At 45.9% G+C, this 1,153,433-nt stretch overlaps 1 protein-coding gene across 1 annotated transcript; it reads left to right on the top strand.

Moving 5' to 3' along the window:
- The first annotated feature begins 119,103 nt into the window (after window positions 1-119,103).
- On the top strand, window positions 119,104-801,311 carry TTLL11 (tubulin tyrosine ligase like 11). Its single transcript, XM_086920963.1, has 9 exons — window positions 119,104-119,793; window positions 213,709-213,808; window positions 291,656-291,789; window positions 385,352-385,927; window positions 476,241-476,336; window positions 524,953-525,071; window positions 744,181-744,438; window positions 759,855-759,961; window positions 800,873-801,311. Exons 1-9 carry the CDS (start codon window positions 119,224-119,226, stop codon window positions 801,160-801,162), a joined length of 2,250 nt encoding a protein of 749 aa, XP_086777089.1. The 5' UTR covers window positions 119,104-119,223; the 3' UTR covers window positions 801,163-801,311.
- The last annotated feature ends 352,122 nt before the right edge of the window (window positions 801,312-1,153,433 follow it).

The following is a 1,153,433-nucleotide window of genomic DNA, read 5'->3' on the forward strand; positions in this document are numbered from 1 at the left end:
CAAAAATGTATAGGTTTGCTAGGTTTCCTTAGGTGCAGGCAGAGCCAGGGCGCAAAATCTAAAGGTAGTCTTTTTGTCCAAAAAGCTCAAAATTTCACTGGAAAATTGAGGTTCAACCATGTTGCGTTTTGCGCTGTTTCCTGTCGCAGCCACTATGCCTACCCACGCAAGTGAGGTACCATTTTTCCTGGGAGACATGGGGGAACGCTGGGTGGGTGGAAATTTGTTGATCCACGCAGATTCCAGAACTTTCCACCACAGAAATGTCAGGAAAATGTGTTTTTTTTGTCAAAATCTTAGCTTTGCAAGGGATTCTGGGTAACAAAACCTGGGGGTAGGCAGAGGAGTCACCCCACCCTGAATTTCCGTGGGTGTCTACTTTTCAAAAATGTGTAGGTTTGCTAGGTTTCCCTAGGTGCTGGCAGAGCTAGGGCGCAAAAACTAAAGGTAGTCTTTTTGTCCAAAAAGCTCAAAATTTCACTGGAAAATTGAGGTTCGACCATGTTGCGTTTTGCGCTGTTTCCTGTCGCAGCCACTATGCCTACCCACGCAAGTGAGGTACCATTTTTCCCGGGAGACATGGGGAAACGCTAGGTGGGTGGAAATTTGTTGATCCACGCAGATTCCAGAACTTTCCACCACTGAAATGTCAGGAAAATGTGTTTTTTTTGTCAAAATCTTAGCTTTGCAAGGGATTCTGGGTAACAAAACCTAGGGGTAGGCAGAGGAGTCACCCCACCCTGAATTCCCCTGGGTGTCTACTTTTCAAAAATGTGTAGGTTTGCTAGGTTTCCCTAGGTGCTGGCAGAGCTAGGGCGCAAAAACTAAAGGTAGTCTTTTTGTCCAAAAAGCTCAAAATTTCACAGGAAAATTGAGGTTCGACCATGTTGCGTTTTGTGCTGTTTCCTGTCGCAGCCACTATGCCTACCCAGGCAAGTGAGGTACCATTTTTCCCGGGAGACATGGGGGAACGCTGGGTGGGTGGAAATTTGTTGATCCACGCAGATTCCAGAACTTTCCACCACAGAAATGTCAGGAAAATGTGGTTTTTTTGTCAAAATCTTAGCTTTGCAAGGGATTCTGGGTAACAAAACCAGGGGGTAGGCAGAGGAGTCACCCCTTCCTGAATTCCCCTGGGTGTCTACTTTTTAAAAACGTATAGGTTTACTAGGTTTCCCTAGGTGCAGGCAGAGCCAGGGCGCAAAATCTAAAGGTAGTCTTTTTGTCCAAAAAGCTCAAAATTTCACTGGAAAATTGAGGTTCAACCATGTTGCGTTTTGCGCTGTTTCCTGTCGCAGCCACTATGCCTACCCACGCAAGTGAGGTACCATTTTTCCCGGGAGACATGGGGGAACGCTGGGTGGGTGGAAATTTGTTGATCCACGCAGATTCCAGAACTTTCCACCACAGAAATGTCGGGAAAAGGTGTTTTTTTTGTCAGAATCTTAGCTTTGCAAGGGATTCTGGGTAACAAAACCTGGGGGTAGGCAGAGGAGTCACCCCACCCTGAATTTCCCTGGGTGTCTACTTTTAAAAAATGTGTAGGTTTGCTAGGTTTCCCTAGGTGCTGGCAGAGCTAGGGCGCAAAAACTAAAGGTAGTCTTTTTGTCCAAAAAGCTCAAAATTTCACTGGAAAATTGAGGTTCGACCATGTTGCGTTTTGCGCTGTTTCCTGTCGCAGCCACTATGCCTACCCAGGCAAGTGAGGTACCATTTTTCCCGGGAGACATGGGGGAACGCTGGGTGGGTGGAAATTTGTTGATCCACGCAGATTCCAGAACTTTCCACCACTGAAATGTCAGGAAAATGTGTTTTTTTTGTCAAAATCTTGGCTTTGCAAGGGATTCTGGGTAACAAAACCTGGGGGTAGGCAGAGGAGTCACCCCATCCTGAATTCCCCAGGGTGTCTACTTTTCATAAATGTATAGGTTTGCTAGGTTTCCCTAGGTGCTGGCAGAGCCAGGGCGCAAAAACTAAAGGTAGTCTTTTTGTCCAAGAAGCTCAAAATTTCACTGGAAAATTGAGGTGCAACCATGTTGCGTTTTGCGCTGTTTCCTGTCGCAGCCACTATGCCTACCCACGCAAGTGAGGTACCATTTTTCCCAGGAGACATGGGGGAACGCTGGGTGTGTGGAAATTTGTTGATCCACGCAGATTCCAGAACTTTCCACCACAGAAATGTCAGGAAAATGTGTTTTTTTGTCAAAATCTTAGCTTTGCAAGGGATTCTGGGTAACAAAACCTGGGGGTAGGCAGAGGAGTCACCCCACCCTGAATTCCCCTAGGTGTCTACTTTTCAAAAATGTGTAGGTTTGCTAGGTTTCCCTAGGTGCTGGCAGAGCTAGGGCGCAAAAACGAAAGGTAGTCTTTTTGTCCAAAAAGCTCAAAATTTCACAGGAAAATTGAGGTTCGACCATGTTGCGTTTTGCGCTGTTTCCTGTCGCAGCCACTATGCCTACCCAGGCAAGTGAGGTACCATTTTTCCCGGGAGACATGGGGGAACGCTGGGTGGGTGGAAATTTGTTGATCCACGCAGATTCCAGAACTTTCCACCACAGAAATGTCAGGAAAATGTGTTTTTTTTGTCAAAATCTTAGCTTTGCAAGGGATTCTGGGTAACAAAACCAGGGGGTAGGCAGAGGAGTCACCCCTTCCTGAATTCCCATGGGTGTCTACTTTTTAAAAACGTATAGGTTTGCTAGGTTTCCCTAGGTGCAGGCAGAGCCAGGGCGCAAAATCTAAAGGTAGTCTTTTTGTCCAAAAAGCTCAAAATTTCACTGGAAAATTGAGGTTCAACCATGTTGCGTTTTGCGCTGTTTCCTGTCGCAGCCACTATGCCTACCCACGCAAGTGAGGTACCATTTTTCCCGGGAGACATGGGGGAACGCTGGGTGGGTGGAAATTTGTTGATCCACGCAGATTCCAGAACTTTCCACCACAGAAATGTCGGGAAAAGGTGTTTTTTTTGTCAGAATCTTAGCTTTGCAAGGGATTCTGGGTAACAAAACCTGGGGGTAGGCAGAGGAGTCACCCCACCCTGAATTCCCCTGGGTGTCTACTTTTCAAAAATGTGTAGGTTTGCTAGGTTTCCCTAGGTGCTGGCAGAGCTAGGGCGCAAAAACTAAAGGTAGTCTTTTTGTCCAAAAAGCTCAAAATTTCACAGGAAAATTGAGGTTCGACCATGTTGCGTTTTGCGCTGTTTCCTGTTGCAGCCACTATGCCTACCCAGGCAAGTGAGGTACCATTTTTCCCGGGAGACATGGGGGAACGCTGGGTGGGTGGAAATTTGTTGATCCACGCAGATTCCAGAACTTTCCACCACAGAAATGTCAGGAAAATGTGTTTTTTTTGTCAAAATCTTAGCTTTGCAAGGGATTCTGGGTAACAAAACCAGGGGGTAGGCAGAGGAGTCACCCCTTCCTGAATTCCCCTGGGTGTCTACTTTTTAAAAACGTATAGGTTTGCTAGGTTTCCCTAGGTGCAGGCAGAGCCAGGGCGCAAAATCTAAAGGTAGTCTTTTTGTCCAAAAAGCTCAAAATTTCACTGGAAAATTGAGGTTCAACCATGTTGCGTTTTGCGCTGTTTCCTGTCGCAGCCACTATGCCTACCCACGCAAGTGAGGTACCATTTTTCCCGGGAGACATGGGGGAACGCTGGGTGGGTGGAAATTTGTTGATCCACGCAGATTCCAGAACTTTCCACCACAGAAATGTCGGGAAAAGGTGTTTTTTTTGTCAGAATCTTAGCTTTGCAAGGGATTCTGGGTAACAAAACCTGGGGGTAGGCAGAGGAGTCACCCCACCCTGAATTTCCCTGGGTGTCTACTTTTAAAAAATGTGTAGGTTTGCTAGGTTTCCCTAGGTGCTGGCAGAGCTAGGGCGCAAAAACTAAAGGTAGTCTTTTTGTCCAAAAAGCTCAAAATTTCACTGGAAAATTGAGGTTCGACCATGTTGCGTTTTGCGCTGTTTCCTGTCGCAGCCACTATGCCTACCCAGGCAAGTGAGGTACCATTTTTCCCGGGAGACATGGGGGAACGCTGGGTGGGTGGAAATTTGTTGATCCACGCAGATTCCAGAACTTTCCACCACTGAAATATCAGGAAAATGTGTTTTTTTTGTCAAAATCTTGGCTTTGCAAGGGATTCTGGGTAACAAAACCTGGGGGTAGGCAGAGGAGTCACCCCATCCTGAATTCCCCAGGGTGTCTACTTTTCATAAATGTATAGGTTTGCTAGGTTTCCCTAGGTGCTGGCAGAGCCAGGGCGCAAAAACTAAAGGTAGTCTTTTTGTCCAAGAAGCTCAAAATTTCACTGGAAAATTGAGGTGCAACCATGTTGCGTTTTGCGCTGTTTCCTGTCGCAGCCACTATGCCTACCCACGCAAGTGAGGTACCATTTTTCCCGGGAGACATGGGGGAACGCTGGGTGTGTGGAAATTTGTTGATCCACGCAGATTCCAGAACTTTCCACCACAGAAATGTCAGGAAAATGTGTTTTTTGTCAAAATCTTAGCTTTGCAAGGGATTCTGGGTAACAAAACCTGGGGGTAGGCAGAGGAGTCACCCCACCCTGAATTCCCCTAGGTGTCTACTTTTCAAAAATGTGTAGGTTTGCTAGGTTTCCCTAGGTGCTGGCAGAGCTAGGGCGCAAAAACGAAAGGTAGTCTTTTTGTCCAAAAAGCTCAAAATTTCACAGGAAAATTGAGGTTCGACCATGTTGCGTTTTGCGCTGTTTCCTGTCGCAGCCACTATGCCTACCCAGGCAAGTGAGGTACCATTTTTCCCGGGAGACATGGGGGAACGCTGGGTGGGTAGAAATTCGTTGATCCACGCAGATTCCAGAACTTTCCACCACTGAAATGTCAGGAAAATTTGTTTTTTTGTCAAAATCTTAGCTTTGCAAGGGATTCTGGGTAACAAAACCTGGGGGTAGGCAGAGGAGTCACCCCATCCTGAATTCCCCTGGGTGTCTACTTTTTAAAAATGTATAGGTTTGCTAGGTTTCCCTAGGTGCAGGCAGAGCCAGGGCGCAAAAACTAAAGGTAGTCTCTTTGTCCAAAGAGCTCATAATTTCACAGGAAAATTGAGGTGCGACCATGTTGCGTTTTGCGCTGTTTCCTGTCGCAGCCACTATGCCTACCCACGCAAGTGAGGTACCATTTTTCCCGGGAGACATGAGGGAACGCTGGGTGGGTGGAAATTTGTTGATCCACGCAGATTCCAGAACTTTCCACCACTGAAATGTCAGAAAAATGTGTTTTTTTTGTCAAAATCTTAGCTTTGCAAGGGATTCTGGGTAACAAAACCTGGGGGTAGGCAGAGGAGTCACCCCACCCTGAGTTCCCCTGGGTGTCTACTTTTCAAAAATGTATAGGTTTGCAAGGTTTCCCTAGGTGCCGGCAGAGCTAGGGTGCCAAAACTACAGGTAGGCACTTTGCCAAAAAAGGGTCAATTTGTAACTGCAAAATTTAGGTGTGAGCACGTTGCATTTTTCGCCGTTTCCTGTCGCAGGCACAAGGCCAACCCACACAAGTGAGGTACCGTTTTTATCGGGAGAATTGGGGTAATTCAAATTTGTAAATTAACTGTTATTACCCATTGAGCTTTCATGCATTTCTCCCTTTCAATGAAACACATTGTGTTTAAAAAAAAATATTTTTGAAAAATGACCAATAATTCTCATGCTAGTATGAGTATTCCCAATTTTGAAAATTAGCAATTATATACTGTTTCTGAACTCTATAATTTGTACCCAATTCAGAAATACATAGGTGACTTTCATACAGATTTTTCCATGTATACATTTTCCAAAACAAAGTGCTCTATACCCGGTAAATGAAAAAATACCATTGCAAGTTGCTCCTCAGTTTTTGGATCTGGGTTCGTCGGGTTCTTGGTGACACTACAAGTCCTATATATCCCCACAACCAGGAAGGTCTAACGGACATAACTGTATATTGCTTTCCAAGAGTTCTCAAAATTAGAAAAAGTTATAGGTGAAAACGTTGAGACAAAAGGCTGTTTTTTTTAACAAATTTTCAATTTTTTCGATATTTCACTGTTAGTTTCTATAAAGAAACCTTCATGGATTTAGACAAATGACCCCTTTCAGAATTCAGAATTTTGTGTACTTTTCGAAAATGTACAGCATTCCAGGATCCATTATTGCTTTCAAACTCTTTTCTACCATTAACTGGAAGGAGGTAGAAAGCTCTAAAAATAGCAAAAATAGGCTATGTCACAGAAAAATGCCAATACTGTGTGAAAAATGTCGGTTCTCTGGCAAAAGACTGTTATTCCCTAAAAGCTATGAAAATGGAGACTTCAGCCCCACAAACCCTTTTTTGATAACTTTTTTAGGGAAAAACCCAGAGGCTTTCATTTGCAGCCCGTTTTTCCAATTTTTCTGAAAAAAACAAAAAAATCACTATATTTTGGTTACTTTCTGGGACCCCTCCAAGAGAATCCAGAAACCCTGGGCACCTTTGGATTCCACATGATGTTGGAAGAAAAGGACGCAAATTTGGCGTGGATACCTTATGTGGTCAAAAAGTTACAGGGGCCTAAGCGCGCACTACCCCAAATTGCCAAAAAAGGGCTCAGCACAGGAGGGGAAAAGGCCTAGCAGCGAAGGGGTTAAGGAAACCTTCAGTTGATGAGGATACTTCAGGATTTCGACCGGACCATAGATCTCATAGTCTGTTTTCTCCCATACTACCCCACCAGGTATTGGAATTGCTGTGACATTTACTGTTGACAGTTCTCTTTTCTTCACGTGGGATGATCTGTGTGGTTCCAGGACTAGGTTGATGTTCTGACTTGCTGTGTCCATTCAATTGTAATAAACTTCCCTAAAATTAAAACTAAAATTAGGCATAGTAGGAGTATGAATACCCCTGAAATAATCCAATGCTCAATCAACGGTGAATCCAGATATAATTCTTTGATTTGTTGAAGGAGTCCTGTTGTATTTTCTTTAGAATACTTTTTTGTTTCTGGCATCACTTCGGGGTCGTTTTGATCTTCAGAGAAGTTGTCGAAGTTGATGAAATAACCAGAGGCAGTTCTGTCAATTGATGGGATTGTTCTTTCAATCTGTCTCTCGGTAGCACTTTCTGATGCCACATCATTGTAGACTGGTGTTGTTTCTTGACGAACTGTTTCAATCTGTGTTTCAAGAGGCACGAGTTCCATGGCATTATTGCATAGTCCTTCATTGTGCACTGTAGGCTGATCGAATGTGATTAGTCTTTCAGTTTGAACCTCTTGGATTGTTGCAAGTTTGGGTATTCTGTTGTTTCTTGGGAGTCCACTGGGCCTACTGTTGATTATAGGCCACATGCTTGTGGTTTTACCAGGTCGATGGACACGACTCTGTTCTCCTTTTTACCAGCAAGGGGCGGTAGCACAACTGATCTTGTTCCGGTGACTGCCAAGACAGGTACTGCTTTTCTGTAAGAAGGCCCAAATTCCTTCTTAACCGCGATCTTTTCTCTGACTAGATCCCCAATCTTTGGAATCCAGACAGGCCTTGCTGGGGCTGTTGCTGGTGGTGCCTCGTCAGTGGTACTTGGCTGTTGCTTTAACTTTATGTTGCTTAAGGATTTTCTTGTTTCATTCAGTTCCTGTAAAACAGCCAAACGATCCTTGATGTCAAAGTTTGTTGTTTTTTCTTGTACCACTGACATCTGACTATCGAGGTCCTGAATACGCATTCTAATTCCGAACAATAGTTCGTATGCACTGAAACCTTTTAGAGAATTTCTTGGCATGTTGTTAAGACTAGTCTGGACACTTATTAAATGTTTGACCCACCCAGCGCCTGAACCTAATACCTTCGCTGTTATAGATTGCTTTATGTCACGTTTTTTTCTTTCTACCACACTATTCCCTTCGGGGTGTGACGGACAAGAATACCGCAACCCAATTCCCATGCTGGCCATGGCCTCCTTATAAGCTCGAGAGCTAAAAGCAGGACCCTGATCAGAATGGAACGTGGTAATTGCGTATGTGCCGATAAAGACTCGCAAATCTTTTATAACCGTTCTAGCGTCAGCCGAGCGCTGGGGCCACATCCATATGAACCTCGTACAGGAATCCACTGCTACCATGATATATCTATAGTTGCCGTCCCTTTGTAGGGGACCACAGTGGTCCAGGTAAACGCATGCAAATGGTTTATCCGAGATAAGAAGGGGTGTCTGCGCTGGTCGTTTTACTGTTGATACTTTTATCCTTTGGCATATGTCGCATTCTAATACATACTTTTTAGTTTGTATTCTCAAGCGAGGCCACCAATATCTCTGTTTTAATAGTGATATTGTTGCGGAAACGCCAGCGTGTGCAGATGCAAGCCCTTCGTGTGCTGCTTTGATTAGTCCTAACCTGTGTACAATGGGACGCGCTTCTCTTCTTTGATTGCGCAGATAGACCGCCTTATGCTGTCTAGCAGGGATCCTGAAACTACCCTGGCCTGTTCATTACTGCGATCTCTGTTGCAGTTTTCACAATTTTGAGCAAAACATTGAATATCTATACTCATTCCTGGCCACCAGTACTCTGATTGTAATTCTTTCAGAGAAACCTTAATTGTTTGGTGTCTCAGACCCAACCCCATGTGTGCTTCCAGTAAGAGGAAGCCCCTCCTGCTCCTGTTTGGAATTACTCTGTCCCCCACTCCAGGGATTCGAGCAAAAGGAACGGAGTTTGCATCGATTACGTATGCATAATTGAGTGGATAGTTCACGGGCAGTGCTGCACAGTCGCCTTTTACGGTCATTTTTACTGCCAACATGGTTTCCCCGTCTATGTATTTTTCTGTACGCTTTTTTGTGGCTACGGAAGCCGGTTTAGTTGCTTCCGCTGTGGCTGTATTAGCCAATGAATTCCCTGCAACGTGAACGCCATCACGTCGAAGACTCTGTGCGTGAATCACGTGAGTCTTTTGTAGTTCTTTGTCTAAAAGAGCTACCTGTTCCCAGAGCAATTTATGCTTTATTGTGGCACCTGTGTCATCTTTGTAGTCGTTTTCAATCCAACTCTGCAGTTTATTGTTGTAAGAGTTGACGCAAAAATGAGAATCGCACACTATAAGTGTCGGGAATTCACGTTCTGCATTTTCAAGCGCCATCTTTAAAGATCTGATTTCAGTTCTCTGAACCGAACAGTTTCTTACAGATTCAGTTTTTGTTACTTTCGGTCTGAATTTACCGAACAGCCAACGACCTTTAATAATCGCACATGCTGCATTGTAGGATTTGCTCTCTACATTGAAATGCTGTACAAAACTATCTGTATAGATTATACAGGCGTATTGTGGGAGAGGCAGAAGTTCGATTGGCAGAGGATATTCTTCTTCATATTCTAAACCATTCAGTTTTTCGAATTGCGGGACGAAATAGTATTTCACATCTTCCGCTCCTAGAGAATCTACACACTGTATCCATTTCAGATCCAGTGACACTGTAGGCAGGTTTACCGGGCTGAATAGCGCCTCGAAGGCGGATTCCGCTGTAAGGATATTAATCCGTTTGCCGTGTGCTAGTTCTCGTTCATTTGCTAATGCAATTTGCACTGCGTTCACAGTTCTTTCTGTGTGACTGAATGTTTTTTCTGCTTGTGTGTACAAGTGAGATTTAATTGAAATTGGTACCTTTTCTCCTTCATTAGAGGTTAGGTACGTGAATCCGCATCTTCCTGGGATGACTCGGATTACAAGATCACGTGTGTTGTCACGTGTATCTAATTTAGTTTTTGCTAACATGTCTGTTTGCAGTGATCTCAAAATTTCTGTGTGTTTTTGAGTCCAATTGATTTGTTTAAAATCAGGTTTAATTAGTTCGTAGAGAGGTTTAACCCTCTCTGCGTAATTTAGAATGTATGTTCTTCCGAAATTCAGAAAACCTAGAATGGATTGTAAATTCTCAGCGTTTTTGGAGCTTGGAGTACAGCGCACTTCTCTAAGAAGTTGTCCGCTAGGCTTTTCCCTTCACTTGATAATTCGTACCCTTAAAATAGTACCGTCAGATGGGCAATTCGAGACTTTTTAAAGTTGAATTTGTAACCCTCTGCTGCGAACCCAAGTATAATGGTGTTCACTCTTTTCAAGTGAGTATCCAAGTCGTCGTCTGTGAGATAGATATCATCTACGTAAGATAATGCCTCATCATCATATATTTGTAGTAACTCTGTTACCCTAGCTGAGAATAGTCCTGGGCTGTTCTTGAACCCCTGTGGGAGTCGACAGAATTTTTTCTGCGACCCAAATGCAGAGAAAGCGGTCAAATATCTGCTTTCTGGTGCAATGTTTTGACAAAAGAAACCATTAGATATGTCTAATGTCGTTTTATATTTTTTCCTAACTATGTTATTCATTAGGGCTGCACTATGCGAGTTTTGTACTGCAAATGTTTTGCAACATGTATTAAGATGTCTGTAGTCCAAAACTAGACGATATGAATTGTCTGGCTTTGAGACAGGAAACAAAGGATTGTTAATTTGAGAGGTGCATGTTTCAATCACCCCCTGGTATTCAAGTTGATCTAAGATCTCCCTGACTTGTTTTTTAGCTTCTTGCTTTATGGGATACTGCCGTTGGGCAGTTGGTTCACTTTTTAATTGGATTTTGTGAGGAGGTGAGTCCTCATCCCATCCTACATGATTTTTATATAATGCAGGTGCCTGGGCCACTGCCCATTTCCTTGCATATGTATATTTTTTGTGAATCGGAATGTGATTCGAGAAGGCAGGCATAATCACTTCTTCGCCACGAGGGCACTCCCTGACAAACTCCGGGGGCCAATCTTTTTCAGCTAACAGAATATCATAGCCTTTTGAGAGCTTATCCCAAAATAGACCTCTTATTTTCCTAGTCTTATCACCCTCTATACGCAATGTTATTTCGTATATTTTATGGGGCTCGCTAAGTCTGGTGTCGGCAGTTTCAACCTGAATGTATTCATTCGTGTCCACTGTCTCCAGATGACTCATCAAGATCTTGCGCGCTATACTGATTTCTGCTGCACTGTCCAACATTGTCAATGCCCACTCCCCGTTTTTCAACTGTGTCCTCAGTATCCTCGGCATGGTTGATTACTCTAATACTGGCTACCTTCTTTTTCTGAAATTGAGATTTCTTATTTTGAGCAGGTTCCTTGTCTTTGGACTTGGTGTGCTCTCCTGGGTCTGACCGTCCTCTTCTTTCCGATTTCTGTGGAAAAGATCGAGAGGGACGTGTATCAATACTTTGATATCTATCAGGTTTTTTCAGATTATCCCTATTTCTAAGGTTATATCTTTTCTCAGAGGGCTCCCTCTGGGGAGACTGGCGTTCTCGAGTCGGAGTGCTTTCCCTCCGTCGAGGAGACCTTCCTCTGGACTGGAAAACTTTTTCCTTGGGAATGGATTGTTTATTTCCATCCCAGCTCTTTTTAGGAGTGTTTGAATTATTTTTAATAAATAATTTTTCTGGATTTTCGAGCAGTTGGGGCTTTACCGGTTTCCCACCCAAGCTGTCTCTACCTAATTCTTCATAGCATTTTTCTATGATTTTTGCAAGCTCAACAGGATCTTCTATAACTGTTTCCTTCAACTTCTGGCGAATCGCCGCAGATGCTGCTTCTCCTTTTATGTTGGCTAATAATATAGCCGAGACCTGCTTGAAGTCTTTCAGTAATTTCATACCAAGATTTAAAGCGGGCTCTGGACCGTATTCATTTTGAATCTGTTTTAGCACTTCTGGTATTACCGCCATAGACGGAACACCGTGTGTTTTCGTGTAAATGGAAGCAAAGACTGTACCCCAAGTGTCACAGTCCTACACGTGTGGTGCGATTCCCGTAGGAAGGCAGATGGTCAAGATTCTGTGTTTCTCTATAGGGGTAGTATCAGGAAATACTGCCTCTATTTGAGTGATTTTCTGTGCTAACCAGAAAGGAATTTGTTCCCATTTTACGGGTGTTTTACCAAGACATGACTGTATGTTCTGTGGTGTAATTTTATTAGTGTTCCCCTGATGAGGGGTCAGCTGTGGTACATTAACAGCTGGTTGGACTGTTGCAGTCCGCATTACATATTGGACTAATTGCCTATGTATTTTAATTAATGTTTTTAGCTGTACTAACAGCTCTTCTTTAGACATTTTTACAATGTCCGGATGTGGTGTGTAGCTGGCTAGAACCGGCCACGTTGCTCCTGGTCTACCTAGTGGACCGAGCCTGGTAATGTGATCATTGTGTTTTAGGGCGCCATTAAACCAGAGCAGGTGCTCTTGAAATTTAAGTGGAATTTCAATCTCCTCGAAAGGAGCGTACTCTTCCGGGGGTTTCTCTATTTTGTAATAGTGAAACTCTTTTGTTATAGCGTTTACCGCTGGAAAGTTTATCCATGAATAGAATACCTCTGTCTGCCGATATTCGTGAGCCTCTATCACGAAAATTACTGTACCACCTTGAGGTGTCAGTCCGTTATCTATAAGTTTTAATGTTATAGATCTTCTTAAGTGGACCGGGATGATTACTGCACCCGGTACCATATCGTCGGAATCCTGCTGAGTTGCATTTACTGCGGCCCCAGTGGTTCCGTTATTTTCTCCTGGCATTGTTAAAATGCAAGGTTTGCAGAGTAGGTCTCCAAGGAGACAAAGATTAGGTGCACAATATTTTGGAACACTGTATCCTTCAACGTTGAATAAACCAGAGCTTTACATAGGAATCTCTTCCTACTAAGGTCGGGCGGATTTTAACCTTTCACCCACTCCAGATGTCTATTGGAGTATTTACGGGAGAAAGGGGTCTGTGTGAAATATGCACGACTGAGTTACTCTAATGTTTGCGTTAGTTTATCGCCTTACCAAACGTTGGGCGCCATATAGTGTAGTTCCTAGTTTCCCACTAGGCCCTGCGCATTGGAATAACATAAACAGTAGTATCGACGTGGAACTGCGGATATTCCAGGCCTCCACTGACTATGCTAAACTTAATTGGGTGTGTTACCAACTAGCTCAGAGGTCACTGGAAACTTTCTTCTCTGCATGGGAAGTGATCAGCTTCCCTGGCACAGACAAGAAGGGATTCAGCTTTCCAACAACCGTGCAACATGACAACTTTGCTCCTCAGATCAAGAGTCAATCTCTAGGGTCGTGTGAAACAATAGACAGGTATTTCACTCAGTCAGTTTAGTGCAGTTTACTTTCACGAGATGTAGAGAATAGAGAGACGGGCGTTTGTCAATAAAGGGTTAACATTTATTGAACAGTCTTTCTTCTCGTACAAGAGAAATGTATTGCCACAATTGCAAGACTTGTTATTATAAAAAGTACGTACAGTAAGATAAGGATTGCGAAATAGAACTGTAAAAGCATTGATATGGTTTCTTAGCCATACAATGGTTTAAAAGTAATAAAACATATATACAGTCATATATACATTAGGCTAAAATACTCAACTGGTGCTTCTAACTACGCCTACCCCAGTGTGCCTGACCTAAGCCTAACACGTGGAAGGGGAGTAAGTAAGTAGCTTTAAGTTAAGTTGGTTTTGCCAAGGTTTGCTTCAAGAATTCTCATCTAAGGGTTTAGTCAACACCATACCTCTGAATAGAATGATGGAAGTCTGGTATTTCCTTCAGGGGGCACTCAATATCCCAGTCACCCGCGAGGGCAGACCGGAAACGCTGGAGCTGGATTTCTCTGCAGGAGAAAGGCAGCGGCTCTTCTTCAGCGCGTCGGGAGGAGGAGGGGGGACAGCGTCCGTGGCAGCTGGAATCTGCTGGGCTTCTTCGCAGAGGGACGGCTGTTCAGCTCCTAAGCGTACTGCACCATCGTTCGCGCTTTAGCAGCGATAATGGTATCAGTAGCTTCACCACCAAGGGACAACAGCAGCAGCGTACTGCCTGCAGCAGCAATGGGATGCACAACAGGGTGCACGGCAGCTTACAACAGCACGACAGCTCTCATTGCTTAAGGCAACGTTGGTAATATTTATACCTGACAGGTGCCGGGTTTGACGCAAGTTTGCTGGACATAAGACGTCAATTAAAGATGTCACTAGGAAGTGATAGTTATCAGTTGCTCATTAGAGTTCCATTACTAATCAAAACACAGCAAGCGGGGATTTCCAGGTTTGCTGAGTTTTTATCTTGTTGAAGAACTCGGAGTGTTAATCTAGGAATATCAGATAGTGACTTCTGCTCTGTCATTGCACTAATTGGTTGCAAAGGAAGTGGCAGAGAACTATGCTGGAATGTGGCTCTGTTCGTGTGAGGCCAGAGATGACTTTTCTGAAAATCGCACTTGAACGGTTATGCCAATATAGGGAATAAATGGATTTATAGCCGAATAGGGGCATAAGGTCGCAGTATCGATCAGGAACCTAGATAAACACGCAACAACGGCTGAAATGCCAGAAACCGGTCCCCGGAAGCTTGTTTCCTTCCCAGTGTAAGAATTGGCTTGTTAGTTTGGTTTGCCCTGTTCCCATCATGCACTGGGACAGGAACAGACTAATTTGCATATAGCCAGGTTCTGAGCTGGGATGGTGCAGTGAGCTAAAAAACGGTGTTGGATCTAGCCTTGTTCTCTTGACTGGGTGAGAGTATTCTGCTTAATTCAGAGACTCTGTCCATCACCACCCCTTGTTGTTAAATAATTTGTCCACCCTAAGCGTGGAAGGGTATACTCAGATGTGAGTCCCTTGCTCATTGCACCATCAGGATTCAAGCAAGCCGGGCCGACGACGGCTGAAATGCCAGAAACCGGTCCCCGGAAGCTTGTTTCCTTCCCAGTGTAAGAATTGGCTTGGTAGTTTGGTTTGCCCTGTTCCCATCATGCACTGGGACAGGAACAGACTAATTTGCATATAGCCAGGTTCTGAGCTGGGATGGTGCAGTGAGCTAAAAAATGGTGTTGGATCTAGCCTTGATCTCTTGACTGGGTGAGAGTATTCTGCTTCATTCAGAGACTCTGTCCATCACCACCCCTTGTTGTTAAATATTTTGTCCACCCTAAGCGTGGAAGGGTATACTCAGCTGTGAGTCCCTTGCTCATTGCACCATCAGGATTCAAGCAAGCCGGTCCGACGACGGCTGAAATGCCAGAAACCGGTCCCCGGAAGCTTGTTTCCTTCCCAGTGTAAGAATTGGCTTGGTAGTTTGGTTTGCCCTGTTCCCATCATGCACTGGGACAGGAACAGACTAATTTGCATATAGCCAGGTTCTGAGCTGGGATGGTGCAGTGAGCTAAAAAACGGTGTTGGATCTAGCCTTGATCTCTTGACTGGGTGAGAGTATTCTGCTTAATTCAGAGACTCTGTCCATCACCACCCCTTGTTGTTAAATATTTTGTCCACCCTAAGCGTGGAAGGGTATACTCAGATGTGAGTCCCTTGCTCATTGCACCATCAGGATTCAAGCAAGCCGGGCCGACGACGGCTGAAATGCCAGAAACCGGTCCCCGGAAGCTTGCTTCCTTCCCAGTGTAAGAATTGGCTTGGTAGTTTGGTTTGCCCTGTTCCCATCATGCACTGGGACAGGAACAGACTAATTTGCATATAGCCAGGTTCTGAGCTGGGATGGTGCAGTGAGCTAAAAAAGGGTGTTGGATCTAGCCTTGATCTCTTGACTGGGTGAGAGTATTCTGCTTAATTCAGAGACTCTGTCCATCACCACCCCTTGTTGTTAAATATTTTGTCCACCCTAAGCGTGGAAGGGTATACTCAGATGTGAGTCCCTTGCTCATTGCACCATCAGGATTCAAGCAAGCCGGGCCGACGACGGCTGAAATGCCAGAAACCGGTCCCCGGAAGCTTGTTTCCTTCCCAGTGTAAGAATTGGCTTGGTAGTTTGGTTTGCCCTGTTCCCATCATGCACTGGGACAGGAACAGACTAATTTGCATATAGCTAGGTTCTGAGCTGGGATGGTGCAGTGAGCTAAAAAACGGTGTTGGATCTAGCCTTGATCTCTTGACTGGGTGAGAGTATTCTGCCTAATTCAGAGACTCTGTCCATCACCACCCCTTGTTGTTAAATATTTTGTCCACCCTAAGCGTGGAAGGGTATACCCAGATGTGAGTCCCTTGCTCATTGCACCATCAGGATTCAAGCAAGCCGGGCCGACGACGGCTGAAATGCCAGAAACCGGTCCCCGGAAGCTTGTTTCCTTCCCAGTGTAAGAATTGGCTTGGTAGTTTGGTTTGCCCTGTTCCCATCATGCACTGGGACAGGAACAGACTAATTTGCATATAGCCAGGTTCTGAGCTGGGATGGTGCAGTGAGCTAAAAAACGGTGTTGGATCTAGCCTTGATCTCTTGACTGGGTGAGAGTATTCTGCTTAATTCAGAGACTCTGTCCATCACCACCCCTTGTTGTTAAATATTTTGTCCACCCTAAGCGTGGAAGGGTATACTCAGATGTGAGTCCCTTGCTCATTGCACCATCAGGATTCAAGCAAGCCGGGCCGACGACGGCTGAAATGCCAGAAACCAGTCCCCGGAAGCTTGTTTCCTTCCCAGTGTAAGAATTGGCTTGGTAGTTTGGTTTGCCCTGTTCCCATCATGCACTGGGACAGGAACAGACTAATTTGCATATAGCCAGGTTCTGAGCTGGGATGGTGCAGTGAGCTAAAAAACGGTGTTGGATCTAGCCTTGATCTCTTGACTGGGTGAGAGTATTCTGCTTCATTCAGAGACTCTGTCCATCACCACCCCTTGTTGTTAAATATTTTGTCCACCCTAAGCGTGGAAGGGTATACTCAGATGTGAGTCCCTTGCTCATTGCACCATCAGGATTCAAGCAAGCCGGGCCGACGACGGCTGAAATGCCAGAAACCAGTCCCCGGAAGCTTGTTTCCTTCCCAGTGTAAGAATTGGCTTGGTAGTTTGGTTTGCCCTGTTCCCATCATGCACTGGGACAGGAACAGACTAATTTGCATATAGTCAGGTTCTGAGCTGGGATGGTGCAGTGAGCTAAATAACGGTGTTGGATCTAGCCTTGATCTCTTGACTGGGTGAGAGTATTCTGCTTAATTCAGAGACTCTGTCCATCACCACCCCTTGTTGTTAAATATTTTGTCCACCCTAAGCGTGGAAGGGTACACTCAGATGTGAGTCCCTTGCTCATTGCACCATCAGGATTAAAGCAAGCTGGGCCGACGACGGCTGAAATGCCAGAAACCGGTCCCCGGAAGCTTGTTTCCTTCCCAGTGTAAGAATTGGCTTGGTAGTTTGGTTTGCCCTGTTCCCATCATGCACTGGGAAAGGAACAGACTAATTTGAATACAGCCAGGTTCTGAGCTGGGATGGTGCAGTGAGCTAAAAAACGGTGTTGGATCTAGCCTTGATCTCTTGACTGGGTGAGAGTATTCTGCTTAATTCAGAGACTCTGTCCATCACCACCCCTTGTTGTTAAATATTTTGTCCACCCTAAGCGTGGAAGGGTATACTCAGATGTGAGTCCCTTGCTCATTGCACCATCAGGATTCAAGCAAGCCGGGCCGACGACGGCTGAAATGCCAGAAACCAGTCCCCGGAAGCTTGTTTCCTTCCCAGTGTAAGAATTGGCTTGGTAGTTTGGTTTGCCCTGTTCCCATCATGCACTGGGACAGGAACAGACTAATTTGCATATAGCCAGGTTCTGAGCTGGGATGGTGCAGTGAGCTAAAAAAACGGTGTTGGATCTAGCCTTGATCTCTTGACTGGGTGAGAGTATTCTGCTTAATTCAGAGACTCTGTCCATCACCACCCCTTGTTGTTAAATATTTTGTCCACCCTAAGCGTGGAAGGGTATACTCAGATGTGAGTCCCTTGCTCATTGCACCATCAGGATTCAAGCAAGCCGGGCCGACGACGGCTGAAATGCCAGAAACCGGTCCCCGGAAGCTTGTTTCCTTCCCAGTGTAAGAATTGGCTTGGTAGTTTGGTTTGCCCTGTTCCCATCATGCACTGGGACAGGAACAGACTAATTTGCATATAGCCAGGTTCTGAGCTGGGATGGTGCAGTGAGCTAAAAAACGGTGTTGGATCTAGCCTTAATCTCTTGACTGGGTGAGAGTATTCTGCTTAATTCAGAGACTCTGTCCATCACCACCCCTTGTTGTTAAATATTTTGTCCACCCTAAGCGTGGAAGGGTATACTCAGATGTGAGTCCCTTGCTCATTGCACCATCAGGATTCAAGCAAGCCGGGCCGACGACGGCTGAAATGCCAGAAACCGGTCCCCGGAAGCTTGTTTCCTTCCCAGTGTAAGAATTGGCTTGGTAGTTTGGTTTGCCCTGTTCCCATCATGCACTTGGACAGTAACAGACTAATTTGCATATAGCCAGGTTCTGAGCTGGGATGGTGCAGTGAGCTAAAAAACGGTGTTGGATCTAGCCTTGATCTCTTGACTGGGTGAGAGTATTCTGCTTAATTCAGAGACTCTTTCTATCACCACCCCTTGTTGTTAAATATTTTGTCCACCCTCCAGCGTGGAAGGGTATACTCAGATGTGAGTCCCTTGCTCATTGCACCATCAGGATTCAAGCAAGCCGGGCCGACGACGGCTGAAATGCCAGAAACCGGTCCCCGGAAGCTTGTTTCCTTCCCAGTGTTAGAATTGGCTTGGTAGTTTGGTTTGCCCTGTTCCCATCATGCACTGGGACAGGAACAGACTAATTTGCATATAGCCAGGTTCTGAGCTGGGATGGTGCAGTGAGCTAAAAAACGGTGTTGGATCTAGCCTTGATCTCTTGACTGGGTGAGAGTATTCTACTTAATTCAGAGACTCTGTCCATCACCACCTCTTGTTGTTAAATATTTTGTCCACCCTAAGCGTGGAAGGGTATACTCAGATGTGAGTCCCTTGCTCATTGCACCATCAGGATTCAAGCAAGCCGGGCCGACGACGTCTGAAATGCCAGAAACCGGTCCCCGGAAGCTTGTTTCCTTCCCAGTGTAAGAATTGGCTTGGTAGTTTGGTTTGCCCTGTTCCCATCATGCACTGGGACAGGAACAGACTAATTTGCATATAGCCAGGTTCTGAGCTGGGATGGTGCAGTGAGCTAAAAAACGGTGTTGGATCTAGCCTTGATCTCTTGACTGGGTGAGAGTATTCTGCTTAATTCAGAGACTCTGTCCATCACCACCCCTTGTTGTTAAATATTTTGTCCACCCTAAGCGTGGAAGGGTATACTCAGATGTGAGTCCCTTGCTCATTGCACCATCAGGATTCAAGCAAGCCGGGCCGTCGACGGCTGAAATGCCAGAAACCGGTCCCCGGAAGCTTGTTTCCTTGCCACTGTAAGAATTGGCTTGGTAGTTTGGTTTGCCCTGTTCCCATCATGCACTGGGACAGGAACAGACTAATTTGCATATAGCCAGGTTCTTAGCTGGGATGGTGCAGTGAGCTAAAAAACGGTGTTGGATCTAGCCTTGATCTCTTGACTGGGTGAGAGTATTCTGCTTAATTCAGAGACTCTGTCCATCACCACCTCTTGTTGTTAAATATTTTGTCCACCCTAAGCGTGGAAGGGTATACTCAGATGTGAGTCCCTTGCTCATTGCACCATCAGGATTCAAGCAAGCCGGGCCGACGACGGCTGAAATGCCAGAAACCGGTCCCCGGAAGCTTGTTTCCTTCCCAGTGTAAGAATTGGCTTGGTAGTTTGGTTTGCCCTGTTCCCATCATGCACTGGGACAGGAACAGACTAATTTGCATATAGCCAGGTTCTGAGCTGGGATGGTGCAGTGAGCTAAAAAATGGTGTTGGATCTAGCCTTGATCTCTTGACTGGGTGAGAGTATTCTGCTTCATTCAGAGACTCTGTCCATCACCACCCCTTGTTGTTAAATATTTTGTCCACCCTAAGCGTGGAAGGGTATACTCAGCTGTGAGTCCCTTGCTCATTGCACCATCAGGATTCAAGCAAGCCGGTCCGACGACGGCTGAAATGCCAGAAACCGGTCCCCGGAAGCTTGTTTCCTTCCCAGTGTAAGAATTGGCTTGGTAGTTTGGTTTGCCCTGTTCCCATCATGCACTGGGACAGGAACAGACTAATTTGCATATAGCCAGGTTCTGAGCTGGGATGGTGCAGTGAGCTAAAAAACGGTGTTGGATCTAGCCTTGATCTCTTGACTGGGTGAGAGTATTCTGCTTAATTCAGAGACTCTGTCCATCACCACCCCTTGTTGTTAAATATTTTGTCCACCCTAAGCGTGGAAGGGTATACTCAGATGTGAGTCCCTTGCTCATTGCACCATCAGGATTCAAGCAAGCCGGGCCGACGACGGCTGAAATGCCAGAAACCGGTCCCCGGAAGCTTGCTTCCTTCCCAGTGTAAGAATTGGCTTGGTAGTTTGGTTTGCCCTGTTCCCATCATGCACTGGGACAGGAACAGACTAATTTGCATATAGCTAGGTTCTGAGCTGGGATGGTGCAGTGAGCTAAAAAACGGTGTTGGATCTAGCCTTGATCTCTTGACTGGGTGAGAGTATTCTGCCTAATTCAGAGACTCTGTCCATCACCACCCCTTGTTGTTAAATATTTTGTCCACCCTAAGCGTGGAAGGGTATACCCAGATGTGAGTCCCTTGCTCATTGCACCATCAGGATTCAAGCAAGCCGGGCCGACGACGGCTGAAATGCCAGAAACCGGTCCCCGGAAGCTTGTTTCCTTCCCAGTGTAAGAATTGGCTTGGTAGTTTGGTTTGCCCTGTTCCCATCATGCACTGGGACAGGAACAGACTAATTTGCATATAGCCAGGTTCTGAGCTGGGATGGTGCAGTGAGCTAAAAAACGGTGTTGGATCTAGCCTTGATCTCTTGACTGGGTGAGAGTATTCTGCTTAATTCAGAGACTCTGTCCATCACCACCCCTTGTTGTTAAATATTTTGTCCACCCTAAGCGTGGAAGGGTATACTCAGATGTGAGTCCCTTGCTCATTGCACCATCAGGATTCAAGCAAGCCGGGCCGACGACGGCTGAAACACCAGAAACCAGTCCCCGGAAGCTTGTTTCCTTCCCAGTGTAAGAATTGGCTTGGTAGTTTGGTTTGCCCTGTTCCCATCATGCACTGGGACAGGAACAGACTAATTTGCATATAGCCAGGTTCTGAGCTGGGATGGTGCAGTGAGCTAAAAAACGGTGTTGGATCTAGCCTTGATCTCTTGACTGGGTGAGAGTATTCTGCTTCATTCAGAGACTCTGTCCATCACCACCCCTTGTTGTTAAATATTTTGTCCACCCTAAGCGTGGAAGGGTATACTCAGATGTGAGTCCCTTGCTCATTGCACCATCAGGATTCAAGCAAGCCGGGCCGACGACGGCTGAAATGCCAGAAACCAGTCCCCGGAAGCTTGTTTCCTTCCCAGTGTAAGAATTGGCTTGGTAGTTTGGTTTGCCCTGTTCCCATCATGAACTGGGACAGGAACAGACTAATTTGCATATAGCCAGGTTCTGAGCTGGGATGGTGCAGTGAGCTAAATAACGGTGTTGGATCTAGCCTTGATCTCTTGACTGGGTGAGAGTATTCTGCTTAATTCAGAGACTCTGTCCATCACCACCCCTTGTTGTTAAATATTTTGTCCACCCTAAGCGTGGAAGGGTACACTCAGATGTGAGTCCCTTGCTCATTGCACCATCAGGATTCAAGCAAGCTGGGCCGACGACGGCTGAAATGCCAGAAACCGGTCCCCGGAAGCTTGTTTCCTTCCCAGTGTAAGAATTGGCTTGGTAGTTTGGTTTGCCCTGTTCCCATCATGCAATGGGAAAGGAACAGACTAATTTGAATACAGCCAGGTTCTGAGCTGGGATGGTGCAGTGAGCTAAAAAACGGTGTTGGATCTAGCCTTGATCTCTTGACTGGGTGAGAGTATTCTGCTTAATTCAGAGACTCTGTCCATCACCACCCCTTGTTGTTAAATATTTTGTCCACCCTAAGCGTGGAAGGGTATACTCAGATGTGAGTCCCTTGCTCATTGCACCATCAGGATTCAAGCAAGCCGGGCCGACGACGGCTGAAATGCCAGAAACCAGTCCCCGGAAGCTTGTTTCCTTCCCAGTGTAAGAATTGGCTTGGTAGTTTGGTTTGCCCTGTTCCCATCATGCACTGGGACAGGAACAGACTAATTTGCATATAGCCAGGTTCTGAGCTGGGATGGTGCAGTGAGCTAAAAAAACGGTGTTGGATCTAGCCTTGATCTCTTGACTGGGTGAGAGTATTCTGCTTAATTCAGAGACTCTGTCCATCACCACCCCTTGTTGTTAAATATTTTGTCCACCCTAAGCGTGGAAGGGTATACTCAGATGTGAGTCCCTTGCTCATTGCACCATCAGGATTCAAGCAAGCCGGGCCGACGACGGCTGAAATGCCAGAAACCGGTCCCCGGAAGCTTGTTTCCTTCCCAGTGTAAGAATTGGCTTGGTAGTTTGGTTTGCCCTGTTCCCATCATGCACTGGGACAGGAACAGACTAATTTGCATATAGCCAGGTTCTGAGCTGGGATGGTGCAGTGAGCTAAAAAACGGTGTTGGATCTAGCCTTAATCTCTTGACTGGGTGAGAGTATTCTGCTTAATTCAGAGACTCTGTCCATCACCACCCCTTGTTGTTAAATATTTTGTCCACCCTAAGCGTGGAAGGGTATACTCAGATGTGAGTCCCTTGCTCATTGCACCATCAGGATTCAAGCAAGCCGGGCCGACGACGGCTGAAATGCCAGAAACCGGTCCCCGGAAGCTTGTTTCCTTCCCAGTGTAAGAATTGGCTTGGTAGTTTGGTTTGCCCTGTTCCCATCATGCACTGGGACAGGAACAGACTAATTTGCATATAGCCAGGTTCTGAGCTGGGATGGTGCAGTGAGCTAAAAAACGGTGTTGGATCTAGCCTTGATCTCTTGACTGGGTGAGAGTATTCTGCTTAATTCAGAGACTCTTTCTATCACCACCCCTTGTTGTTAAATATTTTGTCCACCCTCCAGCGTGGAAGGGTATACTCAGATGTGAGTCCCTTGCTCATTGCACCATCAGGATTCAAGCAAGCCGGGCCGACGACGGCTGAAATGCCAGAAACCGGTCCCCGGAAGCTTGTTTCCTTCCCAGTGTTAGAATTGGCTTGGTAGTTTGGTTTGCCCTGTTCCCATCATGCACTGGGCCAGGAACAGACTAATTTGCATATAGCCAGGTTCTGAGCTGGGATGGTGCAGTGAGCTAAAAAACGGTGTTGGATCTAGCCTTGATCTCTTGACTGGGTGAGAGTATTCTACTTAATTCAGAGACTCTGTCCATCACCACCTCTTGTTGTTAAATATTTTGTCCACCCTAAGCGTGGAAGGGTATACTCAGATGTGAGTCCCTTGCTCATTGCACCATCAGGATTCAAGCAAGCCGGGCCGACGACGTCTGAAATGCCAGAAACCGGTCCCCGGAAGCTTGTTTCCTTCCCAGTGTAAGAATTGGCTTGGTAGTTTGGTTTGCCCTGTTCCCATCATGCACTGGGACAGGAACAGACTAATTTGCATATAGCCAGGTTCTGAGCTGGGATGGTGCAGTGAGCTAAAAAACGGTGTTGGATCTAGCCTTGATCTCTTGACTGGGTGAGAGTATTCTGCTTAATTCAGAGACTCTGTCCATCACCACCCCTTGTTGTTAAATATTTTGTCCACCCTAAGCGTGGAAGGGTATACTCAGATGTGAGTCCCTTGCTCATTGCACCATCAGGATTCAAGCAAGCCGGGCCGACGACGGCTGAAATGCCAGAAACCGGTCCCCGGAAGCTTGTTTCCTTCCCACTGTAAGAATTGGCTTGGTAATTTGGTTTGCCCTGTTCCCATCATGCACTGGGACAGGAACAGACTAATTTGCATATAGCCAGGTTCTGAGCTGGGATGGTGCAGTGAGCTAAAAAACGGTGTTGGATCTAGCCTTGATCTCTTGACTGGGTGAGAGTATTCTGCTTAATTCAGAGACTCTGTCCATCACCACCTCTTGTTGTTAAATATTTTGTCCACCCTAAGCGTGGAAGGGTATACTCAGATGTGAGTCCCTTGCTCATTGCACCATCAGGATTCAAGCAAGCCGGGCCGACGACGGCTGAAATGCCAGAAACCGGTCCCCGGAAGCTTGTTTCCTTCCCAGTGTAAGAATTGGCTTGGTAGTTTGGTTTGCCCTGTTCCCATCATGCACTGGGACAGGAACAGACTAATTTGCATATAGCCAGGTTCTGAGCTGGGATGGTGCAGTGAGCTAAAAAACGGTGTTGGATCTAGCCTTAATCTCTTGACTGGGTGAGAGTATTCTGCTTAATTCAGAGACTCTGTCCATCACCACCCCTTGTTGTTAAATATTTTGTCCACCCTAAGCGTGGAAGGGTATACTCAGATGTGAGTCCCTTGCTCATTGCACCATCAGGATTCAAGCAAGCCGGGCCGACGACGGCTGAAATGCCAGAAACCGGTCCCCGGAAGCTTGTTTCCTTCCCAGTGTAAGAATTGGCTTGGTAGTTTGGTTTGCCCTGTTCCCATCATGCACTGGGACAGGAACAGACTAATTTGCATATAGCCAGGTTCTGAGCTGGGATGGTGCAGTGAGCTAAAAAACGGTGTTGGATCTAGCCTTGATCTCTTGACTGGGTGAGAGTATTCTGCTTAATTCAGAGACTCTGTCCATCACCACCCCTTGTTGTTAAATATTTTGTCCACCCTAAGCGTGGAAGGGTATACTCAGATGTGAGTCCCTTGCTCATTGCACCATCAGGATTCAAGCAAGCCGGGCCGACGACGGCTGAAATGCCAGAAACCGGTCCCCGGAAGCTTGTTTCCTTCCCACTGTAAGAATTGGCTTGGTAGTTTGGTTTGCCCTGTTCCCATCATGCACTGGGACAGGAACAGACTAATTTGCATATAGCCAGGTTCTGAGCTGGGATGGTGCAGTGAGCTAAAAAACGGTGTTGGATCTAGCCTTGATCTCTTGACTGGGTGAGAGTATTCTGCTTAATTCAGAGACTCTGTCCATCACCACCCCTTGTTGTTAAATATTTTGTCCACCCTAAGCGTGGAAGGGTATACTCAGATGTGAGTCCCTTGCTCATTGCACCATCAGGATTCAAGCAAGCCGGGCCGACGAGGGCTGAAATGCCAGAAACCGGTCCCCGGAAGCTTGTTTCCTTCCCAGTGTAAGAATTGGCTTGGTAGTTTGGTTTGCCCTGTTCCCATCATGCACTGGGACAGGAACAGACTAATTTGCATATAGGCAGGTTCTGAGCTGGGAGGGTGCAGTGAGCTAAAAAACGGTGTTGGATCTAGCCTTGATCTCTTGACTGGGTGAGAGTATTCTGCTTAATTCAGAGACTCTGTCCATCACCACCCCTTGTTGTTAAAGATGTCACATATTACATCATTCATGACATGGTCAGTGACATCACTGATGTCATCACTGATGACATCTCAAATGGCATCACTGATGACATCACTGATGACATCTCAATTGACATCACTGATCACATCACTGATGATATAATTCATGTGATAATACGATGCACCTCTTCACACTCTAATATAACCTTTGATACACCCAGTGTTAAACACAGACTACCATTCTTGAAACTATTGACACACCAATACCAGTTACTACATACGCACACACGGATTGCTAGGTCTATACACACATCCAATCATTTACCCATAGAATCACTCATACATACAGTCACTCATCAATACAACACTATCATCTGCACTCAAACGCCTATACAGACACTCACACTCTGCCACTCATCCATGGAGTTACTCACACATCTAGTCAGTCATGCAAAGAATCAATCACACTTTCATTTCCTCAACTATACAGTTATATACACAACACCTTACTTATTCAAACATATACTAACAAAAACTTACTTTGTTATACAATTACTGATACAAGTACACAATGATCCATACAGTCACTCAGACAATCAGTGGCTCTTATGTATAGTCATTTATATATGCCATCTACCCACACACACACTCAGTCTCCCATACAATACTCGGGCAACCAATCAATAACACATATAGCCACTCATATAGCTACTGATCAACACATGCAGTAGCTTGCACCTCAACAGACATACTGATGCACACATTCAGACAGTTTAGTCACTAACCCATGCATTCAGTAAGACACATTTAATCACTCACTCATACATTCAGTCATGTACCTACTAAATCTTTTATCCAGATACTTATACATCCACTCCTTCTTCAATATGTAAAACATATTTAAACTTTACAGAAACACACAGTCACTGGACGATGTCATCAGTGATGTCATTTGAGATGTCATCAGTGATGTCATCAGTGATGTCACTGACCATGTCATGAATGATGTAATATGTGACATCATCAGCAGTGGATTGCGGTTGCGCGAAATATAGTTAGTACAACTAACTATATAGGAGCAATTTCAATGGTTTTTTAAATACTAATTCCTAACTATATATGATCTGAAACTTATGGTTTTTTCAGTGAATATATATATATATATATATATATATATATATATATATATATATATATATATATATATATATATATATATATATATATATATATATATATATATATATATATATTCACTGAAAAAACCATAAGTTTCATATATATATATATATATATATATATTCACTGAAAAAACCATAAGTTTCAGATCATATATAGTTATTTATTTATTTATTTATTTATGGGTTTGTAACGCGCCAGAATCACACCCGAAGGTGTATCTCCGCGCAGTGCTGTCTGAGGGTGCAGGGAGAGGAAGCTCTAATACTGGAACAGAGTGGTCTTAAGACTCTTCCTGAATAATGAGTGGCTGGTACACTGCCTAAGGGAAAAGGGAAGGCTGTTCCACAGACGGGGACCCATAACAGAGAGGGCACGTCCTCCCTGTCTGGTCTTGCTGAAACGGGGAATCTGCAGTAGGAGCTGGTTACTGGAACGCAGGTTACGTGAGGGGCGATGATAGACAAATTTTTCGGCTAGATAGGATGGCCCTAGATTATGCAGACTTTTGTGCACCACACAGCAGGTCTTAAATTCCACCCGTTTCCGGATGGGCAGCCAGTGGAGCAGTTTAAGAAGGGGCCGGGAGGGAGTTCTGGGAGGAGCATTTGCCACCAGGCGTGCAGCGGTATTCTGTACCACTTGGAGTTTGTTTAACACTCCTTCATTGGCCGCTAGGAGAAGACCGTTACAGTAGTCCAGGCGACTCAACACGAGGGCCTGAACCAAGGTCTTTCTCGAGCTGTCGGGGAGAAGAGGGAACACCTTCCGAAGGAGGCTGATGACATGGAAGCAGGACCCCACCGTAATGTTGACATGATGTACAAGTGTGAGGTCATGGTCAAGGCGGACCCCCAGATTTTTCACCACCTGTTTAGGGGAGGGGGCCTCTCCCAAACTAGTGGGCCACCAGTCAGGAGTCCACAAGATCTTAGCTTCCCCGAACAACATGACTTCAGACTTTCCCACATTACACTGGAGAAAGTTTTTGGCCATCCAGCTGGCGACCGCCGTCATGCCACTCGAGAAAGCCTGTCTTACCTCAGGGGTAAAGGTTTTAAAGGTAAACAGCAACTGAGTGTCATCGGCGTATGAAATAGGTACAAACCCGTACGACCTCATAATGTTAGCCAAAGAGGCAACATAAACATTGAAATTGCTCCTATATAGTTAGTTGTACTAACTATATTTCGCGCAACCGCAATCCACTGCTGATGATGTCACATATTACATCATTCATGACATGGTCAGTGACATCACTGATGACATCACTGATGACATCTCAAATGACATCACTGATGACATCGTCCAGTAACTGTGTGTTTCTGTAAAGTTTAAATATGTTTTACATATTGAAGAAGGAGTGGATGTATAAGTATCTGGATAAAAGATTTAGTAGGTACATGACTGAATGTATGAGTGAGTGATTAAATGTGTCTTACTGAATGCATGTAATTTCAGCCAATTCCGTCCACAAACGCCAAAATTATTCGACATAGAATTTTCAGAAATCCCATAGGAAAAAAATCCTAACTATATATACCTACTGGCGACCGCCAGTAGGTAATATATATATATATATATATATATATATATGACTGAGCAAACGCCTGGGGCTTGGAGGCGCACTCGATGTTCCTCTCCCATCCGGGCTGAAAATGCTGCCTGCTTCCAAAGTGCATGTGTCATTTCATCTTGCCTACGCGTTTCGGGGCCAGCAGCCCCTTCTTCCTGGGCATTAAACACCACACAAGAAATCTGCATTTACTTCTCGGCATTTTATTTCATTTCCCATGTTTCCCACACTGGGCGTGTCTGGCATTACACACTCCTGTGTGCATTATGGGGCATGGAGTCCTTTATGCAGATAGGTATTCGTCTTTAAGTAAGTTCTTTTGTGAGTTTAAAAATTATCTTCTGCATTTGTACCTCTGAGTGAGTCATGTCCTTTGGAACAGGTTCCGTTTTTGCATATGGAGAAACGTGCCGGTCCTTTTCCTGAGCAGTTCAGAGAAATCGGCCTCATCTGCTGGAAAGTGTGGTTGTCAGTCCCAGCTGACGATGGTGCTGCCTCCCACGGCCAGAGCACCGTGTTTTAAATGACTGAGCAAACGCCTGGGGCTTGGAGGCGCACTCGATGTTCCTCTCCCATCCGGGCTGAAAATGCTGCCTGCTTCCAAAGTGCATGTGTCATTTCATCTTGCCTACGCGTTTCGGGGCCAGCAGCCCCTTCTTCCTGGGCATTAAACACCACACAAGAAATCTGCATTTACTTCTCGGCATTTTATTTCATTTCCCATGTTTCCCACACTGGGCGTGTCTGGCATTACACACTCCTGTGTGCATTATGGGGCATGGAGTCCTTTATGCAGATAGGTATTCGTCTTTAAGTAAGTTCTTTTGTGAGTTTAAAAATTATCTTCTGCATTTGTACCTCTGAGTGAGTCATGTCCTTTGGAACAGGTTCCGTTTTTGCATATGGAGAAACGTGCCGGTCCTTTTCCTGAGCAGTTCAGAGAAATCGGCCTCATCTGCTGGAAAGTGTGGTTGTCAGTCCCAGCTGACGATGGTGCTGCCTCCCACGGCCAGAGCACCGTGTTTTAAATGACTGAGCAAACGCCTGGGGCTTGGAGGCGCACTCGATGTTCCTCTCCCATCCGGGCTGAAAATGCTGCCTGCTTCCAAAGTGCATGTGTCATTGCTCAGTCATATATATATATATATATATATTTATATATATATATATAAATATATATATATATATATATATATATATATATATATATTTATATATATATATATATATTTATATATATATATTACGGCGGTCGCCAGTAGGTATATATAGTTAGGATTTTTTTCCTATGGGATTTCTGAAAATTCTATGTCGAATAATTTTGGCGTTTGTGGACGGAATTGGCTGAAATTTTCAGGAAAATGGAACATTTTGTTTCTGAGCAGCCCATGAAAATTTGGGGGGGGGGTTTCGTCAAGGGGGGCCGAGAAAAAAGGGGGGTCCCAAAACGCGTTTTTCCCATGCAATTTTCCATAGGGCGGTTGGACTCACTTTTAGCTCGAACGGCTGAATGGATTTCCACGAAACTTGGCAAAATTGTAGATATTGTTTGCCCGACGTGCCTTTGCTATGTCTCAATATATGTGCTCCAGTGGATTTTGATAAATTAACGTTCAAAAAAATATATATATCTGTAACAGCTCTCCGGTTAGCGCCCCGGTTCGCGTACCTGACGCGTAACGGAACTTTGCGAAGTGAAGCTGATTGGCTCTCCGGTGTCTGTTAACATTCTAAACAGTCCGGAACGGCCGCCATCTTGTCTCTCGGTAGGATCGAAAGACAAGAGGTGGAGAAAAACGAAGGAGGAAATTAATGAAAGGGGGCAAGGTAGACCCCTCCTGACCCCCTAGGAATGATGTGGGGGCTATTAAAGGGTCCCGTGGGGCAAAAAATAAAAAAAATAAAAGGGTGGCTGAGGAGGCTCATATATGTCGGAAAAAAAAATTGAATTTTTCACGCGGTTAGCTGCCGGTTCGCGAACCGGGTAGCGAACCAGGAAGCGAACATAAGTGAAAATTCGTGAAAAAAGGTACATTCTAAATTTTTAAAGAGTAATCATAGTTAAGGTAGCTCTGAAAAGAGCTTTTGGGTTCTGTGTAAGTTCTGGGTACTTATAAGTAGGTACCAATACACAGTCTTAAATTTTGTATGAAAACTCTGTTTCCCTCATCTGAGAAGTGTACACCATCTCCTCTGTAGATCTCTTGCATGTAGTAACGCAAGTTATTGTTGTAGATGGAGCCCATTCCATGGTCTCTCATGTAAGCTGAAACAGACTTATTTACATGCTTCCTCGCTTTCTCAATTTGTGGACAAAATTGATTGGACCACCTCCATTTCTGTCTTTGGCATATATTTGAATACACCAAGGCAGTTTGAGGAAAAAGTGCCATCAATTGCTCAAAGGTGTCCTTTAAAAGCATTTCCAGACCTACCCCAGTCAAAGTGCCTAGGTCATTTCCTCCACAGTGCACTATTAAGAGGTCAGGGTTTGGCAAATGCAAAAAGGTTTTCACCAATGATATCAATTGGTGAGATCTCAATCCTCTCTGCCCAATCCATTTGATTTCCATATTTTGTAAATTGAGGTTGTGTACATTTCTATTATCAACATACCTGTGAGCCCAGTGGATGTAACTATGTCCAATAATCCAGACAGAATACATGGTGAGAGGAGGTTCTGCTGCAGTCAGATGAAGTGTGGGAATGAAATGGCAGTTGAAACAGTAGGAGTTTGTAAAGAACAAAAACTGTGGAGTTTCAGTGCTAATTATTCACTAGCAGTGATTGGTGGATTTCCATTGCTGAAAACAGAAAGTTAGGGTGCATGGATGTGTTCTTTGAAAGATGTAATTTGAATGGTTATGAAAAAATGATTTTAAGAAACATTGCAGTGGATTAGCAGGTGTACTGAGAGTTCAGAGTTCATTTGAAACGTTGTGTGAACTTGTAAACATGAGAGGTCTTTCAGGAGGTAGTTGCTATGGAAAAAAGGCAGAAAGGGCAGAGGGGGGAAGGGTGTTGATTTGAAAAAAGTGAGGGAACAGTTTTGATTGGGTGATATAAGAGATATATGTGATGAATTACAGCACTTCTGTGCCATTGTTGGTTGCAGCCTCTGGAGTGCATACCCTTTGCTCTGCTAAAGAAAAATTGGTGTGTGTCTGAGACTGTTTTGAAATTCAAAAAGCATTTTCTAAGGTGAGAAAAGATTCATTTAGATAAAGACTAGTATAGTTTATGGAGAAAATAAGGAAGCCAGCTGTGCATTTAAAATGTTGTTTTGTGTCAAGTGTTTTCATTATGTTTTCCAAAAAGATTTTGCTTCTTTGACAAATTATAATTAGAGATAATGTGAAGTATTAGTACTGACAGGGTGTGCTTGTACATAGGAGTTGTGCTGTGTTTTCAAATTATGACCAGAAAATCGTTTTTTAAAAAAAAGAAATGCTTTTTACATTTATGAGAAGGACAAAATGGTGTGTGTTTCTTTAAATAAATATTTCACTTCCCACCATGAATATGGGAGAATAATTTGCTTGTTTGTCGGTTTAAAAACTCGTTTCTTGAAGTCATTTAGGTTTCACAATATGTTCTGCAAGAGTTACATAGTCAGCATGGGGCATATTTACAATGCCTATGAGCCACATTCACGTCATTTTCCCCACATTAAAAGTGACTTTAAAGGTGGTGCAAGGTCCTTGTAAATACGCCCTCATGAGTACTTGGCAAATTTAAGTCATTTCCCCGTGGTGCAAGGTCCTTGTAAATACGCCCCCATGTGTGCTAGGCAAATTTAAGTACTGACAGGGTGTACTTGTACAAAGGAGCTGTGCTGTGTTTTCAAATTATGACCTGAAAATGCATTTAAAATGTTGTTTTGTGTCAAGTGTTTGCATTATGTTTTACAAAAAGATTTTGCTTCTTTGACAAACTGTAATTGGAGATAATGTGAAGTATTAGTACTGACAAGGTGTGCTTGTACATAGGAGCTGTGCTGTGTTTTTAAATTCTGACCAGAAAATCGTTTTTTAAAAAAAAGAAATGCTTTTTACATTTATGAGAAGGACAAAATGGTGTCTGCTTCTTTAAATAAATATTTCACTTCCCACCATGAATATGGGAGAATAATTTGCTTGTTTGTCGGTTTAAAAACTCGTTTCTTGAAGTCATTTAGGTTTCACAATATGTTCTGCAAGAGTTTCATAGTCAACATGGGGGCATATTTACAAGGTTTATGAGCCACATTCACGTCATTTTCCCCACTTTAAAAGTGACTTTAAAGGTGGTGCAAGGTCCTTGTAAATACACCCTCATGAGTGCTTGGCAAATTTAAGTCATTTCACCGTGGTGCAAGGTCCTTGTAAAAACGCCCCCATGTGTGCTTGGCAAATTTAAGTACTGACAGGGTGTACTTGTACATAGGAGCTGTGCTGTGTTTTTAAATTATGACATGAAAATGGTTCATAAAGAAAAGTAATGCGTTTTACATTTATGACAAGGACAAAATGGTGTCTGCTTCTTTAAATAAATATTTCACTTTTCACCATCAATCTGGGAGAATAATTTGCTTGTTTGTCGGTTAAAAAATCGTTACTTTAAGACATTTAGGTTTCACAATATGCACTGCTAGAGTTTCATAGTTACTATGATAATAATGATATACATTTAGGACTGTTTAGGGGGCATGGATATGCTGAGGCTTCTGTAATTGTCAAAGGAGGTGAGTTATGTACATTGCACTGCTGCATACAGTCCTCACCTTCTGCGTACTCTTGGATATGCTAGACTACATCTGCACAATGAGATACCTAAGCTGAGGAAACACAGGTGATGTGATTGTGAAATGAGCAAAAATATTTGCACGTTTTTCAATTACATCACCTGTGTTTCCTAACATTACTAATCACATTGTGCAGATGAGGTTTAGGCCTGTCCAGGGAGACAGAGGAGGTCTGGCCTTTGTTCAAGAGTGCAGTGGACATGACTCACTTCATCTGTAGGCCTGCACATGTATTATCTCCTCTGTACTCTTCAACAAGCCTAAATTTCATCTACAACCCTGAGTAGGCCTCACCTCAAACAAACCTCTGGATAGGCCACACCTTATCGGCATCCTGAACCAATCATTTAAAATGTTAGGGGCAGATTTATGATGGCCGTGGGCCTCTTTTGCACTGCCGTTGCGTCACTTTTGTGACGCAGCGGCGGCGCAAAAGATGCGCCATGTTGCGACATATTTACAACGTGACGCATCTAGGCAGATGTGTCACGCTGTAAAGCCCTGTGCCACATGAAACCTGTGTCAGGTTTCATGTGGCCGTTCTGTCGCAGGGTGGGCGTTCCCTCGCATGAAAGCCCTGTAAAACTAACGCAGTGAAATCTACAAGATTTCACTGAGTCAGCTTTATGGCATTGCTGAATCAAATCCTTACGCCTGCTTGAAGCAGGCGTAAGGAGTGACGCACGATGCAATGTATGGCTCGCCCCTGTGCATTGCAGGAGTCATGTCGCGCTTGCGACGTGACTCCTGCAATGCGCCGCTTTTGCGGTACAGATACGTGACGCATCGGTGCCGTTTTTGCCCCATGGTGCTCCACATTGTAAATGTTAAAAGTGACGCATAAGTGGTGCAAGGGCCTTGTAAATACACCCCCATGTGTGCTTGGCCATTTTAAGTCACTTCCCCCTGGTGCAAGGGCCTTGTGAATACGCCCTCATGTGTGCTTGGCAATTTTAAGTCACTTCCCCCTGGTGCAAGGTCCTTGTAAATATGCCGTCATGTGTGCTTGGCCATTTCAAGTCACTTCCCCCTGGTGCAAGGGCCTTGTAAATACGCCCCCATGTGTGCTTGGCCATTTCAAGTCACTTCCCCCTGGTGCAAGGGCCTTGTAAATACGCCCTCATGTGTGCTTGGCCATTTCAAGTCAGTTCCTCCTGGTGCAAGGGCCTTGTAAATACTCCGTTATGTGTGCTTGGCAATTTTAAGTCACTTCCCCCTGGTGCAAGGGCCTTGTAAATACGCCCTCAAGTCTGCTTGGCAATTTTAAGTCACTTTCCCCTGTTGCAAGGGCCTTGTAAATACGCCCCCATGTGTGCTTGGCAATTTTAAGTCACTTCCCCCTGGTGCAAGGGCCTTGTAAATACGCCCCCATGTGTGCTTGGCAATTTTAAGTCACTTCCCCCTGGTGCAAGGGCCTTGTAAATATGCCTTCATGTGTGCTTGGCAATTTTAAGTCAATAACAATAACATCAACAATGTCTGATGTGGATCAATCTCTAGATGTGGAACAATCTCTAGATGAGGAACAATCTCTAGATGAGGAACAATCTCTAGATGTGGAACAATCTCTAGATGAGGAACAATCTCTAGATGTTGAATTAAAATTATATAAAAGTTTTCAAAAACACCCTGTGTGAAGTGTCTTTAATATAACAGTGAAATAGAGTCTCGAAATTAGTTGAGATTAACATATAACAGAGCACAGGTCATATGTAGAAGCATTCCATTCCATTGCTACTATTTGAGAGTTTAAAATTTGTCTATGTTGTTAAATTACTGTAGGTAGAATTGACAACTAGTGTGTTAATTATTTGCCTACTGTTATTGGTTTACTGTTTGGTAATAGTGGTTAATAACAATTTTTTAAAAAAAATTCCACAGATTCAACTCAAGATCTTTTGAAAAATTCAAAAGTGCCCTCAAGGCAGAGGAGAAGAAAAGAAGCAAAGCGACTTACACCCCACCTTGGTAAACATTTGTAGCAGTCCTCTACTATAAAAACATGTCAAGTCGCCAAAAAAGCTCCAGGTAAGAAAATGAAATTATTTTTAAAAAGAATTTGCAGACGAAAAAATACCACTACAGAACATGTTTTAGTGCAGAAGAAGAGAGACAATTTAAAGGGAAAGGAAAGGCCCGTCAAAAAAGTTTCTGCTAGAGCAGGAGATAACTCTGTGCATGGCAGTAGAAGGGAAAATCAGTTCAGGGACATTCGTAGACGAATATTCCGCAACAGGATAATTGTCAATTTGTTAAAAAATGTTAAGAAAGGTCAACAGAAAGTGGCATTTTATAAGAAAAAGAAAAATGTAGAGAAAATTATTGATCAGGCTTTCGAAATTAAGCGAAAGTTATTTATTTTGGTAATCAATAGAATTAGGAAACTAAACAAGGCAATTTATGATTTCAAATCAAATAGTAGATGGAAGAGAGTAGTTAATCGTACTAATTTTTGTGAAGTTTTCTCAGGAGAATGGATGCATAGTTCAAGTTGTGAGGCATTTTTCAATGAGGAGAGTTACTTCCAGGACAATGATTTGGTGCATGCAGTTGACACCAGTGGTCGAGCATATGAGGTGAAAGACGGTTGTCCGGTTGAAAAAGAAAAACTTGTGTCTGCAGATGCAGAAGAGGTGTTAGGTGATGAAGTTTTAGGAAGACGTCCTAAGGGTCCAGAGTACACCTGGAAGTTTAGTAGTGTTTGCAGTGTGCGACAGGATTCCATCAATTTGCTTTGTGATTTTGTTCGTACATTTAATAAGAAAAGTTTAAAACAGAAAATGAAGTTGTTGCAAGAATTAGATCCTTGCAGAGTGAGAGAAGTGACAGGTTTGCATGGTCATTCACTGGCTTGTCTTTCCAGAAGAGTATGCCAGAGTGTTTTTCATCATTTCAGGATGCTAGCAGTGCATCATAATAAAGTGAGGAAATTAGTGAGAATGTTGTATTATGCTAAGAGTCCAGCAATTATGCTTAAACAATTAAGCAGTGCTCTTTTGCATGGTTCCGAACTACATGTGAAGAATATTTGTGAAGAAATTGAGTTCTGTTACTTTGCTAGTAAAGAGAACAATGTTGAAATTGACCCAGTAGAAGAAGGCAATGTGGAAGAGAGTGTACAGATTTCTAATATAGATAAGTTTCACAAGGAAATTTCCATCTTTCAGGTGAAATCAAGTGAGAGGCCTAATTTCACTTGTGTGTGTTGTCGACGGACTTATTATAAGAATCAGACTAAGTTAGTGGATTTATATGCAAAAAGTGAAATGGAAAACAATAGTGAATGGAAGGATTTTGCCACATACTTGATGGTAGAAAATTGTTTTGATTTGGGATCGGACCAACGTATGTGTACTTATTGTTTTAACAAATTAAACCAAAACCGGATGCCTGCTAGAGCGGTTCATAATAATCTGGAATTGGTTGACATTCCTTTTGAATTGAAGGATTTAAATTCTTATGAATCTATTTTGATTCAAAGTGTGCATCCCTTTCAGGCTATTGTACGAATGGAGCCAAAGACAGGGAAATTGCCTCCATCAGATTTACAGAGAGGATTAAAGGGAAGAGTTGTTTATTTGCCTTTAGATTTGAAGAAAAACATTAATACAATTGGAGTAGAGAAAGTGGAAGAGGAACCTCTGGTTATCCTAGTTAATGGGGTTCCGACAAAGAGTAAGAAAATCTTGCAAGATTTAGTGGATGTTAGGAAAGTCAAAAAGGCAACATTGTATTTGATAAAAAACAATGAGTACTACAAGAATGTATGTGTTGCAGAAGAGGAAGTAAGTGAAGAAGAGGACAGCGAGCGATTTGTGTGCTGGACAAATTGAGAAAGTAGTAGCCTCTAAAAATGAAGAAATATATGAACATTATAGTGTTCATCCTTTGCATTCCAAGGAAGTCATGGGGAATGCTATTGAGTTGTTTCAAATGAAACAAGCCAAAGGGAGTCCCATTAGTGTTTGGGAGGAAAGTTTGGAAGCTCGGTGTTTTCCACAGTTATTTCCCACAGGTCAAGGAGGACGATATGATGAGCGACCTGATCAAATTCCTGCTTCTGAATACCGGACTTTACGATTGTATGCAGAAGATCCTAGGTTTTGTCAATGCATTCCCTATTTGTTTCATCTACTGTTTGAAAGTGATCTGTCTGGACTGTCTTATGCAGTGAACCACATCTTGAAAAGTGGTGTACAACTGCGAAATATCTCGGCAAGGGACTTTATGGATAAAGTCAATGTGCAAGACAGTATTTTGGATTCTCACCTGATTAATCTCATGGCATGTCAGCGTGGTACTAATGAGTATTGGTACCGTCGTCATGGTGACTTAAAATGTATGCTGAGGAACTTAGGAACTCCCACATGGTTCCTCACTCTCAGCTGTGCTGAGTATGGCTGGGAAGACTTACTTGAATTTCTACGAGAGGCAAATGGAAACATTGAAAATATTGAATTCAAGACACCCGGAGAATCAGTCATTATAAAGGGCTCAACAGGAGCAACAACAAAAAAAGATAATTTACTTTCTGGGGCGTTTTGTACATTTATGATTTATGATTTTCATAAGCTCTGTTGATTAGACGTATACTTTTCTCCCCATAGCAAATTAATTTGCCGCAAAAAATGCAGATATGCTTCAGGTCCCCGAAGTTCATCTGGATGTTTGGGACTGTCTCCCTCGCCTCTGATCCCGTCACTGCCTGTTCGGTTGATGTACTGGCCACAGGAGGGGGGTTTTCCTGCAGGTCACGTACCTGCGCAGCACTATAATTAACAGGGTGCCACCTCTCCATGTGGCGATGCATGGTGTGATTCCCGAAGCTGTACTTTTTTTCTGTCCCTCGGGACAGATCTTTGTCACAGATGAGACATGTGACGTAACGGGCATTTACTTTTTTTTGGCCCCGGGGAAATGTGAAGAATTGCCAGATATAATTATTCTTCACATGGGACCTCCTTGGCTCTTCAGGCAAAAACTGCCTCCTCTCTTGCTCCTCTTCCTCTTCTTCCTCTTCTTCCTCCTCTTGATTAAGGAGGACCTGAGGAGGTGGTCCATCCTTTTTTGGTGGTGGTGGTGGATTGGCTCCAGCAGCTGCAGCTACAACACTTGCCATTTTAGAAAATATGGAAAGTAGGTCTTCCTCTCACAAAGATGAAAGTCAGAGTGAAGAAAAAAGGTGGGGGCTTTCATCATTTGTGAAAAAAAAATGTAATGAACCAATGAAAAGTGTTATTTTCAGGTCACATGACCTGTTACGCTTACGTTACGCGTCCCGTCACGCGCCCGGCTCGCTTCCGGGGTGTTGCGTTTCGCGCCTCGGGACGCGGACCTAAGTACTTCCCGGTGCGCTAACGCGGCGCGTCATAAGACGCATTACGCGGCAACGCGATACGTCGCGCTTACACGACGCGTCAGGATGTTGTGTCGATCGCGGTAGTTGCGCTAACGGAACGTTTCCCGGTGCGCAAATCGGGTAGCGGCACCAAATTGAGCTAACGGGAAGCTACCCGGTGCGCGGACCGGTAGCGAAACAACCAAAAATAATTTTAAAAAAATTAAAGACAGAAAAAAATTTAATTAGATACATATAAAATATATTTTTCCTTTAAAAGAAGAACATATTTTACACCATTTGATACTTGCTATTTAAAAACCATTGAAATTCACTGAAAAAACCATAGGTTATAGACCATATATAGTTAGGAATTAGCATTTACAAAACCTTGAAAATTCACTGAAAAAACCATAGGTTTGAGACCATATATAGTTAGGAATTAGCATTTACAAAACCTTATTTTACTCACACAAAACCATTGAAATTCGCATATATAGTTAGTTGCACTAACTATATATCGCGCACCCGCAATCCACTGCTGATGATGTCACATATTACATCATTCATGACATGGTCAGTGACATCACTGATGACATCTCAAATGACATCACAGCCTGCGATGATGCGTAGGCCTCGATACACCATCCTGGCAATCTTAAACCTATTTGAATTGTGAGCTCGGCTGGAACGCGTGTATGTCAAAGGCAGCTGGCTTTACAGACATGACCACTCGGTGCGGTGCAGCAGGATGTTCTGGGGGCCTGTACCGTGGAATCCAGCAACGTCTGAGGAGGTTGCTGCGGCACGTGGTGGGCCCTCTTGGAGACACGCCGGTGGTGGCAGGTGAGCATTGAGGTCTGGGTGGGCAGGGTCAGGCAGTCATCGGTGGGCAGCAGACTGGTCCGGGGCTAGGGCTGGGTTGCTTGCGAAAGATGTAGGAATCAAGCACACTGCCTGAGAAGTTTGCAACAGCGTTTGTGTACAGGGCTGGGTGGTCCAGTTTTGCCTGCACATTGTTGGAATGCGTGCGGTTTCTGTTGCGGTGATTGTGTGCAGTGTCAGCAGGGGGCACAAGTAGTACATGTGTGCAGTCAATTGCCCCCAACACGCGCAGGAAGCCTGCTATGGCGTGGTTCCCTTGCTTGGTCTCCAGCTGTTCCTGCGCAGTGTGGGTGAAGTGAACATGCAGGTATATCAAGCTGAAACAAACTGTGATGCTTAAAAGTATGAAAAATCCTGCATAATGAAACCATAACACAAGTTTGTGTGGTTGTACAGTTCCTTTTCTTTCCTACGAAGGTTGCGACCACACGAACTTCTGTTACAGTCATTTTGTGCAGGATTGATCACACCTGTAAGCATTCCGGTTTGTCCAAGTGCAATACATTGTACCATATTACGTTTATGACCATACTAATGCTTGCCCATTGTCTTCATTTGCAGGTTTCTGAATACGGAGTTTTGGGATTTCCAGGACGATCTACAGTTATTTTGATACACAAGTTGATGTTCCCCGTTGGGAATGTCACTCGTTGTTTGATGTTTTTGTGTTGTTAATTGATGTTTTTCTAATAAAGTACTGGTTTTCCATTATTGTTGACTACTAGACTTCATGACCTGGTGCACCCCCATTTCAGTGACTACAATCTTAGATCTGGAGCACAGATGCGTCGAGAAACGGCTGGCGTTGGTTGTGCAGGAATACTACGAATTGGGATGAGTGGGTGGTGCGGATGCAGGAGCCCTACGTCGTTGCTTTTGTGGACATGCATCCAAGACGTGTGAAGAAGTTTAGTAGGGCTGGCTGTGAGACTCCTCCAACTCTCGCAGTTGTTAGTTGGAAGGTACCAGAGTCCAACAGGTGCAGCACAGCCAGCAGCTTTGTCTGTGGAAGGATGTTGATTGTCCGCTGTGTTGGTACCGTCAGCCTGTGGGCAATGTGGCAGTGTGCACCAACTTGAGAATGGGGCGATAATTCTTTCGCCACTTTTGCTGCGCTAAAGTGCTGATAACTCTGCGATAAATCCCCACTGTTGGGTTATTGGGTGACTCTAAAACGAGCCCTTGTGTTTATTAGGACTTTTTTGTAGCTACAAGTGAATCACAAGAAAAAACAAGAAAAGTGGGCAGGGTACAAATACCATGACCCCCTAGGCCTGCTCAGGGGATCCCACAAAAACCCCTGGGGCCCAAACATTATTAATATTTTTTTTAAAGCGGCTGGGTGCACAAATCCGGAAAATTATCCCATTCTCAACCTGGTGAAAACTGCCGATATCGCCAGTTTTCCAGTGATAGATTCCGCAAAAAACATCCCCACGAATGAGAGCGACAACTAACGTTAATGATACGCAGAGTAGGTGTTCCCGTGCAAAAAAAACGAAAACACCACTTTCCGATATTTTCAACGATCAGCCAAATCTGCAATGGGATACAAAAACAGGCGATAAGCCACGTTAGCAGTACAAATTTAACATCTGCCTTTTACTGGTGTAAAGCAGGACGACTACATACAGTATGAAAGGAGCCCAGCCCAGAGCCACATCTGAAGACCAACACATGTCATAGAGCTACTGAGCATGCAGCTCCGACACCCAAGAAGGCCACAACACCCACCGCAACCACCCCCAGGACCTCCCCCCCGGACAACTTCCCCCCTACTACCACTGAGGCAGCGCAGAACAGGACAGCAGAACTTTCCAAAGCAGCATGGCCCCTCTGCCACACAATAGCTGAATGTTGGGAGAGGTGGGAACCAAGTATGTGTGAAGGAGGCAAGTCTCCCATCAATAATAATCCACACAATGTCAAGTTTAGCGGTGATGTGCTGGACAGACCTCACTATGGAGAGCACAGACCTCTCCATGTGTACATATACTGCTGGTGCTTGTAGTGTTGTGAACAGTGGACGCAACCATGTTACCTCAGGCAGTGGGGAAGATCTCGGTCATATAGCTGTGCCATCCCCCCCTGTAAGCGGAAACGGAAGCAGAGTGGGCTGGTCCAACGTACGCCACTCCAGGGTAGTAGTGTGAATGAATAGGATGGAGCTATGGGAGTGGTTCATTTCGTGGAAGGCAATGTAAAAAGAAGCACCAAATAAAATATCACCAGGGAGAAAACGACATATAGAAAGCACAACAATCAATTAAAAAGTACAAAATTGTGTTTATTATTAAGTATATATACTCAGGATAAAAACATTTAGATTCAGACACATAACCAATTCAGACACATAACCTATTCTAATTTAAAAAAACAATCAATGTAATACAAAATAAAATTATTAATAACACAATTAATTACAAATTCATAAAACAGTGGCGGACAATTATAGTCTTCGACGCGCGTTTCGGCGTTTTAACAAGAACGCCTTCTTCAGGAGCCACATACACAATCTGAAAAACATATAGAGCAAATTAAAATCATACTTAGGAGAGTTGGAAGGCCAATGCGTCTGCCAGAGTGTCGGCCCTCACCTTGCCACAAGGCCACCGCCGTGACCACTGGCCTCCTCGACACAGGCCCCCTGTGAATCCAGCGGCATAGCACCGCAGAGTTATGTCTGTACAGACTAATGCCTTAAATGTACACTGCGGACATCAGGGCTCACAATTCAGATCGAGTCGTGATTGCAGATGACGCAGTCCAGTAGGCAATAGACATTGCTGCCATTGCGGCACTCCCGGACCACGCATTATCGCTGGCTGTGCACACGCTGAGTGCTTCAGGTGCCACTAACTCATTGCACCACAAGTCATTGCCATGTTGCCTTATTGAGGCAGAATTCATTAGGCAAAAGACATTGCTCCCAGTGTGGCCCGCCCGGACTACACATCATCACTGGCTGCGCTCACGCTGAGTGCTTCAGGTGCCACTAACTCTTTGCAGCTCAAGTGAACGCCAAGTGGCTGTTGGCCCTTGCTGACCGCTGTCTCTTGCCTACACTGCGGTCAGCAGAGCTGACAATTCAGATAGAATCACGATTGCAGATGATGCAGTCCAGTAGGCAACAGACATTGCTACCAGTGCGCCCCGCCCGGACCACGCATCATCTCTGGCTGCGCACACAATGAGAGCTTCAGGTTCCCCTAACTCTGTACAGCTAAGTCAACACCTTGTGGCTGTGGGCCCTTGCTGACCACTGCCTTTGCCCTACACTGCGGTCAGCAGGACTCACAATTCAAGATTAGTGCCGATGCAAATTGTGTAAGAGAGTATAATCGGTTAAGAAGACCGTTAGATTTGGGGCTCTCTAGTTGGCACAGGTAGGTACTTGTGACAAATAAGGACCCTTGCCTCTAGTCAGGATAAGGGGATTGCATTCCTAAAATAACCCCTGCTCACCCCCTTGGTAGCTTGGCACAAGCAGACAGGCTTATCTCAGAGGCAGTATGTAAAGCATTTGTGACCACATACAGTAACCCAGTGACAACACTACAGATGGACACCACACAAGGTTTTATATCAAAAATAAGTATACTTTATATAGATTTACCACAAGACCATAAACAACAAACTTACACAATACTGTTACTTTAAAATGGTAGATTTAGCTTAGTTTACTTCAGTTCTTACGACACAACACTTTGCGTCAATGTACCATACGATGCGTTTCCACGACAAGCAATGTCGCCGCGAGGGAAATGCGGCAAAGTTCAGGTGCAAAGAAATAAAGACGTGAAGATCTTCCAGATGCGGCACGCTTCTCCGGGGATGCGAGAAGTTCTCGGTTCAATGCATGGACTGCAGCGGCGACACCCTTGCTCAGAAGTGCGACGCAACAGCTCCAACTGCGACACTCTTCTCCCACGATGCGTGAAGCTTCCGTGCAATGCGACAACTACAGCGGTGACATCCTTGTCCAGAAATGCGACAGCAGCAGCTTCGACGGCGGCGCGCTTCTCGGCGATGCGAGGCAGTTTCCTCGATGCAGTGCAATGCGACAGTTCAAGTGGCAACACCCTTGTTCAGAAGTGCGACGGCAGCAGCAGCGACGGCGACCCGCTTCATTCTTGTTGAATTGTGCTTCCAGCTCCATGCAACACGCAGTTCCTAAGAAGGCCCAAAAGTAAACAGCAGCAGGCACTTCCAAAAGAACTCTGGGGAGCTGGGGGTTGAAGTCTGTTGTCCCTGGGACTTCAGCAGGAGGCAAGCTCTTTTACAAGCCCTTGGAGATCCTTCACAAGTTGAAAGCAAAGTACACAAAGTTCCTTTCTCTTTCCTTTGGCAGTAAGGCAACCACTGCAGGCAAATCCCCCAAGCAGCACTTCAGCTTGGGAATAGTCTCACCTCATTTTCTTCAGGTTCCTCTCCTCAGTAAACGTTTCTTCTTGTAGCCCAAAAGCGATCTTATTTCATGGGATCAGGGTCCCAATATTTATACCCAAAATCCTTTATTCTCCGAGGGGAGAGGGGCCTCTGCCCAGTCCAAACCAGTTTTGAAGCACTGCTTACCAGAGTTCTCCTTTCCTTTCACAGTGCAGGGCAGAAACATCAGACGCCCCACAGGAGGTGGAGTCAGCATTGTGGAAGGCAAGTACAGTCCTGGAACACTTTGTTGACAGGACTCCTTCTCTTCTTTCAGTGTGCAGGGCAGATACATCAGCCACTCCCCAGGAGGTGGAGCCAGCATTGTGGAAGGCAGGCACAGCCCTATTCAAGGTTCAGGTGCAACTCCTCCCTCCCATCTAGATGCAGATCTTTCTGTTCACCACTGGACTGACTCATCCTGTCTCTTGGAATCCCCCAGCCCTGTCACTCACAAAACCAGACAAAGGAATACACAACCTAGCAGAGGCAGGCTTGAAAGGTGTCAAGGCCGTCCGAATCCGGTTCCTCAGTGTTGTGTGATGCTCTATGGGGGCCCACCTCTGAATCGAACCAAGTCCGGTTTGCAGTAAGCACAGACTTTTTGAAGCGATTGAGCGGGGGAATAAAGGGAGGGGACTGCGGGGGATGGGGACCTGCAAGGGCGACAAAAATCAGACAACAAAGATCAAAAACCTGCACACTCCCTTTCCTTACTATCTCACTCCCTGATATGTCTAGGCTAGACTCATACCTGCAAAAGGAAATAATATCTCCGTGAACTACGAAAGGGATAAGAGAGAGACTGTACTGTCTGTTTTATCTTCATTTCTTTTCTTCTCTTAGATCCAAAAGAGCTAACAAAAGATAGTTGTAACTGTTCCAGAATTGGTGTTTCTGTCAACAAAGTTAGTTGTGTCCCACTACTTTAGGCAGAAAATCACAGAAACTGATTTGCATAAGTTCCATCAAACACGAAGGACTTGAAAACAATGTGGTCTCTCCCCAACAGAAGCAACTCAAGATAATTAGGTTATGCTTAATGCACTTCTTAGGCATACGTTCGAATACTTATAGATATAGTCTTGAAAAATAGGATGTAGCAAGAGGACAGCGTTTCGCGGGTGTATACACCTCCCTGCAAGAGACCGGACGGTCTCAGCCAACAGAGAGATCGCACTACCCAAGCGCCACTAGGTGTGCACACCTCCTCTGCACGAGTACGCAAGAAAGTAGCGTCTCTGCCAACAGAAGAGAGTATGACCCTGTCCCTCACGATACCTGAAAATCCAGAAGCAAGGGAAAGAATGTTGGTCCGCTTCCTTCCTGAATTCCAGATGAACCCGTAACAGAAGTCTCTGCAGAACAGACCACAAGGAAGGCTTTGTAAAAGAAATCCTGAGGTCTGAAACCAGGAGTCTCAGTAACAGCGTCCAACGTGTTACCAAAGAATTATCGGCAGCGTTTCCACTGGCTTGCCGTCTTTTGTGCTTCCGTGTACGTCAGAACGACGCATCACGTGGTACGCCGCATGCGTCCTACGCGACGAACCCGAGGAACATGGGAAATGTAGTCTTTCCCATGTTTCCCGAACGTTTCTCACACAGCTAGCGTGACAACCGGCGCAGTTCTAGCGAGGTTCGTGACAAAAGGTTAGAGAAGCAAATACCTACTTTCTAAAAGTAGTATTTTCAAACACAGAATGTTAAAACCAACTTCACTAAAAGATGTATTTTATCATTCTGAGTTCAGGCATGCTAAACTCGAATTTCTACCATGTTCTCTGAGTCAGTTAGGATTATAAAATGTAGTAATTCTAACAGCCCATTCTGGCCTATGGAGAACAGGTAGCCTTGCAATAGTGAAAAGCTAAAATGGCTGTAATTCACTATTAGGACATGCCACACACATCAGGGCTTGTCCTACCTTATACTTACAATGCACCCTGCCCTTGGACCTACCATAGGGGTGACTGATATGAAGAAAAGGGAAGGTTTAGGGACTGGCAAGTTGGTGCACTTGCCCAGTCAGCATGACAGTACCAGACTAAACGCAGGCTCTGCAATGACAGACCTTAGACACATTTTACAAGACTGCTTCTGTGGGTGGCACAACCAGTGCTCCAAGCCCATCAGCAGCATTTGGATTTACACGCCCTGGGCACACTCAGTGCACTAGACTAGGGTCTGACAAGTAAACCAACTAGTCAAACATGAAACCACTGATTAATGTATCAATTTTCAATGGGGCGCACTCGCACTGTGGCACTGGACAACAGTGGCACAGTGCCCAAAGCATCTAAAAACAGCAAAAACACATGAGGCTACAGCAAAAATGGAAGGGAGACCCATGTCAATGGTGCCAGGTCTAACAAAGACCAAATGCTCCCAATCGGTGCAGCTCAAGTCAACACCAAGTGGCTGTGAGCCCTTGCTGACCGCTGCCTCTGGCCTATACTGCAGTCAGCAGGCCTCACAATTAAAATTCAGTCTTGATTCATTAATTGCACTGTCCAGTAGGCAACAGACATTGCATCTAGTACAGCCCACCCGGATGTCGCATCATCGCTGGCTGCGCACACCCTGAGTGCTTCAGGTGCCACTAACTCTGTGCAGCTCAATTCAACGGCATGTGGCTCTGCGCTCTTGCTGACCGCTGCCTCCCGCCTATACTGCAGTCATCAGGTCTCACAATTAAAATTGAGTTTTTTTCATTAATTGCAGAATCCAGTAGGCAGCAGATATTGCTCCCAGTACGGCCCGGCCGTACCACGCATCATCGCTGGCTGTGCACATGCTGAGTGCTTCAGGTGCCACTAACTATGCAGCTCAACTCAATGCCATGTGCCTGGGGGCCCCTACTGACCGCTGCCCCTGGCCTACACTGCTGTCAGCAGCGCTCACAATTCAAATTCAGTCTTGGTTAATTAATTTCAAAGTAGTATAACATCCCTGAAACCCACATATTTCAACAATGTATTCCATACATATTTCATCTTTTTTTCCATACGCCTACACTGCATTCAGCAGGGCTCACAATTTGAATTCAGTCTTGATTTATTAATTGCAGAGTGAATTGTACTCTATGTCCTCGGATTTTGTCAAGAGGAAGTGAGAAAAAGCATTCCTCTATGTCTGTGCTGACTACTGCCTTCCATCTACACTGCGGACAGCAGGGCTCACAATTGAGATCGAGTCGCGGTTGCAGATGACACAGTCCAGTAGGCAACGACGTAGTGTGGGAAAGGGTCACCTGCCCACTAAGATGCGCGCTCAATTTTCATTGAAACATTGGTTTCTTCATAATCTTCAACTGATTCATGCAACATCAATCAAACGATCTTTCAAAGTGATTTCCATCAATTTATTCATCAAAAGTTCAATGGTTCATAATAATATTCTTATGACGCATATCTTCATTTATAAACGGTCTTTCAAAACACCCAATGCATTTTGGGTCTATCACAAGAGACCCTTCGTCAGGGGTCTGGGAAATAAGTAATACAGGACCAAATTAGAAACTCCACCTTCTAATCAGCAACAATAAACGATTGGTAAATAAAGTTTACGTGCAAAATAAACGGAAATGTGAAACGGGTGCGTGCACAAAACCAATGGTCGATTGTAGTGATTGAAAGACCGAAAATAGAAAGAGGAAAGCTCCCAGAGGCTCCCGATATAACAGATGTGCTGCGATAAGCGTCGGCTGTTATAGTGCCGAACTTTCGAAATTACTGATCTCAAACAAAAGTGCTCTCAAACTGAACTCAAAACCTATACCGTGAAGGGAAAAACAAACGAAAGTGTGACATAACGTGGCAACATACAGAATATTAATTACAGGAAACTTACAGCAAGACCGGGCAAGCCGTGTCTAGACTTCCGCGGTAGTGATCCGGGATACGGAAGTCCAAAAAGCGTTGGCGAATGGGATTAAACGTAAATACGTGAGGCCCTTGTCATGTGATATGAGCATATCGGCTTCGAGGAAATGAGTGAACAGATAAAGTGCAGGCAAGAGGTGAAAGCGAAAAAGGAAAGTAGACACGTGAAAGACATAATCAAGAAACGCCGAGAGCGTTGAGTACATGAAACAAAACGTGTAAAAGTATAACGATATTTACAAAGACAAAAGATATGTGAATGAAAGGAGTAAATCGCTTAAAGGTATTCTGGAGCAACACAAACTTTCTCTTGTCTCTAAATGAAAGTTAACTGAGATCACAATTACAATAACATGGTAAAAGGGAGCAAGAATATAGAATCAGCCAATGTCAGAAATGTACACGAAATTACAGAAAACAAACATATTCAATCCGGTCATTCATCCCAATCGGTTGTAGGGAATTTAGTTTTTTGATCCAAAAGTATTCTGCTTTTAGTCTGTGTTTAGTCGGGTCCATATCTCGGCGTTGAGGAAGCACCTCCAATACAGTGAATCTCAATTGAGCAATTTGATGTCGAGCTTCTTGCCAATGACTGGCAATAGTGGATTTCATGTTCAATAAACGGATGTTACTTTTATGTTCAGTAATCCGAACTTTTATTTTGCGTTCAGTTTGGCCCACATATATTTTGCCGCATGGGCATTTAATGGCATATATACAGCTGGATGTGTCACAGGTGCGCGTATGTTTGAGTTCGATTGGAGTTCCTTTAGTAGGGTGGCACCTACTAAAGAACTCCAATCGAACTCAAACATACGAGCAGCTGTGACACAACCAACTGTATATATGCCATTAAATGCCCATGCGGCAAAATATATGTGGGCCAAACTGAACGCAAAATAAAAGTTCGGATTACTGAACATAAAAGTAACATCCGTTTATTGAACATGAAATCCACTATTGCCAGTCATTGGCAAGAAGCTCGACATCAAATTGCTCAATTGAGATTCACGGTATTGGAGGTGCTTCCTCAATGCCGAGATATGGACCCGACTAAACACAGACTAAGAGCATAATACTTTTGGATCAAAAAACTGAATTCCCTACAACCGATTGGGATGAATGACTGGATTGAATATGTTTGTTTTCTGTAATTTTGTGTACATTTCTGACATTGGCTGATTCTATATTCTTGCTCCCTTTTACCATGTTATTGTAATTGTGTTCTCAGTTAACTTTCATTTAGAGACAAGAGAAAGTTTGTGTTGCTCCAGAATACCTTTAAGCTATTTACTTCTTTTATTCACATATCTTTTGTCTTTGTAAATATCGTTATACTTTTACACGTTTTGTTTCATGTACTCAACGCTCTCGGCGTTTCTTGATTATGTCTTTCACGTGTCTACTTTCCTTTTTCGCTTTCACCTCTTGCCTGCACTTTATCTGTTCACTCATTTCCTCGAAGCCGATATGCTCAAATCACGTGACCAGGGCCTCACGTTTTTACGTTTAATCCCATTCGCCAACGCTTGTTGGACTTCCGTATCCCGGATCACTACCGCGGAAGTCTAGACGCGGCTTGCCCGGTCTTGCTGTAAGTTTCCTGTAATTAATTTTCTGTATGTTGCCACGTTATGTCACACTTCTGTTTATTTTTCCCTTCACGGTATAGGTTTTGAGTTCAGTTTGAGAGCACTTTCGTTTAAGATCAGTAATTTCGAAAGTTCGGCACTATAACATGCGACGTTTATCGCAGCACATCTGTTATATCGGGAGCCTCTGGGAGCTTTCCTCTTTCTATTTTCGGTCTTTCCAATCACTACAATCGACCATTGGTTTTGTGCACGCACCCGTTTCACATTTCCATTTATTTTGCACGTAAACTTTATTTACCAATCGTTTATTGTTGCTGATTAGAAGGTGGAGTTTCTAATTTGGTCCTGTATTACTTATTTCACAGACCCCTGACGAAGGGTCTCTTGTGATAGACCCGAAATGCATTGGGTGTTTTTAAAGACTGTTTATAAATGAAGATATGCGTCATAAGAATATTATTATGAACCATTGTACTTTTGATGAATAAATTGATGGAAATCACTTTGAAAGATCGTTTGATTGATGTCGCATGAATCAGTTGAAGATTATCAAGGAACCAATTTGTTTCAATGAAAATTGAGCGAGCATCTTAGTGGGCAGGTGACCCTTTCCCACACTACGTCGTTGCATTTAAAGACACGGCCAGACTCCGTGCGTCAGATGTGGCGCCAACCATATTTTGTTTATAAATTTGGATTCAACTTGTTTACTTTGAGTGCACGGGGATAATACAGTTTCACAGTCCAGTAGGCAACAGACATTGCTCCCAGTGCGGCCGGCCTGCACCACGCATCATCGCTGGCTGCGCACACGCTGAATGCTTCTGATGCCACAAACTCAGTGCACCACAAGTCACCGCCACATGGTCTTATTGAGGCAGAATTCATTAGGCAAAAGACGTTGCTCCTAGTGCGGCCCACCCAAACCATGTATCATCGCTGGCTGCGCACACCCTGAGCGCCACTGTTGCCACTAACTCAGTGCACCAAAAGTCAACACCACGTGGTTGTGGGCCCTACACTGCGGTCTGCAGGTCTCTCACATATCCAATCCTGTCCTGAAAGGACACGCCATCATCGCTGGCTGCGCACACGCTAAGCTATTTAGGTGCCACTAACTCTGTGCATCACAACTCATGGACCCTCTATGATTGACTTTCATGCTGTAGACACCGGACGCAACACTGTCACCTCAGGCAGCAGGAATATCCTGAAGGGACATTAACAATTTCTTCACATGAGCACGCTCATCTCTGGTGCCCCTACCTTAGTGCACCACAATCATGGACCCTTTATGATTGAATCTCTGTGTGTGATACAATGATCACTGTTGTAGTTGTTGCCAGCACCAACCATTCCCTGAGGGCTGACTTACACTCACCCAACACGCATCTAGCACAGACGTCACTGGACATGTGACCCTGGTAATAAAAGGGGCCGAGCGCACGTGCCCGTAGCCAGTTCCACTATCTATCTAACTGTGTTCGTGTGTTCATTATGTATGCATAATGGCCCTGGACCCTACCACATTACATTGTGCTGTTGACCGCGTATGCAACCATGTTACCTCTGGCAGTGGGGAAGACCTCGGTTATGTAACTTTGTCTGGGTCATTCTATGAGTACATTGGTAGAGACTGGATGATTAGAGTACTGCAAGGAGAGTGCATGGTGAATTTATAAGTGCTTGGGGATTGGCGGAGTGATTGGATAAGTACATATGTTGGCGGAGCCTATCCCCCCGAGCACGAGCTTGGCCCTAATTGGCTGCCAACCAGTGGCAACCCCGGCGGAGCATCAGGATTTCAAACCAAGCCTCGGGAGAGCCGACGCTACACACGGAGTATGAGTAGGCACCACGCTGGTTCCTGAGGCACCCGCCTTCTTTGCTACAGGATCCCTCAGCCTTTGCTACAGTACCCTGGGTTCCCGCCCACTAAAATCTGGTTAGCAGGAATACTGCACTGATGCCTGGAAAATCGAGTCCAGGAGCTTGGAATTCTCATTGTGGTATAATGCATTCTCATTCAGTGGATACTCTCCCAGGTCGTTAATCTCTGGATCAAGGAAATCTGACTGTTGGATCCCTGGAGTCCCTTTCACTGGATCCCATAAAGCGAGCTGCTGGGTCCGTTGAGCACCAATAATAAAGAGGCCCAGAATCCTGTCTGCAAGATATTCCGAGCACCAGAGCTGGATCATTGGCATATGGCGGATAGAATCTACGGAATTCATTAAGCAGAGTGGGCAGAGAAGGCATACGACAGTCAGGCGCACAACGAGAGCCAAATTTCGGGGAGGATCTGATAAAAATTTCGGGCGGGGGGACTAATTCTTCCAGTCATAGGCAGAGTGGAGTTGCAGGGGCTCTAATAAGGGGTGAAAACAGAACAAAGCCTCATTTACAGGTAAATGGTCTTTTAAAGACCTGTGAAATACTCGGGTGCCGCACTGAGAGCCGCACACCCAGCATGTTCTCACTAGGGGGCTACGCTGAGAGCCGCGCACCCCGCGCGTTCACACTAGGGGCCGTGCTGAGTGCCACGTTAAGTTCGCAACTCTAAACTTTTCTAAAAAAAACGGTCAACTTCCATTAATTTATATTCGTCCCGAGGACCCCATCCCCGGGGCATGCCCAATTCTTTAATGTTTTTATTATTCATTAGGAAGGGGGGCCGTGTGGGACCCCATCCCCCGGGCGCTGGCCTCTTTGTTGAGGACTGTGGGGGGAACCCCAATGCCCCCACGGTCCCGCCGCCTCCCCGTCTCCTGCGGGAACCGGCATTGCTTTTGGGCAAGGGGAGCTGCTAACATGCAGCTCCCCTTGCCCAAAAGCAATCCTGCTTTGCTTCATTGAAGCGAGAGCAGGTTTTCCTGCTCTCGCTTCAATGAAGCAAAGCAGGGTTTGCTAAGACAGGGTGGGAGTCATGCTCTGGCCCTGCCATAGCAAACATCAATGTCCCGGGGGTGAGTATCCCGGGACATTGCATCAGCCGACCCTGGATGGTGGCGGTGTCCAGGGCCCTCAAGGGCTCCAGGAGGGGGGCCACATCCCTCCCTCTATTTTCACAGCCCTGGGGATGTGGTGGTCCCCAAGGCTTTGGGGGTGCCCACGAGGCCCCCCTGTATATTCAATTAAAGTCCTGCAAGCCACCACAATATAATTATAGGATTGCCCCCGGGACCTGGCCCACCCTTTGGCTCATTTAAATGAAGTTGGGGAGCCCCCGCTTCATTTTTTAAAAACATTTCGTCCGGATTCACGCATCCAGCGTGCATTCTGACGTTTTTTTAAATAAAAACACATTTTGTGGGACCCTCTGAGCAGGCCTAGGGGATAATTACAAATTTTCATTTAATGTATTTGCTAATTCTTTAATTATTCTTTGCATACACATTAACATATTAGTGTGCATTATTTACATTACTTATTAAAGCTATTTATTTTTAATTATATTATACTTTTGCAATTTAATATTTTAAAGAAATTATTTAGAACGGTATACATATATGGACATATTCTTCCTACTTAACTTTTTTTTACGATATTCTGCTCTACATTATTTTTTACACAACATTTTGGTAGGTTAAATTTCCAGTATTTTAAAGAATTTTTTGTAGACCATAATTTTTTACACAATATTCTCATAAGACAATATTGTTGTTGTCGATATTCTATCATACAGCAACACACAGAGTGTTGACGCCAATTGGAAGAGGCTATGCATCTTCAAATGATGCACTACACATGCTGCCTGAGTCGAACTAAGAACACTGCATTTCCCATGGAGCCACAGAACTTTCTCAAGGTTGGTAAATGGCTGCGGCTATTTAAAAGTTATTAACTTCTGTAGTGATCGTGAGGGGCATGGACGACCTAGGCCGCAGAGTGGGGCCTAACTGCACGTATACTCAAGAAGACACACTGACACTAACTGCTGGGGAGAGCCGAAGACCCCGAGACGGTCTTGCGCCCGTTTATTTATACCTGGGGCGTGACCCACCCTCAGGCTGTGTGCAGGCATGCGTGCGTGTTTGGACGGGCCGGGTGGCTCTGTCAGTACATCCCTCCAAACTCACAGTTCTTTAGTCCCGGCTACTTTAATGTTCCAGCGACACGGAGACCCCTTGCATAGTTCTTGAGTCTCTGACTGGGGGTTGGATTTGGTCGAAGATTGTACCTCCTGCTTCGCGGCTCCCCAACCGGCTCTTCCCCCTCTGGTTGTTCTGTGCCGCTTGCTGAACTTGCAGGGGTGATACTAGGCTCTGAGGTTGGTCTGGGCACCGACGATTCCCGAACCTGTTGGTCCGCTGGCGTCCCAAAGGGCGTTGTGTCGTCATCGCCTCCCTCCGTGTCCTCGGATATCAGTTCGCTCGAGGTCCCTTCACTGGAGATTCGCTTGAACCGCGATACATTTCTCGTCACGGCTCTCATGCCGTAGGTGGCCGACACCATGGTGCCGTGGATGTTCATGATCTCCCATACCTCGGGTTCGAACGTCGTCTGGTACTTCCAATTGTGGTGCCGAGTCTTCAACACCACACGGTCGCCGACCACGAGGGGTCTGACTTGGGCCTTTCGTGCTCTGCTTGCTCTTTCATTGGTGAGTCTCCTGCGGTTTTGAGTCGCCTCGTGGTCTAGCTCGGGTTATCTCCATGAGGGGCTCGTCGGTATACAGTCTTGTGGTGTTCTCCGAAACATGACGTGCGCTGGCGCACACTTGGTGGTGCAGTGTGGGGTTTGCCGGTACGCGCTTAGGAACTGTGCCAGGCACTCTTCAGGCGCTTCCCCCTGTTCCACGCCAATCTGTAGGGCCCGGTTCATAGTCCGCATGAACCTCTCGACCTCGCCGTTTGCCTGAGGCCACTGGGGCGTGATCTTCCTGTGGTTAATCCCTCGCCTGCTTAGGTATGTCTTGAAGTCATTGCCTTGAAAAGGCGGCCCATTGTCTGACCTTATCTCATCAGGGAAACCTAGCATGGCAAAGGTCCGGTCTAGCGCTGGCTTCACGTGGCTGAACGCGGTGGAGAGTACTACCTCCACCACTGGGAATCTGGAGCATGAGTTGATCAGTACCAAGGCTTGTCATCCATCTGGAAAGGAGCCAAAATCAATGCTTATCTTTGACCACGGAATATTGCACGGGTCTTCGGTGATAACCGGGTGCGGTGCTGGCTCTTGGCTGGTGATGACACACGAGTGGCAATTCCGGATTTCTTCCTCAACCGCATTGTCGATTCCCGGGAACCACACCCGGCCACGCAGACGAGCCTTCGTCTTTGCCACTCCTTGATGCCCTTGGTGAGCGAGGCGAACTACCTCCTTCTGCAGGCTCGAGGGTATGACAATGGTGGCACCCCGCAATACCACTCCGTGGGGTCCCGTGCTTAGTTCACTCTGTGCTCGCCACATCTGTTGACGAAAAGTCTGTTCATTCTGCGTGAGTGCATTGGCTCCGTCCAAGAAACGTTTCCAGGTGCGATTTTCTAGCGTGGCCTTTACCCTTCAGAGGCATTCATCTCGGTCCGTGGCCGCCCCAATCGCCTCCAGCGTGAGGGCCTTAGGACATGCATCCTGTGACAGCACCCTGACGAACTCCTCCACTTATTCTCCGTCTTCGAGCTCTGATGCAAGAGAGGGTTGTCCTGGATGTCTCGACAAGAAATCCGCCGGGTTGTCAGCTCCGGGGCGGAAGATGACTTCAAATCTGTAGGTTTGAAGCTGGACAGCCCATCTTTCGATCCTGGGTGGTGCAAGCCTGGCAGAGCATCCAAACAGTGGCACGAGCGGCTTGTGGTCCGTGATGACCTTGAACTCGTGACCGAAGAGGTATAAATGAAAATGCTGGCACGCCCACTTGATGGCGAGCGCCTCCCTTTCTATCTGTGCATACCTCATCTCCGTCTGTGTCAGTGCTCGGCTGGCATAAGCTGTGACAACCCATTCCTGGTTTTCCGTCTTCTGCATCAGGACTGCCCCTAGCCCTACCGGGCTGGCATCCACGACAACCTCCGTCTGTCTGTGAGGTCTGAAGTACGCCATGACCTTGTCATCTATGAGTGCGTCTTTTACTGCACGGAATGACTCGTCTTCCTTCCCGGACCATGACCATGGGTGGCCCGACTTGGTGAGTGTGCGTAGGGGCTCCGACAGGGACGCCAGGTTGGGGATGAAGCGACCACAATAAGTGGCCATCCCTAAGAAACTGCGAACCTCGATTGCAGATGTCGGCTTAGGTGCCGCCCGGATGGCGTCCGCCTTCTTTGGATCTACTCTCAGGCCGTCTCGAGAGAACACGTATACAAAGAACTCCACCGACTCGTTGTAGAACAAGCACTTTTCCCGGTGTAGGGTGAGGCCGTGCTTAGCTAGCCTCCTGAGGGTATCCCGAAGGTGTCCATGGTGCTCTTCTAGCGTCTTAGAGTAGACAAGAATATCATCACTCAAGTTGATGACTCCTGGAAGTCCTGATAGCGTCTCCCTGATTGCATTCTGGAATACCTCGGCGGCCGAGGAGACGCCAAAGCTCAGACGTTTGTACCTGCGGAGACCTACGTGGGTCGAGAAGGTTGTGATGTTCCGGCTGTCGGGGTGCAGCTCGAGCTGGTGGTATCCTGCGTTTAGGTCCAACTTGGAGAACCAGCGGACTCCATTCAAGTCTGCCACTATATCGTCCATCCAGTCTTATGGCGCCCGGTTGCTTGGGCTTGGGGGCCACTACGAGGGGCGACACCCAGGAAGTGGGCCCTGACACTTTCTCTATCACCCCGAGTTCCTCTAGCTTCTTCAGCTCGGCTTCCACCTGCGGCCGCAGGTGGAAGGGTACCCTTCTGTGTCGCAATGCTGTCGGTTTCACTGTGTGGTCGATGTGCAACTTGAACATCTTCCTCTTTAGGCGGCCTAATCCTTGGAAGAGCGCTGGGAACTCGCTCAACATGGCATCCGCATGCCGTTCGTGTATCTGGTTGACGAAGAACACCAGCTGTAGGTCCTCCGCTGTGTGGCAGCTGAGGAGCGTGCCCCGCTTGCCTCCTGTCACGTGGAATTTAGTGTTCACTTCTTGGCCGTTGCAGGCTACCGTCACATCAATTACTCCTCGAAGGGGTAGCGGATCATCGCTGTCATACGTGTATATCCTTGCTTTTGACGGTGATAGTGGTGGTCGAGGGGACAGCTGCTCATACTGTACATTGTCCATCACATTCACGGACGCGCCCGTATCGATTAATGCCTGCACCAGGGATCCTTCGATATGGACTTCGCACATTGGCGGGGGTCGTCTTCTCAAACCTTCCCGGCCCAGAATGCCCTGGTTATGCAATTGAAATACATATGTTGCTGCATCAAGACCTTGTCAGCTGAGAGCATGGAAAGCCTTGGAGATTGTTTTTGAATTTTTGGGGGGAATGACAGAATTATGTACAGAACAAAGAAACGTATTATTGGGAATCAAATCATAATTGTGGAGACAAACCTTTTTGTTAAAGAACTATTTCAGATTGATCCTGTCAAGATCCATGGGCCACGTTTACCAAATCATTGCCCGGAGGAGTGACTCTCCAAAATTAAAGGGGATCTAAGAAACAACTGCCAGCACGCCAAAAGGGTGCTCTACTGCAGGAATGTTTTTTTTAAACTAGAAAGTAATGTGGTGCATTTGACAACACACGTCTCAACAAAATTCCATAAAAATCTATGGGGCATATTACCAAGCAATAGCGATAATTATCGCTATTGCTTGGTTAGAGATAAAAAATTATCGCCGAGCTGCGGCGATTTTTATCGCAGATAAACCTTGGTATTACCAAGGTTTATCGCAAATGCGATAAAAATCGGCAATAATGCATGAATATCGCTGAAAAGTCAGCGATATTCATGCATTACCGAGCTAATGCTCTTAGCCATGTCATCCACCTACCATTGGATAACATGGCTAAGAACTGCTCAGGGGCAGGTGTTAGCTTTTGGAGATATTCGCGCTTAGCGCGAATATCTCCAAAAGTTGGTAATAGGAGATAGCGATGTTAGCGACTGTTTCCAGTGGCTAACATCTTGGCACACCCACTTTGCATGTCATTAGTGATAAATATCACTGACATGCAAAGCGGGGCCCAAGATGGTCGCTATCTCCTACTAGCTGTCGCTAACTGGTGTTAGCGACAGCTAGGTAATAGGGAGATAATTTTATCTCCGCTTTCTTGGCTTTTAAAGCCAAAAAAGTGGAGATAAACCCCCTTGATAATATGCCCCCATATCTTTAAAAAGCAATTCTGAAGGGGTGCTCATTAAATATTCTAACCCTTCTCAGTTTACCCCTTTAAATATTATGCATTTGCAATACTAAAAACTTCCTCTGATGTAATACATTATGATAGAAAATGCAACATGGTATTGGTAAAATAAAAACACAGGTGCAAAGAGTATTCTTTACCATTATGGGGCCAGCTATGCAGGATGCTTTTGTACAGGACTCCACACCAGTTTTCCCATTTGTAAGTGCTGTAAGTAACATATTAATGATACCAAATCAAATTGCACTCAGTGTCTATTGACATCAAGTGAATGAAAGGATGATTTGTCCTCAGAGGGAATCCATCTGATGGCCCTGAGAAAACAACATAATTCAGTATCTTCATAATCAATTAAAGCATGTGTGTTTAAGAAATCTGTTGAAAGCAACACTATCTATTTTATAAAGTAGTGTTAACTCATAGATGAGACTGCATCAAAAGTTGCTTTGGCTATCCAATAGCTCTACTCAAACTCTGAAAGTCTTACCTGGTTACGCGCTGTTGAGTGCATACAGCCTGTCAATAGGGCTTTGCAGTGAATGAGAATGACAATTTTAAAGAATTTAAATCAATGAGGACACCTCTGTATATAGCCAGAGTGAGGATATCCAATGTCTCTGTGTGTATCACTTATCCAATTCCCTTTTCCCTGGATCTACTTAGAACCAACATATTATCAGTGTATGGGTGTCAGTTGATCGGAGAAGTGTGGAAGCACACACCACTCTTGTTGTATCTGGATTGCAATGTTAGTGTATTGTGATACAGCCTCATGAGAATATAAACTCATATTTAGTTTTCACATCTTGTTTATCTACATGAGAAACAGGAAGGACAATCATCACTTCCAAAAACTTTGATCTATTTTATCTTAATGCACATGTTGTATTAAGGATGCGATGTAGGTTAGTGAAGTAATTATTTCATATCCACATAAACTTTGTAATTTTGATGAATGTTTGTTATCTTGCTTTTAAGAAAACATGCTTTAAATTATTGAACAGAAAGTAGTTACCTATCAGTAAAAGAAGAGAGATACTTCTAGACCCTTACGAGCGAGATTGATAATGTTTATATTTCAGTTTCCAGGAATATCAGAGTTTCACCCAAACACAGAAAAGTCAGAAACATGAGCTATTCTGAAGATATATTGTTTTTCCATATAATGTATTGTATACTGTGCTAGACAGCATACTTAAGACCCTAATTACTTTTTAGATATCTGTAATGACATAGGAGCGGTCAGAACCAAGCTGAGTAAAATGTCAGAGGGGTAATCTCAAGTATCTATGGTTTCTCTCTTATCTCTTATCTCATTCCTCTTTCACTGGGTCTACTGATAATCAACGTAATTCACAGACAATTCCTCTAAATCTATTTTGGAATCTAGACCTAACAGTAACAGACAGCCATGAGCTAAAAAATAATAATAATATTCCAACTATAAAAAAGTAAAAAATAACTGCCACAGAAAGACATTGCGAATCTTGAAGAACATTGCAATGATGAAAAGACCACAAGGGGTCCACATCCTCTCTTTGGCAGAGGCCTTAATGAAAAAGATATCCACTTGGAAAACCTGAGAGAAGTTAAAACACTAATGGCTCTCATTAGCTGTGCTATGCACTCTTCCCTCAAGTGATTCTTGAAGCACTGCAGATCAGCAGTGTGAGAAGTTGGCCCGATATGCAGCGTTCGCTCTTCTAGCGACCACTATGTATCGTTCCAAACGACCCTTATGGTGATTGGTTGTAAGTCAACCTTAGACCAGCTATCCTAGTAGCGTGGATACGAGCAGTCTTCGGGCTAAACTCTAGAGGGCGTGTTAAGCCAGCTGTTATACCATCACATACCCCTTGAACACCAAGTGAAAGGACACCACACAAGTGTTATGAAAATAAACAGTATATTTATTAGAATCACAACAGCCCTGTACTCTTTATGAGGACAGGGTACTAAGCACAGAACCAAAGCTCTTAGAAAATACTTCAAGTGCACAATTAAAACAAGTGCCCGAGGGCACGGAAAGTTAGTGGTCTCGGGCGGACCCGATAAGGCAAGTCGGAAGCGAGGGACTCGGGACCCTAGAGTAAGGAGGCTATGCAGGCACCGAAATGCCGAAGTTACATAGCCACGTGGGCTGCGGCTGCACAAGTCTTACAGGCGTCGGGGATCTTCGCTGACGAGCCAGGAGCCGGAAGAAAAGGAGTTGCGGGCCGGCGACCAGTGATGAATAGTTCGTAGAGATCCAAGCCTGGATCAGTGATCGTTGATACCTGAAAGCAGAGGGGACCAAGTTCGTACTACTAGCCAGTAGTCAGAGGGTACCAGGAAGGCACCGGATGGCCGTCACCTCGACTAGGTGAGTGGGCGACGCTAGGCTCTGCAGTCTCACGGACCAGGAGGCGTTGTCGGCGACCAGGATGGAAGTGCGAGCTGTCCCACAAAGGTTAATGCTGTCGGCGTCGCTGGGCCCAGGATTGGGGCAACAAGCCTTAGCAGGTCTCAGGGCCACGTGGTGGGCCTAAGATGGCGTCTTGAGTGGACCAGGAGGGTCCGGGGTGCTCCTCTCGAAAAAGGGAGCAAGGGCCGGTCTGAAGCAACCAGACCAGCAGCGTTGGTTGTCGGATGTCGTCAAAGAAGGGCACAAGCCAGCGGCTAGTGACCAGATGACGTGCTGAGCAGCGAGCAGAAGGGCTCCACGCAGATCGTGGAGATGCTGGGAGACTGCACTTCGGTGCTGGAGCTACTCAGGGTCGGGGCTTCTCGGACCCCAGAGCACTCACCAGAGAATTGCTTCGATGGTCGTGCTGATTAAGAAAGCGTGCAGGTTTTGATGATGGCCGGTCCCTCGAGGTCTCGTCGCACCCACAGATCTCAGCTGAGCTGACGACGTGGGTAGAGGTCAGAGGTGCCAGGGAAGCCGGTTCTCGTCGAGCTGGGCCGTCGGATCCTTGAGGAAGGACTTGCAGCAAACCGCAGAGTTCTTAGATGGTGCCTGCGGATGCAGGGTGACTACTCCTTAGCCACAAGGGAGAAATCTTGAGAAGAGTCTCGAAGTCCTTTCGTAGAAAGTATTCTTGATTCAAAGATGATCTGATTTGGAAGGGTCCCCGCTCCGGCCTTTATCCTAAAGAAAGGGGTGGGTACATGACTAGGTCCTGCCCTAAGGGTGGGACCAGGAAGGGGGGTAGTTACACCCCTCTCCCCCTGCTGGACTTTCCCCAGGTCAGGGGCTGCGCGCCCCTGGAACTGGTTCTAGCCGGCAGATGCATAGTGAGCACCGGGGTGCCACTCCGCAGTCACCTTCTTGCAAAGCCCTACCTACCCAGAATACACAAACCCTGTCTGGGACGGTGCGAACACCGCCCTTGACAGGAAACCCTTTGTCCAAGCTCTCCTCGCTGGAAGGACTCCCAGCAGCAGGAGGTCAGACTTGTGTCTGTGGTGGCAGCGTCCATTTTGTGGAGCTGAGGCTTCAGTTAACTTTAACCGGGGTTCACAGTTACGCACATGTCGTGTCCCTCTAGAAGGGTGGAATGCTAACCTCGTCGCCAGTATTGATGAGGGGGCAGCATCCAGATTCGTATGACACCTTACTCGACATGTCTTGATAACGCGATACCGAAGTTACCGATATGAAACGCGTTATCATGGAACAGCCATTGGGTCTTGGTTCCGCAAGCTGCAACCGGGCTCGGCTCGTGCCAGAGCCCAATTCACACGGTTCCATGCACTCTGCCTTCAGGATTGTCAAGGCCTGCCATAGGAGTGACTGAGAGGAACTCGGGTGTCCATTTTAAGGTTAGGTATAGGGATTCTACACCTACAGCAACGGGCGAGTACGCCACGTGGCCCCAGCTGTCGTGCAGCCAGTTGTGTCAGATTTGGATGGCCAACCAGGGGTGGCATAATACATGCTTCAGCCCCTGGTAGGCCCTGGGTACACCGATGCCCTGAGTTACAGGGTCTGACAGGGTGGCCCAGTTCCAATTGGGTAATGCACCTAAGGTACACATCAATTTAGCGAGAGAACAGCTAGGCTGTGGGTCTGATTGGCAGGCCCACAGCCCGAGAAAGTCGTAAACCAGTGAAACAAAAGCAAAAAGTCCGGGTGATCATAGGATTGCAGACCCTACTCTCCTACATGACCCCCCCCCCAAACGTTGGGACAATAAGCTAACCTTGACCAGGTGAGTCTTCTTGTTCTAAGTGGAAATACCTGGAGAGCCCATCTGCATTGCCATGATCAGTGCCAGGTCTATGCTCCACTGTGAAGTCCATCCCCTGTAGGGAAATGGACCACCTAAGCAGTTTGGGGTTTTCACCCTTCATCTGATTTAGCCATAGGAGGGGCTTATGGTCGGTCTGAATCTTGAAATGAGTGCCAAACAAGTATGGCCTCAGTTTCTTCAGCGCCCACACCACAGCGAAGGCCTCCCTCTCTATAGCTGACCAATTTTTAGGTTTCGCTGGGGAACGGAGCGTAAGCTCCGCTTCCAGAGAAATCTCTAGTCTTCAGTATGTGGCTTTGGAACTTGCCCTCTGTTTCTTTGGCTAGCTCCATAAATGGAGGCTAGCCATTGGAACAGAGAGGCGTCCGTCATGGCCGGACCAGATTCGGGGGCGTTCCCGAGAATTTTTGGCTTTTGGCTACGTCATGCTACGTCAGCCAAAAGCCGGGAACGCCCCCAAATCTGGTCCGGCCGGGCCGTGCTTGCTGCTGTCCTGCCTTCCTCCGTGTCCCTCCTCCCGCCGTCCCCCCTCCCCCCTCCTCGCTGTCCTGTGCACGTTTCCCGCCGGCCGTCCGTGTCCCCTTCCCCTCCCACAGAAGCAAAACAACCCTTGTGTCCCATTGTCTTTGCAGCATAATTTTTAAAAATACATGTATAAATCCTCCCGCTGTCCGTGCGCCGTTCCCGCCCCCCTCCCGCTGTAAACACGCCCCCCGAATCTGAAAAAATTCAGGAGTTGCCGGCTGCCATTTTTTTTGGGTCCCACGACGGAAGATTAGTCACCCGGCTCACGGCAGACAATGGAGTTGCTCGGCCTGCCCTGCTCCCTCCACCCTCTCCTCACACTGGCTCTCCTAACCCGGGCTGCTGCAGGCACAGTCACCCGGCTCACGGCAGACAATGGAGTTGCTCGGCCTGCCCTGTAAGCCCCGCCGCGACCCGAGCCGCCCTGCCAGCGAGGCTCGCATCGCCCTTGCCCAGCTGCAGCCCCCCCCCATGAGCCCCGCAGCGTGTGAGTACAGCTGCGGTACGAGCCGCGCTTCCCGCCGCCCTCCCGCCGTTCGTGTCCTCTCCCGCCCCCCTCGTCCTCTCCCGCCCCCCTCCCGCCGTCCGTGTCCTCTCCCGCATGTCCTCCTAGGTCAGGGGTCTTCAAAGTGTGGGGCGCGACCCCCAGGGGGGCCACGGAGTGATTGAAAGGGGGTCGCGCATTCCCGATCACACTTCTGCCCGGGGCCCATCTGACTACAGGGATTCAGCCCCCCTCCTCCTCCCCCGTAGTGTGTCTCAGCTCGAGCTGCGGTGAGCTGCGCTGGGCTGTGTCTGCAGTCTTATCTCCAGCACAGCCCGGCACCCCTGAGTTTCACAGGTCGTTAACGGCCATTTGCATATTTAAATACCTTTTGACAACTGATCACTGAGGCTTAGTTTTTTTTTTATAGTTCCAGTACCCCCTGGGCCCCAACTCAGCCTTTCCCTTACATTTGTATTTTACATTTACTACAATAGTGTGAGAATGCATTTCATGAAAAGAAATAATAAAAAGTAGAGTTGCCAGAAGAAAAAAATACCAGCTATTTTTCAACACACTGTTTGCTACCTCTCACATTTTGTTTGCTTTATATACTTGCACAAGTGCCACCATTGCCTACGTAACGTTTGTTCTTGTGTTTGTGTGCCATTTATTGCATTATTATACCTCTACTTTTACTTTGTACGCTTTTGTAACCTGCACACTTCACTTTTTCCTCCTGTAACGTACCGTTTGCTACCTCTTGTATTTTGGTTGCTCGCTATTGTCACTTTTGCCTCATGTAACTTAACGTTTGCTTTTGTACTTTGTTCACTTGTAATTTTCTCCTCATGTAACGTTACTGTTCCTATTGTGAAGCGCTCTGACACCTTCGGGTAAAGTCTGCGCTATATAAAAACGCATAAATTAATACATTCGTAATGTGACTTTTTCGATCTTTGTTCCCTTTATCAGTCATGGATCATTGAGGCAGCCCTAGAACACAATTAAAAGTGCTTTCTATTTATATTTGCTGTTCCAAGTATGCACAGGTGAGTGCTGAAATATACAGTTTTACGTGACTGCTTATTTTTGTACCGTCTGGGACATCAAAATATTGAGCAGGCAACTCTAATCATAGAACTGGAAGTATGTTGCAAGATCATAATATTTATTTCCTCCACCCTTGATCCCTGATTAATGTCATAATAGCAATAGTTTAACCTATATCTTAAACCCTACGCCGCAGTCAATAATATGTTGAGTTACTTCAAGTGTCTGGAAATGCACCCTGCATTCAGAGAACTCACTTCTCGTTCTAGCACTTCACTTTCATGCTCACCCTGCATTCACAGCGATCACAATGCACTCACACTGATCACCATGCACTCACATCATTCACCCTCTCACCCTGCACACACAGTGATCACTCTGCAATCACAATGCACTTGCGTTGTTCTCCCTGTACCTCAACCTGCAGTCACGCTACTCATCTGCACTCATCCTGCACTCATGTGACACCTCCTTCACCTGCCCCCTCACTGCTCAATTTGCAACTTGCTCAAAGAAGCCCATCATTAACCATGCATTCTTTCATCCCACTCTGCACTTATATCCACACTCAAATAAATTCATATGGCCACCTCACTCACCCTGCAGTTACTCCTCTTTCCCTACTCTCATACTGTTGCATAGCTCACCGTGCACTCACATGGGCACTCTTCTCATCCACAGAGGGCAGGGTTTTAGGGACCCCTGCTGCTCCCGGACAGGGCCAGGTGAACTTCTAATGTGGCAGCACGTATTCCTGCGGAGTGGAAGGCCCATCACAAAGGTTGACTAGACATCTTTCTGATGTTAATTGCTGTATTTTGGTTGTAAACTGGTACGGTTTTATTGTGAGCAAAAAAATGTCAAAATAATGAAGCAATTCTATCCCAAAATAACGTGGCATCACATAACATTTACATTTTCCTCTCACACAATTTAGTCAAGCCTTCCGTGTAATTTGGTCCTCACCTACCTCGTAATTCAGGAAGCCCTGCCTACAGGTTTAGAAATGTTTGTCAGGAGGGGGTCCTTATGACTGAAAATGTTGACAGGGGGGTCTCGGCACCCAAAAGTTTGAAGACCTCTGTCCTAGGTGCTTGTTTCATTCGAGCCACTCTGCCCCCTCCCTGGCTCTTCTACGGCCTTTTGTTCTACTGGTCGAATTGTAAGCATTCTCCCCTCCTCCGTGGATGGATGTTTACTACTGTCTTCTAAATGCAGAAAAGCCCATCAACGCCTCATCGAACAGTGAGGTATGGGGGGGAGGGAGGATTAGGACTCCTGGGGTTAGAGGAGAGTGAGAGAGAAGCACTTCTTTCACACTTCTGATTAAGTAAAAGCAATGAAAATACGTCACGGAGGGGTGGACGTGATCTCTTTACACTCCTTTACCTTTCCGTGCACAGAGTGTGGACATTTTGCAATGCCTAGTAATTCAGTGGGCCCATAGCTACGCCCAGGAGCTACAGGCCTTAAACTGCCACCCACCAGAAAATAGTAGTTAAAGTCTTCTTTTTCTGGGTATTTTTTATTCACGGTACATGGTTGTTTAGTGAGACATTCTCCAATTTGTTTGCCTCTTGGCGCTTTGAGGTTTAGTGGCAGATTGATGTCTTTGAGATTTTTCGCACGAGGCTTTTCCAAACGGAGTACCATTTCACCATTGCTCTCCAAGTAATTGGAGGCCATGAGCATCTGCACATTTGTACTCTCCCTGTTGTAAATTAACTGCAGCGCAACGCAGCATTAAAGGGCTATCGCAGAAGCACGTTGAAACAATGTAGAACTTATCAACAGTTACTTTGTTATTAACAACATCTCTGCCAATCACTAGTGAGCAGAAGATTGATGTTAATGTCTGCGACATTTAGTAACACTGGGAAAATGTAACTATTTACTCCTTTTAAAAACCGAGCCCGTATGGACACTTTTTTTTTCTAAAGAACAAAACAGAGGTGTGGCAATTATTGTGGGGAAACACAAAATATAAGTGCTTTTCGTGCCTGTAAATTCCTCTTTTAATGTCGTTCTGTTCTTGCACCGGGTAAGTGGAACTTCCACATTCACTTATTTAGCAAATCTACCCTTCCTTTTAGACTTCCGTGCCGCAGATATGCGGGATTTAGATTTTAAATGAAAAAAACATGTAGGGGAGCCACATTTATTAGGGCGTTATGGGTGGAGGTGGGGTTAACCTTCACATAGAGCAGCTATATCGCACCCAGACAATTCAAAAGTGTCTGTAAAATATAAAAAAAAAAGTTCCGGCATTTACTAGCCTGCATGCTGCAATTCATTTTGGACGCCAAGAGGTTATTTTAAATTTAAATTAACATCATATCTCTGTTCATTGGCTCTGCCTCGGGCATTAATCTTCAACTTCCTATTACAAAGTGCAATAAATAAGGACATTACAGCTGTCAAAACCTGTCCCTGCGTTGAATTATTGGGGCACACAAAAAGTGCAGAAATATGTCCTCTCTGCACAGTAAAAAGTCCAACGTATGGGCTGCCTGACAAAATGTCAGGATCCATTTCACTCTCAGCATTGTGCCGGCTCATAAACCACTTGACCCTTCGAGTGTGGGGTTTATAGCGGAGTCCACGGAGGGAGCTACGCTATGTCACTACAAACCATACCTTACCCTTTTTTTTGGATATATGGGAAGGTGTAACATGAATGATTGATTAAAAAGGGTCACATGAATGAAACCTTTCATGGGGCATCAGCATGCCATTAGGTGACCTTGATCAGTTAAGACATATAGATGGTACATAGGAAGAACCAATAAGGGATAGCTGGCTGTATGTCAATAGATCGACAGCCTCAGCTGTTGCTAGAGAGTCAAAATAGGTCTTCACTAAGTGCATGGGGAGGTCTCCAGCAGACAGATGTCTACTTTGCATGGCACATTCAAAATCGTTGCACTGTTTATTGGGGTTGGGCACTCAGTCTGCTTCCTGGGGATTGAGGGAAGACAGATGAGTGTGAAATTCGAGAAGAGGTTCTTGTATGGAAAAAACATGGTGACATGGCATGATTAATATGTCCACAATAAGTTCTGGTGAGCCAGGGGAATGCCCTTGGTGGAAGAGTGAAGGGTGTTTGGAAAATATCTCATGAAAGGAATTTAGGAACTGGCTTTATGAAAGGGATTTATGAACTTTTTAATATGTTCAAAGTTTTGTCTAGTTCCCCCTTTCAATATTTGTTTTTGTTGAAACATAATAAAAAGACAGCAAAAATATAGGTAAGGTTTATATATTGCATGTGCTCTAGAGTATGGGATTGCAATGTGGTCTAGAAGGGACAGCCACATGTCACTTTTCATGATTATCATGTAAGATATATTAATCTTCAATGAACCTCAAAGGTTATCCTGACTATCTGGCATAAATAAGCCCCCATGCCCCCAAAATATTGTTAGACACCCTTGCCCCAGAACATCAAAAGGGAAACGCTCAGATGAGTTGCACTGCCTCAAACCTGAGATTGCACAAAATCTGTGCTTTGAGAAATGATGGGCCATCTAACTAACTAAATGATGGATTGTCTTCTTTATCCCAATTGGACCTTGACTCTCTGCCTAATACCCTCTTCTGGCTCAAAATAACCCTTTCTTTTTTAATGAGTTGAAGTAATTGAGAAGAAGGAGCATGCAGAATGTTATGTTATTTGTGCAAGTCACAGAAGTAACACAAATATAGTACTACTAGCAGCCCGCCCCAGCGTTGCCTGGGGGTAATGAGGCTTTAGGGCCAACCACCCGCCTTGGCCCCCGCCCGCCCCCCCTAACGCTCCTACATTGCCCCAAGTGGAGTGTGTTATCTTTCAGCCTCGTCGTCCTTCACCCACCAGCAGAGCGGCTCATACCATGTCCCTATGTGAAATACCTGACAACCAGGCTGTGACAGTTCATGAACGCAGAGACTGATGCTGCCTGGTTTTGTTCCATCGTTCCTGTTTGCACACAAGTGAAGTGTGCCAATTACTTTCTCATATCTGTGTGTACAACTCCCTCCCCGCTTGCACACTTGTGATGTATTCCAGTTACTGTCACCTACATTTGAAATGTGCGAGGTTCCGCCTGTGTGCCCTGCTGTTCATCTGTGCTGCGAATGTTTTGTCTGGCCGTTTTACTGCCTTGCGTCACACATTTCAGAAAAGCAGTACCATCAACTGAGTCAGTGAATTATGATTTGGAACATTGCTACCGGCATGATTGGATACTTACTGCCACCTACTGGAGGAAGGTTAAACTTTGATTTCGCCTGCACCTTCGTTACTAATGATTTCTCACATGGCATCCAAAGCAGGAGGATAACACAGGGGGGGGGGGTGGGGGGGGGGGGGTGACGAAGAACTTACCTTTCATTCTTCCTGCGAGACTGTCTGCATCACGCGCTGCCTGAGCTCCAGCTTGCTCCGGAGTCCTACTGTGTTGTAGGCAGCCTCGCTCCTCCTGCATTCTCCAGCGCCGCTCTTCCTGTTGCTTCCACGCCGCTCCTCCCCGCTTTCCCGATGTCATGACGCAGACGTCGCGACCGGCGCTAGTTGCAAGGGACTACTTTTATTTATTTAAACATTTTTAAAACAATGTATATTTTTTATTTTTAAATAGCCTATGTCCTTCTGCTTGCCCTGCGGTTATCAATGATGTCTTTGTTGTTCGGATTGGTGGTGTACTTTTCGAGTTTACCTTGCCAAAAGGTGCAAGTTCTCTCTTTATAATAGTAGTATAGATATAGATATTCGTTGAAGTGGCGATTTTGCAGTGAACGTCCAAAAAAGACAATTATACGATCCAAAGGCCCCCAGTATCCTGTCTCCATGCTCATATTTAGGCTTATGATTGATGTGGTTATTCATGTTGTCCACCACACACATAACCACCCATAGGTGCCATTGAGCCTATTTAATGAAGTCTTGAAGATGATCAGCTAAATGGGAGATTATTAGGGTTACTGAATTTCTATTAAGGTAGGCAGATTGTGTTACTTCAAAAGGTTTTCCAAAGTATTGGGACATACTGAAATTCTTTGTTTTCTCTTCCTTTGCATTGAAACTTTGGGCAATTGAATCAGCATCTGTATGATGATCACAGAAATCGACTTTGCGTGTAGGGAACAACTTACTGATTCAGTTACTTTCAGGCCATGGATAAAGGTAAAGCAGAATCATGTTTTCTTTTCAGAAATATGGGTTCTCACAAATGCATTTTGGGTGCCCTAAATAGCACTGTGTGGATGTACAAAGCATCAAGGAAGAATTGTCCAAGTTGATGTTTCGGAATACCACTAAAATAGTGTATTTTATTTTTGTTTTAGTTTGGTCCACAGAGAGGCATAATTCATAAGTGCGTTTTCATTTTTGATTTAATTGTTGTTCACATTGTACAGAATTCGAGTGAATGTAAATCATATTTGACCTTTTGGTGGTCTTCTTATCCTGTTTCTTATTTCAAATATGTCTGGTTAACAATAGTCCTAGTGTGTAAATAAGTATTACTAGCAGGACATATGGAGACTTCTCATGCTTTAGTCATTTTTAGGTTTCGCCTGGCGTTTACTGCGCAAGCAGTATCGCGCAGGCGAAAACTTTTGTAAACAAGTATGGAGCTTTCTCCCGCCTCTGTCTTCCATTGGCTAGCTCCATAAATGGAGGCTAGCCATTGGAAGACAGATCTGCCCGTCATTGCCGGAGCTCCTGGGTGTGTGTGTGTGTGTGTGACTGTTCCAGGGTGTGTGTGTGTGTGTATGTGACTGCTCCAGAGTGTGTGTGTGTGTATGTGACTGCTCCAGTGTGTGTGTGTGACTGCTCCAGTGTTGTCGAAAAAGGTAGGGCTAGGACCTTTCTCAAGATTTGCCCGGCGCTAACCGCCCTTGTACCATTCAAGTTTACCAAGCAATGAGGCAGGCGCCGGAGACCAGAAGGCAGGAAACAGAAGTTTATTCCGACGGAGCAGAACACATCAGATCAGACAACAAGGTATCGTCTCGAGGTGCTCTAACAGCCTCTCGGAGGCCTGGCCTCTTATACACTGGTTTATGGCATGTGACCTTTCTTTATTACAATCAGAACATTGTAGCATAAAGGAAAAGACATCCCCGTAATCCTCGTGTCCATCCCACCCCCATGTATCCCCACAATAGAGGTCCTCAACCTGCTGATAAGAGGAGGGGGTCATCACGCAGCTAAGGGTTCCGTCGAGTCTTAGGATGTGTGCGCCTGATCAAATCACAGGGGGTGGGGAGGCCTGGATCAATAGAGGGTCCTTTGAAGGAGAGCGACCTCGTGCAATAAGGGGCAGTGAATGATATCTGCCGGCTTAGGCGATGGCCTCAGACCTGTGTGGACAGCTGGACACGGGGAAAGGGGTCATCAAAGGAGTGGTATTCATGCTGCGTGGACAATCAGGCTGAGGGAAGGTTTATCAACAGAGGGGCATTCATAGGAGGAGAGGAGGTGTTGGTCAGGCGCTGGCGTGACTCCCAAGGACAGGGTCATGCAGAAGGGTCACGCTCATGAGGGGGAGGGAGGGGGAGCCAGGGTGCGCGGAGGCTGCTTGCTGGGTCAGAGAGGCGTGCTGGTGATCGATCGTGGACAGGGAGACCATGATATCTAAAATGGCTGCCGTGCACGTAGTACATAGGTGACAAGCTGGCGCAGATGATGTTCAGATCGCAAACTAAAATTCCACAGTCCTCCCTTTTAACATGTCTCGCCAACTTGTCAGTTCGGATTTATCCCCATAAGGCCACGTATTTCTACTTCATAGAGGGGGCTCATGTGCTCATTTCGGAAGTCCAAAGTCTTTGGGCACATACAGTTAGAAACAAGGCCGCACAAAGGTGGCAGACATTGGATACCTAAGCAACACCCACATAATATCACAAACAGGTATCAGCACGAAGGAAAACAACTTCCAACCCCAATTTTTCAAAGTGTCCCAAAACCAGCTCCCAAGCGACCATCCTTCCTGTTCTTGGTGAACCTCTGAGGACAGTCTGTGGAGGTGTTCAATGGCTTTGTAGACCGAAGGCGAGTTGTCTGGCACGTAGGTGCAGCAGCTGGATCCGATGATGCGGCATGCTCCTCCTCGGTCGGCTAGGACCACGTCTAAGACAAGACGATTTTGAAGGGTCACGAGGCGGACCGCCTGAAGCTCCGCAGTGTTGTTGGCGAGGATGCCAGCCGTGATGTTGATCGTTGTTTCTACTGCCTGGGTCAGGTGTCGGATAGCACGGCTGTTTGCCATTGGGCCCCACAGAGGAACAAGTCCCTTTGCTGCATCCAGGAACTGTGCTCCAGTGGAGTCGGCTTGTCCAAGGTCGTCTGCACGCCTCTGCCGGTGGTGGTTGGCAGGGGCTACATATGTGGGTGGAAGAACGAAGGCAATATAACAGGTGCCCTTCCAGCCTCTCGGGAGCCAGGTGTAAGCCTTGGTGCCACACACAAAGTACATGTTTGGAGAAGCAACAAAGGAAGGGGGGTCAGCTGAGTCCAATGTTCTGGTGATTCGGCAGGCGCTGTGACCCACCAGCTGCGTTCCATGGCCTTCGAGACACACGAGACCTGTGACATTGATAACAGACAGGGCCACAGTTAGAGTGGCAGTAGTTTGTTTTTGCAGATGAGTGAAGGTGGTTCTGGCTGGATTGTGGAGCACCTGTACTTCGACTCGTTCTTTGGCTGGAATGTCTTTGATGAAGGTGGCGCCTGCGAGCGCAGGACACAGGGCAGCAGGGGTCTTTCCTGTTTTGTTCAGCCAGAACCCAGAGTAGAAGTGTGACACTGTCCGGTTGGAGGTGGCGTTGTCCTTGTGGCTCTCTTGCATGAGGATCAACCAGGCGAGGCAAGAGCCGTGAACTGAGAAGGGTGAAGGGATGAAGGGGATGGAGTGTCCAGTGGCATGCGGGAGCAACCCGCAGATCCAACAGTTCGTAGCATTTGCAGCAAGGTTGTGTTGGTGCAACAGTTGCACGAAGGAATTGTTCCAGAATTCCCTGCGCCTTTCTCGGAGCTGAGGCGACAGAGGGATTAGGTGATGCTCTTTCAGGGGTGTTGGCTGTACAGTAGGTAGCAATGCCTCATGAGCCGGTGTGCTTTCCTCCAGAATCCAGAAGGAGGTCATGAGGAGGAGGCAGAAGAGGAAGACAATGAAGAGTGCAATTGTCTTTGATTTGTGCAGGTTGTCAGTCTTTGGATTTCTATACTGGGTATTTCCCGTTGCTTCCATCATCTTCTTATCTGGCGCTTCCATCATCTTCTTATTTGGCGCTTCCATCACCTTCAAGGGGCTCGGTAGTGGGCAGAACCACAGACTTCGTTTAGCTTCTCTCCCGGTGACCCTTGATTGTGTGTAGGTCACCGTTCTGAGATTTAACTTAGTCCGTGGCCTACTTAGCCGAAGCTCCCTCCTTTCGACGCAGGAAATACCCTTCTCTGGATGGCACAGTGGGATCAGAGAATTTTGCAAGTTCGAGTGCCTCAGTATCGGGATAACAGTCCAATATCGGTCGGTCTTTACTCAGGAGCTCTTCTTGGGCGCTGACGTTTTCTGTCGTGGCCAGGTTTGCAGAGACCTTCCGGCAATGATGGGCGTGCAGCCAGTGCTTCTTCCCCTCCACTCGAAGCGCCGTTCGGGTGGTAATCAGCACTTGCCAGGGGCCCGTCCACCGAGGTTCCAGACTCTTGGTTCGCTGGAAATTTCGTATCAACACGAAATCTCCCGGTTGGATATCATGGCCGGGGCCCCTGGAAGCATCGGGGATGGCCTGCTGCACCTGTTGATGAATGACAGACAACGTTTTAGTTAACTTGCACAAATAATCAGATAGTAGGACGTCCGGGACGTCATGAATGGAGGTCGGTTTGGGAGCAGTCCAGAGGTTCATTGGTCGCCCAAATACAACCTCGTAGGGGGTCAAATGATGCTTGGTGGGAGTGGAGCGCATCGATAACAAGGCCAGTGGGAGGGCATCCGGCCAGTTAAGTCCAGTGGTGGCCACTATTTTTGACAATTTCAGCTTCAGTGTGGCATTATGGCGTTCCACTAGACCGGCGGATTGGGGGTGGAAGACCGCATGAAACCTTTGCTTCACCCCCAACCCTTTTAGGATTAGTTGGATAACCTCAGCTATGAAGTGGGGGCCATTGTCGCTCCATAGAATTCGACAAAGGCCATAGCGAGGAAAGAATTCCTTCAGTAGTACTTTGGCAGTAGTCATGGCAGTGTTGTCACGGGTTGGATAAGCCTCTACCCAATTGCTGAAGGCACATACGATGACTAGTACATACTTCAGGTTTTGGCATCTCTCTAGTTGGATGTAGTCCATCTGAAGGACCTCAAAGGGGTGATTGGGGGTCCCAAACCCTCCCCGGGGTACCACAGTTCCTTTCCCGGGGTTGTGTTGCAGACAGATGAGGCACTGCTGAACTAGGCGTCTGGCTGAGTCAGGGATTTTGTCGTTGTGCCAGACTTTGGAAATGAGTTCGATCATGGGTGCAGATCCTATGTGTGCGGGGGAGTGTGCCATCGTCAGTATGGGGATCAGATATGAGTCGGGCAGTAACCACTTGTTTGCATCCTTCGTTCGCCAGCAGCCCTCCTCATCCTTCAAACCCACCCTTGCCCACTTAGTCAGCTCGTGAGGGGTGCTGGCCGACTGTATGTCCCTGATCATTACCCTCGTGTCACTCCATGTTTCTGCTTGTGACCTGGTCACATACATGCGTGTCACTGTCCTATTCTCAGCTGTGGTTCGTGCAGTGATGTCGGCCAATGCATTCCCTTGTCCGACTAAGTCTGTGACCCTTTTGTGTGCCTGACATTTGATCACCGCTAATCGTTTGGGGAGGAGAACTGCTTCAATCAGAGCGGAAACTAGATCTCCGTGGAGGATTGGGGTGCCGTGGGACGTCAGGAATCCCCTCTCCCTCCACAGGAGTCCAAAATGGTGGACCACTCCGAAGGCATACTGGCTGTCCGTATATACGTTCGTGGTGGTCCCTGCGGCTATGATGCATGCTCGGGTGAGGGCTATCAGCTCTGCTGCCTGGGCAGATCGTTGTGTGATGCAGGCTGTCTCAACTACTGTTCGGGCTGTCGTTACTGCATAGGCAGCTGAAGTGGTGCCATCTGGGAGTTTGATGCATGAGCCGTCTACCCATAGCTCTCCATCGGGGTCAGGAAAAGCAGTGTCTCGGAGGTCAACCCTACTCCTAGTTTGTTCGTCCGTGAGGGTCACACAGTCGTGGATGGGAGGAATGTCGGGGTCATTTTCAGGCAGGGGTAACAATGTGGCAGGATTCAAAGTCGTGCATCTTTTTAGTATGATGTGGGGTGCAAGTAGCGTCAGTTCATACCCTGTCAGTCGTGCGCTAGTCAGGTGTTGGGTCTTTGTCTGATTCAAGAGGGTGTCGACTGCATGGGGCACTAGCACTGTGAGGGAGTTGGAAAGTACGATTCCCTCGCTCTGACGGATAGAGACAGCAGCGGCGGCTACTGCTCGAAGGCAGGCAGGCAAAGCTCTGGCTACAGGATCAAGAGTGGCGGAGAAGTAGGCACAAGGGCGCTGCTTAGGACCAATTGATTGAGTTAGGACAGACAATGCGCATCCCTCCCTTTCGTGGGTGAAGAGGGAGAAGGGTTTGGAGTAATCCGGGGTTCCGAGGACGGGTGCTGAGCAGAGTGCATCCCGTAATTCCTTAAAGGAGGCTTGACACTCAGTGGTCCAAGGAAGCGGGGAGGGGACATCTTTGGTCAGTAGGGCAAGTAATGGTTTCACAATGAGGCTGTAATTAGGCAACCACTGTCTGCAAAAAGAGGTTAGGCCAACCAAAGAGCGGACCTGCTTTTGGGTTTTTGGGATGGGGGTGTCTAGGATGGTTTGGATTCGGTCGGGTGTAAGTTTCCTCCCTTCTTTGGACAGAAGATGGCCTAGGTAAGTCACCTGTGGCTGACAGAACTGTAACTTCTTTTTGGAGACTTTATGGCCATTTTCTGCAAGAAAGTGTAGGAGTTGGACGGTGGCTGTCGTTGCAAGCGGGGTGGTGTCAGCCGCCAACAGGATATCGTCAACATATTGGATCAACACCACTCCCTCTGGTAGCTGGAAGGCATCCAGCTGTCTCTTAAGGGCCTGGCTGTAAATGCTGGGACTTTCAGTGTACCCCTGGGGAGCTCTACAAAATCGGTACGAACGGGATTTTAAAGTGAAGCCGAAGAGATAACGGCTGTCTGGATGAATGGGGATAGAGAAAAACGCGTTCTTAAGGTCGATAACAGTGAAGGTGGTGGCAGTGGACGGGATGAGGGTCAGAATGGTGGTGATATCAGAGACCACAGGATATTGGGGTACAACCACTTTGTTAATCTCTCGCAAGTCGATGATGAAGCGGTACGCTTTCTCATCTCCTTCACCTTGCTTCTTAACAATAGGTAGGATTGGGCTGTTGCAGACGTTGCTAACCACCTCTTCAACCACTCCTGCATCTACCAGAGATTGAATGATCGCTACCAGTGCCTTCTCACCCTCTGGCGATATCCGATATTGTGGGAGTTTCGGGAGCATAGCGTCCTGCCGTACAGTTATGTGAATAGGATCAATCATCATTCGCCCCACATCAGAGTCATTTTTGGCCCACAGGTACGGAGGCAGGGTGTCAAGCAGGGACAGGTCAGCGTCAGTTATGGAGCACATGTGTCGTGGGGGAGGGGATCTGGGCATGTCTGGGTTGTCGTATAGGATGACTCGTATTCCATCTGGGGAACACCTAATGGTAGCTCGAAAATGTTTCAGTAAGTCAATACCCATAATGGCGTCAGGGGAGTTGGAGGAGAGTAGAAATGTCGCGTCAGTAGTGTTGCTTTCTAGGTCAAAGGTAATAGGTACGGACAGGGGGTTAGTGGAGGGCGTCCCATCGAAACCTATCGACGTTATGTGTGAGCCAGACAAGGGTGCCCTTGGAATCAGTCGTTTTGATAACACACTACGTGTCGCCCCAGTGTCTACCAAGAATGGAGACTCTGTACCCAAGACCTTAGCGGTGACATAAGGACCTTGCTGGTCAACACAGAGCTCGACTGGATCCCTCCCTTGCCCATGGCAGTCCTATGCAAAATCGGGGGCATGTTCACCTTCGGACAGCTGATATTGGTTCTGTCGGGGACGGTCAAACGTGTTCAGTCTCCCTGATCTGTCATTGCTGGTGTCGTTGGTGCTCCCTCGTCCTTGTACTCTATTTCTCGGGCCACCTGCCACATCCCTGGAATCCCTATTTCTATTCATTTCTAGCAGAACCGGACACTGGAATTTCCAATGGCCGAGCCCTATGCAGAAGGCGCATTGGTCATTGCTAACGTCTCTACGTCCAGTGTGGGGTGCTGGGGTGTGATCTTTAGGAGGTAGATCTCTGGGGGTGGTTGATTGGTAGTTCCCCCTTTGATGTTCCCGTCCTAGCGCTATACCCTGTATCTGGGCTATCATTACCCTTTCCTTTAAATCTTTCTTCTTTTTCTCGGACGCCCTATCATTCTCATTCTTTTGGTGCTCGTAATACTGAGCCATCTGAAGGATAGCTGCGGGTTTGGAGGCCCCCCAACTGCTCTCACTCGTCTGCAGTTTTTGGGAGACTTCTTGTGTTAATCCCTTTACATAATTTTGCACAAACAGGTGCTGTCCGGTTGCGGTGGTCATGTCTTGGCCACTGTAGTCGGAGAACACAGTCTCGAATCGGGAGAAGTATTCTGACACATCCTCCTGGGGTTTCTGTCGACAGGCCGTGACTATCGACCAGTCTACTTTTCTTTCCGGGACCAGGGTCTTTAACTTCTGGACCAGTTTGTCTGGGAGTTCCAGTATGTCCTTCACTGGTTTACTCCCCGGCTCTCGCTGTTTATCTAGTTTACCGAGTTGGTCCCAGGTATGTCCAAACAGATCCGTGTGGTCAGCCTTCCGGATTTGCTTCCACACGTCAGCTGGCAGGCATAACCTGAAGAACAAGTCAATATCTGCTAAAGTCATTATTGTCGAACCCAAGGCTGTGCCTAGTTCGGTATAAAATGCCGTCGGGTTCTTTCTTAAATCGGGCAGGGTTTGTTTGAAGGTTAGGATATCCTGTCGGTCCCATGGTTGGTAAACCCAATTGTACACAACCCTCGCCTTTGCATTTTCATTATTAATATCATCGTTCGTTCCCTGGCCCCGTGGCGGGATCCAGTAAGGAGCCGCTTCTCTGATAGGCATCATAGTATTGGCTACTTCTGCCGAGGTTGTTTCAGGGACCGTAACCTTGGCTTCTGGTTTCTGTTCCGTGAGGTGGCGGAAGACCTCAAGCATTTGCATGAAGAGCTCCGTCGCCTCACGTTCAGTCCCATCTCCAACATCAATCTTCCTATACAGTGTTGTTAGTTTAGCGGGACCCTTACTCTGATACCTATCTTCATACGCGTTCAGGGTGTGGTAGCTGAATCGCAAAATGAAATGCCGTCTGTGGCTGTCGGCATGTGAATTATATACGCTCATTGTGTATTCTTCGCTCTCCCTTCGTTCTACCAATGTCTTTGCTATTTCGTTGATCCCATCCCGCTCATCTTTGCTTAACCTACTTAGCCTGGCTGATGATTGTTTGCTAGCCTCGGGGTCGTCTGACGAAGTTGTTAATATGGTTGGTGCGGAGGCCGTGAGGGCCGGTGCACTAGCACTAGGGTCACTTTCACTCACACTCGGGGCTTGCAGGTTTCGTTGGCTGGGAGCGTATGGAGGGGGCATGTAGATGATTGGGGGACCTAGCAGTAACTTATCGTTTGCCCGTTGTTTGGAGGGTAATTCAGGGTAGAGCGCTGAGGGGGTCCTAACAGGACATTGGCCTGTTGACCCTGATTCTTGGTTTTGTGTAGCTTCTTTTCTTTCTTTTATTTCCTCTTCTAGTTGCTTTGCGGCTAGGTGGGCTGCCTTTCGTAATTCTTTCCCTATTTTTGCTTCTTCTCTTTTCTTTCGTTGTTCCGTTTCTTTGCGCCACATGCCGATACTGTCGAGCATGGTGGGCGTGGTCTTATTTTTCTGAAGCGCTATTTCTAATGTTTTTATTTTATTTTCACTAAAGGAACCTATCAGTGGCCACTGACTTTCAGGGTTCTTTTTCGTGTATTTATGCCATAGTCTAGTGTAAGCTCTAGCGACTAGTCCATACTTAGTGAACATGTCCTTATTAGGGGTGCCCTCCAGTGGAGCTGGATGGTTCATCTCTAATAAGCGGTCCGGGATAAACAGGCTACCAACCAGTGGGGAGAAGATAGGCATGACGGTTTACACCGGGGACAAAAAGTCTGCACTTACCTATCTTATCACGGCGGGCAAAGACTAGACAGAATATTTCTATTCTCCGTTGTTTGCCGGCGGTGAATACCTCAAACGAACCAATACCGAACAATCGGTCAATCAAAACAATTCAGTGGGGAGAATAAGTGGGCACGAAAAGTTATCGTTACCTACTCTTTCTCTCCCTGCAAAGAGAGACCTTGTTCTTCCCTGTTTGCAGAAAAAGAATCTCCAGACAATAATCCACGAACGATAGTTCGGGAAACAGTGGGGGAGGAAGATAGGCACGACGGATTACAATGGGGACAAAAGTCTGCGTTACCTATCCTTCACTGTTTGCAAAGAGAGAGCCTGTTTGTTTTTCCCCGTTTGCAGACAGCGAATCTCCAGAGGTTTCAACAAAGCGTAATACTAGTATTATCCAAACAAACAATTTTCCTCAATTCGTCGTGTTTACACGACCTTACCCGGACCGCATGGACGGTTTCCTGTCCTCTGGATCCAGCGCCCGATCGTCCTCTCTCCTTCGTGATGTTCGTGGCACTCCTGATGGTTCCCAGTCAGGACCGTAGATCACTCGAGAGAGGTCTGTTCAGAACTAGTGAAGGTCGGATGATCGGCTGTCAGACGAGGGTCTATCGGACACGAGCTCTTCCCGATCGTTGCAGTCGTTCACTCTGTCGTCGGGACCTCTCCCACTGGATCCACGTGTCGCTGATGGGCCCCACGTTGGGCGCCAATTGTCGAAAAAGGTAGGGCTAGGACCTTTCTCAAGATTTGCCCGGCGCTAACCGCCCTTGTACCATTCAAGTTTACCAAGCAATGAGGCAGGCGCCGGAGACCAGAAGGCAGGAAACAGAAGTTTATTCCGACGGAGCAGAACACATCAGATCAGACAACAAGGTATCGTCTCGAGGTGCTCTAACAGCCTCTCGGAGGCCTGGCCTCTTATACACTGGTTTATGGCATGTGACCTTTCTTTATTACAATCAGAACATTGTAGCATAAAGGAAAAGACATCCCCGTAATCCTCGTGTCCATCCCACCCCCATGTATCCCCACAATAGAGGTCCTCAACCTGCTGATAAGAGGAGGGGGTCATCACGCAGCTAAGGGTTCCGTCGAGTCTTAGGATGTGTGCGCCTGATCAAATCACAGGGGGTGGGGAGGCCTGGATCAATAGAGGGTCCTTTGAAGGAGAGCGACCTCGTGCAATAAGGGGCAGTGAATGATATCTGCCGGCTTAGGCGATGGCCTCAGACCTGTGTGGACAGCTGGACACGGGGAAAGGGGTCATCAAAGGAGTGGTATTCATGCTGCGTGGACAATCAGGCTGAGGGAAGGTTTATCAACAGAGGGGCATTCATAGGAGGAGAGGAGGTGTTGGTCAGGCGCTGGCGTGACTCCCAAGGACAGGGTCATGCAGAAGGGTCACGCTCATGAGGGGGAGGGAGGGGGAGCCAGGGTGCGCGGAGGCTGCTTGCTGGGTCAGAGAGGCGTGCTGGTGATCGATCGTGGACAGGGAGACCATGATATCTAAAATGGCTGCCGTGCACGTAGTACATAGGTGACAAGCTGGCGCAGATGATGTTCAGATCGCAAACTAAAATTCCGCAGTGTGTGTGTGTGTGTGACTACTCCAGTGGGTGTGTGTATGTGACTGCTCTGGTTGTGTGTGTGTGTGGGGCTCTGGGTGTGTGTGTGTGGCTCTGGGTGTGGCTGGCACTGGGTGTGTGTGGCTGGCTCTGGGTGTGTGGGGCTGGCTATGGGTGTGTGTGTGTGGCTCTGGGTGTGTGTGTGTGGTAGTAATTGCTGTCTGCTGAGCTCGTCCGTAGGGTACAATAGTTCTCACATTTGCGAGATATTAAGCTATTGGCAATGTAAATGACAATGCCATTTATTTATCTGTTTTCAAAACCAACACATAAGTACACATTTTGTCATTTACAATGCCAATAGCTCTAACTTCTCCAAAGGCAAAACCGTTGCATTGTAAATGCTTGTTCTCTCTGGGGGTCAGCCGTCTGCTTATAAAAGCAATGGGCTGGTCATTACCATCAAAATTCAGTTGAGATAGAACAGCTCCCACACCCAACTCAGAAGCATCTGTTTGGACAATGAATGGTTTGGAGTAGTCTGGACTCTTGAGGATAGGTGCCGTGCACATGGCCTGTTTTAGGTCATCGAATGCTTTTTGACAGCTCGCTGTCCACTGAACCTTTTTTGGCATTTTTTTACTCGTCAGTTCATTGAGCGGAGTCACAATCGATCCGTAATTCCTGACGAACTTCCGGTAGTAACCAGTCAGGCCCAAGAAAGCTCGAACCTGAGTCTGGGTGGTTGGAGGAGCCCAGTCCCTGATTGACTGTATCTTGCTCTCCAGTGGTTGAACTTGGCCTCCACCGACGAGGTGGCCCAAGTATACAACCTGTGTCTGCCCTATCTGGCACTTAGTAGCCTTGATAGTGAGACCTGCTGCTTGCAGAGCCTCTAACACTTTCCGCAGGTGGACCAGGTGATCCTCCCAGGTGGAGCTAAAGACAGCAATATCATCAAGATACGCCGCACAGAAGTCATCCAGCCCGGTGAGAACGTGATTCACCAACCGTTGGAAGGTGGCAGGTGCATTTTTCAAACCAAAGGGCATCACCACGAACTGATAATGCCCACCAGGGGTAGAAAATGCGGTCTTAGGCTTGGCGTCCTCAGCTAACCTGATTTGCCAATACCCAGCTGTCAGGTCAAACGTACTTAAGTAGTTGGCCAAAGCCAATCTATCGATAAGCTCGTCTGCCCTTGGTATTGGGTGGGCATCAGTCTTAGTGACTGCATTGAGACCCCTGTAGTCTACGCAGAACCTCATCTCTTTCTTACCGCCCGGGGTGTGAGGTTTCGGCACTAGAACTACGGGACTAGCCCAAGGGCTATCCGAGGGTTCAATGACTCCCAGCTCCAACATTTTCTGCACTTCACTCTTGATGCAGTCTCTAACGTGATCAGGCTGCCGGTAGATCTTACTCTTGACGGGCAAGCTGTCACCAGTGTCAACCTCATGGGTGCACCAATTGGTCTGACTGGGTGTTAGAGAGAACATATGCCGGAAGGATTGAAGAACCTGTTTACAATCCTCCTGTTGATGTTCGGAGAGGCTGCCACAAAAGACAACACCGTCTACCGATCCATCGTCAGGATTCTGAGTGAGCAGGTCGGGGAGAGGGTCACTCTCCTCCTCCTGTCCCTCATCTATGGCCATGAGCAAACTCATGTCCTTCCTGTCGACATATGCCTTGAGCCTGTTGACATGGAGCACCCTGTGGGGGCTCCGGGGAGTTCCCAGGTCTACCAGGTAGGTGACCTCTCCCTTTTTCTCCAGGATGGTGTAGGGCCCGGACCACTTGTCCTTGAGTGCTGCTGGGGCCACAGGCTCCAACACCCACACCTTCTGTCCGGGCTGGTAAACAGTCAAGACAGCCTTTTGGTCATGCCAAGCTTTTTGGAGTTCTTGGCTGGCCTTAAGGTTTTCGGATGCCTTCTCCATGTATTCAGCCATCCGCGAGCGGAGACCAAGCACATAGTCCACTATGTTGGTTGCAGGCTTTTTGAGAGGTCTCTCCCATACTTCCTTCACCAAACACAGGGGTCCTCTTACAGGATGCCCATACAAAAGTTCAAAAGGGCTGTAGCCAACCCCCTTCTGTGGGACTTCTCTGTAAGCGAATAAAAGGCAGGGGATCAGGACGTCCCATCTACGCCGAAGCTTTTCAGGTAGTCCATGAATCATCCCTTTCAGGGTCCTGTTGAATCTCTCAACAAGCCCATTGCATTGTGGATGATAGGGCGTAGTGAACTTGTAGTTGACACCACATTCCTTCCACATAGCAGTTAAGTAGCTCGACATAAAGTTTGCACCTCTGTCGGAGACGACCTCCTTAGGGAAGCCCACTCTGGAGAATACTCCAACTAGGGCTCTTGCCACAACAGGCGCTGTAGTGGTCCTAAGGGGAATAGCTTCAGGATACCTGGTGGCATGATCCACTACCACCAGTATAAACTTGTGCCCTGATGCTGTTGGTGGTTCCATGGGACCGACGATGTCAATCCCCACCCGTTCAAAGGGCACCCCCACCACAGGCATTGGTATAAGGGGGGCCTTTGTCGTGCCACCTGACTTACCACTGGCTTGGCAAGTGACACAGGAACGGCAAAACTCCTTGGTATCTTCGTTCATGTGAGGCCAGTGAAAGTGTGAGACAAGCCTGTCCCACGTCTTCGTCTGGCCTAAGTGTCCTGCTAAGGGAATCTCGTGGGCCAAGGTAAGGAGGAAACCACGCTGAGACAAGGGGACGACCAGCCTCCTGGTCATGCCAGGCTTGGGGTCTCTTGCCTCAGTGTACAGGAGTCCATCTTCCCAGTATACCTTGTGGGTACCTGTGGCGTTCCCAGCAGCCTCAGCAGCAGCCTGCTGTCTGAGGGGTTCAAGAGAAGGGCAGTCCAACTGGTCCTTCCCCAGGTCCTCTCGTGTGGGTCCCCCTGAGCCCAGAAACTCAACTTGATCAAGTTCGAGTTCTTTAGGTTCAGTTTCCCGCAATTCCTGGAGGTCAGCCTCCTCTGAGACCTGATCCTCGACCTGGGGCAAGGGGGAAGGCGAAGCCTTAACCCGACTGCTCTTCTTCTTGGGTGGTGTCTGGTCCGTTGTTCCAGGATCCAGCACCTGTTCAGTGGGGCATCGTCTGACCTGTGACCTGGTCACAGCAAACACGTGTGCTGGCAAGCCTAACATCTCCATGTGAGTCCGTTGCTCCACTTCTGACCATTGTGATGACTCCAAATCATTGCCCAACAAACAATCCACTGGGAGGTCTGAACTAACAACAACCTTTTTCTGGCCATTTACCCCTCCCCATGACTGGTAGTGACGTTGCTGGCATTGGTCACCAGGAAATCTGTACCTGGCATGATCTGTCCAGGGTCCACAAAGTTAGGCGTCACCATGGTGACGCTGGCACAAGTGTCCCTATAGGCCTGAGCCATTTTGCCATTTATTAAAGGCGTCTGTCGGTATTTGCCCAAAGTATTGGGACTGACATCAGGGGATATATCCACATCCCCTGTACAGACAAGGACAGCCTGAGTGAGTGTACCAGCTAGGCTGTCACACCCCTCAGAACCCAAGGTTAACCCAACTAGTCCCTTGGGAGGCGCACTACTACTGCTGGCTGTACTAGGGGGCACAGGTGCCTTAGGGGCTGCAGTAGCAGGAGTCTGCCCTCCTTTCTTGGTGCACTCACTAAACCAGTGAGTTTTACTTTTACAGTATTGGCACCACCTTTTCGATTGGCCTTCTTGATTCTTCTTTTTCTGGGAAGCCTGACCCCCCCCCTCTTTGGGTTGTTGGGGACCTGTCGAAGACTTCTGGTCAGTTTGTTCCCCTTTCGAATCTTTACCCTTCTGGTCTGCTTTCTTCTGACCACCCTGGTTCTGGCCCTGGTTTTGCTTAACCCTTGTTCTGACCCATCTGTCTGCCTTCTTTCCCAATTCTTGGGGAGAGGTCAGATCCGAGTCGACAAGGTGCTGATGCAACAACTGGTTCTGACAATTGTTTAAAATCTGTTCTCGCATGATCAAATTATACAATCCTGTGTAATCAGTAACCTTACTGCCCAGCAACCAGCCCTCCAAAGCCTTAGTGGCACAATCAACGAAATCAGACCAGTCCTGAGACTGAGTTTTCTGGGTATCCCTGAACAGCAACCTGTACTGCTCAGTGGTTAGGCCGAACCCATCAATCAGTGTGTTCTTCAGGAGCTGGTAATTGTTAGCGTCCTCGACTCTAGTAGTGAGGAGCTTATCTCTACCTTTACCGTCAAAGGAGAGCCACAAGATAGCTGCCCACTGACTCTGGGGGATGCACTGTACAGTGCAGGCCCGCTCCAAAGCAGTAATCCATTTGTGGATGTCGTCCCCTTGCTTAAAGGGGGGCACTATCTTATTCAGGTGCTTAGTGTCTAAACTCCTGGGTTCCCGTGGGGGAATGCTGCCACCAGTGGGAATTGTCCCACTCAACTCTTGCTCTCGAGCAAAGGCGAGTCTCTCTTTGGCTAGGGCAAGTTCTTCCCTCTCGATCCGCAGATTGACTTCCCTCTCCTTTGCTTCGTACATTCTCCTCTGAGGTGATGTCATCCCTCTTCGAGCAGAACCTCGAGAGCCATTGGTTCGAGCGGATCTGTTAGAGCCTCTCGACAGAGACCTAACTCGTCCGTTCCCAATGTTAAGCTGGCCCGAGAGAGGGCCCAGGGGTCCCCTAGTACCAATCTCGTGCCGGCTTAAGTTGTCCTGAGTTAGCTGACTAACTATGACTGGACCTTTGTCTGCCTCGTCCCCAGATGTCTCTGGTTCCTCGTCCTCCTCTTCACCCTCGGCGGAGAGATGGATAAGGTCAGGGTCACCTCGGGTTCCCTCGAGGGGAGGCATCTCCATTTCTGGATGAGAAGGGTCGGTGTTCCCCGCCCTCCTTGCATCATAAGTCTCCAAGAGACCAATCAGAAACGGAATGGTAGGGTTTGCACCCTGTTTTAACTTCCGAGATGTACAGATCTGTCGCATCTCGTGGAAGCTAAGTGCAGCATATCTGGAGGTGACCTGTGGAAGGTCGACTGACACAAGGGGAGACTCAGAGTTTCCTCCTTTGTCCGACATGCTGCTTCTAGTGTGGTGTAAGTGATGCACCTACCTACACTATGGGTTTACCTACTGATCCCTTGCTAAGAGTTGTAGCCAAGGTGTGCTAAGCCTTGAGGAGCTACAACAGCTGGTTCAGTAGAACTCAGAGTATTCTAAGCTAAGCTATATGTACCTGGAGTACTTATGTGATCTTTCACAAGATATTCTTAGGATACGCGTGGTAAAACAACAGCAAGCTCAAATCCCAACCGCTGCTCACCAATGTGAGAAGTTGGCCCGATATGCAGCGTTCGCTCTTCTAGCGACCACTATGTATCGTTCCAAACGACCCTTATGGTGATTGGTTGTAAGTCAACCTTAGACCAGCTATCCTAGTAGCGTGGATACGAGCAGTCTTCGGGCTAAACTCTAGAGGGCGTGTTAAGCCAGCTGTTATACCATCACATACCCCTTGAACACCAAGTGAAAGGACACCACACAAGTGTTATGAAAATAAACAGTATATTTATTAGAATCACAACAGCCCTGTACTCTTTATGAGGACAGGGTACTAAGCACAGAACCAAAGCTCTTAGAAAATACTTCAAGTGCACAATTAAAACAAGTGCCCGAGGGCACGGCAAGTTTAGTGGTCTCGGGCGGACCCGATAAGGCAAGTCGGAAGCGAGGGACTCGGGACCCTAGAGTAAGGAGGCTATGCAGGCACCGAAATGCCGAAGTTACCTAGCCACGTGGGCTGCGGCTGCACAAGTCTTACAGGCGTCGGGGGTCTTCGCTGACGAGCCAGGAGCCGGAAGAAAAGGAGTTGCTGGCCGGCGACCAGTGATGAATAGTTCGTAGAGATCCAAGCCTGGATCAGTGATCGTTGATACCTGAAAGCAGAGGGGACCAAGTTCGTACTACTAGCCAGTAGTCAGAGGGTACCAGGAAGGCACCGGATGGCCGTCACCTCGACTAGGTGAGTGGGCGACGCTAGGCTCTCAAGTCTCACGGACCAGGAGGCGTTGTCGGCGACCAGGATGGAGGTGCGAGCTGTCCCACGAAGGTTAATGCTGTCGGCGTCGCTGGGCCCAGGATTGGGGCAACAAGCCTTGGCAGGTCTCAGGGCCACGTGGTGGGCCTAAGATGGCGTCTTGAGTGGACCAGGAGGGTCCGGGGTGCTCCTCTCGAAAAAGGGAGCAAGGGCCGGTCTGAAGCAACCAGACCAGCAGCGTTGGTTGTCGGATGTCGTCAAAGAAGGGCACAAGCCAGCGGCTAGTGACCAGACGACGTGCTGAGCAGCGAGCAGAAGGGCTCCACGCAGATCGTGGAGATGCTGGGAGACTGCACTTCGGTGCTGGAGCTACTCAGGGTCGGGGCTTCTCGGACCCCAGAGCACTCACCAGAGAATTGCTTCGATGGTCGTGCTGATTAAGAAAGCGTGCAGGTTTTGATGATGGCCGGTCCCTCGAGGTCTCGTCGCACCCACAGATCTCAGCTGAGCTGACGACGTGGGTAGAGGTCAGAGGTGCCAGGGAAGCCGGTTCTCGTCGAGCTGGGCCATCGGATCCTTGAGGAAGGACTTGCAGCAAACCGCAGAGTTCTTAGATGGTGCCTGCGGATGCAGGGTGACTACTCCTTAGCCACAAGGGAGAAATCTTGAGAAGAGTCTCGAAGTCCTTTCGTAGAAAGTATTCTTGATTCAAAGATGATCTGATTTGGAAGGGTCCCCGCTTCGGCCTTTATCCTAAAGAAAGGGGTGGGTACATGACTAGGTCCTGCCCTAAGGGTGGGACCAGGAAGGGGGGTAGTTACACCCCTCTCCCCCTGCTGGACTTTCCCCAGGTCAGGGGCTGCGCGCCCCTGGAACTGGTTCTAGCCGGCAGATGCGTAGTGAGCACCGGGGTGCCACTCCGCAGTCACCTTCTTGCAAAGTCCTACCTACCCAGAATACACAAACCCTGTCTGGGACGGTGCGAACACCGCCCTTGACAGGAAACCCTTTGTCCAAGCTCTCCTCGCTGGAAGGACTCCCAGCAGCAGGAGGTCAGACTTGTGTCTGTGGTGGCAGCGTCCATTTTGTGGAGCTGAGGCTTCAGTTAACTTTAACCGGGGTTCACAGTTACGCACATGTCGTGTCCCTCTAGAAGGGCGGAATGCTAACCTCGTCGCCAGTATTGATGAGGGGGCAGCATCCCGATTCGTATGACACCTTACTCGACATGTCTTGATAACGCGATACCGAAGTTACCGATATGATACGCGTTATCATGGAACAGCCATTGGGTCTTGGTTCCGCAAGCTGCAACCGGGCTCGGCTCGTGCCAGAGCCCAATTCACACGGTTCCATGCACTCTGCCTTCAGGATTGTCAAGGCCTGCCATAGGAGTGACTGAGAGGAACTCGGGTGTCCATTTTAAGGTTAGGTATAGGGATACTACACCTACAGCAACGGGCGAGTACGCCACGTGGCCCCAGCTGTCGTGCAGCCAGTTGTGTCAGATTTAGATGGCCATCCAGGGGTGGCATAATACATGCTTCAGCCCCTGGTAGGCCCTGGGTACACCGATGCCCTGAGTTACAGGGTCTGACAGGGTGGCCCAGTTCCAATTGGGTAATGCACCTAAGGTACACATCAATTTAGCGAGAGAACAGCTAGGCTGTGGGTCTGATTGGCAGGCCCACAGCCCGAGAAAGTCGTAAACCAGTGAAACAAAAGCAAAAAGTCCGGGTGATCATAGGATTGCAGACCCTACTCTCCTACAAGCAGTATTACATAGTCTGGAGGGAGTGCACTTAAGTACTTTTAACAACCTGTACATTCCCTTCATGGGGTTAACAAGTGCTTGACCTGTTTTTCTGACCTGAATCCTTTAATATCTGCTTAGACAGAATAGAGGAAATAGCAGCAGGATAGCACTAATTTACAACACGGCATATAATGCGCGTGGCGAAAGAAAGAAATTCTCTGCATTCTAATGTCCATTAATTGGAATAAAATGATTGCTCCTGCTCCTGGTAAGTGGTTGTATGCAAGGAGAAATACTGTCTGACAAAAGTATTTTGCCCTAATTATTGTTTCAAAAATATTGTTCTATTGATTGTAGATTTTTTATCATTAAACCCAATGGGCAAGTTCTTTGTAAACAATATTTAGGAACCAATATTCTAGAACTGTGAGAAATGGGATTCCTACCCATTTAATCCCTCTGAATCTTTGCTTTTAGAACTTCTGCAATGAGTGAGTCCCATATTCTAAGCTATGTTAACATGATTGGGAGTGCTACCCTCCAATGTAAGATAAGCTCTGCTGCTGCACAGTTAAGGTAAGAGGCTCTGGGCAGGTTGCATGTGAATATGTGCTAACATGTATGCACACATTTGAGGCTGAGCAAGTGAGACTACTGTCTAACTTAGCCAGTATCTATGCAAAGGCAGCCTGTTGCAGAGGAGACTTTCATGGATTTGTAATGACCTGTGCACACCTTATGTGTGGGTATTCATACTGTGAGTTTGTACATCTGTAGTGATTTAATGAAAAGTGTGTACGCTTCACTGAATTGGACGCTATGGGCGAAACCTGCATCAAACTACAGTTTTGCAATAGTTAGGCTCGGAGTCCATATTGGCTCACCAATATTATAGTAAATCAGGAGCCTAAATACATATCTGATGTTAATTTCCACATACCTGCACCTCAGGGACATCAGGGCCCTTATTTATGAGGCCTTGCGTCAGTTTTGCGCCGCCGGTGCGTCACTTTTTGTGACGCACCAGCGGCGTAAAATATGCGCCTTGTTGCGCCATATTTAAAAAGTGACGCATCTAGGTAGATGCGTCACTTTTTAAACCCCTGCGCCACATTATACCTGCGGCAGGTATAATGTATGCAGGGGGGCGTTCCCCCGCAAAAAGCCTCGTAATAGTGACGCAGTGAAATCTATGAGATTTCACTGCGTCACTTTTAGGATGCTGTTGCGTCAAAATCTTGCGCCTGCCTCACAGCAGGCGTAAGACTGACGCAAGGCCTTTCACATGGGGCTTTCCCCATGTGAAAGGACGCATTGCTGGAGTTGCGTCACTTTTGTGACACACTCCAGCAATGCGCCACTTTTGCGCTTACAGATACGTCAGAAATACTGACGTATCTGTAAGTCCTTGCGACATGATGCGTCATACATTAAATATGACGCATCATTGGTGTCGCAAGGAGTGCGCAGTGAAAAGTGACGCATCGCTGTTTTCACGCAGCGATGCGTCACTTTTCATAAATGAGGCCCCAAGAGTTTACAACTGTGAATCGCCCAGCTGGGCCAAGTTAATTACTCTTCTAGCCAGCTGGAAGATCAAAGGCCTCCCCCGCATAATAGGGTTATTTACTAGAAATTAGCACGGTTCCTGGGAGCGAAAAGATGGGTAAGAAATCTGCATGTGCTAATTTACTTTCCACATTGTACTTGGCTTGAGAATGCTCAACCACACAGAAACAAAAGAAGGTAGCCAGACTTCAGGAGCTAGTCCCCTTTGAAATTGTGGAGGGAAGGGGATGGTAAGATGTGACAGGTAAGGACGGGGTTTAGGCACTCATAGAAGGTATTTCAACAGACTACTGAAGGGGTCATCTTGTAAATTCTCAAAATGCTGTAGAGGGTTTGGGCAGGGGTGAGGTGATGGTATGTCAGTCACCATAAGATTGGGTAGAGGTGCCTACCTACTGGAACTTTTTAACTCTCACTTCACTTAAAACACTTGCACAGGGGAGAAACTTTAAAGAACAGTCTGAACCTGTGGAATGTGATTCCAGAGGAATGCCCAGCTGGAACAGAGAAGACATCTGATTCACTCAGTCATGGACTTGAGGACTCCATAGCCTGTCTAGAGGACAATAGAGGGATAGACTTGCTGGTGGGGACTCTGGAGGGTTGACCTGCATCTTCTGTGGACTGGTCCTGCAAGAGTGTGACCTCCAAAAAAGGGGGGGCTGTTTTTTTTGTAGACACAGTTGCTCTGCAAGTGGCCCTAGGAGGTTGTGGTACCTGAGGGTGTAGACAGGGAAGACAGCCTGCTTTGGGGTCCTGTGTAATGAACGAAAGGGTGGGAAAACAGGATATGAGGTCTCCCTTATAGGTGGAGAGAGAGTAGTAAAAACCATCTCGCCAAGAATTAAAACAAAGAAAATGCTCCTGGTGGATGGAGCACACTACCAGTAGCAAAATACATCTTTCCCAGTCATAAACAGTCCAAAGGGGCCATTGACAAGTGTTAGAGAGAGAGTCAAATGCTGCAAAGGAGAACTTGGTTACCAGTAAAGGGAGACTGCAGACTTTTTACATGTAAAGATCCACATTCTTCACAACTAATAACCAGATTTCTTACATGTCACAACTTCTGCAACAACAGCCACTTTTAATTCTGTCCTACTGCTACACACAAAAAACCTCCACTCTCTACCTCCTCGCACTTCCTCATTGTCTCTTCTCTCTACTCCTCAAAAAGTGTGAATAAAGACCAGCTCAAGAGACCCATGCAAAATGGGTCAGAGATGTGAGGAACATTGAAACTCTCTGACTATCCTTGTACAAGCATATTAAAATCCATCCCCTAAGCACAGGAGGTCACCAGGCTCAGTGCCCACACAACAGAAACATGATAGGGAAAATAAATATGATTGCCTCAAAAACACATAAAAAAGATCAGTTCACCGTTTCCAAAGAATTGAATGAGGGTCGAACAACTCTCATTGGCAGAACAAATGTGGGGGCAACCCCGCTTTAGGAAAACCAATTTTGCATTGAAAAATAGAAATATAAAGACATTATCAAAGCCAAAAACAACCTGATACATAGAGAAAGACACCAGATAAAAACCTAAAGGAGTTCTCAAGATCATGAAACAATTTACCCTCCCACACATCAAATGGGGTCACCAGCTTCCCCAAGGAAAGATGTGGTGGATTCTCCTCATTCTTCACCAAGGACAAGTAGATAGAACTCTTGCTCACCTCACCACAGAATGCTAGATGTATAAAGACACATTCAAAAGAAGCTCAGGCAGCCTGGTCCTCCTTCATACAATTGCATTCAATCACCAAAACATGGCACTCTTCCCATATCAAACAGCCCATTCCCACCTCACACCTCATGCAAATGTATTGCTACCTCCTTAGCCAACCTGGTTAATGCAGTTGTTGCCCAAGGGACCATTCCAAAATGTTTAAAAATGGGCCAGGTCTCCCCTCTAGAAAAAAAGGCAGATGACCAATGCTCCCTGAATAACTTTAACACATCCTTGAATCTGCATGTCATGCCAAAAGTCCTGGAGAGCTAAAATGGAGTGCCAGCTAAAATTCTTCATTAAGGAGAATAATCCAGTTGAGCTCTAGTCAGGCTTTAGATCTGGATGCAGCACAGAGAAAACAATTTAAAAAATAGTCAATGCTTTCCACATTATAGATAAGCGTGACTTCTGTTTCCCTGTCCCTTTAGACTAGTACGACACTTTTGACTGGATCAACCAAGTCACTTTCCTGGAAATCCTCAAAACAGAGAAGGGTTGAATGGCACAGCCATCCATTGGTTCTCATTCGATCTGAACAACTGATGTCAATACAAGTGGCAACTCCTTTTCTAACTTTTTTACCATCCACCAAGGAATTCATCATGGTGTTATTTTCTTTCCTATCCTCCTCACCCGTCACTCTGGCTCCACCCACAGTTACTACGATGACTCCCGTGATACTTCTGCACTACTAACAACCAGCTTTATCTTAAACTTTCCCCATCTAAAAATATTGTCTTCAAGGCTAAAGTTCAAGAGCAGATTAAATCCTGGTTACCACATCACGCCACAAAGCTAGACCCACTTTAAACAGAGCTCCGCCTGTAATCCCTACCTAACTCCACAGCATGATTCTAACATGGCTTAACTCACTCAGTCACTGGCACAAACTAAAATCCTTCAGTGGGGAGATGTCTGGAGGAATCTGCATCTGCTTTTTTTGGAAAAGGCGGAGCCCCCGAGTTGAGGATACAGCCCTAACGGGGAATTAACTTATGGGAAAAAGACACCGGGCACAGTGTGTTTTATCTTAGGGCAACAAGTTCTAGACTAACAAGAATTACATATACTTATAAGATAAATATCTACAGCACCAAAATTATTTATATATATGATTTAATGTTTTTTTATTTTTAGGTCTCGCCTATCCCAATCCGCAAGGAATGGATAGTCGAGAATTATAGGAGGCAAAAAAGTTCTCAAACCATCGGGCGGATTTCAAACAGTTCATGTGAACACAAGCACGCGCATTTCCCCACATCAAAGCCATCAGCCTCCCTCCCACAGGCTTCCCCAGCGTGCGCAGTGCGCGCTGGCCTCAATTCTCCTCCCCCCTAATTGCTTTCACTTTCACGGCCACTTCAAAGGGATCCTTTCATGGCCGCTTTTTTTTTCTTTCGGTTTTATAACGTGCATATGGCGGCCGCGCAACTTTATTATCGTGCTCGCGGCCAAAATGCTTTTCTTTTTAAATGTATTTTGTTTTTATAAAGAGTGGAATGCCAAGCTTAGTATTCATGGTGGCCGCACACCTATCATTTCCCTTCTACCCCAGCCACGGCTGATACAGAGGCGGGCAAAGCGAGGCATACAAACTTCTCCAGCTGCCTGTTCTACCATTCGCAATGGCCCGATAGTGACACATGATTCACTCCCAGCAACCATGTGACCATTGTTTACGAGGTTGCTGGGAGTGATGCCGCCGGCATTGATAGAAAGCGTGGAGGGCTGCAGGGGGCATGAGCAACTGCTAAGCATGCTGCTAGACGAGTGAGCCGCGGGGCAGGGATGGCACATGGATGCAGCCAGGCCAGCTCCGGGGTGCCAGTAATCCACGTTTCAACATGATTTACAATTGTTATACCTATTTTTTGTGCAGTTTCTATTCCTCAATTACCTTTCTTTATTACAATTGAAATGTAGCCTTTGTTGTTGGCCAGGACTTTTGTGACCTATTACTGCTTGCTGTAGCTGTTTTTAAACGCCTGCCTCTAAGCTGAAGTTTCTCCTCGTACAGTGAAGGTTTTGCACTGCCAATGCATCCTCTTCCCTTAGGCCAAAGAAGGGCAGCGGCTGCTCTGTGATGACTCACTCTTTTATGCACTACTAAGCCTCTCCAGCATGTGAAATTTCCTGCTGGTGCTACCCCCTAATTACATTTTCATTCTTGTTTGCTTTTCCTTAAACCTGGGTCTCTTACACACCACTGTCCCTAAGTGGATGTGCCCCTGGTCTCACTCCTTTGCCTTGTGATTCCAAATGTGTTTAACTCTCTTTCAAACTAGATTGAGCCTTTGCAGCAACCATTTATTCTTCTTATTGTTTTCTTATTTGTTTTCCTTTAATTGTTTCTTCAGGCCTTGCCAGTCAATGATTTATTCCGATTTATTGCCTGAATCGGTAAGCCGTGGATAGTTTGATATAATTGGAATTTATCTGTCTGTGTGTCTTCATTACCCTATCATTTTTGCTTACCCAGAAACCCCATTAGCTTCACAAATTGGCTATGGTATTCCTTTATTTCATACTTGAGGTACGTCTCCTTCATAACTGGACCCAACTCCAATAGTTCCCACACCCCCGAATACTTTCACTCATGCCTTCTTTCTCATTTTATAGGGTTGCTAATTTTAAAATGTTGTTGGCACCATCCTGATAATGACCCCCGAAAATTATAATGTTGGGATCAACACATCAACATCTTAATTTGGACTGTTTTAACTTCCACCTGTTTATTTCATCTGGAGGCATATAACTTAATTGGGAATCCATTATATGCCCTTGTAGTCACTTTGACTGCCACTGCTGCTTTAAATGAGCTGCACTTGTATTACAATAGCACTATTTCTTGCACATTTGACTCACGCCATGAGTAACACTTTATAGATCATATGGGCCAAACTTGTTTCACCCTGAATAATTGAACAGCTTGCTACTTGTTTCCCTTGTTTTTCTGCCCTTCTGCCCTCTGTTAGACTTGTTTATTGTGCCCTTCTGCCCTCTGTTATTCCCTTGTTTTTCTGCCCGTCTGCGCTCTGTTAGACTCGTTTTTTGTGCCCTTTCTGCCCTCTGTTAGACTCGTTTTTGTGCCTTTCTGCCCCGTTAGACTAGTTTTTTTGTGCCCTTCTGCCCTCTGTTAGACTCGTTTTTCCCTTGTTTTTCTGCCCTTCTGCCCTCTGTTAGACTCGTTTTTTGTGCCCTTCTGCCCTCTGTTAGACTCGTTTTTCCCTTGTTTTTCTGCCCTTCTGCCCTTTGTTAGACCGCTTTTTGTGCCTTTCTGCCCTCTGCATCACCACATAATCACTCAGCGCTACCCCAGCATCACTCAGCACCACCACATTATCACTCAGCACCACCACATTATCACTCAGCACCACCACAGCACCACTCAACACCACCACAGAATCACTCAGCACCACCAAAGCATCACTCAGCAGCACCACAGCACCACTCAGCACCACCACAGCACCACTCAGTGCCACCACAGCACCACTCAGCACCACCACATTATCACTCAGGAGAAGCGTGACTCAGTGGTTAGAGGCGGCAGACCCGGAAGCTGAGATCGACTGTGGACCAGGGTTCGATTCCCCGCCTCGGCGGGTCTCGGGCTCAAAATTCCACAGACTCGACAATTCTCACTCTGGTGCCTACTCAACTCACGGGGTCACACTCTGTGACTCTGGGCAATAGCTTGCTTAATCTCCACTACGGCCCCTCGCGGCGGGATGCCTGGCTTTCACCTTGTGGACACCCTGCCGTGGTTTCTCACAGGGGAATACCAGGACGGGTTCCCTAAGCAAGCGCCGGGACGCTTACGGGCAGCTGTGCGCTTTACAAGTCCAGCACATTTACATTTACTCAGCAGCACCACTCAGCACCACCACAGCAGCACTCAGCACCACCCCAGCACCACTCAGCGCCACCACAGCACCACTCAGTGCCACCACAGCATCACTCAGCACCACCACATTATCACTCAGCACCACCACAGCACCACTCAGCGCCACCGCAGCATCACTCAGCACCACCACAACATCACTCAGCACCACCACAGCACCACTCAGCACCACAACAGCACCACTCAGCGCCACCACAGCATCACTCAGCACCACCAGAGCATCACTCAGCACCACCACATTATCACTCAGCACCACCACAGCGCCACCACAGCATCACTCAGCACCACCCCAGCATCACTCAGCACCATTCCAGTATCAATCAGCACCACCACAGCACCACTCAGCATCACCACAGCACCACTCAGCACCACCACAGCACCACTCAGCGCCACCCCAGCATCAATCTGCGCAACCATTCAACAACAACTGGTTCAAATATGTTCTATCAATGTTTAAAGCTTTATTACAAATGTCACAAAAAGATGTTAATATTTCACTTCTGTTCTTGGATTTTCGTCACAATAAAATGCACTGAACATAATTTTCACAAAAGGTATTTACAAAAGTTTAAGCTATTGCCATTATAAATTAAAATCACTTTTATTTAAGTATTAATTATTTTAAAAAATTAAAAGCCATTGTAATTTGTAATATCAATACATCTAAGTCACGTAAATACAAAACATGTTGCATTACAAATGCTATAGGTGTCACATTTGCGAAAGTTATAACTATTGGCATTGTAAATGACAAAGCTATTAATTTAGCTATTTTCAAAACCAACACTTAAATTAAAAAAATTGTCATTTACAAGACCAATAGCTCAAACTTTCCTAATGCGAGACCTATTGCATTGCAAATGCTTGTTTTACTTTGATATTCATATAGCTTTTTTTCCAAATAGAAAAATATAGATTAATTCAAAAACAATACACTTATTTTTAAAAATCAGTTATGCTCTCTTGTTTAGACAGTGAATACATTTCGATTTTCAATTCTTAGGTATACACATTGCTCTCATCTTATAATCCTTTTTCAAATAAAAAATAAAAAAAATTCAATAAAAAACTGAAAATTCATGTGTCACGAATGATTATTTGTACAAAGACTGGCGGCTTGTTGGAGAACGAAAACAAAGCGTTTTGGCTAGGCCTTCATCAGGACTCCGTCAGTAGTTTCTTAAAGATGCAAGGTGACACTATCCAAAGGCAGTTGAGAGACGTGAATTATCTATATATTAGATGCTCAATTACTGCTTGTTAAGATTCTCTTATCCTGGTACTATGTTGATTATATTTCATGTGGCAAAGATCCCATTCAGTAGCAATGTGGGGGAAACTAACAGCCTTAAAAAGTGTATTCCGACTCTTATTGTTGAAGAGTCACTCTTTACATGATTCTGCCTCCGATATAATACGAAAAGTACCTGATAACATGAGTAAAGTAATTCGATAATACAGTCTCTTTATTATGGCTCATGCCGCATTCTCTATGTGGCTAGTTAAGAGACTTGCGTCTATGTCTAGATAGTTCCAAACTCGAAACTGACAAATTCGCACATTAAGGAATTCTGCTATGACTCTGTGGTACATAATACCTCAAACCAACTGAATCAGTTTTCCCAGACGCTAGCGCTGAATGTACAGGTGAATGCAGTACCTGGGCAAATTCCTTTCAGATCATTTGCCACTCCTCCTCACATACACTAACGAGGTGCACCGAACTAAGATACCCACATGGCGTCTGAACCCGAAGGTGCTTGGTGATCCCACATTCAGACAAGGAATATGGGATGCTATAGACACTTACATGGGACACAACTGGGGATAGATGGAATACAGAGGGACAGAATGGGAGGCTCTTAAGATGGTGTTGAGGGGTGGGGAGTGCTTTGGAAGAGTCTATGGGCTCCGCCAGCAATTAGAAAATAACCCGTAATGAGCATAAGCCCCCTTGACCAACCTACTGAAGGGTGGCTACACTGCTGCAGATCTTCTGGACACCCAACGTGAAGTGGGAGAGACCTGGAATGCACTTGAAAAACTATGGCTTATGGACTGTAGGCAGCAGCTACATGCACAGGGCAATAAATCTAGATTGATCCTTACCTAGTGGTTAAAAAGGGAAAGGCCACTATACTCACCCTAGTAGATGGGATGGGACAAGACTGGTAACCCAGCAGGCTATTATTATTGAACCTCTTGGGCAGTATCATGGAGAAGTGTATAGGAGACCACGAGCACCACAGGCTAGAGAAATACATGATTTTTGAAGGACATCACAACATGGCTCTTCCATGCTCAGGCACTGTAACTAGATAGAGATTTACATCTGAAAGAGCTGTTGAAAGTCATACAGAGTATGTCACGGGGGTAGACACGGGAAACTGATGGGCTCTCAGCAGAGTTTTATATCATGTTCCACCAGAAGCTCGTTGAGGTCTATAACGAGGCCAGATGGATTGGCAAATAGCCTGCCTCCATGAGAGAATCTACAAGAGTAACTTACAAGAATAATGCTCCCAAACCGGATAGAGACCCGGAGGCCCTGGGGTCTTATAGACCCCGCTCCATGATAAATGATGACACCAAAATACTCGCCTAAACTCTTGCCAATAGGCTAAGTTGAGTGGTCATGACACTAGTACGAGTTCGTTTTTATCCCGGTATGTAGCACTCACATGAACCTGAGCCGCCTCTGTCAGGGAGGTGTCTGTACTTGAGACCAACTGAGAGAAAACCTTACAATACCCTCTGGCCTCACAGTCAAACCGAGTGCTGGAAGAACTTCCAGATTTGGGGTTGAGATGAGAAACAGACAACTTTCGATATTTAGGTATTAGGGTGGAACACACTTAGCTGTAGCAACAAGATTATAACATGGAGAGGATTGTGCAGAATCTGGGTAACCCAGTTGTGACGGGGCGGGACGTTCCTGTGAAGGACATGGTAATACCAAACACTGGTGGTCAGCTGTACCCTTGACACCCCTTTCTGTTCCCTTTCAACAGCCTAACTCCCCTGGCCCACAATGGTGTACTGTCAGAAACCGAACACCATTGGCAGTTCGAGGACGAAATAGAACAAGGCTCCTTTAATTCAGCCTTTCAGGACGACGTAGCTCCGCCCATTTGGAACGTCACGGAGCCAAAAGGAGGAGGATCCCAGAAGACGAGGGATGGCGTTTCCCCGGAGGAAGAAGGTGTGACGGAGTGGAGAGGGAGAGCGGAATCGAAGAGTTGCGGAGAGGAAGAAGAGGAAGCACCGACGAGCCCAGCTGCGAACATCAAGCCAGGAGGCCAACGTGTCTGCGAATCACCCCGCAACGCTCCCGCAGGAGGAGCATGGCTAACAAAGGTATGGGGCAGAGTTGCGGGTTGGGTGGGTCGGAGTGGCCAGCCTACAGACTGACAGCCAGTGTAGATATCTGTACAGTCACCCAGTACCTTTCCCCTCACGAGCACTATCGGCACTGTACCAGCACTTGTAAATACACTGCGCACTTGGTTTCCCTCACTCCCAGCCCTGAATTTTCTGCTCCGGACGTCCCAATGATTGCTTTTCTTTTTCCTTTCTTTACGGTCTCGGCGAATACTGAGAACATCGCCTGTGGAGGACTGTGCCGAAACCACCGGTCTGGCTGAAACACCTCCCCTGCGTGGCCGAACCACCCTGAAACTCCCAGCTTTCCCCAAGGGTGTAAGAACGGAGCCGGACGAGTTTGCCAGAAAAAGACTCTCTAGTAGGAGAAGAAAGGCCTATATGAAAATAAAACCCTCCTTAAAATCGTTACTCCAGGTTTCAGATTCAGTTCCTTCTACACCTCCTGCTCCCGCCCCTGTACAACTGGTGTCAGAAGTGGGATTACCATCCCAGTCCATCTGTGATCCCGAGATGGACGCCCTAATACAGAATCTCATAAAGGGGCAGGAGAAACTGGAATGGGCGGTCGAGAGACAACTCTCATTGGCTTAAGCAGATCGGGACTTATTTAAAAACACCATCACTGCCCAGCTGGAAAGCATGCAGAAAAACATGACGCCTCCAACCGACCCAGCTCCTATAGAGAGTAGAATACATGTTCCCAACCCCTCAGGGATCGCCCTGCAAAAATACGTACAGGGAGAAGACCCTGATGCCTTCCTTATGAATTTTGAAAGGGCAGCGAGAGCGCTGGGATGGCCAGAGGAGAAGTGGCCCTTTTTTCTGGCCCCATTGCTGACTGGAGAGGCACAGTTTGCATATCAGGTGGCCAACCCTGTCGGCAATGCTCCATACCACCTGATCAAGAATGTGATACTGGATCACTTGGGGTTAGACCCTGAAGCTTATCGAGTCCGGTTCAGAAAGTAAAAGGGGTCACCTGGTGAGAATCCCAAAACTCTTTTCTTCAGACTCAAAATGATGGCCGACAAGTGGCTGAAGCCCGAGTCCAGCAGCAAAGAAGATGTACTGGCCAAAATCTTCCCCGGAAGCTTGTCTCCTTACCAGTGAAGAATTGGCTTGGTAGTTTGGTCTGCCCTGTTCCCATGAGGCACGGGGTCAGGCTAATTTTCATATAGCCAGGTTCTGAGCTGGGGAGATGCAGTGAGCTAAAAAACGGTGATGGATTAAGCCCTGATCTCTTGACTGGTAAGAGTGGTCTGCTTAATTCAGACACTCTGTTCATCACCACCCCCTTTTCTGTATCGTTTTTGGCCACTACAGGTGTGGCAGGGTATACTCAGACATGAGTCCCTTGCTCACTGCACCACCAGGATTCAAGCAAGCCGGGCCGACGACGGCTGAAATGCCAGAAACCGGTCCCCGGAAGCTTGTCCCTTACCAGTGAAGAATTAGCTTGGTAGTTTGGTCTGCCCTGTTCCCATGAGGCACGGGGTCAGGCTAATTTGCATATAGCCAGGTTCTGAACTGGGGTGATGCAGTGAGCTAAAAAACGGTGATGGATTAAGCCCTGATCTCTTGACTGGGTAAGAGTGGTCTGCTTAATTCAGACACTCTGTTCATCACCATCCCCTTTTCTGTATCAAAATCTACCTGGAGCAGTTCATGGTGGCCCTTCCGTACGGGTCTCAGAGATGGCTGAGACAGCACTCAGGGCTTATGGTAGAGCAGGCCAATAGAAATGGCAGCAAACTATGCCAGAGCTCAACCTCTGTGCTCAGGATGGGAACAAGAGAGAAACACCAAAACCATGCCACCAGCCAAATCAGAAAAGAAAATGAAAACGATAGTGGAACCGTTAAGACCCAGACCATCTAGGATGGAATCCCCTCTTTTGCGTGGGCCCCAATGTTTCGAGTGTGGCAAGTGGGGGCACATCGCCCGCTTGTGTCCTAGAAAACGTCAGGCAGAGGAGCCAATGGAAGTGGGCTATCTACCCAAAACGGTTCTTTACTCCGCAGAGATGGGGACTTCATTCTACGTGAGTATGAGGGTAAATAGTTATGAAGTAAAAGCCCTTTTAGATTCAGGGTGCAGACAGTCAGTGGTCCAAGAACGTCTTGTCCACCCCGGTCAGTATGTTCCCGATACCCTGGTACATATCCGTTGTGTCCATGGAGATGTCAAACCCTATCCCCTAGCCCAAGTATCTATATGCCCAAAAGACAAGCCAGTATGTACAGTGAAAGTAGGAGTAGTGGATTCACTTCTAGAGGACATGATTCTAGGGGTAGACAACCCTAAGTTCCTTGCCCTTTTCCGGAAGACCCTGTTTGAACACCCCCTGACTGTAGAGGGTCCCAAGCCAGCACTCATAACACCTGAGCCTTGGATACTGGACCGCAGTTTTAGATTCACCCAAGCAGAGGACAGAACCCTATATAATGCCTGGGAATCCGCGCATGCTGCACAAGACGCACCTAGCCCAACCTTTCCCAGATTCGTCATACAAAAGGATCTCCTATATAGGGAGGCAGAATTTATTTATTTATTTATTTAAAACATTTGTATAGTGCATCTGTCACCTGGCAGGTATCCTGGCGCTGAGAGATTACTCCTAAGAAGGAAAGTATCGGGCGACTGGGGAGGGGTTAGAGGTGAGGGATTTAGGGGAAGAGCCACGTTTTGATCCGCTTTCTGAAAGGAAGGAGCAGGAAGAAGCCTTCAGCTCCTGGTGCCCTTATCCTTCCGTGAGCAAGTCCTGTTCTTTGCTCAAGCTCATCTGAAGGCAGGAGATGCAGGAAAAGAAAAAACTACTGAAAGCATTGTGCATCATTTTTTTTGGCCAGGTATCTACAGGGATGCGCAGGATTTCTGTAAAAAGTGCGAAATCTTCCAACGAAAGAACACACACTGACCCCCGGCTGCTCCGTTACACCCAATGCCCATTATCGGTGTACCCTTCGAACGAGTAGGGATGGACTTAATCGGACCTCTACCAAAGTCGTCTAGGGGGCATCAATATGCCCTCGTTATTGTAGACTATGCGACGAGGTTCATAGAGGCTTTTCCCTTAAAAGCTCCCACCACCGCCAACGTGGCAGAGAAGTTTGTGGAGCTATTCGCCAGGGTGGGAATTCCGAAAGAGGTCTTAACCGACCAGGGGACTCCCTTTACGTCCCGCTTGATGAAGGAGGTCTGCAAGTCCCTGAACATTCGACACCTGAAGACATCGGTCTACCATCCTCAGACCGATGGTCTTGTCGAGAGGTACAACCAGATGTCAAAATCAACACTAAAGAAAATGCTGTCCTCAGAAGGGCCTGCTTGGGACCACTTGCTTACGCTAGCGTTATATGTACTCAGGGCCCAAAAACAGAGTAGTCTAGGCTGCTCAGCTTTTGAGCTCCTGTACGGCCGCCTCCCGAGGTCATTGTTGGAGATGACTAAAGACGCCTGGGAAACACAAGAGGCGCAAGAATAGAAGTCCCTACTGGAATATACGTTGCAACTAAGATCAAAACTGGGGAAGCTTCGAAGCCTTGCATATACCAACCTGGAACAACAAAGAGAAAAACAAAAAAAGTATTATGACTAAGGAAAAAAACTTAGAAGACTGAAAATTGGGGAATGGGCGCTGGTGCTCTTGCCATCTATCTCCAGTAAAAACGAATGGGTGGGACCCTATGAAGTGATTGAGACCATAGGGGACACCACATACAGGCTGCGGCTTTCCCCCTCCAAAACCCAATGCTACCACATCAACTAACTGAAGAAGTGGATCGGTTGTATTCCGCGCAGCACCAACCTGGTGGTCCCCACTACACCGGAAAAGGTTTCGACGATAGAGCACCTTGTCGTGAACCAAGACCTTACTGACCAGATGAAGAAGGAGCTATCCAATGCCATACATCCCTTTCCCAACATATTTTCGGATTTACCGGGGAAGACAACCTTGGTAGAACACAGGATTGAAACAGCCCCAGGAAAGATGGTAAAACAACGGCCGTATAGAATTCCTGCGTCCAGACGAGAGGCTGTGAGAAAGGAGTAGTTGGGCCTCCCCGATCGTAATGGTCCCAAAGCCCGATGGATCCAAACGGTTTTGTATGGACTTCAGAGCCCTTAACGCCATCTCTACCTTTGATGCGTACCCCATATCCCGCGTCGACGAGTTAGTAGAGAAACTAGGAGACGCTGTTTTTATCACTACCCTTGATCTCACAAAAGGGTATTGGCAGGTGCCCCTCCATGAAGAAGACCGAAAGAAGACTGCTTCCATCACGGATGAATGACTATACGAGTTCACGGTTCTTCCTTTTGGATTACACGGGGCACCGGCCACCTTTCAGCGCCTCATGAATCATGTCTTGAAACCCTACCCCTCATTTAGTTCGGCCTACTTGGACAACATAGTAATATACAGCAAAACCTGGGAGGACCACCTGAGACACCTGCACACTATTCTGTCGGCCCTACAAACAGCTGGGCTACATATTAACTCAAAAAAATCCTGTGCAGCCTTCACCAGGGTCAACTACTTGGGGTACATCCTAGGGGACGGAACCATTGCACCACAAGCAGAGAAGGTGAAAGCCATTAGGAGTACAAGTTTTCCGATCAACAAAAGAGAACCGAGAGCCTTCCTGGGACTGATTGGATATTACAGGCAATTCATCCCTAGATTCGCCGAGGTGGCCGCTCCCCTCACGGACCTCCTAAGAAAAGACGTCAAACCCAAAGAGATACCGAATCCCTCTCAGGAAGCACAGGACGCCTTTGAGGGGTTAAAACATATCATAACAACCGCCCGTCCTGAAGTCTCCCAATTTTGACAAAACATTCATACTTGCAACTGACGCTTCAGACGTAGGAATAGGGGCTGTACTGTCACAGGTGGGAGACGATGGTGTAGAGCACCCCATTCTATATGCCAGCCGTAAGTTATTCCCCAGGGAGTGTAAATATTCCACAGTGGAACGTGAGTGCCTGGCCATCAAATGGGCCATTGATAAACTACAATATTACTTGGAAGGGAAGACTTTTATCCTCCAAACAGACCATGCTCCATTGAAATGGTTGTACCAGAACCGGACATTAAATTCGAGAGTCCTCAGGTGGTTCCTATCCCTCCAGCCCTACTCTTTTTCTGTGCAACATAAAAAGGGCGCAGAAAACGGGAATGCGGATTTCCTCTCAAGGGTTTTTCCTCTCCCCGATCGGGAGATTCCAGGGGGGGAGGTGTGTGGCGGGGCGGGACATTCCTGTGAAGGACATGGTAATACCCAAGACTGGTGGTCAGCTGTACCCTTGACACCCCTTTCTGTTCCCTTTAAACAGGCTAACTCCCCTGACCATGAGGAGTGGCTACTGTCAGAAACCGAACACCATTGGCAGTTCGAGGACGAAATAGAACAAGGCGCCTTTAATTCAGCCTTTCAGGACGACGTAGCTCCGCCCATTTGGAACGTCACGGAGCCAAAAGGAGGAGGATCCCGGAAGACGAGGGACAGCGTTTCCCCGGAGGAAGAAGGTGTGACGGAGTGGAGAGGGAGAGCGGAATCGAAGAGTTGCGGAGAGAAAGAAGAGGAAGCACCGACAAGCCCAGCTGCGAACATCAAGCCAGGAGGCCAACGTCTTTGCGAATCGCCCCGCCACGCTCCCGCGGGAGGAGCGTGGCTAACAAAGGTACGGGGCAGAGTTGCGGGTTGGGTGAGTCGGAGGGGCCAGCCTACAGACTGACAGCCAGTGTAGATATCTGTACAGTCTCCCAGTACCTTTCCCCTCACGAGCACTATCGGCACTGTACCAGCACTTGTAAATACACTATGCCGTAACCACCGGTCTGGCTGAAACACCTCCCCTGCGTGGCCGAACCACCCTGAAACTCCCAGCTTTCCCCAAGGGTGTAAGAACGGAGCCGGACGAGTTTGCCAGAATAAGACTCTCTAGTAGGAGAAGAAAGGCTTATATGAAAATAAAACCCTCCTTAAAATCGTTACTCCAGGTTTCAGATTCAGTTCCTTCTACACCTCCTGCTCCCGCCCCTGTACACCAGTTTAGTTCTGAAATACCTTACTACTCTCAGAGATTGGAAGGGTGGCAATGGCGACTGTGGTATTCCTTCCACGATGTACATGCCACAGAACGTACTAGACCTGATCCCCAGGACCACCTTTAAGGAACTGGACAGTTTACTGTGTGGACAGGAAAAAGAAGTAGTGTTCAGGTGGCAATATTGAAAAGATACAGACAGGAGGGCGGCTTGAGGTTTGCCGGATATGGAACTTTGGGACAGATGTATCAAAGGGTTTTACCCATTCTGTGGCTATGGAGAAATGTGTTCGTACATATGGCCCTTTATTATCTAGCCGCTCAGCACTAACCCTGGGCGTAGTTCGCGGAGTCGGACTCCGCGGAGCTACGCGAAGACGCACTTGCACTCCGCGAACTACGCGTAGCTCCGCAGCCATGCGTAGTTGCTTGCTAGACCCGTTCGCGCGCCGTTTTTCGTCTTCGGGAGCGCGGTGCGCGTGTTCGGGGCGTTGCCTGCATGCTCGGGATGGCTAGCGCGCTAAATTACCCAAGAGGTTTGTCCCGCCCGCTTGCGTTCCCTTATTTCCTGTTCCGGGTCACAAGTAACGCGTTCGGGGTGTGCAAGACATGTTCGGCAACTCGATCTTACCAACAAGCATCCTCGCGCGTCCTTATGACGCTATCGCGCATCCAAATGACGTTATCGCGTTCGCACAGTCGCACGGAATGGTGCGGGAGGGTTTACAAACATGGTGGCACACGCGACCGGGAAAAAGCGAACGCAGAATCAAGGTAAGCCATTGCCGCGCACGCGATAATGTTATTCAGCGCGCGAGAACTACGCTACGCACCGGATCGCGGAGTAATCGAAAGCTACGCGTTCTCCACGGAACGCGGAGTTGCCGAAACTCCGCAAACTCCGCGAACGGAGCGTAGTTCTTCGCCCAGGGTTACTCAGCACCAAATGCAGCGATGTGGGGCAGAAATGCTGAAAACTGGGAGAAGAGACCTCTAGAATGATTGATAGAAACTGAATCATTGCCAATGTGTCTAATGAAGGAGGCAACGCAACCCAAGGAGGCCCCATACATTTATTTATTTATTTGAAAAGTTTTACATAGCCCTGGCAAGACCCGGAGGTATCAGAGCATTTTACATGAGGAAGGACATTGTTTCAGAACATAGTTACAAAGTTACATCAGTTGCTGGAGCGTCGTGTAACAGAAAGGGAACAGTATGACATAGATTCATGAGTTACAAAAGCATAGAATAAACATTAAACATATGTGCGCCATACATTCTCTAAATGTCCCTAAAGAAAACGTGGCACAGTTTTCTCTCTTTTATACTTTCTTTCATAGATATGTAGCATGTGAAATGGAGAGTGGTAGGGGCATTGGAAATGACTGTTAAGTGAGTCCTCAAGAGGCCCCCAAACTCTAGAGACCTCCCCCATAAATGGTACAGCCCTTCCAACAGATTCATCAAAAGAAATGTCATTGAGGAGATGGGAGGAGGGGGGTTGTGCCACTTTGGGCACTTTGTACCCAGGAGATAATTCCATGACCTTTGCAATGGCTCGAGAGGCATTTAATATAGGTGGGGGCCAGTTCCTAAAATTTGCTAAATTGGCCGGAACGACAAGAGAGGTGAGGCTGTATTTCTCGGACATGCCCCGGATCAGAAAAACCTTGGAAGCACGACACTTAATCAGTGGCGTAGCAAGGGCACACGTTTTTGGGGCGGCTCCACCCCTGCCCCCACCCCGCTCTTACATGCGTTTGCTGCAGGGGCCATCGCCAGAACCCCCTCTTCGCTGTTCAGCGCGGGCGGCAAAGGCAGGGGCGGCCATGGGTAGCAGAGTGCCTAGCTGCGCCACTGCACTTGACATCACAACTTTATAAGGCTCTCAAAGAAGACAGACTGAACCCCTCACTGACCGCTAGAAGGCGCTGGGAAGAGGACTTGACTGTGCCCTTAACAGAGAGGGAATGGGAGTAAACTAGCACGTTTTTGCAGCACATAGTGAGCAGTGCATGATTGAAACTGATCCACTTTAAGTTTTTTTGCATCGCACATACCTCACATCGGAATGTTTACACAGAATTTATCCAGGCAGATCACCAGCCAGTGTTTGGTGTAGTAACTCTAGGGCCCCGTTTCGACACATGAACTTAGTGTGTGCCCCTACGGGCATTCTGGTGGGAGGTAGCGAAGAACTTAAAAAGACTGACCAATATTTGTATAGACAGTACCAGTGTTTCATTTGAGTCTGTGGTTTCCCGTGCTCAGCACCGGCACTTAATTGTCAACACCGGCACTTATGAAAGTCTGGCACATGGTGGTGCTACTTGTTTTATTTAGAGACGAGCATAACAACAGTTGTTTATTAGCTCAATACACATTCTAAATGACTAATACCTGCAGCCGAAGCCGTCCCACACACAGAAAACGGGAGAATCAAACACTGCTTTGGCTCTTTGCCTCGTTGGGGTCGTGTTGGGTAAGTGCAGATTAGGGATGCACTGGTTTCCCCCATAGCTCCCACTTATGTATCCATTCCTGGCAAAACGATAAGAGGGAATGTGCGCTGTGGAGGAAAGACGAATGAGGGAACTGCATACTGATGATAAAGTGAATGAAGACTTACAGATGTGGGGGGCCTGCTGGATTGACTGGCTTCCCCGGGCCACCAAAGGTGGCCACCCTTAGTGCCATAGGATGGCACAAACCTTAGGTGCGGTCTAGTGTTGGGAGGACCGAATGGTCCCCCAGTGATGTCACTTCCGGTTTAGGGAGGGGTCCGAGGGGGTATATAACCAAGGGGGCGAGGGTCAAGCGCCCTCTTTGTTCCTGGCCGCTGCGACGCGCTGACCCTCGCATTCCCCCGCCCGGACCCCGAGCTAGTGACTGCCTGTGCGCTGTTTTTCCCTCCCATCCGCTTTCCCTGCTTTCGGGCAGTAAGTGGGGGGATTTTGCTATTAATATTACTGTCTTTTGTGTTGCAGGTGGAGTTACAGGGCGATCCAATGCAGGAAGGTACAGAGGGGTACCCTCTACAGGAGCACCAGAAGGGTGCGAGAGCAAATTATCCCCAGGGAGATCCACGCTGGGATGGATCCTGGAGGAGTGACGGCGCCCCGTTAGTCTTTCGGGCGGTTGTAGACCTGAGCAACCGGGGGTTGCCTACAACGCTCCGCCCCCCGGAGGGGGAGGGGCGTGAGTAAGGGGCGGAATAGAGCTCCGCCGAGGGGAGGGGTTAGACCTTCCCCCAAAACTGACAACGCCACGGGGGGTTCTGGCTCATCAGGTGGGCAGGTCGCGAGAGGCGGCCTGCTCTTGGATCGCCCGTAAGATAACCCAACATGTTGGCATAATGTACATGCTAATAAAGCTGCAACAACTTTCTCCAACAAATCATAGTGTGGTGTCTAAAATTTGGGAAAGTTGGAGGGGAGCTGTCTGGGGTATGGGCCAATATTGGCACTAGAGCTTATGGAGCCTGCCGGGGAGTTGGATACGGAGTAAGAGGAGTCACCGGAATAACTGGGTCGCCAATGCGATATATACGGTAGAATAGGTGCGTTTTTTGGGAGAGTGGAGGGCACGAGTTCAACCAAACACCTCTCAGTTCGATGACTGGCACAGAAAAGACCTCCGCTGAAAGATACTGCGTTCTGTGTCACATATGTGCTACTGTGTCACGGTGGGGATTGGGGAGGAGAGGGGGCACTGTTGAAATTATGGTATGTCGTGGTCGAAGTTCCAGCTGAATACTGCTGCCTGGACCGGTCATGTAACTCAATAAAGATCTTGTAAAAAAAGAATAAAAGGCATGTGTATTCAGCTACAGATACTCCCTGTATGATTCCTCTTTGTGCTACATATGGAATCGGTTGCCAGCACAGCCAAGAGCCAGGAGGGATAGGGCAAGTTCTGGGAACTGCCCAAGGCCTGGCTACTTTGCGCTGTTAAGATAGCGTAAGATGTAAGTACGCTGGCACGGGGTGCTGTGTAATTTATTTAGCTCCTTAGCGCCAAGATGCCCGAAGAGACTATTTGCTGTGCTTCATCACAAGATCCACTACATAAGGTAACAAAAGCCTTATGAAAGTTTAAAAGGGCCCTGTCCAGGGCGTTACCACAGAGTCGACCACTCTCATAACCTCCTTCGCTTTACATGTTACTTGAAACCACATTCTTGCCCAAAGCCCGGCTCGGACCTCCCGGCATTCCTCGGCCTCCCGGAAACAGCTGGCTGATCTCGGCCCCAGCGCCACGGCCGTGGCAGCGCTTGGATCAGCACTTCCCTCCGTCGCCAACACATACATTGTCCGCAAATAGACCTTATGACTCACAGTTTCCAATACAAAAACCCACAGCTGGTGTATTGTAGGTTGTGTCTTGGCAACGCTGCCTTCACTTGCACCACAACATGGATGAAACATGCCTCTGTCTCCGGCCTTTCCTGCCTTTTGCCCATGTCTGCTCTCCTGTGGTTTACCCTGTGCCCGGCGGTCACTCGTCTTTGCAGCTCGAAGGGATTATTACACTTTGTTATGACTACCCCATATACACTTTAATAAGCTTATTAATCATCATTTTAAAAAAACTGCTTATGTTTTACTTCATATTTTTAGCACCAAAAAAAGCAAATAAAGTATCCATAGCATCATATATGTGTGCGAAGCTTGGAGCTGCAGAGATGTGATGTGGCAGGAAGGTGAGACACCTTAAGCTGGGCCTGGCTTTTTCTGCAACAGCGTTTTACATGGTGGGATTTTTAGCTCATGCTTCTAATAAAAAACACTACGGAATGCAAAGCATTGTTGAAAAGGAAAAAAACGAAACGAAAAGAAAAGAAAAGGAGATGGAGGGAATGCTTAAAATATTTGTAGCCATCGCCTCTGCACTGGTTAGCATTCCATTCCATCACGTTGCAGCCCACTGTGCCGTTACACAGAGGGACCAGTAGCAAGCCAATCAGGTTTGACTGTGCCCCGTTTATCGCAGCCAGCCCAAGCTGATAGGCCACATGCCTTAGGGATGGGAACACAGTCATCGCCATCTGTCCAGTGTCAGCCTATGTGACCTCATTCGTGACGTGTAACGTGCGAGCCGGATCTGATATCCACATAGAATAGTGCACAAAAAGAGAAACAATGGAATATGCCCAGAATAATTACCAAGGGTTTAAGCATAGCAAACTCACCGGGAACCTTGTCTGAGTCTTAATATATTCATGCATTAGGAATTGTACTCGCAGCAGTTGGCCCTGCACTCATGTATGGATTAGAGGCCATATGGTGCTCCTTGTCGTTTACATACAGACCCATTGTTCGGACAAATATACGTCGAGTGGCTAGCCACGCCTTTAATCAGTGCATTCATGAATACAAACTATGATTTGGGATACTCATCATTTTTTTGTGCTCTAAGCAAAATATGTGCTGAAAATACAAATGTATTCAGACGACATTTTGTTGAGGAGCTATACTGCAAACGCGGATACTTTACAGAAATAAAACAAGGGAGAAGAGTTCTATCCTGACAAATGCGCAGCGCTTATCTGCTGACCCAGACATATCCTCAACGGCACAGTGACCACGCCTCCCGCACAGTGCCGGGACCCACGCCTTAGCCAGACGCTTGAGAGTTACTAGGGTCACAGACACCAGGTGTCACTATCCACCTGCCTACAGCGAGCCTCTCCAATCACTGCAACCGGTGAACGACATACCTCTTCTCTGTCAGCTCATCTAAATAAAGCTATCCACGCCGATGCAGCACCCAGCCAAAAAACAAACTGGTATGGGTGTGCACTGGCACAGTGCATATTGGTGCACTGCCAGCAGCCCGCTTATTTTCCCAGTGTAACGAAATGCTTCTTTATGCAGCGTCACTTTGTTGCAATCGTTGAAATATCTGGCATTTTAATCCACTACTATATTGATGGATCATTCCATCTCACTGGCCAGACTCAAAGAAGTGGAAGATTGCCTCCTTCCTCAAAAAACATTCCCAGTTAGTTAAAGTTTCCATCTTTTCACTCAAAGAGCTCCCCCAATGACAGAAGTCCACTCTGTCCCTCTGTGTAAGACATTTGGCATAGCTCATAAGACCATTTGTCTGTTTCCTGGTATCTTATATTGATGGTATGTAACTGTCAGAGTGTGTGGACCACCCTGGGCCTAGCTTGGCATCAGACTAGAGCGAATGGCTTATAAGCGCACAACAACGGATGGGAACAGACATGAGGGAGATTTAGAAAAAAATAAATAAGGGGATTTGAATTTGCATTGAAGTGGATTATTTTTTAAGCGAGGACGGCTAAGCTAAATCTATTTTGAATGAAAGTTCATCAATCTCTGAAGTACATCGGGGTGCTGGTGTGTAGAGTGCATAAGAACCTTATTCTGCTGCCTCCATTGCTCACTTGTCTGCACCTTCTTCTGTTTGAGTTCTTTGCAGGTTATGTATTTTGTGCTTTTAACGCCAAGAAGACATTGAGTCGATTGTTACACTGGATACGCAATGAGCCAAATCAAATAAAGAGTTTGGAAGGAAAATCAGGTTTTTTTAAATGTGAGACGACAATGGCAGTGGCATCTTTACCATAGTCTCTCTTATGTCCTGAAGCACTAGCGCCTCCTGTCTGTGGGCAAAGGAGATCCTACCTGGTGGAAGGCGTGCCCCGTATCTGCACGGAAACCTAGACGGACTCTCTCGGTGTCTGCAAAACCCTTGGCCTTAGGATTTGTTGGGCCTGTAGGTGTCAGACAGATTTCGCATGCCCCGTTTGGTTGCAGGAAGCAGGAGTGTGTGGATAGACTTTTGGGCTTGTCTGTGCTGGTACATGTTCTTTCACTGGAAAGATGGTGGGTAGCTAGTGCGGCAGGTCTACGGGAAGGACCTTGCCAGGATCTGAACATGTAGAACTTGTGCTTGAAGGTAACAGGCATGGGTAAAGGGCAAGTGTGGGCAATCCTGTACCCACTTGCAGGGGTTTGCAAGTGGATCGGTGTGGGGAAGGGAGGTGAGGGGTGAAGTGCACAGTACTGGAAACATCAGAAAAAGTCCTTCCTGGAGCCCCCTCCCTGTTGGCACTGGAGGACCAGTTTAGACAAGAGTCCATAGCCCTCTGTGGTAATGTTAGATTGTGCATTGCACCAAGGGCATGCAGCGCACTCTCTTTATTAAGCGCACGTGGCTCACTCTGCACATTAAAGGCAGGCGGTAAAACTGTGCCTTAATGACAGGTGGCAAGCCCAGGGGCGTAGCTAGAGCTTGTGGCGCCCGGGGCTATCCTCCAGATTGCCGCCCCCTGGGGAAGGGGGGGGGGGGCTGGGGAAAATGGACGGCGAGTACAGTATAAACATAAAAATAATATACACGGTGGTGGAAGTCACATTGGTTATCCACCACTCTGGCCTGGTGCTCCTGTGGTATATGGATTATTGGGTTACAGTTGGCCACAGTTGACCCAGCTGAGGCACCACCAATGGACATATGGCAGTCCCCTGCTTCTAAATGAGTCAGGGGAACAATGGGCATGTTGAGTCTGGATTTCTAGCAACTTACAGCTGGATTCTCAATTCACCAAAGACAAAATGGTTCTCTGGGACATGGGTTAATAATCACAGAATATCTGTTATTGACTTGATTGAGCCCCTACAAGGTAAAGCTAGTAGGCACACCTCCTCCCCCCACACACTTTTCCCCCACTACCGACACCTAAGACTGTTTGAAGGTTGGGGGTGGAGGAATGAGATGCTGGATTCAAGCTGCCATGAAAGCGTCGTAGGATCTCCCAGGATTCAGTGCTCTCCTACTGTGAGTGTGTGAGGGCACGCCTGATTGTGAGGCCTTTCTGGAGAACACTACTTATACCATGTAGATATTTCTAGTATTAGAGAACCTTAACACAGCTGGGAATCCTCGTTTTATGCAAGTGACCCCGCACCACACACTGCCAAGGGTGTTACACTGAAGCATTCACTCTTGACCAACACCTCTGTTACCCTGTGGGAAAGAGTGCGCCCAAAGCTAAGGTCAATGTCTTTTTACAAGTGTTACCACATAGAGACCATAGTTGAAAAGACATTAAAACACCTGCAGAGAGAAACAAGATTAATACCACTTCATCTACAGCTGAGCATAGGAGTCTAAGCTAGCAGAGAGAAATGTCATGGTTACAAGTTTCCTAATACAAAAAATGAAAAAGATGCCATCTGGCAAATAAACAAGAATGAAAGATAGCAAGACCAGGAGAATCCAAACTATGACTAAACAGTAAGGACAAACACTAAAATAAAAACAGCTTGCGAACTGTAGATCACAGAGAGACTAAAGGGGAAGGACAGGAAAAGCAGAGTCCTTATGAACAGAGGTAGACTAGTGGTAACATTGACATAGAATTCAAGGACAGGATTGGTAGTCATGAACCAAAGTACAATGAATCGGTAGGAATAGTTCACGGTAAATTAAAACCATACATGCAAACGGTGCAATTTAAAAAATAGAAAAACACTCACTCAGTCAGAGTGACAAGTGCAGCAAGTCACTCCCTCATGGCCCGAGATTGGGAGTTGGTTTGGTTCCCGAACTTGCGTTGGCCTGTCGAGTAAGCCTCTGAAGCCACGCACACCACCACGTGCGTGCGTGTTGCGCGCTAATTGACAGGAGCACAGCTTTCAAAGTCTGCCATGGGCGGGCTCTGGACGATAATGTTTGCAGGGCCGTCATTGGTAGAGCTTTCACACGCTACCAGATTGACGGCCCTTGCACCCAAACATGAAGGTACACTTTTTTGTAGCCTCAGATGGTTCAAGAATGAAGTGCGCACACACTGGCCAATTAGACTCAGGCTGTACGGGCACGCTTCCTGTCCATTCACTGGCAGACAATGGTGATATACTGTTGTGGTGCGTGCGCTGCAGGCAGCATTGTTTTGCTTTTTGCATGCAGGTGCTGCGCAGCGCTTGCACTTGAATCGGCGGCCCCGATGCACTGGCCGATTGCGACGCCCCTTATAATTTATTTGGGGACAGTGTCAGTCAGTGTCCCAAAATAAATTATAAAGGCCGCCGCAATCGGCCAGTGCATCGCGGCTGCCGCCCTCAAATTAGTGCCGCCTGGGGCGGACCGCCCCCCTCGCCCCCCCCTAGCTACGCCGCAAGCCCCTGGCATTCAAGACAGGTGAGGCAGTCTCTTTATTCAGGACAGACACCAGAGAGGCAAAGTCTGTCCTAAGGAAGGCAGCAATTACCTGGACTCTGGAGAGGCGGTGATTGTATGAAGGAAATGCCGCAAAGCCAAGGATTAAGAAGGCGCCACTTGCTAAGGACTGGCACATATTCACTCTGTCGCAGACAGATGGCACATGCAGTGAATTAGGCACAGGTGGGAAAGTCTCTGTCTTGAGAGCACTGTCTCAATAGCAGACAACAGGACCTCTATAATAAGAACACGGGGGGCAGCCTGAGCATTAAGGCAGGCGGGACATTCTCAGTATTAAGAACAGATGAATCCGTTCTTTTTCTTGTTTCTTGTATGTGGCCTTAGTCACACCCTACCCTCTTCACTTACTCTTCTTTCCATGTATTCTCATTCTTACTGCTGCCCTTTTGACCCTCTCTTACTTTATCCCTTAATCAGTTCTTGCCGTCTGCTTTTCTGCTGGTTTTAACCATTCATACATGTTTATTTCAAGTCTGCCTTTAACCCTTCTTGCTGGTTCGCATTTTCTCTGTGATGGAGACGTTCTTGACTTCACCTGGTTGTATGTAAAGAGTGTTGAGTATTTTTTATAAGAGTGCATAAATAAATATATATTGAGGGCATCCAGGAAGTCTCAGTATTAACCACATACCTGCTTGATACATGGCCAAATGTTAGGAGGGCTCCTGTCCTGGTTTTTCAGCCAACAGCAGTCAAAACAAAGGAACGAGCAGACCCATGCCTAGCTATAGTGGAACATATCAAACTACAAGTCACAACATGATCAGTGATGCTGGCTGACAAAACCGGACTGGCTGAAGGTCACTTTCATGCAGTGGTCGAAGTGGGGAATAAAAAGTAGGGGAACTGTGGGTGGAGAATCAGGGGGCGGGAATAATCAAAGATTGGATCAGTGGGCGGAGTCAGGGGTGTGGCTAGAAATCGCAAAACATACCAATTTTTAGTACGTTTAGCATTTCACTGACCAGTTACAGCTTATAACGTTATTTAATTCAAACAATGGATAAACATGTTTATTTGAGGTTTAATTCAGGAAAAAGAAATACTCATAGGGAATACAGGTTTATGTAGAGTGTGCGAAATATAAGCAGAAACAATGGCATGGGTGCAAATTCAGGATGGTGAGTGTAAAAATTCAGGACAAGGGGTCAAAATTCAGGACAGGAGGTCAAAATTCAGCACACAAATTCGGGGCAACAGGTATGCTTTGCAGACACATCAGTGAATGCATTGCAATAGTATATAAATAAATATGCAAGGAACATAAGTACAAGTCACTTCTACCCCGTCACCGCTCCTTCCCTGTCATTACCCCTGCCCCGTCACCGCTCCTGCCCATTCACTGCTCCTGCCCATTCACCACTCCTGCTTATGCCTAATCACTGCTCCCGCCTCGTCACTTTTCCTGCCTCGTCACTTCTCCTGCCTCGTCACTTCTCCTGCCCCGTAACTTCTCCTGCCCCGTCGCATCCCCTGCCCGTCACTTCTCCTACCCCGTAATTTCTCCTGGCCATCACGTCTCCTGCCCATCACTACTCCTGCCCTGTCACCGCTCCTGCCCATCACTTCTCCGGCCCCGTCACTTCTCCTGCCCCGCCCACTGCTCCTGCCCCGTCCACTGCTCCTGCCCCGTCCACTGCTCCTGCCCCGTTCACCACTCCTGCCCCGTTCACCGCTCCTGCCCATTAACCGCTCCTGCCCATTCACCGCTCCTGCCCCGTCACTTTTCCTGCCCCGTAACTTTTCCTGTCACTTTTCCTGCCCCATTCACCGCTCCTGCCCCGTTCACCGCTCCTGCCCCGTTCACTGCTCCTGCCCCTTTCACCGCTCCTGTCCTTTCATTGCTCCAGCCCGGTTACCGTTCCTGCCCGCTTACTGCTCCTGCCCGGTCACCGCTCCTGCCCGGTAACCGCTCCTGCCTGGTAACCGCTCCTGCCCGGTTACCGTTCCTGCCTAATCACCACTCCTGCCCGTTCACCGCTTTTGCCTGGTCACCGCTTTTGCCCGGTCACTGCTCCAGCCCCATTCACCGCTCCTGCCCCGTTCACCGCTCCTGTCCTTTCATTGCTCCAGCCCGGTTACCGTTCCTGCCCAGTCACCGCTCCTGCCCGGTCACCGCTCCTGCCCGGTTACCGTTCCTGCCTAATCACCACTCCTGCCCGGTCACCGCTCTAGCCTGGTCACCGCTCCTGCCCGGTCACCGCTCCTGCCCGGTCACCGCTCCTGTCCAGTCAGCACTCCTACCCCATCACCACTCCTGCCCCATCACTTCTCCTGTCCCATCACTTCTCCTGCCCCTATCCGTTCACTATTAAAGAAATGGGGTGACCCAAAAGGTACTGGACCTGGGTAGTGTATTAGTATAAACAAACAGCGGTCCGAGACCTATATTTTCAAACACGCAATAAATCAAAATGTACTCAATTAGAGGGCGTGTGTTATTTAAACAACCCTGCTCAATCAATGATAAACATATAGAAAATAGGCAACAGCAACAAACTCCAAGTATATATCCAATATTTTAATCTATTGTCAAATTGTAGTATCGAGAACACAATTCACAGTATTATGTATTAGAAGTACATAACTTCTCCTGCCCCATCACTTCTTCTGCCCCATCACTTCTCCTGCCCCGTCGCCTCTCCTGTCCCGTCACTGCTTCTGACCCGTCACCTCTCCTGCTCCGTCACTTTTCCTGCCCCGTCACTTTTCATGCCCCGTCACCTCTCCTGCCCCGTCACCTCTCCTTCCCTATGCCTCTCCTGCCCGCTCACCTCTCCCGCCCCATCACCTCTACTTTCCTGTCTCCTCTTCCGACCCTTCATTGCTCCTGCCCAGTTCACTCTGTGTATAACACTGACAAATTTCACATGGTTTTTAAAAAATGTTGTTTAGTGCATTTGTATAAAGCGCGTACATTACCCGAAGGTGTCACAGCGCTGCACAATAGAGCCAGTTACGTTACAAGGGAACAGTGGAAAAACAATACAACATGACAAACTAAAAATGAAGGTTACATAAATACAAAATCCAACAAAGTAGTAAGGGAGCTGCTAGCTCTCAAGCCACTTGTAGCTCTCCTGTGTGCAGCCCAGCCAACCAAATTAAAGTTGAGCCTGCTAGAATAAAATATATGTATACCAAAATTGAAGTGTACAAGACGAACATTTTCAGGACTCATATTGTGGTGTACAAAAATGGTTGAATTTCCAAAATATTCAAAGCATGCGAGAAGGTGCATCTTACGGCATTGAGTTCAGTTACTATTACTGTGGCATCTGCAAGGAGTGCAGCAGCAGTTACTTAGCAGCAAAAGGCATTTCAACTTGAAAACTTAGACATTACAACTGGCAACCCTGTCTGAAGCACCAATGCAATCTTGTCATGTGTGGTCACTGAGAAACCTGACTAAGGGCACAGATGTTGCTATATTTCAAAGGAGAAATGGGGTATAGTGCCACCTTCTTACTCTCTGGTGGCTACAGCTGTAAGGATCGCCTAAGATTGGCTTCCACCAGCATGTTTTTAGCTGGGGCTGCTTAGTGACCCCGTTTAGGATTGTGCCAATGTTTCATCAGGGGATACATTCAGGGCGCATTTAAGCACTTGCAAAGATTAAAAACAGCCATGGTGTGGCTGTGGATCTAAAGTTTCTGGCCCTGGTTGCTTCATGACATTCGCAGGAATGGACATCTTCAAGGAGCTGGACAAAGGAGTATCAAGTTTAAACTAGATCAGTTGCCACGGACTTTAAGGCCTAAAAACACAAGTCACAATTTTTCATGCGTTTGTTTTCCTCACAAACTTCTTACAAGGACATCTTACCCCCTTAACCAAAAAATAATCATGCAGGTTTCGCAGAGTTGGTGGCAAATTCCCGAACGTCCTCTGTCTGGGGAAAGCTCCTCGGTAATCACTAACTCAGCATGATATGCTAAAGGCAGAGGGTGGCGCATTGTCATTCGAAATGATTAATCATCCTCAATCGGAATGACAATGGGCTGCCCTCAGTCTGTGATAGCTCAGGGAGGGGCTGCTACAGCCTCTGGAGTTCAACAGAGAAGTGCGAGCAGCCCCTGGAACATGAAAGAATAATCGTTTTGTAAGTAGGACTATTCTTGCCATCTCGGGACGATTTTTTGAATGAAAGAAGTAGGGGAACGGACGGAAATTATTTTTTTAAGTAGGGGCACGCCGTGCCCTTCCGTCCCCGCCCACTTCTACCACTGCTTTCATGACATGTAACATGTTTGCAGACTTTCCAGATAGCAACTTTCATTGTAAGCGAGATTCACACATTGGAAGATGGATGGAGCTCAAAATGGGTAAGAAGGTCTAGAATTTTTCCTCTGTATGTAGCTTTCCCTAAGGTTCTGCTATCTGCAAAGCAGTCCCTTCCAGCTGAAGCTATCACACACACATCCCTACCCCCTACAGCTTCTTATCTAGGAGGGTCGAAATGCTCTGCTTACAGAGCCGTGTGCCACTAAGCAGAGGAAATATATTTTAGATATGAATTTAGATACCTAGATAAGTTATTTATGTGTTTTATTGTACGTGTGTTTATTTAATTAAGATTTATGTGAGTTGCAAATTGCATTTATCTTGAACAACTTGTTTCTCTATTGCAGAGGAAATTGATATCAAAGCTGATTATGCCGCATCACTTTTTGGGGAGAAGCAAAACGTGTGAATCAGTATTCGTCTCTAATAATTAATAGAAAAACCTCAGATCGAGGTGGGTATTTCAATGCTTAAAATGGAAACCTAAAGGTGCAGCGACTCACTGTTCCATAGTGCCTCTTTGCTACTGAGAAGTGCCAGATATCCCACATTCAAAGTACTGCACTAGTGTTGACAAGCGATCGTACTCTCCTTTTCAAAACAATGACGTGCAGGTACTCGTCATCTGACAGCACCAGAATATTTAAAGCACTAGCCTTCCTAAAGTCTGTGTGCCGTTTGCAGGTTGCAAGTACTGTGCACACATGGTGGATTCAGGTTCTCATACTTTTGACGATGACAACATTAGTCAGTGGTACCACTAAATTGCTTAGTTGGAGAAAGGGCTACTGAAAATATGTGGTTCTGCTGCTATGGCAAAAAAGATGATGGATTTAACCCAGATCTCTTGACTGGGGTTGAATATTTCGATTTGTTCTGCATTCTGTCCATCAATTGTGTGTCTTTTGCTATGGCATTTTCTGCATGATTGTGGGTTTTCTGCATTTGTCACAAAGTCCATCATTGACTGCTTAATTCTCAGATTATAAAGCTCAAACAGATCAAACGTTACTAAAATGTAACACACGATGGGTTCTGCACAATAGCAGACCCCCAATAACTTTAATAGGCCACCTTTAAATTGCTCAATACTGTACATAGATTTTAAACTGGTACTAACTAGGTATAACATTTGCCTAGACAGAATTAACGGGTATAAAATAACTAAATAGCAAAATGATACTGCCACGCACATGCCTCATTATGCCACATAATTTGCCTTTTTCTTACTGCATAATATATTAAACCATAACTCATATTTTGATAATTGTCATATAATTCAAGCGGCCCTGATTATTAAACTTGAAATGACAGCACACTAAATAGAAGCAAACACTGTCTAAAAATCAGTTATCAATACCTTTGCACATAGTTGAACACTTACAGATTATACATTATTAGTTCGTTTGAATTTATTTTGTCATTTTAAGCAAACGTTCACTTTCCGCTCCAAGAGCATCACTCCCTCCAGTGGGCATTGTCTGAGCTCAGCTTTAAGGCAGTGACACCCTAAGAATCCTGCTGGGAAGTGTCAGTGCACATCCAGGGCAGCTGGGCCTTTAAGGGGCGGGGCCGTCGGCTGTCAAAGGCGCCCTACGGCGGGGCTCGGAATTGTGTCCCTCCCGGGCCCCCGTGCGTTGCGCTGTCAACCAGACCCAAACAATCATGGCGCCGGCGGCAGCGTGATGGAGCTCGCAGTCCTGCCCGCCCTGCCTGCCCGGTGATGCCGCGGGAGCCCTGGCGGGGAGATCACGGGCGGCCCCGGCCATGAGCGGGCACTTCGAGCGGGCGATCCGCGGCCTGAAGGCTCGCGAGCCGCGGGTAGAGCCGGGGCCGCCCTTCCCGGAGCGGGCGAAGTGCAGATCTGTGCCCATGGAAGTGCAGCGGGGGCAGCCCGGAGGGCAGGCGCCGGCCGCCGGGGAGGGGCTGCGGGGGCAGAAGGTGCCGGCTCCCGGGGAGCGGCAGGCCCTACACCCTGGGGGTCAGATACCGGCCCCCGGGGGGGTGGTGCAGGGGAAGAAGATACCGGTTCCCGGGGAGTCCTGGGGGCAGGCACCGAGGCTCGAGGTGGGAGACAGCGAGCATCTGGCCAGCGGGGACGGGACACCCCAGCGGAGCCCCGCAGCCCCCTCCACGCAGCCTGTCGGCACCCCTCTATCCGAGAAGAGGAGGGGGCCCCGGGCCCCGCCGCACAGGAGGTGCCCCGGCGGCCAGAGGAAGGAGGAGACCACCCGGGGCTCGAGGCGAGGCAGGAGGACCGTCACCGTGGACAGCTCCAAAGCCAAGACCTCCCTGGAAGCGCTGAGAACCAGCATCACGGAGCTGTGCTGGAGGGAGGTAAGAGGCAGGACGCCGTCCCCATGTTTTTGCATGCAACCTTACTGTATCCCTACAGTGGAAACTGAGCTTCCCTGGCACAGCACAGAGTGGCCAGAGCCTGTCAGCGATACATTCTGCTTAGCACAGCACAGTCTTACCATAGTCGGCGCCACACCTACCCGATGTCTGAGTCAGTTGAATGTGACCCGAAAATGTAATTGCTTGCCCTCTGGCATATCCAGATCTGGGCTTGTAGATACCAGCCTCTGCCTGGCACACCACAGAGTAACCAGAGCCTGTCCCAGTTGCCTGGCACACAACAGAGTAGCCAGAGCCTTTCCTTGTTACCGGTTGCCTGTCACAGCAGAGGGTGACCAAAGCCAGTCATTGCTACCCTCTGCCTGTCCCAGATCCAGGCTTGCACATACCTCTGACTGGCACACCACCAGTGCCATTGCTACTTCCGCTTGGCACAGCACGGTCTTACCACAGCCTGTCATTGCAACCCTCTGTTTGGGCCAGTAGAGTGTAACTGGAGCTTGTCATTGCTAACCTCTTCCTGGTCCAGACCTGGGCTCTCAGATGACATTTGCCTGGCAGACGATCGGGTGAGCAGACCCTTTCATTGCTACCTTCTGCCTGCTCCGAGCTGAGCTTGCATATTACCGCCCTCGACCTGGCACAGCACAGAGTGGCCAGAGCTTCTCATTTCTACTATGTACTTGCACAGCACAGTGTGACCAAAACGTGTCATTAACACCCTCTACCTATCCCAGATCTGGGCTTGCAATTACTACTGTGCCCAGCAGAGTCATCAGGGCCTCTCATTGCTACTTTCCGCTTATCACAACTCCGAGTGAACAGCGTCTTTCATTGCTGCTCTCTGCCTGTCCCAGAACTGGACTTGCACATACTACTCTGCCCAGCACAAGGTGTCCAGAGCCTGTCATCGCTACCTTCTGCTTGTCACAGCACAGGGTGACGGAGTCTTTCATTGCTACTCTCTGCCAGGCCCAGAACTGGACTTGCATATACTACTCCGCCCAGCACAGGTTTTTGTTAGGTTTCATTTCAGACAACAACATCTGCCCAATTTTAAATATTCCTAAAAACCTAAATTCCAGTGTGATGCTAACGTTGATTTTCTTAGAAACTGCGAATACGTTGTTGTCACTGATAGCTTGATGGAGGGCTACTTGGCCCTGTACCCAGCCGGTAATGCAAACTGGGGTAGAGAGCGTTATAATGATTATTTATTATTGTTAATGAAGATTAGTAGAGTACGCATCTACCTACTCGGGGTTCCCAGCGCTAGGCCTTCACAAGGTACGTTATCAGTATGATGGGTTGGTTTACTCAAACAGCCAGTTTTTCAGTTGTTTCCGAAAGCTGGAGAGAGTGAGACAGGATCTCAGTGACCGTGCCATTGTATTCCATAGTTTGGGTCCCAGGTAGGACAATGCATGGCCTACTGGACGTGTTGTTTCTGAACTACACTGAAGCAAGGCTGATGTTGGTAGATCGTAATGAGCGATGGGGTAGTTAGTGTGAGGCCAGGTGTCTGAGGCACTTGGGGGGCAATGTTTGATCGTAGTTTGTGCACATAGCACCGTATTTTAAAGTAACATTCTAGAGGAAGTAATCAAGTGGCCCATACTAGATCCATTGGTTTCGCCATTTTACTGGGCCTCACCCACACAGTTGCATTTCTTTAATGGTATCCAGCATTTTGGCATGTTACATTTGTGGCTTTCTTGGTGAAGGGGCTTGGGTTGCTGAACGGCACGTAGACTCGATCTTATGAAGATTCATCCATGATCGAAGCCCCTTTATTGTTTCTCAGATTGTATACACCCATTGAGATATTCCTTGATGCATTGTATCAATGGAAAAATGATCTCTGCCCACCATCATAAGGGAACCTATCAGAAACATGGCTATATTATTGTAAGATTTGTATCTAAACCATCAAATAGTATGACAAAATTCTGCTATTTTGAACTTTTATAAGTCATTTCTTGATTATGGTATGTTCATGCTGATCAGAAGCAACTTTGTCATGAACGACTTTTTTTTAACTTGTCGTCTAATTGTACAGAAACTGTATATCCTTGATTTTAGTGATTTTTTTAATGCAATAAAATAATATTTTAGCTTTGTCTCTAGTTGTACACCTGGCCTTCTTAGTAATAAATTAGCAATCATCTCATTTAATGCTAAGTAAATAATTAGTTGTCTAGGGATTTGTATGTACAGTTGTAGTTTCCCTGGCTTGGGAACTAATATCAGCAGCATGGGGTCCTGATTTATATAGTACTTGGTTCTGGGAGTGGAAGGCAGCTGAGAATCTTTCTCAGCCATCTGAGCATTCCAAGGCTAGACACCGCTACTTTGGTGATCTGGGTGTTCATTGAGAGCTTGCTATCTATCCACATGCCCAGATTCTTGACAGCTGGCATTGGAGTGGGGCACATCCCAAGGGTCTTAGGGCATAGATGAGGGCCCCATAATTGGTGTTGGTTTCCTACCACCAATATTTCGGTCTTGCCGCCGTTTAATTTTAGATGGTTAGTATTCATCCAGGGCTGCATTTTTGACATGCAGGTATTTAAGACATCTACTTTCTGGCTTTCCTGGGCTGTCGGAGAGCCGGCGATCTACGAGGCGTCCGCCTATCTGAACAGAGTCAGACAACAGATCTCTATAATGTCATCCAGAGGATGTACATACACATTAAACATAGTAGGGCTAAGGGTCAATCCCTACGGTACCACATAGGATAATGAATAAATCTGTGAGCATTGCTGTTTGGTATGAACTTGAAAACAGCGGTGTTGCAGAAAGGACTTGAACCATTGCAAGGCGATGCCACACACACCCATCTCGTCTAATCTTTGCAGTTAGAGGTTATCACTCACTGTGTCAAAGGCGATACGTAGGTCCAATAAAATCAGAGCAGCGGTATCGGCTCTTTCTAACTGTGCTTTAAGATTTTCTGTCATCCTAGAACGGCTGCCTCCATACAATGTCCAGCTCTAAAGCCTGATTGGGACTGGTAGAGAAGATCATTTGACTAAACAAACACTGTAGGCTGCTCATTTATGTATTTTTCCATGATCTTGGTCATTATTGGAAGAAGGGAGATTGGTCTGTAGTTTATCCACTTGGCACAATAAGTTAGGCTTTTTCAATAAGGTTCTAACCATTGTGTGCTTCTAAGCCTTGGAAACATACCGTTCCCTTAGAGAGGCATTCAGATGCTGTTTTAGAAGTTCCCACACATGTGGGTCCAGCGTTCCTAAAAACAGAGGAGGTAGCGGGTCTAGCTGAGAGCTTGATTTTCTGGTATTTAGAAGCTCTATGAATGTCCCCAGGTCCAGAGGTGCAAATGTGCATAGCTCAAAGGGGGAGGGATGTGAGGACCTATGGGGTGATTGATCCCCATCAGTAGTCTTCAGATGATTTCCTGAAGAGTTCCAGGTCACAATTTCTCTTGAACCATCCCAAGAGCTGCCTGGGGTGGTAGTGGTTGCAGGAAGGATCAGGGAATCGACTATCTTTTTCGCCATTCTAAAGCTATCAGTGGAGTCCGCCGAAGTAAAGGCAGCTTGAATATCAGCTAGTTTTGTACCGAAAAGAAGGTCAAGTCATTGCATTGTAAGAGAGACGGGGTGTATTCTTGGTGTGGTCAAATAGATTTTAATCCACTTGAAAGAGCGTTTTAGTACCGTTTTGAGTTTAACAACTGTGTCTTAGAAAAAAGAGGCTTTAGAGGTACAGCATTTTTTATGATAGCTCTTCCGCGCTATTTTATAAGCTGTTTTGACACTTTCAGCGTATGATTTCTGCCAAATTCTTCCTAGGTGTTTACACTTTCTTTTATCTTCGCGCAGTGCTTCACTAAACCATGGCCCTAGGGGAAGAATTCTGTGATACGTGACTTGGGTCAAAGGTAGTACGACCTCAATAGAGGATCGGAGCCAGTCATGAATGATAGTCCAGTCTGATGGTTGTGTCACTAGTCTTTAGCCTACAGCCCATGACTGACATATCAATTTTGGACGATTTCCTCAGTGTTATGGATATGTCACGTTTTTGTTTACTATTTGTGGATGGGGTATCAAAGGAGATTTGTAATGCTAGGTGGTCTGAACACACCATGGGAATTCGGGATTCAGGTCGAATGCTCTTTAAATGTGAAAACAGGGGGTCGAGCAAATGGCCTGCCCTATGTGTGGACATACTGTTAACGAGCTTCACACCGAAGGTTCTGGGATCCTCTATCATTGCTGTGGCTGTGCTACACTTGTTGCCGTCAAAGTGAATGTTGAGGTCCCCTACTATTGTGAAATAGGCATATTTCAGTATACATGGCGACTGAGACTTGGGTGCACAAATTACCCACTGGTTTCGGGGTCAATACATTAAGGATCCTGACAAAGCATAGTTGTTCGGTAGTGATAGGGAGAACAGAAAAACCTCGCAGTCAGGGATCTCTTAGTTCATCATTTTGCAACGGTAAAGTGATTTACAAATTATCACAATCCCCCCCTCCCCACCCTACCCTGATGATCCAGTCTGATCGTACTATATGCAATGGGTAGGGCGGCAATTATGTCCAGAACTGGGGCATTATTAAGCCATGTGTCAGTCAGAAAAAGAGTGTCCGGATTAATGTCCGTTTGGAAGTCAAAAATGTCTCTTTGGTGCTGTACTAGGAATCCGCAATTAACTCTAAAGAATTGGCATTGTCCAGGTTCTATCTTGTGTATACTAACATTTGGTTTAGGCCTGTCATCAACTCATTAGCTTCATTGTGCCTTTGTGTTATGCAGGAAGTCACATCTGTCCTGGTTGGCACTTAGGTCCATAGAGGAGAGACAGGTAGCTGGCGTACTGGGACAGAGAGCAAGTAGGCATGATGCTGAATACTCTAACCCAGAGGTCTTCAAACATTTGGATGCAGAGACCCCCCTGTCAACATATACAGGCATAAGGACCCCCTCCTGACAAAAATTTCTAAACCTCTAGGCAGGGCTACTAGAATTATGAGGCAGGTGAGTACCAAATTATGCGACAGGCTTGACTAAATTGTGTGAGTAGAACATTTAAATATTGTTCTGTGATGCTGCGTATTTTGGGGTAGCATTGCTTTATTATTTTGAAATTTTTTAAACACAGTAACACTGAGGAAAGATTTCACCCCATCAGTACCAGTTTATAACCAAAATACAGCAATTAACATCAGAAAGATGTCCAGTCAACCTTTGTGAAGGGCCTCCCACTCCGCAGAAATACGCGCTGCCACATTAGAAGCTCACCTGGCCATGGCCGGGAGCAGCAAGTGTCCCTTCAAACCCTGGCGGCCTTGTGTAGAGTTAAGCAGTTTACCCATGCCCCTTTCATCTCACCCCTTCCTTCCATCCCTCTCTTCTCTTCTCTCCCAACCCCGGATCCCTCTCTCACATTGCAGGCAGATGGTTATTAGCCCCAGGACACCTTTTGGTAACAGTAGCGCACTACAAATGTAAATAATAATAGGCAGAAGCAGGGGATCCACTAGACCCAAACTTCGGGGGGGGGGGGGTTTAACACCCTAGCACTAGTCGCACACGGTGCAACAGTCTTTCCACCTTCTCCATGAATTCCCTCACTACCACTCACCAACAATACACCTCATCTCTCTATATCACCTGTCTGACAAAATACTCATAGTTTACTCACACTCACTTCTGTGATGTGAATGGTACATCTTCTGTGTACCAGGTACTTTAACCTTCTGCACTGTGTGGGTGACAAGAGTGCCTATGTGACTGCACGGAGAGCAATGCAACAGTGTGAGAGTAGGGTAAAAGGAGTGACTACAGGTTGAGTGAGGTGACCATATGAATTTGGGTTCAGCTGTAAGTGCAGAGTGGGACAAATTAGTGCATGGTTAGTAATGGCCTTGTTTGAGTGAGCTACAGATTGAGCAGTTAGGGGGGACAGGTGAGTGAAGTGTCACATGAGTGCAGGATGAGAAGTGTGCTCGTGTAACTGCCGAGTGAGGTACAGAGTGAACAATGCAAGCACATTTTTAGTGCAGAGTGATCACTGTGAGAGCAGGGTGAGCGGGTGAATGTTGTGAGTGCATGGTGATCAGTGTAAGTGCATTGTGATCACTGTGAGTGCATTATGATCACTGTGAGTGCAGGGTGAGCGGGTGAATGTTGTGAGTGCATGGTGATCAGTGTGAGTGCATTGTGATCACTGTGAGTGCAGGGTGAGCGGGTGAATGTTGCGAGTGCATGATGATCAGTGTTAGTGCATTGTGATCACTGTGAGTGCAGGGTGAGCGGCTGAATGTTGTGAGTGCATGGTGATTGGTGTGAGTGCATGGTGATTGGTGTGAGTGCATGGTGATTGGTGTGAGTGCATGGTGATTGGCGTGAGTGCATGGTGATTGGCGTGAGTGCATGGTGATTGGCGTGAGTGCATGGTGATTGGTGTGAGTGCATGGTGATTGGTGTGAGTGCATGGTGATCGGTGTGAGTGCATGGTGATCGGTGTGAGTGCATGGTGATGAGTGTGAGTGCACGGTGATGGGTGTGAGTGCACGGTGATGGGTGTGAGTGCACGGTGATGGGTGTGAGTGCACGGTGATGGGTGTGAGTGCACGGTGATGGGTGTGAGTGCACGGTGATGGGTGTGAGTGCACGGTGATGGGTGTGAGTGCACGGTGATGGGTGTGAGTGCACGGTGATGAGTGTGAGTGCACGGTGATGAGTGTGAGTGCACGGTGATGAGTGTGAGTGCACGGTGATGGGTGTGAGTGCACGGTGATGGGTGTGAGTGCACGGTGATGGGTGTGAGTGCACGGTGATGGGTGTGAGTGCACGGTGATGAGTGTGAGTGCACGGTGATGGGTGTGAGTGCACGGTGATGGGTGTGAGTGCACGGTGATGGGTGTGAGTGCACAGTGATGGGTGTGAGTGCACGGTGATGGGTGTGAGTGCACGGTGATGGGTGTGAGTGCACGGTGATGGGTGTGAGTGCACGGTGATGGGTGTGAGTGCACGGTGATGGGTGTGAGTGCACGGTGATGGGTGTGAGTGCACGGTGATGGGTGTGAGTGCACGGTGATGGGTGTGAGTGCACGGTGATGGGTGTGAGTGCACGGTGATGGGTGTGAGTGCACGGTGATGGGTGTGAGTGCATGGTGATGGGTGTGAGTGCATGGTGATGGGTGTGAGTGCATGGTGATGGGTGTGAGTGCATGGTGATGGGTGTGAGTGCATGGTGATGGGTGTGAGTGCATGGTGATGGGTGTGAGTGCATGGTGATGTGTCAGTGCACGGTGATGAGTGTGAGTGCACGGTGATCGCTGCGAGTGCATTGTGATCGCTGCGAGTGCAGGGTGAGCGTGAAAGAGAAGGCGAGAATGAAAGTGAGTTGTCTGAAAGCAGGGTGCATTCCCAGTAACTTGAAGTGTTGGGTTTCAGATATAAGTTAAACTATTGCTATAATGGCATTAATTAGGGATTGAGGGTGGAGGAAATAAATAATGTGCTGATCCTGCAACAAACTTTCAGTCTTCTGATTAGGGTTACCAGCTCATTATTTTGATGACCCAGAAATAAGCAGTCACCAAAAGCTGTATTTTTAGCACTTCTGTGAATACTTAGAACAGCAAATATAAATGGAAAGCACTTTTAATTGTGTCACTTTTAATTGTGTTCTAGGGCTGCCTCAATGATCCATGACTGAAAATTAAAGAGAACAAAGACAGAAAAGTCACATAACTAATTAATACATACTTTTTTATTTATAACTCTATTTAGTGTCAAGAGCAGGCATTTTTCTTTTGGCAACCCAACTTTATATTCCTTTTCATTAAATGCATTCTCACACTACAGCAAGAAGTGTAAAAATACAAATGTAAGGAATAGGCAGAGTGGGGGCCCAGGGGGTACTGGAACCATAAAAAAAATTACGCCTCTGAAACCAGTTTACAAAAGGCATGTAAATATGCTAATGGTCTTTAAAGACCTGTGAAAAACTTGGGCATGTCAGAGATAAAACTCCAGACACTGCCCAGCCGAACCCCCAGCAGCTCGAGTTTCACTGCAGCAGCCCGGGCTGAGACCAAGGACGGGGAAAGAGGGGGGCTGAAGCCCTGGAGGCCAGGGCAGACATGTGACTGTGAATGCGCGACCCCCTTCACACCACTCCACAGCCTCCCTGGGGGTCGCGCCCCACAGTTTGAAGACCCCTGCTCTAACCTGTCTGTCCAAGGTGGGGCTCAGTTCCTATCCCCTGGTCCCATTCGGGCGTGGACAGGTGCAGACAGGCTTGCATTTGGCGCATCTTCTTCTCCAGCGGCACGCGCACTTTGCGCGCCTGTTGCACGTCCGTGCCACAGACGTGCTTATGATCTCCTGGCAGGGGAGTGAGACAGTCTCCCTGATACACTAGAGCGCTAATCGCTTTACAAGAGACGGACCTCCAAAATTGCCCCCCCAGCTGTCAATTAGTACAGTAAAATCACGATGTGAGATCCGTCTTAAAAAGAGTTAAAACATTATTTAGTAATGTTTTGATTTGATTTCCAATGCGACAATACAACTAGAGCTTGTAAAAAATAGGTGCTCCAACTTCCCCCAACCAATTTAGATTCACAGTACAGTACAGTGAATTTGTGCAGACTGTTGGCACTGAGTTGTATTCTGCCCACTGGACATGTTTGAAGAAAATACATAGTAAGTTGGGGTTCCTCTGGTACCATACTTGTGAAAACAAATCTTTTAAGGTGCTGGATCTTTCTGTCTGTGTATTATATCTATACACCTGCCCCATTCTTTTTGCTGTTTGGGTGTATCCTTCTGCCTTCAATCAATTTTTTAAACTCGAATGAAAAGGGACTGTTATTATTATTATTATTATTATTGGCAAGCTGATAAAGCGCAATGGTTACTCCAACCGGAGTGTCCCCGCGCTAGGACAAACAGAACCCCAACAACCCTCCCCAGCTGTCACCAACGCGGGCATCCAAACTAGGTGGAACCTGACCACTACATTCCTCCCTGGGGAGAACGGAAGAGCCATGTTTTCAATTTCTTACGAAACAGAGACTCCGACTCAGTTGTCCTAAGATCCACTGGAAGCTCATTCCAGACCTTAGCTTCCAGGAAGCCAAAAGATCTTCCACCCAGCCGCGCCTTACGCACCCTGGGCACAATCACTCTTGCACTACCCAATGATCCCAAATTACTATGGCATGCAGCTTGTTACACATTACTTCTCCTTCTCTTGGATATGTGTTTCTGGTCCTCAAAAATGGACCACTGACTTGTATGTTAATTATTGGGCTGAAGCCCAACTGACATATGTGAAACACATATTGCCTTACAGCTAATCTGTTGGCCTTTTGTTGCTCCTTCCTGCGGTTTCCTCTTTCCCACTGTCTGTCCTGTCTGTATCCTGCCTACCCATTGAAAATATCTCACAGTGCGCTCTGCACTGTGTCAGTGTCATCCACTGCCTGGCACATTTCAGGAGCCCCTGAGTACCATCATAAGTGTGGCTTAGTAACATTCAGTCATCCAATGCCATTCTGACGGGCATACGACATTGAGTACTAAAGCGTGTCAGTACCACATCTACCTGATGGTACACTCATGAGTAACTGAGCCTCTCCCTGGCACTCTAATGGGACAAGAGCCTGCAAAAACCGACCACTATATGGCATAGAGCAGTGAAAACGATGGCCTGCTGATGGTGCTCACCGCCTGATGGAGTACAGTAAGGCATTACATTTGTTTATTATACCAATTTCCATCTAGTCTTGTGCATTGAAGACCAGAGCCTTACCATCACAGCACAGTGCATATTAGAGCATCTCACTACCTTTAGGATCAGAACCAGCCTATGCTGCCCTCTTCATGACACTATTCAACCAAAAGGAGCATGAACATGCCATCTGTTGCTCCCCGTAGTATAGAGATGACTTTGCCTGTTATAGCCTCCAATGGGCAATATGCAATAATATCATCTCTGTCGGTATCACCCTCTGCCTGGGATAGCACAGCGAGGTCTGGTCTACCCGTGACACGCCTGCTTTGCACTGTATAGTCCGTGTTACCTTCCCATGTTACTGCAGAGTGAGACCTAGAGACGGCATGCCCAACCCCATAACCTGCATCACATATGGAGGGCTTTAATGTGCAGAGTCACCCTTCTGATAATATCCCATACAGCAGTTCACCGCTCATTGTAATTAGTTATCTGGGTAGTCGCCTTTATTAGAATAAAACACACACTACATATATAGCTCACACCACATAACCGCCTCTTTTTGTGAATATGATTTAGACCGACCATAAGGCCAACACTGAAGGGGTCTCTCTTCAAGCGCAAAACTGTGCAAAGCCATCTTGGATGTACGGAAAACCTTTCCATTGAGTGGAGAATGACCATCATCGTGAGATTCAACACCTTTCCTGTGCCTCTTCCAGATCTTCTCCCACGGTTGAATTATTCTTTATGTCTCACCTAGATGGCTTAGAGGTGGCTCCTAGCTGCATAATCTTCTTTAAGAGAACAAAAAATAAAAACCATTTGTGTGTAATGTACGGATCAAGTCTTTCCCTATATCAAGATAGAAGCACAACTTTTTGAAATCAAATAAAAATCGAACATTTGTAGGACACACCCATTCTCCTTTCCCATCATCATGTTGCCTCTCTGGCAGGAACAGTGCAGCAGTTTGTAGACCATGGTCATAAATGGTGTTCTTGCCCTTTTCACCTGTTCTTGAGCAGGTCAAATAAACAAGCTTGTGCCTGCTAGGAAGGGAGGAGAAGTCCAGAGGACACGTGCATCAGTTCCGGATTAAATTAAAATGGAAGCGAATATCTTTTTTAGGTGGTCGGGCTACCAAACGAGGGGCAGTCTGAAGTCCTCTATCGCATTCGGGAGTTTTGTTTTCTGTCCAGGCCCCAGTAGAGTCCTGTCTTGTTTTTTGGAACTTGACGTGCTAGAGATTCTCAACTTTTAATGTGACTTTTAGCCCAGGTTTGTGATCTTTTTCTGCTAGTCACGCAGCTTCTTATTCTAGGCACTGCTAAACCCGTCACCACAATCCTGATGTGTATCTGTAAACACTAAAAACTGTTAGCCCAACATCGGGTTTCCTTTCAACTCCGCGCAGCACTGTATTTGGGTTGGTTCAGCAGAGGAACGGCTCGGAGAAATAGACTTGTAGTTTAAAAAAATCGGTCTAGAGGTACATTCGCTGGTTTATCAATACATTTCGAAGCGTGTTCCAGAGGCAGCAACATGCAATGGTGCTGTTGCAAAGATGCTTCATTAGAAAAGGTCACCTTCTCTTCCACATTTGCAGGGTTTTCACATTTGTGACCGACCGGCCCTGGACAGTGCATAGAAGCCCTCCTGAGCAGGGGTTTCGTGCCGGAGTGGCGTGCTCAGGACTTCAGCTGACGGATTGCTGCTCTAACCCTTCCCTAACCGGCTTAGAAGTGATCCGCATCTTGGGCGTCGTCAGCTTTGATGGCAGCTGAGGCGGCATCTGCTGTCTAATCAATAGGGCATGGAACCGCCTGCTTAAGCATTAGGAGTTACTCGGGGACTTGGCAGATAAGGAGAGAAGGCAAGAGAGACGGCTCATGAGGACATGTACAATACAACTTCATTGCAGTGATTGTTTGCGGCTAGCCGTGCATCCTGCGACTGACAAACACACTTTAAACCTTTTATGTCCGAGCAGGAAGGAAGATTTCAGGTTGTCTTTCCACTCATTACTGAGAAACTCTTGAGTGCTTTTGGATGGAGTGCTTTTTATATGGCTTTCTTCTTTTCCGCCTCTTAGTAGACATTTCTGTCCATCTCCACTCTGTATTGATTGTTCAATTGTATGCCTCTCACATTAACTGTTGTGTTTCCAAAGACAGGTATAGGAAGGCTAATGCCTCTGTCTATCTAAAGTCTTTACATCCGAGCACAATAAATGTATGCAAAGATTCAGACGATAGAGTGAAGTGTTGAACAGGAGCGGGTGTGAGGTGAGGGGGCTGCATGGGTCTGCCCATGCTCACTGGGGTAGCACCCAGATAGTAGGTGGTGGTAGAGCAGAGCAGGGTACAAAACTACAGAAAAACACCTGGGAATGGCGGAGGAGAACGGATTGCACTGGCCAAACTAAGGAAGAGGGTATACAAGGGAGGTTTGGCCATACCAGATCTCCAAAAGTATTATTGGGCTCGCATCTAATAAATGATTGGGTATTTTCAGATAGGAATGACCCAGCATACAGGGTGGATCACTGGGCTATGGGGACCACCGGCTACTGGGGGGCGCTGTATGGCCGAGTGAGAAAGGGAGACATGCCCCCGCATACTCCGGTTTTGTTGACGGGGTGGTCAAGGGCCAATAGGTTTTTTTGGTTGAACCAACCGGCTATTAGAACAGACTCCTCTGAGGAGCAGTGAACTACTCCGGGAAGTAGGTAGACTGCATGGCTTTTCAAAACGGAAATGAATAGATATTGTACGCCTTGGAGATGTGTGGAAAAGACAGGCCATGCTTTGGTTTTCGGAGTTGCAGAATGAATATCAATTGGCACCCACAGAACACTACAGATACCTGCAACTGAAGCATGTGCTGGGCAGAGACCTCAAAGTCGGGGATCAGATCCCTGAATACAGTCCGCTGGAGGACAGGTTACTATTGGACCCCATTCCGGAGAAGGCTCTGTCAGGCACATACAGGAAGATAGTAAACAATTCCCCAGACCTGCTTGTAAAGCTGCGGGAGGCGTGGGAATCTGAAGTGGGCTTGTTAGAAGATGATGATTGGGCAGAGGCAGTGCAGAGTCCTAGGAAGGTGGCGATTAGGGCAGGATTTAGACTGGTCAAGTTGCGAATTCTGCATAGGTCACATTATACGAGCACACTCATGTTCAAACTGGGACGTTTACTAACAGAGGAATGTCAACGGGGGTGCACTCGGAGGGGTACATTCTTTTATATCCTGTGGGAATGCCCGATAATACAGAAATATTGGAAGAAGGTAACTCAGATTATGTCAGAAGTGACGGAGCAGGAAGTCCCCTTAGGACGCCAGGTGGCACGTGCTATGCGTCTCTGGGGAACAGAATTGGCCCAAGTATCATAGGATATGGCTTCAGGTGGCTGCAGTGGTGGCTAAGAGAAATATTGCAGGGGCATGGGGCAATTCAACCACCGAAAGTGTCACAATGGAAGAAAGAAATGGACTTGTGCTGTGCAGCAGAAAATACCATCTATGCAAGCCGGGGCTGCCCAATAAAATGGGAGAAAGTTTGGCAACGATGGGAAGTTTTTAGGGGGTATGGGGGGTTATCTGGTAGATAGGAGGGGAGCGGGTGGCGGGTAACATCCAGGAAGAATCCAAAGGTGTTATGATTATTCTTACATGTATATAAGCCGCAAATTGTGAGCAATCATGAGAAACTTGTATTATAACCTGTGTACATGCAATGTATATGGACGCAGACACGTGTTTAATAAAAAGAAGTTTAAAAAGAAAAAAGCCCTGGGAGTGATAAATACAGCTGGAAGGGGTGAAGGGACTGTGGGCATGGATTGTACTTACTGTCCTTGCAGGGCAGTCTTAGCGTATCAATATGCTCTTTGGATATCCAGCCGTTAACCCGCACTTTGGATGCTTCTGGATCATTAGAAAGAGCTTCTGCACAGAGGTGTTGCTATTGTTGAGGACCCCCATCATATTAACATATATTGACTAGTGCCTCCTGTCTTTGTGAGGTCTTCTGCCCTGATTGATGACTTCAATGAGCAGGAATTATTGAACCAGTTTTGAAATTGTTTGTTCTGTTGAGATTTGATGACGAGTTTGGAAATTGATGCCTCAGATTGTTTCATTGCTAGCTCTGAAGGCTATAAACCGATGTATTCTTCTACAATAGCATTATGGAAATTAGTTGCAACATTCTGGCATAGTAGAGGTTCTTCCGAACCACATTGTGGGCATGTTGGCGACATTCTGGAGGCTCACTCTGAGCGAATTGACACCATACTTGATTAAAGACTGGTTATCGCTGGCATAGCAGTGGTCCATCCTCCCCGCCTACCTGCAGCAGCTTGCAACACCTCCCTGCAGTAGCTTGCCCCGCCTCCTTACAGCAGCTCGCACCGCCTTACAGCAGCTTGCACCGCCTCCCTGCAGCAGCTTGCCCGCCTCCCTGCAGCAGCTTGCCCCACCTCCTTACAGCAGCTTGCCCCGCCTCCCTGCAGCAGCTTGCCCCGCCTCCCTGCAGCAGCTTGCCCCGCCTCCCTGCAGCAGCTTGCCCCGCCTCCCTGCATCTGCTGCATGTTTTTCTAGGCGGAGAGAACACTGACAAAGCTGCAGAGGTTATAGGCACTGGAATGAACATGCCATAGATGCGCACAGTGAATGGTAGTGTGCATTATTTAGTTATCTGCAGTATGTCTCTTAAACACGAAACTCTCAGCTCTCTCCCAGCCTGAAAGCAGCCGCTTTAAGGATTAAAATAAAATATTCCACAGCCCTTCAGCTATACCTCATCTCATTGAAATTGCTGCCAATTTTCTGCCTGGCAGCACTTGGAAGTAATTCCTGGCTGCATGGCCTTGTTTTTCTTCAGCGCTTCGGTAAATCTGCAGCCTGCTTTCAATCCATGTCTTCCGTTTGAGCTTCCTCTCTCTACGCACTAGGCAAGACACTCAAGAAAAAAATTGATTTTGGTATTATTTAAAAAAAATAATTTAATTCCAATACGAACAAAAAGGCAGTTGTAATATGTACACCTGGAAGTGCTTATGAAGTGAGGGACAATGATGGTGGTGACTGTGGAGCTGGAGACGCTATTTGATCTGGGTACACTGAGGATGTACTATTTAACATCCATTAGGTTGCTGGTGAGGTGACGGGAGCAGGAATTGAGAGAACATTACAAAAACACATCTAGTCTCCATGAACCCATATCATTCACTGGTAGTGTAGCGTTCTAATCTAGGAACCTGATCGATACTGTGACCTTATGCCCCTATATGGCTATAAATCCATTTATTCCCTATATTGGCATAACCGTTCAAGTACAATATTCAGAAACTCGTCTCTGGCCTCACACGAACAGAGCCACATTTCAGAATCGCTTTCTCTGCCACTTCCTTTGCAACCAATTAGTGCAATGACATAGCAGAAGTTACTATCTAAGATTCCTAGATTAACACTCCGAGTTCTTCAACAAGATAAAAACTCAGCAACCTGGAAATCCCCGCTTGCTATGTTTTGATTAGTAATAGAACTCTAATGAGCACTAATAGACGATCATTTCCTAGTGACATCTTTATTGACGTCTTATGTCCAAAAACTTACGTCAAACAAGGCACCTTTCAGGTATAAATATTACCAACGTTGCCTTAAGCAAACGCTGTCTCGCTGCTGCTGAAGTTGCTGTTATGCTGATGATACCATAGCTGCCATCGCTACTGCTATCGCTGCTAACTAGCGAACGATGGTGTGGTGAACTTAGGAGCTGAACAGCTGTCCCCCTGCAAGAGCCCAGCAGATGCAAGCTGCCCGCGGACGCTGCCCCTCCTCCTCATCCTCCACGCTCCGAGAGAGACGCTGTCTTTTCTCCGGCAGAGAAATCCAGCTCCGGCGTTTTCGGCCTACCCTTGCGGGTGACTGGGATATTGACCCCCTGAAGGAGATACCAGACCTCCATCATTCTATTCCAGAGGTATGGTGTTGACTAAACCCTTAGAGAGAATTCTTGAAGCAAACTTTGGCAAAACCAACTTAACTTAAAGCTACTTACTTACTCCCCTCCCAAGTATTAGGCTTAGGTCAAGTACACTGGGGTAGGCGTAGTTAGAAGCACCTGTTGAGTATTTTAGCCTAATGTATATATGAATGTATATATGTTTTATTCATTTTAAACCATTGTATGGCTAAGAAACCATATCAATGCTTTTACAGTATTATTTCGCAATACTCATCTTACTGTACGTACTTTTTATAATAACAAGTCTTGCAATTGTGGCAATTCATTTCTCTTGTACGAGAAGAAAGTGTTCAATAAATGTTACCCTTTATTGAAAACGCCCATCTCTCTATTCTCTACATATTGTGAAAGTAATCTGCACAACCACTGACTGAGTAAAATAACTGTCTATTGTTTCACACGACCCTAGAGATTGACTCTTATCTGAGGAGCAAAGTTGTCATGTTGCACGGTTGTTGGAAAACTGAATCCCTTCTTGTCTGTACCAGGGAAGCTGATCACTTCCTATTTAGTCAAGAAAGTTTCCAATGACCTCTGAGCTAGTTGGTAACAACCCCAATTAAGTTTAGCATAGTCAGTAGAGGCCTGGAAGATCCGCACTTCTACGTCGATACTACTGTTTATGTTATTCCAATGCGCAGGGCCTATTGGGAAAATAGGAACTACACTACAGTAGTGTCCTCAGACTAACAAACAAATCTGTTCGCTACATGCACAACAAGACCAATATCGGGCAACCACAGTGTGCAGCAGTGGACCTCTGTTGGATCCGACATTGCAGGGCAAGTTATAGAGGAATTGCTTCATTGTTGTCTTCAAAGGTAGCCATGGCTGCTGCCCAATCACCTAGAGCTTTAAATACACATTAGTCTTCAAGCTCAGCTTTGTTGATCAAGAGCGAGGCTGTATGCGTTGTTGATGCTGGACACGCCTGCATTGTACAAACAGCTTGTCTGCTTCTTGAACGCCACCACGAAGGTAACAACGTTACCTTTATCACATAAGATCCTCTGCCATCAGAACCCTTTCCCAAACCATATTAAGTTATAGAAGAGATACATTGACTATGTATTAGTGATCTGGGCAGGAGAAGAGGCAGATGCAATCAGTTTCCTCTCCTGACTTGATGCACAAGACCCTTTTCTTAAATTTACCAAGACTATGAGCAGAACAAATGAATTCTTCTTAGATCTTAACATTGCAGCGCACCAAGGTTTCTGGAAGACTACAACCCATGAAAAGCCTGCTGTGAAGAACTGCCACCTCTGATATTACAGTTTATCCCAGGCACCTGAAAGAGAACCTCCCTTTTAGACACTTCTGAAGGATTAGGAGAAACTGCACAGATCTGAGCTACTACAAGGCACAGGCAAACCGCCCAGCTCACAAACTTCAAGCCCAAGACTATTCCTAGAAGTTGATGTACGGCGCAAAAAGAAGGGCATAAAATAATAACCGAGATGCCCTCCTGGAATCCTGCCCCAGAGAGACAAAGATGAGAGAACAATATGTATTACCACCTACAACATTGCATCCAATCTAGTAACAAAGATCATACAGAAGTACTGGCGCATATTGAATAGTGGATCTTTATGCATTCCACGTCCCATGTTCTCTCATAGACGAAAAAGAGTCTAAAAGACATTTGGTACACACAGTCACACACACCCACGTCGAACACAAGACACTACTTCTAACACACAGGGCTTCTACCCATGTGGCACCTGCAGTGTCTGCCTCCTAACCAAAACAAACAAAACAATGTCTTTCAACAATCAGATGATTTGGGACACAAGAAACTTTACAAATTGTAAAACACAACGGGTAGTATATCTTATAACCTGTCCCTCCAACTTACATTATGTGGGGGATGACAACCAGGAAGGTTAAGAGCAGAATATGCAAACACCGCAGTAATTTATGGTGTGGTAGCACAAACACAAAAATATCATTGCACTATTTAGAAATGAAACCTACTGCACGTGATTTCCAATGGGTGGTCCTTGAACTCATTAGAGACCCTCTAAATTCTGAACAGTGACTTTTTGAACGAGAACTGTGCTGGGTGTTCAAATAAAAAACCCATATCAAAGGTCTGAATGACAACATCCCGTGGGGCCATTTCATTCAGCAGTAACCACCCCACTGGCCGTTCCCATAAGTGGGATAAGATATCCATCTGATGACGACTGATCCGTATATCATTCTTTGTTCTACCAAACATCTGATAGCTTTGATTATGCTCACCCTCCACAATCTTCACTTAATAACACAATAATAAAAGACTGCAAGAAAACCAACCAATCCTTTTCCCCTCTCTATCCCTATCATTTACTCATAAAATGAACGAGAATGTATATAATATATAGACGTATCAATAAAACAATATATACATTTATGATGTGTATTTCTCTTTTTTCATCCGTTTGAAGAAGATATTTTAGACCTTTAAAGTACAAATCGGCAAATTATATTCAGCCAGTTATCTTCAGACTACTGGCTCTTTTTCGTGCCGTTTTTAAACAACAGAAATGGAACCGGAAGCTGGCTCAGTCTCAGACTACCATTTTGGAGATGGTGCACGGTCTAGCCTTTTTCAGAGGAGCGTGGATACAACGTCCCTGAGACGCCGAATTGCACTTAACCCGTTTACCGGGGCGTTCCATTATGTGGGCGGTAGCCGCTTAGGCCAACGGACGTGCGCAGCACTACCGAGGTAGTGCTCGTGACGGTCGTTTGCCGACGGATGCACTTAAAGGGTTAATTCTCCGTTTTGAACCGCCTCGTAATTATGCGGTTCCCCGAGGGTTCTATCGAAATAGGTGCATACAGCAGAGGTGTCGCTTTGATTAGGTAATAGCGACCCTCACCGCACCGAATGGCTTTTGTCAGCCACAATGCGATTTTGGCAACAGACAGTCTGTGTTTGCAAAACGTTACAAGCTTACTGTTCAATTCCTTAACTCATACCACAGCCCCCTGCCCCTTTTTTGTATTCACAGAGTTTGACAACAGGCAACCCTCTCCCCCTGGAGAAACTATGAAGCAATGCTATTCCTTTTTACTATATGTTGCAAATTATGTGATTATACTCTGTGTTTTTTCTCCTTATTCATATTTTTTAATTCTAGACTGAGGTTGGTTATTTCTACAGCACAGTAATTATTTTAACAGCATGGTAATTCTTTCTTTTTTGTGCTCACTTTGCAGTGTATACCTCACAGGGAGGTGCTCACAGCAATGCAATGTCTATACACAAAGCAATAAGTACGAAGCAAGTGCAAGAGAATCTAACTCTCCGTTTTATGTCCCTAACAGATAATCAGTGAACAAAACCTAGTTAGGTGGTAAATGTATATTTTTCAACTTTTTGGGCATGCAAACAATGTGTACAAAATTAAGAAACATAGGAGTGGAACCAGGGAACTGGATTCCGTAGGTCCAGAAGAAAAGCCTAATTAGGGGTGCGGCTTGAAACGTGTTAACCTGTAGGAAGTCAGTATTATCATTAACATTTTTCCTACACCTCCCCCTGTCTTTTTAACCATACTGCTGGAGGTAGGAATAAAATATGGTATAGCTACCAGCCAGGTATTTTTAAAACTATATCACTACCCCCACTCCCCCTCATTAAACACCATCCTTTATCATTGAAAAAAACAATAGTGCTCTAACGTAATTCGTAGGTCGCAGCACGCCTGATCCGTAGCGGTTCGGGATGGACCCTATGATGAAGCATGTCACCAAGGGGTAACCCTGGTGGGTGAGGGTTTTACAAGAAAAACTCGGTTTTATCTTTTCTGGTGCATAGTTACTAATTATGTTCATGACAGTACTTGGTCTCTCTATTTTTGGAATAAGTTACTAGTAGAGGTGTCAAACCCAGTTTATCCCCCCCCCCCCCTTTTTTTCATTGGATCACCAAAGACAGCCATGTAGAGATACTGGGAACCTCTGATTCAATAAGTCAGTGATTGATGTGACTGGAAAGGCAGTAGAGTAGCAAGACCGATTCACCGAATCTATTGTCACGAGCAGTCTGCGAGGAGTTATGCACATGAAGAGATCAAGAAGTCCCAAGTTTACTCGTGATTAGTTTTGAACACAAACATTTAAAACCCAAACATACTGTAGAGTAAAAAGGGTCTTCTTATTGAGGTATCAGCTCTTATCCCTTTGGTGGGGACTTCTACGCTCTTAGATAACAGATATTGTGTGTGGATTTAAGGGCAAGCCATCTGCGAGTCCAGAAATGTAACAAGGTATGGGCCTGTCATTGAAAACATTGTGTCCAAGAACACAAACAAGCTAGCACTTTAACAATTCACAGATTGAAGTACATTTCTGTGTGTTGCCTGATGTCCCAGAGGGCTAAATTATCATTATGTAATACACCTACAGCAGCATGCTCCTATGCATCTGGATATCTGGTGTTTCCCAACCTATATGAAGACGGTATGTGATACGCACACCACAGAAATCTGTCTCCAAAGGGGGTTGGGTTATGCTGTGACAATAGTGATTATGCAATGTTTTGTTCAATGGGGGACCTTGCCTTTACTTTGCTGCTAGTGCAAATGTGTTCCTTCGCACAGGATGGCTGTTCCCATTTGCTCATTCATACAATGTACAGGTAAGCTGTGACAGGTCTGAACCTAAGGCTGCTGATGCAAGAAAGTTCATGAAGCGCCTTCTGCGCATTTCATACCAAACAGGCTATATTGCTGTGCACTTAAATGCTAACAACCATATTACGTTTTGTAAGAGTTGAACGTTAGCAGTTTAAACATCAATAACATACAAGGGCAAAATGTGATTGTATCCCCTGTGGCTTTTGAGACAATGTTTTGATAATCTGCATAAAGTAATGCCTGTTGTATATAGGTGCATATACTATTCTGCTGTGCCAATAAGCAAGCCTATTATACATAGGTACTAGATCAAAACATAGCACAATTCTAATGAATTTAGCACAGATATACAACCTGTGGCAGACTCAATAGTTCGATTTTTGACCTGGGGACATTTAAAAAAGAGAGAAAAAAAAACCCATGAACCAACTTCATCTGATCAAGGCAAAATCAGCTGAGTCGTGTATAAAGCGCTTGTGCCAGTGTAGTTTTGGCAGTGAGGTTTATTGCGTTGCCAAATAAGACAAACGAAAGGCCTGGCCTGCAGGCAAACCATCTTTCCCCCCAAAAAAAAACTACCCAACTCGGAATTGGCAAGTCCTCCCTTCACCAGGTTTGTAAGTAATCTATCAAATATTGGTAAGAATCTTCCTACAACTTCCGATCACAGCAATGAGGCAATAGGATGGGGACTCCACGGGTGGGTGTTGTCATGACTCCACCACTAAAATTCAAGGGCTGTTTCTTTTTTGTCAGTTGTAACCTATGCTTGCAAATTTGGCTCCGCCCCCTTTTTCAGGAGATGTGTAAACATAACATTTCTAGTAACTTTAAACTCTGATTTGGTGAATAGCTCAAAGTAGAAAAGTTACTCGAAAGTGTTGGACTAAATTAAACACAAGTTTAAGTTACCTGTGTGAATAGCCCGCACGAGTTTCAGTTTTTGGTAAAAATACCTTTTTGTACAATCTGGTAAGACTTCTCACCCTGTGAAGTAACCCCTTAAAGCACCTCATTAAAGAAGCTAATTTCTACCTATAGAGCTGGAGGATGTGCGCAAAGCCATACAGTTATTACCCAAAGGAAAGGCCCCAGGCTCGGATGGGCGAACCTGTCAATTCTATAAAGAATACGCAGACCTGATTGCGCTTCATCTCCATTCAATGGATAAGAAGGCGTTTCCAGGCAGACTCTCCCAGCGGCGCTCCATGTGCTCCGAATCATCACTATTCTCAAGCCAGACAAACAGGCGGAGCAACGCAAATCATACAGACCCCTTTCGCTTATTAACGTAGACACAAAAATCCTAGTGAAGATCCTTGCTAGCAAACTTCAACTTTTACTTCCAAATATGGTGCTGCCTGATCAATCCGGCTTTATACCAATGCGCTCTACCTTGCACAATCTGTTCATGATTTTCGCGCTCCAACACCAACTTGACCTGGGGCTAGAAGCCGATGAGGTACTAATTGATGCTGCCAAGGCCTTCGACTCCATAGATTTGGACTTTATGGTTGCAATTCTTGGGCGCGTGGGAATGCCTGATGTTCTTGTGAGGTGGGTGAGATTATTGTATGCTGATCTGGTGGTGCAAAATTTGTGTATGTGCATACCTCAACAGCACTAAATATTCACTGTGGCACTAGGCAGGAGTGCCCACTCTCACCACTTCTATTTACACTAGCACTAGAGCCACTAGCCTGTATAATACGGCAGTGACACGCACCCTGTGTTCCAGTTCAGATAACTCCCCATCGGACTCTCATTGTACGCCGATGGCATGGTTGTCTATGTGCAACACCCCTCAGCGCACTTGTCGCAAATACTTGAAGAGTACATCCGATTCGAAAGTAGATAAATTGCTGATCATTCCGTTGACATTATGCACAAAACCATACAACTTGGAGTACCCTCTAAAATGGTGTACTGAACCAGTGAAGTCCCCAGGGATACGGAAACACCGTGAGCCTGAACAGGTAATCAAAGCAGATTATGGTCCAGTTATTGTGAAATTGCAAGAAAAGGTGGATAGATGGATTAAGATGCCACTGTCCCTGGCAGATAGAGTGGCTGAAATGAAAATGTTAATAATGCCACGATTCCTCTACCTATTTAGTAATAGCCCTATAAGGCTACCAGAGAGTTTCCTTAAAATGTTAAGATCAATTCTGGTACGGCTAACCTGGGCAGGAAAACAGCCCTGAATTGCCTGGAACGTAATGACCCTGTCATATGGGTGGGGAGGATTCAGCGCCCGATTTATATCTCTATTACCTATGTACTCAGGCACAATACGCACACTACTGGTATCAACCTCCAGGCCACCTGCCCCATTTGGCTGTCTAGGAGGAGGATCCGTGCCCTGTTCCTTTCTGTAATCTACTCAGTCACCTGAACAGAGACACCCCAAACACAGAAATAAACACAGTCAAATGTTCCACTGTGGCATGGCATGCTTTAGGCACATAAGCAAATAAGCTTCACTTGGACTCCTGCCAGGGTACCATCCAGCACTTTTGGTGACACAGGAAGAAGGGAGCCTTACTATCCTCAAACAGATAGGCATTGCGACAATGGTTGCCATGTACCCAAAGGGGAAATTCATAGGACCTGATGAATTAAGTTTTGTAACTATTGTTACCCATTTTAATATTTTTATATCATCGCCTTCGTTTGGCAGTTTAAGCCCTCCTTCCATCTTTCCCAATGAGCCTCCTGTGCTGGGCACACTGCAGACCACTGATCACCAGCCCCACGCGGAAACATTCGGTGACCAGGCTTTACAATGCTGTGCACGAAGATTGCATATCATGTGCTGTTACAGCATGGGAGCTATGGATTCATGCATTGGACGCACCCTGACACAGGAGGAATGGGGTTTTTGTTGTACAGTGACTGGGATGCGCACCAGAAACTGTAATCTGCGTATTATACACTTTAAATTCATACAGCAAATGTACAACACCCCTGCAAAATGATACAGATACGGGTTGCAGCACGATACACAGTGTAGAGGTTGTAGGGAGCAGGATGCTGATTTTGTTCACCCGGCGTTGAGATGTGCCAGGGTTCAGGAGTTTTGGTGACAGGTGGAATGAGACCTGTGCGTAATGACGACAGATACAGTAGACTGTAGTGTCCAAATGTGTCGGCTGGGTTTGGTTAAGAAGCTGAGACCCAAGGGGCACAGATTTGTGGCAGTAGCTGCTATTGGCTAAGAGAAGGGTTGCTGTATAATGGGGACAACGCGCTCCACCCAAACATGAGAGGTGGTTAAGACACATGGTATACTGCAGGGACAGTTTGGAAATTAATCCAGAGGAACTACCTGTGACATGGCGCTCGAAGGATACATGGGCTCCCCGCACAGCACACTTGCTGGGGATCCCAGAGGTCCTCCCCGCTACTCAGTAAAATGTTATGTCAAGATGTTAAAACATAATAAGCTATCTTTGTGAATGTGATGCCAATGTCTGGAATGTATACGAAGTGCTGTAAAGTTGAAATGTTGAGAAGTGCTGTATTAACTTTCTGTATTGTCTTATTTGTGACCATACAATTCAATAAACATTAAAAGAATTAAAAAAAAAAATAAGCTCATTTTCCTTTCCTCTCATATCCTGGAAAACGCCTAACTTTTGTAGGAGTAATTTTCGGGTTGCTTCCAGAACTGTAAATATCCTAAACACATTTGAAACGCACACAGAGTTACAACTATGAAGCTATGACCGCCATGTGATACCCCGTCCTCTTTTTATCCTCTCATAAAGCACATACTTATACATGCAAATACACCCTGAGGGTTGGGTTATCCACATAGTAGAAGTTCCATTCGAAGGAAAACCCAAATTTGTACTCTGCGATTCAGAAAGTGGATTCTACGGCTATAATCTCGGGTTTAATGCATTTAAGTGACAATTAGTTGTCCTGAAGGTTTTATTAATAAGGTAAAAAGTTATGTGTAAAAAATTGATTAAGGGGATAATTTTCTCTTCGTGGAACGATAGCAAAAAGAACTTTGCAGCTGCCATTAAAGAATAATCTAAGGCAGACCCATTTCCAAAGCAAAATTAGGCAAAGTACTTTAGAAGGCTCACATTTTTTAGCCCTGTAAGTGAGATGTTCGGAAGATTTCTATAAGAAGACTCACAGAATCTGAAGAAAGATTTGAGTTCAGATTTCCTTTTTACCCACTGGTGGACAAATGGCGGCTTATTGAAGGCAACATTCTGCTTCAATATGTGATCCACTGGAGTCATCTGTGGTACTGACCGCTCAGTCAAAGCAGCACACTGCTACGCGTCATCACGAAAGACATTATCAGTAGTTATTCCCTGTTATTCTGCACGTTTGGGTGGCTTCTGTCTCTTTACCTCTGTCTTGGCAAAAATCCTTGAATATATGGGAGGACTGAGATAAATATGTTGGATTACGGGAAAGGTCTATATATTTAACGCAATAAGCAAGTTTTGAATTTACTTGATACAAGACTAAGTATGTTTTTTTTAGATGCAATTGAAATCTAAGCGCCCAGTGTCCCCCAATAAATGAATACTTCAATTTTAAAACAAGAAGAGGGTCTTGCTCTAAGGGAGTGGATCACTGGGACAGAAAAAGAATCCAGAGGATAATAGTTTTAGGAGAAACAAAGGAGCCACACAGCTATTATTTCATGAACTGTGGTATAATTGTGCACCCACTAGTCCTAGGAGCTCGCCCACTACAGTGGGACAGCGCATATTCCTTTAGTAGCTGTAGATATGAGCTGAAGAAGAGGATACAAACTACAGCAGGCATCAGAAGGTTGAAGTCTACGAGGATAGTGCCCCCTTGAACCCCCTCTTAGGTCTGACTGCGACAACGTCAGCTGGAATCTCATGTCATCATTACGCACAACATACTCATACATTAAGGAGCTATGGCTCCAGTCCCCTTCAGCCTTTGGTTTGTTTGGGCAAATACCCTCAGGCACTGGCTTACTGGTTGAACGTCATATATTTTGAGGCAAGCCCATGGCATTTGACTAATTAATGCATTTTTTCATGTCATTTATGATTTGACACCTTCATCGTACCGGCTTCTCCCAGGCTGCCCTACGTATCATACTCAGGAGAAAACACACACGCACTGGCACTCTCGCCACCCACCTCCTCCTGCAGTTCCCTCATGCTGTGAAGGTGGTGAAATGCCCTGACCCCTGGCTTGAAACAATGCATTATTTTATGCCAAGGATAGCCATAATGCCAGCAAGAATCCCAACAATTTGGTAAGGATGGACCACAGTTATGTCAAAGGTAGTCAGAATAGTTCCAAGAATATTCACATAAAATCGGAAATTACCTAAATGTCACCAAGACAAGAATGGCCACCAAAAGGCCACTGTTGTGCAGGAATTACTAGAGTCTTGCTGGTAATACACACTAATGTGTTACGGAAATGCCACTGTTGTGCCTCGGATAGCGACAGTGTCACAAAGAATACCCACTAATATGTCATGCATGGTCCATTATTACTTTAGTTACATTTATGTATTTATATTTGTATGTCACACTCTAGGAAACCTATTGTTTCAGGACCTGGGATTGCTAAATCCAGAAGTCCTTTGCCAGTCAACAAAAAATCATCGGTCTAGCTGGGTACGCCCTGTAGTTGCGTGACTAAGATTCAACAATTTTATATGTCAGACAATCCATCGGCGAGAGCTGTCTTGGAACATTTACTCTAAGATGGAAATCACTGGCAATATTAACACGACTGGAGGTCAGAATGAGTTACACGAGTTCATAGAATTTAAAAGTAGGAAGTAGCAACCACAGTGGTGAACTGAATGCAAGTTGGGTGATTTAGCAAATTTCAGGACTGATAGCTCCTACTGTAGAGGCAATGAAACCAGAGGGGGAGTCCCATCTATTCAGTGCCTCATGACTAGGGTATTGTAGTTTGTCGTACAGTAAAGGGGCTGTGCTTTTAAAAAAAATCAAGGTATAAAAAATAGCCACAATGGGCCAGATGTTCAAAACATTTTTGCGGTTGCAAACGGGCTAAATCGCAGAACGGGGCGTTTGCGTACCCCAAAAAGCATTTTGGTATATATAAATCACAAACTGCAATTCTGTAACATGTTACCAAATCACAATTTGGAATAGTGAATACATACCTAATTTTGAAAGGGGCATGTTTTAGACCGTCCCCTCCAAATACCTCATCTGAGTGGTATGTTTTAAGGTTTTGCGATCACATTCCGAAATAATATTTTGTCTACACCTCGAAGGAGGTGGTTAACCCATTCGCAAATGGGAAGTGGTCCCAATACGATCCCTTTCCCTTTGAGAATGTTAAAATAAATATTTTTTTAAGCAGCAGGCAGTGCTAGTGTTATACATTTCATTCTCTTTTTTGAAACGCATCCCATTTTTCTTTAAGGACAAATGGCTGTATAAAAAAGAAAAAAAGCAGTCGCAGACCTGGGGATCTGCTGACTCCAGCAGGCCGCCATCACTATGATGGCCATCATTCCCAATGGGTTGCAAACTGTGACCTACCTCATTAATATTCATGAAGTAGGTTGTTTTGTGTCCCACTAGGAAATCACTATTTAATAATAATACGTTTTCTTACATTAAGAATTACAATTTCCTAATTGTGATTCGGTAAGAATCAAAGTTAGGAAAACACAATTCCTACTTTTTGTACATCTGGCCCAATGGCCTTTACACTATTTTACGAACAGTCACTAATACTTTGAATAATGGAGCAATATAAGAAGCACGACTACAGCTTGATAACCAAATGATTAATGCTGATGAGCTGAATAAGCCTTTTTTTAAATTTGATCTCTTCTTATTGTTTCTAATTTTTGTAGGTGGATATTGGGAATTGTCAACTTGAATGTACATTTCCTTAAGCAAGTTTGACTAGTTGATATAAGTCAATATCACTCATCTTTACTAGCATTTGTAGGATAGGCAGTCCCTCTTAACGTGTTGGATGGACAATCCCTACTAACGTGTTAGAATAGGCAATCCCTACTAACGTGTTGGATAGGAAATCCCTACTAACGTGTTGGATAGGAAATCCCTACTAACGTGTTGGAGAGGCCATCCCTACTAACGTGTGTTTGAATAGGCAGTCCCTACTAACGTGCTGAATTGGCGATTGCTAATAAACTTTGTTTGATAGGCAATCTCTTCTAAAATGTATTGGCTAGGCAATCCCTACTAACATGTGTTGGATACGTATTCCCTTCTAACATGTACTGGATAGGCAATCTCTACTAACATCTTGGATATGCAGTCCCTCTGCGTGTTTATAGGCTATAACTACTAATGTGTTGTATAGGCAACTCCATTCTGCTATGTAATCTATTAGTCTGCCTGGAGTCCCCTTATTATATAATAAACTAGCTTACTCGACGCGCGTTGCTGCGATCTCAGAAGAAAGGAAATTCAAGGAAACTCGTTATGATAACATTAAATTTACTTTGTGTCATTGTTATTGAAACTTATTCATTTTATTTTTGAAAACATTTCTAAGTGTGGCTTGAGCAGTGCTTCCTCGATTGACTTCCAATCTTGATTCTGGTTGCTCTCCTGTTTCATTCGAGCGGGCTTGAGTAGTGCGTAATCAATCTGTTTCCAATCTTGATTCTCGTTGCTTGTTCGTCTGAGAAGAACAGGCTTGAGCAGTGCGCTCTCGATCGGATTCCAAACTTGATTCTCTTTGCTCGTTTTTTTGAGAATTACGGGCTTGAGCAGTTTGTATTCGAACAGCATTACGGGCTTGAGCAGTTTGTATTCGAACAGCTTCTAATCTTGCTTCCCTTTGCTCGTCTGTTTCTGAAGCTCGTAATGCCTTTTTCTTTCGTGCTTCTGATGTAGATTGACCAATCGATTTCCGTTTGTGGGTCATAACTGTCGACGATGCTCGCAAATTTGCTGTCTATTTCAGTATTCGAAAGATTATGAGGGCCCTGGGGGCGATTTAAAACATTTCCTTTACAGAAACCTTTGCAGGAGTGTACTCAACAACTTCCCAAAGTTTCATGGCGATCGGATGAATGGTGTAGTAATGCATAAAGGACAAACAGACAGACAGACATACTTTTCTTTTTATATATATAGATTGCTGAACCCTGATTTTACCAGAATGCAGGATGACTTGATTTGTACTAACTTGAAATAGCAATTTGGTAACGCCCAAGGTTTTAAAGGTACCACTAAACGTGATTAAATATTTCAAATTGTAATGAAGATTTATAAAGCAAATATAATACGTTTATTACTGTTAGGATTGTCTGCCCTTCCTTTATTTTTGCCTTCATCATTTACTGTATTGTAGCTTCTCTTTTTTTTTATTTTTGTAACATCATGCCCCTGCTTTACATTCTATACTATACCAGAGGCTGTTCTAAAAGATTCCTTTTGATCACGGTTCTACTTTAGGAATACAGTACTATTTTATTAGCTAATTATTGCTTATTTTGTTCATTATTGTAAGAAGGCGGGTTACTTTAGGAATAATAAGCTGCAGACTGTCAGCTGCTGTAATGTATAATAAATATGAAAAGGCCATTAGCAGCCAGCCTCATTCTCTGCATAATACATATCGAATGATTAAAGTTGTTTGCGTCTGTGTCCCTGGCAGGTGTCTAATAGAAGGCATATTTGTTTTCGAATGAGATATTCCCATGGTACAAAGCAACTCAATGCTTTAATAGCATCTGTAGCGTTAATATTACCACGTGGCCTCGTACGATTCTGTCACATGTTTTCACACGGTCTCACCTGCATTGAAGGGCTAACAGAGCCCCGCTCAATGAATAAGAAATGGACTGGCTTAGTAAAGGGAAGAAGAAGGCGCAGCACTAAAGACAACAAAACACCCTGATCTCCTTGGGGACTTTAGAGCGGGGCCTGGTTTAGTATTACTAAAAGGCAAAAGGTACAGGTAACTTTAGAGGCATCTTGAATGAGTCTCCGTAGCTCCTACTGCTTCGTGTGGGCTGTTACTAGAGGAAGGAGCTGTCCCGAGTACAGCATGTAACCAAAGACTCTTGCTTCCATCCTCTAAGCGTGGGTCAGTGTGACACTGGACACCTGTCTACAAACAAGAATGACCCTGACGTAGTCACATCCTGTGACGACCTTAAGAAAATGTTGCACTTAGTTGCATATATAACAGAGTGACTATGTTTACCCAGAATTTGCGTCTTTTTCTTTGAAACTCTCACGCTTTTTAGGTCAAGCCTGGGAAGCTGTAATCTAGACTGTGGCTTGAAGCACCTCCCATTTTTCTATTTGTTCCAGTTCATGCCCCTCATAAAATCATGCTTTAGGTTGGTCAGCATGCGTAATTAGTCCCGCCTTTTTGTGTTTCAGATCCTCCAAGGAGACAACCCCTGTTACACTTGATCTTACGTTTTATTTTTATATAGGTTCTGTTGTGTGCACTATTTTTATTCTTGTTTGCGTCAGCTTGTGTATCAGCACAGCACCCTCTTCACAGACCCTGTGCTTCATGTTTTGGTTGGCATTTGCATTGCAGGTTTAATGATTGTTTTACTTTGGAGTCTGTGTGCCTTAGTCCCATCAGGGCCACAGCACCCCCTGCCCCAAACATACCCAACATCCCGCAAATAACACACAGACACCAGTGTTAGATTGGGAAAAGTTGCTGCAGGTTTATTTTATTACATACAACATTATGTAATCACGGTGGGTTATCTTACGGGCGATCCAAGGGCAGGCCGCATTCTCGCCTCCTGCCCGCCTGATGAGCCAAGCAGCACAGTGGCGAACCACCCATCTGCTGCGTCATTATGGTAATAACTCTACGCGTATCTAGGCAAACCCCCGGTTGCACAGGCACACAACCGCCCGAAGGACTACTGGGGCGCCGACACGGGTTCCCGGCCTCCCATGAGGTTCCAGGTTAGGCTCTGGCACCCCTATGTGCCCGCTGAAGTACAGTGCTGCACCTCTCTGCTTCCGGATCGCCCCGTAATCCGCCTGCAACTAAAAAGAACACATTAAAGTTCCCTCAGGAACCCCCCCCCCTTTGCTGACACTCAGGGTAAGAGGTAGGGAGGGAAAAGAGTGTCCCGTGACCCGACGCTCGACGACCGGAGCGGCAAAGAGGCTGAAAATGGCAAGGGGAAGATATATACCCCTCGCCTGCCTGCCGCCCCGGACGTCCGTCACTGGCCCGCCCACGCTCCAGCCGGGCACCATCTGCCCGGGGAGGAGTGGCTGACTAAAATAGGAGAAGGCGGGGTAAGCCCTCTGGGACTAAGGGCCCGCCCTCCTGATGGCCACAGGGTGGCCTCGGGCAGCCGCATAGTCCCATCAGGGCCACAGCACCCCCCGCCCCAAACATAACCAACATCCCGCAAATAACACAGACACCAGTGGTAGATTGGGAAAAGTTGCTGCAGGTTTATTTTATTACATACAACATTATGTAATCACGGTGGGTTATCTTACGGACGATCCAAGGCCAGGCTGCATTCTCGCCACCTGCCCGCCTGATGAGCCAAGCAGCACAGTGGCGAACCACCCATCTGCTGCGTCATTATGGTAATAACTCTACTAACGCCCCTTGCGGGGCGTATCTAGGCAAACCCCCGGTTGCACAGGCACACAACCGCCCGAAGGACTACTGGGGCGCCGACACGGGTTCCCGGCCTCCCATGAGGTTCCAGGTTAGGCTCTGGCACCCCTATGTGCCCGCTGAAGTACAGTGCTGCACCTCTCTGCTTCCGGATCGCCCCGTAACTCCGCCACAGCCCGGCCGGCGGCCACCGTCGCCGTCCGGGCCCCCCACCACTTCGCTACTTAGGCAACCTGCAACCTTTGCTCTGCAGAGCTTCTCATAAACAAGAGGAACAGGTCCTAACCGACAGGCGAGAGGAGGACCCCTACCACCTCAACCAGACCTTTGATCCAGTCCTAAATGATAAAGGCCCCTCTGTCACTAATCTGCAGATTACCCCTGGGGTCCATATCCCTCTACAGCAATAGTGTAGATCGACCAGGTTCGAGGGGTCATACCTCCAGGTGAATTACCAAGTGCAGAATAGGGGGGGGGGCACAGCTGCTAGCGCTTCATAATTTGTACAATGGAGTTCCAGCGCAAGCCACTGAGACCCAACCACACCCCTCACACAAAGTGTCAGAAGACTACACCCAGGTTAAGTTACAACTTCTGAGGTAGCGCGGTCCCCAGCAAATCAATGTTTAATATAACTTGTGTGGTGTCCCATCATGGATACACAGGAATGCACAGGTTAAAACAGCTGGCTACACTTGCCCTCGTGAGATTAGCCCGGAGGCTGCTTCGTCAATGCCACCTCTAGGATAGCTATAGGGTTGACATACTACCACCACCATAAAGGATTGCTTTGACTGAAACAGAAGCCCACAGAATTGGGGACAACATACATCAGGCAACTTCTCACAATGGGAGGGGCTTCCCAGATAAAGTATAGGTTACTCAAGTTTGTTCACGAAGCTGTTCCGGCACAAGCCAGGGGAGCCCAACCACACGTGATCGTATTTGAGAAGCCGTGTGACCAGTTTCTGCAAGGAGCCCACAGTGCGAAAGCCACTACCCATCTGGGTGACAACAAGCTAAAAAGGGGAGGGTGGGTAACCCGAAAGATCAGAGTGATCCCCCACAAGCTAAGCGGGGAGAAAGGGAGGGCCCCTCCCCAAGAGTGCCGCGGGGGTAGGCCCTGATAGCAAAAACTGAAAATGGCATAATTTAAGGTGCCCAGGTGAATATTCGCAGAGCAAAGCAAGAAGTTCACAATAGCTGAGAAGGCAATTCCCATGGCTAAATACACCAACTACTCGCTGCATGTGAATCTGTTCTGCCTCCTACCAGGCCAAACAGGAGGATGTCAAGCGTCGCCTGGACCATGTGATTGTGGTAATGCCGCTTGTATACATCACTACCCATAGTGTATGTCAGAAGGCGGATGCCCCAAAATACATGTAGAGCTATCAACTCTACTCCTGCTGCTGCAGAGTGGTTCCCTGGCACATCCAGCCCAGAGCAATGGAGTATACTGCAACTGTGTGCCCTTTTCCAGGGTAAAGAAAGAGGGAAAGCCCAGGTCAACGTACCCAGACGACACTGACTCTACCACTGTGTAACCCACTTTCTGTGCCACAACACTTGATAGCTGCAACTACCTCCCCCCGCCTGCTGCCCTGGCAAAAGCGCGGGTGGATGTTGACGTTGGGGACACAGAGGGAGTAAGAGTAAGATAAAAATGCACATGTACGACACATTTGGCGACTTTGGGGAATCCAACAGCTCGTTGACCAAATTTTATCTGCGGTACGCCAATGGACCCCCGGGTTGTCGGCCGACGGGCTGTGTAATATAAGTTCTAGTACTGCTTGGTATGACTACGACGCGGCCGGCCCGAGAGGTTGTAGGCCTGATGCTGTCTTAACTGATTTTGTGCAATAAAAAAATATATATGTATATATAGCGCGGGTGAATATGTCTTACTGAGCGACCAGATATAAATTGTCACATCGCTACCTCAGTTTACCCTATACGACTGACCACGCACTACATTCTGTGCCTTATGTGAACATGGCCACCATAGTATGGCAGCGCCCCATGACGTATATTGGCTGTGTGGCCGCTGATGCAACAGAACGGTGAGGAAGAGATAAATACTGCAGAGTCCTGGCCAGGACTGACCAACAATCTCTAATTGCCATCAATGGCGCCTGCATCAATCGGACATACAGAAGGGCCACATGCATCACTCCTGGTGGCAAAAGGACCATGTTAGTCAAGCAGCGAGACTTCGCTCCAGCCATAATCCGAAACCAACTCTCACAGTGCACGCCACCCGGCGCCAAATCAGGCCCAAAGTTTACCGAACCCAACCACACAAGGACAGGCACCACAAAACTGGCTTCTCACAGTGCGCGCCACCCCGGCGCCGAGACAGGACACCCACAGTGCACTGACTGCCCAACACCAGGAGGGGCCCCCGTCGAGCCTTATGCCTAGTGTGTGGTGGTGGGGGGGAGGGGGGGGGATGCTCTAATGCTATGAAGAGGTGTGAGTGGAATTCTCACTACCGGGGCAAGCTTATGTAAAATGACTGGAAACATAGCAACGACTCGCTGAAACTGTTTGCGCTGTTATGCTGTGGGAGGCTGGCGCAACCCCGGGTCCTCGATGCCCATGACCCGAGTGACCCCAAAGTACCAGGCTAAAAGCACCCCTGACCCAGGCTAGTGCGGACAAAATTGGGGCTTCCGTACCACACGTACGCAGTCTCGAGTCAAAACGCCTCGCACCTACACTTCCAGAAGGAAGGAAGATACCCAGCCTGATAGGCACTCAAAAGAAGCAGAAGGAAGAATTAACAAGCACCTCCTAGACCTCGACATAAATACATGTAGCGGCTTGGACCTACCGCGGCGTAAACTAACCGCCCCGCGCAAGACAGCAGTTTTTGATACAAACATGCGTACAAAAAGGCTGGCTACAACACCCAATAATCTTAATGCATTCTTGACAATCCAAGACCGTTAGAGCTTCCGTTTGCGCCGCTCAATGCAAGTGGGATATAATTCATCCCCTGCTGGCCTACGTGTTTATTTCAACAACTATCAGGCTTGAGAATAACAGACTTGCTCGAGCAATACTTAAAGATTCGGGTACTCTCACACACCGCCACTTCTGCTCATCTAGTCTCCTACGTCCAACTTGAGAACACTGTGGGATACAATCTGGCGTAGGCACGTGAAACCATCATCGTTGGGACACCCTTTGTCTAAGACGCATCTTTAACTCCTCCTGCAGGCAGTTCCAGCCAGAGGCAAGTGTGAAAACATTAAAATACTGCGGTCCACCATAGGATAAATTGGCCCAGCCCCAATGTGCCAATTGGGCAGGCGACGAAGTACATGGGGCAGTGTCATGGTACAATGTTCAAACTAGACCAATTGATAGCCCTGCTTATGATAGCCAAAACATTCGCCCGACCGCTTCAACAACTCTAACGGTGCGCCGACTGAAGGGTCTATTTAAGGGATCCGAACTGGCAAGGCATGACTAGAGTGTCGAAAAACAGATATCCTGGCCAACTTTATTATGCCCACGGTTATACATATATAATTGCCATTTATTAATATCCCAGCCTTCTCCAGTCCAGCAACACCTCAACGTAAGTACAACCCATGAACCGGCCCCCGTGGTGTTCATAAAATGGCACATACAGCGCCTCTACAACCCAATGTGTGTTACAGCCCACACTCAAGAAACATCATGCCCTTGTGTACCACGTGCAAGTCTTGAATGGAAGTTATGCTCGGCGGCCAGCATTGGTTTTATGCGGGGAAGCAAGGGAGATGAAAGCACTGTGTATAAGAGTGGCATCTCAGGGCAGTCATAAATGAATAACTTTCACGACCAGGTGCCTGGTTGCTAACATTCTATTGATTATACAGGGTGTGACTGAAATTACCCAACAATGCTTGCCGGCAGCTCCAATTGCAGTAGGACTGTACTAAGGAAAGCTTTGCGGGTGTTCATTCTGGGCTGTGCGTGGCCCAACCGGGTGGTTACTAGAGAGTTGTAGCGGGAGGGGGCCCGGTGGCGGTGCGCCTAAGGCCGGTTTCTTTTCGCCTGGGCATTGGGACACCATGCTTTGCACTCCGAAATCCAGTTTCGCGTCACCCTTCGCTCATGCGTTGAGCAACGGAGCTTGCCGCCAGAGTTCACAGCTGGAAATTTTGGGCGGGTAGGACATAGCCTAACGGCTAGGGCGGCCGATCTTGAAGCTAGGGTGTCGGGTTTGTGTCTCGACAATGAGTTCGTGTGATCCTGGTCTAATCACTGATCCTCTGTGCCTAGTAAAATCTCATGTGTCCGGGTGTTATGGCAAAGCGTTCTGATGCCTATGGGTCACGTTTGTGCTGTTTCTACCCCGGCAGAATAGTTCCTTCCCATAATAGTTTCTCTTCCCGCTGCCTATGTAACGGTGTCACTTACTCTGCTCTGCTAGTTCGGGGAGGGCGTACAACATAACAGTGATTGTTACGCCAGGCGCTGCTGATGTTAATACAGCAAATCTAGGCTCGGGTTGGCGAGTGCAAGACGAAACTGGAGTGGCATGGTGAGCAAAAGAATGATGGATTTAACCCAGCTCTCTTGACTGGGGGTGAATGTTTTGATTTGTTCAGCATTCCGTCCATCAATTGTGTGTCCTTTTCAGGATACTTAGCCGTTGGGAGAAATCGAGCATTTATTTGCACTGGGTAATAAATGCTCATTCAGCTGTTATGAATTGCTGCAACATTCATGACCTGTTTATTGAAATGAACCTAGACATTATAAATATAACAGAAACGTGGATGAAAGATTACTTACCACTGAGGGAGGGAATACAATCATTCAGATCTTGACTTTTTTGTAGGTTAATGTGATTGCCTCTTTGTACACATTTGTGTTACAAACCACCTACGAACTTGCCTAGGGCTGAATTACTAGACCTAAACTCGTAGTTAAACGTTCTTATATATGACAGAAATTTAGTGAAGGGAGATGGAATCGTGTATTTGGAGCTCTGCCTGACCTGATTTGAACTAACTGTAAAGAATCCTTGGATTTATTTAATCTAAATATCACTGTTCTTTCGTCAGCACATAAGGCCATGTGTTGGATATTGTTTGTAGTGATAGGGGTGGGAAGGAAAAGAAAGCGTTTGCAGTGTAGTGGACTGATCACTTTATATCACTGTAAGGCGGGACGTTTGGTGATACCACATAGGGTAAAAACTGCAGACTGAATGACAAGTTTAGTTCATACCTGCCATAATTTTACTACTCATTCTAGAACCTACATGCAGAGGTCTACACCACCCCTTCTCCTATGTTTACTGTGAGAGTACCTTTACCCTGACTGGGGAGTCCGGGGCTCTCCGCATTTGATGTATGTAAATGATTAGAAAAACGAAAAGTGAGAACCCACATTGGAGGAAACCAAATCATGAAAAACCAATTTTAAGGAAAGAGAATTTTAAGGAAATATAAATACATTGAAAATTAAAGGAAACATTTGAAAGGAAAGATAATTTTGAGGAAACATTCAAAATCTTTGGGTTCAGAAATGGTGATGTTTAGGGACGATTAGGATTTTTAGAGTTCAGGGATGGGTGGAGTTTAGGGGTGGTGAGGGCTTTTAGGGATTATGCATGGGTGGAGGTTTCCAGTAGTGAGGGTTTTTCTAGGAATCATGAAAGGGGCAGTGAGGGGTTTGTAGGGTTCATGGATTGGTGGCATTTAGGGGTGTTTATGTTTATTCAGTTTTACGGATGGGTGGAGTTAAGGGCTGCTGAGTGTTTTTAAGGTTCAGTGATGGGTAGAGTTTTGTGGTGGTGAAGGGTTTTTATTGTTCAGGAATGCATGGAGTTTAGGGTGGTGTGGGGTTTTAAGCGTTCAGGGATAGATGAGTTTAAATGTAGAAAGGATTTTTAGGGTTCAGGGATGGGGGATTTTAGGGCTTATGAATGAGTGGTTCTCAGAGATAGGGTGTTCTTAGGGTTCAGGGATGAGTAGTTTAGGGGTGGTGAGAGATTTTAAGACATCAGAAAAGTGTCAGGTTTAGGCATAGAAGGGGATTTTTAGCATTCAGGAATGGGTGAAGCTTAGGTGTATTGAGGGGGGGTTAGGTTAAGAGCTAGGTACAGTTTGGGTTCAGGAATGCATTGAGTGTAGGGGTCAGATGGGTGGAGGTGGAGTGAGGGGTTTTTAGCGTTCAGAGATAGGTGAAGTTTAGGTTTGGGAAGGAATTTTAGGGTTCAGGGATTGGTGGAGTCTAGGTGCCTGAGATAAGTGTAGAATATGTGTGGGGAAGCATTTTTAGGGGACAGAGATGAATGGTGCTTAGAGGTGGTAAGGAGTCATCGGATTAAAAACATCCAAATTAATTGTTTAACAATGTAAAAGATGTAAATCTGAAATAATGTCACCTGAAGTTAAAGATTGAAATAAATAGCTTGGATAAAAATGTTTTTGAAAGTAAGCCTCACAACAAATTTGTTTACACCTTAAAAAAATAAGTATTCAGAGCCAATTTTGAAAACAAAGACAGTCTATGAATTGGTTTCTATCACAGAAAAATCCATTCGTTCTGTAAATTCCCTTTAAACTGTTTAGCTGAAATAGGCAGTAATGGCTTTTTCTATGAAATCACACACAACCCTTGGTACTCATACGCATCTTTTTTAGTAGTAAATGAGAGAAGGACAATGGGGAGTGGTTGGAAAATGTGGAATATTTACAAATAAATGGAAGGGGTACAGAGAGGTGTAAAGAGTGGTTAAGGTTTGGCTAGGGAGGGGTTTGTGGTGGGACATGCACCCATCCACAAAACTGCACTTCTATGGTGATTGCAGACAAAAAGGACCCAAAACAGTAGTAAATATAGTCCAGCTCAGACCGAGAGTACGTCCAGTATCATTCAGGACCACTGACAGATACTATAACTACCTCCCATAGAAAATAATGGAGTTAGAGAATTAAACTCAAATCCCTAAGTAAATAATGTTATTCTAAATTAATTAATTTAAACTTTTTAAAACTATATGTGTACACTTTAAAAAATATATATTCATGAATGGTAAATAATATATATTCATGAATGGTAAATAATATATATTCATGAATGGTAAATATCATTTTATTATAAAATATTCTAAATGTAGCTTTTTAAAAACACTTGAAATGATTAACAATTACATTATAATAGATAATACATAAATATAAACATTTTAGTTTAGGTGTTTGTTTTTTAAGAAATCTTTAAAAAAAGTAGTTTTAATTTAATATACTTTAATTACGGCAATTCAATTACGCTAATAGTGCTAATAGCAGAGGACAGCCTGGCCCCTTGAACCTCCTCTCCCCTCCCATGTGATGTGGGTAATAGCAGCAGTGATCGGGTCTGGGAAGGAGAAGAAGAAGAGGTGAGAATAAGGGTGTTCCTTAACCCAGCTAGGATGTCCTACCAAAGCCTGTGAGCCACCTGCCCAAAAACGGCAGAGCTGCTGCCCAGTAGCCCCTCTTACTAATGTTGTAGGATGTCTGTATTCCAAAAGAAAGAAAGCTCAGCCCAGTCATGAAATTCGCCATGACAGGAGCTGTTGAGGCACAGGACTGTAAGGACTCGCAACAGGAGCTATTGAGGCGCAGGGCGGCAGAAACTCACCATGACAGAACCTGTTGAGGCACTGCAGTTCAGGGAGTCACCATACCAGGAGCTGGTGAGGCGCAGGAATGCAGAGACTCACCAGGATATGAGCTGTTGAGGCTCTGGAGTACAGGGACTCACCATGACAGGAGCTGGTGAGGTGCAGGACTGCAGGGACTCACCAGGACAGGAGCTGTTGAGGCTCTGGAGTACAGGGACTCACCAGGACAGGAGCTGGTGAGGGGCTGGAGTGCAGGGACTCACCAGGATAGGAACTGCTGAGGCACAGGACTGCAGGGACTCACCATGACAGGAGCTGTTGAGGCACAGCAGTGCAGGGAGTCACCATACCAGGAGCTGGTGATGCGCAGGAATGCAGTTACTCACCAGGACATGAGCTGTTGAGGCTCTGGAGTACAGGGACTCACCAAGACAGGAGCTGGTGAGGCGCTGGAGTGTAGGGACTCACCAGGACAGGAGCTGTTGAGGCACAGGACTGCAGGGACTCACCATGACAGGAGCTGGTGAGGCGCTGGAGTACAAGGACTCACCAAGACAGGAGCTGGTGAGGCGCGGGAGTGTAGGGGCTCACCAGAACAGGAGCTGGTGAGGCGCTGGAGTGTAGAAACTCACCAGGACAGGAGAGCTGTTGAGGCTCTGGAGTACAGGGACTCATCAAGACATGAGCTGTTGAGGCTCTGGAGTACAGGGTCTCACCATGACAGGAGCTGGTGAGGCGCTGGAGTGTAGGGGCTCACCATGACAGGAGCTGGTGAGGCACAGGACTGCAGGGACTCTCCATGACAGGAGCTGGTGAGGCACAGGACTGCAGGGACTCACCATGACAGGAGCTGGTGTGGCACAGCAGTGCAGGGAGTCACCATAATAGGAGCTGTTGAGACGCAGGACTGAAGTGACTCACCATAACAGGAGCTGTTGAAGCACTGCCTTGCAGGGACTTGCCATGCCAGGAGCTGGTGAGGCGCTGTAGTGCAGGGACTCAACATAATAGGAGCTGTTGAGGCGCAGGACTGAAGAGACTCCCACTGACTTGCATGCAGTGCATTATGGGTAGGGTGGATTTATCATATCTTCTGCAGGGTGCAGTACCATAAGTGGCCAAAAGAGGTCTCCTGGGACCCCTGTTGGCCACATATGGTACTGCACCCAGTAACACGGCTAGGTAAAAAACATTGGATTTATAAGGCCAATAACTCCAACTTTGAAGGGTGCAGTACATTATGTGGCCAAAAGGGTGCCCATGGGACCTCTTTTGGCTACATATAATACTACACCCTGTAACTTGGCAAGGTAAAAAAAAATTGCCATTTGTAATGCCAAGAACTCTAACTCCTACTCCAAAAATCGCAAAACCAATTGTATTTTCAATGCAATAGGTCTCGCATTTGAGCTGTTGGCATTGAAAATGACAGTGTTTTTTACTTATGCTTTTTATAGTATTGACAATAGTGCTATGCAAATATAATAATTCCACTGCAAATAAAAACAAACCAAAACTTTCTGCCCCCTATTAATTGGCTCCTGTCCTTTGTAAATAGTGGCTTTTCATTCATCAATAGGCTTAGTAGTCCCTCCTTAGTAACACCTTATCTCTTCTTGTAACCTCCCATGAGAACACTTCCTGATACTAGTGTTGTTATTCCCTAAGTTTTAATTATAGCCTCAAAACTCCTTTTTCTTAAAGGATTTACAAACAGGATACAAGCTTTGCTAGCCTCAAAACTCCTTTTTCTTAAAGGATTTACAAACTTTTTTTTTTTTTTTTGTAAAAATATACTTTATTTAAAATTATTTGTCAGGTTTACATTTTAAGCAGTCCCTTATATTTGGGTGCTGTACATTTAACCATTCTCAAAGAAGCACATCAGGCTATCTTTGGTGGTTTTCCATCAAGATTTCTCATTTTACCCATCCAGACCAACTCCTGATTTTTCAGGTTTCCTTTGCCCACTCTTGTCCAAATCTATGGGTGTCTATGCACATGTAAGAGAACATTTTAGTGAAAACAAGTTTTTGGCATTCTTTTTCCGTGATTGCTTGGTGTTTGTACAAGGAAAGGTTCCTGTTTTCCCACATCGCCTCTTTCACACAGTTTATTATTCTCCATAGTGTCCTTTCTTTATTTGCATTGCAATTCATGCCCAACCCATATAGAACCAGTTCATAGGACAGGGATGCCTGTCCTGTTAACTCTTTAATGAGCTGTCCCATTGCCTTCCACATGCTTTGTGCTCCGCCGCAGTTCCAAATGAAGTGCATCAGTGATTCATCTGCTGCACAGCCTGGTGTTGGGCATCTTGCTGTTTTTGCCAGTTTCCTTGCATGTTGGAATTGCTTCACTGGTAGGCATTTGGATACCATCATCCATGCCAAGTCTTTCTGGGAGTTTGTCAAGTCTTTGTGGTTCACCATCTCCCAAACCTTCCCTGATTGCTTCTCTGATAAGTTGTTTACCATTGTCACTGAGTCCGTTTCTTTCAGTTCTTTGCTTAAGGCCATCTGGGGTGTGATGTCCTTCGCTTGAATTTGCCTCTCTTCCAGCTTCTTGAAGAAAGGTTTGATGCCTTTGTACGCAGGGGGTGGTTCTAGTAAAAAAGGCTTTGTATTGTCCAGTTTACATATTCCCTCTCTTGATAAGATGAAGCTTGTAGCAAACAGTGTGTAGGCAGCCACATGTGAGTCTTTCTTTGCATTCCCCAGTACGTTTTTAACAAAATGTGACATCAGGAAGTCATGGAGGTTTGGCAGGTCTTTCCCTCCTTTTGTGGGTAGTTTGAAAACTGTCTCTCTTTTTAGTTTTTCAATTTTTGACCCCCAAAAGAAGTTTGCAAAAAGTCTTTGTGTCACTTTTGTCCACCTGTATGATGGAGGGAAGATCATGGCAATAAACATCAGGATTGGTAGACATATTGCTTTCAGCACCAAGACTTTCCCTTCCATGGAAAGTGTTCTCGTCGTCCAGAGCGCCATTTTCTGCTTTAGCTTTGTCTGGATCTTCTCCCAGTTTATTTCTCCCTTCATGTCCTGTGAAAAAAGAATCCCCAGTATTTTTACTGGGTCTTTGGAAGGTTTCACTGGCAGCTGAGACAGTTTGTCCCACTGTCCCACCGTCATGCAGTGTGTTTTCTCCACATTCACCTGTAGCCCAGCTGCTAGGGAAAAGAGTTGGGTTATAAGGAAAGTTCTTTTTATGGATCTAGCGTCAGTGCAAGCAATGGTGACATCGTCCATGTATGCTACACATTTGACCTGTTTGCCTTGGCTGCCCGGTACCAGAGGGCCAGTTATGCACTTGTCCTTTCTGATGGCACATAGGAGAGGTTCAATTGCACATACAAAGAGTGCCGGTGATAAGGGGCATCCCTGCCTGACCCCTGATTCAATGTGGAACCCCTCAGATAGTGTACCATTTATAAGGACCTGGCTTTCACATTCAGTGTATATTAAGCCAATAGTTTGGATGAAACCTTATGGGAATCCCATTTTCCTGAGCACTTTAAAAAGGTATTCATGACTTAGGGAGTCAAAGGCTTTCTGGAAATCAAGGGCCAAGATAGCTAGTGGATTCCCCCTGTCTTTCGCTAACCACAAGGTGTCTCTAATGATGGCCAAGCTGTCCCAGATTTTCCTTCCTGGGACCGCACATGTTTGGTCTGGGTGCACGATGGAGGCCAGCACCTTTCTGCATCTTCCTGCCAGGACTTTACTTAGGATCTTACTGTCCACATTCAAGAGGGTGATTGGCCTCCAATTGTTGATGTCCAGCTTGTCCCCCTTTTTCTCCAGCAGTTTGATGATGCCCTGTGGAAAGGAGGGGGGTAAAACATTTTTTTCCAAGCATTCTTTCAACAGACTCCAAAAATCCTTTGCAATAAGCCCCCAGAAAGCTTTGTAAACCTCCCATGGAAGGCCGTCTTGCCCAGGGGCTGATCCTTTTGGGGCTTCCTGAATGATTTGGAAGAGTTCTTCTCCTGAAATGGGGGTGGTTAGAAAATGTTGTTCCTCTTGGGATAAAGAGCTCTGCAAAGATCCTAGAAAATCTTCACATGCACTTATATCTGATGGCTCTTTTTTGTACAATTGGGAAAAAAGGCTGTTGTTATTTTCCCTACTTTCTCTGTGCCCTTTTGTGTTTGTCCATTTGTGTCTTTCAGTTCATTCATTACCTTTTGCACTTGCTGTGCCTTTTTGAAAAAGAACCTTGAGCACTTTTCATCTTCCTCAAAGATCTTGACCCTGGAGTTAAAAATGTGTTCTTTCCCTCGTTGTTTCAGCCATTCTTTCAGTTCTGTTTTTGTTTTTTCTCTTTCCTCCCCTACTTCCATTCCACCCCTTTCCAGGTTTTCTAGTGTGATCATTCTTTGTTGTATTTCATCAAATTTTTGAAACTTTTCCTTGCTTTTGATCATGCTCTGTTTTCTGAAAAAAAGTTTTGTTTGTTTTTTTACCTCTTCCCACCATTCTGCTAAGGATGGGAAACCTTTACTTTCTGGTTTTTAAGTTGTTGTACATATCACTGTAATTTTTACATATATTTTCCTCTTGTAATAACAAGGTGTTCATTTTCCACACACCCCTCCCCATTTGACACATGTTTGAGATTTCAACGGTTGCTTTCAAGATTTGGTGGTCTGACATACCACTCTCGTTTGTTTCATAATTCCTTGCTTTTATATTTTTAGAGGTGAAAATGAAATCAATTCTTGATTTGACTTTGCCACTTTCTGCTTCCCATGTGAACCTTTGTTTTGACCCTGATGTTGCCCCTGTATCTGACAGTTGCAGATCTTTACACATGTTTTTGAGACATTTTGCAGACTTATCAATTTCGTAACAATTTTTCTTGCCACATCTGTCTGTGGGGTTTATGATGCAGTTGAAATCCCCTGTTAACACCATTGGGGTTGCACCTGCAATAAAAAGTGGGAGCATTTCAAACAGGGACATTCTTTCATTCTTGCCGGTTGGTGCGTAAATATTACAGACCTTAAAGGTGGTGTTTCTGTATTGTATGGTGACCATCATAGCCCTGCCTGGCTGTATAATTTTAGTATCAAGGATTGACATTTCTTTGTTTTTTATGAGAATGCCTATTCCAGCATTCTTGTTTCCACCCCCAGACCATTTGGAGGGGCCTTCTTCCCAATATTTGGATATGTGACTGTAGTCCGTGGAGTGGGGAATTGCACATTCCTGTAAACATATAATGTCCCCTTTTTGTACTTTGCAGAGCTCAAACACTGACGCTCTTTTCACTTGTGAGCCCATTCCTCGGGCATTCCATGATATGATGTTAAACATTATATTTGCAATGGTGATTACTTTGCACGATATACGATACATGTTAAACCTGAACATTTTCAAAGCTCAATGGCGACCAGATGCTGTCACATATTTGCTGATTGCTTTCACTATTTTGTGTCTCTTGCCCGCCAATTTCTTCTGCTCCCCCCAAGTATGGGGACTGTAGAAAAAGGTCTTTGTGGGGGGTTACTCCTACCTCTTGTGAGAATAAGCTATATCCTAGGTCTTCTGAGTCTGAGAGGTCCCCTAGTACACTATACCTGGACCCTGAGCAGTTCTCTCTTGGTAGAGTTTTCTTCCTATTTTCTTTCTGTTCTGTTGCGGCCGGACCACTTGGGTCCGCCGTTTGTTTTTTAATTTTGATTTTATTTCTTTTTTTAACCATCTGCATTTGGCCCTCAGTGGTTTTTGTTTCCTCTTCTGAGGAGGTCTGTTCTTCTCTTTCCCTTTTTTCCTGTGCCCTGTCCTTGGCTTCTTTGATGATGTTATATATATATATAGGGATAAGAGTACAATCTGAATCTATTTCCCTGTCTTCCACTTGTGAGTCTATGTCTGACATCCCTTTAACTTTCTTTTCACTTTCCACTATTTCTGTCACTTGAGTCTCCTCTACTACCTGTGTACTTTCCTTGGTTTGTTCCTGTTCTGCCTGTGGGGTAGGGGTAGGTTCAACCTGTATTACTTGTTTTTTTATGTTGGGTGTTTCCCCGGTGCCTCCATCACTAACTGTCTTAAAGATTAATGGTGCCAGTACTGCGGCATAAGGTTTACTATCCCCTGGCTGATGTTTGGCAGCTGCAGATGCCGCATATGAGAATCTTTGCTTTGGGCATGCTCTATAAAGGTGCTCTTTGGATCCACATAGGTTACATGATTTGGGGGCATTACATTCGGTGTGTTTGTGGCCTATGTCCCCACAGAACTTGCAACTCTCATTTTTGCATTCTTCTTTAAGGTGGCCAAAACTTAAACAGTTCCTACAATATTGTGGTTGGCTTGGGTAGTTTAAATAGCCTCTGTTTGGGCCCAATGCAAAGGTTTGTGGGAGGTGGGTCACTCCCCCAGCGGGGTTTGGTTTAAGGATCACAAAAAACTTCCTCTTGCCATTCCAGATTCCAAACTTATTTCTCTGTAATATACCTCCCCTCACCTTTGCGCAAAACCGGTTTAAAAAACATTCAATCTCCCATGTAGACACATGAGCATTATACATATGGACAATTACTGGCACCTCCTTTGCTGCTGCCATAGCAGTAATTTTGACCCCCTTGAGGTTCTCATGTGAACACATGAGTGACACTCCCTGTAAAAAACTTTCATATTTCAGCTCTGTAAAAAACGTGATTTCAAAAAAACCTCTATCTTTGTTTTGCTGTACACATTTTAAATCCTTAGCAGTACATTTGAATACTTTTTCAAGTATTTCCTTCACTACATACTCTAGATCCTTAGTACCTCTGTACTCTTCCTCTATTTCGATTTTAATGGCCAGCTCCCCATACTGGAGCGTTTGTTTCGCCATTTTAGCTGTGCACTTTCTCCCTGTGCTTAGGGCAACATTTTGGCTCTGTGATCTTAGGCCCTCTGTGGCCGAGCCCCGTTATTGCCCACACACAAGTTTACACCAAGTTCAAAGTCAGAGTCCAAAAGTCTCTCGTTTTCCCAGGGATGCAGTGCCCTTCTGTCTGCCACTCGCTTTAAGTCAGAAGTGAGCCGAGGTGCCGTCGAGGGGCGCTCTGGCAGGAATGTGGGGCGTGGGCCTGATTAGACGAAGAATCCCGAGTCGGAACCCAGGGAAGGCAGGACCAAGACTCAGGGCAAGGGTCTCTCTGCGCCTCAAAACGGGGATGCACTCGAGTGGAAGTGCGAGCCCCCACTGATGTTTGAGGTGGTATTTGCTGGGGGGATGGAAGGGGCTTCCTGCCCAGTGCTACCAAAGGGAGAGAGTCCTTTCTCTCTCGCGTGGCCACCAGCCACCTTCCGAGTGAAAAACGGGTCCCCGACTCAACTCACTTGATGGTTCACAGCTCCGGCCCTCTAGGGACCAAAAGGGGTACTGCAGGGGGGTTTTAAGATATCCCGGTCGCCTCCTTCACCAGTGCAGGGGGTCCAAAGTGGGCTCGTCTGCTGCCCGTGCGTGTTCCTCTCGGGGGTGGGGGCACCTCACAGGGGTCAAGGACAAGGGGCAACGCCTCAACTCCGTGGATTCTGGTTGTGGGCTCACGCAGCAGTGGCCCTACCTGGCTCACAGCCCAGGTTTCCTCGACGGGGTCGGCTCCCCTCTCCCTCTCAGCACCGGCAGATGGACATCAGGAAAAGTGAAAAAACGTGCATCCAAATTCCTCAAGAACGACAGTGGCCTGTGGCAGCCCTGCACCCCGGTGCCTATTCCCTTTGGCGCAGCCTTGCTCCGGACAAGCCAGAGGTCGAAGGCCCAGCCGCAGGGTCTAGTAGCCGAGGGTCAGCACCGAACTATCTACCCTCCCCCTCCCCGACACGCAGCCTGGCCCCGGACAAGCCAGGGTGACGCAGGCCCAGCGTCTTGGAAGTGGTGCAATTGATTTTGAGAGTGGCAATGCTGGTGGTGGTTACTTTACTCACTAGCACATCTCACATTTATGTGAGACCTTCTATAAATTTCCCATCATCAGCTCCACACAGAGTACAACCTAATCCGGAATTTATATAATAATTATTTTGTGACATTTCGAAGCTACTAATTTTATATATGGACATAGCTAGTTGAATGTACTCGTGGTACTGTCTTGCATGCAATGCACTTTGGGTAGGCTGGACTTACCATATCTTCTGCAGGGTGCAGTACCATATGTGGCCAAAAGAGGTCCCCTCTTTTGGCCACATATGGTACTGCATCCTGTAACATGTCTAGATTAACAAGCATTTGCAATGCAATAGGTCTCACATTTATGCGTGTTTAAGCTTTTGGCATTGTAAATGACTATGCCTTTTGTCTATGTTTTAAAAACCAAAACATAAATAAAAAGCATTGTCATTTGCAATGTCAATAGCTCAAACTCACGTAAATGCAAGACCTATTGCATTGCAAATGTTTGTTTTGGAGGTAGGGGGGTTAAGTGATTTGCCCAGAATCATAGGAAGTTGAGCTGACGTCGAGACTCGAAGGTTCCCCAGCTCCAAAATCGGCAGCTCTGCTTGTTACACCACATCCTCTTAATGGCCCTCTGTGTTTCTTATTGTGCATGTTTGAATTTTCATAGTGGTCATTGTTGGTACACAGAGGTCATTGAGTCTTCCATTGTGATCATGCAGGACCATACAATCGATTAATACTGTCTTGGCATAGCCTGCCTGTACAAGTTTTACAAACTTTGTCTTGTCTTTTAATTTACTTTTTAAGCTTTGCCTTCTGTTTCCCTTGGTTTAACCGTCTCTGATTCGTTGCAGTGTTCATGTTTTTACTGTCTAGCTTCTTAGTTTAATAAACGTTCTGAGGGAGAATTCAGAAACGCCTGGAGTGTAAAGCTGTGTTTATAAGACAGGCCTAACCAATCAGGTGCCAAGCAGCAGTGTGCGGTCCCCGCACGTCCTGTGGGTGGGTGGGGGCGGCAGAGATGGCCGCCCGTGCACCGGTTTGTTTGGGAACAGATGACGATGACAAATGTCTTTGTCTTCTGCTGAATCGTAAGTCTGAGGCCAAGAGATAAATATTAGCATTGCCCAAGCAGTGGGTAATGCTGGCGGCAGGGGCGTAACACAGGCCCCGCATCCCCTGCAGTGCAGGGGGCCATCAAGCTCAAGGGGGGCCCCCTTAGCACTGCACTTCGGCCTCAGAGCTCCTAATAGAGTCCGGAGGGGGCCCCTCCACGTACCTGGCAGGGGGGCCCCCTCAGATATCGTTACGCCACTGGCTGCCGGGGCGCTGTGCTGGCGAACACCACGTGGAGCCTATGAGTTTCAAGGGTTGATCAGGGCCTCCCTTCTGCACACCAGCGTTCACACTGTGCATCAATGCTGCTTTCTTGCCTCCTGTTTAATTAGTTTTAAGAGTCATGAACTCTCCTCCTGCCCATGTTCACTTTGAATGTTCACCTACTTTAAACAATGTGTTTATTTAGCTCCTGCAGCCCCAGTACTTGGCTTCTATTCCAAAGATACACCAGGCTCCTGTGTCCACCTCGTGGCGGGGGCGTCCACTGCACCCGGGGGGGAGACCAAGGTTCGCCGGCAGCCACCTGCGTCTTCCCAGCTCAATCCAGCCTTCAGCAGCCGGAGAACTGAACGCATCCCCCGCCTTGTGAGCCTTCATAGCGTAGCAATGCTTGTTGTGGCAATGAAGTATCCATTTAGCTTAGATAAACAAGCTTTGGCAATGCCAGTAGGTCTCTCTTTTTGACATGCAGTGGCATAGCCAATAGGTCTCACTTTTTTTTTTAATTCTTTTTTATTGAATAAGAAAAACAAAAGCATACAATAAGGTGACACAGTGCAGTCGTACATTTACCACCATTGATTTGTCGCTACTACCCAACATTACCATTATGTTACATACTGTCAATTTTACATTGTGACCGCTAGTCTCACGGAGACACATTCCTGTATAGAGAAATCCTTAAATGGTACACACAACATTCATCTCACTTTGTTTCATTCCCCCCAAGTCTTGGTACACTTTCTGGGGCATCCTCTCCCTTCATAGATCACCCTTTGCGTCTGCATACACCAGTCCATATCAGCCTCCCAGGCCCGGAGCCTTGGTGTTGTGTCTCCTTTCCAAGTCCTGGCTGTATTACGTTTCACTACTACATTTTCAAGGGAGACCCAGATCCTTTCTTCAACCGTCAAGTCAGTTGCATCCCATATATTGAGAAGACTAAGTCGGGGGTGGCTTCCATACTTTTCCCGGAGACTTCCCACATTTTTGAGGTTATTTTCTTCCAGTACGACTGTATAATTGGACATTCTTACCACTGATGTAAATACGTGCCAACCTGGCCACAACCTCTTGGGCATAGTGAGGAGCTTAAAATACCCATTTTAGCCAGCGCAGCACTAGTGTAGTAAACTTTATGTAGGAGCTCGAGCTGGATTAATTTAAATCTGGACCGGATTGCGACTTATCTAGGAGAGGCAAATGCTTCCTGCCACTCCTCATCATCTAAGTCTCCCACATCTTCCACCCACTTAGATTGGATCTTCACCAAGGTGTCTCGTGTATTATTTAAAATGTTCCTATAGGTCAAGGAGATTATTTTTTCGTTCAGATAATCATCGAGGAGTCTGTCCTCCAATGGCAAGGTGGTTGGGAGATCCGTGCCCTTTAGGCACCGCTTTATACAGTGCATTCCAGACCTGGAAAGTTTCCCTCAGGTTTAAATCATAGTCTCGTTGGAGGTCACTCAACGGGACCATAGTGCCTCTCGCCCATATATCACCTACCGTTGAAAGCCCAATAAGGTCCCATTTATGAAATTCAGGACGGTGCAAGGAGCCCCAACAGATCAGACTCGAAAAGAGGGGTGGCCAGGGTAATCTTGTTTTTCCAACCCAAGGCGGAGGTCACCGCATGCCATATTTTAACCGTGGATGCAGTCGGGGTATATACCTGGGCATTTTTCCGTCCTCCATATAGTGCCCATTGATAAGACCCTGTTATCATGTTGTTCCTATCCAGTCTGTAAGTGGTTCAGCTACTGGCCAATGTACCCAGTGGTTTGTAACAGCTAATTGGGAGGCCCAGTTGTAACTCTTAAGTGCTGGAAGAGTAATTCCACCATCATACCAGCTCTTTGTGAGCTTAGACAATGATATACTCTGGATCCCATTGTTCCAGAGAAGGGTCCGGACTTCTGACTCCACAGGTTGAAAATATTTTTTGTGGGACAGGGAAGGGTGTATTTTGTAGGGTGTAAATGAATCTAGGCAGAGTCATCATTTCATATAAGGCTGCCCTGCCAATAACGTGAGTGGCAGAGACTTCCAATGCTGTACATCGTTCTGTAGGCGATGCAGCGGTGGAGCCAAATTATTATCGCAAAAGGCCACTGGGTCCGTCGTGACATAGATCCTCAAGTAGCGAAAGCCCTCTGTGGCAAGTCTAGCTTCACAGTGTGGAGGCAGCCTAAGATCTTCCCTGGAAATTATGTAAATAAGAGATTTATCCCAATGTATAGTATAAAAGGAGTATTTATGAAACCGGATGAATATGCAAAGTATTCTATGGATGGAAAAAATATGGTTTGGCCAAATAAAGTATATTATTGTCAACCTAGAGGGAAATGTTGTCCTCCCAGTCCTTTGTCCCGTTAAATCACCTAGTAAGGGGGTCTCCCCTGATCCAGATTGCCAACAGTTCGAGGACCAAAGCAAATATCAGTGGGGAAAGTGGGGATCCCTGCCGTGTCCCCTTATTTAAGGCGAAGGTTGCCGATCAGCCCCCATTCATGGTCACTCTTGCCAGGGGCACCGAATACAGGAGCGGCACCCATTACAGATGTTTTGAGCCGAATCTATACCATTCAAACGCAGCAAATAGTTAGGGTCATTCTATTCAATAAAGCATAATTTTGGCATCTAGGGACATTATCACTGTATCTTCCTGTATAGTCCTCGCTCTGCCCAAGACCCCATTAAGCCGTCGTATTTTTGCCCGGCATAAAGCCGGACTCATCAGGATGAATCAGGTCTCACTATTTAGGACATGCAATTGCAACGCTATGTTTTTTAGAAGTGTTTGGTAATGAGTGACTTTGTGCTTGTCCCTCGCTGTTGTACTTGAAACAAAATACCAAAGTGACAAAACCTTTTGGGCTGTAACATTATGAGACCTGTGGTTAGGCCCATTGGTGAACAGATATCATTAGCAGAGTTAATCTGTACTCTCCAAGGAGTATGTTATATTTAACAAGCATCTGCAAAGCCAATATCCGTTGGCTTTGCCAATGTGATTTAGCCATGTGTGGCCGCTGTTTTGCATGGCTAAAAGTTAGTGGCGTAGAGGAGAGTGACATGGAGTGTCGTAGAGCAGAATGGCAAAGAGTTGAGTGTTATAGTGTCATGTATTGGAGTGGCGTAGAGTGAAGTTGCCTACAGCGTCGTAGAGTTGTAGAGTGGGTTGGTGTAGAATACATTGGCATAGAGTGTCGCAGAGTATAGTGGTGAAGAGTGCAACAGCATAGATTGCAGTGGCATACAAAGTAGAGTCGTATAATGCAGTGGCAAAGTTTAGAGTGTTGCATAGCATAGTGCAGTGGAGCAGAGTTGAGGGGTGCAGGGTAGGTTGGATGCTGTACAGTACAGTGTCGTAGAGCCCAGTGGTGTAGAGTTCAGTGGCATAGAGAGGTGCGGAGTAGAGTGCAGTGGCATAGAATTCAGCAGTGTACAATGCAGCTTCATAGAATGCAGTGGCAAGTACAGTTCTGTGGCACACAGTACAGTGTCTTACAGTGCAGTGGCGTAGAGTGGCATAGAATGGTGTAAAGTAGAGTATAGATATGTAGAGTGCAGTGGTGTAGAGTGGAGTGCTGCAGAGTGCAGTTACATAAAGTGCACTGGTGCAGAGTAGAGTGGCATGGAGTGCAGTACCGCTGAGTAGTTTTGCATAGAGTTCAGTGGCCGCAGGTGCAGTGTAGTAGGTTAGAGGGTCATAGAGTGCAATTGTGTAGAGAGCAGTAGCATAGACTACAGTGGTGCAGTAGTTTAGAGTGCAGTGGTGCATAGTAGAGTGAAGTTGCATGCAGTGGAGTGGTGCAGGATAGAGTGCATTGGCATAGAGTGAAATGGTGTAGAGTTAAGTGGTGTATTGCCATAGAGTGCAATGGAGTAGAGTGGTGTACAGGAGAGTCACCGAGTGCACTGGCATATAGTAGAGTGGTGTAGAGTAGAATAGAGAGATGTAGAGAGAAGAGATATAGAGTGGAGTGGTGCAGTATGGAGTAGATTGCAGTGGAGCGGTATGCAGTGGAGCGGTATACAGTAGAGTGGCATACAGTAGTGTGCAATGGTGTAGAGTGGTGCATAGTGGAGTGGTGAGAGTGTGTTAGCACTCTGCTATTACATTTTCACAGACATACAGTTTAACTAATAAAAATATACAGCGCACAAACGATAATTTGTGAAAATTGCATCACCTAGGATATTGATTTGTTTTGATCATATTAAAGTGTTTGTTTCCACCACACTTCAGAGTTAACAAAAATATGATTCATTTGTGCTTTTTTAATCTGACATATTTGAAATGCTTGTACAAGTCATATACGTGTTGTTGTGTGCTAGAAAAATACTTTTCCTACCCCATTATCCTGCAAGAGAGGTTACATAAACCCTCTCACTTTGAAGTCAGAGAAAGAAAAGTAAACACCGAGCTCTCTCAGAAGACAAATCCTTTTAAAACCGCTATCGTCGAATGCACAACAAATGTGACAAGATAAGAACAAGATTCACAAGCCTGTTTACTGAAAGGAGCTCTTATGGAAGAATACAAGGAGAGGTAGTCTGAAAAGGCTTTGCACCTTGGGAGGGATGAATTGAAGCTGGACAACCTAAAACAAATAAAGCCAGCAAATAGAAAGCCACAAAATATAAGTTACCCACCACAGAGACAATAGTAAACAATGGACAGAATGCATTTACATTGAAGCTTTCTGAATGACCCCAAGATGTCTTTAGCAAACTAGACTGTGCAGTGGGCTTCTACCTAAAAGGAGAAAATAAAGTGGTAAACTTAAAATGCATAGGTACCACATTATTACATTGTAGATGCATTTGACATGGGCCCAGTCTTTTTGGTTCATCTACAAGAAGCCATACTTTTGCACATTTTTACTTTGTGAACAAAATGCTCTAATTCCAACAAGATTATTTTGACATTAAATAAAACGAATAAACATGCAAGGGTGATTAGTGAATAGCCTTAGCCTGCCCTAGAGACACAAATGGCACACTACCTAAACAAAAAACGATAACCCAGCAATTAACATATAATGTCAATAAAGTAAATGCATTAAAGAACACACACTGTCTCTAAATTGAAAGGTACACTTCATTGTGTCCTGCAGTTTAATGAAGGTCTTTTTGAGCCCATCACCAAAACCCAATAAAAGCATAAATGGCACAATGTTACCATCCCCGACATGCCAAAGACTTGACGGGCAGCACTTCCAAATAATGACAAAATGAAAAACTAATGAAAGTAATAGCCGAAGTGAGCTGACACCAAACCCTCTCCCTGTAATATTTCTTGCATGTTTTTTATTTAAAGTAGTCCTAATATGAGATATGCCAGACACGTAAAGCTGTTGGTACAAACACCTAAAAAGAGGTGTGATTAAAAATAGAACCTCTCTCTTTCCCATTAATCAGCACATCCCAGTCTAGGCCTGCAAGGTAACCGAGCCAGGCTGGCTACTATTCCATGTAGTTGCTTTGAGTGTTGAATTCCAGGTTCTTGGCGTAGACATCATGCAAGGGCTTCTTGTATCTTTAGGGGGGGTCTTTTTGTCCCAAGGACTTGCTGCTGTTTACCAATGGCATGCTTGTGGTTACTGCATCCCTGTACCCCGGCTTGGACTGTACACCTGAATCCAAAAGCTATGTATGCCTGTAGCCTGTCCTTCACTGTCTGCATGAGATTGACAATGAGGTTTTTGTAATCTGGACCAAAAGTGGCTTGTTCATGGCTCAGTGATTTTGGTGAGGATTCTTATTCTAGGGTCTCTCCCACGGGCCATTGAGCACTCAAGTCAGGGGATTCCATGGAAAACGTTAGACATCGCCCCACGATATGGGCTGAAAAACACAAACCGCATGATGAACCTGATCCCCATCGCCAAATTCCTGGGTCTTCTTATACCGGTCTCCTCAATGATTCTGTGTGGAGGGGGGAGGTGCTGTGCAGCGTTTCATGTATGCACTGGAAAGCACTGACAAACAATGCCTGTGTCAGATGGAAGGCAAGCTGTTGCAATCAGTTCTCCTTCTTCTTTCCTTTAAAACGTGGTCTGCGCGAGGCTGGATGGCCTAGCAGTGTTATTAACTACAAGCAGTTCAGCAGAATGGAAAATTCCACTCTGTTGTGACTGATGTCATCCTCAAGCTAAAGTTATGTGGCAATCTCACACTCTCTGGTAGCTCACATCACAATTAGGAATATTTGTTCTATGGAATTTAAGCCTTCCGATTATACACCACATTGGTTCTCAGACTTTTGACTAATGTGGGCCACCTCTGAATCCCTTCTGAAGACCAGGATCCCCACCTAAGCAATTTCTTCGAGTATCATAACAATACACAAAAGTACAGAAACAAGAATACAACTGAGAGACGCACAAATTCTGAAATATTTTATATAATTAACAATAAAAAATAAAGCAAAATTGGTTGAGCTTTTCAGAATTTGGTTTTTATTTCTAAAAGAGAATGCATTATGCTACACTCTAGCTTGTCACTTTCTCTTTTTTTGTGTTCCTCATGCATGCTCTTTTTGTCAGTGCTGAAATTGAGGTCATTCATCAATTATTCTAGATTCAGTTTGCGTTATTTGTGCTGCTCCAACAAACCAGGCTAAGGGACCACATACATTTTTTATCCTCCAATTTCAACTGCTTTAAAAGTTACATTTTCTGTTTATATGTATATAAATGTTAATATTCTGCTAATATTAACAGGCGTCGGGACCCAAGTTTAAAAACGCCTCCTCCTAAAGAGTTGGTGTCTTTCAAGTTGGCACACAATTCGGCGCAACACAACCCCTTTGAGGGATGATAATCAGATAGATAATCATTTACCCCTGTCTTGTATGCATTACTCTTCCTTAATAATGGCAAGCAATTCTTGTTAGTTTAATAAAACAATCTTTTCTCAATATGTGGTTATAACTAGGCATGGAGGGTAAATTCCGTTCCAGCTTGCGGAATTTGGGTAACTTCGCGTTACGCTGAGAATGCAGAATTGCCCAAAATTCTGTGTTCTGCAAGTTTGCGAAATTTTTTGCTTGTTCGCGATCTCAAAATGCGTGTTCGCGAGATATTTCCCCCCGAGCACGCAAACAGTGATTGCGAACAGGAAAAAGGCATCGCGAACAAGCAATTCTGCATGTTCGCGGAATTTCTGCGTGTTCGGCGATTACGCAAATTCCACCGACCCTTAGTCATAACTACGTGTATGTAGTGTTGCTGTAATGAAATGGAAGTGCTCTGTGAGCAAAAAGAAAAGCGCTGGGTTTTGGATTAATACTCCGTGCTTCAGAACATATTGTTTTGTTCTGTTAGTCTTGATTGTGGTGCGGAGTGTCATCCTTCATGTGTTCTCTGGACGACAACTTTCAGATAAGAAACACTCAAATCCCCCCTTCCCTCCAAATTAGTGCACTTCATTGCTGTGGATTATAGACAAACCCATTTTTTCAACTTCAACTTAACCACACCTGGAGCACCTTCTTCTACTGAGTCCACTCATTTCTTATCCCACCCCCGTAGTTTTATATAGTGCGAACTTGACCCGAAGGTATCAGAGCGCATGTACATGAGCACCAGTTATGCTACTCAAGGACACATTCATTTTTGTTAGTCATGTGGAGCTTAAGTGATTTGCCCAGAATCATAGGATGTTGAGCAGCATTGCCGAGACTCAAACCTGGTTTCCCAGATTTGAGATCGACCGCCTCAGTCCCTTTTGCCACATCCTCTCCCTAATTTCTTCATTATCAGTATCGCAAACAGTGTCATTGCACGCACTATTGAGAAAATTCTGTGAAAAAATTTAAAGTATATACCTTAGTTTATACAAAGCTGACCCTAATGTGTCCTTAATTGTTCTAGCATACCCATTCCTTCTGCTTTTATATGCTTTATTATACCCGTTATGTTAGACACATGAAACCGGATAGTCCCTAAGCTTTCATTAAATGAAGGTGAATATGTTGCCTTTCAAAATTGTACCATTGCGACAATCTGCAACTTGAGCGGTGTAATAATCACTGATTATAATACTAAGATTTTGATTTAGAGTTTGGCGGAGAGGGCATTTAATCGAAAAGGATGTCAAACTGCATGTCCACCTACTTCTTTTAGAGGCGGGCGGCCCTTCACCATGTTGATGTCGGAGACTACTCCATCCACACCACTGGCATACACTTACTCTGTTGGAGGTTTGGCCATTTGTATGCCTGCCCAATTTAGAGTGGGGGAACAATGGCAGTTTTCTACTGTCCGTCAACGCCAGTTAAAACCTGGTGGTAAGGGACAGTGAAAACTGCAAAATGACCCCCACACCTTGGAAGAAAACTCCCATAGTCAGCAGTTCATTGCTTTTTTAAATTTATTTTTAATCTTGCTTTGGGATTTTGTCCGTTAAACTTTCAGTGCATTGACCGGAACCACAGTGGTTCCTGCTGATACAAGAGATGTCCACCGGGCTAGCAGACATCTCTAAATAATGCAAGTGGGTATTCCTTCAGTGTGACAGAGTAATTCCTATCTGCCAAAGTGGAATTCAAGCCTGAAATCTTATTTCGATGACAATGAGTCTTGTCAATTTATTAAGATTCATATAGAAGACCTTGTTAGTATTTGGCCAAAGGAATCTAGTTATCACTTCTTCTGTTGGTGGGTGTTGTGTATAACCACAACATTCAGTCAACTGGCTCACAGTCACTAAATATTTGAAACCCTTGTTAAGAAAAAAACTTTATTTTGTGAGACTCACAATATATTGAACCGTCTTTCATTGTTCTTAAAGTTTCAAAAATGTTTTGGTGATATCATCAACTTGCTAACATTAGCAGTTGTTGCATTACATTAGTCATAAAAAGTATTTGTTTACATATAAGTGAGATTTCTGTTCGCTTAGAGCCATCTTTTGTATTTAAAAAATACAGATTGTCTTTTAATAAACAATGCATTGAATACAGAAAATCCCAGGTATATTTTACGACTGAGTTCCCTAGTGGTATGTACCAACCAGGTACTTTCTTAAAAGACACCCTAAAAGTTGCAAAACAATAAGCATTGGATACATTCATTTTTTAACCATATTGTAGTACCCTTGATTTTACATAAAGCGTGTATGGTAATATTTCAAACTCCTACTGAGACCAAATTATGTGTAGAATCTTGAAATATTTCAACATTATTAACTAGTTTCCACTGACCTCTATATTAGATTTAAATGCCAGCAAAAAGGCTGTTATAAATTTTGCTTAAAAGTGTTCCTAATCCTAGCTATAACAAGCTGGCATGCTTCATAACCCGAGTCGTTTCTGACATTGGATGAACTTTCTATATTATCATTTTTAAATCCTTGTCCATATACTCATAGCCTGCAGTTGTGGGCTATACTGGCTAATAAAATCTCGCTCCAGTGTTAAATGCCCAAGGTTTTTTGCAAGGGAACAGGCCCATGATGGGCAGGATAGCCTGCTACGGTGGGCTAGAAGGCTATTAAAACATTCTGCCCAATGAGAGCAGAATGTCCAAATTGAAGAAAACACAAAGGGGCTTTCAGAGCCGGACGGGTTTGAAACCGAACTGATTTCACCAGATAATTGTGCATGCAGGGCCACGGCTGTTAAGCTGTTGAACAATCACAACAATGGCTGTGATAGGAGGCTGAGGTTAGCCCCTATTTCTCCCTGGATGTAGCTAAACTGCTTTTTATATTTCAGCCGAGCCAGGGAGACCCAGGAGCTGAGCTTCATACCCCTCCTTCTGAGGGGCATTCAGTGATGCTGTGAGCTATGGAAGGCTCCTGTATGTCCTGCTGTATAAGCCCTGCCTTTTTGCTTTCCCCTGCCCAATCCTCATATTGTGGAGAGGCAGAGACTCTTTATTAGGACATTGTAATGTTGAGGGCAGCAGGCCTATAGCAGTTCATATACACCGCTGCTGCTCCATTGTCTTCAATGAAGCTCTTAACATTTCAATACTTTGATATTACTTTCAATGATCCAGAATATTTGCAGCATCTAAAAAAAATAAGAGAAATAGATCTTCTGCTGCAGTTTTATCTGTTATGATCATAGCAGTTAATGCAGCTTTAGCTGTAGCTTCCTAAGGTTGTAACTGGTGTTGCTACAATTAGTTTATTTTCTTGCGCTTAGGGTCGCTCTTTGATAATTGCAGTTTGAACAGCAGTAAATATTTTCTCAATGGGAGCAAATAGCTCCTCTCTTGAGGTATACAGGTGTGATTTATATGCATTAGGTCTGGTTTGTCAGTCATTGTATAGGACATACATTTATCTGTATTGACTGCTTTCTGTTCTCACCGCACATGTCTTTCTGTAAATCTCTGAGAATTTGTGTATGTTCCTGCTTCTAATCTTTCCTGGAAATGTAGGAGTGATCAAATGAAATAAGGATAATCAGTCTCTCAGCATTATGAAGCAAATGGGTCCGGAGGAAGAACGGACACTTTTGTTTACTTTCACCTTCTTATCACCTTGATTGTGTGAAGAGTAAGAAAAATTGTCATCAGAGGAGTATTATCTGTCTGGAGCTGGTATTGTTCTCCTAGCTCGCAAGTTATGTCTGTCATGCTCCTCATCTTTACAATAAAGTTGTTGCTTCTTTTTAATTCGACCCAAGAATTAATTAATCTCTACTTGAGATTGTGATTCTGGCTGTTTGATGTTTATGCTGTGGAGTGCAATGCAGAAACACTGCTTCTAATTGATAGGTCTGCCTTGCTAACCAAAAGTGTATTCCATTATAGAATTTATTGTCAGGGGATTAGTAGCTGTATCTTACTTGTGATTGTGTAGGTGTATGTATAGCTCGTGCTTTCTCAGTACCTCGTCGTGCCCTAACGTAACTATAATTAGAGCTCCCCGTTTTATGGTATCTTTTTTATTTTTTACATTTCAGTCTGTATTTATCCATATTTTTTTTTGGGCCATTTTATTAGTATTTATCCATATTTATTTTGTGGTTTGCAAATAAACTGAGTCAAAATTGGTACATTTCCACAATAATTTACCTAATAAACATGCACTTATACTTTGATGCCTGTTGCGTTTTAGCAAATTCAGAGCCCAAATATAGCAAAACACTACATCCACAGGTAGATATTAGCAAATGACTACAAATATATTTTAACATATGCCTGTATTTAAAGATATCTTAATCTGTTTTTAATGCCTCATGCCATCTATGTACTCATCTGCTGTCCTGGAATTCACAGCAGGCAGCATGGAAAGTCTCTCAATAGAAACACAATTTTCAATATTTTTTGCTTTAGAAATAAATACAGACAGGAAACACATTTTTCTGTCTGTATCTGTAAAAATCAGTAAAAACTGAACACTGGGAGCCCTAACTATAACTCTTGCCCACGCCATGCACTGCTTATTACTTCACATATTACATAACTCATGACATCTTCTAATACGTCATTGATAATATCACTGCAACATTTGCAGTGAAATTATTGATGAGAGAACTGTGCATGGCAGGGGTGGGAGTTGTAGTTAACTTAGGGCATGGGCTACATTTACTTGAGATAACTATAACTGCTGAATGTCTTTGGTTTAGGCGTGTTTAATCTGTACCTAACTATAAGTCCCTGTAACATTTGCTTTTTAGTAAATTTATTTATAAGTGCCAGTAGGTAGTTATAGTTAGGACAACATTTTTTTGACATGCCTATATCTTCGACATTGATGGATCTTCATGAAAATTTCCCAAAAATGTCAGGTGATTCTTGTTTTGCATGTAATGTTTTGGGGCAATTCGTTAAGCAAGGGCAGTGAAAAAGGGAGGGATCAAAAGTGTGTTTCTCAATTGAATTCCCATAGGGATTTCAAACACAACTACAAGCTTAACTGCTGGACGGATTTAGACAAAAGTTTGGCAGAACGCTAGCTCTTGGTCCATAAAGAGTGCTTTTTGTTATTTGTTATAAATCAGTTCAGTTGATTTATTGAACAAGGTCCAAATTTGTATATATAGGGACGCGGATCCTCAGAGGGAGATTTGACAGTCCCCATGCTGAAATCTGATTGGCTGCCAACATTTTGAGACTCTGCTTAAACCGAGACCCACAAAAAATGTTTTAAAAAATAGAAAAGGGAACAGGGTAGCCATACCCTGACCCCTAGCTCTGCTCATGGGTCCACTGAAAAAACCTACAGTTGCAGGGACATTTTAGTTAGGAAATAGAATTTTTAAAATAAGAAATTCGCTGAAAAAGCAAAGGTTAGAGGCATGTTATAGTTAGGCTCAGATTTCCTCGTACAAAACCAGTGAAATTCAGCAGTTGTACTTACCTGAGCTAACTATAACTTATGCCTTGCAATGCACTACTTATGACCTCACATATTACATCGCTCATGACATGGTCAGTGGCATCACTGATTGCATCAATGATGACATCATCCACAGAACAAGTCACACCCCTATAAAATATCTCATACATCCACTCACACGCCCACACAACCACTCGCATACCCATTCACAGACCCATACTAGTACTCCCACAACCACTAACTCCTCCATAAAGGCACTCACACACCCACTCCCTCACACAGCCACTCACTCATACAGCTAGTCATATAGCCACACAGTCACCCATACAGCTACTCGCACACCCACTTATTTGCTTACATAGCCACTCCCACACCCATTTACCCATACAGCCTCTCAACACAGCCACTGACTCACCCATACAAGCACTTACACACTCAAATAACCACACATCTGCTCTCTCACCCATATGGTGAGTGTGTAAGTCGTATGGGTTAGCGAGTGGTTGTCTGGGTGGGTGTTTGGTTAAATGAGTTGGTGTGTGAGTGGCTGTATTCAAGAGTGAGTGTCTGTATTATTGGCTGTATCCATTAATACAGACACTCACTCTTGAATACAGCCACTCACACAACTCATTTAACCAAACACCCACCCAAACAACCACTCGCTCACCCATACGACTTACACACTCAGTCGCTCATTCTTACAGCCATTCAGACAACCACCTACACAGTCACTCACAACCCCACTTACCCACCCATATAGCCACTCACACACTCACCCATACAGTCACTGACACACCCACTCACTCACCAATACAGCCACTCACAGAGCAACTCACTCAGCCACATAGCTACACACAAACCTACATATGGAACCATACATCCACTCACATACCCATATGTCAGGGACTGTCCGGGACTATGTCAGGAACACAGTCAGGGACTTGGGCAAGGACTGGGAACAGGGTAGAAAACTCACACAGAGAGGAGTACAGCGCTGCCCAGGATCACACAGGAAGAGGTGGAAAAGGGATCCAAAGGGGAAGGATGTACACGTGAGCAAAATGGGTAAGACTCAGAAAGGAAGGGCACCCGCAAGGTAAATTAGCATTCAGACTAACTACACCCAGGACGAATGTGCAAGACATATATATGAAACAACATTAACAATAAAGGGGGGTGGGGTAAAGCACTCGGGAGCTCCGCACGGGATAACTGAAGCTCAGTAAGTTTCTCACCCACAATTGCTGTTACAGATACTGACTGCAAATACCCACATGTAGGATATGCATGCAACAGCAGGGTCTGTGGAGCTTATACCTATGGTGATGTTATAAATGTAACTCAAAGACAATACTCACAGTGGACAAGAAACATCACCTAGTAGTCAGCTGTGCCCATGGATCCTGGCGATCAAACAGGAACGCGCAAGGCAGTAACAGCAAAGGGGTAGAACTAAACACAAGCACAATAGACAAGGAGCTAGCGAGGAGGAGTGCTTAACAGGAAAGGAAGGAATTGACAGGGCACACTTGGCAGAAAGCAGGTAACAAACATACAAGGCAACAGAAGTAAGACAGCAGAATAGAAAGACAGCAAACTAGAAGTGGAACTAAGGAAATGGGAAGAAAGGCAGGGACTGGAAAAGGATATACAGAAGGGGAGGCTACAAGGGTATACTAGAATAGTGCAGGTTAAGGAGTCAAGAAAACAAAGAAGCATAGAAGGCAGTATTGGGGCAGGAACAAGAAGTGAGCTAAGGCTCAGGAGTCCAGGCAGCACTGCAGACAGTGCTGGTTCAGGAAACATGGTAATTAATTCAGGAGACAATGTAGCACTACAGGCAGTGCTAGTTCAAGAAACAGGACATAGCTACAGCTCAGGAGTCAGGATAGCACTGCAAGCAATGCAAATCAGGAACAAGAAATAGCTGAAGCCCAGGAACAGGAACAAAGAATAACTATAACTCAGGAACTCATGAAACAAGAGCACTGCAGGCAGTGCTAATTAAGGCACAAGGAATAGCTATAGCTCAGGAACTCAGGAAACAAGGTAGCTCTGCAGGCAGTGCGAATTCAGGAACAAGGATCAAGGAAAACAGCAGCAGGTCAGGAACAAGGCATAACTAAAGCTCAGAAAACAAGAATAGTAAGAGCTCAGGAACACTGGACACAAGGATCAGTCTCACCTGTAAACAGCTACAATGACCAACCTTGGCCTGAAGGGAGCTGGGGCTTAAAAGAGCTCACAGTAATCACCTGCATCAGGTGTGAGCAGGCTAGCAGCAGCCAGCCACAGGTGAGCTAAATTCCTCCACCCATCCTTGGCCTGCAGGGGTGGAGACAAAGCAGTGAACAGGGAATTCTGGGTAATTGAGTTTCAGGCATGAGTAGGCTGGCTTCAATTATAAGCAGCCTGGCTTTCACAAAACCCGGCATGGAATGGATGTCCATTCCCAATAAGTGTCCAAAGCCTGTAAGTCAGGATATGCATACAGGTGAGTGTCTGGAGGCATATTAGAACAGTGGAAAGCCCCACAATTCGGCTCCCTGGTGGTGGGCACGAGAGCACAGGGAGCTAATCATGACAGTACTCCCCCTCCAAAGACCGTCTCCCGGAGTCTGGAACGAGATTCAAAGCCTTTGCTTCTAAGAAAAAAGTCAATTTCCATCATAGATGCAGTGCACGCTATCACAGGAGTGAAGGTAAATTGTGATGTTCTGAAGTGTTGGATAATAGTCTGTAAATTAACAGCAGTATTAAAGGTACAACTTGAAGAGTCCAAATCCAGTGACAGGGGCTTAGAAGCCTGAATTAAAAGTGTTTGAAGTCCTGATGATGGCAGGCTATAGTAGCATTCTGAAAACAAAGGCAGATTGGCTGTAGTATCAAAAGCAGATAACGGATTGGCAGGAGGCACATAGGTCAAAGGTAAACTGACTGAAAAAGAATGAGGTGACAGGAAGCAGACTTGAAGATCTGGCCCTGGAGTAAAACATACACATGCAGGAGTCTTTGGAAGCAGGCATGCAAGAGACCCAGACTCTGGAGGCTTACATGTTGAGATTTTTTTCTCTGATGCTGGAGATTCAGTCTGTGAAGGCTTACATACTGAGATCTCTGAAGGCTGGCAAACTGGAAGCACAGGGTCAAAAAGTTGGCAAGATAGAGGCTCAAGGCCTGGAAGCTCTGGTGCTGGAGGCAGGGAGCCTGCAGGTTCTGCTGCTGGAGGCAGGGAGCCTGCAGGTTCTGCTGCTAGAGGCAGGGAGCCTGGAAGCTCTGGTGCTGGAGGCAGGGAGCCTGGAAGCTCTGGTGCTGGAGGCAGGTTCTGCTGCTAGAGGCAGGGAGCCTGGAAGCTCTGGTGCTGGAGGCAGGGAGCCTGGAAGCTCTGGTGCTGGAGGCAGGGAGCCTGGAAGCTCTGGTGCTGGAGGCAGGGAGCCTGCAGGTTCTGCTGCTGGAGGCAGGGAGCCTGGAAGCTCTGGTGCAGGAGGCAGGGAGCCTGCAGGTTCTGGTGCTGGAGGCAGGGAGCCTGCAGGTTCTGCTGCTGGAGGCAGGGAACCTGCAGGTTCTGGTGCTGGAGGCAGGGAGCCTGGAAGCTCTGGTGCTGGAGGCAGGGAGCCTGGAAGATCTGGTGCTGGAGGCAGGGAGCCTGGAAGCTCTGGTGCTGGAGGCAGGGAGCCTGGAAGCTCTGGTGCTGGAGGCAGTGAGCCTGCAGGTTCTGCTGCTGGAGGCAGGGAGCCTGGAAGCTCTAGTGCTGGAGGCAGGGAGCCTGCAGGTTCTGGTGCTGGAGGCAGGGAGCCTGCAGGTTCTGGTGCTGGAGGCAGGGAGCCTGAAAGCTCTGGTGCTGGAGGCAGGGAGCCTGGAAGCTCTGGTGCTGGAGGCAGGGAGCCTGGAAGATCTGGTGCTGGAGGCAGGGCGCCTGGAAGATCTGGTGCTGGAGGCAGGGAGCCTGGAAGCTCTGGTGCTGGAGGCAGGGAGCCTGGAAGGTCTGGTGCTGGAGGCAGGGAGCCTGGAAGCTCTGGTGCTGGAGACCGGGAGCCTGGAAGCTCTGGTGCAGAAGGAAGGGAGCCTGGAAGCTCTGGTGCTGGAGGCAGGGAGCCTGCAGGTTCTGGTGCAGGAGGCAGGGAGCCTGGAAGCTCTGGTGCTGGAGGCAGTGAGCCTGCAGGTTCTGCTGCTGGAGGCAGGGAGCCTGGAAGCTCTAGTGCTGGAGGCAGGGAGCCTGGAAGCTCTGGTGCTGGAGGCAGGGAGCCTGGAAGCTCTGGTGCTGGAGGCAGGGAGCCTGGAAGCTCTGGTGCTGGAGACAGGGAGCCTGGAAGCTCTGGTGCAGAAGGAAGGGAGCCTGGAAGCTCTGGTGCTGGAGGCAGTGAGCCTGCAGGTTCTGCTGCTGGAGGCAGGGAGCCTGGAAGCTCTAGTGCTGGAGGCAGGGAGCCTGCAGGTTCTGGTGCTGGAGGCAGGGAGCCTGGAAGCTCTGGTGCTGGAGGCAGGGAGCCTGGAAGCTCTGGTGCTGGAGGCAGTGAGCCTGCAGGTTCTGCTGCTGGAGGCAGGGAGCCTGGAAGCTCTAGTGCTGGAGGCAGGGAGCCTGCAGGTTCTGGTGCTGGAGGCAGGGAGCCTGCAGGTTCTGCTGCTGGAGGCAGGGAGCCTGCAGGTTCTGGTGCTGGAGGCAGGGAGCCTGGAAGCTCTGGTGCTGGAGGCAGGTAGCCTGGAAGCTCTGGTGCTGGAGGCAGGGAGCCTGGAAGCTCTGGTGCTGGAGGCAGGGAGCCTGGAAGCTCTGGTGCTGGAGGCAGGGAGCCTGGAAGCTCTGGTGCAGAAGGAAGGGAGCCTGGAAGCTCTGGTGCAGGAGGCAGGGAGCCTGGAGGCTCTGGTGCTGGAGGCAGGGAGCCTGGAAGCTCTGGTGCTGGAGGCAGGGAGCCTGGAAGCTCTGGTGCTGGAGGCAGGGAGCCTGCAGGCTCTGGTGCTGGAGGCAGGGAGCCTGCAGGTTCTGCTGCTGGAGGCAGGGAGCCTGGAAGCTCTGCTGCTGGAGGCAGGGAGCCTGCAGGTTCTGCTGCTGGAGGCAGGGAGCCTGCAGGTTCTGCTGCTGGAGGCAGGGAGCCTGCAGGTTCTGCTTTTGGAGGCAGTGAGCCTGCAGGTTCTGCTGCTGGAGGCAGGGAGCCTGCAGGTTCTGGTGCTGGAGGCAGGGAGCCTGCAGGTTCTGGTGCTGGAGGCAGTGAGCCTGCAGGTTCTGGTGCTGGAGGCAGGGAGCCTGGAAGCTCTGGTGCTGGAGGCAGGGAGCCTGCAGGTTCTGGTGCTGGAGGCAGGGAGCCTGGAAGCTCTGGTGCTTGAGGCAGGGAGCCTGCAGGCTCTGGTGCTGGAGGCAGGGAGCCTGCAGGCTCTGGTGCTGGAGGCAGGGAGCCTGCAGGTTCTGGTGCTGGAGGCAGGGAGCCTGGAAGCTCTGGTGCTGGAGGCAGGGAGCCTGCAGGCTCTGGTGCTGGAGGCAGGGAGCCTGCAGGCTCTGGTGCTGGAGGCAGGGAGCCTGCAGGTTCTGGTGCTGGAGGCAGGGAGCCTGGAAGCTCTGGTGCTAGAGGCAGGGAGCCTGGAAGCTCTGGTGCTGGAGGCAGGGAGCCTGCAGGTTCTGCTGCTGGAGGCAGGGAGCCTGGAAGCTCTGGTGCTAGAGGCAGGGAGCCTGGAAGCTCTGGTGCTGGAGGCAGGGAGCCTGGAAGCTCTGGTGCTGGAGGCAGGTAGCCTGGAAGATCTGGTGCTGGAGGCAGGGAGCCTGGAAGCTCTGGTGCTGGAGGCCGGGAGCCTGCAGGCTCTGGTGCTGGTGGCAGGGAGCCTGCAGGTTCTGCTGCTGGAGGCAGGGAGCCTGCAGGTTCTGGTGCTGGAGGCAGTGAGCCTGCAGGTTCTAGTGCTGGAGGCAGGGAGCCTGCAGGTTCTGCTGCTGGAGGCAGGGAGCCTGCAGGTTCTGGTGCTGGAGGCAGGGAGCCTGGAAGCTCTGGTGCTGGAGGCAGGGAGCCTGGAAGCTCTGGTGCTGGAGGCAGGGAGCCTGGAAGATCTGGTGCTGGAAGCAGGGAGCCTGCAGGTTCTGGTGCTAGAGGCAGGGAGCCTGGAAGCTCTGGTGCTGGAGGCAGGGAGCCTGCAGGTTCTAGTGCTGGAGGCAGGGAGCCTGCAGGTTCTGGTGCTAGAGGCAGGGAGCCTGGAAGCTCTGGTGCTGGAGGCAGGGAGCCTGGAAGCTCTGGTGCTGGAGGCAGGGAGCCTGGAAGATCTGGTGCTGGAGGCAGGGAGCCTGCAGGTTCTAGTGCTGGAGGCAGGGAGCCTGCAGGTTCTGGTGCTGGAGGCAGGGAGCCTGCAGGTTCTGGTGCTGGAGGCAGTGAGCCTGCGGGTTCTGCTGCTGGAGGCAGGGAGCCTGCAGGTTCTGGTGCTGGAGGCAGGGAGCCTGCAGGTTCTAGTGCTGGAGGCAGGGAGCCTGCAGGTTCTGCTGCTGGAGGCAGGGAGCCTGCAGGTTCTGCTGCTGGAGGCAGGGAGCCTGCAGGTTCTGCTGCTGGAGGCAGGGAGCCTGCAGGTTCTGCTGCTGGAGGCAGGGAGCCTGCAGGTTCTGCTGCTGGAGGCAGCAGAGCCTGCAGGTTCTGCTTCTGGAGGCAGGGAGCCTGCAGGTTCTGCTGCTGGAGGCAGGGAGCCTGCAGGTTCTGGTGCTGGAGGCAGGGAGCCTGCAGGTTCTGGTGCTGGAGGCAGTGAGCCTGCAGGTTCTGCTGCTGGAGGCAGGGAGCCTGCAGGTTCTGGTGCTGGAGGCAGGGAGCCTGCAGGTTCTGCTGCTGGAGGCAGGGAGCCTGCAGGTTCTGGTGCTGGAGGCAGGGAGCCTGCAGGTTCTGCTGCTGGAGGCAGTGAGCCTGCAGGTTCTGGTGCTGGAGGCAGGGAGCCTGGAAGCTCTGGTGCTGGAGGCAGGGAGCCTGCAGGTTCTGCTTCTGGAGGCAGGGAGCCTGCAGGTTCTGCTGCTGGAGGCAGGGAGCCTGCAGGTTCTGCTGCTGGAGGCAGGGAGCCTGCAGGTTCTGCTGCTGGAGGCAGGGAGCCTGCAGGTTCTGGTGCTGGAGGCAGGGAGCCTGCAGGTTCTGGTGCTGGAGGCAGTGAGCCTGCAGGTTCTGCTGCTGGAGGCAGGGAGCCTGCAGGTTCTGGTGCTGGAGGCAGGGAGCCTGCAGGTTCTGCTGCTGGAGGCAGGGAGCCTGCAGGTTCTGCTGCTGGAGGCAGGGAGCCTGCAGGTTCTGCTGCTGGAGGCAGTGAGCCTGCAGGTTCTGGTGCTGGAGGCAGGGAGCCTGGAAGCACTGGTGCTGGAGGCAGGGAGCCTGGAAGCTCTGGTGCTGGAGGCAGGGAGCCTGCAGGTTCTAGTGCTGGAGGCAGGGAGCCTGCAGGTTCTGCTGCTGGAGGCAGGGAGCCTGCAGGTTCTGCTGCTGGAGGCAGGGAGCCTGGAAGCTCTGGTGCTGGAGGCAGGTAGCCTGGAAGCTCTGGTGCTGGAGGCAGGGAGCCTGGAAGCCCTGGTGCTGGAGGCAGGGAGCCTGGAAGCTCTGGTGCTGGAGGCAGGGAGCCTGGAAGCTCTGGTGCTGGAGGCAGGGAGCCTGGAAGCTCTGGTGCTGGAGGCAGGGAGCCTGCAGGTTCTGCTGCTGGAGGCAGGGAGCCTGCAGGTTCTGGTGCTGGAGGCAGGGAGCCTGGAAGCTCTGGTGCTGGAGGCAGGGAGCCTGGAAGCTCTGGTGCTGGAGGCAGGGAGCCTGGAAGATCTGGTGCTGGAAGCAGGGAGCCTGCAGGTTCTGGTGCTGGAGGCAGGGAGCCTGCAGGTTCTGCTGCTGGAGGCAGGGAGCCTGCAGGTTCTGCTGCTGGAGGCAGGGAGCCTGGAAGCTCTGGTGCTGGAGGCAGGGAGCCTGGAAGCTCTGGTGCTGGAGGCAGGGAGCCTGCAGGTTCTGCTGCTGGAGGCAGGGAGCCTGGAAGCTCTGGTGCTGGAGGCAGGGAGCCTGCAGGTTCTGCTGCTGGAGGCAGGGAGCCTGCAGGTTCTGCTGCTGGAGGCAGGGAGCCTGGAAGATCTGGTGCTGGAAGCAGGGAGCCTGCAGGTTCTGGTGCTGGAGGCAGGGAGCCTGCAGGTTCTGGTGCTGGAGGCAGGGAGCCTGCAGGTTCTGCTGCTGGAGGCAGGGAGCCTGCAGGTTCTGGTGCTGGAGGCAGGGAGCCTGGAAGCTCTGGTGCTGGAGCCAGGTAGCCTGGAAGCTCTGGTGCTGGAGGCAGGGAGCCTGGAAGCTCTGGTGCTGGAGGCAGGGAGCCTGGAAGATCTGGTGCTGGAGGCAGGGAGCCTGGAAGCTCTGGTGCTGGAGGCAGGGAGCCTGGAAGCTCTGGTGCTGGAGACAGGGAGCCTGGAAGCTCTGGTGCAGAAGGAAGGGAGCCTGGAAGCTCTGGTGCAGGAGGCAGGGAGCCTGGAAGCTCTGGTGCTGGAGGCAGGGAGCCTGGAAGCTCTGGTGCTGGAGGCAGCAGAGCCTGCAGGTTCTGGTGCTAGAGGCAGGGAGCCTGGAAGCTCCGGTGCTGGAGGCAGGGAGCCTGCAGGTTCTGCTGCTGGAGGCAGGGAGCCTGCAGGTTCTGCTGCTGGAGGCAGGGAGCCTGGAAGCTCTGGTGCTGGAGGCAGGGAGCCTGGAAGCTCTGGTGCTGGAGGCAGTGAGCCTGCAGGTTCTGCTGCTGGAGGCAGGGAGCCTGGAAGCTCTAGTGCTGGAGGCAGGGAGCCTGCAGGTTCTGGTGCTGGAGGCAGGGAGCCTGCAGGTTCTGGTGCTGGAGGCAGGGAGCCTGGAAGCTCTGGTGCTGGAGGCAGGGAGCCTGGAAGCTCTGGTGCAGGAGGCAGGGAGCCTGGAAGCTCTGGTGCTGGAGGCAGGGAGCCTGGAAGCTCTGGTGCTGGGGGCAGGGAGCCTGCAGGTTCTGCTGCTGGAGGCAGGGAGCCTGGAAGCTCTGGTGCTGGAGGCAGTGAGCATGCAGGTTCTAGTGCTGGAGGCAGGGAGCCTGCAGGTTCTGCTGCTGGAGGCAGGGAGCCTGCAGGTTCTGGTGCTGGAGGCAGGGAGCCTGGAAGCTCTGGTGCTGGAGGCAGGGAGCCTGGAAGATCTGGTGCTGGAAGCAGGGAGCCTGCAGGTTCTGGTGCTAGAGGCAGGGAGCCTGGAAGCTCTGGTGCTGGAGGCAGGGAGCCTGCAGGTTCTAGTGCTGGAGGCAGGGAGCCTGCAGGTTCTGCTGCTGGAGGCAGGGAGCCTGCAGGTTCTGGTGCTGGAGGCAGGGAGCCTGCAGGTTCTAGTGCTGGAGGCAGGGAGCCTGCAGGTTCTAGTGCTAGAGGCAGGGAGCCTGCAGGTTCTGCTGCTAGAGGCAGGGAGCCTGGAAGCTCTGGTGCTGGAGGCAGGGAGCCTGGAAGCTCTGGTGCTGGAGGCAGGGAGCCTGGAAGCTCTGGTGCTGGAGGCAGGGAGCCTGGAAGATCTGGTGCTGGAAGCAGGGAGCCTGCAGGTTCTGGTGCTAGAGGCAGGGAGCCTGCAGGTTCTGCTGCTGGAGGCAGGGAGCCTGCAGGTTCTGGTGCTGGAGGCAGGGAGCCTGCAGGTTCTGGTGCTGGAGGCAGTGAGCCTGCAGGTTCTGCTGCTGGAGGCAGGGAGCCTGCAGGTTCTGGTGCTGGAGGCAGGGAGCCTGCAGGTTCTAGTGCTGGAGGCAGGGAGCCTGCAGGTTCTGCTGCTGGAGGCAGGGAGCCTGCAGGTTCTGCTGCTGGAGGCAGGGAGCCTGCAGGTTCTGGTGCTGGAGGCAGGGAGCCTGCAGGTTCTGCTGCTGGAGGCAGGGAGCCTGCAGGTTCTGCTGCTGGAGGCAGCAGAGCCTGCAGGTTCTGCTTCTGGAGGCAGGGAGCCTGCAGGTTCTGCTGCTGGAGGCAGGGAGCCTGCAGGTTCTGGTGCTGGAGGCAGGGAGCCTGCAGGATCTGGTGCTGGAGGCAGTGAGCCTGCAGGTTCTGCTGCTGGAGGCAGGGAGCCTGCAGGTTCTGGTGCTGGAGGCAGGGAGCCTGCAGGTTCTGCTGCTGGAGGCAGGGAGCCTGCAGGTTCTGGTGCTGGAGGCAGGGAGCCTGCAGGTTCTGCTGCTGGAGGCAGTGAGCCTGCAGGTTCTGGTGCTGGAGGCAGGGAGCCTGGAAGCTCTGGTGCTGGAGGCAGGGAGCCTGGAAGCTCTGGTGCTGGAGGCAGGGAGCCTGCAGGTTCTGCTGCTGGAGGCAGGGAGCCTGCAGGTTCTGCTGCTGGAGGCAGGGAGCCTGCAGGTTCTGCTGCTGGAGGCAGGGAGCCTGCAGGTTCTGCTGCTGGAGGCAGGGAGCCTGCAGGTTCTGGTGCTGGAGGCAGGGAGCCTGCAGGTTCTGCTGCTGGAGGCAGGGAGCCTGCAGGTTCTGCTGCTGGAGGCAGGGAGCCTGCAGGTTCTGCTGCTGGAGGCAGTGAGCCTGCAGGTTCTGGTGCTGGAGGCAGGGAGCCTGCAGGTTCTGGTGCTGGAGGCAGGGAGCCTGCAGGTTCTGGTGCTGCAGGCAGGGAGCCTGCAGGTTCTGCTGCTGGAGGCAGGGAGCCTGCAGGTTATGGTGCTGGAGGCAGGGAGCCTGGAAGCTCTGGTGCTGGAGGCAGTGAGCCTGCAGGTTCTAGTGCTGGAGGCAGTGAGCCTGCAGGTTCTGCTGCTGGAGGCAGGGAGCCTGCAGGTTCTGGTGCTGGAGGCAGGGAGCCTGGAAGCTCTGGTGCTGGAGGCAGGGAGCCTGCAGGTTCTAGTGCTGGAGGCAGGGAGCCTGCAGGTTCTGCTGCTGGAGGCAGGGAGCCTGCAGGTTCTGCTGCTGGAGGCAGGGAGCCTGCAGGTTCTGGTGCTGGAGGCAGGGAGCCTGGAAGCAGGGAGCCTGCAGGTTCTGCTGCTGGAGGCAGGGAGCCTGCAGGTTCTGCTTCTGGAGGCAGTGAGCCTGCAGGTTCTGCTGCTGGAGGCAGGGAGCCTGCAGGTTCTGGTGCTGGAGGCAGGGAGCCTGCAGGTTCTGGTGCTGGAGGCAGTGAGCCTGCAGGTTCTGGTGCTGGAGGCAGGGAGCCTGCAGGTTCTGGTGCTGGAGGCAGGGAGCCTGCAGGTTCTGGTGCTGGAGGCAGGGAGCCTGGAAGCTCTGGTGCAGGAGGCAGGGAGCCTGGAAGCTCTGGTGCTAGAGGCAGGGAGCCTGGAAGCTCTGGTGCTGGAGGCAGGGAGCCTGCAGGTTCTGCTGCTGGAGGCAGGGAGCCTGGAAGCTCTGGTGCTGGAGGCAGGGAGCCTGCAGGTTCTGCTGCTGGAGGCAGGGAGCCTGCAGGTTCTGCTGCTGGAGGCAGGGAGCCTGCAGGTTCTGCTGCTGGAGGCAGGGAGCCTGCAGGTTCTGCTGCTGGAGGCAGGGAGACTGCAGGTTCTGGTGCTGGAGGCAGTGGGCCTGCAGGTTCTGGTGCTGGAGGCAGGGAGCCTGGAAGCTCTGGTGCTGGAGGCAGGGAGCCTGCAGGTTCTGCTGCTGGAGGCAGGGAGCCTGCAGGTTCTGCTTCTGGAGGCAGTGAGCCTGCAGGTTCTGCTGCTGGAGGCAGAGAGCCTGCAGGTTCTGGTGCTGGAGGCAGGGAGCCTGCAGGTTCTGGTGCTGGAGGCAGTGAGCCTGCAGGTTCTGGTGCTGGAGGCAGGGAGCCTGGAAGCTCTGGTGCAGGAGGCAGGGAGCCTGGAGGCTCTGGTGCTAGAGGCAGGGAGCCTGGAAGCTCTGGTGCTGGAGGCAGGGAGCCTGCAGGTTCTGCTGCTGGAGGCAGGGAGCCTGGAAGCTCTGGTGCTGGAGGCAGGGAGCCTGCAGGTTCTGCTGCTGGAGGCAGGGAGCCTGGAAGCTCTGGTGCTGGAGGCAGGGAGCCTGCAGGTTCTGGTGCTAGAGGCAGGGAGCCTGGAAGCTCTGGTGCTGGAGGCAGGGAGCCTGCAGGTTCTGGTGCTGGAGGCAAGGAGCCTGGAAGCTCTGGTGCTAGAGGCAGGGAGCCTGGAAGCTCTGGTGCTGGAGGCAGGGAGCCTGGAAGCTCTGGTGCTGGAGGCAGGGAGCCTGCAGGTTCTAGTGCTGGAGGCAGGGAGCCTGGAAGCTCTGGTGCTGGAGGCAGGGAGCCTGCAGGTTCTAGTGCTGGAGGCAGGGAGCCTGCAGGTTCTGCTGCTGGAGGCAGGGAGCCTGCAGGTTCTGCTGCTGGAGGCAGGGAGCCTGCAGGTTCTGGTGCTGGAGGCAGGGAGCCTGCAGGTTCTGCTGCTGGAGGCAGGGAGCCTGGAAGCTCTGGTGCTGGAGGCAGGGAGCCTGCAGGTTCTGGTGCTAGAGGCAGGGAGCCTGGAAGCTCTGGTGCTGGAGGCAGGTAGCCTGGAAGATCTGGTGCTGGAGGCAGGGAGCCTGGAAGCTCTGGTGCTGGAGGCCGGGAGCCTGGAAGCTCTGGTGCTGGAGGCAGGGAGCCTGCAGGTTCTGCTGCTGGAGGCAGGGAGCCTGCAGGTTCTGCTTCTGGAGGCAGTGAGCCTGCAGGTTCTGCTGCTGGAGGCAGGGAGCCTGCAGGTTCTGGTGCTGGAGGCAGGGAGCCTGCAGGTTCTGGTGCTGGAGGCAGTGAGCCTGCAGGTTCTGGTGCTGGAGGCAGGGAGCCTGGAAGCTCTGGTGCAGGAGGCAGGGAGCCTGGAAGCTCTGGCGCTGGAAGCAGGGAGCCTGCAGGTTCTGCTGCTGGAGGCAGGGAGCCTGGAAGCTCTGGTGCTGGAGGCAGGGAGCCTGCAGGTTCTGGTGCTGGAGGCAGGGAGCCTGGAAGCTCTGGTGCAGGAGGCAGGGAGCCTGGAAGCTCTGGTGCTGGAAGCAGGGAGCCTGCAGGTTCTGCTGCTGGAGGCAGGGAGCCTGGAAGCTCTGGTGCTGGAGGCAGGGAGCCTACAGGTTCTGCTGCTGGAGGCAGGGAGCCTGGAAGCTCTGGTGCTGGAAGCAGGGAGCCTGCAGGTTCTGGTGCTGGAGGCAGGGAGCCTGCAGGTTCTGGTGCTGGAGGCAGGGAGCCTGCAGGTTCTGCTGCTGGAGGCAGGGAGCCTGGAAGCTCTGGTGCTGGAAGCAGGGAGCCTGCAGGTTCTGGTGCTGGAGGCAGGGAGCCTGCAGGTTCTGGTGCTGGAGGCAGGGAGCCTGCAGGTTCTGCTGCTGGAGGCAGGGAGCCTGGAAGCTCTGGTGCTGGAAGCAGGGAGCCTGCAGGTTCTGGTGCTGGAGGCAGGGAGCCTGCAGGTTCTGCTGCTGGAGGCAGGGAGCCTGCAGGTTCTGCTGCTGGAGGCAGGGAGCCTGCAGGTTCTGCTGCTGGAGGCAGGGAGCCTGGAAGCTCTGGTGCTGGAGGCAGGGAGCCTGGAAGCTCTGGTGCTGGAGGCAGGGAGCCTGGAAGCTCTGGTGCTGGAGGCAGGGAGCCTGCAGGTTCTGCTGCTGGAGGCAGGGAGCCTGGAAGCTCTGGTGCTGGAGGCAGGGAGCCTGGAAGCTCTGGTGCTGGAGGCAGGGAGCCTGGAAGCTCTGGTGCTGGAGGCAGGGAGCCTGCAGGTTCTGCTGCTGGAGGCAGGGAGCCTGGAAGCTCTGGTGCTGGAGGCAGGGAGCCTGGAAGCTCTGGTGCTGGAGGCAGGGAGCCTGGAAGCTCTGGTGCTGGAGGCAGGGAGCCTGCAGGTTCTGCTGCTGGAGGCAGGGAGCCTGGAAGCTCTGGTGCTAGAGGCAGGGAGCCTGGAAGCTCTGGTGCTGGAGGCAGGGAGCCTGCAGGTTCTGCTGCTGGAGGCAGGGAGCCTGCAGGCTCTGGTGCTGGAGGCAGGGAGCCTGCAGGTTCTGGTGCTGGAGGCAGTGAGCCTGCAGGTTCTGGTGCTGGAGGCAGGGAGCCTGGAAGCTCTGGTGCAGGAGGCAGGGAGCCTGGAAGCTCTGGTGCTGGAAGCAGGGAGCCTGCAGGTTCTGCTGCTGGAGGCAGGGAGCCTGCAGGTTCTGGTGCTGGAGGCAGGGAGCCTGCAGGTTCTGGTGCTGGAGGCAGTAAGCCTGCAGGTTCTGGTGCTGGAGGCAGGGAGCCTGGAAGCTCTGGTGCAGGAGGCAGGGAGCCTGGAAGCTCTGGTGCTGGAAGCAGGGAGCCTGCAGGTTCTGCTGCTGGAGGCAGGGAGCCTGGAAGCTCTGGTGCAGGAGGCAGGGAGCCTGCAGGTTCTGGTGCTGGAGGCAGGGAGCCTGGAAGCTCTGGTGCAGGAGGCAGGGAGCCTGGAAGCTCTGGTGCTGGAAGCAGGGAGCCTGCAGGTTCTGCTGCTGGAGGCAGGGAGCCTGGAAGCTCTGGTGCTGGAGGCAGGGAGCCTGCAGGTTCTGCTGCTGGAGGCAGGGAGCCTGGAAGCTCTGGTGCTGGAGGCAGGGAGCCTGCAGGTTCTGCTGCTGGAGGCAGGGAGCCTGGAAGCTCTGGTGCTGGAGGCAGGGAGCCTGCAGGTTCTGCTGCTGGAGGCAGGGAGCCTGGAAGCTCTGGTGCTGGAGGCAGGGAGCCTGCAGGTTCTGCTGCTGGAGGCAGGGAGCCTGGAAGCTCTGGTGCTAGAGGCAGGGAGCCTGGAAGCTCTGGTGCTGGAGGCAGGGAGCCTGCAGGTTCTGCTGCTGGAGGCAGGGAGCCTGGAAGCTCTGGTGCTGGAAGCAGGGAGCCTGCAGGTTCTGGTGCTGGAGGCAGGGAGCCTGCAGGTTCTGGTGCTGGAGGCAGGGAGCCTGGAAGCTCTGGTGCTGGAGGCAGGGAGCCTGGAAGCTCTGGTGCTGGAGGCAGGGAGCCTGGAAGCTCTGCTGCTGGAGGCAGGGAGCCTGCAGGTTCTGCTGCTGGAGGCAGGGAGCCTGGAAGCTCTGGTGCTGGAGGCAGGGAGCCTGGAAGCTCTGGTGCTGGAGGCAGGGAGCCTGCAGGTTCTGCTGCTGGAGGCAGGGAGCCTGGAAGCTCTGGTGCTAGAGGCAGGGAGCCTGGAAGCTCTGGTGCTGGAGGCAGGGAGCCTGCAGGTTCTGCTGCTGGAGGCAGGGAGCCTGCAGGCTCTGGTGCTGGAGGCAGGGAGCCTGCAGGTTCTGGTGCTGGAGGCAGTGAGCCTGCAGGTTCTGGTGCTGGAGGCAGGGAGCCTGGAAGCTCTGGTGCAGGAGGCAGGGAGCCTGGAAGCTCTGGTGCTGGAAGCAGGGAGCCTGCAGGTTCTGCTGCTGGAGGCAGGGAGCCTGCAGGTTCTGGTCCTGGAGGCAGGGAGCCTGCAGGTTCTGGTGCTGGAGGCAGTAAGCCTGCAGGTTCTGGTGCTGGAGGCAGGGAGCCTGGAAGCTCTGGTGCAGGAGGCAGGGAGCCTGGAAGCTCTGGTGCTGGAAGCAGGGAGCCTGCAGGTTCTGCTGCTGGAGGCAGGGAGCCTGGAAGCTCTGGTGCAGGAGGCAGGGAGCCTGCAGGTTCTGGTGCTGGAGGCAGGGAGCCTGGAAGCTCTGGTGCAGGAGGCAGGGAGCCTGGAAGCTCTGGTGCTGGAAGCAGGGAGCCTGCAGGTTCTGCTGCTGGAGGCAGGGAGCCTGGAAGCTCTGGTGCTGGAGGCAGGGAGCCTGCAGGTTCTGCTGCTGGAGGCAGGGAGCCTGGAAGCTCTGGTGCTGGAGGCAGGGAGCCTGCAGGTTCTGCTGCTGGAGGCAGGGAGCCTGGAAGCTCTGGTGCTGGAGGCAGGGAGCCTGCAGGTTCTGCTGCTGGAGGCAGGGAGCCTGGAAGCTCTGGTGCTGGAGGCAGGGAGCCTGCAGGTTCTGCTGCTGGAGGCAGGGAGCCTGGAAGCTCTGGTGCTGGAGGCAGGGAGCCTGCAGGTTCTGCTGCTGGAGGCAGGGAGCCTGGAAGCTCTGGTGCTAGAGGCAGGGAGCCTGGAAGCTCTGGTGCTGGAGGCAGGGAGCCTGCAGTTTCTGCTGCTGGAGGCAGGGAGCCTGGAAGCTCTGGTGCTGGAAGCAGGGAGCCTGCAGGTTCTGGTGCTGGAGGCAGGGAGCCTGCAGGTTCTGGTGCTGGAGGCAGGGAGCCTGGAAGCTCTGGTGCTGGAGGCAGGGAGCCTGGAAGCTCTGGTGCTGGAGGCAGGGAGCCTGGAAGCTCTGCTGCTGGAGGCAGGGAGCCTGCAGGTTCTGCTGCTGGAGGCAGGGAGCCTGGAAGCTCTGGTGCTGGAGGCAGGGAGCCTGGAAGCTCTGGTGCTGGAGGCAGGGAGCCTGGAAGCTCTGGTGCTGGAGGCAGGGAGCCTGCAGGTTCTGGTGCTGGAGGCAGGGAGCCTGGAAGCTCTGGTGCTGGAGGCAGGGAGCCTGGAAGCTCTGGTGCTGGAGGCAGGGAGCCTGGAAGCTCTGGTGCTGGAGGCAGGGAGCCTGCAGGTTCTGCTGCTGGAGGCAGGGAGCCTGGAAGCTCTGGTGCTGGAGGCAGGGAGCCTGGAAGCTCTGGTGCTGGAGGCAGGGAGCCTGGAAGCTCTGGTGCTGGAGGCAGGGAGCCTGCAGGTTCTGCTGCTGGAGGCAGGGAGCCTGGAAGCTCTGGTGCTAGAGGCAGGGAGCCTGGAAGCTCTGGTGCTGGAGGCAGGGAAGCCTGCAGGTTCTGCTGCTGGAGGCAGGGAGCCTGGAAGCTCTGGTGCTGGAGGCAGGGAGCCTGCAGGTTCTGCTGCTGGAGGCAGGGAGCCTGGAAGCTCTGGTGCTGGAGGCAGGGAGCCTGCAGGTTCTGGTGCTGGAGGCCGGGAGCCTGCAGGTTCTGGCTCTGTAGACATGCTCTTTGGAAGCTCTGGCTCCATAAACAGGCATTTAGGAGGCGCTGGCTCTATAAGCAAATTGGTTGGAGGCTCAGTAGGCAGGCAGTCCAGAGGTTTGGACTCAGTAGGCAGGCAGACTGCAGGCTGAAGTTACGTAGGTAGGCTGGCTGAGGAATCGGGCTCTGAAGGAAGGTAGTTTGGAGGCCCCGGTACTGATGGCAGGAAGGCTGCAGGTTCGGGCTTAGATGGCAGGCCAGCTGAGGATTCTGGAGACTCTGAAAGCAGACAAACTGATGGCATAGGGGGCACAAGGATGACAGGCTTTAAATTCTGGAAACGGCGATAGCCCTTGAACAGTAGATTCCTTATTGTCAGTAATTCTTTACAGTTGCTTTGCACATTAAAAAACATGCTGAAGTTCCTTCTTTGGATGGCTCAGAATAGTGCTTGTCTCAGCGTCTGTGATGATCAGACTCCATTTACCATTTGGCAGTTCACATGTCTTAGAGGAAACAGGTAAGAGGTCACTTGGTCTTTGGAAATGTTCTCATTTTCTTCTGCATTAGAAGGTGGTACAGGTGCATCAGAGCATACAGTTCTATAATTTCCTGACTTTTCAATATGTGGTGTGCTTGAAGGCAAAACAGCTAAGAAGGGGGTGAGGATTTTGTTCCGTCTCAGCAAGGAGGTTGACTCCAGTTGCAGCAGTTAAAACAAGAGCATGGTCTGAGTCACAGGACATTGTCACATCAGGAAATATGTGGGTCAATGGTTCAGATTTTGTCTGAATGTCAATGGCCTGTCTAGGGGCTATCTCTGAGACAGAACTGACCTCACTACCAGGAAAAGAAAGCAAGCAGATGTTTTGTGTCTTGCCTGGTATTTGGGGTTCCCCAAAACAGGAGGGACACATCTCAGATGTAGCACCTAGATGTGATTTAGCACTAGAAGACAAAACCGAGGAGTTAGAAAATTCAAAGTTCAAACAAATACTTTCCTTAACTGCACTTTGAGACATGGTACTATGGCTGTTCTAATTGGAACCTGAGTGATCAGCCACAGGATTATACTCACAATTGCTGGACCAGCTCTGAGGGGAACGCAAAAGAGAGCCCAAGGCTTCATTCTCCATTTCTAAGGAGGCTAACACACAGGTGGAAAAGTTGTCTCACAGGAGTTTTAGATTCCCACTTGAACTCTGGGTTATAATTTTTTACCAGAGTCTGAAACATTTTATTCTCTTGTTGTAATTCCCAAACCCTTGATTCAAATATAATCTGTGAAGACTGTAGATCTTTTTCTACAAGGACATCGGTAGACTTTGAAACTTCACAACAAGCAACAGAACTGAACCTTGGATTTTGTTCAAACTGACGATTAGCCACCTGTGTTCTAGTAGGTTTTTTCTCTCTTTTGTTAAACTGATTGTTCACCTTGAATGTAGAATTTAACAAGGTCACTTTAGTGTCCGGGACTGTGATCTTTACTGGACTTCAAGACTGGGTAACATTATGTGAATGGAAAACAGAGGTTATGAAATGGATCTGCTCTCTCTTTGGTTATGTGGTTTTACATTGTATTTTACAACCACTTACAGCAGACATAGGAGAATCAGAAGTCTTGTTCAGCAAACTCAGTAAGGTATTATTTTCCTTTTGCAATTCTGACACAGACATTGAATCTGGATCAGAACAGAAGAGCAAGTCAGGATCTCGCAAAGAGGTGTTTGAGAGCCAATGAGTAAAATATTCAGAATGTAAATGTCCATTTTTCATAAGAGGATTAATTGTTTCAGGACTAGGGTGAACATTCTCAAACTGGAAAGTAGACACTAAATGTCTCTCATTGGTGAGCACTGGGGAACTGCCCTGAACAAACTTAAATGATGCACTGGTGTGTCTCTTTCTTAAACCTCTCATTATGACACACTTAATATTTGCACACAAAAATGAAACAGAAAAAAAAAGTAGCTAACTGAATGCAAAGAAACCTCACAAGTGACCCTGGAAATGTGGGTTGGTCATTCTGTCCGGGACTGTCCGGAACTATGTCAGGAACACAGTCAGGGACTTGGGCAAGGACTGGGAACGGGGTAGAAAACGTACACAGAGAGGAGTACAGCGCTGCCCAGGATCAAACAGGAAGAGGAGGAAAAGGGGTCAAAAAGGGAAGCATGTACACATGAGCAAAATGGGTAAGACTCAGAAAGGAAGGGCACTCACAAGGTAAATTAGTATTCAGACTAACTACACCCAGGACGAATGTGCAAGACATATATATGAAACAACATTAACAATAAAGGGGGGGGTGGGGTAAAGCACTCGGGAGAACTGAAGCTCAGTAAGTTTCTCACCCACAATTGGTGTTACAGATACTGACTGCAAATACCCACATGTAGGATATGCATGCAACAGCAGGGTCTGTGGAGCTTATACCTTTGGTGATGTTATAAATGTAACTCAAAGACAATACTCACAGTGGACAAGAAACATCACCTAGTAGTCCGCTGAGCCCACGGATCGTGGCGATCAAACAGGAACGCGCAAGGCAGTAACAGCAAAGGGGTAGAACTAAACACAAGCACAATAGACAAGGAGCTAGCAAGGAGGAGTGCTTAACAGGAAAGGAAGGAAATGACAGGGCACACTTGGCAGAAAGCAGGTAACAAACATGCAAGGTAACAGAAGTAAGACAGAATAGAAAGACAGCAAACTAGAACTGGAATCAAGGAAATGGGAAGAAAGGCAGTGACTGGAAAGGGGTATACAGAAGGGGAGGCTACAAGGGTATACTAGAATAGTGCAGGTTAAGGAGTCAAGAAAACAAAGAAGCATAGAAGGCAGTATTGGGGAAGGAACAAGAAGTGAGCTAAGGCTCAGGAGTCGAGGCAGCACTGCAGACAGTGCTGGTTCAGGAAACATGGAAATTAATTTAGCTCAGGAGACAAGGTAGCACTACAGGCAGTGCTAGTTCAAGAATCAGGACATAGCTACAGCTCAGGAGTCAAGAGAGCACTGCAAGCAATGCAAATAAGGAACAAGAAATAGCTGAAGCCCAGGAACAGGAACAAAGAATAACTATAACTCAGGAACTCATGAAACAAGAGCACTGCAGGCAGTGCTAATTCAGGCACAAGGAATAGCTCTAGCTCAGGAACTCAGGAAACAAGGTAGCACGGCAAGCAGTGCGAATTCAGGAACAAGGAACAAGGGAAACCGCAGCAGGTCAGGAACAAGGCATAACTAAAGCTCAGAAAACAAGAATAGTAAGAGCTCAGGAACTCAGGAAACAAGGAAGCACTGCAAGCAGTGCTAATTCAGGAAAAGGGAAACTGCTGCAGTTCAGGAACAAGGAATACTAAGGCTCAGGGGTCAGTGTAGCACTGCAGGCAGTGCGAATTCAGGAACAAGGAAAACAGCAGCCAGTCAGGAACAAGGCATAACTAAAGCTCAGAAAACAAGAATAACAAAAGCTCAGAAACACTGGACACAAGGATCGGTCTCACAGGTAAACAGCTACAATGACCAACCTGGCCTGAAGGGAGCTGGGGCTTAAAAGAGCTCACAGTAATCACCTGCATCAGGTGTGAGCAGGCTAGCAGCAGCCAGCCACGAGTGAGCAAAATTCCTCCACCCATCCTTGGCCTGCAGGTGTGGAGAGAAAGCAGTGAACAGGGAATTCTGGGTAATGAGGTTTCAGGCATGAGTAGGCTGGCTTCAAGTATAAGCTTGCTGGCTTTCACAAAACCCAGCATGGATTGGGAATAGATGTCAATTCCCAATAAGTGTCCAAATTCCTGGAAGTCAGGATATGCATACAGGTGAGTGTCTGGAGGCATATTAGAACACTGGAAAGCCCAACAATTCGGCCCCCTGGTGGTGGGCACGAGAGCACAGGGAGCGAATCGTGACACCATACAGCCACTCAGACAGTCACTCGGACACCCACTCATGGATAAACATAGTCACTCACATAATAAATGTTTGATGTAGTATCACTCATTTGTAGTGCACCAAGTATATTAATTTAACTTTTGGTGTAGGTTAGTATATATGTTTAAGAATCATACTCTTAGAAAACACTTACACTCACTAAATGATGTCATCAGTGATGTCATTTGAGATGGCATCAGTGATGTCTCTGACCACCTCGTGAGTGATGTAATATTTATGTCATAAGCAGTGTATTGCGGTGGTGTAAGTTAAAGATAGCTCAGCTAACTATAACTGCTGAATTTCACTGATTTTGTACAAGTGAAATCTGAGCCTAACTATAACATCCCTGTTACCATTGCTTTAGAATGGGGGGGGGGAGAGGGAGGGAGGGAGGAAGGGAGAGAGAGGGAGGGACAGAAAGACAGACAGACAGACGGACAGATACACACACACACACACACACACACTCACACACACACACGGACGGAGTCTGAAACAGTCTGTCTATACCTTTGTCGCCACCATTAAGGAAACGCAGCTCCGGGATGCTCGTATTGTTTATTTATTAAAGCAGTGCCGTTCTCCGGATTTCCTTGTTGTGAGATATAAATCTGGTGATATATATATCACCAAATTACGCAAAAAATGGTACAGGACAGACATACAAGTGTGTATCGTCCTACTTTTAGGTCTGGCCTGTCCCTGCTTCTGCTTCGCAAAATCTAGTCACCCTACTTAAATTAAATGGTTATATGTAAGGTACACGGGCCTCCTTATCCACCTTCTAATAAAGACGTGAACCCCCGTTTAGACGCCTTTGTGCAGCATCATTTACGGTTTCTGCGTGTAGCTGTTCAGCTCTTTATAGTCAAAGCGACCTGATGCTGAGAAATTTTAACACCTAAAGGGAAACCTGCTGTGTCTGACTGCCATCTAGAGGCGTTTGTTAATACTGCAGTTGTAAATTTTAAATTGTTTCCTAACCAGTCACATTGATTTATCCTCTGCGGACTAACACAACATTTTCCCTTCCCTTCAGAGAAACAATAGATCAAATGTTTGACAGCAAACTACCGTTTGCCGCAACTTCTTAGTTAAGCCGACGTTATCGCAGCGGCACAGATGCTCTGCAGATACATATACCCCTCTCGCACCCTGAAATATATTTTTAATTTTCCCCATCTTGATGTGAATCCTGGATGACTTCTCCAGTTCAGTTCAAGTTAAAGGTGATGGCGACTGCAAATGCTATTGAGTTAAATCGTGGCCCTTTCAAGAATTGAACCACAATGTGCTGTCGTGGTGGTGGTTCTTGCAGCAAAACATTCAAACGTTTAAGTCCCCCTAAGACGGCAGTTCAATGAGTCAAGGGGGTGCATTGGCAGCAGAATGCGGCCTGAAAGGGTCGTCCTCGTTACAGAGCACCCGTCGGGCCGAGCTGAACAGATCTTCGACCTTGACACAGCTAGACAACAGCAGCGTAATCTGCATGGACCTGCCCCAAGCAATCACCTAAAAACGATCAACACAGCTAGGCCACCAAAAGCCGCTTTGCTGTAATGAAAAAGGCTGACTTGTCACTCACCAGTCCATGTTTCCCCTGGATTCCGATGATTGGCAGGACAGCACATGAAATATTACACACCTCGCTCAAGGCACTGCTGCCCACACACTGCTCCTGATTGTATGCGCCCTCGAAATCTGTGGTCCCTGTATACCTTGGCAGAACACGCTCAGGCACATTATCAACCAATCAATCAAAAGGTTTATTGCAGGCAGTACCATAAAACACGCAGCCAATTGTAAAATACATCGCTGTGGATTAAACAAATAAAAACGAACATTGTAGTAAAAACACAAGTTCATATTCTTTGATAGAACATTCCAGGCGTCTCCATGACTGCCACTAATTAATCTTGATATAGGCGATTAGATGCAATTATTTCCCTAAAGATAAACTATAAAGTGCCACGTAAGTGAGAGAGATTAAAATAGGAATAACACACACAGTTACTACACAGGAGTAATTGCATCTCTTATCATGGACGCAGATTTCTGTTTTGGATGAGAGATATCCATTCGGAAAGAAAAAACGGAGTCGTCCCATGTATAATAATTATTTCAAGACTTACTCTTTACTCATAATGTTCTTTTTCACTCCTCCTCTAAGATTATTTTGTTGACAATTGAAATCTGATGTAGAAGGCAATTTGAAAACCCTGCATCCTTTTCCACACTCTAGTTGGTTTAAATGCTATTTGGACAGATGGATTCTGTGCATCTCCAGTCCATGGAGTATGTGAACTCTCAAGCAGGAGGAGCACTTATCGAGCCCATAGAATAGGTGTATTGTTAAGAAGGAGGAGGAACACATCTGGAGCCCATGGAATATGTGAACTCTCAAGGAGGAGTCCCATCTGGAGCCGATGGAATATTGGAACTGTTAGAAGAAGGAGCACATCTCCAGCCCATGGGATATGTGAACTCTCAAGAAGGAAGAGCACATCTGGAGCCCATAGAATAAGTGAATTCTGATTGAGGAGCACATCTGGAGCACATAGAATAAGTGAATTCTGAAGGAGGAGCACATCTGGAGCCCATAGAATAAGTGAATTCTGAAGGAGGAGCACATCTGGAGCCCATAGAATAAGTGAATTCTGATTGAGGAGCACATCTGGAGCACATAGAATAAGTGGATTCTGAAGGAGGAGCACACCGGGAGCCCATAGAATAAGTGAATTCTGAAGGAGGAGCACATCTGGAGCCCATGGAATATGTTAACTGTTAAGGAGGAGCATATCTGGAGCCCATGGAATATGTTAACTCTTAAGCAGGAGGAGCTCCTCACAAGCACATCATCTGTGAACTGAGATGCATGAGGAGCAAAGTCAAATTAAACGCACATGGAATATGCGAACAGTTTAGAAGGAGGAGCACATCTGGAGTCCATGGAATATGTGAACTCTGAAAGAGGAGCACATCTGGAGCCCATGGAATATGTGAACTCTTAAGAAGAAAGAGATCCTCACAAACCCATCATCTATGCACTGAGATACATGAAGAGCAAATAAATATAAAAATGTTAAACAGTTTCGTTTTTTTGTGCCACAGAAACATTCCCTGGTAGGATCATGGATGTCTGCCAGTTTTTGCTGTTCGTCCTCGATTCTTCTGAAACTGAGCCCTAGATAGTCTGAATAGCTAAGCTCACATATTCTATTTGTGCATTTGAAAATCCATTTCAGACTGTTAACAAGGAGGCATTTTCAGTTGCAATAGACTTCAAGATCTGTGAGGATTTTGCTTAAGGTGGTTTCAGTCCTTGACGTTGCAAGTACATCATAAGCGGGTCCTTTGCCTTAGTGTCTCTTTACAAGCAACATTAATTACTTGTTTTTTATCACTGTTTGAAGACTCATGGGCACTTTTTATACAGCAGTAACATGTTGGATGCTTGCATAATGCATGTTTCTCTCTTTTTTTACAACAATTTAATTAACTGTGTTGTCTTTAATTTGATTAATCCTTTGTCACGTGGAGCTCATGTTGTTTGTTTATCACGTTGCAGGTGTTTTTATAATATGGGCAGAACCTGTGTTCAAAAACGTATATAGTAAGAATTATAAAAATCACCATCGCCACCACCTCTATTTTCTCATCTTCATTCCATTCTTACTTTGGCCTTTCATTCATCACTATTTTCATTTCATTTTTCATCACTTTTAGCCTTTAGGTGCTCCTTGATTCCTCCTTCCATTTTTCCTCTGTTCATTATTTCTTTCCTACCCTACTGTATTTTCCATTCATTAATCCTCATTTTGTTCATGCATTCTTTTCCCATTTTTTTTTTTTGTAATTTTCTAGCATTAAGTACACCCGACCCTGGAAATAACATTGACCAATACGGGAAGGCCATATACATCTGCATCACAAAAACCAGTGACACACACCCCTCCCCAAAATAAAGAAGAATAGATGCCTTGAAGCCTCCAGATGGTTTACCGATGACCGAAAACTCGCCACGTTAGATCTTCACCACCACAAACGTAAATGACAGAAGAACTGTGATTCAGAGGCCAAGATATCATACCTACAACATCTCAAACAATACAAAAATCGCATTCACCAAGCCAAATCCACCTTCTTTACAGATAAAATACTTGCGTCAACTAACAAATCAACGAATATATTCAGTATAATCTCAGAACTTTCCAACCTGGACATAGTTCTACTACCCATCGCTCTTTCCCAGCTTTATATGCGACTCACTCAACTCTTTTTTTCGATAAAATCAAGACTATAAAAATGAGCATCCCTACCAGTTCCCATTCAAACAAAAACAGCCCTGATGACATGAATCCAACCACCTTATGTTAATTTTCAGAAATCACTAAGACCTGTCTTAAGGATCTACTGATGAAAGTAAAATCACTCTTGCCTAATGATCCTTGCCCTCCAAACCCCCTAAAAATAGTTCTTTCCGCCCAGATCCAGTCCGATCCCTCTTTAACCTCTCCCTCAACTCAGGGAAAGTCCCTGGCTTATTCAAAGAAGCAATAGTAGCCCCCCTCCAGAAAAAAAACAAAGTGAAGACCCTCTCACCTTAAGGAGATACCACCCAATATCCCTCTTGCCCTATCTAGCAAAAGTACTAGAGGCACATGTAACACGTAACCCTGAAAAAAGCAGTAAAAAGTCATGGTGTAACACTCAATACTCAACTCTCTATGAAGCCACATATAGTTACAAATCATCCTTTCTAATGCTCCGCGAAATTCAAGAAAATCACCAAATTCCTTATCTTGAAGGCCCTCATCCAAGTGGTCAGCACCCTTGTGCTCTCTAGGATTGATTTATGCCAACTCCTTATATGTTGGCCTGCTCAAATAAGGTCCAAATGCCTTATTAAAAGGCTCCAAATCGTGCAGAACCAGGCAGCCCGCCTAATCTATAAACAACCAAAGCGATGCCACTTCACCCCTCATGTAAAACTTCTACTGGTTTCCTGTAGAACACATAACAACCTTTACATCATTTCACAACACAAGTCCCTCCTTTATCACCTCCCGACATCAAAAGGACACTCCCAAGCGCACCTTACGATCTGGTCACCTGAACTACATGTACGTTCCCAAATTCAAGAGAAAGAGACTGGGCGTGTGCCAGATATTTGGTCTCGCTCCCAGCCTGTGGAACTCTTTTCCCAGGGAAATAAGATCAGCATTTTGTTGTTCAGAATTCAGGAAAGCATTAAAAACCTGGCTATTGGGGGGCGTGGCTAGCAGCCGAGGATGGCGGCAGCATAGAAAGCGAGCTCCGCGGTTGAAGCGGCCTCCTCGACGATCCGACCACTGATCCATCACACAAATAACTCCTACGGGAAAGGATCGACGCCCAGGACCGGGCGGCACAAATCGAAACAATCGGAACGAAAATCCGACATCGGGAAGTACAGTTCCGAGAGACGCCCGTGCGGGCAGCAGAGAAGGCCTACAGCCGGGCCACAGACTGAAGCGGCGAGCCGACAGGAAGTGCTACAATCAGGGCGAGACAACACCGGAAGCGCCCGCTCGTGGACGAGCTAGTGACGCAGGAAGGAACAGCGGAACAGCGCCATCGCCGAACTTGAGGGGCTGGGGTCCGGAGGACCAAACATCCTGATCGGTAGTTCCGTGGTGGTTCAGAAGCTCCCAGCGAACATACGGAAGCAAAAAATCCCTGCGACCTCCGGGCCGAGGCCGCCATCTTGGACACAGAGCACGGGTGAGCCCGGGGGGAGACACAGCGAAAAGACCGCGCTGACCTCCCCGAGAGCCGGCAGTTTTGGTGGACAACAGAACTCATCCTACAGACCACTGGCTGCCCGGTGAAAAAGTGTGCAAAATCCGTCGCATAGTGGCGCGACCGGAGGCGGAGGCAAGCAGGCGCATATCCGGACTCAACCACCACGCAGGCCCCAGGGCACAGACTCAACCTCTCGGGGCCCCATACCCCTCATGCAACGATATGCTCCGAGATAATCGGTCCGTAGAGGCATTGCACAACGACTAGGACCTACATACAGAGATTGGGCGGCGACTTGTGCTTAGCAGGAAGTGCGGGCCGCTTCCGCGACAGACTTGGTGGCACGGAGGGGAGCAAACCCCATCGATCAGTGGCCCCTGAGACCGATCAGCCCAATTCCGGTGAGCGTAAAGTGAACAGAAGGCCTCCGCAGGGGTTTCATCTTAACGGTCGCAACACCATTCGGGAACTGATTTCATAACGAGCGACCTCTGCGGACCGCGGCGGAAGGGACCGCCAGGATGGCCGGTAAAGGGCCGAAAAACGGAGCGGCGCAAGCCCGACTTGAAAGATATGCCTACGATAAGTCTACCTCCTCCCCGCCAGACGCGAAACAGCAGGCGGGCAAAACCGCGGACACAGCGGGGGCAAGAAAGCGACCTTGGACGACGTGATGCGGGCCCTCACCCAGGTACAGGCAACAGTGGGATTGATCTCAGCAGAAATAACTCTCATACGTGCAGACTTCCATAAAATGACAGAAAAAGTGAATGCAATGGAAGTAGTGACCAAATTGTTGGTGGAAGATGTCTCCGAACTGCAGATAAGTGTGGAGCGGATCACAAAAGAAAACAAGGATCTGCAGGACAAGCTGGATGACCAGGAAGGGCGCTCGAGACGGAACAACATTCGTATCATAGGGGTTCCGGAATCGGAAGACACAAGGGCGATGGACCTGTATGTTGAAGATCTGATCATGCAAAGCCTTCAGCCCAAGGGTCTCTCCGCTTTCTTTACAGTGGAAAGAGCGCACCGAGTCCCCGGGGGACGCCCGAAAACCGGGGCTAACCCAAGGCCGATCATTGCTCGGCTCTTCAATTTCAGAGACAGGGATGCGATCCAACAGGCAGCAAGAACTTCACCCCCCATCAGAATACAAAACTCCACTCTGGCATTCTTCCCTGACTATACGGCGGAAGTCGCACGTAGAAGGAGAACTTTTTTCGAAGTAAAAAAAGAACTTAGGGCGAGGGAGATTCCCTACTCGATGCTTTTTCCAGCCAGACTGAGGATAGTGGCGGACAATAAAACATGGTTCTTCGACACTCCGGAGGCAGCTCAGGATTGGCTGGAGGGTTGGAGACCAGCAGGCTTGCCTCGCCGTTCCAACAGGTCGAACAAGCATCGCAATAACGGACCCCGAACGGGATCCCAGTCATCTGGGGGAGAAGCTGACTCACACTCACCTCTGAACGACGTACCAGAAACAGAAGACAATGAAGACCAATGACTTCCCGATGCGGCCTACCTAGGCCAATTGTGTCGCTGACCGTGGGTGCTGCCTTGGACACTGGGCAGAGATCCTCCGTGGTCAAGGAGGGGGGCCGCCGACTCCGGAGAGTCCTTCACCCCAGCGAGCAAGTACTGTGTTTTGGGTTGGGATCAGGCACTCTGCTGAGTTGGGGGGGCGGGCAGTTTTAGGTCCGTTTAGCAGGGGGGCAGGGTGGGGGGGTGTTGGGGGGCGGGAGGTTTTGCATTGTTTAAATTGTTCTACCGGTCAAGATTGGAACTATATGGTACACACCAACCGAAAGGCGACACATTGGAAATGCGCTCGCACACAATCACCACGACACACTAAGGTCGGCCACCACAGATATTATGGCACACACCACGCGGGTTGACGCAGAAAGGGAGGTAGCCAGGACGGGGCAGGTGACACCACTGTGCCTTATGACATGGAATGTTAGGGGTCTGGGGGATAAAGTTAAAAGAGACTTGGTGTTACAGAGCATAAAACGACTAAACCCAGCCCTGGTCCTACTCCAAGAAACACACTTAACAGGCACAGCAACCAAAGCACTAGATAGGAAGGGCTACAGTATGATCGTACACTCAGAGTTCACTAGGGGGTCCCGTGGTACAGGGATTCTGATGCACCGCTCATCGAGATTCATACTCCAATCCACGAAATCAGACTCACAGGGACGTTTTGCGGCGGTACATGGGCAGTGGGAAGGGAGACCGCTCAATGTGGTCTCGGTCTATATCCCGCCGGCACTGCATGCAGTCGCACTACCAGAATTGGGGAAATTCCTGCTAGACCTTCCAGAGGGAGATCTCATTGTGGGGGGGGACTTCAACGCAGTAGCACACAACACACAAGACAGATTCCCGGTGAGAACTCAGTCTCCCGGGCCCTCCCAACTACATGATTTTATGGAAGCACAGGGCTTGGTGGACCTCTGGCGGCGATTCCAGCCAGACGACCAGCAATACACATTTCATTCAGCGGTCCATGATAGTTTGTCACGGATCGACTATTTCCTAACACTGGGACACGGCACCCTCACTATAGAAGACGTACAAATCAAACCAAGGGGTGTTTCGGATCACTCTCCCCTGACACTGAGTCTCTCCAACCCTGGACGGACCCGGACACGCATCTACCCGATCTACCCGGGATACCTTAAAGTACCATTGGTAGCAAAAGCACTAAAGAGGGAGACAAGGACATATTTCGCTGAGAACGTAGGGTCCGTTAAATCCCCCATTATCCTATGGGAAGCGTACAAAACGGTTCTCCGGGGACAGGCTATTTCCACTATCACGAGATACAAACGAACGCAAAAACAAGAGCTCCTAGACCTAGAAGACAGGCTCGCCACGGCCAACAGAGATCATGAGACTGGCCCGACGAGGGACACGCTGCACAGACTTCGACTGTGTCGGCAGCGTCATACCGACCACATACGCCGCAAGGTAGTGGACAATATAGCGACGACAGCACACAGAATCTACGATGTAGGTGACAAAGCCGGTAGGCTTATTGCCTGGTTAGAGAAAAAACGGGAGGGGCAGAGGGCTATCCTACACTTGAGAGATCCTGCAGGGGTACTACAAACCTGTCCCTCATTGATAGTAGAACTCCTGGCTGACCACTTTCAAACAGTATACTCCCCTGAATTCGATGTTACTCGAGAGATGGCGGAGGCGTCTCTCGTAGGAGTACCCACTCGCACCTTGCCACAGGACAATAAAGACGAGTTGGAAATGGACCTGACTGCTGAAGAGTTACAGATAGCCATCACTGCATTACACTCAGGAAAAGCGTTAGGTCCCAATGGGATACCGATTGAATGGTATAAAACCAGGTCGGAAACGCTTGCGACCCCCCTACTAAATATGTTTAAGGACAGTCTGGAACAGGGACAGTTGCCGCCCGATCAATGCGCAGCGACTATAATAGCAATACCAAAACCCGGCAAGCCACCTGAGGACTGCGGGTCATACCGCCCAATATCTCTACTTAATGCCAAGAGTAAGATCTTAGCGAAACTACTAGCCAACAGACTGTTACCTCATCTGGTACACCTAATACATCCTGATCAATCCGGATTTATGCCGCACAGGAGTACGGCGATGAATCTTAGGCGCCTACACGGCGTGATGGCACGGGCTCCATTACTGTCAGAACCAGCAGCTATCCTGTCACTTGTCGCCAAAATGGCGTTTGACCTGGTGGAATGGCGCTACCTCTTTGCGGTTCTGGAGCATATGGGTTTCGGCCCAAACTTTGTAGCGTGGATTAGACTTTTGTATAAAAACCCAGTAGCCCGAGTGACAGCAAATGGCCACATCTCGAGAGAAATACCACTAGCGAGGGGAACGAGACAAGGGTGCCCACTCTCGCCGCTCCTGTTCGCACTGGTCCTGGAACCCTTAGCCACCATCATCAGGACCACCCAGTTATTGAAGGGCATACGGTGGGGAGGCGACTGGGAAGACAGGGTGTCATTATATGCCGATGACATGTTGATCTACCTAACAGACTTAGCAACTGGTATTCCGGTACTGCTGGCCTTGTGTGAGAGGCATGGCACAGCCTCGGGGTACAAAATAAATTGGACGAAATCTGTGCTCTATATGCTCCACGGCACGCCGCCGATCCTAAGTGCGGACTGCCCATTATTATTAGAATCCACCTCCTTTAAATATCTAGGGATCCAAATCACACGAGAGCATGCGACCTTTCAGGACTTAAATCTCAGGCCGCTGCTCGACAGACTAAAATCAGATGTGCGTCACTGGAAAACCCTCCCATTAACACTGTTGGGCAGAGCCGCACTTTTCAAGATGATGGCGCTACCCCGTTTCCTATACGTCCTGGAAAATACGCCAGTGTTGGTCCCATCATCGTTCTTCCGACAACTATCGACTCAACTGTCCAGCTTATTGTGGGGAAACAGACCAGCCAGGGTGGCGCATGTGAAATTGATTCGAGACTGGTATAGTGGGGGGATTGCACTCCCAAATTTGGAACTATATTACTGGGCAGCCCACCTCAAAGTGATTAACCAGTGGATACACAGGGCGCAGGACGATCCGGCATATATGGCGGATAGGAGGCAGCTAGGGACAAACACGCTTCTGGCCCCACTCTACAATAAAGGATTGATGGCAAAACTCAGCGGCCCAACTAAACACACTGTGACGCTATGGCATAAAGCCCAAACCCGACTAAAATGGGAGGGAGTAGTTACACGACTTACACCCCTGTGGGACTCCAGAATTTTGGGGAATCTGAGACACAGTAAAGGCTTCGAACAGTGGGACAATATCGGGATCTCCACGGTGGGTGATATGTGGACGAAGGATGGGGTGGTTTCGTTTGAGACCCTGAGGGAACAGTACGAATTGGGCATTACTGAAACATACCGTTACATACAGATTCGTCACGCATTACTGTCAGCAATAGAACCAGGCACTAATGTCCCAGAATCGGCCCCGTTGGAGGACCGACTACTTACAGACTACATGGAGGCAAGTGCTGCTTCCCTCACTTACCGTAAACTCATAAACAACTTACCTGACCGTTGCAGAAATTGAAGGAAAAATGGGAGGGGGAAATAGGAGAACTAGATGAGACAGACTGGAATGCAGCGCTGGCGTCGCCTAAAGAAGCTGGCATCTCATCAAGATTTAGGTTGGTGCAGTTTAAAATATTGCACCGAGTATACTATACACGCACCACTCTGCACAAAATCCAAAGAGCAGATCACCCCTACTGCCTGAGGCATTGCGGAGAGGAGGGCACATTGTATCACACCCTATGGTCCTGTCCCAGCATGGTGGACTATTGGCGGAGAGTAACACGCACGATGGCCCAAACCTTACAAATCCCGATCACACCTGACCCCCGAGTTTGTCTATTGAATGTGTGGGGCCCAAACAACTTAACATCATATGGAAGGCAATGGGTGGTCATTGGAACGATGTTAGCAAAGCGAGATATAGCGCAGAAATGGGGATCATCCGAGACACCGACCCTGGCACAGTGGTGCCGGAATATTGACATGCTTATGGTGGTGGAACGGGCAGTGTACCAACAAAGAGCCAACCCACGTAAATGGAACAAAATATGGACACCTTGGAACACTTATAGGGGGGAGCTGTGTGAGCCGCTGCCGGAAGAGGAAGACATGGATAGCTCAGGAGATGAGGAGGAAACTGAGTAGGGGAGAATGGAATGTGGAGAGGGGTTCAGACAGGGTAGCCCCAGGGTCTGCCGGGCTCGTAGGGTTGGCATAATAGATCTGCAAATTGTGGTATTAAAGGCTTTGCCCATTGTAATGGTTGATTTGAATGATCTAATAATATATCTAAAATGTACCAACTATCCAATCGAAGACCTTAAAGTTAAGAGTTGTTTAATAAAAAAGAAAAAGTTGCGCTAGTGGTTGACTGCAGCAGAATGTTGACGCTGCAGCCAACGGAAGAATATGACTGTGATTATTGCTATGTGATGCAACAATAAAAACAAATTAAAAAAAAAAAAAAAATGGCTATAATTAACCCCTTACCTAACCGTATTCCCTTCCTTGTTTCCACCTCAGCGCCATGAAATCAGTTGGTGAACGAGTGCTTTATAAACATCTGTAATAAACTAAGAGAAAATGCTGACCCCACAATATTATTTTTGTCTCCAAAGATAAGAGAAAACAAACAAATACTTATCTTCTGTTTGTTGGGTATATTTATTTTTACCCTTATTAATTTTTCAATTCTTTTTTCAAAGTTTTCATGAGTGAGAAAGACACTGTACAATAAATACACATTTACACATATATACACAACTGCTTCACATTATACATATATACATTTTATAAACAATCTTCTTCTATAATGCAATAGTTTTTATCCACAAATCATTACTCTTTGCAAGATAAATGTCAAAAAATGGAATAACCACAAAAAGAATGAGCAAAAAAATTGCTGGCAGAAAGAACAAAATCAAACTTTGAAAACTAAATCAAAGTTGCATTTAATGAAATCTTGTTGTCTTTCTTTTAATGCCTGCCTGCCGACGCGTTTCGAATCCGGTGTTTACAATTGCCAGATTCTCATCAGGGCTCTTTCGTTGTGGGTAGTCTAAACAAAAAATGTAGAAGAAGGAAATTAAATAACTGGGGTTCTCTAGTTGTCACATATCCCTCAAGTAACTGGGCATCACATCTGAAAATGTAAGTACCTTCATTTATGGACCGGCGGTCCCGCGGGTCCACTTCTTCTAGTCTTACCGAACCAGTCTTTACCCTTTTATGGGGACGTGTCACCTAATGTTCAAGTGAAAGGGGAGTATTTACTAGTCTGGATCAAGGACAGCTCAGTCAACATAGTACCGGATTAAAGGGGCTCAAAATCGTACCTTATTTCTTGTATACAAAGACTTCGGTTCTTCATGTTCACTGATCTTAATGTGGATATTTGTAATGAATTTTATTTCTCATTTTAACAGCCTACATTTTTTCTTTGTAGTGATTTCTAATTTATAGGTATTTATATGTTCAGGTTCGTCTGTAATGACCCAATTCCTTGTGTACAATCATGTTTGCATTCTTGCAGTGAAAAGATTAACTAATCAAAAATAAAAACTTATTTGGCGAAACTTGCATATAATAGGGAAGATAATTCTGTGTAGCTTACTTTAGGATCAGCAGAGTTCCCGAGGGGCTAAAGTAAATGTTATATGTTCAAAGACTCTTGTATAAAAGAGGCGCCAGGAATTTTAAATTTCAGTCAATTTAATCTAATTGTTGATATAACTTATTTTTTTCAGTTTCCCCTTGGTCGAAGGCAACCCTGTGATATCTATTGGCATGGTGTGTCCTTTCATGACAGTGATAACATCTGCTCAGGTCAAGTCAACAAGTTTCCAGGTAACAATTTGTGTCATCATAGTCTGTTGTTTGCCTTTGCATCATCTAGTATATTGGAATCTGTAAGTGAGGAACCCCTTGCTAGCAGCTTTTCCCCTTCCCAATTGTGTTAATACTGTAAATGCCTAACTGGTCTAGGAGGGAGCAAGATAGTTTGAGAACTGTTTTTTAAAGTAAGGTTGAACTAGGAAGACCAAGGATGTAGACCAAATGTATATTGTTTATTCACCAAGTCTGTTCCTTGACTCTGCAACCATGTCTTATCATATGTTTTTGTCCTGCACTCCAAGCTTGATATGCAAATGCATGTCAAATACACCTATTTACATTTTTATTTTCAAGGTGATGTTACTTACATAATAAAATAATTCATATTAAATATACATTAAAGTGTGAGTTTTTTTAATACATGGAAATTATTACATCTATATTTAATGTAAGTAATACAATTATTTGTTAAAAAAATTCATTGTATGTAAATAATACATGATAAATCATTTTAAAAATTACATATATGTATGTTGAGTTCAATGTTTACTGTTTTTATAGGGATGGTTAAACGTTTTTAGTATTCAGGAGTGGTTTATGTTAAGGGGTAGTAAGGTGTTTTTAGAGTTCAAAAAAGTTTAGTTTATAGGTGTAGTAAACTTTTTTTCAATGGTTTAGGGTGTGTAGTTTTAAGGAGTAAAAGAGGTTTTTAGAGTTCAGCGCTGTGTAGAGTAAAAGGATAGTTAGGGTCCAATGATAGGAAGTGAATCCGGGTATTAACTGATTTTTAGGATTTATCGACAAATTGTTCTAGGAGAATGCCTCCTTTTGTATGGTCACCCCCATATTTCTGGATTAGTGCTGGTGTTTTTTTCTCTGTGCCCTGGGACACTGCTAACCAGTGACCCCTAAAACATGCTGAAATTGGACACACTCCTGATTTTCATATTTAACCTAGCTATAAGTGCCTAGTATCTGGTACAAAAGTGTACCCTGGGCCTGTAAGTCAAAGGCACTAGTGGACTGCAGCACTTATTGTGCTTCCATTAAAGTGATATTGGCTAAATATGTCTCCAGGCTTGCCCGTGCAGCCTGGTTACACAGTTGTAAAACTGCCAATTCGACCTGGCAAAATACACCTTTTGCTTCACATTAGACTTCCTTTTCAATAGTTATACTATTCTTCCAAGTCCTTGAATGATATTTTTCTGTAAAGTCTAGCGTTCGTTAATAAATAGTAACTGATTGCCATGTTAACCTATGTGGCTGGGGATCAACCATTGGGAAAATGAACTGGGCAATTTCTCCAACACCAGGACTTATAAAACATATTTTGTGCAAAGACCCTATCTATATCTACAGGATCTCCCACCCCTGGAAAACGTAGGGAAGACTTTAGGGGTTATGTATATGTAAAAGTCTTGCAGAGCCTCACTCCACAGTGCTCCTGGCACAAAAGTACATTTTGGGAAGCACTTTACAACAATGAGGAAAGTGAAATGTGCAATTTCACTAGTCTCAGGGCTCATAAAATCTCTTTTATAAGGGTCCTCCTTATAAGTATATGTCCCCTCACCTAGGGGAGACCATGGGGGTACCTAATATGCCAAAATGTTGTAGTTTATAAATTTTAAGTGCCCTAAACACCAACGTTGAGTTTGGGCACCATTTACTTCGTAAAAGCAGTCCTGCAACACAGGGCTGCTTTAAAATCGCCCTCTGCTTCAGTAGGGCACACATACAAGTGATGATAGGGATTCTGGCCTCTAAACTACCATGCCCTATTATGTACTAGGGAATTAAAGGTAGTTTCCATTCCCTTGTGTTATTATGTACTAGGGCCTTATAGGGGAGGTCATGCCAATCATAGGGGTACCCTATACATAGAGTACCCTAGTGTATGTAGGTGTTTTCACTGTTTTCTAAGTGTGTTTCAGCATAGCACTGGTCCTGAGCATGGTTAGGCAGAGCCCAGGGACAGTCAGAGTCAGCTACCACCAGTACCAGTCCGCAAAAAAATGGGGGTGCCCAGGGGACAGGATGACTTTGTAGCAAATAAGCTCTTCAATTTAGGCTTTACTCGTAAATTTGTGGTGTTTGGAGTCAAGGCTGTTAGGCAGATCTGATCACACGCGTGCCTGGATTACGGGTAGGGCTGCTGGAATTTTTCAAGTCTTGACTGGAGTTTTTAGCATAATTAGGGGGTTACACTCAATTGTGACATGACCATCAACTGCATAATCTCTACCTTCACTGACCCATAATTCCAGTGGGCTTGATTAAAGGGCATCACTTCACACTTCTTTTTAGTGGCGGGTGCATGCGGTAAGGGGTCTTTTTAAGACCCTGTCTCCGGATAGGTTTTGTTTAGCCTGAAACACCTGCCTGCTGGAATTCTAGTTTTTAAGGGTACGATTTCATGTGTGTGCGATGCTAGGCATGCCCAGTTGTGCTTTTTCTCCTTACACCCATGTGAAACTAATCGACGCAATGTGAGGCAGATTGATTACTAAAACCAACTAGGGAATAATGTCAGATTTAAAACTTTTCATCCATTTCTGCTTGGAATCCAGATAGAAAATGTAACTATTGTTTGCTGTTTATACGTAGCTGCCAAGTGACCCCCATCTGATGCGCGACACCTTCAGTCACTCTGCAAAATCGGATTTATGAGCCACAACTTACAGTGGCAAACATAGCTACCTGTCCCAGAAAGCAATGGACTGCATGTTAAACAACAGAACATGCTAAAAGTGACATAAATGGTCTAGGGTATGGGTGCTCACAAACATTGGCTCGGGGACCCAAAAGTACAATTTGGGTGGGGTATGACCAAGAACCACACTGATGGTCAGGCTTGGGCCAGGATTGGGGGGCATTGACCAGGAGAGGAATAGAATACAATAAAAACACTGGCTTCTGAGGCTGCACATGTAAGAGTTAAGAGTTCATGCCTCTTTTTTAAAAGAGACTATAAAATGCTGGATTTTGAAAAAAGGAATAAGTGAATACACTTGAACTACAACTACATGTGGGGGTGTTTTGGGCGCCTCCTATAACATTTTTATAAATCATGGAACATAGTGCATTTTGAAATACAAATCACCCATCATATTGATAGTGGGTTGGCTGATCGAAGGTGTATAGGATATGCTTATCGTTAAAATCTGTTAAAGTGCAGTTGCAATTTAGGAATTCATGTATAACAAATAACTAAGGTGGTGAACTTAATTTTTGCATTAGTGTCGGACAGAAAGATGCCATTTGCCAGGTATGTATTTCAGGTATTTCAATGAGGAATTGGCAGATCAGCAACTGCACGTGCTGGCAGGGTCGGATTGGTAAGGCGGGCAGTGGGCAATGGGCCGGTATCTGAGTTTCAACTGTGGGCTCCTTTTTGGCCAGCTTGGGGCCTATTTGGGCTGTGTCTGTGCTGTTACAGATGCCACCAGCAGCCCAGTGGGGGCTTAAGTGGCCTTCCCAGAGGCAGATGGGGCTCTATTACCTCCCTTTTACCACCTGGGCACCTGGTGCCAGTCCCAGTCTCTAACTGAGCCGGTCCAATAATGTTTGCAGATTAGGCAGAGGGCCTGAGCAGAGGTGACCTCACTTAAATTTTAAGTGTGGTTCACCATTATGAACTTACCTGTGCTCAAAGAGTCCTGGCTACGTTTGCATTTTTTTAAATCACTGTTTAGTTAAGAAAACATGCCTCTTTTAGAGAACCCCCCTCCATCTTTTCTAAGACTTAAAATACTGAAGCAGTGTTTTACGAAAAAGCACAATCCCCAAATGCGAGCCTCTTTTTTGTTTTAGTGTGCCCGGGCCTATATTTGATCCCAATCCAACCCTGTGTGCCTGTGTCAGCAGATTATCCAGTTCAGGGTGTTGCCTTGTAGTTATGTTCTACCTCATTTCTTATACAAAGCTATAAGTACCAAGAAGCAAAGCAAATCCCAAGACTGGATACTTACTTGACAAGGGGCTCCTTGAAAGAGTATCTGTGTCTCCCCCCTCAGGTCTTTTCTTACCACATCTCATTGCTCACCCCGACAATGAGGCTACTGTGCAAGCCCACTAGAAAGCGCCTGCTTGTTCCCAAGCTGCTTCCAGTAGATTAGTAAGGTAGTTTAATTATCTGTTACTATCCTCAGGTAGTGCAGAAAGCAGGGGGGTTGGGCACTCTTCAAAGATAAGATTTGAGATATAAGGAGGGGGAAGTTAAAGGTGGCACGAGAAGATTGTAAGTTAGGGTTGCCACATGGCCTGTATTTGCGTGGCGCAACTAGAATGAAAAATAGAAATATCAGTAAAAGCTGCAATATTTCCCCCTTTTAAAATCCAAACACAAAACCGCAAGCACAAGAAGAAACCGCTTTGAAGTTATTTTAACGTCTTCTAAGCTCCTGCTAAATAATTGTTAAAGCCAACACAATCAGCATTGCCAAGTTAGAGAACAGAGGATTTTACACCAGCTGATATTCAATTACCTGCTGCAGGCATGCCCAATCTCACATATGAACAAATAGCTGGTATTTTCTTATCAAAATGGCAAATGTTGCCAATCTGCTTATGTACGGCACTTCCATGTGTGCCTCACACCATGGTGTGACATTTCCAGGCCCTGTATGTATCATTTTATCACTAGTCCTCAATACAAACATAATAGGATGAATAGAAAGAATTTCTATCAGATGGTATAATCATTGATCATTGAAACGCAGAAGAGTGATTGTTCTAACAGCAGTGGGTCTCCCCACCAGCACAAATTGCCTACATTGTTGCCTGTGAGCAGATCAGGGCTCATTTCTTAACAATAATACTGGTAAGGTCCCCTGGCACATCCCCTGTCTGATTAAAACCTGTGCATGTACCCACCTATACTCCACACCACAGAGACCCATAGGTCCTGCTTGCCATTGTGCCACTGGCTGCATCATTGTATTTTAGGGAGAAACCCTATTTTGAAAACCACCAATGACTCCAATAATCAATATTGCTGTATATTCATGTTTTGGAAGAGCTACCAATATGAACACCCAAATATACATGTATACATTGTTCTGTGTGAATCTAGCTACTGTTTAACTATTGCATTACGGTACTTGTAGTTGTGCATCTACAAGAGGAAAACCTAAACTAAAAGCACCAGAAAAAAAGCAGGACCCACATCTGTCATGGGGGTACTAGAAATTGCTTCTTACATTACAAAGGTTTTCATTTAGGGGCATACATATTCAGTTCATTGAAACCTTATCTGTGAAGGGGAAGCACATTTGTTTTTACTGAGCTTTATTATTGGAAAAAAGTGAAGAATGTAGACATAATTAAGCTAAACTGCTCACAGAGATAACAATTACACAGCTATTGATTTCTTTGAACATCTGGCATATGTTTTTGGCGCTAGCAAAGTCAGAGCAGGAGGATTAAGAAAGCATTAAGAGCTGTGCTCCATGCGACCATGCTGAGCATCCACAAAGGAGCTTCATTTGTGTACCAATTCATGTTAGTGCGGTGGTTTGGGGAAATGAAGGGCCTGATTACGATGGTGGTGGAACCGCCACCGTCAGCCCGTCTGTGGCAGTCCCACCACCATTGGACCATGTAAGACCACCCGCCACCTTAGGATGGCAGGTGGATGGTCAGGCGGAAAGACTGTCCGACTCTAATCCAACGAGGTCTGGAATGCCTACAATGGTGGCGGTGCCTGCTCAGGCACTGTCGTAGGCATTACAATGTCCTTTCCTGCCAGCCGTTTCATGTTGGTTAACCTGCTATAAGATGGCTGACGGAAAGTGACTTTGGGGGCCACTAGCAGGCCCTCCTTCCACCCTGTGCCTCCGGCATTTATGCTGTCCCCCTACATATCCCTGCACCATGAGACAGACGCCACATGGTGCTTGCCACTTAGTGCAGGGATATATTTAGAATGTGCATTCTTTGTACTGCAGCATGTGCTGCAGCCCGCAGCACACACCACAATACAAAAGATATACATTGCAAAAATTGCTTCGTGATTCCACTGGCGGGACCGCCGATAGTCGGGAAGTCCCGTTTCCGAAGTGATGCTATCAGCCGAAAGTGTCTGACCACCATCCTAATGAGGCCCTAAGGGATTTGTCCAGAGTCACAGGATGGAGAGCCTAGGCCAGAAGTGCAAGCTGGTTTCCCTGTACCAAAGTCGGCAGCTCGGACCGTTAGGTCAGTTCTTCTCTAAGAAATATGGCGTATAAGGGAAGAAGTGTTTGTGAGCACATACGGAGGAAGAGCGTAGTCTGAACTGAAGGTATGCCCAGGCAATTCGTTCAGGGAGTCGTGTGCTTCTTAAATTTTAAAGGTGTATGTTTTTGCAAGGCTGCAATTGTCGCGTTTTCACTTGATTATATCCAAGCAACACATGTTTTAATAGAGATAGGTTTTTTCTATAGTCATTACAGGCTATTTTATGATCAGGAACTGCCCTGTTACTCAAACAAGTTGCACTGACTATAGAAGAAATCAACGCACTAGAAAGATAAGTGTGGCTGGAACCCTTAAGTAACAAGCATTTGTAAATGCATTAGGTTTCGGCTATGTGATTAATAATAAGCTGTTTTTTGTTGTAAGTTGTAAAATATAAGTTACAGAAAGTCCGTTAAAGTGTTATGACTTGTTTATGTACAAAAGGGCAATATATTGTGTTGTTACTAGTTGCATAGTGCAGGTTAGTTATAACAAAATTCGGAAAAATGAAAGAGGAAAAAATAGAATTGATGTAATAGCAATATTATGTGTTTAGAGGAGTTCTGACAACTTTTGGGCCTGGTGCCACTGCACCTGCTGCACCATTCAAGTAATTACCCTATTGCCTGTAAGGTAACTGCATTCGTGACTGCCTGTTTTGTAGTAAAATATTGAAATATTTGGTGTTTAGAGGCGTTCCAGGACCTTTGGGCCCCGTTCTCACTTCACCTGCTGCACTATTGAAATCATGACCCAAGTGCCTGCACAGTAACTACACTTGTGACTGCTTATTTAGTAGTTTAAGTATTGCAATATTTGGTGTTTAGAGGAGTTCTGAAAAAGTTTTGCCCCGGTGCCACTGCACAATTCAACTCAAGCCCTTTTTAACTGCAAGATTACTGCACTTGTGACCCTCTAACTCCAGCGTCCCAGGATCGAAGTAAGTGGGACTTCAAGTTGAACTTTGGCGAAAGAGATAGAAATGCCAGCCCGAGAGAAAAAGAATAAGACTGCGGAGGGCTCTTTACTTTTGGGCACCTTAGATAATTTTATTACAAGAACTAATTCAGTGATAGATCAGGGGATTATTCTAATGGAAAGGCGGGTGTCGCAGGACCTGGCACTCGCAAAATGGTCGTCCTTGGGACTTTTAGCTAATGCACGTACCCACGTACCCCTGAACCTACAAATCGAACAAACATCACTGATGTAGATGTAGAAGTGCTCATAGATAGCCCTCCTAGTTTGAATGGATCTTTCTGTTCTCTTCCCGCTCCCAGTACTTCTACAACAATAGATACGTTAGTTGACACTGAGACGGGGAAAGAGGTGGTAGAGGTAGGGGAAGACAGCCCACAAAAGCAAACCAACACTAGACAGTTAAGAGGGAGAAAGGAAGGCGCGATCCCAAAAAAGAAACAGCTAGCGCCTGTGGTAGCTACCAATAACAAATCAAAACCCGCTAAGGGCCAAGGTAAAAATACCACAACACCTAACATACCCGATATACAGATAGCGCCAGTACAAAACACTCAAAACTCAGGCCGGGACAGCATTAGACGGGAAGGTTTCACAGGAAGAGTTAATAACATAAATGACTCATTGGTTGGCATAGGCCCGGTTGGTTTCAATGAGGATTTCCTGTTAAACAACTTTGCACTATTATTGAAGTCCTTGTTAGCCCCATTAGAAGTGAGACTCTCTGGGATAGAAAGACCGTTAGGAAAACTTGAGGCCGAGGTGAAAAGTAATAAGGGTGGCGGGAAGCCCAGAAATCATGTAGCAAGCGTAGCCAAAGAAACGGCAGCTCTGACTGCTCAGACCACCCCATTACTTATAAGACCAGCGGCGCAAGCTAATTTGAATCCACCTAATGCCTGTGTTGCGAATGTAGCAATAGATCCGCCACATAATCCCAGCATCGTGGGAAAAACTCCTGTGTTACCTGCAACTCAAAAGTCAACTTCGGATAAGGCAGTCTTTGAAGAAATTCCTAGGTGGGTGAAACCTGTGCTCCTTCCCCCCAATCTAGTCCGTATGTTGTAGTTTTAACGGGGGTACCGGAACTAAATAAATCAACCCATGAGTCATTCACCTGTTTAAAAAACAAAGTAGCACACTGGCTCAACCTAAACAGGCCACTTCCCCCCACATGCGAAGCAAGATTTTGATGGTGTGTTGGGCACCCTGGGTGGGACATTCGCTGAAATCAATTGGGGGAGACTGTGTCATGGTGAATTTTAGCGATCCCCGGATCGTGGAGTTTATATGTTCATGGAACCAGCATAACTTTAACTTTTTTTTTTAGTTCAAATTTTTTTATTAGTCATAAGAAAGGATAAGGTGTGAATGTAAAAAGCAATAACAAGCATTGAAAATCGTATAACAGGCAGTATTAAAAGTGAAACATGGGCTAAGGATAAGAAATACAATAATTCTATAAGTTACAGCAAAGGAAAAATACATAAAATGATAAAGAAGAAAAAGAGGAATGCAGAGGGCAATTAAGGGGGTTTGGAAACTTCCTGTTGAGCAGGTTGCAATTTAAACGAAGAGGTAGCACACACATCAAGATACATCGTTAAAGGGGACCATAAATCCAAGCGTTTAGTTGCCAAATGAAGGGGAAAGACAAAAGAAGTATACAATGCTTATAGCATACATTATGCCACCATTCCCGGAAGGAGATATCAGAGGAATTTTTCCAGTTGAGTGTAATTTGTTGAAACGCCACAGCCAACAGTAAATCAACAATACGGATATTAAGGTCAATGTTTTCCCAGCAGGAGGAAAGACTTCCCAAGAACACATGAGTGTAAGAAAAAGGAATGCAGGTATGAAAGATTACATTGATTTGTGCCCATACCTGTAGCCAAAAGTTGTGAGCCGATTTGCAAAGAAATAACATGTGGAATAGAGTGGCTTGTGGAGAAGAGCAGGACCAGTAGGTGTCTGGAGTGGATGTAAAACGTTTGTGAAGGTCAAATGGTGTGAGAAGTAATCTATTACAGATGAAGAATAAGGATTGCGTTAAGTTCGCTGCTCTGGACGATTTGCGAATTTTAGTCCATATCCTGTCCCACAAGGATACCGGCCAAGACGTAGCAAGATCGTGTTCCCATTGTATAACTTTAACTTTAACCAAGGATTAACGATAGAAGCTAGACCACTATCGTTCTTCTTCCCACCACCAATCCATCGAGATCATATAGGAACATGGTCACAGGTGGGACCAGGACAGAGTAGGGGGGGGCTATAGGCAAGACCCATTTTGTTTCGAGAATTATATACCGCTTCAAAATAGATTCAGTGTGTTAGAAATGGTCGATTGACTGAACAAACCCAAAACCCTCACTGACCTCATAAAAAGGGGGGATTAGCGGAGCAAGAAACCATTTCCATAAAGCAATCTAGCCCAATTAACAGGGATTCTCCCCATAAGGGAATTCACTGGACTGTATTCGATATAGGAGCACATCCTGGCAGTAACCTCACAGGTGGAGGACAGAGACAGGGAGAAACTATAGCTGACACCTCTCTGATAAACTTACCAAGATCCATTGTAACCCACCAATCTGTTCGAGAGGGGTCTTGCAATTTGTCATACTTCGCTACGACCCAAAAGGAAGGAGACAGGGGCAAGTCCATATCGTGCATATCATGGAATATTGCGGGCTTGTCCAGCAAGTTAAATGACCCCACTTTCCTGAACCATGTTAGGGATTTCTCCATAATTTGTCTTCAGGAAACGTGGGAGCTGGAGGCTGTACATCTAAATGGGTACTGCACTTTTCACACCCCAGCAGAGCTAGCAGTGAGGGGTAGAAATAAGGGAGGTCTATGTTGTTTGATCTCAAATACCTCTAAAATAAGGGTGAACAAATTTACGTCTGCATTGAAGTATTATCAGATGTTAGAATTCACCATCGAGGGACATGAGACTATTAGTATTGTAAATTTTTATAACAATATCCCGCATGGTGAGCTTTGCCCTGTTGTTGAGGGTCTCACTGAAACCATGTTTAATCCGAATAGGGATGGCCCCTTAGCAAATAGGGTTATATGGGTGGGGGATTTTAATTGCTTGCTGTGTCCGAATGGCCAAACTAATATCTGCGGTCTAGTAAATATCAAAGGTGAACTATGCACCCACTTTTCACACTCTCTTATGGGCAACCTCCTAAACAACTCGATGGCTGAATTGGATTTGGCCTTTGGGTACGAACTGTCTGACCCACAGGTTAAGTTTAAACCCACATTCAATGGTAGTGGCAGTAATACGCTGATTGATTTCGTCCTGGTTTCGAAAAGCTTTATACACTCGCTTGTGGATTTCAAAACAGGTGAAATTGCTATCAGCGATCATTAACCACTAAGCTTCTCCTTAGAAGTTATGAAGGCTAAAAACGATCGCAGTGGAGTAGTAAATAACCTCTATTCCCACAAGCTAAATTCAGCAAAGAGAAATGGGTATGCCCTCAAGTGGAGCAAAATTGAGCCTGCCCCTTTCCTCCAGAATATAATTACTAAGAGAGCAGCGGACTTTAAGATTTGCCTTACGGAATCAAGCAAACCTGAAGCCGTGATGTTGGCTTTTACTAACATCTCTGACGAGATTAATCATTCCCTCTAAAGGACAGAAAGCAGGAGACAAAATAATAAATGCTGTAAAGCACATGCAGCCCTAAAACTAGCACTCAAGAGAGTACCCAAAATTGCGGTAGACAGTCGTACCGCAAGAAGTGCTTATAATACCGTGGTAAAGAAACGGAAAAAAGCATTAAAACAGGAGGCCTGGGAGTCCCTATACAAAGCTAGCACCCAGAAAGACAATATTAGCTTCTGGAAGGCAGTTCATGCCCCCTTCTTCCAGGAGAAAAAGGTTAATAGCATTGACCGCGTGATAGATGAAGCAACCTGGGTTAATCACTTTACCAGCCTATACGATAGGGACCCTCCACCTGGGGGAGTAGTTCCGGAAAGGCCAGGAGACGTAAAAAGCACCATATCAGGAGTACTTCCACTGGACTTAAACTTTGAACTCTCAGAGATCGAAGTGGCACTAGCTGAGAGCTCAGGAGGAAAAGCCCTGGGGCTCAACGGGGTCCCGGTTGACATTTACAAATCAAACGTTAAATTATGGGCCCCTCTCCTGACCAATGTGTTAAACTGCTCCAACAACTTAAGCTTTATAACAACTTGGCAAGAAGCAATAGTGATCCCCATTTTTAAAAAGGGCGATCGACAAGACCTAAAATGTTATAGGCCCATATCTTTGTTAGACTCGCTAATGAAGGTCGCAGGAAGGGTGGTATTAAACACACTACAGTCGTGGGCAGCGGACACGGGTGTGCTTTCCATTTATCAGTATGGCTTCAAAGAAGGTCTGGGCACAGTAGAGCAGGGCTTAAACCTGGCAATTCTGATAGGCAAATACGGGGTTGCTAAAGGGGACAAACTTTTCATGACTTTTGTAGATCTAAGCTCTGCTTTTGACTGCGTCAGTCATGAAACACTATGGGAAACCCTCTCACACTTAGAAATTGATCCCATCATTATAAATTTTATCAGGGAACTGTACCGGGGGGCAGGTGCAAAAGTCTGCTTTGGTATAAAGGGGAAATGCACTTCCAAATTCCCAATTAAAAAAGGCATCCGACAGGGATGCATATTGGCACTGTTTTTATTTAACCTATATATCAACAACATAGCATCCCATTTGATAGAAAATAGGCAGGATTATCCACAGGTTAAAGGGAAGCCAGTCCCAATCCTGCTATACCGAATCTTTTGTTCATAAACAACTCACGAAATTTCTGGAGGACAATAACATCTTGCACGCTAATCAATCAGGCTTCAGGTCCAAGCACTCTACCGAATCCGCCCTCCTGTTCTCAGCAGAGACCCTGCGAACCGCCATGGACCAGAGGAAGAAGGCCGTCCTGATATTACTCGATCTATCGGCGGCCTTCGATACGGTCTCACATACAATCTTGATTGACCGTCTAGTCAACTCAGGGATAGGAGGAGTAGTGTTGACTTGGTTCGAAAACTTCCTCAGCCAAAGACGTCAAGTCACGGTCCTGGGAGAATTTAGCTCCGAAGAAAAATCAATCAGTACAGGGGTGCCTCAGGGCTCTAGTTTGAGCCCTGTACTTTTCAATCTATATATGGTCCCCCTGATCGAGCTTATCTCCTCTTACCAGATCAGCACAATATCGTACGTTGATGATACGCAGCGCATCCTGGTACTGGACAGGGAGCTGCCCGAAGCTGAAGAAAATCTTAAAAACTGCCTCACTGCTACATTTGAGTGGATGAAGATCAACCATCTCAAATGTAACTCGGGGAAAACTGAAATATTGCCGTTCGGTCCCCAAAATCTGTTTTCCCCCAGGCAGTGGTGGTCTGAAGATGCTGAAGCCCCACCTAACACCATCTCTTCGGCCCGTAACCTTGGCGTTAAGTTTGATGACTTATTGTCATTTAAGCAACAAGCAATTGATGTGGCTGGCACATGCTTCCATATCATTAGAACGCTCAGGAAGTTTTTTGACCTTCTCCCATTGTCAACAAGGAAAACGGTAGCGGTGGCGCTCATAACATCCAGATTGGACTACTGCAATAGCCTGTATGCGGGAGCGAATAAATCTGTGCTCCACAGGCTGCAGATGGTCCAGCACGCAACCGCTCGCCTAGTCCATGGTTGGCCCAGAAAGTCATCTGCCTCGGCCGCACTCAATACCCTTCACTGGCTCCCAATACATAAGCGTATCTTATTTAAAATTTTAGTGATTACCTTCAGAGCTTTTCATTCACAAGGGCCCAGGTATCTGTCAAAAAGCTTTAAACGCTATTCCCCCGTTCGGAGTCTTAGGTCTTCTAATCAGAACCTACTAGTAACCCCAAAATTCAGACTGTCCACCAAAGGTGGGAAATCTCTCGTTGTTTTGGGTTACAGAGCATGGAACAAACTGCCATCTCAGCTTCGGCAAATTCCATCAGAATCCCTCTTCAGGAAAGCCCTGAAGACCTGGGTTTTCTCGCTCAATGATGCTGCCTGTAAAGCTTTAGTGTAAGGAGTGTAGTGTTCTTCGCTTTGCTTCAGCTAACCGTCCCATTCCACCGGGTTGGTATTAAGCGCCAAGATGCTCCTTGGAGTGGTAGCAGCGCTATAGAAATGTATTTTACATTACATTACATTTTACATACGCAGACGACGCGGTCTTCATGGCACGCACGCAATTGGGTCTCCAGAGGTCGCTTAACTCTTTTTCTGATTTCATGGGCGCATGGGGCCTAAAAATAACACCAGTAAGACTTTCAGTATGTCCTGTCCAAGGAAAAGTAAGGTGCATTGTAACATCTTTCTGGCAAGGGTAAAAAACTTTCTCGTACTTAGGAATTAATTTCGACAACAATTGGTCCTGGGCCACCGCGGCAACTGCCAGGAAATTAGCTTTTTCCCGTGCTATTGGCGCTGTGCAAATATTTGCTACAAAATTAGGAGGTAGACCGGTAAAAATCCTCATTGATATCCATAAGGCCAAGTGTGTGTCCACAGTAACCTATGGTGCAGGCGTATGGGGTACCACGGATACCAGAAAAATCCAGGCTTGTGAAAACGCATTCCTACGGTACTTATTGGCCTTACCAAAGTCAACTTTCACATACGTCTGTCATAAAGAATTGGGAATAGTTTACGTTTTGGACCTCATAAAGGTGAGCCCGGTCTTGCTGTGGCACAGGGTTTGGGTCTCACAGGAGACAGGGCTAAATAGGGACATCATCAGTGCTTGTATGGCTCATCAAGGGTGCATGAATATAGAGTGGCTCAAGTATGTGAGACGTTTTCTAATAGCCATTGGCCACCAGGATTACTTTGATAATCCATCCAGCATGGTAGGCGTCCCCAGGCAGAAACTGAAAGATGCCTGTCTTACTTTCCTGGAAGATTCCAGATGGGATCAGGAGGCCAAGAAATCATCTGCCATTCACAACCATATGCTGCTATAGGGCCCTGGCTTACAGGAATATTTATTACTCACATTGAGTTGTTTTACCCGGATGCTGATCACTCGTTTTAGGGGGGGCAGCTTTTTCAGACTGGTGACCTTTCCGGAGGCGAACACCTGGTCAGAACCTCTCCCCCTTTGCCCCTGTGACGATGTATCACAACAAACGTCCTTACACTGCATTATGTTTTGCAAATTTTACACCTCAATTAGGAGACGGCACATCATTAACCTACTTGAAAACTGGGGTTTACGACAGTGCAGACCAGCAATGTTAAGATTGCAAATGCTGGAGGATGAGCTCACTCTTTCTAGTGTTTCAGTGTTTTTAAAATGTGTATTAAGATTTAGATTATCAATGAACTAGAGTTCTTGATTCTAGTCTTGTAATTAGTGGCATATCGTTTTTTATTTTATATATATTTGTTTCTTATATCATACTGTGTTTAATTCATTTTAATCAATGTTCCTATGTATTTAACGAACCAGATGAAATTTGTATCTGTATTTTTAACACGTGCTTTTATGGTTTCTAAATTGTTACCAAATAAAGCTACTTTTTGACTTTGACTTTGACTGCTTATTTCATAGTTCGATATAACAATATTAGGTGTCATTACAAATTACAAATGTTGGACCCGGTCCAACGGCACCTGTTACACCATTCAAATCATGACCCTGATGCCTACAAGGTAACTGTAATTGTGGTTGGCTGTTTAGTATTAACAAATAATAATATTAAGCGTAAAGTGGGGTGCCTGGACCTTTTAGTCCCGGTGCAACTGCACCTTCTGCACTATTGAAATCGTGACCCTGACACTTGATAGATAACTGCACTTGTGACTGGCTGTTTAGTTGTAAAGTATAGCAATATTAGATGTTTAGAGGAGTGCTGACAACTTTTGGGCTCTATGCCACTGCACCTGCTGACCCAGTCAAATATTGACCCTGTTGCCTGCAAGACAACTGCACTTGTGACTGCCTGTGTAGTAGTAAAATATAGCAATATTTTGAGTATTTGTGGAGTTATGACAACTTTTTGCACTGGAGCCACTGCACTTCCGGCACCATTCTACTCATGACCCTAGTGCCTGAAAGATAACTGCACTTGTGATTACCTGTATAGTTGTAAAATATATCAATAAACAGTGCTTAGTTGGATGCCTGAAGCGTTTGCTCCTGGTGCCACAGCACCTGCTGCACTATTGAAATGACCCTATCGCTTGCTAGATAACTGCTCTTGTGACTGCCTGTTTAGTTGTAGAATATAGCCATATTAGGTGTTTATTGGGGTGCCTAGAGGTTTGCGTCCTGGTGTCACTGCACCTGCTGCACCATATAAATCATGATCCTCCTGTCTGCAAGATCAATCAATCAATCAATCAGGTGTTTGTTAAGTGCAACTACTCACCCTTAAGGGTCTGAAGGCGCTGGGGGGGAGGGTCGCAGGTTCCAGTCCATCAAGAAGGGGGTCTGTTGAAGAGACAGGTTTTGAGGTTTCTTGCAAAGATGGGGAGCGATGTTTTCTGTCTGAGGTGGAGCGGAAGGTCGTTCCAGGCTCCGACCGCGCGGAAGGAGAAGAAGCGGCCTCCCCTTCTGGTCTTTCTGGTGCGGGGAACGCAGCGTAGGAGAGCTGGGCTGATCAAAGGGTCCTTTCGGGTGCGTGGAATTGGAGTCAGCTGTTCAGGTATGCTGGTCCAGTGTCGTGGAGGGCCTTGTGAGCGTGGGTTAGCATCTTGAAAGTGACTCTAGCTTCGATGGGGAGCCAGTGGAGTGTGCGCTGGTGCTGGGAGATGTGGCAGTGTCTTGGCAGGTTGAGGACCAGTCTTGCAGCGGTGTTTTGGACGGGAAACAGCCTATACAACGAAGTTTAAACAATGACTTATGTTTACAACGAAGTCTTTACAACGATCCACGACTTTTCAACGACGTCCCGAACCACGAAGTCTGGAATCACAAATCTTCACAGAAGACAGGATCCATGTTGACGTGTTGTTTGTATCCGGAAAGAATGTTCGGTACGTCACTTCTTTCCGCCTAACTACACCTTATCTGCACTTTGATTCGCCAGTCTAAGAGTATAACGTCACTCATCTCCGCCCCCCAACTCTTCTGTATTGAACAGTATTGTAAATGCAAATGCGTTACATTATTTGGACGTGACACTATTTTTAACAAAATATATATTTGACAACATCGATGTATTTTAAAACGCATTGCTGAAAACATTTAGGATGATTGAAAAAAGAGAGTCTTGATGCAGTTTGCATTTTTCAAGTTTGGTGGCACGACGTGGGAATAGCGTATTTTGGGAATCTAATGGCAATGTCAGATAGAGATAGAGGAAGAGGAAGTGAGGCAAACTGGCTGCCGGAAAACGAGATATGGGAAGGCATGGAAAAATAAAGATTTCTCATTTAAAAGATGCCTTTAACATGGTGAAAGATAGATCAGTCTCAAGCTGTTCATACTGCCAGAAGGAATCTGTGGGGTAAGGTGGAAGTTGCAGAGGTGACTTTTACGATGGGGGGTTTTGTGATCGCCTCGGTGCTCCAACAAGGGAGCTGGGTCCCTTATTGAAGTGAATAAGTTGTCTCAATGTTGTCGTCAGGTAATATATATATATATATATAAAGAATATATAATATGTGTATAATATAAAATAATTTGTAGTTTGTCAGGTTTAAAAAAATATATATAAAAAAAATACATAGAATAAAATAACAAAGAAATGGATAAAGAGCAGTGTAAAAAAAATTTGTGGAAGTATTGTTATAACAATACTGCCATCTATTGGCCATTCAAAAGTTGATACTTTTTGTGGTTTAGGAAGTTGTTGTAAAAAAGGTAGTGGTTTAGCATAGCTCGTTGTAAAGCTATCGTGGATCAGGAAGTCGTGGTTAAGGCAGTAGTTGTTGAGACATACAACCGTTTTGGATGTTCTGTAACTTGCTGGTGAGTTTTTTGTTTATTCCGGCATAAAGTGCATTGCCGTAGTCGAGCTTGCTGGTGACCAGGGCGTGAGTGACGGTCTTTCTGTGTTCGAGGGGGATGCATTTAAAGGTCTTATATAGGAGGCGGAGGGTGTGGAAGAAGCAGGACGAGACGAAGGTGATCTGGCGGTCCATTTTGATCTATAAGTTCAGGATGATTCCCAGGTTGCGTGCGTTGTCCGTAGGGGTGGGCAGGCTTCCGAGGGCCACCATGTGTCATTCCAGGCGTCAGCGTTTGGGCCCATGATGAGTACTTCCGTTTTCTTAGTGAATTGCACATGTGACTGATTAGTTTAAAATTTTAGCTATAATCTGGGTTTATTGTGGCCCTAGAGCTTTTGGCCCGGTGCCACTGCGCTGTACTGTTCAAGTTTCTTTTAACTGCAGTTGTGACTGCCTGTTTAGTAGTCAAATATAGCAATATTATGTGTTTAGAAGAGTTCTGACAACTTTTGGCTTGGTGCTACTGCACCTGCTGCCCCATTCAAATCGTGACCCTGTCGTCTGCAAGGTAACTGCACTTCTGCCGGCCTGTTTAGTAGTAAAATATAGCATAACTCTTATATATAAGGTTTATTTTTAATGTGGAATGGTTATTACATTTAGAATTTGATCATAATGACAACATAAATAAAGTGGAAAAAAATCTATTCGATAAGGCCCACAAAGTACAAAGAAAGGTACTGAGGCATGACTAGGAAATGCCACAGACGTTCTAAGACTCAAGCATCTGCTTTAACTACTAAGTAATCAAAAACGAGCCTTCCAGCATACTGTTAGAAGCTGTCTGCCTTTTCCGTGGGAAGATACCTTATCCTGATAGTAAATGGGGTGTAAATGCTTGTAGCCAGGGGAAGTTTTAAAAAAAGTTACACCCCAGAGCAAATTAACACAATAATTCGGCCATGGGAATTGATAAGAACCCCCTTTTAAGATATAATAAATACAAGAGATTTCTCAAGCACAGTGCAAGCGCTGTGGAGGCGAAACCTAAAAACGGTACAGTTACAGCAATACAAAATCTACCTTTTAATTAAAAACAAAAAAAAGAAACACAGGGTCCTTTAAAATAGGTGACTGGGCGCCCTTGCCTTCTTTGCCTGCAGACTTCTCTGATTCCATCTGTGAAAGGGAAGCTAAGCTGCCTTGGGCGAATCTCGGCGTGGGCCTGATGAACTCAGGAGCTGCTGCAGCTCGAAGGCGAATGTGGCCCAGAGGCAAACAGCAGTGCACTTTAATCGCGAGCGGAGTGGAGCTGAATTGATCTCGTGGTCCACATGCACCCCCCGGGCCGTACAATGAGTACTGGTGGTATATGGCCACTAGGTAGATCTCCGAGGGAGATGAACCGAGAGTGAATTGTAGGGACAAGTTTATTTCGGAAGCAAGATTCAGCGGTTATATCGACTGTCTTGGTTTCCGCAGAGGAACCTGGTTGAGCCAGCTTTATCGAGTCCTTAACCCCTCCGCTGCTGGTGACGGAACCACTCCGTCATCAGCTGCGGTCGCGATGTGCTGATGACGGAGCGGTTCCGTCACGGCCCGCTCGGAACGCCTGCGCGGCGTGGATTCCGCGCCTGCGCTGAACGTTCCATTGAGCGGGCGGGGCCGTGACGGAACCGCTCCATTATGAGCACAGCGCAACCGCGGCTTGTGACGGAGCGGTTCCGTCACCAGCATGCGCCCGCCGCGCGGCCCCCCCCGCCCCCTTAGCACTGCGGCGGAATAGCCGCCGCAGTGAAGGGGTTAAGATAGCTTAGTGGACAGATGCCTCCATTGAACAGATCTATGTGCAGCCTGATGTCTAGGTGTTGATAAAATGGGTTAAGTATTAATTAGCAACTGTTATTAGTTCTTAAAAGCAAGGCGGCTCATAGAGTGTGCTATATTAATATATTTGTTCACATTTAGCAGTGTGATCTAAAGTGGCTCTGTCAGCGGGTCAGTTCTTCTTGCCACGCATCTCCAGGCTGCCCATTGAGTATCCGGTCCGGTGCATCACTACAGGCCATGTGCCGTACTCCGCTGCTCCGGGACTCAAAGCGCTGTCCATCTTGGTAGTATGTGTGGATGTTGCCTGGTGCATGGGTGAGGGGAAGGAGCTGCAACTATGCGCTATTGGTGAGAAAACCCGGGCTGGGGAAAACGTAGCACTATGAAAATGCAACTATTTGCAAGCAAGACATAGAGAAGCGAAACCCTGTGGGAGAGACCTCCAGTGAGGCTGGGAGCAAGCTAAGGGCTCCGGACAGGCCCGGACTGGCCGTTGAGGGCACCGGGCAATCCCCCGGTGGGCCGCATGGTTGGGGGCCGGTTTTGGGCCCCTGGGGGCCGTTTTTGTTACAGGGCCGTTATGCTGCAAAAACGGCCCTGTAACAAAAACGGCCGAAAACCGGCCCTGTCACATACCACGGTCGCACCTCTCCCCCCTCTCCTCTCCTCCCGGAGAGGGGGAGGGGGCCGGCCGAGCACTTTGCCAGGGCCGGTTCTGGTTCCCAGTCCGGCCCTGGCTCCGGAGTCCAGTTACTGCAGTGCTGGGGACCACTCAGGACAGTCAGGTGGAGGAGGAGGCGGGGGACAGACAAAGGGTCAATGTAGGCACAGGATGGGAAAGAGTGCGAGATGGAAAGTACATGGTGGGAGGAAGGGTCAGGGTGAAAAGTAGAGATACTATGTCATGAGCCATGGGACAGAGTGAAACAGAGAGGCGGGAAGCATGCTCTGATGTGCCGAGGAGGGGAGAGGCAGTTTGTCCCGAGTGCTGGTGAGGGTGAGAAGCAGAGTGAAGGTGGGACGCATGCTCTGAAATGTGGCAGAGGAGGGGAGAGAGTTTGTCGCGAGTGCTGGGGAGGGTGAGAAGCAGAGTAAAGGTGGGACGCATGCTCTGAAATGTGGCAGAGAATGGGAAAGACACAGTTTGTCCCGAGTGCTGGTGAGGGTGAGAAAGACAGAGGAGGCAGTGAGCGTGCACTGAAGTGAGGGTCAAAGGGGAGAGAGGACCTGAGCTTGCAAAGAACAGGTGACCGATGAGACTGTGATGCGTGGAGCACCATGGGGGACAGAACAGAGTCAACGACGAAAGGAGGCGCAGTTGGAGAAGGAATTGAATCTTTACTGAATTGGGATAAGGTGTAGGAAGGCCCTCGCTCGCTGGGACAGAGTGGCGGTTCCTGGAGCTGTTCCTGTGGGGTGCGGTGTTTCTGGCCAGCATAAACATTTTGGGAAATGACATCCGTAATCGCATTGCAGGCTCGGGAACCTCAGGGCTGGCACCGGGAGGTTCTTGAAGATTGCTACAAGATTTAAAAATATTCCATACCACCATCCTAGCCACACACTCATCTGCTGTGCGCCCGCCTCTCCATGCATCCATCGAAGTAAAGTACACAACCTACTCATTCTGGAATGAAAGGAAGGGTATGTCTGTCGCCCTCTCGGTCCCTTTGGTGGGACCACCTCATGAGATTCCTTAGAAGGAGGGGCCTGGATACTGATACCTCGAGGCCACAGCGGGCTGATTTTCTACTTCTATCTCTTTGATCAGATGACATGTTTAAAGGTTGGGGGTACCTTGGGGGGGATGGTGTCTGGGTGACTGGACGCAGTGGTAAACCAATGTTTACCACTGCATCCAGACATGAAACACCCAAGCTCCATCCACCCCAATATATCCCTACCTGCTTGGAGTGGATGGGGCTTGGGCGTCTGGATGTAATAGGAAACCACTGTTTACCACAGCGTTCAAACACCCAAATGCAATCCAACGCAGGGTGTACCACTACCTACTTGGAATTCGGAACTGATGTGGTGTGGGGTCTGGATGCAATGTTATCCACGTTTTACCACTGCGTCCAGCGGAAAGTGAGCCGAGAGTGAATCAGGGAGAAGTTTATGTCGAAGCAAGATTCAGAGGTTATATCGACTCTCTTGGTTTCTGCAGAGGAACCTGGCTGAGCCCGCTTTATCGAGTCCTTAAGACAGCTTAGTGGACAGATGCCTCCATGAACAGATCTGGGTGCAGCCTGATGACTAGGGGCTGATAAAATGGGTTAAGTATTAATTAGCAACTGTTTAAAGGTCAAGACCGCTCATAGAGTGTGCTGTATTAATATATTTGTTTACTTTTAGAAGTGTGATCCAAAGTAGCTCTGTCAGCGGGTCAGTTCTTCTTGCCAAGAATCTCCAGACACTCTTCACCCCGACACCCAATCCTCATCCACTCCAGGGTACCACTACCCATCCTGACTTCTAATCTCGCGCCTCATCCACTCCAGGGTACCACTACCCATCCTGACTTCTAATCTCGCGCCTCATCCACTCCAGGGTACCACTGCCCATCCTGACTTCTAATCTCGCGCCTCATCCACTCCAGGGTACCACTACCCATCCTGACTTCTAATCTCGCGCCTCATCCACTCCAGGGTACCACTGCCCATCCTGACTTCTAATCTCGCGCCTCATCCACTCCAGGGTACCACTACCCATCCTGACTTCTAATCTCGCGCCTCATCCACTCCAGGGTACCACTGCCCATCCTGACTTCTAATCTCGCGCCTCATCCACTCCAGGGTACCACTACCCATCCTGACTTCTAATCTCGCGCCTCATCCACTCCAGGGTACCACTGCCCATCCTGACTTCTAATCTCGCGCCTCATCCACTCCAGGGTACCACTACCCATCCTGACTTCTAATCTCGCGCCTCATCCACTCCAGGGTACCACTACCCATCCTGACTCCTAATCTCGCGTCAGTACCTTCATCGTGGGATCTTTGATAATTAACTTAAGGCCTGATTTAGAGTTTAGGCGACAGGTTCCCCCACCCCGCCCGCCAAACTCTAAACCAGGCCCTCAATCTCCCTGAAGCTAAATATGCAAAATTCAACTGCAAATGTTTGAAAAGTATTTCTGTTTGTCCGGTTCGACAATGTCCACGCCCACATGTCTGACATGGTCTTGGATGGTGTATGGCTGACATTTGCAGTAATATATCATCTTGAATATGTTCGTGGCAACTTGGCATATTTAAAGTCCGCATGTTAATAATCAGCCTAGGCCTGGTGCACATAAAGAAAGAGGACAGAGAGAGCCCTTGAGTCCCAACTGGAGCCAGAGAGCAGACCTGGAAGGCAGACCACGAATGGGAATGTTCTCAGAAATGAAACCCACCTGCTTGAGGGAAAGATCACACCGTTTTGACCCGCGACATCAAGTAGAAGGGAATGCAGTTTATGTGCTGATGAACAGCACCAAAATTGCATTGCACAAAAGGGAGAGGTTTTCATAGTCCCTGGTGATCCGATGTCAGGCCCTGCAGGAGTGAAGGGACCAGACAGTCTGCTGGGATCAAAGCCAAACTGCTTCTTAAACTCGATAGATTCATGTTGATATGGCGAGATTGAGAGGGTTTGTTCTTAGGACTCATAACAGATTTCCAAGCACCAATGAAAAGAGAAGTCACGCAGTCAACCAAGCAGTGCCAAAAGCTCTTTATGAGAGGAGTTTAAGGAACATTTCGAATCAGAGGTTACAGAACCCTTACTTGTCAAAGAGAAAATCAATTCGGTCCACTAGGACTAATAACCAGAAGCACTAGTAAGCAAAACAGCGTGGCTTAGATGCCTACATGTTCAACTATCTTTTGTCCTACAAACTATTCAGCAACAATCAGTGGGCAGTCTCTTGGCCAGGCTGCCTCAAGCCTGTATGGAGTCAAGCTGCTGACCCGTGGGAGCACCAATCCCTGCAACTATCAACGTTGGGAGCACAACGTTTCGCCTCAGTGCAACTATTCCCAATACTATCCAGGAAACAACTGACTTAACAGTATAGTTGTTCCACAGAATCCAGTGTTTGAACCTCAACCGGCAGGCAAGGTGAGGATATGTCATCTGTTCATATACTCTGTTCCATAAACCTCCATCATTTAACTTCGTATTGCATTTGATGTCCAAAAAGTTATGTTTGATATAATACTTTCATAATATTGTTTTGGGGAAAATGCTAATGGCCGTATCCGGTATTTAATAGGTGTGTGGCAGCCGCCCCCAGAATTCCGGTCCGATTCCATAAAACAGGAACCTCCTAATTACCATACTGTCTGAAATGGAAACACAAAAGTGCAGATTGTCTATACCTCAGAGTACTTTTTAGCTATTGAGAAGTGTGCGTCCTCTCTCGTTAAAAGTACTGTACCTCTGAGAAGTGTTGGTATTCTATCCTTCAAATTAAAGAAGGTACCTTACAATACCTTTTCATTTAAAACACTGCATTACTGGTTTTGCCTGCATTGGCCTCTACTTCACCCCCATGGGGTATACCAGTCAGAAATATGCCTTAGCCCATAGTTTATGTAGAGCGATATAACTCTGCTTGAAAAGCTCAATTAGATGCTCATTTGTATCTCCCTCCACGTCTAAGAATTCAGAACAAGCGGTGTCTCTTAATGTAACCAAAGCCACAGTTTACAACAGGGGAGGAAACATGGCTAGGATAGGAGTTGTCTGTGTTTGGGTTGGTAGTAGAAGGTGCTGGTGTAGAGATGCTGTTTGTAAAAAATGAACATTAGCCTTGTTCAGTACTATAAATGCTGATCGGATTGACATCACCCATCTAGTCTTTTTTTTCTTTGCTCCCTTTAGAATATCACAAGTTGATCAGAAGAAAATATGGGCTTTCATTTGCAAAATCCAGGACCAAAGATGATGAGTAGCCTACTCACAAACGAGCTAAAAAAGATTATGCTCCTAAACTGGATAAAGAGAGCAGTGTGGATTGTGAAGTGTGAGAAAGGGCACTACATGGGTTTGAGACTGACACCTGCAACCGCGTTCTCATCCCTACGTGAATGGAGACATATGTCAGTTTGCTCAGAGAAGAGTACCATAATGGTAATATTAAAACTGAGGTAATATCAAGCAATAGCAAGCTGTCTGCAACATTCCTCTTTGAAAACATGTAGATACAGTTTTTCCAGAGACGCGTTCGGTCTATATGTTGGAAACACAATTATTTGTCACAAAGCCACTTGGTTTGGAATACAGAAACCTCACTGAATTAAACTGCCCAGAATGGATTAAGTCAACTCTATGCTCATATTGTCCCAATACAGACAAATCGAGGAAGTCACTAAGGAATAAAATAACTGAACATGCACAAAGGAAAGCACACATCATAGCTTCAAGGAGCCTAGAGCAAGCAAAAAAGCCTCTACACTAAAAGTAGTTTCAAGAGTCCAATCAGAAGAAATATTAACAACAGCTAGATATGTTGTCTGGCTTATAAGGAAGCAAAGCAAAGCAAGCATCTGTATGGTTTTAGAACAGAGATAGATTACCATCAGTTGAATGGACTGGATATGGGCTGAATTTTGCACTCCACTGCAGCCTGTTCAAATATACTACAACGCATGTCCAACATAATTGAATTTTCCGCAAATTTGATTTTTTTTGTTGGATGACGCCACTACTTTAAGTTAGAAAAGTGTTTTAATTTTGTACATGCTAATGCAGCTGGCTGACATGGAGTCTGCAGATAATGTGTTTTACCTCATTGAGCATTGTTAACTGATTACGGTCTACACCAAAAAAGGTCCAATTAACACAAGAGCACTTTCTTATATAATGTTTAGTTTCAATTGCTGCTGATGGAACATCAGTGATGCTTGTTCATAATAGTGGTATTATAAAGACATTGCAAGAAAGAACTGTTCTCAATATCGTAGGCTGGTATAAAACTTGTAGTCCATGATATCATAAATGATGTTGGTGTTACAAATCAATTCAAAAACTTGCTTGATGAGCTGTATTCTCTATTTAGCACATCTGTAAAATAAAATATGAAGCTGAAAGAATGTGCAGAAGCTCTTGACATTCAGCTTTGTAGAATAGGTAGAGTATTAAATACTCCCTGGGTTTCATCAAGCTTCAGAATAGGAGAGACTTTATGGAATACTTTTCATGCTGTCTTCAGATACTGTACTATGGTAGCTGATAATGTTTCATCTGACAGCTCAATATAAAACATGTACATAGGCCTAAGTTGGCGGTTATTATCTGTCTTGTTTGTCGCTAATCTAAGTATCATGTCTGATGGTCTTCAAGAGTTATCAGAGCTGTGTCTTGAGTTACAGAAAGGTGACATCACAATCACTGATGCTCGTCATGCTATTTACTGACAAATATCAGTGTTTAGGGTAATAGTAAACCAGGAAGGGAAATATTTGCTGTGTAAAAAGGCAATTGAAGACAATACATTCCAAGATATGACACTGCACAATGGAAACACTACCAGTAATATAATTCAGCAGGGTCAACTTTTTTGTAGCCTTGTAGACAAATGTAAAAAAAATCTCCACACGTAGTGGTACTGCTACTGAAAACATGAGTGGGTGTGACAAATTAATCAGTGAATGGAAAGTTGTGGACAGACAGTACTAGCCTGAAGAACTGCCTACCCTTCTTGAAGAAAGCAGAATTGAGTCTCTCTTTGAAGGTTTGACCTCAGCAGCTGTGAAGCAATACAAGATTATATGAGTATAGGGAATGTGGCGGCAAATAAATGAAGGGGAGTACAAGGAGCTTTTAAAAGCAGTGAACATTATTGCCATTCCTGTAGCAGAATATGAGCAAGGATTTTTCAATCGCTGTTGACTGACACCACATCTTTGATGTTCTTAAATCGTGTTGGCCCACCATTGAATAGATTCAACCTCATCCCTTATGTTAAGCCATGGCTTGCAAAAGGACAAAGAGCTGCTGATGACACTAGAAGCAAGGCAAGAAAAGTGTCCGCACAAGGAATTTAGATTCTTTTGGGACACAGAGGAGTGAGTCCTTATGGCAGATGTTCCATTGCTATAACAGCGGCGACCAGCACAGGTAAACGCGGTGAGGCAGGGTGGGAGCAGGGGAAAGTGGACAGATAACGGAATAGGTATAATTAAATAAATAACACCTACTCCATCGTCCGTTGGCTTCCTCCCTGCCCCACCTCACCGTGCATACCTGTGCCGGCCCCCGCCGATTTAGAATTAGCTGAAAGTTGGCAAAGCACATCCTTAGATTGTTTTGTATATTCTGTTTTCGTCTGTTTTATATGTTTTATTTATTTTATGTATGTAATACTTTATCCCCCCCCCAAAAAAAAAAAAATATATATATATATATATATTCAATGTTGTATTCATTTGCAAATCTGGAGTTTCTATTTGTCTGTTTATGCTGTCCTCATCTGTTTTTGTCTGTTTTGATTTCATTTTCATTATGTTTGTTTATAAACGTCTTGAATTAAAAAGTTCAGATGTAAGTAATGTATCATCCCTGTGTTAAGAAATGTAGTTGAATGTTGTGTTCCATTGTTATTCCTATTCCTGATTTTCCAAAGAAAGTATATAAGCACCGTCTTCAGCTATAAATAACAGGAGCACAGCCAAATCTTTAATAAACCCAGTTCCTTTATATTTATTTTCCTAAAGTTTGTTCCTCTGAAGGGATCAACCTGTCATCAACTGAACCTCCGCCCTCCACCACTGACAAGTGTTTCTTTCAAGTGTATTATTAATTTTTCTCAAATTGATATGCCAACGTTTGTAGTTTTTACTCAGTTTTGGTTATGTTTTCTACATAATTTACATGTGGGTTTTATTACTTGTTTGGAACAGTGAGACTCGGGACCACATACATCTTCACATGCCCCATTCTTTGCTCTCCGCCTACACCAAACCACAACAGTACTGGCATATTTCTCAAGTACCCTCCTAGAGTACCCTTTCAATGGGTATGGCTTTGTAGGGAATTTAAGTGAAAACTGGGCTGTAAAATTCCTTATTTTGTTACTTTTTTTCAAAATGTTCTTTGGATGAAATCTCACCTTCCCAATTTTTTTAAGAGTGCATTGTACATGCAGGCAGTGAGTGGGGTCAGTGGGTGGAGTCAGCAGGGAGAGTAGGCGGTACTAGGGGGCATTGGCCACCTCAGAAAAATTACAGGCAATTAACTGCCTGTAAAATTTCATCTGGGCTGGGGAAGAATCAGTTGTTATATCAGTTGTGCATTGTAAAGTGTGATAGCGTTGGTGCTGAGTAAGTTCCAACCTGCGTACCCTCATTTAGTTGTCTGACCTTCCCACCTCCCAGCATTACTGCATCTCATAAAAAGTGATGAAAAAATAAAAACACATAATAGATCCATTTGTCGGACGCAATTCCACCCTGAGAATTTTTTGACAGATTACAGGTTGTAGTTATCAAGATCAGCATTACTCAATCAGTCAAACTTGGAAGTATGAAAGACTGATTCATTGTCACAGGATGAAATCCTAGTAGGTCCCCTCAAATATGCATCCATGTTGTGGTTCATTAATCGTTGATATTTGTTAACCAGGCTGTTCTTTGATCTAACATGGTGCAGGCAGCTTGCATTTAGGACTATGCAGGGAGCAAAGGAGCCTGTTAGCAGTATAAATCAGGGGTAGGAACTCTCTGAAGGACTCACTGAGCCTTGTCTTCCCCTCTTCTGTGTAATGTTAGGGAAGTTTTGCAGTATTTTTGGGACTCGGGTGGGGGGTGTTTTGTCAGTTGGGACAATGCCTTGCTTCTAATGTTCTGTCCCAGGCTCCCGATAAAGGTGCTTTGGCGGTGAATAAACTGATGTGTGCGTAGCCAGAGATTCTCTTGTTTGCATTTACTCATTACCTCATCATTCCCAGGCTTGTCTGCTTAGTGGCAAGCGAGTGCTGTAGTAGTAGTTCCTTTTTGGCCCTTGAAGGCAGGATGCTATAGTGTCATATTCCTTCCAGTCTCCTCCTCCTCCTTTGACTCTTTTTCTCTAGAGGATGCGCCTCTTGGTGTGGCATCGAAATATTATGGATTGAAACGTCTGTGGCTGTTTCTAGGAGTTGACCGTGCAGTGCACCTTTCTGAGGCCATATGTTGAGGAGAATGGGAGCTGGTGCGATTTCCGAAATTCCTCCAATATTGGTTTACTTGGGGCCTTTCTTCTGCCATGCTGATAGTCCTATGGGCATAGATAGATCAGTTTTGTTTACGAACCCCGGGTGTGACTGGAGCAGGGTGGAGAACCGGGCCTTATGGGCCTGGCAGCGCAGGGCAAGCCTTAAATCCCCGAGTTCACCTGCCTTGTCGAACAGAGACACGAGACACTCTGTTGGGCGTAGAAAACCAGGTTTATTAGCTGCAGCTAAGCACAGTTGTCCTAGAAGTACGTACAGCTTATATTCTGAGGAGACTGCCCCTTTAATCCGTGGCGCACAATCTTTTATAGCACACATATTTACAACGTTTACTCCCAGTACATACAAAGAGAGCCAATAGGAAAAGTTGGAAAACAAGCTATCAGGTGTCCCAAATATGCCCCTCTTTCAGACCCCGTGTGTCACCCCTCCCCACAAATTAATCCGTGCTAGTACCGACAATCCAATTTGCAGGTGGCAGGACGTATTCGTATGCCTCAAAGGATAGTTGTGTAACAAGAGAATACAAGGAGAGAATAGTGAAGGCCAGTCGGATAAGATAATGTAAGGAAAGAATAGGAGAAGCCAAATAGTCAGTCGAGACAGGGATCAATCAACCCAGACATGGATTAGTAAACTCGGCCAGACCCTGACATCGGTTTCGTAAACAAGGCAGGGGGTTACTCTTTAACACCTTGGCTGCTAGAGGTTTTCCCCCCCGGTGCTGCACTCACAGAGTTACCATTGTTCATGACGAGCTCAGCTCGTCATCAGCACAGTTCAACCGTGCCTCATGACGAGCTGAGCTCGCCATGAGCATCGAAGGGGTTAACAGAAGAGACACGTAGCATCTGAGAAAAGCAAAAACGCTCCGTTCGCCGTGCTGCCTGATTGAGGGCAACACAAAATAGCGACGGGACACAAAATGGTGGCTGAATACGGGACGAAGTCAGAAACCAAAGAACCTCAGACCCTCCTTTTGCTATTACTCAGGCAAAACACAAAGGACTCAAGTTAATCTGAGTCGATGTCAATGGCCATGTGGTCATCGAGCTGTTGCTGCAACATCATTTGAATGTTCTCTGTTTTCTGTGACACAGGCCTTGGGACACACATGGTGGCACAAAGACCGCAGATGGCAGGGCCACACTGTAAACCGAGACAACAAGTGAAAATGATGGCCATAACCATTCCAAGGAAGGTTAGTATCTTCCATCCCCTAGTGGACAGTAGTCCCCAAAACCATCCCATCATAGACCAATCTCCTGTGTCCTGATGTATAAGCTCGGAAATCATATGTAACTTAGATATGGCTTGGTGTACTGTAGGGGCATTATTAGGAATATAAATGCAGCAACTAGACCCGATCAATTTACAGACTCCTCCACGATCTGCAAGGACAATGTCTAGAACCATCCGGTTCTGCTAAGTCATAAGGCGATCTGCCTGAAGTTCGGCTGTCAGATTACTCAAGGCTCCAGAAGTTACATTTATGGTAGCCTCAACAACACAAACTAGTTGTCTGATGTCTCTGCTGTTGGCCATTGGGCCCCAGAAAGGAAGTAACCCTTTGATAAAGTTACCTCCTTCTTGTCCTGCTGTGTCCTTACAATCAATAACCCCTCTGCCATGTCTTTTTCTATGATGACCTGAAGGAGCGGTATATGTTGGAGGAAGAAGGAAAGCCACATAACAAGTTCCTGAAAGTAAGTAGGAAGCCACATATAGGCTCTATCATGACAGACAAAATACGTGCCTTGTGATGGCACTAACGGTGAAGAAATCTGAGGTGAATAGATGTACGTATGGGAACAGACACTCTTCTCCTGTTGATTTTTAACATTTTGGCCATTGATCTGTAGACAGAGATTACCTCGATGAGGTACAGTCCAAATTGGTAGGGATCTCCTTCGTCTAGCCTTATCTGTAAGGCTAGTAACATAACGAGTCATGTTCCAGCCATCATATGCTCGTTTCTCATCAACGGGAATCTTACTAATTTCAGCAATTCTTGCCATGGCCACTATTCCCTTTATCAAAGAACTGTGACTAAAATCTGCTTCACCACCATATGGACTACCAGGAGGATATCGAAGTTGGTTCTGATAAACATTAGAAAACATGGCCAAATAGGCCCAAGCAGAGCCTTCGTAGGAAAATGGTTGGACTAAATATGGCATCCCTCTCTCTGTGTTGTGGGGCATGAGCCCACAGACCCAACAGTCAGTAGTATTGACTACCAGTTGATGCTGATGCAATAACTGAATAAATGCATTATTGAAGTATTCTGTTCTCTTAATTTGCTCATGTTCTGGGAGTGTATGAAACTGATGTGGTGAGGCAGTGGTAGGAAAAGACAAAGAAACAGAAGTTGGAACAGGTGCTTGCTGCACAGTGTGAACAACCCAACTCACACAAGCCAATAAAACACAGGAACATATTAAAATACATAAGGTTATGCCACATGGACTAACCAACAATTCTTTATATTTACTTTTCATTTCCCTATTCTTATCACTCTTTTCCACTTTAATATCCATTCTCTAAAGCGTTGCTCACGGCAATCTTCCTATATCACTTAGCTGTGATTATTAGCCGTCCTATGACACTGCAAGTCCTGCAGACCTACTGTTACTACTCAGGTCACAGCCTAAGACTCCTACCGTGACCCTGCAACTTGATGGATAGTGGAAAAAGAAATGTCTCTCAAAAACATAATCAGAAAAAGGAAAAGGAAAAAGAAAGTTCAGTTGTCTTTCATTGATCTGGATCTTAAGTTGTACCAAGTCTTATTAGGTATCGTTTGTTCTTGAAACAAAGTCTCTGGATTTACTGTGTTCAGTCGTAGATGTGATGGTACAGCTTCTTGCAACACGTCATCGTCTTCTTTCTCAGAGGTCGTTCGATCCAGGCGTGCACTACTGAAAGGTACAAACCGAGGGACCCTCTCGCCTTCACTGTCACTTATACCCTTGCGGACCCACTGATCAAAGGGTAAAGGCAAAGGTACCCTCTTACAGTGCACGCCATGGACCCAGTTCTTCTTCCCGACGACCTTTACTGCTGTACGTGTTGCTAGCAAAACTTGCCGAGGTGGGCCCCAACGAGGTTCGAGATTCTTTTTCCGCTAGAAATTCTTCAGACAAACCCAGTCACCGGGTTGGATGGAGTGTCCTGGATCTGCAGAGGCCTCCGGCAAAGCGTTTTGAACCTGTTGGTGAAGGACACGCAATTTAGTGGTGAGGTCATGTAAGTAGTCAATCAACATTGGTTACGGAATGTCAGAATACTTTTTAGGTCGAGGGACTCTCCAGACGTTAGCTGGGCACCCAAAAACGACCTCATATTGGCTGAGACCTAAACGAGAATGTACAGTAGTTCTTGTGGATAAAAGCGCCAAAGGTAACGCGTCAGGCCAAGCAAGACTCGTGCTGGCATAAATCTTCACCAATTTAAGCTTGAGAGTGCCATTATAGCACTCTACCAAACCTGCTGACTGAGGGTGGTTTGCCGCATGGAAATTCTGCCTAATACCAAGACCCGCACACACTTTCTGTATAATTTGACCTACGAATTCACTTCCATTGTCACTCCAGACAATTCGCGGCTATCCAAACCTCGGGAAAAATTCCTTCAAAAGGACTTTGGCAGTAGACAAAGCAGTATTGTCCTTTAGGGGATAGGCCTCTATCCATCTGGAAAAGGCACACACCTCCACCAGAACATACTTATAATTATTACAACCTTCCATATGAATGTAATCAATTTGTAATACCTCAAAAGGGTACGTAGGGAGAGCAAAATGACCTAATGGAGTTGGGGTTCCCTTTCCTGGATTATGCATTAAATAAACGATACAATGCTTCACCACATTCTCCGCACATTTAGGAATTCCTTCATTCTGCCATACGGGAGCCAGAACTTTGCATATGCCTTTTACACTGATATGGGCTGGACCATGCTCCATAGTAACTACAGGCAGTACATAGGCGTCTGGTAACAGCCAACACTGATGTTCTGACAATTCCGTCCAACACCCTGTCGCGTCCAACATTCCCGTACTTTCTCTCCACTTCCTTCTCAGTAGCCTCTTCTTGAATCGTTCTCACACTTTCGAATTGTGTCCTCACACATTCCTCCCTCTCTGACCCATCTTGCAGGGCCTGCAACACACATTCGACTTGTAGCATCTCTAGCTGTTTCTTTCGCTACCTGGTCTGCAAATGCATTCCAGCGACCCACATCATCAATGATCTTCTTATGAGGACTACACTTTACTATCGCTATTGGGTAGGTAAAGCAAGTGATTCGAGAAGGTCAGTCACCAACTGACCATGCTGCATCTTAGTCCCATGGGAAGTAAAGAATCCTCTTTCCTTCCACAAACGACCAAAGCTATGAGCCACGGCAAAGGCGTATTGGCTATCAGTGTAAACATTAACTCTCTTTCCTTTAGCCAACACACACGCTCTCGTCAGGGCAATTAGTTCAGCTGCTTGGGCTGAATTCTGTGAAATGCGTGCTGTCTCCACTACTGTATACAAGGTGGTAACAGCATAAGCCGCAGTCGTCTCGCCATTTGGAAGTTTGAAACAAGACCCATCCACCCATAGGATCCTATCCTGGTCCACAAGTGGAGTGTCTTTTAAGTCTATTCTGCCTTTCGTTTCCTCCTCTGTTCGGAGAAAACAATCATGCTGTTCTTGAGTGTCTTTCTCTTCCAGAATGGGTAACAATGTTGCTGGATTCAAAGTATTACACCGCTTGATGTGTATATGGCTAGCCAAGAGCGTCAGCTCATATCCAGACAAGCGAGCACTCAAGAGGTGTTGTGTTTTCGTTTTGTTCAAAAGATTATCCACTGCATGTGGTACCATAACAACAAGAGTGTTATCTAGTACCAATCCAGCAGATTGACGAATGCAAATCGCTGCTGCTGCTGTAGCTCTGAGACAACTAGGCAATGCCTTGGCTACTGGATCCAACGTAGCCGAAAAATAGGCAATTGGCCGTTGTTTGTCTCCAAATTATTGTGTTAAAACTGACAACGCGCAACCTTCTCTTTCGTGAATATAGAGTGTGAAAGGCTTACTGTAATCTGGAGTACCTGATGTAATGCCCTAGAATCATTTAGCATTCTAGTGCTAACTCTGTATCTACACTTAACACCCACCCACCACTGATGTCACTGGTCATGTGACACAGCATCAATAAAAGAGGCCGAGCGCACGTGCTCTGGGCCAGTTGCACCATACCTCCAGTGTGTCCTGTGTCAGTGCATGAGTGCTTGCCAGCATGAGGGCCTAGGGCCCACCACAGCCCTTTACAATGGCGACGAGGGCGGAGCTGTGCCCAGCGCGCCACAGCTAAAAAGAACACTTCGAAGGAAAAGGGGAAGAGAGAGCTGCCTGCATCAACAGCACACCCCCTTTGAAGCGTGCCAGCCGCCGAGAGGCCCGTGGGGCGTGTGCCGAGCCCCGGGCCTGGAGAGGAAGGAGGAGGTGACCGGGAGCTCACCCCGCACCTCTCAAGCCTGCTGAATGCCGCCCTGCCGTGGCGGTGCCCTAAGACGACGAAGAAACCATCGCGGTGCCCACCCGTGTAAGATCAGGCCCGTCGGCCGAAGGTGAGCCCCAGACTGTGAAGCACTAAAAGCGGAGCCCACCCGCTATAATACATGAACACTGACTGTGCCCCCTTAAGTCAGAGCGGCGCCAGCTATGTATGAATAATCAAGCGAGGCCAGCGGAGCCCACCCGCGGCCTGCCTGCAGCGACACCGCAACTGCCCCGTAATTAAGACAAAGCTCGCGGAGCCCACCCGCGGCTTATTTGCAGCGACGCGGCATCGGCCGTTATTGCCCCGTTAAAGAAGCAAGGCTCGCGGAGCCCACCCGCGGCCTGCCTGCAGCGACACCGCAACTGCCCCGTAATTAAGACAAAGCTCGCGGAGCCCACCCGCGGCTTATCTGCAGCGACGCGGCATCGGCCGTTATTGCCCCGTTAAAGAAGCAAGGCTCGCGGAGCCCACCCGCGGCCTGCCTGCAGCGTCCCCCGCCGCGCGTGTGAAGTGCGGCGGCGGGGTGAAAGACTTTAGCGTAGAGCGCCCGCAGCGTGAGGAGAGCTGTCGGGCACCGAGCGAAGAAAGCGGTGCCCACCCGCGTAGGAGTCAAAGCCTGCCAGCCTGCCGAGACCCCGGCCGTGTTACAACATGCCCTCTCGCGGGCTCTAACACTACCCAAAAGCGGAGCCCACCCGCATTCTCGTAAAGCCCCCTCACCCCACCGACAATATCAACTACCGGCACCCGCGAAGATGAAAGAGACTCACCGGAGCACGGGGAGGACCCTCCAGTGATGCCTGTTACTGCCCCAGCACTGCGAGCGGATAAAGCAGCGCCCCCCCCCTGGGTGCGCGTGCGACCACAAAAGCGTTGGCACCCTCCCCCGCCGTGCGTGAAGAGTCAAGCTGCAGCGGAGAGGTGTAAGGAGCACAAAGACAGCATCCGGCCTGTTGACAAGCGGAGGCCCCAGCGCCTCCCTATGCCTCAACACAGCAGGCAGCTAATCATTTGAAGGCCGGTCAGTACTAATAGAGACACAGAGGTGCCTGCAGCCAAAGGGCATCAGAGGAAAGGCCCATAGTGACAAGGACACGAAGACAAGCACCAGGGAACCCAGCGAGGTTCCAGAAACGCAAGAGAAAAAAAAACGGCCGAACTGCCATAAATCAACCCTGCAGCGCCAAACTGCCATAAATCAACCCTGCAGCCACACCTAGTGGCCTTTTGAAATGCTGCGTTTTGCCGGACAGCGTTGCTACCACAGCAAATGAAAGCCAGCAGTGTGCCACCTCAACCACCCGTTATGAAAAATACCAAGAACTGAGTGATGACAAAAGAGAGAGACACCACAGAGCAGCAGGAGACTTATAGAAGCCTGTACCCACAGCCAGAAAGGGATTCGGTGTACTCAAGGAATGCACAGTGTGCATGTAATCTGACAGCAAAAAGGATATGTTGACAAGGACCTTCCCAGAGAAGAACAACAATATCCCTTATGGTGGAGAGGCCCGAGGCAACGCACAGGCATGGAGTTGGAAAAGCAACAGCGAGCGCTTGAAGAATGCACAAGAACACTGCTACATCGGAACGCCACCAAGCTACCACACAGCCTGAGAAGATAAAAGGCGACGGCGCAGGAGCGCGCCAGAAGCACAAAAACGCAACAGAACTTGAGAATCGCGCCTGAAGCCCCAGAAACGCGCCAGGAGTGCATCGACTCCTCACAGGATTTCCAAGAGAACGCGCGACAAGTGCGCCCACACGAAGAAGTTCACAAGAATCGCATCCAGCACCAAACAGAAGAAGCAAGACCAGAAGAACATCAAGGGAGTGGTGACGCAACCCTCCAGAAGCATCTACGCCACGCCAGAAGAGGAGACAGCGATGCCTAGTGGCCACAGGCCATCGCTGCAGCAGAATGGCGAAAGTAAGAACACCCCACACGAACCAACGATGGTTCTAGAACCCAGCACCAGGAAGTGCGAAAGCGCATGACGCAAATGCGCAGCAGTGCGGACAGCACTAGCCCAATTTATTTATTTATTTATTTATTTTATGATTTATAAAGCGCCTGGTGACCCGAAGGCATCCCCGCGCTGTAGGGTAGTGAGATCCAGAAGAGGGGGAACAAGGGGAACTATTTGGGGAAGAGGAAGGTTTTAAGTTTCTTACGGAAGAGGGCGTGGCAGGGTTCAAGACGCAGATTGCGAGGAAGTGCGTTCCATTTTGAGGAGGCATTGACCGAGAAGCGGCGGCCACCGGTGCGAGACTTCTTAAATTTTTGAACTATGGCCAGATGTTCACTGTCAGAGCGAAGGTTTCTGGGGGCTTTGTAGGGGATGACCATGTCTTTAAGGGCGGCAGGGCCAGCCCCGTTGATAAGTTTATGGGTGGTGCACAGGGCCTTAAACTCTACTCGCTGGCGCACAGGAAGCCAGTGCAGAGCTTTGAGGGCCGGTTTGGAAGAGGCTCTGGGAGGGAGATTCAAAATGAGCCTTGCCGCAGCGTTTTGTGCACGTTGGAGCTTGGCCAGGGTGAATTCAGGTGCGCCGAGGTAAGCGGCGTTACCATAGTCAAGCCGAGCCAATATGAGCCCTTGAACCAGTAGTTTTCTGGATAGGGGGGGAAGGAGAGGAAGAATCTTGCGAATTGACCGCAGGAGGCCAAAGCATGTTCCAGCGGTCTTGGCTGCCTGGGTCTTCATGGAGAGGTCCTGCTCCAGCCAGAATCCCAGTGTTTTGATTTCTTTTTTTGGCGTGGGGATATCACCAAAGGCGTCCGGCGAAACTGATGGAGGGATGGAGGACCATTTATTGCCTAGAAGCATGATTTCGGTTTTTGCACCGTTCAGCTTCAGGGAAGATTCGCACATCCAGGTGTGAATATCCTGCAGACAATTCAGCAGGTTTTCTGGGTGTTTGTCCAGGTGAGAAAGAGAAACGACAAGTTGCGTGTCGTCTGCATAGTTTACTATTTTTATCCCATAAGGGGTCACAACATCTTCCAGGGGGGCCATGTAAACATTAAACAGGGTGGGACTAAGCGAAGACCCCTGAGGCACTCCACATGTGAGAGGGAGGGGGTCTGAGCGAGTGTTGCCGTCCCACACCTGAAATGAACGACCGGAAAGGAAGGAGTCGATCCATGCATATGCAGTTCCCACAATTCCAGCCCTGGCCAGGCGATGGAGGAGGACACGGTGATCCACCGTATCAAAGGCGGCACTGAGGTCCAGGAGGATCACTGCCACTGATCCTCCTGAGTCCAGGATGCATCTTGCCTCCTCGATGACGGAGAGGAGGGCAGTGTCCGTGCCCTGGCCCGGCCGGAAACCTGTTTGGGATTGACGCAGGATTTTGTTAGTCTCAAGGAATTGGGAAATTTGCACGTTAACTAATTTCTCAGCCATCTTGCTGATACAGGGAAGGAGCGATATGGGTCTGTAATTGGCCATGTCGTCCGGGTTCAAATGGGGTTTTTTCAACAGGGCCTTGACAACAGCGCTCTTCCAGTTAGGAGGCACTGTGCCTTGGGAGAGAGAGGTGTTAATGAGATCCCTGATGGTGGGGGCTATGCTGGGAGACACAGTTTTTAAGAGTCTGACAGGGGCCGGGTCGAGGGGGGATCCGCTTTTCATTTTGGCCAGCGTGGCGGTGACCTCAATGAGGGAGACTGCTCTGAAGGAGGTCAGCCGCGGGCTGTTAGTGCAGGCGTCTATATCAGCATGAATGAGCGGGCTGATAGAGGGGAGGGAGTCCAATATCCGCGAGATTTTGGAATTGAAGTAGGTGGCTAGGTCCTTGCTTCTATCCGGGGGAGGGGGGTGAGCAGCGGATGTTGTAGGGATGTTGAGTAGTTCCTTAACTATCAGGTAAGATTCTTTAGCAGAATTAGTCGCATTTTTTATTCTATTATCATAGAATGTGGCCTTGGCAAGTTTTATGGCCGATTTGTAGCGTCTTACCGAGCTATTATAGGTGTCCTTATTACTATGGAGCCAGTCTTTTCTCCACTGTCTCTCAGCCTTTTTGCACTCTTTGCGGAGGTCTCGGAGTTCAGAGGTGTACCAAAGGGCATGGCCCTTTATCCTATTTTTGATCTCACGATTTTTTATAGGAATGATACTGTCAAGGGAGGAGGAGATCCAGTCTCTGAATTGGGTGTCAGCCTCGGACGGGTCCTCCACAAGACTCGGAGTCGAGGAGTCCAGTGCTTTGGACCAGTCCTCCGCCGAGAGTCTGGCCCACGATCTATCTCTGGTGAAGATAGTGGGTTTAAGAGGTTGCTTGAATGCCCCAGGAAGGTGGAATGTGACCAGAAAGTGGTCCGTCCATGGGAGAGGTTGGGAATTGATGAATTGGAGGGAGGGGATGTTAGAGAACACCGGATCGAGTAGGTGCCCTTTTATATGTGTTGGACCGGTGTTGGCAAGAAGGAGGCCATGAGCCGCCAGGTCGCAAATAAGGTCAGCTGCCCCTGTGTCCAGAGGATCGTCAAAGTGAATGTTTAGGTCTCCTGTTATAAGGAAGTTAGAAGTCAGGTGGGCCGAGGAAGAAACGGTTTCCAAAAGGGTCGCTGCAAAGGGGCCAAAGTGGCCGGGAGGCCGGTACACCAGGAGGCCTGACAGGGAGCTGGTCGGGGCTAGCTGGATCGTGAAGAGGCAGCTCTCTGAATCCTGGGTCGCAATCTCATTGATTCGACAGACGAGGTGGTCCCTGTGGATGATGGCTAGTCCACCTCCTCTACCTAAGGGGCGTGGTTGAGACATAATAAGGAAGCCCGGGGGGAGAGCCAGTACTATGTCCGAATTGGAGTGCTCAGTGATCCACGTTTCTGTCAGGAAGAGTATGTCCAAGTTGAGATCGACAATGAGGTAATTGATAAGCAAGGCATGCTTAGGGAGCGATCTGCAGTTGAGTGTCGAGATTTTGAGGACAGGGGATGGAACCGGGCGTTTTGGAAGGAGTAACTTTCCCGGTTTGCAGTTGTTGCAGCTAGAATAGGAAACGTTAGGATCATGCCTGGCATGACATGTACTGTTTTTAGTGGGTCTTAGGCTAAGAAGCTCTCTACGTGAGTAGCTTACCTTAGTGCTGACAGGGTCGGGCATAGAGTCTGGCCCTGGGCCCGGTCGTGCGCGGACGGGCGCAGACGGGCTTGCCTTAGGCGCGCCTTAGGCGCTCCCGCTGCGCTCCTGCTGCGCTCGTCCGCTGCGCGTCCTGTGTAGGCACATTTGTAGGGCGAGGAAGGGGGCGTGGCCTCAAGTGGGCGGAGTCTGCTTGCACGCCGCAGGTAATGGCGGCAGCAAGTGGTGAACTGGTGTCAGCGGACAGCTATTGAAATCAGCTGAGCGCTGAAAGGTATGAGCGCGAGGCGTTAAGATCTGCTTTGTTTGGGTTTTTTTTTAAAATACACAAATACGAGGGTGACACCACACGAAGAGCAAGTGCAGTGAGAAAAACAAGTTAAAAGCAAAAAGTACCTCCAACCCCGGCTTCCGCCTCAAGGTTGGGTCAAAGATTGATGCAGACCGCTAGAACTCAGCGGTATATGTAGGGCGAGGAAGGGGGCGTGGCCTCAAGTGGGCGGAGTCTGCTTGCACGCCGCAGGTAATGGCGGCAGCAAGCAGTGAACTGGTGTCAGCGGACAGCTATTGAAATCAGCTGAGCGCTGAAAGGTATGAGCGCGAGGCGTTAAGATCTGCTTTGTTTGGTTTTTTTTTAAAATACACAAATACGAGGGTGACACCACACGAAGAGCAAGTGCAGTGAGAAAAACAAGTTAAAAGCAAAAAGTACCTCCAACCCCGGCTTCCGCCTCAAGGTTGGGTCAAAGATTGATGCAGACCGCTAGAACTCAGCGGTATATGTAGGGCGAGGAAGGGGGCGTGGCCTCAAGTGGGCGGAGTCTGCTTGCACGCACGCCGCAGGTAATGGCGGCAGCAAGCGGTGAACTGGTGTCAGCGGACAGCTATTGAAATCAGCTGAGCGCTGAAAGGTATGAGCGCGAGGCGTTAAGATCTGCTTTGTTTGGGTTTTTTTAAAATACACAAATACGAGGGTGACACCACACGAAGAGCAAGTGCAGTGAGAAAAACAAGTTAAAAGCAAAAAGTACCTCCAACCCCGGCTTCCGCCTCAAGCCCCAAAGCAGCAAGTCACAAAGAAGACACGAAGAGCGCACCCAGTTGCGCACCAAAGCAATCAAACAGAGATGAAAAGAAAATGGTTGCGCAGTCAACCCGTTGCATTGAAGAATCTGCACAACAGCAACATGACCACTCAGCATGGTCACCAAGCACCAAGAAGCTCAGCACCACGAAGCTTACCTGCCATACCTCGGCAGAAGGGACCAGCACGAGGTCCAAGAAGTTCGGACAAGGCGCGGTCCGAGGACCTGGACCCACGAACTTCAACCACACAAATTAACGAAATCGACAGCAAGAAGAGATGAAGGTTGTGATGCTAACCCTGGAAGTGAGTGACAAGAAGCCAGTGTCCTAGGACTAGGACAAGACCAGGAAGACACGTGCAGAGTGCGCGCGCTGCATGGGGAAGCCTGGCCAGAGAAGATGAAGAAAAGGGGACCAGGGTACGTCGCGAGAAGAGGAGAAGAAAGATCGGAGTGGCATGCTGCCACCGAAGAAAGGAAGAAAAGAAGAAAGGAGAAAGAACAGAGTGGCCACCGCCACTAAGAAGGAAGACTTAATCAGAGTGGCACGACTGTCAGGTTAAGAAGAAGGAAGAAAGAACAGAGTGCCCGCCGCCACTAAGAAAAGAAGAAAGAAGCCACCCCTGCGGAAAGAAGGAAAGGGACAGGCACTGGAACACCTGAGAGCAATGGAAGACAAGCCTGGCAAGAGCACCGGCAGTGCAGAACAGAGACAACCACCTACGAGCCATCCATCCACATGGCGATCGCAGAAGAGAGCAAGATAGACTGTTAGCGACATCTACCTCTGGGGTTTGAGCGGAAGATTGGATGGCGAGAATACTCAGGCCTCCGGAAGTTGAGGACCTGACCTACCTCGCACCAGCCCGTGGCAAACCAGGATCAAAGGCCTCAAGGGACTCTGGTGGCAGCAAGTCCCGCACGGGAGACAGATCTACAGAAGCACGTCTGCAGGACCCAAGGGGAGGAAAGCCTCGAGAGCAATGAAGAGAGTCGACAACTCAACCTTCAGGTGGAGCTAGGACACAACAGTGAGGCTCATGGAGCGCCCTGCTCACGGCCCGAAGGCGAGAGGGGCATCCTAGTGAGAGGGATGTTCGCACCTACTCTATTCACCTGCCAAGAAACACACTGAAGCCTGCCCGAAAACATCACGCAACCAGCATGGAGAAAAGAAGCCGGAAGACAGACAACAACCACGTCATCCATCTCTCTTTAACTATTCGTCACCAAGAGAGCAAAGCAAAATGCAGGGCTGAAAACAACGGACAGACAGCACAGACAAAGAATGAACCCGCCAAACAACTGCGAACCGTGCCACCAAGAACTGCTCATTCAAAACGCAACAACTATACTGCCTGCGGCTTGCAAGCAGCCAAAGAGACTCATTTTGAAAGCGCAAGTCCAATGTTATTTTCTGTGTTTTCTTTCCCCCACAGGTTTTTGGACTTTTTCTGTTTGGGTTAATTTTTAACCAATTTGGGGAGGGATGTAATGCCCTAGAATCAGTTAGCATTCTAGTGCTAACTCTGTATCTACACTTAACACCCACCCACCACTGATGTCACTGGTCATGTGACACAGCATCAATAAAAGAGGCCGAGCGCACGTGCTCTGGGCCAGTTGCACCATACCTCCAGTGTGTCCTGTGTCAGTGCATGAGTGCTTGCCAGCATGATGGCCTAGGGCCCACCACAGCCCTTTACACCTAACACAGGGGCAGAACACAAGGCAGTACGTAAGTCCGAAAAACTCTTCTGACATTCGTCAGTCCAAGGAAGAGGTTGTGGTGTATCTTTCAGCGTAAGTGCCAACAGAGGTTTAGCCAACAAAGAAAAATTCGTAATCCACTGTCTACAATAAGATGTAATGCCCAGAAAGGCACGCACCTCACTTTGTGTGGATGGCACAGACATTTGCGCAATTGCTTGAATTCTTTCTGGGGTCAATCGTCTTCCCTCCTTCGACAAGAGATGCCCTAAATAGGTAACCTCTTGGTGGCAATATTGCAACTTAGAGGGTGACACCTTGTGATGAAGGTCAGACAAATGACGCAACAGTGAAACAGTCACATCCTTACAAACATCTTCTGAATCAGCAGCAACTAACAAATCATCCACATACTGAATCAGAGTGGCACCTGGGGGCAAAGCAAAAGCATCAAGCTGAGATTTCAAAGCCTGACTATAAATAGAGGGACTCTCACAATAACCTTGAGGTGCACGTTTGAACTGGAAACTTCGGCCTCCGAGAGAGAAGCCAAAAATATCCCTACTTTCCTCAGCAATAGGAATGCTAAAGAAAGCATTTTTTAGATCAATAACCGAGAAGCATGCCGCTGAAGCGGGTATCATAGTGAGCAAGGCAGTGATATCTGGGACAACAGGAAACTGGGGGACGACAATTTTCTTGACCTCCTGAAGATTGATCACAAAGCGATATACAGGAGGCTGAGAAGGATCAGTGCGTTTAAGGACAGGTAGAACAGGACTGTTACAAACATTGCCTCTTGTCTCTTCGACCACACCCTTCTTAACCAGATCATAGATAATAGCTAACAAAGCTTGTTCACCATCATTGGAAATCTTATACTGAGGAATGCGTGGTAATTTAACATTAGGCTTAATACTAACCACGTAAGGCGGAATCTGGAGCAGACCAACATCATTCGGACCTGAAGCTCAAAGCATAGCAGGAAGAGAATGCAATTCAGGTGGGAGTTGCTCTTTCGATAAATACATAGGAGAAACCAATTTCTCACCTAAGGTAAGATGCACACCAGAGGGGGAACAATACAATGGTGCATGAAGACGTTTCAACAAGTCCAAACCCAACAGATTCTCTCCGCAACCAGTCTTCAAAATAAGCGGAGCTTCCAGATCGTAAGGACAAATTGAAAGGGGCAAAGGACAAGAAACCGGGTTAGTAACTGGGGCGCCAGAAAATCCTACAGAAACGTTAGCTAAGCCAGACAAAGGTGCCCCATGGAGTTTGGAGTGAATGATAGAACTTCTCATTGCACCAGTATGCAAAAGAAATGGCTCTGCAACACCCAATGCAACAACTTCAACATAAGGCCCATTCTGATCCACTGGAACTGATACGACTCCCTTACTTTGTGCATGGCTGTCCTAACTAGTGTGAAAATCCTGAGCCTCACCTTCAACACAGTAATCGTCATTGTAATATTGCGCAGACTGAGTATTCTGCTGATTAAAATAATTCAAAGAATTCTGAGGGGGAAAGGAACGCTGTCCCTGAGGCAACGCACCTCTCCCTCTACCTCTAGGTGCTGATTGAAAACCACCACGGCCTCGCGGCCTGGGAACCCACCATTACGCTGCAATAAAACCGGACAGCTATTCTTAAAATGACCTTCCTCTTTACAATAGGCACATTAATTAGGACCTAGCAAAGGTCGCGGAACAAAAGGGTCAGGTTTTTGTAACAACCTCTGAAACTGGGGACGCTGTTGAAACTGGCGCTGGGCAGAACGAGGAGGATAAGCCTGTTGCAAAAGAACCTTCGTTTTTAATTCCTTAGTCTTCTTCTCTATCTTATCTTTCTCTTCCTTATCCCTATTCTCGTTATACTGAGCAGTAGCTAATGTCTGTGCAGAGGAAGAAACAGCCCGTGAACTTTCTGAGTCTTTCAGCTTATGCGATAATTCTGGAAGTAAATTGAATACAAATGTATCCACAAATAATCGCTGTCCACCTTCAGTACTCATATCTTGACCACTGTGATCGATAAACGTCTCCTCAAAACGAGTAAAGAAATTGGAAACACTCTCATCTTTCTTCTGCTTACACGCAGCTAACTTATCCCAGTCAACACGTAAAGCAGGCATCATCGTTTTCATTAAAGTGATGATTCTACCAGGCAATTGCGCAATCAAATCATCTGGCTTAGCACCACCCACTTGTGCTGCATCTGCAGCAGCTATAGCGGCCCAAATACCACCTAAAGCTTGGTCGTGATTCTCCCTACGAATCCGAGCCCACAACGCTTGTGGAACTACATTCCCCATCAGCATATCAATATCGGCCAAATTCATAATACACGCATCAACAGTCTCGGACAGCTCTTTATAATATCCAGCAGGATTTTTACGAGGGTCCGGTAGAGACTGTTTGAGCGCTAAAACTTCAGATCGTTTCCAGGGGACATGTACCCATATACGCTGGAAATGAGCAGGGATACGCGGAACAGCGCCTGCCTGTGGAACCTCCTCTCTCCATACTGGAGGAACTTCCCTCATAGGATAATGTTTAATTTTCTGCCGAACTGCAGGATCAGGTTCAAGAGTAGTCTGAGAAGAAAATAAAGACCTGAAAGTGACAAGTGTCCTTACAGCCTCCTCAACTTCGGAACCCACAATAAGTCCTTTATCAAACTTATCCTGCACGTCCAATAGACCCTGAGGAGCTAAATCCAACTCCATATTCTCCCATCCTTTGACAAGAGTATCACACATGACATTAAAAACATATCTCTGCGTGGGCGTATTCCACTGGAGAAAGGTACTCAGAATATTGGGTACACTATACTGTGGACCACTCATGATCCATTTGTGAGCAAGAGAGTCCAACGCAACTCGTTCTTCGGATTCTGGGATTTGACTACGAGATTGTCTACGAGAATAAGCAGGAGTCTGATTAAAAGACCCAAAGAGGGGGGGAGAAAAGACCAGAAACAGTATCGACCAACCGGTTGCGAGTTGGGGAAGAATCGGACAATAAAACTGGAGACAAGGTATTCAGCAAAGGAGGAGAAAGACTGGTCGCGACAAGAGGAACCGAAAGTGAAGGAGACTGAGGTACAGAAGTTGGTGGCAAAGGAGGCGGGGTGGCAATGCAGGAATGGGCAATTGTGGAAGAGCCGGACCAACTGGCTGAACAGGTTGCTGGACAGGTGCAAACAATAGGGGTGCATTAGCTCCTGGTACATAAGGCGGAGGCAATCTCAACAGATGGGACATTAAGGGATCTTCATCAAGATCCTTACTCTGTGGAGAAGTAGGTAACACAGGGTAGCATCTATCTATTGCCATACGATGTTGTCTGTCCGAGACTTCAATCGCCCGATCAGTCTCATTGTCTTTGAACTGCTGGGCAGCCTGTATGATTGTCATATCCTTCGCTTTTCTATCTCTTTTTGCCTGCTTAATTTCTCTCTGGCTTCTTTACGCCAAAGGCGGAAAGAGTCAAACATTGCCGGCCGGGCTTTTCTTTTGAACAAAAATTACTTCTAAATTGTCTAATATATCAGGCTCAAAGCTACCATTTTGTGGCCACTGCATAACACCATCTTTCTTCGTGTATCGGATCCATGCCTCATTAAAGGCAATGGGGCCAACACCATGTTTAGAATAGAGCTCATAAGTGGGAGTTCCAACCGGAGGAATCGGACAAGAGTCCTCGAGCCGGGAATCCCTATTACAACCAAAACAACAAAACTTCCTAAATTTGCTAAAATCAGGCATCTTAAATTCACTGGTCCGTTTACCAACTTCAAGGGGTTAAAGCACATAACACAGCACAAACGTACTCACCCCTTGGCTTTGGCTATTGCAATGGTCGAATAACAAAACCAAAAACAAAACAAAGAAGTGGGCGCCACCCACGAATACTTAACTAAGTGGCCTCTCACGCCAGCACAGGTCCGTCTAACGTCTCGCGATACCAGTCATCTCCAAAGGGACCAAGCAAGGGCGGCAGTCAGGGCAGCAGTCGTCAGCAGCCATCGGAAAGGAGTAGCCGCACTGGAAAAGACCTTCGGTCCACTTCGACATACAGGGGTCGCTTGAAGTGGTTCGCGAATCCTCCGGAATTTTCTTGCGAGGCTTCTCACGACCCACGGGCTGAACCGCTACCTCTGAAGCCGCTCCACGTTGGGCGCCAGTTGGAGAACCGGGCCTTATGGGCCTGGCGGCGCAGGGCACGCCTTAAATCCCAGAGTTCACCAGCCTTGTCGAACAGAGACACGAGACACTCTGTTGGGCATAGAAAACCAGGTTTATTAGCTGCAGCTAAGCACAGTTGTCCCAGAAGTATGTACAGCGTATATTCTGAGGAGACTGCCCCTTTAGTCCATGGCGCACAATCTTGTATAGCACACATATTTACAACGTTTACTCCCAGTACATACAAAGAGAGCCAATAGGAAAAGTTGGAAAACAAGCTATCAGGTGTCCCAAATACGTCCCTCTTTCAGACCCGTGTGTCACCCCTTCCCACAAATTAATCAGTGCTAGTACCGACAATCCAATTTGCAGGTGGCAGGACATATTCGTATGCCTCAAAGGATAGTTGTGTAACAAGAGAATACAAGGAGAGAATAGTGAAGGCCAGTCGGATAAGATAATGTAAGGAAAGAATAGGAGAAGCCAAATAGTCAGTCGAGACAGGGATCAATCAACCCAGACATGGATTAGTGAACTCGGCCAGACCCTGACATCGGTTTCGTAAACAAGGGCAGGGGGTTACTCTTTAACAGAAGAGACACGTAGCAGCTGAGAAAAGCAAAAACACTCCGTTCGCCGTGCTGCCTGAGTGAGGGCAACACAAAATGGCGACGGGACACAAAATGGCGGCTGAGTACGGGACGAAGTCAGAAAGCAAAGAACCTCAAGGCGAGTGCTTAGTTTCTGGGCGTTATCGGGTTCCTCACTGACTCGTGGTCCGGGTTCTCCTTGGGGTTTGTTGCTTGTTTGGATTGCCCTTCAGAATCTGTTGGAGGGCATTCAGAAGCTTTTGTCCCTTTAGACCTTCCTTCTTTCATATGAGCCAGAAGAGTGTGTGAGTTTAGGTTCTCTGTTTTGCCGGTCCCAGGTGCTATTGTTTTCCTGATCATATGGTCAATAATTTTGACTGGCTGGGTATCCTCATGAGTTACTGCCTCGAATCCATCTGCACTCTGAGATTTGTGTTCCCTAATGTCCATCCTGGTCCAGGCTCTCATGAATGAGCTTTTTTTGCATTTGTAGTACCTGTGCATGGCTGTCCACACTCATTTTGATCACAGCATGCCTTTCAGTTGTTGTGAGAGTCTTTTGTGACATTTGGTGTATCTCTGCATGATCTCCTGTGAACTGTTGGGTTAAGGAGAGTGATGTTTCCTTAGCATATGACCATTCTCGCATGACCCTGCTAGATCTATGCAGGTTACACCCTCCATTGCATTGCAGCATTTTGGGATCAGCCGTAAGTTATTTCCTTTTTGGGTATTTGCCAGTTAGCCGCATGGGCTTCACCCTCGACCTCTATGTCTCACCGAAGGTCGGATATGGAGTTGCTGCCTCATTTTCTTTTGAAGAGGGTGTTCTAAGCTTCAGGTTACCAAGACATGGTGGCATTGTGTGCTTTATTAACTGGGACAGAAATGTATCAATCTATTTGTTGCATGTGCTTTTTATGCATATTGTTATTCTGAAGTGGTCGCTTCAGTATGTCTTCAGAGGTAAGGATGAAGAAAAAGAAGGGGAGATAAAGTAATGCTTGGATTACTTGCACAGAACCCGATAAACTTTTCTTCATTCCATTCCTTAGTCCCTCACTCCCTTCAATCTTGCACTTCTCTTTGGCAGTAGGGTAGTTAGGACTAGCAAACCAGTTTATGAACTTTGCCTGTGGGAGAAGATTTGAAAGGATGTCCTGGCAATGAGGACAGGAGAATCGAAGCAATAAGGTTACCAATATGTTATCTCAATAATAATGTCTACCTGCATAACAAAGAACTTAAATCTCATCTATAGTTTTTCGAGCCAGGGCAGCGCATGTGCTGCTCTGCGAGCCATGGTGTATTCAGGCATGGACTTGAAGCTCCGCCTACTCTCCGCCCATATTTTTCCATTGGCTTGTGTCATTGTCCTTTGTAAATATTGGCTTCTGATTTGTTGATAGGCTTATTAGTCCCTACTTAATACCTCCCTGTCGTCTGTTGTTACTTCCCATTAGGACTGGCCCTTTTACATGTGTCTTAATTCGGGAGCTTTCATTAGAAGTTTGGAGAACTAATTACTTAATTAATATAGACAGGTCTCACGGGAATCCGAGCAATGGCAGCCGCTTCTATGTATTAGTAGAGTGCCATGTATGCTTTCATTGTGGCTGCCCATCCCACAGCACTCGCGGGACGCCGGCAACGGGAGCCGCTTCCATATAGTAGCAGCACGACATGTGCGCTTTCAATGTGGCAATGCATTAGCTCTCGTATTTGCGTGAGTTTGAGCTATTGGCATTGTAAATGACAATGCCTTTTATTTATGTGTTCGTTTTTTAAACATAAATAAAAGGCATTGTCATTTTACAGTGCCAATAGCTTAAACTCTCGCAAATGCGAGACTTATTGCATTGCAAATGCTTGTTAAAATTATATTACTAAACTCTTTTTCCGAATCAAGGGCCATATGTAGGTAATTGCCAATACAGAATTCTTAATACCGAATTTTACAGATTCGGTTTTAAGACTTCGGTATTTGTGATGTAGGTAAATATTCGGTAAAAAATACTGAATCGTTAATATTCCTTATTACCGGATCGGTAATACCGATTCGGTAATAAGGAATACCTACTCTTTCATTCCTTTGGGCTTGGAGGCCCATAGGAATGAATGTGAAGACATTCGGTATTACTGATTCGGTAATACCGGATCGGAAATACCAGGAGGTATTTCAAGGGTGCCAGGGTGTCCAAAGGACACCCTGTTGCACCCCTGAAATGTGCATGTGTGCACATGTGGCGCACATACATGCCCTAAGGGCATAGATGTGTGCCACATGGCACATTTCAAAAAGCAAAAAAGTGCTTTTTGAAAGGAAATCGCTATTTACCACTAACTTGAAGTTGGTGGTAAATAGTGATTCCTTAAGGCTGAGGTGCATTGTTTTAAGTGCTTCCTACATTGCATTGAAGGAATCGGTATTACCGATTCCTCAAATGCAAGGCCAATAAGGAATCGGTATTAAGGAATCGGTATTTACCGATTCCTTATTACCGATTCCTTCCCTTCATCCCACATGGCTAAATTCCGGTCGGTAACAGTGAAATTTACCGAATTTCACAGTTACCGACCGATATTTGCCCACCTACATCTGGCCCCAAGTCTCTTTAGGATTGCTTACAAGAAAGTGTATTTTTGAATTGTTGGGATAATTGCTTGAGGGTAATGATCTGTGTTAACTGTCAAACTATTGATTTTGAGTAGTTTTGAACATTTTAATTTTGGTTTGTTCTTTTAGCTTTTTCGTTGGGTTGGGCATAATTATTTGTAATTCGTATGTGGATCTATGAACCTTGTATTTTGAAATAATCCAAATTGATTATTTGATTAATGCCCAGATCTTTAATAGTTAGGATGTCTTGTAAGGTAGCCTTATGTAGGAGTTCATTACAGCATCTATTTTCCACCAGCATGTTTGTAACCTCCTTTTGCCTGTTGTTTTATCCCAGCTGGGGATTTATCTCGATTTAAAGCATCCTCATCAACCTATAGTGTATTCTTCACTGCTGACACTAGCGATGAGTGTCTGGATAGGCCTGTTCTACAATGATTTACTCCTACAAATCAAATTTCTCCGTGTTCCGGTACTCTTTAGCTGACGAACTGGAGATATAGTACACCTATGGGCAATGTTTAAATCTCCACAATTTCCTTCTCTATTCTGGAGGATTCCCAGCTGCTTTGCGCATCAGTTTCTTACACTGAGGTTAGTGCTGGATATAAAGTGGGAGAACAAATGCAGTCTATTGCTTGACTAAATCCATTATTAAAATAATATTAAAAGTATAACAGCTTGATTACATATATAATAAACTGTACAAACATTTTGAATAAAATGCTTACGATCACAAATAATCAGTTGTAAAACAGTAATTAGCGTGTGATCTCAAAGGTCACAGAATGCCGACTGAAGGTTCAAGGCACATGTGAATCATGCACGGTAGTCTTGGATAAAACAATTATAAAAAGAATATACCTCAACAGGTTTTTATGAGCTTTTTAACAATTTCTCCAATCATCAAAGCAAGCTTTAGACATTAAGCTGACCAGTAAATCCAGCCTTGTAATCCTAAATCGATACTTGCATTGCACATTAACGGACCTAGGGTGGCACACATTGGATGGACAACAGAATCTGTTGGTTCCACGTGAACTACATAAAACAATAAAATGAAGGCTTATATGGATGGATTTGAAAGCATAGCTGTGACTGCATACGTCATCATATGTGCACAAAAGGCCTGTCCTATGTAACTATTAGCACTCTGAACTATCTGAGGAGTTAAAGGTTGTAATGAAGTGGGTTTCTATTGCAGTTACCCCCCACTTTTTGCCTGATACCTGATGCACTTTTCCTTGGTGTGCCCTGGGTCCCTGACAATCGGTTACCCAGGGCCTGTGTTCCTTCCCTAAAAACTGCACTAAAGCCTAAACCCAATTGGCATCTCTGTCCACTGATAAATGGTACCCAGGGCACTGTAACCATAAAAGACCCCTATGGGCTGCAGCACTTATTGGGTCTCCCTTAGGGGCCTTGTACCCTGACACACATACACTGCCTTGGCAGGCTGAGTGTCTTGGCACAGAACTAAACAGAGAGTTGACATGGCACACATCCCTGTGTGCCATGCCCACATCCCTGTGTGCCATTCCCACAAACACACTGCCCTGGCCTACATCAGTCACCCCTCTAGCTGGGTGCACTATATCAGTGGTGTGGGTACAGGTGCATTATCCCTGTGCCCCTACAGTACCCAGGGCCATTCCTGAGCACTGCGTGCAGTGTTGCCATTAAGAGTATATGGTGCTGGGAGGTTGTCATTGCGAACTCCACAGCACCATGATGGCTACACTGAAGACTGAGAAGTTTGGTATCAAACTTCTCAGCACATTAAACCCACACTGATACCAGTCTAGGCTGCCACACAGCAGACATGTTGCTGGACCCCTGGGCAGAGAGCCATCCGCTCTCCTAGGTCTCCTCCCCCAGGATGGGCAGAAGAAGCTTCAAAGGCATGCCACCTTTGTGAGCATATCCAGGCCACTTGCTGTACTCAGCAACTGGCCTCCACCGGTTCTGACCCCCACTCTGGCGGGAAGACAGGCAGGAAGAACAAAGGAAGGGAAGGGGGGGGTGCCAGCCTCTGCCAACCCCACCCCTCAGGTGGGGGAGGCGAGGTGAAGCTCAACTCCGGGCTCTCGCCATCTTGAGGAAGGGAAGCCCTGCCCAATCAGAGATAGGCTCCTGCCCCCCTCCCACAGTAGAGGAGCAGGATAGGGGGTGTACTCACTCCAGGACAGGGACCCATTGGTCCCTGCCCTTACCCTACCTATACCACCCCTAAATTCTGTATTTAGGGGCACCCTGAACCTTTCTTCAGCAGATCCCGATTTGAAAACAAGAAAGAAGATTAAGAAGAAGAAGACCTGCCGTGCAGCTGCTAACAAGAGGATGACACCAACTGACTTGGCCCCAGCCCTACAGGCCTGTTGATCCTTGAACCTGCTCATGCTAAATCCCGGCGTCTCCTGCAGACAGCACCCTTAAAACCCCTGAAGGACCTGCCTGCCTTGAACCTCTTAAAGACGAACTCCCATGAGCAGTAGTTCTGCTCAAACAACAATACTCCTGGTGCCAGCCAGGGACCGCGAATCCAGCACACTCTGCACCTGCTGAGCCTGGCCTGTGCCTGAGTGGACAAAGACCCTGATGACGTCTCCCCGGCGATTGTGACCGCAAGTCCAGTGTTCAAAGACCCTGCAGCCTCCCAACCAGGGACCCTTCTAACCGCGACCAGCTGAGGGTAAGATTTCCCGACGTCAAAAGACACCCCTGCACCCGGCGCCCCACGGCTACCTGTGCCCAACTCCTGGGTGCCTACCTACCCTCCAAGATCCCAACTTACCTCTCGAAGTGTTGGTCGCTCCAGAAGAATCTCCGTCCCCGAGCCTGCAGCCTTTGTTCACCTTCCATGTTCTCCATTGAATAACATTGAGCGCCCAACGGCTCAAAAGCACCCTGCACCCAGCCGCCCGAGTCCCCCTGGCAGTGCAATCTTGGTCCTAATCTACTTCCCCGTTTGCCCTGAGCAAGTGACCAAGGATCCAGCTCCCATAGCCGCGTAGCCTTCTTGCAAGCAGCCACCAACCGAAGGCCCCTGCCTCTCGTTGGATAACATTGGGCCTAACTACCTCTGTGTAGTAAACTACTTCTCTGTGGTGCTCTACTGATTAGAATGTTGATGACATCATAGAATGCCTGGGGTGACTCTCTGGCTCTTAACGTCAGTTGATCTACTCAGGTTGAGCTGATGAGAGCTGGCTCGTGGTGGGGTTTTACTTGTCTTACTTGTGTACTTAATATCTTGGAAGGAACTTACATTAAAGGAACTTGTATCTACAGTGGACTCTGTTACTTCCTTTACCACATTTTGGCGACGTTTCTTAAAAGGATGAACCTACGCGTGAACTAAGGTGAAAGGACGACTAAGGAACTAAAAGACAAGGTACTAAAGACTTTTTGGACTTTCAAATCTCAAATGGTAACCCAAAGGCAACGCCCCAGCCAACCCCACCAGTGTCCTGTACCATCTGGACAGCCTACAATCTGGGCGTAAGTTACTTGATGAGCCTGCTGTCACCCTGCTGCTGTCTGGATAAAGTCTTTCCAGCAACGCTCTTCCCTGAGGCCTGTGGTATTTATCTAATTTATCTGGCCTTCATTCTGAGTGGGAAGCGTCTTGGTGTCACAGTTGGTCTTATCTACCTCATGAGTCACATATGAGGATGTTGGCAGTGCGCTACTGGGAGCACTCTTTAAGCATCAGCTGCATTGGCAGTTTTAGTGACAGTCACAGCCTGAAGGAAGTTTATCAGCAGTTTCTGTGACATTTCAGTGACATTTGTGGTGAACTTTTCTAATCTTTCTCTGAGGAACTGTTTGGGCGTTTTGTTACACTTTTTAACAAAAACCTGCGGAGGTGTATCGTCTCTGCCAGCACTTCTTGGGTCTGTGCTTGACAGCGTGCTTTGGCAGGAACCACTAACATGACAAGAGGACACTTTTCTTGGTTCTTGTATTGCACTGTCATGTGAGGTAACTGGATTGCTGTGCGTTTCTGCACATTGCTGTGTACACGGAGGGCCGTGTTTCTACGGAGCTGTTTGGCAGTTTACTTTGTCAACCACGCGCGAGCTGTTTTTTTTTCAAAAGTGTTCTCAGCGTGTGTTCCCGGCGCTCGCTCTTACCTCTTCTCAGTCCAGTTCCCAGGGTACCACATTGACGTTCCTTCGTCTCCTCCGTGCAGTTTCCTATTGTCTCACGTCTTCATGCGCACAGACGTGCCGTGAGCCACTCAGCACGGCGTGAGGCAGCGTCTCGTCATCTGTGTTTGGCATTTGCATTTAATCTGAAGGCTGTGGTGAACGCGCTTCGCGCAAACTGCTGTGTTTTTGCCAGTTCAGTGTTGGAGTTTCCTTCGAGCTGACCAGCGTTTTGGTATTGTCTACTGCATTCCTTCAACAGTATTTGGAGCAAAACTTTATTTTCGCCGAGGTGCTTTGTCCGGTCTTCCTGGTCTTTCTTGCTCCTTTTCACCATGCTCCTGTCGAAGTTCACGCGACGTTGCCTATGTAAGCAGTGGCATGGACTTTGCTTCTGGAGGTGCGATGGCTGCGCGGACAGCGTTACCAACACTACTTCGACCTGCAACTCTTCTACTGGGACACAGCAAGTTGACTTTTCGTATGTCCTGTTTGGCTTATGGTCTGAATGCTTGGATCCCGGGTGAGAGGTCGCTCACCGGAGCAAGTTTTCTTTATTTATTTATTTATAACAGTTAATTTACCATTGCACATTATTGAATATAGCTTTATTTTGTGGTGGTGTGGTATGGTGTGTGGCAAACTTGTGTTGCTCTTATCCTTACTCTATATTCTGTGTTAGGTCATGTCCTGGTTGGATGTTGCTGGGTTGTGGGTAGTCAATTTTTATCCATATCTTTTAGGTTGGTTTCCTCAATTGTACCCTAGGTGGTCTGTGTGTGGGTAGTCAATGCCCCAATGTTTTTTTTTTGGGGTTCTTTGAATCTGCGTCTTATGTTTGGTGGTAGTCTGTGCCCCATTTGTTCCCAGGAATATACTTCTGCGGTGTACCCTACTTAGGGGAGGTTGTGTGTTTGAGTGGGTAGTCAAAGCCCATTTCTATTTGTTTCCTGTGGTAGTGGTCTGTGTGGGTAGTTCATGCCCCATTTTGGTTTCCAGGTATTCTCCTGTGGTGTACCCTACATAGGGGAAGTTGTCTGTGTGGGTAGTCCATGCCCCATTTTGTTTCCAGGTATTGTCCTGTGGTGTACCCTACATAAGGGAGGTTGTCTGTGTGGGTAGTCCATGCCCCATTTTGGTTCCCAGGTATTGTCCTGTGGTGTACCCTACATAGGGGAGGTTGTCTGTGTGGGTAGTCCATGCTCCATGTTGGTTCACAGGCATTGTCCTGTGGTGTACCCTACGTAGGGGAGGTTGTGTCTGTGGGTAGTCCAAGCCCATTTCTTTTAGCTTTTTGTGGTAGTGGTGTGTGCGTGTAGCCCATGCCCCATTTCAGTTCCCAGGTTCCCTACCCTGCGGTGTACCCTTTTGAGGGGAGGTTGTTGATTTGTGGGTAGTCAATGCCCTATTTCAGTTCCCAGGTTAACTTTCCTGCAGTGTACCCTACTTTGGGGAGGTTGTGATTTTTAAGTATTAGTACCCTGTGTTCCCTATTTTTGGTGGAGATTGTTTAACATCGTTGCTTTTTGACACTCTGCTTCCGTCAAAGTCTACCTGCCTGAGATTCGTGGCCAAGGGTTTCATGTCGGTGGGACTTTGGGTGAGGAGTTTTTATTTTTCTCTGTCAGATTGTTTTGTTACGGGAGCTTGTAAAGGGTCTGTGTCTACGCTCGCCTTTGTTTTTTCAGGGGTTTTTCTCTCTGGTGTACCCAGTTGTGAGCGTGACCATCTTTCTTTGCTACTCTGCTCTTTATTCATCTATGCCATGCGTTTACTCTAAGGGAAGGGGATGTGGCATATAGTAGCATTTAGTGGTTTCTTTCTATCCAAAATTTAGCATGTTATTCTATTTCTGCTCATACTTATGATTATAGTATTTCTGTTCATGCTAATCATACCTCATGCAGTACTTGTTGTACGTTATTTATTTGTGTACTTCATTTTTGTACTTTTATGCAAATGTCACACTTGAGGTATCTTTGTCTATGTTTTCTTCTTTCTTTTCTCATTCTCTAAGGAGAGAGGATGTGTAGTAAACTACTTCTCTGTGGTGCTCTACTGATTAGAATGTTGATGACATCATAGAATGCCTGGGGTGACTCTCCGGCTCTTAACGTCAGTTGATCTACTCAGGCTGAGCTGATGAGAGCTAGCTCCTGGTGGGGTTTTACTTGTCTTACTTGTGTACTTAATATCTTGGAAGGAACTTACATTAAAGGAACTTGTATCTACAGTGGACTCTGTTACTTCCTTTACCACACTCTGCACCCGGCTGCCCCTGTGCCGCTGAGGGTGTACAAACAGTACCTACCTGACCCTGGGAGACCCCTGAGTCTATGCCCAGAAGCTTAACTCAGCCAGCCGAGTACTTACCCAAAAGCCGATAACCCACTTTTCTTCCATAGGATAACATTGACTGGTTTCCCTTGGAAATTCTTCTCAGTGTGGAGTTGTGAAACTTTAAAATATTCATCTAAAATCAGCCGAACAACAAATTCCGATTTACTCTTCTGTTATCAGGAGAGAACCTAGTGCTTCATCTTTTAGCCCAGCACTGACCCTGAAAAGTAATTTTAACCGTACTTACCAGTAACTAGTGTCGATTTTTAGAAACTACAAATATTCCTTAAAAATCGCCTGTATGACTTAAACGCCAGCTTTCATTTGTTTACAGGAGATGCACCAGGAAAAAGTAACAATAACACTATGTACCGGCTAAGTGAATTTCCTCCCTTTGGATAACATTGGTGAACTTTTAAAATATAATAATATTCCTTAAAAATCACTACTGTAACCAAAACGCTTTTACTTAACTGTTTACAGGAGATGTCCCAAGACTGAATCTAGTATCCTGTCCTGTGGTTAGAAAATTAATCCATGAAGTAACTAATTGCATTTATCTAGAAATTCCCATTGAGCTCAATGTTGCATTGTGTTTAAAATTGTGTTGCCTATTTTAATAACTGTAACTATTGTAATCAAAAAGTCTATTGCCTATTTGAAAAGTATTTAAGTAAAGTAACTCATTCTGAGAAAGTATATTTTGATACCTTGTTGGTTCTAAAAAATAAAACAACTATATATTTTGATACAAAACAATTGGCCTAGAGTTCAGTTCTTGAGTGTGTGAGACCATTTGCTGACTGAGTGTGTACAACAAATGCTGTACACTGTCCTCTGATATGGCCTTACTGCTCGACCAAGCTACCACTTTAGAGAGTAAGGTTATATCTAACTATAGCCTCTGCCGAACCTCTGGAGACTGTGGACTCTGTGCACACTGTAACTTACCTTGGTCCAGTATATACAGAACCACTTTCTTACAAAGGTACTCAAGCTTAGGGTACCTTCCCTACATGCTTTAAAAACAAGCATTAAACGCACAAGTACATTTCAGGAATATGCATTACTGCTGGTGAGATAGTGAAGTGTTCAGTGTGACTCAAGCCGGAGCAATGTTTACCAGTCTGTGTTCTCAAAATGGCAGACTTCTCAAGTGTATTACTATTTTTGGATCAATCATTCGAGGATTTGTAAAGCGCAGCAAATCACACATGAGGGTCTTGAGGCTCTGTAATTGCTAGCTCCTTCGGGGTGCACTGTTCATTCGAACAGCCAGGTCTTTAGTCTTTTCCTTAATTGCTGTAGCGAATGGGCGGTCCTGAGGTGCAGGGGAGGGCCGGTCCAAGCTTTGACCACCAAGTGTGACAGGAGCATTGGTGGCTCTTGAATTGGTGGATTCGGGGGGGGGAGTGGGGGGAGTGGGGTGTCTGCGAGGAAGAGGGAGGCGGATCGTAGGTGTCTGTTCAGTTGGTGGAAGGTCATGAATTTGTTGAAGTATGCTGGTCTCTAGTTGTGCAGGGCTTTGTACGCGTAGGTCAGCATCTTGAATTTGCATCTATTCTGGATCGAGCCAGTGTGGCTTCTTGAGGTGAGGTGTGATGTAGCTTCATCTGGGGAGGTAAAGGATGAGTCTGGTCGCTCAGTTTTATATTGTCTGTAGTTTCTTCAGGAAGTGTTCAGTGATTCCTATGCATAGTGTATTTCAGTAGTCGAGCCTAGTAGTGATGAGGGTCTGCGTGACCGTCCTTCTGATGTTTGCTGGGAGCCCCTTGAAAATCTTGTGGAGCATGCATAGCGTGTGTAAGCAGGAGGATGAATGTTTACCAGCTTCTTCATAGACCACTTGCTGTCAAAAGATAGGAGGTTGCGGGCGTGGTCATCCGGCGCAGAGGATGGGCCAAGTTCAGCAGGCTGCCACGTGCCGTTCCATAAATTTTTTCTTTTCCGTGTTGAGCTTGAGGAAGTTGTCCTTCATCCAGTTGGCGACATTCATCATTCTTCTGTGGAAGTTGGCTCTGGTGGTGGAGGGGTCTTTGATAACCTGAGGATAAGATTAGTGTCATCGGCATAGAAGATGGTGTTACGTTTGTGCAAGCTGACTGTGTTGGACGGGGGGGGCCATGTACATGTAAAGAAATGTGGGGCTGAGGGACAATCCTTGGAGGATGCCGCAGAGGATCTTCTTGGTTTCCGAGGTGAGCGGTGGGAGATGGATTCTCTAGGTTCTTCCAGTGAGGTATGAGGTGATCTCTCTGGATTTCGATGTGGTGGAGACTGTTGTTCAGGATGTGATGGGATACGGTGTTGTAGGTGGCTGATAGGTCCAGGAGGATGAGAGCTGCAGTTTAGCTGCGGTTCATGTGGGCTCTGTTGCCATCAGTGTCTGCGATCAGGGCTGTCTCTGATGACATCAGAGCCTTCCTGGACTCATAAAGAGTGGTACCTCATTGTTGGGGTAATGGCATTGTGAGGTCACCAACATTCCTTTGTAATATGTTGCCATTGTATACCAGTTTGTGACTGTGGCTCTTATGGTTCTTGACAGGTAGTGTCCCATAGATGTGGCTCAGATGACGCTGGCGGATCACCCACATACATCTATTATACCCTGAAATTGTTCATATATTTTTGCTGTGGTCATTAAGCCTTACACTTTGCCAACCCCAAGCAGCTGGGTTGCAGTGGCAGAGCCAACGCATGTCTGGGTTAGCTCATTGCTTTGTTCAGGTCTTATTCATAAATAATCAATCATAAATCGTCACTCTACAAAATGGAATCCAAGTCCATCTTCCAGCCTGTGATGTTCAAGTTCAGCATCTTCAAACATTTCAGTTGACAAGCTCTTCTGTGTCATTTGTTCCCAAATCCCACCCTTCAATACTACATAATGCAATCCATCAGGAGCATACATTTCAAGAAGTGATGGGCAGTGAGTTCATGTTTTGACATGATCTGTGGTTATAAACTTGTTTTGCTTTATTCTTTCTTGTTGCATCTGGTAAACACCATCAACATAATATGCTTTTGACAACTTTCTTCACTGCGGCATGAACACAACATTATTTGATGTGTGCCTTTATTGAATGAGTGGCTTTCAAAAGACTAAATATATACATTTTTAGTATGTTTCTCATAGCAATTATATGCAAAAAGCAACAAGGCTCTAGAAGGAATGCTTGAATTAATCTCAGCCACTGGTAATCGCTCACGGCCCATTCCCGACCATTTTTCTCTGATTACACCATTCTACAAAGAGATGCGCCTGTGGCGGTGCCTGCTTTTGCTGCCCCCAGCCGTGGGTAAAAGCAGCGGAGTCTTTGACGATCCCTGCTTTGCCGGCCCGCAACGGAAGCAGGTTAGAGCAGGAGAATTGTCGCCCCCCAAAACTAGTGCCACCCAGCGCGGTCCACCCCTCCCCCCTTGCTATGCTATGCTTGCACCTTATGTAAATCAGTCTTGGTCCTGCTGTATAGCACAGCCCAGCCCGAACTGCCAGTCTAATCCTCCCCAGATGGCTTCACAGGCAATCCCAGATCTATTCCAATCTGATTGGGGCTCATCAGTGAAATCTAGCTTTAGTCCTGCGTCACAATGAGCTGCAGACCCACGTCTGCACAGACCCACCATCAGTGCTACGAGCATGCCCAGACGTGGGTAACTTGATTGCTGTGCCACTGAAAACAAACATCACCCGACTGAAGACCGCTTTTTGGGGGCCTGTGCTCTGCTTCAGAGAGGACCCGTTCTTGCATGTCAGACTGGGCTCTTGGTGCCAACATCGGCACATGCCCCAGCCCTCCTACAACAATTATCTGCATAACAGACCCAACACAATTGTTTGGTAGAGAAAGTTGTTGCAGATTTATTTGCATAACAATATGCCAACATGTTGGGTTATCTTACGGGCGAATCCTGGGTCAGGCAGCCCCTCACCCCTGTCCACCTGTTATCAATTTGGGGGAAGGGATAGCCCCTCCTACCGGTGGACCTCCAATCCACCCTTTACTCACGTCCCTCCCCACTACGGGGGGCGGAGAGTTGCAGGCAACCCCCGGTTGCTCAGGTCCACAACCGCCCGAAGGACTAACTGGGCACCATCTCTCCTCCAGGGTCCTACGCAAGAACCTCCCTGGGGGATAATTGGCTTTCGCACCCTTCCTGTGCTCCTGTAGAGGGTACCTTCTGTACCTTCCAGCCGTTGGATCGCCCTGTAACTCCGCCATGGCTCTGGGTGTGGCCACCTCCGCCCCAGGGCCCCCCCACCTTATACTGACCTTTCACTTCCAACCTGCTGCTACCAATGCTTGGCCTTATTCTAGCAGAAATAGGTCTATTCCTACTTTGGACTAAGCACAATAGTAAACCGTGAACCGGAAAAAGAGAACAACGCCAGCCCCTTCAAACTACTATCAACATTCGAACCAAGGGGTGCACGGCCAAAGTATAGCACGGACTCGGCACGAGAATCTTCTATCATCACCCACTGTGAAAGATCCAGAAAGATCCCGAGCTCAAGAACCGAGGGAAATAGGGCCCCTGTGCCCCCAACTCAGCTATATTCCACCATAGTGGGTGTCCCTATAGTTCCCTCTGTTCCCGCTTCCAAGATTCTCTCCTCCAGGGACACTCTCATAGAAATTTTACCACAGTCCGACAACGACAACAGAAGGACCCAAGTCTTTACCAACCTGCCAACAGTCCAGTCGCATGATCCAAATAGGAACTCTACCATCATCCTCTTTACACCAGAGTACGAATCAAAGGGCCCATTCGATATACTGAATAGAGGGAACCTACTTCGGCTACTTAGCACCATACCAGCTTTAAATTACTTATCCTCAGCCGACCTTCTTTCTATAGAATTCATAAAAACTGACAGGACATACGGCAACGAAGCGACAAAAGCAACATGGATTTCGTCCGAAATTGTAAATAAAATCTTAGAAGAGCAAAATCTCCTTAACACCTTGGCTGATAAGGGTTTTCCCCTCCCATGCTGGATCCTCATCCAACCCATTGTTCATGACAAGCTCAGCTCGTCATAAGCACAGCTCCACTGTGCCTCATGACGAGCTGAGCTCGTCATGAGCATGAAAGGGGTTAAAGCATGGGGGATTAAATCTGCTGTATACCATAACATAGGATATCCGCTGCCCATGCTCGAGAGACTTAGGCACGGACCACCTACAACAAATTCGAAGACAAGATCTGTGCTAAGGGGCGCTCTGGGTCGATCCCCTACAACCGCTCCGGCGACACTGATTAAAAACAGCTCAGCGGTCGCTAACTCGTACAGCTCAGTTGATCATCGGCTTTTCAGAATAAGCCATACACCAAGCAATCCTCAATGACAAGGAAATCTAACGGAGCCAGGCCTGCGCTCGGCGGCACCACATCTGGAACTATGCTCGTGGAACCTAAATGGGCTCAATAACAAAACAGCAGACATCGATTTCCTACAATATGTGAAATCATTTGATATCATCCTCCTCCAGGAAACATGGCTGGAGGAGCAGGTTCACATAGAAGGCTTTACCTGCTACCACTCCCCAGCCACAAGGAAAATAGTTCGGACGGCTGGCAGGAGGCCTAGCAACCTACATCAAAATCTCAACTGTCGGCAAAGTGCAGGCACTCACCACCAACTCTCCGGCTATAAGCACAGTGGGGATTTCATTAAACTTTGGGGGAAAGAAGAAAGAGGTTCAGCTGATTAACACCTACATCAATACAAAAAAGAAGAAACAAGAGGTGAAACTCCTAATGGATCACCTATATCATGTCATGACTACACAAACCTCATCCAATTTAATCCTTTCCGGAGACTTCAATCAATGCATCTTAGGGTCATCCTCAAACAGTGACATTCAGGCCCAGTCTTACTACTGGAATATTCCAATCCAATCCTACAGCAGCCAAGGCAAAATCCCCAAGCATGCAAAGGAGCTGCTGGAAGACCTGGAACATTCGGGCCTGAGGGTTCTAAATGGAAGATTCCCTGAAGATTCTCCATCTGTGGCCTTGTTTAACTCAGGCAATGTAACCTCTACAATAGACTACATGTTAGTCTCTCTCCCACTTTTTCACCACGTACTGGGCTTCAGCCTAGGGGACAAGAAGTCTCTTTTTGTGCCCTTCCGGACCTAATTCTCTCAAACCCAATAGGACCAAACGCCAGTCAAACCATAAACCTTAAACGAATTAAAACCTCAGTCGCAAACACAGTGGAGGTACTTCAAGCAGCAAAATCTCAACTAAACAGCTTAAATTATCCTTTGGGCAACCCAGTAGCTGGATGGGAAAATTTCACGGCCGAGTTTGCAAACAAATATTCAACAACAGTACGGCACTTCCCATCTTCTGGCTCCAGTGTCACATGGAAGACCTCAAGCACCCAGAAACTAGCCTTAAAAATCCACAAAAAAGTGATCAATAAATCCTTAAGACAATTGAGAAAAAGCCCGGGCGATGGGCTTTTTGCACAGCTTCACAAGCACCGGGCGGCCCTCAGAAAAGTTAAATGGGTGGTCAAAAGATCCAATGAAGAAGACTTCTGGGCCAAACTTCACCATGACTCAAAGGGAAACAACAGCGCCCAGTTCTGGTCCACAATAAACAAAATGTTAAATCCTAAACAAAGCGGAATAACATCTCACATAACCAAATCCTCATGGGAATCTTTCTTAGACACACATTTTAACCAACAGGCCGCTGTAACGAGCAAGGCCCAGGTTGCTCCGGAGGGCCAACCCCCACAAATAACAACACCATGTGAAAAAGTCAAAATCGAAACTACTGTGGCTATACTCAGGAAATTAATCTCCAAAGGAAGGAAGGATGGCGCAGCAGGGCCAAACGGAATTCCTCCGGCTCTCTTTAAACTTGAGCCGGAATACTGGGCAGAAACGCTGAGCCCACTCTATATGTCTGTCAGCCAATCTGGGTGCCTTCCGGCCTCATGGAGGGGCTCAATCATCTCACCAATATATAAGGCGGGTGACAGAACACTACCAAAGAACTACCGCCTGATAGCACTTCTGGATATTGAGGCAAAATACTTCGCAGGGCTCTTACTGACCAAGCTGCGCGAATGGGCAACAAACTGCAACATAATTCCATCTAGTCAAACGGGATTCTGCAGAGACACGGGAACAACAACAAATCTCCTGGCAATATCGCTACTTATCGACAAGGCAAAGGTGACTAAACAGGCTCTCCACCTTTGCTTTGTGGACTTCAAGGCAGCATTTGACAATGTCAATCCAGGCAACCTTTGGAGAAAACTGGTCTCCTGGGGGATCCCTGCTCCTCTACTAAACCTTTTGATTGAATTGCACACTAACACGTGGGTTCATGTGAACCTCGGGAACGGCTCACACCTGTCTACGCGTATTCTGACCACAAAAGGCCTAAAGCAAGGGTGCGTTCTAGTGCCACTAAATGGAAAGCTGGTGAAATTCCTGAAACTGGTGGAGCTGAAACTAACAAGCCAAGATTTCGGCCCAGATTAGACCTAAGGAGTTATGGCTAGAGAAGACGAAACAAACAATGCTCACCTCCCATACCCCACTGTTTTTAGCACTACCACTTTCTTGTTTTTAAATTTTTCTTTTAACTTTCACCTGAGGATACGTGCTCAAATGTATTTTTGTAACGGTTTTAATTAACCTAAAACAATAATAGCTTACTTACTTACTTTGGACAGGTGAATCCCATCAACCTCAAAGCCCCGTTGCTCCTCCAGGGTCCAAACGTGAGGATCTCCCTGTGGATTTTAGGCTTTCGCACCCTTACTGTGCTCCTGTAGAGGGTACCCTTACTGTACCTTACAGCCTTTGTATTGCCCTGTAATTACACCACAGCACTGGGTATGGCCACCGTCCCCCCAGGACACCCCACCACCCTAGACCTAGTTAACTACAGCCTGTTCATTCAGAGGCCTCCCTCAGCTCAAGCAAGGACATGTCCTTTCCTCCTCTGGACAACTGTGCTGCCCAGCAACCAAAATCCCCTATCAGTTCTGCATCTCCACAGGACTTTGAACTGTATCCGTAATGTCCCTGAACCTCTCAACTATCACTGCAAACTGTGCTCTAGAAATGGCCCTATTAGTGCTCCATCCCCTCCATTTCAGCACTGTCAAGGCCAATTTCACCCTCCTGGGAATGGCTCACTCGCGCCCCCTGCACAGAAAGGCCTATTTATGTGTAGCCCATAACCTGCATTTATTCCCGACAGTGTGTCAGGGTTCAGTTGAAACAGTGTGCTTGACTGCCAATTGCACATTGCTCCGTCCCGGATATGATTTTTCTCTACTCCGTTTCCGGCTCGCAAGCTGCTGACCTTGCACGCCCCAACCCTGGGCGAACTAAAAGAGGCTATACTGCTATCCATATAAGCAGCTGCTGTTTCTAATGATGGTCCCATACAGAACTGGCAAACTAGATGCTGTATTATATCATTTACGAATGATGCAGCACCCCTTGGCCCAACACATCAACTTTACAAAACCAGGAGCAAGCCTGGGGCTGATGTGTAAGGATGCCATGGTAATTGCACAACTGCTACACTTAACACTGCTTCTACTCTCCCCTACAAGAAGTCAGAACTGGGTTGTCACCTTGCCCCCCAAGAGCACTTAACCAGGAACAGCATTCAGGCTCCGAGCCCGGAGCACGCCCTGGCCATTCCTGCTTCCGTTTCCACCTGTCTTTCTCAGAGTGGTGCCTGTGTATTTGATCCGATTGTCCTGAGATTAGAAAAACGTTACACTCCAATACTGGACGTGCTGACCCAGAACCCCAGACACTGGTCCCAGTGTGTTCTTCCCCTGTTCCTGCTCCAAGCCCTGGCAGGCCAGCCTGCTAGGCGTGGTTTGACCATTATAAAACGGAACCAGTGTGTTTCTGGAAGGGAGAACAAATCCATGAAAACAGCCCCTAACCAGCATTGCAGGTAAGCCTATTGCTAACTCGATCGCCTGGGTCAGAGCCCCTTACTTGCGCACCAGTTGCTGTTCAAAAGAACACATTCCATTATTGCACATGGGATGCATGATATGCCCACACACCAGTTGTTTAAAAGAAAACGCGTTTCAAATTTTTTGTCACAGGGGATGCATGATTTGCCCACCTCTGCCACTGCTTACTGAGAGAACACCCCAATTCTTGCCCAGTAAATCAACAATTTGCCCAGACTCATCGGTTGTCTTACAAGAGAAAACACCCAATTATTGCACAGGAGCTACCTGCTATGCTCCGACTAGCCAGTTAAATACAATGTATTACTTCCATGAGGTGTAACCAGCGCGCCCCACAACAGGGACAGTAATGACACCTGGGGAGAACCTGGGAACTCCAGACCCTAGCACACTGCCCCCAGTGTGCTATGACCCTTATACCTGTTGATAGTTCAGGTGGCCCCCCATGTGAGTAGGGAAGTTCTCCAGCGCGGTTCCTGCATTTGATACATAAAACATCCATTAGAAGCCCTGCCCCCCTCATATACCAATATGTATTCTCTGCAATGATACTGGGGCCATCAATGTCCCCACGCTACCCAGGCCAAGCCTGGTTATCAGTTACGAGAACTAGTTTGTCCACATTACATTCTCGTAGGGAGTTGGGTGGGGCAAATACTTGCATACCTCCAGTGCCTGATGCAATAGTGTCTTTTCTTGAAACCGCGCCAATTATTCAAATGCTAAGTCTGGTAATGATCATTGCACTTTGGTGTATGTGATTTAAAATCACTTCTTAACTCGTCCCCTTACTAATCTTCCCAGACACACCTCCTCCTCCCAGGCCTTCAAAACTGACCTCAAAGTTCTCCTCCTTTAAAGACACTTCCAAATTTAATTCACGCCCTCTCTATTATCAGAAGAAAGACCTATTAATATAGAAAATTCTATTCTCCTTGACTATGGAAGTGCCTTCCCAGTGTGTTCTTGTGGTTAGAGTGTCCGCCATTTATTGCAGTATTATCCTTCTACCTGTGTTTGGTACTCTTTTATAACATGCACACGTAACTTTTCTCTTGTAACACACTGTTTGCTACCTCTCTCATTGTCTTTGCTTCCGGTACTTGCACAAGTGCCACCATTACGTACGTAACATTTATTCATGTGGACTGTCTGCCATGTATTGCAGTATTTTACCACATGTCACTTTTTCCTCCTGTAATGCACCGTTTGCTACCTCTTGTATTGTTTCCTCACGTTTGTCATTTTGCTTCATGTAACTTAGCGTTTGCTTTTGTAAAGTGTTCACTTATAGTGCTCTCATGCAGCCGTGTGTTCATATTGTGAAGCGCTCTGACACCTTCGGGTAAAACCAGCGCTATATAAAGGCATAAATAGGAGTGACTGAGATTGGTGGTGGAGGGTGCACTGTGATTTAATATGAAAAAGGTAAAATGAAAGTTTGGCTTGAAGTTTTGGCGAGTAGGGTGCTCTCACAGGTGGTGTCTCCGTCCTAGGGGCGCCTGGAATATACTAATGAGTAGTGTACGCATAAAGCTGCGTGTGCATCCCTGTATCAAGAGGCACTCCAAGTGGGTTCATGAATGAAATCCAAAGTTAAACAAGAAGAAAGTTTATATTAGTTTCCGAAAGTTCTTTATTGAACCTTTAGTTCTTTTCTTCACAATATTGATAGCATATCGAAAGTTCAAAATGAAGTCATGATATTATCATTTAGTAAAACTCCGATGCATTTCGGGCAGTATGCCCTTTCTCAAGGAGTACTGAAAGAAGAAGAAATAAGCAACAGTCAGAAAATTAAGTTAACAAGTGGGGAAGGTCAAGAAAGTAAATGAACGAGGTGGTCGTAAATGTTTTAAAAAATGGTAGAGCGAAATGGTGTGAGGAGAGCAGTAAAGAAAAACGAGGCTATTAAAATGGTAATCTGGACGGTAACAAGAGTGGGGAAAATTTATCAACGGAAAATATACGAAGTGGGTATGGTGAAGATTATGAAACAAAACTAACAAAAGTGTCGCAGGATGCTGCTGAAAATACCTGCAATGGTCAAAGGGTATAGAGAGAAACTTACTTCATGGCGAAGGGGTCGGTGTCTCAGGATCAAGTCGAAATGAGCTTGAATAACAGGTGTGGTGGGGCGTAAACTTGGAATTTAAATATTAACAAGGCAGAGTGATAGAAAGTGGATTAACGCAATGTGACGGGGAGTGGTAGTCATAGAAGAAGGTGGAAGTAAAAGTGGAGTAGGTGCCCATCTTAGGTGAAAAGAACAGAAGAGGAGGTGACTAATGAAGGTTAGGAAAGTGGAGTGTAAATAAAAGCATAAAGAGCAAGGCATAAAAGTACAAATAGAACAGTTTAACTATAAATAACAACTAAATTCAGTGCGATCGGTAAGTCCATGTGGCTTCAATGTTTGTAGACGATAGATCCATTCGAGTCCTCGTTTTAGAAGAAACTTGCGATTGTCAATTCCTTCTTTTGTCATCGCAGTTTCCAAGACGATAAATTGCAGTTGAGCAATCGTGTGGTGAAATTCAAGAAAATGGGTTGCAACGTTGGATTTGTCGTTCTTTGTCCGGATGTTGGATTTGTGCTTGTTGATACGTGTTTTAATCTTTCTCTCAGTTTTTCCAATGTATAGTTTACCGCATGGGCATTTGATGGCATAGATTAGATTCATAGAGTCACAAGTGGCGTTTACGTTAAGTTTGATTGTGTGACCTTTCATGAGATGTTTGATGTTATTCCCTTTAATAATACAATTACAGTTATTGCAGTTCATGCATGGCCGAGTTCCTTTGTTTTCTTTGACAATAACAGATTTTTTTGTTAGTATTTCTTAGATGTTGTTGCTGCGAGTGTAGGCAAACAGAGGTTGTGACTTAAAAAGGTCTCTGAAGTCAGGTTCCATTTGTAAAATGGGCCAGTGTTTGAGGATGATTTTTTTTAAAGTTGCACTTGCCGTAGAGTATTTTGATACCAGCACCATGCGTTGATCTGTCTGTTTGATCTTTTTAGTAAAAGTTTCCTGCCGGCTGATGGCTGCGACTCGTGTAGTAGCGTCCTCAAGAATGGTTTCAGGGTAACCTCTTAGTGTGAAACGGTCATGCATTTCTTTGATTCTTAGTTGGAGGGTGGTTTCCTCAGATACAATGCGTTTTACGCGTAACATTTGTGAATACGGTAAATGTTTCTTGAGTGATTCCTGATGGAAACTCGTGTAATGTAGGGTGTTGTTGCGATCTGTAGGTTTACGGTAAAGATCCGTGATAAGCCCTTGTTCAGTAATTTTGATGTTGACATCCAAGAAGAAGATGTCTGTTTCACTCATATGCCAGGTGAGTTTAATTCTCTCATTTTTGGTGTTTAATTCAGTTAATGCATTGGTAAGAGAGTCTTTGGTATCTGTCCACATGAAAAAAAGATCGTCTATGTACCTGACGTACATCTTGATTTTGTCATAGAAATCCTTGTTGCCATAGATGTAAGTATTTTCGAAATTTTGCATATAGATTTTTGCGTACGTGGGAGCCGCACAGTTTCCCATCGACATTCCGGATAGTTGAAGATACCAGCAGTTGTCTTGTTGAAAATAGCTGTGGTATAATGTATAGAACATAAGTTCCCTAAGAAATGCTTGCATTGGGGTATCCATGTCACTGTGTAGGATGGCTTGTTCAATGGCTTCAATACCTCCTTGATGGGGAATAGAGGTGTAGAGGGAACTAACATCAGCAGTACATAATATGATTGGTTCAGTTGAGTCTGTGTGAATTTCAGAGAGTTTTAGTAGAAATTCGGTAGTGTCTTTGATATAGCTTTTCATCTTTGTAACCATAGGTTGGAGATACTTATCGATGAATTTGCCCAACTGGTTCGTGCACAGACCCTCTAGTTGAAACGATGGGCCTGAAAGGTGGGTCGTTTAGGTCTTTATGAATTTTAAGAGACATGTGAATTGTCGGGCTCTTAGGATGTTCGTTTAACAGGTAATTTTTGGTGCAATCCTCAATAATACCAGTTTCATACGCTTTCAGTACTATGGTTTTCAAGATGGTCTGAAATTCTTGTGTTGGATTGTTATCCAGTTTCATGTATGTATTCACATCCTGATTGTGTTCATATAATTTCTTATTGTACATGTTGGTATTGAGGATTACAAGTGCGCCTCCTTTGTCGGCTTTGGTACATTTAATTTCAGGGTTATTAGCCAAACTCTTAAGTGTTTCTCGGTCCTTTTGTGTGATGTTTTTATGTCTAGAAATCTTCTTAAAGTTGATTGGCAGGGCCAAAAACAGTGCAAGTGCCCCGGGGATCCGCTCCAAAGGCCAGACCCACTGCAAACAACACCTACGCCATCTCCAACAAAAAGGAGACAAGCAGGTCAGCACGGCGGAAGTCGGACCCCCGCCACGACCCCCGCTCCCAACGCCTGCAACACATCACCCACCGCAACGACTCCCGCAGACATCCCGCTGCAGGCCGGACCAAGACTCGCTCACACAAGGCCCTCCCTGCCTCGCCCAACATCCGGCGCCCTCTGCACTCCACACAACTCCAGTTCTCCCCCCGCCCCCAGCCTCGCCAGGACACGTGCCCATGCAGGGCTGCTCGCACCGCAAACCCGCACGCAGACAGGCTCGAAACAACCAACACTCACCGGAAAACCCGGGATCACCAAACACGACGCAAGACCAGGACGAGCAAAACGGCGATCGGGCAGCTCTGCACGGCGGGAGAAGGTGGACCGTCCTCGATGCAACGAGGACAAAAGAGGGCGCTGAGTAGTCGACGATGGTATAAATACCTCTCGCCTCGCCACTCCCCTCCTCTCCCGCCGGAAGTGACGTCATCCGGGGACCCGACTGGTCCCTGCCACTAGACCGTTGCTGGGGGCCTGTGCCATCATGTGGCACTAAGGGTGGCCGCCCTCTTAGGGGCCCCCTTCGGTGTCCCGGGGCAGTCTGGCATTCTACTGGAGGAGGACGAAACCCGACTTGTATATGGCTGGGCCTAGTCTGAGGTAGCATAGTGGCCAAAAAACAATGGCCTCGCATGTCGACCCTGAATGATTACTAGTGGCTGAGAAGAGTTCCAGCATTCCATCCATCACTTTTTGTGTTTTCATTGTAATTATACGGCTTGTTAAGGCTTTGGTGACAGACTTCCTTGTTTATGCCCTTTTAGGGAGTGGTTGACCACTGTCTTCCTGCTAGAATGAAACTGGCATCAATTTTCCAACCAGACTGAGCACTCAGTCACACCTTGAACGAGAATTCTCTAGTCCTGCCGGCCGGCCGGCCTTCCTAGTGTGTTGCTGAAAGTCACAGTGCGTACATGCCTCACCTACACCTGTGAACTGTACACATTCCATACAGTTTGTTAAAGCAGGCATTCCAAGTGACCATAAGGAGGTAGTTGGTGTTCTGTGTAACTAAGAGATACTTCACAGTGTGGCCGTGAGCACTAAGCGTGTTTATGTATTTGTGTAGTGCTTATTGTTGCGCTCACTTTGTAAGGTCTTCTTCAAAGTGAAGTGGACAAGAGTTATTCACAACGTGCTACACAATGGGCTGTAGTGTTTTTTCGGCTACATAGACTAAGATGACCAAACATGAGGAAAGGTTCCTGGGTTACTGGCGGTACCTTGTGCGATGCCCCAGGTAGACATTGAACACTCATTTTCTCGCCCTTTCCCTTTCGAAGGTTCTCACATAGGCTCAGAAAAGGATTTATTTTCTTGCTGTATCTGGGCAAGTTCATTTAATCAGGAGCTTTGGTTGCCACAGAAACGACATTTAGATAAACGGACAGTGGGATACAATTGGATCAAAAAGAACTCCGTGATGGACGCAGAGTGCCCGGTCCATTCCAGCCTTCAGGGTCATTGCAGTAAATATGAATGAGATTGGTTTGCATACATAATGTTTGAATAGCAGTCATTTGCCTGTGTTTTGATTATGGTGAACACCTGAATATGGTGACCCTCTTTGCAGGTAAGGGCAGGGTTAGCGGGTTAGAGCACCAATCAGCTGCGCAGAAGGTACTGAGCCACCAGCCTCATTGAGTCTAGAGTCATGGAAACTGGTTGTGGGGGTTCTTCGTGTGAAGTTTCTTTTTGCTGTATTACCCATCCCTGCATACCAATGCCGCATCAGCTGACCGCTTGTTTCCTCTGCAGACTGTGTACAACCCATGCTTATTGATGGCATTTGCTTGAATATTGATTGCTTGTTGTCCCATAGGAACCTTTTCTGGCTTTCTTTCCTCCGCCCTAATCCTTTTATTTCTCGTTTAATCCCAGCCTAGATCTCAGCACGCCAGACTAAGAGGCAAGGTATTGATATTCCTAAACCCTTCATTTCAGATTTATTGCTGCTGTTAGCAGGCTCTAAAGGGGGATGGAGAGCCAGGGAGAGGGCTGCAGATGCACAGATAAGCTGCTCCTTATAAAAGGTTTAAAGAAAGAAGTCACAGTTATTACATTAATCATTTCTAATTCAATAAAGATTTTCCAATTTTTGAACTTTTCATTTTCCAGCTGCTAAAGAAAAGGATGTATCGGAGGAAAGGAGAGTACTTAAAGCATTTAATTTTTTTCTCAAATAAAGTGTTCAGATATCGATATATTCTGGGTTATCTAGCAAAAACTGCAAAACATTGTCAGTTCTGAATCAGTGAATGTCAATCCTGTAGCGTTTTACGTCTGATTGGAGTGGGTAGATTGGACTGGAGTTGAGTGGGGTAGATTGGAGTGGGGTGAGGTGGAGGCGGGGGGTAGATTAGATTTAGGGTAGATTCTATTTGGGGTAGATGTGATGTTGGGTAGATTGCAGTGAGGAAAATTGGATTGGAGTGGGGGAGTGGGGTACATTGGTTTGGTAGATTCGAATGGGATATACTGGATTGGGGTGGAGTGGGATAGATTGGGGTGGAGTGGGGTAGATTGAGGTGGTTCGATTGAAGAGGATAGATTGAGGTGGAGTGGGGTAGATTGAGGTGGTTCGATTGGAGAGGATAGATTAAGGTGGAGTGGAGTAGATTAGGATGGAGTGGGTTAGATTAGGATGGAGTGGGTTAGATTGAGGAATATTTGTTGTGGGGTATATTGGGTGGGTTGGAGTGGGGTAGAGTGGGATGGGGTGGGGTAGATTGGGTTGGGGCAGATTGGGTTTGGGCAGATTGGGATGGGGTGGGGTAGACTGAAGTGGGGTAGATTGGAGTGGAATAGATTAGATTAGAGTAGATTGGGATAGGGTACATTTGGGTTGAGTGCGCTATGTTGGAATCAGGTGAGGTCAGGGTGTAGGAAGTAAGTGGTTAATGAATGTGGTGTTTGTTTATAGAGGTATTTGGCAGGCAGGTACTATGGTGAATGTGGGCACGGGAAGTGATGGGTGCAGTGGCAGCGTGTGTTGGGATAGGTGGGTATAGACAGGAGGGAGTTAAGGTAAGAGCTAAGGTGGAGGCAGGGACATAGGCAGGCAGGTATCAAATGAGGATGTAGGTGGGAGCAGGTGGTACTGCAAGGCACCTAGGCAATTAGTGGCTAAGGTTGGCTCACAGTGTGTGGGACAGGTGGGTATTGAATGAGGTGTGGGCAGAAGGCACAGGCCCTGATAATCAGCAGGCTCGACTACGGTAACGCACTGTATGCAGGAATCACCAAATAGCTTCTGAACAGGCTGCAGCCCATCCAAAACAACAGCGCAACACTCATCCTCAACCTACCTCACTGCACCCATATTACCCCACTCCTCAATGAACCTCACTGGCTCCCCAAACCCAAGTTCAAATCACACACAGGATTACACAATTTGGGTCCCGCCAACCTCAACAGCCATTCACACTTTCAGCAACCTCCCAGACACCTTTGCTCAGCCAGATTCTCACTAGCACATGTAGCTCACATGCAGAAAAACCGAGCCGGAGGCTGCGCCTTCTCGTGCATCTCTCCCAAAGCATGGAATGACCTCTCGCATCACACCACAGCCTTCTCATGGCTTCCCGAGTACCTCAAGAAGCTGAAGACCTGGCTCTTCGAATAATCTCCCCTTGGAAGCAGCTGCTGCCCAACCTGACAAAGCGCCTTGATACTCTTACCAATGATTACAGCGCTATACAAATAGACATAACCTAACCGGTGTGGGCTTGGTGGATATTATTTCTATGGTCTGGGCAACCATGGGGAAGTGGTTTTACCCTTCATAGCTCTGAAGCCATCCATTAGCCTTTTAACCCCTGTCGCTCTCACTATCACTGTCAGCCTTCGAATCCCTCTCATCTCCCACCCTTACTATTCCTTGGTACCACCCCACTCCCCATATGTCCTACATCCATTCCATGTCCCTTTATAAATCCCTTTCACCATCTCATTCCCTGTTACCCTCCAAAACCCTGTAGCAGTACCATTCCTGCCACATCACTGTTCCCTCCACTTGTCCTATTTCCTGTCTCTGTCACTCATCCCCCTTCTATCACCATCCAATCCCCTCTCACATTCGCAGTCAGCCTTCTCACCCCCTGCCCATGTCATCCTCCCCATCCCTGTCATCCTCCCCATCCCTGTCATCCTCCCCATCCCTGTCCTCTGTCATCCTCCCCATCTCTGTTAACCCCCTGTCAATGTTCTCTTACCTGTCATGCTCCTTATCACTGTCACCCTTTTAACCTCTAACATGTTCCCTATCCGTGTTACTATTTCCATCCCCATCACCCTCCAAGATCCATTAATCCTTCCCATACCTGTGAAGTCCCATCCCAGTCCTTGTCCACCTCCCCATTCTTCACCCTCCAAAGATTCTGTGATACTTCCTCTTTCTGTGACCTCCCAGTCCCTGCCACCATCCCCTTTCATCCAACCTCCTGGATTGTGTGACTTTCCCTTTCCCTGTCACCTCCTTGTTCATGTCACGCTACTATCTGAAAGGGAGAAGAATACCGCCCCCCCCACCTCCGAACATCACAAAAGTACTTTTTGTTTGCGCGCTCATACCCACCTCCTCTGAACATCACCAAAACACTTTGTGTTTGCATGCTTATACCCACCTCCTCCGAACATCACCAAAGCACTTATTGTTTGTGCGCTCATACCCCCCTCCAAAGAACATCACCGATGCACTTATTGTTTGCCCGCTCATACCCTCCTCCAAAGAACATCACTGAAGCACTTATTGTTTGCACGCTTATACCCCAGCCTCTGAACATCACCAAAGCACTTATTGTTTGTGAGCTCACACCCCTTTCCTCTGGACATCTCCGAAGCACTTATTGTTTGGGCTCTCATACCCCCTCAGAAGAACATCACCAATTCACTTATTGTTTGCGCACTCGTACCCCCCTCCTCTGAACATCACCGAAGCACTTACTGTTCACGTGCTCGTACCCCCACTCCTCTGAACACCCCGAAGCACTTATTGTTTGCGCGCTCATACACCCCTCTGACGAACATCACCAAAGCACTTATTGCTTGTGCACTCATACCCCCTCCTCCGCACATCACCAAAGCACTTATTGTTTGCACGCTCATTACCCCCTCCAAAGAACAACGATTACTCCCTCGCGCCAGGACCTGAATTCACCAAACATGGTTTTTGATTACCTTCCGACAAAGAAATACATCTTGGCTTTTACTACAGCCATTTACTACAGGGGTACAAACCTGGTATTTCCCCCCATGGATCTATAGGTGAGCTCCTCAATCAGAGGCCATCAGTTCATGCCTCACGTCCCAACACGGACGCATTGACATCACTGACGCAACTCCGCTTTCCTGGCGAATCACGAGCATTTCAACCGTGGCCTACACTTCATTCCACACGTCCCTACATGGACGTGCCCATATCGCTGATGCACTTCAGCTTTCTTGGCTAGATTTCTGTCATTCAACTTTGCCCTGAAGAAGCCCATGTTTGGACGAAACGCGTTGGCTGTGAAAATCCAAGCACAATTGTAATAAAGAAACATGAAGGCTACAAACAAAGTCTACATATATCTTTTTTCCAATTTGTACACACATTCTACCTATTTTCTCTGAATATTTATTGCCTCTCATATCCCCCTGGTGCATGTTTACCTTTGTGGTCAAGTGGCAGCTTATCTTTTGAGGTGGGCAATATCCAGAACTGATGTGACTGTACTAGGCAGTGCAGTCCTCTTTAACCCGGCTGCCTTTCTCTCTCCGATTAACATCACTGAAGCACTTATTTTTTGTGCGCTCATACCCACTTCCATAGAACATCACAGAAGCTCTTATTGGTTGCACGCTCGTACTCGCCTACAAAGAACATCACTGAAGCACTTAATGTTTGCGCGCTCATACCCACCTTTAAAGAACATCACCAAATCACTTATTTGCTCGCTCATACCCACCTCTAAAGAGCATCACCAAAGCACTTATTGTTTGCTCACTCATACCCACCTCCTTTGAACATCACCAAAGCACTTATTGTTTGCGCGCTACACTTCCTTGCCTTGTACAGTTCATACAATGTTTATTCCACACCGATTTGAGACTCTTCCCTCCACCACTGTTCACTGCTGCCCTTTACTTCACCCCTGTTCTGAAAATTCAACAGCCATGTTCAGCCCCCAAAGAGCAGATTTACTACCCTCCTCAGGCGGCCAAACCCGGCTGCTCATAGCCTTTGGCAGTATGCATCAGGGTTGAACAAAGGGCCTTGCTTCAGGCCAGCCTGTGTGCCCATCTCTCTGCGGGTGGCCATCACAGGCAACCCTCAGCCTTTGTCAGTGTACAGAGGGGGTTGACTGCAGGGACAGGCCCTGCACCCACCACTCTATGGGTGGCGGCATGCACACTGACTTTAGTCATGCAGTCGGGCCAGCCGCATGTCCTGGCCTCAAGCCCAGCCATACTCCCACCCCACCCCACCATTTGTGGCCAATCACTGCTTTCATTGTTGGTCAAGCGCAGCATTACTGCTCTAAAAATGTTATTTTTTCAAATGTGTACACAGTGTGTGGATCTTATGTTGAATTCATGAATCTTTAGGCCCAGGAGTGTCCACTGGACCCGGAGAAAGTCCTGAATCCTCTAATTCCGTGCTAAAATTATTTTTAGTTTAATATCGGGGCAGGGCCGGCCTTAGGCATGTGCAAGCTGTGCACCTGCACAGGGCCACCAAACCCCAGGGGCCACCACACCAATAGATATCCTTAATATATTTATCCTCTAAGAATGGATACATATTTGTGTGGCGGCCCCTGGCAGGGATTTAGTGGCCTCCTGCTCAGTTCCACTTCTAAACACCCTGACCCCCCCCCCACCCCCCACCCCCTCTTTACTGGCCTCCGCGCTCTGCCCCACCCGGACCCCCTCTTCCGGGGCCCCCTACCTACGCTCCCTGCCCAGGGCCACCATGACCCTAGAGCCGCCCCTGATCGGGGGGAGGTATCTCTTTGAAACCCCCAATCCCTAATGCCCATTTTATTTTTGTTTTTTCCTACATGGTGCACCATATTGGGCAGTGGTGGCCACAACAGAAGTGTCCTTGTGTTGACTCGCCAATCGGGATTTGTGTGTCTAGAGCTGGATTCACCAAACTGTAATGCACAAAGGAATAAAACATTCCCAGGTTCAATGGAGTTTTTAATTGATGCTGTAAATCATCTGTGGAGTCACAAGTCCACTGAAAAACAAAATAACAGTCCAGATATCTTTAAAATGTAGCTTCTTTATTCCCAACCAGAATACTATTTTAAACACTAATTTCTTGAAAACTACTGAAAAGATTTATTCCAAACCAACAAAAGCACAATACTGAAAAACAAAGAATCCTATAGAAATTAAAATGGGAAATGTTTTGCCTTTTCTGTCCTCTGTTTTGACTTTTCTGCTAGTTTCTCTGCCCTCAGTTTTGCCTTTTTCTAATCATTTCCCTCTTCCTGTTGTTTCCCTCCTCCTGCCACCCAGCTCCCCGTCCTCCCCAGGACCTGCTTAATGGAGGCTGCAGCCCAACCTCATTGAGCAGGTCCTTGTCCTCCAGCGACAGTTCTCTTTTCCAGCTTGTCCACAGTCCGCTACCCTCTGCTGCCTGTCTACCTGATGCCCTCTATTTGTGCCTCCTCTGTTCTTTTCTTGCTCGGTTTTGCCTTTTCTGCTTATTTTTTGCCCTCTCTTTGCCTTTGCTTATTTTTTTACCTATCTTTTGCCTTTTCTGCTGGTTTCTCTGACCTCTGTTTTATCTTTTGTGCTCGTTTTTCTGCCCTCCATTTTGCCTTTTCTGCTTGTTTTTCTGCCCTCTATTCTGCCTTTTTTGCTTGTTTTTCTGCCCTCCAATTTGCCTTTTCAGCTAATTTTTCTGCCCTCTGTTTTGTCCTCTTCTGCTCAGTTTTGCCTTTCCTGCTCGTTTTTCTGCCCTCTGTTTTGTCTTTCTGCTTGTTTTTTCGGCCCTTTGTTTCCCCTTTTCGGTTAGTTTTTCTGCCCTCTGTTTTGCCCTCTTCTGCTCTGTTTTGCCTTTTGTCTTGTTTAACTGCCCTCTGTTTTGGCCTTTCTGCTCGTTTTTCTGCCCTCTGTTTGTGCCTTCTCTGCTCGTTTCTTGCTGCATTTTGCCTTTCCTTCTCGTTTTTATGCCCTCTGATTTGCCCTTTCTGCTCACTCGTTTTTCTGCCCTCTGTTTTGCCTTTTCCTGCTCGTTTCATTCCTTCTTTCTGCCACCTCAAGATCTGTCGCAGGAGGAGCTGGCGCGACGCAGACGTCGCACCTCATTGCCCTGATACCCCCAGGGGTGACAGTGCAGCCCTCTTCAAATGCTGATTGATTGATTTGATTTCACTGATGCCCTGTCGGATGCCGGTGTTGGGCTGCACGCATCCAGTCTTGCACTTATTATTTTCAATTTTCAGTTAGAACTGTAAATTAGAAAATGGGCACGTGAGTTATGATGGTTGTGTACACAATGTTTATGATCTGGTGCACGCAGGCATCAGGATGCAAGCGTGCACATCAGTGGCCCACTTGGGATGAGTTTTGTCATATATGCACAATCAGCAGTAAGCATTGGCACAGCCAATAGATAAGCCAAGCTTTATTAGGTCTGTGTGTCTTTTTAGTTTGACACACTGATATGATTGTCTTTAAATTTCAGTCTCCACCCTCCTCACCTGTGTCTCAGACTACAATACACTCACCGTCTGAAAGCTTCTGTAGAGAGAATGGCGGTGCTGAACATTTTATATTTGACAGAAATATGTGCAAAGAGTTTTTTTGGTGGGGTCTAAGAAGGCTGCTCCTGTATAACCATTGGCTATCTTATTTGGGGTAAAAAGTGTAGAAACCCAACTTTGACATTTTACACCTATGTTTTTTCCTAGGCATGATAGAGATGGTTCGTAAAATTACCCTAAGTCGAGCTGTGCGGACAATGCAGGAGCTGTTTCCAGAAGAATATAACTTCTACCCCCGCTCCTGGATCCTTCCAGAAGAGTACCACCTCTTCGTTGCTCAGGTAGGCGGTTGTTGCATGCTGGGAAAGTGGAACTGTGTCAGGGGCAATCCTGTATGATAACCATTTCAAGCAAATTAGAGGGTTCCCTATCATGTGCGGGACGAAGTGCTTAATATAGCCTTAGTCCTCCGTAGCGGGCTCTACTGGTCGCTTCAGTGTTAAAGGCCCGAGCCAAACGCTCGGGCATTTAACGGTCAGTAAAGCACGCTATGGAGGGCTCTAATGCTCTTAGAACATTCCGCCCCAAGAGGGCAGAATGTTTGAATTTGTAAAACAAAGGCCTCACATAGCTCAGTGGGTTAGGCTCCGAGCTTCTACCGGCCATTAGAAGGCCGGAGTATTCCGTTGTTCTCAATGGAGCTCCCAACATTCCAATGTTCTAATACAGAGGTTCTTGTCTAGCAAACACCAAAGAACATGGAAAAGGGAAAATAAATAATGAGGGGTAAAGTGAGAAACTTTCCAAATGGAGGCATGTACTTCCGGAGTATTAGCAGCAGCAGTGACGCTGAATTTGAAATATTGAATGAATGAATGAAATTTGTTTTATAAGGCGCGCGCCTACCCGTAGGTGTCATAGCGCTGGAAAATAGCCAAACAGAACAAGTTAGTCGTATAATCCATGTTTTCAGTCAGTTCACTTCCAATTTCAAAATGAGGATTCTAAGCTCTTCCTATTATGGACGTGTTACATTGTGGATGGACTGATGGGCAATGTGTTTTAGGCATTTGCATTTTGCAAAGTAGTCACAAATTCGAAATTGGTCCTTAACAATGTTTGAAAGTCCTCAATACATGGATTCGAGAATTTTGCATTGTACTGACATACTTCTCAATCTGTGTCTTACAACATTACAGAATCACAAATTTCAATTCACAATTTATATATTCCATGTGCTTGATGTATTTCTTAGTGCCTAAGTATGACCAGCAGATGGCACTGTGGTCTAAGAAACATTTTAACATTTTATTACAGAAGATTTCAGCCAAACTTTTATTGTGTGTAGATGAAGGAGAAATATTGGAAACCTGTCAGGTAAAATCCAGGTGGCTTTCAATGTTTGTTGTTAAACAGCTCAATAAAAAGTCATTCTTGTGAGCGTGTGGCTTAGCAATTTCAGGTTAAAATTCTGGCAACTTTAGTATCGCCCGTAGTTGGAGCTGAGCATGCGCACTGGGTCCTTTTAAACGGTAAATTGCGCCTAGAGGAATCACCTTGATAGGCAGTCTTTGTACACACAGTGGTAATTAAAACAAGTGATACATTTTTTTGTTTCCATTTACAGTTCATGTTTTTGTTTCCATTTACAGAGCATTACAGCAAATGACATACGTGAATACAATAATAAGGCAAAATGTAGTCACCAAAATGCCCTCTTCACCATTACACGGTTATAACATTCTATGAATGCCTTAAAGGCTCCGCCCATTGTTTGAAACGCCTTCTTCTCTTTCCACAGTCCTGCACCCTGAACGTTTCTTTGTTTGATGATGCCCGCTTGTGCATTGACACATATTGTGACATCATTCACCGGATGGGCCATTCAAACGCTGCAATCAATAATTATTAATACAACTTTGGTAAAGGTTTGCCATTCCCGCCATCAGTAAAACGTCTCTCTTTAAAAATCATAAGTCCGGAGCCAGGCAAAGATTAGAGTAAGGGGAAAATGAGAGTAAGTTCAGAGGGCGAAATGTAACCTCGATGGAGGTCAATGGTACTGCTGACTGCTGCTGTTTAGTTTAAGAGGTGTTTTTAGCTAATGGCCTTGTTGTCTACTACACTCTACATTCACCACCTCCTCTGTGAAACTTGTTGACATCCTTTCTTCTGGTCTTGAAACTTATATACGTTCTGGAAGCTGCACACAATTTGCTTTGCTTCTCCAACATGTTCTGGTGAAGAAAGTTACTACTCGTTTTGGCCTTTTAACACCTTTTCCTTCAGGTTGGCTTGCTGTCTTATTTTTTAGGATTAGGACAGAGTGGCCATTAAAGGTCCGTTCCAACGTTAAAGGCCCGAGCCTTTAATGGTCAGTAAAGCCCGCTATGGAGGGCTCTAAGGCTATTAGAACATTCCGCTCCTAGAGACCTTTTCCTTCAAATTGGCTTGCTGTGCTGTTTTCAGGGTTTGGACAGAGTGGGACTGATGGTGGTGGCTCGGCCTGCCGAGCACACCCCTCTTAGCAATACCTGTTGACTATTTTTATCTCATTCCTTCATTACTCCCTTTTCCTGCTGTGTGCGTCCATCCAGCACCTGGTAGCAGGATCCAGGGACCGTAGGTGGTCCATTCTGATCTCCTTGGTCTCTCGGGAGTGGACGATGTGTGCCTGTTATCACGTTCAATGTGCGCGTGCTCGGAGACTCTCTTCCCTTGCACGTTCTTGTGACTGCATTGTTGCTGTTTATAATTTTTCGTATATGGTGGATGTTAAGAACACCTCCGGCGAAGTGAAAAAAAGTGCACCCCCTTCACATTCCACTTGATTTATTTTTATATATATTATATTAAATATATATACATACATACAATGTGAAATAAATGTGATGGACTTTGTAAAGACTACATGAGCTTCAGATATAATAAGATCGAAAAAGTTGAATCTGAAGGAGGTGCACTTTCTTTTTATCATCACCTTAGGTTCTCTGAACATCCACCATATACAACGAAAAAGCTAACATTGCAGTCACATGTACACACACAATATATATATATATATTTGCTAATTGAAATGGCTGTGAGGGTTATTTGAGATTATTTGTGTGTGTGTGTGTGTGTGTGTGTATGTATATATAATTCTCCTGAACGCGCCAGTTCCCAACTGGCTCTAAACCGTCGCTGGCACCCGGTAGTGTTAGTAAGTGGGACTGCCTTCCGCCGCTTTCAGTACTCCACAGAAAACTCGCACTTTGTCAAGAAATGCCAGCACTCATGGAGCAGTCTGTAATTCTTATTTATTGGAAATACACATCTACGCGTTTCAGCTCTGTTTTAGTCACAATGCAGGATAAAACATGTTACCTTAATCACACTGCACTGCAATAAATGTCCCAACATTTATCATTTTAGTAGCTCAATAATTATTCCCCCTCAGTGGGCATTTATCTGAAGGGACGGTATACCCAATCATCTACATTCTCAATGCTACTTAAAGCACCTTAATATTGGACTCAAAAGAATTCCCACTCTTTCAAAAAGTATTCCTAGTGAGTTTTGCATCAGGGGGGCAAATATACACTCCGACGGAACCATACATCACGCCCCAGTAGGCAAATACATTACTAACATTGTCCACACTCTACTATATTAGCAAAATAACACCACAAGGTCCAGAAATGATCCAATTAATCTTGTGGCAATTATGCAATGCAAAGGATTCTCCGGTACTTCAATAGACTTTCAATTGCCAGAGTTGTCGCAGGACCTACTTAGTGGAAGCAGCAGCGTGACCCCATTGAGCAGGCCTCGTTCCAGCTCTCCTGTGCTGCTTCACCACCCTTCTTCCTCACCATTTTTCGGAGTGCTTTCTCCTGATTTTCCCTTGTATTTTTTAGTGCTTTCTCGTTCCTTTCCCCCAATATTTTGAGTGCTTTCTTCTGCTTTTACCTCATTTTTTACTGATTTCTCCTTCCTCTCCCTCATTTTTCTGAGTACGTTCTCCTGCTTTTGCCTAGTTTTTTACTGCTTTCTCCATCCTTTCCCCCTTTTTTCTGAGTGTTTTCTCCTGCTTTGGCCTATTTTTTTTTTACTTCTTCCTCTGCCTGTTTTCTGAGTGCTTTCTCCTGCTTTTGCCTAATTTTTCACTGCTTTCTGTCGGGGTTGTCAGCAGCGCAAGAGTGATTTAATTGCCACTAACCTCTGTCTGGCCGCCCGGGGGAACGATGTCGTGTAGAGAATCCTCCCTCTTCGCCTGAGCGCTACTCCTCCCAGTGTAATGACACACACTTTAGGAAAGATAACACCCAAGGGAAAAGGTAAGGGGACAAAACAATAAATCCTGCTGGGCCTTCTTACTTCCTAGGTCTGGTCTAATAGGTAATCGGGTACACTGCATGTGAAATAGATCAAAAGACAACTACACACATCCTCGGCATAAAACAGGAAATAAGCATACAAGTCAATAACGGAAAGTCAAGCGAGAAGTAGTTACCAGGAGGTATGCAAGACGTCTGAGTGATCTCTGGTTAAGAAATCAATATCGCCAAACTGTTACTGCACAGCTCGTGAATAGTAGTAAAGAATAGTTTCTTGTCTTGCAAATAGAATATGAAGTAGTACTAAGGCAGTACAGTAATAAACATGTGGATACTAAGGGCCCAATGTAGGTAAATACATTTTACCACTTCTTAAATACCGAATCATACCGATTCGGTATTTAAGAAGTGGTAAAATGGAGGGGGGGGATGTAGGTATTTCAGATTCGGTAAATACCGAATCGTTAAGATTCGGTATTTACCGATTCTGTAAATACCGAATCGGTAATGCCCATTGATTCCTATGGGCATTGAAGCCCATAGGAATCAATGGTCATTACCGAATCAGTATTTACAGATTCGGTAAATACCGATTTTTGCAAGGGTACAGGGGGTGCCACTTTGACACCCTCTAGCACGCCAAATTCAGGCACGTGTGACATGTGGCACACATACATGCCCTAAGGGCATGTCTGTCTGTCACATGGCACAGGTGTGCATGCACACATGTGCATGCACACCTGGATTCGGTATTTTACCACCCAATTGGATTGGATGGTAAAATACCGTTTCTGTAAGGCCTGTAGGACTCAGAAGAGTCCCACCTACATCTCCAAGTTACCGAATCGGTAAAAATACCGATTCAGTATTTTACCGATTCGGTAAATTTACCGAATCGGTAAAATAGGGCCCCTACATCAGGAATGACCATTTACCGGTCGGTAACGGCCGAAATCGGCCGTTACCGGTCGGTAAATGGACACCTACATCGGGCCCTTAGTTCCTCTTCTTGGTTGTCTTCACCAATGGAACAGAACAAAGTGTATGAAGTCTATAAATGCTTCCGTAGCAGAAAGGTAGCAAAAATATAGAAGGCGAAACGGTATTCCTGGAAATGCAAAGCCCTAGGGAGCCCTTCCTAAAAAACTGCAAACTATGCCAAAAACAATGTACCTGTAATCTCCTATCCAGTGGATTTGAAGGTTAATTTGCAGCAGCGCAGCTCCTTCCAGTATTCAGCCTCATACCGGACACCGAGCACAGCTGATCGTGTTAACCAGCAAGTTACGCGAGTCAGGGAAGACCTTCCTACAGCTGCCGCCGCAATTCCCAGAAGCCTAATGCGGGTAGGTAGCGGAGCTCCAAAAAACAATATACAAGTACTCTCGACTGGAACCGCGGGAGTCTATTTTGAAGTCCTCGGCAGCAACCGCGCAAGTCTTGTGAAGTCCTCTCAGGAATCGCAGAAGTCTTGTGAAGTCCTCTCAGGAATCCACTGAATTAGCAACATAAAAAACCTAATCCTAGCAGGAAGGAAAGCGTCCGCTAACACACGAGAAATGGGCCAGATTGTCAAGCGCCGGCCCCCTGCCCCGGAACTTGTTCTATAGAGGGCGGGCCGAACTGAAAGGTTTCCTGACTTCCCTACTGAGTCCCTTGGCCTTCTGGGACTTGTAGTTTGGCGAGGACCGACCCGTACCCAGTCCTGCATTACCTACGATCGCGACACTTTCTCTGCAAAGCAGCTGGCAAATCTAGCACTTTGAGACCCTCACTGGTGATTTGCAGCACTTTATAAATCCTGATTGATTGATTGGAATCCTGATTGATAAAGTAAATTAAAACAATCACCATTACGTTAAAAACATTGATCTTGCAAAAACGTTAAAGATATGCTTTTCAAAACAACAATTCTCTTGCCAGGCTTGGCTTCCTCATATGTCTACAAATGGATGTGCAACTCCTCATCAATGTTCAATCCTTGGGTTTCTTTGCTATTTTGGGCTAGGATATATTTCAACTCCGATCTCCCTAACCTTTTTCTCTGCCTCTCACCTTTTGATTAGGTCTTATGGCGTCAATTATAGTTTTTCTCATCACATTCTGATCCCCTTCATGGTGAGAATGAACTTGTGTGGCCACTGGGCAGCGTGTGTCTTCATTTGTGATCTCTCTCAGGTACTGTAAAATTATTTTATGCACCTGTAGCCTTGTGCTACCCGCATATTTTTTGGGGCGGGGACATTTAGGCATATGAACTGTGGTCTGTTTTACAAGTCAAATGGCTCTTTATTTTCTGAGTTTTATTATGGAGAAGTTGAATGCTCTTTGCGTTCTTTGCATCCTGACATGCTTTGCACTTGAAGCGTTTAGTGACCCCTCATGTGGCTTCAAACAAGTCTCCTTCTCCATTCTGATGTGGCTTCAAACAAGTCTCCTCCTCCATTCTGATGTGGCTTCAAACAAGTCTCCTTCTCCATTCTGATGTTGCATTTAACCAATTGCTCTCTCATAGATTTGCTCTTCTATATGTGATGTAAATCATCCTACCTAATTTGCTCCCTGATATAACATCACTTCTGTTTAAATGCCAACTCCCATTAAGAATAGCTCTAGCTGCTGCATGTTTATTGTGATAGGTGATAGTGAATCTTCCCCTACTAGCTTTTTGAGTCTTACTTCTGGGGTCCCTGAATAGTGCTTGCGCCTTTTGCACCTTCAACACTGTTTTTTGCCATCTTCAATATCTTCTCATTATATCCTCTCCCTTGGAACCTAGCAACAATATCTTTCTCCACTACTTCATAATCTTTTTGAGAACTACAAATTATTTTACCTCTAAGAAGTTCTCCATATGGTATACAAGCCTTTAAAGGTTCAGGGTGGAAACTCTTAGCCTGTAAAGTGCTGTTACCAGCAGTAGGTATCCTATAGAGGGTAGATGTCAACTGCCCTTGTATCACTACTAGTCTGACATCCATTAACTCAATCTTTTCTTTACTTATCTTGCTTGTGAACTTGAGATTAAGCTCATTGTCATTAATCTCAGCCTCAAACTCCCTCGCCAATTCTTCACTCCCCCTCTAAATCACAAAAATATCATCTATGAAACGAACCCATAAGATTATGTGCTCGTCCCATCTTTTTTCCAGACCCGTGGAGCAGCTGCTCCTCCCACAAGCCCATATGTAAATTTGCTTAGCTGTGGGCGAATCAGGTGCCCATCGTAGTCCCCTCAGTTGCTCATACAGTTGATCAATAAAAAAATATTCCTTCTCACGCATCAGCACAGCATTTTCAACAACATCTCTATGTGTTGCAAATATTAAACAGCTCTCAAACTAAGATAATGTCTAACCTCCCTTCACCCATCTTCATAACATATGTTAGCATATTGGGTGGCTACATCAAGAGTCATTAAAATCTACTCATCCCAGCTCACATCAAATATGCGTTTCCACAAATCTGATGTATCCTTAATAGGTGACATCAAATTTGCCACATGTTGTCTCAAAAAACTAAATACTTTGAGATATTTTCAAAAAGTCCCTCTTGGGCTGCTATTATAGGTTTAACTTGGGGTATATCCAAATTCTTGTGCACCTTTGGGATAACGTAAAATATATGTATTTTAGAATGATCATTCTTAAGGAACCCATATTCATCAAAATTGAAAAGGCTTTGATCTCTCCAATCAGTGAGTTCCTTATAAAATTCAGATTTAACAATCAAGAAATATGCCTTATCTACCTTCCTGTACCAACTACTTTCATTCAGTTGGTTGAATGTGCCTGCCATTTACATGTCTAGTGGCCTCAATACCACATTGATGTATTATCAGAGTTTCTGATCATACATCAATTGTTCTTACTCAGTTTCTCTATAGTTGATTTGTATTTAATGTTGAAAGGAATAGTGTGTAAGGATTTTTTATTCTACACTAGTAGTTTCCGCAGATCAATAATCACTACTTCTGAAAATGGATCTATAAGTTCATGGGTTGATGTCGAATCACATTTGGATTGGTAGTTAAAATTTGTGTCTCCTTCTTCTGAGATATACAAATTCTGGGCAACAGCATCTACCTCACAAGAAGTCCCTCTCCACTTTTGCACTCCAATTCCAACAACATTTTCATCAAGTCTGCATCCTCAACTAATAACTTGATACTTTTCTCATTGTCCATTTTTACTATAGATCAATGCTCTATCTAGGTTTCATTTAGTGCATCTGTTCCTTAGTACTCTACCTTTGTGGCCTCCTATTGTGGCCATTAGACACATGCAGAAGCATTCAACCAATTGAATGATAGCAGTTCCTACAAGAAGGTAGATAAGATATATTTCTTGAATGTTAAATCTGAGTTTTATAAGGATCTCATGGATTGGCGAAATCAAGATCTTATCAATTTAAATTTGGATACACACCTGGCAGACCTATAATAGCAGCCCAGAAGGGACTTTTTGAAAATACCTCAAAGTATTTAGATCACTTTTTGAGTACCTGTGTGGCATATGTGATGTCATATATGAATGATGCATCTCATTTTTAGAAGTGCATGTTTGATGTGAGCTGGGAAAAGGAGATATTATTGAGGACTCTTGATGTAGCCACCCTATATACTGGCATACGTTATGAAATTGGGATAAGGGAGGTTAGACACTATCTTGGTTCGAGACCTGTTATACATTTGCAACACACAGAGATGGTGTTTTGGAATGCTAAACTGGTGCTTGAGGAGGAATATCTTTTTTGTTTAATGATCAACTGTATAAGCAACTGAGGAGGGCCACGGTGGACACCTGCTCCGCCCCCAGCTATGCATAATTTACATATGGGCTAGTGGGAGGACCAGGTGCTAAATGGGTCTGGCAAAGAAAGATGGACGAGCATATAATATTGCAGGTTCATTTTATAGATTATATTTTTTTGATTAGGAAACCCACTTATGGTAGCAATACTTTTCACTTTAAGTGTTTACTTCCTGAACCTTTAAAGGCTAGTATACTATGTGGAGAACTTCTAAGAGGTGAAAGAATGTGTAGTTCTCAAGAAGATTATGAAAGAGTGGCAAAAGATATGGTTGCCAGGTTCAGAGATAGAGAGGATATAATGAGAAGTTATTGAAGGTGGCAAAGGTCTGACATAGAGGTACAGATGGTGAACTGCTATCCACCTGAACCTTATTTCTGCTTACCTGTATCTCGGAATTGCATTGTGCTATATTTTAACAGGGATTGTGTTGGGGGGAATTCATCTTTTTGTTTTCATTGGAACCAGGAAGTGGAAGCTGATGGGACTGCAGGCCTGTTAGACCCCATTTGGCAGCCGTTTTGGGTTCGACACTTGGAGGATCAGTCAGCACTTCTCCTATGTACTCAGCACCACAGTTAACCATGGCAATGTGCGGACAAGCCGCTGGTGCGCCAAAGGCAATCCCCTCTGCACCTGTCCCCACCTGGACTGCATCAGCGGCCAGGGATGCTGGCGGTTGAGCCAGGTAAAATCAAGGCTGAAGTATTCGCGGCAGCTCTGCTTGATTTAGACAATGATTCTGGGGCAATCTGTGAGCTGGTAGACCCTGGTAAAAGGGAGAAAGTGGTATGTCCAGACTGCAATAGGCCAAAGGGGAATGATAAAGAAGAGAAGAACATCCTGAAATGCGCTCTGGTTAATGCTCGATCTATGACAAAGTACTGTATAGAAATTTGTGAACTGATTGGTGTGACTCTGGATCTGTCTGTTCATTACCGAAACATGGGCTAGCTAGGATTCTGGGCCTGACTTGGGAACTGCTACCCCGCCAGGATATGCTAATGCTAGGATGGATAGAGGCACTCAGAGAGGAGGAGGGTTTGGCTAATATTTACAGGGACAGGTTGGCGTGCTCCCTCAAATTGCTATCATCCTTGCGTATTGAAGGATGTGAGGAAGGCCACTTTAAGTTACGGTCCAACCACTCTCATAAATGGTAGGACTACGGGTGCATCAACCTACAGGTCCCAAAGCACAGTTCTTAATAAACTGGAATCAGGTGCTTCAACCCCCTCCTCACCACAATACTTGCACTATTTTAGGGGATTTTTACTTGTACCTGAAGAAAGAGGATGATACGAATGCTGTTGTCTTTCTGGACTACGTACATAGCTTTGGCCTTTCCCAACGTGTTGCTCTGGCCACACATAAAGAGCCCACACTGGCTGCCAATCAAAAGTCGGATCAGTTTTAAAACTCTGTGCATTACCTATAAAGCACTACACAGGACTGGCCCTCAGTTCCTGAAACACTCACTGCACTGGTACTTTCCAAACAGATGCCTGAGATCATAAGAGGCAAAAGTGATACTCTCTCAGAGATTCCTCAAGGCATGTTGAGGTGGAAGGAGATTTGTGGTGGGAGCAACAAGGCTTTGGAACTCCCTCCCGTTCAACATCAGAAATCTTTCTTCCCTAACGCTTTTCAGGAAAGCCATAAAGACCTGGCTTTTCACTGACTAATGCTACTGTCTGCTTCGCGGTTTGCTAGCGCCAAGACATCACTGGTATTCGTGCGCTGTATGCATTTTTTAACATAACATAAAGCAGGCCATACACTCAATGGCATTTTTTCCAATCCGCTTGATCTGTTGGGGGAAGAGTGTAGCCAGCTTAGCTGGCCAGATCATTATGCAGTGCTATTCAAAGTATCAAAGGAGCAGGCAGTTAAAAGGATCTGAGATAAAGCTATTAGTGTGAGGAAATGTAGTAAACTTTCTGGTAGGGAGTTTAGAGAGGTCTTGATTAAATCGCAGATTGTTGTGTTAGAGGACTCTGAATCCCTAGCAGCGAAATTTTAAAAATGACTTTTTTCTGCTATTGAAGAACTGGTCTAAGCTCAACCCAAATTGGAAGGCAAGAGGAATACCTCGGCCCGTGGTTTTCGGAAGACCTGAAAAACCTACAAAGGAAATATCTGAGACAAGAACGCATATGAAGACTCACTATGCTCACTGAGGACAAGATTAAGCATAGGGAATTATTGAAAGAATACAAAAGTGTGATTATTGAGGCTAAATCTTCTTATTTTTCAGAGAAAATAAGGCTGGCCATTACCAAACCGAAACAACTTTTTTAAGTGGTCACTAATCTCTTCTCTCCCATTCCACAAGCTCTGGAAAACCCCCATAATGTATGTATTAGGGGAGCAGAGTTCTTCAGAGAAAAGGTTAGGAAGATTCATGTGGAATTTGTACTGGAAGATAACCAGCTCATCTCTGCTCTGGAAGTTACCTCCTATGACATGTTTGCCAATGCCTCTCTAGCAAAGTTTAGCTCTTCTTGTGCAAACCGTGTCAGGCTCACCGGATGACCCCTGCCCGCCTAAGGTGCTGCAACTGGTCCCTAATATTATTGGAGATTACATGGAGAAAGTTTATTCTCTGGTGTTGGGGTCTGGCATCTTTCCCCATTGTTATAAGGAGGCAATTGTGATTTCACTAGAGAAGAAGCCCAACGGTCATGGGGAGATCTTAAAAATCTACACCCGATCTCTCTGCTGCATGCCCCTTCCAAAATTCTGGATAAACATATTAAACTGGAATTAGCACAAATTATCAATATACACTGATGTCTGGATCCATCCAGAATCGGTTCAGAAGTAATCACAGCACTTAATCTGCATTAATTATGGTGGCTGACTACATCCCTCATCAGGTTGATTCTGGGGGAGTGGCTATTCTAGTTTTGCTCTACCGGTCTGCAGCCTTTAACACCATATCTCCATCTATTTTTGTACAAAGTTTGAGAGAGGCAGGATTGCGCGATGCTACATTAAAACTATTAAAGTCCTTCTTGACCAATAGAACTCTCACGATCCGTTGCGGCGAGTTCAGGACTCAACCATTTCAGGTTCCATGCAGGGTCCACCAGGGTTCCTCGTTGAGCTCCACACTCTTTAATTTGTGTGTTGCCTCTTTGGCTAAGCTAATGTGCTCATTTGGGTTTCAAGTCTCCTCCTATGCAGACGATACCCAAATCATTGTTTCCATCTCTGATGATTTGGAAAATGTGACCGATAAATGTAACTCTTGCATTGCTGGTGTCAGCAGCTGGATGAAGGTGAACTTGCTTAAAATGAATGGTGGAAAAAAACTGAAATAGTGTTTTTTGGATCAGAGAATTCCATCTGGTCTGTCTCTCGGTGGTCTCAAACCTGTGGGATGCTCCCAGTGCCAGGTAACATGGCAAAAAATCTGGGGTAGTCTTTGATAATTCATTAACCTTTGATATACAGGTCAACAAATTGGTGAGCACATGCTTTTGGATTTAAAAGACCTTAAAGAAAATTCTTCCTCTATTACACCAGGAGTTAACGGTTACAGTGTTCATGGCAATTATTACATCACGCCTTGACTACTGCAATTTCCTCTACTTAAACGTAAATCAAAATTCTTTAAACCAACTGCAGATGATTCAAAATGTTTCCACTAGATTGGTTCTAGGCCTGTGAAAGCCTGTTCTGTTAAGGAGGGCCTGAGGTACCTCCATTGGCTACCAGTTCGAAAGAGAGTAATCTTTAAATCAAGATGTCTAGTGCGTAAGGCTCTCCACCAAAGGGGTGCAGACTATATCAGGTCCATTTTTAACTAGTATGCCCCCAGCAGATTATTAAGATCTGTAGGACAAAGAAAAGTTCACATCCCCAGGTCTCGTAAAAACCAGATGGTAGTGTGTGGGGGGAGGCATGCTTTTTCGATGGCTGCAGCAAAGCTGTGAAATCCTGAGCCTATCAGGAAAGTTGCCCCTTATATCAGGTTTCCCTGGCATGTTAAAACGTGGCTCTTTGCATCTCCTTAGATGGGCAGGTCTTCTCTGTCTAGATGATTGCCCAGTTGGCTTTTACCAATGTGGTGATGTGTCTGAACTTAGTGATTTGATGCCTTTTGGTTGGATGCGCTCTATAAAAATATACAAATACAAAGGGAGCAAGCACTATTCAGGGACTCGAGGAGTAAAATTCAAAAAGCTAGGGAAGAGTCATTACAGCCTATCACAATAAACATGTAGCAGTGAGAGCTATTCTTAATATGAATTGGCATTTACTCCGAAGTGATATTAATATGAGGGGCAAATTAGGTAGGAGAGCTCAGATCACATTTAAAAGAGCAAGATCTAAAAGAGACCAATTGGTTAAAAGTAACACCAGAATGGAGAAGGAGACTTGGCTGAAGCCACGTGAGGGTTTCGCCAAATTCTTCAAGTGCAAAGCATGTTGCGTTGGGGAGAGTGTGAAGAGCATGCAACTTCCACACAATAAAAATAAATGGCCATTGAACTTCCCCATTATAAAACTCAGAAAATAAAGAGCCATTTGACTTGTAAAACAGACCAGACAATTTATATCCATACATGTCCTTGCTCCAAATTGTACATGTGTAGCACCAAGCTACAGGTGCATGAAAGAATTTTACAGCACTTGAGAGAAATCAAAAATGTTCATTCTAACCACGAAGGTGATCCGAATGCAATGAGATATGCAGTGATTGATGCCATAAAACCTAATCCAAAGGTGGGAGGCAGAGAAAGACCGTTACGGGGATTGTAGTCCAAATATATCCTAGCCCTATATAATGTGAACCCTATGGATTGAACATTGATGAGGAGATGCATGTCCATTTGTAGACCTGTGAGGAAGCCAAGCCTGGCAAGATGATTGGTATTTTGAAAAGCATGTTTTAACATCTTTGCAAGATCGATGTTTTTAACATAAACAGTGATTACGTTTGTTTTTAATTTACTTTACAGACAATTCTGACAGTCGAAAGTCTATTGAAGTATACCTGAGAATCTTTTGCACTGCACAATTGCCACATTATGAATAGGATCATATTTAGAATATATGGTGTTATTGTGCTATTGTATTAGAGTGTGGATAATTGGGCGGAGTTCATTTGCCTATTGGGGAAAGATGTTGTACCATGCAGTCAGTGTATATTTGCTCCCCTAATGCAATGCTCACCAAGAATACTTTTGATAAGATTAAGGTGCTTTAAATAGCAAAGAGAAGGTAGATCATTGGGCATATATTCTCTTCAGATGAATGCCCATTGGGGCATTATAATTGTTGTTATTAAAATGATGAATGTTGTGGCATTTGTTGCGGTGCATTGTGTTTAAGAAGATAATGTGTTTGCTCCTGCAGTGTGGGTAAGGCAGAGCTATCGATAAGTATTTTTTTGTGTCTAGTGCCAAGGTTGCATGTGGGTATTTAAATGTTTTCAAAATAGCAACTCCCATCATGACCAAGGCTTCTTGAAACCCGAAACACGTAGATGTGTACACTTTGGGATTTCCAATAACTAAGATTAGCAGACCACTCCCTGAGTGCCGGTATTTCTTGCAAAGGTGCAAGTTTTCTGTGATATATAAAATTTGTGTGGGGGTGTGTGCGTGTGTAACAAAAAAATCAATCATCATTTCTGTAGCCTAGGGCAAAAATGTAAGTGCCCCCCTTGATTCAGTAAACTCTGGAACCTCTTATAATAGAAGTAAATTGAAGTAAATATGTCTTGTCTCTTACATTGCCTGGAAGGAATTCTAGTGCACAGTGCACTCCTCCTTACAAAAATGCTTAGGCTCTCTGATGTTTGAGGGCTTTTGTTTATGCAAAGTCGTACTTTGGTGAGTCTATCACAGCATCTCACTGGGGTTGAGTTCTGGACTTTGAATTGGTTTTGCTAAAATGCAGATTCTTTCCTATTTCAGCCATTCTGTCTTAAAGTACTGATGTGTTTTTGTTTGTCGTCTTAATGCGTGATCTACTTTCAGCTATGGTTTATCTGTTAAACATTTGTTGTCACATTTTTCTCTCGAATTCATTGGTTTACCGAGAAATTCATGGTGGACTCAATAACTGGCAGCATCATAGGCCCAAATTGTCACTCCTGAACCACCCACCATGCTTATAGGTTTCTGTGGACATGCACAAACCTTGTTTTTTGCGACTTTGCTTCGCATTACAGCCATAAACGTCTACTTTGGCCTCCTCTGTCTAAAGGACATTTTCCAGACTTTCTATGGCTCATTCTGGTGGCATTTTGCTAACCCAAGTAAACAAAAGTGATGGGAAGGATGCTTGAATTCATTTCAGCCACTGGTAATTATTCGGGCTGCATCCCAGTCTACATTTTATTGGCCACCATGCCGTCTGCCTGGCTTTTCAAGTTGGACTTTCCCTATTGAATTAAGATCAAGACTGATTAGCTTATAGTTGGGCCCAAACCGAGGTAGCATGGTGGTGAAAATAATAATGGACTGGGAATGCAGCCAGAGTGATTACCAGTTGCTAAGATGAATTCAAGCATTCCATCCATGACCTTTTATATAGTTCAGTGTCTAACACTATTTTTGTATATTTCAGTGTGACTCCCCAAGTGCTATGAGGATTCCCAGTTTTGGGTTCCTCGCTCACCGTGTCAGTGGAACCAAGCTGCACCAAACTGACGAACCCTAGTCAGGGCGACACCGGTCCTGGGTTGCTTGTGTTCTAGTTCAGGGACCTGGCCTGGCAGTTCAGGCTGGACTCTTGTTGGAACACGGTCGAGACTGATTTGGATATGGCTGTGCCCAAACTGAGTAAAATTATGATGGACCAGGATGTCGTCTAAATGATTACCAGTTGCTACACTAAATTAAAGCCTTCCTTCCAAGCATTACTATCTTGTTTTACAAACCTAAGCTGTGAACCAAAGTTTTTTTCTGTGAGAAGAGGTTTTCTTCTGACTACCCTTCCACGAAAGCAAAACATGCTCAGTTTATTCATGATGGTAGAATCATGAACTCTAATGCATAGTTATTGAGTTTACTGTATTGACTGAGGCTTGTAGATCTTTGGATGTAGCTTTGCTTATTTGTATACTTTTTGTACAACGTTACTATTGTGTGTATTGGTTGTGTGCCATGTATTGTGTGTTTACAGTCGCTTAAATCGTCTTTGTGCTGTAAATTTGTAGCTGTATCTGAGTTATCATTAAAAGGGCTGTGAACCCAGAATCCTTACCTGAAGAGTTGTAATTTTTCGCTGCTGAGATTAGTGTGGCATCAGACCTAGACTCACTCACTCACCCTCTCTGGAGTTAAGCCTTGGACTGGTCCCCCTCATCTCCACAGACAGTAACGAAAACCCTTCTGGCACACATTTTTAAAATGTAAAATCTGATTGTTTCGTTTTTTGATTAAGCTATGCCTCATCCATTTTTCACCCCTGCCCTACTTCCAGTCCGGCTCTATCCTTGACACTGCATCTGTATAAACATGAGTAAAGAATCTAGATTGGGCATTGTAGGCTGTTTATACATGCAGAGTCAGCGCAAAAGAATAACTGCCGTCTGCTCGAGGTTTTTCAGGCAATGGTTAATCCCAAAGTAAAGTTTACTCAGATAGCATATCTGTTGTTTAGCCTTAGGGCGCAGCAATTGCACAAGACACTGAGGCTGTTGCTTCTTGCCATGACCTCATTTGTGTGTTCTTCCCAAAGCTCTATTTACCTCTTGGCGTCCCTTGTTTGTGATCTTTTTCTATAAAAACCCATGTAACCCATCGTTCAGTGTGCTTCCTCCTAGAGTATCTCTATGGTGCTTATTGGATGGGCCCCCATTCATAAATGCTAAATAAATAATCCTTAGTTTGTACTTCACTCAAGTGTCGATTCCTCCTTACTTGTTAAGAACCCGTAAACTAAAGGGTAGCCCTGCACCAGTGGGTTTTCAATAATCCACTTCCACAACATGGCATTTAGGATTGTGTGGGGTCAGGTTATCAAGGAGGGACAGTGCGTACTGGGGAAAGGACCGGTTATTGAGTAACAAACTTGCATGTTCTTCAACAGTTGTCACAAAGGACCCCAAACTAAGTGAACGATACTATTAGGTGAACATATCCTGGGCTGGGGTAGTTCTCTGAAGGGCCTGGGAGGTGAGTGTGGATGTTTATTGTCTTTGACATGATGTGTTGTTGAGTTTATTGATGTATGGTATCATGGACCATTCCTCCTGACAAGGTGATAATGTGGCTGTGTTGTAAAGAATGGCGGAACAGTCTAGGATTGTTGACCGTACCTTGGGTCTTAACCGCTTCCGTGCGGCGCAGATTCTTCCCCGGTGCTGGACATTCCAGAATGGTTCGGTCACCAGCATCGAAGGGGTTAAGTTAGGAGCACCTTTTCTTCTTGGAACAGTCAGTGGAAGTTTGGCAGCTGTCTCCCAGAGCAACTGGAGTCTCTGCAGAGAGAGGCTTGGAGCTCAGACCCCATGAGCCATGGATTGGCATTCCTGTAGTCATTGCTCATTTGTAACTCTATATTCAGGATATACCAGGCTTGTTCTACGGCATATGACATATGGCAAGTTGATTGTTGTAGAGAGGGGAGGTGTAGCTTTTTTTTTTCTCCTATGTATGCTTACAGTGGTTTTCTGTATTTTGAAAATATGCATTTTGACACACGAGGTAGAAGTGCGGTATACATGTCACTCTCCCTTGCACCAACCCTTTTAACCTCTTGACCTGTTGTTTAGAGTTCAGTCTTTTACTATTGGAAATGCATGTTTACTCAGTGTTTGTGGATGTGATTATATAAAGGGGTCTTTCTTTTAACGGGAATTGTTATTAAATCTTACCTTTGATAACTTTGGCAGTAGTAGTAGTACGTGTGGAAGTGTAACCCGTCGTGATTGGTCACTCTCCCTTCTGGAGGTCCAGACGCTCCCTATCAACAGAGGGATACCATTCATCATATCTCGTAGTGAAACAACTGGGATCCTGACTCAAGTTACATCAGAATATCTTCTTTTTTCAGAAGTGTTGTATTTTGTGACATGAAACCGCTCTCTTAAATTCTGTTAAACAACAACTTGTGGAGCTTGTTTCCATGGCATTGTGGCAGAGCGAATTACTCCATCCTACAGGGAGCAAATCTGTGAACTACAGGTTGAGCCGGTATTTTTCTAACACATGCGTTAATTAGTAGAACATTTCTGCTGCATTATGTTGAATTCCTTAAAGAAGCAGATATACGTAGTGTGTTTTATGTGTAGCATTCGATCTCTTTACACTTTTCAGGGTAGGGAAGACTATGGAGTATTCTTTGCTTCCCCCTTCTCTTCTTTTTTTCAAAATGGCTGGTCGTAAGTCACAGATGTATATTTTATTTTATTTTGGTGTCCTTTTTTCATAACGCTCATGCCGCAAAATATTTTATAATTTGACACTGATGTTTGTGTGTCCATGTGTGTCGTAGTGCCTCTGCATGGGTGCCTGCAATCTTGGCACGTGTGACGTTGTGTATTATCCCTCTGCTATACCGGTGGATAGATAGGACGAATTTGAGGATGACGTACACTATTATATTCGCGTGTCTCCACCAACCTGATTTTTGGTAATATTAATTGCTCTGGTTTGTTAGGCTCGGGGAGAACTCAGCTGGTAGATGAGGATTTTTCAGACGATTTCTGAAAATGACTTTAATATGGTCCACGAATGGCTGGCTTGAGGCCTGAGGTGTGCATCAAGGAGCTGGTAGATTTTGGGGTGATGAATTACTGTACGAAGCATTCAGTTCGTGGAGGATAGGAGGCCTTGAGTAATCTGACACTGAGTTATACAAAAGTTAACATTGCAATAGATAATTGAAATAGAGCTTCATTGGCACAGCAAATATAAACATTGAAATGGATAACCTGACTTCATGAAGTGTGCAAGGGTGAAGGTAGACTGTAGTGCACTAAGTGTTAAAGAATAGAGCTACTGAAGTACCATGAGGCCTCCAGAATCAGAGAAAGTGGCAGTGCCATGTAAGAGCATTACCATTCTGACAAGTACTAGAAGGATGAGGGTCCTAAAATGACGGCTGTCGTTCTGCTGAACACTTCCCTGCCTTTCAAGAAGCCAGAGCAATCTCATCAATGGTAGCTGTTCAATGCCACGCCTGGCTGAGAACTTTTAGCGTTTCTGCGGATGTCCAGACTTCCTTTATGGACATCCCCTTTGATGGCATCATTCTTCGGAGACTCGGCAGACATTGCCCTGGAGTGCTTTTAGGACTTGCCAAGCCCTTGGGCCTCTAGGTGACCACCCGTCCCCCATCTAGTTTTTGTCCATTTCGTCAACACGGAGGGGGCCACGGCAGCCATATCCCAGCCACAAGAACGCACAAGCTCAGTTGTGGGCGCAGCTCCTTTGAACCCTGTGGGTCAGGCTGCCAGAGGTCGAGTCAGTCCACTCTTCCCCTTTCAGCCTCTAAACTTTCCTAAACCAGCCCTACAAGGTCTTGGGCGGCCGGTTGGTGGCAGGATCAGCAGTCACCTCCACCACTGGCAAAATATCAGACAAGTAGGTTATTTAGATAGTTTGAAAGGGCTACTCCCTCTCCTTCAAGGCTACCTCTTCCTCCATGTCTCTGGCCTACACTGGCTGACGGAGTACCACATGAACTTGCTTCAGGAGGTAGTCCGGACTCTCTTACCCAAAGGAACCATAGAGAGGGTTCTAGTGCCAGAACTAAGCTGAGGTGGCTATTCCCGCTACTTTCTGGTCCCCTAAAAGGACAAGGGCTTTCGTCTTATTCTAGGTCTGCGAGCCCTCAACTACTTCCTCAAAAAGGACAATTTCAGAATGCTCACTCTGGTTCAGGTCATGTCTGCCCTAGACCCTGGAGACTGTATTGTGGCATTGGATTTCCAGGACGCCTATTTTCACATTCCTAAACTGCCTTCCCATTGCGCTACCTGCTGTTCATGGTAGAACACGAGCACTTTAAGTTCACAATGCTCCCCTTTGGCCTTACCAGTGCTCCTCGTGTGTTCACAAGGTGATGGCCGTGTTCTCAGCTCATCTGGGGTGCCAGTTTTCCCCTATCTCAATGACTGGTTGTTAAAGGCGAGCTGTCCTCAAACTGTCCTCTCCCACCTCCAGACTACTGAGAATCTCCTGCTTTCACTGGGGTTCACTAGCAATGTGCCAAAGTCACACCTGACTTCTTCTCAGATGCTTCCTTTCATCTGAGCTGCTCTGGACACACTACAGTTTCATGCTTATCCTCCTGAGTGGCGAGTCCAGGATATTCAGGCTATGATACTGATGTTTCCTCCTCTTTCCTGGATTTTGGTGGTACGGACTCTGAGACTGCTGGTCCTCATTGTCTCCTGCATTCTACTAGTGACACATGCGAGATGTCATATGCGGGCTCTGCAGTAGGACCTGAATTCCCAGTGGGCGCAGCATCAGAGGAATCTTTCCAACATGGTCCAGATCTCTGCAGGAACAGCACAAGATCTAAAGTAGTGGCTGACCAACCGCGATTGGGTCAGAGGCAGACCCCTCTCCCTTCCCAACCAGATCAAAAAGTGATGTCCGTTGCATCACTCCTGGGATGAGGGGGAGATCAGAGGGCTCTGGTCTATGGCGGAATCTACCCTCCACATCAACTTGTTGGAGGTCTGAGTGATTTGCTTGGTATTGAAAGCTTTTCTTCCTTCCATCAAGGAAAGCTCGTTCAGGTTTTCACCGACAACACCACCTCCATTTGGTACTGCAACAAACAAGCCAGTGTGGGGTCCTGGACCCTTTGTCAAGATGCCCTGCATCTCTGGACATGGCGGAACAGCATGGCATATCCCTGGTGATTCAACATCTAACAGGTTCCCTGAACGCCAGGGCGGACGAACTCCGCTGTTGATGCCTAGCGGAACACGAATGGTGTCTCCAGCCGGAGGTGGCGCACAGTCTCTTTCAGAACTGGGGAGAGCCTTGGTTGGATCTGTTTGCCTCTGCTGAGAACTCCCAATGTCAGCAGTTTTGCACACTGGTGTTAAGACGGCACTCCCTCCGCGATGCTTTTCATCTCGAGTGCTGCTCAGGCCTCCTGTACGCCTTTCCACCAATACCACTGTCCAGAGTGCTCAAGAAAATCTGGAGCAACCCGGCCCAAGTATTTCTTGTGACTTCGGTCTGGGCACAGTGAGTCTGGTATCCTTAGCTTCTCCAAACTAAACATCGGTCCTCCGATCAGGCTGCCCCTTCGGGAGGATATTCGATCTCAGCAGCAGGGGAGGGTCCTCCACCCGAACATGTCCACTCTACTTATTCTTGCGTGACGATTGAGTGGCAGCAGTTGACTGCATTCGATCTTCCTCCCGAAGTCTGTAATGTGATTTTGGTAGCCAGACGTTGCTCTACCAAGACTGTGTACGCCTGCCGGTGGCAAATGTTTGTCAAATATTGTACAGAACTGTCTATCAATGTTCTTTCTGCTTCCCTCGTTCAAGTTCTTCTCTTTATTATGACCCGTGCCAAGCATGGGTCTGCTCTGGGCACTCTTAAAGGGCACCTCTTGGCCTTGTCTGCTTTCTTGAGACTGCCAGATGAACTGTCTTTATTTAAATCCCCCATTGTAAACAGATATTTCATGGGGCTTGTACATATGTTCCCACCCTGCCCAATTCATCATGCCCCAATGGGACCTTAATTTGATTCTCAATTTCCTGATGTGTGCTCTGTCTGAACCTCTGCACAACTGCCTCCTCCGGCTGCTTTTCATCAAAACAGGCTTTTTAGTTACAATGACTTCTGCCAGGAGGGCGAGCAAATTGAAGGCTCGGTCATCCAAGCCTCCTTACCTGCTTCCCTGATGAGTTGGTGCTTCGCACTAGGACCTCTTTCTTACCGTAAGTGGTAACAACATTCCACATGGAGTAATCAGTCACCTCACCCACTTTCTATACTCCTCCGCACCCCTCTAAATAAGAGGAGCAACTCCACAGTCTGCACCCAAAAAGAGCATTGTCATTCTACCTTGACCGCACTAAAGAGTTCTGTGTAGACAGCCAACTCTTCGTAGGGTACAAAGGATCAAAGAAAGGTGCAGAATAGGTCTATCTAGCGATGGGTCATCCTCTGCATCAAACATTGCTGCGCTTCTACCAAAATAAGCCTCCTGAAAGCTGCAGGACTTCCTGGTCTAAACTTGGCTGCAGTATCTCCTCCGGGGATGGTATTGGTGGGGTATCTATTCTTCTGTAAGGAATTTGTGGCCAGATGCCTCTATCAGATGGACAAATGACTTTCCTTCAGCAATGCCTTATCTGGTAGAGACATAATCAAGCTGCAGATTCCATAACAACCCACCATCCTCCTTGCACTGCAGGCAGGCTTTTAGGGTCATGGCGGATCCCTTTCAGGGCCCTAGTTTTTCTAAACACACCAATATCAGTACATTTCATGGCCCTGCACTCCTGGCGTGGAAATTCATGTAAAGCAACTGACGTCAGCCCGGTGAGTGGGCGCCTATATAGGTGACATGGGCGTCACGGCCAGCGTGGATGATGCCTACGACGTCATGCGGAGCTGACCAACACCACTTATTGGCGAGCAAAAGTCTTGTGGATCCAGCCTGACGCCTGGGAAATTCTACGGTAAGGAATCTGCAGCTATATTATGTCTCTCCCTGAGTTAAGTAACTTGTCCGCCTTGGATATGGAGACTCTGTACTGCCCTCCCAGACTTTCGAATGTGCCTCAGTCTTTTTCAGGAGGTTGAACACCAGAAAGGTAGAAACAGACTAGACGATCAGCGATGGTAGGGAAAGGCCAGGTTTGGTATTGCACCTATGTTTGCAAAGAGCATCAATTATACCATTTTTAGAAGGCTTTGGAAGGGGAAAATCCACCAAATCGATGTCTTGTTGTACTCTGGTACTGAGGAGAATGCTCTTTGTTATGGTAGTCATGTGACTTGACTGTGCAGTACATAGTGTAGGAGAATCTGCCAAGGCTTGTCCTGGTGAGGCTGTGGTGGGGCGCCCCCAGAGGATGGCCACATATGCCCAGGGGGCACTGGAGAGGCACAACCTCGGCCGTCCCTGCTGATGTCAATGGGCGGAGTCTGGAGGCAGAAAAGGACACGGAAGCGAGAGCGAGGACAAGACGGAGGACGTGGGAAAACTGCTCAAACAGGCTGCAATGGCAGGGCTGAGACATGTTTATAGTGCTACTTAAGTAGGTGGCACAATCAGTGCTGCAGGCCTACTAGAAGCATTTAATTTACAGACCCTTGGCTCGGGTAGTGCCGTTTTACTAGGGATCTACAAGTAAATTATATATGCCAATTGGGCAAAACCAGGAGGTCTGAGGCAAAAACGTAGGGAGAAAACCACGTCAAGGATGCCACGTCTAACTACCAGCGGTTGACTGAGATTCATTTCTCTGCTGTCATTTCATAAGGCAATGTCTTGTTGAATCTAGTGATTCTTATCAGGTGGTGTGCTTTCATGTGGCTAAGATGATGAGTCTTCTCCAGTTAACATAACGGACTAATCCAGCCATGAAATTCTGATAAATTAGAAAAATTATTACCAACCCGTACTCCAAGGGTGAATCTCCGTATTTGAGTAAGGAATTATTTTCCTTTTTCTGCTCTGAGCACCATGTTGGTTGTTATGTTGTACAAGTTGCATGTACTTTATAAAGTACTTGAATCTTCTGCCACATGCCACATGGCATACCTTAAACTTTTCTTCTCTCACTAACTGACTTTCGATTAATTGTTGGTACTGTGACAGGTAATGCTGATTGTTTGCATAACCCTTTCGGTGCTCATGACGGATTGGTTCGGTCATAAGCAGTGGTGCTCCTGTGCTCTTGACGGAACCATTCCGTCATGTGCACATGCGCACTAAATCCCTCTGCTGCATACAGCAGAGGGATTTCCCTTTTTTTATTGGTGTCGGGAGGTTGGGGAAGAGCTTCCCCAACCTCCTGAGGCCAATTTACATTTTCTTTACAAAGCCGATAGTGCGCATGGCGCGTAGACGTCATTGCAATGTAACTGAAATTAGCCAAGAGGCTCAATTCAGTTTCACTTTCTACGTGCTCAGGGTGCTATCTCAGCCCCCTGAGCACGTAGAAAGTCAGGAGAGGTATTGTTGGAAGGGGGAGAATCTCCCCTAGTGGAACCTTGCTTAGGGATCGCCCCAGGAGGGCGATCCCCAAGTAGGGATCCACCTAATAGACACAAAGGAGGAGTGAGCCGCCTCTTTGCTTCCTCCCCCCAAAAATTGGGCATATTCAGTCTTTCTGCCCTCCCCCCCCGGGGGGGGGGGAAGAAAGCCCACTTGACACCAGGGATATTTTTTTGGGCATTCATAATTAGGGTGGGGGATGCCCAAAACGGGCACCTCTACAGCCTTTCTGCCCCCCCTTGGGTAAGGATTTATTTTCCTTTTTCTGTTCTGTTGGTTGTTATGTTGTACAAGTTGCATGTACTTTATAAAGTACTTGAATCTTCTGCCACATACCACATGCCGCCATCTTCGGGGTAGACTGGTTGCCGCGCTAGCTGTTTGGACTTCCAGACCCCACCGGGAGTATTTAAATTGCGCTGTGAACCACGCGCGCTGATAGAGACTGGAGCTAGCTCCTGAGGCGGAAGCCGGGAGTTCTAGATGGCTTTTTAAATAAATTGGGTGAGATTAAACAAAATGGTGGACAGGGTCTGAAGGGGGATATGAGATTAAAGACCTGATAACACCCTACCCCTATAAGACTAATGAAAAACACAAAAGGGGTGCTAAGGTCAAAAATGGCCTATACTGTCTAACATGTACTTAAAACAAGAAGGTGTAAACTGTGAAAATGAGTGAGGAGATCAAACGTGAACCCATCAGCCCACCCATTGGCGGAACTTCATCATTTGGGTTTAAGAAGCTCCAAACTGGTGTCTACTAGGTGTCTCACCTTGATGAAAATGTGAGTACAACCACTAGTATTTAATACCAATGATGGAAAGTAATGTCTGGAGGGCTGTGGGAGGTGAAGAAAAAGTTGCAGTGTTGGAAGCAAATGTGCTGTAGAAAGAGTGGTGAAATAAAATTGACTAACATGGTGCCTAATAAACCTTTATTCAGACGGTCACCATGGTGCCAAGATTAAAAGCAGAGTGTAAATGGATGTAAACATATATTACCATTTGTAGATAGAAAAAACGGTCGACATGTTTCAGCCTCGGGAGGCTTTCTTCAGGACCTAGTTAACACTACTGCAACTGTGGTGGTAAGATTCAAAAGTACATACCATGCCCAAGAAATTAACCTATTGTGAGTAGGAGAAGAAGTCACGGTATTCTTGAAACCAACTGCTCCTAAAACATAAGACAGTGTATACACAATAATGCAAGTACATGTGTTGTCAATATTAACATTAAATCAAGTGTAAAATATGAGACACAGAGAGCAACAGAGGTAATACTCGTTTGCTGTAAACTGATTACTTAATTAATCCCTCACTCACCCGCAATTGAGCTGGGAGATGGCCTCACCTCGCCTGGCGCTCGCTCAGGACAATGAGGCCCCGCTCTAGTAAGAAATTAGAAAAAGAAGAAAAAACACCAACATAATAACTTATTATGCTGGGAGCCTCTCTATTTCTTATACCACTCAGTGTTTTAAAAGGTAAACGTCACAGGACATTAGTGTTCGCTGGACTCAAAAGACGACGCTGACACAATAAAACAGTTAAAAAATACTCTTTGTATATTGTAATTACTAATATCAATATGATGGACTGTATGCAGACTATCTAGAGCTTAGATTGGACTATATATAGAATCTTGTCAAGTCCACTGAAAGAGAAGTAAATAAGCTTAAGAATTATTGGCTTAACAACAATACAGCTTAAAGACAGAGTCTGCAAATATATAAAAAAGGTATGTCAAATAGGCAAGCATACCAAAAATGGGGGCTGTGAACCAGGAGCTAGAAATCACTCACCTGTCCGTCAGTACCTCGAATCCCTTCTGAGTCGATGGGAAGGTAACACGACGGACAGAGAGGACTGATTAAATATCATGGTGGAGGACCAGAAAGGAAACATCGAATTCCGTGTCTCCACCTGGTAAACGTAGCCCTACAACGCCCCTCTCGGGGTTATAGTATGCAGACCCTGATACGATATGGCCTTGTGTACACAGTCGAGATTGGTTAAAATCTCAGCCAATCAACAGGCCCGTCTCGCATGATGCAACATGCAGTCTGTCCAGTAATAGACTTGTATGTTAGTCCGGAGAAGGGAAACTATGCTCAGCAATGTACTGAAGGAGCGTGAACAACCGGATCTTTTTTGTAGACAAAAAGGGAATATAAGAACAAATGTAGAACGAAAGTGTACGCGGCGATAGTAAGTGCGCACTTCGTTCAAACTCAGTTATGAACAAAAAAGCTCAGAGTCAGCCTATTGGGCGATGGCCCAATCTCGGCATCTGGGTTGGTTGCCCCGACAGCCAATAAGAAAGCGTTACCAGCGTTAGCGCTTGAAACATGTAGGCAAGGGCTGCGAAAGTGCATCCTGACCGCCAATCGGTCAAAGACGTAAGCATGTACTGCGCTCAGGTCTAGAAGAGCGTAAACAGCTAGAAAATGAAATGTATAGAAAGAAGGCAGCAAAGGACCGTGGGCACGGCGTTCGAAGCAGTTAGCAGGCAAAGAGCTCTGTAGCAGCCTATTGGTCAGTGACCCAATCTCACCATCAGGATTGGTTAACTCACCAACCAATCGGAGAGCGCTACCTACGAAAATGCTCGAAAAAGTGTAGAATGGAGCTACAGGAGCGCATCCCCACCACCAATTGGTCAAGGGCGCAGAAACCCAGGCTGGACCGGTGAAATCACCACCCAGTTGAAGAGCATGACTGTCAATGAGCGCTAAACTACAAAATAGAGACAACTCTGAGGTATTTACTCTGGACACAACTAAGCCCGAGCAAAAAATGACATCAGGAGATATTGATCATATGTAGAATTGTGGATGGTGTTTATCGTGAGATAGACCACTAATTCTGTTCAGTATTTGTAAGAAGAGTTTCTTCTTGGGGAATGCAGGAAGGACGTATTGCGCCTTCTGCCAGATGTGGATTTCAACATTGAGACTGACCTTTTGGTCAGTTTCGATGTTGAATCGTTATACACCTGCATTCCCCATGAAGAAACTCGTCTTACAATAAGGAATCTGCTAGAAGCCCAAGATCTCAACAGCATTACTCCGGTCAACTTCATTATGGAGTTGGCCAGGATGGCTATGACAAGAAACGTCTTCCAATTCGAGGATTCATTGTACCTACAAATCTCCGGTACATCAATGGGGAGTGTCTTCGCCCCGAGCTTGGCAAATCTCTATGTTCATCATTTTGAGACCGTCAATATTCACTTCCACCAATCCTTTTTCCCCACAGTTACTTGTGCGGAAAAAATATATTGACGACATTCTGGTGATATGGCGTGGGGACACTACATCAGTACTTGCTTTTCAGACTTGGCTCAATGCCCAAAATCAGTTTCTTAAATTTACTATTGAACACAGTAAAACAGTACTCCCTTTTTGGATTTACTCATCTTTCCCAAAGATGGCCATTTGGCAAGCAAACTTTATCGCAAGCCTATGGCGAGAAATTAATTGCTTCTATTCCAGAGTCATCACCCACGTTCCCTTTGGGAAAATCTACCTTTTAGTCAGTTTCTCCGGTTACGTAGAAACTGTACAGAAATGTGTGACTATGTTGACTTCTCTATGGATCTGAGCACCAAATTGAGGAAGCAAAATTATCCACCATCTATCATACGCAAAGCAAAAAAGAGGGCTTCGAACAACCATCGTGATGCCCTCCTTGCTCCACCAGTCCCAAAACCTCCGTTTGAAACCCTGACATTTGTGACTACCTTCAGTACTGCCTCAACTCAAGTACAAAAGATAATTAGAAAACACTGGCGGATTCTCAATACCGGCGGAGTCTCCATACCTTGTCCAATGTTTTCATTCAAGCGTAGCCAAAATCTTCGTGACGGTTTAGTACATACTAGGCTGCGTACGCTTCCAGATGCATCTACCAACACCCTATGGAACCTTCCGGCAGTTCAGGGCCATTACCCTTGTGGCTGCTGTTCCGTATGCCCCCAAACCGAAAAAACATTGACAGTGGACATTGGCACAGCACGCCCTTCGATTTTGAAACATCATACTAACTGCAACAGCGAGAGGGTGATATACATGATTTCCTGCCCATGTTCCTTACGATATATAGGGATGACCACAAGAAAAGTGAGACTCAGGATATTGGAGCATAAGAGCACCATTAGGTGCAATCGCCATGCAACACGTCTCACTAACCATTTTTTGACCATGAAACACAACGTTGATGACTTAAAGTGGATTTTGATTGAGAAACCTTTCATCCCTCCACACATTAGTGATGTTTCACACTATCTGTTTGTGAAAGAACAAAAATGTATTTTCAGGCTTAATTGCGCAACAGGAGGACTGAATGATGAGATCCCATGGATCCAAATTTAAACGAGCAGAACAGAATGAGTTAATGGGCCTTACAATCCATGTATTCAATTCTGGTACATTTATATCAATCTTTCAACGAGTTTCAAGGCTACTGTTTCTTATGCCTGGAGTGCTCCCTAAACTGTCTTAATATGTGGCCACCTATACCACCTTTATTCAGACTGTAGCTGCGAAATATATATATATATATATATTTTTTCCTGTTAGTGAATACGAGGTATCATACATACTCGAGGCAGCTTATTAAGCTTTGACCCTTTCTGAACAGAATTGAGTGGTCTATCTCACGATAAACATCATCCACAATTCTACATATGACCAACATCTTTTGATGTCATTTTTGCTCGGACTTATTTGTGCCCAGAGTGGCAGCCAATTAACCAGCTGTCATAACCCATGCATTGTCTACATAGGTCTGTGTACCTGTGTTTTAGTTACGATGTATATGTGGTATCATACATATTTGAGGCAGCTCATTTAGCTTTGCTCCATTCTGAACAGAATTTAGTGGTCTATCTCACGATAAAAACCATCCACAATTCTACATATGATCAACATCTCCTGATGTCATTTTTTGCTCGGGCTTAGTTGTGCCCAGAGTAAATACCTCAGAGTTGTCTCTATTTTGTAGTTTAGCGCTCATTGACAGTCATGCTCTTCAACTGGGTGGTGATTTCACCGGTCCAGCCTGGGTTTCTGCGCCCTTGACCAATTGGTGGTGGGGATGCGCTCCTGTAGCTCCATTCTACACTTTTTCGAGCATTTTCGTAGGTAGCGCTCTCCGATTGGTTGGTGCGTTAACCAATCCTGATGGCGAGATTGGGTCACTGACCAATAGGCTGCTACAGAGCTCTTTGCCTGCTAACTGCTTCAAACGAAGTGCGCACGGTCCTTCGCTGCCTTCTTTCGATACATTTCATTTTCTAGCTGTTTACGCTTTTCTAAACCTGAGCGCAGTACATGCTTACGTCTTTGACCGATTGGCGGTCAGGATGCACTTTCGCAGCCCTTGCCTACATGTTTCAAGCGCTAACGCTGGTAACGCTTTCTTATTGGCTGTCGCGGCAACCAACCCAGATGCCGAGATTGGGCCATCGCCCAATAGGCTGACTCTGAGCTTTTTTGTTCATAACTGAGTTCAAACGAAGTGCGCACTTACTATCACCGCGTACACTTTCGTTTGTTCTTATATTCCCTTTTTGTCTACAAAAAAGATCCGGTTGTTCACACTCCTTCAGTACATTGCTGGGCATAGTTTCCCTTCTCCGGACTAACATACAAGCCTATTACTGGACAGACTGCATGTTGCATCATGCGAGACGGGCCTGTTGATTGGCTGAGATTTGAACCAATCTCGACTGTGTACACAAGGCCATATCGTATCAGCGGCCGGTCTGCATACTGTAACCCCGAGAGGGGCGTTGTAGGGCTACGTTTACCAGGTGGAGACACGGAATTCGATGTTTCCTTTCTGGTCCTCCACCATGATATTTAATCAGTCCTCCCTGTCCGTCATGTTACCTTCCCCTCGACTCAGAAGGGATTCGAGGTACCGACGGACAGGTGAGTGATTTCTAGCTCCTGGTTCACAGCCCCCATTTTTGGTATGCTTGCCTATTTGACATACCTTTTTTTATATATTTGCAGACTCTGTCTTTAAGCTGTATTATTGTTAAGCCAATAATTCTATTTACTTCTCTTTCAGTGGACTTGACAAGATTCTATATATAGTCCAATCTAAGCTCTAGATAGTCTGCATACAGTCCATCATATTGATATTAGTAATTACAATATACAAAGAGTATTTTTGAACTGTTTTATTGTATCAGCGTCGTCTTTTGAGTCCAGCGAACACTAATGTCCTGTGACGTTGACCTTTTAAAACACTGAGTGGTATAAGAAATAGAGAGACTCCCAGAATAATAAGTTATTCTGTTGGTGTTTTTTCTCCTTTTTCTACTTTCTTACTAGAGCGGGGCCTCATTGTCCTGAGCGAGCGCCAGGCCAGCTCAATTGCGGGTGAGTGAGTGATTAATTAAGTAATCAGTTTACAGCAATAGAGTATTACCTCTGTGGCTCTCTGTGTCTCATATTTTACACTTGATTTAATGTTAATATTGACAGCACATGTACTTTTATGTTTTAGGAGCAGTTGGTTTCAAGAATACCGTGACTTCTTCTCCTACTCACAGTAGGTTAATTTCTTGGGCATGGTATGTACTTTTGAATCTTACCACCACAGTTGCAGTAGTGTTAACTAGGTCCTGAAGAAAGCCTCCCGAGGCTGAAACATGTCGACCGTTTTTTTATATCTACAAATGGTAATATATGTTCACATCCATTTACACTCTGCTTTTAATCTTGGCACCATGGTGATCGTCTGAATAAAGGTTTATTAGGCACCATGTTAGTCAATTTTATTTCACCACTCTTTCTAAAGCACATTTGCTTCCAACACTGCAACTTTTTCTTCACCTCCCACAGCCCTCCAGACATTACTTTCCATAATTGGTGTACTAAATACTAGTGGTTGTACTCACATTTTCATCAAGGTGAGCCACCTAGTAGACACCAGTTTGGAGCTTCTTAAACCCAAATGATGAAGTTCCGCCAATGGGTGGGCTGATGGGTTCACAGTTGATCTCCTCACTCATTTTCACAGTTTACACCTACTTGTTTTAAGTACATGTTAGACAGTAGAGGCCATTTTTGACCTTAGCACCCCTTTTGTGTTTTTCGTTTTTTAAATAAATTGTCATTCTTTCTTTTACTCTGTTCAAGTTTTGTATTTTAAAATTAAATTGCGGAGACCTATTTCCTTCTCCTCTCACCTTGCAGCCTCCCCCCACAGCCGAGTAGGCGCTGGGACGGCGATAGAAATACGCCGCCATCTTGGGGGTACACTGGTTGCCGCGCTAGCTGTTCGGTTCCTCCCTCTATTCCTGTACATAATGAGCACCCCATTCCGGACGCGCAGCGGCCGCGCGCAGCGGGCGTGCCAAAGGCGCGCCTAAGGCAAGCCCGTCTGTGCCCGTCCGCGACCGGCTGGGGCCAGGGGACAACAACCCCTGCATCTCTCCCCTTACAGAAAAGGCTCTACAGCCCTGAGTCCCTCCTTAGTATGAGGACTACTGCAAAAATAGGCTGTATGCATACATTTCATGCTCTTGAGTTGCCTGTGGTCTGTCCCTTTTGTAAATACAAGCTGAACACTACCCAGCATCACGATGGGAAGAGGGATTTTAATAGGCTGCTCATAAACTGTAGTTCTTTACCTAAACACGGGACAGAAGTTGCCCTTATTCTGGAGGAATACGTGCCAGATGCAGTTTTTTTAACAGAAACTTGGCTGACGCCAGATTCCGATCCAGATATAGTACTAGCAATGCCCCCGGGCTTTCAGATTATGCTGAAAGACCGAGCCGCAGGGAGAGGAGGGGGCGTGGCAATTATTTATAAAGAACAGTATTTATGCCGATGTACTCCTGACTCTATTCCAGACTGCGAAAGCCTTGCATTTAGCATTGAATTCTCTCCTAATAACTGCTTCTCAGGCACTCTTATATATCGACCTCCGGGCCCCCTAAAGCAGTTCCACAAGGCTCTACCATCGATTATGGCCGAGTTGGTTACAACTCCCTCCAACTACACGCTATTAGGCGATCTTAACATTCACTTCGATGCTGCCCATGACCGCACTGCTTCGGAGCTGGCGGACGATTTGGCGGCATTGCAATTGGAACAATTGGTCGACTCATCCACTCATATCAAGGGCCATCTCCTGGAGCCAGTTTTTAGTAACTGCACTGAGCTTAAGGTTGGGTATCCTATTTGTCTTCCTTGGACCGACCATTCACTTGTCCCCCTTACATGGTCTACATGGAAGGTAACCCCCTTGACCCCTCCGTGAGGAACTCTAGAAATTGGTCCAGACTTCCAGTAGAACAGTAGTCCAACAGTCTTTTGACTTCCAGACCCCCCCTTAATGGCGATCCTCTTGCAGCCAATCAGGAATATGATGAGTGGGTTTTGAACTCTCTTGAGGCCACACTCCCCCTTTGTAAAACTACCATGAAGCAGTCACAAAAAAACGCCCCCTGGTATTCCGGGGAACTTAGGGAAAAAAACGGCATTGTCGGAAATTAGAAAGAAGGTGGCGCCTGGATTATTCCTCTGATGATAAAATCTTATACAGAGAGGCGATTAGAGCCTACAAACATGAGATAAAAAGTGCTCAAACGGCCTACTTTTCAAAACAAATCATGCGGCAAAATCAAAACCTAAAGAAATTTTCCAGATAGTAAAGAGCCTTACTAAACTTTCTCTCCCTTCCACGCCCATTTGTAAAACAATGATTCACTGTAATGATCTGGCAGATTTCTTTTATTAAAAAGTGCATCAAATGTATGTTTCATTTTCTGGCACGGACCCAGTCCCCTGTACCCAGGTATGGCCAAGGTCGGCGGAAGCTTCCCCTCAGGCCCCTGCTCCTTTGGATCATTTCCCGTTATAAGAACGGGAGACCCTGGAATCATTAGTACGTCAAGTAAAGTCAGGCTCGCCATGCGATCCAGCCCCACCAGACGCATTGTTGTTGGTAATCCATGTTTTTCTCCCCACTATTATGAACCTTCTTAATGCCTCCATTTCCTCTGGCATAGTCCCGGCCCCTTGGAAACCGGCCATGGTGCGTGCGCTTTTGAAGAAACCAAATCTAGACCCTGGTGACTTTAACAGCTACCGCCCCATTTCCCTGCTACCCTGGGTGAGCAAAATCCTCGAGAAACATATCAACATACATCTCATGGATTTTCTCGAGAACAATCAGTTGCTTGATGCCACTCAGACGGGCTTCCGCCCCAGACACGAGACGGAGATTGCCTTACTGGCAGTCACCGAGGAATCCAGAAGGATTTTGGATCGAGGGGGATCAGTGGCAGTGGTCCTCCTCGATCTGAGAGCAGCATTCAACACGGTTAATCATGATTTGCTGCTGTTTCACCTCTCTGATTTGGGAATATCAGGCAGGGCAATGTTCTGGCTCAAATCCTTTCTGAGCAATAGGACTTTTCAGGTCTTTGAGGGAGGTACTGTTTCCTCTAGCAAACCCCTGAGCAGTGGGGTACCGCAGGGTTCATCTTTGAGCCCTGCGTTATTTAACGTCTACATGAGACCACTGGCTGAGGTCGTTCGTCCATTTGGTATTAAGATCATTTCATATGCGGACGACACTCAGCTAGTGGTCTCCCTTGCCCAGGAGGACGGCCAATCAGCTCAAATTGGGTTAAGGAAATGTTTGGAGGAAGTAAAAAGCTGGATGACGACATCTTGTCTCAAGCTCAACGGGGACAAAACTGAGCTGATGCTCCTTGGTCCCCCTGTCGCAACTAATATTGACTCCCTATGGCCCTCAAGCCTGGGTACACCACCTATACCTAAGGATAATATGAAAAGCCTGGGGGTATGGTTGGATAAAGCCCTGACCTTCAATACCCAAGCTACCAAGCTTTCCGCGACCTGTTTCGGCCTTCTTAGGATTCTGAAAAAAGTCCTCCCACTCCTACCCATGGAAGCAAAGCAAATAGCTGTTCAAGGTCTGATCCAGTCCCGATTGGATTTTAGTAACGTCTTGTACCTAGGTGCTCCCGATTACACATTGAGTAAACTGCAGATTATCCAGAACTGTGCGGCTCGCACACTACTTCAGCGGCCGCGCAGAATGTCAGCAAAACCTGGGCTAAGGAGCCTACATTGGCTCCCGGTGCGGCAAAGAATCTCCTTTAAGGCAATGTGCATATCCCATCAAGCCTATTGGCAAAGGGGCCCGGTAATTACCCGCAAGCTAATTACACCGTACCATCCTAGCAAATACCTTCGTTCAAGTCAGGCCTTTTTTGCCACTGTTCCCATAATCAAGAGAACCAGAGCTGGCGGCAGGATGTTCTCTTATAATGCCGCCAAACTGTGGAATTCGCTCCCTCCTCAGCTCAGGGCTAATCCCAATTTGCTTTCCTTTCGCAAGCAATTAAAAACTTTTCTTTTTAATGCCCACAACTAGTTCTCCCAGTTGACCACCTTCGACGAGTGGCATCACTTTTTTGCTGCGCTTGGACGCCCCAGTGCAGCAGCCGCGCTATACAAGTCCACTTTTTATTTCATTTCATTTCATTTCACATGACATACCTTAATATTTTCTTCTCTCACTTACTGACTTTTAACCCCTTCCGTGCTCCCGTCGGTCAACAGCCGACGGGAGCACTCCCTCCCCGGTACTGCGAACGACCGTTGGCCCTCACAGCCCTGCCCAACCTTTAGAACGCCTGCACCGCAGCGGAATTGCCGCCGCGGTTAAGGCGTTCATTAATTGACGGTACTGTGACAGGTAATGCTGATTGTTTGCATTAAGCTCACATCAATGAAACATTGTTGATGTTAATACACAATCTAATGCATAACATCTTGTGGACAGGGATGCTTCTATCAGCAGCCACCTCCTATATAACTTATCACTGAAACTTACATTTTGATTTTGTAAGACCACCAAGTACTGCAGTTTAAGTCAATGATTAAAAATCAGCTCCCAAATTAGTGGGTCAGAATATACAAGTTCTGTAATACGCAGATAATACAGTGCTTATAAACCAGACCCCCATCGGCCTGTAGAGATTGCTCAGCTCACTGGCCCATTACTATGAGGTAAATTACATGTCCATTTATATAGCCAAGACCAAGGTTATGATCTTAGGCCACAAATTAATCAAAAGTGGCTCTTGATCTTATGATCGTAATGGAAAGATAGCGAAGGTGTCATCCTACAAATAGCTAGGAATATGGCTGGATGAAAGAGGTCGGACCACATCACATATCAACAGGGCTCCACCAACTCCTTGATATGGGCCTTTGGCAAATTGTATATGTCCTTGTTTTGCCTAGACCTTAAAAGAGCCCTCACGAAAGGTGGTCCAAAGCAAGCTAATGCCGCCAGTGGCTTTTGGCTTGATGGTCTTCAAAAATAGCTGGAGAACTGGCTGGATAAAGTTCTAAAGCAACTGTTTTAGAAGACTTTTCTCTCTACCAGACTGTACCTCCCAAGCCCAAATACTAGAATTCAATCTGACTAGGTAGGTAGTATCTGTTACTCAATACAAGGTTTCTGACCCGAACTGTTGGCGGGCTGTGACCGTTTTTTGGAGTGAGTAACTCGATTTAAGGATACATGAACATTGTAAAATACTGTCTTGATTACAGAACAAGGGAGGACGCGTAGAAGAGGATAAAGTGAGGAATACGAGAGTAGAGAGGAGCACTTCTTCTTTGAGAAAACTGTGTGAATAACACGAAGCTTGAAAACGTAGTAGGACAACTAGTCATCCAGGCTCTCAGTATACCTCGGCGGTTGTTGAGAGAACGTCACAATCATACCCTATATCTCTTTGCAAGAAGCATTATTGGAGGCAATATTAATCCACTAGAAAGGCAACACAATCTATATAATCTATACAGTCCTAATTTTTGCCACAAGGAAAATAAAATTTGCTCTACAGCCGGTCGTTTAATAAGAGGGATCTCTTAACACTCCTTTTGCTGTTGGTGAAAATATAACAAGTCGAAAGCATTATATGCAATAATCCTTAAGATTTATTAGTTGTTCCTTTTTCCCCGGGTTGTGCAGTCTTTTTAAGAATTTATATCTGGCAGGTCCTGGGGAAGGTAGCAGTTCATTGTCTTTGTAGCCACCGAAACGCGTCGACCACTGCCTACTTAAGACCCTGCAGTTAGCAGTTATTGGACTTGGTCATGGGAACTACAATGTTATTCTGTAGCTGAGCTTCCCAGATATATGTGATGTGTGTGCAGAAAGGTTTGGTTTGGAGAGAGTGTGGTGTGAATGGTTGCTTGTGAATTTGGTTGTATCTCTCTACCGGGGGATAATAGTAGTTATAATATGTTTTCTTTTTTTTTGTTTGTATGTAAATACTTTATTAGCTTACTAATTGAAATATGTGTCTCTTATTGTAGTACAAGTAATGTGTTTTTTATGTATGTTCTAAAAAGAATTGTGTACTTCAAAAAAGAAAAATAAGATAATGAAAATAAAAATCCTTTGGAAAAGAAGAAAAGAAAGGAAATGAAAAATAATTTTGATAACTGATTGAGTATCTGAACCTCTTTTAGTGCTAACACTTTTTTATTTAACCAATGCGGTAAAATTGAAATTAGAGGCCATGAGGGAGATTTTTCTAGTTTTGTGTTTTGCATTACCCCTCTTCTCCCTAACCTTGTATAACTTTTTTCTGAGGGGGTTCCCTATATATTGTGTGGTATTTGTTACTCAATACAAGGTTTCTGTCATTTCGCTTAAATTGAAAAGGACAATGGCCATCACCTCAAAACATCTCTTTTGGCCCTCAATAATACAGGAGAATTCTACATGGTCACAGTAGTCAGGCACCTCTTTGAACAATTTAGAGGCTCTCAAAATATGGTCTGCCTATCTCCCATCAAAACAGATCTCAAAACTTTTATTAAAGCAAGCAAAAATAATCTCGGCAGATCTCGAGAGAAAGGCACTGTAGGAGAAATGTCATGGTAGCTGGGCATTAACCTAAATGACAACCAGTTTTCGCCAATGTACTTACCTCAACCTCTCTCTAAGAGTCAAAAGAAACATCTGGTGAGGTTAAGATTTGGGCTGATCCCCCTGAAAATGAGCAGGAGGAACAGTGATATTGCCAATTTGTGCTGAGTCTGTCATATGGGGATTGAATCGCTCATTCATAATGGTCTGCATTTGCATAAATATATTACTGACTAGAAAACTTTAGTAGGGTCAAATCTTCAGGTTCCTGAATATACGCACCTGCAATGAGGCAACTGAATGGGGGAATCCTCCAAGCCAATATAGCCCTTCAGGCTGCCCCAGAGGGGCCGAGCTCTTTTAGCCCCTCGTAATTGCCCATGACCCTGATACTCCCTGAAAATGTTTGAAACAGGGGGAATGGGTAGGGACCCTAACCACCCCCTCTTCCCCTCCCCCCGGCCAACCTGAGACGACTGCTGCTTCATCTAATCTCAGCAAAACACACATGAGGATAGACGGAATATTGCACAATGGCAAAACATTCACCCCCAATCACAGATCTGGGTTTAATCCATTGTTATTTTGCTCACCAAGCCACCCAGGTTCCGACATGGCCATATGCAAATCAGTTTAGACCCAGTGCCTCATGGGACCAGTCCAGACCGAACTACCAAGCCATGTCTTCCCTGGACCGGAATCAAGCATCCTAGGTCCGGTTTCTGGCTATCAGCTATCTTCAGCCAGGATAGCTTGACTCCAGTGGCGTAGTGAGCACGTCTGGGCATACCCTTCCAAAATAGGGTGAATAGCAAAACACACAAGATGATGGACGGAATGTTGCACAATGGCAAAACATTCACCCCCAGTCACAGCTCTGGGTTTAATCCATCGTTATTTTGCTCACCAAGCCACCCCAGTTCAGACATGGCCATATGCAAATCAGTCTTGACCCTGTGCCTCATGGGAACAGTCCAGACCGAACTGCCAAGCCATGTCTTCCCTGGACTGGAGTCAAGCTAACCTGGCTGATGATGGCTGATAGCCAGAAACCGGTCCTAGGATGCTTGATTCCGGTCCAGGGGTGGGAGTTTTGGAATTGGGGGTGGGGATGTAGTTGGTCAACCTTTCTTTTTTTTAACATAGTATTAACACAGTCTCTCGCTTTGTCACCATAGCTTTTTATCGCTCCCTGTTGTTGGATTTATCTTTGGGTATTCTATGGAAGAGGCAGAACCCAGATGTTTGAACTATGGAGGATAACGGTTAGCACAGTCTGATATGTCAATGTGGCCAATATTTGGAGAACGTCCAATTTTTTAACTTTTAGTTGAGTATGTATGCTTAATTGTACGTGTTACGTGCCTGTGATTTGTAGCCAAATTACACTGAATTTTAGCATCAAGTGTTTGGGATATTCCCTGAGCTGATCACAGCGGCTATAGCTTGGGATCCGCCGGTAATATTGGAATGGCTGTCAGGCACCGCAACGTTAACCCAGAAACAACGCTGCTACGTACTAATGGTATCGGCGACACAGAACTGGCTTGGATACGTACTACCTAAAGACCGGACCACTCGATATGCCCCTGGCCTTCCCGCTGGAGGTACTTCCAGGCATGTTCGCCTGTCACAGGCACGTGGATCTTAGCCTTTGGAGGGCGAGGGTCTTAGACACATGGGGAGACATGTTTGCGGACGCACAATTGCAAACATTTGAGGAATTAGTGAGTGCCTACGAGGTGCCGCAATGCTCATTTTTGTTACACGCACTGCTTACACGCCATTCCCTACAAACGTGGGACAAAGATCGCACAGAGCCCCCCACTTCACACCTCTTGCAAACTTTGCTAACACATGGGCGGGGCAGACACGCTGTGACAGTCTTATACACCTGCTTCAGACTAGACGATCCACCCCCGTTTACAGTAGTAAGAGCATACTGGGATGCTGAGCTTGCCATAACTATCACCGACAAACAATGGATACAATGCACCAACCACCCGAAAACTATCTTGATTAATGCCAGGTGTAAATATACCCTATTTAATTATTTACATCATATGTATCTCACACCTCATCGACCGCGGTAGATAGATGCCCCAGGTGCGCGGCCCGGATACCACGTTCACCCATATGGTTTGGACGTGTGCAAGTACACTGGACAGAGGCAACTGACGCTTGGATAGTGGCGCAGCCCACCCATTTGTTACTGGACATCACGAGGCGCACATCATCTCGTAAGGGCCTAAACAAGTTCCTGGACTTAGCTTTAGCCCTCGCCAAACGTACGATAGCTATGACGTGGAAGGCACCACTGGGCCCCAACATACATACATGGTTGCTTGATTTGCATAGGGCACTGGTGTCGGAACACAGGAACCAGCTGGTGACAGCTGCGAGAGCGACAGCGCCCCTGCGACCGAACTCCACCAATGGCAGGACTACTTGACATTAGTCGAGACTCGGCTGGCCTCGATACTCCCACCCCCCTTAGCCCTTCACCCTGAAAATTAGCAAGGGGTTTCCTCTCTCTTTGTTCCGTGTGACCAGCATTCATCCCTCTGCACATAAATGCATGCCTCCCTCGCTACCGTTCACGCGGGCCTCTGACCCTCAACCCTCCCCTCCCCCTCCGCCTTTCCTTCCTCCTCCTCTCCGGCCCCCTTCTCCTCCATGGCCCCCGCCCTGCCCTCCTGATGCCCCCTCCATTGGCCCGTTCTCTCCAGATGGGCCACTATACCCATTTAACTGCTTACGTGTTGCCCACTGCTGTGCCCCACCGTTATGCGCACACTTGCCTGTGCCCACACATACAGAGATTGACCTTGAGTTTTTCTTTTCATGTTAATTCACTGTGTTGCCGCTACATGACTTAATGCTAAACCTGATCTGTGTGAGAATGACGTATTTTCCTTTTGCTATTATAGCTCCTGCTGCTAATGATAGAGGGTCCATGTCATGGAACTGTGTGACGGCATGGGCGGCAGAGTGAACTTTATTTCTCACTGTACTGGATTCTCCAGGCCTCCTGCCTAAACCACTATACTTATTGTCTATTTAATGTCATTGCTAGATGATCTTGCCATGCAGATGTTAATGTTCTCATTATGTCATAACTTAATAAAAAATCATTTTCACCCAAAAAAAGTTAGGGATCTTATTTTGGAATGATTTTTAATAATTGTACAATTCGCAAATAAATCTAATTCTAAATGAATCAGCGAAATCCTGGTGAAATTGAGAGTAAATATTTGGCTATGTTTCTAGCAATTATTACACATATTATTTCAACAGATGGCAAGTTCACCCTACAGAAATGTACAGCCATAAAATAAAAAGGAAAATCCCGCTTGCGGGAACACCAAGCTGCTCTGAATCCAAAGGGAATACTACTCTGCGCGACTCCTATGAGGACATCACTCAAGTTAGTAAGCAACAAAGCATGAGTTGGATATGCTGGAAAAGGATCTCAAGACTGATGAAATGCAAGCAGGCTGTGTTTTTGAGTACCTCAACTATGCCAGGCAGAGATGTAATTTCTTCTTGTGAGTTTTCCTGGGAAGTATAGTGTGGTACTATTTAGAATTGTATGATGCAACTATGATGCTGTGGAATTGCATCATGGTTAGTGTTCTGATGTTAACCAGTATTGAGTTGTACAGACAAGGGTTGCTGCATGAAACCTGTATTCCATTAAAGATACTTCAAGAACCTAATGAAGTTATTTGTGTGGATTACTACATATTTTGGCGACGAGGACCTGTGCAGAGGACAGGAAAGTGGCACAACCTTCACCTCTGGAACGGCGCTAAACTAAATTAGCGCTATTGAAGAAGAAAATCCACTAGTGAAGGAGAAAATCCTCAATCTTTAACTGTAAGTGTGCTGTTTTTCTTCAAGATTCTTCATTTAATTTACAATTTTGCTAAAAGACTTATGTGGACTCTTAAAGAAGAATTTACCTTTTTTAACGCAATGCTATTGATGCCAGCAATGTTAATTTATCTTCACAATCCGGTTCACCCTTTCCACGAGTCCATTGGCTAGTCCATTGGATAGTTACTAGTTTCAAAGGAGACTTTTCAAGAAAGAATGCATGGAGAAATGAAAAATCTTCTACAAGCTGATGTAGGAGCTGTAGGATATGGTGGATCAAAAATTAATATTCTAGGAATGCAATGGATGAATATCATCTTCAAAAACAATGGGGTTCATGGAAGAGTTTATATCCCCCAGGAAGGATCTAATTTGCTTGGATGGCGACATCAGAAAGATTTGAACATTATACTCAATCCAAATGCTGTAGAACCAGTTATGGTCATAAGTGGAGATGAACAGTGAATGTGGAAGGATGTTAATGGTGAAGTATTCACATGTTTTTTCTGATAATTTGGGTATGTTGAAAGGGTTTGCTCATTGTATCATTTTGAAAAGAAACGCTAAACCTATTGTACAAAAGGTTAGGACAATACCGCATATGATGAGGGAACCACTTAGTAAAGAATTAGACAAATTGTTGGAGGCTAAGGTTATAGAACCATTAGAATCATCAGAATGGTTGTCTCTGATTGTCGTTGCACAAAAGGAAGGGAACAAAATTAGTTTATGTATTGATTGGAGGGATTTAAATCGAAATATCTGGGTGGATAGACAACCCTTACCGAATATTGGTGAAATGCTAAGCATGATGGTTGGGGGTTGTGTTTTCAGTGTCCTAGACATGTCCTCAGCCTACCATCTGGTGAACTTACATCCAGAGTCACGTCCTTTAACATACTTTGTTACACCATTGGGGGCATTTCGGTATTGTAGAATGCCATTTGGATTGGCATCAGCCTCTGCTGTGTTGCAACGTAGTATGCAAAATATACTCAAGGGAATGGAGAGAGTATTATGTTTTCAGGAAGATATAATGATTGTGGGGAGATCATTCGATGAACATGATGAATTGATGGAAGATGTTTTGCGAAGAATTTCTAAATGTGGGTTGAACATCAAAAAGGAGGTGTCAAATAAGATTGGGTCAGGTCAACTATTTAGGTCATCAAATTTCGGCTGGGGGTATAAGACCAAAGAGTAGTATTGTGAGTGCTGTGAAAGATGCTCCTTGTCCTACTAATAAGGAGCAATTGAAGTCCTTCATAGGTCTTGCTGAGTATTGTTTGAAATTTGTTCAGAAGTTTGCTGATTTTTGGAACCTATGAGACTTCTTTTGAAGAAAGGGGCTGTGTTTGATTGGAATTCTGAATGTGAGGATGCATTTGGTAAAGTAAAAATTAGTCTCGCCAATGCTCCATCATTGGGACGTTTTGATTCTAAGAAGAAATCCATATTGGTTACTGATGCCTGTAATGTCGGATTAGGAGCAGTTTTGTTGCAAGTGTCAGATAATGATGAAATAATCATTGGGTTTGCTTCACACAGATTACAGGGTGCAGAGAAGTCATACTCAACTATAGAGAAAGAAGCCTTGGCATGTTGTTGGGGAATGGCACATTTTAGGTACTATTTGTGCGGCTTACCTTTTGTTGTAAAGACGGATTATAAACCTCTAGTCCATATTTTTAAAGGTGGGCGGGGTTTAGATGGAAGTGTACCTCCCCGTATATCGAGGTGGTTATTGTCTGTTTTAGAGTACAATTTTGTGGTATAGTATATGAGTGGGAATAGAAATGTTATTGCCGACTGCCTTTCTAGGATGCCAGTGGATGAGGACTCTAGTGTGGAAATTTTTGAAGATTTTGTTGTAAGTGTGGACTGCGAATTTGCTATTAGTCAAGATGAGTGGAAAGAAGCAATGGAGAAGGATGAGGAATATAAGAAGTTGAGTGAACTGATTATGAATTCATGGAACGGATTTAGTGAAGGGGTTGTACATAAACAATACTTGTCAGTGAAGGATGGGCTTAGTTTGCAAGGAGATAAGATTTTGAGAAGAAATAGGATAGTTCCTCCGGTTTTGTTGAGAACAAGGTTGTTGAGAATCGTACATGAAGGGTATTTAGGCAGAAGTTTGACTAAACGGAGATTAAGGGAATCGTTTTGGTGGCCTGAAATGGACAGGAGTGTGGAAGATCTTGTGCTGGATTGTTATGCGTCTAGCAATAGTGATAAGGTAAAATCTACTAGAGAGCCTCCTTTGAGGTGTGTGGAATTACCTATGGAACCTTGGGAGAAATTAGCTCTGGATGTGTTGGGTCCAATTGACAAATTGGGAAGTAATAATCGGTTTTTGGTTGTATTGGTTGATTATCGTAGCAAATGGTTTACTTGTAAATCTATGGGGCAAGTCACTACTGCAAATGTGATAGCATTTCTAAATGAAGTCTTTTTGGAAGAGGGAGTACCGAAAACTCATGTAACAGATAATGGAGTTCAATTGGTTTCTTCTGAAATGACTAGTTTTCTTTGTGGTCTCCGAATCAGTCATGATAGAGTAGCTTTGTTCCGTCCACAAGCCAATGGACTCGTGGAAAGGGTGAACCGGGTTGTGATGGAATGTATTCAACTTTCTCTGGCTAATCGGTTGTCATGGAAAGATGAATTAAGGAGAATGATGTGGGGTCATAGGATTACGCCTCATTAAGTGACTGGAGTCTCTCCTTTTGTTGCTTTGAAGGGCAGATAGCCTGGTACTAAGGAGTCTCCGATGTGGTTGAAGGAGAAGAATCAGGTTTGGGTTGATAGAGAAAGGATGAGGTCAAGAGTTGTAGATTGTCAGTGGTGTAATAAGATGGATTTTGACAGCAGGAAAAATGTTAAGGAGTTGGAGTTTGAGGAAGGTGATTGGGTAGTTGTAAGGAAGTTTGGATTTGTGAAGAAAGGAGAGAGTAAGTTTTCTCAGCCGCATAAAGTAATTTCTGTCAGAGGTTCTGTGGCTGAACTGGATGATGGCAAGAAGTGGAGTTTTGGTAATCTGTGCAAAGTATCTCATTCATCTTTTCTTTTAGATTCCATAGGGGAAGATATGTGGTAATATATAGAATTGTATGATGCAACTATGATGCTGTGGAATTGCATCATGGTTAGTGTTACAATGTTAACCAGTATTGAGTTGTACAGCTGAGGGTTGCTGCATGAAACCTGTATTCCATTAAAGATACTTCAAGAACCTAATACAGTTATTTGTGTGGATTATTACATATAGTTAACATGTACGCCAGGCGTAGATGTAATTTCTTCTTGTGAGTATTCCTGGAAATGTTAAGTATCATGTACGCCAGGCTTAGATGTAAATTCTTCTCGTGATTTTACTTGGAAATCTTAGTTACCATATACGCCGGGCTTTGATGTCATTTCTTCTTGTGTGATTTACTTGGATATCTTAGTTACCATGTACGCCGGGCGTAGATGTAATTTTTCCTTGTGAGTATTCCTTGGAAATGTTAATTACCATGTAGGCCGGGCTTAGATGTAAGTTTTTCTCGTGAGTTTTCCTTGGAAATCTTAGTTACCATGTAAGCCCGGCTTAGATGTAAATTCTTCTTGTGAGTTTTCCTTGGAAATCTTAGTTAACATGTACGCCGAGCTTAGATGTAATTTCTTCTTGTAAGTTTTACTTGGATATCTTAGTTACCATGTACGCCGGGCTTAGATGTAATTTCTTCTTGTGAGTTTTAGTGTGGCTCACTGGTTGGAGGCGGCAGCCTCGAGAGCAGAGGACGGCCCGGGACCAGGGTTCGATTCCCGGCGCGGCAGGTTTCTGGACCAGGGTCAGCGGACTCGATAATTCTCTCGCCTCGGTGCCCACTCTGATCAGCGATCACACTCGGCAACTCTGGGCATTAGCTTGCCTCATCTTCACTAACGGCCCCACCAGACCGCCGGGGATGCCTGGTCTCACCCTGGAGATACCCATTAAGGGACCATCTCTCAGGGAAGCCAGGAAGGGTTTCGCAGCGGTTGAAGCGCCTTGGGACCCTCTGGGTAAGTAGCGCGCTATATAAATGCCTATACATACATATACATACATACTTGGATATCTTAGTTGTCATGTACGCCGGGCTTAGATGTAATTTCTTCTTGTGACGTTTCCTTGGATATTTTAGTTACCATGGAGCCGATAGTGTTGCTTCCTACTTTCTGCTTTCAATAGCTAACTCCTTTGAGAGTTGACTTAGGCAATCCAAAAAAATCAGTACTACCAAGGAAAACACAGCTCTAAATGTGTGGGTACCAGATCCTTAAGACATTTTGACACAAACTTGGAATTATTTTTTTTCATCATCGGGTGCTGCTGCTCACAGTGTGGATACTAATCACTCAACTGCCTACAATGTTGTATCTTATGGATTAGGCCTCACCTCAGTACTCCTTGGAGTTTCACAAATCTGTAACTTAATTTAGAGGTTTACTTCCTTGGAACTGCACCAAGTGACCTGTACAAGCTATTTTTGGTATCAGTCCTAGAATATCAGTGTTCAATGCCAGATAAAATGTCATCAGGAAACTATATGTCTAGAAGAACCACATATTTGCTGCTTCACAGTTTAGGTAACACAGCTATAACCGAGCGTAACAGTAGCGATGTTAGCCTGCGAGGTGTTCAGAGCCATATACTCCGAGTCCCATGAATTTATAACTCGAATTAGCTCAGAAGACCTCCATCACCTCCGTTGTTAACACGACGGTCATCTCTGTAAGCCTGCTTTAGCCCTTCAAAGGGACGCCGGGAGTGTTACCCATGCACTTTTACAGAAATGTACCTGTTTTGCCGGGTTTTTGCAAACCTTTAACACAATCACTAGATGACCCCATAAGGATGGCCTATGACCCCATAAGGATGGGCTACCATTATGGATGCGCCAGCCCTGCACTTGATCCTGAAATTATACTATGTGACAAGGGGGCAGATGTATCAAAGCAATTTTTAGTCGTAAAAGCTGCGATTCGCAAAAAAGCAGCGTTTGCGACTAATAATTCGCTAAATGGAATGTATGAAGAAAATTGTATGTCAAAATTAAGGAATCGCAAACTTTGCGATTCCTTAATTTTGCATAAGCATTTAAGGAATCATAAATTGCGATTCCTTAAATGCTATACATCAAGCATTTAATTTTTGCGATTTCTCCTTAAGAAATTTGTAATTTGCGAAGTCTTTCACAAATGCAGTTTTTGGCATTTGTGAAGGTGCCATATGGCGCACATACATGCCCTTAGGGCATGTATGTGCGCCATATGCGCACACATGTAAATTTCAGGGGTGCATCAGGGTGTCCTTATGACACCCTTGAAATTATTCTCAATTTGCGATTCTCAAATTGCGAATCCCAAATTGAGAATAACTTCCCATTCATTCCTATGGGCCTCATGGCCCATAGAAATGAATGGGAAATTATTCCTTAATTGCGAATTCGCAATTTGCTATTCGCAAATAAGGAATATTAAGAAATCGCAAAAAAATTGTGTTTTTTAATTTTTTTTTAGATACATACCATTTTGCAATTCTCAAATAGCGATTCTCAAAAAATCGCTATTTGAGAATCGCAAATAGGTATTTTGATACATCTACCCCAAGGTCACTAGCATTGTGAAAGGGGCGGGTGGATGATGGGACCCAGTCGTAAGAATATGATGTGACTATCGTGGTCTGTGCACCTTAGTGTCCTCAGTGTATTGACTTTAAGTGTACACTTAGCTTGTGCAAAGGGTTTCAAAGAGGAAAATACACTAAGATAGTCTTATATAAACTTATCACCCCGGATTGTACTTGTTTGATTGATGTAGCACTGATCCTGTAAAACGGTAGCTTACTATTAAGATTAATAATAACACAAGCTCGTTTTATTTGGAGATGTTTCACTTCCTGCTGGTCTTTGTGATCATTTTTGGTTTTATCCAGGGCAGATACTGGTTGAGAAACCCTAATGTATAGTAAAAGGATGTAAATCATTCAGTATTCGGTTACCCAGATAAATGAAGTAACCGAATTCCTGGCCTGATCAATGGGACTGCTCAATAATTGTCAGCATGATTGATTGCAGGCATTACTTAAGCATTTGATAAACAATATTGTTTTCTAATACATCCACATACACTTGAATTGTTATTTCGAAGGGTTTTTCAAACTACCAGGACTTCTATTACGATTTTCTTTTATTTTGGCACATTTGTATGTGTCCCTGTACTTTGTGTGTTTGTGAATGCTATACGTGAGCAGATGGAGGAGAGGGTCCCAATGCATACTGTCTCTATTACAATCTTAGGCTTCCATTGCAATTATTAAATTGGCACTTATATTTGCTTCAATTTTGAGAGCTTCTTTGGACATGGATCATTCATAAACACCATAGCTATTTCTTTAAAGGAATGTATGCAAAATGACCACATTATTTGTTCGTATTTAATTTCTCATCGAGGACCACGTATACAAGAAGCTTTTGAAACAGAGGTAAATTCGACACTAACCTCTTGATATGTTTCCAATTGCCTAAATTCAGAATTTAAAACAAGAAAAGTACTTTCATACCTTCTCGGCAATTGTGCGCATGTTCTCCATATAAGGGTGGAGACCAATAGGACAGTTGCTTGAGGCTCTCGTCGTTTAATGCCTCACTCTAGAAAGGAGCCCACTGTTTGCAGAGATCATGAGCGCTTCCCTAGTGTCCCTCTAAGGTGTTCACCTGACGCGTCAAAGCCTAAGACATTCCTACTCCACTCTGAGTTAATGGTATTTGACAGTGTGTGCAGGTGCAGCACCACAACAAGCCCCTCTTTCATCTGAGACCCCTTTAACATCAGAATAGTACTGTAGAAAGTTTAGACCCCTCATGCTCACTTTATTTCTTCGAAAAGTCGGCACTATATAATTTAGTATAAGTAACTTTTTTCTAAAGCCTCTTATCATGGTTGAACTGTTTAGGAAAGAAGGGAATTGGGGGCTTGGTGGAACAGAAGTGTTGTCCACTATTATGAGTAAGGCTGCTGGCGTGGGAGCACATTCCTTTCTCTGTGGCATCTTCATTAATCTATCTGGTGTTTGGGATCCTTTGGTCTTGTGCCTTCCGATGCTATCAGTTCAGCAGGAGTCACATTGACCTCAACTCCCTTGAGTGGCTCTCTGGCCTGCTTCTCATGCCACATCATCTTTGGATACATTCACCCACTTCTCTGACAGGCATCTGCATTGTGCTGGCCTCTCTGAAAGCATGGCTGGTGCGCTTATCGTCCCATCATTCAGCAGTCTTCTTCCCTTTCATGTAGCTTCTTTGTCCTGATATCTTGCCCTGGAAAGATGTATGCCGCTCTTCCCACCTTTGAAATCACAATGATCAAAAACCCTGACATCAGGAAGATGTTAAGGGAGACCAGAGACCCTTCACTGACCCACAGCCCTGCCAGCCGTTCCCAGATCAAGCGCAAACTAGGAAAGACAGCCTCCTCCTGAGATTTCACCTCGCGAGCCCATGCTCAGAGGTGCAGTACTTCTCCCTACACTGCTCTGGAAAAAGGGGTCGCAGTACTATGATTTATTATCTGAATGTTTGAGTTGAAGTCCTGCAGCAACTACTGCTTAGGTTGGAATCTTCTTGGTACTCATCAGGGCTTTGATGTAAGTACCAGACTTTGAGGAAAATCTTAAATACCAGTTCAGTCTTGTTGGTCTTCACAATCTGGGCCAGAGGGATCTATCTCAGAAATGGGGTTATTCATTCTAGAGGGTCCACCCCTACTCCGGTTATGTCCAAATAGCAATCTGAGAGAATCTCTGCTCAGCCCTGGTAGCTATGGCGCAAGCAGCAGGCTTCTCCCTAACAAGTTCAAGCAGCGGCAACAATTGTTAAGAACACAACACAATCAAATTTCCAAACTAACGTAGAAATTTAGTGAAATATGGAATGAGCAAAAAGACACCAAGATCATCAGAGTAGGTTAGGAAAAACGTGAGATATGGATTTTAAACTTTTAAAGCAGAAAAGTGCCTTGAAAAAGTCAAGCAGTACTGAAAAACAACAGTTCCCAATGGACTGGACCTTAGACGCAATGTCAGGTAGACCGCGACGGAGCAGAGCTCAGAGACACAAAGCAGGTTGTCCCAGTTAAAGGCATGCTCGTTGTTGTCATCAAAGATGTAATTCCAGATGTTGCTGTGAGGTTATCAATGATAAACATGTTAACAGTTATGTAATATGGGAGGTAATTATAAGTGCATGGCGAGGCCACAAGATATGGTTACTGGACATAACTATAACTGTGACTTTCAATGGGTCTGTTAGTTTAAAACAGTATGTTTTAACTGGCATTTTCGCCTAACTTTAACGTCCCTTTAACATATGGCTTTTTCAATTCATTTCTAAGGTGTTTCTTTTTGTGAGTAGTAAGAAATTGTTACAGTTCCTAACTATAACGTCTCTTTAATCTTTGTTTTTTCAGTGAAGTTTAAAAAACATTATAAATGTAAAGTACGATGCCCATCACATTGCACAACGTAGGGTGAGGCCCTGGGTCTGCAGACAAACCCTGCTACCACACCCCTGCGGGCCCTCCTCCTCCCCCACTGTGCATGGGCTTTGGCTTTGCATGGGATGTGGTTGGCCACAAGGGCCCAACCCTCGCGAGCACGCACAGCTTATCCATATAACAATTAAAATTAAGTAAATTAAACCTACTGGCTTTGTCAAAGGGTCAAAAAAGCTAAATATAAAAAGGAGGGGGACTATTGGCTTTATCAAGGGGTCAGCACATCAACATATATAAAGCAGACCTATTGGTGTTGTCAAAAAGTCTACAATAACTATAATCAAATGTATATTTTATAAAGTCATGCATTGCAATGTTTAATAATAGTGACTGTTAGAACATGTTTACAATAAAGCATTTTTAAATAAAAACATTACATTTGTCTTTGAGTCTTTTAAAAAAAACATTTTTCAGGCCACAAAATCAAGTCATGGAGCCATCAACAAGGGGTCTCTCCAATCAAGCTGAAGAGCCTACATCTGCAACTTGGAGTGCTTCAAAAAATATGGTAAGCTTCCTGGGGCATGGATTCAATGACTCAGGAGACTTACTGTATTTATATTCCATGTTCTAATGTTGCTGGGGGACTACTGCTCTCTCTGCAGCCCTCCATAACATTAAAAAAGGTTGGTGGTTCCCCTGCAAATTCTAGGGCAACAAAAATGTAATTTAAACCCCCCCTGAGGGCATCAGGGGACGCGCCTGCCCTGGAGCTATGATTAATAAATGAGTAACTCCTGATGCATGCTGATGCCCCACCTTTAAATTAAAACTCTACCTCATTGTATAGGGTCCCTAGGGCCTTCGTAAGGCTTGGGAAGAGGGGCCACATGCCTCTCCACTAAATATTATTGAATCAGCCCCTGGGAATGGGGTCCCGGGGCCCCAGATGGTTCAGGGAGGTGCCTCCCCCTTCCCCAATACAAAAAACATTGTGACAACCGGCTGGACTCTGGCTTACCCCTGGGGGCTTATTTTTTAAAAGTGTGGATCCGCAGTCCTGTCTAACAAAAAGCAAAGTACGGGTCTGGCCCTGGGGGACCCTTTGAAACCAGCCCCCCACCCGCCTCCACTCCCCACCAGTCCTAGGCCAGCAGGGTTTATCTACCATCATTATACGTTTAAAAAAGGACAGAGAACTGAGTCACTGAGTTCTAAAATGGCTGCCGCCACATCTTTGCTGATGTGGTGGCAGCATATCAGATCATATCTTTTGATCTGTTGGATCCACGGATCCTTTTGTGGCGTGATGTATACATATATTTTGAACCTTAACTTCTCAAAAACTGCTGAACAGATTTACACCAAATCACAAAAATCTCACTTTCTGGAACAGGTTTTGAGACTGCCCCCTTTGTTCACCAATGCCTGATGGATCACCCCAAAACTTTCCAGGAAGGAGCTGAGGTGGGGGAGAGTTTTTTTTGGGGAAGTTTTGTGAAGATTCGTCAAGCGGCGCCAAAGTTATTAGGAAACCCAAAAATACATTTCCTATGCAAATGTGGTACTTACTCTAGGTGTGCTTAACTTGAAGGTCGTGGGTACAAAGCCTGGCTAGTCTACTCCACCTTTCTACGGTTCTTATTAACATCATATTTCTAGTGTGTGATTTAATAACTAACAAAGTCCTTGCATCACTTGTCTGATTTAATGTGCCCCTTCTCCAAAAATGAAAATATCAAGAAGAAAATAGGCACAATGAAGAATAGAGACAAACCTATGAAATATAAACAAGTAGGATTAAAAGAGTTTTAGGTATGAATCCATTGGTCAAGTCTCACATGTCCTGCCTTCAGATTACGGGTCTTTTATCCTTGTTGTTGAGTCTCTTTGATTTACTCTTCATTTTGATTTCATTTCTTTAGGATCTCTTGTACTGTCCTTCAGTATTGATTGGGTGATAATTGGTGGTGCTCTGCTTGTGGGTGATGAACTACAGCAAATGTGGTCCTTTCCATTACGAGTCTGTAGTCTCAGTCCAGGACTATCTAAAACTAGCCACAAAGGTATCATGTACATAGTTGTGATTGGCTGAGCCTGACCTCAAGCAGCGAAAGCTTCAACCATGGCTGTGGTAGGTGGAACGTGAATGTCATGTTTCAACCAGCGTGCGATTGACCAATCCTGATACCCTATACGCCCCGTAAGCTTCTGACAAGTGAGTGCTACTCACAAAAAACGCGAATTCCCCAATTCTGGCAATGGTATGGCATTCTCTGCCTTATCTTCCAGATGGAAATCTCAGTGGCCGAATTTCAGAGTTAGTCCCTCCGCAGTCCTTGCTTCTGCAGTTTGACCCCATAGACAGAGTTTTGTTTTCATATCTTGCTGTGAGCTAAATCATATCTGTATAAAGTTTCTTTTGTTGACTGGCAATAATAGTCAACTCCCACGTTCCACTCTGTATTCTCGTGGCATTTGTCACTGCTCTGCCCTGATGGAGCAGCCTTCAATGGCAGATGGGGGCAACTTCTCATCTGTGAACCTCTGCACCATTAACAACTCGCAGAAAATAATGTATAGCAAAACCATACACACTGCTGGGATTTGATGTTTACACTGATGGTCGATGCCACGTGCTGCGGAAATTATCCAGGTTCTGTACATGCGCGCCGTGCTGCGGCTTGATGCACAAATTTGTCTTACCTAATGCGCCTCATACCCCAGGGGTTTGCACTATCGTAAACCTATTATATCCCAGCACAAAATTCAATGCAAAACCTGCGTTATTGATGTAGGAAGCAGAACTCATTACTGTGTTGATAACAAGGCCTTCCTTTGCCGACTTGTCGAGTGCATTTGTGAAATTGTATTATTTTCTCAAAAGTAATGTGGCAAACTTGCTGTTTAACATCAGGCAAAGAGTGCATGTTGCAAACTCTATCTTTCACTCATATCTTGGAGCCAAGCTTGTTTTTATTATATTTATACAACACATCATGCGATATTATTGTGGGGTGATGATTGTATCCTACGGACATCTAGACACACAAATATAGCAATTATAATAAGGTGAAAAAAATAAATGAAACTGCAGTAAAAAAGTAATATAACTTTGTCATCTCTTTTTCCTCATCTGGTGAATAGTTAATTTTTAGAGTATGTGGTGCTTTAAGAACCTCTCCTGTCTTGCAACATAAAATATTTTTAGTAGGGGCCAACTGAATAGTTCTTTCTGGGTCTTTACGAAGGCACAAGCAAGTGGCACTGCAGTCTTCCTCGAATGCTCTCCACATCTTGATACAGGTTCAGATAATCTGTATACATTGTTGAATATACAATGTGTTGACCTTATTTGCCTTGACCGATGCATAGTGAACTGATTGAGGAGTTCAAATTTTTGCTGTACTATTGGAGACATCAGGGGGGTTTCTGGTGGTGACCAGGTTTGGATTCATGTTTATGGTGGATATCCTGGGAACATGTGGTGTATGTATTTGCAAAGATTATTTCTTGATGCACCGGGCCCCAATACCTCAACGAAAGAATCTCCTTCTACGCACCCACGAGAAACCTCCTCTCCGCCGGCCTTGCCCTAGCGAATATCCCATGCATCCGCAGAGCCAGAACGAGAGGAAGAGAGTTCTACTACATTGCTTGAAAAGGTAACAGCATTCACGCGCGCTTTGCTGCTGTGACTGTAATGCTTAGCGCTGCTTTGTTTTAAAATTCCGGTTATTGTATTTTTGTTTTACCTAAATTGCATTTTCCCTTGCTTTTAACTACTCGCTAATGTGCCCACACACTTGCACTATAATCGGGCCCCCCACCGCGTTTTGAGCGGACTTTGTAGTGGATACTGACCTTCTTCCTGGCGCCTGGTCGCCATCTTGGGGGTGGCTAGTGCAGGACGTGCCACTGGGTGCAGCGCTCTAGCGCTTCTCGGAGCCCAGGTGAGCCGATATTTAAGGCGAGCAGTCCACTGGCTCGGCCTTGAAAAGGTAACAGCATTCACGCGCGCTTTGCTGCTGTGACTGTAATGCTTAGCGCTGCTTTGTTTTAAAATTCCGGTTATTGTATTTTTGTTCTACCTAAATTGCATTTTCCCTTGCTTTTAACTACTCGCTAATGTGCCCACACACTTGCACTATAATCGGGCCCCCCACCGCGTTTTGAGCGGACTTTGTAGTGGTTACTGACCTTCTTCCTGGCGCCTGGTCGCCATCTTGGGGGTGGCTAGTGCAGGACGTGCCACTGGGTGCAGCGCTCTAGCGCTTCTCGGAGCCCAGGTGAGCCGATATTTAAGGCGAGCAGTCCACTGGCTCGGCCTTGAAAAGGTAACAGCATTCACGCGCGCTTTGCTGCTGTGACTGTAATGCTTAGCGCTGCTTTGTTTTAAAATTCCGGTTATTGTATTTTTGTTCTACCTAAATTGCATTTTCCCTTGCTTTTAACTACTCGCTAATGTGCCCACACACTTGCACTATAATCGGGCCCCCCACCGCGTTTTGAGCGGACTTTGTAGTGGTTACTGACCTTCTTCCTGGCGCCTGGTCGCCATCTTGGGGGTGGCTAGTGCAGGACGTGCCACTGGGTGCAGCGCTCTAGCGCTTCTCGGAGCCCAGGTGAGCCGATATTTAAAGCTCACCCTTGTCGCGCAGCGGTGGCGCGCAGCGGTAGCGCCTGACTCACGCCTGAGTCAAGCCAGAGTCCTGCCCGTCTGCGCCCGTCCGCGCTTAGGACGAGCGGACTGTGGCAGGACCCTGTGTTTTGACACTATGAGTATTCTGTACTCTAGTCAGGACCTCCTCTGGATTAGACATAGTCTGCCTCCATGCCCACATTCAGATCTGCATCCCTTGTGTGGTCCCCACTCTTGCCCATGTGGTCGGTGGGAACTATCAGCACCGCTGTTAGCCCCCAGCCAGGTACCATCACATCGGAAGAAGGCTCCGCCTCCTCCTAGTACCTTTAAACTTTGGCACCATAATGTCAGATCTCTGCCGAAGCACCATCGAGACATATACGAACTGATCTCGTTAGAAGGCCCTGATGCCTTCTTCATGACGGAGACCTGGCTAGGTGATGAGGACGTGGCCATCATCAACTTGGCCCTTCCTCCGGGCTATGCAATCCACACCCTAAATCGTAAGGGAAGAGGAGGTGGTATAGCCGTGGCTTTTAAAAACTGCCACACTTGTACCTGGAAGCCCATGGACTTGATCGGGGCTGAGTGCGCCCATTTTTCCATCAGTGTCGGACACACACAAACCTTATCAGGTCTTTTGATATATCTGCCCCCAGGGAGCGATTGTGCCTTTAGGAAAGCTCTTCCTGAGCTGGTCAGCTCTCTGTCTTTGTCCTCCTCCAATATAACCATCATCGGCGACCTTAATATACACTTTGATGCCACTGACATGCCAGCGGTTAGTAGTCTGCTGGACGATCTCGAAGCAGTGCAGTTATCTCAACTGGTCCGTCTTCCGACCCATGAGGGTGGTCATACCCTTGACCCGGTTTTCACTAACCTTCAACTGGTCGAGGTCTCTCCTCCTAGACCTATGGGATGGAGTGATCACCATCTCATCGAGCTCCGTGTTACTACGACAACACGTCATACCGGGAAGCCTGATAAAACATCTTTCAGGCGCCCCTGGAAAAAGCTCAAATTGGAGGACTTCCACCGTTTCTTGGCCACCTCTCCTCTGGTTCTTAAGGAGGACGTCGCAACTGGTTATAACATCTTCTGTGACTGGATTGTCCAAGCGCTTGATGCACTTATTCCAGCTAAATGGAGCAGAAATCGCTCTTCTCAACCTAACCCCTAGTACACAGAGGCACTTAGACGGATTAAAGCTACCTGCCGTCAAGCCGAAAGAGCGTGGAGGAAAAACTATGACAGAGATCTAAAGGTACACTACCTGGCGAGGGTTAAGACTTATCATAGAGCTGTCTGTCGGGCTCGGGCCGACTACTACGCTGAAGAGTTTCAGGCTAGTTCCAATCCGTCCAAGCTGGTCTTTAAGGTCTTGAAGGAGCTCACTGCGAACAGACTTCCTAACATGGAGATCTGCTCCCTTGCGCACTGTGATTTGTTAGCCAGTTTTTTTGTGGAGAAGGTAAATACCATCTACCGTTCTTTTCCCAAAACTGATCCTGACAGTACGACTCTTACATTGCGTACATCACAGTGCCTGACTATCCTTCCCATACCATCGGAACTGGAGTTTAATCTACTAGTAGCCAAGGTTAAGTCTGGTTCGCCAGATGACCCTTTGAGACCGGCCCAGTTTTTGGACTCTGCGTCTATTTGCCTTCCACCGATTCGAAAATTGGTGGATCAATCCCTCACCACCGGGTCAGTGCCACCTAGCTGGAAGGCGGCCTGTGTTATGCCCATCATAAAGAAGCCGGGACTGGATCCAGTGAAGCCGGAGAGTTATCGACCCATCTCCCTTCTTCCATGGGTGACAAAGATCACAGAGGCCCATGTGAATAACATCTTAACGAAACATCTGAACTCCGCTCACCTTCTGGATCCCACACAGAATGGTTTTAGATCTGGCCATAGTACAGAGACGGCACTCCTATATATGGTTGAACACCTCCGCTCTGTACTAGATGCAGGTCAAACGGCGGCACTGGTCTTATTAGACCTAAGTGCCGCCTTTGACACTGTATCCCATACCATTCTTATCCGCAGGCTTGGTGAGGCGGGCATATCTGGCAAGGCGTTGGATTGGTTCCAATCGTTTCTCTCGGAACGATCATTCCAGGTAGTAGTGCCACCGTTCAGATCAAAACCTCACGCCATTACTCAAGGAGTTCCGCAAGGCTCGGCGTTGAGCCCCACTCTTTTCAACTTATACGTCCAACCTTTGGCGGCGGTTGCGAAGAGTTGGGGTCTCACTATGGTATCTTACGCCGATGATACCCAGCTGGCAGTGGTTCTCAATGGGGACTCTGACCAGTTGGCATCCAACTTTGCGGATGGTTTGAGGGCTGTTGCTGGCTGGCTTACCACCAACTGTTTACAGCTCAACGCCCTCAAAACTGAGGTGATGGTGTTAGGGAAACATCCAGATCTGTGGGGCGCGAACTGGTGGCCTAACGAGTTGGGTCCCCCGCCTAAACCGGTTTCCGAACTTAAAAACCTTGGCTTGTGGCTGGACTCCAAACTCACCTTCTCATGTCACACTAAGAAGGTGGCATCCACTTGCTTCGGCATCCTGCGTGGATTGAGGCCTATCCTCAAATTTTTTGATGCCCCCACTCGCCAGTTGGTGATTCAAGCCAGCATTGCATCAAGGCTTGACTATGCAAGTTCACTGTTTTTAGGTGCCAATCAGGCGGGGGTCCTCCGACTCCAACGGGTGCAGAACGCGGCTGCCAGGGCTCTGGTAGGCCTGCCACGGTTCTGTTCAGCCCGCAGCACAATTTGCAAATTACATTGGCTGCCAGTAATCAGGCGTATAGAGTTTAAGACGCTGTGTTTTGCATTCAAAATTCTTAAAACCAACACCCCCACCATCCTCCAGCATCTTTTGACCCTGTACATGCCATCTCGTAGCCTTCGCTCTGCTAATCAAAATTTAGCATCTGTTCCGCGCTTTAAAAAAAGTAGACTAGGTGGTCGCTCTTTTACTGTGTTGGCTGCCAAGCTTTGGAATGCGCTTCCTGTGCACATTCGAGCTTTGGAAGATCTTTTACTTTTTAGGAAGGCTGTTAAAACGTATCTCTTCCCCTTGCCTTATTAATATCTTCTTACCTTTTATTCTGTTAGTTATGTTGCCTCTTCAATTATAGCGCCGGGACGCCCCTTCGCTGGGGCAGCTGTGCGCTCAAAAAACTAAGTAACATAAGTAACATAACATAACATTGCGGCCAAGACCTGGAATAAACTCCCCCTCAGCATCAGACGAAGCCCCACACTGCAAGCATCCTGGAAGAGCCTCAAGGCCTGGCTCTTCGGATGAGACGGAGCTGCTTGTACCCCCCTCCTCCCAGCTCCTTGAGACCCTCACGGGTGAGTAGTGCACGTCACAAATCCCTGATTGACTGATTGATTGTTTTAATGAGCCAGTAGTGTGATCATTTGCAGAGACATCACTTTTTTAGTGACTGTGAAATGTTGAAATGCAGAGAGTCTATTTGGTGATTTTATGTACATTGGATGTTCATCACTTTATGTATCACGCCTGTTCTACATATAGGTGATGTTTTTGTTCTTATCATGTATAATGGTTGTGCAAACCATATGTTTATGCAGATCACCGTTTTACCCTCCCAGACGGGGCTGTTGTTCTCTAGTGGGTGATGGCCGTTGAGAAAAGAGAGGGGAAAGGGTGCGGCCTTTGACTTCTGGGCAATCAATATGGGAATATACATATTTTATAGGAATCGAGAGTGGACAAAATCGAACGTAATTAGTAGATCTGAAAATATACATCTACACAGTAAGACTGGTGTTTTAGTAAAGAACTTAAAGTGACAGGCATCTCTTTTTGCTCAAAAGCATTGTTTGTTTTAACAATGAATGAATTTGAGGATCTTATCAAGTTTCATAACAATGAGCTAAGAACAGAAGCAAGTGATCAAAGAAACAAGGTCCATGTTTCTGGGGACAATGTTAATGACACAACCTTTCTCTACATTCTGAAACACACATATATCTCTATGTACATAGATTTGGCATAAAAATGTGATGCAGTGTTAACAGGCACTGCTGCAAAACATTCACCGGCCTGGCATTGGGGAGGGAGAAACCATAAAGGTCTAAGGGCCTGATTTAGAGTGTGGAGGACGGGTACCATGAAACATGACGGACATCCCATCTGCCTTGTTACAAGTGCATTATATCCTATGACACTTGTAATACCTTTGTGGCAGCGTATCTGTCTGTAGAACACTGAAACAGGGCCTAATTCACATTATCCAAGTTCCTACCTATGTAGATACACCATACTCTCAAGGATGAACTGTTGTGTTTGATTGCCATACCTAAGGTTTGATGCTGCTGCAAAGTTTAGCATTGCACAAACAAAAATATAGAGATGTACAATGTAATGTTCAGACAAAGAAAATCCTATCACCAGATAATAATCTTGTCAATATTAATCTTATCCAAGAAGCATACTTCGAGTGGGGCTGACAGAAACAGGCAGCATGTGGGAAGAGTGTGTTCGAGCCATGTGGGCTGCTGAATTCATATCTTGTGCATAGATCGCCGCCTAGTGTTGGGTCCGGATGATTGCACTTGTTGTCTTGGAAGAGTTTTCGAAGTATCATATGATAGGTGACTCCTCCCTTGGACTACAGTGCGCATGGGCATCCTCTCCATCCTCAGATTGTTTTTTTCCGCCATTGGGCTCGGATGCAAACTCCTATACTCCAACTTCGGAAGCAAAAACAAAACTTTTTTAAAGGCCAAAAGGCCTTCGGTTCGACGGTATTGTTCTTGATCGGTACCTCTTTACTCGATCCAGCCTTCCATCTCCAAGCGGTCGTCGACGCGGGCCGTTGTGCCTTTTCGACGCCACGTGAGACGACCGTCGATGGAAAGAAGCCCATTTAAAAGGTGCCTGCAATGCCACGCCAAGTTCCCACATACTGATAAGCACTCAGTTTGCAGCAAGTGCCTTTCCCCAGACCATAAAGAGGAAAGCTGTCCAGCCTGTGCACAGTTTAGATCCAAGAAAACTATTCGGAACCGACGTGCAGCCAGGCAAGAAATGCAGCGACAGGCACCAGACCCGGACAACATTTTCGATGATGACCAGGAACTACAAGAGGCGCCAAACTCGGACCTAGAGATCGTCACCATAGAGGACTACTCGGACTCCGATGATGAGATCCCGCCGCGGCAAATCGTGAGTACCCCGCCCCGACACCATCTACCCCAATAACAATGGCTCCGGTCAAGGCATCGCCAAAAGGCCTTAGCCAAGATCATAAAAAAGTTTTGATTGCCCCGCCATCCGGCTCGGCTCCGAAACCGAAACCTTCAGAAACCTCAGGGCCCAGTAACATCATACTGAAGAAGGTTCCAGAGCCAAAGAAGGTCGCCGACCAAAAGGACGTCGATCCGAAAGCGGCCGTATAGCCTAAGAGCGTCGAGCCGAAAAAGACTGTCGACCCCAAGAAGGCCGCACAGCCCAAAACTGTTGAGCCGAAACACGTTGCCGACCCGAACAAGGCCACGCAATCCAAGGGCGCCGAACCAAAGAAGGTCGCCGACTTGAACAAGCCTTCGGCACCGAAAAACGTCGACCCAACAAAAGGCGCCGTACGGAAGCACGCGTCCAAGCCAGAACGTCCTCTTGTACCGAAACTCAGTTTGCAACAAGTGCCTTTCCCCAGACCATAAAGAGGAAAGCTGTCCAGCCTGTGCACAGTTTAGATCCAAGAAAACTATTCGGAACCGACGTGCAGCCAGGCAAGAAATGCAGCGACAGGCACCAGACCCGGACAACATTTTCGATGACGACCAGGAACTACAAGAGGCGCCGGACTCGGACCTAGAGATCGTCACCGTAGAGGACTACTCGGACTCCGATGACGAGATCCCGCCGGGGCAAATCGTGAGTACCCCGCCCCGACACCATCTACCCCAATAACAATGGTTCCGGTCAAGGCATCGCCAAAAGGCCTTAGCCAAGATCATAAAAAAGGTTTGATTGCCCCGCCATCCGGCTCGGCTCCGAAACCGAAACCTTCAGAAACCCCAGGGCCCAGTAACATCATCCCGAAGAAGGTTCCAGAGCCAAAGAAGGTCGCCGACCAAAAGGGCGTCGATCCGAAAGGGGCTGTATAGCCAAAGAGCGTCGAGCCGAAAAAGACTGTCGACCCCAAGATGGCCGCACAGCCCAAAACTGTCGAGCCGAAACACATTGTCGACCCGAACAAGGCCACGCAACCCAAGGACGCCAAACCAAAGAAGGTCGCCGACTTGAACAAGCCTTCGGCACCGAAAAACGTCGACCCAACAAAAGGCGCCGTACGGAAGCACGCGTCCAAGCCAGAACATACTCTCGGACTGAAAACACCGGATCCGAAGACGCCAGTCGATTCAAAAAGGACATTCGACTCTGGGAAAGACGCTCAGCCGAAAAAACTGAAAACTCAAGTTAATACCAACAAAAATATCGACTTGGGAGATACCACTTCTCCGAAGAAGCCTACGGAGCACAAAAAACACGTCGACCCGAAAGACTCAGTCAACCCAAAAAAAGGCACTGAGCCGAAAAAGCCGATTCCTAAACCTAAAGTAGTCTACAAACCAAAGCCTAAGGTTCAACCCAGGACTGTTGAGGAAGAACTCTTCCACCCAGATCCCTCAGACGACCAAGCAAAAATTTTTATTGATCCACAGACTGGAAAAGTTACCATCCTGCGTAGGAAAAAGAGGCCTTTGGACTTTGAACCTCAGTCCCCCATTCCAATGAAGATAAAGGACTTTGGGACTTCTCCTTCTAGACCCTTCATTCCTTTTCAACCTATTATACCTACTACTCCTTTCAATCCCTATATTCCTTACTCTCCCTCTCATCACGGGGACGACTAGGGTAACACAGGGGATGAGCCACAGCCTGAATATGACTTCCCACAGAACACTGACCCTCAGGAACCATGGGAAGAGCCAACTGACCCCTATAACACCAATCCCATCCCTGACATGTCCTCTTATCCTACTAAACCGTCTCCTACTGACAACACAGTAGTTTTTAATCAGCTCATAGATAGGGCTGCACAGTTCCACAACGTGGATATGCATAATGACCCCGTTGAAGAAGACTTCTTGTTTGACACCTTCCCTACATCTGAAAAAAGTGTCAAAACACTTCCCATGTTAAAGGGAGTTCTGAAACATGCACCTGACATATTTAAGGACACAGCCAGGGCACGGGTAATCAACCCCAGAATAGAGAAGAAGTATAGGGCGGCCCCTACAGACCCTACTTACATCAAAGGGCAGTTGCCACTTGATTCACTGGTAGTGGCCAACGCACGTAAAAGGGCCAACTCCCAAACGACCGGGAAAGCACCTCCCCCAGACAAAGAGTCAAAGATACCTAAGGAATCAGGGAAAAGAGTAGCGGCACAAGCCTCCAACTCGTGGAGGATAGCTAATACACAAGCTCTACTGGCTCGGTACGACAGGGCCTATTACGACCAGCTAGAGACCCTAATGCAACACCTACCTGAGCCTTTCAAAGCACAAGCCCAAGATCTCATGCAGGAGGGAAAATTCATAACAAACGCCTCCATCAAATGCGTGCTTGACACAGCAGACACTGCAGCTAGGTCAATCAACACTAGTGTTCTACTCCGCAGACATGCATGGCTGCGTATTTCTGGTTTTAAAAATGAGGTACAGTCCACTATCCTGAACCAGCCTGTTAACCAGGACTTTCTGTTTGGCCCTGCTGTCGATACCATTTTGGATAAAATGAAAAAGGACACAGAGACAGCACAATCTATGGGGCCATTGCAATTTCAGCAACAACGGGGCTCCTTTCGTCGCTCCTCATATAGGGCAAACACACAAGGACATACCTCACAAAAAACGGCCTCGTATAAAGGTAACGCACAAAGGGCCCGATGTAGGTATCGAAATACCGGTCGGAAACGGCCGAAAATACTGATTTTCGGCCGTTTCCGACCGGTATTTGGATATTGATATGTAGGGGCATTTCAAAATACAGAATCGGTAATTTTACCAATTCTGTAAAATACTGAATCGGTAAAAATACTGAATTTGTATTTTGGAATGTAGGTAGCACTGAAATCAGTGCTACTGGGGTGTAAGAATTCATAATTTACCACCAACTAGAAGTTGGTGGTAAATAATGAAAACCATCTAAAAAGCATTTTTTTTGCTTTGTAACCGGTGCCATGTTGCAGACATACTTGCCCTTAGGGCATGTATGTCTGCAACATGTGCACCTATACATAATTGAGGGGTGCAACAGGGTGTCAAAGTGACACCCTGCCACCCTTCAATGTTTCCTTAAATTACCGAATCGGTAAATACCGATTCGGTAATTAGCATTCATTCCTAAGGGCCTCCAAGCCCATAGGAATGAATGGCAATTACCGAATCGGTACTTACCGATTCGGTAATTACCGAATCATTCCGATTCGGTAAATATACCTACATCCCGACTGCCAGTTCTTAAATACCGAATCGGTATGATTCGGTATTTAAGAATCAGTAATCTGGAATTACCTACATCGGGCCCAAAGTTCCTTTGCTAAGAACACCACCAGAGGAGGCTACAGAGGTAACAATACCAAGGGAAGAGGACGTGGAGGCAATAACCCCAGAGCCTCCACTGCCTCAAAACAGTGACTCTATCGCACTACCTCCAGACCACATACCACCGGTCGGAGGCAGACTACAACAGTTCCTACCCGTCTGGAACACTATTACCACAGACAGGTGAGTGAGAGAAATTATCCAGTCTGGCTACTGCCTGGAACTGACTTCTACACCACCAAACATACCACCAAGACATTGTCCAATGTCCAGAGAACACATCACCCTATTACAACAAGAGGTGAACTGCATGCTAGAAAAAGGGGCCATAGAGCAAGTCCCTTTCCAACAGCAAGGGAAGGGAGTGTACTCCCTATATTTCCTTATTCCCAAGAAGGACGGCTCTCTCAGGCCAAAATTGGACCTCAGACCCCTAAATCAATACATACTGTCGGAGCACTTTCATATGAATACATTACAACAAGTGCTCCCGTTGCTACAACAGGGGGATTTCCTAGCAACACTGGACCTCAAAGATGCGTATTTCCACATACCCATCCATCCAGCCATCCAGCCCACAGAAAATACCTCAGGTTCACAATAGAAGGCACAATAGAAGGCCAACACTACCAATTCAAGGTTTTGCCCCAAGAGTGTTTACAAAACGCTTAGCGACCGTGGCAGCACATCTCAGGAGGCAGCACGTCCATGTGTACCCTTACCTGGACGATTGGCTTATACAAGCAAAATTGTACCAACAATGCGCACAACACACGTCTCAAACAATCCAGCTGTTACACAGCTTGGGATTCTCAATCAACTACACAAAATCACATCTGCAACCATCCCACATACAGCAGTACCTGGGAGCCACCATAAACACCTCAGTGGCGAAGGCGTATCCAAACCCAGCAAGGATAGCCAGTATGCAGACATTCATTCGAAAATTCCAGCCACAACACTCTCTCCCAGCTCAAGTCTTTATGCAGCTCATAGGCATGATTGCCTCCTGCATATTTATTGTCCCCCATGCCACACTACAAATGCGCCCATTACAGGAATGCCTAGCACGGCAATGGAACCAGACTCAAGGACAACTAAAGGACCTAGTGTTGGTAGACAGTCGCACTCACAACTCTCTACAGTGGTGGAACCCACAAAACCTTTCCAAGGGGCGACTGTTCCAAGAGCCGGTTCCACAACTAGAACTCACAGCGGACACATCCCTGACAGGCTCCTTCAATACACGGTACAGGGCTCCTGAAAAACAAGCAGAAAAGGCTGCATATCAACCAACTAGAGTTGCTAGCGATATTCCTAGCCCTGAAAGCATTTCAAAACTACTTGTACGGCAAGACGGTGTTGATCCGGACGGACAACATGACTGCAATGTACTATATCCAGAAACAGGGAGGAACGCACTCTCCACAGCTGTCCAATCTGGCACAGAGCATCTGGAAGTGGGCGATTGCCAAAAACATTTTTCTCCTAGCAGAACACCTCCCAGGGAAGGACAACCAAGTTGGCGACCTGCTCAGCAGGCACAGCCAGCAATTACACGAATGGGAGATTCACCCCCAAGTCCCCCAACCATTCTTCGAGGAGTGGGGTCACCCAGAAATAGACCTGTTCGCCACTAAAGAAAACTCCAAATGCCAATACTTTGCCGCCCACATCCATTGTCACAGGGCAATGTGATATGGATGAACTGGTCAGGCAGATTTGCGTAAGCTTTTCCCCCAGCACCACTGATCCCGCTGGTGGCACGCAAACTGCGGCAACACTCCCTCACACTGATCCTAGTTGCTCCCACATGGGTGAGACTACCTTGGTACACGACGTTCCTAGAACTCTCAGTAGTTCCCCATCAAGGACTACACCTTGCGCCTCATCTTCTAACTCAGAACCATGGCGAAATCAGACACCCAGATCCCAACCAAATGAACCTAGCGATCTGGCTCCTGAGGTCTTAGAGTTTGGATATCTTAACTTGCCCCCAGATTACATGAATATCATTAAGGAGGCAAGAAGACCAACCACACGAGCGTGCTATGCAGCTAAATGGAAAATATTTGTTATTTACTGCAACAATAACCAAATCAATCCATTAGACGCATCAATACAAAACATTATATGTTACCTGCTGCACCTACAAAGATGTAACTTAGCATACTCTTCAATACGGCTACACCTTGCTGCTATTGCAGCATACCTTCAAAACAGACAACACCTTTCACTGTTTAGAATACCATCAATCAAAGCTTTCATGGAGGGTCTAAAAAGGGTGATTCCTCCTAGGCCCCCCCCTTCCCCAGTCTGGAATCTCAATATAGTGCTTACCAGACTCATGGGCCCTCCTTTCGAACCTTTACAATCTTGCGAAATACAATTCCTAACATGGAAAGTTGCTTTTCTAGTGGCCATCACTTCACTCAGACGAGTGAGTGAATTACAAGTGCTTACAATTCAAGAACCTTTCGTGCAGGTACACGCCAACAGGGTCGTTCTTAGAACAAACCCTAAATTCATGCCTAAGGTTGTATCCAATTTCCATATCAGCCAATCAATAGAACTGCCAGTGGTCTTTCAAAATCCACAGTCAGTAGCTGAGAGCACTGCACACACTAGACGTAAAGAGAGCTCTACTCTACTATGTGGACAGAACTAAATCCTTTCGTAAAACAAAGCAACTGTTTGTTGCATTTGCACCACAGCACAAGGGGAATCCAATTTCAAAATCAGGAATAGCCAGATGGATAGTTAAATGCATTCAGATATGCTATCAAAAGGCAAAACGCACTTTAACCGTCCCCCCAAGAGCACACTCCACTAGGAAAATGGGGGCATCCATGGCTTTCCTAGGAAATATTCCTCTTGAAGACCTCTGTAAGGCAGCCACATGGTCCACCATATACACTTTCACAAAACATTACTGTGTAGATGTACCAACAAAACAGCAAGCTGCTGTAGGCCAGGCTGTTCTCAAAACTCTTTTTCAAACTGCTGCAGCTGGCACAGGTAGCCCCCGCTAGAGGAGATACTGCTATACAGTCTATGCACAAGATATGAATTCAGCAGCCCACATGCCTCGAACGGAATATGCTACTTACCAGTATGCATCTGTTCTTGGCATGTAGGGCTGCTGACATTCATATCGCCCGCCCTCCTCCCCGGTGCCTGTAGCAGCTGCAGCATTCTCTCTGGCATGGCCATCTCTTACTTTGCTATCTCCATTTCTGCCACAATGGCAAAAAACAATCTGAGGATGGAGAGGATGCCCATGCGTACTGTAGTCCAAGGGAGGAGTCACCTATCTCGTGATACTTCGAAAACTCTTCCAAGACAACAAGTGCAATCATCCGGACCCAACACTAGGCGGCGATCTATGCACAAGATATGAATGTCAGCAGCCCTACATGCCAAGAACAGATGCATACTGGTAAGTAGCATATTCCATCAAAACCTTGGAATAAAGGCTTATTGGTGGAATCTGGTAAAGAAATAGAGATGGAACAATCTCTTGTGAAGTGACTGATTGTCTTCCTGGCAGACATGGTTGGCCTCCTGCAGAGGTTGGTAAAACAGAACAGCCCTGCCTTTAGACATTGATGTTTGAGGATATACCCAATCTTGTGAGTGGGAGCTTAGATCCAACGGTATCCACATAATGAAGTTGGTCAACCCTGATGAGATCATTGACATTTCTCCAACTTTAATCTGAAGCTGTTTGTCTGCCCGTTTAAAGATGTCCTCTCTTGGGCAATACGTAATGTTAATCCGCTGTCAGTTCCTGCCTTTTGACTTGCACAGAGAAATGTATTTTCTTGTGCTGGAGCCAATAAGGTTCCGACTTCATGGTATTCTTATTTTTTGTTAATTGTCCTTCAAATTGTAAACATCCAATATCTGGATTCTGCACAAAAATGTCTTCACTCTGCTATCTAATCCTGTTTTTTGAAATCCTGTTTCAGCTGGACCAGATATGTAAAATACCTACTGGTACATGCTCCATTATGCTTGAGATACTCCTGCTGTTAGAAAAAGTTCTCTCCAGCGCGCTCCGCTGCTTCTTGGTACAATTATTTTTGTTCTCTATATCAAATACCTCAAGAAGGCTTTGTGATAAGATTCCTATCAATAGCTGGTATTTGTGTTCCTCCTTTCGGGAGGACCCTTGGAAGTAATACTTATTTCTCCATGAGATTTGCTCTGTTTCCTCTCCACAATGCCTGGTAACTGGAGGTCACACTGTCCTTGAGAAGGTGATATAGCCCATCGGCACAACGAAGGCAGGATCTTGCACGTCTAAAGCGAACATGATGGTGTAGTTTCTCCAAAATGAGCCATAACATAGATGAAGTGGTGGAAATACAAGACCTATTACATTTAGTAGACATCGCTAACGCTTCCCTGAAGGGCGCATGGGTAAGAAAATCACCCAGGACAGACTTTTTACAAGCTCCCTAATCACTAGACGTTGACAGTTTTAGCACCTGTAATGCAGCTTCTTGTAGTTTTTGCTACTTTACCGCATGTTCCTGCTTCAGATATGTCTCAGCGACGGTATTTATATTCCGCGTGCATGGCTCGCCCAAAGGCATTATGAGTGCTGGCTCCATTCATGCAGTGCAGCGCCTGCTGTAAACCAGGCCCGGGAATTGTGGCAGGTGCGTGGAGATGTTTGTCACTGGATGCTTGGGATGGAACAGGGAGAGGTGACGAGAACTTGCTGTCTTGTGTTATTTCGGTGATAGAATGTCACTCTATGGATGTGGTGTTTGGATCAATAAGTGCCACATTATGGGTAGTATAGGCCGCTGCCTTACAACACCACCACAGATGGCCACAGGAGTGCGTCAGATGGCAACTAATCACCTTTCATGCCAGGGGAAACCAGTGCTTCCAAAAGCAAAACATAGAATTTTGTCCTAGGCGCTGGAAATCTTTTCACCAGAGCTGTTGGTGAAACTAAAATATGTAACTTAATAGTCCTGGGACCTCATTAGAGACAGTTAACACTGGAGCTGAATATAGAAAATAAAATGGAGAATATCCATTTGCACAGTTTTTGCTGCTCTTTTTGTACGGAAAGGGCAGAATAGGCAAATACGCCACACTAAGGGCACTAAAGCTATTTTATGCCCTTATTGCATGAATGTGGAGAAACTGCCTAACGTTTTTAAGTTTGAGTTTACCAGACAATGCAAATTGTCTGGTTGCAAAAGACCTATTTTCAGTTTACCAAGCATTTACAGTGGGCTTAGAGTCCGGTCATTGCTTAGCATTGGCTGGTTTTGTTGTCATTCTTATTTGCTTACTTCTTATTCGGTTCTTGCCTTGTCCATCTTGTGTTTATCCTAGTCCCTCTTGTATTTGACCCTCCCCTGGATCATAACCTCTTTACTCGTGTTCCTCCACTGCTAATTTTTATGGAACTACTTTTCTCTTCCGCTTATGTTCTCCATGAGAGTGCATGTGTTTCTAGCTGTGCCTCTTTTCTACTTCTCTCCCTACTGTGCTTCATGTTGATCGTATTCTTGTGATAATCTCCCCCACAGTCCTCGTTACTCACCCTCATTGTTGTTGTCTCCCTCATGTGCTTCTTTTCTTATCTTTCACTCGACCCACTACCCAATTTTTGCCTCCCATGCTTCCCCTTTGGATTTTTTGTGTGTAATTTTAGCATTTTTTTTGGGTAGGGCCATACAGCAAATTGCTCCCAGTCCTCTTTCTTGATAAATAAAAGCTCTTTCACTATATATATATTATATATTATATATATATTCAATGAGAATCCCCAGACCTCCACACCGACGGCGTGGCGAAAGAAGGAAACAGACCCCACGGCTTCAGGCAAGATGTTGCTTTTATTGATAACCTTCCTGGCGACGCGTTTCGAGTAGCTTGTACTCTTGTTCAAACACCATTAAATGGGTCAGCCTGTTATTTTTAAATGCTTGATTTCCCTGACCCCTCCTATCGGCCACACCTCCTAACGTGCATCACATGATTATTTTAAACATAGGCATAGAAAAGGTGCAAATGACATAATGGAGTAAAAAACAGACTGTATTGGACATTTGTATTTAGTAAAAAAGTAAATTTCGCCTGAAATCAATACAAATTATAAAACAAGTTGATTCTGTTTTAAAATTTCGATCCATCTCATAATTTTACAATGCATAAAATATTGCATTAAAAAATTATTTCCATTTAAAATTATTGCACATATCTCATTGGTATTTTCAACCATTTATCATAACTGCATGAATGCAAAAACGCCCAAAGGCTAATAAAGTGACTGGTGCTGTATCCTTCCTGGATAAATGCATGTACCATTCGGTATATAAATTAACCAGTACTGGTCGATTTTAAATAGCAATCAGATTAATAAGCATTAATTTTGCCTAAAATCAAAACAATTATGTGACATTTAATATAAGTGTAGTGGAACTTTACCGTATTACCCCCAAGCTCATGTCCTGAAAATTTATAAAAATTCAAAATACTTGAATTTATATTCATCATAAATATTGAGACTTATTTACACTATATATACTCAAAGAATTCAAAGTATATGTGCTATTTATATGCTTGTGCTTGATATTAAATGGGAAAAAAAATTGTGGGAAAAACCAAAAAATGGAAAAATAAAGATGGAATGCTGATATGAAAATAGATATTTTACAACCTATGTACAAAATTTACAAGAAGAGAGATAAAATTACATTGACATATATCATACTCGATTGGGTGTGTTAAATTCATAATACACACTTTATACGTGCCTATGTCTTGCTTGATGGGTTAATTGTGGTAGGTTTCAACTTGATTTAAACTTACCAATGAGATAAAACCAGGACTTATAAATGCAGAAACAACATCAGTGGGCTACAAGTGGACAAAAAGAAGATGGTATTTACAGAAAGTTGTGAAGATCCTCGGTTGCGTTAAGCCCGTGGGGCTGTTTACTGTCCAACGCGATGATATATTGTGTTTCCAACTTTCTCAACATTTTGTCCCTGTCACCACCCCGTCTTTGCAAAGGCACCGCATCTATAATGTAGTAACTCAAACACGACAGATCCCTGTCATGTGGTGAATTAAAATGTCGTGCCACGGGGTATGCTAAGTCGTGATTCACGACTGCGCGGAGATGCTGCAAAATTCTGACGTGCACCTGCAACCTCGTGCTTCCCACATAGCACAAGCCGCAGGTGCACGTCAGAACATACACAGCAAACTCCGTGCGGCAATTAAAATTGCCTCTGATTGCAATTTTGGCGCCAGGGAAAGGATTGACATAGTGAGTCATGTTTTGCCCAAACTTGCACGCACGGCAAGAACTGCATTTGTAAAAGCCTTTTCTGTTGAGCCAGTCACTGCCACTGACCAGCTCTGGGCTTGGCTTCACCAGTCTGCTGTGCATGCTGTAGGCTCTTTTAAAAGTGATGATAGGTTTTTCTGTAACTCTTGAGCATAGTACACCGTCAGTTTTAAGAATTGACCAGTGTTTGTTGATGATGGTTTTTATCTGTTTTTGTTGCTGACTTTAAGTGATGATCAATCTAGGAGACTGGTCATCACTTTCAACTTCAGCAGGCTTGGGCATAAGTAAAGATTTTCTTGATCTTTCTTTGGTTTTGAGTAACGCTTTGGAAAGCGTTGACTCACTGTAACCCCTAGCCCTCAAACGTCTCAACATCAAACTAGCTCCCTCATCAAATCTTTCAGTACTGCTGCAGATTCTTTTCAACCGCAATAGTTCCCCCAAGGGTATACTTGCGATTACATGATGGGGGTGTCCACTGCTGGCATGCAATATACTGTTGCCATCAGTGGGTTTGCGGTATAGTGATGTCGTGATATTGATTCCTTCAATATCAATTTGGACATCCAAAAATTGGGCTGATGTTTGTGTATGTATATATATATATATATATATATATATATATATATAGATATATATATATATACACATATATATATATATATATATATATATAATATAGTTAGATTTGGGGGTCTCTAGTTGGCACAGGTAGGTACTTGTGACAAGTAGGGACCCTTTCCTCTAGTCAGGACAAGGGGATTACACTCCTAAAATAACCCCTGCTCACCCTCTAGGTTGAGTGGCGCGAGCAGTCACAGCTTCTTTCAGAGGCATTGTAAGTTAAGCAGTTGTGACCACATACAGTAACCCAGTGACAACACTACAAATGGACACCAAACAGGTTTTATATAAAAAAAGAAGTATACTTTATATAAAGTTACCACAAGACCATTAAACGACAAAAATACACACTATGATTACTTTAAGATGGTAGATTTAAGCTTAGTTCAGTTCAGTTCTTAGATGTGACACTCTGCGTCAATGTCCCTTAAGTTGCGTTGCACTTCCACGACAAGCAATGTGGCAGCGATGGGTAATGTGGCAAAGTTCAGTTGCAAAGAAATAAAGACGTAAAGATCTTCCAGATGCGGCACGCTTCTCGGGGCTGCGAGAAGCTCTCGGTCCAATGTGTGGACTGCAGCGGCGACACCATTACGATGCGACTGCAACAGCTCCAGCGGCGACGCTCTTCTCCAACGATGCGTGAAGCTTCCGCTCGATGCGACAACTACAGCGGCGACATCCAAGATGCGACGGCAGCAGCTCTGATGGCGGCGCACTTCTCGGGGGATGCGAGGTGCTCTTGATCGATGCGGTGCAATGCGACAGTTCCAGCGGCGACACCCTCCTTCGGAGTTGTGATGGCAGGCACAGCGACGGCGCATGCTCCGACCTCGTTGCGAGATTTTTCTTCTGATGCGGTGCAGTGCGACAGCTCCAGCGGCGACACCCTCCTTCTCCAGAGTTGCGTCAGCAGCAGCAGCGATGGCGACACGCTTCCTCTTCGTTGCGGCACGCTTCTCTCCAATGCAGTGCAGTGCGATAGTACCTCCGGAGTTGCAACAGCAGGCACAGCGACGGCACCACGCTTCTTCTCGTTGAGTCGCACTTCCAGCTCCTTGCAACATGCAGTTCCTCAGAAGGCCCAAAACAGCAATAGGCACTGAGACTTCAGCAGGAGGCAAACTCTTTTCCAAGCCCTTGGAGATCCTTCACAAGTTGAAAGCAAAGTACACAAAGTTCGTTTCTCCTTCCTTTGGCAGTAAGGCAACCACTGCAGGCTAATCCTCCAAGCAGCACTTCAGCTTGGCGATAGTCTCTCCAAAGTTTCTTCAGGTTCCTCTCCTCAGTAAAGGCTTCTTCTTGTAGTCAAAAGTGATCTAATTTCATGGGATCAGGGTCCCAATATTTATACCCAGAAATCCTTTGTTCTCTGAGGGGAGACGGGCCTTTGCCCAGTCCAAACCAGTTCTGAAGCACTCTGTTTACCAGACTTCTCCTTTCCTTTCATAGTGCAGGGCATGCACATCAGACGCTCCACAGGAGGTGGAGCCAGCATTGTGGAAAGGAAGTACAGTCCTTGAGCATTTTGTTTACAGGATTCCTTCTCTTCTTTCAGTGTGCAGGGCAGAGACATCAGCCGCTCCCCAGGGGGTGGAGCCAGCAATGTGGAAGGCAGGCACAGCCCTATTCAAGGTTCAGGTGAACTCCTCCCTCCCATCTAGATGCAGATCTCTCTATTCACCACTGGGTGACTCAGCCTGTCTCCTGGAATTCCCCAGCCATGTCACTCACAAAACCAGACATAGGAATACACAAACTAGCAGAGGCAGGTTTAAATGGTTAGACAAGCAAATACCTACTTTCTAAAAGTGGTATTTGCAAACACAGAATATTAAAATAAACTTCACTAAAAGATATATTTTATTATTCTGAGCTCAGGCATACTAAACTCGAATTTCTTCCATGTTCTCTGAGCCTGTTAGGATTATAAACTGTAACAATTCTAACAGCCCATTCTGGCCTATGGAGAACCTTGCAATAGTGAAAAACGAAAATGACTGTAATTCACTATTAGGACATGCCACACACATCAGGGCTTGTCCTACCTTATACTTACAATGCACCCTGCCCTTGGGCCTACCATAGGGGTGACTAATATGAAGAAAAGGGAAGGTTTAGGGATTGGCAAGTGGGTGCACTTGCCCAGTCAGCATGACAGTACCAGGCTGCACGCAGGCTCTGCAATTGCAGACCTTAGACACATTTTACAAGGCTGCTTTTGTGAGTGGCACAACCAGTGCTGCAGGCCCACCAGCAGCATTTGGATTATACGCCCTGGAACACTCAGTGCACTAGACTAGGGTCTGACAAGTAAACCAAATAGCCAAACATGGAAGTACTCATTAGTACATCAATCTACAGTAGGGAGCACTTGCGCTGTGGCACGGGATAGCAGTGGCACAGTGCCCAAAGCATCTAATACCAGCAAAAATACACGCGGCAACAGCAAAAATGCAAGGGAGACCCACGCCAATGATGCCAGGACTAACATATATATATATATATATATATATATATATATATATATATATATATATATTCACTGAAAAAACCATAGGTTATAGACCATATATAGTTAGGGATTAGCATTTAAAAAACCTTATTTTATTTGCACAAAACCATTGAAATTCCATATATAGTTAGTTGCACTAACTATATATCGCGGACCCGCAATCCACTGCTAATGATGTCACATATTACATCATTCATGACATGGTCAGTGACATCACTGATAACATCACTGATGACATCTCAAATGACATCACTGATGACATCACTGATGACATCTCAAATGACATCACTGATGACATCACTGACATCTCATTTGACATTACTGATTACATCACTGATGATATCATTTATGTGATAATACATCTTCAGACTCTAATATAACCTTAGATACACTCAGTGTAAACAGGCACTCACAGACTGTCACACATCCATGGAGTTACTCACACACCTAGTCAGTCATGCAAAGAATCAATCACATCTCCATTTCCTCAACTATACAGTTATACACACCTTACTTATTCAAATATATACTAACACATATTTACTCTCTTATACAATCCTTGATACAAGTTCACAATGATTCATACAGCCACTCTCACATTCACTGGCTCTTATGTTCAGTTATTTATATATGTCAACTCTCACATGGAGTGTGTTTTACATATGTACTTACTTTGACATGTAGCACTGAGATATCCATTCACTCACCAATATACTCATGCACACAGTCAACTGTCCATACAGCTGTTTCTACATGCACTTTTGAACCCATACACCTAGGGAATCAACTGCTCACACATCTATGCACAGATTTATACACCTCCCAGCCACCCACACACATACTCAGTCTCCCATACAAATACTTGGGCAACCATTCAATAATTCATATAGTTTCTGATATAGCTACTGATTTAAACATGCAGCAGTTTACAGAACAACATAAATAAGAATTGCCAAATTAAGACACTTTAATCACTAACACATGCACTCAGTGAGACACATTTAATCATTCTCTCATACAGTCAGTCATGCACCTACTAAATCCTTCATCCAGACACTTATACATCCACTCATTCTTCAATATGTAAGACATATTTTAACTTTACAGAAACATACAGTCACTGGGTGTTGTCATCAGTGATGTCATCAGTGATGTCATTTGAGATGTCATCAGTGATGTTATCAGTGATGTCACTGACCATGTCATGAATGATGTAATATGTGACATCATTAGCAGTGGATTGCGGGTCCGCGATATATAGTTAGTGCAACTAACTATATATGGAATTTCAATGGTTTTGTGCAAATAAAATAAGGTTTTTTAAATGCTAATCCCTAACTATATATGGTCTATAACCTATGGTTTTTTCAGTGAATTTTCAAGGTTTTGTAAATGCAAATTCCTAACTATATATGGTCTATAACCTATGGTTTTTTCTGTGAATTTCATTGGTTTTTTAAAAGCTAATATCTATAGCTGTAAAATATATTCTTTATTAAGTGACGTATCACGTAGCCCGTGAGACGCCTCATGATGCATCGCATAACAGTGACGTATCGTCTCTGCAGCGCAAACCAAACCCAAAACGTAAGCGCGCCAGAACACGCTTAAAGATATATATATATTTTTTTAACCTTAATTAGACAAAATCCACACGTGCACATATCACAAACGTTCAAAAAACACAATATGTCGGACTCCCGTTACGCTGCCGGTTAGCTGCCCAGTTAACGTACCAGGAAGCACCTTTACCACGAAAAATCGCAATTTTTTTTTCTTTTGCCCCGCAGGGAACTTTAATAGCCCCCTCATCAATCCTAGGGGTTCAGGAGGGGTCTGCCTTACCCCTTTCATTCATATACACCTTTTTTTTTTCCACCTCTTGTCTCTCGATCCCACAGAGAGACAAGATGGCGGCCGCTCCAGACTGTTTACAATGATAACAGCCAATCAGCTACTCCTCAGACTCCCGTTACACTGCCGGTTAGCTTCCCGGTTAGCTGCCCGGTTAGCTGCCCGGTTTGCGTACCGGGGCGCGCCTCTACGGCGAAAAAATCTGATTTTTTTTTTTTTTGGGGCCCCGCGTGGCTCTATAATATCCCCCTCATCAATCCTAGGGGGTCAGAAGGGGTCTACCTTGCCCCCTTTCCTTCATTTCCCCCTTTGTTTTGGCATCCTCTTGTCTCTCGATCCTACCGAGAGACAAGATGGCGGCCGCTCCGGACTGTTTAGAATGTTTACAGACATCGGAGAGCCAATCAGCTTCGTATCACAAAGTTCCGTTACGCGAAAAGTACGCGAACCGGAGCGCTGCCCGGAGCGCTGTTACAGATATATATCTTATTTGAAACGTTAATTTCTCAAAATCCACTGAAGCACATATATTGAGACCTAGCAAAGGCACATCGGGCTAACAGTCCCTACAATTTTGCCAAGTTTCGTGCAAATCCATTCAGCCGTTCGAGCTAAAAGTGAGGCCAACCGCCCTATGGAAAACTCAATGTTAAAAACGCGTTTTGGGACCCCCCTTTTTTCTCGGCCCCCCTTGATGACCCCCCCCCCAAATTTTCAGGGGCTGCTCAGAAACAAAATGTGCCATTTTCCTGAAAATTTCAGCCAATTCCGTCCACAAACGCCAAAGTTATTAGACATAGAATTTTCAAAAGTTCCATAGAGAAAAAATCCTAACTATATAGAGACAAGATGGCGGCCGCTCCGGACTGTTTACAATGTTGACAGCCAATCAGCTACTCCTCAGACTCCCGTTACACTGCCGGTTAGCTTCCCGGTTAGTTGCCCGGTTAGCTGCCCGGTTCGCGTACCGGGCCGCGCCTCTACGGCGAAAAAATCGGATTTTTTTTGGGCCCCGCGTGGCTCTATAATATCCCCCTCATCAATCCTAGGGGGTCAGAAGGGGTCTACCTTGCCCCCTTTCCTTCATTTCCCCCTTTGTTTTGGCCTCCTCTTGTCTCTCGATCCTACCGAGAGACAAGATGGCGGCCGCTCCGGACTGTTTAGAATGTTGACAGACACCGGAGAGCCAATCAGCTTCGCATCGCAAAGTTCCGTTACGCGAAAAGTACGCGAAAAGTACGCGAAAAGTACGCGAACCGGAGCGCTGCCCGGAGCGCTGTTACAGATATATATCTTGTTTTAAACGTTAATTTCTCAAAAACCACTGGAGCACATATATTGAGACCCAGCAAAGGCACATCGGGCTAACAGTCCCTACAATTTTGCCAAGTTTGGTGGAAATCCATTCAGCCGTTCGGGCTAAAAGTGAGGCCAACCGCCCTATGGAAATTAACATGGGAAAAACGCGTTTTGGGACCCCCTTTTTTCTCGACCCCCCCTTGACGACCCCCCCCCAAATTTTCAGGGGCTGCTCAGAAACAAAATGTGCCATTTTCCTGAAAATTTCAGCCGATTCCGTCCACAAACGCCAAAGTTATTAGACATAGAATTTTCAAAAGTTCCATAGAGAAAAAATCCTAACTATATATACCTACTGGCTATCGCCAGTAGGTAATATATATATATATATATATATATATATATATATATATATGACTCGGACGCATCATCAAGCTTTTTTTCCCGTCCCTTTTATTCATGCTGTCTCTGTAGCATACCCCTCGATTTTTTTTGTTGCATTAGTATCATATTTTTCATGTTTGAGTTATTGATTTTAAAATGGATATCACATATAATTCCACTCCAAAGATTGTATTTTGACGTAATTAGTAATTTGAGTAACAGAGGCAGTAGAAAAGGCTCTTGAGCCCATAGTTCGAATACTTTCAGTGTCATCAAGCGGTGTAAATAGAAGAAAAGAGGCAATGATGTCGCTAGTGTGTATTTCCTTTTGTGAATGACATATTTGGCTTCCGCACAGCAGCTGTTGGCATGGAGTCTGTGCCATCTGGCTGTTTGTTTCATCTGTCAAGCAGCAAACAAAATTCTAAAAAATAATGATACAAATTGATGGTGAAGGGAGATAGCTGAGACGGTACAGAGCTTCATGAAGTTGTAGTCATGGCCTTGCTAAACCCGGCTCCCCCTTCCCCACTTCCACTAGAAAGGTATTTTAAGAAAAGTCTTGGTAGGGCACAATTCAATGTGCCCCGTTCATATATTGCTTTTACCAGTGCATATGCATTGTCCCCAGGACCTGCACGTGCGTCGTAGACGTTTCCACTTGTGTTCAAGTCCATACCTCCTTTTAGAATTCCTATGGGAGCGGGCAGGACCATACTTCCCCGGGGAGGTCCACACCCTAAGAAAGAAAGAAAATTAGCATTGGTAACAAAAGAAATGTACATCAAAACTGAAGCAATTTGTGACGTAATCTATATTTTGCGGGACTATAATGAGAACGTTACCTCGGCCTTTCATGTTTATGGGATTAACACTATATGTGCAGGTGGTTTTCACTCACCAAACAGGGAGAGGTACCCTTCAAGTCAAAAGGAATAGGGTCAATGAGTAAACACAAATATACAAGAAAAACTTTTGTTCAGTCATACCAATCTCACCCTTTCTCTACAGGTACAAAGTGATGTTCACCCTTTGTTATTCCAAGATGCTCCCTCTTTTTACACTGAACACTGTTTTATGCAAAAAGTGTCTTATTGATTCAAAATGATTATTCTTTAAAAACGATCCCATATTCCATACAAAGTATTCTGCATAAAATATCATCCCAATAAAAACTTTTTATATGGTAAAAAAAAATGTTCTTCACAAATCCAGTTCTTCATAAGAATCGCATTTGTTTACGTAATACACTGATGGTCTTATGATCTACAAATACCTATATTGCAAATTTCATATACAGTAAAAATTGCCCGAGAATATAATAACGCAAATTTTATAAACATTAAAAAGTTATATCCTAAGTTTTCGACGTGGCATTTAGGTGGTATATACTGGTTTACCCCACCTTCTTCAGGACTTAAAAATTTATTGAATGAATAGAATTATCTACAAAATAAAAAAACAATGTTCAAATATAAATTTCTAAATGAAAACAAATTAACAGCATATTTTAAAAAACAGGCTCCATGTAATTAAATTCATCACCTCTATCTCTCTTTAACACATTCATTTATCAAAAACCATTTATCCAAAGTTTAAATTCTTCTAAACTCACATGCTATCTGTTTCCTGTTATATCAAGAAATGCTTTTCGTATACCACTAATCCTCCAAGGATATATTCTTAAGGCTATAGGGGTTTCTGTTCATCTAAACCTCCTAGTTCTCATGTTATATAGGCATAACAAATGTATTACACATACCTTTAAAGCAGAGGTGTTATTAAATTCCTCTTTTTCTTTCTGGTAGTCACCTGAGATTTATAGTTTTTTCCCCTTTTTTAATCTACAAATGCAAAATCGTTTTTTCAGTAACCTTATACAAAATAGTGACTTAGGCCCCACTGTTTTTTTCTTTTTTGTTATCATACTTTCTTAAACTTACTTGAGGAAGAATCTTGTATTTCCAAAACCCCTCTCATGTTGCTTATTTTCTTGTTTGTCCGCTTCTCATTAGGACAATCCTGTATAGAGAATATGGGCGACATATTTATTCCATAAACCTGTCCCATCTTTTTCTTACCCTCCTATTGTAAACTGTATCCTCTTACCTCAATTTATCGTGGCTATGATCTGGTGAATAGACAACTGATTTCTCTATTTCTTATATTCTTTTATTTTTGTTCTCTCTCTGGGATTCTCACTTGTTTCCTTCTCTCTATTACTTTTACGATTTGGAGTAGGGACCTTTGTTAGGTAATTCCTCTTACTCTGTTTAAGACCCCCCCCCCCCAGGTTATAAATCAATCATACCTGGTATTTTTTTTTCATTTTCCAATATCTATTGTCACATTGTATCAGTTTCCGGCCATATAATATGTATTTTTATGGGACACCAGTACTTGGTTCCAGTCTCGATATTTTTAGATTTTCCACTAAATGGACCTCATTTCTTCACCTTGATCCTATTAACACGCTATGGCAAACCAAGTCTCTTTCAAAACCTACCTGTTTTTTTCTCATGTGCTACACTGTCAATACTGGTACCCTCCGTATGCTGTACCCATTTTCGTAACTTTACAAACGTATCTAGAAGACACAATGTAAACACTACACCCAAAATATATAATTTCCTTATTTCAGTTTGAGTTGCCGGTTTATGATCGGTCCCGTCCTCCCAGTCCTATTGGTGGCAGTCCTTCCTAAACAACTTTTCCTTAATGTTATATCTCTGTATCCTATCTCATAATCTGTGTTTCACATTTACCTTCCGTCCTCTATTCCTTCATTGCTGTCTTTCTCGATCAATTATTGTAGAAAAGGCCACCATATTGGTGACCCTTCCTTTTAAACCTCTGCATGCTCGGTGTGCCTCAAATTCCTGGCCTCTGGTTTTTGTATTCTTATCTATTTGCACCAGATTTATCTCCAGACCCATTTCCATTATCAACCTGGCTTTACTTTCGCATGTGTCCCTGTATTGCGAAATCAGTTACCGGGTTGTTTCTACTCCCCTTTGAGTCTTAATGTGAATGCTCGATTACAAATGGTCATCACTGGCGGTCATATTGTCAGGCTTTTGTTTACATATAGTTCTAAAAAGATAACTTGATCTAATCACATTATTGCCTTCAGGATACATTTATAATTGTTAGTTCAAGAGTCGTTTTACCACCTACAATTAATTATATGTTTGTGTGCCACAACTTTCACTCATTCCCATAATAAAAATCTTACCTTGCTCCTTTTCTTTCCTTTCTTAAATCATTAACAGTAATAATGTCAGATATCACTTTCCTATCTATACCGCTTAGTAATGGTAAACAACGTTTACCACAAATCTTTCTCCCCGCAGGAAACGCAACGAGGTCGTTATAACGACGCGTTGTGATTCCGCATACCATTACTCCGCAAGTCGGAACAACGAGTTGCGGAGGGGGGGTGGGGGGGTGTTGATTTAAAATCCAACACCTTCCCTATTGTCCACACAGACTGGAGTTGGAATAGTAAATTATACTATTCCAACATCCAGCGCACCACCTCCGCAAGTCATTGTACCGACTTGCGGAGTAATGGTATGCAGAATCACGACCCGGTCATTGTAACAACCGCGTTGTGATTCCCTGCGGGGAGAAATACAGCAGGATAACATCATACATTCCTTAGTAATACTCTATATCATCCTTATACTTCTTATTAATTGTATCAATCTTAAATGAATTAGAATAAAAGTATCATACCAGCTCAATGATTTTTTCGTACTAAAACTAGTAGATATTGTTTCTTCATAATGTCAACGTAGGTTCTTTCACTCTTATCTATATATCACATGTTAAATAACTCCCTGTCTTAAGATCAATTTCCATCTCAAATTTCCATATTTTGGTATTAACTCCTCTTTGTACTCCGCCTACCTAAACAGACGTTCCCACTCTTCTCAATTGTTTAACCCATGTTTATATGTGTCAAATTTGCTCTTGTAGTACTGTTCCCTTATTTTCCTTTTCGTGTCTTAGTCCCTTCCCTTTATTGAGTTCTTATATATATATTTTTCCTTTCTGTCCTCATGGCTGATTCATGCTCTTACAGCCTAACCCGTACCTCTCTTTTTGTTACACCTACATATCCTTTATTACAAGGACAAATTATCATGTGTATTACATTTTTGGTTTTAAAATTCATTGTTGTATGTATGTGGTGTCTTACACCATTCAGTTCTACTCTATTCCCTGCAATCAGAGTTTTACAGTTTCCACACTGACCACATGGGAAGTTTCCTGTTAGTTTACTTCCATCCATGATACTTATTTGTTGTAACCCTTTCGGTTCTCTACATGTATGCACAAGGCAATTCCTAATGGTTCAATTTCTCCTGTATGGCAAATATGATTTTTTACAGTTGATTCTTTACTTCCTCATTCAATAGGGACCAATTTCCGTTGATTACGTTTTTAATTTGATCAATCATACTTGAAAAATTAGTCCCACACACTATCCGTTTTTGGTTATCCTGATCTTTTCTAATGTATTATAAAAGGCTCCCCCTATTATAATATTTTGCCCTTTTGTGTGCCTGTCTTATTATTCTTTTTCGGTATCCTCTGTTTAACAAATTTCCTCTCAGTGTTTCAGCATGTTTTCAAAATCATTCCTATTTGTACAGTTTCTTCTCAACCTTAAAAACTGCCAGAACGTTACAGTGTCTTTCTGACAATTCGGATGGATACTATCATAATGTTATGTTATGTTATGTTGTAGAGTGCACGGCTGCCCCAGCAAAGGGGTGTCCTTACCCTGAAAACAGAAAACTGCACAGCTTTTAGCAAAAAAGACAGCTTATAACGGAGGGAAGAGGAATTTTTTTCACAGCTTTACGAAGTGCATTCCAAAGTTTTGAGGCCAACAAACGGAAGGAGGACCCTCCAGCACGGGCCCTTCTCACTCTGGGGACAGCCACTAGATTCTGTCCCATAGAACGAAGTTGGCGGGAGGGGATGTAAAAAGTATGCAGATTTGCCAGAATACATGGAGATGAAAAATTAAGAATTTTAAAAGTAATGCAGAGGGCGTTGAACTCTAGGCGCTTGGCCACAGGCAGCCAATGGAGGCGACGGATGGCAGCCAAAGAGGCGAAAGATGGCATAATGTAAAATAGTGTTACAGTCCGAGGGTTTAGTGAAGAGTTCTACTTCTTTAATGCCCTCTACTCCCTTCATCCGAATATCTAAAAAATAGTATGTATGTTGGGTTGGTGCAGGTAGCGGAAGAGGAAGACTAGAAGTCAGAGGGCAAGTGGAGGGTGAGGAGGTACTTCGAGTTAGTCTTGACAGAATGAAATCAGACTGGGAGGTACATTCTAAACAAAACAAAAGACTTATGATATTTTTTTACCAATTTCTTTTAGCCATAGGCTTGAGACTTTGACAATGACATCTTGAATAGGCCCAGAGGAACATAATTCCTCCGTCACCAAATGCTGTTGGTTGTTTGAGTGTAACCTTAAGCATCTTGCATTACAGTGCATAAGGGCCTATTTTACACCTCCCTGCCCCTCTCAATTTGTTGGCTCCTCGTTGCTAACTCATCCATGCTATGCTATGCTATGGACACTTATAATGCGCACAGATGCTCCAGCAAAGGAGCGTCCCGGCGCACGACAAGGTAGAACACAACACCGCTAAATGCAAAGAACTGAAAAGGGGAACAGCTACGGGGGCAAAATTAAAATAAGAAAGTTTTAATGGCCTTACGGAACAGCAAGAGGTCCTCCAACAGACGGATCTCTACCATAAATGCACAGATGTGCATTGGAATATTAAACACGGACCAATTGGCTTTGCCGATTTTTGTTGCTTAAGCCAGTGTGTATTTGAGTTGCATATATTATTCTGATACTATGTAGGAGACCAGGGGCCATATGTATTAACATTCCATTTTGTGATTTCCAAATAACGATTTTTAAGGAATCGCTATTTCAAAATCGCAAAATGGTATGTATGTAGAAATTCGCTTCTTTTTAGCGATTCCTTAAAATTCTTTAATTGCGATTAGGAATAATTTCCCATTCATTTCTATGGGGCAGGAGGCCCATAGGAATGAAGGGGAAATTTGCGATTCGCAATTTGCTAATCGCAAATTGAGAATATTTTCAAGGGTGCAGGGGTGTCCAAAGGACACCCTGTTGCACCCCTGAAATCTGCATGGGTGCACATGTGGCGCACATACATGCCCTAAGGGCAAGTATGTAGGTCACATGGCACTTTGAAAAATGAAAAAATATGCATTTTGAGAGGAATTCGCAACTTACCACCAACTAGAAGTTGGTGGTAATTTGCGATTCCTTAAGGCCAATTTGCGAATTTTTTTGGCTTCTTACATTGCATTTAAGGAATCGCAAAATTTGCGATTCCTTAAATGCAATCGAAAAATAAGGAATCGCACATTTTGCGATTCCTTATTTTTAAAGCACATTTCCTTCATACATACCATTTGTCCAAATTGCATTTGCAAACGCCGAAATTCTGCGAATTTCGGCGTTTGCGAAGTCAATTTAGCTTGATACATATGGCCCCTATATGTTGTGATTTTACAGAAACAGATCTAATATGCAGTTTGAAGCAATCATTGGCAATGCCAATAGGTCAGGCTTTAACCCCTCCCATGCTGGTGACGAACCCCAGCCGTCACACCCCGCGGTGGGCGTGTGCTGATGACGGCTGGGGTTCGTCACGGCCCGCCCTGTTCTTTTGTTTACCGCACAGCGGTGAAATCGCGGCCGCAGCGAAGGGGTTAAAGGAATGTTGTATGATAATATGAAGCATTACAAGTAAATAGCATAGGACTAGGTAAGTATTTGTGTGGAAGCAAAGAGCTGTAGAATAATATTGGTGCAAGTTAAAAGGTCAGGTGACAGTTGCACTGTCAAGTCGGACCAAAAATTCCTTGTAGGTTAAGGACTGCCCTCCTTCTATCTGTGCTGCTGACTGAGAAAAACAACATAAATTATCTAGTTATCTAAGACACTTTAATACCATTCCAATGTTATTTGTGGATGGATAAATAAACCAAATGATCACAGTTGCGTGGGGGAGCAGCACGTTTTTTGTGGAACCACACAACTACTCCATAATCAAACCAAACATGTACTCCTGTCTCCCATCATGTGGGTGGAGCCATCATCCCTCTCTAGCACTGTTCCCATAATTGTCTGGCTGTGCTGTCAAACCAGACCATATAAACATACACTTGTACTATTTTTAATTCTGTAGCTTTTGAGTGCTGGTAGAGGGCATATAATCAGACCCAACAATAATTAATATGGTTGGATTAGTGTTTAGTTTAATATCTGTATTTTTAAAGCATTATTTTGAAAACATAATGAATTATTACATTGACTGGATGTGGGCAAATATGTACCAACGAAAGGAGTATGCTCAAGACAGATTTTTTCATGAGATAAGTTAGGGGTTGACATTAACATCCATTAGGAGGAGAAAACACAAAGGTTGAGGAGTGGAGAGTGACACATGGCACTGCTCTTCGAATTATCATATAAGCATCAATGTTATCAAGGACATTTTGATGGACAGAGCAACATGTGTTAAAATACTAAAGTGTTTAGCAGACTACAGTATTTGCATATGATTGTTTTGAAATTATTGATTAAAAAAATGAATGTCTTTTCTCTTAGAGTTTTAGGTTTGGAAATAGGGTTTGGAGGCATTTCTAAACTTGAGTCATTCTGGATTCTATGTAATCTTCAAAAATGGATTACTACTCATTTCTACATCGTATGGAAACTCCAATATGACCCAGGCTCAGAGTCCTTAACTAGGACAGGAGCTGGTGTGGGAGCGGTCTGAAGAGACTCTCACAGCATGTGGAACTCCTGGTGACTTGGTTGCAGCTCTACGACAAATTGGCGCGTCATGGACTGCAGGAGAGGGAGATAGAGGAGGCATGTCTAAAATGTCCAATGTGGAGGCGCTCAATGCCTGGGAGCACCCGTGTTTGTTGGCAGGGGTGTCAGGAGTACTGGGGAAGAGCGAGGAGTGTGCAAAGTCAAGGTGGATAACACTGATAAGGCGAGGCACGAAGTTTCATGAAGGCCAACCATGTTCGTAGGGGATCACAGAGGGAAGGTGAGAACACCTGGGCATGGGAGGTGTGCCTTATCAGAAATAATAGGATACTGGCAAACTGCCAAAAAGAAACTGCAACTCCCTCTTGACCGGTCTCAGTGTTACCATGGTTACCTGTCAAATAACAAGCATTTGCAATGCAATTGGTCTCGCCATTGGGACCTTATATGTATTTAGCTATGCAGCACATTAGCCTGGGTGCTGAAACATCTACTGTTGTTTAATATGGAGGGAAAGCAAGCACCAAACTGCGTGACATGCCAAGTATGGGAACACATGGAGAGAAATATTGCCTTTCAGAGGGAAATGGTATCCAAATCTCTGTTTTTAATATAAAATCAGGTCCTGCTGTGGTCATATCACTGAAAATACAAAATTAGAAAAAAATATTGTCTACGGGTGCTCTTGGGAGACAATTTCTATGGACTGGAATCAGGAGAATGCTAATGTGATTCCGGTATTTTACTGACCTCTGCTTGTTGATTTTTATCAAAACAGTTAAATAGAGGCAGTTGAATAGGGAAAAAAGTCCCTTAGTGGAAGCAGACACATCCTCGACTGATCTCCAGAGCCCCCCTCGTACATACACATATAAGTATATACTAAAGTATAGTATATATTACAGTATATACAAGAGGTCTTGAATGCTCGACCTAAAAATAGACCATATTTGTATTGTTTTTAGACACCACAATGAAAAAGATCAACCAGAGGGTTCTGGAGAGATAATATTTACAAGGTATAATAAATCAAAGCACTTCACTCAGCCACAGTCAAGCATTGGCAAATTAAACTAATTTGACAATTGGAAACTTTTCAGCAAAAAGTTGGGCTAGTTGTTGTGAGATTAATTAGAGTCACTTCAGGCAACCAACTCCAATGGGGAGGCAGGTAGTCAAGGTCCTCAAAAACCATTACCTCATCAGGTGACACAGTCTTCAGTCAACTCAAGGCAATTTTATTGCTTAGATGAGCACAGACCAAGGATGCCTAAGGGTGGTAGAATGAGTAGGGCTGGCCGGTGGAAGTGATAAGGTCACACCATTATAAAGTCATCACTTGGCCAAGGAAGAAGTTGCTGTTCTCATCCATATGACTTTTTCTCTTCTCCAAAGGTAGCAAATTGACAGTGTGCATGCATGTAACGAACTGCGTAGAATGAAGTGATACACCCTTTCATGTTTGATTGGGGTTTTCCTAAGAAAGACAAATACATTGTCCTCACCAGTGCAAATCATACTGCTGGTCATTCCATGAATAACTGATAGCCACCAGGCCGGGCACTCTCTCACCTTTTGGCTGTTTGCATACTTATTGGACATGAGTCCTCATCTGACAGACTTTAGTTATTGCTAACCGCTGTACTCTGAAATATCCTGCATAGGTCCCTTATTCTCAATTATCCCTCCTATTTCCCATCAGCCCTCTTCCTAGGACCTCCTTATCTCGCCCTCCCTGTTTCTTACAATGTTCTCCACACCAGTTGCTGCTCTTGTATAAATATCTGGTATATGATGTCTTTATGTGTTCTATGTAAAGAGCTCTAATATCAATTGGTGCAGTGGCACTTTTCATGCACCAAAGCTTTCTTCTGATTTTGCTGGACACTGTCTCCAAAAACAATGTACAGTTTATAGACTACAGCTGGACACAATCCCAGGCATATTTGTGCACCACAAGGACATTGCTTTTTGGTTAAATAAGGTAGTCGAATCCCTCTCAACTCCTCCATCAATTCTGTCTCTGTAATTATGCCTTGGTCACATTGATAATATCCTTACCTTGCACCTGTTGTGATCTCAAAAGTACTTGATAGGCTTCCATTAATGACTAATGGCTTTCTTATGTTCCACCCTATAGTTTTACAAAGTGTCGGTCACTAGCACTGAAAGAACGGTTATCTTGTGCAGTGGTGTCTTCTTTCCTAAGAAGAGAGTGTATAAACAGCATTAGCATCCCTGACCCCTGTAAAAGGTTGTAATGTTCAGTTATGAGAGTAACACCAATGACGTAACAAGGGTCACCCGTAGACTACTTTGTATTTACACCCATGACGGTAAATACCTTGAAGGAAGTCAAAGGAAAGAAGGAGATTGTGGACTTCTTACCCTTCAGGAAGATCAGCACAATACAGAGTTCTTCCTAATAGAGCCTCTGTGTGTTACGTTGATTGTTAGTTGTGGGTTAGCAGAGTGAAGACGCAATGTGCAGGGTGGATGCTGTTATCTCCCCACTACACGTGACATGGTGGTATTGAAGTTTAAGGCTCCTGGAATAATGGCAAGTGGCACACCGTCTGTGGGGGTTGGGGCCCATCGCATGGCGTCACAGAGACATTAATGGTTCTAATAAAGGTGACAGTAGCACTGAAGCAGCTTGAGTTGGGATCTGTCTCTCACCAAGCCTAGGTTTTTTACTAAGGAACTCATAGAAATGAGGTAAAGTTGAACAATTGGTCGTCTGTATAAAAGTGGCGTTACTATCTTTGGCGCTGGGTACTTTGAGGTAGCCTCCTCTCCTGGTAAGAAGGGATGTCATGATGTTGGAGGAAAGAATTGTGAGGGAATTAGTGGACTGAATCCTTTGACATGTAGCACAAAAGTTCATGTCCCTCAATTACACTAAAGCCAAATATATCTGGGGTTTTCAGAATTGTTTGGATTTTTTGCACTAGTTTGGATGTGGTAAAGCTGTAAAAACTTGTAAGACTAAACTGTTTTCCTCAGTCTTCTGGCCAGCAGTGGAGATTAACCTCACCACCAGCACCCAACACACCTATAACATGCCACATTATGGGCCATAAATGGCTGTCATCAGACACCCAGCTGCATAATCCATTCAACAATATCCATTACACAACACCTTTGCAGTTGCACCCATTATTTGACTTTTTCAAATGGAACACACTAGACAGAACTCCTACATCCTCATGCCCACTTCATGGCCCCGCAGCCATACCGTTTGCAAAGTGCCACCAAGTGATCATCACTTCACTGTCACCTCCCCAACATATGTGTTAGGTTCATTCAGAAAAGTTATCTGAACCATATCAGATCCTCACTTGTACAATATAGCAATATACTAATATAATTGGCAACTAGCGCCTAGGCATTAAGCAGTCTGCAAACGTGCGCTTGCATGCACGTACAAACTAGAATATCTTTTTTTGGATTAAAATCCTTTTACTTTCACATGAGAGAATTGAAACCTAATTATCATACACACCAGATCGATTGAAATTCAGAACTGTATGTAAAGGGCACCCAGATCATGACAGCGCCACAGTGGTATGATAATGGCGGTAGGTGCAATGTACATGTAGATCATATTCAGGAAGGGGGATAAACAATACATGAACAAGATCCATTAAAGAGAATAACTTGTATTACTTTCGCATGTCCTTGCTCCATTTGTCCTCTCTTGATGTTTTCATTTTATCCTGATATGGATTTTCATTCCCACATCTCATGCATTTTTAAGAGAATGAAATATGGACATGTTTCATTTTCTGTAACAGACCTTCAAATGTAAAAATGTACCACCCTTAGGCGATTCTTCGGGTGTTCATGATGAATTTAGATTTTTAACCTAACGCAAAAATTGTTTCCCCAAAGGTCTCAGCCCCAGCATGTTGCACCTAAGAGCTGTAATGGTAAAGATGCGGAAAAAAACGTATGCATATTTCAGTATAGTTAGAGTTCTTCTATCCACAGTATTATAACGTGAATCAAGTATTTATCCATGTATTAGTGGGAGGTCAATATCGTTTTGCACATATCTTTGGTGATGTTGCTGATAATATTTTAAAACAGCTCATTTTGTAGATTATTTGAAGGTACCACCATTAGTAAGCAAAATAAAAGGAAGTAAAAACATTTCTTTGTGGTGGTATGCTCTAAAACTAAACACTTGCACAAGTTACTATGTTCTTCCCATGTTTTCCTTTGTTGTGTTTAGCCAAATTCGTGCACAGTGCTGTCAAACACAGTAACTCAAGGGTTCTTTCTGCAGTCCTATGGGCAAGCGACTTGGGCACACTTCCCTGTATGGTGGTGGGGAGTTTGTTAGGTTTTAGCATTGCTTCTGAATTATGGTAATTCAGTAGAAATTCTTTTATGTCTATGGCTGATGGCTTGTCATCTTACTTTGAGACCACTGGCTGCTGTTGCTGCTGCTATAGCTCTTCTACGTCTTTTGCTATGACCTAGCACTGCATTTCCATTGCGCACTCTATTCAGTAGTCACTTGGTAGTTTCTTCTCTATTACTTTGGTCATGTTCTGTACTCTGTTGTTCTGCACCTGCCTCCTGATAGTTAATCCTCTGGGTCTATAGCTGTACCCAACTACCTTTTGAATGAGATTTCCTGTGCCACTGTGTGACAGAGTGGTGTGGTGTGGTGTGGTGTGGTGTGGGTGTGTGTGTGTGTGTGTGTGGGTGGGTGTGTGTGTGTGAGACAGAGTGGTGTGTGTGTGTGTGTGTGTGTGTATTTAGATACATTATTTTATTTATACATTCCTATGAAACACATTGTCCTCAACATTAAACCCTTTTAAGTATTGTTATACATGAAGAAATAAACATACAGTGACCATAAGTCAAATACGTCCAAAAACTAGTGCATAGCTCTCAAGAACAGAGTAGAGAGACAACCATGCCACTGTCAAATAGGCATAACCGACCAGCCAGAAATCTTAAATACCTATCAGACGAAGAAACCTTAACCATAATACGATCATATGAGCCGGAAGCTAGCAGCAGAGGGGAGGAAATTAAGTCAGTCCTGATCGATGCCAATAGAATATCCTGGCCTAAGAATTGGAAACCCAACCATAACAACCTAAAACAAGTCCAGCTAACCGCCAATTCTTGAGAAATGAACGCTAGTTGCGCAGGGAAACCCCTACTATGCCTACCTCTCAACTGTCGGTCCGCAGCAAAACATGCCTTGGACATCGCTGCCCTCATTGTTAGTCAGGAAATAGGCGAAGCAATCCTAACAGAAACATGGCTCACAGAATCCTCTTTCCCATTCATGGATCTTCTGGTACCACCTCTTTATAACATTGACCGATTAGACAGACGAAAAAGACAGGTGGCGGTATAGCCTGCATTCACCGATCGGATATAGAGATTAGCCAAATACAATCTGACCCTCTCAAATCTTGTGAATACCTAGGCCTCAATGTAAGAACTGCAGGCAATCAAAGATGCAACCTGCATGCGCTTTACCACCCACCCGGAAATAATGCTACTTTCATTGAACAGCTAATGAGGATCATCACGGCTAACTCTCACACTAATAATATATTCCTAGGCGACTTCAATGTACACTGGGATGACAATAATGACAAACAGATCATGGCACTAAAAGACTTTCTAACAGATCTAAACCTTACTCAAGCCTACACACAGCCAACCCACTTGAAAGGGGCAACGTTAGATTGGGTAATTTCAAGGAGTAAAGATATTACAGTCCGATCAAGTGTTCCTTGTGATTGGTCAGATCACCATGCCATAACCTTCCTGATACCCACAATAAAAAAGAGCTAAACCACGCAGCCTGTCAAAAAGAAAAAATGGACCCGGGACACCAAAGACCCTAATATTGAGCTACTAATAGCAAGATGTGAGAAGGAACTAAATCCACCTAACAGCTTGCTGAACACTAACAAACTCACTGAGCACTACACTAAGCCAATGACGAATATAGTCAACTCCACCATGCCACTAAAACTAAAAAGAATATCTGAGAAGGATAAAGTCCATGGTTTAATGAGTCTTTGAATGAAGATAGGCATAAACTGAGACTGGCAGAAAGAAAATGGAGACAGCACCCATCATCCCCCCAGCTTAAAACACTAAGAAAGATCAGAAACGAGTACAACAAAAAAGTACTCAATTCCAAGAAGGAATTCTTAAGATTGGAACTAGACAGTGCCGAAAACAGACAGCAGAAACTATTCGAGATGTTAAAACAACAATCAAATAAATTGGCTAAATCTGCACAAGAAATTACTAAAACTAAATTGAACTGCGAAGAATTCTCAACATTCTTCACTGACAAGGCCAACACGCTAGAAAGAGAGCTCAGATTGGCAGCCGACAACCTTCCTTGACTACTACCAACACAAAACATTGATACCACGACAAACAATCATGTTAGATTAAAAAACAACACACAATGGGCAACCTTCGAGCTATATGACCAGAATACCATTGACAAAACTCTATCAGATATCAAACCTAACAACCACTACAATGACCCCCTCCCCTCTAAATGCTTGAAAAGAATCAATCATATCACCGTCCCAGTATGGACAAAGATAATAAATGCCTCACTTTCATAAGGGATCCTACCTGAATGCCTAAAAACAGGTCAAGTCCTCCCCATCATCAAAAAGCCTAAAGCGGACCTAGCAGAGCCGAATAACTTTCGCCCAGTAACCAATATTCCAATACTTGCCAAACTAATCGAGAAATGTGTACAAAATCAACTGAACAACCACATTGCCAATTTCAAGCTGCTAGACGACTGCCAATCTGGATTCAGATCAGGCCAAAGTGCAGAATCAGCAATCTTACACATAGTGGATGATGCGCTGCAGGCCCTAGATCACAATCAATCATGCCTACTAGTCCTTCTTGACCTGTTGTCTGCCTTTGACACGGTAAACCATGAAAAATTGCTAGCCATGCTTCAAGACAGGATGGGACTTTCTGAAATGGTTTGAATCCTTTCTCCAGAACAGAACTCAAAGATTCTTAGTCAACCAGACACTTTCCACATCATGCCCAAATTCGATTGGCATCCCTCAAGGATCTACACTATCCCCATCACTATTCAACCTCTATGTCAAAGCCCTCACAGAAATTCTCCGAGGCGCTTGCATATCTTATCACATGTACGCAGATGACTCTCAGTACTACATCAAGATACCGTCACTGGAAGACATAAAGAAAATGAACGAGGCCTTGACAATGTCCTTACACTGGCTAACTAGCAATCACCTCCTAAACCCTTAAAAAACAGAATTCCTATTAATCTCACCACCTAAGAAACCCACAGAAGTGAAGGAATGGACCAAATTGATCACAACACTAAACTGCACCCCTACACTAGTTGAATCTGCAAAATCACTGGGAATCACGCTTGATAAGAACCTAGACATGAAAGCCCACATTAAGTCAATGACAAAAAGTGCCCCGTTTCACCTGAACTATATTAGAAAAATGAAAACACTCATCTCTATGGCGGACCTCAAACTGGCAGTTCAGTCCTTAGTTATTTCAAGGATCGAATATGGATGTAAAACTCTAGAAAGTCTTTAAAAAAATTCCACAGCTCCACTAAAAGCATGTCTAAATGCGGCAGGAAGACTCATTACTGGAACCAGAAAATACGACTGCATCTCCCCTCACCTAAAATCATTAAACTGCCTACCATACCAAGCCAGAATTCAATTCAAACTGGCATGTACAACACACAAAGCGCGCCACTGCAAAACTCCAAGGTACTTAGCTCAGAAAATAGAGCTGTCAGGATGAAGCAGACCAGCTAGGAGTGCCAGAGAACTGTTGTTGAAACCACCCATCTTTAGGAAGAAAACGTTGATAGAGCTTTATCCAGAGCAGCCCCAGAATCTGGAACTCACTCCCTCCAAACATTAGAAAAACTTCAAACATAGCAACATTCAAGAAGGAAGCGAAGAGCTTCCTAATGAGCAAGTTCCTTCCATAGACTAGACAGCTCACTTTATCATCATGTCTAATACCCAAACGTCGATCATGAACCTGTTCTGTTGTAGAATTAACGGAAAGCACATCAGAACCATGTGTATAGAAATACTGTTACACGTTGTAAAACCAGTTTTTGCTGAAAACGATAAGAAAGTAATGTACAGGAATATTATTTATAGTAATGTTGCTATTCGCTATGTATCTCAATGTTTCAAAATTGTTTTCAAAATGTAAATGTGAAGCGCTCTGATACCCTGGGGTCAAGTCTGCGCTATATAAAACTCTATAAATAAATAAAAATATATATTCAGGCTCACTGCTACTACATACAGAATCAGTAAAATCTTGCATATCAAACTACTCACTTGGTACATGACTGGTATTCATTTGCAAATGATCGTGTAGGAAGGACATAAGATTGTGTGTTGCATGTGTGGCGTAACATCTTAAATTGTAGGCTTCAAGTTTTCTTGAATTTCATATGTTTTGAGCATGTGTCTCTCCTTAGACCCTCTACACACGTCAACCTTAACTCTATTTGTTTTGGGGCAAATTGTGCTCTGCGCATACACATTTGTATTGCTGGTGCATTGCACAGTGATTAATGCTAGTTAACCTAGGAGTATGGACAGCTAACTAAGTTGACGGATATTTGATGTGCTCCTTTTCATGTTCGGATTCCAAGGTGTTTGACACCGCTGTGAAATTAGTTGTTGATTTGAAAATAAAATTCAATTGGCAAGCCCTGATTCCTTACTCCCTCAACTTTTCCTCATTCCTCATTGCTCAATGATCTTCCGTCACAGCATAGGAGGCCTCCGCTTTAATCCTTCCTGCTAAGGTGTGAAACTACTGGAGCGATGACTTCTACTTCCCCTTTTATTCGGATAACTCCCACCATTCCTTCAAGTCCAGGTGTCTAGGCTTGTCTTTGGGGCAAATAAATACACCTGCTAAATTTAACACAAAGACCTTGTCCTCGTGTCTGTCAAATTCACCAACATGAATTCCTTCTAGTTTACAGATAAGTTTGCATTTGTTTGCATAAGTTAAACTATAAAAGGCTTCAACGCCTAATATCTTGTCTTCTCTTCCCAAGGTAAGCATGGTGAAAGACAAAGATCTGTCGTGGAAGCCCACTTTCATAGTGAAACCAGATGGTGGAAGTCAAGGCGATGGAATCTACCTCATTAAAGATCCAGCGGACATCAGGTTGATGGGAAGCATCCAGAGCAGACCATCCGTGGTCCAGGAATATATCAGCAAGCCACTCCTCATTGACAAGCTGAAATTTGACATACGTCTTTATGTCTTATTGAAATCTTTAGAGCCACTCGAAATCTATATAGCCAAAGATGGACTCTCTAGGTTTTGCACAGAGCCATATCAAGAGCCGAACCACAAAAATCTGCACCACGTATTTATGCACTTAACCAACTATTCCCTTAACGTCCACAGTGGGAACTTCATCCACTCTGACAATGCCCACACTGGCAGCAAAAGGACTCTCTCCAGCATTCTTTACCGACTCTCTTCAAAAGGGGTAGACATCAAGAAAGTGTGGTCAGATATAATTTCACTGGTAATCAAGACTGTTATTGCACTGATTCCGGAACTCAAGGTTTACTACCAGTCTGATATCCCACCAGGAAAACCAGGGCCAACATGCTTCCAAGTAAGTCTGGTTTCTTTGTCTGTGAATTGTTTAACAGTGTGACATCACATGTGATACTTGAATTGTTTAACAGCGTTACATGACATATGATGCTTGTTTGTAATTTTCTTGTTTTCTTGTAGGTATTACTCAGTGTGATCTCAGTTGAATCAATACAGTTATTGGGATTGTGGGCTTCAGTGCTACACCGACGATCAGCCACATTGCAACATTTGAAACACACAATTCTATCAGCACAAATTAATACATGTTGCAGTAAGGTCGGGCGGATGGATCTATTCATCACACTGTGCCTGTTGTGAAAGGGAATATGGACATATAGGGGGGTCATTATGATGACGGGCGGTATCATACCGGGTCCCGGGACCGCCCGCCATAAGGGCGGGGGTTCCGATCAGGGCATTAGGATGCGCCCGCCACACAGGCGGGCGCATCCTGTATATGTACCATTGCGGTGGGCGGAGCAGAAATCTCCGCCCGCCGCAATGGAAAAGTGCAAGTTGTGCTTTTCTAAGCGCGACATGACAGGCACCGCGCGGTGCCTGCCATGTTGCACTTAGAAATGTGGGGGGGTACCATAGGTACCCCCTATGTGCACCCCCCAAGCCACGGACTCCCGGGGGGCCCGCAAGGGCCCCCCGCAGGGAGTCTCCGCATGCCTTTCCGTGGCGGCATTGCCGCCACGGAAAAGCATCAGCAAAAGCCCATTGTAATATGGCGGGCGGTGTCTAACAGACACCGCCTCCATATTAATCATTTTCCGCCCCGGCCGCAAGGCGACCGGGGCGGAAAACCGCCACGGTCCCCTCCGCCATCCTAATATGGCGGGGGGAATTGGGCAATAGATGTCAAGCGGATTTCCTCCGCCAGCCTGGCGGTGGCCACCGCCAGCCTGGCGGAGGAAATCTGCCCGACATCGTAATGGACCCCATAATGTTATTATATGAGATGAATATATGGCATTAAGTAGCTTCTGATGTATTTATTGGTAGTTTATTAGAAGAATGAAGCTTTGGTCACTTAATAACATAGCTCACAGTATGAATCATAAAAGTAGCGCTATAATTACTCTTCAGTTACTGACTTTAGATTTCCGACGTCATGCTCCTACACTTTAAGTAATTTTTGTTTGTAGCATTTTCTCCCTGCACTAGTAGTTCGGGGGAACTTTTTTTTTTTTTACATTACTCACTAAATTTGTAGAAGTACACTTCTTTTTGAGGGACCCACTGGCCTGTAGATCATGGTCACAGAACACCATGGGAATGTGTTCCTCTACTAGAGGCTTTCCACTAGCAATATTATTTAATGAACTATAAAGTATGAAGGAAGCCCCTGCATCAGTAAGGTACTTACAACAAACACAATGCTGGCTTGCAACAGAACAAACCGAGGTATTAGACTCAGTGAAATGGATAGCTGCAAGTTAGGATCTGATAATAGCGGACTATCTCTCCCGAAGTAGTAGAGTGCGTGACATTGGGGCTGAGGCTTATTCAGAGTTCTCTAACAGGAGACGAGGGTTGAGTACAGTCTGAAGAACTGTGACATAAAGACTTATTGCCTTGGTCCTGAGCATGCAAACCCAAGGTTGGCTTATTTGCATTTATTATTTTGGGGTGTTCTTGTATTCTGTGAGAAGGGGCTCTGTTATGCATCCTTGAGAGTTTTACTTTTTATTACTTGTATCACTGATGTGGCAGCAAACTCGGAGGACATCAGCCAGAAGGCAGGTTTGTTTAGAAGATCTGATTGTCCTGTAGCTGTGAACTAGTGTAACACTACAGCTCATCTTATGTGGGATGTTGTTGCTGAGTTTAGGACTTGCATTACTGCAAGAAGATCCCACTATTTTCATCTGTACCTACTTGATCTTTAGCTTCTCTTGAGAGATTAGGTTGAAAGCTTGAGCTTGTAGGACTTTTTGCACAACATAAGAAGAAACATGGTATTTGTTTTAGAGACCTGCAGTGATAACACTTTGTGTTGAGTTTAGAATGTGCTTCTTCTCCACAAGAATCATTTGGACTGGACTCCAATTTGGTGTAGTGACAGAATGAGGTAGAATTGTGTTCCATTGGATGTGAATGAATGATGTAAGTGGGTGAGAGTGGTGCAGTAGAACACTCTGCTCACATCTTTTGGGAGGAACTGGCCTGGCAGTTCCGGGTGAACTCTTCCAATGAGGAGTAGGATCAAGACTGATTGGCATATGGCTGCTTCCAAACTGAGGTGGCATTGTGAGCAAAACAACGATGGGTTGGTATGCTACCCCGAGCGATCGCCAGTGGGTAGACAAATTGCAAGCATTCTCCCCTGTCGTGTCTTGACCCAAGAACGACAGACACACTTCTTTATATTGTAAGGAGCTTTATTCAGTACATCCTTCTCTGTCCCTGTCCCTATTCTATCCGCCCTTTCCTGCCCTAGCTCCTCCCTTTCCCCTGGCCCCAGCTAACTCCACCCATCCCATTACTAGACCGCTAACCCTGTTACATCTCCCCCTTTCTTAACAAACGAACAAAATAGCGTAATGGCTCAAATTTTTTCATAAAGTCTTCTTGGTCGTTGAATGTCTCGGCGAGGTCGCAGGGAACCGACCCCCGTATCAGTCTCAGAGTTCACTGGAGGATCCCTTGCACGACTCACGCCCTCTTGGTCAGTTCGATCATGTCCTTCAGTGACTGGAGTTCCCGCCATCTCTGTGAGAGCTTCTCTCATGTCCGGAGTGCACTTCTTAAAATGTGACACATTCCTGGTGATTCGTCGATGTTCAGATTCTGCCGTTTCTTGTAGGTAGCAAGGACAGCCTGATGTGGATACGACTCCTGGGTCAGGGACAACAATTTTTATGTAATGGCATATACCCAGGCAGACTTTAAATACAAAAGCTGGCTATATGGTAAGACATAGACCTAAATATATACCTGATAAAAAGTAATGCAATGGACTGAAATGATATCAAAACGGATAATTTTTAATAAAAAGATCAATAAATACACTTATTACATAAAATACACAATAAAAAAGGATCATGTGGCTATTTTGTAAATATATATTAGAAGCACATCATGATATGTGAAAAAGGATCTTTGTTTTCCTTTTTATGAAGAATAGGGCTGTGTGTCAACGCGTTTCGACAAAGTCTTTTGTCTTCATCAGGACTAGTAGATATTCAGCCACTTTTTCTAAATGGAATAAAACAGTGTTTAAGTGACATTAAAATCACAGTACATTGCTTTTCTTTCAGAAGTAAGATATTATCAAATTGATAAAACTTTCCCTTAGCCAGACTTATATTGTAGTATAGGTTACATGACAGATGTACAGTTGGAAAACAGACACAATACATATAGAAAACACAATACATATACAATTCATATTTCATAGGTTTAACAAACAGCAATACATATATATCCTTGTAATCACAAACTTAGTCTTAGACAAATTTGTAAATGCTAGGTGGAAATTAGCGTAAATTCTGCCGTTATCATGGTGCATTTCTGCTGGGTGACTAGTAGCGGTTCAGCTCGGAAGCGACAATCAGTCTTTCTTTGTTGGTCTTGTTTGACAACAACACAGTCTCCTTCATGCAAAGATGGTGATCTTGCTCTCCTCCTTGCATCTGCATATGATTTAATTTTGTCTTTGCCATGGCGGTCTGCCGCCATCACCTCTTGATGAACACGGAGAGGCGACACCACTCGCAGGGCTCCTTCCCAGGTCGGTATGCGTGTCCTTATGGGTCGCCCTAGCATCAGCGTGGCAGGACACTTTCCAGTGGTGGCATGAGGGGTCGTTCTGTAGGCCCTGAGGACCTCGTTCAGAGCCACCTGCAAATCCTTTTTCTCCGTGGTGGCTTGTTGAAAAGTCTTTTTGAGTGTGGCCATGAACCGTTCAATGGTGCCATGTTCCTGTGGCCACAGGGGTGTAACTTTCCTAAGTTTGAAATTCAAATGTTTCGCAAAGGCACTGAACTCGTGTCCATTGAAAGGAGGTCCGTTATCTGTTTTTAGTTCTTTGGGAACACCCCAGGCCGCAAATACTTCATCCAGCACGGTGAGGGTGCTGGAAGCGCTTGTTGATGACACAAATTGAGCAATGGGGAACCGGGAGTATTCGTCGATTATGGCCAAGACGAATTTGCCTGATTGCAGAGGTCCATAAAAATCCATGGCCAATTCTTGCCACACCCCGCTAGGTAGTGTGGTCATTTGCAGGGGAGCAGGGGGATCTCCACGACTTACTAGCTGACACTGGGGGCAGTCCTTCAGGGTTAGCTCAACCATCTGATCGAGGAGGGGAAACCACACTCGTTCCCGGAGGGCTCGTTTTGTTGACACCACTCCTCTGTGGCCTTCATGAGCGAGGTTGACAACACCCTGTCGTAGTTGCCTGGGGATAACAATTCGCTGACCTCTCAGTATCAACCCATCTGTGGTAGCCGAAAGCTCATCACAGACATGTCGAAAAGCTTGCATTTCTTGCTTGACAGCCGCATCACCAGCTTCTTCTTCACTTTCATGTCTCCACCTGTTCGACTGGAGCCGACGTAGCACTTTCTGTAAAATGACATCTTCTGAAGTGGCTTCCTGAATGACTTCCACAGGAATGGCAGGTGGCTGTGCTTGATCCACCACGAAGTGGATATACTCCTCTGCAATGGAGGACCTCGACTCAGACGATGCTTGCGGGTGTCGCGACATGTAGTCCGCTGGGTTCTCTGATTTCCCAGGCTTATGTATGATTGTAAAGGTATATTCTTGTAGTCTCAGACCCCATCGTTCAATCCTCGGTGGCATCTTGGATCTTGGGTTGCCAAAAATAGTGACTAGCGCCTGGTGATCGGTGATCATAGTGAAGTGCTTGCCATAAATGAAGACATGGAAATGTTCACACGACCATACCACCGCGAGACTCTCCTTCTCGGGTTGAGAATATGCTTTTTCAGGATCTGACAAGCTGCGACTGGCATAGGCAACAATACGTCTCTGATCAGAGTCATTTTCATACTGCGCCAGAATCGCACCCAAGCCCACGGGGCTGGCATCTACTTTTATCTCTGTTTTCCTGTGAGGACTGAAGTATGAAAGATTATCAGCAGACTCCACCGCCTGCTTGATTTCTCGGAGGGCCTGTTCACACTGGGGGGACCAAACAAACGGTTGACCTTGTTTTGTGAGAGTTCGAAGTGGATGGCTAATGGTTGCATAGTCTTTTATGTAGCGAGCGCAATAGCTGGCCATGCCCAGGAATGACCTTAGTTCGCTAATATCTTGAGGGCTCTTGGTTTCATTCAGAGCAGTTATCTTTTCCGGGTCGGGCTTCATCCCGGCGCCGGAGAATATGTGACCGAAAAACTTTAGAGTGGATTGGTGGAACTCACACTTGTCTTTATTAAGTGTCAAATTGGCTTCTAGCAGGGCATGACACACCCGATCTAGAGCCTTGTCATGCTCTTGAATGTTAGATCCATACACCAGGATGTCGTCACTGTAATTTAAAGTGTTGGGAATATATTGAATGATCTGTCGAATTGCTTCCTGAAAGATTTCTGCAGCTGAAGAAACACCAAAGCTTAGTCGTTTGTACCTAAATAGTCCAATGTGCGTTGCGAACGTAGTGATGTAGCGAGATTTGGCATGCAACTCCAGCTGGTGGTACCCCTTGTTCAAATCAAGCTTTGAGAACACCCTTGCTCCATTCAATGCAGAAATCATGTCGCTGAGATGAGGTCCAGGGTGGCGCTCCATCTCAATGGCTGTGTTGGGGAGCCGCATGTCGACACACAACCTCACTTTGCCAGGAGTGCCTTACTTCGGTACAATGACCACCGGTGATACCCATGGAGTTGGACCATCAGTCCTTTCAATGATGTCTGCTGTTAAGAGTTCTTGAAGTTCATCCTCTACAGCTTGCTGGAGGTGGAACGGTACACGTCGGGGATGTTGTGCTACTGGTTTGATCTGTTCATTTATGTGAAGACGAATTTGGCACCCCTTCATCTTTCCTAATCCGTGGAATAATTTGGGGAATTTGTGGATAATGTTCGGATCATCGCTGACCCTGTAGAGGATCTCGACAAGTCTGAGTCGCTCTGCGGTCGGTAGACAGAGAAGGCAGTCAGCCTCCAGTCCTTCAATAACATGAATGACTGCTGGTATGGATACAGTTTTGTGTCTGAGTGTGGTTGGAAACTTCCCCAAGCATGGGAGTGGCTTCTTGGACATCCAGGTGTATACCCGGACATGTGCCGGGGTCAAAGGTGGCTGGGGCCTCATCCTTTCATATTCAGTGACCGGAATATAATTTAGTGAAGCTCCGCTGTCTAGCACAAACTTGGTTTCATGGTTCCCCACGCTGATGTCTAAGCGTGGATATTTCTTGAGTTGATCAGGGTCCGCAATCATGTTTGCATATTCAACTGTATATTCAGAATCTCTGGATGTTGATCTCGATTCTCGGGACGGTGATCTCCGTTCCCATTGGGATCTTCGTGATTCCCGACTGGAGTGTGACGAGCCCGAGGACAACTACGGCCTGTCCTTAACTACTCTTACATGATGTTTTCTGGCATCAGAGCGAGATGGCCTCGTTGTTCCACTCCGTCTCTCCTTTTGATATTCCCCACACATCACCTCAAAGTGATTAGTTTGCCCACATCTTCGGGATCGCTGACCCATGGCCGGGCATGCGTCGACGTGTGGATAGTCATATCCGCATCTATAGCACCTTCTTGTTCTCTCTGGCTTTCTTTCCCTTCGACCTGGATCACGCCTCCTATGTTCAGTGTGCCGTTGGCGGGACGACAGCCGAGGCCTCCATTGTTTCTCTCTTGAGCTTCGACGGCTGATGCTGCTGGCTTGTACTCGATACACCTGTTCTTGGCCTGCGTTCCGTCCAGTTTCAATGCTCTTAGCATGTTCTTCCGCCTGATCATAGACTCGAGTCATTTCTTCAATCTCATCTAACTCATGATGTTTTCTCAGCAGCCTCCTCCGGAGTGTCTCAGAGTGGCATCCATCTATGATTTGTGATTTAATGGCAGCATCTGTTGAAAAGGTGTAGAACTCGCAGTGTCTCGATAATCGCCGCAGTCTGGTAATGAATGTGCTCATTGCTTCTTCCTTTCCTTGACGTGCCTGATGGAACGCATGTCGTTCATAGTCAACATTCTTTTTGTGGAGAAATTTCTTGTTCAGGGCTTCACGCACCTTGTCATTTGTTCCTAAGTCCGCAGGAGGAAGGTCTTTGATTATCTTACTGATTTCTCGGACCGCCAGATTGCGGAGGGCAATCAATTTTTCCTCATTTGCTATCACTTTCGATCCCTTAATGTAGTCTTCAAAATCCTCCAGCCATTCCTGCCATCTGGGGCCCATGCTCCCTCCAGTGGTCAGTGTTAGAGGTTCTGGAGGCCGCAAATGCGACACCCCCGTGATGATTGGTTTGACTTCATTTCGTTGTTGGGAGGTGTCCGGAGTCACCATCGTGAGAGCACGTCTTTTCTTCTTGTCCTTTTCTTTTAACTCTTGTTGACTTTATTATTTCTTATTTGCAGACACTCTGGGCCGATTTGTTGCTTCTTGCTTACTCTGTCTTATCATTCGATGCTTGCATTAACTTGTGCTTGTTTGTTTTCAACTGCTCATGTGCACCAATGCTTGTTTGTCGCTGGGGCGCCTGACTTAAAAATGGCCACTCCCGAATTGCACAGGAATATCCCTTTAGGTTGCCTGACTCCAAGATGGCCGCCCACTTGAAACTCCCATACACCACGAGGTTTGGGTCTGCATTGGACTTCCAGGCTCACGCGGCACTCACTGGCAGCTCTCCTGGCGGGCAACAGGCCTCCCTAGATCTCTCTCGTGCTTCTTGTCCACTTGCACTCTCAGGTAAGCTCGGGGTCCGCTCCCGATTTCTTTCACTTGCCCGTATGCGCCGTTCCTCACGCATTAGGGGTGAGCTCCAACTTTTGGCAATCTCAACGCGGAGTTTCTGGGCTTCCCAACCGCTCTTCACGCCTCTCCAGATGGTCTCAGTCTTCGGAGCACTTCAGGAAATCTGGGGTGGGCTCCCAGTTTCTTCAGTCGCCTCGCACGGCTCTCAGGCTCACTTCCACTTTTGGGCGCGAAATGGCGCCGGGTTTGAATTTTCGTTCGGCGCTCGACCGCGCTCCTCTCACACGGCTCCACGCGATCGCTGAGTCGCGGAGCGGGGACACTGGCTGCTGGCCACTTCCTTTAGGCGGCAGTATCTTTGGGGGCACATCTGTCGCGACTGCGACTATTCTTCGGACGATGCCCCAGGGACAGGACGCTGTTTCCAGGGTTCAGGGTGAGCAGGCTGCTCATCCCACCCTCGTCGCCAGTTGTCGTGTCTTGACCAAAGAACGACAGACACACTTCTTTATATTGTAAGGAGCTTTATTCAGTACATCCTTCTCTGTCCCTGTCCCTATTCTATCTGCCCTTTCCTGCCCTATCTCCTCCCTTTCCCCTGGCCCCGGCTAACTCCACCCATCCCACTACTAGACCGCTAACCCTGTTACATCCCCAATGCCATAAACCCAGTCATTAATGACTATTAGATAAGACGGTCTTTAGTAAGAAGTAGTGCCCATCATGCTCACATCCAAATTAAAAGAGTTTCTGAAGAACTTCGCCATTCACATTCTTAAAGTCTTGTTTTGTCATAGAAAATTTTGGAGAGAAGCATTTAAGAAAGATGGGATGGTGGACTATGGAAAGGGTCATTTTGTAATGCATGAAATTACTTGGGCACACATACCATTTTGGTGATGGCTGCTTGTTCGATTATAGATAAAGGAAGAGTGGCCCAATGGTTCAAGTCTCTCTGTAGGGTCTCCAAGGGTGGTGGATGTTCTTATTCTGATATCTTCGATGTTGACAATGTCACATATACTCCCCGGCACTGAAAAACCTCCAGAGCCACCATCAGTTCTGTGCAGCAGACAGTAGTCTTCGCACAGTCTCAAAGCAAATCCATTTTGACCAGTTAATTTCAAGGCAATGGACTTGTCTTAGGTGATGGAGAATTCTGAGCACTTGTGAGCATGACCTCTGGGGATCATCCAGATATATCAGCAGGTGTCACCATAAAATGAGACCTCGTCTTCAATCCCATCCTCCTGTGCACCCCATTACAGCCTGGTTTCCTATGCGGAATCAGGCCAGAGGTTTCGTGGCTAAAGTGAATAGCAAGGGGGACCCTGCCACTTCCTCTTTTAAGTTGGGAACATGTCATATAGGAAGCTGATTAATTGAAAGCTGGCCCCTGTGCATTTTAACATCAGCTGGTTATAGAATCGGAATTTAGAACCAAGGCCCATGGTTGCGAAGACCTCAAAGAGATATTCCTATCAAACTGAAACCAAACCTTCTTGAAGTCCACTAAGGTGAGGGTCATGGGTCCTTCGAGGTGGGATGATAAGGGATAGCGTTTTAACCCTTTCCATGCTCATTCTGTCATGTGCACACTAGCACTAAATCCCAATGCTGTAAACAGCGAAGGGATTTCCTTGTTTTACCTCAAGAGGCGGGGAAAACCTAGTGAGGGATTTTTTCCCAGTGAAATGACAATCAGCATGCACGGCACGCTTACAACATTTCACTGAAACCGAAACTGAAACGAGACGATCGGGAGCAGGGATAGACCCACTGGGCGCCAGGGAGGGGCTGCGGCCCCTTGGGCAAAGGGTCTTTGGGCATATTCAGTCTTTCTGCCTCCCCGGTGGGCAGTAGCCCCCAATCCCCACCCTCTCTTCCCCCCGGGGAGCAGAAAGCACACTAGACACCAGGGATTCTTTTTTTTATAGTTCAGGGTTGGGGACTGCCCAGGATGGGCATGCCTATGCCCCCACCCCAAAAAAATGGCCACAGTCTTTCTGTCCCCCATGGGAAAGCCCGCAAGGCACCAGGGATTATATTTTTACTATACACAGGGGAGGGGCCTGCCCCGAATCGGCATGCCAATGCCCCCACCCCCCAAACAAATTAGCCACAATCTATCTGCCTCCAAAGGGGGGAGGGGCAGAAAGCCCACTAGGCATCAGGGACTTTGTTTTGTTTTTTATACGTAGTGTGGGGGCTACCCAGAATTAGCATGCCAACGCCTCCACCCCCTAAACACAAATGGGACAGTCTTTCTGCTCACCTTTAGGGCAAATGGGGGTTATTACTCCCAATCTGCCTTTGTGGGGGTAGAAAGCCTGATTGACAACAGGGATTTTTTTCTTAAAAATGGGGTAGGATTTGGCCATTCCCACCACCACACATAATTGGGGAGGAAGTCTTTCTTCGTCCCCATTTATGCCTAGGGGGCATAAATGGGGGGTAGGTGAGGCAATAGCCCCAGGTCAGCCCCCCAGGGGCAGAAAGCCTACCAGTCTGCAGGGACTATTTTTTTCTTAGTGGAGGGTTTGGGGGCTGCCCAGAATCGCCATGCCAATGCCTCCACCCACAAAAATGGGCACAGTCTTTCTGCCCCCCCCCCCCCCCTGGGGTCAATGGGAGCAATAGCCCCCGATCTGCCCACCCGGGGAGGGTGGGGGAGAAAATCCACCAATAACCAGGGACTATTTTTCTTTCTTAGTGTAGGGCTGGGGCTGCCCAGAATGGTCATGCCAATCCCCCTCCTCCCCCCCCCCAAAAAAATGGCCACAGTCTTCCTGCCTCAATTGGGGGCATATCAGGGCAATAGCCCTCGATCTGCCCCCCCCCCCCCGGGGGACAGAAAGCCCACTAGGCACTGACCATTTTTCGCATTGTGCCCAGCTGTGGATTTTGGACCCTAGCTCAGCCGTCACCTAGAGAAACCTAGTAAACCTGTACATTTTTGCACACTAGACACCCAGGGGAAGCCAGGGTGGGACAACCTTTGTTGCTTCCACCAGGTTCTGTTACCCAAAATCCTGTGCAAATCTCAAACTTTGTAAAAAGAAACACATTTTCTTCACATTTCTCTGCAGAAAAGTTCTGGAATGTGCGGGGAGCCACAAACTTCCAACCACCCACTTGTGTGGTTAGGTCTAGTGCCGGCCGGGGGGAACTGGACAAGCAGCAGGCAGGAGGTACCAAAAGGTTTATCTAGGGAATGAGGTGGACAGGCCCAAACCGTTGCACTACCACAGCACAGGCCGCACTCAGTGTTCGACCACCCTGGGCTCCTCTGATCTATATCTGGGCTTTGAAAGTCCTCACCGTTGGAGGCAGAGCCCGCATCACTCCACAAAGGTCTCTCCTCTTTCTGGCTGGGAGACAGCCCCTGGGTCCAATGAAGGCCTCTCCCACAACAGATCACAAAGACGCCAAGGAGCCTCAGAACGCCATATTGGTAAAGTACTGCAGAGGTATTATCATCGGGCTGGAGAACACTAATGTCTATGAGCAAAAACGACACAGTGCTCTGAAGCTTTCCCAACAGATTAAGTCACATTCTGAGAAACTCACCGCCGCAGCCCGGCTTGGACAGGAAGCCAGGCAACCTGTGTTGGGACGGGAGCCGCAAAAAGACGGGAAGCAGACGGGAGCTCCTGTGCCCGTGAAGCCAGCTGGAAGTGAGCGTGTGAGCTAGCGGGCTCCCGTGCTCGTGGAGAGCCCTGCCTGCTGCCGAGACTGACCTGCTGCCGAGGGAGAGAGGGACACGCGGAAAGAGCTGGTGACATGGGGGGGGAGGGGATGTGTGCACGTGTGTCTGTGTGCGTGTGTGTGCTCATGTGTGTGTGTGCTTGTATCTGTGTGCGTGTGTCTGTCTGTGTGTGCGCGCTTGTGTGTCTGTGTGTGTGTGTGTGCGTGCATGTGTGTGTGTGTGTGTGTGCGCGTCCTGATTCATTGGGACTGTGAACAGCATTCCGGAATCGGAGCGCGTGTTCACGCGCGCGACCTGATCTGATTCCGGCATGCTGCGAGTGCCAACCTCCTGTCTCCTGGGAAGCAGAGCCGGTGACTATAGGTCTCGCGGCGAGACAGCGCTTCGCGCTGTAATCGCCAGAGCGAGACCTAAAAAACCGTGGTAACTGCTTTTAGGGAACTTCGCAGCTTTCTCCTTCTCTCCCCGCGTGCTCCCCCCAGCCCTGTGATCTGTTTCTTATGAACGTTTCCCCTGTACCCTCACTGTCTGTTGTTGTCACCCTCGTTTATTTTTTCTAAGTCACATGGCGCTATATGTGAACTGCAGTCATGTGGTAGGGTTCCGTATCTTCTGACCGTGTCAGCATTTATTGATCTTTTCTAGAATATTAATTTGCTGTCTCAGTATGGCTATGCATTTCTGGTCACACCGATTTGCGTGGACAAACTTTCTTTTCTATATGTAGCTGTCTGTGTAAATGAGCATGTGCAAATGATGGTTCGTACAGAGCAAACATTGCAACATTTTAGACCAGGCAAGTGTAAGATTTTGAAAGAAATTGTGGAAATGCATTTTCCCCATTGACTTATGTTGAAACACAGGCAGTTGCAGGCGGGGGCCGTTAAAATCCTGTTTGGGGGACGGAGGACGTGTTGTGTTTAAACATCGGTAGTATCCCCTCTGGATCGGACCTGGTGGCATGCTTGTATATATAGCTTTAGTCAATTCTGTGTTTTGCAAAAGCTTCCATGTATCTGTATGTGCACAGGTTTGTGTGAAATTAATTGTGGCTTTCCTGATTGTGCAATATTTTCTACGTAGCACAGGAAAAGGCTGTAGTATTGTTCAGCATTTGGGTAATAGGTCAACAAGCCAAATAGATGCTGGTCTGCTGGGACTGTACCCACAGCACATTGACTAGAACATTGATCAAGGAGTTGTACTATTTGTTAGCAATTCCCTGGGGGCCTGCAGCTCGGCACAAAAATGTAATGTAGCACCTCGAAATATCTATTTTTGCAGCATGATATTCAGGTGGGCAACACAAACTAACAGCCCCAGCCGTGCCAATGGTTGTGCCCGCTCTCAGAGCCTGTGTTCGAGACGCACCTTGAAAACAGCATCTAAATCATTACAACAAACATCATGGGAAACTATGATAGTCTCTTTAAAATTAATAAAGAGTATTTCATCGCAGGAACATTTCATCTAAATACATCACATTTTTTTTGTACAGCGCACACCAAAGGTGCTCCAATATGTGATCATAAAAAAGTAGGCTTTGTGAAATAAATTATTTGCATAGGATCACACAAGTTAATCATGCTGGAAAGGCCATGGCTGGTCCCAGGCTTTCTAGTTTCACATTCTACAATTCACCTACTAGATGGCAACCTTTTTCTCTTCTTTTTAAAACCAAAGGTTTATGATACGTTTTTAATTCTTAGTTTCGATAGTGCGCGGGGTACAGGCAGCAGCCACAATAAAGATGGGCTTGTTTTGGGCTCGAGGGTCCAAAAGGACATCGAGCTGAGCAATAGCCAGGCCTCTGGCTCCAATCGTAAGCGGCTTGCCCACCTCCAGTAGGTTAGCTGGATGAATCAGAGTCAAAACTGTGATATCTCGGAAAGTGTACAGGATAAAATGATGGATCGAATGGCTGCAGAATCTGGATAACCACCAACAGCCATTGAAACCAGACACCCCTATGTCCAGAATGAAAATGTGTGAAAACTCTGGGATGGCATAGGGCACGCCTCAGGCATGATAGGGTGCAGAAGTGCATAGGCTCATCAGCAATGAAGCAGGAAAGCATTTCTGCATCTGCACATCCTAGTGATGCACAATCTGTAGTTTTTTTTATCTCAGTCGTTTCCCCTAGTCCAGCAGCAATGCAGTAATCTGTCTCATGGCTCCTGGGTGGTCTAACTTCTTTCTGGTTCCATCTGCACAGATGTAGGAGTAAGTGGGGCCTCGTGCTGATTGGTCTAGGGTCCTGGGTTGAGTAGCACTTAAAACAAAATTATGTCTATGAATCAATTGCAAAACAAACCACTATGGTCACGAGGCTATCCAATCAAAAACACACACTAACATTTTTATACAACCACATTTTCCTGAGCCACATTAGCAACACATCTAACCTGCTTATACTGCATAACAAACAACTAAAGACCAACCTGTTTATTGTGACATCAAACTCTGCCGCAAGCCCTCATAATGCAAAGCATGCCACATCCTCTTTACTTCAAATATCAGCCCACCATCCTGTGCCCACTCTTTCAACCGAAACAGGGTCTGGGGCCCGCGAGGGCCAAGAAACCAAAGGGCACACCTAAAAATGCAGTGCTGTTTGTGGTAGCGGGGTGCATCATGCACACCTCAAGGTGGTAATAATGTGTGCCATTGGCAAAGATATGCAGTTTGCACAATATCCCCCTTCTACCCTCAATCACCCTAACAAGAAGCTATGCCAGACACCCATTGAAAACAATCATTTGCAATGCGTTAGGTTTAAGCTATTGCCATTATAAACAGGTAAAGCCTTTTATTTGTTTTTGAAAACTAAATCATAAAAAAAGGCATTGTCATTTTCAATGCCAATAGCTCAAACTTACGTAAATGCGAGACCTATTGCATTGCAAATGCTTGTTTGTGAAGCGACCCCTGCCATCGTTGTAAACAAAGTCCTGTTCCGCTGAAGTGGGATTTACGCTGTATTTCAGTATTGTTCCTCAGTTACTTTAGTGCACTGGGACCACGGTTACTTCACTGCTTTCTGGTGGTATTGCCACAGTAATTTTGGTGCATTCGAGTGTAGTATTACAGTCACTTCAGTGCATTTCAATGTGGTGTCACAGTCACTTAACTGCATTTTAAGTGTGTTTTGCAGTCACTTCACTGTAGCTTCATTGCTTTTGTGGAATTCAACTGTTTTACTTAAACGCTTCTTCAGTCTCCGCCCTACATACAAGCTCTGCGACTTTTAAACATTAAATAGCAATTGGCAAATAACAGTATCTCTCGCTTTGGACAACAGGTGGTGTCCACCAGCACTGAAGACCGTCTAGAAATATATAAGCGCAAAAGAGAACATGGTCATTTAACTGCACAACTCCACACTATATATAATGTCACTTCCACCAGAAGACCTCCAACATCAGAAGATAGTTTGCGCTTTTGATTCCACCTGGAGAAGAATCAATAGAGAAGACGACAGGAAAGCCAATGGTGACGGAAGATGAGTGTCTGGAGAACCAGGCGCAGGATTCGGTCCTTAGCTATATGGCAACCAGGGGGGACTCTTTGGCCGCCCATAGCTGCAAAATTTACACCATAGGGGTTTTCCAGGCAGAACCTCCATTAGACATCACCTTCTTTGCCTCCCGCTGCTGCACTGTGAACTGAGACCTGTTCAGAAGGATACCGTGCACCTTAAACGTGTGGGGTATGAGGCTAAAGGAACAGAGCAGGCACTGCCTGGGTTTATCAGTTATCCTACACGTTTGCACCTTATTGATAAAGTGCACACATGAATATTATGCAGACGCACCGGGTGTAAGCAGAGTCGCCGAGGTTAGCTACAGCGCCTGCGCACAATGGATACCTGCTTGTGCGGGGGAGTGACAAATGCACTCAAGTTGGTCCCAGCTTGTGCCCCAGGGGCACTAGGTAGAGCGCGCTTTATCTAGAGCAGGGAAAAGAAACACAAGGCATGTCAGGGGATCTCCATGGAGTTAATAACAGCATGTTGAGCCCGAGCCGTTAGAAAGCAGTCTGAGCAAAGTGGATTGCAACAGTAATTTGGTCACGGGAAGCTGATAAGAGAAGCATAGGAGGAAAAACAAGAAACAGTATGTTACAGCCATTACAAACGGAGGAAAAGTAAGTTGCAAGTGCAGGAACCAATCAAAAGGAAGGAAGCAGGCTGTAATCCCCTTTTAAGATTTATATTGAATGGAATAGAAGGCGAAACCTAAAAAGGATCATTACATTGCCTGCAGGTGAAAAAGTATTAATTTTATTTGTTAATCCTTCACAAAGTGAAATTGTGCTACAAAACATAAAGCCAACATTCTACAAGGTAAAAACAGGAGCTTGTTTTGAGAAAGACATTATCACAGACTGTTTCAGCATCTTCCCTGGCCTTTCTTGAGGGTAAATGGCTGTAACTGATTTCGGTCCGCTCTCTTACAAGAGAGCAAATGAAATTATTACTGCGGGAGCAACTTTTTGTCAGTCACTCTAAGGACAGTAAACCACAGGTCCTTTACAATGCCACAGTAGTTACATGTTAGATTAATCTCTTGGTAATTTGTTAAGTCCAAGCTACTGATCAGCTTTTATGGTCTAGCTTGACAGTGCAGCTGTTCCCAGGCAGTTATGTGAGTATCACTATAGAGAGGCTTTGGCTCTAACCACATGTTGGGAGCCAGGAGTACATGATTTGATTGGGCCGAAGTTGTGTGCTTCTACAAAAAAAAGTGCTTACCCTCCTTGCAGCTGTGAACATTTTGTTTATTTATTCAGCAGCCTGAGGTTGAACTTTCAGGGGCACACACATTGTATTGTAATGCTATTAAAATGCCTTAAGATAGGTAGATAATTCACAGATGGTATTGAAATGCTATTAAAATACCTTATGATAACTAGATAGGTTCATGATGTTTGTCTTTTTCTGGCAGCAGCACAGATGGGATAAGGGCAGTAATTTAACTCATCGGGGCTTCGAGCGCAGTAACCAAATAGGTTTACCGCTGCAGGATCACATACCTAATGTGACGGACATTCGCCGTTTGGTTGATCCGAAGCCCATGAAGTGAGATTCATCGCTTCAGAGTGTTTTTTCCTGAAACCAGGATTTAACACACTCTTTTACACTCAGATCACATTTTGTGGTCTTTAAATTGCACGAAGGCAGGGCGCACCTTAGCGTGTGCGTACCACCCCGTGCAAAATATTCACGGTCCTGACGAAAACCATAGAATTTTTAAAATTGGTTGAAACATGTAGACCTAGTTTTCTTTATAATTTTTGCACATAGCACACTTCGCTATTTTTAAAATAACTTTTATATTATTACACTTCTCGAGACACCTCAGCCTTCCTAATTAGGCAACGGTGCCACATTGGTTTTAGTGGGGCACAGACGCTCAAGAATAAAGTCTTGAACCGAGTAGTACTGGCCCTTTTTAAACATACCCACTCACTGTAATTGTAAGCACATATAAAAAACAAACAATATCCCGCTCTACTGTAGTCAGGTGTCGCAGCACACCCTATAGGCATTCGGCCTATGGGGTGGGACCCCAATGATGAAGCATGTCACCAACCAGGTTGGTGAGTGAGGGGTCTTCTTAAAGGACAATCATTGTCCTGGTAAACGGGTTGAGGCACTTAGTGCAATCCTCAAAAATACCCTGTAGGAACTAGTTAATTACTATTTTTCCTCTCTTCTAGGGGGTACTCCTTCTTTGTTGTTACTATTAATTCTGGGGACCAGGAGTTCCTACCTCACATAGTTTATGTAATTTCACTTACTCTCTCTCTTGTTATATACAGTAATTTAACTTACCAGGATTTTTAAGTCGGGCTCGACAGTGGAACTGTCTCCTGACTTTTTAACCTACACCAATATTATTTGACAGTTCTTTGTTTCCACACAAACACATTTTCATTCACATGTTATTCAAATGTGATGCTTTACGTTACCATACATCATTCCTTTAAAACCAGACCTATAGGCATTTCCAATGTTTTTTTAGATTTCAGTTGCTTTAGCTACCTACCACTGTTCTCTGTACAAGGAGCTTGGCATGGTATTAGTTTCCACTGTCATAAATGTAGATTCTGCATTTGCCATTTGTAATCATCTTTTGGTCCCAGTATTGGCCTCCTGTATATTTGTACCCTCTTTTTCTTTCTAATCACACATTTAAGAAATCAAATGGCATTTATCTTGCTGTTTGTACATTTCTCAAATTGAGGACCACAAGTCATTGCTCTTGATTTGTATGTTAAATAGAAAAGAACAATTTGTGTTTCCTTAGAAGTGCACTGCATTTCTTAAGGAACCATGGGTGCTCACGAACATTTTCCCAGGGGCCAAAGAGTATGGTCTGTGGTGTAACTGAGAGCCAGATTGATGGGGTGGGTCATCGGGTGGGGAAGGGGTGCAAGGTGAGTGTGGACAGTGAGGACGGTGAGTCATGAAGTTATTTTGAGGGTTTCATTCCATATTGCCCTCTAAATGAAGCCCCTTGTCTCTAGAATAGTCATAGATTTGGCAATATTTTTTATGCAGCATCTAAGTCTCTATTTCTCTACTGCACCTTGGGGTAAGCCTTCTTTGCTTGCTATCACTACCCTGGCCGAGTCAAGTGTACTAAGGAACTAACTTGCGTATTGAATTAGAATGTAACAGAATTGCACAATGTGAAACTAGAAAACATGGAGTCAACCCAGGCTTCCCCACTAAACCAAATTGTGTGATCCTAGGCAATTGTTTTAATTCACCTTTTTCTTCCTTGATACATATAAGAGCACCTTGAAATACACGAGTTCAGGATATGCGATGTACAAAACCATCTCTTGTGATTTATTTAATAAACTATGATGTTGTCTATGTTTAATAACAACAACTCAGGCCACCCAGAGGGGTTCACTTGACAACTGACTTGCAAATTAGTTCACTATCGGCATTGCTGTCAGGACGGGGTACAGGGGTGTTAGGCATGAATGTGTCTACTTTCATGTTTGAAAACTATCACTTTCAAAACATTCTTCTCAATGCACTGACATTATCTGATTTGCTAAGGTGAAACGCTTCTGCTTGTTAATGAAATACACTTTTTATTCTTATTTTGAACAGAACTATGATATTTTTACACTTTTGTTGCAAAATATCTTCAAAAATGAAGGTGTTCCTAAAGTTCACTGTGGAATATCCATTCTCCATCTCTCTTAACTCATGGGATGTTTTGGCTGGATGATAGTGCACTCCAGCCTCCTTTTAGGAGATTGGATATTCCACTGTAGTAGAGTAATAAATCACCAAGTGATGAGAAAAACAAGTGTCTTTTTCATTACACTCTTACACCACATAACTTTCAGTAACTCAATTTATACAAGTCAATTTGACAACAATTTGTAATGTGTAAGCAAGCGATAAAAAACACAGAGCACGCAATATACTAATTCAAGTTTTGAAAACGACAGAACAATTGTTTGTGGTCTTAAATCATACCATACCATAATACAGTGGCAGCTGGTATCTATGGGGTGGGGCAGGGGGAATAAGTGTGCAAGTGCGAATAAACTAAAAACTGGCTTTAAGTCATGTAGAACAGGTTGAGGCTTTTGTGGTGTGGGCCAAGGAGGGGGGCAAGGCGCATTCATGGGTGTGCGGCCACCTGGCGGCTTTCAAACATGACATCAAGTTTAGCGGGGCCGAGGACCCCACAGGTGCATTCAGGATTAGGGCAGCACTCAAGGGGTGGGCCCGAGAGGAGGTCAGGTCCGCCGACAAGAGGGTAGGGATCGAATTTCCCGCATTGCAGCGCATGATAGACACTTTGCCGATAGTGACCAATTCAGCATTTGAAGCCCAGCTTTTTTCAACAGCCTTCTGCTTGGCGTTCTTTGGCGCCTTTAGAGCAAGCAAGTTAGTGGCTAAATCCAAGTCAGATAGATCTGGGAGAGCTTTGGATATGCTGGATGTCTGTGCAAGGGACGCCCTGGTGCTGAGGGTTCGGAAATCCAAGACGGACCAGGCCGGGAAGGGCGCGACAATAGTACTACAGGCGTTGGAGGACCCCAAGTATTGCCCGGTTGCTACGGTCAGGGAATACTGGAGGATCAGGCCACTTTTGGGAGGGCACTTCCTCATTCATGCCGATGGAACGCCCCTAACCAGGTTCCAGCTGGAACGCGTAATGGGCGTAGCCTTGGCCAAGGCAGGTTTGTCAGGGGCAGGGCAAAAATTCTCCAGCCACTCGTTCAGGATTGGGGCAGCCACGACTGCATTCAGAGCGGGGTTGGGTGAGGAAGGAGTCAAAAGGGTAGGAAGGTGGTCATCCTCTTGCTACCAGCGCTACATCCGCCCTTAGGAGGGTTGCTGGGGGCGTTCTGCTGTACAAAGTGGCTAGTAATCTGTATCATATGTAATTGATTGCTACGACTATCGGTGAACGGGTCGCTGTATATATGTGTCATCACGTCTTTCAGGTGAAGTGTGCAGTGTGTACTAATAAACAAAGTGTTAACATGACGGTGTCTAGTCCCCCCTCCCCTTTTTTAGTTGTTGTTTGAACATTGTCTTGTTTTCTTTACAGCTGACCGTTGCGTGTGGGTGATGGGCCATTCCTATGTTCCCAGGTTGGAACAATGGGCAACATCCAAGAAATGGAACTTGGCTTTCGCGAGGACACAAATTCTGTGGTTGGGTGTTCCTGGGATGAAATGGGGTCACCTGAAGTACAAGCTAGAGCAATGCCTGGTGGGAAGGGGTGGTCCTCCTAATATCCTCATTATTCACCTGGGAGGGAATGATCTGGTCACGCTGGGGAGAAGGGCCCTGATTCAGGCCATGCAGAAGGATGTGGCAGCAGTAACCAACAAGCTGGGGGCCACCAAGCTATTTTGGTCAGAAATTGTCCCTCGCAAAGTGTGGAGGGGTGCTAGATCGCTGGTTGCAATAGAGCAGTCCCGCAGGAGGGTCAACAGGTCCATGTAGAAGTTTATGGAAAAGAGGGGCCTGGGGTTCATTAGGCATGCACTCATACAAGACAGAACCGAAGGGTATTACGAGAAAGACGGGGTGCACTTGTCCGGGTTGTGTATGGATGTTTTCCTCCTAGACATACAAGAGGCTCTGACAGCAGCAGGTTGCAAGTAGCATGATGGGTGGGGGGGCTCTGTCATCGACGGGGTCCTCCTCCAGAGCTGTGGCGGAGTACAGGGCGATCTGGAAGCAGACGGACAGTAAGGGTACCTCTGAGGCAGAAGGGTACAGTAAGGGTACCTCTGCCTGGCACAGTAAGGGTGCCTGAGCCAAGGACCAGGAGCCGAAGGAGATTCCGGGAAACCGCGACGGCGCCCCGTTAGTCCTTGGGGCAGTCGGGGGGGCCTGAACCGACCAGGGGTGTGCCACACCGCTCCGCCCTGACAGGGGGGGTGGGAGTATAACGAAATGGTATTGTGCTGCACCGTCAGAGCATCGACTCGCCGTGCAAGATGGCTCCTTAGGCATGCGGGACAGCGAGGGGCTGCCTGCTTTAGATCGCCCGTAAGATGACTCACTATAACATCATACCTGTGTTGTATGAAATAAACCTTCAGCAGTTCTTTCCCACAAATATGTCTCCTGAGTTTCCTTTGGGTGGGAATTGTAATTGTGTATTGTACAAGCGGGGGGAGCGCATGGCGGTGTGGGCACTATGCCGTTGACCGCATGACCCGCAGGGGAGCATGGGCGGGGCAGCGCTTTAGTCCCACCCGGCTAGCGAGCCTACCTATCTGCGCCCCTCCCTGCATCCACCTCTCACGGGCCAAAGGGGAGGACTCACCTGGGGAGGAGGGGCGCCCCCCAGTACTTATAATGCTGCAGCCATAGCTCGGCCTCTCTCCTTCCTGGATTCTCCCGTGGCTCTGCTCTGTTCCCACCCTGAACCCTGACCCAGCAGCTAGAGCAGCGGAGCGAAGTTTTAGAATGTGTAATGGTCTGGTTTTGTGTTGCAGGCGGAGTTACAGGGCGATCTGGAAGCAGACGGACAGTAAGGGTACCTCTGTGGCAGAAGGGTACAGTAAGGGTACCTCTGCCTGGCACAATAAGGGTGCCTGAGCCAAGGACCAGGAGCCGAAGGAGGTTCCGGGAAACCGCGACGGCGTCCCGTTAGTCCTTCGGGCGGGCGGGGGCCTGAACCGACCGGGGGTGTGCCACACCGCTCCGCCCTGACAGGGGGGGCGGGAGTATAACAAAATGGTAATGTGCTGCACCGTCAGAGCATCGACTCACTGTGCAAGATGGCTCCTTAGGCATGGGGGACAGCGAGGGGCTGCCTGCTTTGGATTGCCCGTAAGATGACCCACCATAACGTCATACCTGTGTTGTATGAAATAAACCTGCAGCAGTTCTTTCCCACAAATATGTCTCCTGAGTTTCCTTTGGGTGGGAATTGTAATTGTGTATTGTACAAGCGGGGGGAGCGCATGGCGGTGTGGGCACTATGGTGGCCTGGCTGCAGTTGAAGAAAGAAGTGGTCAGTTTTTAGTTTATTCGCACTTGCGCACTTATTCCCCCTGCCCCACCCCATAGATACCAGCTGCCACTGTATTATGGTATGGTATGATTTAAGACCACAAACAATCGTTCTGTCGTTTTCAAAACTTGAATTAGTATATTGCGTGCTCTGTGTTTTTTATCGCTTGCTTACACATTACAAATTGTTGTCAAATTGACTTGTATAAATTGAGGTACTGAAAGTTATGTGGTGTAAGAGTGTAATGAAAAAGACACTTGTTTTTCTCATCACTTGGGGCCAGATGTAGGTAAATTAGATTTTCCGATTTTTAATTACCGAATTTTACCGATTCGGTAATTAAAAATCGGTAAATCTAAAGGGTGGATATGTAGGTATTTCCAGATGTTGAAATACCAAATCTGTAACAATCGGTATTTACCGATTCTGTAAATACAGAATCGGTATTTCCCATTGATTCCTATGGGCTTTGAAGCCCATAGGAATCAATGGGAAATACCGATTCTGTATTTAGAGAATCTGTAAATACTGAATTTTGCTAGGGTGCAGGGGGTGTCACTTTGACACCCTCTGGCACCCCACAAATAGGCATGGGCGCCATGTATAAGTATAAGTATAAGTATAAACCATTTTATAGCGCGCTCCGTTACTGGAGAGTATCCTGGCGCGAGTAAAGGAGAGGCAGACAGTGAGACACACAAGTAAAACTTAACTTACACTCTTGAACAGATGTGTTTTAAGATGTTTTTTAAAATCAGCCACTGAGGACATAGAACGTAGCTGGAGAGGGAGAGCATTCCAGGCCCGGGCCCCGATCACAGAGATCGATTGGCCTCCAAGTCTTGCTCGTTTGAAGCGGGGAAGATACAATTTGTACAGGGTGGAGGATCTGAGGGTACGTGCAGGGACATAGCTGGTAAATCTCTTCCTCAGATACAAGGGGCCTTGATCATGGGAAGCACGAAACGCAAGCACCAGTGATTTAAACAGAATGCGTTGAGCAACCGGAAGCCAGTGGAGCGTGCGCATCTCAGAGCGAACGCTCTTCCATCTCGGGATGTTAAATAAGAGTCGGACTGCCACATTCTGGATAATTTGAAGGCGTTTCACCAAATAGGCCGGGATGCCACTAAACAATGCATTCGCATAATCCAGCCTAGCCAGTATAAGTGCTCTAGCAACCGTCTCCTTAGCATCCCTAGGGAGCAGAGGGAAGAATTTGCGGAGCATTTTTAGGGTAGCAAAACAGGTGCCTGTAAGTTTTTTAATATGGACCTCGAATCTGAGATCCTCTGTGAACCAGATGCCGAGGTTTTTTGCCGGTCTCCCCATCTCTTTCGGGCAGGGAATATTCGGAGGCCACAGTGTATTCTTGAACGAGGTGGGGAAGGAACCATAAAAAAGTACTTCGGATTTTTCCTCGTTGCATTTCAACTGGGCCTGTGTTAACCAGCGAAATACAGCGGACAAGCACAGATGAACTACCGATGTGTCCAGATTATCATCCGGCCAGGTAAACAGCAGTTGGGTATCATCTGCATACCCTATTATCTTAGCCCCAAACTGTTCTGCCAAAAAAACCAAGGGGGTTATATAGACATTGAACAGCAGGGGGCTAAGAGTAGACCCCTGCGGAACCCCTGTAAGCAGTGGTTTAGGCTCAGAGGCGTGAGGAGGCATCCAGACCTGCTGAGTCCTGTCGGACAGAAAAGAAGAGAGCCAGTCTAGGACAACCCCCCCAATACCCATGGTCGACAACCGGCGGAGAAGGAGCTCATAGGGGACGGTATCGAACCCTAAGGGCATGTCTGTCTGTCACATGGCTAGGTGTGCATGCACACATGTGCATGCACACCTGAATTCGGTATTTTACCACACAATAGGATTGTGTGGTAAAATACCGATTTTGTAGGGCCTTTGGGACTCAGAAGAGTCCCACCTACATCTGAGATTTACCGAATCCGTAAAAATACCGATTCGGTATTTTACAGAATCGGTAAATTTACCGAATCGGTAAATTTACTGATTCTGTAAAATTGTGCCCCTACATGCCAATCCTTGTATACCGGTCGGTAACGGCCGAAAATACCGATTTTCGGCCGTTACCGACCGACCTACATCGGGCCCTTGGTGATTTATTACTCTACTACAGTGGAATATCCATTCTCCATCTCTCTTAACTCATGGGATGTTTTGGCTGGATGATAGTGCACTCCAGCCTCCTTTTAGGAACAAAAACTGAATTAAAAAACAAAAACACAGTGCACTTGCATGGACACAGCGTATTCAGCTCTTCCCATTTATTAGTCTGCACAGGCGTGGCCACAGCGTATCCACCACTTTCCTTTTATCTGTTTGTACACGGTGTCTCTGCCCTTTTTGTTTGCAGCGCATAGTCAGATGTTCCCTGTATTGTTTGGTGACCCCATGATATCTCTCATTTTTAAAAGCCCTGAGCCCCTGCTGTTGCCGGCTCCGCTCCTGGACTTCGCTTGCTATCATCTTGAGGAAGTATCTTTAAGTGACACAAGTCAATCTAGTTGTAGTTCTTTGATGCTGACCCCTAGGGTCTGTCCTCACTGCCTGTAGCATGGGCATCACTAGCCTAACTTCTGGCTCTCTGAGTTTCATAGTTTTTGGTCTCTTAACAGGCATCTTTAGTGTCCTTCCAATATTGAGTTGTATGCATCTCACGATTGACATAATCTTGAGCCTGGTCATGAGAAGCACAGTAGAAGCCTAGTCTGGGTATTATTTTTGGTTTTTCTTAAAAAAAGGCCACCCTACCTATCATAGTCAAGCTGTCTGAGTCCTGGTCTGGTTATTTATCAGATTTTCTTCTTCTTCTGCGAGTAACTCTGGATTATCTTTGGTGCATAACACAAATGTTCGCCTTGTGGTGGCACACAGGCCTATCCCTACCATACAATGCTATTTCAGCCCAAATGTACTTTGTTGTACCAAATGGATCTAAATCTGATGACGTGTAGACTGCAGATCTTGCCATGTGGTAGCTGAATAGGTTTAATGCTCGAGTGATGGTTTAAATGATCTCGCAGTCTAAGGAGATCCTCAGAGCTTCTGCTTGGACCTGGCAGCACCTCCACAATCATAAACCTTTAAATATTCTGGAAAAAAGAGAAGATGTGTTAAAGGTGACGCTGAGGTGCACACTTCCAGGTAATTTCATGCAAAAAAGCACCAGACCTCTTCCAAGCTGAACCTGCCCTTCAATGTGGATGTAGTTATTTTTGTCTGGATGACTTAGTGGGGTCTGGTTCCTGCGACATAAGCCTCCTGATCAAGGATATTAATTACATGTGCACCAGATACCCTTAAAATGGGTGGGGATTGCAGGTTGGCCCCGCTTCCCAGTTCTTTCAAGACCATCCACAAACCCCCTATGGCTATGCTTGGGCAGATTCCTTTATTCACTTCAGTCTCAGAAGCTGATAGGTACTTCCCATGGTGGCCCCAAGAACCATTTTTTTTCAATCCCCACTAACACGTGTGCCCTTTATAGACTACAAGATCCTTTGTGTACTAAAGGTTAATCTGCCTCAATGGCACTCTTCACCGCTTCTTGACAAGTGAGAGACTTAGCTGTAGGGGACCTTAACAAAGTTCAAAGGTAGGTTTATCTGAAGGTGGTAGCCCAAACCATGTGTCTGATTTTGGGAAATATAAATGGTTAGGCACTAACCAACATTCCAGAATAAGAAGGTAAGCAAACAAGTAATCATTCAAAGCTACAGTAGGCACTAGAAAGTTCCAGCGCTATATGCTAAATGGTGATTTTACTCAGGAAATGTATTATTGATGGGCAATCAAATTGGGTGCTTTTTAACATAAGGTCTAATCAAAACCTTTCAAGGATAGCCGCCTCAGTAGGCTCCTGTGTGCACATGCGTGGGCAGCCATCTTTGAATGGTGTTTGAATGCTGTGTTAATAATATAGAATGGGAATCCCCTTTGCAAGATGGCTGTCCATGGTGTGGTCTGCTGACAGCAGTGAAGGACCCAGTAATAGTGTGTGAGGAGCTACCTGGCCCTCACAAAAGGTGACATTTCGAAAGAAAAAAGTAATTTTTTTATTTAATCGAAAGAACACATGCTCCCACCAACACTGCCAGTTAAGAGAAGTATGTTTTTTGGGCAACTGTGCACATGAAAAATGCCATCAGTCTCACTGTAGATAGCCAGTGGCTGCATAGGGCGTACCCAATGACCCATGATGCATTCTGGCAAAGAGCAATGACACAGACCAATGGATGAAGATGTCTGGCTTATTAAAGCCCTTCTATAACTGAATGTGTGCATTTTTTTTAAGGTTCTGGTTCGCTTCAGATCTACGTCATCATTCTGCCTACAATAGCTTAATTGACAGAGTAATCCTTCATGCAGCTGGACTAATGTATACCCTAAAAAAACAACTCAAGGCTTTTTTTCAGTTCTATCGGGGCGGGGCCTTATAATCTGCACCCTATCAGAGGCCGACATGTTCACTGGCTTTCTGCCGGACATTCAATATCTCACCTAACATACATAGACAAAAACGTAACAAAAGCGCGTTGAAGTAAGTGGTGTGGCACTTTCTGTAAAGTTCCACCTGTATCAGGAGAACACAAGGACAAATTATGTAACACTTTGAGCCAACCTGCTGTATTGTTATTGTTAGTTTAGATGTATAACGCGAAATCACCTGCAGGTCTCTAAGCGCTTGGAAATCGATGTCATTACAAAAACTTGGTTCACTCCTGAGAGAGACGCAGCTACAGGACTACATTGCGATCAAGGCTCTTCTAAACAGCAGGGTTTTCAGTGATTTCCTGAACCGTAGGAGATTCATCTCCCTGCGTAGCCCCTCAGGCAGCTTGTTCCATAATTGGGGGGCCAGAACAGAGAAGGCTCTCCCTCCCTTAGTCACTAATTTGTAGCGGGGGCAGACCAATAACTGAGAGTCCGATGATCTGAGTGTTCTCTTCGGGTTGTATACTTCCAGGCGAGCTTTGATGTAGGCCGGCGCATGGCCGTAGATCGCCTTGTGCGCTATACAGAGGCTCTTAAACTAAACCCTCTCCTTAACAGGGAGCCAATGAAGGTTTTGGAGAAGAGGGGAGGCCTTTGTTCGTCTGGGCACTCCGAAGATTAGCCGTGCGGCGTCATTCATTACGACCTGGAGTCTGTTTGTCAACATTTTTGGGAGGCCAAGATACAGGGCATTCCCATAATCGATCCGTGAAATGACAGTTGCTGCTACAATTGAGCGTATCATAGAATGAGAAAGGAAGGGAGCTAACTTTCTCAATTGTCTGATGATGTTCGTGCAGGTTCCAACAACAGCGGAAATTTGACTGCACATTGACAGGTCACAATCTAATTTAATCCCCAGACTCTTTACGTTGGCACTAGGTTTTGGGGCTGATCCAAGCTCAGCAGGCCAATACAGATCACTCCACGGTGAGGTGGTAGATGGAATTACCAATACCTCGGTCTTATCCGGGTTGATCTTTAGTAGGTTTTTCGTCATCCACCCTACGGTGTACCTCAGGATATTTTGAGCTTGGGTTTGTGCTGTCCCTGTGTTATCGATACTCAGCACTAGCTGAGTATCGTCAGCATAGTTGTAGACTCTGCAGCCCAACTCGGCCAGGGATGCAATCAAAGGCTGCAGGTAAAGATTGAACAGAAGTGGGGACAGTGCGGAGCCCTGTGGAACTCCGCACTCTAAGAGGCCCACTTCAGATATTGACTCCCCTAGTTGTATCCTCTGAGTCCTTCCTAAAAGGAAGGATTGCAGCCACTTGAGGGCCAAGCCTTTGATCCCAAAGGCCTCCAATCTTCCCAGGAGCAGGTCATGGCTGACGGTATCGAACGCCGCTGACAGGTCTAATAAAATGAGGGCGCTCGTTTTTTGCCGTCAGCCATGCCTCTCAGTTCGTCTAACAACGAGAGCATTACTAGCTCGGTGCTGTGGTGCGCTCGAAACCCTGCCTGTCGCTCATGCAGTAAGCCATGGAATTCGAGGTACAGTGACAGGGACTTCAGCACGTGAAGCTCTAGGACCTTTGCAAAGAAAGGCAGCTGGGAAATCGGCCTATAGTTCTTCAGGACAGCCGGATCTGCGCCTGGCTTCTTCAGCAAAGGTCTAACTCGCGCCTCCTTAAGGTCACCAGGTAAATACCCTGTTTCTAGGGACCTATTAAGGAGAAAGATGATCCGAGCTTCCAATAGCGGGCGTGCCACACGGAAGATACTCGGGGGACATGGGTCCGCTGGGGAACCAGATTTAGTTTTCCCCATTAGCTGCTCTAGGCTCAGCTCATCCAGCTCAGGGAACTGTACTATAGAGCAGTGAGTAGGATTATGGACCTCAGAATGTATAGTATCACAGTTCACCACACTATTCTTAATATCCCGGATGATAGTCTTTACCTTTTCTAAAAAATACCCCTGGAAGGTGTTACAGTTTATGGGAGACTCAGAGTTCTCCTGTTTTTTACTCAGCTCCGACAGGATTTGGAACGTCTCCTTCTGGATATTCCTGGCCTTCTGTAGGCGAGACTCGTAGTACTCCGCCTTGGCTTGTGAGATAAGTTTTTTATACAGGTGGAGTGAGTCTTTATATTGGTTCCTTGCAGTGTCCTGCTTAGTTTTCCTCCAGATTCTCTCCCGAGCTCGGAGCTTTCTTTTTTGTTCCCTTAGTGATGGAGTAAACCATGGAGCCTCTTTACCAGGTCCCTTAATTGACTGAGTTTTTTCCGGCGCAATGTGATCAATAGCTATGTTCAGGCTCTGAGTTAGGGCCGCGTATTCTACGTCCAGGCTTCTATCTGAATTCGTCAAACAAGCCATTTCCGGAAGCACAGAGGTCAGGGTTTTTAAATCAACCTCGGCCCATTTGCGGGTCCTTCTAGTACCTCGGGGTAGGTGCTTTAAATGGTCTTTTATGTTTACCTCACAGGTCACCAGGTAATGGTCAGTCCAGATACAAGGAACCACATCCTTGAGAAGGACATTTGGGTCTGTGGACCATACTAAGTCAAGAGTATGACCCTTGATGTGAGTGGGTACTTTCACAAGTTGGCTAAAACTCAAAGCGGACATGGTAGTGTCCAGTTGGCGTGTTGGTAAGTCCCATTGGGGGCTATCCCAATGCAAGTTAAAATCTCCTAATACCACAATTTTTTTGTACCTTGTACATAGATCTGATATAATGGGTGTAAATAAATCATTAAAAAGTGGAGATGAGTTGGGTGGGCGGTAGATTGACAGAATCACCCAGCAAGAGTTGTTTAGGGAAATCTTTATTCCTACTAGATCAGCTAGGTCCACTGTTTCTGATATTATTTCTTCCACAGATAGGGATTTTTTAAATAAAATCGCTACCCCACCCCCCCGAGCCGACCCTGCGCGGTTCTGCCAAATTGCGTCATAGCCATTAGGGAGGGCAGCAATGATGTCCGGCATGGAGTTTTCACCCATCCAGGTTTCTGAGAGTGTCAGGATATCAAGGTCTCTATCCTGAAGTAGGTTATAGATCTCCACATGATGACTGTGAAGAGACCTAGTATTCAGACTAGCTATCTTTAGTACCGGGTATTGGTGAAGTAATCCGGGTTCCCAAGGCCTACATGCTCCGTAGATAACCCACTTACACTCAAGAACTGTTGGCACGGAAACTGTAAAAGTCAAAGAACAAGTTTATTAAGACCCCATGGGGTGGTGGTACACTCATACAGCACCCTTCGGTAATGCAAGAGGTATCACACCGAACACCGGTGTGACCCAGTCTTTTATACAGTTTTGAGGTAATAAAAGATAGGCGGCACAAGTTACAACACATTATGTACATATATGGTCATGTTTTGGAACACAGCCGGCTCATTGGAGGGGGCACAACTCCGCTGGTCAGTTTGGCACACATTCCTGAGGGGTAACTGGTCAGTGGGGACTGCGCATGTGTGAGCTTGACCAGCACTAAAAATAGCCTGTTGCTGGGCAGACTGAAGTGGTCAGTGGTACGGACAACGGACTAAAAGGCACGCCGGCCACGAGGCCGCTTATGGTCTAAGATGGCCGCCGCAACACTCAAAATGGCGTTTTCATGTATAGCCAAGTTAAGGAGGAGAAACGTGTAGTTTCAGCTAATCGCTAACACGGCCATGCCAATTACGACAGACGACCCTTTTAGCGTTTAGCTGAATCTACCTCATAGTGAACATAATCAGGATGTTCGTCCTCGATGTCTATTAACATTATTTGTGTCACTTCTTTATGAAGCATCATTTTGTCATGGGCAAGAGCTCGTCTTGATGGTATACAAGCTGATAGACACATAGAACATAGGGCTGGGCCACATTGGATACATAAGCATACAAAAAACAACACCCCCACAATTATACATAGAATCGTTAACAGTTTCCAGCCCCAGACAGTAAGCATTGACCAGAACCATCCTGAAAGTGTCCAAGTTCCATTGTCCGGGTGTATTTCAGCTGCTATTTTATGGAGCTTTGATATGGCATCATAAACAGATGGAGAATTGTCAGGTATGTATACACAGCAGCTACTTCCGATAATTCTGCATGCCCCCCCACGGTCAGCTAGAACTACATCCAACACCATCCTATTTTGGAGCGTAACTATTCTAGAAATCTGGAGTTCCTCAGTGATATTTCCTAGGGCAATGGCAGTGTCATTCGCTACAGCCTCGACAACACGTGCCAATCGTCTTATTTTCCGGCTGTTCAAGGCGGCCCCCACAAAGGAAAAAAGTCCCAAATTAAAGTCCACATACTGTTGTAAGGCAGTATCAGTCTGGTCTATGTCATCCAGAACAACAGTCCGCTTAACTCTATTCAGGACAAAATCGTGATACAGGACGTAGTCATTGTGATACATTGGTGGGGCAATGAATACAGGAGGTAGCACAAACGATACATAACACGTGCCCAACCATCCCATCGGAAGCTGATGATAACCCTTCGTTCCACAAACAAAATACGTATTTCGAGATGCTACAAACGAGATGCCATTCGGGCTATCAAAAGTAAGTGTGATGTTGCATTCACTTTTCCCTACCGCAATCGAACCTTTATTTCTAATACACAAATCGGCTTTAGTAGCAATGACATTAATGACATGTGAGCTGGATACATTGATGTTTCGTTGATTGCTGTACACACGCGGGGCAGATACATTGTCGGGCCTGTACTCCTCCCATTCAAATCGAGTACCTTCGGCCCGTGGAAACCCATCCTTGTCATGGGAGCATATTTTATTCAAACGAAAAAGCACCCCCCCTTTGGTTGGCCATCTCAAAGTAAAGAGGAGGGTGTACCAGGCATTGCAGGATCCATTATGCGAAAACGGGAGTGGGATAAGTGGGGTGCCCCCTCTCTTCTGGTGCCCCGGTAACATCCCACACACCCAACAGTTAGAAGTATTGGTCATATTATGCGTGTGATGAAGAATCGGAATAAAACTGTTATTCAGATAAGTTTGCCGATGTCGTTCTTCATGGTAGGGTAATGTAAAGTGAAAATGTTCAGATGGAGCCGGGGTAGTCGGCAGCAAATGTTCACGTGCAGGCACCACAAGTTCAACTACCCAGGCTATTACAGCTATCACCACAATAGTCAAGACAAAGAGAATGGCACCTAATATTCGCTTATCTCGTGATGCTGATGATGCCATAGTTCAGAAAAAGTTCTTACAAAGTCTCAATAGTTCGAATTGGTCCCAAAAGTCTCAAATACACATACGTGTACACCTAAAAAAAAAAAAAGAAAATACGGTGCTGAACTCCGAGGTAGCCGTTGTTTTCTTCTCCGGGCCAAGACGGGTGTCGCTACACTGGCAGAACTGATCCCCCCCCCTTGGAATTCCCGGTTTCCGTTTTACAAACCTGGAGCGGTAACCAACCAGTCACGTACAAAAAAACAAAAATCTTCTTATCGAGGACGCAGGTTGTAGTGCTCTCGTCCAGCAACGGCGTGGTCCGGGAAGGCTCCCTCTACTTCGGCCGACGTCACAGCTGGGCTCTTTTCTTTCTCCAGAATCTCTTTGTAGTCAGTCAACACAGCAGGAGTCACCAGATCCGGAGAGACACGCCGGCAGTGTGTCGAGTGCACCCACCGCTTCCTGTTGGTCACTCGTACAGCGGTCCGGGTCGCAAGGAGGACCTGTTCGGGGCCCTTCCACCTTGGCTCCAAACTGCTCGCTCTCTCAAACGATCGGATCATCACATGGTCGCCACGGCGAAGATCATGGCCCTCTCCAGTAGAGTTGTCAGGGAGCGCTTCTCGAACCTGTTGATGAATAGAAAGCAAATCATTTGTCAATCGTGCCAAATAGTTGTTCATCATAACACAAGGCACATCATGTATTAATCGCGGCTTGGGCACCCCCCAGATATTCATAGGGCGACCAAACACCACCTCATATGGTGTGAGGCCAGTTCGTGAATGGGGTACTGATCTAAGAGAGAGCAGTGCTAGCGGCAAAGCATCAGGCCACTTCAACGACGTGGATGCCACAATCTTGGCCAATTTGAGTTTTAACGTAGCATTGTACCGCTCAACCAGACCTGCCGACTGAGGGTGGAAGACAGCGTGAAACTTCTGCTGAATCCCTAACCCCTTCAGTACATACTCCACAATCTTCCCAACAAAATGAGGCCCATTATCGCTCCATAAAAATTTGCAAACTCCAAAGCGAGGAAAGAATTCCTTAAGCAACACCTTAGCCGTTGTTAGGGCTGTATTGTCTTTCGTGGGGAAGGCCTCAACCCATTTGCTAAAGGCACATACCACCACTAGGACGTACTTCAGGTTGTTGCAGCGCTCGAGTTGGATATAATCCATTTGGAGTACCTCAAATGGTGCAGATGGTGGAACGAACCCTCCTTTCGGAGTATGGGTCCCCTTCCCGGGATTGTGTTGTAAACACACCAGGCAGGTCTGCACTACTCTCTTAGCAGTATTAGCAATCTCGGGATGTTCCCAAACTCGTGTTAACAGTCGAGTGATTGCAAGGGCTCCGACATGTGCCAATCCATGTGTCATCTGAACCATCGCCTGCAAATAAGCTGCAGGCAATTTCCATTTTTCCATGTCCTTACTTCTCCAACAACCCTCATCATCTAGTACCCCATTTGCTGCCCATGCCGCAAGTTCTGATTCAGTGGCTGATTTCTGAATATCCAAAATTTCTGCTTTAGCATCGCTCCATCGCTCAGCCTGTGATTGTGTCACGTACATAGGGGAGTCAGTCCGAGACATAGCCGTTTGTCTCGCTATACTGTCTGCAAAGGCATTTCCTTGGCCCACTTTATCAGTGATCTTTTTATGGGCGCTACATTTTATTATCACTACTTTCTTTGGGCAAAGCAACGCGTTTAAGAGATCACGCACCAGTTCTCCATGCATGATATGTACTCCGTGAGAAGTCAAAAACCCACGCTCTCTCCAGAGTAGCCCGAAGTCATGTGCTACTCCGAAGGCGTACCGGCTGTCTGTGTATATGTTCACACATAGGCCAGCACTCAATTCGCAGGCTCTTGTTAAAGCTATCAGCTCTGCTGCCTGAGCCGATTTCTGTGGTATTCGTGCTGTTTCTACCACTGTCTTAAGTGTCGTGATCGCATAGGCTGCGGAAGTCGTACCATCTGGCAGCCTCAAACACGATCCATCAACCCACAGTTCCCCATCCACATCTGGAAGTGGCATATCCTGTAAGTCGACACGACCCTTTGTCTGTTCCTCGGTCAGGAAAACACAGTCATGATGTTTTTCTTCCTGACCCTCCTCGACCGGATAGGGCAATAAGGTGGCAGGGTTCAGGGTAGCGCATCTTTTTAGTGTAATATGTGGCGCCAAAAGTGTAAGCTCATATCCTGTTAGCCGTGCACTCGTGAGATATTGGGTCTTTGTTTGATTTAACAGAGCATCTACTGCATGGGGAACTAACACCAACAGTTTGTGTGATAACACAATTCCCTCACTCTGTCGTATGGCTACTGCTGTTGCTGCCACTGCTCGAAAACACCCAGGCAACCCTTGTGCTACAGGGTCAAGAATGGCAGAGAAATACGCACATGGTCTCTGCTTATCCCCGTGTGCTTGCACTAACACTGACAACGCACACCCATCGTTCTCGTGCACGTATAATGTGAAAAGTTTTGTATAATCTGGTGTACCTAACACGGGTGCAGAACAAAGAGCCTGTCTCAATTGTTCAAAAGCATTCTGACATTCATCTGTCCATTGAAGGGGCATTGGTGTAGCTTTGGACAGTAACGCTAACAAAGGTTTTATAATGTGTGAAAACCCCATGATCCACTGTCTACAAAAGGACGTTAATCCTATAAAGGCACGTACATCTCTCTGTGTGCGGGGGACTGGTGTGTCTAAAATCGCTTGAATTCGATCAGATGTTAATGCACGCCCCTCCTTAGACAAAAGATGACCGAGGTAGGTCACCTTGGGTCTACAGTATTGGAGCTTTTTCTTCGAAACCTTATGATTGTTCTGTGCCAGAAAGGAAAGCAACGCAATCGTACTCTCCTCACATTGTGCATAAGAATCTGCGGCAAGCAGAAGGTCATCCACGTATTGGATAAGGACAACCCCAGACTGTAACTCAAAGGAATCAAGCTGTCTTTTCAAAGCCTGGCTGTATATACTCGGGCTCTCAGTGTAACCTTGGGGAACACGACAAAATCTATACGATTTATTATTTAACATGAAGCCAAACAAATATCTGCTATCCGGATGGACAGGAGTTGTTAGGAGCTAATAAAACTGAAGTTAAGAGACTCCAACGGATACAAAATTCGGCGGCAAGGGCTATAGTAGGTCTCCCAAGAAGATGCTCGGCGAGAGCGACCATTCACAGATTACATTGGTTACCCATGGAAGCCCGCATCCAGTTCAAGGCCCTCATATTCGCCTTTAAAATCATGAAGAACGAAGGCCCGGAGCTACTCCGCTCGCTGTTGACCCCCTATACTCCCAAACGGAACCTCAGGTCCATGGGGCAACACCTAGCAATGGTACCCCACACTAAGTTCTGCCGCATCGGAGGGCGCTCCTTCAAACTACTGGGGGCCAAATTATGGAACTCCCTTCCCCTCAATATTCGATGCATTGACAACATTCTAGCTTTCCGCAGAGCAACTAAAACCTATCTCTTCCCCCCCTGTTAGGTCCCTCCCTTCCCCTTGTTTCAGTTGGTTGTGTTATGGTTCCAGCGCCGGGACGCCCCGTTGCGGGGGCAGCTGTTTGCGCTTTACAAAACTGATAACATAACATAACATAACATAACAGGGATGGAAAAGAACGCGTTTTTCAAATCAATTACACTAAAGGTCGTGGCCGTTGGTGGCACCAATGTAAGCAGGGTCGTAATGTCGGACACCACCGGGTATTGGGGAATGACAATTTTGTTAATCTCTCTCAAGTCAATAATAAACCGATAGACTTTGTTGTCAGTATCTCTCTTAAGGATCGGAAGAATAGGGCTGTTACAAACATTATAAGGAACCTCTTCCACCACTCCTGCGGTGATCAAATCCTGAACAATGTGTGTCAAGGCAATTTCACCTTCTCTCGAAATCTTATACTGTGGTACACGTGGTAGAGAGGCCCCCTCCATAACAGTAATGTGAATAGGTGGGATACGCATCTCTCCCACATCCGTATCTGAGGTCGCCCATAACGTGTGCGGTAGAGAGGCCAAAGCTGGAATGTCTAAGATAGTGAAAAATCTATCTGGGTCAGGATAATTGTCATTCAGGATAACCCGCACTCCCTCAGGAGCGCACCGTATCGTTGCTCGAAAATATTTAAGCAAGTCAATGCCCAGGATATTGTCTGGTGTATGGGGTGATAACAAAAATTGACCAAAACTGAAAAATTTATCAAGACATAGTGCAAGGGGCTTTGACAATGGGCTAGGGGAGGGTGTGCCATCGAACCCTACACATGTTATCATTTCGCCAGACAGGGGAGCCCTCGGAACCAAGTTTTTCGACAAAGCGCTACGAGTAGCCCCTGTGTCGACTAGGAAATGATCAGTAGACCCCAGAATACCCGCTGTTACGTATGGACCCTGCTGATCTACCGGCACTTCAACTGATTCCTTACCCCATCCTACGCAGTCCTATGCATGCACATAATCCTGGTGCTCCACATTCTCACCCTCCGAAATCTGATATTGATTCCGTCTATCAAACCTGTTTCGTTCATCCTGGCCACGGCCCCTGTCCTCAACCCTTCCACGATCACTTCCGCCACCTCTCGCTCCCATATAACCTCCTCTCGACCTACCACCTCCTCGACCACGCTGACTACGCTGCTCACGAAGTACCGGACAATCATCAGCCCAATGCCCAAACTCCTTGCAGTAGGCACACTGATCCTCTGCTATATCCGTACGACCATACGACGCATTTCCTCCGCCACGTCTACCTCTATCATACCCTCTATCCTGTGTTCCCCGAACCTGTGCCAACATCACCTTCGTTTTCAATTCTTTCGCCTTCTTATCAACACTTTCTTTAGCCTCCAACTCCTGCCGCTCATAATACTGAGCCATAGTTAACAAAGACGCAGGGGTCGCCGTGGCCCAGGAACTTTCACTCGATTTCAATCGCTTTGCAATCTCCGGTAGGAGATTAGCCACATACTTATCTACGAACAAATGCCGACCCGTATTGTCTGTTAAAGATTGACCACTGTAATCATGGAATGCCTCCTCGAAGCGTGTAAAGAAATCTGAAACCGTTTCATCAGGCTTTTGTTTGCACGACGCTAACATAGTCCAATCGATCTTTTTAGAAGGAACAAGCGTTTTTAACTTAATCAAAATAGCAGCCGGAAGGTCTAGAATCAACTGACAAGGCTTACATGCCGGTTCCCTATCTAAATCGGCAGCATTTATTTCTTTCCATGTCCCCCCAAGTATTGTTTCATCATTATTTTTACGAATCTGTCTCCACATATCAGGTGGAAGAATTAGCCCAAAGAACAGATCTATATCGACAAGAGTCATCACACAAGACGAAATGGCCCCTTCCACCCCTTCATAAAATGCCGCAGGATTTTTCCGTAGGTCAGGTAAAGAATTTTTCAATGCCATAACATCTGCCCTATTCCAGGGAGTATACACCCAGTTATATATAAAATATCCCTTCGCATCCTTAGACAATTTATCATCATCTGTACCTTGCCCTTTAGGAGGGACATACAAAGGTGCGGCTTCACGCATAGGCATAACATGCAACGCAGAACTCTTATCTGAACCCCGGAGAGAACACTCCTTAATCTGCTCGTTATTCTCCGGCTCGGACTCCTTTTGTCTCCTTCTCCGCTCCTCCCGCAAACTGGTGGTCTCATCTCGCAGCTGGACCAGTCGCTTGAAAAGGTCATCAACATCTGTAAGAGCAAATAAACCTTTATCCAAATTCTCACGATGAACTGACACAGCTTTAGATTCTAACGTATCTGAAAGTTGACGATACGCGGCAACAACTTCATCCGCCAAAGTAGACAGAAAATACAACAATTCCTGATCCGTCCAACTACTCCTTTCCGCAATCACCTCAGACTGAGAAACACAGTTCTTATTCACTTTACGAGCCCAACTACGTAAATGTGCGGACCTCTCCGCAGTAAACCTGAGAGCAGATACACCCTTCTTTTCCAGCTTATCCTGTCCATCATCTTCCGAATCTGCGTCTGGAGCCGTAGGCGAAACATACGGAGGCGGTGACCGATCTAGTAATGAAAAATCATCAATTTCATTATTAAGGACAGGATAAAGCGGTCGACGGATAGGAAATTGACCAGTCGTTTGCAATTTACGTTCCCGTTCCTCCCTCTCTTTCTTCTCCTGAGCCTCCTTTTCCTCAAGCTGTAAAGCCTTATCCCGAGCAGCCTTGCGCTGCTCTTTGTCCGCCAAGGCAACTTCACGCTTCATTCGCTCACGCACCGCTTTCTCCCACATTCGCACACAATCAAACATATTTTGTCTAGACCTGCGTTGAAACAAACATTGTTCCACAAACTGTACTTTACGTAAATCGAACGACCCATGTAGAGGCCATTGCAATTCAGGATCGGATTTTGTATATCTATGCCATAATTTGCTGTACATTATAGGGGGAAGGCCAAATTTGATATACATATCCCTGTTCGGTGTACCCTCTGGGGGAGCCGGCTGTGCTTCTGCTAACCTAATTGTGGTACCATTTCCAAAACAGCACATCCCTCGGAGTGTGCTTAAAACAGGCATGTTCAAAAAGTATCACGAAAGCGTGACACCGTATTAAATGGCACTTACAGTACTTCACACAAATGTGCCGCTCAGAGGAAAAAAAACAAAGTTAGAGAAACATCTCTTCATGCCTGCCTATGTGAAGTGCACTACACATATAAATTCAAAGTTCACAAATTCACAAACGTTAGCTAACTCAAATCAAAGTCATAGGTCATAGGACTCCGGCAAGCGTCCGAGGACTACCTTACCGGCCACAAATCATAGAACTTCAGTAAGCGTCCGAAGACTACCTCACCGAACACAAATCATAGAACTTCAGTAAGCGTCCGAAGACTACCTTACCGAACACAAATCTTACCCAAAATCTCAAATGTCCAGATTCCAACTGCCAAGGTCTTGTAATCAAATCAGCCAAACTGCACTTTCCCAGCAACGCAGACGATCAAAAACTCAGTCGGCGACCGGCGCCACCTGGAAGGTCAGATCAGAAGGAAAGGAAGAAACACCGTGGGTGCCAAGACTCGGGTCACTCAGTGGCAGTGCGCGTCCATGGCGAGTTTCCAAGCCTTCGTCACGACCTCTCCTTCGGGCATCCGAGTCGCCGATGAGTCCCTTCGTGGTCGCCAATTTGAAGTAATCAGGGTTCCCAAGGCCTACATGCTCCGTAGATAACCCACTTACACTCAAGAACTGTTGGCACGGAAACTGTAAAAGTCAAAGAACAAGTTTATTAAGACCCCATGGGGTGGTGGTACACTCACAGCACCCTTCGGTAATGCAAGAGGTATCACACCGAACACCGGTGTGACCCAGTCTTTTATACAGTTTTGAGGTAATAAAAGATAGGCGGCACAAGTTACAACACATTATGTACATATATGGTCATGTTTTGGAACACAGCCAGCTCATTGGAGGGGGCACAACTCCGCTGGTCAGTTTGGCACACATTCCTGAGGGGTAACTGGTCAGTGGGGACTGCGCATGCGTGAGCTTGACCAGCACTAAAAATAGCCTGTTGCTGGGCAGACTGAAGTGGTCAGTGGTACGGACAACGGACTAAAAGGCACGCCGGCCACGAGGCCGCTTATGGTCTAAGATGGCCGCCACAACACTCAAAATGGCGTTTTCATGTATAGCCAAGTTAAGGAGGAGAAACGTGTAGTTTCAGCTAATCGCTAACACGGCCATGCCAATTACGACATTGGGTTCTAAAACTTCTGTTGTAGGGCCGCAGTACGGCAAGATTTTTTAGCCTAGCAATAGCACCTAAATCGAGTAGCAACTGACCGTTATCTAAACAACGAAGCTCTTCCGCCGTATATGTATAGCAAAGGTCAGGAGTCCGTGCCCCCGAGCCCGTCCGTGCGCGGACGGGCGCAGACGAGCTGGACTCTGGCGTGACTCCGGCGATGCTCTGGCGATCCCGCAGCGCGTGTCCGCTGCGCGTGAGCATGGTCGTCTTAAGTACCGGTCTAGCGTCCTTGTGACGACTAGACCGTGCAGAGCCTCAGCCCCCACCCAAGATGTCCGCCGCTATGGCACTCTATCGAAAAACAAGTAAAATGAAGCTGTAAGCTTCTCGAGTATCAGGAGGAGCCGCCCCAACGCGGTGTTTCGTGTTTTTTTAGCGTGCAAGTAAGTGGCTCAATTTTAAAAATAAGGTACACAGATTACAAACATTCATCTAACACAGAAAAACGGAAATATTAAAAATTCAGGCTGCGAAGGCTCCTAATGAGCGTAATGCGCTCTGTGCTGAACTCTGTCTATAGTGTAAACCAAAAGCGTGTTTCCAAGAAGCAGGCCACCTAATTTGCTCGTCTTAAGTACCGGTCTAGCTTCCTTGTGACGACTAGACCGTGCAAGCTTCAGCCCCCACCCAAGATGTCCGCCGCTATGGCACTCTATCGAAAAACAAGTAAAATGAAGCTGTAAGCTTCTCGAGTATCAGGAGGAGCCGCCCCAACGCGGTGTTTCGTGTTTTTTTAGCGTGCAAGTAAGTGGCTCAATTTTAAAAATAAGGTACACAGATTACAAACATTCATCTAACACAGAAAAACGGAAATATTAAAAATTCAGGCTGCGAAGGCTCCTAATGAGCGTAATGCGCTCTGTGCTGAACTCTGTCTATAGTGTAAACCAAAAGCGTGTTTCCAAGATGGGGCACCGTTTGTGCCATCGGTGCACCGATCTGTAAAACATCTGCCGCTTCTCTATTATTACTTAATGTTATGGTATGTGTTATGTATGGGGACTGACTTGTGAACCTCAGCCAAAAATAAAACAAAGAAAGTTCAGATAAAGAAAATATCTTATGTAGAGAACCAATAAATGCGCCAATGACTACTTGAATTGATCTATGAAGAAATATCCCCACATTTCATCTGCAATTATAAGATGCACAGTGCCGCATAAGATGCACAGTGCCGCGCCTAAGTGGAGAAGTGTGGCTCAGGGGTTAGAGGCGGCAGACCTGGAGCCTGAGTTCGGCCCTGGACCAGGATTCAATTCCCCGCCTCGGCGGGTCTTGGGCTCAAAAATTCCACGGACTCGTTAATTCTCGCTCCAGTGCCTCCTCGACTCACGGGTTTACACTCTGCGACTCTGGGCAATAGCTTGCTTAATCTCCACAACGGCCCCTCGCGGTGGGATGCCTGGCTTTCACCTTGTGGATACCCTGCCAGGGTTACCTCACAGGGGAATACTAGGACGGGTTCCCTAAGCAAGCGCTGAGATGCCCCAGGGTAAGTCGTGCGCTATATAAGTCTCATTCAAGTAGGCGAGCTCTTGAGAAATGGAAAGGAAAGTGTAGATCAAAGTTGTAACTTTGATAGGTATGCACTCCCTGCATGCAAGTGAGCGAAAGGTCATGCACACTGAAACATACATTAGAAGATGCTGCTGGAATTAATTTGCTGTAAGCAACAACATGAGGTTAGGAGCATTTGTCAAGGTGATGCCCAACATACATGCTGAGAATCAGGTAGGAAAGTTATTCTGTCAAATGATGCATGAGATTTAAATCAATTCATTCATGATACATAAAGGACCTGTCCCTCTGCTGCTTGGAAAAACCCATTGGCTCAATCTGCTTTATCTAAATGTGTATGAGCATGCATGTCTGAATAATGATCTGAAGAAGGCCAGAACAGGAGGGGGGGGGGGGGTGAAGGTGCTTTTGAGGAATCCAGAAAGCCTGGAAAGAGGCTATCGGATGCTGTATGTGATAAGCCTAAAAAACTACAAAAAAGGGGGAAAAGACCATGCTGTAGTTCCTAAAGGCTGGGAATCTCAACACGTGAACCAGGCAACAATTTGTAAACATTTCGAGAACATGCTTTATAAGTCTCATTATCAAATCACTGTCAAATTAGAAGCAGAACATTTTGGGGAATGGATTTAGCCTGAGTACTAGATTCAAAATCTGGTTATTCACTGGTTTGTTGGAGTAGTAGAAAATGAAAGTTGTTTTCCTTTACTATGAAGTCACTCTGGGAATGACCTGCTTTGACAGTATTCCCTCTTCCTGTCCAGGTTTCTAGAGAGATGAAGGACAGGAAGCCACCATCTCCTGCCTCTTGGTTACCTTTAGAGCTAAGTGAGGCAGGATTCATGCAGTGTCCTCTAGTACCGCCAACTACCACCCTCCCCGTCAGCCGCCTATTTCCACAGATGCCTGGCTACTTGGAATTACTCTTGTTGACAGAGAGGAGCATGGTCATAGGCCAGGAGGGGAGAGTCGGCCCCGACAGTGATAGGTTAGGAGAGCTGAGGATATCAGGCGGACAGATATTGTTTTTTGTTTGCTATTCATGTTCTATTTGGACAGGTTAAGGATGGGATACTAAGGGTGGTGAGAGAGAGTGGCCGGACTGGATTTGTTTTGTACGTTTTGCCACTGAAACACATATCGGGGAATTCCCAATGCAAACCTATGAGAGGAGCAGCCTCATAGCAGTGAGAAACCAAATAGGCTGTTTGTCACTACCAGAAAAATGCACCATAACAACAGCTCATATCCTACCTTTTACCCAAACAGCACCCTGCCCATAGGGCTGTCTAGGGCCTATCTAAGGGGTGACCTATATGTAGTAAAAGGGGAGTTTAAAACTTGGCAAGCACTTTAAATGAAGTGGTGTGGCTCACTGGTTAGAGGCGGCAGACCCGTAAGCAGAGGACGGCCCGGGACCAGGGTTCGATTCCCGACGCGGCAGGGTCGTGGACCAGGGTCAGCGGGCTCGATAATTCTCGCCTCGGTGCCTACTCCAGTCAGGGACCACACTCGGTAACTCTGGGCATTAGCTTGCCTCATCTTCACAACGGCCCCCCTAGACCGCCGGGGATGCTTGGTCGCACCTTAGAGATACCCATTAGGGACCATCTCTCAGGGTGAGCCAGGACCGGTTCCTCAGCGGTCGAAGCGCGGAGATACTCCTCCGGGAGTCGATTCTAGCGCTATATAAACCCGCAATTAAATTTAATTAAATTAAAATGCCAAGTCACTGTGGCAGTAAACTGCACACACAGGCCCTAGAGTGGCAGAGGCCTTAGACAGGTTTGAAAGGTTACTTCTGTGGGTGGCGTAAGCAGTGCTACATTCCCACTAGTAGCATTTCATTAACATGCTCTGCGTATATGGGATGCCACTGTACAAGGGATTTATGGATAAATTAAATATGCCAAACAGGTGTAGACCAATCTTACCAAGTTTACAGGAGAGAGAACACGCACTTTAGCACTTATCAGCAGTGGTAAAGAACCCAGAGTCATAAAACCTACAAAAATAGGTAAAAAATAAATACAGGAGGAAGGCAAAACGTTTGGGGATAATCCTGCAAAAAGGGCCACGTCCAACAGCAAGCAGTTAGATTTAGGTAACTAGAGGGTTTATGCCAAGAAAATCAGCCCTCCAATAGGTTCTTTCATGAAGTGTTGTATTTTATTTCCAGTTAGCAATATTAATCAAAACCTCACACAATTATTTCTGTATATCCAAACAGCCATGTATTCATTAATTTACATACCAAGGGCAGTTTAAGAAAAACAATGCACACTTTAGTTCATTGTTATAAAAAAAAAACTCCATTATGGACATGCGTTATGCATGATAGACAAACACCCAGGGTGGTCACTTAAATCTGGATCCAAGCCATTTTAAGCTTGTTTTTATGGTCTGGCTTGACAGAGCAGCTGTCGCCAGAAAATTATGTGAACATCGCTAGTGAGGGGGTTTGGCTGCAGCCACATGTTGGGATCCAGAAGTATTTGTTTTGATTGGGTCGAAGTTGTGTTCTTCCACAAATAATGTGCCTACCTGCCACGCAGCTGTCATCATTTTGTTTATCTAGCCTCCTAAGCTTGAACTTTTGGGGAAACACATGTGACATTGGAATGGTATTAAAGAGTCCTAGATAACTAGATATTTTATGTTGTTTTTCTATGGTGGGCGCACTGATGAGAGGAGGGCAGTCATTAACCTATGTGGATTTTTAGGTCTGGCTTTACAGTGTAACTATCACATGACCTTTTAACCTCCACCAATATTATTCTACTGCTGTTCTTTGTTTCCACACAAGCACTTATGGTATGTTATGTTAAGAAGATTTGTACAGTGCATTGCTGCTCCAGCGATGAAGTGTCCCAGTGCTACCCAGGTAACACGTTGCAAGATGGAAATGCAGAAAGGGAGTAAAATTAGGTCAGGAATAACCAAGTTTTTATAGCCTTTCTAAAAGCTAGATGGTTCTGAATACCTCTGATAGTCACAGGAAGACAATTCTAGAGTCCGGACGCAGGTGCCTTAAAAGAGCGGACCCCTGGCTCTTGCTCGTAGGACTTGGGGGTGGTGGGTGCAAGCTACATACTGGTCGGCTGAGTGCAATATACGTCACGGTAGATACGGCGGCAGCAGATCAGATAAGACATGAAGCGCTTGTTAGGGAAGATTTTTGTGAGCAAAGCACAATGTCTTAACCCCTTCCCTGCTGGCCCGTTTCCGCCGCTGTGCGGTAAACAAAGGAACAGGGGCGGGCCATGACGAACCCCAACCGTCATCAGCACACGAGCACCGTAGTGCATGACGGCTGGGGTTCGTCATCAGCATGGAAGGGGTTAAACTGGATTCTTTTGTCAACAGGCAGCCAGTGTAGCTTAGGCATAAGCTTTGACGCTGAGCAGAATTTTGGGAGAGCAAAATGAGTGCATGCTGCCGCATTTTGTACGCTTTGTAGGTGCTGGATACCAGATTTATCAGCGCCTAGGTAAAGGGAATTACATTAATCCAGCCTAGACAAAATCATAGCTTGGATAATGGTCTGGCCAGTTTGCGAGTCAAAACACACTGAAAGAGGCTTGAGTCCACGCAGAAGCCCAAAACAAACCCACGCAACTGCTTTTGTTTGGGCCTCGAAGGACAGCCCACAGTCCACCCATACTCCCAAAATTTTCACTGCCTCCTTAGGCAGCGGTGCAGGCCTCACCGCATCTGGCCACCATTGCTCAGACCACAAATTACTGTCTCTCACTAGCAGTACAATTTCGGATTTACTGATGTTTATCTGTTCCCATGCTATTTACTTGTAAAGCTTCATATTACCAATCGCAAAAAACACAGTTGATGGACAGAATGCAGAACAATACATTCACCCCAGTACAAAGATCTGGGCCTAAATTCATCATTTTTTTGCACTCCAGACCACCCTAGGTCAGACAATGGCTATATGCAAATCTGCCTTGACCCTGTGCCTCATGGGAACAGTCCAGCCCGAACTACCAAGCCATGTCTTTCCTAGACCGGAATCAAGCATCCAAGGACCGGTTTCTGGCTATCAGCCTTCTTCAGCCTGGATAGCTTGACTCCAGTGATGTGGAGTGCCTGTGACTCACGTCTGAGCATACCCAGCCCACTCGGGGTGATAATTGCAAAAAACACAGTTGATGGACAGAATGCAGAACAATGTCTTACATTCACCCCAGTACAAAGATCTGGGCCTAAATCCGTCGTTTTTTTTGCACTCCACACCACCCTAGGTCGGACAATGGCTATATGCAAATCAGCCTTGACCCTGTGCCTCATGGGAACAGTCCAGCCCGAATTACCAAGCCATATCTTTCCTAGTCCGGAATCAAGCATCCAAGGACCGGTTTCTGGCTATCAGCCTTCTTCAGCCTGGATAGCTTGACTCCAGTGATGTGGAGAGCCTGGGACTCACGTCTGAGCATACCCAGCCCACTCGGGGTGATAATTGCAAAACACACAGTTGATGGGCAGAATGCAGAACAATGTCTTACATTTTCCCCAGTACAAAAATCTGGGCCTAAATCCATCGTTTTTTGCACTCCACACCACCCTGGGTCAGACAATGGCTATATGCAAATCAGCCTTGACCCTGTGCCTCATGGGAACAGTCCAGCCCGAACTACCAAGCCATGTCTTTCCTAGACCGGAATCAAGCATCCAAGGACCGGTTTCTGGCTATCAGCCTTCTTCAGCCTGAATAGCTTGACTCCAGTGATGTGGAGAGCCTGGGACTCACGTCTGAGCATACCTAGCCCACTCAGACATGGCTTGGCAGTTCGGGCTGGACTGTTCCCATGAGGCACAGGGTCAAGGCTGATTTGCATATGGCCATGTCTGAACTGGGGTGGTGTGGAGTGCAAAAAAACGATGGATTTAGGCCCAGATCTCTGTACTGGGGTGAATGTATTACATTGTTCTGCATTCTGTCCCATCAACTGTTGTTTTTTCATATTACCAATCAGCATTACTTTAAAGCCAGGCCTATTGGCATTGCTGCGCCTGCACCCTTAAGGGGATGTACGTCAGTGCTGTTTACTCCTGTGCTATGCACAGGCACTTCTCTCCAGGTTCTACCTGGGGCTGCATTGCACAAAGTGCCCCGGGGCACAATGGGCTTTTGCGCCCGCTTTTCTCACCCCCAGGGCATTTTGGAATTACAGAGGGGGCCTCTGACGCTTGTGCGTCCCCTTCTGTAATATTGAAAGCGCTGGAGCACACACAGTGCCAGCGCTTTCTCAAGAGGACATTCCCTCATATGTATGGGGACGTGCCCCATGCAAATGAGGGAATCCGGTTGCTCCTGCGCCCGTGCCGTATTATAGATGTAGCCGCAGAGGCAAATAATCTATCAGGAGGCACACTGACAGTGCGCCACGTAAAGGTTGGCGCCCTGTCACTGCGCCTCCTGATGGCAGCCCTCTCGAGGGGGCATAGGACCCCCCCCCCAGATATCCCCTTGCAGGTGAGTGCAGCCTCTGACAGCACCCGCCTGTAAGGGGATCTCTTTCCCCTTTAAAGGTACAGACAAACAATGAAAAACAGAGCGGCTGCTTCGAAACAGCTCCGTATTCCCTTGAATGCGCTGCCCCCAGGGCAGCACGAGGTTGCAGCTGCCCTGCACTTTCTCAGTTTGCACCCAGCGTGCCTGTTTTATGGTGCGCCAGGGCGCAAGCAGGGAAAGTGTGCACTATACATAATAGGGCTCCTGGCATCACTGCCAGTGTAAATGTGTGACTCGGTATGATCATTCGCAAATTGAGCTCAAATATGTTTTGGACACATTATCCTGCAAATAAGTAATAACTAGGTAAACCCCTCATTCTGTACCATGCACAGTTGGTATTCTTGCAGGTGTCGTTCCGCATCCATTATTACTGACCTGCTCAGAGTCATTGCCCTGCTAGTTTGCTGCTGAATGATCGCTGGTTTACCGCATTCCATCTGCTAGGCGGGACTGCTGTTTTAGGCATGGCAGCCTTTTCCAGCTCCAGGTATATTTGTGTTTTTCCTTGATGTAAAGCAAAAAAAACCTCTTCCAGCTCAGCAGCAACATAAATCTAAGTTTCAGCTGCTCGCCTTTGCAGACATGCTAATTTACTCTTCAGATTAAACACTGCAGCTTCTTTGATGATCATAAATATGTTGAAAGAAAGTATTATTTCTGGAAAAGATCATATTTCATAATCGGCAGTGGGGAAATGTATAATATTCTTTTCTAAAAGGTGAGAATTCATTAGCATATTTCCCATTAACAGACAGAAAGCCTATTTTTGTGACATGAACTGAACTCTATTTATGCATAATAGAGATTTCTAGATTGTAATGTTAGCAATTCTTTGGCCCAGAATTTCTGATTTCATAAAGGGGCCTGCTGATTATATCTTTTCATTTGGTAGTAGCTTGGGTGGTTTGCAATTTGTGAATAACCGCTTCATACAAATGATTCTGTGCTTGTTAAAGAAAAAAAATCATGTTGTTGAACAAGCTCCCTCCTATGCACTGGGGCTCGCCCAGATCCATCCTGTAGGTACGCTGACACCAAGTGGTGGAACCGGAAACATTCCTAATAAAGTACATATAATTCAGTGTGGCATCCACCGGGCCCTGGTGAGAACAACTACGTGGCCCCTACCCCTTCCCTTCCAAGGGTCTTAGCCGGTGTTGTTTTCACTTATTGATGTGGACTTCATCCTGCTTCTCACATGCTCAGCTGTTCCATACATAGGCCCCATGGCCTTTGATTCCAAGATATTTTGCTATTTTTCCTCTACTGATATTGAAGTGTCTTAGATAACTAGATATGTTATGTTGCTTTCTCTGGTGAGAACAGAGATGATTTGCTTTCATTTAGAAAGGTCCTTAAGAACCGGCTTTGTACTCTGTAAATCAGTGGCGGCTCCTCCACTAAGGCAGAGGAACGTCGCCCCACTGCTCAAAAGGAAAAATAAAATGATAACAACATTTCGTATTGAAGTCAGTGGCTCGTGGGGCGGGGCTGGCCAGAGCAGGGAGAGTATTGGTTTGCACTCCTTAAGTGCATGACTGCTTGGACAGGCCTCTCAGGCCGACCAAACAGTCCTGCAAACTTTGAATCTTCCCCACCAGGTTTGCTTTACACAGCCAGGGGAGTAACATGCAAAGCCTCCCAGTCCCCATCTGAGCGCCGTTGTTCGGCGCTCAGACCATTCACAACGCGGCACAGAGGCGGCGGCCGGCTCAGGTATGTGTTTTTTTTTATTTCTTTCCCCCTGCTCCACCATTCCTGATCGGTAGATGCCGCTACTGCTGTAAATACTGTCTTTTACGGGTTCAGGCATATTCTGTTCATCTTCCTTCTTCATTAATCATCCTTTTTTCAAGTCTGTAGCGCCTAAAGCCCTTTGGGCATAAGTTTTTGCTTAATAAATATAAAATCATATCAAATCTATTCTAGAAACTGAAGTTGTGAGAGCAGTGCCACGAGTTTGCTTCTGCTCATCTTAGCTCCTCACTAGATCCGTCCGGCAAATGGCTTCCCCCTTTTGATGTATGATTGTGCAGTGATGTCAAAGTGCACTTGACGAGCAATGATATTCACTGGGAAGGGACCCCGGTACTAGTGCCAGATAGCACATTTGGAGACTGATGTAGTGCCCATTGACTCGCATACAATTAGCATGCGCTCATAGCTGACCGAAAAGACTGGTCTTCTATGGCTTCTGAATTTAGCTCACAAGACATCTGTTGGTAATGAAGAGTAGGCTCGAGGCGTTGTTTCTACAGGCTGGATAACCACTGTGATGAAGCCCCAATGTGTAACCGTGTGTAGAGCCAAACGAGCTACAAGGTGCTGTCATCTTGAAATGGTGTCCCAGTTGGGATAAAATGTCAGCAGCCCAGAAAAAGAAAAGGAAATCAAGCATTGCGGATGTAACGGCCAGAAACATTGTTGCCACATTGCATGCAAGAAAGCATCAGATTTAATCCCTCTATTCCAGTAAAAGATGGGGGGTATCCACACAAAGGCTGAAGGTAGATAAATCAGCTACTTGAAAAAACTCACATCCTCTCCAAGATGATGACTCTCCTTTCTGCCCATCACAAAACTCCTCTAGATGAAGTAATGATCACACCCGAGGGATCTAATGAAGCTGCCTTGGTCACCTCTACCCCAATGATAGTGGCTGTATAGCATCTGCCAAATCTGGCACTTCGCAATCCTTTGGTCCGTTCAATGCATGGACTTTCACAAAGAAGCAGCATAAACATTGCAAGCTCTTCAATTCAACCCTGACATCAGGGTGACAACAAGCAGACATTATCAGTTATGTCTAGTGTCGCTGAATCAGAAGAGTTTCTCCCAGCCCCTCTCCAAAGAGAAGGACCATTTGACACCTTTGGTAGCCTTGTTATTCCTGCTGTCTGTGAACCCTCTGCTGGTGCTAAGTTGATATTCCTGGCTTTAGCTCCCTGCTGGTGTTACTTCAATGGTTGCTTCGAACATCTAGCTTACCTTTTCCAATGTGAATACTGCATAGAAGAGACCGATACATCACAGAGTATTCATCAATGGCTAACCAGTCCAAAACCAATGATATAGGGTTTCCATCAAAAGAGACTTAATGATCAGTCATATCATCTGGCCAAACCCTGGTGTGTGGAAGGCTGGTCCCCTGATCATAGGGACCGAACCGCACCTTGTTGATGTTTTGGGATTTGGTCCACCAACATAAATGAATCATCCATAATGACTGATCTTTGATGGTAGAAAAGACAGGTGCAACAACTCTTTGATACATTTGCTGATATTGCTTGTTTATCCTTCTTGGCCTGACCCATTTTATGGAGCACTCGCTTTGAAAGGTGTTCTAATATTTTATATTCGGTCGCTAACACGCATGCCATTTACACAGGCATCTTTTATTTACTAGCCGGACCAGCCTTTTACCTTTGTCGAATAACACTACCTTTATTCTGCCTCTATTGGTTCTTAAAATAAACTTTGCAGAACAACTTGATGAAGCATCTGTTTAAAATGCTCATGGGCTATATTGCTCCCCTTATCTTAAGCCCTTTGTAGACTGGCACCTTCATATATTTTTCTTCCTGTTTTAGATAATAAACCTTTTGAACCCATGTCAACCGGAGATCGTTTACTGGTGACCAGTAGGACTTCATTTAAATTATTTAACCCCTGGTCAGCGGATTATTCTCCTCCCTGGATCTCTTAATTAGTTTTCATTCAGTGTTTTTTAGGGTGCATCAGTTGTTTTGCCTTTGGTGTTTTTCAGATCGGCTCTTTAACCAGGAAGCTTGTTTTGCTTTTCTTTTATCATGGTGCCTTGGTGCAGATGGGCACTTACTTCATTTCTTGTTTGGACATCCTGTCTTCTGACATACCAGTTCTTGCGAAGAATTCGGAGGATGTGGCAGTTGGCTGCGATCACCGCCTTGATCTGTTTGTTCATCATGAGTTTGCCATCAAAGATAATACTGAGGTCTCTGGCGTGGTCTGTGGGGGTAAGTTTGATACCAAGGTTGGGTAACCACCAGGCAGAGCTCTTACTTTGTCCGTGTTGAGTTGAAGGCAGTTCTCTTGCATCGAATTGGCAATATTTGACAGTCAGGTGGTGAAGTTGGTCCTGGTGGTGGTGTTCCAGTCAGTGCGGGAGAGTATGAGATGGGTGTCGTCAGCATAGGAGACATTGTTGATGCTGGCGAGAGGTGCCATGTAGACGGTGAACAGGGTTAGGCTGAGGGAGGAACCCGGGGGGGGGGGGGATTCTGCAGACGAGTTTCTTGTGTTTGGAGGTGAAAGTGGAGAGTCTGACTTGTGTCCTGTTGGAGAGGAAGGAGACGATCCAGCTAAGGGCAGGCTTTGGATTCCCGAGTCCTGGAGTTCTGTCTTCTTGCTAGCTAGCGTACAAATCTCATGTGCTTTCTGATTGGTTTGTTGCATTTTAGAATGCTGTACCAAGGTGGGGAATGCTTATCCCTATGCTAGGGATGTCCATGATTATGCTATATAGTTTTTCAGCATGGCATGTGTATGCATTATGTTCACGGCATCCATATGGGTTGCTTCTCATGTGTTTAACTTCAAGCCTGTTGTTCAGCCTGACCCAGTCCTTTTGGTTATAATCATGGACTCATAAATAGGCTACCATCCACCAATCACAACTTTCATGCTTCAGAACTTTCCAGTGTGTCTTGATGGAGTCGATTATTGTGTAACTCTACCTACGAGGTATTCAAAGCGTTGGTGTGAATGAAGAGAAAATACATTAAGTGTGTATAAGGTTATAGGTACTATCTGCCAGAAGAGTTTGAATAAAAATCATATATAATACCCTGCACATCATAGTATATTGACAGGCACATTGCCTCAAATTGTTTCTCTCTCAAAAGAATGTTAGTAGCCATTTAAAAGTGTTCATATGACTTCATTGGAAAATGGATCAAAACAGAGCAGAACAGTGCAATGTTGCACCATCACTGACGTAAGCACTATTGCCTTATTAAACAAGTAAGCCTTCCACAAAACTTTGAATGTACAGGAAAATGTATCAGGAGACTTAGGGCCTGATATATATATCGGCGGACAGGTTACTCAGTCCCAAACAGTGACGGATATCCCGTCCGCCAATATCTAAACTCCATTATATCCTATGGGATTTATATTTCAGTGGACAAGGTATCCGTCACCATTGTGATCAGGGCCGGCTCTAGGGCGGTGCGACCGGTGCCACCGCACCAGGTGCTGACTCTTCGAGGGGGCGACGTATTTGAAAGTATTTTATGTTTTTAAAAGCACCTGCTGCTGCATTGCTGACCTCTGGCAATTTTCGTACAACAATACAAATGTAAAGATAACTCTGGTGATTAATGTTCTTCCTAGAGAGCCAAGGAGTTTGGTCTAGTGGAAGAAGGAACTCAGTTTATGGTAGCACAGAGGGTTAATATCCCTGCTGCAAATAATGTGTACCATGCAGATCACAAAGTGCATGTAGTTTAAATAGATCAGTGCTTTTGTCAGAGAGATCCTTTTGTCACTAGCAGTGTGGATGTTAAAATCCTAACATGGAACAATGAACTAATAACTGTCCCCAAAGAGCTGCATGCAACCTGGAAGGTATAGATTAGAGCATTATGATGTTTTCCCTCCGTCTTTCATTATTCTAATGTTTCAAAAATGGTTCATTTCGGTAAAGAAAAATCCTTATTATTAAATGTAACCCCCAACCATGAGGTTATGTTTTTAATTCTGAGTCTGTTCTTCTCCAGACCTATCTAACTATACTGTCTACCAGTATGGATTACATGTGACTTCTACACCTTGTAGTCCTCCTTCTTATGTAACATTTCCTATACACTGATTTAAACACATATGGTTGATTGTCTCTGTGTAATGTGTGTGTGATGTAAAGTGCTCCGACACCCTAAACTGGTATAGGTGGCGCTATATAACTAATCAAATACATCTGATAGAGAGAGTGGTTATGGAGACTTGAGGGGGCTCTGTTAAAGGGTGGTTGTGATGGAGTCCGTGGGGGGGCGCCAACATTGTCGCACAGGGTGCCACCAGTGCTAAAGCCGGCCCTGATTGTGATGGAGTAACCTGTCCGTCAGGATCGGAATTATGCCTTAGTCTAGATTTCACACTATGTTTTGCTTTTTCCATTCCATGTTTAGGTCTAGCTGGGTGATAGTTTTAGCTGCCTCCAGTGCCATACCTTATGCAATTTACATTGTATAAAGACTGAGGTAGTGGGTTAGCCCGCTCTGTCATTGGGTGTTTCAAGTGTTGTTCACTTTTTCGACCCGCATGAATTACAGCTATTGGTAATTGGATATTTGGAGCTCTTCTGCTTTCATAAGTGCCAGGGCATTTAATTGATGGAAATGTTGTATAAGTTCATATGGAATGCGTTTGTCTTAGACACTGCCATGTCCCCCACACATCTCTCCTCCTTTGAGGTGTTTGTGTGGAGCAAGTGGTGAAGCGAGAGACTTTGCCATGGCTCCCGCACACCTGATGCCTACTCGACCAGAATCTGGGGCACTCTGCACCAGAGCAGCATCTGTTGTGGTGCAGAGCATCACTTGACCTCAATGTTTTAACTTGAAATGAAGGTGTCATCTGCATCCCATGTTTCTCAGGATGTAAGACTTCATGCATTAAGGTCCTGGTTCCGTACCCCAAAAGAAGGCCTTGTAGTTTAACAGGTCAGGCAGTAAGAGAAGAGTTCTCCTCTTTGTCGGTGTTTATCTCCAATAACCCTGAGATACGTAAAACTGCTTACCGTCCGTAGCGCCGGGACACCCCCGTTGGGGGTAGCTGTGCGCTTTATAAGCTTCTAAATAAAAAATGAAGTTGTGCCTGTACCATGGGCTCCCACCCTGAAGGGCTCTGAGTAGGCCCAGCCGGTGGTAGGCATGGAGGCTTGGAGCCTGCCGATAGGATTCAGGCAGGGCTGACATTCAGCACATGTGTTCATACACAGCTGTTGTTTCTTGGCCGTCAAATGTACAAAGTTACTGGTCAATTTTCACTGTTTAGCCTGAATTAAAAACATTATTTATATTTCATGCACAGCTGACTAGTGGTACAATGCTATGTTTCCATTACCAACGTGCCTAAATACCACATTATTGCTAAATTAAACCTAAGGGCAGAGTGCTTTTACCCTGGCTTCGAGGTTCAAGGATGGGAGGGCATGGGAATATGGGAATAAAAGACAAAGACGGACATTGTGGTAGTGATGTGAATTATGACGGATGAGGGCAGTGGGGCGGAGAGATAGCTTCAGGGACTCACAGGAAGAAAGAGTGAAAGGAAGAAAGAGGGATGCTTTTATATTAAAATATGGATATTTGCATAGGACATGTCTGGCATTATAGTTCCATCCTGTATGCAAGCTGGCCCTGAAGGAAGTACTATCCAATGGAAACAGCCGTTCCTTAATCCTGTGTCAGCCTTAAAAATGATGAGGAGCATAGCTTGATCAGTAACATTGGTGGGGTGTGAGCTTCAGATTTTCCCAACAATCACGCTGCCATATAATGTTATATTAGGTTATAGGACAAGCAAAGTCCATGAGAGGGACGTAAGGGGCAGTGGGAAAGGACAGGAAGCGGGTCGGTAGAAGTACCAACTGAGAGAAAACACAATACTTTGTAAATCAACCAACATTTTTGAGGACCTTCAAAACAGATGAGAGAGAGAGTGTATTGTGCGTTTTTGTCTGTGTGAATGTAAACATTCCTGGTGACATCCAACATAATGCTCTCCATAAGCGACTGAAAGCACTGGTACCCAAATATTTATCAGAACATACATTTATTGGTGGGGGTGTAACCCCAAACGCCTCCCCTTAAACTACGCCCCTGTGCATGATGCGTGCGTTGCATCAGTGTCTTGAAGGCTTGCGATTCGTGGTTAGTATTTTCTACAATTATGATACAGTGACATGACATTAATTGACGGAAGCTTATTTACCAGCCCTCAATGCTAGAATCATCACTGGGAAGCATGTAGATCAAAAGGCATTGTTCCAATGTTTCTTGGTTGCCTTCCACCTAGTCCAAGATGGCTCCCCTGGTGCAAGAGGAGATAGACCATGTCCCGTTATTCAGCATTATCTTTCGTCTTTAAAACGGGGGAGTGATGCCCCTAATGGTTTTGTCATGTAAGGAGTGTAAACTATGTGTGCTTCTACCGTGTGCTCCGGCACTGTCAGCCTGCTTTGCTTGAACTACCAAACAACAGCTGGTTATTTACATAATGACGCTGCACTGGCGAAGCATTTTTAACTTAACACAATTTGAGCTTGTGCCCTTTTGCTTTTACAATAAAATGAGGGGCGGCACTTTGTAGTATTTTAATACATTAACTGTTGTTTTTGTAAATATCTTGGAGTGGGCGGAACTTGTTGAGTGGAATTCCTCCAATAGGCAGAAAATATGCAGCTTGCGCTGCCCGTTCTGCACTTAGCACCGCTAGCTCAAGCAGCGCTGAAAAGCAGCACAAACTTCACCATGCATTGCACGCTGACATTCGACTTGATTTTGCTGCCACTTGAGTAAAACATCTTTTCGAGCATCAGCTCGATCAGAAAAGAGAAAATCTCAGAGACCAGCTGGGCAAGCGCCCTCAACACCTCGAACCCTGTTACCCATACCAACCTCGATCAGGAAGCGAAAAACTTGATAGCCTGGATCACTAATTGTTCAGACGGCATTATCCCTATTAAGAGCAACATCCAGAGAAAATCCTCCAAAAAAAGGCCAGCTGGTACTCCCAAGAACTCAAAACAGCAAAACAGTACAGCAAACAGTTGGAGAGGAGATGGCGCGCCAGCAAGGACACCTCCAACAAGACAGCCTTCAAGACTTACCTCAACCTCTACCACCCGGGCAACATAGAAAACAATCCTTGCCTCACGCATCAAAACCAGCGACAACAACACTAAGGAACTTTACAACATCATTAAGGAATTCTCCAACCCGGCTGCCAGCGAAAACAACATCATACCCTCACAGGAACTGTGCAACAACCTCACCCACTTCTTCCACAACATGATCGCAACCATATACAGGAACTTCAAACCCCATCCCACACCTACCGACTTCCTCGACAGATACACCACCACCAACATAACTGACACAGACCACACACTGACAACCTGCAACATCCTCTCCACCAAGGACACCATCTCACCATGAAATCCAACCACTTGGAAGCTCTCACAGACCCATGCACGCATCATATTTTCAACCTCGGAAACCAAAGGATCGGGCAGTAACTCAACACCCACTTGATCACCTCTGTCACCATCGCAACATTTTCCGATGCCTGAAAACACACCAAAGTGAGACCACTACTCAAATAATCTTCCGACAACCCCAGCAAACTTAAAAACTACCATTCCCAGTGAAGGTATAGCAAAAGATCATCAACAATCAACTCATGACACGCTTGGAGCAGAACTAGCTACTCAACAACTTCCAATCTTGCTTCTGCAGCAATCACAGTGCCGAAATCAACGTGAACGCAGCCACTGATGACATCTGAACCGACCTTGATCTAGGAAAAACCACAACTTTGATCCTCCGCCACCTCTCTGCAGCCTTCGCCACCTTATCCCACCACACACTGATCGAAAGATCCCACTATCTCAACATCCAAGGAATGAAGTTCAGATGGATCACCTCCTTCCTCACCGGAAGAACCCAGAGGATCCTCCTCCCTCCTTTCACCTCTAAACCCAAGGAGATCACCTATGGTGTCCCCAGGGCTCATCCCTCAGCCCCATTCTCTTCAATGCATATATGACCCTGCTGGCCAACATTTTCATATAATACCAATACATTGAGACCTGGTCTTCAAGGCATCTCTCTTGAGGCCAAACAAATAAACGGGGGGAGGGATTCACCAAACATTATTTCACATATATGCCTCTCCTTTCTTTTAAATTAGTCTTGTTTTTTCAAATGGCAGTCTCCGCACTATATTACCCCTGACCAACATCACATAGTGAAAGGGCAAGATGACATCTCACTTTCACTATTTTTTGATTGTGATGTTTAATTTTTATACACAATTCACAGTGACACTCCTGTACGTTGGTCAGGGGTACTATAGTGCAGTGACTGCCATTTGTAAAAACGAGATAATTTAAAAGTTTAAGGCAATAAAGCAGGAGGTTACTAACTCGTAAAAGAAAGGAGAAGCATATATGGGAAATACTTTTTTGTGAATCCCTAACCCTGTTTATATGTTTGGCCTCAAGAGAGGTGCCTTGAAGACCAGGTCTCAATGTATTGGCATTGGTTGTTGACTGGAGGGTGACCTTGTTGGATTTTTTCCCTCTGTAGCTCCTTGTTGTGTGTACAAAATTTTCAGATCCCATGATCTCAACATAATTTCCTACGCAAGTGACACCCAACTCTTCCTCTCACTCACCGACGACCCCACCACCACCAGAACCAACTTCCACAGATGTTGCCAACTAGATAAAGAAGAGCTGCCTGCAGCTGAACACAGACAAGATGGAAGTACCAATCTTTGGCCACTGAAGCAACACATGGAATGACTGCTGGGGGCCATCAAACCTAGGACCAGCACCCACTCCCTCCGACCACCCCAGAAACCTTGTATCCATCATTGACAACAAGCTCATTATGAAATCACAGATCAACACTGTCTCCATTGCCTGCTTCCTCACTCCCCAAATGCTACGTAAGATCTTCAAGTGGCTACTCCTACACATGAGGCACACCATGACACAAGCCCTCATCACTAGCCAACTGGGCTATGGCAACACCCTCCACGTAGGAATCACCACACACCTCCTACAGAGACTTCAGGCCATACAGAATGCCGCAGCCAGACTCATCCTCAGCCTTCCCTGACAAAACCACATCACACCCCACTTCAGTCAACTCCACTGGCTCCCTGTAGGACTGGGCCCTTTTGGCAGGTTCACCCCGAAATGTTATGCATTCTCCTAGCCTGCTACTGTAACCTGATGTTGGTGATTTTAGGCCTCTGCGCACTTTTTCACTGTGGCCCAGTGTAAAGTGCGTGCGCTCTCTGAGTATGTGTGGTTAGACTGGTCTGCCCTCCCATAGGAATGCATAGGGATATGTGTGCCCATAATAGTTCCTGATGTGTGGGGAGTGCAGGGGCGAGTTTGGTATGTGCGAACTCGTGAGGTTAAATGCTGCGCGACGGTGTGCGCACATTTAATGTGTCTAGTGTAGAAGTGCCACTTTTAGAAGTTGGCATTTCTGTGTGCAGTGAATGTGAATTTGACTGTCTGGCTTGTGATTGACAGGAGCTGGCTGGTGTGCTTGGCTCCAGGAGCCAGGATGGGTCTGCCCGGTGGTGAATGGAGAGAGCTGCATGTAGATGTGAGGGAGGAGTTGCACCTGGGACCTGAATAGGGCTGTGCCTTCCTTCCACAATGCTGGCTCCACCCCCTGTGGTGTGTCTGATGTCCCTAGCCTGGCCAGTGAAAGGGAGAGAGGGGCTGAGCAAAACAAAGTGCTCAGGAGTTCCCTTCAACCAGTAGTAGCTGGTTCCCCCTGTGCCTGCACCCTGTTAAACAAAGGAAATGTGGGTATAAGAAGGGGCTGTGACCCCCTGTAAAATGTTCTTCTGTGGAATCCGGATTGCTGCAGGGTGTGCTGCTGCTGGGGCCCAGGAGGATTTGCCAAGAGGGCTACCTCCCTGGGTCCAGCTATGCCCTGAAACCTTTTGCCTGTGTTTCATTGGTTGCAGACTTCAGGGACCTTTTTTTTACGTTTGCTTAGGCTTGTTATAGCCTAAGCGCCTTGGGAGCGCTGTCTTTTAAATTTCCCCCAGGTCGGAGGGCTGCGTGGATTTTGCGCAGCACGGCGCGGCCTGTCGAGGATGAGGAATCCCTGGCGAGGGATTCCCCAGTGATGATGTCGAAATCGCGGGTGCCACCCCGCTATCTTTATTCTATACATGTGCCCACCCAGCGTGATGGATGTGCCTATGGTTTTCTTATTATGGCGGGAGCCCACCCCGCATGTTGCTTTCCTCGCTGATATTTAATCTAGAGCGGGTGCCCACCCCGCATCTATGCCCGAGAGAGAACTCACTGCCGCGGCCGGGAGGAAGTCAGGCAACGTTTTGCCTGACGGTGGGCGGGACTTCTGGTTTCTCGAGGGAAGTCCCGCGCTCGCCGCCGGCCCAAGAGAAGTGAGGGAGACACCAGCCGGGAGCCCACCCCGCGCTGGACTGGCCCGGGAGAAGAGAGACACGAGGTATTACGGCTGGTCAGCGGGGCTCCCATGAGCAGAGGGAGCCCCTCGGTATCCGGAGAAGCCCGGGGTCCCAGGAAGAGGCCCGGATGAAGAAGGGGCTGCCCACCGCAATGGATTGAGGGAGAGGGAGTCCGCGAGGAGCGGGGGCTCCCCAGCGCATGCCGCATCCTGCGGAGTCCCCACAGCTGGTGGGTAGAGGTGGCTGGGAGGAGACGAGGTCAGGCATAGTGTTTGTGGACCAGTCATGAGCGGCCCCACCTGGCAGTGGGCCGCTCCAACGATGAGCCTAATTGTTTCCTGGGCCAGTTTTCTGGGGCCCGTTGTTGCCCCTGCCGTGGGCATATTCATTTTAAGAGCCAGTGGGCTTCAGCTCTTGGGGGCCTATCTATCACCAGAACCCCCGGAGGCTCCAGCGTGGGGCATATTTATTGGTTCTGAGCCCCGTGTCTCCAACGTTTGGGGCCATATTTGATTATTTAAGGAGCCAGTGTGCTCATGGGGCACAGTTGATTTCAGAGCCAGCGGGCTCCAACGTGCCACAGTTTGGCCCCACTATTTTCAGAGCCAAATGGCTCCAACGTTTGCCGCAATTTATTCCCAGGGGCCAGTGAGAGCCCATGTCACATTCTGACTATTTATAGCTGCCCAGCAAGTCGTGGGCAACTGCACCATTTAGGCGCCATTTGAGTGAGAGTACCTGAGAGGGACAGAAGTGGCACAGAGGTGCCTGGCCTTCCACAGCTGCGCAGCACTTAGTGCCTGCTGCAGCGTTTAGGCCCCAGGTGATGGTTCTCAGCTGCCCAGCAAGTAGTGGGCAGCTGCAACGTTTAGGTTTGTGCAGAGGGCGCACCCCTGACTGGCGCTGCCTTGGCTGCGCGCCCTGACATTCCGGACACACGGCATTTGAGCCCCTTCTTGCATGGCCAGTTGGCCAGGGGGGCTGTTAGATGTATAGGGCGCAAGGCCCTAATGTGATTGATGTGCTCTAAATGTGGTGCTAGGAAATGTAATGCATTTAGTATGTGTTAAGCACCCTGTATCTGATACCTCTAAACTGTGGTTTATGATTATGAGGTTATTTTGCATTTCATGTGGTTATGCTAGTGAGATTATATTTCACTGTGCGAGGTACGCCCCTAATATGAGTTATACTTAGGAGGTGGGGTCTAATGTTTAGACTTGTAAGGAGATGGCATAATGTGTTTATGCTGGTGAGGTTGGCGCGGAATGTAATTTGCGCCTGATGTGACTGTGCATAATGTAGTTTATATTACAGGTTGAGGTGGAGTACAGTGATTACCAGTGTTTACTGGTCGTAGGTTTATGATCTATTTTTACTTGTACCAATTTCTGCTAAGTGCTGATCGTGACAGTGGCCCACGTGGCCCTGTCCTGTGTAAATAATCCCTTGTGAATATTGCCTGTGCCAGTTGGCACAGTGTATGGTAAGTGTTTACTATTCTAACGTGTTATGAGAATACAATGGCTATTTTTATATAACCTTGTGTGGAGTTCCTTTTGTAGTGTGCCTGGGATGTTGTTGCTGTGTGCGTGTACAAATGCTTTACACATTGCCTCTGGGATAAGCCTGACTGCTCGTGCCATGCTACCAAGGGTGTGAGCAGGGATTATCTTAGACGTGTAACTCCCTTGCCCTGACTAGAGTGGTGGTTTCTGACTGGCTTTGACGCAAGCCTTAGCCAACCAGAAATCCCAGTTCTAACACTCTTCATGTGGAAAAGATGACAGTTCTAGCTGCTGACCCACGCACACAAGGAATTACGTAATAAAGGGCCTGCATTCATTAACCACTGCCTAAACTTCCACCAAGCATCGAGAAGACTACCACCGCCTACCTTTCACTTGCCCATACCATCCGCATCATTCGAAGCAGAAGAACAGTGACCCGAAACAGCCTCCCCAAACACGTCCGGATCATCACCTCAATTCCCGAATTCCGAATGGTCTGCAAGACCTGGCTGTTCAAAAAAGTCTCTGGGACCTGGAAGTGCCTGGATACCCTATCGGGTGATTAGCCACGCTTTATAAATCCTGATTGATTGAAATCTACTCAAACAGCAGCCCTCGGACTTCAACCGCTTGCAAATGCCAGCCACCACCCACCTTAGAAAATCGCACTAGGGGCAGCCAAATCTCGCTTGTGCTCGCAAGCTTGCATATTCTGAAGCCTTGTGAGTGACAAGTTCTGCCAGGCTGAGATTGGTGGGTTTGGCCAGAACTCCGGTTAAAGAGTAGCTCGGAGTTGCCAAATTTCCGTCAATTCTGCAGGCGGAACGGAACATTATGCCCACCCATATGAATATCACGGTATGTTTCTTGACAAGCTTAGTTATTATGGCATTGCATTTGATAATATTAATGTAACACATTTTGACCAATAGTAAAGGCTTATAAACTGACTTTTTAAAAAATGTTTCTTTCCTGTATCTCCACTTCTTTTCTGACACTGTATTTGCACTTCAGCTTGTTAATTTAGAAGGCAGTGCCAGTACAAAATTCAAGATATGAACTACCAGACTCCTGTAATTGGCTGATATAAGTCGTGCAGAGTTGAATTTAATAATGACAATGTTTTAATCTAAATTTGGAGCTAGAAAGCAAATACAGTCAGAGGCGCACATTTATTCACTTAAATCATCAAAGTGGAATGACAGCAGTCCCGGCTTTAACAAAGTCTTTTGATACACGCTAGACTCCTGATTGAATTAGTTTTGGTGGCTGAAATGTGCTTGGTAAGCCTGCTTTCATTATATTGAACGGAACTTTGCAGACACTTTTAATTTTCCTCTGGTGCTATTGGTGATATTTTAGCAAAACTTAATTAAGTAAAGAATACTTTCAATTCCGGACAACTTCTGTTTCAGACTCACTTTATTGATTGTATCCAAATTCTTTGCTAATCTTCTATTAAAGGGATAAACACAGGAAAGGGTTGGGAGAAACAATCAAATACGTATACATCAATGACTGTCATAGTTTCCCGTCTGCATAAATAGGGAATTCCAAAAAAAGAGTAAATCTATGAAAAGGTGTTCAGTTATTAATAAAATACATAGAACCCAAAGTTATCTGTCCTGACACCTATCAGCTGCACCTTTCTTCTTGTTAAATAATTGATCTTGAAGCAGGAAAAAGTAAGAACAGTCTTTATTCAGTCACCCACTCTCCAGGACTCCTGGGAGATGCCAACATTCTAAAGCAAGCTCCCATGGGTTATACCAACAGGAGAAGGGTACAGGGAGGGGAGGCAGAATGTACCACCTGATTAATAAACAGAAAAGGCAGATTACAACACTTCTGTTAGTGATTTCAACACTGGCATTTGGTCTGAGATCTTCATATCGTGTTAGTTAGTTGTAAAATTTGTTGTAATCAATTTACATCGTTTCTATCTCTGAGATACTAAAAGCCTCTTTCCTGCTGATTGGTCTTGATGACATACCCTGAGCAACATAGTTGAGCAGCCATTTTCATTTTTTATCTTTGGGTCAGCCAATGCTGTTAGGTTGCTCTAGGGAATAAGGGCATTGAGTCCCTTGATGCTGCTGAGCAGCTTGAAATGTGCATGCCTTAGTAAATAGACCTTAGAAAACATATGGTACTATATTTTGGAAATGACTTAAAACAGACAGAGATAGAGTAGAAATATTAAAACTCTTGCTGTTATTACTTTTAACCCAAGCTGTTTGGAAACCTTTCATTGGCTGGTATTCTGGACATATATGTGCCTTCAATAATCTGATCAAAAAATGTGATCTTGTCCAATAAATGTCAAGCGGTCAGCGATTTGGTACTGTTCTAACAGTATTGGATTCAAGCCCCTTCCTAACGCTTCTAAATTGTATTGGGGATCACTGTGACACCATCTTTAGAGATGTTAACAAAGCCTGCACTAAATGACCTTTTTCATCACGGTGTTCCAGGCAAGCAACATCTAGGGTGCTAATATTCTGGTAAATAACAGAGCCTTTTAAGAAAACTAATATACATATTTTCACTGAAATAATACAGCTAAAAACGGACTTATGGTTTTGGCTCAAACTTTTGAGGCCAATGAAATTCAACAGTTATGGTTACTAATGCACTCAACCCATGCCATGACTCACATTGCCTGCAATGGTGTGCTCTTGACAGGTGTAAATGGCAAAGGCGGCGATTAGGGAGTGCCTGGACGGAGGTGGCAGAGCGGCCCTGATCCTGTTGGACCTCTCTGCTGCCTTCGATGTGGTGCCACACCAGCTCCTTCTCGCCCGGCTCTCATCCATTGGTATTGCCGGTCCCGTCTGGGATTGGATAAAATCCTTTTTTGAATGAGCGCACCCAGCAGGTCTGGATGCCTCCCTTCTCATCTTCTGCTAGGAAGTTATCTACCGGGGTCCCACAGGGCTACACCTTGAGTCCCCTGCTTTTTAATATCTATCTGACCCCCCTGGTTTTCCTAGCAGAGGAGCTGGGGGCAAAAATCTTGGCATATGCAGATAACACCCAGCTACTATTCACATGGAAGGGCTCCGACCTGGGCACTGACATCGCCCAGAGGTGCCTCTCAGCCGTGTTTAATTGGCTTGCACAGGCCCAACTCAAGTGCAACGAGGAGAAGTCAGAGGTACTTTTGTATGGCCAGTTTCTTTCCTCTTTCAGTGAAGCCCTGTGGCCTTCGGATTTCCCTTGCCCCATCTTTGAAGGTGGTCCAGCAAAGAACTTAGGGGTCTGGTTCGGAGAATATCTCCGGTTTTCAGATCACATCAAAAAACTCACGGGCGTCTCCTTTGGCACCCTTAGAAGGTTCTTCCCTTTGCTACCAAGGCCGGCTAAGGAAATGGTGGCTCAGGCCCTTATCCTTTCCCGCTAGATTATGCCAACGCTCTGTTCATCAGCATCCCCGGCTATCTGATGAACAAACTACAAATGATACAGAATGCAGTGGCTAGACTTTTATTTAATATCTCTAAGTGATCTAGTGTGTGACTGCAGCTACGCAATTTGCACTGGCTCCCTGTGGCACAGCGGGTGCAGTTCAAAGCTCTCACCCTTGCCCATAGAGCCCTTCATGGCCTGGGGCCCTTGTATATCAGGAAGCGCTTTGCTTTCTACAATCCTAGCCGCTCCCTGCGATCTGCTTCTCTACGCCGGATGGTTACTCCCCGGTTTCGCCGAACTAGGCTGGGGGGCCAGTCTCTCTCTGTGAAAGCATCTATTCTATGGAACAATCTTCCTGACGAGCTGCGGCACACCCAGGACCTCCGTATTTTTAAGAAACTACTTAAAGCTCACCTCTTCAATCAACCCAGTTAATTATTCTTTGCTCTCTCGGCCTAAAGTCTGCTTACGCGCCAGGACACTCCAGAGTATTAGTGCGCACTACAAATCATTTATAACATAACATAACATAACAGCTCCTTGTTGCCAAATTGGTATTTTGAGCATGGCGGGCAGCGCTAGTTATGATCTGTGTTGTGTTTATTGACAACCATAACTGGGTTTGCGGTATCTGGGCCTGAACTTTTTAGGATTGGAGGATCCCCTTCCCCTAAACTGACAGTTGGGCTGCATGGTGACTTGTGTCTGTACTGTGAAAGTGCCGCACATTAGAACAAGCTGAGTATTTTATAGGATAGGTTGATGAACTATGTTGAAACAAGAGATTGTTGAGGGTTCATCTAAAGCAAAGTAGTTATTATAAAAGTGACCAGTTTCGTAGAAGCCGAACATAAGCAATGTTGTCGTTGGGAAAGGATGCTATTGAGATTAAGGTATGCGAGTGTCCCACTGCTGTCCGTTAGTCTTCCACAGCCCAGTTTTTGCACAGATTCAAATGCCAGTCGTGAAGGGAATTGCCATCATGGGGCTTATAGAATGGGAGTATGTCATTGCCACAGAGCACCAAACTGTGTGTAAATCATGTGAGAACTGGGAGATCAAGACAGAAAATTGGTTGCCATGCATGACCCTTGGCAATGGTGAGTTGAGAGAGGTGTGTAGGGTGAAGGAATAAGTTAGGGGAAAGCTATTTTCTCTCCAAGGCCAATAGTGTCTTTCAAAAAATAGAAAGACGGCTGGCATGAGCAATGCCTCAGGACCCTCCTATACCTCTACTCCTCTATCCCTTAGGCTTTGAAAATTATCCTCTTTCGAGCACCAGTGGCTTTTTTTTAATACCTGTATTGCTTATATTTCTCGACGCTATAGGCAATGGTTCTTATTTTTACCAGGCTACCTCATTAGTTTAGAGCTCCTGCATAGCACAGGGTATTTTCCGGTGTCTTATTTGACTCTTATGTATATTAGATCAGATGTACCTCGCGGCATATGCAAATGAGAGCTTCGTGACAATCGCTGTAAGACAAGTCAGTGGTGATGGTCTCATTAAGTTATTTACTGGTCTGCTCTGAAACTGGGTCACGAGACAGAGCTGCTTAGTCGATTGTGTTTTAACAGTTTGCTACGGCTTTTGCTGAAAAAGGGTGTTTGAGGGAAGATTTTTGCAGTTCTAATGTAACCACATTATAATGGCATTTATAGTGAAGGGCATACCAACAGCTTCCGGTGAGTATTGCAGCACTGGTTCATTTGTAAGTCGCTGTATTGTTTTTTTAATTATGCATTATGCCTTTGTGATGAAGATTGCACAATTTGTACAAAAAAAGAAATATGAAATGTATTATTTGCTGAGAGAGAATCCATGGATTCTACAGATATTTACTTAATGTATTTATATTGTCCTAAACACCATGGTCGAACTCAGTTGTTTGGGCCCATCTTGAAAATAGGCACTAGGGTGTGGAGTAGAGAACCAGCCAAAATCTTACTTTTCAGTTTTGATAATTTTTTTTTCAATTTTGACAAATTAGCGCATCAAATATTTTTGGAGATGTGATCTAGTGACCAAGTTGGTGACAGAAAACCTGTGCTCTAATGCCGATTTTAGACATTGAGCCCGAAAAATGCTTTATTCTGGGCAAATTACTGTATTTCCCTTTCACAAAAGTTCTAAATGTGAGCACAGTGAACACCAAAGGTCAGATTTACAGAAAACGTTTGAGGTGCACTGCTGTTGGGATTTGGAGTAGATATGTGAATTTTTTTAATTCTCAGAGGCGGCCAGGAGAACGCCTAAGAAGATGCGACCGTTGCAGGTTTCCAGATGTACTCACGGAATTTTATTGTGAATTTTGAAAAATCATTTTCACATGTGTAAGTGAACATAGTTATTTTGTGCCTGGGTAATTGTAAAGTTGAAGTGCAATTGCACTTTTAATTTTTATTTGTATTTTATAAAGGCTTTTATGCATCACATATTTCTATTAGTCGCCACTGTACACAAGTCAGTAATTATAGAATCACTTTCAATCATGTGCTTAAATTTTGTGTACATTAGCATCACTCCAGCATCCCTTTATGTCAAGTTCCGCCTTTTTAAAACTTTTTTAGCTGTGATAACATAAAATCAAATTTTTAACAGCAGGTTCTAAAAAGAAGTTCACCTGTTAGAGCTCGGTGCAGCCTGTGGCTCAGCTGTTCGACCGCGCCCCAGTCATCGTTTGTGCTGGTAAAGCTTGAAAACACTAGAGTGCCGACCACACTGGCGACTCTAGGTTAAAGTGCTAGGGTGCAATCCCTTTAAAACACTTCCCTTTATGTCAAGTTCCCCCTTTTTTCAATCATATACAATGAAAATTTTTAGCTGCAGATTTAAAAAGTAGGTTTTTCTATTGGAGCGTAGTGTGGCGTGTGGCTTAATGCATTGTGGATAGTAATGTACCAGTGCAGTTGCACTTTAAAAAAAGTTTTTACTTTTCATTATCTCCCTGGGGATAACAATTTCATGTGAAATAAACAACCGCCCCACACACATCCATCAATTCTTGTGGTGTTTCATTCCTTTTCCATGGTGGGAACAGGTAGTGGAAAAGTTTGTGAATACCCAGAAACATGTCAGTTTGTGGGTACACACAACCTTCTAAGTGCTTCCTTTCTCTGCCTCTGTGAGAACATTTACTCACAAAAAAGAATGTATGAGTAATTTTCAACATGGATTTGCACTCCTAGATTAAGCCACTTGTGGACCTAAATTGAACTTAGGTGCAGAAATGGCTTTGAGAATTCGACCTAGCTGCAAAGAGTGCTGTTGGCCAGTTTACCAACTGCATGACCCTTCCTCTGTCACATTGTGCTTTCTATAAACTGATCCCAACCATATTTCATGGGCAGTAACTCATGTTTGAGATGTGCCTGCTACAACAATGTGCTTTTAAAACGTTCTGCAGCTTTTCAAAGCTTGGTGGGTTCTATCTGAAAAATCAATCATTTAAAGTGCTATTAATAACGAGCATTGACAAAAACAATTTTTTTAGAAGTAGCTGCATGCCTTTTGGCTTAGTTAATGTTTGATTTGTTTTGTCAAGGCTTTTTTACAGCTTTATTGTTTTGGGAACGGCCGGGTCCTTACCTCAATAAAAAGAGAATACATTGACTAAAAGTGAAAAAATATGTTTTTTTCATAAACACTCATTGCCATAGTGTCCCTAGCACAGAAAGGAACTACTTTGTGTGTGGATGTTTTCCTTGTCAAAGAGCACAATACCATCACTCACTGTGACGTTATCCAATGCTGAATTAGGCATAAGGAAGTGTGAATGACACAACAACAAGCCAGTGGATGAAGATGGCCGGCTAAAAAACCCTACAAGTGATTGTATCATACATATAAAACCTAAACAATATAGTCAATCAATGAGTTGTTCTCCAATTCCCTTGATGTAAATTGTTGAGGTTTTTTCATTATATGAGCCTGATGTGGGTCACAGGCTCAGAAATGTGAGGCAAAAACCTGACAACCAGATGAAATGATCTGTTAATATTTACAAAGTGGAAATCGGATTCACAGAGTTCAATTCACTTTTGCATAATATTAAATCAGAGTGGTGTCATTGTTGTTCGAGGACATGAGGTGGTGTGTATTGAGCGAGGACTCCTGCTTAAATGGATGAACGATGAGAAATTTGAGAGAGTTGGGGTTTTCACAAACCTTTGGTAGGCGTATCCATCCTAATTTAAGAGATTTACTCCGGTCAAGGGCATAAATTCATCTCTATTCAGGTTAGAAATGGGGGAAAAACATTCCCAAATTTGGTAGAAATGTAATGCAATGGCTTTCTCCAAGGGGAATATACTCGAATGAGTAAAAACATAAAATAAATGTAGCAAATGCGTTCGCTTGGCACGGTAACTTGTGCATAAATGCACACTTGCCACATTAATATGTGCAAAAAGACGCAATTGCCACATTTATGCATGCAAAAAGGGCCATGCGCATTTGCTCCCATGATCCACAGTACTTGCCGACATCCGCAGCCTCAGTGACCAGTGGCCTTAAAGGGTCCTCCAAGCGGGTGACCCTCCAGCAGCAGGTCCGCTGCATCAAATCTGGTCTGCTTTTGACATGAACAACGGATGCTGCTTTGGTACGTTGCGCGTGCGTGACCACGCGCCCTTCTGCAGATCGTGTCTGGCTCTTTCTTGATTGTGTAAGTGGTAGGATAGCCCCACTCACAGCCTACATTTTGTGTTTTCTAAAAGTAGACCTTCGCAATATAGTGGTCTTTTTTGAATCTGTACGTGATTTTTATTCACTGATTAAATATAACTTCTGCGAAGCTTACCCATAATTCCTCAGTTACAAACAGTTCCGGATTGGCAAATAGGCATAGTAGGCACCGGCCTTTGGCCCCACTCCTATTAGGGGCCCAACGACAACGGATTAAAATAATATTGATTTGATCTTGAAACAAAATTTCAATCAAGCTTTTTTAAATATTGTTTACAAGATAGAAAAAAATGAATCCACTCAAAGAAACGAAAACTTTACATTAAAGACACTCTGGAGAAAATACTGTATTAATATAATGTACCCATTAGCAACTGAAAGTACATAAACCAGAGACATCAGATTCACATAACAGTTTCTCTTAAAAGCTCATCTTTTGCCAGCTGTCAGTTTGTAAAAAAAAATACAATGCATTGTATATTAAGAGAGAATTTGCTAGTAAGAGGGGGTTACATTTTTACTGCCTAGCGGTCTCCACATGGTTTAATCCAGCACTGGTTACAAATATGCTTCGGCATAAATTAGTCATTTATTCGGGCTCTCGTATTCAGTGTATGCATGTATTAGAGGTGGGCGAGCCAGCACATTAACAAAGAGGGCCGAGCCATGGTTCTGGTTTGGCACTGAAAGCCCCAACTCGACCCGAGATGACAACATATTTTACATTTAAATCTTGCATCAAATGTCCCGTAAAAAGACTCTTCAAATTTCAAACAAATGTTTTCTTTGTATCATGGCATTCTGTGGCATCTATTAGAAGTGAGAGGGAGAGGTGTGGCGCATCGGCCAGAGCAGCTGACTAAGGAGCGTGGGGCTCACGGTTCGTCTCCCAGCGCCGGAGGTAGATCAGCCCAGCATCATGTGACTCTAAGCAATAGCTTTTCAGTACAAAAATGAGGAACCAAAATATGGACAATGTTTAATGGGGTCCAGTGTACTTGTCCAGTCAATCATTAAGCAAAAAAGAATACAAAGTTCCCCGGGGACAGCAAAAGAGGTATGTATGTGTGAATCTGGATTGAAGCAAGGGGTGTTCCCTTGTTGGAACTAGGAGACCTCTGACACCCAGAAGCTTAGGTGTCATGCTTCATCATTGGTCTCCTGCTCCTCGTCAGACTGGCGCTGCAATGTCCGACGGGCGCCGTAGGCGCTCTTTGTTGGAGAACATTTGTTCCAGCCAATGGTTTGAGTGCGTGTGAGGGGTCTGGTGAAGGTGTAGTCGTGAGGGAGTGGTGAGGTTTAAAAAAGGTGAGTCAATACACTGGGGACTTTATTCGCGTGGCTGACTCCCTTAGTTAAAATGGTGGGAGGGGAGAAAGGTACCATGAAGTGCACAGTAAACTAACTCAACCCTCTAAAAAGGTCGACATGTTTCTTGCCTTGCTGGCAATTCTTCAGGACCTCGGGTGCTAGGTACTACACAGTGAGAAAGATAAAAAAGATAAATACAACCTCACTGGGTCAATCAGGAAGCAGGCCAAGGGGTCCTGCTTTAAAAGGGGAGACCTAAAAGAAATATGCAGAAGTGAGCCAGGTACAAAAACAATGGCATCATCTCAACAAAACATAGGTCACCACATTAATCGTTAAAGCACACATACGCATAACATTAAGACGGGATATTGTCCTGAATCATACAAAAATTGACGATTAAGATTAGTTCGTCCACAGCTTACACAGTGGTACTGAGACAGTGCTGCTGTCAGTACATCAAAACATTGTTAGCTTAAACATGGGTTGATGAAGTGGTAAAAATATTTTATTTTAACGGATGATTGGTCTGGTGCTTACCTTAAAAGAAACCCTAAAGGGCCCGCAGTCTGTTCCCGTGGGGCTGTTCGTAAAGGTAAGAGACCTGAAAAAGAGGAACAGATACAGCCATACAGGTAGTTTCCAGAGAGTGAAGTACGGCATGTAGGTGGGGCAACAGGGGAAGCAGGCTAAGGTGAACTGTGGCTCAAAGGAAAGGCTATATGGACATGGATAAGCCTCTGTTAATAAGGACTAAGGTGGCTCATCGTGGATCCCACCTCTGTATCGCAGGCAGCTGTAGGTAATGATGTGCCCCAAACCTCACCACTCCCTCACGACTACACCTTCACCAGACCCCTCACACGCACTCAAACCATTGGCTGGAACAAAAGATCTCCAACAAAGAGCGCCTACGGCGCCCGTCGGACATTGCAGCGCCAGTCTGACGAGGAGCAGGAGGCCAATGATGAAGCATGACACCTAAGCTTCTGGGTGTCAGAGGTCTCCTAGTTCCAACAAGGGAACACCCCTTGCTTCAATCCAGATTCACACATACATACCTCTTTTGCTGTCCCCGGGGAACTTTGTATTCTTTTTTGCTTAATGATTGACTGGACAAGTACACTGGACCCCATTAAACATTGTCCATATTTTGGTTCCTCATTTTTGTACTGAAAAGCTATTGCTTAGAGTCACATGATGCTGGGCTGATCTACCTCCGGCGCTGGGAGACGAATTGGATCAAAAGTTACTAAAAATGTGGCTACACAGGATGTTGTGCAGTGGAAGACCCTGCACAACTGTTGACTGGTCACCATTCAATTGTTTATTGCTGTATTTGGGTATTAAAATGTTACTAATGAGATTAACCTTGTGCTTAGACCGTGTTTACATTTCTTAAATTGACAAAATAATGAAGTAATAGTATTACAAAACGTGCCACATTATGCAGCATAATGTATCTCTTTTTGCCACATAATTTAGTCACCTCTGCCACATAATCTATTCCTCAATATCGCATAATTCCAGTGGCCCTGAATGTATGCACCACCTTGAAACAATAAGACATTCTACAAAGAGGGGATTGAGGGAAGAGATCAGAGCTGGAACCATATGAGGACTCGGCTCGTTTCTGGCTCGAGGTTTCGAGAGGACCTTGAGCTGGAGGCCGAGCCAGGCATCTGGCTTGAGGCTTCAGCTGCTCTATTATTTTCAGAATCTCCCTTTTAGACCGCATAATTCCAGAGTGAAAAAAAAAAGAAACAATCAGTCAACAGAAACCCTATAGAATATAATTTCTCACCAGGTCCGGTAGTCTATCCTTAGGGCACCGTTTCTACATTACTTTCTGAAAGCACAGTCTTGACATTGGTTTAGGTGCTCCTTCTCAATTTTTCATATGTTGAATAATGTAGGTACAGGTAGCAGTAGCACATCCCAGATGAGTGCTGTTTTAGTATTGCCCGAATTTATTGTTGGTACTGGAACTTCCCATAACACGCCACAGGTTACTGGGTTTGCTTTGCCTTGCAGTGAACTATTGCAGTGCTTTATTTCAGACCCTACTCATCCATCTTGGTTTAAAGCAAAGCCAATAGGTCCGGGTTTAGCAAGCTATTTTACTTATATCTGTTTTTCTTTTAAAAGGTATGCATTAGGCATTGAAAGTTTAAAAGTAATAAAAAGTAAAAATGCCACCAACTAAAGATGGCGAGCATATGTTTACAAAAAAGTTAAGAAACAATCCATTATAAAAAATAAATACATTAAAATATGAACTGAAAGCATTGAGTAGCCTAGCAGACTTGGCACGGAAGTTGACTACTCCTTGGGTGTATGTGCACCTGTGCACGGGATAAATGCTGTTAAATGATTAGAGCGGCAGACCCTGATGCAGAGGTCTAGCCCGGGACCAGGGTTCAATTCCCCGCCTCAGCGGGTCTTGGGCTCAAAATTCCACGGACCTGGTAATTCTCGCCTCGGTGCCTATTCCAGTCATGGAGTCCCACTCTGCAACTCTGGGCAATAGCTTGCTTAATCTCCACAACGGCCCCCACAACGCTAAGGATGCCTGGCCTCCACCTTGGGGGTGCCCAGGAGTGGACGCCTCACAGGGAAAGCCAGGATTGGTTCCACAGCGGTATTCGTACAAGCGCCTCGAGACCCTTGCGGGTGAGTAGTGCGCTATACAAGTATCAATTTACATTTACATACAGTGAGGAGAGCCAATGGTTCTGGTGTTGGCAGACCCATTGCTCGTGCTGTATGTTGAAGTGGTCATAAGCAAAATATGACTAACACTTAAACTGGGACTCATGTTAGCTGTTCGAGAACTCAGATCTCAGATACCATGTATGTATGCATGTTTGTGTAATTGTGAGTGTGTGTGCATAGTATACAGTGGCATTCACCACTGTACATTTATAAGTAGCAGTTAGCATTAGAAATTGATTTTTAGATTTGCTAATAACTTTGGTGCCGTTTGAGGAATCCTTACAAAACATTTAAAAGAAAAGTTCATCCACCTTGTTGGACCTGACATCCTTAAGTGGTATTCCCCAATTGTTTTCCATTCAATACTCCTGTTTTTGCTGAATTCGTTGTTGTTGGCTTAAGTCTCTGCATACTTTTACCTCTCCTAACCAGTGCCAAAGTGCCTGTGCTATCTCCTCTAAATGTAGTAAACCTGGCTTACACTCAATTGGCTCAAAAAATTTAATTGTAAGCCCCATGTAAAGTTTTACTACATGTACCCCATTTAATGCTACTAGTGGGCCTTCAGCATCCATTGTGACACGCACTTAAGTAGCTCTTTTAACATATCTGTGTTGTAGACTGCAATTTGAACCTAAAAAAATAAACCTTATGCCAGACCTAAAGCGTCTTTTTTAATACATATGTCACCCCTACGGCAGAGTGCCGTGCAATTTAAAACTTGGACATGTACTTGTGACTTTTAAATCTGCTGGTAGTCAAAAACTCTTAAATCTGTGTTTCAATACTGCAAGGCCTGCCACACCCACAGGATATAATTGGGTTACCTTATTGCATTTATTAAGTGATACATTTCAATTGGTAGCTGGTAGGAAAGTTGAGTTTGATCTCTAAAGAATTGTAATTTAAAACCTTCTTTAATGGCGAAGTTGGGTTTAAAATCATAATTCTGAAAATGTCACTTTTAGAAAGTTGCAGAGAAAAAAAATTGATGGAGGGAATGCTGGACAAAGCAAACATTCACCCCCAGTCACAAGGATCTGGGTTAAATCCATCATTCCTATGCTCACCACAACACCTCAGTTTGGAAACAGTCATATGCAAATCAGTCTTGACCCTGTTCCTTGTGGGAACAGCCCAGCCCAAACTGTCCATCAATTGTTCTTTTTGCATTTGTCACCCTGAGTGGGACGGGTATGCCCAAGCGTGGGTCCTGTGCTCTCAATGCCAAGTCAAGGTATCCTGGATGATGAGTGGTGAAACCCCGAAACCGCTCCTCGGATGCTTGTTCCAGTCCAGGGAGGACCTGACTTGGCAGTTCGGGTGGACTGTTCCGATGAGGCAAAGGGTCAAGACTGATTTGCATATGGTTGGGTTCAAACTGGAATGGCATGGTGAGCAAAAAAACTATGGATTTAGGCTCAGATCTCTGTACTGGGGTGAATGTATGACATTGTTCTGCATTCTGTCCATCAATTGTTCTTCTTGCATTTGTCACCCCGAGTGGGACAGGTATGCCCAGACATGTGTCTCATGATCTCCATGGCACTGGAGTCCAGCTATCCTGGCTGATGAGGGGTGAAATCCCGAAACCGGTCCTAGGATGTCTGTTTCCAGTCCAGGGAGGACCTGGCCTGGCAGTTCCGGCTGGATCATTCCCATGAGGCACAGAGTCAAGACTGACTTGCATATGGATGGGTTCAAACTGGAATGGCATGGTGAGCAAAAAAACTATGGAGTTAGGCGCCGATCTCTGTACTGGGGTGAATGTATGACATTGTTCTGCATTCTGTCCATCAATTGTTCTTCTTGCATTTGTCACCGTGAGTAGGACGGGTATGCCCAGACATGTGTCCCGTGTTCTCCATGCCACTGGAGTCAAGCTATCCTGGCTGATGAGGGGTGAAATCCCGAAACCGGTCCTAGGATGCCTGTTTCCAGTCCAGGGAGGACCTGGCCTGGCAGTTCGGGCTGGACTCTTCCCATGAGTCACAGGGTCAAGACTGATTTGCATATGGCTGGGTTCAAACTGGAATGGCATGGTGAGCAAAAAAACGATGGATTTAGGCGCAGATCTCTGTACTGGGGTGAATGTATGACATAGTTCTACATTCTCTCCATCAATTGTTCTTTTTGCGTTTGTCACCACGAGTGGGACGGGTATGCCCAGACATGGGTCACGTGCTCTACATGCCACTGGAGTTAAGCTATCCCGACTGATGAGGGGTGAATTGTACTGGGGTGAATGTATGACATTGATCTTCATTAAGTCCATCAATTGTTCTTTTTACTTTTAGAAAGTTACCATTTTCTTGTCCTAACACTTTGGTGCCCGCAGCCTGTATCCTGGATCACATGACTAGGTGTGGCTCCTAGTTGGTTTTTGTGTATTACTCTGAGATAGTGAGACGAAGGGGAAATAGGTGTTGTCAGGTTGGGCCATCTATGTCAGGGTGAGAAGCTGTCACCTACCACACTTACATATCACAAATACTTTGTCTCAGCACACTCACAAAGGTTTTAACACTAGTGTTTTGTGCCCCCATGCAAGCAGGGGCCAGGGCAGGAGGCAGGAAATTCGAAACCAGTCTGTAGGGATTAGACTCTAGAAGCTTCTCCCACTTCAAAGTGGCCACCAGGTATAAATATTAGACCATATAAAATAAGCCCTTATTGCACACTACACCTCACGTTAATATTTCTTGGGCCCCAGTTCTATCTTAGTAGGGAAGGTCAAGTCTATACTTATTAACCCTCCCCTGTGTATATGTAAAAACAGATGCAGGTCCTGTGCTCAAAGGTACTTCTCACATGTGTTGAAAAGGTGTGTGTTTAGGAAGTGCCTCACGTAAGCAGCCACCAAGAAGCGATTGAACAACAGGGGGTGGTGATGGACAGAGTTTCTGAATTAAGCAGAATACTCTCACCCAGTCAAGAGATCAGGGCTTAATCCAACACCGTTTTTTTAGCTCACTGCACCATCCCAGCTCAGAACCTGGCTATATGCAAATTAGTCTGTCCCTGGCCCAGTGTATCATGGGAACAGGGCAAACCAAACTACCAAGCCAATTCTTTCACTGGGAAGGAAACAAGCTACCGGGGACCGGTTTCTGGCATTTCAGGCGTCTTCGGCCCGGCTTGCTTGAATCCTGATGGTGCAATGAGCTAGGTACTCACGTCTGAGTATACCCTTCCACGCTTATGGTGGACAAAATAATTGAACAACAGGGGGTGGTGATGGACAGAGTTTCTGAATTAAGCAGAATACTCTCACCCAGTCAAGAGATCAGGGCTTATTCCAACACCGTTTTTCAGCTCACTGCACCATCCCAGCTCAGAAACTGGCTATATGCAAATTAGTCTGTCCCTGGTCCAGTGTATCATGGGAACAGGGCAAACCAAACTACCAAGCCAATTCTTTCACTGGGAAGGAAACAAGCTACCGGGGACCGGTTTCTGGCATTTCAGCCGTCTTCGGCCCGGCTTGCTTGAATCCTGATGGTGCAATGAGCTAGGTACTCACGGGCTCATGAGAGGTGTTACCTCGAAACCGGTCCGGTCCTCGGATGCTTGATTCCGTTCTGGGAAGGACATGGCTTTTGTAGTTCGGACTGGACTGTTCCCATGGGGCACAGGGTCAGAGCTGATTTGCATATCGCCATTGTCTAACCCAGGGTGGTGTGGAGTGCAAAAAAACGATGGATTTGGGCCCAGATCTTTGGACTGGGGTGAATGTGTGACATTGATCCACATTCTGTCCATCACCTGTTTTGTTTGCAATTGCCGCCATAAGTGCGCTGGGGATGCTCAGACGTGGGTCCCAGGCACTCCACACCACTGGAGTCAAGCTAGCCGGGCTGATGAGAGGTGTTACCTCGAAACCGGTCCGGTCCTCGGATGCTTGATTCCGTTCTGGGAAGGACATGGCTTTTGTAGTTCAGACTGGACTGTTCCCATGGGGCACAGGGTCAGAGCGGATTTGCATATCGCCATTGTCTAACCCGGGTTGGTGTGGAGTGCAAAAAAACGATGGATTTGGGCCCAGATCTTTGGACTGGGGTGAATGTGTGACATTGATCCACATTCTGTCCATCTCCTGTTTTGTTTACCAAGAAGCGATTGGCATGTACTCACCAATTTGCCCACTCTCTCTCATCATCGGCACTTTCCTAAAAAGTAATGAACACCAACGCCCAAAACTTGAGTGAAAAAGAAATCTGCGTGTGTACCCTAAATAATGTGTGTACCCTAAATAATGTTAAGTTCACATCTAAACATATATGTTCCCTATAGATCTATAGAGAAAAAGAATATTCCTCATGAACACTCAGGCCCAGCTCTTCAGATCAGTTCTGGACCTAGTGGCTCTGCCAGGAAGGACTGCCCAGCTGTGAAATCTGCCCTGCTGACCGACGAATGACTGCTGTTGCTGCACCAAGACTCTTCTGCTGCTGTTAGCTGTCCTTCTGAATCCAGCTTGCCTGTGTGGACCCAGAACTCCAGGAAATATTCATGGCTCATTTGGCTGGCCTCCTGTTCAAAGCCAGAGGGACATAACAAGCTTCTTCGACTTTGACGCAGCTCCACTCATCTCGATGCAGCGAGACGCAACCTGCCAGTGACTTTGATGCAGCTCATTCTTGCCACCAGTTCATCTCAGTGCAAGTCCTCTCAAACTCGAGCAGCTTCCTCAACGTCAATGCAGGACCCCATGTTGCAAGCTCCTGTCGATGGCCATCAACTACTCCACTGCATGATGGCTCGCAACTTTACGTCACAGACTCCTGGACCCTGGCCCCTCCAGCTTTAACTCTGCATCGCGATGCCCAGGCCACAATGTACTGTTGGACTGAACTCAGTCCTGTATCTTTGTGGTCAGCCTGAATCTGTGACTTGGACCCTGTCTACCTTGACAAGATAACCGTAGTTGGTGCTTTTGCTTTTTAGCACTTGATTTTCATAAAACCTTTATAATTGCTTATCTCTGGCTCTGCTGTTTGGATTTGTGTTGTTTTATTGTCAAACAATTTATTAAAATGTACTCTATTTATCCAAATTGGTGTGGGAATTTTTTGTGTTGTGGTTTTACTTTATTGCTGTTTGTGTGCTTCATAAATGCTTTTTACATTGCCTCTAAGTAAAGCCTGACTGCTTTTGTTCCAAGCTACCTGAGAGTTAAGCACATGATGATTTGAGGTTCACTTGTGTTTAACCCATTGCAAGTGTTGTGGTTGCTGCTTGAGTATGGTTTCATCCCCATCAACCAGTTACCCAATACCCAATTTCCTACACAACTTTCTTGAAAGTTTCAAAGTGCTCTGTTATGCAGGGCTTGAGAATAAAGGGGGTCCCGTTTCCCTATGCAATTTCATAGGGAATTTTAGCCACTGCTACAGCCAAAGGCAGAACGGAATTACACAAAATTTGGCAGATAGCTAGATCTTTACACAGATTTGCTATATATCCGGTCAGTAGCTTTGGAGAAAGTAAGGTTCAAAATGTGTAGATATTTAGACTGTTGCGTTTGAAGGACTTTCTCAGGAGTCCCATCAAACTTCAAATAATAGTTAAATCTGATTGGTCGAGAGTTTTTCCCATTGGTTCCCTCGCTTCTGTGCAATTGGGAAATGACTGCAAGCTCCACGTGAGCATATATTACATCACTCGTGGCATGTTCTGTGACATCATTGACAACATCACTGATGACATCTGAAATTACTTAATTGATGTCAACACTCTGGATGGTCAGGGCACGAGGTATGGTTACTTCAGTAAGAACTGTTATTACCAAATCTGTAAATATGAATACACTGGGCATAGGCTTCATCCAAAGGAGTATTTCTCTCTCATTTTGTTCTATAGGCCGTAGAGTGCACCGTCCCACCTCCTATGGAATGCGTCCATTGCGAGGCATGAGCAACTATTTTACATCTCAAAAGTGCTCTCAATCATTGCACAATAAATTCTTTAGACTTTGTTGTATGCCGAAAGCAAGCGTTTGTTTTGCATCTTCACTGAAAATGGCTTTTAAAAACCTTTTCATCAGGACTCAAAATGCAAGCCATACTTGTAAGTTTTTCCAATACTTATTTGTTAAAGAACCGTTCTTTATGTAGCCATGATAGTGACAGCGACACTAAGTTAATGCAATTTGTTTGCCAATGGATCTCAGCCATCAACATTTTTTAATGACTTCGCATGTATTACATGCAGGTAGTGAAAAAAAAACATATTTAATAATTCCACCGAGTTCAGAAAAAAAAATCATTATGATCTTCTATTGCTTTGTAAATTAGTGTGTCACCAATCCCTGATAGATTTATCAAAGAGCTAAAGGTAAAAATGCTCATTATCAAGTATAGCAAAGACTATCTTTTCAAAAAACTGATTAGTGGTAATAGCCATTCCAAGAAATAGAAAGCAGTTCAAATAAAAACATCAGAAAACAAACCTTCTCTGGTTATGCATGAAGGCTGTGGAACAGCGTCCAGCATAAATAAACCCCCTCCACGTCTCATTTATGTGGACAGAGACACTATTGTTCAAGGTTTGAAACCTTTGCTGTCAGTCAAGTTGTCCCCAAAGATTTACAACTGAATTATAGTAGAGAGAGTTTATTACCCCTGGATAAGTTGGGGAGCTGTCGCTCCCACTTTACCTTATCTGTGGACACAAGCTGCCTCTCCTGTGAAACCTGTAAATGGGGTGCCCACCCCCTCTCGATGACGATCTCGCTACAAGAGCAGCAGGCTATGCGGCAGGTTTTCCCCACCCTCGGAATGTGATTATAGAGGGAAATTTGAAGGCATCTCTTCTCAATGCGAGATCTATAAAAAACACGAGCTTCAACTTGTTGACCTCCTCTCTGCTACAAAGCCAGAGACTATGTTCATTACTAAGACCTGGTTTAATGAGGGATCCAACCCAACTATTGCGAATGCTATTCCTTCTGATTATTTGATAATTAGGAAGCACAGGGCAAGCGGGAGGGGAGGGGGTGTGGCCATTATTTATAAAAACTCTCTCTCTTGACTACCTTTACCTATGGCAGAGATTGAGGGGGCTGAGAGCCTCGGATTTCGTCTGACTATGTCTGCTCAGCAATCGATAGCCGGCGCGGTTACTTATCGACCACCGGGGCCGGCAGGCCGGTTTCTGGAGTCCCTTGGAACCGTTTTTTCCCCCATTGCAGCCAAATATAACCACTGTGTGGTTATCGGGGATTTCAACATACAAATGTATCAAGTGGCAGATCATGAGTCCATGAAGCTGTGTGAATCCCTCAGCATCCTGAATTTAACTCCCTATGTCTCGCTCCCTACTCACAAACAAGCATTTACAATGCAATAGGTCTCGCAGTTGTTAGAGTTTGAGCCATTGGCATTGTAAATGACACTGCCTTTTATTCATGTGTTGGTTTTTAAAACGTAAATAAAAGGCATTGCCAATTACAATGCCAATAGATTAAACTCTCGCAAATGCGAGACCTATTGCATTGCAAATGCTTTTTTATCTTGAAAGAGCAGCACAGTACTCCTAATTACAGCAAAGACCCCACAGAACTAACTTGATGTATTAGAACGAATATGTGTATGTGCCTGAGGAGCAGTGAACCCCCCACTTAAGCAGCTAAAGTGTCGAGGACCGGCCCTCGGACCCCGGTGGCAGGAGATTTGGGTACCACTAAAACATTAGCTAGTTGTTTATGGGTGTTTTCTTTCTGCAGCTCTGCAGACAAAACGCTCATAAATAACACTGTTAGGGGATGCCATGACTGAGAGGCGTGGGGGGTGGGCTAGCATGCACAGAGAAGGAAACATACATTCCGATTTTTTTTAAATTACAAGATAACAATGGGAAAACAGAGGGGGTGAACAAATACAAAAAAGTAAGTGAGAAGATAGATAAAAAATGACAATGCCTTTTATTTATGTTTTAAAAACTAAAACAAAAATAAAAGGCATTGTCTTTTACGTCAAAAGCTCAAACTTGCGTATATGCGAGACCTATTGCATTGCAAATGGTTGTGCTTCTATGTCTCTGCCATCCTCCTGTTGCGTCGATATCTTGCTGCCTTTCCCCGTGTTGCTTCTGTGTTCCATTAACCTCCCCAGTGTTGCTTACGATTCCCCCTGTTGCTTCACCCCTTGCCCTCTCTGTTGTTTCTATTCCCCTGATGGATTTAAAAACAATTTTGCAAGTTTTATTTTTGATTACCGATCTTACTTGGATCATTAACTAAAGACAAAGTGTCCATGTATGCATGGTGCCTACACAAAGAGGCTAGCAGCCACGCAAAGTATTTTCACATTTTACTTTAGCCATGCTGCATAGCATTGCGGACGCTGTGTAGCATGGCTACAAACCATTGGTGAGACCTATTGGCTTTGCCAATGCTTGTCTTGTATAGCCCTACACATCCCAATGCAGGGTGTCAAAGCGCTTCACATCAACACGTGCATATTAAATGTACAATAAATTATATATGTTTGTAAATGAATGCGCAGGATGTGTTGCATAAAACTGGGAGATTACAAAGTGTAGAAGTCACATATCATCTTCGATAGCTCACTGTGCTATTATCCTTGCAATGCGGTCAAACGTACACATGAAAGACCTGGTAAACATACATGTGAAGGCTTTAGATCTGATGTCACTTCTTGTGATGCCACTTCCTGTAAAGTCGTGGCTTGTGATACACTTTCTATGATGTCAATTCCTATGATGCCATGTGTGATGTCACGTGCTGTGATGTTGCTTGCATACTGCCTACCTATGTTAGTCCCCCCACTTTTTTTTAGAACTTGTGCCCTGACTAGAAGCCAGATCGAACAACAAAGAATAACTGAGCGTCAAAAAGTAGTTTTCATTTGACTATTTGGCTTGTTCGTTTTAAAAAACTGAAACCTGGTCACTAGATGGGAGGGAATATTTACTCACTCCATAGATTGCATTTATAACATTACTAAACAATTCTCCATCATGACGTGGAGCACGGCCCCACCTCTGTTTGGATTAATATACCTCCTGCACTTGCCTCTCTTTTGGCATGCAACTTTTGCATGGTTAACAAATATCATGGTCCTGCCTGGATTCATTCACCTGTTCTTGAAACTCACTAGTGTCCCAGATCCATACATCACCTATTGACTCCAAGCCCTTGGGTCACACTCTTCCAGCCACACCTCAATAGATGAACACACTTCTTGCCACAACCTCTCTCCTTTGACCCACAAACTTCTTGTCTCTTCTGTGGCCCTTAACCTCATTTGCCCACTTCTCCCTTGATCCATAAATCTTATTCATACACTTTATTTCCTCGCCTTCCTCTTGATTCCAACACTTCCTGGCCCTTGCCTCTCTTTTACTGCCAGACCTCTTGTTTTCACTGCTACTTTAGTCTGGGATCTCCCTGCTCAATTCTTTCTTCATGCCATTCACTTAGTACTTAAACCTTCAGTCTCTGCCCTCTCTTTGGTTTCTGCCCCTTCCTCCCTAATCCTTAGACTTTCTGTGTCTGCACATCATGCCCCCAGCCTTTGCCCAGGTCCATGCATCGCCTGCCCACTCTGCTCACTTCGTCCTTATGCCTCATGCCTCCATCTTTCTGGAGGAACTACCTGCCCATGCTTTTCCCATGAACCAAATACCTTCCACCTCTACCATGATTGAGGATCATAATCACACTAAGGCTGTGAATGACACAAAGACATGTGGCAATACAGCAAGGTGGCTGGGAACTTTGCATAGCTCTTTCACGGAGGGCCCTTTGCAGGGCCCTGCTGGTACCCCGGGAACGCAAAAAGTGGGGGGGGGTTGAAGTACCTACTAGGCACGTTCCATTACTGAAGCCAAGAAGATCTTCTACTGCCCAGCAATAGGGGGACTAGGGGTTCAGGCCAACATGCAACTGCTAAAATCATCCACAGGCGTCGCACAGCAACCATGCTTTGCACACATATCTGTGGCACGATAGATCTCACGCGCAGGTTGTTAGCATTTAGCGAACGAAAGGTGCTATACATAGATACGGAAAGGCAGGTCTGTCAGAACATCCCTTTTCCCACCTTCTCCCCGCGACAGGAAGCAGGATGGTAGCAAAATCATCTGGCTGCCGGAGGCAGGGCAATCAAGGCTATGTGGGAATAACCCCTTCAGGAGCCCCCTCTTGCAAAGGGGAGGGGGTGTCGTTATATGTTACACCTCTGGTCCAAGGATGGGCTGCCGGTAGATCGTGTCCAGGGCAGCAAACCACAGAAAAAGGCGAGGCCGCGACATCAAGCCACCCTTCGCTTCCTTTCACGCTCGGGGGTGCAAGCTCGAGCGATCATGCGGCTGCGAAGACTTGGCAGAAAGGGGCCAGGGGTGATGTGTAGGGGAGGGGGTAGGAGGGTGTTATCACCTCGGATCGTCAATGCTCCCACTCCAGCAGAGTACGGGACTTTCTAAAGAAACCATATCCATTCTTGGCCGGAATTCCCTCAGGGATGCAGAGAGGTAGTTTGGAGCCGGTATAAATAGGCTTAATGAGAAAAGGCCAATGGAATGAACAATCGCTCGCCAACCTTGGGCAGTCAGGGCTGGCAGTGTTGTCACGATAAGACACCTTCCCTGCCTAGGCCCGAAAGAATGCGAGCTAGAGGAATCCCGGGCTGCCGGAGGTCGGGCAGACATTGCTCGGAGAGCATCTCCCCATGCCCTACTCCGACACTTCGGGGAGCAGGCAGCAGCCAGGGCGGAGCAGGCAGCTGTCAGTGCAGTGCCGCCCGCTCAGCCCTCGGTCTCCAGCGGTGATTTATGAACAGGGAGATCTCTGCCCCTCCCCCTCTCACGCGGTGCTGATAATCTCACGTTTTCTGGTTTTTTTTTACTTTCGATGCAGACGCGCTGGAAGACTTGTGGAACTGGGGGCACTGAGTGGGCAGGATCTTGCGGTCCTGCAGACTGGGACGGTTTCGATTCATTTACCATGGAGGCTTGGAGCTGCCCCGTTCGACCCCTCTCGCGAGGATGGTCCTTGTCACACCTGCTGAACAGAGGTAGCAGGGGACCTCAGGCTGGCACCACACACTTACAAGCCCTTTAGACTTTTCAAGGATAGGAAGCCTCTACCTGCCATATGCCTTGCTTCTCAGCCCATCTTCCACTCACATCTCTGGAGGATGCCATGTGTGTATGTGTGCGGCGGGGGGGTGTCTCTGTATGTGTGCGTGCGTGTATGTGCCCTCTGTGTGTGTCTCTGTGTGTGCGCTCGTGTGTGTGTGCGCATGCGTAAGCAGGGGGAGGTGTGCCTGTGTGTGTTAGAGCTTCCCAGGAGACAGGAGATGTGCACACGCGCGCGTGGCCCGCTCCGATCCCATTTATGCGTGTGGCCATCTCTTGTCTCCTGGGAATCTGAGCCGGTGACTATAGGTCTCTGGCGAGACCGCGCTTTCGCGCGGTAATCGCCACAAGACCTAAAAAGGTCATACATTGGACCAGATTTTCTCGTCGTCCAAGATTGTAACAGACTCACCCCTCCCTATTATCTAGTCTGATCATTTCCTGCTCACCTTCCGTATATGTAAGGATCCAGGTTGGCCGTCATCCCAGTGCAAACCAAGGGCCAGTAGTTTCAGGTCCTATGCACTGTTTACGCCGGAGGAGCTAGCCACCATACTGAGGCAGCATCCTATTCCCTTTAGCGGCCACCAAGAGGAGGATGTCCGCCCACTTGAAGGCAGACTCCTGGAGTGGGCTATGCAACTAGCTCCACTGAAAACGCAAGCAGCTAAAATTGGCCGTGCCTATGCTCCTTGGTTCACGGAAGCACTAAGGAAAAGTAATAGTGCTTGCAAATGCCTGGAAAGAATATGGAGAAAGAACTTTGATCCCACAAAGAAAATTACTTACAAACTGGCCTTGAAGGCGTACTACTCCAAAGTTCGAGAGGGGAAAAAATCCTTTCTGGCCTCAAAAATTGAACAAGCAGGCAATAGTAGCCTTGAATTGTTTAAAATTGTCAAGGCCTTTCCATCCCCGAATGCAATCAAGCACCCTTTCACACCTACAGATGAATGGACAAGCCACATGGCGCAATACTTTTATTATAATATTAAAACTATCCAGGACGCATTTGGGGCTGTGCCTCAAGCCAGCGATGGCATTTCAGTTCCACTCCTTCTAGCCTACTCCAACGTAGATGAGACTCTCTCGGAGTTCCCCCCTATTCCCTTGACTACATCTCTCAAAATAATGTAAGCGCTGCAATCTGGCTCCCCCTTGGACCCTTGCCCGGCCAACGTATTGGCCTCTATTGCTGAAGTGATCAATCCAGTGGCTAACTTCGTCCTGAATCTTTCTCTATCCGAGGGTTTGATGCCAGAGTGTTGGAAACACGGATGAATCTTGCAGCTCCTCAAAAAGCCTTCGGCAGATCCTTCTCTAGCCAGCAACTACAGGCCAATAACGTTGCTGCCATACTTCTCCAAGGCTTTGGAGAAGTATGTGAACATTGTGTTCACTGATTTTATAGAGACAACCCATGCACTGCACCCCAGTCAGCCTGGGATCAGAGCCAATTTCAGTATGGAGACGGCATAACTGGAAGTCTCAGACACCATTAAGACATATTGACAGCGGTGGAAAAGCAGTTCTGATACTGCTGGACCTTCTGGCGGCTTTCAATACCGTGCCCCACAATCTACTTCTGCACAGACTCCAGTACCATGGCATCGGGGGCACGACCTTTAAGTGGTTCTCCTCCTTTTTGGAAAGCCGCCAGCAAATGATATGGTCCCCCCGTTTCGCCGCCCATATCCCTGCCATGAGGGTTGGAGTGCCACAAGGCTCGGTTCTGAGCCCAACTTTGTTTTATTTATATATGGCTCCCTTGGCACTCCTGGCTGAGTATTATGGGGCAAAAGTTGTACCCTATTCCGATGGCACGAAGCTGCTGTTTACCTGCGATAAAGACGCTGGGTTGAGAGGAGATGAAATTAACAACTGCCTTACTGAGGTGTTTTCCTGGTTCAGGCAAAACCAATTGTTATGCAACTCTGATAAGTCCGAAATTATCTTTTTGGGCCATAGTCCCGACGCAAATGGTGGCCACAGGACATGTCCCCCCCTGCTTGTTCAGTTACCACTGTAAAACATCTTGGGGTAAAAATGGATGCGGACATGTCCATGAAGTCGCAAGTTCAATCTGTGGCCGCCACTTGTTTCGGACTACTGAAAATTATGAGGAATTTTCTCCCCCTCCTCTCAGCCTTGATAACATCTAGTCTTGACTACGGAAACGTTTTGTATTTAAGCCTCTCTGACTATCTACTAAGCTGCTTGCAGGTGGTACAAAACGCGGCAGTAAGGGCCGTCCTGATGGTTGACCTTAAGACTCATATGACGCCTCTTTTGATGTCCTTGCACTGGCTCCTGGTGCGAAAGAGGGTGAAGTTCAAGGCTCTGGTGTTGGTCTTCAAAGCCTTTCACAATGTCAGAGCTCCCTATATTAGGAGCAGAATCCAGCCCTATGCTCCAATCAGAACCTTGCAATCCTCAACTCTGAGGCTGTTGATCGTGCCAAAGTTCGCCCGCTCGGGTATGGCCGGTCGCTCGTTTCAGGTGACAGCTTCTAGGCTTTGGAATAGCCTGCCGCCTCCTCTGGGACAGGAACAGGTTCTCCTTAGTTTTAGGAGAAAGTTAGAAACTTGGCTGTTTCAACAATAGTCGAAGCACCTGTAGCTGCTTCCAACTGCTCTGTCAATAGGGTTAAGTCTGCGCCAGGACACTCTCAGGATTAGCTGTGCGTTTACAAATACCCTGTAACATAACATAACATAACAGTTGCCTGGGCCACTCACTGGTAGGGAGGCAGCGGATATAGATCCCATGCTGGAGCTCTGAGAAAAGCCTATCATCCTGCCTCCTGGCTATGGGGATAGGGCAAAAACCCAGGCAATACTATTGGTGCCTGTGGATAATTGAGTGAAGGGGGCTTGGAACAGCCACCACTGTCTGTCAGGATCCCTGCAAAAGAATGGAAGCCTCATGGTACCTGCCAAGTGTGGGCCATCTACTATGAGACAGACAATTCCTTGCCTGCACACACTAAGCATAGCAGGGATGCATATTAATGTATGACTCTTGGAGCATGGTCGGTAGAGGCTTTAAAGTGTCCCTAAAGCTGAGAAATATACTAATACCCCAAGATGGAGGTGGTCCAAGTAATCAGGTTGACTGTCACTTCACAACATAAAAGCTAATACCTTTTCTCAGCTCAAGTCATAAATCATTAGCTAAAGAATTTGAATGTTTTGGCTGACAGTGTTGGCTGACACTGGAGCTATCCTATTATTAGGGCAGAGTGAACATTATGATCATATCTTGCATCATTCTGCAAAATGCATTAACTACAAAAGGAGAATGAATTGGGTTCATTATCAGCCAAGCTTGCACTTTTCCTCACAGATATAAAAAAATACTAAGGCTTAATTCTCTGTAGATGAGGGGAAGAAGATTTAATTTTGGCCAGCAGCATCAAATATTTTTGCAATGTCGGCAGGAGAAATGGAGGTCAGCAGATGTATGTTTTTTTATTCTCTGAGATTGTGGGATTTACAGAGGGATGATCAAACAGTTTTTCTCCTTTGCTTTAGGAATCTGTGCTAATCTGTATATGCGGCACACTGTGGGAGGGAGTTACCTTACTTTATGAATTGCAGCATAGTACAGGATGAAAGAAAGTGTCTATATGAGTGAATGGGAGGCAGCGTTTATGTAACTAGCAAGTTCCCCAGGTCAGCATGAACTAACCTGGATGACAATAATACTAACAGGGAAAAGGGGGTCCTAGGGAACTTACTATAGTGACTCTAGGAGGAGACCCAGATGATGAAGCATGTCACCTCGGTGAGCGATGGGAATCCGTCCTATTAATAAGTATGCCTTTTTCACATCGTTGTGTTCTACTTAGCCAGCTTCAGTTATAGACCCGTGTATATCTTTGTTATTTCTAACCTGGTGACACTCACATCTGTTACAAAATTCCTTCCATTAGCTTTCCTTCGTATTCCTGAAGATCGATAAATAGCCTTAGCTGAGGACATAACACCAGAGGGTCCTCATTCTTAACTCAACCACCCCATGATAGTGACGCTGGTGGCCATAGTCCAAAGTCTCAACTGATGCTGAGATTTGTAGATAGTGCTACAAGGAGCTCAATAGGTTCACGTCCCTTGGTTTGCTGCAAGCACAGCCTAGTATGTAAGGCCTTTGTGATGCCAGTGCACCAGCTGACACGGCAATGCCTGCCCCTCTTCGGCCATCCTCAAGAATTTTGCTAGCATGTACCAACAGCAGGAGTGAAGCCAGAAAACTTCTTTGCAACAAGATATATCACAGAGTGCCACATCTTTCCAGCAAAACAAGGATTTGTCCCTGAACTGTCTGGACCATCTACATTTTGAGTAACTTTCATGCATGCTACAACTGCTGCTGGTTTTCACTGAATTTCCTTACCAGAGTCTCCTGTCTTTCTGACTTCCGCAACACCTCTTCTGGACTCTGTTTGGAACTAGGTTTCTCCATCCCCACATAATGGTTTGATGACTAAGGGTATTGGAATGTTTGACAGCTTCATATCTCTCACAAGCTATATCCTTCCAGCACCAATACCACTCTTGCAGAATCTCGGTTATGTTATGCCTGGGCCTATCTTTCTCCCATACCTACATTGCACTGCATCCCCTGATAGAACATCTTGCGAGTCAGTTTGCAAGTTGTTGGTTCTTTCAAAATATAGAAAGTTCGAAGTTGTTCTTTTCATTATTGTGTTGGTCCTGAGAGTTTTCACATGGATTTTGACCCAATGAAATGAACTGTCTCTGCCTCCCATCCACCAAGTATTGCAATACCCATTTTGCCCCGCTGGATCAGTGGGCGTAGTTCTTCATCCAGTAGTAAAAATGGAGGCCCTGCCTTTCTGACATTGGTTTAGCTTCTTGGCACGTATTCCAATCTAAGTTGTATCTGAATATCATAAGCATACATCTAGTATTGCAGCGAGCAGTGTTTAAATTGCTGTACTGCAGGTGCATATAGCTTACAAGTCATAAAATTGAAAGAGAAGAATACAACATGAACCCTTGAACAGAAAGATCTAACAGACTCATTGAGTACATGTTGGCTGCGGTTCCAGAGGAGTCATTGCATCCACTATATGGAAGTTAATGAACTTCCTCTCCACACTCTCAGCCATTTGATAGGGTTGTGACTATCCACAGTTCAGTGGCTGTACAGTAGTCTAGGAGTATCAGTGTTGTGAGGTAGCCATTATCTTGGATATGGAAGGGAATCTTCTGTATATCAAAAAGTGGAAGTGATGTCTCGAGTGTCTGAAAACTGATTGGCTGCAAAGGAAGAGATCATCTGATTATTTGCAGAGGAGCAAACTGTGGTGTTATGCATCCTCCTCAAGTTCATTCATTCAGATGTGGTATACACAAGAACAAACACAATCATCAAGCTTTATTGGAAAACAGACTAATTTAATATCAGAAACATTTTGGTGTTTCTTTGTGTGCTATTTTTTCTGAGCACCAAACAATTTCGGGGGCAGGTGTTGCTTAGATTCCTCTTAAAGGGTTCATAGTGATAATTTTTCCCCTTGTCCTTCATTTTTTAAATTTTTTGCGAAAAGCCACTCTGTACCTGTAATTCTACAAAATGAAGTCCTGAGAGGCTGTTTTTGTACCTTATAATTACCACTTCTATTGTGTCAAGATTTGTGTGACACTTTTTGCAGAGAACTAGTGCCTTTTAAGATTTATATTGTGTATCGTTTTTTTGGTTTGTTTTCCAATAAATATTGTACTCACCATATCATTGGAAGGACCCAAGTATCTTAAGAATACCCAACATATTTGCTAGAAATATTTGGAGTGCTTCTTGGACTAATGTGTGTATTTGGAACATGCAATATTATGTACTGTGAACTTTCAACCAATCATTTTTCGTTCATCATGCCAGAACTATGCGCCAAATAGACAAAGCTTTTTTTTTCATGAGCGGGTGTGGCTTACTTTTGGAAATACATAAATAGGTCTCACCTAACTCCGCAGTGAGTGGGACGTACGATAGTTACTCTCAGAAAAATCTTTGTGTGTTGGGCCATTTTATATAATTTTGAAATAGTGTCTAGAATCCCAACTGTATGGTGATGTGCTTTTAGATCCAATTAGAGAATGTATCTATGGGCTTCGTTTCCCATGTTGTGTCTTTTTGTTCCCATTACCAACCGCCTTAAGATAAGTGAGATAACTTTATATTGTAAACAACGTGGCCTTCTTGATGGTTAGATTAGCCCACTATTGACCTTGCTTTGGCTGATGTTATTTGGGAATCATAGTACTAAACTACTGTATTAAGGAAATATCTACTTACTGAGCCATTCATTAAATAATTGTGTTCTGTGTCACTGTTTCTTCACTGTCAGAAATCTTTCATGTATTGGCAAAGTAATAACTGTTCTGTGTTAGATATTTTAGCCTTACCGGATTTAGCACATAATCCACGCTTGTTTAAGGAAAAAAATGGTATGGATTATATTGTTAACAACTGCAGTAAAATATATTTATTCTTAGCATTATATACTCTTTATGTATTAAAAATTGTTATTAAAAAATAATGTTAAAAATGCATTGCAATTTCCAGCAGAAAAATGTAATAATTTGCTTTATCCTTTATGCACAGATTTTAGGGTTTGATGTCCTTCTTATGAAAAACTTGAAACCTGTTTTACTTGAAGTAAATGCAAATCCCAGCATGAGGATAGAGCATGAACAAGAGGTGAGGGGATTCGCATGGTATGTTGTTTTTTTGTGACTTTATACTAATATAATTAGGCTTGAATTGACAAAATGACAAATTGTGTTACTCATTCATTAACCGAGGTTTTAAGCATTGTTACTGAGAAATGTGACAACGGATTCCACAACATATTTTGGGTTCCCAGTGTTTTGCACTGTCATTGAATGGATTTCATTTGTTTTCAATACTTGGTTAAATGAATGTGATAAACACCTACAGAGTGAGCCAGATTATGATAATCCTTAGTGAAGATAATTAAGGTCACTGATAATGTCAAAGTAGCTTATAATGTGTAAACACTTTTTAAATTAGTTTTAGTGATTTGGAAGCATGGTATGGCCATTCTCTATATTCTGATAAGAATCTAAATGCCATCTGTGCAGCGGTGCAGAGGCGCAGGGAATGGTGGGGGATTAATGCTCAAAGAGCCCAGCGCTCCTTGCATTCCCATTGGTCCCATTTCAGTGATGTTGATAGTGTACCTCAAAGATCCCAACCCACAGCCATTTCTTTTTCCTAATGATTTCTTCTCCATCTACTTACCCCCAAGTACTACTCGAGGGAAGGTTAAAACATCTCTAAACAATTGAAAGCCATGCTTTACAGTTGGTCATAATTATGCTAAAAGGAACTGTATCCGACTGAAATATTGAATTTCCAGGTGCAAGAATGAAGTAATTTCTTGTACTCCGGTTTGAGCAGAATCTAACAATTAACCTTGAACTTGCTGCAGTATGTAAAGTAAATTGTGCTATTGGAAATGCCAATTTCTTGAGTTTCTTTTTTTTTAATACAGAAAACTACAACACAAACAAGTGCTTATTGTCATATTTTACAGCAAAGGATTTTGAGATGCAACTTGACCTTGGATCAGGACACAAGGGCACTTTACACAGTTCATATATTGTTTGTATAGCAGGCTATCAACGAATCCACACTGGACGATTTCTATTATGTTACTTCTTTTACAAAACATTGTATACATAGTATTTTCCATCACCTAGAATTGACACTTGCCACGCATACAGCAAGACTCATGCAGACTGTCTAATTTCTGACTGCTTTGTCTTTCAGACCGTACAGCTCATGGCGTTTGATATTACCATATTTTAATCTGCACATTTGATCCTATTTCTCTCCATTTGAATGAAATAATGTACTGTTTTCTCCCCACCTGTTCTGATGAAAAAAGCTCTTTATTACCTATGAGTGAGAAAGTGCCATCTGGTATCATGCATCTTAGTTCACAAAGAAAGTTATAATTGTACTCTTATAGGTAACTACTTCATTTGGATCAACTTTCCAAAGTCTTGGAATCCATAAAAAATACACGAATGCTACTGGGAAGCTGCTTCCTAGGAGTGCTCACCTGTATTAACATTTGTATATTTGGAAATCAATCTGCATTTCTAAATTTGAAAAACGAATGCATAATTGAATTTGCAAATGGTACTTCCGTTTGGCACCATGAAGACATTTTCAATGTGTGGGAACAACATTGAAGCACTGAACATCCAGAAAATCCGAAATCCATAACCAAGACACTAGTTAGGCTGAAAACACATCAAGAAAAGCAAATTAAGGGATTGCTGGATGGAATGAAGGACCGGCTTGACCTTCAACTAATATGTTGTGTGTGAACCATGACTGAAGCAGAATGTTATATTCACAGCGAGTCACTGGGGACTCATTTTGCAGTGTAATAACTATTTGTCTAGATGAATCAATATTCCAGTGTGTAATCAGTACAACTAAATGCAAGAATAACTAGCAGGCCCAATAGATATAATGAGTATGAGATTAATTAACTTTTTATTCATGGATCATGGACAATATAATGCTCAAATAGTAATCACACAGTGCAGTAAAAGTGAACAGTAAAAGGTGTGCATACAAAAGCCAGCTGACCCAAGATTCAGTAGATCAATTTGAGGAAGTATGGTCTAGTAGACTGTCTCCGTGTGACTTTCAACCTCATCAAGTATATCAAGGTCATCATCAGGACAATCAGAATTAAAAGCAACTGTGGTAGATAACAAATAGAAATAAGGTATGGGTTAGGAATGGGCTGGTCAAAGACAACAATATGATGTAGAAAGAGAGGAACTTAGAAGGGCCAGAAAGTCACAACCAATGTATCTGGTAGTGTTGAGAAAAGATCTCAGAAAGCACTAAATGGAAGGAGAAGAAGCAATCAATGGACATTGTAAGTGTGGCACTAAAGTGTCTGTGAAGCAGACATGGCCACGCACATGGTATATATGCAGAGTGAAAAGTCAGAAGATCTTTTGATAACAAGGGTAACCCAATGGTTAAAGAGTGCCAAAACGGTAGCCACATGAATTGCACATATATTTAGCTGCATAATTGAGAGTTTACCTGATTAGATCAAAATGCTGAAGAATGTGTCCAAAGGCACAGTGGAGATTTGCTTACAAGATAAAGGCCCTTAAAGGGTGCAATAGCAAAAAGTGAATGATTCAGAAAATGAAGGCCAAGCGTATGACATGTGGGCACAAGTGTGTGGCAAGCAAAGTCAATATTGATGCACCATGTAAGTAGGATGAACAAGTCACCTGTAGCACTAAGTACGACCAAAGGGAAAAAGTTGAGAATCACCAAAGTGTGGTGCATCAAGTTGTAGTCTTTCATCAAAGACAGAAAGTTGTTTGCCATTTTAAAGGTGGCTGTGGCATTTAGAGAGCGGAGGATCATGACTGTAAGTGCTCAAGATGGGTGCTTGCCTGAGCGATTGCACCCACAGCTGCAAACTCTGCACACAGGGGCAGAGGCAGAGATCTGCCAGTCTGACACACAAGCAGAACTGAGCCGGGCTGTGTGCAATCGAAGACTGGAATTCCTCAGTCAGAGAGTGGGATAGAAATTGAAATTGTAAAAACAACTTGTATTTCCTATGGAACATAGCTAAAGGCAAAGACAGCAGAAAGTAATTCCGGACAATGCCAGTGACAGTGGAAAAAAAAAATATATATATATATACATCCCGCCTCCAACTTGGTCATGTGACATATAGACATGAAAAACATACTATCGTATCAAAAGCCAATAGTAACATCAATTTCTATTACGTTATGTGCAAAGAACTTATCCCATAAAAAAGTATTATGGACTGCATAAATGCAATACTAAACAGGAATGGGTATAAAGTCTTAAATTAACATAACCTCAAAGAAAAAGTAACGGTCCCAACATTGCAATTAATAACTGGATAAATCCAGCAAATCCAACATTGCAATTGATACCTGGATGAATTCTGTAAAACAGATGGACCGCAACATATTCCAAAGAATTTTTGTTATAACAAGTCACTTGTTCCCAAAGGGACACAAAGAATTACGCTGGGATTAGCATAGGCGATAAAGTGCTAAAAATGCAAGTTTTTAGATAGTGACTAGACATCTCTACCCCGTGTGCAAAAAGCTTTCAATAAAGTGCAAGTGATCTAAAGTTAACAGTGCTAAAGTGAATGATAAAACATCTGAGTATAGAAAATGAATCAGCATGTTACCCGTATAAAAAATCGGACTAAGCCATATTGTTTCAATAAAAGGTAAATCTAAAACACTTTTTCAAAACAGTAATTCATCATATTAACAACCAATATAAAAAGACCCTTTGTATATTGTCCTATTAAAAAGTTAAATAGACAAAAGAGGCACACAAAAAGATAATAAATAATAACTAATTGAATGGTCAGAGGAATTTCATAGTTCAATAGATACCTGGGAACCTGCCTATCTATTAAAATCATAAATAACTGATACCAAAATGTCCCCATGAAAACAGAGGAACCCGATGGGCAACAGGGAACCTGACTACCCATCGGGAAGGGTTTATGTTGGATGTCAGAAATGCTGTTATACTGGATGGTATACCCCCTCTCTACCCTGCTCTAAGGTTGTGGCACCAGGCATTAATGTGCATGTTAGATACTGAACAGACTAAACCAGAGATGTTGGAGATTCTACTGAAAATTATGAATGTCCTCAGTGTTATTTAGGCCATTAGGCCACTTACTGTCGAACTCCAAAATAAATCGCGTCTCCAGTTGCCTCAGTAGCAGTTCCCTATTTCCTCCTCTCCGAGGTTTCGGGACTGATCCTACCACATAATATAAAAGGCAGCTTAGATCTTTATTATGTTTTAGCGCAAAGTGGCATGCTACCGGGTATGCGGGATCGTTATGTAATATGGCTCTGAGGTGTTTTAGAATCCTGACGTGCACCTGTGATTTTGTACTTCCAATGTAATTTAAACCACAGGTACACGTCAAGACATAAACTGCAAAGTCTGTCTTGCAAGTATAGTTGCCTTTAATGGGGATCTCTTCAGAGTCAAATGGAATATGATAGTGAGTTTTGTTGACTCCGAATTTACAGGCCCTACAATGGGTAGATTTAAGGAACCCGGCCCTAGGTTGCAGCCATGTACTCTTCTGCTTTAACTCCGGACTACTAGTATCCAAGACTGTCCCCATGCTTCTAGCTCTGCGGAATGTTACCAGTGGCTTACTGGGTAGAGTGGAGTTTAATATATTATCAGTAAGCACTATTGGCCAATTTTTCCTGATAATGTTCCTGATCTTGTACTCTTCATTGCTGAAAGCAGTGATAAACCTGGGACAGTCCTCTGATTCTGCGCCTACGATTGAAATAGGTTCAGTTGCGTCGATTTCAGCAGTCTCTCTAGGGAACAAACTTTCCCTGGTTCTCAGCCTGGCTTTAGCCAAAGCCTGGTTGAAAATCCCGTCAGAATAGCCGCGCTCTTTGAGTCGAGCCCTCAAATTGTTAATGCATCTTTCGAAATCAACAGGGGAGCTACAAATTCGTTTTATTCTCAACATTTCTCCATATGGGATGCTAGAAATAGTGTGCTTGGGATGGAGACTGGAGGCGTGCAATGTGGTGTTTCCTGAGGTAGGCTTTCTATAAAGTGTGGATTCTAGTCTATTGGCATTGACATAGACTTTAACATCAAGAAACTCTATCTGATCTCTGCTGATGTGAGATGTAAATCTGAGATTTAAAGAATTGTTATTGATCTCTCCAATAAATATCAGAGCCTCTTTTTCATCACCTTGCCACAAGATAAAGATATCATCAATGTATCGTAGATACTTGAAGCTCTTTTCCCTGACCCACACCGCGTGTGTGGCACTGAGAACCCGGTCCTCCCACCAGCCTACGTGTAAACAGGCATAGCTGGGGGAGAAGCAGGATCCCAACGCCACACCTCTCAGTTGTTTCCAAACATCCTTTCCAAAAATAAAATAGTTGTTATTAAGGCACCACTCCATCAAGCTCAAAATAACCTTGTTATGTTCATACAGTTCCGCAGATCTCTTGTTCAGAAAATACTTAGTGGCATTTAATCTATCTGTGTGCCCAATGCTAATATATAAGGACTCAACGTCCAACGTTATCAACAACATGTCTTCCTGCTACTCACGATCACTTATTTTTTGCAGGAAGTCACTCGTGTCCCAGGCGTAGCTGGGCAAGCTAGTTACCAAATCCTGCAAAAAGTAGTCGATGTATTGTCCCACCTTTTCACTGACACTGTTGATGGCCGAAATAATCGGTCTGCCAGGAGTGGGCAACACACATTTGTGGACCTTTGGAATGAGGTCAAATACCGGGAGAGCTGGAAATTCGTTAAACATAAATTTAAATTCCTCCCCTGAAATGAAACCTTCCCTTCGCCGTCTATGCAGGAGCTTTTCAAGAGTTACTTTGGCATTCAAAAATTCCTTATTACTGGACTTTTCATAACATGACGTGTCATGTAACTGTCTGTACGCCTCCGTTACATAGTCAGCTTTAGGCCAGATGACTACGTTTCTGTCCTTGTCTGAAGTTTTAACCACAATTTCAGGATTGTCGCTCAGCTTTTTCATTAAACTATGATAGTTGGCTTGTTTCTGATCAAATCTATTTTTATTGTGGTTACGGGTTTGGATGTACAACTACTTGATTTCCGAGACTATGCATTCATGAAATGTGTCGACAGCATCTTTGACCATCAATGGAATTAATTTTGATTTGCTTTTAAATGGAGTGATTCCTGCTCCTTTTTGTGTTTAGCCCGACGTTATTTAATGTCTACATGAGGCCGCTGGCTGAGATCGTCCGTCCATATGGTATTAAGATCATTACCTACGCGGACGATACTCAGCTAGTGGTCTCTCCGGCACAGGAAGGGGGATCCTCAGTGTGTGTGGATCTTGCTGGCTGCCTGGAGATGGTTAAGAGCTGGATGACCAAGTCTTGTCTCAAACTTAACGGAGACAAGACTGAGCTTATGCTCCTAGGTCGTCTTGCACCATCTTCTATCGATACTCTTTGGCCACCCAGCTTAGGACCTGCCCCTGCACCTAAAGATACCATTAAGAGCCTTGGTGTCTGGCTGGATAGGTCCCTGTCATTTGACCAGCAGGCAATAAGACTATCTGCCATCTGTTTTGGCATCCTTAGAGTCATCAGAAAAATCCGCCCTCTACTCCCCTTCGAAGCAAGAAAGACTGTGGTCTTGGGCCTGATCCAATCACGGTTGGATTTCGGGAATGCCTTATATCTGGGAGCTCCTGACTTCACTCTGCGCAAACTGCAGTTGATACAGAATTGCGCCGCACGGACTCTCTTACAAATCCCCCGTAGATCTTCAGTAAAGTCCGGCCTAAGGAGACTGCACTGGCTTCCTGTTAGGGAAAGAGTTAATTTCAAATCACTTTGTATTGCACATCAGGCCTTCTGGTCTTTAGGCCCAGCAATTAATCTTCCCCTTATCACACCTTATCATCCTGCCAGACAGCTGCGCTCAACCTCTGCCAATCTGGCCATTGTGCCGAAAATAAAGAAATCAAGATCGGGAGGCCGCTCCTTTTCCTATAATGTGGCCAAGCTGTGGAATGCCCTTCCCCAGCATCTAAGATCTAACCCCGACCTCACTTCTTTCCGCAAACAGCTGAAAACGCTTCTGTTCATCAACTAGTAATTGGGTAAGACATTCCTCCCTTAAGCTACCTAAGCCTCAGTTGGTATTCTTAGCGCTTGGATGCCTCAGGGCAGCTATGTGCGCTCTATAAAACTCAATTCATTCATTCATTCATTCATTCATTCATTCATTCATTATTTCATTCATTTTGGCGAGTCTGGTTTGTGTGTTGCAATCAATATCCGGACCCATAGGTTGTGAGCTAGTAGCTAGGCACAGATCATTGAGGGTCAGAATGGTAGGAACATCAGCTGCTATGACCTCTGCCGCTTCTTCTGGTGAACTTAGGTCTTCTGAGATGGTGGTTTCATTGCTCGATTTAAGTCTCTGTAAGGCAAAGAATTTCCTTAGCTTTATTTTTCTGATAAAACAGAAAACATCAATGCGTGTTGCAGCGTATATCAAGGACTGTCTTGGGCAGAAATTTAGACCAAGAGATAACAATTGTTCTTCGGCTTTGGTCAGAATTATATTGGACAGATTGATGACGGATTTATCACCTACTGTTTCTTCCTCTGCCATCCTTGTTTTACTTTCTTTGTTTGCAGAGTTTTGTTTGTGTTGTTTCCTTCTTTCTCGCCTTTTTTTGGTTTCTTGGTTTGTTGCCTTGGTCGCAATGTCCACAGTCTTTTGCCTTGGTCGCAATGTCCACAGTCTTTCCTCGACTAAAAAATCGAGCTCTTCTTCCAAATTTAGAATGGGGGCCAAATGTGCATTTCTATCCGAATCTCGGATGGATTCACTTGTGAGAGACTCGGTATCTACACTTGTTGCATCATCGTCAGTGTTAACATTTTCATTCCGTGCAATTTGTGGGACCTCATGTCTGTTGACTTTCCCACTGTACTGCTGCCGTTTAGCTGCACTATACTTACGGGCAAAAGTGAATATCTGGCCCTGGGCATAGTCGGCTTGGTCGCGTGCAAACTTGCTGACCTTCCTGACTTTGATTTTGTCCTCGTGTTTTTTTAGTCTTTCTACCATTGCTTCCTTCAGCTTCTTCGTCGCGTCTGTCTCTTTAATTTTCGCAATATCCTCGTCTAATTTTTCAATGACTTTCAGGATTTCTGCCCGATCAATGGCCGCATATTTTATAAGGAGATGGACTAGGTTCATCGATGCCGCTAAATTGCTCTGTCCCCATTCTTTCAACATTTGGGGGTTAGGTCTATCAAAGCTTGGTGCAAGCATGATGCGTAGTCCCCTTGGCACGCGTCCAGCATCTGCATATTTTGTTAGCGAATAATGTTCCCACCATTTAGTTATCTCCAAACGTTTCTGTTTTTCTAGATCTCTGTATAGCATCTTTATTCCAACATCCTCCCTTGCCTCCGCATTCATAGGGACTTTACTGGATATTTCCCTGGATATAGGTATCTGTCCGAATAATTCCTCAGCCTCTGCCTCCCTCGCACGGAAAGCTTCTGCAGACATGCTGTAGCTTCCACCGAACCTGTTTGTTTGTTGCAATGCACTCAGCGAGCCGCCCGTAATTTGTGACGCGGCTCCAGCTATAGAGTCCTACATATACAAAGATTATCCTAAATAGAGAAAACATAGGAGTAGAGAGCAAGGACATCAATTGAGTACTATTCCAGCAAAAGTAGAAGGAGAGACAAGAGGTTAATGAAGGAACCAAACAATAATTAATTATACAGGAGTAAGAAGTAAATTAGATACTCAAGGGCGATTAGATCAGCAGTATATATATATATATATATATATATATATATATATATATATATATATATATATATATATATATATATATATATATATATATATATATATATATATATATATTTTACTAAGCAGATATTAGTTAATGTATCTGGAAATAGTTTTCACTGCGTAGGAAACTGTGCTTCAGATGAATAACACAAAAGGTGGTGAACATACTGCAAGGCAGCACAATAAACTGCAGTTTCTTAGGATGTGGATGATTGTAATAATAAAGATGAGTTTGCTTCCAAACTCCTGTTTGTACGTAATAATCAAAAAGTTATTATTTTCTTGTGAGCAGGCCGTGCCCATATCATGTTGTGTGTCATGCGGTAGAACCTGTTTTGAACGTACTCAGTCGACGTTATCGCCTTTCATTTGTACCTGTGTGTTCTTTTGCTCCTGCCTGAGTCTATCATGGTGTATCCTGACAGGCGCTGTACATTGTCTTGTCATATTTCATGAAATGATGACGAATGCAGAAATACAAAAGTTTCATTGCAAAAATGATTGTTTGAGGAGTTCTATTTCTAATGATATTTTCTGGGCCTCTGGTGAGAGAAGGAAATTCAGGAGATGTTTAGCGTATGTTGGGGTAACATGCAGAGGTTGAGGGGTGTAAGGACTGGACAGGAACAGAGTAATTCCTGATGAAAGCAAAGACGAGAAGAAAATACATACTCAGTTGAATTACCAAATGTGAAGGACAACAGCATAAATATCAGAGAGCTGCAAAGCAGACAAATAATAGACGAGCTGGCATTAGCAGGTGGCACTTCTTTCATTCCTCTTGTGTCTGGAGAAGGGATGCTATGGGCTATGGGCGACATCCCTCCAGACGGACTAAAAGGACAGGAAGCTGATACAAGGCAACGGCACCCAAAAAACCTCGAATGGAAGGAGCCAATGAATCCTGAACGCTCAAAACTGAGCTAAAAAGTTGACGAAATCAGATAACATCAAAGTTACAAAATGCAAGCAAACAAACCCAGAGAAGAATCGAGGGGGCTGGAGTGCAGGGGGCAAAGCCTTGCAACGCACAGAAGTTCTACAATTGCCATTTTTTCGTATAATTTCATTTTCATTTTTTTTTAATTAAGTTTATAAATGCATAAGTATACCATAAATAGAATAGATTTTCTCAATATAGTCACTATAGTTAACCATTATCTGCACAGACACACCGCAGGTATATAAATAATAGCGCCCAGTGAGACTATTACCTTATATAGTCCATCTCCGACTATGCATGCTTGCGTCATGTCTATCTCGAGTGCCACCGGTCCGGACAGATTCTGATGGAGAACTCTGCAGGTTTTGTAAAATATTCATTTTAATATTTATTTCCTTCATCCTCTTATTTTAGTCCTCCTTTCACTCTGAAAGTGCCACCATTACTGGAATGTGTGGAGCATCCCCCTTGAGTTGCACCATGGAGCTCCACGCTCTTCTTTATTCAAAGGAAATGCTCTTGTTCCGCCGATATTTCATTTCATGAGGACCTGATATAATCATTGGACCATATTACCTAGTGCCTTGACACTAAACCATCTCTCAAAGGAGTTCCCATATCTTATAAGACTTGCCTGTGTCCACTGCCTTCTTCAAAACATATGCTCGCTCTGCAGCTCTGAGCCAGTCAACCCCTGACAGTGGGCTCGGCTTGTGACCACCTCCTGCAACATTCCCTCCTGGCAGCATAATCATGTAAACAAGCACCATGCTTGTGCTGCATTCCCCTCCCATTCACCATATTCTGTACCATAGATGACCAAGATGGGGCTTACCTGAATGTCCACATTTAACACTATTGGCAATATTTTATCCACATCTTGCTAGAAGGATCCCAAAACATGGCACTCCAAAAGCATATGTATATCATTGGCATCACGGAGACCGCTTCTGTTACTCTCATTTCTCCTGATCCTTGCCACCTTTAAAGGAGACCAGTGACAGCCGTGTATTGTAAAACACTGGTTCCTTCGAGAGTGGCAGATTTAACCCTAGTATACAAATGTTTCGAAGACACTTGCCATCATTCTTTGATTTCAGCTTACAGAAAGTCTGTCACCCAAGATGCATATAGTGGCTTAGGGCTTTTATATGACTTTGGCTTTGTAGGAGTGGGCTGCCACGCCAGCGCCCCAATCCCGCACCGCCAAATCCATAATTAGACCGTCCACCGGATTCTGACCATAACCCAGGTTGGGCGGTCGTGCCGCGGCTGACCCATTGTGGGGCCTGTTTAAAGGCTCATAGGAGAGCTGTAACAGGCACTGCAATGGGAACACCATTGCAGGTTCCTGCAGGGAATGGACTGTGAAGTCCATGCCATGCAGGAACTGGGGGCGCATGCAGACAGAGGAGCACACTATAAGCCCCCCTGCAAGCATCTCCTGGTGTAGAGGCAACAGGGGGGCCTGTATGGCCCCCTTTGTTTCCTCCACACCACACTTTTTATGGCAGGCTTACCGCCATTCATGGATGAGAGGAAACTCGTAATATGCTTCGCCGGCCGCAGTGGCACCGCCAAGCATATTGCAGCCTACAGACAGCTGCAACACCGCCAGGGATCTCTGATCCCTGGCAGTTGCGGTAGTGTCAATGCAGTCCGACGACCCCGGTCCTAATTGGGTAGTCGCACTGGCGGTGCCCGCTCTGCCACCATGGCTACCGCGGTCCGAATGACCGCCGTAGTCATATTAAGGCCCTTAGACTTCTCATCCAAGGTTGTAGTCAGATACCAGTACCAACAAGAGACTTCTTTCTTCTTAGGCACGTGGTTTTGCAAGTCCTTTTCCATCTGGCTTGAGTCAGCCTTGGGCCCGTCCTGATGCTTTAACCACAAGGAGATTTGCAAGTATTTAAAAGACGAAATTGAGCTCTCAGTTCATTCAGTCCATTGTTCCCAGGTAAATGGTTTACCTTTACACAACTGGTCACCTCATCTCGCCACCAATTCCTTTTAATGAGTTCATTGCCTTTATCGCTGAAACACCCAGGAGTCCTAGGAGAACCCCAAACTAGTGCAAACATTCTAAAGGATTGAGTTTTTAACAAATTCCCTATCTCAAACTATCGCCTCACTGCGGCCTGTAAAATCTTAAGTCTAACTTTAAAAAAAAACATGGGCACCCAAACTTATAGAGAAAACCCGATTCAGAAATACCCTCAGTCAGACAGTGCAGTATTTTGACAATTGTGTTTGAGTCCAGGGGCCCACTTAACATCATACACTTTTTTTAATTGAAGTGCCCAACAGTAAAGCTAGATATCTGGTGAGCCTAAACCCCCTTAATTTACTTCCTCCACAGTTTCTTTCCCGCTACTCTGACTCCTCTTGAAGCCCACACAAGGCGATGATGGACGGACCCCAAATCTGTCACAGTCACAGATCTGGGTTGAATCAATCATCGTTCTTCAGCTACCTTTGCCACCTCAGTTCCGACCCAGCCATATGTAAATCTGTCTTGACCCTGTTCCTCATGGGAACAGTCCAGCCCGAACTGCCAAGCCAGGTTTTTCGTGGACCGGAAACAAGCATCCTGGGACCGGTTTCAGGGTAACACCCCTCATCAGCCAGGCTAGCTTGAATCCAGTGGCAAAGTGAGCCCAGACAAAACTGTTTATGTCCCATTGTATTTTTCTTATTGAATATCAAAGGTATATTATCAAATAGAAGGGTTAACTGTGGTAGAACTGCCATCTTAACCAGGTTAATCTGGCCATATATTGTCAGAATAAGTTCTTACAATTATTAAATAACATTTTAAGTTCTCTCACCACCCTAGTTAACTTAATATCAGAGAGTTTTCCTAAATCCTTAGCCACAAGTCCCCCTAGGTATCTAGTCGCCTCCTTCTCCGCCTTCCCACTCACAGTTCCAAGATAATATTTTGGTCTTATCATGATGGACTTGGTATTGAGAATATTGACAAAAGGTTAATATCTCCTGCTGTGGATATATGAGGGTTTTACTGACATCTGCAGTGTAAACAATGAGATCTTCTCCTTATACGGCCAACTTCTTCCTGAAACCCTTGCACTCAAAAGCAGCCATCTTTATTCAAGCTATGGCTTTGTACAAGGGCTCAATATACAGATTGAATATATTGGGAAGACGGGGGTACCTTTGTCTTGTCACTCTCATTATTCTTGCATGCCCAGTCAGATTTCCATTTACCAGAATCCTTGCTTTACAGGTACTGGAAAGTGTAGCCAATTGACCTGATCAAAACCCTTAGCCGCACCTATCAAAGCAACCGCTAAGATGGCAGAGTGGGTAATGGCCAGATCTATAGTTCTTCTTGGGGTGCATGTCAGCTCATGTAAGTTCTGTCCAGGAATGAAGCCTTTCTAAACATCACGGAGCAATGATTTTACTTCTTGAACCATCATCTTTGCCAAGATAGGAGTAAAGATGTTATAGTTATCTATACTAATATAATAAAGAGAGAGCCCAAACCTTTGAGGCGGGTAATCTCAGGAACCACAGCACCAATCACAACACCCTATACAGCGTTGGAAAGGGCAGTTGCAGCAGAAGGACATAGGCTATGCAGACCCCCACGACATACATTTAAAAGGTAAAAGAACCGTGCCAGCAAAGTAGTCCCTTGTGGGTGTGTCTGCGTTGTGCTGTGGGCGTGTGCTGGGGGCGTGCCAAACGATGGGGGCATGTGGTACGTTCCGCCCTTCATGCCATGTCTCATATCGTGTGCTGCGGGCGTGTGCTGGGGGCGTGGGCGGGGCGCGGGATTACGGAAAAAAAAGCGAGCGTTGTACCCAATATTTCATTGTTTTTTCTTTTCAGGTTCTTTACATTCCAGCTCCGGGTGTCCACCCTGCTCCCTTTAAATACCCCTGCACCCCATAATCATAACCCACCCTTACTCCTTAAAATATCCCACCACCCTTAAACACTAACCCATCTTAACCCTATAAATATACCCTGTACCCCAAAACCCAAACCTATCCCTAAACCCTAAAAATACCCATGTACCCCAAAACCCAAACCTAGCCCTAAACCCTTAAAATACCCCTGTACCCCATAACCCAAACCTACCCCTGAACCCTAAAAATACCCCTGTACCCCAAAACCCAAACCTAGCCCTGAACCCTTAAAATACCCCTGTACCCCAAAACCCAAACCTACCCCAGAACCCTAAAAATACCCCTATACCCCAAAACCCAAACCTAGCCCTGAACCCTAAAAATACCCCTGTACCCCAAAACCCATATCTATCCCAAAAACTGCCCCTGTACCCATAACATTGGTGGCACGGCGGCCCACATCTCCAGCAACATACTCATATTTTTCCACCACCGATTTGAAAAATGCACAGGTCTCTCTCATTGATGGCCAGCACCGACATACACTTTTAAACACACCTCCCGCCACAAGTTCTAGAATTGCGGACCTTGGAGCTGGGGAGCTACGTTCAAATCTCGTCATCAGCTCAACATCCTGTGATTCCAGGCAAATTGCTTTGTCTCCCCGTGCCTACCACAAATGAATGTGTTCTTCTGTAATGTAAATTGTGCTCATGCCATGTTGTTGAGTTTGTGCTATATAATATTGCAAGGAAAAATAAAGTAGGGAAACTCGAGTTCACACACTACTGAACACGCACTCTTAAGTGCATCAGCAGTGCACTGTGAATCGGAGCGTTTCACAGGCCTGTGACAGATAAGAAATGCTATCTAAACGAAATCCTACAAAACAATATACTACTGGCCGGCAGCAATTCATACCCTGACAACATCGGGACGGGCGGCTAGTAATTTAATATATGTAATAAAAATTGGCCTGTAGGATTCACATTTGTCCGGGGGTTTCTTTGGATTCAAAATCAAAGAAATTACAGCTCCCTGCTCGCAGACTGGTATTTGAGTACTTCCTGATATGATAAAACAGCGTCTTCAGGACTGGGATTATTTTTTCCACTAGCTTTCAGATAATGCTCTGCTGGAATGCCATCTGGTCAAGGGGATTTCCCATTCTTGCTCTTCTTTTGTGCCTCATGAGTCTCAGCTTCACTGATTTCCTGACCCAAAGCACCTGTTCATGATCTAGTTTATGAATATGCTTCTCTCTTAATCAGGTCTTCAGTTTACAAGTAATGAGTCCCAGCTTCACTGATTTCCTGACCCAAAGCACCCATTGTTCATGGTCTAATATATGGATATACTTCTCTCTTAACCAGGTCTGCAGTTTAGAAGTGTCAGTTACACCTCCAGCTCTCTACAGATTCTCAAACAAACTGAAAAAGGCGTACTCTGTTTTCTGAATGGTATTAGCGGTAGCATTCATGCTACTGTCAATAACTTCCATTATGTGATTTATGTTCTGTTCAGTCCTTGCTTTCCAAGCAGCGCTACTAGACTGGAACTTTTTTTGGGGGGGGGGGCCTGAAAAACCAAACAATGGAGGCGGAGCTAATGCTACAAACAATTAAGAGTGGACGTATTCTCCGAGCCAATACAACAACATAGTGACAAACTATGTGTTTTGCACATATTGGAAAAGCCAAATACTATTAGAACAAACATGATTTGGTGGACTTGACAAGGTTTATAGACTACTTACAAAGAACTTTAAAGGAGGAGTTTGAGAGAAGTGAAGTAACAAGCAGTTTGAACAGATTGCAGTGCAAAGCTCATTAAACAAGTTTTCGTAAAGTTATTTAAAAATGTTGCCCCTTATCTCCAATTCTCCGACAATTCCTTCCTGAAAAAGGTATGTTTACTGCCTGCTTACCAGGATGTTGCAACATATTCTCATGCACAGCTCTCACAAAACTTAGCTTAGTGGGTTAACACGCCTGTATGGGGTGTATGACTGGCAAGTGACAGGTTTGATTCTTGAATCTTTGTTTATCTCTAATGAAAATGGCTGAACACCTCTCAATGGCCAATATTCTAACATGTTATTTCCCCTGTCATGAATCTGCAGTATCTTAAACATAACATAGTTGTTGTTAGTGCCCCCACATTGAGATGTTGTGCAATGCATGATTAAGCTACATCCATGTAGTAAGCCACTAAGCTGATGCTTTGTCCTGTGACGACGTCACTCCGAGAGAAACAGAAATAGTGTCTCATACATGCATACATTACATACATACATTATAACAACCAGCTTTCAATTCTTTTCTAAGACCCACAGCACATAAAGTGTCAAAACCACTCAAATATCTTAGTCTTAAATCTTGGATGTGCTTGATAAAATGCATAATTTTTACTCTGTAAATGTGGTTCTTAAATGTGTGTAGTTACTACAGTAAAAAGGGTGATGTACACATTGAAACGTGTTGTGCACAAAGAAGTGTCTTTTCCTTGTGTATTGCGTTTGAATTGGTAATCTATTATGCGCAGATTCATGCTATATTTGCCAGGCCCTGGTTTAGTTAGACAGCAGAGTTAGGGTTCACAAGTATTTTGCTGCTACACTACACTAGTTAGAAAGGCACAACACAGCGTTGCAATACCTATGCAAGGGAAGTGCTGATGTTACACTGTACAGCCTCTTCATAGACACCTTTTCAGCATTTTCCATATCTGTTTGCACTATGAGAAACGGATACAAAGTGGTTCATGCTTTAGGCAGCAGCTTACACATAAGTAGTGTGTAGCATTTATTTATGAGAATATTCTCCTAATACATTTGACCAAGTTTTTGTGGCAAAATCTGTTAAGGGAACATTGTGCAGTATAGTGTTAGATACACAATTCAGAATCCGTCCAGATGCTGAAGGTCACTGCTCTGTGAGATTGTTATGGACGAGGTGTGTTTGTCATGCGACCTATAAAGGTACTGTATATATTGTGTATGTTTTTCACAGTTGTGGTCTTGCCATGTGTTGTTGCTAGAGTTGTCAGTAAATTAGCCGATCCAAGGGCCTGGCTCAGATCTTAGAGCCCGTGCAAGAGCTGAGCCCTGAAAATTTTTGCTATGTAAATCACACAAGAAATATTACATACAAATATGATAAAGTGGTAAAAAACTAATTTTAAGTGTATTTCTTTAACAAGTGAAGCTCTACATTATATTGCTACACTGAGAAGTATTTATTAAAAGCTATGTAGAAAAAGAGTTTTGGTGAAATAAAATATTTGCTTAAGATCACACAATGTAAGTGGTGAAGCTGGTATTTATCCAGGCTTTCTGTTTTCACTTTGTTCAAATCAGCCAGAAAATGGGTATCTCTCTGTCTTTCCTTATGTTAAGGCTTTGTTTTTACCCCTTTGTGACCTCCACCCAAAGAACAAATGGGAGCACGTTTGATGACTACGAGTTGATCATGTTCATTGCTTATAGGCATGGGTATGTTAAGCGATTTCCACAGAATCCCAGGATTTGGAGCTGAAGCCGAGACTTGAATCTACTTCCCCAGTTCCAAAATCGGCAGCACTGGCCGTATCACCACATCCTGGCGAAAGGGGGGAAGGGTTGGGGGGGGGGGGGTGGAATCTGCATTAAAGTTCGGCTCATTACAGGCTCGAGGTTCCAACAGGACATCGAGCTGAGCCAGAGCCAGGCTTCAGGCTTGAGTTTTCAATGGCTTGCCCACCTCTTGTTGTCACTGCTGTTATGTTTGAATTTGAAGTGAAATGGAGTGAGAGATAGGTGCTCTCGACCGATTCTAATGGACAGAAGTATGTGAGTGCATTGTGGACTATGTTTGGAATGTTGTGGAATGAGATGAAGGGTTCTGTCCTTCAAGGGTGCAAAAATATTGATTTCAGCAGTTTAAGGACACACACATTTACCCAATTACCCCCAAAGCAACCTCTATGGAAGGAGAATTCCAGATGCACTTTGCAGTACAACCAAACCTACTGCACCCACAATAAACTGGGCTAAAAGCAACAATTTCCATGAACGAGTGGATCAACTTGAAGGGCTGGCCATTAAATAAAATCATTGATAGAACCTCATGACCGAATGCAACTCCTTATTTGATATTTTGTTTAATTGGTGCTTTATGTTAGAAGTTGTTTTGAAGGCACAAAAAAAAGTTAATTAACATTTATTTTCTAATGTCATAAATATTTTACTTTTAGTTGAATGTAAAACCCTTCTTTATTTTTTTCCAGTGTAATAGTACCTTGGGCCTCACAAGCATTGGGAAAGTGCTATAGAAATCACACCATATTGCACGCCTGCTTCTCACCATACTCCTATTGAGCGATCTTGCTAGCTTTCCACTGTTTCTTGATTTGTACTTCCATATCATCTTTAAGAGCAGATTATGCGGTATGAAGATCTTGTAATACACGTAATCCTTCCATCTTACAATGATTTACACTATTCACATTATATTGACTACCCTAATTTCCTCTTCTAGCCTCTAAGCCTCCTCCTCTCCATTTTGTTTTTATCAAGATGGGAAACTGCACCTATTTCCTGTCCTCTTAACCACATCGCCGCTGCACCAATTCCCCCCCGGTGCTGAACTTTTCAGATTTACATCATTTCATGACGAGCTGGGCTCGGCATCAGCGTGCGAGGAGGCTACGCCATGACGAGCCCAGCTCGTCATGAGTGTGGAAGGGGTTAAAAAGCTTTAAATGTGTCCCATACTGTGTGAAGGCTAGCTGAGCCCAGATTTAAATCAAAGAAGGCTCCAGTACCCTCCATCAGCTGTTAAATGACGGCCTATTCTAAAAGAATTCTGGTCATCAGGGTCCATCTTGATTCATCCCTTTGATGTTTCATATCAAGTTCTATATAAACCACAGCATGGGCCGATATATGTATAGGACGATGTTAGATACATCTTACATTATCCACTCCATTTTTATCTATTAGGAAAAAGTCTAAGCAGGAATAATAACCATACAATTTACGGTGGTGATTATACCTACTTGTCCTCCCAACTCTCAGCCTCCTACCATCACTAATCCCAAGCTCTTTTCCGAAAAAGGATAAGTAGGAGAGTGATATGGAATGTTGCACTTGCTTATTCAAGGTAGGTTGTTGGACCTGGGGTTACCAGTCTACATAGGATAGCCTGGCACAGAGGGGGTAAGACTAAACTCCGAGGCAATTTGTGTTAAGCTTGCATCACACTGCGTGCAGTAACTCAGCGCCCATCCACCAAAAAGAAAGACTCTACACCAGTTTAGAAAAATACGGTCTGTTTTATAAAACTCTCTTCATTTTCTCTTTGTTTTATACCAGATTTTTCAATTCAGTGCAACAAATAATTCTTCAATCATGTATTGACATTTACAAGGTTTCACATCGCATCTCTTGTTATCTCTTCTTATTCAAGAGGAAGGGTTTCTAGAATTCACCCTACACCTCCCTGCTTCAAAATTAATACCACAGTACAATTGCGGAGGACATTCAGAATAGAGCTCTCCTAAGAGGTACTGATTCATACATTACCCTCGGGTATACAGGGTCAACAAAGGCTAGAGATTACAGTTGCCTAGCACCTTTTCCCTTTTTTTGCTCTTTTGCCACTAGCTCACTCAGCTGCACATCTAGAAGAAAACAGGCAGGTTATTCACACATTTCCCTTTTTCCACACAAGATATTTTACTCTTGCAGAGGTTGACCTGTCTACCATACGAACATTTCTGTGCCTGGTTTATTCACATAAGGGTATTCCCTGATCTCTTCTTTAGCCCTTTGGTTCCGCACTCCAGTAATTGCACAGCCTAACTGAAACTCTCCCACTCTTCAAGTACGGCAGTTCCAGGAATGATTAGGTCGAATTCCTATGGAATTCTGAAAACGTTGCTGTTGGACCGTTCTACGGCACCTCAGGCATGAATGTCACCCCTTAAGTCCCCAGCTCGTCACCCACTAAAGCCAAGGTCCGATCGTTCTTGCCTCCACCCTCTACCCGAGTAAACTCCCAGCTTACTTCAGTACTGGTGTGTGGTCACTCTAGTTCTAGGCAGCCCCCGGTCTGTGTTTTTGAACCTGGAGAAGCTCCGCTGAGGGTTGGTTTCTCTTGCCGCCTCCCTCTCACGAAGCGGGGTTCAGGCGTTCTTCTCTCTGTGATCCGGCAGCGGCGTGTGAACGAACTTCCGCGGCCCTTCCCTCGCTGGCTCCGCCCACGATAAGCTCCGCCTTCGGCCGGCCTCCTCCAGCTCTGGTCCGCCTTCTCCGTCGCTGCCGCTGGCTTCCTGCTCCAAGCCTCCGCCTTCTCCGACGTCACCTCAGGTTCTCTCCAGGGTTCAACAAGACCCCGCCGGGCCCCGCTACCTCTGTCACAGCGGAAGGAATTCATGCCAGGGTGGGCACCTCCTCGCAGAAGGGTCATCAGCTGGCTCCAGAAATTTCCCACCCGGTGAGTCCTTTTTCCCTCACGCGTTGCGATGACGATAGCTTGGGCTCACAGGGCTGCTGACTAATTCCCCACAACAATTCAAAGGGGCAATTTAGACTTATTGCTGCAATAGAAGTCCCTTCAGAGCTAATTCTCTTCAGCTCTTCAGTAGTAACATGGTTAGAGGTCCCAGAAGGATTGAAGTAAAACGGGGGTCTCTAGAGGATTAGAGGTAATTCTGCAAAGGTGGGGATTGGTCAACTCAAGAGGGGTCACGTCAGTACAGGAAAGCAGCCGGCCTACAGGTCGATCTAACCCCTTTATAGTGCGTTATCCTCCTCACTAAGTCGCCTCTCTCCTCGCCAGTTCCCCCTCAACCTCTCTCTGGTCACTTCTCACTCCAACAAAATGGTCGCCCTGGGTCTGACCCTTTTATAGACTGGCCCTGAGTTTCAGAATCAGCTGGAAGGTTCTAGGGCCTTCCCAGTGTAGTCCTATGGTGTAAGTCTCTGAGGTAAAAAGAATGTGGCAGTTACGAGCCACCATTTTGTGACTCTGGTTTCACCATTTCAAGAGGAGGACTAGGCCTCAAAAAGAAAAATATATATATATGGTCAAGGTAGCACCTAACCCCCTTGGACAACACCAAAAATTCTAGTGAACATAAAAAGGAAAAGCATTAGGAGGCAAAAAAGGACAAAATAAATAAATAATAGGAGGGACCACCCAAAGGGCCGAGAGGTCTAACATAGGTCTATCCAATACACTGTCTAATAGAATATTGAAATCCATCCCCCATGATAATAAGGTGGTTGAACTCCAAAAGATTAGAGAAAATCTTCCTCAGGGTCCTGGACCATCCACATTAGGACCATAGTTCCCGACACAAATAAAATCCCTCAGTTGTGCCCTAAATTTGACTATTTCCCACCTACCTCTATCATCACCTTTTGCCCTCAGTACTTCCAATCCGGATCACTGCCTTCCAGGTGCTGCTACCCCTCTTGCACAGGTCATCTATGAGCTTACCCAGCTCTGATTGCCTGTCCAAAGTTGTCTTGGAGAGATCTGAACAAATGCAGAAGGAAACCCTCTTGCTTGCAACGACAGCAACTTTAAGTCAGCACCAAAAATGTGCTCTTTTACACAATATGACAGAAAATTCACAGGAATCTTCCTAGGTTTCTTACCGCCTGGGGCAATTATAAATGGATCTTGGTGCACTTGCTGATTCTCCTGCACCAAATTCATCATAGCATCTACCGGTTATACAGCCTCTTATAGCAAGTTTACTACAAATCATTTAAGATCAATCAATCAATCATGGGCATTTATAGAGCGCTCTACTTACCCGGAGGGTCTCAAGGCGCTAGGGGGGGTGGGGGGGGGGGGGGTGCTGCTGCTACCCGAACAGCCAGGTCTTGAGCTTCTTCCTGAAGGCGAGGTGGTCTTGGGTCAGGCGCAGGTTGGTCGGGAGGGAGTTCCAGGTCTTGGCGGCCAGGTAGGAGAAGGACCTTCCTCCTGTTGTCGCTCTTCGGATGCGGGGGACGGCGGCGCGGGCATGACTGGCTGATCGGAGGTGTCGTTTGGGAGCGTAGAAGTTGATGCGGTTGTTGAGGTAGCTCGGGCCTTGGTCGTGGAGAGCTTTGTGTGCGTGGGTAAGGAGACGGAAGGTGATTCTCTTGTTGACCGGGAGCCAGTGCAGGTCTCTTAGGTGTCCGGAAATGTGGCTGTGTCGTGGGATGTCGGGGATGAGTCTGGCTGAGGCGTTCTGGATCCGTTGGAGTCTCTTCTGGAGCTTGGCGGTGGTTCCGGCGTAGAGGGCGTTGCCGTAGTCCAGTCGGCTGGTGACGAGTGCCTGGGTGACAGTCTTCCTGGTCTCGATGGGGATCCACCGGAAGATCTTCCGTAGCATGCGCAGGATGTTGAAGCACGACGAGGAGACGGCGTTGACTTGTCTGGTCATGGAGAGGGAGGAGTCCAGGATGAAGCCCAGGTTGCGTGCGTGGTCTGTCGGTTTGGGTGCGGTGCCCAGGGCGGGGGGCCACCAGGAGTCGTCCCAGGGCGGAGGGCGAGGATCCCAGGATGAGGACTTCCGTCTTGATGATCTCCTTCCGCCCCCCCCCCCCCTCCAGCACATTCAGAATTCTTAGATTGTTTCTTCTCACATTATTCTCCAATCTTTCCATTTCATTAAAGACCGTTTTATTATTTGTCTCAGGGGCTGTAATATATATTAATTGGTTCTGCGACAGTGTACAATTTCTCATCTGCCTCTTCCTAATATCTCAGTGGGAGTAGTTAAACAGTCCAACTTTTTTTCAAACCCTCCACAAGTATCTGTATTTCTCTTTAATTTACTTTCAAGATTTCAAAACCTTTCGTTTCTGCTGAGAGGCTTAGAAGCATTTTCTGTATACCCACTACCTCATTAATCCCCACAGTCTTGCGTGCTACTGTTGTAGTTACCGTTCCTTTAGTTCAGTCCTCTCCCCCTTTCCACCTTCCTCCTTTGGAGCATTCTCCAGCTGACTCCAGCTGACTGGAAACCTGTGATGGTGTAAGAGACATAATAAAGATCTTCTCTTATCCCTACGGCTACGTCTTACGACTTGCCTTCATCAGAACCTTTACTTCACCCACTGGCAAAGAGTGCTCTTCCGCCTCTCTTCACCTGCCACATGCCCTTCAGTATCCCACCTCTCGGTATCCACTTTCAGTTTAAAGAAGGACCTGAGCGAGAGGGTTACTTTAATGGTAGACTTTGCCCTTTGCAGTTGCCAGTCTCCGCTTCCCAAGCCACTGCTGGCCTATGTATACACCTTTAATGCTGCCTACCTTTTATTTCTGCTCTCTGGTCTTTTCCTACCATTACCTCTAGCTCTCTGTCCAGGCTCCACCACACAGAGACCTACAACTTTCCTCCCTCAGCACAGCGAACCTCTCTCACAGGCTCCTATGCCTTTCCGGATCTCAGGCTATATCTATGAGTTTTAGAAACACCAATTTGCAGTTGAACAGGTCAAGTCTACCTTTTTACTTAGAGAGGATTCTAGGGTGGATAAACCATCCAGTGCCTGCCCTTTTGTTCCCTTTAACCTAACCCGTTCTTCACTACATTCCCTTGATGCAAGGGCTGGTGTAAGCGCCGACATCCATGCAAGCAGCTTCCCTGCAATGCAACCATCTGTTCCGTCTGAGGGAGGCTTGTGAGCCCAGTGGAGTCCAAAGGCCTTGCTGACTGCTTATCCCTCCTGATGGGAAACAGATTGGGAAGCTGCTTGACCTCTCCCGAGCTCCAACGCCACACGGATCCACCTCGTTTTTTTGATGTAGCCATAATCTGCCCAGAAATTTGTTGCAAACTATTACTGCTTCTTACTGAGACCACATATCACGTCCATATACTCCGCTCAGTAGTTGTGCACCTGTCCTACTCCTTCAGCAACACGTCATGTTTCCCTTCATCTACATCCTCTTTCTAAGCATTTCTCACATTTTCTGTTGGTGTTGACCAAATATTTTGCTCTAGTTTATATTTTGTGTGTGTCTTTATACTTTAAATTTTGTTCTATTAGTGGATGTAATTGAAAAGCAGCTAGAAGACTGGAGCCTTCTCCCCACTCTGTAATAGGATGAGTATACATCATTAAAGTGGTGGTTCCCCTTCAATGTTGAAACTAACACCAAAAAGGACAACATGACCAGTCTCAAGATGAAGAGGGCTAAACTGTACCCTATCCGTAAGTATTATATGATCTCCCTAAGTAATAGCTCTGGTTAAGAGCATAAAAGTTATTGTATGAGGTGGTCTCAACCACATAATGTGGCATGCTTCATCATTGGCCCTCTTACCCCACCCTGGGGAGATAGTACTACCAGGAAAGGCACAACCTGAAGAACTAATTTAAAGGAGTCCTCAGAATATTATTCTTCTGGATAATGTACCAGGGATCCAGTTGCAATTTTTTTTTAAAAATGCCTTAATGTAAACCACAAAGAATTTCTTTATTTGGTGAAACCTTAAGCGCAGATAAAAAATCCTGAAAAGTTAAATTTGGGGCTGCTGTTGGGTATAACGGCTAGGCGTCCCCCATTTAGCCAACATGTTTCTACCTCTGGGTCGCCTATCACGGTCTCAGGCATTCGGCAGGGCTCTATCAGGGTTAACTGAATGGATCCCTATTCTATACTCATCTAAAGGTAACTGAAAATTAGGTGAGAGGGAGGACCTTCCTCCCTTACAGGTCCTTAAATTAAATACCCAGGTTAGAGAGATAAAAATGAATATGTTATAACATAGTACAACTGCTGCTAGCAAGTCCACAGTCGCCTTTCAATGAAACATTTAGTGGCAAAAACAGCACAGCAGGTACCAAAATGTAGTGAACACACAAGTGGGGCAATGCATCAATCTGCACACCATAAATCACCTTACCCAGCCTGAGATGTCCCCTTGCTTCCTCCACTGCATTTTTCCGTTTACATTATGTGCTCGGTTGCCTAGCCAAGGTGTTTTTTCAGTACATAAAGTTTTGTTATTAGGCATTTTTGGGGGGATGGATTAAAAAGCAGAGACAGGAAAAAACAGACAAACAGAGAACCAATTAGGGTTGGATGAGCTGGGGTGTTAGTTGCAATTACTGGATGCTTACATTTTTCCATAAATCCTGACGTGCCCACAAGACATCATAAGTTCCTATGGTATAAGGCATTCAATGTTTACATTTGAACGGTCCAAATATTTTAGAAAAAGTATGGAAATACATTTTGTATGTTCTGCTGGGTGCTAACACTCAAAAGATGTCATGAGTTTACACCCTTGTTTTTAAAGTCGTAGTAGCCTTCAGCAATTTGAGGTCAGAAAAGCATGGATCTCTACGGGAATCCGTATTTGGGGATCCGTATGTTGGGTCAAATATTGTCAGAAGTATTACTCAAGACTTTCTCCGCGTTGGAATTGGAGTTTAATCTAATATTGGATGTTTCCCAAGCAAGAATCATAAGGTAGTATTTTCAGAGTGTCGGGCTATACGAAATGGGCAGAAAAGAGTGGATATACCCGAAATATGCAGCCTTGGAGGACACCACCCAACCACCTCCATGCCCCCTACCAGCCCACAATAAAAGTCTTTTAAGGAGCTATGATAAAGTGGGGACAACAGAAGATAATATTAAGCGGTAAAGAGCTAAGTATCTTTTAAAATCCATAAAATATTTCTAGGCAACTTTATTTCACAACATTCACATAGCACTACACACCTGCTAAATCTCCTACCTGTTTTTTTTATGTCAATCAAAATTGTAATAGATAGGATATAGGACTTCTGATATTTCATTGTAATGAATTGAGAGGTTTTTGTGATAGAAATAATATTGTTGGAAGTACCTATAGGTGCTTTTCTGAAATATCTGACTGGGGAGGTCAGATTACAGGGTAGAAGGGGTAGTGGTAAGAGACAGGCTAGTGTTTGTGAGTGTGAGGATGGTTTGTGGAGAAAAGACCAACAAGTGGAGTGGGCCAGCAACTTAATCAAATTGAAATACTATTAAGGTACAGCCAATGCTGCTCTGGCACAGAATTTGGACTTCTCCCAGCACAGGTCTAAATAAGGAAATCCTAACTGATGCAATGAAACTAGATAATGCCAGTAAGATCACTTGGTTAAGTATGTAAAAAACGTTTTGCATGATATTGGGCATCCAGATTATTTTTCCTTCCCTGAAGTAATGAATTCCATACATCGGAAGGAATTCAAAAAAGTTTGTATGACTTTTTTGGAGGAGAACAGGCTCGCACTGGATATGAATAAACCTACGGTGGTCCAGCATCAAATGGCTATTATAACGTATAATATCCAACCGTACCTATTGTGCTGTATAAGGGGATGCAAAATGAACGTGCTAGCACGTTTTAGATTTAGGACCTGCCACCGCTTCATTAGTCACCCAGATATGAACGATTGGTCAAGGGAATTATGCCTGTGTCCCTGTGATAACATCTCCTTACAAACAACTATGAATGCAATTTTATTCTGTAAATGTTATATAAATGAACGACGACATAGATGGATAGTACCTTTATTAAAACAGGGGGGATGGAGGCAATGTTGCCCTGCTATTTTATACTTGTAAATGTACAGGAATTTATATAGCGCAAATCACCGAGCGGTTTCTAAGCGCTTGCTTAGGGAACCCGTCCTGGTATTCCCCTGTGAGATAACCCCGGCAGGGTATCCGCAAGGTGAAAGCCAGGCATCCCGCCGCGAGGGGCCGTTGTGGAGATTAAGCAAGCTATTGCCCAGAGTCGCAGAGTGTGAACCCGTGAATCGAGTAGGCACCGGAGCGAGAATTGTCGAGTCCATGGACATTTTAGGACTCAAGACCCCGCCGAGCTGGGAATTGAACCCTGGTCCCGGGCTGACCTCTGCTTCCAGGTCTGCCTCCTCTAACCAGTGAGCCACACTTCTTTTATTCCACAGCAAAATCCCCCCCAAAAAAATACAATCCATGAATCAAATGAATTATTACTTCATGCGGGTACATTCATGTAATTCGAAAAAGGCCCCCATATATCCCGACCAAATTTCCGTTCATGCGGCCCTTTAACAGCATACAGGCTAAATTCCAAATTAAATAAGCAAAACATTCTACGTCTCCATTGAAAAAAAGATGGATGATCCACTTGAAGCCAAGCAGCAGCAATACACAATCTTGGTACCGTCATAGCAATAAATATAAGGTGACAATGTTTGTAGAATTCCCCTCCCCTGCTAAATTGAACGTCTGTCCCCAACAGCATAGTTGCAGGAGTTATAACATTTGTATTGCCAATCAAGTCACTTAAAATGTTTTCAATATCGATACAAAAATTCATCAACTTCCCACAACTAAAAAAAACACTTAGCATATCCGCGCCATCAGCATTACATCGGAAGCATTTCCCATCATGTCCAGTTTTCCACTTAGCCATATATGCCAGAGTGTAATATAAATTAAAAATGGTTTTATAGTACTGTTCACGCAAATTGGCAGACATTAAAGACTCTTTTGGTAATGTAATAACATAGTCTAACGATGGGGCAACACTCCTTAAAGTTTCAGACCATTTATCCCTATTTTTCTGTAAGTCATCTTTCTTATATGCTAATAATAACTGGTACAACTCCCCAATTTTTCCCTGGCGTTGTATAGCGTTTATAACTAAATTGGGAATACATAGAATCCTTCACCGTATTATAAAATCACGAATTTGCAGATATTTAAAAAATTGTTGTTTCGGTAAATTAAACAAACGAGATAACTCACTAAAAGACATTACTGCCCCTTCAGGTCCTATGAGATCTCCCAATTGAACAATCCCCTGTGCCCGCCAACCTGTCGCCAAAGCATCCCAAAAGATTGGGGGTAGGAATTTAGTAGCATTAGTTGGAGTATACCAAGACACCTACCCTACTTGGGATAATTTTCCAACCTTTTTCCAAACATTGAAGGCTGACGATAAAACCTTAAACCTGGTGCGTTTGAAGTACGGTAGCTCCCATCTATTTCTTTGAATAGAGATTGCCTGGCCTCTGATCCTAGCAACATTTGATAGATTTAGGGAGCTTCTGCCTCATTAAGTAAGTCTTTACCAGTTAACATAATCCTCATCCTTAGCAAGAAACATGTATAAAAATACAACATAGAATCTGGCATAGCTACCTCCCCCGATCAACCGGAAGAGTAAGGAATCGCATAGCCCTTCTTGGCTTCCCCGGGGCACCGTAAATTCTAAGGGAACAGCTCTAAATAAATACAACACCTTTGCTAACACATTCATTTTAACCACATTCACCCTCCCAATGAGTGTAAGATGTAAACGTGACCATTTGTCAAGTGAATTCCTAATATTAGCCACCAATTCCCCCCGATTTACATCCAATATTTCCTGCATAGACGAACGTACTTATATACCCAAATACATCACTTCTTTTTCCACTCGTGGGTCATTCATTAAGATGGAATCCAAAGTTAATATTAGTGTTTTTGTTGTGTTCAATTTATACCTAGATGCTTGATTGAAGATTATCGCCAGTCTTTCTATCTCTTGTAATGCTAGAGCGGGGTCTGAAGAGGCTATCGCAACATCGTCCGCATAAGAGTATATGGTGTATGGGATATTCTGTACTACAAATGGTGTAATCCGCACATTATTAACGAACAACTCAATAAACGGGTTAATACAAAGGGCAAATAATAATGGTGAACTGGGGCACCCTTGTCTGGTGCCCCTAGTGATGTTAACTGTTTTAGACATTAGACCAGGGGTCTCCAACCTTTTCTGTAGTGAGAGCTACTTCTGGTCAATCAAATTCATCGTGAGCTACTAAAGGCCCAGAAACTTGCGCATTTTTTCGAGACCCCCGCGCCCAGCTGTAAGGATATTATAGTGTTTTAACTACAGTTAGCTGCAACCGCTGAGTGTAGTTTGTGTATTGATGAGGGCAGAGGTTTATATTTGTACTGACATTAATATAATATACTGCCTAGCCAAGTGACTTCATATCGGTTGTAATACTTTCAGACAGTTCAGGCTTTTAGATAAAATTTTGCACACACTTGGTACATAATGGATGCAGAGAGAACACCCACCGGCATCAAGAACACTTGGTACATAATGGATCATGATACAACTTCCCTCCACGTGATGGACACTTTTTGACCTTCTGACAAGCATCCCATCACCAAATTATCTGCCATGAGACTGAATGCCAACACGGCAGCAAGCATGCCTAATGTTTTATTCAAGTGAGCCTTAGAAAGTGACACTAATAAGAAACACTGTTTTATAACATTTCAGGTAAACCTGGTAATTTGAGCACGTATCTTGTTTTATGGAATTTAAGTATTTCTCTGCAAATTAAGAATTGTATGTATATGATTTTAATAGTTTGCATTTAACATTGTCAAACTCTTGAAATGGAAAAACAAACTACTTTCAGTTTCATTGCAGTGTGCAAACATGAAGCTTAATTGAAACACGAGAAAGATCATGATGATAGTCATAGATATGATCTATATTAGAAGGCAACGTTTTAATCTGGTTCCATGTGCCCTGTACTGCAATGAGTATCCAAGGGGGCACGCATCTGCGCACCCTTCTGTCGCACTGCTAGATCCAGGCACATATCCTTAATCTTCCAACACATTCTTCTTTTTTAGGCAATCATCCTTAAACAATCCTAAAATGCAAAAACGAATCGAGTACAGCTTAATCCTGTTCTCTCAGCTATTACTGCGCCCTGCTTTAAACCAGCTACTTAAATCATTCTTTTGCAGATAACAGTCACTTTTCTTGCCACCTGATCTCTGAACAAAAACACATAAATCACTTACAAAGCCGCAACCGGCAACCTCATCATCATGTGCGCTTCCATTCCCTGCCGCCAGCATTATTTTTGTACAAACCACTACCGTGCGTCGTTTTAAAGCACTTACAAACACGTAAAAGACAAAAAACAGGTGTAATTCTAACCCCGTGACCTGAACAGCTAGATTAGAAGTTTAAACAATTAAGAGACAGCTTTGAAAATTATTACCAAACACTTCAAGAAGCCGTTTCATAATGATTGCATGAAAACGAAAAAGTAGTCATCCCCAGCTGATGAGGCCTGCGCAGGGCTCCTTAAACTTACCTGCCGCTCCGCTCGAACTGGTGGCAGGCTGAACAAAGCAGGTGGCAAAGGTCCCGGTAGCAGTTTAATACTGCATGCGCCACCTGCACGCTTTTCTCGCACCGGCCGCTCTGCTCCTCCATGCCTGCTGCTCTGTACTCACTCAACGTGCAGGATGAAAAGCGCGGTGCCTGGCTTTCAAAGGCAGGTGGCGGCGGCGCAGACTCCTACCGGAAGATCAACATAATACTCTTTGGCCCGCCCCTCCTCAGTTAAGCCAATCGGAGCAGCTTGTTTGGGTAGGGCGGACAACATCTTCATCTACAATGAAAAAAGGCCCAAATATCCCAACAATGTCAATGGGCTACTAAATTGCGACGCTACCAGCGCGAGCTACCTACAGGGCATTGGCGAGCTACCGGTAGCTCGCGATCGACCGGTTGGAGACCCCTGCATTAGACCCATCGTAGAGATTTTAGCTACTGGTGAAGTGTATAACACCTTAATGGGCGTCAGAAAGCGTTGGCCGAAACCTGAGAGTCGCATTAATTCCCATAAATATGACCATTCAACGCGATTGAACGCTTTCTCCGCGTCAAGTAAAATCAAGCCAAGATCAAGTCTCTCCACTAGTGCGATATCAAATAATGTCACTACCTTGTTAATGTGTGAAGTAGTACTACGACCCGATATAAAACCATGTTGCATTTGTGATACCAATGGGGGAATAAACCTCGATAGACGAGTGGCCATAATTTCGAATAAATCTTACTATCACAATTTAAAAGTGATATTGACCTGTATGAGCCTACCAATTCTGGATCTTTGCCTTTTTTATTGAATACTACTATAGTAGCTTCTGCCCATGACTTCGGTGCCCGTCCTACTTGTGCAGCCCTAAAGGCTTCAAGCATGTCAAATTTAATTACGCCAAAAAAAAGCTTATAAATTTCCCCGGGTAGTCTATCTGGCCCAGTAGCTTTCCCTAAAGCTAACCCTTTGACTGCTGTCTCCAACTCTTCCATAGAGATTGGTTCTTCTAAAGCTAATATATTAATAGGGTCTAAATGTTTTAGGGTCCCTTCAGTTAGCTAAAAAATTCTCTTTGGTCTTGCAATTGTGAAGTATACAAATCAGAGTAAAATCTATGAAATATTGATAAAATCCCTTCAGGTTCTGAACATGTTATCCCATCTCTATCTTTCAAGGCTTTAATCCTACCCATACCTTCTTTCCTGCGCAGCTTCCACGCCAAACATCGTCCCACCAATTCTCCATACTCGTGCATCTGTTTTTTATTAGCTAGATATTTTCGTGCGTTTTCTATATTCCAAATCCCTTGAATACTCTCTCTAACTAGTTCAGTAGCTTCTTCAGACTCCGCAATATTATTTGCTCCTAGCCTAACACCTTCCACTAACTTTTCATCAGCCTCCTTTAACTGTTCATATAATGCACGCAACTCCAATTTTTTCTCTCGATTTTGCCCGAAGACAAAACTTAAAACTTCCCCCCTAAAACTCGCCTTGAATGAATCCCAGACTATAGAACAGTGAGTTGGGTTCCTATTGTTGATAAAGAATTCCCTAATCCATTGGGCGAACTGTTCTTTAAATCTTTCATTCACACAGAGTTTACGGTCAAATGAGAACATCCTTAAAGGTGGACTTTGACTTTTAGCTTTAAGTGTCATTAAGATCGGTGAATGATCGGACGTGATCCTTGGAAAAACTTGGATTAAAGCCTCATCTTTCAAAGAGGAGGACAAAAATAATAATCTAAGCGCGCAAATTTCTTGTGGGGCTATGAGTAATATGTGAAACCAGGAGTTGCGGGATTCAAATAACTCCACAAGTCTATTTTATACTTACAGATGTTGGCTATTGATTATTGTATTGGAACTATGGTGGGTTTCCTAAAAAGCATACTGAGAGCAAGGAAAATATATGGGAGGTGTTAAATTTGAGATGGATTCTTTTTAGCATAGATGCCAAATATTTGTACTTTTATGCATAAGAAACAGTGAAAGTAAAATGAATTGATTTATGAACCTGTATAAATTTATGTCTATCTATGTATTTTTAGAAGTGTGATGAGGCGTTTTAAATTGTCTGCTTTTATGATTTTACATGCCTAAAATCGAATAAAGCTCGTTTTGATTGATTGATATTGAAATGTTACTCAGATTAGTTTTTCAATTTTTGCTCGATTATGTAGTACAAGGATCATTACTATTGTAAACTATACAATTTGTAAAATTTATCTAAACAAATGGTTAGCATATTATTTTTGGAGCCATAAAATGTTATCCTCCTTTATTATGTGTCAGAGTTCATCAAAGAAGTGTTCTGAATTTGTAAACAGAAAAGATCATCTTGGCCCATCAGGCTGAGTCTACACTGTATTGCTGTGCACCCTAACCTCCAATGCTCCTCATGTACTTCATTGGTGAAGAATGGAAAACTAATGAGCAGTGATCAATTGTAAAACGTGTTATGAGGTTTAGTTGGATACATCTGACAGTAAACATTCCATCAGTGCTTGCCCTGTAGGTCTACTTTAGATCTGAAATTAAACCTGAAGTCCTGTGAAGACTTGTGTTCAGGGGCAGAGGTCTCAATAGAGTAGCTGGTCTGAATGAAAATTGTCCTAGCTAACGTAACGGAAATTTTCAATTCTATTAAGGACTCAGAGGCAAGGATTATGCCTTCTTTCTTCACTTTATTTCCATTAGCAGCACGAAGGTAAACAAAGACTGCGTTTCCCATAAACCATAGGGAAAAAAGTAGTCAAGAAACAATTATGGCAACAACCAATCAAACAGTATCAAGGAGATCATGTGGCTAAATATTTTTGCAGAGGGAGAGCGAGTGCACTTGGTCCGAGTAGGAGCTGAGTTTAGGCATACAGAGTAGGAAATGTCATGCCTGGTCTTCTGGATCAGTGGACTAATGCGTTCCACTGTAGGGGCCTGTGTTCGACCTCATTGTCACCGGTTCAAATCCCAGTGGGTCCACTCAGCCTTTCATCCTTCTGAGGTTGATAAAATGTACAGATACACATGGATGGTATGTTATGTCATTGAGGTAGATGCAGGGGCACAACTGTACTATTCCAATGTTACCGGCTTGCTGAGCAGATATCCTCTTTAACACTGATGCCAATAGCAAGAGTCAGATTTTTAAAGAAGGGTGTGAAAAGGAGTACCAGCAAGGGGACTGGGGAGTGAAGTGGGAGATTTTAAAGTGCCCATTCCCAGTGGAGGGAATCCTGCAGAGGACCAGCTGCGCAGGGTATTTCTGGGTATATCGGGAGAGTCTACTTTTTATGACCCTCTCCAGATCTGTGGAGAAGAAAGTAACTAGAATGTCTGGAAGAGGTGTTGCATCAGCAGAGTATTTCTAAACGTCTGGGTTAAAAAAACATGTTTTAAGGCAAAAAGGGAAAGGACTGCAGCAGATGGGATGCTAAATAGCCAGGTTACACGGATGAGAGCAAATAATTCATGATTCTGGAGTGAAGGGTTTGGAATGTGCTCTTGAATTGATTACACATAGACAGTTGCGGCTGCCACCGCTCATCAGTGGTGAGCGGGCCTGGGGGGGAGAGTGTTTAAAAAAGAAAAACTGAGGGGAAAAAAAGATATTCCTTGTCGGCAGCCGTCTCTCTTCAGTTCTTCTTCCACGGCAGGAACAGGAAGCACTCGTGCTTCCATAGTCCTCTAGCCAATCACAACTCTGCTGATAGTAGCGTCGCTATTGGTTGAGCGCCGAGGATCGGCGCTCAGATTGGGACTGGGGGCCTGGGCATGTTCCTCACCAGGCTGTGCATTGCAGCCTGGTGATTAACATGCACAGTGCGCATGAATGTTTGGCAAGCCCGATACGGCCAGCCAAGCAGTTTAGCGCACTTGAGTAGCGCCTACTGCTCCTCCCCTGCTCTTTGGCAACGTAGCCCAGCCCCGCCGTGCCTCTGGAGATCCACTAGGGAAAAATAAAATGATAATAACCTTGTGTTAATATCATTTTATTTTCCCTGTGGTCGACGCTCCTCTGCCTTAGCATATGAGCTGCCACTGCACATAGAGGAAGGTGGAGAGTATGAGGTTTAAAGTGTGGATAGGAAAGTAGGTTTGTAACTAAGTTTACTTAACAATTTTGGCATCATGAGCCCTATGTGCATCAAGTAAACTCCCAACCATCGAGTACCTTGGACAAAATACAGTTTTAAATTTTTTTTTTTTTGCAAAACCTTTATTGCACATTTGCATAGTACACAGCGGAACGCCTACAACCCTGCGGGCCGGCCGCTATCAAGGATCAGTGCATAGCGTGTTTCCAGTAAAACAAGTAGCGAGGCTATAAAGGATAAGACATACTGGAGTAGTAAAAGTGCATGTAGATCGAATATTCAATGCAGGAATTGAGGTTTTGGCGGAGATTTTTTTCATTTTTTGGAAAACAACAAACACAGAACATTAACAAGTAGGAATGGTCATTTGGTCTGGCTTGAATCAGAGCAACATAGATAACAATCGTCCCACGGGAACATGGGGATTCGGGGTCCCCGGTCAGTATCTGCGTGTCTCCTAGTCCCATGAGCCCCCCTCCCCCCTCACAGTTCCACAGTGTAGGTGTCCATAAGTTGCCTCCCGCCACAAGTAGGGACGCCATCTCACTTCTGCAACCCGTCTAAGTTACCCTCCTTCACCCTCGTCATCAGAATCTTCCAGGTCCTCCTCCCGCAAGGGCTCACAAAGGTCCCCTCTATATTCGTTCCACTTCAGCCAGATCTTATTCCATTTCACCGGGCAGGCTCGGTTAGAGTAGACCGCCCGTTCGGTCAACATCACACGATCCATGTTAAGGCACCATTGGGATTTAGTTGGGAGATCCGCTGCCCCCCAGCGTTGCGCTATGTCCCTCTTTGCCACCATTATCCCTGCCGTGACCCAAAGCCGCTCATAACGGGACAGATCGGTGGGTTCCCAGATGTTCAGTAGGCTCCGTCTTGGGTTAGGCAGTAAAGAGTGATTAAGTGTCTGTGAGAGAGTGCGGTGTATTTGTTTCCAATATTCCTGTATCTTGGGGCAGTCCCATATGGTGTGGAAGAACGTGCCCTCCTCCCCGCACCCTCGCAGACAGTAGGGGTGTGGCGCTCTGTGTATGCGGTGCAGCATTGTCCGCGTGTAATAAACCCGGTGCAGGATCTTAAATTGTACCAGTCGCATGCGTGCTGAGATGCCAACCTCTTTGGGGGACCCAAGTGCCTCGTTCCACTCGTGTTCGTCCATGTCATCAATTTCCCCTTCCCATTTCTCTTTCAGATGGGACGTGGGATCGGGGGTGTTGTTAAGTATTTTGCGATAAGTGAGGGACGTCGCACGTTCCAACATGTAGTCTGTGAGTAAGCGGTCCTCTAAGGGTGAGGATTCCGGCAGTGGTGTGGTGGCTGGGATAGCCGCAAGCATAGCATGGCGTATCTGAATGTATCTATATAGTTCCCTATCATTGAGCTCATAGAGTTCCTGGAGGCGGATAAAAGGTACCACCTCATTTCCCTCCCACAGATCGCCCACCGTAGATATACCTATTGTGTCCCATTGTGTAAACCCCTTGGTGTTCCTGAGGTTGCCCAGTGCGCGGGAGTCCCACAGTGGTGTCATCTTCGTGATTTTCCCTTTCCAGCCCAGAGCTGCCGTCGCCGCATGCCAAATTTGTACAGTTAATTTGGTGGGGCCGACCAAGGTCCGTACCTTGCGGTGGTCGTACAGCGGACCCAACATGCCCTCCGCACCCAGCTGCGCCCTGTCGGAATGGTATGCCGGCTCGGTGTGTGGTGCGTGGAGCCATTGGTTAATAGGTTTGAGGTGGGCCGCCCAGTAATATAGTTTTAGGTCTGGAAGCGCAATTCCACCGCTGTACCAGTCCCTGCGCAATTTGGGTTGTGCCACTCTTGCCGGGAGAGCGCCCCATAGGAGGTTGGAGACCAGTGCTGCCACCTTCTGAAAAAATTTGGGAGATACCGGGTATGGCGAATTTTCGAGGACATAGAGGAAGCGCGGTAGCGCCATCATCTTATATAGGGCTGCCCGGCCCAGAAGTGTCAGCGGTAGGCCCGACCAGAACTCGACATCTCGTTTGAGCCTATCCATGGGCGGTTTCAGGTTTTTATCCATGAATTCCGACGCATCTTTAGTAACGTGTATGCCTAGGTATTTGAATGACGATCCCGCCAGTCGCAATGGACACGTATCGTCTAGAGTCGGAGCCGGACCTCGCAAAACATATAATTCCGATTTGGACCAGTTCAGCGTGTAGCCGGAGATCCTGCCGTATGTGTCTCAGATGCGCAATAGGGCCGGTATGCTCTCCTCAGGTTCTGTGAGATATACGAGCATGTCATCTGCGTAGAGAGACAGGCGGTCTTCCCAACCCCCGGTCCCCGGTACACCCTTGAGGAGGGGAGAGGCCCGTATGAGAGTCGCCAGGGGCTCTAATGAGAGAGCAAACAGCAGTGGCGACAGTGGGCAACCCTGCCGTGTGCCTCTTCCCAACGGGAAAGTGCGCGATATATGGCCATTTGCCACTACATGGGCCACCGGGGCCGCGTAGAGCAATCTGACCCATGCCAGGAAGCGAGGTCCAAACCCCATTCGCTTCAACGTTTCGAAGAGGTACTCCCACTCCACCAGGTCAAACGCCATTTTGGCATCCAGCGCCAGAATAACCGCCGGGTCTGTGATAGCGTCAGATCGAGCCAGGAGACCATGTAGTCGCCGCAGATTCTGAGCAGTGTTCCTGTGCGGCATAAACCCGGACTGATCCGGGTGTATGATTGAGGACAGTTGGGGCAGGAGTCTTTGCGCCAGGAGTTTGGCCAGGATTTTCACCTCCGCGTTTAAGAGGGAAATAGGTCGATACGAGGAGCATTCCTCCGGTGGCTTGCCCGGTTTTGGGATTGTCACAATAGTCGCCACACGCTGATCTAGCGGAAGGGAGCCCCCCTCCAGGCAATCCTTGAACATCCCCAACAGGTATGTGCTAAGGGTGTCCGGCATCACCTGATACCACTCTACCGGTATCCCGTTCGGACCTGAGGCCTTGCCCGGGTTCAGTGGCCATCTGGACCTCGTCGGTTGTAATGTCAGCTTCCAAGTGGTTCGAAGCCTCTGGGGATAGGGTCAGGACTGCAATCGGCGCAAGGAGTGCCCTGGCTTCCTCCGATGTAACCTGACGTGTTGGGGTGTATACTTGCTCAAAGTGGGTCGCTAGCAACTCCGTTATATGTCTCGGGTCGGTGTGTGTTACCCCCTGCGCATCTTTTAGGCTCTGGATCCCCCTGGAGCTGCCCTCACGTTTATCGAGCCACGCCAGCATCTTCCCCGCCTTGTCCCTCACTTCGTAGACCCTATTCTGAGTGTCCGCGATGTGACCCCTAACTACTGTCCGTAAGTGGTCAGTGTAGAGCTGCTGCTGGAGAGTAAGTGCGTGTAGGGTGGAGGGAGAAGGGTGGGACTCATGGGCCCTGGTCCGTTCCTGCACGGTGATTTCTAGGTCCGCCAGTTCTTGTGTTTGCTGCCTCTTATGTCCGGTTATAGTGTTAATGGCTTGACCCCGCAGAACAGTTTTGTATGCCTCCCAGAGCGTCGCCTGGGAACGCACCGATTGTGAGTTTTCGAGGAAATAGTGTTTCGTGGCTTGTTTAAGTGCCTTGCGAACCTGTGGGATCTTGAGACAAGAAGCGTGCAGGGGATAAATGCGCCTACGTGATTTCGTCTGTAGACAAAGCGTCAGTGTGAGCGGGGAGTGATCTGAAATACCTCGGGGGTGAATCACCGAAGTGTCTACGTGGCTAAGGGCCTCCCCCAGGGATAGGAAGTGGTCTATGCGCGACAGGCTACCGTGCACCGCGGAGTGAAAGGTGTATTGCTGCGTGCCTGGGTGTAGGTGTCTCCAAATGTCGGTCAGGCCCATGGCCGTGGTGAAGCGCCGGAAGTATGTCTCCCCCCCAGTCTGTTTTGGAGTGGGGTATTTATCTAGTTGTGGATCCTGGACAGCATTAAAGTCTCCCCCCAGAATGATCGCACCCTCAGGGATAGTCAGGAGGAAGTCCCCCAATCTCGGGAGGTGCACTGAGTGCAAGGCAGGCGGGACGTACACTGACACTAGATTCAGGAGTTTCCCTTCCCACTGCCCCTGCACTGCCGCGAAGCAGCCCTGGTCGTCAGTTTTGGTGGATAGGGGCAGGAATCGTGAGTTTTTTTGCACGAGTACGCCGGTTCCCCTGGAGCCGGACGTGAAGGCGGAGTGGGCCCACATTTTGTAACCTCGCCTATCTAAGGCCTTAGTAGCTCCCCCCATCAGGTGTGTTTCTTGTAATAGGGCCACAGTAGGACGCAGGCGCTTCACAGCAGTTAACACCAATCCACGCTTTACCCTATCACCCAGGCCCCTCACATTCCAGGACAGCACGGTTAATGGCGGAGACTGTGCCTCTGTAGGGTTCAGAGTCCCCGTCTGTACAGTATTACTAGCCATCGGGGAGTATGCGGCGCCCCGGAGATGGGACTGCTTTGTTGGCTGCGCCACCGTGCAGCAAGGCGATCAGAGTTCTCATGGGGGCATAGTGTCACAGTTTATTCTCAACAGTGTCCCCCGAATTCCAGCGGTCCTGAAACAATGTCCTCGACCCCTTGTACCCATTCCTAACAAGAACCATTCAAAACAATCCCCCCTCCCTGCCCCCCTGCTTAACGGACCTCCAACTACCCGCCACCCCAACTTAGCAGAGTGCAATACCCTTCCCAATGAACACAGTACTTGCTTGTAAGGGGGAGAGCGCCTCCCCGGGTTGGCGGCTCCCCTGTAGGCTCTCGGGGTTGCCATGCCAGAGTCAACGTGCTGCTGTGAAGGATTAGTTAGTGCCGGTGGTCGGCGAGGTAGTGCAGTTCAGTGGCCGTCGCCGGAGTCAATCAGTTTCGCCACCCCCTTCAAAGCCATGGGAAGGCGAGCGTTCTGCGCCCTCTGCGCGCCCTGATGCCTGCGAGCCATTCCTGCTGCCTCCTCTGCGGTCCGATTCTTGTCTGTTCGTCCTGCGCTGTCTCCCAACGGTGTGCCAGCCTTCCAGCCAGTCCCGGGCTGTGTCAGGGGAGTCAAAGAACCATACTTTCTTGTCCGCCACCACTCGTAGCCTGGCTGGAAATATCATGGAGTAGGGTAGTTCTTTCTCCCGTAGAGTCTTCTTTACCTCCAGGAACGTCCTCCTCTTCCTCGATACCTCCGCTGTGTAATCCGGGAAGAAAGCGATTTTGGAGTTTTGGATCTGGATGTTTGGCGCCACTCTAGCAGCCTGCAAAATGGCGTCTCTGTCCCGGAAATTAAACAGCCTCGCCAGTATCGGTCGCGGCGGGCCTCCGGTCTTGGGCTTCCCTCCCGGAACCCGATGGGCTCTTTCGACCGAGAAGAAGTTCGATAGGCCTTTAGGCTGGAGCCGAGTCTTCACCAGATCCTCCACGTATAGGTCTAGGGCCCCCGTGTCTTCCGATTCCGGAACGCCCAGGATACGAACATTATTGCGCCTTGAGCGACCTTCCTGGTCGTCCAGCTTGTCTCTAAGGAGTTTGTTGTCCGTTTGCAGGCGCTCCATCGCAATTTGCAGTTCAGACACGTCCTCAATCAAAGATTTCGTGACCACTTCGACTTGCTTGACCCGTTCGTTCATTTTTTGCAAATCCGCCCTGATTAAGGTGACTTCGGTCGCCGTGGCCCCCACAGTTTCTTGTACCTGCGCCAGCGCCGCCAGGACATCGTCCAGTGTGGCTTTCTTCCCCGCCTCCGCCTCCGCCATTTTCCCTCCAACGGTTTTGCGTTGGTCTTGTGGTGGCGAGCGTCGGTCATATGCAAATTTGTCCAGCTTAGCCTGGGTCGTAGTGTTCTTGGGGCCTCTGTGCGACATGGCGCGGTTCTTGTCGGGGCGGCACAGTGACTTCCCCGGTCGCCTGCGCCGAGTAATGGCGGCGATGAACCTGGAGGATCCGTCGTCTTCCAAGTCTCCTGTAGCGCTGAATATGCCCGGAGGGGGTCAACAGGTGGTCGGAGGGTGGGCACTCGGGCTCCGGTCTCTTCGGAGAGAGTTAGCGGGTCCTCGGAAGGAGGCGATCGTTGAGCCGGCACTTCCGGTTTTCCGGACCCGACTGTCAGCTACTTCCGGCTGGGCTCAACCCGGCTGTGGCTCCGAGGTTCTGTGGCCGCGTGTAGGCCCGGCTCCTCCTCCGCCTTCGGCCCGCGGCAACTTGCTGTTTCGGGCTTTCGCCGCACCGGAAAGTTCCGGAGATGGTCGCTGCATGGTCTCTGGGTCCGGTTCCCCTTCTGGAGCCGGAATGGATCAGGATAATTGTGAGGATTGATGCGGAAAGCCGCCTTTACCCGGGAGCCTCCCTAAGCTGCGGCCGCCATCGTTGGCTGCTAGCCACGCCCCCCAGTTTTACATTTTTAACACACTTATCAAAAGAGGAGAACTAGAAATGGTACAACAACAGAAAAAGAGAAATACATCAATAAAAATTGATATGTGCATTGCAACAAGCTAAATGTTCGACTTGGATGAAAAATAGTCCAAATAAAACACGTGTCCACCTTCGAGACACTTTATTGCACTTGTCTCATAAGCAGTCTGTTTGTAGAATGGAGGGCAAGATATACATGGGAAGGGGAGAAAACGATTCAAATTTTGTTACAAAACATGCGGACTCCAACTAAAGCAAAAGTGGATGTTAAACATGGTATTTTATGTGTCATTCTGGTTTGTGGTGCTTTAAATTGTGAGTATGTTTAGGAAGATGGCCCAATAATGAGTTTCAGTGTGTGGGACTTTATTTTAAAATTCCTGCTTCCACAAAACATTCCGTTAGGTTCCCAGTTCTGTAGCCAATGATAATGTAATCATATTTGGACCAATTTGAAATCTGACCTCCTCGTTGGAGGCTCTTTCAGTACACCCTTGGGCAGCGTTTACGCTCAAGAGCATGGCTGTCTCCATCACAAGCGGAGTGGTCAACTAAACGTGGGTGGCGAAGGCATAATTAGGGTTAAGATGGATGTTCTGTTGATTTGGATGTACGTTAAGAAGACTGCAACTGAATATGCAGTGAGAGAGGTTGGTGAATATGCAGTGTAAAAACTGGATAGATTGCAGAGTCCTAGAATGTGCTGGGATTGGGGTGTTTGGGGAGAAGAAGAGTGAGGTGTAATTTGGTCAGATCCAGTGTAAGTGAGTACAGGTGGTAGAGGGAGGGGGCACACACAATGAGTAGGTCAGGGTAAAATGTAATTTTTCATTCTGTAAAGGCAGGCTCTCAAATTCTGGTAAGGCGTAAATCACTGATGGAGTGTGTAAAACAGGGGTCTCCAACCTTTTCTGTAATAAGAGCTGCTTGTATTCAATGAAAATTATCCTGAGCTACTGTAAGTGATGTGATAGCCCATCCAAGACTGTCAGCAGTGATCACGTCAGTGCATTAGGCAGGGTTGCCAGCAGTAAAGTAAAAAAACGCTATCAATTTGGAATGCATCTACATGGGTAATACATAACAGCCTTAGCTGCAATTCCCCGGCACTGAGGTGATACTATGAGAATATGAGTAATAAATGTCTCCAACTCAAATAATAGCTTTTATTTTATTTTGGAAATTGAACCATTTTTCTCTAGACTTCAGCTTATGAGTTCTGAAAATACACACATTTTCATCTCAAATGCATGCTTTTTTAATCTTGTCATACAAATAATAATAATATAACCAAGCAAAGGCTTTCATGTTAGTAGTCTGAGATGCACACAGGCAAGCTACTCACAAGTAGCTGGACATCTACTGGTAGCTCACAGGCTACTCTTTGGAGACGCCTGGGTAAAAGTATAGAGGAGTAATATGCATCAAGTAGTAACAGAAGCCTGGGTAAATAAATGTAATAACTCGGATAGGGAATTGGCTGTTCTATGCTGAGTTAGCACATCTCTATTATTACAGGCTGTCCATCTAATATTGCATTATGTGTCTTTGGGGCAAATCTGATGGCCTTGTATATAGTGAAGAATTGTATGGAGTTAGTGAAGGGGTATGAGGGTGGAGATAAGGTTGGAGAGTTCATCATCCCTACCTATACATCGAGTGTCCTTGTTAACATTGTCAAAGGGAGTCAGCAGGTACATGGCAAGATGGGTTTTAGGCAATCTTCAGTTACTCAATAAACACATAGTTTTGTTGGAGAGGGAAACAGATCAATGTTAAGGACATTCGCTAATTAAAGATAAAGAACATTTTGCACTAAGTGTGAAAATCAGCTGGCGTGGTAGTGTCATTGAACTGGATCAGGTTTCAGTCAGACCAGTGAAATTGAAGGGAGGAATTGAGAGTCACAACAGTCTGGGTTGAAAGTGGAACTTGTTGGATTTTTGGCCTTGTGTTTTAAAGGCAGAACTAGAGGGTCTCTTATCAAGAGAGGGCAGGTATCTGTTTGGTACATAGTGAAGAGTGTAGTGAGACGTTCACTGAGTGGGAGTGAGAAAAGCCTACCTTCCAGCGACAACTTGATTGCTGAGCATTGTGGTGAAGTAGCAGCAGTACAGGAGGGACCTGGACAATGGGGTTCAAGACAGAAACTGAAGTGAGAACCCCAAAAAAGGTATGTTTTCGCCTCTTTTTCTTTCATTCCGTCAACTCGAGCTTGGAGGTTTCCCTGCCACAGTTGCCTTGGCGGAAAGGCACATTGTAATCGGGACAGTGGTATTCTTGGCGGGACTCCCTGCGAGAGCTGCTTCTGCCTCTGACTTGAGAGCAGGATTCTGGTGGAGGCGGCGAGACTCCCTCCAGCGACCCGCCAACATCTAAATACAGCGGGCGGACCACCAAGTTGGTGGGTGGGAAACCAATGAAAAAATTACGGTGGAACTGGATCCGCCAAAATCTAAATCAGCCCCTTAGACTAAGCCAATGCATACTTTAACAACCTACCTGGAACTGCGCCATGAGTGGAGTTTGGGAGGGGGGCCTTTAATTCACAGCTTTACATCATTATTGCAGCCATGCAGTCGCACAATTTGGTCATTTGTACAGTAATCATATTTGGTAATAACTCTTACAACTTCCAGTAGTTTTTGTGTCATGATTAAGGTATTAGTGGCTTAATTTTCAGTGATGGCTTCCGGCGTTTTTCATTTTTTTTTCTACATTGCATTTTGTATTTGTTTATATAGTTCATCATCTTATCGGTATTTAAACGCCTTTATTTTCTTTTATGGGAAAAATTAATTTGCACTTCGTATAGTTCTACATTTATTGACGAGTTAAACATGCCCACACACTTTGTTATCCCTGGGAGCTTCACGCACTTACTAGCCATCTATATATATAAAAACGAATGTATGTCTGTCTGTTTGTGTTTTATGCATTACTAACCCATTCATCCGATCGGCATGAAACTTTGGGAAGTTGTTGAGTACACTCCAGCGAGGGTTTCTGGCAAAAAAAAAATAATTAAAATTTTTTTTTTTAAATTGTTAAAAGTTGTTGAGTACACTCCCGCGAAGGTTTCTGCCAAAAAACTAAATAAAAATTGTTAAATATTGGCTCCCCAGGGCCCTCATACTCTTTCCAATACTGAAGGTTTACAGTTTCCGGTGCGACTCCCTTTTGCCACGACCATCAACAAAGCACAAGGACAATCACTGCAAGTGTGTGGACTAGATTTGGAGTATCCTTGCTTCTCACATGGACAACTGTATGTGGCCAGCTCACGCGTCGGAAAACCTTCTGATTTATTCGTGTACGCCCCAGACTGAAAAACTAAAAATACAGTGTATCCACAAGCACTCGAATAAATGAACAGAATTAAAACAACACTTTAAAATGTTTTCCATATTAAAATGAATAAGTTTCAATAAAAATGACACAATGTAAATTGAATGTTATCATAACAGGTTTCCTTAAATTTCCTTTCTTCTGAGATCGCAGCAACGCACTACGGGTAAGCTAGTACACAATAAAACAGTATAGACAGTTGAAGGCATCAGCGTTGTAGGATTAGCACTTGTGCACCTTAGCAGCTATGGAAGAGTCATCACGATATGTCATCCTTTTTAAGTCTCTAGGTCCTTAAAGTGCACAGCAATTGTTGCCTCGAGTGCAATGACTGACCGCATAGACACAAAAATACCTATTTTCTGAATTTTTTTCATTAAAAAAAAAAAAAGTAAATATACACTTGCCAACATTTTGTCATCTCTTTTTAATATGGAAGAGCCATTAAGTTCCAAAGCCTTTTAATTATATTACGAGCCTCTTTCAATGCGTTCCTTAACTTTGTTCATTCTTATACCACAGATTGTGACATTTCTAGTCGCAGTGCAAGCAATCAAATAACTTTCTGCTGTACCCCAAATAGTTCTTTTTTAAACTCCACATGTCAACGTGGCACAACTAAGCTGCAGCCAAAGGCCAGTCTGATTCCTCCCCAAGTTTTAATCTAATGTACTTGTGATGCCCTTTTGAAAAGAAAGGTGAAAAATATGAGATGGTCTGACAGGCAGCTGGTAACTGAATTTGAACTTACAAGCGGTTTTCTTATAATAAAAGCCCATAAACTGATGTTCCTGTGACATCTTTCTAAAATGTATGACCATGTGATCCACACTTTTCCTTTTGACCTAAACATTTAGTTTAATGTATTTTATTTGTTTCATTCCCGACATCTTTATGAAACATTTTATAAAACTCCCTGGAAGCATAAATGTGACATTTCACTTTATTGATTTCTCTTGTCGGCCTGAAATGAAATGCCAAGGCAGTTCTCTCTCATTGTAATGAACTGGCAGTGCCATCTGCTGTCCTACCAATTGGAAAGGAGATTGTATCCCTGTCATGCCCTAGGAGAGAGCTCCTTTGAGTGCAGTGCTGCTCAAAATAATATTTTTATACTTCAGAGCCAGCTGAACCAAGTACTGTTTGGAATTCCATTTTGTACAGCCAAGTGATGTTTTCCAAATCTCACGTTTAATTAAACCAACATGTCTGTTTATTTGCCATGCCAGGCTAAAATGTAGAACCAGGCCAAGTCTTTCCTTTTCTCTTTTCTTGAGGCGACAATTATTTGTCAACTCCGTTATTTCCATTGAGGAGATTTCCTTAGGCCGAAAAACTACTAAGAACACAATACTCAGCTATGCTTCCAAAAACGAGTGGAAGGAGTAAATGACCTATGTGTTTACTGGGATGAGAAGAACATTTTTATTTTAGTTGATTTAGTGATGCACTGGTATGTTGAATAAATGGATGGCAAAAGTTGACCTAAAAGAAAGTGTTGATTTTTCAAGTTTAAAAGTTAGGAGAATCGGTTTTTTATTAAAGACACAGAGGAACAGATTATTCATAATTATTCATAATTGAGTTAAATAGGTTAGGAGCATGTTGATAAGTGTTCCACTGATCACATTTACATGATACGTACGTCTGGTATGCCCAGAAGTGGGTCCCGTGCTCAATCACTCAATATATATATATATATATATATATATATATATATATATATATATATATAGATAGATAGATAGATAGATATATATATATATATATATATATATATATATATATATATATATATATATTCTACTGGAAGTTGCCAGTAGTTAGGACCTAAGTTTCCATAGGAGAAGCGTTTTATTTTTCCCAATAACTTTGGCACCGGTTGTCGAATCTTCACAAAATTTTCAAAACTAGTGGGGTGTTCCAGTCAGCTCTTATCCTGTAAGTTTCGGGGTGATTTAGCAAAAAGGTAGTCCTTGTTTCAGAAAGAACTCTTTTTGTATTGTGTATAACTTTATTCGATATACAATATCATAAAAGTATAAAAACATTTTTAAAAGGGTGAAGGGAAAAAGCTCCACCCATTAAAATACAGTACACAATATATACAAAGGTATAATATGTAACAAAGTCCATCAATGATATGTAATACGTGCATCAACATACAAGTTAATCATATATTGGTTAAGCAAGTAAAAAAACGATTTATCATAAAAAACAGAGTACACATCATTACAGGGTGGCGATCTACAGTTCCACAGCCTGTGCTTGGATCATCCCAGAAAGTTTCCTCCTCCTCAGCCAGGCACAGCCCAGGTATTTGGCCAGCCCACAAGTTAGACTGGGGATCGAAGTCTCCGATGCTAGGATACGCTGCGCCACCCTATGGTCTCTACAACCCAGATTGGAGCAAACGGGTTTCAACCATTTCCTCCTCGCCTGGCCATACGCTGGGCAGGCGAAGAGGAAATGAGCGACCAATTCCGTAGGGGAGGTACAGCCCGGACACCCCAAGTCACTCCCCCTCAAGTGCCTCCAGCCTGCTCTAAAACCGTTCAATGGAAGGGTGCCAAACCTGTACTTCAAATACAGGGCCCTATCTTTCGGGGACTCAATGAGATCCAGGAGGGATTCTAGTTTAGGGGCAGGCTTAACACTCAAGTAGATTTCTGGCAGGGTGCCGCGGTTCTCGCTTCTTGATGCAGCTGCGGCCACCCAGTCCCAATAGACCTTTTTCACAACTACTTTGGGCGGCAGGTTCTGACTCACCTAGGCTTCTCCCAAACCAATATCCCCCACTAGCTGTTTCAATTTGGATAGCCAAGCTATCTTGTGGCCTATATCTAGTTCTATCAATTCGGTCAATGCAGTGGCATAGTGGCATAACTCAGGGGACCTGTTAAAGCGTGTCCAAAACAATAAGGGGCGCAGTCTTGCCACCTCATTTATTGGATGTCTCCCCAGATCATAGCGGAGCGGGACTAGTGGGATCGATGGAGGAAGCGAGACCAAGTCTCTAAAGAACTTGTTCTCTGATCTTCTGATCTCTTTTTGTTAAGTGATGTAAATACGTTCAGTAGTCCTGAGAAATTAAAAAAAAGGAGGTAGAAAAATGAATTTCCCATAGGAAACTTTAGAAACGGCTACAGCTCGAACTGCTAAACGGAATTGTTTTTTTCTATTTCTTAAACATTCAATTAGCACCTCTCTTTCAGTGCAAAGAATAGGATAATCATTTATCCATCTTTTTATCCAGGCCGTAGCAGGAATCTGGCATTTTGCCGGGAGGCTGGAAAGGTGGGGGCTGTTTTTTCAGAAGCGGGGTGGCTTTGTTACTGGGGAACACCTGCGCAACCCCAAACCCCCATACACCTCCCACCAACCCCCATCGGTCCTGGGCGGGTCTGACAAATTGCCAGGGCTGCTTCAGGTTCCCAGCCCGGCCGTGATTTTACCTTAAACTATCCTTCCTCTAATTGCCTATCATCACATTATATTTCACACTCTGAATTCAAAAAGCCCACACACCCAGCTCATCTTTTTCAATGTCCTGTACTATACGTTTATACATGAATGCCTTTTTTTATACACAACTCTTCTCAATTTTATAGTACTCAAAAAAAGGAACATTTGACAAAGTATTTGTCCTATAATATATTAAAGTAAGGACAGTGTGTAAAAAGTTAAGGGAATTGTGGCTTAAGGATAAAGGGTGTATCGTGTAGTGGTTAAGTAAGGTATTCAGTTTGGGGTATAGATGCTACGGTTTACAGTTTTGGAGGGTAGAGGTTATGGATTACATGTTGAAGATTAAGAACATAGGGATTAAGGCTTTGTGGTTAGAGGTTGCATAATGTCACTTTGCATCAAGCCCCTCTAACGCACTAACTGAACTTTGTGTTAGCTTTCAAATTAATATTTGTTTTCTACTTCTTATTCACTGGTGCCCTTATTTTTCCATTCACTTTATATTATCTATGGACACATTTGTTGAATAAGTTTGGTTGTGTCATAACAGATTTTGCATTTTGTGGCCAAACTCTAGAGGATGAGGGGTTTTGTTTTTAGTAGGCACACCAAAGTCGAGATTACCAGACAGAGAATGCATGTTTGTCTCTTGTAAAACCACAGTTTTGGTTCCTTAAATTTTTGAGATAGAAATCACAAATTAAATATCATTTCATAATGCCTCTCATGTCTCCTTCCAGCCACTTCAGTTGAAGATCAATAATTTATAATGGTGTTTTTTGGTCCAGTATGAGACAAGACCCTTGAATTTGACTAAATGTATTTATTTTGTAGTTAATTACCGGGACTTTTAGTCAGGCCTCTTCATCTATTAGTCTACTGTGTCTTTCACTTTTTTCTTACATCCACTGCAGCATGCAGCAATTCACGGTAGGTCAGCCCTTTTCAGCTATTAGTTAACTTCACTGTGACAGTGACAGCACTCTATAGTTTTACTAGAGCACCTCTGCACACAAAGTTGATGTGGCAGGTACTGCTATTTTAATGTGTACTTTTTGAGACCTAAAATATATTTTCTTTCATTAAAGAAGGCCTAGCATCACCCCAACAGAAACGTTTTACAAAAAAGATGTCAAAATAAAACAGTCATTGGCAAAGCCAAAACGCTGCCATCCAACACCAGACCTATGGGCTTTGCCCATGCTTGTTTTGTATAAATGTTAACCGATTACAATGAGCTTTGCAATATCAGAACTTGGTTTCATCATTCTGACTGGTTACATTGATCAACAAATACTGAAGCCTGCTTGTTCATGTTCTCATAGTGTTTGTGTACTTCTGATTGATTGTAAATAAATTATTACAATTATTAAATAGAATCTTTCAATCTCTTTCAAATAAAGGCAATATTTATCTATTTGAGTGATAACAAATGAAAGAAGACAAATGTTTTTGATATATTGTACACTGTTTTCTTTACATTTTATTAGTCTTTCAACTGTGACCATCAATAGGATTTTACAGCATAATGATAAATGTTGCCTTAGATGTATTATAGTATTGTAATACCCTGTTTTTTTTATACCTTGAAGCTCGCTCCAGGGGTGTTTGAGTCTGTCCCAAGCCTTGTAGATGAAGAAGTCAAAATTGCAGTTATCAGAGATACTCTTCGACTGGTAGATCCGTTAAAAAGAAGAAACCACCACAATCAGTGAGTGTATTTTTATTGTGCTTTAAAGACAGAAACCTTATGTGCCTTCAAAGGACTAACATAACTTGGACATGATTGGAACCTTACACAATAGCCTGCAGTTTAATGTGGAATTGATGATAGAATCCGACTATCAATATTAATGTGGTAGTCTAGGTTTGGATATTGTTTTTGCACTAATTAAAGTTCTGGAAGTTATGTTTTTACCAGAATACTCAAATACATGTTCCTGTTTTACAAATATGTCCACGCCTGTACATTTGATAGTAATATATTTTGGTCTAGAGCAGGGGTCTCCAACCTTTTCTGAAATAAGAGCTACTTGTGTTCAATGAAATTCATCCTGAGCTGCTAATTGTTCTAATTTGAATTAGTGACAGCATCATTGCAAGATTAGATTTGTGGCTACCATAGGCACTGAGCACCTACGTGTGCCAGTTAAAAATGCTTTGTCAATGTGTAATGATTCTGCATGGGTAATGTGTAGCAGCCATAGCTGCAGTGCCTTTGGTACCAAGGTAATACTATTTGAATTAATTCTTTCCAGCGCTGCATTATTGACTTTTCAAATATCCGCTTTAAATTTATTTTGAAACTGTACCTATTTTTCTCCAAACATCAGCTAATAAGATCACCAAATGCATACATTTTCATCTTGTTACATGCTTTTTAATTTTGAGATGCATGTAATAATTCAACGAAACAAAGATTCTAATTCTTACTGTGCCGCACGCAGGTGAGCTACTTACAGATCTCTGGAGAGCTGCCAGTAGCTCGCAAGCTTCTCGTTGGAGAAGCCTGGTCTAGAGCCATCCTGTTCGGGCAAGTTACATTAAAGTCCAGTGAATACTGTGCAAGGTCCTACTAAATATCTTGTTTACTTCCCTCTTTTCTTTTTGTACGTCTAGCTGTTTGTTTACCTCATACCCCACACTTGCATAATTGTATCTTGGTTTTAAAAACATGATGTCCATTTGAGGCAGTGTGCAAACTACAGAGGAATTAGGTGAATAGTTGGAAACATTTAGGGCCTCACTTAGAGTTTAGTGATCAGGGTACATAATTGAGTACACTTTCTGCCAAACAGTCAGTCTGCCCATCTCATTTACAGATAGGGGGCCTTAAGTAATCTGTCTAAAGGGCCTCCATTGTCTCAGTCGAAGGAATAATTCCTCGAACGGCCGAAGGGAGTAGGCGCCATCAGAGGAAGGACATTTCACTGCCAGCTTAATTTAGGGTGGACAGTGTAATGTATTTTTTACCTGTCCTACTCTGCCAAGAAAAAACATGCAGTGAGCAACAGGAAACAAATTGCAATGACCTCCCACACTCTGTGCGAAAACTCTTGGGATGTGGGTCTTATTAGTTTTTTGTTTTTTAAAACCAAACTCCCGGTTTGGGAGTTTGTTTTTGAAAAGAAAAAAAAAGTTAAATGTTTAGCGGACGGCCGTAAATGATGGCGGTTCTCGTCAATGTACAGAGATAAGCATTGGGCAGCAGTCTGCCAGTTCTGGCAGTGGCACCAGGTAATGTCTTCCTGCATCCTGACAGACTGTACACCACCCATAAAACTATAAATCGGCCCCTTAGTTATAAATACATTTTGTTCAAAATTATAAACAGTGTTTGTATTTTATGAAACGTTTAAAAGATAAAGGTTTAAACACTGCTTTCTAAATGCATCCTAAACTTGGTCATAGCATCAACCTAATTATCTTGCTTTTACTTTATAGCTGAGCATATGTTTTATTTACTATTCTATCTCTAGCCAGATTGTACTCTAGTGCCAAGTTGTGGTAATAGTAAGCCATTGTTCAATACTTCAATTGCATCCAGTTTTTTTCAGACTCAAATTGTTTTCATGCTAAGGCCACAGTTACAACATTGATGTAATTCCCATCCCCAGCTGAATTGCAGGAGATGTGGAAATGACACACTTCTGATTAGTCCCTTCCCCCTAACCCCTCCCCCCAGAAGGGTATGGGTGGGAAAGGGCCGAATAATTGAAGCTATCACAGGAATTGGAATACTAAATCATATTCCCCATTTGTAAGACGGCGATCCGGCTGCAAGACCTGTTTCAGTGGTATTCCAACATCCGACAATTGCTGACATTCTCAGTATTAGTTATTTGGCTGGGGATACACCCCATCAGCATTCTTGCACCCCTCAGAATGAGGGCCTCAATATTTTTCAATTTAGGAGTTTAAAATTAAATGCCTTTGAAGTGAAATGTGTTAATCTGTTTGATAATGATCTTTACAGTATTTTCATATTTAAAAAAAAAAGTCTTTATTAAGCCTTTTAATTAAAATCATGTTTATTGTACAGTATCTAAAACATTTAGCAATTTTATTTATTCACTATCGTTGCCATATCGCAGATAAGCATTTTACAGTTCTTAGAAGATCCTGGGAGACTATGTCACATTGCTTTCCTTTTTTTGTCTGGAGAATCGTCTTCTAAGAAGACTATTTTCTGGATCATTGTTCTAATATGTGTCATTGTTTTTGGTCTTTGAATATCATAATTACTCATTATTGAATTGTTCACTTTCTATGTATAGATGTGGGACAAACTGATTGGAAATATTTTAAACATTTAGATTCTGCTGTGTTGCAACTGAATTGATAATGAGGCATGATCGCACCTCTTTCTAAGTTTAAGTGTCAAGTCAAGTCAAGTCAGGGACATTTGTATAGCGCACATATCACATCCTTGGAGTCTCATGGCGCTTGCAGCAGTCTCTGACAAGGGGACACAGTTAGTTTGCAAAGAGCCAAGTCTTTAGTCCCTTGCGGAAACAGCCATGATCGGGGGAGTTACGGAGATGGAAAGGCATTTTGTTCCAGGCAGCCGGAGCCAGAAACGAAAATGCTCCATCACCATTCTTGGGGGTGCGTATTTTTAAAGGTATCAGTAAGAGTTCGCTTCCGGATCTGAGTTCCCTTTGTGGCTGATACCATCTGAGTTTTTTGGACCGATATTTAGGACCCTTATCTTACAGAGATTTAAAAAAGAATGCTCTTTTTTACCGGCAACCAATGTAGGCTTTTAAACAGGTGGCAGAGGAGGTTCTTAGTGGAAGGTTAAGAACCAACCGAGCTGCCTGTGCTGGAGAACCTGAAGCCTCCTCAGATGGTGTTCATTTATGGAAGACAGTAGTGCGTTCCCGTAGACCATCCTATTTATTATTAGGCCTTGGAATAAGGGTTTTCGGGCCAAAACAGGGATCCACTTGGAGATTTTCCTCAGACTACGCATTAGTCCGAAGCAAGTACCAATGATGTTGTTTATTTGATTGTTAATTGACAGTTTATTATCCAACAAGAAGCCCAAATTACGAGTTGAATCCTTTGGTACTGGGCAGATGCCCAGATTGGTTGGCCACCATTCGTCTGTCCAATGTTCTGCCGCTTTGCCGAAAAGCAGAATTTCTGACTTATTGCCATTTAGTTGAAGGTGATTGATGGTCATCCATTCCTCAACTTATACCGGGCAGTTTTGGAAACGTTGTTTGGTTTCGTTAGGGTCAGAATCTAGTGTGACTAAAATCTGCGTATCATCGGCATACGATAGAACATCAAAGCCGTGGTCTCTGATTATATTGGCCAAAGGAGTCCTATAGATATTAAAGAGCATCGGGCTCAATATAGAGCCCTGAGGGATGCCCATTTTAACAGGTCTTTCATTTGCACTATTTTCTCAGATTTGGACCGTTGTGGTGCGATTGGACAAATAGCTAGAAAACCATTTTAAGGCGTTTCATCTGACACCAATCTCCCACAATCGATGGATTAGAATGCGGTGGGAGATGGTGTCAAATGCCGCTGACAGGTCGAGCAGGACAAGAATGGCTGACTGGCGCTTATCCAGCGCCAGTCTGATGTTGTTTTTTCTGGAAGGGCCAGGTTTTGAGCTTCTTTTGGAAGTCTATGAGGGATGGGCGGTTCTGAGGTGTAGCGGGAGAACCTTCCATGTTTTGGCTGTGATGTATGAGAAGGAACGTCTCCCACATCTGGTCTTCTTAATGTAAGGGTTGCATAACATAGCCTGGGGGGCCCAACCAAAGGTGTATGGTAGGTTGGTAAAAGGTGAGGCGGTGGTTGAGGTGGTTGTATGTTGGAACCACACAAGCATTTACCACACCTGCCTTAACAACGTGGTCTGAACCACGAATGCACCTTTATAACTCATTCCTTTACAATGCAAGTCGTTACAACGACTTGCCTTAGGGAAAGCGGTGGACTTTGGAATAATATAACTTACTATTCCAACTTTAGTCTGCGCAACAGTTGAGAACACGTTGGACTTAAAGTCCAACGAAGTTCAACAACGCTTTCCTGAAGGCAAGTCGTTGTAACGGCTTGGGTGGTAAAGGAATGCGTTGTAAAGATGCTTTCGTGGTTTGAACCGCGTGGTTAAGACACAGCATGGTTTGAGATACAACACAAGACTGTTTCCTAATTGAGGCATGCTGGTCCGATTTTGTTGAGGGCTTTCTAAGCATACATGAGCAGCTTGAATTCGCATCTTTCCTGGACTGGTAATCAGCGTAGCACGTTGAGGTGCAGTGAGATTTGGACTTTTTATGGGATGTCCAAGATGAATCTGGAGCTGGCATTCTGAGTGGTTTGGAGTCGGCTGGGATTCCAGCAGAGAGGGCATTTCCGTATTCGAGTCTGCTTTTTGGATGATCAGGAACAGCAAGCAAGCAGAAGGTAGCCTGGTCCTGACATCACCACAATTAAATGTAACTTTCGCATGTAACCCCCTTTAACACCTCAAAGTAGGCACTGGTTGGTGGTGAGCATCTATTTAATCCCTTAACGTAGTATTAAGAAAGTTCTTAGTTTCTCTTTTACCCCAAAGAAGGATCACTATAGACTTTGGTTCCAATAAATATAGACTTCAGACAAACACTTCAGTCAGCTACATAAAAGTGGACATATATCCTCCTTGGTCTTTAAAGGCTCCAGTAGCATGAAGGGGACCCTAGTTATATAAATAAATGTCCCCTGCTTTGCTTCAGGCAGTTCTGTCTCTCATTATACATCGCTTCTCCTTAGAATCTTTCAAATGGAGTACATTGTTCTAACCTCACATCTGTGAGAGGGGAGACACACTGACATTCACATGTACTTTCAGCAAATTGCACCCTATCAATTTCTGCCTTACATTTGTTTAGATTGTTACATTGGAAAACGTCAACCAAATTCTAACATGTTCATTTGTAATCTGGAGTCTAGTAAGTGTGGTTATTAGTATGAGACTTTTCATTTGAAGGAAGTCCTTTTTTTTTTAGGCCATGTATAATTTGACCACGAGCCGGGCCCTTTTATCCTCACTTTCTTCCTGTACTAAAATCTTTGTAAAGTTTTCGTTTTACTCTGCTTTTTCATCCTTTTTGATATGCTTCAGGTGGATTCATGACACTTTAACAGACCTCTACTGATCTGATTCATGTGAAACTCCAGCCCCTACCGTTCCTTTTGATATACATTAAACAAAAACAGCAGGCGAAGCGTTTGTTGGATAAGCGTACAGGAGCATGTTCATATAAGGATGTATATCAGTAGAGAACAGTGATATTTGATGTAAAACCTAAGTTTACTGCTACAAAACGCTAACACCACGGGGTCAGAATTTAACAGGTGTCAAAGTCAACAGCTGTCACAGTTTAGCCATTTAAAATGTGACATACTATTAACGGGCAATCCCCCTACTCCCCCCACCCCAATAAAATTCGGCAGATTTCACCTATCAAAATTTGCATATGAGACCTGGGTCTCACAAAATGGAACCCAGAGTCTTTCATGTATTGTATCTTTCACAGATATCGATACACCCAGCACATGCATATAGCAAACAAACACTGCACAGCCCTTCACAGTATATAACCTTTGAAGGCCTATATAATCACCCAGCACTTGCAGGTAATATACCTGCATTGCAACGTACTGCATTATCCATGATTGTACCATTCACAGGTCTACGTACACCCAGCACACGGATACTACACATGCACTGCGCAGCACTACACACCAAACCAATGTAGGCCAAGGGTGAGTAAAGCAAACAGCAGCAAACCTTGAAATGAGTGAGCCTGTAGGCCTCTCTCCAGTGACTCAGGTAAAAAGGACCTGTTCACTCCTACTGATCAATACGCAATATGCTGCCACCACTGCGCTCCTGCTGCTTCACACCTGGTAACGGCACTAGCCTTTCAACACTATGAAGGTAGCGCTTTGGGCAAAAGCACAATCTGTGACACCAGCTTATGTGCTGGTGCACTCGGTCATGATCCATGTTTACCTTTGTCAAGAAAAATCAGCATTAGGGATTCAGGCCTCCTTACAGTTGGAGTTACTCTAGGCATCGGTGCACGTCCGTCACCATGCAAGGGAGTAAGGGACCTTTTACTGCCCCAACAGGGCCTAATAATATTTCTCACCAAATCACTTTAGTTCCTTTATTGAGTTGACATTGGGAGCTGTCTTGACTCAACAGTGTGCAGTTTGTCAGAAGGACTACTGTTTATCCAATGGTTTCATGGTCATAGACAGTTTGTTATGGCACAGAATACCTGATAGATGTACCTTTGCCATTGTTAGGTACGGTTAGTATTCCGTATGCATGTCTGTACAGCTTAGGGATATAAATAAATCATTGCTGGCTCCACTTTTTTGTCTGTTTTTGTGAGCTTTCTGAGGAGGGAACGCTATCACAGATGTTCTTCCCCCACAGATGTTCTCTGTCCTGGATGGATCCCTGGATAGGAAAGGAGTCTCTGGGAAAGAGTTACTAATAGTGGACTCCTGCAATGTTGATTCCCTTGTTGGGACAAGAAGTTCCATGATGTGAAGTTGGGTGGGAAGGTTGCTTATAAGATTGGAATATAAAATATTTACTGGTTAGTTGTCCTTTAAACCTTTTAAGCGTTTGTTTGCAGCACAGTATTGCGCTTGTTGACCATACAATAGGGCGTTATGGAGGTACTGCCAACACTGTGGCTGTCTAAATTATGTCATTCTTGAGGCAAAGAAAGCCTAAAACTTACATTTGCATTAACTTTGGCAATCTGGTCCAATAGGAGCAATGTTAATCTCCACACTTCCTTGAACCTAATGGCATTATTCAGAAGATATTATACCGGTCAGCAGTAGATCTGAGGAATGGGAAATGGGACAAGGAGACACTGGATATGTAAACTGTTCCTGCTCCCACCGCTGTGTTGAACTTTGCCTGCAGAAGGGTTCATATCTTTTAACACGCTCTGTATTTTGGGCACCCTATAGCTGGTTGCTTCTGACACCCTCTGTATTTCGGACACTCTGGAGTTGGTTGAAACTCAGTGACTTCCTAGAGCTTCAGTGATTTAAATCTGATCTGAATGATTCTCAATGCAAAATGCACAAAGTTAATCAGTGCGGTAGCAGTGCGTGACTAACCAGAAATATAAACAAGGTCTGCACAAGTTGAGGAGTCTTCATGTATCACTTGTAACTGAATAAGTAAAACTTAGAGCTTATAATAATCTGGGAAAGGATGACTCCAGAAATAGTGTACAAATATCGAATCTAAATCATTGATCTCAGGAAATATGCAAGAATACTTCTCTTTTTTCCTAAGTTCTTGGTGACTTCACCAAGAGCACTTTTGAGTTCCAATCTTTGGCAGCAAGAGTTCTGATGCAGCAGATAAGTACCTTACCTGCCAGGAAAGGAACGTTCTGAACACGTGGCGCTTTTTACTCCATGAATCCAAGATGGTCGCCATCACTGTAAGTCTCGTAAGTGTCCAACCTTGCCCTGGGATATGTAATGTTTGTTGATTACACTTGTGCATTTTGCATAGTGCAAACGTTAGACAAAACGCCTTACATTTACGGTGCCCACCCTTTGGTCACGCGGCTGTCCTCTGCGACGGAAGACTTGAGCACCTAAGCCGTTTGTGGGAGTGAGTGTCCGTGCCTGACCATTATGTTGATATGAGCGCGAGCCGCAGATTGTGACAGGCAGTGCAGAAAGAACTTCTTGGGTCACCCAATCCCCAATGCATTAGATCTGGAAGGGGAGTGCTACCATTATCGCTTTAATTGCTGCCGTCATCCATTGGCTGACGGCAGCACTACCTCCCCAGTGTTGCCGTCGGCCAATGGCGGACGCGGCCCCGCCCGCGCACGGAAACGCCCGCACCGCGGCAGAATTACCGCGGCAGTTAATGGGTTAACTCTGTTAAGATCAGCAGGGCAACCTTTGTTTGTCCTTACGAAAGGAGCCTATTTATTATTCTTATTGTGGCATTAACTCATTCGTGTGCGACCATAAGATAAAACACCTGATCAACACCAATTTGATTTAAAGTTTTTAAAATCATGCAAATATTAAAGTAAAGGATATCATTTCACTTGCTATAGTTGCTGGAACTAAGTTAATGTGTGCATCCTGGTGAGTGACGTTAGGTGGATGCAAAACGTTTAATGAAGTTGTTAAAAGTGTATAATATTATTACTATCTCAAGATGTAACTCACTCCAGCTTAAAATATACTTTCGAGCATGAAGGGAGAGGAAAGTTAAGAACAAGAGATGGATCTTGCAGCGGGAACGGAGAAGGGTAAGATTGGGCGCGCATAGTGGGAAGGGTGGTAGCAAGTTTCACACTTCAAGGGTAACATTCAATTTGTATGATTGCGCTGTTCACCGTTCAAGAATGTAGAGGTTGCAAAGGACCAATGACCCATATACCTATGTGGGCTGTTATCTGCCACTTCAATAGGTCCATAATGTGTAGAGCCCTTATACTAAAAACTGGAATTTTTCTAAATACCGTTTGCCCCATCTTGCAAACATTTCATGGTTGACCTTCAACCAAGGTTCAGCTTAAGTATTGTCCAGAAGCCTGGGGATATGTATAGACTTTTGTTGTCACCCCTACATACAACGCAGCCTGCCTGTCTTCCCAATGAACGATCTATGAAGTAGGTCTCCGACAGAATCAATTGGTCCCACACATAGAAAAAGCTCAAAAAGTTAAAGTGCAACAAACAAAAAATAATGCATTCTACACAGGTTAAGCAACAGTGAAAATAATAGAACTAAAACTGTCCTAAAAACATCTGCTAGTCAAGGGCAGTGCAGTCTATCAGCTATCCAGGCTGCTGAAAAAACTGGCAAGTATGTCACACAGCCCAACAATGTTTTAAATATTCCAAATACGACCATCCAAGATAAACGATTTCAATTAGACAAATGGGCATTTCCAAAGTCAACATCCAGTGTTCATTTAGGAAAGCCACTGGGTCTTCAGTAGTTAATGACTGTGGCACAGGAAATAATTCGGGGGGGGGGGGTACGCTGGTACAGCTTCAACTGTTTTCCAGATTCAAAGGGATTACTAGATCTGGAAATGGGCTAGTGCCTAATGTCTTTCCCTGGTGGTGTGGGGTGAAGTGGGGGAGGGCTGGAGAGGGGAGATATCAACCTTTTTGGGCCGGAATCTCATAAGTGTCATGACGATGGTCAGTTAGAGCAGGTTACATCTTCCAGCGCTTTCCCACAATAGAGAGGTGAGAGGTTCCACCAGCTGATAAAAAAAAATATGTATCCCAAGGAACACGCTGTGGACTTCCTGAGGGAGGTCTAAGCAATTTTCAGATTCCTCCCAAAGCATGACTAAAGAGAGCGGCAACAGTTGATTATTAGATGAAGGTTTGAGTGGTTAGGGGCAGGAGTAACTTGTCGCAGGGCAGATCTACCAAGATATGTCAAATGGCTGAAAACTGCCCTGGTCACTCATTGGTTTGCAGCAGGCCTCAAACCTGCTACATCTGACTTTGTATTTTTTGAAGCATCTCAAATGGGTCCTTCAAGACTGAATTGAATGAGGAATGCCATGTCCAAAAAGAAGTGAAAATTCAAATTGTGCCAAATTTCCCCTGCCCTCAGTGATGACAGCGCATTAATTTCTACGAATATTACTCTACTGGCATGGCACAAGCCACTACTCCCTGCATATATGTATGTCACATGAAGGACTGTGCTTATCACGACTAAGTAGATTTCACTTGGAAAGCAGAGTCCTCTACCACGGAAACAGTACTCCGTAAACTGTAGCTCCCTTGTCAACTACCACTTTACACTTTGGCCCCAATTCCATGTACAGGGGTGAATTCTGATCCCTGCACAAACAGGAGCGCCTGGCACAAGCGCCCAAGCAGCAATCGCAGAACCCACTGCTTTGTCGGTGTTAAGGCCTTGGGAAAGGCAGAGACACATATGCCAAGTTAGCCTCCTCCTCTCCCACCTGGGAAGCAGCTCTAGTTGGCCCTTGTTGGTGCATAAGAGGCCAATGTTACAGGCTTCGAAGGCCATAACTTCTGACCAGTGGTTCTTCAAATACTAGAAAGGGGATGTGCCTTGCCCATCTAGCAGTCCTCTCCCCAGATACCTACTACCTACTCTTGTTAGAAAGAAGAACATCTCCTTATTTTGTAGCTGGATGTGGCAGCACTGCTGCAGAAAGAATCTGTGAAGTTGGTTTAAGAATTTGAGATAAGTCAGGGGAACTTCTTCTCAAGAAGGATGGCGGTCTTTGTCCCATCTTAGATCACAGGGTCTTGAATCTCTTCCTCCCCAGGGAGAAATTAAAGATGCTGTCCCTGGACCAGGATCTACTGGTGCTAGAAGATGGAAACTGGATGGTGTTGTTTTTCCACACAACGCCCTGGAGTCCCACAGGAGATACCTCTACTTTGTGCTGTGGTCCACTTAGTAACCGTAGTGGTTCTCCTCTTTGGTCAAATTTTGGCACCTCAGATCTTTACAAAGGAAATGGCAGATGTTGAAGGTCTGAAATCCCAGTATTCAAATACCTGGATGAATGGCTCTTGAAAGGAGAATGGTGATGGAGAAAGGAGCATGGTGAAGGAGATGGTGCCACAGGACTTGCTGTCGACGGCATCCCTGCTATTCGACCTGGCCTTGAGCATCAGTGTGCCAAATCTCATCTGGAACCTTCTCAGCACCTCCAGTTCATAGGAGCAGTACTACACACAGCATCACTCCGGGCCTTTACTCCTACCCAGAATATCCGGGACATTCAGTATATGACTCCGATGTTTTAGGAAGGAGCTTGGCTTCCAGGTCTGAAGGTCATGTGCCTGCTCGCTTCTTGCATCCTCCTGGTCATCCTTGTACACTGCATGGGAGAACTGTGCAGTGGTTCCTCTCAAGGCAGTGGTTGCTGCATGGGGAAGATCTGTCAGACACCTTTGTGATTTGCCATGGCACTGCAATGGAACTGGCTTGGTGGGATTTGGAGGATACCCTTGCGGCTAGCATGTCCTTCGAATCCCCGCCAGCTGTAACCACTGTGTAACAAATGCCTCGACCCTCGGATGGGGTGCGCATCTGGAGGCCCTGGGATTTTTATTGTAGCAGGATCATCTCTGGGATAAGCAGTTGTATACAGATCCGTGGGTTGTGCATGTTCAGCCTAAGAGAAGGATGCAGAAAATCCATATGATGGTTGGGATGGGCCTGCTGATGTAATTAGGGATGTACTAGTTCATCCAACGGGTTTATAACTTAACACATACTAGTAGTTGAGACAAACCGCGATAAGGAGTTTTGCCCAGAGTCAATGTTGGTCAGCTGTTGGCACCAATATTGGGATCCAGTTGTCAAAGGTTAAAAAGGTCAAATACATTTTAGCCACCGCAGTCCAGGTGTCCAGGGTTCGTCCAGGAGGTCGGAATGACGGGTCCTTTTCATATTCTCTGAATATGCGAACACGCTGTTAACATAATTCCTCGTTTGATCACAATTATTATTGTTTTAAACCGTCTGCCTAGGCTGTGGCAAGTGAATCTCGCTGTAGGGGTGAAGTTGCAATTTCTCGCTCATGCGTTAGATTGAAATAAATGAAAGAGCCCACTGAATGCCCATATTAAAACTCATCCATTCATTAACAGGAACAAATGGTAGGTCAAACATAAACTGCAATCTCACGAAAGTGTCCTCTTTTTCCTGCGACTGACACTGTTTCATTTATTCTGCAATTTGCACTGAACCAGAGGGCATTCGTTTGTGCATCTTATTTAGGCGCCCAGGGGAGTGCTGTTTACAGTCTGGTGTGGTTGTTTTTTTATTTTCTCAGTACTCTCTCGACTGCTTGGTCTAATCTGCATATAATTACTCATCTCATTTTTTTCGATCCCTTCCTAGATAAGAGGCAGGTGATGTACTATTGGGAATATTGCATAGTCTCAACACTTGAAGGTTTGTTGAAAGCTGTCAGTGGAATTAATTATTTCCAGAGCCTGCTGATTTCTGCTGAGGGAGGAAATGTCTCGTTGTGGCCTGCTTAGGAGCTCCAAAGACCTAAAATGTAATCCCATGGGCCCAGGAAAAAACCACTCATTACTAAGGATTCACAAAATCTAATTTACTTTTCATAATCCCTGACGATGCTTCGACCCTCCTCTTTAACCCCCTTCCACTTCCCATCACTCCATGATTCTTCATGACTTTCATTAGAGCGATCCCCAAGAACTTGCTGCTTTACTGATCTTCTGTAAGCGTTAGAATTTTCGGGTAACCTTTGGCCAGGTAAAAAGAGTTCCATTTACAATCGTTGTGTCGAGATTTATATAATGATGATGATGTGAAAAGCTGACGTGGATGCGGCACGGCACTCATGGTCCTATGTCCGAATAACCCTGCTCTAATGTTTTGTTTCTCATGTGGTGAGGGTCTCGGTACATCCCTCCTTTTCCACCCAATTCAGTCGTACTTTATGGTCAAGTAAGTAATACTGGCTGCGCCCTTTCTTTCCCCCTAATGAAAATTTGCCTGGCTTTAGTGCAGGTAAGTTTCAATTCTGTTAAGGACAAAGAGGCGAGGATTATGCCATTCTTCCTTCGCTTTATTTTTCAGCAGCCTTTTTTTTAAACATAACAAACTACTACTCCCATAAACAGCAGGGAGTAGGAAACAAAAAGGTTCCAACAGGAGTCCTTCCACTCTGTTCACCGTCCTACATTCTATTGGTCCCTTCACTGTGTTTCCTCTTCCTCTTTCTTCGCGCCAACAGCTCCGTTACGAACTTCACGCATCCTGCTTGGACCCATCACTTCCTGCAACAACAGACTGCGTCAGAACCAGGCCCAATATAAAACAGGTCAGCAGAGCAACGCAAGAACCAGACAATGTTTAAGCATCAGGTGACCTCTGAGCTAGCTAGCATTCACAATCAAGTCTAACATACTCAATAGAGACCTAGTCGACTTCAGTCCTACGTCTAAACTATCGTTTATGTTATTCCAATGCGCAGAGCCTATTGGGAATATAGGAACTACACTACAATGCAGATACCGACATGTAATTACAATAACTGATTAGGGGTATAACCAACATTTAAAAGCAAATACCTATTGCAGAACAGTGAGGGCCCGCATCTTCACTGATCAGTGGGCAGGATAATCCTTGACTCTGTATCCTTAAAAGAAGTAAAACTTACCTGTACTAAAGCTAGACAAATTTTCATTTTATGTCAGGACCAGAGGCTCAGATTATCCCAGTTCAAAACTTTTCCGTCACCAGTTGAGCCATTTCTAACACTGTCTTAAAGTAAAACCTCTTAAAGGTTGGGTCCGAGGAACAGTCAGCCGCACGCATAAGATCTTCCAAACGCGCTCCGAGTGAAAATACCTTAGAGGCCATGGCCCCCCTTGCTGAGTTGCCTCCAAACTTCTTGGTGTCAATCCACGCCTCCTGCATCACCCACCGTACCTATCTGGCTATGGTTCGTGAGGGAACCGCTTAGTATGTTAATTCCTCATATGCTCAGAGGCACTGTACCACCCACAATTTTGGGGATTCTCAAAATGCTTGGTCGGAGATTACTCTAGTATGGCATTTGGTCCTACTACTGACTGTGAAAGAAACCCCATCTGGGGAGAAAGCTCTGGCCGAAATGTCAAGAGCTCGTACGTCAGACACGCACCTACAAGATACCAGGCATAAGAGGGTCGCCAGCTTCGCTGAGAGTTCCTTGCGAGACAGAAATCTATCCGGCTGCCAGGACAGGAAAAGGTTCAATACTACGTTCACATCCCAAACGCAAAGTAGCGTGGTTCCGGTGGGAGGGAAAGTCGAATGTCCCTGAGGAGCCTACACACAAACTGGTGTTCCCCCACTGGAGATCCCTGAATGGGAGCATGCCCCCTGGGATCGCGGAACGGAAAGTAGATAGAGCAGTAAGCCAGCCCTTCGTCCGCACGGCTCGCCAGACAATTGTGAACATGGTCTACATCTGAGCCCACAGGATCGACACTCCGTCGCAGACACCAACTATGCCATCTGATCCAGGCGGAGCAGTATCATTTAGTAGTGCTATCCACCCATGCCTTAGATAATAAGGACTCAGGGTGTTCTGAAAGGCCTGGGAACGAACAGCATCGCCTGAGATCCGCCAGGCCATCAGCTGGAGCGGCCCTTCCACTACCAGACGGTGGGGATTGAGATCTGGATCCAGCAGAATGTGAGGAAAGGGGGGGAGTTGGATTGGAGAATCCCAGGAAAGTTCCAGAAAAACCAGAAACCACAGTTGAGATCTCCAAAGCTGGGTGACCAGCACCACCTCCACCTTCTGGTGGTGAACATGAGCCGACAGTGTTGTGATCATGGTGAAAGGTGGGAACACATAACCCTGCTCCCGCTGCCAGTCCGGGAGGAACGCATCCGTCCCCTCCGCTAAAGGATCTGGTCTCCAGCTGATGAATCGTGGTAACTGATGGTCCAGACATGATGCAAATAGATCGACTGAACAAGGAAGACACATTTCCATCAGCTGGGCAAAAACTGGGGATCCAATTTACAAACACTGGCGTCCAGGAGATGATGGGAGTTCCGGTTTGCTACCGCATTAACTCTGCTTAGGCGGTATTCCGCCGTCATTAAGACTTGGTTGTCCAGACAAAAGGTCCAAAATTCCTTGGCGAGGTTTGCCAGCGCTATGGACCTGGTGCTGCCCAAATGGTTGATATATCTGACTGCAGAGATATTGTCCATATTTAATTAGGACACAGGACTAGCCAGCAACTCTAGACAGTTGATGTGCAGCACCAGGGTCCCCCAGTGGAGAAATCTCTGCATCTGGCCCCCCAGCCCGAACAGCTGGCTTCAGACTCGCTCACAATGTCTGGGGCGGAGCCAAAGATTGCTCTTCCATTCCACTCCTCCATGTGGGAGCGCCACCAAGCCATCTCCTCCTTCGCTTCCGCCGATAGGGGAAAAAGATTGTGAATAAGTCAGCCCCTTCTGGAGGTGGTGTGCCTTGAGCCGCTGCAGCGCACAGTAATGTAAAGGCCCAGGAAAGATGGCATGAATCGAGGAAGATAGGAGGCCCACTAGACGCGCCAGCTGCTGCAGACAGGTATGTCACTTGGCCAAGGTTAGGCGGAGCTCCTGCCTGATTTTCGTCATTTTCCGGGATGGCAGGGTTAAGGTCAAGGAGGTGGAATCGATTGTAAACCACAAGAAGGTCGCGCTTCAGACCGGGGTCAGTAGAGATTTTTTCTCATTAATGACAATACCGAGCCCCTGCAGGAGGTTGACCGTCTTCTGCAACTGACGCGTCAGGGTCATGGGACATTGGGCCATAAGCAGCATGTCGTTGAGTTAAACGATCATCGGGATACCCTGCGCCCTGAGAAACTCCACAGCTGGTCGGAGAACCTTCGTGAAGCACCAAGGTGCTGAGGATTGACCAAAAGGCAGAGTGGTGAACTCGAACACGTGACCGTCCCATCTGAACTGCAGGAACCGGCAGTGCAGGGCCCTTCAGGTCCAGCTGAACCATCCAGTTGAGAGGCCTCAACAAATCCCTGAGCAGGTGGATCCCTTCCATTTTGAAGTGGCGATAAACCACCCACTCGTGTGTCTCCGGCCCCCATCCGCCTTGTCGACCAGAAAGATATTGTTGATAAAGCCGTGGGGGTGTTCCGTGGAATAACAGATCACCCCTTTTTGAAGTAGGGCGGAAACCTCCTCGCTTACCAACAAAGCCTCCTGTTGTGAGAAAGAGATGGGGTGAGGTCGGGACGCTTAGAAGGGGTGGCCATGAAACTCTATTTGAAAAACCTTCACTGTCTGAAGTACCCAAGCATCACACGTGAGAGAGGCCTAAGCTGGGAGAAAATAGGCCAAAGAACCCCCACTCGGAGGCGCACCACTGGTAGAACACTCACCTTTTCCGGGATTTTGGACTGTCCCTTGAATCCTCCACAGCCTCTGAACTTCTGCTCTCTGGTGGGGTAGAACGTGTTGTAGCGTGTGCCCTCTTGATACAGGCCACACCCGGAGCCTCGCCCCCTGTCAGGGTTGAAGTTGGGGCGGCTGGCTGAGTGGCCCCTGCCACGACTGGCCCCTTGGAAAACCCGGGGGAAAAAACCCTATGGATATTGGATTGATCCTTGTCCTGCGACGTAAAACTCGCTACAAACTTGCTCAGTTCCTTTTGAAAAGGTCTCCAAACAACCCCAATTGGGCCACAGCGCCGGCCTCCGAAGAGGCGAGGTCCCCCAACTTAGGATCCACCTTTATCAAACGCGACCTGTGCCTCTCCATGGAGAGCATGCAGTTGACGATCCCCTAGTACACAATAGAATGCTGCGCCCTCCCTGACAGGACCTCGGGTGAGATGAGGGAGCCAGATGCCTTTGCCTCCGCCACCATGTCTAAATTTTCCAGTGCGAGGTGGGATAGGGGAGCTTTCCAGGGGTGCTATGTTCATTGGAGTGGTAGTTTGTTATGTTTAAAAAAATTACTGCTGAAAAATAAAGCAAAGGAAGAATGGCATGATCTGAGCCTCCGGTTCTGACATAGAATTTCATGTTCTATATTTGTTCTTGTTTTATTTGAAATCCAGGGCAGCCATAATGTTTTTATTTTCAAAATGAAAAACACCGATTCAAATGCTACAAATTTGATTTTTGAACAAGGCAGGCTACTCTGAACATAGTTAGATATTCCTCCAATAGGTAAGTTGGGAAAACCAGCTAGGATGGCATTTCCATAGTTCATTATAGATATGCCCAAAACTTGGATCTCTACTTTCAGACCAGGAGCATGGCAGGTATGAAGTGTTTCATGCCCCCAAATAAATGTAAGTTTTTAATTAGCATTTTTCAAAGCCGTGTTTATGTGATTAAGGAAATATAGACTTTTGTCAAGGCTGAAACCAAGGGATTTGGCATAGTCAGTGCATGTTGCAGGGCGGCCAATGACATTAGAAGATCAAAGCCATTCTGGAGGGTAGTTTCGGTGAGAAAAGAAAAAACTCTGTCTTATGGGGATTGGGCTTGAGCTGAGGTTCCAGGTCGTCAAGGATTGGTTTTGTTCCTAGTGGAAGCCAGTTGAGAGATGTCAGAAGGCTAGGAGATCTTCACATATAGATTGAGTGTGATTGAATTATTGGCTTAAGGAAATATCAGATCCCTTGATGAGATAGCCGAAGGGTAGCAAGTAGAGCTTTAACAGGACAGGAGCTAGGACAGATCCCTAGAGGACACCTTGGGAGACTGCTGAGTGATTACAAAAATAATGTTCCACTTTGGTTCTTTGGGAGCGGTTCTCTAGGTAGAATATAAATCATTCTAGTACCTTCTCTTCAAAGCCCATGCAGTGTTTTAAATTACAGAGTAGGATTTCATAGTTAACCATGTCAAGGGCTGCTGAGATGACAAGAGAATGAGCAGATATATAGTTCTGAGCGCACCATCAGTGGTTTCTAGCATGGAAGTCTTCGTGCTCCAACCACCTCTTAATTAAGCCAGACTAGAACTCTTTGAGAAGACTATTGCCCTTTACAAATTGTTTTAGTAGGACGTTATGTTATGTTATGTTATGTTATGTTATGTTATGCGTTTTTATTTGGCGCACAGATGCTCCAGCTAAGGAGCGTCCTGGCGCCCGACAAGGCAGCTGCACAACACAACTAAACAGAAAAAACAAACATATGTATACAAACTAAGGAAATAAAAAAGTTTTCACCGCACGGCGAAAGGAAAGCAAATCGCTCATAGCGCGAATCGCCGGGGGCAAGGAGTTCCAAAGGACAGCTGCGCGCACTCGAAAAGAGCGTCCACCGGCCCTACTCCGCTTGAAGCGCGGCACAACGGCCAGTTCAAGGTCTGCAGATCTTAAGGGTCGCGCTGGGATGTAGTTGGCCAGGAGGGCCGTAAGGATCGTTGCTGGGGACCCCTTCAGAATTTTATAGGCGACGCAGAGGACCTTAAACTGGATCCGCTGGGCCACCGGAAGCCAATGCAGTGACCGCAGGGTACTGGAAGTAGCACAGAATCTTGGGAGGCCTACCACCGCTCTAGCTGCGGCGTTCTGAATCCTCTGTAAGCGCCCGATCTCTGCCAGATTCAGACCGGTCAACAAGGAACTCGCATAATCCAGCCTGGAGATGACAGTAGCTTGGATCATGAGTTGCCTGGTAGGGGCATCGAAGAACTTAAGCACAGGACGGAGCCCGCGCAGGATGCCAAAGCAGCATGCAGCCGTGCGTTTGGTATGGCACACAAACATGAGGGAGGGGTCCAGCCAGACCCCGAGGTTCTTAAGCTCGGCGACTGGGATGGGAGCAGGACCCAAATCCCCCGGCCACCATCTCTCTCCCCACAGTTCCGGCTGTCTGCCAAAAACCATGACCTCCGTCTTGCTAGCGTTCAGCTGGAGACAGTTGGACGTCATCCAGCTGGCGACCGCCCGCAGTCCTTGTTGAAACCTGGGGGCATCGACTTCGGCATCCCCGCTGATCGTGACCGCCAGCTGGGTGTCATCGGCATATGACACCATGGTCATACCCCATTGTTTGACAACCTCAGCTAGCGGCCTTACGTACAGATTAAACAACGTAGGGCTCAGCGAGGAGCCTAGGGGGACCCCCAGGTTTAACGGATGGAATTTGGACTGATAAGGTGGGACGGTCACGCTAAAGGCCCGGTTGGTTAAGAACGACCGGAACCACTCGAGAGCGGTGCCGGTGACAGCAGTCTCCTCTAGGCGCAGTAGAAGGATAGGGTGCGAGACGGTGTCTAAGGCAGCGCTTAGATCTAATAACACAAGCGCTGCCGTTTGTCCCGCGTCAAGCACGGAGCGAAGATGCTCCACCATGTAAAGCAGAGCCGTCTCCGTGCTGTGACCAGCCCTAAACACATTCTGCGTAGCGTCGAGGATATCTGCGCGGCAAAGATGTTCCGAGAGGACGGCATTTACGTGCGCCTCCATAACCTTAGCCGGTCACGGCAAGAGTGAAATCGGCCGATAGCTCTCCGGCTTGCTCCCGTCCAGGCTGGGTTTCTTAAGAATAGGCCGAACCATGGCTCGCTTCCACTTCAGTGGGACTTTGCCAGATGTTAGTGACAGATTGATCAAGGAACATAGCGGTGAGATATCGTGTGCCGCTAGGTCCTTGAACACATCCGGGCAAAGTGGATCCTCTGGGGACCCAGACTTCACTCTGCGGGCCAATGTGTCTAGGCTATCAGATGTTAGCATAGGTAAAGAATGAAGTCCCTCAGATGGTAACGGCTTAGAAGATGGCTTAGCCGAGGGAGTGACCGAAGGAAAGGCCCGAAAGATGGCATTCACCTTTTCCAAGAAAAACTCTGCCAATTTTTCACAATGCTCAACAGAGCTCTGGTGTGACGTTGTGACTTTTTTGGCAGTGAGGTCTTTCAGTACCTTAAAAATAGCCTTAGACAGGTTCGAGCTATTCCTGAATTGTGCAGCATAAAATGCGGCACGAGTTCTACATACCGCCCGATGGTACACTTTCACAGTCGACAGATATAGAACTTTCTTCGTGCTGTTGTAGGCTATACGCCACGCCCGCTCTGCGCGCCTGCAAGAGACCTTCAGAGCCCGCAGTGAGTCGTCGTACCAGGGGCTGGCTTTACCAGCTCCAGTTTTACAGGTTACCAAGGGAATGAGGGTGTCCAAAGCCCTGGAGTTGCCCGACTCTCTCAAACATTGACGTTGACGCAACTCTCAAACATTTTTGCCAAGAATGGAAGGTCAGAGATCAGTAATTACGTGTTGAGGTCCTCAAGGTCATTACTTGTGTGTTTTTAGTAAAGGGGATATTTGCCCTATTATCAATAAATTTACAGAGATGAAGCAAGACGATCAGGTGCAAATATGTATTACAGATGCCAGTAGAATCCAATTAATTTAGTTCCACAGCCCAGCATGGGAAGGTATCAACAATCCAAAAGTTTAGGTACAATAGAAACTGTCTAGAATCCAAATCTGACAATTGCACCGCTTCTCTGACAGGGAGAGCAAGTATAGTATAGAACTGTGGTTCTTAACCCAGGGTCCATAACACCAACTCAAAGATTCAGTAACTACTAAGTAAATGTACATGAAATCTGAAAAGTAGGTAATTATATACACATGAAAAAGGAAAAATTTAAGTTTTAAAACAATCTGTAAATATATGGAATTGTATGTAAATGGAGAGTAAAAGACTAGAGTCTGGCACATTGCTTTGTATTGTAGAAATAAAACCAATTTTGATTTAAAGAAAATATATTTTTCTATGGTCGTTAATAAAATATAATTACATAGTCCAGAAAATGTCATCATCTTTGTAAGCTCTTTCCACTAAAGCTTGATAGAGTAAAAGAGTACTTTTTTTTAGAAAAAAGTGGTGATGCAGAAAATGCCTTCAAAAGCCAGTATTAAAAAAAAAGAGAGATTATAGCCATCTGTCATGTAATGGACTGAGGGCCTGATATATCAGCATTAGAAAGTGTGATTTCCAAGCTGCGATTCTTACCAAATCGCAATTTGGAAATCGCTGTTCCTAATGTATAACTGTTATTTTTAAAGTAGGGATCCCCGTGGGTCGCAAATCAACCTACGTCATCAATATTAATGGTATAGACTGCACTTTGTGACCCTCTAGGAATCACAGCCATCACAGTGGCGTACTGGGGTCAGCAGACCCTTATGTCTGTGATTGCTTTTTTATTAAGGCAATATTTTTTGTTATATTAAACGCATACCGTTTTCCTTAAAGGAAAGAGTAATAGTAGGCAGTGGTCTGTGGTATTTAGGTACATTTGTTCAGTTGGATTGTGTGATTTTTGGTGCTGGGGATCCATGATGGATTAGCTTTAGTTGTATCGGTATGATTTGTTTAATTAATTTTCTGAAAATAATTAAAACATGTTGAAAAACATGGTTTGGAACTGTACACTGATAAAGGTTATGCTTATTTGTTTATCATAAACGAAAATGTGACCCTAGGAAAAGGATGGTACGGAAAAGTGGTCCATTGTAAATAGAATGGAAATGCCATGAAGGTATCTAAAGTACATCAGTCAGGACATGCTACACTATGGGTAGATCTTCCATTGGGCCTGTACTTATTTCACTGTAACTTTTAGAGCTGAACAATCATGGTGAGTGTATGTTGTTTTAAAAATATGCATACAGGAGTTCTCCCACTTGACGTCAGTAATCGAAATTGGAACAATGTACTCTACTCATGCCACATTTGTTAACTCTGTGGTTTTACAATATAGAACTTGAAGCATGTTGAAAAATGATCATCTTTTGGGTGTTACCCCGCTGAATTTTGCCTTCGTTTGCTGAACCCGTATTTGCTGGCCATAAGACTGCACACTTTACTTCTCCTAACCAATGGTAAAGTGCTTTAGCTCTCCCCTCTAAAACGTGGTACAATTGGCCTATCTTTAATAGTAAAAAAATGTATTTACTTGTAAGACCCGGGTGTATTGTACAACATTTATCTCGGAGCCTGAATTAAATGCTACTAATGGGCTGCAGCACTCCTCCCATCCACTAAAGTCGCCTTTTAAAACATATCTTAAGCCTGACATTGCAGGCTGGGTGTCCAGTTTTAAACTGCCATTTCGACCTGGCAAAACAAACCATTTGCCAGGCTTAAACCTTCCTTTTTAGGTCTCGCCTATGCAGCACTCAATCCTTGCTTAGGAGGGACCTCTTGGAATCGCTCTGTACTTTCTTGGAAACTCGTGCATGTTTTGCACTGTTTACAATGAGTACTCGTCGATGCAGAGCGTTTGCCTTGAGGGAGCAAGCAGCGGTGCCATCTGTTTGCAATAATCGCGCCTGCCACTGCTCGCTCCCACAAAGCAAGCGCTCTGCATGCACGAGTACTCTAACTTTCGCGGCCGTGCTTGTCTTTCAGTGCTTGTTTATCTTTATATTCCTGCCTTGCCCCTTCCTTCTTCCCTCCCCGCCTCCCTTACCACCCTCCTCTTCCCTCCACGCACCTCCAGCAGCCCCTCTCATGTTTTGCACCGCCTACTTGAGGTGCCCCCCACCCCTCCTTGGCCACATCGCAGTGTGTGTGTATTGAGAGGACGTTTTTCACGGCGCGCAGCCCCGCGCTTCTCAGAGGTGCTACATGTGTAACAAGGGCGTGGTTGGCTTGGCTTTTTGACATCTGAGCCTTCAGATCACAGAGCAACTCAGCGCCCTGATTAGGCACATCTGTTGTAGGGCAAGTTACTGCTGACAGGTTGTGGGACCCAACTCACTGGAAGTTCTACTGAGAACAGAAGAGCCCCCTCCCCCGCCCCCTTCCCCCCACACACACACTGCTATTACCGCTCCAGCATTTCATGGTCTGAATTCAGAGACAAATGAGGTTTCCCGGAATGTTGTGATTTCTGCATTGGGTTCCGGACCCAGCGTGCTGCTCGGAGTAAAACGCTTCGACGCCTCGCCAGCAGTAGTAAGCGCTATATAAATGCAACTGCAATTACTCCCCCTACCAAAGTTAACTTTCTCCGACGATGCTGGCTGACTGAGATCTCAGGTGCATCTTAATCTAAGATGACTGACCCTTGTAACAAGAGTGCCTCATTCACCGCCTGTCCCTGCATCGTGTCCTGGGGTTTACTCTTCCAAACCATGTGATTGCGAACTTAGGGCAACAGCTTCACTGAAGGAAGACAAGACTGAAAGAATGCTTCCCCTCCATCTGAGAAGAGCTAGTCTCTAACTGAAGAGCACGTCTCTGTTCTACCAATATCCACCCTGCCCGGTGTCTGCTGGGCACCCTAGCGCGCTAAAGTGACTGCAAGGTGGCACTTAGCACTCTGCAAAATACCCCAAATACCTGGGCTAGTAGAAGGTGGAGAGAGTGGCTTTGATTGGACAGGTGCTGTCAGTACAACTAACCTGTGTATAGATAATATAGTTCTTCTGCGCCAGATAGACTTTTTGGCACTAGAGACAGTGATTCAGATCAGAAAGTGAGCGCCTAGAACTTCAGCTGACAAAAAAGTGCCTCTCAGTTGCCAAGTTGAAAATGTGGTGATACCATTCACACATTTGTATAGCTAGAGATCTACCATTTTCATGACCTGGTTCCAGGAGTCCGGGGGTTCATTCCACACATCTCATTGGTGTGAAGGGATCCGCATACGCGTTCGATGAATGTGTCCATTCAGTGAGCTGTAGTTGCTGGCACTTACTGCATGACTATAGAAAATGTATGTTCCGCGCAGGACTCCTCTTGGAACCAGCAGTGAGTCAGACTGAGATCTCAGATATCCAGAGGCAAGAAATCCTGCTAGTTCAGCTTTATACACCCCCCGGCATTGAAACATCTCATGCAGGTGGGAGACTGTCTGCAGAAGGCCTTTAGGGCACACGCAACACCCAGACATTGACGGTTTACATGGCAATCGTAGACTGACAGAGGTGCTGTCACAACTGTGAATAATGTGGGCAAACACGAGACTTTACTACTTCTCTTGTCTATAGAGCGCAAGCAGCGCCAGAACTGGCAAACAAGTTAGAAAGGGCTTTCGGTTACGCTGCAGGAAACCAGTTTTAACGCTTCTACGAGCGAGCTCCAGGACAGCACAGAAGCTAAATCGTACCCTGACCATTTCACCATCCCACATGAGCCACTCGGCCTCCGACTGGACCCTGTGCCAGTGCAGACAGACACGACATGTGTGCATGTGTATACAGGTAACACGCAGCTTCCCGAACCCACGCGAGCCACTCGGCCTTAGACTGGACACAGTGCCAGTGCAGGCAGACACGACATGTGTGCATGTGTATACAGGTTACACACAGCTTCTAAGAGCAGACTCTGGGACAGCACAGCAGCTAAGCCGCTCCCTGACCATTTCTCCATCCCATGGGAGCCTTAAACTGGACCTCGTGCTAGATAGATAGCAGATATAGATAGAAAGTAGATCGTGCTCCGAAAACGGTTCCACAGCTTCACGCTCGACCGCTCAGGCTGTTAGGCCACAACTTCTTCCCAAATTGATTGATAGTGAATGTTCTACTTCTGCATAGCTTTTTACTTTAAAAATATGGCGTGGTTGTCTGCGCATTTGGAATGGTGTGTGGCTAAGACACCGGGGGCATATTGTGAAGGTCTGCGCTTGCCCAGCGCACACCCTGTACCGTTTCAAACGTCTCTTTCTGACTCTCCCGTGCCTCTTCGCACTCCGTTTAATTTCAATCCCTCTGCCCTCCCCGTTCGTTTCTTTCTGACTCATTCTCTTATATATTTGTCGTCCCGCCTCTCCTATTCCTTCCTCTTTTTATTTCCTTTCTTCCGTGCCTGCCCATTTCTCCATTCCTTTATCTCAATCAATGTCTTTCCTTTTTCTTTCCCTCCCTTCAATATCCTCCCACTATCTCACCTCCCTCTCTCGTCCGATCGCTGACCCTGGCTTTCCTCCCCTCTCACTCCCCAACAGTCTCTCCATCCTTTTAAATGTATCCACCTACTTGCTTCTTCTCGCCATCTGCTTTTTCTTTCTCACTCTCTCTCATCCCTTTGCTTCTCCCTCCCGCCCTCCCCCAGCTCATCTGCTGCCCTCTTCTTCCCCATCACGAGTTCCTGCTTTCCTTTTTCATATCCCTTTATATTAAATTGCATCTCTTAGCAAACTTCCAACCACCAATGTCAAAACACTTATAAGGTCCCAGAGGCGAGACCTATTGGCTATGCTAATGCTTGTTGTTGATACTTATGTCACCTCTTTGGTAGGCCCTAAAAGCCCATATGGCCTGGCTATTTAATGTTTTACATGTACCAACAGTAAAAAAAAAACTACAAAGTTGTTTTACAATGTGGCAAGTCTGGTCCTCCCATACATTACTACTGGTTAACACTACCACCTTTAATAAGTGTTAATTCAGTTTGGAAATAGCTAGAAAAAAGTTTCATGGGCCAATTTTAATTCTAATTTAAAATCCAATTTAAGGGTAAAGTCGGATTATATATCACTATTTTGGAAATTATACTGTTAGAAAGATGTTGTTCTACCTTATACCAAAAGATGTTCCAGTATCCAGCTGTCACATGGTCCCTGATGGTTTCCCTGTGGATAGATGTGTAGTTTTTCCAGGCAGTGGACAAATGGCCCTGGAGGAGGTTGAGGACTCCATTCTTGACAAGATGACTTAGGGGTGCCGTGCCCAGCCCTTTCCTGAGCTTCAATAGATGCCTAACTTGTCACTGTCAGATAAAGTTAACACCTAGGCCTGCCTCCCCATTGTCTCTCTGGACAGCCTGGCACCAACCCAGTGGGGTAGTGGAACTGACCCAATTGGATTAGGTTGTGAACAGTAGCTTGCCCTCCACCAACAGGCTGGCATTTGGCATAAAAGTGGACCCCATAGCTCTCGCTTCAGAACACTCCTGGACCGGTAAAGAATCAGAAGTGTGCATAACCAGAAGAAAGGCTAGTCCTGCTTGCATTGAGCACGGGACCCCAGAAGTTACTGCAAGGGGCAGTTGACTGACCTCCTGTTTGTGCTACATGGGCACAACAAGCTTCAAGAGGCCCTTCCCCTGCAGCTACCTAGCTAACCAGTACCAACTGGACCTGCCCTGCACCCATGCTGCTGGCCTCTGTTTCAGTGAATCTGAACCCCCAAGTGTTGCCCACCATGTCCTTGACCCTTGGCTAGGGTTAGAATGTACTCCTCCTGTCCCCAAACTGGAAGCTCTGGGGCTTTGAAACTTTTTGGCAAATTTCTGCCTGGGTATTCAGTAGAGACTGGGCTTACTAGTTTGCCCCACTGAAAGCGATCTGACTTCTGAAAAGCTTCCTAGCTTGAACGTCGGGGTTTCACCGAGACTGATGCCAAGCCGAAGCTGATTGACATTGAGGTTTTCCTGAGCACAAACTCCATTGTTGCCCTTTCTGAGGTTTCCCACTCTTTTCAGCAGCTGCACTGTGAACCCACTCTTCAGAAACCTGCTTTCTTGTGACACAAACACTGCTGTTTCAGAGCAGGAAGTGTGCACCAAAAACGTATTGTTCTTCATAGTCTGTCCACTGTATTGCATGTCTTTTTACTTGTGTAGTAACTTTGTAAGTGATATTGTAATAGTCCTGTTGTATGAACTTGGTGGTCGAATGGCAGTGGCACCTTCCTAAACATCCTCAGTCTATTTCTTGAACTATTACATTTGACTGCCCACTGAATACTGCTTCTGCTTTCCAGACCCTATCCTGCCAATTTAATCTCAATATCCACAAATTAGATCATTGTATCTGATCGTAGATTGTCAAGTCCCTGTGAAGTTTGAATAAATGCACAATCAATCGAAGTAAAGGTCAATAGAATATCTGATTTGATGGAAATACTGTGAGCCAAACCGTGTAAAGGTTAGACCGCTCTAGTAAACAAGCATCGGACATCCACCAGTAAGACAAGACAACACATTTTGGAAATCAGGGGCCCGAATATGCATCGGGCGCACGTTCCCTGTTTGAGCCCGGTGCACCTTAAAACAGATGCGCCAGGTGCAAACAGGGAGAGTGTGCCCTATTACATGGAATGCGCTGCCCCCAGGGCAGCACATTCATGTGAAAGCGGAGAAACTGCTTTGAAGCTGCTCTGTGTTGCACAGTGTAGGCGGCAACCCATCTGCACTTTAACAGGGATCATCAGAGATCTTCTTGCAAGCTGGTGCAGTGACTGCACCCGCCTGCAAGAGGATGTCTGGGGGTCCATGGGACCTTTTAGGTGGTGCACTGTCAGTGCGCCTCCAGACAGCTTCTTTGCCTTTACACCTGCATCTATAATATGGCGCAGAGGCAATGAGAGTCCCTCATGTACAAGGGGCTACGCCCCCTTTCAAATGAGGGAATGCTCTCCGTAGATCGCTCTAGCGCTTTATGTGCGGCAGCGCTATCAGTATTACCGAAGGGGCCGCACAAGCGTCTGCAGCTCCTACTGTAATACAAAAGTGCCCCGAGGAAACGCAAAGCGGGGTCAGATGCCTGGTGTGCCCCTGGGGCACTTCCATAATATGGCCCCTAGTGGTTGTCTTAAATACCAGCCAGCTTGGAATCTTTTACTTTTGTCATTTTGAAGCCTAAGTAGGGATTTGCCACCCGCCCTCCATTGCGTACAGCTTTTATTAATTTCATTAGAGCCTGTAATCCTGCAGGCCTCCAGGCTTTTGTCATCACTGTAACAGTACATTTCTGAGGACCATTGGAATGTTCAGGAGTGGACCACCCCTGGGACGTTCATTGTTATTCGTCTGATGTACCAGCTGCAAGAGTATTAAAAGGCGATTGAGTGTGATGTACAGTTAATGAAGCGACAGGATCTCGGCATTTAACTCTAACTTAAGGTGCAGACAGCTAGGAGGTGTTTCAGCACCTGAGCATGACAGATCGGTAACATTTACATCTGCTGCTGTAGCAGTGAGGTTGGGGTAGGCCCTATACAACCCAAGGCTACTCTGGCCCAGCTGACGGCAACTGCATTTTGACGAACGTGCACAGTGCCTTCTTCACTACATTTATACTATGTATTATTACTGTCTTTATGTAGGCAGACCTTGGATTTGACTGCAGTTGTCAAAGGATTTCCCATGTTTTGCTTTCGAGGATTTTAGAACTACATTGCAAGGAATACTTTGTTGATGGTGGTTGGTTGTTCAGCTTGTATGTTGAGTCCGTCCTTCACCGAACAGCCCTATTAATTAAAGAGCACATAATCTTTAATTATGTCACCTGTTTAAGTAAATTGTACATCTGCTCTTTGGGGGACTTGATGATGGCAAACCAAACTCACTTGATGTAAACACCCAACCAAATATCTTATTTTATCATAATAGCCTCACTGACGAACTGGACCGGTTTTAGAGCAACCTGCTACAGTGTTAGACACCTTCGGACTCCCTCCCTCAACCATTTACCAATTTAGCAATCTTGGATTCAGCACAATATCCTGTTTTTCTGGGCAAAATCACGTAATCTCCCCGTGCCCATGGACAGCGCCTGGATACCTTCAGGGGTGATAAGCTGCACTATATAAATCCACTAACTTAATCTTTCACCAAGGAGTTGTTTAGGAGATCCGTCCTTTCAAAAGACTGCACTCTCTTGGATTCGACCCCCTGCACTCCAGGCCGAAGGATTATTTTCTGAGATGCCGCAGAGTTACGTTTTCACCACCTCTTATTGCCTATGGAGGCCTAAACTGTAGATGCCTGTCACCAAAGACTGTACGCATTGGGCAGGGGCTGCAAAGTGGCCCGCAAAGGGCCCAAGACCTATCTAACCTCCCCATTAAAGTGAGATAAAAGGACGGCTAGTGCTGAACGTTTCTGTGGTAAGAACCACTGAGCATGCACTCACTCAAAGAGCAGCAAAGAGCATGAACCTTCTCTGATCCACTGGTGTGTGTTGAGCAGCAAAGAGTGCAAACTGCGTCTGATCCACTGGTGTGTGTTGAGCAGCATAGATTGTGAACTGTCTCCGATCCACTGGTGTGTGTTGAGTAGCATAGAGTGTAAACTGTCTCTGATACACTACTTTGTTTCCAGCAGCAAAGCCTGTGAACTGTCTCTGGTTTGAATTGAGCAGCAAAGAGCATGAACTGTCTCTGGTCAACTGGTTTGCCAGAGCATTTTGTATTGAGTAGGAAAGAGTGCAAACTGCCTCTGGTTTGTATTAAGAAGCAAAGAGTGTGAACTGTCTCTGGTTTGTATTGAGAAGTAAAGAGTGTGAAATGTCTCCGATCCACTGGTTTGTATTGAACAAGGAGACAGTAAACTTCTCTGGTTTACTGGCCTGTATTCAGCAGCTGTCTTTGGTTTCTACTGATCAGCAACGACAGTGAACTGTCTCTGGTCCACTGGTGTGAATTTATCAGCTGGTGCTGGTTTGTACTGAGCAGCAAAGACTGAAATGTCTCTGGTCCAGCGGCGTGCATTAGGCATTAAAGAGCACCTTTCACTGATCCACTGGCCTGTATTCATCAGCTGTCTCTGGTCCACTGGCCTGTATTCATCAGCTGTCTCTGGTCCACTGGCCTGTATTAGGCATTAAAGAGCACCTGTCTCTCTCTGATCCACTGGCCTGTATTGATCAGCTGTCTCTGGTCCTCTGGCCTGTATTACGCGTTAAAGAGCACCTGTCTCTTTCTCATCCACTGGCCTGTATTCATCAGCTGTCTCTGGTCCACCTTCGTGCATTAGGCATTAAAGAGCACCTGTCTCTGATCCACTGGCCAGTATTCATCAGCTGTCTCTGATCCGCCGGCATGCATTAGGCATTAAAGAGCACCTGTCTCTGATCCACTGGCCTGTATTCATCAGCTGTCTCTGGTCCACTGGCCTGTATTAGGCATTTAAGAGCACCTGTCTCTGATCCACTGACTGGCCTGTGTTCTTCAGCTGTCTCGGGTCCGCTGGCCTGTATTAGGCATTTAAGAGCACCTGTCTCTGATCCACTGGCCTGTATTCATCAGCTGTCTATGGTCCTCTGGCCTGTATTAGGCATTTAAGAGCACCTGTCTCTGATCCACTGGCCTGTATTCATCAGCTGTCTCTGGTCCTCTGGCCTGTATTAGGCATTTAAGAGCACCTGTCTCTGATCCACTGGCCTGTATTCATCAGCTGTCTATGGTCCACTGGCCTGTATTAGACATTTAAGAGCACCTGTCTCTGATCCACTGGCCTGTATTCATCAGCTGTCTCTGATCCACTGGCCTGTATTAGGCATTTAGGAGCGCCTGTCTCTGATCCACTGGCCTGTATTCATCAGCTGTCTCTGGTCCACTGGTCTGTATTAGGCATTAAAGAGCACCTGTCTCTGATCCACTGGCTTGTATTCATCAGCTGTCTCTGGTCCACTGGTCTGTATTGGGCATTTAAGAGCACCTGTCTCTGATCCACTGGCCTGTATTCATCAGCTGTCTCTAGTCCACTGGCCTGTATTGGGCATTTAAGAGCACCTGTCTCTGATCCACTGACTGGCCTGTATTCATCAGCTGTCTCTGATCCACTGGCCTGTATTAGGCATTTAAGAGCACCTGTCTCTGATCCACTGACTGGCCTGTATTCATCAGCTGTCTCTGATCCACTGGCCTGTATTAGGCATTTAAGAGCACCTGTCTGATCCACTGACTGGCCTGTATTCATCAGCTGTCTCTGATCCACTGGCCTGTATTAGGCATTTAAGAGCACCTGTCTCTGATCCACTGGCCAACACTGCTCCTGCGCCCGGCACTTTACTTTAAGCGAATGGTTGAGAAAACTCAGCATGCGGTGTCTGCCAAGTGTGACCCGAGGCTCTGGGAAAATGTGTTCTAATAATAGATAAAGTGAAGTGATTTTCTTTATCGCCCAGCCTCATTTCAAGGAAGATTCCACCTGCTTTGATTTAGTCCTGGTGCAGGAGCGGAAATGTGCTCTCACTTCATGAAATACCAAGTAAGCCCCCGCCAGTGCGATGATCCGCTCGAGGCGGCGGCCCTGCTCGGCTCCGCTGCATTTAATGTCGATGTGCGCCGTGGCTCCAGGATTATCAAAGGTCAGCGGAGAGGGTCCGCTTCAGTTTGTAGAATGGGTAATCTGCTGTTAAACTTCATGACCCTGTCTCCAGCAGAGGCGCTTCAGGGGTGTGTTAATCCCCCCCCCCCCCACACACACACGCCACTTCTTTCTCAATTGTGTAATTAAGAGACAAAGGGGTAATTATCTTTCCCTCCCGGCGGATCTCATTCTGAAAAGCACCCCTTGCAAACATCATTTAGCCAGGAACATGGTAAGGTACGTAAATATGGGGACATGAAAAGTGTTGGCTATAGTACTTAAAATCCATTGCAAAAGATCTTTGGAAGCGAGCTTGTGCAATGAAATTAAGAAATATTAAACTGGAAGAATAGTTGAAGGAAACACTCCAAAAATCCCTTCTCTATTGTGAAACTTCGGGGTGTGATAAAATCCTATTAGAGTCCTAATCGGTACACTGACAGGAGTAAAACAGTTGGGGCAACTGGCTTTGTTTATTTATTTATTTGTGCGTTTTTATATTGCGCAAACTTTACCCAGAGGTGTCAGAGCGGTTTGAGCGAAGTAAATGACATAAGAAAGGAGAGTAACATGGAAGTAGGTAAAACTACTAATATGTAAAACAGTTACTCTTGGTTAAAGTTTACCAAATTGCAGATTCACTCACGATGGGAAAAGAGGGAGTAAAAAGATTGAAGGCGTTAGTCGTCTGGATTCTTCAGGTTGAACAGAGGGAGGACTCCGCAACTGGTCTGGTCTCCGGCATTAAGGCAAACGCTATAAAATGAGGTCTAATGGTCATGTTTTAGCACACTCTATACCACCCAAGCTGACAAAAACGAGAACAGATATCACTAGTCAATCCAACAGGGATGGTTTGAGGAGTGCTCAGGTGGGTTAGGATAGGACCAGGATACATTCTGAGCATCCATGGTGGAAGAGTGGAGTACGGTAGCCACATGGTAACTCCTACCAAGGGCAGCAACAATTCCCTGCCAAGCATAAAGGGAAAACAGGGGAACCACAGCAATTCCCTGCCAAGCATAAAGGGAAACAGGGGAACCACAGCAATTCCATGCCAAGCATAAAGGGAAACAGGGGAACCACAGCAATTCCCTGCCAAGCATAAAGGGAAACAGGGGAACCACAGCAATTCCATGCCAAGCATAAAGGGAAGCAGGGGAACCACAGCAATTCCCTGCCAAGCATAAAGGGAAACAGGGGAACCACAGCAATTCCATGCCAAGCATAAAGGGAAACAGGAGAACCACAGCAATTCCCTGCCAAGCATAAAGGGAAACAGGGGAACCACAGCAATTCCCTGCCAAGCATAAAGGGAAAACAGGGGAACCACAGCAATTCCCTGCCAAGCTAAAAGGGAAAATAAGGCAACTATATCTAAAGGACCAAAGCAGGACGAATTAAGCAAAGTGAAGGACATCAAAGAGCCGAGTGCGAGACTTGCAGATGCCAGACACAGAGTCCAGTATGTGAGGCCTACTAGTCCTGCTGGCTTCAGCCACAGAATGACTCAGAAGTGAACTTAGGGAAGAACACTAGATCAGCAATTGCCATGTATGCAGTCTCCATAGGGTTGTAGAACATGCTGCATTATATTTCTTTTTCCGTAACCTACAAATCTATGAGTACGGAGGGTGTATATGCTTGTACCTAGGGATGCTGTTAGTCTCTTTAGAAGAGTCCCACAGTCCTTTCTTTTTCTTTGCCTATTCATCTCATTTACAGGTTCAAACGTCTGTGGACCTGGTGTGAATTCACTATGTTGGAGGAGGCAACATTGTAGTTGGCTTTCGAGCAGATGCCCTGCTGGTACCCAGTGAAATTTGGACAATGTGTTGTTGTAGCCACAGCATTGTTTACATTTCTTCTCTCACCACTCCGGATCCTCCATGGAGGATGATTCTCTACTTTTAGCACCCGCCGACACCATGTTACCATGGTCACAGCAGGGTGATGTTTCTGAGGCTTCAGGAGAGTCACAGTTTAGGAGACAGCATGTACAGTACCTGTGTTCCCTGACTTCCACAAAATACGTTTTTCCTTTCTATAATCGAAGGCAATACAAAAATGTCCCAAGATGCATAAGTGGCAAACAGCCAGATTTAACTTTCAAAACGAGAAAAGTTTGAAAAATATCGAACTCCTGAAAATCCACAGGAAGTATTTTTTTTCTTCTTGTTTGATCTCCCCATATATGGAATGGTATTTACAAGTATCACCTCGGGTTCGGCTTCTTGAATAAGTGAAAATGTTAACATTGCAAATGACCTTGTTGGCTGTTCGTCATTTCTCCAGTCCTTCCGCTGAACCCAGGTTTCTTTCAATATATTTTCTTAAGCTTTCTCAACTGGTCATGCTGAAGCTCTATTCTAAATGGTATAGGAAAGATGATCCAAAAGTGGATGCCCTGTAGCATCCCAACCCTCTTAGAACTGATCATAAAGGAGCCGGTCTACGTCCTCACTGAGGTGTTATTGAGAGTGAGACGCTTCTCAGCCGGAGACACCCTGGAATTCCAGGTGATAACTAAGTGCTGGAATAGATACTTGCAAAAAACACATAGCAAAATACCATATTCCCCTGACCTACCTATCACTATTCTGAGTGAACTGTCACATGGTGAACTTTGAGGGGGGCTCAAAACTTGGACTGCGGCAGGGGACTACTATGATTGGGCACCTATTTAGAGAGTCGGAACTGCTCCTATTGAAGACTTTCGCTCGGAGTTCAACCTGCCACACGGCCTCTCTCTCTTGCATAGAGTACTCATACCAGTGATCCCAAATACTGGGGCACAGACTGTTCCGAACCGAGAGCACTCAAGAGCTGCCATTATGTGGCTCTCTCTGTGGGAACTATCCAGGCAGCTTCGTGCCTGTACAGAGCGATATGGGAGGACGTACAATGACTGCTGGCGCACCTGAGGGCACGGTGGGAGGTGGATCTGGGGTTCCTTATTACTGACAAGGGGTGAGAAACTGTCCTGGAGAGGACACTGCAGGTATCCAGAAACGCCCACTTCAAATTAATTAATTACTATTTCCTCCACAGAGCTTACCATACTCCAGAGCGTGTTGGCAGATAGTTCCTTTTGATTGATGCAGACTGCCCCCATTGTGGGGAAGTGGGAGCTCATTTCTTACACATGTTCTGGACATGTCCCTCGCTATGCAATTTCTGGGAGAAAGCTACGAATACCATTGCGGCTGTTATCAAAAAGGATATTCCTTTCTCCCCTGGCCACTGTCTCCTGGGGTGGTTCCCACGCGCTTCCAAAACCAAGTTCACAATCAAGTTTCAATCAATCAATCAGGGATTTGTAAAGCGTATGTTAGATTTTGGGGGTCTATAGTTGGCACAGGTAGGTACTTGTGACAAATAGGGACCCTTGCCTCTGGTCAGGGTAAAGGGGTTACACTCTTAAAATAACCCCTGCTCACCCCCTTGGTAGCTTGGCACGAGCAGGCAGGCTTATCTCAGAGGCAGTGTTTAAAGCATTTGTGACCACATACAGTAACCCAGTGACAACACTACAGATGGACACCACACAGTTGTGTATTAAAAATAAGTATTCTTTATATAGACATAACACAAGACCACAATAGACAAAAATCCACAATACTATACTTAAAAGGGTAGTTTTAGCTTAGTTCAGTTCAGTTCTTAAGATGCAACACTTTAAGTCATTGTACCTTTTGATGCGGGACGCTTCCACAACAAACAGTGTTGCAGCGGTGGAAATGCAGCAAAGTTCTGGTGCAAAGAAATAAAGACGTGAAGATCTTCCAGATGCAGCACGCTTCTCTGATTATGCGAGAAGCCTTGGTTCGATGCGTCAACTGCAGCGGCGACACCCTTGTTCAGTGATGCGACGGCAACAGCCTCAGCTGCGACACTCTTCTCTGACATTGCAAGAGGCTTCCGTACGATGCGACAACTACAGCGGCGACATCCAAGATGCGACGGCAGCAGCTCCGAAGTCTGCGTGCTTCTCCGTGGATGCGAGGAGCTTTTCTTGATGCGGTGCAGTGCGACAACTACAGCGGTGACATCCACGATGCGACGGCAGCAGCAGCGACGGCGACACGCTTCTTCCTCGTTGCGAGACACTTCGCTCGATGAGGTGCAATGCGTCAGCTACAGCGGCGACACCCTTCTTCGGAGTTGCAGCGGCTGCGACGGCAACATGCTTCCTCTTCATTGTGAGACACTTCCTTCGATGCAGTGCAATGCGTCAGCTACAGCGGCGACACCCTCCTTCGGAGTTGCGACGGCAGCAGCAGTGACACGTTTCTTCCTCTTGAGTCACGCTTCCAGCTCCTTGCGACACGCAGTCCCTCAGAAGACCCCAAAACAGCAGCAGGCACTTCCAAAGAACTCTGGGGAGCTGGGATTTGAAGTCTGTTGTCCCTGAGACTTCAGCAGGAGGCAAGCTCTGTTCCAAGCCCTTGGAGATCCTTCACAAGTTGAAAGCAAAATACACAAAGTACTTTCTCCCCTCTTTGGCAGTCAGGCAACCACTGCAGGCCAATCCCCGAAGCAGCACTTCAGCTTAGGGATAGTCTTTCCTCAGTTTCTTTAGGTTCCTCTCCTCAGAAAAGATTTCTTCTTGTAGTCCAAAAGTGATCTAATTTCTTGGGATCAGGGTCCAGATATTTATACCCCAAAATCCTTTGTCCTCTGAGGGAAGAGGGGCCTTTGCCCAGTCCAAACCAGTTCTTGAGCACTCTGTTGACAAGACTCCTTCTTTCCTTTCACAGTGCAGGGCAGGGACATCAGAGGCACCACAGGTAGTGGAGCCAGCCCTGTGGGGGGCAGCCACAGTCCTATTCAGGTCCCAGGCGCAACTCCTCCCTCCCATCTACATGCAGATCTCTCTATTCACCACTGGGCAGACTCATTCTGTCTCCTGGAGTCCCCCAGCCTTGTCACTCAAACTCCAGACAAGGAATACACAACCTAGCAGAGGCAGGCCTGGATAGTTAGACAAGAAAATACCTACTTTCTAAAAGTGGTATTTTCAAACACAGAATGTTAAAACCAACTTCACTAAAATATGTATTTTATCATTCTGAGTTCAGGCATACTAAACTCGAATTTCTACAATGTTCCCTGAGTCAGTTAGGATTATAAGATGTAATAATCTAACTGCCCATTCTGGTCTATGGAGAACAGGTAGCCTTGCAATAGTGAAAAACGAAAATGGCTGTAATTCACTATTAGGACATGCCACACACATCATGGCTTGTCCTACCTTATACTTACAATGCACCCTGCCCTTGGGCCTACAATAGGGGTGCCTGATATGAAGAAAATGGAAGGTTTAAGGACTGGCAAGTGTGGGCACTTGCCCAGTCAGCATGACCGTACCAGACTGCACACAGGCTCTGCAATGGCAGTCCTTAGGCACGTTTTACAGGGCCGCTTCTGAGGGTGGCACAACCAGTGCTGCAAGCCCACCAGCAGTATTTGGATTTACAAGCCCTGGGCACATTCAGTGCACTATACTAGGGCCAACAACAGGTCAGAAAAAATATAGGAGGAAGGCAAAAAGTTCAGGGATGACCCTGCAAAAAGGGTCAAGTCCAACAGCGCACTACTCACCCATGAGGGTCTCAAGGGGCTGGGGCTGGGTGTGGGCAGCTCCGTTAGGATGATTCGAAGAGCCAGGTCTTAAGGTTCTTCCTGAATTAGTGCAGGTTCGGGCTTCATCAGAGGTGGAGGGGGAGTTTGTTCCAAGTCTTGTCTGTGAGGTAGGAGAAGGATCTTCTACCTGCTCTGGTCCTGTAGATGCTTGGAATGGTAGCTTGGGAGAGGTCGGCTGAGCTGAGGTTTCTCTTGGAGGCGTGGAAGGAGATTCTGTCATTGAGGTATTGGGGTCCGGTGTTGTGGAGGGCCATTGTAGGAGTGTGTGAGCAGCGCCAAAGTTATTCTTCTTTCGACGAGGAGCCAGTGGAGGTCCCGGAGGTGTTGGGTGATGTGGTTTTGCAGTGGGATATTAAGGATTAGTCTGGCTGCGGCCTTCTGGACGATCTGGAGTTTGGGGAGGAGTTTTTTGTTGATTCCGGCATAGACGGCATTGCCGTAGTCTAGGAGGGTGTTGAAGCATGCGGAAGAGACAGTGTTGATCTGTCGATTCCTGGTGAGTGATGAGTCCAATATGATGCAGAGGTTGCATGGATGGTCCGTTGGGGTGGGTGGTTTCCGAGGGGGTGGGGCCAACAGGTTCAAATCATGAGACACCAGAAGTCTCCTGGAGATCTCCGAGTGAATGCCTGGAGGAGAGAAATTGAGAAATGGGTGGGATGTGAGGGGAGAGTGCTCTTGAGAGAGGTCAGGAAAGAGATGGGGACATTAGACAATGGTAGATAGCTTCACTACTCCAGACCCGGCACCCTCATAGATTCACCAGTGGGATCACTAGGGGTAGCTCCACATTAGGACACGTGCCACTAGAGCCAAACCTGATGCTCCCTTCTCCTCGCTGCTTTCCCATTAATGGAATTAGTTTTAGCCACCGCTTTTTCAGACCTTGCTACTTCAGAAACAGACACACCATCAACCTCTCATTACATGACGACGTATGAAGGTGGAGAGATATGCTCCTCTTAAGTTTGGGGGGACACCACACCGGTTGTGAGGATGTATCACTGTTGAATTGATCCGATTTCTGCAAACAAAATGCGACATTGTATTTTGTACATTTTACAGCAGAAACCAGGACAGTTAGACGTTCCCGAAGAGAATGCTCATAATATAACCTGTAGTTAAGGTATATCACCATGGTGAAAGATAGATAAGAAGATATTAAATGTAAACTGTGACAGATGCAGTTTCTGCTTTAAGTTATTTTAACAAGGAGCATTCAGCATCAAATATGGTTATGTACAGACTGGTGAAGATAGTGTCTCCTTTGATAATGTAGGACTTTTTAAAGAGGATAGAATGTATGCATTATTACATTTTTGAGTGATTACGCTCATCAAGTGTTTTATTTTCATTTCCAAACCTTACAACCTTCAGTGACAACATTGATGGCTAAATGCTCTATTTCAGTAAAAGCCCTTTGTGCACAGCCCTCGTCCACTGCATCTCCACACATAATTTTAACGTTTGATGAACTTCAGTGAGACTGGAGTCTCTATCTGGTGACCACCAGTTGCACTACAGTCAGAAAGGTCTCCAGCTATTGTATTGCTAATGGTATTTGAGCCAAGCCTTAACTTCCTTGTGGTAGCGAGGTGATAGTCTCAGGGTTCACTGTGTTGGAGTAAAGTGAGTGGTCACATGGGCAAAGCATGGAATCATTTCCTTTGGTTTTGGCCACAAAGAGATCAGTTCAAGAAGGCAGTGTGCCAGTCTAAGTGCCTTGTTTTGACTGATGGCTCTTGACTCATGACTGACTCAATAAACATCTTGTATTCTGCACTAAGATCTGCCAATGGGTGAATGTGCAGTTGACAAATGTACATTGTTATGTTATCTTGTGCTAGGTTATGTCTTGTCAGAGTATTTATACCTTTATTGGCCTGTACAGAACATTGAAGCTAAATGGTCTCATATTTTTTATTAAATTATAAGATGACGGTTAAGTTTTGCATCAAGCATTTGATCTTATATTACATAGACCGATATGTTTAAGACCGGTGGAAGAGACGTCTTCAAAAGAAATGAATTATCTTATTTGAGAATAACAACAGTATATAAAGGGGTGGAGCCATATTCCCAAATGAAAGTCTAAAACGATAGTGTCTTTTGCACAACAGCATATTCTGCAACTGATTTCTTTCCCCAAAGTGTACATCGTGTTATGTCAGGGAAGGAGGGTGTATAGTATTAAAGAACAAGTTAAAATCTAAGATTGAGTTCTAGTGGAGCACATACTAAAACCTGGGATATTGTTTAACATCCCACACCTGGGATATTGTTTAACGTCTAACACGTTTTTGTTCTATGTTAGCTATGTTACAGTCTTAGGGTGAAGTTGGAAGTGGACAATTAAACTCCACCCTAATAAATCCTGCGCTTGTCCCTGGAAACTTTGTCCAACTGAGCACCAAAAGAGCACTTTCAATGTGAATGGCGGAGTTGAAGGATCTGATCTCATCAGAAATATTAAAATCTATATATTAATCCATATGTGATTTTGTAATGTCTATACATTAATTTTGTTTCTTTACAAAAGCCACCATGGAGGCATGCAAATTGGTCTGTAATGTTGGAGTCTAGTTTACTGTAGTGTCTTAGATCAATAAGCTCTGGGGTGTCTTAGATCAATAAGCTCGATGTATACTCTGGGAGTATATATAGCCCCTCCCCCTATAACGGCTTTCATAGACATTGAAAAGACACTGTAGCAGTTTGTTTTAAATACACATGTTCATGGTAATCAAAACCAAACATCGAAAAAAGGTCTAAAGCCAGTGATAACACGTAATGGCACTGTGAGTATTAAATGCTGATTGCAAATACATGTTGAAACTAATTATTGCATAGTGCATAAACAGTGTGTGTTTGTCACACCAATGGGCCATATTACATTTCCAAACATGAGCGCAGATTAGTTTCGTCACAAGCCTATAGGGGAAACATCTTTGACCTCATTACCATAAGGCAACGACAATTTCTCTTAAAAATGTTGCCCCTCACATAATGAAACAACACAATATGGTACAACTAAATAAAATAAAACTTGTGCTGCAGCTGTTATACATTGAAATAGAGACGTGTTAGCGCTCGTACATTTCTTACGAATGATGGGGACCAGCCGGCATACAGTCTGTTGACTGAAATGTGAGAAGCAGTCTCAGGGTGCTCACGCATGAACGCTGTAGTGTCAATCACACTCACGCATTGTAGTAAATGATTGCCGTCATCCCACGGAGTTGGATTGCATGAATTGCATGATGCACGGTGTGAATGCTTTACTCCTGTTCCCCCACATGCCCCGGGTACAACCACCTCCCGGGGGCTTTGCACACATTTGGAGGGGGGCTGCGCTGCCCCCTCCTGGAGCCCTCCATGGCCCTGGGGACCGCCACCCCCCAGGGCCGGCTCCTGCAGTGTCCCGGGGTGCCCAGCCCCGGCACACTGCTTTATGCTATGGCAGGGCTGGAGCCGTGTGGCTCCTGCCCTGTCATAGCAAACTATACTTTGGATTTTTGAAGTGAGAGCAGGTGTGTGTATATATATATATATATATATATCACAAGAAGTCGTCCTCCAACCTTACTGTATAGATATACAGACGAGGCAAACCCAGATAAATGGTGCAGATTATTTATTTTGTTATGCCCAACAACACCACCGCCGCAACGCGTCTCAGCCCGCGCAGTTCACCAGGTACGTCCAGTAAGAGAGGTGTAAAAAGGGACATGTCCTCAGACCACCTCTCTGCAACACAGCTGTATGGTGCTTACTGGACGTACCTGGTGAACTAGTTGGCCCCCAGGAACCCTTAGGATTCAAGGGGAATTAATCCCCCAACTTAAAACCCGCCGGGGGCCGTGTTTGCAAAGTGGTGAAGGGAGGGAGCGGGACTTGATGTGAAATGTGTATACTTAGCCAATCACTCCGCCAAAACTCAAGCACTTATAAATTCACCATGCGCTCTCCTTGCAGCACTCTAATCATCCAGTTACTATGCATGCCCTCATGGAATGGCCCAGGCACTAACTCATGGACTGCTGCAATCCCGTGAGCACTACCCATGCAGTCCAGCCATCACCCTGTCACTACCCATGCACTCCTCCAATCACCCAGCCAGCACCATGTACTTATGCAATGGCCCAGCCACTAACACATGCACTGCTACAATCCCCTGAACACTTCCCATGCAGACCTCTAACCACCGACACACTACTGAGTCACTCCTTCAATTACCCAGGTAATACCCATGCCCCCCAGCAATCCCTCTGTCGCTACCCATGCACTCCTCCAGTCACCCATCCAGCTTCATGTACTTATCCAATCACTCTGCCAAATCCAAGCCGTTATAAAATCACTATGCACTGTCCTTGCAGCACTCTAATCATCCAGTCACTACCCAGGTACTCATACAATGACCCAGGCCCTAACACATGCACTGCTACACTCCCCTGAGCACTACTGATGCAGTCCAGCCATCTACCTTTTCACTACCCATGCAATCCTCCAATCACCCAGCCAGCACCATGTACTTATCCAATCACTCCGCCAAAATCTAGCAGTTATAAAATCACTATATACTCTCCTTGCAGTACTCTAAACATGCAGTCTGTACTCATGTACTGATGCAATGACCCAGGCACTAACACATGCACTGCTACAAGTACCTGAGCACTACTCATGCAGTCCAGCCATCTCCCTGTCACTACATATGCATTCCTTCGATTACCCAGTCACCACCATGTACTTATCCAATCACTCCGCCAAAATCCAGCAGATATAAAATCACTATTCACTCTCCTTGCAGTACTCTAATCATGCAGTCTGTACTCATGTACTGATGGATTGACCCAGGCACTAACACGTGCACTGCTTCAATTACCTGAGCACTACTCATGCAGTCCAGCCATCTCCCTGTCACTACTTATGCATTCCTTCGATTACCCAGTCACCACCATGTACGTATCCAATCACTCTGCTAAAATCCAAGCTCTTATAAATTCATCATGCTCTCTCCTTGCAGTACTCTAATCATCCAGTCACTACTCATGTACTCATGCAATGACCCAGGCACTAACTCATGCACTGCTACAATCCTCTGAGCACTACTCATGCAGACCAACCACCTCCTTCTCACTACCCTTGCACTCCTCCAATCAGCCATCCAACATCATGTACTTATCCAATCTCTCCACCAAAACTCAAGCACTTATAAATTTACCATGTACTCTCCTTGCAGTACTCTAATCATCCAGTCACTACTCATGTACTCATGCAAGTGCCCAGGCACTAACACATGCACTGCTACAATATGTGTAATATGTAATATCATCAGCAGTGGATTGTGGGTACGCGAGTTATAGTTAGTACAACTAACTATAACGGAGGAATTTCAATGGTTTTGTACAGCTAACTATAACACCCTAAAACCTATGTTTTTTTCAGTGAATTTCTAAGGATTTTAAATGCTAATTCCTAAGTAAAACATGTCTGAAACCATTGGTTTTTTCAGTGAATTTCAAAGGTTTTTTAAATACTAATTCCTAACTCTAACATGTCTGAAACCTATGGTTTTCTCAGTGAATGTCAAAGATTTTGTAAATGACAATTTTTAAACGTATAATTTGTTATATTTATTTTTTTGATACTGATTTACTACATTTTTGTAAATAATTAATGTTTAGACATTTTATTTTTTAAATTACATTATACATCACATTACAAAATATACGTTCTCAGAATGAATTACTTTAGTTTAAATACTTTACAAATAGTCAATAGGCTTTTAAGTACAGTAGTTACAGTTGTTGCAATGGGCAACACAATTTCAAACACAATGCAATATTGAGCTCAATGTGAAGTTCTAGTTAAATACAATTAGTTACTTTATGGATTACTTTTCTAACCACAGGACTGGATTTTAGATTCAGTCCTGGGACATCTCCTGTAAACAGTTGAGTAAAAGCGTTTTGGTTACAGTAGTGATTTTTAAGGAATAATAATGTTTTTTAAAAGTTGACACTAGTAGGGAGTCCGTCTTCAGGGGATAAAGAACTGTGCCCTGATGGGGCCTCCCCTTACCTCTGCCTCTCGACTGGGGTGGGAGATGCCATGAACTGGTGACTACACAGCAATTGGGAGGCCAGTGAGTCCGATGTGTGGAGAATCAGACATCTGCTAGCAGGAGGTCAACACCGAGCCTGGAACGCAGTCACACAAGGCCTCACTTTTCAACCTTCAGAGCCTCAACACTATTGACAGGCCAACTGGATAGCGGTTAGGCCTCATGGGGTCTGACAAATTGGAGGGAAGACAAGCTTCCGTCACCCAAAGACGAGCTGTAGATATGATAGCCCAAAATCCAACAAAGACTCGACCATTAGAGACATGCTCAACAGGGTCCCTTTACAGAAAGCCGACACACACTGTGAACGGAGCCCTGAAAGGAGGGAGTGCAGGGAGCCCTCAATGCACAGAACCTCACGACAATAGCTGAACCTCCCCTAACCAGGGCCTTCATGGAGGACCGTTTCAATAAACTTTGCCAGGATCTTATGCTGCACCCTCACATCTCTCTGGTTCCACCACCAAACCTAAGGGGGTAGGGTATCCCTTCCCTGTCCCGTTGTACCTTTTATTTAAACCTTTTATGCAAGACTCAGGACTGAGTCCTAAGATGGCTGCCGCCACATCAAGGTGGCAGCCAATCAGATCGAATTTTGAGATCTATCCTCAGCAGTGTGAAATGTACAATGTTTTTGAGGCTTAATATCTCACATACAATTCAACGGATTTGCACCAAATCATAACAAGCATTTACAATGCAATAGGTCTCGCATTAGGAAAGTTTGAGCTATTGGTATTGTAAATGACAATTTTTTATTGATGTGTTGGTTTTGAAAATAGCAAAATTAATAGTTTTGTCATTTAGAATGGCAATAGTTATAACTTTCGCAAATGTGACACCTATAACATTTGTAATGCAATATGTGTTGTATTTACGTGACTTAGATGTATTGATATTACAAATAACAATGGATTTTCATTTTTTTTAATAATTAATACTTAAATAAAATGTATTGGAATTTATAATGGCAATAGCTTAAACTTTTGTAAATAACATTTGTGAAGATTATGTTTAGTGTATTTTATTGTGAGGAGTGAAGGCAGCATCCTGGTGCGGGCTTGTGGCACCCACACCGATTCCCTTCTTGGAGGCAGAAAATGTCTAGTCTCCAGAGTAATCTGCAAGCTATGTTAGAAGAGAGGACATTATAACAAGTGCTGTCAGAGTGGGATTGTTAGGTGGAGCCAGAGTGACGTAAATAGTGATAATGAGGCCTCTGTATTTCAGGTTGGCGAACAGACAACCCAATAACAGTATAGAGATTAATGGATTGAGTGTAGAAAGGTTATTTGACTTGGGCACTTGGTTGACTAATACAGTGGAACTTTCTTCAAAGAAAATGTTAAAATGTGATATTGAAGCCCACAGATATCTTGCCTCTTGGTTATGGTGGTGAACCCATCAAACATAAAGGTTGCTTTGATGCATCATTCGCATATGTGAAGAGGAGTATCAAGGTCAACCTCTTTTTCAGCATGAACCCTGGAAGCCTCATGCGCGGGGTCCACCTCCAAAAAGGTCACTTCTGCAGTGCTCTCGACTCCGGGTGGCCCCTGATTCCCTGATGTGGGATGCCCAAGGGTCTTCACATAAGTCGTGACACCGGGAGCTACCCGGTACCCAGATATGGATGCCTCTGTACAATGCATTACAGGCAAAACAGCAGATATCCACAGCGCCAACAGGACCCACATCAACTCCATTACTAAATAGACAGCTTCGACCGTTGCTAGGAACTCTCGTTGCTGGCAACGAGCTTGTCCGTCTTCTATGTCGGAGTTGGACTGAGAAAGCTACCATTTGTGTCCGTCTTCTCTGTCAAGAGGAACCCAGTGCACAGAAAATATTTTTGTGTGGCGTAATTACCGGTCTGCATCTTCAGTCGTTGAGTGACAGCGGACTTAAGGCTGACAAGATAGAAAATCACAAAAGTAAAGAGATCTATGTTTGAATGGTAATGAAAGCGAGATTACCGTGCAGTGGTCGAAGTGTATTTAAAACCAGAGGAAACGCTGTGCCCGCCTCCCTGCTCGGGCCGCGCTGCCATTGGCGGACCCCTGAGGCAGGAAGCCAGGCAACGGGAGAGAAGACGTAGGCCGGGCCAGAAGAAAGAAGGAAGTCCCGCCTGCTGCTGGGCTATGATTGGCTGCCCGCCGGGATGGAGCAAAGAAGCCGAGTCGTCCCGCGGCCCGGGGCTCCCGTGAGCTACGGAGAGCCCCGGGGCCGCCCCAGAGAAGAGAAATCCTGCGTAGCCGGTGAGTGGGGTCCGGTGCTGGTGTGTGTGTGTGTATGTGTATGTGTACGATTGCGGCGGGGGGAGGGGAGTCTTTGTATGTGTGCGTGTGTGTGTGTAGGTGCGCTGGTGTGTGTGTGGGGGGTCTCTGTGTGTGCGTGTAAGTGCGCTAGTGTGTGTGTAGGTGCGGGGGCGGGGGGGGGGGTGTGCCTGTGTATGCGTGTGGCTGTGTATGCGTGTGGCTGTGATATGCGCATGCGTGAGTGTGGGTGCGCGTGCACACAGCTGAATCCAGCCGGAGAGAAGCGCGTGGCACTTTCTTGTCCTCATTCCCCCGTGTCAGCTAGCTATAGTTCTCCACCTGGACCGCATCCTTCGGATGCGTATTCCCAGGCTCCACCTAAAAAGCCCACTTTCTCTACAAAGATTTAGCTTTCTGCCAAATTTGGTGTAATTCCATTCAGCCGTTTTAGTGGTATTGCTGTTCAATTTTCTATAGAAAAATGAATGTGGAAAACGTGTTTGGGAACCCACCCCTCCTTTTTCTCAGCCTCTGTTTGACTATTCACCCTGAAACTTTCTAGGAAGTTGCTGAAGTGGATGAGATTTTTTTGGACAGCTTTGTCACGATTCTTCAAATGGCACCAAAGTTATGACCAAACCAAAAAAAATATTCCTATGGGAACACAATCCTATGTGAGACCTGAGTGTCACTAAAGGTCTTTTCATCTACATAGTTTTCATTTAATGCCTAGTATCTAGTAATGTGTATGTAATAAATGTCCTTTACCTTTTTTTTAAAAGGAAAAGCATTGACTTAACGACAATTGGTGGAGTGTTGTTGTTGCGTGCCAGTGAATTGAGGTTGGTAGCCCACCTCACCTCTCCTGAGTAGGCCATGGACTGCTCTTCTTCGCTACCCTGAGAAAGTCAAGCACTATTCTGGAGTACTTGGTTCACAGTAAGGAGACAATGGTGGACCTATGACTTGCACAGGTCCTCATCCTGCTCAAGTAATAACTCAATGTTTTACCCTGGTGGATACTTCTAACTGCAGAATTCTCAACTTTAGAATGTTGCCAGCTCCAGACTGGATCGTAGCATTTTTCAGCCGTTACCCCCCATGCACCTGTAAGTGGCTCCCTGGTATCTTTATACCGCCCTGAAAGTGATGGAACAGTGTTGCATATAAGTCACTCCTCTGTGCACAGATGTGAGGTTTTTTATTTCCCCACACACAGTCTTCATCTGGAGCTCAACTCCCAGCTTTGTCGGGTTTTCAACAACTCCAAACTTTGGGCCTGATTTAGATCTTGGCGGACGGGTTAATCTGTCCCAACGGTGATGGATATCCCATCGGCCGAAATGTACACCTCATAATATATAATGGATTTATATTTCAGCGGATGTGATATCGTCACTGTTCTGACAGAGTAACCCATCCGCCAAGATCTAAATCAGACCCTTCGTGTCAAAGGTATTGTGGTAGGAAAGATGTCTCCACTGAAAACACTAGGACTCCATCTGTGCTGCGACTGCAGCAAAAATTCCAGTTACAGAGCCGCACAATTGTCCCCATGTTGCTTGGGCTCTGGTCATGCCTCAAAGTCATGCGATAAGTATGGCCTTGTGCCCTCTAGGGCAATCAAGGAGCATGAGACAATGGTTTTTGTTGCTGAGCATGAAAAGGATGGACCTTTCAAAGCAGAGCTCCCGTTCCTAGTCGTGGTAAATTTTTTGATCACAGTCACAAAGTTTGCCCCATGTAAAGTCTAGTTCCCATTTATAGTCTTCTTGTAAGTTGAAAATACACCAAGTGTAGGAAATCCTTTCAAGACTTGTCCTCATTCCAGCACTCAAAGTCTGATGAGAAGTCTCTCGCAGGGTCCAGCAAATTCTTACTCTGAGCCTGTCCTGAATTTGGTCCAAGCATGCTTAGAAGTCCCCAAGAAGTCATTGACCTCACAGCATATAATGTCCTTTAAAGGGACTATTCCTAAAACTTGCCAGATCCTCCCTTTGGTGTGTCTTTGGGCCCCACGGAGCTGCAGGGGCCTTCAGTTGGATCTGTACCACCTAACCCTCCACCGATTGCAACCTCGGAATCCTTTCCTGGGCCCATACTGAAGCAGAACCAGCCTTCCACTGTGGTCCATTCCAGCTTGTCCCTTTCCGACTCCAATCCCCGCTGGTGCCAGAACTGGGTTCAATTGCTACACCAATTGCTTACCCGAACTCCACATTGGAAAAGTTCCAAAGCATGTTTTGATATGAAATAAATATGTAACCAGTAAGGTTCCTCTTTTCGCTTTACGTCAGTACTATTAGAGGATAGAGGACATCTGCAGCTCTGACATATTGAGTGTTCCTTACAACATGAATGATGATGAGGAGGTGGACAGTCCGCTCTCCCACCATTACACGAACAGGCTATATTTAGACTTGCAAACTGCCAACGTGCTACATACCTCAAAAGAGGCTGAGGTGAAATTGCCACCAGGTTAATCAGCAGAAGAAAGTGGTTATTTTGCTGTAGCAGTGCATGGCAGCAGAAGTATTAGACTTGCTAAAGCCTACTCTTGAATCCAAAGCCAATTTATTGATTGACATTTGTGACCAGGTCCAACATCATCTGAGCCACTTTTACATTTTAACAAGGTCTTTACGGACACTCACAATCACTTGGTCAAAGCCATGCTCATCCTCTTCAGCCAGCTAACCTGTGGGTTGACATTACAGACCCGCCCTTTCGGTCCTGGTATTTTGGCAAGACACCCAATGCTGGGAAGTCCTGTGGTTCAAGCATCCATAAGTAAAGCCAATTTCCTTTGAACCCCCTGGATTTGGGAGCCAAAACATATTGATGCCTTTGGAAAGAAAGTGTTTTCCTGAGCTAGCCCCGCTTTATGCTCTTTGAATGCCGTGCACCTTCTGGACAGGTGCACCATTCTTTATGGGACATGTCCTGTTAGATCCCACCAGATGTCCTGGAGGATCTCACTGGCCCAAACATTGCTAGATCTACAGGGCACTGTAATGTATGCGCAGGTTTGAACAGCATTGACTGCATAGGCTGTTGTGAAAGTCTGCTTCCCCTCCCACCCCTCTCACCTGATAAAGTACCGGCAGCTCCCACGGAGGTCTGTGGTGGCACCTGAAAGAAAGACACAAACACCTTGTTTGAAGGAATGGGTGATGCGGGCCAGTGAAAACCCACTAAAACTGACAAAGGATTACCTCTTGCAGAAAAGGAGCAGAGGCAGAGAAAAGGATCACGGACAAGCAGGAAGGGGTCTCGAGAATCAGTAAGGGCACTAACTCGGACAAGAGAGATGCCAATTTGGGGGACCAACGAGACGCCGAGGCAGAGGGGAATCAAGAGGACTGCTCGGAGACACTAGAATGGCATGAAGACTTCACAGCAGAAAGGTCCTACTAAGCAAGACAGATCACACAAGTAACAGACATCGCGGACGAGGGAGAGGACGATTAGAGCTGGACAGGGGAGTGGTGGACGCCACCAGCCCATGCATAGATGCCCGCCGCAACTCTGGAGAGCTGTGGCTATGGCGGTAAATGAAAGGAAGACGACAGGCACCAGCACTCACGAGGGGCGGGGAGAAAAGGATGGGCAGCACCTTATCGAGGGGGGAGGCAAACACCTGAAGGGCACCAAGTTGTTATCTGGCGTGGGAGGGGGTAAGGACATTCAGAGGCGAAGACTGTTAAATTTTGATTCAGGGTGCTTAGGAACTGGAAACTGGACCCCAAGATTGGGAAACTGCAACCTAAGGCCTGTATACTAAAAATGAGACACCCTCAGTAGCAGGGCTGTAAGGAAAATCAGTTCTAAACTAACTTACTCTCAGGAAGCATAGAGTTCAATTTTCTAATGTTTAGTTTTCTTCTAAACTTATTAAACTTACTAAACTTATTAAAAATCTAATTTCACCTTCTCGGGTAATTTTATTCAAAATGAGGCCTCTTAATTGAAAGCACAGCTTTACCTGCACAGTGATAGACGGTTTTCCAGAACTATTCACTTAGGGGGCATACATTTCCCCAGATCTAGCATGCCCAACTTTTATATGTTAGGCACCCAACCTTGTACACTCACGACACAGTAGAGTTAACTTAGCTAATAAATACAAGTTGGATTTGTGTATGTGTCACATGCGTTTTTACATGCCATTTGACACACACGGCGGTACCTTTAAACTATAGCCCCAGCAGTGCCCGATGGTGTTCTCTGGAGCCATACATTATTGTCATACATGTGGATGGGGTAAATATACATTTGAGCCCACAAATGACATTTGACTTCCGTGTCACAGTGATTTTTTGCGCCAACTTACAGTGGCCTTGCTGGAGAGAGTGAAAACAGTGCACATGAGGCATAAATGAATGACAGCGCCACAGAGCATAGAGTCATAATACCAGCAGAAATATGGACTATAAGAAGGGAAGCAATGCAGATTCCCTACAGATAGCATCGCCTTCAAAACCGTTCTATTAATATACCTCTGCTTGCACCTCACTTTTTACCCATGGGTGAAGTTTGCAATTTCAACCCTCTTAATTCAACTTTGAATTAGATGTGCATAGACTTGCTCATCTGTGTCTTCCCTCAAGGTAGTTGAAGTTATTTAAGTGTCAGTTAATGTGTGCAATTAGGTGGACATCTTAATGAAGCCAATGAGCGTTGAAGCAAAGAAGCTTCGCTAATAAACCGTATTTACATTGCAATGTCCATCGAAACAAGAGGCAACACAAACTTTTCTGCCAGTGCCAGGTACTGTAAGGCGGGTTTCCAGGTTGTACTTTTTCCGTTTTATCTCAAAATTGGTATTTTGTGACATTTGCAGCAAAACTTTCAAATTCAGTTTAGAATGTTTAATTAATACACATCTCCTAATTCCAAGAAATGTATCCCTGTTGAGAAAAGCATTGTGTTTAAACCGGTGATTGTAAACCCAGATTCATCTGAGGAATGAATGTTGCTTATTGTATCTCAGGCATGAGGTGTGCTTGTAAGACTGGTGCTTAATTAGAAGCCGTGTTTATCATTTAAGTTTATGCATCTAAATGTCTTTTGAAGAGCTTGCAATTAGTAAGCTTTTCCCTTCTAGCGCTAATGATTTCCTTCCCCATTGTGTTAAAAAAAGAGGCATTTAAATCCCGGTTTAATATCGCTAATTAGACAACAGAAAATAATAGAGCTCTTGTTCATAAACTAGCTGGAAGTATGATCAGTGCTCCAGTTGCTTTTTAATTGGTCACCTTGTTAGCACTGCAAATGTTCCAGTGTAGGGGTAGTTGTGTGTGTGTGTAGGTGTGTGACATAGGTTGTTGGATCCCAAAACACAAGAGCAGAGTTCAGATTCCACCTTCCTCTGATGGTGACCTTGTGTGATCACACACAGATTGTATTTGAAGCTACAAACCTTGACATTTTTATATTAGATTTTCTTGTTTGTATTTTTGTTGGAAAATAGACAGAGCGAGTTGGAATTTGTTTTTAGTTTGCCCTAAGTACTAGTGAGAGAAAAGTTGCCTTTTCATCACTTCATGGCTGTTGCCTTCATCTTTCGAGCGATGCTGTTATATGTAAAACGTCTGCGGAAAATGAGTGAAATTTAAAAAAGAAAAAAGAAAATTAGGATGTAAATTATAAAAAAATATAGAAAAGCTGCAGGCACAGATGGTCCACCAATTGAGCTTTGTAAATTATTGGCTGATCAAATTTTTTGATCTTATTAAAGAAATGCTTCTGACTATGTTGATTTCCGCAAGGTGTCTGTATTGCCTTATTGCTGAAACCTAGCAAAGACCAGGCTTCTTGCACATAATACAGCCCTTATCCTTAATAAATGGACATATTACACTTGTTCTAAAATCCTGCGAACTGTCCTCAGACAGTACTTAAAGCATAATCCATTAAGACTAGCCAGGATTTGTTAAGACAAGGGAGTTGGGAAAACATGTCTGACTTTTTGGCTTGTATGGATTTCCTGGAAGCCTTCTCATGTCGACTCATAGTGGTTTTGGCAGATGCTTAGACAGGTTAGACAGGTTTCAGTTTAGTTCATTGGGAATACATTTGGGATTTTCTGTCAATGTTTAGATTTACCCCACATTTACCACTGCAGAACTTTTCACCAACATCATACAGCTTCAGTGATAATCACAGGAGGTCTTGGCACTGCCGTCTCACATCAGTGAGGCACTAGGAAGGAATGGTCCTCTCTCCCTGGTTTATCTCTGTGTTCCTCGCTACAACTCTTAGCCTGCTTCATTACAGACAGTAACAACAAACATGGATCCCAGTTAGGCCCATTTCCCCGATAGAAACAGAAACTATGCCGAGGAGTCATTGTTCCTAGGTTCTAAAGAAGACATTTCCATGAGACAAGATTACAACTGCTAGGATTGAAATCTTGTTCTTTCTCAGTCCAGTTTCTCCCTGTATTTTAATGTAAGAGATTATTGCCAAATAAATAGAATGCTTTTTTGGGAGGAATTATCCCGATACATGGGCAAAGATTAAACAATTCTCAGGGTTCAATAAGAACTTCCTCGGTTACAAGCAGGTAGGGTCAAATGTGTAAACATGGAAGTACTTTCAAAACTGTTTGTTTCATGTTAACACATTCCTGGCCCTGTTCCTGGAACGCATTCCATTAAACTTGAATCCTGTACCAATAACTTCATCTGGCAGAATGAAAGTGTGATCGTGGGGTGTAGGCGGACCGGAATAACAGGCGTGGAAGCCGTATATAGTGGGCTATCTTCTTAGCCGGTTTTTATTGTCAAAACAGAGTTCGAAGGGGGGGTGAGAACAGTGTCCTGAAGCGGTGCTTGGCCCGATGTCGAGACGATGGCTCTTCGCGGAGGGAAGGTGCTTGGCAGGAAGTCGTTTTGAGGGCTTCTTCCAGAGGGAGTAGTCGGTTGGTCACCGGGACGGATGCTCCTCGGAGGTATGAGAAGGAGAGAGAGAAAGAGGGCCGTTAGTCCGACGAACTATAACAGGCTGATGCCGTATACCTTCACCAAGGGGGTGCGGGATTTTGAGCGAACGTGAGGAAGGTAGGGGACGGGTCAAGAGGGGGAAAGAGGAAGAATGGGAGGGCAGAAGGGTGACTGAGTGTCGGGCGAGTGCAGGATTTTATATACAATTGTGCCTGTGATTTCAAACGGGTAAATACAGAGTTCTACAGTGCTGGGCGCAAGGTGGGGGATTGACTACTTTACACGCTACTATTTACACTCTCTGTACAAGGGGAATTGGTACTCACTTGCCCCGCCGCAACTCTCCCGTGAGTTGCGGCCGCTCTCCAGCCTCCTCCACCGGACTCCACCAGTCCTCGGTCCAGACTTCGTCTTCTTCTTCCACTTCACCGCTCGTCTCCATAGGTTTTTCGCACGCTGTCTCCTGCCACGAGTCCTCCTGCTTGAACACACTGCTCTCTTCGATTCCGGCTTTTCTGCACTCCGCCTCGGGGTTGGGGGAGGGACTTCCGGGGTCACTGGATTTTCCGCTTGTTGCTATTGGCCCCTGCAAAGAAGGAGAGAGGGGTGGAGTCCGGGTTGCTATGGACGCCACAGGATCGAATGGCGAGGTCCGGGGCTTCTAGGGACGAGGTCGCCTGGATGAGGTAGGGGACGTGGATCCGTCACATCCCCTTCCCCTAGCTGTCCTTCTTGATCGGGTTGGAGGGAGAGGGTAACGGGAGAGGTAATCGGCATTACCCTGATCAACGCCTTTCCGGTGTAAAGTCCTGAACCTATAGGATTGTAGGGATAAGAACCAACGAAGGACGCGGTCGTTGTGCCCTTTGTTACGGGCCATCCATTCCAACGGGGCATGGTCGTTGTACAGGACAAAATCACGTCAGTCCAGGTAGTAGCGGAGGCTTTCTACAGCCCATTTAATGGCCAGAGCCTCTTTGGCTACTACGGCTTAGTTCATCTCTCTTGGAAACAATTTCCTGCTTAAAAAGAGGATGGGTCGTTCCTCCCCGTTGTGGTCCTTCTGGGATAGGACTGCCCCAAGCCCTGTTCTGAAGCGTCAGTTTGGAGGATAAAGGGCAGGGAATAGTCTGGGCTGATAAGCACAGGACCAGACATCAGGGACTGCTTAAGGGTGTTAAATGCATGTAGCAAAGAGGGGTCAGGGTGTCTCAGAGCCTCTTCTGTCTTGGTAGACTTTTTTAAGAGATCGGTTAGGGGTGCTGCGGTCTGGGAAAAATTAGGGCTGAATCGCCTATAGTACCCTAAGAGACCTAAAAATGCGCGGAGCTCAGCGTGCTGATGTACTTGGCCTTCCCAATGCGCTTAATCATGTCATCAACACGAGGCAAAGAGTAGGTATCAAAGGACGAGATCTTATTGACCTCGCGGAAGTCAATGCAAAATCTGATCGACCCGTCAGGTTTTGGCACCAACACAAAAGGCGAGTTCCAACTGCTAATAGAAGGTTCTATGATCCCCATGCGCAGCATCTGGGCTATTTCATCCTTAATGACAGCTCTGCAGGCCTCAGGGACCCGATAGGGTCGTTGACGTACCGTTTTACCGGGCTCCGTTTGAATGGCATGCTCAATAATGGATGTGTGACCAGGGTAGGATAAGAACACCTGTTGTAGTGGCCTCAAAGAGTAGCGGAGTTCTTGTTTCTACTTCTCCGTCAAGTCTGGATCTCTACAGATCTCATAAGACAGGACGGTTTTCGGGGAGGAGCTTCACGGGCAACCAAGATGGCCGCGTAAGCTCGGAGCTCCGAAGACCCTCCGATCCTCCGTATCAATCCTGTTAACTATCCTGTCCCACGGCGGTGGGAATCAGTTGCGGTGCTGATGCTGATGCGGCGCCCGTTCTCAGACTGAAGATCCGAGCTTCCTGTACCGAGCTACACCGTCGGGAAGCCTGGTGACGACGACGCCATAACAGCCTGGCATTGTTGGGACGGCGGCGGCGCTCCTGTGCGGTGGCATTTCGAGTGGGGACGAACTGCCTTGCTAAGGTCTGGTGACCGTACTGCTCTTACTGGAGGCTCGACGTCCCCTAGGCACGGTGGAGGTGATTGTTGACTTCGACCGTCTGGTGGTGGTATTGTTGGCTTGACCCTTCTCGGATCGCACGATCCCCGTCGCCCATCATGGCGGGCAGAGGAGACCCAGACAAAGGGAAGCCTCCGAGGGTCAGTAGGAAACCCTCCCTCTCGCAGCCCACCATTCCTGAACGATTCTCTCTCTCCAAAGGTTCGCCAGAAGCATCGGGCCGTACCAAAGACTCGCATCAGGATGTGTCCCCGGAAGATACTGAACCCACCCTCCAGGACGTGATGGGAGCCATTGCGGGCGTGAAGGCCGAAATGTAGAAACAACATGAAGGGATGTCCCACAAGGTCGATACCCTCACTATCGAGCTCAACCTATCAGAGCCGACCTCGGGAAGACGAATGACAGGGTCAAGTCACTCGACATCAAGACGTCGAGTCTGACTACTGACATGTCTGATGTGCAGACCGAGGTTCGGGACTTGAAGGCCGCTAATTTGATGCTGGCCCGCCGGCTTGATGATTTTGAAGGACGGGCACGGCGCCAGAATGTCCGCATTACAGGTGTGCCGGAGGGTGCAGAGGAGGACGCTGCTGATTTGTTTGTGGAGGAACTGGTGGTGAAGCACTTGGCGCCCGGAGGCCTGAGTAAGTTCTTCTCGGTGGAGAGAGCTCATAGACTGCCTGGTGGCCAACCCAAGTCGGGTGCGTCCCCGCGCCCTATCATTGCCAGACTTTTTAACTACAGAGACCGAGACGTGATCCTACAAGCGTCGAGAAGTGGCGGCCCGTTGAAATTTCAGAATGCTGACGTGAATTTCTTCCCCGACTTCACTCAGGCTGTACAGAAGCGCCGACAAAGTTTCATGGGAGTCAAACGGAGACTGAGAGAGCTGGGGCTGAGATACTCCATGCTCTATCCAGCGAAACTTCAAATAGAGCATGGCGCTCGGACGCTGTTCTTTGACTTGCCGGATGCTGCTGGGGACTGGCTGGACACTTTGCCTCAGCGTCGGACTACTTCTGAGGATCTGTCGGAAGAGGCGTCGGGCGGTCCGGGTTCCCAGGAATAAACTTTACCACGTTGGTCTTCTTTCTGCGGAGGGCTCTGCGGATGCCATCATTCACTGACTTTTGTTTTCTTTTTTTATTTCTCCTGTTTTCTCAACTCTGGAGGGTAACGGGGGTGATAGGATGTCTCCTTTCTCCTCTGGGGGCTTTTTGTAGGTTAGTTTATACGGGGCAACAGGCACACTGCTAGTTGGGGGGGGCTTTTAGTCTAATGCAGGGGTGCAGGGTGGGGGGTGGTTGGTTTGTGTGTTCTTCTTTTGCTTTTCCTCTCTTTCCTTTCTCATGGCGAGGCTATTATTGTTTTGATTACAACGCCGCGGTGGCTGCTTTCTGGGGGGGGGGGGTTGGGACGGGGCATCTTTGACGATGGGGGGTAAGACTTTAAATGTGCTTAGTTGGAACGCGAATGGGCTGTGGGATCGTATTAAACGTGGTGTTGTGTTACAAATGTTTAAACGTTGTGTGCCCAATGTTATCCTCCTGCAAGAGACTCATCTCGTCTGCAATACTTGCCAGGCCCTGAACAGAAAGGGGTTCAAAATGGTGGCCCATTCCGGGTTCTCTTCGGGATCCCGGGGGGTTGGGATAATGGTGCGCATGTCTCTTCCCCTGGAGGTGGAGTCCAAAGTGATTGATGATAGGGGCCGCTATGTTGCTGTGGTGAGCAGATGGGAGGGACGCACCCTGGTTTTGGTTTCTGTTTATGTTCCCCGGGCTTGCAGACGACTACCTTTCAAGATCTCGGAGGCGCCATTTTGGGCCTCCCGGAGGGTTTGCTAATATTGGGTGGGGATTTTAACTCTGTGGTTTCGGTACCCTTGACCGTTTTCCGTCCAGAGATCTACCCTGTGCACAATCATGGCTCCCGGACTTCATGAGCACTATGGGCCTTTTCGACTGTTGGCGGCTTTTACATCCTGCTCAGCGGCAGTACACTTTTCACTCGGGTGCACACGGCAGCCTTTCTAGAATTGATTACATTTTGGCTCCGGCGGTTCAGGCATCGACCGTCTCTGGGGCTCGCCTTATGGCCAGAGGTATATCGGATCACTCTCCAGTTTGGGTATCCTTTGACTTTGGTATTGCGGCGGCGACTAGGGTGGCGCCGGTCAATCCTTGGTACTTCCGCAACCCCAGGACTCGAGAGCTCCTTGCTAAAGCTATCGACCTATACTTCACTGAGAACACAGGTACGGTAACGTCGGCCCTTTCCCTCTGGGAGGCCTTTAAGACTGTCCTGAGAGGAGAGGCTTTCTCCTTGATAGCCGAGGTGCGCAGACGTAGGGATGAAGACATGGTGCGGTTGGAGTCGGATATTTCAGGATTGAACTCCCAGTTGGCGCTGGGACCGACACCCGAACTGTTACACGCTCTCTCCCTGAAGCAGTCAGAGTATAGAGCCACTGCCACTGATGCTGCCAAGGCGATGGGCAGGGAACAGCAAGGGAGGATTTACGATGCCGGGGACAAGGCGGGCAAGCTCCTTGCCTGGTTAGATAAGAAAGAGTTGGCTTCCCGTGTGGTACCTGAGATTTTGGGCGACGACGGACTGGTTGTTACTGACCCCAACGCTATCGCTTCGGCTTTTGCCGACTACTTTGAGACGGTTTACACCTCAGTCTCCGCCTTGACTGAATCGGACTCGGCCTCTTTTTTGGAGAGGGTTGAGCTTCCTTGCCTGTCGGATACCGAGCGGGACGACATGGACCGGGGCATTACGGCGGATGAGGTGGCGTTAGCAATACGGTCCCTGCGCTCAGGTAAAGCCCCCGGTCCCAATGGTCTCCCGGTGGAGCTGTACAAGATCAAAGCGGATACCATCGTGGTGCCCCTGAGGAGTATGTTCTTGGAAGCCCGGGAGGTTGGTGAACTCCCACTGGATCAACGCCTGGCCACCATTGTGGTCATTCATAAGGAGGGGAAGCCTAGAGACCTTTGTAGATCATACCGCCCTATTTCTTTGCTGAATGCCGAGCCCAAAATCCTGGCTAAGTTGCTGGCCAATCGGCTTGTGGGTGTGATTGCAGACTTGGTCCATCCAGACCAGTCGGGCTTCATACCTCACCGCAATACTGCCCTTAATCTTAGAAGGCTTCACGCTGTCGCATGGCGCACATGCTCCGCGAGCCAACTGTCCTGGCTTCACTGGACGCGACGATGGCGTTTGATTCTCTTGAATGGAACTACCTCTGGGCGGTGCTGTCCAAGTTTGGGTTTGGCCCTGACTTCATCAGTTGGGTCCGGCTTCTCTATTCCTCCCCGTTGGCCAACATAACGGTCAATGGCCGCATGTCCGCTTCATTTGCCTTGCGCAGGGGTACTAGACAGGGCTGTCCATTATCACCGCTCCTCTTTGCCCTTGCGCTTGAGCCGCTTGCTGCCTGGATCCGCACTCACCCTGATATTTGTGGGATCAAGTGGTCACCGGGATTTGAAGATCGCGTTTCGCTGTACGCGGACGATATTCTGCTTTACCTTACCTCCCCCTGTCGGTCTTTGATTGTGGTGTTCGATGCACTGGGTACCTTTGGTGGATACTCGGGCCTGGTTATTAACTGGCCCAAGTCCTACCTATATGTGCTTCGCGGAGACACTCCACGTCTCCCTAGGGGCTGTGCGATACAGGTCTTGCAGCAGGGCTTCAAGTACCTGGGTATCTATATTTCAACGGATGCCCGGGCACGTTACGCTAACAACTTGCTCCGTCCTCTAACGCGCCTTCGGCGTGACGTGGAGGGTTGGAAAAGATTGCCGCTGTCCCTGTTGGGCCGAGCGGCATTGTTTAAAATGATGTCCCTGCCGAGATTCTTGTATGCGCTTCAAAACACGCAGGACCCAGTCCCTTCCAAATACTTCAGGGAGATTGAAGGTTTGCAGCGTACCCTTTTGTGGGAAGGTAGGCCGCGTATTGCCATAGTTAAGTTGACCATTCCGTGGTACGACGGCGGTATGGCCCTGCCCGATGTCCGCCGGTACTACTGGGCCTCCCAATTGGTGGCTCTTAATCATGGCTTTTACGGTCCGGCGGTAAGTCCAGGGTACGCTGGCTCATGAACGACGGGATGTACTGCAGAGCGTTGTACTCTGGATCTCTGGACCGAAAATTGACTGGTCCCACCAGGACCGCGGTGCATCTATGGAGGGCCGTTACGAAGGCACTGGGGTGGAAAGGTAGGCTCACCATGGCTACTCCCCTTTACGATTCTGACCTGCTGGGGAGGTTGTGGCACTCAAAAGGGTTTGATCGGTGGGATCTCATCGGCATTTCCAAGGTGGCGGATGTGATGGCCAGAGGGGAAATTAAATCGTTTGATGCACTACAGGCCGAATTCCAACTGGGGGCCACGGAATACTTTAGATATGCGCAGTTGAGGCATGCCCTTACGTCCACCCTGCCTGTTGGTGAAAAAGTTCCCGAGTCGTCCCCGCTGGAGGACAGGGTGCTGGACGGCCATATGCCGGACAGCGCCATTTCCCTGACTTACAAAAAACTAATCAATGTTCGGACGGACCTGCTGATGAAAGTGTGAGATCAGTGGATGAATGATGGTATTGAGATGGATGATGAGGACTGGCAGTCTGCGGTATCCTCCCCCAAGGAAGAAGCAATTTCGGCCAGACTGCGCTTGGTTCAGCTGAAAGTGCTTCACAGGGTGTACGTCACTGGCCCCAGGTTGATTCATATGGGGCTTTCACAGGATGGCCTTTGTAGGAGAGGATGTGGTGCGCTGGCCACCTTTAGGCATACCATTTGGGAGTGCCAGGTCATTGCCTCCTATTGGGAACGGGTGCATGCGGTTATGCATGATGTGACTGGTGTTGATTTGCCTGCGGAAGCTAGACGCTGCTTGTTGAATGTGTGGGGTCCGACTGACTACAACAATGCTCAAACCGCTGGGTTACGCTAGGGAACATGGTGGCCAAGAGGGACATTGCTCAGAAATGGGGCGCTCCGACCCCCCCCCCCCCCTCTGTGAGTCTTTGGAAAACCAACATGGATTGGTGCATGCTCCGGGAGAAAACTGTCTACTTAGCTCGGGGTAAGCCCAAGATGTGGGGGATGGTCTGGGGGGCCTGGAATGCGAATAGAGGTGATATTTGTGTGCCCCCGGAGGTAGTCCGGCTGGAGGTTCTTCTCTCACCTTAGCTATTCCCTCCACCCACGTTTCACGTGATATAATCCTGTTTCTTTCTCCCCCCACAAATGTATACTCTTTTTGATATGTTTATTTCAAGGTGCTGATGTTCCCACTCGTCCCCCTGGATATATGCTTTACCGCTCTTCTATTCTCTTTTTGCCTTGCCATCTTTCTCCTTCCCCCCCCCCCCCCCCCTCCCCCTCTTCCTTTCTTACTCTTGTTCCTTTTCGGTGCTCACCTTGTTCCTTAGGTTCACTTCTATAATATAAAATTAAACCTGACTGCTCCTTTTACTGTTTTGTGCACACCTCTACGTTGCTTTTATAATGCTGCCTAGCCTCCGGGATGTACGGCTGAATAGCGGTGTACTTTGAACTACCAATAAAGGTTTTCCAAAAAAAAAAAAAAAGACAGGACGGTTTCTGGTTCCGTACCGGACAGAACGGGGCGAGGGCCTACCCATTCCTTTAAATGATTTACATGGTATATCTGGGAGATGTGCCGGGTAGGGTCTGTTTCTATCTCATAGGTAACCGGCGTCACCTGTCGTAGGACCGAAAAAGGGCCTTGCCATTGCCCCAACAATTTGTGGTCTGAGGATGGCATGAGGAGGAGCACCAGGTCTCCAGGGTTAAAGGACCTTGGTTTTGTGCCCTTATCATATTGTTGTTTCTGGGCTGCTTGTGCAGTCACCATATTCTGTCGCACGATGTCCCTTATTTGTCCCAGATGGGTCCTGAGGTTTTCACATACTCAGGGAGGGGTCTGTTTCAGTCGGGTTCGGCCTCCCAGGCTTCTCTGGCCATGTCTAACAGGGTTCATGGGGGACGCCCATATAAAAGCTCATAAGGCGAAAACCCCGTGCTGCTCTGCACCTTGCAGCGGATCGCAAATAAAGCTAGGGGCAACATCTCCTCCCACCTTTTGCTCTCAAGGGCCAATCATTTCTTCAAGGTAGTCTTTAGAGTGGTGTTGTATCGCTCAACAAGCCCATCCGTTTGGGGATGGTACGCGGAGGTTCTTATCTGCTGAACACCTAGATGGGAACACACCTGTCTCATGAGAGAGGATACAAAGGGGGTCCCCTGGTCTGTCAAGATTTGTCTAGGGAAGCCAACCCTAGAGAAGAATGAGATCATTGCTTTGGCTATGTTCTGGGTGGTGGGTTGTCGTAGGGGTATGGCTTCGGGGAAACGTGTGGCGTAGTCGACCAGGACTAAGGCATATCGACACCCACTTCTGGAAGGTAACATGGGGCCTATAATATCCATCCCTACCCTACTAAAGGGTATGTCTATAAGGGGTAGGGGTTAAAGAGGCACTCGGGGGTCGATATCTACTGTTCTTTTGGCAGATCGGACATGCACGGCAGTACTGCTTCACTTGCTGATAGACGTCTGGCCAATAAAACTTTTCCAGGATCGCCTGACCAGTCTTCTCATCGCTAAAGTGGCCCCCCAGTAAGTGACTGTGGGCGAGAAACAACACTTTATCACGGAAGGGCCCCGGGATTATCAATGGAGTTGTTCGTTGGGCCCCTCCCTTTCTATACAAAAGTCTGTTCTTTTTATAGAATTAGGGACCTACTTGTAGGGGGTCTTCATTATCCAAGGCACGCCCCCACGCCTCTTGCAGGACGGGGTCCTCCTGTTGTGCTACGCGGAATTCCCTGTCTGTTTCCCAGGGGTGTTCTTCCAAATGAACGGGGAAAGCTGTAGCGTAGTTCCTCTTTTCTTTTTGTTTTGTAGGGTCTGGCTGTCGTTTCGGGGGACGGATGGCCATGGGGAAACGGGGCTTTGGACCACCACTTCTTCAAGGAGTCTGTCGTATCATGGAGAAGACGGGGAAGACCGGCGTAGTCGCTGCCCAGTATTACCTGTTCCGGGAGGGTAGGTACTAGACCAACAGTCAGCGTGCTTCCGTGGTCCATGGGGTGTTGAACCCGCACTCGGGCGGTAGGGTACAGTTTTGTATCACCGTGTACGCACTGGATGACTACTGTACCAGTCACTGGTCCCACCGGGGTTGGCAGCTCTTGGGGCCGGAGCATGCTCTGCCTGCAGCCCGTATCAGCAAGGGCTAGAACCGGGTGTCCATCCACTCTCACTGGGCAATGAAATTTGGGAGGGGTAGCTTCTGCAGTGCGGCAAACAAAGTTCCGGGCTAGACCCACCTCCATCGGTTCTTCTTTCTGGGGGCATACTCGAGCGATGTGTCCATATCCCCCGCAGTGATAACACTGAGGCCCTGGTTGAGGTGGTCGAGGTATAACAGGATAAGGAAACAGAGGAGCGGGCTCCGGTTTCTTGGGTATAAGAGGTCTCGGGGCCCGGTTGTGGCTATGAGTTTGGGGTCGGTGGGTATGTTCCTCTTTTGGTTTCTGGAAGTCATGTGCCCGGCTGTAGGCACTGGCGATCTCTATTGCGTTCTCCAGTGTGAGGCGGGCGTGTTGACGAACCCATTTTTGTGTGGCAGGATGTAGCGATGCCATAAACTGCTCCAGATAAATTTTAGAGAGTATTTCTTCTTTTGTGGCTGTGGCAGGTCGCAGCCAGCTATCGGCCAGATCTTTGATGCGAAAAGACTGGGCTCGAAGGGTTTCTTGTGGCCCTTCTCTGGCCTGGCGCAGCCTCACCCTATAGCAGAGGTCTTCAAACTTTGTGATGCCGAGACCCCCTTGTAAAACCTTTTTAGGCGTAAGGACCCCCTTCCAACAAAAGTTTCTAGAAACTGGTACTTCTCATCATCAACTTTTGACAACCATAAATGCGCCTGTTAGACCTCATCACATCTGTTCATCATTCATCCACCCACACTTTCACACATCCATCCATCCACCCTTTCATCATTCCATCCATACATCCATCCTTCATCCATCCACCCTTCCATCCATCCACCCATCATTCATCCAGCCACCTTTTCACACATCCATCCATCAGTCATCCATGCAACCTTTTATCCATCCATACATCCACCCACCCTTTCATCCTCCCATCCATACATCCATCCTTCATCCATCCACCCTTTCATCCATACATCCATCCACCCACCCTTTCATCCATCCATCCACCCATCATTCATCCCCCCACCTTTTCACACATCCATCCATGCATCATTCATCCATGCAACCTTTTATCCATCCATACATCCATCCATCCACCCTTTCATCCATCCATCCTTCATCCGTCCACCCTTTCATACTTCCTTCCATCCATACATCTATCCTTCATCAATCTATCCTTCATCCATCCACCTTTTCATCCTTCCATCCATACATCCACCATTCATCCATCCACCCTTTCATCCATCCATTCATCCATCATTCATCCACCCATCTTTTTACACATCCATCCAGCCACAATTCATCCATGCAACCTTTTATCCAGCAATACATCCTTCAGCCATCTACCCTTTCATCCTTCCATCCATCCACCCTTTCATCCATCCATCCACCCTTTCATCCATCCATCCACCCTTTCATCCATCCATCCACCCTTTCATCTATCCATCCACCCTTTCATCTATCCATCCACCCTTTCATCCATCCATCCACCCTTTCATCCATCCATCCATCCATCCTTCATCCGTCCGCCCTTTCATCCTTACATCCTTACATCTATCCTTTATCCATCTCCCATCCACCCTTTCATCCTTCCATCCATACATCCATCCTTCATCTATCCACCCTTTCATCCATCCATTCACCCATCATTCAATCACCCATCTTTTCACACATCCATCCATTATTCATCCATGCAACCTTTTATCCATCCATACACCCTTCATCCATCTACCCTTTCATCCTTTCATCCATCCACCCTTCCATTCATCCACCCTTCCATCCATCCACCCACTATTTCATCCATCCATCCACCCTTTCATCCATCCATCCATCCACCCTTTCATCCACCCACCTTTTCACACATCCATCCATCCTTCATCCTTACATCCATCCATCCACCCATCATTCATCCACCTATCTTTTCTGTGCCTCTCTCATGGGGAGGGGGGGGGGGGGGGGGGGGGGTTCAGTATATCTCTGCGTCTTCTTCCTTCTTCTTTCCCGCTCAAGGGAGGGCATCTCTGTGCCTCCCTGCTGGGCGGGTGTCACGTGTCACGGGACCCGCAGCTCCAGGCGCGCAAAATTCATTGAACTCAAAGGGCTACACTACAGCCTGCTCCTCCAGCCCCCCACCCCCCCCCCCCCTCTCTCAATTTGTAGTCCATTCATTTTTTCTATGAAATTACGTACTATTGCTAATATCTACCAGACGTGCATCAAAATAGACTTACTTAGAATATCCGTGTTCCTTTTCAGATCCAACATTCATTGATTTTTTTTAGTTACCCTTTGACATTACTATAACTTTAAAAAAGCTACAATACAAGAATTTTCAGCAATCGAGGAAAAATTCTGTTTAGCCACTGAAAACCGTTTAATACAATGAAAATGTGTTCGTATTTTTTGGGGGACTTTTGCTGTTATTTGGCACCACCACTAGATAGCGCCTGTAGTCTGCTGCCTTACCCCGCTATATTAAGGCACCAACCCTGGTTATGTGGAGGAAGAGTGACTAATTGAACAATTCAGTAATTCAGCACAGAAGAATAAAGATTATCCCAAACTGTTAAAGCTTACCTTTAATATCAGGATAATGCTTTGCATGATGCACACTACAGCCTGCTCCCCCAGCCCCCAGCCCCCCCACCCCCACCCCCTCCTGCCCAGCTCGTGTATGTGAGCCCGGCTGAAACAGCTTCAGGGACACACACACAGCCACACCAGAGTACTTGACAGGTCTTTAAAAGACCTTTTACTTGTTAATGAGGCTTGGATATTTTTCACACCTCGGTGTGAATTAGGCCTCCGCCGTGAGCACCCTCGATCAGCCCAACGCCTGAACTGCACTCTGCAGAATCTGCGACCCCCTTTCAAGGACTCCACGACCCCCCTGTGGGTCGTGCCCCACAGATTGAAGACCTCTTCCCTTTAGGTTTCGTCATCAATACCTGGGCGCTCTAGGATACATGTTTTGATGTCAACATAAGGGGTCTGTCCCTGGATATTGGCCTGTTGGTAGGCTGCTTGTAACTCGCCGGTCAGTAGAGGACCCAGATTGCGACCCCAACGGTCAGGGGGCCAAGCGACGGCTGGGCCAGACGTTCAAAATTAGTGAAGAAGAAGTCCGGGTCTTCTCCCGGTACATACTTTTGGAGGACCACAGAGGGAAGAGAAGTGACTGGTCATTGTTGACCTAGTACGTCGGTGAGCTTGCCTAATGCTTGGTCTTGGGCTGCACCCTGGCCTTTCAGGACATTGTGTAACTGTCCCCTGTCGTCCTCGGCCGTCTTGAGGAACTGCTCCATCATCTTCCCCAGTTGCTCCTGAGTCTCCGCCAGTTTCTTACCAGCGGCCTCCATGCTTCCGGATAATCCCACTTCTGGCACCAACTGTGATCGTGGGGTGTAGGCGGACTGGAATAACAGGCGTGGAGGCCGTATATAGTGGGCTATCTTCTTAGCCGGTTTTTATTATCAATACAGAGTTCGAAGGGGGGGGGGGGAGAACAGTGTCCTGAAGCGGTGCTTGGCCCGATGTCGAGGCGATGGCTCTTCGCGGAGGGAAGGTGCTTGGCAGGAAGTCGTTTTGAGGGCTTCTTCCAGAGGGAGTAGTCGGTTGGTCACCGGGACGGCAGCTCCTCTGAGGTATGGGAAGGAGAGAGAGAAAGAGGGCCGTTAGTCCGACGAACTATAACAGGCTGATGCCCTATACCTTCACCAAGGGGGTGCGGGATTTTGAGCGAACGTGAGGAAGGTAGGGGACGGGTCCAGAGGGGGAAAGAGGAAGAATGGGAGGGCCGAAGGGTGACTGAGTGTCGGGCGAGTGCAGGATTTTATATACAACTGTGCCTGTGATTTCAAACGGGTAATATACAGAGTACTACAGTGCTGGGTGCAAGGTGGGGGATTGACTACTTTACACGCTACTATTTACACTCTTTGTACAAGGGGAATCGGTACTCACTTGCCCCGCCGCAACTCTCCCGCGAGTTGCGGCTGCTCTCCAGCCTCCTCCACCGGACTCCACCAGTCCTCGGTCCAGACTTCGTCTTCTTCTTCCGCTTCACCGCTCGTCTCCGTAGGTTCTTCGCACGCTGTCTCCTGCCATGAGTCCTCCTGCTTGAACACACTGCTCTCTTCGATCCCGGCTTTTCCCCACTCCGCCTTGGGGTTGGGGGAGGGACTTCTGGGGTCACTGGCGAGTCCTTCCGGTTTTCCGCTTGTTGCTATTGGCCCCTGCAAAGAAGGAGAGAGGGGTGGAGTCCGGGTTGCTATGGACGCCACAGGATCGAATGGCGAGGTCCGGGGCTTCGAGAGACGAGGTCGCCTGGATGAGGTAGGAGACGTGGATCCGTCACAGAAAGATTGAGGGTTTCAAGGGAAAAAATTTAGCAGAGGTCCACGGATGCAACGTCGTCTGAAGGTGTTGTGTACCAATCTGGGTGTGATGAGATGGATGTTTACGCTAGCACGGACTAGGCGCTTATTTTTTCCACACCTGAGATCAACTTCATGAACGTACGTGTGTGTGCGTGTGTGAGAGAAAGATTCTCCACATAAATAGATCTTTGTCGTTCAGTTCTTGTTACAGACTCCACTAAACCATTCTTTGTCTCTTTGAAATGATAATACCCAGTAGATCTAGGATCATTCTTACTGTCTTCTGTATATGCTCATTATTTTCTTTCTTTTCTCGTTTCTCCTGATTCTTGGTATACTTTTGGTTTGTTTGCACAGGAGATAAGGGTATTTGCGAAAGGCTAGTAATCAAAATGAACCACTCCTAAACCACTGTGTGTGTCTGACACACCTGCATCCGGTTTATGTGTTCCCTGAGCTTCTGTCCAATTTATCTTGGTGCATGCCATTATTGTTCAACCTTTCCCTATGGCGCTGCCGGGCTCCCTTACAAGACAACACTTAATAATGTCTTATTACTTACCGGTAATCTTCATTACCCCGATTAGGGTCCTCCCCGTCCCAGTCCTAACAACGGGAGGCAGTCCTGCCTCCACCCAGCCAATCACAACGCTAGTATTTCTATGCTACATAAGCCCCGCCCACCTACCGCCATGCCTGTTATCAACAAGACTCCAACACAAACACAGCGGGAGGGTGGGAGGGAAGAGGACTGGGACGGGGAGGACCCTAATCGGGGTAATGAAGATTACCGGTAAGTAATAAGACATTACCCCCTCATGGGTCCTCCCCGTCCCAGTCCTAACAACGTGAGGAACTCACAAGCAGAGAACCAATAAAGAAAACACGCAGGACACCAGGGATCCATGCAGAGTACAAAACTTTAATCAGTAAAAGATCAATGAACAACAGCGTTCAAGACGCCAACAGAAAAACTGTCAGCACAGGCATGTAAAACATCAAGCCGATAATGTCGCACAAATGTGTGATGAGACTGCCAGGTGGCCGCCCTACAAATTTCCTGGATAGAGACCCCCGCCGCCTCAGCCCAGGAAGCAGACACAGAACGCGTCGACCGACCCTGTACGTGAGACGGAGGAGGCAAATCCAAAGACTTGTAAGATTGACAGACCGCCAAACGGACCCACCGACTGATCGTGGAAGTGGAAACCTTCTTCCCTTTAGCCACACCCCCACAGGAGACAAACAGGGCAGGAGAACTCCGGAACCCTAGGGAACGTTGGACGTAAATCTGGAGAGCCCTGCGAACATCCAAAGAAGGGGGAACAAGGGAATCCCCCTCAGCAGGCAAATCAGGAAGAATCACCTCCTGCTGCAAATGAAAACTCGAAGAAACCTTAGGCAGAAAAGCCGGATCAAGCCGCAAAATGACCCGATCCGGGAGGAACTGCAAATAGGGAAACGAAACGAGCAAGGCACCCAACTCACCCAACCTGCGAGCGGAAGTAATGACCAACAGGAAAGCCACCTTAGCGGACAGCCACAACAAATCTGCCTCCATCAAAGGCTCAAAAGGGGGCAACTGTAGACCACGCAAAACAGTAGGCAAATCCCAAGAAGGAATGAGAACAGGAGAAACCGGCCGACGAAGCCGAAAGCTCCGAAGAAGCCGACTAACCAAAGGAGCAACACCCTCCAAGGAGGCCCCAGGACCCCGACAAGCACGAACCGCCGCCCACTGAGCAGACAACGTGGAAGGGGAAAGGCCTTTCAAAAAACCATGCCGGAGAAACTCCAACACAGAAGTAGGAACCCCCAGTACAGGATCCACCCCATGAGAGGAACACCAAGAAACAAAAGAACCCCAATGGCGGCCATAGCACTTAAGGGTCGAAGGGCGGCGAGACAACTGGATGTCACGAGCCACCACCGATGAACAACCCAAAGACTCCAAAGTCAACCGCTCAAGAGCCAAGCCGTCAGCTGCAAACGACGAAGACAAGGCAGAGACAGAAGTGGAAACTGAAGAGGAGATGGACACAAAGGAAGCCGGACAAACCGACCCTTCGCCAGCTTCAGCAGGAGAGGAAACCAAATGCGGCGAGGCCAGAAAGGAGCAATCAACAGGACCAAAACATTCTCCCTCCGAATCTTCTGCAGCACCCTCGGGAGGAGGGGAATGGGAGGGAATGCATACAGAAGGCCCGAAGGCCAGGGAATCGAAAGAGCATCCACCGCCCAAGCCTGAGGACACAGCACCTCCGAACAAAACCGGGGCAGGAGAGAGTTGTGAGGGGACGCAAAAAGATCGATCCAAGGAGTCCCGAACCGAAGGCAAAGGGACAGGAATAGAGGAAGAGAGAGATGGTACAGAACAGAAGGTGGAAGGTCGCGGCTCAAAGCGTCCGCATGAAAATTCAACCGTCCCGGAATGTACACCGCCCTCAAGGCCAACAGATGAGATTCCGCCCAAGCACAAATCATGGAGGCCAACAAGTTCAGAGACGCGCACCTGGTCCCCCCTTGACGGTTCAAGTAACAACGAGCCACCTGGTTGTCGGTACGAACCAAAAGATTCACCCCCAGGAGAGGAACCTGAAAGAACTGCACCGCCTCCCAGACAGCCGCCAACTCCCGCCAGTTCGAGGAACGGGTGCTGTCTCCCTGAGACCACCGACCCTTGGCTTCCAAGGACCCCAAAGTGGCCCCCCAACCCCAGAGACTGGCATCCGTCGTCAACAAAAGGGGAGGAGGAAGACAAAACCGCACCCCCTTCTCCAGGTTGGGAGTGCAAAGCCACCAGTCCAAGTCCTGAATCAGAGCAGGAGAGAGAGGAATCAGAGTCTCGTAATCCGCCCGGGAGGGGTCCCACCGAGCCAACAGATGAGTCACCAAGGGCTTGAGATGGAGGCGAGCCCAAGGAACCACAGCAGTGGTCGCAGCCATCAACCCCTGGACCCGCAACCAAACACGAGCCGGGGCAGAGGGACGACTCAACAGATCCCGCAGCAGAGCCTGTAAGGAAAAGATCCGAACAGGAGGGAGAAACACCGCCCCCAGAGAGGTGTCGAACAGACCCCCGATGAACTGAAGTCTCTGAACAGGAACCAGATGAGACTTGGCCAAATTCACCTTGAACCCCAGCTCCTGGAACAGGGACAACGTAGCCTCCACCGCCAGAAGAGCCTGAGGGAAAGAGGAAGCAGAGACCAAACAATCATCAATATAGGGAAACACGGAGAAACCCTGATGTTGCAAAACCCCCACAGCAGGAGCCAATACCTTGGTAAAACGAACGGCAGAACCTGAAACTGGAAATGCATCCCCTGGACCACAAACCGCAGGAACCGCTGACTGGCAGGATGGACCGGAACGTGAAAATAGGCGTCCTCCAAGTCCAGGGAAGCCAAAAAATCTCCCTCCTGGATGAGGGGAATGATGGACTGCAATGTGACCATCCGAAAATGATCCAGCCGCACCAACTTGTTCAGGGAACGGAGATTCAATATGGGGCGGAAGGAACCATCGGGCTTTGGAACCAGAAACAGACGGGAATAAAATCCCAGGCCCACTTCCTCCACTGGAACCGGCACCACCGCCCCCTTCTGGAGCAACAAGTGGACGCCGGACAACATGGCAGACCTCCGCACTGGGTCTCTTGACAACGGGGTAACCAGAAGACAATCCAGAGGGGGAGGGCCCCGGAAGGGAATCCGGTAACCCCACCTGATGATATCCAAGACCCACTGATCGGAGATCAGAGCCGACCAATGGTCCAGAAACAAATGGAGACGAGCCCCCACAGCGGCATAGTCACTTTTGTCCAGCACCAGAGGGAGGCTGCGGCAGCTGCTGCTGCTGTTGCTGCTGAGGCCGGGATTTATAATGGAACGCGGCCCCCCGACCACGGGCCCGACCACGAAAGGGCTGAGAGGACAACACCCCCTGAAACCCCTGCTTCTGGAAAAAAGACCACTTCTTAGGAGCAGGCTGAAAAGGCTTCAACAACTTCTCCTCCGCAGAGCGCTGAACCATCGAATTCAAGGCATCCCCAAAGAGACGAGGACCCTCAAAAGGCAGTTTATGGACCAAAGACTTCTGAGCAGCATCAAGACGCCACGGCTTTGTCCACAGAGACCTCCTCTCAGCCACCGCCGCCCCAGCAGCCGAGGAGAAAGCCCACAAGGAATCAAAAGTGACATCTGACAGGAATTGCGCCAAAACCTCCATTTGAGCCAGCACAGGAGTAGGGTCCCCATGATCCTGAAGACAGTCAAACAGCCTCTCGAAATCCTTGAGCAGGACCTGTGACGCATAGGCCGCATAAGTGCTAGCACGCACCCCAAAGTGAGAAGCGGCGTAAGAACGCTTGAGAGCAGATTCCACCTTACGCTCCACCGGATCAGACAGGGAAGCCTCCTCCGAAGACAAAGAGGAAGAGGAGGAAGCCATAGAAGACAAAAGAGAATTAACCTTTGGAATCGCAGGAAACTGGGAATCAAAGTCCGCCAGGCGATATCGCTTCCCCAGGAATCGCGGAATACCCTGCTTATCCACCTCCAGCCACTCTTTCGTGATAATATCCTTCAGGACATCATGGAAGGGGAGGTCATCCACCACAGAGGAACTATACTGTGCGTAAAACCCCTCTTCAGACAGGGATTTAGGGTCAAACCCAAGCACCTCACGAATATGCACCAGCATGTCCGAAAACACCTTGCCCTGGATGTACTTTCCCTTAGGGGAATTGTCCAGCTCTTCCTCATCATCCTTAGCCCGCTTAGCCGCAGGCTCCAGCAGCGCAGACTGGACCGCAGAATCAATCAAGTCTCGCAAATCAGCCCTAGAAATCTGCAAGACGTCGTCCTCCTGCAGATCCTGAATATAATGCTGCTTAGAAACAGCCTTAGCTGGCACAGGAGAAGAAGACCCCTCACTCATGGTGAAAAAACCCAGAAGAAACCAAACAGGAAATCACCACAACAAAGGAAGTGCCCAGCAACCTCCAATAAATATTGCCCCCAATCAACCAATCACGCAAAGGTGTGTTGAAGTATGAAATAAAAAGAGGGCAGCCCTGACGTCTCCACCCACAGCCACAGGTCAAAAGAGAATGGCCGCGGGGGCCAGACGCTGCGATAGTGCAGCAGCGCCGGAACGACCCGAGGCCAGGACACCATCAAAACTCCCCGCCCCAGCCCAGCACATGAGCGGGGAGCGCACCTGACCTCAGAACAGGAGCCCGGCCGACCGGAAAACCGGAGCGGCCGAGCTGTGCATTACAAGATAAAAACAATAGTTTAAATGTAAACACAAACGAAAAACTCACGGAACCGCCACCAAAGGAAACTGGATCCAGGGACCGGAACCGGGAGCACCAGCGTTCCGACGGCCGTCGGAGCAGAAAAAAACAGGCATGGCGGTAGGTGGGCGGGGCTTATGTAGCATAGAAATACTAGCGTTGTGATTGGCTGGGTGGAGGCAGGACTGCCTCACGTTGTTAGGACTGGGACGGGGAGGACCCATGAGGGGGTAATGGAGGATGATATAGTACTTTTACAGGAAAATTAGCCAATTGATGCAGACTCAAAAATACTGAGTTGAGCACAGTATGTGATCGCAGGGGACAGAACGGGGCTGGAGTGGTTATTTTTGTCGATCTAGCTCTGATAACAGTGGTTATAGATACCAAACCTGACTCATCTGGCAGACGGGGAATGCAACTTTCGGAATAATTACAAAACCAACAATGTTCTTTAATCTCTCTGTTTCCGCTCAATTGTATGCATTTTTTTAAATAAACAAATATATTAGAAATACTATTACCCCCTATGCAGCTGGAAATCCCCCTCATTGGGAGATGGCTGTAAGATCCTTGCTTGGACTATAAAATAAACATGAAATATGTTGGAAGCAGAGCACAAACACTGCACAAGGAATATAAAGGAACGTGTGTTTCTGGGTGTGTGGAGACTAAGCAATCCAGTTGCAATCCAGATGCCAGAATTTACTTGTGACTCTATAATTTCTACACTTGCCTTCAAGGATCATTTGTTCACCGGTGGGAATGGAGCAATTTCTTAAATCCCATCTATTTTTTGTCGATTAGCATCAGACCACATGCTTGTTTCTATTTCCTTTGAATTAGAGGAGCACAAACCCAGCTCTCCAGAAGAAAAATCAATACTTTTCTCCTCCAGGTTGAAAAATGTGTCTGCAAAACGTTTTCCTTGTTTGATTGAGTTATGGAGCAACATCAAAATTATTTACCATGGTGAGACTTCTTTTCAGTCACGCCTGAGAGGGGAAGTGATCCGTCATCTAGCTAGGAAATAAAGGAAGGAGAAAACTAGTCAAAGGTACTGGTACATGGAATAAAAAATATTCAGACACAATTCAAAAAAGATAAGGCAGATGCAGCCCTCAAGAACACCTGGAGCTGAAATTTGTTTTTACCAAAGCTGTGCCTTTTTGACCAATACTAATACTGAAGCCGTGTTAGCTTTCCTCCCATCAGATCTGCCTGAATGTGCCCCTGGGAGTTGTTACAGGTAGATATCACACCGTAGTCCATGTAGTTGTTCCAAGATGTAAATTTATTCCAATTGAAGTACAGAGGTGGTATAAAGGAAGGTAGGTAGGTAGTTTATAGGCCAAGATGTAGATAGTACGAAGACCAAGACCCCATCAGGAGCTGTTTACTTGAGCTCAACAAGGAGTCAACTGTAACGCATCAGTCCACCACATTCCATGACATCAATAGACATTCTATGTGTTCCCAGACTGACATATAGGGTGGGCAGGAGAAAGGCAAGGGAAGACATTATAACAGGAGTCATGAACTTATCCTCAGGAAGAACCCCTCTGGGACCGAACTCCCTCCGACAGGGTGTGCCGCCCCTGTGTCGCTGAGCCTTTTATTATCCAGTTGTAGTGCCTGGAACCCAAGATGCTGTGTGTTGGACTTTAACTGCAAATTTAGGACACCTCAAATGGCATTTCTGCTGCTACTAAGGGCTTCAAATAACAGGTAAGAGACGTTGCTAGGAGTAGAACTTGTGACATGACAAGGACCACGTTACGTTTCAGCGGTAGTCGACATATTGAGCCACCCTATTGGCTATGCGAGAGGTGTCACTCTTGCGCACAAGTGCCATGTCCAGGACTCACTTTCAGTCTCGCATGGAACTCTGTGGCACTCTGTTGTCTGCCACAGCCTACACCACTCAGGAGACTTCAAGAGACCCAGAAGGAGGTAAATGAAAGGAGTTTCAGGAAGCAAAACTAAAGGGGCGTGACTTCCACGTCCATTGGGATCCCTATGAAGAAAACCCCACACTGTACAGTACTCTGAGTCAATGACAGCTGCTAGAAGCAAGCCGTAACTTCCTAGGCACATTGCCAGCTGCATCTTTTCACACAGTCACCTTGTCCTGTTAGGCGTGAGGATGTCTAATCATTATAATTTACTTTTCTTTTTTTTTTTTATTTGGCATCCTGGTGAATATTTTGCATTATTATAATACGCGACCAGTGTGTGAACTTGCCTCGTTTTATTCTGCTGGCTTTACTTAGCCACATAACAATGTACATCCATGGCGGCACGGCATAATATGTGATTGTAAAGTTTCGAAGGTTAATATATCAAATTATGTTTTTTCTAAGTGCATACTGTTGTAATGTCATACAGCTAAGTGTCGACGTGTGTCCCATACAGATGTTGAATAGAGGACGCACTGCTAAAGATGCATTTAAATGCTGTTCATGTGGCTAAAGTATGCTATATGTTTTTTTTTAAATTTCCAGTGGTTTCTGTATTCAGGGATTCATGAAAATGCAATGCCTTGCATTTTCCCTGTTGCTATAGAAACATGTCTGTAGGGCAGAGATAATGTGTTCCAGCTTCCTTCCTTTTTAAACAGTTACCTAATTTTCGTGCCTGGTTTCAAATGTTCTGCAATTAACGAGATTCTTTTATCCCTTCCGGTAATTCTCCGACTTTCCTCTCATGGTGTACACCACCCTTTGTGGTGTTTGGTGTGCAGGATTCCTAGCTGCTGAGAAATGCAGCAGCAGCACAGCCATGAATGCTGTCCTTTCTGATTCAAGTGGTTGTTCACTTGTTGGGCATTATTCACAAAGCCATCTGCACACCTATTTTGGAGTTTGTAGTGCGAATGAATGGCTTTTGTTATGAAGGTCAGTTAAAGTTTTGTATTCACTAGTGTTTACTCTTGCACCATCATTTACTCACATGTAACATTGCACCAGAATATTACATGTGAGTGAATCTACTCACAAGGGCAGGATGATGTGGAAAAGTAGTGAACATCGACACAACTGCACGTTTGGAGGTATTTACAAATATTAACAATGCACGTTCAAACTCTATATGTCGACAGAGATTTACTCCTGTTAGGCGCTAGGAGTAAATCTGGCGGAAGGATGAGATTGGGGAAAATACTTCAACAAAAGCGATTAGACAGGAAAATGGACTGAGTTTCTCACATTAAAGAGGAAACAAGAAATCAAAAGGTAACAAATACAACTGCATTTTTCCTGTGCACTAACTTATGTGTACCTGCTCAATGCATATGAATTTGTGTATTTCTGGAAAGTTGTGACTGTCACAAGAGGGGGCCTGTTGGGTTATTGCAAGTGCAACAAGTGGCGCCTCAGCTAGCAGAGTTGGTAAAAAACACGTTTTACTCAGGTGGTCCATCCATAACACCACCACCCCTTCACAGTGGCTGTCAGCGGCCTTATTTAAGGTAGGGCACCCATTGTTAGTTTTCTTTATCTGAAACTACCGTGCGGGACAATGGAACCATAGCACAGGGAAAACTCTCCCAGCACATCAGGCCATTCTGACTTTGTACTTGGAGAACAAAATACTTGTTGGTGCATCAAATATGACGCCATGCCTACAAAAGTCCAAGGTGGCAGTCGCTCCAAGAACCAGCCTACTTGCAAATCTGCTCCTAGTCTGTGCTACCACAGAGTCATCTTAGCATTCTGTGACTTCACTCATTTTAGTGTGGTTGACGAGACTCAAAATATTCATTAAAAAGGATCAATTTTTCCTGGACACATGCACCCACCGCGGTGTCTTGAAAACCCGCGAGAAAAGCACTTTTCTTGTGGGTTTCCAGACTACCGCAGTGACTATATCAGAAGTAGAAAAACTCAAATCAAGTCCTTTTTGTAATTCTGAAGTGTGAGGGGAACACATTGGTGATGCCATTTTCCCACATTATCATTTTTGCGATGTTTTATTTTATCAATAAAACTGTGTGCACAAATATAATGCTCATTTCAATTGAAAATGTGTTGTCTGTAATGGCAGTGCTACCACATCATGCATACTCCACTCTATGCAACTCCATTCTACAATGCTCTACGCCAGTCCACTCTATTCCATGACACTCTATTCCTCTCTATGCTACGCCACTCCACTCTACTTCTTTGACACTCCACTCTATGATCCTCTACTCCACTCTATGCCACTCAACGATACTCTACTCTACGACACTCTGCTCCACTCTACACCACGCCACTCTATGACACTCTTTACCATGTCACTCTAGGCCACTCTATGATAATGCACTCCAAGACCCATTACTCCATTCCACTCTACTCTACGACCAGTCTACCACACATTAGACCACGCCATTCAAATCTACACCACTCCACTATACGACACTCTGTGCCACTCCGCCCTATGACATTTTAATCCATTGTAGGCTGTGCCACCCCACTCTACAGCCCTCCAGTCTCTTGACACTTTACTCCACTCTATGCTATGCCACCCTACACCCCTCCACCTTACGTCATTCCATTCCATGATACTCTATGCCACTCCACTCTATGCCACATTACATACCTCAATCTACAACACACTACTCTACTCCACTCTGTGCCCATTACTCCACTCTATGATACGAAACTCCACTCTGTGACACTTCACTCTAGGCCACTCTACTCACTTTACGAAACTCCACTCTATGACACTCTTCTTCACTCCAGTCTACGAACCTCCACAACACTCTACTCCACTCTAAGACTGTTCACTCTACGACACACCACAACACTCTACACCACTCCATTGTACAACACTGTATGCCACTTTACTACACTTTACGCCACTCCAAACTATGAACCTCTACTCCACTCCACTGCACTCCACTTTATGACACTTTACTCCACTCTTTGCTACGCCACTATAAACCCCTCCACTCTGTCACTCACTCTAGGTCACTCTATTCCATTCTACGCCACTCCAGTCTATGCCACTACAACACTCCTCTCAATGAGACTCTATGATACTCCACTCTATGCTCCTACACTTTATGCCACTCACTCTAACCCATTCGATGACACTCTACTCCACCCCACTATACTCTACTCCACTTTATGTCACACTACTCCATTCTATGGTGCTTTACTCCACTTTATGGCAGTCTACTCTGTGACACTCCAATCTACGACACTATAAGCCACTTTCCTCCACTCTTTGCCACTCTATGTCACTCAACTTCGGACATACTATAGTATCGGTCTTATTCCAGTATATGATTATTATTTTGTTTTTGATTACCATTCCTGTACATGATTATTGTATTTACTTCCCTTAAGTCATTATGCTACATCGTCTTGCACATTCTTCGCTCACCCATGGGTATAAATGATTTGTTAGATGTTCACCACTTGATTCAATGCCTATTAGACGCCCCATTTGACTCATGTTTAGACTATTATTTTGGTATTGTTTATTATGCCTGTATATGATTAGTTTACTTACTCCCCTTATATCACTATGCTCCATCGTATAGCCCATTCCTCGTTCACTCAGGTTTTATAAATAAGCTGTTATGGGTGCACTATTTGATTCAACGCCTATTATATTCCCCATGTTTGATTCATGTTTTGATTTGTTACCTTTCCCTCTAATTGTAAAGCGCTCTGATATCCTTCGGGATCAAGTTTGCGCTATATAAAACTTCAATTGCTCTCTAGCCGTTGAAAACAGCAGCCATATGCACCGTGCATTGGATTGCTTGTGCATTACCTCCAATTCCTTTACCTGTCTTTTCATGTCTGCTTTTAATGTTTTGCCGCTTGTGAAATGTATGGCATTCAATATAAAGATTAAAAGGGGCTTACATCCCGCCCCCTAGCTTTTCATTGATTACTGTGCTTACCACTTACTTGTCCTCCCTTTTATTGGCTATAGCTTACTATTTCCTGTTGTTCCTCCTGTGTTTGCTCTTATCAGTGTCCTGAGGCCCAAGGACTATATCATCCACTTTTGTGGGAATTTTTATTTAAAGCTTTTGCCTGCACAGCCTTTGTTTGAATTGGATATTTTTTTCATGCTAGGAAAAGTCACGTATGCTTAGTGGTATCTATGTTATTCTCTGGAATGTCAATTTCTACTGTCTAAGGGCAGCTTTCCCAACTTGCATTTCCCATGGAGACTCATAGTAAATCCCAGTCAGCTCCTACATAATAAATAGAGTTGAAGATATTAACGTCCCGGGGATTGGGTACCAACAAGTAAACACCAACCAAGTCTTATGCCCTGTTCAAACATGGCGGCCGAAACTGAGCACATAATGCATGCAGCCATCGAATATCAATATTGCAAGATGGCACACTCCGATTTGAATGGTTCTGTAAGTCATTCAGTTTTCAGCTCCTCATTTTCCATACAGGTTAATGTGAGGTAGTCTCGACATAGTAATTATATTCTCCTCTAGATACTTGGAATGGAGGTCGAGAACTCCAAGATAGCCGTCATAAAAACAATAAACCACTCAATGGCCACTAATTAACAGCTAATTCACCTAGGGGGGATAAAACACCTGCTAGAGCACCCCAAGAGTAATTATTCTGGGATCGTAAAGGTAGGAGGATTCCTTTCACCATCATTTTAAGATCACTTCTTTCAGTCATAGTTATAGTTGTTGTTACCCGGGAGTCTATTGACCCACATAGCATGATAATCGGCACTGAGGCAGTTCTACTCAGCGTTTCGATCAGTAGTTTTCTTTTGGTTGAGTCCTTGACCTTGTAAAATTAGCCTGACTCACACACTTTTTATATTGACGTGGTACTAAAGGAAAGACGAGCTGCATGCAGGAATTATTTTTTTAAAGTAATGTAATCAAAGATTACATTTACCTAAATGTCTGATGTGCTTAATAGAGAAGCGAGAATGATCACCATGCCTCTCTCCTGCCACATTGTAGTATTTCAATAGAAAGACAAAAAGCATGTTGATATTATCTCTCCTGCCGACATTACCTTTAATGTCCCTTTAAGGTTAGCACTTTGGTTCAAGCTCATGGGTAATATTTAATAAGGAGCCACATGCTAGGCCCATGTTCTGGCATAATTACAGGTAGAGCAAACATTTGTGAAGTTTAATTCTATTGCTTATACAACTGTTTTTCTATATTCCTCAGGAACTTGACAATCTGTCAGCTGTAAGTTTTAGTAATTGCCGGTATCAATTGTCGTATGGCTGGTAGGCACCATTACTGTTCTAGCCAACAAATGATAGTGTCATGTAATGCCAGACTGCTGAAGGTTGTAATAAGTGTTATCATTACGTTGTGACCCCTTATGAATCATAAATGGGCAGTTAAGGAGCGTCTAGTGCTCTTCGGGCAGTCACCACGATGGGTCACTCAACATATATTAAGTTGTAGAGTTGTTTTTGCATTCAAAATTGTTCCAGGTTGAAAGTGCCAGCCAATACTGTGATATTAGTTATTGGCTTATAAGTAAAGTGGATGTATCTATTAAGCCAGTAAAAAGAAACTGTCCAGAAAGTCTTGGAATTGGCATTATCCATAGTTGTGCAGAAATGTTGGCACACACTTTGCTGCAGGGATAAAGAGTAGGAAACTGCTATCAATCTGCTGAAGTATTTGTACTAACGTTTATTGGATGTATTGAACTGAACATTCCAGTATTGTACCACACACTCTAAACCGCTTAACAGCAGGAGCCATACTTATACTTATTCCAGCCTCATGTTGGAATAGGTACGGGCAAATTCACTGGATCTGCCGTTGGTTGCCAGCATTTTGGCTTTTTTCAGTGTTTATTAATATTTGTCCTGCAGTTTTCAATAACACTCTAATCTTCTCACACAGCTCTTCTCCGGGGCAAAAAACAGCAGTGAGGCATGCCAGCTGCATGTCGTTTTTTTTCTTTGTCCTCCGCCCTTTACCTAATCTCTCCATATTATATTACCACCAGTTATTGCACAATATATAGGCTTTCTCAATAAACAAGTCATAACACTTTTATGTCGTTTCATTAATGTATATTGCACAAATCCTCACCAAGGTAAAATTTACAACAACAAAAAATATTATTCACATACGCAAAACATATTGCATTTACCAATGCTTGTTTATTCTTCATACTCTTGTTGACCTTGGCCCCAATTGCTATAATGACCTTTACACTACAGCCTTGTATGTGTGCCATGGTAATTTTTATAAATCCAGTCTCGGTCAGTACCTTGTAGTAAGTGTTGAATAACTTCTAGAATTTCGCTTTGCGGCGTTCATGTTTGAGTATGTTCTTGATGGTCCTCCAGTCGTTTCCAGGTCAAAGTGTCCGTGGGATGAGCAATGTAACGAATAGTGGTGATTGATCTGACAGGGCACTTGACTCAGTTTCCACCGATTCAATCTTAGTTATAATTTATGATGTGCCAAAAAATAATCTAATTTAGTATGGGTCCGATGCACATTTGAGAAAAATGTGTAGTCTCTAGACTCTGAGTGACTTGAACACGAGATATCTGTGTTGCTCATCACACCTCCACTAAGTCAACCCCTTTTGTGTCTTGGGCCTGATTGTCGTCCTGACTTCTGTTCCCATCTAAAATACTGCAGAGTTTATGGAAATTCAGGATGCCTATCACTAGATGTCCCTAGCCAGGGCATTTTTGACAAACTGTTCTTGTCTTTATTGGCTTGTTCAATTGGTGTGTATATTAATTTGTGCCAATCCCACATAAACATAACTGTAAACAGATGCCCCCTTTATGTTTCACTCTTTTCCCCCTCAATAAAGCTAGTGGCCGGGCAGAGGAGGCTGCATTTCTGCAAGGGAAAGAAACCAAGTCCTGGTCAATTCACAGCTTGCCTCCCTCAAAGGTTCCTGCATCCGAAATGAAATGAAAAGTAGATTTATAGAGCGCGGTTGCTGCCCAGAGGCGTCCAAGCGCTAGAGACCAGAATAGAAATTGCTTGAAGAGGTAACTTGCTGAAATTACTGAGGGGAGTTAAACAAAAAAGTCTTCAGCTGTTTATCTGCCTCTCATGCCTCTGCCTGTGTATTCTCATTGTATCTCTGTGGTAATGCACTCTTGTTAAATGTCCAGGCCACCTCTGAGGCTTTTTAAAACCGAGCCCACTCTGTTTTCTGATTAGTTGAATCACTGAAACTTGCGTCTGTTTGAACACCCGTTTCACATATCAGTCCAATCCTGTTTCACCTCCCTGTCCTCCTTCACTGCCTTCTCCCTCAGGGCCAATATATCTTCTCCAAGTTTGCCAAAGAGGCTCTCCCTACAGGTAGCTGGTCGCGAGGTCTCTCTATCTTCCTGCATTGGCTGTTGAAGAGCCTGAATTGTGCCCCCTTCTCCACGTGACTCGGGAGGGGGTATCAGCTTTCTTTACAGAATGCTTGGGCAGCATGTCCTGTAGAGCGGTGTAATTTTTTTCTTTAATCAAAGCCATGTATCGTGTCCAGGACAAGGGCACTAGGACCCTGGGACAGCGCAGGGGCGTGGGGACACCGGACACCACATCCGGTCAAGGGGTGGGGAGGGAAAACATTCTGCAGCTGGACCTCGAGGAAGGAGGTCATGATCCATGCATGCTGTAAACCGATAAATAAAAGAATACTTGCAGAAATCCATATCGTGTCCTGTGTGAGTTCCTGGGTTGCAGGACACGACAACTGGCGACGAGGGTTCGACGGACTGGACGCCGTGCCCTCTCGGAAGATCATTGTATTTCCTACCAGGAGCCCACCCTGGATCGCAGCGTGCAGGAAGAACAAAAGGAACAAAAGGAAAGTGCTCCCAGACGAAGAGTAACGACGCGGGAGCCCACCCCGATCAAAGAAAAAGAAGAGTGCAAGATCCGGTAAGCGCCGTGCAATGAGCGCGAAATAACAAAGAAATCGAAAGAACTGGCGCGAGCTCTCGCGAGAGTCTTGGCGGCCATCTTAGGATCAGGCGCGAGAACCAATCACAGGGCAAGAAACGTGAGCGGCCATTTGTAAGTCAGGCAGCGCCCGGATTGGACAAGAAGTCTCGCGAGAATATCGGCAGCCATTTTGAGGTCAGGCGAATCGGACCAATAGGAGCGGAGAACATCGCGGTGGCCATTTTGAGGTCAGGCGAAGCCGGAAATAGAACAAAAGAAGAAATAAAAAGAAGAAATTGATCGAAAAAAGAGAAATAAAGGAGAAGAAAAGAGAAATAAAGGCAAAAGGAAAAAAACTGAATAAGATTAAGGACAAAATAAACAGCAACAAAGAAAACATAAAGAGAAAAGGAAATAAACAGACAAAGTACAAACTGAATAAGATTAAGGACAAAATAAACAGCAACAAAGAAACATAAGGAGAAAAGGAAATAAACAGACAAAGAAAGTACAAATGAAGAAAAAAGAAACCTAAGGAGCACACAAACAAAGAGAAAGGACACAAAGAAAATAAAAGAAAAGATAAGGAGATACAACGGACACAAAAGAGCCGGAAGGGGATACTAAAAGATATTAAGAAGGACGAAAGGAAGTCAAGGGAACAAGCACAGATAACAAAGAGAAAATAAAGAGGCCAAAATAAACAGGAAGCAAAGAAGAGAAGACAACAGAAAAGATAATAGAAGAAATAACAAAAGAGGGTTGAGTAGAACGCAGGAAGCGACATGGAAGCGACTGATGTGACAGAGGCAAAGAAACTGGGTCGATTAATAAATGCTGCAGGCGATGACATTGAGGACCGTCCAGTGATGCCACCAACAGAGGAAACAACTACTTATAAGAAACTAAAGAAATGCCTATCAACGAAATTTAACCAGCAAAGAAATATTGATCTCGAACGATACACTTTCGCAACCGCGTCTCAACAAATAGACGAAACACCAGATGACTTTGCGACCAGACTGAGGAAACTTGTAACACATTGTGAATTTGACAAATTTGACAACAAGCAAGCAATAAGATTGCGAATCATAGAAGGCTGCCGTGACACGGGATTCCGTGCAAAAATACTAAAAGAGCCGACGTCACTAGAAAACATCCTGGCCCTAGCAAGAGCGGAGGCCAGAGCGACAGCACACACAAAGGAAATGGAGCGAGGCAAGTTCACAGAAGAAATAGCATAAAAGGACAAAAAGATCAAAGAGGACATTCACATGCTGCAGGGTGATGTCCCAGCGCCATGCCTGTTGAGCAACATCACAACGCAAATGACGGGCCTCATGGCAACTAAAAGTCTGGAAGAAGATGATGCTGCCACAAGCACCCCACTGAGGGGGCTAACAAACAAAGGAAAACGTTTCACATGGACCGAAGAGCACCACAAAGAATTGAAAGAAATAAGATTTGCTATAACGGCCAAAGACGACCCAGCACATGCTGACCGGAGGCTGCACAGAGAGCCAAATTCAGATGGCAACGAAATGGAACTGGTAGCAAAGGTGACACAACACCAACAAGGAAAAGATCACCGAAGACAGGTGGTGGCACAAGAAAGCAGAAATGGAACGGCAATGAGGGAATCAAGAAGAATGAGACTATCACACACAAGAAGGATAAAAAGAGTGGAACAAGAAGACACTGCTGCAAGAGCTCAAACAGCAAACGCAACAACAAAGGCCCATGAAGAGAAAGGAAGACAGGCGACAAAACGAAAAAGAAAGAAAGGAGGCATCGCGATGGTCAAAGAAGGACAAGCGAGGAAATGGAACAACGAGATCCCCGGAGGCAAGTTGAAGATGACAAAAGCGAAAGAACGGATGGCAAAGGCGGCAGTTTGGCCAGTGTCACGTCACAGGGCACCTTTCGCATGGCAGCAAGGCAGAAGCAAGAGAAGCGGAAAGGTCAAAGCAAGAACTGTAGAAAGACACACAAAAGGAAGAAGCTCAAGCGGATATCAGAAAACAGTGATCAAGAAGGAAAAGAATGGAACCAAAGAGACTAATTGAAGAGGTGTAGATGAAGGGGCCTATGGGCCATTGCACATCATCAACTCTCTCTCTCTCTCTCACTCTCTCTCTCTCTCTTTCTTTCTTCAAAAAAAAAAAAATGTTTGTTTTGCAACCAGGGGGGAGATATCGTGTCCAGGACAAAAGCACTAGGACCCTGGGACAGCGCAGGGGCGAGGGGACACCGGACACCACATCCGGTCAAGGGGTGGGGAGGGAAAACATTCTGCAGCTGGACCTCGAGGAAGGAGGTCATGATCCATGCATGCTGTAAACCGATAAATAAAAGAATACTTGCAGAAATCCACATTGTGTCCTGTGTGAGTTCCTGGGTTGCAGGACACGACACCATGTCTGATTGCTTTGCATAGGCCTCTGCTGCATATTATGCGCCCCTGCCCTGGTTCTGCTGTTGTAGGTTTAGTTTTGTCACAGGAGAGATGTGGCCCTGGGTGTATACTGGTGCACTGATCCCCACTCGCTGGGGTCTCTCAGGCGCTGCTCATTGACTGTGCTCTATTATATCTCCTCATTTAACCGAGGCGCAGCTCCACTTTGTTCACCTTGACTTCACTGACCCCAGAGTCTCCCTCAGTCCCTCACAGAACACTGCTCAGAGTCAGTGCTGGTCTATTGGACCAGTGAGATTTGAGGGAGAATCTCCAGAGGTAAGGCACTGAATCCAGTGCTGATACAGTTCGGGTGGGTATGTATCTATGTTAACTCTGCCCCATCCTCCTGTTTATGCATGCGGAAGTGGTCATTGCTTGCCAGGTAAACTCTCGCTTCCTATGTGGGTCCGGTGTGACCACCATCAGTGGGGTACAGCCTAAGGCCTCTTACCACGCACTCCCCGCTCCATTCACTGGACTCCTTTTTTCACTCCGATTGTCCTCCAGGGAATCTCATCAGCCTTCGGAGGCAGATCCTTGTTTCACAGCCTAAAGTAATCATTAAATGGATTTTCATTATAAAGGCTCACCATTATATGTTAGTCAGCATTGCATTCTTCAGTTTGAGATAGGTCCATCTGAGTCACTTAAGATGTTGGAATAAGTACCAGCCATTTGCAATACACTATCAGCAAAACCAATTGTTGCTTGTTTAATGTGCTAACACAAGTAAAGGCAGGTGTGCATAAATGTGCACTTGTACATATATTAACAACAAGAAGCAGGTGGAACGAGAGGTAGAGAACGTAACATAGTCCCTCCTGCTCCAGTGCATGCCCTTAGTTGGCGGTGGAACGTACAACGAGTCAACCACATTAGGTTAGAGAGACACGTATTTTTGGACTGTACCTCTGGACTGAACCAAGATCTAAATAACAGTCTCTAGCCAATAGCTGAAACAGGTAGACTATCAAACCCAGACCTAACACGCATTGTATAACCAATAAGTCTAAGTTGGATAAGCATGCTAAGACATGCAGTGGCAGCATATTAGTGTGATGCAATATGATGGGGACCCCCTCTAAAAAAACATACAAGGTCAGGGAGAAGAGGGGAAATTATGACACAACAATAAAAAAGTCTCCCTCTCGACCTATATTCCTTTTTCACTTGATTTGACACAGATACAAAACATGAGCTCAAAAACCCTTAATAACCAAATACTCAAACAATCAGCAAAAATATATTATTTTATTTCATTTCTTTTATCAAAAATGTTTTCATCATGGTACTGTATTTATAAGTTTTTTTAATATATATAAACAACTCAACACAAAAACCTTTCAAATAATAATATAATCATATCTCAGTGGAAAATACAATACAACAATGAATAAAGAATATCCCCAGGTAAAGAAACACAGACCAAACTCACACATTCACATTCATACCATACTCTTGCACTCCCAACACAACCTCCACACTGATTACATATATCTGGGGAGCTTAACTACAGAATGGCATAGTAGTCAAGGTGACCAAATACAATAACTGCATATAGCAGGGTCTAACAAGTCAGTGGTCGACGAGTTTCGGTGGCTGAAGAGCGATGAAATGCCACCTTCCTCAGGACCTGCCAGATATAGAACCTTAAAAAAGCCGCTCAACCCGGGGAAGAAAGACACAACCTGGAAAGGCATAAAAACAATAAGAAGAAATATATAGAGCTCAAAGGGCTTCAACCCCCAGTTCTGTGTGTCGGCCCAGGCTGAGACAGCTACCCAGGCACACACAGACAGTGTTTGAGCTGCTGTGGGCTGGCTGGACTGACGTCCATCTTATTGCAGCCGCATCACAGGTCTTTAAAATACCATTTACTTGTTAACAAGGCTTTGTTGTTTGTTCACCCCTTCTTAGAGCCCCTGCATCTCCACTCTGCCTATTGTTGAAAGAATTAGCCCCAATCCCACCCCCGAAATTTGTCTCTAGTTGCGCCTCTGACTGGACTAATCTATGAACGAACGCACTTTTACTTTTACTGTGTATCGTTGTAGTATAGATACACCGCAGCTACTAACTTTAACTAAAGTTAACAACCCTATAGGACCACAGGTAGACAGACATTTGACACTGCATTCATATCTCTGAGCTCCATCTGACGTCAGTAAATAAAAGCAGCGCGGCTCGGCTCTTTACCATGGCTGGCGCCGGATGCAGGTAGGCGGAAGTGCTTCAAAGCACACCGAGACGGGAGGGTCGCGTGACAGCCCTGGAGTCTGTTTGCCGTTGTTAATGGAGAAGAACTGATGCTTGTTGCAGAATTTTAAAGGGCTTCGTTTTCAGCATCAAGTTAATTGGCCCTCGATGTAGCATACTGTTGCAGTAATTGGAATTCTGCAGTGCCCCCAGCGCTGGTGTTAACCCCGCTCTAGATTTTTATGCAGTCAGGTGGCAAACCGAGCCCTGTTTGTCCAATTAAAGCTGACTCGGAATGCTTTAGCCACGATTAATCCATCTTCTTAAATTCTCTCTGGCACCCTCCCCTCACAGCCATCCTTTCACCTCATTTAATGCTTACCTCGCTATGATCAATTTGATTAATTTTTAATAATTAATTTCGGACGCACCTGTCCAGATGCGCCGTTATTGTATGAGGAGTGTGTGCTTCTGTTCCCTGCAGGGCCGTGAGCTCCTCTGTACTGCATTACAAACACATCTAATATTTATCTGAGATGTCTCACTGTATGAGCCCTCGGGTCAATTAATCTGGAACGCCGTGCAGCCGAACTGTGCTTTCTAGCTGTAGGGTCGTGTATCCATTCATATTTCTTGAAATGTTTATAAGTGAAGCCTAACCGAGCATTCTTGGAGCGTTCTACATGCATGTCGGAAAAAAACATTAATTAGGCAGATGGAGAGGAGTGTAACAAGGGTCATGGCCTATCACGGAGCAGCAAAATGTGGATAATTCTACTGAACATGTCTAATTCGATTACATGCCTTATGTTTTTTTGCTTGTTTGTACCATTGCCGACACAGGTGGCATATGCAAATCTGACGTAGCATCACCCTACAGCGGATGGCCCAGCCCTAACTGCAAGGCCCCATCATCTCTTATGGAAGCACAAGCAGGTTTCAGAGGTCTTTGGCTCTTTGGTGAGGTGCAGTTTAGCAGCTTGGTTATTAGGAGGAGCCCTTTGTTCCCCTAAATAATCTGTTTTTAGTAGCTCTGAAGATACAGTTCCAACATTCCCGCTTAAAGTGGATTAGAGGATGTCATAATTGCCAAAATATAAAAAATAATTCCTTTGCAGCACAGGGCTGCTGCAGGTGGGAAGTTCTTGTTTGCGTACCTGGGTGTAATAAAGAGGAACAGCTTCTGTAACAATATTATCCGGGACAGCCTCCAACGTGCCGGGACTGTCCCTGCAAAAAATAGGACATGCGACAACTATGGGATGTAATGTGATGCCGAACACAGGGTGGCATCTGAGCCTCCAAACAAAGGCTCACCCTGAGCTTCGTATCACTACCCCCTGACTCCAGTGTCTCAGGCCTACCCAATGCGCATATTGGGAATGCTCGGTGTAGCGGCTGTTGTAGCAGATTATTGGGTGGTTGGAAGGTGTGTCAGCCGCACGCCCCTCCCCAAAGAACTTCCAGGGTCATGTTCCCCGCCCAAGAACAAAGGAGCAGGAGTGTGGAGCAGGAGTCGCAGGAAGCGCCTGTTGGTGTCCATCCACAATGCATCTGGCAGCTCATCCACCGAGGGATCAGAGCAAGGCTCACGTCTTTCCTTTGTGTTCACGCCCCCTGGCCAGTTCTGCTCCACCAACTTCTGAACTTGAACATTTGCCATTTATCCTTCAACGATCAGGTCTCAAAGACCTTCTCAGTCTAAGAAGCATCGAGGACTTGTACAAAATTCCAAAAAAGACCAGTAGTGGCTTACTCAAAAATACAGTGCTACACCGTCCAAAAGGGCCTACTGCTCGCCAACCCCAATCTTATAAGAAACAATTCTCAACAATGCAGGGAGCGCTACTAAATATTCAATTATTCGATCATTTAATTAATCATCAATCAGTCCGTCAAGATGAAAAGTTGTTCTTTCAATCCATAGATGCCCTTTGCACACAATTCTCCTGGCTATAGCAGAATATTGTCGTGTGTGAAGGGTCAACACTTTTGACGGACAGTTTATTTGGGATTGTTCACCGATGGTGGTTTTGCAAGCTCTTTCATATATGTGCAGGAAGGAGTTTGACGTTAATGACGCAAATATGTTTATCCCCGATGAAGTCCACTTGAAGGATCGAAGTGCGTTGGCTGATGTGGAGTTTTGTATGTCAAGAATAAGTCTTTTGAAGATTCAAAATTATGGCTCTCGTGAACTTTCCTTTGTGACAGACTGATTGATGAGGAATTTAATGATCCTATATTTGATTCACTCAAGTGCTCTATTAATATGTAGTAGTGCTCCTTGCATTGTGGCTAGTTGCTTCGTTGAGGTTTTGTCCACAGGTAAAACTTGGAGGAAGCATGCTGCTCCTATATATTTTCTTATTATATCACTACTTTATTTTTGTTATTCCTTGTTTCCCCTTTTCCTTCCCCTCTCACTTTGAAGAGGCAACTGCTTTACCATTTAGCACTTTAAAACATGAAATAACTACAGTTTAGTGTTGTATTGCTTTAGTATTTCTAGGGCTGTGGTTATTTATTTATTTCGTTCTGTACTTATGATTTAAAAATATTAACATTCATAAACTATAGCCAACACAAACTGAGCCATGCCAGATTTCAGTATAATCACTGACAATGTATGTTTTCACTATATTTTTTATATGTGCATTTATCTCGAGAAGAGGATAAAATATCTGGGCCTGCTCTGGTAATCATGCGCCAAAGTACACTCCTGCACTCTATGAATATCTTAATAGCTTTTCCCCACTGCCCCTGTTTTTCATCATTAATGGTGGTGTGCGCCATTCTGGCCACTAACTGTGGTGGTTGAGGGTGTTCGCCACTGATGTGCTGTGGTCTGTCCTACTACTGCTATGCAAACTGGGCCTAGTATGACTCTTTCTGGACCTGACGCTCAGGAAAGTGAGGGTGAGTACTCACAAGTATCGATGGAAAATCTTTTGGGTGGCAAGAACTCAGAAGTCAACACTCAGTTCTCAACGGACACAATGACTTAATGTCCAGCGCAGTGCTTTTGTTTTTGTAAATGCAAGTACTTTGATCAAGAAAATAACTCAACACTACACAATTTAATTAGATTAGCAAATACAGTATTTTTTCCTTTGTTGTGATCTACACATGTTGAACAAGAATGTTCTCCCAACCTAGGTGACCCTATTAGCTACACTCCCCAATATTCTGTAGCAGGGGCAAGAACTCGTCGGAGGTGTACATTATATCACCGTTAGCTCCACTGATGTAAATGCCCAACTCAGTTGAATACATCTTACCACAGGTTTATTATGGGCAGAAGGTCTCAAGTCCTCGTGCTTGATTTTCTCGGTGTGCCTTTCAGTCCATTTGCTTTGGTCTCAGATGAAGCTTCGCAATATGTGTGCGACGATCTCGCAGATCGGGTGAAAGTGACTGGCCCGAATGTCACAGCAGAACTTTTTCAGAAGATGGTAAAGGCTAGTCAAAACTGGATCTACATAATGATGACATGTCTTCTTTCCTTCTGGAGTCAGCATTGGCAGTACCAGCTGACCACGGTTGTCAGCAGACACTGCTGCACCTGATTTGGTGAGGTCTTTGGGGCAGTTCTCAGCAGGAACCGTGCAGAGTCCAGGTGACGGAATCATGTTATGGGCCACTCTTGCCTTCTCTCTCTAATGCAGTCTATTATACCTTAAGATATGTTTTAGATGTTCCGCAGGTCTGTAAAATGTTGTGCCTCTCCTGGACAGTCTCTCATCCCACTGGGCCTGGCATACTCATTCCCTCTTTTAGCAGGTCGGCAGGTCTCAAGGCACTAGGCAAACCCACAGCTCCTCCTGCAATAAGTGCAGACTTTAGGTAATATTCCCTCACCTCTGGGAGACTTTGCACCTCTGTTTTAAGTGAAGCACCCATGACCGGGAAAGTAGGCAATGTCTACCATGAGACCACGCTTTGGTAGCCACTCCAGGTCACAAGAAAGGTCCCTGACTTCACATTGTTGGGGACAGACCCGGGCTTCTGTGCTCACTATCGATCAGTTTGAAAATAGGACCAAAAGAAATGGCTTGGTTGCCTGATCTTCGATCTTCTACCCCCAACTGCTCACCCCATAGCAGTGGTGACAGAGACCAGTCCTTTACATCAGCATGCGTACAGCCTACGTCAGGTGCTCGGCACATCCTTGCATTGTGCCTTGATTCTACTCTATGGACACACCTCCTTTCCAACATCCCTAAACCTTTCAAGGTGGATATAAAGTAATACAAAAAACTTTATACAGCTCTTAATGTTGCCATGGCAATGTTTTTGTGAACACTTCCAATTGGCAGATAGTGGAACTGAGAGAAAGGTTGAGAAGTGATGCAAAAATGCATTGTCGTTCAAAGACAAACCAGTATTGAAGTCAGCTTTGACCGAAAGTGCCCCAGCCACAGACTTTAATCTGCCCATTGAGAAGAGAAAGGACTATACTCTGATCACGTGAGTGCCATCACATGCCACCAGCAAGGCAAGATTGCCTGTCTAGTTTTCTCTCATCGCAAACACTTTCCTGGAAGAGGACGACTTATGTGGCCTCACTATTCTTCCTCAGCCACCCTCCAATAAATCAGTGACAGATGTCCCTGTAGCTACACCCAAGGTATCCTGTAGGTTCTGGTACTGGTCCAGGGCCTCCTCCTAGCATACCAGTACCCAAGGTCCAGTTTGAGCATCTGTGTCACTGTGAGGAGGGCGCAGATCTTTGCTTAAAGGACACCTCTCGCATTTCCTGCAACTATCCCCTGCAGATATGTCACTGTCATTGAAAAGGAAGTCCCAAGGGCTAGCACAGGGTTGCCTTGTAATTTTTATTGTGAAACTAACTATATGCGCCCAGCTCACCCAGACTCATACAGCAGACTGTGATTCCCCCTACACACTAGACACAGCAGATAACGCAAATCTCCTGAAAATATATATAATTCACTGGCTGAGGAAAGTGGCCCAGAGAATCCTGCTTAAGGCAGCTTTCAAATGGACAACCGATTGAAAATTGATCAAGTAGCGAGGATGGTGGAACACAAGAATAAAACATTTTTCTTTCCTGTAGACTAGAGTAAGTCTTAGGGGATTAATATTTGTAAACCTCTCACTTAAAAGTAAAAAGCTTTCTTTCAACTGGGCTCAACATGACTTTTTATCTAAAACCCAGTTCCCGCCTGCCTTTGGCCTGCGATGAATTCACAAGCTCCTTTATCAATGTTCCCTACATTTCACTCTGCTTGACTCTTGCTGGGTTTTTCAAACCCCTTTCTACCTGCAGTCTGTTGCTGCTGCTGCAGCTAAGAGCTAATGCATGTCGCCAGCTGTTCTGTTTTCCTCTTACAGTGAAAGTTTAATTCTCAACTATATTTAAACTTGGCAAAGTGTAGCGAGCCTAAAAGGCCTTTACAAGCGCCCTGGGACACGCTGCTGTTCCCATCCCTCTACAATAATTACATTTTTGGTCTGGCCTGGGGCTATTCAGACGTTGCCAGCATTTGGGAATCACAAATACTACTACTCATAATAATAAGAACAATAATGATAAAATAGAAAGGCTCTTTCGGTCAGCCCAAGTGTCTTTCAGTTTTTGTTTGAGCCCACACACAGAGCAGATTTAGAGTGAGGCAATGGGGAAGCCCCCTTCAGCCATGGGCTTTGTTTCTTTTGACAGTGTTAGACCAGACACTAGAACAGCCATCCAGTTGTAATGGTGGGGTGCCACCACTGAGGTCAACCTGTACAGGTTTGTTCTAGGGATGGTCCCTGAGTTCCCAGCCAGAATGGAATGACCCCAGTATCATGTGAAGGAGTTGATACATATAGGCTGCTAGGCTGGTGCACCAGACTGGTTATACGCATGTCAATCTCTGCTGCGAGCACCTGTACCTGCATGTCCCACGCCCCTCCAACAACATAACAATTGGCAACGAGGCGGGCGTATAATATGACACCCACCGTCATTCCCAGGAAGCAAAATTGTGATTCCCCCTTGCCTCAGCACCAGCTGCTGTCCACCTCTGTGACACAAGAAGAGTGCATAGCAGTACCTGCCACAGCCCCCTGGTCCCCGCTAGTTTAGACGTCACTCCCAGTGAGGCGGTTCTTCCGGCCCCAAATCCAGCTTATCATGTGGTGGCGGCAGATGCATCTGCACAAAGGTACACTCAAATCGCGAAGAAAGGGGTGGCGAGCGCGGGATCGCTGGATGACAGGCTCAGCGAGAGTGACAGGTAAGGGAGGGGGCGGGCTACTGTGGTGTAGGAACCCCGAATAGTTACTTGACTCCCAACTAGGTAATGATTAGGTCAGGATTGGCCGGGATTATGAACGTATATATTTTTTGTAAATACTTGTAAGTGTTTTACGGGAGACAGCCATTACAACGCGGGCTTTACACCGCGCTACCATTACGACGCAGCCATCACAACGCAAGTCGTTACAACGACTTGTGCTGGATGGCGCTATATACTAAGGAATAGTATGATTTACTATTCCAACACCTTCCCTACTGTTACGTAGGCTGGAGTTGAAATAGTAAATTATACTATTCCTAAATCCAGCGCCTATAGAGCAAGTCGTTGTAACGACTTGCGTTGTGATGGATGCGTTGTAATAGTAGCGCGGTGTAAAGCCCGCGTTGTCATGACATACATCCGTGTTTTACTGTGAGGGCCTGCAGTTAACTGATTATCGGATTTTGGTTCCTTTAAAAAGTCAGCATTCTAAAAAGAGTATAGGCAAAGTAAAATCCCTGGGAGTTGTGCGTTTGGACTAAGTTTCAGAGGCTCACTGAGAGCAACAGGTATTTGATACTCAGATAAATAAACAGCAGCAGTGTAGCGGAGTTCGCGTAGCAGAGTAAGCCGAGTGATTCAAAGCTTGCATAGCGATCACATGATGCTGATCGTCATAAAAATAGAAAACGGCAAGTGTGTGATGCATAGGTCCACAACAGGAGGCGGCCATCGTAGAATGACTCTTGGTAGATTACATGATGTTGCCGAGCGAGCCATCATTACTTTATAACATAACCAATGTTCCCAGGGCACTATATTGAATTTTCAAGTGTTTCATCAAGAATGGTTGCCTTAATAATTGGCTCAGCTTCATTGTAATTCAAAACAATGTTAGCAGATTGACTTTTTGTCTTCATATTTGATTTATCTGAGTTTGTGTAAATAACTTTTTGTGTGATTACTGGGACCCCTCTTTCTCAGCCATGTGCTCACAGGGCACTCCGACGGCACGACAGCAAAGGCTCCATTGCTTCCCACCAGCGTATGTTCGTTGCCAGGGACAGCGACTGCACCGCTGCCAGAGACAACGCCTGCCACATGAGTAGCAAAACAAGCCTTTAGAGGTGAAGTTACCCTGCATACAACTGTCACACCCACAGTAGACTAGCGGTGTCTCATACAGCTCTGAGCAGGCACACAAGCGGACTATTTGACTTTCCATGACCATCCCCAAGAACATGGACTGAGACTGAGTGCAGTCCTTCAAGGGGCATATATGCCAGTTGTAACCAGGAGCCCACAATATGGAAGTAGTCAAGGCCCCTCATTACATGAGTCCCAGCGATAGAGCTATTCGTGCTGGCAGGGTCCCCTTTCTCACAAGCATCAAAATGGAAAACCTGGGTGGAGAGGTTGGAAATGTACGTTGTGGGCCTAGGTGTGGAAAACAACCAAAAATGGCAGGTGATGGTACAGCTAGCGGGAGAGAACATATATACACTATCCAAGGCTGTGATTGAGGCTGGCCCATGTTCATTTATGCCTCAGTAAAGGCAGCGTTGACTGCACATTTCGAACCATGACTATGAAAGGTTTATACTGCGTCAGTCCCGCCAACGTCATATAGAATACGTGGAAACATTGTACGTGCAACTCTGGCAATTAGCCGGCACAGGCCCCCTCCCTGACGACAAGTTGCAAAAGGGTGCAGTTCATACAAGGCTGGCCTCGACAAACCTATGGGAGGACATACTTCAAGACCCCGAAAAAGTCCATGCAGGACATCCTCATGCTGGGTGCTTCAAAGAACACTCCAAAGCACGGGCTTCCCATATGGAGGTAGTGCTCCAACAACCCATCAAATGTGAGCCAGTTTACCAAATTGCACGTGGACCCCCAGCATGCAGGAGAGACCGACAAAAGCCTCCGCTAACCAATAAGCCATGCCATGGAGTGGTGGACCACTCCCCTATTCAGAAGACTGCCCTGCATTGGGCAAGTAATGCTCGGCATGTGGAAAGCTAAACCACTATGTCAAGGTGTGCCGCTCAAACCTAACATAGCAGAGTCGTCTAAAGAAGGTCAAAATGCCATGGAATACCCAACAATGTCTCCTGAATAGGAAGACATGGATGGCGATGACCCGGAGGTCACAGTCTACATGATTCGCGCACTCAAATCATTCTAAAACTGCCCAGGACCGCCCCCATGTGCCGGGTCTGGGTAGGAAGGCAGCCCATCACCACACTCATTGACAGACGGGCATCAATAAATATTTTGACACAAGTGCTGTTTGAGTCCAGGACAGCCAGACCGAAACAAGCATCCAATTGTAAGCATTTGGCTCGGCCGCACACCTCCCCTTAGCAGAAATGTTCATCACAGACATTGCACACCAAGGGCACTTGACCCACGCAAAAGTGTACACCTCTAAAGGGGGATTAGGCATGGTATTGAGTTTTTGAACAGCAGGGAGACTCCAGCTGGTGCAGTTCACATTCAGTGTCCATGTGAACACAAAAGAGTTCAAGCTGCTTTTCATTGACATTGGATGTATAAAAGGGAGGTTGGTCCACCTTCACATTGACCAATCCATTCTGCCCATAGACTGGCAAGTGACGTTCCATTTCAGACTTAAGGTAGAAGCCAAGCTGCAGAAACTCGAAGCAACAAATATTATCGAAAGAGTTGAGGGTCCCAGTCTGAGTGCTGGCAGGGCTCCCGGGAGTCCTCAAGGTCAGCAACGACATTATAGTGCATGCTCTGTCCATCGATGAACACCCCATCTGTCCAAGAGCCATGTTCCACTAACTCCAGGACAGTGGGTTTACTTTGCACCGGAAGAAGCAAAAGTTCCTGAAGGGCAAGATCTGCTACTTTGAATATCGATTCTCAGCAATGGGAGTTGCACCCAGTCTCGCCAAAGTCCAGACATTTGGTGTGACCCTGTTCCAACAACGATGACAGTAGTCCGAAGTTTCTTGAGAATGGTCATTTACTGTGGCTGGTTCATGCAAAACCTGACCACCCTCACCAGTTCACTTAGAGTATTCACAAGAGTGTCCATGCCCTGGACGTTGAGGGGGAGAACAGGCCACCGAACAAGCTTTGCTGGAGAGCACCACACTGGCATATTTTTAAGGAGTCTGAACTGTCAGTTGATGCCAGTCCAACAGGTTTGGGAGTGGTACTCTCACAAAAGCAATACTGCGGCGGGTGGGCTCCAATAGCCTACCCCAGTCAGGCTCTCACACCTACAGAACAGAGATATTGTCACATCGAGAAAGAAGCAAAAACAATTCACTCGGGCTGCAGGCTTTTTCTCTGGTACCTGTACTGCCACCCTTTCATGGTGTATGACAATCATAAACCTCTCATGCCGCTGTTCAAGAGGTCATCTTCAAAGCCTCCCCTGTTGATTCAAAAACTGATTTTACAGTTCAAGGTCAAGTACAAACCAGGGGTACAAGCCATGCCCTTTCAACTGCAGTGGACAAAGATGAGGCAGCCTTAGAGACTGAGGAATATGTCAGTCTAATTGTAGAACGCTCTCAACCTCTACCGATATCCTTGGCACCCATCGAACAGGCAGATGACTGCCTGCCGCTAGCAACAGCTACTGTGCAATTCGGGAACTGGAAGTCCCTTACACGCAGGGTGACCAAAGAGGCTAGGCAGATGTTTGTGTTCCTGTACCGTGCGCGTGATGAGCTGGCTATCACCACAGATGGCTGGCTGATAAGAGGACCCCAGAGTTGTGGACCTGGAGCCTAGCTCTCAACAAGGTGAAGATAAGGTAAGATAGAGATCCAGCTCAGAGAAAAGTCTGGATACCTAGGTTGGATTAAATGGTGGAGCAGACTGTCCATCTGGACGGTGCCAGGTCAATGGGTACTCAGATACCTCTACCCCAATCATAACTGAGGACATCCCCTCCACTCCATGGCACCGGGACAGCACAGACTTCTGGAGCCTCCCTGACAGGAAATACATTCTGGTCCTCATATATGATTTTTCAAAATATCCAGAAGTGGAAGTTGTGCACTCGAGAGCACCTGGTGAAACCATACCAAAGCTGGAGAAGTTCATGGCAACCCACAGGTTGATACACAAGCTCCCACAGATAACGGCCTGCCATTCAACGGGCAAGAAGTGACTGACTAAGTCCAGAGTGATCAAACACAGGAGGATCACTCCCTGGTTGCCTCAGGAAGTTGAACATTTTATGAGGACCTGAACAAAGGTGATCTGTATTGTGCAAGAATTAGAGCAGAATGTTTAGGGGGCGATCTTTGTGTTCCTCAGAGAGTACTGACTAACCCTACACATGACTACAGGTATTGCTCCGAATCAGATGCGTTTTAGTCGACAAGAGGACAAAACCTTTCCCCACCACTCAGATTGGGAAGCAACCGCACCACCGACAAATAATTCACCGTAACAGCAGGCAAAAATGAACTCCAGGATCATCAAGTTGCGCAGGGCACGATCCAGCTGGTTCAAGTAGTGGACTGGATACTAGTAAAGGACAGAAACCCTGGAAGTACGTTTTAGCTTCCATTAAAATCCATGCTGTGGAAGATCATGCAGATCACCCTGGTGTTCTGTCCGCCTGCAAAACAGACAAGAGCGTTACCAGGAATGTGTCATTCTTGAAGCGGTTCACAAGGCCACTAAGTGACCCACTACCTGAAACAAGCGGGGCTGACAGCTGTGAACAGGGGAGTGTCTGGGATGATAACGATGAGAAGACAGAGCACATCTTTGGGGTGGCACTGTGTTCCCCAGATGAAACACATAAGATCCTGGTCGAAGGACCCAGTTAGCAGCGATACAAAGGGACCCAAGATTCAGGTGAACCGACCACAAGATCAGCAAAGTGGTACCTTGAGTAAATTACCAAATGTAATGACTAGAGAATTACTTGGTTGCTGTGTAAACTGCTCTTTCATCCAGGTTTCAAGTAGTTCTTTTACAGCAAGTTCTCAGAAACCGTTGAGTATGCGGCCCAGTGTGGTCAGCAACTCTGTGTTGTGGTTATGCAAAGAAGACAGTCCATTCCATTATAGAACATTTTACTTCAGACCAACCCTACCCCATTCCACCAATATAAAGACTTTGTGCCGGATGAGCAGTTCAGCCTCGCTGATGTTCCATTACTGTTTTGCTAGTTTTTTGAGCTACTGCATTTTGCCTGTTTCGCTTGTCAGACCACTCCTAAATAAAACCCCGGCCGACCCCAGCGACTTAAAAAATTACCAACCGATCTCCCTGCTCCCCTTACTGGCCAGCATACTTGAGGAAGCCATCAACCGACAGCTCACCGAATATTTGGAACTCAACTACCTACTCGACGACTCACGATTCCATGCCAACCACAGCACTGAAAACGCTCTGATCGCTGCCACAGACCACATCAGATCTCTCCTCGACCATGGAGAAACCGCGGACCTCGTCCTCCTTGACCTCTCTGCTCCCACCATACCCTCATCAACAGACTCCACGTCACCGGCAGAAAGCAAAACGCCCTCCAGTGGATCACTTCTTTCCTCTCAAGATGCGCACAAGGAATCCAACTGCCTCCCTTCACCTTCATACCCAAGGAAATCACCTGCAGCGTAACCAAAGGTTCATCCCTCAGCCCCACCCTGTTCAGCATTTACATGACACCCCTTGCAGAAGTCGTCAGATCCCACGACCTCAACATAATAACCAACAGCACTCAACTCATCCTCTCACTCACAGAGGACCCTACCAATGCAAAAAACCTACTTCTGCAGTGCCATGACAGACATAGCCAAATGGATGAGAGACTGCTGCCCCAAACTCAACTCTGACAAAACAGAAATACTGATCTTTAGGAAGAACACCTTCGTATAGGACCACAGCTGGTAGCCGGCAGGACCAACGCCCACACCGACAGACCACGCATGCAACCTCTGCATCATCCTCGACAGCCAACTGGCAATGAAATGAAAAGTCGACGCAGTCACCTCCTTGTGCTTCCACACCCTCTGCATGCTCCACAGAACATTCAGATGGATTCCAATCAACACCTGGAAGACTGTCACTCAGGCCCTCGTCACCAGCCGCCTCGACTATGGCAATGCTCTCTACACCACAATCTCCACCCAACTCCTCAAAAGGCAGAACACAGCAGCCAGACTCACCTTGGACCTACCTAAATGGACCCACATCACTCCTCATCTCAGAAACCTCCACTGACTTCCCATCCAAAAGAGATCTCTGTTCAAGATCCTCACACACTCATACAAAGCTCTACACAACCAATGATCATCCTATATCATCTATAGACTGAACTTCCGCCTGCCTTCAAGACACCTGCACTCTGCCTCCCTCGCCACCCCCGCATTCATCGTAGCTGCAGCAGGGGCCTATCCTTCTCCTACATCGCCGCCAAGACCTCAAACGACCTGCCTCTCCACCTTCGAACAGCACCCTACCTGGCTGGCTTTTCGACTGAGACACAGCACCTTCACCACCCATATACCCTAGGTGTGACAGTGTGTGCTTTTCAAATGCTGATTGATTTGTTGATTGATTGATTGATTTATTGGTAATGGTTAAAGAGGAATATAGTGTTGGGCACCACCCGTGCAGGGGTGCTCTGTTTGTGGTCACCAAGTTCTAAGCCTGCGATGGCACACTGGGTTATAAACATAGCACAAATGGTGTCAGTCTGCGTGTGAGCGCCTGAATCTGTACTCCCCACATCCCTTCAACAACATAAAACCAGTGTTTGGCTTGTCAGATTGACGGTGGGAGTGTAGGTAGTTCATCAAACTGAGTCCGCATCAAAGCATAAAGAATCAATATCCAGGCATTAACTACCATTGTACACACACACATAAGTTTCCACAACTTGTACTGCTGGCAGCACAACCCATTTTTTCATGCCATCATGGTGCAGAGCAGATGCACAAGTGATTAATTACAGAATTGCCTAATTATTATATACAATTTCACGATTGTGTTAGTTCTTGGGCACAGCTCACTCCAGCAGAACACTGCCTGGTCGCAGCCATAAAGAGACTATTGTCTCAGAGAAGGACTTGCAGGCAGCACAGTGATTTAAGTGAAAGATGTTGTATGTAACACTGCAGACCAAAGCTATCTTTGGGAGGAAAATTGATCTCAGCCTGAACATTTTGTTACTATCCTTATATTATGTAAAAGAGGCACACGCAGATTAATTTGCATGATGTACATTAGACTGTTTTGCACTATAACAATGGTTCTTAACTTGTAGTCTCTGCGGAACTTTAGGGGTCCGCAATGCCTACTCAGGGGTCTGTAATGCATTACAAGAATAAATATTATTAGAATATTAATTAAGTATATATACAGAAAAAAAGCAACATGTGACATTAAACAATTTAAAACACTGTAAATGTGAAGGAATTTGAAATTGCAATCTTAAAGTTGGTGTTAGACATGGTATCTTTGGCGTGGTTTCCCCCTAACTTTTTGCCTTCAACCCTCCTTCGCATCAACCTTGCAGCCTTTATCAAAACCGCCACTGCTCAAAGCCTCCCCAATGAACGCTCTCTCATCGCAAATCTGTCATTGATGGGAGCCTCAACAACGACTATGATGCAGCTTCTCGCACTGCAACTTCTCAGCTCATCGGAACTGATGCACCCCCTCGGCTGCGCGATGTATTCTCGATACCAGAGTTTGCATCACATGCCCATTCTGACAGGATCCCCGACAACGATGCAGGACCTCGCATCGCAACTTCGCATCTCCTCAGGACCAAAGTATCGCCACAGTGTATCTCCGGCCTGAGTACGGATGTAAAGATACTATGCACAAATACCCGTTGTTAATTCCCAAAGTTTTAAGCTGAGATGTTTGGTCTAAGTGTAGACCAAACATCTAAGTTTACCTTTGAGAATCGGGCCCAGTATCTTTAGAGCAGAAGATCTTCCTGTTATTAGCCCCGCATCCATTGAACTGGTATTGAAGGAGACTGACCTCTTTTCTTTGATGTGGCCCAAATTACCATATTCCTACCATGCCTCCTCTTTTAACAATTTTTTTAAGACACCCATGGAGTCTGTAACCTATCCAGGAGTGCTTAAACTCAGGACAAGCTACATATGCACCCCTCTCATCTCATACCACTAGACCTCCATTATGGATTATGTGTTCTAGAGAAAGGAAGTATATGACTTTAAGTTGTCTTTCATTAGATAGTAATAAAACCCATGCCATTGTTTTTGCTAGACTGTTGCACACAATAAGAGAAAGCATTTTTTGCACAAATTAACTCATTGAAGCCAGACCAGTGATTTGTTCTGAAGCTTTGACTTAGCACCGTCCATGAGGTCACCTGCAGGATTGCCAGATTTGCAGAAAATAATCAATCTTGCACGTCCCAAATAACTTTTTAGATAATGTGAGCTATTGAAAGAAGTACCCAGCATCATTATTGCCAAGAGATGGGAGGGCAGGTAAGACCTCTGTGCTTACCTTTTCCTCAAGGTTGACGGGGTCTTCAGATTAACTTGTGCGTCCAGTTATAACAGATGTGCTGTCCACAGGGCATGCATGAGCTCGCTCTGGCCCTTGGGGTCATTAGTGAAACTCAGACCTGAACCATGCCTTCCATGCAAATAAGGGGGCAAGCCTCATGATTACGCCGACATGATCCATATTATAGAATGGGCGGCGTAAGGATCTGAGTCTCCTTCTATGACACCATAGTGGCGGTCCATCCCGGGCGGCATGAGTTTTGGGGGCGGCAGCTCCCGCCCCCGCTCTCTCATGAGTTTGCCATCGGAGCGGCAAACGCAAGAATCCTTGTCAGCTCCCCCCTTCCCCCATCAGGGCGGCCGCAGGCAGGAAAGGCAGAGACACCACGAGCGGCAAAGTGCCAAGCTACGCCACTGAGATGTACCAAAATTTGGATAACTTATTGCATGGGCAACAGGTTATGCAAAATTTTGCAAATGCGATTGAATTTTGTGCAAAAATTATTCATGGAAAATATGTGATGTGCACTAGCCAAATTAATTAACGTCTTCAATTCTGGGCTTGCAATAAGGCCAATCACAAGCGAAAAGAGGCTTTATTTTTCCCAATATTGAAAAGATCATAGAAAATGCACACTTAGTTCTTGGTTTGTCCCTCCACAGAAAAAACAGCTAATTTTGTACCTTGAAAAGATTAATGAATTTCCGCGGGCATCTAGTGTGATCTGCAGGTCATGAGTTTGAACCCTCGCATGGTGTGGTGTTGGTGACATGATTACCAGTTAATTGGGTAATGGTGATGCCTGTTAATTTCCAGATTTTATAAATGGCATAAAGGCAGTAAAAAGCACTATTTAAAACAAGCATTAGAAATGCAATAGGTCTCGCATTTTTTTGAGTTAGAGCTATTGGCATAGCTCAACAGCTACCTGACAGAAATTGCCATTTTGCAGGTGCCGAACAGAGCATTGCTCCGTGAAATGGCCTGAAAGCCTAAAACAATGTTGATAACCTACAAAATAAAAAGGCAGATCAGAATGACCAGGAGGAACCACAGTCTATTGGGATGGCCAACGCAAGCAAACAATGAGTGAAATCACCTGGGCGTGACTAAAGCACGCAAAGGCGGGAGAACCCCTTATTTCGAAATGTCACTACAACGAACAAATGGCAATTCATGGGCATGCTAAAAGCTGATAGAGGAGATAACAACAGGTCTTGCAGACAGCGCATGCACGCTGCCTAGACGCGACCTAAAAAGGTAAAGGGCTTCAATTAAATTTTTCGATAGTTCATGTATTACCATTACACTGGTTTTGACTTTTGATTGAACTTGGTGTTTTTTTTTTTTTGAATCACTGAATGGCCTGTGTGCAATATAGCGTACACATAGTGCCCAAGTGAACTACATTGGATTGGCAAATGATTTATTTCTGTCTCGTGTATGTGCTACAACCCTTTCCATTATTTTCTTTTATGCAGATGGGGTATCAGGCGTTTGTGGTGGTTCAGACCATTACCTGTGGCCAAGGGGTGGTGGGGGTGTGTGGGAAATGTGGGAGGGGTCGCCTCGCATGGTAGGTGGGTGGAATAAAAAGAAAATATTACAAATATATCGCCTCCCACATCGCATCGCACTTTCTCTTCTCTTCCTGGCAGCCTCTGTGCCAGACTCCATTGCAATGCCCACACTGCTCTCCTAGCAGAGAGCGCGGGGTTTGGCCCGAGCGAGCTTAAAAGATGCTCCGCTCAGGGCGTCTGTGGAGCTCAATGCAGCCGGGCTGGAGAAACCTAAGTGCACATGTGTGTTTTGGTCTGAGAAGGCTGGCACATAGCCCTCCTCTTCCCCCTCCCATGCCTCGGCCCTGCCCCTCCCTACAGCGCTAGCTCACAGCCGGCAATGAAAAATGTTACAACATGGTTTTATTTGTCATTTGCTGGCCCTGAGCCAAGCAGTGGGGCATTGCGGAGGAGCCGCCGCTGCCTGTGGCCTCTTGGAGTGATGTTTTTTTTTCTTAACCTGCCACTTGTTATTTCACCAGTTTGCTGCTTATCTCTAAGCCAATCTAGATGTCAGCTGATTATGAAAATATTCTTCTTAACCCTCCCTAGCAATATTTCCCAAGTCTTTACTGTTTATAATTACACAATTATTCCAAACGAGCCATAAAGTGCCATATTGAAGGGCAGGAGGACGAACTGCTTTAAATTCCACTCTGATTTAAGCAGAGAAATCCCCTTTGCCATCTTAAGAGAATCCTTCCGGTGTCCCTTCCGCAGTCCCGGCTGGATCACATCCATCTCTTACAGCTGCAGGCGCCCACATCATAGTCGCAGACAGCTGTGGGGTTTGTCTAAGGATTAGAAATCTCCTTTCCGTTCAGTATAAATTAACTTAATCACCAGGTCTGAAAGACAAGCCGCACAACCAGCATTCCCCAAAGCTTTCATTAAAATTGTAACTCTATTTAAAACCGAGTTCATACTTTTGTTGGGCTCCACCACGCTTCAGAGGGATTGTTTCAGGTGCATTTTTCGCAGTGGCAGAAATTGATGTCTTCGTAACAGCCATGTCAAGTTCGATTTTGCTTATCTTGAGGTCTGATTTTAGGGACATATCTGGACACTTAAGTAGTAATTAGCCTCTGATGACTCAACCCCGTCTACTGCCCCTGAGATGGTTCACCCACGTTGTGTTGAGTTACAATATTATTCTATATCTCAGGTACGTTTGGTGATCAACTGACCTCGCTGCGCCCACATGCTACGCTTCGCCCATGGACCATTCGCCTGCCACTCCTGCAAATTTACCACCATCAAGACCCATACCACATCCACTAACCCCAAACACAGCTCCGACTCTAACCACCTGAAGTGCATCCTGCTGAACACCCGATCGGTCCACAGACACGCCACCGAACTCTGGGATCTACTCGACACTACATCACCGGACGTCGCTTTCCTTACTGAAACATGGATGAACGCATCATCAACTCCCGATATCACCATAGCCATCCCGGACAATTACAAGATCATCCGAAAAGACTGCACCAACCAAACAGGAGAAGGCATCGCTATCGTCCATAAGAACACCATCAAAATCACGACCAGTTCCGACGATAACCTTACAACCGCCGAGCACCTCCACTTCCAGGTCCACACCGACCCAAGAACCACACTCAGAGGCACCCTCATCTATAGGCCCCCAGGAACCCGTAAACAATTCTGCGATGACATCACCGACTTCATCAATCCACATGCCCTCGCCTCCGAGAACTACATTCTATTAGGAGACCTCAACTTCCACCTGGACAAGAAAAACGACCGCAACACCACCACCCTTCTTGACAACCTGGCCAATCTGGGCCTCAAACAACTTGTTGACACCCCCACCCATGCAGCCGGACATATGCTCGATCCAATCTTCACCTCCAGCAAGCACATCTCCTTCGATTGCACCACAGCTCTCCACTGGACGGACCACAGTTGTGTTCACTTCAGCTACAAAATCACCTCGACCCACAACCCCCCACAACCTATCCCCCGAAGGAAATGGAACAAAATCACCACCGACCAACTCCTCACATCGCTCAACCAAAACCCACCCGCCTTCTCATCGGACCCAAACCAAGCTGCCATCAAATTCAAACAATGGATCACTCACAGCGCTGACGAATTAGCACCCCTGAAAAACCACCACACCAAACAAGACAGTAAAAAGGCCCCCTGGTTCAACGATGACCTTAAGAAATCCAAAAAGCTATGCCGCACTCTTGAGAAAACATGGAGAAAAAACCCAACCACCGACAACATGACCACCTTCAAGGCAGCCACCCGTAAACACCACCAGCTAATCCGAGCCACCAAGAAATCAGCACTCAAGATTAGACTCGACAACAACGCCCACAACAGCAAGGAACTATTCAACATCGTCAAAGTATTCACCAACCCCACCGCAGCCTCAAACGACATCACTCCCTCCCAAGACCTCTGCGACTCGTTATCCTCCTTCTTCTACAACAAAATTGCCGACATACATAACAGCTTCGAAAACAGTACCAACAAACAATCCTCTCCACCCCCCTCAGAACCTAAACCGCCCTCTAACAACCTCAGCGCCTGGAACCCAATCACCACCGAAGACACCATCCGCCTAATGAACTCCATCCACTCTGGCTCGCCAACCGACCCCTGTCCCCACCACATCTTCAACAAAGCAGTCCATCATCGCACCCCATCTCAGTGATGTCATCAACTGCTCCTTCATCTCTGCCACCTTCCCTGAAAGCTGGAAACATGCCGAAGTCAGCGCCCTCCTGAAGAAACCCACAGCAGACCCCTCCGAACTTAAAAACTACCGCCCCATATCCCTCCTCCCATTCCCGGCCAAAGTAATTGAGAAAGCCGTCAATAGCCAACTCGCTGCCTTCCTCGAATGCAACAACTCCCTCGACCCCTCACAGTCCGGCTTTGGAGCAAAACACAGCACTGAAACCGCCCTCATCGCAGCAACAGACTACATCCGAACACTACTGGACAATGGAGAAACAGTGGCCCTCATTCTACTCGACCTCTCTGTTTGTCACAGCACACTCATACAACGCCTCAGCAACATCGGCATAAAAGGAAAAGCATTGGACTGGATCATCTCGTTCCTAGCTGGGAGAACTCAGAGAGTCCGACTTCCCCCGTTCAAATCAAAGGCCACCGAAGTCATCTGCGGTGTACCACAAGGATCATCACTCAGTCCCACCCTCTTCAACGTTTACATGAGCCCACTCGCTTCCATCGCGCGTCAACACAACCTCAACATCATCTCCTACGCAGACGACACCCAGCTGATCCTCTCCCTCACCAAAGACCCCAACACCGCCAAAACCAATCTTCACGAAGGCATGAAAGATGTAGCTATATGGATGAAAGACAGCCGCCTTAAACTTAACTCGGACAAAACGGAAGTGCTCATCCTAGGTTCAACCCCCTCTGCTTGGGACAACTCATGGTGGCCTTCGGATCTGGGCTCAGCACCCATACCCACGGACCACGCACGTAACCTTGGCTTCATCCTAGTCTCTTCACTCTCGATGACCAATCAAGTCAACGCCGTCTCATCCTCCTGCTTCAACGTACTTCGTATGCTCAAAAAAATGTTCCATTGGATCCCCGCCGAGACAAGAAAGACTGTCACCCACGCACTGGTTACGAGTCGACTAGACTACGGAAACACCCTCTACGCCGGAATTACAGGCAAATTACAGAAAAAACTCCAACGCATCCAAAACGCATCAGCGAGACTCATTTTGGACATCCCTCGCCAAGATCACATTACCGGCCACCTGAAAGACCTCCACTGGCTTCCCGTCAACAAGAGAATAACATTCCGACTCCTCACCCACGCACACAAGGCCCTCTACAAACTAGGCCCTGAATGCCTCAACACTCGACTATCATTCTACACGCCCACCCGCCAACTGAGATCCTCCAATCAAGGCCTCGCCACAGTTCCACGTATCCAAAGATCCACCATGGGAGGTAGATTCTTCTCCTACTTGGCGGCCAAGACCTGGAACTCACTCCCCACTCACCTCCGCCTTACACAGAACCACATCTCCTTCAGAAAAGAACTTAAAACCTGGCTATTCGACAAATAATGAACCCCAAGCGCCTTGAGACCCTCTGGGTGAGTAGTGCGCTATACAAATTCTCGAACTTGAACTTGAACTTACGCTTGCAGGAGTGGGCACATTGTGATGCTTCATACAGTTGCACTGAAAACATTCCTTAGATGCTGAAATTCTTCAACTTTTCAATGATCAATTCAATGATTCTTCACCTTTTGCAAAGAAATGTGATGGATTCGGCAACTACTCAAAGCACTAAACACAACATTGTTTTTTAAGAATAAAAATGGCAACAGAAAGTGTCGAGCCATGTTCTCCAGCAAGAGTGGGACATTACAGGAGTCACTGAGCTCTCTAAATCTGAGACAACAGAAGCCCGCCCCCTCTCACTCACGTCTCAAGGGGTCACTTAAGCATCTGTGACTCTATGTATGCAATAGAATTCCAAGAGTTAGCTTGGGGCGAGTAAGAGTATAATACAACACAGTAATGCAAGCGACAATAAAGTCTCATTTTCAACCAAGAGTTGAGTGTAAGGTAACACTTTCAGTATTAACTGCAGGTTTAAACCTTTTTCAGTATGAACTTGATGGGCTAAATGAACAATACACAAGACAGCACAGAACCAAGCACTATACAGAGGTCAACCCACCCAGTATAAGACAATGAAGCAGGGCTCTCGTTGTGAGATTGGTATTTCACGGGGGAGCATGCAACAAGGTAGTAGTTGTAAACACAATGCAATATTCAAATCAGGGCCATTGGACGAACACTGTAACCGCGTCCTATTGACATTCATGTTTACGAAGCTTGAAACATGCGCTGTTCAGTCGCACAGAAGAAAGAGAAAATTGTATTGTAGCGCAGTACGAATACAGCATCTTTAGAACACAACTCCCTAGGGATACAGTTATCAAGCATGGAGGATGATAAGTACCTTCCTGTCAAAACAGGATGCCTTGTGCTTCCTAAGCTTCTTGATGGTGTTCCAAATCTGCATCCTTGTCAGCATCAACAATAGGCAAACAGGGCATTCCCAGCAGCACCAGTGTCACAGTTACCTGAATGACAAGGAGGCAGTGTCTCAGCATACCTACACATACATAGGGGTCACAGTGAGGTTCATTGACCTGGTGGTGCCACAGGCAGAGAAGTTCATCAGCCAAAGGGCTCGCAGGGCTCAGAGTGGACCACAAACTCCCCAGGATCCAGCTGTTGAGCTAGCGCGCCAACCTGGGCCATTTTTACAACTAGGGCGCACTTCCCTTATTGCATCATGGCGCACCTTCATACAGGTGCGCCGGCAAAGAGGAAAAGTGTGCCCTGTTATGGTGTGATACACTGCCCCCGGAGCATCCGCAAAATCCAATGCCCTGGGGGCAGCGCATTTAGTGAAATACGAAGCTGCTTCAAAGCCATTCTGTGTTTTTCTGTGCCGGTGACGACCCGTCTGAATTTAAAAATAAAAATGGGAGAGATATCTCCTAGCAGGCTGATGCAGTGAGTGATTGCACCTGCCTACAGGAGGATGGCCGTGGGGGGGGGGGGGGGGGGAGCTATATGGGATCCTCTGACCCCATACAGAGGGCTGCCATCAGGGGACACACAGACATATTGCCACCTTTTTAGGTCTCGGCATCGAGACCTAGTGTCACCGAGTTCGCTCTCAACGGAGACAGAGCGGTGCACGAGCCAACCAGGGTCTGTGGACGCGCACACACACAGGCAGGCAGGCAGGCACGCGTCGCGCACACACAGACACACACTCAGAGACAGACACACGCACACACATGCACACACCCCCTCCCTCTCTGCCGCCCCCCCTCTACCCCCACTCACTGGGCTCTTTCCCTCCGCAGCGGGTCAGTCATGGCAGCAGGCAGACTGGTGTCTTCTCCGGCGATCTTCAGCTGATGTGCACGCCCACGCTGCGTCTCGTGCGCGCCCACCACGCTGTTTCGCGCCCGTTGATCCTCAGCTTGTTCCTTACAGCCAGTGGGTTGGAACACAGAAATAAAGTTTAAAAGAAAAGTAAGTGCTAACTTTACTTCTAATTATCTCCATAGGACAATTTGACGGTTGTTGGTACAACCGTAAACTTGCCTGCTTTCTCAGTGTTTTGAAGTTCACTTGCCATCAAAATATGACGCTGGCATTTTTTAAGACTCTTATCCTTTTCCTTCTCGTCATGAAGTTAATTGGCGTGCGTGTGCGGAAGTCATGTGCTGTTGTGCTAGTTTTAAATGTGCTGTTGAGGAGGGCGAGAGTGAAGGAAATTATTCAAAGATGAATCGGGCATCACGCTAATAAAAGCATTAACGTTTTTACTTATTAAAAATGTTCAGAATGTTTTGACAGCAAATATTTTTTAAGACTTGCAAAATAACGTCTATTGCATGCTGGTATTTTGTAATAGGAGCAGGGTTTTCTGCTATTAAGAGTAATTCCCCAGTCCCCCATTTCCTCAAAATTGTGGGCGTTCAAAACAATAAGTGTACAGACATAGCTTCACACTTGCACGGTGCCCGATTTTGGCCTAACCTATCACCACTCTGCACCAATGACCTTCGATCTGGGGGACTTAGGAATTGTGTGGAAGTAGAGTAAGTTCCTTGGACGGAGTACCGAAGCTTTATCAGCCACATTAGTAATGACAATGGCATTTTTCTAAAACTAATGTACTCGACAAAATATCCTTATATAACTAAAAACTGAGCATCATCTTCATCTCACGTTTGTAAAGGTAACCATGAACACCAATTGTGTTAAAATATATTGAATACGATAGATCACCTTCCGTACGTCTTCCGACATGATCTTTGATGCGGAATGCTGAACACCATTTTAACATACGACAGCACACAACACGTCATTAGGAGGAACTGACGATCGGGTTCTTACACCGCATATGTTAATAGGTTGCTATACGATCCGTATCTTCCACACTAGAAACACAGCCCCTGAGGAAGGTACCTTGGTTCCGAAATGCATTGGGCCAGCAATTAACCGTGGTTCATTTGATTAATAATGATGTTAAACTATATAATGGAAGAAGGCTGTTATTAAACCCCTCCTAAAAAAACCATCCTTAGATCCTACTGCTGTCGCAAGTTATAGACCGATTGCGTGCCTGCCCTTTCCTGCCAAAGTATGCGAATATCTGATGAATCAGCAGCTCTCAGAGTTCGTCGAGACCCACCAACTTCTCGACGAAACGCAGTTTGGATTCAGGAGAGGGCATGGAACAGAGACTGCCTTGATAAAGGCCTCTGATGAGATCAGGACGATCATGGATCAGGGAGGGGCGGCTGTTCTTATCCTTTTGGATTTGTCAGCAGCCTTTGACACGGTCGACCATGTCACTCTTGTCGACCGTGTCACAACTCTGGGGATAAATGGTCGGGCTAAGGATCTTATTTCATCCTTCCTGGCAAACCGTACCCAGACAGTAAGGCTCGGAGACTTTTATTCTCCCATCTCTGCACTCCCTTGTGGAGTCCCACAAGGCTCCTCGCTAAGTCCCATGCTCTTTAACATCTATGTAGCGGACTTAGCGAGGATAATAAAGGCCTATGGGATACAGTTAACATCGTATGCAGATGATACCCAGCTGGTGCTGGGTATCCATAAGGATGGCCTTACTGTAGCAGCCAACTTCCAGAAAGCTATGCTCGAGGTCAGTACTTGGATGGCCTTGAACTGCCTCAGGCTCAACTCGGACAAGACCGAGATCATGACCTTCGGAAAACTCTCCCCTGAATGGTCCCTCGGTTGGTGGCCAGATAAGCTCGGCCATCCACCTGTCCCAGTGGAAAAAGCCAGAAACCTGGGAGTGATTTTCGACAACAAACTGGTCTTTGACCTCCATGTCAATAAGGTTGTGTCATCCTCATTCTACATCTTGAAAAAGATCAAGAAGCTGCTACCTTATCTCCCTCCGTCAGCTGGGAAGACTCTGGTCTCTACCTTAGTCTTCTCAAAAATAGATTATGGGAACGCTCTCTTCCTCCACACTCAGAAGCGTGTCATCATGAAGCTGCAATCTATTCAGAACGCGGCTGCTAGGATTCTCCTCAACATCCCTCGCCGCAAATCTACCACCTCTGGTATTCGTCAGCTTCACTGGCTGAGAGTTGAGAGCCGTGTTAAATTCAAGGCCCTCTGCATTGCTTATAAGGCCATACACGGCACAGGACCCAGATTCTTGATCGAAGCTTTTCAGCTCTATACCCCCAGAAGGCAACTAAGATCGGCCAATACCAGTCTTCTGCCGGTGCCACGTACAAGATCAGTCACCTGGGGCGATAGGCGCTTTCTCGTGGCCACTCCAAAACTTTGGAATCTTCTGCCAACTGCCATAAAAGCCGCTCCGAATCTGATTAGTTTCCGTAGGCTTCTGAAAACATGGTTGTTTAACCAGTGAGAAGACGGTAGGATGATGAACCTTTGTTGCTCCACAGCGCCGAGACACCTTCGGGTATTTGTCGCGCTATAAAAGTTGCGTAAATAAATAAATAAATAAATAAAATATACTTTAAATTCCTTATTCATGATTTATTAGAACAAAGCAACGCAGAAGATAATTTTTGTTTGTCTGTGGGTGGGGAGATGGGGTTAGCACTCTCTGCCCTCTTTTCCTATCATTGACTCTTTGGCGCTTATAGGAAAAACCCAAGCTGCTTATACTTTAGAGGAATTCTGCATAAGGATTATTATAGTGTGAGTGCAGAGTGCGCACAGTTCAGAGTGCGCAGAGTGTGAAGTAGTGAGTGCAGAGTGAGTGCGCAAAGTGTGAGTGCAGAGTGCGCAGAGTGCAGAGTGTGAAGTAGTGAGTGTGCAGAGTGTGAATGCAGAGTGCAGAGTAGTGAGTGCAGAGTAGTGAGTGCAGAGTAGTGAGTGCAGAGTAGTGAGTGCAGAGTAGTGAGTGCAGAGTGTGAGTGCAGAGTAGTGAGTGCAGAGTAGTGAGTGCAGAGTAGTGAGTGCAGAGTAGTGAGTGCAGAGTAGTGAGTGCAGAGAGTAGTGAGTGCAGAGAGTAGTGAGTGCAGAGAGTAGTGAGTGCAGAGTAGTGAGTGCAGAGTAGTGAGTGCAGAGTAGTGAGTGCAGAGTATTGAGTGCAGAGTATTGAGTGCAGAATGCAGAGTAGTGAGTGCAGAGTAGTGAGTGCAGAGTAGTGAGTGCAGAGTAGTGAGTGCAGAGTAGTGAGTGCAGAGTAGTGAGTGCAGAGTAGTGAGTGCAGAGTAGTGAGTGCAGAGTAGTGAGTGTTCAGAGTAGTGAGTGTTCAGAGTAGTGTGTGCAGAGTGTGAGTGCAGATTGGGAGTGCGTGTGCAGAGTATTGAGTGCAGAGTATTGAGTGCAGAGTATTGAGTGCAGAGTATTGAGTGCAGAGTATTGAGTGCAGAGTATTGAGTGCAGAGTAGTGAGTGCAGAGTGCAGAGTAGTGAGTGCAGAGTAGTGAGTGCAGAGTAGTGAGTGCAGAGTAGTGAGTGCAGAGTAGTGAGTGCAGAGTAGTGAGTGCAGAGTAGTGAGTGCAGAGTAGTGAGCAGTGAGTGCAGAGTGTGAGTAGTGAGTGTGCAGACTAGTGAGTGTGCAGACTAGTGAGTGTGCAGACTAGTGAGTGTGCAGAGTAGTGAGTGCAGACTAGTGAGTGCAGAGTAGTGAGTGCAGAGTAGTGAGTGCAGAGTAGTGAGTGCAGAGTGTAGTGAGTGCAGAGTGTAGTGAGTGCAGAGTAGTGAGTGCAGAGTAGTGAGTGTTCAGAGTAGTGTGTGCAGAGTGTGAGTGCAGATTGTGAGTGTGTGTGCAGAGTATTGAGTGCAGAGTATTGAGTGCAGAGTAGTGAGTGCAGAGTAGTGAGTGCAGAGTAGTGAGTGCAGAGTAGTGAGTGCAGAGTAGTGAGTGCAGACTAGTGAGTGCAGACTAGTGAGTGCAGACTAGTGAGTGTTCAGAGTAGTGAGTGCAGAGTAGTGAGTGCAGAGTAGTGAGTGCAGAGTAGTGAGTGCAGAGTAGTGAGTGCAGAGTAGTGAGTGCAGAGTAGTGAGTAGTGAGTGCAGAGTAGTGAGTGCAGAGTGGTGAGTGCAGAGTGGTGAGTGCAGAGTGGTGAGTGCAGAGTAGTGAGTGCAGAGTAGTGAGTGCAGAGTAGTGAGTGCAGAGTAGTGACTGTGCAGACTAGTGAGTGCAGAGTGCAGAGTAGTGAGTGCAGAGTCTGAGTAGTGAGTGCACAGTGTGAGTAGTGAGTGCAGAGTAGTGAGTGCAGAGTAGTGAGTGCAGAGTGTGAGTAGTGAGTGCAGAGTAGTGAGTGCAGAGTGTGAGTAGTGAGTGCAGAGTAGTGAGTGCAGAGTGTGAGTAGTGAGTGCAGAGTAGTGAGTGCAGAGTGTGAGTGCAGACTAGTGAGTGCAGACTAGTGAGTGCAGACTAGTGAGTGCAGACTAGTGAGTGCAGACTAGTGAGTGCAGAGTAGTGAGTGCAGAGTAGTGAGTGTTCAGAGTAGTGAGTGTTCAGAGTAGTGAGTGCAGAGTAGTGAGTGCAGAGTAGTGAGTGCAGAGTAGTGAGTGCAGAGTAGTGAGTGCAGAGTAGTGAGTAGTGAGTGCAGAGTAGTGAGTGCAGAGTAGTGAGTGCAGAGTAGTGAGTGCAGAGTAGTGAGCAGTGAGTGCAGAGTGTGAGTAGTGAGTGTGCAGACTAGTGAGTGTGCAGACTAGTGAGTGTGCAGAGTAGTGAGTGCAGACTAGTGAGTGCAGACTAGTGAGTGCAGAGTAGTGAGTGCAGAGTAGTGAGTGCAGAGTAGTGAGTGCAGAGTGTAGTGAGTGCAGAGTGTAGTGAGTGCAGAGTAGTGAGTGCAGAGTAGTGAGTGTTCAGAGTAGTGTGTGCAGAGTGTGAGTGCAGATTGTGAGTGTGTGTGCAGAGTATTGAGTGCAGAGTAGTGAGTGCAGAGTAGTGAGTGCAGAGTAGTGAGTGCAGAGTAGTGAGTGCAGAGTAGTGAGTGCAGAGTAGTGAGTGCAGAGTAGTGAGTGCAGACTAGTGAGTGCAGACTAGTGAGTGCAGACTAGTGAGTGCAGACTAGTGAGTGTTCAGAGTAGTGAGTGCAGAGTAGTGAGTGCAGAGTAGTGAGTGCAGAGTAGTGAGTGCAGAGTAGTGAGTGCAGAGTAGTGAGTGCAGAGTAGTGAGTAGTGAGTGCAGAGTAGTGAGTGCAGAGTGGTGAGTGCAGAGTGGTGAGTGCAGAGTGGTGAGTGCAGAGTGGTGAGTGCAGAGTGGTGAGTGCAGAGTAGTGAGTGCAGAGTAGTGAGTGCAGAGTAGTGAGTGCAGAGTAGTGACTGTGCAGACTAGTGAGTGCAGAGTGCAGAGTAGTGAGTGCAGAGTCTGAGTAGTGAGTGCACAGTGTGAGTAGTGAGTGCAGAGTAGTGAGTGCAGAGTAGTGAGTGCAGAGTGTGAGTAGTGAGTGCAGAGTAGTGAGTGCAGAGTGTGAGTAGTGAGTGCAGAGTAGTGAGTGCAGAGTGTGAGTGCAGAGTGTGAGTGCAGACTAGTGAGTGCAGACTAGTGAGTGCAGACTAGTGAGTGCAGACTAGTGAGTGCAGAGTAGTGAGTGCAGAGTAGTGAGTGTTCAGAGTAGTGAGTGTTCAGAGTAGTGAGTGCAGAGTAGTGAGTGCAGAGTAGTGAGTGCAGAGTAGTGAGTGCAGAGTAGTGAGTGCAGAGTAGTGAGTAGTGAGTGCAGAGTAGTGAGTGCAGAGTGGTGAGTGCAGAGTGGTGAGTGCAGAGTAGTGAGTGCAGAGTAGTGAGTGCAGAGTAGTGAGTGCAGAGTAGTGACTGTGCAGACTAGTGAGTGCAGAGTGCAGAGTAGTGAGTGCAGAGTCTGAGTAGTGAGTGCACAGTGTGAGTAGTGAGTGCAGAGTAGTGAGTGCAGAGTAGTGAGTGCAGAGTGTGAGTAGTGAGTGCAGAGTAGTGAGTGCAGAGTGTGAGTAGTGAGTGCAGAGTAGTGAGTGCAGAGTGCAGAGTAGTGAGTGCAGAGTGCAGAGTAGTGAGTGCAGAGTAGTGAGTGCAGAGTGCAGAGTAGTGAGTGCAGAGTGCAGAGTAGTGAGCGCAGAGTAGTGAGCGCAGAGTAGTGAGCGCAGAGTAGTGAGCGCAGAGTAGTGAGCGCAGAGTAGTGAGCGTAGAGTAGTGAGTAGTGAGTGCAGAGTAGTGAGTGCAGAGTGGTGAGTGCAGAGTGGTGAGTGCAGAGTGGTGAGTGCAGAGTGGTGAGTGCAGAGTAGTGAGTGCAGAGTAGTGAGTGCAGAGTAGTGAGTGCAGAGTAGTGACTGTGCAGACTAGTGAGTGCAGAGTGCAGAGTAGTGAGTGCAGAGTCTGAGTAGTGAGTGCACAGTGTGAGTAGTGAGTGCAGAGTAGTGAGTGCAGAGTAGTGAGTGCAGAGTGTGAGTAGTGAGTGCAGAGTAGTGAGTGCAGAGTGTGAGTAGTGAGTGCAGAGTAGTGAGTGCAGAGTAGTGAGTGCAGAGTGCAGAGTAGTGAGTGCAGAGTGCAGAGTAGTGAGTGCAGAGTGCAGAGTAGTGAGTGCAGAGTGCAGAGTAGTGAGTGCAGAGTGCAGAGTAGTGAGTGCAGAGTAGTGAGTGCAGAGTGCAGAGTAGTGAGTGCAGAGTAGTGAGTGCAGAGTGTGAGTAGTGAGTGCAGAGTGTGAGTAGTGAGTGCAGAGTAGTGAGTGCATAGTAGTGAGTGCAGAGTGCAGAGTAGTGAGTGCAGAGTAGTGAGTGCAGAATGCAGAGTAGTGAGTACAGAGTAGTGAGTGCAGAGTGTGAGTACTGAGTGCAGAGGAGTGCAGAGTGTGAGTAGTTATGTTATGTTATGTTATACATTTATTTTTATAGCGCACCGCTACTCCAAAGGAGTGTCCCGGCGCTTTATCGAGGCAGCTCAGAATAAAAAACATAACACCGTACAGCGAACAACTGAAAAAAGAACAACAGAAGTACTAAAGGTTAAAAAGCCAAGTCTTCAGGCTCTTCCTAAAGTGAAGCAGATTAGTAGAGGACCGTAGGGCCAAAGGGAGGGTGTTCCACAACTGAGGGGCCCTCAGACTAAAGGAGCGCCCTCCAGTGCGTGCCTTCCTAATTCGAGGAACCACAGCCAAGAACAGAGATTCGGATCGCAAAGATCTGGCAGGGCGGTAGAAGGCGAGCCTGCGTTGGAGGTATTTCGCGCCCACGCCAAAAAGCGCTTTATGCGCCAGCGTCAGAACTTTAAACATGATCCGCTTCCGGATGGGCAACCAATGTAGCGACTGCAACAAACCAGAGGCTCCAACTCGCCTATGGAGGCCAAAAATAGCGCGAGCTGCAGCGTTCTGCACAACCTGCAGCCGCTGAACAAGATAGTCCGGGAGACCACTGTACAGGACATTAGCATAGTCCAATCTGGAACCAACCAAGGCCTGCACAGTGATCTTTCTGTGCTCTTCCGAGAGCAGAGGCAAAAACTTCCGGAGCATCTTGAGTAGCCCAAAGCAAGTGCCCGTTAGACCACGGACATGTGGCACCAGTGTCAGGCTGTTATCCATCTTTACACCCAGATTCTTTGCCACCAGCGATGCCAGGGCAGGGGGACACATATCCGTCGGCCACCAGGCCCGCCAATCAGGGTCGAGGGAGCAGCCAAAAAACAACACCTCCGATTTATCTGAATTGGCCTTAAGGCCATCCGACTGGAACCAGCTAAAGACCGACTCCAAGCAGCCCCGAATGTTCTTCCCATCAAAAGCCTGATCCTTCCCACACGTGAAAAGCAACTGCGTGTCATCGGCGTAGGAAACGTTCTGGGCCCCAAAAGACTCCACCAGTGCCGCCAGAGGGGTCATAAAGATGTTAAAGAGCGTCGGCCTCAACACAGATCCCTGCGGAACACCGACTCCCAATGGCGGCATCTCGGCGGAGCTCGGAGAGGCCCAGACCGTTTGTCGGCGGCCCTCCAGGAAAGATGAAAACCAATCCAACACCGTCCCCCTCAGACCGATGTCATAAAGTCTGGCGAGAAGCATCTCGTGGGGGACGGTGTCAAAGGCCGCCAAGAGATCGAGCATGACAAGCATAGCGCGACCTCCAGAGTCCAGCGTCTCCCTAATGATCTCAGACACCTCCAACAGTGCCGTCTCCGTACTTAAATTAGGACGGAAACCGGACTGTGAAGGGTGTAGCAGATCACTGGACTCAAGAAAGCTGGAAAGAACGCCGTGCACATGCTTCTCCGTGATCTTGGCCAGCGCCGGAAGGAGGGAGATCGGCCTGTAATTGGCCAAAACCTCCGGGTCCAGCCCTGGATTCTTGAGGAGGGGGATCACCATCGCCCTTTTCCAGGGCGATGGAACCTGCCCCTCCCTCAGAGACAAATTCACAAGTGGGTTAACCACAGGGTTGACCACAGTCGCCATCTTAGCCAAAAATTTAGCCGGGCAGGGATCTAATGGCGAACCCGACTTAAGATTGGCCAGAAGCGCCAAGGAAGCATCAGTGGAAATAGGTGGAAACTCTGCGAGGACCACAGCCTGTGAAGGCCGCCACACCGGTCCCACCACCACGCTCGCATGCACCACGGCTGAGCCCACTGCGAAGGAGTCCTGAATGGACTTAATCTTATCCGTGAAAAATCTGGCCAGGTCACAGACCCACAACTCAGATGGAACCCCTTGGGGCAAGTTGGATCTGGGAGCCATAAACTCCCTAACTACCGCAAAGACCTCCTTGCATGAGTTTGAGGCAGCCTCAATCCTCCTGGCCAAGAAAACCTTTTTTTCACGGAGAATATCAAAGTGGTAGGCTTTAACCATTGACCTATAAGCCGCTCTGGCCTCCAGATCATAATGGTAGTAGTGATTGCAGAGTGTGAGTAGTGAGTGCAGAGTAGTGAGTGCAGAGTAGTGAGTGCAGAGTAGTGAGTGCAGAGTAGTGAGTGCAGACTGCAGAGTAGTGAGTGCGTAGAGTAGTGAGTGCGTAGAGTAGTGAGTGCGTAGAGTAGTGAGTGCGTAGAGTAGTGAGTGCAGAGTAGTGAGTGCAGAGTAGTGAGTGTGCAGACTAGTGAGTGCAGAGTGCAGAGTAGTGAGTGCAGAGTAGTGAGTGCAGAGTAGTGAGTGCAGAGTAGAGTGCAGAGTAGTGAGTGCAGAGTAGTGAGTGCAGAGTAGTGAGTGCAGAGTAGTGAGTGCAGAGTAGTGAGTGCGTAGAGTAGTGAGTGCGTAGAGTAGTGAGTGCAGAGTAGTGAGTGCAGAGTAGTGAGTGCAGAGTAGTGAGTGCAGAGTAGTGAGTGCAGAGTAGTGATTACGGAATGCAGAGTAGTGAGTGCAGAGTAGTGATTACGGAATGCAGAGTAGTGAGTGCAGAGTAGTGAGTGCAGAGTGAGTGTGCAGGTGCAGAGTGGTGTGTGCTGTTGACTGCAGAGTGGTGTGTGCTGTTGAGTGCAGAGTGGTGTGTGCTGTTGAGTGCAGAGTGCTGTGTGCTGTTGAGTGCAGAGTGCTGTGTGCTGTTGAGTGCAGAGTGCTATGTATTAGCAATGTAAATGACAATGCCATTTATTTATGATTTAAAGAAAAAAAAGAAATGTCATGAGCAATGTTAATAGCTCCACCTTTAATGATGCTGAGACCATTGCATTGTAAATGCTTGTTATGGCATACTTCCAGTGCGCCTACTAAGGGCATGTTTGCCTCTGTGCCAGCATCAGCAGGGGCGCTGATGGAAGGTGATGCCCTCATTTGTTGGGGCAATGCCCCAGTGCAAATGAGGAAACGCCCTCTAAAGATAGCGCTGGCTCTACATGTGCACCTGTGCTATCAGCATTACACCTGTGCTATCAGCATTACACCTGTGCTATCAGCATTACAGAAGGGGCTGCACAAGCCTCTGCTACCCCTTCTATTGTACCAAAGTGCCCAGGGACTCTCAATACCGGTGCACATGCTAAATGCAACCCTGGTGCCCTTTTCAAAATAGGCCTCTGGTGGTGGAGTAGCTCATCCAATCAAATTGCAAAAACGAATAAACCATATAAAGTGAGTGTGTTTGCGAGGCTGAAGACACCATCTCAGATATGCTTCTAGGCTCGATCTGGGCAGGTCAGCTCCCACACTGCTGCAGGGGCTGCGGGGGAGGGCTCAGGAGCGATCCACAAACATTGAGCGTGATTGAGATGGAATGCATGCCAGCACACCTGTGACTTGTGGTGGGAGTTGTTTAAGGAGCTCCTGTCTCTTTTGGGCTCTCTGTAGATGGCCAGGCCCTCGTGGGCTGGTGAGAGCTTTCATGCTAGGCGAGGGCAGCAGAGCTTCAGTCTGTGAGCCCACATGGGTGATCCTATTATATGATTAGAGGCCATTTTTGTAATCTTTAATAATTCATACACTGGGGTCATACCAGTGACAGCCCTGTGCTAATGCGTCGAAACATAATATTAAAAACATGTTCAAGAAAGGGCTCCAGTCACCCAGAGCCCCTGGGCATCAATTTACATCAAGAGATCAAATACATCTTTCATGGACGCTCCCGAGCTCTCCACAAAAACACAACAGAGCAGGTGCCCCCAACCAGGAACCATCGAGGGGTTCCAACACCTACCTCTGTGGCGCAAGGGGTGAAGAGGCCAACAAGGATGCCCCTTCTCACAGATAACCCAAAGCGTCATCCTAAACACACATAATCTGTAGTTTAGAATGTTCGCTTTGCAGGTCCTCTAATAGTTGCTAAAATTAGTAAGCACTGGTAAAGCCAACAGGTCTGGCCTTAACTAGATGTGTTATGGTTAATTCTTTTTTAACATGTTTTTTTATTGCAAGAATATGCCACAAAATGAAAAAAGAAAACAGAAAACCTAAACGTGACTGTCACAAGCTTGTATTACAGATTTTTCATTTAAAAATCATTCACTGTTGCGGCCGTTTCAGCAGTCATGTTTTTAAACAACAAACGTTTAGTTGTTCCATGCATTTTATTACTGTTTGTAAATAAGGCTGGAATAAATCAGTAATTGACCAATCGTTGGGAAAGCCAATTGATCTGGCCTTGGCAAGTTGGTGCAATGGTTAATTCTTTTATTGGAAGAATATGCAATAAAAAGAAAAAGAAAAAAATGCAAATATGGTTCCACCTAAACACGGCCACCCAAATGCTTGCAATAAAATTTGTATTTAAAAAAAAAACATTCAGTAATGTGGCCGCTTTGCTAGGATTTTTTTTATATATAACCATTCCATCTTCTCCATCCTGAGATTCTTTAGTGTTATTGTTCCTGAGGTACACTAGAATAAATCACACCCTACCCAAGCACTCAAACAGTAGTTGCTACAACGTCACTTGAACACTTTATAACAGCTGTTGGAAAAGCAGATGGAAAATAAATACCCTTCTGAGTGGGCACCTGGACAGGCAAAATGAATAGATGGTATTTAATATTAAAATACATTGGTGAAAAAGCATGCTTTGAATCAGCCTTGTCACTGAAGAGAAAATAACTATTTTTAGTCACTGGGTAAAGTGGGCTGACTTGTTGCCCCTGTTGTAAGTGAATGACAGTTTAACTGTCCAATGGGTGAGAGCTTACAGACCAAAAGCCCCGCTACGAGTTTATACTATGTATTAAACTCCGGGAAAAGCAATAGTCCAGCAAGACAACTAAAGCTGTCTCAAGGGCGAGACTTAAGGAGTACTGGGTAACTTCAGGACACACTTGGAAAAAATGGACTCCTCCTCTGCTTGGTGTTTGAAGACATTCCTCTTTACAGCAGGAGACCGTTTTAAAGGAACCCACATTGGCTAGTAATACAGTGTCCCTGTGAGAGCAGGGGTGGTGTTTTCATTTTGACTGTACGAGAGATGTTGGCAGTAATGGTGCCTTAGAATTGCATGCATGCGCGGCCTTCTGGTGACAAGCATGTTAAGCAAATCTGCTTTTGTGGTGAGTCCCTAGGACCACTCTCTGCGAGTCACCAGGACCACTCTGTGAGAGTCACCAGGACCGCTCTGTGAGAGTCACCAGGACCGCTCAGTGCGAGTCACCAGGACCGCTCTCTGCGAGTCACCAGGACCGCTCTGTGAGAGTCACCAGGACTGCTCTGTGAGAGTCACCAGGACTGCTCTGTGAGAGTCACCAGGACCGCTCAGTGCGAGTCACCAGGACCGCTCTGTGGGAGTCACCAGGACCGCTCTGTGCGAGTCACCAGGACCGCTCTGTGAGAGTCACCAGGACCGCTCAGTGCGAGTCACCAGGACCGCTCAGTGCGAGTCACCAGGACCGCTCAGTGCGAGTCACCAGGACCGCTCAGTGCGAGTCACCAAGACCGCTCAGTGCGAGTCACACAGTGCGAGTCACCAGGACCGCTCAGTGCGAGTCACCAGGACCGCTCAATGCGAGTCACCAGGACAACTTGGTGCGACCAAGACCACTGGGTGCGAGTCACCAGGACCACTCGATGTGAGTCTCGGGACCACTTGATGCGAGTCTCCGGGACCACTCGATGCGAGTCTCCGGGACCACTCGATGCGAGTCTCCGGGACCACTCAGTGCGGGTAACCATGAGGACTCAGTGCGGGTCACCAGGAGCACTCAGTGCTGTAATAGATTAACAGCATATAGTATCTTCCCACATGGAAGGTCAGAATAGTTACACTTACAGAACTCCACTGCATGACAATGGGTGACAGCCAAGCACCGCTGTAACTGAGAACCACTGGAGGCTTCAAGGCCTTCGAACAGCCTCTAGAAGAGCGCTTTTTCCAACAGGTGAATATTTGTAGTTCCTCAGCTCAAGTAGAGAGCTGCACAGAACTGACCACTGAATGCATGAACTCCCTTACAATCACACCTTTACCTGCTGCAGGTCATAATACTGATGTTTTCTGCAGCGCAAACTACAAAGCAACAAGTCTCTGGTTTAGCCACGACTGGACCAGGTGGACTTCGTGTTACACATAGGTCTCTGCAGCATGAAGTGCAGTAACCCACGGATCTATGTGGGTTCATAAAACGCACTCATGTTGTAAAATAAAGCACATCACGATAACTTGAAAATGAAGCACATATGTTTTGCAAGTTCTCAGGCTCATCACCCAAAGAACACGTCAGAGAATCAGCTGAAAAGAGTTTGGGGCCAGGGGAAGATAGTTAGTCTTTTAGCAGAAATGTTTATTATTAATTCGATTTTTAAGAGGAGAGTGACTACACTTTGATCACAGCGAGTCCAAGTCCCTTACATTTCACGCTCTGGAAACACAGTTGTGCTTTTTAGGTCTCGCCTTTTCCATTCCGAAGGAATGGGAAATGGAGAGAATTCAAGTGCTCAAAATGCTCGTCAAACCAAGGGCTTTTTGGTGCGGTTTCGTTTGAGTTCACGTGAATCACGTGAACAAACAAGCACGCGCATCAGCCTCCCTCCCTCCCTCCTAATTGCATTTTTTCACGGCCGCCACCACATCAAAGGGCTTCTCCCAGCGTGTGCTCTGCGGCTTCTCCTCCCCTAATTATTCATGGCTGGCCGGTGGCCGGCCGTACTTTCAGTTTCCCTGCCGCTCTTGTTTTAATTGATTCAATGCATTTGCCTTCAAACTATAAACTGTTCCAGAGCTCGAAATATTGCATTTTATGCAACTCCACGGGCTCAAAGGCTATTGTCCGTTAACTATTAGGCGCCAGTTGCCTCAAATGAAAGAATACGTTGATGGCTAGCAGCCCTGCTCAGGGAGCTTGTGGTGTGCTAGCATTTTAAAAAAGGCAAACTAACATGTTATGGTGTATATCAGCCAAATACCAAGAGTAACGTGTTCGCTGTAGTAGGTCCTGAGACGTAAACTAAGTGTGCGCCTGTGCCCGCGCAGCCTTACATGCAGCATTGCAAGTTTTTACGAACGCAAACTGCCATTGTATCATAAATATCTGCCAAGCACCGGGTATAACGGGACCGTTGTGGTATGCCCTGAGACGTCAACTACGTTAGCACCTACGCCCGCACAGCCTTACATGCAGCACTGCAAGTTTTTACGAACGCAAACTGCCATATTATAGTGTATATCAGCTAAGCACCGGGGATAACGGGTCCACTGCGGTATGCCATGAGACGTAAACTAAATGTGCCCCTACGCCCACACAGCCTTACATGCAACATTGCAAGTTTTTACTAACGCAAACTGCTATTGTAACATAAATATCAGTCAAGCACCGGGGGTAACTAGTCCGCGTTGGTATGCCCTGAGACGTAAACTAGGTGTGCGCCTACGCCTGCACAGCCTTACATGCAGCATTGCAAGTTTTTATGAACGCAAACTGCCATGTTATGGTGTATTTCAGCTAAGCATCAGTGGTAACGGGTCCGCGGTAGTATGCCCCAAGACGTAAACTAAGTGTGCGCCTACGTCCCCACAGCCTTACATGCAGCATTGCAAGTTTTTACGAACACAAACTGCCATATTATGGTGTATATCAGCTAAGCACCGGGGAGAACGGGTCCACTGCGGTATGCCATGAGACGTAAACTAAATGTGCCCCTACGCCCGCACAGCCTTACATGCAACATTGCAAGTTTTTACTAACACAAACTGCTATTGTAACATAAATATCAGTCAAGCACCAGGGATAACTAGTCCGCGGTGGTATGCCCTGAGACGTCAGCTAGGTTTGCGCCTTCGCCCACACAGCCTTACATGCAGCATTGCAAGTTTTTAAAAAGGCAAACTACATGTTATGGTGTATATAGGCCAAGTGCCAAGGGTAATGTGCCCGCTGTAATATGCCCTGAGACGTAAACTAAGTGTGCACCTACGTCCGCACAGCTTTACATGCAGCATTGCAAGTTTTTACGAAAGCAAACTGCTATTGTTACATAAATATCAGCCAAGCACCGGGGGTAACTAGTCCGCTGTGGTATGCCCTGAGACGTAAACTAGGTGTGCGCCTACGCCTGTACAGCCTTACATGCAGCATTGCAAGTTGTTACGAATGCAAACTGCCATGTTATGGTGTATTTCAGCTAAGCATCGGGGGTAACGGGTCCGCTTTAGTATGCCCTAAGACGTAAACTAAGTGTGCGCCTAGAGTTAAAAGTATTGGCATTGTAAATCACAAAACATAAATATAAAATGTCATTTACAAAACCAATAGCTCCAACTTTCCTACTGCGAGACCTATTGGCAACGCCAGTGCTTGTTCTCTTTTGGGGAACAGTTTTGGGGGTGTTACCAGGGTGGGAGTGGCATTTTACCCACCCACCCCCAAGACCCTCCCAGTCTCCGACCCTTATCCCTCAAATGTCAATTATTTTGACTCTGCTAACCAGGGTGTGCAGTTTAGAATTTCTTAATGCCTTTTCGTGCTCAAACCAAATTCACTAACATCAGCTGTGTAAGGGAGGCCTCAGGCCCCTTCGACACAGGGGCCCCATCCCTCCCAAGGGCCTTCATTCAGCCCATGGCCTGTTAATTCTTGTGAGATAAAGGAGAGTTATGGGTCCTCGTCACGTTCAGCAGAGAGAAGGAACAAGTTTGCACCACTGACTTAGAGGCGCATCAACCTTTGTTACTTTTGCCCATTAATGGCGTCTTTCATTGTATGGCTCATGCATGTTTTTGGCACCCAAAAATATTTTGCATAAACCGAGTAGCATCTCCATGACCCCTCTTCTCCTCCCCAACTTACGGTCACAATAACTGAGACCACTCTGCAGCCCTGACGATAGTTTACATTCTTTAGAGACACCGAGCGTTCTCCTTCAACAACTTTACACAGGATGTACAAGTAGTCGAAAACTCCGTTTCAGCAGCAAAAAATAATATTATACCAGGAAAGAAAGAATACGGTCCCTGATGCAAAGCAGAGCTGGTGAATATGTGGATGTAGGTGAGCGTGTTTGTTGGCAGGTCACTGAGTCGAGGGCAATCTTAAAACGAGGAGCATCCACGTGCACGAACACGACGCCGTGTTTGCCTTGTCCTCATCTCCGGAGCATGTTTACAAGTGCTGTAAGTGTGGGGCAATTAAAGTAACTGGGTGTGAAGATCCGTGAGCATCTCAATGAGCCTGTCTTGTCAATGAGCCATGTGTCATTGTTTCAGGACCTTTGCGGGTTCTTTGCATTGAAGTGCTCACCCTGTGCTCTGTTACTAATATTATTGTAGTGCTTGGTGAAGCCTAGGCCCAGATTTGCCTCCATCAGAAGTGCTGCAGGAGAGCTCTATTGCACATCTGCATCAGCAGTGGCTGATCAACCTCATTATCTTTGACATAATTGAACAAGGAGCTTTTGATTGTATGTCAAAATATTCAATCTGTGGCTCACAGGTTTCTCTATAGGTTCTATCGCGAGAGTATTAACACTATTGTTGATATTGAAAACTGACAGTTTCAACTGCTTTGTAAACCACACCAAGGTAGTAATGAGTCACACATGGAGAAGTGTGGCTCAATGGTTAGAGCGGCAGACCCTGATGCAGAGGTCTAGCCCGGGACCAGGGTTCAATTCCCGTCTCAGCGGCTCTTGGGCTCAATCTCCCCGTACCTGATAATTCTCGCCTCGGTGCCTATTCCAATCATGGGTCACACTCTGCAACTCTGGGCAATAGCTTGCTTAATCTCCACAACGGCCCACACAACGCTAAGGATGCCTGGCCTCCACCTTGGGGGTGCCCAGGAGTGGACACCTCACAGGAAAAGCCAGGATGGGTTCCACAGCGGTATTCGTACAAGCGCCTTGAGACCCTTGCGGGTGAGTAGTGCGCTATACAAGTATCAATTTACATTTACATTTAATGAGTCCAGAAACAGACGGGGTGACATTTCAAATGTCTCAGCAGTAAATGGAAAATGACTCTCTGTTTCCATCGAGGGGCACAGGAGTGGCTATACAACAATATTGAATATGCACCTCCATGCCCTATCTGCCTTTGCTAACACCACTCTTACCTTTATGCTTTTTTCGGTTCACCCGTCTTATGGATTTTATACCACGCGATGGTTCCCGGTGATCCATGCAAACTCTTAATTCCGGGGTTTGACTGTCATCTTTGTCGGGGCTTCTGTCCTTGAAGGATTTGTGCCACAGTGTAAGATCGGTGAGGGTCATCCTCTGCTCATAGAGCCCGCTCTTCATCCCCGCCCTGACCTTTCACTGCTTGAGATCTAGATTCCTTCTGTCTTTCTTGTCCAGTGATATAGACTGAATGATCACATAAGTAGAAGTCCTTGTACAAAAGAGTACATGGCCCTCATTGGAAGAGGGAGTTATGCACTTCTATTTGTTTCCTAAATCTGATCTTCATTTTTACGAACCGAGAACAATGTGCTTTCAGGGCTGTTGTAGACAGCAGTAAATACATTGAAACTGTTTTGTTTCTCCTTTGACTTTCTTAGAAATGGTGAACACAAGGAGATGATGGACGGAGCGCTGAAACTTTTCAGATACAGATCCGGGTTGAATCCATCATCATTCTTTAGCTCACTTCGCCACCCCTGTTCAGACAGCTATTTGCAATTCAGCCTTGGCCCTGTCTTCCCTGGACCAGAAACAAGCATCCTGAGACTGGTTTCGGGGTAACACCCCTCATCAGCCAGGCTAGCTTAAATCCGGTGTCAAAGTGAGCAAGGGACCCACGTCTGGGCACACCCTGCCAACTTAGGGCAAAAAAATGCAAAAACAAGGAGATGATGGACGGAGTGCTGAAACTTTTCAGACACTCACCCCCAGTCACAGATCTGGGTTGAATCCATTGTCATTCTTTAGCTCACTTTGCCACCCCAGTTCAGAAATAGGTCCCAGGAGGCTTGTTTCTGGTCCAGGGAGGACCTGGATTGGCAGTTTGGGCTGGACTGTTCCCACAAGGAACAGGGTCAGGACTGATTTGCACATGGCTGGGTCCAAACTGGGGTGGTGTGGTGAGCAAAAGAATGATGGATTTAACCTAGATCCTTGTGACTGGGGGTGAATGTTTGCATTGTCCAGCATTCCGTCCATCAATTGTTTCTTTTGCATATGTTACCATAAGTGGGAAGGGTATGCCCAGACGTGGGTCCCGCACTTATTACACCACTGGTTTCAAGCTGGCCTGACTGATGAAGGGTGACGCCCTGAAACCGGTCCCAGGATGCTTGTTTCTGATCCAGGGAGGACCTGGCTTGATAGTTCGGGCTGGAATATTCCCACAAGGAACAGGGTAAAGACTGGTTTGCATATGGCTGGGTCCAAACTAGGGTGGTGTGGTGAGCAAAAGAACAATGGATTAAACCCAGATCCTTGTGACTGGGGGTGAATGTCTGCATTGCCCAGCATTCCGTCCATCAATTGTTTATTTTTCTTAGAAATATACCAGTGAATAAATGCACAACTGAGCTTCTTTTTCTTCCTAAATAGGTTGATGGATGTTAACTAAAAGCACAGTAGCAGGTAAACCAAGGCTTTTGCTTTGTATGCTCACTAACACACATTTACCACTTATTGACAATTTAATTGCCTAGACCTAGGCAAGTTATTCAGGGCAGGGATCTAACAGACCCACCAGAATTTATATCTGGGTTGGGAAACTCCTCATTTTGAATGAAAACCTTTTTTCATGTGAGCATGATACTGCTAATTCTCTGTGATAGCTCTCAGAAAAATGTAACCTCACTAAACGCTGGAAACCCTGCCCTCCTCAAATTATGAGCAAATACCAGAGCCACCCATCAGCTCCTTCTGACCCTTGTTTCAATTCGAGACCTGTAGCTGAGCGAGAACCCTCTTCTCCCAGGATTCCAAAATTCACTGGATCACTAGTTTTTCTCTGTGCCAGGCCTTTTGCTTGAAGTAAGATTGAAAGCCCTTGGGAGTTCATTGTGTCCCAGGTGTCTAGTTCCTCTGTGATTGCCAGAAGGTGGAAAAGAGCTAAGCAAAGAAGTGTTCCTTTACAGAGAAATCAACTGAATCTGGCAATAGGGATGGACGCTTGAAACTCAAGGGTAGATCTGAATCAAGTTAATTTTTCTTCTTGGATCATATATTGTGGTGTTCTTATTCACACCAGGCAAACCCAGTGTTGTGCCCTCCAGAAAGCTTGCAATATTATCCAAAGTTAAACTTACAAGAACTACTGCAAATGATTAATATGGGTGTGTTGTGGATAGAAAGATGCAGAGTACGCATAAGCTACAAGCCTGATTCACAAATGTTTTTGCACATTAAAATGCAACTTGGGTGCATATAAGAGCCTGGAATTTGAAATTCCATATCCTGAGTCCTGGAATCAAGATAATATGAAATTCAGAATAGTACATTTCACTGCATTGAAGAAAACTGGAATTTTTATATCACATTTTGCACCATTGTGATTTTGGTGTCAGAAATAGAAAAGGAGGAGTGTCATAATTGGTCATGCATAATGTATACTACAGGCTGGCAGAGGAGGGTAGGTCTAGGGAAAAGCTCCCGCGAGGATCACTTCTTCCCACAGCTAAGTCGCTGATCTCAGCCTCAACCTAAGGGGTATTTCTCCCCTGAACTTTGGGTGGAATCCATCCCACTGCATCAAGGCAGGTGCAGTGTTTATTTTAGCGGACACCCAATACCCAATGGTGGTCCCCAATACTTTACCATATAAGGTAGGTAATTTCTGGTCCTGATGAAGTGCCAATTGGCTCTCCTGGCAACCAAGACATGAAACATGTCGACCCCACCATTCTTTTCACATGCTAGCTATTAGGCTACATTATTACCTCAAGATAGCGTTGTCGTTTTCACTTTGTCTAGGGACCATTACCCCACATAATTTGCTTGGTTCCCATAGGCTCTTTTATACCATTCCCTTCACCACCCTATCCTCAAACCCTTACTTTCACTCGTCTAACACCGTTTGTTGATCAAAAGCTCTCCGCTAAAGAGCCCACAGGCTCGTCAAGCATTACAGCTCCGGCTTGACGCGGTGCACCCTATGATGAAGCATGACACCCTACCATGTGTGTGAGGGTCTATGATCTGACCACGCAGATCCATTGCGAAAAAAAGGGTCAAGCTTGTCCCTCCTGAGGAACACTCCTCTATGTGTTTTATTGTAAACAACTCCAACAAATTCATTTGTTTGTGAGTATCCTGGGCCATTTTTCATATCAATTCACATTGTAAAAAACAAAATTCCAGAACTCGTATTTTGCTGAATTATATGTAGGAGGAACGTCTCATTTGCTGTCAGTATCCACTAATGCTCTTAATCCATACTTGAAATGATGTATTTTGTGTGCTGCCTTGTTATGGGTATAGTCCTAAACCCTTACGATAAGGTACATTTATCACAATAGGGTTTAGAAAACATTTAATGACAAGATTTATCAAGTTGAAGGTACATGTGTGTAAAAGAAAGCAAACACTTGAAATAGGGCACAGACGTCTAACACATGATCAATGCAAAAATAGCCAGTAAGCATCAAATAAAGCAAAGACTAAATGCCAAATTAAGAGACCAGAGCTTCGCCTCTGATCAGTTGAAGCCTGCTGTGCTGGAATCCATCCAGTTTTGCAGTGCTAACATCCATCCGTCCATTTTGGTGCTACATTTATTCACTTTTTAGGTTTTGCCTAGCCAATGCGTACGAAGTACACGCATGCGCTAGGAAAAACTGAATGATATCTGTGTGTGGGGACTGGAACGGCCCCCGTCTTCCATTGGCTAGCTCCATAAATGGAGGCTAGCCATTGGAAGACGGGCCTGTCCGTCAATGCCGGACCAGATTCGGGGGCGTTCCCGAGAATTTTTGGCTTTTGGCTACGTCCGCCGAAAGCCTGTTCTCGGGAACGCCCCCGAATCTTCTGCAGTCGCCGCCCGGCCCGCGACCAGGAAGCCAGGCAGGCCGGGGGCGGAACTGCGGGACACCCCCGTGACGTCATTCCCGGGGCGCGCTGTGATTGGCTGCGGGCCCGGGACCTGACGGGGAAGACGAGCTGTGGAACCGCTGGGTAAATTGTCAAAATGCATCTCCCGCCGAGATAGCGCTCTGTTTACCGTCTTCCTAGGTTCCCCTGTAATGGGGGCGGTGGAGTAGATGGCTTCCGTGTCCCTGACTGGTGAGTAAGCTTCTCTTTTTACATACAATTAGACGTGTCTCTTCTCTGCCAGGTTGCAGGATAGCCGCAGTGAAGGCTTTACAAAGTGTACAAGACCCGCATCCAGTGAGTGCTGCCGCCTCTTCTCTGGTCCAGTCTGTAGTTATCAGGCGGCCTCCCTGGGGGTAAGGGGGGTTCCCTCTGGTGTGTTCCATGTCTTCAGCTGGATAACCAAGACATTTTCTCCATCGACGTCACCTGCCTTAAGCAGCCAAGGTTTACTCCGAGAGGTGGTGGTAGTAAGTTTGGAACTCGACCTCTAGCATAGTATCCTGTAACACCTCTAAAGAAGTCCTTCTTAGGCCACAACAAACAGCTTCCCTGGAGACATGCTCTCTGGACTCCTGAGTTCTGAGCAGTGGGTCCCGTCCCTCGTGTTACTCTCCCATCCCTTTCCCTCCTCCCAATGCACCACTAAAAAAAGAAAACCGCTCCACACACACCCATCTCAAGCCTCGTTACACTGTCACCATCTTGTATGCGATATAGGTGCTTCTGGGTGGATTTATGTTAAAGGGGGTCAGGAACCCCAGACTGTGTGTGCTTCTGCTGGAGCGGCAGACACCAGGAAAGGCTGACGGTTGTCGCAGCAGCACGCGGAAGTGCGCCCATTAAAAGAAGGAAAAGCAGCGCGAGGCCGCAGAAAGGAATGAAAACGCAAGTAAAAGTTTACTGCATCTCTCCCTGGGTCAGTGTGGGAGCCGATACTATAATATTCACTGCACTATGGAAACTTACCCCAAAATGCTTTGAGGGCCCTTTATTAAAAAAATGTGTTTGCACATAACTCAGTCTGTGGTTGTCCTAGTACGAAAGGACCACCACCAAACCATTCAGCACAGCGTGCTTTTCCTTTCCAGGTCATCTTCTGGGTCCTTACTGTGTGATGAGTTTTTAGGTTTGCCTGGCGAGCGCACGTAGTGCACATGCGCCGGCACAGGGGCTTGACTGATGGCTTTTTGGGAAAATCTGTGAGCCTTGCATTGCACTTTGGTTCTAAAATCAGACATGGTTTTCTGGCCGACATGTCTTTGACCAACTATATTATATGGCAGCAGGAACCACATTAGGAACTATATTCTACAGAAATAAAATGATTTAGTTGAATATCCTGTTGGAGAGGTCATGGATGTAAGCCTCAACAAGGCCATGGTTTTACATTGAACCTGAAAGGTCAGGTGACCCTAATAATAGACAGTCAACATTGGTCAGCTGGATTCCGTTCCCAATTGGGCACCTGAAATGAAGGTCATGTTTGATACACCACTATGCCTCTGTTCTCCAAATTGTAAATATGTATTAAATACAAAATACGTGTTTTATGGTAATGTAGCAGTTACACATCTCTGTGGCTCGTTCCCATCACATCTTGGTCTCTTGCCTATATTAGACAAGGCTCTCTGTTTACAAAACTTCACGTTCCTGATGCTTCTGAAACAATTCTTTGTCATAGGCCTCCTTTAGTATTTGGAGCCAAGTCTGGATCAGATTAAATACTTAAAATCAATTTAATAGGATTAAATTACTAGAATATTAAAGATGCTCTAAATCAGTAATCCATAATGTACAGTTACTCTGATGCTTGAAGATTGATTGGTAAACCGAGAATTGACAATTAGAAAGGTATGCTCATTTCCACTATAAATGTAAGATACATTTGCATTACCAACCTCAAGAAGGGCTTTTCTTTCTCCGATTTTATTCCCATGACCTAACTGGACGGCATTAAAGTAATAAGAGGGCACACATTCCTTACCATATTTCTGTCTAGGTAAACATTCAGCTCAGTTTTAAGACTCGTTACATTTCATACTCGCCATATTTGGCAAAAGAGAAAAATATGCTGTCAAGTTGAAGGGTCCTTTCTCTTTGCACATTTAAGTTTTTTAATGCTGCTATGATGCTTCTTCATCGAAGATAACCTTCCAAATACAGGATCTGAAATCCAGCATGATCTGGAGCTCATTATTCCAATGCTTTTTCGTTAGTCTGCACAACTCAAACTGCAAATGGTCTCTATGCAAAAGACACTTTGCAGGAAACACTGATTTTGAGCCAACTTTAATTTTTTTAATGTGAAATGTTTATCCACTATTGCAGTTAAGCTTCGGACACTCTTCTGGCTCAGTTCTGTTGGGGATTATAATACCAAAGTAGGTGTCAACTAACACATGGCCTAATGTTGTTCAGTCGACTAGCAGTAGTCAATCAATCAAATCCTTTATTCGATCTTACACAGATCATAAAAGTATCATAAAAATATTTACAGTCACATTTTAGAAAAAAGACGTTATAAAAGATAGCTTAAATCCTGAGTCTTAAGAGTGCTACCATACAGATTAAGTTAAAAATCATTTAATCTATATACATAATACAGTAAAAATGTAAGTCAATTTTAAGTCGTCTTATGTGCCAACCTGCTTCCTCTTTTTAATACATGCCCATAGAAATTATGCTATTGAAAAGCACACAAACAAATTTTGCAAGGATTCCTGTTGCCTGCTTGTGCCTCCGTGTGCCCCTGTTGCTTGCTTGTGCCTCCGTGTGCCCCTGTCGCCCGCTTGATCCTCCGTGTGCCCCTGTCGCCTGCTTGTGCCTCCGTGTGCCCCTGTCGCCTGCTTGTGCCTCCGTGTGCCCCTGTTGCCTGCTTGTGCCTCCGTGTGCCCCTGTCGCCTGCTTGTGCCTCCGTGTGCCCCTGTTGCCTGCTTGTGCCTCCGTGTGCCCCTGTTGCCTGCTTGTGCCTCCGTGTGCCCCTGTCGCCTGCTTGTGCCTCCGTGTGCCCCTGTCGCCTGCTTGTGCCTCCGTGTGCCCCTGTTGCCTGCTTGTGCCTCCGTTTTCGTGCCCCTGTTGCTTGTTCTCACTGCATGTGAATGGGAGCGGGAGCGCATGATGGCCTGAAACTGCAGATAGGTGCTAATCAGCAGGTACTAAGCTCTTCTCATGGGAAGAAAGTGAGAAGGCCTTGACAGATACAGACAGTTTCTTAAGTAAAAAGCTGACTTGATGAATTTCTCAAATCTTGGCTTCTTACAGGACGGTTAGGCTAAAAGTGCAATGCGCATCACTGGATAACAAAATGGCAGTGCATTTAAAGTACATGGATGTGTGCAAATTATGCTAATGCTTTTGTAAACTTTGAGCAGGTATAAAAAACGAAATTGGAGTTGCTAATGGAAACAGTGTGATCTATGTAAATCTGCGTGCTCATGCAAGTATAGCAGAATCCATATCTTTTTCATGTTTATATGTATGGGACACGGGGCAGAGGTGCAAGCTGGCTAGAAGAAAGCGCGAGACTTTGCATTATTTTAGATTCTTTGAGACACAGTTTCCTTTACTTTTGTAAGTTTCTGGTCTAGTGCTTGATGTTATGTTTTTCAAGGCTATAAGTATGATAGTATAATAATATATTAACTTAAGGAATATGTATTGTTCCTGTACTTTGATTACACCCAGTTTATCCCCGTGTACAAAGCGAAAATCACTGCTGTTGTGAAACACTGCTCTCCACTCCAAAGGTGTTCAGTGAAAAATGAAAAGCATGGTTTAAAAGGGTTCTGGGGGGAAATTGAGGACAGAGAATTGGTTTAGGGGTCGCGTCGCGTAAGTTACTCTGGTAGTATAGCTTAGTGAATGAGTCTCTGTGGGAAAAAGTATAGAGTACCAATGTAGTGTATGGTGTGTGAAGACCATTCTGAAGGGGACAGTCACACATTACTTAGAGGCTATCTGCTAATTAGATCTGTAGCTATTGACCTGTGGAGCAAATGGAGAAAGGTAGCACGTGGGGAGATACCTGGGTAATGTGTGCCTTGTAATATGGGTATCAGCTGCATGACAGTACATACATAATACTTTCGGTTGTCCCATTACTCAGGTTGGTGGAGTGGTAAAGGAATTGGTGTGTGGGTAGCATTGGAGAAGTGTGCGCATGGGGTTCTCTGAGACAGGACAAGTGAATATATTCCAAAGTGGGGCTGGGTATAGAACATATGTTGGTTTAAAATAGTGTTTACATAGATGCCATATGGGGCTGCAGGCCACAGGAGCTGAGATATATATTGTCTTATTAGAACTCAATTGGACATAAAAGTGTCTGTGTTCCATGGCTTACCTTGTTCCTTCTCGGAAGAGAGGGGTTGTTTGGAAGTAGTCTGTCTGTGGTCTGTGGGTGAGGGGGTATCTTGCTTGTGTTTCATTTCTCTAAGTGCCTCCTGTGTTTTTGATGGTTGAGTAAGAGGCACAGAAGTGATTTATGTAATACGTATGTGTAGTGTGATGCTCGCAGATTGAACGCGTCAGTCATGTTGGGTGAGGGTCGTTTGTGTTTATCGTCTTGATGAGCTCTAGTGAGGAACGGGGAACAGACCAGAGGCTTTGCTGGAATTACTAAGTGGAGTATACAATTAGTTATATAAACACATTCACTTTGACTGTGGAGAAGTGTGGCTCACTGGTTAGAGCAGGCAGACCCTGAAGCAGAGGTCAGACCCGGGACCAGGGTTCAATTCCTGACGCGGCAGTGTCTTAAGCTCAAATGTCCATGGACTCGATAATTCTCGCTTCGGTGCCTGACCTAATCATGGGTTCACACTCTGCAACTCTGGGCATTAAGCTTGCTTAATCTCCACAACGGCCCCCCCCGGCGGGATGCCTGGCCTTCACCTTGGGGATGCCCTGTAGGGGCTATCTCACAGGGAAAAACCAGGACGGGTTCCCAAGGCAAGCGCGGAGATACCCCTTCGGGGGTCGATTCTGGCGCCATATAAGAAACATAATAATAATAATATTAATAAATCAGAAAATAAAACTGAATTACTAATGAGCTAGTTTAATTTTGCAGTGATAAAAGGAGTGAAGTGTCTCTTCAGACACGAGTCGCAAGAGGTATATACAGCTAGTTTTGAGCTATAGAGACTCAAAGATAAAATACGGGGTGGTAGACAGAACTGAGGTCATGTTGGCGAATGGTAGTAAGGTACTGTCTAAGTGTTCCACAAACTGCGCTACTTTTGTGATTTTCATTGACAGTTAGTTACTTTTCCAGAATCGTTAAGCCATGTGAAGTGAGTACAAGGAGAATTGGCATAAATTATTCTGGTTTGTATTGATGTAAGAAGTACAGTACTTAAAGGAATAGAAGCGGGGGAGGGAATAAATACATTCGATTTTGATAAATTAAGGTGGTGAACTGATCCTACCTATATCACGGAAAATGTTAAAGATTGTCAGAGTGGAGCATTTGGGGTGAGCACTTGCATATAACTCATGCTTCATGAGTATTGAACTTTGAAAAACAAAATGAAGCATGAGTATTGAACTTTCATTGACTTTTAATTGAATTGGCTTAAATTTCTGAAAGCGCCTGGAGCGCCAACACAGAGTGCCGACGTGAGCACGCCTTTTCCTTGTAGGAGGGCGCACTATTTTGCATTTTCCTCACACCTCGATTGGTCAGGAGGTGGTTCGCTCTAGCACCTAACAGACTGAATCAGTTAACCAGAAGAAATTTGGATTAACTTGTAGTGCGACCGTTATACCTTGAGTTGTTGCTATTCCTTGCACATTTGTACGTTGTGTCTCAATACCAGACATGGACTACTTTTCTGTAACAAGAGAGCTCTGCAGTTGTGTAAACAGGCGTCCTAAACCATGTGCTTCCTCTTCTCATTAACTTAAAGCAGTGCATCATATGGGGGTTGAGATGTGCACCGAAGAGCGCCAGCCAGGGGATATCTATTCCTGGAATAACTTTGTCCTTCCAAGTAGACATTAAAGGGCTGGTCAGTTTAAGTAAAGTCTTTTAACGGTAGGCAGCCAGTAAACAGATGAGCCGGGTCTGGTGGCGCAGTGGACTAATGCTTACACTTGGGCACTTTTTATTCAGCACCCAAATGCCCCAGGAGTTGGAACTCCACAAGTTATGTTATGACCACGCATCCAAACTATGACTTAACTCTTGAAGCCACTGATCCGTGTTTGTGCCACTTGTGGTCTTTGGTCTAGAGAATTGGGAAGCCTGGTGGATTGCATTTTAAGAATAGGATTCAAAGTGGCACCTGCTACGGATGCTGTGGATTCTTGAGTTGTGGGAGACCTAGTATATTTACATTTCTTCATGTCAAAGAAGCAAATTCTGGCTAGAGGCTCAAGGTCTGGTCAGGCTGGAGTTGGCATACAAGCACAATGTTGTACCTTATAAAAGTAGCACACTGATTCATCAGTAGCAAGGGATGGTTTCTTTTTGGGCAGGATCTCCTCCTTTCAAAAGTCTGCAATTGGTGTAGAACCACCTTTTATTTATTAATTTCACGTAGAGTTCTCAAGTCCCTCACGTTCACGAGAGCACTGGTTTAAATTGAATGTATGGAAGACGAGTGATGTATATGTTTTGTCGTAGTAGACAAATAAGGCTAAAATAGGCAGCAAAGCTGAACGCTTTTCCAATAAATGTTCAACGAAAACACAGCTCTTTCAGGATTCAGAATCCCTGAATGATTGAAACCAAAGCAATATAGAATGACCTATGTAAGTAAAGTTCAATATCTAAATGCGGTGCTCAAATCGGATGTTTAGCCAAGTAGGCATGACAACGTTAAGGTGGCCTGTAGACGTCAAAGTACCGATGGAAAGTAATAGAGCATGTGACAGTAGTTAATGTTTTTACACTTCATGTATACCTGGGGACTATTCTTGTGAACAAATGAGCAGGCATGTCCTCACTAGGTGAACTTGTTGATCGTCTTGCACGTTAAGGAAGGCTTCTTGAGACAGTGGGGTGAAAGAAACAGAAGTGGTAGCATACCAGGACCTTTTTATAAAGATGAATTCCAAGTTCTCCCCTGAATGCTGTCAGAGAGGGGAGCAGCTGCAGTCTAGTGGGAAGAGCGTTATGGATTTGCTGCCCCTACTCGGGATCTAGTTCTTTACGTGACTATTTCTGTTTCCTTAGACAAGGCCAGTAGACTGGTGATAGAGTGAACATTGCTATGGATCTTTGGATGAAAATTGGTTTCTTTTAAAAGGGGACCACCATTGAGTCATGTAAAGAAGATGGGTATTGAGGCTCTGAGGTAAATTTATTGATTACTGCTTGGGTAATCTTACTAAAAATAGGCAGATGGGTGTTTAATAAACCAGTCCGGACTCTGACGTAATGACGAGTCAGAGGGACGTAAATTATTATGAAGAAAATAATTGGTTCCAGCATCCGTGGATTCAGTAAAAGAATGCCAAGATTTTCTTTACAGAGACCTTTTGAAGGATTCACAAGATCTGAGCAGTGTTGAAGGCTTGTAATAATTCCAATGCTGTGTTTTAGATTTGTGAGTGACCCTTATGGAGTTGGACAGCAGGCTCTTTTAAATGATTGACTTTCGGGTGGTGAGCTCCCACCATGTAAAAGAACTAGAAACTACGAACATATTTAAAAACACATTTTTAGTGTGAAATACTTGTGACGTTATAATCTAATGAATGTGTAGAGCATGAGACCAATTGTATAAATCCCAATTCTTGGCTTTGGAGTCTAAAAGTGTATGTGCCTAGAGATTCCAGGCACAGAAAGGACGTTCTGTTGTGTAGTAGGCGCTAGGTGTTCTAGGAATGCATTAATAATACATCAATTCCTGCTTGAGTTCTGTGTGTAAGAAAAAAGGCACCTGGTCTCTGAAAATCACAATATCTCCCCTTAAGAGGCCTTCCTGAAGGACTTTGGAGGCTTGAGTCGCAGAATTAGCGAAAGAAGTGAAACTAGTAGTTTTAGTCAATTAGCCAAAGCATTTCAAGCTCTTACATTGTGAGTCAAGCAGTTATTCCATGAGTTTGTGTTGCTGCAGATCCAACACTGAACAGAAAGCACTTGCAGACAGAAAGTCTTTGGCCCTGAGAGGTTGGCATTGCAGCCTTTGATTAAGAGGTATTGTTTAATTTGGATATATCTGAGCACAGTCTTGTAGAACTACTTAAAAAATTAGATGATTGTCTCTCATGAGGTAGACACGATTAAAGTTGTTTGGCCGGCATTATTTCAGATATTCAAGAAGCACTAAAGAAGGGTCTGGTCGTGGTCATTAGCATGCCGAACCCTGCAGCTCACATCGGCTAATGACGCTTTCTTTCAAACGTTACCCTTGACCCCATGATTGTTGTCTTTAAGAAATTTCACTTACATCACCCACGGAGAAGTGGAGGTGTTGCCAAAGATTGCCAAAGATTCCCAGTAGTGTGAACTCCAAGCATGATCATATGTCTGTCAGTATCCGTATCAGCAAACTGTATTCTTTTCAGCAAACTATAAAAGTCACACATAAGAAATTAAATTCTAAAAACATTAGATGCATAAAAGAAGTTGACATGATTAAAAAAATGCATAACACATGTAATGCCCAACAAGATCAAATCATCTGGGATTCGATATCCTTGTTCAGATGGATTAAAAAATAGACCATAGAAATTCCAGATTTCTCAGCTACAAGGTTCAAGTAATATTTAAAAAGTTTACAATCATAAAAGTTTTATTACATTACATATTTTTGCTGGCACTGCATCAAAAGCATGATTTGTGGTACATCTTGAAAATGTAGCCATATAAAACATTTAAAGTGCATAATGCCACCCGAAAGTGCAAGAATTAATATCTTTTAAGAAGAATATATAGTCTATGTAAGCAATTTTTTAACATTAAATTTAGTACTAATTGTTAAAAACTATCATTTCCCTCTTAGACTCCTTAGTCGTACTGCGGAAGAAATTAATTTGTAAATCATTTCACATATATATATTCTGTTTGAAGGAGCTGTGGGTCAAATAAATCTGTCCTGCATTTCCTAATATTCAACCCCCTCACTCGTGGTATAATAAATTATCTCTGTAGTTTATTATATAGATGGCAGAAAAAAAGGAAATGCAGCATATTGTGGGATGAGTTGGAGTCACATGGGCAAGGGTTCAGGTGAGAATCATAATATGCTTTGCTGGGATGCTAAATCTAATAAGATCAAATCTTTTAGAGTGACCAAAGGGGAGCAAAAGATATGGCTCAATTATTTTGGTACTAACCAAGGGAAGATAATCAGCTACACGCTTTTTGCTAAATTCCATACGTTCCCTACGCTCCATTAGAACGTTTAAAAATTCATGCCTTAAATAAGGCTTTGTAATGGAAGTAATAAGTTGGGAGTTGGAAAAGCAGTCCAGCCTGTCCATGAGTTCCAGATGCCTTTTGACATAGCTAAGCCAGGGTATTTTGTGAGCATAATCACAACTTAAACAATCCTGTATCATTGCTCGATTGAGAGCTGGTACTTTGTTTGTCCAAATCAAGCGCCTTAGCCTAATAGGGCAGTTTGAATTAGATGAGTCAGACCTAATTCATTTTGACATAAGATACTCAGCAGTCTGGGGGGGACAGACATTAGTCTTCTTAGGAAAAAAAAAATCTGTAGTTTGTATGGTGAACACATTTCAAAATCCCCAGACCCCAGCCCCATACAGAATGACAGCACAACACTATGCAGTCTTGTTGTTAATTATTGCCTCAATGGATTTGAAGCCCTATTTCCTTGCAAACATCAATAGAGTTTCACGAGTTTTATCAAAGCTGTTCTTCCCGAAGTCAAGGAGATGATACCACGAGCCTTTACGGTCGAAAGGGACACCCAAGTTGGAAAAGTTTGATACCTGGAGTAGCTTATCTTCATTTTTTTTTCATTTTTTTTTTAAGTTCAAGAAAGTTTTATTTGATATTAAAATGAGAAAAACAAGGTGTCAATACAAAGTACAATGGAAATATAAGACATTGAGAATTATGATAAATAAGCCAAGCATAAGGTTGTAAATAGTATCAAAAAGGAAAATCCGGGCAATGGAATGAAAGAAGGAAAAGGCATATAAACATTAATCATAAAAGCAAGAAAGAGCCTGAAAGAAATGTAAAAATGATACAATGAGGAAAAGAAAAATGGAATGCAGTGAGCATTTAAGGAGGTTTGAGGACTTCTTGTTGCGAGGGCAGTGGACGAAACGAGCGAGTAGCACAAGTATCCAAGTAAAGCGTGATAGGGAGCCATAAGTCCAAACGCTTTGCGGCCATGTGAGCCGGAAAAACAAAAGCAGTGTCAAGTCCGTGGTTATGGCAAACATTAAACACCACGCCTTAAAGGAGACATTGGAGGAGTCTTTCCAGTTTACCGTTTTCTGCTGGAATGCAGCGGCCAGTAGCAAGTCAATAATCTGAGGCTTTAGTTCAACATTATCCCAACAAGGGGAAAGGCTGCCCAAGAAAATGTTTATGTGAGAAAAAGGGATACATGTGTGAAAAATCAAGTTAATTTGAGCCCAGGCCTGTAACCAAAAAGCATGAACAGAGGTACAAAAGAACAACATATGAAACAAAGTTGCTTGTGGGGATGAGCAAGACCAGCATGTATGAGGAGTGTTTGGGAAGCGCTTATGGAGGTCAAAAGGTGTATAGAGGAGTCTGTTATAAATAAAAAAACAGGGACTGTGTCAAGGTTGCCGCTCTTGAGGATTTACGGATCTTAATCCAAACTTTGTCCCATAATGAGATTGGCCAGGACGTGGAGAGGTCATGTTCCCAACATTCCTCTACTTTGGATTTAGGCCTAGGAGAGTCAGTAGTGTGAAGGTATTTAAAAATGGAGGAGGCCTTTGGAGTCTTGCGCAAAAATGAGTGAAGTAAGGAGACGGGAGTGGAAGAAGCAGGAGATGGATGTAGCTGAGAGAGCTGATTGTAAGTTGTTAGTGCAGCCTCCCTAAGTAAATGATAGTTACGAGTGAAGGAGGGAGGTAAGTCATAGAGGGAACGGAGAGTGGTGAAAGACAAAAAAGAGGATTGAGAAAAGAGTTGAGAGATCCATATCAGTCCCCTGTGATGCCATGCTTTCCAAAAGAAGGGTTTGTTACGAATAAGTAGGGTGGTGTTATGCCAAATGGTGGAGGAAAGGAAATCAGCAATGGTCGTGGGAGGGGAATGGGAAGAAGATAGAAGCAGTTTAGTAGTAAATTTATGAATGGGAGTGGAAATGGAAGAGGGTTTACGGGAGAAGGAAAGATATTCAGCGAAGGAAAAAGGAGAGAGAAGAAGGCGTTCAAATTTAGCCCATAAAGGACAAGGGGTTCTGGGATCTTGCAGCCAGAAAGAAGCTTGTCGTAATAAGAACGCTTTATGGTAAGCAGGGAAGTTTGGAAAGTTAACTCCACCCTCTGTCTTAGGACGAGTCAATCGGGCAAGAGACATTCTAGGCTTTTTCTTATTCCAAAGAAAGGACAACAGAATGGAGTTAATTTTTTTTTATTTATTTGGAAGGAATGGATACAGGAATATTGGAAATAGTATAGAGGACTATGGGAGACAACATAATTTTAATAGTGTCAAGGGGCCCCACCAGGACAAGTAAAGAGGATGCCACTTGGACGTTAAGTCCACTAATTTTTGGGTGCATTTGGATAGACAGAGGGAAACAGTATCTGGGATGGTAGGTGTGATATGCAAGCCGAGGTATTTAATATGGGAGGATTTCCATGTGAAGTTGGAGGCAGTGAAATCGGGTTTAAATGTGAATTTCGTTAAAGGTAGGATCTCACATTTATCATTATTGAGTTTATAGCCAGATATTTGGGAGTATTCATGCACTTCAGCAAGGAAGGCGGGAATCGAATCAGTGGGGTTAGAAATAAAAAGAAGGATGTCATCCGCGTATGCGGCTAGCTTGACTTGAGAATCTGATATTTGAAAGCCTTGAATGGTAGGGTTCTGACGAAGTTTAGACAGAAAGGGTTCTAAGGCCAAATTAAAAAGAAAAGGAGATAAGGGGCATCCTTGACGAACACCTCTTCCCAAATCAAAAAAGGAAGAGATTTGACCATTAGCACAAACAGCTGCACGTGGATTAGAGTAAAGTAAGGAGATCAGAGAAATAAATTTGGGACCAAAACCAAACCAATGAAGGGTGTGAAAAAGATAGGTCCATTCAACTCTATCTAATGCCTTTTCAGCATCAAGGGCAATGGCCGCAAGGGAATGGGGCAAATGACGGGACTTAGATAAAACATTGAATAGCAGTCTAGTGTTGTCAGTGATAAAGCGTCCCTTGACAAAGCCTGACTGTTCCTCACCCAGAAGATCCGGGAGAAGAAGATCGAGACGTGCTGCAAGAGATTTCGCAAATATTTTAAAATCAATGTTAACCAGGGAGATTGGCCTATAATTCTTACAATGTTGAGCGTCTTTTCCCTCCTTGGGTATGAGGCAGATATGTGCATCAGAGAAAGAGCCTGAGGAAGAACCCAAGGTGAGGAAAGCATCAATGAGGGAGTGTAGTTTAGGGATGAGAAGTTTTGAGAAGTGGAGGAAAAATTCAACAGTAAAGCCATCCGGCCAAGGAGCTTTATCTTTTTGGAGATTCTGAAGCGCTGTAAGTAACTCACGCTGAGAGATATTAAGCTCTAGATGAGAGAGGTCAAGCGGGAAGTGAGCTGGTTTTTGAATGTTGGAGAAAAAGCGGTCTAAGGATTGAGAGGAGGGTTGGGTCTCGGAAGAGTATAAGGTTTTGTAAAAGGCAGAAAATTCAGCAAGAATATCTGTATCTTTATGTTTGAGAACAGAGTGTGTGTCATAGATTGATTCGATATTTAATTTGTTATGCTTTACTTTCAAATAATTAGCAAGAATCTTCCCTGCCTTATTTTTACCCCCGTAAAACTTTGCACTCGATTTCAGTAAATATAAAGACGCATCATCCGTGGACTTTTTGTTAAATTTCATTTTGGCATTAATCAAGGCTGTTAAGCTGTCCTGCGAACGGGAGGTAAAATAAGAATGCTCCAATTTCTTAATGTCAAGAAGGAGAGTAGCTGTGAAGCTACGAGCAGCTCTCCGTTTTTTTGCCACAAAGCCAATTATAAAATCCCTTGCTGCAGCCTTGAAGGCATCCCAAATGGTGTGTTTAGGAATGGAGGGAGTGTCATTAAGTGAAAAAAATTCATCGGAAAATTCAGTGAAGGATGCAGTGAACTTGGGGTCCAAGAGAAGGGAATTATTAAAGCGCCATCGCTTGGGTCCAACTGATTTAGGGAGAATGTCAAGTTGAACTAAAGTAAGGGCATGGTCTGAAAGTAGTATCGGGCCTATCTCTGCATGAGTAAGGGTTTGGGCAATGTCATGAGTAACATAAATGTAATCAATCCGGGATTGGGAATGATGACAGGGAGAGTAAAAAGTGAATTCCTGCAACTCTGGATTACATAAACGCCAGGCATCAGTGAGTTTATGTTGAGAGATAGCCTGAGAAAAGAGTTTATGTGACTTATTAGGAACAAAGTGAGCCTTGGAATGCCTATCCAAAAAGGGGTCAAGGGGTTGGTTACAATCTCCCGCTAAAATAAAGTTACTATCAATAAATCTGGTGATATGATGGGAAAAGGTATACCAGAAAGTGGGATCGCCGGCAGTGGGGGCATAGACATTTAGAAGGGAAATTGGAACATTCTTAATAGAAAGCTTAACAAATGTCCAGCGACCAACATCATCTGATTCCTGATTAAGCAAAGAGTGAGAGAGATTTTTGTGACATAAAATGGCTACTCCATTACGCTTGCCATCCCCTGGAGAGTAATATACATCACCCACCCAACTTCTCTTCAGCTTCACAGATTCTTCAGCAGATAAATGAGTTTCTTGCAAAAAAGCAATATCAACATTTAAGCGCGCAAGGTGTGACAAAATTCTCTGTCGCTTGATGGGAGAATTAACGCCCTTAACATTCCATGTAACTATTGTTAACGACATATCATGAAAATGAATAAGAAAATATCAATTAAAAAAGGAGAATAATAAGTGCCCAGAATAGTAAAATGAGTAAAAAGGATATGAAAGTCAAAAAGAGGTAAGATAACGTGAAGTTGAAAAATAGTAAGGAGGAAGTACAGGTGAATAAGCAGGAAAAGTGCTAGAAGAATGAGAAAAAACAAAGAAAGAATATACCAAGAGGAAATAAGAAGAGAAGAAGAAAGAAAATTCAGTAGAAAAAGGAGCAAGGTCGAGAGCAGATGATAAGCAGTAAGGAAAGAATCAGAAAAAAGAAAGAAAGAGAAAAAAGAAAGGAAAGAATGTGAATAAAGAGCAAATATGTAAACTGAAAAAGTGGTAGTGAGAGTCAAATGAATGAAGAAATAAAGTAGAGGACTACAAATGCGAGGAAGAGAAATATGAAAAAGGTAAAGACATAGAAGTGGAGGAGAGAGAGGAAGAGAAGACACCTTTGAACAGAGAAGAACTAGAGATAAGAACAAGATCAAAGACTAAAAGGGAATACCGAAGAACAAGGGAAGGAAGGAAAACATACTTACGAAGGGTGAGACTGAGGAAGGGCGATCACGGGGGAGGGGAGACGAGAAGAGAAAACTGAGGGGGGAGCGTCCACTGGGGGAGGCGGTACAACCGATGCAAACGAACCATCAAACCAAGGGAAGGACATACAGTAAACTGTGAAACCTGTGGGAGAAAAAAGAAAACAAAAGAGTTGAGGAGAAGAAAACATCACAAGGTTTACTGATAGAAACGAGATACCAGAATAAGTGGGAAAGAAATGAACATATTATGGAACTAGAAGGGAACAAATATAAAGGGAGAGGATTCAGATAGGAGAGGGGTAGAAACAACATGATGAGAACAAACATATGAAAAATCAACACAAACTATGCGAGCTAATGAATGAACCAAAGTAGTAGGTTATGAAAGTCATGGAGGGAAAGCTGACGATGAACTGGAGAGGTCCATTTCAGATGTTTGGCAGGAATTAAGGAAGCTCCGAAGGCGAACAGGATCCTTGTAGGTCGTCGTTTTGTTGTTATGAGTGACTCTAAAAAGGCAAGGGTGGAAAAGGCCATATCTAGCGCCAATGGATCGGAGCTCCGGTCGCATATCCAGGAAAGCTTTACGGCGGCTGGCTGTGGCTCTAGCGTAATCCTGCACAAAGAAGAGGGTAGATCCTGACCATGTGAGGCGAGGAGAAGCGCGGGCCGCCGATAAAACTTTGAGAAGATCGGTATATTCCAGAAAGTACATGATGACACCTTGTGGTCTGGAAGAGGCAGAGGAAGATGAAGAAATGCGGCCAAGCCTATGTGCTCGTTGGATATTAAGCGTGGTTCCCTCAGGTAAATGGAGGAGCTTAGGCAGGAAAGATTTGAAAAAAGCAACGAGGTCATTCCCCTCACAATTCTCCGCCAGGCCGTAAATACGGAGGTTGTTGCGGCGATTGCGATTTTTAAGCTCCTCGACCTGCTTCTGGAGAGAGGAAATCTGCGACTGCATGTGCGTCACCTTGGAGGATGATTCCTGAAGAGAAGATATGGAGTGTTCCACAGTCGTCACTCTCGCATCCATCTGTGACCAATTGTCGGTTAAGATCTGCAACTTAGAGTTGGTTTCCTCCATGAAAGGTCGAAGAGCACGTATCTCCTCCAACAGTAGCTCCATAGATACAGCTGAAGTAGAGCCTGACGGTGATGGAGGGTCTTTTTTGAGGCGTTTCGACGTAGCTTTCCCTGGGGCCTGAACAGGACGTTCTGTGTTGGACTGCGACATTTGGACGGCAAGTTCTTGAGACGCTTCCAGATGCGCCAATGCAGAAAAGACTTTGGAATTTTTTATGAAAACACGTCGTGGGGTTTTGGAAACGCGACCAATTGCGCCTCTCTCCACATGATGAAAGCCGCCAGCAAAAAGAAAGGAATAGAGACACTAGAACCTGAAATAGTCCATGTCGGAGAGAGTCAATAGGGGAAAAGGAGGAGGGTTAATCAGCAAAAGCGTGTAAGAGCAAAGAGGTCCAAAGGAAACTTCTTCATAACCACTTAGTAGCTGCAGAGGTGCACATGAGGACATATAGCAGTATCCACTTGCGTGAGTCCGGAAGCCTTTATGCTAGAAAGTAGAGCGCAAAATGTCCATAACATTAGAAGCAAAATGCTAGCATGTGTTTAAAGTAAAAAGAAGGAATCCAACAGGAAAACTCCAGCTTCGTGGTAAATGAGGCAGCCTAGAAAATGTACGCAGTCAGAAGAAGGCGCTGGTAGCAGTAATAAAGGGGAGCATTATGTTGAAAAGTTGAAAACATTAAAAAAAGACAAAATGGCCGCCGAGATCGCAATATTCACAAATATTGCTCATGCAGGATAGGCAGGCAGGGTAAAAGCACTAGTACGCTGAAATATGAAAAAATAAGCTCACCATGAGCATTTGCGTGGGTCTGGAGCAGCAAATAAAGGCAGCATTGTCCAAGAGAATTAGCGCGTCGGACACGCGAAGGAGAAACGAAATGGCGGTCGCGGCTGAGGGGGAGCCGCGGCCGCTCGTAATTGCCACAAATAAGCTTACGAGATGCCAAAATGTGCTGCCGTTGGAGTCACGACGCTCCCTCCATATTCCCACTGGAAAAGCTTCTCTCGGTAAGCGGCCGGCACAGGTGAAAGAGGGTGAATCCCTCGGCTGATTCGGAGCGCTCACATCAGAGCCGCCATCCGCATCGGGCGCTAAGCTACGCCCCCCCTATCTTCATTAATAAAACATGATCTTATTTTAGAATGTGCTTTCCCCACCACCATGACGTGTGACTAAGCTGTGTTAGTCTTTAAGCCCAAATTGCTCATTACATCATTGAATCAGTTTAAAAGGTTCTGTAAATCCATACCAGTTCTTGAAATCAATAAGCAATTGGCTGCATATAATAGTGCCGGGAGATATCTCTGACCCACCCTAGGAACATCAATCACCCCTTCATTCAGATAACTCTCCAGATCGTAGATGTATAGACAAAACAAGAAGGGAGCCAGCACACACCCTTGTTTGACCCCACAATTCAATTTAATTTGCACTGACAATTCACCATCTGCCCCATATCTGACTCTGCCCGTCACATCTTGGTGCATCTGAGCTAGGAAATGAACCAGGGGTGCATCTATACCCATTCTCAACATCTTTTCCCATGTTCCCTCTCACCACCCAATGCAAGGCTGATGTCCGGTCCATGAATCCCAGATAGAGATTGCTGTTTTTTGCCAGCGTATATTTACTTATCACCAAATGAAGAATTAGGCACTGCTCGACGGTGCCCAGGCCTCTTCTAAAACCATATTGGATGTCTGAGAATTTCCCTTTTTCGACTATCCATGTTTCTAAACGGTCAAGTAAAACCCTTCCCATCAAGTTACATGTGGAGACAATCAGTGAAATTGGGTGATAACTTTTAGGGTATTCCATGAGTTTGTGTTGCTGCAGATCAAACACTGCACAGAAAGCACTTGCAGACAGAATGTCTTTGGCCATGAGAGTTTGGTACTGCAGCCTGTGAATGGGAGGTATTGTTAAATTTGGATATATCTGAGCTCAGGCTTGTAGAACTGTTTCAAAAAATCATATGATTGTTATGAGGTAAATGTGAATCCAGTTTTGTTGGGCCAGCATTATTTCAGGTATTCAAGAAGCACTAACGAAGGGTCTGGTCATGGTCATTAGCATGCCGAACCCTGCAGCTCACATCGGCTAATGACCCGTTCTTTCAAACGCTATCTTTGGCTCCTTGATGGTTGCCCTTGTGAAATTTCACTGAAATCCCCCACAGAGAAGAGGAGGTGTTTCCCAAGATTGCCAAAGATTCCCAGGAGTGTGAACTTCAAGCATGAGCATATGTCTGTTGTCAGGGAGACCGCTGTAGGATCCGAGATTGTAGTCCCATCCCTTTACATGTGTCGCCTCGCACCCGAACGACTGAAGAGGAAAGTGTCTGTGTACGCTGCAGGTAGACAGCGCCTAGACACTTCCCAGCAATGCTTCAGTAGGCTGTCGTAGGTGGCCAAGAATCCTGGCTACAAGAAAGGGCAAACAGTCAGCAGAGGATGCTGATGAGCTGTCTTTCAAGTTCTGCATGCCCTGCGTTGATGTCTAAGTAGCCACCTAAGGTGATAACAACACCTCTGTTCAACCTTTGGCGTTTGTAGTTTCTCTGGATCAAGTCGTTGCCCACCCGAGTAGGGTTAGGAATGCCTGAGAACGGTCTCACCAGAGTGTAAGAGGTCTGTCTAGACTGAAAGACTCCCTTGGGTGTCAGACTGAAACAGACACCCCTCTGGTTTTACGGCATAGGCGTCCAACGTAAGTAAAAAAACTAAAACTGTGAAATGTAGATTCCTTGAGTCTATCAACATTGCAATAGGACTTAGAAATGTATTCGACAAGCTCTTTACTTTATTAGAACATTGGAATGTTGGGGGCTCCATTGAAAACAATGGCGTGCTCTGGGCATATAATGGCTGCTATAAGCCTGGAGCTCCAACATTCCAATGTTTCTTTGTTCACAGCTCTGGCTGTGAACAAAGGCTTCAGGGAGCCTGAGGGGAGTTCAATCCCCTCACGCTCCCAAAAGGCTTTGTTTTTTTTGTTAGAACATTCTGTCCTCTAGTGACAGAATGTTCTAATAGCCTTATAGCCCTTCGTAGATGGGCTATAAGTCCCTCTCCCTTGTTAAAGGCCCTCGCCTTCGGCTCGGGGCCTTTAACGCTGGAGAGGGCCTTTAATAGCCGGTATAGCCCTCTACGGCGGGCTATAAGGCTATAGTATTATAGGCAATTAATTAATTAAATTAATTAATTGTGTGCTTATATAGCGCTTGAATCACTCCCGAAGGGGTACCTCCGCGCTTCGACCGCTGCGAAACCCTTCCTGGCTTCCCTGAGAGATGGTCCCTTAATGGGTTGTTTGTTGAGGCGCCGGGAATCGAACCCTGGTCCCGGGCCGTCCTCTGCTCTCGGGTCTGCCGCCTCTAACCAGTGAGCCACGCATGCGGTGTGTTCGTTTGTTTATCGCTTCCCATGAACATTTTTTACCTACAAATTATGTTGTTATTAAAAGCCCTGCCTGTATCTCAGCTTCACGCCCCCCTCAAAGAAAATAACATTTTAAAGATGCTTCGGGTATCACTCAGCTTGGAGAATTGAGAGTCAACTGCGGGAACAATTATAGATTTCGAATGCTAAGCAGTGCATAATATTTTTATAAGGCCAGTGTCTTGTGGGCAACTTCAAAACATTGCTCAGCTTATTTCCACCCGCAGCAGGCCCCAGACGTGAAATCCACTATTCTTGGCGGCATTAAAGCGGCCACAACTGTCTCCAATTATTTCGAGGCACTTGGCAGACAGTGTTGAGTTTGTTCTGAGATCCTCTGAGCTGCTGGCTCCGTGTAATAAATATTAGGTGCTTGTTTCTCAGTCCCTGGGCATCTTTATTTGCATAATGATTAAAACCGCTCATGATGCAAATATGAAAATGAACCTTAATAAATTAGTAATGGTGCATGAAACAGAAATAGCAGCGAGTTTAATTTGCATGGACACAGTTAAGATGTTCAACATTAAGGACTTTATCCGGCGCTGCTACTTCTCTGAAGACCCACGTCAGCAGAACGTTCGGAAAGTTTTTACTACTGACCTGAGGGGGTTGGGGGAGGCGTCCATGGCAGGTTTCATTTTGATTTTAATAATCAGGTCACCGGGTTGCACCCTCAGATCTCGCCATGACCTTTGCCCTGTGATGAATGTCTGCCTGGTCAGTGCAGCCAATTATATTCAAGTACCAATCAGTGTGCAGCACACATGGCCCCCGCCGAGAGCGTGAGCTAATGATGGTATGTGAGAGGTGAGCTCATATGGGGTGGACGAATATAGGACAAATGAATGCAAGTCCCAGATGATTGCTACCTGCGAGCCTGGCTGAGCCTACAAGAAGCTACTACGATATTCCGCGGGTTACAACACCTTGGCATGTATTTCTTATTTTTCATTTGTATTTATGCACTTTAATGCTCCCCCTGATGTCGATTACTGAGATAATATCACTGGGTTGTTCCCTGCCCCTGCGTTTCTCACATCAACAAAATAAAGAGAGCAGAGCCAATGACACACTCTTGCTGTGTCCCGCATGCTCAACCGTGCCAGCAGGCTCGCAGTGCTTGACTAACGTTCAACCGCACACAGGGAGGGCTTAAAGTGGCCCGGTTCCTGCCGGTGCTTAGCACGGACAGTTCTTCAAAGCAGGTGCTGAGTGCCAGCAGGCTCGCAGTGCTTGACTAACTTTCAACCGAACACAGGGAGGGCTTAAAGTGGCCCGGTTCCTGCCGGTGCTTAGCACGGACAGTTCTTCAAAGCAGGTGCTGAGTCGGGTCCCTATCGGACTCACTATTTTTTGCCTTCACCCTCATGGTGAAAAAAGAATCTTAACTCTGCAGCAGTGCCACCCTTCACTGCCTTTGAGGTAGCAACAAAGATACTCGGGCGGCACACTATTCTAAGCACAGATTTTGTTTACATGTTTTTAAGCCACGCCCTTAATTACATCATCCACGCCCCTTTGAGAGACCCCAGTTTTTTTCATCCCACATAAAGCCCTGGCTACACATTTCATTACAGTGTGAAACAAAAGTCCTTGCAAACTAACCACAGTCAGACATTCACCCTGTAGAGTTTTCAGTATACTTGTCCTTTCCTCATGGACCTATCTGGGTAGCCTGCAACACACCTGCAAAGTTTCTCAAGGGAGCGCCCACGGAGCCTCTACCATCATGGCCACTGGCTCGGCGGAGATGCCTCACTGCTGTAAAGTTTGAGCTGGCGGCTCTCCCAATCCGACCGCCACCCTACTCAAGATTTTTGCCCATTTATCCACGCATTGCGGACCCCAGGAACAATCCGGATGGCCTGCTTGCACCCTCCGAATTTCTGGAGGGAGCACCCACACAGCCTTTACCAACATGGCCGCTGGTTCGGCAGAGATGCCTTGCTGTTATGGAGTTTGAGCTGGCGGCGCTCCACCCTCAGGGAGGAGTGGTGATTGCGGCGAGTAGCCTGCGAGGAACCGCTCCAGTGTAATCCATGGATGGAAACCGGAGCCTGTGGAAACCGGAGCCTGCAGTGAGTGATGGCGGTCCTGCGATTTAACCCTGGACATGCCTACCCTCCAGTCCTGACCTATATTGCTTGGCACGCCGCAGCCCCTTCTAGAACATACCCACACCAGCCCCCCAGAGAACACTCTTTATCGGAGCGGCCTGTCCTGCCACAGACTCTCATGGACTTCTTTACTTTTTCTTTTGTCCTGGCCGCCATTTAGCTGCTGCTCTCTGCCGCTTTTCTGTGGACCCCGACCCGCCATCTTGTCCATTCCCTCATCCTTTACCCTTTTCCCTCGTTTCCCCCTTGACGATCCTCAAACGTTTCTTCCCTTTTCTGTTTTGCCTTTTCTCCATACCCTTGTATCCCTCCCACCCTCCCTTGGTGCTGTGACTGCGCCCCCCCTCTGACCCCACTTAATGGAACTCTGTTCTCCTGTTTTTTTGGGGGGGTCTTGACCTGCGAAAATCTACTATTTGTACATATATAGAGATAACTCTAATCACTAGTATATGCAGTAGACCTTTGTACTCTCTACCATTCCTGTGTGACTCTTAGAGTATATCCATTTGTATTTCTTCCTTGAGTGACGTGTGGCTCAATGGTTAGAGCGGCAGACCCTGATGCAGAGGTCTGGCCCGGGACCAGGGTTTAATTCCCCGCCTCGGTGGGTCTTGGGCTCAAAAAATTCCACGGGCCTGATAATTCTCGCCTCGGTGCCTATTCCAATCATGGTGTCCCACTCTGCAACTCTGGGCAATAGCTTGCTTAATCTCCACAACGGCCCCCACAACACTAAGGATGCCTGGCCTCCACCTTGGGGGTGCCCAGGAGTGGACGCCTCACAGGGAAAGCCAGGATGGGTTCCACAGCGGTATTCGTACAAGCGCCTTGAGACCCTTGCGGGTGAGTAGTGCGCTATACAAGTATCAATTTACAATTTACATTTACTTTACTATTTGTACATTTGCAATTTTTCTTTCTGTTTGTATCTCTTCCTTGTGTGACTTTACATCTTGTACATTTGCAATTTTTTTTGTTTGTATCTTTTATGTAACGCATGTAATCCTAAGTCCTTATGTTTTGCAACTTGTTCTTATGTAAAGCGCTCTGACACCTTCAGGTAAAGTTTGCGCTATATAAAATCGCATTAAATAAAATTAAAATAAAATAGTGTGCGTAAAAATCGACCTCAGCTTTTAGATTTCAGCCCCCCACTTCACCACACCGGAAAACAGCAAGAGGGGCAGCGAGGCAAATTTAGGCCATTGGCCTAGGTCAATAGCAGGAAGGCGTGAACAGGGAGTGGGGTGGGTGCACCTAGGGCTATCTTGAGAACACGGAGCCACCATCACTAGGGACGTATATCATCCAATAACTTTAGTGGGGTTTGACACCCTACTTTCTGCTAAAAGGGAACCTCTTGCCTCTAATGCGGACCTCGTGTGACTAGTGTAAGGAGAACGGCATACTGTGAATCGAATCATGCCTGTCTGCTTCTGGCAGTCCACTTCCTGCTTCCGGCAGTCCACTTCCTGCTTCCGGCAGTCCACTTCCTGCTTCCGGCAGTCCATTTCCTGTATGCAGAGTGAACGTCTGGGAGGGACCAGCCTGAAGCTCTAAACCAATGCATATCAGATGCTGTCGCAGACTCTCATATAGCTGACACATGGCTCCTCTGTTACACGTGACCGGTGCATCCAGCTATGAATCTTTCTCAAAATACATTGTACTTTGGTGATTGTGGTTTAACTCTTACATTTGGACTCAACAGTTTCTCCTTCGGTAGTGATGGCAGCTAAAAAGCCGAAGCTAGCTTAAAGTATCACGCACGGCAAAGTTCCACAGACAGGCAGGCTAGTCGAGATGATGGCCATATGTTGGGAATCTGTTTATCCGTGGTAACGAGGGCTTAACACGGAAACCGCTTACAGCTTTATTAAAATTGAAAGCATAAACCAAAGAACAGACTTAACTGATTAAACATCCATGCTGGTATTAAACTACCATTGATTTCCTTCCGTGATGAACGGGTGAACTTTTGCTACCCTGAATCATCCATATCAGTACAACAGAATGTCCGTATTGTAATGTTAGTCACTGATCTTGGCAGCACCCACACTGCTGCTGCTGCCAGATGTTCCCATAGCGTGTGACATACTAAGCGAGTGTTTCATTTTTAACCAACAGCAGTTTCTGTGTTTTTTTCTTCTCTAAATTCATATTTTCAATGGTAAAAGAAAAAGTGGCATTTCCTAGGATGTCAATTGCTATTTGCCTAAAAGCCCAAACTTACTGAACCCGTCACACGTAAGCTAGGGTCACTATCAGGTGTGGCTGCTCGAGGACAGCAGTGCCTCACCATGTCTCTGATGACGCCCTCTGGTGTGATTTGGACGTCATTGTAGTTTTAACAATAGTTCTGTTGTTGATGCTAATTAGGGACAGTACTGACTCTAGAGATTTAACAACACAAAGGCACCAAGATGAAATGCTTGACTCGCATAACAGTAACTACTGGCTCTATTATACAAGGTCTCCATAGCAACAAGTGCAGCTCTGGTACCCTCACAGGTAGATGTAGGGAATCAGGGGCAGGGGTATTTGTCAATATTGTGCGCAGGGCGTAAAATGCATTAATGGGCGATGCATCTGTTGAATAGGACACATGAGCTTAGCTCTGTAGCTAGCGTTCAGGTGACTGAGTGAGGTATAGGCTCTGTTTCTTTAAAAGCAGAGCACGTACTCAGTACTTCCTGTGATTGAAGTTAGTGAGTGAAGAGAATGCAGAGGTATACTTTGTAACGGAGGGTGGCAAAGAGACAGAGATGGGCAAGGTAGGTGAAATGTGTGTATGAAAGCAAGCAAGAGAAAAAGGAGTGGGGCCACATAATAATATAAATAAAAACAAGCATGTGCAATGCAATCGGTCTCGCCTTTGGGACCTTATATGTATTTAGCTGTGCAGCACATTAGCCTGGGTGTTGAAACATCTACTGGTCTTTAACATGGAGGGAAAGTAAGCACCAAACTGCGTGACACACCAGGTATGGTAACACATGGAGAGAAATATTGCCTTTCAGCGGGAAATGGTATAGTCCAAAGCTCTATTTTTAATATAAAATTCAGGGCCTTAGGTGGACATATCACTGAAAATACAAGATTTGAAAAAATAGCATTGTCTAAGGATGCTCATGGAAGACAATTTCTATGGACTGTGATCTAGAGAATGCTAAAGTGATTCTGGTATTTTACTGACCTCTGCTGGTCATTTTCTATCAAGAAAGTTAAATGGAGCCAGTTGAACAGGAAAAAAAGTCCCTAAGCGGAGGCAGACAAGTCCTAGGGTTGATCTCCAGAGCCCACAAAGTACATACACATATAAGTATATACTAGAGTATATACAAGAGATCTCGTATGCTCGACCTAAAAACTGACGTGACAGAGAAGTAGTAGCATCTGGTGTCACAACACAGTGATGAGGCGGAAGGGAAGGGGAACGGTGATGAAAATACAAAAAAAAGAACCTACCTGCTGCTTGACGCCCACCGCACCGCCGCTCTTCTGCTCCTCTTTGGTTCCACTGCAGCACAGGCTCCCAGATTCCCTTACGGCCAATCCAGACTCTGCTCTCATGCTCCTGTCAGCCTAAGAGCAGTGTCAGGTTTGTTGACCTGAGCGCCCTGGATTTATGCTCCCAGAGACACTGGGAGCCTGTGCCTGCAGTCTCCACCCTGGCAAGGGCAGCTCGGGTTGGAGACATATCAGTTCACATTAAGGTGTACCAGTCCTAAGATTTCCAGTCAAACCGACATACGCACTGACAGAAGTGCCAACCATTCACCCTCCGTGACTGTGATCGCATGGTCCCAACCCACAACTTGGCACGTAGAAGTTGAAAAATAAGTCGATAATAAACCTGTTTTATTATCTTTTTAATTTTCAAGTTTTGAGGGGTGACACTCCTTTGCCATAGCAGAGGAGCCTCTGCTGCAAAGAAGTAAACATTAATTCTACCCTGAGTTAATTTTCTTTTGCGCATTTCTGTGGTGGATAAATGCTTAATGAAATGGACAAGTGTTGCGTCGATGGTAGCTTATTGGCTGTATTTGCACAGAATATATAACAAACTAAACTTTTTTTCCTGTGTACCATGGTCGGCTAGGACAGAAGGTTGGCACAGGTATCAAAGAAAAAGCGCCCGACATTAGCGAATCAGAGAACTAAACAGTGGCCCACATTTGCAAATCGTGGGCATGTTGAACGTGTACAGACACACTGTATGCAAGGTATGGGAGACTTCATGCATTTGTGCTTGCTGCAGGCAATGCGTGAGGTAACCTCTGACGAATAAACAATCAAAACAGGCTCATCAGACCATAAACAGGCCCCGAAAGAGCCAGAAAACCATCTCAGACTCTGACCTCCCAGAACAGCCCTTCTTGCAATGCCAGATTGCCCTATTGGCCAGTCCAACATTGCTATGGACTAGTCCAGACCGTGATGGAGCATCCCTGACTCACAGACCTCTCACTGAGCTCTGAAAGGGCATAAGAACAGACCATTTATGAGTAGGCACAGTTCTTCACAGTACCAACGTCTCCCATGCAAGATTAATATGTACTGGAACATTTATCTGCTCCGAAGGCTTGCTCATCCGCTAAGTACTTGTTCTAGTACATCTGGCATGTCTGGAGATTTCTGTAAGTACACTTGCATGGACAGACAGGGTGCTGTCCACTTTTGTATATTACACAGGGTCACATATTGTAAGTAGTTCAGAGACCAACATAAATACAAGTAAACGCTGCGTCAGTTCAACCGGTTGGGTAAGTGATGGACTTCCATAGCGCCCTGGTCGAATGTGTGGTCAGAAGTAGATTAAATGCGCCCATCCGTGGTATTCAAGTACTTTTGGGGCAAGGGTTCAGTTTTGAAGTCATGACATTGTACTCCAGTTACTGTGGTGCAGTAGCATCAGTGCTGTGTGAGATGACACTCATTGCAATCAAGGACTGTAAGTCTGAAACAAGAGCATTCTGTACCTTCTCAGTGAATGTTCTCCAAACTCCAGGCCCCCGTCATGAGCACTCTTTAGTGCCAGAGCGCTTGCAGTGCAATCTGAGCTCCATGCTTTGTTCCAGGAAGTCATGTCCAACAATTCTGAATGTCTTTGGACAAAGAAAGTTGAATAGATTGTTACTGGGGACTTTTACCTACCCTTATCCCTCCTGTTACCCTCTTGTTTCCCTGGACCACATTCAATGAGAGCTTGACATAGATGGGACTAATTACTTCAACTCTTCTGCCCACCTGCATATCACATAACGCAGAATTCTCCAACGTCGGTCCTGGATCCATGCCAGATTTTTTGCATATCCCCATTTAGATAAATGTAGTTATCTTAAAAATCTGGCATAGAGCCGACCCTCCAGGACTGACTTTGGAGAACCTTGGCATAAAGTATCACGCACAATTATTATGATACTACTGCGGCGAGTAGTACACTCGCCGCAGTAGTATCCTAATAATTGTGCGTGATACTTGAATAGACACGAACAGATCACTGGGGGCCATGGATGTTTATGAACTAAGAGCCACCCTTTCCCTCCTCACACAGATTGCACTCCCGGAACTTGCCGTAATTTTAAGAACATCTTCTACATTTCTAGTAATTGCAGTTACTACTCAGTACCCTTATTATAGCTCAGTTAGGCGATTGAGTTTGTGTTGTTTGAGGTTTTATCCTTTAAAGCTCCTTTGCTGCAGGGTTGTACATACATTGAAAGTTTTTAGGCCTTGTACATTTCCCCATAGTGACCCTAACCCAGGAATGCCAACTTCAAGAGAGCACCCCTACTTCAACCCCTGTCATCTTCAAGTGCTTTAACTTACACTGCTTTAACCTAGCAGCATCGGGGCTAACTGAATGAAGAATTCGGCCCATCTACAGTGTACTGATGTTTTTAATACAGGTGTTTTAGTATGACTTTCATGCAAGGTTGTATTGCAACTAAACCGGCAAAGTGCCTTTTCTGTGTGCCTTTATTATTTTACTGCATCTCCTAGGGACCACTAAAGTCTCTTCAAGTTTGTATGTCTATTATTTTTAGTTTTATTTCCCAATAAATCTTTTTTATGTCTTGAGCATTTTAAACTGGTATAAATCCTCTTTCAGGAGACTAAATTTGGTTTGCTTCGCTGTGGGTGGTGTAATACCTTACCTTTCACCTCATTACAGTGACTGATTATTATCCTGTCTAGTAAATGGTCTGCTAAATCGGTTTATTATACCTCCTTATATACTGTAGAATTATCAAGTCAGTGTATTGGTATATATATCTTTTTTTTCTAGTATTCTGCAGATGTCTGGGATATGAATGAACAGTTGAATGCATACTTAAACCCTTTTCTTTCGCAAGGTAGTAACTTGTATACTATCCATCAGAATCTGGAGTTTGACCATGACACTAACATCTAGATTCATCATAGTCCCGTTTTGCAAGTCCTTAATAGCGATTATTAAGGAATTGCTATTAAGGACATGCAAAACGGGATTCATGTAGGAATCGCTAAATAAATTGCGATTCCTACACATTCCTTATTTGCGATTAGCAAATTGCTAATCGTAAATAAGGATTGACTCCCCATTCATTCCTATGGACCTTTAGGCCCATAGGAATGAATGGGGAGTTATTCCTTATTTGCGATTAGCAATTTGATAATCGCTAATAAGGATGCGATTTCAAGGGTGCCAGGGGTGTCCAAAGGACACCCTGTAGCACTCCTGAAATGTAATCTACATTGGTGTTGCGCACACACATGTCCAAAGGACATGTGTGTGTGTGTAACATGCAACTTAGAAAAATGCATTTAAATGCATTTTTCTAAGTTTTCGCTATTTACCACGAGGTTTGACCTCGCGGTAAATAGCGGCCCAAAATTGCGATTTCGCAATTTTAAAATGGTTCATGAATTGCATTTAAGGAATCTCAAATAGAGATTCCTTAAATGAAATTCCTCGCAAATGTGCAAATTCTTTATTAGCGAATTTTGCATTTGGGATGAGGAATCCCAAATGAAAAAATTGCACTCACAAAGGGCCAGATTCTCAGAATCTGGCCCTTTGCGAGCGCAATTAAGCTTGATGAATCTGGCTGTTAGATCTTACCAAATCTGCTGGAGAGGGGACCCCTAAATCAGTGCTTACCCTGCAAAAGGAGTCTGTGCTTTTGCTGGTTCTCTGAACGCCACATTTCTCGTCCCTCAATCTGTATGTGTAACACCACTACTCGCAGCTGATAGAGAACGCTGTAGTTGTCTAATTTTTGTTTTATATTCTTGTTTCTGTTTTCGGAAACTCTGTGCATCTGTGAAATAGAGAAAAACTAACAAAGAGGCACGTAAAGTAGTTTCCCACAATCTTTACAACTATAAGGAAAACGTAGCATCACACAGCAGTGAGGTTTAATTTTGATTTAAGCCATGGGATCTAATCAGGTCTTAGTCCCTCGTTATCTGTGTTACTCATAGTCAATTCAATTCGATTTCAGTTTCCTTATTCGGCACATACATAGGTAGCCATAAAAGACAAAAACATAAATAAACAAAAACGAGGTAAAATGACTGATAGAGGTACGTGTAAAAATACAAAGATTAAAAATAGTCAAATGGGAACAACCTCTCACCCTGAGCCGCACCCGTGCCTTTATGCCATTAAAATGAACAAAAAGGCAACCAATGTCACCGTTTATAAAAGAATAAGGATAGTAAAGCCTCTTACCCTTCCTTGGATCCACTCGACCTCCCAGCAGCTTTTAGAAAGGCACAAACTCCTTGACACGCTTCATAAGAATTTAACAGAAGGAGATAAAACAGTGCATCCTTACACTTCCTAAAACCGAAATGTTTTAAGATCGGTTTCAGAAAAGCTTTAAAGTAAGGTCTAAAAAAGGTGTAAAAAACGTAAAATGCATTATCATTGGCTCAGAGTGTGTATCGCGGGGACTCTGTGTCCCTGGCTCCTCCGCCTGTGCGCTTAGCCCCGGAAAACTCTGCAGCCTCACCACACTACCAGCCCTAAAACAGAAACAAGCATTAGAAATGCAATAGGTCTCGCAGCATTAGAGTTAGTGCTTTTAGAATTGTTTATGGGTTTTTTTTGTAAATCTTTAGCATGAGGTTGAGGGTGAGTGAGGGTGAGGGGTTGAGGGTGAGTGAGGGTGAGGCTGAGGGTGAGTGAGGGTGAGTGAGGGTGAGTGTGAGTGAGGGTGGGTGAGTGTGGGTGAGTGTGGGTGAGGGTGAGGGATTGAGGGTGAGGGGTTGAGGGTGAGTGAGGGTGAGGGGTTGAGGGTGAGTGAGGGTGAGGGGTTGAGGGTGAATGAGGGTGAGGGAGGGTGAGGGGTTGAGGGTGAGGGGTTGAGGGTGAGTGGGGATGAGTGAGGGTGAGGGGTTGAGGGTGAGTGAGGGTGAAGGTGAGTGAGGCTGAGGGTGAGTGAGGGTGGGTGAGTGAGGGTGAGTGTGGGTGAGTGTGGGTGAGTGAGGGTGAGGGATTGAGGGTGAGGGGTTGAGGGTGGGTGAGGGGTTGAGGGTGAGTGAGGGGTTGAGGGTGAGGGTGAGTGAGGGTGAGGGGTTGAGGGTGAGTGGGGGTGAGTGAGGGTGAGGGGTTGAGGGTGAGTGAGGGTGAGGGGTTGAGGGTGAGTGAGGATGAGGGGTTGAGGGTGAGTGAGGATGAGGGGTTGAGGGTGAGTGAGGATGAGGGTTTGAGGGTGGGTGAGGGTGAGTGTGAGTGAGGGTGAGTGAGGGTGAGGGTGAGTGAAGGTGGGTGAGGGTGAGGGGTTGAGGGTGATTGAGGGTGAGGCATTGAGGGTGAGTGAGGGTGAGGGGTTGAGGGTGAGGGTGAGTGAGGGTGAGGGGTTGAGGGTGAGTGAGGGTGAGTGAGGGGTTGAGGGTGAGTGAGGATGAGTGAGAGTGAGGGGTTGAGGGTGAGGGGTTGAGGGTGAGTGAGGGTTTGAGGGTGAGGGGTTGAGGGTGAGTGAGGGTGAGGGTGAGGGGTTGAGGGGGAGGGGTCGAGGGGGAGGGGTTGAGGGTGAGTGAGTGAGGGTGAGGGGTTGAGGGTGAGTGAGTGAGGGTGAGGGGTTGAGGGTGAGTGAGGGTGAGGCTGAGGGTGAGTGAGGGTGAGTGAGGGGTTGAGGGTGAGGAGTTGAGGGTGAGGGGTTGAGGGTGAGTGAGGATGAGGGGTTGAGGGTGAGTGAGGATGAGGGTTTGAGGGTGGGTGAGGGTGAGTGTGAGTGAGGGTGAGTGAGGGTGAGGGTGAGTGAAGGTGGGTGAGGGTGAGGGGTTGAGGGTGATTGAGGGTGAGGCATTGAGGGTGAGTGAGGGTGAGGGGTTGAGGGTGAGGGTGAGTGAGGGTGAGGGGTTGAGGGTGAGTGAGGGTGAGTGAGGGGTTGAGGGTGAGTGAGGATGAGTGAGAGTGAGGGTGAGTGAGGGGTTGAGGGTGAGGGGTTGAGGGTGAGTGAGGGTTTGAGGGTGAGGGGTTGAGGGTGAGTGAGGGTGAGGGTGAGGGGTTGAGGGGGAGGGGTTGAGGGTGAGTGAGGGTTTGAGGGTGAGGGGTTGAGGGTGAGTGAGGGTGAGTGAGGGTGAGGGTGAGGGGTTGAGGGGGAGGGGTCGAGGGGGAGGGGTTGAGGGTGAGTGAGTGAGGGTGAGGGGTTGAGGGTGAGTGAGTGAGGGTGAGGGGTTGAGGGTTGGTGAGTGAGGGTGAGGGGTTGAGGGTGAGTGAGGGTGAGGCTGAGGGTGAGTGAGGGTGAGTGAGGGGTTGAGGGTGAGGAGTTGAGGGTGAGTGAGGGTGAGGGGTTGAGGGTGGGTGAGGGGTTGAGGGTGGGTGAGGGGTTGAGGGTGAGTGAGGGTTTGAGGGTGAGGGGTTGAGGGTGAGTGAGGGTGAGTGAGGGTGAGGGTGAGGGGTTGAGGGGGAGGGGTCGAGGGGGAGGGGTTGAGGGTGAGTGAGTGAGCAATTTATTGTACCGTATGTTTCTGCTGAAATACCTTCGGGCCGTGTTTGCGCTGTAAAAAAATGCAAACCAGACGGCTCCTCACTTGGTGTCAATGTCGCTCGAAATGAAATCTGTTTTGTCTCATCAGCAGAAACATCTAAGTTATTGGGGACAATTTGCCACTCAATACTCATCTAAAAAGAGCGTCCTCCATATACAATGGATACCTTTGCCTTCACCAAAATGCTGACCCCGTTATGCCTGTAATTAATTAGCACGGGTGGAGGGGTCAGGCAGAACAGGGCAATGACGAGGATCCCGATGTAATGGCTGGAGCGAGCGTCTTTGAAGCGAGGGAACCGGTTGCGAGCGAGCGCTGTGATACCTTTGGAGTGCCGGTACAAAAGTAAAAAAAAAAAAAAGTTTTAAAAAGTCGTGCATAAAACATGAAAGGAACAAGCAATTACTGAAAGCTACGGAAAAGCGTGTTCCCCATATTTGTTTCCCCACATCGTAATGTAAACTTGGTTTTCAAAATATCAGTGGAATGAAATGGTTTATTAACATCAAGGCATATTTTTGGACAACTGGCGTACAGCAAGACGAGCGGCCGCCATGACTGGTTGTTAAAACAAAAAAAAGAGTAGTTTGTGCGCTGTAAGGAAAAAAAAACAGCAATTACGGTGGGGTTGTGGGGGCGGTCAAACACGGGACAGGGAGACAAGCCTAACATTTATTTAACAAAAGAGAACATGCAGCGTGCGCATCCTTGCACGTTCCTGTCACAAAACTAGTCGCCCTGCTTTTAAATAAATATGTTCTGTGCAGTCAAGATCGAGTTAGGCGAGCTGCACAGTAAACGGGGCGAGGAGAGAGGCGGGGAGGAAAACAAGCATCAACAAGGCTAGCGGCAGGCAGGCAGGGGAAGAGAGGGGAGGGGGGAGGAGAAATGCGACACGGCGGGAAGGGGAGGGGGCGGAACGGGGGCGGAGAGGGGAGAGACAATCAATTACTGAAAGCTACGGAAAAGCGTGTTCCCCATATTTGTTTCCCCACATCGTAATGTAAACTTGGTTTTCAAAATATCAGTGGAATGACATGGTTTATTAACATCAAGGCATATTTTTGGACAACTGGCGTACAGCAAGACGAGCGGCCGCCATGACTGGTTGTTAAAACAAAAAAAAGAGTAGTTTGTGCGCTGTAAGGAAAAAAAAACAGCAATTACGGTGGGGTTGTGGGGGCGGTCAAACACGGGACAGGGAGACAAGCCTAACATTTATTTAACAAAAGAGAACATGCAGCGTGCGCATCCTTGCACGTTCCTGTCACAAAACTAGTCGCCCTGCTTTTAAATAAATATGTTCTGTGCAGTCAAGATCGAGTTAGGCGAGCTGCACAGTAAACGGGGCGAGGAGAGAGGCGGGGAGGAAAACAAGCATCAACAAGGCTAGCGGCAGGCAGGCAGGGGAAGAGAGGGGAGGGGGGAGGAGAAATGCGACACGGCGGGAAGGGGAGGGGGCGGAACGGGGGCGGAGAGGGGAGAGACAATCAATTACTGAAAGCTACGGAAAAGCGTGTTCCCCATATTTGTTTCCCCACATCGTAATGTAAACTTGGTTTTCAAAATATCAGTGGAATGACATGGTTTATTAACATCAAGGCATATTTTTGGACAACTGGCGTACAGCAAGACGAGCGGCCGCCATGACTGGTTGTTAAAACAAAAAAAAGAGTAGTTTGTGCGCTGTAAGGAAAAAAAAACAGCAATTACGGTGGGGTTGTGGGGGCGGTCAAACACGGGACAGGGAGACAAGCCTAACATTTATTTAACAAAAGAGAACATGCAGCGTGCGCATCCTTGCACGTTCCTGTCACAAAACTAGTCGCCCTGCTTTTAAATAAATATGTTCTGTGCAGTCAAGATCGAGTTAGGCGAGCTGCACAGTAAACGGGGCGAGGAGAGAGGCGGGGAGGAAAACAAGCATCAACAAGGCTAGCGGCAGGCAGGCAGGGGAAGAGAGGGGAGGGGGGAGGAGAAATGCGACACGGCGGGAAGGGGAGGGGGCGGAACGGGGGCGGAGAGGGGAGAGAGAGAGTAGGCAAGGGTAAACAAACATGGACGTGCACGCGCCCGTGACTTTTAAGGTCAATGCGCATGCGCATAAGCTTAATGCGCATGCGCATTGACCTTAAAAGTCACGGGCACTGCAAGGAATCGCCACGATTCCTTGCAGTTAGATAAAGAGTGGATGAGCCCCTATAGTCTCGCTTGCTCGATGCGCATGCGCATCGACAGGCGAGACCTAAAAAAGAGACCTTTCCCACCGTGACAAAGGAAGGGAGCGAGACAGAAGAACATGTGTGCAAGTTCATGGAAATCCCAGTACAATGTAATTGTCTTTTTGTTTAATTCGCATTCAAGCCTCTGTGAGTGACCGTGATCTAAATAAGAACAATAATTGATCCTTTTCCTATCGAATTTCCTGATTCAGGTTGACATTTTCAAGACATTTCATGTTTTCGAACATGTTATGTTATGTTATGTAATGTTAATCTTTATTTTTAGAGCGCACGTACACCAGGTTGGTTTCTTGGCGCTGATCTAAAGGTGATAAACTGGAGTAGCAAACCCGTTGTCTAAATCCAAGCATTCCGAAATGATTTCCCAATGTATCTGAGCCTCATGCTTAGACCTGATACTGATCCATAATAAAAGTGGCGCCAACTTAACCAAATCACTAATGTACAAAAGTTTGAGGTCCAAGTGCAAGATAAAATGGGGATTTGAAGGCGGCAAATGCATAATCTGTCTACAGATATGATTTTCTTCAACCGGTAGGGTGTCAGTATTACAGTGACCCCATTTCCCACCCCGATATAGAGCAGTGAAGATACATTGAGCATTAAAAATATTAAAAATTGGGGAGGCGATGTCCCTTCCATCCCCATAGGTAAATGAAAAATCACTCCAGCTGCTCTACTAAGTTTGGTTGTGCGTTTTTGATCTGGGTGTGCCATGTCCCTGCGTTGATGAAGGTATCGCTTAAATAGTTGAAATCACTAATTCCGCCTAGGACACATCCCCTGACCACTATGTAAGCCAGGGGATCTTTCCTGGTCTGCATACCATAATGTGAGATTTAATGCAATTTGTGACCAAGTTCAGTTCGCTCATAAAGGTGCCAGAGGCTTCTGCAAGTAAGTGAAGGGCCCCCTGGGTACATGCCATTTTAACTGCGTCATCTGCGTAAAGCAGCACTGGTACGAAGGCATTCTTGGTTTTTGGAGTGAGTCAGATAGCTCCACGGCCTTGCTATACTGAACCCTGGGAGCCAGGTTCTGTTGCAGGGCGTGTAAGAGATTAACTAGCTCTACCTCCACCCCCCTATCTAATACATCAGCCAGAGCGTTGTCCTGTTGACAGAGTCGAAGGCAGTTAATAGATGAATAAAGGTCAGGTACAGTGGACAGTGTGTGGCAATGGTGTATTAGCCAATTATCAAATGCAGATTTAGGCACTGTTCAGCTGTACTCAGGCCCTTCTGGAAAACAAATTGATAAGTGCATAAAATGTTGTTACTGTTTGCCTAGGACTTGAGACAGTTGAATATCACCCTCCCAGTGATTTTCACTAAACTGTCAATTAAGGAGATGGGGTGGTAGCACTTAGGTGAATTGCAGTTCCCTTTCTTAAAAATTGCACAATTGTAGAGAGACACCAAGCCTGGGGAATCTGCCTAACCAGGGCTCCATTAAAAGTGTTTGTTAGCCGGGGCCCCACAGCCCAATATCATATTTAATCAACTCCATCCGGGCCCGGGGTGTTGCTATTAGAGGTGTGCTTGATTGCCAAGTTAACTTCCTCCAAGGTGATATGCAAAGTCGGCGAACTAACTAATCTGGCTCTTACATGTGCTTTAAGGCTCTCGTCATCATCAAGACGAGAGATATTCTTAAAATGAGAGACCCATTCAGGACTGGTGACATTCCAGCAGAGGAGGGGGTTTGCTAGAGCGTCTCTAGATTTAATACTATTCACCAACTTCCAAAGGTCCTTAGAATTTTTGGACTGGGAATCTAACTTCAAAAGACCCCAATCCTTCTGTAACAACTCCCTTTTTCTGCTCCTGAAAGCATATTTATACGCCCTACAAGCCTCTCACACCACAATGTGGTCTTTACGTTTATCAGACCATGCCTTCCTGGACCTGTGATTGGCTGTGTCCTGAGTCCTTCAAATGCCACACCAATCTTAAGCCATCCCTTCTATGCTGAGTAAAGGGGATTGAAACAACAGGGGATACCATCTTGTGCACTGTGAGATGTCCCTTCAAATGTAAGGCATTATGATCGCTTCATTTCATAGCAATACTATTTCCTTAAGCAGACCATGTTAAAGATCACGGATGGAGAAAATGTAATCAATAATTGAGGGGGGACCATGACCCCAAATACCCCTCCAAATTTCTCTCTTCTGTGATCCGTCCTCCACAGGTGTAGGTCCCAGGAATCCAACTCCTGGACCCAGTTTTGGAACCCCATTTTCGCATTGAAGTTCCCACAAAGGAGATACAGAGGTTGCTTCAATTTGGTAAGACCTGTGGGTATTAGATCAGTTAAAAAGGTTAACAAATATTTAAAAAATACTACAGGTATGTTCTAAGAAATCACTGTTATAAAAGTTCACCAATACAAAAAGTAGAAACTACTTAACACATTCTTAGCCATTATAGCCATGAACGCTGGGTTACCAGACTCCACTGCTTACACTCTCACATGAAGATTAATACAGACTCACACAGAAAGCCTCCCCTTAAATCTACCATGTCTTGAGGGCGTGGCTGAACAGGGAAAGCATGTAAAAAACCAGGACAATTACCACATTTGTTTCCCAGGTTTCCTGGAGTACCACAAAATCATTGCGGCCTACTGCATCTAACTATTCAATGGGCTTAATAATGCCTTTAAGGGCAGCAAAGTTCCAGCTCAAAAAGTTAAAAGGAGGGGGAATCCTCCGAAACGAATCCAGTGGAACTTTTTACAGACACATTCCCACGCATGGGGCTAGAGTCAATGGAATAAGTTGGCTTCAAAGAGTCGGACCCATCATATGAGGATTATATCTGGTGGAGGAAGTTACCCGCTGGAAGTAAGTCCCACCTGCAGCGTCCATCAAGAGTCCGTCTACACTTGGAAGAACATCAAACCTGGTAGATTAAGGTATGGGGGCTGAAACCCTTAAGTCCCGCCCCAGTGCCTATGCTATCCTAGCCCTCCTAGTGTTCTCAAGAGCCATCTAGACCACCCATGGATCCGGTGTAGCTGCCGTGGATTCAGGGGCCCAGAGGGGGTCCTGTAGAAGAAACCTAGGAATACCACACCAATGCTGCTCCTCCACCCCTCCTAAACAGGTAGGCCAAAGAGGACACTCCTCGCCAGAGATGGTGAGTTGAAATTAATAATAATGCAGCCCTTGATGATGCAGTAGGGCCAGGTCCAATCCACCTGACCCTCTTTGTCAGCAGAATGTCCTTCGCATACAAGAATTGGAGGCCTCTATTGCGAGCTAACTATCATTTTGTTATGAAGCTCTGCGTGGGACTCCTCCTGTCCCTGGCGAAACGGGGGGTCTTTGATAAGGGCCACAAAGGAACATGCAACAGGAGGTAAACTATTTACGGCCAGAGAAGGATGTGACCCATGGGAGGACGCTGTGGGCTGCCTTGGATGACAGGTGTGGCAGTGATCCTCACATCTTTTGGGGGGAGAGGGGCAACCCGGCAGTTTTATCTGCACTTGATGCGTCATCGGGTATAGATGACTTGAACTGGTTTATGGGGTAACGCGCAAGAGGGTTCTTGGTCAAGAGGGTGATGCTTGAATTGACGGCGTTACAAGTCTGAGGGGAGGGGAAAGACATCCCTAGAGTGGCATCATTTGTACCAGGGGACAACAGTGATTGTGCAAGAGTTCCCTTTCCTGTGGTGTGGCGTGTGAGAGACAATGTTTCCATCAGCTGTTCTAATTTCACAAGTCACTTGATCACCGGTAAAAGCTCGGCCCTGAGCAATTCCTTAATTTTTTCACAAAATATCTACCGAAATGTTTCCCCATTAACAGGCACTGACAGGAACACCTCAAAAGAACCCTCCACGCGTACAAAAGCAGAGAGACTCAGACTTAAAGGGGTAGCTGTCTCTGTGGGCAGATATTGGGTAATCCGGGCAGTCTGGGCTGTCCGAGCTGACTGCGCTGCCTTGGAAGCCTTTTGGATGGAAGCTTTTCCCCACCGCGGCCCTCGCTTTGATTTGATAGGCATCCACAGAGATTGAGCATCAGATAACCCAAGTCAGCAGCTAGTACATCTCCACCGTCACCCACAGGCAACAAGCATTTGACTAAATATCCCAGCAGTCCTTTACCCGAAATCTGCTGTTTCTCTGTGAGAGTGAGAAGGGGTCGCTGTCCCCCTGCCCAGTGAAAGCCTTTTTTCCGTGAGGGCAATTTCAGTGTTGATAACCCCCACAGCCCTCCCCTACAGCCCTCGCTAACATCCTGTTAATTGCAGTGCCATTGGAGGGGGAATGGGGGCTGAACAATCAATGGCTGCCTTCTTCTCCCCCATAGGAATATGTAAACATACAGTCCTAAGCCAGAACCCAAACTAACTTAAAAGAATATTAAAATAATTAATTTTTACCTGGAGAATCCGGGTCCTCCATAAAACGTCCTCAGCACAAAACCAAATAGGTGGTTCAGCCTCCTCCGAGCTCTGACAGGCACAGATGGGCCTACCCTTGGCCCAGGCTTTTCCTGGGCGTGTCCCATGCAGCGGGAATGTTCAAAGTGCTTTATAGCACAGGAGAGTTGCTGGCCCGATCCTTTGCCGCAGACATGGACCTAGGACTCGTAGTCCTCGCCAACGTGGAGTCTTTGCGTCCCGCGCAGCGGGAATGCTCAAATCGCTTTATAGCGTGGTAGAGTTGCTGGCCCGCCTCCTTTGGCACAGATCTCGACCTGGGACTCATAGTCCCTAAACATGCAGAATCCTTGTGTTATAGTCATTTACCGATTCTGCACTTCCCTCACCCCGAGGGGATTGTGGGTGAACTATCCCGATATTGTTCAATATCGTTCAGAGATAAATCACTTCATTTAGACATTGGACTTGGAAACACGTGGCATCCTCATCCATTTTAAGTCTTTTTAGAACTTTTAGTTGCTGTTTTAAAAGGTTTGAAATTTATTGTAGACATTTTATTGAAGTATGATTCTCATAAAGCTGTCCATGATCTTTCAATATAATGTTTTTTTATTAATCAAACAATAATCTCATTTAAATCAATGTGTACTTCATAACACGAGCCTACTGAACAGCCATAAATACTCTGTTGTTTACCAAGAGCACTCAGCACCTGTGTCTTGATTTTGCCCCAGGTTCCTTGCTGGTTTACCTAAGCAGGCTACAGCTTGACCACACCCTTCTTGTGGCCACTGCCACAGTTGTACAGATCGGGGGAATGGAGGGACATGTGCCTCCCTTTCACAAACAAGGGCGCATCTGGAGCCAGTCCATTCACTCACACTGCCAACACCTGTTTGAACCCGGGTTTTCTCTTTAGACAATGGTTAGCCTGGCCTTCGCTGTGAAAATGAGCGGGTTTCAATCTTAGCATTTACTATACCTGCACCCAGCCTTTAAGCATAAGCCGCGTCCCCAGTCTGTTGTCTGCACTGTCCAGCTGTTCTCCGTGATATGTTAAAATCATCTGCATAAGCAGTGGTCAGTAAGGGTGCATGACAGCTATGCTGAATGAGGATATTCCTGGAAAAATGCTGTATGTGAGCATGTGGTATTTGGGGTTCTTTCCAATGTAAGTGCTTACATTTGAAAACGGAATATCCCAGAATATCATAGCTCCTTCGTACCACAAATTCAAGCTAGTGTGGCCCTTTCATGATTAATGTTTCAGTGCTCATGCAGGCTTTGTTCTCCCGCATACAAGACCCTCTGCTTGGCAGTTTTCCTTTCTTAGGGAGCATACGATTTATTTGTGCCTGAGGTTGATTAGGAAACGCTCATTGTACCCTGTGCTTGAGAAATTGTAACGGATGGTCTAAGCCTCCACTTCTGGCCTAAAGAAGTTGTTTTTGACCCAAATTTGGAAGTTAGTGATTCGAGCGCTGAGAACCGAAGAGTGGAAAAGGAGAAAACGGACACATATTGGGGGCTATCATGGAGGGGTCATCTGAATGTTAGATTAGACTGTAATGCAGATTTAGGCACCGAAGTCACCATGAAACCAACTTCTTTTCATCATAATGCAAAGAAAAAGAAATACTGTAGCTGATTATGCATTACCATGGCACCATAAAATGCTAAACTATATTTTTCATCCTCTTCTGCCTTCTTCAAACATTTGTCTTGTGGCACAGCAATAACTGAAGATACATGCATTTATTTTCCCCTGTAGCAAAATACTGGCATTGCACCCCAGTACAGCATTTTGTTCGCGAAGGGAAGTCCAGCCTTACATCTCTTGTCATAGATATAGATATAAGTGAAAACGAATTAGCTTACTTTATCTATTAACTCCAACAGTTGTTGAAATTTTACCAAATAATGCATAATACTAATCATCATATACTTCTAAGATTTCAGTCACTTTTACACACACAAACCAATGTGTGCACTAGTCTCTTATCTGTGTTGTCAGATCTCAAAGCCAAGGGCAATGTTGGCAACAATTAACCGACCGAGTCTCACAACCTGTATTTTTTACGTTTTGAGCCTAAAGTATAGTGCAAGGATGAGATGCATGTCATTTATTGAAAAAGAAAATCAATGAATTGCTGGAAAGGATCCCGAGTCGACCACAGTGGACCTTTCCCACTGACCCATTCATGGACAAAGTTGTATGTAATTATGTACGCAGAATTGCATTGTGGGCATTCAGGAAAACTTCAGAGATAATTACACATTTTTATGTATGAATTTGAAAATCAACAATATCAAAATCTGTAAACTTGGTGGCTGGAAGGTTTAGGAATACACAGCAACCTAAGAATATGTAATTTTTTCCCTACTGATGAATGCAAGAAACACGTGTCTAGGGATAAGATTTGCAATAATAATCTGAGCACTGGCTATGAACATTATGAACTGAGTACTGAGCGAGACATGAGGAACTACACTAACCAAGATGCAAGAGGTAATTACGCTGGGCATGTCCGGGGCGCGCTCCCACCCCCTAAAGGTTTAGGAATACATTACTAAAGACACATCTCCAAACATAGCACTAATAAAAACCTTTTCATTTCATTATATTGTTTATATGTATCTACGTTTGGCTGGGAATGCAGTTTGGCGTTCTTGCTTTCATTTGCAGCCCAGGGATCCACTTGTGTTGGGGGTTAAGAGCCTCTTTGCTCTTTGTTAAATCTCAGTAAGAGTCAGGGCCCCAGCACTCGGTGGCCAGCAGTAGGAGCCACAGACCATCACACAGTTTGCATGTGATAAACAGTTTTATTGATTTTTGCATAAATATAGCAGCACAACACATTTGATCGATATTACACAACATTACATGGTACATTAGAATTTAAGGGTTTGCATTTGATGACATTAACATGCCACATAATGTACTGACCCCTGTCATATAATGTCACCATGCATTGTGCTGTAATTTCATAGGCACAGTTTATGTTGCGCATGAGTTTTACACTCGGTTTACTGTAGCAGACTCTGCCTCCCGACTTCCAGCTGAAGTATGTTAGCAGGACTAGCGCACAGGGGTCGGCATTGCCATTATTTACCGAGATAAGCCTATCCCACCGCGCCATCCCAGACTGCGAAAGTGCTTTATTTAAAATTTCCCTTAACTGCAATTTTACTTTTTCAGGACTTTTCATTTATTGCCCACCTGGCCCCGCCAAAGTCTTTAGGGAGGCGCTGACCAATGTTATCGCCCATGATTATCAAATCAGTCAACTTTCACCTGCTGGGAGACCTCAATCTTTACTTGGATGCTATCCATGAAACTGAGACGGCCACTTTATAGATAATTTCTCCACTTTGCAACTAGCCCAGTAGGTGTCTGGGGCCATGCACCCTCCTGTTCACCTCTTAGATCCATTTCTTTCTAACATCAGCACCCTCTGGGCCGCAACCAACTATGCTATGGACCAATCATTTTATGATCCCCCTGACTCTCTCTCTGCCCTGTCCAACACTGACAATCACCTCAGACTGGACTAGGAAACGCCCTCGGCATAAACTCGACCCCCATACATTTGGGGATTTCATTCAGGCTAACTGGCTCCAGTTTGTCTCGAATGCAGAGGCAGCGAACAACACTCTGCAATCCTGGCTTAGCTCAGCCTTAGTTGTTTTTGTTCCTGGTAGACAGACTGCCAGCAGAAAGGAACACCCCACTCCGTGGTTACTGCAGCAAAAAATGTCGTAAGTTCCTACAGGAAACCTTATGGTCCGCTACAAAGAATTCACTGCAGAGCCGCCATTAAATCTTATCACAAGCTGATCCTGAAAGCCAAAGCTGATTATTTTGCTAGTAAAATTAGGAACAATAAGAATCCCTCCAAGGACATTTTAACCTAATGAATAGTCTTATTAAACCAACACTTTCTGCCAACCCCATCAACACCTCCAGTGCGCATTGTGAGAAGTTAGCAGAATACTTTAACAGCAAAATAGAGGATCTTTACCAGCACTTTCCCTTGGATGCTCCTGAGGCGAGGCTTGCCATCATAGCATTGCCAGCTGTCAGTAGCCTTATGCCAGCACTCAGTTCGCTTCCTCTTGTGTCTGCCTGAGCTGCTCACCCTTTGTAGGCAAATAAAATTTGGCTCACCTGCCGATCCGCTCAAACCTGACCTGTTCCTCGAATTTCACGACCCTCTCCTCCCACTTTGCTTATGAAGATTACTCTCTCCTTGCACACTAAGCACACCAAGGTTATTTCCCTCCTGAGGAAACCTTCCTTGGACGCCTCCAAACCTGAAAATGTTTGATTCATTTCTGTCCTCCCTTTCCTTGCAAAGGCAACAGAGATAGGCTTGTTAATGGTATTCTGACCAAGTTCCTGGAGGACAATAACATCTTGGGTATTTCCCAAAATGATTTCAGGCCAGGACACAGAACACAATCTGCACTTCTCACAGTCACCGGACAACTCCACAGAGCCCTGAATGAAGGCCGATCTTCTGCCTTGATCTTGTTTGATTTAGGCACCACATTTGATAGTGTCTCACAAAATCTTATTGCAGCACTTACAAAGCATTGATAAGGATGGGGTGTCATTGTCCTAGTTTGCGTCTTTGATATCTAAATGCTCCTTCCAGGTCATTTCACCCACCTACAGCTCTCAGTCACACACTTTACCCCATGGCATACCCCAGGGATCTTCATTGAGCCCCACCTTGTTCAATACTTACATTCAACCATTGGCACAGGTTATCAAATCCACAGGGATTGCTATAACATCCTACGCTGACGACACTCGACTTGTGCTCTCCTTACCCATCGCTCGATTGGTTTAATTTCCAAGGAGGACTGTCAGCGGTTGCAGAATGGATGAATGCCCACTACCTCTGCATGAATGCGAATAAAACTGAAGTCCTTCTACTGGGAAAAGACACCCTTTCTTGGGGTGACCACTGGTGGCCCCTTTCCCTCGGGCGTCTCCCCATATCCAAGTCCTCCATTAAAAATCTAGGATTTTTCATGGACAGCACCCTGTCCTTTGAGGCCAAAGCTAAATCAGTAGCAGGCACTTGTCTCGAGTTTCTTAGAAGCCTCAAACCCATTTGTGGCCTTTTTGACTTTAGCACCTGTCAAACTATCATTCAGGCTGTCATTTTTTCCCGGTTAGACTATTGTAAATTCTTGACCTAGGCACTAACCAGTCAGTCATCCCGTCAGCCGACTGCAGCTTTCCCAAAATGCAGCCAGGCTTCTTTATTCCCTCCTGAAGTTTGGCTCGGTTTCTGGTCTTCTCTACAAACTGCATTGGCTGTGTTGAATTATATAAATTATTTGCAAATCAAAAAATGTGTATAGATTATACAGACCTACTTCATATCATAAGTTTCTCAAATTACAAGCTGTAGGGTATTGTAATCATTATTACAGTTTTAAATTGTGCATACTGTAAAAAGGGTATTATTCACAGTTTTTAATTTACCATGGGTTAATTACATGGATGAATACATGGATATTACCATTTGCATGTGCCAATGCATCCAGAGAACACTCTCAAAACAGGATTGTCTCTATTGGACAAAGCAAAAATGTATTTATTTGCTTTTCTATGTATCAGGTAATTTAAAGAAAACGGATATATGGCTTAAAAAGAATGTCATTTATGCAAGTTATTAGTATTATTATTACTGATAGTAGTAGTTGTCATCCCCACTCCTTGTACTAAACATGACCTACTGGGCTTACGCCCGGTGCTTCCTAAAGCGTGCTATGGATCTTTGAACCTCGGTACCATGGACTCTTGGTGTGGCCACTGCGGATTTCTGCTCCCAACCTCCATATCAACAGTAACCAGAACTAGCCTTGCGTCACCATCTCTTATTCTTTTGCATTTTTTCTTTTAATTTCAGGTTGCCGGTCAAGCAGAAAGTCGAATGCCTGACTTTCTTGAGGAACTCAAGCCAGATGAGTCCTTCTGACTGAGACATGGCTTAACGTCAATCTGTTCTACAATGTGTTACACTATTTTCAGGCAAGATAGGCAGTTACTGAGGGGGGAGGGAATTGCCATAATCTTTAAAAGAGATTTCCAATGCTTCTTCTCTAAACTCTATTGAGGGCTGTAAAGCCACCCTCTCCTCTCTGACTCTCACTCAAAAAATGTTGTGTCATGAGTTCTTATTTGCCATCCCCAAAGGCCTGTGTCAAACATTCCTATTTTACTAGCAGACACATTGTCCCCTTTAGCTATGCATTATTTTAATATGTTGGTGTTAAGCGATTTTAATATTCATTTGGATGACACCAACAGTCAAGCAGCTTAATCGCTAATTGATCTGGAGTGTTTGCAACTGCTCCAGCGAGTGCTCCCCCCGCACAGATTGGTTCATATTCTTGACCCTGTGTTCACTAATATAGGGCACATCAAAATCGCACTGGTCTGGTCAGATCACCTGGCAATTCCTATAAAACTTTTGCATAACAAGATGCCAGTGAATCCTGCCTCCACCCCCATTTAGGTGCGAAATTGTCCAAAGTGACCTCGATAGGCTCAACCAAGCTCTGAAATATCATAGTCCGACTCTGGGCCACAGTGTAAATGAAGCCAGCACACAACTGGACAGCTGGCTCAGAGAAGCACAAGTCCACTTTGCCCCTCTGGTTTAACAAGTCACACGGAGACAAAAGCCCTCAGCAGGGTGGCTCAATAATTAACATTGTGTCTTAAATAAGAAATGTAGGAGGCTTGAGTGTCTGTGGAGTAAACATTACGACCCGTTGTAGGCCAGATTACAAGGTGGCATTAAAAGCTTATCATCCGCTTATTAATCAGTCCCTGCGAGACCACTACTCCCAGAAAATTCAAGCCACTAACATTTCTTCCTGTGAAATCTTTCAAATTGTTAAATTCTGCAGCTCGCTATCCGCTACCTCACCTTCATCTCTCCCCTCGGAAGAAAGCTGCAATTCACTAGCCTCTTTTTTTCTGAAAAAGTGGAGGACATTTGTTCTCCTTCCCAGTGGAGGCTAGAAGTCACCCGCAGTTGCAGAGGTGGTTTGACTCTTCGGCTGATCATGTTAAGCTTAGTCAATTCTGTCCAATCCAAACCATGGAATTGACTTCCCTCTGCTCTGCCGTCACACTCAGCTCTGCAGTAGACCTGATTTCTCCCTCCATTTTGGAGCAGGGCTGCGAGATCATGGTGGTCCCTCTCCTAAAAAGCCTCTGCTTTATCCATCTAAGCCTAAAATTACCAGCCTACATCATTGCTGCCTCTCTTTTCTAAGATGGCAGAAAAACATGTGAATAGGCAGCTCTCCAGTTTTCTGGAGGATAAAGAACTCCTGCACAGGACTCAATCAGGCTTCGGCCCCTCTTACTGCTCCGACTCAGCCTTGCTGCTAGCCTCCGAGTCTGCGAGGCAGATTATGGACGAGGGTGGCCCAGCAGCAATTCTTGTACTTGACCTCAGAGCCGTGTTTGATACCGTATCCCATAATATCTTGGTCAAGTGGCTCTGGAAAAGTAGTATCGGTGGCAAAGCACTGCTTTGGCTGGCCTGATTCTTGCAGGGACGCACCTTTCAGGTCTCACAAAAGCCATTTAATTTGACGGTTCCCTGTTTTCTTGAAGGAGTGCCACAGGGCTCTTCATTGAGCCCATCCCTTTTCAATGCCTATGCCAGCCCTCTGGCGGACATCATTGAGAGTTATGTTTTCACCATCATTGCATATGCTGATGGCACGCAACTTTTCATCACCATATTTCGGAACAGTGAGCTCATGGCCTCCTCTCTTTCCGCTTGTTTGTCAGAGGTTGCCACTTAAATGGAACTTAACTGGTTGAAGCTAAATGCCGCGAAGCCTTAGGTCTTGCTTCGAGGCAAGCACCTTAAGCCAAGAGAGCATCTATCACAACCCACATCAATACTGCAGCCAACCACACGAAGGAGTTCTTCAAAATAGTCAAGGAATTCTCCAATCCATAAGCCACAGAGAACACCGTCCACCCCTCCCAAGAACTCTGCAACACGCTCTTGGACTACTTTTACAGCAAAATCGCCACCATCTCCAAAAACCTTGACCACCATCCCACCTCTCTCAGCCTCAACAACCTCGACCTCCAAGGCGAACACCAGCGGACCACTCACCCCCTGAACATCACTTACCGCTCACACCACCGCAACCATCATGTCATCCATACACTCGGGACACCCACTGACCCTTCTCCCCACCATCTTTTCAACCTTGGAACCAACCCAGTCAGCAAGGAACTTACCAGCATCCCCATGACCACAGCAACCTTCTCAGAAAGATGGAAACACCAATAGTACCCATAGGAAGCTGGAGTCTGGTTCTGTCTGACTCCGGTGCACGGGGCTCACGGTTGAATCCCCAGCACTGGCGGCAGCTCAGCTCAGCACCCTGTGGTGCTGGGCAACACCTCCCGTAATCTCCCAGACGGCCTCCAGCGCCTTGAAACCTCAAGGGCTGATATGTTTGCGCTTTACACATATGGATTATTATTATTATTATTATTATTGGAGATGATCAGTCATTTATATGTGTATTCTACTGTTCCAGAGAGTAAGATGAGAGCTGGACCTCTTGAATTGGAGCAGGGAAGTGCTCATAATTGCGCTCCATCTGAAACCTTCCACCCAGTGCTTTAAGTGGGCCGGGTCTCGCTGGTGCAGAGCACTGGCAGTTTTTGAAAGGGGCCTCGAGACGGGTCTCTATCGGGCTCTGTTTTGTGCCCAGGCAAAGGCAGCCCGTTTTTTGGGGGACTGCAGTGACAGCAGACACATTGATGTGCGTGTGCTCACACTGCTCACTTCTCACTAGTGGAGAAGTGACGGCGGCATGACGTCATGCCAGGGGAGCGTTGTAGGGGAAGGGAAATTCTTTAACCCCTTCCATGCGGCCGCGATTCTGCGCCTGTGCGGCAGAATCACGAGTGGGCAAGTTTATGACGGCCCCCAGCCGTCATCAGCACACGAGCACCGTAGTGCATGACGGCTGGGGGCCGTCATCAGCATGGAAGGGGTTAAAGAGAGTCACTTTCTGTCTGGATCGCCCTTCTCTTTTTGAAACTCAAGAGCAGCAACATTGTCGTGATGTCACCAGGGCTTCAAGTGGAAGCTTTTTCAATATTATATACAAGCCATAGTTGCTGCTTATTTATCTTATGCATCTAACAAGCATTGACAAAGCCAATAGTCCTGACTTGTTGTAGGTATGATGTTACTTATTGTATCATATGTCTGGATGCAATGACAGAAACAGCAAAATACAAGTCAGGCGGCACACTATGCTAAGCACAGATTTTTAGCTTACGTGTTTTTTAAGCCACACTGTTGGACAGGCCACATGAAGGGCCACTCTCCCCCGGCCCGACAAGGCCCGAGCCCGGTCACGCAGGTACCACACACCACCATTACACGTCCTCCGTCCCCTCCGGGACCCCTACCCTCGAACATGTCGACCTCGTGGGCCTGATCCACTGCCGGCCTGCGCGCCCATCCTGGGCGCCATCTTGGACACTCCACCACGAGGCCGCCTGGCCCCCGATCGACCTCAACCCTGGGCCTGGCCAGGTCTCAGACATCCCGGCACCACCATCCACCCAGGAGGTGAGCGGGCTACTTGGCAAGTCACTGGGGGAAAGAGGTGTCGATGGCTCTCCCCCGCCAGGTGCCGCTCGCCCATCGCCTCCCCGGGCGCTGGCTCCACCCCCCTGCTGGGTGTCTGAACTCCCTCATCCCGGACCTCCCGACCTCCAAGTGCGAGGGTCCGGACATCAAAGAACACCAGCCCTATAACTGGGGCAGCTCCAGAGCAGGAAGGCAGTTGTATCTTGGAGTCGAGAGACGCAGAGAAGAACTCATCCTCGACGGACTACTGGCGCTGCCATAGCTCTGTCTCGTGCACCATCGTCTTGCCTGCTGGCGCTGCCGCAACCTTCGTAACCTTCATATCCTTCATCGTCGTCGGGACCTGCTGGCGTGGCCGCGGACCGTTTGTAACCATCATCTTCATCGGGACCTGCTGGCTCCGCCGCGGACCGTCGTTTCCTTCGTCCATCTCGGGACCTGCTGGCTCCGCCGCGGCCCGATCATCTAGAACACTGAGCTCGAGGATTGAGAGCTAGTTTCATCTTTTGGTAACAAGACTGTCCCGCTACCCCTTTTCCCAAGCCAGAGACCAGAACCGAGGGGACCCCTGAGTCCAGACCTCCTTGTACCATTCCATCGTAACTTAAAGAATTGCCTATAAAGTCTTGTTGAACTTTAACCTTGTGTGGTGTCCGTCTGTGGGGGGGGGGAGTTACGTGTCTGTACGATCGCTGGAGACGGCTCTCCCCGGAGACCTCTCCCCTTATCCTCGGCCGACCCTCCCGGTCCGTCTAACATTGGTGGCCAGCGGCGCGATCCGAATCACCGCATAACCGTACAGAGAGTAGCTCACCCCACGGCGAATCACGATGTCAACTAAAGAAAGCGGATCGACGGAGAAATTCCAGATGGAGAAATTGGACGAGTACAGCCATCGTGAACTAAAGCAGTTCTGCATCGAACTAGGTATCGCTACCACCGGTCTCAGTACCAAAGACGATTTTAAGCAGGCCCTAGAATCTTGGGCAGAAACCGGGGCGGCCGGAACCCCCGATCAAAGCATCGCAGCAAAAACCACCACGGCCCCTGAAGAGCGAAGAACGGGTCTCTCGCAAGACGAGATCCAGGAACGAGAGAAAACCCAACTACACGAGCTGGAAATGGCCCGGCTCAAAATGGACATTGAACTTAAATTGGCCGAACAAAAAATCAACTTAGAGCACCTGCGTCTCCGAGAAGAAAGAGAGGAGAAACAGAGACAAAGGGAGCTCGAGGAAAAGAAACTGGCATATGAGCATGAGCGGAAACTAGCTGAGATCGACCTACGCAAGAATAAAGAAGTAGGGGTGTCCGAGCAACCACACACCCCAGGGGCAACGGAGAAAAAGGTACACATCCCCAAGGATGTCGTTCGAGAGTACTTCCGAGAGGACGACATCCAGCAATGGTTTAAGGCCTATGAAATCGCTATGACTGCACACCGGATCGATAGAAGCGATTGGGGAGCCGGTCTATGGGGGAGATTCCTCAATGAGGGCCGCGACGCCCTGCTGCAACTCCCGGACCACCAGATGACCTCCTATGACCATATGAAAGCTGCACTCCTCACCCGCTATGGCCTCACACCCGAGATGTACCGTCAGAGGTTCCGAGACTGCACCCGCATCCCGGGTACAACTTGGGTGGACTATGTAAACTACTTTAGCCGAGCCTTCGAAGGCTGGATCAAAGGGAGCAAGGTCACAACCTACGAACAACTGTTCAATCTTATGGTCTGGGAGCATCTGTCGAACAATTGCTTCATTGAACTCCGCCAGCACCTCCTCGACAGCAAGTTAACGGATCCCCGGCAGCTCGCAGCCGAAGCTGACCGGTGGGAAATCACCAGAGTAGGCCGAAATGGGTCCTACGAACAAAACCGGAACAACAATGGTCAACACCGTCCCCGAGGAGGAGGAGGAGGCCAAGGACGCGGAAGAGACAACGCTCCGGTCGCCCCCGCTACAAGCACCACCCCCCCGGCCAACCGGGGCAGCACCCCGGCGCGACCGGGATATCGAGCCAATGTTACGTGCCATCGATGCCAACGAATCGGACACTATGCAAACGACCCAAACTGCCCCCAGTACCAGAGCCCAAGACCCCGCCAAGTAGCCGCTGCGGCTCTAGGGGAGGAACAGATCTCAGAGGAACAGGAGGAATATGAACAGGAACACCAAGAATGGGAGCCAGCCGCCATGGCTCTAGCCTGCTTATGGGGGAGAGACATGGTCCCGCGGGTCCCCCTACCCGCTAACACCCAGAAGTACAGTCAATGGGTGAGCATCAATGGACGCCGGGCCGAAGCCCTTCGTGACACTGGGGCCAGTGTAACAGCCGTCCGCTGTCACCTGGTGACCCCAGAACAATATCTACCGAACATTCTCTGCCCTGTACGTTCAGCCGATAACTCGGAAAGTCTGTGTCGGATGGCCTGCGTCCCCTTCGAATGGGGAGGGGTCTCCGGCATGTTGAAGGTAACGGTCCGAGACGATGCCCCCGTAGACTGCCTCCTGGGGAATGACCTTGAAAGCTCTCCGTGGGCAGCCGTAGAACGAAGAGAACACCTGGGGATGTTAGGCGCCCCGGACTGGGCGTGCGTCACCACCCGGTCCATGGCCGCCCGTGCCAACCCCCGCCCAGAGGAACCCGAATGGCCGGCGCCACCGCCTCCGGTCGCCCCAGCCGAAACCACCGACCGTGACGTCCCCCCAGAACCAGCTCAACCTCCAGACCTCGCTAACCTCGACCAGTGGCCTCAAGAGGGGGGGCCCACGCAAGAACAATTTCGCCAAGAACAGAAGACCTGTCCCTCCCTCGAGGGACTCCGCCAACAAGCGCTCGCCCAAAGCGCAGGGGATACCTCCGGAACGCACTGGGTCTACTGGGACAATGATCTGCTGTACAGTGAGCAAAGGATCGCGGAGCTGGGGGCTAGCCGAGTACTGGTGGTGCCCCTCCGTTTTAGAGACTTTCTGCTAAACCTGGCCCACGATGTCCCCCTGGCGGGACACCTGGGTCAAGATAAAACCTATAGTCGTCTGGTGACCCACTTATTCTGGCCCAAAATGAGGAACGATGTACACCAGCATTGCCGATCTTGCCCCACGTGCCAAGCCAGTGGAAAGAGCGGCCGCAAACTAAAAGCCCCCCTGCAACCTTTTCCCGTGGTCACCACCCCGTTCGAGAGGGTCGGGATAGACATCGTGGGGCCCCTGAACCCGCGCACCAAACAAGGCCATCGATTCATCCTGGTGCTAGTGGACCACGCCACCCGCTACCCCGAGGCTGTTCCCCTGCGAACTGTGACAGCCCCGGTAGTCGGCCGGGCTCTGATGGGGGTCTTCTCCCGTGTGGGCTTCCCCCGAGAAGTCGTCAGCGACAGAGGCACGAACTTTATTTCTAAATATATGAAGTCCCTCTGGCAACAGTGCGGGGTTACCTACCGATTCACGACCCCCTATCACCCTCAAGGAAACGGACTCGTTGAGCGGTTCAACCGCACGCTCAAAGGGATGATCGGGGGGTTGGAAGAGCCCCTCCGTCGCCAGTGGGACGTGCTGCTGCCGTGCCTCCTCTTCGCCTATCGAGAGGTTCCCCAGAAGTCCCTGGGCTTCAGCCCGTTTGAACTACTATATGGACACCCAGTGCGGGGGCCGCTCAGCCTAGTCAAGGAAGGCTGGGAGATGCCCCCTCTAAAGAACCCACCAGATGTCTTCCGATACCTCCTAACCCTCCGCAACCAGACCCGGCGGTTCAGAGAGCTGGCAAAAGCCAACCTAGAGGCCAGTCAAGAGGACATGAAAAAGTGGTATGACCGGAATGCCTCCTCCATCGAATTTGAACCTGGGCAACAGGTATGGGTGATGTCCCCCACCGAACCCTGCGCCCTGCAAGACAAGTGGACGGGGCCCTTCAAAGTAGTCGAGCGCAAGGGTCCTGCCACCTATCTCATCGACATGGAATCTTCCCGGAACCCCCTCCGGGTCCTCCACGCCAACAGACTGAAACCCCACTTTGTGCGTTCAGAACTCAGCCTCCTGATGGCCACAGACAATGGGGCTGAAGAGGACTCCGAGCCCCTCCCTGACCTCCTACGGACGCAGGAGAAAGACGGCTCCGTGGATGGGGTCCGACTCTCGGAGGCCCTCACCCGAGAGCAACGCCAGGAGTGTCGAGTCCTCCTGTCACAGTTCGCCAGCCTGTTCTCCCTCGCCCCAGGTGTCACTTCCTGGTGTGTGCACGATGTGGACACAGGGGACAGCCCCCCTATCCGCCACCGGGCCTACCGCGTGCCAGATCGGGTACGGGCCTGCATCCAGGAAGAGGTAGCAAGAATGCTCACGCTCGGGGTCATCGAGCCCTCAGATAGCCCCTGGGCCAGTCCTGTAGTACTGGTCCCCAAAGCAGCCGCCCCTGGCACCACGCCGGAACTCCGGTTCTGCGTCGACTACCGGGGCTTAAATGCGGTCACCAGAACAGACGCACATCCCATCCCCCGGGCAGATGAACTAATCGACCGCATGGGAGCTGCCCGCTACCTCAGTATTTTCGACCTGACGGCGGGCTACTGGCAAATCGGCCTCACACCCCGGGCCCAAGAACGTTCTGCCTTTTCCACCCCCGATGGCCATTACCATTTCAAGGTCATGCCCTTTGGCATGAAGAATGCCCCAGCAACCTTTCAGCGGCTCGTCAATCAGGTCCTGGCGGGGCTCGAAGGGTTCAGCGCCGCCTACCTAGATGACATCGCTGTATACAGCCACCATTGGACCGAGCACCTCCACCACCTCCGAGCAGTGCTACAAGCCCTTCAGCGAGCTGGCCTCACGATCAAGGCCAGCAAATGTCAAATTGGTCAAGGGTCTGTAACCTACCTCGGACACCAGGTGGGAAGCGGCCTGGTGGCCCCTCTGCAGCTCAAAATTGCCGCCATCCAGTCCTGGCAGCCCCCCATCACCCAGACCGAGGTACGAGCCTTCCTGGGCCTCACGGGCTACTACCGAAGGTTCGTGAAAGACTATGGTACTATAGTGGGTCCCCTCACGGAACTCACGTCAAAAAATCAACCCAAGGAAGTCAACTGGACCCCAGAGTGTCAAACAGCATTCGAACAATTGAAAGCCGCCATGTGTTCCGCCCCTGTGCTCCAGGCCCCCGACTACAGCCGGGAGTTCGTCGTCCAGACGGATGCCTCCGACCATGGCATCGGGGCAGTCCTGTCTCAAGTGAACACCGAAGGCCTTGATCAGCCAGTGGCCTTCATCAGCAGGCGACTCCTACCACGAGAACAACGCTGGAGCACCATTGAGAGGGAGGCCTTCGCCGTGGTATGGGCCCTCAAGAAACTCCGGCCCTACCTCTTTGGCACACACTTTCGGGTGCAGACCGACCACCGACCCCTGCAGTGGCTGATGCAGATGCGGGGAGAAAACCCGAAGTTACTACGTTGGTCCATCTCCCTCCAAGGGATGGACTTCACAGTTGAACATCGGCCTGGGCCAGATCACGCCAACGCGGATGGCCTGTCCCGGTTCTTCCGCCTCGACGAGGAGAGTCCCCAAGAGGATGGGTAACTCTCCCCGCCTTCAGCTGGGGGGGACGCATGTTGGACAGGCCACATGAAGGGCCACTCTCCCCCGGCCCGACAAGGCCCGAGCCCGGTCACGCAGGTACCACACACCACCATTACACGTCCTCCGTCCCCTCCGGGACCCCTACCCTCGAACATGTCGACCTCGTGGGCCTGATCCACTGCCGGCCTGCGCGCCCATCCTGGGCGCCATCTTGGACACTCCACCACGAGGCCGCCTGGCCCCCGATCGACCTCAACCCTGGGCCTGGCCAGGTCTCAGACATCCCGGCACCACCATCCACCCAGGAGGTGAGCGGGCTACTTGGCAAGTCACTGGGGGAAAGAGGTGTCGATGGCTCTCCCCCGCCAGGTGCCGCTCGCCCATCGCCTCCCCGGGCGCTGGCTCCACCCCCCTGCTGGGTGTCTGAACTCCCTCATCCCGGACCTCCCGACCTCCAAGTGCGAGGGTCCGGACATCAAAGAACACCAGCCCTATAACTGGGGCAGCTCCAGAGCAGGAAGGCAGTTGTATCTTGGAGTCGAGAGACGCAGAGAAGAACTCATCCTCGACGGACTACTGGCGCTGCCATAGCTCTGTCTCGTGCACCATCGTCTTGCCTGCTGGCGCTGCCGCAACCTTCGTAACCTTCATATCCTTCATCGTCGTCGGGACCTGCTGGCGTGGCCGCGGACCGTTTGTAACCATCATCTTCATCGGGACCTGCTGGCTCCGCCGCGGACCGTCGTTTCCTTCGTCCATCTCGGGACCTGCTGGCTCCGCCGCGGCCCGATCATCTAGAACACTGAGCTCGAGGATTGAGAGCTAGTTTCATCTTTTGGTAACAAGACTGTCCCGCTACCCCTTTTCCCAAGCCAGAGACCAGAACCGAGGGGACCCCTGAGTCCAGACCTCCTTGTACCATTCCATCGTAACTTAAAGAATTGCCTATAAAGTCTTGTTGAACTTTAACCTTGTGTGGTGTCCGTCTGTGGGGGGGGGGGGAGTTACGTGTCTGTACGATCGCTGGAGACGGCTCTCCCCGGAGACCTCTCCCCTTATCCTCGGCCGACCCTCCCGGTCCGTCTAACACACACCCTTAATTACATTGGCCCCGCCCCTGTGAGGGACCCCCCAGTTTTTTCATCCCATTTAAAGCCCTGCTTCCACCTGTGGCTGCCAGTAAGGGCTATCTTGGCTCTGATCCGTGTGCGCGCCAGGTGGAGGTGGGACTGAGGCTGCAGTACAGTAATGAAAACAGGTTATCTTAAATTGCTGTCGGACACATTCCACATCAGAAGCGCGCGCTGCCGGCTTGGAGAGTAATGCGAACCCCTCGGCGGCAGCCAGGCCCCCGTTATTGTGTCCTGACGCTCTCCGTTGCCACTTAAGCATAGATTCATCATCGGCATGTTTTGCGAGTCTGTAATAGCGATTATTAAGGAATAGACTCGCAAAACGGGATTCATGTAGAAATCGCAATATTTATTGCGATTTCTACAGCTTCCTTATTTGCGATTAGCTAATTGCTAATAGCAAATAAGGAATAACTCCCCATTCATTCCTATGGGCCTATAGGAATGAACGGGAAGACATATCAATGTGCAAATCGCTATTAGCGATTCGCATGTAGAGTTTGCGATTTCAAGGGTGCTGGGGTGTCCAAAGGACACCCTGTTGCACCCCTGAAATGATATTGGATGCTGGTGTTACGCACACACATGTCCCAAGGACATGTGTGTGTGTAACATACAACTTAGAAAAATGCACTTAAGTGCATTTTTCTAAGTTTCCGCTATTTACCACGAGGTTTGACTTCGCGGTAAATAGCGGCCCAAAATTGCAAATTCGCAATTTTTACATGTTTCATGAATTGCATTTAAGGAATCTCAAATAGAGATTCCTTAAATGCAATTCCTCGCAAATTTGCGAATTCTACAATAGCGATTTTTGCATTTTGGGATGATGAATCCCAAATGCAAAAATAGCGCTCGCAAAGGGCCAGATTCTCAGAATCAGGCCCTTTGCGAGCCGATTTTGGCTTCATGAATCTACCGGTTAGTCAATTACCCCGATCCGCGGAGTGTTTGCACATCCGACAGCACCGGGGGCCGGGTACCCCGTGGGCCGGGAAGTATCGCCCTCTCTACTGGGGTGTCTGCCAAAGCAGCATTTAGCTAATGCCTGGGTAAATAAATACAAGGTAATCGGTGGCTTTTTGTGCAGGTGCTTAATGCCGCTTCCCTTGACTGTTTTACAGCCCAGTCGTTTAATGCGTGCTTTGTGCCTGTGTTTCCGCGGCTGCTGGTATAATTCAGGCCTAGTTTGCATTTTACTAGGGAAATAATAGGGAACCAGAGAGTCGTTGTGGCCCGGAATGGAGGAAACGTTAACCTTCCGATTCACTGCGTTAATATCAAATGTCGACTGCAGATGGGATTCTTCTTGGGGTGCTTTGTAGGCACCCTAATATTCTGTATGTTGTTGTTACACTTCTGCGTAGTTAGCATGTATTTTTTTTTCCAGGACAAATGTTATTGTACTTTAGCAATAAACCAAGGCCGAAATGGTCCACAGATATACATAGGAGATTGTAATGTAAACCCCAGTGAACAACTGTAACACATGAACTTGCACAGTCAGCGCTAAGCATCCCACCCACACCACATGCCTAGAGTAGAGCCCTTCATGGATTCACCATTAGACACACATCTCACTCCCGCGTGCCGCCGCGCCAGAGTTCCGGATTTCAGCGTCAAGCTGGGAGTCCATAGTGCAAACAGGAGCTAAAGCTCTACCCCTGTAGTCGGGCCATCACCGCCATATCTTTGAGTATTTTGGGGGGCATCCCCTTGCCTGGAACACCGCTACTTCAAGGCTAATGCTGTGGTCCGACCCCCATTTCCAGCCCCCACCGATGGAGGTGTGTTCGCTTTCCACATTCTAGCTATGTCTCTTTTCTCCAATGTGAGTCCCAGAAACAGCAGCTGCCTTTTATACCGATCCACCCCCATCCCCTCAGTACTGGGTAGAAGGATTAATTTAAGATCAAGTGGAATCACTCAAGAGAAGCCCTCCCCAAGGCAGGATGTAACCCCCGCCAAAAACAAGTCAATCCCACCCAGCTCCACACCATGTGGAGGAAGGTACCCTTCTCTGTCCACAACGGAGGCACACAGGGGAATCAATCCCCCCCCATGTGCCAGAGGCAACACCTCTTATGGTAGGCTCAGTGTAGGTATTTTAGTTGTATGAAGCGGAGACGGGCTGGTATCGCCATTGCACAGGGAGGCCCCAGGGTCTCCGTTCAATCGTCATCATCCGATTTGTCATTGTCAGCCTCCCATGGCGCCCGTTGAGCCAACAGCGCGGCGGAGCCATTCGTAATCAGGAACTGATGTATTTTCGTGATGTTATGGGAATCCAAATCTCCCATTCGGAGCTTGATGTCGAATGGACTGAACTCTGGCCGCTCATGGAGGACTCGGAAATAGGGGTATATGGTGCTGCGAAGCTGCAGCTATTGGTAGAATTGGCTATGGTGTCGCTGATAGTCACTTTGCATCTCCTGGAACCATTTTAACGCAGTGTCCCGCATAACATCTCCTAGCGTAGATATTCCTGTGGTATCCCATTCCTGTAAGCCACCCAATTGTGTCACTTCTCGTAGGAGTGTGCCCTGCCGCAGAGGCGTCCACTTCATCAATCCCCACCACCCCATCTGCCGAAGGGAGCATCTCCACATATCAATGACTACTTGGGCTGCCGCGGGGAGGAACCCTACCCTCTTTCCACTATATAGGTAGTAAAGCTAGGGATGTGGCATATGCCCATCGCACATCTCTCTGTCGCAGAGGCCAGATGCCCCTGAGGGCCATACCACTAGTCATTAATCATTCATTCATTCATTTATTTTTAAGAACAAGGACCCATAAAACCACAATAAAGCAAAAAGTGCTTTTCCATCATACACAATCACAACAGTTAAAACAGTTAAAAACAGAACAGATAAAAAATATAGAATACAGTTTTAAAAAGGATAACCATCCTCCTGATACATGGCACACTCCAATGTAGATGGAAGGCTTAACTAGCATCAAATCCAGTCTGCACAAAGGAGTCACATTCCCATCCTATCGGAACAAAAAGTGCGAGTGCTCGTGGTGAGTGAATGCTAGCTTCTTATAGAGCTTTCCAAGGTACTTGAATGATCATAAGCATTAAAAGGTGGGCCTCCTATCGGTGGGTCATGCCTACATCTACAAGCTCTCCTCTTGTGCATTCCCTGTGGAGCGGTATGAGCCATGCTTCATGAATATATTTATAGACTGCAATAACGACTGCTTCTCTTCTGTCTGTGTGCGGGACTCTAAGTGCGGGAGAGTGCTGGCTAAAGCCCAGGAGCTTGCATATTGGCTTAAACAATTTCCCTAGTGGGTGGGAATATGCATCACTGAAGAAGGCAAAATGGTGTCGTGTCTCACACAATGGGTAGCTCCCATTGTTGGCTTTGTCTACCGCCCAGTTTATTGTGAAGCTGTTAACTGGTAACATACCATTTCGCCACTTCAGAAATAATTGACTCAAGACTCATATGCAGGGGTAAACTTACAATCTAACAATGTGTCAGACAAACTACCACGCTTAATACTCCTCATCTCGCGCTCCCAGAGATAGTCCCTGCAGGGCTCCTTTATCTGTGGGCTTTAGAATAGCTAACATTGAAGCAGATTCTCCCACAGATCTGGTAGACCTAGCTCCTGCAACATCGTCCTAATGAAAGCGAGCCATGGTATCTTCTCCCATCCCTTTTGGGTGAGGAACGACTTGATCCGCTGCCTGTATGTTACCAGCTCCTCCAAGGACCATAGCCTGCGCCAATAAAGCAGGCAGTGGCGTAGCAAGTGGGGGCACCTTCCTTCGCACCCCTACCCCCACCCTCGCTGTTACCTGCGGCGTTGTGGGGCGGTCGATGCAGGAAACACCAGCACCCTCCCGCTCCCGCACTTACTTGCATCCGCCAGGCTGCAGAATTAGGGCCCAACAGCTGGATATGCCACTGAAAGCAGGGGTCAAGACCGCAAGGTAAAATTGATCAGAAAAATGCCCATCTGCAGGAGCTGGGGAAGGGGCACTCTGCTTACTGCGGCTTTGACACGGGGTCCAGTTCTCGCATGTCCTCATAGGTCTGACCCAAGCATAGCTGCACCTTTAACTTTTATGTTATAGATCCCCCATTGCTGGGACTGATCTGGCTCTTCTTCTGCAGCTTAGACACAGCCCCAGCCTCCTGCTGAAATGTCAGGGTACTCCGATTGATCTGTAATGCCCAACTAACTTGCTCAAGTAGAACTTCATTAACCCTGATTTTAACCCTCACCTTACTTCATGTATTTTGTCTTACTAATATTCAGTTCCAAACCCCTCTCACTGCAGAAACGTGTCCACTATGGCTTGCAGACGCGGTGGAGTTTTTGTTATTAAAAGGCTATCATCTGCAAATAACAGGTTGGGAATCTTATTGGACCCCAGTTTAGGGGCATAATTCCCTGGGAAGTCCAGTGCATTCACTAAGTCATTTGTAGATGGAGAACAGGTTTGGCACCAAGACACAACCCTGCCTCACACCAGACTCAATCCCAAAGGGGCCAGTAAGCTCTCCTTTATTTCCAATTCTAACACGCACAATATTAGCAGCGTGCAGTTTAATAAAAATTACTAGGACATTCTCAGGCATGCCTATCTGCTTTAGCACTTCCCAAAGTTTTGCCCTGGGGATAGAGTCAAATGCTGACCTAAGGTCAACAACGACCATATAAAAGTGGCCCCGGTCCAGCAGTACCGTTTTCCAGTAGAGATAGCAACAGCGTAAGATTTAATCTATAGTACTTACATTTTTCCCGAATCTCCCCCGGTAATCAGAAAGCATACCATTTGCTTATACCCGCTGTAACAGTTCCCCAAGTACAAGATGAGAGAAAACGTTTTGTGAAGCATCTATAAGGCTAATTGGTCTATAGTTACTGGGTTAATCTATTGTTTCCTTTTTGAAAATACGGGCTATTTCGGCTTTCCGCCATGATCTAGAAATAGTCCCCCGTCCCAAGATAGACTTAAAGAGTGCAAGAAAACAAGGTCCTAAGACAGCAGGCTCCAATAAGTATAAGTCACCTGACACCAAGTCAGGCCCTGAGGCTTTGTTTGGGGGAATAGCCTTGATTGCCCCATTACGTCAACAAGGGTGAAATCTAACTGAACAGCAGTGTTTCTTACGGGGACATCATCTGAAATGGTTTTTGAGGCAGAAGCATCTCTTGTTGCATAAACATTTTTAAAATGTAGGACCCAAATGTAGGACTGCAAATGAAAATCAGTTGTGCCAGTTTACCCCAAAAGAGCTTATTACCTCCTTTAGTGACTGCCCTGACCAAAGTCTCCCAGACCTCCAGTTCTCATGATTTTCGTGCAAAGGACAATGTATAGAAAGGGCTTTATAGCCCTTTCTAGCAGCGGAAATTTCCACTCTACTATCAGCCTTTAGTGTCCTATTCAGGTTAAGTCTAGCTACCCAACACTTATTGCGGCACACAAGACTTGCCTAGCTCTTTGAAGAATGATGATGAAGGAATTTGTAAAGCGCCGGAATCGCCCCCGAAGGGGTATCTCCGGGCTAGAGGCGCGGAATATGCAAGGCCGGAGCAATCTGTTACAGAAAAGTTCTGTCTTTAGGGGTTTCCTAAAGTGGAGGAGATTAGTGCACTTACGTAGTTGAACAGGTAATGAGTTCCAATACTTTGAGGCAAGATATGCAAAAGCGTTGCCCCCAGCCTGGAGTTTTCTGTAGCGGGGAACAGCAAGCAGAGCTTTTTCCCCTGAACCAAGTGATCTACCAGGCAGACAGTGCTTACGTTCGTCCACAAGGTAGCTTGGGCCTCTCTCTGCCATGCAGTACTTTGTGGCATTGACTGCAGGTTTTGAACTCGACTCTCTGACGGATGGGAAGCCAGTGAAGATGCCTCAGCAATGAAGAGAAGAGGTTCTGGGAGGCGTATTAAGAGCCTATTTAGTTAATAGTACCTGAAGGTCGCTGTTAAACTGGTTGTGGATGTTATGAACAAATTGTTCTAGGCAATTAGGGTAAGTGTTATATTGAATTTTCTTAAAAGTATTGGCAACCAGCTCAAAGATTTTTGCTAAGACACTATTATTCTGAATCACATAGGACCATTTGAGAGCAAGCCTATTATTAGAGAGGCAAAGATATCCTGCCATTTCCGAGGTGGGGGTGGGAAATACTAGTGATTTTTAGACTAAGCGTATTATGATCACTATCATGTCTCTGGATAATCACCATGGCAATCAGGGAAACCCACATTTTTAAAGGTAAAAATATATAGTCAATACGACTTCTCTGGCCGTGTCTTTTAAAGGTGCAGGCACCCCTTCTGTCTGAGCCAGTCCTTCTATTGCAAGCTCTTAGCCCCAGCCGAAGAGAAAACCCCAACAACTGACTGGCTACCACCAAGCCCCTTTTAACTAGGGGGAGATCAAGTTGAGGGATACCCCAGGCTGTATCTTCATCTTCTAGTATATCACAGCACAGAGGCCCAGAGGGTTCAAAGGTGACATTAAAGACTACTGCAACAATTAGCAACTTGTCATGTGGGAGCTCTACTATAGCCTTCTCCAGAATAGATAATGTGATGGGCACATGTAGGTGTATCCTGCACTTATTGGATACATTAAAGATATACAGAGTGGACCCATCACTGTCAAGCTTGATTACTAGACTATCCGGAGTGTCTAGGTTAATCCTCTTGATTACACAGGCTAACAAGTCCTTTACCCAAACCATAAGACCATCCAGCAGCTGCCCCCTCCCCTGTGGAAGAGCTGGGCAATAAAAGGTAGTGTACCTAGGTCTATATACTTGCTCAATACAACAGGTGCCCTGTAAGAGGCAAAGGTCAAAACTATCCTTAAATATCCCCATTCAGGATCCCCCACCTTGGCTTTCAAGCCAGCTATGATCCAAGAAATAAGGTTCCAGCCTTTAGGTTGTGTATTGAGAGATGTGGAGTGTGGGGGAGAAATCCCTGGTGCTAGTGACAGGTTGCCTGATTCTGTACTAAGGGCTGCACTCTCTCTGTTGGGCTACCAATGTAGTCTACCTGGGCCAGAACGAGAAGTCTCTGTCAGATTGAAGACTTACAGAAGGAGCCTCTGGTAAGAGCACAGTCTACTCCCATGCTGTTGGGAGTCCTTGGTCTTTCGATAGTGGGGACTTCAGCCGGGATATTACGTCTTGTTTAACCCTGGGCGAAATACTATGCTACTCTTGCATAGTTTGCAAAGTTTGCACTACTTCGCACTACGCGAATTGCATGTAGCACAGTGCAAACATGCGTAGCGGTAATTTGTTGCTTGCTCGCGGTCCTCAACGTCAAGTTGGCGACCGCGAGCGAGCTAAATGACATCCCAGCGAGACTTTTTCCTCGTTCACGATCAGCAACATCAAGTTGCCGATCGAGAGCGTGGAAAATAAATCTCCTGGCGATATTCTCAATGCGGGGAGGTCAGGTTTCTCATTGCAAGTGGTCGCGTATGCTCGTGACCGCTTGCGATAAGAAACTATCAGTCCGCGTTGAGAAAGCTGCCGCTCGAGTAGAAATCTACTCGAGCTGCAGAAAAAGACCGCTTGCACTGTGCAAGATACGGTTTGCACTTTTTGCACAGTGCGGAAAAGCATCCAGCACTGTGCAATCAGTGCGAACAGTATTTTGCACAGTGCACTACGCACTTCGCGTAGCTCGCTTAGTGCGAAGTGCACTTTGCGTACCTACGCGTAGCGCTACTACCCTACTACGCGAACTACACCCAGGGTTAGTCTTATTTCCCTTTTTGACTCAAGAACAATAGGTCCCTGTCTTTCCTGACTTTCACAGTGAAGCCGAGTACAGGTAATAACATTAGGCAGTCAATTAATGTGGCCTACCCTGGTATTCTCACAGAGGCCAAATCCTCAAGCTCTGATATGTTGCATTTCAGGGCTGGTTACAAAACAATGGGGAAACCCAAAAGCCACTGGACCTGGGTCATAAACAGTACAGCATGAGGTGGTCATAGTGGAAATACCTTTATTAACATTAATTACATTTGCTCAATGTAATATATAAATAAATGAATAAATAAATTGATCATATTGAATTATCACAGGTGAAGTGTTTAATGTTAAAGATATTTTCACTGTGACCACCTCATTTTGTACTGCATTTCAGGGTTAAACCTGTATCTTCATCATCTGTATTTTGGTTTCGGCCCCACATATCCTCCCGGCATCCATGGACAATAGACCATCGACCAGATCGCAAGTTCTCCTGACCACTCTTCGGGTTGCCCTATGGTCACTATCCTTTAGGCACTTATGATGTCACTCCTAATTGAGTAGCATCCTTTTATATTTCTGAACCAATGGGTGACCTTGTAATGAGGGAGTCTTTGATTTTCCCATCCTCCCTGGGTGACCTTAGGAACCTGGTATAAAAGAAAATATGAGTTTTACTTGCAGGATAGAGGCTATGTGGCTGTGCCCCCCTTAACACCAGACCATCCCTGTGAATACATGAAAAATCTGAAGAGCAGGGGCAGTGGCATAACGAAAATTGAGGAGGCCCCTCTGCAAAGTACGTGGAGGGGGGTCCAGGTTCCAGACCAGCCTAGAGCTCTCTGACACTGCCAGTGCACAGTGCAGGAGGGACCCCCTGGAGCCTGGAACCCCCTACACCGCGGGGGCTATTGTTACCCACTTAGCAGGCGATATTTGCATCGTTATCGGTATCGCCTGCCGCTTGATCCTGGCTTCTTGAAACAACCACCCATTCCACCTCTATCCTTTGAGGCCACCCCCACCCCCCCTGCCACCAGGAGCGTACATTTGCAGTTGAGACGGTTCCCATACCTGGCCAAGGGACCAAGGACTAGGTTGTGTCGTTCTATTCGGGTCTAGGAAACGTGGAACGCATACGATGCAATGATGTCTCCCCTCCCCTGTGACGCAGGACGCAAGGGCTCCTTCAGTCCCTCACAGTTGGTTTGTGGTTGTTGCTTTTCTCTTCTAGAGATTTAATGACCATTCTCAGTGGACGAACTTCGCCCCTCAATTGCCTCCATCAATTTAGCAACATCTGATGACGTATATGCGTGTGGGACACAATCTGTTGCTGGCACACCCCCCCCCCTGCAAGCTAAAAACAGCAAATCTGTTCAGCAACTAACATCCGAGTTTCCTAAAGTCACAGCTTCCTCTCCAGAGTCCTTCTCACCAGTGCTGTGAGACACAATGGAGTTAACCAGAGGTTCAGTGGAGGGTAAACACATCTGGGACCCTTTTCTTTGCCTCCTCGCTCTTGGTCACTCTAGATTTGGGCTTCCGCTCAATGGGTTCTGTGGAATCACCCCATGATTTTAAAATTTCCCTAACGTCCACAAACACCAGGCCATCTATGATGCCTATTACAAAGTTTTCTCCTACTGTGCTAGGGCCTTTTTATTACCCATCACAGCATGCAGCACAGGCTAAGACCAGTCCACTTGTGAAATATGCGTAATTAATTTTTTAGTTGACAAAAGAGAGTGCTCTTAACTTAGAACAGGTGTGCATACAGACACTTGACCCACATTTTAAGTGGGTGGGGGGCAGCCCAGCTTCCGAAGGGAGTGGGTGAACCAAGCTTTGCCCGCATGCGTCCTGTGCAGCAGGACTCGCGCTTACAAACAACTAATTTGCCACAGGTGGACTCTTTCAAGGACTCGTAGTCCCCAGCGGTCGCGGTTTGCGATGGCTATGGCCCAGTTGTAGTGCAATTAGGAGAAACCTAGAAGGTGCTCCCCCTGCAGCTAGTTCCAGGCACAAGGGTGGTCCGCCCAGTGCACAGGTATAGGCAAAGCAACATGATCCTCCTATAATCAATAGGTGGGAGGTGGATATTAAGAACGTACATCGGCAGCGGCAATGCCCCCAATGTAAGTGGACTGACAACATGTACACAGGGCAATACGTGCAGCCCCTACCCCCAAAGGAACCCTCTCAGAACTGCATTAACCTATTGATACCATGACAGAGGGCTAGCGTAGGGATAGTTCTGAAGTTGGTAAAACAATCAGGCTAAGGAGACCATTTTGAATATTTCTGATCTACCTAACAGGGACCATGCCTTCTTTTCCTCATTGACACGTGATAGCACTGGGGCTAGATTATGGGTCCATGTTAATGTTGGGACTGAAGAAACAAATTCTCCTAAACATTTGAACCCTCCGGTGCCCAGCGTCAATCCCGACGTCCACTCCATATCACCAGCATCCCTGCCTATGCTTGAGAAGAGCGAACAAGTACTCCCAGCTAACAGAATCAAAAGCTTTGTCTATGCCCGCTAGGAACACTGCCGCTGGCATCCCCCAATTGTTCACCAACGTATTGTATACCACCTAATATTGTGCTGTGTGGCTTCTATTGGGTATACATTCGGCCAGGTCAGAATGGACCAGATCTTGCATGTGTTTTCATACTCCTGTTGAGCAGGGGTTTTAGCTAGGAATCTCACCTCTATGTTGAGGAAGGAGAGTGGGCGGTATGAGTAGTGCTTCTCAGGCAGGCAGACCAGCTTTAGGAAGACCACAATCTCAGGAAGCCTCCAGTCTGACGGGAGAATGAGTTTGATCACCCCCAAGAAATGCTTCCCTAGTTGTGGCTGAAATGTTTTAAAGAACTCACTGGGAAAACCATTGGGACTTGGGGCCTCTCCTGTCCGCAGCTCCTGCAGAGTCAGAGAGAGCTCCTCCTCTGTGATCATGCCATCCAGCTGGTCGTGAGCGGCGTCTGTCAGGGACCGCGGAGGCACAGCCTCAATGAACTCTATGACTTGATCTATGTCTATCACCTCCCTCTGAGCCTATACTTCCCCAAAATAGACATCAAAACTTTATGCCACCTCCCTGGGACCAGACAGCAGCCCGCACCAGGTGTGTACAGAATCGCTGCACTGGAGACACATCCTGAGCAGCCTGACACAGTCTATGTAACATCCTACTCGATTTGTCGCCCCATTGGTATATTCGGCTTTGCACAGCCTGCCACACCTGTTTGATAACTAGGTATTGCTGCTGAGCCATGCCCAGCTGGTGCCGCGCCACCGTCCCCTCGGCAACTACTCTTTTCCAGCATTGGCATCTGCACCTCAAGGTCTACCAGGGTGTGGGCTCTACGCCTACACTCTCCAGTGCAGTAACTATTGTCTACGCCTCAGAGCGCCGGCTTGAGGGCTCCCCATATTATTGTCGCAGAAATAGAACACCCTATGGTTGAAGCAGCTGGGGAAAAGTAGGTAGTCCAATCTGAAGAAAGAGCCATGAACTGCTGAATAATATGTGTACCCGGCATCAGCTGGATGATAGGCCCTACAAGCATTCTCCCATTCCAGCGCAGACCCCAGGGAGCCCAGCCTGGACCACTTAACCCCCCATCCTCCTCTATAGCACGCCACCTGTCTACCTCCAGATGCATGACACCGTTCCAGTTCCTGTTGATCACTAAAAGACCGCCGTATAGCTCCTCCCACATGCCAATCACAGAGTCTACAAAAGTGTGTTCCTGCCGATGGGGGGGGGGGAGCATACACACTGCCAAACGTGAGAGGCTCCCAATATAGTGTGCCAGCTACTAGCAAATATCTACCATAACCGTCTGCTCAGACTCTGGTGGGATGGAAGGGGATTCTGCGATGGATTAGGATACTTGTACCTTGTGATCCCCTCGTGCAACCAGAGTGGAATATCTGAGATAGTCCTATCTAGCTAGGCAAGGGACTTTGGAGCCTAGAAGATGTGTCTCCTGCAGGAGGAAGATGTCTGCCCTCATTTTCTTGTCCTGTTTTAAAACCACGCCTCATTTTATCTCGTCAAGGACCACTCACACATTCCATGGGTCTGTGTCATTTATCAAATGCTATGGTAAGTAAATTTGGGCTTCTGCATATTGACCTAGGGGGCTGCGTGTGCTGGGTCTGTGCATTGCAAACAAAAATATTCAAACAATCCCCCCTTCCCCTTCTCACTCCCCCATACTTCAGTAAACGAGAAGTACCTGTTGTGGAGGAAACCCTCCCAGGACTCCAAAGGAGGCCACTAAGAGGACATCTGCAATAGATCCCCGTATCCCCTTCCCAACTAAGAAACCATGCCAGAGAGAATTTAACCTGTATGTCTAATGGTGCAGTCGAACATTCAGGTCCCACACTACAGATGCATAGAGAATGTCCACCACAACCAGTGGTGCTAGAACAGTCAATCTATGGCTTGGGACATGCATGCCTAAAAGATCCATCATATGGCAACTAGGGTGCATCATCTCAATGCATGTTCCTCCAGGAGGAGCGGGCTCGATTAGGTCGCTTCTCAGTGGAATATGTGGGATGGTTCAGCCTATCGCTTTGGGGCGAAGTACACTCAATGTGGGGTGGAGTGTGTAATTTGAGTGACAGATTCATCCGCCCAGGGGAAAACTTTCTCTGGGGAGTCAAAGAACAGAGTCTGTGAATTGAAGATGACCCTAAAGCGTGTGGGATAGAGCAAAATGTGCTAAATTTTGAGGTCTTGCAGTTCCTCTTTTGTTGCCCTGAATGATTCACCCTGTTTCACCATTTTCATATAGTCCAGGAATATCATTATGTGTTGTGATTGAAAAAGGATCTTGTCTTGGATCTGCACATATTTAAAGATCCAGTCCCTATCGGTGTAATTGAGAATGTTGGTGATCACTGCTCACGATCTCGCCTCAGGAGGAGGCTTCTTCACCAATGCTCTATGGGCCCTCTCCACCAAAAAACACACAGAGAAGGAACTCTGCGGGTACTATCGATCAGAGCCATTGCGTCAGTAACTTTTCCATGGAGGAGCCTTCACACTCCTCCGGGAAGCCAACAAATCTCAGATTATTATGACAGGTGCGGTCTATGGCATCCTCCACCCCTACTGCCAGTTTTGTTGTCACAACTGTCAGCATGTTGATTTTCTGTTGTTGGACCTCGACCGAATCTTCGACACCTGACACCCTGGTCTCTGCCTCGCTGATCCGTTCCAGCACTTTCTTTAAATCTTGATGAACAGGATAACTACAGATCCGACTGCCCCTGTCTTAGTGTAAAGTATATCTCAGGACTGTGTAATGGCCACCAGCATCACTGCGTTGTCTGGGCCGGCACCTCACGGCCTGCCTGATTCTGGAGCCATGGTGCCCACGTGGCGATATTTGTCCATGGTGCTTTGTTCATCAATCGTAAAGGGTAGTTTATCTTTGGTCATGTTGGACTGCAATATTATCGGCTTTCCCTGGGTCACTTTTTGTTTTCACTGGTGTGCACGAACCGCCAGACCCCCCTGTATGCGATCTCCAGAGGCGGCACAAGCATTCGGCGGCAGTGGACCCTCTCCGCAACCCACCACGCACAGGAGGGGAGGCAGTCCTCAGTGCATGGGCGTGCTTGATGCGATTCTTCCAGCCTGTGCCAGTCCCTTGTCACAAGCTGCCCCAGGACCTGGCCTGACCGCTTCAGTGACTAGGGCACCAGCCTCAGCGGGCTCCCTAATAGAGTCTTGCACTGGGTGTCACAGACACTGTTGCCACCTCAATTTCGCAGACCAGTTAGCGCATAGGTGGGAAACTGCCAAGGAGAAGTCGATCCGCCGAATCAGTGTGATCGGGGCGGCAATGCCTCTTTTGACCTTTGCCTTATCACTGGGATCCCTTCAATGAATGCTGTATACAGCGCAGTAAGCGTCTGGGCACGGCCCTTATTTCCTCACGCTGTCTCGCCTGGGCAGAAGGCCCTCGTCAGTATATCAAAAATCATCACTGTACGGCCCGCAGGCTAGATGATGCCCACTGACGCCAATGTGCCCACAACCCTTTCACAGCCAGATTTGACTTTAAAGTCCACAAGAGGGGGGGCCTTCTCAGCCACCCGGGCCTGACACTTGCATCAGTGCTGTCTACACGGGGCCCTTCCCCCCTGGCACAATGCCAGGAAGGGGCCCAGCACTGGCCAGGGTCAGGAGGTCCTTCTGAGAAGCCTCTGGCACTGATCTACTAAGCCGCAGGTGCCCCGGCTGGGGCGCTGGGCTATGCCAGATGGAGGGGGCACCAGAGCTCTCCCACTCCGCCCAGCCACAGCCACCGCGTCTACAACAGGCAAGGTCACAAAACAGGGCTGCAGCAGCAAGCCTCCACAGTTCCCCCACGTCTCACACATACAACACCAACATTTGATGATAGTGTGGTTAGAATGTTAACGGCTAAAGGGACTGCTGAGAGCTCGCCTACAGTGCGTCCACCATGTTGCCAGCTATACCACACCCCCATTTCCATGTATGTTTAATGGTTGCATTCTATGGTATTCTCCTAGCGCTACCTTCTACCATGCCAGAACCCCTATGCACCCACTGTATATCAAGGCTCATAGGTAAAAATGCAGTACCAAGGTAAAAATACAGAACGTAAAGAATGATGTTCGCGTTAATTTCACTTCCTCAATCATAAACTCAAAGCAAGTGGAATTGTAAGTTTAGGGCAGGATTGACTGGCCGTTCACCTAAGCAGGCTAAAGTATCACCTGGTGGCAATGATAAGTGCTGAATGGCCACATTCCTGCTGGGGCAGGACTGGTGTACCTGTCGCTTTGTGCCACTCACCTCTCCCCAGGTGTTCACACTTTCTGTTAGCTTCTCCAAAGTTAAACGTGGTTATTTTAAGTAGTTTTGTAAAGTGCAATGTACACTGACTAGTAGTCTGTTGTCTAAGAGTAAAACAGAAATGATGTTATGTTATGTTATGTTATGTTAAAATGGGACTTTTATAGCGCAACGGCTACTCCGAAGGAGTGTCCCGGCGCTTTGAGCTCCAGACCATGTAAAAGAGCTAGAAAACATAACAATAACAGAACAAGGGCCTAAAAGGAGGGGACAGATTATCCAGCAAACAACCAGGTTTTCAAGTCCTTCCTGAAGACAAGCAGATTAGCGGTGTTTCGCAAGGACACCGGTAGCGAATTCCATAGCTGAGGAGCAAGGAAACTAAAGGACCGGCCGCCTAGCCGAGCCCTTTTAATGCGTGGCACCCGAGCCAATGCCAAGGCTTCTGACCTGAGGGATCGTGCAGGTCGATAGAAGTCCAGCCTCCTCTGGAGATACTTGGCGCCATTGCCATGCAAGGCCTTATGGGCAAGGGTCATGGCTTTGAACAGTATCCTCTTCCGCACCGGAAGCCAGTGAAGGGATACAAGGAGGTTAGAGGCGCTAGTGCGGCGATGAAGGCCAAAAATAGCACGCGCAGCAGCGTTCTGGGTGACCTGCAGACGTTGGAGGAGATATTCAGGCAAGCCCAGATATAGGACATTGGCATAGTCCAATCTGGACCCTATGAGGGCCTGAACAGTGATCCTCCGATGTTGCTCCGAGAGAAGGGGAAAGAACTTGCGCAACATTCTGAGAATCCCAAAACATGTTCCCGTAAGAGTGGAAACCTGGGATTTGAGCGAAAGCTCGTTGTCAATTTTAACTCCCAGGTTCTTAGCCCACTTAGAGGACTGTGTGGGAGGGAACATGTCGGCAGGCCACCATCCCTGCCAATCTGGTTCTGATGGGCATCCGAAGAATAGTATTTCAGATTTGTCCGAGTTGCACTTAAGGCTGTTGTGTGAAAACCAGCTAAAAACAGCCCCAAGGCACTCACGGATCCTTTCTCCATCGAACTCTTTGCTCTTGCGACAGGTGAAAAGGAGCTGAGTGTCGTCAGCATAAGAGACGATCCGGGCCCCATAGGACTCCGCTAATGTCGCCAGAGGGGTCATAAGGATGTTAAATAGAGTGGGGCTCAAAATAGAGCCCTGAGGCACTCCGACTCCCAATGGCGGCATCTCAGCGGATCCGGGTGGGACCCAGACCGTCTGGCGGCGGTTGGCCAGAAAGGAAGAAAACCAGTTGAGCACCGTCCCCCCTAGCCCGATGTCACGGAGCCTGGTGAGGAGATCCTCATGGGGGACGGTGTCAAACGCCGCCGACAGATCTAGCATAACTAACATCACTCGGCCTCCCGTGTCCAGCACCTCTTTAACGATCTCCGAGACTTCCAAGAGCGCCGTCTCGGTGCTTAAGTTGGAGCGAAAGCCCGATTGGGATTCATGAAGTAAATCATTAGACTCCAGGAAGTTGGAAAGCACGCTATGCAAGTGTTTCTCCAAGATCTTAGTCAGTGCTGGAAGGAGCGAGATTGGCCTATAATTGGAGGGTGCCTCTGGGTCAAGATTGGGCTTCTTAATCAGAGGGATGACCATGGCTTGCTTCCAGGTCTGGGGCAGAAAGCCCTCGCTCAGGGATAAATTGAGGATGGGATTGGCTATGGGGTTGATGGCATCTGCCATTTTTGCTAGAAATTTTGCTGGGCACGGATCTAACGGTGAGCCCGACTTAAGGTTCCTCATCAAAGCTAGGGATGTAACAACCGAAAGGGGAGGAAAATCAATCAAAGCTGGGCCTGAGGGAGACAGAGAAGCTGTCTCAATCGGCACCGTAGACACATCATCTGGGGCTCTCAACGGGAAGGAAACCTGGATTTGCCTAATTTTGGTGGTGAAGAAGTTGGCAATAGTGTTGGCCCAGGTCTCCGCTGGAGCACCCTGAGTAGAGATGGACCGAGGGCTAGTGAATTCTCGCACAATTGAAAAAAATCTCCCTACAAGAGTTGGCAGCATCGTCAATCCTTTTAGCGAAATAACATTTCTTGCTCTGAAGGACTAGTTCATGGTATGACTTCATCATGGTTCTATACCGTTGTTTGGCCTCAGGCTCATACTGGGCTCTCCAAGCCCGCTCCGCAACTTTACATTGCCTACGGGCATGGGCTAGTTCCTCCGTGAACCAGGGGGCAGAGACCCGTCGAGCAGCGGACCTGGGTGGCTGTAGAGGAGCGAGCTCATTTAGTCTGGCAAGAAGCCAGGATTGCAGGCTCTCCAGATCTTTCTCCAGGTCCCCAGTACAAGACACAGGGTGGTCAACCAGAGCTTGTGTGAGCATATCTGGGGTCACCCGATGAAGTGCCCTATAACTGCTGCCCTGCTGTCTCGTGGCGCTGGCCGGAGAAGCCAAGGTGGAGGGTATTTCAAAATGGGCAAGAAAATGGTCAGACCAAACGATTGGCAGAAGTGTTACAGCCATGATAGGTGTGGTGGAAAAAACCTGATCAAGTGTGTGGCCTTTGTCGTGGGTCGGACCAGAAAGATAGGGGGAAAGACCCAGGGTGGATGCGAGATCTAGCAGTTTGATGGCATCCTGGTCATTGTGGTCGTCCATATGGAAATTAAAATCTCCCGCAAGTAAGCATTGCTCCGATCTCAGGACAAGGACCGACATGACCTGTTGAAGATCATCAAGAAAGGAGCCCACTGGGCCCGGAGGTCTGTAAACAATCAGGCCCTTCAGTGCTTGTTGCGACGATAGGGAGATGGTAAAAGCTAAAGCGTCAGCCCCTGCGATGGTGTGAGTATGCGTGACCGTGCACGAAAAAGAATTTTTCACAACCCAGGCAACTCCTCCTCCCCTGCCCTTGTCTCTATCCTGTCGATGGATGGTATAATCAGTGGGAATGGCAGCCACTATGTCCGGGAGGGAGGAATCATTGAGCCATGTCTCAGTGAGCATCAAACAGGTGGGACTAGTCGTTGACAAGAGATCAAAGATCTCTTGAGTGTGACGATGCAACGACCTCGTATTGAGGAGTAGGCAGAGGTGTTTTATGCTACTCTCCTTAGCAGGGAGAGGGGAAGGGAGGGAGCGGACAGGGTGCCAGAGACAAACAGGGCACATATGCTTACCCCTATATCGGCCTGGGAAGACTGACAGACACGACACATTCCTATTGCGCAGCGAAAGGAGCTCCTGAGCGGAGTAAGAAAGCATAGTGGCCAGAGGTACCTGACACGCCGAACGCCTCCTGGACGCTGACGGGCGCAGACGGGCAGGACTCTGGCACGACTCCGGCGCAGATCCGGCGCGGCCGCTGATCGCGTCCGCTGCGCGGAGGAAAGGGTGAGCTTTTTGTAGCGCTGCTAGAGCGCGAGGGTGAAGAGTCCTACCCCCAAGATGGCGGCCAAAATGAGATCCCAGCCCTCGGCGTCAACACTCAGCCGAGGGCGGTCTCAGAGTCCCAGGCAAGGGAGGGGGGGAAAGCGAAGCGCTTACAAGCGCTGGGAAGTCAAATGGCAGGCAGCGCTGTGCTCCTACACGCTTCTAACACAAGCGCGAGCACGAGCTGCAAAAGGCACGCAATTAAAATAGCAACATAAAATTTTCACGAGCAAAGTTTAACAGCCAAAAGAAAAGTAAGGAGACCTCCCGGCTTCCGCCTCAGGAGGGGAGTGGTAGGTAGGTAGCAGATGGTAATCACCTGCTAGATGATCCGCTTCCCTTTTGTAGCGCTGCTAGAGCGCGAGGGCGAAGAGTCCTACCCCCAAGATGGCGGCCAAAATGAGATCCCAGCCCTCGGCGTCAACACTCAGCCGAGGGCGGTCTCAGAGTCCCAGGCAAGGGAGGGGGGGAAAGCGAAGCGCTTACAAGCGCTGGGAAGTCAAATGACAGGCAGCGCTGTGCTCCTACACGCTTCTAACACAAGCGCGAGCACGAGCTGCAAAAGGCACGCAATTAAAATAGCAACATAAAATTTTCACGAGCAAAGTTTAACAGCCAAAAGAAAAGTAAGGAGACCTCCCGGCTTCCGCCTCAGGAGGGGAGTGGTAGGTAGGTAGCAGATGGTAATCACCTGCTAGATGATCCGCTTCCCTTTTGTAGCGCTGCTAGAGCGCGAGGGCGAAGAGTCCTACCCCCAAGATGGCGGCCAAAATGAGATCCCAGCCCTCGGCGTCAACACTCAGCCGAGGGCGGTCTCAGAGTCCCAGGCAAGGGAGGGGGGGAAAGCGAAGCGCTTACAAGCGCTGGGAAGTCAAATGGCAGGCAGCGCTGTGCTCCTACACGCTTCTAACACAAGCGCGAGCACGAGCTGCAAAAGGCACGCAATTAAAATAGCAACATAAAATTTTCACGAGCAAAGTTTAACAGCCAAAAGAAAAGTAAGGAGACCTCCCGGCTTCCGCCTCAGGAGGGGAGTGGTAGGTAGGTAGCAGATGGTAATCACCTGCTAGATGATCCGCTTCCCTTTTGTAGCGCTGCTAGAGCGCGAGGGTGAAGAGTCCTACCCCCAAGATGGCGGCCAAAATGAGATCCCAGCCCTCGGCGTCAACACTCAGCCGAGGGCGGTCTCAGAGTCCCAGGCAAGGGAGGGGGGGAAAGCGAAGCGCTTACAAGCGCTGGGAAGTCAAATGGCAGGCAGCGCTGTGCTCCTACATGCTTCTAACACAAGCGCGAGCACGAGCTGCAAAAGGCACGCAATTAAAATAGCAACATAAAATTTTCACGATTGATGGCCCCTGTATACAGGAGCTATGAGCAGTAGTTCATTCTCACCCCAAGCTAAAAGTAGAACAGCTGAAGAACAGCATCCTAAAGCTTGGAGCGTCTAAAGTTGTACTTACCATCTGTGCTGAAGCTCCTCCTTCGTAATGACTATTGAAACAAACACTGGCTACTCACAGGCACTTAGTCATCTAATGTGTGTTTTGTGCCTATGTTTCCAAGAGCTACCATAGGAGGCCTAGCCACACATGCTTTTAGTTTATCTTTATAAGTAGCACCATTCAAAAATGTACAGCCATCACAGGACGCCAGTGGCATGCTATGTTCTTTGGTTTGATATCCATGGACTGCCTCGGTGACCTTGGCTGGATATGTAAGGGCTGCCTCAGTGGCCTTGTCTTGAGATCCCTGGACTACCTCAGTGTCCTTGGATTGATATGCATGAAGAGGATTACCTTCCGTCTCCTGACCCACGCACACAAAGCACTCAACGATCTTGGACCCGAATGCCTCAACACACGTCTCTCCTTCTACACCCCCCCCCCGCCAGCTGCGATCTTCCAACCTAGCCCTTGCTGCCGTACCTCGCATCAACAAAACCACCATGGGAGGTAGATCCTTCTCCTACCTAGCAGCTAAGACCTGGAACTCACTTCCCACTCACCTTCGCCTCACTCAGAACCACCTAGCATTCAGAAAACAACTTAAAACTTGGATATTCGACAGGTAATTCCCCACCCTCCTCAAGCGCCTGAGACCCTCTGGGTATATAGCGCGCTATATAAATATCTTGACTTGACTTGACTTGACTCTGTGACCTTTGTGAGCTGAAACTATTAGATCCGGTTCTGAGCTTAATAACATGAGAGGTGACAACGTTTATATAGTGCCTACCACTGTACTGTTGATGTTTCAGAATGCTGTGGATAACCAGGGTTTAAGGTGATTAAGTTAACTAAATTCCTCCCTACCTAACTGTACTTTTTGACTAGCCTCATGGATCTACCCTGACACAGTATCCCTTTTCAATTAATGCTTTTTCAGTGAATTAAATCATAATGAGGTACTGTACTCTGAAATGAAGCAGGTAAACCCAGTTTGCTCCCCCTCTCTGATTTTGAAAGAAATGTGACCAGTTTGTACTTTTTCCAATTTCTAATGACATCAAATGAAAAGTAATTTTTTCATCGAATTAGCACTGTTGGCATGACATGACATCGAGCTCACTATTAAAATACATAACTTAAAAACCGGCTATATGGAAACAGTACTAAAGACATACAGCAGCTCCAGGTGCTCCCTAGGTTTCCTTGACCTTCCAAGACCATTGGGAATATTTTTTGGGATATTCACATATATCTCAGGCTTACTTGAGGATGCTATTATTACACCATCTGCCTGACTAGGTCGCATTCTATTTAAATGAACATGGTCATTCCAGGCCAATAAACCCTTTGCTGGTATTCTTGCTAAACACTAATGTCACAGCTTCTTCAATGATTTTAGTTGCATTGTCTTGCAGCTGGTTCTCAGGTATAGTTTTGCCAAGGCACAGAGTTTATTCTTCTTATCCAATAAGAGACTTTGCATCGGGGTATGAAGGAGAGGTGACTATATTCATTGGTCTGCATCCCAGGGCTGCCGTAGACACTCTAAACCATGCTACCGCGAAGCCACACATGTTATTCATGGGTAGTCTTTTGAAAGCAAGCATTGAGATGGTCTCCAGTGGCAGACGTGGGCTGTAGGGTCCAGCAGACACAATCATCGCACTTTGCTGGCGGAAGCCAACGTTCAGAGAGCTGAATTTGGAGTTGTCTAGAACACAAAATGCCTCCTGTTTGGCTACTGTTCTATTTTGATTAAAGTCCTCTTGCTAAATGTGAGATCAGAGAAAATAAAGGAGGAGCACGATTGATTCCAGCAGCTCAGGGAGAAAATCTGTCAGCAATGTCTAAAACCTAAGAGTAAATTCCCAAATCTGTGGCTATTGATTAATCTTCTTTTCTGCAGAAAAATCTGTGCCATGGACTTGGACTGTCCTTATTCATGAATGATATCAAATACCATGAACAATTGTGGCATGGCTTTAGTTACTTTCATGTCACTACTTCAACCTACATCAGCAGTACAAATTAGACAACCTCTGGAACCATCATATGCTCAATATGGCTGCAAGACATATAGCATTGGTCACACCAAGAGCACATCCATTTTGTTCTATGCCATATTATGCAGTAAACACGGTCCTTGACACCATTGTGCTTAAAACTCAGTTCTCCGCTATCTAGTTGGCTATGCAACAACAGTACACAAACAGATAGAGCTTCTGGTATCAGCCTGCACACAATACAGTTTGGAGGTTTGTAGTTTACTAAGCATTTTCTTTCTTCTCAACACACATCTAAACCTAAACATTCTCATACGTCTCCAAATACCAGCGGTACACAATAGACACAGTGCCTGGCGCAATCACACACCCAACATGGCTTCACGTAAAATCGTTGGTAAAATGTTGGTCACCTCAACAGCACTTCTTTATCTTCTTGTCTAGGAAAATTAACTTAAACCTACCACACCCATATACACACAGAATTGCACCAAAGCTACACAATAGACAAAGATGCCTTGAAATCATTATAAACATCACAGAATGTGATGTGCAAGAACTTTTGAGTTAACCACAACTGCTGTTAGTTACTTTGGCCTGTATTCCAAGCAATCATATTTTACATCATGACTCTGATTACATACAGCAATCTGCCATATACAAATCAGCATTGGCCCTGCAACACCAAAGATGGTCCAGACCGGCCTGCCAGGCCACATCTCCTCTTAGCAGGAATACTAGGGGCTTTATTGACCTTTGTTGGCCATCATCCGGGAGATGCAGCTTCAGTCCATTGGCACAGTACTCTGTTGACCAGCTAATGGCCACACCCCTCCTATGCTAACTCACTTAGTCGGCAGAAAAAGTGATGAATGCAATGTTTAGATTAACCTCAATCACTGATAATTATGCGGGCCCGCTGTCCAGTCCATTTTTTTAGCTCACGTTCCATTTCAGACAGGCACCAGACCTATGCATATCAGCCTTACAAAGGACTGTAAGACCGGCCTGTAAGGCCTGGTTCCCTATTACCTGAAGGAGAGCAGTGAACAAACATACACATCAGCAGGGCCACTTGGAACTGAGGTGATACAACTCTGAAGCTAGCATCAACTAAATCACACGGGTGAACTTCACTGTTCCTTGTTCTCTCAAAGCGAATATCAATTTTTTTATTGAAATAATACTTGTCTAAACTTATTTGATCTCAAACACATTTATGACCCTGCTATGTGCTGATGGCTGAGCAGAAACCTGCATTGGACTTGTGAGAGGTATCTGCCATCCACTGGATGTGAGGTGGGTGGATCCTTGTACACACCAACAATAGGTTGGATTTACTTCACTTCCACCACCACACTATCTGTGACTCTCAGTAAGCGGCCCAGATGATTTAAGATAAATAATTCAGTTATGCTTCCAGGAGCTTGTTTAGTTCAGTGATTTTTGCGTCATTCACTCACTGCATTTCTGGATCTGTGTTCCCAGGGCTTTATGAAAATTGATGACCCAAAAATACTACAGGAAAATTATTTGCCATTGGACATTATCATAACTTATGAGGCAATTGAATGTGTACTCTCTGCCGTACAATTGATTATATTGAATGAAGTGAAATAGAGTCTGGTTGAGCATTGACTTGTAAGGATTGAACAGGAGGGATTCAGGGAATGGTCACTGCATGTGATTGATAGCGCATCCACAAGTGGAAATCATTGGAGGGGAGTTTAATTTCCGTTTACAAGCTTTGTGGAGAGAATAGATTTTGTAGCACGAACGGAGGCCCATTTTATAGATTATAATTCTTTACTCCTTGCAGCACAGAGGAACAGAGAAAATTGAACTACATTTCCCATGAGGAACAGTAAGAAATGGCCCAGACAATTCTACAATAGTTTAATCATTCTGTGCCCACAGTCAGATATTATGCGCAGAGATGTTTTAAAGGCATGGGCAAAGTGGGCTCTGGGTCTGGCCCCCACCATTCTAGGGGCGCCATCATTAAGCATTCAGGACGGTACAGACAGTGCCATAGCACCAAAAAAAAACGGGGTCCCCTGCATAATATGAAAAGGGTCTCCAAGGTCTCCAACATCTCATAAATATTCAAAGGCTTTGCATTGAATGGGGGCTAGCTGAGGACTGGGGTCCCTTAAAGGTTTTGAGACCTACGGAGAGGGTTGGGTTGTCAATGATCAGGGCATAGATGTTGAGGGTGTGAATGAGTTGAAAATGGATAATAAATTCAGAGTTGTTCTGAACAGGGGGCCCTGAATTATGTTTGGCCCTGGGCCCCCAAAATTCTCAAGATGTCCCTGATTATGCAGCAATCTAAAATTCTTCCTGTAAGAAACTGGGTTATTGGCTGAGGGAGGTGGAGGTCCCACTCAGGCAACAACCACAATACTTATGAGGGTGAACCCCAAAGTCAATAAATTACCAGTGCTTAACCCTCAGGCATCTTGGCACTAAAGCAGTTAAGCTTAACTTAGGGGCAAATATGTATGCAACACACAAACAGTAATAAAGTGAAAACACAACACAAGAAAATTCCGTAACCAATGTAGAACATAGACAGACTGAATTTTTATAAATAAAATGATACCAGGACAATGAAAATTCAGTCAGTAGAACTAGAGATATTCAGCTTTGTAGTTTTAAGTGAAAATAGGAGTATGTAGTCGCTCTAGACCAGTGAAAAGTCACAAGTTCAGGCCGATCGTGATGCAGTCTGGGTCCAATCTAGGGACTAGCATTGTCCTGCTGAAAAGTTTCCTTCTCAAATCTGGTGCCAAGTGTTCAATTTACGTTGGAGGTGGCTGTGAGGAAGAGGTTGAGCATCGTGGACGGTCATAGCTGTAGCACAAAGGGCAGGCCGGATGTCACAGATGACTGTTGTCACTTTATCGGTCTGGCGTAGCAGATGGTTATTGTAACTTCGTGTTAGCGGTCAACGCGGGCTGTCGTTGCTTTAGCACGAAGGGCACGTTTAAACACGTTGCCAGTCGTCGCTGTTGGTCACTGTCAGCGCGAAGAGCAGGTCCCACTGGAGTTGTGCATCGGCTGTTGTCGCGGGCAGCAGTGTCGTAACATGAACAGGCCTATTTGCAAGGAGCCAAAGCTTCAGGATTCTCACCTTTCCTCAGGAGAAGTACACTCTGCTGCCAGCAGGGTGTCCAGGACCTGGGAAGGCATCTCTTGGGAATCAGGGACTCACTCTAGCTAAGGCAGGGCTCCAGCAGGTCCAGTTGTAGGTCAGATGGGCAGTTTCAGGGCGATCTCTAAAGCTTGTGTCCCTGTTGCTCATACATGCGGTCAGCCAACTGACCCTTGGAGTCACTCTGGGTAGCCTGGGAGCAAGGCAAGCAAGTCCAGTCTTCCTTCTTCAGACAGTAAGGCTGTCCTTCAAGCAGCAGGGCAGTCCGCTGACATCAGGACAAGCTTCTTCTGAATCTTCCACAGGTCCAGAAGTGTTCTGTGGAGTGACTCAGGAGTTCCATTATTTATACCCTGTGCCAACCCTTGTATGGGGTACTCTCTTTCCTACCTCCAAATCTGATTCTGGAAAGTTGTTCCCCTTCCCCTGTCAAGGCTCCAAACTGACTGGGGGTGACAAAAGGCAGGACAGGAGTCAGATTCCTTTGAGTGTGTGCATGACAAAGTACTTTGAACAATGAGGAGGCTGAGCACCTCCCCTCTCGAGACATCCTGCCAGGATAGCCCATTCTGCCCACAGCTAAGCCCCCTTATGTTACAGCCTGAAATCTATACACAAACACAGCAGCAGAGCCATTCACAGTTGTGTGCCCTAGCACACTGGCAGAAGGCACAAATGGTTGGGACAAGAAAATGCCAAATTCTTAAAAGTGGCATTTTCAATATTCTAACTTAAAATCAAGCTTTACTGTTAAAGAGGATTATAAATTACAATTAATTTGAGTATTTGAGTATGCCAAAGGGGCATATGCTCTGAAAACTGGTGGAGTGAGCACCACTCCTCTGCTGCCAGTCATCAGCAATGCCCGCCCCCAAGCACTGCTCGGGCTGGAAACAGTGAAAAAATGAATGCAATTCATTTTATTACTATTTTATTTTTCAATTTCGATGCACTGGCTGCAGGTGGCGATGATCCTCTGCCCTAATGGGTGGGCCGCCACTGGTCCTAAAGCCAACAAAAATGAGTTCAGCAAAACAGGAGGGTAAAAGGCTATTTGGGAGAATGGCACACCAATGTCATATGATCTAGCACTTCCCATTCCTTTGCTGATGCAGCAGATACTGTTATTTGGTTTTTCAGTACATTGAATGTACTAAAATAAATACCTACAGACAGCCTTTTGTATTCACAGGTTATTTGGTGTTGATTGGTTACAGGAAGTGCATAGGTCCAGATATATATTTTTACCTTTTTGTGTTTTCATGTTGCCATGATCAAGACTCCTCTGAAGAGGGTTGCCCAGTGAAAATATTTTAAGCAAACTACTCTTGACCTTGTAGTTACGATGGTGTGCATCAGAGTCCAGCTCTCCCCACCACTTGAGTAATACCCATACTCTTTGTTGGGTGGTAGTCTACTTGGGGAGGTTTGGACCTACTTAACCTCAATATCGGTATATTAGTAAGGAGGATGAAGTGTATCTACCCAGGTAATAAAGATGACTCAAAATCCTTTGTTTTCTCTTTGAAATTTCTATTTATTTGCAGTTGTTTACAAATGATTTCTTCCAAACGTGAATAATTGCACCTGTTGTACAATAGCGGCGTTCTTTGAGTATCCGACCCTTGTTTTGCTCCCTACACGGCTCGATGGCCAAGGGCTTTCTCAAGGCTATGACGGGTCGAATCCCGGGGAGCATCTGTTAACAACTGCAAATAAATCAGAAATCCCAAGGAGTAAACAAATTATTTTGAGCCTTTTGCATTACATGGGTAGATACACCTAATCCTCCATATAAGTACTCTTTACCTTGTTTGACACCTCAAGAACATGTAGTTCAACTGAGTAAATAAAATGTGCTCCTTGTTTTTCTTTTTAATAATTTTTGTGTTGAGTATGGATTGCCATGTGACGCCTATACCTTTTTAATAAAACAGTGCATTTAATGCAAAAAGAGGCAGCACGCTGAAGGCTGATATTGAGAAACATATTTGCCCCAGTAGCAACCTTTACAAATATTGTTTGAGAAAATGAAAATAAAACTGTCAAGCTGAGATCAATTAGGTTCCTTGGATAAAAGGATTTTGCTGCCCCGTGTTCCATGGCAAATGTCTGTAGTGTTCCAAGTTATAGTGCTGGCCCATCTGCTGTGTCTGCCACCAGGAGGCTTTAAAACAGACACATCAGATTGTGGGCCTCATCTGCCAGGAAAATGTTCCTGTGACGTACGAAAGATGGGATTGTGGGTCAAATCTTCCAGGGGAAAGAGCCCACCAGGTGGGATTATTGGGCCCGCCCACTCCAGTGTGGAATGGGCTTCGCCGATGAAACCGTGGGCCTAATCTACCAGTGAAATGGGCAGAAAGGGGAATCCCATCTGGAAGGAAAATTGACAAAATAAATGTGGCTGGGCCTAATCTGCCAGGTATATAGTCATACCATATGGAGCTGTGGTTCCTCTGTGACTAGGACATGGGCAGCGCAGATGAAACTGTAACCCCAATCTGCCAGATAATTGGGCAGAATGGATAGGATAATTTATGAGCCACATCTGCCTGGTACATGGCGCTCTCTAACAAAGAAATGGGTAGAGCTGATGAAACTGTGGGCCCACCCAGGCGATTGGGCAGGACTGTGAGTCTCTGCTCCTAGCAAATGCGCAGACCATATCGGACGGCAGCCCCTCACCAACAGGAGTGAGACTGTGAGTCCCATGCGCACAGCAGATAAGACCGCGGGGTCAATTTACCATTGAAAGCACTGCTGGCTATAAAATTATATTGTTTTTTCATAAAATGAAACCAGTGGATTAGCATAAAACACAACAAGATGTAAGGCGCAAGTTTTAATGGCCTCAGAGAGTCCGCGTTCTTTCAGCAAGCTAAGTTGCTTCAGATTTATAGTCCATCATAATTGTATTAATAAAATCCTGATTAAATGTAGTTAATGCAGCGTGTTACTGCTGAGTGATTGGAAATGCAAGATTGATCTTGCGGATGAACTTGGGTTTGTGTTTTTATTTGAAGGATGTGCCTGCTCTTGGCTGCGGCATGGAACATATTTTATCGCTGGGCTTCCATCTGTTCTCAATGCTTGGCCCAAGGTGATCAGGGAACTACTTTTATTTTTTTTTTAAAGCCTGTGAATGTTTCATCCAAGATTAATGTTTCTTCCTTACTGTAACTTATTGCTTGTGTTCATTCATACTCCGGACTGAGAACTTTTTACATGTTCTATTTTTGTTTAACCTTATTGTGATGTTGGTGGGTGGTAGAATACACTCCCGGGATCAGAGCCACCGTGGAACTTCGACGCAAGATTCATGAAGCTTTTGTTTTTTAATTAATACCCTCTACCATAACACTGTCCTAATCTTTTACCCTGGATGAGAGGAAGAGGAGAAGTAGTACATTTACCTATTTTTCTTCTTTGATTTCTTGATAATCGATAACCGTGCTTCACAACATTTTCAGAACCATATTCCATTTTTTTTTAGAAATACAAACGATCGTGACCCAACCAGCTTCAATGGACATGAGGCAGGGGCGATTTGTTTATTGTAATAACAGCAATTTTTTGTAAAAGTCACAACCTTGACCACACTCTTCGATATCGGACGGTGTCCAAGTTATTGGATAAAATGTGCTAGAGTCTGAAGTTGGACACTTTTCAGAGTGGGGTGCTGGCCTGTGGCATCTGTACACTAAAATCACAAGGCTTTTGAAAATTCTGGGTGTTAAACCCAGTGATTTTACCAAATTTGAGAAACCGCTTCTACAGCACAGAGTGCGGGTAAGGCCTTTTTGTGTGTGCGCGTTTCTCTCTCTCATACACATATAGAGAGAAATATACACACACATACATGCATAAATATACACACACACGTATATTCTCATTCTCTCTCTCTCTCTCTCCCTCTCTCTCTCTCTCTCTTCTCACCCCCATCCCCCCCACTCCCCATGCCAAGAAAGAAGTGATTCAAACAGACTCACCATAGAACAAAAATATATTTCCATTACAATGTTTCAGCTCCTGCCTTTCTTAGGTATTACAAGATTGTTTGCTCAATTTTTATATGTTATATATATTTACGAATAAGTCCTAAGGTGCACCTTAAAAGAGCACTAGTTTACATTACACAAGGTCAAATTGATTTTATTTTACGCACAGGAGATTAAGTGAATTGTCCAGAATTAAAGGATGTTGAGCCAACACCGGGATTCTAAACTGGTTTCCCAGATCCAAAAATTGATTACCCGCTGCGCTGCGCATCCTGAGAGCTGCGAGTATAGGAACTGACTAAAAAACGCTCCTGTTAGTGGTTATCGCTGAATTGAAACTATGTTATTTTAGTTTGGTTTTAAAAATATATGAGGTATCTTTTAATTGAATATTGTCTTAACTCACTGTGTTCACTGCTGGCTCTACTGTGCATACCGCTACCAGGGGGTGTTGGTGTACTCGTCTGTAAGAGCAAGTCACCTGAAGTCTCACCATCCTGGTTAGCGCTCTAGTTGCTGACCACATTCCTCTCTATTTCAGTGATGTGTTGCAAGCGCGCAGCGGGCGTGCCGACGTCCATGCTCCGGTCGCGCTCAGCGCCAGCCATGCTGCATCTTTGAATACCCGTTATACTTACTCCAGGGACGATCTCATTTCAATTGGGGCACAGAGGAATATGGCATCAGAAATTAGGCTAGAGAGCTGTGGTACAACCGCCCTCAAAGACTGTATGTCAAATGGCCTTAATTATGGGTTGGTTAATGTGAGGTCTCTTATTAAACATCACTCCGAGATTTATTTACTGTTGGAAGTTCACAACCTGGATGTTCTGTTTCTTACAGAAACCTGGACATGTGAAGCTAGGGAAGTGGAATTAGGCCAGGCCTGCTCACCAGGTTTTAAAATATTTCAAAAGCCTCGGGAAGGCGGGAGAGGTGGGGGTGTTGGGGTCATATTTAAAGAGACCTGGAACCTCGCCCCTCTGTGTGTGGAGGAAGTCCCAGGGTTTGAGGTACTTGGGTTCTCAGTTAAGAATAATGGGGGTGCGCTATGTTCTGGCATACTCTGGTATAGACCTCCGGGAGGCGCTGCACCCCGCTACCAAGAAATGATTGACGTGATATATAATCTGTCACACTCCGACGCTAAATTAATGATCCTAGGAGATTTTAATCTCTGGGGAATGGCAACCTCGACACGGCTTTTAAAGAGTTGTGCCAAGCATTTGAAAATGTTAATCTACAGCAGATGGTGTTGAGTCCCACTCATTAGGGAGGTCATGTGCTGTATCTCATATTTGCTAAGGAAGAGGATGTAGTGGTGAAAGAGATACTCCAACTTTGCTGGATAGGCCATTTTTTTCTCTCCCTACGGCTAACAACCTTTACTAAACTAGCCTCCCACCCATCTAACACTCGCATGGGTAGGTAATGGTCTAAAATGTTTAAACTGAAAGAACTCCCACAGCTTGTGGATAATAGTGGCTTTGACACTAATAGCTCAGTGGAGGAAAATTACTTGTATCTATGCAATCAGATTACCAATTCACTCCATAGGCTGGCACCGACGAGAAAAGCTAAGGGCGCTAAGAAACCGTCCGCCCTCAGGAGCTTAGGGTGTTGAAGACCAAATGCAAACAAGCGGAGAGGAGATGGAGGAGGAAATGCCAGGTAACTGATAAGGCCGCCTTGAAAATGGTTTTGCATAGTTATGAAGTAATGACGGGTAAGGCTAAAGCAAAGTATTCAGAAGAAACTATTTTGCAATCTTCTAATCAGCTTAAAACCTTATTTAGCCTAGTTAGAGATATGTCCAATCCAGAATGTGCAAAGAGTGAGATTCCAGCATCACAATAACTCTGTGATGACCTGGCGGTCTTTTTTGAAGAAAAAATTAACAAAATATTAAATGGATTAAAGGTCCCAAGTGCTTGTGAGTCGGACACTGAAGACAATCTGATGTTATCATCAAGAGTTAGTACCTCAGAGGTAACACTTCTCAGGGAACACATGAGGCCTCTGGAGTCCTTCCAGGTCCCATCACAAGTGGAATTTAACATCATTGCAGCTAGTATTTCTTCAGGTTCCCCTTTGCACCCGCTCCCCCATAAGATGTGGAAGGTGCTCTGTATGCTCATGAAGCAAGCAAGCACAATTACATAAGTATGATTCAAACCTCTGCACTTTTTAAGAGTGTGTTATATGTTATCTATGTTGTATGTCTTGTAAGTGTTTTTTCCACGGGGCTAAATAAGCTGGAAGGTTTGTTCCAGGTGACTGCACCTGTTTGAGCTACCCTGGATAAGGGAGACCATAATTTTCTTTTCTCTTTTTTCTCAGGTCATGCACATTGCATTTACTTGAGCTGAACCGCTGTAGGCACATAATAGCCTATATATACCCGCACATATTTATAGTTTTTTCTTCACTTTTGTTAATCACATTAATACATCTGTAAACCATTAGTGAAACGTGAGTAAGGTGGGGAAGTTGTGCCCCTGTCCTGAAGAAGGAGCTTTGCCTCCGAAACATGTCGACGCACACATGAGGTGTCCATAATTACGACAATACACACCTCGCACTTCACTTCTTTTAATAGTACCAGCCCGGGGCCATGAATAAAAAAAAATTCTACTACACCCATGAGCCAGGTACTTTTTAACTACTTCACCTAAACCCCACCACTCACATAATAAACATACCCACTCATATGCACCACATATAGTCAAAAACTAAAAGTGCTCCCGCGTAGTCGTAGGTCGCAGCACGCCGCATCTCGTTAGAGGGGTGCGAAGGCCCCTATGATGAAGCATGACACCAAGGGGCCTTTTGGTGTGTGAGGGGTATTTTAAGAAACACTAAGTGCTCCCATACCACTGTGGTGGACACTTTCCTGCCATTTCAAGGAGGATTCCTTTTGTTTATACGAATTAGCTTGTGGAGTACGAATCCTTCTGAACTACTCTACCTCCCCTCTCCTGTTTGATTACGAGTTAGGCTACATACATAGTTCTCAATTTATATGTGAAAGTCATCCAAAACGTTTATGCTTGTGTATGATCTCGTATGCCAAGAACACTCTCTGTTGAAATAACAGTGAAAAAAAACAAAAAAAAACAGAAGAAACAAATACTGGAAGGTTTACCCAGAGTGTTGCTTAGGAATACGTGCAAGCGTTTGTTGGCCTAGTCATATGTGTTCTGTTGCAGGCAGCAGCCTAGAAAGGAGGCCAATATAGGTGAGGGGGAATCACAGGGCACTGTACTTTTAGGGGTGCATAGCAATAACCACACTCTTGCTCATTGTCAGAGTCGGAAGTGCCGCCCACTTGCGGACGGCCTCCTTTTATTACCTCCCCGCAGGCCACGCCTGGCCTGCGGATGTGTGGATGTGTGGGGGTGGTGTATACAACAACCAGAACGGGGACCATTACATCATGTAAGCAGGTGTGCAGTCCATACAACCTAAGTGCCATAAATGGCCACTTGGATGAGGTTGGTGTCCTGGTCCGGTAAGCATACAGGAACTGAATTAACTTAGCGTGAATGCCAAGAGCCTTGGCCAATGGCGCAAGCTCCCTCCTGGTGTGCTAAAACAAATAGACCCCATTTGGTAGCCATTTTAAGAGTCATTTGTGATTAATGACTTAAAACATCCAGAGTATTGTATGTTTGCCAAGCAGCAGTCACATTATATCAACCTGACTAAACCTGCTGAATGCATAGACGTGGCTTATTTCCAGACTGTCGGGCACTTGGATCCCAGAGGATCTGTTATATCCTCCAAGTCGTTGCCCCATATGCTGTCAGAGCCTTTCCTAGGGGAGATCTTCGCTCTTTCGTACCCCTGCTATGAGAGAAGAAGGGTCAAGGCTCCACACAATTTCTGTGCGTTCCAGCGTGAGAAGGAATGAGTATGACTCTCTGGAGACCATCAGTGCTTCCATAGTTTGACAGAGCAGCCACTCCCTAGTAGAGACAGACCAACCATTTAAATGCAGGCTCTATCACTGCCCTGAACTAGGCTCTGGGTGTCCCTGCATACATCTTACTCCCATGCTGACAATAGAGAAAATGTTTTATGAGCAACTGAAATCAAATAGAATAACTATATCTGATTAAATGTTTCTGTCAACTTGTTAATGTACCCCATGAAAACCTAAAGTGTGCGCCTTTAGAACTTGATTAAATATATCGCATATTATTACCCACAATGTGCTAGTTTTGACAGTGCATTAATGCGCCAATTAAGTCCGGTCCGCCATCACTGTCTGGCATCTAGAGCAGGTATTTTGGTTGCAAGGCTAGCATGCTAACTCCGTATTAGAGTCTCTAGACCTGGGCTTTCCAAAGGTTAATTTAACAAGAGCTACTTTTGAACATTGAAAATAGCCCAGAGCTACTAATGACTGTGACCATTGTAATCGTAGTGATCCATCAAATACAATATCAACAGTGACCACTCCTTGCGTGATTAGTAGTAGGGACCAATCAGTTGCATGTCAAAATATCAAGTGACAAAATAGGATCCTGTCAAAATATTTCCAGAATATGACTATGTAATATCATGAAAGTACATATATATAGTTAAGTATAGATCTGCTATTCTTAAATCCACATCTACATACCTTGGAGAGGCCTCTATCTTCAAGATAAATAGACATGTTGTTAGGAATGTAAATAAAATGAACTTATAAATACTTACCTTCATTTTACTGTGGTAGCCGGTATTCTGGATACAGTATTTGGTTGGACAACATTTAAACCAACATATTGTAGTGGAACACCAACCACCCCAAAGCATATGACAGGGTTACTAACAGCGATGCCAGGAAAAGCTTTATCAATTTAAAATGCCTCCTCGTGACTAATGAAATAACAGCAAAAACAGAAGGTGCCCACCAGCACAAAGAAAATACTAACAGCTATACATCTCTTCGAATAAGTTTGAACTATCATTCAAAGAGCAACTTTGAACATGTTTTAGATTGTTTCTTTTGTATTTATTTTTACAAGTACATGTTTTCTATCAAATATGCACTTTCCAAATTGGATTAAAACACTCAAAGAAAATCTTCACTTTGTGCCTTAAAAATCAGCTTTCATGCATGGTCCCCAAATGCCAGCTTGTAATTTCCCTGGAACAAATTCATCCCATTGACAGAGACTGCTCCACCAGCCCAGGTATTACCGTGCCATGCCATAAATGCCCAACATAATACTAAAAACACCTACATTATGCCAAGGAAGTCCACCATTACGTCAGAGCCATAATTGTACCATGGCTGCCCACCTTAATGCCAAGAATCACTACATCATGTCAGTCATGGACATTTTTATTGCAAAGAAGGCCACAATATAGCCTACCATCCCTTCCTCATCTCTCTTGCCTCTCCTCTTTTCCTCAATCATGCTCTGACCCTTACTTTCACGCTCTTGCTACCACCACTTCAATCTCTCTCATGCACCGCCATCATCTCAGCTTCTGATCTTCTACACTTGTTTTCCCCTGTGTTGTCCTCCTCCTTCTGTGGACGTTCATGCCCGAAATGCACGCACCTCGCCACAGTGAGATCTGCTTACATTTAAATATTATGTAGTAGAGGTAAAATATGATGTCAGAAAATCCATTTAGTAGTGCAAATGCACATATTGCGAATCCTGAATATGCTTGCATAAAGTATGCTGCTTACAATCCTTAGTTTTAGCTATGTGTATCGGGGTCATATGTATATAGTTATCATAAGACACAGATAAGTCTTGTTATTTTTTTGGACTAGGTTTTGCTAGAGATGATTCTTCTCTAATCTAGGCTAGTACCGCTGTCTCCTTTTTATTGAGACCAAGGGCCATATGTATCATCATGACCATTTGCGATTTCTAAATAGCGATTTTTAAGGAATCGCTATTTAGAAATCGCAAAATGGTATGTATGTAGGAAATCGCTTCTTTTTAGCGATTCCTTAACATTCCTAAATTGCGATTAGCAAATTGCTAATCGCAAATTTCCCATTCATTTCTATGGGCTAGGAGGCCCATAGGAATGAAGGGGAAATTTGCGATTAGCAATTTGCTAATTGCAATTTAGGAATATTATCATGGGTGCAGGGGTGTCACAAGAACACCCTGCTGCACCCCTGAAAATGACATGTGTGGGCATATGGCGCACATACATGCCCTAAGGGCATGTAAGAGCGTCATATGGCACCTTTGGATTTTAAATAAATTGCTTTTTTAAAAGAATTCGCAACTTACCACCAACTAGAAGTTGATGGTAATTTGCGAATCCTTATGGACATTTTTGAATTAATTTTCCTTTGATACATTGCATTTAAGGAATCGCACAATTTGCGATTCCTTAAGTGCAATCGCAAAATAAGGAATGGCAAATTTTGCGATTCCTTATTTTGCTGCCAAAATGTTTCATACATACCATTTAGCGAATTTTGGCCTTTGCGAATGCTAATTTGCTTGATACATATGGCCCAAAATGTTTCATACATACCATTTAGCAAATTAGCATTCGCAAAGGCCGAAATTCTGCAAAATTCGGCCTTTGCGAATGCTAATTTGCTTGATACATATGGCCCAATGATCTGTGCCCAGTGGAAAATAGCTTCTTTTGACAAGGAGGTGATCTAGTAGGTGTGTGTGTGTGTGTGTGTGTGTGTGTGTGTGTGTGTGTGTGTAGAGGGCGGGGGTGGTTACTAAAATGACAGAACATTCCACTATGCACTTCTATTAAGAAGAAGGGAAGCCTTTCACTTGTACAACATAGAATCGATGCATCTAGGTTTAGCAATTGATCAAGAATGAATAATTCAAGATTTTGGTTTCTAGCTGAATTGTTGCACAGAGCTGACCTGTGGTTAACCTCTTTCTCTTAAAGACTCTGTGTACTTTTACTGCTGCGAATACCTACTCTACATGTCCTATGACACCTCTTTTGTAAATTATACATATTCATAAAAAACATACACTGCAATTATATATCCTAAGTTACAAATTGAATCTAGGATTGGGTAAATATTACCAAGTGCAAAATTGTTTTTATAAATTTCTGATACAAGTGAGGTTGAGTTGTCCCATCAATGCAGGTATAATCTATGATATTAAGATCACACACAGTAGAGTGAATTAGCTTACCAGTCCTTTCCCAACTGGAAAGCAAACAAATGCTCTGCCAGTTAAAGTGCTGGATACCTTTAATTGAATGAAAGAGCACTCCTCAATATTAAGCATGTGCACTACTCATGGTGGTACGCACAGTATATTGACGACCCATATTTACTTTTAGAAATATGGTTCCACGTCTTTAGGTTTTTAGAATGAAATATCCAGCTTTAGTGTGATTTTGTTATGTAGAGATTTGTGTAAAAAAAACCTTTAAAAAAACATAAATTAGGTTAGTTTTTGAGATTTATTAAAATGTGTTTATCACTCTCTGAAGAGGAACCACTAGTTGCAAATGCTGTTAATTAAGCTTTCTTTTATTATCCTCTACTTTAAGGTCTGTTGTGCTTATGTTGTGTTTCTCATATGTTGAAATAGGTTGATTTCGCCTGAGAAGCCATTGGATGACAGGAAGGAGATACAGCCACTTGGCTCGCCGGAGAAATTAGATCCAGATGCAGCCGTGATTCTCGAGACCAGCCTACCATCTCTTTGTCTCAAACAAGTGTTCCCAAAGTATGCCAAGCAGTTCACCTATCTGAGAGTGGTGGAACGTGTTGCTTCCCTTTTCATTCGATTTCTTGGCATTAAAGGAATGAAGAAGATGGGGCCTACAGGATTTCGAATGTTTATAAGGTAAGATATTTAAGATTTGGGGTGAACAATACTTAAAGTATCGTGAAGATCCACACTATCTTCATCTATTAGGCTGGAGACAGTTGTGCAGCTTAGGCCTTGGCGGAAAAAAAAACACATTGATTGACCCAGTGTGGACTGGATCTTGACTTGAGAAGAGTCTCTAAGGGCGAACATCTAGTAATCCTCTATATTATTAGGTGGTGATTACAAAAGAAATAAGGTAGCGTGTTAGTGCTAGGTGCTGTTTAGTTTTAGGATTGCAATCAGATCAGAGATAGGGCAAGAGTCAAAGTTCCGCTGGGTTAAAATTGCTGTTAGGATTAAGATTACGTTTGGGTGAGGTTGACTAAAAACAATTGTCGTCATATAATTGAGTCTGACTGAGGATGACCAAAACTATAATTGTCGCAGAACAATTCCTAAGTAGTTGGTTCTTTTTGACAGCCAAAGTAATGTTCACTTTAAAAATGTTGAAGGTGGGTTGCTCTGGCTGAACCTCTGTAGTAGTATTGTCCATAAATGCCTTTTTGATAATGGGGCATATTAAGAGATATCTGGTGTTGCAATAAAACCAACACAATAAAAGATTTGTGTAAGGGCTCTATGAAATTGGCTCAGGTGGCAATGTGAAAAGATATGTCCATTTTTAACTGTAGGGGAGGCACCACAGGAAGAAAATGAGGACAGATGAGAAGAAGCAGAGGGTACGGGCAAGGCAGTTTGGAGAGCACAGACCCAATGAGACAAAACCAAAGCGACCTTGGCCCCCTGTGTTGCATCCCCCACCATGCCACTGTATTACTTCCGCTCCCCCTTGTTGCTTCCACCCCGTTTTGCTTCCACCCCTGTGCTACTTCCCCTGTTTTGCATCCTCCCCACCCACCTTAAAAACTCAAAAACGCTTTTGTGTATTTTTTGGTTTTTAGTTACCAATCAAACTCAGATCAGTGACGAAAAATAAAATAAAAAGCAAGGACCTCATTTTGTGAGCGCGTGCATGCAGGATGATCGTGTTTGCAACATCACACAGTAAACCACGTCAAACGTTTTTTGTTTTTCTTATGTAGCTGTGAGGTATAGCATCGGTAATGCTGTGCCGTATGACTGTAACCATTAACAGTCAGTAGGTGCTAATCGCAAGACCAACTGCCTCTCCCAATGCTTGTGTTTTTTAGGTATCTTTTTGCTTTATTTCAGATTATTTCTTACACACCATGGTATAAAACAGGGATCATTGATGTGAAAAGGATAACATACCACATTTTTATATTTTTTTCCCAGCACACCTTCAAGGTTTCAACTTTCATTTCATGACACTTTGTACTAAAATAGAGTGTGAATAGCCAGTGCTTGTGTTTAATGTCTGTACAGTTTAAATAAAGGAAAACGTTATTTCCTGCCAAAGGACCTACTTCCGCTTGTATATGTCAATCACCTCCGCTCCTTCAGATATCAGTCTCTTCACACGCATGCGTCCTCCACCCCTCTACCTCCGATGGTGCACTGCTGCATTGCCAGAGCTCGCGCTCAGAGGTAGAACATTTGGTTTGATGTATTTTATTTCAAGCAGTCTTGAATGCTATTAGTTTGATAATAGAAAGTGGTTAAATGCAAACCATTGCACAAAGGCGAGCAGGAGTAGAAAGGGTTAATTATGGACAAGAGAGCAGCAATATGAAAGCAAATGAAGAAAACAACACTGAAGCTTAGTCTTCAGGGCAGCAAGTCTAAAACATTAAAAAAACAAGCATTGGCATAGGCAATAGGTCTCGCTTTTGGGACCTTATAAGTATTTAGTTATGCAGCACAATATCCTTGGTGCAACAACATCAACTGTTGCATGGCTAAACACTTATAAGGTCCCAAAGGTGAGACCTATTGGCTAAGCCAATGCTTGTTATTTCAGCAAATCCGCCATAACGTGTTTCGGCCAAACCTGGCCTTGCTCACACACACATATATATGTGTAAGTATATCTATTTGATGTTCATCATATCGATAGTCCATACTTTATATGCCAGACTACACCATATAGCGTGCCTTATGACAGGGCATCTATGCACTAGAGGGCATTTAGACCACTGTGTGCCTCCGTAGGCGCTCATGCTGTTGGCTATCAGCAGTGGAGCTTCCTGTCCCATCACCCCAAGCCCCGAAACAAGCAGTCCACTAATCACGGCGGGTCCAAACAAGAGGCCCTGTGTTCGCCTCTGTGTTGACGGGGTCCGTACCCAGCACAGCCACCAAGGGGCTGCTTCTTCTCCGAGCCAGAGAGGAGATTTATTGGAGCGTTTTCCAAGCCCCAAGTCATGTAACGGGCCAGCTGGGCGAGCAGGGAGTGGGAGCTGGCCCGCCCGGCTCATAAACCGTGGGCTGCACTGTGTCCGCCTTGAGGCCCGCCGCGGCTCGGATGAATGTCACCAGAGCTGGGGCTACAGGCCCTATTAACGATGAAACGAAGCAGATTGATGCTTGGCCAGGGCCAGAGCTGGCCCCGTTCTTCCTTCCAGCAGATGGGGGGTAGGCGGAGGGAGGGGCTCACATTTCCCACAGTCAGCAGCCAAACTCTCCTCAGCATCCCCCGGCCTGGCTCCCTACGCAATCTCCTGTCCCCGCACCCCCACCCTCCACTGCCGGTCCTCGTTGGCGTGCAGGCTCCAGAGAGGGAACTGAGAAAGGCTGCTGAAGGGCCAAGGGTTGTGGTACAAGGATGGAGGTGGGGGCGCCGGGAGTGGAGGAGCGGAATAGGGGGTGCGTTGAAGAAGCAGAAAAGACGGGTGCTCGAGAGAGCCCACCGAGAGGTAGTAGGGTACTAATGTAGGTCACCCTGCGAATAGGGGTACACAGAAACATTAGGGAACAGAGTTGGTTAGAGGTTCCAAGACTACAGTGGCATCTTAGAGAAGATATGTATGGAGAGGCACTACATAGAGTGCATAGGTAGAGGGGCACTCTAGAGCACAGAGCGTCACTGCAGGACAAGAAGGACAGAGAGACACTCAAACAAGCGTGTGTCACGCTGAAAGTGAAAAAAAAAAGTTAGAGGAGGAGGCAGCAGGGGGAGGGGAGAGAGGAAGGGGCCTGCGCCTGTTTCCCTTGCGGAAGCGAGCCAATACCATCTGTTAATTATAAACAAGCACGCTCCCGCAAGGGAATCGCCAAACGTGCACACGTTGCCATTGAAAGCAATGCAACACGTGCACTTTTTTGGTCCAAAGAGCGAGTCGATTAAATGAGGTTCCATCCTATGTGTATGCGAGACCTAATAAGTGGAGGGTCCGGAAGTTTTTCTTAGTAGGGTTGCTGAATACGAAGTCTGCCTAGTCCAGTGGTTCATTTGTGCATAAACTCGCACCAGGGCTCAAAGATTTGCTAAGTAGCCCACGGCCTATATTACTGTATGTCAGCATTGGCCGCAGTGCTCTGATTCCATCTCACGCCTCTTAATACACCATCAGACACTAATTTCTCCTTTATTTCCCTCTTGCAGGTTCCTGCTTTCTCACTTTGGCACCTTTTTTCAGTCATTCTCTTCCTCCTTCTTTTCTCCTTGTGCATTTTTACTATCTTGCTATGAGGGAAAATCTATTAAGGAAAAAAAATGGAGCCTACAGGAACTGCAAGCTCAAATTAAACCCTGGCCTGGTCTTGATTCTACATCATCCTCCACGACCCCATACTTCATGTCTTATTATAGCACTCTAGCAGGTTTTTTAAAATTTAATTTTAAGTCAAAGTCTACTAGACAGCACAGCTGTCTGGTTGCTTAAAGACTTTGTGCCGACTTTCTGAAAGCTTCTCTGTAAATGCATTTCACCCATTAGTTACCATTTGTGGTTTTGCGATTTGTAACTCACATTTGCTTGCTTTCTGCTTGCTGGCTTTATTTGATTTAGGCTGTCCGGCATGTGTTCGTCTCTCCTGTGGAGCATAGCCTGTTTACCATCTCTCTGACTCGCTCCTTCTATTTTTCTTCGAGTGCTCACTTTCTGTAAACAGGCCTTAAAATGTTGACCCTATCTTCTCACATTTGCTGTGCATTAAAAAAAAGGTCAAATGCAAGCCTCTGTCTTCAGAGGGAGCTTGGTGTTAACTTTTTTTTCTGTCTTCAAACTCAGAAGATTTATGTGGCAATCTTGCTGGGTGGGAAAGGAAAGAGGTTTTATAGCACACAAGAAAATGTAAATGTAAATAATCTGTGCAAATATTTCATAATATATCAGAATTAAGAAGGCACAAAGGAAGCAAAACTTTTGGTCATTTGGAAGTGCGTTAGAAACAAATATTTGATTATGATCAAAATAAATCAATACACTTGGTGATGCCATTTACGTACATTATTGTAAAACTGTATATGAAAGTGTAATGGTAATTTCAATTGAAAATGTGTTGTGTGTAATGGCAGTGGGCTACCACACCATGCGTACTCCATTCTTCACAACTCCACGCTGTGCGACACTCCACCCTACGACACTCCACGCCACTCCACTCTATCCCACTCCACTGTACAACATTCCAATCTTTGCCACTCCACAACACAACACTGCATTCTATGACACTCTGTGCCTCCCTACTCCATTCTGTGACACCACGCCACTTTACTCCTCTCTATCCCACCTTACGCTTTGCCACTCTACTTTATGCCACTCCACTCTCCAGCACATCACTCCACTCTACGCTGTGCCGTGGTTCAACAGTTAGCAGCGTTGTGATTGGTCTGAGCGCCGTGTTTTGGAGCTTAGACGCTGACTGGAGGCCTGGGAATGTTGTCCTCGTAGGCTGCGATGCAGCCTGCATGGAGAACATGCGAAGTGCGCAAGACCCTAGAGGGCAGCCAAGCAGTCATTGCACACTTAGGACGGTGCTGCCTGCCGCTCCTGCCCCCACCCACTCACGCAGAGCTGCATAAGTAGGAGAAAATGAAATGATAATTACGTGAGTTATTTTATTTTCCCTTTGTTTCACTGCAAAAAAGCAGTGGGGTGACGCTCCTTGACCTTAGCGGAGAAGCCGCCACTGTTTACAGTGTATTATATTTAATATTAGCGATGGCCGACCGCTCCCACAGCAAAGTTTTCTAAAAACTTGTGGCAAAGAAAAACAAGCATTGACTACGACAAGTGGCTCGCAGCCAACGACAGGCAGAGTGGCTTTGCCAAAGTTTGTTTCAAATGTTTTTAAGTATTTCCCAAAACCTGCCCTTTATTTCGTTGTCCTTACTGGGGACCCGACTTGCCTCCTCCCCGAATACTCCTGGCTTCTAACCCAGTGTTCTAAGCCATGGTTTTGTTCCCTGCCTGCATGAGACAGCCTTACCTTTCTGTTAAACATGTTATTGGAATAAGAAACAAAAAGGCGCACGTCATTGTCTTTTTTCAGTTCCTACTTCTGCTCTTTTGTAGCGCTGTAAACAAAGCCTGAATCATATTGAAGAGCACAATGCATGTTAATTTTGTCTTCCATTAGAAAGGAAGTTATCATCGAAAACCCAGACATTGGTCTCTGTTCTGCCTCAGAACAAAATTAGTTTTTGTTTCTGAGGAAATGTCCTTTACAGTCTAGTTAGTGCATTTTTAATGTCTTTCTTTTAAGTAAACTATGCCTAAGGCTGATGAAGTGCTGCACACACATAAAGGGAAGCAGCAGCTGTGGCAAAGCAAAAGCTGTGCCTTTGTATTGCCAGACACCTGTGTGTGATTACTGGAGGTGTGTGTGTTGTGTGTGTTTGTGCCTGAGGGAGAGAGAGAGGTTGGCGAAGAGGGCTAGTGCACTCTCTGTGAGTTTGTTATTTAGTTGGTGAAGATGGCTGGAGCATTCACTATGGGTGTAATAATTCTTTGGTGAAGAAGAATGTCACAGACTTCATGCTCATTTGGTCCTCAATGTACTTCATGGATGACTATCTCATATCAGTATGTCGTCTCCCTTTTGAAAGTGCAAGTTCTGAGACGACCTAGAATAGAAGGAGTCATCAGATTGAACATCTTGTGTGCCCACCCTGGATGAGTGGGGATTGAGCCTGTGACTGGCAATTGTAGTGGCCTATCTCAGGAAGTCGTGGATTGCTGTTTTTTCCTACCTGGATGACTGGCTTCTCCATGGCAGGACACTGGGGATGGCGCGGTCATATCTGCGGTCACCAACATCCTCAGCTGCACACCTTGGGTTTTTCTATCAATGTGTCCAAATTTCAACGAAAGCGGACTCAGTGCCTCCAGTTCATAGGGACAGTACTAAATACCATTCATACACTGCTTTCCTGATTCCAGGAAGGGGCCCAGATTGACGTCCTGTGGGTCCTTCGCATGTTAGGTCTTCTAGTGTCTTCAATTCACATGTTCATGAATGTCCGCTGGCTCATGAAGGCTCTCCAGTGGTGCCTTCGCAAGCAGTGGTTCCAGCATGAGGGCTACATGGCAGAATCCATTGTGGTTTCTTGGGACACTGCGGCGCAGCTTCCTGGTGGGGTGCGGAGAGGATACTTTCCAGAGGCATGTCCTTCGAGCCCCCACTGGCTGTGGCCACGGCTGTGACAGATGCTTCCACTCTGGGGTGGGTGCCTGTCTGGAGGAACTAATGATCTGAGGCCTTTTGTCTCAAGACCAGTCACGGCTGCTGCATGTAAGCAGGACAGGGGGACGGGTAGTCGACAGGCCACGGAATAGGATGTATTTATTTTATTTTCCCTATTCCGTCTTTCAATTCCCCCCCCCCCGCACCTTGCCCCGCCCCCACCCGCCACACTGCGCTTACCTGTAGAGCCACACCTGCTCAAGAAAAGCAGAGTCTTTACCTAAATCTGCTCGAGCTGAGAATGATTTGCCTGCCACTAAAGGCATTTCTCAGTGCCCTTTGCAGTTAGTCCAGATCTTGACAGACAATACTGCCACAATGTGTTTTGCCAGTAAATAAAGGAGAGTACTCTGCAAAACTGTACTCTATCACTGCACTCTACACAAACGCACTCTACTCTGCAAAACTGCACTCTATGCCACTGCACTCTACACCAATGGACTCTACTCTGTACCACTTCACTCTACACCAGTGAACTCTAGGCAACTACTCTATCCACTGCACTCTACCCTGCACCACTCTACTCTATGCCACTTCACTCTACTGTAAGACAATCTACTCTACACCTCTGTACACTTAGCCACTCTACCCCACTCTATGGCCCTCCACTCTATGCCACTGCACTCTACGCCACTCCAACCTCTGCTGTGCCTCTTTACAGCCCTCTCCTCTGTGCCTCTCTACTCCACATCACCTTACACCAATACACTCTACACTACTTTACACAAAACTAGTGCACTCTACGCCTCTGTACCCTATGCCAAGTACTTTGCACCACTGCACTCTATGCCACTATACTTTAATTTGCAACACTCTACCCCACTGCATTCTACACCACTCTGCACCATTACGCTCTATATCACTGCACTCTACGCAAACCTTTTCTACTCTGCCCCACTGTAGCCTACATCACTGCTCTCTACACCACTCTACTCCACACCATTGCAGTATGTGCTAATGAACTCTGTCCAATACACTATACATCACTCTACTCTACAGCACTTCACTCTATGACACTCTATTCTGCAAGACTGCACTCTCTGACACTAAACTCTTCACCACTCTACTTAGCACCACTGCGCTCTACTCTGTACCATTCAACTCTGGGCCACCATATTGTACTCTATGCCAATCCACTGTACTCCACTCTACACCACTCTAATCTACTGTGTACCACCGACCTTCACGCCATCACTCCACTCAGCGCCACATTATTCTTGTGAGGAATGGGCTACAGATTGACTGTGGTGTGAGCCCTGGTCAAGCAGCAACCACAATCCTTGTCACAGTATGCCACAAGTAATCCCCAAATTAACCTTTGCTCAGCCCCATGGTAACTTGGCTTAGGGCAGTCAGGCTTATTTTAGAGGAAATATGTAAAGTATTTGTGTAACCTTTCAAACAGTAAAACAGTGGAAACACCGCTCAACAAGCATTTGCAATGCAATAGGTCTCGTAGTTACGAGAGTTTCAGCTATTGGCATTGTAAATAACAACGCCTTTTATTTATGTTTTTAAAACAAAAACAACAAAAAAGGCATTATTATTTGCAATGTCAGTAGTTCAAACTCGCGTAAATGCGTATTGCATTGCAAATGCTTGTTTCTCTTCTCCCAGCTCCAGTTAAAGCTCACTACCAAAGCCCATATTAATTAGAGGGCATGTGTGAAGCTCGGCCTTCCTCTCGGCAGTTGCAAACACGCACTGGTACCAGCAAGCAAGCACTGGCAAGTTTAAATTCTGTTCTCCACAAGAAGCTACAGGTATCACAACAGGGAAATACAAGCATCTCTGTACAAGGAACTACAAACTTCCTTTTCGAGGAACCAGATGCGTAACTGTTACAGACCTCCCCATTCTGAGGCAATATAGGCTGACCGGCATAACGAACCTGGCGAGAAACCAATCTCTCCATCCAAAGAACTACAGACACCCCCCTCACTACGAAACACAGACATCGATCCTAGAGTAGCTAGCTGCAGGCATTCCACCCGAGGAACCACAGACATCCCCATTTACAGAACCGAGCTGTACCACCAGAAACATGCATTTCCCGCAAATAAATGTACGTTGCGTTTATTTTTCATGTAAAGTGTGTGCATTATATTTTGTATGCATTTACCTGGCCAACAAAAAAGTTACAGAATAATTTTTTCTTCTTTTTAGTCATATCTCCGACTCACCGCCAGGCTTGCTGAGCACGCTCCCCTGCAGGATGGCAGTTTCCATATACATTTTATGCACTTCGACCACTGTGTACTTTCCAGCATCAGACCCGCTTTTAGCCTTCAGTAAATAGATGGCACACCGGGTATAACCATTATCTGCACAGGTGTCCCAGGCTCGCTATAGGGGTGGTATTACTAGATTGAGGTTTGGTATTTAAAATATTCATTTCAGCATTGAAATGTGCTGTCTGTGTTTAGACTCTTTTCACGAAGAATAACCTCGGTGTGAAGGCCCAGTTTGAGACTTTACGAGGGATATATAAGTAAATGTATTATGTCAATTGGGTTTAAGTCACTTCTACCATGTTTTAAGGGGAGAGCACTAGCACTTTAGCATTGGTTAGCAGTGGTAAAGTGCACAGAGTCCTAAGGCCAACAAAAAGGAATTCAGCAAACAAATGGAGGAGTGAAGGCAAAACGTCTGGGGATGAACTCAGGGTTGGACTTGCCATGCCGGGCATCAGGTGTTTAACTGGTAGGCTGGAAGGGTGGGGGCCAGTTTTGCAGGTGGGGGCTGTTTTTTTTACTTGGGGACGGATTTGCAGCAGGCTGCAATATCGGCCCCCAGTCGCAAAAGCGGAAGTGCTTCACACTTGCACCCCTCTACCCATCCCGGGGCTTGTCTAACCGAATTGCCAAGGCTGCTTTGGATTCCCAGTCCGGCCCTGTATTAACCTGCAGAAAGGGCCAAGGCCAACAATTCTACTCTGAAATAATCTACTCTCTTACCCTGCAATCTACGCCACTCTACTCCACCCTGTGCCACTGCTCTCTATGCTGCACAACTCTACTTTACTCCACTCTTCTCAACTCTGTACCACCCTACTCCACGGCGCTGCACCATAGACATACGTCTTTGTGTCAGTTTGCGTTAGTTTGATTGCTGAGTTTAACAGTTGAAAACAATTCTTGACATTACACTCACTGAGGCTCCAGTCTCGATCAGGATGGTCATCCGTTAACAATTTAACAATTAATGTGAATCTTACTAGGGTTGAGAGCCATGTCTTCTCTTAGTTGCCCAGAATCTATTTGGCATAAATGTGTCCTTCAACTTCCCCCTCTCCAAGGTGTAGGTTAGTTTGTTGTGTTCTTCTGTCGACATTTAACGCTGCACTAGTTGGGCAGTAAGAGACATGGTTCAGGTTTCGGGACGCATCAATGGAATATGTGACTGGCCTTGGTTTCATTGGTGTGGTTTATCCTATCTGCCCAATTTCTGGAAAGCTGGTTTGTTGTTTTAATTTCCCATTGCTTAAACTCTTGTCTTAATGCCCCCATCTTCCAACAACTCCATCCCCCAACCTTAAGCCTCCCTTTCCCCTATACTGCCACCATGGTAGTTCTTTGCGGCCACCCTCACTCTGTCCATAGATGCGCTATGTGGGAACTGTAACTTGTTCTATTTTACTTTCTTATATATTTTTCTCGCGCACGTGTCTTTTGCTTACCAGTCCAATTAATACCTTACTTCACGTCATGTAAAGCGCTCAGATACCCATTCTGGTCATGTTTGCGCTATACAAAACGTTATAAATAAATAAATAAATTCCAACATGCCTCCTTGCAACAGATTCACTTAAACCACCACCACATGCTTTTTAAATTTGATTTTGACTTTTTAATGTAATGAGATATAATAGCTCTCATATGGCAACACATTCCTTAGGCCTGGGTACTCTGGTAGCCATCAAGATACAACTATTGTAGGCAGAGTGTTTTCGTTTCATCATGGTATTGTTTATCAGTTCATTGATGACCCTGTGCATCATTACAAGTGCAGCCCAGGCGCCGCGTCTCACCGCCGTTTAATCTTCAAACAAAGCCCCTTTACTTGCCATATCTTCTCCATGCATCTCTATTCTCCAAGGGCCCCATTAACTCGGCCCTCTTGGGAAGGCTTCTTTCTGGCTTCACTGAATCAAATGACAATTCTCCAGCCTGATCAATGCTTGCTCGTGACTCATCCTCTTTCCCCTTCTGGGGAGCAGAATAGAATGTACTTCTATTTCAGAAAATCATTATGTTTTTTCATCTCAATAGCTCTTTCAATCCACCTCTTGGTTCGATGAAAGGGATTCTGAAAAGCCCGCGTCACATCGGTGGAATGCACTTAGTGGGCGAAGCCGTCTTCGTCGGGTTCTGTTTTTCCAAATATTGCGCTGTCGCTTTTCAGGAAGGGCTGTGGAGTCTCTTCTCTTTAAACAAAAAGGTAATGTGTTTCATCAAGAGGGAGCAACATTGAGCTCCTGTAAGGGCTTTGTAAATAGGGTTTGACTGCAAGACTCCTATCCATGGCCATCTTCACAGCATTAAAGATCTCCAGTCTGATTTATTTCGTTTTTTATAGTTTTATAGAACTCAAACTCAACCCGAAGTTACTGGAGCGATTTACATGAGCGCCAGTTACATTACACAATGGCACATTATTGTTTTAGGCTCAGGGAGATGAAGTGATTTGCCAAGAATCACAGGATGTTGAGCCGATGCGGAGACACAAACCCCGTTCCCCAGTTCCATAGTCAGAAGTCTGGTGTTTACGCCGCATTGTCTCCCCATTGTGTCCTCGCTGCAGGAGTGCCGAAAGCCACCAGAGATGCGAGATTGTCAGCCTGAAAGGCTGTGGCTTTGGTTGTGATGGCTTCTTGGATGATGCAGCTGCTCATGAACATGGTGCAGCTGGCAAAGGCCCGGTGGAGGTACCAAAGATGGGGGTGATGTGGTCATATTTCTTCAGACCCTGGTGGAAGGGTACTTGCAGATTGTACGATGCCCTTAAGGGAGGTTAAAGAGTCTGGAAGGCCGTGGAGCAGGAGTATCAGCTTTGTTTCTATGGAAATAGGAGTAGGTTTGAGTCCTCGATGTCAGTGGTTAAAAGGCAGGGGTCGGAGGCCATGAGAAACTGAAACTGCACTGTGTTCAAATGGAAGTCAAAGATCAGGAGACGAATTCAGGACAAGGTGCCAGAAATAGAGATGCTTTTGGTTGGCATATTGGGACTAACATCGTCTTTTTCACGTAGAAGCGATGGAGTCTGGTATATATATTCAGAGGTGACGGGAACCAAAGTCAGGGGTTAGGGTTCCCATAACCCCTGAAATCATAGGTATATATATAGGTATTCCATCCTCCAGAAGGAAATATATTTCAGAAAAACACTTTGCAACTTATTGCAGTTCATATGTTATATAGAATGTTATTCTATTGTGGTTATACTATATGTACCCGTCTACAAGAAAAGGTAAGCTTTAGTGAGGAGGACACACATCTGCAACAATCTGGAGGAGTAAATTGGCATTTTTGGCATTATCACAAATGAAACTTGATGGGTACATAAGGTAAAATCTATGGCTATAAAAGGGTAGTGAATATAATTATAATATCTCATATAATGTAAAGCATGAATGAAGTGAGACAATCAATTTACTACCAAGGTTTGTATATAATAATAGCGATAAGGAAAAACCCTATTGGGTTTCAGATTTGGTTGGTTGCAAAAACTTTATTAAGATCACTAAAAAAAAAGTTTGTTACACATTGTGATAAACACGAGTTTACTAAGAAACTTTTTAAAGTGGACACAGAAATATAATTGATTTATTCAGGAATCAGAACCCTTTGAAAAGACAACTAACTATTCAGCAAAACATTTACCTAAACGATACACTATAGTACGTGGTGACAAAAATGGACTGATTATGGAATGTAGGTCTATGCCTTCATTTAATGTTTTAAAAAAAAATTCCAGAACATAAGTATAGAGGATATGTCTTTATAGGGATGAGAATGTTGTGGATGCTCAATGTAGCTAATTCAGTGCATGAACAATTAAGATAAAGTTGAAAGGAAAGCTTAGAATGTATTAAGAGTGGGATTGGACTTTCAGACACCCCAAATCAGCTGAATCAAAATGGGCTTTTCATGTAAGGAAGATTATCAGATTAGATGTGATATCAAAGGTGTCATGATTCAAATTTGGAAACACGAGGGATGCAGCATCAGGAAGACATGGACAATGTGAATCCACTTGAATCACTGTTCTAGTTGTTTTTAAGGATGATGCTTATCCTCTATGTAATCAGTGTCAACGCAATCAGCACGTTTGCGTCCTCAAACACGTGGAACATCGAGATTAACACCAAAGATAGACAACCGAAAAGTGCTTTCACAGAAACTCAGGGGTGAATAGAAGAAGATCTGTGACTCTTTTTTAGATCATTAGGTATGTACTGTAGTTATTGATGTCAGACTGATGCTTATTTTCTGATTTGCGGAAATATTTTACCTAATTGCAGATATGAAGTGGTAAGAGGGCCCAAAAGTGAAAACTGGCATTTTGGAATGTGGGTCGATTCACCAGGGTATTCTTTGGGCTGCTAATTGGCAAAATAATTTTGAAAGTGTAAGTTTATTCTCTTATGAACATTGGGTGATTTCTCCTTACTTTCCGTTTAAATAGCATTCAGAGAATAACCTGAACAGTTAATGCTATCTCAACAGTTTGAAACAAAGAGGATAATGCAAAGAATGGCTTTAAAGAGTAGTCAACAAAAAAGAAATACATGCATTTGGAAAAGTCTTGAGAATGCTTTTTACCAGTGTCACTAGAATTATGTCTCAGTATAAGTCTAAATTATGTAGCAGGGTATGGTAATTTGTTCTGCAAGGAAAGACAAATCATTCTGCAATTATGCATCACCACTTTCCCTTGAAAACTACTCTGCTGAATAGCACAGATAATTTCATAATTATTACCCTTGTTCCTGACTATGTGGGAGTTTAGGATTCAACATATAGCACATTAAAAGAGATGCAATTGTGATTCTTCTGAAGTGTGAGTGGCATCTTGTAAGAACATCATCTTTGAGAGCTGTGTATTTTTAAGCAAACATACATTTATGTTAATAATAAAACAAAAAAATTGTGAACAAAGAAAGAATCATTCTGCCCACATGTTTGAAAGACATGCAGGTTAGGCTTTTGTTTCCTGATGCAGACAAAAGCTCTCCTGCCAGTTCGTTAAATGCAGATGTTTACAAACCTGATAATTTGTAAGACTGACTTGTCACCTTCACTTGTTGACGCTGTAATCAGACATTTAACAAGGCATCGGCGGCTCCTCTTTAAATGGAAGGTTAAAGCAATCAACCGATGAAGGTAAAAAGGTAACTTTCACAAGTGGCTGGCTTGGGAGTGCCCCTTGGCTGTACACATTTCAATAGCTGTTAATCCTCTTGAGACAGAGACTGTTTTTTTTGTTGAAGTGTGCTAGTTATGCAGCAAATAGTGGATTATCTGGCGATTGTTGCAAAATCACATTTATGCTGAAAACGCTGCAGCCCCCAATCACGTTTTTCCAGTGGCCCTGGTCCATTACTCTTCATATACTCCTGTTGATACACCACAAGCAATTTTGGTAAATTGAGTGCGCACTTCGTTGCAACAATTTGAGGGATTTAAACAAGGAATTTCTGGATACACTCTTTGCAAATTCTGTGTGACAAATTTTTTTCATGTGGTAAAAACACAAATGTGGGAAAGTAAATCATTTTGGATCAAACAATATTTATGTTTAGGACTCATTAATGTACAATACTTTTTGTGGAAAATATTTTCCTGAGTGTTGTTTGGATTATGGACTTGTTGGATATCGTCCCACTTTTGACAGGTTACTGTGGTTGTGATAAAAATCCAGCAATCAGAAAGTGCAGAGCAATGTACATAAAGGGAAGACAAAATGATCTAAAAAACGTCTTTTATTCAACATAATGCAAGCGGTAATAAGGCAAAGTAGATAAACGTGTGTACGTTAAATAGTGTTGATTTAGGACATGAGTTAGTGCTCATAAAATTAATTATGTGGAAGATATATTTTTGACTGTGACGTGGACACCACCCCACAATAATAGATTGGTTACTTCACCTGTGGTAAGAATAGAAATCCACCTTTTCAAGTGTGAAAAAAGCGAAAGTAATGTGAGTATTTGAACACCGAGGTAGCAGGTGCAGGCTGGTATCAAAGGAGAAGGCTTGTCTTAGCTAAGGAATGACAGAGCACATCCTGGACTGGGTCTGAGCACCGCTGTGGGAAGGTTTGAGGTGTGGCTGGGTGTCCTGCCTATCTTCTGGTCTTGTGTGGCTTCAAGGGTCCCCGCGCCCTGCTGCACGTACACAGCAAGCCACAGGAGACCACCACCACTGCATCTCCAAGGCCCAGGGAGGAAGACGTTTGGGTATGGACATCTCTGGAATGGCAGCGCCACTCCTTGGCTGTCAGTAAATTCCACTTCCTGGGTCTAAGCTGACACTTGACTTATGTTAGAAGGTGAGAATTCTGCCTTAAGTGTCGCGAAATCCTCAACTGCACTTCCTAGCCGGTCAGAGGTCTGCGGGGGGCAGGAGGCCCTTTATCCAGGTACATCTCTGGAAGATTGTAGATTTCTACTGAGTGATATTAAATATTCCACACATGTCCTGGGTTCAATCTGACAGGCAACATTAAGTGCGTGCTGTGAGGCCTTCACATGAAGTACACCTTCCTACTTTTAAGGCGTTCGCTGCGAGTATATTGAGGCAGGTGTGTGCTGTTTACAGTCCTTCCTTTTCTTTCAGGAATTGCAATCTGAGCAACAGCAACTTTTCAATGGCGTCTGTGGACATCCTTTACATCGACATCACAAGACGATGGAACAGCCTGGTCCTGGACCAGAGAGAATCCGGTAAGTCCTAGATATCCTTGCGATTCTGTTGCTTTCACTGACTGCCATTGCAGTGTTGTTCTTTCTGTAACACTTTGCAGCATGCACCAGGAAAGACCAGCCACCCTTTAGATGATAACTAACTCTTCCGCAAATTAAAGAGTAGCTAAAAAGTCATTGTTATTCCAAGAAGAACAATTGGATTCATTTGGGTATACAGTTTTTGTTGGCATTTTAGGACAAGTTGTATTGTTTCCATTTCGAATATAACATTAATAGTTAGAACTGTGCTAGAGTTTGTAACCCCTGTTGAAATAGTGCCCAAGCAATAAAAGCCATATCATTGCAGGAACATGCCAACCTGAAATTAAAGTTTATATTTTTATCTCTGAGTCACCTGTAGAAGGCTTCTATGATATCCTGTGCATCTGCTTCTTTTCCATCAGGATAACTGCTCTTTTCAGATTATGCTTTCTTGTTTCTTTTTAAATTTGGAGCGCGGTTTTGTAACAAAATATATGCCGTGTGATATTGTAGGTTTATCAATGAATTTGAAACCGTTTTGCCTTTGTGTAGTACATTACCTTCCTGTGATAACTGAAAAAAGAACAATATAGCATGGATTGCATATTGTATAAAGTATACTGCCCATCCCAAGGAACCCCTTGTTTCAGCAACTCAAAATGGACCATATGTGTGTGTCCCAAAACTAGACATCCTGACATTTAGAAACGGAAATGGAGATTCGGGCTCCACCTTAGGTTTTTTTCATGAGGGTTTTTTTCATGATTAAGCCAATGGCTTCTAGGACTGGCATTTTACAGTTTTCATTTTCCAATTGCCCCAGTCTGACACTGATATGCATAGACTTTAACTACACTCTATCTTATCACATTTCCCAGAACCTTGGAAACCAACTCTTCTGGCTCTGGTGACTGTTCTCCATAATGATTATTTGAGAACACTTCTTGCCAAATTATGGCCCTGTTAATAGCAAAGCGTTTTACGACTCATAGATGTGTGTTTGACAAGCATCACAAAAGTAATGATTTTATAGCTGGTGTTGGCATCTCTAAGCGTAGACACCAGTTGTACATGAAAAGCTGAGCTGAACCTGTCACGATTTCAAACCGTGAGTCCCTCTTGCTTGCAGGTATCTTTAGCCAGGGTATTAACAGTGATTAATGCCTGCCGGTGTCAGGGCATGTTTTATTGAGACAGAACCAGTACACTTAATTGAGGTGTAAGTGTACTCTGCAAAGAGGAGAGTAAAGGGAAGTGAGGAACAAGGGGGGTGAGTTAATGGAACAAACAAGAGAAAGAAAAGTTGGAAAAACAAGACATCGGGTAAAGGAGACTAGGACGCTGTGTGAGATAGCAAGGAATACAACAAGGACAGAGAAAAGGAAGAAGGCGAGTCAGAAAGCATGGGAAATTATTTGACGGTGAGGAAGGTACAGAAAATGAGGAGAGGAAGGAATAAGAGAGAAATAGAGATGAGCTAGGAAAACACAGGAGTAGGGTAATAAAGGATTAAAAAGAAAAAGGAGAAGTAATGAAAGAGAGAATAAGAAGGGGTTCTGATCCTAGTTTTCTGACGTGTTTTTGGAAACCTTTCTTTGGGGCACGAGTCACATGTTTGTGCACATATGAGCAACTTACATGTGCAAAGGATCAAATCTACAGACTGAAATACCTAGTTCCTTAGCCACAGCACCAGGTTCAATATGCATTTACTCTCAAAGATCATACTTAAGATTGTGGACAATCTCCCCGTACAGCCTTCTCTTTGTAGTTCTAGTTATAGGAACAGGAGCTGGACAGAAGGCATTTCAAGGGCTTGTCCTTACAAAATGTAGTGGACCCTCACAAATATGTACATTTGTGACCTCTTGTAAATCTGAATCAACTCCTGCAAATCATCATGCTGGAAGTGCACAATCTGGTGGTAAAAGATATATTTAATGTGGATACAAAAGGCACGTTTTGGCTCTATGCAAGCCTTGTTTATTCGTTTTATATAATTGTTCATTCTCCATTTGAAGGTGCTTGTACAGTTCACAAATACACAGAAAATAGACATAGAAAAGTATTTTACAGATGGATATTCATAAGTCAACTTATCTAACATTCTTTCATAGCTAAATAACACCATTAACAATTTAATATTTTAAACAATCTTTACCATAGTGAGTGGAGCAAATTAAAATACTAATACTTAAATCACATTCAACATTCAATGAACATTTTAAATCAGTGTTTTTGGGACCCCCCAACATTTTCTTAGTCCCCACTTGATGGCTCACCCTGAAACTGTCCAGGTAGGAGGTGGATGAACCTTGTTTTGGAAAGATTTGACAAACAGTGCCAATGTTATTAGTGAAACAAAAAACGTTCTTCCTAGGTTAACTCTGAGCTAACTATAACTACACAATGCCGGCTGTGTAATGTATATATACCTGTGATCAAGCTCTGCGAGTAGACCGAAACGCGTTGGGTGGCTGTACTCACTTTAAATAAATAAAAGAAGCAAAAGTAACTTAACCGGGAGTGCATCCCCTTTGTCTAGTGCTGTGACGCTAGAATTGGTAAAGATTGCCGGCGTGGTCCTGCCAGGGGAGTCAACGCACCGCCAAAATTGTGAGCGCCATTCCATCCATCTTGGACCAGAACAGTTGCCCCTCTTGCACCAAGCTCCCACAGTTAACTTTTAGGAGAGCCAAGTCCATGAAACAAGAACTTGCCTGTAACGCAACCACACAAGAAAAAAAGGCGTGAGTTGGCTCAAAACACAGAATGGCTTCCGAAAATGCATGAAGTGTAAAGCCTGCAAGCATGGAGTCAATACTAAAACAGTCTCACTTCCACTCAGAGAAACCCCGCTCGAAATCAGGGAGAGCTACACGTGTAAAACAGACTTTGCAGTCTATGTGCCGTGTTGCACTTGCAACAAAATGTATGTGGGGAACACCATTCACCCCGTACATGTCAGGATACTGCAGCATCTAAGAGCCATCAGCAATGATGATCCTGCATATCCTGGAGCCCGTCACATCAACACACAACATGGGGGCAGAGCAGAAGACCTCACTTATTTTGTCATTGGCAGCATTAAGAAAAACAATAGAGGAGGCAATAGACCACTAGCTCTCAGGAGACTGGAATCCAGATACATAATTCTACTAGATTGCAAAATCCGGAATAGAATGAACGCTGACGAGGGACGGAATGTATATTTATAAGTTACCCTCTGTCCAATATACATAATGTTAGCTGCCTACTCTAGCTCCTTAACCCAGTCCGTAAACATGAGGCTCTTGTCCTTCACTCACTTTTTAATCTTCACTCTTTTTCTTTGGCACACACTATTCACTTTTATTCACATTAGTTCTCTAGTTCAAATTAGTTTTTATTGTTTGATTAAATAAAACCATTACAATACCCCCTTGGTGCAGATAAAAGTGTTACATAGGCGGTTTATCAATCTGTAAAAATACATATCACTTTTTTGTTATAAAAATTCATAGCGATAAGGTTTAAAAACAAAAGGTCTTGCGATTGGCAGCCTTTAAACTTGGAACAACAGAGTTAACAATGTAAGCCCCTTAAGGAGGGTGTTAATGTCATTTTACAGAAAGTTATTTTGGGTCTCCGTCGGCTTGCCGTAGAAGTCTACTAACTACTTTCATGTAATTAACTCCTCAACAGCCAGAATAAGTGATGTGCCCTCTAACCAGCCTATCACCGCTTGCCTACTTGACCGAATGTTCAAGTCGTTAAAAATTTATTTCAGGTACTGCCTACTTTGATCTTGGACGGCTGAACAGGCACATATTAGATGAATTAGGGTTTCTTTTTTGATGCCACATAGTCGGCAAGACTCTGATTTAAAGAATTTTTTCCACAGAGGGTATAAGTCCTTTGAGTCATGAACGCCCATTCGAAACTTTATGAAGCTCTGTTTTAGCTGTGAGCTAAAATGGGCGGATAAATATGCTTGTGGCTTTGAGAGACGGTAGGAGTTAATGACTGTCCACCCATGCTGCCTCTTGTTGAGCGCCTTTTTGTCCTCCCACAAGGATTTCTTTTCGGCTGCGATGTTTACTATTTTGCCAAAGCTTCCTCTGTCCAGCCCTTTGTCCCATGCTGTTTGTAGATCCATCTCGGACAGCGAGTCACTCAAGAAGTTTCCCCAGGAGTTAGGAGTATCCAACTCCCCCTGGAGCTTAATTTCCTCCCAGCATATACTGTTCAGAGTGCCCGGGTCTGAGGAGCGAAATGTATGACAACGTTTGATAAAGCTGCTCATTCCCCGGAACTTCTGATGCTGGAGGCCAAATTCCAATCTAACCTGGGAGGGCGAGACGCATTTTGGCAGGTCAAAGACAGCTTTGTAGATCTTTGCCTGCAGCTCGTTCAATACATGCGCTTCTTTGCCACACCAAGGGGCCTGTAGGGTAGTTCCTATTTTCCCAATAGGCCCTGCGCATTGGAATAACATAAACAGTAGTATCGACGTAGAAGTGCGGATCTTCCAGGCCTCTACTGACTATGCTAAACTTAATTGGGTTTGTTACCAACTAGCTCAGAGGTCACTGGAAACTTTCTTGACTGAATAGGAAGTGATCAGCCAAGCCGAAGGATAAACTGGTCTGGATTTGGGCGGCCATTACTTTTAGCAAATGGAAATAGTTCAGGCAGTCCATTTTTTTGTGTAACAATCTGTAAGCGTAAATTAGTGATTGAGCCTTGGCTTTTAGTGCCAGTTTATGTTCTTTATGAGTTGCCCCCTGCCCGATTATTACGCCCAGGTATTTATTAATATGAGCTAAGTTCTTCAACGTTTGCCCCTTTGGCCGACCATTTGAACTTGGTTTTTTTACAGTTCACTAGGCGGACAATTTTTGTTTTCTCTTTATTTAGCTCCAGCTGTTCCTTCTCCAAGTAGGTTACAAGATTATTTATTGATCTCTGTAAGCCAATAGGCGTTTGGCTCAGCAAGACTATATCGTCCGTGTATTGTAGGATGGCGACTGGTGTGTTGGCCATTTTCGGGGGGTGAGAGTCTGGTTTTTCAATATGTGATGCGATATCAGATAAGAACAGGTTAAATAAGCTGGGGGCCAGGACACAGCCTTGATTCAGGCCTCTTTGCGTAAAAATACTTGCTGTAGTACTTAGCCCATCGCCCAGCTTGACTCTTGCCCAGGTATCCGTATGTAGTGAGATTATGGCATTGAGCATTTTGTGTGGCAAGCCCCATGCATGGAGTTTCTTCCAGAGCTGGCTCCTGCTCACTCTGTCAAAAGCGGATTTGATGTCCACGAAGCAAGTGAACAGTTGCTGCTTCCTTTTCTGTGCTCTTTCCGTTAGAAGTGCTAGGATGGCACGGTCGAATATAGTGCCCATTCCTTGCCTAAATCCTGTCTGAAACTTTGGAATTATGTTTTTTTCTTCCATCCAACCTTGCAACTGAATTAGCAAGCACGAGGCGTACAGTTTTGCTTCTACATCTATCAGTGAGATTAGTCTATAGTTTCCAGGCTTGCGGTGATCTCCCTTTTTGAATATGGGGTGGATGATATTACCCTTCCAGGAAGCCGGGATATCGGACTGATTGTAGAACTCATTGAAGAGTGGGGTAAGGATGGAGGACCACAACTCTGGGTTGTTCTTAAAAATTGCACTGGGAATGCCGTTTGGCCCAGCCGCTCCCTCAGACTTTAGCATCCGTATAAATCCACTTAGCTCATTTGCATTAGTCAGTGTGTTTGGCTCGTTGGTGCGTGACTCTGGTTGTGGTGAGTTTACTTCCACATGATCCAGATTTGGGAGGGCCTGTTTTTCTTTGTGGTCGAGATCTTGCCCGTGGTGTATTCCTTCGAGATCTGTCACTGCCTGGTTATACAGGGATTTCACATGGGCAATCCATGTGTCTGCTCCAATTCCTGCTTCTTGCATGAGATTTGGGCCGGACGATAATTTATTTATTATGCCCCAAAAAGTGCTGCTATTGGGCTTTTTGCTAGCAGATAGTAATTGCAGCCCGATGGACCCTTTATACATGGTTTTTGCTCTCCCCAGATTCCTCCTATAAGTGCGCCTTAATGCGTGCAACTTCGTTTTTTCTACTTTTTGGCCCTTTTTTTCCTGCTTGTAATTGCAGTCGCACTTTTCTCACGATCTCTCTTTTTTGATTCCTGAGGACTTCGCTTCTGATAACTGTTGTTAGAGCTCGTCTTGGGAAGACTGGAAATTTAAGGACTAAAAACTGGGCAAGCTGTTCCCAGGTGTTGACGCAGTTGTTCTCTAGTGGGGGGACTTGATTAGCCAGGAAAGCCTTGACTATCTCCTGAATGGTTTGGGGAGCCACTCCCCGCCATTTTAACTTGCACAGATTGAATTTTTCAGGCGCTTGCATAATAGAATTGATTTTAGGTGCACACTTCACTTTATTATTCACGATCAAAATGAGCGGAAGGAGATCACTTTCGGCTTGTGGAATGATATTAAGATTGTTGATTTGTGGGAGCAAGTTATTGCTGATAATTGTGAAATCAATTGTTGAAGAGACTTTTCCGCGTAAGTATGTTACGGCGGCTGGGATACCCCCGGGGCATTGCCATTCAGGATTGTCAGGTCGAGGGCTGCTAATTTGCACACTAGTTCTCTTGCTCCCTGAGTAGCTTTTCTCTTCCTTCCCGGCTGAATCTATAGAAGGTTGCTATTAAAGTCTCCTGAGATCACTATTTGGCAGCTCTTGTGGCTTCTCTGCAATGAAGTTAATAATTTAATTAGGGTTACATATTTTCCCTTCTGCTTTTTTCTTTCAGGGTGGATGTAAACGTTGATTAATAGGAGTAGCCTCTTTGATTCATTGCTGCTTACGTTGGTCGCTTGGATCCAGTTAGCCCCAGTGTCTAGTTCTTCCGTTGCCCAGTTCTGTTTTTGTGTAATGAATGTTGATAGGCCCCCTCTCGGATGTCTAAAACTTGAATGTCTCTCTGCCAGGCAATGATAGTCAATAAATCCTGGAATTGGGCTTTCAACCAGGTTCCAGGTTTCCTGGAGCAGGATTATGTCTTGTTGGGGAAAGAACAATCCGGTTTCGTGGTCCAGCCCCATATCCTTGAATCCGCGCACGTTCCATGAGCAGAGCGAGATGTTGGCTGTACACACTCCTTCCACTAAGGGGGCTGCCCCCCTTTCTGTTATTTCACTATTCTTTGCTTGGTTAGGAATGCTTATTCTTTAGTGCTCTGGGAATCCAGGACCAGTCCCTTGTTTCCTGTAAACTGCCCTCTGTTTTACCGGGGCTTTCTCTTATGAGGTGCCTGTTCTGACTGGAGGGAGCTACTGGTGAAGTGGAAAGCGCACCACGTACGCATGTTGTCTGACTTTTTCCCGAGCTGTTCGCTTCTTTTGTGTTTTTGAGGAGGGGATGCGGGTACCTAGGGCGTTGGTGAGCCTTTAACATAATTCCCCATGCTCTGAACCTTCCGCTCGTTGATAGTATTTTATCCACCAGGTACTTAGATGACCAGGTTGTTAGGGTCTTTTCGACTCCTTTCCCGTTCGTTTCTATAAATTTCACGATGTTAGGTCACACTACTGGATTCCTTTTAGTTCTGGGATTTCGTTTAACAGCCTCAGAAGGTTTCCTCTGTTTAATGTATCTTGTGTTCTTTTTGTTGAGTATTCCGGGATGAAGGTCAGTTTCCGTTCGAACTCGTCCGATTGAATTTGATTATTGTACAAGGGTGGGGGTTCATTTTCCTTTCTTCCGCCTTTAAGTGTTAAATTTAGAGAGCTGTTTTGTCCGCGTTGTGGATCATACTCAGGGATGTCTGTGGTTGGTGCCTCTGATCTCGGTTTGGGTGTTCCCGGGGATTTTGGGGATGATTTCACTGTTTGCGACTCCAATTGGTCCTGGTAGAGGAACTTGCAGTGACGAACCTTACCCCTTATCAATACAGCAATTGATTTGGAGAAATATTGGGTCTTTAGTGAAGTTGGCACTTCCAATGTATTCAATAGAAGAGGGTTCTGCTTTCCTAAATCTGACCCCTTCTTTATTACATCTTGTTGGACATCGCGTTGTTGTTTGCTCAGGCCTTTGCGTATCCCCAGGATTTTGTTGCCCGTTGTGAGCAAGGGTTTTTTCCTTCTCCCTCTCCTTTGTCAGATGATACTTTTTCTTCCTTGTTGCTGCTCTACCGGGGTGGCTTTTTGAGCTGCTTTGTCCTTTAGGGGGAGGCTTCCATCCCCTTGTGTGACTTGGTGAGAGTTTTGAAATGTGGTGGGGTTGGCTGGAGCCCTGTTTCCTTGGGATGGGGGGCTGAATGACTTGGGGTTGGTCACTTCCATGGCGTGCCGCCCCAGACAGGGGGGGGGGTGAGTTTTTTTTCTTTTCCCTAGGAGATGTTGCTGTGAATAGCGGAAAAAGTTTTTCCGGGGCAGCACTGGGCTGTTTATTGTATTTGAGCCGGGCCTTTCTTGCTCGCTTTCTTTCCCTTTTTGTTGGTTTGACTGCCACAACTGCTGATTTGTGAAGGTCCGCTGGGTCATCTAGTTGAAGATCTGTTGGGTTGAGTTGTGCGTCAGCTCTATTTTCGCTGGTGCTTCATTGGTCTAGTTTGATCAGGTTTATTACATTGCTGTGGTGAGCTCTTACCTCTTGATCGACGCTATTTTGAGGGTTTGAGTACTGCTTGATGTTGTATGGTTGTTTTACTGCCCCTAGGACGTCTTTTAAAATTTCCGGGAGAGTTGCCAATTTCTCGATTATGCGACTGCGGCAGCAGGTAGATAATTGATTGTTTATGTGTCTTTGGTGATCCAAAATTTCCTTTTTTGTTAGTAGTGAGGTTATTAAATCTATTTTGCTGTTTACGCCAGAGATGTGCCTGGCGATAAGATTAATAAGATCGATTTCGACGTCCATTTTATCAGACTATCAGACTGAAAGTTTAAAACCCTTATGGCTTGTTCAAGGGTATGTTTCAGAGTTTGGGCCCATTGCAGGTTTGAGTAATCTTAGATGTGCTGCACCGGAGCTTCCAGCCCGAGGCTTGACCCGCTCTCTGGGGAGATCGTTATTGGTGAGGAAAGGATTGGTTTCTTGATTATTATGGAGCGTTGACTGGCCTCCGCTAATTCTAAGTGCTGAATATCTTGTTCGCCCTGTGGGCTTTGGGGTGTAGATGAGACCAGTTTGGATCTCCTTTGTGCTGTTCTTTTTCTTGGACCTGTGCTTTGGAATTCGTTATCCTGACGGTTACTTTCTAGTGATTCCATAATTTCTATCCAGTTGTAGTCGTTTATGTTGAAAATTGAGTTACTGCACGCTGCTTCCTTAGGTGTTGCGTTTGCTGCGGATTTAATTAGGTTTATTTTTTCCTCCTTGGTTCATTTTGTAATTAACATTGGTATCTCCCTGAGCTCCACAATAATAAATAACACAGCATTCTCTTGCCGAAAAAGTATAAAGAACAATTCCACACAAGTGCAGGAGTAATGTATTTCTTGAAAGAAAACGTATCCGTTGAAGGAAGTGATCCACAAATCCAGATTTATGGTATTCCAATGTCTTTAATGGTATTTTCTTCAAATAAATCCTTTAATAACCACACAGCCAACACGTGTTTCGGCTGATGCTAATTTTTGCATCAATTGACTTCATCAGGGCTGCAACCCAAAAAATAAAACATTATATAAATAAGCCAGTCAAACACTGATTACTTTGTTACCCGTCACCGAAATCACAGAGAGGGTATGTGACGTATAGTACAACCAATTAGAGAGGCTGCCAAACAACCGGTATAAATCAAGAAAATCACCCAAGTGAAAATACATATATGCCTTAATTTGATAAAGAGGTGATAACGTTTGCAAAGTAGAAATAGTCCCAAACGTACCATGTAAAACAACTCAGTATAAAAAGAAAAAGTATTACCTTAAACATTATCTAGTCCTTCCATTGACAATAAGTCATGGTATTCCAAATCTGAGACAAGTTAGAAGTTACCTGGAATAGAGGTATACTGTCCTAATCACTCTCAGTCAATGCATATAAATTCCAATTGTCAAAATATAATGAATCTTAAGCCATGATACTTTCGAAATCCACTGTATATAATTCACCATGTATGAACTGTATTCTCACCATAGACAGTCAAGCTGCAAGTCTATCCAAATCCAACTGGACCCTGGACATTTTTATATATTATTAAATGCCATGTAAAAACTTTGCTCTCACAATGAACAATCTAGCTGCATGACTATCAAATGCCAACTGTACCCTAGACTTCTATGGGTGGTTAATAATCGCGTATAACCTCACCTCACTTCTTACACATCTTAGACTTCACTGAATATATCTTCGGACAATTCTGCTTTGCTGATAGTAAATCCAATAAACAGGATACACGAGTACATGTACCTGTGAAATTAACGAAAATGCTTTTAGATAACGATTTTACTAATAGCCGTCCCTGCTCCTCTCATTGTCGGTGCTCACCTGTCTTCTCACAACTGTGCTCCCTCGTACACTTCCTGGCTCTCGCGTTTGCGTTGTACCCAAGCGTCATTTTTAAATGGTTATTGCAGAACAAAAGTATAAGCGCCATGTTGTATTAGGGTTATACCTAACTTTAGCATATAGCTCCATCTATTTTATTATTCAAATATATAAGAACCATTTGTCGTGTTAGATACGCTGTTAAAGAGTTATCTAGTTTCATAGGTTAACCGGATATCGATATATATTCAGTTCGTATATAGTCGCCAAAGAGGGTTTATAATATTCCCCAGATGGTCAACAGATTCCCAAATATTATATGTAGTTCCTAATCATGTTGTATGTATCTGTAAACTTACAACATGAGTCCGACAGTTATCAGGGAGTTGAAGTAGTTCTCTCTCAATTACCATAAAAGTGTATACACGGCGACTCTCTCTGTCTTAATTACCATTCACTAGAGTTCAAATGTTGTTGCAGTCACGCGAAAATAATTTGTGTAGTAAATTTCCAAAATTATTATGATTTCTCTTCCAGTAATTCTATCTGTGATATGCTTAAAATTATTAAAACGAAAAACGGAGCCGGCGTAAATAATGATCACAGCTCCTACGAACCAGCGATCTCAAAACCAACTGTCTCGCTCCAAACCTCATGGCTAAGAATGCTGTCTTGAGTAAACACACACACTTGTATACCTATATCCCGATTCCTTCACCCTTGCCCCCATATTATCCTAGTGTATAAAAAATAGATAGAATGGTAATATACACCACGAAGAGGAGTTGTATGAGGAAAAAGAGGAAAGTAAAAGTCTAATAGAAAAAGGAAAAGAGCTTACAAAACTTGTTCCAATTGTAACAATATAACTAAATATAACATTAACAGATGCGTCCTTTATACATTGGTGATATTAGTAAACACCATGATTCATATTTAATTCAATATGTGATCTGCATCCATTGGTTAGGACAAGAACCATATATAACTCAACATAACAATAACATAAATATGCATTGAAGGTATTAGTAAACACCATGATTCATATTCAATACAATATGCGATCTACATTCATTGGTTAGAACAAGAATCAAAACATATATTCGTATAGTACAAAAATAACATTTCCCATAAATCTGAGATATGTTACAGCAAGCTACATTCTGCCAGGTGATCTGTTCATTCACCTAAAAAATACTGTAGCTCAGAATCCAAATTAAGACCATCCTCAACTGCTCTAAGTTTCATTATCCATCTAGCCTAAACACGTCTCAATTTGAGTACTTTATTGCCGCCCCGAATGTCCATTGTAACATGCTCTATCCCATGTTACATAAATCTGTGATTATCTTGTTCATGACAGTTTTGCACTATATAGGCAGCAATTGGATACCTAGTGTCTCCATTTTTTAGTGCACGAAAGTGCTCAATCATTCTGTCTTTCAGTCTTCTCACGGTGCTCCCTACATAAATCTTATTACAGGTGCATACTGTGGCATAAACCACAAACGTAGTATCACATGTGATAAATGACTTTATAGTGTATTTGCCTGTGTTATTGTATTCAAAATGTTGGATCTTTTTGAATGCCCATCTGCAAGAGCTGCATCTACCACAGTAATAAAATCCAGTCGATCTATCAGTTAACCAATTATCTCTAGATATTGGTCTCGGATAACTTGGATTCACAATGTTCGCCAAAGTAATACCTTTTCTGAATGTTAATCGATGGTCTATCAGTAAGAAAAGGAGAAATATCTTTGTCATGTTTCAAGAGGTTCCAGTATTTATCAATTATGGAATATAACTTGTGGCTACCTGTGCCAAAATTCGTAACCAATCTAATCTTCTGTGATTTACAATCTCGACTATTAACTTGTTTTGGTTTCAATGTATCTCTTCGCTTAATTCGCTTTGCTTTACACATAGCTTGGGTAACAATTTTCTTGTCATAACCTCTGTTTGTAAATCTATTAGCCATATCTAACAGATTGTGTTCAAAGTCTGAGTCCTGTGAGCAATTCCTACGGGCTCTGAGCATCTCCCCGTATGGAATTGCATTGATTTGGCTTCTCGGGTGACAACTGTCAGCATGTAAAAGTGCATTACAACTTGTTTCTTTGCGAAACATGCGACTACAAAGTCTGTCCCCTTCCACAACCAACTATATATCCAAAAAGGTAAGTTTACATTCACTGTAACAGGTTGTAAAAGACATATTGACATCATTAGTGTTCAAATAATCAAAGAAACTTTGAAGTTCCGTAGTGGTACCCCTCCAGATCAAAAGACAATCATCAATATATCGTCCCCAATAACATAGATGATCAATCCATTGTATGCCCCTAGGGCCCCAGATCCACTCCGCCTCAAATCATCCCATAAAGAGATTGGCAAAAGACGGAGCAAATCTGGAGCCCATCGCCGTACCAAGCTTCTGTTTGTACCACTTATTCTCAAATAGGAAAATGTTATTCTCCAATACAATCTTGGTCATTTCCATAATCATTTGTGTGTGATCAAAATATTCTGCAGATCTTTTGTTCAAAAAGCTCTCCATGGCTTTCATCCCCAGCACATGATCAATATTAGAGTATAGTGAGACTACATCTAATGTAGCAAGGATCATATATGATTCCCATACTACATCACTCATCAAATTGAGGACATGTTTAGTGTCCTCAATATGTGACGGGAGTTTCTCCACAAAAGGTCTAATGAACACATCAATAAATTGAGAAAGTCTCTCTGTAGGACCACCAATGCCTGAAATAATCGGCCTACCCGGTGGTTTCTCTCGATTCTTATGTATCTTGGGTAGACTGTATAAACAAGGGGCCCTGGGGAACTCCACTTGTAAATAAACATACTCATCATATTCAAGTGTGCTGGCATCATACCATTGTTTAAGTCTCAAGTTAATCATCTCAGTCACACGTAAAAGGGGACTGACTGACTCCTGTACATAATATTTCTCATTATTAAGTTGTGACAAAATGTCATCATTGTAGTCATTTCGGTTCATTATAACAATGTTGCTACCCTTGTCCGCCATACGTATAATCAATTCTGGATTAGATGACAGAGAGTTCAAAGCCAACCTTTCCTCTCTACTGAGGTTACCAGGTAGGGGAAAAAAGGAACCCCTCTTCTCTCTCACAATTAAACGATCAATATCTAGATTGACAGCTTTGTAAAATGCATCAATCATGTTACCAGCCGATAATTGGGGTATCCATTTTGATTTGGTTTTAAGCCCACTGCTAGTAGAGGAACTCTGTTTAATTTCCAAATCTTCTAATAGGGTACTCATAGTAATAGGATCTTCTTCACTCTCTGTAATTGAGAGAAGAAGTTTAGTATCATAAACCTCCTGTATGGAAATGTTACTAGGTAAAATTGTAACAGAAGAAACATGCCTTCGCTCAATATCTTGATTGGAGAAATATTTCTTAAGTTTGAGTAACCTCGCAAATTTATAGACATCAATCTTAGCAGTTTATCAATTAATACTCGTAGTCGGATAGAATCCCAAACCTTTTTTTAATAGTGAAGTCATGTTATCTGACAATACATGTGAAGAAAGGTTGATAATCTCTAGCTCATTCGTTTCTACTCAGTTCATTTCCAGGACCGTGTCCTCATCCCTACTCTTGTTTTCTCGTCTCCTTTTTCCTCTTGTACCTCTCCTTGTCTTTCCCCGCCTGTATCTCTTGGTCTCCCTATTGGTTCTCGATTCCCCATCCTGAACCGACGTACCTCCTGGAAAAAAGAATTATCTAGGATCTGACCAGTAGTTAGCTCATCCTCATTTTTGCTAGTAGACACACTGCTAGAAGAGGAAGGAACCTCTGAACTAGAGGGGGTAGCGGTCTTTTTAGAGGCCCTCTCCTTGTCAACTAGGTAGCCGAACCTACGCGCAAATGTAAAAATACGACCATTTTTATAGTTGTGCTCATCCCGCTTGATTTTCCTAGCTTTTCTGCGTTTAATGTCTGCCTGTAGGTTAGTGAGAATCTCATCCAATATAGTATAATTCTTGATTGTGGACTCTGGTAGATTTAATTCTTTAATCTCATCTTCACAAGTTTGAATCTCAGTAAGTAATTTAGCAATTTTTCTTACTGCATTTTCAATCAAAATCTGTATGAGGATATTAGAACTATTTGTTAGTTCTTTCTCCCAACGGTCCAACGGTCCAGAAGGTCAGGTTCATTTTGTGTTTGAACGGCCCGTTTCTTTAGGACCAGATGGTAAATTGCCGACTTTTGCGATTGCGGCAGAAGTTGTTCCTTTCGGTACTACTTTTGATAAATCGATACTAAGATTGAATTTTTCACCTTCTCTATTGTCCCCAATTGGGGTCTCAGTAGAATCCACTGGTTCTCCATTAAGTGCAGTTTTTGTTCCAATCCCGTTAAGAATTTCAATGGGCACTTCAGTTTTTATTATGAGGGTTTTGACAGATATTGTGGGTGCAGTCTGATGCACCTGGGCAGTTGTTGTCACAGGCTTCCTAACACCTATTTGATTTGAGTTTTTCCCCGAAAGAGATTCATATTGAGATTCAATGGTGGAATTTGCGGGGTGCCTAGGATGGTGGCTTGTGATTTGTCAGGCTGCATTGGGCTTGGTAGCAGGGCGGATTCTTTTGAGGGAGCGTATATTGCCGCCATTGGGTCTTTTAGAAAAAAGAATTTTCAAATCCCTGTTTGATTTTTCGGGGTTGGCAATGTTTTTATTATAGTTGGGCTGGATGCTGAGATCAGCCTCTCCCTTTGTCCGGCTACGTTTTGTGATTTATTGAGTGTAGAGTCCTCCTCTTGTGATGGTTTGGCTTTGGATTTTTGCACCTTGTATTTTGCCTGTCGCCACTTGACGTACTGTTCCTGATCTCATTTGTGCAGAGCCTTGATGCAATTTTCTTGAGGACTCTGAGTTCAGGTTTTGCAGAGCGCCAGAGAGCCGGAGCACCGGTTGACGCAAACGAGAGAGCACTGAGAGGACGCCGTGTTGCTACTCTCTGCACTCTACACGGACCATTTCCGCAAAACTGTTTGAGACCTGCCAAGGCTTCCAGGTACTCACGTTTCCTGCCCCACACCTCTACTGCTGGAGCACCGATCACAGCGGCAAGAGCGGCGTAACCGTGAGTGTGGCACCGGAGCGAGCGAGCCTGTGAGAGCTGCGTGAGCGGGCAGGTGAGCGGGTGTCAGGCTCAGCGTGATCTGCTCTGCGCCACCGGCGGAGGACAGAGGACGGAACGGCATTAGGCGGGTCAGCGGGTCGAGACAGGTTGAGCAAGTTTGGGCTGCAGCTGTGCTGTTAACCTGCTCCGTGCTCCCCCTGTTCTCTTTCTCCAGACCTGCTTCATCTTACTACTTCCCTCCGCCCTGAGCACCCGAGCACCCGCTCCCCCTGTTCTCTTTCTCCAGACCTGCGTCATCTTACTACTTCCTTCCGCCCTGAGCACACAAGCACCCCGTGGTGAGGGCCAAAAAGTGCGCCCCCGGGCATAAGAACTACACCTGACCTTGTGGTGCTCAGATCTGACAGGGGATTTCAAACCAGGCAACACAACAACAGCGACAGTCAGCAGGAAACAAGAAATGCAGTCCACAGTTTGCAGCGAGCCCGACCGTTGACCGAGTCTGCCAGAGTGGTGTGAGGAGCTTCGGAGGCAGCTGTGTTGTTCCGTGCCGCTGTACCTTTTCAAGCCCTCCTTTCCTAGCGGGATCGAAGCCGGCTGAGCCGCTGGAGGGCTGCTTGCCTGACCGCATTCACCCGTTTCCTACTGCCGGCTCCCATTTTTTTCTTTTTTTTTTCCCCGCATTGAATTGGCGGCAGCGAGCGGCTAGAGCCATCCAGCGGGAGCCCAGCAAGCGAAAGAAAAGACAGGCAACAGCGCAAAGTTATCCTGCACCGCCCGCAGCCGGCCGGAGGCACCGCCCACACCGCCCCCAAGCCTGGGGGGTGGATTAGGAGTCCACATCAGCGCTTCGCCAAGTCCACGGTGCGGAGAGAAGCAGGTGAGGCATTACATCGCCGGGGGAAGATGACAGTGGGATTTTGAAGCGGCAGTACCGAGGGCCTAAAGAAAGACAAAGAAACCACCTGGCCCCAGAGCATCTGAGCCCCAAGAGCCAAGCCAAGCCCCAAAGCCCTAAGCTCCAAAAGCTCAGTTTTTCTCAAATTGCAGTAAGCTCCCCTTTGAGCCCCCCGGAGTCCCTGTGAGTGGGTCACGCCCGCAGCGCCCGCATCGGTCAACAAGGTGCCTGGGGTGAGAGTCGTTCACCGCAAAGGAGAAGGAGGAGCGAGGTGAGGCGAAGGTGAAGGTGAAGAGAGAGATCCAGCCACCGTCCGCTTGCAGTAGGTGGTACGGACAAGACTGCCCGGGTCGAATACAGGGGCCCAAGTAAACCTTCAAATCCCCAAATCCTCCAGTTCAACAATCTACTAACTTGCCACAAGCCGGGTTTTTCACCGAATACTTGGGCCAGCAACTGAACACCCGCCTTAAACTACAATGTTAGTCAAAGAGTGCCAGAGAACAATCTAATAGTACACATAACATTAAGCATAGACAATGCCCTGCCCACTCGGGCTACATTTTTAACATGAACGCCACCTTCCATACGCCTACATGCTCAGGAACAATGTCATGCACCAGGGACAGAGTTTCAAAGTAAAAGATAAGCAGCAATTACTGGTATTAACCAAGCACAAATGTTGGGCTGATAAGAAAGGGGAACAGGAGTAACTTATCCCTGTTTCACCGTCTCCTAGACGGCAAAACGAGGTTTCGTTCATATGTTTCACTTAATTGGCACGCATCCTAACAAGCAAACCCTCATATTACTTTTATTTTGTTTATACATTTGTGTAGATTTAACAAATGAGTCACAGTTGTGTTATGTGGCACAAGGTGTTTAAAACGATTTGTAAATCACGATGTGTTCTACATGACATGTATTTTTTCAACTCTTTTATGTTCGTTGCCATTGCCCGGTTGCTGTGACAACCATGCACGTTTGGGCCACGAGTGCATTATATAAAAAGAAGCTTACTTTTGTAGATGCTCGATGTAGTGAGCAAGGCGTATATATACACACACACACACACACACACACACACACACACAAACACTCCCCTAGTTTCTATTGATAAAGTGTTTTTTATTTTGCCAATTTATTTGCTGCCATTTGACGAATCTTCACGAAATTGTCAATATTAGTACGACAATCTGTTCAGTTGTTGTGTTGAAAATTTCAGATTCATAGTTGAAGCAAGGACCGAGAAAAAATAAGCCCCCAAAACAGTTTTTCCCTATGCAATTTGCAATCAGGATTTTGAACACGATTACAGCTTGAACCGCTGGACAGAATTACACCAAGTTTGGCAGAATAGTAGCTATTGGGACAGAAAGAGTGCCTTTTGCGATTTGGTGTAAAACAGTTGAGTAGTTTTCACGGTATTAAAAGAAAACCAAATTTGTATATCTATGGCATGCACCCTTCGCAAATCCAACAGATCTCATGCAGAGATCTGAGTGGATGCGAGCACTTTAACCAGGAAGTGTTGGCAGCCATTTTGGGACTCGGACTCTGCGAATACACACAGGCTGAGCACCAGCTGTAAGCTGTACATTACATCCAATCTACTGCACAAGTTCAGTGACGTAGCTTGTTTAGATTCATATACAATTCGCAGGTGACATCCATTTCCTGCTTGCTTTACCTTGCCAACCTTTGACCTAAAAACTGATTCTTAAACTCTTAGGTGGTTTCTGGGGCAGTTTGGGCTGATGTCATGTTTCCCTCACTTCAAAAGTTTCTCTGACCCTCTCAATCGTCTCTTTTATTCAATAATGACTCTTGAAAAGGACTCCACTACTAGTGCAGAGATGTTTTCTCTCCTCCCCCACCCCTCTCTCTTCTGTCGCCCTTTGGTAATAGACCATATTTACCAGTTGTTAAGGCAAGGTGGACATTTCCTGCTAATGGCATCCTAGGCATCATTCCCTTGAACCAGCACTGGAACCATTCTGCTGCTGAACCACGGATGACTAGTTATTGTCATATTTAATGGAAGTCGTGAATTATGGGACCTAACTGTTAATCTGGTAACTGGTCTTTCTCTTCCATCCCTTCTTTGGATGAAAACACATCCAACCAAGTTCTTGATGGGAAAGCCATCTATCATGTAAAATAACTAGTTCCAAAAGGTCTGTATTCAGTGTTGAATGTCTAATAGGAGAAATATTTTGAAAGTTTTTCAGCAAGCATTAGTACAACATATCCCACACCACAAGGAAAAGAAATCCTTCAATTTAACTTGTTGACTGATTTTTCATTGAGGAAATAGTTCTCTAGGAAGCCCCTGTTTCACACTCGCACATGATGAATTGTTTATAATTGGTAGGTCCAAAGGCATAGTTTAAATCAAGTGGCCCATTTATGTATCTCTAATATGTAGGAAGATGCAATTTCAGTTTGAATGCTTGTCTCTAATTTCCTTATTAAAGGCCAATTGGGACATCTATAGTTACTTGTAATAGTAAAATGAAGTGGTGTCTCAAATGTAATAAGTTATTACAGTTGAATGCCTGCTGCTAGAGCCACTATCCAAGGTGAAAGACCGGTCACGGAGCATCATCATAGCAGTAGTTTAAACTAAACGAGAACTAGTTTCTTCTGTTCTGTTTTTCTAAAAGGATCTAGGATGAGTAGAAAGGAGGTACTTAAGGTAACATGTTTATTTTACACCAAAGAAAAACAGAATCTTTCTGCATTTATCTAAACAGTGCGAGTTTCCCAATGTTATCATCTGACTTCTATTAAACTGATTCTATTATATTTTTGCAACAAATTACTTTTTATTTAATTTTTTGGGGTGTTTTATAGAGTGCGAACTTGACCTGTAAGGGTATCAGAGCGCTTTACAGGAATCATGGAAGTGTACAAAAGGCTAGGAATCGCAAGAATATACAATAGGTTTGGAGGGGACGGGCTGCTGGGTACAAAAGGGATAGCAAGACACGCATTTACAGTTTATATTTACACATACTCAAGATAAGGCCCCAGGTTTCTTGGTGGGGTGACTAGATAATCCGAGGGGAGGCAGTAGTCGGAAGTAAATGAGGGTCTTTGAGTTGGGTGAAGGTAAAAATGCAAGCAAGGAATGTACCCATGAGGCAGGTTTTGGCATCCTTTTTGAAGCGTGCTAGACAAGGGGTTCTTCTGATGGCAGGCGGGAGTGAGTTCCATATTCTTGGTGCAGCCCCAGAGAAAGCCCGATTATTCGGGTTTTTTTCGAAAACGTGCAGGTTGGAGCAAGAGGTCTCTGGCAGACAGGGAGTTTCTGATTCCTCCGGATACCACAAGTTTTTGTGCAAGATATGCAGGGGAGTTAGAGTATAAAGCCTTGTGTGATACATGCCAGTTTAAGCTGAATTCTGGCCTCGAGAGGAAGCCAGTTCAGAGCTCTCACTTGTGGCGAAATGTAGTCGAATTTTCTTGTGCTGGTAAGTAGTCTAGCGGTCGCGTTGAGGCAGGCTTTTAAGGGTGCCAGGGAGATCTTGGGTTAATCCGAGAGGGTAGAACAGCCAAATTCCAGTCTGGAGATGACTAGTGCTTGGACTAAGTACTAACTGCTATTGGATGTGTTTAATTTTGCACTAGATTTTGCTTTTATTATTCATATCTGTGTCTCTTATATGAAAGAGCAAGACACCAAGTATTTAATTGGTTTCTGGGAAGGGTGACTGTGTTGTAGGGAATACAGTACCCTTTGCTGTACACATTAATGGATATTGCAAGTCACCTCAGGGTAACATTAACTTTTAAAGGAACTTAGCCTTCAGCTTTTTTCCTTTATATAGTTACGGAACTCCTTTGTGACTTGAAATCTCCTTATGATATATGACGGTGGGTACTTTATCCCACATGTCTCAGCACTTTTATTGTGCAAACTATGGTAGGACAGCTTATAATGTGTCCCCCAGGGCTCTATCCTTAGTCCTCTTCTTTTCAATCTTTATGTTGTTCCTTTAGCACATGTTGCACATCACTCTGGTCTCAATCTCTTTACTTACGCTGATGATTCTCAGATTGTGTTTTCCCTATCCCAAGCCGACCCTTCATCACCTTCTTCTCTGCAATCAGGTCTCTGTGACATCTCCCGCTGGATGAGCCGTAATTTTCTCAAGCTCAACAGCGATAAGACGGAGGTGCTTGTCTTTGGTAACAAGCCTGATCTATGGAGTTCGAGACACTGGCCGTTGACCATGGGCGACGTACCCATTCCATCGGAACGAGCGAGAAATCTTGGGGTTCTTATCGATAGGGATCTATCGATGAAAGACCAGGCCAATAAAGTCGCAGCCACCTGCTTTACTATTCTAAGATGGCTGAGAAAAATCTTCTGGATTCTGCCTTCCGACACCCAGAGATCTGTCGTGACGGCCCTGGTGACCTCTAGATTGGACTACAGTAACGTGCTCTATCTGGGGGCTACCAGGGCGGTCATGCGCCGTCTCCAACTAGTCCAGAATGCCGCTGCACGGCTTCTGTGTGGATGCCGGAAATATGATCCAATAACTGAACGCATCAAGCAACTCCATTGGCTTAATCTTGACAACCGGGTAAAATTTAAGGCACTATGCTTTATGCATAAGATTAAAATTGAAGCCGCCCCCACTTATCTCCAATCACTCGTCAAACCTTATGTACCTGCACGCTCTCTCCGCTCTTCTTCCCAACACCTGTTCTATGTGCCTAAGTTCAGGCTTTCTAGAGTGGGTGGTCGGTCCTTTGCTGTACTAGGACCCAAACTCTGGAATTCTCTTCCCTTGGACTTACGAGTGGAGCATTGTCATCTTCGCTTCCGCAAAGCCGTAAAGACCTGGCTTTTTGCCCAATAACTATTTTTCGGGATTTACAATGCTATTACTGTCAATCAGCGCCGGGAAACCCTTACGGGTAGCTGTCGCGCTCTATAAGATTAATAATAAATAAATAAAATAAAATAAAAATGTTTTGAAGTGTGAGTATTTTAGCCCATGCTTGTGGAAGTTGCTACTGAAGTCATTTCTTAAGGAGTAAAACATTTTTTTTTTCAGGAAGTATTTTTAAGCAGATACAATCCAAAAATAAGTTTCAAATTATAAAACACAGATGTATATTTTGGGTAGCTGAATATTCATGGAAATTAAAATACATATTTTTCACCTTAAAGCCCATTTTCAGGTCTGAATTATGATTTTGTTTTGTAAATCTGTTTATTGCACAGATAAGCAATCCAATCATTACAAACAAATGTGACATTGCAAACGTAAATAGGCATTGATCAGCTAAACAAACGATAATTTAGTATATCACAGTGGGATTGCAAACTATCTGATTGACTCACTACGATGGTACAATTTTGCTTTTTTACAAAACGAGTAAGAAAAAGGGAAATCATATTAAAACAGAAGAAAAAGCGGTCATCTACGTACAAAGAATGATAGAAGACAGAAATGTTGCGAGCACTATCGAGCAGGTAAGTCAGCACAAAATTCTGATTTATCCACAGCATGGCACATAACAAATGGAGCAACAAGACTTTCAGATATAGACCCGCCATTTGTCAAACACCACAAAGATGATGTCGGAACCCCACAGTGAGAAAGGCAACACTCCATGCGGTCGCAGAGAACATTCAACAAGTTGCCAGTGCGGCCAATTTCGTGACCCAGTAATGTCAGTCATGCATGCCCCCAGTGCAAAATAGCGCTGGAGGTAGCTCCCAAGTGGTAGTGTGGCTCTTTCTATCCCACCCCCGCAGGGACAAAGGAGTTAATCGATTGGGATTGCGTCTCCTGGGCTAGCTTCGCAATATATTTCCGGTATGGCCCCCATATATCCAGCGGCCTGGAGGCGACAGGAACCATCTCGGAGTATTCAGCGCTGTTTACATTACAGTAGGCCAAACTGCGGAGCCAAGCACGGGCTGTTGGAGCACGCCTAGCACACCAGAGCAGCGCCACTTCACGTTTAGCTAAAAGCAGGCCAATGGACGCCAGTTTTCGAAGCGGGCACAGGAAGTTGGCAACGTAACCAAGCAGCGCAATTTCAGGGTTGGGTTGCAGGTCCAGGCCAAGTATTTCCCCCTAGACCCGGTGTACCTGCAGCCAGTAGGTGTGTAATTTCATACAAGTCCAGGAAAGATGGTCAAAATCAGCCTGTGGGCTGTTGCATTTAGGGCAAGTGTGCGGTTTGCTGGGGTCAATTCTATGGGCGAGTGCGGGAGTGTGATACGCCCTCCTCAGGAACTTAAAATTTTATAAGTTTATGTCTGGTGTTAATGGACACTTCTCTTGTGGTGGCACAACATGCAGCCCATTGATCGTCCGTGATTTGAGTACCCAGGTCGCCCTCCCAATCTGCGCGCACCTTAGCGTCGAGTGAGGGAACTGAGGCCAGACACAGCTTATATGACTTAGATACTACATGCGCCCCTGTTTGGTTCTGTATTATGAAAGTGAGCGCGGGAGTGTCATCAGGAGGGAGCGGGAATGTGGGGAATTCAGCCCTGAGCATTGAGCGAAGTCTAGTCAGTGTGAATGAGTCCATGAAGGTCCTGTCCGCAAAGTGGTGATCTTCTGTAAGGGAAAAGCCATGGCCGTCCGGGATGAGGTCCCCGACAGTGTGCACTTGATATTTAGATAGTGTGCGCTGCATCACTGATTCGTCTGTGATGTGGAGCCAGTGGGGGTTAGGCAACGGCAGTGCAGGCGAGTATAGCTTCTCGAGGAGTAAGAGGCGTCGAATTTTGTCCCAGGCCCAACAAGTAGTGGACAAAGGCTGTATGTCCTGCGGTTCCCGGGGAGCCCCCTAGGAAGGCCAGAGGAGAGGGCCACAAGGGAGCGCCAAGTCAGCCTCTGGTCTCAGATGAGGAATCCTGGCATCAGGGTGAAACCAAGGGTACGCGTCGGAGCTCTGTGCAACCAAGTAATACAGAAAAAAGTCTGGCACTCCGAAGCCTCCTCGTTCGTAATGGAGAGTTAATGTTCGCCAGGACACACGTGGGTTCCTACCTCCCCATATCAGGCGCAGAAGTGAGGAGCGAAGTTGGGGAAAAAAATCTTGGTGAGGGGGATCGGAATATTGTTAAATAAATACAAGAACCGGGGGAAGGCAATCATTTTAATGATGGCAATCCGACCAGCCATAGACAGCGGGAGGCGAATCCAGCGCTCCGTATTGTCTTCCAAAAAATCAAGGGCGCAGCCGTAATTCAATCGGACAATGGATACCGTGTCAAGGTGAATGTGTATTCCCAAATATTTCACGGAATCCGTGCTCCATTCCAGAGGGAACGGGAAGGTCCACTGTACGGTGGAAGGGGTGAGCGGGAAAATTACTGACTTATGCCAATTTATTTTAAGGCCCGAGTAGTCTCCAAAGCTGGAAATCTCAATCAATAGAGGTTCCAGGTTGGACTGGGGAGTCTGAACATACAAAACTGTGTCATAAGCGTCTAACAAGACCAGCAGTGGACTGGTGCGAAACTGGAGCCCACGTGGAGATGTTTCTCTTGGAACTGTCGCACCAGTGGGTCCATCGCAATGATGAACAGGAGCGGAGATAGTGGACATCCCTGACGGGTGCCACGGGAAAGTGTGAAGTTGTCAGTAATAGTGCCGTTTAACCGTATTCGGGCGGTGGGAATCGAGTACAACAACTCCACCGTCACCACAAACATAGCAGGCATCCCCATTCTCCTCATAATGGACAGAAAAAAGGGCCACTCCAGGGTGTTGAACGCTTTCTCCGCGTCCAGAAACACTGAAGCAGCTGGTGTGGAGGTCTCTATTCTGTGTAAAACAGAAAACAGTGTCTGAAGATATAGAGAAGTGGATCGATGTGGGACAAATCAGGACTGAGCCGGCGAAATAATTGTTTCCTCTAGGCGCGCTAAACGAATTGCAAGGACTTTAGCCAGAATTTTGTAGTCCAAGTTTAAGAGGGATAGGGGTCTGTAGGAGCTGCACAACGAGGGGTCACGGCTGTGTTTGGGTAGTAGAACAATAACCGCTTCCCGGAGCGTAGGCGGTAGAATGCCCGCCTCCAGCGCCTCCGCGTACACCTCGACAAGTTTAGGTACGAATTCCTCTTTGTATTCATTGCTGAATTATGATTTTTTATATCACTAACCTCCGTGGGCAGAGGTCTGCCTGTTATTTTTGCCTTTTTTCTTAGGCGAAGTTTATATAGTGGGCTTGTTAAGGAAACTCCTATGCCCTCAAGACTTCTCACTACCTGGAATAAATGATAACCCTGCATTTGGATAGGGTGCAGGATTTTAGCAGTGGTAGAACTGTCTGGCAGTGCCGAAGTGCTGGAAAGTGCCATACATCAAAAGGTGAATAAACTCTGCACCGTCCAGTGAACCAAGAAGAGGGTGGAACCTGGCCGCCATTCAATGAAACTGGGAGATACCTTATTTAATAGTCAGCTCAGTCACATTAAAATGTAGATTCCTTTGCATATGTGCTGCTTTGTTTCACATTTAAACTTTGTCTCCCTTGCTCTCTAATTCAGCCCATTTGCATTCCTCTTTGTGTCTGATGCAAATAGGCGAGTAATGAGCAGATATCTAGCAGTGCTTGTTTGACGTTGGATGCTACATGGTGCTGTGGGCAATAAGCTCGCTCATTTTGTTCACATCACATTTGTGATCACATTAAAGTTTCCAATTCAGAAGAGTTCATAGGTGCCTCTCATTTGTTGTTGCTGTGATTGTCTTGAAATATATCATCCATGCACAACAAAAACCTCATTTAAATTGTGAATTAGATACTAAATTAAAATACCTCGCTAATGACCTTCATAAAAGAGGGAGAGAGGCAGCAGCCACTCCATCAGAGAGCCCAGACTTATAACATTGCTGTGTGGGTTTATTACGGAATGACTCCTGTCCCCGGCACTATTTTGTTTTTTCATTGGATTAAATGATAAATCCCAGAAACATCAATAGTTTCAAAGATTATCATTCCTATTGTTTTATTTGTTTGAGCACTTTGCAAATAAAGAAAATGCATCTCTTGTCGACGATGGCTATTTACCTACTTTTGTGAGGAAGGCCTAGATGTATCATCGTTCCTATTTGCGATTTCTTAATAGCGATTTTTAAGGAATCGCTATTTAGAAATCGCAAAATGGGATGTATGTTTAAAATCGCTATTTTTTTGCGATTTCTTAATATTCTTTATTTGCGAATTCGCAAGCATATTGGGTCCTCTGACCTCCACACCACCGCCAAAGAATGCCGATTCCCTTGCATCGCTGGGGGTCCAATTTCACTTGTTGTAATAGGCCGCTCGGACTGTGGGTGCGGCATTGGCTGGACCACCACCACCACACCACAATGCGTTTGGCGGATCTAGGACCGCCAGACATGTAATTTGGTCCTTTGAGTAGCAGTCTCCGGCTTTGTGGTAGAGCAGGTGCCACTTAAATTAAATAGCTCTCTGTTTGTGCAGATACCCTGCATCGTGTACACAGTAAGCTACATTCTGCAGGGTGACACATTGGGACATATCATTGCATCATAGACCCAGAGTGTCTTGGAGTGAGGTGCCCAGGCAGGCCATGGCTTGTAGACATTTGCTCGAAAGTGTTCCACTGCGGTGCATTTTTCCTGGTCCCCTTCACAGCAGCATCAATCCATTCGTTATCCTAATAGCCCTGTCAGGATACACATTTGCCCAGTCTGGAGTCAGATTGCAAGCAGTGACGCCTTCTGTCTTCACAAGGTGGTAACTGCACCCTTGGGGCTGCTAAGAGGGCTACAGGGAGCGACACATTAGCGTCAAATGTGCTCTCATTTAGAGAGCGTTAACCTTCTGCGTGTCATTCATCAAACGGAAAATGTCACGGTTCAGTCACACAGTTTAACCTGTAAGGTCGAACAACAAGCGCGTGTTAAACTCCCCCCTCCCCCGTGCTGGAAGGGTTGTATGTGCAGCGGATTCATGGCTGCAAGCTGCACAGTTTGGACACAGAAGGCGAACATGCGAGGGGCTCACCAGTGCTGCTGTGATGATGTTCATGTGACAAAAAGAATAAGCCTCTTCTCAGTGAGGCAAAAATATTCCCGAAAGTAGTCGGGCCCAGCAGAATGGGGAATAATGTGCTGTGCGGGGGCGGGATTTTGATTGCTATCTTATCACCCTTGATCTAAACCCCGTTCTGGTCGTCTGAACCTTTATTGCCTGTCATTGAGGGAAGAAAGTGCATCTCTTACCAGGTTAGTTCAATCAATAATGGACTCCGCTCGGAAGAACCACAAACTACTTCTAGCTTTCAAAGATTTATTATAAGGTTAGGGTAAGTTGCAAATACAAGCATCTCAGCATGATATTCACCAGATACATGGGTACGATTACATACATGTGCTCTCTGAAAACCCTCAGACGAGCAAAGAAAACTACCAGGACTAGTTCCAATATTAAAAGAGCTGCAAGCATAGACATGTATTGTGATCTCTCAATCATTTACAGCCGGAATAAAAGGGTCAGGTTAGGCTGTCCCTACCCTGCTCTGGATGGTATCCCTACTTAACAGAATCTCAACCTACCAAAAGGTGTCAGCGGTGAATGACTTCCTAGGAAGACCACTCACTCTTAGTATCTAGATGAAAACCTATGATCGCCAGTCATGACCCCTCTCTGCCTACCCGTCCGCTCTCTAAAGGGTCCTCAGGCATCTGCTCTACCTCCACCCAGGGGTGCTGTCCCTAATACAAAAACACAACAACATTTGAGACGCCCCTCTCGAGACGCCCCTCACGTGGTGTTGCCTCTGGCTTTTTCCATGATGATCCTCATTGGAGCCTCGTGCGTTAGAGTTGACCTTGCTTCTCAGACTCTTCTCCGGCCCGCCGATACCCCTCAAACATTCCTAAACCCTCCTCCGTGTCTGGTTCATTTCCCTGAACAACCTTCTATTCATTCAATGTATAATTGGATCCCCCTTCTCACTTGCAGACAGACATCTGCAGCTAGGATCCCAATTCTCATAAACTTCTAACAGAAGATTGCAACATTCCGTCTCGGCGCACTTGGCTCATACTAATACGTGTAAATCAAGCATGGTTAAACATTTCAGGCCTACAACATTTCTCATAGTGATTATATTCTTCAAATCCTTCATTAATCAATATCATGTTAATAGTCTGCTTTATGATTAGGTAAACACATCTATCAAATATCTAAATATCATTTAGTGCAATCCACGTCGTGCAAATGAATACCTTTCCCAACCCCTTCGGCTCTGGCCCTGAGGCCTACTTCGTTCTATGCTTACAGCATGTCATCCTTACATTTTAGCAGCTACACGACATGGATCAGGATTAATCACGTCTAATAAAGTTATACATTTTCACACATTTCTGCATTAGTTCCACTTTTATATAAAATCTCTAGATTAACTACACATTTCAGAATATAAACGAATATAATGTTAGCACTCATGGCATTTCTCTTCATGATTGTGCGTACTACGTGTAAGTGTGATGTACTGCTACAATTCGTTCAGTTTGCGCTCTCTCACTGTGTTGGGCTTATCGACTTGTGAAACCTCACAGTGTTCCACATATAGTTTATCGCACTCACGCTTCTCCAGGGTCCACCTGCAGGGATTTGTGCATAGAAAAAAACAGAAACCTAGGTGGAAACGCAGTTTGCGCCCCGTTCAGAATGTGAAATCAGGTGCAATCTGGGGCATCAGGGCACAAGTCCTAAAAAAAGAAGTGGGGGGGCTCTCCAAGGTAGGCGTGGTCACAGGAAGTGACATCACGACAGGAAGTGACATCACAACAGGAAGTGACATCACGGCAGGAAGTGACATCACGACATCCTGAGTGTCCTATAATAGCACGTGTTAAGTCTGGTTATTCCACGTCCCGAAGAAAGGGTGGTACGGGTAACTGGAAGGAAGAGCCTCTGGGTTCTGCAAGTGTGAATATTGTCCACTGGGGTACAGTTATAGGCAGAGGTCATTCCACTGAAATGACACTCCAGTCAGTACCTCTGAAGGTCTGCCTACATGGGGCGGATTTGCTGAGGCAGACCACTCTCAGTGTCTGCCATGCCTGGCAGGAAAAATTAACACGGCCCACCACTTGTAGGGGAAAATCTCCCTGTGGGTAGGAGACATTTTTATTTTTCAGAAACAAACCCTTGAATTGTGGGCTTGTTTCTGAAAAACAAAGAAGTTTGCGAAGTGGGCTGTAACAATATGACAGCCCACTCAGCATTCAGTCTTGCCAAAAGCACATCTACTTCACCAATGGATACACTTGTGTTAAAGAGTTCCCCATCGACATAGTAAAGAGTTATACGTTGGGTGGGTTGTCCTCCATAGGGAGCGGTAGTAAAGGTTACAGAATATTCTAGGTTCTATTATATGACCTGCATTTTTGGGCAGCATGTTTATCCCTCAGTTACAGATATTGCCAAGATGCCATTTTGCTAATTATCCAAATACAGCCCACATTGCCATATTATCAGACTGAATAAACTATGCACTTAAAGTAGCTTAAACATGGATGTATTTAGGTGGTAAATGGTACTAATGAGATGAAACATTTGCCCAGTTGCGGTGATTCCCAGGATCAAGAAGGCCAGAAGTGGCGGTAGCCTCTTCTCACTCAATGCCTCCAGACTATGGAATGCCCGCCCACTGCATCTACGGAGCGAACCAAACCATTTGAACTTCCGAAAACAGTTGAAGACCTGGCTGTTCATATAAAAGCTCAGACCCCCTCCCCTTAGCCCCGCGCAGCGCTGGGATGCCTCCGGGTAGCCGTGCGCTATACAAGTAACAATACAATACAATACAGTTAGTGTTAGCATGTGCAAAATTTCAAAATAATAAAGTAACTCTATCATAAAATATGCAGCATTATACTACATAACTTGCCTTTGCTTGCCTCATAATTCCACCCTGCTGCATAATTTGGTCTTCTCCTGACGCATAATTCCAGTGACCCGGACTATGGCAAAAGGCAAAGGTGGGCGAGACACCAAATTACCAGGGACAGCGGAGCCAAGGGTCTGCTCTGGCTCTTAAGAACCCATACACAAGCCAAGCCTTGAAAAAATGTGGTGTGTCAATCATGCAGCACAGATTATGTTAGACTATAGTAAACTATCGAAAGCACCTCATGTTAGTACTTCAGATTATGTGCAAAGTATTTATCAAACAAGACCTGAGAATCGTTCCAGCTCCCCCACCACCTCCCCCCAAAAGACAGTGCTATTAGTGAACTAAAAGGCAAGTCAGGGGTTTTGTACAGTGCAAAGCCTGAAGTCATGTATTTGAAGGTGTATTCTTTGTGATGATAAATAAAAAGGAGGATTGGTTTAAACCTTTTTGCCTATACTTTAAGATGAATGTTTAATGTAGTTTTTACAGTTTTTTGATCAACATCGACTGGAAAGTATTGGAGCTCTTCATTTGAGTATCAATACTGGAACCTGTTTCCAGGGCCGGCTTTAGCACTGGTGGTGCCCAGTTAGCGCCCCCCAATGACCACCACCGGCACAGATTCCCTTACAACCACCCTTTAACAGGATTCAAAATGTAACACCATACTTGAGAGTTCTCTGTAATAATAACAATTGTTTTCTACCCAAACAAATCTTTTTTGCAACAATAAAAAAATGGAAGACTGGGGATAAAAAGTATAACACTCTAATATATAACTTGCAGTTTGCATGCAGCGCTTTGATTACAGTTGATAGCTCGCTGTTCCATTTTAGGATTTTAACTTAGAAACTGCAAGTAACTAAAGAATACCTCTAACAAAAGCAGTAACCCACTGAGCTACCTTCATAAATACAGGTCTGTGATGTATGGTACACGTCCTTTGCATCAGGCATATTAACCCATATTAACAATGAGTCAAAACTTTCACTAGACAAAACTCCGATCTCACTCCAAGTAGAACATTAATCACCGAAGCTATGTAACATTTTTATTGTGGCTAGGAACGAGGCAGAAGGTGCTCTTTAAACTTTAATATCATAGCTGCCAAGGTTTCAGATTGCTATGTGTGACATTTTCATAATTTCAGTGTAATTATGAGTGACATTCGACGACTATGAGTGACACTCTACTGCCACAAGCAAAATCAAGCAATGAAGACTAGGGAAACATAAATGTCAGAAATTGCACCCATTTGAGCACCAAGAAACCATAAGATCATCTTAAAACACCTGTAAATCGCCAAAAATGGGAGGGCGCTAACCAACTTGACACACAGAGTGTGTCCGGGCTCTCTTCTTGGGATCTGACTGTCCCGAGACCGAGTCAATCATGTTCAGGGCCTCTCTCAAGTGGTGGAGTCGACCACCAGTCCAAACAACAGAATGTGAGAGAGGCCGGGCTGCAGGCTGAGAACCGAAAACGAACCTGGGCTGGTGGTCATCTGACACATCAGGGCCTCTCTCTCTAGTCACGTGGTGGGAGTCGACCCACCCTCACCACCTGAGCCGGCCCAAGCAAGATCTGTCTGTCTTGTGAGAGTAGAGGCAGGCTGGACCGAAAGCGAACCTGCTTGGTCATCTGTGATGTGCTGGTGGGACCTCCGAGTTCATCCTCCCTTGTAAATGATCATGCTACCCGGGCCGGGCAAGTAATTGCTTAATTCTCTCACGTTTTCTTTCAGAGACCCTGTTGCCGGCAGACAAACAACTGTGCGAGTCGTTAAACTCCCCCTCCCCCCACCACCACTCCCCATTCCCCACACAGGATGAGAGCAGACAGAGACAAACTGTGCGCCCTGCCTGGCAAAACACCCACCACCCGTCGTGGTAATGGTTTTGTCTGAAGACGGAAACCCTTTCAGTTTCGTTTGTACTGGTGCCCAAGGCCTCTGAAGGATGACTCACAGAGCAGCCCTGCTGCTCGACCTGCAGATTAAATTGATTAAATACATGCAGATTGTATCATCTTGCAGATAAACCACACACTCCGTCAGACAGGATTAAGAGGCAGAGCAGCCCTGCCTGCAGATTTTGTCTGAAACGGAGATTTTGCAGCCTGCGTGACGGTGCACTCGGCTCGTACACTGTAGAGACAAACTACTAGTCTTTGAAAAAGGTCTATAGCTAGTAGTGCATAATTCTCAAGAATACTTTATATATAAAAGCCCATTACATGTAGACTCAACGCCTAAGTTGGATTTGATATTTAAATTTTTATTATTTCTGAAAATCAATATTTGTTTGGTATTTTATTTGTATATACATAGAACAATTTTTTTTATTGGGGAATTTTTGTCCCTTTTTTCTTGTTTTATATAGAATTTCTGTAAAATCTCATGATATAAGATCTGTACATTCATAACATATTCATATTAAATCAAATCAAATCAAATCAAAGACATTTATAGAGCGCACTTGGGGGGGGGGGGGGAGGGGTGCCGCTACTGCTCGAACAGCCAGGTCTTGAGCTTCTTCCTGAAGGAGAGGTGGTCTTGGGTCAGGCGCAGGTCGGCCGGGAGGGAGTTCCAGGTCTTGGCGGCCATGTAGGAGAAGGACCTTCCTCCTGTAGTGGCTCTGCGGATGCGTGGGACGGCGCCGAGGGCGTGGCTGGCAGATCGGAGGTGGCGTTTGGGAGCGTAGAAGTTGATGCGGTTGTTGAGGTAGCTCGGGCCTTGATCGTGGAGAGCTTTGTGTGCGTGGGTAAGGAGGCGGAAGGTGATTCTCTTGTTGACCGGGAGCCAGTGCAGGTCTCTTAGGTGTCCGGAGATGTGGCTGTGTCGTGGGATGTCGAGGATGAGTCTGGCTGAGGCGTTCTGGATGCGCTGGAGTCTCTTCTGGATCTTGGCGGTGGTTCTGGCGTAGAGTGCGTTGCCGTAGTCCAGTCGGCTGGTGACGAGGGCCTGGGTGACGGTCTTCCTGGTCTCTGTGGGGATCCACCAGAAGATCTTCCGAAGCTTGCGCAGGGTGTTGAAGCACGACGAGGAGACGGCGTTGACTTGCCTGGTCATGGAGAGGGAGGAGTCCAGGATGAAACCCAGGTTGCGTGCGTGGTCCGTCGGTTTGGGTGCGGTGCCCAGGGCGGGGGGCCACCAGGAGTCGTCCCAGGCGGAGGGCGAGGAGCCCAGGATGAGGCCCTCCGTCTTCTCTGAGTTCAGTTTCAGGCGGCTCGTCGTCATCCACTCGGCAACCTCTTTCATCCCTTCGTGCAGGTTGGCTCTGGCGGCGGCGGCGGGGTCGTTGGTCAGGGAGAGGATCAGCTGGGTGTCGTCGGCGTAGGAGATTATGTTGAGGTTGTGTTGGCGTGCGATGGCCGCGAGGGGGCTCATGTAGACGTTGAAGAGAGTAGGGCTCAGCGAGGATCCTTGAGGGACGCCGCAGATGACTTTGGTGGCCTCTGACTTGTACGGTGGTAGGCGGACTCTTTGTGTTCTTCCGTCGAGGAAGGAGACGATCCATTCCAGTGCCTTCTCCTGGATTCCGACGTTGCTGAGGCGCTGCACTAGGGTGCGGTGGCAGACCGTGTCGAAAGCCGCGGAGAGGTCTAGGCGGATGAGGGCCGCTGTTTCTCCGTTGTCCATCAGGGCTCGGATGTCGTCAGTGGCGGCGATGAGGGCGGTCTCGGTGCTGTGGTTGGCACGGAATCCGGACTGCGATGGGTCGAGGGATCCATTCGTCTCGAGGAAGGCGGCCAGCTGTTTGTTGACGGTCTTTTCGATGACTTTGGCTGGAAACGGGAGTAGAGAGATGGGGTGGTAATTCTTGAGTTCGGTGGGGTCTGCTGTAGGTTTCTTGAGTAGAGCGCTGAGTTCGGCGTGCTTCCAGCTCTCGGGGAAGGTGGCGGTGTCGAATGAGGTGTTGATGATGTCCCGCAGGTGGGGTGCGATGACAGCATCGGCTTTGTTGAAGACGTGGTGAGGGCAGGGGTCGGTCGGAGATCCGGAGTGGATGGAGTTCATCGTGCGGACGGTGTCTTCGGTGCTGATCGGAGTCCAGGCGTGGAGGGTGGTGGTGGGGGGCGGAGGTTCGGTCGTGGCGTGCGTCGGTTGAGTGCTGAAGCTGTTGTGTATGTCCGCGATCTTGTTGTGGAAGTAGGAGGCGAGGGAGTTGCAGAGGTCTTGCGATGGGGTGATGTTGTTGTTTCCGGCGTTGGGGTTGGAGAGCTCTTTCACGATGTTGAAGAGTTCCTTGCAGTTGTGTGCGTTGTTGTCCAGTCGGTTCTTGAAAGCAGTTTTCTTGGCGGTGCGGATCAATTGGTGATGTTTCCGGGTGGCGAGCTTGAGGTTGGTCCTGTTGTCCGGCGTGGGTTCCTTTCTCCAGGCTTTCTCGAGGGCTCGGCAGTTCTTCTTGGAGCTCTTGAGTTCGTCGGTGAACCATGGGGCCTTCTTGCTGCCGGGTCTGCTGGGCGGGGTCTTCAGTGGGGCGAGTTCGTCCGCACAGTTGCTGATCCACTTCGAGAGGTTGTCGGCGGCCTGGCTGGGGTTCGCTGAGCTGGCCGGAGGGTGCTGGCTCAGGGAAGCGGCGAGCTGGTCGGCTGTGATCTTGTTCCAGCTTCTTCGGGCAACCTGTTGCTGGTGGTGGTGGATCGTCGTTCTTCTGAAGGTGAAGTGGACGCAGCTGTGGTCCGTCCAGTGGAGAGTAGTGGCGTGGCTGAAGGCGATGTCTTTGCTGGATGAGAAGACGGCGTCGAGTGTGTGTCCGGCGAGGTGGGTGGGGGTGGACACCAGCTGCTTGAGTCCAAGGTTGGCGAGGTTGTCGAGCAGGGTGCTGGTGTTGCAGTCGTTGTTGTTCTCCAGGTGGAAGTTGAAGTCCCCCAGGAGGATGTAGTCAGCGGAGGGGAGGGCGTGCGGGCTGACGAAGTCGGCGATGTCCTCGCTGAATTGAGTGCGTGGTCCCGGAGGTCGGTAGATCAGGGTGCCTCTGAGGGTGGTCTTCGGGTCGGTGTGGATCTGGAAATGCAGGTGTTCGGCGGAGGGTGGGGTGTTGTCGGTGCTGGTCGTGATGCGGATGGTGTTCTTGTGGATGATGGCGATGCCTCCTCCCACCTGGTTGGCGTTGCAGTCCCTCCGGGTGATCTTGTAGCCTTCTGGGATGGCGATGGCGATGTCGGGCGCTGAGGAGGCGTTCATCCAGGTCTCCGTGATGAAGGCAACGTCAGGGGCTGTGGCGTCTAGGAGGTTCCAGAGTTCGATGGCGTGTCTGTGGACGGAGCGGGTGTTGAGCAGGATGCACTTGAGGTGGTTGCTGCTGGTGTTCGGCTTGGCAGGTGCTGGTGTCGGGCAGGTCCGGATGCAGGTGAACTTGCAGGTGTTGCAGCTGAAGGGTCCGTGGACGCGTCGTGGGGAGGCTCTGCAGCATCCCGGGACTCGGCCGGTGTTGAGTGCGATGAGGGTGGCGGCGGTGTACGTCAGGCTGGTCGGTCGGGGTCCTCGAGGGCCAGGGGTCCTGGCACTGGGCGCGGTCCAGGCGCGGACGGGCGCAGACGGGCTTACCTTTGGCGCGCCTTCGGCGCACAATCGGCGCGCCCGCTGCGCGTTCGCACGGTCGCCATATATGGCGAAGTGCGCGGGTGGGCGGAGCAGCTGGGAGGCGGGAGCGGGAGGGAACAGAAGGAAAAAAGGGGCGGGGTCAGCGGTGGTGGCGGGAAGCGGGGAGCGGGGAGGGAAGACGGAGGGCGGTAACAGGCGGGAAAAAAAACAGGCAATAGGGCGGAAAAAGCAACAATTAACACAAATACAATTCTACAGGCAGTACGGCGGAAAAACAACAATTAACACAAATACAATTCTGCACAGTGAACCAGGGGCACAGGGAGAGGAGCGCTGATCACGGACCACGCCGCTCGAGGGAGGGGGCGTGGTCACGAGCCGGCAGTCGGGCAGCGAGGCACAAAGGAAGGGGAGGCACACGCAGCAGCTGGTGGCCGTGCGGCGCAGGGGTGTCCTAAAACTAGGTCACACTCACCTGCGTCGCACGGTCGCCATATATGGCCAAGTGCGCGGGTGGGCGGAGCAGCTGGGAGGCGGGAGCGGGGAGGGAACAGAAAGAAAAAAGGGGCGGTGGTGGCGGGAAGCGGGGAGCGGGGAAGGAAGACGGAGGGCGGTAACAGGCGGGAAAAAAAACAGGCAATACGGCGGAAAAAGCAACAATTAACACAAATACAATTCTACAGGCAGTACGGCGGAAAAACAACAATTAACACAAATACAATTCTGCACAGTGAACCAGGGGCACAGGGAGAGGAGCGCTGATCACGGACCACGCCGCTCGAGGGAGGGGGCGTGGTCACGAGCCGGCAGTCGGGCAGCGAGGCACAAAGGAAGGGGAGGCACACGCAGCAGCTGGTGGCCGTGCGTCGCGGGGGTGTCCTAAAACTAGGTCACACTCACCTGCGTCGCACGGTCGCCATATATGGCCAAGTGCGCGGGTGGGCGGAGCAGCTGGGAGGCGGGAGCGGGGAGGGAACAGAAGGAAAAAAGGGGCGGGGTCAGCGGTGGTGGCGGGAAGCGGGGAGGGTGGAGGGAAGACGGAGGGCGGTAACAGGCGGGAAAAAAAACAGGCAATACGGCGGAAAAAGCAACAATTAACACAAATACAATTCTACAGGCAGTACGGCGGAAAAACAACAATTAACACAAATACAATTCTGCACAGTGAACCAGGGGCACAGGGAGAGGAGCGCTGATCACGGACCACGCCGCTCGAGGGAGGGGGCGTGGTCACGAGCCGGCAGTCGGGCAGCGAGGCACAAAGGAAGGGGAGGCACACGCAGCAGCTGGTGGCCGTGCGGCGCGGGGGTGTCCTAAAACTAGGTCAAAAAGAAGATAATATATAAAAAACACATCTATAGCACACACAAAAGTGGATATTAAGTTCAGATAGTGATGAGGGCAAGGCGGTAGGATACCAAGACAAACTACTAGTTACTTACGTGACTTCACTAGCAGGAGCGCCTCTGCCCAAGCAATGGCTGAAACTAAAGGAAAACTCAAACAACAGTAAAAACTTACTTGAACAACGATACTTACCCTAGTGCCGGCCTCGCAATCCTCCCCCAGTTCCAATTTCAGCAACACTGGGCGTAATGACACGTCCACACCCTCTCATTGCAGTGTGAAACACATTCACATAGGATTAGTTTCACACTGCCTGCTAAGGGCCTCTTGGAAAACTGTAAGCAGCCCCTTTGTAATTTAATTGCTGTACTGGGCTTCCTGGTGCGCCTCCCGCTTTGAAAAGGGACGTTTTGACGATACCCTTTTGTTATGTATTCTGCTTCTCGAGGGGAGAGCGCACTCCCACAGAGCGTCTGGGCGCTGTAGGAAGCAAGTCTGCATTCGGGCACACACGCGCAGCTTAAAGGCAAGCATAAATCATCAGTAATGGTGGACGCGGTTTTGATTGAGCAGGGTGGACGGCGTCCACCCTGAAAAACCTTCGATAATAAGTGGGGGGATGCTGTCCACCCGCGTGGTACCCCGACTCGTGCCCTGTGGGGCATGCACCATTTGTGCTAGATATCAACATCAGAATGAGCCCACAGGTGAACATGAGCTCCATCTTGGGTAAAGTGTTTGGATTCTGTGCTAAGAAGTAGCGTGCAAGGTTATCTCCGCACCCTTCATTGGCTACCCATGACTGCCAGGGTGAAATTTAAATCTATTACTATTGCCCACCACGCCCTGCATAGCCTTGGGCCAACATAACGGCACAAACGGTTTTCATTTTATTTTCCGGGGAGACTGTTATGCTCCTCCGCTCTTCGTTTGGCAAAGATTCCCGCTTTCATCAGCAAAGGAGGGGTGGCTGTTCTCTTGCTGTTTGGGCGGCCCAGGCCTGGAACGATTTGCCGCCTGCGCTTTGCAATACTGAAGATCTAGTGGCTTTTAAAAAATTGCTAAAAACGTATCTCTTTACTTAGTCTGGTTGTGCTTTCAGTCCCCTGTGCTCGCGCCGGGACACTCCTTGGAGTAGCTGTGCGCGTTAGAAAATTAATTAACATAACAAATTAATTAACATGTCTAGAGCGTTGGCTATGTAGTACCGGACTGTCTGCTTCTTTAATGTGGCGACCACTGTGCTGTGGAATGCACGGTTCAAGCTTTCTAGTGGAGTAGAAACATTGAGAAGCAGCCATTTTGGCAGCTGATTGGACCAGGGCCATGACATGGAGCATACCTCTGAGACCCAGTGGCAGTTGTCTAGTGGTGGAATCACGCTCTGAAGAGAATTGAGGATTCTAGCACAGAGACCTTCTGTCAGGCTCAGTTTGAGGTGAATTGATTTAGGCATCAGATCCTGGTAGGCTGCGCAAATAGGGACTGCCATTATGGTTGTTAAAGGGTCATAAAGTGCAAGAATCTTTTTAATACTTGCATGTATCAATGGTTGTTTATTATGAAGATTCTGATCTACAATGAGATGGACTTAAAATTATACAATCAACTTAAAATTATACACCAATTACCAATATGAATTTAAAAAACGTTCAAAATATTTAAAAATGTTAAAACATAATTTCATTGTGAGGCTGAAATATCAAGTGAGTCGCCTCTTTTGTTGTGCTTACACCGTATTTCTGAAACCGGGGTTTCAGGAACAGACGTCGATTAAGGTGGAAAGCAGGGCAGGTGAATAAAACGTGGTCTAAATTATGCACAGACTTTTTACACAAATCACAAATGCGCTCTTCAAGGGCGTCCAACCCAGGCACCAGCTACCACCTCTATGGGCAGAATGTTCATACGCAACAATAAACATAAACAACAGACTTCATGGTTTCAATCCCAGAATAAATATGGTTGAGGCTGGGCTTCAAAACATGAAGAGACAACAACGTTCATCTTCTTCTTACCGCTACTGGCTAACCTATCTAGACACATAGAGCTGATCCTAATCATTGTCAGAAAATATTTATGTTGAGCGCATGGCAATTCCAGCAAATCAGGCTCTCTCAAATTATAGTGCATGAGTGCTTGCTTAAGATTTTTTTTAAAAAGAGTATACAATTTCTTCTTCTGACCTAAACATTCAAAGCGTAAGTAACCTCTTAAAGTAAACTCATTGCTGCGCAGAAGCCAAGCCACCTAGCGTAATATAGCCGCCAATCCCATCACATAGGTACTTGACAAGCCCATTTCTAGCCAAAGACCTTCAATCGGGCCAATGAGTTCAATTTACAGATTTTCCTGGGGATTTTGCCCTTTGTTTTATTCAAGAAATCCCTAAGTTTTATATCAATTATTTAAATAGCGTACAACAATGTAGGTGGTATTTTTGCCCTGTGAACTGTAAGCAGATGTTTAAAATGACGATGCCCCGTAGCCCTATAAAAAGAAAATGTTAGCTGTGCCCATTACTCGATTCCCCAAAGGCAAGTTATAGCTTTTAATCATTTTACAAGTTTTACCTTGTAAAAGCAATACTTAACTTTTCTGTATATTTATTTTCAAGTAATGGCAAAATGCATATTTTTGTAGAGCGTCTAAACGACTTTGCCTGCCTTTTGGAAGTAGATCTAAAATCACATAATATCGTCTGAATGTAAGTGCAAAGCTATATAACAGGGGCCCAACTTCTGGGCATACTAGGCAAGTCTTAAATATATAAAGAAATATTAGGGGAGCTAATAAACAGCCCTCTTTAAACCGTTCTCTGTTTGGGTTTTTTGGGGACAGCCCACGATCACCCCAAACAGGGCATGGCAGCACGTCCAAGAGCAAATGCTTGCTCCGCAAGGTGGGTCTGTCTACATCGTTGAAAGCTGTTTAAAAGTCTATAAATGCTGTGTTAACAGACATAACCTACTATGTAACATATTTCACCAAAATCACCCGAAGGCAGTGCTTAATTTGTGCCGGTGATTTTTGGTGCTTGGCACCAGCACTTAATTGTCAACACCGGTTCTTTGGACAGTCTGCCACAAGGTGGCACTGCCTGACTAATTTAGAGATGATCACAACCCAGTTAATTATTAATTCAATATACAGTAAAATACACTATACTAGACGCCCAAGCCATTCTTATAGCTTTGGGGACCTGAAATAGTTAGAATTGTCACACTTGTAGGAGTGTGATGGTTAGTATTTGCATTGTGGCTAACATTGCACATTGCAGGGGCAATGTGTGGTGGAAGCTGCAGTGGCCTCCTGACGATAGCCCTGGCACTTATTTATTTACAAATTAAGGACTGCCTGAAGGGCAGTAATCTTGTCGAGAGACCAACTATTTAACGTAAAGCCTCCTTGTTCCATTGGAATAATGTTATTAGCTTCCACCCAGCCTTGTAGGTGTGTAAGAACATTCTTCGAAAATATTTTCCCAGGCGACTCGAGTGGCGTTATTTCCTGCGTATATTTCAAGAAGAGACGGTGTGGAGCCAGTTGGGGAATTTGGTAGTAAAAAAACGTATTCTCGATGCGACAGCTAAGAATGCTCGCAGTAAGATTTTAGCTTTTTTGATAAAAAGGCCAAGCTAGTCTGTGTTATGGGTTCAAAGTTTGTAAATGAAGAGTGGAAATGGAATGAATCAAATTTTGCAATCTGACAACTTTGAAAGTACTACAGAGAGTTTGAATGTAATGGATGTCTTCATTAATTGCCCCTAATGCCTTTATTTAGGGCCTAATATGTGGTTGATTTTCTTTTGTCTAAGAGTTGATATGTATGTATGTGTGATGCTAAATATGGTGTGCCACCACAACTTCGAGTTTTAAATATTGCTTCAAAAACTATCAACACAGAATGTCGGCTGTCACAGAATTGTGAAAATAAGTGTATGTCTAGGTACGTATAGATGTACTATAACTTTAGAGCCCGCCATTAAAGGCCCCCTCCAGCGTTCAGCGAGGGCCTTTATCAAGAGAGAGGGCCTTTATTGGCCAGTAGACCCTGCTACGGAGGGCTCTAAGGCAATTAGATAATTCCACCCATAGAGGGTAGAATGTTCCAAATTGTTAAACAATGGTCTCACGGAGCCCGAGGGGGTTGAAATCCCCTTGGGCTCCGTGAGGCCTTTGTTCACAGCAACAGCTCTGAACAAACATTGGAATGTTGTTGTGCGGGCTTCTACCAGCCATTAAAAGCCCGGAGCACTCCATTGCCCTCAATGGAGCACTCAACATTCCAGTGTTCTAATATTCGTTAACATCATACATCATCAAGGTACAAAGGTGAGAATAGTAAAAATATACGTGTGTGTGTGTAGAAATATATATACACACTTGGCCTACACACCATTGTGGTAGTCAATAGACTGGAGACGATAACATAGAGGAGGATATTGTGTCGCCCAATATTGTGGCACACATTGGTTTATGTTGCCTTTCATTGAACTGGATGAACCCAGTGTGTTGTAACCTCTCTTCTCTTTGTTTCCTAGGCATGTGCCTGCAGGCCTTTGTGGAAGCCTTCCTTTACCTTGCCCAGCGGAAGTTCAAGACCCTTCCCGTTCATGAGCAGGTGGAGTCGCTGATCGAGTTGTGTGAATACCACCTTGAAAGTTTGGATGAGAAGCGACTACTGTGCACCCGGGCAGCGACTGACCGTAGGGCACCGCTGTCGGGGGGCCAGCCTGACGGACTGCATGTGGTGCCATCAAGTCATGTTCCCCTCCTGAACCGAACGAGTGCTGCCAACAAACTTGCGGATTACAGAACACCGCATTCTTGAGGGACGCGCCTTCACTTAAGACCAGGGATGAGAAATGGGCTTTATGGACTATGCTGAACACGAGTCCCTCCATATGCTGCAGCTGGCAACACTGTGGAGGCTTCAGCCTACCAGCACATATTAGTCTTTCGTTATGGCACGCTACACTGATAAAAGAGGCTGTAACACAGGCACCGTTCCAACGAATGACTCCCCAGAGCACTGATCGTTTATTATTTTCTACAGTTCATCTGTATATTATGCATAAAATGATCAATCACGTCTTTAATTTTTAGGTTGTAAGCACCTCAAGCTTGGTGGCTAATACCGGGAGTAAAAACAGAATGCTTTAATTGTCACCATGGGATCGATGTAGAAATGAGAAATGGAGAGCTACTATAGAACACATTCGGCTTCCGCCTTGGCAGAGCCGTGCCGTGCTGGGACTGCCTTTCCTTCCAATCAGGAGCTCATGGCCTTAAGTCCAGGGTGGGAAGACAGGCATTCTCCCCGCCTTTAACCGTATCGCTGCGACGGCTTTTCCCGCTGTGTGCTGCATTTTTAAAATTACCGCGTTACATGACGAGCTCAGCTCGTCAGCAGCACACGGCAGGTAAGCCTCAAGACTTACAGCATCAGCATCGAAGTGGTTAACTATTATCCCTGAACTGATATCCCAGAATGATAATCTTCTCTATGACAGTTCATAACATAACACTTCTAGCCTTGAATCACTGATGGACTCTTTTCCTCATTCTAAATTGCATTAGACTTTAACCCCACCCGCCCATCTCTCCAATGCTTACTGTGCTGCTCCATTCCTTACAACCCTTTCCTCTCCTGCCTAGTTTATTGATTCTTACACCAGACTGGAGATGCCAGGACTCTCTAACCAATCAACACTTGAGGTTTCTTCTGTGCTTCTCTCTCCCTGTGTGTTCATCCTCACTGTAAAATTCTTTGTTCGGCATCCTGCCTCTTGAGGTCTGTGATTGTCTGGTACTGAGAGTACAAAGCAAACAGAAGCCCAACTCTGGGATTTACCCAATGATATTAATGCCATACTAATTCAGGTAAAGCCCAGTTTTAGTGGAAGAGCGTCACTTCACAGAAAGTGGATGTGGGTCTACAATTTAGTTCTCCAGAGCAAGGTGGTTTACTTTAAATTAGGGATCCTCATTGTACTTCTGAAAGACCATAAAACAATAAAATCACAGAGGGGAGCAGATGTTGAGTTGCCTTCGCCCCTCCCATGTTGAATGCCTTGCTTACGAGTATCCTGCACAGACTAGCCTTTCGTAAGCAACTTAAGGCTGCCTGTGCCCCAGCGGAAGTCTAGCGTGGTCTTTACCCATCTTTGTTTGATTTCCTATTATGGGCAGTCCATGTTTAAGGGCGCGTCCTAGATACATACATAACAGGGTTGAGCGCTGAAAACCTTGAGTAGAGTCACACTTTCACATAATGTGGTCAGTTCTTAATTTATCTTTTTATACATCTTATACATTTTTTAAGAATGAGTTTTTTATTTGTTACATATTTATTAGTATTAATTAGGTAGTTCGCCTTAAAAAATAAAAGGATAAATAATGGTACATGACCTAGGGAAAAAATGTTTTAATTTCAATTCTTGTACTTCCTTTGGTGGCAGTCATACTATTTTAAGTGAAAAATGGACAATGCCAAATAAAGGGGACACTAATGAGACAGTTGGGTGGTGTGAAGGATTTCATCAAGAAACTGTTAACAAAGGTATTGATATTTTATTAATTTATTTATTTGTAGTTTGAGGAGTCTTTCAACCTATTTATGTGTGAAGGAGCAAGCCTGGCCATGCCACTGAACAGAATATAGTACAAATAAGACCCGGGCTTCTTTTCATATAGCTTGTTATTTTACTTACTAAAATTGCTTAATAATTTATTAAATGCTTGTGGATTTTATGTAGATATTAGCGCTTATCTTAAATTGGGATGAGCATCTCATTTGGCTCTCTTGTTTCCCCTCCAATTTGACAAATTATCCTTTCTCTCAGGGGAAACATTTAATGCTTGCTAGCTTGAAAATAAAAATTTGAGGAGGGAAGTAGAGATAGAGAGTCTACGGAGCTGAGAGAAATAAAGGTGTGTCTCTTAATTTTAGTTCATGCCTTTAAAAATACTAACCCAAACCATTGTAAACTATAGAAGTATTTTTTTATTCAAATTCAAAACTATTTGTACTTTTACCTGAAAACCTTATTGACATAATGTTGTTTCAACTGCCCTCGATTATGTTGTCAAGACTTTAGTTTTTTGTTATTCTGATTTCTATGCTCTCTGATTTTTTGGTCTAAAAATGAATACTTGATGTATGCTTGTTAAAATATACATGTATCACGAACCCTTTCCCAGCTGATATGTTTGTTTTAACATTAAACGGCAGTGTTATGAGTTGGAACCTCTGATGTAGACCCAGACCCTAAACTTTAGTACCCTTAGTGAACAAATTAACATTAAACAATGTACATTTAGCTGAAAATGACTTTGACCTTGGCGGATGCAGCCCTCCTTCGCCTCTCTTCTTCCTGGAGATGCGCTTCTTCCAAAGCCTGCAGCTAGGACCCTGCACGGCCTCTGGGACTGCTGCAGGTTGTATTACCAAGTGACTTTCACACTCTTTTAACACCTCTTTGTATTGCTGTTTCACCTACCCTCAAGGTGCGCCAGACTCGTTTCCCAGTTATTATACAGTTCTTTGGTTACCCTCCTATATTGCTATACTAAAAACGTCCATGATTTTCTAAAGCAAGCTAAATCGATGGAATCCATTTTAAAGCTATAGCTTTGGAATGCCACAGATATTAAATGCACTAAGCCTGGAGCCAATTGCTTAATACTGCTTGTAAATATGCACCCTGCCCATTCATGCACTTCAATGCAGGCTCTTAGACACACAAACTTCTTTTTTTCCAACAAGTATATCAAATACAGAGCACTTGGTCGTAATAGGGTTGTTTCATATATATGTATTTTATTTTATTTGCATATTTACGTTTTTTGACTTTAGAACATTGTTTTTTTATTGAGGTACTGCCTGTGCAGATTTCCATCTTCTTATCAATTATCAGTTAGTTTGAAGTAATTGAATGAAATCTTGAATTTTCATCTTTAGAAACCTGAGCAGCAGGTCCCTTTGAGTGAGATCCTGCTTGTACTATCAGCTGAGGTGTAAGTTGCCACAGCACCTTTAAGGATGGGTAGGCGCTACTGTTTTGAATTCAGTCTGTTGGTGCTTTTTAAGATGTTTCCTTGACGCCTACTGCTTATTTTCTCTCCTCGCTGAAGGACTAATATTCATGTCTATGATGTATATCAGGAAATCAATCGAAGATATTGAACACAGTTGAATTTAAAGCAGCTACATTTTTTTTCCTTCTTTTTTTTAAATGTAATTTGAAATGTGTTAGCGTGGATGAATGGATTCTTGTGATATTAGAAAATAGGAATATCTAAAGGCTGTCAAATGCAAGACAGACGGGATTTGCAGAAGCTGTATTTCTTCGCTCTGTAGACCTGGGTCTGCAGGCCCCATAGGGTCAAGCCTTCCATCCTATCTACATTTTCATTATTGGGAATTTTTTAGTACATACCCCTAAAATAATGATGCCCTCTTGAGACTTTCAGAAATTCGCCTTCGTCCAAATACCAATCAATGTCCCTAGAAGAGCTGCTTTTTCAGAGCAACTCTTAAACAAGGGTATGTCCCCCTTCCTCTTGTTTTGTCGGTTTATTTTCTGTGTGCGCTGGAAAACGTACTACTAGTCTTGCAAACTAAGGTAACTTGCACTCCAAAAGAGCCATTTCGTACTGGTATAATGTCCCACAAAAGACTCATACAAAGGGAAACATTGCTCTCTGTCTGGCGGGCACCCTCTAGTTTGTGTCAGCAAGGGTGGAAAAGGCATGTAGCACACCAAGCTCCAGCTGCCTTGAGAGCCCTGTCTGTGTAGATCAGACCTAGGGACTCATCAGACCAGATTAGTAACATCTGTACCACCCACATCTAATGGGGAGTAACTGGTGAACATTAGAGCAATGCCGCTTCAGTGGTGCCCGTTTCCCGGGTGGACCCACAGGTTCATGGGCTCTCAGGGGATATATTGAACTCTCACTAGAGATTAGTTTACAGATGGTGGTACCCTGGGCCCTATGGCACCACTGCAGTTAATTCCAGCTTCACACTCCTGGTGAGAACAACTAAAGATATCTGAGGCCCTGCTGGTCCAATCACGTGTTTTTTCCTCACTGCTGGTGGAACACTCCAGGAGGGTTGGGTCAACTCCTGGTCTATAAGTTTAGTTTTCTGCTGGTTTCCCAGGTGTAAGGAAAATACTTGTATCCACCCCTCAGGACTGCTGCTTCCTCCAAGGATGGGGGTAGTGCTTGAATTATTTTAAGGCACAGGTATTGACTTGGGCTGCATCCCAGTCCATTGTATGTGTACACAGCATGCCACCAAGCCATAAGCAAATCACCCCTGGTCCAGCCCAGCGCGAACCGTCAAGCTTGGTTCTCTGACCCAGGACATAATCAACCCAACTCCAACCAGCAGTAAAATGCAAGGAGGTTTGGTGGCTAACCTCCTATCGCAGTTTGTGACAGTCTCTTGGCTTGGGGTCTTCCTGTATTAATGCCACATAGCCTTTAAGGCAGACTACACTTCCTACGCCCCAAGCACCCGCCGCACTCACTTGCATGGAGCCTATATGTCCAGCACAGGTTAAGGGTACCCCTTACCAAGGCATCACCAGCTAGGACAAGCCCATAGAAGTTCAAAGGGGTTGCTTTTACTGCAGGGCCCCCAGTAAGTCTATCTGCACTGCTATGGTGCGGTGATTCCACCAGCTTTGAAGAAAGAGTCCAAGAAGCAGATGTCTAGAGTCCTTCCACTCCACAAAGGGGTTTTCTTGCTTGCTGGTCGGCCCTTCTTCATCTGTCATTTAAAAGTGGAGGTAGAGAGTTCTAAAGAGTGGGTGCCCTTACCCAATCCATAGATGTCACGCCACTCTTCCACCCCTATCTGACACTTTCTGTGAACATCCCACATGCTGTCCCAAACCCCAGCATTGTATTCTGGGAAGTTTCAAATTGGCAGGACCAAACAAACATCGGCAAACATTGGCAAGTTCTCTTCTCTGGTTCTCTCCCTCTAAAACTTAAATGCAAGCCCCAGGTGTGATTGTTGACAGAGTTCTGCATGCCGTTTTTGTCTCAACCAGGAACCCATGCCAAAGCTTGTTAGAGAATGGCAGCCAGTCGCCTTATGCAGATCCCTTTCCCGGAGAAGGCTAATCCCACCAAATGAGCCGATTGTTCGGGGAGAGTCTATGAACTGTGGGCTAGCCAGGGGAGTACTTAACTTGTCCCAACAGGGTAGTTCAAAACCCAAATCTTAAAGGGCTGGCTCAGAAATACTGCAACAGGTAAAATACCTAAAGGAGTGCTTATGGATCCAAACGGTTATAGTATATGTGCTTGGTCCTGGAAAAAATTGAAATAAATATATGTTGGTAGCTTTTCTAATTTTAGCCAATCCAAACTTACATTTTAAGATTTTTTTACCCAAAGAATAAATACACATTTTAGAACACTATGACTTGAAAGAGTGGCCTTCCATTTTAAATTCCCAATTAAATGATAAGGTCTACCCAGAGCAAAATCAATTTATTTCGTAGATCTGAAGCTAATTGTTCTAGTGAGCTTTACAAAAATACTTTGTTCGTTTCTACTGAAAAGAATGGGAGAAGATGTTGAAAATGAAATTTGAGAGTCCAACATTTCTATTACACCAAAAGTTAATGTTCTGCTCTTATCCAGTGCATATTTTTAAGGCCGGCTAGGGGCGGAGTTAGCGATCTAAGTTGCCTCATGAACATCAGAGCTTACAGCACAAATTCGACCCAAAGGTATTGGAGTAGTTACACATTTATCTTTAGTGGGCACAGGAGCTCTAATTTAAGCAGCGAAATGAGCTGGTGCAAGCTGCCTCCTGACGAGATCCCCAGTACTTTTCGTTTTTTTTTTACAAATTAAGCACTGGCTAAAGTAACTGAAAAAGGACTAAACTTATTTAGTGTGTTTCTCATCTGTGACAGAGCTACATGTGCACAGAGACTAGACTGAGTCAGATACCCCTCTTCCTCTGATGTGCTCCCCTTTTGACTTGTAAGTAGCAAAGAGCCTCTTAACATAGGTTTGTAGCAGTGGAGCTTAATTTAGTTGAAGGGCCCTGGTGATTACAGCTCAAATCTATTTGAACAGAAGGCTTACAGTAAGTAGTACTCCTTTAGGGAGTTTTACTCACAACAGAAATCCAAAAACCAGGAGATCTAGACATCTAAAAACAGTTCTTTTAAGGTCAGGGCCTGCTCTCTTACAGCGAGCATTTAGCTTTCTTTAACTAGGTGATCGGTCTGCTTAAGGGGTAGGTGAAATACAAGTTATTTGCTTTGTGCTTTTGCACTGTTTTCCATAGAGATATGCTGGTAAGGCTCTGGTTCTTCCCAAAGTGGTGTCCAACATCTGGCTGACAGCCAAGATCTTTGTTCCTGTGCATTCCCCCAAACCACACGCTTGCCTTCATTGCCCAGCTGTCAATCCCAACCATACAACATATATCAGACTGTTTGTTTGTCCCTGTTCCTGTGACATCCCATATATAAATAAGGAACTGCAAAACCACCATCGCCATTCACCGTCTAGGCTTGCCTGGGAGTTCTGAAAGTATGAGAGTCTCAGGGTTTAGGACTTATTTTATTAAATGTAAAGCAAACATTGCCCCTTCCCTCAAGCATGTCCTCATCTGGGATATTTGAAGAGAGCTGACATTTTTTTATTCGTTTTTTGGAGTTTTATATAGCATTAACTTGACCCGGTATGGGGTATCGGAGCGCTTTACATGAGCACCAGTTGCGCTACATAAAGACGGTATACAACGGTTACCACGCATATTTTACAACGCGGTACCGTTACCACGCTACTTTTAGCACGCAGGTCGTTACAACGAAATGCGCTGGGGGGCGCTCCAGGATAGTAAATACTTTAATTTACTATCCAACTCCTTTCCCTAGAGTCCACGGGGATTGGATTTGGAATAGTAAATTAAATAATTTACTATCCAGCGCCCCTCCACGCAAGTCGTTGTAACGACTTGCGTGGTAAAAGTAGCGTGGTAACGGTACGCGTTGTAAAAGTATGCGTGGTACCGTCATACATCCCATAAAGACACATTCATAAGGCACATTCGTTTTTGGTAGGCATGGGGAGATTAAGTGATTTGCCGAGAATCACAGGATGTTGAGCGTTGTTGCCGTGACTCGAACCCGGTTCCCCAGATTTGAGGTTGACCGCCCTAGCTGTGAGGCTACGTAATTGACCAGGCTCTGCTCCTTCATCTCATCCCCGCAAGATTAGACTCTGTTGAGAATATTCTATCTTTTGTATGAAACAAATGTAGTGGCACACAAAAGGTTTCTGAAAAAATAGTGCACTTAAAATTTATTTTCCTAAAAGGTGTCATGTACTTATGAAAATGTAAAACTGTGGCTTAAAATCAACAAATGTGTTTACTTATTACATTTTTTTAAGTGTGTAAGATTCAGACGTGAGGAAAGTTTCAGTTCTCTAATAAAGCATGAGTTTACAGTGTGAACTATAGTAAGGGTTTGGGTAGGAATTGTATTTATACTAAGGGTAAGTAAGAGAATAAGGGGTCGGAGTTGCAGGTAAAGTGTTGGGAAGGGTGGGACTTCAAGTTAAGTTAGGTTTACGGTTTGGGTTAGGGTTAGAAGATGGGATTATTTTAGGGTCAGCATCAGGGCTATGTTCGGTGTAAGGATCAGGCCAAATTTTTGGGTAAGTGTTATACGGTTGGGTTTAAATTATCGTAATGAGGCATAAGTGGAAAAATGTTACTTTTTTACCACTATTTTTTTTATTTTACAGAAATTTATATAGCACGAACTTGACCCAAATCGGGTACCAGAGCGCTTTACATAGCACCAGTTGCATTACATGAAGACACATTCATTTCCGTTTGGCACTGGGAGATTAAGTGATTTGCCCAGAATCACAGGATGTTCAGCCTCATTGCCGCGACTCAACCCAGTTCCCCAGATTCTAGGTTGACCGCCCTAGCCGTTAGGCCAACTCCTCTCCCCCCACTATATAGATGTATTGCACATAGATATAGAAGTTAATTACCAACTTTTTTGTCACTTCTTTTTATCACTAAATTTTTGAGCTTGCACTTTTTATAGGATAGTTTTTTAATTCACAGTCGTATCATCATGCCAGTCTGGTCATTCAGCAGTCACTGAAGCTCACATCATGGGTTTCAGAGGTTTTCATCCCTGTAGGTGTACCTACCCTTTAATCCTCCAGATGTTGATAAAACAAACACTGATAACCTCTTATCAGCGTTAAGACACTACTCTGGAGGTCTGGTTAGTACTTGCTCTACAGGCGATTACTGCTGTGTATCAGCCCCAGCACACCTGGCATCAAGTATCTAGTTCCCATGCCAGCAGCACCCTAAAATCATAGTTGGTAAAACCTCAACAACCGTGGTATCTTTGACACCCGGCATTAGAAGACAGCTCCAGCAGACTACACATCTTATCTTTTGCTTGCGGACAGCCACATAAATAAAGGGCCAGATTAAGATTTGTGTGAAACTAGAAGTGTCATTTCATTAATAATGCTGAAATATTCTGTTATTTGCATTTTATGTGTTATTTACAAATATGGACCAGAAATTAACCTGAAACTGGTACTGCGCTGGTACTGTGCCCTTATTTATTTTTTATTCAGAGAACATGAAAATGTGTTAAACTATAATAAAAATGTATACAACTAATCCCTGATGGTATTTGTCACTTGAATACACAGTGATATATATAGTATATTAGTGAAATCCTATTAATGTACACTATTAATCTAATGACATTCACTCTGGTTCTATGATGACGTCCATTGTAATGAAGTTAAAGCAGGCTCCCTGCTTCAGTTCCACAGCATATTAACCAACGTGGTGAAAAGTTTCATTCTACATTGGCAAGTTTACAACATTCTTGTTCCTACTTGCAAAATCAAAACCTGTGCAGTTTTTATCTTTTGCAATGGACAACCTACATCTGTCGACATTGATGCTTAGGTGTTAAAGTTTATAAAAAGCTAGAGGAATGATCAACAACTAAAATTGACTCCATCTTCAATATATGATTAGATGGAGTGTCATTCATTGTATTTTGTGGAGTATATTGTTTTCATGCTGCACTGGCCCCATGGGTTCAAGAATGCTTTACGTAGCATACAGAAATAAATACCGCCGCATGCTCTATGCAGCTGCGTGCAACAACAACGCGATGGATGGAATGTTTGAATTAATCTCAGCCACTGACAATCGCTCGAGGCCGCATCGTAGACCTTTGTTATTTTGCACATCATGCCACCCCAGTCAGTCTTGACCCTGCTCCAATGAGATCAGTCCAGCCAGACCTACCAGACCAGGACCGCCCTGAACTGGGAAACAAGCAATTTAGGACCGGTTTCACCTTAGTTAGTGCTCATCAGCCAGGTATAGCTTGGTTCCAGTGACAGTGCACACATGATTCATGCCCAGATATACCCGTCCCATTTAGGGCGACAAATTAAGTGTACAAGAAAGTGGTGGATGGAATGCTTGAATTTATCTCAGCCGCTGATAAGTACTTGAGGCAGCATCTTGACCCTGCTCAGTGGGAACAGTCCAGCCCGAACTGCCAGGCCATGTCCTCCTCCAGCATCTGGCTGGGTCCAAACGGATGTGGCATGATGTGCACAATAACAATGCACTGGGATGTGGTCTAGAGTAATTTGCAGTGTCTCAGATTAATTCAAGCTTTCCATCCATCACTTATTTGTATACTTTAGTTATGCAGCTGCGTGGCAGATGTTTACAAAAGTGAGCATGTTAAAATAGTTTGACATCAGGAGAGTAGTCATACATTCATTGGTTCAGTTCTATTCTCAGCACCAGAACACTCTTGGATATGAGCGCGCTATACACAATCCAAATCAATCATTGGCACCTTTGCCTGTTTGATTGCTTTGATGATAAATATGTTTGTCCTTGTGCCGGGATGTGAGATTATGTTCCATGTGCATTTCATTCTGCATTACTTTATATGATTTCTTTCCATTTGTAGCTGATTTAAGGTAACCCATAACTAAAGCGGTATTACCATCCCAATGAAAAAGGATGAGGGCCTTAACTACTGTCCGGGAAGAAGCCTTCTGAAGGGGTTAGTGGTTTGAGTGCACATGAAAGGTCGTTTTGGTAAGAGGTAGATTTGTCAATATCATCTGTGAGAGTACTTTGATTAAATTTCCCAGAATGTTGATTTAGGATTGAATTGATGGCAGAATATCATTGAGGGAAGAAATAGCAATTCGGTGTTATTAGAATGAAGTGGCTTTAATAGAGTTAAGATTTGAGACAGAAGAAGTCCATAGAGTCAAGGAAGAGTTTCTGCCTTTTTATTTTTTTCCAGGCCCAACACTCCAAGATAAATCTTCATATATAGCGGATCTCACCATTATACCCAGCCAAGACGAACAACTGTAGTACCCAACAATGTAGTCAATGAGGAGAGGACATAGAGAAATCAATATTCACAAACTGCATCTTCCAGTGAGCAAAGTAACTACAAATGGGAGGTTGATCAAGTCCATCCTGGCTGAAGTTTGATTGCTGGTGTTCTGGTGTCTATCAGAGCTTTAATGTCGTAAACACTCAAGGCCTGATCCACAAATTTACGTACGTGTAGTAAACTTGTGCGTGCGAAGTCTCCGCTTTCGGAGCGGAATCTCTGCACTGCAGTTCTCAGAGCGTAGATGACACACACAGTGCGGAGAGTCCACACCTGTAACTTTACTACACGTAAATACTTTTCTGAATTACACCCATAAATGTATGGATTATGAAACAACGTAGAATGTTTTAACTTGGTTGGCTTTTGCAGACAGAGGGTTCAATCTTGATATTGTATTAGCCCTAGCTGAACCTGTGGGTGTTCTTTACACAGCTGTAGTCTTACCGTCTTCAGTTGTTATTTTCTCACTAAACAAATGTTGTGATCTCTCAATTTTGATAAAGGTGGGAAGGTGGACAAAGCCAGGCATAATGTAAGCTTTTTTAAGCTTTTATTGAAATCTGAAGTTTAAATGAGGCCACTACCTTCCAAGGGGCATATGAGTGAATACCATAGGAAGATGGGCCAACTGGGCCATTTAAGAATTAACCAACCAGTTCAAGAACATGCTCTAGCCTAACACAGGGATCTGTATATGTAAAACCATTCAACAAATGCAGTGAGCACCCCAGACAAGCGCATCCACAAGTTATTGATTTTGCTTTTTTCATTATTTGGGACAACTCAATCAGATCATATATAAAGTATATTTGCATTGATTAAGTAAACAAGTGATTCTAACTGTACAACACAATTATTGGGGCCATAGGAGTCATTTCAGGACACTCCTAAGAATGGTGTCTGCCTGTCAAGTAGAAGGCAGGAAGGCTGTGAAGCAAGTTAGCCGATGCATGCATCGTGACAGCATATGAGACGCAAGAGGCCATGTCTGAACATCTTCCATTAGAGGCGAAGATAACACGGAACCATTGCTTTGTTCGACTGGGATCCTCTTAATTGAAGATCTTATATATCATTTTGGCAATTAGATGATTACAAACCATTTAGTGACGGAAAAACAGAGCAGACTTGATTAAAAATTTACAAATGTATTTGTGCTTTCTCTGGTGGCTGATGAACTTATTCTACTTTCTGACGTCACTGCACTTAGAAGGCTGTCTAGATTAGAGCATGGACCTGTATGATATACCTGCCCTTTGCTGGCAGACTCATACGGTTTTGTGATCTATAATGTATCATGAGCACTTTTACAATCAAACATGGCTTAGACTGTCGGTGGCACATTGATTAGTGGCTTCACTCAACTCAGACGTGTTCCACATGAGCCGGTAGGCGATGCCTGTGAATGGTGTTCTTTGGGGTGGTTGTGCAGCTTCACTCAAGCATGCTGCTGTGCTCAGTTACACAACCTCTTGACCACAATCAGACACATCTGAGAGCAAAGCTGTGCATCTCAGCTCCCATGTCAAAGTTTCTTTGCTCTGCAGTGTTCAGTAAGATGGTATTTATTTATTGATATAATGTATTTATTGCAGCGCTGAGCAAGCCTTAAGTTGCAAGACAGTACTTGACAAACCAGTAGGTAATATTATGGAGGAAGCAAAGATAATTCATCAGCTAGCCTGCAAAGAAGGAAAACGTTGTTCAAGATATTGAAAGATGGTTATTTGATTAAATCCCGAAACGTGACAGATTTGGTTTGTATGGTACCTTTCGATTGTTGATTCCATAGTTGTGGAGCTTGGCAAAACAAAGCTTGGATCAGAGTTTGATTTTGATTTGTTTTTTTGTTCTGTTTTGAGTCTGGTATTTGAAATGTGTCTTTAGGACGCCATCTTCTAGCAGTGGAGGGATATGGGTTGACTTATTGGTAACAGTGAAGCGTCGGGCCGTGCCGCATTAGGTGCGTGGAGGGGACATAGGGTAGATTTGGGCCGGTGAGGTTGTAATGTATTGCCAATATCTAGATGGCATGCTCTCATGAGCAGGAGCGGCTGATAGTTCCACAGGAATATGTTTGAGCACATACGTATTTTCTCTTTAAAGCAATCCAGTAGGGGCTGGACCCATACACATCTCATGTGTGCCAATGGACAGGGCTTGGAGCCTCCGCAGAAATGATTATGGGGGGGCATCATTTTAACGTCATCCATCCTCCGAATCTTTTTGACAGTGTCAAAGGGCAGGGGAATAGTCAAGTCAGTCGTGAGAAATTCAAGCTGGGCAACCCCCTTTCCACCCCCCCCCCCTTTCCTACCCATCGACGCCCATGCTTGGTGGCAGCCATGATGGAGGTGACAATATGTAGATGTAAATAGCATCTCCATATTTTTACTTTAGCACCATCTGAACCAAATACTTTTCATCTGCTAATCTGTGCCTGGACTCTGTATGGAGATGACGGTAAAAACTTGATCGGAAGGACCTCAGTTGCAGGTACACCAATTGGTGATAAATTAACAATAAAAGAAATACCTCTCGCTGTGGTGGAAATTGCCCAGTCGCCCTCACCAAACTATTTGTTTTGTACAGTAAAAAAAAATGTCAGGGTTTTATTCAGTGCTTTCTTAGAACAATTATTAATTGAACTAGAAGTGTAGGGCTCTTCAAAAATCCGGTCATTCTTGGAAAAGATCAGGAAGAACTGTAGGACTGAACCGCTCATTAATCATTCAAACACTAGTCCTGTTTGATGCAGCCCTCCTGCTCCTAGAGGTTTGCATTGTTGAGCTTCCCGTGTTGGGTTCCACAAACTGCGGCTTTTGTGTGCGCGGGCACCAGTTAAAGAGCTCTCTCAGTGCTAATCTCGCTTCTTCCCATCTTGGCTCCAAGCCTGCTCGCTCTCACCTCACCACAGCATTGTCCCAGAGGAAAGCTTATATTATTGATGGACTCAACTTGTGGAGATCAGAGAAACGATGTCGGCCAGCTGCCAGGAGAGCGGCGCTGCTGGTGTAGCGGGGCGCCGCTGTTGATTTACAAGGACTAGAAGTGAATAAATATACGCGCTCCTTACATGTTCTACCAACCGCCTTTGTTGTGCTCAGGTCACAAAATGGGCGACAGCCAAAAGCAAGAAACTTCCGCTCACTTTGCAAATGTGAAAAAAATGTGAACGTTGATGTATGTTGGCATGTCCCATGCACATCTTATTTATCAAGCCCGCGGTGGCAAATGGTCATATACGTATGAATACACCTTTAGACTCTGCTGTTGTTTGCATGTAAGCATTTTAAAACCACAGTTTTAGAGGGAAGTATGATACAAAAAAGGGGCGGAGCTTTTATGGTGATGACATCAAAATTTACATCTAACATGTATCTCTTTAAACAAGAGGTATTTAAAAAATATGCCTGAAATCTAGAGAAATGTATATTCTAAATATAGCTTTTTGCTTGAAATCATTCAAATAAAATCTACAAAAAGGTAAATGTCGGGTTTACCTAATGAAAAAAAGGGTTTGTCAGTGTAGAGAATAATAATTGGGGGGAGGGGGGTGAAGTTATGAAGTGTTGTTTTTGCAACCTTCTGGTACAAACTACAAAAAATGTGGAATGTTCTTTGGGAGTTTGACTTTCTCTTAAAACTCCCTGTCCCATGGCATGGCTCCCTTCTCTAGCTTGGCTGCTCTTCCTCTTCTCAATGTGTTTTTATCTTCCTGTTTGGTCTGTCGTTGGTTGTTTGATTCCCATGAGTGCCATCTGTAGATACAGAAGCTATCCAGACTGCTATGGATGAAGTCTGCAGTCTTCTCAAATGATTGCATTTGAATGGCAAAGCCCCACGGATCCTGCTTGACGTTTCAGCTGCTTCTGACACGCTTCATTTTAATATCCTTGTTCACCATCTATAGTCCATGGTTCAAGTTCTGTCTGCAAGCCTGTTGGTTTTAAATCTCTCAAATTTAGCGATCTGCATGCATTTGCTCGGAGGCCTACTCAGACAAGCTAGGTCTTGTTTTCACAGCCATATGGCAACTAGAACACAAGTGCGGCATTGAAAGTTATGGAGTCTTGGGTGGATGAGAGCTCGCGGTGGTTTAATGTTACAGAACTGACTTTTCGTAGAGATATATCACGATCTCAAAAGCCTCTGGACGTAAACTTCCGGTTCTCATCTTCAACATCTATGCCACATAAGAGCAAGGAGTGTTAGGCCTCACATGATTCCACTCTCACCATCCTGATGGACCTGGGCACCCTGATATCCTCCAGTAACCTCACATCCTCATTACAAGATGCTGCTAATTGGTGTGATCAAATTTATCGGGTGTGATCAATAACACCAAATCACATCTTTTTCCCTGATCATGGGGAATAACATGCAGATTTTGGTGCTGGCTAGACCAGAATTTATAGAGTCCACCAATGGTGGTTCACAGCAATCTCCGTGGTGCTCGTACTAATTTTTAGTCTTCACCGTACTGTGTTGTTGGCAAAGGCAGAAACAGACATATGGGTGGGGTTAGCTGAGCTCAATCAGGTGTTCAGTAGTGACTGGTAAATTAGAAGAGTAGTGGGTTGGCACACGCTCACTTCACCCTTTCACAAGCATACACGCTGAGACCTATCCATTCAGAAGCAGAAATGTGCACATAAGTCACATAAGTCACACTCAACCATTCACAACCGCTCACGTATGAACATACACCCATCCATTTACAGGCACACAGGTGCAAACACATTCATCCATAAGCTCATTCATGCACACACACTTACCCATGCCTATTGACATCACACACAGCAAATACATATACATTCATACATGCACACACACCAAAGGACTCCATACAGTACTTACCAGGCGGTGAAGGCAGCACCAGCGAGTGGTGGGACGGAGAAGCTCAATGGCCCAGGAAAGAGCTGGAAGCATCAGAGAGGGAAGGGAAAAAACAGAAGATCCTGCTATCTCCTCTGATTGGCTGACCCTGTCAAGGAGAGAAACACCTTCGCTAACTCATCACAGAGTGGCATTGGGTCAGTAAGACTTTACACAAGAGAGACCTAGGCAGCGCGACTTGTAACCAAGCACCTCATAACATATACTGAAATCCTATCAAGGAAATAAAATGTTCACACTTATCAGCACCCGTTGCCCTTTGGTGCCACAGTTTACAGATTCCAAAGTTATTTTTCCTACAGAGCAGTGCACCGAAAAAAGAGAAATATAAGTCTTTTGATGTTTCTTTTCAATTTTTTGTTTGAGAAATCTAAATGATATGTCACTTCAAACAGCAGCCAATGCGTTTCGTTCTAAAACGGCAAACAAGCCAAGAGAACTTCTTCAGGGCTGCAAACAGATTAACATAAAATATGTATAAGACTTGCTGATCCTCTCCCACTCTGTGACAAGTTGGGAAAAGGTGGTGTGAGAAGTCACTGATAGACAGTCAACCCTTGGCAGGACATGGCTTAAATCTGAAGCTCCCAGGGCTGGCTGTATCAGTGATGCTCTTCATCGTCATCAAGGGGACGATGATGATCCTCACAGGGCTTTACCGATGTGATGATGTCACAGCCCTCATGGCTGTGAGATCCTCAGCCACTCAAGCCTTGCCTCAGGCAGCCCGGTGCCTGCGCTTAAGTGCATAGAAAGCACCTGCTGCCTTGTTGATTACACACACAGATTGACTTCCATCCGGGATTTCGTGAATACATCACCTTGAATGTTTCCTAAATGTCCTACAATGTATTTTCTAGTTTAGGTTACCGATGGGTGTTGTGGAGCTGGATAGCACCTCAAAAAATGGCCCCCAAAGTTGTTGTGCAACTTCCTAAAACTTAAGCTGAGTTTATATTGGTTGCAGTGAAGGTTTTTCAGTGTCAAGACGCCCATGGGCCCATGGGACATTTACTAGCAAGACACTGCGAGTACCTTGTAAACCATAGAAGAGAGAGAGTTGGGTGATGGGCCAGAGGTCAGCCAGACCACGGCTATGCCTGGAAACACCAACCCAATGAATTTAAGAGACTTGGGGAAGCTATTGCCTCTATTTCATGAGAAGACAGCTGAGGCAGGAGCCTCAGAAGGTCAAAGGTGGTTCAATCCATGGCAGAGTGATGCACATCCTTATTGTCGAGATCAGCAATCTCTTGCCCTAGAGCAGTATGGCGCAGATATGTGTCTGGGCAAAGTAGTTATGTAATCTCTCTCACTGATCATTGCTAATATTCGCCCAGGGTCTCAATTCTTTGTCTTTCATGCTGATCAGCAGACCTCAATCCTTGTGTCTCCTTGTCTGCATGTTTATTAATGCAGCAGATGCAGCTTTACCTTGACCCTTCATCTCGGAGGAAGATCCTTCTCCTACCTGGCAGCCAAGACATGGAACTCCCTCCCCATTCACTTCCGACTGACTCAAGACCACCTCTCCTTCAGGAAGCAACTCAAGACCTGGCTCTTCGAGCAGTAGCGGACCCCCCTCCCCCAGCGCCTTGAGACCCTCCGGGTGAGTAGCGCGCTATACAAATGTTATGATTGATTGATTAATTGATTGATTGATTGATCAGCAGACCTCAATCCTTGTGTCTCTTTGTCGGCTTGTTCATTAATGCGGCATATGCAGCTTTACCTTCACCCTTCATCTTGGGTCCGGGGAAGCTCCAGTCAAGACATACTAGCTTCTGTTCATCCTCCGTGTGAAGTTTAAACATTTTGTCAGGCAAAGCATTGAAGAGGCTGGCAAATCCTTGTCCTGGCAAGAACTCAGCCATCCTGTAAGTTTTCTCCTCAGAGTCCTAGGTGTACTCTTTACTAGTACTAGACCAGAACATTGCGAGTCTCCGCGTAAAAATCGCGGATGGAAGTGCTTTAGATTTTGTCCAAGACTACCAAATAATATGCCTACAGGAGACTTTGCTCACTGCAGAATTGCACCTGGCGGGTATAAAACTTATTTTTCCCCAGCAATCGCAGGCACCTATGGCAGGGCAAAGGGTGGACTGATAATTTACATAGCGAATACCATACTGGAGCTAGAAACTATGGTGCTTAGTTTAGAACCAAACTACCAGATACTGAGATTGTCTTTTCAGAAGAAGAGGGTTATCCTACTTGTAAATATGTATGACAATCTAGCAGAAAGTGAGAGAGTAAAAACACTTGGGGCTCTCCGTAAGAAACTTTTTACCTGGTCAAAACAGACACAAGGTTCAGAACCCCCAAGTATCGTGTGGGGGGGTGACTTTAATTATCACCCCTGTGAGAGGAATAACACCAATATTTGCGGTATGGGGGATGGAATAGATGACCAAAAAACCCACTTCAGTCATTCTGTGGTGGGAGATTTCTTAAATGAAACCCCATCTGAACTGGGCTTGGTGATACTAAATGAACCAAAAACCCCTTGTGGGCAGTTGGAGCCAACCTATCTGGGAAGGGGTTGCGAGTCAACAATTGATTATATACTGACCACAGCGACTCTTGGAAATAAGGCCCAGAGATTCAGAGTTCTAATAAAGACTCTGAGTGACCATGCTGCTCTAGGTTTTGACCTATTCATAGAACAGGGACACTTATCAGCACAGTTTTTAATGACCGCACTTGCCCAGAACAATATACATTTAACAAAAACAAATGGTTATAGTATAGGATGGGGAAAGATAGATCCCGTAGAGTTAACAAACAAGGTGGTAACCGCAGCATACCCGGCAATACTGAAGTGTCTAGACACTGATATAGGGGACGAGGGAGTCCTAGATAATTTTAGGGTAATTCTGGAAAAGGTAAACGAATGCTTAACAAGAAAGCAAAAAGGTAAAAAAGGAGAAAAAAAAGGGTGGTTCAATCATAATTGTTCAGTGGCCCACAAAACTTTAAAAACAGCACTAACAAAAGTTGTTAGAGACCACGAGGAGGTTAGGACTCTGAGAAGGTCATATAGATTGGTATGTAAAGTAAGAAAAGAGGAATTGAAGAAATCCCTATGGAACTAACTTCATGAGAGCTCGTTAAACAGAAATAGCGAACTGTTCTGGAAGGTGGTGAAAGCTCCCTTTTTGATAGATACTAATAACCATCCAAAAGTAGAAGTCGCTATTGAAGGACCAATATGGGTAAATCATTTTTCAAAAATTTTTGGTAAACCTTCAGGAGTAGATCCAACCGAGGAAACTAACTGGAATAATCAGGTTAACTCGTTCCCAATTGCACTAGACTTTGGACTCCATGAAGTAATAAATGCAGTAAAAGCGGAAAAGCTCCTGGCCCAGATGGGGTACCAGTTGACTTTTTTAAATTTAATTTGGACTTGTGGGCCCCAATATTAAAGAGGGTGTTCGACGCTACAATGAAATGTGGGCTAATTACATCTTGGACCCAATCAATTTTGGTACCCATATTTAAGAAGGGAAATAGGGAGGACGTGTCCTGTTACCGCCCGATCTCGCTCCTGGATTCGCTAGGGAAAGTATTGGGCAGAGTGGTACTCTAGCGTCTACAGGAGTGGGCGGGCGATACCGGGACTCTTTCGGATATCCAGTTTGGGTTCCGAGAGGGCTTCGGGACAACGGAACAAGCCCTGAATTTGGCCCTAATGATGGGGAAGTACGTGTCGGCTAAGCGGGGTAGGCTGTACATGGTCTATGTCGACCTATCAGCAGCTTTCGACTGCGTCTCCCATGCAAAACTGTGGTCAGTTCTTATCGATATGGGAATAGATCCAGTCCTGGTAACCTTTCTCAGAGAATTATATTCTAATGCTTCATCAAGGGTGCGTTTTGGAGCGCAGGGTGAACTATCAGAGTCATTCACAGTGGAGCGCGGCGTCAGGCAGGGTTGTGTGCTGGCCCCCTTTCTATTCTCCCTTTATACAAACGGGCTCGAGGTAGAGATGCTGAAGGGGGGCCTGGATCTCCCCCGAGTGAAAGATCGCCTGGTGCCTGCGCTCCTATACGCAGACGACGCTGTGATAATAGCACGCACCCCAGGGGAGCTACAGAAAGCATTGAATAGGTATGCAAAATGTATGGGTAGTTTGGACCTTCACATAAATATAAAAAGACTTATGTCATGGTGGCAGGTCAAGGAAAGAAACAGGGGAGGAGTATTTTCCTTGATAATGAAAAAATAGAACCAACCGCCCAATACCCTTATTTGGGGATTATGATGTACGAGAAGCTCAATTGGAAAGCGGCTATAGAAGCACGTAAACATCAATTTTTGAGAGCAATCGCTGCCCTTTTAAAATTTGCACAGAAACTAGGAAAGAGGCCACCAGTAGAGCTCCTCCGCATCTACAAAGCAAAGTGCCATTCCATCGCACTTTATGGGGCGGGTTTGTGGGGACACAAAAACACAAAAGCCCTACAGGTAGCAGAGAACACGTTTATGAGATATCTTTTGGCGGTCCCTAAACGAGTATCTACTTTTGCTTGCCACGCAGAGCTAGGAATGCCCCACATTGAGGATCTGGCAAAGATCGAACCGATACTGCTCTGGCGTCGTATTTGGACGTCAACGAAAAATAGCTTTACAAAAGAGATTGTGGCAGATTGTATGTCATTGGACTATGCGGAAAAAATAGAATGGCTGAAATATGTAAAAAATCTTCTTACTGATCTGGGGATGGCGGAATATTATTCTAACCCTGAAACAATTGTTGAAATCCCGAAGAAAGATCTAAAAATAAGGGCCCTGAGCCCCATAGAAGAATTACGTATCAGCATAGAGATAAAGAAACCCTCAGTCCAACACTCCTTGACAGTTATGACTACTGTTGAAATGGAACCATATTTGACATATATCGAGTCACAAATTGAGCGGTTTTTACTGGCAAGATTTAGGCTGAATATCTTTCATAGGGTTGTAGCTTTTCCTATCAAATAGTTGGGTCGAATGCTTAACGGTGTGCCCCTGTGACGATACGTCCGAACAATCAACGATCCACACTGTAATGTTCTGCAAATATTATACTGCACATCGTAAGCTATGGCTAATTCCACTTCTGAGAACCCTAGGCTTTAGAAGATGTCTCCCTGCCATGTTGTGGTTGCAATTTTTGAGCTCTGAATTGACTTGTAAAACTGTGAGTACGTTTTTAAAATGCATTTTTAGACATAGAGTAAATCTTTGATATGGTAATGTTTGACCGCCTAAGGGAAAAGAATAAGGGTCTTCTTCTTTTAAATTTGAATGCAAAATATATTAACTCTGTCCTAATTTCGAGAAATTGAATTTTAATTGTTACATTGAGAAATAATGGTCAGTTTGATATTTATATGAAATGTACTGTGGAAACTCTTTTATGTTTTTTTATGTAACTTGAAAACCGAATAAAGATTTACTTACTTACTAGACCAGAGGGAAAGTGATTACTCAAAGTTCAGGGCATTGGTGAAAGTTTTTTGAAAAGTCAAGGGCCACACTGAGTTCAGATTTAAACCCCTAAACTAGGAGAGCATTTGGCACATTTGCTGGATATTTGCCCTATGTTTTTACTTAGAGGAGTGAAAGCACAAGAAAGGAGGAGAGGCTAACAGAGGTCTGGTGGAATCTTCATTGGCCATGCCAATCTAGACCTGTAGGAGCATTCGTGGTGAGGCTACAAGGGACAGATGTTGGGCATAGAAGCTCTCTTCTGTTGCCGAACATCTGTGCCTAGGAGCCTCTCAGTCTGGAGAACTAGAAGCAGCCAGACAAGTCCTCAGAAACGAATCTTGTGGTAAACCACCGTAGTCACTGTGTTCTTGCAAAGTACTCTATTTCTCCAATACACACATGTAGCAAACATACAAAACATACCTCATACATATGGGGACATTAAGATTCCCAGTTCTGGAAGATTTGATGAATGTTATCTTAGAAGGTAGGGGTGGGTAAATAAGTATGCACCCTTCTCTCTTGAATCAACTGGTACCTTCCTAGATAAGGGGTGGATGCCCACCTTGGGTGTACTCTCCGTGCAGCAGATCCTAGTTCACTGCTGTTGAGCAATATAAAAATGTGAAGGTAGTTCCTTATAGGTCTTTAGAATTTGAACATCTGGATAATGCAAGCATGGTGTAAGATGGTGCCTCTGTCTGCACACAGGGCATATCCTTGTGGTTTTAAACTTTGCCTGACAGTGTAATAACTATCAAGTTTAAAGGCAGATAGATTGTAGCATAGAATTCTAGTAATTTTGAAGTCATAATTAAGTCACAACCAAGTGTTGGATTACCAAACTAAAAATGAAGTTCATTCTACCATGGGGTTGCTAACAAGCAAAAGGAATTGTCCTCTAGACCAGATATTGGCACTTTCTTTTGCCACTTTAATCAGTCCAATGTACTTTGGGTTGTTGTATTATGCCTGCTTAAACGTAGTCCCAAACTGGCAAGTCTGGTTGTTTTTTGAGTGAGCGGTCGAGGGTAACACTCCAAGAAACATTCAAAAAGCCTAAGGAGGTCCAAGAAGTTCTGATGGAGAACTAACCCATCTTTCTCTGTGCCTCTGTGTGTGTGTGTATCTTTCAGGGCAAATCAATAATCTAAATTTACAAACGATTTGGAAAATATTGGTACCTTTAGACCTTTGTTACAGATGTACACCTTTTGAAAAGTTTGCTGACTACATTCATGGGGAAGATTGTTTTTGCAAAATGATCGCTCAGTATCTGGTAAATGTTACACTTTGGTAAGGAGGCAAACCGAGGCCCAGATTTTTTACAATCACACAATTTGATGAATGCATTCCAGTATTAGAACTTTGGTCTCACCTTTAAGCAGTTGACCACATAGGCTCTAGACCAGATGTATTTTTCAACTCACTATTGAGAAGTGTTTATACAAACACGAGGCCAAATCCAGGTGTGTTCAGATGAACACATTAGTGAGCAAGATTCATTAGGAGGCAGGGATTGAACAGATTGAAACATGCATTTGATGTCTGGTCGTAGCCGAACCGTACCTGGGTGTCAAGGAACAGATGTGTCTTTATTACTTGAATACACTTTATAATGTTCAAGAAGGTAAAGCACCGAGTCTGCAGGGTTCTTCCCCCAAAATGTTTTTTAACAGATTACTGAGGGAATCTGAACTCAAAGGCTAGTTTGATTATTGTCCTCTTCTGTGGGTTGTCCTGGCTTCTGCCAAGCCAAACTGTGAAAGAAAGGATGCCAGTGCAGATGTGCGGTACAAAAGGGGGTGGTGATGGACGGAGCATCTGAATCAATCAAACACTCACACCCAGTCAAAAGATCTGGGTTTAATCCATCACCGTTCTTTAGCCCACTCTGCCACCCCAGTTCAGACATGGCTATATGCAAATCAGTTTGACCCTGTGCCTCATGGGAACAGTCCAGACCGAACTGCCAAGCCATGTCTTCCCTGGACCGGAAACAAGCTTCCGAGGACCGGTTTATGGCATTCCAGCCGTCTTTAGCCCGGCTTGCTTGAATCCAGTGGCAAAGTGCGCAAGGGACTCACGTCTGAGCATCCCCTGCCACACTTATGGCGGCCAAAAGCGGTACAAAAGGGGGTGGTGATGGACGGAGCATCTGAATCAATCAAACACTCACACCCAGTCAAGAGATCTGCGTTTAATCCATCACCGTTCTTTAGCCCACTCTGCCACCCCAGTTCAGACATGGCTATATGCAAATCAGTTTGACCCGGTGCCTCATGGGAACAGTCCAGACCGAACTGCCAAGCCATGTCTTCCCTGGACCGGAAACAAGCTTCCGAGGACCGGTTTATGGCATTCCAGCCGTCTTTAGCCCAGCTTGCTTGAATCCAGTGGCAAAGTGCGCAAGGGACTCACGTCTGAGCATCCCCTGCCACACTTATGGCGGCCAAAGCGGTACAAAAGGGGGTGGTGATGGACGGAACATCTGAATCAATCAAACACTCACACCCAGTCAAGAGATCTGGGTTTAATCCATCACCGTTCTTTAGCCCACTCTGCCACCCCAGTTCAGACATGGCTATTTGCAAATCAGTCTGACCCTATGCCTCATGGGAACAGTCCAGCCCGAACTGCCAAGCCATGTCTTCCCTGGACCGGAAACAAGCTTCCGAGGACCGGTTTCTGGCATTCCAGACGTCTTCAGCCCGGCTTGCTTGAATCCAGTGGCAAAGTGAGCAAGGGACTCACGTCTGAGTATACCCTGCCACACTTATGGCGGCCAAAAGCGGTACAAAAGGGGGTGGTGATGGACGGAGCATCTGAATCAATCAAACACTCACACCCAGTCAAAAGATATGGGTTTAATCCATCACCGTTCTTTAGCCCACTCTGCCACCCCAGTTCAGACATGGCTATTTGCAAATCAGTCTGACCCTATGCCTCATGGGAACAGTCCAGCCCGAACTGCCAAGCCATGTCTTCCCTGGACCGGAAACAAGCTTCCGAGGACCGGTTTCTGGCATTCCAGACGTCTTCAGCCCGGCTTGCTTGAATCCAGTGGCAAAGTGAGCAAGGGACTCACGTCTGAGTATACCCTGCCACACTTATGGCGGCCAAAAGCGGTACAAAAGGGGGTGGTGATGGACGGAGCATCTGAATCAATCAAACACTCACACCCAGTCAAAAGATATGGGTTTAATCCATCACCGTTCTTTAGCCCACTCTGCCACCCCAGTTCAGACATGGCTATTTGCAAATCAGTCTGACCCTATGCCTCATGGGAACAGTCCAGCCCGAACTGCCAAGCCATGTCTTCCCTGGACCGGAAACAAGCTTCCGAGGACCGGTTGCACTGGGCAGGGCAGTGATTTTCATAGTGTAATGGTGGCATTTTCCATTCAACCAAAAATATTACTCTGTGAAATCAAATAATTGTTTGATGTTGCTACATTCTTCAGGACAAGCCTTTGGGAAATACCTGGGTATGGGGTGTGACAAGTCGAATTGCTGAGTGTGCAGTTGGCTTAGCAAAAGCTTTATTAGACTCCTGCTTCCGTTGAGTTCAGCAGATGCACCGTGTTGATGGGGCATCAGTGGTTGTCACTGGTGGGGCCGGATAAAATAATGAAATCTGTCTTCACAGAAACAATTTTGAAGAGAGTCATATGTCATCACCTGCAGAGTGGCTTGTTGCCTGTCATCCTTCTTCCCTTTATAAACACTTATTGCTTGAGACCAGCTGTACACAAGGAAATGAAAACTGAGGCTGGTGAAAAGCTTCAATGGCTCAGCAGATTGAAAGGAATCAAAGAACTACATGTAATAATTGCTTGTTTTTCTTTACTTCGTTGAAACATTGAATTAGGCATCTCATTAGTTTGACAACTGGGAAAATTAAAGTTAGTGAAATTATCAACATCATGGACACCACATGTATGCTTGTGTTGAAGTTTAGGCCTGGTAAAGATCATGTTTGCAGACTGCAGGAAAGTAGACTGGCCCAAGGGTGCCATCTACACCGGTCATTGTATGTTTTGGTCAAGGCCTTTCAGCTAATAAATCAGAGCATTCTGGGAGCTGTAAACTTTGCTTCATTTGCATCAACACAATTGACGACAGTGATTTGTAAATGAAAGGTAAAGAGAGGATACAGAGTGTGGCGGTAGTATATTTAACACCAAATCCTAGGTGTGTGATATGTTAGTAGCAGAGAGACAACTGAACTGAATTATAGTGCTACACATGCTGTTATATCAAAAAGCCAAAGGATGGACTGGGATGTATTAAGCCCTGAACTGTGACCTCCATGTGGTCATTCCAAAGAGGGCAAGGATTGGTTGGGCGTGGAGGCTGAAGGATTCCGTTACGTAATGGCAGTTTTTTCCAATTAAGTGCCAAGAAGTTACACTTTTCCATCTCAGATTGGTTTTCCTTCCTAAATTGATATGAAACCTCCAGCCATCCGTCCATTCCACTGTCTTTGTCTATTCGATTGTCCTATATGTTCCTGCGTGTATGCTGTCTGTGTGTTTGTGAATCTCTATGTGTTGGTATGCGTTCATGTTCAAATGCATGTCTTGTAGCCTGAGTAAAGGAAGGACTGTGTGCATGGCCACATGTACGTCAAGTGGTCTGAATACATGACTGTCTGTAGGAATACAGTAAGTGTGCACCTTTATGTTTGTATGTCTTTTACTCTGACTGTATGTGTTTTTGTTATTCAACATTTGGGCCGCATGCTTTCTGGAATCAGTAGGGCACTCCAGCGATTTCCAAAATCCGAATGGACTTTTCCGAAACGATTATAAAGTTTATATTACAGGCCAAAGTCTCATTCATGTAGTGGAGGTGTTACTTTTATGGATGCCGCATGAAGGCAGTAGCAAAGATCCTGCTTGGACCTTCTTGGTGAGGTTGTTTGTCCCTTGACTGGCAGACGTGAGCACGTGGTGGTAGTTAGCAGGTGGAGGCAGCTGCTGTGTCTTTGTTATGTTTGACCGAAGTCAATGTGTGCATAGATGTGTTTATCGGTCACTGTACCATGGCTTCATCTTTTGTCTTTGCCAGTGCTTGTTGCATTTTTACAAAGTTGTAGGTAAGGGCATAGATGCTTGTAATCGAGTTCTGAAGCTGTCCTCAGCTACAGATTGAAACAGGAGGGTCTGATATGAAAGATACAGCATCACTCCTTCCTTCCAATGGCAGCATGCTGCTTCTCTTAGCCATTCACTCGAGTTTATTGCGCGGCAAATAGTACAATTCAGGCTGATGCCATCACCCACAACCTTGTTTAAATTTCATGAAGATTATTGAAATATGAAGATAAAACGGGACCCCTTGTGTTCTGTCAGCTGTCACAACAGATGAAGCTGAAAGGTGTGGGATTTTTCTGCACTTTCATTGCAATATATCTGAAGACATTCGCGAGCTGAAAAATGGGTACTTCATGTTTTGTGGCATCTGACATCTGTCTTGTGATTGGCAGCATGTTCCCAGAAAATAGGTTACAATTTCTTTCTTCTGGTGACTGATGTCGCGTACAGTCAGATATGAGTACTGGACTTGAAATGGTATAAAATCCGTAGCTTTGACGCGGATCTTTCAAGCGGCGAACCTCGCGTCTCGAAATAGACCTTTTCTTCTTTCCAGGGCAGAATGGTTGGTCTATTTATTCGGGTGAAATATATCACCTGTGGGAGGTAATACCTCAAAGGATGCCCTTTCCTTGTACATCTGTGATCTTGCTCTGGTTCTGACAGATAGCACCTAGCTTGTCCTACTTTTAGTCGACTTCTTGAATTTTAAGGCATTTGTCGTCTTTTTGCCTTTTTTAAGGACAGGTGACACCTTGAAAATAAGTATATCTTGTGAATGGAAATGGAATTACAACATTTTTGCAACTGCAAAAAAATTAAAGTTAACCTGTTCTGAACATTATGTTTTTTATTGGTGGTGACACCATACAAGTAACTTGGAGGGAATCTTGGAAGTGAAATACGAAGGAATGTAAACTCGTTAGCCTGAAGCTGCTCCATCCTCTCTGTCAGGGACTTGTGGAGCCTTGACAATACCACTTTTCATTTAGTCCTTCCTATGGAAAGCTTTTTTACCATTAACAACAAGATTCTTTGAAAGCCAATCACCAAAAGGAATTTTCATAATCTCTTCAATTGCTTACCACTAGTCTTCACTGGTAAGGTATCCAGTAAGGTATCACACAGATACTTTGAGAATTAACAGTTCTACTACGAAAGTCAGTCCAGGAATCAACCTTTGGGACGGTGAGTGGACAGCGTGTCCAAGACTGCCTTAGATGTTGGACTTGGGCACATTCTGTACGATACAAATCCACTGGTTGTGTTTTTTGGGGGGTGGGGGAGGTTTTACATTGAATGTTGATCCCTTAGCATTCATCGTACGGTAGTTTAATAAATTCACCCACATGTTCGCTTCTTACACATTTTGGAGTGTGGTTAGACAGTCCCAGTGCCAGAGGTATGTCTGTTCAGGTGTTTGTGAACCATAACATGTAGACATAGGTTTAGGTGAACCATAAAAGTGCATACAACCATCAGTACAAAGCAACAATAAGGTCAAATTCATTAAATATAAACATTTCATAATAAAAGTAAGTAAGGACATTTTATCATGCATAGTTATTAAAAACCTCAGTATACATTAGGATAATTTTGCAACTGCCACAGCAAATTTCATAAGACGTTAAACAATTAAAAGGACTTAATTAACTAGATATTTAAAAAACATGAGTAATAAGGTTTGTTTGTTTGTTGCAGCTCGCTTTAAAATGGCAATTCAGTCACTCAATTTTTTTGCAGCTTGCTTTAAAAATGTGGTAAAATGGCAATTCAAAATGATGTCTATTGCCTCAGAGCACGCAATAATCATGGCCTGTCTGCAGGTTCGAATGCCACGTTGGTTAAAAAGTGCTCTCAGAGACACCCTCCTTTCGTTCATAAGGCTAGGGCAAACACAACTTAGATGGGCAATGTTTTCCTCCCTAGAATTGCACAGTCTGCATCGTAATATGTGTTCTTTCTGAAGCCAAGGGATACCGTGGGCGTGTCCTAGAAGAAGCCCAAAGTGGTACCTGATAAAGTGCTCTTTTAGTCGCTTGGACCTCCCGGCCTCCAGGTAGAGCTGATGTTTGAAAGCTTTAGGACCATCGAGCATAAGATCTAGCCGACACTGCCCCTTTGTCCTTGGCTGCCGAGATTTAATTGTTTTTTTAACCGACCCTCAGGGAAGGGTTGCTTCCCATAATGTTGGCACACCAAAGTCATCAATAGCCGACTCTAGATACTGGCGAGCAGGAGCATTTTGACTTGTTTGACTTTTGTGCCAGAGTGGTTCACTCAGTTGGTTGGCCGATGAGGACAGTACTCTCTACCATACTTTGACGTATGCCGATTTCTGGCAATTGATTGATCTACTAAGCCAAACTCAAGTGTTATCTGGGTCGGAGAAGCGTTGGATAGAAGACGAAAAAGCCATCTGAATGTATTTGTGCTTATTCAGGTCAAAGTCGTTACGTCTGTAACTCGTAATGCCTCACTTCCATAGAATAGACTTGGAGTTAATTTTGTTGCTATTACCCTTAGCAATGGTGGAAAACGTGGACCATTCAAGTATCTGTGTAATGTTCGAAATGCCAGAATTAGTGAGCTACCCTTCCTTTGTCGCTCCTGCCTGTGTTAGTGAAAGGATACTTTATCATCAAATAATACTCCGAGGTATCTATAGGTTTTCACTGATTCCTTCTGTTGTCCTTGTAGATACCATTTATGCCCTTTCTGTATCCTGTTACTCACATCCATGGCATTGATTTTCATTTGATTTATTGACATCCCGTTAATTACTGAGTAATCAGATTGTTGGTCGATGAGGTGTAGTAGGTCAACTTTTGTTTGACTGAGGAGGATCACGTTGTCTGTGTACAGAAGATTAGAGATATGCAAGTCCCCTATCCTTGGTATATGATGATTTACCTCATCCTATCTTCATATAAAAATACGTGTGACCAACAATTTCCACGGACAATAGGATGATGGTTACGATATACCAACAGTGTACTCACTCAGTATTAAACCTGTCAACAAAAACCTTGAATATGAACCCACTATGTTAACAGAAATGTTAAGGCCCACTGATAAGAACATCATATAAATCATTAGAATGTAAGTTCCTATTTTGTCTATTAAAGACTCAATCAACCACATGCCCTTTTGCCTAATGATGATGTGAAAATGTAAAATACAATTGTAAATATGTGAAATATAATTGCATAATTCAAAGATAGAAGATGTTAATCCCTTCCTGTTTGAGGATGTTGATAGAAAATTTAAATCCCTACATAGTAGTGGATCTTGTATCAACAATAAATGCCCCTAGAGTGTACAGTGCTCTGTTTCGCCCAGCTGTGTACTCACTGTATATTACCAATATATACATATCTCCAGTTAGTAGACTTCAGAGTGAATTCCTGGCTATTTGTTTATAAATCCCTAAAAAGATTAAATTGTAAAAATGTTGTAGATGGAATCCCATATCGGGAATAATTCCAATTGTTTTTTTAATCTGGCCTTTCCTAAACATTATGGAAGACATTTAACCACCCCAAGAGCAGGGTACACCATGTGCTTTTATTATATTAGACCATTTGTCTATCTTTTGTGGTGTGGTATTGTAATGGAAAAGTGAACTTGGAACTCTCTGGCCCTAACCTTGCTCTCCCAAACAAATCTGCTGCAATTTAGGAAGCAACTAAAAACCTGGCTCTTTGTTAAAGCACACAGTTAATCTCATTGACCTGCCTAGTCTTTGATAGCCTATTGGGGTTGAAAGCAAGCGCTAAGACACCGTTAAGTAACTGAGTGCTCTACAAAATAAAAAAACATTACAACCATTCCTGAATACTGTGTTAGGCCATAAAGGCTCGCCTTTCTACCCAGGACACTCACACTCACCCGGTCTTTCAGTTCCAGATCCACGTACATCATATGTGGGGTACTCCATGGTCTGGTTCAGTTTTCGACCATATTCAATATTAAGTGGCTCGGGATAAGAGCAATATTGGCTATCATCTGTACGTGGATCGCACTCAGCTTATATCAAACTTGAAAGCACTTAAGCAACCCTCAATGTATTACATTGTCTTTCTCATATTTACAAATGGATCGAGAAAAACTGATTATGCCTACACTCTGAGAAATGGAAATCATGACCATATGGAATGTCAACCCTCTTCCACTACCTCAGTCGTCACCTAAATCCTTTGAATTAACTCCACACTGAGTAAAAAGCCTACAACATCTGCACACTATTTGACAGCATTTAGCCCTATAATAAAAGCTCTCACACTCTGCCGGGCATTAATTACAGCTATTCAGAACTGTTCGTCGCCTTCTCCACCTCTCAGAAAATTGCTCTAATCCCCTATAGCGTTTTCTTCTGCCTCAACTTTTGCAATAGCCATCATAGGGGACATTCTTACAAATAAATGTCCAAAGAGTCCAGATCAGGGCTGCTTGTCTCCTGTTCAGACTCAAATAACACCACTACATCAAGCCTCTCGAAACCTGTCACAGACTCTTTGTAAATGAAAGGAAAGTCATTCTAACCCATTCACCTCATCTATAAAGCCTTAAATGGTCTATTTCCGAATTCACTCTCTAAGAAAACTAAGGTCTGCCTACCATGACTTACTATCCATAAGGATAAATCATTACCAGTAATTAGGAGAAAGGATAAAAGACCTTTTGCATCAAAGGCTCATCCCTATAAATCTCTCTGCCCTATAAATGGAAACTGGCATTCCCATGTTCAGGTAATTGCTAAAAGCCCATCTCTCAAAGCCACCCTCTGGGTGTAATACCAGAATATCAAGTTTTAAAGATCGTGCTACCAATGTATCGTAGGCAAGAAAACTACAACCAACATATTGACAATCTATATTTTCAAGGTATATAGATGTGCAATTAGCGATAGTAAATCTTATATATATATATATATATCATAGTATTTTGATAATAATTATGCTCCATTAATATGCTAGTATGATATTTTGTTGCCCAATATTCTGGTTTACACCTAGTCCTATGGTAAGTGATCAAGTATCTGCCTCTATTCTGCTCCTGGAACGTCAGGACTGTGAGTTGAATGCTAAAAATCCATCTCATCCTGCATTCTACTGATTCCTCGGACTCTTCACCAAGCTTTACATGGTCTATTTATTTGCAAACTTATACCGCGCTGGGAATCGACTCCCTTGGGAGTATCTCCGCGCCATTGGCAACATCAGAAAGCAGATAGCCCTGTCATGTGTTATTAATATACAAAAGTATCAGTAGTTAAACAGGAAAGTTTTTAGCTTTTTCCTGAAGGGAAAATGTTCCCTGCATGTTCTGATTTCCAATGGAAGTTCATTCCAAAGTTTCGGGCCTGCCACTGACAGCGCTCTTCCACCTTGTCGTGTCTTCCGAAATCTGGGGACACATAATAGTTCATGGTCTCCGGATCTCAGGGTTCTTGCGGGAATATATGGGATGAATTTCTTATTTAAGTCCTCCGGGCCTCTGCCAGACAGGCACTTGTGAATAGTGCAGCAAGTTTTAAACAGCACTCTTTGTTTTATGGTGAGCCAGTGGAGTTTTTTGAGGAGCGGCTTTGAAGGAGTCCTGGCCGGGGCATTGAGAACAAGGCGGGCAGCCGTGTTCTGCACGACTTGAAGTCTAGCGATGACCCCTTCATTGGCGGCTAGCAGCAGACCATTACAGTAGTCCAGTCTACTCAGCACGAGCGACTGAACTAAAGTTTTCCTGGTGGAATCAGGTAGCAAGGGGAACACCCTTCCGAGAAGTCCAATAACATGGAAACAGGAGCTTACTACATGAGTAGCATGATGTTTAAGGGTGAGCTCCTGATCCAGTTTGACTCCCAGATCTTTTACTACCATTTTTGGCTCAGGGACTGGGCCAAGATCACAAGGCCACCAGTCCGGAGTCCACAGTCGTTTGGCTTCCCCAAAGAGCATCACCTCCGTCGTGGAGACGTTGCACTGAAGGAGGTTTGCTGCCATCCAATGAGCTACTTCTTTCATCCCTTGGGCAAAGGAGTGACGCACTTCAGGAGTCATGATTTTAAACGGAAAGAGGAGTTGTGTATCGTCTGCATACGATACCGGGATAAACCCTTGGGATCTCATGATGTTAGCTAGGGGTGCCACATAGATGTTAAATAACGTTGGGCTCAAGCAGGAGCCCTGTGGCACCCCCTTTGAGATCTCCACCTCCTCTGACTGGTAGGGGCCCAGTATTACTCTCTGAGTGCGTTTGCTGAAGAAGCTCCTTAGCCATGCCAGCGCCTTGCCACCCAGACCGATGTTAACTAGTCTGGAGGTCATGATCTCATGTGACACCGTGTCAAACGCCGCTGACAAATCTAATAACACCAGGATAACGGAGTACCCCTTATCCTGAAGCATATGAAGATTGTCAGCGACGGACAGCAAGGCGGTCTCGGTGCTATGCCTAGGTCTGAAACCCGATTGAGAGGGATCTAGCCCCCCTGCACTCTCGATGTAATTAGATAAGTGCCGGTTAACAAACTTCTCGGCAAGCTTCCCTAGGAAAGGGAGAAGAGAGATGGGTCTCAGATTAGTGAGGTCAGTCCATGGAATGGAGTTGTTCTTCCGTAGAGGCCTCACCAAAGCACGCTTCCAATCAAAAGGAACTTCACCTGATCCTAAGGATAGATTAAGCACCCGTTGAATCCCTGCTCCTAGATCATCCCTTAAGAGAGACATGATACGAGCTGGAACAGTATCTGACGGGCATCCACTCTTGGTTTGATTAATTAGAGTGCCAATGTCCTCGATTGATATAGGGGGGAATTCAACAAGCTTGTTAGCATTATTTTCTGTTGTACAGAGGTGTAGGGGAGCCATACTATCAACAGTTCTCAAGATGTTAGAGGAGGAGTTCGAGGCTAAGATCTTTGCATAAATGCCTTCTATTTTCCTTACAAAGAACTGCGAGATGTTATTACAGAGTTCTTGGGACTCAATCCCCTCTGTTTCACAGGCTGCAGGCTTGACAAAGGTCTGTAAGATCTGATAAAGGACTTTCGCATTTTTACCCGCAGCTGTTATTTGGTCTGCTATATGATGTTTCCGGGCAGAACGAATGGCTTTATGGTAATTTTTCTGGGAGGTCCTGTAAATGTCTTTATCCTCAGCCTTATGTGTGAGTCTCCATCGTTTTTCCGATTTCCGTGCCGTGATTTTTAATTGCCTGAGATCGTCTGTGTACCAGACTTCTTGTCTTGGGGCAGGTCGGGGTTTGTATGTTCTAAAAGGAACAACATGATTAATGGAGATAGTTACCGCTTCGTTGAGAGCGGCCAGTGCCGCAGTGACATTGTCGCCACATTCAGCCCAATTAGGTTCGATAAATTTCTCCCTAAAACTCTCAGGCGTTAGTTTATTCCAAGGTCTTCTAACATCGGCCAAGGTTTTCTGTACTCCCTTAGACACCTGATTAGGTCGAGTATAGAACTCAATGATCGAGTGGTCAGTCCAATCCACTTGGCAGGGAGGTAGACACTTTATAGAAGTGGAATTATATAGCACAAGGTCCAAAGTGTGACCGGCTAAGTGCGTGGGTCCCTGATTAACTTGGTGCAGACCTAAGGTGGTTAGATCTGCCAAGAGTGTCTGTGCCTCCACACAGGAGGAAAGTTCACTATGGACATTGAAATCCCCTACCAAGATGAAATCAGAGTCCATCTGTATATGTGGGGCCAGTATTTCAACAAGTTGGAGAGAGAAATTCCCGGGTGGACCTGGGGGTCGATATACTAATGCTCCCTTCCTTGTTTCTCTAGAATTAGGGTTTACAGTGAAGATAAGGAGCTCCATTTGCGGATTACATACGGTCTCAGTGACCACTACCTCAATTTCTTGTTTAAAAACAATGGCTAAACCCCCTCCAGTTTTAATTGGCCTATCCATCCTTACTAATTTGTATCCTTGTGGTACCCCCATAGTAATGGCCGGAACAGAGTGGTGCTTCAACCACGTCTCTGTTAAAAAGCATAGATGAGGCTTTTCAGATGTTATCAAATCCCAGACCTGGGTGGAATGGGTGACTAAAGAGCGAACATTACACAGTAGGTTTTTACAGGAAAGAGTTAAATCATTTGGGCTGTCAAGCTGATTTGGCTGACAGTTAGTAGATTTTGGCTGACAAGGAGTGATTACAGCACTACTAGTAAATTGAGTACTATGGATCCCTTGTGATGATAACGCCATTCCAATGATTGTCTTTTGTTTCTCCTCCAAGTATCTGATCCAACGTGGTCTGAGGCTAATTCTAGAGGGTCTTCAGTATGGCCCTTTCGTGCTCTAAAGTCCTATCTCCATAAATAAAAGTCTAGCAAAGCAGAAGCTGCAAAGTATGGACAGCGAGATATCTTGAAAAGCTGCAGGTCAGTGACCACTGATTAAATAGCATGCAGCAAATTGAACACACAGAAGTGGGGCATGGGACGAGAAGGTGCAGCAGAGTGGAACACGTGCAGTCTCACTAATAAACTGTATGTCTGCATCTCGTGCCTTGAAACATAGCCTTTCTCATTTGGTGTCTGTGTGATAGTAAAGTGAAGCTTCGGTAACCATCCAAAAATGTTTGCACCTACAAATCCACACAGAACACTGGTAGATCCTTCTCCTACCTTGCAGAAAAGACCTGGAACACCCTGCCTCTCCACCTCAGGCAATCACCGTCACTGCCTCAATTCAGGAAAGACCTCAAGACTTGGCTCTTCGACTGAACCACAGCACCTTTAACGGACCTGCAGTTTTCCCCCGTGCCCCCCAGCGCCTTGAGTCCCTTACGGGTGAGTAGTTGTGCTTAATACACCCAGATTGATTGAAACTTTAACATTGCACATGCTCACAGTTCATCATGCCACAAAGTCAGTGTCTCTTCCTGTAGCTCAAGCTCACTCATTGTTAGTATCACTTCTTGGATAACAGTCTCACTCATCTGGTGCAAGTCCCACAACTTCTTACACAGTTCCTCTCATTGAGTAAGTGTTAGACCTGGCAGCTTTTGGCGTGGTCTCCCTGACCTTTTTGGCTTCTGACCTCCTGTTTGGATCTTGTTTTGCTGGCGTAACATTTTGAGCACTTTGACACTGCTGTTCAGTGCCAAAGCACTGTACTTTTCATATACATGCTGGTGATTGATGTATACATGATTGGCTGATTTGAGTTATCTGCAAGTCCCCTGTCAAGGAGTAATATATATATGCAGACATGACACTCAAATGCCTTTCTGTGGGCCTGTAGCACTGGGTGTGCCATGCACAGAGGTAGCTCTTAAAATGTGCCACAGGTTTGTACTGGCAGGGCCTGTGTGTGAGCAGGTTACTGTTAGTTGGCTTGGTTTTAAAAAGTTACTTGCCAAGGTTCTGCATGTCTCCCGCTACATAGGAGTACTCCCTGGGGGCAGGGTGTGGTTGTCGGGAAGAGGCAAGTCATGGCTGCGGGTGCACTACATGCACTGATAGTGAATGGCACAGGATAGTGTGTTCGGTATGGTGGGGCCTGATTCTCGCATTAATAAACATGGGGAACCAGTGGAAAGGCTATTGAGCAGTATTTCCTATGTGCTCAAGAGTAGCAGTGTAGTGTTTGATAACAATGAGTTAGTAATAACAAATCCTCTCTGGTCGTGCAAGTGGATTCAACATTAGTGGAAATGCCACTTTGGGAAAGTGAACCAAATAAAGCAAACCGCATGTTTGCACTCAAACTGAACAAAGGAAACTGCAAATTCGTAATGCAACACCAGTAATCTCTACAGTGTGCAAACAGAGAGGGGGATCAGCCCAGCCCCAGTACTGAAACTAGGACAAAAGCCGTAGCCTCTGTGCGCTACCAAAGCGCTCCAAAGAGTTTTCAAAAATGTGGCATGCAGACGGGGCGTGGCTTACACCCGATGGTGATGGCCGCAGTTCCGTAGCTCTCCGTAGGACGGGGAGAGAGACGGGCCCGGCGTTCCTCTCCATGCTACGGAGGGTTCTTCTGTCAGCGAGGACATGCTGTAGGAGGGTCCCCTGATGTCTTCCATTCTGGATTTGGGACCTCGCTGAGCGTTTCTTGCTTAAACACGGCAAGTGAGTGTTTGTGGCGTCGCCGATCCACTGGCCGCCATTTTATGCTTTCTGCCGACGCAGCGCGGCTCCTTGTGGTCTTTCCTACGGACCTGAGCAGATTTACTCTTGCGTGTGGCAGAGCTTTTGGAGGCTCGTTTTTCCTGACCTAGTGCAATTTCTGCACCTTTCTTCGTGGGATATCTTTTACTTAGGCTTTCAACCCGATATATTTGCTCTTTACAACGGAATGCCGCCATTTTGTCAGGTGTGTGGCGCAAACTTCCTCATTACCCTCTGACTAGCTTTTCAATAGCTCGAGTCTGCCATTATCACCACAGAAAGCACGCTTTTCTTTTTTTTTTTTTCTCTTTAAGTCACTCATGTGGGCTGCTTTGACTTTATTTTACCACTGCTTGCTTTCTACTAAGACACTACGCTGTTTGCTGAAATTCTACACAATGCTGCAGCTCTGTTTTACTGACTCCTATATTCATGTTCATGTTGGATTTTATTACTTTCTCTAGGGGGTTTTTCCGTGCTCAGGGGCTTTAGTTGCTGCCAATTTTACAGATTATATGCTATTGTATGTATATAGCTCTGGGCTCGTGTTTTACCTCCTTCATGTTTTTCTTTGCAGAGGTGTTGCCAGCATGATTTGATGCGTCATAGATTTTTTGCATGTTTTTACCTTTGCTTCCTGCTTTTTCTTTCGATTTTAGCTCCACATATCCATGCATTTCTGTATTTTGCAGTTTGGGGTTCTATCTTTCTAGCCTGTTGGGTCATTTATCAAATATGTCCTAGGAGTTTCACTAACCTCCTTGTATATTTTGTGCTCATGGTTAATTTAGACAAACTACGTTGATGTTCTCATACATTTCATAATTTTACATTTCCTACACTTTATATGGGGAAATTTTCTAAAGACCTACGTAACTTCTCCACCACTACTAAGAAATTCTTAGTTCACACAGGCTCTCGTTATCAGTGTTTAGGGATGGAGGACTTACCTGATACCCCTTCTTCAAAGGGGTCTACTTCCTCAACTTCATCAACACCTGCTCCTAAAAAAGGCACAATCAAACGACTAAAGAAGGATCCTCCTTCGCCTTCTTCACAAGCGTTCATCTACCACGATTGACTTATTATTAGATGAAATAAGGGCCTTGCCTCCCTTTATCGAAGAGACCAAATCTACAATCCAACAACTTTCAGATAAATGGCTTTCTGTGGATGAAAGGGTCAATGCACTCGAGCAAAATGTTGCTTCCATGGGGTCCTCTGTATCCAAAATTGATCCAGTATGTGCACAAGTTTCGCTTCTACATAAGCAGATTGAAAATTTGGAGAATAGGAGCATGCGCAATAACCTGCGCCTATAGGGCCTTGAAGAAGGTTTGGAGGGATCTGATCCCATTGCTTACTTCAAGTCTTTCCTACCAAAACTCCTTCATCTGCCAGAAGGTACTAATCTCAACATACAAAGGGCACATCGTCTGGGCTCAGTTAGAGGCACGGCTTCTGCTGCAACATTGAGGAAACCGAGAGGAGTTATTATGTATTTCCTCGAATATACTGACTTACTCACAGTCCTATCTGCTGCGATAGCTATGAATCGTATCACATGGTCTGGTCATCCTCTATTCTTTTCACAGGATTATGCTAAGTCAACAGCAGATCGACGTAAGGAGTTCTTGTCTCTTCGACCACAGTTGCGTTCCTTGGGCGCACAATATGGGTTGTTTCACCCATGCCTTTTTAAAGTAACTATCAATAACAAAACCACTACGTATGATGACCCATTGAAGTTGAAAAGTTTTCTTTATTCGCATTCCAACGACAGAATGGATACTGCTTCTGCTTCCGGTTCTAAGTAACTTTCTGTCGGTGCAGCGGTTTTGCTTTATTTCTTTTTTATAGTCAATACTCATGACGGTTGCTTATGTTTCACAGTTTATATAAAATGTTATATTTATTGTGTTCAGGTTAATCTTACGTTCCTTGTTTTTCTCTCTCATACAGATCCTTTTCCTGCTCGCCAGGTCCTTTCCCTTTGTTCTTGAGGTTCGTCGGGTCTCGTCCCTTCCTTCCGTCTTCCCCTTAGAGCTATGGTTGCGCCATTGTCCACGTGGCTACCACCCTCCCACCCTTTCTGTGTTCCAGATGTTATGTACGTTTTTCGTCTTTCCCTTTCTCCTAGTGTTTTTTACCGTTTGTTCTTCTTTATGGTTTCATCTCCACTCGCTCCTTCTTCCTACTCTCTCTCTTACTCAGTCACAAAGGACCTTTCAACCATTTTTTTCCCCCTTCTGCTTTTATTATTTTGTTCCTTTTCTATCCTTTCTCTAAGAAATATGTTTTCCTTGTCTCACTTAGCCACTTCTTTTCATACCTGGTCGTTGGTGCGCTATTACTCCTCTTTTTTCCTAGTATTTACTGTATGGTTTTTGGCGTATTTTATTGCTTTTCTCATATGTTTTTCCCTAAGTCTACCTCTCTTCTGCTTTCTATCTCTCTTTCTTACATTTTCCCTTTCTTTTCTTTCTTTCCTACTTTCTTGGTTTCCTTTCAAATTCTTCTTCCAATTACTTGTTAACTGCCATATATTGCATCTTGCTGCAGGTTTACCATGGTTTTCTCCTGTTTGGTTGTTGATGTATTATTCTTCTTTATTACACATCTGCATGGCTGTTTTATTTTTTTCTTATACGCTTCATGACTAGATCTTCATGGTTATTGTTTTTAATGTTCTTGTATGCCTTTGACAATTGTTTCATGGAATGTTAGAGGCCTCCATTCACCAATTAAACGACAAAGAGTACTGTCCCACCTTGCTAAACTCAATGCCGATATAGTATGTATACAGGAATCCCATCTTTCAGCCGAAGAGTCTCTTAAATTAAAAAGAGGTTGTGTGGGGGAGGTTTATTTTTCCCCAGGGGACGGTAAGCGTAATGGTGTTGTGATTTTGTTCCGCAAATCCCTTCCTGTTCAACTTGTTACAAGCTGCACTGATCAAGTAGGTAGATGGGTCCTGGTACACTTCACCTTGAACAAGGTCCCTATCTCCATATTGAACATTGTTAGACCTGTCTGCCCTTTGGGTAGTCCCTCCTAATTATTATTTATTTTTGTCCCCTTTTTGCCCCTCAAAACCTTTAATTTTTGTGTCCACTAGATTTTTGAGATGTTGACCTGGGGATTAGATGCTCTTTGCCCTCATAGTCCTTTTCCCTGAGGCCTAGGTGCCTTTTCTGACTAGAAAGTCTGGGACACACAAAATGGTGGTCAGCAACTGCCATAACTGACACTTCAAGAGAAGGGACCATGGGATTACACTAAGAAGGTACTAGAACCTCCTGGAGGGTTCTGGTAGCCAGAGCCAGCCTATATAAGGCCAGAACCAGGGCGGCCATTTTAGAAGCTGTTGGTGAAGGAGTGACCTTAGAATCAGTGGGAGTGCAGGCTGTGGCGCTAGGGGGCTAGGACTCTCAGAGGGTTGACATCCTTTCCTAGGGATTGCTGCCTTACTGCTGACACCGACCCGCAAACCATAGATCTGGCCCCATTTTGGATTATACTCGGTTGTGGGACGCAAAGCCCCCACGAGTTAATAGGACCCATTCCCTAACGCTGAGGTGGAATCATTAGATTGCTGGCGAACTGGGCAGGAACTCCTGAAGGGTCCCGTCATCAACAACGTGCCCCAGTAACTAAAAAGGGGAGGTTGTAGCCTTCAACAAATCCAAGGCCTTCCGATTCGAATACCCCCGTAGTGCTCACCTCTTTTCTGTGTTGAGAAGCGCTGCCTCATCATTGACTGCCCCTCCCTGAGGTGTTGAGGGTAGAGCGTGAGTTGGTAGCAGTGACAGCGGGACAAGCAAAGGGGCTCTAGAATAGCCGCCCGCAGTTGCGCAGGTCCCGGAGTGAGGGAGACACTACTCTCCGTGATGAGGCGGAGCAACGGCCCGGATTAGCTGTTGGTAGGCGGGTCCGGAGGAGGGCCTGTCTGCCGTCTGTGGAGAGAGGCGGCTCTGCGGAAGAAGGACACTAATCTACTGCGCGGAATCTGCCGCGCAGACCTACAACAGGCCGGTAGCTGCGCCTCGGTGGAGACCGGGGATCGAGAATAACCAGCGTGCCAACAACGGGTGTGTCCTTTCCCCCCTTTTCTCCTGCAGGCGTCAAGAAGGTGCAGTTTGGCCTGTGAGGGGAGAGGATTCCGGACTTCGGCGCTGGTAGAGAAACCACCGCCCTGAATGCAAGTAAGCAGGGAACGGTGGGGCTTGATAGGGGACGTGGAATCAGAAATCTACGCCACGGTCCCTGGTGATTAGTTAAGGAGGAGGAGCTCTGTGGAACTGTGTGTAAGCCAGCGCAAGTTGAGCTGGCGGGACTTCCGATTGACTTAAGGTTTCAGACTCAATCGTTTTAGGGTTAAACCTGGCAAGTTAAAAACGAGGTTCAGGGAAACCAGGGACAGAGGAAATCTCACACAAAGCTAGACAGTATTGACCCCGATTTCCTAAGTAGGGATTAAGGAGGGGGAGAAGCCTAAGGGTGGATTCAGGCAACTGTTGAGGAAACATATTGAGAAGCCTAGCTGAGTGGCTTCTCCATGGTCACCAAATAGATCTAATGTTTGCCTCTGCTTAAGTGAATAAATGAGAAATGGTGTTTCAGTGACCCCCAACCAAGCAAACTGAGTATAGACGAATTGAAGACTATAGGTATAATTGATAAGTCATTGTAATTGGGCTCCCCATTGTTGGACTTGGCCCTTTCCCCCAAATTTTTCGCTTTTTGCCCCCCTAATTTGAATGTCTCCCCCATGGTATTAAACATATAAGGACCATGTGTGGTAAGAGTTGCCCTGTTGTAAAATTAAATGTTATTAAATGGTGTGCAGAAAAGATTCCCCATTTTAAAAATGCACCTGACTAAAATGTACTGTGTTTAAAATGGATGCCATGGCCAAGGGTTTTGCCACTGGACTGCCATAGGTCAGCGGTCTAGATAATATTACCCAGCTACCCCTAGCTTTTGGAGGGAAGCCTGGCACCCAGGGTGCTCAACCCCTCCCCTTGAGCCAGTGTGAACCAGTTTTCCCCAACATTCCGGAAGGTTCTGGCACTGTGAGGGAGGAGGGTATAAGTAGGGGGAAATGCCACCAGAGAGTGTGACAGAGCTGGGACAGGGACGTGAGGGGACCTGCTGCAAGGAGTCACCGCCACATGGGCCTGTGAGCTGGGCCCTGCATCCATTCTACCCCCCCCCTCCACTGTCCCCCAGGGCTTGCCAGCCCCACTTCAGGAGATCAAGGCTGTTTTGTGGGAGGAGGGCCACGCTGCAGTGGGGATGGTGCAAGCCTACCACCCTGCCTTGATGACGCCCCCACCACCTGCTGACCTGGCCCAGTAGTGTGACTGCTCTGTCCCCCAGGGCCCCTGACCAAGGAGAGCCCCTCTAGGTCCCTGACGCTGTGGGACCTTGAACTACGCCAGCGCTGAGGGAAAGAGGCGCCCAGAAGAGAAGGAATGCTGTGGGCTTGAACCCCCCCCAGGAGGTGAGGAGTGCGCCCCTGGGGCTGGCTGTGGAACTGTTCGCCCCCCTCCGTGAGGTGTGACTGTCAAGCGCTGTTTTGGGGAGGTTGGTGCCCCAGGAAGCTGTGGCTCCTTTGGAAGTGCTGCTGCTGCATTGCCCCTTGAGCGTTGGACTGGGAGGAGCTGCGTATGCCTAGAAGCCTGTACTGCCCAGCGCTGTGGGGAGAAAAGCGCTGTGTGGCCGGAAGATGTAAATGGCCTTAATAGTGCTGAGGGAGCCTACCCCTCGTTGTGGCGCGCGTCCCGCGTGAGGAGTAACTGACCAGAACGGACCCTACCCCTTATTGCTGCCCCGCGCAGTTGCGCTGTACCCGTGAAGTAAATAAATAATTAAAGGGAGCCTACCCCTTATTTCAGCCGCAAATCACCGCCGCAGCCCGGTGCTGCCTTGGAGGGACCCCGCCGTGTTTATTGTCGTCACGGCGACCCCCCGGTGCCAGGAGGGGGCCGCCGGTGAGTAGAGAGTGCCGCGCTAGGCCCTGAGGCCGCCGTCTCCCGCATCACGTGACGGGGGCCTGACCGCGTCATCGGCCCGCCCCCCGCCACCGCCGCGAGCGGATTGGCCTGCGCGGCCGTGCCCCCCTGAAGGCCGCGCAGGGATTGGCTGCCAACCGGCAGCCCGGGAAGAGGAGCATCCTGAAGCCCTGGGTCCCCGTGAGGAAAGGGGGGACCCAGGTGAAGCACCGGTGGGGGGCCCCTCTGTGCTCCGGAGAGAGCCCCGACTGCGCCTAAAGCCTCGCGGAGGCTGCCTGAGAGTCCCAGGCCCCGTGAGGAAGGAAGGGCCCGGTTGTCGTGAGAGAGGAGGGGGCATCGAGGCACTCTGTCGGTGCCTGCCCCCTCCACAGAAGAGAGCCCCTAGCGCCGTACCGGTCCGGGGAGACCGAAGGGAGGGGGCCGCGAGGCACTCTGTCGGTGCCTGTCCTACCCCATGGAGGCCCTGGACTGCTGGTGAGTGGGGGCAGCGTTAGACTGTGAGAAGGGTGGAGAGGGCAGCGGGACACAGGGTCGGTGTCCGCCCTCCCCCCCCCCCCCCCGTCCCTCCCCCCCCCTGGTTAACTGGCAAGGGCCTAAGTGTCCAGGAAATAAGTAGAAGCCGCAAGAGACTGCTAGGGGGATAGTTCTTCACAGACTACCGCTAGGCCCCATTAAATGAAAGGTATTTCATCTGAGACAGGGTTTACATTCAAGGACATGTTTCACAGTGAAAGGAACGTTATGTCCTCATCTAATGCACCGCTGATTCCCTCTGAAGGAAATTAGCTATTCTGGCACAAGTCGTTTTAGTGCTGCCTAGTGTTTCCATGTTACCTGTCAAGGTGTGGTGCGCTTCTGTGCCTAGTTTGAATTGTGGGCTGAATACCCTGCTAATGTGAATATGCTAATGTTATGCCTACACTAAGGTTATTGAGGTCCAGGTATACTGTTGTTTTACACATGATGGGTATTTGTATGCTTTTGTGCCCTTTTATTGCAGGTGTGCCCCTATGCTGGCCTGATGAGTTATTCCAGGCCCCTGTTTATGCCCCTTGTTAATGAGCCTGCCGTACTGAATTCTTACAGGTGCTCCTGTCTAGTATGTGCTGTGATGCTCTGTTGTTCTTCCCTTACAGGGGTGGGGATTGACGTTATAACGCATGAGATGTATGTGCGCTAATGTGGGATTTTGAAATTACAGCCACCCCCTAAGGAAGAGAGCCTCAGTTGGCCCCGCCAGATTGGCCCCAGGTCTAATGTTAACTTAATCACATTTTCCTTTATTTTAGCTAAGGACTTACGGACTCAACCCCTTCGTCCCATGTAAATAATCCCCCCTGATGTACTTGGCTCCGGCGCCAGTTGGCGCCTTGTTGTGATTACCACTATTTTGTTCCTTTTTACCTTGCAGGTTGGAGATATCACTAAACTTATTCTTTTTCCAACCAAAGGTGGTGTTGTGACTCTTTTGTAGTGTGCCTGGTGTGTCGTCTGTGGATACTGCGTGAGTGCTTCACATGTCCTCCGTAGTTTAGCCTGGCCGCTCTGCTTCATGCTACCCCTTGGAGATTTGGGTAACCCCATTTCTTACACTCATGATCTGCTGAGCTGGTCCTAAAAGTACTACTTCATTGAATGTTCGAGAGTGTCAATTTAGGTTAAGTAATTATCCCATGTTAAAGTTGAAGAAAACTGATCACAACCCAGCAACAGAGCGTTGAGTAAATACTGTTACCTGTAAATGTGTATATGCTAATAACCCTATGTGGAGCCATTTAGTGAACAGAAACAATTCTGCTGCTAATTACATGTGACGTTATTTTATGTACTGAAGCTAAAGCCTATAGTAACAAAGAGGAAGCAGAGAATTTTTATAAAGCAAGCCGTATTTTTCTAACCTTGGTGTAGTGTCCTTATTTTTTGAGTGGATGGACGTTATGTTACTGAAGGGTGTGACGCAAACTTAACACATGTACCACTGGGATAAGCCTACCTACCTTGTGCCAAGCTACCCTATGTAGACTGGTAACCCCAGGTCCAACATAATTGGTGTCTAGCGGTGGGATGAGAACTGTGTTTGCGTCTACTCTGCAGTAACAAAGTGTACTCCACAGGCCTACACCTGGAGTTTTCTCCTGGCGGACTTCCCAATTACTTCTTTTGCTTTTTCCAAATGTACTCGTGGTGGTGGGTGGAGGTAGTTTCGAATTGCCCCTTTTGAACCAATTCTTCCCAAGTGATTGTCCCGATATCTCTCATCAGCAAAATGGAATTTGCTCTGGAGGAACTGGAAACCTATTCCGCAGCCCAGCTTAGAGACGTTTGCCAGAAGGTGGGAGTGTTTTTTTAAGCGTGGTGCCAAGAAGGGGGAACTCCAGACCAGTTTGAGGGCTTGGGTGGTAGCACATGGAGAGGGAAAGGAGGAGGAAGAGGGGACGGACCGGGACACAGTCATAGGGGTAGAGGGATTGTTCCATCCGGAGATAGAAAACCTACTCCCAGGACCTAGGACCTTCTGAAGGGGGGGCAGCAGTGTCTCCGGAAGAAGCTTAACCGAAGCTGAACTAGTGGACAGGAGGGAAAAAGACAGCTAAAGTGGGAGTTAGCCAGGTTGGAACAGGAGAAGGAGGAACAGAGGATGGCTCATGAGTTGAAACTTAGGGAGCTAGAACTCAAGGCCCTACAGTTAGGACCCTCCAATTCTCCAAATGGTGGCAGCGAAACAAAAGAACTGACCAGGGAATCCAGACCCTACCTACCGAAAGATATAGTTGCCAGCTACAGCCCAGGGGATGACATTGCCAAGTGGCTGGCTGCCTATGAGGTCTCCTTAAGAGCCCACGGGATCCAGGAGATACCCCTTCGGGGGTCTAGTCTGGCGCTTTATAAGCATATAAAATAAAAATAAAAATAAAAAAATAAACACTGGGGCGGGGGGTGGTTTATACAAATACATGCCTCCTACTGGACGGGACACACTATTGGCCCTGGAACAGGAGGAGCAGACCCACTACCCCACCATGAAAGTGGCGCTAATTAAGAAGTTCGGGCTGACCCCAGAGAAGTATCGGCAAAAGTTCAGGGGGAGTCACAAATTAGGCACCCAAAATTGGGTTGATTTCCTGGACTATGCAAGGAAGGCACTAGAGGGTTGGATACAAGGCAGCGAGGTGAAGGACTATGAGGGATTATATGACCTTATTCTCAAAGAGCATCTACTGGAGAAATGTTTTCCCGAGCTGCGTCAACACCTGGTGGACAGCAAGCTGACCAACCCCCGGAAGCTTGCAGAGGAGGCGGACATCTGGGCAAGTACCCGGGTGTCCTTAAAGGGGACTGGAGGGGATTCCCAAAGGGCCGGACAGGGCGCCCCTCAGAAGAAGGAGGGGGGAGATAAAAAGCGGGAGTTCTCAAAAGGTCCCCAAAACAGTTTCCAGGGAAAGGGAACAGGGTTCACCCCTAAGGCTAACCCGCCCAGAAACCCTCATCCTGGCCAAAGCCAGCAGCCAAGGGTTGTCCACTGCTTTGAGTGTGGTGATGTTGGACATTATAAGGGAGATGTCAAGTGCCCAAAGAGACCACCCCCTCCCACCGGATGAAAAGCCCCGGGAGTAGCTAGTGTAGTGCTCGGGGAGGAGTTGCCCTTAGATAAGGGGGGTGAGTGGGCGGGTGTCACCTTAGTGTCCCTGGGAGATCGGGAGATGGTTCCTAAGATTCAGGTGCCCTCAAATACTACCAAGTATGGGCAATGGATCACCATCAATGGCCAAAGAGGGGAGGCTCTGAGAGACACAGGAGCCAGTATGACTATGGTAAGGAGTCAACTGGTGTCTCCAGAGCAGGTGATTCCACATGTACTCCACCCTGCCACGATGGCTGACGGCAGATTGGGCCACTACCCTGTGGCCGAGGTTCCCTTTGAGTGGGAAGGGGTTGCAGGTCCACTTCGAGTTGCCGTAAGCCCTGCCGTGCCAGTCGATTGTCTGCTGGGAAATGACATGGAACACAATGCTTGGAGGGAGGTGGAATACCGGACTCATTCGGAGATGCTGGGTACACCTGACTGGGCCTGTGCAAGCACAAGGTCTGCGACTGCCCAGAGAGGGAGTTCGCCTGGGCTGGAGCCTGGAACAATGGCCCAGCCCGCTGCCAAAAAGGGACAGACCCGAAGACAGGAGAAGCCTGCTTCGGCTTCCACGCCCCATGAGACAGATCGGCCACCTGCGGTGGTGGGCCAGGAGTCCGTGGAGGGGGAAGTAGTCTCCCTGGAGGACTTACCTATCCCTGACGAGTGGCATGTGGAGGGAGGGCCTACCAGGGAGGAGTTCTGTAAGGGCCAGAAGGAGTGCCCTACCCTTGAGGGACTGAGGCGTCAGGCCGAAGCCCAGGCAGCAGGGAACGTTGCAGGGCACTACCATATTTACTGGGAGGACGGACTCCTCTACAGTGAACCCAAGGTACCTTTGCCCGGTTCATCACGGTCCTTGGTAGTCCCTCAACGATACCGAGCCTTTCTTCTCGAATTGGCTCATGAGATTCCCTTGGCAGGACACTTAGGTCAGGACAAGACCTTTGCCCGGCTTGTCCCCCACTTTTACTGGCCTCAGATGAAAGTGGCATCTGACACTTACTGTCGGACTTGTGTATCCTGTCAAGCCAGTGGGAAGACAGGGGTGAAGCTGAAAGCTCCCCTGGAACCACTACCTGTCGTTAGCACCCCCTTTGAAAGGGTGGGCATCGACATTGTGGGGTCATTGGATCCACCAACTACAGCTGGTCACAGGTTTATCCTGGTTCTGGTGGATCACGCCACGCGGTACCCAGAGGCAATTCCTCTGAGGACTGTCACTGCACCTGTTGTGGCTAGGGCCCTAATGGGGATCTTTACCCGAGTGGGTTTCCCCAAAGAAGTTGTGTCCGACAGGGGGACCAACTTCATGTCAGCATATATGCGGGCAATGTGGAAGGAGTGTGGAGTGACCTACCGGTTCACCACTCCATACCACCCCCAGTCCAATGGACTGGTAGAAAGGTTCAACAAGACCTTAAAAGGCATGATAAGAAGTCTGCCTGAGAGCCTGCGGAGGAAATGGGACGTCCTCCTACCCTGTTTGCTATTCTCCTACAGGGAAGTGCCGCAGAAGGGAGTGGGCTTCAGCCCCTTTGAGCTACTGTACGGGCACCCTGTGCGTGGACCTCTCAGCCTGGTGAAGGATGGATGGGAAAAGTCTCCCAGAAAGCCTCCCCAGGATGTGGTGAGCTACATGCTGGCCTTCCGGAGCCAAATGGCAAAGTTGTGGAAGCAAGCTTCTGACAACTTGGAAGCCAGCCAAGCAGTAATGAAAGAGTGGTATGACCACAACGCTCACCCGGTGGAGTTGGAGCCTGGCCAGAAAGTGTGGGTGATGGAACCTGGAGAGTTAAGCGCTCTCCAGGATCGCTGGACAGGCCCCTTTGAGGTGTTGGAGAAGAAGGGTAAGGCCACCTACTTGGTGGATCTTAAGACCCCTCGACAGTCCCTACGGGTGCTACATGCTAATCGCCTCAAACCCCACCATGAGAGGCCCGAGGTCATCTTGATGATGGTGACTGATGGAGGAGAGGAAGCGGAAAGCGAGCCTCTCCCAGACCTGTTTTCGTCTCAGGAAAAGGATGGGTCGGTGGAAGGAGTGATTCGCTCCCCATCCCTAACTCCTGAGCAGCGGGAGGACTGCCGCCTGATATTGGAGCAGTACTCTTCGTTGTTCTCCCTTGTCCCGGGAAGGACCCACCTGTGTACCCATGATGTGGACACAGGAGACAGCCCACCAGTGAAGTCCAAGACCTACCGGCTGTCAGACAAGGTGAAGGCCAGCATCCACGGTGAGGTTACCAAGATGCTGGAGCTAGGAGTTATTGAACCTTCCAGTAGCCCCTGGTCCAGTCCGGTGGTTCTAGTACCAAAAGCTGCCCCACCGGGCACCACTCCAGAACTGAGGTTCTGTGTGGATTACCGGGGACTGAACTCAGTGACCAAGACTGATGCACATCCGATCCCTAGGGCGGATGAATTGATTCACCGGCTGGGAGCTGCCCAATATCTGAGTACCTTTGACCTTACTTCAGGGTACTGGCAGATCTCCCTTACAGATGGAGCAAAAGAAAGGTCAGCTTTCTCCAAGCCTGAGGGACACTTCCAGTTCTGCGTGATGCCCTTTGGGCTCAAGAATGCCCCTGCCACTTTTCAGCGGCTGGTGAACCAGGTCCTCTCCGGAATGGAGGCTTTCTCCGCGGCTTACCTGGATGACATTGCCGTCTTCAGCAGCAGTTGGGAGGACCATTTGCATCACTTGCAAGCTGTTCTCCAAGCCCTGAAACAGGCTGGCTTGACAATCAAGGCCAGCAAATGTCAGATTGGGCAGGGGTCGGTTGTGTATCTAGGCCACTTGGTGGGTAGGGGGACAGTGCAGCCCCTCCAGGCAAAGATTGAGGCAATCATGGCCTGGGAACCCCCCAAGACCCAGAATGAGGTCCGAGCTTTCCTGGGAGTCACTGGTTACTACCGTCGCTTTGTGAAGGGGTATGGCACTATTGTAGCGCCCCTCACAGAGCTCACATCCAAGAAACAACCTCGACGGGTAGTCTGGACAGAGGCTTGTGAGGAAGCCTTTGTGAAATTGAAGCAGGCAATGTGTGCAGCACCGGTCCTGAGGGCCCCAGACTTCTCCAAGGAGTTCATTGTCCAGACAGACGCATCAGAGCATGGCATTGGGGCAGTGTTATCGCAACTCAATGAAGAGGGTCTGGATCAGCCTGTGGTCTTCCTGTCCAGGAGACTGCTTCCCCGGGAACAGAAGTGGAGGGCAATTGAGCGGGAAGCTTTTGCGGTGGTATGGGCTCTGAAGAAGTTGCGGCCATACCTGTTTGGCTCGCACTTCCTGGTTCAGACTGACCATCGACCTCTTCGTTGGCTGATGCAAATGAAGGGGGAAAATCCCAAGTTGTTGAGATGGTCCATCTCCCTACAGGGAATGGACTTCCGGGTGGAACATCGGCCTGGAGTGGACCACGCCAATGCAGACGGCCTCTCTAGGTATTTCCGCCTTAGTGATGAGGACTCCCAAGGGGTTGGGTAGCTCTCCCCACTTTCAGCTGGGGGGGACGCGTGTTAGACCTGTCTGCCCTTTGGGTAGTCCCTCCTAATTATTATTTATTTTTGTCCCCTTTTTGCCCCTCAAAACCTTTAATTTTTGTGTGCACTAGATTTTTGATATGTTGATCTGGGGGGTTAGATGCTCTTTGCCCTCATAGTCCTTTTCCCTGAGGCCTAGGTGCCTTTTCTGACTAGAAAGTCTGGGACACGCAAAATGGTGGTCAGCAACTGCCATAACTGACACTTCAAGAGAAGGGACCATAGGATTACACTAAGAAGGTACTAGAACCTCCTGGAGGGTTCTGGTAGCCAGAGCCAGCCTATATAAGGCCAGAACCAGGGCGGCCATTTTAGAAGCTGTTGGTGAAGGAGTGACCTTAGAATCAGTGGGAGTGCAGGCTGTGGCGCTAGGGGGCTAGGACTCTCAGAGGGTTGACATCCTTTCCTAGGGATTGCTGCTTTACTGCTGACACCGACCCGCAAACCATAGATCTGGCCCCATTTTGGATTATACTCGGTTGTGGGACGCAAAGCCCCCACGAGTTAATAGGACCCATTCCCTAACTCTGAGGTGGAATCATTAGATTGCTGGCGAACTGGGAAGGAACTCCTGAAGGGTCCCGTCCTCAACAACGTGCCCCAGTAACCAAAAAGGGGAGGTTGTAGCCTTCAACAAATCCAAGGCCTTCCGATTCAAATACCCCCGTAGTGCTCACCTCTTTTCTGTGTTGAGAAGCGCTGCCTCATCATTGACTGCCCCTCCCTGAGGTGTTGAGGGTAGAGCGTGAGTTGGTAGCAGTGACAGCGGGACAAGCAAAGGGGCTCTAGAATAGCGGCCCGCAGTTGCGCAGGTCCCAGAGTGAGGGAGACACTACTCTCCGTGAGGAGGCGGAGCAACGGCCCGGATTAGCTGTTGGTAGGCGGGTCCGGAGGAGGGCCTGTCTGCCAACTGTGGAGAGAGGCGGCTCTGCGGAAGAAGGACACTAATCCAATGCGCGGAATCAGCCGCGCAGACCTACAACAGGCCGGTAGCTGCGCCTCGGTGGAGACCGGGGATCGAGAATAACCAGCGCGGCAACAACGGGTGTGTCCTTTCCCCCCTTTTCTCCTGCAGGCGTCAAGAAGGTGCAGTTTGGCCTGTGAGGGGAGAGGATTCCGGACTTCGGCGCTGGTAGAGAAACCACCGCCCTGAATGCAAGTAAGCAGGGAACGGTGGGGCTTGATAGGGGACGTGGAATCAGAAATCTACGCCACGGTCCCTGGTGATTAGTTAAGGAGGAGGAGCTCTGTGGAACTGTGTGTAAGCCAGCGCAAGTTGAGCTGGCGGGACTTCCGATTGACTTAAAGTTTCAGACTCAATCGTTTTAGGGTTAAACCTGGCAAGTTAAAAACGAGGTTCAGGGAAACCAGGGACAGAGGAAATCTCACACAAAGCTGGACAGTATTGACCCCGATTTCCTGAGTAGGGATTAAGGAGGGGGAGAAGCCTAAGGGTGGATTCAGGCAACTGTTGAGGAAACATATTGAGAAGCCTAGCTGAGTGGCTTCTCCATGGTCACCAAATAGATCTAATGTTTGCCTCCGCTTAAGTGAATACATGAGAAATGGTGTTTCAGTGACCCCCAACCAAGCAAACTGAGTATAGACGAATTGAAGACTATAGGTATAATTGATAAGTCATTGTAATTGGGCTCCCCATGATCTGCTGAGCTGGTCCTAAAAGTACTACTTCATTGAATGTTCGAGAGTGTCAATTTAGGTTAAGTAATTATCCCATGTTAAAGTTGAAGAAAACTGATCACAACCCAGCAACAGAGCGTTGAGTAAATACTGTTACCTGTAAATGTGTATATGCTAATAACCCTATGTGGAGCCATTTAGTGAACAGAAACAATTCTGCTGCTAATTACATGTGACGTTATTTTATGTACTGAAGCTAAAGCCTATAGTAACAAAAAGGAAGCAGAGAATTTTTATAAAGCAAGCCGTATTTTTCTAACCTTGGTGTAGTGTCCTTATTTTTTGGGTGGATGGACGTTATGTTACTGAAGGGTGTGATGCAAACTTAACACATGTACCACTGGGATAAGCCTACCTACCTTGTGCCAAGCTACCCTATGTAGACTGGTAACCCCAGGTCCAACAAACATCTATGCCCCAGTGTCTGGAGATTCCTCTTTTTGGTCCTCCCTGGCTCCACACATCACACAACATTATGCTGATAATTTTATTCTAGCTGGGGATTGTAATGAGGTTCTCGACCCCTTCATAGACAGACAATCATCCACTGCTTACATTCCCCACAAATCACACAAATCCTTTACGCAACTCATTCACCAATATAAACTAATTGATGCTTGGAGATTATGTAACCCTACTTCACGTGAATATTCTTTTTTTTCTCCGCCTCACCACACTTTATCAAGACTGGACTACTTTTTTATTTCACATAACCTCTCTCAATCCCTCATTTCTTCGGATATAGGAGCCATTCTAATTTCTGATCACGCGCCAGTTTCCATATCATTGGATGTTATCTCCCAACCTAAGACTGCTAGGAAGTGGCGCTTCAATAATTCTCTCCTCCTTGATTCTGATTTTGTCTCTTCTTTTACTTCCTTTTTCCACCAATACTTCTTGTTGAATCACTCTGACGAGATTGCATTTCCGGTAGTCTGGGATGCTTTTAATGCGTCGGCTAGAGATTTTATCATTAGATACGTCTCTCATAAACGAAGGAAGGCACAGCTAACCACCAAGGATATCTTTTCTAAAATTAAACGGTTAGAACATACCTATTACACTTCAAAATCCAAAGAGTGCTTAAGTGACCTTATTGCCACCAAACTTCAATTTAATAAGGATACTACGAATAACGCTTCCAATTTTTTGCTAAAGTCTAGTGCCAAATTTTATGGCGGCCAAAATAGAGCAGGGAAACTATTGTCTAATTATTTAAAAGCTAAACAAAACAAGGTCAACATAGACACCATTCATGGTAGGGATGGTTCACTTAAACATAAGGATGATGATATTTTGCAGGAGTTTCACCTTTTTTACGAATCACTGTATTCCTCTGAATCAACCACTTCTGAAGATTCTATATCTCATGTTCTCTCTAAGATTCAATCTCCTTTTGTTTCACCCCCAGACCGTTCTTCTTTGGAAACAGATATAACGCAAACATTGCTCTCTAGAGCTTTACAAACTTTGAAGCATGGGAAGGCTCTGGGCCCAGACGGGTTCACAGTTGAATTCTTTTCTCATTTTTCTAAACTACTTATTCCCAAATTACATCTTTTAATCTCTACTTTCCTTGCTTCCGGTTCTGCTTCTGGTACTTTTTCTGACGCTCTTATTTGTATTCTTCCGAAGCCAGGTAAAGATCCGCAGCAGTGCAAAAATTATCGTCCAATATCTCTCGTAAATATCGATTATAAAATCTTCTCGAAAGCGCTGGCCCTGCGTCTGGAGTCCCACTTACCTGACCTTCTTGGCAAGGAACAGTCTGGTTTTGTTAAAGGTAGATTTCTTGCAGATAATACTAGATTATTCTTTGATATCCTCTCTAAATCTTCTCATTCATCTCAATCTCTCGCGGCCATAGCTCTAGATGCTGAGAAAGCTTTTGATAGGGTCGAATGGCTATATCTTTTTCAGACCCTGAAACGGTTTGGTTTTGGACCAAAAATATCAACATTGATTTCACTCTTATACTCTCACCCAAGGGCGGCTATTTCGGCAAACGGCGGCTTATCCTCTTATTTTTCTCTTAACTGAGGGGTTCGGCAAGGCTGTCCTCTCTCCCCCTTTTTGTTTGACCTTGCCCTGGAGCCTTTCCTAATAAGAATTCGCCAGAATAATGACATTCATGGTTTTACCTTTCAGCAATCTGACATTAAGATGGCTGCATACGCTGATGATGTCCTGTTGTTTTTGTCCGAACCCAGTTCTTCCCTTCCTGCATTTAGAACTGAGGTAGATTCCTTTGCTCACATATCTGGATACAAATTAAATAGGGATAAATGCGAGATATTGCCCCTTACAAAATATACTCTTAAAAATGATTTCTCCGCTTCGAGATTTACGTGGAATACCAACTCTAATAAATACCTGGAGCTTAATTTCACAGCTTCTCTTGCTGGTACAGTTGCTCGTTGCTTCGATGATTGTATTCAAAAATTAAATAATCTTACTTGCAAATGGCACCCTCTCTATTTGTCCTGGTGGGGGAGGTTGGATACGATCAAAATGATGCTCTCACCTATCGTCCTCTTTACCGTTTCCAACATCCCATTTTCTATTCCCTCAAAATACTTTAAGAAAATTAATTCTATCCTTTCTACTTTCTTATGGGGTCATAAAAAGTCACGTATGTCCTTGACCAAACTTATGCGTCCTAAGACGGAGGGTGGAGTGAACTTTCCTAATTTTTCTCTATATCATAACTCTTTCCTGCTACACCAAGCATCCAGGTGGATTTTGGATTCTACCTCCTCGTCTCCTCTTTGGTTGGATCTGGAACGTTCCCTCATCTCTCCCTTCTCTTTTAAAGAATATCTTCTGTTCTCCCGGAAACCGCAACTTATATCTACCCCTATTCTCAAGCATACATCCAAAATTCTTCAGTGTTTACCTATCTCATCCTTTTTTGAGCAACCTATATGGAACAATACTGCTATCTTAATCAATAATAGAACCATCTTTTGGAAGGCATGGAGATCTCATGGTCTTATATGGGTCCATCAATTATATCATCAAGATCAGTTCCTTTCCTTTTCCTCAGCTGTCTCTTCCTTTCATTTTCCTTCTTTTTTTCGTTCCAAATATACCTTGTTAATCACTGCACTTCAAGAGGCCCACTCTACATACCTTACTTCTCCTTCTCTTGTTTCCTCAGAACCTTCCAGTATGCCTTTATTATATTCTCTACTCCTCAAAAAAGCTTCAGCTTCCAAAATCTATACCTATCTTTTAACCTCCTCCTTCTCTCGCATTAAAACTAAGACAGAGGAGAAGTGGGAAGAGGATTTACGTGTCTCTTGGCCCATTGATATTTGGGATAAAATTTGGTTGAAGTTGCGCAAGTCATCTAGAGCTGCTAATGCGACTCAGACACTATTTTTTTATTTACAATCGCCTATTACTATCACCACTCTCTCTCAGCAAACAATTTCCTGGTTCCACAGATTCATGTTGGTCTTGCTCAGCGCCACATGCAGATCTTTTCCACATGATTTTTGATTGCCCCCTGGTCCGTACTTTTTGGGTGCGGGTATGGTCCCAATTAAATCGAATATTTTCCTCCAGACATCCTTTCTCTGTTTCACACATTTTCTTGGGAAGTGTTTCTACTATCTGGAGTCACTGCACAATGCGTACAAAGATAATTGATTTATTGTTAGCAGTAGCTTTCCAACAAATCACCAAAAACTGGAAAGATTTTACGAAAATTTCGTATCAGGCTTGGTGGTATGCTGTCTGCTACAATCATAGATTGGACACGACCTTTGTCTATCCACTGACTCTGGCTACAAAACGAAAGGAACTGTGGGATCCTGTTACTTCCCTGTTTAATGATAGTGCCAGTCGCTCTTTGCCCCTATCTCCCCGACAGCAAGAAGTCCCTAAACCTCCATAAATGCCTCTTCATTATTTCATTTTGCTTCATATGTTTCATATTTCATAATCTACTTGTATTTTACAAATTGTATATTTCATATTACAGTTTTCAACTTCCTAAATGGTTTATGGGTATACATTTTCAGATGTTTCAGTCATGCTCACAGTCTACTGTTTTAAATTTATTTTCCCCTTTTCTTTCTCTTTCTAACTCCTACTTTTACCCAGTATTATGATTTTTGCTATTGTATTATTGCTTGATCTTATGTAACATCGTTATTGATTTATTTGTGCTTATTTTGTTTGAACCTACTTTAATAAAATTTCTGAACTTAAAGAATGTGGCATGCAGGTCATCTGTTGACACAAATCAAATGTTCAAAATTAACTCATTAGAAAATGCAAAAAGTACATTAAGAGAGTACTCTGAAGAAACAACAATAGGAGAACAAAAGAATCTTTTAATTGAAGATAGGTTCATCAAAGTCCCAAGGGATGTTTTCTTTCAAATGTGTTGAAAAGCAAACACATAAGTTCGATGGGTAATAATTAAATCCCAATGCATTTTGAGTTTGAAAGCTGCCCTTCGTCAGGGGAATCTACAAACAAAATAACTGAGTTCATACTCCAGAAAGTTAATCACAATCCATTAGTAGTGAAACAGATACATATCAGTGAGATACAGTGCAAAGGTAAACACACTGCATTAATATAAAGAATGTGCGGAACACACATAGCGGTCTGGCTCACAAAACAGTGCCAAACCTACCGGTGCTGCGTCCTGTTGCAGGTTTTAGGTATATTCATTTTTATTGACATCAAACACTGGTGGCATGAGGATGATGGGTCCTTTTTTGCACATACAACAGCATTTTTTCGCATGCGTTCTCTCACAGGAAGATTTATGCATGGTTCTCCTCACACCATTTATCCAGCAGTAAAAGCTGATGTGGGCTCAGCACTCATCGCTAGGCATCCACACGCTTGGTTTTTCACTTTTTTCTTCATGTTTATTTGTTTACTTCCTTCACTTTCACCTCGAGACATGGTTTCAATTGGCACTGTTTTGTGAGCCAGAAAACTATGTGTGTATCTGTTTCACTACTAATGGATTGTGATTAACTTTCCGAAGTATGAACTCACCTAGTTATCTTGTTTGTAGTTGCCCCTGACGAAGGGCAGCTTTTGTGCCCGAAATGCATTGGGATTTAAGTATTACCCATCGGACTTGTGTGTTTGTTGAGACGGAAAAAAAGTAAAAAATAATACGTTTTTTATTTAGGAGCTTGCACATCTTCAGTATGTACAATTTTCTGTTTGTGATAAACGTAATTTTGTCATATTTGCAAGCCTTTTTCAAGGTGAAATACGTTGGCTGCGCTTGTATGAAAATATTTAGTAAATAAAAGATTCGGTTTCAACATTCAAGACCCAAGAACATTTATTCTTAATACTTTCACATGTTTGTTGCCTCTCGCTTTATTAGGAATGTTTTGTCTATAATGTATGGTCAATGTGCAGTGGGCTATTGAGGTGAGCAACAATTTATCTTTAGGATTTTTTCTTGTAGAATATAGTGACTTTCTCAAGCAGTGCGACTTTGAATTCCCGGGCAGTATCCTGTAATTTGTGTTTAGCAAAATAAATCTAGCACAGCAACAGAATCGCCCAGCGCATGCGCTGTGATTAGGAAACCGAAGGAAGGAGTGGCAGTGTGGTCCCAGCTCCTCCATCATGCTGGTCTCCAACCACGGAAGATCATAGGGAGTGGACCACATCGGTTTAGTGGAAACGGGGTGAGAGGATATCTTCCTGACCTACCATCAGTTGGCGCTATCTAAGCAAAGATGTCCTAGTTTAACAGTTAAGTAGCACTGACCCAACAAAAACAAAATATTTTAAGTTTGCAATGTCGTGCTTTGTAGCTTTTATTTACATATCTATAAAACTCTTTTGTCGGCATTGCACTCCTTCAGTTGGGTGATTCTTTATTGAGGTTCTCACCTAGGTACACACAGAAGTAATGTAGGTTGTTACAAGGTTTCGGGAGAGTTGCCTTTATGGTTGAATAACTTGTGGATGTTTCTAGAACAGTAAGGAAAATAGCTCTACATAGTCCTGTATGTAAGCCTGAACTCCACAAACTGACACACCTTTCTGGATGCCCTCACCTCGCTGTTCACGTGGAACTCACTTCTGCCCAGGGCCAGACTGGGAGCCCAAACCGGCCCTGGCAAAGTCCTCGGCCACCCCTCCCTGGGGGTTGGGGGTGCTGCTGAGCTCTTCGCCGGGCCTGATTTCTGCAGATTTTGGTATAGGGCCGATTTTGCAGCTATGCTGCAAAAACGGCCCCCAGGGGCCCGAAACCGGCCCCCACCCGTGACACGTACCGGGGGATTACCCAGTGCCTGCTATGGCCAGTCCGGGCCTGCTTCTGCCTCCTTCACAGGTTGGAGACTTTGATGCAGGGAGACAGTGCTGTCACCATGCCAACCCAATGTGGTGTTCCATTAGTGTGTTTCAAAATAGTTGAACTCTATATTCGTACACCACTTTGCAGGAGGCAAGTCTCGCCTCTGTCTGCCCTAACAGCTTTAGAGTGCTTTTTAAATAGAAATAACTTCTTGCTTGTGTGTGCATTTACACCATATTAGTCCAAAGTACTTTCTGCCATCTTATTAAAATGATGGGCCAGACTTTTCCAACTGACGCCTGTACCTTACACGTCGTACAGAAGCCCTGCAGCTTGACTTCTCTGAGGTGTGTGGAAGAAGCAGGGCTTTTGGAAGCTGCTAACATTGGTTTGCTGTTTTTCATCAGCAGGATGCCAGAGTTCCACATCATAATGCCACCGTTGGAGAGTCCAGATGCGTTGGTGTGTATTGTGGTATGTCTTCATTGGTGGCAGGTAACAGGGCTGGGCCAATCCCACCCCTCACTGTTGCCTAAAATTTGATCTCTAGTCGATCGTCACAGCATTCATTTATACACATTCGTTTAGAATGTAGCTGGGAGCTCTCCAGAAGGCATAAAACCTAAGGACAAAGTGTATATTTAATGCATTTATTTATATAGTTATTAAGTTGTTTAGACTTGCCATATATACATTAAATAATTAAAAATCTTGTAAAACTCTCTTGTTGCAGCAGTCCATGTCCATCCTAATCCAACCGATGTAGCGGTCCTGAGGAGCCAAGTATTTTTGCCTGTGAAAATATTACCCTGATTTTTCTGGTATACAACCGAGTTTTTCATTTGTGCTATGGGATTGACCCCATTAGTACATTTTCAGACTTCATATTTATATATATACACACGTGTGTAGTGTGTGTACCTACTTTTATGAACAAAAAACTGGGCTTTAAAAAGTGATCTTTCACTGTGAAATGTTTTCCATATTTTGCAGACATATTGTTGTACTGCTTATATCTTTCTGATAAAACTGCGTTTGTTGCACAACATAAACATTGGGATTGTGCCAGACTGATTCCGTGCACACCTACAGTATATGTTGACCTGTAGTCTTGCCATCTCACAGTGCACCATCTGCACCCCAAGCCCAGTCAGGTAACAGATGGATATGCAACCTCCGAACATGACAATCCTAACTCCTTCTAACTCCCCAAGGAAATCGTGGTAACAGATCTAGAACCCTTTTGTATGGTTACTTGCGCCACCCCAAAGAAATACTCAGCAAGGCATTTCAATATATATTGAAGCATTGTGAATCTTGTATAAAATGCTTGCACTGCGATAATTAATAGAAGGAAACAGAATAGCGTAATTAGCATTATGAGATTACAAATCACAAATCACAATACAAAAGGATGAACAATTCCACCATTGTTCTATAATAGTTAATATATATTGGCATGGTTGGGTGATTGTCCATTGAGGTTGCTCACCTAAGTTCACTCAGAAGAAATGTAAGTTGTGACAAAGACTCAGGAGAGTGGAGAGTTGCCTTTATGGTTGAATAACTTATAGATGTTTCCAGAACAGTAAAAAAAAAATAGCTCTACATATTCCGGCATGTAAGCCTGAATTCCACAAACTGACACATCTTTCTGGATGTCCTCCCCTCACTATTCAAGTGGCACTCCCTTCTGCCTCCTCCACAGGCTGCAGACTTGGATGCAGGGAGACAATGCTGTCACCATGCCAATGCAATGTGTCCATCAGTATGTTTCGAAATGGATAAACTCTATATTCGTACTCCACTGTGCAGGAGGCAAGTCTCGCCTCTGTCTGCCCTAACAGCTTTAGAGTGCTTTTTAAATAGAAATAACTTCTTGCTTGTGTGTGCATTTACACCATATTAGTCCAAAGTACTTTCTGCCATCTTATTAAAATGATGGCCAGACTTTTCCAACTGACGCCTGTACCTTACACGTCGTACAGAAGCCCTGCAGCTTGACCTCTCTGAGGTGTGTGGAAGAAGCAGGGCTTTTGGAAGCTGCTAACATTGGTTTGCTGTTTTTCATCAGCAGGATGCCAGAGTTCCACATCATAATGCCACCCTTGGAGAGTCCAGATGCGTTGGTGTGTATTGTGGTATGTCTGCATTGGTGGCAGGTAACATTGGTGCTGGGCTTACCCCCACCCCTCACTGTTTCACAAAATTTGAGCTTCGGTCAATCGCACAGCAGGGTTCTCATCTTTAATTTATACACATTGAATTAGACCGTTGCTTGGAGCTCTCCAGATGGCATAACACCTAAGTACAAATTTAATTTTAATGTTTTTTTTTATATAGTTATTAAATTGTCTAGAGATGCCAGAGATACATTAAATTATGAAAAATCTTGCAAAACTCTCTTGTTGCAGCAGTCCATGTTCATCTTAATCCAATTGATGTGGCGGTCCTGAGGAGCCAGGTATTTTTTTTCAATGAAAATAATATCTTGATATTTGTGGTATATTTCTGAGTTTTTCACTTGTACTATAGGGTTGAACTCACCTGTAAATCTTCAGATTTCGTATTTATAGATATACACACATGTGCAGCCCTTTTATTAACAAAAAGCAGAACTTTAAGAAGTAATATTTCCATATTTTGCAGACATATCCAATAACAGGCCTAGCCCCAGCTTGACCTCTTTCCCTCAAGGAAAGCAGGCTTTAGATAATGAGAGGTCAAAACATTGTACAGAGATTTATTGCTGCTTTTTGTCTAACCCCTTCCATGCTGCTGCGATTCTGCGCCTGTGCGGCAGAATCGCGAGTGGGCGGGTTTATGACGGCCCCCAGCCGTCATCAGCACACGAGCACCGTAGTGCATGACGGCTGGGAGCTGTCATCAGCATGGAAAGGGATAATGAGCTTTGTATTCAACAAAAGTAAATAAAGCTTGAAGCAAGGGCCAAGTTTATCAAAGAGTTGTGTCGCCCTTGCACCACGCAATGGGGCAGAAGAGCGACGCATCTCTTGAGTTAGATTCATCAAGCCATGCAAGGCCACCTCGCGCGGCCCTCGGTGGTTTGATAAATCTGGAGGAACGACGCAGCCCAAATCACTGCACTGCATTACTCTGCCCAAGGCAAATGTTCCACAGGTGGAGCATTGGTGTTCCCACAGATCAACCCATGGATTTTGGTGCATTTGCGTTTACCATTACTGGTAAACCTGGGAATGTGTCAACATGTTACGCCTTTCCAGGTGAGGAGTAACGAGGAGAAGTTTCTTTATTCCTCATCGTTTTTTCCTATATCTACATGTGATGCATTCTGCATAGAAAGAGAAAAATGCCTCAGGGGATTGTTTTTGCAGGAATGTGCACCTTCCTGCACAAAAACAATTCTGTTTACAACGCAGGCTCCCTTGCACCCTGGTGCAAGAATACCTGCGTTGGCGCAAAGCAGCACAGTGTTTGCCAGTGCAGGGAAGAGACTGGATTGTGCTGCATGACGTTAAATGCAGCACATTCCTGTCCGTTCTCTGTCACGCAGCACACCAAAGTGGCTTGCTGCGCTGCGTGGTGTTTTGATGAACATGCCCCTCATTTTTAAACAGGGCCCATTGTTAGTTTAACTTGCAGGCAGTAAGTAGCTCTATAATCTCTTCTGCAGACACAGAGATTCTATTGACAAATAAACTTAAGGGCCAAATTGTGAATCTTGGTCAATATTCGCCCCTAAGCATGTATAACACTAAGGAAATGTGATGGTTCAGCCCTTACACAGATACCCATTTGGAAGTTCAGTGTTCATGTCTCTTTAACACGGTGGCGTTGCTAGGTGGGGGCGACGGCGCGCCACGGGCGGCACGCGTTTTGGGGGCGGTGGCAGAAAAAACCAACAACAAATGTAGAGTTAATATACCTTAAAAAAATATTCAAACAATAACAGGGACAGACACCCAGATGACCGAAACTGGCAAAATATTAATTCTTGCTTACTTTTAACCCCTGATGACGAGCTGGGCTCCTCATCGCGTAGCCTCCTCGCACGCTGATGCCGAGCCCAGCTCGTCATGTAAAGTGCACTTCATAAAATCTCAGCGTGCGAGCAAAATAACGCTAACACGCATGGATTGGCGCTCGGATTGGTTAAATCCCAAAACGTGCAAACGAGTTCACAGGGTTGGGGCGCTTTGATATAGGCAGAGCAATTGTTACACTTACCTGCTTTAAGAGGATTTCCATGGCAGGCAGAATTATTTAGTAAATTAAAAATCTATTTTAGTTCAAATACGGGGATGTCCTTGTCGGTAACCTAAAAAACAGATACAAAGAAATTAATTAAAATAAAATAAAGGGGAGGTTGAAAGCTTATGCAGTCAGATTCTAAATGATTGTCAGACTCTGTCGAACGAGGGTGTTGTAGTTTTATGGGAAGGGATCATCTCATATTTTCGTGCAGAGCATTTCCTTTTGAGGATAGGCCTAGCCTCAGCAGTCTTGCTTGTGCTTGAAATTGTAGTTCCAGTGGTCAAGAAGTGATATTGGCTTGTTGCGTGATTGTTGACCTTAGTGTTTGAGGGCAACGTTTTATAGTAAAAGTGAGATGATTCTCAGTTATAAAGCCTGCTTGAACGCTCAACCACCCGTTTATACAGCTGCAAAACCACTTCTTGATTTGATAAAAGATGGGTTTGCACTCAAAAAGTATAAACATATATAAAGAGTTGCATCTGAGAATTCAAATGACTCCCTGGAGTATGTCTGGGCATGAGGGGTTATTATTGGTTTCAAGGTGCAAGTCCGGAAACGTTTGTGTGTTGCTGAAAGTTGTGAAGCTGCACCTATTAAATTTCGGATGATAACCAATCAATCATAGCATTTGTAAAGCACACTACTTACCCGTGAGGGTCTCAAGGTGCTGGGGAAGGGGAAGCTGCTACTGCTCGAAAAGCCAGGTCTTGAGAAGTCTTCTGAAGGTCAGCAGGTCTTGGGTCTGCTGTAGGTGGATGGGGAGGGTGTTCCAGGTCTTGGTGGTGAGGTGAGAGAACGTTCAGCCCCCAGAGGTCGCTCTTCGGATGCGGGGGACTGTGGCGAGGGCAAGGTCGGCCATAAAGGTGGAAATTGAAAGCCTGGGATTGCAGAGAGGGAGCATCATTTCTTGTGTTTTTTCCCCCAGAGGTGTTTGGTTGTGCAGGCAAGGCCTGAGGCTACTAAGGTAGCTGAATTTATAAGCGATGCATGGGATAGCTTGGAGGTAGCGTCATTTCTTGTTTTTCCAGAGGTGGTTGATTGCGTAGACTGGGTCTGAGACCATGAAGGTAGCTGGATTTACAACTGATGCCTGGGATCGATCACAGGGAGGTAGCATCATGTATTGTTTTTCCAATGGTGGTTGATTGTGTATTCAGGACCTCAGACCACGAAGGTAGCTAGTTTTACAGCCGATGCCTAGGTTAGCAGGGAGGTAGCATAATTTCTTGTTTTTTTCGAGACATGGTTGGTTGTGCTGGAAGGACCTGAGACCACAAAAGTAGCTAGTTTTACAACCGATGCCTGGGAAAGCAGGGAGGTAGCATTCATGTCTTGTTTTTCCAGGGGTGCTTGATTGTTTGGGCGGGGCCTGAGACTATGAAGGTTGCTGGTTTTGCTACCAATGCTTGAGATAGCAAGGAGGTAGCTTAAATTCTTTTTCCCCCAGCTGTAGTTGTTTGTGTAGGCGGGGTCTGAGACTACGAAGGTAGCAGGTTTTACCCCCGAAGCCTGGGATACCAGGGAGGTAGCATCATTTCTTGATTTTTTCCAGAGGTGTTTGATTGTGTAGGCAGGGCCACAAAGGTGACTGGTTTTACAACCGATGCCTAGGATAGCAGAGAGGTTGCATAATTTCTTGTTTTTCCAGGGGTGGTTGATTGTGTAAGCAGGGTGTGAGACCACAAAGGTAGCTGGTTATGCAACCAATGCATAGGATAGCAGTGAGGTAGCATAATTATTGTTTTTCCAGGGGTGGTTGATTGTGTAGACAGGGTCTGAGTCCACGTAGGTAGCTGGTTTTACAACCGATGCCTGGGATCGATCTCAAAGAGGTAGCAACATGTATTGTTTTTTCAACGGTGATTGATTGTGTAGGCAGATCCTGAGACCATGAAGGTGGCTGTTTTTTTCACCTAATGCCTGAGATAGCAGGCAGTTATCATAATTTCTTGTTTTTTTCCAGATGTGGTTAATTGTCTAGCCCGCCTACCTGTCGGTACCTGGTTTTTACAACTGATGCCCGGGATAGCAGGTAGGTAGCATCATGTCTTGTTTTTTTCCAGATGTGTTTGATTTTGTAGACAGGCATGAGACCAAGGAGGTAGCTGGTTTTACAACCGATGCCTGGGATAGCAAAGAGGTAGCATCATGTCTTGCTTTTTCCAGAGGTGTTTGATCGTGTAGGTGCGGCATGAGACCACGAAGTATGCTGGTTTTACAACCGATGTCTGGTATCGCAGGGAGGTTGCATCATGTCTTGTTTTTTTCCAGAGGTGCTTGATAGTGTAGGCAGGGCCTGAGACCACAAAGGTTGCTGGTTTTACAAGCGATTCCTGGGATGCAGGGAGGTATGGTCATTTCTTGTTTTTCCAGGGGTAGTTGATTGTGTAGGCAGCGCCTGAGATCAAGAAGGTAGGTCGTTTTACAACTGATGCCTGGTATCACAAGGAGGTAGCAACATGTCTTATTTTTTTCCAGGAGTAGTTGATTGTGTAGGCAGGGCCTGAGATCAAGAAGGTAGCTCGTTTTACAACCGATGCCTGGTATCGCAGGGAGGTTGCATCATGTCTTGTTTTTTTCCAGAGGTGCTTGATTGTGTAGGCAGGGCCTGAGACCACAAAGTATGGTCCAGAATGCCCGCCACCCCTTCCACCACCAATCCCCAATGGGAGGAGACAGACACAGTTTGACCTTTTGGAAGGCGGGGGGGCCTCACGACCCCCCCGCCTATATAAAACTATAAATTAAAAACGTTTCATGTATCATGTACAAATTCAACTTCCATTACATTTGATGAAGACAGGTATTCAGGCTAACCTTAACAAATCTCTAATACAAAGATTTCCTAACAGAGTCTAACATCATGACATAATGCATTCATACGAATTTGTACATCCTAACGTTAGGGGCCAACGGCAAGGTCTTAACCGGTGTCAGGTCCCTATCACCAAATTCCCGGCCTCACGTGTGAGTGGCGCATGCGCAGAGGACTTTACCCTCGTAGCCAACTGTAACTTCCCTTATCGTGGGGGCTCCCTTTCACTCAACGCCATCTTAAGGTCGTCTGAGTTCCCGTGCGGGGTATCCATAAGAAGGACAGCGTGGACTCCCCCCTCCCTTTCCCCGCACTCTCTTCCGCCGTAGCGGATATCCGGCCCCCGGTAAATTCTGGGGAGGGGCATATAGCCGTCTCCCCCTCCCTGGGAGGGGCCTATGGCCGTCTCCCCCTGGGCGACCCATCCGTAATGGGTGCCGCCCCCCCATGGGAGGGGCCAATGGCCGCCTCCCCCCGGGCGCTCCCATCCATAATGGGTGGCGCCCCCCGCTAGGGACCTTGAAATCACTGCTCACCGATCATGACCTTACCGCCCGACCGAAGGCTAAATAAATACGACAGTTAGTTACGTACTAAGGAGAAAAAACCTATGCTTACTCTTAAAGTACAGCTCGATATATCCAATGACTTTAATATTGCTACAAAGGAGAAAAAGGTCCTAAAGCACAGAACGTTCTTTATTGCATACATTCCTTGACATTTCTACAAAGGAAAAAAGGCCTATAAGCAAGTAATAAGTTACATGCATACTCTTGGCATTGACTTATGATGAAGGCAACGATTCCCACAAGACATGTTTTATTACAATCAAATTGCAACCTATAACTTTGTTTACTCCAATATTTCTTGCCACAGGGGCTGGTGGGTGGGTCAAAATACTGCAGCTTGGTCCCTTGAGGGATCACGAGTGACGAGTGGTGCAGCCTTCAGAGCGCAGGAACAAGAGGACGCTTCCCTAGATTCCCGCGCCTTTTATCCAGGAGCAGGAAGGCGGGCCGTGACCCCAGCCCGCCCATAGTTCCACGGACTTCCGGGCGGGTGTTTAGGACAACCCTTTTAGGCTGCGGGGGCGTACTCCGACCACGCCGCTATGGGCATACCGGCCGGGACATGCCCCCCGCCCGCAACGGTTTCCCAGGGGATCGGGGCACCCGGCCATACGTTCGGGGTGACCGAGTGGTCTCCCCTTTCCATATGGGCCGGGATGCCCGCCACCTCTTCCACCACCAATCCCCAATGGGAGGAGACAGACACAGTTTGAAATTTTTGGAAGGCGGGGGGGCCTCACGACCCCCTCGGCCGTATTTATTAAAATATGAAACAAAATTTAAAACTATAAATTAAAAACGTTTCATGTATCATGTACAAATTCAACTTCCATTACATTTGATGAAGACAGGTATTCAGGCTAACCTTAACAAATCTCTAATACAAAGAATTCCTAACCGAGTCTAACATCATGACATAATGCATTCATACGAATTTGTACATCCTAACGTTAGGGGCCAACGGCAAGGTCTTAACCGGTGTCAGGTCCCTATCACCAAATTCCCGCCCTCGCGTGTGAGTGGCGCATGCGCAGAGGACTTTACCCTCGTAGCCAACTGTAACTTACCTTATCGTGGGGGCCCCCTTTCACTCGACGCCATCTTAAGGTCTTCCGAGTTCCCGTGCGGGGTATCCGTAAGAAGGACAGCGTGGACTACACCCTTTCCCCGCACTCTCTTCCGCCGTATCGGATATCCGCCCCCGGGAATATCTGGGGAGGGGCATACAGCCGTCTCCCCCTCCCTGGGAGGGGCCTATGGCCGTCTCCCCCTGGGCGACCCATCCGTAATGGGTGCCGCCCCCTCATGGGAGGGGCCAATGGCCGCCTTCCCCGGGCGCTCCCATCCATAATGGGTGGCGCCCCCCGCTAGGGACCTTGAAATCACTGCTCACCGATCATGACCTTACAGGCCAGATAGTTGACCGACTATCTGGCCCCCCCACACCTCCTATAGGTCATGTCCCCTCAACCCCACTAGCCAAGCTATCATGTCTCCTACAAATAAGTCATTCCCCACCCTGGACAGGTGAACCCCATCATCAGAAGAACAGTGATCGCCCCAGATGCACCCATGAGATATGCTTTGAAGATGAGCCGAGCGAAACAATTTCTCCATTTTATTGTTGACCCTCTTTACCGAATGGTTCAACGCTGTTGTGGACAAACCACCCCGCCATACCCTCCTCGGAATCATGTGAGACCAAGCTATTGTACATCCCGGGAGCGTCTTTGCTACCCAACTAACTGCATAAAGTGTGTGCTCAATTAAAGCTCGCCTTCCCAACCTTACCAAGTCGTTGCCCCCAATGTGCACTATGACTACAGATGGCGGTGACCTGTGCCGCCCTAATAATTCTTTGACAAAACTTTGTAGTTGGTCAATACACAGGCCGCCCTTCCCATGGAAGGACACCCTGAACCCATATTCCTCAGATGTGTGGATCGCATCAACTGCCTTGAATATGTCCCCGGCACGTCTCACGCATGAGTGGCCCACGACCCAGACCACTTGTCTTCCATTCCTTGTTCCTGAAGCGGTGGTTGGCTGACAATGGGCCGGTCCCAATTTCCGCCCTCAATCAATCAATCAATCAGAGCATTTATATAGCGCACTACTCACCCTTAGGGTCTCAAGGCGCTTGGGGGAGGGGGTCCGCTACTGCTCGAACAGCCAGGTCTTGAGTTGCTTCCTGAAGGCGAGGTGGTCCTGGGTCAGGCGGAGGTGGGTCGGGAGGGAGTTCCATATCTTGGCGGCGAGGTAGGAGAAGGACCGTCCCCCTGTGGTGGCTCTTCGGATGCGGGGGACGGCGGCGAGGGCGTGGCCGGTCGATCGAAGCTGGCGTTTGGGAGCGTAAAAGTTGAGGTATCCTGGGCCTTGGTTGTGTAGGGCTTTGTGTGCGTGGGTGAGGAGTTGGAAGGTGATTCTCTTGTTGACCGGGAGTCAGTGTAGGTCTCTCAGGTGTCCGGAGATGTGGCTGCAACGGGGGATGTCCAGGATGAGTCGTGCTGAGGCGTTCTGGATCCGCTGGAGTCTCTTCTGGAGTTTGGCGGTGGTTCCGGCGTAGAGGGAGTTGCCGTAGTCCAGACGGCTGGTGACTAGGGCCTGGGTGACCATCTTCCTGGTCTCGGTGGGGATCCACCGGAAGATCTTACGTAGCATGCGCAGGATGTTGAAGCACGACGAGGAGACGGCGTTGACTTGTCTGGTCATGGAGAGGGAGGAGTCCAGGATGAAGCCCAGGTTGCGTGCGTGGTCTGTAGGTTTGGGTGCGCTGCCTAGGGCGGGGGGGCACCAGGAGTCGTCCCTGCGTCACAGGCTCGTGAAACTGTAATCCAAACAAAAGACAACAAGCGTGAGTGCACTTCTTCAGTAACTTACAAAATGTGCAGTAGCACGTACCTTCTGAAACAATTCGAGGACCAGCGGCCTAATTGTTTAACATTATCTACCCGCAGACCCCCAGCCGTTGCTTCTGTTGCGGCCCCTATCCTGAATGAATGGGTCCCAAAATCACTCGGGTTCAAGCCCGCAACTGCAATCGTGATTGCCAGCACCCTCTGAAACTTCGTTAACGGGGTGCCATCCGTATGTCGAAGCAGGGCCCCCCCCCACGTTGTCAACCTCTGTTTGAGGTAGGCCTCAACGTGCCTCACTGGACAACAGGGACTTCCTGGAGCATGCTGCAACACAATGCTACTCCCCTGGGCCTCCTGATCCGTCTTCGACCTGGCTATCGTGATCAGCAGAGAATCTCCCTTCACTTGGGTGTGATCCCTGCAGAGACCCCCCCTCCGTATCTTTTTTGTTGTTAGCCACTAGTTCGCTCACCCGCAGGGCCCCATAGAAAGCCAACACGAACGCTGCCCGGAACAGTACAACCTCGCTAGGTGAGGAGCACGTCTCCTCCAGTTTAGCCAACAAGGAGGTCAACTTGTCAAATCCTATTGGGTGCCTGTTATCCTTTTTGCCCCCTTCTAGGCGCCGCCAGCCGCGCAGCGCCTTCCTGACTATAAAGGAGTCCGTCGGGTCCCTGATCCCCTGGAGCTGAGCCATAAACGATATGGCGACATTATACCGATTAGCGGTTGCCGCCGACTGGCCCTCCTCATGGAGTGCCTATAAAAATTGGGTAAAGGACCCCTCCTGACCCCATCTATGCTCCCATGCCGGGCCCAAAAAGGCGCAGTACGAGCGAAACGCCCCTTCATAAGCTTTCCTTGTCCTGGGCGCTAAACTGGCTGCCACGAGGTTTTGTAGTCCGGGGCCCCGATTTGCCATAATGCTTCGGGAAATGGCGCTGCCACTAGCTCCGCTGACGGTAAGCAATCCCTGAAAGCCTGCATTTTGAAACGAGAGAGCGCATCAGCTGCATTATTCAGTACACCCGGTACATGTTTTGCCCTGAATTGTACGTTTAATTTCAAGCATTTCAACACAATTTCTTTCAACAATCGCAATATCCATTTGCAGCGTGCTGCCTGCTGATTAATGCACTCAACAACAGTCATGTTATTGGACCAAAATATCACCGAGCGGTCTCTGAACTCCTCCGGCCATGCCGACAGAGCCACCCAGATGGGGAAGGGCTCTAGAAAGCCAATGTTACTCGTCAAACCGCTTGTTTCCCACCATGCTGGCCATCTTTGGGCCGACCAACGGTTTCCAAGGATCGCGCCAAACCCCACACTGCCCGCCGAGTCAGTCCATAAGCCTAGTTTCGCCGACGAGGTCGGGGCTTTGCTCCAGACCACTCGGCCGTTGAAGTCCGCCAGGAATGCCAACCAAATGAGCATGTCTTGGCGAACATCTGCCGACAGTCTCGTGCGATGGTGCCCTTCCTTGAGGCCAGCCATGGCCTGGGCAATGGACCGTGAGAAAGGGCGAGCCATCGGTATCACCCTCAATGCAAAGTTAAGCTGACCCACTGTTTGCTGCAATTGGTGCAGTGTCACTTTCTCATTCCGAAGACACTGCAACAGGGAAGCCCTGAATTTGGCGATCTTCTCCGCCGGCAAGCGAAAGCAACCCTCCACGGAGTCTAGTTCGATGCCCAGAAACTCCAGAGAGGTAGTCGGCCCCACCGTCTAACCTGGCGCCAACGGTACCCCGAAACCCCGCACGAGCACGCAAAAATCCTGCAATGCCCGTGCGCAGTCCCGAGAGCCCGCCGGGCCGAGGAACAGGAAGTCATCAAGATAATGTATCACATGTTGGTGCCCTGTGGCCTTCGAGAACACCCACTCCAGAAAAGAGCTAACCATTTCGAAATAGGCACACAAAATTGAACAACCCATTGGCATGCACATATCCATGTAGTATTTCCCCTGAAACGTAAAACCCAGTAAGTGCTGATCTTGGGGATGCACCGGAAGCAACCTGAATGCAGATTCAATATCAGATTTTGCTAACAATGCACCGGGGCCTAAACGATTCAACAATACCACTGCGTCATCAAAAGATGCATACTTCACGCTGCAAATGTCAGGATCGATCGCTTCATTAACGGAAGCCCCCTTTGGTGCCGACAAATTATGGATGAGCCTATACTCCCCCGGGTCCTTTTTAGGCACTACCCCTAATGGGGAACACACAAAATCGGCCGTTGGTGGGTCACAAAAAGGTCCTGCAACCCGCTCCAAGCCAACCTCCTTGGCAATCTTTGTGGCGGCAACCGCCGGGTTGTGCTGAACAGACAATTGGTTCTTACACCCGCCGGGATCCTGAAGCCATATGAGAAGCCATCTCGCAGGATCCCGGCGGACGCATGATCAGGGTATTTGTTCAGCCACGGGGTCAAAGCCAGGTATATCAACGAGCGATGGTGTGAACTTCCGCGGCGCCGTATCAATCCTGCTTAGTCCCCATTTACCTCCGGTACCATTGGCTCTGGATCGGCAGCTAGTTTCGGGGTGTGAGGTGTTACCACCACTAGAGCACGCATGCCTAAACCTACACGTTCCTTGCGGCCTGCTACACGTCCCTTTATTGAAACCCCAACACACTCCTCTCTTATTCCCGTTTCCACCCGATCTGGGCTGAGACTCCCCCCCGTAATTTGGTCGAAAGGGCTGAGGCTGTTTTTGTGGGAAGGCCCTGGAGCCGTTTGTGCTCGACCCTGAACCACCCGCTGATCCCGGCAAGAGCTGCGCATGCCACGATACAGTATCCAAACAATCCCACATCAGTGTTTCATTAAACTCTTTTGCTTTTCTAAAAGCCAGGTCATACCCTTTCCATTCTTCTCCTCCATATTTCTCATGGAAGCTCGTGATCCTGCTCTGGTAGCAAGCCAGGTCACTCAACAGTTCCGGTGTTCGTTCAGCGATAATTGCTACAAAAATAGAAAAGGCCCTGATCCAATTCATCATGGATTCTTCAACCCTGAATTCTGCCATTTTTGCCCGCCATACACTGGGATGCCATAAATCCTTCTGAGTCTTAGCATATTCTAACTCACGATGATCAGTCAACAATGAAAACATGTTTATATATTTATTGGCCCACACCAGTTCCTTAGTGGCTATGGGAATATGTTGCGCCAAGCTTTCCCGCCTTGAGGGTACCACGCCCTCCCCCATCATTGGGAGTGATCTCTTACCGGCTTCCGCCGCACCTCCCGCCGTGTCCGTCGACTTATTCTGGTTTTCGACAACGACCACCTTCGCCACCTGTGGAGAAATAGAAGGCACATTTGCTGCCCCAGCACCCCTTGTCTGTCTGAGCTGCTCAATAATCAACCTAGCTTCTTCGATCGGGTCTTCCACAGCCGGAGATCCCCCCGCTCCCTTCTTCAACCAGGGTAACACAGCCGCCAACTAAAGTGCTAGTTCGGGAGGCATTTGGTTGTCATCCAGCGGTGTGATAACCACAGGGATTGGCAATCCCCCATCCGGTGTGGGTACCGGGCTGGACGCTGGAGCTACTGGGACCGGTGGGACCTCCATCGGGACTGTGGCCTCGCTAGGACCCGCTTTCCCCTTCCTCTTTTTCCCCTTATCCCCCCCTGGGGTAATGTTTGGCAAAGCAGGCCCTACGATCCTCTTAGGTCGCCCTGAGGGCCCCGTTTGGGCCTCCACTTGTTTCCGGAGGGCCGCCAAGCCACGACCCAGCTGGTCTACTTTACCGAATTTTCTGTCCATCACCGACACTTCGTTCACCATTTGCGCAGCATTCGTTCCATCTCGGAGCTCTTTCCACTCTTCTTGCCAGGCATATCTGCATACAGCTTCTACCTCTGCCTGTGTATCCAGCCGCGACTCGAACCCAGCTACGCCCTGACGACTAAAACAGAAAAAACAAGATTACACGTTCAAAAAACTGCAGCTTGTTCCCTTGAGGGCTCATGAGCGACGAGTGGTGCAGCCTTCAGAGCGCAGGAACAAGGGGACGCTTCCCTAGATTCCAGCGCCTTTTATCCAGCAGCGGGAAGGCGGGGCCGCGACCCCAGCCCGCCCATAGTTCCACGGACTTCCGGGCGGGTGTTTAGGACAACCCTTTTAGGCTGCGGGAGCGTGCTCCGGCCACGCCGCCATGGGCATACCGGCCGGGACACGCCCCCCGCCCGCAACGGTTTCCCGGGGGATTCGGGGCACCCGGCCATACGTTCGGGGTGACCGAGTAGTCTCCCCTTTCCAGTAGCTGGTTTTACAAGCGATGCCTGGGATGCAGGGAGGTATGATCATTTCTTGTTTTTCCAGAGGTGGTTGATTGCATAGGCAGGGCCTGAGATCAAGACGGTAGCTGGTTTTACAACCGATGCCTGGGATAGCTGGGAGGTATGGTCATTTTTTTTTTTTTTTTTAGAGGTGGTTGATTGTGTGGACCAAAAAAGGTTGCTGGTTTTACAAACGATGCCTGGTATCGCAGGGAGGTAGCCTAATTTCTTGATTTTCCAGGGGTAGTTGATTGTGTAGGCAGGGCCTGAGATCAAGAAGGTAGGTTATTTACAACTGATGCCTGGTATCGCAAGGAGGTAGCAACATGTCTTGTTTTTTTCCAGGGGTAGTTGATTGTATAGGCAGGGCCTGAGATCAAGAAGGTAGCTCCTTTTACAACCGATGCCTGGTATCGCAGGAAGGTTGCATCATGTCTTGTTTTTTTCCAGAGGTACTTAATAGTGTAGGCGGGGCCTGAGACCACAAAGGTAGCTGGTTTTACAAGCGATGCCTGGGATGCAGGGAGGTATGGTCATTTCTTGTTTTTTTTCCAGAGGTGGTTGATTGTGTAGGCAGGGCCTGACACTACGAAGGCTGCTGGTTTTACAACCGATGCTTGGGATGCAGGGAGGTATGGTCATTTCTTGTTTTTCCAGGGGTAGTTGATTGTGTAGGCAGTGCCTGAGATCAAGAAGGTTGCTTGTTTTACACCCGATGCCTGGTATCGCAGGAAGGTAGCATCATGTCCTGTTTTTTCCCAGAGGTGCTTGATAGTGTAGGCGGGGCCTGAGACCACAAAGGTAGCTGGTTTTACAATCGATGCCTGGGATGCAGGGAGGTATGGTCATTTCTTGTTTTTTTTCCAGAGGTGGTTTATTGTGTAGGCAGGGCCTGACACTACGAAGGCTGCTGGTTTTACAACCGATGCTTGGGATGCAGGGAGGTATGGTCCTTTCTTGTTTTTCCAGGGGTAGTTGATTGTGTAGGCAGTGCCTGAGACCAAGAAGGTTGCTGGTTTTACACCTGATGCCTGGTATCGCAGGAAGGTAGCATCATGTCTCGTTTTTTCCCAGAGGTGCTTGATAGTGTAGGTGGGGCCTTAGACCACAAAGGTAGCTGGTTTTACAAGCGATGGTCATTTCTTGTTTTTTTCCAGGGGTGGTTGATTGTGTAGGCAGGGCCTGACACTACAAAGGTTGCTGATTTTACAACCGATGCCTGGGTTCACAGTCAGCACCAATTAATCTCAAGAATGGAACAAAGATCAAGAATAATGAATTATTCGAAATTCTCAGATTCCCTTGGCAGGATGGAACATTGAATATTGATTGTAGGCCTACATTTGTGCCAAAACAGAAGCTGGAATGAAGAAAAAAAGGACAATAGATTTAAAGTGGCACTTAAAAATGTCAAACTCGTTCAGAGCACAGTATGTCCTGAAACGTGACCAGGTACAAAGGGATGTCTTCCGGCCGCCGCAGTGGATGCATTGTCACCTGATAACAGACCGTCAGACCTTTCAATACAAGCCCAAACTCCGGTCTGTGGAAGGCAAAGGCAGTCTGAAAAGCCGCCGCTGGCTACTATGGCAACATGTAGAGTGGACCTTACACTACATGCATTTGAAAGACTCCTGAGAAGAAACATATCAGAGGTTGCTCTTTTGTGCCGCCCAGCGCCTGCTCTCAGGCTGTGCAGGCGCTTTATTAAAAATGCATTTTGTTCGGAACAACGTGAAACAAAGATTCATTATTGCGATGTATTCGCATGGCCAACCCCGACTGCAGGGGAACCTGGGTAACTCGGATAAAAAGGTGTCCATTCAAATTGCGAGAGCAGGAGAGAAGAAACCCATTCAGGCTGTGCCACTGAACAAACAACATGAATTTAAATATACACTGGAGGGGTAATATAGCCATTGATGAACTGTGAAGCGGAAATATTACCCCCCCCCCCCCAGCGGAGATAGAGTGATGGGGGGTGTAACATTATTTTAGGAGAACTAAATAATTTATCTTAATATTTTAGACTCTAAGCTTTAAACTAAGACACAGACTTAGAGACTCAGACCCAGAGCGACAGAGCCACAGAATCGGGGACCCAGAGCCTGAGGGGCTAAGACACAGGCTGAGAGACACAGATCCCGAAGGGCAGAGTCACAGAATAGGGGACACAGAGACTGAGGAGCAAAGACACAGTCTGAAAGACACAGACCCTGAGTGGCAGAGCCACCAAGTAGGAGACACAGAGCCTGAGGGGCTAAGACACAGACTGAGAGACACATACCCTGAGTGACAGAGCCACAGAATATGAGACACAGAGCCTGAGGAGCAAAGACACAGGCTTAGAGACACAGACCCTGAGTGGCAGAGCCACCAAGTAGGAGACACAGAGCCTGAGGGGCTAAGACACAGACTGAGAGACACATACCCTGAGTGACAGAGTCACAGAATATGAGACACAGAGCCTGAGGAGCAAAGACACAGGCTTAGAGACACAGACCCTGAGTGGCAGAGCCACAGAATATGAGACACAGAGTCTGAGGGGCTAAGACACAGGCTGTGAGACACAGACCCTGAGTGGCAGAGCCACAGAATATGAGACACAGAGCCTGAGGGGCTAAGACACAGGCTGCGAGACACAGATCCTGAAGGACAGAGTCACAGAAAGGGAGACACAGAGTCTGAGGGGCTAAGACACAGACTGAGAGACACAGGACCTGAGTGGCAGAGCCACAGAATAGGAGACACAGAGCCTGAGGAGCCAAGACACAGACTGAGAGACACAGACGCTGAGTGACAGACCCACAGAATATGAGACACAGAGCCTGAGGGGCTAAGACACAGACTGAGAGACACAGACCCTGAGTGGCAGAGCCACAGAATATGAGACACAGAGCCTGAGGGGCTAAGACACAGGCTGCGAGACACAGATCCTGAAGGACAGAGTCACAGAAAGGGAGACACAGAGTCTGAGGGGCTAAGACACAGACTGAGAGACACAGGACCTGAGTGGCAGAGCCACAGAATAGGAGACACAGAGCCTGAGGAGCCAAGACACAGACTGAGAGACACAGACGCTGAGTGACAGACCCACAGAATATGAGACACAGAGCCTGAGGGGCTAAGACACAGACTCAGAGACACAGACGCTGAGTGACAGAACCACAGAATATGAGACACAGAGCCTGAGGGGCTAAGACTGAGACTGAGAGACACATACCCTGAGTAACAGATCCACCAAATAGGAGACACAGAGCCTGAGGGGTCAAGACACAGGCTGAGAGACGCATACCCTTAGTGACAGAGCCACCAAATAGGAGACACAGAGCCTGAGGGGCCAAGACACAGGCTGAGAGACACATACCCTTAGTGACAGAGCCACCAAATAGGAGACACAGAGCCTGAGGGGCTAAGAGACAGGCTGAGAGCCACATACCCTGAGTGACAGAGCCACCAAATAGGAGACACAGAGCCTGAGGGGCTAAGACACAGGCTGAGAGACACAGATCCTGAAGGGCAGTGTCACAGAATAGGGGACACAGAGACTGAGGAGATAAGACACAGACTGAAAGACACAGACCCTGAGTGACAGCACCACAGAATAGGAGACACTGAGCCTGGGGGGCTTCCTCACACAGACTGAGAAACACAGGCCCTGAGTGACGGAGCCAAAGAATATGAGAGACAGAACCTGAGAGACTTCCTCATACAGACTGAGAGACACAAGCCCTGAGTGGCAGAGCCACAGAATATGAGCCACATAGCCTGTGGGGCTAAGACACAGACTGAGAGACACAGGCCCTGAGTGACAATCACAGAATAGGAGACACAGAGCCTGAAGGGCTAAGACACAGACTGACTGACACAGGCCCTAAGTGGCAGAGCCACAGAATAGGAGACACAGAGCCTGAGGAGCTAAGACACAGACTGAGAGACACATACCCTGAGTGACAGAGCCACAGAATATGAGACACAGAGACTGAGAGGCTAAGACACAGACTGAGAGACACAAGCCCTGAGTGACAGAGCCACATAATATGAGACACAGAGACTGAGAGGCTAAGACACAGACTGAGAGACACAGGCCCTGAGAGGCAGAACCACAGAATATGAGCCACATAGCCTGCGGGGCTAAGACACAGACTGAGAGACACAGGCCCTGAGTGACAATCACAGAATAGGAGACACAGAGCCTGAAGGGCTAAGACACAGACTGACTGACACAGGCCCTAAGTGGCAGAGCCACAGAATAGGAGACACAGAGCCTGAGGAGCTAAGACACAGAGTGAGAGACACAGACCCTGAGTGACAGAGCCACAGAATATGAAACACAGAGCCTGAGAGGCTAAGACACAGACTGAGAGACACCGTCCCTGAGTGACAGAGCCACAGAAGAGGACACACAGAGACTGAGAGGCTAAGACACAGACTGAGAGACACAGGCCCTGAGAGGCAGAACCACAGAATAGGAGACACAGACCCTGAGTGACAGAGCCACAGAGTAGGAAACACAGACTGAGAGGCACATGAAATGTTCAAAGTCCACAGTGGATGCTATTTCCTAACCCAACACTTAAAAATCCTATTTTTAAGAAATGTGCCCAACCTAGGGCCAAGAGGGCTGGATCCAGACAGGTTCTCAGACTATGAAATAGGATTAATTTGCATACAATTATTTCATTGTGCGTACATACAGTAGTTGGGTAGCTGTGTTTTGAACTTGTAGTCAGGAGTGATTTCTCTTTGTGGGTCGAAGAGCCTCGCTCCACTTGCTGTGAGCACAGCAGTAAACACAGAATGATGAAACGGTCATGCCATTTTATTATTCTGTGTGCCGCCGGCCATAGTGAGTTGTTGGCGGAAGCGGGGCAGATTCCTGCAGATTGCAGGATGACGTTGTAGGTGTTCAAGTACGCATGTAAGATTTGCCGGTTACCTACAGCCGACCAATCTGACATGCGCACTTTAAAGCCAGCAAACCCAGTGCTGTAAAACAGTCGTGGGATTGCAGGCACAGGCCCCTAGCCTCAAAATGAGCCCTGAGTTAGACCGCTCCAACCAATCCTGGAGCTGAATTGGTTGGATTCACATTGCACAAGGAGGGAAGTCCCTCCCTTTCCTTCTTGCTCCTCGTCAACCCCAGAATCGGTGCAGGGAGAGGAGCATCTGTTTGGAGTGCCCGGTGGCGGAGTACCTCACCATAAATTATTGTTGCCAGCCACCACTGCATTGGCTAAGTGATTTTGAAATCTGCAAAGCCGTAAAAAAAGATAACTGGATGGGCGTAATTGTCTGTGCTTCAGAATATTTAGGCCAAGGTGTCAGCCATGTTAAAGAAGTGATACCATTGTTGGGGAACGTGTGTGTAGGAGAATATCACTTGAGTTCTGAAGCCTTGTTGGTTATAATGATGGTAGTTGTTGTACCAAGCTGTCTGATGTGGCGGTGTGGGCTGGTTGAATGTCACTATTCTACGTTTCATTCAGTTTTCTGTATTAATATGTATTGCAAATCAAACAGCTGTACACTACCAAAAATGCTGCAGTTTGCTCCTAGCAGGTCCTGCTTACTCGTAAAAAATGAAAATAAAACTTTTCATTTGTATTTTTTAAACACGTCCCGTTTAACCCTAGGCAAAGCACTACGCTACGCTTGCATAGTTTGTGTAGTTTCCGCTACTTTGAACTACACGAATTGCACGTAGCACAGTGCAAACAAGCGTAGCGTAGTGCAGCAGTAATTTTTTCGCTTGCTCGCGGTCCTCAACGTCAAGTTGGCGACCGCGAGCAAGCAAAATTACATCCCGGCTAGACCTTTTCCTCGTTTGTGATCAGCAACATTAAGTTGCCGATCGCGAGCATGGAAAATAAACCTCCCGTTGAGATTCTCAACGCAGGGAGGTAAGGTTTCTCATTGCGAGTGGTCGCGTATGCTCGCAACCGCTCGTGATGAGAAACTACCAGTCTGCGTTGAGAAAGCTGCCGCTCGAGTAAAAATCTACTCGAGCGGCAGAAAACTACAGCTCGCACTGTGCAAGAAGCCGTTTTCAATGATTACACAGTGCCGGATGCTTGTCCGCACTGTGCAATCATTGAAAACGGCATCTTGCACATTCCGAACAGGGTACTACGTAGTCCGTGTAGTGCTACACGTAGCTCACGTGGTGCGACATGCACTTCGCGTAGCTACGCGTAGCGCTACTTCGCGAACTACGCCCAGGGTTAGTCCCTTTTTCCTTTAAAGAAAACGGGCTCCATTTAAAAAACAAAGTGCATTATGGTAACGTAATCACAGACATGGTGGTCTGCTGACTACAGCAGGCTACTGTATTGTTAGCAATTCCAATGGGGCGCAAATTTCGATCTACCTCATGAATATTAATGAGCTAGGTGTATTGTGACCCCATTAGGAATTGCTAAATGTGTGCAACACACATATGTATATCACTGTTTACAATTTCATAATTGTGAATTGCTAACATTCGCAATTAGGAAATTGCAAACAGGATTGTGCATACAACTGGCCCTAGAATCTTCACCTGTCTCATAGGGCTAGATATACAAAACATGTTACCAGTTGCAAATGGCCCATTGGGCTGTTTGTGACCATTAAAATGCATTTTGCAATGTACAAAAGGTAAAATGTGACTCAGTAACTTGTTACTGAAACGCATTCTGCTTTAGCGATCCGGTATTAGGAAGGGGTGTTTTTAGGGTGTCGCTTCCTAATACTGAATAACACTCATATGTATGAATGATTTGCAACCAGAATGCAGTTGCAAAATATAAAAAATTTACTGAGTGCTTGCAGGAGGCGCTAACCTGTTCACAAACTGGAAGAGGTCCACAAGGGACAATATATTACTTTATTTAACAAGCAACCACAGACATGACGGTCTGCTGATGCCAGCAGACCAACATTCCTGTGATTGTAGACATTCCTAATTTGTCACAAATTGCAACCTGCTTCATCATTATTGTTGAGGCATGTCTGTTTGCGACCCATTGGGAATCGCAAACTGTGTCTCAGACCCTGTTGTACATAGCTGTTTGAAAATTGCAAACTGACGCTTTTGTACATCTGTCCCTTAGAGTGTACATTTCCTATTAGCATCTGATAATGGACGTTAGGTGGTCCGAATAAAATGGGACCTTTTTAAGGGAATCTGATATTAAAGAGCATTTGAGAACGGTACTGTATTACACCAAGGCCAACGGGCATGTTGAATGTATGAACAGGAGTCAATTCAATTTACTTTATGTCACATCTTTTTCAGAGAAAGGCTTTGAAATCTATCACATCTTTTTCAGAAAAAGGCTTTGAAATCTATGCCTTTAGCACACTGTTCCACAACTAATTCTGCGACTGACAGAACGCCTTTTCAATTGTCGTCGGACTGTATAGCCACTTTCGTCTTCTGCCCTCTTGATTATTACATAAGAGCATCGGTAAATAATGTAACACTCCGTTGGATTTAGAGAAAAGAGCTAACTGGGTAAATAGGAGCCAGTTGAATGAGTAGGCTCTTGCTTTAGTGATGGCATAAATACTGGTGATTGGGTTAATGCAATGCCATTCTCAAATGCTCCTTAATTACATATTCCCTCAAGAAAAGTCCCATTGATTGCAAACAGGCAGACCTCCATTATCGGATGCTTATAAGAAACGTATTATAAGCATCCGATAATTTCAGATACTCTGTCACCGCTTCTGTGGTAAACATTCCCACCATCCTCACCTCTAGCGATTTTGGATAATAATGTATTAAAATAAATAATACTACAACTCGTCCTCTCCTTCACACTCCTCCTCTTTCTTCTCCAGTGTCTGGAACAACCCTCTTTGGTCCTGAGAAAAGCAAGCACTCAGTCAACCAACTAAAACACAGACACACTTCTTGAGTTGCCTGCTATCTTCCCCTGCCTCTGTCTGAAATGTTGCCTGCTTCCCATTTCCCCCAGTTCTGTCTTTCTCTCTGCACACAGAAACTCTTTCTCTCCCTCTTCATTGCCTCCATTGCTGTTTGTGTTTGAATCTTTCCCTGCTTGTGTTTACTGCTGATGATTTTCATCTGTCTTTGCCTGCCTGCTTCAGGCCTGTAGCTGTCCTGTAACACACCATTGTCTCAACTCTATGTCTGCCTCTTTCCCAGTTGTTTCCTCCCTTAGCCATTGAAACCTGTGTCTTTCACAGTGAAGCACTGGCCTGTGTGCAATTTGACAGAGATGTTGCCTCAGGAGAGAACTTATGCAGAAGTTACTGTTTGATTCAGGGCTTTAGTGGGATGACTTTGTGGAGGGAGCAGTATGAGTCATTAGTAGTAGTGTCTGTGTCCGCATGCTGGACGAAGAATGAGCGTGCACTACACCTCACTGAAGGGGAGAAGGAGGCCCTCCGGAGGAATCCAGATGTTCAGATGTTGTATAGGTAGCAGTTCAAAGTTCATTGTGAAGGGTGTTAAATGTTAAGGCATGGTGGGATAATGGATATAGTCTAAAACTTAATAACCAGGACTTAAAAAAATACCATTTAAAAATAATATTTATCTTGGAATTTGTTACCAGATAGAAAGGAATGGAACCTTTTCATTGAACCACTAACCTCCAGTCAAAAAAAGGCACACAAAGCATACCACCTAGAAGCGAATGACACTCAGATGTACCTCCAAGGTACGTCTCAACAAGGTACGTCTCAACAAGGTAGGTCTCAACAAGGTACGTCTCAACAAGGTGTTCTACGTCTGAATCAAATCCTCACAAACATCCAGTACAAAGCTTGGTCTTCTCCAGACATGACTGTAGAAAGGTCCCCCTGACCAGTATCCCCAAAACACACTTGTCCCCTATGGAGGCAATACTGAACTCTGCTGCAAGACTCATTTCAGGAGAAAGACTCCACAGTCACATCTGCTCTGTGCTCATTTCACTCAACTGGCTCCCCATGGAAGCAAGAAGTATATTCAAAGTTGCATGCATTACTCACAAAGCCTTGCACTGTAAAACACCTGAATATATTGCCCATAAACTCAAATCTTCTGGTGTATTTCGTGCCACACAAAATTCAAGCTCTATCGTTCTAGAATCCCAGTGGTTAAAAAAACACTCTCTGCTCCATTTCAGGAAGGGTACCCAAAATCAGGAACTCTGGGCCTGATGTACAATGGTTTTGTGCAGTCACAAATGGGAAATCGGCTGCTTTGCAAGCGCAAAATAGGTGGGTGTAATGTACAAACCTTATTTTACGAGTCGGTAGCCTATTACTCACTTGCAAAATAGGGTTTGTGACTCGCTATTAGGAAGGGGTGTGACAAGGGCATCCATTCCTAATAGCGAGTCACACTTCTATGTACAATTGTTTTTTAAAGTAATTGCGGTCTCAAAACACTCACTGTTTACCACCTATTACAAAAAGGTGGTAAGCCACTCGCAAACGGGAAGGGGTCCCCAGGGGATCCCTTCCCCATTGTGACTGGCAGCAAAAATATTTTTTAAGAGCAGGCAGTGGTCCACACTTTACACCGATGCCACCTAGAAACGGCTCAATAAACTACACTACATCCAAAACGCCGCTGGCAGACTGGTCCTCGACATCCCGCGCTGCAGCCACATAACGCAACACCTCTGACAACTCCACTGGCTGCTGATCAACAAGAGAATCACTTTCAAGCTCCTCGCTCACGCCTACAAAGCCCTACACAACAAAGGACCAGCATACCCGAGACAACCTTATGTGGAGAAGTGTGGCTCAGGGGTTAGAGGCGGCAGACCCGGAAGCTGAGATCGGCCCTGGACCAGGGTTCAATTCCCCGCCTCGGCGGGTCTTGGGCTAAAAATTCCACGGTCTCGATAATTCTCACTCCGGTGCCTTCTCGACTCACGGGTTCACGGGTTCACGCTCTGCGACTCTGGGCAATAGCTTGCTTAATCTCCACAACGGCCCCTCGCGGTGGGATGCCTGGCTTTCACCTTGTGGATACCCTGCCGGGGCCTCTCACAGGGGAATACCAGGACGGGTTCCCTAGGCAAGCGCCAGGATGCCCTTTGTGGTGACAGGTCGCGCTATATAAGTATACCTACATTTACATTACATTTACTTGCAGTTTATAGGTTAAAATCCTAATATAGAACAGTGAGCTATTAAGTTATTAACTGTCTTCAAAGAGGTGCATACAAAGTTCAAGCTATATACTAGACCGTTATGATTTTTTCCAGTCTTTCATAATCCTAATGTTGCAATACTGATTCATTTGGATTGAAATCAGTTATTATTAAAGAGATTCCTCAACCATGGTGGTATGTTTTAAATTCTGAGTTTGTGCTTTACTAGACCAGGCACTCTTAAACTATACTGCCTAACAGTATGGATGATATGTGACTCCTACACCTTGTTTCCTCAGCCTGCTTCCTCACTTTCCTACACCGAAAGACTTTCAGATGGATCCCCATGGAGTCCAGAACGTAGGTCACCCACGCACTCATCACCAGCAGACTCGACTATGGAAGCGCACTCTACACCGGTGCCACCCAGAAAAGCTCAATAAACAACACAATGCCCAAAACGCCGCTGGCAGATTGGTCCTCGACATCTCCCACCGAAGCCACATCATGCAACACCTCCGACAACTCCACTGGCTTCCAGTCAACAAAAGAATAAATTTCAAGCTCCTCAGTCACATCTACAAAGCCCTTCACAACGAAGGACCAGCGTACCTGAACCACCACCTCACATTCCACATACCCACCAGACAACTCCAATCCGCCCATCTCGCCCTCACCTCTATCCTCGGGATCCACAAGACCAGAAACGGAGGAAGATCGTTCTCCTATTTCGCCGCCAAGACATGAAATTCCCTGCCCAGCATCACTGACGCAATTCAGGAAATACCTCAAGACCGGGCTCTTAAAATGATTCTCCACCCAGCCTGACCAGCTGTCAGACCCTCACCGGTGAGTAGCCATGCTTTACAAGCCCCTGATTGATTGATAGTTGACCTCTGTCTTATGTAAGTCTTATAATGTAAAGTGATCTGACACGCTACAGTGGTATGAGTGGCGCTATAAAATGAATTAAATGCATCTGAGAGCGAGTGGTTATGGAGACTTGAGGGGCACTGATAAAGGTTGGTAATGAGGGAATTTGTGGTGTCCTCGAGTATTGATTGTTTTAGGTCTCACTGGAAGAACGGATCAGCTTCTGTTTTTCCATGTTTGGACGGAGTGCTCCAGTGCTCCAGCACGACTGTCGAAGGGGTGTTGTTGGGGTTTGTTCTTGTTTAATCGACCCCATTATTTGTAAACTGTTAATGTTCCTATTTAGTTCCAATGTGGAGGCTGGCTTGTTCTTTGATCTTGCTGCTCCTGCTGGGAGGGGGAGCGGGGTGGGTGATATAGGGAGAGGGAACCCCCACCAACACTCAAACACATGCGCTAACACCAAGATCACCTGGAATGTCAGGGGATTCAATTCTCCTTCCAAGAGACAGAAGGATCAAATGTATCTTAAAAGATGGAAGATCCGAATAGCCTTTCTCCAAAAGACCCACTGATGAAAGAGGAGGGCCAGGAGTTACAAAAACGCTGGTGGATGAAAGTTTATTCTACAGCGTAGTTGGCATTCGATTGAGGGGTGTTGATCTGCTCACTGCCTGGGACCCCTTCCTCACACAGACAGAAGTTGTAGATCCTGAGTGCCGCTATATACTATAGCGGGAAATTTGGATGGTAAGGTCATAGTGTTGGCGAATATCTCCGCCCCCAATACCGAGGAGTTGGCCTTTCAGATCCCCCTGAACCCTCACGTTAACCAAAGACATCATTACCCGCTGTTATTGGGAGGGGACTTCAATTGCGTGACTGACCAAACCCTTGATAGATCTCATCCATCATTGCCCTTATCGCCGATCCTTAAAACAGCTTGTCTGCTTTGTAATGGCTTCATGATTGGAGGTTTATTGACACCTACATGGCACATAACTCCAGGGCAGGGCCTATTCCTATTACTCGGTCATGCATGAGTTATTGGTTCTCCTCAGCACGTTTCTATGTACCACAGAAATCCACGCAAAGACTAGAGGAACCGAATACATACATACTCAGATCATAATCTGTTGCTGATATCCCTTAACCAGATGATCACTATGCCCTGAATCCCAACCTGGAAACTTGATATTGGCGCACCGGATGACCCAGCCTTCATGCAACCCTTGGTGATACGATTTGCATTTACTTTCGAGAAAACACGGGTGCGGCCTTGTCTCCGCTAGTGGAGTGGGAAGCATTTAAAACAGTAGTATGTGGCCACTGTATGTCGGCTACGGTGGGGACCCTGGCCCAATTGCATACTGAAATAGTGGCTCAAGAGTGTCATTTGACAAGCTTGGAGCTACCTGTTGAAGGTACTCCGGCACCACCAGGCGAGTTGCTGGACGAAAAGGAGAAACATTTTGAACTGTTCACACACCTACAAGCCTAGGACTACCGAGCTTACCTAAATAAGACCCACTCGAAGTGCAATAAATTTGGTACATTACTATCTTGCCTTGCCAACCAAGATTGCCAGGGTTCCCAAATACTCATGTTGCACACTGAGGAAAGTGACCTGGTTTATAGCCAGGCCTAAATCAATGCGACTTTTCTGTCATATTATTCCTCTGTATACAGCTGTCTTGACTCAACCTTCGCTCAAAGGCTTTATGATTCAAAGAGTCTACCTCTGGTGGTGGATATCTCCTTGGGAGGAGAGATCACAGTGCAGGGGGTTAGGGGGGAAATTTAGGCCTTGGCCAGGGACAAGGCACAGGGAACAGATGGCATGCCCCTGGAATTTTATGCATTATATATGCTGAAAGTTTGGCCTCAATCGTGACCACATTGTATAACACTGCTACTTTGACTGGGAGTCTCCCCTCCACAGTGAAGGAGGCCCTGCTTGTGCCATTGCTTAGAAAGGCTATGGATGGGGAGAGTGTGTCGTCTTCTAGACCACTCTCTATACTGAACGTAGACTATAAAAGGATTAGTAACATGATCAACTAGGTCTTATACCCACAAGTAGTACGATAACGAATATTTTGCAACTGCTCCAAGTTATTTGTACCCCTTTAGAAGACTACCCTAAGGCACTTGTAATTTCCCTAGACATGGAAAAATCATTTGATTCTCTTCAATAGGATTTTCTCTACAATGGCTATCATGGGCTTGCAAAGCGGCTTTCCCACATGGACACGGCTATTATACTTGTCCCCGACCATCTGAGGGTTGTCCACTGATGCCGGTGCTTTCCAGGATGGCTGTAGAACCGCTGGTCTTGCAGATTTGCACCTGACAGTATTATAAAGCATTGGAAATTGATGGTTGCCCCCTCAACATATCCTTTTATGCGGCTGATTTGTTGTTATATCATAAAGGGAATCACGTGGATGTCGAGGCCCTGGAGAACTATGGTTGTTTATCTGGTCTCAGGGTAAACTGGGATAAAATGAATGCTTTTCCAATTCATTGTAAACTGATACTTGTATAGCACACTACTCACCCGCAAGGGTCTCAAGGCGCTTGTACGAATACCGCTGTGGAACCCATCCTGGCTTTCCCTGTGAGGCGTCCACTCCTGGGCACCCCCAAGGTGGAGGCCAGGCATCCTTAGCGTTGTGGGGGCCGTTGTGGAGATTAAGCAAGCTATTGCCCAGAGTTGGAGAGTGGGACTCCATGATTGGAATAGGCACCGAGGCGAGAATGATCAGGTCCGTGGAATTTTGAGCCCAAGACCCGCCGAGGCGGGGAATTGAACCCTGCTCCCGGGCTAGACCGCTGCATCAGGGTCTGCTGCTCTAATCATTGAGCCACACTTCTCCACTCATTCATGCACTGAACACAACTGCTGCACCATTGGAGGTGGGCCCTGCTCTCCGGCGGGAGCCCCAGCCCATTTGGTAACTGGGTGTTCGTATTTCCACACAGTGGTTAATATTATTATGGTTAGCATTGACGTCCTTTCGATCCTCTATCACTTTTTGGCTTGGCAGACACTATCTTTATCTGTGGTGAGGAGGGTTGCGCTGTCAAGGATGGTTTTTCTTCTATATTATTTTGACTTCCTCCCAATTTAACTTCTGAAATCCGACTTTCGCAAGATGGACGATCTCTTATATGGGGATCGGACTGATGGAGGCTGGCGTTGGCCAAACTCCATCCTCCCACAGACAGTGGCGGTATGGCAGTTCCGTATGTGGAACTTTACTACCTTTAAAGTCGGCAGCAATGTGAGGGATAGGCTGACACCAATGATTGACCGCTGGCAGGGGTTACACTGGCAGTCCATCTGGCGGGTCTATTGGCTCAGTGAACTAATGCTTCCACTGCAGGGGCCTGTGTTTCATGTCATGGTCACAGTTTCAAATTCCAGTGGGTCCAATCAGCCTTTCATCCATCTGAGGTCGATAAAATGAGTACTATTGAGTTGGGTAACAATAAACATCTGTTAGTCAGCGCCAAGAAACCAACGGGTGAACGTGCGCTTTACAAATACATGTTAAGCTACTCACCAACACTAAATGATGTAGGGGAACCACGAGTTCAGCTAGGCAGTGAAGCCAGTGATTTTTGGTGGTTCTAGAGCCCCCCCAGCCCTGCCTAACTCTAAACCTAAAGCTGTGATTTGGATGACTAATATCACAATGGAAAGTAATGCAAAAAGGCAGCATGTACTGACCGCAGATGTTTCCCCTCCAATTATCCAGCTAGTGGAACTGGCCAAGAAGACTCCTGAAACCTTGTGTAAGATCCGTGTATTGAAAACACATCTCCCATAATATCTCGTTATTATAGAACTCTTCACAGTTGTTTTTCTGTTTCTTTCCCTACCACCCTCTGCCATGAGTTTCACATATATGCCAGTGGGATACACAATGTCCACCTTCATCATTAAATCCAATGGATCTAATTTGTTTACATTGTCTTTTGTTCTCAAAATGACCTTCATGGCTTTTGTTTGTGTATCTCTGTCACAAAACAATTTCAAAGAGGAAATCTTTGCATGTATTGGTTTTTGCCCGAACCATCTGACCTTCTTTCTAATGACTGATAAGCTGATCCTCAAATTTTAAGAACATATGTTTTTGATGTTTTTTGATATAGCGCAAACATTTTCTTGGCGCTTGAAAAGGAGGAAGCAAAAACAGTAAGAAGATTATTGATGACACAGATGGATTTTTTAAACTTTTCCACAGTTAGTAGTGATTGTAATACTACAGAGACTAAGGGGCCGAGAGTCCTAAGTTTTTGCTGTGGCCACAGAAAATTCATTGTCTTCCAAGATTTGGGGAAGGAAAGAAGGAAAAGATTGCTGCATCTCAGATTTTTTAAATAATTTTTTGCCACCGATTTTAACCATTAAAACTTGCGAGTGAGCTGAGCATTAATAGCCTTATGGACAGTGGTGATATTCTTAGATGATTCTGGCAAGAATTGGAGACCAGTGAAGAAAATGTCTTGCTTTGGTAATCGAGTCAGATTTGTTAAGGCCATACATCAGGCGGACTGCGGTGTTTTGCACAGCTGGAAGTCTGGCCAGATGTCACTTGCGGGCAACAGAAAGATGGAATTTTCATGGTCCTATCTAGAATGACTGGTGGCCACGACCACCTATCTTTTTTAGCTCTGAGTTCAATCAAGGTAGTATTCAAAATACGTTTTTCGGCTGATAATAGAAAGACTGTTCTTTTTGCAACTTGGGTACTGAGGCCAAGATCAGAGTCTATAAAGAGATTCCAATATTTGATTAGAAAAAGCCAGGGATGAGGCGACTCGTGCCAATCACAGACGTTGCTTCCGTTGAGGACGACTGATCAGTTGGGCCCCGAATTGGCCACCGACACGGTCTACATTACCCGACCCTAGGAACTCCCCCACACCTGTATACGGGACCTCTCCAATGCCCTATCACACTGCTTGGCCTTTGCCGGATTTTAGGACTCTTTCACCTCTGTCCTCAGTTACACCCCAATAACCCCCTCCCCCAGTATTGTTCAGTTGTCTTTCTCCTTGCTGGCGGCACTTTCCACCTCACACACCACTTTGTCCCCTACTCGACTATCTGAGGTTGGCTGCACTCGGATGGGTGCACCCACGGGGTCACTGTCTGGACTATTTTGCTGTATAGTGTTGTAACAGTTGGTACCCCTGTGTGGGTCTTGTGCATGGGTGTATGCTCCTGTTTGCGTAAATTTGTATCACCATTCTGTTAATAAAAATATTTTTTTCTAAAGAACTCTTCCACATTTACATATAGATTGGTGATCTATGCTCAGTTGTCACAAGGTCATCAGGTACCCAACACATCCTTTGATTCATGTGATATAAGACATAAACCTCTTGGATAGATAGTTCCGCCTTCTTCCTCATGCAGGTTCTTAGACCGCAAATGGAGAGTTTGGTGAACCTTTAAAAAAATCGCTAGTTATACTCTCCCATTCTTGACTGCTATGCTTATTTCAGTATTTAATAGATTTATTAAAAACGCTGAATCCCGGGGCCAGCTACGACCCATGCCTCTCTTTTCATAATGCGGGAAATATTACTCCCTTCAGCGACAGGTAAAAAAAAAATGTAAATGTAGTGCTTATATAGTGCACGTATCAACCCCGAAGCGGTCTCAAGGTGCTGTACACATACCGCTGTGGAACCCTTCCTGGCCTGTTCCTGTGAGGTGTCCACTCCTGGGCACCCCCATGGTGAAGCCAGGCATCCTAGCGCTGTTTGGGCCGTTGTGGAGATTAAGCAAGCTATTGCCCAGAGTTGCAGAGTGGGACCCATGCTTAGAATAGGCACCGATGCAAGAATTCTCAGGTCCGAGGAAATTGAGCTCAAGACCCGCCGAGGCAGGAATTGAACCCTGGTCCCGGCCAGACCTCTGTATCAGGGTCTGCCGCTCTAACCATTGAGCCACACTTCTCCAGGTGTGGGTGGCTTTGGGATGGTGCAATACTTGAACCGCTTGTAATTGCAATATTTAACTCATACGGTTATATATTGACACGTGGTAGTAGTGGGCATTGTGATTCTGTCATAAAATGTGTATTTAGCTTTTAACCTGTAATCTTGGCATGTAATAGGCACTTACCTCAGGCAATGTGTTATCACAACATATACTTTACTGTGGCCATTGCACACCTGATATGGCAACGAGAAACTAACATTCGCAAACACACATCACACACACATTCACCAACAAACTACACCAACAAACTACCACATTACACTACACTAAAGCACTTCATTATATTACTCATTTTAGTACACTATTTACATCACCCACACAATGACACCAACAATAATCAATCATTTCATCCCGCATCGGCACACACATTCTCGATAACACCATCACACCCAGAGCCCACACACATGCACTGGGAGTGTGCATGCATGAGCGCATAACAATGCACTTCCACTGCAAGTCGGTGGACAGTATTTTTCGGCGGCTCCCCCGTTATGGCGGAGGAGCGTCTCCCCACCTGCTGCCAGCGATGCAGGCGCTCACATTCATAAAATGATAAAAAAATACCATTTTATCATGTGTGATAGGCTCACGCGTACAGCGCGAGGGCTGGGGGTGGGGCTGATTAGTGCAATGGCAGTATTACGTCAGCCCCCTGCCAGTGCGCATGAAAGATTGGCCGGCTGTCTACGGCCGGCCACTCTTTCATGCGCACTTCGAAGCCTGCAATCCCAATGCAGAAAAAAAGCTGAGGGATTGCAGCCGTAGGCTCCCAGCCTCAAAATGAACCCGCATGGCAGCTCCAGGATTGGTTGGATTCATGTGTCACAAGGGAGGAAGTCCCTCCCTTTCCGCCTGAGTCAGAGAACACCAGAAGAAGAGAGAGACAGAAACCAGACCCTGTGGCCAGCAACATACTAATGGTGAGTTGTTTGGCATTGCGCATCACCAGTTGCCAGCCGCTACTGAAATCTGGAAAGATCCATATACACAGTTAAAAAACAGAAAAGCCAAGCTCACCTCTGCAGGTACAGAAGGGAAAATTCCCAAATACACCCCGCCTTCACTGAGTCTCATCTATGAGGAACACTACTTGGACCTGCGGAGTCCACTAAACTCACATGTCAAACACTTAGTACAGTACAGCCATTGGTTAGGATTCAAAATGTGACAGCTCGAGGTGGAATAACACACTACCAATTCATCCTAGGTCACCACGTCTGTAGTAATGTTTAAGCACTATAACCGGGGGCCTCATTTATGAAAAGTGACGCATCGCTGCGTGAAAACAGCGATGCGTCACTTTTCACTGCGCACTCCTTGCGACACCAATGATGCGTCATATTTAATGTATGGCGCATCATGTCGCAAGGACTTACAGATACGTCAGTATTTCTGACGCATCTGTAAGCGCAAAAGTGACGCATTGCTGGAGTGTGTCACAAAAGTGACGCAACTCCAGCAATGCGTCCTTTCACATGGGGAAAGCCCCATGTGAAAGGGCTTGCGTCAGTCTTACGCCTGCTGTGAGGCAGGCGCAAGATTTTGACGCAGCAGCATCCTAAAAGTGACGCAATGAAATCTCATAGATTTCACTGCGTCACTATTACGAGGCTTTTTGCGGGGGAATGCCCCCTCTGCATACATTATACCTGACGCAGGTATAATGTGGCGCAGGGGTTTAAAAAGTGACGCATCTACCTAGATGCGTCACTTTTTAAATATGGCGCAACAAGGCGCATGTTTTACGCCGCAGATGCGTCACAAAAAGTGACGCATCCGCAGCGCAAAACTGACGCAAGGCCTCATAAATGAGGCCCCAGGGCTCTAAGGGGGATGAAAAAACTGGTGGGGGGAGGGGGTCTCTCAAAGGTGTGTGGCCGACATAATTAAAGGTGTAGCTTAAAAATGCCAAAGATAAAAACCTGTGCTTAGTATAGTGTGCCGCCCGACTAGTATTTTGCTGTTTCTTTCATTTACTGCATCAAGATATATAATACAACTAGTAACATTACACCAACAACAGTCCAGGACTATTGGCTTTGTCAGAGGTTGTTAGTTGCATAAGATAAATAAACCAACAGCTATGGCTTTGCTGCATTTAATATTGAATAAATGCTTCAGTTCTGAAATGATGAGGATGTGAAAAAACCATAACAAATCTCTTTGAAGTGACATCAAAGGCAGTGAATGGTGGTGCTGCTGCAGAGTTACGATTGTTTTTTACCCGGGATCAGTCTCAGCACTTGGTTTTTAGAACTGCCGGTGCTGAGCACCCGCCGGACCCAGCCCACTTAAAGTCCTGACTATAAATGTAACAATACTAAAACACCCCACTTGTACCATTGCTAAACCAGTCCACCTGTAGAAATGCTACAAAAAGCCCACTTGTACCAATAAAAAAACACTCCACCTTTAGCAATCCTAACGCACCATTAGGAATGCCAATTTACCACACCTGTAACAATGCTAAACCAATCCACCTGTAACAATGCTAAACTAGCCCATCTATAGCAATGCTAAACCAGCCCACGCATAGAAATGCTAAACCAGCCCACCTGTAGCAATCAGCCACGGGCCGTCCAATGGGATGAGGAGCCATGCCCCTCTCATCTTTTAAAAATAGTGGGTTGTACTGTGCACTCACTTTTTACTTATTAGTTTATTCACTCTTAATATTGGACTTAACCGCTGTTTAAACGGGGCTTATACTTTTTCATCTTTTAGCCACTATGAAGAATGCCTCTCAGGCTGAGCAAAGGTCAGCCCGACAGATATTATGTTTAGGCCAGACAGTCATGAGCTAGACATGCTCCTTGCTTCCTGAGCTTAACTTTGCTGGGCTGAGAAAGACACAGCTCCTGTGTGTGTGACATCTTCTGCCTGGCAAAACACCACAAGGTGGAGCATCACTGATTACCTCAGACCTGGGTGCTTCAGTTCTAAGCCCTGAAGTGCCCAGGGCTGAGTGTCAATCCTGACACCTCATCACAGAGTGGGGTGGGGTCTGCAGTCTCACCGACCCCATCCCACTCTGACCGAGTGAGGGACTGATGCCTTCCTTCATTGACTGACCCTAGGTCAGCCAATAAGGAAAGGCAGCAGTCCCAACCCTTGTGGTATCTCCGAGGCAGAGCTTTGAAGGTAAGTATGATTTTATATTTAATGTTTGGTGTGCGCATGAATATATGGAAGTGAGTGTTGTGAATGAATGTGTGTGTGTGTGCATGTGTGAATGCAGAGTGTGAGTGAGTGTTTATGTATGTGTTTCTGCCCTGACTGCCCCCTCCCTGCAAGCCACCATTGGTAGCAATGCTAAACCACCTCACCTGACACAATGCTACCACACATGTATCCATGTTGAACTATCACAACAGTGGCAATGCTAAACCACCACACAGTAGCCAGGCTAAACTAGCACACATGTAGCCATGCTAAACCACGGCACATGTAGCCATGCTAAACCACCACGCATATATCTACTCTAAACCACTGCACATGTTGCCATGCTAAACTACCACACATGTAACCACTCTAAGCTACTGCACATGTAGCCATGCAAAACTACCACACATGTATCCACTCTAAACCACGGCACATGTAGCCATGCTAAACCATCACACATGTATTCACTCTAAACCACGGCACATGCAGCCATGCTAAACCATCAGACATGAATCCACTCTAAACCATGGCACATGTAGCCATGCTAAACCACCACACATGTATCTACCCTAAACCACAGCACATGTAGCCATGCTAAACCACCACACATGTATGCACTCTAAACTACTGCACATGTAGCCATGTTAAACTACCACACATGTATCCACCCTAAGCCACGGCACATGTATCCATGCTAAACCATCATACATGTATCTACTCTCAACCAGTGCACATGTTGCCATGCTAAACCACCACACATGTATCCACTCTAAACCACGGCACATGTAGCCATGCTAAACCACCACACATGTATCTACTCTAAACCACAGCACACGTAGCCATGCTAAACCACCCCACATGTATCCACTCTAAACTAGAGCACATGTAGCCATGGTAAACCACCACACATGTATCACTCTAAACAACTGCACATGTTGCCATGCTAAACGACCACACATGTATCCACTCTAAACCACGGCACATGTAGCCATGCTAAACCATCACACATGTATCCACTCTAAACCATGGCACATATAGCCATGCTAAACCATCACACATGTATCCACTCTAAACCACGGCACGTGAAGCCATGCTAAACCACCACATATGTATCCACTCTAAACCACAGCACATGTTGCCATGCTAAACCACCACACATGTATCCACTCTAAACCACGGCACATAAAGCCATGCTAAACTACCACACATGTATCTACTCTAAACCACTGCACATGTTGCCATGTTAAACCAGCACACATGTATCCACTCTAAACCACGGCACATATAGCCATGCTAAACCATCACACATGTATCCACTCTAAACGACGGCACATGTAGCCATGCTTAACTACCACACATGTATCCACCCTAAGCCACGGCACATGTATCCATGCTAAACCACCACACATGTATCTACTCTAAACCACAGCACACGTAGCCATGCTAAACCACCCCACATGTATCCACTCTAAACTAGAGCACATGTAGCCATGGTAAACCACCACACATGTATCACTCTAAACCACTGCACATGTTGCCATGCTAAACGACCACACATGTATCACTCTAAACCACGGCACGTGTAGCCATGCTAAACTACCACACATGAAACCATTCTAAACTACTGCACATGCAGTCATGCTAAACCACCACACATGTATCACTCTAAACCACGGCACATGTAGGCATGCTAAACCACCACACATGTATCTACTCTAAACCAAAGCACATGTTGCCATGCTAAACCACCACACATGTGACCACTCTAACCTACTGCACATGTTGCCATGCTAAACCACGACATATGTAACCCCTCTACACTACTGCACACATTTAGCCATGCTAAACCACCACACATGTATCCACTCTAAACCGCCACACCTGCAGCAATGCTAACCTACCACACAAATGCCACAATGCCAAACCACCACGTCCATATCTTTAGCAATGCTAAACCAACTGCCTTTTAGCAATGCTACACTTGTGGGCATGCTAACCCAATTGTAGCATTGGTAAACCCCCACTCACCTAGCCACCACACCTGTGGCAACACTAACTTGAGGATGGTATAAGTGCTGCAGTGAGTACTGACTGTCAACAAAGCTTGAAACTCAATCCAATCTGGTGCATGGACGATGCTCTTTTCTGAGATGGTACTTGAGACATTCTATAAATCGTTTATGCAGCGCGTGTATCACTTCTAAACAAGGTGCGAGCTCTGGGCCAACACCACAATGTCTTATATCAGAAATAAATTATCCACACTGCTCTCGTGGAAAAACAATCCTGGAAATCCCCAAAGGGGAGCAGATTCTCCCTGGCACACTTTGGCGCGCTCTCCTCCTTGGCGGCCATCTTCTCTGCTGTAAACGCCATTCTCAGGGGCCCGCGGCGGTCAGGCGTGAACCGCTCAATTCATTTACAAGGACCCAGCCAATTGCGGCCTGTGATTAAGCAGCCCTTCCTAAATGTAGCTATAGGCAGAATAACATCAACATGTGCAGCCGCTGACTGATACATTGTTTTACATTAATTAAGATGTTAATGATTCCATGGCCCCAGTCCCACAAGAGATGAATTAATAAGAGTGGGACAGAAGCCTGTTAAGTAGTTTGCATCGCTGATGAATGGAGGAATTGCCTGCGATATCTCGGATTCCAGCTCATATTTCTTGACATGACTGGATTACTGAAGCTAATTTCATGTAACCAGTTTTCCATCAGCAAACTCGCGACTCCTAACCCCCGGGGGTTGACTATGCTGTAAAAGTGAGATTAACTGGAATGTATTGCTTCATTCTCATTATTAGGAAATGTTTGCTCATTATTTGAACCATGTAGCTAAAATTGTTAACATGTACATATAATTCATAATAACAATGTTTAAATACAATTTAAATGTATTTGTCTATTTAGACACAGAGATCCATACACACTTTATAATGTGTATAAAGGAGCAATAAAATACAGATTAAAGTCAACATATTTTGCAGTTAGAGTCAAATGGCCAAGATGTACGAAGTCAGTTAGCATTTCTAAGAAATGGCAAATAGCCTTTTGACATGTACAAAGGCCATTTGGCCATAGTAATATGTGATTTCTACCCAATTGAAATCCCATTTAACGACACCCAAACAGGAAGTAGCAAATAGGGATTTCCTATTTGCGATTTCCTATGGACATGTACAGACCATTTCCTTAATGCGAATTGTGCATTTACGAAATGCAATTACCATCGACTCTATAGTCGATGATAACTATTTGCAATTTAAAAAAAAAAGCACCTGAATGCTTTTTTAAAAGTGCAATAAAGAGCACCACTTTTTTCGGGGTGCAGCAATGGGTTCCTTAGGCTGAATGCGGCCTTGCTCTAGCATTTACTTCTTTACAATTTCCTATTAGGAAATCGCAATTTAGGTAAGCAAAACCATTAATTTGTTCCTATGGGCCTTTAGGTTTGGTATTGCCTAAATTGCGATTTCCTAATAGCAATTCCTACTATGTAGGAATCGCTATTAGGGAATCTCTATTTTTGTACCTACCAGTTTGCATTTCCTAAATAATGATTTCTAAGGAGTCGCTATTTAGGAAATGCTAAATAAGTATTTCGTACATCTGGCCCATACTTCTTTTTTTAAATAGAGATCTTAAAAATGAAGCAACCTCTTTTGCCACCTTCTACTGTATATCTATAATTAAATAACAGTTTTAATGCAGCTTGTAACAACAAAGGTTAAATCATTTCTTTCTTCCAGACAGAGTGATTGGCCACAACAGTAAAATACGGATCATTTGGTATGTTTTGTATTGTTACGTTATGAGAACATGTATAGCGCACTAATCCCCTGTGAGTGTATCTCAGCGCTTAGCAGGTCGTCGGCAACTGTCAAAGTGAAGAAAAGGCTTGATGTGATGAGAGAGGTCGTTCCATACTAAAAGAAGGTGCACTGGTCTGTGGGTTTGTGGATGCCGGGTATGTTTTCCAGTGAAAGTCCAGCTGAGCAGTGGTGGCTGGGAGGTGTGTTGAAGTTTATGTGGCTGTTCAAGTATGCAGGGCTGGTTTTGTGCATTGCTTTGTATGTGTGTGTAACCAGTTTGAATTTGGTACTTTTGTGGATTGGGAGCCAGTATAGTTCCCTGAGGTGCTGGCTTGTGTGGGTGCGGCAAGGGGGGGTGATTATCAGTCTTGCTGCAGCATTTTCAATGGTCTGGAGTCGATTCAGTAGCTTCTTAGTGATGGCTGCGTAGAGTGTGTTGATATACACAAAAGAACTCAGGAGGTCTAAAGCAGCACCACGTGTGGCTAGCTATCCTTAACTCCAATAGAACTTGTGAGTTGGTGCCCTAGTCACCCTAGATAACCTATGTGACAAAATTCAGTGTAATGATGGGTCTGTGTGCATGGAATCACGTACATACAGTGCCAATTTCCTCGATCCCAATAGCTCATAGGTGGATTACCATCAAAATGAACTTAGTGATCAGTCCTATCATCTGAGTCACCAATATCATGTGGTTGGTCCCTTGATCATCGAGACCATTTAACATTTAACCTGAGCAACTGTTTGCCTGGGTTACTCAGGTAGCCATTTGATCTTTCGTATCATCTTGAAGATGCAGAAGCAGGTGGAGGTCACGGCGTTTACTTGGGCTTTCATGCAATTTGTCATCCAGGATGATTCCCAGGCCTCCAGTGTGGTCCACTATGACTCCTGAGGGACCCAACGCGGACCCCATGTAGTCCTGCGAGCGGGCATGGAACCCTGAGAATTTCTATTAAATTAAAGCGACCAAAAAATTGAAAATGTGGGCTGAGGGTACGTAGGAGGTTGGCCGCCCACGGGGGAATATGTGACCACAGGAGTTGGCTACCCGCAAGGTTTGGCCCAGTGCTTGGCCACAGGCGAGGCCCTGCGACCAACCCCTCCCCATGCATGGGCACGAAATGGCTGCCTGTGTTGGGTTGGGCATCTCAAATGATATAATTGATGACACCACTGAGTTACATCTTGACCTAATTTCCTGCTGCTTCCTTACTTCTAATTGGTGTAAGCTTTAGCAAAATGCTTGGCCTCGGAATGGGCCTTGAGAGTGAAGAGAGTGAGTTCTCCATGAATGGTTGTGCACAAGGTGAAGACCCGTCACATCAGAGACTTGCAGACTCGTGTCATGTTGATTACCCGCAAGAGGTCAGCTATCTGTAGAAGATTTGGAACCGGGTGCAGGTTGTCGTAGTAGATGCTTACTCTCCTAAGGGCATTGCGTGTTTGGAGGCAGTCAATGCTCCATGAGAAGCTGTGCGTACGAGTGAAGACTGTACGCATCTGGTGCTTGCCCACCCATGTCTGTTTGATTGCCCACACGTGGATCGCTATCTGCAAAGTGTTTGGTACAGAGTGAAGGCTGTGACAGTAGGATCTTCACCACTGACGGAGCCTTAGGTGTCTAGAGAGAGAGGGCTGTCCGTGGAGGGGTTCTGCACAGGGTGAAGACTGATAGTAGTAGGTAGTTTCCTACCCGTGTCTGGTTCATTGCACACGAGAAGTGGGCAACCTGATCAAAAAGGGAAAATGGAGCTGCAAGGGTCCAGACGCATTGATGGCAGATCACAGGCACTGCAAGGATGAAGGTATACCTGAGATCCTGCTCCTTGGCTTTGGGGAGCCAATGGTGCTCTCTTCTCTCTTTCCTGACTCCTACGTGCTCCTGCTACTTCGTCAAGTCTGGTCAGAAATCTCAGAATGATCTTTGCCTCAGAATTACAATCCACAAAATCAGCCATGTGGCCAAGAAGGCCTTCTTGCATTGCCATCGCTTTTTAGACATCCTTCCCCTTCCTGCTTCTCATTAGCCGCTTGCCCTCCTCATAAGCATCAAGCAGTGAATAATGGTGCTACCTGACTCATGTTAGGTCTGACAAGAACTGAGCACATCACACCAGCAATGTTGCCTTTCCACTGGCTACAGAACAGCCAAAAGGTTCGATATAAATCTCTCTGCCTGATCACAAGGCTTTACACTGCAGCAATCCAGATTAATACGCTAAATTATTCACGCCGTGCCTCTGGAACAGACGCTAAAAGTGGGCGTCCCAGTGCTAACTCACATTGCTCCTGTCATGGTACAAACGATTTGGGGGTAGTTATCTGCATCCTTATGGGTCCTATTTTTGGAACTAACTTTCTGCACCTCTTTGTCTTGAGCAGACTGCTAAACATTCTGCTCACTATTTAAGACCGACCACTTCCATTAACCATTTGAATCATGCTTATAACTTCTTTATCTGCTGTGTCTTACTCACATGTTGATCTACTCCTTTACAAAACCCCATATAAGATGAAAAAACATTAAAATCAATACCTTTACTAAACCAAATCCAATGAATTCAAGCCAGCTGGAAAAGTCACTTGTTGCAACTTAAGCGGCTGAATACTTCTCTCCCATTGCTGTAAATGTGCGAAATACTCATTCCTGTGTGTATCCACTCACCCTGCCAAAACATATCATTTGGGTTGCTACAGCCAGTAAATGTTTGGTCATCACCCAGCTTAGGCTCAGAGAGAGGTGCAGGTAACCCATGCAAACAGTTTTTTCAACCCCACTATAATACTTCTGCGCCTGTAATCCTTGCATACAAGTCTGTCTCTGATTTCAGTATTATAGTTGACTTGTAATACATTTACTCTAGCCGCTCAACGCTATCTTGTTACAATTGAGTTCTTACCTCACAATGCCTGCTGCCAGACCCAGCAGCAGAAGGGAAAGGCAGGTAATGCCATTTGCATTTAAAATATGAAGACAAAACAAGGCTCTTTTCTACTGCTCTACTTTTTTAGACGGACAGTGATAAGCATAAGGAGATATTTATTGCACCGTATTTTTTGTTCCTTTAGGTAATTATAGAAAAGATAGATCTCTCTGCATATTTCTACGCCACACCTTTTTTTATTTTGACTTGTACTAAACTGAATATAATATATTTTTTGCAACAAATATCTAACTGCTTTTTCGTGTGGTTAATTTTGCACTAGAGATTCTAATGTTATTCTTCATGTTTTCAAATATTCTATCCCTTTCATATGAAAGAGCATCGCACCACGGATATAAGTTGGTTGTGGGAAGGGTTATGGTGTGACCATTTATTATAAGCAATAAAATACCCCTTACCATAAATTAGAAGGATATGGCAAGTCAGCTCGGAGTTCTATGACCTTATAAACAAATTTGGCCTTTGACTTTGTTCCTCTATATGGTCACGTTATTCCTCGGTGACATCAATATAATTGTAATGTATGCAACTGGTAATGCACTTCATATATTGTAACCAGCCCATTCTTTTTTTACCTATCTACCATCACAGATGCTATTGTAAATCATCTTTGATTGGAATATTGATGTTGCTGTCAAATAAATACCTCAAATCAAGAGTTCAATGCCATAGTGCAATGGTAAGTTTTTTATATCTTCTATATCTAGTGTATATTTCTCTTGTAGGTCCTACTCTGGATTAAAAAAAGATATTTGCATAAGCATAGTTGACCCTATATTTGATAATCAGTTAGATAATGGATAATTCATCTTCGTAGGATCAGGAGCAGTGTTATGCTCAAGAATAGATGAGTTAATATACTCTTAACAGAATCAAAATCGTCAGAAAATAGACAACATTGAATAAGTCATGAGATTCAAGAAAGCTCAGGATCAACAAGGTTATAAACAATCAAGGTGTATTAGGTAATTGTTAAGTGAAGTACCAAAAAAAAAATCAAATGCTTGGTAAATTTATATAAGGAATTAGCATAATGCTCAATGAGAAGCAGCGAAGTGTCTGACATGATGTCAATTCCTGGAGTAAAATATTCCTAATCATAAGCAAGAGATGGACTGACGTTGGTCCACTCTCTGAAGGCAATGGCAAGCCAGACTTGGCTCACCTGCCAAATGGATCTTTTTTTTATAGAAACATGCACAGCGAAATCTCACTGTCAGCATAAGGCGATCGAATGTTCACCCAGATCGAACACGAAATGTAATGCAGTATCATCTAACACCATCCCTACACCATCCCCTAAATATATATTAATACAACCCCTTCTGACCTAATGTCAACACAAATGACAGTACAGATCTAGTTACATAGAAACAGTAGCAGTCTCATGTTATGAATAACCTTAGAGTGACAGGCAGGAAAAGCCTTGACTTGTAGCAAAAGGCTTCCTTCGGAGTTCTTCGCAAGCAGCATGTCAACACAGAATATTTTCATAGTGCACATTTTGTTAAGTGCGATGAGAGGAGAAATGAAAGCACACACAGTTCAAGGCCGCAGTTTGAGATTCAAGATGGAGGTTTGGCCTTGTCCATGCCTAGTTTAGTCAAGCACAGAAATGAAGTTTTACAAGGTGCAATGCTGTTGTTTTTTTAAGTGCAAAAATGTCCATAACTTTCGGCACACATTTTAATAAATCACAATCTTCTCTTTCAGCACTGTAGACGTAAAAAGACTCTCCCTTTGATATGAAAGCTTATACATGCTCTGTACCATCGATAAAGAGCATCTGTTCATTTAATGCTAACTATTATCACACAAAAGAGTCTATTTTTCCCAGACTGAATTGATTAAAAGATTTTTTGCGGTAGATGCACACCATATATATATATTTGACATGTGCATAAATATATATATAGTTATAAATATACACATATATATGTATGCGACGTGTGCATCTACCACAAAAACCTTGGTTTGAAGGAGCAAAACGCCTCCATTGACCGTTTTTGTTCAAGAGGATGTCCCTTCCTGCACAACAACAATCATCCCTGCAACGGAGGCACCCTTGCACCATGGTGCAAGGGAGTCTTCATTGGTGCACGTCTGCTTTTTGTGCGCATGGGTGTATACAGGAATGTGCTGTATTCTTGTAAATATGGAGCATTCCTGCACTTCGACAATGACGCCGCAGAGCACCTCAAAATTGCTTGCGGCACCGCGCTGCGCCATTGTCCTGTAAATATGCGTGTGTGACAGAGAACTGCATTCTAGGAGCTGTCCATGCTAGGTATGCAGAGCATGGTAAAAATAAACCTTTGTTTGTTGATTATGGCACCTCGTTGCCTGGTAAAGTGCATGTCCTGCAAGAGTGTAATTCTGACACTGTCTTGCTTCATTTAGACGCCCACCCTCCTCCTTTTAAGTAATCACTTAAATCCCTTATATTTCAAATAATAACTTTAGTTATAACCCAAACAGACTACAAGAGCCCAGAACTGGTGTGGCTGAAAATGATGAAAATGACTCCCCGTAGCACACTACCCATCCCAAACAGCAACAACTAACAGCGCATGGAATCCATCTAAAATGCGTCAGACCATGTCAGACCATTTCCAGCACCAGCAACAAGCACAACATAAAAGCTATACAACCTCCACGAGGATCCCTCGCCTGCTCCCCAGCCAAGACCCCGCCAGGGCAGTGTCATACCCTGTTCTAGCATTGGTTTCTGGTCTGGAAGGACACAAGAGGACCAAAGCATGACATCAGCCATCCACTCAAAAAAGGGAGGTGTATTACTAGCATTTTTGGGGGACACCCCATTCACCCATCCTTCCTCTCTCATGGGCAAGAGCAAAATATAGCAGTGATCATGCCCTCCCGGGTTAATGATGGGCATCAGGCTCGTAGTTTGGGCTGGGTTGGTCTGTAAACCCGGATAGGCAGTAGAATTGTCTTCCACAATGCTTGTTATCAAATCTACGCAGGATACAGTGGTAAAATGTTTGCTGACAGTCTTTTTTGGGTTGCTTTGGCTGACTAACCCTATGACCTTTAGCTAAATCCAACAAGATTGGCGTCACATCCGGTTGGTACCACAGGCTCAGGTCTTTTTCACCTCCACTCGCAGGGAATGAGGGAGAAAAATCTAGACTGAGGCCTGCACTGTAACGTGCTTAGTTTATTTATGAAAACAATACAATGGTATTTTATTTTGTTAAAACTTAAGGTAAGTATTATTTTTTTATTTTTTATTTTAATGTGTTCTGTGTTAGAGGCTGTACAGGCGCTGACTTTCTCTTCTCCGGGCAGTGTGCACATAAACAAATTAGTAAATTAATAGTTGCCAATCTGGATAAATTAATCGCTTCAGGCAAGAGCTTGATTAGGTTTAAACTCATTGAATCCTGTTCTAGGTTTAACGCTGACAGCAGACTGAATTTTACTGATCAATAATAGGATCTGGGCTGCAGGACCTGAAAACTGCACCCTAGACCAAAAATATATACCACATATAAAAACAAAACAAACTCTGAAAAAATATTCTGCTGTTATTGGTATATTCACTCAGCACCAGAAAACAGCCTCTTTAACCCACTTACTGCGGCGTAAAATCCGCCGCGGTGCGGATGTTTCCATGCATGGGCGGGGCCACGTCGGCCAACGGACGTGCGCAGCACTACGAAGGTAATGCTTGCGACGGCCGTTGGCCGACGCACCCAACAAACGGGTTAAACCTTGATGTAAATAAGGCAGCTCTTTAATTGACACACATCAATCAATCAATCAGCTAGTAGATTTGTTGAGCACATCTTGTCATCCGTGAGGGTATACAGGCGCTGGCAGGGTCCAGGTGATTAGCTAAATAGCTGGTCTTCAGGCACTTTTGGAACTCTGAAAGAGATGGGGAGGTCCGTAAATGAAAGGGTAGCTTGTTCCATGTCTTTGCTGCTATATAGGAGAAGGAGCAATCTCCGCATATGCTATGTCAGATGCGTGTTGTGAGGGTTACAGAAAGAGACGTGGAGTGGAGGTGTCTGGTGGGCTGAAGGAAATTCAGGTGGTGTTTCAAATAGGTGGGTCTGCAGTTGTGTAGGGCCTTGTATGCATGAGTCAGGAGCTTGAACCAGCATCTTTTCTGTACAAGGGAGCCAGTGGAGTTACCTGAGGTAGGTGCTGATGTGGGTTCATCTAGGGAGAGTAAGGACAAGTCAGGCTGAGGTGTTCTTTATGGTCTTTAGTCGTAGGAGGAGGTAAGCTGCAATCCCTGCATAGAGAGTGTTGCCATAGTCCGGTCGGCTGGGGATGAGGGCCTGGGTGATGGTGGGTCTTGAGCTATGGAGTAGCCATTTGAATATCTTACAAAGCATGCAGGTTGAAGAAGCAGCAGGAGGAGATGGAGTTCACCTAGCATGGTCAATGGAGGTAGGAGTAGGCCCGAATTCTGAGGGCCACCAGGATGCATCCCGTGGGAAGCTTTTGTTTCTGAAAATCAGTACCTCTATCTTGTCCACACGTGACATTTTGAGTGCAGTACTTCCACTCAAAATGCTTATAAATTTAAGGAGAACTCTTCAACGAAATAGTTTTTGAAGTACTGAATCAATGGACTAGGGGTTGGTCTGTTAGGACCTATTTCTGGCTGAGTGGTTGATACGAACTAACGGCCACATGCATCAACCTTTTTAGGAAGTGCAAACGGTGCGAATTGGTAAATTCGGCCGTTTGCGATTCCTAAATAGGTTTTTGGGATGCATCAATCATTTTTGACAAAATTGCTATTTTTAGCGATTTCCAAAAATGCGATTCCTTTTAAGGAATCGCAAATTTGCGATTCCTTAAAAGCAATGCATGAATGTTTTTAAAATTGCGAATTCGAAATTAGGGGGTATAAAATTACCACGAGGGTGAACCTCGTGGTAATTTGCGAAAAAGAATTAAAATGCTCAAATTAGCATTTTAAACACTGTCATGTTACAGACACACATGACCTTAGGACATGTGTGTGTGAAACATCCACTTTAAAATACATTTCAGGGGTGCAGGGGGGGGTCCTTTGGACCCTCCCCCCTGCACCCTTGGAATGCATTAACATTTTGCGAATTCTAATTTGCGATTTCGCAATTCCCATTGATTCCTATGGGCCTTTTGGCCCATAGGAATCAATGGGAATTGCGAAATCGCGAATTAAAATTCGCATAATATTTGCGATTCGGTAAAAATTGTGATTTTTACCGAATCGCAAAAATTATGCGAATAAATTGTTGCATCCCGTTTTGCGATTCCTTATTTGCGATTCCCTAATTTTCGCAAATAAGGAATCGCAAAACCTTACATTGATGCATGTGGGGGAGTGGCCCTTACACATTGATAGACTGGTTGCACCTAATATCGATCCCCCCGCCCCCCAGAATATTGTGGTAGCAGAATAAAGAGGGATAACATATAGAAAGGAAAGTGCATATAGGGCATTATAGAGTTACTGTTCTGAACTCCACATCTATGAACCTTGAAGATATATGTACTATGTATGTACATATATGTGGAGTTAAGTTTAGAAAATCTAGACATACTTACCTGTTCATGTTTAATTTTTTATATTTTGATAAGGTGCACACAGAGACTGTACATGATTATGTGGCCTATATTAGTGTGTATCATCGAGTTGACCCTGGTTTACTGAAATGCAGCCACCATTTTGATATTTAGCAATTGAAAAGCTAATTGTTTGAATAATTTACTGTATTTCACCTAATGCAGAGTGCGCCTATACTCATGCATAGTCTGATATTTATGCGTGAACTCTTATTTTATATTTAAGTCATTAGTGGGGAGGCGGGAGCTTTGTTTTGGGGGCAACGAAGGCCTGGAATGCCCTGCCCCTCGCCTTGAGGAACATGACAGACCTGATGGCTTTCAGGAGAGGCATTAAAACTTGGCTGTTTACACATTATTTTTATTCTGGCCTGAACCATTAGGAGTATTCATCTAGAGCCAGGACAGCTTCTGGTAACAGCGCACTGTATAAATGCTAAAAATAAAAAAATAAAAAATTATCTTGGGCCAAGTCCGAAGTATTCGATTCAGTCTTTCCAAACGAATCCTTCATGAGTTCCTCCTTATATTAACGTGTACATTCTCAATCACCTCGGGGAATTACTGGATGAGCAAGATTACTACAAATGCGTACAATGGGCTTGCTTCTATTTGTCAGGCAGAGAGCTGTGGAGTTCAGAAATTTTGCATTACCATTGTCTCAAAGCTGGTCAATATCCAGTTGCGGTTCCTGGTGGGAGTGCTGCGGGGCAGTGGGGTGGAGTGTGGGAGGAGCAGGGTGGGGGTAGTAAACTACGGCATACCACCAAACAGAGGTAAGTAAACATTTGAATAAAAACAAATTTAATTGCGTGCGCTGCATTGCCAAATGCGATGCAGCGCGCAACGAAATACTTTTTAGTTATTTATTTGTTTACTTACCTCTGTTCGGCCTTATTCCGTAGTTTACTACCCCCACCCTGCTCCTCCTCCACCCCGCAGCACTCCCACCAGGAGACCCGCACCGAGTAGGTTGTCGAGTGGGGCAAGATCCTTGATGTTTGTGTGACTACAGGGCTACCCCTTGAAGTCATGAGGTGCCCGTTGAGTTGAGTTTCCTCTTCCACAGCGGGATGGAGTGAAAAAAAATTAAAAGATACATTATCCTCATACAAATAATAAGGAGCAGCTACCTGCCCATACATAAACAGCAGTATAGGGAATCTCCTTCTGCATGTTCTATGGAGGGTGTTTTGTTGCCATGAAAAAAAGTCCAGGACCTAACTAGGCCCATAGAGGACTGAAACATGTTGGCTTTAGGGTCATAGGACCATAAATACTCCGATTGACCCCCTTTTATGCTTTTAATAACCCTAACAGATCGAAAAATAAAGGGATACTGGGATCTGTCTGCATTTTTTTAATCTTTAATTCCCCCTGGTCAGTTTCTCATCAAGAGCTCCCTTAAACACGGTCGAGCCGTCCCTGACTTCTAGGCGTCAGGGTGACCCAATGATGAAGCATGCCACCACTAGGGTGTGTGAGGGTAATTAAAACACAATGATTTGTTTTCTTCCTCACTCCCTAGAGGGTCTCTTCACAATAGGACTTCCCATTCGTACCTCATCAGGGTCTATTGTTGAAAATACGTGGTTTTTGTCCATGCACTCAAGGAGTACTTTTCGTGATTTTGTGTTTTTCACAAGTGAGGGTGTACTCCCTCGTGAGAATTCCTTTCGGCCCTTATGGCATAGGGGAAGAGCCCTTTCCCTATCTGCCATAGTTGTGTCAGCTATCAAAATAGCTTGTCTGCGTTATTAGCTTTGTCAATCCTGGCCCATTATAAAGGTATATGCCATTGGCAAATCTAGTAGTGGTGACATAAAGCTTTGGCAAAGTTGGACTGATTGTCTTTGCTAATCCTTGTTATTTGGTATCTCAGCTTGCTAAAGTTATCAACAATCAGTGATTTACAAAATAATCAAATACATATATCGTTTTAGAGCAGAGAGGCTAGCCAATGCTCAACACACATATATTTACATCTATGGGGCAAGCCTATTAACCCTAGGAATCTGGGCAGTGTTAAGGAAAAACTGTGGTTACTTTGGGAAGTGCGATTAAACCAAAAGGGTACATAGGTTGTCAAAAAAATGATTCAATGCCATAAAGTAATTTGAAAGTCAACTAATGCGTGCTGGCAGTATAGAAGACACATAAATGTAAAGAAACTGAAATGTATATGGTTTTAGATGTGCTCAGACACTAAATATATTGTTATCAGGACTTTTCTGAGAAAACAAGGTGCTACGGTGCAAGTTTCACTTCTCTCTGTGTGCTCTACTCTACACCACTCAGTGCCACTTGGCGCCACTCTACTCCACTGTGCTGTAAGCCACTCCCCTCTATGCCTCTACATCACTCTACTAAATGCCACTCTACTGTACGCCACTCCACTCTACTCTAAGCTACTTTGCTGTACAATACTCTACTCCGCGGAACTCTGTGCCAGTCATTCCCACTCTTTGCTATTCTACTCTATGCCACTCTACTCTACACCATTCTATGCCACTCTACTCAGCGCCACTCCACGCCATTCTACTCTATGCCACTTTACACCACTCCACTCTACGCCACTACATACGACTCCACTCTACTCGACACCACTTCAGTCCAGTCCACTCAATGCCACTTTAGGGCACTCCACAGCGCTCTACTCTATACCACTCTACTCAATGCCACTCTACGTCACTCTACATTACCCCACTCCACACCTCTACCCTACTCTACACAATGCCACTCTACGCCACTCTACTCTACTCCACTCTATGCCTCTCTACTTTATGCCACTCTACTATTCGCCCCACTATGCCACTCCACTCTATGCAACTCTAAGTCACTCCACTCTACGTTATTGTATGTCACTCCTCTGTATGCCACATTACTCTATGCTGTTCCATTCCCCTCGCCACTCCCCTCTACTCCACTCCACTGTACTCCACTCTATTCCACTCACTCCACTTCACTCCATGGCACTCTACACTGTCACTCCATTCCTCTCCACTCAATGCCACTCTATGGTACTCTGCTCCACTCTACAACTCTCTCCTCTATGCCACTCTACTATACGCCACTCTACGCACTCCACTCTGCGCTACTCCTAGGGATGCTACTCTGTGCCATTCCATTCCATGCTACACCACTGCACACCACTCCACTCTAGTCCTCTCCACTCTGCTCCAGTCTATGAGGTATTCTACGCCACTGTACTCTATGACACTCCACGCCACTCTACTCTATGGCACTCTATGCTACTCTACTCTATGCTACTCCACTCTATACATTCAACTCTATGCCACTCTACTCTACGCCAATCCACGCCACTTTACTCCACTCTTAGCCACTCTACTCTATGCCACTCTACACCACTCCAATCTACTCTGCTCCACTCTTCTCTACGCCACTCTACTATATGCCACTCTACTGTATGTCCCACCACTCTACACCAAGTCACTCTACCCTACACCACTCCAGTCTATTCTACAACATTCCATTCTACGTCACTCCTTCCAACTCTATGCTACTTTACGCCTCTCCATTTCTCTTTCCTCTATGCCCCTCCACTTGCCTCTATTCTATTCTATGCCACTAACTTTTAGACATGCTAAACAGCAACCTCGCCTCTGTACAACCAGGCTACTAGGCACTGGCAAAGCCAATAACTCTCACATTGGCGCGATCCATTGGCTTTGCCAATGCTTGTTGATTCATGTAGTCGCCCCACCCCCACACCTTCCTTTATCTGAGCTTCTTCTTTTCTATCTTCCAGGAGACATCCAGTGTACATGCTTTCTGTGCTATGACCAAGAAGTGCAGCGGATGTTATTTCCCACCATGAATTTAATACAACTGGGGCCTCATTTATGAGGCCTTGCGTCAGTTTTGCACTTCCGATTCGTCACTTTTTGTGACGCATCGGTGGCGTAAATCATGCCTCCTGCTGCGCACTATTTACAAAGTGACGCATCTAAGCAGATGCGTCACTTTGTAAACCCCTGCGCTACATTATACCTGCGTCAGGTATAATGCATGCAGGGGGGCGTTCCCCCACAAAAAGCCTCTTAGAAGTGATGCAGTGAAATTTATGCGATTTCACTGCGTCACTTCTAGGACGCCGTTGCATCAAAATCTTGCGCCTGCCTCACAACAGGCGTAAGACTGACGCAAGACCTTTCACATGAGAAAGGACAGATTGCTGGAGTTGAGTCACTTTTGTGACACACCCCAGCAATGCATCACTTTTGCGCTTACGTCAGAAATACTGAGGCATCTGTAACTCCTTGCAACATGATGCGTCATAAGGCAGTGATCCTCCTGGACCTCAGTGCGGCATTTGACACCGTAGACCATCAGGTGCTACTCCAACGGCTGTCGGGGGTGGGGGTCTCCGGGATGGCCCTGAAGTGGTTTGCGTCCTTTTTGGAAGGCCGGACGTTTGAGGTGTGGGAAGGCCACGAGAAGTCATCATCGGTCCCTCTCCAGTGTGGTGTGCCACAGGGCTCATCGCTGAGCCCTACGTTATTTAACATTTATATGGCCCCACTGGAGAGTGTGGTACTGCCACTGGGTATCAAGATCATCAGCTTCGCTGATGATACTCAGTTGGTGGTAGGGCTCCCCCAGTCGGCAAACCATCCCGACCGGCTGCACACGTGTTTGGCTAAGATCTTTACTTGGATTTGCAGCTCAGCACTTAAACTTAACGGCTCAAAAACGGAACTGATGATGTTGGGGAACTCCCCTCCCTCTTTGGCACCTAGCAGCTGGCCTAGCTGCCTGGGAGCGGCACCCACCCCCAAACAGGAGATCAAGAGCTTGGGGGTGTGGCTGGAGCAGGACCTTTCTTTCAAGACACACGCTAAAAAGACCGCAGGTGTGTGTTTCGGTCTGCTCCGGTCAGCCCGGAAGATCTTACCTCTCCTCCCAGTGGCCTCTAGGAGGCTACTCATCCAGGGGCTCATCATCTCACGGCTGGATTTCAGCAATGCGTTGTTTCTGGGGGCCCCAGAATCTACCTTAAACAAACTGCAGCAAGTGCAAAACGCGGCCGCCAGGCTCCTGACGGACCTTCCCAGGCGTCAGTCAGCTCGCCCTGCGCTGAAGGCGCTGCATTGGCTCCCCGGCAGAGAGAGGGTGAAATTCAAAGCACTCTGTATGGCCCACAAAATTCTGCAGGGGAAAGGCCCACCTATCCTATGGGATATGGTTCAATCTTATAAGGCCTCCCGTGCCCTTCGTTCAGACCATCAACATCTGCTGCAAGTTACGAGGGTAAGGAAGGCAAGAACCGGTGGCAGAAGATTTTCCATAAATGTGGCTACACTGTGGAACTCCCTTCCTCTGCACCTGCGCTCGGAATCGAACACCTTACGTTTTCACAAACTTTTAAAAACTCATTTGTTCCCTGCCTAATTCCTGTGTCTCTTGCTTTGGCGTTTCTCTCTGGATGAGCGCGGGGATGCCCTAGGGTAACCAGGCGCGATATAAAACTCAATAATAATAATAATAATAATAATCAATTAAATTAAGTATGTCGCAAGGAGTGCGCACTGAAAGTGACGCATCGCTGCTTTCACACAGCGATGCTTCATTTCTCATAAATGAGACCCCTTGTGTTTTCCAAATGCCAGATGAGGCTGGAAAGAGAGCGTTTGATTTTGCTGCAACAGACAGTAGACAGTGAGGGCCTTATTTATGAGGCCTGATGCGTCATACAGGAAATATGACGCATCCATCATGTCGCAAGGAGGGCGCATTGAAAACTGTTGCATCGCTGTTATCACGCAGTGATGCAACAGTTTTCTTAAATAAGCCCCTGAGTTGTTAGTTGCTGGAGGTTTAGACTCATTTGGCCCCAACAGTTGAGATGAACTTGAAGCAGAGAGACTCCAGCCTTCTCCGTAATACCACATCTTGTTCCGCATGCTCCTAATTTGACAAGGGGTAAATTCAGGGCTCGAGTCGGGGTACCACGCGGGTGGACGGCGTCCCCCCACTTATTTTCCCGGAAGCTCGATAACTGGAGCAAATGGAGCCACACATTCACTCTTTGGCCTCTCTGGGGCAAGATCAGAGCTCATTCAGAACGCTGCTCATGCGCTGGCTTCTCTGATGCAATCGCATCTAAGGGGTGAGCGAGGGGAGACAATTATTCTGATGGGGCAAGCCACCTTTCGTGACGTCACCTCCTGTCGTGACGACAGCGTCCCCCCACTTCTTCTTTTAGGACTTGTGCCCTGGGTATATTCCAGTTTATATATAATAATGATATCCATACTGGAATTTAACTCGTCTTTTCGTTTGCTGTCATGGAAACATGCTCATTAAGAATTGTTGTCAAGGTTTTTTCAAATAATGACAGTAAACAACCAGGCACAACCCCTCAGCTGTATAATGGCCTGCACATTCCTTCATGTCTAGTCTTTCTGCTATGTGAGCTAGAGGGGGAATAAGGAATCCGGCGCTCAGCACACAGTACACAAAAATATAAACATTATTGATATTAGTGCGGCGCTAAAAACAGAGGAGGCCTCATCCCTGCACCCCCTAACACATAGGTAAGAAAGTTGAAACAAATCTCTCAACACGCGCAATCGTGTTTTAGCACATATATGTCATCAGTCGTCCTTTCTGTTCTCCAATTCTTTCTTTAAGTGGGTTTTTGATTCCTCTGCCAGTCTGCCAGCCAACACGTGTTTCGTCTGTGGGTATGTCACCCTACGACTTCCTCAGGGCTGGAAATCAAATTGGAAACCCCCAACGTATGCATAATCGGGGCACTGTATTCAATGTCCCTATCAGTCAATTTTTCAATATGTTATTCAATATGTTATTGGTGCAGTAAGGTGGAAACGTGCGTCTTAAAATTTTTAGAGCTGTTTTCACGACAAACAATTTCAATGTGAAATGTTGCAAGAGGTCCTAAAAGCACTCTACACTACAGACTGTAGTGCCTTTGTTAAAAATAATATCCAGCGCATGCGCAACCATTGACATTCGAAGACGCAATGATTTGTTATTTTCGTTAATGTGCTCTTGGGTGATAGAATTTTGCTCAAAAAGCTTCAAGTAGCACCAAACATTTTCTATGGTCATCTTTCAGACCCTTCTGGAATGGAAATGTCTAAAAAGGGATGCTAGTGCAAAAATAATATTTTTTAAAGAATGGAAGACCAAATGTAAATTTTCTCTGTAATGCTTTTTATAGATGACGTGCACAAAGTTTATCTTTCTCCACATAATAATTGTGTTGCTGCTTGTTTTGCAGAATATCTTGGAGTTCTCTTCAATCTTAAATGTACTCCGTCGGGGCTCTGAATAATATTACTTAATTTAATCCGCAAACCTGGGCATCATGCCCTTAACAATGTATAATGGATTCAGTGTTTGCTTAAAGTTGTTTGCTTAAATTGTACACAACACAACCTACTTGAATGCCAAATTCATTTATTAAACTGTGAGTTATGCATTTCCACTTGTCTGAGAATACTTTGTGAAGTTACATCTATTTAGTTTTATATAGCGCGGACATGACCCTTGGGTATCAGAGCGCTTCACCGTTATATGAGGTAGGTATGAGAACAGCTTGTATAGCAGCAATAACATATATATATATATAGGTTTGAAATACAACTTGAATAGCAGCAGTATCATATATATCTAATATTCCTGAACATGTCTATCTTCTAGGTTTCAAATAACACTTTTTGGAAGTGATTAGTGTACAAGGTGTAACAGTATTCCTATACTAATGGTTCCGAAGTGTCTTTTACCTTGAATTTCCGCATCAAAATAATTCCCGAGTAGTACTGTACTGTTAAAGGCTATTCTCAGCTTACCTGGTGACTTTATCTCTACATACACACACCTGAGTTAGTGTTGGAGTTGGTGTTCACAATATTAGCATATAATTTGCATGACCACTCCTCTGACATACCTCTGGGGAAGTCCACAAGTATAAAGTAGTCTAACATGATAGGTAACTACTCTTGTACACATGAGTGCATTTTGCAGATCTATTTTATACAGTGAATTCTGTACTATAGCCTTATAGCCCGCCGTAGCGGGCTATACCGGCTATTAAAGGCCCTCTCCAGCATTAAAGGCCCGCGCCGAAGGCGAGGGCCTTTAACAAGGGAGAGGGACTTTAATAGCCGGTATAGCCCAGCTACGAAGGGCTATAAGGCTATTAGAACATTCTGCCACTTGAGAGCAGAATGTTCTAACAAATAAAACAAAGCTTTAGGGGAGCGCGAGGGGATTGGAATCCCCTCAGGTTCCCTGAAGCCTTTGTTCACAGCCAGAGCTGTGAACAAAAAAACATCTGAATGTTGGAGCTCCAGGCTTATACCAGCCATTGTTTTCAGTGGAGCTACCAACATTCCAATGTTCTAATTACCTTTGTGAATCGTATGTGACATATTCATGCGAATCTTCCATCTCCTTCAGGTCAAGCCTGACTTACATATAGAAAAATCATTTTAAATCAATTGCAAAAGTGGCTGTCTTGAAAGAGCTGAAAGGAAAAGCATGGTCTCCTATATCAATAGGGGGCAATCAAGATCTAGGAAACGATGTCCTCCCCCAGTAAATTAGGAAGTAGGGAAGTAGGGTAAGTCATGTAAAGCAGCCTCCTTAGCAGGAAGAACGATTTGGCATGCACTCCCTATGTCCACTTCTGGGAACAGATTGAATGGAAGAGTGCATCCTTTTGGGAGGTAAATGGAAAGGGGCGACCGCTCGGTCCCCCCGAACGTATGGTGGAGTACCCCGATCCCCCCGGGAAACCATTTTTGGGCGGGAGGCGAGCCTCGGCTGGTATGCCCGAAGCGGCGTAGCCGGGGCGCGCCTTTTTCCCACCCAAGGAGGGGTTGTCCTAGACACCTACACCGTTGGCCACGCCCTGGAGGCGGATTGGAGGAGGGTCCACGCCCGCCCGAAGGAGGATAAGAGGAGCGACGATCCAAGGAAGCATCCTCTTGTTCTTGTGCTCAGAAGCTGCACCTCCCCGTTGCACGTGAGCTCGAGACAGAACAAAGAGCCAATTTTGAGAATTTGTAATTCTTGTGTTTTCTCTTCTAGCGCTTCGAACTCTGGTTCCAGGATCCTTCGGTCGACTATCGTAAGAGAATGCCGGGCAAAAAGGTCGGAAAGAAGGTTAGCACCGACCAAATGCTCCGTATGCTGGTGAAGGACATGGCGGACATGAAGAAGCAGATGGCGGCCATGAACGGTACGGGCCGGCCTAAGAAAATCATCGGACCAGCATTGCCGGGCGTAGTCCCTGCCGGGAGAGGTAAAAGGGCCAGGAACAGGGCGGCAGGGGGTGAGGCTCCGGTTCCCGAGTCACCTCCGGCGAGCCCGGTCAGGCCAGTAGAGGCCCCAGTTCCGATTCCGGATGCAGGACAGCCAATCCCTGTCGTAGTTACACCTGTGAACGAGGGGGATATGCCACCCGAGTTGGCCGCACAGTTGGCAGCGTGGTTGGGCAAGAATAATGAGGGTGCCATAGCTCCAGGGGATACGGCCGAAGAGGCTAAACTAATAATGAAGCAGTTGCGGCAGTCTCGAGATGCTGCGAAGGCACCTTGTCCTTTTGTTCCTCCTCAGGTTCCCGCGGAACAGCCGTCTTCGGGCGTTGGAACAGCGGCAGCAGCGAGTTCAGCTACTGATTCGGGTAAGAAGCCGTTGCCAATGGCTGGGGAGGGGTCGGGACCCTCAAGAAGGGAAAAGGTGGTACAACATATCCCGTTGGCCACAAAGGAAATGATATGGGCGGATAAATATGTGAATATATTTTCGCTATTAACTGATCATTATGAGATAGAGCACGTTAAAAATCAGAAGGAATTGTTGAATCCAAATGTATGGCGAGCAAAGATGGCGGGTTTCAGAGTTGATGAGACAATCGCTAATTGGGCCAGGGCTTTCGGGATGTTCACTGCAATCATGGGGGAACGTAGGCACGAGGTATTGACTGAGTTGGCTTGTTACCAGACACGAATAATGGAGTTTTATGAATCTTACGATGGTGATCAATGGTTGGGTTATGATAACAAATTTCGTAAGGCCAAGGAGCACGACTCATCCCTGACGTGGGATTGTTTCGACTCCATTTCCTGGCAGAAACAGGTCAGGTCAAACCCGACAAAGCCGTCTTCGTTTGGCGGGAATGGGACAGAGCCTTCCCGCCATTCCCCGGCGGTGCCCTTTCGAGCGGGCGCCGGTGGTGATCAGCACACAAGGAGTAATGGGAACTCTGGCAAAAAAGGGGTCTGTTGGAGCTTCAACAGGGGCAAGTGCACGAGGCCACAGGGGACGTGCAAATTTAGGCATGAGTGTGCAGGGTGCGGACAATCTTCACACCCCGAGAGTTCATGCAGAGCCAAGAATGGTGATTCAGGGGGCAGAGGCGGCGCCAAACAGGTCTAATGACGGCCGAGGGGCGCTGCTACCTACTCCCATCGACATCATGGCAATGATCCCTTGGCTGAACGAATACCCTGATCATGTCTCCGCTGGGGTGTTGAGGGACGGTTTCTCATGTGGTTTCCGCATCCCGGCGGGGGATTTTCGGGGGGAATCGCTGTGTGAGAACCAACTGTCGGTTCGTCAGAATGCGTTTGTAGTACAGGCAAAGATTGCAAAGGAGGTGGCCCGAGGTCGGGTTGCGGGTCCATATGCGAATCCGCCTGTCCAGAATTTTGTTTGTTCACCGTTGGGTGTAGTCCTCAAGAAGGACCCAGGTGAGTTTCGGTTAATACATAATTTGTCCGCTCCTAAGGGTCTTTCCGTGAATGATGCGATTGACCCGGGAGTTTGTTCGGTGCGGTATGCTTCCTTTGATGAGGCTGTCGCCATGTTAAATCGCCTGGGGCCCGGAGCGCTGATGGCAAAGTCGGATATCAAGTCAGCGTTCCGGTTGCTCCCGGTACACCCGCAGGATCAGCGGCTGCTAGGTTTTGTGTTCCAGGGACGCTATTACATGGATAAATGTATGCCAATGGGTTGCTCCATCTCTTGTGCGTGTTTTGAAAAATTCAGTAGTTTTTTACAATGGGCGTTCACCAGAGCCACAGGCTTTACGCAGGTTATGCATTACCTTGATGATTTTCTGTTTCTGGGGGCAGCTGGGGACACGGAATGTGCACAGGCTTTGAGTACATTTTGTGATCTCATGAGAATATTTGGCGTGCCACTGGCACCGGGCAAAACAGTGGGGCCGTCTACTTCGCTCGAGTTTCTAGGAATTGAGCTCGATTCCGAAGAGGGGTGCTTCCGTTTGCCTAAGGAAAAGGTATTGAAATTTATGGCCTCACTTGAGGCATGTGTTGACCAGACGAAAGTAACATTGCATCAGTTGCAGCAGGTTGTGGGTCAGCTTAATTTTGCTCTTAGAGTGATACCAATGGCTCGCCCCTTTTCTCGCTCTATTGCTCAAGCCATGGTTGGTATTAGGGAAGGGCATCACCGCACAAGACTCACGGCAGAGGTTCGCCAGGACATGCGCATATGGTTGGCATTCCTGGCGGAGTTTAACGGTCGTGTCCTGTGGAACAAACCAGCGGTTTCCTCCGAGGAGCTGGGTTTGTGGACCGACTCGGCAGGGAGTGTGGGTTTTGGCGCCATCTTTGGTAATCAATGGTTGGCACAAACATGGCCGACATGGTGGCACGAGAGTGGACTCACAGGTAACATTGGGTTTCTTGAACTGTTCCCTATTCTAGTGGCCTTGAAGACATGGCCGGAGGGATTTCGTGATCGCACTGTGGTGTTCTGGTCGGATAATATGACTGTGGTAGAATGTGTCAATAATCAGGCAGCACGCTGCAAATTGATCTTGAGATTGATGAAAGAAATTGTCCTGCTATGTATGAAATTAAACGTCCACTTTAGAGCAAAACATGTGCTTGGGGTACTGAACCAGGCGGCTGATGCACTCTCTCCTTCCCACATGCAGGCCTTCCGGGGCTATCTGCCCTCTGCGGACTTGGTGGCGGCACCATTTCCCGAAGTTCTCTGGTCTCTCGGTGCCCCGTATTACAAAACCTCGTGGGAGAGAGTCTAGCCCCCAGGACGAGGAAGTCATATGAAGGGGCGTTCCGTTCCTATTGGGCGTTTTTGGGTCCAGCTAGGGGGGAGCATTGGGGGCAGGAGGAGTATGTCCTGAAATTTCTAGTCTCATTGCATCAGGCAGGCCGATCAGTGGCAACAGCCAATAGACACCGAGCCGCCATTGCATTCATGGCGCAGGCTCATGGCATTCAGGCCCCACAGCGTCCTTTCTAGTAAAGAAGGCGTTGCGCGGGTGGCAACGCCTTGAGGGTCGTAGGGGGGACGAGAGGCGCCCGATAGGGCTAGCAATGTTGTCTCAGTTAATGTCCGTACTCCCTGCGACTTGTTCATCTCAGTCAGAGACAGTGCTGTTCCGGGCCGCCTTCGCATTAGGGTTCCATGGGGCGATGCGGATAAGCGAACTGGTAGCAAGGAACAAGTGGGATACGGGGGGAGGTCTGTGTCGAGAACACATCCAGGTTAGAGGTGACGCGATGGTAGTCACCATAGCCAAGTCCAAAACCGATCACGGAGCGATCGGAGACAGTGTGGTTGTTCAGCGCATGCTGGGATCCCACATGTGCCCAGTGAAATGCGTGGAAGAGTACTTAGCGCAAAGGGCGGCATCATGGGGGGGGAGCTTGCTGAGACATACCGACGCCACCCCACTGACGAGGTTTCAGTTTCAGCGGGTGTTAACAATGGCAATCGCGGCAGCGGGCTTGAACCCGGGCGATTTTGGGACCCACTCATTCCGGATAGGTGCTTCTACAGAGGCTACAGCCAGGGGGTTGAGTGTGGATAAAGTGAAACAGTTGGGGCGTTGGTCCTCGAATTGTTATAAGAGGTATGTGCGGTTGCACATGTTGTGAAGCTAATGTCATGCACTCACGCTTCTTGTTTTTGTTTGGTTTTCAGTTTCGCGAGCAGGCTTTGCGGGGCGGACTGTGCAGTTGACCCGACACCTGGGAACCAGCTGTCAAAGATCACCGGCTGAGAGAAGAGTGGTGTGGGTCGTCGGCCACTCATACGTGAGGCGTGCCGCAGACGTATTCAAAGCAGGTGATATGAGTCACATGGCTGGGGAATACGGGTACAGGGTGACCTTCTACGGAAGGGGCGGGCTCTGTATTGACCAGTTTCAAAATTTTATGGAGGGTTTGTTAGGGCGGACAAGGTCACCGCCATCTGTAATCATAGTGCATCTTGGGGGCAATGATTTGGTGACCACTGGTCGACGAATACTTCTCAAATTAATCTTATCCACAGTAAGTTGGTTGGCGAGAAGGGTTCCGGGGTGCACGATTGCATGGTCACACATGATCCCGCGGAAGGTGTGGCGGGGGGCTATCTCTGTGTCAGCTTTAAATCAGTCGGTGAAGAAAGTAAATAACAAACTTGGTGGGTTGTTTCGTACAGGTACATTGCATTGTATTCCTCATGGGTGTATCCGGGGGGACCATATGTATCTGGAGGATGGGGTCCATTTGTCCCGGGAGGGGAATGTTTTACTCATAGGAGATTTTGTAGCTTGGTTAAAGAGTTTGTGCAGCCATGACCTTTAGGTAGGAGTTTTGTGGGGGAGTCCGGATAGCTGGTCAACTATCCGGCCTGTGGCGGTAAGGTCATGATCGGTGAGCAGTAATTGGAAGATCCCTAGAGGTGGGGGCGTCACCCATTATGGATGGGAGCGCCCGGGGGGAGGCGGCCATTGGCCCCTCAAACGGGGAGGCGGTCCCCTCTAAGGATGGGGCCGCCGAAAGGGAAGGCGGTCAAGGCCCCTCCCTGGGGAGGAGGGGCTACGGGCCCCTCCTGGGAATTTCCCGGGGCCAGGACATCTGCGACGGCAGATGTGGTAAGCAGTGTGGGGTGGGAGGGGGGTCTACGCTACCTTCTAGACACCTCACACGAGTCCTCGGACGACCACTAAAGATGGCGTCGAGTAAATATGGGGCCCCCATTAAGACAAGGGAAATTGGAAGTTGGCACAGAGGGACAGTCCTCTGTGCGCACGCCCCTCACAAGTGAGGGGGGAGTTCTGGTTTAGGGATCTGACACCGGTTAGGACCTTGCCGTTGGCCCGTAATGTTAGGATGTACAATTTGAATTTTTGAAATGCATTTACAGGATGTTTTAGAATCGGCTAGGAGAACCTTTGTATTAGAGATGTGTTAAGGTTAGCCCATGAAACATCGTAATGTGTAAATGAAATTGTACATGATATGAAACTGTTAATTTTAAACGTTTTAATTTTGTTTCATATTTTAATAAATACGGCCGGGAGGGTAACTCCCTCCCGCCTTCCAAAAGTTCAAGAAACTTTTCCGTCTTCCCATTCTTGGGGAGTGTGTTGGGAGGGGGTGACGGGTATCCCAACCATATGGAAAGGGGTGACCGCTCGGTCCCCCCGAACGTATGGTGGAGTACCCCGATCCCCCCGGGAAACCATTTTTGGGCGGGAGGCGAGCCTCGGCTGGTATGCCCGAAGCGGCGTAGCCGGGGCGCGCCTTTTTCCCGCCCAAGGAGGGGTTGTCCTAGACACCTACACCGTTGGCCACGCCCTGGAGGCGGATTGGAGGAGGGTCCACGCCCGCCCGAAGGAGGATAAGAGGAGCGACGATCCAAGGAAGCATCCTCTTGTTCTTGTGCTCAGAAGCTGCACCTCCCCGTTGCACGTGAGCTCGAGACAGAACAAAGAGCCAATTTTTGACCCACCCACCAGCCCCTGATGACAGCGATTTGTTTTGGAATAAAGTCGGGTGACACGATACTGTTTCCTTTTTAGGTTGTTTTCGAATAAAGTTCGTAATTGTGGTATATAAATAAAGTGGTTGCTCTTTCTGCATGTATGTTGTCAAAGCTTAGTAGGAGTTTATACTTTGAATCGCAGTATGTCTGTCTTTTTCCATCCTCTTTAGTTAAAAAATGTCGTATTTATTTTGGTCGGGCGGTAAGGTCATGATCGGTGAGCAGTAATTGGAAGATCCCTAGAGGTGGGGGCGTCACCCATTATGGATGGGAGCGCCCGGGGGAGGCGGCCATTGGCCCCTCAAACGGGGAGGCGGTCCCCTCTAAGGATGGGGCCGCCGAAAGGGAAGGCGGTCAAGGCCCCTCCCTGGGGAGGAGGGGCTACGGGCCCCTCCTGGGAATTTCCCGGGGCCAGGACATCTGCGACGGCAGATGTGGTAAGCAGTGTGGGGTGGGAGGGGGGTCTACGCTACCTTCTAGACACCTCACACGAGTCCTCGGACGACCACTAAAGATGGCGTCGAGTAAATATGGGGCCCCCGTTAAGACAAGGGAAATTGGAAGTTGGCACAGAGGGACAGTCCTCTGTGCGCCCGCCCCTCACAAGTGAGGGGGGAGTTCTGGTTTAGGGATCTGACACCGGTTACGACCTTGCCGTTGGCCCGTAATGTTAGGATGTACAATTTGAATTTTTGAAATGCATTTACAGGATGTTTTAGAATCGGCTAGGAGAACCTTTGTATTAGAGATGTGTTAAGGTTAGCCCATGAAACATCGTAATGTGTAAATGAAATTGTACATGATATGAAACTGTTAATTTTAAACGTTTTAATTTTGTTTCATATTTTAATAAATACGGCCGGGAGGGTAACTCCCTCCCGCCTTCCAAAAGTTCAAGAAACGTTTCCGTCTTCCCATTCTTGGGGAGTGTGTTGGGAGGGGGTGACGGGTATCCCAACCATATAGATCCAGTATTGGCAGATCCCAGCTAGGGTGCCTGATAGGAGGCTCTTTGAATAAAGATGATAAACGGCCGAGGAAGAAAACTCCCTTCTAAGATAATCAGCAAGCATGCTGAACATGATGATGCTGGACCTCCCTGGAAGATAGGCAGCAAATAGGGACCTGTTTAGTCTCTGCCCCAGGGCAAAGAGTGTGTATCATGTCTGCCACTTTGGGCCACTATTTGTTCCTCTCCCAGAAAATCTCCTCGAGTGGCAGCCCTCTGACCGTGGCCGCTCACAACCGCCTGTGACCACTAGCATTAGAAAATTGCACTAGGGGACAACAGATCTCACTCACATTTTCTGGAGCCTCGCAGGAAAAAAATTCCGCCATGTGGCGATCAGCGGATTTTGGCCAGAACTCTGTGCTAAAGAGTAATGCAAAGTGACCAAAATTCTACAAACTCTGCCGATGCCCACCCCTAATCTAAATGCCATGGGGTCCTTGAGACACCTTTCTCCCTCTTAGCATCTTCACTATAAGGAAAACCCTACACTGCGCTTTATGCAGCAGGGGCGCCGCATTTGAAACTACATTTGCGAACACCCTGGTAAATGCCAACTTGGGTGTGTGAAATTCACGTAATTTTCTTTTACATAATTATCTGAAATTACAGCAGAATTATGTGAAATAATATGTAATAACCCAAAATGCAAATCTGTCATTTAATGCTATATTTTAGTAGGAAGTGCTTCTTCGTGTCATTTTTGGCATGAAGACGCATTTAAACAAAAGCACTGCGAACAACAACCTTAGCGTTCTGTTGTTTGTGTTTGCAGTAAACTTTTATCGCAATTAGCACTTTTGCTGTAAATTGTTACTGTGACTAGTGCTAAATTATGCGAAGTGGCATAATGGCTTATTTTGGGGGAATTTTGCGTAAGAAGCATGATGCAAATTACCCCAAATTTGCACATTATTGTGGTGTAATTAACATTTTGCCCAGTCCTAACATGGACATGCTGAATGGCAGAACAGGAAATCGTTTTACCCAACCAAAATGCAGAGAAACGTTTATAGTTAGGGTGAAGGGGGGGGGGGTGCATGAAGATAGGGATAAAGAGGGCACCACACCATCATATTGTAGTGTGCCACAGCTCAGGAAAGATTAACTATACAAATATCTTCCTGAAGAGGATCTGTTTAAAAAAAAGTCTGTTGACCTTCTTGAGGTTTATTATCTAGTCTATGTTGCCTGAAGGAATCTATGTAAGCAACAGAACAGAGCATAGCCCCGCCTCAGTTTATTTATTTATTTATTTTTGTGTTTTATAGAGCGCGAACTTGACCTGTGAGGGTATCAGAGCGCTTTACACGGTATACAGTGGTTCATTCATTGTGACCCGTACAACTACTCCATTGTTCATTGGGTAAAGTATCCCTTCCTATAGAGCCGGGCCTTGTAAGGACACGTTTGAATTGAAGGCTAATGGTGACTTGGATGATTGGAGTATTCTAGTTAGACTTCTCAGCAAATCTTAAATTCCTGACGCTGTGAACATTTAGTGGAAAATCTGAGCTAACTCCACTACCAGGAGATGGGAATGAAGGACCGCATATTCATGACTTTTGAGAGTGGCCGGGCAGACGCCGTTTGTTGTCAGCTTCTTCCTGGTACAAAACCCATCAATCATAAGCCTGCCATCAAAAGGGCCACCTATCCTGTTGGAGAGTTGTTCAGCATGAAAGATCTGGCACAAGTTGGGATTAGGGAAAGTTGCAAAATATTCTGTGTGCACCAGTCTGTTTTGCTCGGACAATCAACTAAGGGCCTAGGTTAGAGTTTGCCAGAGAAGTGCCTCGGTCACAATCCTGACAAAGTATCCTGCCTGCCAAAACTTCAGCCTCACGCTCTATTTTGACTCGGGCAGACTGTCACTTTTCGATGGTGGTGCTCCTGCTGGCTCCTCCATCGGAAAACCTACCCTGATGGCCCAATGGAGAACCTCATTGTACAATCAAAGGACTGCTTCCCTCCACTTGTCTTTAAAATTGTGTTATTTCTTTGCAATTCATTGTGCTTTTTCTATATTTGTTGTTTATGCTGTGTATATCAATCTAAATGTGTTGTTCTGCTTGGTCATGATATGTTTAAAAAATCGTATGCTCATGTTTACATCTGATTAATTCATGAAAGTGTAATAAACACACGAAACCACTTTAGCAGTTTAGGTGGTTATTAGACTAATTTTCTTCATTTGAATAACATGCACCCTGACATTTTGTTGTTTACAACCAACAGACTACAAGCCATCACAGCAAGGGTATCAGACCTCCCGACTTATTAAGAGTGTAGGATCTGATGTCCTTTTCTTCCTGTCCATCACCACCAGGATAAACTTAAAATAAGTTATTAAAAAACAAGATTAACCCCCACAATCTAAAAATACATTTTGTTTTTGCTTTGGAAATTTATTTCTGCAAAAGAAAAATGTTTGTAGACTGGCCACCTACAAGACGATGGCCATACACCCAACTTTTAGTGCCTTCACAGGAGCCCCATGGCAGTAACTAGGCGCGCAACACCCATTTGAATCAAAGGGCTTCAGACCTCCCCCCCACCCCGTCGTGAGTGGCAGCTCGGGATGAGACAGCTCCTGGGCACCGGCTCAGCCTCTCCCGAGCACTTCACAGGTCTTTTAAAGACCATTTGCATGTTAATGAGGCTTTGTTGTTGTTTTACCCCTTCCAAGAGCCCATGCTGCTCCACTCAGCCTATTGCTTAAAGTTTCAGCCCCCCCCCCGAAATTTTTATTAGCCCCCCCTGAAATGTCGCTCTAGTTGCACCTCTGGCAGTGACTCCTGTGACTGCACAGAGATTACTGGCAGGCTGGTGGTAAGCTCAAAGTGATGGACATAGTGTCTTCTGCTATCCTGATGGATTCAGTAAAGACCGCCAAGGGCTAAATCAGCCCATAAATATTGAATACAGTAGAACCTTAAAAGGGACAATGGGAAATTAATGCTTTTTTGAGATGCATCCAGTTTACTCTTTTTCATTTAGAGTTATCTCCTGGAAACAGTAGAAACACTTAAGTGGTCATCACCAAGGTGATCAAAGTCAGTATCTGAAAAGCAGTTTATAGTGAAAAGGCTGTTGATAAATATGTACAATTTTCTTCACTTGCCCCCATCCAATACACAATCCCCTTCCGGGAGAATCACTACTGCACATCCTGCACAAAATTCTAGTTGAGGGCTGTAGTGAGAAATTTATAGCTGAAAATCCTGTTTCCATGCACCATTCAACCTTTATATTCGCTGGGTCAATAAGCATATATTTAGAAAGGATTCCACCAAAGAAGAGATAACTTGCCATGACAGCAAAGGTGGAGCTTACGTTTGGAATACACAAGACCTCAGCCTTAAATACAGAGGCAGCTGGCTTCTATGGGGAGAGGTGGGGCTGGCACTCGCGCAAAATTAAATACATTAAAAAAAATGTACCTGAACGCGTTGCAATGTCCTCTGCTCTGGTCCTTTTCTCACTAACGGAACTGGAAGCAGCAACTCTTTTGACCAATCAGTGTGCTGCTCTCATAAAGCATGAGGGAGCTGCTTCACTCGGCACTCCACAGCACTCTGGAGGCTTTGGCTTGTTCTAACCAGTTAGAGGTGTTTAAAGTGCACATGTGTGGCTGGCCGTCGCAAGGCCCACCCTCCTCCCTGCTGAGTGACATGCTGCTGTCACTCAGCAGCGGCCCCTCCCCCATCCTGCCGCTCTGTTCAAGACGGTGAAGAAAAATAAACTGGTAATATATTACCATTTTACTTTTCAGGGGTTTGGGGGGATCTTAAGAGGGGCCGCGGTCCTCACTCCAACAGAGGAGCCGCCCCTGCTCAAACCGCTTATTGAGATGCTGACGATGAATGGGATTGTGGATCCTGTCCTATCCATAATTCCCATTCATTTTTTCAGATGACTCAAATAGCTTTGAGCATGGCAGTGCTGCTGATTCCTTTGAGAAGCATTGACAGAAGGACTATTCATCCTCAAAATGTGGCAGTGACAAGGTAACGCTCCACAATCATGTATATGTGTCAACACCTCTGATGCTTGAGTGCCCTGTAGATCTGCCAGCAGCGCGGTGATGCCTACAAATTGCTGCCGGGACTTTGGAAAGCAAAGTACTTTGGGCCTCATTTATGAGAAATGACTCATCGCTGCGTGAAAGCAGCGATGCGTCTCTTCTCAGTGCGCACTCCTTGCGACATACCTGATGCGTCATATTTAATGTATGACGCATCATGTCGCAAGGAGGTACAGATACATCAGTATTTCTGACGTATCTGTAAGCGCAAAAGTGACGCATTGCTGGAGTGGGTCACAAAAGTGATGCAACTCCAGCAATGCGTCCTTTCACATGGGGCCTGTGTCAGTCTTACGCCTGCTGTGAGGCAGGCGCAAGATTTTGACGCAACGGAGTCCTAGAATTGACACAGTGAAATCTCATAGATTTCACTGCATCACTTCTACGAGGCTTTTTGCGTGGGAACGCCCCCCCTCCATACATTATACCTGACGCAGGTATAATGTAGCGCAGGGGTTTACAAAGTGACGCATCTGTTTAGATGCGTCACTTTGTAAATAGTGCGCAACAGGAGGCATGTTTTACGCCGCTGAATAGTGACGCATCGGAAGCGCAAAACTGACGCAAGGCCTCATAAATGAGTCCCTTTGACTGTGTACTTCTTATACTGGCTGCCTACCACAACAACACAGCTGTGGCATGCTGAGACATAATCTTCCATGTTTAGACCAAGCATCCCACTGTGTTTAGCCTGCGTTCTGCACGATCAAGCATCAAGTTGTTTTTTTCAAATATATTTTATTTATTTGTATGTATACAGCACATAAAATGACATGAACAATCAGATATATTTAGCTTAGCACTGCATGAATTTCCTGTCGTCTATAATCTTCATGCCTGTTACCAAATATTTCTAAAGTCACAATGTGCATTGCTTTCAAATAAAACAAAGATACAACTGACCCTTGAAGGTCTCCTTTCATTACCTTATGTTACATTAAGGGCCAGATTTACAAAGCTCTTCAGTTGCCCTAGAGTTACGCAGAGTGACTCAAGGCAATGCAAGGGTTTAAGTCCCGCGAAGCACGACACGGCACCAATTCAGGAAGGAACTCAAGACTTGGCTTTTCGAATGACCCAACGGAGCTGCTCCCCCTACTATTCCCCCTCCATGGCCTTGACACGCTAACAGGTGAGTGGCGTGCTCCACAAAACCCTGATTGATTGATTGATAGAAGTGAGATGTACTGAGCCATGCAACGCTACCTTGCATGTCTCTGTGTGGCTTGGTAAATCCAGAGTAACGCAAGGTAGCCCAAATCGCTGCCTTGCGTCACCCTGCCTTGGGAGGGCATTCCATGGGTGGAGTATAGGCGTATGCCTTCCCAACAGAGGCGTAACAAGGAGAAATATCTTTATCTTTCCTTGTTATTTGCTCTTTCTACATGTGCTGCAGAAAGAGGAAACTGCCTCCAAGGATTGATTTTGTGCAGCAATCCTGTCTGTGATGCCGGCACCCTTGCACCAGTGCTCAAGGGTGCCTGGGTTTACGCTAGACAGCACTCAGTGCACCATCACAGGGAGAGAGCAGGAATGCATCATGTCTAAGTAGATATGGAGCATTCTACTCTCTCCCTGTCATGCAGCACAGTTGTCTTACTGCGTTGCCTTGCGAGGCTCTTTCATAAACCTGCCTTACATCTTTATAAGAAAGATATTGCCATTTCCACAGCAATGTTACTGAAGATTAAAGGACCTGGGGGCTGCTTTACAATCGGTATTATAATGATCTTTCTCTACATGTTCATGTATATCAACAAGCCAACATATGTTTTCATCGGCTATATATCTAGTGACTCAAATATTAGCTCAGAAAAGGGGGTGGTGATGAACAGAGTGTCTGAATTAAGCAGACCACTCTTACCCAGTCCAAAGATCAGGGCTTGATCCATCACCGTTTTTTAGCTCACTGCACCATCCCAGCTCAGAACCTGGCTACATGCAAATTAGTCTGTTCCTGTCCCAGTGCATGATGGGAACAGGGCAAACCAAACTACCAAGCCAATTCTTATACTGGGAAGGAAACAAGCTTCCGGGGACCGGTTTCTGGCATTTCAGCCGTCGTCGGCCCGACTTGCTTGAATCCTGATAGTGCAATGAGCAAGGGACTCACATCTGAGTATACCCTTCCACGCTTATGGTGGACAAAATGATTCAGAAAAGGGGGTGGTGATGAACAGAGTGTCTGAATTAAGCAGACCACTCTTACCCAGTCCAAAGATCAGGGCTTGATCCATCACTGTTTTTTAGCTCACTGCACCATCCCAGCTCAGAACCTGGCTACATGCAAATTAGTCTGTTCCTGTCCCAGTGCATGATGGGAACAGGGCAAACCAAACTACCAAGCCAATTCTTATACTGGGAAGGAAACAAGCTTCCGGGGACCGGTTTCTGGCATTTCAGCCGTCGTCGGCCCGACTTGCTTGAATCCTGATGGTGCAATGAGCAAGGGACTCACATCTGAGTATACCCTTCCACGCTTATGGTGGACAAAATGATTCAGAAAAGGGGGTGGTGATGAACAGAGTGTCTGAATTAAGCAGACCACTCTTACCCAGTCCAAAGATCAGGGCTTGATCCATCACCGTTTTATAGCTCACTGCTCCATCCCAGCTCAGAACCTGGCTATTAAACCTTCTCAGCACGTCATCCATCCCACATGGCATCACTCCCATGGGTGGTGTTAACCACCCAGACATCTCAAATTTGAAAAGAACAAAGGACACTGTTGTCAGCCTCATAGACACACTTAATGTGGTACAGCACCTCAAACAACCAACACACTCCAAAGGCCACATCCTTCACCCATCTTTTCATTATCACCAGTGATCTAATGCAAACCACTGATACCCCAGAACTGGGCCAACTAAGTCACCATACCCATCTTCCTGCTCAATGTCCTACCAGCAAACTGAGGTCAGCTCAAAAGAGAACACAAACGTTTACATCCTTCAACAATTCTTCCATCGACAACCTGTGTGAATTAATCTGTCACCCTGTGAATTCCATGTCTGATATCAACTCCCATCTAAACAAGTTTGGTGCTTTTTTTGGAAAACCATGTAAACAGCCAGGCTCCAACTCAAGTACATGTGCAAGCTGAAATCTTCATTACTTTGGAACTCCAACGACCTCACTGACAACAAACACTCCACCTGCAGATAGGGAAGAAAATGGAAGAAAAACAAACCCCCTGACGACCTTATGCTACTGAAGTCCATCTGTGCAACACCCGGAAAGCTCACCACATCAGCCAAAGGAAAGACCTATACCAACGCAATCAATTAACCTGCCAACAGAACAATGTTCAAGAAGATCAAGCTCTCCATCAATGTATAGTGATTTTGCTTCCTCTCTTTACCCATTTATTAATATGTATTTTCTTATACTGAATGTTGTCTCTGTATTCTTTCATCCCTGATGAAGTCCTCCTATGGAGAGCGGAACGCGTTGGCTGGAATCTAAAGCTTTTTTTGATACTGAATGAAAAATAAAGGAACTTAAGTAAAATCAACTTTCTATCATTTGGACTTTGTTATTCCGCACAAGCCTACCAAATTGTAATCTAAGGATCTGGAGCACAGAGGCATCAATAGACGGTTGATGCCAGGGCTTGTTGTGTGGGACCCTTTTGGATATTAGAACTGGCATGAGGTGCAGAAATCTATAGTCAACCATCTTTTCTTTTTGTAGCTATGTCTGCCATAAAGAATTTAATTCAGTGGCGGTGGCCACACAACGAAAGTGGAGAGGGGGTAGACAGGGGTGTGGGGATTGAGGAAAAAAATTATATTTTTTAAAAAGTGCCTTCTGCTGCCCGGATGCCCGCCTAGATGCTTGACTCCCGTCAGTCTCTGTTAATGCACAGGCTCCTCACCCAATCCAGACGCTGCTCTCATGCTTTGAAAGCAGCCCTAGGATGGTCTGAGCGGCCTGCTCAGCCATTGCATTTGGGCCTGCGGCTTTCTAAGTACCCACCACTCCTGTCTGGTATGGCCCGGCCCCGCACGCATGCACCATCAGCCATAACTCCTCACAGAAAAATAAAATCATACTATTGGTTAAATATCATTTAATTTTTCTGCGACTGACTCTGACCATTGGGGAGACGTTTTTCTGCCATTACGGAAGAGTCACCCCTGATTAAATTGCAAGTTATTAAATTGGGCATTTCTGTACATTCTGGGGGTAAAACTCATCAATGGATTCCATACCTTTCCACGAAAACTCTAACAGGATACCTCTCGGATCTCCGAATTATAGCCATCATAGTGGCGCGGAGAGCGATTAGTACTTGCTGAAGCAGGTCATTCACCAGCACAAATCTTGTCAAACTGATAGTGGCCTCCATTGCTACTGGAAGCCACGGTCACACTACGCTACTCAGTCAAGCATGACAACAATGTAAAAAAGAGCATTAAAGAGCACATGGACAAGAAGAAACATTTATCTGTTAGATGTGGCACCAAGAAACCCGCTACTGTGACAGAAAAAGAACAAGAAGAGAGAGAAAGGAAGAGGAATGGATATGCAAGAAGAAGAAAAGTTAAATAAAAGAAAGACTAGTAGGGATAAAATGGATCTGTCTTCTACTGAAAGCCATGGGACTTTTGTAGGGAAGTGGGGGGGTGATCTCACACAGTAGTGACTATGATGAGGTGCCAGAGTGAAGTTGATTTGCCCTTTTATTTAGTTTTGTATTTGTTTATTGGAACCAGTGCACTTTTTTTGACGATTTTCCAATAACACTTGATTATTTTCTTTATTATATGTGGTTGTCCTTTTATGTAATCCAGACACTGCAAGATAGACGTGGGTGTTTCATAACGTACAGATTATTAATTTGTCACCTGTCACCACAGACAACCTATCATTAAAGTTCTTGCTTATCATGAACAAAGAGATGCGTTTTTCCCGCCAGGTAGAAATGTTTCTAATCACTGATGCTGCATAGAGAAACAGGTGAGAGAATGCAGTGAAAAAATATCTATGCAAACAAATTCTCGGGGTCATGAATTAAACATACCTACATAATTGCACTGATGTGGAGTGTTTCTTCAAACAGAAACAATGCATACAATATTCAAATGTATTTTCAGTTAAGCAGCGAAAAGGCACCTCACACTTTTCCTATCACTAAAAACTGTTAAAAATGCAAGTCAATTTAGTAAAACAGGCAGTTTGCAAATCCCCAGAAGCTGTGCTGACACCAGTGGGTGGATGTGCGCGCACACGTGTGCGTGAGTTAATGGGGAGGAAGCAGGGAGCTGGGTAGGGACATTTGTGCAGTCCATTTATTTTTATTTATTTATTTTATGCGTTTCTATATAGTGCGGACTTTACCCGAAGGTGTCAGAGCGCTTCACAATAGGAACCGTAATTATACATGAGGAGAACATTACAAGTAAGCATGTTACAAAAGCAAACGTTACTTTACATGTGGCAATAGTGACAATTGTGCATGTATCAAGAGCAAACAAAATACAATAGGTAGCAAACGATACGTTACAAGAGGAAAAGTGACGTGTGCATGATTACAAAAGCGTACAAAGTACAATTAGAGGTATAAAACTGCAATAAATGGCGGATACTCAAAACACAAGAACAAACGTTACGTTACATGAGGCAATGGTGGCAATTGTTCATGTATCCGAGGCAAACAAAATACAAGAGGTAGCAAAGGATACATTACACAAGGAAATGTGATGTGTGCATGTTATAAAGGAGTACACAATACAAGTAGAAGTATAATACTCCAATAAATGGAAAGACTCAAACTAAAAGAACACACTGGGAAGGCACTTGTTTTTTTCCATTTCTTAGAAAATATTATTATGCTTGGGGGCGTGACTTGGCGCCCGACTGACATGGCGGCGCCCGTGTGAAGCTCTCCGGGGTGTTTGGGCGGCCGCGATTTCTACGTTATGCTTCGGAGCCGCGAGCATCAGATTGAGGCGTCAAAGGACTCGCTGATCAACACGGGATCCTTGTGGTCTTCGTTCACGGAGGAATAATGCATTTTCTGGTGATGTAAGTTTTCTCGGCAGAGTCGCTACATCGCGACCGCCATTTTGTTTTTACTCGCGCTCGGAACCTTTCTCTCGGTCAATTCCTGGAGGTATGTGGAGTTTTCTCCTTTTTCAAAAATGCCTTTTTGTTCCTCTCTTCTACAGTTTTAACACCTTTCTTACATGAAAAGTTGGATTACTAGCGTTATTGAAGGAACTTTGGCAGTAGAAATTACTGACAGGAATTATTTTTGGCAGCCATTTTGTGGATTCCTTTTTAGGTTGAGGACTGCGTCGCACTGCGTAGCAGTGTGGGCAGAGCTCCGAGATTTAATGTTTCTTAGTTAGGGGGCTCAAACCCGTCCCTCTTCTCCATTGGCTGGCCTCGTAAATGCTGGCCAGCCATTGGTGGAGAGGGGCATCACTCCCTTTAAGCCCCATCTTTTTCGGATTCGGGGGCGTGTTTTTTAGGTTCTTTCTATCTGTGACGTCTTTAGTCACTCAAACGTAAAAAACACGCCCCCCAGTCTGAAAAGGGCGGGGCTTAGCTTAAGACCCTTCCCCTCCGACGCCGCAGGGAGAAGATTCGGTTACCAGATCATCAAGGTGCGTCAGACTCAGACTTCCAGTCCTGCGCCTTAAATTTAACAAATTGGTGCATTCTGGGAAGAGCAGTTTAGTTCGCAATAAATGCTTCAGTAAGACTAACATATAATGACTTGTGAAATAAAAAACTTACATATCACATGAGTATATCGCTCACGCCCACAGTCAGCTCTACTGTAAACCTTCAAAATAAATCCCACGCTGTCCCAAAGGTCAATACCGATACATACACTTCGCCTTGCTGTCATGCACATAGACCATGACACCTACGCTCTTACCTCTTAGTTTCTCGGTTGTAACTCCTCCTTGGGCTGTGAGAGCAAGGACTGCCCGTGGCCCCGCCCAGTTTCCCCTAGGCGCTGCAGGGCACGGCTCAACAGGTCCCGGGACACAGTGACCGACAGCCAACGTGAGGAACACCGAGCCGCCATGTCTGCCGGGCACAGGAAGCACTGCGCAGAATCGGGGGGCGTGGCAACGACGTCGCACTGCGCGTGTGCGAGTCACAATGTCATCGGTTTAATTCAGCCGCAGCTTCAATTGAGGCCTCAGGCCAGCAGAGTAGTGCAGATAGAAGTAGGGTACGTCATATAACTATTCCGACTCTGACTTTGGGAAGCCTGTACCTTACACCTAAAATTCAGCAAGGGTCATATTTATTATAGTACTTACCCAATTTCTGAAATATTTTGGCATAAATTAAAAGAACTCTAAGTACTGTAAACTAGGGTAGAAATGTTCTAACGAGGGTGCAGCTGAAGGAAAAAGCTAAGCATATCGAGAAGCTCTGGAAGAATAGAGTGTGGAAGCCATTGTAGAATGGGATCAACCATACGTACTGCATTAACAACTACCAAAGCACGCCTATTGGAAGTGGCCCTAACAAATGTCCGGGATATGATGAAGACCGAGGCCTGTGTGTGTAGGGGGGGCTCTGTGTGTATGTGGGGGGCTCTGTGTGTGTGTGGGGCTCTGTGTGTGTGTGGGGGGCTGTGTGTGTGTGTGTGTCTGTGTGTGTGTGTGTGGGGCTCTGTGTGTGCGTGTGTGTGGCTCTGTGTGTGTGGGGGGGTGGCTCTGTGTGTGTGGAGGGCTCTGTGTGTGTGGCTCTGTGTGTGTGTGGCTCTCTGTGTATGTGTGTGGGGGGCTCTGTGTGTGTGGGGGGGGGGCTCTGTGAGTGTGTGTGGGGCTCTGTGTGTGTGTGTGTCTGTGTGTGTGTGTGGGGCTCTGTGTGTGTGTGGGGGGGCTCTCTGTGTGTGTGGCTCTGTGTGTGTGTGTGTGGGGCTCTGTGTGTGTGTGTGTGAGGGGGGTGCTCTGTGTGTGTGGGGCTCTGTGTGTGGGGGGGCTCTGTGTGTGTGTGGGGGGGGGCTCTCTGTGTGTGTGTGGGTGCAAATGCAATAGGTCTCGCATATGCAAGCGATTAAGCTATTGGCAATATAAATGACAATGCCATTTATTTATGATTTAAAAAAAGAAAAAAAAATGTCATGAGCAATGCCAATAGCTCTTCCTTTAATAATGCAGAGACCATTGCATTGTAAATGCTTGTTATTTATGCAACTCATTGTAATACTGGAATCTATTGACAATTTTCCTTTTTCTTCACTAAGACTGCCATAATTGAGTGTTTCTCTTCACTTGTCAACTGCCTCACACAACATTCCTTGAAGTGACTTTCTGTTCTACAGTCAGTTCTTATTCAATAAATGGCTGTGTCTTCTCCGTACTTTTTATGGCTTTATCAACTGCTCTTCCTTCTTTTTTGATGCCTCAGTGTCATGATCCTTAATTTTCCTTTCACTGTACACCTTTTATTCGGATTCTGTATCTCTTTTAGTGATTTATGGGCAGAATAAGAGGTGCTCTCTCTGCTAAGGCAACTCTGAAACATATGTACATTAAAAATTCTTTTTTCTTTAACTGAAATCTCCAAGTTAGAGGATTCTTTGTTATCTACATCTTCAGACACCATGGCATCTATGGATTCTTCAGCGTCGGCATCAGGGAAATCCATCTCCAAACGCCTAAAACAGAATCCTCCTTCTCCACCTAAATCGACCGCACCTGTTTCTTTGGAATATCTGTTGGAGGAAATTAGGGCCTTGCGTCCCTTTATGGAGGCGACCAACACATAATTACAAATTCTCACGGACAACTGGTCACAACTAGATACAAGAATCACCGCAGTTGAGCACAATATGTCTTCCGTTACAGAGTCCTGTGCCAAAGTTTCCTCACTTCAGTCTCAAGTTTCAGTACTCCAACGCCAAGTAGAGGATCTCGAAAATTGCAACAGACGTAACAATCTACGCACTTACGGCCTGGCAGAAGGAGTAGAAGGGTCTGAGCCTCTTACTTTTTTTAAATCCTTTCTCCCCAAGATACTTCACCTGCCAGAAACCACTGTACTTAATATTCAAAAAGCGCATCAATTGGGACGCCTTTCCTCTCCTGCCTCATCCTCACAGAGACCAAGAGGTGTTATCTTGTACTTCTTAGAGTATACAGATCTAATAAAAGTTTTATCAGCAGTTAAATCTTCTCAACGTATCACCTGGTCTGGTTCAACTTTATTTTTCACGCAGGATTATGCCAAGGCTACTCCAAACAGAAGGAAGGCTTTTCTTAACATGAGCCATGATCTTCAATCTATGGGTGCTCGTTATGGTCTCTTCCATCCCTGCCTCTTTATAGGTACATACAATAACAAAACAATGACATATGAAGATCCTCTACGCTTACAAAGTTTCATAATCGCTCATAAAATTGACACTATGGATTCTTCAGGTTCTTTGGCTTCGAATATTGATTGACAATATGGATTGTTCTGATGTTGCAATACTTCTCTTGTCACTCTATTCAGTTGTTACATCCCCTCGTATTTTTGAATATGTTTCTGTAATTTCTCATTATTTTTCATCTCCACAGCTCTTCCATCCTGTCGACGTGCTGCCCCCGGTCCTCCGTTTGGTTGATCCTGGTTGTGCCGTCTGTTCTGTGTGGCTCCTCCCTCCCCCTTGTCTCCCTGAATCTTCCTTTTGTAGGTATGTTATATTTTTATATCCCCTTTTGGTTTTCATTATTTGGTCTTTTTTCATTGTTCTCTTTTGTATCCTTTCACTTCTCCCTTTCTCTTTTTCTCTTCTACTCCTTCCAACTTTTCTTTTTTTCTTTCTTCCTCCTCTTTATTCTTTTCACTTTGCCCTTATTATTTCCTTTGCTCTTAATATTACCAATCTTTTTCGGATTATTTCCTATTGTTTTCTTGTTTTAAATGCACTGTTTCTTTTTTACAAAAAAAATTGCTTTTTAAAATTGTTTATTCCATTGTATGCTTTTTGTGTACTAATGTTACCTCATTTCAGATCAATTCAGGGTTACTACATGGAATATTAAAGGATTAAATAATCCTATTAAAAGACAACGCATCTTGTCCCATTTAGCTAGATTAAAAACTGACATTGCCATGTTGCAAGAGACTCATTTGTCTGATGCTGAAGCTTTTAAATTGAAGAAATTCTGGGTAGGCAATGTATTCTCTTCCCCAGCATTAGGCAAGAAAAATGGTGTTTTAGTTCTATGCCATAAAAAGTTCAATGTTTCTGTCACCCATCAAGAAATTGATTCGGATGGTCGCTGGGTGATTGTTAAATTGTTAATAGATAAAGTGCCATTAGTTCTTTTTAAAGTTTATGCTCCAGTCTCTGTTGATAATACTTTTTGGTTACAAATTTCAGATAAGTTACTCTTGCTTGATGATGAATATATCATTTTCGGTGGTGATTGTAATCAAATTTATGATCCCATTCTAGATAGACGTTCCCCTGTTAAATTTGTAAACACTAAAATGCACACGCAATTCACCTCCATTATTCATAGTAAATCCTTAATTGATATTTGGAGACTTTGTCATCCAGACCTTCAAGAATATAGTTATTTCTCTCCCCCGCATAAAACACAATCTCACATTGATTATCACTTTTTAAGTAAATCCCTTACTCAACATGTTCTTCATTCAGAAATAGGTTCTATCTTACTTTCAGATCATGCCCCGGTTTTTGTGGATTTTGATTTACTTCCTTTTTCCCCTTCCACTGGTAGATGGCTATTTAATAACTCCCTACTTACTGATTCTAAATTCTCTAGCCAATTCAGTTTTTTTGCTTTAGATTTTTTCACCACTAATAATTCTTCTGACTCTTCTACAACTATGATTTGGGACTCTTTTAAGGCAACCGCAAGAGGTTTCATACTCAATTATGTTTCTCAGAAGGAAAAGAGTTTTAAAAAGCAATCCACTCAATTACTCTCTAAAATAAAAAAATTAGAATATAACTATTATCATTCCTCCACAGAAACCTCTTTAAAAGATCTAATTCCCGCTAAGATCACCTTTAATAAACTATCTACAGAAGCTGCAGCCTCTTATCTCCTGAAAAGTAGTACCCGATATTATGGAGGCCAGAATAAAATGGGGAAGCTCTTGGCTAATTATTTTAAAACGCTTCGAGATAGAACTAGAATTGCCTCCCTAACGAACTTGACTGGTGTTACTTTATTCAAAGATGAGGATATTTTACAAGAATTTGTCTCTTTTTACAAGACCCTCTATACTCCTGAATCGTTACCGCTTCAATCTGGTATATCTTCTTACTTCCAATCAATTAATTCTCCCTCTTCTCATCACATTGACTTTGGCTTGCTTGAAGCAGATATCACTTTGAAAGCGATTTCCCACGCTGTTTCAGTACAACGACGTGGTAAAACTCCTGGGCCTGATGGCTTCACCATTGAATTTTATGAACATTTTTCGAAATTTCTTTTTCCGAACCTCCTTCTTTTATTTAACTCTTTTATCGCAAACAGATCTTCCCAAGAAACCTTTCAGGGAGCCATGATTTGTTTAATCCCTAAAGAAAATAAGGATCCCTCTTTTTGTAAAAATCACCGTCCCATTTCTCTGGTTAATACAGACTATAAATCTTTTGCAAAACTACTTGCCCTATGTATTGACCGCAGCCTACCCGAGCTCATTGGGCCAGAACAATCTGGCTCTGTAAAAGGTTGCTTATCCTCTGATAATTCCAGTTTTCTTTAATGTCCTTAGTAAAGCCTCTTCCCTAGACTACCCACTTGCCGCTATAACCCTGGATGCTGAAAAAGCATTTGATAGGATTGGTTGGGACTTTATGTTCCTTGCTCTCAAATGGATAGAATTTCCTCCTAAATTAATTTCCTTGATTTCTTTAGTATATTCTGGTCCCAAAGCTTATTTCTTTGCCAATGGCAAAGTCTCAGATTACTTCTCTCTATCTAGAGGATTTCGCCAAGGCTGTCCCTTGTCCCCTTTATTGTAGCATTAGAACCTTTCTTAACGAAGATAAGGCAAGATACTCAAATTACCGGTTTTCATCTTGGTCCCCATCAAGTTAAAATGTCTGTTTATGCTGACGATATTCTTTTATATTGTTCTAATCCAGTTAATTCTCTTCCTTCCTTTCTTCATCAAGTTGACATCTTTTTGCAAATCTCAGGTTACCGCCTGAATAGAGATAAATGTAAAGTTCTACCCCTTAGCGTCTTATTTCTTAAACACTACTTAAGTCAGTCAGGATTTTCCTGGCAACCGACTAAATTGAAATACTTAGGTTTATGGATCTCCTCCACTATCTCAGAAACATTAAAATTACATTTTGACTATATCATTAAAAAACTAAATGACTCAATTACCAGATGGGATCCCCTCTTTCTCTCTTGGTGGGGCAGACTAGACTCCATTAAGATGATGTTAGCTCCTCTAATCTTATATTCTCTCTCTGTGATACCATTGCATATTACAGCTTACTATTTAAAAAAGAATAGACTCATTTTTATTAAAATTTCTCTGGAAAAATAAACCTTCTCGAATAGCCTTATCTTGTCTTAAGAAGGATAAAATCAATGGAGGACTTAAGTTCCCTGACTTTAAGTCTTATCACTACGCCTTTTCGCTGAAACAAGCTTCTAGATGGCTTTCTACAGACCTTCCCACACTTCCCCCACTATGGCTATTCATTGAAAAATCACTTATTTTTCCCTTTGACTTTCCAGAAACTCTTGCATTCACTTCTAAGGCTTATTTTCTACACTCCTCTGTTAATCGTAATTTCTCTTTTCCCTTCTTCATATCCTTCCCTTACCTCATTATCTCAACAACCTATATGGTACAATAATTTACTACGCATCAAAAACCATACTTTTTATTGGAAATCATGGAGATCCAAAGGCTTTTTCTGGATCTCTCAACTTTTGTCTGACAATAAACCTTTATCCTTTTTGGACCTTCAGTCTAAATTCCTTCTTCCTAACTCTTTTAAAAAACAATATGATCTTTTGATCCCCGCTCTTCAAGAGTATCTAAAATCACTTCCATCCTCCCCTACTCTTCCAATACCTTGTTCTACAGTTTTCCCCCTATTGGACACTTCTCCTTCTGCATCTGGTATTTACAAATATTTATTATCTCCCTCAGTAAGGCTTAGGACAAAGACTGAATTGGCATGGGAACAGGATTTGTCACAATCATGGTCGGTAGTTTCATGGGATGTTATGGCTAAAGATTCATAAAACCTCACGGGCTGCCAACACTACCCAAACTCTTAATTTTATTTACCAAAGTTTATTATATTCTACAGCGGGATTAGCATTTTTTTCCCCAGAGACCTCACCTAAATGCTGGTCCTGTCCTTGCCCAACTGCTGATCTAAAACATATGTTATTTGAGTGTCCTACTATCTATACTTTTTGGCAATCAATATGGTCCTGTATAAATATTATTTTTAAGACTAATGTTTCCTTTTCCTTATCTAATATTTGTTTAGGTTCCCTTTCTCCATCTTGGCCTCAAACCCCTTCACATTGTAAATTGTTCGATTTGTTACTAGCTATAGCCTTACACCTGATAACCTCCAATTGGAAAGATGCGACCAACGTTACCTATACAGCTTGGTGGAATGCTATATGCTTTCATCACAGACTTGATACTAATTATGGCACTCCTATTTCCCTAGCAATTAAAAGAGATTTATTATGGATTCCTCTCACTACATACTTATCTAGACTTGCTTCTACAAATTCATCCACCGTTCCTAATGTAAATACATCGGACGAAGTTTGTAAACCACCATGATTGTACTTGTCTTTTATTTTTGAGCATTTTTTAATGTTGTTGTTAAACTTATACTTAGTTACACTCTGAATCTAATATTTATAGGTATTTACCTGCATACAATGTTGTTTTCAAAGTTTATCTATATTCAATTTTTCCTGTAATAACAATTGTATATTTTCCCCCCACCCTTTACCCTTCTTTTCTCCTCTAATTCATATATATTATGTTTATTGTAACCAATTCTTCTTCTTTTTTGTTTGCGTTATATATTCTTTAGTTGTTCTTCTCATTATTAGTCTCATCTTACATTGTTTTGATACACTGTTGCTTTATATTCTGTTTGGTTTCAATAAACTCAAACTTAAAAAAAAAGAAAATAATATTATATTCAAGCCAAGAGACTTAACTGTGCCAGTCGTAAGAATGCGTGCACAGTACAAGACGTGCCCTCTCCGGTTGTCAGTTATGTTCACTGTGGACTGTGATGACTCCCCTCCACCACTGCGTCCTGTTGGCCTGGTACTGTGAGGTCATAGAGTTAATAAAAGGCAGGGAGGGACTGACAGTATGAGAGTGTTTGGGCATGCAAGACGAGCACGATCCTCCTCCCATCACGGAGTCCTTTTGACCTGGCTTTGTGACGTCATAGATCTAATGGAAAGCAGAGGGGTGCTGGATCTGGTAGTGTGTTCCATTCCCTATCTTTGAAGGGTTTGTGTATATTATGGAAGACTTCCCCCACCACTGCGCCCTGTGAAGTTTATATTTAATAACAGACAGGAAGAGCTCTCCCTCTCCCCCCTCTCTCTTGAAGCCTCTCTGTGGCTGCTGTAATTACCCCCGGGGAGCTGAGGAAAGTGACAGATGCACCTGGGCTGGCCTTTGCCTGTCAAAACCACCTTCCAAGGGCTAGAGCCCACCAGGGAAATGCCCGGTGGATTAAAGGCCTGTCTGGCCCTGTCTGCAATAATATTATTCAATATGATCTCCTTACTCCTATGTGGCCCTCAAGGGATATGTTTTAGGTAGCTAGCTTGGAGAACTATCAGCCACAAAAGGAAATGTTTCAGTCAGCAAATGCATGATTCTACTGCACATGGATGAGGAAGCGGTCCACAAACTCTTCTACGCTCTTCTGGTCGCTGGCCAGGTGGATAACTACAATGCATCCTTATAGGCTCTCACTAGTCAATGTGGCACCCTGTCCCCCAAGGACTGTGAAGAATGCATCCTAAAGCAAACCCAGCAATGCCCCAAGGAGCCTAATGGCACCTTCTACATCACGTGACGATGATGTGTGTGCTCACTAATCAAGAGGAAGATATTCGTGCACAAATAATTCAGGGGTGCACTGCAGCTAAACTGAGGAGCTTGATATTGAGAGAACCGTGGATGATGCTGCAGGCCGTGCTCATGGTAGTGTGTCCAGGTAAACACGCATCCTCACTTGCCAGGAGGACACCCTCATGTAAATGGGAGCATGACCTTTTCACACGGTGCAAGTGAAAAGGTTGCGCCCATACAATGTCAAATGCAGCTAGGATCCAAGAAGCTTGTGTGGTCACTTCTGTAATTTGGAAGTACCTGGGATCATGGGAAGCATGTACACATTCCGGTAACTCTACCAGGACACTTCTATAACCAATAATGGGAGTACAGGTGTGTAGGGGTCAGTGGCGGCTCTTCCACAATGGTGGAGGAGCGTTACCCCACTGCCTGGCTCAGAGCCGGCAAATGTAAAATCAAACGATGTTCTTGCATTTTTTTATTTTGTCGGCTCTTAGCCAGTGGTGTTGAGAGGGGTAGGCCAATGTAAGGGAGGAGGGAGGAGGTGTGCTACGTGCCCTCCACTCCCTAAGTGCTCATGTGTGTTTGGCCGGCCAACGCAGGCTGTCCAAAACACACATGCGTACTTAGGTTTTCTCCAGCCCACCTGCATTGAGCGGCCGAGCAAGAGAAACCCCCAAAGACTCCCTGGTCTGAGCAGGGTGTCTTTCCTGCCCGCTCAGACGAATCCCCTGTGCTGCAGGGATTGGATGGGAGTCTGTCTCAGGGGCTGCTGGGACCCAGGAGGGGGTGAGGCGGCGGACGCGACATGACGCTGGAGGCGGCAAAAGGTACGTTAAAAAAAATATATATTGTATTTCTAACTCTTCAAACAGAAGGAGATGATAGACGGAGCGCTGAAACTTTTCAGACACTCACCCCCAGGCACAGATTTGGGTTGAATCCATCATCGTTCTTTAACTCACATTGCCACCCCAGTTCAGACGCAGCTATATGCAAATCAGTCTTGACCCTGTCCCTCATGGGAACAGTCCAGCCCAAGCTGCCAAGCCATGTCTTCCCTGGACAGGAAACAAGCATCCTGGGACCAGCTGTGTCTGAACTGGGGTGGCGAAGTGAGCTAAAGAACGATGATGGATTCAACCCAGATCTGTGACTGGGGATCAGTGACTGAAAAGTTTCAGCACTCCGTCCATCATCTCCTTGTGTTTAATTTCTAACCCTCCCCCATGGAAAACGTCCCGCACGACCCCACCCACCCCACCACACCACCCTTTGTTTATGGCATCCGCCAGTTGTAGGGGTCGCCATGTGGAATCAAGGCATTGAATCAGATTGTCTTGTGAAGGGTCTTCTGTCCAAAGACTGGGCAGAGACTTTTTATCTGAATCTACTTCAGTCACTTCGCAGACAGTAATTTACTTTACCACGGAACCATCACATCACATCTAATGGCTTAGCTCTCAGCATTTCATATTGCCACTTTCCCATCACTGCAAGGAACTAGTTCACAGTCTGTCTCTCGTCCTCCTCCTACTGAGTTTTCTAAATGGCGCGCACTTCAGATCAACCTTTTCTAAAATACAATGGATTTAAGTAAAAATAGTCTCAGCCACATTGATAGAGCCGTTCTCTCCCTTACAAAGAATATACCATCTAAATGAAAAGTATAATAAGTATGACTGCACTGGCACTATCTATCTATCTATCCATCCATCCATCCATCCATCCATCCATCCATCCATCCATCCATCCATCCATCCATCCATCCATCCATCCATCCATCCATCCATCCATCCATCCATCCATCCATCCATCCATCCATCCATCCATCCATCCATCCATCTATCTATCCATCTATCCATCTATCCATCTATCCATCTATCTATCTATCTATCTATCTATCTATCTATCTATCTATCTATCTATCTATCTATCTATCTATCTATCTATCTATCTATCTATCTATCTATCTATCTATCCTGTAATTCTCATTGCTGAATTAATTATATTTCCTAAATAAACAAACAAAGAAAAAGATGACGACATTTCAATTTTCTTTCAGTGCCGGTAAAAAACAATGCTTTCCCCGTGACAGTGCTATTAGAACATTAATCAGCACACATGAAAAGACCACCTTTGGGAGCCCTGCATTCATGTAAGTATCTACCGATTAATCCTCCCCAGTGGGTGAAAATAAACATTGTAAGCACAGAAAGCATTGCTCTTTATTTTCTTTCTTTACATAGTCTAGTTAAACCTGTACTACACAAGAATTTAAAATGTATGTTTTTAATTTCCTCATAATGCACTTTGCATTTAAAATTTAATGTATAATAATACACATTGTTGAATAAAACATATTATTAATATTACCACATTACTTTGAACAAAAGCACACATTGCTCAAAACACTGACAGACATAAATGCAGTCTCAGGGAAACAATGTATAGTAAGTGGAGGGTGCTCAAATGCTTTACATCTTTCTAAAGAGTACTAAAATCAATTAATAAATCATGTAATATAAAAAATACATTATGAGTAATGTACCTAAATTGGGATCTCGGCATTCAGGACATTTATAAAGCACTCGGCCTTCGGGCTGGTGGCAGAAGATACCAACTTAGTTTACCCATTATGTATTCTTTCTCTCTGATTGATATTGATAATTTCTATTTAGTGTATGAAGGCGACTTGGCGCTGACATATCAAATATAATGCACATGAAAGTTTAAAAAGGAAGTGAAAAAATCCCGAACTTCAGCAATTTTCAAAAGCAAGTCAGGTTCTGCTGTTCTTAAGCTCCCAAGTTATCTATCTATCTATCTATCTATCTATCTATCTATCTATCTATCTATCTATCTATCTATCTATCTATCTATCTATCTATCTATCTATCTATCTATCTATCTATCTATCTATCTATCTATCTATCTATCTATCTATCTATCTATCTATCCACAGTATGGCCCACCGCCATGAGTTTTTTTTTTTGAACCTTTATTATTACTTCAAGCAGATACAAATATGGGCCCACAACCATCCCGGCCGGCCGCTAGCCAAGTCATAAGTACAGCAATCAATGTAGAAAAAACAGAGCAGCTCAAGAACCGGGGTCTAACAAACATACAGGATATGACTCGTAGTCAGGCGTAGTGGCGGATATTCAGGATTAATGAAGGTTTATTTTATGATAAGAAAAACTAAGGATCAGTGCCGTATAGTCATACATGGACCTACAATAACAAGCCTGAAGCAGGGAATCCGCAAATAATGCATACACAATTTAAGTATTGGGAGTAAGGTAGAAGAGTCAGGACAAATGTGACCACAAACCCATTCCATAGCAAGCTACGCCCCTCCCCTCAAATCGAAACATATTGCAAGAAACATGAAAGACGACGACACCAATAAGGAAGAAAGACAAAAGGGCCATAGAAACAAAGAACGGACAAAGTAACGACCCCATCCCCCTACCCCCCACCCTGCACGCCTGCAGAAGGCCACGGCCTACCCCCCCCCCAGCAGCGTGCCTGCCGCCCTAAATGAAGACCCGAAATATAGTAAAGGAGGAGAAAGAAGAAAAGAAAGGAAGAAAAAGTGGAGAAGGGCCCTCGAGCTCGCCACTCGGCCCCCACCCCCCGCCCTCGCACCCAGTAAACATCCTAAAAACATAATCAGAAGAGCCACGGAAAACATTAAGCATTGAAGGCATCATCAATAAACTCCCCGCCGAATGTCCCCCAAATCACCATCAGCCATCAATAAGTCAGTCGAATCATAGACAGTGTCACCCTTGGCCTTTCCTATCAATAGCACCAACAGACGTCCGTTTCACAATCGGCAGACAAAGCTGCGTGTAGGGTCCAGGAGATCCGGGCGGACCGAATTGCGTAATTACTCCATGGGTCTTCAGCAACCAAAACCCAGCCGAATGTGCATGAGGAAAATCCATCTGAGTCGGTATCGACACCGAAAAGAGCTCAAGTTCGTACACAGTCTCACCATCCAAGGAGAAAGAGTCACACCATACGGCAAGCACTGAGATGTCATCTGGGCAGCCCAAGACGTAGACCAGCGTTTTTTCCCCGGCCCCTGATCAGGTATACGCCCCAACAAGTCACTCATGCGTACTACAAAGCTGTCCAAGGCGATCTCCATCGTCTCAACAAACATAGGAACTGCAGAAGCATTCTTCACCAACATTGGGGCTAGCACATTGGCGTTTCCTTGAGATCGATATGTGTCCGCGTAGAATGTCGGGGCAACAATGGCGGCCATCCTTCTTCCCAGGTCTTGGGCGCCATGGATCAGGGCCGCATGCAGGGTCGTTAGGGCAACCAATATATCTTGGGACGAGGGCTCAGTCTCGTGCCGCCAGACCCCTGAACACTCCCGCACAGCGGCTTTTCCATTCAAGTGTAAGCTGCGTAGGAGGGTGACAGCCGCCATCTTAGCTGATCCGGCCTCGTCCTTCTTCACCTCACCCCGGGACCAGGCCCTGCACCAGGGCTCAACAGGATGTACAGTGTGGACCCAGAAAGCCTAGGCAAGCCATCCAGCGAAGAACCACCAAAGGGCTAAACAAGTTCGCTGCCGCTCCTCGGGAGCCGCCCCGCGATTCCGGGGGAAGCCGTTTGTCATGCCCGGACACAAGATCGAACGGGGGGCCAAATTTCACATGCCCCCCCCGATCCTGCACCGCAACGCAACCACACAAGGGCTCCGCTAGACGGGCTGGATCGCCGCCGCCTCCATCGGCCCAGCACACCTCCGGAGTCCACCGGCCGACACCACACCTCCACCAATGGCCGCTGTTGTGACAGTCGCGGCTGGTTGCTCCTCTCACTCGACACCCCGGTCCCAGCTCCGTGAAGGCCGCAGAACAGTCGGGGACATTTCTTCGGGTCTGCTGCACGTAGAAGCTCCAAAAGCAAACAGTAAGGGAGAGTTGTCCTTTGTCTTCCGAAATATGCCGTTACGGCTCAGGATAAGTGTCAGGATGTATGTGCGGGGCTAGAGGGCTCCGGGAGCCGAGCGTCTATGCGGCCATTTCAGTCGCCCACTTGGCTCCTCCCCACCGCCACGAGTTTTAATATGCCCCTGGGACCCAATGCACCTAAAAAGTGTGGGGGGGGTAAGCGGCCCTATTCCAAGTGCCAATCCACTCTATGCAATGCCACTCAACTCCATGCAATGCCATTCTGCTCCACATAATGCCACTCTGGTGCACTCAACAACTCTCCGCTCTATGCAACACCATGTTACTCTACCCAACTGCAGTCCCCTCCACTCTACGCCACGCTACTCTACACTACTGCACTCTATACAACGCCACTACGCTCCATGTAATACTATTTTGACCACGCAACACCACTCTGATTTATGAAATGGCACTCCACACAACTGCACTCCATGCAATGCCATGCCACTCTACACAACACCACTCCACTCTACACAACGGCAATCTGCTCCACGCAATGCCACTTCAGTCTATGCAATGCCACTGTGCTTTCTGCAGTGCAATGCCACTCCATGCAACTTTACTTCACTCCATACCAAGCCACCCCACTCTATGCAACACCACCCACGCAACACCACTCCACGCAGCCACACTCTATGTAATGACACACCCCCCAGTGCCACTCCACGCAAGGCCACTCTATGCCACGCCAAGCCACACCACTCCACTCTACATAATGCCACTGCAACCAACTGCACTCTACTCTACCCAACACAATCCAACTCTTCACAACACCACTCTGTTCCACAGAACGCCACTCTATGCCACGCCACAGAACGCCACTCATGCCATGCCATTCTATGCAGCCTCAATCCATGCAGTGCCACTCAATGCAGCGCCACTCCACGCAATGCCATTCTACTCCACTCAACTTACCTCTGCTCCACCCAACACCACTTAGCTCTATGCAACACCACTCCATGCAACTGCACTCAGGGCAACACCACTCCACTCTATGCAACACCACTCTATGTAATGTCACTCTACTCTACACAACCGTACTCCACGCAACTGCACTACACTACTCTGGACGCCACTCTACTCTATGCCACTCCACTCTACTCTCCACCACCCCACTCCATGCCACGTTCCTCTATGCAAAGACACTCCACACAGCGCCAGACCATGCAACACCACTCCATTCAATGCCACTCCATGCAACACCACTCTACGCAACACCATGCCACTCCACTCTATGCCATGGCACTTAACTCTACCAAACTTGACTTTACGCAATGCCACTACGCTCCACACAAGGCAACTCCGCTCCATGCAATGCCACTCCGCTCTATGCATTACCACTTCACTGTACGCAATACCAATCCACGTAACTGCACTCCACTCTACTCCATGCCACACCACTCTACACAATGCCATGCCACCCTACGCCACACCACACCACTCTACACCACTACACTATACGCAATGCACTCCGCTCCACGCAACACCACTATGTTCCACACGCGAACCCACTCCACATACCTGCACTTCACTCTACGCCATGCCACTCTACTTTATTGCACTCCACGCTACGTCACGCCACTCCACTCTATGCTACGCCACTCTGCTCAATGCCATTCCATGCAGCGCCACTCAATGCAACACCACTTCATTCTACACCACTCCACTCTACGTCACTGAATACAACACCACTCCACCCAACACCACTCCACGTAATGCCATACTCCACTCTAAATAACACCACTCCACACAACTACACTCCACTCTACGCCACACCACTCCACTCCACTCTACGCCATGCCACTAAACTCCACACCACACAGCACCACTCCACTCTACGCAATGCAACTCCATGAAATGCCACTACACTGTACACAATGCCACTCCACTCTACACAAAGCCCCAACAGTCCACTCTACACCACACCACTCTGCGCCACACCACTCTATTTTATGCCACTCCATAACTCTAGACTCTACTCAACTTTAGAACACTTCACTCCAAGCCCCTTAACACCAATAACTTTTATCCATACTGTATAGCAGCCACAATAGAGTACAACATGACTAAAACATATTGGCAAAGCCACAGGACAGGTTAAACCTCATGATAAAGAACAGTAAAAAAAATTATATTTGTTCCCCCACCGTGTGAGAAAACTCCCTTGGTGAGGAGAGCATTATATTTTTTCTTTGCAAAAATAAAATCCCATTTCGGGATTTTCTTTTTGGAAATATAAATCAATATCTCTGTGCTATGGGGCTGCGGCCTGAGGATGCAGCCCTGAAGCACAGAGTAATCTGCATTTCCAGGAACCGTCATGACGGCGGTTCCTCACAATGTTTTGATAATTGACCTCTGGCTTGGCAGCCGTTCATAAATTGGGCTGGCGGCCTTTCCGCCATGTGGAGGGAGTAATTTACTTTGTTCCCCTGGCGGAACAGCAGGCTGTCCACTCACACGTAAATCAGGCCCTAACCTATAGATTCATCAAGCATCCATTCTGCGATTCCTTATTAGCGAAAAATAAGGATTCGCTAATAAGGAATAGCGAAAGGATATGCATGAAGAATTCGCTAAAAAAATTGCGATTTCTTAAAATTCCTTAATTGCGACTCGCAAATTGCGAGTCGCAATTATGGAATACCTCCTAATTCTAGGCCCATAGGAATAAATGGGAAGACATTCTCAATTTGTGATTCTCAATTAGAGAATCGCAAATTGAGATTGCAAGTTGAAGGGTGCCAGGGTGTCAAAAGGACACCCTGTTGCACCCCTGAAATCTGCATATGGGTACATCTTGCACACACACATGCCCTAAGGGCATGTTTGTGTGTAAAATGGAACTTTGAAAAATGCACTTTAGTTGATTTTTCAAAGTTTTTGCAAATTACCATGACGTTCAACTTCATGGTAATTTGCTACCCCTATAGCGAAATCACATTTTTTTTTACTTTAATGCATTGCATTTAAGGAATCTCAATTTAGGATTCCTTAAATGCAATCGCAATTTAAGTAATCGCAATTTTGCGATTTCTTAAATTGTGATTTTTGCATTTGGGATGATGCATCCCAAATGCAAAAATACAGGTCGCAAAGGGGCAGATTCTGAGAATCTGCCCGTTTGCGACCGGTTTTTACCTTGATGCATCTATGCCTAAGTTCGGAAGCTGTCTTCATAATTCTTTCTTCCGCTAAGCACCACAATATTTAAGCAATGAAATTAAATTTAGTAAAACATTCCACTTAATAAGTGCAGCAAAATGACTATTGTATGCTTCTGCAAAAATCATACATTCACTAAATCCATGACCGATTTTCATTTTCAGGTAAACTGACTAAAATAGATTTGCAAATAATTGCTTTAAATAAATATCACTTGCATAGTGGTGAAGGGAAATGAGCTAAAAAAAGGGTTAAAGGTGCATGCCACCTCCCTATATAATATGAGTATAATCAGATGGTAAACATGCTCTGTTGTCTGTTTAAAACTCTATCAGTGTGCTTCCACATACAACAATAAGTCCAATGGATATATTGCATTCTCTGAGTATTTCCATTTTCTTGAACCTAACGGAAAGTCCAAACCAAATGAAATGAAGGGGGTCCTAGACCAATCTCTCATCAAATAATATGTCAATACAATATTCCATTCACTGCCATTATTTTACTTAGGGCTTGATTGCTAGTTTGACGGTCCATATTACTGCCAAACCCATGGTGGTGGTGATGTGGTGGCGGTCGGGGACTGCCGCACCAGTGTCTGACCGCCGCATTATGAGTAGGGCAGTTGGACAGTTTTGGAACGTCTGCAACCACCAGGGATCTGTGATCCTTGGCAGTGGCGCAGCGGGGTGAGGCTGCAATATGCTTGGTGGTACCCCCAGGCACTGCCAAGCATATTACGAGTTTACTCGCTACGACCCTATCCACGGTAGTGAGCCCACAATGGTAAGGGTGATGGTAAGGTAACTATGGGGATCCTGTAAGTCCCCTTGTTCCTCTGTGCAGTGGGTGCATGCAGGGGGGCACATGTTGTGCCCTGAGGTATGTGTGCACCCCCAGTTCCTGCAGGGAATGAAATGCCCATCGTGTCTTTCGGTTCGTGCAGGAACGAGCTTTGGCACTCCCATTGCGTATTTGCGTTGCCTTTTTGAAAGGCGCTGCTGTGGGAACGCCAAAGGATCGCCCGCCAGACCACGAGGAAACTGGTAATCTGGTGGACGACTGGTGGTGTAGGCGTGGGGTGGTGGTGTGGCGGCCCTCTTAATCGGTCCCTTAGTGATTATTTTGAGAGTGTTGTTGATTTGCCTCTCCTTAACATTTGTTGGACATGCCCGCTTAAAATGGTGGGTATTTTAAACAATATTAACTCTGTGAGAAAGCTCCATACTTGTGATCTCAGGATGTGAACAATGGTTGTTAATATTTTTGTGTCTTCTAGGGTTGAGACATTTCACCCTTGAGCAGTACCTTTGAGTAAGACGGGTTTAGTTGGCCTCTGGACAAACACCTGATCTGAAGGTGGAGTCCTAAGGTCCGCCACACTTCATTTCTTCTGGCTCGTCTCGATTGATGCGGCTTGCTTTAGTGTTCATTGATTACCACCTTGGCTTCTGGGCGCTCTACCGCTGCAATTAAAATTTCATCTTATGCTTCGAGTGGTGATGAGCAGCATCTAACCTCAATGGCCAGCAAGAAGGGTAGAACCAAAGACTCTACAAGAGGTGATTCAGAGGAACTTCCACTTAGATTGTTCTACTAAGCCACAACTACAGCTCCCAAAGCAGGTGGCAGCAGCAGATGACGTGAGCATTGGGAGTGCTCTCAGATTCAGCAGGACAAACCACCTGATGAAGAGAGCAAATGCTCACTCAGGGCCAGGTTCGCAGAGGTAAACGTATACTTGTGTAAGTTTACAATTGTTTGCTATTCACAAAGGTATTTAGCATTTTATATGCGTGGAAAAAGATAGGATAGTCCTGCCTTTTATGTGAGTAGGATGCACGCTCGTGAAGATACTACTCGTAAAATACCTTTGTGAATAGCAAACGATCAAAAACTTAGACAAAAGTGCAAATGTATCTTTTTGCATCAGGACCGGTCTTTATACTGCCTGAACGTCCTGGTTCATTCTTCCTTTCCACTAAGCTCAAGTGATATTTATTGACCACTACATCATCTCCCACTCCTCCCTGCCTCCCTGTGCTACCGTAGGACCCTGGCAGCGCTGACAGCATGAGAAGCGCTTCATCCAGTAATCTCTCACTGGTCATCTTCCTCCCTCTGCTTCAAGCCTTTCTCAGCGCATTACGCCTCGTCAGGTGAGCAGGGATGCTGAGGCAGGGATTCGATTTCTTGTCTGTTTATATCCCAGACTGGAAGGCATTCGGCGCCCACTGAAGGGCAACGTCTTAAGTGCAGAGGCCCCTGCTGGGGAAGGTGGGCAGCAAATGTGCTTAGGCTGTGATTACATTAATGGCTTCTGCTGGCCGGAAGGGTCAGTCTGTCTCCTAAAGAACAGCTGCACTAAAAGGGTGTCTGCATGCTTGATCTCCAATGCGTAAATCGCTTCTCTAAGAGGAACATTTTATGTAGGTATGATCTGACTGACCGCTCCAATCCTTTGTTCTTATCATAAACTAATCTACCCTGTCAAAACAACCCCCATAAACAACTTCAATTGAGGAACTACCTGAAATACACATTGATCTGAAAAACACTGGAATATCCCAAGTATTGGGAAAAAAACGCAACCACTCAACGCACTGATCATCGTCTTATCTAGATCATCACAGATGACGTTTCTGACGTTATCTGTGATGTCACGCGCAAGATCAATATGGGCGGTCATTTTGGGGTACCTGTTTCATGTAGCGTTTCTTAAATGGGGAATTTCAGTGGCTTCAATGTATGGTTATTACCACAGCTTTATTTGAGCCAGTGGTTTCCGGTACTCGGCACCAGCACTTAATTGGCAACATTAGCCTTTGTGACAGCTGCCACATGGTGTGTGGGCCTGTTTTATGGCTAGGTGGGTTGTTTTTTCCTGTTGATTGCCATGATATTGCCACAAGCATTGCTTGCAGCAAGCACAAATGCATGCAGTCTCCCAAATCTTGCAAACTAGCCATGCAGCGTGTCTTTACAAGTTCAAAACTGGCCAGATTTCCACGCATGGGCCATTGTTCTATCCATACGGGGCCACTTTTATTTTAATGCCCGGGGCCAGTCTTTTGTCCCTGTCCGGCTCTGGCATTACCTATGTAACACTCAGCTCATTGCGCAGATCTCAAGACCTCACACATGGCAACACAGATGGCTTCATAAAAAAATCATGCTTATTCCCATGAAAATATCCTTTGAGAGAGATGACCTAAGAGCCCACATCTGACAGTGCTTAATTTGTAAAAGAAAGAGTGCCGGTGCCTGAAACTTTGCTCAGTACGCCACGGCCGGTGCAATTAAACATCAGCACTCCGAATACCAAGGCTGGTAGCCGTAAGTCCACGTCATTCCTCTTTAACACACCACCAGAGGCTCTCTGCCCCTTCATCTCTCTCTTGCAGGTGTCTGTGTTCTCACCTTGTGACAGTTTTGGCATCTTTCTCTTCCTCCGTCTTCCCAATCTATTTGTTTTTCCCCTGATTCAGACAAAATAGGTGCTGGTCCCCCCAAAAAAGTGCGTGGTCCCTCGCCGGCTATCACCGGCTCAAATTAAGCACCTATAACATCACTGATATAGCTGTATATATTATATGAAAATGAAGCATCACTGAAGTTCACACTCAAGTTTCGAATATCTACGCAGACACTGAAGGCATCCAGTTGTTTTCACACTAAATACGTGGATAGGAGTCCACACGAAAGGCTCCGCTAGTTACACTTACAAGATATATATCCTACCATTTAGGTTAACTACATTTGCAAGGATGCATTAGTACTATCACGATCTAGATATGCTCAGAGATGAGAGGTGAAAGGTTGTTGCCTTTGCATTGGCAATGCATTTATATGTTAATATAAATTAAGGGGCACATGCATCATTGCTTTTTGCAGTCGGTAAGGGGCAGATTCTGACCCTCTGCAACCTCAATTTTTGCATGTGGGATGCATCATCCCGAATGCAAAATTGCTATTTAAGTAATCGCAAAATTCGCGATTACGTAAATTGCAATTGCATTTAGGGAATCGCAAACTGCGATTCCGTAAATGCAATGCAACACCAAAATCTTTTTTGCAATTTCGCTATTAAGAAATGCAAATTACCATCAACTTAAAGTAATTTGCAGAAACTAAAGTTCTATGTTGCTCACAAACATGCCCTTGGGGCATGTTTGTGCACATTATGTTTTTTAATTGCACTTTCAGGGGTGCATCAGGGTGTCCTTTTGGCCCCCTATTACCCTTGAAATTGCATGCGCAATTTGCAAGTACCTATTTGGTTCTCGAAAATTGAGCATGCAATTCCAATTGATTCCTATGGGCCCATGGCCCATAGGAATCAATGGGAAGCTATTCCTTAATTGCGACTCACAATTTGCGAATCGCAATTAAGGAATTTTAAGGAATCACATTTTTTGGGGCAAATCCTTCATGCATTTAATTTTGCAATTTCTAAATAGCGAATCAGTAAAATTTGCAATTTAGAAATTGCAATATGCGGGATTGATGCATGTGCCTCTAAAAGCTGTTGGGTGGCCCAGGGTTCGCTACATTCTTGCTTCTTTCCTTTCAGACTGACTGAAAGTGGGGGCACCTCCTGTTAGACGAGGGAGACTCTCCTTGGCAAACTTTACAGTCCTCTCTTATTGCAGAGGTGGGAGGGGGGATTATTTTTCAGTTCTTTGAGGTTCCCTGGAATTTGGAGATTAAGGGGAGTATCATACATGGGGGTGGGGCTAGGCCATTGCGATTGGTGGGGCCTGATGAGGACTAGGAGGTTTATTTGACTCATGTGGCACTTTTGCGGGTTTGCTATGTGTAGCCTGGCTTGTTGTATCGAACCTATGGTTTGTTTTTTACTGGACCTGTGTACAGTGTAACACTGTTAAAAACCTCATAAAGAAATTCATGAAAACATCACAGTTGTGTGACTTCTGGATCACTGTTAACATCTGGATGTCTTCATACTATGGGGGATATTCACAAGAACGTGTGATAAACATCGCAAAATTATCTTAAAGCAACTTTGCATATAGCAGTCTATCGCAACAAAATAACACAGTTTTAACATTGTATTCCCAACCCGGCGACAACATGCGATAGTAGCAGGACAACGCGCCAAATAACGTGTAAAAATCAACACGACACCGAAAAAATGCAAAACACGAAGGTGAAAAAAATTGTGATGCCCCAAATCGCGATACAAAAATCAGCGACAACCAGCGACAGGCGTGAAATACCCACTCGTCATGCGGGAAAATGCACTATAAAAGCACAAAAAAACCCACAACAAAACCAAATCAAACTGTGTAGCACCATGGATGCACCCGAACCGAGTGCAGAGGACAACCCGAACCCCACAAGCCCCACGGAGAACCAGCCAGGAACCCTGTATTCGAGGAAGGGCAAGGATAAGTGAAAGACGGGGTTCAGTCTGCAGGAAGACCGGATCATCGACACGGAGGAGATAAAACACTACCAACAACTGTTCGGCACCTCCACTGTGTCATTGGCCACACAAATGGAAATATGGCAGTCCATCGTCCACAACGTGAATGCAGTCGGAGTGATGAGGAAATCAATGGAGGTCAAGGGGCCCTGGCATGATGTGCAAAGCCAAACCAAACAGAAACTCACTGCCAACAGGAAGGCAGCAAAGGCGACAGGAGGTGGGAGTCTTGCGCCACAGGAGGAGCTGGATGAGCCAGAGGAAATGGTGGCCACAGTCATTAGTGTGGAACATGTCCCTGTTACCCTCGGCACATTGCACCACACATAGAAACACCAAGTAGGTCCCCGTCCACTATGTGCACAAAGGGTCCCCCCTCCCTATTATCAATCCCACAACCTCCCCATGCGCGTTTGCTGAATCCAGCTAAGCTGCGGGCGGCTCTGTGAGACACACTGACAATGCAAGTGACTGCATGACCGATAGCATGGCTGCAGCCAAAGCACAGGACATGGTGCACGACACAACACTGAGATGGCCCAGTGTGGACCACATCCACAAAGTAGCAGGTAACACTCCGACACACTCTGACACATCCACATGCACATGCACATACAACCCCTGACGTCAACAACACATCTGCAGACAAACAATGCACAAGAGCACAACATCTGTCCAAGAGCACAAATGTACCAAGTCGTCCACACCTCAGCATCCGAAAAGCACACAAGCCAAAGGCACATCGCCTCAAAGGGATAAGGGGCCGCTAAATCAGAGTTGCAGGGGCGACTCTTCCACAATTCAGCACACACACAGAACAATCACAGCATATCAACACTGTCGACAATGTGGTACACAGTGCAACACTTACACCACAGGACAGATGACTCAACTGGTACCACTTGTGCGTAGTAACTGGTCACTCACATCTGGTATTGCATGAAACTGTGAGATGATAATGTACAAGTACAACCGCATAGCCGTCATGTAGTCGAAATGTCCACTGTCTCCCATCAAATAGCCAGCTGCTCTCAAACAGTCACAGAGTACATTGGCATGCTGTCTGTCTGGCAACATATACAATGCGTCAACATACATGAGACACACTGTTTACCTGCATCTCCCATTTACCTTGCAGAAGGACAATCAACACCCCCTGCAGAGCAGACCAGACATATCTTCAGTGATGATGAAGAGGACACCCTGGTCATCTGCACCGACACCCTCCAACGTATCGTAGACAGCCTCCGCACCCCACCTCCAGGAGCAGGGCAGCCCAGCTGCATTGAGGTGACCCCACCCCCTGCACACACTACACAGCAGGAAGCACTCATGCCAATGGCTGGCTCACAGGACCCCCGACCAACATATGGATTCCAACGCTTTGTGTTAGGGTGCTCACCCTCATGGCAGCCTAACTAGATGCCATACGTGGGTGTCTAAGTCCCATCAGGGACCACTTACAGTCCCTAACGGACACCCACTGTCCGCTCCATACTCTCCAACTATCCTTGGCCAACCTCGCTGGAGTCATCACTCGGATTCAAAAACTGTCTAATCAGTCAGGCTCCAGCGATGACAGAACAGAGTTGACACAGATGCAGAGGACAATGGAAACCATGGAGTCAATGCAGGCTGAAGGATGGCTGCCATGGCTGAACACCAGTGAGATGTAGCTGGGATCTTCAATGCCATTCAGATCTTCATCTTGCCATTGCTGCCACAGAGCCTGTTCCAGATGACTGCTGTAGGAACTTTGACACACACATCTCCGCCCCCTGATGTGTCATTGGCACACAGTGATGCAGCGTTACCACATTCGCCCCCTGATGTGTCAGTGGGAGACAGTGATACAGCCATAACACCACCACACACACCTGACACACCGGACACCGAAGACGTATCAGAGGAGTAAGATGTGGATGGTAATGACTGTGTGAGGAAGGAGGTAGTAGTGTGCTCTGGGTGTCAATCCTTTGTGGCTGCAGGAACGTAGTTGCTCGCCCATGAATGTGAGTGCAGCTTCATGGGCAATCAGTTCCAGGAGTAAGTCATTGTCGAGTTCTACGAACACGAGGGAGAGCCAAACCATTAACTGGTCCGGACAGATGTGCTCCATCCACGCATTTTCACCAATCCGCAACACAGCCCAATAAGGGAGCGCCTCGATCACTTGTGCAATCTTCCATCCACTGCTGCCGGCACAGACACCACATATTAAGGAATTCCATGCCCGGGTATCCCGGTTGCACTCCTGTTTGTGGGCCAACAGGGGGCGCACACACAAGTCATAATCCAGTTCAGCTACCATTGTGTTGGATAGGCAGACCTCCATGGGCCACTCGAATGTGCATGTTCGACAGTGGAACCAGGGCTGAATGCATGTGATGTACGCAAGCCGGAAAAAAAGACAGTAAACTGATCCGCAACACTGCCAGTGGCACTGATCCCAACCGATGCAGCATTCTTGCACGGTATAGTTTAGTTCCACGCGACATGGGTACTGCATGTGCCCGGGATTGGCTGCCATTGTGTTTGTTGGTCACGTAGCACCGGTACTCCTCAGAACTGCAGCAGTTCTGTGGACGATATACCACAGCTCGGAGCAATGAGTTGTATGTGTGTGCAACGTTTGGATGTATGGGTTGTTTTTTTTGCCAATGTGTCAAGGGCATCCAATGCAGCTGTACCTCGAGCAGGGACAAGTGTGTGTGGGGTGTGGACACGTTGGTCTTTCATTCGCGCAATTCGTGGTGTGGGAATTGGCAGAGGCTGGTATGGTATCTCACTCAGGGGGTGCTGGCTGCATTGAAGTCCAAGGTGGGAGATTCGGCTGTCCTTCTGCCTTATGTATTGAGACAAAGGAGCTTTCATACCTAATTTTAGTCTGACTACTGCTTGCATTTCTGTAATGTGATGTGGCCTTTGCGCTGTACTTGATGCCAGGCCTTAGATTTAGGGTTCACCGATTTTGAGACACAAGCAACAGTTGGCATGTATGAGCCAACGGCCCGATTGACCGTGCGCTCCTTGTTCAGTCTTTCTCTTTCTCTCTCTTTCTTTCTCTCTTTCTCTCTCTCTCCCTCTCCATCTCTCTCTTTCTCTCTCTGTCCTTTGATGAGTGCCTGACACACCTTCATATCTTGGATATTGTCTTGCAGGCTATCACTTACAGATTGTCCAGGGATGACCTGCCATGACTCTTCCAAATAGTTATTTGGAGACAAATTTGATTGTGATATTTTGTTTTGACTTACAATGGTAAATGGTTGATTCTGCTTTTTATGCACTCACATGAATGTTATTTGTTGTAATTTTGCGACATCAGGCGAATGATTTGCTTCATGATTTCGTGACGTTGATGTTCAATCTCTTGGTCTTGGGGAGGTGGTGGGTGCCCGGGGTAGGTCCCTGGAGGTGTGGGTGGTGGTCCTGGGTGTGGTGGCGGTGGGTGTTGTGGCCCTTTTGGGTGTCCGAGCTGCATGATCATTTGCTCCATGGCATCTGTAGTTCTTCAGGTGTGGCTTTGGGCTGGGCTCCATTTTCTGGTGCAGGTTGTAGTCTGACTTTACACCAGATGAGAGCAGGTGTAAAATTATTGGTGCTAACTCACCTTATTGCGTGTTTTGTGATCTTATCGACGATCTGGCGGATTGTTGAGAATGTTGTGACATGGTGCTGTTGTAGCGTTTTCCATGGGAACGCCTCACCTGCATCTCATTAGTGTTAGTTCCGGGGTCATCTGTGGCGATGTTTTTTGCAGCTGCTATTGCAGCTAACTGGTGATATGGGCTGTTGGCACCAGCTTGTGAATGGGGCAAGACATTAATAATGACTTTGGGTGTGATAAAGTGCTGATAACTCAGTGATAAATATTTGAGAATATGCCCGTAAAAATTTGAACATGAGGTGGACATGAAAGACTTCCTTAGTTACACTTCCAAGCAATACATATTGCCACACAATTTAAATTCAATGATACAGCTGAAGTACCACTGCCATGAATGAATGAATGCATGCACAGATTTCTTAAGGGCGCGGCTACTCAAAAGAGTGTCCCGGCTATATGAGGAATATAAGATGAGAGAAAATGCCGAAATTGGAAAGTGTGAAAAGCCAAGTCTGGTCTTTCTTTCTAAAAGGTCTCGCACGTTCTATTTGACGCACGTCAGCAGGAAGCCTGTTCCAAGCTGGTGGGCCCAGAAGGGAAAAGGATCTGCATTCGCAAGCCGATCCCTCAGAACGTTGGCCGAATATCCATAGGAATAACACAAGATTCTTGAGGGAGTAAAGTGATGAATTGTGGATGACAGGCAATCGGTACCAGAGTGGTTCCTTGCTCTATGCATAAGAACGAGAGTCTTAAACAGGATCCGCTTATTAACAGGTAGCCAGTGCAGGGTCCTCAGGTGTGGCCAGACTGAAGCTTGTCTATGTAGACTGCAAACCAGGCGAGCCGATGCATTCTGGACTGTCTGCACTTTCCTCACCAGATATTGTGGAAGACCAGCATAGAGGGCATGGCATAGTCCAGCCTGGACATCATCTGGCCAGGATCATTGTTTTACTCTCGAGTAAGGAGAGGAAATGCAAACTTTTTTTTTGCTGTGCACATAAGACCAAAACATACGCCGATTACTGTGTTAACTTGATTGTGTAGTGTCAGCTGTCTATCAAACTTGACTCCCAAGTTTTTTACCGTGTCAACTTGAAGGTTGGGTGGGAGGAGCCGTCTGGCAAATGTGCTTGCAGGTTAAGATTGAAATTATAGCTGAAGCTATGGAATTCTGTTCTGTCGGTGTTACATTTGAGTTGGCTGATGGTCATTCACTGTAAAACTGGTAATAGACAGGGTTTGATAGCATCCTGGGCAAAAGGCTCACCCTTCTCAAAGGAGAACACAAGCTGTGTGTCATCGGCGTACAAGATTATCTAGTCCCAAAAGACTAAACCAATATTGCTAGTGGGGTCCTGTAGATGTTGAACATAGTAGGGCCAAGGGCTGTGACATGTGGCCAGAATGTCAGCTATGTATTTCAAATGTGGCATTTGGTATTTATGGCATTCAGAGAATTTGCACTTTTTCATATTTTCTCCCTATTCCCCTAAGTGAGATTGTTCTTTACCGTTCCATTTTGATGTTGCCATTGAAGCTATCTTTAGTTAGCAAGTCATATGACAGGGTCTTTGTAGCAATCTCTGCTTTTTTGTTTTCCCTTTCTTCAACATGTCTATTCTCTGCACAAATACACAAAGTGGTCCGATGCACCAGCCAAACAAATAACAACTCATACCTGCTACCACACCTGCTTTCCATATGTCTGGTCCTCTGCGCATACGCTTACTGACCCACTTAGTTCAAGGGAATTGACAAGATCCTCTTAATGTGAAGTGTTGTTGCAAGCTGCCTGGTGATTAGTTACCTGTATTTTTATATTGCTATTACGAGGAAAACCAATATTTTTTTATTCAACTGTCATTTAAGTTATAAGTTGGTATCCAAGCACAGTTTTAAAAGAAAAAATTATTGGCTGTTTCAACAAATAATATACAGTCATTCTCATCACACCACTGCAGACAGTGGTGCTTCTCACCTATGTGGCAAAAAACACAGTTGATGGACAGAATGCAGTACAATGTCTTACATTCACCCCAGTACAAAGATCTGGGCCTAAATCCATTGTTTTTTTGCACTCCACACCACCCTTGGTCAGACAATGGCTATATGCAAATCAGCCTTGACCCTGTGCCTCATGGGAACAGTCCAGCCCGAACTACCAAGCCATGTCTTTCCTAGACCGGAATCAAGCATCCAAGGACCGGTTTCTGGCTATCAGCCTTCTTCAGCCTGGATAGCTTGACTCCAGTGATGTGGAGAGCCTGGGACTCAAATCTGAGCATACCCAGCCCACTCGGGGTGAAAATTGCAAAAAACACAGTTGATGGACAGAATGCAGAACAATGTCTTACATTCACCCCAGTACAAAGATCTGGGCCTAAATCCATTGTTTTTTGCACTCCACACCACCCTAGGTCAGACAATGGCTAAATGCAAATCAGCCTTGACCCTGAGCCTCATGGGAACAGTCCAGCCCGAACTACCAAGCCATGCCTTTCCTAGACCGGACGTGAGTCCCTTGCTCACTTTGCCACTGGATTCAAGCAAGCTGGGCTGAACACGGCTGGAATGCCAGAAACCGTTCCTCGGAAGCTTGTTTCCGGTCCAGGGAAGACATGGCTTGAAAGTTCGGGCTGGACTGTTCCCATGAGGCACAGGGTCAGACTGATTTGCATATAGCCATGTCTGAACTGGGGTGGCAGAGTGGGCTAAAGAACGGTGATGGATTAAACCCAGATCTTTTGACTGGGTGTGAGTGTTTGATTGATTCAGATGCTCCGTCCATCACCACCCCCTTTTGTACCGCTTTTGGCCACCATAAGTGTGGCAGGGTATGCTCAGACGTGAGTCCCTTGCTCACTTTGCCACTGGATTCAAGCAAGCCGGGCTGAAGACGGCTGGAATGCCAGAAACCGGTCCTCGGAAGCTTGTTTCCGGTCCAGGGAAGACATGGCTTGGCAGTTCGGGCTGGACTGTTCCCATGAGGCACAGGGTCAGACTGATTTGCATATAGCCATGTCTGAACTGGGGTGGGAGAGTGGGCTAAAGAACGGTGATGGATTAAACCCAGATCTTTTGACTGGGTGTGAGTGTTTGATTGATTCAGATGCTCCGTCCATCACCACCCCCTTTTGTACCACTTTTGGCCGCCATAAGTGTGGCAGGGTAGGCTCAGACGTGAGTCCCTTGCTCACTTTGCCACTTGATTCAAGCAAGCCTGGCTGAAGACGGCTGGAATGCCAGAAACCGGTCCTCGGAAGCTTGTTTTCGGTCCAGGGAAGACATGGCTTGGCAGTTCGGGCTGGACTGTTCCCATGAGGCACAGGGTCAGACTGATTTGCATATAGCCTAGCCATGTCTGAACTGGGGTGGCAGAGTGGGCTAAAGAACGGTGATGGATTAAACCCAGATCTTTTGACTGGGTGTGAGTATTTGATTGATTCAGATGCTCCGTCCATCACCACCCCCTTTTGTCTCACCTATGTGGCAGCACAGAACTATCGCCCACAATTCCAAACAAGCAAAAGAAACCACCTCTCTCCAACTTCAACATTGATAATCATTCTGCAGCTGTGCAGGTCACCAAGAGCTATACCCCCTGCTCTGAGTTCAGCAGTTGTGCAGAACACTAGTGGATGTCTATAGCAATAGCCCAGCCAGGGTACCCGGTCTTCGGGCCTGGGCTCATCCTCCCCTGGCCCGGCTGTTTCTATCCCCATAGTTGGTCTCCCTTCCTCACGCGTGGCCTGAGCCTTAGCAATTTCCCCCTTTCAGCCCTAGTCATGTGTCCATTGCTCTCAGTGACCGGCCTCCGCTGTCTGCCATGGGTTCCATATTTTCTCAAACTTGCGAGGACATCCTCCGCTCTTATACACCGGGCAAGATTAATTTCCCATTGCCACACAATGGATGTGGTGGGGCTATTCCATCGTCTTACAGTACCCCGTGGTGCCACTGCTACAGCTACATCACAAAAGAGCAGTCTATTTCTCTCCATAGTTTGCGCCCCCCAGATGCCTCGGGCAATCAATTGAGGCTTGAGGCATAGCTGCACCTCCTTTATCTCAGGTATTCATGCCTCAACTCTCTTCCAGTGTCTCTGCACTGCTGAGCGTATGTAATAAGGTACCTATCTGGCCACATCCCCTCAGGCCAGCGTTTGACACCGTGATCCACACGGTTGTGGTGCAGCGGCTGAGGTCTGTAGCGGTGGAGGGGACTGCCCTGGCCCTCCTCCTTCCTTGAGGCGAAAGATCAGAGGTTGTTCTGGGATGGCCTGAAATCGGATAGTTTCCACCTCCCATGCGGTGTCCCACAGGGGTCCGCCCTTTCCCTGACAATGTTCAACCTCTACGTCACCCCACTGGCTAATCTTATCAGGAGACATGGTCTTGTCAGCATCGTCAGGGTGATCTAGGGGGCCCCCCATACCAGAACAGTTTTCTCTCTGACCTCATGCACCTGTTGGTAGAGTGTGTTTTTTCAGTGCTGCCCTACCCAACAATGACAATGGAAGGGATCGCCAGTGACCTGAATCCCTCTCATATGCCTTCAAAATCCACTCTAATTTCTCATGGAGGAACAGCTCCCTGTCAGTTGCAACATATATGCCCAGGTATTTAAAACTATATGACTTCCAGGGGACTGGGAAAGGTCTGGGGGTGTGGGGGGAGGGGAGTACCACTGTTTTGCTCCAATTAATGGGGAACCCTTTATATTACCCAGAGACATTAAATATCACCAATATGCATAGGGGAGATAGGGCAGGGTCTGCCAGGTATAAGAGGATGTCATCTGCACATAGGGATATTGCATCTTCCCAGTCCGGGTCCCACTTCAAGGCCCAGATTTTAAAATCACGACATATTCAGTTCACGAGTAGCTCAAGTGCTACTGCGTAGAGCAGTGTGGACATCAGGCAGCCCTGTCTAGTGCCCTGTCCTATCAGTATCTCCTCTGACAGTCCACCATCCACTCGCACCTTGGCCACAGAGTTTTGAGAAAGCAGTTTACCCACCCCTTGAAAGACCGGCCAAAGCCCATCTTCCTCAGGACCGCCCAAAAGTTTGGCCATTCCAGAGAGTCAAATGCCTTTTCAGCTTCCAACGATAGGAGTATTGCCAGTTTCCTGATCCTCCTACTGCACGACAATCAGCTATACACGCGCCTAAGATTATGATGTGTCGCTGTATTTAGCATGAAGCCCATTTGGTCAGCAGTCACCGGAGACTCCACCACGAGCATCATGCGAGTTGCAAGACCCATTAAAGCACCATTTCCTCCACATTAAGTAACAAAATGGGGGTGGTGGGATGCGCTATCCTCCTGTGGGTTTCCTTTCTCATGTTTGAGGACATTCAGGGCCCAGTGCAGATGCTCTGGCAGTGACCCTTCCCTCCTCGCACTACTACGAAACAACTCTGCGATTTAAGACAGTTGAAGAACCTGTGCGGGGGGCTTTGGGGGTGAGACCATTAGGTACCTGTGCCCTCTTCCCGTTCAGATGAGTCAGGGCCTCTGCAATCTCATGAGCATGGGGGAGTGGTCTGAAATGCCGATAAGCAGGTATTGGGTGCCTCCCTACAAAGCGATTATATGGTGCAGGACCGAGAGGTAGTCCAATCTGGAAAACAACCTCATGACTTCAGCTGCATATGAGAATTGTTTCCTCCTAGGACGTTACACTCTATAGGTCAGCTAGAAACATGGAGCCCATGAATGTTGTCCGGCGTACGTCAGCCCTGGGTGGTTGTCCCGACTGTCTATCCTATCTCGATCTCCCTGTGCTGTCATATTGAGATCCCCTGAGGAGGGTGAGAGCATCCGGTATGGTCAACAGCCAATACCCAAAGTTCGCCAGCCCATCCATCTGCACTCCCGGTGGGAGGTACCACAACACCACTGTCAATGATTCCCCATCAGACGGCTCCCCGTCAGACCCATTCCCGCACCACATCTTCAACAAAGCCAGCAGCTCCATCGCACCCCACCTGCGCAACGTCATCAATCTCTCCCTCAAGACTGCGACCTTCCCAGAGAGCTAGAAACATGCAGAGATCAACGCCCTACTTAAAAAACCCAAGGCAGACCCTAGAGACCTCAAGAACTTCTGGCTTATCTCTCTGCTCCCGTTCCCTGCCAAGGTCATCGAGAAGATCGCCAACAGACAGCTAACCCGATACCTCGAAGAAAACTGAATCCTGGACCCTTCCCAGTCAGGGTTCTGCAGCAACCACAGCACCAAAACCGCCCTCATCACCGCAACTGACGACATCAGGACCATGCTGGACAATGGTGAGACCGCAGCCCTCATCCTCCTGGACCTCTCCGCTGCCTGCGACACCGTCTACCAGCGCACACTACACGCACGCCTCCACGCCGTAGGGATCCAAGACAAAGCCCTGGAATGGACCACCTCCTTTCTCTCCGGCAGAACCCAAAGCATCCGCCTACCCCAGGGATCCTCCCTCAGCCCGACACTGTTCAACATTTACATGGCACCGTTCGCACACATCGCCCGACAGCACGACCTCAACATAATCTACGCCGACGACACTCAACTGATCCTCTCCCTCACCAAGGACCCCATTACCGCCAAAGCCAACCTCCACGAACGAATGAAGGCCGTCGCCAACTGGATGAAGATCAGCCGACTGAAGCTGAACTCGGACAAAACGGAGGTCCTCATCCTCGGCTCCAACCCATCAGCCTCGGACGACTCCTGGTTGTCGACGGCACTGGGGCAGCCCCGACACCCACCGACCACACACGCAACCTGGGAATCATCCTCGACTCAACGCTCGCCATGACCAAGCAAGTCAACGCCGTCTCCTCTTCCTGCTTTAACACCCTCCTCATACTCCGCAAGATTACAGGTGGATCCCGACAGATACAAGAAGAACAGTCAACCAGGCCCTCGTCAGCAGTAGACTCGACTACTGAAACGCCCTCTACGTAGGAGCCCCGACCAAGCTCATCAAACGACTGCAACGCATCCAAAACGCCTCGGCACGACTGATCCCCGATGTCCCACGCCATGACCACATCACCCCTCCACCTGAGAAACCTGCACTGGCTGCCCGTCAACAAGAAGATATTCTTCAAGCTTCTCATCCACGCACACAAGGCACTTCACTAGACCGGCCCAGCCTACCTCAATAGACTACTTTTCTTCTACATCCCTAACCGCCAGCTCCGCTCCGCCGACCTCACACTCGCCACCGTACCACGCATCCGAAGAACAACCACTGGCGGGAGATCCTTCTCCCACCTCGCCACCAAGACCTGGAATACCCTCCCACTGAGCCTACGACAGACCCAAGAGCTGCTGACCTTCAGGAGACTTCTCAAGATCCGGCTGTTCGATCAGTAGAGGCCCCCCCTCCCCTCCCCAGCGCTTTGAGACCATCACGGGTGTGTAGCGTGCTCTACAAATGGTTGATTAATTGATTGAAGGGCAGTCCATTCCAGGTACCAGAGACAGCGGCCCGACAACCATCTGGGGGTCTCCCATATATGTGTAATGTGGAAGGGAACAGTTTTACTCACTAAGATCCCAAGCCCTCTGGTGGCCGGTGATGAACCCCATTATGTACCACCAGCCGGTATTTTCGCCTGGGACCCGCTTCCGAGCACAGTTCATAAGAAATCAGCAGGAAAAAAGTCAGTGATGGTGGGCACTTCCACACTGAACCAGATGATTCCACTAAATTCGCTACAGCATCCAACAATTAAATCACAGGTAAAAATACAGGCTTCAATATCGGGCCCCTCAGTGTCGCTAATTTTAGGTAAGTGTTCTTGTGAAAGGGAAAAAGGGGGGAAAGGATAAAGTCAGCAGCATTGCATGCCAACCTCTTTGCAAGCTTTCATTTGAGCTACTTTTCCTACGATCACAGTTTACATTGGAGGTTGACTTCATTCTTAGGTTAAAATTGTCACTCAAATGTGTTTTTTTTCCCATTGCCCATCCAAGCTGGTGACTCAGTCCCTGTCTGTTCTTTTTCTGGTAACTGTGAGATAATGGCAGGGTCATGTTCAGGATGGATTGTTCCACTTCCTCTGTGTTTGCCAGAGAGTTAATGCTTCCCTCCTGCTTGCTGCCCATTGCCCTTCATGGCATCAGAGCTGAGCTGAGCACAAACAAACAGCTGCACACAGAGCAGCCCCTGCCAAGGTAAACTTCAGCGACCTGCTGCAAAAGTCTATTTGCGTATTGGTCTGATGGAAGTGTGAACACATTTCTAAAATTGATCTGGGTGGAATTGCACCAGAATTGCATGGACTAAAGATTGTCTGAAAAAAATATTGCTTCCTAAACGTTGTTTACATAATATCACGTCAGTGTAGTTAATAATAGTCTACATCCAATGGGACGATATTTGTGTACTAACATTTAGGGCACAATATTCATGTCAGACCATATTTTTGTCAATGACATTCTGACATCCAACCTTCAGTGTTGAGATATTTTTAATGCAAAGTATGGCAAAGGGCTATCTCAGCAGGTTCGGTTTCACATCCTATCCCGGTATCCTGTAACCCATTTGTGCACTTAAAGGGTGCCTAGGAGAGGGGATCTGCCCCCCGACCCCATTAAGAGGCCTGAGATGACCTCATGCTGACTCAATCACGGCCAAACACCTATTCTTGCAGCAACCCGTCATCTGCCTATGGACTGTGTGCACATCTATATTTTTATTCCATTCGCTCAAGATGGCAGACACAAAAACACACAAAATGTAAAGACGTTTTTAACCATATAGATTAGCAGTACTTAACCTGGAGTTAGTGGACCTCTGGCGGCCTGTGAAGACCACTCATTAGGTATGCAACTCTTTTAGAAAATTAAATAAATATTAGCAGATTAATGAAGTATATACACAGAAAAGTACATTTTAAATAAAAAAAGACTCTGAATATCGAGGAACTTAAAATTGGAGTCTAAAAATTAAGTTGCTATCCTTAGCTTGTGTTGTGGGAGTAATAAAGTACAGCGAACAGAATCTATATAGATGATTTGTGGCTCAATCGAAGAACTGGCATGTGCTGACAAAAAAAAGAACATGCATTGGGAGTATAAAAGACAAAGTGGCATCCTAGAGTCTATCATATTGCTTCGTCTTTTATAAATAAACCCACATTTTGAAAAGCTCCAAACTTCCGCTTAAAATTAACATATCAAATTCTGTATCTTTTCTGTCTATTAATTAGATACAGTATTTCATAATTTGGGTTTCATTAGTTCCATACATCTTTCTGTATTTTTGTAATTTTCTTTGTTTCAGATTAAAGAAATTGATTAGGCTGGGGTCCCCGGTTTCCAATAGTAATTCAGAAAGGGGTCCAAAGAAGTTGGAATTGCTCATATAGACTAACAAACTCCTCACCAGCTTTCATGACTGCGGGGCTCAACTTTATTGTTTTCCAATGTTTTAGGGCTCATTTTTTCAAACTTTTAAAAATGAAGTCTATAACTTTAGCGAAACCTTAGAATAAAACCTGGGGCCTCATTTATGAGGCCTTGCGTCACTTTTGCGCTGCGGATGCGTCACTTTTTGTGACGCATCGGCAGCGTAAAACATGCGTCTTGTTGCGCCACATTTAAAAAGTGACGCATCTAGGTAGATGCGTCACTTTTTAAACCCCTGCGCCACATTATACCTGCGTCAGGTATAATGTATGCAGAGGGGGCGTTCCCCCGCAAAAAGCCTCGTAATAGTGACGCAGTGAAATCTATGAGATTTCACTGCGTCACTTTTAGGATGCGGTTGCGTCAAAATCTTGCGCCTGCCTCACAGCAGGCGTAAGACTGATGCAAGCCCTTTCACATGGGGCTTTCCCCATGTGAAAGGACGCATTGCTGGAGTTGCGTCACTTTTGTGACACACTCCAGCAATGCGTCACTTTTGCGCTTACAGATGCGTCAGAAATACTGACGTATCTGTAAGTCCTTGCGACATAATGCGCCATACATTAAATATGACGCATCATTGGTGTCGCAAGGACTGCGCAGTGAAAAGTGACGCATCGCTGTTTTCACGCAGCGATGCGTCACTTTTCATAAATGAGGCCCCTGGAGTGGTCCGTCGTGCAGATAAGAGCAGTGGGGAAGGGGGCCAGGTGCGGGGTGGCGGGGGGGTCGGGGGGGGGGGGCGGCGTTTGACAGAAGAAGGAAAAGTAAGGTTGAAAAACTGTGACCAAGGGAATAATTCAGAATGAATAGGAATCTGCAGTAGTGAGATATATGGGCAAAGTTCACACAATATCGAAAACAATACACAAACATATCATGTCAAAAATATTCTTTACAAAAATACCATCTCTCTATACTTATAATGGTAAGTCAAAAATATTAGGGGAAACATTATTGTTTCACACTAATATAATTACAAAACATAAAAAAATATTATATATATATATATATATATATATATATATATATATATATATATATATATATATATATATATATATATATATATATATACTAGCAGCCCGTCCCGACGTTGTCCGGGTATGAATTGCTGATGGCCAGTAGTATATTATTTCGTTTTGATAGCATTTCTTATCTGTGACAGGCCTGTGAAACGCTCTGATTCACAGTGCACTGCTGATGCACTTAAGAGTGCGCGTTCAGCAGTGTGTGAACTCGAGTTTCCCTACTTTATTTTTCCTTGCAATATTATATAGCGCGAACTCAACAACATGGCATGAGCACAATTTACATTACAGAAGAACACATTCATTTGTGGAAGGCACGGGGAGACAAAGCGATTTGCCTGGAATCACAGGATGTTGAGCTGATGCCGAGATTCGAACGTAGTTCCCCAGCTCTAAAGTTCGCAATTCTAGAACTTGTGGAGAGAGGTGTGTCTAAAAGTGTATGTCGGTGCTAGCCATCAATGAGAGAGACCTGTGCATTTTTCAAATGGGTGGTGAAAAAATATGAGTATGTTGCTGGAGATGTGGGCAGCCGTGCCATCTATGTACTTACCGGGGAAGGGTAAACACCCATTATTCCTCAACTTTCTTTCCGTATACCATCACTCCGCATACTTTCATTACGAACGCATGGCATTACATTTTATATGCTTTTACCACGCATACATTTACAACGAAATTCGTTGTAAATGCATGAATGCATGTTTTACATTTTTTTTGGGATAAGGTAAGTATGGGTATAGGGGTATATGTTTTGGGGTACTGAGGTATATGTGTTGGGGTGTTTGGGTATTTTAAGGGTTCAGATATAGTTTTGGGTTATGGGATACAGGGGTAGTTTTAGGGATTAGGGATAGGTATGGATTTTGGGGTACAGGGGTATTTTTAGGGTTCAGGGCTAGGTTTAGGTTTTGGGGTATAGGGGTATTTTTAGGGTTCAGGGGTAGGTTTGGGTTTTGGGGTACAGGGGTATTTTAAGGGTTCAGGGCTAGGTTTGGATTTTGGGGTACAGGGGTATTTTTAGGGTTCAAGGGCTAGGTTTGGGTTTTGGGGTACAGGGTTATTTTTAGGGTTCAGGGGTAGGTTTGGATTTTGGGGTACAGGGGTATTTTTAGGGTTCAAGGGCTTGGTTTGTTTTTTGGGGTACAGGGGTATTTTTAGGGTTCAGGGGTAGGTTTTGGTTTTGGGGCACAGGGGTATTTTTAGGGTTCAAGGGCTTGGTTTGTTTTTTGGGGTACAGGGGTATTTTAAGGGTTCAGGGCTAGGTTTGGATTTTGGGGTACAGGGGTATTTTTAGGGTTCAAGGGCTTGGTTTGTTTTTTGGGGTACAGGGGTATTTTTAGGGTTCAGGGGTAGGTTTTGGTTTTGGGGTACAGGGGTATTTTAAGGGTTCAGGGCTAGGTTTGGGTTTTGAGGTACAGGGGTATTTTAGGGTTATGGGGTAGGTTTGGGTTTTGGGGTAAAGTGGTATTTTTAGGGTTCAGGGCTAGGTTTGGGTTTAGGGGTACAGGGGTATTTTTAGGGTTCAGGGGTAGGTTTGGGTTTTGAGGTACATGGGGTATTTATAGGGTTCAGGGCTAGGTTTGTGTTTTGGGGTACAGAGGTATTTTTAGGGATAGGTTTGGGTTTTGGGGTGCAGGGTATATTTATAGGGTTAAGATGAGTTACTGTTTAAGGGTGTTGGGGTATTTTAAGGAGTAAGGGTGGGTTATGATTATTTGGTGCAGGTGTATTTAAAGGGAGCAGTGCGGGATTAGCACACGATATGAGACATGGCATGAAGGGCGGAACGTACCACACGCCCCCCAGCACACGCCCACAGCCCAACACAGACACGCCCACAAGGGACTACTTTGCTGGCACGGTTCTTTTACCTTTTCAATGTATATGGTGGGCGTCTGCATAGCCTATGTCCTTCTGCTGCAACTGCCCTTTCCAAGGCTGTATTGGGTGTTGTGATTGGTGCTGTGGTTCCTAGATTACCCTACTCAAAGGTTTGGGCTCTCTCTTTATTATATTTGTATGGATATATATATATATAGCTCAAAATAAACAATCCTAAATATTTCAGTATATAACATTAATATAATGTAAATTAAATACATTTAAATAATATTTAATATTACATATAAATATGTACTTATATAAACACACACATATATATGTTTGTATATTTATATTTACATAATCATATTGTAGCAATATCATTTAAAAAATTGTTTTACTTTATATGTAATTTTTTTTCTATTTCCACTGTAGTCTGTGCAACAGCAGGGAAAGTGTTGAACTTTGGAGGGGTAAAGTTTACTATTCCCACTTCAGTTTGTGCAACAGTAGGGAAAGTTTTGTACTTCGGAGTGGTAAGATTTGCTATTCCCACTCCAGTCTGTCTAACAGTAGGGAAAGTGTTGGACTTCGGAGGCATTACATTTATTATTCTCACTCCAGTCTGTGCAACAGTAGGGAAAGTGCTGGACTTCGGAGGGGTAAGCTTTATAATACTGACTCTAGTCTGTGCAACAGAAGGGAAAGTTTAGACAATGAAGGGGTAAGAATTGCTATTCCCACTCCAGTCTGTGCAAAAGCAGAGAAAGCATAGCACTACAGACGGGTAAAACGTACTATTCCCGCTCCAGTCTGTGCAACAATAAGGAAAGTCTGGACTTCGGAGAGGTTAAAGTATTATTCCCACTCCAGTCTGTGCAACAGTAGGGACAGCATTGGACTTCGGAGGGGTAAGATTTACTATTCCCACTCCACACCAAGCAACAGTAGGGAAAGTACTTCACTTCAAACATGTAACCTATTTAAACAACCCTATTAATTTAGAAAAAATAAAAAATTCTCAATACGCTACTTTCTATTTAATATATATGCATAGTAAAAACAGTTACACAATTTACATGATTATTAAACAATGTAATAATTGGCAATTAAAAAAAGTGTTATTTATTTATTACTTAATTAACTCCCCACACTGTACCTCTACCAAGCTAGGAGCCCACACTAAAAATATAACTAAAATAAAAGAGTATAACACAATTTATATAATTGATTATCAATTAATTAATAATAAATAAATAATTGTTAATTAATTATAACTTATCTTACCACTCTATACCTTTTAAAACCCAACAGCCTGCACTTACAATATAACTGAAAAATATAATTATTACGCAATTTGCATAATTAATGATCAATTAAATAATTAATAATACATTAATAATGAATTATTAATTAATTTGTTCTTAATTTATTTTGCACCCTATACCTCTACAAACCCAGAAGCCTGCACCTAAAATCTGACTTAAACAATATAACTATTACATATTTACATCATTAATACATTATTAATATTTTTTTATTATTATTACCTAATTAACTTCACTTCAAACCTAGCAACTGGCCACGACATTATGAATTACTATTAGAAATTAAATCAAGAAGTATAAATCGCTGAAAATTACAAACTATGGGGCAGATTTACAAGCCCCTTGCGCCACTTTTGCGTAATTTTTAACATGGGAAACGTGGCGCAAAAGTGGCGCAAGGGGTTTGTAAGTATGCCCCTATATTTATAAACATTATTAACAATTATACAAACAATAATAACAAAATTGATATGAGCTAAAATACATTAAGATAATTAAAAAATGATATTTTTTGCCACTATATTATTGAAAACAATATTAACAAAGATATCACTTACCTGAAAAAAATTACATTCTTGACATTGACATTCCTGCATCATGTTATTTTTGTATCACATTTTTTCCCCGCTATATTTCTTAATTCTGATATTTACAACTTGATATTTTGTCCAAATACTGAAATAAAGAGGCGTGAGATGGAATAAAGTTTAGACTGTGTAGGCATTCGGCATCCTTGACGTGTGGAGAAATTTATAGCATATTGTGTAGAATTAAAAAAAACAAAAAACTATGGGGCAGATTTAGAAACTTTACGCCACTGTTGTGTAACTTCTGTGACGCAGCGGCATCGTAAACAATGCGCCACGTTTCGACATATTTACAACGTGACACATCTAGGGAGATGTGTCACGTTGTAAAGCCTTGCGCTACATTATACCTGCGTCAGGTATAATGTATGCAAGGTGGGCGTTCCGTTGCAAGGAAGCCTCGTAAAAGTGAAGCAGTGAAATCTACAAGATTTCACAGAGTCACTTTTACGACGCCACTGCATCAAAACCTTGCGGCTGCTTGAAGCAGGCGTAAGGAGTGACGCAGCATAATGGGAATAGGCATTTCTGACCATTGCTAGAGTTGCGTCATGCTTACGACACAACTCCAGCAATCTTCTGCCTTTCTGCCAAAAGATGCTTCACGCATCTGTCTATCATTGCGCCACGGTGACCCGCATTGTAAATGCGACGCATCCATGGTGGCGCAAAGGCTTTTTTTCCGTCACACAATTTAGCTGACGCATCTCTGTGGAAGAGGTGTGGCACAGCGGCCAGGACTCCTGACTCCGGACTCCGGGATTCACGGTTCGATCCCTGGTACCGGAGGCAGGATAGCCCAGCACCATGTGACTCTGGGCAATAGCTTGCTTAATCTTCCCGAGGGCTCCCAGCGCAGGGACACCACTTCGGAGGTAGCTGTGAGCTTTACAAATACTGGTACTTCATTTATCTCTGCTAATATGCAGAGATGCGCCAGTTCTTGTAATTCTGCCCCTATAAATTTAAGTTGCTGCCTTGCTATCGCATCACCTTTTCTGCTCCTCAATGACATGCATAAATTGTGTAAATCAGATTGGTGAGTTCCCCGAGGCAGGAAGCAAGTAGGGAAATGAGATCTGAAACGTTTTAAGCCTTCACATTGTAATCTCAGCTCCCCACTTAACTACGCTGAGTGATCCTGGGAAAATGAGTTATTAGCCCTCTGCCTTCTTATTATCTTTTTTTTAAAAAGTTTGTGATTTCTTTTAAGGTGATGTGTTAAATTCATTACTTTATGCCAGACAGAAGGCAAGTCATTGAGCATTTTGTCTACCTTTTTATGGGATGTGCTGAGATCTCCCATTAATGATTGAAAAACAGGGTTCCACTACAGGTTTTACAGAACCCTAGTATGTAATCATGAAAAACAGAGGCTTGCCAATAAGAAATTGAGGCACAGCTCGAACTAACATAAACATCAAAATAAAGGAGACTCATGCTTGTTTTTCATGTGAAGTTGGCGACGACAACAGTGATTAACCCGTTCCATGCATCGGATGGCCCAGTGGGCGTGTGCGGAGGAGGGCCGGGGGCCGTCCGAACCCCGCCCACTCATTCATTCACCAGCACCGTGGCGGAATTCGCGCCACGATCAAGGTATTAAACTGGAATTAACTAGCTGTGTGACTGCTGCGATGGCAGCCGCGGCCCATGGTGGGGACGGGTGAGGGGGGATTTCGACGGACGATGATGAGGGAAAATTAATTTTCTCTCGTCATCGTCCATCGAAATCCCCCCTCACCCGGCCCCATCGCTCTTACCTGCACGGGCTTGGCTGTGCAGCAGTTCACTGTCATTCAGGGAACGGCGTAGATTTAAGGCATATGTGTAGTCAGTGAGGACAGTTTTATTTAGAATAGTAAATCAAGTTAATTGAGAACTCACTAGTGAGTCAGCAGTGAGTCACTAGTGAGTCAGCACAGCTTGTAATGGGTCTGGGGTTGTCACTGCAGGCCTCCGGCAGGGGGTAACAAAACAGACACCAGGCACTCCCTATTTACAGTATGGGCGTGGCCTCGAGTGTTCCGCCACCCATTTATTTGTACCGGGGGCTGCCTACCCTCTAGGGTGCTTGCGACATAGAGTGTGGGTAGAGCCAGATGGCACTTTACATTTTTTTTTTTTGTATGTTCTTATATAGCGCTCGACTACCCGGAGGCATCTCGGCGCTTGCCTTGGGAACCCGTCCTGGCTTTTCCCTGTGAGATAGCCCCTAACGGGCATCCCCAAGGTGAAAGCCAGGCATCCCGCCGCGGGGGGCCGTTGTGGAGATTAAGCAAGCTTAATGCCCAGAGTTGCAGAGTGTGAACCCATGATTAGGTCAGGCACCGAAGCGAGAATTATCGAGTCCGTGGACATTTGAGCTCCAGACCCTGCCGCGTCGGGAATTGAACCCTGGTCCCGGGTCTGACCTCTGCTTCAGGGTCTGCCTCCTCTAACCAGTGAGCCACACTTCTCCACCCCTCCTTGTGTTAGACCATAACCCTACTCCCCAGTTACCCCACACATATTCATTCAGAATTCGTGTAGGCTCTGTGTTTGGACATATATGGTATGGTGCCACTGGCAGATTTTGTGAACTCCTGGTACCTTCCATATTGTTATGGTTCTCCCTGTTGACTGTTGGCCGGACCAAGGAGGGTGCCACTTAGTTCACTTGCTTTGTCAGGGGTCTCCTGGCTGGCCATCATGTCTTCCTCTGGACCACTGCTGTCTCCAGCTGATGTTCGCTGGGGTCCATTTGTCTCTGGGCTTGATGTGCCAGGCACCCTCTTAAACCATGACACGTTACGGATGACAGACTTTCCCCTGTGTGCAGCTCTGACCATGGTTCCTTGCAGCTGGGTGACTCGCCATGGGTCTTGTTTGTAGGGTGTACCAACCTTGCTGCTTGGGTGTTGATCTTTAATAAAGATCACATCCCTCGCTTGTAAGGGTGGTGTCTGTGCTCCGCTCTGTTGGCTAGCATTGGCTTCCCTGCGCTTCTTCTGCACCATCTCCGCATCCATGGACATCGGCCACCATCGGCAGCTGGCAGCAATGGTATCTCTCGCAGGTCACCTGGGCACATCCTGTGTTGCTGTGCATGGTTTGCTGGTATGCCATCAGAAACTGCTGTAGGCCAGACCCCAGGTTTTCTCCCAAATTGTCTCCAATTCTCAGTGTTTTAGTGATAGGCCTCATAAAGCACCGTTCAGCTTCTCCATTTGCTTGGGGCCAGGCTGGCGTGCCCTTTCTGTGTTTTACCCCAAGGCTTTGGAGGTACGTGTCAAAGTCTTGGCTTTAGAATGAGGGTCGATTGTCCCTCTGGATCACTTCTGGCATCCCAAATAGCATAAACGTCTTCTCCAGGGTAAGTTGGAGTCCTCGAAATGCGGTGGATTGGGTCACTTCCACAACTTACTTGGAGTGGTTATCAATGAGGACGATCGTGGACCACTCATTGGGGAAGCTGCTGAAGTACCATGCTGAGATGTGTCCATGGCTGTCGGGGGAGTCCTCTATAGCATCTGGGGCTGGGGCTACTCCACCACCAGTGATCTGGTAAGTCACATAGTTGCTGATGATGTCATTAACCAGCTCGTCCATCTTCGGAAACTAGACTTTCCTCCACAGCCTGGCTTTTGTCTTGGCTTTGCCATGTTGATCACGGTCAACCACCTGCTCAGTGTCATTATGATCAGGTTCTCCCTTAGCAGGAGCCTGTCTGAGGTGTAGCTGAGCTTGTGGACAACAGGCCACAGCTGGGTGAGAACAGCTGTATCTGGAGAATTCCACCTCTTGGCTCCCTTTAGGAAGGAAATCCATTGGTGGTGTTGATGGGCCTCCTGGGCTCTCTGGAGGCAAGGGACTGCCTTGACTGCATCCCTGATGTTCCCCGCTGTCATGGCCATGGGGCATGCACTCTGGACAACCAGGTTAGCAAAGTCCTCCACCCATTTGTCATCGTCTCTTGTTCCGTTTGTCCTTGTCAATGGCTGGTGTGACAGAAAATTGGCTGGGTTGTGGACTCTGAGTTGGTACATCACCGTAAAGTCATACATTTGCAGTTGGAACACCCATCTCTCTAGCCGTGGTGGAGGATTCCTGGATGTGCCAGCAAAAAAGGGAACAAGTGGCTTGTGATCCATTACTACTTTGAAGTGACTTCCACACAAATATAGATTAAAGTGGCAGCACCTTACTGGATGGCGAGGGTCTCTCGTGCGATCTGAGCGTATCAGGTCATGGTGGATGTGAGGGCCAGAGAGACATACAGGACTGGGACCCATGTCTTGTGGGCTATTTCCTGTATGAGCACTGCTCCCAACCTAACGGGGCTGGTATTGACAACCAGTTCTATACTGTGGTGTGGGTCATAGTATGCCATTGCTCATCAGTGTGGCCTTGACCCGCCAGAGGGCCCCATTTGTTCGCTTTCTCCATTCCCATTTGGCATGTAGCTTTGTGATGGTTCATATTGGCTCTACTTTGAGATGAACATTCCTCAGTACGTGGCCATCCTGAGGAAGATGCGTACTTCTTTGGTCACTTGAAGTGTTGGGGTGGACTGGCTAGTTTCTGCTTTCTTCGGGTCGATTCATCTCCCGTCTTTTGAGGAGATGTATCCCAAAAACTTGATTGATTTCTCAAATAACAAGCATTTCTCTTTGTGTAGCATCATGCCATGTTTTGCCTGTCATGCCAAAGTGGCTTGGAGGTAATGCTGGGGCTCTTCCACAGTCCTGGAGAAGATCAGTATATTGTTGCTTATATTGAGTACTCCTCAAGGCGGGAGACTACATCACGTATGATATTCCGGAATACCTCGGCAGTTGACGAGATGCCAATATTGAGTCACTTGTATGTCCAGAGGCCAAAGGGCATTGAGAATGTGTACAGGTGATGTAGTAGCAGGCCGGCTCCAGTTCAAGTTGGTGGTACCCTGTGTTGAGGTACAGTTTGGAGAACTATTGTGCCCCATTGAGGTCAGCAATAATGTCATCCATGATTGGCATTAGATGACATTCCCTCCAGTTTGCTGCATTCGTAAGGTGCATGTCCCCGCACAGACATATCCACACAGTGGCGCATGTCCACACAGAGGCACCATGCCTGATTGTCCCGTCTTCGGTGCCATGACCAATGGGTACGTCCACGAAGTAGGACCAGACACATTCTTTATTACTTCCAATTCCTTCAGCTTTTTTTACTTCTCTTCCACTTGGGACCTGAGGAGAAACAGGATGCACCGCTGTCGAAGTGCCACGGGGCGGACAGTCAGATTGATGTGCAGCCTCACCTTGGCATTCTGCAGGCACCGAGACCTTGGAAGAGGCTTGGCAAGTGCCTTCATAATCACACTGGACTGATCTGTGTGGATGTGTCGAGTGAAAAAAACAAGACCCAGGTTTCAGCGGTGTGGCAGCTCAGCAAGGTGCCAGTCTCTTCTGATTTTCTCCACCAACTGGCTCATCTTGCTCCATGGATTGACTCCACATCGCCCTCTGAAGAGATTCTCAAGGAATAAAGTCCCAAGTGTTCATTGAATCATTTAATCTTCCTCAAGGAGTAAAATCCCAAGTCTTCTTTGATTTTTTATATCTTCTTCAGGGAATAAACGCCTAAGTGTTCTTTGATTTATTATATCTTCCTTCTCATTAAACTTAACACATTCCTCCTGACTCTGACATATCCTTACCCTGAGCCTGTGAATTCAGACTTCTAGGGCAGTATGTATCTTTCAAGTAAAATTTGAGGGTGAGATTTCTCAAGGTATTTGCAAGTAATAGTACTGTCACCGAATGTATACCTCGTCTCATAATATATCTATGGTAATGAGTTCTATTGATCCTCGGTCTAAACCGGCATTAATGTACAGGCGCTCATCTGGTATGTACGTTATGAGATACTGTATAAATAGCAGGCATCAATAGATTAACACTCCTAATTTTGCAGTCTCAGCAGTAATTGACAGTTTGTTGAGCTGGAGCACTGTTGTAAGCCAGCAGTTGTTCCATCCCATCACACTTCCAGCTGTTCTGCTCTATTTAGAGCCCTGGGAATGACTGGGTCTGCATGAGCTGAACTCTTCTGACTCTGCTGGTGTTAACCTTTGACCTAACCGCTTGTCCCTTATATGGTTGGCAGGCGTGGAAATCAAAGGAAAGGAAAAACACAAAAATGACCCCAAGGCACAGAGAGAATTCTCTATCTCTGTTATGGGCATTAATTTACAAGCATGAGTAAGAAACAAGGCACCTGCTCCTCAAAGTTCAGTTTCCTCAGTGGAGCCACTACTGGGGTTCTCTGCCTTTATTGGGTGACCCTCTGCCAGGTGGGCCAGCTGTTCACCTGCCATGGTCTAAATAACCCCATCAGTCAAATTACATGCTGAAGACATTGGCTCATATTTGATTGCTTTAATCAATTGCACTCTGTGCATTTATGCACATGATCAGAAATACTGGTTGCCTAGAGTGATGCTAAACAGGCAGCAGCCCCGGGTGGCTGAATCAAAGCCCTGCTAGCACATCCGAGCATGCATTGTGGAGCTGGAGCAGTAACCGCAGATGTTTTAATCTAGCAGCGACGACCAAGATGCACTTTGGGTAATATGGCTGATGTGGTGATGGAAGATTCTGCCGCAGCTGCACAGACTGCTGCCTCCGAAGCCATTGGCGCAGCACCTGAGCTCCCAGTGAAATTAAATGTGTGCAGAAGGTCAGAAAATGTCTTCAATGTGCCGTGCCTCATTTAAGAAGTGAAGAGTCCATTAAAAGTAAATTGTGAACCATCGGGCATGCCAGGCACATTGCCTCTGCCTCCTCCATGTATCTACCATTTCCATTTTTCTCTCTTTTTAGCAGAGCCGCACTAAAGAAGGCTTTCCTATCATAGACTAAATACCTGACACTGTGAATCTGTAGTTCTTGGTTTAGGGACCTTGGACCAGATGTGCTAACATTCTGGTCCCAAAAAGTGGTCGCAAATTGTGAGCAAACTGTTTCAGAACTGACCTCACGTACTAGTTGGTCAGCTGCAAAAAAGGAAGCAGAGTGGGACATAATCCGACCTACCTAATTAATGCTATATAAAACTTTATAAATAAATAAATAAATAAATAACATAATAATTAGTTAGGTTGCAAATTGCAACTTACTCTAATCGGAAACAATATCAGGGAAGGCAACCTATAAGGGTCAGCAGCATATCTCTGATTGTTTTTCATAAAGTTATTTTGTTTGACAGCAGATTCTATCAAAAGAAACATTGATGTTAGTAAAAAATGAACATTTTCTTTTTTTAAAGTTCCTGTACTTGTTGACAGTGGTGTCTACTCCCCTTATATCGTTTTCACCAATTGCCAAGGGGGAAGTGCACCAAAGGTGACACCTGCGCACTGGGCTCACCCATATCTACAAGGCCATGTAAGGCCACCCTGCGTGGCTTTTCGTGACCCCGTAGATGTGGTGTGAGGCAGTGCAGCGCATGTGGCTGCGTTGCCTCATACTGCGATGGGGAGGAATGCCATGGGTGGAATGGTGGGTTTCCCGTGTAACACCCAACGCATTTGGCATATTCCCAGTTTTACAACGAACTGTTAACCTGGGAATTCATCAAAACCCTATGCCTCCCCAGGACTGACGTAAGGACCTGATTTCAACTCAGACACACTTGCACCAAGGTGCAATGGTGTCTGTGTTGAAATCAGGTTGTGACTGCCATTTGTGCACCAGCACTGTGGAAGAGGACAGGAATGCGCCAATTCCCATAGATACAGCGCATTCCTGCCCTTTTCAGGGGCAGCAGAAAGGCTTGTGGTGCTGCCCTACGCCAAAATATAGTACACGAGGCCCTATGTAATAGTAACTTAAATTTAACAGCTGGACGTGTACACTTCACAGAAACATAGGCCCAGGTTTATAAACATTTTGTGCTGGGTTTGTGCCACGAAATTGAAGCAAACCTTTGCAAAATGTTCTTTTTTAAATTATTTTCCAGCACAAAACTTGATTTGCATTGGAAAGTTGCTTGAATGCACTGAAATCATTGCGCTGTTTTCAGTTACTCTGCATCAAGGGAGCGATCCACGGGGCGTACATGGGCATTCCCATGACACTACTCATGGTTTTTGACAGAAAACCATATCTACTAACAGTAGTAGACAGTGTTTTGTGGCAATAAATAACACCACTTTAAAGCAGGCGTTAAAATGAGAAATGCTATTATTTCTCCAAACTTTTCCCGCTTTGCATGTGTGCTGCACTGTTCAGCACAGAACACATTCAGAGTTGGAAATGTTTTGAAGTTTATCTTGCCATAGTATTTTGTGCTGGAAAGATACCCTGCCAGTAGAAAACCTATGCTAGGCGTCTTGCAGAGACCCTTGGCCTATAGTGCAAAGATGTCGGCGTGGTGCTGGGCAGCATGATTCTGCACCAGGAGAGAGCAGGATAGTGCTGTGCTTCTGAAGATATGGCACTTTCTTGCCATCTCCCTGTCATGCAGCGCAGCACAGCTCATTTAGGTGTTGTGCTGCGTACTGTGACATCTTTCCAAATCTGGGGCTTAGTGTGCGTGCCAGGCTTGCACAATATTATCCCTTGTGCTCTCAGACTGTTGGTCTTCTACAGAATACACAAGAGCGAACCATTTTGCCAATGGGAACCTGAGTTTAAACTTATGTGAACAAACAATGGTTCAAAGGGGCTCAATTATTATACAGTGTATTTTAGGCAGTCAATTCAGTCAATGAAAATAATGACTCTAAGCAGAAGCAAACATTCAGTCTAGCCACAAGCAGTTCATTATGCAAATGCACTATGCATACAAAAATAAACATTAAAGAGTTTTTCCCAAAAATATTTTTAGCTTGGTACTGAATAGTGAGAGAGATGAGATTAAGTGCTTTATGTCCCCAGTGATCACACTGGAAAAAAAGGTGAAGCAATGTCATGTATTTGACAAACATGCATATTGTGTAATAAAAAGAGACACACAGCTTAGGGCAGTTGGTCTGCCTTGACTTAATCTGCCTGGACTCTAATATAAGACATCAAATTCCTAAGTAAGAGTGTATGTAGTATTTGCCGCCAATGCTTCGACTTCATTGAAATGTGGTGCTCTAGTTAGGACCGAGATGAAAAATCAAGCCAAGAATATATTAGAATATACTTAGTGAAGAGTTTGCATGGTTGGACTAGAATAGTGAGTAAGGTACCTGTAGTAGGTCAAAAGACCACAGAGTCATAGAGACAGTCTCACAAGAAGCCCAAAAAGAGAAACCCAGAATTATTTATTTATTTAGAATCTTATAAAGCGCACTGCTACCCCCAACGGGTGGTGTCCCGGCGCTACGAGCAGCATAGATTCATACAGGACACTCAGCAACTAAAGGGAGGTGAACAGCCAGGTTTTTAAATTACGTCGAAAAATGCCTTCCGATTCTGTCAAACGGAGAGATAGTGGCAAGGTGTTCCAAGCTTGGGCAGTGATGACTGCGAACGCTCTTCCCCCTATTCTTGCGCGGCGGAAGTGGGGAGTATGTATGAGAAGAAGATGGTTGGATCTGAGGGAGCGAGAAGCCTGAGCATGTTTGAGTCTAGCACTAAGGTAAGCCGGCCCCTGACCCCGCAATGCTCTGTATGCCAAAACTAAGGATTTAAAGCGAATGCGGATCGTCACAGGCAACCCCTTGTAATTTTTTTAGGTGCAGTGAGATTGAGTGGCGATATGGGATGTTATAAATCAATCTTGCAGCTGCATTTTGCACTATCTGTGGCTGTTTAATCTGATAGGCTGGGGCTCTGGCATACAGGCTGTTTGCGTAAACCAGTTGGGAAGTAATGAGGGCATGGATTACGGTACGTCGGGCATCCATGGGAAGAAATGGGAGAATTTTCCGGATCATGCGTAGTTTGCCAAAACAGGCCCAGATGACCTTATTTATTTGAGTTTTGCAAGATATCTCATTATCAAATATGAATCCTAGATTCCTGGCTGAAGCTGGTTAACTCATGGCCAAAAACACACACAAAAGGGTCTAATAAGCTCACCCTAATGCTGTATAGTGGCTTGTGAAGAACGACCCTCAGGTAAGCATAACACAATAAGATTATCATAGGGTCATAGGGGGTGGACCTGTCACATAAACATCTGCCTTTGAATGTGATTGAGTAGCTATTTGAAATACACGTTGCTGTTGTCAAAAAAATCGACTACCCCAGTGAGTGAGAATCAGAGCCCTGTAAGCACGGATGAGCCAATATTAACGGGCCCAGAAAGAGCATCTGAATTACTCCTGGTCGGCGGTGGGGGCCTAAAACCGACAGCCCACCTACTCAACCAGTACATAGCCTGCAGGAGGCACCAATGTCCAAATACGTCAACCCATTTTTTCAATCAGTACATAGCCTAAAGGGGGCACCGAGGCCTAAATACGCCAACCCACTTACTCTATCAGTACATAGCCTGTAGGGGTCATGGAGGCCTAAATACGCCAACTGACTTACTTAGTCAGTACATAGCCTATAGGGGGCACGGAGACCTAAATACGCCAACCTACTTACTCAATCAGTACATAGCCTGCAGGGAGTACGGAGGCCCAAATATCCCAACCTGCTTTCTCAATCAGTACATAGCCTGCAGGAGGCACCAATGTCTAAATACGTCAACCCACTTACTCAATCAGTACATAGCCTAAAGGGGGCACCGAGGCCTAAATACGCCAACCCACTTACTCTATCAGTACATAGCCTGTAGGGGTCATGGAGGCCTAAATACGCCAACTGACTTACTTAGTCAGTACATAGCCTATAGGGGGCACGGAGACCTAAATACGCCAACCTACTTACTCAATCAGTACATAGCCTGCAGGGAGTACGGAGGCCCAAATATCCCAACCTGCTTTCTCAATCAGTACATAGCCTGCAGGAGGCACCAATGTCTAAATATCCCAACCCGCTTACTCAATCAGTACATAGCCTACAGGGGGCACCGATGCCTAAATACGCCAACCCGCTTAATCTATCAGTAAATAGCCTGCAGGGGGTACCGAGGCCTAAAAATCCCAACCCGCTTACTCAATCAGTATAGAGCCTGCAGGGGATACGGAGGCCCAAATAGTCCAACCTGCTTACTCTATCAGTACATAGTCTGCAGTGGGCACAGAGGTCTAAATATGCCAACCCACGTACTCGATCACTACATAGCCTGCAGTGGGCACGGAGGCCTAAAGGCGCCAACCTGCGTACTCTATCATTGTAAAGCCTGCAGGGGGCACGGAAGCCTAAATACGCAAACCCGCTTACAATATCAGTCAGTAGCTGTCAGGGTACAAATGCTTGCAGGAGTGAGAATTACAACAATGTGTTTCCACACTGGCAAACGCTGGACGTGAGGCATGAGGGCCAAGGAAAAATATTATAAAGACTGGAAAGCAAGTTGGTTCAGCATTGTAACTCCATCCAGAGTAATCTAAACATGATGGAGGGGAGGAAAGGTTTTTTTGAAACCTGCGACTGAAGTCACTACCCGCTCACACTAAGACTAACAATACTATTCAATGTTGTATTCCCAGAAAAACTGGTGCTAAGCATCAAACAGGAATCACCAACAATAAGTTTCTTGAAATACAAGCAGACCTCTGATATACATATTTATTAGTGTAATTAGTTTTGATACCATTGACAATAACTTATAATTATCATTATGTTAATATGCTATACATGTAATTTATTTGGGAAAATGTGTGCCTGCTGATCTTGTGCCCTATGGCTTATACTGCTAATTCATAAGATATTTATTTCTATTGTTTTTCTATTGTTTTTTTTTGTCTTTCTATTTCAGTGTCTTCCTTTTCCCGTTTTCTATTTGTTATCTTTCATTTTTTACTTCTTCCTTCAGGTAAATAGCAAATACTCTTCTTTCATTATATTCCATGAATTTAGTTTCCTAATAAAACTATCCAACTAGTCCAACAAGGTTTGTAACTGAATGGTTGTATAGGTTGCTGGATTACACAAAGTGATGTAGAGCCTCCCCAAGTACCTTATTGTGCCATTAGTCCTGAAGTCAGAGCTCTGTGCTTCAGATCCTTTCCGCAGGAAGTCTGCGTGCCAATTTACATACTTACTCCGATATCTTATATACCTTTCTTATATGCCCTTTGGAGCAAGGAGGTGTAGCTCATGCTCGGCTCCTGTTTTGTTATATACGATATTGAATAATCCTTCTTGTTCTAAGTGTATTAGTACACAGAAGCTTACTGCTTTTCTCCTTCCTTCTTTCCAACACCAGCTCTTTTTGTAGTCACATTTCAACTGCCATGCTTATGAAAAGTTTGTAAATCAGAAAAGGAAAAGTTTATTTTCTGCCTTGTTAATATGAGTCTAAGAAAAACATGACAGTCACACACACAATTTATTAGCTGCAATGAATGGGAAGGCGTTCCTTAATTGCAAGTCGCAATTTGCGAGTCGCAATTAAGGAATGTTTAGGAATCGCTATTTTAATAGAGATTCCTACATGCATAGGCTTTTGAGAGTCCTTAATTGCGATTCCTTAATAATTGCAATTAAAGACTCGCAAAACCTTTTCTTGGCGCATGTGCCTGAATGTGCGTAAAATACTGTAATATGTTTTCACTTTATGGAAACGGTGTGATTGTCATTGTGACATCCTGAAAACTGCGAAAATGAAAAATAGGTCTGAAAGATGTTTTTTAAAGAAACTCAGTAGAAAAATCTGAGTTTAAACATGCTTTGAAAGAAGGATCAGCCTGTTTCATCATGTAGAATAGCACTCGCAAAGGGCCAGATTCTAAGAATCTGGCCCTTTGCGAGTGCGATTTTTGCATTTGGGATTCATCATCCCAAATGCAAAAATCGGTAATAGCGATTTCGCTATTTTGCGAGGAATTACATTTAAGGAATCTCTATTTGAGATTCCTTAAATGCAACTCATCATCCTTTTTTAAATAGCGAATTCGCAATTTCGGCCCGCTATTTACCGCGAGGTCAAACCTCGTGGTAAATAGCGAAAACTTAGAAAAATGCTTTTAAAAGCATTTTTCTAAGTTGCATGTTGCACACACACATGTCCTTTGGACATGTGTGTGCGCAACACCTGTTTGAATTTGCATTTAAGGGGTGCTACAGGGTGTCCTTTGGACACCCCTGGCACCCTTTAAATCGCTATCTTATTTGCGATTAGCAAATTGCTAATCGCAAATAAGGAATACTCCCCATTCATTCCTATGGGCCTTTTGGCCCATAGGAATGAATGGGGAGTTATTCCTTATTTGCGATGAGCAATTTGCTAATCGCAAATAAGTAATATGTAGGAATCAAATTTTTTTTGCGATTCCTCCATGAATCCCGTTTTGCGAGCCTGTAATAGCGATTCCTTATGAATCGCTATTATAGACTCGCAAAACGGGTCGTTGATGAATCAGGCTGTAAGTATATAGTAATATGCGAAGGGCAATGTTCAGAATGGATTTTTTACATGTTATTTTTGGATGTGCTGGTGGTTGATCCAGTAGACGTGGCGTAAAATGTATACTTCCACAATGTCATCCGATAAACCATTAACCAACCTACAATACAAATAAACAAAGAGTTCGGGCCCATAGAAACTCTATAACCACTTACAAACCTTTGGGGTCCTCCAAAAGATCTTTAAAGGTGCCAATAGGGACTCATATAATTAGAGACGGATGCAATTTCCTCATGATGACCTATAATGAAGAAAATGCTTACTAACATCAGTCTAACAATAACATGTTAAAACACTCGTCAATAAGGACAAACTCTGTATATTTAACAAGGTACTTTTATCTGAACTTCAAATATGATTTTGTCAATACACAAAATACATTAGAACATCAGTACTTTGATTAGTTCAAAGAATACAGTTAAAATCACAATAAAATGCAAATATAAGTAAATACATCACAATCAATTATTGGCGTAAAGAGATAGAGAGATAAAAAGAAAAGTACACATTGTAAATTTAGAATGAATTTGAGATTTCATACGAACCTAGATCAATGAACTAATAATACACAGCGTGCAAAAGTCTGAAATCAGGCAATCCTTCAAATTCGGAAAGGTATTGGCTGTGCAACACCATCAGCTGCAAAGAGATAATCAGGATAGTTCAGTTCAGGCGAATCAGGGTTTGGATTGACAGCATGTCACATCCAGAAATGCAGGGAAAATAGTCTGCCAGCCGGCAACAGTAGCAGTTCTTCCAAAAACAGAAAAAAAGAACCAGAGCAGAGCGTGCTAGTTTTTTTCCGCAGAGTAATTATACCTCAAACTTTTTTAAATTCAAGCCTTCCAATGTATCTTCTTCACCTTTTTACACATTTCCATTGGTTAGGATCCGTGGTGTGATCATGATATGATCATTCTCCAGTCCAAATAATACGGTACTCTGACAAGCCACCTTGGTTTCCTTTATACATTGTTAAACTACCTCGAAAATAGGAAGCACGTTGAAACTGGAAGCATGTTATAACTTGTACATCAGCACGCTCATTTCCATGTTCATTTGCAACAAAATTGTAACTATCATTCAAAAAAAGAATACTCTATCAAGAAAAAGACTTCAGCAATAGGAAAAACTGATAAATCAGCATTTTAGAACAAATAAAGGACAAAATACATTATTTAAAGCCTATGTTAGTAGAAAGAGAAAAAGAAAAGAAATACACTTGCCAGAGCAGCTTCAAAGGCCTACATAGAAGAACCACAAAATCATCATTTTAAAAGAATAGACATAGCATTATTTAGTTGTATAAAGAAATGATAAATGCATGGAAATTATATATGTTAACAGTCATTCAAACTGAACGTATAAGCATTTTGCCTAATTGCGATTGTCTGAAAGGCACAAACGATCATTTTTCTAGAAGAATTTCATGTTCTGGAAATAAACACAAACAAATTATTTCTACTCTAAAAATTATTTCTCATTATCACATTTTAATAATGCTATTTGACTTTTACTTTTTGCACTATGTTCTTTAATACATTTTGTAAGTCTCTCTCCTAACAAAGACATCTCTCATTTCTCCAGCTTATTTTCTCTTCTGCATTCTTTTATTACGAGTAAAGAAAAACTCTGAATGTGTTGAATCGCTTTTGCCCGTTTTCCGTTGTACTTTTTCTGAAAACCATTGCACGTTTTAATTCATCACACGGGTAGTAATTATTTATACATATTAGTTCATACTGGATGAGCAGACTAGATCAAGCAAAATTATTCTCAAATAATCATGCTCCATTGAGTCATTGAATGTCATGAATATAAAAAAAATTAAAGAAAGAAAAATCAACGCTTATTAATCCACTAAAGAAAATACAAGCTTATAAAAATACCCCTTACAAAGCCATTTTAGATAGAAAATACAATTTAAAAACCTTAAAAATTAAATAAAAAAATCATAGGTTACATGGACGGTATAGTTGGGAAACAGAATTTGAAAAACCTTCGAAATTCAGTGAAAAAACAAAGGTTATAGGGACGTTATAGTTATGATAATATCATATATACAAAACTAGAGCTAACTATAACGCGCACCCCGCAATGCACTGCTTATGACCTCACGTATTACATTACTCATGACATAGTTGGTGACATCACCGATGACATCTTAAACGGCATCACTGATGACATCACTGATGGCATCAGCCACAGAAAATCTGACGCACCCACTCGCACCCCCATGTAGCCTGTCATACACTCACTCCAACTTACTTCTTTCTTTATTGAAAGAGTTTTATATAGCGCTGCTAGACCAGAAGGTATCAGAGCGCTTTACATGAGAATCAACAATGTAACAGAAAAAGATCAACAATTACACAATACATCAAAAAATATGCAATACAATTAGGAGAGGAGAGAAAGGAGAGAGAAAAATAGTGGAGGGGGCAGGGGGCAGGGGAGGTAAGAAAGGGAGGATAAGGGAAGAGACAACAAGGAGAGACGAAAGGAAGTCTGTCTAAAGATCGACTGGGTAGGTGACGACCAAGGAGGTAATCCACGGCCCATCTCCCCTATAGCTAAACCAAGTAGCTCCATCGGGCATCAGACAAAATAGTTCAGTCTCAATACATTGAGAGAGGAGAGAAGGAGAGACATAAATAGAGGGAGGATGTGGGAAGAGACGACAGGAGAGACGAAGAGAAGTCTAAAGACCGACTGGATAGGTGACGTCCAAGGAGGGAGTCCCCAGCCAGTCTCACGATAGCTATCGGGCATCAGACAAAATAGCTAGATTTCAATTGACGAGGGAAAATTCACAAATAAACAGGGTGGGGACTAGGGGCCAGGACAGGTGAGGGCAAAGGTCAGGGGGGGAGGAAAGGAGACAGGTGAGGGGGAGGAAAGGAGAAACAGCAGGGAGACGAGAAGAACTGTGCCCAATGTCCGGCTGGGTAGGTGATGGTTGAGGGGGTGAGCCCAGGCCAATCTCCTCTATAGCTGTCTAGCAGCTCCACCGGATTACAGCCATGTAGCTCAGGTCTCAGCGGTCAGGAAAAAATAAGTTAACAGTTTTGCAAAGTTACATTAGATACAGTAGCCTAATCAAACATAGAATAACACGTCCCAATAGAGGATGGGGGAAAAGGGGGAGGGGAGTTGAAAAAAAAGGGGCTGGGAAGCAGGTCAATTCTGGCAGACCAGCAGTGGAGGAACAGTACATCATGAAGGCCCAAAAAGAGTGAAAGGGACAATAGCACAGGTGGAGTCATATAGTCATTAAGTCCAGCGCCAAATTCAATCACCGCGTTGGGTTATCTCGGCAAAGTTGGGGGACCATAAGGAGGGGGTGAGAAAAGGGAGCCCCATAAGTGGAAAATCAGACTGGAGGGGAGAGAGCGTCCAAGAGGGGGCCATCCCAGGGCAATGGACGGGCAGGCGGCCAAAAGCGTGGACCAGGGATAAGCAGTGATTGAGGAACCGGTCACTACCATTCTCAAAATCATTGAAACACCCATACCAGTACTTACACACCCACTCTCTGATTCATAGGTCCAAGCACACATCCACTCAGTGACCCATACAGCCACTCATACACCAACTTGCTTACTAATACAGCCACTGATATATCTACTCATAGACCCATACAGCCACTCACACACCGTCAGTCACTCATTGAGCTACTCACACACCTACTCACTCATCTAGAGAGTCACTCACGCTATTGCCAAATGTAAAGCAATGGTATGCCAACAATACACCTCAATTGCAATACAAAGGTTGTAAAAAGGAGAAAGTGAGGTGGGCATCCTCTACTTGAGTCTCTTGATTGGAGGTTACAATGTTTTACAAATATCCATAGGCAATAAACTGGGCAAGTGGCAGGCAATTAGAGAAGCAGCTAATGCCAAAATGCTGATTTTAGGTGTCTGTTCCTTTGTTGAAGATATCAAGAACGGTTGTGTGATCTTGTGAAATATGCTCACCCTTCACTTTGTCCTCGTGGCCATAGACCGCTTGACAAGGTCCCTTTCCTGTTTTTCTATCCCTCGCACAAGTCCCAGTGACCTAGTGCTGTTCCCTGCCATGCAGGTTTACAGCTGCAGATGTCCTTGGCAGGATATCCTATAGCCTACCTAACAGCTCCATTGCTCACAACTATGGGTGGGCAAACGTGGAATCAGTGAAGTTGGATGAAGTTATAAAACTTTAAAATGCTCGGAAAGGTACAAAGCCTCATTCCTCTTTATTATATATCTTGTGCCTCTGTTGCCACTCCCACCTTTCATGTGCTTTGTTTTCCTTCATCATTCACTGTTTGCCACCGTTTCCCCTCTCGTCCACTTTGTGTATCAATTCCCTTTGTCATCCTCTCTTGCATATATTGTGCCACGCTCTTCTCTATTTTCATATGCCCATTGCCATGTTATGTTATCTGTGCTTCATATCTTGCTTATCACCTGTGAGGGTATCCAGGTGTTATGCAGCAGGTGCATGAGGTGAGCCCTTGGGCCTTACTTGGAAAGCCAGGACTTCAGCTTCTTGCAAAAGTCAAGAAGAGATGAGGAGCCTCTGATGTGTTGTGGGAGGTCGTTCCAGGCTCTATGAGCCAGGTATGAGAAGGTACATCCCCCTGCTTTGCTTTGTGTATGCTATGAGAAACTTGCAGAGCTGCAGTGTCTGGAAGGTTGTTGGAAGTGAATGTGGCTGTTCAAATAGGCAGGGCCAGTTTTGTAGGTGCGGCCAGCGGCCTTCCCTAAGGTGTGGTATGATGTGGGTTCGGCATGGGAGGTTGAGGACTAGTCCTGCTGCTGCGTTTTGGAAGGTCTACAGTCTTCTAGTGAGATGGCTGGTATTCCCTTAATTCCGGGGTTTCCATAGTCTAGTCTGCTGATGATGTGGGCTTAGGTAGTTATGTTATAATGGTGTTCTGGTAGCCACTTGATGATTTTCTTCAGCATCCATAGTGTATTGAAGAAAGCTAAGACCACAACATTGACTTAGGTGGTCATGTCCAGTTTGTTGTCTATAATGATTCTGAGGTTTCTGGCTTGCGAGCATGGCATGGTTCCAAAGTCTGTGGGCTAGCACGGAGTACCATGGTGGGCGCTCTTCCTGAAGATTACCACCTTGGTCTTGCCCAAGTTCAAGGCAATTGGATTTCAACCAGGTGGCTACTTCTCTCATGCATGTGGTGAAGTTGTTCCTGGTTTTGGGTGTTTTGGCTGACAGGGACTGTATCAGTTGTGTGTCATCGGTGTAAATGAGGATCATTATGTTGTGAGCTTATATGATGTCGGCCAACAGGGTCTTGCAGGTGTGGACGAGCAATGAGCTGAATGAGGAGCCTTGTGGGACTCCGCAAATAAGATCTTGTGCTTCAGTGACGTGGGGGAATGTTGAAAGTTTTGGTTCTTCTAGGAGGGAGCAGATACATTGAGGGTGAGTCCCTGAATGCCTGTCTCATGAAGTTGTTTAACTAGGATGGGCTGGAAGATGGTTTTGAAGGTGTATCATCTATGATCTTTTGTATGGCTCCTTACTTTTCCTGACTGCGCCTTGACCTGTCTTTCATCTGTGTTCTGTGCTTTCTCTCTCTCTTCCCTCATGTGTTTTGATCCGCTCTCTCAATCCTGTCTTGCTTTCATCCCCTACTTTATCCACAATGCATGTTGGTTCCTTCTCTAATCTTTCTTGCATTTTGCTCCACTCTCTCTTCAACATTTATTTCACTCTATAATTCCTCATATGATGATGATGTCCCTTCTCTCATCCACTTTAGTCCTCTCTCCAACCTCATCTTAAGCCTTGCTGCCTTCTCCCATTTGACTTGTTCATTTAATTTCTTTCTTATCTGATGTGTGTTCCATTCCCATCTCTCATCCATTGAGTACCCTCAACCGTCAGTCATTGATCTTGTGGTTCAACCCCAGATTTTATGTGGCTGGTGCCTTGCTCCCCATCCTCATCCATTGTTTGCCCAGATATCCTCTCTCATATGCTATACGCCTTGCTCCACTGTCTTGTCAATGTGCATTATCTTTCTTATGTCCCACTTTCCTGGCTCACATCTCTTTTATCTCTTTCATTTCATGCGACACACACTTCTCCTCCTTTGTGTGTCCCAGCACTCTCTCTCGCTATTCATGTACCTTGTCCACCCCTCCTTTGTCTTTGGGGCCTTTCCTTCCCACTAGTGCCCCTCCCCCTTACTGGTGCTTTATCTCCTCTTTCTTCACTCTGGTCCTTTATACAATATTCCCCATATGCCCTCGAAACATTGGGGTAGCTGAACATAACAGTGATATGGACAAATGGGTGAAAAAGAAAACAGCATAATACGGAAGTGCTAAATATCCCTGACATCCTTCCTCCTGTTCACATGATGAGGTCTTGAACTCAATGGCAGAGAATATGGGGAGTGTTACGCCATATCTTAGAGCCTACATCCTATTCCAGTCTCAGTAGGTATGGATGGGAGTTGGGGAAGTGAAGTTGGTAGAAGTTTTCTTAGTCGCTTATCTGTCCACTCCACATCTCAGATTGTGAGTCTTGACTGTTTGTGAAATGGAGGGGTGGGAGGAAAAAAGGTTTAGTTCTGGACCCAGATATCTCTAATACCCAGTGCCACCCAACCAACTGGATAAGGGATGACACCTGATACTTTTTCTGCTGGCCAGCTGCTGTTGAATCCCAAAGTATAACAGTAAGTCTATTTGAACATGAATCTGTGATTTCCCAAGGTCTAAAGAGCCAAGAACTGCAGTAGATGCTCTAAATGCCTTGAAATATATTTGCATCCAGCCCTGTGTCTGTATGTGTACAGCAGGAATGAGAGATATTGAAAGGTTCTTTGGCTGGACCCAAGCTTGATTAATTGCAAACAACCAGATACATAATTAGGGCTGGAATATCAAAGTGTTTTACCCATTCTGTATCTTTGGAGAAATAAATTGATACATCAGGCCCTAAGATATCTAAACTTGCCACTTTTGAAATGTGATTTCGGTGTAAGCAGCCTTCTTCCCACCTCCACTATCTCAGCTGCAGACCAACTGACCTGCAGCCATGCACCTCAGAAGCATAGACACTTTGATTTTTTCAGTCGCCATGCTGTCTTCACCTGGACACAGAAGAAACTCTGAAGCCATGAGCCAGTATTCCTAGAAGGTGCACAGTCCCACGGTAAGCTCATATACTAGCTTACATAGCACAACGAAGAACAAGAACTTCACTGCACACACTTGGCATACATCTACACATCTACCAGGTTAATTGACTTTTCCCTGCCCACCTGCAAGTATGACCAGCACTGGATTGATGGAGCCCTCTGCTGGGCTCATTTGTTAATCGACTATTAATGGTACATGATGTTTTTATCACTTCTACTTTAATGGCTTAGTAAATGCTTAGGTACTTTTGATCACAAAGACAGCCTTTGTAAGGTTATGTGGCATATTTTCTGTTACATCTATAACTCACGACGTTCAGTGCCTACCATGAGTACATTTGAGCGCGTCCCATCCCACTGGAGCGTAAAACAAGATGCCTTTAGAAGCCTGCAGTTTTACTTAGGAGTATCCCCAGAACCGACTGTTGTAGAAGTTTAGCAATACCCCATGTAAACACCTTTAGGTGGCCGCATTCTTCTCCGCAGAGCAGGCATCGTAGAACAGGTAAGATGCAATCTTGCCAGATTGGTCTGAAAGATAGAAACCATGTGGTATTCAGATCTCTTAGACAAGCCAAGTCGAGGACCTGTGTTATCTTACTTCGGTACCGAATTACCCGGATAGTTTGTTCCATGGTAATCTGGGTATCGCTGGTGACTGGACTTGCCATATCGGAGCAGAAGGAACAAAAATAGAATTCCTGCTACGAGTCCCAAAAATGTAAGATCCCTTGGTGCCTCAGACCCTCTCCCATATGTGCTTCTTGTACCAAGTTAGCCCTCCATTTCCTGTTTCGGATTACTCAGTCCCCCACTCCAGGGATTTGAGCAAAAGGAACGGAGTTTGCATCAATTATGTATGTATTTCCGAGTGGATAGTTTAGAGGTAACGCAGCATAATTGCCTTTCATTGAGGCTTTTACTGCTAGTAGCGTTTCACCGTCTATTATTTTTTTAGAACGCCTAATTGTAGCTACGGAAGCCGTGTGGATGGCTGCCTTTGCGGCTTTATAAGCCAATGAATTCCCTGCAACATAAACGCCATCACATTGATGACTCAGTGTATGGATCACGTGAGTCTTTTGTAGTTCTTTCTGTAAAAGAACTACTTGTTCCCAAAGCATTTTATGCTTTATTGTGCCACCTTTCGCATCTTTGAAACCATTTTGAACCCAGTTCTGCAAGTATTCATTGTAAGACTGGACGCAGTAATACGAACCGCACACTATTAGTGTGGGGAATTCGCGATCGGTATTCTCAAGCGCCATCTTGAAAGCCTGTAGTTCAGCTCCCTGAGCTGTACAGTCTCCGAGTGATTGAGTTTTTGTGACCATAGGTGTGAATTTACCTTCGCGGCAGCGACCTTTTACAATCACGCACGCAGCACTATAGGTTTGTTTTCCCCCAATTGCGGGCTGCGCTGATTCGTCTGTATATATTATACAGCCGTAATGTTCAAGAGGCAGAATTTCGGTCGGCAGAGGACATTCGTACTCGTATGCGAGAAATTCTTGTGTTTTCAAGCTAGGGTCAAAAACTTATTCAACTTCTGTTGCAGCAAGAGAATTAACCCATTGTAGCCATCTTGGATGTAAAGCTTTAGCATTTGGAATGCTCGCTCTTGTCACTGCCTCTAAGGCAGGTACAGGTGTAACAACCGATATGCATTTTCCCTGTGCGAGGGCTCTTTCTTTTGCTATAGCAGTTTGTACCGCTGTCAGAATTTTCTCAGTTGAAGTGAATTTTATTTCAGCTTGTGTGTACAAGTGTGATTTGTAAGCTATTGGTACCGTTTCACCTTCATTATAGGTCAGGTACGTGAATCCGCATCTTCCTGGGATGACTCGGATTACAAGGTTGCGTACGTTTACGCATGTTTGCAGCTTTGTTTTAGCTAACATGTCTGTTTGTATTGAACGTAAAATTTCTGTGTGTTTCTGAGTCCAATTAGTTGGTTTGAAATCAGGTTTAATTAATTCGTAGAGAGGTTTAGCATTCTCTGCGTAATTCAGAACGTAAGTTCTTCCAAAATTCAGGGAACCTAGAATTGACTGTAAGTTTTTCAGCGTTTTTGGTGCTTGGAGCAGCGCACATTTCTCTAAGAAATTGGCTGCCAGGCTTTTCCCTTCACTTGATAACTCATATCCTAGAAATAGGACAGTGAGGTGGGCAATCCGTGATTTTTTAAAGTTGAATTTGTACCCTTCAGATGCGAACCCAAGTATAATGGTGTTCACTCTTTTTAAATGCCTGTCCAAATCATCGACTATTAAATAGATGTCATCGACATAAGATAATGCCTCATCATCATACATTTGCAGTAACTCTGTTACTCTGGCTGAAAATAATCCTGGGCTATTCTTGAATCCCTGGTGGAGACAGCAAAATTGCCTCTGGGCCTCCATACTTGAGAAAGCGGTCAAATACCTGCTTTCTGGTGCAATGTTTCGACAGAAGAAATCATTTGAAATATCTAATGTTGTTTTATATTTTTGGTGCACAATGTTATTCATCAGTGCTACACTGTGTGAATTTTGTACTGCAAATGTTTTGCAACAAGATTTTTAAGTGTCTGTAGTCCATAGACGATATGAATTGTCTGGTTCGGAGACAGGAAACAAATGATTGTTCATATGTGAGGTGCATGTTTCAATCACCCCCTGGTACTCAAGTTGATCTAAGATCTCCCTGACTTGTTTTTTAGCTTATTGCTTAACAGGATACTGCCTTTGTGCAATATGTTGATTTTTTAACTGGATTTTATGGTGAGGGGATTCCTCATCCCATCCTACATGATTTTTATATAATGCAGGGGCTTGGGCCACTGCCCATTTTCTTGCATATGTGTATTTTTTATGAATTGGAATATGATTTGAGAAGGCAGGCATAATCCTTTCTTCGCCATGTGGGCATTCCCTAACAAATTCTGGTGGCCAGTCTTTCTCAGCTAGAAGAATATCATAGCCTTTAGATAGCTTCTCCCAAAAGCGAGTTCTTATTTTCCTAGTTATGTCCCCTTCTATACGCAATGTTATTTCATATAATTTATGGGGTACACTAACTCTGGTGTCTGCAGTTTCCACCTGAATGTACTCGTTCTTGTCCACTGTCTCCAGAAGATTCATCAGGATCTTGTGAGCTATGGTCACTTCTGCTGCGCTGTCTAGCATTGTTTGGACACATTCTCCGTTCTTGAGTTGTGTCCTCAGGATCCTCGGCATGTTTTATCTTTATGCTTGCTACCTTCTTTTTGGAAAATTGAGATTTTTTACTTTGGTGAGCGGGTTCCTTGTCTTTGGACTTGACGCGCTCTTCTTTATGTTCTGACCGTCCTCTTCTTTCCGATTTCTGTGAGGAAGTCTGAAAAGATCGAGAGGGACGTGTATCATTATCTTGATATCTGTCAGGTTTTTTCAAATTATCCCTATTTCTGAGGTTAGATCTTTTCTCAAAGGGCTCCCGTTGTGGAGACCTACCCCCCGTTCTGGAGATCTATCTCTCTGTTGGGGAGACCTTCCACTGGACTGAAACTGTTTCTCTATAGGAAGAGTCTGTCTGATAGTTTCCCATTTTTTTTAGGAGTAATTTAACTATTTTAAATGAAAGCTTTTTCAGGATATTCTGTTAGTTGTGGTTTTAGTGGTTTCCCACCCAAACTATCTCTACCTAATTCTTCATAGGATTTTTCAATTATTCTGGCAAGTTCAAAAGGTTGTTCTGCTATATCTGTTTCTTTTAATTTTTGGTGGCAGGTTGTACCGTCAATTGTCAATTGAACTAATTGTCTATATGCTTTTGTTAATTGTTTTAGTTGAACTAACAGTTCTCTGTCTGACATTTATTCAATTTCAGGGTGTGGTGTATAGCTGGCTAGAACCGGCCATGTGGCTCCCGGTCAACCTTGTGGACCGAGCCTGGTAATGTGATTTTGATGTTTTAGGGAGCCATTAAACCAGAGCTGATGCTCCTGGTAAGTTAGTGGAATTTCGACGTCCTCGAAAGGAACGTATTCCGCTGGAGGTTCCTCTGCTTTGTAGTAGTAGAACTCATGTGTTACAGCATTTGCTACTGTAAAAGTTATCCATGAATAGAATACCTCTGTCTGGCGATACTCATGTGCCTCTACAACAAATATGACTGTACCACCTCTCGATGATACTCCATTATTTATTAGTTTGTAAGTTACACTCTTTCTTACATTTACCGGGATGATTATTGCATCCGGGTTGTTTTGCGGAAGACTCGTGTCTTCTGCTAATAGTTTAGTTGCTATTCTAGCTCTCTCCCTTTCGTCGTCACTCTCCGCCATTTTGACAGAAAGTTTGCAGAGTATGTTTTCAAGGAAACAAAGATTAGGTGCACAATATTTTGGAACACTGTATCCTTCAACGTTGAATAAACCAAAAAACGAATACATAGGATTCTCGTCCTATTTAGTTCTGGCGGATACTAACCTTTTACCCACTCCAGACGTCTATTGGAGATTTTACGGAAAAAGGGGTCTGTGTGAAAAGCACGACTGAGTTACTCTAGTATCTAGCGTTAAATTATCGCCTTACCAAACGTTGGGCGCCATGTAGTGTAGTTCCTATATTCCCAATAGGCTCTGCGCATTGGAATAACATAAACAATAGTTTAGACGTAGGACTGAAGTCGACTAGGTCTCTATTGAGTATGTTAGACTTAATTGTGAATGCCAGCTAGCTCAGAGGTCACTAGAATCTTTCTCAAATAAACAAGAAGGGATTAGTTTCTGACAACCATATAACATGACAACTTTGTCCCCAAGAATAAGAAATATATCTCCAGAGTCGCGGAAACAATAGATGGCTATTTCACTCAGTCAATCGTGCATGCTTCGTTTCAACAGGGTCTTTGCAGAGAAATAGAGAGACGGGCGTTTTTCAATAAAAAGGTTATTTATTGAGCAATCTTCTTTCACATGCAAGAGAAGTTAATTGCAACAATCCTAATACTTGCTATGAAGTAAAGTGCGTACAGTAAAAATAGTATTATGAAATAATACTGTAAAAGCATTATATGGTTTCTAAGCCATAAGATACCTAAAATGGATAAAATACATACAATGATAAATAATGACTAAAAGTACTCAACTGGTGCGTCTAAAATACGCCTACCTCTGTGTACCTAACCTAAGTCTAGTACAAGGGAAGAAGTAAGTGAGGTGTAGGTTGAGTTAAATAGTTTCTGCCAAGAATCTATCCAAGAATTCTCTAAGGGTCTAATCAGCTCCGTACCTTGGTTATAGAATGAAGGAGGTCTTGTATCTCTCTCTCAGGACTCGATCTCCCAGTAACCCGCAAGGGTAGAAGGGAAACACTGGAGCTGGATTTCTCGGCAGGAGAAAAGACATCGTCTCTCTCAGTGCGTCAGCTGGAGGGTCGGCTTCCTTCGCCACTCGCTACAGCAGGGCGTAGGGCAAGTAGTTAGTCGATCTGCTCCAAACCACCGTGTGTTTGCTAGGGCAGATGTGGGTATATTTATACCTGGAAGGTGCCGAGTTTGATGTAAGGGTGGACATAATAACGTCACTAAGAACTCGAAGTTATTTACACGCTCCAGGAGTTCTGGGACAAATCAATACTGAAGCAGGGGGAAGTCCCGTACTGCTGAAGGCTGGTTGTCTTCAAGAACTCTTTGTACACTAGGGGATTAGTGGAAGTAGCCATGCTGTATTTGGACTGCATTGGCTGTGCCTAAATATGGTTATGATTCTTATGCCTATATAAGGATATGATAAGTTATACCTATATAAGGGCATGAATCGGGAAAATTACACTAGAGCCCTAGATACGTTTACAACAAAGGATACTTAGCACCACCTGAACATTATTGATGAAGACACAAGAGTACAAAACATTGCCTTGAGAGGCAGTACTCCTCTTTGAAGGTGAATGTACAAGACACATCATGATCAGCATTAATCAGTTGTCATGTGAGTGAGGGAATGGCTGTCTCATGGAAGAGGTTTGCAGTGGCTATTGACTGCCGGTGCTATGCATCCTATACAATTAATTGTCTGACCTTCAGGAGGTGGTTGTGAGGATGTGTCTCCTAGTCTTCACTCACAATCCAAGGTCACAGGTCTTACAAATGGGACAATGAGCTCCAGAACATGATGGGGTTCGAAAGGTAGACAGATCTTTCAGCTGAGAGACATACTGGGGAAGACATACAGGCCTATGGCTAAAAAAGAGACCCCACAGATGGGGAAAAAAGTCCTAACCTCTGCCCTTACAGGATTGCCGGTGCTACTTTTGACGCAGGAAGGCAAGAGGAGATCCAGGCACAGGATGAAATTCTGATCACAATCAGGTGAGTTTGTCAGAAGAGTGCCTACAGCCTGAGTAGTCCTGTTAAAAACCACACAAATACCTTCAAAGCTTCATGGCTGCGGTGGTGGAGCCTCCTCTATGTAAGAAGGAAAGTTGTGTCTCTTAATGGTATAGAATTTGAACACAAACCTGAGGGTTATTGTGGAGTGATCATGGTTTACCCCTGTTGGTGAACAGTGCTGACTCATTGGATATTGCTTTTTGTGCACCCTTTCTCCTGTTCTCTCTATTGTGTGTCAGAGCAGAGTGGAGACAGTAGTCCAACATTGGGCAATCACCTGTTCTAAATAATTCACCTACTAGAAGTTTAGGGTCACTTTCTTCTCAGATAGATTTCTAGTTAGGAAGGACTCTTTCAAGTGAGTGGGTGTTAAGGTGAGACTAGTGTATATAAGTGAACTCGTGACCAGTTGTCGGAGCCTCTGGTAATTCCAATGTATACCTTTATGGATGGAGAAATTCTCCAAGATTGTTGGTAGATTATTCCACCATTGACTGTTGAGCGAGTACAGCTGAGAATCACATCTACCTCAACATGTATGTTGCTTCTTCTGCATTCGGTTTTTGGGAACATCTGATGTAAGCTTGTAAATCTATATATTTTGCATACTTCTGTAGATGAACTCTACGTTCCATGTGCGTGGAATTTAGATTAGTAAAATGAGCGTGATTGACACAAGTCAGGCCTTATTGTCTTCAGTTGTACATTACATTGTTTTCAGAAATGAATCTTTTAATTGTGTTACGGGTATGTGGGCACACCACTTCTCCCATTCCTCTGCCCTTTTAAAAGCATATGATATTTACATGCTATAGTTACTACTTAAACTTGTGTCTACCTGTATGCTAAACCTTGTCGGTGCATTTTAATTTATTTATTTATTCGATCATTTGATATTGTGCGTGACTCACTCCCAAAGGAACATCTTGGTGCTGCACTGCACGAGAAGAGAAAGTCTATAACAGTCATGTCTTAAGCCTCTTCTTGAAGAAAGGGAATTCTGGGCAAGAGCCAAGGCTAAGAGGAAGTTTGTTGCATTGAAAGGGGCAGTGTAATGCGCCGTATCTTGAGGTGCGGATGCGAGGAATCACCATATGTGCCTTTTCCGACGAGCTCAGACATCTTGAAGGAAGGTAGGGCCTCATTTATGAGAAGTGACGCATCGCTGCATGAAAGCAGCGATGCGCCACTTCTCAGTGCGCCCTCCTTGCGACATGCATCATATTTACTGTATGACGCATCATGTCGCAAGGAGTTACAGATACGTCAGTATTTCTGACGTATCTGTATGGTGCAAAAGTGACGCGTTGGTGGTGTGTGTCACAAAAGTGACGCAATTCCAGCAATGTGTCCTTTCACATGGGGCAATCCCCATGTGAAAGGGCCTGCGTCAGTCTTACGCCTGCTATGAGGCAGGCATAAGATATTGACGCATTTGCGTCCTAGAAGTGGCGCAGTGAAATCTTATAGATTTCACTGCGTCACTTCCATGACCCTTTCTTGCATCAAAACGTCCCCCCCCCCCCATCCATTATACCTGGCGCAGGTATATTGTGGTGCTGGGGTTTACAAAGTGACGCATCTACCCAGATGCATCACTTTGTAAATATGGTGCAACAAGGTACATTTTTTACGCCGCTGGAGCGTCACAAAAAGTGACGCACAGACTCATAAATAAGGCCCGTAAGAATTTAGCCGAGCCGACAGATAAGCTGGTTGCGACTTAAAAAGAGCTTTGTAAGTTAAACAACAGAGTTTTAAAATGACACGCTTCCTAATAGGTAATCAATGAAGCTTTCTAAGAATCGGAGAGGAAGGCGAGCGAGAAGGAAGGTTACAGATTAGTCGCGCAGCAGTATTCCGGACCACCTGCAGTGCGACAGCAGAGTATCATTCACTAAGGTTAGCAGGGCGTTCTCGTAGACCAGGCGACTGGTAATAGGAGCCTGGGTGAGAGTCTTCCTGTAGGTGCCTGGAAGCCATGGCCGGGCTTTTTTAAAAGCTTGAAGGTAGCAAAGCATAGGCCCAGGTGGAGCTTTCATTGAGAGAGAGTTGATCCAGCCTTATGCCAGGATTTCTTACCACCTGCTTAGGTGTAGGAGACGAGCAAAGTTGTGTGGGCCACCAATCGGCTGCCCATACCTCAGTGAGAGATGATTACAAGGCCCATGTTTTTAAAATCCTGTGGTTACATTTTCTAAATATCTTTTAAAAGGTGCTCCTACTGGCATCAGCATTTTGAGGATATAATATTTAAAGGTATGTGTAATTTTCAATTAATCTAACCTATTTTATTTGTTCCAAGTTTTGCTCCCAATTTAGAATTTCCCCACAGCATCAAATGTATATGTAATACAGTTGTTTTAACACACAGTACTACGTCTGTACTGAACATAATTAGGGTAACCTTGCTTTAATGAACCCCACCCCTCTTTTAAATCTTTGTTTCTATCATTAAGATCTGTATTTGCAGACGGTTGCTTCTCTGGATTTCACTAGTAAAGTCAATATGCTATGACGTCAATCAAAGAGAGCTCCTGGGCTTCCGTATGCATTCACGTTTGACAAGCAACCATAAAAATCAGCAATCATTCAAGACCAATCAAACACTACTCATGTGAAATTACAAATATGCAAAGTATATAAAAGTTTAGAAGGGGAGTTAAGCCTCAAATGGGTGCAGACTACCTACAACACTTACACAAATATAAAGTTTACAAGTAATGCAATGCATCTTTTAAGCTGCGTTGTAAAAAATCTAATTACACAACTATACAACCTACATTTGTTTTTCCTTACCCTCAGCACATCAGGTGACATAGGTATGCATGATATTACTTTCAAAATGCTCCCACAAGCACCCAGGACTCCTTAACTCAGTCACTCACTGACTGGCACACCCACTCTCTAGTCACCTCTTATTTCATTGTGCACTTGACACTAGGTTAGTGTTATACAAAGACAACATACAAAGATCAATAATGGTTGCCATACATGGGTCATGCAAAGCCCGTTTTAGCAGAACACTGTGTAAACATCCAGCACACACATGGGTGCCTTTAAATGAGGATCACTGTGCTCACAAAAGTACTTTCCACCAGGTGAAGCCACATGCTAATGTAGAGCACACAACACGTTTAACTGAGCATTAAACATGCACAGCTCAGTCCCAAAAAGCCAGTAGGGGACCTTTATCGTATCCAACAGCACCATCAACAAATGTCAATAAATTCTTTATTTGGCCTAAATTGGCCATAAAAGCACATGAAGAAATGAAACATCTGCAAATCTTCTTGTATCTTAATTTCACTTGCAGACATAAAAATACAGCCAATTTTGTAAGTGCAACTGTATAAAAGGGCATCAGGGTTTATCCTAATAAAAAATAACAAACAAAAACCTCCATATAAGGGTTCGCTATGTAAGTAGGGAATAATAGAAACCACCTACAACCAAGAATCCAATCGAATTGTAACCAATTTGCATGAGCAGTACATTTATAAAACAGCTCACTGTCACAGTTAATTTCTCAAGTAAGCCAAATGCACCCCTGCGAAAAACCGGGATAAAAAGCAACACGTTTTCGGTGAGTCCAAAAGTTGCAAGTAAAGTAAGGCTGGTCTCACTTGATTAAAATCCAGAGGGGAAAAAAGGGGGCCAATATACCTTCATCTTAAGTCTGACTCGTTAGGGCAAATAAAAACAATATGCAAAGTATCTGGTGCAGAAATCCTGTCACTTGTGCAACAAGCATTTACAATGCAATGGTTTTGCCTTTGTTAAAGTTTGAGCTATTGGCAATGCTCTTGACATTATTTTTTTTTTATTTTTTTTTATTTTTTTTACATAAATAAATGGCATTGTCATTTGCAATGCCACTAGCTTTATCTTTCGCAAATGACACCCACAAACACCTACAGAGAGCCCCCCCAACACACACCCACACAGAGCCCCCCACACACTGCGAGCCCCCCCACACACTGCGAGCCCCCCCACACACTGCGAGCCCCCCACACACACTGCAAGCTCCCTCCACACACTGCGAGCCTTCTCCACACACTGCGAGCCTCCCCCACACACTGAGAGCCCCCCCCCACACACTGAGAGCCCCCCACACACTGAGAGCCCCCTTATCGTAACGGACCTTCATGCTCTCACTAAATCTAGAGTTGACATGAACACATGCTTGTGCTCAGCTGACTCTCAGCCCCACGATTAAAGCACGATAAAAAAATCTGGCATCGCACAGAAACAGGGCATCCTAAATGTACATATTGACGAATTACAATAAATAACAGAAAGGCCTTAACAAAGCTTACATGCGCAAACATTTACATCTTAAATGCACAGTTTGCCGATGTATAACTTTGCACTGAAAGTCGTCGGATCTGACCTTATCCTAACGGTCCTTCATGCTCTCACTAAATCTAGAGTTGACACGAACACATGCTTGTGCTCAGCTGACTCTCAGCCCTACGATTTCAGCACGATAAATAAAATCTGGCATCGCACAGAAACAGGGCATCCAAAAGGTACATATTGACGAATTACAATAAATAACAGAAAGGCCTTAAAATGTAAGCATTTGTTAGAATTTGCAAAGTGTGCTCGTAAATTACCTGAATAAGTCACGGCAGGATCAAAATTCCGCCAATAGCAGCGCGTCTCGAGCAGGAAGGGAGGTGCCGGCAATGCCGGACCAGATTCAGGGGCGTTCCCGAGAATTGGCTTTCGGCTGACGTAGCGTGACGTAGCCAAAAGCCAAAAATTCTCGGGAACGCCCCCGAATCTGGTCCCAGGAATAAAGTTGACATGCGCAAACATTTATATCGTAAATATACCTATTGACGATGTACAAAACTCAAAGGCATTAAAAAAAACATGGTTAAATTGGCCAAATGTATATGCAACACAATTTAAATGTAAAGTGATACGTATTCTTACTGCTTTGTATGCGCGTATAAAACAGAAAAATGTGGCATCCAAAATGTACATATTGACGAATTACAATGAAAAACAGAAAGGCCTTAAAATGTAAGCATTTGTTAGAATTTGCAAAGTGTGCTCGTAAATTACCTGAATAAGTCACGGCAGGATCAAAATTCCGCCAATAGCAGCGCGTCCCGAGCAGGAAGGGAGGTTCCGGCAATGCCGGACCAGATTCAGGGGCGTTCCCGAGAATTGGCTTTCGGATGATGTAGCGTGACGTAGCCAAAAGCCAAAAATTCTCGGGAACGCCCCCGAATCTGGTCCTGCATTGACGGACAAACGTGTCTTTCAATGGCTAGCCTCCATTTATGGAGCTAGCCAATGGAAGACGGGGGCGGATTCCAAGTCCCATACTATAGTCATTAGGTTTTCGATGGACGCTGAGTTGCTGCAAGGTGTGACGCAAGCTTAACAATTTTGCTTTTGGATTAGTCCTTATCTACTCTGTGCCAAGCTACCCTATGTGGTCTGGAGACCCCAGGTCCAACAAAATGCATTTAGGGACTAGAATTTTTGGGGGGGTTTCCGAAGTTTTGTATAGCGCTGACCTTGACCCGAAGGTATCAGCGTTTTACATGCTCCCCAGTTGCGTTACACCAGGACCCATTCAAGTTATGATTCACCCAAAGTAAACTTAGGATAAAATATGTGCAGAATAAAAAAACAAACACTTGAATGTGGTGTCCCTAATGAGAGGTACATCGTGATATTGTTTATGGTTCTCTACAACCAGAAATAGCTGCACAACCTGAGCATACATGTTTCTGCCTAGGTACCTTGTAGAAACCTCTGATCTATAAAGAATATCAGTCAGTTCCAGAGATGCTTTGCAATCCAGTTATCCAAAATAAGAATCAACTTCCTTCTAAATAACTGCTCACACAACCATTCGGTCTCTCAGAAAAGCTCAAAGGGACGTCCTCTTCAAATAACCTACCGTTATTTGTTACGATGTATACAGGCTTGTCTATTCTTTGCTGACTCACACCTAGGATTTAGTTTAGAGTGTGGTATAAATTAAAAAAGAAAAATAAAGACTACTGATAATGGCACCATTTAGATGAGATACAACAATTTTCACCAATTCATTTGTCAAATCCAAATGATGGTCAATGTTCGCAACTCATAGAGAGCAGTAAAATAAGCACAAGAGCCAGACACATCAAGGATGTACACAACAGTGTTTAGCTTCACTGAATCTTCAACGGAGGAGGTATGTAAAATACAGTTCTCAGTGGAATGCAGAGGAGTGGAGGGTAGTGTACTAAGGGAATCAGGCAACATAAAAGGGGGAAAAGTAGTTAGAGGGATCTGGAAAAAAAGGCTTTGCACAAGTTATCTCAGATTCTTAGAACAGATTTTATAAAGTATGATTCTGATGTGGTTTCATCAACAGCAGACAGCAAGAAAAATGCAGGCGAGGGCGAGCAACACGACAGGCAGCGAGATGCGGTAAGCAATACAACTGACAGTGGGTGGAGGGACGGAGAGAGCAACACAACAGATCATGCAAACACATGCACTCTTATGGAGGGCTTCCTCGCAAAGTAAAAAGTAACTCCAAAGGCGTGAGCAGTAGATGGTGAAAGTTAAAAGAACTGACCAATCCGAGGCTGCAGTCTTCTTGCTTGAAGGGCTGGCTCCAAAGTGGCTGCCGTATACAGTTAACAAATAAAGTAGTTTAGTGGTTGGAAAATGAAGCTAAATATGCCTTGCCTTTATGCACTCGAACCCACTCGATTAACCAATTGCAAAGTCCACAGTCCAGCCACCTGTATCAGGAGCGGTTTCACTCCACTCACCACGTCTCGTTCAGTGAAAACACACGGAGTTATTTTTCAATGGGATTTTTTTTTCATGAAAACACAAGAGAGTCTTGCGGTCACAGGTCCTGTCAACTAGAAACTCTGAAAGGAGAGAGTTGTTGGGGCACCACGCCTGCGGACGCAGTTCCAGCTCTGCAGCTTCTTGTTTTGCAAACACTGTGTTAGAACTGGCTATTTCTGGTAGGCTAAGGCTGACGCCAAAGCCAGGCAGAAACCACCATTCTAGTCAGGGCAAGGAAGTCACACGCCAAGATAACCTCTGCTCACCCCCTTGGTAGCTTGGCACAAGCAGTAAGGCTAAACTCGGAGGCAATGTGTAAAACATTTGCGCCAGCGCACAACAGCAACAACATATTAGGCACACCACAGAAGAGACTCCACACAAGGTTATTATAAAAATAACTTTTGTATTGTAAAAACACATCAGATAAAATAACACATATACATGGTGCCAACTGGCACGGGCAATATTCACAGGGATTATGTACATAAGACAGGGCCACAAGGGCCACTGTCATAGTCAGATATAGCACTTCTAGAATAAGAAATAATAAAACATAAAATGGTAATCACAAAGATAACAACCAGTAACCACTGGTAACAGGAACCAGGACCTTACTAGGACCACCTGTACTAAGAAAGAAGAACCACCTAAGTATCACACAGCATTAGGGGTCTAAGAAAGAATACATTACTCATGATGCAATAAACCTACATTCAGAGGAGTAGAAAAGACAACCACCTAAGTATCACTCAGCATTTAGGGGTCTAGGAAAAGGACACATTACCCATGATGCAATAACCTACATTCAGAGGAGTAAGAATAGAGCACATGATGCAATAAACTACATTCAGGGGTGCAGCGCAAGAAGACACATGATGACTAAACATTCAGAGGTGCAGCGCATGAAAAGAAAGACACATAATGCATCAAACATTCAGAGGTGTCAAGAGTAAAGCAATAGCGCAAAAATCACATGAGGCCTAAGAACCTTCAGAGGTGCAGGAATACCACATGATGCAAAAGATCACATTCAGAGGTGCAATAACCATACCATTGCGCAGACTCCCATAAGCCACCACCTGTGGCAGTCCCTAGGCCAAGGGCCTTGTTGGGGCTCAGACGCCCTGAGTCTCAGTGTCAGGGTTGCGCTGCCATGCAGCGCCAGTCTTAAAGTTCAAAAAGCCTAAACGTGGCAGGTGCCCACTAAGTGCTGGGCACCTGGAGAACAAAAGAACTGCGCCAGGGCCCTCACTGGCCCTTAGGAGCAAACTGCGCCCAGGCTGGAGCCACACAGGCTCTAAAACACATACACTGTGCACGTTGGAGCCACACAGGCTCTTAAAAACACATATGGCCCCTCTGAGCCACACAGGCTCTCTCAGCGTTGGGGCGACCCACTGCCATCCGGGGCCGCCCTGACTCTCCAGTCACTTCATAGAATGCCCCCAGCGCCTCTCAGGGCACAAAATACAAAAACAAATGGGGCTGGGAGCCTCTCCGGGCTCCGTGCACGTTGGGGCGACCCACTGCCAACCGGGGCCGCCCATGAAGCCTTCATGGCTTCCTTCTGGCACTCTCGTTGGGGCGACCCACTGCCAACTGGGGCCGCCCATGAAGCCCTCATGGCTTCCCTCTCTCGAGCGCGAGCTCGCGCTACTGCGGGGGAGGGGCGGACACCGACAACGTGTCCCGGCGCCCCTCCCCTGCTCTGCCCCACTCCAGCCCAGACTCACCGGGGCTCTCGTTGCTGCCGGTCTCTCTCTCTCGCCGGGGAGCCTCGCGGTGGGGGCAGGCACCGACAAATGTGCCTCGCGCCCCCTCCGCTTCCGTCCTCAGGCCGCTCAGACGCTCTCGGCCGCTCCTCTCGCTGCAGGGCTCCCTCCGCTCACGGGAGCCCTGCAGACCAGCCGCCATCACTCGTCCTTCTTCTCTCCCCCGGGCAGCTTCTCTCCTCTCGGGCTGCGGGGGCGGGACTTCCGGCCGGCCGCGCTGGGATTGGCCGGCCGGCCATCCACTTCCGGGTCGCTGCGGGCAGCGCAGCGGCCCTTCTCCTTTAGGCAGGCAGGCGGGGAGGCATTTTAAAATATCGGCAATACCGGCGTGGGCAGCCGAAGTTGGATAAAAAAGTAAGAATAAGCGAGGTGGGCACTCGCCAGGCTGGCAAAGCGCTCCTCAGCGCTAGAATCAAAAATAAAGCGCTCTAAAGCGCTATGGGGCAATAAAGCGCTCCCAAAGCGCTAGACACCAAGTACCAAGGTCCTTCCAGGAGTGCAGCTCCACCATGCTGCACAAAGGTCCCAGAGAGTCTCAGGGGCAAAGCAAAGTCCCCCCCATCAGCCCAGCAAGGCAGAGGGGTCCCCCAGGAGTCCAGGAAAGTCCATCAGGTGCCCAGGGGCTGGGCAGAGCCAGGGATTCCCCTGAGCTCAAGCAGCAGCAGCCCCTGGCAGATTCAAGTTGAAAACAAGAACAATTTGGAAGGGGATACAACCCCTTTTTATACAGTGCAAAACCTTTGAAGTTCTTTGAAGTCCTTTGAAGCAGGCAGTGTGAGAACCAGCTGGACTGGTTTAGAGGGAAGTCCCCTTCAGTATCAGGGACAGAGGTGTCAGTCGCCCAGCGGGAGGTGGAGCCAGCTTTGTAGTTACACAGGAACAGCCCTTCACTATCAGGTGCCATCTCCTCCCACTTCCCTGGCAGCAGATGCTGCCTTTCATCCATGGGCTGACTTCAGACAACCTCCTGGGCTCTCCAGCCCCTGTCATCCTCAAACCAGACAGTCAATCCACAAGCAGGCCCATGCACTCTGGGCCAGGCTCACCAGCCAATCACACGCTAGCACCAACTTGCACAAATATGCCAACTTCCAAAAGTAGGACTTCTAGACTAGACACAGCCATGCTGCATACATCATTTTGCAGCATTCATTCTCACGAGTTCTCTCATACCAAACTCGCCCCTGCACTCCCCACGCATCAGGAACCACCATGGGCATACAGATTCCCCATTCATTCCTATGGGAGGGCAGGTCACTCACCACACATACACAGAGAGCTCAAGCACTTTACACTGTACCACAGTGAAAAAGTGCGCAGAGGCCTAAAATCACCAACACCAGGTTCCATAAATAGGCTAGGAAAACGCAAAAAGTCTAGGGGTGAACCTGCCTAATGGGCCGGGTCCAACACAACCCCCTTCCAGCCAAAACGCAGGGCAGACCAATCACACCACTGATGGGCTTCACTGCTTTGGGCGTCAAAACCACGGACACGGCCTCGCACAGCAGGGACACCGTCCAGTTTTTCGCCACCCTGAACCTACATGGTTTCCTCCAAATAATAACTCTGACTCAACTAGGGTACCCCACTGGTACACACTAGTCATCCACAGCCAAGACCAGGCCATAGGCCATCCAAATCACAGGTCCTAACTAATCCACAGAGTGGGGGGTAATAACCCCTGGCATACAATAGCCATTCTCCACTCTCTCTCTCAGTGTAGCTACAACCACCACTGATCCAACAACCTAGGGACCATACCCTCAGGCTGACCAGAGGTCACGGGCAAGAATGCCCCACCCTACCTCTACTTCTGGGTTTCCGCGCCCTCACAGAAAAAGCACTTCACCAGAACACAATTCTCCTACCAGATCAGGATCTCACTTCATCACTGGTCTACCACCTGGAAACTATTTCACTTCTGAGGTACAAAGCACACAGCACAGTTACTCTTCAAGCAGGTGGGGGGACACAGCACACAGCAAAGCCCCCTTTCCTCTACCTTGGTGGAAACAACAAACTGCAGGTGAGCCCCAGAACACACAGCAAGGGCAGCCCCCTCAGTCTCTTCAGCTGATCCACTTTGGTAGAGATTCCTCTTGACCGAGAAGTCTCCTAATCTCCCAACCTAAGATCTAAACCCTCAGGTTACACCGGGGTCAGAAGTAAGGACACCGTCCCTCTGCACCCCCTTCCAGTTCCAGTATGTCTCAGGCTAGACAGAGCACACGCCAGCGGCGTATCAGCGACACACTCTCCTCCAGTACTCCCTATCACAGGGTGATTCTCAGTATGTCCCAGGCTAGACAGAGCACACGCCAGCGGCGTATCAGTGACACACTTTCCTCCAGTACTCCTTCCAGGTCAGGCCACACCCCAACCTGGCTTTCCCCCCTCCTCGGGGAACGACCTCCAGAGGCCCCACAAATGGTCAAGCACTCTAGACAGTCAAATGCTCAGCGAGCCAGGACTTCTGCACCCTCCACTTAGGAGCGGTACTGCCCAACACTAGGACCGCCGGAGTTCTGGTTACAGACACTCCCCGTCCTCTAGACACAGGAAGATCCTCCTCAAATGACCTATGTACAGCTTAGGCCCCTGACCTGGCGCTCCCTTAAGGAACCCTCCAGGCCCTGAGATAGGGTTTCAGGCCAACGTGGGACACACCGTCCCACACTCACTCCGCCTCCACTGAGACAGGGCGTGAGCCCCTACACCCCTACCATACTACTGGGACCAAGCTGGGTTACACATGAACCTCTTCCCCTTTACAGGATCATCAGATACACAAGCCACTCCTTTTGGAACCACTCCCCAATGCCTCTGCAAGACATCTAGCACACCGCCAGACATCCACCTTCTTATCCAGTGCCTCTGCAGGACCTCCTGCACACCACCAGAGGTACACCTCTCATGCAAGCTCTTTAACAAAAAGAAAACTCACACCAACTCCTCCAGTTCAGCACATCACTCATTCGCACACTCCCCCCCCCTCGGACTGGTAAGGCAGTTTCCACCACCCCTGATCATTCAACCTGACCACACGTGACACAGGTACCAAACTCTGGGAGCGGGGAATGGGAATTAACACACTGGACACATTAAAGCTGCCACCACTGGATCCTACCACACTGGGGAATCCAGACACACACTACACTCAGGGAACAACCACCCTCCTGAGCAAGTCATTTCTCCTCACACTCCCTCTCTTCCATCTACCCACACAGGGACAGGATTTGGGATTGGACATTGGACCCAGCAAGGGATTCCTAAGCTATGGGAACCTCCCCCTCTACTGGCGTCCCGCCCTATCACTTTCTCTCATCTGCCACTAAACATAAAGCGCAGAAACACATTTGAAAATGACACTCTTGAGGAAAAAAATCAAAAACAATAATCCCAAACATGTGACTATCTGAAAAAAACAATTGCAGAGTTTTGTAATGTAGCCAGTTGTCGCTATGGCACTGCGCAAACACAAGTCCAAAATCCGCACCGCTGACCAACAATGTTAGAACTGGCTATTCGTGGTAGGCTAAGGCTGACGCCAAAGCCAGGCAGAAACCACCATTCTAGTCAGGGCAAGGAAGTCACACGCCAAGATAACCTCTGCTCACCCCCTTGGTAGCTTGGCACAAGCAGTAAGGCTAAACTCGGAGGCAATGTGTAAAACATTTGCGCCAGCGCACAACAGCAACAACATATTAGGCACACCACAGAAGAGACTCCACACAAGGTTATTATAAAAATAACTTTTGTATTGTAAAAACACATCAGATAAAATCACACATATACATGGTGCCAACTGGCACGGGCAATATTCACAGGGATTATGTACATAAGACAGGGCCACAAGGGCCACTGTCATAGTCAGATATAGCACTTCTAGAATAAGAAATAATAAAACATAAAATGGTAATCACAAAGATAACAACCAGTAACCACTGGTAACAGGAACCAGGACCTTACTAGGACCACCTGTACTAAGAAAGAAGAACCACCTAAGTATCACACAGCATTAGGGGTCTAAGAAAGAATACATTACTCATGATGCAATAAACCTACATTCAGAGGAGTAGAAAAGACAACCACCTAAGTATCACTCAGCATTTAGGGGTCTAGGAAAAGGACACATTACCCATGATGCAATAACCTACATTCAGAGGAGTAAGAATAGAGCACATGATGCAATAAACTACATTCAGGGGTGCAGCGCAAGAAGACACATGATGACTAAACATTCAGAGGTGCAGCGCATGAAAAGAAAGACACATAATGCATCAAACATTCAGAGGTGTCAAGAGTAAAGCAATAGCGCAAAAATCACATGAGGCCTAAGAACCTTCAGAGGTGCAGGAATACCACATGATGCAAAAGATCACATTCAGAGGTGCAATAACCATACCATTGCGCAGACTCCCATAAGCCACCACCTGTGGCAGTCCCTAGGCCAAGGGCCTTGTTGGGGCTCAGACGCCCTGAGTCTCAGTGTCAGGGTTGCGCTGCCATGCAGCGCCAGTCTTAAAGTTCAAAAAGCCTAAACGTGGCAGGTGCCCACTAAGTGCTGGGCACCTGGAGAACAAAAGAACTGCGCCAGGGCCCTCACTGGCCCTTAGGAGCAAACTGCGCCCAGGCTGGAGCCACACAGGCTCTAAAACACATACACTGTGCACGTTGGAGCCACACAGGCTCTTAAAAACACATATGGCCCCTCTGAGCCACACAGGCTCTCTCAGCGTTGGGGCGACCCACTGCCATCCGGGGCCGCCCTGACTCTCCAGTCACTTCATAGAATGCCCCCAGCGCCTCTCAGGGCACGAAATACAAAAACAAATGGGGCTGGGAGCCTCTCCGGGCTCCGTGCACGTTGGGGCGACCCACTGCCAACCGGGGCCGCCCATGAAGCCTTCATGGCTTCCTTCTGGCACTCTCGTTGGGGCGACCCACTGCCAACTGGGGCCGCCCATGAAGCCCTCATGGCTTCCCTCTCTCGAGCGCGAGCTCGCGCTACTGCGGGGGAGGGGCGGACACCGACAACGTGTCCCGGCGCCCCTCCCCTGCTCTGCCCCACTCCAGCCCAGACTCACCGGGGCTCTCGTTGCTGCCGGTCTCTCTCTCTCGCCGGGGAGCCTCGCGGTGGGGGCAGGCACCGACAAATGTGCCTCGCGCCCCCTCCGCTTCCGTCCTCAGGCCGCTCAGACGCTCTCGGCCGCTCCTCTAGCTGCAGGGCTCCCTCCGCTCACGGGAGCCCTGCAGACCAGCCGCCATCACTCGTCCTTCTTCTCTCCCCCGGGCAGCTTCTCTCCTCTCGGGCTGCGGGGGCGGGACTTCCGGCCGGCCGCGCTGGGATTGGCCGGCCGGCCATCCACTTCCGGGTCGCTGCGGGCAGCGCAGCGGCCCTTCTCCTTTAGGCAGGCAGGCGGGGAGGCATTTTAAAATATCGGCAATACCGGCGTGGGCAGCCGAAGTTGGATAAAAAAGTAAGAATAAGCGAGGTGGGCACTCGCCAGGCTGGCAAAGCGCTCCTCAGCGCTAGAATCAAAAATAAAGCGCTCTAAAGCGCTATGGGGCAATAAAGCACTCCCAAAGCGCTAGACACCAAGTACCAAGGTCCTTCCAGGAGTGCAGCTCCACCATGCTGCACAAAGGTCCCAGAGAGTCTCAGGGGCAAAGCAAAGTCCCCCCCATCAGCCCAGCAAGGCAGAGGGGTCCCCCAGGAGTCCAGGAAAGTCCATCAGGTGCCCAGGGGCTGGGCAGAGCCAGGGATTCCCCTGAGCTCAAGCAGCAGCAGCCCCTGGCAGATTCAAGTTGAAAACAAGAACAATTTGGAAGGGGATACAACCCCTTTTTATACAGTGCAAAACCTTTGAAGTTCTTTGAAGTCCTTTGAAGCAGGCAGTGTGAGAACCAGCTGGACTGGTTTAGAGGGAAGTCCCCTTCAGTATCAGGGACAGAGGTGTCAGTCGCCCAGCGGGAGGTGGAGCCAGCTTTGTAGTTACACAGGAACAGCCCTTCACTATCAGGTGCCATCTCCTCCTACTTCCCTGGCAGCAGATGCTGCCTTTCATCCATGGGCTGACTTCAGACAACCTCCTGGGCTCTCCAGCCCCTGTCATCCTCAAACCAGACAGTCAATCCACAAGCAGGCCCATGCACTCTGGGCCAGGCTCACCAGCCAATCACACGCTAGCACCAACTTGCACAAATATGCCAACTTCCAAAAGTAGGACTTCTAGACTAGACACAGCCATGCTGCATACATCATTTTGCAGCATTCATTCTCACGAGTTCTCTCATACCAAACTCGCCCCTGCACTCCCCACGCATCAGGAACCACCATGGGCATACAGATTCCCCATTCATTCCTATGGGAGGGCAGGTCACTCACCACACATACACAGAGAGCTCAAGCACTTTACACTGTACCACAGTGAAAAAGTGCGCAGAGGCCTAAAATCACCAACACCAGGTTCCATAAATAGGCTAGGAAAACGCAAAAAGTCTAGGGGTGAACCTGCCTAATGGGCCGGGTCCAACACACTGGAAGCAGCGTAGGCTGCAGACGGAGGCGATGACTCAGGGGGGAGTAAATGTTTAATCGGGCTGGAATGCCCGAAGTCCTGAAAGCAGTCGGGCACACCTGATAAAGAATCTACTGGGAAACTGTATATCCAGTGCCACACCCTGGCTGGGAACTGCAGCAGGGAGCGGATTACATAGAGGCACGGGGCAGGCAAAGCTGCGGCAACACAATCTAATCATTAAAACTAAAACCCTGGAGAAGAAAGTGACACGAAAGATGCAAGGAATCTGACCCGCCATCACAGGAAGGGACTGGAGCGAGAGATCCACAAACAGCAGAGCCTGCAACATCTCTAGACTAGAGAAGGCCAAAACAAACTAAATCTCGTTTTATGCGGTGCTTGGTACCAGTGGCTGGCAGCTATGTACATCTGTAGGTAACAGCCGTTACGCTGAATAACACTAACGCAGGAAAGGTTGAGTTGGCCCTTTTTTGGAGGTTTTATCTATCACGGTTTTTGGTCCAAGGGCATCAGAGCGAAGCACCCGATTACATTACACAAGGTCAGGTTTTTTGTTGCTTTTTTAGGCACGGGGAGTTTGAGTGATTTGCCCAGGATCATATGATTTTGAACTGACTCCGGGACTCAAACCTGGTCCCCCCCTTGCGAAAGTCAGCAGCTGAGGCCGTTAGGCCATACCAATTTATAGATTTAAACCTGTGGCATGCAAATTGGGCAGAGTTTATTGCCGCAGACCCGTGAACACACAGTAACATCTTAAAGTGAGGCTGCGCTACAAACCGTCCGCTCTGCCTCTTGTCCACGGGTCCCCACCCTTGGGAGCAGAGAGATCCCTGGAGCCCCCACAGATCCCAAAACATAACCAGTGAGTGATCGCGCGGCCAATCGCAGCGCGGCTCCAGCGATGACGCGACGGCTCGAGAACCACTCCTAGCGCGGCGGCACTGAGGGGGCTCGACCGCCTCAGCCAATGGGAGGGCAGCTCATTCGTTCTTGCTCTCCGCGGCCCCGGCGAGGTCCTCAAGTTATTCTCAGCCCCGGGCAGCGGCGGCAATCAGGGAGGCAGCGTTTGCACTGTAGTAGGAGGCGGCAGAGCGCTCTGGGTGCCACTAGTGCCTTACCAGATTCGGGGGCGTTCCCGAGAATCGGCTTTCGGCTGACGTAGCGTGACGTAGCCAAAAGCCAAAAATTCTCGGGAACGCCCCCGAATCTGGTCCGAGATTGACGGACAGAACCTTCTCCCAATGGCTAGCCTCCATTTATGGAGCTAGCCAATGAGAGAGTGGGGACGGTCCAGTCCCCACACACAGATATCATTAAGTTTTTCCTAGCGCAATGCTACTTCGTACGCATTGGCTAGGCAAAACCTAAAAAGGACAGTCTAATGGCGTATGCCACTTCATTAACAGCTGTGGGAACAGATAGAAACTGAAGTAAGTTAACAGTCTTCGATGATGAGAAGTCATGTCCAAAGTTAAGTACATTTCCATTTTGTTTATAGATTTCACCGCCATAAAGTGCTTATAACTTTTTTTGGATTGAGCTAGATATAGCCTAGCTTCTCGAGTACTTATTCTGAAAGCCTCATTCCTCCAGCCTATGTCTGATTTACTAATTAGCTCTGGGGTACTAAACAACTGATGTTCACCCAACTCCCCCAGTGTTGTTTTAACATAACATAACCATGGTATGCGATGACTTCGTTCCAAATTCAGGCAAACAAATCACAATCCTTCTGTTGAATTCCAATTCACTCTTAAGCCATATTGAGAGCCAAAGAAGTATTGGACGGAGTCGAATAAAATGAGTTATAAATTTTGCTCCCATTTCTTCATGGACAATTTCCTCTGGGACACTCTGGGGAATTCATAATAGATTTCTTAAAATGTTGTTTCCAGTAACTTGAATCAAACGACAAGGCTTGTATCCCCAGATTTCCACACCAAACGCCACAGTGGGAATGTAGGGGCATATTACCAAGCAATAGCGATAATTATCGCTATTGCTTGGTTAGAGACAAAAATTTACCGCTGAGCTGCGGCGATTTTTACCGCAAATAAACCTTGGTATTACCAAGGTTTATCGCAAATGCGATAAAAATCGCCGCAAAGCATGAATATCGCTGAAAAGTCAGCGATATTCATGCATTACAGAGCTAATGCTCTTAGCCATGTTATCCACCTCCCATTGGATAACATGGCTAAGAACCGCTCAGGGCAGGTGTTAGCTTTTGGAGATATTCGCGCTAAGCGCAAATATCTCCAAAAGTTGGTAATAGGAGATAGCGATGTTAGCGACTTTTCAGTCGCTAACATCTTGGCACGCCCACTTTGCATGTCATTAGTGATAAATATCACTGACATGCAAAGTGGGGCCCAAGATGGTCGCTATCTCCTACTAGGGAGATAATTTTATCTCTGCTTTCTTTGCTTTTAAAGCCAAAAAAGCAGAGATAAACCCCCTTGATAATATGCCCCGTACTTTCTATAGTAAAGATGTAAAACAGATTTCATTTGAATGTCCCCTAAACGCCTACTAAAAGAATCTATCCAAAGAGCTACCCTATTCAGGGATTGTATATGTGCTTTTATCAGTGGTCTCCTAGTCAGTTGGTTAACAAAATACCAAGGTAGCAAAATGTATCCACTTTTCCTGAACAATAATCCATGATATGGTATGCTTTTTTGATTTCTTATTCTTTGACCGGCCAACTGTCATAATGTGGGACTTAAGGTAATTCATTTTAAGTCTTAAGTCCTCCATAAAATAGATTTAATAATAACTGTAGGCCAACTGTAGGCCATTTGGTGTCCGCACAATTAAAACAGTCATCTGCAAGCAATAATGCCAGGACCATTCTGGTTCCCACCATAGGTACATCTCGGAAAGTTCCCGTACATTATAAATAACATTGGGGCCATAATGCATCCCTGACGGACTCCCCGCTCTAACTGAAATTGCGTAGTGCATTCTCTCTGAAGGCCATATCTCACAGAGGGTTCTAGGCCCGTGAGCAACTAAGACAAAAAAGATACAAGTGGCTCTTTCCCCCCCATGTCCCTCAGCACAGCCCACAGTTTTGATCTATCCACTGTATCAAAGGCTGTGCTGAGGTCTATGAAGGCTAGATGTATGTTTCCCCCTTTAACAGTAGTATATTTGCTGATTACCAAATATAGGTTAAGATTCTGCTCGATGGTCCCCCGTCCAGGCCTAAAACCGTACTGGATATCTGAAAGAATTTCTCCATGATCAGACTAGTCCATCAGTCTTTTTAGGAGAATCCTACCTAGAACCTTAACCTCAGAATCTAATAAAGATACACGCCATCAAAAAATGTAATTCACACTTACTAATCTGCCAAGCAAAAGGCATGCCTAATGATCTAGGAGATGTAAAAGCAAATAGGTCAAATGATCTGATTTCATTCGATAAGGCATGAAGTTCATACTCTCGTAGGTCATGGAGTTTGACACAGCCACATTCACGAGGAACAGAAAACACACTATATGAATGAACACTGATAAACAACTTTTGTTGCTGTTGCAGTGTTGTATGGACGCAGTTGGACTAAGGACATTAGACTGTTTTACATGAGCACCAGGTTACATTAAAAAAGGTCAGAATGTTTTTTTTAGCGGCGATGTGATCAACAGATTTGCCCTGAATCACAGGAAGTTGAACGTACACCAGGACTTGAACCTGGTACCCCAGTTCTGAAGGCAGCAGCTATGGTTTTAAGGCCACATCACCTCCCTTTCAAAAGTACCCAAACCAACAACAACAAAGGCCTACCAGTTAAAGGAACTGTGATAGACACATACCTCTATCATAACATAACTGGACAAGTCAAATTCAGAGAAATATGTCAATTATCCGCCACCGTTGCACCTGCAGACGTTACAAACGTGGGCTGAAAGTGCATCCTGCAGTGTGTGGAAGCACTTAAGCCTAATGGTGGTCAGGCCACCAAGTGGCCGCAGCCAGCATTGCATTCTATTTTGTTCGGCGTAGTAAAGGGGTTTTGTGGTCCAAAATATCTCTGAGGTGAGGGCGTTTTCCCCGTGTCTTAGGGACATTTTTCAATTGTACAGTCCAGGACTACTGTGGACCTAATTTATAGCTTGGTGGAGTACTTTACACCCATTATGGTGAGGGCACTCCATCTTGCAGATTTAGAGATATGCTGTGGCCGCGTATGCATCTCTTGAATTTGCAGTAACTGCCATCACAGCAGTTCCTGTAAATGCATTGAAAGTTTTACATCAAATTTTCAACTTTTTTTATTTTCATATATGAAATACCAAAGCTGTATTTGGTTTACAAAAGCTAAAAATAAACACAACCAGCAAACTCTCACCATGGGAGTATTGTCCAATGGCGTGGGGATCATTTTGCAGTTTTCACTGCCCCATACCATCAGGGTTTACCTGGCAGTGACGGACACTGAAACTGGCCATGAGTTTGGCCACTCTAAATAACCTGGTAGAACACTTAGTCAAACCTCTGATGGCCCAATTTAGTAAGGAAGTGGCAGAGATGGAGAAGTCTGCCATCTTCATACTGAAGTTCAGCCCAACTCTAAATGAGGCAGGCAGAACTTTGCTTTGGCAGAGAGGGTACTCCGTCCCTGTTGCAATGGATTACCCTCACCGCAAAAGTCTAACTAAGGCCCTATTACTTGAATTGTGGATCTGAGCATTAAATGTCAGTGGCAGAAGCCCTACCTAAATAAGGCTTGGCTTCTCTAATGGCGACCTGGCTGCTCTGTGGCAATGGGCCTCCGGGTTAAAGGTTGTTGACTGTGGAGCCAGCTGAAGGACTTTACACCCATAACAAAGGGCACCAATGTTTTGGGGAGAGGATGTAGCCTTGTGGCTAGAGCGGTCGACTTTGAAGCTGGGGAACCGGTTCAAGTCTCAGCTTTGACGCTCATCATCCTGTGATTGTGGGCAAATCACTTAGGGGCACATACACCAAGGTAGCCTTTTGCGATTCCTTAATTGCGATTATTAAGAAATCGCAATTAAGAAATTGCAAAAGCCTATGCATGTAGAAATAGCTAAACAAATAGCGATTTCTAAACATTCCTTAATTGTGACTCGCAAATTGCGAGTTGCAATTGCAATTAAGGAATGTCTTCCCATTCCTTCCAATGGGCCTAGAGGCCCAGAGGAATGAATGGGGATTGCATTCGCAATTTGCGAGTACCCAATAGGTACTCGCAAACTGCACACGCAATTTCAAGGGTGCAAGGGTACCAAAAGGATACCCTGTTGAACCCCTGAAATCTGCATATGAGTACATGTTGCACACACACACATGCCCCACTACGGGCATGTGTGTCTGTAAAATAGAACTTAGAACAATGCACTTTTGTGCATTTTTCAAAGTTATTGCAAATTACCATCAAGTACAAATTGATGGTAATTTGCTCCCCCTATTAGCAAAATTGCTATTTTTTTTACTTTAATGCATTGCATTTAAGGAATCTCAATTTGCGATTCCTTAAATGCAATCGCAATTTAAGTAATCACTATTTAGAGATTACTTAAATTGCGATTTTTGCATTTGGGAGATGCATCCCAAATGCAAAAATACCTGTTGCAAAGGGGCATATTCTGAGAATCTGCCCGTTTGCTACCGGTTTTTCTTTTGATGCATGTGGCCCTTAATCTCCCCGTGCCTAATAACAATGAATGGGTCCATCTGTAACTAAACTGATGCTCATGTAAAGCCCTTTGATACCTGATATCTTCGGGTCAAGTTTGCGCTATATAAAACTCTTTAAAAATATATATACTTTAATAAATAAAAGAATTCATGCAACACACTGAGCAATGCAGGAGACGAAGTCCAGACAAACAGATGGTTTATGTTTGCCAGCAAAAGTAAAATTTTAAATATTTAACTTCCAATGTTGTATTAGCAGAATATTGCACATCTTGTCTGAAGGAGCGTCACCAAATCCGAAAATGTGTTTTTCCAAGTTTTTGTTCCTTGGCTAGAATTGCCACTGTCCCTTGACGCCCAGATTTTAACGCCGCCAGCAAGCTGCGACAATCCAAGAGCCTGAACACATACAAACAACTCTATCACTCCTGCTCTTGGCAGCCACTCAGTCAATATTCACAGTAAATAGACATATGTTCTAAAATATGAGAGATGTCATCGCCGGCAGCTGAAGGAAAGTGTTTTCTCTCGTGGAGATGAGAAAACACAATGTGGATTTAATGATTATTTACTTAGCCAACTGCTTCTGACTGTCTGTGTGGGAGGTGACTTTAAAATCACATTTTGTGCTTCTTTCAGGGAAGGATTGAGCTCCATACTTTGAGTCACCAGGTACCATGGCAGAGAGGCCACTTACATATGTTTGCTGACAATATTTACTTCTGTGTTTAAAGCTCTATACACATCTTAGTCCAATAAGGGATTTTGGCCTAGATGTATCAAGATTCCATTTTGCGAATCTTAAATAGCGATTTTTTGCGAATCGCTATTTAGAATTCGCAAAATGGAATGTATGTAAAAAATTGCATTTTTTTTGCGATTCCTTAATTATCTTTATTTGCGAATTCGCATTTTGCGAATTCGCAAATAAGGAATAATTCCCCATGCATTCCTATGGGCCAGGAGGCCCATAGGAATGATTGTGCAGTAATTCTCAAATTGCGAATTCGCAATTTGCTAACCGCAATTTGAGAATTATTTCAAGGGTGCAGGGGTGTCTCATGGACACCCTGCTGCACCCCTGAAACTTACATGTGTGAGCATATGGCACACATACATGCCCTATAGGCATGTATGTGTGTCACATGCCACCTTCAAAATAGTCATATTTTGTTTTTTAAAAGGATTTCGCAAATTAACACGAACCTCAAATTGGAGTTAATTTGCGATTCCTTAACCCAAATTCGCAATTTTAAAAAGTATCATACATGCCATTTAAGGAATCGCAAAATTGCGATTCCTTAAATGCATAAGCAAAATAAGGAATCGCAATTTTTTGCGATTCCTTATTTTGCTAATTTCTGATACATCCCAAAAGATGCTAAATGTCCGTTTGCGATTCCTTAAGGCCGAAATTCTGCGAATTTCGGCCTTAACGAATCGCAAAGGGCTTGATACATCTAGGCCCAAATTTGATGCCCAAGCAAGTATGTATATGTGTATATACTTACCAACTCTGAGCATAGAGGATGCAGAAGTCAGGCCTTGCCTATCTGCAATTTAGTGATGATTGTGTTCTGGTCCATCATATATGCATCTCTCCAGACAGAAGTAGACAAAGTTCATTTTGTGTATATAAAAGGGGGCATGATATCTACTTCATAATTTTGACAGAATAATAGGAGCAGCGGAAGTGTCCTCACGTGACAATTAATGCTGCTGGAATCACAGTGAGTAGATGTGTGCTGGGATTGTTCATTTGGAGTGAATCAATCTCTCTTAGTCCCCCTTCTATGTACTAGGCCTAGTTAACACAGCTTTCTGCCACAAAGGTGGGAGGCTCATTTCTGGTGAAAAATAAAAAAATTTATTAAAGTTTCCTCCTTGTCGTTGCGTCTCTTCTCGTCGTCCCTCCTGTCCTCCCTCTGCTCCAGCTGGAAACAGAAAGCACCCAGGCTCCCCTGAGCCAATCACAACGCTGCAGAGCAGTGTTGTGCTTGGTCTGAGCACGTCATTCGGCGCTCAGCCTGGTACTGGGAGCCTGGGCGTGTTCTCCACCCCGACTGTAATGCAGCCTCTGTGGAGAACATGCAAAGTGCGCATGACGGTTTGGCTGACGTGAGATGGCTGGCCAAACGGAGGTGTGCACTAATAACAGTACATACCACTCCCGTGGGTGCCTTTTATACCCCTGACCACGCCCCCAATGGCTCTGGGACACAAAATAAAATAATAACTAACCACTTTTTATTATAGTTTTCTTTGGGCTGCTGGAAGGTGGGGCGATCCTCCTCCGCCATAGCAGAGGAGCCACCCTTGACCAAACTGTGAGAGACCCTTTACCCCTGCTTGGTTTTTACTGAGCCTACCTGTAGGCTCACTCCTAAGACTACATCCCATACCATGGTACATGCTATGGAAGCCCATCAACCATCATTCACACCTTCAATCATCCTTCCTACCGGCTGTCAGCCACCAATAAGCTAAGAGATTCATTGAGACAGTGGTACCTTTTAGGATGCAGATAAAGTGCCTAGAAGCCTAGGCATCAAGTGGGTTTATATTCAACATTAGCTATTCACTCACCCAGTGAGTGGATCTACTGGTTCAGACTTGAACCTAGAGCTTAGGATGCCTCTCATCCTAACCATGAGAGGTACCCAGTTATTGTCATAAGCATGAAGTACCCTGAGAGACTGCTCCCTATCAAATATTCTTCCAGTGCAGCCTTTCCTGCCCCCCTGACCTGGCCCTATCCCAACAACTCCTCAGACAATGCCCTCTGCCTCATCAGAGACTCCATTATATCCCTCTCTATTATTCTGTTGTAGCATTACAAGCACTGTCCTGGTAGCTGTGCCATCTCACTTTACCCTGCAGCTCAGTTGTATGGAGTCACATTCTCCTAAATACAAAGAAGAGAGGGGTATATGAGCTGTTCCTAAAAGTAAACAATACATAGCTAAGCTAGTCCATGGATAGTAAAGATAACAAATTCCTGTAGCAAATGTAAAACATTTATAGTTTCCCAGACACTTTTTTAAACATATTTTATTGATTTTCATAACACAAGAAAGCCATTTTCAGTGATAGGGCTGGTAATAACACATGAAACGCTTAATGGACCCACTAATTCAAGTCAAGTCAAGTTTGAATTTATATAGCGCACTACTCACCCAGAGGGCCTCAAGGCGCTTGAGGGAGGGGGGGAGCTTTACTTATCAAATATCCAAGTTTTAAGTTGTTTCCTGAAGGAGAGGTGGTTCTGTGTGAGGCGGAGGTGGGTGGGGAGGGAATTCCAGGTCTTGGCCGCTAAGTAGGAGAAGGATCTTCCTCCCATGGTGGATCTTTGGATGCGTGGAATTGCGGCGAGGGCTTCATTGGACGATCGAAGTTGGCGGGTGGGGGTGTAGAAGGACAGGTGCGTGTTGAGGTATTCGGGTCCTAGGTCGTAGAGGGCTTTGTGTGCGTGGGTGAGGAGGCGGAAAGTTATTTTCTTGTTGACGGGAAGCCAGTGGAGGTCTCTCAGGTGACCGGAAATATGAGCTTGGCGGGGGATGTCTAGGATGAGTCTGGCTGAGGCGTTTTGGATGCGTTCAAGTTTTTTCTGTAGTTTGGCTGTGGTTCCGGCGTAAAGGGTGTTTCCGTAGTCTAGTCGGCTTGTGACCAGTGCATGGGTGACCGTCTTTCTTGTTTCGGTGGGGATCCAACGGAAGATTTTGTTGAGCATTCGTAGGATGTTGGAGCATGATGATGAGACGGCGTTGACTTGTCTGGTCATCGAGAGGGAGGAGTCTAGGATGAAGCCCAGGTTACGTGCGTGGTCTGTTGGTATGGGGTCGTCCCAGGCGGAGGGGGATGATCCTAAGATGAGGACTTCCGTTTTGTCTGAGTTAAGTTTTAGACGGCTGTTCTTCATCCACTCGGCTACTTCTTTCATCCCTTCGTGTAGGTTGGTTTTGGCGGTGTTTGGGTCTTTGGTGAGGGATAGGATCAGCTGAGTGTCGTCTGCGTAGGAGATAATGTTGAGGTTGTGTTGGCGCGCGATGGATGCGAGGGGACTCATGTATACGTTGAAGAGGGTGGGACTGAGTGAGGATCCTTGGGGTACGCCGCAGATTACTTCGGTGGCCTCTGATCTGAAAGGGGGGAGGTGGACTCTCTGAGTTCTTCCGGCGAGGAACGAGATTATCCAGTCTAATGCTTTTCCTTGTATTCTGACGTTGCTGAGGCGCTGTATGAGGGTGCTATGACAGACCGTGTCGAAGGCTGCGGAGAGGTCGAGTAGGATGAGGGCAGCAGTTTCTCCGTTGTCCAGTAGAGTTCGAATGTCGTCTGTTGCTGCGATGAGGGCGGTTTCGGTGCTGTGTTTGGCTCGGAAGCCGGACTGTGAAGGGTCGAGGGATTTGTTGGATTCGAGGAAGGCGGCGAGTTGACTGTTGACGGCTTTCTCAATGACTTTGGCAGGGAAAGGGAGGAGCGAAATGGGCAGTAGTTTTTAAGTTTGGTGGGGTCCGCTGTAGGTTTCTTCAAGAGGGTGCTGAGTTTGGCGTGTTTCCAGCTTTCCGGGAAGGTGGTGGAGTTAAGGGAGCAGTTGATGACGTCTTGGAGATGGGGTGCGATAATGGAGTCTGCTTTGTTGAAAATGTGGTGGGGACATGGGTCGGTTGGCGATCCTGAGTGAATGGTGCTCATCAGGCGGATGGTGTCTTCAGTGGTGATTGGGTTCCAGGCGTAAAGGTTGTTGGAGGGGGGTTTTGGTTTGGAGGTTGGTGGGGTGGGCTGGTCTCCAAAGCTGTTATGTATGTCGGCGATTTTGTTGTGGAAGAACGAGGCAAGAGAGTCGCAGAGGTCTTGGGATGGAGTGATGTCGTTGGTGCCGGCGGAGGGGTTGGTAAACTCTTTGACGATGTTGAATAGTTCTTTGCTGTTGTGGGCATTGTTGTCGAGTCGATTCTTGAATGCTGATTTCTTGGTGGATCGGATCAGTTGGTGGTGTTTGTGGGTGGCGTTCTTGAAGGTGGTCAGGTTGTCAGTGGTTAGGTTTTTACGCCAGGCTTTCGAGGGTGTGACAGATCTTCTTGGATTTCTTAAGGGCATCATTAAACCAGGGGGCTTTTTTGCTGCCTTGTTTGATTTGATGGTTTTTCAGGGGTGCTAATTCGTCAGCGCTGTGGGTGATCCATTGTGTGAGGTTGGTGGCTGCTTGGTTTGGGTTCGATGATTTTGCAGGAGGGTTTTGGTGAAGCGATGTGAAGAGCTGTTCGGTGGTAATTTTATTCCAGTTTCTCCGGGGAATAGGTTGTGGGTGGTTGTGGGTCATGGTCTTTTTGTAGTTGAAGTGAACGCAGCTGCGGTCCGTCCAATGGAGAGCTGTGGTGTGATTAAAGGATATGTGCTTGCTGGAGGTGAAGATTGGGTGGAGCGTGTGCCCGGCAAAGTGGGTAGGGGTGTCGACAAGTTGTTTGAGTCCGAGATTTGCAAGTTTCACAGACACAAAAAAGCAATTCTTGATTTTACATTGGGTTAACTGTTGTGCCCCTCGGTGACATTTCCTAACCTCTAATGCCACCCATGAAATCATTTGATGTCTGCAGAACTCTAGTGGACCTCCTTTCCTGGGTCCTGCAGGAATTTGACTGAGTACCAAAGTAACAGCATTTCGGCTTGTCTGGAAGCTTGAAAATACAGATTCTAGAAGCTATTGTAAAAGGAGAGTCTGGATTTTATTAAAGATAAGGAGGCTAGCATCTTATGTTGTATTTTGTACCATTCTGTGTCTCCTTGCTCCCTGCCGCTCAGCCTGCGTGTGATGTAATCAGAATGTTCGTGAATGCATGGTTTGAATGAGTGGTCACTTTGAGTGAGTGGGGCTGAGCAGCCGGACGCTGCTCCCGGTGGGGCCTCCTTTCCCATTCTATTGTAATGAGTAACCTATTTAACTACACCTTTTGCTACTGGATTACTTACCCACAAGAGTACTTTCTTCGTTGTAAAATCATACATGTAATTTAATTCACCACTCTGCATCACTTTAAATGACACTCTAATATTAGAGCATTGGAAACGAAGAGAAGAACTTGACAGTCCTAGAAGGACCGCTGATACCATCACGCGTGGCCACTCCAACGGCAGAGGACAACTCTTATCAGAGCGAGCCCCCCGATGACGAGAATTACGAAAGGAACATAGTAGAGAATATATACCTTCCCCTACACCCTTCGAATACGAGACTAGAGGCCCACGGATCCTCACCCACAAAAACACCCCCCAAACTTAACAATATAGAAAATAATGATGCCACCCTTAATAGAATCAGGAAGCACAACCAAATTAAGGATACAACGATAAATTATGGGACACTGAGAACAGACCGATCACGGAGGAGATCCAAATACAGAACGCAAACTGCCAGATCTATCTCACTTAAGAAGCTACCCCGAACACAGAAAGAAATGAAAGAGCTTAGAAAACTAATAAGCAACATGGCACAAGACTCAATAAAAGTCTCACAGACAATTGAGAAAATCTGGGAGATGACGATAAACACGAACTCCAAGATCACACACATCCAGAATATAATACTACGACCCAACCGACCGAACAGGACCAACCCCATTCCAAACGAAGAAGCTCATGCCCTACTTCGATCTTACGAACAACAGGCCTCGAAAAAGGAAGAGAGTATCGAAGTTGTACCTATTGACCCTAATAGAAAGGCCTCATCAAAGGATAGGAAAGCAATCCTCCACAACCTACAAACCATCCAGATAAATTCAACCGAAGCTGAAAACGGAAACAACTTCAACTCACTGAAAACATTGAAGTGCCTACTACTTAACTGTCGATCGGCTAATAAACATGCATCCGACATAGCCGCTCTAATAATCAACCAAGAAATCGACCTGGCCATCTTCACGGAAACATGGCTCAATGAATCATCTTCCCCAACCATGGATCTTCTAGTACCACCACAATATAACATTATCAGGTTAGACAGACCAAGGAAAGTGGGAGGAGGTATAGCGTGCATTCACCGCTCAGAGATAAAGGTTAACCAATTCCAATCAGACCCTATAGAATCATGTGAATACCTTGGCCTTAATATAAGATCACCAAATAATCAAAACTACAACCTACATGCGTTCTACCACCCACCTGGAGATAATGCAAAGTTCACAGAGCATCTCATGGAGATCATAACTGCTAATTCTAACCCAGACGCTAACAACATATTCCTAGGTGACTTTAACCTCCACTGGGACGATGGCAATGACAAAATGGTTAAATCGATCAAAGACTTCCTCAATGAGCTAAACCTCACTCAAATATGCACCCAGCCTACTCACTCACAAGGAGCGACTTTATATTGGATAATTTCTAGAAACAAAGAAATTCTAATTACCGCTATAGACCCATGTGACTGGTCTGATCATCACGCTATAACTTTCATGATACCTACAATGAAAAAGGGCAGGAACATGCAACCGCACAGGGTCAAAAAATTGATACGAGATACTAAAGAAGCTAATATTGAAATGTTGGTTGAAAGATGTGAGAAAGACCTCAAGCCTCCTAACAACTGGCAGAGTGTGAATGAGCTGACTGACCACTATATAACCTCAATCGGTAATATTGTCAATGACACCTTGCCTCAAAAACTGAAAAGAGTCTCGGAAAAACCCAAAAATCCTTGGTTTAATGAGGCTCTGAACGAGGACAGGCGAATACTGAGAATGGCTGAAAGGAAATGGAGACAACATCCCGCCTCCCCTGAACTGAAGGACCTCAGAAAAACGAGGAAACAATATAACTTAAAGATAACCAACGCCAAAAAAGAATTTATAAGGGCTGAACTGGACAATGCCACAAACAGACCCCGAAAACTCTTCGAGATCCTAAAACAACAGTCAAACAAACTAACTAAAACCGCCCAAGAGAACCCAAAAAATCCTATAAGCTGTGAGAAATTCTCCTCATTTTTCACGGACAAATCTAAATTGCTAGAAGCTGAGCTCACAAAATCAGCGGCTAACATCACGACCCTTCCCCCTTCAAAAAAGGAGACGAATGCGCCAGCGATGGATTTTTTCATAAAAAACAAGGCAAGCTGAGACACATTTGAACTATACAACCAAGAAACGATCGCCAAAACGCTAGCGAAACTTAAACCCAACAACCACTACCAAGACCCGCTACCCGCAAAATGTGTAAGAGAAATCAGTCACACTCTAGTTCCAATCTGGACGGAGATAATAAATGCCTCACTAATACAAGGGACCCTTCCGGACTGCCTAAAAACGGGGCAGGTAGTTCCCATTATCAAAAAACCGACAGCTGATGCAACAGACCCGAACAATTATCGACCAGTGACCAACATCCCGTTACTGGCTAAACCTCTTGAGAAATGTGTACAAGGCCAACTGAGTCAACATATCGCTAAGTTCTCACTACTAGACGACTGCCAATCAGGTTTCAGAACAGGTCACAGCACGGAAACTGCGATATTACATATTGTTGATGACGCTCTACAAGCCCTCGACCAAAATCATGCGTGCCTACTGATTCTACTGGACTTGTCATCGGCATTCGACACGGTAAATCATGCGATTCTGATGACCAGACTACAAGACAGGATGGGTTTATCTGGTAACGTACTGAAGTGGTTTAATTCCTTCCTGCAGAACAGGACTCAGCTATTCTTGGTCAACGAGGCAACCTCTTCTCCTCGCCCTAACACAATAGGGGTCCCTCAAGGCTCAACGCTATCCCCTGATCTATTCAACTTGTATGTAGAACCTCTCACAGAGATTCTTCGGATCTCACAGATATCTTACCACATGTACGCAGACGACACCCAAATATACATGAAGATTGCCTGCAGTGAAGACATTGATCTTATGAATGAAACTCTAAAGAGAGCATTGCAGTGGCTTACAGCCAATCACCTGAAACTGAATGCCAATAAAACTGAATTCCTGTTAATCTCACCGACAAGGAGTTACACAGAGGCAAAGGAATGGGCGAAATTGGTGACAGCACTGAACTGCACCCCGACCATAGTTAATTCAGCTAAATCATTAGGAATTACACTAGACAAGAACTTAGACATGAAAGAACACATCTACTTGATGGCCAAGGGCGCCCGCTTCCATTTAAACTATCTAAGGAAACTGAAGCCCTTTATCTCTGAAGCAGACCTAAAACTTGCCATCCAATCGTTAGTTATCTCGAGGATCGAATATGGCTGTACCACATTAGCTGGCCTACCGAAAACATCCACTGCACCACTAAAAGCCTGTCTCAACGCAGCGGCAAGACTCATCACAGGAACTAGGAAATTCGACCACATATCTCCTCACCTGAAGGCTCTAAACTGGTTACCTTATGATGCTAGAATTAAAATGAAGATGGCCTGCATCACACATAAAGTGGTCCACTACAACATGCCGAGGTACCTCGCCAAGAAAATTAAGATATCGGGAGGCAACAGAACAACAAGAAGCTCTAAAGAGCTGCTATTGCGGCCGGCATTCTTCCAGAAAAAAAAGACTTATGACCGAGCTTTTTCAGGAGCGGCCCCCAGAGTCTGGAATTCACTCCCTCCTTACATCAGGAGGATTCAAAATACCGCAGCTTTTAAAAGGGAACTGAAAAGCCACATGATGAGTAAATACCATATATAGAGATGCCCACAGACTTGTGATACGAACATTTCTGCCAAAAAGGACTGGAGTCACCACGAACACTTGGAAGACCAATAAGACAAACGACTGATGCCACCCAAGCATCGGCTCTACAACCTATTACTACCTCACTATTAGGTGATATCTATGCTATACCGTTCACCGGAAGATATCACCCTTACCTTGAACTTGTTAATATTTATGTTCGATGCATCCAACTATTCCCTCACTACTCTTATGGCTTATTACGCCGATATTGACTTGTTAATAATATACAATACTACCTCATAGAACTTGACTGCATGACTATGACACTACCTAAACATAGGCACTCCCTAATACTAACTACTTAGGCGTTAGGAATATATCTTACCTTAATCACCGTAGACAGCACATTACCTCCCACACCTGATTTGTTTTTGCTGCTATAATTGCTATTATAATGTCAACTGTTTAATTCTTCTATGTCCCTAGGTAATCCCCTTTCTAACCTCCCTGATAGCTCTCTGCCCTACCTCTATATATGTTTTGTTGCTATAAATGTTACCACTATGTCAATCTGTTTTCCATATGTTAAGCGCTCTGATACCCACGGGTCATGTCCGCGCTATATAAAACACTATAAATAAATAAATAAATAAATAAAGAGTACTGATATGACAAGACAATGAGAAAAAAGAACACTACAATCCTATAATAGGTTAATCCTTTAACATCCTACTGTCCTCTCTCTTCTTCTTTTGGGTGCTGCGACCTACATCTCCATTTAAAAGCTCATTCTTTACCTCATAACTCCTATTTCTAACTCCGTATTACAAAGAAAAAATACACACAACTTTTGTAAAATAAACTAAAACCTTCATCTGTTAGCTCATCCCTCTTATTAAAGCACCATACATAGTTAGTATAAACTTCCCCAGACCTTAATATCACGTATTCATATTCCTAGATTAGAAAAAAATAAGCACAAGGAAATGGACGGGAGTATAATACCAGCGTCCTTGTCTTAAATAACATTCCGATTCTCCTTTTACAATAGCTTGAAGATTCACCATTTTATAAATAGCCAGGAGGCCAGCATTATGCATGTTGAAAACCCTTCAAAACAAGGGCAGTTATGTGCACCACACGTTTATGATAAAACCTGCTGAAAACCGTTGCCTTAGACCAAACTGCTGCTTTAATGATGTATTCTAATTTTACACCTGCAAAAACACCTTACTCGCCATTTCACCTTTCCCTGAATAAGATTTGAATATTTTTATGTCAACATCTGCCATATCCATTACCCTTTCACACATCTAGCAATAGTAGCTGTTGAAACTGCCTTACATAAGAAATCAGCTGTAGACTCTCACTTGCAGCCCTTATCCAAGCACCCTCTGCTTGTATTCTCTCAAACATCTCACCACACACAACTATGGATGTTCATCAAAACTTGGATATAACACAGACTGAATCATAGTGTTTGTTCTTTTCCAAATCTCAAAACACACTGCATTATAATGTGAAGGCCTATACTTTAAATCTTGTGCCTTTACATCAGAAAATCGTTTAAACAAGGTTAGACAAAGCAAGGATGCTAACTTCCAGGAAAGTTTATAAGTGGTGGAGGCATGCACACCTTTTTAACACATTTCTTTTCTTCTCCATTTTTGTCTTTCCTTTATTGCCAATTGCGTGCAGATCGGTTATTTGGCGTGCCCCACTGCCATCGGTCAAAATAAACTTGTATGTAATGGGACTACATCTAGCCCCAAGAAACCATTCGCACAGCTTCATGCCGCCCCTGGCGTGCATGTTTTCACCAAAACTTTTAACCATTTCTTTGCAATGTTCCAACTTTTCACCGTAATATTTTTTCTTTCTCATAAATCGTTTTGTTCACTCTTTAGTCCAAATCCACAGCTCGGATAAAAATGCCAATTTTAATTTTTCTAATATTCAGACTGTGCCAATCCAGGCCTCTCGTAAGAATATGGATAATGCAAAGTTCAACGCAAGCAGTCTTTATTTCATATGAAAACCCAATACATTTCGGGCCACTATGAGCCCTTCTTCGGGGGTCACTATAATAAATAATAATAACGGAATAATTATTAACATTATTGAATACAGCTGTAAATTACGACAAAATTTCATAAACATGATGCATTTTTCATTTGTTAACATTGTCTGTCTGCACATTACATCTTGTCTTTCCTCTATCACTATGTACTTCGTACTTAGCACGCAAAACCCTCCTGCTTCTCCTTTTCCGACCTTACCCCTCCCTCCTAGTCCAACTCTTTCCTGATGGTCCCAGTCTTCCACCCTCCCTTCGCCATTAACCTCCTCCAACCCTCTTTTGTGCGTTCAAATATCCTGCGGCACGTCAAAATAAAAGAGCAGGAATGAGCAGCATCTACAAGATACAGTGCATTCCAATCCTTCTCCTCTGCACCGGCGCACAAACAGCAGCCGTGAGCCAGCACAGACACTCTTGCGTCATTTTACAAGGGTGCCTGCCCTGAGGGGATGATTGTTTTTGTGCAGGAAGGTACACCTTAGGAGGCTTTTCCAGTTTATGTATGGTGGCTTCTTTTACCCTTGCTCAATTCAAATAATCAGGGGTTCCTTTCAGTCCATATTTCTCATCTAAGTAACATAGAGCCTCTCCGTCTTGGATGTAGATTGTGAATGACACAACTGGGGTGACAGTCTTTCTCCTGTTCTTTCTCTCCAGGTCCTAGATAGTGGTCGCAACCAGTGTCCATCAAGAGGCAGGAGAATATCCAGGTAGGTGAAAGTAGAAGATGTTGGAAGAGTTAACTAGGATGCTAATATGAGGACCATACTTCCCTAACGTGGCCCAAAAGTGAACCTTTTTAGCCCTTCAATTGAGCTCCCATCATCATTACTTCAGGTGGGTTGCATAGGAATAGGGGAAAACCTTTAATCCCTTTTAATGTACTAGGGCAGAATTCATGGACCTCAAGTTACTTTTTTGTCTTGGGGTATGATTTCCTCCCCCGCCTGTCCCAAATCTATTGGTCAGCCCTTTGCCCATGTGCTTATCTCAAAGGCCTGGTAATGACTTTCAATGTCAAGTTAGAGTAACCCACCCCTAGTGGGTTCCTACCCCCTTTCAGGCATACTACCTGTCTCGCCTCCCCCATTGTGAGATGGTGGCTGAGTCCCATTCACTTACCTCCATAGCCAAAACTCTCTAGAGTTGTGGCAGGTGTCTCAACATGGACCTGTGGCAACCACGACTCATCCTTCCAGCTTTCTTAATCCTCCATCTCTCCGCCCTCTGAGAAGTCAGCCGCCAGCGTCGCTTCCCTTGGTCCATTGGGCATTTCCGATGCCATCTCCTCGCTGCTCTCCTGTAACTCTGGGAAGTCCTCTCATTTCTTCTCTATGTCGGTGACCTTCCTTTTTTCTGATGACATGTTCCGTCTTCACGGTGCCCATTTCTCCACGTTAACTCCTCCTTCTCTATCCTGTAATTTGTAGTCCCTTGCCAATTTTGTTATTATGTTCTGCCGAGATGTTAACCCCTCCCATTTTCCTAGCGATGTGTTTGTTTCCTTTCATAGCAGCCGTCAGGGCTCCTCCGGGGTTTTTGTGTGATCCATGCTTTTTTTATCCATTAAGTGGGGGTGTTGGGGTTCTTGTTCGTTCATAACCCTCTCCTTATAGTAAGCCTTTTGCCTCTTCACTCAACTTTTCACATGCTAAAAACCCTGAATTTGGACTAATATTCATTAGCACCATGCTATGCTTTTCAGCAATTAGACTGGTATTCAAATCACCTAGGTAACATTCAGCTGTCTTGCCGTAGAACAGATATGTCAACATTGTTACCTTTGATGTAGGCCTCTTTGATCATATTGAGAATCTATGAAAGGGACCATGAGACATCTAAAAGTTCATGCTCACATTTCTTCTGAGAACATTAAACCCTTTCCCTGGGCCTCAGCCAAGGTAAAAAGATATCTGATAAATTCTGGATCTAATTTAGGAATAAGGCATTCCTTGTCACTTACCACAGGCAAGAACATTAACCCTCATCACACCTCTCTCCTACATGAGCCTTCTTATCCAATACTTTGTGTAATCTGCATCATACTCCAAAAGCCACCGTCAGAGCTATGAGGGTGTCTAATTTATTTGGGATTAAATAAACCTTTCCCCAAAGGACCTTTAAAACCTAAAATGATTGATGATCCACATCATCATCTCCTTTCAAAGAATTCAATAAGTAAACGTCATTGTGTACATCTAAAACACACTTGTCAATATCAGTTTCAAATAATTACTATAAAGGTATGCTGAAAGGCGTCATCCTGTGCAGGATGTCCCTGTGCTCTCTGCCTGCTGAGTAGATTCCACCTCCTCTTGTGCTTCAGCAGACACTTTGTCCACCTGTGCTGCAGTAGACACCGCGTCCACTTGTGCTTCAGCAGACAATGAGTCCTCTTGTGTTGCAGTAGACACCACTTTTACTAGTGCTGCAGTGGACACCATGTCCACATGTGCTTCAGCGGGCACTATGTCCAGTTGTGCTGCAGTAGACACCACCTCCACTTGTGCTGCAGTGGACACCACCTCCACTTGTGCTGCAGTGGACACCAAGTCCACCTGTGCTTCAGCAGACAATAAGTCATCTTGTGCTGCAGTAGACACCACCTCCACTTGTGCTGCAGTGGACACCACGTCCACTTGTGCTGCAGTGGACACCACCTCCACTTGTGCTGCAGTGGACACCACCTCCACTTGTGCTGCAGTGGACACCAAGTCCACCTGTGCTTCAGCAGACAATAAGTCATCTTGTGCTGCAGTAGACACCACCTCCACTTGTGCTGCAGTGGACACCACCTCCACTTGTGCTGCAGTGGACACCACCTCCACTTGTGCTGCAGTGGACACCAAGTCCACCTGTGCTTCAGCAGACAATAAGTCATCTTGTGCTGCAGTAGACACCACCTCCACTTGTGCTGCAGTGGACACCACGTCCACTTGTGCTGCAGTGGACACCAAGTCCACCTGTGCTTCAGCAGACAATAAGTCATCTTGTGCTGCAGTAGACACCACCTCCACTTGTGCTGCAGTGGACACCACGTCCACTTGTGCTTCAGCAGACAACAAGTCCTCTTGTGCTGCAGTAGACACCACCTCCACTTGTGCTGCAGTGGACACCACGTCCACTTGTGCTTCAGCAGACAATAAGTCCTCTTGTGCTGCAATAGACACCACTTTCACTAGTGCTGCAGTGGACACCACATCCACATGTGCTTCAGCAGACAACAAGTCCTCTTGTGCTGCAGTAGACACCACCTCCACTTGTGCTGCAGTGGACACCACGTCCACTTGTGCTTCAGCAGACAATAAGTCCTCTTGTGCTGCAATAGACACCACTTTCACTAGTGCTGCAGTGGACACCACATCCACATGTGCTTCAGCAGACAACAAGTCCTCTTGTGCTGCAGTAGACACCACCTCCACTTGTGCTGCAGTGGACACCACCTCCACTTGTGCTGCAGTGGACACCAAGTCCACCTGTGCTTCAGCAGACAATAAGTCATCTTGTGCTGCAGTAGACACCACCTCCACTTGTGCTGCAGTGGACACCACATCCACATGTGCTTCAGCAGACAACAAGTCCTCTTGTGCTGCAGTAGACACCACCTCCACTTGTGCTGCAGTGGACACCACGTCCACTTGTGCTTCAGCAGACAATAAGTCCTCTTGTGCTGCAGTAGACACCACCTCCACTTGTGCTGCAGTGGACACCACGTCCACTTGTGCTTCAGCAGACAATAAGTCCTCTTGTGCTGCAATAGACACCACTTTCACTAGTGCTGCAGTGGACACCACATCCACATGTGCTTCAGCAGACAACAAGTCCTCTTGTGCTGCAGTAGACACCACCTCCACTTGTGCTGCAGTGGACACCACGTCCACTTGTGCTTCAGCAGACAATAAGTCCTCTTGTGCTGCAGTAGACACCACCTCCACTTGTGCTGCAGTGGACACCACGTCCACTTGTGCTTCAGCAGACAATAAGTCCTCTTGTGCTGCAGTAGACACCACCTCCACTTGTGCTGCAGTGCACACCACGTCCACTTGTGCTTCAGCAGACAATAAGTCCTCTTGTGCTGCAGTAGACACCACCTCCACTTGTGCTGCAGTGGACACCACGTCCACTTGTGCTTCAGCAAACAATATGTCCTCTTGTGCTACAGTAGACACCACCTCCACTTGTACTGTAGTGGACGCCACGTCCACTTGTGGTTCAGCAGAGAATATGTCCTCTTGTGCTGCAGTAGACACCACCTCCACTTGTGCTGCAGTAGACACCACCTCCACTTGTGCTGCAGTGGACACCACGTCCACTTGTGCTTCAGCAGACAATAAGTCCTCTTGTGCTGCAGTAGACACCACCTCCACTTGTGCTGCAGTGCACACCACGTCCACTTGTGCTTCAGCAGACAATAAGTCCTCTTGTGCTGCAATAGACACCACTTTCACTAGTGCTGCAGTGGACACCACGTCCACTTGTGCTTCAGCAGACAACAAGTCCTCTTGTGCTGCGACACCACCTCCACTTGTGCTGCAGTGGACACCACGTCCACTTGTGCTTCAGCAGACAACAAGTCCTCTTGTGCTGCAGTAGACACCACCTCCACTTGTGCTGCAGTGGACACCACGTCCACTTGTGCTTCAGCAGACAATAAGTCCTCTTGTGCTGCAGTAGACACCACCTCCACTTGTGCTGCAGTGCACACCACGTCCACTTGTGCTTCAGCAGACAATAAGTCCTCTTGTGCTGCAATAGACACCACTTTCACTTGTGCTGCAGTGGACACCACGTCCACTTGTGCTTCAGCAGACAACAAGTCCTCTTGTGCTACAGTGGACACCACCTCCACTTGTACTGTAGTGGACGCCACGTCCACTTGTGCTTCAGCAGAGAATATGTCCTCTTGTGCTGCAGTAGACACCATGTCCACTTTTGCTTCAGTGGACACCACGTCTACTTGTGCTTTAGCAGAGAATATGTCCACTTGTACTGCAGTAAACACCATATCCAATTGTCCCTCAGCAGACACTATGTCCACTTGTGCTGCATTAGACACCGGCTCCACTTGTGCTGCAGCGGATTACATCTCTTTCCTTTGTAGGTCTGTCACAGTCTTCCAAATGCTTCTTCTTTCTATGACACTAACCCCTTATCCTTTCTGAACTCTCGCTTCATATTCCAAAAGAGAACAATACTCTTCATTATCACGACCACCTCCTTTCCGTTTCTTTGACAACATCTCCTGAAGTGCCTCCTGAATGGAACCCTTCACGTGTCTATTATTCTCTTTATCTTGTCCTCTGGTACCTGGACACATGAACAACCTCTTTTTCAAACACATCTACAGATGTTTTGTGGCCACATTTAATGTAACACACTGAAAAGCTAATAGTATTCAAATTATTTTCTATAAATTGTGCACTCCATCCTCTGGTGGAAATGTCTTTTGAAGGGATTTATTCTCTCCTGTTTCTTTGGGTAATTGCACATGCATAGCTGCCAAGGTTTCAGATTGCTTATGTGTGACATTTTCATAATTTCAGTGTAATTATGAGTGACATTCAACGACTATGAGTGACACTTTCTCTCGAACTGTAGGATGTCACCCACACTTAGTAGGAGCATGCCTACAAGCAGGAACAGCATACTGCTTGTAATGCTTTATTTTCCTATATTTTTATATAACCTGGAAGTTAATGCTTTCTTCAATGCGATCTACATCTCATGTTTATCCTTCCTTGTAAGCCCTCAAATGATTAAATTTGGCTCAAACACTCCCCACTGCCTAATGAAAGAAACTATGCTTGTGCGTGTTCTGGGACGCTTCCCAACTCCAAGATGGCGACGGCAGCTTTGAAGGGGTGACCCAGTGAGAGCCGTGCGCGAGCTGGTCTCTCCCTGGGTAGGTTCGCGCAAGGGCTGGCCACAGGGACAGGTGGCAATCAGTCAGGCGGCATAGTGGGGGGGAGGGCTTAAATAGGAGTGGAGGCGGCGGAAGGTGAGCGGTGACGGCGGGAGGGGGATAGCGGAGTTTGTTTTTGCCCCACCCACTCTTCCCTTTTTTGATTCTTTTTCTCTTTTCTCTCTTTCCCTTCCCCTTTAAGTCTTCGGTTTTAGAATTACAGGGAGGTTCTAGGCTTGCCACGCTAAGACAGGTTTTAGGTAGTTTCTATCATGCCATGTGTGCTAAAATGAACCTCTAACACTTTATCATTGCCATTGTCCTTGTTGACTAGGTACATGGTCATTACGAGTCTGCCATGTTGTTTAGGTTTAGTTTCACATGGTACATCCTAGTCTCCTTCTTTCACTGGTGCTGTGATCGTGCATTTTGATCCAGTACAGTGTGCTGCTTATTCTGTAACAGGTTACTTTCAGCTTGTATTGGGAATAGACAGCCAAGTGAAGTTTCTGAAGTTGCATACTTTTTCTCTGATTTGTAGTTGCTGTTGGGATTGGATTTGTAAATATAATACACTGTTGGGTTGCACCTTTTTTGGGGAAATGTTGGTGAGTTAGTTTGCTAGAGAATTTAAATTGCTTTTCCTAATTTGGTGCATGTGATGATTGTTTTGTTTTGCCCATCGATTTTCCTGCTTTGTTATTTTTTTTCGTTTGACATGCCATTGCAGTGCAAATTTCATCCGATCCATGGTGGGTTCTTTAACTCATAAGCAACGAGCATTTGCGGAAGTGCATTTTACCTTTCACGTTTAGTGCGGGTGAATTTTTAGAAGGCTCAAAAACCAACAGAACTCTGTCTCGTAAATCCGTAAGAACTTTGTCTCCCTAATCCTCAAGGCCTTTATTAAATTCAAATTGTGACTCTTATGATCTTAATATGCGAGCCTATCCGCTCTTTTTATGTTTCAAATGCAACTATGGATTTCTTTTATACATTTGTACATTTTAAATTGTGAGCTTTTATTAACTGTACAATAAATTAACTTGTTATTCAACAAGAATACCACCAACAGCAGAAAAGTCAATCAACCAAAGAAAACATAACTAAAATGTTACAAATTAAAGCACACAATTTGATTGTGTAACTGATTTTTTAGTTAAAATAAAATAAATGTGTGATATACAGACCTTGTGTACACCCTAATTCGGTCAAGCTCAACAACCATCCAAACACCTTCAACCATCTCTAATACGTTAGCATAAGGTTTGTATTTAAGGTTTGCATTAACATTCTACTCATGCGTGCATTTGTTTAGCCACCAACATCCCCTGTGCGCTGATAGTTTTTCCCTACTGTGGGGGGAAAGTTCTGTACTGTTTTAAATTCTATTTCCTAACTATAACGTCCCTGTAACCTTTGTTTTTTTCAGTGAATTTCTACATTTATTCAAATTTTATTATATAACTTTATTGTCCCTCTAACTTATATTGCATATAAAAGAGTACATCAACTTTCCAATTGAGACTTTACAGCTCTTGAGCCAGTCAGTGAATTCTTGCGCTTTGTGGTGGTTTCTCTCACCTCCTGGTGGCGCCCTGTAGGGCTGGCTGCTACTGCCTCCGGGCATTTTGGAGCGTGCCTAACATGACGCTATGGGAGTGAACAATTTCATTAGTATGTTTTCTTAATCTATGTAAACATGCATTGGGGGGCACGGGGGTCATTTGAACCTGACTGGACAACTCAGTTGGGTTGTAGCAAAGTGCTATTGCCACGGAGGTCGTGGTTTTAATATCCATCCGGGACAATTTGTAAGTCAGTACAGCAGTTCATTTTATATGTATATGTATGTATATTTTCCATATGCATGCGTATCCTGGTGCTTTGTCTAGTGTGCCTGTTTATATGCCCAAGGGAGGTGTGCATAAGTAAGCATGTTTGTGTTGTTGGTATGTGAGTGGGTGTGAGGGTGTCTCAGTGGGTCTTTCATTGGGTGTGTGAGTGTCTGAGTGAGTCTGTCAGTGGCTGCATAAGTGCTTGATTGGGTTTATGAGTTTGTGTGTGTGTCTGAGTGGGTCTGTGACAGGGTGCATGAGTGCCTGACTGGGTCTGTGAGTGGGTGTGCAAGTGTCTCAGTAGGTCAGTGAGAGGGTGCCTGAGTGTTTGATTGGGTTTGTGAGTGGGTGCATGAGTGTCTGAATGGTACTGTAAGTGGATGTAAGAGGGTGTGAGTGGGTCTGTGAGTGGATGTAAGAGTGTCTGAGTGGGTCTCTGACTGGATACATGTCTGTCTCAGGGCTCTGTGAGTGAGTGTTAGAGTGTCTAAGTGGGTCTGTGGGTATGCGAGTATCTGAGTGGGCTTGTTGTGAGTCGGTGGATGAGTGACTGAGTGGATCTGTGAGTGGGTGTATGAGTGTCTGTGTGGGTCTGTCAGTGGATCTGAGAGTGTCTGATTGGGATTGAGTGAGTGCATCAGTGTAAGAGTGAGAATATATATATATTTTTTTTATTTTTGTCAGCAGAATTTGAGAATCCACGGCAGTGGTACATGGGGGGGCTCACTGAATGGCATGAAAGATTCGCAGATCTTTGCACACAAAAAAAAATCGATCTGGGGTATTTTCGAGCCCATCAGGGGTCCCTCAGACAGGGCCTGGCTTCAGGGCAGGGGTACCCTGGGGCCAGGGTACCACTGCTCTGCCCCCTTCTTTTACATTTCATTTAAATTTGCCACGATTTGTATATTGGCAGCCGCAACTATCTACTCAGGTTACGGCCAGTCAATCACAGCATTTCTGTTGGCACATGAATTCGCAGAACACCGTGGTGGATCCGCGGAGGGTCGACAGCCCAGATATCCATATTTCTTTTTCCTTTAATATCTCAAAAACTACTGATTTAATTTACATCAAATCACAAAAAGCAAGCTTTTTGGACCAAGACCAAGCTTTCTGCCAAATTTCAGTGGTTTGGGTTGCAGTGTTGTCTAAAATCACACTTTTTTTGGATGCCCCCCTTTTTCCCCTGCCCCTGCTTGCTGGATCACCCCAAAACTTTTCATCAGCACCTAGAAAGAGCATGTCACTTTATTTGAAAAATTTCGTAAAGATTCATCAACGGGCGTCAAAGTTACCAGCAAGTCAAAGAATTCTTATCCTATGTAAACTAGGTCATAACTATAACTAACTACTAGTGACTGGCAGTAGGTTTTTTGTATATATGTGTATACATAAATAAATATATATATATATATATATATTAGAGAAAGAGTGTTTTATGGTTTAGGGGTGGGTGAGTGTGTCTGCTGGCTAGGGTATTTTTAGGGTTCAGGGAGGGTAAGGGTATATCGGTTGCAAAAGTATCTTTCGGGTGTAGGGTGCTAAGGGGTATTTGCTTGGCAAGTGTATTTTTAGGGTGTGTAATAATGTTTGGGTGCCAAGGGTATTTTTAGGGCTTACAGTGGGTAAGGTTTAGGGGTTGGGTCAATAAGGTAATATATATAGATATGCATATTTAGATACACACACATACATATATATGCATACTTGTGTATATAAATATGTGTGTATGTATATATATATATATATTCACTGAAAAAAACATAGGTTTGACACTTGTTATAGTTAGGAATTCGCATTTGAAAAACCTTTGAAATTCACTGAAAAAACAAAGGTTTCACACCAGTTATAGTTAGCTGAACATTTTACTCATACAAAACCATTGAAATTCCCACGTTATAGTTAGTTGGACTCACTATAACTCGCATGCCCGCAATCCACTGCTGATGATGTCACATATTACATCATTCATGACATGGTCAGTGACATCACTGATGACATCTCAAATGACATCACTGATGACATCATCCAGTGACTGTGTGTTTCTGTAAAGATTAAATATGTTTTACATATTGAAGAATGAGTGGATGTATAAGTGTTTGGATGAAGGATTTAGTAGGTGTGTGACTGACTGTATGAGTGAGGGATTAAATGTGTCTTACTGAATGCATGGGTTATTGACTAAACTGTTTGAATGTGTGCATCAGTATGTCTGTTGTGTAAGCTGCTGCATGTGTTCATCAGTAGCTATATGAGTGGCTATATGGGTTATTGATTGGTTACCCAAGTATTTGTATGTGAGACTGAGTGTGTGTGTGGGTGGCTGGGAGGTGTGTGACTCTGTGCATAGATGTGTGAGCAGTTGATTCACTAGGTGTATGGGTTCAAGAGTGCATGTGGAAACAGCTGTATAGGCGATTGACTGTGTGCATGGGTGTGTTGGTGAGTGAATGGATATCTCAGTGCTACATGTCCAAGTAAGTACATATGTGCATGTGAGAGTTGGCATATATAAATTACTATACATGAGAGTCAGTGATTGTGCGAGTGGCTGTATGGATCAATGTGTACTTGTATCAGTGATTGTATAAGAGAGTAAGAATGTGTTAGTATATGTTTGAATAAGTAAGGTGTTGTGTGTATAACTGTATAGATAATGAAATTGGAGTGTGATTGATTCTTTGCATGACTGACTAGGTGTGTGAGTAACTCCATAGATGAGTGTCAGTGTGTAAGTGTCTGTATAGGTGTATGAGTGCATATGATAGTGTTGTATTGATGAGTGACTGTATGTATGAGTGATTGTATGGGTGAATGAGTGGATGTGTGTGTAGACCTAGGAATCTGTGAGTGCATATGTAGTAACTTGTATTGGTGTGTCAATGGTTTCAAGAATGGTAGTCTGTATTTAACACTGGGTGTATCAAAGGTTATATTAGAGTGTGATGAGGTGCATCGTATTATCACATGAATGATGTCATCAGTGATGTCATTTGAGATGTCATCAGTGATGTGATCAGTGATGTCACTGACCATGTCATGAATGATGTAATATGTGACATCATCAGCAGTGGATTGCGGGCGCGCGAGTTATAGTGAGTCCAACTAAATATAACGTGGGAATTTCAATGGTTTTGTATGAGTAAAATGTTCAGCTACCTATAACTGGTGTGAAACCTATGTTTTTTTCAGTGAATTTCAAAGGTTTTTTAAATGCTAATTCCTAACTATAACAAGTGTCAAACCTATGGTTTTTTTCAGGGAATTTCAAAGGTTTTTTAAATGCTAATTCCTAACTATAACGAGTTTGAAACCTACGTTTTTTTAAAGTGAATTATTACGTTTTTTTAATAGCTCATTTTTATAGCTATTAATTATTATAATGTTTTCTAATTATTCCAATATTCTATATTTTTATAATATTAATTTTTGAATGTATTTTTCCTGTTTTTTCTTATATTTAAACCCCGGTGCGCTCAGGGTGCGTGCACCCGTAAACGCATCCGTATACGTAGCGGGAGCGCAATTCCCGTGAGCGAAAAAATATATATTTATGTATTTAAAGTAAATAATAATACAAGATATTCAGTAGCATACTCATAAAAGTAGTATTTTTGATTTTTAATAACCGTATTTTAACTTTAAATGCATTTCCAAAAATCGAGTAAAAACGCATTCCTACGCGCCGCGTAAGCGCCCCCGGAAGCGCTCCCGGAAGCGCCTCCATAAGCCCCTGAGCGTACTCCGCGAAATTTACAAAAAAAAAATAATAGTTTTTTTGCCCTTCGGGGTCCTACTATGCCCCCCTGAGAAAACCTAGGGGTCAGGGGGTCTCTACCCTGCCCCCTTTTAAAGTATTCCCCTTTTTGTTTTTCACCTCTTGTGTCTCGGTTCTACCGAGACACAAGATGGCAGACTCTCCGGACCATTTGGAATGTTGACAGACACCCGAGAGCCAATCAGCTTTCAGCTCGCGCACTTCCGTGGCGCGCCGGGTGCGCTTACCGGTACGTGTACCCAAAGCGCTCGAAGCGCGCATATAGATATATACTTTTTTTTATAAGTTGAATTTCATAGAAACCACTGGAGCGATTTTCACCAAATATGGAAAAGGCCATACTGCGTACCAGTCCCTACCATTTTGCCAAGTTTGGTGTAATTCCGTTCAGCGGTTCGGGCTGTAGCCGTGACTAATCGTCCTATGGAAATTAACATGGGGAAAACACGTTTTGGGACCCCCTTTTTTCTCGGCCCCTGCTTCAGGAATCCCCCCGACACTTTCAGGGAAGGAGCGGAGCGTAACAGGCCATCTTCTTTGTGAAATTCACAAAGATTTATCAACCGGCGCCAAGGTTATTCCCAATAGAATGTTGTGGATTTCCTATGGAAACTAGGTCCTAATTATAACTACCTACTCGCCAGTAGGAAGTAAAAGCTATCCTCATGGCTAAATACACTTGATCTATTAACGTGGATTTTTAAAGTCTCTGCACCGATCTGTATTATCTGTTCGATCCCTTCGATTATTCGTATTACTTGTATTATTGACTTACCTGACTGTCTATGCTCACACCAATTTGTACTATTTGCATTATTGATGTACCTGTTTTACTATGCTCCCTCATGTACCTACCCCATCCCACTTATTACCTACAACTACGCTATACCTAATGGCCTTTTATTCACTCTCCTGTTTGTATTCCCTGCTTTGTAAAGCGCTCTGATATCTGCAAAGATCTTGTTCGCGCTATATAAAACTTTCAAAATAAATAAAATTAAATAAATATATATAATACACATAATTATATATTTAGAGGCTTAATCCTTACCTGCGAAATACTTACATTGTCATTGTAAAGGCAGGCGTGGAAAAGGCATATGGGTGGTAACATTTTGTGTGGTAAAGGCATATGCATTGTAATTGGTGTGTTGTAAAGGCATGCTTGGTCATAGCATGCGTGGTTTCATCATACATCTGTAACTGATGTGCTATGAGTTTTCCCATCGCGTTTCAGTGACATAATCACCATTTTCATGCCTGTTACCATGCAGCTCTGCATGGCTGTTGGGGGCATGACAAATAAGTGTTGGAAGGCCAGCCTTAAACATGGGATAACGTCGGAGAATGTGACGCTAGTACACCCATGGCTATTTGGCTATTGTGATGTTCCTGAAAGCAAAACAGCTGAGACTTGGTCTTCAGAAACAAAGTGACTTTGCCACCTCTAGATGAGGTGTGGATCCTGGGAGGTGGACAGTTGTGAAACTAAACAGTTTTCAGTGGGTTTTCGATTGACATCAACTAGTAAATGAGGAACTATGTCACCCTGTGGATCGAAAGTGAGTGAGTGTCTCCTCTGCCTGTTAAGGCAGCCGTGTTAGATCTATGAAGACTCGGGACACTTCGTAATTCAATATTTATAAATAGTATCTCACAAAAATATAATGGGTGGCAGAATTAGCATCACATATCCGTTTACCCTGATAAATCAGAGAGTTGAAACCATATACCCCCACCGTTAGCCTCTCAACACACCATTAGCACCTTAACATCCTCCTGTCTGCTGTTGAGGGACTAGGAGTGAACAAGGTGTGGAAACTACAATGGTTAACAGGGCTACTGAGGCCAGGGCCTTGTTTACTTTCTGTTCCTGCTGCTGCCTCCTTGACTCATGAGGCATGGGACGACCTTTGGCAGTGGCAAGCTCAGTGGTCACTCCACTCTTAGTCACAGGAACAGAGGGGTACCACACAGAATTGCAGACACAACAGTAGATCTTCTGGCTCTCTAAATGGAGAATTGCTTTAGTTTCTTTTCACTGCCCAGTGGGCGATCACACTGCTCCTGATCCTTCTTGCACTTCCATTACCTTCTCACTAACCCACAGAAGATGAAAGAGCTGTAGAAACTGGAAGCCGCACGTATCACCAGTGAGTGAAATGTACTTTGAGAAAGCGAAGAAACAGGCATGTGAGAGTCTTCGTGAATGAAGAGACCCTCAAAAAGACCAATAAGGAGAGCACCACCATCTCACCACAGAATTCATCATGGCAAACTTTAATAAAGCCCTTGTATGGTAGGTAGACTGTATGATGGGGGTAGGGGTGTAAATAATTTTCTTTCTGTTTTGATTCAACTGCAATGCCCTTTATTTTCTCCTGTGTATTTAGGAAAACTGTCAACGTCACAATGATGTATGTTTGTTGATGCTGCGGGTCACCGAGCTCCGCCCTTTACGTGTGTTTAAAAATAACTTTAATAGAGCCGGGTTGCACATAAATGGAGGCCATTAATAGGAAGCTGCCGTACATTATAACCTGTTCTCATCCATGTACGTGGGACTGGTGGAATACGAAAGGAGAACATTCGGGCCACTACCTGTCCTGCAGGCGAGGTCTTCCAAAACACCGTGTGGGAGAGATGCTCCCAGAATCTGCAATGCATGTCTGTGATGTTCTCAAATATGCCCTGCCCCTCCCCTCGCTGAGAGGATCTGAACTCTGACCTCCAGTCCATCCATGGTAAACACAGCCTCCAATCCATTCTCGGACTGCCGACCGACCTGCCAGACACACCCAGGACCTAATCTATCCATTCTAGCGCTCCCCGACCCCGTGCCACCCTCGGACTTACTTCCGTCCCCAGACCTCAGTCACAGACCGCATAGGAAACCAAAGTAGGGAGTCATACCTGACATATATGCTTGACTCGGACTCGGGCCAGCCCCAAAACGCCTATAGCCCAGTCGATGTACGTGACGCACGATGCATTTGCAAACAGATCAGCCCACCTCTGTCCCTAAGTGCGTAGACTGTAGACACCGCGGCCCCCTCGGCCATGCCATTCCTTACTGCCTTCAAGAGCTCATTACGATTTTTAGAACCATTTAACGCAGAACAGTTAACCAACCGGTCCCAGGCCCAACGCTAAACCTAAATATCCACCTCTGTACGCACTCACAGTCAGGAAGTTCACTTACACATTCCAAAGCCGCTTTTAGGTGAAGCTGCTTGGAACCAGAAGCAAGCAACTTAAGTGCGAAAAACTTACGTGGACGCGAAAGCAGCACACAAGGAGGGGCATGTCTGAGGACCCTACTCCCTCAAGACAGCGGAGAGGACAGCAACAAATATGCATGTGGTGTCTAAAAAATAGAGAAGAGCTGCATGACGCCATCAGTAATGGTGCCAATGGTACTGGTGCAAGCAAGGGAAACTACCCATTTGGCTGCAAGTGGGCAGTAAAAGTGAAAAACTATCAGGGCATAGGCCGCTCAAGCCCATGGGCACCCCTGTCACTACACCAAAGGCAGCTATGCCCATGGTCCCCCTAAAAAGCCTGTGACGCAATGTATAATCAGGGCCACTGGAATTATGCGGCGGGAAAGGACCAAATTTTGCGGCAAGAAAACGCAAATGATGTGGTTTAATGTGGCACATTTTACGATCATATTACTGCATGTTTTTGTCATCTTTCGACTTGTTAACACTTCCTGGGCATTGCTTGACCCTCATTAGCACCGGTTTAAAACAAAAATATAGCAATAAGCAACAGAATGGTGACCAATCAAGCTTTACAGAGGGCCTTCCACTGAGGGGCAGCATGTGTTGCTGTGTCTTTAGTAACTTTTGAACCCTTTGAGATAGAAATTAACCTTTTTTTTATTACAATCTGAAGATTATGCAGAAGACGATGGATTATGTGGCAGATGCGGCAAATGCATACTTAAGCGAAAAACGACACGGCCGCATAATTACATGATAGCAGTGGCCCTGTATAATGCTGCTCTCGACGATTCAGTTGCTGTTTGCCGGGTTCTTACTCTGTGTATACAGATGAATCTTTGTAGACTTTCAGGCCCAAGGAGCATTTTATATTGCAATGATGCCCGCCCGGTCCGATCAAAAGGTTTTGTATTATTAGCCCCTGCTCCAAAATGCAGCATGCTGTTCTCTGAGAAGCCAGAGTTCGCTGATGTGTGGAATGATTAAAATAAAGATTCACCCCCATGGAGGAATGAAATTAACTAAATGCAGAAAGAATGCGAGTCCTATAACCGGTCGCCAGGAGTACCCCACTTACCTCGCTTTTGTTACCATAGTGGCCTTCCTTCCTTCAGGTTCAGCTGCAAACCATCTTTCCTTGTGTGAGTGCGCAGCGCCGCTCCTAGCTGAGATGAAACTCGATTTTTTTCCACTGTTGAATAACTCACCCGATTTTTATACAGAGCACACTGTGACCAGAATCACTCTGAGTTAGCTAACAGTTTTGGTGGATATGCAGTGGAGTAACACAAAATGATGCGGGAGTCCTTGCAGAATGTGATGACCCCCCCCCTCTCACAGATATGGGCGTATGTTGATCGGGTCCGCCGCAGGGACTGTAGGGGACTAGGTTACCCACAGTAGATTTGTGAATTAAAAGCACGAGATGTTCAAAGCGATTTGCTCAGGATCACACATTTAGGCAAATAAGGAAATGGAGGCGGGATATCCCCTTCCTGCCACCAGAGTCAATAACTTAGAGGCTAGGTCATTATAGGGGCAGCAGACGCTCTTCTGTACAAATGTTTCCAAGTAGATCATTATTTTAAAGCGCTCGCCCTACAAACCGAAGATTCATGAAGGTGAATTTTTCTATATTCCTGACGAACACTGGAAGTCCTCATTGTAAATACAGTTCCTGTACTAGAACTGCTCCACCAGAGATAGACTGGCAAGGAAGGGCACATTGATGATTCCGAATTACATTTCACTAAAAGGGCAATTCCTGAAGGTGTTACTTTAAAGTGTCCCATTTGTTTTTTGCAGTTTTATATAGCAGAAAGCTCGACTCAAAGGTATTGAAGCGCTTTCAATAAGCACTAATTACGTTACATAAGTATGAAGTAATTTTTTGGTAGGCACGGGAAGATTGCCGCTGACCGCGTGACCCGCAGGGGAACATGGGCGGGGTAGCGCTTTAGTCCCACCCAGCAAAACTCCAGCCGGCCCTGGTGGGGCGCCCCGCCCCGCGTTTACCATTCCAGGCCAGGGGAGGGCCTACATGTGGGAGGGGCATCCCCTTATATCTATCGCAGTGGCCAAGGCTGATCGCGTTACAGATGAGGCACACAATGTGAGACGGAGGCAACACATTATGTGTGCCCATGCCCACACAGCCCACGTCTGGCGCAGCTGACCAAGCCAACACATTCAGAAAACACAGCGCTCTACGCACAAATCCATTTCCGGAGCCGGCGGTTGTGATGTGCTGTGTTATTTACAATTAGCATTGCATTCTTGCCACCAATAATAAATACACTTCTAAAAAAACGCGCATCATGGAGTAAACAAATGTCACCCCGAAAGAGTGCTGGCTTTTAAAACAATAACGCTTTCCATGCTTCGACTTTAGGTCATTCTTTTCACAGAAAATGTCAAGTTCCAGAATGCAAAGTGCTGTGGGTTAAAAAAAGCAAAGACTGACTGAACTGTCATACATGAGGTAGACAACTGTGAATTATTGAAACAAAATATGACATATAACTTGTTTGAACTTAAATCTAATGAATCTCTAAGGAGAAGACACATTTTTAGTTTCTACAAATCCTGCAATTTAGCTTGCTCATTGGAGCCGCCGGTAGCTCAGTGATGTCATTGCTAACTGTTCCAAGGATGCAGGTTAGCTTAGCCACGTGTTGTCAGGATAACTTGCCACCTCCAAAGACTACAGAAAAGTTAAGTTACTTACAGGCAGACTGCATCCGGGAGGCAAGACACACACAACGACGAACTGGTCACGCGTCTACTCTTCGGGACTCTCTCTCTCTCTGACTACTAATTCCACTTTCACTTTACTTGTTGTTGTGCACACACAGTGCCAGCAGTGCGCCACGCGTGGTGACGTCCCGACAGCGTAGGAAATGGCCAATCACCGCGACATGGCTGGATATAGCCATATGGTGATTGGCCATCCCTCAGCAGCCAGCCAACACCCACACACGGCACCATCCTGCTGCAGCAGCCAATCCTGGCGCAGCGTTAACAGCAACACTGGGTGCGCCAGGATTGGCTACAGGCAGGATACTATTCTGCCCATTATGAGAGCGGGGCCCCGGGTCTCTTCCTGTTCTCTGAGTGCTATGGAGAGAGGGGTCTACCCCACTGTGCGCATGCGCGGGCCCGTCAAATTGTTGACTACTCCTGGATTCCACATGAGCATTGCGCAGTACTCCGCTATTCTGCTCTGCCTGCTGCCACTCTTTGCCGCAGCCCCGCCCCCCATGGCCCACTTCCTATGTGATGCCCGGTTCTGTCGGGCTTCTCCCGGGGCCAGTAGTGCGCAGTGCGCTCCGATTTTTAATCATCAGATTTTTTTTTTTTAAATGCATGTGACAGTGTTGGCAGGCAATGCGGTCGTCCATGGCTAGTGGGGCAACGCCCCAACGCCCCCAATGGACGCACCGCCACCAACCATGCTCTGCTTCAAAATCTTTCGATAACAATAATCTTCAAACTGGTTGGCTTTCACGTCACTTCTTAACGGTCAGAGGCTCGAAGGGGCAGAATAACGAGAAAGTGCTGCAGCATAGCAACGCAAGCTCTTTGACTGCGCCATGCTGCAGCACTTTCAAAGCACAGGAATGCGACATAATTACAATTTTATGTTGCATTCCTGTGCTCTCCCCTTCGCTGGTACACAAACAGCTGCCTTGCGCCGGCACCCTTGCACCATGGTGCAAGTGCCTGCGGGAGATTGACATGGTGCCCCTTCCTGCACAAAAACAATCACTACAGGCATGTTCCTCTTTAGATTGCAGCACGCATTGAAAGAGAAAAAAACGAGGAGAAATGAAAACATTTCTCCTTGTTGCGCCTTCCTACGCCTCCCTTGTGGAGGGCATAGCTTTCATACTCATTTCCAGATTTATGATTCTTTGTAAATCTGGAAATCTGTCTAATTCCATGGGTGTTGTGTGGAAGCACCCACACCAACACCCATGGAACGCCCCTTTCGAGCAAAGTGCTGCATGTAAAGGGGCCATATGTACAAGGACAGGAAAAGTCAAGCAGGGTGGCTTTTCTTGTTCTTGTAAATATGAAGCAGTAAAATGCACCACCAGTACGTCACAAAAAGTGACGTACGGGTGGCGCAGGGGGTTTGTAAATCTGCCCCTAAGTTCCTCCCAGGCTTCAACGGTTATCCCGGACATAGAGAAAGGACCTAGTACAGCTTCCTGTTTGCAGCTGGTGTCCTTCCATTGGCGAACCCACCCCTCCAGGTACTTTTTTTTAAAAACTATTTGCCATGTACTCAATCTGATACTAAAACAAAATTGTTCTACACACCCAGATCCATCATTCAATACTTTTTTCTTTAAATCAAGCAGCTGCATTTAAAAATAAAATGCAGTAAATAGTGCCATGTGAAAAAGATTGACACCAGGGGAATATTGTGAGAGATTTCCTTTAGATGCTATAAGGAAATAGTTGCATGCATCTCCTGCTTACTCCCAGGGCGTCAGTGGTTGTCCCTGACGTAGAGCATGGACCTTGTACTGCTTCCTTTTTGCAGGCGGTGTCCTTCCGCTAGTCACACACTCCTCCAGGTACATTTTTTTACTTTTTGCCATGCACGCAATTTGATAGTAATAAAAAAATAGTTCTACAAACCCAGATCCATTAGTCACCTTTTTTGCTTAAATCCAGCTGATACATTTAAAAAACAAAAGTACTAAATGGTGGCATTAGAATTTTTTTTTTTTTTTAGATCAACCGGGTGCATAAAATTTTTTAAAAAAAATAGTAAATAGGGCCACGTAAAAAAGCTTGAGACCAGGGAAATATTGGGAGTGATTTCCTTTAGATGCTATAAAGAACTATTTGACAGACACAAGGAGAAGAGATTTGGGAGAGGTGGAGCTTAAACCACCCTGGGCACAAACCATAGGTTGATCCTACCTGAAACTAGGGGTGAGATGAGCAGAAGGGGTACCACACCAGTGCCCCTGTTTTAAATGCATGCCAATGTGTTTTCAAGCTCTGTAACGTGGGTGATGCCCATCAGCATTTCCTATTAATCCTTCATATACAAACATCAAGAACGCTGCACAATATTTCTAAACACTTCCATCTTGCTCTTTCTTCTCGGCAAGTTGCTTGATTACACTGCAGAACAGATTATGCCCTTTGGAGCTTACAGCATTATTTGAGCAATTAGCCCCAACAATTTCCTTATTGTCTTGTGAACATCTGCAGAGTTACAGGATGGCTTTTCGTAGCATCGAGCGAGCTACATAAAGCAATTAGTTAATGCAATTTATTGAATAGTAATCCAATGGGGACCTTTGTCTGCACAGGAAGACAGATGGATAAATACATCTAAACTATGAGAGCGCGGAGTAAACATCGCAGAGCAAATGTTTGGGTAAAATTTAGATGTTTTCACAAAGCACATATTTAAACAAACATTAGCAGCGGGGTATAATGTTCTGTTACGCGGCATAATAGGCGAAGGCCATGTGTGATGAATTAATTTTTTTTCATCTTTATTCAGAGGGAATTGATGGGCACATAGCCGAGCTCAGAACCAATGTTTGCAACAAAATAGGGGTTTGGTAGTCATACACCAAAGGGGAATGTGGTTCTTCAACTCAATATGGCCCAGTGTGGTAAACGTCATTTACGACGAGGTGTTTACACAGCACGACCTTTACGACGCTGCCATTACAATGCAAGTCGTTACTACGACTTGCGCTGGATGGCGCTGTTGGTTAAGGAATATTGTAATTTTATATTCCAACACCTTCCCTACTGTTACGTGGACTGGTGTTGGAATATAAAATTATAATATTCCTAATTCGCGCCCTCCAACGCAAGTCGTTGTAACGACTTGCGTTGTAAAATCGGCGATGTCAAGTATCGCAATCAAAATGATCGCGTTGCACTGACATACATCCCCCAGTGTAAGGTTCGAACCGGGAAAGAGTATTTCTGCATCAAGAGTATTTGCCCCTCCCCCTTATGCTAATATATGGTAATTTATCACATTTGTACAAGTATTCTAGGGTAATGGATCAGTCGGAAGTTCAGCTGTGGCCCCTGGTTCCTTCCCCTTCCATGATGTTGAAGGAGTACCACAGTCAAGAGCCTCAGGCCTTATTACGACTTTGGCGGTGCCTCGCCCGCTTTGTGCCGGCACAGCACCACCAAAGCCGTGCATGGCCGGTCCGCCAGATTATGAGTTCAACTCATGTCTCGCGGGCTTTTCTTTTGCTGTTCCCTTCGGCGATGCTGTAAAAACGGGCACGGCAATGGGAACACAAAAGCAGTTCAAGCACGGCATGGACTGTTAAATCCATGCCGTGCTGGAACTTGGGGTGCATGCAAACAGGTGGGCACATGTTGTGCCCCCGTGAATGCATCCCGATGGTGGCGGGGCCCTTTGTCTTCCCACCACCAGCCTTTTCATGGCGATCTCATGGTCATGAAAAGGATGGTGGTTGGGGAAACTCATAACATGCTCAGCGGACCGCGACGGTCCAGCCTTGCATATTGTATTACCCTGTCAGCTGTGTCACCACCAGGGAACGGCAGTTCCCTGGTGCAGCAGGCACAGCGGTGGATTCTGAATGGCCGCCTCGTAATACGGCGGCTGCAGCACCGCCACAGCTGCGCCACCATGAGCCTGGCAGTCAAAGACCGCCAGACTCGTAATCACACCCCTAGTTCCTTGTCCTTACTAAGATAGGGTCTGTAGTGGCACCACCTATGTTAGTGACCAGTGTGTAGTCTCTTACCGCACAACCTAACTAAACAATTTACCTCCACTTGGTATTTCGGCCCCCAAGAGCTGTTGAGCAACACTCACACCCTCTTCTAAGGAGCACAGATTTGCAGATGATATGTCAATGCTCCTTTATTTGCAGGAGGGTTCAGTTTTGTGGATGCGGACATCATTAACTCCCCAAGACAAAACTTTAGGGACTCCTGTTCAAGAAGATTAAGCAAACAGAGACTTTCTAGACATTGTTAGGAACCTCACACACAATAATGGAAAATACACCTCCCCCATTGCTTCATAGCCATGCCGCTGCAAGTCTGTGGTTCATTATTACAGACGTCTCCCTCTTGTCTCTTTTCTAGGGCATCAACTTGTGAAGGGGCAACCAATGAATCCGCCCATAAAAGTATCAAAATAAAGTGCCTGGGCTACTGCCAAGATGGCTGACAGTGGCCCTCCTGTAGACAGAAAAAAGAAGAAGGAGCTGGTCCAAAACCAACCAAAGGGTTGTGGCCGTGATGCTGACCTACATTTATCACCGACTTACAGTCCACCTCCATGGTTTGTCTACATCAACTGAGGCAGGTTTGATGCCCTCACCTGTGAGGCTAAAAGCGGTACAAAAGGGGGTGATGATGGACAGAGCATCTGAATCAATCATACACTCACACCCAGTCAAAAGATCTGGGTTTAATCCATCACTGTTCTTTAACCCACTCTGCCACCCCAGTTCAGACATGGCTATATGCAAATCAGTCTGACCCTGTCCCTCATGGGAACAGTCCAGCCCGAACTGCCTAGCCATGTCTTCCCTGGACCGGAAACAAGCTTCCGAGGACCGGTTTCTGGCATTCAAGCCGTCTTCAGCCCGGCTTCCTTGAATCCAGTGGCAAAGTGAGCAAGGGGCTCACGTCTGAGCATACTCTGCCACACTTATGGCGGCCAAAAGTGGTACAAAAGGGGGTGGTGATGGATCTGTGAGGCTGGCACAGTTCCTTTACTGGTCGAATGTTGCACTACACCAAATTGCCACACATTTTGCTTGGCAAAACTCTTTCTGCCATTTGTCTCAAACTCAAATCCCTAAAGCTCAATACTTTACTCGGTGAATGCCATGAAAGAGAAGAAGTTGAGTTAAATTTAGCAACGTTTCACGTGTCCTGGCGTTCTCCTTCCGTTTTTTGATTGCGTACCTCTGGAAATTTTATCAATGATATGGCTTCGATTCAACTGTCCCTGCCCCAGACAGATGTGCCCTGGTAAACTGGTAGGCCATCACTGTTAGTGTCATTTCTGCTACTGCAGAGCTTCCCTGACATTATTTCAGGACATCTGTCTGATCCTGGAAAGAGTTGAATGTTCCCATCTAACACTGAGTTAGTTGCACTCCCTTTTCCCCTAACATGTTACCAATGTGTTTTCTATAGGCCTCTGGAGTCGTTTATTTTGTCCTCACATTTCAGTGCAGAGGTGTAACATGCCCTAATAAAAGCTGACATCCCAATCTTGCAGCGTCCTCATCCCACTAACGAAAATGCCTAATTATACTCTACATCCTTACGTTGGGAACTGTAGCTGATGTTGAATTCTTATTAAGAACATCTATCTAGCTTGGGTGGAAGACTAAACGATAGAAATTAATGAAGCATTTCTTTTAGCTTCTGAGTAGCATATAGCATAGTTTGTGCATTCAGCAACCAGGATGAAGTAATGTGATAAATACATCTTCTTGATTAGAGGGACAAAGAGGTAGGAGGTTGACACTGAGTAGGCGTCATCCCCACTAAATTGGGTTTTTCCTACAAGGCGAGTGTTAGACCTAGCTTTTTCAGTATGTTTCGCCCAGATATTTTGCTTTTTGGCCTCCTGATTTGACCCTGTTTTTGTTGGTTTTAGGACTGAGCACTTTACCACTGCTGATCAGTGCTAAAGTGCTTATGTTCTCATTGTAAATTGTTATTATGGATTGATGTTTCCTTAAATGGCTTATTTGATTTACTGCTAAGTTCCTAGTACAGTGCACTGTGTGTCCCCAGGGTCTGTAAATCAAATGCTGCTGGTGGGCCTGCGTTTGTTTAGCCCCTTCGATGCTGGTGACAAAGCCAGCTCGTCATGGGCGTTACCTGCGCTGTGCGCATGACGAGCTGGCTTTGTCACGTAACGCGCGATTTTCGAATTTTCAGCGCACAGCGGGAAAACCCGCTAGCACGCATGCGGTTAGAAAACAACAAGGGACCCCAGTGGTCCCATGCAATATAGGATATGACATACAAATTAATACAGACACAATGGATTCTGTATTTGTCTGACTTGTCCAGCCGGATAGAGGTCAGAGTGTATTTACTTATATCAAAAAATAGAGGTATCCTTCAACAATCTCACGTTGTGGGGCACAAGCCTGTACCTCATTTAAACACAAAACACTTTAGTACAATCAAAGTGAAAAGAGAGGAAAAAGGACTTTTAGGCAATAAAGCTAGTGGGCCTGCAGCACTGATTGTGCCACACACACAAGCAGCTTTGCAAAAGGTTTCCAAACCTTCCACTGCAGTGTCCGTGTGTAGTTTGGTACTGCCTTGCTGACCTAGCAAGTGCACCCACTTGCCAGGCCCTAACCTTCCATATTCTTACATGTAAGACACCCATAAGTTAGACCCCAGGTAACCCATGTGGGCAGGGTGCAGCGTATGTGAAAAGTAGGACATGTCCTGGTGTGTGTGTGACATGTACTGATAGTGAACTACAGTGTAATTTGTTTTTTCACTATGGAAAAGCTATCTGCCCCATAGGATAGAATGGGAGTGTATTTATAACATCTTATAAATATAACTTCCCATTGGGACAAGATGGCGAGGAGGAATTTAGTATGCCTGATCTCAAAAGATAAAGATGCATCTTTTAGTAAGGATGATTTTTACATTCTGTGTTTGAGAATACCACTTTTAGAAAGTGGATATTTTCTTGCTTAGCCATCCTGTGGGCCTTTATTGGTTTGTTGATTCACTGTTTGGCTTTTGAGTGACAGGGACTGGGGATGTGCACTCACTGTAGACAGCCATTGGGTAGTTGAGGTGTATCCTGCCTTTCAGGGTGGGGTGAATAGACCTGGTCTGCATTTAGAGTAGGGGGAGGAGATTTCCTTTCACCTAAATGGGCCTGGTCTGCCTTACTCAATGCTATCTCCGCCTCATGCTGGGAAGCTGGACCAGAGAGGACAGAACTGGTTTTGACTGAGCACAGAGCCTCACTGCCACAAAAGAACAAAGAGAAATGGAATGTAAATATTGGGGCCCAGAACTTTAAAAAGCGTCTGAACTCAAGAGGAAACTCTGGCAAGGAAAGGAGCTGGGAAAGCTGAAGGAGAAGTACTGCCCCTATGCTAGGTTCTGTCTGGGGTTGGCCTGCAAGGGCTGTTTCTGGAGAGGATAAAGACGTTGCTGTGTGCTGTGTTTCCTGCTTGGAGGAGATCTCCAAGGGCTTGAAGTAGAGCTTGCCTCCTGTTCTGAAGTCTCAGTGACACAAAGACTTCACCTCCAGCTCCCCTGAACTTCCTTGCTGGGAGTTCTGACCTGCAAAGAGGTGCCTGTTGCTGAGCTGGGCCTCTGGAGGTTGTTCTCTTTTGTTGGGAGCTAGAAAAAAAATGCAACTATCAGAAGCGTGACGCATCCGCACGTGTTTCCGACGCATCGCTGCTGTGCCGCTGAAGAAACTGAAGCAGCACCTGCCCGCGGCCGGAGAAATCCCTGCACGCCGATATCCATGCACCAAAGTCCAAGATCATAGCACCGATTCTGACGCAGGCCCTGCTGTGTGGCTGCAAGAACCAACGCATGGTGGTACCACGGCTGGAGAGACCAATGCAGCGCCATTGCAGCTGCCGCATCGAGAACAACTGCATCCCCGATTCCCTGCATCGCACCAGGGCGCCAAGTCTACATGAACACTTGAGCCGTAGTAAGAACCAACACATCACCCTCCCGCACAGTAAGAAACCAATGCAACATCTCCCCGCACAATAAAGAACCAACACATCTCCTACCCTGCGTGGCAGTAGGAAACCAACGCATCACCTCCCCTAGAGTAAGGAACCAACGCATCACATTCCCTGGGCATAAGGAACCGACACATCACCTTCCATGCAGCTGCTTTTCTTCATGATTGTGATGCATCCAAGGTTTTTGTGTTGACAGTGTCGCATCTATTTCTTGCTATGTACAGAACTGTTTTTATCTTCTAAGGATTACATTTTGATTACTATATTGTGGATTTTCTTTGTTTTAGTCTTGTTTGGTTTAGATAAAGATTACTTATTTTTCTAAACTGGCGTGGTGTCCGTTTGTAGTATTTTCACTGTATTTGCGCACAAATGCTTTACACACTGTCTCTGACATAAGCCTGTTTGCTCATGCCAAGCTACCAAGGGGGTGATCAGCGGTTATTTTAGGAGTGTATCCCCCTTACCCTGACTAGGAAGAAGTGTCTCTACTTGGACAAAAGTACAACCATTGCCAACAAGAGAACCCCATTTCTAACAGTGAGGCATTTTATCAGAGCAAAAAACACATTACACTTTATGAAAGTGGTGGATGAGATGTGTGGCAAAGAGTAAAGGAATGGTTTATGGGTGTTTTTTAATGGCATGCTAGTTTTTCTCCTTAAAAGTAAACCTTCCAATATTGTGCCTCCTGAAATGGCATACAGAGGTGTTTGCCCTGGGTCTGCTGATGGTGGGTTGCTTATCTGCATAGGAAATTACCTTTGAGAGCATAACGTAGTTCAATGTATGTCCTGATCCAGAGGAAGCTACTCAACAGTTGGATACATTTCAAGTTAACTGGTGTGCTAGCACAGAGTCTGAAGACGTTTGCTGGTTATAGCAAACACAACAAGATGATGGATGGGTACTGAAACTTTTCAACCACCCACCCCTAGTCATGAGGTCTGGGTTAAATCCATCATTTGTTTGCTCTCTATGGGGCATATTTACAGTAAATTGACGGAGCGTGGTGTAGCTCCAAAATTGTTAACGCCACGCTCTGTCAGATTTAAACCACAGGGATGCACAGTATACACAAGAATGATGTGCACCCCTGCGTTTCCCTAGTGCTGGCAGTAAATCTAGCTGCCTAGCGCCAATGTAGGCACCCTTGCACCATAGTGCAAGGGTGTCTACTATGCAGGGAATGATTGTTCATGTGCAGGAAGGTGCCCCTTCCTGCCCATAAACAATCACTGATCGCGATGTGTAACTTCTATGTGTGCTGCTTTGTGCATCACATGTAAAAGTTGCAACTCGTCATTATTTAATGATTGTTTACGTGCAGGAAGGAACACCTTCCTGCACATGAATAATCTCTAGTGGTGTTTTGCTCTTTCTATATGTGCTGCAAAACGCAGCACACATAGAAACAGCAGAAACGAGGAGAAACTATTCACTACTCCTCATTTCACCAGGTTAAGACGAGGTGTTCCCTGGTCTTATTTATGCGCTGCTCCATATTTACGCCACCTTTGTAAATAAGGGGCAGCGTCAAAAGCTATGGGTGTTTCGGCAGAATACCCACTGCAACACCCCTTGCACACCTCTTGCACGCCAAGTGCTACGTGAAAGGGGCCTTATTTACAAGGGAGTGTTAAACCACGTTAAGCAGTTTAACTTCACCTTGCAAATAACACTATGGGCTTATAACCACCAGACTGACATAAAAAGGGATGTTCTAGTGGTCGAAAAGCCCTTGTAAATATGCTCCTATGCCACCCCAGTTTGGACCCAGCCATAAGTTAATCAGTCTTGACCCTCCTCCTCATGAAAACTGTCCAGCCTGAACTTCTAGCAAGGACCTAGTTAGGGAAGCTCTAGGGCCTGGGGGGCACCTATGGTGCTCCCCCTAAACATCCCTTCACCGTGTGGCAGGCACCATGAACTTTTCAATGGAAGTTTGTGCCTTTTCCACCTGCTGCACAAGCTTCCTTTAAAAAAATTAATGTTTCTGACCGTCCTATGTGCGGTCGCATCCAAATAATGCGGTCCGAACTGCCGACCTAGGTCGGGCGTTTCTCATTCCGCCCGAATCGTAATAAGACCCTAAATCAGAAGCTATAAATTGATTTTGTAAATAACTATTCATTCTGATTTACAGCCTGGCTTAGCAATTTATGGGTAAAAGTTGTCAATAATGCACTGTCACACCATTACTTTATTTACTGCTTTGCATATTGATACCTGGAAAATTACCTTATGAATGGTGAGTAGTGATTTTACTATGATACTGATGCTCTGAAATTGTACCAAACAAGCTCAGCTTGAAGTTAGAGTTAGAAGTAACATATGTGACAATTAGATTTTTGCATAAAATTACCACTTGTGCAGCAAACTAAATTAGCACCTTATTCTTTTGGCCTAGTTCTTTTCTGCAGTGAAGATGGCACTCGATCTTTGCCATCTTTGATGCAAATTATCCAGATGCTTCTGGAAGCCAGTTGCACTGAGGCTCCAGTATTTCTATGACTTCTTCTCATATTTGACTCTAATAGTTGTATTTTTCACAAACTTAGACTGGAGCATTTCTTTTTGTTAGGAATCACACAAATACCAAGCTAAGTACATGCAAACCTAAGATATCTACCTCATTTATCTAGGGTGGCCCTGAAGCCAGAAAGATCCTTTTTTTCTCAGAATTCTCTTTGTTTTTCAAATAAGAATCTAAATTGAAAAAGATTGACATGTCTCCTATCTCGGTGAAAATTATTTTTCTAAAAGTACAGTAGTCATCACTATAGAGTTAAACACTTATCCCATAACCCAACCCCCCCCAACCCCCACTCAAATAAAAATAATAAGGGTTTAGTAAATGAGGGCACACCTTTCAGAAAAGGAAAGGTACTTGTCAATTACTATTTTACATATCTCATCAATGGTGGTCCAATACAGGTGTTTGCTCAAAACTTTCTTAGGCAGCATGTACTCAAAACTGAAATAGGTGCAGGGCCCTTGTTCTGGTAGGACAAGAAAACAGGGGTAAGCCCTTTGAGAGAAGTTACCAATGGGCCCCAGATATATTCAGTTTTTATAAGAGTCAGATAGGACATCGGCCATCTGTTCCATCGTTATCACCCTCCATAGCCTTGCATGCCATTGTGTCAGGGAGGGGTCCGCCACTCTTTTTAATGCAGCCGCCAATGCCAGTTTGTCAGCCCCTAGACAGCCACATGGTTGATTTGTCCCCATTTGTCTGGAACCTAAGTGAATCATGCTGCAGCCCCAAGAGGACAAATCCCGGGTCATCCGGTAGTGGATATCCCAAGCTTTCTTTGAGCTGCGCCATTATCTCAGACCAGAAAGGGCAGACCGTATGACAGTCCCACCAAATATGTTTGAAATCACCCAACAGCCCATAGCCCCTACAACAAAGGTCGAAGGTGGTCTGGGGGAATATTTACTTAAGCTTGGTGGGATAAAGATACCAATCAAATAATAACGTGTAATGAGTTTCCCTGAGACCCATTGAGTGATTAAACTTAGGTATATCCCTGACAACACCAGACCGCTGAACCTCCATAACGGCGCTGTCTAAGATTCCATACCAGTGTTCTTTATATTGGGGTTGGGGGATATTTAATAAATTGTAGAGGAAGGAGATAGTACCCTCTGTACCGCTACCTTTTTGGGCAAAGCGCTCAATGGGTGTGAGTTCCCTTGTGGCTGCCTCTCGCATATCTAATTGAGATACTCAGTGAATTAGCTGATTATAGCAGTAGCATTCCGTGGGTGAGAGATGCAAAACTTGGGCTCAATTTTCAAAGGTACGAATGTCCCAATGGTGTAATAGGTCTCAGAATGTAAAACATCCACATGCCCTCCAAGCCCCGAAGGGTCCAAGGTGTAATGCAGGTACTGGTGTAACGAAGATTGAGGGTGCCTCCGTGCACGGTACGAAGAGGGGCCCCCTCCGGGCTCTATCAGGAACTCTCTGGCCAGAGTGCCGTGCCGAGGGGGTCCCCTGGAGCTTGGGGCCCCCCTCACCGCAGGGGCTGCGGGTGCCTGTGTTACGGTCCTGAATGCAGGTGGAAACAGGGTTAAAATTAATGGCGTGAGAGAGGAAGGAATGGTCGTCCACGATCCTGACTTTATAACCTCATCTCATACCCTGAGAGTCGTTTGTGTGGGTGTGCTCAAGTGGGCGTTCAGAGGTCAGTCCGCTTTGGGCTTCCATAGTAAGTCCAAAATATATTTCCCAGTGATAGCTCTATCCTTATGGAGCCAGTGTTTGTCTGATTTACGGGCCGATCACTCTGGGATTACCCTCAACTGTGCAGCCTTGTAATATAGATTGAAGTCTGGTAATGCCAAGCCTCCCGCAGATTTAGGCAGTCTTAACACCTTTTAAGGGAGACAAGCCCTCCCCTTTTGCCAAATGAAGTGCATCACCAAGGAACATAAGTTTGAGAAGAAGTGAGATTCTACCTCTATGGAGAGTCCTTGGAGCAAATAAAGTAACTTAGGCAGAACTGTCATTTTAATGGCATGTATTCTCCCCAGCCAAGATAAGTACAGAGGCACCAATCTCTTTAGGTCCACTCTCAGCTGCCTTAATAAGAGGGGATAGTTAGATCTGTCCGTATGGAAGTACTCTTAATGCCTAGGCATGTGATCTTGTGGGTTGCCCTTTGAAAGTGTATCGATCCACTCAGACCTTCTACATCCGTTGGGGGAATGTTAGATTGAGCAAGTGAGATTTCGATAGATTAATTCAGAATCCTGCTACTTCCTTTAAGCAATGTAATTCCTCTCGGGTAGCTGCAAGAGAGGTGGGCATGAAGCCAGAAAAAGTAGGACATCATCAGCAAAAAGTTAAATTTTATGTTACTCTCCAGCGAATTGGATCCAGTGAATCTGCAGGTTCTGGTGTATCATGGCTGCCAGCAGTTCTATGCCGAAGTGCAGTGGGAGTCGCATAGTTAGCTTTGATCATAGTCAAGAATTTTTCATCAAGGCCCAACCTTCTCAGGGTGTGGAAGAGAAAGGTCCAGTCTACCCGATCAAATGCCTTCTCTGCATCTAGCGTCAAGAGGACAGCTGCTATTGATTTCTTGGAGACTTTTTTCTATCAGGTGAACTATTCGTCTGACATTGTCATGCGTCTGCCTGCCTTTCATAAATCCAGATTGGTCTGGGTGTATCAGATCTGGAAGTAGTTAATCCAGTCAGGTAGCTAAAATTTTGGAGTATAATTTGGCGCCCAAATTCAGCAGGGCGATCAGATGATAAGAGCCACGTTGCCTTCGATCTTTGTCTTGCTTGGGGATAAGAGACATTAATGTTTCGCTCATGGAAGCTGTGACAGCACCCATAGCGGCCATATGGTTGAACAGGGAAACTAGATGAGGAATAGGTTCAGTCCATATGAGCATTGTAAAAATGGGCTGTCAGCCCATCTGGCCCATGCAATTGACATTTAAGATTGGCTAACCCACAGCGCACTTCCTCTTCTGTAATGGGGCTCCCCAGCACTTCATTTTGGGCATTAGAAACCTGACGCATGATCACTCCCGCAACTGCTTGTTCTAATAGGAGGGTTCCGTGGTGTACAAGGCTCGATAATAGTTCCCAAAGGCCTGGGCTTTCTCCGAATCATGCGTAATAACTTGGTCTTGTTCTCCGAAGACCTCTCCTATGTTTTCTTCTCATTCTTCACCCTTGGTTGCCTTGTTAAGTCTGAACCCACCTTATTACTTTGGTCATATGTTGTTCGGTGAAGGCGGAGTAGGATATGTTTTGCTCGGTTAGTATAGATCACGTTTAGTTTGACCCTTGATGCCGTGACCTTTTTCTGGTGTAACAGGTTGTGACTGTCTTTGTGTAGCCGCTCTGCCTTTTGAAGTTCTGTCTCTAGAGTCTGACGTTCTTTAATCTGTGATTTGTTGAGGGAAGAGTTTAGTGCTATATAATGTACCCGGATTACAGCTTGAAGGCATGCCAATTGTTTAAGGGGGAGGTGTCACTGGGATTATTATCCTGAAAATAGTCATTTAGGGTTTTCCTCAAAGAGGCCCATAGTAGTCTGTGCCAGAGTAGGGATCATGGAAAAACCACCTCTTATATTTGGGGAACGGCGCCTCCCAATCGAGATTTAGGAACACCTGCACATATTCTGAGAGAGTTATAGGGTAAAATGCAACTGTTTGTAAAGCCTGACATAGAACATTACATACAAAGACATAATCTAATCGAGAATAGCTTCTGCGTGAGTGTTAAAAGAAGGTGTAGACCCTGTCTTCAGGGTGTAAAGTGAGGCAGGCGTCCAAGAGGCCTAAGTCTCCAAATGCCTTCTTTAATGATTTAGGGAAGCTACCTGTCATAGAGCATTGGGTATGTGTGCTGTCCATCCCAGATTCCCATGTAAGGTTGAAATCTCCCATCACTATGATTGCCCCTTCTGAGAAGTCTCCCAGGGCGGATAGAAATGAACTCAAGAACATAAGCTGATTAATGTAGGGTGCGCATAATGTAGCGAATGTGCAGCAGAACCCCATTATGTGTCCTTTAACCATGATATACCGGCCCTCCTTATCTGCCTTACATCCCTCTGGCGTGAACCGTTATGTCGAGTGGAACAAGAGCACCACCCCATTGTGTTTGGAGGATGCGAGGATTTATGCATTATAAGATACTGTTTGTTTTAAGCAGTATTCCTCGGAACGATTTAGGTGTGTTTCTTGGCATGCCACTACATTATGGCTCCGGTTCATAATATATTCCCATAATTGTTGCCATTTGGCGGGGGAATTAAGCCCCCATACATTCCATTCCCCCCTCACCCCAATGTTGACATGTTACAATACCTTCCTACAGCCGTTCCGGTCTTAACCCTCCATGGCATTATTTCTCCAACAGCAGTGATAGAGCTGGAAAAGGGGTAAAATGAGGGGAAATAGGAGGACAAAAGCAGAGAAAAAAGAGCTTGAGACGTCATTTTAGCAAGAGCTAGATGCCCATATAATAGTACCAGTTATTTAACTGTCCAGACCAAGCATGGGCAATGCCTCCTTTAACCAATGGGGTACTGCCTCACCAGGTCCGAGAACCTGCCGTATAATGCTCCTAGAAAATCTTCAATGGTTCTTATGCATCTTCCGATGGCGCTGTGTGTTCCATTGCCGCGGAGTGTTCCAACTGGAATTTTAGACTAAGAATCCGCAGTGCCTCTTGGAGGTTGGTGACATGATGCGGTTTATTATGGAGCTCAAAAGCCAGGCCAAAAGGATATGTCCATCTATATCTAATATTAGCCTTTCTGAGCTTGTCGATGACTAGCCTAAATTGTGCTTATCTTGGCAGTGTAGCTGGGGCAATATCTTGGAAGATGGAGAATGACATTCCTTGGAAGGAAACATTGTTGGCCTTACGCACCACTTGGAAGATTGCCTCTTTCACTTTAAAAGAGTGTAGTTATATAAGTACATCCCTAGAATGGAGCTTCCCACTCTATATTGGAGGGCCCACCCTATGTACTCTCTCGATTTTCACCTTCAAGCTTTACTCCCTGAGCAGCTCCGGGAAGAGACCTTGGATGAAGGCCTCCAGGTCCAGCCCCTACGCCCCTTCCAGCAGGTTCCGGATCCGTACGTTATCTCTTTGCAATCAGTTTCCATCTCTTCGTTCTTCAGAGTTGCTGACTTAAACTGGTCATGTAGGAGGCCAACTGTGGTTTCTAGGCAGTCCGCCCGGCCCTCAAACTCCTGTACTTTAGTTTTCAGGTCCAAGGTCCTCGTGCCAACAGCATCCACATCCAGCTGAAGAGAATGCAAGCGGCTGTTAATGTCAATCAATCAATCAATCAGTGACACTTATAGAGCGCGCTACATACCCGTAGGGTCTCAAGGCGCTGGGGGGGGGGGGGGGGAGGGGGGGGGGGTGCCGCTACTGCTCGAACAGCCAGGTCTTCAGCTTCTTCCTGAAGGAGAGGTGGTCTTGGGTCAGGCGCAGGTCGGTCGGGAGGGAGTTCCAGGTCTTGGCGGCCAGGTAGGAGAAGGACCTTCCTCCTGTCGTCGCTCTTTGGATGCGAGGGACGGCGGCGAGGGCGTGGTTGGCCGATCGGAGGTGGCCTTTGGGAGCGTAGAAGTTGATACGGCTGTTGAGGTAGCTCGGGCCTTGGTCGTGTAGGGCTTTGTGTGCGTGGGTGAGGAGGCGGAAGGTGATTCTTTTGTTGACGGGGAGCCAGTGAAGGTCTCTCAGATGTCCGGTGATGTGGCTGGTTCGTGGGATGTCGAGGATGAGTCTGGCTGAGGCGTTCTGGATCCGCTGGAGTCTCTTCTGGAGCTTGGCGGTGGTACCGGCGTAGAGGGCGTTGTCGTAGTCCAGTCGGCTGGTGACGAGGGCCTGGGTGACGGTCTTCCTGGTCTCGGTGGGGATCCACCGGAAGATCTTCCGTAGCATGCGTAGGATGTTGAAGCACGCCGAGGAGACGTTGTTGACTTGCCTGGTCATGGAGAGGGAGGAGTCCAGGATGAATCCCAGGTTGCGTGCATGGTCTGTCGGTTTGGGTGCGGTGCCCAGGGCGGGAGGCCACCAGGAGTCGTCCCAGGCGGAGGGGGAAGAGCCCAGGATGAGGACCTCCGTCTTGTCAGAGTTCAGTTTCAGGCGGCTGGTCGTCATCCACTCGGCTACCTCTTTCATCCCTTCGTGCAGGTTGGCTCTGGCGAAGGCGGGGTCGTTGGTCAGGGAGACCGAAGAGCCTCAAGGGAGGAGACAATGTCTGTTTTGAGCTCCTCTCACAGTTCCTTTTTTGAAGCCCCTCATGGAGGTCAGGAAGTCTTCTTTAGTGAGGGCCATGGCATCAAATTGTGCGGGCCTGGAGATGTGCTCAGAGCGTCTGCTGTAGAGAAGTAGTTGGAGACCCTGTTGTTCTGGGTCTTCTTCAATGGCATTTAGGCTGGGGGGTCGCCTGGTGGTAGCAACCACCCAGAAAGTCTCTGGTATTGACCAACTGTTTGCACTTGGTGACCTCACACTCCTCTAGGCTCCCACAAAGATAGATGTCAGTTGGGGCCTCCAAGTCAGTGTACCTCCCCGAGCTTCAAGCATACAGAGGGTTGTTGCAGCTATATTTTCTCGCCAGCACCACTTAAAACTGCCATGCACACAGATCCAGGATAATCCTAAGTGTGGCTTGAAGGAGGTTGCCGTCCCCTTACCCAGCTGGAGCCTCAGGTCACCAGCACTATCTCCCGCTGACCAGCACAAACTTTGTGTCCCAGCGAGCTGCCATTTTAGAGCCAGGCGCTCCGTCTACAGGGCTCTGCTCCCACTGGGCCTGCCGGTGGCGTGATTCTGCCAAGTGCCCCGCACTCACCAGTAGCTAAAGAGTGGATCAGGGCGTCCAAGGCCGCCTCTGCTCTGAGTGCCTTCAATCTGAGCCTCCTACGGGCCAGAGTATTAGACGTCCGTCAGGTACCAGCCAGCGCCGCCATACCCGTCTTAACCCATTGACCGAGGCACGAATTCCGCTGCAGTGTGGGGGATTTAATCAGTGCGTGGGGTTCGGACCGCCCCAGCCGTCCTCCACACATGCCCACCGTCATGGCACAGTACAGAACAGGTTAACCGACGAGGAGAAGACATGGGCTGCAATCGCCCAAAACTCTTGTGGCGACTCAGCTATGTACTTATTCCTGACCAGTCTCTGCCGTTCCGCAGGCCTCAACGGTGCTTGCGTATCTGCATTCACCGGTTCTGCTGTGCATCGCTCCCTAGCCAGGACCGACCCTCTGCGGCTCATCAGCTCAGCAGGCCCGCCATCCGGGCAATCAGTCTCCATCACAGGCCACCGGGAATCTGCCGCTTTCACCCCCTACTTCTTGATGGTAGGGAATCAGCACACTAATGTGCGGATTCCCTCTTTCAGTGTTTTTCCAGCTTTCTTGGCATTAATGCTGCAGAGCCCTTTTATGAAGTATGATGGAACTGAGGAAGGAGGCATTTTATTTTATTTATTTATTTATTTATTTATGCATTTTTATATAGCGCAGACTTTACCCGAAGGCGTCAGAGCGCTTCACATTAGGAACAGAAATGAAACATAATGAGAAACATTACAAAAGAGCAGATTACTAAAACATACGTTACTTACATAAGGTAATAGTGACAATTGTGAGCAAACAAAAAAACATGAGGTAGTAAAAATTGTGAGCAACCAAAAATACATGAGGTAATAAAGGTAATAGTGACAATTGTGAGCACACAAAATACTTGAGGTAGTAAAAATTGTGAGCAACCAAAAATACATGAGGTAGTAAACGCAATAGTGACAATTGTGAGCAAACAAAATACTTGAGGTAGTAAAAATTGTGAACAACCAAAAATACATGAGGTAGTCAAAAGTGCACAAGAGGAAAAGTGACAAGTGTGCAGTTATAAGAGAAAACAGAGTATAATTTGAGGTATAATACTGCAATAAGTGCTGGCACAAGAACAGGCGTTACGTAGGCAAGGTGGCACTTGTGCAAGTATCAAAGGTAAAAACATGTGAGAGGTAGCAACCGTGTGTTACAAGGGCAAAGTGTTGTGTGCATGTTACAAAAGGGCACCGAACACAAGTACATGGAGAATACTGCAAAAAGGCAGACACTCCCACCACAGGAAAACACTGGGAAGGCACTCCCATGGTCATGGAAAGTAGAAAATATCAGTAGTGGGGAGTCTTCCTCCAAATAGCAAGAGGACGTGAATTACTTTTGGAGGTGTCTCTGGAGGAGGAGAACTTTGAGGTCCCTTTTGAAGGCCTGGGAGGAGGCGGTGGTCCGGATCTCAGGCAGAAACGAGTTCCAGATTCTCACTGCGTTGCCTGAAAAGGATTGGGCCATTGTTCTTTCCTTCTTGAAAGTGGGAGGTTCAAGCAGTAGATTCTCGGCATTGCGTGAAGGTCTAGAGCCTCCAGAGAGTTTCAGTTTATTCGCCAGGTAGCGGGGAGAGGAGGAGTGCAAGGCTTTGTGGGTGATACAAGCGGTCTTGTAGATAGCTCTAGCCTCGAAGGGAAGCCAGCGGAGGGTGGATAACATCGGTGTGATGTGATCGCTTCTTTTGGCCCCATAGATGAAACGAGCTGCTGAATGGAAGACAGACTTAAGTGGAGACAGGTGAGATTTGGGGAGGCCAGTAAGAAGAGAATTGCAGTAGTCTAGTCTGGAGAGGACCAGCGATTGCACCAGGGTTATAAGGTCCTGCTCCGGGAAGAAGCGACGGATTCCCCAAAGTAGGCGCAGTTGGTAGCGAGCAGATTTTGCAATAGAATTGATGTGGGGAGTTAGATTGAGTTTTTTGTCTAGAATGACACCAAGAGATTTTGCGCTGTCGACAATGATGGGTTTGTTGTTTAGTAGATTCATCTGATCCATCCATGATTGAACCGGGGGAGGAGAGAGTGAGGAGGAGAAGAGGAGGAATTCAGTTTTGGAGGGATTCAGAATCAATTGATGAGATGACATCCAGTTTTGAATGGAGTCAAGAGTAGATCTTAGGATGGAGAGATCATGAGTGGAGGCAACCTTGAGGTAGAGTTGAGTGTCATCAGCATAGAGATGATAGTGAATCCCGGATTTGCTTAGGAGGTTTCCCAGTGGTTCTAAGTAGAGATTGAACAGTGTGGGTGCAAGTATAGAGCCTTGGGGAACACCTTGACCCACCGCCACAGGAGAAGAAAGACTGTTCGCTATTTTGATCATTTGAGATCTGTCAGAGAGGAAGGATGCAAACCATTTAAGCACAGTGCCCTCCATGCCCATTCTCTGTTGAAGAATATTGAGGAGGGTGTTGTGATTAACAGTGTCGAAGGCTGCGGAGAGGTCAAGGAGAATTAGCAGACAGGACCCCCCTGAGTCGAGTATCCCCAGTGCATCATCAACCACTTGCAGTAGGGCTGTTTCAGTGCTGCAGTTTTGGATGAAGCCGGACTGACAATTGTCAAGAAGATCATTGTCCTTGATATGACGAGAGAGTTGTTTGGCTACACATCTTTCCGTGATCTTTGCAAGAAAGGGAAGGTTAGTGATGGGGCGGAAGTTGTTGAGGTCATTCGCATCAGCAGTGGGCTTTTTCAGCAGAGGGGTAACCTGCCCAGTTTTGAAGGAGACAGGAAGGGAGCCTTGCCAGAGGGAGAGGTTGATCAGAGTGGTCCAATAGGAGAGGGAATGGGTATAGAAGTCAAAGGCAATGGCACTGGGGATAGGATCAAGAGAATGGTTGGAGGGCTTTGTTTCGCGTATGCACTTGAGAAGGGCATCTTCAGATATGGGGTCAAAGCTCTGCCAAATGGCTAAGGATTTGCGCTCCTCTGGAGGTGTAGGATGAGCAACCTGATCCACAAGTGATTTCACCTTTCCATCGAAGAAAGTAGCGAAATCCGCTTGGGAGGATTTGGAAAAAAAAGCTTTGTTTAAAGATTCTAAAACGTTATGGGAAACCATTAATCGCCCAATGTTCGCCACGAGAACCCTCACTCACCCTAGGGTGACATGCCTCATCATAGGCTCCCCTACGCACACTGGGACCGCAAGGTACCTAGTGTGGGCTACGACCATTTTTCTGTCGGAAAGGAGCAGGGTTGTTCTATAGCACTAATAGTACTACTACCTGTCGGGGCAGAGTGAGGGGCAGAGAGCTAAAGAAAAAGTGTTTTAAAACTATTTCATTAAGGGCAAAAAGACTTTATTCCAGTACTCTAATTGATAGAAGTTAAAAGCATAGTGAAATAAGGATAAGGGTATTGCCCTATATTGAGGTCAACATATTTTTGCTGTGTATGCCTTAAAGTTCAGGGCATTCTTCAGGACCAAGATTGTAAGTCACTCTGCTGTATATAATGTGTGCAAAAATAAATAATACTTTTTGTATAATTAGGCCATACAAACACTTGACCAGCTAAACTTATTGCACCAAATTCTTGAGCGGGCCAGATGGCACTGTAAAAACAAAAAAAGAAATATGAAAGCGAATTGCGCAATCAACGTGCAACACCAGTGTCTACCACCACCACTGCCAAAGGCGTGTTGGGTGCTCCCAGTGAGCATCTACGTGTGTCTTACCATGATTCTATAGGTAGAGTTAGACTCAACAGTCAGCAGACTCTCTCAACACAGAGCTCTTAATAGGCATGCACAAACACTTTATCACAAAGGATAAAAATACAAATACAAAGCAAAGCATCTCCTGTCTTGCGTGATATACTTTAATAATGATATAGTAGGGTATCAAAATAGGAGGGATTATAATTGAGACAGAATAAGCAAGGTATGTAATGGTCCCCAGCTGGCTAACCCTTCCGTAGCTGAAGAGAACCACCCCATTGTCAGTAGCTAGTGTGGATCTCTAAAGTATGCCGCAATTCCCTGACAGTATGCTAGGCCTAGTGAGACCCTATGATGTCAGGTGAATCATTACCTCGTGGCCATCATCACTTTCATTCCCAAGGTAATGTATGTTACAAAAATTGTTACTCATTACTAAAGGTGCTCAACAATACAAAAATATGGGTCCAGGACAGTGGCTGAAAACTGTAGAGAAAAGTTACGGTAATTGTATCCGTCAACATATCAAACACAGTTGGCCTTGTAACGTCAAACTGGCCACCACATCATAGCTGTCACTACGTTTGTGTATAACGATAATGTGATGGGATTTTGTGTAAAATAGCGCCTCCCCCGCAATCGCAAACAAAACAGGTGATGGACAGAATGTGGATCAATGTCACACATTCACCCCAGTCCAAAGATCTGGGCCCAATTCCATCGTTTTTTTGCACTCCACACCACCCTGGGTTAGACAATGGCGATATGCAAATCAGCTCTGACCCTGTGCCCCATGGGAACAGTCCAGTCCGAACTACAAAAGCCATGTCCTTCCCAGAACGGAATCAAGCATCCGAGGACCGGACCGGTTTCGAGGTAACACCTCTGATCAGCCCGGCTAGCTTGACTCCAGTGGTGTGGAGTGTCTGGGACCCACGTCTGAGCATCCCCAGCGCACCCATGGCGGCAATTGCAAACAAAACAGGTGATGGACAGAATGTGGATCAATGTCACACATTCACCCCAGTCCAAAGATCTGGGCCCAATTCCATCGTTTTTTTGCACTCCACACCACCCTGGGTTAGACAATGGCGATATGCAAATCAGCTCTGACCCTGTGCCCCATGGGAACAGTCCAGTCCGAACTACAAAAGCCATGTCCTTCCCAGAACGGAATCAAGCATCCGAGGACCGGACCGGTTTCGAGGTAACACCTCTCATCAGCCCGGCTAGCTTGACTCCAGTGGTGTGGAGTGCCTGGGACCCACGTCTGAGCATCCTCAGCACACCCATGGCCGCAATTGCAAACAAAACAGGTGATGGACAGAATGTGGATCAATGTCACACATTCACCCCAGTCCAAAGATCTGGGCCCAAGTCCATCGTTTTTTTGCACTCCACACCACCCTGGGTTAGACAATGGCGATATGCAAATCAGCTCTGACCCTGTGCCCCATGGGAACAGTCCAGTCCGAACTACAAAAGCCATGTCCTTCCCAGAACGGAATCAAGCATCCGAGGACCGGACCGGTTTCGAGGTAACACCTCTCATCAGCCCGGCTAGCTTGACTCCAGTGGTGTGGAGTGCCTGGGACCCACATCTGAGCATCCCCAGCGCACCCATGGCGGCAATTGCAAACAAAACAGGTGATGGACAGATTGTGGATCAATGTCGCACATTCACCCCAGTCCAAAGATCTGGGCCCAATTCCATAGTTTTTTTGCACTCCACACCACCCTGGGTTAGACAATGGCGATATGGAAATCAGCTCTGACCCTGTGCCCCATGGGAACAGTCCAGTCCGAACTACAAAAGCCATGTCCTTCCCAGAACGGAATCAAGCATCCGAGGACCGGACCGGTTTCGAGGTAACACCTCTCATCAGCCCGGCTAGCTTGACTCCAGTGGTGTGGAGTGCCTGGGACCCACGTCTGAGCATCCCCAGCGCACCCATGGCGGCAATTGCAAACAAAACAGGTGATGGACAGAATGTGGATCAATGTCACACATTCACCCCAGTCCAAAGATCTGGGCCCAATTCCATCGTTTTTTTGCACTCCACACAACCCTGGGTTAGACAATGGCGATATGCAAATCAGCTCTGACCCTGTGCCCCATGGGAACCGTCCAGTCCGAACCACAAAAGCCATGTCCTTCCCAGAACGGAATCAAGCATCCGAGGACCGGACCGGTTTCGAGGTAACACCTCTCATCAGCCCGGCTAGCTTGACTCCAGTGGTGTGGAGTGCCTGGGACCCACGTCTGAGCATCCCCAGCGCACCCATGGCGGCAATTGCAAACAAAACAGGTGATGGACAGAATGTGGATCAATGCCACACATTCACCCCAGTCCAAAGATCTGGGCCCAATTCCATCGTTTTTTTGCACTCCACACCACCCTGGGTTAGACAATGGCGATATGCAAATCAGCTCCGACCCTGTGCCCCATGGGAACAGTCCAGTCCGAACTACAAAAGCCATGTCCTTCCCAGAACAGAATTAAGCATCCGAGGACCGGACCGGTTTCGAGGTAACACCTCTCATCAGCCCGGCTAGCTTGACTCCAATGGTGTGGAGTGCCTGGGACCCACGTCTGAGCATCCCCAGCGCACCCATGGCGGCAATTGCAAACAAAACAGGTGATGGACAGAATGTGGATAATTGTCACACATTCACCCCAGTCCAAAGATCTGGACCCAATTCCATCGTTTTTTTGCACTCCACACCACCCTGGGTTAGACAATGGCGATATGCAAATCAGCTCTGACCCTGTGCCCCATGGGAACAGTCCAGTCAGAACTACAAAAGCCATGTCCTTCCCAGAACGGAATCAAGCATCCGAGGACCGGACCGGTTTCGAGGTAACACCTCTCATCAGCCCGGCTAGCTTGACTCCAGTGGTGTGGAGTGCCTGGGACCCACGTCTGAGCATCCCCAGCGCACCCATGGCGGCAATTGCAAACAAAACAGGTGATGGACAGAATGTGGATCAATGTCACACATTCACCCCAGTCCAAAGATCTGGGCCCAATTCCATAGTTTTTTTGCACTCCATACCACCCTGGGTTAGACAATGGCGATATGCAAATCAGCTCTGACCCTGTGCCCCATGGGAACAGTCCAGTCCGAACTACAAAAGCCATGTCCTTCCCAGAACGGAATCAAGCATCCGAGGACCGGACCGGTTTCGAGGTAACACCTCTCATCAGCCCGGCTAGCTTGACTCCAGTGGTGTGGAGTGCCTGGGACCCACGCCTGAACATCCCCAGCGCACCCATGGCGGCAATTGCAAACAAAACAGGTGATGGACAGAATGTGGATCAATGTCGCACATTCACCCCAGTCCAAAGATCTGGGCCCAATTCCATCGTTTTTTTGCACTCCACACCACCCTGGGTTAGACAATGGCGATATGCAAATCAGCTCTGACCCTGTGTCCCATGGGAACAGTCCAGTCCGAACTACAAAAGCCATGTCCTTCCCAGAACTGAATCAAGAATCCGAGGACCGGACCGGTTTCGAGGTAACACCTCTCATCAGCCCGGCTAGATTGACTCCAGTGGTGTGGAGTGCCTGGGACCCACGTCTGAGCATCCCCAGCGCACCCATGGCGGCAATTGCAAACAAAACAGGTGATGGACAGAATGTGGATCAATGTCACACATTCACCCCAGTCCAAAGATCTGGGCCCAATTCCATCGTTTTTTTGCACTCCACACCACCCTGGGTTAGACAATGGCGATATGCAAATCAGCTCTGACCCTGTGCCCCATGGGAACAGTCCAGTCCGAACTACAAAAGCCATGTCCTTCCCAGAACGGAATCAAGCATCCGAGGACCGGACCGGTTTCGAGGTAACACCTCTCATCAGCCCGGCTAGCTTGACTCCAGTGGTGTGGAGTGCCTGGGACCCACGTCTGAGCATCCCCAGCGCACCCATGGCGGCAATTGCAAACAAAACAGGTGATGGACAGAATGTGGATCAATGTCACACATTCACCCCAGTCCAAAGATCTGGGCCCAATTCCATCGTTTTTTTGCACTCCACACCACCCTGGGTTAGACAATGGCGATATGCAAATCAGCTCTGACCCTGTGCCCCATGGGAACAGTCCAGTCCGAACTACAAAAGCCATGTCCTTCCCAGAACGGAATCAAGCATCTGAGGACCGGACCGGTTTCAAGGTAACACCTCTCATCAGCCCGGCTAGCTTGACTCCAGTGGTGTGGAGTGCCTGGGACCCACGTCTGAGCATCCCCAGCGCACCCATGGCGGCAATTGCAAACAAAACAGGTGATGGACAGAATGTGGATCAATGTCACACATTCACCCCAGTCCAAAGATCTGGGCCCAATTCCATCGGTTTTTTGCACTCCACACCACCCTGGGTTAGACAATGGCGATATGCAAATCAGCTCTGACCCTGTGCCCCATGGGAACAGTCCAGTCCGAACTACAAAAGCCATGTCCTTCCCAGAACGGAATCAAGCATCCGAGGACCGGACCGGTTTCGGGGTAACACCTCTCATCAGCCCGGCTAGCTTGTCTCCAGTGGTGTGGAGTGCCTGGGACCCACGTCTGAGCATCCCCAGCGCACCAATGGCGGCAATTGCAAACAAAACAGGTGATGGACAGAATGTGGATCAATGTCACACATTCACCCCAGTCCAAAGATCTGGGCCCAATTCCATCGTTTTTTTGCACTCCACACCACCCTGGGTTAGACAATAGCGATATGCAAATCAGCTCTGACCCTGTGCCTCATGGGAACAGTCCAGTCCGAACTACAAAAGCCATGTCCTTCCCAGAACGGAATCAAGCATCCGAGGACCGGACCGGTTTCGAGGTAACACCTCTCATCAGCCCGGCTAGCTTGACTCCAGTGGTGTGGAGTGCCTGGGACCCACGTCTGAGCATCCCCAGCGCACCCATGGCGGCAATTGCAAACAAAACAGGTGATGGACAGAATGTGGATCAATGTCACACATTCACCCCAGTCCAAAGATCTGGGCCCAATTCCATAGTTTTTTTGCACTCCACACCACCCTGGGTTAGACAATGGCGATATGCAAATCAGCTCTGACCCTGTGCCCCATGGGAACAGTCCAGTCCGAACTACAAAAGCCATGTCCTTCCCAGAACGGAATCAAGCATCTGAGGACCGGACCGGTTTCGAGGTAACACCTCTCATCAGCCCGGCTAGCTTGACTCCAGTGGTGTGGAGTGCCTGGGACCCACGTCTGAGCATCCCCAGCGCACCCATGGCGGCAATTGCAAACAAAACAGGTGATGGACAGAATGTGGATCAATGTCACACATTCACCCCAGTCCAAAGATCTGGGCCCAATTCCATCGTTTGTTTGCACTCCACACCACCCTGGGTTAGACAATGGCGATATGCAAATCAGCTCTGACCCTGTGCCCCATGGGAACAGTCCAGTCCGAACTACAAAAGCCATGTCCTTCCCAGAACGGAATCAAGCATCCGAGGACCGGACCGGTTTCGAGGTAACACCTCTCATCAGCCCGGCTAGCTTGACTCCAGTGGTGTGGCACTGCATACATATTTATCACTATTTCATGCAACACAACGCAGCAAGACACTCTGCTGAGTTCTCTGCAAGAAAGGTAGAGTGCAGGAATACGCCACATCTGTCAAGATGGCATGCAAACTGCTGCCTAGCACCAACGCAGACACCTTTGCACCAGGATTGTTTTGTGCAGTAAGGGGCACCTTCCCTACACAAAAACAATCCTCTAAGGCTTTTTCCTCTTTCTATGTGTGCTGCAGGGTGCAGCAAACATAGAAAGAGATAGAAACTAGGAGTAATAAAGATATTTCTCCTCGTTATGCCTCCTCTGGGAAGGTGTTGCATTTTGACACATTTCCTGGTTTACGTGAATGGTGGCAATGTCCTGCTTCGTGATCTTCCATACTCGACATCTGCCCTCTTTAAGAGTATTATAAACACTGCAGCACAGAGTCTCAAGAAATAAGAACACATCTCTCTATCCTGATGGAAATAGGCATCCTGGCTTATTTGACCATCACACTCTCTAAGTCCAGTAACTCTCACCATACAAGTAGCCAAGATACCATGGAGATAGAGAACTGCAAAAAAGAATAAACAAGGCGACATGCAGTCTCCATTTCTGCACCTGGGATCTGTTGTAACATTTCTGTATCCAGAATAACAACCCCCACCTCGTTCTGATTTTACTACTCAATATCGAGGCCATGAATATCATGGTACAAGAATATTGTAGACAAAATATTGAAGACCAAAATATCGAAAGGTAAGTGCATATAGAAGAAGTATAGATTTAAAATTCAAAACTTCCCATCTTCATACCTTGAAGATACGTATATTGCAGAGGTACAAATATGTGGAGTTTGGCATTGAAGATCTATGTTTACTTACCTTTCAGTATTTGAGATTTGAAATTATTTCCTCAATATATGCCTTCCTTGATAGTTTAGCTTTGATACTCAGGGTTCACATCCCCTATTCCAATTTATGCTTAACATAATACACGCCTCTTCAAATTATATTGCACCAAGATGATGTAACATTCCACTTCCAGAGTCATAGCTTCACCTCACTGGGGGGCATATTACCAAGCAATAGCGATAATTATTGCTATTGCTTGGTTAGCGTGAAGAAATTATCGCCGAGCTGCGGCGATTTTTATCGCAGATAAACCTTGGTATTACCAAGGTTTATCGCAAATGCGATAAAAATCGGCCGCAATGCATGAATATCGCTGAAAAGTCAGCGATATTCATGCATTACCGAGCTAGTGCTCTTAGCCGTGTTATCCACCTCCCATTGGATAACATGGCTAAGAACTGCTCAGGGCAGGTGCTAGCTTTTGGAGATATTCGCGCTTAGCGCTGCGGGGAATGAGATTTTGATACCCTTTTTGATCACTTAGATACTAATCTCATTCATCAATTTGGATCGGTTGTTTTCTGTCATTGAGTAAAAGACAAACCCCGCATAGGTTAGATAAACCCCATGAACTGACGCAACTCTGAAGAACCACTTACGACTAATGAAGTTTTAAAAGTTTTTATATAAAATCAGGATTAAGTGCATATACAATCCTCTCAGGATAAGTTTCAATAAGTATACAAAAGAGTACAATTAAAATCAATTCCAAATCTGTTCCAATTCTGTTTCAAATCTGCAGATTAAAGCATAGATACAATGTGGTCCTGTTGCGTCATCTACAAAAGAATAGACAAGTTAATTCTGTCCCTACTCTGTACTATGTGACATCCCTACTTCGCAAGTTCCTTACCTAAAAAGGTGTCAGCAGTTTGACTTCCAAAGAAGTTCAAACTCTCTTAACCCCTAATGGTAACTTATGTCGAGAAGCAGTACCCTCTCTGCCTACCCATCCGCTCTCTAAGGGTCCTCGGCCTACTGCTCTCTTGCGCTCTGATCTCTCTCTGCGCTCGCTCCTCAGACCATCTGCTCTGAGCTCTTCGCCTTCGCCTTCGCTCCTCTCGCACTCTTCTCCCCGGGGTGCTGTCCCTAAAATACACAATCACAGTATGGGTGGAACGCCCCTTCGACGCCCACCACGTACTTTCCCCATGATCTCATTCTTTGCTCTTTCCATGGCTTCATCTCTTCTCGTCGTCCGTTAAGTTGACCCTTCTCCTTAGACGCCATCTTCGTCTTCTTGCTGGTGACTTCATTTGACATTTCCTTTGACACTTTCGGAGCAAAAGTCTATCACCTCAGCAGAACTCTACTCTTTACGACTGTATTCGTAACCTTAGTTGGTCCTGTGAACGGTCATTTCTAAACAAGACTCAAATTCCAAGCGTCTCTTATCACGTTTAGGCCATAAACTTCATCCAGCATTGTCACCTTAAATCTAGCAAGACCTTTGACTCTTGTCTCGCACATTCAAATCGAGGCTATTCACGATTCCTGTGAGCCCACTAAATTACATACAGCGGACTACACTCCTGTGAACTCTTGGTCAGTTAGGTTAAAATCACATATGACCTAAACCTTTTCTAACATTCCTACAAAAGCTTTCTACACAGTATAACCTTTAACACACATTTATATATACTCGAGTTTAGCAAATCGTTTGCTTATAAGTGAATACATTCTACATATAACGTATCATTTATTCTCGTGCTTACATCGTGCTATACATTCTCTGCACATTTCGTCACTTTATGTTTCGCCGTTTTCTCTGTTTCATGTTACACACGTCTATTCAGTTTTACACTTTCTACTATTCTTAAGCATTTCTATACATTTCTATATTAGCCCACTAGGTATACGGGCCTTTCTAATTCTAATACACTTTATAGAATATATATACATTTCCTATTACTTATGTTACATCGGCTAACTTTATACTACAAGTGTTAACTTCACGTTACAGTTTCTACGTTTATGCGATAGGCTTGTGAATATGGTTCGGATATACGTTTTATTCAAATTGCGCTCTCTCAGTTCCCCCCTTTGATGACTTCTAGGAGTCATCACTAAATGCAATTTGAATAACACCCTACACAGAACTGGTTACAAGATTCCCTCTTTTTATCGTTTCGAGAGCTCTTAAACTCTTGTACTGTTGATCTTGTAAAGCAGCTAATCTCCTCTCTTGCTCTCGCATGGATCTTTGTAACCGGTTTGACCTATACCATTTGTACAATTTCACTAACCCTAACAATGTGATTATGCAAATCAATACTATCAATACAGGTTTTAATATATACCACACAATGCCTTTACCAAGGTTGGCAAACCAACTTCCAACCTTTCCTACTCCATGACCTACTTTTTCCCAAACATTTGGTTTTGATAAATCTTCGATTTCTCGATGTATCTGTGTAATGTTTTGTATGACTTTCTCAAGTGGTTTTGAATTGTCAGGAATGTAAGTACAACATTCTTGGACCTTCAAAGCCTTGCAAACTCCGCCCTCTTTTGCTAGCAGTACATCTGAAGCAAGTCGGTTCTGAAGAACCATTGCTCTAATCGACTGCATCTCTCCTTCTACTAACATTAATGACCTTGCAGTACTTGCAGATAATCTATCTACAACTGTAGCTAGTCTCCTGATCTTAACATCGTTAAGTATCAAACCTAACATAGGAAACATCGCTCCAAATATGTCTCCAACTACTTCTGCATCTCCTACTTCCCTTTTCGCCCTTGTCGAAGCCTTTCCTTCTATTATCGCTAGATCCTTTGAATGATATATTTTGGGTAAGACAATTGCCAAGTAACACGACCCATACCAATTGTCGGGTAGTTTTACATAGGCATTTCTTCCACATACAAAATATACATTTGGAATCGCTTGCATCCCTTTCATAAAATCTTTCGTATAGTACTCTAGTCTAAAAGCATGTTCGCAATTTACTTCACCTACAAATACACTCTCATAATACGTCTTGCTTCGAGTTAAACATAACTTTCCTTTCTGCGTTCTATCCAAAGCTATTGGACCATTGCTACCTTTCTTCTTGTGTGCTTTTTCTTCTTCGGTCCAATCTGTTTTCCATTGTCCTGACATTTTCAGAATCTTCTGCCTTCTGTATCGGTCATCTACCTGTCCTATTAATTTTTTCTCTACCTCTGACACTTTGCAAGTCAGATTATTTCTGCGTGCGTATGAAGTATCTAATGTATCCCAAGGAAGAAAGAATTTGGCTAATCTATCTTCCTTTTTATAATAGTCCCACTTCTTCATTTGTTTATAATTCGGAACTTCAGGCAGTACCGAATCATAATTTGAAAAGTAGTACTCGAACCCTTCTCTACCATAAAATATACTGAGCAGTAAACTACATGTTATCCCATAAGTCAGTGGGAGATGATGATATCTGATGCCTTCGTCTACGGAAGCCGGCAATTGCATACAAACGTAGCATTCTTTGGCCTCCATGGCATCGATATACTCATACAATAGCTTGGCATATGCATTTGACCTAAAATTTCCCTGTGACTCGTCTACGTGTAACCTACGAGCTTCATTTGCCAGTAACGCCTTTTCACGGATGACATTGCTCTCCTCCTCCTTCCCAACAAGAGCAGGTTTCAAAGTCGTTACAGGCTTTACGTCTTCTGTTTCTTTATCACTTTCATGTCCTACTGTGTATGATATGGTCACTACTGTAATAATGAGAAAAATTACTACTGCTATTAGTGTACCTATTATGCATTTGGCTTTTCGGTTTGGGTTGCCGTTCTCCATGTTATCAAACAGCGTAGCTCTTTCTTTTGCGAAGAAAAATTTCCTTTAAAGTCTTTGGTTTGCTTTATTTGCTTTCTCAGTCTGTAAAGTGCTCTTTATCAACAAAAAGTCTCTTTTCACAACAATGTCTTTTTCTCTTTAACAACAGACAACCCTAACCCTTCTCCGTCCTCTAAAGGTAATCCCTAATTTTATTCTTCTTTCCACTCGGCGCTAGGTTATCTTCTTTATAGCTTGAACAAAAAGTCTTTACGCATCTACAATTATTCTCGTACCTGCAGCTTTAACAACAAGTTCCAATAGTTCAAAACGAACAACTTTTTCTTCTTCTTCTGGAATTTGATGACCAAAAGTCGGAAACTGTAACCGATTTAGCACTAGATCTTTGATCCGACTTAGGTATGGGGGTATGGGAAGTGTGAAAGTCAGTAACCCCTCAGTCTCGAGTCCAGGCGTCAACATCCATATCTCCACTGCCACAAATGGATTGAGGTCGATTACCTTCACTTCCTTCACTCTCCCAGATTTCTGTCCCCAAGACATCTGCTAGATAAGTCCACTCTGGGGTGGCGTACCTTCTGCAGGGCACACGTACCCTTCTTGATCTTCTCGGACTCTCAGAGCCTGAATCTGTAGTTTCTTCTTCTTGATCCGACTCTTCAGAGATCGGGACAAGGGTTCTGTCTTGATCTGCTTTTAAGCTTGGCCTTCTTCTTCTCTCCGGCCAACTAGCTTCGTCACTCCTTGTCCTCCTGCTCCTCGTTCTTGGACTTGTCTCTTGATCGCTCACAGCTTGTTCAGTATCTGATTCGAATTCCCATGTACTCTCTTCTTCTGAGACGACTTCGGTCCCACTGGTGTCCTGACCATCGTCGGCCTGCTCCGACACCGGCTCAGCCTCTTCGATCACCTCTACAGCTTGGCTTTCCCCCTCTGTGGCTTCTCCGCTTTCCGCTGGATTCTCATCCGAGAGAGGAGCTGTTTCTTCCAGAGGTGTTGGCACTCTTCGGGTGTGTGAAGCGTGTATCCAGTTGGGTAAACCTCCACACTTTACTGCAGTGTTCGTAACTAGTATGACTTGAAACGGTCCTCGCCAGCGCACGTCTAGACAGTTCTTCCTGACGTGCTTCTTCACCAAGACCCAGTCCCCTGGACACAGGTCATGGCACAAGTCTTGTGCTGATGGAACCTCTGTAGCCTGGACCTGGAGGGACACAGAATTAATGGCGTCAGATAGTCCCTTGCAGTAGTCCAAGATCAAATCGTCTGTGATGTTCAATAACGCTGCAGTCGGAACCGATGGCAATCTCATAGCTCTTCCCATTAGCACCTCGTGTGGAGACAGACCTGTTTTCCTATCTGGTGTGCTACGTATGCTCATAAGAACCAATGGAAGTGCATCAGGCCAATTCAGGGATGTCGATGAACAAACTTTGGCAAGTCTGGACTTGATTGTACTGTTGATTTGTTCTACGATCCCTGAAGCTTCTGGTCGATAACTGCAATGAAGCTTCTGATCAATACTCAAAGCTGAACATAGCATCTTCACTACTTCGCTATTGAAATGAGTTCCTCTGTCCGATTCCAAAGAGGATGGCACCCCGAACCTCGGTATCAACTCTCTAAGCAACAATTTTGCTACTGTGAGTGTATCGCACCTACGTGTCGGGTAAGCTTCAACCCATCTAGAAAATATACAGACAATCACTAAAACGTATCTGAGTCTATTGCATTGAGGCATTTCAATGAAATCAAGCTGCATTCTATTGAAAGGCCCCCCAGACCTCCCAATGTGACTCAGTGTGACTGGTGTTCTCTTTCCTACGTTTAGTTGCTGACAGATCGCACAACGCTGACATACTGCTTCTGCCGCTACTCTAAATTTCGGATTAAACCACGTTTGTCTGAATACTCTCACCATGGCATCTCTACCTATGTGTGCTGATCCATGCAATTTCCTTGCCATTGGACTAACAAGTTCATTTGGTAAAACTGCTCTCCCATCTGCAGAGATCCAAAAGTTCATTTCACTTTTTGTACATCCAGCTGTCTCCCAGCCCTTTTTCTCATCATCTGGTGCATTTTCCTGAACACATTTTAGCTCATCCCATGTATCTACAGTGTCTAACAACATTGTCAATTCAGTTCTTTCCTGTATTCCCCCCACTTCTACATTGGTGTGAGAATAACCTTGTTCTGCGCAGTAACGCGCTACCTCGTCAGCATAACGGTTGCCTTGCGACACAAAGTCTACGTTCTTCGTGTGCGCGGCACATTTGACAACTGCTATGGCTGACGGACCTTGCAATGCCTCTAACAATAATCTCACGAATTCTCCATTCCTAATTGGAGAACCCGAGGAGCTCATGTAACCTCTTTGAGACCATAACTGCCCATAGTCGTGAACTACCCCGAAACCATACTGGCTATCGGTGTATATGGTGACTCGAATTTTGTTACCTGCTAAACAAGCACGGGTCAAAGCAATGATTTCAGCTACCTGAGCGGAATGTACTCCTTCCAGGCAAGCGGCTTCCACAACTCTGGTAATAGTACAAACTGCATAAGCTGCTCTCAGCTGACCGATATCGTCCCTTACGCATGAACCATCAACAAAGAATATTTCATCGGGGTCAGTTAATGGCTCATCTACGATATCTGGTCTCGGTTTGGTGGATAGTTCAGTCACATCAAGGCAGTCATGATCTGTACAAATTTCATCATCAATCTCATTTGGAAGTGGCATCAAAGTTGCAGGATTCAAGACGGAGCATCTTTTTAGGGTCACATTCTCGGCAGCCAAAATGACTTGCTCGTAGCGTGTGAGCCTGCTATTCGTCAGATGCTGAGTCTTAGTCCTGGTCATTAACAATTCCACTGAGTGCGGTACGTACACCACTAACTGATGTCCCATTACCACACTTTCACATCGTTCAATGCTGACACCCGTTGCAGCTACGGATTTAAGACATCCGGGCAACGCTGCGGCTACTGGATCTAATGTAGCCGAAAAATAAGCAACTGGCCTACGCGCATCTCCGTGTATCTGGGCCAAAACTGCTAAAGCGCATCCCTCTCTTTCGCAGCAGTAAAGCAAGAATGGTTTTGTGTAATCAGGCATTCCTAAAGCCGGGGAACGACATAAGTCCTCCCTCAGCTGCAAAAACGCCATCAAACAATCCTTGTCCCATGGTACCGGATCACTCACTCCTTTGTGCGTCAGTTGTAGTAACGGTTTTGCCTTCAGTGAAAAGTTGGCTATCCACTGTCGACAATAACCGACCATGCCTAGAAACATTCTGACTTCTCTTTGTGTTTTAGGCGCATTCATTTTCATGATCGCCTCTATCCTGTCTGGAGACACCTTCCGTTTTCCCTTTTCAATCCTATGGCCCAAGTATTGCACTTCAGTCAGACAATATTGCAATTTACTTGGAGACACCTTGTGTCCGTTCTCGGCCAAGTGATTTAGTAAGGTAATGGTGTCTACCTTGCAAGCTTCCTCAGTTTCTGACGCAACTAGGAGGTCGTCTATGTACTGGACTAGAACCGAGTTCTTGGGCAGTACTAGACTTTCAAGATTTTTTTTCAGCAGCTGGTTAAAAATCGATGGGCTTTCTGTATACCCCTGAGGGATACGACACCATGTTAAAACGCGATTTTCCAGCTTAAAAGCGAAAAGATACTGGCTCTCTTCATCTAAAGGAATCGAAAAGAAAGCCTGGCATAAGTCTATCACGGTGAACCATTCAGCTTGGAACGGTATCTGAAACAATATCACTGATGGATTCGGTACCACTGGACAACATGAAACAACGATATTATTAATCTTTCGAAGATCCTGCACTATTCTGTATTTTCCACTAGGCTTCTGCAAGCCCATAATCGGGGAGTTACATGGACTTCCCACGATCTCCTTCAGTATTCCCTGTTTAATCATGGACTCGATCACAGGCTTTATTCCTGCAATCGTCTCCGGGGTCAACTTATATTGTGGTATTCTCGGATACTCGGCATTGGGTCTTACCATGATCTTCACTGGCTCAACCCCTTTGATCAATCCTATTTCTTCTCCAGTAAAATCCCACACCTCAGCTGACACTTTCTCCCTCAAATCCCGTGGAAGCTCCTCCACTGTCAAGGTAGGATATAGTTCCACGCATTCCTGCGAGTTTACAACTTTAAAATCGGCATCCTCATCGTTGGTCTGCACTTCTACTCCTTCAGGTGTGCAATGTATTGCGCAATTCAGTTTACACAACAGATCTCTTCCTAACAGACACACAGGGCTAGAATCACAGATTACAAACTGATGTTCATCACTGTAATTCCCTATCTTCACTGACACTGGTTCTGTCAGAGGATTCGTCATCCTCCTGTTTGCGACTCCTACCACCTGTATCGTCTCTCCCGACATTGGCAAACCTGGGACTACCGCTGATCTCAACGTGGATCGAGTGGCCCCCGTGTCTACCAAAAAGGTCGTAGGACATCCAGCCACCTCAGCTTCTACGTATGGTCCTCTCTGGTCTACTTCCAGGGCTGCACCTAGAGTACAGTCTTCTCCTCTATTCACTCGTTGCCCTGTAAGAGGATCAACGTAGTAGCATTCTTCTCCTCCTACGAACAATGGCATTTGTCTATAGGTTTTTCCTCCATTTGTAATGCGAGGCGGTTGAGGGAATGGTGCTCGAGGAGTCGGATTCCCCCCTTTGATAAACTTTCCCTTCGGGACTGCTGTTCCCTTTACCATGCTGGGTTGAACCTCATCCTCCTCCTGTTCTAACTCCCCCGTCTCGACATTATAGGGACACTCGCGTCTCCAGTGTCCCACCTCGTTACACTGATGGCACCTCGTTGTCTTTTTAAGTGTCGCAATATCTATTCTCGGTCTCGGTCTTTCTTCCTCATCTCTGTTTTGATTATTCTGTTTCTTTGCTGGTATTCCTGTTCCCTGTTGCCGCTGTCCACCCTTTCCAGCTGATTGCATTTGCACCAACATCAGCTTTTCCTTAAGTTTCTTTGCTTTTGAGTCTATTTCGTCGCTACAGTACCTCGCATACCTCAGAATCTCATCTAACGGTTTGTTCTGCCAACAAATCAAATGCTGTTGAATCATTAGGCTTATGTCTGGTCTCAATCCTAGAACAAACTTTGACACAAACTGTCCTATGTCTTTAGGATCCATGACATCCAACCCGCTATACTGTTTGAATGCTTTCAGCAATCTCTCGTAGAACTCGTGAACGGTCTCTTTAGGTTCCTGAGTTGTTCGATCTATCTTAACCCAGTCTATGTCTTGCACTGGCACTTTCTCCTTTAACCATGCTATTACTCTCTCGTACTTTTCCATGACTCTATCTGATGGACCATTCGTCCTGGCATCTCTCGGAGGCTCACAAGTGGGCCATTCGACACTAAGCTTGCATGCCGTCCACAAATCTCCGGGTACTACGATATCGAACAAGGTGTTCAAATCGATCCACAGCACCTTAGAGATCTTCACGAACCTCTCTACCTGCTTGTACCACTCCACGGGGTTCTCTCTAAGCTTGGGGAAAGAATTAGTGAATGCCGCTAAATCTCCCCTACTCCAGGGCACATGGACGTAGTTTCCGTTCGCGATTTCTCGCAAAGGGAAAGCTTCCATTCGCATTAGGTCTCCATCCTGGGACTTCACGAGTGCACTCCTTCTGACAGATCCCCTCTTGGACCATTTTTCCTCCCATCTATCTAGATCTCTCCATATCCTGATACACATGATCAGTTCCCTTATGTGTACTCTTAGCCCAATCGTTCTACGCTCATCTAGATCTCGATCTGTGCAATTCAGCCTATGGTTGGCCTGTAAGGCTTTAGTCCGTGACATGTCTATCATATACTTGTCTGCTAATTCAGATAATTTTTCATGAGCTGCCCTTGCTTTCCGAGTAACATCCTTAGATAAAAACAGTATTTCATCTGGTTCGTACAGCTCTAACCTTTCTATTGCCACAGTGCCATCAATTATCTCATCCAAGTCTGATTTTAAACTCATTACGTCAATCCGTCTTGCTTTAATTTCAGCTTTCAGTACGTCAGTCCTAGGTTGTTCTCTTACCTCCCTCTCACCTCAACTATGCGCCCTACGCCTAAGCACAGGTGAGTTATGAGGAGTTTTTCTTCCATCTCTTTGTTCCCACCTCTCTAGATCCCAAGCCTTTCCATCTTCCCTTGGGGTGTGGTGGAACATTGCTCCATTCCCCATCACTACATTCCGTCTTTTCGGCTCGGTTTCCTCCGATACGATATAGGATCCTCCGTGCGGTTCTAGACCATTGTAACTCGCTTGCTGTCTGGTGTCGCTCAACAACCGATAAGATCCTTCATGGCCCTCCATGCTCCCGCGATCTCGTTCGTGATCACCGGATGCATGGCGAGACGTTTCACGACTCTCCATGTTCCCATGATTCCAATGTCGCGCATTTTCGTCTGGGGTATGGTGAGTGCATCTGAAACTATTTCGGTACTCCTGCGTCCTTCGTTCTCCCTCACTAAAGGTGACGCGAGGCACTTCCACACACCCTGCACTTCTGTCGTCGCACATTTGCCTATTGCCACTGGCAGTATGGCAAGTATCTCCTCTGCTTCCTTGACTCCCTCCCTCCCACTCAGGGCTGCTTTCGCCAGCTCCGCAGTGAGAGAGGATCCTGTTATCCTGATCACTCCATTCTGCTCCTGTTTCTAACCTTTTATTCTGAGTCTCTTCGGCAGCGTCCCATTCTCTCAAATACTCCCTTAATTCCTTATAGGATTTCGGTTTCGGTCCCCTCAAATCCATCTGTCCTCTTTGGCCCCCCTGTTCTATCCAGGGACCCGTTGCGGAATCTAGTGGGGTACTCCGACTCATTGGTCCTAACAACTGCCTTTGGGAATTGGTCGTGTTATTCCTACCCTCTATCTCTGCCTTTTCTCTGTCCCATCGTGCCTGTTCCTCCTGCTGGACCCCTTCTGGGTTGTAGATTGACACTATAGGGCCTATGGTAACAGGTACTTGTAGAGCGTCGGGCATTTGATACGACCTCGCATGCTGTGTTTCTGGCACCTTCTGGACCACGAATCTTCCTACTACTCTCTGTTCGGAACTAGATTGAGGTACTTCCTCACCCTTCTTGGTATCCCACTCTGATACTGGGAGCGATTTATATTCCCCCCATCTAGCTCCGTCCCCTTGCTGTAATGCAGGACTTTCGGCTTCTGTATTGTACGGAGGTGGTCTATCTGTTAATAGTCTCTCTATTAGATCCTCATCTGGCTCGCTATCCTCATCTTCTTCTAGAGGTTTCTTTTCTCCCGTAGCTTCTAACATTGTGAACAGTTTGTCTGCTTCTATCTTTTGCACCCTCCACTTTTTAGCTTCATCGTCCCATTTAGCATCCTGCACTGCTTTTACCGATCGTCTCACTCTTTCCTGGCGTCTCTTTAAGCTTTTTTCATGTGCTGCTCTAAACCATGCACTAAGGGCTTCGAACTGTGTTGGCCTCGGTAGAGGTCTTGTTGCTAGCATTACCGCTTTCAGTTGGTTCAATACTTCCAGCTTAAACGTTCCGTATCTCGGAAACGCCAGTTCCTTATTCCCTTCTGTTAGCTTATTCCACTCAGAGATCCATAGTATCGAGTGTAAGCCTACATTCACTGCCATATGATAAGCTGGTGTGCCTTCTGGTGGAGCTTCTTCTCCGGCATACAAGTTTCTTCTATCTCTCTTAAAGATCGCCCTTAAACGTTTAAAACACTTCATTTTCGATAATCTACGATTTTCCTCTATTCTCTCTTCCTTGTTTACGTCCCGATGACAAACCAACCAATCCCTACGCGGCTTTCGCTGAACAGCCTATCCCAGTGCGACTCTACGCTGACCGACCAATCTCAGCGCGGCTCTACGCTGACGTATGACAAACTAACCAATCTCAGCGCGGCTCTATGCTGACGTCACTCGTTCCCTCTGCAGCAGTTCTCCTTCTTTCCCAACTCGTCTCACGGTCTTGCATGCGTTTTCATTCATACGCTGAAAAATGACTACTTCCGTTCAAGCGATCACTTTTCTCTGACTGTACGGCCACAGTCTAACTGTAATTGTCACCTCAACTGACGAGACGTCTTTCCTCTCACGGTCAGACGATCGCCTTAACTGATAGGTTACTTACACACAGTAAACGTACGACCAGCGTCCGTTACTCATACACTCACTCTTACGCTCCCCCTATCATCGGTCCTTCGGGCGATCAATGGTACCTCATGACCCCCTTTCAATGGTAGACAAATTACTCTGGGTGTTCGATACACCCGAACCACTTAAGCCCTCCTTGAACTTAAGATTTTATCCGGTTGCGCGCGCTCACAACCTTCCCTCAATCACACTACAGGCATTCAACTCCGCTTGACATTACAACACAAGTACAACATAAAACACCGCAATCTTACAACGCATGACCCTTATACTCACTCTCGACCGACTCTGCTGCTTTTCTCTCGACGCACCGTCAGCACCTTCTTCGGCAGGGATTCTTCTTCTGGTCGTCGATGACTAGGGACCTTGGGGTAATCTAGACCTGACCTAGGTTGTCTTCCTCAAGAAGAAAACCATCCTCTGCTACCAACTGCGGGGAATGAGATTTTGATACCCTTTTTGATCACTTAGATACTAATCTCATTCATCAATTTGGATCGGTTGTTTTCTGTCATTGAGTAAAAGACAAACCCCGCATAGGTTAGATAAACCCCATGAACTGACGCAACTCTGAAGAACCACTTACGACTAATGAAGTTTTAAAAGTTTTTATATAAAATCAGGATTAAGTGCATATACAATCCTCTCAGGATAAGTTTCAATAAGTATACAAAAGAGTACAATTAAAATCAATTCCAAATCTGTTCCAATTCTGTTTCAAATCTGCAGATTAAAGCATAGATACAATGTGGTCCTGTTGCGTCATCTACAAAAGAATAGACAAGTTAATTCTGTCCCTACTCTGTACTATGTGACATCCCTACTTCGCAAGTTCATTACCTAAAAAGGTGTCAGCAGTTTGACTTCCAAAGAAGTTCAAACTCTCTTAACCCCTAATGGTAACTTATGTCGAGAAGCAGTACCCTCTCTGCCTACCCACTACAGGCATTCAACTCCGCTTGACATTACAACACAAGTACAACATAAAATACCGCAATCTTACAACGCATGACCCTTATACTCACTCTCGACCGACTCTGCTGCTTTTCTCTCGACGCACCGTCAGCACCTTCTTCGGCAGGGATTCTTCTTCTGGTCGTCGATGACTAGGGACCTTGGGGTAATCTAGACCTGACCTAGGTTGTCTTCCTCAAGAAGAAAACCATCCTCTGCTACCAACTGCGGGGAATGAGATTTTGATACCCTTTTTGATCACTTAGATACTAATCTCATTCATCAATTTGGATCGGTTGTTTTCTGTCATTGAGTAAAAGACAGACCCCGCATAGGTTAGATAAACCCCATGAACTGACGCAACTCTGAAGAACCACTTACGACTAATGAAGTTTTAAAAGTTTTTATATAAAATCAGGATTAAGTGCATATACAATCCTCTCAGGATAAGTTTCAATAAGTATACAAAAGAGTACAATTAAAATCAATTCCAAATCTGTTCCAATTCTGTTTCAAATCTGCAGATTAAAGCATAGATACAATGTGGTCCTGTTGCGTCATCTACAAAAGAATAGACAAGTTAATTCTGTCCCTACTCTGTACTATGTGACATCCCTACTTCGCAAGTTCCTTACCTAAAAAGGTGTCAGCAGTTTGACTTCCAAAAAACTCTCTTAACCCCTAATGGTAACTTATGTCGAGAAGCAGTACCCTCTCTGCCTACCCATCCGCTCTCTAAGGGTCCTCGGCCTACTGCTCTCTTGCGCTCTGATCTCTCTCTGCGCTCGCTCCTCAGACCTTCTGCTCTGAGCTCTTCGCCTTCGCCTTCGCTCCTCTCGCACTCTTCTCCCCGGGGTGCTGTCCCTAAAATACACAATCACAGTATGGGTGGAACGCCCCTTCGACGCCCACCACGTACTTTCCCCATGATCTCATTCTTTGCTCTTTCCATGGCTTCATCTCTTCTCGTCGTCCGTTAAGTTGACCCTTCTCCTTAGACGCCATCTTCGTCTTCTTGCTGGTGACTTCATTTGACATTTCCTTTGACACTTTCGGAGCAAAAGTCTATCACCTCAGCAGAACTCTACTCTTTACGACTGTATTCGTAACCTTAGTTGGTCCTGTGAACGGTCATTTCTAAACAAGACTCAAATTCCAAGCGTCTCTTATCACGTTTAGGCCATAAACTTCATCCAGCATTGTCACCTTAAATCTAGCAAGACCTTTGACTCTTGTCTCGCACATTCAAATCGAGGCTATTCACGACTCCTGTGAGCCCACTAAATTACATACAGCGGACTACACTCCTGTGAACTCTTGGTCAGTTAGGTTAAAATCACATATGACCTAAACCTTTTCTAACATTCCTACAAAAGCTTTCTACACAGTATAACCTTTAACACACATTTATATATACTCGAGTTTAGCAAATCGTTTGCTTATAAGTGAATACATTCTACATATAACGTATCATTTATTCTCGTGCTTACATCGTGCTATACATTCTCTGCACATTTCGTCACTTTATGTTTCGCCGTTTTCTCTGTTTCATGTTACACACGTCTATTCAGTTTTACACTTTCTACTATTCTTAAGCATTTCTATACATTTCTATATTAGCCCACTAGGTATACGGGCCTTTCTAATTCTAATACACTTTATAGAATATATATACATTTCCTATTACTTATGTTACATCGGCTAACTTTATACTACAAGTGTTAACTTCACGTTACAGTTTCTACGTTTATGCGATAGGCTTGTGAATATGGTTCGGATATACGTTTTATTCAAATTGCGCTCTCTCAGCGCGAATATCTCCAAAAGTTGGTAATAAGAGATAGCGATGTTAGCGACTGTTTCCAGTCGCTAACATCTTGGCACGCCCACTTTGCATGTCATTAGTGATAAATATCACTGACATGCAAAGTGGGGCCCAAGATGGTCGCTATCTCCTACTAGCTGTCGCTAACTGGTGTTAGCAACAGCTAGGTAATAGGGAGATAATTTTATCTCCGCTTTCTTGGCTTTTAAAGCCAAAAAAGCGGAGATAAACCCCCTTGATAATATGCCCCTAGGTTTGCTAGACAAGTACCCCACGCACACACAACTACGAAGAATACACCGAGCTGGAGAGCAGACATGAGCAGTGCTATAGTGGCGTGCACCAGAGGGTTGGGAGAAATGCAAGATTGTGAATATCATTGCAGACTTACACATTTGCATCACATTTCACATCTTTAGAATGTCAACAGAATTTAGATTCACACCGTTTTTATATACTAATAAGCATTGAGGATTACACTTTAAAATAAATATTGACTATTGAGTGTGGGATTGAAAAATCTTTACAGGGTCTCTTCGCACCACCAGACTGTGCAAAGGTCAAGTTAGCCAAGTTTGTCATTGATTAAGTGCCATTTTGCCTGTGTATGATTTATTGTGTGTGAACTCTGCAAGAAAATGGTTATATCTATAGCCTTCTGAATATTATAATAAATAGCTAGTATTGTGTTTAGTTGTATTATTTATGCTGGAAAATAAAATGAATTTAGCCCCTGAGGTTATATAAAATCTGGGAGGGCAATGTTAAAATTGCAGTAAAGATGCAGGAATGCCCTGAATGCTCAATGCGGATCATTTTTTGTAAAACAATTTTGAGCAGATCTATTAATGAATTGTGCAACACAATTGTGGAAGGGGTAGGGAGTATCACCATGGTGCAAAAGTGTATGCGTGCTGTCTACCATAGGTTTTGTGCAGGAAGGTATCCTTCCAATGCAAACTACTATGCCAACACAAAGTCTAAAACACACTGGATGTGTGCTGTACAGTGCTGCACATATGTAATGTTTACAAAGTTACGACAAACTAGAAGATTTCTCAATCCTAATGCTTGCCTTGAGGAGGTGTTATTTTTTAGCACAAGCCCCGGTCTACTATTGTTAGTTGACAGGCTTTTGCATCAAAAATCAAGGGTTGTAGCATGAAAGTGTCCTTGTATCACCGATGGGACGCCTCCTTGACACAATGGAGTGCAAATTAGCGCACAACGACACTTGCTTTACGTTTAGAGGTACTTTCCAGCGCAAATGGAGTTTTGCACTTGAAAGCACATACTTCATCGTTGCACTGATATGTGTCACTTTATTTTATTTTGCACTGGAGAGGTGTTGCTAAATCTGCCTTCCAGTCTGAGGAGCAGATTGAAGGGGTCGCAGATGCCTTTTTAACAGTTGCTTTAAAAGATTTTTAACTCAATGGCAAGTTTAAGTAAATCATTGATAGTATTTGTGTTTCTCCAGCAGCAGCACATAAGGGCAGTCATGAGGAATGTATTGCTGTTTCTAAGTCCCAGTTCTCCCCCCTTCCATCATTAATTTCAGACTTCAGAGTGCAGTTCTGTGTTTGTGAGCAGTGTGAGCTGCCAAGGGCTATACTGATCTATGTGGATTTTTAGGTCTGGCTTGACAGCCCAGCTTCCCCCAACCTTATATGATCAGCAAAAAAGAGCTTTCAGAGTACAACAGCCCCATCCACACTAAAAACAGAGTGCCTGTATTTTGTACAAACATTTCACAGGGATTGGAATTTAGCCTTGAGCAAGAAATGAGGGCCCAAGTGTGTTAAATACCTCAACCTATTCCTCACAGTTCGTAATTCAATCAATCAATCATTTGTAAAGCGCGCTACATACCTGTGAGGGTCTCAAGGCGCTGGGTTTTCAATGCAATTTTAAGTGCTAGTGCATCCAAAATAGGAGTATAAATGTATATTATGCAAGCAGCAATGTTGAGCTTTCAATTGTAAATGCTGCTATTCGCATATCCAAGTGACACTTGGATGCACATATAGGGGCAGATTTCCCAGCCCCTTGCGCCACGTTTGCATCACTTTTCCCATATTAAAAGTGATGCAAAAGTAGCGCAAGGGACTTGTAAATATTTGGGATAATATTTAGAACCGCGCCTCTGGTCACAAGAGCCCACTTCACCTCTGGTGGTAAAGCTCAATACTTCCTACATTGTTGAATTACAAGCAGATCTCTTCTGTGCAGCTGAATTCACTGAGCTATCGAATTAAGTGAAGGAGGTGGCAGGACTGTCACTGACTCAGTGATGTGGTTGACCTCTTACTTCATGGCACGGCAAAACGAAATCGATGGTACATAGGGAGGGGTTAGGAAACCTTCCTTTATGCTTTCAAGTCTCTCACTTTTGTTGTTATGGAGTGCACAGCCACTTTTCTCGAACATATGGGACTTCTGCAAAATATTTTCAGGCTTTGTCATGACTTTGGAACCATAATAAGCCGCCACTTAGTAGGACATTGTTCCATGATAACTGAAGACTGCTTAAAAAAATATATTTTTAAGTGTAACAGAAGGCCAATCCTGTGTTTGCTGATCTTACATCCAGAAATACTGATTTTGCAGTGTAATAGAGAAACATTGGAACAGCAGAGCATACAGTTCAAGACGCAAAATCATTTTTAGGATTTAGTAAGCCACACAAAGCCACTTTCTGGGCTTTGCATGGTTTAGTAAATACAAAGTAACGCAACGCAGTACATAGAGCTGCTTACATTACTTTGTGTATGGTAGCCTTACAAAGGTGGCGTATTTACGTTCTCATGCACCCAACTATGCATTTTGCCAAAAACACAAATTTACAAAGACTTAACTCTAGTGAGCTGGTAACAGAAAATGCACTGACTAGCACCCTCATCTACTCCAATACAGTGAGATCTGGATACTGCCAGGACTGAGAAGGACCACTGCTTCAAGGTACATAGATGTGGAGTTAAACATATTAAATCTATACTTCCCTCTGCTATCCTACCTTACGATATTTTGTCCTCAATCTTTTGTGCACGATATTAGTGTGTCACAATATTCTTGTGCTTGATATTGAATAGTATAATTGTAAAAGGGGTCGTAGACAACCAGTGACCAAAGACCCTTTTTGTGTTGCCCGGCGGTGTCGCCTCTATGACCCACCAATATTTAATCAATGAAGAAGCAGGCGCTGGAGACTGAAAGGCAGGAAACGAGGGTTTATTCTCTCTGGAGGAGAACACATCAATTCAGACAGCAAGTATTGTCACGAGGTGCTCTAGCCACATCTCTGAGGCCTGGCCTCTTATACTCAGGTTTATGATCTTTATTGCACGTAACACATTCTTGCAACACTTTGATATGTGAAAGAACATCCTCGGGATCTCCCCTTCAGGCCCGTTCCCACATACATTTACAGTTGAATTCCCCACGACGGTCGCAACAGGTGATGATTATCGTGCAGCAGGACATTCCGCCGATTCACGGAATGTGTGAAGTTTGATCGTATCTCGTAGGGTGGGGGCTTTGATCGGCTCGAGGGTCTTTTGATGGGGAGGGGAGGCTTCCTACTGTACGGGGTAATAAACAGTATCCGCAGGGCCAGGTGGTGGCTTGGGAACAAGGAAGACAGACGGGCACACAGAAAAGGGAGGTTTGCATCAAAGGGCCTGAGACTATGAAAGGAATGAAGGGAGGTGTCGCGCTGGGAACAGGATGGGATTCTGAGACAGATCTGCGCTGAAGAGGGGTTTATGACCCAAGGCATGTGAGAGTGAGGGGGTCGCCAGCGTGCGGGGGATGCCTGCGAGGCTAAGAAAGAGAGTGAGAGATGCGCTGGCTATCAGCGAGGGGCAGAGGGGCCATGGTGCTTGAAATGGCCGTCGCCTACGCGCACGAATGAGCTTGAAAGGGGCAAGATGGCGCTGATAATGTTGACGTTTGCAATCTAATCTTCAACAGTCCTCCCTTTTCAACATATCTTAGCCAATCTTGCTTACTCAATGTCAATCTTCATCAAATTCCTAACCTCGGCATCATATAGTGCTCTCATACGTTCGTTCCCAGAGTCCACAGTCTTAGGGCAAATACAATTTACGCATAATGTACACAGAGGTGGCAGACATTGAATTCCTAAGCATAAACCGCATATCACAACTACAGGAATCAGGATAATGGTGAATAGTCTCCAGCCCCAGTTCTTGACGGTGTTCCAGAGCCAACCACCAAGCGACCATTCTTCTTGTTCTTGGTGGACTTCTGAAGAGAGTCTATGAAGATGTTCGATGGCTTTGTACACTGAGGGTGAGTTGTCCGGTATGTACGTACAGCAGCTGGACTCGATAATGCGGCATGCTCCACCACGGTCCGCAAGAACCACGTCTAGGACAAGGCGGTTCTGGAGGGCCACCAAGCGGACCGCTTGAAGCTCGGCGGTGTTATTAGCAAGGATCCCAGCTGTGATGTTCATTGTTGTCTCGACTGCTTGGGTCAGATGTCGGATGGCACGACTGTTTGCCATCGGGCCCCAGAGGGGGACAAGTCCCTTCATAGCATCGAGGAACTGTGCTCCGGTTGAGTCGGCCTGTTCAATGTCCTTGGCTCGTTTTTGTCTGTGATGATTTGCTGGTGCCACATATGTCGGAGGAAGGATGAAGGAAATAAAACAAGTGCCCCTCCAGCCTTTGGGGAGCCAGGTGTAAGCCTTCGTGCCGCAGACGAAATACATTTTTGGGGATGCCACAAAGGAAGGTGGGTCGGTGGAGTCCAGAGTCCTGGAAAACCGGCAAGCACTGTGGCCTACCAGCTGGGTCCCAAGCCCTTCTATGCACATGTGGCCGGTGACGTTGATAACTGACAGGGCCACAGTCAGAGTGGCAGCCGTTCGTTTTCGCAGGTAGGAGAAGGTGGTTCTGGTTGGATTATTGAACACCTGCATTTCAACTTGCTCTTTAGCAGGAATGTCCAAGTGGATTGTGTTGTTGGTGGTCTGCGGGCAGAAATGTGTCTTTGTTCTGTTCCGCCAGGTCCCGTGGTAGAAATGCGTTACGGTTTTGCTGGAGGTGGCATTGTCCTTATAGCTTTCTTGCAGAAGGATCAGCCAAGCAAGACAAGAGCCGTGAACTGAGAAAGGTGAAGGGATGAATGGCATCGAGTGTCCAGTGGCGTGGGGTAGCAACCCACAGATCCAACAGTTGGTGGCATTGGTGGCAAGGTTGTGCTGGTGAAGTAGTTGTATGAAAGAGTTATTCCAAAATTCCTTTCGCCTCTCTCTGAGTTGGGGAGAGAGCGAAATCAAATAATGCTCCTTCATGGTGGTAGGCTGAGCAGTAGTCAGGAATGTTTCGTGAGCAGGTGTATTTTCTTCCACAATCCAGAGTGTGGTCATGAGGAGAAAACAGAAAAGGATTGTGATGAAGAGTGCAATTGTCTTTGAGCTGAGGAGTCTGCCTGCTCTTGGGTTTCTGTAGTGGGTATTTCCTGTTGCTTCCATCATCTTCCTATTTGGCGCTTCCATCATCTTCTTATCTGGCGCTTCCATCATCTTCAAGGTGCTCGGTGGTGGGCAGAACCTCAGACTTCGTTTAGCTTCTCTCCCGGTAACCCTTGGTTGTGTTTAGGTCACCGTTCTGAGGTTCAACTTAGTCCGTGGTCTGCTTAACCGGAGCTCCCTCCCTTCGGCGCAGGAAATACCCTTCTCTGGATGGTACAGTAGGATCAGAGAATTTTGAGAGTTCAAGTGCTTCGGTATCAGGATAGCAGGTCAGTGATGGTCGGTCCTTGTTCAGGAGCTCTTCTTGGTTATCAATGTTTTCTGTCGTGGCCAGGGTCGAGGAGACCTTCTTACAGTGGTGCGCATGCACCCAGTTGCGTTTTCCCTCCACTCGAAGTGCTGTTCGGGTGGTGATGAGGACTTGCCAGGGGCCCGTCCACCTGGGTTCCAGACTCTTGGCACGCTGGAAATTCCGGATCAGGACAAACTCCCCAGGTTGGATGGTGTGTCCGGGACCCCTGGAAGTGTCAGGGATGGCATGCAGCACCTGTTGATGGATAACAGACAGTGTTTTAGTCAGTTGGCTTAAGTAATCAGACATTAGGACGTCCGGGACGTCATGAATGGAAGTTGGTTTCGGTGCAGACCAGACATTCATAGGTCGGCCGAATACAACTTCGTATGGTGTCAAGTGGTGTTTGGTAGGGGTGGAACGCATTGAGAGCAATGCCAGTGGGAGTGCGTCCGGCCATTTCAGTCCTGTGGTAGCCACTATTTTGGCCAATTTTAGTTTCAGTGTGGCATTATGTCGTTCAACTAGACCAGCAGATTGGGGGTGGAAGACTGCGTGGAACTTTTGTTTTACACCCAACCCTTTCAAAATAAGTTGGATAACTTCGGCTACGAAGTGGGGGCCATTGTCGCTCCACAAAATTCGACAAAGGCCGTAACGGGGGAAAAACTCCTTCAACAGAACTTTTGCTGTGGCCATAGCAGTGTTGTCACGGGTTGGGTATGCTTCCACCCATTTGCTAAATGCGCATACCACAACAAGTACATATTTCAGGCCTTGACTTCTGTCTAGTTGGATGTAGTCCATCTGCAGGACTTCAAACGGGTGATTTGGGACCCCAAACCCTCCCCGGGGTACTACAGTTCCTTTCCCGGGGTTGTGTTGCAGGCATATCAAGCATTGTTGAACCAGGCGTTTGGCGGAGTCCGTGATTTTATCGTTGTGCCAAACTCTGGAGACAAGTTCAATCATGGGGGCTGATCCTATGTGGGCAGGGGAGTGTGCCATAGTCAGTATGGGAATCAGGTACGAGTCAGGTAGCAACCATTTGTTTGTGTCTTTTGTCCGCCAGCAGCCTTCGTCATCTTTTAATCCCACCCGTGTCCATTCTGTTAGTTCGTGCTGTGTGCTGGCCATTTGAATGTCCCCAATAGTGTCCCTAGCATCAGTCCATTTTTCTGCTTGTGACCTGGTCACGTACATATGTGTTGTCGTCCTACTTTCGGCTGTCGTTCTGGCAGTGATGTCAGCGAGTGCATTTCCTTGTCCTATAATGTCCGTCACCTTCTTGTGTGCCTGGCATTTGATGACTGCAAGCTTTTTGGGGAGAAGGACGGCTTCGATCAAGGCGGAGACTAGGTCCCCGTGCAGAATGGGGGTGCCGTGTGAGGTCAAGAATCCCCTCTCTCTCCAGAGGAGCCCAAAATGGTGAACCACCCAGAAGGCATACTGGCTGTCGGTGTAAATGTTCGTTGTGGTTCCTGCTGCTAGAATGCAGGCTCGTGTTAGGGCAATCAGTTCCGCTGCCTGGGCAGATCGTTGCGTGATGCGGGCTGTCTCGACTACAGTTCGAGCCGTGGTGACTGCATAGGCAGCTGAAGTGGTGCCGTCGGGGAGTTTGATGCAAGAACCGTCCACCCACAGCTCTCCGTCAGGGTCAGGAAAAGCCGTTCGTCCGTAAGGGTCACGCAGTCATGCACAGGGTGCACATTGGGATCGTTTTCTGGTAAGGGTAGCAGAGTTGCCGGGTTCAGTGTGGTGCATCTCTTCAGAGTGATGTGGGGTGCGAGCAGAGTCAGTTCGTATCCAGTCAGTCGGGCACTCGTCAGGTGTTGCGTCTTGGTTTGGTTTAGGAGGGTGTCAACTGCATGGGGTACCAGTACTGTGAGGGAATTCGAGAGCACGATCCCCTCACTCTGTCGGATAGAGATCGCAGCAGCAGCTACAGCTCGAAGGCAGGCAGGCAAGGCTCTGGCTACAGGGTCAAGAGTGGCAGAGAAGTAAGCGCACGGTCGTTGCTTTGGGCCAATGGATTGGGTCAGGACAGATAAAGCGCACCCTTCCCTTTCGTGAGTGTAAAGGGAGAAGGGCTTCGTGTAATCGGGAGTACCTAACACAGGGGCCGAACAAAGGGCGTCTCGTAGTCGCGTGAAGGAGGTCTGACACTCAGAGGTCCAAGGGAGTGGGAAAGGGACGTCTTTAGCTAGCAGTGCAAGCAGCGGTTTTACTGTGAGGCTGAAGTTGGGTAACCACTGTCGGCAGAAGGAGGTGAGGCCAAGTAGGGAGCGAACCTGTTTCTGGGTCTTAGGGATAGGAGTTTCAAGAATGGTTTGGATCCGGTCGGGAGTGAGTTTCCTTCCGTCTTTGGACAAAAGGTGGCCTAGGTAGGTGACCTGGGGTTGGCAGAATTGCAACTTCTTCTTGGAGACCTTGTGGCCATTTTCTGCAAGGAAGTGTAGGAGTTGAATGGTGGCTGTGACAGCTAATGGAGTGGTATCGGCTGCCAAAAGGATGTCATCGACATATTGCACTAACACCACTCCGTCGGGTAACTGGACTTGATCCAGTTGTCTCTTGAGGGCTTGGCTGTAGATGCTGGGGCTTTCTGTGTAGCCCTGGGGCGCTCGGCAGAACCTATATGAGCGGGTTTTGAGGGTAAAGCCGAAGAGATATCGGCTGTCTGGGTGGATGGGGATGGAAAAGAATGCGTTTTTAAGGTCAATGACAGTGAAGGTGGTGGCAGTAGAGGGAATCAAAGTCAGGATGGTGGTGATGTCTGAGACCACGGGGTACTGGGGTACCACCACCTTGTTGATCTCTCGAAGGTCAATGATAAAGCGGTACGCTTTCTCATCTCCCTCTCCTTGCTTTTTGATGATGGGCAAGATTGGGCTGTTGCAAACGTTGCTAACCACTTCCTCTACCACTCCTGCGTCTATCAGTGACTGAATGATCTTTACCAATGCCTTCTCGCCCTCGGGCGATATCCGATATTGTGGAAGTCTTGGGAGTGTTGCATCTGGTCGGACAGTAATGTGTACTGGGTCAATCATCATGCGCCCTACATCCGAATCCGTTTTGGCCCACAGATACGGAGGCAGAGTGTCGAGCAGGGATGTGTCAGCGTCGGTGATGGAAAACATGCGTCTGGGAGGGCAATGTCTAAGCAGAACGGGGTTGTCGTAAAGAAAAACTCGAACTCCGTTTTGAGAACATCTAATTGTGGCTCGGAAGTGTTTCAATAAGTCAAGTCCCATAATTGCGTCAGGGCTATTGGAGGAAAGCAAAAACGTGGTGTCAGTGGTGTTGTTTTCTAAGTCGAAGAGGATCGGGGCGGACAAAGGGTTAGTGGAGGGCGTTCCATCGAAACCTGTCGATGTTATTAGTGAGCCAGACAAGGGTGCCCTTGGAATCAGTCGTTTAGATAACGCACTACGTGTTGCGCCAGTGTCTACCAGGAATGGTGACTTTGTACCCAAGACCTTAGCAGTGACGTAAGGGCCTTGCTGGTCAACATGGAGCTCGACTGGATCCCTCCCTTGCCCTAGGCAGTCCTATGCAAAGTCATGAACATCATCGTAGTCAGATTGCTGGCATTGGTTCTGTCGGGGTCGGTCAAATGTGTTTGGCCTGCCTGATCTATCGTTAGTTGCGTGGTTTGGGGGCCCTCGCTGCGGTCCCCTATTTCTCGGTCCACTTGCTATATCCCTAGGATCTCTATTTCTGATGATTTCCAAAAGAACTGGGCACTGAGATTTCCAGTGGCCCGTTCCTTTACAGAAAGCACACTGGTCCTCTCTAATGTCTGTACGTCCAATGTGGGGAGTCGAAGTGCGGTCCTTGGGAGGTGCAGTTTTAGGGACGTTCATCTGATGGTTTCCCCGGTATTGGTCTCGTCCTATAGTCACCCCTTGCAGTTGAGCAATCATCACCCTCTCCTTTAAGTCTTTCTTCTTTCTCTCTGTTGCTCTATCATTTTCGTTTTTCTGATGTTCATAATATTGGGCCATCTGGAGGATAGCCGTAGGTTTGGAGGCTGCCCAGCTACTCTCGCTGGCCTGCAGTTTCTGTGAGACCTCTGGTGATAGACCCTTAACGTAATTCTGGACAAACAGATGATGTCCGGTTGCAGTGGTCAAGTCCTGGCCGCTGTAATCGGAGAACACCGTTTCAAACCGGGAGAAGTATTCCGATACATCCTCCTGAGGTTTCTGGCGACAGGCCGTTACTATCGACCAGTCCACTTTCTTTTCTGGGATCAGGGTTTTTAATTTCTGTACGATTTTATCCGGGAGGTCTAAAATGGCTTTCAAAGGCTTTTGTCCGGGTTCTCGTTGTTTATCTATGCCATCGAGTTGTGACCAGTTATGTCCAAACAGCTCAACGTGGTCGACTTTCCGGATTTGCTTCCACACATCAGCTGGTAGGCATAACCCGAAAAACAAGTCGATGTCAGCCAGGGTCATAATTGTTGATCCTAGGGCTGTACCCAACTCAGTATAGAAGGCAGTGGGGTTTTTACGTAGGTCAGGCAGAGATTTCCGGAATGTCAGAATCTCTTGCCGGTCCCAGGGCTGGTAGACCCAGTTGTACACTACCCTCCCTTTTGCATCTTTGTTGTTTGCATCATCGTGAGTCCCTTCACCTCGTGGAGGGACCCAGTAAGGGGCAGCCTCTCGTATCGGCATCATGGCGTTAGATTGTTCAGTCTGAGGTTCGGTCACTACAGGCGCCGTAGGTTCAGTCGTCGGTTTTCGTTCAGTGAGGTGGCGGAAAACCTCAAGCGTACGCGTAAGGAGGTCCGTCACATCACACTCACCCTCATCTCCGATATCGACCTTCCGGTACAGAGTCGTTAGGCTCTGGGGACCTTTGTCTCGATACCGGTCCTCGTATGCATTCAAGACATGGTAACACAGTTGTACAGTAAAGTGTCGTCTGTAACTCCCTGCATACGAGTTGAACACATCCGTGATGTATTCTTCATCTTCCCTCCTTTCTACCAGTGTCCTTGCTATCTTATCAACCCCTGCTCGCTCATCTTTGCTTAGTCTGTTTGTTCTTACAGAACCAACCCTTCGGGCCTCGGGGTCGCCTAACGTTGTTGTTTGCGTAGTATCTAATGCAAGGGGTCCGGCCGGCACAGAGGCCCTGGGGGCCGAAGCTGTGGCGCTACTCTCGCTTGTACCTGGGGGTGGTGGGTGTTGAGCTAAGGGTTGGGAAGGGGCATATGGAGGGGGCATGTAGATGATCGGAGGACCTAGCAGCAGATCATCGTTGGCTCGTTGTTTCGAGGGTAATTCAGGGTAGAGCGTGGAGGATGTTCTAACCGGACACTGGCTTGACATTTCTATTTCTAGTTTCAGTTTGGCTTCCTCTCTTTCTTTTATCTCTTCTTCTAATTTCTGAGCCGCTAGGTGGGCTGCTTTCCGCAGTTCCTTTCCCAGCCTACTCTCAGTTCTCTTTTTACGTTGTTCAGTTTCTTTGCGCCACATGCCGAAACTATCAAGCATAGTGGGCGTCGTCTTGTTTTTACCAAGGGCTGTTTCTAGTGCGTTTATTTTATCATCATCGAAGGATCCTATCAGTGGCCACTGACTTTCTCGATCCTTTTTCGTATATTTATGCCACAGCTTGCTATAGGCTATAGCGATCAATCCATGCTTCATGAACATGTCATTATTAGGGGTGCCTTCCAGCGGAGCCGGATGGTTCATCTCTAATAAGCGGTCCGGGCTAAACAGGCTACTAACCAGTGGGGAGAAGACAGGCATGACGGATCGCAATGGGGATAATAGTCAGCACTACCTATCTTATCACTGTGTGCAAAGACTAGACAGAATATTTCTATTCTACGTTGTTTGCAGGCAGTGAATACCTCAAGAACCAATATCGGGCAATCAGTGTTTGGTCAATAAATAAAAAATAAAAAATGGTCAATGGGGAGAATAAGTAGGCCCGCAAAGGTCTGCGTCACCTACCCTTTCATTATCTGCAAAGAGGGGGGCCTATTCTTTCCTGTTTGCAGACAGAGAATCTCCAGAAAACAATCCGTAACAGTTAATCAATGGGGAGGGGCAATTGATCAGTGGGGGAGAAAGATAGGTCCAACGGACGCGTACCTATCCTCCACTGTTTGTAAAGGGAGAGCCTGTTGTTTCTCCGTTTGCAGACAGCGAATCTCCAAATAAATTAACAAAAAGTAATACTAGTATTTTCCATCAATTATCAATTATTTCGTGATTTGTCGTGTTTACACGACCTTACCCGGACCGCATGGACAGTTTCTTGTCTTCCGAATCCAGCGCCCGATCGTCCTCTTCTCTTCGTACTCCTCGTGGCACTCCTGATGGTTCCCAGTCAGGACCGTAGATCACTCAAGAGAGGTCCGTTCGGAACCAGTGAAGTTCGGATGATCGGCTGTCAGACGAGGGTCTATCGGACAGGGTACCTTCCGATCGTTGCAGTCGTTCACTCTGTCGTCAGGACCTCTCCCACTGGATCCACGAGTCGCTGATGGGCCCCACGCTTGGGACGCCAATTGTAAAAGGGGTCGTAGACAACCAGTGACCAAAGACCCTTTTTGTGTTGCCCGGCGGTGTCGCCTCTATGACCCACCAATATTTAATCAATGAAGAAGCAGGCGCTGGAGACTGAAAGGCAGGAAACGAGGGTTTATTCTCTCCGGAGGAGAACACATCAATTCAGACAGCAAGTATCGTCACGAGGTGCTCTAGCCACATCTCTGAGGCCTGGCCTCTTATACTCAGGTTTATGATCTTTATTGCACGTAACACATTCTTGCAACACTTTGATATGTGAAAGAACATCCTCGGGATCTCCCCTTCAGGCCCGTTCCCACATACATTTACAGTTGAATTCCCCACCACGGTCGCAACAGGTGATGATTATCGCGCAGCAGGACATTCCGCCGATTCACGGAATGTGTGAAGTTTGATCGGATCTCGTAGGGTGGGGGCTTTGATCGGCTCGAGGGTCTTTTGATGGGGAGGGGAGGCTTCCTACTGTACGGGGTAATAAACAGTATCCGCAGGGCCAGGTGGTGGCTTGGGAACAAGGAAGACAGACGGGCACACAGAAAAGGGAGGTTTGCATCAAAGGGCCTGAGACTATGAAAGGAATGAAGGGAGGTGTCGCGCTGGGAACAGGATGGGGTTCTGAGACAGATCTGCGCTGAAGAGGGGTTTATGACCCAAGGCATGTGAGAGTGAGGGGGTCGCCAGCGTGCGGGGGATGCCTGCGAGGCTAAGAAAGAGAGTGAGAGATGCGCTGGCTATCAGCGAGGGGCAGAGGGGCCATGGTGCTTGAAATGGCCGTCGCCTACGCGCACGAATGAGCTTGAAAGGGGCAAGATGGCGCCGATAATGTTGACGTTTGCAATCTAATCTTCAACATAATGATTAGAGCTTATTTCATGGTCAGGAAGGACAGTGCATCCAGGCCTAACATGAGACTTAAAAGCTTGCTGAATTCTGGGACATGCCTAGTTGGCCCTGCACACCTTTCCAGCAGCATGTCTGACTGAAGATAAAGAGAGGCTCCTTTCAAGTCAATGCTTGGGGTCTCCGCCTACAATCTACTCAACATTAAAAAAGCAGACAATTGTTTTACAAATATTGTTATCTTGGCATAACATATTTGTTAGATATGTTATTGGTGTGGTATTCTCCAAGACATTTTGCCTTCACTCCTCCTGTTTTGCTGAATTTGTTTTTGTTGGCATTAGTACCATTGAGTTGAGTAACAATAAACATCTGTTATTTCAGCTTCAAGATACACTTGTGTGAACGTGTGCTTTACAAATTCACATTTATGTTGACTCTGCACACTTTACCACTGATAACCAGTGCTAAAGTGCTTGTGCTCTCGCCTTCAAACATGGTAAAAGTGTCCTACACAAAAAAACGATGGATTTAGGCCCAGATCTATGTACTGGGGTGAATGTATGACTTTGTTCTGCATTCTGTCCATCCACTGTTGGTTTTGCAATTGTCACCCCGAGTGGGAAGGGTATGCTCAGACGTGAGTCCCATGCTCTCCACACCACTGGAGTCAATCTATCCTGGCTGAAGACGGCTGATAGCCAGAAACCGGTCCTTGGATGCTTGATTCCGGTCCAGGGAAGACATGGCTTGGCAGTTCGGGCTGTACTGTTCCTCACTTATTTTTCAGATGTTAGAAACATCATGTCCACATGGAGGATTTGAAATTGGATAACATAATTTGTGACTTTGGAAAACAGTATGTATAATCAACTATTTTTTGGCAGTGACAAAGCCTTTTTTTGAAGCATTAAGGTCCTGAAGAAAGCTAGGGAGGTTTTGCCCAGTAAGCTGAAACATGTCGACCATAAGAGCAGTAGATAGAGTTCTAATCCCTTTACACTCTTGTGATCAAAGTGATTTTTTTAAATAAACTAACTCAGGTTGGCGTGGCATCTGACACACGGTGCCCAGCCATGCCTTAAGTAAACAAAAAGTATATGTGTGGAGGGGGGGCCCTCTCACAAAGACGTGCGCACTGTTACACAGGAAACTGTTGAGTTTCTTCTCTTCTTTATCGTGAAATTATTCAATAATTAATCCATGAGAATTTTTCGTGGTTTATCTGCTGTTTATTGCAGAAATATTTTTTTTCTTATTGTATTTCATAAGATTTTCACCATTATTAACAGTCTTTACAATTTATCCATTGCCCAATGCATTTCGGGTCGAAAGACATGACTCTTCCTCAGGGGCCTAAAAATAACATAATACAGGATCTTAGCATACATAATGTTAAACCAATTGATGTATATGTGTTAGACTGTATGTGAGCATCCCCTAGTGTGAGTTGATAACTGGCTCAAGGGAAAAAAATTGTGACAGTGAAGGGGCGTAGTGAAAAGGAATAACCACCGCGTGTATTAGAAGGTAAAGAGTATTAAAATAATCCGGAATATCAGAGTGGTGTTGGTATAAGAAGAAGGTTTGTTTTTGTAATAGTGAGATTGTCTGTTTAGTAGATCATGTGTCCTTTTTTGTGATTAAATTTGAACATGAAAAATAATTAAAAGTAAATAGGCAAATTTGATTGCCAAGATAAACGTATTAAATTTTGTTTATTGTTCTGCATTAGTAACATAACTTAATAATTGGAGGTTCAGGTAAATATTCAGTTTTCTTACTTTTAGAAACTTGGCATTTTCTTGTTCAAACCATTTGTACCTTCTGCCAGTGTCCTGGGTCACATGACTGTGAATAACTCTGCTGTTGGTGTTTTTGTATTGCTTCCAGGCAGTAATGCTGTGAAACATGATGGTCCACCCTGGTAGGATGAATGGAAGGAGCTGAGGGTTGTATCCACTCCCCGTTACATTTCAAAGGGGTTTAACTACTGCACACAAAATGGACTATAACACGAGGCCTGTTCTGTCATTGTTTCAGCCCAGACGTCTTGTAGCTTTACAGGGGAAAGGAAGAACTTTCCAAAAGCAGATGTGGGGGTAGGAGAGGTTGTCCCCACACACAAAGGGTGGAACTAGGTAAATATTGGACCTCCAGAGCCGCTCATTAGAACATTCCTGGACCTGTGGACATTACAGAAGTAGGACTGTCCTGCTGCTTGAGGACTGCCTTGATGTCTGAGAAGGAACATTGGACATGGCTACCTTCGTCCCGGGCTAACATGAAAGGCTCCAAGGGTCAGTTGACTGACCCCCAGTTTGAGCTACAAGGACAGGACAAGCTCCAGGTCCCTCCCTGCAACAGCACAGCTCCATGCTGCAAACGGAACCTGCAAACGGATCTCCTGTGCCCTGCTGGCCTCTGCTGGAGTGAATTCCTGATCCTCAAGCGGTAGCCCCAGGACCTGGACCCTTGGCTGGCATCAATCTGAGCTCCTCACATGACAAAAAGGTGAAATCCGGAAGTGTGGGCTGTTGACGACTGCGTACAAGCCACTTTCTACTGAGACTCTGCCACCCATGACGACTGCTAATGCAAAACTCTGGTGACGACCTGCTCTTTGCATTTCAATGTCTGCCCATGATGACAGCAGCCTGAGATCTGCAATTCGTGCTCCAGCAACAACAGCCAGAGGTGGCCGCCAACGCGAAGCTCAAGCAAGGACCATCTGGAATGCTTGACTGGCTCTTCATGCTACAGTGACGATAGCCTGCTCCGCTCGGCCTGCTCTTTGCACTACAGTAACAACCATCTGTGACCCTCTCCCTGCTCCTTGCGGCCTTGTCCACTGTGAACGGAACGGGTTGGATGGCCTAGCATACTCTGAATTCTGTAAGCCTCACTGCCTACTCTGAATTCTGTAAGCCTGGCTGCCAGTGTCTGTAGCTGCAGGCTCCAAGTTCTCTGTCTGTGCTAGGGGACCTGCATGAATCTGGGCCCCTTTTATTGAAAAGGATAAAATGCCCTGATGCAGGCTGTTTTGAGCACTGAAAGTCCATCTCTTGTGAAGAAAACACACAGTTGCACTTGCAATGCATCGCTTGCTGCCATGTCTGTGATACTGCACTTCAATGCACACTACGTTCAGCTTCAGGCAGCTAGATAAATAACCAACATTATTACAGTTGTGTGGAGGGAAAGCACTTTTATGGGGAAGCACACAGCCTCTGCCCAATCAAAACATGTACTTCTAAACCAATAACCTGAGGTGAGAGAGAAATACTTTTCACAGGAAAGCGAACCTAACTCTATGTACATGTTAAGAATGTGGTAACAATACATCATGCAGACGGTTGTGCTGTCGGGGCAAACCTGTAGTGTGTGCCATAATTTGCTTGTGGAGGGGATTTCCTGCCCAGTCCTGCATAGGGTCTCACTATGAAACATGTGCATAGCTTAGCTGCATACTGAGGCAGGAGTAAAATGTAAACCACTCAGACAGCCACCTCCATTTCGTGCACCCCGCCCTCTATTCCAGATTTAATATTTTTATTTTTACATTGAATTGCAATTTGCAGGCTTGGTACGTTTCAGTCAGTGCAAATGTGTTTTTTGCAGTTATCAGGCAGTCCACAGGGAGATACAAAAAATCTGGATACCGTTCATGGTATTCAACACTAAACAGCATTTCTCTTGGAATAGCTTTTATTCTGTGACTTTGAGGTGAAATCAAATCAAATATCCCACACAGGCCACAACATATTCGAAAAAAGTACTAGTAACATTAGGAACAGCTGCAGTTGAGTATATTATCCAAAAGATGAAAATGTTGTATCCCACACTTTAGTTTTTTAACCGCCTTTATATCAAATTTCTGAAATCTGCATTTATTTGTACTTGTAATAATCGGCCCTATGCATTCGTGGCTGTAAATGGGAATGTTCCACACACAGCAACCCTTGCCATATCGCAGGAAGCTGGATACTGCCCCTTTAAGGCAGACACTAAGCATAGGCTGAGAAAAACAGAGCTCTCCAGAGGACTGGTGTTTATCACATTCTGTCGGCCATAAACATGACCTTGCAGGCGTTTCATAATCCTCACCAAAGCCCGGCGGGAAACCCACTCAAGGCCACTCAAGGACAACGGATCCAGAACATGGTTTAGGTTTATGCTTTCATTCAATTTTATTTGAAAAGAAAGTGTTAAAAAAGTTAGTTGAGAAGGCAATGACTTTTGGTCTGCTTTTGAGGCTCGTTTACCATCCTTAAAAGGAGTACTTCCCATTCTGTGGCTGGTAAAGTTAAAAGAGTCTATTTCTATATAGTGAACAGGAACCCAATGATTTTAATACATTCAGTTATGCACACTAATAAACAATGGTGTCTCTTCTGATAGTTTTTGTTTTGTTGATGTTTACTTTTTTTTAAAAGCAAATGGTGCCATTTCCCTTTTATGAAATGATTAGAACGGTTGTTGGAAATGGTTGCTGAGTTCCTACATTATGTAAATTTTATGCATCAAGTAAAAAACTAATGAAATGCTGTGTCTAAGGGCCATACGTATGAAGGCAATTTTGCGATCGCAAGTGCCAAAATTGCGCAGAATCGTAAATCAGCAGTGTCCAATGTATGACACAAAACACCCTTCGCAAAATAAGGAATCGCAAATTTTGCAATTCCCTACTTTGCGGTTGCATTTAAGGAAACGCAAATTGCCATTCCTTATATGCAATGTAAGAAGCACAGAAAAAGTGCAATTTGGATGTAAGGAATCACAAATTACCACCAACTTCAAGTTGGTGGTAATTTACGATTTCTTTGAAAAATTCACTTTTTATTGCATTTTTCAAAGTGCCATGTGACTCACATACATGCCCTTTGGGCATGTATGTGCGCCACAGCTGCACCCATGCTCATTTCAGGGGTGCAACAGGGTGTCCTTTTGACACCCTTGAAATTGCATTCGTAATTTGCGATTCTCTAATTGGGAATCGCAAATTGAGAATGTCTTCCCATTCATTCCTATGGGCCTGTAGGCCCATAGGAATGAATGGGGAGGAATGACTTAATTGTGAATCACAATTTGCGATTCTCAAATAAGGAATATGTAGGATTCCCAGCATTTATTGCAAATCCTACATACATAGAGTTTTGCGATTCTCAAGTAGCAATTCGCAAATAATCGCTATTTGAGAATCGCAAATGGACATCTTCATACATATGACCCAGGATCTTATAGAGCTTTAGCTGCTTGAGAGCTCTCCAGTGTTGAACAGTGTGCATGGAAGTGCTGTACCAGTGACATGTTTACAAGCTGATGCTTCTGTGGGTTAAGGCATCAGAGGGTAGCCTTCAGTAACAGCTCTTAAGCTCTTCAGTTTGCAATAGCTTTTGACACGCTCTTTTCAGTAGAAAAGCTCCAAACGTCACCTCAGGGCACATGCCCTAAAAATTATTAGTAGTGGGAGTGTGAATGCTTAATTACTTTACACAATGATGTCAAATGAAGTGACATCAAAACCCTACCACTCTCCTCACTTTAGTGGCAGTGGTTCTAATGGGAGGTCAATGAAAGTCTATTATTCTGAGTATTTACTTGGGTTGCACTCACAAAGGAGATTGTTTATATATTTCAAATCCTCTCATTTCATAAACCCCTTGTGTGTTAGATGTTAACACTGCAACCTGCCATATGTGTTTATGTAAAGATTGAACACTCTTTGTTAAGATCTTTGTGTGAGACAGGTCACAGTTTAGATCCCTGCATAGTCAATTTAGGCTTACATTCTGCCAAGGTTAATGAAATAATGAGTATCAGGTTACATGTGGTCATATAGTTTAATGTAAAATAGTCACTGTAGAGTGCTATGGAAAATGCTATTTAAAGAATATAATTTGTCACTATAAAATATTCTACTATTCTCTTTGTTGTAAACATATATTTGCTTTCTGTTGACATTTTCTTTTAACCCCTTCGCTGCTGATGATGAGCTCAGCTCGTCATCAGCCACGGTGGTCGTGTGCGGATGACGAGCTGAGCTCGTCATCTAACGCGGCTTTTTGAAAAAAGCCGCACAGCGGAAAAATAACCGCCGCAGCGATGCGGTTAACTTGAGCCAAAGCATAAAAGTGCATCCCAAAATGTATTAGAGTCTTTCAGAGCTCTTGTAGTACCTGATGGTAAAGCTTTGTGTGATATTCCGGAGAGGGTTCCGGAGAGGACAGGGAACGGAGACGGCACTGTTGAGGGTGGTAGAGGATTCCAGGAGGATTCTGGACGCAGGTGGCAGCGCGGCCATTATCCTCCTGGACCTCAGGGCCGCCTTCGACACGGTGAACCACCGTGTCCTCCTGTCCCGTCTCAGAAAGCTGGGCGTCACAGACAGGGCACTCATGTGGCTGGAGTCCTTTCTTGGTGACAGATCTTTTAAGGTCTTTTCAGAAAACGGCTGCTCCCCATCAATGCCATTACAGTGTGGGGTGCCACAGGGTTCCTCCCTTAGCCCCACACTGTTTAATGTATATATGGCGCCTCTGGCAGAAGTTGTAGCTCCCTTTGGGATCCAACTGGTAAGCTATGCTGACGACACACAGCTAGTTGTCTCTCTCAATCAGGTGGAATCCGCCCCCTCCAGGCTTTGTCGTTGCCTGGAGGCGGTAGCAAACTGGATGGACTTGTCCCACCTGAAATTGAATGGAGGAAAAACAGAGCTGATGCTCTTAGGAAAACGAGCCATATTTAACAACATGATACATTGGCCCCCCTGTATGGGTCCAGGACCTACCCCAAAGACCGAGATAAAGAGTCTCGGGTTTTGGTTGGATGCAGAGCTGTCATTCAAGATCCAGGCAAGGAAGACAGTGGCCACCTGCTTCGGACTGCTGAAAACTATTCGGAAAATCCTCCCTCAGCTACCCGAAACAGCAAAGAAAACCATAGTCCAGTCCCTTATTTTATCCATGCTGGATTATGGAAATGCGCTCTATCTTGGAGCCCCCGTGTCGGTTATCCGGCAACTTCAGGTTGTCCAGAATTCCGCAGCACGGCTACTTACGGGCACCAACCATCGTACATCAGCCAAGCCCGCTCTCTGCACCCTGCACTGGCTCCCTATAAAGGAGCGAATCCATTTTAAGACACTCTGCACGGTCCATAAAACACTCTATGGGAGTGGCCCCCCCATTCTAGATGACATGATCAGACCATACAAACCCTCCAGGAATCTTCGCTCGAACCAACAAAACCTGCTGATAGCTCCTAGGATCAGCAGAGCCCGCACAGGAGATCGTCTTTTCTCGCACAACGCGGCTGGGTTGTGGAATGCACTTCCTCCACCCCTTCGCCAGGAGCCTAACCTTCTTGTCTTCCGGAAAAAGTTAAAAACTCTTCTGTTTCCAAAAACCAGATAACTCTGATCTTCATTTTTAATTCATCTCTGTCTGGTTAGTCTTAAGCGCTGGGATGCTCCCGAGTGGCCATGCGCTATAAAAGAACCTTTTAATAATAATTTAATAATAATAATATAACAAAGAGCCCCCAAGGACCCCTCTATTGACTCACCTCTCTCATTCCTAAGATCGTTCCTATGCTTTTCTCGAAGATGAATTGGATGCCTACAGGTTCACCCAATAGAGCGGTCTGACCAGGATACTACCATCTTTCAATAAATAAGCATTTTCATCCTGGTCTTCTTCAATGGCCACGCCCCCTCCCCATTAACTACTCTTCTTCTTCCACTTAAACTTCTCTACTTTTGACAAGTGGCGACTAAAGTTGAGAAGTTTTTATTTTACAATCTTTGCAATAGTCAATGAAATCTTTGCAACTTTGTGAAGGATGTAAAAAATGTGGGCCTTATTTAGACTTTGGTGGACAGGATACACCATTGCAAATTCAACGGAGCATACTGTCCGGCAAACCCTTGCTCTGCCTGCCTCATTTAGAGACACACAGTCCTTAAATTTTTGGTTGACTGAGTGCCTGTTGGCTCCATTGAAGGAAAGCTTCCTCCTTTCAATGTACCGAGCTGACCACTGGGCTGGTGGTAATCTCTAAATTTGGTATTTCAAGCTGTCGAGAAAGTAAAATACTTTTAAAGATTTGAAGAGACAAGCAGTGTTAATCCTCCATCATACAAATGTTAGCGGTATGCAAGAGTCGAAATCAATGCTTTCTCTTCAATAAAGGCAAGCCATCTGGGCCTGTTTTCTGAGTGAAAATGACCTATGCAAAGATCGCCTGTATCAATAAGTTTCCATTAAAGTTGTCTGAAGAAGGCAAGTCAGAGAGAAATAATATCTGTGATACACACGAACATAGCGTTCGTTGTCTTTGTGTTGAAAATACTTTTTGAAAGATTTCATTAAGGTATTAAGACAAGCCAAAACCAATACAGTGCGTAAGAAGAAATGACAAAAAAGTAGTGTTGATGATAAGACAGGCTTGATGGAATATAGTGAAAAAAGGAGGGAAGGAATATTTTGAAATGTCAGAATGTAGTCTACTAATTGCCTTGTGCTCAATGATAAATTAGTGACATAGGCATTAAGAGGTTTAAAAATATTTTCGGTAACAGTGAGTTTATGCAATTTACAAAGAGAAAGGAACCTCTCCTAGAAAAGATAATCTTGGACCACCAAATAGGAACAAAGAGCCAACTAATATCCTTCTAGTTGGAAGTGATTAATTTAATAGCAAAAGAATTAAGAAAATGAAGTAATTACATTTGTGTAATCGCTAAATGGTGTGATATTACAAACAATTTACAAATTAGTACTTTATATGAAATAGCACCTGAAATATCAAAACACTTGAGAATTAGTTCCAACACAATTATATAAAATTCCTTAACAAGTGGGCATTTATATAAAAGATGACTCAAAATCCAGGGTCAGATGTACAATGTTTGCATAGTGAGTAATCAAGTAATGCAGCTTTAAACAATGCAAGCAAATTAGTTTGGTAAAGAGAGACTGACACCCAAGCTGAAATTATAAAGGACCATACTTTTTCCATCTCTCTACAGAATATTGCCAGGAGGGTTCAGAGTTCCAAAACTTAGAAATAATATTTAAGTTGGTTTTATTGACATTGGTGATTTTTCCTATTCTTTAAGCAATGGAACTTGCTAGATTATATAAGTTTAGGCATAATGCTAAATCAGGAATCTTAGTAATAGGCAAAGCATTCATCAAAATTTCAACAATATATTCACCAAAAGTATGTATTTGAGAACGTCCCAGGATTAGTGATTCTATTTCTTTTGTAGTTCTAAAATAGATAGAAAGGCATTCTCTCAACATACATTATGAAGGTGGAAAATATCAGCATCGATCCAGGCTCTTCAGGGTTTAACTGTATTATACAATGTAAAGAAAGAGATGTGCAAGGTGGTTTTTATGAAGATTGAATACTAGAGTAGAATAATGTATCAAATTCTAAAAGCGCTAATTTCGTAGCTTGGATAACTGGGTACATATTATTTGCTTTGCTATTAGTAATTGTCAAGGCAGATTGGAAGGAGTTTAATTATGCTGGTTTTGAAACAAGGAGATAACAAAACATGTGAGTTTAACCAGAAGGATTCCTCCTTGACTACAAAGCAACAGGCTAGTTATGGAAATCCAGTAAATCCCTGCAACCATGTGTTTTACTTAGTTTGGATTTAAAATAATTTATTGTTGATACCCTATTATTCTAAATAAACACTGATTCCATTTTATCCAGTTTCTTAAAGAAAACTCAGAAAGTGTAAGGGAAGCAGGAGTAACAAGAGGCAACAAATATAATTGAGGTGCAATAACCATCTTAATAGATTCAAATAATGAGGACCATTTCTCAGATTTCTCTGTGATGCTCAGGAGGCTATTCCCAAATGTAAATACAGTGTCATTTTTATGATATAAGAAAATGATACTCATAGGTTTTTAAGGATATTAGAGCACCCAGTAATAACAGTGTCTTGGATCATATCAGAACTGCAAATAAATAATTCAGTCTTATTATTATTTCAAGGACCAGTATTTAATAGATTGATGTATAACTAGTATTGTAACAGATAAATTATCACAAACAATAACATCTCATTTAATATTGTGGATCACTATGCCATTACTTCCATTGGAATTACAAATAGATGAAAGTACAAGTTCATTGTCTGATAAGAAAGGCAGAAGATATATAGAAAATCCTTATCTAGCACCCAGCGGTGGCTCATTAAAATGTGCATTGATGGTCCGCACTCTATATATGTCCTGTCCTTTCATTTAGATCCAATTATTCTGATCCCAGCGCAGCCTGTTCACTCTGAACCGCACAATGGGCAAGGCCAGGCAGACAAGCCATTTAGAAGGGCACCTGCACTATTTCACATGTCCCTGCCATCACAGGTTTAGCCAGGCTTATTTGCTTTCAGCCTGGACTTCTGCAGTCTGAAAGGTTAGCAAGTTAACCCCTGCTGTCACATACAGCGTCCTCACTCACTGAATGTAGCCTAGGTGCTATAGGGGCTGCAACCCACTTCTCCCTGGGGCTATATGCCAATCAGTGAGGGTGCACCTTTCCCAACTCCTCACAAGATGGGGTGGAATTCTGATAAAGGAATCATAAAGAGTAGGGCTGAGGCATTGGACTAACCTTTTGATACACATATCTCTGTGGCTGACATCCAGTTGTGAGCTCTAGTCACTCACAGGGCCTGTGTTGTGTGGCTGTCAAACTTGGAGTCACTCCTGCTGTGACCTACTACCTTCAAGAGGAAGAGAGGGCATAGGAATGGGCACTACAAAAGGAAACACACCCCCAACATAAACTTCAAAGACTCAGGCCCATATTTATCAAAGATATGGGTCGTCCTTGCGTCACGCAAGGGGATTCAAAACCTAAATGAAAGTTACCAAGCAATACAAGTCCCCCTTGTGTGGCCCTGTGAGGATTGATAAATCTACATTTATGCTAGGAAGTGCAAATTGCTGCCTTGCATTACTCTAAGGCAGGGGGCATTCCATGGGTGGAGCAAGAATGTTTCCTGGATCAAACTATTCATGCTGACATATTCCTAGATTTACCTGAGAATGCATTAGAATTGTATCCCATCAGCGGTGCACGGTGGAGAAATATCTTTATGTCCCCTCAATGTAGCACATTTAGAACGAGGAAAATGCTTCTGAGGATTAGTTTTATGCAGGAAGGTTCCCCTTCCTGAACAAAAATAATTCAAGCCTACAACGCAGGCCCCTTTGCACCATGGAGGAGGACAAACATGTAATGAGCTGTATTCGTCGATGTGCCAATCATGTCGGGATCCGTGCATAGTGAGAAGCTGGGGACCCCCTATGCCAGGATAGGTCACTGTGAGAAGACTGACATACAGTGAAGGCTGTAGCTCTTGTGCGGAGGATTCACAACAGGATCTTACCACTGACCAGAGACTTAATCCTGCATGGAGGAGCCCAAAAATGTTTGGTTGCTGTGGCAGTGCGACCGTGTGTGAGTAAATCAATGACTGCTCAGTACAGCCCAATTGGGCCTCCTGTAGCAGACTTACCTGAAGTAGTTGCTACTGCTCCAGCACCCAGGAAGGGGTGTGCTCAGGTACTCTGGTAGCTCCGATCCAGCAGGTGTGAATAAGACTGGATAGTGGTGCAGCACTGGAACACTTTTGATTTTAATACAGAGTGAGAGTGGACTCTTGAGATTTGAACTACTAGTGAGGCTTACATGCCATGTTGCCCACAGTGAATGGAGAATAACTACTATCTCTGGAGCAAGGAGGGAGTAGGATACAGGGGTATCTTCATGTGAGTTTACAAGAAGAGACAAGTCGGTACTAAGAAGGGACTACTAAGCCTATTGACCAATGAAAAGCCACCATTTACAAAGGACAGGGAGAGGAGCCAATTACAAAGGTGGTCGGAAAGTGGGCAGAGCTTTATGCCCATATCCTGAATACAGCATGTCTCGAAGAGACAGAGCAAGCGCTGCCTAGGCGAGATGTAAAAATGGCCCCCAATTTGCGAATCAGATAACAAAAAAATGGCCCACATTTGCTCAGACTGAAGTAACCCAAGTAGTGGACACATAGCTCGTCTGGTGTCTGAGGTGTCCACACATTACTAACTATTATCATGCCCAATATGTATTCAAACGTTCCTGCGCCCTGCTTCTGTTGGCTAATTACCATGCCTTACAGTGTACTTAGAGTGAGCCCTGTTCCATAGTCCTGGTAATACTTTACCTGGTCATCTCTACAAGTGGATCCCTCATTACCAGACAATCCAGTGGTCAGAGCTATGTTTCAAATCTGCAAAACCATCCAGAGGTCTTTTCTGAGTAACCTGTTTCTGCACAGTGAGGCCCTGATATGGCGCAATGCAGCACGGCGGCTAGGAGGTGTCCGGGTTTATTGGAATAAATGTTTCCAGGCGGGACTCATAAATATTGACCAGCTGATCTTGTAGGACGGCCTTCAGACATTTCATTCACTGCAAACTGATCTTCGTCTGTGTGAGATGAGACTTTTAGGTGGGCTGTAACCATCTGAGGCATTGCCCATCTCCGTACTGTTTACAATCACAACTGACATGCTGTTAGAAATGAAATTTCTGGCTAGCTGAGACTTGTGCCAAAGCGAGGCAGAAACCACCTCTCTAGCCAAGATAAGGGAGTTACACTTTTAAAATAACCCCTGCTCACCCCCTTGATAGATTGGCACGAGCAGCCAGGCTTATATTGGAGGCAGTGTGTAAAGCATTTGCACATAACCAACAGTAAAACAGGGTACGCACTACAAAAGGACACCACACCAGTTTAGAAAAATATACAATTTTTATATACTTAAGACAAGACCAAATACGATAAAAATCCACAATACTATACTTAAAAGTTCACCGTTCCAAAAATACGCTGATTAAAAGAGTTCCTTGTGTGGGTAGCTCCGTCTGGCCTACCACGGCGTTGTGAACAACAAATCCAACAGTTCTGGCCGGTTGCGGGGTCACAGGCCAGCTACGGTGTCGGGAAAACCCGCAAACAGTACCTGTGAGAAATGCAGGGCGCTGAGACTTTTGAAGTCACTCGTGTTGCAGGTCGAGCTCTTCTCTGGTGGAATCAGGAGCACTGGCATCAGGTGCTGAGGTGTGTAGTGTGCGGTGCGGCGTGCGGTGCCCCTAGGTTGCGGTGTGAGTAGCGGCTCGGTGGTGGCGTCAGATGGCGTCGAGACCAGGGTCGCGGTGCAAGATGAAGGCGGTGCTTGCCAAGGTGCTAGCAGGCCACAGTGCAAGCAGCGGCGGTGTCGTTGCTGAAGCACTGTAATCAGCTGACGAACTGGAGTCGATGGCGCCGCGTTGGTAGGCCAAGGCTGCCCTGCGGGATGAGGGTGGTGCCTCATGTGACTTACAAGTGGTGCCCTCGAACCACGGTGCAAGAAGCAGCGTTGATTTCGGCAGGAAGTGGCAGCGTCAGACAGGCCAAGGCGTCCTCGTGAAGCGAGGCAGTGCGGAGTGCAGTGCCCACAGGTCGTGGTCCGAGCTGCGGCTCGGTGGCGGCATCAACAGGCGTTGTCGGTGAGACCAGGGTCATGGTGCGGCATTGCGGCGGTGCTCTCTGCGGTGTCAAAGCTTCGGCGTGAAGCAAAGCGTGTGGAGTGCATTGCACCTAGGCCGCAGTGCGAACAGCGGCTCAGTGGTGGCATCAACAGGTGTCGTCAGTGAGAACAAGGTCGCAGTGAGGCATTGCGGCGGCGCTCTCTGCGCTGCCAAAGCTTCGATGTGAAGCAAGGCGGTGCGGTGCCCACAGGTCGCGATGTGAGCCGTGGCTCGTTGGCAGCGTCAACAGACATCATCTGTGAGACCAAGGTTGCGTTGCGGCGTTGCGACGGTGCACTTTGCAGTGCCTTCAGGACACGGAGTCCGCAGCGGCATTGTAGACGTTGTTGAGTTGCTTTTCCTCTGTTTGCGGCACAAAACACACAGTACCCAGTGCTGTGGGCAGAAGAGATTGAAGTCTTTGTTGTTCCTGAGACTTTGTGAACAGGGGGCAATCAAGCCCTTGGAGAGAGACACAAATTGGATTGCAGAAAGTCCAGTCCAGGCCTCTCACTGCCCAAGACTGAAGCAGCCACTGCAGGTCAGCCCAGCAAAGCACCCAGCAAAGCAGTCATTCCTTTTCGCAGCTTCTCCGGCTCTCCTTCTTGACAGTTTTCTTGTTCCAGATTAGTTCTAAAGTTCAGGGGCCTGGGACCCAGTATTTATGTCCAAATATCCTTTGATCTTTCAGGCAGAGGTGGTCTGTGTCCAGCCAGGACCAGTTGGGCCTTCTCGGGTGTGAATTCCTGGCATGAGGTGGAGACGGCATTTGTCAGAGGCATACCAGTCCCTTTGAGGTGCAAGGAAATCTCCTCCCCCTTCCCCATTGTAGCCCAGGTCTATTCAGCCCTTTTCCGACCTACCTAGGCTATCTGGAGCTCCTCCGGCCCCCCAGCCTTCAGTCATCCAAAACCCAGACAGGCAATCCACATTCCAGCAGAGGCACGCGGGATGACTGAGCAAGGAAATACCCACTTTCTAAAAGTGGTATTTTCAAACGCAGAATGTAACAAGCATTTGCAATGCAATAGGTCTCGCATTTGCGCAAGTTTGAGCTATTGACATTGCAAATAACAACACCTTTTATTTTTGTTTTCAAAACATAAATAAAAGGCATTGTCATTTACAATGCAAATGGCTTAAACTCGCATAAATGCGAGACCTATTGCATTGCAAATGCTTGTTTATACATGCATGCACTGCACTCAACACGTAATAGATATCGAAGAGTTAATAAACAGAACAGTGCATGGAAATGTCTGAAAGAAATGGGTGTTTCTTGGCATGCCCACGCTCATCAGCATGACTCTAGAAGCAGTCGTGTCCCTCCCTGGGAACTACAAGAGCATTTGGTGGCGCTACACTGCCTCTGCCATTGGGGTTAGATCAGTACATCAGTGGAGGGCGATGCCATCCTGGAGGGCATGAGAACGCTCCTGAGAGCATGATTACTTTTCAGTCAAATTGACCTTTCAGAAAGGGTCATTCCATTCGAACAGGGCAGGATTCTGTCACTATAAAACTAGGGAAGGAACAGGAAGATGGCAGCAGGGGCAAAGATCGGAGCATCACGGAAGTAAAAAATAAAATAAAAAAAACAATATATCAAATTTCTCTCAAGATCGGAGACTGAAAGACATCGAATACTGCGGAAGTGACCCACTCACCCATCAGGTTCATGTAAAAGGGCTGCAGCTGCTGGACAGCCTCATTGCATAAGTGAAAGCACAGAGGGTGATGTTAAAAAACACAAGAATATACATGCTGGTAATGACGTGGTCAAAGCAGTGGCGTAACACCGGCCATTGTGCAAAGAAGGAAAATGCCTCAACATTCCCTGGATTGGCAGTTAAAAGACAGGTATAAGCGGGATACAGTGATCCAGTGAGCCCCCTCGGTCCCGGTGAAACTGCACCTCCTGCACCATTGATAGCTAAACCCATGAGCCGAAGTGCCCTCTGTCTGAGCCTATTCTCACTTACACCAGAGGCTGTTCTACTTTTAGCGCCTCGTCGGTGATGGTAGGAGCTATATAAATGCACTTACAATACAATACCATAATAAGAGGTTGCTATGAATTTCAGAGCAGGCCAAGGACGCAAACAACAATTGCAGTAATACCGAAGAATTCAGCATATTTCTTGCAAAGTGAGCAGCGTCCAATTCCACACTATTCCGAGGTCTTTAATATATTCTCGCTCTTAACCGAAAATGTTCTGTAAACCCTCTGCTGAGTTTATCACAATTTCGAGTAATTTTTGTTATTACTAGTTTGATTTCTCTTGATTCTGTAAGTCTCCCAGACGTAAGATTCTACAGCAGCTATTCTGGCGGAAAGGCATTCCGAGGCGCGCGCTGATTTCTGGCAGAGATGGATGCTAGATGATGATATTAAGTTACGTGGTATATTTTTCCACATAGCACCATCCTACGTGGCCTCTTGGCGCGTAATATCAGCAGACACGTCTGCGCTTCTCTGATTTGGCTCGCAGGGCATTACCCCTGGTGCAAGGAATAGTCGGCAGCCCCTGGCTCATACGTGTGATTTGTCCCTGGAGAGTGAGCGGTTTCCTTAGGGTGAGGTTCTGTAAGGGGTGGGGGGGGAATTGTGCTCTGAATCCAACCCATATCAATAGGGTGACATGGGGGGCCGCTGTAAGGTTGTTTGCAAAGGTAGTTCGGAGCAGCAGCCCTTCTGCTTAACCCAAGTCGAATCAAGTGGTGTGGTGTCTCTTGCCTGAAGCCTGCCTGTTTATCAGCGCCGCGCGCCTCTCTGCAGACTCCCCCTGCATTCCACGAGGCGCGCGACGCGATCCGATCCTTTCCTGCCATGCTGTCGGCAGAAGCGGACGTGCCCAACGTTATCCCTTTGGGGAAACGGTGCGCGCGGCCAGGTCTTGTCTCCACGCTGGTTTTTGGGCTGAGACGCCGACTATAGTTCTCGCTTCAAGAACGCGCTTTCAGCGCGTTCGTCGTAGCGAGACCTAAAAATCACCTTCACTAAAAGATGCATCTTTGGAACCTGAGTTCAGGCATTATAAATGTGTATTTTATTGCTGAATTCCCTGGCCAGCTATGTTTATAAGATGTTATAAACAAACCTTTCATTCTATCCTATGGGCAACTCATAGCCTTTCAATGGTGAAAAACGAAATTGGCTGTAATTCACTATCAGGACATGCCACACACACCAGGGCTTGTCCTACCTTTCACATACATTGCACCCTGCCCACAGGGGTACCTTGGGTCTACCTGAGGGATGTCTGACATGTAAGAAAAGGGAAGGTTAGGGACCGGCCAGTGTGTGAACTGGCCTAGTCGACATGGCAGTTACAAACTGTGCGCAGACTCTACAATGGCAGGTCTGAGTTACCCTTTTCAGGGCTACTCGCGAAGGTGGCACAACCAGTCCTGAAGGCCCCCGGGTAGCATTTGATTCACCAGCCATGGCACACGCAGTGCACTTTGCGAGGGCTAACAGGTAAATCAAATATCCAATCATCGAAACCCCAATCCATAACACAATTTACACAGAGAGCATATGCACTTTAGCACTGATTAGCAGTGGTAAAGTGCCCAGAGTCCTAAAACCAACACACACAGGTCAGGGAAAAATAGCAGGAAAAAGCTAAAAGTTTGGGGATAACTCTGCAAAAGGGCCATTTCCATCACATGCCTTTTCCTTTAAACCTGGGATTACTGCTGAGTGCTGGTTTCGGGACTTTACAGCTCCGTTGTGACAGAACTGTGGACCAGATGTACAAAACTATTTTGCGTTTATAAACCCTGCAAATCACAGGGTTTACACTGCAAAATTAATTTTTTGCAACGTATTAAACCAATTTTGTGAGTTGGAAATGGGTTTAGGGACCCAATCCACATGGTTATCAGGAAGAGGCATAAAAAGGATGTTCCATACTAATAAGTATGGTGTTGAAAGTTTCCACTCACCATTGCAGTTGAAAACCGTCAAGCAATTTCCAGCACCTCAAAAGAGGTGGTAACTGATTCCCAGTGGACCCTCTTCCCCATTGAGAATTGTGGAGGTCACCGAATGGCTGAGCTGGCAGTAATCAAGAGGACCACTGCCTATCAGCCTCATGTCTTCCCAAACAGAAAACTATGTGAGATTCAGCAGCAAACACGATCTATTCGTACATAGGTCACATCACAAAATTGAACAGAGCTTGCAAAGGTCAATGCACAATTTGTAACCACTTTTTGCAATCTGCCTCCTCATACATCTGGCCATTGATTCTAAACCCACGGAAATGACCTGAGGCACACATGGCAAATTGTCCTACAGAAGAATTAGACGTACACCTGATAACTGGCTGCGTCCTTTGCTTCTATCACTTGATAATTGGGTGAGAGTCTCTAGGCTCAAATACTTGGGGGCAGATTTACAAGGAAATGCAGCAGCGCGGCAACGCAAGCCCTTTGGCACGCTGCAGCACTTCTGAAGCACAGGAATGCGACATACTTACAATAATATTTTGCATTCCTGTGCTCTCCCCTGGGGCACAAGTTGCTGCCGTGCGCCGGTGCAGGCACCCTTTCTCCATGCTGCAAAGATGCCTATGGCCGGGATACCCGTCACCCCCTCCCAACACAATCCCCAAGAATGGGAAGACGGAAACAGTTCTTGAGCTTTTGGAAGGCGGGAGGGAGTTACCCTCCCGGCCGTATTTATTAAAAATATGAAACAAAATTAAAACATTAAAATAACAGTTTCATATCATGTACAATTTTATTTACACATTACGATGTTTATTGGCTAACCTTAACATATCTCTAATACAAAGGTTCTCCTAGCCGATTTCTAAAACATCCTGTAAATGCATTTCTCAAAATTCAAATTGTACATCCTAACATTACGGGCCAACGGCAAGGTCGTAACCGGTGTCAGATCCCTAATATCAGAACTCTCCCCCTTACTTGTGAGGGGCGGGCGCACAGAGGACTGTACCTCTGTGCCAACTTCCAATTTCCCTTGTCTTAACGGGGGCCCCATATTTACTCGACGCCATCTTGGTGGTCGTCCGAGGACTCGTGTGAGGTGTCTAGAAGGTAGCGTAGACCCCCCTCCCACCCCACACTGCTTACCACATCCGCCGTCGCGGATGTCCTGGGCCCGGGAAATTCCCAGGAGGGGCCCGTAGCCCCTCCTCCCCAGGGAGGGGCCTTGACCGCCTTCCCTTTCGGCGGCCCCATCCTTAGAGGGTACCGCCTCCCCGTGTGAGGGGCCAATGGCCGCCTCCCCCCGGGCGCTCCCATCCATAATGGGTGGCGCCCCACCTCTAGGGATCTTCCAATTACTGCTCACCGATCATGACCTTACCGCCCGACCAAAAAATAAATACGACAGATTTTTAACCTAATGAGGACGGAATAAACAGTTATAATGGACATTTTAGAATCAACTTCTAACTATGCCATTACTGCTCTTTCAATTCAGCTGCAATATTTCGCCTAAACAGAATAACCATTTTATTTCCACATCAAAAACAATCCAACTTTATTTGAAACAACCTGAAAAGAGATAATATCCTCGTTAATCAACTTTATTGCAATACAAATCGCTGCCATCAGGGGCTGGTGGGTGGGTCAAAATTGGCTCCTTGTTCCGTCTCGGGCTCACACGTGCAACGAGGGGGTGCAGCTTCCAAGCACAGGAACAAGAGGATGCTTTCTTGGATTGTTGCTCCTTTTATTCTTCCTCGGGGGGGGCGTGGACCCTCCTCCAACCGCCTACGGGGCGTGTCCAACGGTGTAGGTGTCTAGGACAACCCCTCTTGGGCGGGAAAAGGCGCGCCCCGGCTACGCCACTTCGGGCATACCAGCCGAGACACGCCTCCCGCCCAAAATGGTTTCCCGGGGGGATCGGGGCACCCCACCATACGTTCGGAGGGACCGAGTGGTCGCCCCTTTCCATATGGCCGGGATACCCGTCACCCCCTCCCAACACAATCCCCAAGAATGGGAAGACGGAAACAGTTCTTGAGCTTTTGGAAGGCGGGAGGGAGTTACCCTCCCGGCCGTATTTATTAAAAATATGAAACAAAATTAAAACATTAAAATAACAGTTTCATATCATGTACAATTTTATTTACACATTACGATGTTTATTGGCTAACCTTAACATATCTCTAATACAAAGGTTCTCCTAGCCGATTTCTAAAACATCCTGTAAATGCATTTCTCAAAATTCAAATTGTACATCCTAACATTACGGGCCAACGGCAAGGTCGTAACCGGTGTCAGATCCCTAATACCAGAACTCCCCCCCTTACTTGTGAGGGGCGGGCGCACAGAGGACTGTACCTCTGTGCCAACTTCCAATTTCCCTTGTCTTAACGGGGGCCCCATATTTACTCGACGCCATCTTGGTGGTCGTCCGAGGACTCGTGTGAGGTGTCTAGAAGGTAGCGTAGACCCCCCTCCCACCCCACACTGCTTACCACATCCGCCGTCGCGGATGTCCTGGCCCGGGAAATTCCCAGGAGAGGCCCGCAGCCCCTCCTCCCCAGGGAGGGGCCTTGACCGCCTTCCCTTTCGGCGGCCCCATCCTTAGAGGGTACCGCCTCCCCGTGTGAGGGGCCAATGGCCGCCTCCCCCCGGGCGCTCCCATCCATAATGGGTGGCGCCCCACCTCTAGGGATCTTCCAATTACTGCTCACCGATCATGACCTTACCGCCACAGGCCGGATAGTTGACCGGCTATCCGGACCCCCACAAAACTCCTACTAAAGGTCATGGCTACACAAACTTATTAACCAAGCTATGAAGTCACCTATGAGTAAGACATTTCCCTCCCGGGACAAATGGACCCCGTCTTCCAGATACATATGGTCCCCCCGGATACATCCATGCGGAACACAATGCAAATTTCCTGTACGAAACAACCTACCCAGTTTGTTTTTAACCTTCTTTACCGATTGATTCAAGGCTGACACAGAGAGGGCCCCCCGCCAAACCTTCCGAGGAATCATGTGTGACCATGCAATCGTGCACCCCGGAACCCTTCTCGCCAACCAACTTACTGAGGATAAGATTAACTCGAGAAGTACTCGTCGACCAATGGTCACCAAATCATTGCCCCCAAGATGCACTATGATTACAGACGGCGGTGACCTTGTCCGCCCTAACAGTCCCTCCATAAAACCTTGAAACTGGTCAATACAGAGCCCGCCCCTTCCGTGGAAGGTCACCCTGTACCCGTATTCCCCAGCCACGTGAATCATGTCACCTGCTTTGAATACGTCCGCGGCGCGCCTCACGTATGAGTGGCCAACGACCCACACCACTCTTCCCTCAGCCGGTGATCTTTGCCCGCTGGTCCCCAGGTGTCGGGTCAACTGCACAGTCCGCCCCGCAAAGCCTGCTCGCGAAACTGTAAACCAAACAGAAGACAAGAAGCGTGAGTGCATGACATTTAGCTTCACAACATGTGCAACCGCACATACCTTTTGTAACAATTAGAAGACCAACGCCCCAACTGTTTCACCTTCTCCACACTCAGACCCCTGGCTGTAGCCTCTGTAGCAGCCCCTATCCGGAAGGAATGGGTCCCAAAATCGCTCGGGTCCAAGCCCGCTGCCGCGATTGCCATTGTTAACACCCGCCGAAACTGAAATCTAGTCAGTGGGGTGGCGTCGGTGTGTCTCAGCAAGCTCCCCCCCATGATGCCGCCCTCTGCGCTAAATACTCCTCCACGCATTTTACCGGGCACATGGGAGACCCCGGGATCCGCTGGACTACCACACTGTCCCCGATGGCTCCCTGATCGGTCTTGGACTTGGCTATTGTGACCACCATTGTGTCACCCCTTATCTGAATGTGTTCTTGACACAGACCTCCCCCGTATCCTGCTTATTCCTCGCTACCAGCTCGCTTACCCGCATAGCCCCATGGAATGCTAATGCAAAAGCGGCCCGGAACAGCACTGTCTCCGTTTGAGATGAACAAGTCGCAGGGAGTACGGACATTAACATGGACAACCTCGCTAGATCTATCGGATGCCTCTCATCCTCCCTACGGCCCTCAAGGCGTTGCCACCCACGCAGTGCCTTCTTTACGAGAAAGGACGATGTGGGGTCCTGGATGCCATGCGCCTGCGCCATAAAGGCAATGGCGGCCCTGTGCCTATTGGCTGTTGCCAATGATCGGCCTGCCTGATGTAGTGCTACCAGAAATTTCAGGACATACTCCTCCTGCCCCCAATGCTCCCCCCTAGCTGGACCCAAAAATGACCAATAGGAACGGAACGCTCCTTCATATGCCTTCCTTGTCCTGGGTGCTAGACTCTCTCCCACGAGGTTTTGTAATCCGGGGCACCGAGAGACCAGAGAGCTTCGGGAAATGGTGCCGCCACCAAGTCCGCTGAGGGCAGAAAACCCCGGAAGGCCTGCATATGGGAACGAGAGAGTGCATCAGCTGCCTGGTTCAGTACCCCCGGCACGTGTCTTGCCCTAAAGTGGACGTTTAATCTCATACATAGCAGGACAATTTCCTTCAGTAATCTCAAAATCCACTTGCAGCGTGCTGCCTGATTATTGATACATTCCACAACAGTCATATTATCAGACCAGAACACTACAGCGTGATCACGAAACCCCTCTGGCCATGTTTTCAAGGCTACCAGAATGGGGAACAGCTCAAGAAACCCAATGTTACCTGTGAGCCCACTATCGTGCCACCACGCTGGCCATGTTTGCGCCGACCATCGATTACCAAAGATGGCGCCAAAGCCCACACTTCCCGCCGAGTCGGTCCACAACCCCAGCTCCTCGGAGGAAGCTGATGTTTTGTTCCACACGACACGACCGTTGAAATCCGCCAGAAATGCCAGCCATATGCGCATATCCTGGCGAACCTCTGCTGACAGTCTTGTGCGGTGGTGCCCTTCCTTGAGGCCCACCATGGCTTGTGCGATAGAGCGGGAAAAGGGGCGAGCCATCGGTATTACTCCAAGGGCAAAGTTAACCTGACCCACAGTTTGTTGCAACTGATGGAGAGTTACTTTCCTCTCGCCAAGGCATATTCCAAGAGAGGCCTTAAATTTCATTACCTTCTCCATGGGTAAACGGAAGCACCCCTCCACTGAATCGAGCTCAATTCCCAGAAACTCGAGTGAAGTAGATGGCCCCACTGTCTTGCCTGGTGCCAATGGCACGCCGAAATTTTTCATGAGATTACAAAATTCATTCAAAGCCTGTTCACATTCCGTGCCCCCGGCTGCCCCCAGAAACAGAAAATCATCAAGGTAATGCATAACCTGAGTGAAGCCCGTGGCTCTGGTGAACGCCCATTGCAAAAAAGTACTGAACTTCTCAAAATACGCACAGGAGATGGAGCAACCCATCGGCATACATTTATCCATGTAGTAGCACCCTTGAAACACAAAACCTAAGAGACGCTGATCTTGTGGGTGTACCGGGAGCAACCGGAACGCTGACTCGATATCTGATTTAGCCATCAGCGCTCCGGGCCCCAGGCGATTCAACATGGCGACGGCCTCATCAAATGATGCGTACCGCACCGAACAAACTCCCGGGTCAATCGCATCGTTCACCGAAAGACCCCTAGGAGCGGATAAATTATGGATTAATCGAAACTCACCTGGGTCCTTCTTGGGGACTACTCCCAACGGTGAACAAACAAAGTTAACAACAGGCGGATTCACATACGGTCCCGCAACCCGACCTCGGGTCACCTCCTTTGCAATTTTTGCCTGTACCACCGCCGTATTTTGTTGAACAGATAGTTGATTTTTACACTGTGCTTCCCCCCAAAAATCCCCCGCCGGGATGTGGAAACCATACGAGAAACCATCTCGCAACACCCCAGCGGAGACATGATCAGGGTATTCGTTCTGCCAAGGGATCAATGCCATGATGTCAACGGGAGTAGGTAACGGTGCCCCTCGGTCGATGTTAGACCTGTTTGGCTCCTCCTCTACCTCCTGTCTCACCATTCTTGGCTCTGCACAAACTCTCGGGGTGTGAAGACTGCCCGCACCCTGCACACTCATGCCTGAACTTGCATGTCCCTTGTGGCCTAGTGCACTTGCCTCTGTTAAAGCTCCAACAGACCCCTTTTTTACCTAAGTTCCCATTATTCTTTGTGTGCTGATCCCCGTTGGCGCCTGCCCGAAAGGGCGCCGCCGAATAATGGCGGGAAGGCTCTGTCCCATTCCCGCCAAAAGAAGACGACTTCGCCGAGTTCGTCATACCCTGCTTCTGCCATGAAATGGAGTCGAAACAATCCCACGTCAGGGATGAGTCGTGCTCCTTGGCTTTACGAAATTTGTTATCATAACTCATCCATTGATTGCCTTCGTATGATTCATAAAATTCCATAATACGTGTTTGATAACAGGCTAATTCCGCCAACAGTTCAGGCCTACGTTCCCCCATGATTGCAGTGAACATTCCGAAGGCCCTGGCCCAATTAGCGATCGTTTCATCTACTCTGAAACCCGCCATTTTTGCACGCCATACACTCGGATGTAACAACTCCTTCTGATTTTTAACGTGCTCTATCTCATAGTGATCGGTCAACAGAGAAAACATATTCACATATTTATCAGCCCAGATCCTTTCTTTCACATCCAACGGAATATGCTGCACCACCCTTTCCCTCCTTGAGGGTAACGATCCCACCCCCGCCATTGGCAACGACTGCTTACCCGAACCGGTAGCTGTATCTGTTGTTGCTGCCGCTCCAACGCTTGCCGCCGGCCTTTCCGAGGGAACATACGGGGAAACAAGAGGACAAGGTGCCTTCGCAGCATCTCTCGATTGCCGCAACTGCTTCATTATTAACCTGGCCTCTTCGGCCGTGTCTCCTGGTGCCCCACCACTCTCGCTGTTCTTGCCCAACCATGTCGCCAACTGGGCGACCAGTTCGGGGGGCATATCCTCCTCGCTAACGGGTGTAACTACTACAGGGATCGGCTGTCCCGCGTTCGGGATCGGAACTGGGGCCTCCACCGGACCGACCGGGCTTGCTGGAGGGGACTCGGGCACCGGGGCCTCCCCTCCTGCCGCCCTATTCCTGGCCCTTTTACCTCTCCAGGCAGGGACTACTCCCAGCAATGCTGGTCCGATGACTTTCTTCGGTCTACCCGTGCCATTTATTGCCGCCATCTGCTTCTTCATGTTCGCCATGTCCTTTACCAGCATGCGAAGCATTTGTTCGGTCCCAACCTTCTTTCCGACCTTCTTGCCAGGCATCGCCTACGGATATTCGATTCGAGGTCCTGGATCCAAAGCTTCGGACTCACTGAAAGAGAAACACAAAAATTACAAGCTCTCAAAATTGGCTCCTTGTTCCGTCTCGGGCTCACACGTGCAACGAGGGGGTGCAGCTTCCAAGCACAGGAACAAGAGGATGCTTTCTTGGATTGTTGCTCCTTTTATTCTTCCTCGGGGGGGGCGTGGACCCTCCTCCAACCGCCTACAGGGCGTGTCCAACGGTGTAGGTGTCTAGGACAACCCCTCTTGGGCGGGAAAAGGCGCGCCCCGGCTACGCCACTTCGGGCATACCAGCCGAGACACGCCTCCCGCCCAAAATGGTTTTCCGGGGGGATCGGGGCACCCCACCATACGTTCGGGGGGACCGAGTGGTCGCCCCTTTCCATTCATCATGGGGAGATTATTTTTGTGCAGGAAGGGGCACCCTCTTGCACAAAAACAATCACTCCATGCATTTTCCTCTTTCAGTGCGTGCTGTAGAATGCAGCATGCAATGAAAGGAAAAAGCGAGGAGAAATGGAAACATTTGTTAATGTTAAAGCTATTTGTAAAGCGCACCTGTTACCAAAAAGGTGTCCTGGCGCTAGGAGAAGTTCTGAAGAGGAATCAAATGGAAGATGAGTAGTGGTTTTTTTTGGATCAGTTTGTAAAAAGCCAAGTTTTTAATGTCTTTCTGAAGGTGAGAAGGTTAGTCATGCTTCTCAGAGAGAGGGGAAGTGCATTCCAGGCCTTAGCTGCATTAACTGTGAAGCTTCTGCCTCCCCAGTTAGCCTTCTTCACCCTTGGTATTGTTACCATCTTGGCATCAGAGGAACGTAGCGTTCTGGTCGGGATGTACCATTGGGTGAGTTGTTTAAGGAATTCTGGCCCTATCCCATGAAGGGCTTTGAAAACTAAGCACCAGGCTTTGAATTGGGTGCGTTTCCTTACCGGAAGCCAGTGTAGGGCTTTGATTTGGGGGAGATGGATTTGGCTCTAGGTATGCGGGTAAGTGATCTGGCCGCTGCGTTCTGCAGAACTTGTAGTTTGTTCAAAGATCCCTCATGTATCTTTAGGTACAGGCTGTTGCAGTAATCTAGCCTGGGCATGATTAAGGCAGTAACAATAGTTTTTTGTGCTGCTTTAGGGAGAGATGGCAATATTTTTTTGCCGGATTTAAGAATATAGGTGGTAGTCGAGACCACTTTATTGATCTGGTCCCTACAGTTCAATTTCTCATCGATCCAAAAGCCCAGATTTTTCACCTTTTTAACTGGCGTGGGAAGCTGGCCTAGATCTATTGGCCAGCAGTCTGGTGTCCAGAGATTAGGTTTATTTCCGAACAGAACCACCTCTGTCTTGTTGGAATTCAACTTCAAACAGTTTCAGGCCATTCAACCCCCCACGGCACTCATACAGTTCTGTAGCCTCCGGGGGGCAGTCTGAGAACCGCCAGGAAGAAGGTTCACGACTATCTGGGTGTCGTCGGCATAGGATGTTAGTGTGAATCCAAATGATTCTATAAGGGGGGCCAGCGTGGAGACGTAAATATTAAAAAGGGTCGGCTCAGAGATGAGCCCTGAGGAACACCACAAGGCCGAGAGAATGGCTCAGCTTGGAATTCTTCAAGAGCTACGGTGTGTACTCTATCCGTTAAAAAAGATTTAAGGAGTTGTTCCATGGGTGTTGCGTGGGAACACCCACAGCAACACCCATGGAACGCCACTTCCATGCAAAGGGCTGTGTGGGCCATATTTATAGGGACAGGAAACGCCAAGCAGGGTGGTTTTTCCTGTCCTTGTAAATATGGAGCAGTAACATGTGCCACCAGTACGTCACAAAAAGTGACATACTGGTGACACAGGGGTTTGTAAATCTGCCCCTTGTTTTTTAAAATCCTGTATTCCTGGTACTACTCTGCAATTTATAGGGCAGGACTGCTGGAGTACTCCAGTTGCTGGAGGTGTGGCATTGGGGGGTGGCATTGCATCACAAATTTTATGAGATTGCAAATCAACTGGGAAACAGTGTGGGCTAAGCTTGTTGAAGTGTGCTCTTAATGCATCACCACCCGCCTATGGAACTCTCTCCCTTTGCAGCTAAGGCAATCTAACACCAAACTCCTATTTCAGGAAAAAATCAAAACGTGGCTTTTTAAATAATTCTCCTGCTGTTCTAATTCTCTGTATTTTTTGCTTGATCCTCTAGCGCTGAGACACTCCTGTTGGAGTAGCTATCAGCCCGATTCATGAAGCTAAATAGCGCTCGCAAAGGGCCAGATTCTGAGAAACTGGCCCTTTGCGAGTGCGATTTTTGCATTTGGGATTCATCATCCCAAATGCAAAAATCGCTATTTGCGATATCGCATATTTGCGAGGAATTGGATTTAAGGAATCTCTATTAGAGATTCCTTAAATGCAATTCATGAACCAATTGTAAATTGCGAATTCGCAATATTTGGTCGCTATTTACCACGAAGTCTGACTTCGTGGTAAATAGCGAAAAAGTAGAAAAAAGCACTTTAGTGCATTTTTCTCTGTTGCATGTTACACACATACACATGTCCTTTGGACATGTGTGTGCGCAACACCTGTTTAAATGTGCATTTCAGGGGTGCTACAGGGTGTCCCTTGGACACCCCTGGCACCCTTGAAATCGCTATCTTATTTGCGATTAGCTAATTGCTAATCGCAAATAAGGAATACTCCCCATTCATTCCTATGGGCCTTTAGGCCCATAGGAATGAATGGGGAGTATTCCTTATTTGCGATTAGCAATTTGCTAATTGCAAATAAGGAATGTGTAGGAATCGCAATTTATTTTGTGATTCCTACATGAATCCTGTTTTGCGATTCCTTATAAGCTCCCTTATAAGCTTTATCAGCCTTGCACATGGGGGGGCGAGGGGAGCGGACCGCCCCAGGCAGCACTGTTTTGGAGGCGGCGGCCGCGCGGCACTGGTGGCCCGTTGCGGTGGCTTTAATAATTTATTTGGGGACACTCACTGTCTGACACTTTGCCAGTCAGTTTCCCCAAATAAATTCTAAAGGCCCCTGCAACCTCTCCACCAGTGCCGCGCGTGCGCAGCCCCCGTTTGAAGCAAACTCACGTGACCTTCTACGCTGCATGCAGGTGTGGTGCGTGCTCAAGGTCAGAGCATGCAGTCTCTGTCTCTCCCGGGCAATCCGCGCACAGAGGCTAAGGCAGGGAGCCAGGGACGAGTTACGGTCTCGCAGTCATGCGGGGGTCAGCTGCCGCCCGCAAAGGTTTGTGCTGCACTTTTAGGCTGCACCGGCTCTCAAGTGAGTACATCCGCCGAGGCTGCCAGACAGACTGTAGTTGGTGCCTGTAGCCTGTAAGGATCATGCTGCGTGACTCGGGCCCAGGTGCGGCTGCCGGAGGACATTTTGCCTGCATGCAGCCTCTCATAACGCTGGGCCCGACAATACTCCTTTGATCGCTGTGCCAGAAGTACCCAGGTAATTTGATAGTCTTTTATTTATTGTTTTTAACCACTGTAGTGTGCCCCTTACAGCTCTCATTGCTTGGCTGTCTACTCCGATTTAATTCGATACAGTACACCGGACAAGGCCCTGCATCAGTGCCCGGTGGCCTTTCATTTCGGTTCTGACCGGGATAATATCGGGAAGTGGTGGTGGTGGGGGAGGGACCCATGCCAGCCGGATCCTGCCTGTCCAAATTGAATCTCGGGTGACACATGCCAGAGCTCCTTTATGTTGCCTGGTGCAGGAAAAAGTCAGTTTGCAGCTGCAAAGTGCATGATGTGCACTACACAATTGCAGCAGATATTCAAGCACTGGCAGCACAGCAGCAGGTCGCAGCTCCTCACCCTGAACTGCACAGTGGGGAAGCCTATACCCCGGAGGGAAGAGGGGGGGAGAGGTTGTGTCTGTCCTGGCCACAGTGAGAGAATCTATAGATAATATGGAGCTGGACCGGCGGGCAGCCCCGGAGCTTCAATGAAGCCTAAACTGGACACAAGCTTTTTGTCAGCGCATGCAGGGTGCAGCTGAGGCCATGGAGATTCCCCCCCCCCGCCCCCCAAAAAATGATGAGGTTGCAGCTATCTCTTTAGTTTACGTTCTGCCACCAGTGCATTCCGATCTCCAGATGGCGGGTCAGGTCACAGTGTGTGGGGCGTTTTCTTTTTTGTCTGTTTGTGGCCTTGTCAGGCTGGACTGCTGATTTTTCTGAAGAAAGTAAAATCCTTAAGTAAGCTTAAATGACCAGAATCTGACATGAAAAATAGGTATATAACATATGAGGGCAACCTGAAAACGTGTTTGTTATGGTGTAGTCATGATCTCCTACCGCTGACTTGCTATGCTATGAAAATGTGCTTTTGGTGGCACAGTCGCGTTGCTGAAATGGGTGTAATTTCTGATATTTATGTTTCCCTCGTTTCCCTCGTTTTCATCGCTTGATTTTACTCGCAAAAACGTGTCACTCATAGTCGTTGAAATGTCACCCATAATTTCCCTAAAATGATGAACACGTCACTCATAGCAATCTGAAACCTTGGCAGCTATGGAGAGGCAGCAGGCACAAACCAAATACTGCTGGCAGTGCAAGCACAGGTAAGCTCACTCTTGGCAGAATTAAACATTTAGAAAGTTTCATAACTGGCGCCCATTTCGGCGCCGCGTGCAGCACCACGTCCTATTTATAATTTGCATCTTGTGTCTCGGCTGGCATTTCTGGATGAATTAAACATGGATTGGAGCCAGAACATACATTTACAATTGGGCAGCCCTGCGTTATTAGCGGTGGTCGCACTTTATTTTGTCCACAGCTGCGGCAGTGAACTTTGAGGTGTTGGTGCCCCTGCGTCTGTCCATCCTGATCCACGGTGCCACAGCCTGTAAACGAAACTACTTAAGAGGGCAGGCCCCGCCCGGGTCTCGGTAATTGGGCAGTCAGTCAGTGACTCTCTGCGACAGCCCCGTGCAGGCACTGGCAGCAGGGTAAATGGTAACATTTGTAGCACTGAGTCTAAGAGCACAGAGTTAACTGTTTACCAACTGTGCTGCTGCTGGCCGCAAGTGAAGTCTGCTGCCTGCGGCCCCGGGCACACACAGGTGTGTCTGAGCGCCAGTGCTGCTAGCACCTGGCGTAGCGGGCAGCCAGTTTCAGCACTGTCAGCAGAGAGTGTGGTCAGTGACAAAATGCGTGACAATGCATTTCAGTGCGGTGTTGCGGGAACACCAAACTGAAATGCGTTAGCGTCATGCCCAATGTGTGACACTTGGCAGGCCTGTAATTCTAAACTGCACAACAGCCTGGAAGCCAGCTTCAATTTTTTCGACCCGGTCCCGGTGGGTAGGGATCTTGAGGAATGGGTTGATTCCCACCACCGACGCATGCCATCGGGGACAGGCGGGCCCAGGCAATGCCGGCTGCTGTTAAATTTAGTCGGTCAACTGCCTGCTAAGTGCTGGACTTCACAGCAGCATGATGAGATCCTGCCTGGTGACTCGACCCATGACCTCAGGCCTACCTGTGGCTTACTCGAGTGAGGCAGGCATTCTGAGTCGCCGGCGAACCTGTGCAGAAGTATAGGAGCTGTCTAAGCTGCTCACGTGGGGGCACCTGCGCGCGGGATTCGATGCACAGCTGCCGCAAGAAGTCATTCATCTTCAGGAGTCAGTAGGAGTGCCAGTATGTTTTAAAGCAAATACTTGTGTGCAGTGCCATATGTATTTTTAAGACTACTTTTACAGCCTGCTGCATAACACGCACTGGTGCAAGTACTGTTAGATAGCTCAGGCTTTTTAATGCCCACTCTCTCAAAAAGTATATATTTGAAATAAAACTGCCTACAGCCGAGTTGTGACCCCTAGGCTATGTGTACTTTAATGAAACTTTTCTCCTGAGGCTTTCATGCACCCCCATGCTCTATTGTGTCTCAGTGTTAATTGCTTAGACTAGCAATGCAACAGCTTCAGCCTTAGGTTGTTAATAAAGGGCGTCACCGCACACCCTGCTGTTATCAGCAAATTGATTTTTATCAAATTGCTCAGTGTGTCTTTTTGTCATAAATTACAGTCTGCAGAGGGGTTGTGACCGCTAAGCTGCGCGTGTACCCTTCCATTTCATTGCTTTGCAGCCGTTTAACAATCTTCTTGCAGTTTCTTGTTGCTCAAATGGGTGTAATTTCGGATATTTATGTTTCCGTTGTTTTTTTTGCTTGATTTTCCTAACGAAAGAAGTGTCACTCATAGTTGTTGAAATGTCACTCATAGTTACGCTGACATTATAAAAATGTCACACTTAGCAATCTGAAACCATGGCAGCTATGCTTCCTTTATGTCCGGCTTGCTGTTGTTAGACGTACCTCTGGTGCCAGGTGCACCCCTCCACGTGCACAAAACATGAGCTGAACATTGAAGGCATTGCCCTGCAGCTGCAGAAACGTAGACATGGCTGTCGGATGTACAGTGGGGTGTCAGAGAACATTCCATAAAGTATAGAACCCTGCGAATGCTGGTAATTTCTAACTTGCAAAGACATACAGTTTTACAGATAAAATATAGCGCACAAACGATGTGTGGAAATCTGGTGTCAATCAATCAAACAAACAAACAAGATTTGCATAGCGCTACTTATCACTTGTGAGGTCATCTAGGCACTGGGGGCGGTGCTGCTGATGAGGGACGTTAATCGAATAACCATGTTTTTAGGCCCTTCCTGAAATCCTGAAGGGTGGCAGTCTGTGTGTTCTCCTTTGTACTGCAGGTCACCGGTGTATTAAACTGTGTAGCTGAGAGAGCGCAAACTGAACGAATTGTAGCAGTACATCACACTTACACGTAGTACGCACAATCATGAAGAGAAATGCCATGAGTGCTAACATTATATTCACTTATATTCCGAAATGTGTAGTTAATCCAGAGATTTATGTAGAAGTGGAACCAATGCAGAAATGTATGCACATGTATAACCTTATTAGACGTGATTAATCCTGAATCCATGTCGTGTAGCTGCTAAAATGAAAGAATGACATGCTGTAAGCACAGAACGGAGTAGGCCTCAGGGCCAGAGCTGAAAGGGTTTGGGAAAGGTATTCATTTACACGACGTGGGTTGCACTAAATGATACTTAGTAGTTAGGTATGCAATAGGTTTATATTATATAGATGTGTTTATATAATCATAAAGCAGACTATTAACATGATGTTGATTAATGAAGGATTTGAAGAATATAATCACTATGAGAAATGTTGTAGGCCTGAAATGTTTAGCCATGTTTGATTTACACCTATTAGTATGAGCCAAGTGCGCCAAGACGGAATGTTGCAAACTTCTGTTAGAAGTTTATGAGAATTGGGATCCTGGCTGCAGATGTCTGTCTACAAATGGGAAGGGGGATCCAATTATACGCGGAATGAATAGAAGGTTGTTCAGGGAAATGAACCAGACCTGGAGGAGGGTTTAGGAATGTTTGAGGGGTGTCAGCGGGCCGGAGAAGAGTCTGAGAAGCAAGGTCAATTCTAACGCACGAGGCCTCAATGAAGAAAACCATGGAAAAAGCCAGAAGCGACATCACGTGAGGGGCGTCTCTCGAGGGGCGTCTCAAATGAGATTGTGTTTTTGTATTAGGGACAGCACCCCTGGGTGGAGTTAGAGCAGACGCCTGAGGACCCTTTAGAGAGCGGATGGGTAGGCAGAGAGGGGTCATGACCGGCGATTATAGGTTTTCATCTAGAGACTAAGAGTGGGTGATCTCCCTAGGGAGTCATTCACCGCTGACACCTTTTGGTAGGTTGGGATTCTGTTAAGTAGGGATACCATCCAGAGCAGGGTAGGGACAGCCTAACCTGACCTTTTACTCCGCCTGTAAATGATTGAGAGATCACAATATGTGTCCATGCTTGCAGCTCTATTAATATTGGAGCTGGTTTTGGTAGTTTTCTTTGCTCGTCTGAGGGTTTTCAGAGAGCACATGTATGTAATCGTACCCATGTATCTGGTGAATATTATGCTGAGATGCTTGTACTTACAACTTACCCTAACTTTATAATAAATCCTTGAAAGCTAGAAGTTGTTTGTGGTTCTTCCGAGCGGAGTCCATCATTGATTGAACTAACCTGGTAAGAGATGCACCTTCTTTCCTCAAAGACAGGCAACAAAGGTTCAGTCGACCAGAACGGGGTTTAGATCAAAGGTGATAAGATAGCGATCAAAATCCCGCCCCCGCAGTTGGTAGCAGAGGATGGTTGTCTTCTTGAGGAAGGTGACCTAGGCCAGGTTAGATTACCCCAAGGTCCCTAGAGATCGATGATCGGAAGAACCGCCCGCGGAAGAAGGTCCGGATGACGTAAGACAGAAAAGCAGCAGTATCGGTCGAGAGTGAGTATAAAGGGTCATGCGTGTTAGATTGCGGTGTTTTTGTGCTGTATCTATGTTGTAATGTCTGGCGGAGTTGAATGCCTGTAGAGTGACTGTGGAGCAGGTTGTGAGCGCGCGCAACCGGTGAAAATCTTAAGTTCAAGGAGAGCTTAAGTGGTTCGGGTGTATCGGACATCCAGAGTAATTGTCAAACCAGAGTGAAGGGGGTCATGAGGTACCATTGATCGCCCGCAGGACCGTGATAGGGGGAACGTAAGAGTGAGTGTGTGAGTAACGGACGCTGGTCGGAAGTTACTGTGTGTAAGCAACCTATCAGAGAGACGGAGGACGTTTCGTCAATTGGTATGACAATTACAGATAGACTGTGGACGTACAGTCAAGGGAAGTGACGGCTTGGTCGGAAGTAGTCATTTTTCGGCGTATGAATGGGACGCATGCATGACCGGGAGACGAGCTGAGAAAGGAGGGGTGCTGCTGCAAAGAGGAGACGAGTGACGTCAGGAAGTGCCGCGCTGGGATTGGCCGGCCGGAGCAAGACCGCGCTGTGATAGGCCAGCTAGCAAAGCCGCGCTAGGATTGGTGGATTGTCATCAGGAAGTAAACAGAATAGTGAGGCTGGAAATTGTGCGTATAATCATGAAGTGTTTTAAATGGTTAAGAGCGGCGTTTAAAAGAGAGAGGCGGAGATCTTATGAAGGGGAAGAAGCCCCGCCGGAGGGTACGCCGGCTTATTATATGGCTGCAAATGTTGGGCTTCATACAATAATGTGGATATCAGAGTGGAGTAAGATTACAGAGGGAAATGAGGAACTGACGTTTCCAAAGTATGGGACGTTCAGATTAGAGGTGCTACATAGATTGAAAGCAGTCATGACCTCAATAAGACCCATGCCTAGACCAACCCAGTTTGAAGCTCTCAATGCATGGATTAGGGCAGCGCACGAGAGGAACCTGAATAGACGACAAGAAAGGGTGAAACGATCGGTAAGAGCAGTGCAGGATGCCAAATGGGATGCGGATGCTAAAAGATGGAGAGTGCATAACATTGAAGTAAATAAACTGTACCCAGTGTTAGAAATGCCAGAGAACAAAAGTCCATTAGAAGAAGATGAAGAGAGCGAGACAGATGACAGCCTGATAAATAGGTTACTGACAGGTAGGCCACCCCCGTATCACAAAGAAACAGGAAAAGACGAGACAGAAAGGGGGGGGCAGCATAGGGGAGAATGGACCGCTTCCCGTTACTGATTGGGATCCCACTGCAAAGAAGGACCTGCCCCAACCTAGTCCGGTGCAGCAGGTGGTCGGAAGGTTTGTGGTACAACGGCCGGAAACGGAGTGTGCCACATCTTACGCACTACCAGATGCCCTGCAAGTACCTGTTACTATAGGCCCTATAGTATCGATTTATGACCCAGAAAGAGCTAGAGGGGAGGAACAGGTACAGAGGGAAGAGCAGGGATGGCAAGGAGGAACGATACGATCAACTCCCCAAGTCAGTTGCCAAGACCGAGAGAGTGGAGCACCCCAGTAAATGCAGCAGTAGATCAGATAGGGGATCCGGGGGGCCCTAGATGGCCGGAGGATCTGAGGGGATCAGGACGAAAATCCTTCCAGGAGCTAAGTGAGTACATGAGGAAGTGGGACGAGGCAGTAGAGGCTCACAAGAGCATCATAACAGCGGAAGCTGGTAGGGAAAGCCAGGATAGTAGGACCCGGACTCACTGTGGGGCTGATGAAAGCAGTCCAGAGTGGGACGGGAAGGAACAGGACAGGAGAGGGGACACTTGCCCTATCAGAAGGAGAGGGAGGTCAGACCTGGAAAACAGGGGCCCCGAGTGTGGGGGGGTGTCTCGCGCAATGCACAGTGAAGGAGACCGGAGGACGCAGGAGTATAGAAACAGTTTCAAGTGCACCCACTATGTGTCTGGGAATAGTGGACAGAACGGGAGTTGCGAGAGGTCTCGCCAAGACCCCTGTGATTACGGACAGGAACGCAGTCCAGGGGATATGGGGAACCAGGAAGGATCTTACCAGATACTGAGTGACACTAGACTATGAGAGAATGAGGGCAGGGTAGAGAACCACGGTGAACCTTGCCATGAAGGAAGGGGACCCAAGGAGAATGGACAAAATGGGATAGGGGGAAACAGGCCTGTGTTTCATCACCTCCCCAGGCAGGATGGCCGAGCGTGGGATTTAGAGAGATGGGAGGAAGGTAGGGCTCTCCTTAACTCTCCCGAGCCCAAGCGTAGGGCTCGGAGTTGGGATGGCAGAGAGGCCAGTGAACCCCCTTCGAAAGACATACTGCGAGCAGAGATAAAAGCCAAGAGACTCGATGTCGCCAGCTTAAAGTCAGATCTGGATGACATGGTAGATGGTATCTTGCCCCTAGAAAGAATGGAGATGTATGAGCAGGATGAAATACTGTTCATGGCAAAGGACATCACCCGGAAGGCGAGAACGATTCATGAGAAATTAGTTGAACTAGCAGGCAAATATATGGTGGACCTGTCACGGACTAAAGCGTTACAGGGTAACCACAGGCTACATTACTCAGATCGAGACTTAGATGAGAGAAGAACAATAGGATTGAAAACACATATAAGGGAACTGATCACGGGAATAAGGACGTGGAGGGCACTGGATAAGTGGGAGGAAAGGTGGTCCAAGAAGGGGACCGTCAGGAGAAGCATGCTTGGTATGACACCAGGGGGATTACAAAGAGTAGAGGCATACCCTTTGCGTGAGGTTGCAAATGGGAACTATGTGCATGTACCATGGAGTAGGGGGGACTTAGCAGCCTTTACTAACTCTTTCCCAAAATTAAGGGAGAACCCCGTTGAGTGGTATAAGCAAGTGGAGAGGTTCGTGAAAATCTCCAAGGTACTGTGGATAGATCTGAATACACTATTTGATATAGTAGTACCAGGAGATCTGTGGACCGCATGTAAGGTTAGCGCCGAGTGGCCCACATCAGAACCAGAAAGGGATACAAGGACTAATGGGCCGTCCGAGACGGTAATGGTAAAATACGAGAGAGTGATGACTTGGCTGAAGGACAAGGTGCCAATGCAGGACATAGATTGGGTCAAAATAGATCGAACTAGACAAGAACCCAAGGAGACTGTCCATGAATATTATGAGAGACTGCTGAAAGCGTTTAAACAATATAGCGGGTTGGATGTAATGGACCCGAAAGACATTGGGCAGTTCGTGTCTAAGTTTGTCCTGGGCCTAAGACCGGATATTAGCTTAATGATTCAGCAACACTTAATTTGTTGGCAAAATAAACCTTTAGATGAAATCCTGAGATATGCCAGGTACTGCTGTGATGAGATAGATTCCAAGGCAAAGAAGTTAAAAGAAAAACTGATGGTGGTGCAGATGCAGGTTGCGGGTAAGGGTGGACAGCAGCAACAGCAGCAGGGAACAGGAACTGGGGGTAAGAAACAGTATAGCCAGAACAAGGGCAATGAGGAGAACTCCACCTTTAGACCAAGGGTGGATATAGCCGCATTAAAGAAAACGACTCGGTGCCACCAGTGTAACGAGGTGGGGCATTGGAAACGCGAGTGTCCCTACAACGTTGAAATTGGGGAACAGGAGATAGAGGAGGAAGAGGTTCAGAGAACTCCAGCGAGAGGGGTTATACCCTACCAAGGAAAGGTGCTCAAAGGGGGGACTCCACCTCCGCGAGCCCAGTTCCCCCAGCCACCCAGAGTAGGGACCATGGGTAAGACATATAGACAGATGCCGCTGTTTGTAGGAGGAGAGGAATGCTATTACATTGATCCACTAACAGGACAGAGAGTAGAAAGAGAAGATTGTACCCTCGGGGCAGCCTTAGATGTGGACCAAAGGGGACCCTACGTGGAGGCAGAAGTGGCAGGGTGCCCCACGACCTTCCTAGTGGACACAGGAGCCACTCGATCCACGATAAGATCAGCCGCAGTTCCAGGCCTGCCCATGTCTGGAGAGACTATACAAGTGGTGGGGGTCGCGAACAGGAGAATGACTAGCCAATTGACAGAACCAGTGCAGGTGAAAATAGGGAAATACAGCGATGAGCATCAGTTTGTGGTTTGCGATTCTAGTCCTGTATGTCTGTTAGGAAGAGACCTTTTGTGTAAATTAAATTGCACAATATATTGTACACCTCAAGGAGTGGAGGTGTTGACCAATGATGACGATGCGGACTTCAAGGTCGCAAATTCAAGAATATGTGTGGAGTTGTATCCCACTTTGACCGTGGATGAGCTCCCATGGGATCTGAGAGAGACTGTGGCACCGGAAGTGTGGGATTTCACTGGGGAAGAGATTGGATTGGTCAAGGGAGTAGACCCAGTGAAAATTGTAGTGAAACCACATGCTGAGTTTCCAAGAACACCCCAATATAAATTGACTCCAGAAACGATTGCAGGCATAAAGCCCGTGATCGAGTCCATGATTAAGCAGGGAATACTGAAGGAAATCGTGGGTAGTCCATGTAACTCCCCGATTATGGGCTTGCAGAAACCAAATGGGAAATTCCGAATAGTGCAGGACCTCCGAAAGATTAATAACATAGTTGTCTCATGTTGTCCAGTGGTACCGAATCCATCAGTGATACTGTTTCAGATACCGTTCCAAGCCGAATGGTTCACTGTGATTGACCTTTGCCAGGCCTTTTTTTCGATCCCATTGGATGAGGATAGCCATTTCCTTTTCGCTTTTAAGCTGGAAAATCGCGTATTAACATGGTGTCGTATCCCCCAGGGGTATACAGAAAGCCCATCGATCTTAAACCAGCTATTGAAGAAGAATCTTGAAAGTCTGGTACTGCCCCAGAAGTCAGTTCTGGTCCAGTACATTGACGATCTCCTTGTGGCGTCAGAGACAGAGGAAGCTTGCAGGGAGGATTCCATTGCTTTGCTAAATCACCTAGCTGTAAATGGGCACAAGGTGTCCCCGGGAAAATTGCAGTACTGCCTGACAGAAGTGCAGTACTTGGGGCACAGAATAGAGAAGGGTAAACGAAAAGTGTCACCAGACAGAATAGAGGCGATCATGAAAATGAATGCGCCAAAAACACAGAGAGAAGTCAGGATGTTTCTAGGGATGGTGGGTTATTGCCGACAGTGGATCGCAAACTTTTCACTGAAAGCAAAACCCTTGCAAAAACTGACGCACAAGGAGGTGAGTGATCCGGTACCATGGGACAAAGACTGTTTGATGGCGTTCCTGCAGCTGAGAGAGGACCTGTGTCGTGCTCCTGCTCTGGGAATGCCTGATTACGATAAACCATTCTTGCTTTACTGTTGTGAGAGAGAGGGTTGTGCGTTATCTGTGTTGGTCCAAATTCACGGGAATGCCCGTAGACCAGTTGCCTATTTCTCGGCTACGTTAGACCCAGTAGCCGCAGCGTTGCCCGGATGTCTCAAATCCGTTGCTGCAACAGGTGTCAGTATCGAGCGTTGCGAGAACATCGTGATGGGGCACCCGTTAGAGGTGTACGTGCCCCACTCGGTTGAACTGTTGATGACCAGGACCAAAACACAGCATCTGACCAACAGCAGGCTCACGCGCTATGAGCAAGTCATTCTTGCTGCAGAGAACGTGACCCTTAAGAGATGCTCTGTTTTGAACCCTGCTACCTTGATGCCTCTCCCAAGGGATATCGATGATGATGAATGTACAGACCATGATTGCCTCGATGTGACTGAACTATGCACCAAACCGAGACCCGACATCGTGGATGAGCCACTGACTGACCCCGATGAAATTTTCTTTGTTGATGGCTCATGTGTAAGAGACGAAGTTGGGCAGTTGAGAGCAGCTTACGCTGTTTGTACGATTTCTGGAATTGTGGAAGCTGGATGCCTGGAAGGAGTACACTCCGCTCAGGTAGCCGAAATTATTGCATTAACGCGTGCCTGCCTGGCAAGCAACCAAATTCGAGTCACCATATACACCGACAGCCAATACGGTTACGGGGTAGTTCATGATTACGGGCAGTTATGGTCTCAGAGAGGTTACATGACGTCTTCAGGCTCTCCCATTCGAAATGGAGAGTTTGTGCGTCTACTGTTAGAAGCTTTGCAATGTCCAGCAGGGATTGCAGTTGTGAAGTGCACCGCTCATACTCGAAATATGGACTTCGTGTCACAAGGCAATAGATATGCCGACGAAGTTGCGAGGTACTGCGCGGAGCAAGGCTACTCTTTCACAGAAGTGGAAGTAGGTGGAATAAATGTAAGAACTGAATTAGCCATGATATTGGAAACTGTCGACACTTGGGATGAGCTGAAGTGCATGCAAGATAACGCACCCGAGGTTGAAAAGCAAACATGGGAAAAGGCAGGATGTGTGGTGGGTGAGGCTCACTTCTGGGTCTCGGCAGATGGAAGGGCAGTGTTACCCAATGAGCTGGTGAGCCCAATGGCTAGACAGATCCATGGTCCAGTACACTTAGGGAGAGACGCTATGCTGAGGGTATTCAGGCAGACCTGGTATAACCCTAAGTTTAGAGTAGCAGCCGAAGCAGTGTGCCAACGTTGTGTGACCTGTCAGCAGCTGAATGTAGGGAAGAAAACACCAGTTGCACTGAGCCACATAGGGAGGTCTGGAGGTCCATTCAATAGGATGCAGTTAGATTTCATTGAATTGCCAAGGTGCAACCGCCTACGTTATGTTTTGGTGGTTGTTTGCGTATTTTCCAGATGGGTCGAGGCATACCCTACACGTAGGTGTGACACCCTCACAGTAGCCAAGTTACTGCTCAGGGAACTCATCCCCAGATTCGGGGTGCCGGCCTCTTTGGAATCAGATAGGGGGACGCATTTCAACAGCGAGCTTGTGAAGATGATTTGTGCAGCCCTGAATATAGACCAGAAATTGCATTGTAGTTACCGACCAGAAGCATCAGGAATCGTGGAGCAGATAAATAGCACCATTAAAGCTCGAATTGCTAAGATGTGTTCATCAACGTCCCTGAGTTGGCCTGATGCTCTGCCATTGGTCCTTATGAGCCTCCGTAGTACCCCAGACAGAAGAACGGGATTGTCACCTCACGAGGTGTTAATGGGGAGAGCAATGAGGCTGCCATCTGTACCAACTGCTGCATTGTTAAACATCACAGATGATATGATCCTGGACTATTGTAAGGGGCTGTCTGACGCCATTCATTCTGTGTCCCTTCAGGTGCAGGCTGCCGAAGTTCCGTCGTGCCAGGAGCCGTGCCATGACCTGTACCCTGGAGACTGGGTGCTTGTACGAAAGCACGTGAGAAGAAGCTGCCTGGATGTTCGCTGGCGAGGACCCTATCAGATCATCCTGATCACGAACACCGCAGTGAAGGTGGGAGGCCTGCCCAATTGGATCCACGCGTCGCATACGCGGAGGGTTCCAGCACCTCTGGAAGAAACAGCTCCTCTCTCGGATAGAAGTCCAGCTGTGGACCGAGAAGCCATAGAGGGGGCTAGCCAAGCTGTAGAGGTGCCTGAAGGAGCAGGGAACGAGTCTGACCAAGCTGAGGACGGTCAGTACAACAGCGGAACAGACGACGCTACTGAAGGAGAAAGTAGCTGGGAGACCGAATCAGAGACCGACCAGTCTGAAAGGGAGCGTGAACCGACCAGAAGGAGAAGGAGCAGAAGGGTACGTGGAGAAGCTACTTGGCCACAAAGACGGAGTTCTAGCCTGAGGTCAACTCCGGAGAGAACCCTTGCTCCGATATCGGAAGACTCAGACCAGGAAGAAGGTGCGCAGGGCTCTGAAGCACCAGATCTAAGAAGGTCAAGAAGAGTACGTGTGCCTAGCAGAAGATACGCCACTCCTGAGTGGACATATCTGGCGACAAATGTCTTTGGAACGGGAGACAGGGAGGATACGAGCGGTGGTGGTGTCCAGTTCTGAGCCCATCATCACAGTGGAAGTACAGCTGTTAGTACCCGGAGTCGAAGCAGAAGGGTCACTAACTTTCACACTCCCCAGCCCTCCCCGCCTCAGCAAGTTAAAGCACATGTTTTTCACAGAATTGCAATTCCCTGACTTTGGAACAAAGATAACAAGCCATGAAGAGCACACTCTTCGCCTGGAAATACTGAACTATGCCGTTCAAGCTGCAGGCCCAAGCCTGATTGTGGATGCTTAAAGACTTTTGTAAATAAATAAGAAAAAGAAGATTACCTAGCGCCTAGGAAGCAGAAATTCTTAGGGACCTTCCCATAAGTTGACGGAGAAGGGCTAGGGTTGTCTGTGTTGAAGCTTTTAAAGACTTTTGCAAAGGAGTTGCCAGCTTCCAGTTGTGGGGTTCGAAAGACTGAAGGAACAAAAGAGACTGTAAAGGGACGAGAAGAAAAGAGCTTTGTGTTGAAATAAGAAAGAGAATCCTACCGTCTGACGAGATGGAAGCAGGCACCCCGAGTCATAGGGCCAAATGTATAATAGGCACACTAATTGTAGGAGTGATACTTCTGATAGCTTTAGTCGTAACAGTTTCATATGTAGTGGGACATGAGGGGGAGGCAAGGGTACCAGATGAGAAGTCTGTGGTGACACCAAAACCCACTGTTGCTGGTGAGAAAGGAGAAAGTATACAGGAAAAGGCGTTATTAGCAGCAGAAGCCCGCAGATTACATATGGATGAGTCCCAAGGTGACTTTAGGTCAAACGCTTATGCTAAACTTCTGTACGAATACGTGGATGCCATGGAGGTTAAGGACTGCTATGTCTGCATGCAGTTGCCGGCGTCTGTAGATGAAGGCATTAGATACCATCATCTCCAGCTGACTTATGGCATTACATGTAGCTTATTGCTTAGTATATTTTATGGGAGAGATAGTTTTGAATACTATTTCTCCAATTATGATTCAGTGTTACCAGAAGTCCCAAATTACAAACAAATGAATAAATGGGACTACTGGAAGAGTGAAGACAGATTGGCCAAGTTTTTCATCCCTTGGATTACCTTAGATACTTCACATGCCCGCAGAAATAATTTGACATGCAAGGTGTCAGAGGTCGAGAAAAAGTTTATAGGGCAGGTGGATGATCGATACAGAAGGCAGAAGATTTTGAAAAAATCAGGACAATGGAAAACAGATTGGACCGAGGAAGAGAAGGCACACAAGAGAAAGGGTAGTAGTGGTCCAATAGCTTTGGATAAAGCGCAGAGAGGAAAGTTATGTCTTCACAGAGCCAAAACGTATTATGAAAATGTATACGTAGGAGAAGTCAGTTGTGAACATGCTTTCAATATAGAATATTATACCAAAGATTTCTTGAAAGGAATGCAAGTGATTCCAAATGTATATTTTGTGTGTGGAAGAAATGCTTACGTGAGACTGCCTGACAACTGGTATGGCTCATGTTATTTGGCAATTATCTTCCCCAAAATATACCATGCCCAAGACTTAGAGATCATCGAGGGCAAGGCTTCAGTAAGGGGGAGAAGAGACCTGGGAGATGCGGAAATGGTTGGAGATGTATTTGGAGCCGTATTTCCTCTTTTAGGACTGATCCTCAATGATGTCAAAATTAGACGATTGGCAACAGTCGTAGATAGGTTGTCTGCTAGCACTGCAAGGTCCTTAATGCTGGTGGAAGGAGAGATGCAATCGATAAGGGCCATGGTACTCCAAAACCGTCTTGCATTAGATGTCCTGCTAGCAAAGGAGGGCGGAGTCTGTAAGGCTTTGAAGGTCCAGGAATGTTGTACCTACATTACAGACAATTCAAAGCCCCTGGAGAAAGTTATCATGAATATAACTAATATCCACAAGGAGATCGAAGACCTAAGTAGAGAAAATGTTTGGGAAAAGGTGGGCCATGGAATGGGTGACGTTGGAGGTTGGTTCGCCAACTTGGGAAAGAGCTTCGTATGGTATGTGCTGAAACCTATCATCATAATATTGATCTGTGTGATCATGTTGTGGGGATTGGTGAGGGCATACAAATGGTATAGATCAAAGAGATTGGAGAGAGCCCAGAGAGAGCAGCTACAGAGATTAGCTGCAATACAAGACAATCAGTATAGGAGCCTGAGGGCTCTGGAAACACAGAAGCGAGGAACATTAGCAATTAGTTCAGTTTAAATGTTAGTGATGACCCCTGGAGGTCATCAAAGGGGGGAACTGAGAGAGCGCAAACTGAACGAATTGTAGCAGTACATCACACTTACACGTAGTACGCACAATCATGAAGAGAAATGCCATGAGTGCTAACATTATATTCACTTATATTCCGAAATGTGTAGTTAATCCAGAGATTTATGTAGAAGTGGAACCAATGCAGAAATGTATGCACATGTATAACCTTATTAGACGTGATTAATCCTGAATCCATGTCGTGTAGCTGCTAAAATGAAAGAATGACATGCTGTAAGCACAGAACGGAGTAGGCCTCAGGGCCAGAGCTGAAAGGGTTTGGGAAAGGTATTCATTTACACGACGTGGGTTGCACTAAATGATACTTAGTAGTTAGGTATGCAATAGGTTTATATTATATAGATGTGTTTATATAATCATAAAGCAGACTATTAACATGATGTTGATTAATGAAGGATTTGAAGAATATAATCACTATGAGAAATGTTGTAGGCCTGAAATGTTTAGCCATGTTTGATTTACACGTATTAGTATGAGCCAAGTGCGCCGAGACGGAATGTTGCAAACTTCTGTTAGAAGTTTATGAGAATTGGGATCCTGGCTGCAGATGTCTGTCTACAAATGGGAAGGGGGATCCAATTATACGCGGAATGAATAGAAGGTTGTTCAGGGAAATGAACCAGACCTGGAGGAGGGTTTAGGAATGTTTGAGGGGTATCAGCGGGCCGGAGAAGAGTCTGAGAAGCAAGGTCAATTCTAACGCACGAGGCCTCAATGAAGAAAACCATGGAAAAAGCCAGAAGCGACATCACGTGAGGGGCGTCTCTCGAGGGGCGTCTCAAATGAGATTGTGTTTTTGTATTAGGGACAGCACCCCTGGGTGGAGTTAGAGCAGACGCCTGAGGACCATTTAGAGAGCGGATGGGTAGGCAGAGAGGGGTCATGACCGGCGATTATAGGTTTTCATCTAGAGACTAAGAGTGGGTGATCTCCCTAGGGAGTCATTCACCGCTGACACCTTTTGGTAGGTTGGGATTCTGTTAAGTAGGGATACCATCCAGAGCAGGGTAGGGACAGCCTAACCTGACCTTTTACTCCGCCTGTAAATGATTGAGAGATCACAATATGTGTCCATGCTTGCAGCTCTATTAATATTGGAGCTGGTTTTGGTAGTTTTCTTTGCTCGTCTGAGGGTTTTCAGAGAGCACATGTATGTAATCGTACCCATGTATCTGGTGAATATTATGCTGAGATGCTTGTACTTACAACTTACCCTAACTTTATAATAAATCCTTGAAAGCTAGAAGTTGTTTGTGGTTCTTCCGAGCGGAGTCCATCATTGATTGAACTAACCTGGTAAGAGATGCACCTTCTTTCCTCAAAGACAGGCAACAAAGGTTCAGTCGACCAGAACGGGGTTTAGATCAAAGGTGATAAGATAGCGATCAAAATCCCGCCCCCGCATAGCCTTGGACCGTGTCATGTATGTGCATGTAACTTGCATGATCGAGGTAACTATTAGTGGCAATACTATGTGTCTCTCCGTCCTTTTTCCTAGTACCCTTCCGCCTCCTCTTCAGGGGCGGCAATCTGAGGGATAGCCCCGGGCGCCACAAGCTCTAGCTACGCCCCTGGGGACAACCAACATACGAGCATTGTAATCGTATTGTAAACTCGGTCATATATAAAAGGAGTAGTTATTGGATAATTGTGGATGCAGTAGATCTGTTTACCTTTTGAGTTCAGAAGCTTATGGGTCTGGAGGGAGTAAGAGGCAGATGTATCAAACGTTTTTTGTCGCAAACGCTGCAAATCGCAAAATAGCAGCGTTTGCGACAAAAAAATCGGAAAATGCAATGTACCATTGAAATTGCATCGCAAACTTAAGGAATCACAAAATTTGCGATTCCTTAAGTTTGCGTCAACATTTACGGAATCGCAAATTGTGATTCCTTAAATGCTATGTATGAAGCATTCAGGTTTTGCGATTTACACTAAGAAATCGCAAATTACCACCAACTTGTTGTTGGTGTTAATTTGCGAATTGTTTTACAAATGCACTTTTTGACATTTGTAAAGGTGCCATGTGGCCCTCATACATGCCCTTAGGGCATGTATGTGCACCATATGTACACACATGTAAATTTCAGGGGTGCAGCAGGGTGTCCTTAAGACACCCTTGAAATTATTCTCAATTTGCGATTAGCAAATTGCGAATCGCAAATTGTGAATAATTTCCCATTCCTTCCTATGGGCCTCCTGGCCCATAGAAATGAATGGAAAATTATTCCTTAATTGCGATTAGCAATTTGCTAATCGCAATTAAGGAATTTTAAGAAATCGCTAAAAAATAGCGAATTTCTAGATACATACCATTTTGCAATTTTCAAATAGCGATTCTCAAAAAATCGCTGTTTGAGAATCGCAAATGGGTATCATGATACATCTGCCCCTAAGTTAGGTTTGTGTCTAAGGCTGCTCGCGGATTGTTCTATGTAACAGCATGGTCTTTTTGTTTTTACAAATGGTCAAAATATTACTTTAAAAACATCAAATCCGATCGCATACAAAGGTAAATATTGGAAAACACACACACGCACGAATGCAAGTACATACACACACGTTTCGTTATGACTGTTTCTGTTCTGTTTGGATTTACATTTTGTGTCCATTAAAAATGTTTGTTTTACTTTGGAATAAGAAAACAAGGAGGCCAAGAGGTAATAAGGACGCATTTGACACTATCTCTCATCAAATCCTGCTGGACAGACTGCGTTCTATAGGCATCCAAGATTCTGCCCTGGACTGGCTTCAAGACTTCCTTAAAGACAGGACCCAAACAGTGAATCTTGGACCTTTTATTTCCAAGACCACCTCAGTCACCAAAGAGGTACTGCAGGGGTCCTGTCTGAGCCCATCCTTGTTTAATGTGTATGTCGCCCCTCTTTCAGCACTGCTTAGGAAGATCGGGTTTATCCTGATCTCCTACGCAGACGACACACAACGTATTTTATCTTACAAGAATGACACTACTGATATCCAAAGCTTGTTCAAGGAAGGCATGAGAGCCATAACATCATGGATGAGCAGTAACTTCTTGCAGTTGAACGCTGGAAAGACAGAAATAATACTCTTTAAGGATTCGATACCCAGCTGGTCTCCTAGTTGGTGGCCTGAAGATCTAGGGTCAGCACCTCTGCCTAAGACAGTTGTTAAAAACCTAGGGGTGTTAATGGATAAAGATTTAAACATGGATGAACAGATAGCTGCTACAAAAAGAGCCTGCTTTTATGCCCTCAGCCTCCTTCGCAAGGACTTTCATTTTTTCCCGCATTTACACGTAGAACCTTGGTTCATGCTTTGGTACTTAGCCGTTTGCATTTCAGCAATGCTTTGCTGATCTCCGCTAAGGAATCCACTTAGCAAGGTCTCCAGGTGGTTCAGAACAAAGCTGCCCGTCTGGTAACCAGTGCTCCTTATAGGGCCTCCTCACGTCCCCTGTTGCACAACTTCACTGGCTGCCTGTCCGTCAAAGAATACATTTTAAAATCTGTTGTATTGTATTCAAAGGTATAAACCAGATGGTTCCTGCCTACCTAGCTGATAAACTAGTGAAATATGTACCGCCTCGTTCCCTTCGCTCTGAAGGGAAAGATCTGCTTGTCATCTCTCGTATAAGACAAGCCAGGTTGGGAGGTAAATCTTTCTCCTACCTGGCTCCCAAATTGTGGAATCAACTACCATGTGAGATTCTTCTCACCACTAATTACTTAGGTTTCAGGAAAAAACTCAAAACTTTACTTTTTTAACTCTGCTCCTCATACTAACAGCTGTCCCTAGCGCGGAGATACCCCATTTGGGGTGATTCAGGCGCTTTATAAATCATACTAGCAGCCCGTCCCGACGTTGTCCGGGTATGAATTGCTGCCGGCCAGTAGTATATTGTTTTGTAGGATTTCGTTTAGATAGCATTTCTTATCTGTGACAGGCCTGTGAAACGCTCCGATTCACAGTGCACTGCTGATGCACTTAAGAGTGCGCGTTCAGTAGTGTGTGAACTCGAGTTTCACTACTTTATTTTTCCTTGCAATATTATATAGCGCGAACTCGACAACATGGCATGAGCACAATTTACATTAGAGAAGGAAACATTCATTTGTGGTAGGCACGGGGAGACAAAGCGATTTGCCTGGAATCACAGGATGTTGAGCTGATACCGAAATTCGAACGTAGCTCCCCAGCTCTAAAGTTCGCAATTCTAGAACTTGTGGCGGGAGGTGTGTCTAAAAGTGTATGTCGGTTCTGGCCATCAATGAGAGAGACCTGTGGATTTTTCAAATAGGTGGTGAAAAAATATGAGTAGGTTGCTGGAGATGTGGGCCGCCGTGCCACCAATGTACTTACCTGGGGAGGGTAAACACCCATTATTCCGCAACTTTCTTTCCGCATACCATCACTCCGCATACTTTCATTACGAAAGAACTATTACTCTGCAATGCCATTATAACCCATGGCATTACATTTTATATGCTTTTACCACGCATACATGTACAACGAAATTAGTTGTAAATGCATGAATCATAAAAGCATGTTTTTTTTAATGTTTGGATAAGGTAAGTATGGGTATAGGGGTATACGTTTTGGGGTACTGAGGTATATGTTTTGGGATGTTTGGGTATTTTAAGGGTTCATATATAGTTTTGGGTTATGGAGTACAGGGGTAGTTTTAGGGTTTAGGGATAAGTATGGGTTTTGGGGTACAGGGGTATTTTTAGGGTTCTGGGCTAGGTTTGGGTTTTGGGGTATAGGGGTATTTTTAGGGTTCAGGGCTAGGTTTGGGTTTTGGGGTATAGGAGTATTTTTAGGGTTCAGGGCTAGGTTTGGGTTTGGGGGTACAGGGGTATTTTTAGGGTTCAGGACTAGGTTTGGGTTTTGGGGTACAGGGGTATTTTAGGGTTCAGGGGTAGGTTTGGGTTTTGGGGTACAGGGTTATTTTTAGGGTTCAGGGCTAGGTTTGGGTTTTGGGGTACAGGGCTATTTTTAGGGTTCAGGGGTAAGTTTGGGTTTTGAGGTACAGGGGTATTTATAGGGTTCAGGGCTAGGTTTGGGTTTTGGGGTACAGGGGTATTTTTAAGGTTTAGGGATAGGTTTAGGTTTTGGGGTACAGGGTATATTTATAGGGTTAAGATGGGTTAGTGTTTAAGGGTGTTGGGGTATTTTAAGGAGTAAGGGTGGGTTATGATTATGGGGTGCAGGGGTATTTAAAGGGAGCAGGGTGGGATTAGCACACAATATGAGACATGGCATGAAGGGCGGAATATA

The sequence above is a fragment of the Lissotriton vulgaris genome, chromosome 5, assembly GCF_964263255.1.
Source record: "Lissotriton vulgaris chromosome 5, aLisVul1.2, whole genome shotgun sequence".
Lineage (NCBI taxonomy): Eukaryota > Metazoa > Chordata > Amphibia > Caudata > Salamandridae > Lissotriton > Lissotriton vulgaris.

Excerpts from the sequence above, each read along its gene's own strand:
- TTLL11 (XM_086920963.1), top strand. The coding sequence starts at position 119,224 with ATGAGCGGGCACTTCGAGCGGGCGATCCGCGGCCTGAAGGCTCGCGAG. Across the intron at positions 476,337-524,952 it reads GGATAGAGCATGAACAAGAG|CTCGCTCCAGGGGTGTTTGA; the intron begins GTGAGGGGATTC and ends TATACCTTGAAG. Across the intron at positions 525,072-744,180 it reads AGAAGAAACCACCACAATCA|GTTGATTTCGCCTGAGAAGC; the intron begins GTGAGTGTATTT and ends ATGTTGAAATAG.